This window comes from Podarcis vaucheri (assembly GCF_965113315.1).
Source record: "Podarcis vaucheri genome assembly, chromosome: 15".
In the NCBI taxonomy this organism is placed as follows: domain Eukaryota; kingdom Metazoa; phylum Chordata; class Lepidosauria; order Squamata; family Lacertidae; genus Podarcis; species Podarcis vaucheri.
The window spans coordinates 5,665,913-6,819,345 of NC_138753.1; the positions used below are offsets into that span (position 1 = coordinate 5,665,913).

General features: G+C 45.9%; 15 protein-coding genes and 8 long non-coding RNA genes across 64 annotated transcripts in view; 15 read left to right on the plus strand and 8 right to left on the minus strand.

Annotated features, from left to right (window-relative positions):
• TBX4 (T-box transcription factor 4) overlaps positions 1–69,689 on the minus strand; it is a 126,811-nt gene extending 57,122 nt beyond the window's left edge. Inside the window, exons 1-5 of one of the 15 annotated variants that reach the window (XM_082201835.1) lie at positions 69,526–69,686; positions 66,486–66,781; positions 60,572–60,764; positions 48,396–48,465; positions 7,253–7,397 (exon numbers count right to left, since the gene is read on the minus strand). Coding sequence is in view for 8 of the 15 variants with exons in the window: in XM_082201818.1 (XP_082057944.1) it covers positions 48,396–48,465; positions 49,870–49,919 (120 nt within the window). In the remaining 7 variants the exon portion in view is untranslated. The other 14 variants (XM_082201829.1, XM_082201828.1, XM_082201831.1 and 11 more) reach the window with 14 other exon arrangements.
• A 9,003-nt stretch (positions 69,690–78,692) lies between these two features.
• On the minus strand, positions 78,693–110,373 carry TBX2 (T-box transcription factor 2). Its single transcript, XM_082201799.1, has 7 exons — positions 108,455–110,373; positions 105,777–106,044; positions 96,400–96,546; positions 91,226–91,302; positions 90,122–90,291; positions 85,170–85,804; positions 78,693–79,542 (listed from the first exon to the last, which is right to left on the minus strand). Exons 1-7 carry the CDS (start codon positions 108,817–108,819, stop codon positions 79,096–79,098), a joined length of 2,109 nt encoding a protein of 702 aa, XP_082057925.1. The 5' UTR covers positions 108,820–110,373; the 3' UTR covers positions 78,693–79,095.
• A 1,842-nt stretch (positions 110,374–112,215) lies between these two features.
• Positions 112,216–116,921, plus strand: LOC309519370. The gene is made up of 2 exons (XR_014213823.1): positions 112,216–112,469; positions 116,606–116,921. It is a non-coding gene; the product is annotated as an uncharacterized lncRNA (long non-coding RNA).
• Positions 116,922–122,952: 6,031 nt separating this feature from the next.
• LOC309519754 lies at positions 122,953–125,728 on the plus strand. Its single transcript, XR_014214004.1, has 2 exons — positions 122,953–123,136; positions 123,797–125,728. It is a non-coding gene; the product is annotated as an uncharacterized lncRNA (long non-coding RNA).
• Positions 125,729–151,409: 25,681 nt separating this feature from the next.
• On the minus strand, positions 151,410–617,835 carry BCAS3 (BCAS3 microtubule associated cell migration factor). Of its 6 annotated transcripts, XM_082200796.1 has the most exons (26): positions 614,247–614,421; positions 612,125–612,212; positions 610,399–610,453; positions 609,681–609,756; positions 607,899–608,005; positions 596,888–596,969; positions 580,451–580,523; positions 552,388–552,495; positions 550,473–550,549; positions 537,314–537,390; positions 535,488–535,571; positions 526,364–526,534; positions 510,012–510,105; positions 486,189–486,322; positions 464,806–465,070; positions 426,426–426,576; positions 413,651–413,695; positions 402,994–403,118; positions 400,665–400,830; positions 397,749–397,849; positions 378,879–378,979; positions 375,424–375,620; positions 372,805–372,902; positions 174,001–174,168; positions 156,800–156,890; positions 151,410–152,544 (listed from the first exon to the last, which is right to left on the minus strand). In XM_082200796.1, the coding sequence occupies exons 1-26, from the start codon at positions 614,404–614,406 to the stop codon at positions 152,505–152,507; spliced, it is 2,934 nt and encodes a 977-aa protein (XP_082056922.1). In that variant the 5' UTR covers positions 614,407–614,421; the 3' UTR covers positions 151,410–152,504. The 6 variants fall into 6 exon arrangements, with proteins under 6 accessions (XP_082056922.1, XP_082056926.1, XP_082056921.1 ...); XM_082200800.1 differs by lacking the exons at positions 156,800–156,890; positions 614,247–614,421 and adding an exon at positions 617,705–617,835; XM_082200795.1 differs by lacking the exon at positions 156,800–156,890.
• Positions 152,451–161,604, plus strand: LOC309519725. Of its 4 annotated transcripts, XR_014213979.1 has the most exons (5): positions 152,451–152,591; positions 152,886–153,731; positions 155,412–156,642; positions 158,370–159,243; positions 160,640–161,604. It is a non-coding gene; the product is annotated as an uncharacterized lncRNA (long non-coding RNA). The 4 variants fall into 4 exon arrangements; XR_014213980.1 differs by lacking the exon at positions 160,640–161,604 and having other exon boundaries at positions 158,690–160,349; XR_014213981.1 differs by lacking the exon at positions 160,640–161,604 and having other exon boundaries at positions 152,886–153,509; positions 158,370–158,594.
• On the plus strand, positions 330,714–352,613 carry LOC309519732. The gene is made up of 2 exons (XR_014213988.1): positions 330,714–331,209; positions 352,178–352,613. It is a non-coding gene; the product is annotated as an uncharacterized lncRNA (long non-coding RNA).
• On the plus strand, positions 420,575–427,901 carry LOC309519733. The gene is made up of 4 exons (XR_014213989.1): positions 420,575–420,591; positions 420,747–420,774; positions 420,876–421,136; positions 427,213–427,901. It is a non-coding gene; the product is annotated as an uncharacterized lncRNA (long non-coding RNA).
• Positions 617,836–618,042: 207 nt separating the features above from the next.
• LOC309519728 lies at positions 618,043–627,371 on the plus strand. Its single transcript, XR_014213984.1, has 3 exons — positions 618,043–618,406; positions 620,029–620,697; positions 623,215–627,371. It is a non-coding gene; the product is annotated as an uncharacterized lncRNA (long non-coding RNA).
• Positions 621,142–656,594, minus strand: PPM1D (protein phosphatase, Mg2+/Mn2+ dependent 1D). 2 transcript variants are annotated; one of them, XM_082200823.1, is made up of 7 exons: positions 655,755–656,266; positions 647,440–647,668; positions 638,063–638,187; positions 628,649–628,839; positions 627,906–628,148; positions 622,421–622,868; positions 621,142–621,583 (listed from the first exon to the last, which is right to left on the minus strand). In XM_082200823.1, exons 1-7 carry the CDS (start codon positions 656,116–656,118, stop codon positions 621,564–621,566), a joined length of 1,620 nt encoding a protein of 539 aa, XP_082056949.1. In that variant the 5' UTR covers positions 656,119–656,266; the 3' UTR covers positions 621,142–621,563. The 2 variants fall into 2 exon arrangements, with proteins under 2 accessions (XP_082056949.1, XP_082056948.1); XM_082200822.1 differs by having other exon boundaries at positions 621,142–622,868; positions 655,755–656,594.
• An 8,546-nt stretch (positions 656,595–665,140) lies between these two features.
• Positions 665,141–703,040, plus strand: APPBP2 (amyloid beta precursor protein binding protein 2). Its single transcript, XM_082200915.1, has 13 exons — positions 665,141–665,521; positions 686,609–686,697; positions 688,665–688,816; positions 689,467–689,590; positions 693,080–693,248; positions 695,371–695,460; positions 695,806–695,873; positions 695,953–696,058; positions 697,337–697,461; positions 698,800–698,885; positions 699,633–699,823; positions 699,955–700,120; positions 702,292–703,040. The coding sequence occupies exons 1-13, from the start codon at positions 665,381–665,383 to the stop codon at positions 702,543–702,545; spliced, it is 1,761 nt and encodes a 586-aa protein (XP_082057041.1). The 5' UTR covers positions 665,141–665,380; the 3' UTR covers positions 702,546–703,040.
• On the minus strand, positions 702,579–725,856 carry CHCT1 (CHD1 helical C-terminal domain containing 1). 2 transcript variants are annotated; one of them, XM_082200917.1, is made up of 6 exons: positions 725,640–725,856; positions 724,401–724,532; positions 722,964–723,139; positions 720,285–720,384; positions 714,005–714,183; positions 702,579–710,105 (listed from the first exon to the last, which is right to left on the minus strand). In XM_082200917.1, exons 1-6 carry the CDS (start codon positions 725,700–725,702, stop codon positions 710,078–710,080), a joined length of 678 nt encoding a protein of 225 aa, XP_082057043.1. In that variant the 5' UTR covers positions 725,703–725,856; the 3' UTR covers positions 702,579–710,077. The 2 variants fall into 2 exon arrangements, with proteins under 2 accessions (XP_082057043.1, XP_082057042.1); XM_082200916.1 differs by lacking the exon at positions 702,579–710,105 and adding an exon at positions 713,100–713,407 and having other exon boundaries at positions 725,640–725,855.
• A 13,259-nt stretch (positions 725,857–739,115) lies between these two features.
• Positions 739,116–860,444, plus strand: USP32 (ubiquitin specific peptidase 32). Of its 5 annotated transcripts, none has more exons than XM_082200779.1 (34): positions 739,116–739,435; positions 776,116–776,243; positions 790,269–790,374; positions 791,325–791,443; positions 799,161–799,320; positions 818,222–818,353; positions 819,353–819,460; positions 822,035–822,150; positions 822,562–822,624; positions 824,064–824,147; positions 828,518–828,579; positions 828,744–828,846; positions 829,754–829,943; positions 830,976–831,151; positions 832,329–832,469; positions 834,273–834,528; positions 837,365–837,519; positions 838,161–838,242; positions 839,442–839,516; positions 840,411–840,549; positions 840,891–840,996; positions 841,335–841,508; positions 843,048–843,222; positions 844,734–844,885; positions 845,420–845,534; positions 845,617–845,828; positions 846,615–846,799; positions 847,820–847,906; positions 848,920–849,040; positions 852,417–852,608; positions 853,200–853,494; positions 854,646–855,064; positions 855,744–855,836; positions 856,682–860,444. In XM_082200779.1, the coding sequence occupies exons 1-34, from the start codon at positions 739,378–739,380 to the stop codon at positions 856,853–856,855; spliced, it is 4,953 nt and encodes a 1,650-aa protein (XP_082056905.1). In that variant the 5' UTR covers positions 739,116–739,377; the 3' UTR covers positions 856,856–860,444. The 5 variants fall into 5 exon arrangements, with proteins under 5 accessions (XP_082056905.1, XP_082056908.1, XP_082056906.1 ...); XM_082200782.1 differs by having other exon boundaries at positions 829,754–829,799; XM_082200780.1 differs by having other exon boundaries at positions 739,117–739,435; positions 834,273–834,432.
• Positions 860,015–864,856, minus strand: LOC309519735. The gene is made up of 2 exons (XR_014213992.1): positions 864,796–864,856; positions 860,015–860,928 (listed from the first exon to the last, which is right to left on the minus strand). It is a non-coding gene; the product is annotated as an uncharacterized lncRNA (long non-coding RNA).
• Positions 864,857–865,215: 359 nt separating this feature from the next.
• Positions 865,216–895,819, plus strand: LOC309519727. Its single transcript, XR_014213983.1, has 5 exons — positions 865,216–865,595; positions 866,520–866,657; positions 867,143–867,236; positions 894,866–894,992; positions 895,578–895,819. It is a non-coding gene; the product is annotated as an uncharacterized lncRNA (long non-coding RNA).
• On the minus strand, positions 872,274–901,635 carry CA4 (carbonic anhydrase 4). Its single transcript, XM_082200844.1, has 8 exons — positions 901,187–901,635; positions 880,924–880,977; positions 879,911–880,081; positions 877,919–878,082; positions 876,818–876,907; positions 876,460–876,523; positions 874,719–874,882; positions 872,274–873,896 (listed from the first exon to the last, which is right to left on the minus strand). The coding sequence occupies exons 1-8, from the start codon at positions 901,245–901,247 to the stop codon at positions 873,705–873,707; spliced, it is 960 nt and encodes a 319-aa protein (XP_082056970.1). The 5' UTR covers positions 901,248–901,635; the 3' UTR covers positions 872,274–873,704.
• Positions 901,636–922,260: 20,625 nt separating this feature from the next.
• LOC309519716 (lysophosphatidic acid receptor 1-like) lies at positions 922,261–926,722 on the plus strand. Its single transcript, XM_082200843.1, has one exon. The coding sequence runs from the start codon at positions 924,513–924,515 to the stop codon at positions 925,476–925,478; it is 966 nt and encodes a 321-aa protein (XP_082056969.1). The 5' UTR covers positions 922,261–924,512; the 3' UTR covers positions 925,479–926,722.
• A 2,088-nt stretch (positions 926,723–928,810) lies between these two features.
• Positions 928,811–938,390, plus strand: ZNHIT3 (zinc finger HIT-type containing 3). 2 transcript variants are annotated; one of them, XM_082200847.1, is made up of 6 exons: positions 928,811–928,947; positions 930,537–930,568; positions 931,440–931,523; positions 931,780–931,860; positions 935,176–935,386; positions 938,252–938,390. In XM_082200847.1, exons 1-5 carry the CDS (start codon positions 928,853–928,855, stop codon positions 935,364–935,366), a joined length of 483 nt encoding a protein of 160 aa, XP_082056973.1. In that variant the 5' UTR covers positions 928,811–928,852; the 3' UTR covers positions 935,367–935,386; positions 938,252–938,390. The 2 variants fall into 2 exon arrangements, with proteins under 2 accessions (XP_082056973.1, XP_082056974.1); XM_082200848.1 differs by lacking the exon at positions 928,811–928,947 and adding an exon at positions 929,228–929,379.
• On the minus strand, positions 935,842–979,500 carry MYO19 (myosin XIX). Of its 4 annotated transcripts, XM_082200791.1 has the most exons (26): positions 976,501–979,499; positions 969,562–969,857; positions 963,113–963,257; positions 962,344–962,488; positions 961,678–961,826; positions 960,704–960,817; positions 952,670–952,802; positions 951,821–951,890; positions 951,499–951,601; positions 950,422–950,518; positions 949,906–949,982; positions 949,509–949,596; positions 948,991–949,162; positions 947,408–947,481; positions 946,313–946,434; positions 946,074–946,187; positions 944,726–944,902; positions 943,663–943,821; positions 942,620–942,727; positions 942,347–942,417; positions 941,689–941,798; positions 940,439–940,614; positions 939,263–939,392; positions 938,236–938,321; positions 937,776–938,084; positions 935,842–937,271 (listed from the first exon to the last, which is right to left on the minus strand). In XM_082200791.1, exons 3-26 carry the CDS (start codon positions 963,173–963,175, stop codon positions 937,143–937,145), a joined length of 2,976 nt encoding a protein of 991 aa, XP_082056917.1. In that variant the 5' UTR covers positions 963,176–963,257; positions 969,562–969,857; positions 976,501–979,499; the 3' UTR covers positions 935,842–937,142. The 4 variants fall into 4 exon arrangements, with proteins under 4 accessions (XP_082056917.1, XP_082056916.1, XP_082056918.1 ...); XM_082200790.1 differs by lacking the exon at positions 963,113–963,257 and having other exon boundaries at positions 968,741–969,850; positions 976,501–979,500; XM_082200792.1 differs by lacking the exons at positions 969,562–969,857; positions 976,501–979,499 and adding an exon at positions 968,741–968,877.
• On the plus strand, positions 970,288–976,348 carry PIGW (phosphatidylinositol glycan anchor biosynthesis class W). The gene is made up of 2 exons (XM_082200824.1): positions 970,288–970,502; positions 973,524–976,348. Exon 2 carries the CDS (start codon positions 973,545–973,547, stop codon positions 975,054–975,056), a length of 1,512 nt encoding a protein of 503 aa, XP_082056950.1. The 5' UTR covers positions 970,288–970,502; positions 973,524–973,544; the 3' UTR covers positions 975,057–976,348.
• A 953-nt stretch (positions 979,501–980,453) lies between the features above and the next one.
• On the plus strand, positions 980,454–1,011,191 carry GGNBP2 (gametogenetin binding protein 2). Of its 7 annotated transcripts, none has more exons than XM_082200805.1 (15): positions 980,454–980,567; positions 984,029–984,166; positions 994,346–994,426; positions 995,945–996,198; positions 996,480–996,578; positions 998,145–998,270; positions 998,393–998,506; positions 1,000,923–1,001,132; positions 1,004,977–1,005,151; positions 1,005,421–1,005,615; positions 1,006,365–1,006,509; positions 1,008,061–1,008,186; positions 1,008,851–1,008,996; positions 1,009,797–1,010,039; positions 1,010,955–1,011,191. In XM_082200805.1, exons 1-15 carry the CDS (start codon positions 980,517–980,519, stop codon positions 1,011,156–1,011,158), a joined length of 2,307 nt encoding a protein of 768 aa, XP_082056931.1. In that variant the 5' UTR covers positions 980,454–980,516; the 3' UTR covers positions 1,011,159–1,011,191. The 7 variants fall into 7 exon arrangements, with proteins under 7 accessions (XP_082056931.1, XP_082056933.1, XP_082056936.1 ...); XM_082200807.1 differs by having other exon boundaries at positions 1,000,923–1,001,126; XM_082200806.1 differs by lacking the exon at positions 980,454–980,567 and adding an exon at positions 980,635–980,748.
• A 4,175-nt stretch (positions 1,011,192–1,015,366) lies between these two features.
• DHRS11 (dehydrogenase/reductase 11) lies at positions 1,015,367–1,039,512 on the plus strand. The gene is made up of 7 exons (XM_082200845.1): positions 1,015,367–1,015,716; positions 1,029,011–1,029,220; positions 1,030,624–1,030,718; positions 1,031,396–1,031,525; positions 1,034,219–1,034,311; positions 1,035,968–1,036,033; positions 1,037,104–1,039,512. Exons 1-7 carry the CDS (start codon positions 1,015,585–1,015,587, stop codon positions 1,037,143–1,037,145), a joined length of 768 nt encoding a protein of 255 aa, XP_082056971.1. The 5' UTR covers positions 1,015,367–1,015,584; the 3' UTR covers positions 1,037,146–1,039,512.
• Positions 1,039,513–1,039,857: 345 nt separating this feature from the next.
• On the plus strand, positions 1,039,858–1,055,740 carry MRM1 (mitochondrial rRNA methyltransferase 1). Of its 4 annotated transcripts, none has more exons than XR_014213974.1 (7): positions 1,039,858–1,039,918; positions 1,042,042–1,042,835; positions 1,043,266–1,043,359; positions 1,048,701–1,048,821; positions 1,054,421–1,054,540; positions 1,054,681–1,055,122; positions 1,055,186–1,055,740. XR_014213974.1 is itself a non-coding variant. In XM_082200833.1 (6 exons), the coding sequence occupies exons 2-6, from the start codon at positions 1,042,072–1,042,074 to the stop codon at positions 1,054,725–1,054,727; spliced, it is 1,146 nt and encodes a 381-aa protein (XP_082056959.1). In that variant the 5' UTR covers positions 1,039,858–1,039,918; positions 1,042,042–1,042,071; the 3' UTR covers positions 1,054,728–1,055,740. The 4 variants fall into 4 exon arrangements, 2 of the variants coding, with proteins under 2 accessions (XP_082056959.1, XP_082056958.1); XR_014213975.1 differs by lacking the exon at positions 1,055,186–1,055,740 and adding an exon at positions 1,050,625–1,050,733 and having other exon boundaries at positions 1,054,681–1,054,710; XM_082200833.1 differs by having other exon boundaries at positions 1,054,681–1,055,740.
• Positions 1,055,741–1,153,433: the final 97,693 nt, after the last annotated feature.

Below are 1,153,433 nucleotides of genomic sequence, written 5' to 3' on the forward strand. Positions count from 1 at the left end.
TGGTGTTGTTTTTATTGATTTTAAGCATTCATATCTCTTGCCTTCCTAACAAAAATTCAAGGCTGCTTACAAGTCACCCTTATTATAAAACTGACCAAAGATGATGATAATAAGCTTGAGAGCCAATGCTGATTAAGGATGCTTAGGCACTATTGATCACATGTGAACTGCGCAAAACAAGAAGTACAGTATATTGTAAAAGGTGGAATAAAATTATTGCAATGTGACTTGCTCCTAAGTAAGCTTACAACCCTGATCTTCCTCAAAATGCAATCCTGGGCGTGATTTACTCAGAAGCAAATCCCATCATCTTCAGTGAAGCATACTCCCTAGACAGTAGCATGCTAAAAGTACTTAGAAGCTTAGCCGACCCGATTCACACGTGACGTACTATCAGTATGTTGAAATGTAACTAAACTTTACTACAAGGAACCCATTGCATTTGTGTGTGTGTGTGTGTGATCTCACTTTCAAGGATGTCCTCATACTCCAGCCCCACTAAAATAAAACTTGCGCGCGGTATCCTATGTGGAAATTAACTGTCCATAGATTTCAATGGGATTTGATTTTGCACCCAATGTGACCTCTCCTTACACAAAACTATAAGATCAAGGTGGTAAATTTAGGGTTAAAAAGTCGCTGAAATGAATGGACTTAAAAGCTGGTGAAGTCCAGTGCTTTTAGTGGAATGTGACTTAGTTGGATACCACCCTTAGGACCCAATCAAGGTGTGTGTCTGCTCAAATCAAACACTCTTCCAGATTTGTTTTTATTTGTGGGGATGAAATCCTGCTTTCCTTGAAGCAAGGCGTGTTCATTTCATTCGGGGAGCCTGCTTAGATTCCATTTTTTAAAGGATTCCACTCACACCCTGGAATAACTTTTGTTAATCCTAACACACCAAGACTGCACATTTTCCTGGGAGCAGCTCCCATGCCTGGGACTAAGCCTCTGAACACGGAAGGTTTTACTTATGAGTAAACAACCACGGGATTTTATTTGCTTGGAAGGAAGTCACGTTGAGCTCTCAACAGGACTTCCTTCAGGGCTCTAAATTCTTAGAGTAACCTGGGACGACGCATAGCGCACAGAGGATTCTGTTTGCTTGCGACTTTATTCTTTGCACGGCCGCTCGATTCGCATATCTAACATCTTTGTTATCTTACGTGCAATCCCTTGGCCCGTTTTACCTTCAACTAAGCCCCACCGAATTAAGAGAGATTTACGTACTTCAGAATGAACTTGAATAGGGTCCTGCAGATTCCAGGACGGAATCCTACGCACGTTTACCTCTGCATTAAGTCCCTCTGATCTCAACGGAGATTACTTCTGAGTAGACATGAATAGGAATGCACAAGACTGCCGCCGCCCCCCAAGTAACCTCGGATTTCAATCTGATGCACAATTTCCTACAAATCCCATTGAGTTCAACGGGGATCAAGTTCAAATAAGTATGCACAAAGGCTGCGTTACTTGGGTCTGCCCTAACAAGCAAGCTCTTTATTTAAAAGAGTCTATGCGGTTTTACTGATTTTAATTTAAATGCGCTAGCCATGTCTCCCTTTCAAGACGCCGCCTTGGTCGTGAGAAGGTGAGTTCACCGGCTTACAGCAACACCTCGGTAGGCTTTTCTCATAAGAAAGTCCAATTGAAATCAAGGTGACTCTTACTTTCAAATAAATGTGGCCCTCTGGGTTGGGGGGGCTGTCACGTGTCAGTCATGGGGGTACAATCCAGAAGCTACCTAAAGTGTCTGATGGGCCACTGATCCACGCCTCCTGTGTAAACACAAGACACCAAAGCCCTGTTGATTTTAGAGCAATTTATTCCAAAGTAAATAAGGAAGATCCCCCTTTTAAAAACACGTTATTGAACGCCTTTCATGTTGCGCTCTCGCTCCGTTGTTCTCACCGCCACAAAATCCGCTGTGCTTCCCCACCAATTTAAATCACAAAACAAAACCCTACCAATTTAAATCACATGCAAAATATAAAGGGGGGGCGTTTCCTCTGGAGTAAAAATCTTACCAAACTCGAGGGAGCGTCCTTCTGGGTAAAACACGCTTTAAGGTGGCTTGTGTGTTTGTTTGGATCATTCAAGAGTGTGAAGTTCTTAAACAAAACCTCGGGTAGAGGGTTGCCCCATATTTAGCAGCCGGCGGGACTTAGTCTAAGTAAACATGCCTACTATGATCAGGCAGCGTAATCCGATGCTCTGCCTGTTTATTTCGGAAGTAACTGCGCATAGGGGTTGCAGCCTGAATTGAGAGTTAGTTAAAAAGCAATACAACCGTTTAATTGCGCTATAATTCAAAACACACACGCACACAAAATTTAGTAAGCATTCCCGAGTCTTTGGGATGTGGGGGAGACACAAGACCAAGCACTCGGAATAAACAAACTAAGCGAGTGTAACTGACCAGGGTGATTCATACTGGTAGGAGTTGACAGCAGTATAAAATCGCTCTAAAAATGCATTGAAAAAGGCGACCGCCGACGCCCAGCCTCTGTTCACGCGTTGCCTCGCAGTTGTGTTTTCTACCGAACACGACCAAATTTGGGTTCTAGTCCTGCCCCAGCCATTTCCTCGCAGCGATATTTCTGCAGGATCCAAGGGAAAGGGAATTCGATGGGGTTGTATGGACTTTTCTCCCCGACGCCCCATCTAAAACGACTGCGGCGCGGCTTTCCCTCCCTCCGACGAGCCTTTTCGCCTTTGCCCCCCAGTGAAATAAATCCCACTTTTGCCTGTCACATGCCCTTAAGTGTTGTTTTCTGGCTTTACAACTTCACCCTCACCTCCATCTTCTGTCTTTTTCTAAAACCCTATTTCTCCTTCCAAATTTTCAAACACTGAACCAAGTCAGCTACGCACCCCCCACCCCCAGTTTCAACAGTTTTAAGAGGCGGGGTGCAGACAAAAAAAAAAAAGAAAAGAAAAAGTATCCTGCAATACAAAGGCATGGAAATTTAAAATAATAATAGATTTTGTTGTTTATGCCCCCAAATCTCTCCTTTACGTTTTACGCACCATTTTACTTGTAAAGAAGCCCCATTTGAACACAGCAAGGAATGTTGCGGATCAACATCCACAGGCTTATGTGGCATGTCAAATTGCAGGTAAACGACCCTACAGCCTCATTTTGGGGGGGGGGAGAGGGAGTTTGTTTACTTAATTGTATGCACCTGAATTTTGGAAACGAAAAGGTCTCGCTGCCTGATATATACAGAACTTCACATAACAAAGCAGCTGTAAAGCGAATGAGGCCTAGTCAGAAACCAGGCTGCATTTGCCTCGCGTGCAGCGACCTGCGTTGGCTCCGGAAACTGTAAAACGCCGCCTGGACGCTGAGGGCGCTACGATAATCATCTCACTACAGTATTCACGTGCTCTTAGGTACCTATAGTAAGTATATACACATTAGGAGGAGGCAGAGAGAACGTCTGGGCGCTATGGGCAGGAGGCACTGGTGCGCGCATGGAAACTATCAGGAATTGCTGAGCCTTAAATGGGATTGTTCCCCCTCCCCCCACACACTTCCCCCCATACACTATCCCTTGCAATCCTATCCGCTACTCTATGCCCGACTTTCCTGGGTCTATTGGGACTTACTTCCAGGTCAACTTGCCCAGGACGGCGCTGCAAACGGGAAGCTTTCCTTGCATGCCTACTCCCAGTGTTCAAGAGTCACCGGATTCAATGGCGCTCGTTTCCAAGTATCTCCCTCCATGGCGCGTCTAGGAGTGCGCCTACCTGCAGCTGAGGATACAGCATTTCACGTCCGCAGAAAGCAGGGTGGGGGTGGATGGGCCAGGCTGATGCTTTACTCCCAAGTAAGCCTGCTTGGGATCGGGGAATGAGGCCTCCCTGGATGTCTAGCTTGTCCAAAACGCATTGGGCTTAAAAAGGGGCGCTCTGGTGACGTCTGAGCGGCGCGATCACCAGCACGTTTAAAAACACGCACTTTCCTTTTTGTTTTCCTTTTCTGAAAGGAAAGGAACCATTTATCTACACACCATCCTGAACTCTTTTTTTAAAAGCCAGCTTTTGTAAAAACGGCGGCACAGCGAAAGAGAGTAAACTTCCCTTTGCCCAACCCCCACTTTTAAAAAGTTAGGTGCGTTGGAGTTTTATATAATGCATGCCCTGACATTTACACAAACAGGGAGGAATCTGGCTTTATTTGTTTGTTTTAAAAAACAGATTTAGCCAAGCGATTTTAACAGTTTATTTCGAGAGGAAAGCTAACATGCTGCTCAAAGGGCACCCAGAGAGGTCGCTTTTATTGGGGTACTTACAATGCAACCCTATAAAGGTCTACTCGCAAATAAGCCCTGTTGAGTTCAGTGGGGTTTACTCTCAGGCATGAGCCGTGCATATAGGCACAGGTATGACTACAAATCTTCTTTTCTGGGAGTAGGCCTCACTGACGCCAGTAGGACTTACTTCTGAGTTGACATGAGTGGGATCGGCCTGTTAAGCTGCAACCCAACACGCACTTAGTCTGGAAGAAACTCGGTCCAGCTCTGCTGAGCCTACATCTTTCTAAACCCACATGCCTACCAGGGACATTTAGGCAGCGTGCAAGGTTCCCTTATTTAAAAGGATGGTCTGTAAGGTGCTGAGGTGCGTGACACTTGTAGTTAAAATACACTGCTCCTATTTTAAAAAAACAAAAACACATAGGAACAAGTTTGGTGGGTGGGTGTGTCTCATCATCGATATTTTAAAAGAAAATGTTCAACTTGGTTCCTCATTAGTTATTAAAGTAATTAGTGGGAGAGGAAGAAAGTATCATTCCACCCCAAAACGAATGCCTGTTTAATTCTCAAATAAGTTACATATTTCATGCAAGTTTGGGACCAAAGACCGGAGTGAAAGAAACATTCCGCCTTAACTGTGTAACGCGAGGCACATTTATTTACGGGCAAATGCCGGAGATTTACGTCTTCTAAATAACTTACTCCAGAGTAAGTTCACGTAGTGTGGTTGGCTTCAGAAATCCAACTCATAAAACAAATGCCAGCTGGCCACCAATGACTTGGCCAGATTCCTCTCGGCCTCAGTTTCCCCGTCTGTAACATAGCGGTGGCCTTGCTCTCTCACACACAAGCTGCTTCACGGGCAAAACGTGGCCAGGGAAAATTATCTTTGATTTTAAGAACAGCGCCGTTTATATTATTCCAGCTAATCATCCTATGAGGATGCAATTGTGTTGCTATCATCCTATGCAATTGTGTTGCTACTGTTAATATTATCAAGTTAGATCTTGATTGAATTAATGATCAAGTTGGATGGGGACCCGGTTGGTTGGCAGACACCCGTCTGTCTCTGGACACAAGAGCGCGGCTTTGGAGGCGAAGTCAAACCGTTGGAGAGTTACAGCCACGACATAACCAAGCATGGCCTACCCATTAAAAAAAAAAAAAGGTCTACATTTCCACTCAGTGCCACCACTTGCAGGATCGACCACCCCCACCCGGAACATTAGAAATCCAAGGTGAGTTCCCCAATTGTACTTGGAGCGCTTCCAGTTTCTTTTAAATTGATTTTTACTGTAGGCTCTGCAGAAATCAATGGGTCTAAACTTTCCAAGTTTAAAGCGTAGTTTAATATCGGAGGCTGGCGCATCTCCCCCGCCCCAACGCGCACACACTCTTTTAAATTCCCGGGGAAACTTCTACGCTTTTGTTTACATCCAGTTTCCCCAACTCCTCCCCGCCGCCCCGAAGGTAACGCGGGTTCAGATGAGTTGTCTGAAGTTCAAAGCCGAGGGCGAGGAAGGAACACCGTTTCTACGCAGGCGCCACTCCCCAGAACTTTTATGTATTAGTGGCATTAATGTTTAAGGTGTTATTCTTTCGAATCCACCTCCGTCGGGAGTCTGTGACGTTCCCGAAGTAAAGGCAGAGATGTTGGCAAATGCGCATTCGCCATATATAGAGTATAGAGGGAGTTACAAAGTCCTGAAGGATAAAAAAAAAAACACACGCCCCTAATTTCCGATTACTATCTTGGCAAATCGATCTGATCGTCTTTATTATCTTTTTTTTTTTTTAAGGACCGTTTTCAAAATACTTTCTCTTTCTGCTTCTAAATGGGTTTTTATTCCCACCTCCCAAGATCTCCATCTATTGCAGAAAGTTGCAGGTCTTTGAACTCTTTTTGATTAGAACATGCCTCCTTAGGGGAGGGGGGGGGAGGCCTTTCAAAATGATAATTTACTTTTTTGAAATGTGATATATAGCAACATTAGCTCTGTACTTTTTGTTTTCCGTTACGCAAAGCTGTGCGGTCGAATTATCAAGTGAATGAGTGATCTAGTGCTGTGAATCCTGCTAGTCAGGGAGTCCTATTGAACTCAAGGGGCCTTACTTTCCAGCAAAGATGCTTAAAGATTACGCTCTGCAAATCATCAACTCAAAAGACCCAGAAGGTCAGGTAAAAATAAATAAATCATCAGATTAAAGTGAGAGTATTTAAAGTGTGATAGGGGAAAAAAACTTTGAAAAATAAAACTTACACTGGATCTTTAAAAATAATTATTAGGGAGTGTGTGGTTTTGGCAAATCCATTACAAATTCTAGATAGCAGCTTTTTTTTTTTTTTAGAATGTTCAGCCTAGAATGCTATAATACCCACTTATATGTGTATTTTTTTTATTAAAAAAAATCATTCCCGCCCTCCATTTTCTTTTCATTCAAAACCTTGCCCTAAAGATTCATGCTCCCTCCCCAAACTTTGGCGATTCCTCTCCTCCCCTAGAAATAACAGCAGTTGAAACGCATTCGCCATCACATAGGCCCCTGTGATTAGTTTGGGGGATACATACATAAGCTCAACACAAATTGGAGGGGACGCGCGTGCACGTACATATAAGAAAGGAGAGGTTGGCTGAAGCGCAACCCAACAACTGCACATAATGTTGATCTGGACACAACCTGGCAGGTCTCCCCTCCCTCTTTTTCTACTGGTGGTGGTGAATTCATTCCTGGAGTTTCTAGCTTGGTCCTTCCTCTTTCTCCCTCCACCCACCCCCACTCTGTGCCTGGCAAAACGCTGGCGAGGTGGCAAACACTTCCTTTGGTTTGCTCCCTCCCTCCCTCTCCATCCACCACCCCTTTTTAACCTAGCTGGGGGTCTTTACTTTGCGATGTGTGTGTGTGTGTGTGTGTGTGTGTGTGTGTGTGTGTGTGTGTGTGTGTGTTGCGGCGCGGTGTGGGGGGGGTGGAGAGAGAAACTCTTGACTCACAGTAATCGCTCGAGGCTTGACGCTGCTGGAACGAGAAGTCTGGCGAAGTTTCGCTGCTGTTGCTTCATCAAAAGCATCCAAGAGGGATCAGCATCCTTGTTAAAAAGACGGGTGGGGTGGGAAATCACCCTTCCTTTCCCAAATCCTTTGAAGAAGAAGAAAAACTCGCACAAACATACAAAATAGCCACCACCAAATGTATAATTTAAAAAGAGTCCGGTTCTGGTTCTATATCCTTAAAAAATGAATCTGCTTTTTTATTTTTTTCGGGGGGAAAAAGAATACGCAGAGAGAGGGGATCCCAAATGGAGAGAGATGGTTCCTTCTAAGCTGGTCTATTCCCATAGATCTCGTTTTGTACCTTTAAGATCTCCTCTTAAAATGTTCCATTAAATAAAAGAGAGAGAGAGAGAGAGAGAGAGGGAGAGAGAGAGAGAGAGAGAAGAGGGAAGAGAGAGCGCCAGTTTGGAGTCTTGACTGCCCACCCTTCTTGCCGCCCCTCCCTCCCTCTCTCTCCTCTGCTGACGTTGCTGCTGTCAGTCTTCGGGAGTTCCAACGAGTTTCTTACTTAGGATCTTCCAAACAACCGGGGCCCCCTTCTCCTTCTATTCCCCATCGCCGCCACACTCTCCCTCAACCTGCAGTCCCCTTTCCCAAAACTGGCCCTGCCTCCTCACCCCCTTTCTCCCCCCCTTTTTGCTCAGAGTACCATGGAGCCAAGCTGGGACAGCACCATCTCGTCCCTCCACCCTGAACTCCCTGCTCAATGTTTGGATGCTGCTTTCGGAAAGGGAGGGGGGGTCAGAGAGGCACATCATGGTTTAAATTATAGTACATCTGGAGAGCACAGTCAGGCAAATAACATGCTCGGGGCATCAGCTAATAATACTGGCTGAACGGCTAAAGAGATAGCAGGCCGCAGGCTTTTGAGCATAAAAGCCCACATCTATATCAAGGGCCAGATATCTTGGGGGGGGGACAGGCAGTGCACACCCTGCCCCAAAATAGGAGCCCCAAAGCACAACCAAGAGAGAAGGGATGTAGCCCAGTAGAGGAGCATCTGCTTTGCATGCAAAAGGTCCCTGGTCCAACCCCAACATCTCCAGACAGGCCTGAAAAAGATTGCCTGCCTGAAATATTGGAGAGGTGCTGCCAGTCAGTGTAGACAACACTGGGGCCAATGGTCTGACTCGAGATTATCTTTCTGCATCCCCAGGGCCCTCCAGCGCTTCTGCTGCAACAGTCAAGGAGGTCTGTGACTTTAAAACAGCAGTACAGCAGACCAGCTATCCAACAGGTGCTGCTTCTCCTTCCTGCTGCAGAGTGTCTGTCTGTGGCGTGCAGCACTGAAAGACGCCGAAACCACCAAGAAGTGGCTGCACCACACTAAATGCCCATGTACAGTGTCCTGTTTTTCTAACAGCCGCCGGCCAGTTGTCTTTGGGAAGCTCACAAGTCAGGCGTGAAAATGGTGCCCCCCTCCAGCCCCAGTGATAGACTGCCTTTGAACCTGGAAGTTCAGTTCAGCTTTCACAATTCTCTACCCCCATTCATTAATCTGCCGAATCCAAAATTTGAAAACTGTCCCCTCGGTTTCTGGCCATCTCCGCAGCTTGTGGGTGTGAATCCCATCCATTAATTATTATGAGTTGAGTGAACAAATACACCCCTGTTTGTCAGTCTTGAACTGACTCCTAATTATTTCCACTGGGTGAGCCCTATGGGAGAGAGAGGGGATGAAAACAAGTTTGCCTGTCTGTCTTGCAAGACAGTGCATAATTAAATTTTATACAATTCTATCCTGATCTCCTCCCAGTAGCCGTCTTGTAACCAAGAGCTTCTCATCTTCTGTCTTCAGAAAGATGCTCCAACCTGGGTCATGTCACTTTCCCCTTTTCTGTATGTTTCACAGGTCTGTGGTTTGTTGCATTTGTATACTGCCTTTCCGCCAACGCATCCAAAATGGTTTGCAATTTTAATAACGGAGATAAAATTTACTGTGACAGAGTCCTTTCTGGCTGGGCTGGAAGCTGATGGCACAAGCACACCCTGACCTGGGTTATCTCGCTTCTGCCTTCCCCTGAGTCACACCAATCTCTACGGCATCATACTCATAACCTGTTCCTGAATTTTAAAAAGTTGAACCTTTCCCCCATGAGCCAATAAGCTGTCTGTTTGTTAATTAAGCACAATGATTTACCTGCCCTTCATCAAACAACCCTAAAGCAGATTACAATATTACAAGAAGCCAGCAAAAGTGAGTGCATGTAAAATAGAATTAAAAATTCCAACATAAAAACACCATCAGTTAAAGCAACGCACTAGCATCCTGCAGCATCTGGGACAAACAGACTTGGTATTAACAGGGCACTGGAATGTCAACAATGCTGGCACCCACTGTATTTCCAGAGGCGAGTGCATTCGACTCTCAGGGTGCCATGAAGATGAAACCCACATCCTATGTCACCACCCCACATATATCCCCTAGTGATGGGGCAGTGAGAAAGACCTCTTCTCCAGATCTAAGGACCTGGACAAGCTGATACACAACATAAAAGAGCCCTGCTGGATCAGACCAGAACCTCTTCTAGGCCAGAAGTTGACAACCAAATGCTTCTGGGAAACCAGAAAGCGGAACAGCACACTTATGTATGCACAACCCTCAGAATCCAACATGTTTTGCATTGGGCGAGCAGCTGCCAGCCTCAACGCCTCCATCCATGTAACAGGGATAATCACAACCTGCATGAAAAGGCTAAAACATATCATTACAACCTTTTACAAAGCTGGGCCCTTACAGCTCCTGTTAGGGGACAGATAACTGTTCATTCCCATTTTACAGGTTGAAGGACTGAGGTCTAGAGAGAGGGATTTGCCCAGGGCCACACAATGGTGTCTGCAGCAGAGTGGGATTTGATTGACTTCCGCAAGGCAGCATCTCCACTTTCCTTAGCCACTGGACCAAATTGGGTAATGTGAAGATGAATATGCTATACAAAGGTTTGGGAATTATTTGCACATTTACAGAGTACTGTTAGAAAATAATATAAAATAGATATTTGGGCACACTGAATTATGAGAAATGACTCACTGTATCAGACCAAAGGTCTGTCTGGTCCTGTATTCTACCCCAAAGATGGCCATCCCTCCCTCAGCTGAAATTTAGAGGTATACTGCTTCCAGGGTTCAATTTAGATACCATAGCCTAATAGCTATGGATAGATCTCTCTGTGAAATGGCCTCATAACAGCAATTGTATACACATTCAACTGGGAGTAAGTCCCATTGAACTCCATGGGATTTATTTCTGCATAGGATGGCTCTGTAATCCTTATTATTCTATCTTTAAAAAGCCATTTGTGGCCTTCACAACATCATGCTGGTGGGTTCCATAATTAGGTGTTGGAAGAAACACAGAAAAAGACCAACTCTCTTCTGGTCCAAAACCCATCCATCACAATCACTCAACTGAGTGGGCAAACAAAACCACATAGAAAGCAGAACAAAAAAAAACAACAAACACATTTTGAAGTGTCAGCAACCAAACAGCAAATGACCCTGAACTCAGTGAAGTAAGCACTGGATAGCCTGAATTAAATGCAATTATACTACCATCAGCCTGAGGGGGCTTAACTTACTCAAGTTTAGAAGGCGAACCCCACATGCCAATTTCTAGCTGAAATTTTATTTGTATTCAGAAGGACACAGATTCTAGAAAGTTTGCAACCCAACAAAACAAAAAACCTAGTAAATTTTATAATTCACACACACACACACACACACAAAGGTACATGAGAAATGTCCTCATTGCAAGTCAGCCCATTGGTCCATCTAGCTCAGTACTGTTGACACCAACTGGCAGCAGCTCTCAAGGATTTCAGACAGGGAGTCTTTCTCTCTCCTTACCTGGATATGCTTGGGATTGAACCTAGGAGGTTCTGTGGTCTTTTGCCACACACTTGGGACTTGCAGCACCATCATACATCTATATGCTATGGCATTAGAGGACTAAAATCCACAGTATAGACTCCCTACAACAGCCATCCGGGTATTTGAGAGACCAAATCCACCCAGCTCCTAAGAGGTCCTCAGTCAAGAGTGGATTTCCGTTACCTTGCTTAGGAAACTCCTAAGAGTAACAATCTTTAAAAATTATGGCCACTTATGTTAAGAGTCTAGGGGCAGGGGGCTGTCTTCATCATCAACATTACTGATGGTGATTTTTAAAGTTACTGTTACGACCCCTCTTTCTTACCTGCACCAAATCCATTCTCACAAGCCCACCTTTTCCATGAACCCTTTGGGTCCCCAATGCCCTCCTGTAATGGTGCCTGTTACCAGAACTAAGTATGTGCAACTGAAATAAATCATACGGGGTTCCCCCTGTTTATGCCCCCCCAAGTCTTTCTTCTGTGGACAAATTTTAGGTTGTAAGCTCTTTGGGGAAAGGGACCTTTTATGCTCCTGTATTCTGCAAAGATTTACACCCTTACAGTATAAGAATCAACAACAGCAGTACTAACAATTGTCTGACTACCCACCACTTCCTAACTCCTGCCTTGTATCCAGTACTGGTGATACTCACGAGTAGACCCGTCGAAAATCAATGGATATGACAAACATAGGCTCATGCACTTCAATGAGTCTACTCCAAGTAGGTCTTGGCTATGACCAAGATTGTGCTGCCTGGAGACTGAAAGCGCCCCCCCCCCTCAAAAAAAAAAAAAAGCCTTTTGGCAGAGAGAGAGGTGTCCTCATTTCCACCCCACCCCGTCGCGAAAATATCCAACAAACAATAGAATTCCTGAAGCAGAGCTCTGTGGGACTCAAAAAGCTTGCATCTCTCTAAGCGGACAGAAGGGGTTTAAGACAGACAGACAGACCATTTACCAGTTTTGCAGCTCTGAAAACAATCTTCTGCAGCTCTCCTCGCTTCAGAGCAGAAGAGGGGAGAGGAGCTTCTCCCAGCGCGTTTTCGGGCTGCAATCCAATCCACGCTTACCTGGGAGTAAGCCTCCCTAAACTCACTGGCGTTTATTTCCGAGTAGCCATGCATGGCACAGACCTTAGCTGTTAAAAACTCAAGTCCCAGACGAAGTTTCAGCGTGGCCCCTTCTGAGGCGAAGACGAAGAAAGGAGAGGGGAAGCTTTTCGCTACTTTTTTTGAGCCACCCCCCTCCCCGCTTTTTGGGGCAATCTCTACATCTATCTTTTAGGTGGAGTTCAAAGCGACAGAGCACTTAAAGAGTCAAAGTCTTATTCCCCTCCCGGCCAAAATACAGGGCGGGGTGGGGGTGGGGGGTAAGAACCTCATCTCACCTTCCTCAGAACTTATATTTGGTATTTTAAAACACTCACCGATCATTTAGTTTTAAACTGATTTGATTAATTTGGGGAATCGATTAGGCTTGGGAGGAAGGAAAAGGGATATTCGGGGAACCAATTTAGCATTTGGAGAAGAGGGGGGATGAATAAGTCAAATATTATTGGGCCCAGACTGTTCAAGCAGCGAAACAAAGCAGAAAGGGGACTTAAGAAGAAAATCGAAGTCCCTGTGGCATTTAAAATGCCTCAAAAACACACAAACGAACGCCATTTCATTTTAAGACAAATCGAAATTACATTTGATGGCATTTTACTTTCCTGGGGGAGAAGAATTTTGTGGCGTTAAAGCCTGAAATATTAAAGATACGCGGGCAAACACATCCATTATATATATATAATGTATACACACACACCAGTTAGTCCGGTGGATTAAAAACAAATATACATCTATGCTATTAATATTCCCACCCTGCTCCAAAATAGCATGTTTACCTGGAAAATAAGCGCTACTTACTCATACGTGGGACTCACTTGGAAGTAAATAAGGGAGCCGGCTCGTTTTCTTAGCGCAAATGAAAACTGATCCATTAGCTGTTCTGAAAAATGTGCTATTTATGATATATATGGCGGCCAAAACTGTACAGTTACAAATATTATTGACTGGGCCTTTTGATTTGCTTCCTCCGAGGGAACTTGTAAATTCATTATTTTTTTTAGGTGGGGGAATCAGGGCCATCGTCACTCCCCCTAACTGTCCATGAACCCTATAGCAATGTAGTTTGGGGGGGGTGTAGAAAAATGAAAGAGCCCCCCGATTGAATGAAGGAGGGGAGAAAAACACGTTTGCAAGAGAGGTTACGCCTCCCCCCCCTATAGCGAGTGTGATTGGGGTGGGTGGGTCAGGAACCGATTCATTTTGGGGTTTGGGAAGGGTGGGTTTGGAGGGTGCGGGGCGGGAATTGCAGCGGTCTGAAGAAATGGCGATGTGGAGATTTGATGGCTCCGAGGGCAAAACTTGCAAAAAGTTAATTATATATTTCCTGCACCAAAACAATAGTCTGGAGTTTGCTTTTCTCTCTCTCTCTCTTTTCTCCACTCCCCCAAAAGAGGATGGTTACGATCCCAAACCCAATTACTCCGCAGCGATTCCTTTTCTTTCGAATGGGGATTGACACCGGATTAAATAAACGGAGTAAATATATCACACGCATGATGTACATACATGCAACCTCCCTACCTGCAAAAAGCAAATGTCTAGAGCGGTGTCAGCTTTAATGGGATATGGAAGAGGAAAAGTAGTGGTGGGGTCTTACTTTTGAGTAAAGAGGCCGAGCCTTAATAAACACCCCCCCCCAAAAAAAAAATTACTGCGGGAGAGGGAGAGAGAAGGCTGCCTCCCTCGTCTCCACAACCTCAGTTCTGATAGGATGAAAAAAGCCAAAGAAATTGACCCCCAAGGAAAGAATTTTTTAAACATATACTATACAGTACGCACACATACATAAATATGAGAGAACACAAAATTAAGAGGATCCACAAGTAGGAAAACACAGCTGAAGGTGAACAATTGGCGCGGCTTCCTCGGTACCGATATCAGAACACAATGGAGAGTATTCAGTCGGTGCCAAATGGTGCGTTTCCCCCCCCCCCGCTAAAAAATAAAGCCTCCAACATTTCAGCCTGTAATAAATAAACGATTTGGAAAAGCCTGCAAAATGTCACCGGCCGGTGGACCCTGCCAGCGCTTCGGACACAGGAGGCTGGAATCCCACCTACAACTTACCTGGGAGTAAGCCCCCGTTGAACACAGTGGGGCTTACTTCCAAGTAAACAGGGTTCACACGGCAGGGTTGTCGACCTTCTCTGGCCAAACTTTGCTTCGAGTGGAACAGGCTCAGAGAATCGTGGGGTTACCTCGGGTTACGGACAAATTCTTGTGTGAACTCCTTAACTTCTATATTCTTACAGAATCCGAGTTCTTTTTCAATGTGTCATTTAGTGCAAACCATAAGCACGTTTATTCGGAAGTTAAAGATGCAGTCCCCGGTGTGCTTACTTTGGAGGCTGCTCCATTGAACACGGCGGCACAGGCTAGGGTTTTGAATGCCATTGGATTTAGCTACTCCCAAGCTAAGTGTGCATAAGATTGCAGATTTACTCCACACACATGCATACACACGCACGCACACAGATCTAAATATGTTTAAATTTTGAAAAAATTGAAAAAATGAGCATTTTGCTCTCTAAAATGGGTTTTCTACATTTGACATGGATATTTGTTCAGAATATCCTGGTGCTAAAATATCCTATATTAAAACATCCAGAGAAACAGACAAAAAAACCACAATCTTGCAAATGTCCTTCTGATAATCAACCAGAATATCAGAAAAATAACCAGCAAACTGTTGGTTTTATTCAGAAATTAAGATCCTTCCTACAAAACTTTGTAGTAGTTTTCTGCCTTCAACACCCTATTTTTAAAAACACATACATAATTAAAATAGCAAAACGAGACGCATACAGATGCTCTCAAGCGACTTACTTTGGGAAACAAGTCACTTCGCTCTCCTAAAATGCGCACGTGGCATTAAACATGGAACTGGATTGACTCCGGAGTGAACTCAGCGGTTCCACGCACATTCAACCCGCTCCGAAGCATGTTTACTCAGAAGTAAGCTCCACTGGTTTCAATGGGACTTCTTTCCCAGTAAAGAGAGATTAGAATCCCATCCTGATCCTTGGGCATTTCTGGCCGACCTTAAGGGCAGTTTCATATGCATACATATATACATATCAAAACGCGTCATGTTTTCCCCGAAGTAAACCCCTCATAATTCAAGAGGACATACTACTTCTATGGAATCTGAATAGGATGGCAGCCCGGAAATTATTTACTCGGAATAAAGCCCAAGTCTGTTCTTGCGCCTTAAATCCAGGCGGCCCATTCACGAGGACTGCAGGGCGAATGGGTCTTAGGTGTCAGCCCGTGAACACAAACGGATCTCGTGAGTAAAAGCGCCCCAAAAAGCGAGGTCGGCCGCCTGGAGGAATCAAGACCTTGTAGGCCCCAACTGTGTGACAGGGCCGGGGAATGTATCTAGTTCTACATATCCACGTTGAACGGGGAATTAAGTTCCCATGAGCTCCAATAGGGCGCCCTCCTTTGTGAATTATGGCCCGCTTCCACTGCAACCCTAACACCACCCATTCTTTTCTCAAACAGCGCCCATCGAGTTCAACGCACCAAGGAGGAGTGTTTTAAGGTTGCAACTTAAAAGTGGATATGAATCTCTGGGAAGAAAACCTCCGGAGTTGCATCCAACGTTTCAGTCCTGCTCAGAGAAAGAACCATTGCCATTCATGGACATGACTAATTGATTTCAATAGATGGTCTCGGAGTACATCTAGTTGGATACAAACCATAGTTTTGATTATTATTATTTTAAAAAACATGCTCGCACAGACTGATTAGTCGTCATTAATTCGGATTTATGCGTTTAATTTCAAAGCTTGCTTTAACTTAAACAAAAAACCCCAACTAATGTAGGGTGTTTGTTTTTTTCTTCATTTCTAGGTCCTCTTTTCAGGCTTTCTTGCAGAAAATGGAGAGAAATTAGAACGGGAGAGATGGCTGGGAATCAACGAGCCAATCGCTTCTACTGCCTGTTGCTTCCGCATCTAGAAAGTAATATGCCACAACTTCCGTTGGGATGGGTAGCGTTGGCTTCCGAAGGAGGCATTTAAGACTCTCTTGTCCTGCAATATCCCCGTCCATCCTATAATCTGCAGTCCGAGATTTTACTTGGAAGTAAACTCCTAGCCAATGAGTTTTTACTCTTCCAGACAAGCACCCATAGCTGGCAGATTACTCATGCCCATTCATTTCAAAGGATCTTCTCTGAGTACGACTGACGTTGGACAGAACTTCCGACCCTCGCCCAAAAAACACCGGTGTGAAGGCAGCTAAATCAGGAGAGATCTATTAATTTTCTTTCCCTCCCCTCTGAATATATCAATAATTTCGCGATTTTAGATTATTGACTAGGGTGAGAATTGGATTCTGAAAATTTACCATATTATAGAGATCAATCTATAATACTGTGCACGATTAAGGGCACCGCCATCCTTCTAAAATGAAAAGGGGGGGACATTTGTCAAGGCGCAATTCTGAGCGCCCTGATTAGGGCAATGAATCCTATGGAGCCCATTGGTATTTTACTTCTGAGCAGAGATGTATAGGATCGCTCTGCGGGCATAAATGTCAAGGGCAAGGATTGGTAGTGAAATCCCATGCATGTTTACTCAGAAGTCCTATTTAATTCAATGGGACTAGGGAGTGTGTTGATTTAGGAACTAAACCCCATCGAACGCAATCTGAGTTTACCTCTGAGTAGACATTACAGTATGTTAAGCAGGTGCTCAAATTGTCTGCCATCGGGACACCAAGAGGGCTTACCCTGCGAGTGTTTAAATGCGGCCTTTGTTAAGGGGTGGATGTCCACAGTTTATTTATAAACCAATAGAAAAAATGCATACTGTATATATAAAATGGAGGAAAGCAAACACGCAAAGAAATGGGGAAAAGAGGACAGGGAAGTGAGGAGGACAGAAAGAAAAAAAATCTACAAAATAGGGGAAAGGGGGGGTTAGAGTGAAGAAAATCTGATAATAAAAAGTAGAGTTTAAAATTATAACAGCACCTGAGAGTGAACCAATGAAAGAGACTTTAAAAAACTCTCCTCTTCAGCCACTTCAGAAGAATAAAAAAAATAATTAAAATGCAATACATGGTCTCTGTAACACAGAATACGGTTTTTTTTAGAAGCGGGTTTTTTTTGGGGGGGGGGTTAGAATTACTGTCTGCGATTTTAAATGCCTGACCTCTTCAGCTAAATCCACAATGATTAGTTTTCAAAGCTTAACCTCCGCCAACTTTGTATTGTATCCATATGGATAATGGGAACCCTCCAGAGAACATTTACACGCGTGCAAAGGCACGTGGGGATACTTGTCTAGTGAGGCGTGCAAAAGGAAGATGTCTGGATAAACGTCCGCAAGTACAATCCCACGCGCAAAATCTGAATTTTGCCACCGACGTTAATGGGTTGTTGTGTATTGCAGCCTATCCGTATGTACTAGTATACCAGTGAGACGTCATAGATATACAGATAGATATAAAATATAACTGGATATATATAAAGAGTTGCCAAAACAAATATATTTCAGCGCGATCCTAACATTTTCGGGAAACCCCTGGGACTTAAAGTGTGCATAGGATTGCAGCATTATCTACCGCCCTCCAACAGGCTACATCTGGGCTATCCCATTTTAAATTATTCATACACAGGTCTACTCATGCGTCGCTGAGTTAAATGGGATTTCCTCCAAGGTAAATTGCATAGATAGGATTGCAGGCTAGAAATGACATTAAAAAGGTTTGTGGTGCCCAGATCTTAGTACCAATTTTATTCCGATTGCAATTTAAAACAAAAACAAAAAACCAAACCATAATTAAACACGCATTTATCTGCAATCCTAGAGACACACCCGGGTAATTCAGCGGGGCTTGCTTTTGAGTAGACCTATACTGTATATAATGCACTGTTATTCACTTTTATTTGCAATATTATATATACACACACATTTACTGCATAACATAACAAGGGGAGATTCATCTTACCTCAGCTTGTTTTAACTCGACTCCAAAGATTGCCTTTCCTTCCCACCCCCAAAAAAATAAGTTTTGGGGGGAATTTTTTTTACAAGAACTCTGGTTTTCCGTGGACCTTCCACGAAAGACAATGGCATTTAGGAAACAAACAACGCAAAACACTACTTGGTTCTTTATGGGACAAGATTATCCCCCTCTTTAAAAAAAATTAAAGACTTCTGTCCCCCCTTTTTTTCTATCCTTGAAAGTGAATTTAAACCCCCTAAACTCACTCCCACCATCACGTGGTGCTGAAATTGGGAACAGAAGCAGATTTGGAAGGCGGGGGAGGGGGAAAAAAGTAAACTGGGGTCAGCCTTTTAATGAACCATTTTCCCCCAGACCTTAAATATATTTATGTATATAATCCGGGGCTGTCTAGAAGTTTGATACTGAAGGAGAAGGCGGGAGCAGGGAAGAGAAGGCTTTTGTGGCGGTGGTGAAAAAAATCAACCCAGAGCAAACCTCCTATTTTAAAAAGGTGGGTTGTTGTTACCTGTTGCTTATATCAGAGGAGCAGAAGGAAGAAAAACAGGTGCTGCGCGCGATTATTTGGCTCTGAAATGTAACATTCTCCCCCCTTTCCTTCAACAGGGGCAACTTTTATCGTGAGGAAAGAGCCAAACGCGTGTTCTAAATAACCCTTTTGCTTGTGTTTTGTTTGTTTGTTTGTTTGTTTGTTTGTTTGTTTAGGGGCGACCTAAAGGGTGGAGAAGCTGCCCAAAGCCTGACTAAGGAGAAAGTTCTCCTTAACTCAATGGGAGGCTGACTTCTGAGTAGATGTGCTTAGGATGGCGCAGTTACCCTGCCAACTTAAGCCCTCACTGGGCACGCCGTGGGGCTTCTTCCTCTTGAGTAACTGGTCCCTGCATAGGGAGTGAATGGCTAGGCTGGATTTCTGGCGAGCTTGTGGCGACCTTCCCCTTTTCTTTTTAAAGGAGTTTGGTCTCATGTCATCGAATGATGTCATTAAATATTTGGATGATCAGCCTGAAGTTTTCCAGGTTAGATTTTTAGATGCTTGTGCGTGGGTTGTTGTTTTTTTTAATTAACTCTCCCTCACTACATTTTAAAAACTGAAGCCATATAATTAATTGTCCATTTCTTGAGAACACCGTGTTGAAGTCAAGACAGGATCTAGGGAGGTAAGGTTCCCTCCCCCGTAAAAAAAAATCCCTGCCTGACTTTGTGAACGCAAAGATAACCTCGTTTGTTTGTTTGTTTGTGCCCCCCACTTCGTCCAAATCGACTTCCAATTTTGCCTTGCGCTTTCTCTCTCCCGCCCCTCCACCTCTGGCAAATTTTGTCCCCCTCCCCCAATTTAAATGATCTGGTGTTTTTCAACACGATCTTTTACACACTTAAAAAAAGGAAAGAAATTCAGTTCAAATTCGAAAGATCATTGATTTATGTAGCGCGACCAAAGCCCCGAGGCGCTTACAATGCAAACCATCGGGACGCATTAAATTGTAATACTGAGAGAGACTTGCGGGGGGGGGGGTGGCGGTGCTGTTTTTAAACAATCCTGGTGGTTCCTTGGTGATTCTTCTCTCAGCCGATTTGCGTTCAAGGAAGCGCTCGGGGAACGTTTATTATTAGACAGTCAAGCTATAAACACCATCCCAATTTTTTCATTTTTTAAAAAATTGCTGCTAAGGGGTTTCTTGCTTCGTTTCAGCGTTCATTTTTTTAGCATAACCTGAGAACGACAAGTGAATAAAAGGCGAACGATTGGCGCAAAATAGCTAGTGGAGTTGTCAAAAGTGGCAGGAGTGAAGCCGGACAGCCATCACACCCTGGAGGCTATTTCAGTCCCCGGCGCGCGTGTGTCTCGTTGTGATTGGCCCGTGGCGACGCACAGATACTCTACACACAGACACTCTGCACAGTGCCTGTACTCGAGGCACTCTTGTTATTGCCTGGCATATATGCCCCGCATCAAATTAAACTCTGGCAACGAGTTTACTTCACATACAACACCCCAACGAGCGGCGGAACTAGGGAGGGGTCGCATACTTTAAAAAAAAAATGCTTCGATGCAGCCAACCCAGTAACCCCAAACCCAGTGACCTTCTCTCCGTACTTACTTCCAAGGAAGGGGTTCCGATCCTGCTGCTGGAATGTTGCATGTTGTTGCTTTTAACTGCCTAAATCCATGCCTACTTACAAAGCACTATGATGCATGCTCTGAGTAATGTTATGAGTGGGCTCCATCATTCAGGAGTAGCATTTACTTCCATGCGAAGTAACCTGGGGGCAAGTCCCAAGGCACGTACTTCTGTGTAGACATGCGCAGCCTTGCTCTCTTGTCCCATGGAGCTTACTCGTGAGAGAGTCCTGCTGAAGGGTGAGGGAGTAAAATAGGGATGCAATTCTTGGAAAGAGCCTGAAATACGCTCACTGCAGAAAGCTGGTTGTGAGGCTAAAAAAAAAAAAAAAAAAAGGGGGGGAGGTGACCTATGCAGAATAAGAGGCCCATATTACACAATTACACTGGAGGAAGGCCCCACTGGGGCCTACTGGTCTTGCTCCCAGTAAGCAGAGTTAAAAGTGTGCAGGTTTGCTTCAGTTTAACCCACTGCAAATTTCATTTTAATTTAAAGTCAGTCTGCCTAAGGCTGCTTCAAGCTGCAATGGAAAAAACCTGTGCTTATAAGGGGAAATATAGCCAGTTTCCTAGAGGCACAGAATTCTTCTTCAAAATGTGACCTTTTTAAAAAAAGCCATATTCTCCTTCCATAAATGGTCAAAATTTAGGAAAGAGGTACTTAGTCTACATATCCCCGAAGATCTGGAAATGCCCTCTGTGTCCTCTTCTCCACTGCTCCCCCCCCCCGAAAGATTCCCCAAAGGTACCCTACACACTCTTTTTGAGGTGTGTGGATGTGTGTAACTTTTCCAGATCTCACACCTTTAGGAGCCAAGTAAACCAGCTTTTTCCTGCAGACCCAAAATCTTAGTAATGGGAGCAGTCCAGTCCGGAAACAAGGAATGACCGGACAAAGTTAAGGTGAAACAATTAATTAAATTTCTAGTGATTTATTTCCACAAACATCTGAAAAGGATTTATCACTATTATTTGTTTTGAGTGGCCAACAGGAGAGAAAGAGGAGCTTTCAGCTAAGAGCTGGGTAGCTGTTTCCCAAAATGTTTGGGGGGGGGGAGTGTTTTAAAAGAGAAATAGCAAGCAACCAAAATGAGTCCTCCCCTCTCTTCCTTCTGTCTTGGACAGAATAGGGGAACAAAATTGTTCATGGGAAGTGGGGGACACCAATGTAAAAATGTCTGTTCTTGCCTTTCCCATTCATAAGTTGCAAAAGTTTGCCATCCATATAAATGGCCTTTTCAAACATTCCTTTTTGGGATGGGGATTTGCATGAACTAGTCAAAATACATTTAAATCTCAGAAATTTCCCATTGAAATGCAACATTAAAATGTGGCCAGGTTTGGTTGAGTTGCACACTTAAACATTCTAGCCCACTCTCACTTTTCTCCCTTAATAGCTGAACAGTTTGTATTTCTAGGGAGAGGTATTATTCATTAGGTCATTATTTTCTTTTGCCATTTCTTTAAATGGAAATTTTTACTGGGCAAACATCTTACAGAGGCCAAGGAATGGGAGACCATTTTGATGCAATCCAAAAAGACTGTTCTTGCCAGTAATCTCTGCATGTTTAGTCAAAAGCAAGCCCTACTAAGTTTAATGAAGCTTTGTAAAGTGTGTTTAAGATTGCAATCCAATCCAATGCATATTTGATGGGGAGTAAACCCTCGCTTTGCTCAGTGGAACTTATGGCCAAGTAACTTACAGGCTGACCCTATGTTTACTCAGAAGTAAATTTTAGCAGATTCAATATTGATTTACTATCAAGTAAGTTTGCATAGACAGTACTGTAGATATGCAATCTGATCTGCCTGGATGTTTACTCTGAATTAAGCTGCACTGTATTCAGTAGGGCTTACTTCCAAGTAAATGTGCAGCCTTACAGCAAGATCCTAATCTTTACTCAGAAGCACCATTGGATTGTATCTGGCTAAATTCTACTCAGAGTAGATCCACTGAAATTAATGAACCCAAGTCAGTCACACCTACTCACTTCTGTGGGTTTGCTCAGAACAGAGCTAACATTGGATACAACCCACTTTCTCCCCCTCCCCAATAACTGTGTTTAGAATTGCTGTCTCAAACATCCCACTCCTTTACTTTTTTGTAAACTTAACCAAAACTTAACTCCTGAAACATAACATTCAATGTACAAAATGAAGCATCCAGCCATTTTCATCTGCTCAGACGAGACCTTCAATCCCGGAACTCTACTAATAAAGTTCAATAATTTTAGTGTTGAATTAATAACTTGGCTTAGATTTCTTTAACCCAAATATCGGAAGGATAGGGTTTTTCCATCCATCTTGGGGTTTGTTTGTTTGTTTGTTTGTTTGTTTGTTGTTTAGCACAAAGCAAAACAATAAGGAACTCATTTTGTCATTATTTAAAAGACCAAATTAAGGCGTTTTTTTTAATTAAAAAAAACAGTTTTTAAAATTCTGAATCTCCCCATCCCCCTTGCCATTGACAATTGCAAAAGATATACAATCATATTGGAGCAATTAACATCGCTTAGCCTTTGGAGAGCATTACCAGTCCTTTGAACGTGGCCTGCTGTACACCGGTTTTTGTAAGGTATACATTTGAGCTTTATATAATAAATCTCCAAGAGAGGGGCTGGCATGCATGTGCATTTCCTCCTCGAAAGAGGAACTGGCTCAGTTCCCCACACTTCCAGCCACCAACTACGAATTCAGGTGTACTTATTCAATCAAAGTGCCCTGCAACACTTTCTGACTGCGTTTTAAGACCCAGCTTTTGTGAGAGTTCAGTAAAACAGAAGAAGAGTAACAGGAGCAATGTTTTTACATTGGATTTTGAGCAGAGGTAAACAACCTGTAGCGCTTCCAGATGTTGCCAGACTACATCTCCCATCGTCCATGGCCATTGGCCACAGGAGCTGGGGCTGATGGGAGCTGGAGTCTAATAACAACAGGAGGACCACAGGTTTCCCTAGCCAGGCTGCCCTACCAGAGACTATGCACAGGACTCAAGATGTGCATGATATAGATTCACAGTGCCATCGCCAGAAGAAAATTATTATTCATTGGACAGGCAGCAAAGCATCTTAACCATAAAGTAAAACCCACTTCGTTCAATAGGATTTCTCAAGTAAGAGTTCACAGGATTGCAGCCTTAAATGCTTAGCTTGGGGTTTGGATTCTGCCCTTAACCTTTTGTAATAACACAATAAGGGGCTTGAAGGATCAGACCAAAGGTCAGCTAGAGAAGCTGACAAGAAAGGCATCTAGGATCTCTCTCATTTGTCCTCTGTGTCTATTCCTCAGAGGTGTACTGGCTTGGAGTGTGGAGGTTCCCTTAAGCTACTAGTAGACCCCTGTTTTCCTTCATTAAATTTGTTCGATCCATTTATCCAAGACAGTGGGCACAGCCATGTCTTGTGGCTATGAGTTCCACAAAACTGAACGAAGCACTTCTCTTTGTCACTCCAAAGGACATCAGAAGAGCCCTGCTGGATCAATCAAAGGCCCATCTGGTCTGCTTAATTGGATGTCCCTGAGTTCTAGTATCATGAGAGAGGAAGACAAAAATTATCTCTACTGTATCCACTTTCTCTACACCATGGAGACTCTTGAAGCTATGGCCAATCAGCTTGGGTGACCCACTAGTTCAGGCATAGGCAAACTTGGCCCTCTAACTGTTTTGAGACTACAATTTCCATCATTCCTAACCACTGGCCCTGTTAGCTAGGGATTATGGGAGTTGTAGTCCCAAAACATCTGGAGGGCCAAGTTTGCCTATGGTTGCATTAGTTCTTCTTAGACTCCCCCCAAATTGACATATCTTCCTCTCTCTCCATCCCAGCTATATACTTTTATAAACAATCATCTTAGTTGTATTCAAGCCCCCCAAAACATCAGCTATGATTTTTGTACAGTCAACTTTCCCCTGTTTGAGCAGGAGCACTTTTAGTATTTTACTTTAAAATAAAGGAGTCTTAAAAGGTTTTCTCTGCTTTAATGTATTTTTTTTTAAAGAAACAATGTCTATAATGTAAACAGAGAAAGTGAGTGTTTGTACCAAAAACTGTCAGAACACACTGCTTTGAACTTCTCTTCAGATTCCTTGGGAAGGATGGAAGAGGCAGTGGGGAAATTAAATAATGAATTACATACTGGGCTCTAATGACACATTTTTAAAAAGCCAACAATGGTCAGCATGGTAAACTTGGACGAAGTTGAAGTTCTTATCTCCTATCCTCTTTTCCTTTAATAGCCAGAGTTGCAGGCATGTGGAACTGAGCATCAAAGCTGCTTCAAATTATGAAGAATTGGTATACAGGAACACAGGAAGCTGCCTGGTACTGAGTCAATACCATTGGTCCATTTAGCTCAGTACAGTGGTGCCTCGCAAGACGAAAATAATTCGTTCCGCGAGTCTTTTCGTCTTGCGATGTTTTTCGTCTTGCGAAGCACGGTCAGTCGCAACTGCACCTCTTCAAGCGGCTTTAAAAAAAAAGTGCAAGACGTTTTCGTCTTGCGAAGCAAGCCCATAGGGAAATTCGTCTAGCGAAGCAATGCAAAACCGAAAAACCCTTTCGTCTAGCGAGTTTTTCGTCTTGCGAGGCATTCGTCTTGGGGGAACCACTGTAATTAAGGATGGGGGAGAAATTCAATTTGGTTCTAATTCAAAAGCAAACTTAGCTAGTTCACACTTTTCCAAAACAATATGCGAACCGAAACATAGCCATCCACGAACATTTGCAGTTCTCCAAATTTTGCAATGCAGTCCTCCAGCCAACTAATGCATACCCCCCCAAATGCATATATTGAGTTGTCCTGAAATGCATAGATTCGTGAAAATAGCATTTAAAAATGCATTACATTAGGGGAAAGTGCATTGCAAAAAAATGTCTATTAGGAAAAATGCAAAGGAAAATGCCTGTGAATTTTCACACATGCTTTTATGTTTTAAAAAAATGCTAACTGGTATGGAAATAGCAAAACAAGACACCGAAATCGACAGATTCATCCTTCCCTACTTAGTATTGTCTACGCTGACGAGCAAGTATTGACCCCGGGATCTTCTGCATGCAAAACAACTGCACCACCACTGATAAGAAATTAGAAAGCTGCATTCTCCTTGGTATGAAATGCAACCGAAGATGAAAAAGCAGAAAACTGAGATTAGCAAAACCATGCCTCAATCCTGATCAGGATCCTACTGGCAAACTGATCTGTATTTACTTCAGAATCAAATACTGTAAATTAAAACATATCTCCTAAACGCCTCTACCACTGTTTCCCCAGCCTGCCAGGACCCTCAAAAATTGCCTCTGCATCTAATTTAGATGGAATTTCATCATAGCTTAATGGGAGAGGAAGGAGTCACCAAGTGGAGTCACCAATAGCCTAACCATCCTTATTTTATTTTATTTTATAATATCAATACAGTATTTTTTGACTTAACCAAATCTGTCCAGCTCAGAGGGAGCAACATATGGGTTTCCCCTATCTGCCACAGAACAATCAGGTTGTTGTACACACTGGACTAAACACGGGGGGGGGGGGGAGAGAGGAGAGCACATGACAGGCAGCACACCCGGCTCCTTCACATTGCAAAGAGAATGAGGAATGCCACCATCAAGCAGAACAGCCCCATGGCCTCAGAGAGTGCAAAACCCAGGATGGCATAGGAGAAGAGCTGCTGCTTCAGGGAAGGGTTTCTGGCATAGCCAATGAGAATACTGCCAAATACGGTCCCGATGCCAGCACCAGAGCCAGCTACACCTACGGTGGCAGCGCCAGCACCAATAAACCTGGCGGCAGTATCAATGTCCCTGGAAACAGTGCTGGTTTGGAACTGCTGGCGCAGCACTGGCAACAGCTCACTGTGAGCACCTGGGAGACAAGGCTCCTTCGTCCTGACCTCAGGCCTGTTCAACACAGAGGCAGAGATGGACCTACAGAGCAGCTGGGAACTGTTCTTTATAAAGGCGGGAGCAGAGATGAACTTTGCACAGGTATACATATTCAGGGACGTTGGGGTGGCCACACTCAACAGCTGCTGCTCAGGGGAAGACCGCGAGAGAAGGGCCTAGCCTAACCATCTCGTGTTTCTAGTACAGTGGTACCTCGGGTTACATACGCTTCAGGTTACAGACGCTTCAGGTTACAGACTCTAACCCAGAAATAGTGCTTCAGGTTAAGAACTTTGCTTCAGGATGAGAACAGAAATCGCGCTCCAGCGGCGCGGCGGCAGCAGGAGGCCCCATTAGCTAAAGTGGTGCTTCAGGTTAAGAACAGTTTCAGGTTAAGAATGGACCTCCAGAACAAATTAAGTACTTAACCTGAGGTACCACTGTATATGTTTTATCCAATGGATGCCTGCCAGTGTAAAAAGTTTGTACAAGCTTTGGAGTTATACAGCGTTCCTCCGCCAGGCAAAAAGAGAAGCTAGACAGTGCACTTTGGTTATGTGAGCGACTAACAACCACCTGGAATTTCAGACAGTGGCTTATTCAGAAAGCATCCATTTAGCATTCAAACAGAAAACATATTCATCTGCAGGTCTGCTCTAAAAAATGAAAAAACGCATTGGAAACAGTGTTGCTTTGCTGGGGCAGGGGTGGGGAAGTCAAAATCTGCAACTGGGAAATACATTTTATTAAGGTCAAGCAAAATGTTGCAAAGTCACGAGCGACCTTTAGAGTTCTCCAAAACTCACCAACCCAGACTACACGTTAAGAAAATCCCAGGGTGAGAGGAGAGAGAAAAGGTTGCCAGGATTGGATCCACAAAGCCTGCATAGTCACAGTCTTAGGAAGGGAGTAGGACAGGAGAGTGCCAACTCGCAGAGTGCTCCTACTCCAAAAGTAAGTCTCACGGAGTTCAGTGAGACATTCTGCCAGCCACTAGAGGCTGCCAGCTGTTAGGGCAAATGGGGAACTGCCACACCAACCTCACACTGCTCTCAGACATCCCCCACCTGCTTACCTTCTTCCTTACAATGATACGATAATCTTTATTGTCATTGTCCCACACAGAACAACGAAATTGAAAAAATATACACCAGACATTCAAAAACCAACAAGCCTGCTATCCCAGCTATCCCAGCCTGGTCAGCCCCCTAAAAACTCTGATAATTAAAGACAATATACTCCCATAGAGACTACCTTACACTGCGTTTAAAACCAAAATCGCATTTGGATAGAAACTGTTTCTTAGGCGGCTAGTCCTAGTCTTTACAACTCTGTACCTTCTTCCAGGAGGCAGAAGCTGAAAGAGATCATTTCCGGGGTGCGCGCTCTCCTGCACTATCTCTGCAGTTTTCTTATGGCACCTGGAAGCATGGATTTGATCCAAGGTGGGAAGAGTGCACCCAATTATTCTCTCCACAGTCTTTACAACCCTGGACAGCATTGTTTTTCCCCTGACCATACAGCTCCCAAACCACACACACAGACCATACACACTAGCTCATCCTCCCTAGTCTCAGTGTTGCCCTGATAGTGCTCAGCAGAGAGGAGGATGGGGACAAAACAAGTTTAGCTGGCTCTGCCTTTCATTGGTTCTGGTTCCACCTACTGTTGATCTCCCTGCCTTCCACCAATGAGCACCACCAACCACCACTACTGCCTGGTGTGTAGGATCACAGCCCCAACTGGGATGCAAGTCAACTGCAGGGGTGGGGAACCTGTGGCCCTTCAGATGTTCTTAGACTCCCATCAACCTCAGCCAGAGTGGCCAGTGACAAGGGATGGTGGGAGCTGGAGTGCAACAATACTTGGCGAGCCACAAATTCCCTACCCCTGCACTACTAGAGAGTATGCAGGGCTCAGGCTGCGGTGCTGGAACAAACAAATAAAAAAATGGCAGGATTCACTAGCTTTGAAATGATACAATCCAGCAGTTACTTGGATCCATCTCTAGTCGTAAGTGAGAGGTGCATGTTCTTTATCAGACAGAGAATAGGAAGGGAGAGAAAGACAGTAGTTTTTAAATGAGCAAAGCTGGAGATTTAAGCTTAGGTGGCCTACTAGAAAAAAATCAATAGGAGCCAATTTGGATAACATTAGCTGGGTTGGGGACTCTGTGCTCCTCTTGGTGTTACTGAACTTCAACTCCTGTCATTCCTGACCACTAGCCATCCTGGTTGGGCTAATAGGCATTGGAATCTAATAACACCTTCATGGTCACAGGTTCTCCACCCTCGACCTTGAGGCTAAAGAACACTTCTTTCCACCCAAAACATACAAAGTCCCAACTTCAGTTATCTTCCTCCAGTTTTAGGATTCAGCCGCCTGTGGCAACTCAGAATTTCATTCAGGGCAATCTGCTTTCTGTGGGGGTTGGAGAATGGGGCTTCTTTCCTTTCTGGCTGTTGATGCATCTTCAGTGACACCAGGATATCTAAGCAGATAATGGCTTACAAAATGTTATGGAAGCGTAACAGCTGTGCTGCATTTCCACATCTGCCCTACAGAGGTAGCTGCTAAAGATACCTACTTAGTCAATTGCATCATTAAGTAAATCTGGGGATATCTCTTTTCTGTAGATTCCAGTCTCAGTCCTTCCAGTAGGAGTATGGAAATAAGCAAGCCTAGCCAGGAAACCCAGCCAGATGGGCGGGGTATCAATATCACCATCATCATCATCATCATACCACCTTACGGAGCTCTTGTAAGGACTGCTGAGAAACACAAATTGCTTTTAAGATTTGGATGCAAGAAGAAGAAGAAGAAGAAGAGTTTGGATTTGATATCCCGCCTTTCACTCCCCTTCAGGAGTCTCAAAGCGGCTAACATTCTCCTTTCCCTTCCTCCCCCACAACAAACACTCTGTGAGGTGAGTGGGGCTGAGAGACTTCACAGAAGTGTGACTGGCCCAAGGTCACCCAGCAGCTGCATGTGGAGGAGCGGAGACACGAACCCGGTTTCCCAGATTACGTGACTACCGCTCTTAACCACTACACCACACTGGCTCTCGAGTGGTATTATTGATTGAACACACTATCAACTCTCTCCCCTCTCCAGAAAAATGGATTGTGGCTATTTTGTTTTGGACAAATATTAAAAAAGAAAAACTTGAATGCACCAAGTGTCATTCCATAATACTCTGCTAAGTGGAAACACAGATTTTAGCTACATATTTAATAGCCAGTGTTTTGCTTTGATTGAGATCCAGAAACTCTACAAAAGGTATGATTCCAGTTGTCAAAATATTGCTTTGCCCAATAATGATTGTTCTGTAAATGTATAATGTATGTATGTAATGATTTATATAATTTAATTTCTAGAATTTCACTGCCCTTGGAGGTGGAGAGATCAACTAGCTTAGATGGCCTTCTTTTCAAAACTCGTCACCTCTGCTTCTAATAACAAATTCAGGTGTTGAGTGCCAGCAACTAGAGAGATATCAGCATGCTCAGGGAAATCCCATGATTTGCAGAAGTGCAAAAGCAAAAATAAAATGAATGGGGTGGAAGACTGATCACACTCAATAGCAATGGAATGTCGAATGTCAGTTGGGGGAGGGGAGGGAAAGGGTGGAATGGAATGGAGTATCCTGGATAAGGGCAAGAATAGGATTATGATATAGTCACTTGTAAACTGCATTTTCTCATCCATCCATCATTATTCTTGTCTCTTTCTCTAAGGGGCCTCAAACTGTCTTTCCCCCATCTTGAACTTTTAGGTTGTATGCTCACATGCAGCACAGACCTCCTCCTTGTGTTACCCCATAAAACTATCCGAATAAAAGCAATATGAAAGCGATTTGTTATCTTCCAATTTGTATAGTTTGCTTTTAAATACCCAATTTGCACTTTCTGAAACAACACATGAACCAAAGCACAACAATCCTTCAAAACTCACATTTCTCTGAATTTCGCAATGCAGCTCTCCAACCGAGCAATGTGTACAAAAATGCATTTACTAGGATAAAGTGTGCATTAAAATGCATTAAATTAAGTAAAACATAGAAAAATGCATTCTATTACAGAAATTTTATTTGAAAATGTGTTTGTATCAGGCAAAACTACGTGCAAAAATGTGCACGTTGATTAATTTTCATGAGGAATTTCTTCTTTTAAAAATTGCAAACTCTAGTTTACTCTTTGCAGAGCTATAATTCTTAGCACTCTTAACAAACTACAGTTCCCATGATTCTTTGGTTGTATGGAATGTGTTTTAAATGTATGGTGTGTGCACAGCCTTAGGTTTTTAGCCACTCTGCTGCACAAGCCTTCTTGTTGCTGAACAGGGGCTGACATAACAACCTGCCTTCTATTACTGAGCCTAATCAAGAGCATTTCATTTGGGCATTGCAGAGTTCCCAGTTGGATCTGCAAGCACTAGCAAAAAGACACCTGCTACTATGATGGGTGGTAGCACTATGACTGGAAGACTTGTGCATTGCCAGGACTGTTTTGCATATGTGCTGTGTGCATATATTTTTATTAAAAAATAATGTATCACTGTTCATAAAAAGAGAGTGATTTACAACAATTACACATATAAACATACAATAAAAATCACATAAAAATGTTCAAATCAGAATTTAGCTAGCTATCATGGAAAGATGTATTCTTAACTGCCTGCATAGGCCTGAAAGACTAAAAAAAGTTTTCCGCGGGCATGTAAAAGTTGAAATAGAAGGCACCTGCTGAATCTCTATTGGCAGAGTATTCCATATTACTCAGCTCATGACACTATAAAAGTTCAGTTTCTTTTTGTTGTCAGATGAGCCCTTACCAACTTGGGGAATGACTAAGGATGCTGCTGTTGATGATCTCAGTAATTCATCTGGATGTAAGAGTTCAGGTGGCCCCTGAGGTACCCTGGACACAAATTGTTCAGGGCTTTGTAACGCAGCTTCTGTGTGCATCAGGTCAACCGGTCTCAACCTTGGGTCCCCAGAAATCATTGGACTACAACTCCCATCACCCCTAGCTAGCAGAACCAGTAGTCAGGGATCCCAATCAGGTGGGAGTGGGACTTGTACTGCAGGGGGAGAATGGGTATTCGTTCGTTTTAAAGAGGAGGGGAAATAGAAGGGGCACACCCTTAGAGCCCAAATCTGTTTCCTGTGCTCTCTACTGGGGACATCAAGCATGATGAAGAAGTTGAGGCTAACCCTATTTGCATAGCCCCACCCCTTCACCCCACGTTCCGCTTGTTGCTCACACCAGCCTGTGACTGAATGTTCATCAACAAGCTCTTGACATCGTCAATGTAAGCCAACCTCTGCTTTGGTATGTTTGTGCGCTGTTACTAACAGGAGTTTCAAACTGTGATTTTAATCTGCCTGCTCTCCAGAGAACTTTGATTATTAGGCAACTGAGAAACTGAGCAAATAAATAAAGTTGTCAGCATGTAAAGGCACTTTACAGCAAGGGTAGGCAGGCTTCAAGCTTGCCTGATCTTTCGCTAGAAGCCCAAACCACACTCAGATACAAAGGGCACAAGCCCTGCTTAGCCAGCATCCTGTTCCCATAGGGCCAAGCAGACGACTTGTGACTCCCAGCAAGTGGGATTCAGAGGCACACTGCCTCCAAAGTTTGCAGCAGAGCACAGCTACCATGGCTACTGGCCATTTCTAGCCTTTGTGGCCATCTCCTGCCCCCACCATTTCTCCAAGCTGTTGTGTATATCCTCCCAGTTCTTTTCAAATCCCCATCCACCCATTCCTTCTTTAAAAAGGATGGAGGGACGAAAGAGTGGGAATGGGGGGAGAAAGAAGAGGGACTTAAAAACAGCCTCCTGATCAACCTAGGATTCTGCCCACCTTTGAAGTCTGAGTAGAGCCCAGTGTATGTTTTTAGAAGTCTCCAACCATTTAGTCAGAGGTTCAGAGACACCCTTGATGTCATTACTTGTTAGATAAACTGTGAGGTAAGTCAAGTTAGTGGTGATGAGATGTTGCAAGGATTCCTCAGTCACCGAGGAGCGAAGGAGGGGAGAGAGGCGCTGTAGGGAGGAGTGAAGCTACCCTGACAGGAGCAGCACATCAAAAGCACTCATCGCTGTCATGGATCTGTCTCGGCTGCCAAACACGGATGATAAGAAAGAAAGAAAGAAAGAAAGAAAGAAAGAAAGAAAGAAAGAAAGAAAGAAAGAAAGAAAGAAAGAAAGAAAGAGCAACATTTGCAGCTTAATTTTGGGGACAATATTAGTGGGAAGAGAAAAATAAATAGAAACGGTCTGTAATGTTTAATGTTTTTCAAGATAGGATCATTTAGATACACACTCTCTCAGCACCACAGGTCTGCCATGGAGACATGGAGTGTTCTGAAAGTTCTATTTGCTTCCACGTTTGACTACTGAAGAACTGCCAGGGGTAGTCTTGCCTATTTGCTGCCTGAAATGGGAAGGCAACACCCCTCGCTGATGCCCTCCCCCTGCTGCAGCCTTGCTAACTTCAGTTGTGTAGTGGCGACGGCAGCTTCCCAGAAAGAAATCACTGCATGACCCCAGCAGCAGCGGCATGGGTGGGCAGGGTGCCCATAGGAGTGCCGCGCCATAGGATTCTGCTGCCCGATATGCCTGCTTCAGCCTGCCTCATGGGCGAGACAGCCCCAAGAACTTTTATTAATGTTATCTCCTAGATTATGAAACTACAGGGTATCAAAGAGGAAGCAAACATTTACTGCTTTAAAGGGTGGGTGGGGAAACTCGGACCTGAGGACCAAGTGTAGCCCTCCAGACCTCTCTGTTCGGCCCCCGGGACTCTCCACAGACAAAAAGAAAGTACTTCTTCATGCAGCGCATAGCTAAACTATTGGATTCTGCTCCCACAAGAGGCAGCGATGGTGACCAACTACATTGGTTTTAAAAGAAGACTAGACCATTTCATGGAGGATAAGACTGTGGCTACTAGCCACAATGGCTATGTTCTACCTTCTACTGTCAGAGGCAGCAAGCTCCTGAATACTAGTTCCTGGAAACTTCAGGAGCAGATAGTGGTCTTGTGCTCAGGTCTTGCTTGTGCATTTCCCAATGGGGCATCTGGTTGGCCACTGCGAGAACAGGATGCTGCACTAGATGGCCTGATCCTTTGGCCTGATCCAGCAGCAAAGCTCACCTGATGTTCTTAACACTTTCCACAGCCATCGAAGCTTGTGAACATCACTTTGTCTTTTGGTAGTCAATTTCTAAGCCAGCCCCTTTGGTTTTCATAGTATTTTTAATATGTTAAATTTATCTGACCTCTTGTATTAGGTTTCTCCTGCTTCACACCAATATACAAAGCCTCTGCTGTCTCTTTTTCATCCACAGAAGTGCTGGCTAGGAGTTATGGTTGTATTTGCAGCTTCCAAAGAGCTAGTCAATGAAAGACTGTTGTGGCAAGCCCACCACAAACAGCTTTAAAGTATTTTTAGGAAAAAATTTGTGGACTAAAGTCCTCTTTATCAAATGCAGTGCAGACCAGAACTGAATTTTACAAAGTAAACATTCTTCCAATTCCTGTATTATTTAAGCGCAACAACAACAGCTACTACTGCTTCTTTTTCTTTTTAGTGTGTGCGTGCGTTTGCGCGAAGAGTGGTGAGGAAGAAATCCTGATCTGCTTCAAAGGGCCGACACGACCGCAGGAGGAATTTTTTATTGCAAGCCTTCAAAACAAGCTCACGGCTGTTTTGCAGCGCTTGTATGATGGATTCTGCGTTGCATTAGCATTTCCCATTTCATTTTCAGGGCCCAAACGGTATCAGAATGGAATGGCTCTCTGGGCGTGTCACACAGCAGGTCTTGGCATTGCTGTTACCTTAAAGACCACTTCCTTCCTCCCCAGCTTAAGGTGGGTCAGCAGGTCATCTCTCCCAGACTTGGCTCCTTCTCAATCTCCTGCCACCCCAGGAGGAGGGCAAATTGGGAGACTGACAAAGGTTACTGTGTTAACGGATTTCCGCATGGCATTTGCGACACAGCTTTCGAGGGATGAATCGCTAAGGGCAAGAGATTCAGCGGCGCTTTTAAAGGGGTAGGTATTTTTAAGGCCTACTGCCCATTAAATTGGACAGTAGGCCTTTGAAAAAAAAACCAACCCCATAGAACGGGGGAGTTGGCAATGAAATCACTCAAACACTAGCATCAGCCATCCTATAAAAAGGACATCGTAAGTCAGGAGGAAGCCCTGGGAAGCCTCAAGGTTAAGTACTTCTCAGTCACAGGAAGTGCAGTTTATAATATTGTATGTCAACCTGCCAGTGAACAATATCCTAAGTCCCTTGCAGTCGGAGGAATCTTCAATTGAAGGCAGGCCTCACTCGGCCTTACTCTGTGAAGTTGCTTCAGGGTTCAATGTCCTGGTCACACATGAAGTGGGAATAAAAAGTGCTGCCTCTGAGGCATATAAACACTCTTCTTTTGATGACCATATGTAAACGTCACCCTTTTAAAAGCAAGAGTCCGCCTCAAAGGTATAAAGGCCCATGATCCTTCCTGGCATCTCCAGGTAGGACTGGTAGGGATGCCTGCCTGAAACTCTGGGGAGCTGCTGCCAGTCAGTGTGGACATTACTGAGCTAGATGGACTCAGTGTAATATGGCTTCATACGTTTCTATGATATTTCAGTGTTCTAATACTATTATCAGTCCTTTTTGGTACCGTTGGTGGTATTTCTGTGCTGTTAAACGTATTTCAGTGGATTGACTTGAAGTACTGCCATGGTAATTTCTTGCAATGGGTAAAATGACTTTTATCTAAATCGCTCAGATTAAGTGGCACCTAGGTAATAATAATAATAATAATAATAATTTATTATTTATACCCCGCCCATCTGGCTGGGCCTCCCCAGCCACTCTGGGCGGCTTCCATAAAAACCAAAAATACAATAAAATATCACACGTTAAAAACTTCCCTGAACAGGACTGCCTTAAGATGTCTCCTGAATGTCAGGTAGTTGTTTATCGCTTTGACATCTGCTGGAAGGGCGTTCCACAGGGCGGGCGCCACTACCGAGAAGGCCCTCTGCCTGGTTCCCTGTAGCTTTGCTTCTCGCAATGAGGGAACCGCCAGAAGGCCCTCAGCGCTGGACCTCAGCGTCCGGGCAGAATGATGGGGGTGGAGACGCTCCTTCAGGTATACTGGACCGAGGCCGTTTAGGGCTTTAAAGGTCAGCACCAACACTTTGAATTGTGCTCGGAAACGTACTGGGAGCCAATGCAGGTCTTTCAAGACCGGTGTTATATGGTCTCAGCGGCCGCTCCCAGTCACCAGTCTAGCTGCCGCATTCTGGATTAGTTGTAGTTTCCGAGTCACCTTCAAAGGTAGCCCCACGTAGAGTGCATTGCAGTAGTCCAAGCGGGAGATAACCAGAGCATGCACCACTCTGGCGAGACAGTCCGCAGGCAGATAGGGTCTCAGCCTACGTACCAGATGGAGCTGGTAAACAGCCGCCCTGGACACAGATTTAACCTGTGCCTCCATGGACAGCTGTGAGTCCAAAATGACTCCCAGGCTGCGCACCTGGTCCTTCAGGGGCACAGTTACCCCATTCAGGACCAGGGAATCCTCCACACCTGCCTGCCTCCTGTCCCCCAAAAACAGTACTTCTGTCTTGTCAGGATTCAACCTCAATCTGTTAGCCGCCATCCATCCTCCAACCGCCTCCAGACACTCACACAGGACCTTCACTGCCTTCACTGGTTCTGATTTAAAAGAGAGGTAGAGCTGGGTATCATCCGCATACTGATGAACACCCAGCCCAAACCTCCTGATGATCTCTCCCAGCGGCCGCATGTAGATGTTGAAAAGCATGGGGGAGAGGACAGAACCCTGAGGCACCCCACAAGTGAGAGCCCAGGGGTCTGAACACTCATCCCCCACCACCACTTTCTGAACACGGCCCAGGAGGAAGGAGCGGAACCACTGTATAACAGTGCCCCCAGCTCCCAGCCCCTCAAGACGGTCCAGAAGGATGCTATGGTCGATGGTATCGAACGCCGCTGAGAGATCCAGCAGAACTAGGAAACAGCTCTCACCTTTGTCCCTAGCCCGCCGGAGATCATCAACCAGTGCGACCAAGGCAGTTTCAGTCCCATGATGAGGCCTGAATCCCGACTGGAAGGGATCCAAATGGTCCGCTTCTTCCAGGCGTGCCTGGAGTTGTTCGGCAACCGCTCGCTCAATCACCTTGCCCAGGAATGGAAGATTTGAGACTGGGCGATAGTTGGCCATCGTGGCCGCATCTAAAGATGGTTTTTTAAGAAGCGGTTTAATAACCGCCTCTTTCAGCGGGTCTGGGAAGGCTCCCTCACGGAGGGAAGCATTCACCACCCCACGAAGCCCATCGCCCAGTCCTTCCCGGCTAGCTTTTATAAGCCAGGATGGGCAAGGATCCAGGAGACAGGTGGTTGGTTTCACTCGTCCAAGCAGCCTGTCCACATCCTCGGAGGTAACAGATTGGAATTGATCCCACTCAACTTGACTAGACGGAACTCTAGCACTCTCCCGCCCCGGCCCTGCTCCCACGGTGGAGTCTACTTCTTCCCGAATCTGAGCGATTTTATCTGCAAAAAACTTTGCAAAATCATTGCAGGAGAACATGTGGCCCGTACTGGGCCCTGATGTTGCAGGTGGTTCCGCTAAATTGTGAACCACCTGAAAAAGTCTCCTGCTGCTGTTTTCTGCAGATGCAATAGAGGCGGTGAAGAAATTCTTCTTCGCCGTCGCTATCGCCACTTGGTAGGCTCGACGTTGAGCTCTAACCTGTGTCCGGTCAGATTCGGAATGAGTTATCCGCCACCGGCGCTCTAGCCGTCTCAACGATTGTTTCATTGCCCTCAGATCCGTGGAAAACCACGGGGCTGTCCGGGCTCCATGCAATCGGAGAGGGCGCTTCGGAGCCAAACAGTCAATAGCCCTGGTTAACTCCACATTCCAGCGGGCCACCAGGGAATCAGCTGAAAGGCCATCAACATGGGATAAAGCATCCCCTACCACTCTCTGGAAACCATTTGGATCCATTAAGTGGCGGGGGCGGACCATCCGAATTGGTCCCACCTCCCTGCAGAGGGGATGGGTCGCAGAGAAGTCCAGTTGCACCAGGAAGTGATCTGACCATGGCACTTCTTTCGTTTCGCTTTTACTTAGTGTCAGATCACCAACATCCATAGAGGTAAACACCAGGTCCAAGGCATGTCCATGGCTATGGGTTGGGCCAGACTTATTCAGGGACAGCCCCATGGAGGCCATGCTTTCCACGAAGTCCCGAGCGGCCCCTTGTAAGGTCGTGTCGGCATGGATGTTAAAATCCCCTAGGACGACCAAGCTAGGTGTCTCCAGGAGAACATCCGCCACGACCTGAAGCAGCTCGGGCAGGGAATCCTTGGCGCAGCGGGGAGGTCGGTACACCAAAAGGAATCCTGTACTGCCCCTATTGCCCAACTTCCAGAACATGCACTCAGAAAACTGGGTCTTCCCAATAGGACGCCTGGTGCAAACTAATGACTTCCTAAAAATCACTGCAACCCCCCCTCCCCGCCCACATGACCTGGGTTGCTGTGCGTAAGAGAAACCTGGTGGACAAGCAGCGGCAAGGACAGGCCCATCTGCTTCATCCAACCAAGTCTCTGTTACACAAGCCAGGTCAAATCCTCCATCCATGATCAAGTCATGGATGGCAGTGGTCTTATGAATCATTGACCTGGCATTGCACAGCAGCACCTTCAGGTCATGTGGGTATCCCTTGCTGATTCTAGTATCCATCCGGTCAGGACCAGACCCGGAGGCAGGGATAGTCCTCAGACAACGACTAAACCTGCCTCCTCTGTAATGACATGGTCTGGTCTTAGCGTAACTCCTCCTCCTGCCCGTGATCACTGAGATCGGTTGTCCCAGTGCATCCCCCCCTGTGGAACATGCCCCAGCCATTTTGTGGGCTGGGGCCCACTCCCCGGCAGCCCTGACCTCTCCCCCTAAAAACAGAATAACACCTTAAACAAACAAACAAAACCAATAAAACAATACAAACAAAATAATGTAAAAATTACAAAAACATCAAAATAAAAAATAATAATTCCCCAAGCCCAACCAAACATCCATCCCACCCCCACCCCCCACATACAAAAAATCCAGAGAAAATTTTTAAAAACATTTTAAAAACACTCTGTGCCTCTCCGGCAGTAACAACTGTCCTAGTGAGGCCTGTCAGGCCCCGCCCTGGGCCAGGTGGTCAGTGGCAGGGAGGAGCAGGGCCCTCAGGCACTCACTCAGGGGAGTCCTCCTGGGCAGCAGGCCGCAAGCAGCACGCAGTTCTTTATGAGGCCCCAGGCCCCGCCCCAGGCCAGATGGTAAGTGGCAAGAGCAGGGCCCTCAAGCACTCACTCAGGGGAGTCCTCCTGGGCAGCAGGCCGCAAGCAGCACGCAGTCCTTTATGAGGCCCCAGGCCCCGCCCCAGGCCAGATGGTAAGTGGCAAGAGCAGGGCCCTCAAGCACTCACTCAGGGGAGTCCTCCTGGGCAGGTAAAGGTAAAGGTAAAGGGACCCCTGACCATTAGGTCCGGTCGTGGCCGACTCTGGGGTTACGGTGCTCATCTCGCTTTATTGGCCGGCGTACAGCTTCCGGGTCATGTGGCCAGCATGACTAAGCTGCTTCTGGCGAACCAGAGCAGAGCACAGAAACGCCGTTTACCTTCCCGCCAGAGCGGTACCTATTTATCTACTTGCACTTTGATGTGCTTTTGAACTGCTAGGTGGGCAGGAGCTGGGACCGAGCAATGGGAGCTCACCCCGTCGCGGGGATATGAACCACCGACCTTCTGATCGGCAAGTCCTAGGCTCTGTGGTTTAACCCACAGCACCACCCGCGTCCCGAGTGGCACCTACAACCTGCAAAATAAAACTCAAAATAAATAAATGTTAATAAAGAAATAACTATGTGGACTTTAAACTGACACAGGAGCCAACAGTTACCTGTGGAGTGGAGTAGGATTTGTGCTTTTGACAGGCACATTAATTTGTACATAGGCCCATTTAATTGTTCATAAGAATAGGCAGCCAGCGGGTAGGAGCACTGGGGCTCAGAGATGCAAGAATTGCGTAGGAATTATTTGATATGGTTAGAAACATGGTAGAGTTCCTTAAAATGGAAGCCTTCGTTAAAATGAAACCCCTTACTCAGCTAGGGTTAAAGACAGAAGGACAAAGTCCCAACTTCATGCAACACTTTTCTCTTAGGCTGGATCTAGACACATCAAAAAAGTTTCAGGAAAACGGACTGTAAATCTCATAACGGGAAATCAAGTTGCTGAAAGATGGAACTCATTTGGTGTCGGTGTTATAACGCATTTTAAACATGGTGTGTGTGTGTGTGTGTGTGTGTGTGTTTGTGTGTGTTTTTTTTACCAAGATAGCTGAGTGGCTAGGCTTGGGCAAAATAAATAAATGGGCAATATCCACCATGGGACAGGAAGAAAGGCAACTTTCTGTGGTTTCTCCTGTCCCTTGCAGCCATCTGCAAATTTGCCCTTCCCACCAATATTGTGGCGGAGCTTAGTAGAATTTAAAAAATTGATTCATGGCGTTGTGGAGATTTCCCATAGCAATGGGATGAGAACAATCATCGTAAGAGCATGAAGAAGAGCCCTGTTGGATCAGGCCAGAGGCTGTGGCTGAAGTCGATTGGAGTTACAGTCCAAAAGCATACGGAGGGCACCAGGCTGGTCACCAGGACTGCTTAAAAATAAAATGGATCAAAATAGTGGGGATTCTCAAGAAACAGGCGGTATATGAAAAGTGCACCCCCCAAATAAAACCCAATGTCCCCAAATTACAGCTGCAGAAGGCCAGATATGGCGAAAATAATCCAACTCTTCCATTAAAAAGAAACAACCTAAACTTAGGAAACTCAGATGCATCTTCCTTTAGCTATAAAAAGAAGGGGGCGGTGCGGGGGAAGAGAGAAATATTTTGGCATCAGTAGGTGGAACACAGTTTGCTTCCTCCCTCACACCTCTGCTGTGGTCAGGTGACGGAAGAGTGTGGGAGAAGCATCCAAAAGACAAAGACCTCTCCGCCCCACAGCGCTAACTGGGAAGGGAGCCACATTGCTTATGAGCATCAGAGGGTTTTACACACACACACTCAAAAGACGCTGGGTTGTTTGGAGGTGTGTGTGTGTGTTGCACAGAATACTATCTAAGTCAGCATTCAGCTACAAGCTTCAGATGACATCTTTTTCCGACAGAAAACCCAATAAAACTGGTAATGGGAAAACCAAGAATATGGCGGGCGCACAGACGGGGGGGGGGGGGTTGGTTTCATAAGACAAAACCATTTAACAAATAGGCCTCTGTGTTTTATCATACACAATCCCTTAGTTTAACTCTGAGCCTCTCTCTTTTCAATTTTAAGATCAGAGGACTTGTTGGATGGGCAAGAATATATGTCACAAATAATATTACAGCCCTAAAATAAGAGTTATTTTGCAAGCTGGTTCACATACACACATATTAGCTCATCGCTGACCAGGCCAGGATTCGGCTTTGTCTTAAAAATAGGTTTGTTTGTATGTAGCAATGCTTGAGGAATTCAGTATTTGAAAATACAGCTATGCAAAACCAGTTTTTGAACTTTTCAAAATGATGCAGTTCTGTTCCTGGCCTATTTAGAGGGAAAATATGTAGGAATGTATATTATGCTTCCTTACTCACGTGAGTGAGCATAGATCAGAACACATTCCTTTGCAGCAAATAGGAAGCTGTTAGTTAGCTGGTTTCAGCCTTTTAATGAAGCAATCCAGGATGCCTTGGCGCATTTGTAGCTTATATTGAAGAAAAGACAGACCCACCAAGTGTCTCTATTTTCCAGGGACAGTCCTGGATTTACAGAAGCCATCCTGGTTTCTGATCTGGTCCCAGAATATTCCGCTTTCCCTTAGGACATCCCTATTTTCATTGGAGAAATGTTGGAGGGTATTGAGTTATACAACCCAGGAAGCCAAGGAGATATGTAACTATGCAATAGTCAGAAGTTATCTGAAGACTGCCGCGTATAGTTTTATTATGTTTTTATATATGTTGAAAGCCGCCCAGTGGTTAGAGCATCACAGTCAGCTGGGTGGTGGGGAAGAAGACATCCTTATTTTCATTGGAGAAATGTTGGAGGGTATGAGAGAAGTCTGAGCTAAGTCTCAGACTTACAACATGGGCCTACATTTTTTGTTATGGATGAGCCATGTGCAGGCAAAGAGCAGGTGAAGAAAGGACATCAAGAGAGCAAAAGATCCAAGAGAGAATTGACAACACAATCAGTCCTTTTATTTAGGTCACACCCATCTCTAAATGGTCACACCCAGGGGGAGGTAGCTCCTGCAGGTTTGACAGGAAGTCCTCCCTGCTGGAGCCACATTCCTGTGTGTGCCCATTCTAGCAAACAGGAAATGTTGGGACTTGACTGCTCTATCTAGATAGCCCACTAAATATACATTTAAATAAAATGCATTAAAAATGTATTTTGATGGGGACTGGCGCTGGTTGTGGTAGAGGGAATGAGCCTTTTCAACCCCCCACCCCACTTTCTTCCCTGGTTCTCCTTATTTTTGTGTGTGTCATTTTCACACACTCAACCATCAACAAGACAAGCCTGCCTGTCGCCTCTTCTTTTACCCCCTTTTTAATTTCCTCCCCTCTTTCCACCAGCTCATAGCCCCTCACATGGTCCTCTTGTGGCCTGTCCAGGGGTGGGAGTTAGGCCACAGCTCACTGTCCAGCCCAGTGACCACAAAAGTGAGTCATCAAACTACTACAACACTTCCCACGGGCAGGGGCAAAACTAGGCCCTTATCTCAAATTTAGGCCTGCTAGGCGTAACTGGCCTTGCAGTTGCAACTATGGACACATCTTAGCGACCTAAGCGATCATGGGACTCAGCTACATTAGTTTTATATGTGTTATAAAACTGACACCAGATGGCACTGTGGAGTCCTGTCTTTCGCCAACGTAATTTCCCATAATGAAGTTTACAACGCGTTTTCCTGAAACGCTTTTTAAAAATGTGCCTAGATCCAGCCCTAGATACATCTTGCAGTTTAGCTGTGGGAACGTGTTTCTGCAGACTCAACACTTAGCAGGATGAAGCCTCTGAATCGTAACACTCAGATATGGTATTCCTGAGTTGTACCTCTCAGGTATCAGAAACGTGTTCTGTGTAAGCGGAGTGACATCAACATGTCAGCATAGGGGCACTCTGCCTTTCTACAAAGCCATAGTTCACCTTCTAGTTAGTCTGAAGGAACTCAGCAGCTTCTCCGAGTTCCTAATTGGCATAAGCTCTCCTTGGTGTCCTGCTAGCTGCCAATAGTTTCTAAGAACAATAACTTACAGCCCGCTAACCCAAAACAGAAATATTAGTGCTGTGAAAGAAATGTATGATCAGAAATGTCTGCCTGCTGTGCTAACCCCAGTGGGTCTCAGGTCATGACGTTCACCAGAATTAAGACACTACAAGGAGAAGATATCGTTTTCCTTGCTACAGACACTAATATTCCTGGTGCTGTTGTTATGATGCAGCCTTGATTTGACTTCCACTTCATACTAGTTTTTTAGAAACAGGAAAAATATGTTCCTTCCAACTCTAAGATCCTATGACATATTTGGAGAAGTGGACTTCTCAATGGATGGTTGAGTTTCAGTTAGCGTGTTGTATTCAGAAAGTCCAAATTAGCCAAGTTCACCTTTATCTGTTCACACTTGGTGCCCAGGTCTATGGTTCTGCACTCCTGAATGAGGCGTTATTTGGAGGAGGGAGAAAAAGCAAGCCACATGACACTACCTTCACATCTCTCCTTAACATCGAGTGCCACCCTCAAAGCAGCTCTCTCTACATCCTTATCAGCACAAAAGCAGTTTCCCTAAAACTTATTCCATATCTCCCAGATCTCCTCCCAGTTAAGTTAACGGGAGTTTACTTTTACAAGACCCCAACAGGGTGAAATGTCAAAGAGCGTTTGACTAAATTCAGCAAAAGATCGCTCCCAATTAGGGGAAACACCTGATCCCACATGTTCTTGCCAGGGTCGCCATAAAGATCTGGGAAATTAAGCAGCTGCTGCAACAGCTTGTTGGCAACTAATCAGACGGAATGATGTTAATTACGAGGAATACGAAATTCAAACTAAACAGACATTTCATGCAATTCCTTCCCCACCCCCAGCACAAAAAAACAGTTTCCTTTGCTAGGACTGAAAATGCAGCTTAAAGGCCTCTTGCAAGTGTCAATTAGCCTTTTCTAGGCTGCTTTGCATTTTTTTAAAAAAGTTCTAAGCCAGTGTTTCCCGAACTGTTAATAACCAAGGCTTTCCTCAACCTGGTGCCCTCTGTTTTGGACTATAACTCCCATAATCCCTGACCATTAGCTATGCTGGCTGGATTGAGGGGAACTGGAGTCCAACAACATCTGGAGGGAACCAGTTGGGATGGCTGTTCTTTTTTTTGCATGTGTTTTGCCTGAACGTCTCTTATGTCCCCCTTCTGCATTGATCCTCAGATTATTAGTCATAATTCCTTAGTTGTTAAGGTAAACACTCCACACTGCACTGGCATCAAACTCCCATATATGCTGGTTCCTTCAGCCAATGCATGCCCTCTTCCTTTCGGCCTCAGCTGGTATCCCCGGTGAATGTCAGCTGCGGACACTCTTACTATGTGGCTTATTTACCTTTGGAAAGGAGGCCCAACAGCCTGATGACAGGTTCAGGAACACCTTGAAGCGGTTGTGGCAACTCCCCGCCAAAGCAGGAGCTTCCCATTTCGCTTCACACGTCATGATTTCTACACCTCACCTTGTACCTTTTCAATTTAATTCCCCAAAGCCCCAGTTGTACATATTCAGCTGGCTTGAGCCAGACCCCAACATGTGCACACACACTTCACTAAATACAGAAGAAACTCTGTCACAATTCTGCAGCATTCCCCCAACATCTGTCACAGGTAGGGATGGGGGAGAAATTTGACTCAGAACCTACCAAATTTGCAATATCCGACATAATATGCAATGTGGTTCTCCAATCAAGTAATGTGTACAAAAATGTACCGTATTTTGCGCCCCATAGGACGCTCCGGCCCATAGGACGCACCTAGGTTTTTTGGGGGGAAATAAAGAAAAAAAAATTTATTCCCCCCCCCCAGGTGCGGGGCTGGAAGAACCAGGTCGGGGAACAGTGGGAAGGCACGCTCTGCCTCCCCGCTGTCCCCCGAGTTTGTGGGGCTGGCGATGGGGAGAAGTGCACTGATCCCGGGACTGCAGGCAGCTCTGCGCCGCCATCTGGAGCGGGGCGGGACTTAGCGCCCCGCTCCCGATGGCCGCGCAGAGCTGTGCTGAGCCGGGGACTGCAGGCAGCTCTGCGCAACCCTCAGAGCAGGTCTCCCGAGGGTTGCGCAGAGCTTCCTGAAGCCTCTCGCTCTCCAGGCTTCAGCGAAAGCCTGCATTCGCCCCATAGGACGCACCCAGATTTCCCCTTCATTTTTGGAGGGGGAAAAGTGCGTCCTATGGGGCGAAAAATACGGTATATACTAGGGCAAAGTGTGCATAAAAATGCACGTATTTGTGCAAAAACAAAAATCCGTTGTATTAGGGGAAACTGCATACAGAAATGTGTTTTATTAGTAGAAATTTACACAAAAATGCTGACATTTTCAGGAGAATTTTATTTAATAATAAAAATAATAATTGTGAATTGCTGCAGAAATGTGGAGAACTGATTTTAAGATTGGAAATATGAGAAACTGGGAGGACCAAAATTGATGGGTCCACCCATCCATCCTGGCTCACATGTCACCAGAGCCAGGATAGGAGCCTGAATACTTGCAGTATGCTTATTTTTTATCACCGTTCTTTCCAGTGCTTTTTTTCCCCTAGAAAAAGGTGGCAGTACTCACCATTAAGTTGTTACTTTAAGTGCCACACTCTTTAACAACAACAAAAAGAGGTGCCAGTACTGCGTACCCTTGAGTACCCCCTGGGGGAGCACTGATTCTACTTCGGATGTTCAGTCTGTGCATTCTGTTCCTTATGTAACCAAAATAGTGGCACCTATGCACAAGAGGGGAGGTTATGGCTCCCCACTTGTGGAACTCTCTCCTCAGCGACAGGAAGAGTAGGATGGTGTGCATCATCACTCCTCGCCTCCCAAAGAAGGGACCAAAAGTTTGCATTTGCTAATTTCAATGCATAGATGCGTATTTAGAAATAATACAGTAATTTAAAGTACTGTATAGTCATTATTTGTTGCATTTATATCCCACCTTTTTCTCCAAAGAGCTCAAGGTTGTCCCCCTACTGATTTAAATACCCACAACTAACCTGTGAGTTAGGTTAAGCGGAGAGGCAGTGACTAGCCCAAGGCCACCAAGTGAGCTTCATAGCAAATTGGCAATTTGAGCCCAGGTCTCCCAGGTTAGAGTGTGATGTTCTAACCATTACAGCACACTTGCTCTCAGGTGAAATACAAATACAGTGCATCTCACCCTACTTGGGGTGGGGACAGGGACAAGACTGTGCCCAGGTGAACTCAGATTCATACAGGAATCTTCTCCCAGCCCTGGAACTGAAACTGGGGCTTTCCGCATGCAAAACACACACTTTACCACTGAGCTACAGCCCTTCTCTTAATATGGCCCATAACCATATGCAATATTAAGATATTCAGTTTGACTTTGATTTCAGCCACACTTTTACACTTCGGTCATGTGCATTTTGGCAATTGGCCCTCCACAGAGTTTGACCTGGGCTCCTTGGGTTAGAAAAGGTTAGCTACAACAGCTTTCAGTTGCATCCCCAAAGTCTCCCACCAGAGCCACAGGATAGCTCACTCCACCTTGTAGTAGGGTCATCCCTGGCTAGAGATCCTATGCTAGAGTTTTTAAATATATATTTTTTTATCTAAATCACACAGGGTGAGTTATTATTTTTCCTCTATAATGTACTGCCTTCAGGTGAAAAAAATAAGGCTTGTGTTTTTCCTATTAGCACACAAGTGCTTTCCCCAGTCAGTTTGTAGCCAAACCGGATGCACAGTACCTTACTTGGAGAATCCTCAGGAGACAATGCAAAAGAAATCCATAACGTTCCATAAGCTGCAGGCTCGAACCTGATAAAACAACTTCATGCCCTCTCTCCCCACCCCACATTTGCTACTGGAAATCTACAGCTACAGCTGAAAACAATGCCTTAAAAATACTAGCTGTTCTCTCTTCATTTAGCAACTCAATGCAGAGCTTCTTACAAGGAGCAGAATTAATTTTGGAAAGCAGGTGTTGACCATCCAAAAGGGCAAAGGTGCATGCTAGGGATGAGGCAATCTGCCAATTTAGATTTCTCATTTATAAAAGCTTAAACTCAGCTTCTCCACATTTCCATATCAGTTTGCAATTATTTTTAATTTAAAATCAGCAATAAAAGTCACCAGTATTTTACTATTAATCGATCCTAATATACGCATATTTGCATGTGATTTCTGCAAACACATATTTTTGCAAAGCAGCTTCCCCCAATATACACATTTTTGTATGTCATTTTCACTAACATATGCCTTGTGAACATTACTTGGCTGGAGAATTGCATTGCAAAATTCAGGCAATTACAAATTTCTCACGTTTTTGGTTTGTGTGTTGCTTTGGAAAACATGAACTAGGTGGGTTCCCCTTAAAATGCAAACTGAATCAAATTTTGCCCCCATCCCTTATCCAAACTCAGTGTCTTGAAGAGGGACGTCCAACCATGACACCAACCACAACTGGTTGACACAGCTGTTTTTGGAGCGTCATGAGAAGGCACCAAACTGATAGCTATCTAATATATTATTTCTGGAATTTCATTTCATTTCTGTGGGGGCTTGGGAAGAGGTTGCTTGTAGGCTTTTCTGCTTCAGGCACCAAAATATTTGGGCAGACTTTGGGTGTTGCTCTGCATCAGACGCAATAATATCTCAGGCCTCCTTTACTGCACTCTTTCTGTGCTGCAGTATAGGAAAAGCTTTGGGTGCATTAAAACATACCGTATTTTTCGCTCTACAACACGCACCAGACCATAACACGCACATAGTTTTTAGAGGAGGAAAACAAGAAAAAAATATTCTAAACGAAATATTGGATATAAATTTTGTGGTTCATGCTGTGGCCACAGACATGTGATCTGACAGTGAGTTTGGAGTAGCCCAATGCAAAAATCCTGAGGATCCATGTGGATCCATGCTTTGTAACCACGGAGGAGGGAAGGAAGGGGAACCATGGATCCTCTGCTCACCACTGCAGCAGATCCCCACCACCACCCGCAGGCATTCGCTCCATAACACGCACAGACATTTCCCCTTACTTTCTAGGAGGAGTGTTATGGTGCAAAAAATACGGTACATAAATACAGCCATCAACTGGCTCAAAGTAAGCCAGTGAACTTCATAGCTGAGTGGAGATTTGAACCCAAGTCTTCCAGGTCCTAGTCCAAAAACCTCAACCAATACATTGTCACATAAGACAGGCCTGCTGGATCAGGTCACTCGCCCATCTGGTCCAGTATCCTGTCCACCCTGATGCCTATGGGAAGCCTGCAAGATGGACATGGGAGCAGTAGCACTCTGCCTGCTTGAAGTTCCCATGGTATTCAGGAGCACAATAGCTCTGACATTGGAGGTAGATGTAGAACATAGCCATTGTGGCTACTAGCTGTTCATAGCCTCATCCTCCATGAATTGGTCTAATGCTCTTTTAAAGCCATGTTGGTGGCCAACACTGCCTCCTGTGGGTGCAAGTTCCATAATTTAAGTGCATGTCCCAGCTACCATTTCCCAGCATGTGGTTACAGAAGTGTTGGTTGCCCACAACTGGGGCAAAGTAAGTGTGTGTGTGTGTGTGTGTGTGTGTGTGTGTGTGTGTGTGTGTGTGTGTGTGAGAGAGAGAGAGAGAGAGAGAGAGAGAGAGAGAGAGAGAGAGTTACAGCATAAAAACTATTTCAGTACGCATGCTTGCATATGATACATAGTTTTTACTCTGGGGAGAAAGGTCTGCAAGGTGAAATACAGGCAGCAGCCACAAAGGACACTTACATTTATCCGGGCTGTGGAGTCAACTATGGGAGTGTCTTCCACCATTTTCACCCTTCCAGTGGTAGAGCAGCTAAATTAGTAAGAAAAATAGGATTATTATTATTTTTTAAATGTGGATATCTTTTTATCAGTTAAATTTCTATTTAATTTTATTAATTTAAAACCCTCCCAAAGGAACCCAAGGCAGCAAACAAAGCAGTAAAGTAATACAATTAAAAATAAAACAAAAACACATTTAAAAACCATTAAGAACATCTCAAGCCAAACAAGACAATTTTAAAACAGTCACCCACCCCCACCAGCTAATAATTTAAAAGTAGCCAGACACAGTTGGCAACATAAAAAGCTCTTGTCAACCCTGGCCTCCATATAAATTGTATCTGCTCTCATCTCTTTCTAGACTGTCCTCACCTTGGTTACTTAACTCAGCCCCTCAGAGCCTGTGAGGTTCTCTCCTTTCTATCAATTAAGTACTTTTGATGCTAAGATCCACACACCTGTTGACATTTCGCATCTTCTGCAATTATGCACACCTGCCTCACTTTATCTGGTAGGGGCCTTGTGCACCTTCAGGCCATACCTTAAGGCAGGTAGGTTATAAGGAATCTTTTTCAGCCTGGGCAAGTTTTTTCCCAGAGGCAACTGCAGGCAAATATGGATTTTGACTTTTTAAGGAAGGCTAGATCCTTCACACATCCTTTTCTACCCTCCATCCATGCAAGCAGGGAGCATTATCAGAGTTCAAGGTCACATTCCAGCCAGGGAAAAACAATCAAGGAGGGTGAGGCATATGGCTGAGGAGGATGTGCGGTCTAAGGAAGAGACCCTAAGGCCACATTTCAGGCCTGCGGTCCTGCCTTAAGGACAGAGCAACACCTCCACCTGTAAAATGGCTTCAGGTTGCCTGTGCTGCTGTTAAGCAGGACTGGGCTTGTTATAAAGTGGCAGCTGCTGAATTAAAAGTTCTATTTTTTATTATTGCCAGGGAAGGAGGAGAGGTCCTTATTGGACTTTCTTCCTCAGGTGCCAAAATTACCTCACCAGCCTGGGCACTAGGCCTCTTAACCAATGGTGTATGCTGTGTTTGCTTTACTGCCTCAGGCAGCAAAATGTATTGAGCTCAGCCCTGACTGGTTTCATAGTCCCTCTTTTTTTTACTCTTTCCCTTAGAGACACTGGGAATTGCAGTTCTCTGAGGAGAAATAAGGACACTTGAAGGAAATTTGTTAGACCCTCAGAAACTACAGTATTTTGAGTAGGCCCTAGGGCAGGCTTCCTCAACCTCGGCCCTCCAGATGTTTTTGGCCTACAACTCCCATGATCCCTAGCTAGCAGGACCAGTGGTCAGGGATGATGGGAATTGTAGTCTCAAAAACATCTGGAGGGCTGAGTTTGAGGAAACCTGCCCTAGGCCAAGGGTAACCAATGCTGTGCTTTTTGGATGTTGCGGACTACAACTCCCATAATTCCTTACCATTGGCCATGCTGGCTAAAGATGATAGGAGTTGGCCTCATCCGCACCATGCATTTAAATCAGTATCATACTACTTTGGCTTCCTCCAAAGAATCCTGGGAAGTGTAGTTTGTTAAAGGTGGGGAACCACCTTCCCCACCAAATGTTGCTGGACTATTGCTGCCATAATCTCTGGCCATAAGCCATCCTAGTTGGGGCTGATGGGAGTTGTTGTCCTGAAACATTGAGAAGACCACTGGTTCTCCATTCCTGGTATAACAATTTTATGATGATGTAGAGTTCAGCTTTTTGTTAATCTGAGGTAACTTCCTCCCAAGTGCTGGGGATAGCACACATAGGGACTATCCCATTTTATCTTCACAATGACTTTGCGAGGTAGAATAATAAAATTGTAGAGTTGTAAGGGACCTAGGGTCATCTAGTCCAACCCCCTGCAATGCAGGAATCTCGACTAAAACATCCATGACAGATGGCCATCCAACTTCTGCTTTAAAACCTCCAATTAATGAAAGTCCACCACCTCCTGAAGGAGGTTAGGTAAGACATATATTGGCTGGCCTGAGGTCATCCGCTGAGTTTCACAGAGATTTGAACCCAGGTTCCCCAAGGCCTAATACTCTAGGCGTTTTACCAGGCTGGCTCTTTTCTTTGGCCCTGAACATATTAGTGTTCAATGGCCAAGTATCTGATCCATCGTAGCTGCCACTTAACAGGGAGATATTTATAGAGCTGTGTTTCAGGACTTGAAATGGGAACACGTCATGCACAATGCATATGGAATAAATTTAACCAAAATCAAATTTTGATTAAATGTAATAAATATGATGGATTTGACTATGGATGCCCTTTTAGACGGCCTGTTCAAGGGGGTGGGGTGGGGGTATTTGAAGAAAGGTTGTCGTGTTGATCCAAAAACATACGTTTTGATTATCGCAGTAAATTCCAATTTCAGAGAATCCTGCAGGCAACTGGATTAATATTTTTGTACATGTCTTCAAAAGTTTCAGGGAGTGTGGGGGGTGGGGTGGGGTGGGGAGTTAACCCCTTAGCAACATTTAAGTGGCAACCTCAAGCACACTTAGCAGGAAGTAAGTCCCATTGAACACCATGGGACTTGCTTCCAAGTAAATTTATTTATTTATTTACAGCAGGGGCAGAGTACCTCAGCCCCTGGGCCAAATGCAGCCCTCCAGGCCTCTATATCTGCCCCCCAGGACTCTCCCCTAGGACATCTCCCTCAACAGCCCTGCTCTATGCCTTCCTTGAGAGCTTTTGCCTGGCTGGAATGTGTCATTGAATCAAAATAATGTGTGTGTTTGGGTTGTGCACCTCAAATGCTGCATCTTGTACAAAAGCATAAGTTATAAACACTTTTGCCTCTGGCCCTGCCCACCACTGACATGTGGCCCCTGGAAGGTTTCCCACAAGAGAATGTGGCCCTTGGACTAAAGAAAACATTTTACAAGATTTACAGAATGTGCATAGGATTAACTCAGATCTTTCCAAACTGTATGTCACGACACGTTAGTGTGTTGGCTGCAGTGTTTAATAGTAGTAGTAGTAGTAGTAGTAGTAGTGTGTAGGTGTGTTGTGCGAATGCTCCCTGCGCTCCTCCCAGGGCTGGAAAGGGGTTAGTTTCACCTCCGGTTTCCTAGGAAAACTGACTTGTGGGCCCAGGTGACCCACAAAATCTTGCTTGTGGTCTTCCCATCAACTGGCAATTTTGCAAGAACAGGATGGACCAGATTGGCCTTTAGCATAATTCTTCAGGACTCCTCTTATGTTCATTGTTTGGCTTCTCTATATGCTCACCCAAACATGTTCCCCCGAGATATATATATATATATATATATATATATATATATATATGCTTTCGTAGATTTTCACGGGTACAGGAATGCAGGTTTTGGTGTCTTCGGGTGTCTTCCCGTGTAAGAGTCGGGGTGTCTGTGCGACGTTTCGACGAGGTCTCACTCGTCATCTTCAGGCTGGTGCTTTCGGCTTCTTGTTCCAGTAACAAGAAGCCGAAAGCACCAGCCTGAAGATGACGAGTGAGACCTCGTCGAAACGTCGCACAGACACCCCGACTCTTACACGGGAAGACACCCGAAGACACCAAAACCTGCATATATATATATATATATATATATATATATATATATATATATATATATTTCTCATAATTTTAAAAACATTGGCCATATACCAAAGAAGAAGAAAGAATTTATGTACCCAATATATGGTCTACTTTAACATGGTTGCCTGTTGGTATATTTTATAAGACATTTCAGAGTTTGCCAGATATACATGTTCATTTCACAGTACACCCTGGTAATTTCATTCCCACCCCCACCCCCAAACCAATTTCCAACAGTGTAGGTATCTGATTTAAAACGACGCCATAAAATGTTGTTCAAATATTTAGATGTAAAGGATATAGCTATTATTTTTAAACTTATTTCAATCATACAGATTTCAGGCTGCTTCACATTTAAAATCAGAACAAGCCCAAAATAAAATCACAGTGACTTCCTCACTTGAAACAAAAAACCAAGCGCTGATGGAGGGTGAGCGAGTGGTCACTGGTGCTAAGAGGGGCTTTTTCGTGGATAGGTATAGCAGCCATGAGAACCAATAAACTTCTGCAATCACCAGGAGATTTTTAATCATGTGGAGATTCATTCACAGATGCCTCGTGTGAAATGATTCTAAGTTCCAAGTCTTGCTTGCTGTTCCCTAGATGGAAGGTGCTTGTAGCAGCTAGAAGAATGGGTGGCGCTACAGTCACTCAGAGGCTTCTGACCATGCAGATCCCTCCATCCCCTCCAAACTGCTCATGGAGTTACTTTATAGATTCAACAGTGTTACATGGCAAACCTTTTCCTGGGCTGTGCCATTCCAGGATGCAGGTGGAATGTAGTATCGTGTCTGAATGTTCGCCCATGGGGAGCACAAGATAACTCTCTTTACTTAGCAAAATCCTATGTGAAGCAGTTGAGGTTGTATGCATCCTTTAATTTTACATGCTAATTTTCTATCTAGATTTCTCTCCTCACCTCTGCCCCCAAGATGAGTGTCCCAACATGCAAGCCTGAAGCGGTTTGACCAGATAAAAACAGTAATAGCAGCAGCAATTTTCTAGCTATAAACCAAAACAAAGATAAAAGGTATTCGGAACTGATCCACAAATCTGTTACTTAATTTCCTAGCTGCCAATGCATAGTTTTCCTTGCCTAACTGTAAAAAAAAACCATACAAGCACATTTACTTGGTATAACAAAATCCTTCCTGTGGCTAAACTCAGAAAGATGTTCTTCACAGAGATCTTTCTATAGAGGACAACTGGGTGTGTTGTGAACATCTCTGCATATACTCATTTTACAAAATGGACAGAAACACTCTTCCAAGGGTACATTTTTATAGTGGCCTTTCCAGAAAGGCAGAGGGCATAGCAGTTCTGTAAGAGCAATTCCATGTGGGCCCAAAGTCATTAACTCCATATTGTTAGCTTTCTGATGATGTGTGTTAATACATGGATACAGCCTAGAAAATCCTGAAGAGATCCTGCAGCTTGTTAAGTAAAAAAGAGAGAGAGAGAAGTGGCGTATATTTTGGAAGAGATATCCAGCAGACTAACTGGTATCTAATGATGGAGAAGAGAGGGGTTACTCTTTTTAAAAGAAAGATAAAACTCAGGCAGTCGGATTGATCTCAGCAAGCAGTTCAGTAAGGACAGTTGCCCACCAATTGGAGTGTCTTTTAAACAGTTCTGGGGCAACACACTTTCATGTGGGACCTTATTAGGCTGAATTGCAGCAATCGGGAATTTAGCAGTGCATGGGTCTACTGGATCCTAAATAACATCACTTGATGCTGCAGCATATATACAGTGGTGGAATGTGGGGGTTGTGACCAGAGGTCTCTAAGTCCATAACTGTACAGGTTGGCCAGGGCAGATCTATTTAAATTACACCCATCCTTTCTAAAACTGCATCTACAGATAAGCATACACATGCTAGGAATGCAAATCTGTATCCTCTTTGGGGTTGTTGGGTTTTTTTTTTGGGGGGGGGGTGATGCCTTTCCATTTTTTCACAATATGCATATGGTCGCCCCAGTCAGTCTATCAGTGCAGTCCTAGGTATGTTGACTCCTATGGTGGCCTGAGATGCTTGCTCTTAGATAAAGGTTGCAACCTTGATTTAATAAATGCTTAAATGAACTTTAGGACGGGGGCGGGGGAGAGAACATGTTTTTCTTCCAGCCAAAGGGCCACATTCCTTCACAGGCAACCTTTCAGGGGCCATTTGCCAAAGTTGGGCAGGGCCAGAGGCAAAAGCAATATGACGTTTACCTTTCACAGTAGGTAATATCCCAACAGAGCAAAAATCAGAGGTTTATACATCACATCACATACATCTCTCTACATCCAGGCAAGCAAGAGGCATGCCAGCCTGGCAAAGGCACTAGAGAAAGGCACAAAGCAGGAGCAGCGACCGGAATGGCTTGGGATGAGTTCCAAGGGCTGGATGGAGAGGCCTGGAGGGCCACATTCATCCTCCAGGCCTGAGGTTCCTCACCTTTAGGAGAAAGGAGATCCTTGGGAACAAATGCATTTTCTCTCTACTACAGAATCGTAGCAGAGAATTGAAGATCATAAAAAAATCCTTAATCTTTTCAGCCTCATAGATATTTCATTTTGCTAAGAGTTTTCTTTCTACCTAGTTCTGACTGTATAAACACTGCAGAAGAATGTTTACAGAGATTATATACATTGTAAAGTGAGTTGAATTTATCAGAACGCGGTTTGTTGAAATAATTTGGTTTAATATAGAACCCACTTTAAAGCTGCTCAATAAGGGGTGGAGGGCCTTTTTTTTAAAAAAAGTTTTATTCTATTTTTTGACTATTATAATTATTATTGTTGTTGTTATTAGTTATATACCGCCCCATACCCAGAGGTCTCAGGGCAGTTCACAGAAGAAAATCAAAATATAAAACTACAAAATACATAATCAAATTTAAAACAACTCAATAACACCCCCCAAAAAACACATTTTAAAAGGGCATAGGATGTCAATCAAATCAAATGGCTTCTTACGGACAAGGTTGCAGTCTATATCAATGAACCACATTGACAGAGGATGTCTACTGAGAAGACAAACCCAGGCTACTTCTAGACTATTTTGTGGGTGGGATCCAGCTGCAAACCTAGAAATTCAGGTTGTGCAATTAAATCTTATTTAATTATTTTCCCTTTTCCACAACCCTTTTCCAATAGGATCTTTCCTTGTGACTTTCCAGTTTAGGAATGCTGATATATGCTGAAAGCACACAATCTTTTAAAGTCATTTTCCCCACCCTCCTCCTCCTCTTCCTCCTCCAGATACCTGCCAAGACAGAACAGAGCCCTGTTTCCCATAGAAGAAGGGATGCTGTCATCAACACCTCCAGCTGCTGAAGATTCACAGCAGCCATGTGCACTGCCAAAGGTGTTAGTGATGGCACCCACTGCTTGGAGGAAGAGGGACACACAATCCAGAACACAGGTGCTGGCAGGGACTCTTCTTCCCACCACCACCACCACCCAACCAATAGTTCGGCTTCAGAAAGAAACACTAGCAGATTTAGTTATCAGATAGTAGCAGTAACAACAGGCAACTGGGAGATGAGTCTCCCCCAACCTACTCCAAGATTTAGATGCTTTATCCACAATCTTCCCATTAGCTCGTGCCCCCACCCAGTATTTGGACTTCAGAAAGAAATGTTGGCAGATTCAGTTATTTTGTGGATACACTGGAAGTTAACAGCCACAACAAGCATCTGGGGAAATGAGGCTCTACCTCATCCAACCCATCTCCAGTTTCAAATACTTCATCCACCATCTTCCCACCAGCTGCTGGAAATAACAGTTCTTGTTCTTTTTCCTGAAGAATATCTGGGCTCCAGAAATAAACATTGGCAGATCTAATTATATAATGGATAGATCAGAAGACAACAGGCACCTGAGAAAATGAGGCTCCATCTCCCTCAGTCCACTCCCACTTTTAGATCTTTCATTTGCCATATTTCCCATCACATGCAACCTAATCTTTTAAAGTGGAGATGCCAGGGATTGACTTGGGGCCTTCTGCGTGCAAAACACTGCCCTCTGCCTCATAATCCATTGTCCACCTTGCCCAGTAATGTCTACTCTGACTGAAGGAACATCTGCACACCCATCGTTCAGCCTGGACACCAAACTCCAGCTCCGAGGACCTTCTGGTGGTTCCCTCATTGTGAGAAGTGTGGTTACAGGGGACCAGGCAGAAGGCCTTCTCAGTAATGATGACCACCCTGTGGAAAGCCCTCCCATCAGAAGTCAAGGAAATAAACAACTATCTGACTTTTAGAAGACATATGAAGGCAGCCCTGTATAGGGAAGCTTTTAATGTTTGATGTTTTACTGTGGTTTTATAATTTATTGGAATCCGCTAAGAGTGGCTGGTGCAACCCAGTCAGATGGGCAGCATACATACACATTAGTATTATTGTTGTTGTTGTTGTTGTTGTTGTTGTTGTTGTTGTTGTTGCAGCTCTCCATGATCTCAGATAAGGAAAGGATTTTTACATCAACTGCATTCTGATTCTCTTACCTAGAAATGCTAAGCACTTCTATGTTGTTGTGGTCCCAGGAGAAAACCATTTGTTGAAGAAGGTGTTGACTTCTTCCTCTTCCCCTTCTCCTTGGGACTGCTAGGACGATAGGCTGGGAGCCCAACAGCAGATGGCACCAGAGATAATGACAGGTGAAGCCAACTATTTCTAGTTCTGTCCTCCTTCCTCCTGAGTTCTACAAGGGCAACACTGAGACGAAGGAGGAGGAAACTGGCAGCCAGTGCTGCCTCCTGGACTGGTCATTAAGTAAGAAGACAGGCAGATGAAGGCTGGCTGAGGGCAGACTGTGCTTGGTGGGGCAGTGTGCAATTTCCCCTAATAGACCACCATCCAATGCTGAGCTGTTTTAGCAGTGAGGTTCTCACTTCAGTGTTTTCCCCCCCTATATGCTTTCTTAATCTGCTGATGCTTTTTACTTGTGCATTAAAAGTGGCATTTTGGAGGAACGGCAGTGAGTGAAGAGCGGATGGACATAGGAAGCTGCCTTAACACTGAGTCAGACCATTGGTCCATCTATCTCAATATTATCTATACTAACTGGCAGCCAGATTTCAGACAGGGAGACTTTCCCCAGCCCTACCTGGTGATGCTGTTAGGGACTGAACCTGGGACCTTCTACATGCAAAGCAGATACTCCACCACTGAGCTACGGCCCTTCACATGAAGGTCTGGAAGACAGAGAGCTCCCAGAGCTCAGGGTTTTGGCCTGAGACTGAGGATCTTGTGGACCACCTTTGACCATTCTGAGTGCAAGAAAGGGAGGGGGGAGCCAGACTAGCAGGAGATGAGTGAAAGGGTGAATACTGCTCCCCCCACTCACGCCTGAACAAGCTTCTTCTGTGATTCTCTGCTAGAAGAACTCAGCTCTCTTGGGGAAGTAACATCCTCAAGTTCCTGCTTTTCCACATCAGATCCTGCTGTTTACGTGGTGCTTTGGTCCATGAAAAGCAACAAGACAGCAGGAGGTTTTTCCACCTGAGATGCCAGAAGTGAGGTCTGTTTCTGGACTTTTCCTACCCCCTGCCTGCCTCAAAATATCCTCTTAACATCTGTTTCCTTGATTATTTGCACTGTTTATCAAAATATTAGCACCCAAGCTTTTCCCGTTCATAAATCCCTGAGGTAGCAAACAAACTGCTAATGAACAAATGCAAAATATTGAAACAGTAAGCATATCAGGAGAACAAACAGGCAAATTAATGTGACAATGAACGTTCATCCTGGTATGATTTCAGGTTTTCATACACCTTTCGCTTAGTCATCTGTTCATCCCACACATAATAAGTGGGATGCTGGATCAGGCCAGATAGCAGCAAGAGACAGCGGGCAGAGCAATTTAAGGAAAGCGGGGAGTTTTAAGCAGCTACGGTTAATAGGCACAGTGAGAAATAAGGGCCAAAGAGTAGGGGGCTGTGGATCAGAGCCTTAAAAGGGCAGGGAACCCGTGTTGGGTCTGGAAAAAGGGGTGCATGCTTGTAAACTTCACCTTGACCAGCGGCATTCCCAGAAATTCTGCAGATAAATTGGTTGGAAACGCTGGCCAGATTTCCATGCATTTGCCGATTTAATTGGTTGGAGGAGGTGGAGATGGACTCTTCCCCACCTCTCCTGTTAAAAACACGGCATAAACCTTCACAAGAAGCTTCCAGAAGGAAAAAGGGGGAAAGGTTACCCAAAGCAATCAGAGCTGCGGTGCCAAGGAGTCTGCAGCCAACCCTGCGCCAAACTCACTCGCTTGCTCAAGCCTTTTGGGAAGGAGAAACAGACAAATAGATATATATGTGTGTCTAATCTCGGAAAGGGTTGCAGTTGATCTGCCCCCATTTGCAGATAGCATAGGCAGAGGAGGAGAAGGACTGCTAGGCTCCAGAGAAGCTGCAGGGAGACGTTTGGTGGTGGCAGTGGCAGACGGCAGCAATGCTTTGGAGAATAAGGACTCTCTCCATCTCTCTCCGACTTTTGCTGCAAAGCTTAAAGCCAGAATGTGACCCTCAGCCTGCGCACTGTGGTCAGAACAGCCAGGACTTTGTGTTTTTTATTTATTTTATTTATGATACGCATTCCTTTAGTTACTTATTTAAGAGATCAGCCTCTTCAATCAAACCCCTAAGCAGCATTTCCATGAATGTAAATAAATAAAACGGCACCCAAACTGTTCAAATGACACATACTAATAACCAGTGCTTTTTTTCTGGGGGTAGGCAGGGGTACGCATATCCCTAAACATTTTGAAAATCTAAGTTTGGCCTCATTGAGGGGTAGTATTTCAATATGAGTAGGAAAATGAGAGTACTCCTAAATATTTTTTAAGGGAAAAAAGCACTGCTAATAACACACTGAAAACAAATCAAACAGAGAGTATACTGGTACCTCCAGATCTGGGACAGTGCGTTAATGGAAAAATTACCAAGATATACCCAAACATTCTTGGCTAATATGCTTATGAAGGACAATTGGCTGGAAGTATAATGCTGTTTTTGAAACAAAGCAAAACACAAAACAAAGCTCTCAATGCCATCTCTATTCTTTGTTAATCCTCCTTCTTCCTTCCCACCTACCACTTACGGTATTTCTGTCTCATTTTGCTGTCAACATTAGATTGTATGCTGCTAGGGGACTGTGACATATATTTGCTTATGTTGATCCACGAAACACCACCTAAATCAATGACAATTGACTCCCATCACCCCTGACCATTGCACATTCTGGGTGAAGCTGATGGGAGTTGGAGTCTGATGACACTGGGAGTACACCCATCCCTCTTTTACCAAAATGCAGCAAGTACTCTTCTGCATCAGCTGCAGACATAAAATTATGTATGTCCAGCTGAACTTGTAGCTTCACCCCAAGGCGAGAATCTGACAAGAGCTGGCCTTACCATTAGTCTGCCTAATGTTCAGGGAAGTTTTTAATGTGTGACATTTTAGTGTATTTTTGGTCTCTGTGGAAGCCGCCCAGAGTGGCTGGGGAAACCCAGCCAGATGGGTGGGCGGGGTACAAATAAATTATTATTATTATTATTATTATTATTATTATTATTATTATTATGCCTGACTCAATTGTCAGATTTGGGGGCTGCCGTAAACAGACAGTAAAACTGCCCGTTATTAGGATATTTTTACTGTCATAGGGGAAGACTGCTATTTTTGGTTTTTCTGTCTTAGGCTGTTTCTCTACTGCCCTGCCTCAATTCTAGCTTTTAAATACAGACTCCAGACACTCAGGATTAAAGTACAGTATGAGCCTGACAGCAAACAAAAACCACTTTCTTTGCTAAAGCATTTTGTCGGTGGTGATGCTGGTGATGCTAATTTGCCGGACAACGGCGAGATGCTAAGGAGTGAAACTAAGAGTAATATGATGGAAATTGCGGGAGAAGGACACACTCCCCCTAGTGGTGGGATCACCAACATTCCCGGATGACATTATTTAAATATATATGGGTGCTTTGCTTTTAGGCAAGCAGGGCAGGCAGATTTCTGCAAAGCAGAGGCTGTAAAATTCAGAGTGCTGGATATCTAGAGCAGGCAGGATGGGCAAGGCCCTGGCTTATGGGCTTCCTTGAAGCATCTGGCTGGCCACTGTTGGCAACGGAGTCCTGGAATAGGTGGCCCTGAGTTCAGATCCAGCCAAGGCAATCCGTACACTGTGGCTGCTGTAAGACGGTCACTTTATTCGATGTGTGTTCAGTTAGATATTGGAAATTTATAATTTGTGCAGTTATAAGGTGGGTGGCCTCTCCAGTATAACAAATCAACTTTTTTTTGTGGATAGGAAATTGACCAGACAATGCACTAAAAAGTGTGGGATGATGGGAAGGTGTATAACCTCTGCAAACAAATCAGGGTGAATGTTCCTTGCTGCATGCACTCCCCTGAAATAAATCAGAACAAATGCTCTACAAAGGGCAAGCATCAATCAAGCTCCATGGAAGCAAATTGGGTTGAATGCACAATTAAACAGGTTGGCTGTGTTTTTATTCCCCTCATCTGTGCAGGTAGTTTTCAGAGCTGCAGGAAAAAACCCCTAAACAAATCATACCTACAGGATGCTTTCAAAATATTGAAGGTTGGTGTAATGCATTTCTTCTGTTTATGGGATCTCTTGATTTAATATGGAAGGCAGTGTTCATAAGAAGATAAAAATTGGCTTTGCAGCATCAGAATAAGCAACATTGAAGTCCAATGTCAAACAGGAACAATCCATACCCTCTGTGGCCTTCTTAGGAACACAGGAAGCTGTGAATAATAACAACAATAATAATTTCATTTATTAATTGCTTCCCAGGAGGCAATTTGAAGTGATTTACAATATTATATTTATCATTGATTTATTAACTGCCTTCTAAACAAGCATCTCGGGTACAGATTTAAATATAATGTTATTAGTCATTAACAATATGTCATATATAAAATAGTTACATCTTTATGAAAACAATTTAAAACAATTGCATGTGAAACACTTAAAAACAACAACTCTAAATATAGAAAGAAGTTCTAAACAGCAGCATACTTGAACCATTTCAGATGCCAGAGAGAGTGATAGGCAGAGAAAATAAGATAAATTCCTATTTATCCACTTCCAGACCAGTCACAGCAGTTCTTGCACTGGATGCTTTCTTTAAAAAAATAAGGGGGGGGGGAGACTAGACTACTGCAGAAAGAAAAAAGACTGGACTACTGCAATGTGCACTATGTGTGTCTTTTGCTTCATCTGGAGCCTACAGCTAATGCTGAATGCTGCAGCATATTTGCTAGCAGGTATAAGACTCTGCCAGCATACAACACCTGTACTGCGGAGACATGCCATGGCTGCTGATTTGCTGCCAGGCCAAGTTCAAAGTGTTTCTGTGAGTTTCTATTAACAACTTGAGACAAGGTTTACCTGTGAAACCACCTTGCCCCATATACATCCACTCGACTGCTTTGATCTGCAGAACTAACACTGTTTCAGGTGTCACCTGTCAGGAAGGAACTTTCCAGCACCTGCTAAAAGCATTTTTGTTTAGACAAGCCTGCCCAGAGAAGATGCAGAATGTTTACATGTGTTTTAATCTGTTTATTGCCAATTTTTATTATTGTCTGAATGCTTTTAAGTTTTTTTTTTACTGATAATTTTATTGCTTTACTCTTCTTGTAACCCATTTCGAGGCTTTCTTTTGTTTTTTTTTAGTAAAATACAATAAATAAATTCACCCAGCATTCCAGCAGCACAGTCCTATGTCTACTCAAACGTAATTCCCATTGAGCTCAATTGAGCTTTGCTTATTTCCAGGAGACTGAGTATAGGATTGCAGCCTAACTGTATGGGCTACTGGGTGGTTAAAGCGCGCTCCGTGCTCCAAAAGAGCACCCTTGTTTTCTTAAGAGTTTACATAAATCCGGAGAGATACAATAGCGATGTAATTTGCTAACCTGTTTTCAACGGGAGGTTCTGTCAATCTGGATTTTGACATTGGGCGACATCTGGTGGCAGGATGCAGAATTACCTGACCATTGCTACCCTCTGTCCTTTGAGATTGCAAAAGGCACGACATAAAACGCCCGCACAGAAAGGTTATTAAACAAGAAGCAAAACTCAGCCTTTGAAGACTGAAACGCCAAGCTTTAATGTTGTTAGCAAAAAAAAAAAAATCATTTTTGCTATCAGCCATTTAAAAACAAACGGGATTGCAGAAATTAAAACTTCATTTAGAGAGCCACCAAACACATTCTCTACCACATTGAGAAAGGAGCAATTGTTAGCGAGTGTTTCTTTATACAGAAGGATCAACAGCAAAGTTTGCTAAATAAAACAAAACAGAAAGTTTATAATCAGAATAATGGGATCTGGTTTTTATTTCCCTAGTTCTACTAGGAATGGGGGGTAGGGTGTTATGTAACCAAATATTTTTTTCTCCAGCCAGGAGAGGATAGATATGAAATTTAGGAGACCGTGACTTGAAGATCTTAGCATTTCTGTTCCTTGTCTTCCCACCACTGCCTCTATTAACCCTCTTGCAGGTCTGGAAGCTTCACTCTGGTTCCCGTGGAGTACATGATTTGACAGTACATCATAATAAAGCTTGAACACAGAGGCATTTTCCTACCCACTCCATTCCACATAAAGAAGCCAACCATTCTAACAGTTGCATCTTACTTTTTCGGATCACAGAAAGCTGCTTTATGCTGACTCAGAGCATCTGTCCATCTCCTTCAGTATTGCCAACACTGATTGGCAGCTGCTCCCCAAGTTTTTGGACATGGGACATTCTCAAATCTGCCTGGAGATGCTGGGGATCAAACCTGGCACCTTCTGCATGCAAAGCGATTGCTCAACCTCTGAGCTCTGGCACTATCAACATTGGCAACAGGATGGCATCCTCCGCAGCTGAAGGGATACAGGTTAGGTGGCACAGAGCACGCAGCTCTGCCCTATGACACCTTGGCAGGAAAAGCCACAGACCCACATTTTTATCATTTGTTTGTTTAATTTCTACATACCACCCTTCATCCGAAGAGCGCAGGGCGGTTTGCAATATAAGAACACAAAATACATAACAAACAGTAACACACATAGAGAGAGACACATTTAAAGGCTGTAGATTGTTTAATCAGCCAAAGGCCTGGGTGAAAAGAAATGTTTTTTGCTTGACATCGAAAGATATGCAATGAAGGCAACAGGCGAGCCTCCCCGGGGAATAATAATTTTGAAGTAATAATACAGATAATTATTTAAAGAGGATCCCCCTCCAAAATTTAGCCCAGAGTCAAAAATTACCCAAGTGCGCCACCTAAAGGTGGGCCTCCTCATCAGTCCTGATGTCTCCATGGGGTGGGTACATTAGATTATTTCCAGAGCCCCAATCCTAACAAAGACCTTACAATTCAAACAGAAAGGGTCATTGCTTTTGGCTTTACAATTTTTGTAAGTCTGACAAAATCTAGGTTAAGAGGACTGATTGGGGTACCCTTATATTCCACCTCGACCACCAAGATGCACTGATGGGGCATTTCTGGGGGTCCCCCACATCTTGGAAGTTTGGATGGCCTTTAGAGTAGCAGGCTGTAAAAGGGTTCCCCCTACACCCAGTTTGGCAGGATGTCTCTAAAGAGCTATTTTTTAGGCAGGCCTTTACAGTATGATTTTTTTCACTTATGTTTCACATAAGGCTTAAAGGTATTGTATCCTTAACCTACAAGCATTTTCTGTAAACATAATACTATAGGGGAGAGAGAGAGAGAGAGAGAGAGAGAGAGAGAGAGAGAGAGAGAGATTCTTTAAATTTCTGTGGTAATGTCAATAAATAATGTAATGCAAAGGATTTTTAAAAAATAATCTAGATGTTTCTGACCGTTTTCTGTAGTCATGCATTCATTCTATTTAGAAGAATTTTATAAACAACAGATAGAAAATCAAATCAATAATCTACACTGAATTCTGAATCACTAAAATGGAAGACAGCAAGAAACCACTCTTTGCCCACTTTCATGACAGAGACATCATTCTTCCTGCACAATCTTCCTTGATTAAGGCTGGCTTCTAATCTCATGCGGGCTATGCCTGTCCTTCAGATCACTTGTAAGTACTACTCATGAGTATCTGCATTTTTTGGCCTGTTCACTAGAGCTACAAACTCAGTAACCATTATTGCTCTAAAGTAGGGGTAGGGGGAGCCCTTTTCAGACTGGGGGCAGCGTTCCATTGTGGGCAACCTTCTGGCGGTTGCATGTCATTGGTGGGTGGGACCACATGTAAAAGTAGGTGTGGCTACAAGCAAAAGTGGGTGGAGCAATGGAGGGCAGACTACCTTCCAGCCGTGGAAAAGTCAGGTTTCAAGCTCAAACATTTATTGCCATTTGGATACAAGCTCAAACATTTATTGCCACTTTGGACATGGCCCACCTTGGAAAAGCAGCATACAGCTAAATTAAAAATGTGCTTAAGGTTCTGTGCACACTGTACATTGACAGCACATGGCTTCCCCCAAAGGATATGGGGAACTGTAGTTTGTTAAAGGTGTTGGGAATGTAATTGTGAGAAAGGTAAGCTACGATTCCTGTGATTATACTCAGCAACTAAATATGAAAAAAGAAGTGTTTTTTAAAGACAATTTTTAAAATAAAGCACGCTGTGATGGGAGGACTTAGGAGTCCTGGGGGAAATGGTGGAGTGTGAAATAATATTTTACTATTTTACTTCCTTAACCTTCCGTTACATCAGGAACTGTTTATAAATTAGATGAGCTCTGACAATATCGTCAAGCAGATAAAAGAAAAAACTCTCATTTCCAGAGACTCAGTTAAGATATGAATATAGTCAAATGTTCCTGACAAGAGGAAGCATTTCATGGAACAGATACACACATATATTTCCTCCCTCAGAATTTCCAATTTCGCCTTATGAGGCCGTGGGAAAGAACAACAATCTGGACATGTTCAGAAGAAGAAGAAGAAACCCCAACAAATTAATGTGTGTGCTTTTTAAATGATCCTGGGGAAAGCAGCTTTTTAAACAACATTTGTACTGGGCTCCTGCGCCTCTTGGCTCTTCTCCACCTCACTGCCAGCATGCAGCTGTGATGATGGGGAGCCAGCAGGAATTTTGGGTGTTGTGCAGTCACAGGAGTTAGGCACACAGGAAGCTGACTTATACCAAGTTGGTCTATTTGGCTCAGTATTGTCTACACAGGCTAGCAGCGGAATTTCAGGCAGTCCTAACTTGAAGATAAGCAGCGACTGAACCTTCTGTGTGCAAAGCAGATGCTCTACAACTGAGCAAAGGAACAAAGGAAGTTGAGCCAGAAGGGAAGGTCTGTCTTCTACCATTACAGAAGGGGTGGGAAACCTCAGGCCCAGGAGCCCAAATGCAACTATCCAGGTCTCTCTCTTTGACCCACAGAATTCTCCTCAAGGCACACCCTTAAGTGTCTTTGCACCCTGAATGCTTTTGCACGACCAGAATATGTATTTGAGTTCTGATGGTGCTTCTTGCTTGCCTGGATGGAGAATAAGGAGGCTTTTGCAAGTGTGTGTATGAACTAGCCCAGGGACTATAACCAATCATCCCTAGCTACCAGGACCGGTGCTCAGGGATGAAGGGAATTTTGGTCCAAAAACAGCTGGAGACTCAAGTTTGGGAAACCCTGAACTAGCCTGTTGTGCAAAAGAATAGAATGTACGTTTGTCACTCTGCCTCGGTTTCCTCTAGTCGTGCCCACTGCTAACAAGTGCTCCCCAGAAAGTTGCCTCTCAGACTGAAAAGGTTCACACCACCTGCACTGCTGGCTCCGCACTGACACTGTGCCAATTTGCAGCTAAAGGGGGGTGTCTAAATTGCAACGAAATGGTTTTGACTGTTGCTCAATTTGTGGAGACCACTGTACTATAGAAACAGGAGTTGTAAGCGCATGGAAGGGCAGAAGCGGCCGAATAGATCTGCACCACAGTTTCCTGGTGCATTTGGAAATTCAAGCCATGCTTTGGGTTTTCAACCATGGTTAGCGCAGTCTCTTAATAGGGAGGCGCCATGTATATAAAAGGCAAAGGCCAAAACAAAAACAAAGGCAGCTGTGTTGGTCCATAAGAAAACACTCCTAAATCCACAGTGACCTGATATACTGTTGTAGTTAAGAGAATGAGGAAAGGCCTGGTTCAAACCTTACTCATTAATTCCCGAAGGAGCCCAAAACAAGCTACTATCTCTCAGCCTCAGTCTTCCATCTGTACTCTGGGGATAAATGTTTTATTTATTTAAAACTTTTCTGTACTGTCTTCATCAAAATTTAATTCCAGGGAAGGTTGACAAAAATTAAAATACAATATAGTCACAGTTGTAGAAAGAAAGCTGTATGTTACTTTCATAAAAATGTGCATTTCATGCACTTCCCCCTAATGTATGCATTTTTGCACATAAATTTGGTCAGGAAGCAGCACTGCAAAATTCAGAGTACTGTAGTGCCAATTTCAAAGGATACCCACATTTTGGTTTGCATATTGTTTTGGGAAATGTGAACTGGGTTCAGATTCCTATGCAGCCATGAAGCTTGTCGATTGGTGCTCTCCCTTGCCTAGTCTACCTCCCAGGGCTGTTGGGAAGATAAAAATAGGGCAATCCTCACACATGCCATGCTGAGCTTCTTGAAGGAAGGACACAAATGTTATTGATGGATAAATAGATGCTGTCTTGAATGAAGGCACCCCCTTTTGTCAGCTCTTCTGAAATGAATTCCCAGTCACTTGAAGCAGCCACCAGTCACTCATCCTCTAATGAGTGCCTTTTAAAAAAAGAGAAGAACACAGCAAAAAGAGACCTTGAAGTATCTTAACCTCCGTGACCTTATTAATAACTTGTGAAGAGCTTGGCAGCATTGGTGCAACTGCTTTAATTATACAGCTGACAGCAATGGGAGGAGATGAAAAGGAAAATGTACACAGGTCCTGCCGTGTTTGGACCTCACAGACTAACAATAATAATAAAAATAAATAACAAGGTAATTCTAAGCAGGTTTACTCAGAAGTAAGTCCAATGGGACTTACTCTGTACTAGGTATCATTATCACTATTAATATTGGTGCTTGGTAGACACAACACAAGAGGAAAAGGACTAGGGAGGGAAGAGGAATGCAAGCATCAGAGCAGTTTCTTCTTCACTGGACGATGGATGGGATCAGGTCTGATCTCCCCTTGGAGATCATGGTAGCCAGAATCATTCAGTTGATCAGAACACTTAGGCTGTTTAGGCATCCTAGAAAGGCTAAATGTGATAGAGACATAGTCCAAGCCTGAAATGGAAGCCTTAAAATAAAGGCTGGAAAGAATTCAAGGGAATTCTCATGCCACCCTGAAAGTTGAGTTTTATTTAATACCTCTACTCCTTGCCTTTCCATGAAAAAAGGCCCAACAGCAATGAATTTTCTCTAGGAGCAAAGGAAGCTGCCCTGATTATACCATTGAGTCTACCTAGCTCAGTATTGTCGACACTGACTGGCAGCAGCTCTCCAGGAGGAGAGGGACTTGTGGGATTTTTCCGTCTCAGGTGCTAAAATATCTTGGGGATGGTGCACCTTGGAATTGCAAAGAAGGAGGGGGCACCATTGCTTTGCCCCCAGCAGCAAAACATCTCAGCCAGGGTTCCTTTAAAAATATTTTTCAATAAAATTAATCAGTGCACAAGATAGGCCTGTGCAGACACACACAGATACAGACACCGACATTGTCCGTCCACCCCAGATAGATGACCTCAGACAAAGGCTGGCTATCCTTGAGTGTGCAATTGCTGTTAATTGGGAGATAACAGACGGGGACAATGGCGCTCTAGGGCGAACTGGGGGCGGGGAGGGGGAGAAAATAAGTTAAGACAAACACAAGCAGGGCTCTTCTAATTGGGAGCCGCGCCTGATGGATCAACCCGCTTTCTCTTTGTCCAGGAGCCAGGAGGGGCCTCATATTGAGGAAGAAGGCGTCAGCCACTGACTCCTGGACAAAGGACTGTCTGCTGCCAGCAAAGCCAGGCGTCCATCTCTCCCCCCCCCCTTGCGCCCCACCAGCCTTTCTCACCCAAATCTCAGAAAATTATTAACCCCTTTCTGGGAGGCTGAAGGATATTCCAGACTCATTGGGACAGGGCAGTAAAATCAGCAAGATGTTTGATGAACCAAATTTGTAAGGACGTCAGAAGAGACCTGCTGGTGGACCAGCAGGAAACCCCCAAACAAGACTTGAGAGCAACAACAACTCTCCCTTTTTAAGAAAGCCAGAACTGTATTACTGACAACCTACATCTTTGGTTCCACTTGTGCCTTTGGACAAATAGGTTTGGCAGGGTGTTGTTGTTTTCTAAAGGTTTTTGTTTTTTGTTGGATTTTTTTAGTTTTCAAAAAGAAACAAAACCCCCCACCAAACCCGTTTATCAGAGAGAAAAATAGGATGATGTTTTCCAACAGCTGGTTGCAACATCTGCCTAGATAATTTTCCAGCCTATGTAATTCCCAGGCAAATTGTCTTCAGGGGTATTCAATGCCCTTCCTCGGTATCTTATATAAATCATATTGCTCTCCCTCCTAAGAGCTCAAGGTGGTACACATCAATTCATTAAATGTATAGCCTGCCCTTCCTCTCAAAGGAGCCCGGGGCAGCAAACACACTAAAAAATCTATTTTAAAAAAACCTGTTCCAATACTGAGGCAGACTGAGAAAGATGTCTCCTTAAAAGCTGTGTTGGAAGAGGAAGGTCTTCAGGAGGAGTCAGAAAGGCAACAGAGATAATAATAATAATAATAATAATAATAATAATAATAATAATAATAATATTTTATTTATACCCTGCCCTCCCTGGCCAGAGCCGGGCTCAGGGCAGCTAACACCATAGGCACCGACTCCATGGGGCCTGAGGGGGCCCGAGCCCCCTCAAAAATTCGTTTGGGGGGGCTCCGCCCCCCCAATAATCTCGGGCGCCCCTCCAGCAGAGGGCTACCGCCGCCCCTCCGCCAGCCCAAAATGCACAGGGTCGGGCTGCATGCCTCCTACCCTCCCTCCCGAGCAAAAGCTCCACCCAATTTCCTTCGGAGCTGATTAATAGGCGCAGCACGCTCTCCCCTATTCGCTCACGAGGAGGCGGCACCACTTTATCTACATATTCATGAGCTTATTTATTATTCATGAGCTTTCGCGGGCTCCCCCAATATTTTTTATAAGTCGGCGCCCCTGGCTAACACCAATAAAGAACAGTAAAAAACATAATGGGGGGGGACCAATTTAAAATACAGGTTAAAATGCAATTTAAAATGCAGCCTCGTTTTAAAAGTAGCCGATAAATCAAGACCATAAGGGGAGGGAAACGTAAGGGTCAGATGGTGCCTGTCTGATATTTAACATAGTTGCCCACCTACACTTATCCACATGACAGCCCCATGAGGTAGATTTGGCTCAGAGTCTGCGACCGGCTCATGGTCCTCCAATGAGCTTCATGGCTGTGTGGGGATTTAAGAGCCTGACCTGAGTGCCATAACCTTTTCCCTACCTGTGATAGCCATCTTTAGAGATTTGAAGGTCTGTCACATGGAAGATGGAGCAAGCTTGTTTCCTCCTACTGCAGAGGGCAGGAGCCTTGAACCAATGGGCCTGATGGGAAATTGTAGGCCCATTTACCAAAAGGCCCCCCTTTGCCTCTACCGGGGGACTCGGAGTAGGTCCCTCAGTTGGCCAATGGGCCTGCCTGGTTCCCCTGTGTCTTCTGGCCTGAGGGCCTCAAGTTATCCACCTCTGTATTAGACTTATAGATTGCTTCATATTTTAAAAAATATATATTAACACTTCATGGCTGAGTGGGGATTTGACATAAGGACAGCCCTGCTGTTGGGCACGTTTCCGGAATTTTCTACACGTTACCTGAACGCCACCTTGACCATCATAGTGCAGGGAGGGTTCTGAGGGCAGTAAGCGAGGGAAAACTTGGCTGCGTGTGTGTGAGAGAGAAAGAGCTCAAAGCATATGGGGAGGAATAATAATAATAATAATAATAATAATAATAATAATAATAATAATAATAATTTATTATTTATACCCCGCCCATCTGGCTGGGTTTCCCCAGCCACTCTGGGCGGCTTCCAACCGAATATTAAAAACAATACAGTGGTGCCCCGCAAGACGGAAAACTTGCTAGACGAAAGAGTTTTCCGTTTTGGAGGTGCTTCGCAAAACGAATCTCCTATGGGCTTGCTTCGCAAGACGAAAATGTCTTGCGAGTTCCTGCGGGTTTTTTTTCCCTTTTCCCCCTTTTTCTAAGCCGCTAAGCCGCTTATCAGCTGATCCGATAAGCTGATAAGCTGCTAATAGCGCTAATAGCGCTAATCCACTAATCCGTCAATGGGCTTGCTTCGCAAGACGAAAAAACCGCTAGACGAAGAGAATCACAGAACGGATTCTTTTCGTCTTGCGAGGCACCACTGTACAGCGTCAGACATTTAAAACTTCCCTAAACAGGGCCACCTTCAGTTGTCTTTTAAAAGTAAAATAGTTGTTTATTGCCTTGACATCTGCTGGGAGGGCGTTCCACAGGGAGGGTGCCACTACCAAGAAGTCCCTTTGCCTGGTTCCCTGTAACCTCACTTCTCATAATGAGGGAGCCACCAAAAGGCCCTTGGAGGTGGACCTCAGTGTGTGGGGCTGGAGGATGGGGGTTGAGACTGAGGACTGAGGCTGTTTAGGGCTTTAAAGGTCAGCACCAGCACTTTTGCGCGGAAACATACTGGAAATGTACTGGGAGCCAGGAAGGACAGATATTGGCGGATCTGTTAAACATTCAGCCCCCTGCCTCCCGCCCTGTGCTGTGCAGGCTGGCAGGTGTGCCTTCAGCTCTGTTGCAGCAGAAAAATCTCACACGCCCGTTTGGTTAAGCAGCGGAGATCAAGCTGTGCCGGGAGACGCCGTCCGCTTCAAGCTCCAGCTCGCATGCTTGAGTTCACATGGTTTCACCAGAATTGGTCTTGCACAGCTTTTCTCCCCTGCAAGATTCCCATTGCATAGGTGCATCGCCCAAATCTCAACAGCCACCACCATTTTCCATTTCTTCATCGCATGGGGTCGGACTGGATGACCTTTAGGGTCCCTCTGGACTCTACAATTCTATGATTGATCAAGATCACGCAAAAGGCGCACTCCATTCTTACGAGGAATGGGCAAGCATTAATTTTACTTTGTTTCTTAGTCTTTTAAGTTCCATTTGCCACATTTGTGATCTTTCTTAAAGCAACTCCTCAGGAGGATTAATCGGCATTTCACTGTTGTATGTCATTTTCACCAACGCATGCATTTTTGCACACAGTGTTTGGCCAGAGAAGGGGATCGCAAAATGCTGAGAAGTGCACATTGTTTCGGGAAGTGCAGAACAGGTAGGCCCATATTAAAAGGAGAACCAAACTGAATTTGTCCCCTTGAACCCCCAATTCTTACACCGCCAAATGGTGAACCATATTCAGCCTGAGGGCCGCATTCCTTTCTGGATAACCTTCTGGGGTCCACATGCCAATAGTGTGGAGGGGCAGAATTGAATGATTGTCATTGGAGGAGCATGCAGTTTCCCACCCCAAAAAGAACCAACCAAAATAAATTGGGGGCCAGAGATAGCTCAGTCGACAGAGCACGAAATTCTTAATCTCGGGGCCGTGGGTTCAAGCCACACATTGGGCAAAATATTCCTGCATTGCAGTGGGTTAGTCTAGATGACCCTCATGGTCCTTTCCAACTTTGCAGTTCTGATTCTGTGAAAAGCCAGAGGCTTCCAACCCATATCCTCTATCTTGGCTGAGCACAAGTTATTGCCAGAGTTCAAGGGCTCATTCCAGCCAGACAAAAGCAATGGAGAAGGAGGGGCAGCGGCACCAGGGGAACTCCCTGAGACTTTCCCAAGGGCCAGATAGAAATGCCCGAGGGACAGCGTTTAACCTCCCCCCTGCTTTACAAGGGAGGTTGTGCAGATTTCAACTAGATATCACATTGTAAGTACTTGAAAGCATTGTATAAATGTTAAGCAGAGTTAGTTTTTATTTATTTCCCCCTTGACTGGCCTAGATTCTCACAAAGCTTTCATAGGCTGCATGCACACCATCCATTTAAAACTAACGACTTTTTTCTAAGAATCCTGGGAACTGTAGTTGACCCTCTCCCAAAGGCACAATTCCCAGCATCCTTAACAAACTACAGTTCCTGGGGTTATTATTTGAGAGTATGGGGATGTGGTTTAAAACGATGCACTTGAAATGTTTGGTGGTCTGTATGTCACCATTGTTACAACACTAATTAGGCTTTGTCAGCAGAGGGCGCCCTCTTCATAAGGAGCCAGCCCCCCTGGCTTTTTCCTCTCCTCTTTCCCAAGACAAACAATTTGACTAATAAATCTTCCAGAGAATGAGGAAAGGGTAATTGGTGAAGAAAAGGGGTTGTTTATGTCATCCTTTATTGCTTTACCATAAAATGATGTAGCTGAACTTAAAGCAGAGAGAGAGAGAGAGAGAGAGAGAGAGAGAGAGCAAGAAGAGGCGAAAGTTCAATTCCTATTCTTTGTGGAGGGCTCAACTGCAAAGAGGAAGAAAATAGAATTTTCCATTTCAAATGGGGATTTTTTGTAGGGGACTGGAGGTGTGGTGGGAGCAGAGGAGATCACATTCAGGGGTGGAAGATGGGAAGGCAAGACCCACAGTAAGGGGGGGGAAATGATTCTGCTTCTGGGATGGAACACTTCATGTTTAATAGCCTCTAAAAAAGAAAAGAAAAGTGGATTTTAGGAGCATCAATGGCAGTTTTGTAAGCCTAAAACACACTGGCCTCTGGATTGTTCCTTTGCAAGTGGGGCTCCCTGTCAGTGTGGATCAGCTGATTGGCACTGACAGGGAACTCCGCTGAAACTGGCTGCGCAAGAAACTCCAAACAGAGTTGATCTCTCCTCTGCAGAGGAAATGGTTTGGATTCAAACCGCTTCCTCCAAAACTTATCAGCCCCTTTGGTGGCAGGTGCTCGCTGCGCCAGTCAGCTGATTGGCACTGAAAACGCATCTTTAAAGGAACCACCAGCCAGCTAATTGACACCTACAGCAACCTCTGTTTAACTGGATCGCTTGATGTTGTTATGACACCAGGGTGATTAACTGGTGGATGGTTCCACCCACCTGTCCGTGTTGGCCCATGGGAGGGGCCGGGAAGTAGGGAATCCAGACTACTGACGGGATCCACTTCCCTGCCCCTACTCCATATGGACAATAATTAATCCTCAAAATGACTGGATCTTTGGCTATGTCTGACATATATGTATCTGTGTGGAGATCTGACAGTATGTGTTGGCTTCCAAAGACCCACAACCCACCATGGGGCCCACTGACAAAACAGAATTAGGGGACATTAGGAAGAATTGCGCCTGGGCAGTTTTGTCCAGCTGGGCAGGCAATTTTGGAAGGCAACCAAGCACACACCTCTTGGAGTGTGAGGAAAGGAGGATTCCATTAACCATATTTAATTCCAGAGTTTAATGAACAGAGTGTGTAAGGGAACCACTCTTGTGCGGTCATGAAGTTTGGAACTGCTTTTCAAACAAAGGCTGGATTCCTTTTTCTGATCTGCTGATCTCTCTGTGGTTTATCTACCTCCCAAGTCTTTTCCCAGATCTTCAGGGGCCATCTAAATGGAAATAATAACCCTGTTGCTTGAGATTTAACATTTCTCAGGAAGTTTCCCTTTGGTGGGAACGCTATGGTTTGTTTTAGCAACCAAAAACTGTCCCTAGGTGAAGCTGGGAAAGCTTCACCTGTTAAATCTCAGTCTGTTGTGCTGCCATAAAAGGCCCAGAAGCAAGTCCTGTGACAGCAACAAGAAAGCAGCTATGTTGTTCTTTAGAGCAGAATGGATTGAATATGTTCAGTGAGCTTGGAATGGGAATGGAATGACGTCAGAGAGGACACGGAATAGAAAGGAATGGAGCAGCACTCCACATGCTGCAACATTTTGTTGCAGGCCCTACATATTTGTCTCTGTGGCCTAATCAAGCAGGGAAGTCCTTAATCAGTTCTGTGTTGATGCTCTAGCAGCAACCATTACAATAAAGTGGAGGGGTAGAACTGTCCCATAATGCAGATGGGAACAGACTGCAGCTCTAGTCAACAGTGAGTTTATGGTAAGATCTGAACCAGAGACTGCTTAACTCACCACTCACATGCCTGTAGCTCGGTCCTAGGCATGTTTACACTCAAGTAAGCCCTACATGCTCTGAATTGAGGGGATGGGAGAAAGGGCACACAGGATTGCAGCATTAGTCGCTGTGCAACCCCAGCTCCCATCGGCTGGGGAAATATGTACACATCTTGTTCCAGGGAGCCTGTGAGAGATAAATTCTAGAAAGTTCATCAAGCCAAAAAACCAATAAAAGGCTTCCTCTCTGCAAGGATGGGAAGCATATTTTGCAAACACAATTAAGGCGAAAGATCATGTTCAAAGGGAAACAGTTTATGTTGGCAATCGGAATCAAAAGGAAAAGGAACGGAAGATTTTATGGATTGTGAGAGCCAAGTTGTTGTTGTTTTGTTTTGTTTAATTACAGCAAAACGGTACAATGTTCCCCCCCACCCTGCCCCCACCCTGTGCCTTACCCCATCTTGCCGGAGAGCATTTCTGTTGCTGTCGCTTTAAATCAATCTGCAGCCCCCCCTTTCCATTTATATCTCTGTAATGCGAAGCGGATGCCGATGTGAACTGAAGCATTTTAATCTTTCCTGATCAAAATGAAATGCAGACCTGCTGGGATTTATAACAGACTTTCTACACATCCCCTAATTGAAAATAATAACAAACATCATATTATTATTATTATTATTATTATTATTATTATTATTATTATTATTATGGTCCTGACTGAAGCAAGAGCAGAAAAAGAATCAGTAAGGGAAAGGGGGGAGGGATATTCCTAGTTTGAAAGAAAAGAAGCAAAGTCTTTATATTCAAAAATTTATCATGGTTTCTCATCAGTTATTTAAAAAAGAAGAAGCCCAAATTGAGACCAAATGACTCAGAGTAAAAAGCTGTGTACACACCATACATTTAAAGCACTTTCCTCCTGAGGAATCCTGGGAATGTTTGTTAAGGGTGCTGGGAACTGTAGCTCTGTGAGGGCTGAGGGGCATACTACAGTTCCCAAATATCTTTGGCGGGGCAGGGTGTGCGTGTTTAAATATGTGGCATATTTGCAGCCAAATATGCAAATTGTGGTTGAGACAGACTGTGGGGTGTGTAAGATAGCTGAAAGCAGTTTGAGACTGGATTGGGTGGTGATATCATTAAAATTTCTCACAATGCCCTAGCACAGCCTATTGAAGGAGAAATGATCTGCGTCGTACATTTAAAGCACTGCTACGCCACTTTAACAGCCATGGCTTCCTACATAGAATCCTGGGAGTTGTAGTTTTTCAAGGGTGCTGACTCTGAGAGAACCCCTCTCCCCTTCACAGAGGGCAAGACCACATTCTATAGTTATACCACACCTGATGCACATGACTCACCCCAAGGAATCCTGGGAACCCTCACAGAACTACAATTTCCCAGCACCCTTAACAAGCCACATTTCCCAGGATTCTTTAATGTGCCTTTAATTTGTGCAGCGGATCTGCCCGGAGCTACAATTCTCAGAGTGGTTTAACAACCAATGCCTCTTCCAAGAACAAACTGGGAACTGTAACTGGGTTGTTCAGAGTGGCCTCAGCTAATGTTATATCCCGAGAGAAGAGTTCGTAGCAGCAACCCTAACTAGCAAGGCACTCTGAAGCAGGGGTAGCCAAGGCAGTGCCTTCCATATATTTTGGACTCCCACCATTCCTGACCATGCTGGCTGAGGCCAATGGGGGTGCCATGGAATATTACGGGCAACAACATCCACAATCTCAATCATATTAGATGGCCCAGAGAGGAAGGATGGGCAAGCCTAGCCCATGGGTGGGAATCCTCAGGGTCTGGGGGCCAAAAGCAACCCTCCTCTGGCCCTTGGGACTCCCCCTAGCCATACTCCCCACTTTCCTTGGGTGTCCTTGCCTATTCATTCATTCATTCATTCATTCATTCATTCATTCATTCATTCATTCGGATGTGTCCTTGAGCTCAGATGAGACTTTCTGGGATAGAAAGTAGCCTACCTCAGGCCTAGCAGCTCCATGGGCAGAGGGTGCTTTAGATGTGGAGCTGGTTGATGGCAGGGCCGGCCCTGTCATTGGACAGCAAATCCTGAGGGGCAAGGAGCAGCTGCAAATTGTCGGAGGGCAACGCTGCATGTGCCACACACACAGCTTCTCCTGTACCCAGATGGGGTGGAAGATGGTGTTCTTCTGCCAGTGTTAAGATTCAAACTGTCAGCCCATCTGGCTTCTGCACATGGAATTAGATGGGGTGCCATCTTGACTTTTGCCTCAGGCAGGAAAATGCCTCAGGCCGACCCCAATCACAGGAGCAATGAAATTGTGCCGTGAGAGCAGAATGCTTGACTAAATAGACCAGGGAGAGCCGCCTTTCTCCTTCCTCGCTCATAATACTGGCACTCAGGGGTCATCCAATAAAATTTGATGGGCAGTTGTCCGCGGCTGTTGGTGCCCAATGAATCTGGTGGGGCAGAAGACAGGGAGGCCCAATGGTAGGCAGCACCATTTTAGAAATATTCCACTCTGCCATTTTAGGACTGTCTTCCAAGGAGAGATATACCGGCTTGCAATGCCTTTAATGTATGGGGGGTGGGGGTTTGCTGCAGGTCTGGAGGTTATAAATTGAATTACAGAACATCCCAGGATGAATTCTTTTATACCAAATAACATAATTCTATATCATACAAAGTTAAGGCGAAAGAAAGGCTTTTTCCACAAAAGGCAGATTTAATTTGTGGATGGTGTGATCATGAGATGTGGTTGACCAATGGTCTAAACCCCTGCCTCCGCTTTTTTTAAAAGCCAATGTCTCTATGGGGAACCTGTTGCCCAGCAGCCACTGCAGGACTACAACTCCCATAATTCCCCTGCTCATTGGCCACACTGCCTGGGGCTGATGGGAGCTGGAGTCCCAAGGGCTTCCAACTCTTTCATCGTGGATAAGCCTATCGATGACTACTAGTTGTGATGGCTGTGTGGAGCCTCCAGTTTCAGAGGAAGTGCCGTATTTTTTGCTCTATAAGACTCACTTTCCCCCTCCTAAATAGTAAGGGGAAATGTGTGTGCGTCTTATGGGGCGAATGCAGGCTGTGCAGCTATCCCAGAAGCCAGAACAGCAAGAGGGATTTCTGCTTTCACTGCACAGCAATCCCTCTTGCTGTTCTGGCTTCTGAGATTCAGAATATTTTTTTCCTGGTTTTCCTCCTCCAAAAACTAGGTGCATCTTGTGGTCTGGTGCGTCTTATAGAGCGAAAAATATGGTATATTACTGAGTGTCAGTTGCCAGGCAGATAATGATGGGAAAGTGCTGAAACCTTTTGCCTCCTATACCTGAAGGCGCCTGGTTGGCCACCAAGATAAATGGGACATTCTCTCGGTGGACCATTTGTCTGACCCAGATTCTGTCTAGATTCTCTGTGTGAAGGAGAGAGAGAGAGAGAGAGAGAGAGGAGAGAAAATCAGGGGAGGGGTTTGTTCTTTGAATATTTTTTATTGAAAGATGTGAGAGAACTCATCAAAAAAAATGAACAGATAGATACCCGAATAACCAGCACTTTTCTAATCATGTCATTTAAAAAAAATTAAAACAATATATAGCACACTGTCCATGTGATATTTTAAATTTTAGTATAGTTTTAAAGGTTATTTATTTTCCTTTTTTGTTGTTCTGGAGTGAAAAATAAAAACCTGAGGTTTATTCCTGCATTATTTTTTTTTCAATACCCCACGCTCCAAAAGAGATTCCCACTGCCCCATTCATTCAACATTAAAATTTCATTTTCAATGGTTATATACTGGGAGGGGACACTGTTCCCTGTAGAGTCCCTGTAAAAAGGATTTAACTCCCTCCCCCCATGTCTTCAGAGCAGTACTGATGGCACGATTGTCTTTGAACAGGCAGGGTAAGCCTTTTTTTTTTTTTTAGACACAAAAGTCAAAAAGAAAACCCAATATTTTCTTCCATTCACAAAGAGCTAAATAGGTCTTCATTTACAATATGTATGCTCACGTAAAATGAAAAAAACAAAACAATGAAATGTGACGAGTTAAACTCTAATTATGTACACTCCAATGTACAACTCTGAATAAATTAATACCAATTTTTGCATATTTTGGGATTCGTATAGCTTATTTACACAAATTACCATTTATTCCATAAATATTATGTTTCTTTTAATTTTTTTTTCTGGTACACAGGTTGAGTTCAAGAAAAAAGAAAGAAAGAAAGTCAATCACACTGACTGTACCAGTTTCTAAAGATCACTGTGGATGTTTTTTGATGGCCTCCCAGGAAAGGTGGGGAACTGGATGTCAACCTTTCAGAAGTCTGCTGTCCTCTTATGCACTGTGCCCCAAATGAATGTCCAGTGTTCAGTCGGCCAGAGTTTGTAGATTTAAGAGGAAATAAAATTCTCCCCCCATTGTTCCTGCTTGAAAACAATGTCCGCATTTCAGAAATTCCATCCTTATAGGTAGAAAGTAGCAAAATGCCTTTTCCAACAGTGCTGATTTTTTAATTTTATTTTAAAAAAAGCTATAGGAATAGGTGGCCTGAATCATACCCTTCCATGACCATAGCTCTCTCTATATATCCTGCTACAACAACCAGAACCAGGAGACAAGTGTGCATTTGGGGGCAGATGTGGTTGTGGGGCTGACCTCCGGAACCCAGGTCAACACCAAAATTCTCCCATGCTTCTTACCAACGGGTGATGCTCAAATGTTGTAGTGTGCCTCCTTCCTCCCCTGTTCCATCTGGGTGCCTCTGTAGTGCATCACACCTGGGCTCCCTCATCCTTACTCTCCCTTATCTTAAATCCCCCCTCCTCCTTTTCTTAAAATAAATATTTATACTGTGCTGTACACACCTTTTCCCCCAGCATCTCCTGATCCCTTTTGGAGGGGCTGCCTCTCCCAAGGGTTAAGTCACTTGGGGGATTCCCTTCCGGGAGAGACTTCCCTCTGGGTGTCTAGACCACTGACCAGTCTCTGGATGTTCTGGAGCTCATTGATGGAATCCTTTAAGGACCCTTTAGGGGACAACGAGGCCCGTTGGCTGCTGGGTTTGTGAACGGGTAGATCCGAGAGCGGACTGGATTCCCTGCTGCTTCCGGGCTTTGAACCTTCTGAGCTGGCATTCAAGCTGGTAGGCAGGCCAGTGGTTAGGAGGTTGGTGCTTGGTGGGATGGTGACCGGGATCTGGTAGGGGCTGAAACGCAGGCGAGGACGGGCGCTGCTCAGAAAGGGGTTCCGGGATAGCGAGCTGGCAGTGGCGGCACTGGTCACCGGCATGGCGGATGCTGCGGCAGCTGCCGCCGCCATGTAAGTGTACGGGTAAGGGAAAAGTCCACCAAAAGTAGGCACCGGGATTCCCTGGGAACAAGGAAAGACAAAAATGAGGTTACGGAATTTCACAGCTCAGAAAAACCACCGGTTGCAGAGTTGAAAGGAACAAGCAAAGGAATCGCGTTAAATTACAGCAAACAGATTTTTCATGTGTTTGTCTTGTTCTCTCCTTTCTTTTCTATTTTCATTGAGATCAATTTGGCTTTTATTGTATAGTATGTTGAAAACTTTCAATATTTATTTATTTTTAAAGAATTCATTGCCTCTGCCTGTGATTACCTCTGACCTCACCTATCATTGGCTCTGGGCTCTGCCCCCTGTTGGGCTCAATATGTCTGGGAAAGAAAGCTTGCATTAAGCTGAACAGATAAAGACTAGAAACATGATGGGTCCAGTTTGGGTTCCCCCACCTTTTGCCTAAATGACATAGTACAACTTCCCTTCCACCCCGATCCAGGAAAATCTCCTGCCTAGATACTAAAGGCTGCCTAAATGCACTTTGAGTTGCAGTGACTCAGTATGATTAAAAGCACAACTAGATCCGCCAGCAGATAAAGCAGGCTTAAAAATTTATGCAGAAAGGATGAATAAATAAATAAATAAATAAATAAATAAATAAATAAATGCCTTGATTAACCAACTAATATCGAAAAAGAGGTTTAAAAAACAACAACAAGGAACTTGCTTTGGATAGATAAAGTCAGGCCAACAGTATTGTCTACACTGGCTGGCAGCATCTCTCCAGGGTTTCAGAGAGGGAACCTTTTAACCCCAGACCTACCCAGAAATGCTAGGGGATTGTACCTGGGACATTCTGCATGCAGAACAGATGCTCTACCACTGAGCTAAAGTTCTTTCTGTGAGTCCAGCTGAGGATGACTGAATCTGTAAAATTCAGTTCCTCTCAGTTCTTCTCATTTTTTTCAGATTACCCCATTCAGAGTGCATTGAAAATCAACAAGACGCCTGCATGAAGTTGTCAAGAGTGTTCTGCCTAAGAGACGCATTTCTGTTGTTATTAATATATGTAGTTTTGAGAGTGATTCCCCTATTTCCATGCACCACTTTTGCTTCCACTTTCCCATATATACCCCACATGCATGCACATGTGTATTTGTTTGGCTGGTAAACCGTGTTGCCAAATCTGGAGAATAATGGCAACCATCCTTAACTTGTGCTTCCTAACTGAGCCGCAGCTAATCTTAAAAATCTGCCAAATTCTCTAAAGGCTTGCAATGTAGTTCAACGGCCGCAACAAAATTTCATGCACCTTTTTTGTGTAAATTTTACCTAATTTGTGTGCCCAAGGTACACATTCGTGCAAGCTATTTCCTCTAATATGAATCCATTTTTGTACATTATTTTCACTAATAGAAGCATTTTGTCAGTTTTCAGTTTACAAAAAAAGTAGAACAATAAAACCATCAATAAGAGGAATTAACAATAATTTAAAACTTTCCCCCCAAAATATATCGACAATAAACTAAAAACATATGAAAACTCTCGTCAGCTTTCTAAATATCTGCATCAGTCCTGTTTTTAGTAGGTGCTGAAAAGAGTGCAGTGAACTTGCCTGCCTGATATCAACATGCAAGGAGTTCAACGTAAGCAGTTTATATTTTTTTTCTATATAAATAAATACAATTTTCAGATGGGTTCTGCAAGGTTCGGTCTATTCATGAGTTAGGAGGGAATACATCTGAGTTATCTCAGGTTGGTTCCAATCTGATACAGCAATATAATGGCCCTTGTTTATAACATTTAGTGGACTCTTTTGTTGATTAAATTGTTAAATGAGCTTTCAGCCAGTTGGTTTTATCTAAATAAATTTGCACACTAACCACGATAGGTCCCTTTTATCTTAGATGTTAATCATGGTTAGTGTGCAAATTTATTTTAATAAAATCAACTGGCTGAAAGCTCATTTAACAATTCTTCAAATCAGTTGACAGCTCTGTTGTTGTTGGGTTTTTTTACGGATATGCATAGGGGGAATTCACACATGCAATTCTGAAATCACGTTCTCGAAATGGGGCACCCTCCATCATATAAACAGCAGGCATGTCAGAACAGATTGCATGTTTTCAAGTGGGACTTGCAGCAAAAATGATAGTGTGGAGTGCACTTTTTTCAGTGTTCTAGTCAGCCAGTCATTCCCTCCTGTACCACACTCCATTCCACCTTCTCCCCGCCCCCAGCTTTCTAGTGCCCTACCAACACTCATTCTGCATTCTGTGGCTGCTGACCATGCTCAGTCCTCATTGGGTTCATCCATCATTATTCCCTGCCCCCCAATATTTTTGCAATTCTGCAGGCCTTGAGGCTTCCCTGTGCCTTCTGGTGTGTGTGTGGGGTTCCACTTTGACTCTATATGCAGCGGCACTCACAACCCGAACATTGGAAATAGAAGGAATAGTATCCCGGTAGCCATTCTGGATACTAAACTAGCACAAGCAAACAAGACAAAACTAAATGAGAGGAACCAATGGTCTGCCTTGTTATACTTCCGCTTCCTGTCCTCCTAAAGATGAGTGCAATTGCTACCTTTTTCAGAACTGCGGTCAAAATCCCCAATTATTCTGAGCATGTCAGTGCTGTTAGACTGGGGCAACTGTTCCAGCCCAGGGCCCTTGTTCCTTTGGGGCAGTCTTCTGACGGCCACATGAGTCAACAGTTTGAATTTTACCTTTGTAAAGTAGGAAACTATCTGCACATGTACCCACATTCACACATCCGATCTCTCTATCCTTCAGCCCCACTAGCAAGAGGCATGAGTTCAAGGACACGTTTCAGTCTGGCAAAAACACCTCAGGATGCAAAGCAGGGTCGGTGAGAGGGTGTGGCTTGGGGAAGAAGGTATGGCTTAGAGAGAAAGAGGGTGTGGCCTAGGGAGAGTCCTGAGGGCCAGGCAGAGTAGCCTGGACGGCTGCATTTGCTCCCCAGGCCTGAATTTGTGCACCTTTGAGTCAGACCACCAGGTTCTGAAAAACGGGGTGTGGAGGAAGCCAAAGTGGGTCTGCTATTTCCTTTTCTGTTTAATTATTATGTAGAGAGAGAGAGAGAGTGAGTGGGGCAGATAAGAGTACGAATGGTGGCGAGAATATAAGAGGAGGGTGAGAGAGAAGCGGAAATAAATACTCACATTGCAAAAATAAACTAAAAATGAAGTGTGCCACATGCAGAGGCTAATATGGGTTCTAGATCTGAGTCGGCTGGAGGCTAGGCCAGATGGCAGATCAAGGACCAATAGGATCAACCTTGACCGCAGCTGAGAATGGCAAAGGCCCCAGATATGCACACCAGCCTTCAGCCTTTGCAAGCCAACAAAAGTAACATGACTAACACAGCGCCTAGTTAGAACTCTGGCATGTGCCCCCACAAGATCCAGTGGTGACCACCAGCTTTGAGGAATTCCTGGAGGAGAAGCCTGTTGATGGCTACCAGCCATGATGACTATGGGCTGACTCCGATCTCAGATGCCTCTGAAGACCGGCTGCTGGGAAATCAAAGTAGGGGGAGCCACTGCGGTGCTCAGTGAGGTTCCTGGAAGAGGCAACTGGTTGGCCACTGAGAAAGAGATGCTTGATGGGTCCTCCTTTGGCCTGACCCAACTGCAGGGCTTATGTTCTTGGCCCTACCTGTCTGCACGTTGCTGCGATAAGTAGTCTTTTGCGGCACATAAAAAAACCCACAGCAACTCATCATCTTCTAGTTTACAAAAAGTCCCCTGACTACGGCTAGCAGAAAAATCTATATGCCACAGGTGACCAGGTGCAGAGCAGGCGACAAGCCAGAATTACTGAAGCGCATCCCAGCACTGACAGGTTCACCTTCTGGCAAAAGCCTTATCCCCTCTCGTGTTTTAACACTGCAGTGTAATATACCCAGTAGGGCAAATGGGCCACTGCTCCACCAATCGCAGCCTGACCTCAGCCCGCCCTCTCCAGCCTGTTACCAATCAGGGAGCGGGTCTTGCCTGTAATTGGCTCTGACTTATTCTGCTGACCATCTTACTGCCTTCTTCCCCAGCAGTCTCAACAGGGCAGCACCCAGCACCACCCAGTGCTACCGGATGCATTCTGGACAAAAAAAAAACCCTTCCAATTTTCAAATCAAACCCAAACGGATAGATAAAACACCTCTTAGTTAGAGCCACAAAGCACTTATTTCCTAAAACATCTTTTTTTCTTCTTCCCATAAGCAAAGAGCATTGCAAAAGCAAGCACACCCTCCCTGCCCAAGACACAGCCTTGTTTCAGCTCCTGCCAGGGAAAAGCCATAGCTTCTATGTTCCTATGATGTCCCAGTCTTGTGCTTCTAGGAAAGTCCCCCAAACAAGGGGGGCACCCTAATGGCAACAGTTGTGTACTGAAGTCCCAATAACTCCCTCAGAGGCTTATCCGAGGCTCCTTAATGAGACCAGTAATGGTGGCGATCAAGCCAGATGAGGAACGGTCGAAGGCACTGGGTGTCTTTAGCCCAGAGATTATTAAGAGGTGACTATGATAGCTGTCTTCAGGTATTTAAAGGGGTGTCAAGCAGGTGATGGAACAAGCATGTTTCCTGTTGTTCCAGAGGGTAGGGAAAAAGCCAATGGAACCAAATGAAAATTAAATGGATTGGGGATGAACATTAGGAAGAATTTCCTGACCCGCTGCAGTGGCTGGTACCCACTGGAAGAGGTGGGGCAGAACATAAGGAGTCAACACAGTAGGTGGAGCCAGAGCAAATGAAGAGTGTGGCCAACTTAATTATAGTTTTGTCTCCACCCACCACCCGGCTGAGTTCCACAGAAGGCAAAAAGGAGGGAGATGTCAGGCAGGGTCACCTCCTGGTCTGGTTGTAAATAAGAAAGCAGGCAAGTGGGAGCTGGCAAAAGGCAGGTTGAGATTGGTGTGGCAGTTCCCCCTTTGCCCTAAAGGATCAGCTTCCAAAGCTCATGCAACAGACCGCCTTGGGATTCCTGCGTCAGCATGCGGGTTGCCTGGACCAAACTCTCAAAAGCTCTCATATCCTGCACAGAAACGATATATACGTAGGTGGCAGCAAGGATGGCACAGAGAAAGCTCATTTGCCTACATATGCTCATTCATTCCTTTGCTGGATCAGGCCAAAGGCCCATCTGGCCCAGCATCCTGCCAAAGGCCTTTACAACCACTGCATATGGTCATTCATTATACCCATTTTGCAGATGCAGGAGTGAATACCAAGTCAGGAGGGCTGGCAAAGGGCCAGATTTGAACTGCAGAGACTTCCCCAGTTCACAAACCGAGCCTCGGTGCAGCCTGTCCTCGTGCATGTTTACTCAGAAGTAAACCCGTTGCTTGAGTTCAAAGGGGCTTGCCTAGGATTGTGGCCTTCACGCTTAGCCATGCTGCCCTAGAAAAAGACTGTAGAAACATAGGAACCTGCCTTATAGCAGGTGTGGCTGTTTGGCCATCCAGTCCAACACTGCCTTCTCTGGCTGGCAGTGACTCTCCAGTCTTTCCCATCACCCGCTACCTGGTTGCCACAGCAGCTGACAGTGCAGAGTGAACCTGGGGCCTCCTATAGGCAAAGCACATTGATCTACTTGGGTACCAGGCTGCCCAGGTTATTACACCGCAGCACCATTTCCCCCTCCCAAAACAGCTCCCCGCACCTTGCCGCCTTACCTGAGAAGCCAACATGTGCTGGGAGAGGTGGAAAGGGAAGGGGGTGGCCGTGCCAGCTGCCCCTTGCGAGGCAGAAAGACCTCCGTTCTCCAGGCTCCCTCCGCCTGCCACTGACGCCAGCAAGTGGCCCATGCCCATGGCAGAGAAGGCCCCAGGAGCCATGGCAAATTGTCCCGGGTGGATGAAGAAGGGCTGGCCGGTGCTCAGCGGGTTGAAGAACTGCTGGCCGTGGAGCCCCGAGAGTGCCAGGCTTTGCAGGTGCCCGGCGCTCAGGTGCGGAGGGCTGTCTGTCTGCACCATCAGCGGGGCAAAGGACTCCTTGCTGCCTCCCAGGGTGGCACAATCCGGAGCCTCTTTCTTGGATCCTTCCTGCTGCTGCTGCTGCTGCTGAGACGGCTGGGGTGGCTCTTTCCTGCGCCCCTCCACCTTGTCTTTCTCCAAGCCCAGGGGGCTGAAAATGCCCCCTTCGGCGGCGCTCTCTTTGGAGAGATCGCTGGCTTTGCCGGCTCTCTCTTTACTCCGCTCTTCGCCGCCTTGCAAACGGGGGCTGCTATGGGGGCTGCAGTTCCCAGGGTCAGGGCTTGTTCTCTTCCCTTCGGGGAGCTTCTCCAGCTCTTGGTCGCTGCCCTTGTCTTCTGCAAAAGGAGAGGGGAAATAAAATTAAAATAGGGCTCTTGTGCTGTTGGGTTGTTGTGTTTTACACCTTTGGTTGCTTGCAAGATTCAATCACAGGAGCCTGCAGGAACAGGCCAATGGCCCAGCTAGACCAGAATCCTGTCCTCACAGTGGCCACCTCCGGGAATAAAATTATTATTATTATTATTATTATTATTATTATTATTATTATTATTGTTGTTGTTGTTGTTGTTGTTGTTGTTGTATTTATTTATACCCCGTCCATCTGGCTGGGCTTCCCCAGCCACTCTGGGCGGCTTCCAAAAAAATATTAAAATACTGTAATACATCAAACATTAAAAGCTTCCCTAAACAGGGCTGCCTTCAGATGTCTTCTAGAAGTCTGGTAGTAGTTTTTCTCTTTGACATCTGGTGGGAGGGCGTTCCACAGGGCGGGTGCCACTACCAAGAAGGCCCTCTGCCTGGTTCCCTGTAACTTGGCTTCTCGCAGTAAGGGAACCGCCAGAAGGCCCTCGGCGCTGGACCTCAGTGTCCGGGCAGAACGATGGGGGTGGAGACACTCCTTCAGGTATACTGGGCTGGGGCCGTTTAGGGCTTTAAAGGTCAGCACCAACACTTTGAATTGTGCTCGGAAATGTATTGGGAAACGTCTTTCAAGACCCGTGTTATATCCCAGTAACCAGTCTAGCTGCCACATTCTGGATTAATTGTAGTTTCCGGGTCACCTTCAAAGGTAGCCCCACCTTCAAGCATGACCTGTGTACATCCATGCTCTCCCCCACTGCAGTTTCCAGCAGCTGATATTATCAGAAGCATTGCTGCTTCTGATAGTGGAGGCAGAACATAGTCATCAGGGCTAGTAGCCAAAGAGAGCCTCAACCTCTAGGAACCCGTATAATCTTCTTTTAAAGCCATCCTAGTTGGTGGCCATGACTGCCTCCTGTTCTGTAGTTTAACTCTGTGCTGCATGAAGAGGGACTTTCTTTATCTGTCCGAAATCTTCCAACATCCAGCTAAATTGGATTTCCATGATTCCAAGATTCCAAGAAAACCTTTCTCTATCCACTTTCCCCATGACATACATAATTTTATAAACTGCTATCAAGTCACCTCTTGCTCGACTTTTCTCCAAACTGAAAAAGTCCCCAACTTTCTAATGTCAAATTCAGATTGCGCATTTGGAGGGTCTTACACAGTAAACCTCCTCCCCCAACAGATCAGCCTTTTTCTTTTGCAAGAAGGAAAGTGATAGGGAGGGGAATGCAGTGGAAAGTGTGTGACGAATGCAATGTTCTGTCTAACCTCCCTGTGAACAAATCAGAATGAACCCTCATTAAATAGCAGGCATTGTCTCATTTCCCTGCAAACAAATCAAGATGGATACTCCATAAACTGGGTCATCTCGAAGTTCCCTTTGTCTGTGAGTTGTCAAACAGAAGTGCACATTAACCAAATCTCTAGCAAGGGGATGTTGTTGTTGTATTCAAAGAAGTAAGAAAGCACTTAGGTAAAGGTAAAGGGACCCCTGACCATTAGGTCCAGTCATGGCCGACTCTGGGGTTGTGGCGCTCATCTCGCTTTACTGGCCGAGGGAGCCGGCGTACAGCTTCTGGGAAATGTGGCCAGAATGACTAAGCCGCTTCTGGCGAATCAGAGCAGCGCACAGAAACGCTGTTTACCTTCCCGCCGGAGTGGTACCTATTTATCTACTTGCACTTTGATGTGCATAGGATGACAGCCCAAGTCAGTTTAAAATGGAATGGATTGTGAGAGACAGAGACCTTACAACATATATAACAGGAAGGGAAAGCCATATTGAGATGGGGATTCCTATTTGTTTATTCAATTCTTTTTAGATAGCCATCATTCTGCTATGGTCTTTGGACTGACGCAACGAACACTCTTCTGCTCTGTAGTAAACGATCAACTAGCAGCGCAGCTGATTGACCTTCCAATTTGAGGTCGCTGCAGGAGACTGCAAAAAAACCCAAAAACCAACCCTCAAAGGAGTGGAGAAATATATACAGGTGAAGAAGGAAATTAAGTGTGCTTAGAGCCGCTGCCAGGGGGCGATAGAGAACAGGGTCATTCACCCCAGCGACTGACCATTCTCGCCAGCAAAGCGATGGGGATAAATTATATATACTGTGTATATCTAGCACTCGCTCTCCATTGCGTAGGCATAATAAAACTGGCCGTTTCAATCATGTCAATACCTGGAGAGATCCACTTATCGTGCAACGTAAAAAAGGGAGGGGGAAAAGGTTTCTTACTCCACTTTATTTAAAATCCATAATTTTGCACAAACAAACAGTGAAGGGGCGCCTTCTCCTCACCCTCTTTCCTTCTCCCAACTGGAAGAGAAATTCGATCTGTTTTGATGGGGGAAATTGCCCTTGTTGAAATGGGTAATTGGAAGAAAAATAAGATGTCAGAAGGATCGTATCTGTTGCTGGGAGTGGAGAGCAAGCGAGTAAGATGCACTGAAGAGGGAAAATATATAAAAACATCCTGTATCTGTTTATGGAATTGGAAATACACCGAACCACCAGATTCAATGGGGCTAATCCTGAACCTAAATGATGTTTACTCGGAAAGTGCCGTGTTATCCATGAAAAATACTTCTAAATATGCATGCATATTATGCAGGCAACAAAGGAAAAGACTTCTTATTCGTCGTTGTGATCAGGCTGCAAATCCGTAACAAAAAATATTTATCTGAATCTTGAAGTCTGAGGCAGCGAAATCCTAAATTTACTTCCCTGAACGCATGCCCCATTTAACTCTGCGGGAGTTACGTCTGAGTAGACAGGTAAAGGATTGCGTTGTTGAGTCTCTTGCCTTTTAAATCCAGTGGGTTCTATTTTGCAAATTTGATTTACAGGTTGTAAAACGGGGGGGGGGCAGGGGGGATTGCAAGCTAAATCACTAAAAATGTAATGATGTTTTTCTTCTTTTCTTCCTCTCCCCTTTGAAAGCTCTCCAATTTTCTTTCTAAGCTAATATTTTTATTGGCTGGGAGTGAGGAAAGAGAGTTGAGTTGATGAGAAGCCCATCGAAGCAGACTCTTTCTTTCGACAGAAATAAAATCCAAAAATAAAAATAAAACCACTCTGGTTCTTAAATTAAGCTCAGCAATCTTGATAAGAAACTCCTCACTTTAGGATTTATATCTTAGATTAGATTGGTTGGGAAGGGGCAGGACAATGCCATACTCTGTTCAAATGAGGTTTACCCCCAGGGAAATATATTCCTGGGTATAAAACATTGATAGATGATTCCAATTAGATTTCAATATGCACCTTCCTGTGTTCCTAAATTATCATAGAATTGTAGGGTTGGAAGGGACTCCAAGGGTCATCTAGCCCAACCCCCTGCGATGCAGGAATCTCACCAAATCCTACATAGGTTTCAAGGGTTTATCCCTAGGGAATGTTATTTCAGGTGCCTATTCCACACTGCAATTCTAAGCACACTTTCCTGAGGTGTAGTAAACCAGAGCCACTGGTTTGTATCCAGCTAAAAATGAATCCTGTCCATTCATTTCAATGGGTCTCCTCTGAGCATGCCTGACGCTAGACAGGTAGATTTTCAAGGCCTTGGCACGGCTTGGTGCTGAATTAACGCACACCCATGTATGTGCTGGTTAATATGTGGCATCGCTCAGTGCGATCTGAACCCCCAGTTCTGTTGCTGATTAAAAGAAAAATCATTCGATCTTTCGGATCGCAAGTACAAGAAGGTAAAATAGCTGCCCTAACCCCACTCAGCAATGTGGGAATGATGTTCACACTGGCAGTCTTACAAGCCTGTTGTGAAAAGATGTGTTAAGTGCTTTGAACTCGCTCAAGGGGAAAATATTAATTTTGTTGTTAATCAATAGATACAACCCCATGGACACAAGGGCATGCCTTCCAGTCCTGCACCTGTTTACTCAGAAGTAAACTTCTCATTGCATCCAACCTGGAGAAAAATATAGCACTTTGAAAAGGCCAGGAGCTCTTTATGTGGGATCATTTGGGGGAAGCCCCATTGAAGCCAGCGGGATTTACTTCTGAGTAAATCATGCCTAGGATCAGCCCACAGAAAGCAACAACAAAGTCTTTTGTAGTTTCAGAAGGGAAAAAGAGCCCCCACGAAGTTCAACAGGACCACACCACACATTTAAAGCACATTGCTTCTCCCCCCAAAAAGAACAATCCTGGGAACTGTAGTCCCCCCCCCCGGCAGAACAACAGCTCCTAGCACCCTGAGCAAACTATGGTTCCCACTCAATATTATTATTTTTTGGAGTGAGGTATTCAGAAACGTTTTACCTCTGCTGTTCCGGTGGAGCCTCAGGGGACTGGGAGTTGTGCCCAACGGGGAGTGGAGTGACTCCCGGACAGGGGCCGGTTCACACGAAGAAGCATCCGATTCGCCCCCATCCCGGTCTGCCTTGCACTGATCTTCGTACATCCGCAAAGAGGGGAGAGTGAGCTGTTTCCTTTCAGTGACAAAAAGCAGGCTTTAGTCTTAAGTTTGAAACAGATGGTCAGCGAGCTAGGTGCCCAGAGCCTCCTTCTCCGTCTCTGCCTTTTTGGTTTCGAGAGGAACAGCCGGAGAAAGGGATCATTGGCTATTCACTGGTAACTGCAGATATATATATATATACCTGTAACCAAACCTAAACCCATGGAACTGAGACAGCCACATATTTCTGCCCTGATTAACCCTGCCTCTACTTTCCCTGGGTCACATTTTAGATTATTACGCTTTTTGGGCAGAGACCTGGGCTCTGAGAAGTGGCAGGAATGCTGATGGCACTAACAATAATACTGTAATAATATATATTTTTTAAAAAACACACCCATTCATTGTTGCACCATCAATGTGCCTGTGTTTATTAATGGTTGTTTCTGTTAACTGGACCATCAGTGTAACAACGAGCATACTGATGGTGCGGTTTTTATTAGTATGGTTATTAATAATATTCTGATTATTATTGTGGCTTTGATAAATTATTATTTAATAACAGTAGTAGCAATGGTAATTGATAAATGGGCACGCTGGTGGAACAACACATAAAATGCTACTGCTACTGCTATTAATAACTACCATGTAAACATTTGTCGATTAAAGTGCAGGTCACAATCCCACAGGTGTTTGCTTGGAAGTAAGTCCAGTGTGCTTAGTGGGGTTGCTTTCCAGCAAGGGCTTTTCAGACTGCAGCCCCAAAAGGCAACTCAAAGGCAGGCAAACTTGGTGCCCTACAGAAGTTGCAGCCAGCATGACCAATGAATGGTCAGGAGTTAAGGGTGTTCCAAAACATCTGCAGGTCAACACCTGAGAGGGGAGGAGGAGGAGGAGGAACGAAAAGGAGTGGGTGGGTGTCCTGCTTTTTTAAAAAATCCCCAGATTTGATTACTTTTCATACATACCTTTTTTCTCTCCTGCCATTCCCGGTATCTCGAAATCCTTTTGCAAAGGGGTTGTTATCGATTTTCAGTTGAGTGATCTGAAAAATTAAAGGACAAACCTTTTTTAATTCAAGCATGGCACCTGATGGACACTCTCCCCTCCCCAACCAAAGCTGTGTCACTTTAGCTCCTGGAAATTCCCTGGCCACCCTGCTTTCTCCGCCCTCACCCATTCTTAATACGGTACACTTTATATCCCTCCCCCTCCGTTTAAGGGAAGAAAATTTTGAAGTCGGATTTTAAAAACAATAACCAAAAGCACTCTGACGATTCCTCCAGATATTAGTAATTTAAAAGCACTTGGAATAAATCGGGATGAGGGAGAGAGGGGAGGGGAAATGGAAAACATCACCATATCCTTTGTGCCAGAACTCCCATCTTGTTCCTTTACTAAAAAGCCAGCCCCGTAAAATTCAGTGGGGTTTACTTCCAAGTAACCGCTTGCATGCCGTGGCAGCTTTATAGCGCAATGCTTGCCAAGCTCCCGCAGAAGTAAATAGGGACACTTGGAGGGTCTGAAAGCCACGCTACTCCAGAGTAGCCATGGATAGGAAAATCGGGTGGGGGGGGGGAGCTCCAACTGTCCTTGGACTACAACTCCCATCATCCATAGCCAGTGGATGATGGGAGTTGTAGTTCAGCATCTGGAGGGACACAGAGTCCCCCTCCCTGATTCTGGATAATCAGTTTTTAGTTGCGTCTGCACCCCCCCCAAAAAACCCCAAAACAAAACCACATGCACACACACTCCCCCTTTCCAATTCAACCCAGAAAGCATCTCATCCGCTCACTTTTATAGATCAGCTCCGAATCCCCTCCGGTTTAAAACACACCGCAGGCTTTATTAAAAACGATGTTGAGGTTTTGCCTGAATTATTCATCGGGGTTTAATGATAGGAAGCTGCTCGGCTCCCCGGCCCCAGTTTCTCACGGCCCCCAAGAGGGAAGGTGGCGACGAAAACACGGCCAGGCTGTTTAAACGCTATTCTTATCTGGTCTCGGGGAAAGGAGCGCACGCCAGGAGTATTTTTTTTATGGGCTCTGGCGACTGGCTACAGGAGACCCCTCAATTATTCATGGCTTGGTAATATGTCCCGCAGATACCGCATTTTAAAAATGGATGCGCAATTTTCTTGTATTTTCCCCTCCCGATACACACACAGACATCTCTCACTCTTTCCACCGTTTCACAGGAGATTATTGTTTACATTTTTATATATTAGCCTACTGATTACTTTTAGATCCCCTACACACACACACACACACCCCAGAAAAATTGCCGGATCAGACGCCCATCTTATTTTTCCATTATTTCCATTATTTGCTTTCTTTCTTTCTTTCTTTCTTTCTTTCTTTCTCCTCTAATTTTTATTATTATTATTTATTAAATTTATTAGTCACCTTTTTGCCATAGCAACTCAAAGCGACTTACAATATTTTTAAGCAAAAAAACACACCTATACATTAAAACTAGTGTGCTTTACACACCCACCCACACCATCCCAACTGTGCCAAAGGCTGTAGATATTTAAAAGCCAAAGTCCTGGTTAAAAAGGAACATATTTTTTCCTGGTACCTAAAGATATGCAATGAGGGCACCAGGCAAGCTTCCCCGGGGAGAGCATTTCACAAGCATGGAGCCAGCACTGAAAAGGCCACAGAAGTAGTAATACAAAAAAAAATGTTCTCAAGGCCAGGAATGGGGAATATTTGCATATTCTGGTGGACTCCAGCTCCCATCAGGCCCTGCTGCCAGCATGACCAATGGTCAGGGGATAATGGGAGCTGGAGCCCACAAACATCTGGAATGCTACAGGTTCCCTGTCCTGTGGGGGCACATGATATTTAAATCTAGAGTCTGGGGATTATCTCAATGCACCCCTCATTTTTCCTCAGAGGAAAGGCGCTCCAGCCCCATGTTCCATTTGCATTGATCTGTTTCTCCCCCTTTCTCCAGCCTGAGTCTCCACCCTTCCAAAGTGCTCCTTAGATTTATATGTTATATGCTTCAGCCAGGACTCCAAGCAGCAACGCCAACCAGAAATCCATCTTTCTAGGACTCAGGGAAGGTCTGAGAACATCGTTCAGCAACTTTCCTCTGTCCTGATATTAAGCCCTACCCATTTCGATCATAATTTACTTTGAGGTAAGGGGCACAATCACCGCATCTGCAGTATGGGAAACTGAGGCAGAACAACTGAGTTCACATCTCTTCAGTCTTGTCTACCCTGACTGGCAGCAGCTCTCCCTCCAGGGTTTCAGACACTGAGTCTTTGCCCCTGCCCTACCTTGCTATTTTTGCAGTTTTGGGGTGGGAGCCATTTGCACACCAGCAAATTAAGGTTGTGCAATTATGGATGAGGTGAAGCTCTTGTCCAACAAACGTGTTCCCTTCTCCATTTGCTTTAACAGCAATCATTTTGCCCCTCATGTGCCCCCCCCCTTGCTTAACATCCTTCTGATGAAGAGCTCTGGTGGACTCCAAAGCTTGCTCGCTGATTCGCACCATTTTGGTTGCTCATCGTAAAGGAAACTTTGGGAGTTTAACCCAGGGGTCAGCAAACTTTTTCAGCAGGGGGCCGGTCCACTGTCTCTCAGACCTTGTGGGAGGCTGGACTGTATTTGTTGGGGGGGGAGGGGGGAATGAACGAATTCCTATGCCCCACAAATAACCCAGAGATGCATTTTAAATAAAAGGACACATTCTACTCATCTAAAAACACGCTGATTCCCAGACCATCCGTGGGTTGGATTTAGAAGGCGATTGGGCCAGATCCAGCCCCCGGGGCCTTAGTTTGCCTAACCATGGTTTAACCTTTAGCTGCGCATGTTAACGTAACCTGACCCCTTCCCTCTGTTTAAGTTTATGTGGTGGGGTTTTTCTTTCCATGCAGAGACCATTGGCAGAGACATCATCCCTGCAGTGAGGTAAATGTTGTGAGGTAGGTGAGGAACTACATGCAAACCTCAGGCTGGTTTTGAAACAGATCAATGAAGATTTCAGACTGCCCTGCTCCCAGCCTAAATTATATTCCTAAAATGAAGGGAAAGGGCTGTGGGTCAGTGGTGGGTTCATTCCCCAATGGCATCTTCAGGTAAGGCTACAAGAGGCTTCCTGCTTGAAATCCTGGAAAGCCATTGCCAGTCACTGAGCTACAGGGTCCAGTGGTTTGATTCACTATAAGGCAGCTCCTATGTTCCTAGGTGGGAGAGAGCTGCCTGAGGAGTTTAACCAGGGACACATTATTGTATGGGAGGACCATTAGCTCTAGTACATAAAACAAATGTCCTGGGCTCGGAATTATTTAACTTTCAAGCGCTTTCCTTTCTCAACCCGGCTCTGGACGGTGGATCTCAGGGTTGTAATAAAAACACAGAGTAGATCCCGCAAGCCTGACATCTGCTATACCTCTAAACATCAAATGCTAGGCGTTTTTTTATTTCTCCGGCTCTCCCTCTCTTCCTCTCTCTCTCTCTCTCTCTCTCTCTCTCTCTCTCTCTCTCACACACACACACACACACACACACACACACACACAGCTGGTCCCACCCACTGCCTTGCAGGATTAATTGACAGCCAGCACAGAGCACCCTGGTGGGCCTGTTTGCCTCGTAAAGTTTATGGCAAAGTTCGTAATCGATTAACGATTGCTCAAAAGCAGGCCCCCATCGAGGAGAGCGACCTGAGGCGAAATAACAGGCCCAGGCTCCCTCTAGCAAGGGGCTGAGCTGGGAAGTGAGAGGGGGGGAAGAAGAAGCTCTATCTCGGGACAAGAACCGGTGTCCTTGCCTCCATTCCCAATAAAGACACCAAAACCAGTTAAGCAGAAATGGGCCTGTTTGCTTGTTCCCTGCTAGGGCCCTGGCTCAGGGATGGAGCATCTGCTTTTCATGCAGAAAGCCTGTCCAGGTAGGCCTGGACTTGTCCGCCTACCTGAAACTGTGGCGATGGTACTTAGAAAAAGGAGCCAGTGCTCTGACTCAGTTTAAGGGACATTCCTAAATCTAGTTTCTGCGATTCGGTTTTGGAACTGCAGTTTGAGAAGCTGACTGAGGAACTGAAGTGGCTTAAGAAGAGACTGCACAGAGAGAGAGTCTTGCCCCCCCCCTCCACATACAACCCCCACCCCACATATATGTAGGCTAAAGATGCAATGCTTAGCTGCAAAGCCTACTCATTTTCCTGCGAGGAAACCTTGAGGAACACAACTGGGCTTCCTTCCAAGTAAACGCAGGTGGGATCAGGCTGTGCACATCTGCCCTGTCATCAGATCCTATGTGTGTTTACTCAGGAGTATGTCCTACAGGTTGCAATGGGGCCTCCTTTTTGGACGGGTGGTGAGAAAGGTGGAATATCACCATCAGAGTAATGTGTGGCTATGTAATTCTTTGACTTAAAAAATGGGATCTATCAAGGCACGTACGGAAGAGATATGGGAGTTGCAACATTTCCTCCTTTGTTTTGGACCAGTTATTCCCCCTGCCCCCACTCCCACCCAAAAAAGAAGAAATGTGTAATCCTACAATCTTATTAGCCACTTAGTGAATTAGTGCAATGTTTCAAACACAGAATCATAGAACTGTAGAGTTGGAAGGTATAAAGAAGAAATAAATGAACGTATGGAAAGCAGGGGGGTGCGTTATCTTTATAATTCATGTGAATTTGAACTGTAAGCTCCTAGAGGGCAGAGAGCTGTCTTCTTCTTTTTTAAGCTTGTGCATCTGCTGAGTAATTGAATGCATCAATGGAGTTTTAAACCCAGCTTTTTCTCTGGGGAAATGTGACTGACATATGTGATTCTTCCCTCCCTGCCCCACACGTGTTATTGTCCCTGTGTGGTAGACTTTGAGGCTGATAGAGATTGCTCCAAGTTCGCTCAGCTCACTAGCTATGAGGCTAAGAGGAAATTTAATCCCTGCTCTCCAGCTTCAGATCATGAAGCAATAACTGGATCGCCATAAATTGTAAGGGTCCGAATGGGGTCCGGAAGGTGGCGGCGGCATAGGAACATGTCGTGAATTATTTTGACTTTAAAAGAATGGGAGGGGGGACAAATTAATGGAAGGCAAGTCTATTCAGAATGCTAGCAAAATAAAACCTCCAGATGCAATGGCAGTCTATCTGTGTCTCTTACCTTGTCGTTTTGATAAGCAGTCACTGCTATGAAGTCCGTTTCGGGAAACACGTAAGTTCGAAAAGTGCTGTAGGGTAACTTGAGAATGTCATTGGCCCGAACTATATGGAATCTCGGTTGATATTTATGCATCGAATTAAGGATGGTCTATATTTCAGAGAAAAGCAGGGGGGAGAGAGAGAGAAGAGGCGGTTAAAATCCAGGCAACAAACAAAACAAATATATTTGGCAAATTTACTCTTTTTTTAATATATATAGTAGGGTTGTGTTTTTTTTTTAATCACCCTTTTCCTCTTCCCAATTCATATTTATACTTATATTTATATAGAAAATCACATTTGGAGGCAAGTTAAAAAGGTGGTGGTCATGGAAAGGGCGGGCAGGCTGCAGTCCTATAACAAAGGAGCAAAAAAAGCAGCCTCGATCCATTTAGCTCAGTATTGTCCACACTGACGGGCAGCAGCTCTCCAGAGTTTCAGGTAGGAAACTCTCCCATCCCTATCTGGGGAGGCCAATAGTTGAACCCGAGATCTTTTACATGCAGTGCAGATGCTCTAGCACTTCGCCAAGGCCTTCACTCTGGAACCCCCAGCTTGCAAAATGAAACCTGCATTCTGATCCCACTTACTCCTGCAGGTAAGGCCTATTGAGCTCAAGGCTTCCCTTCCGCGTAAACTCTCATAGGCTCAGGCAAGCAATCCCAGTAAAACAAAAAGCAGTGAATTAGGTTACCTAGATTTTATACCATAATCTTATCCTGGATTTTTGTTGTTCTCCCTTTTTTTGCAGGAGGTGGGGAGGTATAACAACAACACTGTAGCAACAACAACACAATCAATTCACAGAAAGGCTTAAGATTTTGACTGCTGGTGCACTTTAAAACCAAGGTGCCTAAGGTTCAGGAGAAAGAACTGGTCATATTTTAAAAGACAAAGTGTGTTTTGTATATGCTATTCTATACTTTGTGGGTTTATATATGCTGCATACTTTCGGAAGTTGCTATGGCCTGATGCAAGACGAAAGAGCAAAGGTGTTAAATGTAATGGGTCTTCATAAACGTAAAATATACTCCTGTGCATTTGATCCGGAAATAAATATTCCAGGCTTCAGCAGCATTTACACCCAAAGCGAAGGCTGCAATCCTATTCACAGTTACCTGGGAATATGCCCCTCTGAACTTAATGGGGCTTACTTCTGAGTATACATTTATATGACTGTGGTATAAAAGTGTGCAGACTCTCAAACCTGTTTAAGTTTGTATATATATATGTGTGTGTGTGTGTGTGTGTGTTTTGCTATAAGTCCAGCAAAAGAGACATAATTCTTTGCAACACTATTCTACAGCTATCTGTTTTTAAATAGCATTTGGTACCAGATGAAACACACATACACACACTTAATTGTAAAGCAAATTTGTTTCCCCCACTAAAAGGCCAATTCAGTCACTTGGCAAATAGATAATATTATTGGAAGGAAATATAGGTTATTTTAGCAGGACATTCAAAGGGAGTCAGTTGGGTTTGCCTTTTGTCCACACACAGAAATGTCCAGCAGTCCCACAAATAAAACAAAGGGGGAAAATAAAAAAAGAAAGCTGTTTTTCTTTCTGCACAAATAATGGTAACAATAATAAGATAATAATAATAAAGGGCAGGTAAACTAATGAAGGAAACCATTTCAGACCCCATTTAATTCAATGAGAGAATTTTAAGCACAAACGTCATACTGACTCCATGAAACTCAATGGTGGGACATAGAAATGTTTTGTTATCTTTGGATCGTGTCTGAAGGGGGGAAGTATTCAAAGAGCAAGTGCCAAGCACGTCCATTTTTCCTGACACCCCCAGCATCTGGGTGGTATATATATTTACTCGGAAGTAAGTCCCAGGAAACTAAACAAAATAAAATAACTTAAGAGTATTCCTACATCCGTTTGACAACTTCAGCTCCATTGTATTCAGTGGCCTAACTCCCATAGCAGTGAGTATAGGGTGCTGTCTTTACTCCTGAGTAAACTGATTGCCTCTCTAGTTTTAAACGAAGTTTACTTCCAGGTAAGGGTGTAACTCTTTCAGCAAAAGGAGTAGATCCTATTTTGCTCTTTGGACACCTAGAAGCACGGGATTGCATCCAACTAAATGCTACCGGAGCTTATAATGTCCATTAATTCCAATGGGTCTACTCTGAGAATGACTAACGTTGGCTACAACCTTTGGTTAGGAACCTACTTAACGGTGACAGGTGACTAACCCCCCTCCCCACACACACCTCAAACGAATTGCCAAAAGTACTGCCATAAATATCCTCCCCTTTTCAATTCATTTAAACTCGGAACAAGTTTGGAAATCCGACAGGAAATTCTATAATTTTCATAAACAAATTCATCTGGAATTATCCGGGCAGATTTCGTGACTGGGTTGCAGCTGAAATGAGTCGCTTCACTTGGAAATCACAAACCATCGCGTTGAGCTGGGGGGCGGGAAGTACCTCGGTTTCCGAGTAATGGACTTCCCCAGGGCACGTGCCCAGGATCAGACCCTGTGTCCAAAGCCCAGTCTGGCTTCTTTGCAATGGAACATTCGGGATGGGGAATAACTTGAATTCCGGTCAATGGGAAATAAACCCAGAAGACATGTTTCTCGACTCGGTTGTGTATGTGGAGGGGAACAAATCGAACTCTAACGATCCTTTTCTCCCATGGATGGGGGGGGGGCTTAGAAGCAAGTACGTTGACGCTTTCAGCAGGTACATTTACACTCCCCTGCTGTCTACACCCCATAAGGCACACCCCTATTCCCAGAAGATCCTGGGAATTGTAGTTCACCGCACACACAGCTACCAGCACCCTTAAAAAACTACAGCTCCCAAGTTTCTTTGGCGGTGTGCCTTTAGATGTGTGGTGTGGATTTTTTATTCTCTTTCCTTTTTCTGCAAAAATACTACTTTCAACACTCTTACTTGGGAGTAAGCTCCATTTTACTCATTGGGGCTTGCTTCCGAATAAACCACATGGGTTGCCAAATAGTGAAGAGCCTCATGGTCGAATATTTGGGTGGACTTCAAAACTAATAGACGATATATATATATATATATATATATATATATATATATATATATATATATATATATATATTAGTATATAAATATATGGAAAACCCATTAAGAGAAATTCAGCCAGTCTCAACTAATTACCGTCCAAATTACATTGACCAGGTCGCTTTATATCAATTGCTCGTTCCTCGGCGTCCATATATTAAAATATTTAACGACAAGGGGAAATAGGAATTCTTGGAAGAATTATAGACTCATCCCAATTCCCAAGCACGTTTCAAACGCCCCATTTATCCGAGAAGGGAATGCGCTCCCCTTTTGGATATGTCAGGCTTTCCAATAGGATTACTCAGAAGGAAGACCCCGATGTCGTGAGGGTAGCTTCTGCCTCTGCTGGGACGTGCTTTTACTTGGAAGTAAACATCGTTGATTAGGATGGACCTACTTCCAAACGATCTCTATCATCCAAGGGCCCAAGGCACATTTAATTTACACCCGCGGGACTTAATTCGGAGGAAAGACTCGCGTTGTTCGAGTGTCAGGCTGAAGATGCCCAACGCCCCGATCCAAACAACAGCAAATTATCTCTCAAGGGAATAGGATACATTATTGCCGCCCAGGGACCAAAGCGCTTTGTCAGGAAGGCAGCAGCCGAGCCTAAATCGAGGGACACGCTCCACGCAAAGGGCGCAAGCCCACCTAGGGCATGTTTCCTCGGAAGTAAGTGTGCCCAGGAGTCCAGCAGAAACCCTTTTGAAACTCGAGAAGACCCCAAGAGAGAGTGGGAGACCGCTCAGGGTGGTTCTAACTACCACTACTCAGAAGTAAGTCCTATTGAATTCATTGGGGCTTGCTCCCAGGAAACAGGCGTTAGGATAGCAGCCTGCAAACTGCGTAGCCTTGGACCCAGTTCCTTGGAAGTAAGCGCCATTGGATCTCCCACACTGGGATTTACTCCCCAGCCGGCAGGGAACTGCAGAGAGTTGCGGTTTGCTCCTGAAATTAATGGAGACTTCCGATGTCTTCGACGTTGCGTCTGGAACCCCCTAATCACACGCACACGTGTTCAGGATCGGAGGGGACGGATGCCACTTCCATGGGTATCCTTACTCGAAAGTAAGCCCTGATGAATTCATCGTAGCTTATTCCCCACACCCCACCCCCCAAAAAAGTCAGGTTGTACACAACCGCCACCTTAAAACGGCCAGTTCTCCAGCGCGGGATGGAGAAGGGTGGTAATTCGGATTAAATGCTGTGCGGAACGAACCTTAAACGAACCCGTCTATTCCTTGGAGGAATGATAATGGCATGCAGCTTTCTTACACGAAGATATTCTCGTACACACCCACACACCAATATTTTGACTGATACAGCACTTAAAATGGGGACGCCGATTATTCGCTTGATCTGAGCATTCCTCATCGGAGGCGTCTCTTGCAAATGGGATTTGGTTTTTTTTAAATTCTCTGGCTCCCACTCCCAGTCTGGAGTTCTGGCGTTGGGACTGATTTACCTGGCCTTGTAATGTTCTCCAGACAACACTTATAACCCCAGCAAAGCGCAAGCCAACTCGGGAGTCAATCCTGCTGAGTGAATTGGGGGCTTTTTGTTTCGTTTTTGTTTCGTTTACTTCTGAGTAAACGGGATGGGGATTTGGTGGAGCGTCTGAATTACAAACAGCACAAATCCGGGGATAAAATTGGAGGTACCTGAAGGCCAAGTATACAGCCTGATCCAGAAACTGGTGACCCGGGAGAGTTGGGAATCATGCGGAATCCAAGCAGCTATATCCATAAGGCTTATAGGACTTTACAGAGTTAGGCACCCCTTAAACCCACTCATTCTGGGGACCCTAATAATCCATACAGTTACATTAAGCAGAGTTAGGCACCTCTAAAACCCACTGCTTTTGGGGGGACTGTTAAACTGGAGCTGTTACATACTGAAAAAATAGTATCTGCATCAAATTCGAGGAGTCTTTATATCTTAGCAGTGCACAGACTCCTAGGCAAGCAGCCCCCGTGCGTTCAGTGCGTTTACTCCCAGGTAAGCGTGGACAGGACTGCGCCCTAAATAAACTGCTTACATGGTATTATATCCTAAGCTATAATAAGGGAAAATCTGCCCCCTCCTTTAAGCATCCTAAACACGTTAGCCATAAATCCTAGTTGATGTCCGTGGTTATTTGGGAGCGGGGGTGTATGTCCCACCTCCTTGTGGGCTTGCAAACCTTACTTGGAAGTAAATCCCGCCACAACCGAAGCCGGTGGGATCGGATTCACTCCAGAATCAAAGCGTTTGGAAGCAAGGTGTGTGAACGTGCTGGGAACGGATATAAGTAAAAAAAAACCCTTTTTAAAAAAAAATCCTAGGAAGTCTCACTGTGTTTTACTCCTGAGTAAATATGCACCGCGTTGCTTCCCAAGGTAACGATGCTGGAGAGTGCGCAGCTCCCTTATTTGGGTCTAAGTCACTTTAAATTAACCGCCCCCCTCCCAGGACTGGGCTGCGATCCTTGACATTATCAGCTTGAAATCGAATTCAACAAGAGGAAACTGGATTAGCGTCCGAACAAAAACAGAATGCAGGATCCATCGGTTCGTTTATTTTTTAATCGTCATCATCATTATTATTAAGAGAGGAATTATTATGCTAGTGGAAGTGGTCTTTCCTTTACATTTTAGAGCTGGCGTCGTGAACCTTTAGGTTTCAATGTTAAAAGCAGAGTTGTGCTTGAAATTAAATAATTTCTAACCTCCCCCTTCCTCTTAAAAAGTAGCTGGATGCCCCCCCCCATTAAAACAAAGATCCTTGGCTTAGTTATTTAAGGTAATTCTGCCCATTCTTAGTTTCCACTAATGGACCTTTTTTTTACTTAAGGCGTTTTAAGAAAGACCCCTCCGCGTCCTTCTCCCCCCCCCCACAAAGTGCCAATAATATTTGGGCACAATTCAGCCCCGCAGAAGCACCTTAAAACCTGCAGTCCTACTAGGCGCAGTTGCCTGGGAGTCGTGCCCATTTTAACGAGCGGCCTTTCCTTCCGAGTAAGCCCACCTAGGCTCGGTTTGCACACCCCATTAATTTCGCGGGGAGGGGCACGGAAAAGAGAGGTCTTAAACATGGGCTTAAAACTTTCTCGCTGGTGAAGTTAACCCCTGGGCTTTAAACACACACAAACGCTTCACTTCGGTTAGATCGGGGCCTTCTCTCTGTCTGAGCTGGGCTCAAGGTCTTTTTTCTACTATTAAAGGTGAAATTGACCACCTCTGCAAATCATTATATTTGTTACTAAAAAATAAAACAACTTTCCCTTTCGTGCCTGCTAAGCGCGCCTCCCGCCCCCTTTGTTCAATGCAAAGAGCGCAACTTATTGGATTCCGCAATGCTGGGTCGCAATGCTGCGCAAAACTGCAGCGCGCTTTTTCAGTTCGCGATGGTGGGGCGGTTGCGTTTAATATTTAACAGGCGTGTGCCAGCAAATCATTGAGAAACACACACACACACACACACAAGATCCGCAAATTCTGCTGCGGAAATGGCGTGACCCACAGCTAAGACTACTGCGAAATAAATAGAAGGCACAAAATCTATCAACAACTATTATTAAATATATAAAAGCACCACGCTCATTCGGACTGTGGCCTCTGAATTGTTCCTGTAGGAACCATGGCAGCGTACTAAAATTGTGCCAAGATTATAGGGGGCGGACAACCACATCAGTGCAAGTTAAGCTCGCCTTTTTAAGACATCCTGGTGTTTAGCAAGGGATATTTAAGAAGGCGCTGAGTTCTCCAAACCTAGAAAGGCATGGAAAGTGTGTGTGTATAACGCAGAGATACACTAGGGCCCATTGAAGGCTGGGGGGCTACGGAGGAAACTGTCTCTCTCTCTTTTTAAGGCAGCAGAACTGTTTTTTGATCCCACACCGCACGTATAGGCAGCATCGTGTGCATTATCGATTATAGCGTTTGTTTTCCTGGGGGTGGTGATTGGGGGAGAACAGCGCAGCCCCCACAATTCCTTCCCTAAGGCTCCATTGAAGACCAGGGCAGTTACTTCCGAATCAATAGGGAAAGGAATCGAACTAGCCTGTTGATCACCCTATTTTCCGGATCCTGAAAGAGAACGAACTACCCTGTTCTAAGAACACACCTGTAAAAACTAAACATGCCTCCCCCACACCACAAAAAACCCTTCTAAGTAACCTTTTAATTTGACTTTAAAGAAAGGTCATTCATCACCCAACAAATGACCTCAAGATTTATTGAAATAATCCCCGCATTTATTCTTTTGTGTTTCCTCCACGCACACGCCAAAGTTAAGGGATCTTAATTTTATATATGACACTCAAACACACACAAAACATACAGATATATATAAATTACAATTAGCTCCTTTGCACTTTTTGCAAAATTATGGAGAAGTGATGAAAAGTACTATATTCTGCTCAACGGGGAAAAAATAATTACTGGCGTACATTTTTTTAGTAATCCAGGATCAAACCCTATTTTCCAGTTTTGAAAAGATCTACTGGAATCCATTCACACAGGCGCACGCACACCCCCAAGCATTTTAAGTAAAAGGGTTTTTTCCAGCCCCTTCTGCCAATTTTAAGGCAAATAAAAGAAGCGGAGTTTAAATTGCCTTAAAAATAAAGGTGATTATTTTATAGGATAAAAATATTTCCTGTTAATTCACTTTAGCTGTCTTGCCAAAAAAAAAAAAAAAAGACTTTATAGGTTTTAATAAATAACAAGCAAACCAGCCCCTGCGGTGAAAAAAAAATGATCAGAAATGTTAATGGTAGCTCACAGCATAATCCTATGCGTGCCTTCTCAAAAGTAAACCCCGTTGAATTCAATGGGATTTACCTCCATGAATTATTGCCTCAGCCTTCGCTGAACTAAAGGCACTAACTAACCGCTCACCCTGGAAGAAATGTTGCTTATGCAGGCCATTGTTTTCTTCAGGCTTACCTGGGAGTAAGCTCCACTGAACACACCAGAATTCCTTCCCAGTAAACCGACTTGCCACTGCACTGTTAGCAAGCAAGCCCATCTCCCCTCCCGACGTTACTTGTGTTTACTCTAAATTAAGCCCGGTTGATCTCAGTTAAGCTTACTTCCCTGGCAAATCTGGATAGGATTGCAACGTTGACTGGAGGTCCCGATGGGAAGGCGAGCGGGGAAATCAATGGGATTTCCTTCCCAAGTTAACATATCTCTTCGCATACGCGATGCGGCTGTAAGGCTATGATGCGCATTTAAATCCGCATTGCAATCGATGAGAATTTACTTCCAAGTCAACCGTGTACAAGCGTGTAGGATACGCTCTCCAGCGAGGATTTTCCGCCCATTATCCCACCCCACCCCTGACCCCAGAAGGAGACAACCTCTGGCAGGGGTGCAGGTTGTTACGAATTTTAAACTCCTGATAAGGAGGCATGATTTATTAGCTTTGGGTAATAATAAAGCCCCCTTCATTAGCATCAGGTGTGGGGGGGAAGCAGCCTACAGATTTATATCGGATAAATTTATTTAAAAGTGTACGGTCTTTCAGGTTAGAGGTTGCAAATTCTTAAAACGGGGACCAAGAACGTGCACATCCATTCACACACACACACACGAGATATTGTACGAATTATATATGGAACACACACTATTATACGTGTTATATACGGAATAGTTCTACGAAGTTGACTAAATACAGACTCCAAAAGGAGAGCTTTAACGAGGAGGTTTGCAAAAGGGAGTTGTAAACAAGAGCTCAGGCGTTTCGGATTGAGGACTACTCACTTTAATGCGGATCTAAAGAGCCACAGATGTACAGCGCCTGGCGCCCCAGAAAATCCCAATCTCAAAGAGTAAGGAAAATATCTGCCTGTTGCGGGAGATAAACTGTGCTGATCAACAGCAGCCCCATAGCGCCAGTTTTTGCGGTGGTTTACTCAGGAGTAAAGCCCCCAACTCCACCATTTCAACCAGGACTTGAACTCTTTAATAAATCCTGCGCTCCAGCTCGCAGCTTTTCTTTCTTTTAAAAAAGGGTACGGTATGCCTGCCTGATCTCTCTTTCTCTCTCCACTCTCCCCCCCCACAAAAAAAACTCCAGTTCCCAGCGGAGAGATTATCTGAAGATAGAGACACGTGTCAATTGTGTGACAGGAGCCGGGCATCCCCGAGGCACAGAGGAGGTGGCAGGCTGGGCGGATGTTTCAAAGCCTTGGAAATTAAATGAAAGAAAAACAGCAGCTCCTCTCCTGGCCCCCACCCCACCCAGCTTTTTACCCCACAGAAAGAAGGAAAGGGGGCACGGGAGGGACTTACGAAGCCGTGCTTATCCGAGATGTTGTTGGTGAGCTTGAGTTTGTGGAAGGCGACCGGCTTGGCCATCCACTGCTCCCCGGTGGCGGGGCTGTCCGGGTGGATGTACATGCGTTTGGGCATCTCCGGGTCCGCTTTCCCGGCCACCATCCAGCGCGAGTTGTGGAACTTGTAGCGACAGTCATCGGCCGCCACGATATCCATTAACAAAATGTACTTCGCTTTCTTGTCCAAGCCGCTGACGCGAACTTTGAAAGGGGGGAACATTCGCCTGAATAAACACCAGGAAATTAAAAAAAAAGAAAAAAACAAGGTTTTAAGGGAAACGATCATTCCACCCACCTCTTCGCAAAGACAAGAATTAAACTCGGAAAGACTGCAATCTATTTAAAACACACGTGCCCGTTATTAAACATTATGGATCACTGTGAAACGCTGGTTTTTATTTCAAGAGATGGCCTTATGTTTTTGTTTTGAATTGCGTCCCTTTCTTTTTCGAAAGAGAGGAGCGTGACAATCTAAGGCTTTGTTTTGAAGGCGAGCTGGACTTTAAGGTACAGGGCTTCCTCGGCGGGCATGTTTACTCAGAAGTAAGTGCCACTCTGTTCAGCAAGCTTTCCAAAGAGGCTGCAGAGACTGCGGTCTTTGGCGCCTGCGATCCCAGAGCACAGTTCAAGGGGGAAAGGTTCATTCGCGCACCGTGGGAATGGTCTCCGAGTAAACATGCACTCGAACTGGACTGAAACTCTTTCTCAGACGCGGGGGGCCCTAAACGCGTTTACTCCAGAGTAAAGCCGGTTTTGTGCAAGGAAAGTCTTTACGAGGTTGCAATTTCAAATGCAGGCCCGGGGCACATCCTTTGAAATTAGGCCACCTTTTCAGGGCCAGGGTTCTATGAAAACAAAGACACCCCCCCCCGAAAATAATTCACCAATCCAAATTCTGCCTTTATAAAAAGGTGTGCATTTCGAGGGTTTGAAAGAAAGCTCCCCCCCTCAAAAAAACCTGTCTTTCCCCCTGCATTCGAAAGCCCCATTCTAGCAAACAGGTTTACTCTGAAATTCTAAATCCCATCCATTTCGCTGGGATTTACTTCAAGGTAAGGGTGAAAGGGATTTGCAGCGTGCATAGGACAGACTTTTTATTTTAGGAGCAGATTAATAAGAAAACGATTCCTTGTTCCGGATTAAAAATCCAGGTTCAAAAGGAAGTTGAAATCCGGATTGTCAGGGGCAGGGAAGTCGAATGGCCTAGTGGTGCGCCTGCGCGGCAGATCTTTTCTCTCTCTCTCTGTCTTTAAAAAATGTGGTGCAAATCCTACATGTCGAATGGGGGTGAGGGGTCGTGTCGAAGCCGAAGCGGGCGCCCCTTGTTTTACCATTCCAAATTTCCCTTGACCTAACCTGAAAAGAGACAAAACGCAAACCTCAAACTTCTCTTAACAGACCGAAGGCATTGCTGGCAAAGGGAGGTAGGGGGGAGAGAATAGATAAAACAACAGGAAACCCCCTCCCTGGAAGTTCGAGAAATTTGTCCGCTCATTATATTTGGGGTGGGGAGGGCAGGGGGCCCAGCGAGGACGGAGGGCTTCCCTGCAGGCAACATGAAACGGAAAATGGAAAGAAATTTAGCAGATCCAAACCGCAGTACCCAAATTTTCAGGAATCTGGGTGGAAGGGAGCGTTTCAAATCCATTTCCAAACCTCCAAAAATCATCCCTCCTTCATTCAGCAGCGTGTTTTGCTCGTAAGGAAGACCCTCAGTTTTGGAGGGGGGATTTCTGGCATCAGTTATGCCTCTTTGGCCTGATCCTAATGCCTGTTTTACCCTTTGTAGTCAAGTCAACCGTGTTTGACATAGGGGCTTACTCCTATGTAAAGCGTGCCCTGCGGTTGCAATCTGTACTCCTAGGCTCCTCTAGGATATTTTAATGTAAAGTGTAATTATTCAGCTTTTAAAAAATACATGCATACATATGAACTTTAAAAATAAAATAACAATATTAGCTAAAACCACACAACTCTGGGGTGTTTCGAGGCTATCGGCCAGAAACATTTAACCCGGAAACAAGTTTTCTTTTAATCGTGTAAACAAATATAATATATATAATATAATAAATAATTAACCATGAATTGGGGAGGTGGGGGGAAGAGACCTAGTTTCAGCGTGGAAAAGACGACTTCCACACAAACGCGCGCGCGCGCGCACACAGCAAGAACCCTTTACCAAAAATCAGATATATCTGCTTAGCATTTAAACACACTAACCCAACCTTGAACGCGTTGGCTTGGGAATAAAACCCCAGGATTGCAGGAAAACTTTACTTCCAGTTTATGTGGCATTGGCTGGGAAGGGCTTTAGGGGTAGGAAGGCGTTTTAAGAGAGATGACAGATACATTTAAATTAAAGTCATAGGTGGGGGAGCGTACCGTGAGAAACAACGCAGGAGGTTGATTCTTCCCCCTACCTAGCAAAAATCAGTGCTTAATAATGCTCATATCATGCTATCACGCAAAACATGAATCATTATCCTGCTATCATGCAAAACATGAATCATTATCCTGCTATCATGCAAAACATGAATTATTATCCTAACATTAAAAAATATGAATTATTATCATTATCAATTATTACTTTTGCTATTCCCAATTGCAACGTGGTTGGCGCCCGCAACTGCTCACCTTCCAGATTTGGTGATCACCATCTCGGTCCCTAGTTTGTGAAACTGATCCCAGAGATCTTTGGCTTCCAGGGTCACTTTGGGGTCGTCCTCGACCTCCTCCTCGGGCTCCAGGCTTTTGAGCGACCTCAGATGGGCGGCTTGGTGGTGGTGTCCCAGCGCCGAGACGTGCAAACTGGCCTCGGCGGCTCCGGCCAGGCTAGGATCCTGCAAAGGTTTCGTCAGGGCGGCCGGAGGCAGAGCCAAAGCCGGGAAGAAGGAGGGCTGAGCGGCCGCCAGGAAAGCTGACATAGGGAAGTCGGACGGCCTGGGCGCGTGGAAAGGGTGGTAAGCCATCGCAGTCCCCGGGAAGGCTGGATCTCGCATCAGTACATCCACAAATCCGGGAGGAAAGCCCGATCCCTCCAGCAAGGGAGGGGTTGGGAGTTGATGGTGGGGGGGGGGGAGAAGAAGAGGCGCCTGCTTTGCTTGTCAATTTCAATCCCCCCCACCCCGTACACACACACACACAACACACACACAAGCACACCTCCCCCCTGCGAGCTCAGGCAGGAGAGCTAGTGAATTTCAACCCGTTTTCAGTTCGCGGTTCTCAAAAGCGCCCCCGGGCTGGTGGGTTTCAGCCCACCTCAACTCTGGCAAAACTGCCTTCGGGTTCCTGTGTAGGGGGCCAGAAATTGGGGAGAAGGGAGGGAAGCCCGAGCAGAGCGCGGGGGGGGGGGAAGCCCACACAAACAAGCACACACAGACTCACATACAAACACACTATCAAAACAGTCCCGGTGATTTGAGTTCTTCTGGACGTCTCCGAAGGGCCGGTAAGTCCTTATATGTTTTTTTCCTCTTGCAGGCAGGAGGGAGGGCGAAACAGAGCCCCTTCTCCCCGATCAAATTGGAGGGGGGACCCCCCAAAAAAGTGCAGCCGACAAGGGCGAGTCTTGACGCCTTCAAAAAAAAATCAAGTCCTTAAAATAAAATGTTAAAGAACAGCTCAAGATGATCTTGCAATCGGAAAGGTTTGGGGAGGGGGAGTCAGCGGAGAAGCGCGTCCCCCTCCCTCCCAGTCCTACAAGAACTCCTGACCCCCCTCCCCGAGAGAGGGAGAGAAAGCCAAGCTGGATCTGGCGGCCGTGGGGTGGGGAAGGGAGGGGGATCTTGCCGCCGGCCCCCCCTTTTTCTTCTCTGGCGCTCGCGCGCTCTCTTTCCCCCCTCGCCGTTTGCGAGCGAGCGAGCGGGCAGCAGCCGGGGGAGCTTCCTTCGCCTTTCCGACCCAAAGCGAAACCAACCCCCGCCCCCTCTTCTCCGGTCGCTCAAGGATCGCGAGGCTCCGGAGTTGGATCGACGCCGGAATCCGAGCCGGGAGCCAGGCGCTTCATAGCTCCGAAGGAGAGCGAGCCCCAGGGCAGACTGGCTTGCGTCTCTTCTGGATCCCTCTCTTTTAAAAAATAAAGGAGCAGAAAGCGCTGGGACGATCTCTCGTGCGCCCTTCCTCGCTCGGATTCCTCCACCTCTTCTCTCTCCTCCTCTCTCTCTTTCCTCCTCTCTCTCTCTCCCTCCCTCCCTCCCTCTTCTTCCTTCCTTCCTCCCCACCCCCCTCGCTCCGCTCCGCGCGTTTCCACCTCTCGGGCCAACCCTTAATGAGCCGAGCCCCCCTTGATTGTGGATTTTACGCGGTTCAGACCAATTGTGGATGTCCATAGGCGTGGTTTTGACAGGTCCGGCCAAGATCTGGGGTGAGAGAGGGAGCTGGGAAGGGGTGGGGGTGGAGAGAAGGAGGGAATAGAAAAGGGTTTGTGATGGGCGGGTGGAGAGAAAGAGAGAAGAGGGAGGAGAAAGAGAAGAAGAGAGGAACGGAGGGGGGGGAAAGGTGTCGGAGGCATCACCCGAAAGAAAACATGTCAACAGAATAAAATATTAACCAATGACAGAGGCAAGGCCTCGGGAGCCCTCCCCTCGCCAGGCCCGGCTCCTAGCTGATGGGGAGGGAGGGGGAGAGCGAGGGGGCACGTTCCCCCAGCGCAGGAACTGTTGGCAGAGGCACCCGGAGTGAGTCTGGCCAGGCAGCCAGGAGAGAAGGCGCCCCACGGAATGCGCCAGCGCGCGAGCGACCAGGGCGCATGCCGGGCGAGGGATGGAGATCAGAGAGAGGGCGGAGGCCTGCGGACCAGGATCCGGACGGGGGGCACTACCCTGGTTCTCCAGAAAGCCCTTGAATACACCCACGGAGAGGATCTATCACCTAGTGGGAAAGGAAGCGGCAGGAACCATTCCTAGGACTGGAGAAGAGACGCCGGCAACGAGCCATCTTTGCTCGGAGTCGGGGTTTTTTGGGTTGTGGGGATGAGTGTTTGGCCTTGAACAGGTGCTTGGAAAGGGTCCCTCTCCCCAGAGCGCACCCCACCCCCACTCGGTGTATATTTTGAACGCTAGTGCAGGTGTCTCTTTCCACACGTGTTTTCTACCCCCCACACCACTTTATTCTCAGGGGAAGTTTTTAGAAATTTCATCCCTTCACACAGGCCTCTGGACTTTGGAGCTACTCCCGAGTAGACCCGTTGTAAGCTTATTGGGCCTTGGTGCCCAAAAGGCCTGCGAGCGAAAGCCGGTGGGTGTCACGTGCCTAAAGACTGGCGAGTCCTCTGAACGTGAGAACTCTGTAATCTTGTTCGGAGGCCTACCAGTGTGTTCTTTCTGCGGGTGTACATAGTGGATGCTTCCCAGCACAACACCACATTCGAATTAGTATTTATTATTTGCTGAAACCAGTACAGCATGGTGTGGCTTTTCTGCATAGCACAAGCGACTGACAGGTCGCTGCCCCGATGAGCTTACAATAAACATATTAAGGAGCTCAAATATGCTAACCTATTCCACGTCTATTCTGCATCTATAGTGCGGCATTCTTGGGGAAAGCTTCCGTTAGAATCGCACTGTTCTGGGAGTAGTTTACTTCCGAGAAAATGCAATTCAGGTGTTAGTAAATGTCACAGCTTCGTCGCGAAAGAAACTGGCGAAGAAATTCCGCTATAGGCTGAAATCCCCTTGGATTTGGGTGCAAATCCCCTTGGAGTGCAACGCGTTAGTCCTACACAGAGTAGAACAATTGCAAAATAACAGGCATAAATTTTATCGGGTCTACACTGAGTATATAACTCGGTAGAATGTATTTCTGAGTAGACCATGCGTGGACGCGTTCTGTGGATCAGGCCACTCGCTGGGGACAATCCTGGGCTTCGGGAAGACCCAGTTTATCACGCTTACCCTGGGGTAAATCGCACTGAGCGCAAGGTGACTTACTTCTGAGTAAATATCATTGAAGACAGCAGGCTTACACCTTCCGTTAGCTGACTAGGCGCGAGCCGGTTTCAGAAGTTCACCCCTCAAGTGGTCTAGGGCCAAAACTGTTCCCCTTTCCCGCCCGCCCCCTACAAAGAGGGATATTTTGAAAGTGGGGGTGAACATGGACACCGTGAATATAATTATTCCATTTAATCCATCAAAGGGCTGCTTCTTTCCTTCTTTCCCCTTTCCTGCCCCCCAAATTATAGTTTCTTATGACATCCATTCCTTTTCCAAAACCCCGAGCGCGATGTTCCACTCCCCCCCCCCCGCGATTTAATTTCAGGGAGGAAGAAGGGAGGGGGGAAGGGAGAGCCAGAGAGAGGGAGGGAGAGAAATCCTTTGAAGAGATTCGGGTAGGGCCCACCCAGAGAATGTAGAGAGGGCCATGCGTCCCCCCCTCCAGCGGATCCGGGCAGGGGCTGCCTGGACCACGAGCAGATTTCCCAATCTTTGGGGTAGGGGTGGGGCGCACAGATAACGCGGGGGAGGCATGCAGGGGGGGGGGTCTGAGAAAAATGGAGGCAAGCCGGTGCGCATCGCCGCTTTAAGACTTCGCTTCCTAGCCCAGTCTCGGCCTCCGGGACCGTGCGGAGATGGAAAGATTCAGCCCAGGCAATGGAAGTAATAGCGGAGCGAATCGGACCCTCTGCAAAACGCGGCCAAAGCAGCCTCGGGTGAGTAGCGAGCAGCGGGGCGCGCGTTCAGAGATACCTCGGGGTAGGTTTCGCGCGAGCGCCGATCCGTAGTATTTTTATTTTTTAAAAAAAGCTTTTGGGAAAAGGTCGCAGAGGCGAGGAGGGTGCCTAAAGCATGGAACACTTTTTGTGCGCGTGTGAACGCAGCCGCGGTTCACACCTGATGTATTATTAATTCTTAAATCATTCTTACTATTCTGCAACTCCGATACTATTAATACTCCCACCCCCAACCTAAAGATTTTGAACTAGATGGTCTCCAACAGCGCATTCGTGCCATGTCTACTCAGAAGTAAGTCCGACTGGACCCCACTGGAACCTGCTCCCAGCTGCAATCCTATATCAAGCTCACCTGGAAGCAAGCCTCCTTGAGCTCAGCGGGACTTACTTCTGAGTAGACATGTACAGGATTGCGCTCTGAATGAACAGCTCCCAGTTTTACTCGGGGCCTTTATTGTTTTTTTAAAATGGGTTTCTACATCCCAGACTCCCACGCTTAACTTTTTGATGGATCGCAGCCCTGGAAATACTGTAGCGGTTCTCCCCACCTCCCCTCCCCGCAATCCCCTGGGCTGACATCCACAAACCACTTGTCTACCCCTAAACACCAATGCTACCCACACCGTCCTTAGGACACAACTTTGCCGTCCGGTTCTCCGCATCTTTATTCGGAATAAAGTCCCACTTCGCTTGCATAGAGCATGCTACACCCAAGTGAGAGGGCGTAAGGATCGTAGCCCTGACCTCTTGACAGCCACATCAGCTCGTCAGCGTATCCCATAATACAGGCGCGTGGGGGGTGTTAAATGGTCCCCCCCACCTATTAAAAACACCCAACGAATTGTCACCGGCGCCCGGCCGCTCGCATGTAATGCGTAAAGTTGGCTGGCGAACTTCCTTTCTTCTATTGTGCCCCCCAAAAATGGTTCCAAATGAGAAATGGATAGCAATGAAATTAGTTTTGGCTCTCTCATCTCTCGCCCCCTTGTTCCGTGATCAATTGATCGGCATTATTTGCCCACCGTCTTTCCTAGTCTTTTCCTGGAGGGAGAGAATTTACTTAGGGGGTTGGAGAAAACAGAGCCAAGAGGGCGATCGCTTGCAAAGGCTACTTTGTTTGGAAATTGATTTTTTTTTGGGGGGGAGGCGCACCTCTTTCTCTCTCGCCACCTCCTCAAGATCCCACCCACCCACCCTGCCCCAGCCAAATCTTCCCACTCCATAGACAGTTGACAAGGAGAGCTATCTGTCTGGCTGTGTGTCTACTTTCAGATTTCCCCCTGATTGAGCGGGGGGGGGGGAGAAGAGAGTTGTGTCAAGAGCCTCTTGGCGCCAGGAGTTTGAAGTGTCCACAATTAAAAAGCGACAAGACAAAGGAGTTTTTTAAAAAAATAAATAGAGAGAAGCATTTCTGTCCCCCAAATTCTGGGAAGTTATTCCGCCCCCTCCTTTTCTCCCTTCGAGTGGGAGAGGACCTATAAGCCCGCGATGGGAGCAGCAGCCGCGCTTGCCCAGGCTGCGGAATCATGTGCTCGCCTGACCCCTAGATGGCCGCATCTAATCAGCTTCTGAGAGACTCGGCAAGGCCAGCTAGTCTTTCGCAGCTCCTCGGCGGCGTGGAGAGAAGGGGGAGGGGAGAGAACTCCGCGCAGACACGCACAGGGTCCCCCAGCCCAGTCCCCAACTGGGGCAGCATCCCTACTGGGAGGGTCGAGATCTATCGAGCAACAGGCGCCTTAGGTCACCTCTCCATCGTTCACGCAAAGCACGCGACTTTTCTCAAAGAATCCCGAGGACGGTACCGTAGTTTTCCAGGCACAGAGCTACAGTGCCCAGCACACTTAACAAACTACAGTTCCCAGCTCTTCTTAACAAGCGAGGGCTCCCAAGAATCTTTGGGGGAGAGGGAGCCGCGCGCCTCGCGTGTGTGGCGTGGCCTTAGCTCTCGCCCCGAGGAGCTTACAGTTAACGCTGAGCATTTTGGAGGGAATGAACTGGAGTGGGGGGGGGTTAATAATAAATAGGATGCGGATAATGAATATGAGCAAAAAATCAAAACGACAGCGGAAAAGGGGGGAAGTGAAAAGGCATTGGCCCCACCCACCCCCAGGTACAACCCTTAATTCACAGCAGAGAAATGGGGGGGGGGGTGCGCTGTTTGCAGCAGCCAGATAACCCCACCTTTTTCTTTTCTTTTCTTTTTTTTGAGCGCCTAATATCCAGCTTGAGTCTGATGAGGCTACGATCCTAACCACACTTACTGGGGAGTAAGTCTCATTGAACTGAACAGGGCTTTCTCTGAAATAGACACGCATAGGATCTCTCTGTGGCGAACCCTTTGCCTGCCCCCTCCCACCCGTCAGCCAGTAAACATTTCTGTTTGCAGTGCCTTTGACTTAGTTGCTCCAGTGCAGAGGCTTCCTGAGCCCCGGGATCTGTCTGAAAAAGCCAGGCCTCATCCCCACAAGATGTTGAGCACCGAGGCAACGGGGTTTTCTGGACATGGACAGAGTGCATTTCAAGTGACCCCCAAGGTGTTATTATTACAAGCCCGCACATTTATTGTCTTAAAGGAGCGAGGCTTCTGGGGGGGGGGGTGGCTCCTCCAGCCTGCCTGTGTTGACCCCGGTGCGTGTTTTGTTTTGTTTTTTAAGGCTCAAGAAGTAGGCACGCTTTTTACAGCATATATTCTCTTTATGCGTGTGTTTGAGATGGTCTGTCACGCACACACCCTCGTCTTCTCCGCAGCCCACGAGAAAAATAATAGGGAATCACCTAATACCGAGTCAAACCATTGATCTATGGAGCTCCATGTTGCCAGCACTGACTGGCAGCAGCTCTCTAGGGCTTCGGGCAGAGGGGGCATTCCCTCTCCTATGGGGAGATGCCTGGGATCGAACCTGGGACCTCCTGCAGGCAAAGCAGCTTCTCTACCCCTGATCTACAACCTTTCCTTTCCGGAGAACAGAGAGAAAGCCATATATATAGATGGGGTGCAAGTAGGTGAAGGTACTAGTCAGAACAGGGTCCAGACGGTGCTTCTGCAGATTTTTCATCCACTCATTTCCCCCATCCATATTGTCCTGTCACTAATCCAAAACAACCACCCTGCAAAGCAGGGCGCCATTACTACCCTGTTGCTGATGGGGTGAGACAGAGAAGGGCCAAAAGCCAAATCAGAAGCCGGATTTGACCCCTGGTGGGCTGTGGGGGGGGAGCTCACTACCTCAAAGCCAATTCAGTCACTGTTTGGTAAAATTCAGATTCTGCAAGGGGCTTATGACAGCCAGGTAAAGGTGTTCAATTTAAGGCTCTGCTCCTCCAGCCCAGTTACCAAGCAAGGGTAAAGAGGCCGGAGCTCCTACATCTTTAGTAGCAAGCTGCAGCTGCCGAAAGTCCATTTTCTACCCAGCTATTGAAGGTGCAGGAGTCCCGGCCTCCTTGCTGATATTCCTGCTGCCTCTTCCTGAATTAAACCCCATCACCCCCACTTCCTTCTCAGCTCTCTTGCTCCCAATAGTGCAGAACAGCTGAGGTGGACCTCAGCTATAAAGGGGAAAAAAATACTCTTCCCAAATACCAAGCGACGGTCCATGATAGCAACAGGCAAATTGATATTAATAATAATAATAATAATAATAATAATAATAATAATAATAATAATAATAATAATAATTAGTGCTAAGGAATGATTTGAGGAAAGGAAGTGCAAAAAGGAGCAGTTTTAAAACTGGGAGCAAGGTTGATGTTCTTTTTAGTGGTAGCGATGGCACCTGCTTGCTCAAGGTACCCCTTGATTTGAAAATGATAGATCCCAATATTCCTCCACCCGCGCGCATTTTAAACCCACGTGTAAATAAGCGACCGATTACGTGGCTTTTTGCTACGCGATTTCTGGCTTTGCTGTCTATGGGCGGGGAAGAGAAGGGCAGTTTGAGCGAGATGTTAGTCTTGTTATCTTTCTGTTTTGTTTTCACCAAAGAGAGGAGAAGGAGGAGTCCCTTATTAAACGTGGACAAAGTCAACCAGCATCTAGAGAAGCATCAGACCCTGTAGGGGCCAGCCCACCCCTTCCAAAATACACCCCTTTCCTTACAATTTTATCCCTATTCCAGGCTGTTACGGAGAAAGGGAGAACCTACAAACGAGCCCGATTCTAGCTTCGCTTCCCCGGAAATAAGCGCCACAACACAGAGAGGTCAGGGGTTCCTCCTATTCGCAAGGAAAGCGCTCTCAGGATCACAGCCTGAAAAAAAGGGGGGGGACAGTTTTTGCCGATAATTCATTTTTAACTTTCAGGAAAGGGTTTGTCGGGTGCTGGTGAGAAATAAAGAAGATACAGACTCGGTACCTGTTCGTGCTCAAAGCATACCTGCGACACGATCCAGCCAAACAACTCTAATAAATACCTCACTTGTTTCAACAGCAGAACTATAAACGCTCGCTTGCTTCTTTTGCCCGGCAAAATCCATGGGTGTTAGCGGCTCGTTTGGCGCAGGATCTTGCACTTAGGATAATACAGTATCCTTCCCAGTTGTCATTTACCGGAAGTAGATCCCACCCGTCTCTCTCCCCACCCCCCACCACGCAAATGGGACTTGATTAACTGCGCAGAGGATCACGGCGGGGGAGGAGGTCGAGGGATATATATATACATGCATACATACATACAGTACATACACACATCTCCCAAGGATGCTAAACTTGGTTTTGAAACCCAAGCAGGGAGAATCACCTGCAACCATATCAAACATGACAGGAACTGAATTAATGCATCTGCTTTCTACTTCATTTCATCCATGAACTGAATGGGGTGGGGAGGTGGACCTAGAAGAGGAAAATTGGACCCCTGATCTGATAACATTTGGAGTTTAAGCTCACCAGTGGAAGTTTGAACCAACATCTACGGCTTTACGCTCCATGGATATAAAGGAACCCAAAAGTTCACTTTTCACGTCTTAAAATAATTTGCCATTCCCCCCCTTGATTATTTTTTAAAATATAAAAAATAAGCTGCTTTTTTCCTCTTTCGTGATTGGTATACAAAATTTAATGTTATGCTCCATGTTTTTGGAACGTTCGTGCTTTCCCCAATATTACATTACACACACACCCCGCACAAATACACAAACACATATATATTCCCCCTTCCTGTGTGAGTGTGTGTGTAGAGATAAACAAACCTAAATCTAACAAGCCCAATCTAATCGGCCCAGGAATTGTATTCTCTTGCTGCAGGTTAAGCTTGCAATCCAATACTGCACCTACTTGCCTGAGGGTAAGCCCCATTGAACTCACTGCGGCTTGCTTTGAGTAGACCCGTAGAGGAGTGATCTTCGTGCGTGTATATGCTTTGGAGCTGCCCCCCCCAACTTGGTGAATTTTAAACAAGCATTGTATTATGTATAGAATATATGCGGATTTATTTGTAGATTCCTCGTATCCCGCACATACATGTGCGTCCGTGTGCACGACGGACACAACGCACACCATGTTTAAATACGAAGTGGGGGCTAGCCTGGAAATGAAGGGAGAGAGTTTGCTTTAAGCCTCAGGTCGATTCCGGTTATCAGGGCAGTGGGATGGAGTTTAAATGGGGGGAAGTTCTGGAGACTTGGATCTCCCCCCCCCAACCCCAGCGAATATACAAAGTTCAGTTTCCAGCCATTTTCTATATTAAGCTTCCCTTAATCCCCCAACAAGCTGGAACATCCCACTTTGCCCCCCCTTTTCCCAAGTGCATTTTGATCTAATAATTTCCTTGCTATTCCTTTCTCTCTCTCCCCTTCTGCAACCTTCTGGGACTGGTTATCTTTTAAATAACTTATCTTGTCGACTTCCTTCCCCGATCCCCTCTCCATTCCCCGCCCCCCGCCGCAATTCTCCTAGTAAAGACTGAAAAAGAGAAAGGGTGGGGGGGAGAGAGAATTGGCACAGATTTATTTCCACTTGCTTCGCTTATGCCTTTAACCCCTGTATTTTCCAGGCGGGATAAGTGCTGCGAGGCGGGGGGGGGGGGACACGACACACTCTTCCTATCGGGAAGCTCAGACCCCCATTTCCCCAAAAAAGGTTTGCAATGGATTTCTCCGTCCTCTTTCACAGCGAAGAATAATTACATTCAGATAAAACATCCAGGCTGAAAATCAAGACCACTCTACATCTGTGTGAGTGAGGGAGGGGGTGAAAAACACGGTAGGAAATGAGGGAAAGATAAATATTACAGATGGGAAATCCGGCTTGGGTTTCAAAGCAAAATTTAGCATCCTTGGATATATCCATAATCACACCTTTATAAGATCCTAACATCGTTTCCAGGTTTTGTTATGTTTTAGTTGTGGGGAAATAAACAGCAGCAGCTAAGGGTGTATGAATTAACGAGGGAGAAGGAGCTACACGCCAATATTCCCTTCGCAATGAGAAGAAAATGAACGTGAATTTGAAAGGAAGAAATCCACGGCTGGATGAATGAGGGAAAGAGGTGTTTTTTAAATATATATTTTTTATCATTCTTTCAAAGGAAGAGATGGGGAGCGGAGTGAAATGGATCCCTAAAACGTTACGAAAGGAGATGCGTAACAAGCAAAACGAGGATTTATTATTATTTTCCCACAGACAATTAAAAACGCTGCTTGAACTTTGGGAGAAAGCTGCTCTGGCTAAACATCTGCCCACCCCCCAGCAGGTCCCTGTCCTGTCCTCCCCCCCCCCCCGTTTTCTCCCCCTCCCCCCCACCATGCGCCCCCTTTCATCTCGACCCATCTCCTCTCTCCATCCCTCGTCTATTTTTAGCCACGCAGACTCCGGCCCTGGCGCCAGGCCGTTTAAGACCTGTCAAAGTCCTTCATATTTCCCTCATGTCACATGGCGGACCTTCCCGGCCCCCCCTCCTAGTCTGCCCCTCCTTATCCCCCCCCCAATTTCTGCCTGCAACTACACACACACACACACACACGCAGGCAGCCAGGCAGCCATTGGGGACCTTGGCGCTTTTGCAAAAGGGTTGCCGGGTCCTCAATTTGCTCTTCTCCGCGGCTCCCTCGTCTCTCTGACCTCAGCCAGCGGGACTGCTGGTATTCTGTCCGGGCCACTTAGCCAAATTGCGGGTGATTGATGAAAATAACATTTCTCACAAGAATCAATGCCCCTCCCTGCCTCCTAACCCACCCCGGCCCCCCTTCTCCAGGCACCATAGGAAATGAATGGAAAATTGTCCCCAGGAACAGATCAACCGGGAAAGCAAAATATCGTCAGACCTCCAAGTTAACACAACCACAAAACTCTAGGCTGGGGGGCGGGCGGGTGTAGTTTGAGGAGGATCATAGGGACCAGCGCCTCGCTGCTCAAGTTGTTCACTGGAGTTCTTGGAACGCCATTGCATCTGGCGCAACCTTCTGCGCATCGCGATCCTCCGCATGTTTCCTCGAGGGTAAGCCTCGCTGAGTTCAGATGGGCTTATTCCCGGGGGGAGCTGCAGCCCTAACCCCACCTGCATGGAAGTAAGCCCCGCTGAAGATAATAGGACCGGCCTTTGGAAGAGACATTATTAGGATCGCGCTCCCAGCGCGCATTGGATTGTCACCGAGCCAAGGCAGAGTTGCCTGCTTTTAATCAGAAATAAGTCCTACCGCGTTCAAGGTGCTTGCCATTCCTGTTATGTTTTCAGAATAAACAGTTAAACAAGATCTCGATGCATTACCTTAGACACTGGGAGAGGAGGGCGTTGCAAAACTACCCCCAGCAACCCCCCTCCGGTTCCCATTTTAGTTTATGGTCATTTTTTTAAAAAAAATGCTGTTTATTGTATGTATATTCTCAATTCTTACGTGTGTGTTTTAAGGAAAGGGTCAAAGTTTCTTCTAAGGAAAAGGCACAGTCTTGTTTAGAAAAATAAAATGTTTTTAAAAATAACAATTGATATTATTCTGGCTATGTGGTTTCACTCGCCCTTCGTTCCTCCCCAACAATAAAACCCCCCACGCGCGCACACAGCTCGCTACTTGACCCCACGCAAATCTGCAAAGTCCAGAAAACGGGCACCCTTCTGACATTAAAAGTGCGTCAGGACCTTCACCCCAGGCTGCTCTGCCTCGGGGGAGGGGGCTGGGACATAAAGTCTACAGGAGACAGGAACCCCAAAATTACAAGCTGTGGTGTTTTTTGTGGTGTTTTTTTTTGGGGGGGTGTCTTTCTCGCGATGAAACCCCGCTGAGTTTCCATAGCAATAATTTCCAGGTATGCCGCACGGAGTTCAATGGGATCAACGGAAGCACGTGGCCAGCCGTGGATTGGGTAGTGGGCAATGGCTTTCATGGATCATCGACACACGCAAGAACACGAGCGAAAAAGAAAACTGTAACATTCAAAAAGGTGTGTTCCACCTTGGTAGAATTTATTCCAAGAATGAAGATTTTTTTAAAAAAAATATAAATATATGGTTGACCGTGGGAGCCCAATTTTGGAGAATCGGGGAGGGAGGTCTTGAGATAAGACGTACACATACACACATACAAGTAGAATGCACGTTACAATCCCAGGAACTGACACCTCTCTGCAAACTGGACCGGAACACGATGGCGGCGGCAGCGGCGGCGGGGGGGGGGGAGATTCGGACATCTGTGTCCCCAATATTATAACCGAGTTATCCAAGAGTCGCAGCCTGTTGGTTTTAACTGCATTTTTTAAAAAATAAATAAATAGAAAAGTAATAAAATGAAGATTTAGATCAGGGAGGATATTCAGATCAGTTCGGAAAAGTTAGCTGGGTTCTTTTGTGTTTTTAATGTGGCGCCCCACCCACAAAACCTTGGATTTCTAATCAGCCCACTTCATACAGCGTTGAAGGCACAATCCATCACCTTATTAAGGAATGTAGTTTTTTTGGGGGGGTTACGGTGGGGGGAGGTGGGATATTTTTGGAGAGGATTCAGAGGTCATATACAATATTAAGGACCACCACCCCCTGCCCAAAAAAGTACTGGTGATACGTTTAATTTTTTTATATACCTAATGATCATCAGTGCTGGATGTGTTCCTAAGGAGGAGTAACCCTTTACTGTCTGGATGGGAAAGGTGGGTGGTCTCCCTAAACAGCGCCCCTAAACCGTGTTGCTGAGTCTCCCCTTTTCCTCTCCCACTCAGTCCTACCTTAAAAGATATATCGAATAAGCTCTTGTCTCAATTATGCTGCCCGCAAAACCGACCAACCTAATTCAAGCCCCTTTCGGCCAGCCCCAGAACCTCCGCCTCCCCCTTTCTCTACAGCAAGGGCTTATTCTCCCCAAATTCAAGGAGCCAGGTTCAAAATTCTGTGGAGCCTCTAAGCTTGCTTAGAGTATGTTTTTCCCTACGTCACTGCTGAATTGTCCCCCAGGCCAGAGACTCGGCCCCGGAGCGATTCCATCCAAAATAGGTCCCTTTGTCAGGCAAATCTGAAAGTCAGCATCGAACACCACCAGCTTCCCGAACAACTCAGGCTTCCAGAACTTTAGTCCGAGGCTGAGGCCCAATTTCTTTAAAAGGGTGAGGGGGGTTACTCGGAAACAAGGCCGGTTGGTTTCAGAAAGTACACGGATTTATAAATCAGTTATGCAGGGTAATAGAATCTAATTCTTCAACGCTATCAGGCACAATTGCAACATTATACGAGTACACTCACGAAAACATTCTTATCTATTACACGCACGCAGACACACTAACATCAGTCATGTATATGTGCAATAAATATTTGTGTTAATGAGCAGACACACACACACATTTCTGGTTTCAAAGGATCTGTGGGAGGAAGCTGCACAGCGTGGACAGATTTCAAGGGATAAGAAAAATTCATAATATCTGCCTGGCGTCTTCTCTCCGCCTTTCAAGTTATACTCTGGACTCCCAATAGATAATGCATTTATCAATGAATTTTACAAGGCAATAAACAGACGGAGGGAGAAGCCATGAGTATTATCAAAAGTATTTAAAATATAATAAGCAGAGCGAGGGAACAGCCAAGGCGATCTACGCCCCTTGTAAGTTTATGGTCGCTTATCGAAGTCCTTTACAAGGGAATAAGCAAAACAAGGACGGGAAAGAGTGGGGTCTCTGCCCCGATAAGCTTACAATATGTTTTTTCTCCCAGTGGGAGAGCCAAGAAGGAGGGTGACCAAAGGTTATATGGGGAATGCATATTAGAGAGTGCATTCACACGTACTTTGCTCCTCTCTCAAACAAATGAAATGAAGATTAAATCGAGAGAGAGAGAGAGAAGGAGGTTGTTGGCTCATTGGGAATAAAGATTCAAAACCAGGAAAGACTGAATTGTTTAAAAATAGGCGGAAGGGCACTGGGTACTTTCAAGGGTTAGGACATTTCAAAGCCGCCCATCATCGCTTTACTCGAGGGACAATATGGATTGATGAAAACAATTTTTATTTTTTTGGAGATTCGGTTTTTTAAATCCAGGTGTGCGTGTGTGCCTCACCTCAAACTGGATTTACTTCTCTCTGGTCTCTATTTTGCAAGAGGGGAGGTGGTCGGCCCGCCGGTCCTGTAGAACCTCCTCATCCATCCACATCCCAGGGAACCGGTTTAGTCTCGTGTTCCTACCTCCCCACCCCCACAAGGGACCTAGTAAGAGGAGTTTAACAAGAACCTCGAAATGGGTAAGGGAATCCAGATCTGTTCTGAGAATTCGATATCATTCCCTTTGGAATCATTGCTGTTATGAAGGATGGCAGAGACTTCATGTTGTTTTGCAGGCCGATCCTAAGCACGTTTCCTCCTCCGGAGTCGATCCCAAGCATGTTTCCTCCGGAGTCAGTCGGTCTCTCCACCGAAATCAATGGGCCTTCCTTTCCAGAAGGGGCGGCTGGAGAAAAACAGCGCCAAGTCTGCGCTCCTGAAACGCCCCTTCCCGGGGGTTTGCGCCCACCCCCCCCCCACTGAAGTTGCTGCCTTTGCAGCACCTTAAAGAAGAGCGGAGAGATCCTTAATAGTGCAAAATGCCCAATTTTTCAATAGCAATAGGGGAGTGAAAAAAGAGAGACTTGTTTCTCTTGGTCGTTGCAAACTCCACGTGCCCATATCCTTATCCTGTAATTCCGCCTCCCCCGACTGGTATGAAACTGGGGGCGGGACGCCGTCCTAAGAGAGAGGGGGGGGGAGACACGAATTCAAATCCACCCAAGAGGAACCCCAGAGACAGGTGAAAAGAAGTTTGCACGCGATCCACATTGGGTTTTACACGGACCTCCGGAACGAATTAAGTACGTAACCAGAGGTACCACTGTATTCCCCTCCTCTCTCCAAATTTACTGCCCCAGAAAGGCGAGGAAGATGGGAAATGCTCGTGGATTCAGAACAAGGAAGAGGGTCTTCTCGTCTCCCCCCACCCCCGCGCGGCCGCGAAGAAAGCGAAGAGGAGGCGAAGGGGCGCAGCGTGAAGCCAGGCTGGGTCTAGCATCAACAGGTGCACGACCGTTTCTGATCGCCGCCAAGCAAGCAAAGCAGCGAGGAGAAATTGACAATGTGTTTGTTTTCCTAACGAAGATCAAGACTTGGGAGCGACTTCAATCAAGTTTCGGATTATTATTTTACCGTCCCTTATTTTGGGGGAAAGGTCCGGGGTGGGAGATTAATTTTACCCTGGAATCTTAAACCTATTAACTCAGATATCGCGTCGATTCCCGGGAGAGACACGTAGCTCATATCCTGTGCGCAGAATTTATTGGAAGTAACACCTGCCGATTTCAGTGGGACCTACTCCGGAGTAAGAACGTGTATTCAGTTCGCAGCCTTACTCTTAGGACAGCCTGCGATAGTCACCTGGAAGTAAATCCCATTCCCACTGAACTCAGCGGGGCTTCTTTTCCGAGAAGACATGGGTCGAATTGTTAGGCTCCAATCCCATACGCGCTTATCTACTCGAAAGTAAACCCGGCTCATCTTGTTTCCTAGTCTAAGATGCAAAAATAGGACTAGGCTGTTTGTTTCAAATTCTCTGGGCTGTTTGCAGAATGAATTATTTCGGAGTGAATGGGTGGGTTATAGGATAATAATACCCTTGACTAGTTTTTTAATTGAAGAGTTTCTAGTTTCTGCAGACAGACACGAGAAATGCGAGACTTATATTACTCTCTCAGCGGGAAAAAATTAAATATATGGAAAGGCATTGCTTGTTGAATAAATGATTTGTGAAAATATAAAAGGGTTCAAGAATACATAAATCAGTTTGTAAACACGAAAAGGGCTTCTGTGCCTGGAAAGCTTGGCATCCCTATCTCAGTGAAATCCTGAACGTGCCTACTCAGAAGTAAGCCCTGCTGTGTTTTTTTAGGCCTCACTTAGGACCCTGGTCCGACTGAACACAGAGAGTCTTTCTAGCGGTGGAGTGCAGCGCCTATAAATATGACTACTCAAAAGTAAATCCCTCTGACTTTTCTGGGACTTCAGCCCAGGTGTGTGCATATGGGTTTTCTAGCTTTCCTGCCAGCCAGGTAAATGGAGTTAAGGGTTGGCATCGAAGCCTCCTTCCGGGTCCATTCACACGCAAGGCTGCCGCTCGTCAGGTATACGAGGAACTAGTAAACTCATGTGCATGAAGGGTGCACAGCAGCTTAAGAACACGGGCATTTGCACGTGTGAACCTCACTCACCCTTAAGGCGTTTCACACGTGCCCTGCAGCCTGGAAGAGAGAATAAGCATGTCAGAACAACTGTGGCAAAGACTTTTGGCAGGGAACACAGCTAGCTTATTGTGTCCCATTGCTGTCGATTACATTAATAGCGATTTATTATTATTATCATCGAATAAAATTGTAAGCGAGACACACAGAAGGACAGACCGCTCTCCCCATCTACAGTTACAGGGGATTTGTCCCGGCTCACTCTCCTGTTGGCAGAGAAGCGGGCTGTTGAGCCCCCGCCCGATATCTGTAGAAATAATATGTTCACGCTTCTAAAGATCTATGTGGATCAGTCGATGTGCCCTGGGGCCATCTGAGGTGAACAGGTCACAAGCAGAACGTGGGGTGGGGCGCTCCATTATGGCACCCCAGAGGCGGAAAACAGTCCCAAAGGAGTTTCTCTTGGAGTCCGCTGTCTAATTGTCACTGAGTACCCCGGGACTAGTCACAGGCTGCCAGCCTAAGCCACCTCGCAGGGTTGTTGTGGAGAGGAGGAAAGCCGTGTTCGTCACCTGGAGCTCTCTGGAGGAAGAGTGGGGTAGAAATGTAGGCTTCTGTTATACACTCTTTTTTAAAAAAGAAGTATTTTCCAGAGTGTTTTCAGATGCATTTATAATCCTACTGTTTTATGCTATGATGGTGATGATGATGATGATGAGGCCCATTGAAGCAAAGTTCTCCAGGCGGGTCACCTAAACGATAGCATGCGGAACTAAGAGCCCAAAATAAAATAAAAAATAAATTTCCTGACTTTTAGCATATAGGTTTTACATTTTATTTTTAATGTAGACTTTAATTGTTCTGTCCTTTTGTAAACAGCCCGGGGAATATGTATGAAAGGTGTCATTTAAAAAAACACACCTCCATATTTCTGAATAAACAAGTGAAACACGTGCATTGACGATGCTGTATAAATAAAGGATTATTGATTGCAGAACAAATAGTCTGGGCAACCTCCTCCCTTTAAAACCCCTCAAATAAACGCTGGAATTTGGATTGGGGGGGGGGGAACGGACACCAACAACTATGAAATTATTTCAAGACATCAGAATGGGCTACTGCACATCAGAGCAGCACCAACTGAGAACACCACCTTGTCTACTCAGAAGGAAACCCACATGAATTCAATGGTGCTTACTCGCAGGTAAGTGGGGTTATCTGGAAGTCAGTCCCACGGAATTCCAGCAGGTAGGACTTAGTTCTGCATAGACAGGGATGGGGAAAGCCTTCTCATCTTCACCCCCCCATGTCGATGAACTCCAATTCCCATCAGCCCCTTTGGCCAAGGATTATGGGAGTTGCAGTTTTGCATCATCTGGCGGGTCACAGGTTGTCCCATGCCTGGTTCCGAAGATACTTTTTGTAGGAGCTTGGACTAGGCGACCCTCGTGGTCCTTTCTAACTCTACAATTCTATTATTCTATGAAAGGAGCCGGGAAGCAGACACAGGCCCCATTTGCATGGGATATTTAAAGCGGCATAATATGATTTAAAACAGGGCTCCCCCAGAATGCTGCGAACTATAGTTTGTTAAGGGTGCTGAGAGTTGTTAGGAGACTCCTGTTCCCCTCAGCCAGCTACAATTCCCAGGGTGATTTATCAGTCAATCCCTCTTACCAGCAAACTTTGGGAATTATAGCTATGTATCCTGGGCACATAAGGGACGGGTTAAACCACAGAGCCTAGGACTTGCCGATCAGAAGATCGGTGGTTCGAATCCCCATGAGGGGGTGAGCTCCCGTTGCTTGGTCCCTGCTCCTGCCAACCTAGCAGTTAGCACAAAGTGCAAGTAGATAAATAGGTACCGCTCTGGCGGGAAGGTAAACAGCATTTCCGTGCGCTGCTCTGGTTCGCCAGAAGCGGCTCAGTCATGCTGGCCACATGACCTGGAAGCTGTATGCCGGCTCCCTCGGCCAATAAAGCGGGATGAGCACAGCAACCCTAGAGTCCGCCACGACTGGACCTAATGGTCATTGGTCCCTTTACCTTTATCCTGGGCACATGGGTCTCCTAAGAACTGCCAGTGGCATGATATCTCTTTGACTGTCTACTGCAGATGGGGTCAGAAGAGCATCTAGGCTCCTTTGGGGCTACAAGTGGCAAATCACTTCGAGGCAAAGTAAATAAACCGCAAGATTTCAGGGTAGCCATTGCGCAAGTAAGTGGCTTGCGGACATGAATGAGTAAAACAAGAAGAAGAAGAAGAAAGCAGGCGTTTTTAGCTCTGCGCACCGAGAATTATAAGCGTCAATTACATTAAATGGGAGGGGCCTAACATACTTCTAAAAACACAACCCCCTCCCTCCGCAACACACACACACGTAAAAATAGCCTGTAGTTATATTTACCACGTTGGGAAAATATTCCAAGCGTCAGCAGGGAGGGGGAGGGAAGAGGAAGAAGAGTTAAAATAAATGGGGGGGGGGTAGATGAAAGAGAAAGGGAGAGTTTAAACAAGAGTTCAAATAATTAAGGCTCCGATCTCAGGCAGAATCGCTTGGATTCAATGGGGCTTCCGAGGAAATATGCGCATCGTTTTGCGCAAAAGGCTTGCGGCATAAAAAAGTTTAATCCGACGGGCATGTGAGTTTATTTCTCCGCCAGTTTGTTCTCCAGTGCGTGAAGGCCGCTCGAGCCAGCCTTTGGGGATATTTTCTCTCCTCCTCGTTTCAATTTCCCAAGTTTCTCACTCTCTTTCCCCTCCCTCCCACATTTTAAAGACTGTTTAGATTTCTTTCCGTCTTTAAAAGAAAAATATTTCCAGTAATCCAGCTTTCTGGAAAATAACAACACGCCAAGAAAAAGAGACGGGTCCTCCGCCCCCCATCAAACTTCCCCTGAAGTTTATCCAGAGTTTAACAACTTTATAAACACATTTCCCCTGATTGTCAAGGGAAAATTGCATGTAAACCTCATAGGGAAAGTTGGAGATAAACGTCCCCTGCCCGCGTCCTTTCCAATCTCCTTTAGCAGCCAGTTGCTGGAGCTGTCATTCTGAGTGGGGAGGCGGCCCTGGTTGGAGACTCTAGTCGGTGACCTCCTTGGGGCAGAGAGCTAATTTCGCAAGGCGGCGAGAACTTGAGCCTCGAAGAGGCCTGTGTCTCGCTCTCTGAGGGGAGCTCCCTGCCTTTTATGAATTGGTGGCACACAATTCTAAGGTGTGCGAAATAAATACTGATTGCATTTATTATTATTATTTATTAATTAAGGCAGGAAACAACCCAGCCAAACTCTAAGCACACTTTTTACAGTCCTGTCCTATGCGCCTTTACGCAGCCACTGACTTTAATGGTACTTATTCCCAATCAAGTGTGCACAGGATTGTAGCTTTAGTGTTGCTTCAGACTTAAAAGTTCTGCTTACAGGAGATTGTAATGGACGCGACGAACTTGGATCCGTTCATTTCAGTGGGTTTGCTCTGAGTAAAGCTGAGTTGGATAGAACCCATATATTTTAAATGAAACATGCACACACCACTCCATGAAATGTCCTACTTAGAGCAGACCCATTGAAAACAATGGGCACGATGACCTTGGATTCATTAAAACGCCCATTGGCGCGGGAGGATTTACGCATGCGCGCGCAACATCCCATTGAAATAAACCGGATGCCAAAAGTGTTAAAAGGCGCACGGTGGGGGGCAGGGAGTGTCGTGGCCCAAATGTGGTTGATAAAAAGGTTTTCAAGCGCTTCCTTTTTTCCACAATGATCCTCCCAAGAACCCTTTAAGGGAGGCCAGTTTGATTATCGACACAAAGGGGAGCCTGATGATGTGTGATGTATTTAAACATTTATTGCAATATTTGAATGCCTTTTTGGTCCTAGAGAAGAGGAGAGAAAGTGCAGATAAAGGCGAGATAAACACCTTTGCCTCTCATATACAGTAGAACCTCTCGCCTTCTGTTGTAAAGGTGATTGGAAGCTTCCTCGGGCGGAGATCTCTTTTCTGTTTGCTCACCTATAGCGCAGCCCAGCTCCTCGAACCGTCAGGACTTGTAATAACTCCAAAACACATGGAGCAGATAACGTCTTCACAACGTATAGCATTCCTTTAAGGGTTATGTACACCGCCATGCGAGGCACGTATGTTTAAAGGCGGCGTAACACGAAGGCAATATAATGATTTTAATAGGATAATAACCGGGGAAAGATGGGGAAAATAAAGCACTGCCTGCTCGTGGGGGTCTATTTTTTAAAAAAAGAAATCATAGGAAACAAACAGGGGGAAAGGGTGGGTCAAAGATTTATATGACTTCTCCTGCCTGTCCGCGATGAATACTGAAGCCCAGAAAGTCCTCCCACAACACGATAGAAATAAATCAGTTTCTGGGCACTTTTGCGCCAGAACCTATAATACATTTAAAGCACACTCCGACCAAATAATGCTGGGAACCGTAGTTTGTTATGGGCGCTGGGAATTGTAGCTCAGGGGGAAAACCACTACAGTTCCCAGGATTATTTGGGTGGGTGTAAATGTATTTTAAACGTATGGTATGTACGCAGCCTGTCCCTAGCCTTGAGAAGTTACCCAATCTGTGTGAATTTTTAAGGCTGGTGTGTTTTAGACACCCACGTGCGTGTGAGCATTTCACACACAATCGGGAATCGTCGCGGCTTCTCTTCCTCTCTCCATCGCCTTGATATCTGAAGTTGAGTTTACATAGAGTCGAATAAATGGTTTTATTTCCTGTTACAATTAGAATAATTCTGAAATATAATTTTTTTTTTTAATGTGACTCCTCCTTTCGGTTATCCAGGCTGGATATCTCTGGACTCCCCAGCTTTCAGATCGCGGAGGAGAAGAAGACTTCAGTAAAGAATGCCTATCTTGGCATTTAGGAGGAGGCAAATTAATTATTTAATTGTAAAGACATAATTAAAAATCAGTAAGTAATAGAGCTCCCTCGCGCAATCCGATGTATGCTTGCTGGAAAAGAAAGCTCTGTGTAGAGGGGCTTTACTCCCAGGTAAGTTTGCAGACACTTTCAAAACCCGTGTCTCCTCTTCTTTAAAAATCAAAAAAGGCCCCCGGCCCCAAGTATGAACTGTTCGTTCCAACTATTTTCACGGCTCTAGGAGAAGTGAAGGTATTTTTTTTTTTTTTTAATACCCAGGGAGTACCATCCCTTCGTTTCCAGAGGCTTATCTTACAACTTGGCAAAGACGGATTTCAGCTCAAAAATAGGAGTCCTTAATTCGAAGGACAGCTCGGTTGACTTCCTGTTCAGGTTTTCTTCTTCTTTAAAATCAGGCTTTAGAACTGAGGTTTTTAAAAGCACGAATTATATCCCTAAGTGTAAGTGACAGAACTGGGGATTCGAACTCTGTTTTCCGCTTCCTGGTCCATGGCACCGCGCTAGTCCTCAGTAACTTCCTATCCCAGGCTGTTTTCGATTGCTTTAGTCCCGTCTTCTCTTCAATTCCACACGCTACATAAACATATTTTACTCCCCGCCTGCCCCCCCCCATCGTTCTACAGAGTTCTCCCAATGAATGTCTCCTGCTCCTGGTAGCAATGTTTACTCACATCCCCATTCCTCATCACCTCTTCAGTTCCCCAGTTCATTACTTCCTTTCTCAAACGGTGTGTTTTAGATTGGCAGCAGGGATCTATTTTTTGAATTATTAGGTTGGCTTTCTTAGGGTACCTGTCTTTAGGGCACCCACCTATAATATCTTTGTACAGCAGGACTCTCCTTCTTTGAAGGTCTTTATGCAAAGGTTAGATGTCCATCCATCATGCCTTGCAGAGGGTTGGGCTGGATGACCCTTAGGGATCCCAGCCAGCTCCACAATTCTAGGATTCTGGGTTACATTCCAGCTGTGCAAAAGTCAGAGGTTTCTATAAACAAATATACAAAGATGCCTCTTTGCCCTCCTTCTAGGAATCCTCTTGGTTTGACACAAAAGCACTTGAGGAGGGTGTGGCTTGTGGGAGGGGGTGTGGCCTGGAAAGTGTTCCAAGGGCCAGACAGGGAGGCATTTGGCCCCTGGTCGTTGGGGATGGGGGAAGAAAGTTGTTTGGGTTCGCATTTAAAGGTGAAACCACCTAATTTCCAAAATAATGTGAGACCAGAAACGCAACCATCGTTTGAAATTCACAAATCCTCTGAATTTTGCAATGCAGTTCTCCAGCCCAATAACGTGCAGACATATGCACATGGCAGGGGACAGTGTTCACAAAAATGCAGCTGTTGAAACAGCATTTTAAAATTGCATTATATGTGCTGTGCGAAAATGTGTATATTAGGCTAAATCGCATACAGAAATTTACACTGGAACTCTGACTGATGAATTTTCTTGAAGGGCTTTTAAAAAGTCAATGTAGTATGGTGGGTGCCATGCTGGGAGACCAGGGTTCAAATTCCCACTCAGCCAAAAAGCTTGGTTGGGTGATTTGGGCCCTGTCACTGCCTGACCCACCTCACAGAGTTGTTGTGGGGAGTAAATGAGGAAGTAGCATGGAAAAGTCAGGATATAAATGCGACAAGTGAATAGGTAAATAAAAATCACATGTGTAGATGTGAATTGAAGAGTGCCAAAAGAAGAAATGGAGATAACCCAAAATCGATGGATTTGCCTTTCCCCAGCAGGAAGAGTCAATCTGGGCCCAGAAGAACCTCCTTCCCATTGTACTGCCCTGGTTATATTTCCAGTGCTGGCTCTCCCTGTGACAGAATTCCTTCTCCCGGTGCTTCAAAGTGTGCCACACTTTACAGGGGTGACCCTCAAGTACACAGGGCCAAGCCGAGGCCTGCTTGCCTCTTCATCCCTATCTCGGAGTCTGAAGTGGAGGCAAGTGTCGGCCGGGCCTTGTGTTGGCCTTCTGACCAGGGGTGAATTTTGCACTCCACCAAGATGCCTTGGCTGCCATCCTCAGTGCTCTTACATGGCTGGTCAAGTATCAGAGAGGCCCCTTCATGAGGAGCCGGGGAAGGGGGGGGAGGGACCTGATAGTGGGGAGCCCCTTGACACCGAGAAGCTGACATCTTGAATAGTCAAGAGAATGCGGCAGAGGAGACGCAGATGAAGTGAACTTGGGAGGGAGGCCTCACAGCTAGCTCTCTGATCCCTACAAAGGGAAGAGAGATAGCCATGGTCTCCGAGAGTCAACTTTGGGTCAGAGGTCCCGAATCGCACTCAGCAGACATCCCCCACCAGAGACACCCCCCCCAGCACTAGTCTTAAGCAGCAGAGTTGGCTTACTACATTTTGAAATAATACCAGAGGTGGATTTAAGGGAGTGTGACTGCTTCGGTTGCACTGGGCATGGAGCCTCGGCGCGCCTCAACTGTGATGTGGAATGGAAGGTGGGAGGTGTGGGGTGGTGCCAAAATTTGGCATTGCATGGGGCGCTGCTGAAATTTCAGACTTGCAAGTTCTGCCACCAGTAATACCCTTAAGCATTTGAAAATAACCCTCTCCCCAACAAGGCCATTACATAGGAAGAGAGGGAGATGACTTTGAGTGAGTCAGACCATTTGTCGAGCTCAGTATTGTCTACACTGGCCGGCAGCAGCTATCCAGGGTTTCAGACAGGGAGCATTCCTGGTCTTACCTAGAGATGCTGGGGATTGAATTTGGACCCTTCTGCATGCAAGGCATGAGATAAGACTGGGATGGGGCCTCTAGCCCATTTGCCGCTGTTTAGCATGCAAAGTAGGGCCTCCCTTCTCCTGGGAGAAGATTGGCACCTGATGCACACAGATGGCTAAATGCAGACGAGCCAAACTTTTTGCAAAGCACGGGTGGTTACGATGAGCCGCACTGGGCCTGTCTTGAGGCATCCAACTCCAAACTTGGCCTGCTGTATCAAAAGCGCTGAGAGGTCCGCGGGCGACTCTCCAAGCCGCTTGCAGGGGAAATGTGTTTGAAACGGAGCCTGGAAGCCAGCCGCCTCGCTTTCCACTCTCCCTCTGCATGTGTGTGTCATCGCAGAGAAATCTTGAAGCCACCCACCAGTAGTCAAGCGAAGGAGTGGACGCAGCATCTGGACCAGGTTTCCAGGCCAAACCTAGGCATGAATCAAGGAGATCAAAGGAAAGGCCCTCAGCTGCATTTACGAAAACACCAAGCTCACCCCAGAGTCCGGAAAGTACATGTGTTCACAGCCTCCAACTCCGTGTCTGAGTGTTCCAGGAAAACACACACACACCAGCAAACACAAAGACATTTCAGTTCACAGAGGGGAGATCAGGTACAATAATCAGTTTTCCCTCCCCACCCCATGCTACAGTTACATGGCATAGTAGGCTGCCTGGGTGGCATCTGATTGTTCCTGTAGTTCAAAGCCTCTTAAAACCAGGTTGGCTGCTTATGCATCACTGAAAAGGAGGAAATTTATTTTATTTTATTTATTTAGAGCATTCGTACCCCATTCTTCAGCCACAAAGGCTCATAGAGTCGCTCACATACAATAAATTAAAAGAAGGCAGTTCCTGCCCAGAGGCTTACAATACACACACACACACCATATTTTTCGCTCTATAAGACGCACTTCCCCCTCCTAAAAAGTAAGGGGAAATGTGTGTGCGTCTTATGGAGCGAATGCAGGCGGGAGGCTTTGCTCAGCGCCCTTTAAAGAGCTGCGTGGAGCGTGTGTGCTGCCCTTCTCCCTCCTCGGGGAAAAGCCCCCAAGAGCCGCACACACACCCCACGCGCTCTTTAAAGGGAGCGCGGCTCTTGGGGGAGCCTTAGCCGCACGCAGCCTCTCCCAGGCAGGGATCCCGCTGGCTGTCCTGGCTTCTTGCTTAGCCGCGCGCAGCCTCTCCCAGACAAGGGGAGCCTTCATCCCGCGATCCTGCTTGCTGTCCTGGCTTCTGGGATTCAGATTTTTTTTTATTGTTTTCCTCTTCCAAAAACTAGGTGCGCCTTATGGTCTGGTGCGTCTTATAGAGCACAAAATACGGTACACACACACACACACACACACACACAGCACACAAGGAAAAAGGGACAGGGAGGGAAGAGGAAATGCATCACTAAAAAAGAAGACATAGATCATGAAATGTGCATGTGCTAATCTATATGTATAGATCAGGGGTAGGGAATCTCAGGCCCGGGGACAAAATGTGATTCTCCAAACCTCTTCATCGAGCTTTCGGGACTCTCCTCACCACCCCACCCCTCCTTCCCATGACCAGTCCTGCTAGAAATACAGTGCATCTCACCATAATAAGGAAGACTGTTATGGTGTTCACACATTATGTTAACCGAGTGTACGATCTGTGTATACAGATAGTTGAGCTGCACAAACTTGCAACCATTCACATGGAACATTCAACAAATGTACAGTCAATGCTCCTGGGCACACAATAGTTGAGTCTGCACAAATCAACACATGGGTACCCTTTCTCATAAATGCTTGTACATGTGTGGAAACAGCTTGTACTTGTGTTCAGTGTAACAGGTGAACATGCCTTATGTGTGCAGATGACCTGTTTATGCCCATGATCTTCCTCACAATACAAATTAAAAATTTAAAACTATCTAACACTACCCATTTATATGCCATTTAGCAGCAACAACACTACCACAAATTTACATTTACCTGGCAACCTAGGAATTAAAAAAAATAACAGCTCTAACCAGAATGCTCACCATATTTTATTTTCAGTATCAATTTAAAACTGCTCACATTAAAAACCACTACTCAACACTTACTACTAGTAGTATCTGTACTGCTACCACTTAACATTAATTTTCCCACCAAATCTTTATTCGAAGTTTTCTCTAACCTCTATGCTTGCAGTCTAGGAGCCCCATCCTTGACCTGCTCTCATAATGAAGAAGGCTGTTATTGCGATCTTCAGGGTAGGGTGGCGGTGGAGGCGGAGAGGGGCCTAAGCCCTTGCAAATCTCTTGAGTATTGGACATATATGTATGAGGAGCATTTTGTCTCCTTGATAAGCTTCTCCAGAGGAGTCTGAAGAGCCTTCCGGAGCTAGGGTTATCATGCACCTTTAGGCCAAGAGCTGGCTAATCAAAGGAGGAGGAATTGGAATCTCATGCCTTTGTAATCAGTGGACCTCTGATAGACAAGTGCGGAAAGGTGGAGGATGCTATTATCCATTGAATCATAGCTGGGGGAGGACCGATAAGGCCACTCAACAGCCCTTTGCCAATGACCCCTTTGTTCTCATCAAAGGCCACAGGGCTCTCCCTATCTTCCAGTTGCCAGAGAGCTTCATTCCCAAAGCTTCATTCCCTGTCATTCATTCCTTCCCTGTCAGTCATGCACTGGGCGCCAGCGCCCAGCAAGCTTGTCAGCAAATTTGGGCGCTTTCAGTGAATGTGGCCAACTCTTTCTCCTTTCCAACAGCACCTCGGGGGCCACCAACTCCCTGAAACAAAGCCAAACGGTGCAATATTAAGAGATTTCTATTCAATGGTGTTGCTTAAAACGTAGAATTGTGATGATGTGGATTAGTCGCAGCAGGAGTATTGTCTTGGTATGAATCTATCTTGTGTTTCTTATATTTGACTTATTTTTGTTGGGATTTGTAAGCCGCTTGGCTTTTTGAAGCAATGAAATACAAAGCGGTCTGCAAAACAAACCTTACACTGGCTCCCTTGGGAACAAGCCCCTCTGTGTTATATCAGTGGGGCTTCTCAATGGGACCTCTGGACTGGATTCATATGGGCCTCATGTGGCCTGCCAGCACTCAGTATCATGGGTTGGGAAGCAGGTGGTTGGTTGTTCATATACACTCGCACATTACAGCCATAGATCACCTGCACATATAGATTAAAAGGCTATTGACTGCCCTCAGTGATGACATGGTTGGGCTCGAGGAAGAAGCAGCAGCTCTAGAAGCCTGATATATTTATTTCAGACCCTTGCAGCCCACCTTGAAGGTTGCAGGTTCAACACTCAGTATCTCCAGGTAGGACTAGGAAAAGGACTCTGTTTGAAACCATGGGGAGACCTGCTGCCAGTCAGAGTAGACAGTACTGAGCTAGATGGATGAGGAGCAGTTCCCAAGGGAGAAAAACGTTTTATTTCATTATTTCCCCCCACAAAATTCATATAATGCTTGATAGAAATTAAACCCCAGCAGAGTTTACAAAAGCAACATTATTGCTTGGACAAGCTGCATAGGAAACTGAGGTAATTTTAGTCCGGTTTTAGTGTTTTAACTTTTAAAGTGTTTTAAAGTATGGTTGTTATTGATTTCACTGTTTTATCTTTTGTAAACCACTTCAAGGTGTGTGTGTGTGTTTTAACTATCAAGTTGTGTATACAATTTTATTAAAGAAATAAATAGGCAGGAGAATGTCAAGTAAGGCCGGAGGGCTCCTTTGCTTTCCTATTAATCCTTTGCTGCCCTACTGTTGCCTCATGAGCAGTATCCAATCAGAGGAGCTCCTTAAGAATTTGGGCGGCAGTTCTGTCCAGTCAGGTGCATTGTGCCTTCCATTTCATTTGCCTCGACCAATGAGAGGCTCACTTTCATTCCGTGGGGTGGTGGTGGTGGTTTTGGGCCTACCATTTATTTTTCAGCAGTCAAGCTCAGCAGCAGCAGCCAGGCTTCTTATTAGTCTTCTCAGTAAGTGGAAGTTAGAGAGAATATTATACTGCTAGGTGTTGTTTATTATTCTGCTAAAATAAAGGGGGGGGGGGTAAGGGCTGGAGGCAAAAGGTATGAAAAGTGCTAGACTTGCATTATGTCCTTCCTGGACACACATACACATAAGATTGTTCCCAACCCTAACCCTGTGGAAAGCCATCTAATTAGACTTTAATTTGATTTTGACCTGTTTTTAGGAGGTAATTTAATTATTGTTTGATTTTATACTAATGTTGTATATTTGATGTTAGCCACCCTGAGCCCAGCTTCGGCCGGGGAGGGCGGGAAATAAATAAAAGTTGTTTTTATTATTATTATTAAGCAAACCTGGTTATATAGATAGATAGATAGATAATAAATAAATAAATAAATAAATAGAGATATTATATATTATTCTTTAGTCATTTACTAGCAGCCTCATACCTGGTGCTGCTTGGGAATTAAAAAAACAAACAAATTCAGCATGGTTTTGAAATTGGTGGTTAAAATCAGTGCATTTCCTATATTTTTTATTACTTTTCATTGAACCATATTAAATCTCAAGTACATAATGCAATTGCACCAAGTAATTAACACACATACATTGGAATGGCCTGTAATATGCATATGTTAATATTTTGCCACATAGGAAAGCTATCGGTGCAGTTTCAAAGAGGTACAGATTCAAAATGACACCCAGTTGTATCCAAACATCGATGAAAACCTGCTCCTTGATCTCAGGAACCAACATGCAGAATTTGGTTACCGGTAAGTCCAGCACATAGGGTTTGTGGGGTTCTTTTTCTGGGGGGACAGGGGGATGGACAAAGTTGTTGACTTTTTTTAGTTTTGCCCAAAATTGTTGAGTTTTTGAGCTATTTTTAATGAAATGTACACTACCAACATGGGCTGCCCTACGTCCAGATTTTCATGGACGTTCCAGCGATTTTCGGGAAGTTCCGGACATATGGCAACCCTACTAGCACAATTTTGGAAGGTTCAGCCCACCATCTTGATTCCGAATAGCCTCCTGCCTCTCTGCTTCTCCAGAGCACCCAGTTTTCTGCTTCCCATTCTTGCACAGTTTATATTCCCTTCTACTATGACGCGTCCCCACCCACAGATTTACCTCTGTTATTGTCAGCATTTAATGTCTGAACTTTCCTCTTCAAGCAGTTGTGATGCTTGTGAACATCCTGTGCCTTTGCCTCAGCTAAGGCCAATGGAGGGAATGGGGGGGGGGCAGGGAGAGAGAAGCAGCTTGCTTGTGGCAATGAGCTGCTTTCGAGGGGGTGCCTGAGTGGGATTTTCGACCCTCTCAATAATTCTGGGTTGTGATTTTCTGCGAGAGGAAAAAAAAAGGATTAACAAGATTTTTGCAAACGGCTTTGGCTAAAAATCTACCAGTGGAATAATAAAAATAAAAATCTCTTGCACACATTCAGGCCATGTGTGTGAGTTGTTTCCTCTCTCTCCCAAGTATAAAGTATTTTTAGCCACCGAGCCATTTGGGGACTTTCTGGATCGATGGCCTGATTTACAACTAAATCTGCCGGTTATTACGGGGATTAGTTTGCCCAGTGCGTAGATTAGTCAGAGTGTGAAATTGCACACACATTAAGCCTGTCTCAGCCTATGGGAGGTGTCAAAGGGAGTTTGATCCTTGGCTGGGTTAGTGTTTGTGTGTGTGTGCGTGTGTGTGCGAGTATCAGAGGGAGGGGGAATTTTGATGCAGTAATCGGTGTTACTGGATGAACCTCGGAAGAGAGGAAGCTGCCTTATACTGAGTCGGACAATTGGTTTATCTAGCTCTGCATTATTTAAACCAGGTGTGGGGAACACTATTTCAGCCCAAGGGCCATGTTCCTTTCTGGGAACCTCCTGAGGGCCACATGCCAATAGTGGATGGGGACAGAGGCAAAAGTGGGTGGAGCAATGAATGCAAATTTTAATCTTTGTATAGTAAGAAGATAAGAAGAGCCTGTCGGATCAGGCCAGGGGCATAGCTGTCAACTTTCAGATTTGAAAATAAGGGATCAGCAGCCTCACCTGTCCTGGGGACAGTCTACGGGATATCTAACAATCCGGGATAGCAGCAGGAAATGGCGCTGGAATAAGGGAATTTCCCGCAAAAAAAGGGAAGGTTGACAGCTATGGTCAGGGGCCCATCTAGTCCATTATCCTGCTCTCACACTGGCTATTACTATTTTACTGTTTTACTATGACTATGACTATTATTTATTAAATTTGTATACTGCCCTTCATCCAAAGACCTCAGGGTGGTTCACAGCATACAAATACAGAATAAAGCCATAAAGTACATAGTAAGAACAAGAACAAACCAAACCAATAACCATGCTCCCACAAACACATTTAACGTAGACTGTTAATCAGCCAAAGTCCTGGTTAAAATGGAAAACTTCTTTTCCTGGCACCCAAGATTGTATAATGAAGGTGCCAGCCGAACCTACCTGGGGAGAGCATTCCACAAGTGGGGAGCTGCTGCGGAAAAGGCCCGTTCTTGTGTTGCCCCCCTCCAGAAGTCTCATGGAGGAGGTACACGAAGAAGGGCCTCTGTTGGTAATTGCAGCATTCGGGTTGTCCTATATCCATAGTTCCATAGTTTAACTATGTGCTGTGCTTTCTTTTATGTGTCCTGAGTCCTCCAACATTCAGCCTCATTCAATTCTCACAACTTCTAGTGTTAGGAGAGAGGGAGAAACACTTTTCTTTATCCACTTCTCCAGACTAGTTTCTACACACACTCACACAGCCCCTTCTTATCCATATGTGCAAGGGACATCGTCAGAGTTCAAGGACACATTCAGGCAAAAACGTTTAGGGTGGAAAACCAAGCCAGTGAGAGGTGGCCTGAGGTGAGTTTGAAGGACGAGACAGAGAATGAGGGGTGTGAGATGCTGTGTGGTTTTTAATTGTATTCTTGTGACCTCTTCATTGTGTTCTATTGCAATTTGCATGCCATAGAATTTAAATCGTAATGTGATAAAATACAATCAAAGAAATAGAAGAAGCAATAAAAATAGATTTAAAACCAATATATATATTTAATGTGATAGGTGCACCCTGTCCCCCGTCTTCAATCACAAATCTGCAGACCACCTGAATGAAGCTTGCAGGCCTGATCTACATGATACTGTGATTCTGTAATTCTCCAAGCTGTGTGCTAGTGGGATTTTGCATGAGCAAACAAACAAACAAACAAACAAACAGCATGCTTCAAATAACCATTGGAAAAGGAAGTTGCCTGGTGTATCACTGCATGTATATTAAGGGTTAAAAACACTTGGAGTGAGAAACACCAGTGTTGGTGATGTCATCAGTTGGGGACAGGCCCTGTCCCTTTGTTTGTTTATTCATTTATATCCCACCTCTCCTCCAAGGAACTGAAGTCGGTATGTGTAGTTATTTCCCTCCTGTTTTAGTCACACAACAATCCTGTGAGCAGTGGCGTAGCGTGGGTTCTCAGCACCCGGGGCAAGGCAAGTAATTTGCGCCCCCTAACCCGTGGATTTTAGCACTCAAGTCTCTTCCGCGCCCCCCCAGATGTTGCGCCAGGTGCGGCAGGCCCCCCCTGCACCCCCCATGCTACGCCACTGCTCCCACCACAAGTCTTCAGGACAGCCATCCGAAGGCTGGCGCGGGGAGGTCTCTCCGCCCCACCGCCAGGCTTTGGAGCAGCCTTCTGAAGGCTGGTGTGGGGAGAAGGTCTCTCCGCCCCACCGCCAGGCTTTGGAGCAGCCTTCCGAAGGCTGGCGTGGGGAGAAGGTCTCTCCGCCCCACCGCCAGGCTTCGGAGCAGCCTTCCGAAGGCTGGCGTGGGGAGAAGGTCTCTCCGCCCCACCGCCAGGCTTCGGAGCAGCCTTCCGAAGGCTGGCGTGGGGAGAAGGTCTCTCCGCCCCACCGCCAGGCTTCGGAGCAGCCTTCCGAAGGCTGGCGTGGGGAGAAGGTCTCTCCGCCCCACCGCCAGGCTTCGGAGCAGCCTTCCGAAGGCTGGCGTTGGGAGAAGGTCTCTCCGCCCCACCACCAGGCTTCGGAGCAGCCTTCCGAAGGCTGGCGTGGGGAGAAGGTCTCTCCGCCCCACCGCCAGGCTTTGGAGCAGCCTTCCGAAGGCTGGCGCGGGGAGGTCTCTCCGCCCCACTGCCAGGCTTCGGAGGAGGTCCGAGGACAGTGGGGTTCCTGCTTCCTCTAGGAGGGCTGGCCAAACGCGCCCCCCCAAATGTTGTGCCCGGTGCGGCCGGCATGCCTGGCACCCCCCACGCTACGCCACTGCCTGTGAGGTAAGTTAGGTTAAGAAGCATAAATGGACTCAAGGTCACCCAGATAAGTTTCATGGCTGAGTAGGGATTTGAACCCTGATTTCCCAGGTCCTAGTCCGATACTCTAACCACTGTACCACACTGACTTATTATGTTCTCCACCCCCCCCCCAACTCAGTGCTTGATACTGCTTTTCTGTTCTCAGGACTTGGCTCGTCTAGGGGCTTTAGATAGTTCACACATGGGAGAGACCATCTTCTTCCATATCCTGTTGGCTTCCCCCCTCACGCTCCTAAGATATTGTAAAAATCCTCTGCTTCCGCCAGTTAAGCTCGGATCACCTCGCCCTTAATGTTTCACAGCTGCTAACTTTGTCTTTTAAGAGGAAACATTTGGACATATACAGTCCTGATGAGGCGAGGGGAACCAATATCACCTCATGGTGAATGCAGAAAAAGGTTGTTCTTCAATCTGGCCAGAAACATGGGATAATTTCAGCAGCTCCTGGCTTGGTTAAAAAAAAAAAAAAAAGGAGGACTGTGTGTGCAAAGTTTCAAACTTTAGGACTAGCTTTACCATTAGGCAGAGTGAAGCAGTCGCCTCCGACAGCTGATCAATAACAAGCTGATTTTACGCTTGTTATTGATTGCTTTCCCCCTGGTTGATTCTGGTGTTTTAATGTGCCTATAATTACTATGAAATGTAGGTGGGTGGCGACAATATCAGAAAATATCTAACTACTTAAACGATCAAACAAACAAATGGCAAATGTGGTTCAATGAAAGTAAGTGTAAAATTATGCATACCGGGGTAAAACAATCCTAATTTTGCAGAGAAGGTTATGGAGTAAGAACTGATGGTGACTAACCAGCAGCAGTGGATGGATTTGTTAATTTGGCTTCCTCACTTTCTCATTTTTACACTCTTAAATTAAGTTCTCCACATTTACAAGCAATCTGGGTTAAAAAAAATTCTAATGGAAATTCTTCAGCATTTCACTGCAAATTTCTCCTAAAGACTGTCTCTCCCATTACGAATCAATCTGGACCCTGCGATCATCATCTGAGGCCTTCTTTTGCCTCACCCCCTAGAGGTCTGGAGGGTGGCAACACAAGAATGGCCTTTCCTGCAGTGGCTCCCTATTTGTGGAATGTTCTCCCCAGGGAGGCTCGCCTGAAGCCTTCTATTACACATGTTAAGGCACCAGGTAAAAGCGTTTCTCTATAAACAGGTCTTCGGCTGGTTAAATGTGCTTGTGGGAGGGAAGGGTTATTGGTTATATTGTGAACTGCCCTGTGATCTTTGGATGAAGGGCAGTATACAACTTAATTAATTAAATAAAATACTAAATAATTTTTATATGCAGTTCTGACTAATGAGCCCATCTTTGGAAACAATTTCCCCATATATAATGCATTTTTATATGCTATATTCACTTAGATATGATGTTTTATGCACACTTTCCTTAATATATACATATTTGTAGACATAGGTTGGGGATCTGAATTTGGATAATTTGAACTTGCAAAATTTGGATAAATGTGAATTTTGAAGGGTGGCTGTTCACATATTGTTTTGGAAGGTGGGTTATTTGATAGATTCAGCTTTAAATGCACACAGAATTGAAATTATCTTCTATTTCTACTGGCCAGGAATGAGACCTTGGGGTAATTGTGGTGTCTTGTTGAAAACACAGACCCAGAGCATGGGCTGCTATGAGCAAATGTGTGCTCCATGTTATGAATCATTAGGAACGCGATTGAAAATATAACTGAGCTACACATCTTACCTGTTGATTTAATATGGTTGGCTTTTCCTTTTGCATTATGCATTTTAGCAGAACGCTTTGCCCTGCCTTGGTTGTCATTTTTGATTGAAGGATGGCATAAAAATATTTTAAGTAACTACTACTGCAAACCCCTTCATGGATCACTGCCTTGCCGTGGCGAAGGGGCTTGAAGAACTCAGAGAAGCTATGAACTATGCCGAGCAGGGCACCCAAGATGAACAGGTCATAGTGGAGAGTTTTGACCAAACGTGATCCACCTGGAGTAGGAATCGGCAAGCCACTCCAGTATCCCTGCCAAGAAAACTCCATGGACAAAGACAACAGGCATATAAAAGTTATGACACTGGAAGATGAGCCCCTCAGGTCGGAAGGTGTCCAACATGCTACTGGGGAAGAGCGGAGGACAAGTACAAGTAGATCCAGAGCTGATGAAGCGGCTGGGCCAAAGCCGAAAGGACGCTCAGTTGCGGATATGCATGGAAGCGAAAGGAAAGTCCAATGCTGTAAAGAAAAATATTGCATAGGAACCTGGAATGTAAGAACCATGAACCTGGGTAAGTTGGATGTGGTCAAAAATGAGATGGCGAGAATAAATATTGACATCCTGGGCATCAGTGAGCTAAAATGGACGGGAATGGGCGAATTCAGTTCGGATGACTATCGTATCTACTACTGTGGGCAAGAAACTCGTAAAAGAAATGGAGTGGCCCTCATAGTCAACAAAAGAGTGGCGAAAGCTGTACTGGGATGCAGTCTCAAAAATGATAGAATGATCTCGATACGAATCCAAGGCAGACCTTTTAACATCACAGTAATCCAAGTTTATGCACCAACTACTGGTGCTGAAGAAACTGAAATTGACCAGTTCTATGAAGACTTACAAAACCTTATCGAAGTGACACCAAAGAAGGATGTTCTGCTCATTATAGGGGATTGGAATGCTAAAGTAGGGAATCAAGAGATAAAAGGAACAACTGGCAAGTTTGGCCTTGGAGATCAAAACGAAGCAGGGCAAAGGCTAATAGAGTTCTGTCAAGAGAACAAGCTGGTCATCACAAACACGCTTTTCCAACAACACAAGAGACGACTCTACACATGGACATCCCCAGATGGGCAACATCGAAATCAGATTGATTATATTCTCTGCAGCCAAAGATGGAGAAGCTCTATACAGTCAGCAAAAACAAGACCTGGAGCTGACTGTGGCTCAGATCATCAGCTCCTTATAGCAAAATTCAAGCTTAAACTGAAGAAAGTAGGAAAAACCACTGGACAGGTAAGATACAATCTAAACCAAATCCCTTATGAATACACAGTGGAAGTGAGGAACAGGTTTAAGGATTTAGATTTGCTGGACAGAGTGCCTGAAGAACTATGGATGGAGGCTCGCAACATTATACAGGAGGCAGCAACTAAAACCATCCCAATGAAAAAGAAATGCAAGAAAGCAAAGTGGCTGTCCAACGAGGCCTTACAAATAGCGGGGGAAAGAAGGCAAGCAAAATGCGAGGGAGATAGTGAAAGATACAGGAAATTGAATGCAGATTTCCAAAGAACAGCAAGGAGAGACAAGAAGGCCTTCTTAAACGAGCAATGCAAAGAAATAGAGGAAAGCAACAGAATGGGAAGAACCAGAGATCTGTTCAAGAAAATCGGAAATATGAAAGGAACATTTCGTACAAAGATTACCATAATAAAGGACAAAAGTGGTAAAGATCTAACTGAAGCAGAAGACATCAAGAAGAGGTGGCAAGAATACACAGAGGAATTATACCAGAAAGATATGGATGTCTCGTACACCCCAGGTAGTGTGGTTGCTGACCTTGAGCCAGACATCCTGGAGAGTGAAGTCAAATGGGCCTTAGAAAGCACTGCAAATAACAAGGCCAGTGGAAGTGATGGTATTCCAGCTGAACTGTTTAAAATTTTAAAAGATGATGCTGTTAAGGTGCTACACTCAATATGCCAGCAAGTTTGGAAAACTCAGCAGTGGCCAGAGGATTGGAGAAGATCAGTCTACATTCCAATCCCAAAGAAAGGCAGTGCCAAAGAATGCTCCAACTACCGCACAATTGCACTCATTTCACATGCTAGCAAGGTTATGCTTAAAATTCTACAAGGAAGGCTCAAGCAGTATGTGGACCGAGAACTCCCAGAAGTGCAAGCTGGATTTAGAAGAGGCAGAGGAACCAGAGACCAAATTGCAAACATGCGCTGGATTATGGAGAAAGCTAGAGAGTTCCAGAAAGACATCTACTTCTGCTTCATTGACTATGCAAAAGCCTTTGACTGTGTTGACCACAGCAAACTATGGCAAGTTCTTAAAGAAATGGGAGTGCCTGATCACCTCATCTGTCTCCTGCGAAATCTCTATGTGGGACAAGAAGCTACAGTTAGAACTGGATATGGAACAACTGATTGGTTCCAAATCGGGAAAGGAGTACGGCAAGGCTGTATACTGTCTCCCTGCTTATTTAACTTATATGCAGAATTCATCATGCGAAAGGCTGGGCTGGATGAATCCCAAGCCGGAATTAAGATTGCCGGAAGAAATATCAACAACCTCAGATATGCAGATGACACAACCTTGATGGCAGAAAGTGAAGAGGAATTAAAGAACCTTTTAATGAGGGTGAAAGAGGAGAGCGCAAAATATGGTCTGAAGCTCAACATCAAAAAAGCGAAGATCATGGCCACTGGGCCCATCACCTCCTGGCAAATAGATGGGGAAGAAATGGAGGCAGTGAGAGATTTTACTTTCTTGGGCTCCATGATCAGTGCAGATGGTGACAGCAGTCACGAAATTAAAAGACGCCTGCTCCTTGGGAGAAAGGCGATGGCAAGCCTAGACAACATCTTAAAAAGCAGAGACATCACCTTGCCAACAAAGGTCCGTATAGTAAAAGCCATGGTTTTCCCAGTAGTGATGTATGGAAGTGAGAGCTGGACCATAAAGAAGGCTGATCGCCGAAGAATTGATGCTTTTGAATTATGGTGCTGGAGGAGACTCTTGAGAGTCCCATGGACTGCAAGAAGATCAAACCTCTCCATACTGAAGGAAATCAGCCCTGAGTGCTCACTGGAAGGACAGATCGTGAAGCTGAGGCTCCAATACTTTGGCCACCTCATGAGAAGAGAGGACTCCCTGGAAAAGACCCTGATGTTGGGAAAGATGGAGGGCACAAGGAGAAGGGGACGACAGAGAATGAGATGGTTGGATGGTGTTCTTGAAGCCACTAGCATGAGTTTGATCAAACTGCGGGAGGCAGTGGAGGACAGAAGTGCCTGGCGTGCTCTGGTCCATGGGGTCACGAAGAGTCGGACACGACTAAACGACTAAACAACAACAACTACTGCAAAAACAACCCTCCTGCCCTCCCTCTGCAACTGCCCTCTGAAGTGGTGCAGGTTGCTTGACCGCCTTATTCGACTGCAGGCGTGCATTGGATCCTTTCTAGGATTTCCCACATGCTGTGAATTTGAACTTCAGGTTGCCTTTGCAAAGCAACCTTGCTTTGCCATCTTCTCTCTCTCTCTCTGTGCAAGTGAACGACCCCCCTCCGCCCCCCACTCCAGCGCTGCCACCCAAAATGATTTAAGGGCAGTACATGGGCGTGTTTATTACAGAAACCAGGGAAAGGGTAGCAAAGCCGTATTTCACGTTCGCTCAGGAAACGTGAGCTCGGCTTTATTAGAAAGCTCCCACTTTATCCCAAAGAGTGATCTACAGCCGAGCCCGGGTTAAATGAGACAATTCGGTGTTTGAACTCCGTAGGGGGGCGGCCAGTCGCTACAACTTGGAAAAGGGCTTTTAAAAGCCTGTGTTCGCAGAAGGCCTTTCAGGGGTTTCTTGTGTGAGGCTGAACATTTGCAGTAGAGGGGATGTCTGTTTCATTGTGGTGCGGTCGTTAAAGTGTTGGGAAGATCTGGGTTCAAATCCCCCCTCATTGGGTGGCCTTGAGCCAGTCACTCTTTTTCTTTGTGTTGCTCACAGGGTTGTTGAGAATGAAAAATTATAAATTTTCATTTATATGAATTCTTGCCTATTAATATTTTACATGCACCCCTCTCTGTACTGCTTTTGAAGCCAGTGGTCAGGGATGATGGGATTTGGAGTCCAACAAAGTTTGGAGGGGCACCACTGGCTACCTACTAGGTAGGAATGTAGAAAGCGGCCTTTTTATACTCAGTCCTCACGGTTCCAAATCAAGGGCTGATTTAAACAGGCACATAGAAATCATAGAATTGTAGAGTTGGAAGGGACCCGGGGGATCATCTAGGTCTAGCCCCCTGCAATGTAGGAAATATGCAGTGGTCCCATACAGGGATTGAACCTGCAACATTTGCATCACCAGCACCATGTTCCAACCAATTGAGCAAGAGAAGACACACATGGGAAGCTGCCTTTTACTGAGTCAGACGATTGGTGTACTTAGCCCAGTGTTGTCTTCACTGAGTGGCAGCTGTGCTTCAGCCCTACCTGTGCTGCTGCCACAGATTGAACCTGGGACCTTTTGCATGCAAGACAGGTGATCTGACACCCTTTGACATCTCATCAGGAGAAGAATTTTCCCCAGCTCCACGAACTGAGATAAAAGAATCTCAGTGGGGATTTATCCCAGGACCTTCCGAAGACAGAGTGTGTGCTCTGCTGCAGTGCTATGGCCCCATGAGATGCTATGAACCTCTCCCCGACCCCAAATTGCACAGTGTTTTCTCCTCTGACAGAAGATGCTCAGGTATTGTCGTATTCTATAAATTTCCCCTTTCTGACAACACCAAAAGTCTTGGTTCAAAGGGGCACTTAAAAAAAGAAGAAGCGGGAATTTCCCCGTGGCTGCGTGGTGATGATTCTTTAAAACAGAGAGCGAGGGAGAGAGATTTAATGCTTGCCAGCCCTGCATACTTCCCCCAAAGCTGCTTCTGAGAATTTAGAACAATTTAGACCTAACTGAGGGCGATGACGGGAGTTTTGCCTCCCTTGGATACAAGAACTTTGTCCCCGGAGGGTGCTGTCTGGAGTGGGAGCGGGAGCGGAGGAGGAGGAAGCGTCGGGTTTTGACAATCCCTCCTGTATGTGTTAATCTGGATTGTGATTGAACTTTTGGAACTGACCTTGGCATGAACTGTGTTAAAAAATCCGTGCTGGAGTGGACTGGCTTAACCTCGCTGGTTCCACTTGCTCACGAGGTCCTTGCTTGGTCCAATCCATTCCCTGACATATATTTGGAGGAAATGGAAGGGATTGTCAAAAAAGTTTGGTAGGTCTGCTGTGCTACACACAAATGACAACATAAGGCCAAGCCCAAAGATTATTGCCTTTGGCTTGAATTACTTTTGGGGGTGTGTGAAAGATTGTAGGGGTGAAAACAGGGACGAAAAACGGCCTTTCTGTCCTCCTAACCTTACCCTTTCTCTCTGCAGCCACCAGCTGCATAACAGCAGCACCACTAAGCCTGGTAGTCACCATTTCCCCCCTTCCCTAACTATCCCCTCTGTGCCATTGGGTAGAAAGGGGAGGCAAATGGGGATTTCTTTCTCCACATTCTCTTCTCATTTTGGAGAGGGCAAGAGCCTGGGATAGCCCTGTCAGCAGAGCATGACACTCTTAATCTCAGAATCGTGGATTCTAGCCCTGCATCGGACAAAAAATTCCTGCATTGGGGGTTGGACTAGATGGACACCCCCCAGCCTCTTCCAACTCTACAGTTCTGTGCTTCTAAGTCAGGGGTGGGGAGCCTCAGCCATGGGTCCTGACTGTGGCCCTCTGGTTCTCTCTGGACTTCTGCCTTCTCCCCAGGTCACACCGCTCACCAACCTGCTTCGTATCCTCCTTAGTTGTTTTTGCCTGGCTGGAATGTCTCCTTGAATTCTGATAATGCTTCTCGCATGTCTGGATGTAGGATAGAGTAGGGTGTGTCTAGAAACTAGGTGGCATTTGCATTTGTTGCACCACTCATTTTTGCCTTTGTCCACCTCTAGCATGTGGCACTTGGGAGGTTGCCCAGAAGAAAATGTGGTCCTTGGGTTGATAACAGTTCCTCACCTGGCTTGAGTGGCTAGGCAGTAGCTGTGAGGAGGAGAAGGACCAAAGGCCTCTGGAGGAGCTTAGCAGTGCCCCCATCCTGCAGTATGACTAATGATAAAGGTAAAGGTAAAGGGACCCCTGACCATTAGGTCCAGTCGTGGCCAACTCTGGGGTTGCGGCGCTCATCTCGCTTTATTGGCCGAGGGAGCCGGGGTACAGCTTCCGGGTCATGTGGCCAGCATGACTAAGCTGCTTCTAGCAAATCAGAGCAGTGCACAGAAACGCCATTTACCTTCCTGCCAGAGCGGTACCTATTTATCTACTTGCAGTTTGATGTGCTTTCGAACTGCTAGGTTGGCAGGAGCAGGGACCGAGCAACAGGAGCTCACTCCGTCATGGGGATTTGAACCACCGACCTTCTGATCGGCAAGTCCTAGGCTCTGTGGTTTAACCCACAGTGCCACCCGCATCCCTATAACTAATGATAGGGGCCCGATAATGCCAACAGTGATGCTCATATATTTATGAATCACTGGTGATGGGCACACTTCCTGACTGGAAAGATCAGGGATTCCTGCAGAAACCCAACATCCTCTGATGGCCAAGTTAATCCTACGCCTTCTGCAGCTATATCAGGAACAACTCATTTTATCCAGCCACATTAAGAGCCAGGGCTGAATTACCCCCAGATACTCAGCAGAGGCTTTTTAAAAAAGAGGCAAAGACAGAGCAGGGCATCGTCCAGGGTGGTGGCAGCCAGATCTCTCCTCTATGGAGCTCTGGGGGGTCTACGCAATTCTTTTGTGTGTGTTCCATGAAGTGTTCTCTTACCACATGTTGTTTGGGAGTGACTGTTGCCCATTTTGATGGGGGCTATTCCTGGAGAAAATACGCAGAGATTAAAGAGACTCGGAGAATTTCTCATTTATTTGCATGGTTGCGATTTTGAAAGAAAGAGAAAGAGACTGGGGATACAACAAAAATTTTGGAAACCCAATATTTTAGTGGTTTCTTATGTAGACGCATAGACAATTCTTTTTCTCACCATCTGGGACATGCTAAGCCGATAGTGCTGAGACAAAGAGCAAATGTCATAAAAAATTTTTTTATTTTATTTTTCACAAAAGAAGAAAAAAATAGGGCAATTTTCCATCCGCTACAAAGCTGAGGAAGCGTTAAAAGATTTGTGGGTCAGGATGCGTTTCCTTTTTGCTGTGTAACTCAAGATGCCTTGTCCTTTCATCATGTGAAGTAGGCAAATATATTTTGAATCCTGGAAGAACCTTACCTACCTTTATAAGTCTCTGTTAAAAACACAGAATGAAATGCAAAGGACCTTGTAGAGATATTGAAACTTAAGAGGAGCTTGCAGGGCCACTGAGAGGCAGGTACAGGGAATACCAGGCCCACAGCCACTGGCACACACAGATTCTGAAGTTCCATGTTTAAAAGAGCAAGTCTAGCCCTGCTAGAAAGAAAGCTCTGCAGGAAAATATGGAGGTTTCTTTCTAAGCAACTTCTGTGTGATGAAACAGCTTGGCTGCTCCTGCCTGCCTGTTTTTTTTAATAGCCAATAAGTGAAGTCAGAGTTCTGCTTGGCAAGTGAGTTCTCTGGACACCATGCTGCAGCAATTGCTGGGGTCCTAAAGAGCCGCTGCTTTCCCTTCCCCTTTAGTGCACTTATCTTACTTCTGCCTCATTTTTTAGGTCCATATAATTTGTGTTGTTTGCCTTTCCTCTAGCAACCAGGATGCATCATTTCTGGGGTGGGTTCATCTGAGACACCACAGAAGTTATTCTCTGTGGATACTTCATAGTAAAGGTGTATGGATGTTAAAGACCCCCCCCCCGCACCAAAAAAAAAAAAAAAAAAAGGCAAATGAAAAATGTGAAAACTTTGCAAAGAGGCTTAGGCTCAGGCACTCATTAAGAATTCACTGTATAGTTAACTTAGAGTGCAGTGGTACTACTCAGAAGTAAATCTCTTTGTGTTTAATGGGGTTTACTTCCAGATATGCAGGTACAGGTATGTGGGCACCTGGCTATTGGCCACTTGCGACCAGGTGAAGATGCCTGGGTGCCAGGATGTTCTCCACCATCCGGAGTTGCGTGCCTGGGGATCCTTGGGTCTTGGCTGTTTCCACACACTAGCAACACATCTTGTAGAATTCTATCCATTTTATTTTATCTGCACAATCAGAATGAATGATTCTGGCCCCAAAATGGCAACTAGGCATTCCGTTTTAGCAACTGTAAACCTGGCGCCTAGCTTATATATCTGAGTTTCTAACACTGGGCAGTTGGCCGTGACCAGGGATGCTGTGCCACAGGTGGTACAGAGCTGGAAGCAGAAGGGCTATAACTCTGGGACAGAGCATCTGCCTTGCATGTAGAAGTTCCCAGGTTCAGTCCCAGGCAGCTTCTCCAAGGAGGGCTGGGAAAAGCTTCCTGCCTGAAATTCTGGCAAGCGGCTGCTAGTCTGTGTGGACAGTGCTGGGCTAGATGCACCAATGATCTGACTCTGTATAAAGCAACTTTATAGATTCTTTGCAGCCCACAGCCTCCACCGACACCACCAAAATGACCTCGGCACAAAAATATAAACAAGATCCTTTCACCACAGAGATTTATTTAAGATCACATGCATTTTTGGATAAGATAGGAGGAGTTCCAAGGAACAATGTTATAATAGTTCAACGAGAAGGATTTCCCACTGGAGTTAATCAGATGAAGTACGTTTCTAAAATACATGGAATCATCAGAGATCATCCTTCCCAAGGACAAAAGAAAAGAGAAGATACTTCCTTTGCTTGTAATACTCCTGGTATCAATTTAAAATCTTGCCGGGGAGGAGGGATGAAGAAACAAGATCAGTATTGCAAAGAAACCAGTGTCCCCTTTGGAGCTTGTCCTCCAATATATCCCCTTCCAGTAATCAATCTGTCACTGTTTCATACATTTGCAAAGTGTTGCATGCTGACAGCCTCAATTTATATGAGCCTCATTCTTCAGAATTATGACGCCATTTCCCAAATAGGGGTAGCAGCTTTAATTGTTACAAAATGAAGGCTAGCAGTAAATTCAGGTTTAGAGACGCGAGTCTCCTTTTGACAAGGGTAGGTAACCCTGTGGCTCTCTGGACATTGCCGGACTACAACTCCCATCTTCCCTGATCACTGACTGTGCTAGCTGGGGCAGATGGAAGTTAAAGTCCCGCAACAGCTGCTGGGCCACAGATGTTTCCCTCATCTGAGGTTTAGGGATGATGCGCGGAGTGGGGAAGCAGATTATGGTTACAAGAACATAAAAGTTGCTTAAAATACTTATTCGAAACAGCCATTTCCCTGTACTAGAAAAGCCATTAGGATTAAAAGAGGAGAGTCTCGTTTATATATTGCACGGTGCAGCAAATCAGAAATTTGTTCATACAGTTCTGGAAGTGCGGAAAGCGGACGTGGCGTTGGTTAGGGTGACAAGAACCACCCAGCATCGGAGCCAGCCACTGGGGTGAACGCACATCAAGAGTTTATCCGGCGCATCATGTCGTTGGCCTGCAGGATTATTGTTATTTTGCTTCAGGAACGCCGGGAGTTGTTTACGGGAAGCCTGTCGGGAAGAGGCTCAATGGCTGGCTCTCGTTGGTCGGGAGAGGCGACCGGTATCCGTCAAAGGTGCGTGGAATGCTTCCGCTGGTGGAGCCCGAGCTATTGCTGAGCGTCTCGATGCTTCCTTCTCGCTGTAGCTCTGTAGTGGGGAGAGAAAAGGTGGCACCACTCTGGTCAGTGCTTCAGGTAAAAAGAGAGAGGACAGACATTAGAACGCCATGGAGGGGCTTACGAGGGGGTGTGTAACTGTATGGTTGGGCTTGGTTTACATTCACTCGTCTGGGGTACAAGGTAGGTTTGTATGTGGTGTGTCCCCTCCCCCATTTTAGGAGATATGAATAACTTCAAACACTCCCTGCCCCCCCCCCCCGGCCACCTCTCATGGCCAGTCCAGGTTTATTGTATATTTGTTACATTTATATTCCTCCAAGGAGTTCAAGTGTGCATGGTTCTCCCTTCTCTGTTTTATTCCTACAAAAGCTGAAGAGGCCAGAGACCAACTTGGCTGTGAGTCCTGGGAGATCTGCTCCATTCCTTGCAGGCTTCTCCCACCTGGCTTGGGAGGGTTGGGGCCTGGACTGACTCCAACTAAAAAAGGTGAGGTTGCTGAACAGTAGGCTGGGGTGTTTGGGTTTCCTTGTCGAGCGCTGCTGGCTTTTTGTATTTTTATTTTATATTTTGTTGTGATTTATGTGGGAATTGTTCAGTTTGGTTTTGTATTTTTTAATGATTCATTTATCAATTTTTGACTACTTTTGCTATGTTGTGGTTGTGTATTTGTTTCATGTTGTAAGCCGCCTTGAGCATGGTTTGAACTGGGGAAAGGCAGCGTACAGATAAAATTACGCATACGTGTATGTATATCATTCTCCCATTGAGTTCAGGGATTGCAAAACTGCAGTGTAGCTCTGCAATGAGTAGCATATTCCGCACTAATGCTGGTCTTATCCTGTCTGATTTGGCTCCTTTTATCTCTCCCTCGCGCACAGCTGGCTCTGGTTAAACATCTCGCGTCACTCCACGGGTCGCCGTCAGCAGGGAGACGGAATGTGGGCAACAGCTCCGCCCAAACATTGCTTTTTTGGCTTCTGAACTCCTTACAAGGTTCCCTGTCTCTCCTTTAAAGAAAAAACAAACCCAACAACCTAGTATTGATTTTCATGCCAATGTTGCATTTCTTTTTTTCTTTTTTAACAGAAAGAAGGAAAAAGCAAGGTTGGGAACAGGGAAGCAGATGTTAATATTTGCTGAATCCTGCTTGTCTGTGAAGATGGATGAGTGACCTGCTTGCCAAAGCAGAGAGAAGCTCTTTGGGGTGAGGAGGAGGTGACCTGAGGGGCAGCGGAAGCTGGTCCATTAGGGCAAATGGGGCAGTGCCTGCCCTCAGCCAGCCCCTTCTTCCCGCCTTCTTTCTTACAACCAGCCCAGGGGATGGCACTGGCTGAAACTTCCCTTAGTCTTGGTTTTGCCCTTCTATGGAGGAGGACAGGGACAAAGCTATATCTAGTTGGCTCCGCCTGCCATCGGCACTTGCTTCCCCTATCTCTGGCTCCACCTACTGTTAGCCTCCCAGTTTCCTGCCTTACCAGTCCTAAAGGGCACCATCTGCTACAGCTGAAGGGCAGAAATGTTAGGATACATTTCAGGGAATGAAGCAGTAGCTCAGTAGCAGAGCATCAGCCCCCTTCCTTAAGATGACATATGGAAAGCCCCAAGTTCATCCCTGGCGTTTCCAGGTTGGGCTCAGAAAGGCTCTGGTCTGAAACCACAGAGGTCATAGAATTAGATGAGGACATCTGGTCCAACCCACTCGACAGCCTGCCTGCAGGGTGACCCTTCAACCGTTGCTTCATCCCTCCAGAGGACAGTGCGCCACCTCCTGAGGCAGCCTGCTTTGCTGTCAAACTCCTTTCATTTGTGGAAGTTTCTCCTAATGCATGGGTAGTGTTGGACTATAAGTCCCATGAATCCCAGACAGCATGGTAATTGGAAAGGGATGATGGGAGCCATGGACTGAATATTTACCCAAAGACTGCTTCTCTGCTATTTCCAGTCATAACTTATAGTATTGCCCTCTGGGGCAAGAAAGAGCCATTTTTCTCCATCTGCTGTGTGGCAGACCCTCCGATACTTGGAGCCTGCTGTTGTGTTTCCCCTTGTCCTTCTCTACGCCAGGCTAAATAGGTCCACCTCTTCCAACCATTTTTCTTCTTGGTTTTGAGACTCCCCCATTCTCCTGGTCCCTCCTCCTTTGGACACACTCACCAGTGCCCTTGTTAAACTGTGCTGCCCAGAATGGGCATGGGACTCCTGATCCACCCACCCCAGCATTGAAGGTGCCAACAGTGCCCCACCTACATGTCAGGGCTAGAGCACCTGTAACCCTCCAGACATTGTTGGACATTGACTCCCACTGGCCCTAGACAGCATGGCCAGTGGTCAGGCTCTCACAGGATGTTGTGATGGCCAAATACTTGGATAGCTTTGAAAAAGTGGGTTTAACAAATTCATGGTGGATAAGACTATCAGTGTCTGCTAGCCATTATGGTTGTATACTACCTCCAGTGTCAGAGGCGATACTGGTTGCTGGGAATCACAAGGGGGAGGGTTGCTATTGCGTTCCAGTTCTGCTAGAGGGCTTCCCATTGGGGCCATTGGTTGGCCATTGTGAGAACAGGATGGTGGACTAGATGGGCCTTTGGCCTGATCCAGCTGCAGGCTATGTTCCAATGATGGGAGCTGTAGTCCAGCAACATCTGGAGGGCAGCAGGTTCCCCGCCAGTAATCCAGGAAGCTCACAAGTTGTGATAGCCACCACCTGCTGGGACCCCTCAGAAGCAGCTTCCCATCTTTCTGCCCTCCTTATTCCAGCATTGTGTGTCAGACAGCCACTTGCGTTGAGGATCCCTCCACTTTTGCCCTGGCTAAGTACCCTTTGCCTTTCCTGTTCAACAGCTGGTGTGCATGCCTCTCCATCAACCTCTTTTGACCTGTTTCCTCCCACAGTTCTGTAGATGACAAGCTTAATTCCCCGCCCCCAGTAAGTATTTTTGGCACAGGCAGATCAATACCAAGAGCTCTTAGTAACTGCCACGGGACACCCAACCAAAGCAAGAAAGCGTGAAAAAGAGACATTTAAAGAGAGAGAGAGAACAACCATCCCACCTCCACTTTCAAGGTGAGAATGATTGTGAGCTGCAGCACCAACACAGTGGAAACCTCATCAGCCCAAGAGCAACCAGTTAAGCAGTCGGCGCAGCAGAAGTTTGACATGCTTGAAACTCAGTTTTGAACCAAATATTGGGGAAACACAAGGGACAGTCAAGGAGGCAGGAAGTTAAATATTCTGAGCAGGTGGTTAAAGAAAGCTAAGTGCAAATATATATGGGTAAGAGTTCCCGCAAGAAATTTTCTCCAGTCAAAATTCATTGCACCTGACTCTAAATTCTCACCAGGTGAAATCATATGATGAATCACGATGGACTGTCCTATGGCATAATGAGATGGGAATGAGGCAGTAGAGTCCCAGGGCAGCAGACTGGACTGTACCACTTTTGACTGGCAGGTGGGAGAATCATGTTTGTGAGTAACAGCAGCACATCTGCTATGATAGGCAGGGTGTGTTTGGGTGGTGGTGGTGTTCCAAAGACCCTCAAGGGATTGGGGGTTCGTCTAGGACCAGGGAGGTGCAGGTTGAGCTCCTCAGTCAGCCATGAAGCTCACTGGCTGACGTGGAGTTAATCACCGTCTTTCTCAGCCTAGCTACAAATTCTGGAATCTGTTCTCACAGGATGGCTTTGAAAGGATATTAAGAGAAGGGTGGAAGAGAAGGCTATTGATGAGAGATCATCATGAGAGGTCTGCTTGGAGGGGCTGCTTTCCCTCCTGGGGAACATTCTGGGGGCCGCTTGCCAGTAATTGGTGGGGCCTGAGGCAAAAGTGGCTGGATCCATAACTGTGACACTTATTTTTCACAGCAGGCTACATTCCAGCCATGCTAAAGCCAGAGGTTTTGCATCCTACCGTGCTGTCCTCCTTTAAAGAACAGGAGAGACCAGTGCCAATCACCATGTGTCTATCACTCGCCTTACATGTGCAGTAGCTACATTGCAGCCCTGAACATATCCCAAAAGTTGGACTACCAGAAGCCCATAGGACCCTCAGAACCAGAAAGAGACGGGGAAGGAGAGAGCGAGCGGTTGAAGAGATTGGGAACATCCACCTGGAGTCGTTCTAGGTACAGTGGAACTTGCCTGCGTCGCCTCTCTGGAAATTATTGAAGTGGGATGGTGATACTTACCTTACTTTGACGGGCATCTTTTGACTTCGTGGATGGAAGAGAGCACTGGATGTGGCTGGATGTTTGCGTTTTTGTTTTAAGAAACAGGAATTACCTTCTCAACCTTACAGGTGGTCCTGCTACATTTGGGCTGAGGTGTTTGGGAGTGGTTGCGTTTGGATGCGGCGATGGTTGCAGTGCCTGTTCTGTGGATAAACAGAGTGCTGTGTTCATTTGGAGGGGGGGATGATGATATTTTTTCTAAAGAAACCCCAAAGCAGTAAAGATGTTCAGAGAAGGTCAAATTTGCTGCAAGTTTGGAGATGTGGTTATTTGTCATTAAGGAGTGGGACTTGGAGTACTGAGTTTGCTCTGTGATAAATAAATATTTGCAGCCCTAATAAGAGCTGATGTGGTATAGCGGTGTGTCAGGGATAGCCAACCTTTTTGGATTACTGGGCACATTTTGAATTTTGAGGGAGCGCCGAGGAGGCTGCTCACAAAATGGTTGCCACAGAGAGCATGGCATAACACAAAAGTAGAGAGACAACAATCCCTGACCACCTTATGCTTATCATGGAAGGTCAGCTATGCCTGTTGGTCCTGATTATAGAGTTGTACACACAAATGCAATTGCTGTCAAATAACAGGGAGCATTCCTCAGTGCCAGGGGAAATGTACAAGGTACACCATTCTCATTTTACAATGAGAAAGTCTACTGGTTCAAATCCTCACTCGACTGTTGGAGCTCCCTGGGCAACATTGGGCTAGTCACTGTCTCTCAATTTGGCCTACCTACAGGGTTGTTGTAAGGATAAAATGGAGAGTGGGGGAGCATCAAGTATACCACCTTGAGTAAGCACCTTAGAAGAAAGATGGGCTACAGCAGCAGCAGCAGCAGCAGCAACAACAACATTAATATTTTAGACATTTATATCCCCCTTTCAAAGCACTTCATCTAGGCTGGGGTGGGGAAGCTTTTTCAGCCTGAAGGTCACATTCCTTTCTGGGCAGCTACCCAGAGTTCCCATGCCATTGGTGGATGGAGCCAGGTGCAAAATTGGGTGGAGCGATGAGTAAATTTTACAGTGGGTTAGTTTCTACGCATGCTCCTCTCTCTCGACCCTCCACCCAGGCAAGCAAGAGGCATTTATAGAGTTAAAATACACAACTCAGCCAGGCAAAGAAGCACAGAGAGGGTTAGTGAGGGATGTGGCTTGCAGAGATGGTGTGGGGTATGGGGAGAGTCTTGAGGGCCAGACAGAAAGGCTTGGAGGACCATGTTTGGTTTCTGGACCTGAAGCTCATTGGTGGTGTTGAGGGGACCAGGTTGGGGAAGATTGGTAGAAAATGCCTAGTTAGCTGGAAGAAGGTAGAAAATACCTAGTTAGTCTGACATGGTATAAGGCCAGGGATGAGGGACCTGTGGCTCTCCAGATGTTCTCAGGCTCCATTCTCAATGGCCAGCCATCGGGGATTATCATTATTTTACCAATTTATACGATGACAGTTGCAGTCCAGCAAAATCCGTAGGGCCAGAAGTTCTGCATCCCTGTACTAAGCCAACCCCTGTGTCCTTGCATTAGTCTTCCTGGGTAAGTGGAGAAAAAAACCTTAAATTGGCGGCTGGGACAGAGTCTGAGAACAGCTGGATATAACCAATTTTCATTCGCCTTTGCTTTTAGGATCTCCTTGGAACATGGAGTTGCCATCAGTCATTATCTTTTGTCTGACTGGGACCCAGAAGCCATCAAAGGACTCCACGGAAATCTTAAAAGGAAAGAAGGTCCCGGCTGGCTTTGCTTAAACCTGAAACCATTTTTATACGGGACATTAATCCGGGGCCTGCTCAGAAACTCTATGTAGCCCTCCGATGCCTGGAACACTCATAAATTGTTCTGCCTCTCCCCCCTTTCCGTCTTTCTCTCTCTCTCAACTGTGGAATCTGCTCTCTGGTGTATTAGCCCTCCTAATGGTTTTTCCTTTCTCTCGCTTTCCCTGACAGAAGGAATTGCTGAGCAGAAGATTCAAGAAATATCCTACTTGGGGAATGAAGAGGGAGGATACTGGGGGACGGGGAGAAAGGGACTTGCTCCAAAAGCTGTTCCGTCCCTCTCTGTGCCGCCCGCCCTGCCAGGGTTGCACCATTTCTTGCAGAGGCGCAGGGTGGACGAAATGATACAATGACAGTCGGGGCCGATGTGTCGGCGGCGGGGGAAGCAGAGCGGCGGCAGGCACAACTTCGGATCCCAGGATTCTCCTTCCTCCTCTCCACCTGTCACGACGCATTAGGCTCAAGCGTGCCCGGCTTGCCGAAGGAGTGACCCCAGACTGAATGGGAGAGCGCTGGTGGAAAGAACTAATTGTAGCCTCGTTTTCACACGTCAGTCACTTTTCACAGCGCTGGGCTTTCTGAAGCTCGACTAATGTTCCTCCCCCCCTTCAAATCCCAGTGCTGAATTATGCTGAGATGCACCCTGACGATGGCGTTTCTAAAAGGAACAAGACCTCCAATGGTGGCAGGAGTGGGGACAATGGGAAGTGGCGCCTGCTGGCCTGGTGAGCTTATCCACCCGTCCACCCTGCTCTTCCTAGAAGTTCAGGCACCGTTCAGGTCATTCATTCGAGTCACATACTGCCCTGTGCACAAGCCTTAGGGTGGCTTATGACTAAATCAGATAAGATTAAAAGAATACATGTGTGAACCCCCACACCCTTAAATTAACAACACAACTCATAACAAGCCACCAAACTGCAATTTACTCATCTAACTAAGCCATTTGTCCAATTAGGTTTCCTGCAAATTCTAGCTGGAAAGTGTGTCTTAACCAGTCACCTTAAACTATGAAGAGGTGGGGCCAGGCATACCTCAGTAGGGAGTGAGTTTCACAGGCAAGGAACCACCACTGAAAAGTCCCTTCCTTGGCACCTTAAACCATGCTTACTTGAGTATAAGGACAGCCAAGAGGGCCTCATCTCTCAACACACTGGCAGGTTGATACGAGACTGGGAGGAAAGGTTCAGGGGAATCTTTAAGGAAATCCATAACTCCCTGATTTCTGCCCCTCCCTGTGATTTTAGACAAATTATGTCCCTCCTATAGCCTACTAAAACATTAATTGAGGAAGCCAAGGCACCATCTGACTCCACTGTTACTCAGATACTCAGCTCAGGGTAGAGTGAATTGATTCATCCTCACAGCAGCCCTATAAACAGAATACTTTGTTAAGCCCATCCACAAAGACTAGAAACGTTAGTTTTTCTCTCCTGGAACAGAATAAAGTGGTACCTTGGCTTAAGAACAGCTTAGTTTATGAACAACTTGGATTAAGAACACTGCAAACCTGGAAGTAGGTGTTTTGGTTTGTGAACTTTGCCTTGGAAGCAGAACATGTTTCACTTCCTGTTGAGTGTGTTCCATTTGTAAATTGAGTCCCCCGCTGCTTTGGGAAAGCACACCTTGGTTTAAGAACGCTTTGGTTTAAGAATGGACTTCCGGAACGGATTAAGTTTGTAAACCAAGGTACTACTGCAGATGAGACTCTCATAGAACACCAAAGGCTGCACCCAATGTCAAATCCTTCATTGGTTTGTGTGGGAACGATCACATAATTATGGGATGCACAAAAGCCCGCATGAATACTGAAGCAAGGAGCAGGTTTGTCACCAAAAAGCCCGCATGAATACTGAAGCAAGGAGCAGGTTTGTCATCAAATCCAACATTTAAAAAACATTTTGCACACCACTGAGTATCAATGCTCCGTTAAGATAAATGAGCCATGTATGGAGAAGCAAGGAAGCCATACAGTTTGACAGATATCCAAATAGACCACAACAGGGATTTCAGATGAGAGAGTTTTCCACCCATCCCCCTTCCTTTGACAAAAATAGATTTAGTTCAGGATTTATTTATTTTTTAAAGGCTTTTGTGGTTTCCCCCCCTTTTTGTTAACAGAGCACTGATGACTTGGTCTGTCAAAGCTTTAGTCTTCAGCCCTTTGGAACTTCTCCAAGTTTGACTCGGCACAATTTCTGGAAGGTTAAAAGTACACTAGATAAAGGAGCAAGTGTTTTAGAGAAACAATTCCCTCCACAATAGGCACGATAATCCCATTTATGTCGCTGTGTGCTTTGGGGGAAAGGGAGTTGTTTCCTGCTTCTCGGAGTTTACATCACACATCTCTCTGCACAACCAGCAGAACCCTTTAATGTGGGCAACATCAGACCTGGAGGAAAATGCAGCCCACTATGTGGCCCTCAAGACCCTCCCTGGACCCCATCCTGGCCCTGCTCCGTGCCCTCCTTGAGAGTTTCTGCCTGATGGCCTGAGTCCTTGGACTGAGATCAGGCCTGATGTTTGCATGGCTGGAATGTAACCTGTACAAAGTACGACTTGCACTGGTTGCTCTGGCCACTTTTGCTACTGACCTGTGTCCCCCTGTTACCCTTGAGTCAGCCACTGGGTTGACAAAGGTTCCCCACCCCCTGCCCTGCAGACCTAAACCAGAAATGGGAATCTGTGGCCCTTCAACTCTCATAACCCCTAGGCAGTACATCCCATGGGTGCAGTGGCCCAACTACCTCTCAGGACCACAGGTTTGCCATCCCTGCCCATAACAGTTGGGAAGCGGGGCCTCTCGGGGACTATTTCCTCTCTTAAGCTCTCCAGTCTGCTTTGAGATCCTTGTGATTCTGCTGCTGAAAGATGTTGGGAATAAGAAAAGATCCTTTAAATGGGAGTGTTATGGAACAGTCCCGTCCCCCCAAGGCGTATTTCCCCCATACCTTATTGCCTGCTTTTAAGCAACTACTTAAGACAGTGTAATTTCAGCTTCTCTTGGCATTAAGTGATCTATATGCACGCGCGCACATACCTGTGCCAGTATATCAATGCAAGAAATAAATAACAATGAAAAGTAAGATTATTGTTAATAATTTATAAATTAGTTCTGGGCAAAATTTGATCACTTGTGATCCTTTGAAAACTCCACTGCTGCCCACCTAAAAAAGTGTTATGGCAAGAAGAAGTACTTTACAGAAACATCAGATGGAGCCACGCTGGATCCGGCCAAAGGCCCATCTAGTCCAGTATCCTGTTCTCCAAGTGGCCAATCAGATGCTTATGGAAATCTCGCAAGCAGGACCTGAACACAAGAGCACACCCCAGCGTGTGACTCCCAGCATCTGGCATTTGGAGGCATACTGCCTCCCACGGTGTCTTTACTGCTGTGTCAACCCAACTGTCTAGGGAAAATGGAAGAAAATCTGGCTCGTAGGTACAAAGTTCCTAAATCAGGCAATTACATCATGGTCTGAGCTTCATTTGACTGATATGCTGACGAAGGGATTTCAGACACACTTTAACCTCAAAATTTTAGCAACTCCTTTCATGTGTAAGACCTGGTCTCCCTCTCCTCCCACACTTCCAATTTTGAGGTTATTTGTGTTTCTGGATCCTTTAACGAGCATCTAGTTTTAGCAAGTAAGACATGGAGAGTAAGTTACCTACTGGAAAATGCTAATGGGAGCAGAAGACCAACGATGACACCATCAGCCTGACTGAAGGGTAAACCTCCAGGACTGGACCATTTCAGGCTGTGCGTGGCAAAGAATATGTTTTTATAGCATCAGGGATGGGGACCTCAGGTCCGGGTGCTGAGAATGACTCCCCTTCCTGGCCTCACTATCTTGCCCAGGCCAGGCCAAGCGAATAAAGAAATGTCCATGGGCTGTAAAGCCTTCGCCCATTTTATAAGCTTTACCACTTAAAAAAAAAATCCCTTACATGTAGCAAAATAATAAATTGAGGAGAGGGCTATGCTCAGCCTTTCCCATGTGCTCTTTTTATAAATGCTGAGGTATTTTTTAAAGGGGGTAGTCAGACTGATGTAGTCGAGACTGCTCATGTTTCACCCTTCCAGGCCTTGGCAGATGAGGTCTCTTCAAGTGACGGGGAGCAGGACCCCCTAGCAGAGCTCCATATAGACTCCGAAGGGCCATTGAATCTGGACCCTTCTGCTCAGGGCTAAAGGTCCCCACACCAGTGGCCTGGATGCCTGACCATATCTCAGACTCTCGTCCCACAGAGTAGAGGAGATGAGTCAGGCAGCAGCTTAGGTCCTGCTAGATTTATGTGAGGCTCCTCAGGAGGAGGAGGAAGTGTATGGAAGCACCTGCCTGGATCAGGGCCTTGTAGACAGCCAGGAAGGGAATGGAGCCCTAAACTCCCAATATAAACTCTGCCCGAGCTGCTTCACTGCTGAAGCAACAGCTCTCTGTTCCAAGCTCCAGTCTGCCTGAAGTGGGTTGGGTTGGGGGTGACATGGTTGCCTGATGTTTCAAATATCCATCTGACACCCATCAAAAAGCCGTAGTCAGTTGACACTCTGCAACCCCTTGAGGACACTGCCAGTCAAACAGCTGAACCACAGACCGTAGCATACTCGCAAGCTGTGAAAAAAACTGACCTTATGAGAAGCTTTGAGGAGTTAATGAAAAACCATGAACATTCCTTTCTCCGCATCCCATGTTTGAGCAATTAGATTCATTTTGAGAGCTGCCCAGGATCACAGAGTTGAGTTAACATCAGCAACCGTTAAAAACAGCCTCCTTTGCAAACAGCTCCCCCCACCCTGTAATTGATTTCCAAAGAAAAGAAGGTCATTCAATGGGAACAAATTTGGCTTGCCTCCCTGTGCCCTGTCCAGTGTGGTCTCCGACTGATATCATCTAGGAAATGTGACAGAAGCGAAGGGCTGTAGCTTAGAGGCGGAACATCTGCTTTGCATGCATGAAGTCCCAGGTTCAGTCCCCAGCATTTCCAGGTAGGGCTGGGAATATCTCTTGTTTGAAACCCTGGAGAGGCACTGTAGACAATAGCAAACTTAAAATGAGCTGAAATGCCCTCATCCCCACACATTCAGGACTTGCAAAGGCACTCACAAAAGTCAGCAGATATCACAGAGGGCCTTCAAGGTCACACAGTCTGCATACCCACTAAAATCTCCCGCCCTGAATCCTGGGAACTGCTGTTACAATTCCCAGTACCCTTACAAACTACAGTTCTCAAGATTCTTTGAGGTGGTGGAGGAACATGTGCGTTTAATGTATTGCTGGGGATGCAACCAGCCAGGAAGCTGGACGAGAAGAAGAAGAAGAGTTTGGATTTGATATCCCGCTTTATCACTACCCTAAGGAGTCTCAAAGCGGCTAACAATCTCCTTTCCCTTCTTCCCCCACAACAAACACTCTGTGAGGTGAGTGGGGCTGAGAGACTTCACAGAAGTGTGACTGGCCCAAGGTCACCCAGCAGCTGCATGTGGAGGAGCGGAGACGCGAACCCGGTTCCCCAGATTATGAGTCTACCACTTTCAACCACTACACCACACTGGCTCCCAGAGAACGTTATCATGCCTCTTAAACCGGAAGGCCAGGAATTGCCAGACCTTACCGAGTCACAATTAAGTCCAGTGCCTCCTAGTGACTAAGCTGTAGAATGGCACCATCCACGCACACTTTTGCTCTGCCCTAAGTTTGTTTGTATTGGTTGGAAGGAAGAAATGCTTCTGTAAGGCAAGGAGAGGGGAGTACACCTACATAGAACCCAACTCTGGATGCCGCACATCTTGTGGCCTGCAAATTTTCTGTGAAGTCAAGCTATGCTGAACCACTGCTAACTCCCTGCAGAACAAAAGTGCTTAGAAAGCCATTATATGCAATAACTGTTAAATGATGAGACACTGTTTACTCAGATCGTCAGATAAATTCTCACTCCCAGGAGGTTGGCCTGGGTGTCCCGAGAGTCATCTGGTTTTTATTTGCAACGTAAAATGTAATTAGCAGCAGTAAGACAAGCAGAAGAATCCAATAAAAGGGGGCTTTGCTCTTAACAGGTCCAAGAGTGACCATTTCTTCCCATATATGTTAATGAAGAAAAGTACTATTATTTTTTCATATACTCCACCTGCGTGCAAAGGAGAGAGGACAACAATTTTCAAAAATGGTAACATGACCTCTTTTGACTTGAGGTCAAATCCTGGTAAGAATAAAATCTCAGCAAATCTCGGGAGTCCTGGCTAAGACGCCAACTCTGATGTCATTTTTGTTCCAAAGCAAAAACTAAGAAAGCCTCCCCATCCATTGGTGGAGACATAGCAGTTGATTTTTTTAGTGGCGGCCCCAAAATCCACATAGGAACATTGGAAGCTGACTTATGCAGAATCAGACTCCTGGTCCACGAAGGTCTGTATTGCTTACACTGACTGGCAGCAGCTATCTTGGATTTCAGACAGGGGCACATTCCCAGTCCTACCGGGAGATGTGCGGAATTGAAGCTGGGGCATCTGTATGCAAGAGAGATGCTCTGCTGCTGAGGTGAGGTCCTTCCCTGGACACCTCTGTGCTACTTGCTCCAGAGCTCTCTGACCCCTGTGAAGAAAGGTTACAACATTCGGAGCCGCCAACTTGGATGGTTTCAAAAGAACACTAGATGAATGCATGGAGGACTGAACTATCGGTGGCTATTAGGTGTGATGGCTGTGTTCCCCCTCCATTGCTGGAGGCAATATGCCTCTGAATAGCAGTTGCTGGAAATCATAAGTGGGGAGAGGACAGTTGTGCTCAGGTCCTGCTCATGGGTTTCCACTGGGGCATCTGTGAGACTGGGATGCTGGGCTAGAAGGGGTTTGGGCCTGATCCAGCAGGGCTGTTATAGTCAGTGCTGGCAGTGGACAGACGGTCCCTTCATTCTGATTCAATCCAATTTCATCTCCTCTATGCTTTCCAGAGGGACGGCAAATCTAGAAATGGGATTCCACTCAGCTTTTATCGTCCATATCGATCCCTCTCCCGTCTTCTGGAGAGTGCCTTGCTCTTGCCTCAGGTTATGTGGGTGTGTTGTGTGTGCCAGCAAGAGAAGGGTTAAGGAAATGTTTATCACAAGGCTGGCTTCAGAGTTGAAAGTAATGTGATCAGTAATGAATTTTGTGTTACATTAGGTTGTATAAATGGACAGACAAGCGCAGACACCAAGTGGCCAGGAGTCAGGGCTAATTTAATGAGGCTAAAATAGAGACAGCACCAATTAGACGCCGGGCCAGCTCAGTGCTCCTGCAGGGACTGCAAATGAATAGGTACAAATCAAATTACTGACTAATAGAAGCAGTACAAGAGAGGGCAGTCAATGCTAAATGCATTAGGGTCTTGTGACCTCTCTGCTCTGAACAACAGAATCCCAAATTTGACTTTAAAAATAAAATAAAAAGGGGGGGTGGGGAGGGTGGAGAGAGAAAGAATAATAATAATCAAAGAAACTCTTGTTTGCTTAAAAACACACACGCCAAGAGCATTGGTTGCAAAATGCTGGAAAATATTTAAACGTCGGCCATTTTGCGTGAGCAAGGAGTGTTTTCCCTGGGGAGCGAAACATTTTTAAAGGCTCCATCGAAGTCGGGTGGCCCTTTCCACAATCGCTGGCTAGTTCTATAGAAAGGGTGTCTGGGATTCCTGGGCACAGGAAAGTGAATGCCACAAGTTGCACTCAAGGATGTAGAGGGCTTGGCTACCGCAAATGCTTGGAAAATAGGAAGCATTGATTCCCATGAATGTGGCAGAAGCAGACAGCGATGGGCTGGAAGTCGCCCAGCGCAGGAGAATGGGCTGCACCAGAAAGCAGCTGTGCAGGAGCAAGAGAAGGAAGGATATTATGCAGCCCAACACCTTACTGGGTTTCTTTTTTAAGATGGCTTCAGTGGATGTGATTTGAAGTGTACCTTCCCTTAACTATGGAAGGAAAGTGGCAGAGATGGGGGAGAAATTTGGTTAGTTTACATTTGCACATGAATCCATGTTATTCCTGAAAAAAATGTACAAACCGAACGTGGCTATTCCGTGCCCAGGAGTTAGGTGGGCAAGCCAGGTTTGCTGCCTGGGGACATGGGTGGATTCCAACCTGTCACCAAGGACCCAACTGGCTTCTGTAACAATGAATGTTCATTGAGCAAGATGGACCGGGGTCTGACAGTATGAGACAGCTGCCATTCCATCCTGATTCCAGAGTGGTCAGTTTAAATTTCTGTACTTCAGTATTTTAGTATAGACACACTTTTTTTAAAGCAAAGCAGATAATTAAATATGTATGTTATCCTAAAGCACACATTTCAAAATGTATTTTATCTGAGCACCTGCATTTTCAAATGCATTTTGGTGCACTTTTTGAGCTGAGACCTGTAGCACAAAACGCTGCGAAGTGCAAGGACAGAAGGAGAATTTTGCACCAGCAGGTGCAGATTGGGTAGGTTTGCTTCAAGATGCAGAGCCAACGAAGCTTTCCTCCATCCCTGCCTCTTAATCTATAGTTGGATCAACTTCCCCTCTGGAAATATTTTTAGCGCCACTGTTGCAGTCTCCGGGCCAAGCTTAGAATGCAAGGTCCAGCTCCCTTGCTCAAAAGCATCTGCATGTTTAACCTTCGACGGAAGTTTGGGAGAGGAAATGGCTCATTGAGCTGCCTACATTGGGAGCAAGCCGCTGTTCCTCCCCCACCAAGGAGGCTTAAAAATGGCCCGTCGCCAAGATTCCAGAGATTTGGAAGTCATTCCAGAGCAACAACAAAAACCAAAAAAATGTAAAAATATTCAGTTGTTGGCAATGGTACTGCAGCGAGGAGTGACCGGTTTCCTTTCGGAAAGCTTACAGGGAGTCGTATTAAATACACGCTTCCTCACCTCGGCGCTGCAAAGGGACAAATAAAATGCGAAGCCAGTTTTTTTTTACTGTCTCGTATAAAAAAAGCTCTCTAATGGACTTTGCAGGATGAAAATAGTTTAGAGCTGGATGGTGGCAGGTACATGCATTCCTGCACTTCCAAGACGTAAAAGCAGACATGGGGACGTGATGGAATGGGAGGAAGATGAAACAAGGGGCTAAGGCAACCTCCAAACGAATGCCAAAAGCCCATTTGGAGGAATAAGATGCTGACAGAGCGAAGCCAAAGTTAAAGACGTTCAAAATACAGGCATCCGGATGCTGTAATTCCCAAGCTGTATGCCAGAGCACATGAGTCTGCCACAAGACATGCGTCTGTAGAGTAAGAACAGCCTCTTGTAATCCATCTTAGAGAGGGTGCCTGCTGCCTCTCTGGATTTCATGCTCTCCCCGGATCAATCATTCCCCCTGTCAAGATGGCCCCCTGCATGATCCAGTGCTCTGGCTCTGCACGCTTCCCATCCTGCTCTGCTGGGGACAGGCAGTTCCAAAAGAAAAGGGAGATGCAGAGCAGAATCGTCTGCCCATTGCGTCTCTGCACAAAGTCATGGCTCCAACCAAATCAGGGACATCCGGACCTTGGAAATGCATAAATCAAACGCTGCCAGAACTAAGCTGCAGATGTGCCACTGGAAACAAAGCTGTAACATGGAGCAGGAAACCATTTTGGCAAACAAAAAGGACTTTGCCTGGCACTGCAACAACATCAAAGTCAGTGCCAGGTAAGATCCTCTTGGAAGGGCACTTTGCCCTTAATGGGGAGGATGGCTGCAAAGAATCAGCAGAATCTCTAAAACTGGCAGAGGGGAGCAGTCCCAGCTCCAGGACACCCTCTATGAGCCCCCATCCCTGGGCGAGTCTTCACATCTCCACCACTGTCTTTGATGAGGACGCGGGTGGTGCTGTGGTCTAAACCACTGAGCCTCTTGGGCTTGCCGATCGGAAGGTCGGCGGTTCAAATCCCCGCGATGGAGTGAGCTCCCATTGCCCTGTCCTAGCTCCTCCCAACCTAGCAGTTCGAAAGCACGCCAGTGCAAGTAGATAAATATGTACTGCTGTGGCAGGAAGGTAAATGGTGTTTCCATGTGCTCTGGTTTCTGTCATGGTGTTCTGTTGCGCCAGAAGCGGTTTAGTCCTGCTGGCCACATGAGCCGGAAAGCTGTCTGTGGACAAAGCCAGTTCCCTCGGCCTGAAAGTGAGATGAGGGCCGCAACCCCAGAGTCACCTTTGACTGGACTTGACCGTCCAGGGGTCCTTTACCTTTACCTCTTTGATGCCACCTGCTTGCTTGCCCAGTGGAGAGCCAGGGAGTAAGTAGACGGTGGCCTCTCCTCCTCCTCCTCTGCCCCACCACTGTTGTCTGGGCCAGAGTAAGAGGCAGGAGAACAACCAAGCAGGTGGCAATGGGGAGGAGCAGCTGGTCCCCTATGGGAGTGTGAACCCCTGGCAGATGCCTGATCACACCAACCTCTGATGCCAACCCTGTGGAGAGGGAAGCTGAGAGAAGGGACAGACAAATCCTTCTATTTTCATCCCCTTTGAGTTTCTCACATGCTCAATCCTATGTCCCATTTCTATGTTAATCAACAACAACAAAAAATTCCCAGAAAAAAATCTGCATAAAAATTCACATTTAAGATAACTAGCCTTATCTGATTGTCTCTGAAAATGTGCATTTCATTTTAATATCAAAATGTGCATTGAAATGAACATTTTGACATGTCTGCTGAGGAAAGAAATGCGTCAGAACACCCAAGTTCCAATTCTTGCTCTATCCCTAGCTGAAAAAATCCACATTTGTAGAATGTAGGCATTCTAGACAGCTCAATACAAAAGTATCTGTGTTTGGACTGGGTTTTCATTTCCATCTTGGAGCTGAAAAATAAACGCCACTGTCTGTGCATACTTCTATTGGGGCTGTATCTCTTGGACGACAGTTTATGAAGGACGGACTTGGATTTAGATGGACACAAAGCTGTCCGGATCGTTAGATTATGGGGCCAAAAGGCCATTTCCCTGAGAACAGCCAAACTGTACGACCGGCTCTATTGCTGAAGCCACACTGAAAATAGATTCCTCTTTTCTCTCCTTTTTCTGCTATTCTGATCAGGTTCCTTTTCCGCTTGCTGTCTGATAGCTATTTCTGTCAAGTCAGAGAAAGCTTCAAGTGGAAAAGACCCTTTTGGTCATCGAGGTAAATGTCCCCAGCCAGCTCTTCCTGCACGCCTTTAAGCAATTTTTAGCAGATGGCTCCAAGCTGATTTTTTATGCTGACTAGTGTAACTATCTCTTACAGAAACCTTTGAAAAACACCCCCCACCCTATCTTTCCAAGTATAGGAAAACCTTTATTTAATTTTTAAATTGAAAGGCAGGTCTGTTCAACCAAGCAAAATCTTTTTTGCTTGATTCATCGCCAGTCTTTTAACTGTTTAATTCACCAATGACCCACTTCAGCGTAAAAACCTTTGCCAAAGGCCCATCTAGTCTAGCATCCTTTGATCACAGGGACCAGCCAGCTGCCCGTGGGAATCCTGCAAGCAGGACCTGAGTGCAACAGCATTTGCGATTCCCAGCAGCTGCCATTCAGAGGCATACTGCCTCCAACAGGGCAGGGGGAACAGGGCAAAGATGGACCAAAGGGCCTGCTGATGACTACAAGAACAGAAGGAGAAGAGCCTGATGGATCAAGTCAGGGGCAGGAAGTCCAGCACCTGGTCTCACAGTGGCTAACCACATGCTAGAGGCTTTCTGTTAACACACATCCTCTCCTCCTGTAGACACAGGGGAGAACACACATACTTCAGAGGAGAGCTGGGGAGCCTGTGGCCCTCCAGATGTTCCATCAGCCCTAAGACAGCATGGTCAATGGCCAGGGATGATGGGAGTTGCAGTCCACCAACATCCTCTATTAAAGCAAATTCCCTGCTCTGCAGTTTCTACGGAGGGACAAAACCCATCTTTGTTTTTACGTGCTGACAGAGAAGACAAGCCAGCCAAACAGAAAACCAGGGTGGGTTCTGTGTGGTATGCAATGTTCATCCTGGTGCGGGAGGAATCGGTATTATTTAATCACACTCCTCTTTTAGTTGTTGCTCCTTTCCTTTGGGAAGAGAAGACTCCCTGGAAAAGACCCTGATGTTGGGAAAGATGGAGGCCACAAGGAGAAGGGGACGACAGAGGGCGAGATGGTTGGATAGTGTTCTCGAAGCTACCAGCATGAGTCTGACCAAACTGCGGGAGGCAGTGGAAGACAGGAGTGCCTGGCGTGCTCTGGTCCAGGGGGTCACGGAGAGTCGGACACGACTAAACGACTCAACAACAACAACAACAACCTTTCCTTTAGAGGAGACAACACTGGAAGCATAAGAGCGCCTTGGGAGTCGGGGAGGCACAGAAGCAAGCAAGTAGGCAAGGTGTCTTGGCTGCGAAGCAACATCAACACCCTGCTCCCCTAAACCAGCTTCTCCTGAGATAACTCTCTGTCACTCTCTGAGAAGAGTTAAAATTGAGCCACCATAGCCATGCCGTTAGAGGGCTGTGATCCATGGTACAGTCCAAGGTGGCTTTAGGCAAAGAACAACCTAATTGTCCATTAGTAGCTACTGTCTCCCGCCCATCGCCAACTGACCACCAAGGCTCTGTTTTGCTCACACAGCAGCAAGCCTCTCGCGCAGAGTTAAAAACAGCACATTCCAGGAGTTAAAACACTTATTCCAGACAATATAAGAAAACCAGTTGTGGGGAGAAATTTATGGCGCTGCTCGACAGAGACTTCACTGCTGGTATCATTTAGTCCAGCTGACTGGGTGGAAAAGCATTAGAGAAAGTGAAGACTAAGCAAAAAATAATAATAATGTTTTTAAATAAAAGAGAGACAAATGGCTGTTTCAGCCAAACACTTTCAACAACAGAGTAAATATTAGGGGAGTGGGAGTGGGTGAGGAGAACGGGGATGGGTTTCAAAAGCAGCCAGCAATATTCTGTCTGAGATATAGCAGAAAGGGGCAGCCACTCATCTTGACCTCTGCTTGCTCTTCAGTTTATAGCTTGGCAAGGTTTTAATGAGAAATTCAAGCAGCTGTTTTGGTCCACAGGAGCACTGTTCAGGGGTGGCCCAGAGGGCCTGAGCCCCAGGGCTTCTGAACCCTGATCCCCCGCACCCCAACAGTCTGATTCAGTGTAAGACAGCTTGCTATGGACCTCCTTCATTGATAACATTGTGTGCTAGTCTTTGTGAAATCATCCCTTTGGAACCCCAGGCCCCAAACTCAGCAAAAGGCTGAGGAGCACAGTTGTACCAGAGCTAACATGTGGTGCTTTGGGGACTGCTTCAAACTTCCTTGAACAAGGAGGGCTAGAAGCTTCGCTTCTCTAGAACAACAAACAGCAAGATTAATCAGTTTTTGTTTTCTATGCTATATTATATATCCCACCACTGTTTGGCACAGATACAGTGGTACCTTGGGTTAAGAACTTAATTCGTTCTGGAGGTCCGTTCTTAACCTGAAACTGTTCTTAACCTGAGGCACCACTTTAGCTAATGGGGCCTCCCGCTGCTGCTGCGCCGCTACCGCACAATTTCTGTTCTCATCCTGAAGCAAAGTTCTTAACCCGAGGTACTATTTCTGGGTTAGCAGAGTCTGTAACCTGAAGTGTCTGTTACCCGAGGTACTACTGTACCTGGAACACACTCTCTGACCTGATCATTTTTCTTTCTCTGAGGCACAAGCAAGAGGGTACACAACGCAACCTTTCTCCCCTCTGAAAAACTCCTGTCGGGCCCTGTTCTAATGCTGGCGTTGATATTGAGTTGTTACTCACAGTCCAAACAGGATCTTTCTTGTGGGGAAAGAGGGAATTTGCTTAACACCAATATCAGCCGCCAAAAGCGCCTGCAATTTGCAAGCATTCCAGCCTCCCGACGGCCTCTTGAGCCGAAGCCTAATCCCTGGGAGTGCCATTCCATTTATGTTAATGGGCCCTTTAATTTATCACAATAATGGACTGTGATGAAGATGGATTAATTTGGATTATGGGAGCCAGCACTCTGTCGAAGGCAGATAATTATACACCCAGAACCTCATCTGCACATTTGCTGTTGATCAGCGCAGATGCCACGCGAGGGGAAGCGAGGCACGTTCCCGTGGGGCACGGAATGGGGTGCAGTGTGTGGAGACTGGACGTTTTTAAGATGGGTTGTCGCAAGCCCCAAATCTGCAAATGTCCCAAGACACAAACATTTGTTTTCATGTTGCCATGACAATCACAAACCCCAGAGGGAGGTGAGCTTCCATCATGCGATCGGGAGGGTTCAGAGGCCCCAAAGAATTTGAAGTCAGAAGGGAAGGGAGAGTCCATTTGGGTGGGGTGAGGGGGGTGGCAGAAAGACCACCAGCAATTTTCTCAAAGGAATTATGGGAGTGGGGCTATCCAGAGGCGCTTTTGGAAATGTTAGCAATATTGGGAATGTAATGATTCGCAATGAAGGGACCCGTTGGCGTCTGCATCATCTTTCTGCAACTTGGGTGTCCTCCAGATTGCTATCAGATCCCCACTCCCATCAGACCTACCTCTACTGTCAGAGGCAGGACCAGTTGCTGGGGATTGCAAATGGGGACATCGGCTGTTGCTGCGCTCAGTTTCCTGTTGGGGCATCTGGTTGGCCACTGGATGCTGGACTAGCTGAGCCATTGGCCTGATCCAGTAGGACTCTAATGCTACCAGCCCAAGCCAACAAGATCAAGGGTCAGAGATGATGGATGCTGCAGCCCAGCTACACCTGGACGGCCACAGGCTGCCTTTCCCCTCTCTAACCTGGAGTCATTTCAGGCCAGAGTGTGCTGGGGGAAGCGGCAGGCAGCTGGGATGGGCACAGTCAAGCCAGGATGTTTGAAGCAGATCTGACACCTCCCTCGGTCCGGAGAACCACATGGCCCAAGAGGCCTGTTATATAGTTTCGAGACCTTCTATCCTCCCTCTGTTAGAAAGGTACAATTCTGACACTGCCAGGGCCCCATCTGCACTACACTTCTAAAGCGGGATCATAACCAGTTTAAGCAGTTATGGCTTCACCCCCAAAGAATTATAGGAGCTGTAGTCTGTTAAGGGTGCTGAGAGTTGTTAGGAGACTTATCCTTCCCTCTCCGAGCTTACAATTTCCGGAGACGTTTAACAATCAACACCTCTTCCTAGGGAACTCTGGAAATTGCAGTTTTGCAAGGGGAACTGGGGCCTCCTCACAACTCTCAGCACCCTTAACAGTTCCTGGGATTCTTTGAGGTAAGTCTTGATTGTTTAAAGTGGTGTGATACTGCTTTAAATGTATAGTGCAGGTGGGTTTTGTGTGTTAGATTTGTCAACCTCCCCCACCCTCTGCAAATGTTCCAGCTATATCTAAGTGCTACCCAAATATGTTAAGGATCTGCTTGGGGGTGGGGTTGTCCTCGAGGGAGCAAGGCAATGGGGGTGGATGAACATTATAAGTTAGTTAAAGAAAATCACCATTGGGTGAGAGACGTATGTGATCTCTGATCACATCTCTTCTTTGTACCTGTTCCAGATCCCACTATGTCCCGACCGGGCGACTCAGACATGGCGTCAGCCAGCCGTTCCCGGAGGCCTTCGTCGGTTTGTTCCATGGAAGACAGGTGGCGGAGGCCAAAGCTCTCGGGCCAGCTCCCGCAGACTTCCAGCAGGGTCATGCTCCGATCAAAGGCACCTTCAGGAGAAACGACGGGGTGAAAGTTAGTTTATACGTCATTTCCCCCCATTTCGCTTACAGCAGCTTCACTTCAGGAGAGCATCAGACGTCAAAAAGAAAACCCAAGGTGAGAAAATATAAAACAATACAGTATTATGTATATTACATTTCACAGCAGTATTATGTAACAAAAGATCAGAGGGAAAAGAATCACACTATGGGTTGTATTCAATGTTAGCCCTGCTCAGAGCAGACCCACTTAAATTAATGGATCTAAGTTTTCTGTGCCCATTAATTTCAATGGGTTGACCCCCGAGTAAAACTTACACTGGATACAGTCCAGATAAATTAATGAGCACAACTAACTTCTGTCCATTAGTTTTAATTGGCCTTATACGATTCCAAGGTTAGATACTGGTAAGGCACAAACGGATTAAGACATATTGACCAAAAGCTTTCTGGGAGAACCAAGACTTGGCCACGTGCCTAACAACTACAACCCTAATATATGTCTACTCAGAAGTAAGTCCTATTGAATTCAGTGAGGCTTAATCCTAGATAAGTAGATACAAAATTGCAGCCTGAAATAATATAGTATTGGGGCTGGCAGACCCAGTGAAGTTGGTGCCACTTCCAATAAGGCCCTGCTCAATAAGGCCTGGTCTTCATTGGGCAACAGCACCTGGATCAGGGCCTCAAGATGTGAATTACTGGAGACCAAGTGGCATTTAATTTTAAAAATCATATCCAAGTTCATATCCAGAAGGCAAGATCTTCTTTTCACAAGGAACAGGATGGATATTTTATTTTTTTAAGCACACAGAAAATGTTAACACCCGGCACGCACAGGGCATGACCAGCCCATGCATCACCCAGGCACTACACATTCTTTTAAAACAGAACCCCCAAATTCTTTGTACAACAAGCAAACAGACCGATCATCAGCATCCAGGGCCTGATCCAGGTTTGAGGGGGTCATCGGCAAGGAATGCAACCATCTATATCAGCGTGCCAATGCAGCCGCCATTTTAAATTTCCCACCATGCCCCAGAGTGCTTGATGATGTAGCTTCACTCTGGAGCATTCAATGGTGCCCTTCACTGGGGAACACACTGCCATTTTGATTTTCTACTATGCCCTGGAATAATGATTTATCAGGCATTCCAGGGAATTGTGGGAAATTTCAAATGGTTGGCAGCTCCAGACCCAGCTGCATGCCACAGGGAGGGCTGGCACCAGCGGTGACCCCTCTTGAGGGGACTGGGCATCAGCAGCGGCATGGAAATATTGGGTGCTGACACCATTCCTACCAGCATCCACTGGCTCCAAACGGACAAGTGAAAGGAACCCGAGAGATAAACGGGCACACGCAGCGAAGACGATGGAGCGAAACCCTCTACGCTCTCCAGGAAGCCAACTGAAAAATAATTCCCTTAACTTGCAGTTGTTTCCTAATTCAAAAATAGGACATGACGTTTGACTAAATGCAAAGATTAGATTGTGGACCCCCAGATCACTTCAAAGTACAAATTAAAATTATTCGAGTCTATTATATAGCAGCTCCGCCGCGAAGGCTTACTTTAAATCATTCCCCCGCTTGGAATGAGATTACTGTCTGGGGGCTTTGACGCGCGATCTGCATGCCATTTCACTCAACAATTAGGTAACTGAATATGGAGCGTTTAGCGGGCCTGGCTTTTGCCAGCCTGCAGAGGTCGGGTGTGGGTGGGTGGGGGGCGCGGAGGGAAGGAGGGAAATGCCAGCGTTTCTCTCGAAGTTGAAAGTGCACAAAACACATCCCCTGGTTATCAGGCTTCTGGTGCTTCCCTTTGATCAGCCGTCAGAAACTATCTGCACTCCTGCGGCAACTGGGCAGCTTCACAGCTCACTCCCGGCCTCTGACAGGTAGTAATAGAAAGGGCGAGAGACCAGGCCCTGCAGCAGGCGTCCCTTCCTCTGATAACGTCCAAAGTACTGGGTGATAACCGGTGGTAAACACTCAGGCCGGCCAGCTAATCCGTGCATCAGCAAAGAGGAGAGATAATATGAAAAGCTAATGGCTTGGAGAAAATAAATAAATACGAAGGGTGAGGGGGCGGGTGAGAGTGTCTGGCGTTTTAAGGCCCGCGAGGGGAACCCCAAATCTAGTCAAATCACTTGCCATTTTGATGTCACTTCCTGGAACTTATATGCTTCCATCATTGTTTACATGGGCTTTTCGCTCTGCAAAATCCTTTTCGATTGGGCTTCATGCCACAGCTCAGGGGGAGAGAATAATGCTTTGGGTACAGGAGGTGCCAGGCTGAACCCCTGGCACTTCCCATTAAAAGGATCGGGTATCCAAAGGGTGGGGAAGAGCTCCGCTCTGTGACCTCTCCCTCGGCCAGAGGGAACAGTTCTTAGGGAGAGGGACAAGCAGTCTGGCCTGATATAAGGCAGCTTCCTGAGTTCATCTGTGATGTACAGTCCATTGGCGCCCGTTGGGATTGGTGGGTTGGATGGCAAGGAGGCCAATGGTAGGCAGAGGCACAGCCAAAGAAAGGCGGAGCCAACTCCCCCCTGTTGAGTTGTGCAAGAGACCAAGGAGGAGGAAGGTCACAGCCAGGGCATTTCCATGGGCCAGTTGCAAGTAAGGCAGGAAGCTGGGTCACTGAGGTTGCTGGGGCAGTGCCTCATTTGCCCTAGTGGAACAGCCTCCACTGGTGGAGCTGGGGTGGCGCAGTGGGTGATGTGTCCAAATAGGATCTAGATTCAAACCCGCACTCAGCCACAAAGTTCACTGGGTGATCTTGGGCCAATTGTTCTCCCCACCACAAATGTTGGCTGTTTATTGAGCATTCATTTTCACTGGTTACAGCAGGGGTCAGCAACCTTTTTCAGCCGTGGGCCAGTCCACTGTCCCTCAGAGCATGTGGTGGGCCGGACTATATTTTGAAAAAAAATAATGAATGAATTCCTATGCTCCATAAATAACCCAGAGATGCATTTTAAATAAAAGCAAACATTCTACTCATGTCAAAACACCAGGCAGGCTCCTCAAATAACCCAGAGACGCAATTTAAATAAAAAGACACATTCTACTCATGTGAAAACACACTAATTCCCAGACCATCTGTGGGCCGGATTGAGAAGGTGATTGGGCCACATCCGGCCCACGGGCCTTGGATTGCCTACCCCTGGGTTACAGCATGTTCTGCCTCACTTCCCAGTACACCTTCCTGTCACTTTCCATACTGCAGAAAGTTCGCTGTTATTTTTGGGGGGGGGCAGGGAGTGGGTTGTTTCCCCCCAATAAATGCACCAAATCCAATTTAATTGTGCAACTTGAATTTGCCGCTGTGTGGATTTGCAGCTGGATCTGGAAGCACCCCTAGTCTTTGCCTTCTTTCCTGTGTCAGCACTTTGGGGGACCTGAAGAATGTTCTCAAGTGCCTCATCAGTTGCCTTTTCCTCCAGGCTCCCAAAGATTCCGCCTCACCCTCCCCTTCTTCGGTAGACAAGGACGGGAGATCAAGACTTTTTATCACATTTCAGAAAGTGGGAAACCCAAACACCCTGGTCCTCCTTTTAAGCAGGCCTATGAATAACAGTGGCAATCGCTTTTGATGCTCTGCCAAGGCGGCTGTGCAGGCACCCAAATAAATAAATAAAAACTTCAGAGGGAGGGAGAGAGAGAGAGTCTGACTCTAGTTCCATAGATGCTTGAGTGAGAGCCGAGGAGACAAGAGTAGCGCTGCCTCCCCAATCAAGCCCCGAGACCTGCCAAGAGCTCTTAACAGGCAACTTGTGAGGTGTGAGCATTAATGTAGAATGCTGCTTTCAGGGATTAACGGTGCCAAAAACCTCTGCTCGGGACGCTCCCTTTTGATCTTCTCCTCCCTTTTCACCCCGCGATGGCATTCCACCTACGTGTCTGGTAGTAAATCTCACGCCAACACCATGAAACTAGGATCGCACGTGGGCCAATAATCCCCATTTGCCAGGGACTGCCCTCGTTTTCTGATACAAGTCCTGGGTGGATACAAGTTTGGGGTTGTAGCCAGCTAAACTCTACTTGGAGTAAAGCCTAAGTTGGTCTTGCCCGTGAATTTCAATTTGTTGACTTGGAGCCTGACTCGCACGGGATATAATCATTTGTTTTTTAGGGAAAGAACTGGGGGATGCCATCAAAAAAATGTTCTACAGTACAGTGGTGCCCCGCAAGACGAATGCCTCACAAGATGAAAAACTCGCTAGACGAAAGGGTTTTCCGTTTTTGCGTTGCTTCGCTAGACAAATTTCCCTATGAGGCTGCTTCGCAAGACGAAAACGTCTTGCGCTTTTTTTTAAAAGCCGCTTGAAGAGGCGCAGTTGCGACAGACCGTGCTTCGCAAGACGAAAAACATCGCAAGACGAAAAGACTCGCGGAACGAATTCTTTTCGTCTTGCGAGGCACCACTGTATTAGTATTCTCAGCCTTCTTCCATATCCTCTTTCTGATGCACCTTGGCTCTACTGCACAGGCACAAAAATGAGTAAGCATGAACACTAATGACCACTTTTTCATTACAATGGTACCTCGGGTTAAGAACTTAATTTGTTCCGGAGGTCCGTTCTTAACCTGAAACTGTTCTTAACCTGAAGCATCACTTTAGCTAATGGAGCCTCCTGCTGCCACTGTGCCACCGGAGCACAATTTCTGTTCTCATCCTGAAGCAAAGTTCTTAACCCGAGGTATTATTTCTGGGTTAGCGGAGTCTGTAACGTGAAGCGTCTGTAACCGGAGGTACCACTGTACTTAAGCCTAAACTGTATTTCACTGACATAGGAAAGAGTCCATCAGTGGAGGCTGCTCTGTTAGGGCAAATGGGGCACTGCCCCACCAATCTCCATCTGGCCTCATCCAGCTCCCGCCTGCCTGCCTATCTACTTACATCCAGCCCAAGGAGTGGTGCAGCCTCTCAGCTTCTTTTTCTCCTCCGTCTCAGTGTTGTCCTCATAGAACTTAGCAGGGAGGAGGATGGTGACAAAACCAGAATCTGTTGGCTTCACCTTTCATTGGTTCCACCTACCGTCGGGCATCAGACACCACTGGCATCTACTCGAGGGCTGAGGGGCCCTTCATGCGAGGAGACAGTAGCAAACTATTTAGCCAGGACATAACTGTATATGTAACTCCCCCCACCTCCCCCTCGCTTACTGGTTTCACTGGACTCCGACAACCTTTTGCCTTGGCACTCCCTGGCGTTGGAATTGCGTTATGGATTAAGGTGATCAGCTTCACCCGGTCTCCAGACAGCCATTAATCCCTACCTGGTTTAATCTTTCATCATTCCTGACACCGAGTTACCAAGCCCAGAGAGGAGCGACACATGCCGTGTGAAGCAGGCGGCAGAACTCTGAGCATCCTCTCATCAGGGCTGTGCGCAGACTGTCACCTCTAAATTCGGCATCAACAGTAACCCAAGTGCCGCAATGCCTACAACACTGGCTTCATCTTGCATAGCTTAGTCTGCTACTCTTGCTGTTCTGCATAGTTTATTCTGGTTTCATTCGTAAGCCGGGGTGGGGAGGGGGATAAAGTGCTTTGCAGTGGGCACTAGACTGGGGCTTCTGGGTCATGGGAAATCCTACTCAGCGACCCCCCCCCAATCTTCTCATAGCTTTTGAGTCTTTGGGCATCATCCACACCAGAGTGAAGCCTTCTTTGTCAGCCACAAGCCTAGAAACATAGAGTTCCCTTTCCTTTTTTAAAATGGAGCTGAGATCTTCAGGCCTGCATTTACTCTGAGGAAAGAAGGCTTCTGAAACTTCACCAGGCATTGTCCACATGCATTAAAACCACGTGTTCGAAACTGTTTGCCAATTGGGGGCCACATTCCCATCTGAGCAGCATTCTGGGAGCCACATGCCAGTGGTGGGTGGGGCCAGAGGCAAAAGTGGGCGGAGCAGTTAGCACAAATTATATGCTTTGCGTAGTAGGCTAGTTTCTACACCCATACTCTCACACAACCTTCTTTGAAGCATGTTCAGAGTTTAAGGACACATTCTACCAACCCATAAACACTCGAGAAAGGTATAAGGCAGGGGGTAAGCTTGGGGAGGGAATGTGACCCGGGGAAGAGTTCAAAGGGTTGGAGAGGGGACTGAAGAGCCACATTTGGTCCCTGGGCCTGGGACCGTCTCTTGAAGCCACAAGGACTAGAAACTTGGGTTGTTGTTGTTGTTTCAAGAAATGGAAACGGGGATCCTAGTTTATTGCGAGGAGAGAAAATATAGAGAGGAAAGAAGCATGTAGCTGTCACCAGAAAGCATCACCGGCTTGCTTTCCATCACCTCTCCGCACCTAGAGCAGAGATGTGAGCATACTGATGGCATGGCAGCCTTCTCCCTGAGAACAAGGCCCAGGGCCAAAGGAGCAGTTTGCCCTGCACTGAGCCAGCTCTTCCTTCTCTCCATCGCATGGCTCATATCCTTCCAGAAGGCCAGCCATGTCAGTCTGCTTCGGCGAAAAATAACAAAGGGTCTTGCAGCACCTTTTAAAGACTAACAAACTCGCAAGGGCCTACATAGTTTCTTTCTAATTTATCTACAATATGTGACAACCCTCAGGAACAATTCACCCCTTTGTATGTTTTTAATAAATCAAGGCTTAAAGTGCAAAAGATAAGCTTTGGAAAACAGTGGCAGAAATATCTACCGCAGGAGTTAAGTCTATATAACTGTCAGCTTTTTTCATTCCCTGGCTAGGGTGCTCACTTTGCGGGATTGCTTGGAGCCGAGCTATAAATAGCAAGATGCTCGCTGGTCCTGTATGCCAACAGAGTGCTAATTGCTGTGTAACACTGTGACAGAGCAAGCAGAGGGAAGGGTAGGGTGTCATCTTTGAGATGTCCATAGTCGTTGGCTAAGACTGTGGATGAGTAGGGGACATAGCAAGATGCCTTACACCAGCTCAGACCACAAGGAACACAAAGGCAGAGGAAGTTGCCTTGTACTGAGTCAGACGACTGCTCCATCTAGCTAAGAATTGTCTAACACTGACTGACAAGTGGCTCTCTGGAGTTTCGGAAAGGGGGTAATACCAGCCTCTGAATGCAAGTTGCTGGGGATCACAGGTGGGGAGAGTTGCTCTTGCCATAGCTGTCAACTTTCAGATTTGAAAATAAGGGATCAGCAGCCTCGAAAATAAGGGATCAGCAGCCTCACCTGTTCCGAGGACAGCCTATGGGATATCTAACAATCCGGGATAGCAGCGGGAAGCAGCAGGAAATGGTGCTGGAATAAGGGAATTTCCCGCAAAAAAAGGGAAGGCTCTTGCACTCAGATCCTGCTCGCATGGACGTTGGGTTGGACACGGTTGACATGGGGATGTTGGATTCAATGGGCCACTGGCCTGATCCAGCTGCTGGTCTCTTCCTTTGTGGCCACTTGGGCATCACCAAAGAAAGGGGCAAAAGAGGACAGAGACTCACTAGGAAGCTTGCACATGCTAATTTGTATGTATAGATGCAAGTTTAGAAATAATGACTATGATCGAAAGGCAATTCCTCTCAGGATTATGCGGAAAGCTGTGAGTCGGTGGCCCGTGTGTGCCTGCTCAACCCAGGTGCTCACTGCAGATGGGTAACTTTAACACACACACACACAGAGGGAGGGAGAGAGACTGCTCTGTACTTTATCTTGGACCATCCTCTATAAAGAAGGGCACATGGATTTCAAAATGACTGGTTTTGTTCAGATGCATTGGGTGGGTGGGTTAATTTAATAGATATATTCAGTGCTTTTTTCTAAAAAAAATGTTTAGGAGAACTCTCATTTTCAGGGAAAATAAATATAGTAAATGGACAAAATGTTTAAGGGTATGCGTACCCCTGCGTACCCCCCAGAAAAAAGCACTGGATACATTGAAACCCATCCAACAATTCCAACTCCTTTACAGGAGTGGGGGCTCCAGAATGAATGAAGAAAGTATTAGATACAAAAAGGGGGGGCCCAACCCACACTCTTGCTCAGACATCTGCAAACTTCCCCCTTTACAACCACCGCCTGCTCTGTGTTAATGGCTCTCTTGATTGCCTAATTTATTTGTAGCTTTCAAATGGGAAAATACTTGTCATTTTTCTTTCCTCTGTTCTGGAAATCCTCCCTTTTTTGTACTTTTTTTTTTTACAAAATAGTTTCCTGAGATGTGATATGAATAAGCAACTCTCCCTCCTCCTCCCCCACCCCTCCGACGTTTCCTTAATCCCGGCCGATCTTTTGAAGTATGAAACCCGCAGTCGACGCGGACGATGTTTTCATTAATCAAAGTAGATGTTTCCAAAGCCATCAGCTTTATCACGACTGGGTTTCATATGTGAAACCCAATATACACACAGATCTGCACAGCTTGTCCTTTTGGATTATTCCTGACCTTTTATTCTCCTTTCTGGAGGATCTGCACTTCCTCAGCACGAGGCCCAGCCCACCTCACTGAAAGCCTCAGCCAAGGAGGCCCAGACAAAAAAGGCTGTTCTAGTCTGGGCAAAGGTAATAGAAGAGATACATATATATAAAACAAAAGAATGTGCCATTGGTTGAAAAACTGCCTTTGTTTCAGCGGCTGCTCCCAGCTGTCGGTAGGATTGCCAGCTGCAGATTTCTAATATGGCCAAGGTGGTCATCTCTGGAAAGCTGGAGAAGAACCCAGAAGCCCAGGGTGGAGCCACAGCAGAATGAAGCCATGACATGTGGAGTCAGAGATGAGCCCAGCAGATTCTGATCTACTACCTTTTCAGATCCCAGCACCAGAGAGGCCTGGCCAGCTATGAGTTGGGCCTGGAGTTTTAGCATCATCATCTGGGAGAAGGAGGACCGACCGTTCAAGTGTGTGTATTTTCCAGGGACAGTCCCAGATTTACAGAAGCCATCCCTGTTTCTGACTTGATCCTGGAATGTCCCACTCTTCCTTAGGATGTCCCTATTTCCATCAGAGAAGTGTTGGAGGGTATGGAGTTATGGGACCCTTGAGCCAAGGAGATAAGTAACTAGACAATCTTTAAATAAAAAAATTCCTTCCAGTAGCACCTTAAAGACCAACTAAGTTAGTTCTTGGTATGAGCTTTCGTGTGCATGCACACTTCTTCAGATACACAGTGTATCTGAAGAAGTGTGCATGCACACGAAAGCTCATACCAAGAACTAACTTAGTTGGTCTTTAAGGTGCTACTGGAAGGAATTTTTTTATTTTGACTATGGCAGACCAACACGGCTACCTATCTACTACTAGACAATCTTTAGAAGACATCTGAAGGGAAGTTTTTAAAATGTTTATGTTTTTAGATATGTTGGAAGCTGCCAAGTAGTAGCTCGGGCAACCCAGTCAAATGGACATGGTATAAATAATAAAGTTATTATAATTATTATGGAATAGGATGTCCCTATTTTTATCAGAGAAATGTTGGAGGGTATGGGAGTATAATCTCAAGAATGAGGGTTGAGCTGCTCTATTCTTTTTATTTTATTAAAATCCCTATGCCCAGCAATCAGATCCATTTGCAAAATGGTGGCTTGAGGGTGGGTGGAGACAATTATCTACTGCAATCTTTGAGCCACACAGTGAGATGCAAATCGACATAAGAGTGACTATAGACCAGGCAGCCTCCTACCATTGCTTTTTCCCCCCACAGGTTTTTTTTTTTTAATTCACTACTAATATTTTTAACAAGGAATCTGAGAGATCAATAACTGCCACCACACTGGCTGCAGAGAGAATTTCTTTTTCTAGCAATGTTGCTTTCTATCGTCAAACTTTGGAGAGCCAGAAATGCTTGCTGGATTACTGCAAACCATAAGGAGGTTTACCCATGAATCCACATCTGTCTTGCCCAGATCTCCTGAAACACACTGGGAATTCTCCTGTGGCAGCTGATTTCGCATGAAGATCAGCAGTGGCCAGCAGGGACATGTGAATTCGTCAATTCTGGCTTCTCTCAGTTTCTCAGTGGTCCAAATTTACATTCAGTTCCCCACATTTCCATATAAATTGGCAATCCCCCTCATCCCTGCAAAAAAGATCCTCATGAAAACTCACCAGTGTTTGAGTGTGAATTTTCCATATATACACATTTCTGTAGGCACTTTCCTCTACTAAAAACTGCTTGGAGGTTTTTTTGTTTTTGTTTTTGCAATCAAGTGGTATATTAATTTTATGAAATAAAACAAAGTATTTTTGCAAAGCAATTTTTCCTAATATAACACTTTTTTGGTATGTTGTTTTTACTAAGATATGCATTTTTTTATGCACACTCTACAACCAAATGTGCATTTTTGCACAGTTACTTGGCTGGATAACTGCACTGCAGAATCTGGAGACAGGTGAATTTCAAAGGATGGCAGAGCTTTGGTTCATGGATTGTTTTGGAAAGTACGAATTAGGTTTGTGAACTGAATCGAACTTCTTTCTCCCTCTGCTTCCCCTACTTTTTCTGCACCCGTTTCTCCATCTCTCTCTCTCTTTCCTCGAACCCTTTCCCCTTTCTCTTCTTCCCTACCTAGCAGGCTGCCAGAGTTCTGAACTGAGAGCATACAGAAGGCTTCCCTCCCTCGTCTTCCCTTCTCTCCATCCATTTCCGCTCACCACTCTTGCCCTCTTTTCCTCTCTCTGGGGTCCACTTTCACAAAGTGAAATGCAGCTGAAGGTTCCACACCCCTAACAAAGCAGGTGAATCCTTAGCAGCCTTGGGGAAAGCCACTGTTTCTCAACCTACTCTACCTCACAGAGTTGTCGCAATGCTAAAAACACCGCTCCCTGCCAGCAACCCAGAAGCAGGGTGGGATACAGATGTCACAAGCACAACCAATCTGTGTATGTAACTGAATAACTGTGATCTGAGCTGAAGCCTGAGCATTTGAGCCCTGGTTTTTATAACAAGTAATTTCTGACCTCACCGAAAAGTCTGGGACGCATAAGTTGTATCTTACCAACATCACACCACTAAGAATCAGGAAATGCTGATTTTTGTCAGAAGCAATTGAAAAAACACACAGCTTCGCTTCGCTTAAGAAAACAGCCGGGTTTATCGGGGACATTATCAACCCCTGTGGTGTGTTGCATGCGCACAGATGATTGTATACAAAAGGATGCATTATGCTTTTAGAAAGGAATCCGATTTACCCACAAGTAAAAGAGAAGCGGGGGGTGGGGTGGGGAGGCAATCCGGCATTTCATCCTTGATGTGGGGCTTGTGTTTGTTTGGAGCGACTAATGTTTTTGATTACACTCTGAGACCCACGGACGGGTTTGCATAATTCTTGAGAGTAAGTGGGGGAGCCTTCAGCCAAGGAGTTTAACATTTCAGTTGCGCTTCTGTTGAGCTCATGAAACATCGGGGGTTCCCAGAAAAAACACACATGCCTGAACTGCAAAAAAGGAGCTTCACTTGCAGAAAGAAGATAACACGGGTAAATATGAGGTGCTACGATGCAGTCATATTGGGAGCTGGTCAACAGGAGGTAATATGACCTTCAGGAGAATCATGTGACTGAGCCAGGTGACCTATGGATGGCTAACATGGGCAGATTTTGCGCACAGTCAGGGAGCAGGGATAGATACAGGTGGGAAAATGATGACATTCCTGTGTCAAAATTGTTCCAGGCTATAGAGCAGGCCCCAGACCGACTGTAGGGCTTAGGCTAGCTTTGAGAGAGATGTAACCATCATAACTCTGCTGTCTTTGCCAGAATAAGGCAAAGAATAAGGCAAGGAAATCAGAAATCTCAGACAAGAATGGAAGGAAAATGAGGAACCTGCTGCACTGTTAGAATTCGAGACAAGACCCCAGTTCAGCATAGGAGCATGACCAGTGGTTTGATTTCAATACAAGAGAATCTCCATTCCTATTTTACTGCATGGTGAAGAAGAACATAAGAACAGCTTGGCTGCTGGACCCATCCAGTCCGGCATCTTTTCTCACTGCGGCCGCCCAGGTGCCTGTGGGAAACCAGCAAGCAGGACCTTCCTGTGGTTCCCAGCAACTGGTATTTACTACCCCTGACTGTGGATAGTCATTGATAGTCCCCATCAATCTATTTCAGTGGTTTTCAATCTGCACCCAGAAAATGCTGGAGATTCATCCATGGAAAGGGTTCTAATGGTGGAATAAGCATGGAAGGACAGTTTGCCCAACACAACCCATATTCCCCGTGAAATGTACAGCTATTGAGGGGAAAGACATTGCATGTGTTCAACCCACAATGAGAGCACATGGGCCTGGACTGTACCCCATATATTTGCTTACAGGTTCAAGGAGTCCCTGGGGTATGAATTTTCCAGGGAATCTGATGTCACTGATGTCCATACCAAGGAATCAGGTCACCAGAATGTTAAAGCTTTCAAGGCACCAGAGAGGGGAGGGAATAGTCTGAAATTGTAATCTGACATTGTTAGCCAGACACATTTGGATCTTGTTAATTATTGATTTTGGCAACAACACTAATCCTAAAATGGTCAGGCCAAACACAGAGAATATCTTGGCAGATACACTGACCTGAAAAACCCTCAAGCAACTTTGAAAACTGCTCCTGCATTTGAAAACAACAACAACTGCTTCTGCTCATATCCTGTGGCAATGAATTCCACAGGTTAACTACATACCCTGCAAAAAGCAGTTTTGTTTAGTGCGGCTGCATTCAGATAGCTTGGGGGGAGAGACACTCTCCCTCTCTCAAGCCAGACCTACTTCAACACTTGCACAGAGCTTTGCAGGCCAAAAGGAAGCAGGGAGGAAATGTGTTCTAAAACGTTCATTAGACAAGGGAGTTCAGGATGCCACGGACGATGGAGGCACTGGAGGCGACACAGATGGAACAAAACAAGGCCAGGATATCCCTGTTAGTTCACGGAGAGCCTTCTTTTCCTATGGACTTTGGCCTAATTGAGGCAATGGCGCAGCCCGCTTGCTGGATTCAGTCAAAGGGCATAAACAAACCCCAGCTGGTCTTGAGCCAGAGGACCAGCCAGCTCCTTGGCATCTCGAAGTTTCTCCTCTGAATGCATTTGAGAGGTTTTGCCCTTGTCACTTATATTATTCATCAGCCATCTGGTGGCTGTATAAGGCAGCGTGGCATCGCAAGGTGAGATGATGGAGTGAAAAAATGATTACAGGCGGCACGTCCTGGCCTCGGGCTTTCAGTCACTTAACTCATCCCATTCTCATCTGCGGGAGAGACCGGACTCAAAAGGGCAGGAGAGTTTACCCTTCTGTGAGCCTGGTTCTCGCGTGCGCTGGGGAAATTGGGAGATCGGCAGCAAACGCAAAAGAGGAGCTGGAAAGGGAGCTTCTCATAGGCATTAAGAAGAAGACTATGAAGCATGTGTTCTTTGGATGAATGGGAAGCTGCCTTATGCCAAGTCAGACCATTGGTCTATCTGTGTCAGGGCTCACCCACACCTCCCCCTGGAAACCTCATGGGTTACCGCTGAATCTGAGCAAACATCAACTGGGTTGATGTTTGCTCTGATTCAGCCCTAAAGAGCAGGTTTTTCGGGGGGAAGTGATGGGGCAAAGGCAAAACTGCTCAGTCCTATGCTTTCTAGGCATAAGTGTGGATGAGTATTTTCTACACTGACTAGCAGCAGCTCTCAGGTAGAGAATTTCCCCCCCCATAGTCTTGCATCAAGATGCCAGGGATTGAACCAGGGAGCTTCTGCATGCAAAGCACACATTCTGCTACTGAGCTATGGCTCTTCAAGAGGAGATGGGCAGTGATGGCAGTGGCAGTGCTTTCTTGAGGGGTGCCAGCCAGGCAGCCTCCACTGTACTTGTCCACAATGCATTCTGGGGAATTGCAGTGGTGGCCTCCTGGCGCCCGGAGGGGGCCTGGGGCAGCTGTGTCAGCAAGAGGTGGTCCTTGGGAACAACGCCTGCTGACGCCAGCCCAAACCTGATCTCACAATTATATGCTAACCATAAAAGAAATCAGTTGCTGAGTTGATTAAAATCTACACACAGACATGCCCTCCAACTTTTCTCCAATGAAAATAGGGACACCCCATTCAACAACAACAACAACAATTTTATTATTTATACCCCAGAGTGGCCCAGCCATTCTGGGCAGCTTCCAACGTACAGTGGTACCTCGTGTTAAGAACTTAATTCATTCTGGAGGTCCATTTTTAACCTGAAACTGTTCTTAACCTGAGGTACCACTTTAGCTAATGGGGCCTCCCACTGCTGCTGTGCTGCCGCTGCGCAATTTCTGTTCTCATCCTGAAGCAAAGTTCTTAATCGGAGGTACTATTTCTGGGTTAGCGGAGTCTGTAACCTGAAGCGTCTGTAACCTGAGGTACCACTGTATATAAAAACATATAAAACAGCAAACATTTAACAGCTTCCCTGTACAGGGCTGCCTTGAAATGTCTTCTAAAGGTTGTATAGTTACTTATCTCCTTGGCTCAGAGGTCGCATAACTCCAGACCCTCCAACATTTATCCAATGAAATAGGGACATCCTAAGGAAAAGCGGGACATTCCACGATCAAATTAGAAACCAGGATGGCTTCTTTAAATCTGGAACTGACTCTGGAAAATAGGGACACTTGGAGGGTCTGCACAGGTACATACAAGCAAAGGCTTTTTTCAGCCAGAACTCACTGGTACTCCTCAGGTGAGAGCCATTGCCATTATAAGAGAACAAGGGAGACATTCATGGTGAGTTCTAGCACCTCTTTTTCTAGAAAAATAGCTCCGCAAACGAGAAAAAGCATATTTTATTTTTGTTTTTGTTAAAGGTGACATATTGTTGCAGCAAGCATCATTTTAGAAGAGGCATCCCCAGCTCTGTTCAAGAGGGAAAGGGAAAGCAACTCTTTTGGGAGGGATTCCTGGCACTGAGGGCAGCGAGGGAAAAAAGAAAAAGCTGTTTAAGGGAGCAGGGGAACTATGGGCATCTGGGTTCAACTTTCTGGAATGGCAGGCAGAAAGAGAGAAGGGGCAGAGTCACTTAAGAGAGCAGGAGGTTTATGGGTACCTGGGACAAAATTCATGGCAGTGAGGGAGAAAGGACCGAATTGCTTAAAGAAGCAGGGGATCTATGTGGGAAGGGGTCTGTGATGAAATTCCTGGTACAGAAGGCAGGAGGAATGGGTAGAGTCATCATAAGTGAGTAGGAGAGGGCTGAGGTCAGTATGGCTCACTGGAAGTTTATATAGAGAAACTGCTAAAATACTATTATCTCTCTCTCTCTCTCTCTCTCTCTCTCTCTCTCTCTCTCTCTGTGTGTGTGTGTGTGTGTAATAGGGTGTGGGTAGATATCAAAATTTTAATTCACTGTTTTAACTAACCCAAGCAGGGACGTTTTGCCGTGTTAGCAGATCTGGAGATAAAAATAAGCAGAGTAAGATCCTTCTTTGGTTTTAAAGGCAGACGGACTATGGAGGCTTAAAGACGTGATTAAGGAGAAGTACAGCATCAGGTGGGACGTCATCCAACCTCTTTGGGCCTGCAGGCACATCTGCAAAGTGGGGGAACTGTTGTGGGCCTTCCAATCCCAAGCACACAATGCAACTGAGCCTATTGGCTGCAATTTGGGATTGGCGGGGGGGGGGGGAGGGAGAGAAATGTGCAATCATAAGGTCTAGAAACGTGTGTGTGTGTGTGTCCATATTCCCAGGAAGCTGAATTCAGTGCCTGGTCTTGGGCTTGGGGTGGAGGAGCCTTCCCCCAGGGCAGTTAAAATCTCAACCTTTGGAATGCACCCTTTGCACCACGCATGCTCATTAATTTTTGCCCTGACTCATTTCTGCAGAAACCTGCAGCAAGTCGGGCTTGCTGTCTGTGAACAAAACCAGAGACATCTGCAAATCGGATCTGCATTTCCCCCCTCCTTTAAATGATTAAAAAACTTGAAGAAACACTTCCATATGGATGAATCCAACCCTGACAGGTCAGTGCATAGATACTTCAAACACAATAGAAGAGGAAGTGATTTTTTTTATAAAAAAATAAAAGATCAGCTCATCCAACCCCCAAACCCCCCACCCCCAAACAATTGACATAGAATCCATCTATTTATCTATCTGTCTCCCTCAGTTGCTTTACACAGTTAAGAAAACTATTCAACAGAGTAATGAGTTTTTAATCAGCTCATTTTGCTTATTATATAGCAAAGAGTTGAAGGCATCTTGGGCCTTTTGCCAGAATCACTGCAAAGAAGTCCTTTTCTTTCTTCCACCAAAAGTAAACTCACTGGGAGGAAAGTGAGTTTGCTTCTTCAACTTAAAATATTTCCAAGCACAAAGTATTGCTCTTTCGCCACAAAGAAAGCCCCAACCACTCCAAGCTGGAGATGGGGAAGAAATGCAATACAGTTCGCATCTAAAGGTGAGTTTAGATCACCTTTCTGAAACAATCGTGAACCAGAACACGTCTGTTCTTCTAAATCTTCACTTCTCCAAATAATACAAGGAATCCAGCCAAGTGATGTGTATAAAAATGCATACATTGGGGGAAAGGGTGCATAAGAATGCATATACTAGTGAAAAATAACACACACCTCTGAATAATAGGAGAAATTGCTTTGGGGAAATGTGCATATTTGGCAAAATAGCATCAAAAATGTCTATACTGAGAGAAATTTGCACTAAAATGCTGACAAGGAAGGTTTATTATTGTTATTGCAAACTGATATGGAAATGAGAACTGATCTTAAGATTGGAAAAATGAGAAACGGTGAGAAACTGAAAGGGACAGATCTGCCCATCCCTACTCCAGCTGAAATCAGTCTATTTTCTTCTTGGTGTTGGTTTTGCATGTCTTAATTTTTAAGCCTGTCCCATTCCATTTCCACTTCAGTCTGCAATGTGTGTGTGTGTGTGTGTGTGTGTGTGTGTGTGTGTTTGCATACACGTCATTCTGACATATACATTTCTGTGTGCATTTCATCCTACAATGCTGATTTCTGTACACATTTTAATCTAAAATAGGCTTTCTGTTATGTTATTTGAGCAGAGAACCATACTGAAAATTTAGAAGAGATGTGAAAACTGAAGACTTAGCCTGCTTTCTCATTTGCATATTAGGTAGTGGGCTGGGAAGTACAAATTGGATGGGCTGCTCAAAAACAAAATCCTCAAGACTCCCTCTTCCAAGCTAATACTAAACACACACACAAAACCCAATCTCCTCCAAGCTACTGCTCTGCTGAAAATTAGAACTGTTTGGAGTTGTGGCCTCTTCCATTTTGCCTGCCTCCCATAGCACTTCAACCAAAGACTCGGGGGTCGGGGGTGGGTGGGAATTGGGTAAACACCAAAGAGTCAAAGTTAAGCATTTGGGGCCTTGCCGTTGCTCATTTATGAGGGAAACTGTGGTCTGGAGACACCGCCACAGAGATAAAGACATACACAGGTAGCACTCTCTGCCCTTAATCCTCCTGCACACACAGCTTGGCGTCTGGTAGGACAATGGATGGAGACAGGAGAGTGTCTCAAGAAGCATTATCCGGACACTGATGGGGAGACAAGGGCATTAACGGTGGCGTCCTTGGTGAGACGTTTACACAGCAGACAGGTCGGTAAGCACTACTTCTTGTGGGCCAGAGAAAGGGATTCTGTAAATGGTCTCAAGAGAGATGAGCTTGAATAGTTCCAGATCCAAAAGAAGGTGATTCTGGTGGGTTTTCAGTGCCGGTCAAAAATCCACTTTTTTTTTTTGCTCCTGGGCTATGGGCTATATTGTTACTCGTGGAAATAGGCATGCCTGCTCCACTAGAGCCGCATTTTGCAGTTCCTGATGCTTTTAAGAGGTACATGCTTTGAGAACATCAGGGCTCATCTAGTGCAGTATCCTGTTCTCATAGCTGGCCAACTAGATGCCACAATGGGAAGGGTTTCAGGCTGGCGATTCCCCCAGCCCTACCTGGAGATGCCAAGGACTGAACCTGGGACCTTTTGCATGCAAAGCGGATCTCTACCACTAAACTATGGTGCTATATCCTACATCCTCTGTTCAACCTGGGAGGAGAGCGGTGTGTGGAATAAGATACATTGCAATGGCATTGCAGCTGACATGTGTGAGGAACTGCCGTGCTGCTCAAACCAGGAACTGCTGGATCCCAACTCAGGAGGCCACTGATGGAAAAGCGCGAATGCCCCAGTAGTCTAAGAGCGTAAGGAGAGCCCAGATGGATCAGACCAGAAGCCTATCTAGTCTCAGCACCCTATCTGGTCCAGCACCAAACAGTGGCCTCCCAAACGCCAGCAGTCTGTGGTAGAGCTTATGCTTTTTGTGCAGAAGTGAAAATCCTTGGCCTAATCAGATTGAATGGATCAGAGGGCAGATGATGGAGCAGACCTCTCTCTTGACAGTCTGAAGATCACAGTTAAGCCTGATATGAAGTAGCTTCCCATGGGTTTCCAAACAGGTGTTTACTCTGTGAGAACATCAAGCGCTTTTAAACACACATTGAAACAACCAAATGAAAAAGAAGCAGCCCAAAGTAAATTGCAGTTGATAGTAGAGGAGCCGGATGACCCGAATTCTGTACCACAGAGAGAGCAAGAAGAATCCAGAGGCTTACATACCTTTTGAAAATATGTTTATTCTTATTCTTAATTTATTCTGCAGTTTTTGCCCCTCTGAAAATTTCAATCTGACATTCCCAGCCATTGAAAATCCCATTGAGCACACACAAGCCCCGCCTTCTGAGCTTTCGGCAGATGTATCTAGGAACTTTGTAGTTAAAATGAGTACCAATATGGTTAGGAAGCAGGATTCAATGCCTATTGTGCCATTCTGCACTTTCTTTTTCTTCCTTCCCCTACGGTATATGGGATGGCTTCATCTGAAATTTGCGACTTGTTCTTAGAAAAGTTGCCAGCTACAGCAAACACCCAGGAACCTGTTTGGAAAGTTGAGTTTCTCCAACTGTCTGCTTGTTTTGACACAGCAGAAGAAGCTGAGGGGGCTAATAATGTAGCAATCAAATGGGGAATGGAGGAGGGCTGCCTGCTTGGAGCTGAAGTACCAAGAAAGAGGTGCAGGAAAAAAAGGAAAAAGAAGGAAAGCGTAATGGTATTTGCAGTGGAAATTAAAACTTTAGGAGAAACTTGGAGCGAATGGTAATGTATGCAATGACATCTGGGACTGTAATCAGGGGGGGTGGGGAACTTGCTTTCAAGAACTGCCAAAGCAAACAGGCAAATAACAAATCCACTTTACAGATCATCAATCTGGTGGGGCATTTGCCAAGGTAAATAGTACAAGGCAAAAGTTTGCTTTGCAAACGAGAGAAGCTGTGAGTTTTGCAAGCAGGCGCTCTTCCAGGAGAGCCAGGCTGAGGCAAGGCCCGCCTCTATGGTCTGAACGTGCTAAACATTCAGTAGGGCGAGATTAAAAAGAAAACAAAGCACATACAGATGGGATGGGCGAATCTGTCAATTTTAGTCTTTCTGTTTCTCCACAAGTTGTGTTCTCCACATTTCCCCGTTGGTTGGTTTTTTTAAAAAAAGTCCTCATGAAAATTCATAAGCACGATAGTGCGAATTTCCTCAAATATAAGCATTTTTGCAAAGTGATCTCCCTTGGCTATGATGCATTTCCCCACATTAATTCCAGTTATACATGCACACTTTAACCTAGCAGATGCATCTTAATGCACATTGCTTGGAGAACTTCACCGCAAAATTCAGAGAAATGCAAATTTTGAAGAACGGCTGTCCTTCAGTTCACAGATTGGTTCTAACGTACCATGAGAAAACAGCTACTTCCAAAGGGCTCATGCTTGGAGAATGAGGCTGGCCACAGTGCATGAGACGCTATCTTCCGATTCTCACCTGAAGGTAGGCTATTCTGCAGCATCTCTTCAACAGGTTTGCTTTGAGCCTTCCCCCAATGGAGAGAAACTCTGCAGAGTCATCTGCTGTTTGGGGAGTCTGGCTGTTGGATCTCTGTATGAGTCCCGCTCTGGGATCGTCTCCTATCAATCCATTGTGCCTGGATAATTTAATCGTGATGTGGGACAACGTCTGGGATGTTCTCACCATGGAATCACAGAATTGTGTAGTTGGAAGGAACCACGAGGGTTATCAAGTCCGACTCCCTGCAGTGCAGGAATATTTTGCCCAAACCCACAACTCTAAGATTAAGAGTCGCATGCTCTACTTGGTTAAGCTGGGTGGAGATGATGGGAGTTGTAGTCAGTGCTTTTTTTTTTTTTTTAGGGGTATGCATACCCCTAAACATCTTGTGAATCCAAGTTTGGCCTCATTGAGGGACAGTGTTTCAATATGAGTAGGAAAATGAGAGTACTCCTAAACAATTTTTTTTAGGAAAAAAAGCACTGGTTGTAGTCCAACAACAACTGGTGACCCCAGGTTGAAGAACACCGAAGCAGGGGATGGGGCTCTCAAATCTTTGAGACCCTGGACAGCTGCTGCCAGTCACTGCAGCTAATATTGGGCTAGCTGGGCAACAGCTCAGTTTGGTGTAAGGTGGATTATTCCTATGTTCCAATGGTGTCTGTGTGCCAGGTACAAGACGCTTATTTCCCCTCCTACTTGGAGTCCTGACATGTTAAGAATGGCAGCATTATCCAAGTCATCACCACCACCACAATTTATTTTATTTATTTTTTAAAAAAAATCCCTGAAACTTTCCCTCTAAGGCAAAAGAGGGTCATTGATTTGGCTGGGCCAAGAGGCCAAAAAAATGAGGAACAACCCTGAAAAAATAGGAACAACTGGAGCTTGGTGATAAAGCATGTCATATATAACACATGTATAGTGGTACCTCGGGTTAAGTACTTAATTTGTTCTGGAGGTCCATTGTTAACCTGAAATTGTTCTTAACCTGAAGCACCACTTTAGCTAATAGGGCCTCCTGCTGCCACCGCACAATTTCTGTTCTCATCCTGAAGCAAAGTTTTTAACCTGAAGCACTATTTCTGGGGTAGTGAAGTGTGTAACCTGAAGCGTCTGTAACCTGAATCGTATGTAACCCGAGGTACCACTGTAATGTGTTTACACACACACACACACATTTGTATAAAACTCTCTTTCTCTCTAGTTTACACACACACACAAACACACACCTATTCTTAGTGTTCGTAATTCATTTTAGGTTTGCAACCCTGAGAGTGGACACTAAAGCAGACAAGCATGGATGGGCACACAAGCACACATTAATGCAAAATGTATTGCAAACCTACGCATAACATTTCATGAAGCTGTTAAACCTAGAACTCGGGTGCAGGGAGGGGCGGAGGGGGAAAAAAAACCCGAGTAGGAAACAATTCCGCTTTTATTTTCCGACGAGATAAAATCTGGCTCCATCTCCCATATTTTTACATTTTAGGGAAGAGGATATAAAACATCAAACAGTCACTCCCGCCCCCCGCCTCACTCTCTCTTTCATTACGAATGCAAGAAAAAAGATAATTTACGACGGCTGCAGAACATTTATTTGAGAACGTAGGGCCTTTGTGTTCTGCATGCGATTTATAGGGGCTGTAAAAGGAAGAAGTGAAAGAGCCGAAGCCATAACATGTGTGTTTATGAATAATAATCTTAAATGCGTTTGGTTAAAACAAATTCCGACTTCAGAGGTTCTCATTCCCCAATTGATTGGAGGAAAGGCCCTCGAACGCAACCCCAGATTGAGTTTAAATTACTCTCAGGCTTCATCTGAAGCTCAGGGGAGAAAGTGGAGGGTGCGCCAGGCAGCCCAGCTGACATGTTCCATTTATCAAGGAGCGTGCAGAATATTACTGCGATTGTTTATAACACATAATCATTATTAATTGCATTTAGCAGGCTTTTTCTTTTTTCAGAACAGAGACAGGGGAATCTCAGGCCTGACTCTCCAAAATGTGGCCCTCCAGGCCTCTCGTTCTGGCCCTTAGGATTCTCCTGAGGCCACTCCCCCTTCCCAGGCCATGGCCCCCCACTGACTGTGCTCCATGCCCTCCTCAAGTGCCTTCTGAATGCCTGGATGGAGACTTGTGTGGGGTGCAGAAGCCCCTATTTTTTGCGTGGCTGCAATGCACCCCTTCTGCTTAAAGAAAAGAGTTATCTCTATTGCTCCACCCACTTTTGCTTCTGGCCCCGCCCATCACAGGCATGCAGTCCCCGGAAGGTCAACCACAATGTGGAATGTGGCCCTGAGGCTAAAAGGTGCTCCACCCCTACTTTGCAAACACCACATTGTTTTGTTGAAACTTACAACAGCCTAGCAAGGTAAGCTTGTGCAATTAACGTTTGGAACAATGGGAGACCGGGATTGATGGGCCTTTGGCCTGATCTGTGGCAGGGCTCTTCTGGTATTACGTAGACTCTGTGAACATTACTAGGCATCATGGCTGCGTTCCGCCATTATTATTATTATTATTATTATTATTATTATTATTATTATTATTACCCCATCTGACCAGATTGCCTTCCAGCATATACAAAAACATAATAAAACATTGAACATTTAAAACTTATACAGGGCTGCCTTCAGAGGTCTTCTAAAGGTTGTACAGTTACTTATCTCCTGGACGTCTGATGGGAAGGCGTTCCGCAGGGTGGGTGCCACTACTGAGAAGGCCCTGTGCCTGGCAGAGTGCTTCTGAATACCAGTTTCTGGGAACCACAAGTATGGAAAGGGCTGTGGCCCTCAAGTTCTCCTTGGGGCATCTGGTTGGCCATGCAAGAATAGGATGCTGGACTAGACGGGCCGGCAGCCACACTCTTGCTAGTTCTCCACACTGGAGACCTGCAAGTGGAACCCCCTGTTGAAAACCATGGGGAGACTGAGGTCTTGATTAGAGTCCTGAGGAGCACAGGGGTGGACTAGATGACACTTTGGGTCCCTTCCAATGATATGATTTGATGAGTCTGATAGAGAGGCCTCTAGAGAGCCAGAAGTGCCTCTTCCCCTTGTGGTTCAGAGGCATCAAAATGACAAAACATAAACACACCAGCAGAATCCAGGGAGGCTATTTTTCCCCTAAAAGTAGGGGTGTAGGAGGGGGGGTTCCCCGGGTGTCATGCCTGAGGGGGTGACAAAATGGCACAACACGGGGGTGGCACTTACTGCGGGGCCTGGCCTGCAGTGTGCCCAACCACGCGTCTCTCCTGGGAGTGACGTGGTGGCTCGGGGCCCCGCGCTGCCCAAAACGGTAGCATGGGGCTTGCGTCCACCAGGCGGACTCTGTGGGCAGCTCGCCCCCCTGAGCAGATCACTGCCGTGCACCTCTGGGCAGATCCCTGCCGCGTCCTGTGCCTGGTTCGCCATAGCGCCCCCCTGAATGGATCGCTACCACACCCCGTGCGCAGATCGCCACTGTGCCCCCCTGGGTGAATCACTGTGATGCCCCCCCTGGGTAGATCGCCCTGCCCCTGCCACTCTGGGTGCCAGAGCAGCTACCTATACCCTTACCTAAAAGCAGACCATTAGTCAAGGAAGATGTAAGCCACCCAGACACACACATGGGTTGTAGTCAATGCTAGTCCTACTCAGAGTAGACCCACCGGTGGTAATGGACATGCTTCATTTAGGTTCATTAGTTTCAGTGGGTCTGCTGTATGTAGAACTGAGTTGGATTCAACCCACGGGGACAGACACTGCTTTAAACTCTCTCTCTGTCAAAATAATACCGGGCTTCATTTCCCACCTCATGTGGGGACCCCCAAAGTTAGAAGACTTGTCCAATGCTGCCGCTGAGCGAGAGGCCGGCCATTTCCCCCGCCTTCCAACTTTTGTGCTGCTGGACATCATCCAACAATGCTCAACCACACACACAAAAATGCCCTAACGGGGCACTTGACACCGTTACGGACCCCAGTAATTTGATCATTGTCACATTGTTCCACATTTACGGATCTCTCCCCCTCCTCCCTGCAACTTGGTTATTCGTCCTCCGACTCAGATAATCAGACCATCATGAGGTCTGGGAACAATTTGGGGCTGTATTTTACAGCGTTGTTCCCTATGGGCATTGGGAAGAGAGAAAGGAAAAAACACCTATTTTGTGTGTGTGTGTGAGGGGGGGTGGAGAACCTTTCTGCGCAAAGAATTTTAAAAATAAGTCTGTGGCTGAAGAATTCAACTAATTGAGGGTCAACCTCCATCTGGGAAGAGATATCTTGCCTGTTTAAAATATGTGATTAGTTTCAACGGAATATGGTATTCATCACTAAAACCGATTGGGACCCATGCCGGAGAAGACTTTCGGCTGCAAAGATGCCCAGAATAATCTATGTATGTGAACTGTGAATTCTGGGAAAGCTTCATTTGTGTACGAATGCTAATTTCTTTTTGGGAAGAAAAACTGGTTGCAATTCTACGCATGCTTACTGGGAAGGAACAGAATCCAATGGGGGGAAGCAATATAAGAATCAGCCTTATATACCAAGTTAAAACATGGGTTCGACCAGATCATTGCTGTCTGTCATGATTGGCAGGAATCCTCCAGGGTTTCAAAGCTTCCTTCACCTCTACTTGGAAATTCTGAGGGCTGAACCTGAGACCTGTTTGCAAAGGGCGATCGAGTTGCTCTTGTCACTTTTGCTTTTTCCAGTTTTCCGATTTTCCAATCTTAACTTCAGTTTTCTGCATTTCTGCAGCAATTTATTTTTTCTTTTTGAAAAGCCGTTGTGAAAGTTCAATAGCATTTTAAGGCCAATTTCTGCTGATAAATACATTCCTGTATGCAGCTTTGAGTAACACACACACTCCTGTAAGCAATTGCTCCTACACAAAACGCATTTACGTATGCTACTTCAGCTAAAATATTCATTTTTCAGGCACACTATCCCCCTGGATCTATACATTTCTGTAAAATTGTTGGAGAACTGCATTGCACAGTTCAAAGAAGTGCAAATTCTGAAGGACAGCTTATTTTGTTTCTTGTTCTGAAAAGTGCAATTAGGTAGGTTCATCTTTAAATGTGAACCAAATCAGATTTGTCCTCATCTCTATATGAAACCCACACCCCTGTGCTCTACGAATGGGCTCTGAGTCTTTTCTGGTAGAGAATCAAATCTCCACACACAACAGCCCCAGTCCTGAGTATCACTTCTCTCCCCAGGCATTAGTTCTAAAAAAAGAAAGATGATAATGGAATTAAGAATTTGTATCATTTTTTTGGAGCATGCCTCCCATTTCCATTCAGTTTTTTTAAAAAAACACACACTAAAATGCATCTAACGAAGTTCTAGTTAGACTCACTGGCTAGCATTCACAGAGGAAAGGGCTACTGAAGGCTACCAGCCACGATAGCTATTCTCTTTGGATGTTCTCATGTTCATATGTTCATTGAAGACAAGCCATAGTTCCTCTGCTTTCAACTTTGGCTTGGTAGCGTCATTTGGCATTGTGATATGAACATAAGTAACTCCACGGCTTGGCGTGATCAAGGAACTGCTGTTGGCCAAACAAGACATTAAAAGGGAAGTGCAAGACCCCTTGGAGAGTTGTTGTCCTTCTGACTGGAGGGTCAGGACATGCCACCAACTCAAGTCTCACACGTTTTAGTGAATTACCACAAACACATGGTCAAAATGGCCTTGATGAGATCAAACGACAGAGTCCCATTAACGGCACAGAAACAGAATCCGGGTGTAGTTTTCAAAAAATAAAAAATAAAAAGGGAGGAGAAAAAAGAGTCCGTGCATTAAATTAGCAAGATACAGAACTTTTGTTCTTCATTGTTGTTGTTTAAAAAATCGCATACACAGAAAACAGCAAAATAAGAATCAGCCGCTGTCCCCTTTTGGACCTCCAGATGTGTTTCATTTCCAGCTTTGTGCCTGGATACGCCAACCTTCTTGAAGTTGAAAGAGTAGAATTGGCTGAAGATAATCACCTAAGAAATGCCTTCTAAACAAAGACAGGCAACCAATCTGCTTGCTGCAGGATGGTGGATACAACCCTCCGAGCCACTCCGAGCCCCCTTATTAGGTGGGAAGGTGTCCAATTAACAAATTGCCTCCAAAGAGGAAGAATGTTGCTAAAAAGAGTGAGAGGGCAAAAGAAAATGTGGATTTGCACAAAATTTGCATGTGCTTACTTATTTGTTGCAGATATGCCTGGAAGCGAAAGGAAAGGCCAATGCTGTAAAGAAAAATCAGAGGACGAGATGGTTGGACAGTGTTCTTGAAGCTACCAGCGTGAGTTTGACCAAACTGTGGGAGGCAGTGGAAGACAGGGGTGCCTGGTGTGCTCTGGTCCAGGGGGTCACGAAGAGTCGGACACGACTAAACAACTAAACAACAACATTTAGAAATATTGGGTTGTATCCAACTAAATGGGACAAAGAGTAAACCAACTGGGCCTTAGTTAGCCATGCCCATTAATTTCCAAGGGTCTGCTCCGAGTATAGATTGCAGTGGCCATAATTTGAATATAAGAGCAATATATCTCACGCTAGTGGAAGAAGACGGTGATCAGGAGATGAGCTTGAATGGCTTGAAAAGAGGATTAGACAAATTCATGGAAGCGAAGGCTCTCAGTGGCTACTAGCCAGGATGTCTATGTTCTCCCTTCACTGTTGGAGGCAGTACAGTCGTACCTTGGAAGTTGAATGGAATCTGTTCTGAAAGTCGGTTTGACTTCCAAAACGTTTGGAAATCAAAGCATGGCTTCTGATTGACTGCAGGAAGCTCGGAAGCCGCAGAAGCTCCGTCGGACGTTCGGGTTCCAAATAACGTTTGCAAAGCAGAACACTCACTTCTGGTTTGTGGCGTTCAGGAGCCAAAACGTCCAAGTACCAAGGCATTTGGGATCCAAGGTATGACTGTATGTCTCTGAATGCCAGTTGCTGGAAACTGCAGAAGGGAGAGTGCATCATAGATAACTCAGTTCTGCCTCCCCTAACATAAAGCCTGCCCCCCACCTAAAATAAATCCTGGTTACGCTCATGGTCCACACTGTAGCAGGGGTCCCTTCCTTAAGAGAGTCGAGGCAATCTAGTTCAGGTTCTCAAAACGCATCTGTTTTTCTGTATCTACTCAGTGCTTCATTTGTTGCCTGAGGTTCTAGTGTTTTTATTTTTCTCTGCTGCAGTTTGGCCCTTAAAAACATCCAATAAATAACAGGAATAAACGATGGCAGTGTTAGAAGGCACATGCTTTGCATGTGGAAGGTCCAAGGTGCAACTCTGTTTAAATAATAATAATAATCAAGTAGTAGGTGACAGTAAAGACACTTCTCTGTCTGAAACCCTGGAGAGCCACCACTAATCAAAGTCAACCAGGGGTTGGCAGGCATCAGGCTGTAGAGACAGTCACTAACTTGGATGGCTTTAAGGAGATCTAGGCAGATGTTGCTGCCTAGATGAGCCCCAGCCTGCAGAGCCAAAGGCCATTGCTGGGAGTTGTAGTTCACTAACATCAGGAGGGACACAGGTCCTCCCCATCCTTGCTATACATGGAAATGAACAGTAGGCAGGTGTCCTCAGCTTGGAAAAAGCCAGGCACACAGGTGGCTCCTACTACTCACAATGAAACACGTTCTGATGTGACTATTCTCACATTACAAAGAATAAGCCTTAAAAAAGAGAGTGAATGATTACTCCTTGTAATTCATTCATCACAGGCACCTTTGTAATCAGCAAAAGGATCAAGCTTTGTGATTAGCAAAAGTGACGTTAGTGGGGACTACTCTTAAGCAAAGATCATAGGCTGGGCAGGGCTTCTGCTTTCCTGTCCATGCCCTGGGGCTTCCTGTGGGCACCCAGTTGGCCACTGTGAGAAAGAGGATGCCAGACTAGATGGACCTTTGGCATGATGTGTCAGGGCTTCTTACGCTCTTGCGAGTCCTCCCGGCTCTTCTCACTCTCGGGTGATCTCTGCCCCGCCCTGCAGATGACGGGAGGCTGTCCAATCATGCAGCCGACCTCCGCAGCTGCTCCCCTCTGTGATGCCTTTCGCCCAGGCTGCCAAGCGAGAACACTGCTTGCTGCCAAGTGTAACGTGGACACCTGCCCACACAGGATTCGTCAGAAACCACCAAATCCCTTCCAACAGGCCACCAAAGAGCTGTCAGATGGTAACATCCTTTGGCGTTGGTTTTGGGCTGGATGCAAACCAATGACCTCAAGGGGTGAACACGTTCCCTCCTTCTCTCTCCATCTCTCATGCATGCTCTACTTTGTGCTCCCTTCAGCCATATGTGCTACATCAAGTAGCTTCCTTTATCTTGGCAAAAACAGATGAAGAGACGGTTCGGATTGCTTAATAAATACATTAATATTTGCTCCCCCCCGACATTGTCGGCTTTCATATCCAAGCTCTGCTCTGCTCCCTGGTGTGGCCAAGACAGAGCGGCTTCCCTTTGCCTCGCAGCCCAGTTGGCTTGATGTGAGCCTGTTCAGGCAGCAACCACGAGATACCCAAAGGGATGTCGTGTGCTGCTTGTATTAAGAGTGTAGAATATTCAGTGCAGGGATTTGCTGTCCAAAGAGTGGACAATTTTTATAGACAGTTGCTTCTGCAATTGGCTTCTGTCCTAGCAACTGCATTCCTCGTGTGCTCCTTGGCTGCATTGCTCAGTTGTTCCAAAAATAAAACAAAAACATCCTCCATCCCATCCAAATTTCTGGCGGAATGAGGATTAAAGGACTAACACACCGGTCTTAAGCAGAGCAAGAGAACAAAGGGTTTGGGGCCAGATAAAAGGGTTTGTGCCAAACAACACTTTCAGGGCAGCAACAAGACACATGGAGGTGGGGACATACAATGCAACAGTCATCATGGACCATGTCTATGCCTGGGGAGAGGGACAAAGGCCATTGGAAGAGCATTTGCATTGCACGCAGAAGGTTTCAGGTTCAATCATTGGCATCTCCAGATAGGGGTGAGAACATCTCCCTGAAATCCCAAAAGTCACTGCCAGTCCGTGTAGACAATTCTAAGCTGGATGGACCAACAGTCTGACCCGGTCACCCAAGTTGAAGTCCAACACACTATGTCAGGTGAAAAAGCTTGGAGGCTGCCTTTCCTCAGAAAACCTTCTGAGGTCCACATGCAGGTGGTGTCCAGAGGGGAAAACTGGGTGGAGCAAGAAGCAAAAGTGGGTAGAATTAGGAATGTGGGTCTCACCTCTTTATAGAAGTCTACATTTCAGTCACAAGAGCCAGATGTTTCTACACACACACAGCTCTCTATCTCCATCTTCCATGCAGGCATGCAAGAAGCATTATCAAAATTCAAGGACGTATTCCAGCCAGACAAAAGCAATCAAGGAGGGTGTGACCTGGGGATAGTTCTGAGGGCCTGTCAGGGAGGCCTGGAGGTTAGCCCCCTGGGGCCTGGGATTTCCCTCCCTATCTCCATCTTTTTTACACAGTCCCTTAGACTGGGAAAGCTCTCCCAAGATGATTCAAGGTGCATAAAGTGAAATGCCTGTGCGATTGCGTTTTCACATTCCTCTCCATTATCATCCTCAGCATACGTGTCCCCAGTTCTCTCCCACCTTCTTTTAAAAATTAAACGTTCCCTGATAATTATCCTTCTTGATTGCATCCTCTGAGATCCTTCCATGTTCCAGTAATTAACAGCAAGTGTTTCCTATGCGTTTTCCAAGTCCTTGCAAAGCGGCTCTTCAGCTGTTAGTGCTAGGCAAATGAGCTAACTGAATAAAGAGATTACAAGTCATCATTTAACAAAGCTCACATCAGGGACTTGTACCCTTTTAAAGGTGTCGGAGGAGTAACAACCTCCCCCAGCGTGGATGAAACATTAGCCTTCTCTCCCTCCCTGCTTTCCCTTCCCTAGAACAGGTAAAGCCTGGGAAGTAGAGCTGGACGCTTTGCAAGCCTGTCCAATCAATGGCGTCTGGTGCCATTTATTTACTAGTAGCCTTGTGCCCCAAATTGCTCTGGAACATCAAGAATGTGGAAAAAAATCAGTGCAGTTTTGAAATTGGTGGTTAAGATCAGTGAAGCTTTGACACAGCACCCAACTGCATCTATGCACAGGTGGAACTGCTCCTTGGTTTCAGGAACATGCAAAGCTGGGTTAGGATCTCTTAAGAGATGCACAACAAACACACAACTTTCCAAAATGTACATTTAGAATTATTATAACCCACTTTTATGTCCTAGTGACCTCTAAGCATAGAAGTGCACATCTATAACAATTAAATCAACACAATATCATCAAAACACTATCGGACCAGAAATCGGAACCTATAGCAATTTCATTCCCTTTTACAACAAGGCCCAGTGGGAGAAACACCAGCACCGAATCAACCACCAAAGGCCTTTGAGGACAGATGAGTCTCTTCAGAAACCAGCAAAAACCTATTAACGTTCTGGCTATTCACGCTTCCAAGGGGGATGAAGTCCACCATGGGGGTGCCACCACAGAAGAGGCCCTCACCGCAGAAGCAACACTCATTAAGCAGCACCAGTAGGCCCCCCCCTTTGCCAATCTCAGAGACAGGGAAAGCGGGGAAAGAAGGCCGAGACGAAGCTTGAATGCCATTTCTTAAGAATACAGTGGTACCTCAGGTTACATACGCTTCAGGTTACAGACTCTGCTAACCCAGAAATAGTGCTTCAGGTTAAGAACTGTGCTTCAGGTTAAGAACAGAAATTGTGCTCTGGCAGCACGGCAGCAGCAGGGGGCCCCATTAGCTAACGTGGTGCTTCAGGTTAAGAACAGTTTCAGGTTAAGTACGGACCTCCGGAACGAATTAAGTACTTAACCCGAGGTACCACTGTACATAGAGAGAAAGGTTTGTTAACTTTTATCAATGGCTACTAGCCATAACACCTTTGTTCTCCTTCTGTCATCAGAGGTGGTATGCCTCTGAATACCAGCTGCTGGCTACTGCTGGAAGGGAGAGCTCTATTGCACTTAGTTCCTGCTTGCAGACTTTCTTGGGGGCATCTGGCTGGCCACTGCGAGAACAGGATGCTGGACTAGCAGGGATCTTCTTATGTACTCATTTAGGTATTACAGTTATAGGTAAAGGTAAAGGACGCCTGGACGGTCAAGTCCAGTCAAAGGCGACTATGGGGTTGCGGCACTCATCTCGCTTTCAGCTCACAGCTTCCCAGGTCATGTGGGCAGCATGACTAAACCACTTCTGGTGCAACGGAACACTGTGACAGAAACCAGAGCGTACGGAAACACCGTTTACCTCCCTGCCACAGCAGTACCTATTTATCTACTTGCACTGGCGTGCTTTTGAACTGCTAGGTTGGCAGAAGCTGGGACAGAGCAACGGGAGCTCACTCCGTTGCGGGGATTCGAGCCGCCGACCTTCCGATCGGCAAGCCCAAGAGGCTCAGTGCTTTAGACCACAGCGCCACCCGTGTCGTTATCACAGTTATATACCATCTTGAAGAAATGTCACAGTGATGTAGATTGTTCTCCTTCTCCCCATTTTATCCTCACAATAACTCCGTGAGTTAGGTTAGGCTGAGTGATAGTGACTGGCTCAAGGTCACTCAGTGAGAGCTTCGTGGATGAGTGGGGATTTGAATCCTGGCCTGCCAGGTCTTAGTCCAACACTCTATAATCACTGCACCACCCTGACTCTCTACACCTTCTCTGGCCTGATGAGAAGCCTGTGCTCCTGAAGGAGTCAAGGAGCAGATGCCCAAAGTTCTGAACAGTTCAGGATCCTGGAAACTGCCAAACAGAGCTAGGCCGCACAAACTCTCTCACACTGAATCTAGCCTACTTGAGTGTGCCAGGCCATGCAAAACCAAACCAAACCCAATAACAACCAGCGACTGTGTTGGGGCAGTGAGCCCTTGGCCAGTCTCAAGCTTTGGAAACCTGCCAATCCTCTAGATTTGGCCACAGCCAGTACTGCAACACTGGCATGCTCTCTTGAGCAAGACAGATTCTGCACACAATGGACCATCTTGTTGCTTGTTGGGATGGCTCCCCCCATGCCATTGATTTCCCAATAAATCTGTTTCCCCTGCCTGCCTGTGGATTCCTATTGTCTTGGGTTCATCTTGGGATCTTCCTGCTGGGTCTTGACATGCTCTAGAAGGGATAGGATAGACAGAGAAGGCTTAGCACCGTTGTCCAGAAACCACATGCCAGAGCTGGCTCCTGTACAGCGGAGGGTAGAGACTTTTTTGGGGGGTGGGGAATCAGATTCAGTTCACATTTAAAGGCAGACCTTCCGAATTCACACTTTTCTCGGGGGAAACAATACGGAAATCGAAATGCAGTCATCCTTCAAAGTGTTCACTTCTCCGAATTTTGCAGCGCTGTTCTCCAGCTGGAGAGACGGGAGAAGCGCTGCAAAAATGTGTAATATTAGGGGAAATTGCATGCCAAGAAGTGTATACTAGGATATATTCGCACTAAAACACTGATGGATTTTCACAAAGACATAAGACAATAATTCACAAACTGCTGTGAGAATGCGGAGAACGTAAGACTGGAGAAAATGGACAGACTTGCCCGACCCGAGCTGAGTGAGCGGGTGGGAAGGGCTGAAGCAAAGGCAGAAGGCAAATAAAGCAAAGGGAGTTTGGTGGCCAAGGAGAGCAAGCCTGCTGCCAGCAATCCCTCCGAAATGGAGCAGGAGAGCTGTGTCTTTAAGAGAGTAATCATTTATCAACTACTTTTTTTTTAAAAAAAAGCAGTGACTTTTCAGCCTGCTGCTCAAATTTGTTCAATTAGACACGGCCCCACAGGGTGTTATCAAGTGTGAAATGCATCTGCCAAGGCCCTGGAATTAAGCAGCACAGGCAGGCTGTTTCTTTTTTAGGCCTACAGGTTCCTAGGCAAATAAATTAATATAATAAATAAATTAAAATTAAACCAGCCTTCTTTCCCAGGATGAGAAGTAGAAGAGGAGAAAATGGAGAATTCCCAGTTTAAAACCCCGTATCAGCCTTTTATAGGACAACTGGTTGCAACTGGAAAGTGTTACAGACTTTTAATTTTTTTGATGCCTGTGAGTTACAAGGCAACAAAATAAAATAAAAATAAAACCCTTCTTCTTCCCAAGGAAGAGAAATAAAGCAGGAGAAATTGAACGAATCCTGATTTAAAACCCTTTTAAAGGATTGCTAGCTTCAACTAGGTAAAGGGTGCTAGTTGGGGTTCCCCCCAGGCCTACAAGTTACTAGGGAATATAAAAAATGTGCTTCCTTTCCCACAACAAGAAGTACAGTATGAGGAAGGGCAGGAATTCTGATTAAAAAATACAAATCAGCCTTTTAATGGCTTGCCAGTTTCACCTTAGTAGTAAAGGGCATTAGCCTTCTTAAAAATGTTTTCAACCAAGGGGTTACGAGGCAAACAAACAAACAAAAATAAAATAAAATCCGCACTCTTTCCCGACAAGAAGTAGAGCAAGAGGAAGAGGAGGAATCCTGATTTAAAACCCCGGATCAGCCTTTTAAAGGATTGCCGGTTTCAGCGAGGTAAAGGGTGTTAGCCGCCGCTGCACTTCGCACCTTGAGTTGTCCTGTCTCACACCACTGACCCTTTTGTGGCGCCATAATTCTCAAGAAGAAGCTTGGATGATCCGTCTAAGAGCTTTACGTATGCCATCTGAGGTCAGGTGCCAAATGCAATGTAAATTAGGAGCTAAGAGCCTTGGTTGCTAAACAGCTGCTAGGCGCCTCAATTAGAAAGACAAGTCAGATTAGGAGTAATTAAGGGACCCACATACAAAACACACACAACGAAAATTGCTCAGGGTGGGCAGGGAGTTAATACCCAAAGAGCCGCCAGCCCATCTTGTTTCTGTCCAACAGAACACCCCTGCAGCACGTTGAAGAGAGCAACAAACGTTCCTGGAAAATTCCAGAGGAGTAGGTGTTAGGGTTCTGTAGCAGGAAGATGTCCGAAAGATCCAGTGTAACGCAGACTGAGTACTGACTGAACTAGAACGAGGATTCAGAGCCTTTGGTATTGTGTTGGATGTTATATTGGAGGAAACAAGGGCAACGGGAACAAAGGACGCAACCTTCTTCCAAAATCAGACCATTGATCCATCTCTAGCTGAATGCTTCCAACACTGAATGGCAGCAGCTCTCCAAGGTTTCAGGAAAGGGGCATTCTCAGTCCTACCCTGAGTTTGGAGGGATTGACCAGGGATTGACGCCGGGATCTGCTGTGCACAAAACAAATGTCTTGTCGCTGAGTTACAGCCTTTTCGCTACGCATCAACTGTTGTTACGAACAATATTTACCGTATTTTTTGCTCTATAAGACTCACTTTTTCCCTCCTAAAAAGTAAGGGGAAATGTGTGTGCGTCTTATGGAGCGAATGCAGGCTGCGCAGCTATCCCAGAAGCCAGAACAGCAAGAGGGATTGTTGCTTTGACTGTGCAGCGATCCCCCTTGCTGTTCTGGCTTCTGAGATTCAGAATATTTTTTTTTCTTGTTTTCCTTCTCCAAAAACTAGGTGCGTCTTTTGGTCTGGTGAGTCTTATAGAGCGAAAAATACGGTAAGTTGTCGAGGTATAGAAGCAGAAAGCTGACCAAAAATTCAGGGGTTCCTATGTGCCACAATCACATATAGTTTGGAAGATGGGTTCTCTGTGTTTGTGCGGCCTAGGACCCATGTACCTATGGGACCACCTCTCCTGGTATGCCCCGCGGAGGACCTTAAGGTCCACAAATAACAACACTTTGGAGGTCCCGAGCTGCAAGGTGGTTAGATCAGTCTCAACTAGGGCCAGGGCCTTTTCAGTACTGGCCCCGACTTGGTGGAACACTCTGTGACAAGAGACTAGGGCCCTGCGGGACTTGACATCTTTCCGCAGGGCCTGCAAGACAGAGCTGTTCTGCCTGGCCTTTGGTTTGGACTCAGTCTGACCCATGTTTCCCTTACGTTAGTATGTAAGATACAACAGAGATATGGCAGGCATCCTTGCTTTGATTTGAGTTGACTTAATATTTCCGCAAAGGTTGGGCTCAAAGTGGCTCACAATAATCACAAAAGCATTAAAAAACAAACAAACCATACAAGCACTATACTATCAATAACATATAAATAAAGCAAACAACAAAACATTCATCGAAATGATTTTGACTTTTAGGTATCTCCCTAACACTGGTTAGGCCTATGCAGTTATGTAAAATGTCCCTTAAGCAGCTGGTCATTTTAGCGATGGCTTCGTATTGCTTATAAGTGTTTCTATGTTCTTGTGCACTGCCCCAATGTTTTTCAAGATGGTAGTATATAAATAATTTTATAAATAAAATAAGTAAGATCATCCCCTCCTCTCCCTTTAACTACAGGTTAAGTACTTAATTTGTTCCGGAGGTCCGTTCTTAACCTGAAACTGTTCTTAACCTGAAGCACCACTTTAGCTAATGGGGCCTCCGGCTGCTGCTGCGCCGCCGGAGCACAATTTCTGTTCTCATCCTGAAGCAAAGTTCTTAACCTGAAGCACTATTTCTGGGTTAGCGGAGTCTGTAACCTGAAGCGTATGTAACCCGAGGTACCACTGTAAAGTGGATCAGGCCTTCCTCCCAAAATCAGACTTCTTTTTTTTTGCACACAAATGAATTCTCAGTAAATAGTTAATTTAATCTAACTGTCCTTCCTTCCTTCCTTCCTTCCTTCCTTCCTTCCTTCCTTCCTTCCTTCCTTCCTTCTCCCTCTGCCCGTGTTGCTTGTGCAAAATCTCCTCTCCTTTTGAACTGTTCACAGTTCTTTTTTCTTTTTCTTTTTCTTTTTTTGACTGCATGTCTGTCTCAACTTGTGGGTTTGATCGGGGTTTTAGGTACATTTTGAGCACACATTACACAATTTTATAAATAAAAATACTGACCACCGTGCCAGTAATGGGTATCTCTAGGTTCAGGTTTGTGACAAAATGTCCACTGTAGCTTTCCTTCAAAACTCCTGAGAAGACCCCACAGCTTCCTCTGGACAGCTAATTTGACTGCTGCCCAACTGCACAAAACAGCCTTCTCTGGCATTTAAAAGAAAGGAAAAAAAACGATGGGAAGATCTGAAATTCCTTATTCAAGGATAACTGTTCCCTGCATCCCTGTCCATCGAAATATCTTTGCCGGTGATGGAAAACACCTACCCTCACAGCGGTTTGGTGACCTTCCCATCAGAAACCAAGCTGGATGTCTAGGAACATCTACCAGATGGAGACATAAATCATCTCTAACTATCTTTGGGTTCCCTCCCTTCCCCTCTGCCTCCCTCATCCCCATTCTGGCAGGAAAAGGAAATTCATTCCCAAGAGCAAGGAGGGGGGGAAATCCCAGGATGTTTACACTTTGACACCACGGCTCATTCCAAGAGTTGACAGTTTTACCAATCATGAGAAGCAGGTTTGGGGCAGTTGACTAAGTGATCCCGAGTGAGGCGGCTGATGTTAATTGTAGCCTCACACTGTCCCGCAAAAACAAGGCTCCCTTGGCAATTGCTGCTAATAGTCCTAATTGGAGACAGTGCCTTGCGCTCTCCAATGTGGCGGTAGCACGCAGAGGACAAACATACTTTCTTTTGCAATTTAGGTCACGAGCTACATTCAGCAGGCCTCCTTATGACAAACAAACCTGTTTCGCCCAGCATGATGAGCCGGAGCACAGCACAATGGACAATGGATGCCAAGCGTCAAACTCAACAAGGATATATTGTACATAATAATGCATTAATATTTTTGCCATTCTTTTGTCCTAATTTTTTTAAATATAAAAATAAAATCCAGAAGCTGCGGCAGATAGTTATGGAATAGCCGGCCACGTTATCCTATGCAGTAAATCCACCTTGATCTGCAGATGATGTCTTAGAGGGTGAAAAAGATTAATAAGGAATCACTCTAGTGGCTTTGGAAGAGCTAAGGATCTTAACCCATTTAACCTCCCCTAAAACACACAATCAGCTCACAAGTTGTTGGAGGAAACTCATTTCCAAGACTCCGAGCGACACTTTTTAGGTCAGATTTGCAAAGCACATTAAGGACAAAGATCTGTTACTTTAGATTTTGAGACTAAGACGTCCCCAAGGCCCGGAGGGGAAAACCCTCTTGGCCCATTTAAGCAAAAGCAAAGCGTGCAATATAGAGAGCTATATGGATACTTATTTATTTAAAAAAGAAATTTAATCTTAATGCATGCATTCTGCCACCAAATCTGAATGAAATCTTCATAGCTTATGTTCTTATTGAAAAGAGAGATGGGAGGGGAGGGAAATACTCAAGGCAAATGTCCATTTAGACCCACCCTAAAAATAAAATAACAAAATGTGTTTATAGCAGCCTGGGCACATTAAGCAGCAATGTGATCCTTTGCACAATAGACCTGAACGGGATGGGGGGAGGGAAGTGACACATAGCTGGGCATATGGAGACATCAATTCCCTGCTCTACCCCCCCCCAAAAAAAAAACATTGGCAGGTTTATAACAGTGGCAGATTTCTCCACATGCAGAGGAGGGTGGCTAGAGACAAGGTCTAGCGCTTGGATACTTATGTTAATATTTAAAAAACTACACCACCTGCTAAGTGAGTGAGTGTTTATGAGGTCTCACTCAAGGCTGGCTCCAGCTTTGAGGGGAAACTGCCTCTTGTGGGCTCCCCTTACACACCAGAGGCATGTGGACACTGGAGGACACTGGAGCACAAATGGAGCACCGTCCCACCAACGTGGTCTACCCTCAGCCTCCCCAGTGCTTTCTTACACCCAGTCTAAAGGGTATAAGCTTCCTCCTCCTCCTTCTCAGTGCTGCCCCTTGCAGGACTCTGCAGGGAGGAGGATGGGGCAAAACTAGAGTTATGCCACATTCACACAATACATTTGAAGCCCTGAGATACCACCTTAAACAGTCAAGTTACAGGGAACCAGGCAGAGGGCCTTCTCGGTAGTGGCACCCGCACTGTGGAACGCCCTCCCACCAGACGTCAAAGAGAAAAACAACTACCAGGCTTTTAGAAGACATCTTAAGGCAGCCCTATTTAGGGAAGCTTTTAATGTTTAATAGACTATTGTATTTTAATATTTTGTTGGAAGCCGCCCAGAGTGGCTGGGGAATCCTAGGCAAATGGGCGGGGTATAAGTAATATATTATTATTATTAAGGCTACTACCCCCTCCCCAAAATTCCAGGAGCTGTGGTTTGTTAAAGGTGCTGAGAGTTGTTAGCAGAGCTCATTCCCCCTCACAGAGCTATAATTCCCACCTCTGTAGAAATGGCTACACGCAGTCTTTGCAACCACAACTTACACCCTTAACATGCAGATTTCGGATTAAGGGGCTGCCTGGATCAGGACCAAAGAACTTGTGGTTCTCCAGATATTGTTGTACTGCAACAACTCCTATCATCCCACATCACTGACTGTGCTGGCTGCGGGCTGGTGGGAACATCTGGTGGGCATCACATTGACCATCCCTGCTTTAAAACCAGAACTAAATACAGACTCGTCCATTTTGACTTTTTTTTTGTTTGTCCAAAAGGATGTTTCAGCTTGTGGTGTGTGGGAGGACCGAGAGAGAGAGAGAGAGAGAGAGATTGCTTTACTCAATGTCAAAAAATGACAAGTCATCAAAATTTGTGGCTGATTAGAGGGAAGAACCGTCTCAGGCCACAAGATAAATGCCACAAGACAGATGGTGTGCCATTTTTTATACTTTTTAAGAAAAGTAACAAATCGTATGTTACCTTCTAATAACAAAAGGCCCCTGTGATATATCACACACATTTAGAACCGTATGATCAATACTCCTGACATGTTATTTGATTATGATTCTCAGTCGCAGAGACAATATGAAAAAGTGGTGTCAATGTTCTGGCCTTGGAATACATAAATAGATTTAATTATTCTTTATACTGATCCCAGAAGAACGGTAATGTATCCTCCACGCACACATGCACACACAAATACAGGAAAGTGGGCCGCAGTTGTAAGGTTGCCATAACAAGGGGAGGGTCACATATCTAATTTTTGTTATCCCTTAGGAAGGCCAAGTTCAAATGGTCAGGACGTGCCTTTGATCTCTTATGTGCTTGTTGCGGGAGCAGGTGCCAAAACGACGAGAATGAAAAATACCTCCAGAGGGGCAAGGGAGCAATGTGGTCCTTCAGAGTTGACAAGACCCATAACCCATTTGCAAGATGGCTGACTAAGGAGGCTGGGATGTGGACACCATGAAAGACCAAAGCAAGGATTTCTTCACAGGGCACGCAGGTAATGTATGGAATTTACCCCCGGCAAGATGTAGTGATGGCCACCAGTTCGGATGCCTTTAAAACAGAAAGATTCAAGGAGCAGAAGGCTATAAATGGCTATCAGCCATGGTAAATATGATCTGCCTCTGCTGTTGGAAACAATAGGTCTCTGGATACCAGTTGCTCGAAATCACAACTAAGGAGAGCCGTATTTGCCTCAGATTCTGCTTACGGGCTTCCTGTAAGCATCTGGTTGGCCACTGTGAGAAGAGGATGCTAGATTAGGTGGGCCTATGGCCTGATCCTGCCGCCAGGCTCTTCTGATGTTCTTAAAGGAACATACTAGTTGTGACTATTTGTCCATCTGTTCTGGGAATGGCTCTTCAGGGTCTTTCTATCAACCGCTACCTCAGATGTGGGGAACCTTTGGGCCTCCAGATATTGCTGAGCTACAACTCCCATCATCTCTGACCATTGGCCATGCTTGCTGGGGCCAACGGGAGTTGTAGTTCAGCAACACCTAGAGGGGGTACTTGATTCATTTAACTGGAGATGCTGGGGACTGAATCTAGCTGTAGGCTATTTTCTATGCACAGTCACAAGTCCCTTTCTATCCTCTGCCATCCAGACAAGCAAAAGGCATGATCAGGGTTCAGGTACATATTCCAGCCAGACAAAAGTAATAATAATAATAATAATAATAAAAACTGTGGAATGAATCAGAGCCAGTGAGGGGTGCGGCCTGGCGAGAGTCGCAAGGGCCACACAGAGAGGCCCAGAGGGTCACATTTGTCCCCTGGACCTGAGCTTGCCCACCCTGGGTGTAAAGTGCAGTCTGGGTCTCTGCAGCATTTGCAACATAACCCGAATTCCTCATCCATTTAAAACGTTGCACCTGGAATACACATTTCTGCTGTTTTAAGTGTTCCGGACGACGTTATTAACGACAGAAACCATTTGGTGCTGCAGGCCGGGTCATAGAACGGAGCTGGCCCACGGACAGCCGTTATTATCATGCAGACAGGAAAGAATGCACAGCCTGCTTTGCGGGCCAAAAGAAACTGCAGTTAACATTTAACATCAGGGAACCGACTTCAAAAGAAAGGAAAAAAACCAGCTGGATTCAAATTATGGCAAGGCGAAAACTGCTAACACTAGCACAAGACTTGCAGGTGGTCGTGCTCGGCTAGAAACCGCACACCCACCATCCAGGACTCTGTTCTTACGGCAGCGCCTGATGTTCAGTGGCCATTCCATGGAACGCTTGTGGCAGACTCCATGAGCCTGGTGGATGCGCATGCTGGTGCCTGGAGAAAGACCTATCAGCCAATGACTGTGGAAAGTAGGATACTACAGCACCCATCATAGGAGCCAGTGAGAAAGCTGTAGTAACTCATGTTAGGCTAAACATTCTCATTCAGTTTTGTGGTTGGGGGCACGTGGAACAGAGGGTGTGGAATGGTTCCCTCTCTAAAGAGAGCTGGAGGTCAGTTTTGAATTCCAAAAGAGTGGGTGAAGATATATGACAAAACTCAGTGGTGCTTTCCAGTTAAGGCCCATCATACCGAAGGCCAACCAAGTTATTTTGGCACCAGAGGCAGGGGGGGGGAACCCCCACAAGCAGGGATTTGTTCAGTAAGGATGACTGTGAAAACGCGGTAATAATAAATTAAAACAACTAACTACCTGCTCCCCTCTCATGGTCCACAATCAGATGCCTGAGGCAGCTGCCTCATTCTGCTTAATGGAAGGGACGGCCCTGAGTTCCAGTAACTCTGTATTTCTTTCTTATCTTTTAATACTCAGGACATTGTAAAGATGGAGTTGGGGAATGTTCCTTGTTTTAGAGTGGTCTGATGTGTGTTTGGGTATAATAAATTGACTGGATGCTAAGGGAAGAGAAGGGTTCTACAAAATTATGTTATTTGTATTACAATACCCCTTCCAAATTAAGGAAGACATACAGACCAGCCAATTCTCCTTGTCGGCCCTGTGGCGACTTGAATTCCAACTTTAAGGATGTCTGGAGGATTAATCCTCAATTAAAAAAAAATAAAAATTGGTGTGTGTGGGGGAAATTATTAAAGTTCATATTTAAGTTCATACATTTAAATTATTATTATACCCTTTAACAGACGTGGCTTCCTGCAAAAAAATCCTAGGAAGTGTTGTTTGTTAAGGGTGCTGAGAGTTGTTAGAAGATCGCTCACAGATCTATAATTCCAGAATATTTTGAACAAGCAGGCAGATTACGGCATCACCAGGAGGCACAGTCCAATTGCGAGATAACGCCAGGTTGGAGATGGTTTGATTCATGTACAGTGGTACCTCGTGTTAAGAACTTAATTTGTTCTGGAGGTCTGTTCTTAACCTGAAACAGTTCTTAACCTGAAGTACCACTTTAGCTAATGGGGCCTCCTGCTGCCGCTGCGCCGCCGCCGCCGTGCAATTTCTGTTTTTATCCTGAAGCAAAGTTCTTAACACGAGGTACTATTTCCTGGGTTAGCGGAGTCTGTAACCCGAAGCGTCTGTAACCCGAGGTACCACTGTAAAGTGCTTCAAGAGGCTTGTCATCTGAGGCCCTTCTCTATGTCCCCCCTCCCAGAGATGTTCAGAGGGTGGCAACAAGAGAACGGGCCTTTTCTGTGGTGGCTCCCCGATTGTGGAATGCTCTCCCCAGAGAGACTCGCCTGGCACCATCATTACATGTCCTTAAACGCCAAGCAAAAACATTCCCCTATGTAGGGGAGAGGACTGTTATTATTATGATTGTTTTATTATTAGGCTGTCTTGTCAAGTAAGCTTTTTACTATGTTTTTGTTACGTTTTTATTACTGATGTTTTGTAATGTGTTTCTAATGTTGTTCACTGTCCTGAGATCTTTTGAAAAAGGGCAGTATATAAATTTAATAATAATAATAATAATAATAATAATAATAATAATAATAATGGATGATCAATGAATTCAAGGACAATATTACGTTCAAGAAGAAGAGGCTGCTTGCTTCTCCTTGATGGCAAGGCCCCTGGCCAGTCAAGGCAATTTTGCAATCTGCCATCCCAAAGCAAGTTACCTGAGCTTCCCACCACCTGCCCTGCAAGCATACAACTAGCCACAATCCAACAGCTGGCACCCGATTAGAGAACGGCAACCTTTCGACACACAGGCCCGGGAGGTCACCGAGATGCAAACACCCAACAGGCATGTGTCGAGTATCGCTGCCTGGCCTCATCAGTTTCTCTCCCCACCCCCAGACCCCACTCCTTGCAGAAATGCCCTCCTGCTGCCTCGAGGAAAACGGCAGAGCCCCATCCATCAGAGTCCACTTAAGGGGCTCACTGTTAAATGCGTAAAACTATTAAAGGCATGAAAATCCGCTGTGCCAAATGACAAAATATAAGGGACCGTTTAAACTGTTAATTGAATAAACCTCTTAAAGCCGAGCAAACGTTCCACGTACCGCGGGGAAACACGAGGGCGTTTTAACACATTGCCACCATCTGAGCGGGTGTTTCCATTACAACCAATCGGAACGATACGGCCAGTTCCGAAGGGTTCCGCAAGGCTAGGATTGTCTTTTTGACCTGGAGATGTTAAGCAACAAATTGGCTTCTCTGACGCAACCCTGGGATTATTCTAATGTCTTTGCCTTCAAATGCCTTTACATTCTCAGTGTATGTGGGAAGGGAGCTGGTCTCCATGGTGGTGCTTAGGAGACTTGCTCTTCACTGGTGGGTGGAAATAAGAACATGGTCCATTTGGGAAAATCAAGCTCAGAGCAAGCAGATCTGAGTCCACAGAGCCAGGCTGAAGGTTCAGCCCCAGAGAAGCAAGTCAGGTGTTAGGAGTTGGTTGGTGCTGCTACTCACTGCAGCAAGTTTCTTCAGCTGGTAAGGTTTTATAGGCCTATGTGAGCTAAGATTGGGGTGGCTAAGTCAGTTGACGGGTTCTATAGGTCTATATGAGCAGGGATTGCCTGGTGAAGTCAGGCGACAATTACTGTCACCTAAGTTGGGTGGTGCTGTGGGTTAAACCACAGAGCCTACGGCTTACCGATCAGAAGGTCGGCGGTTCGAACCCCCGCGACGGGGTGAGCTCCCGTTGCTCAGTCCCAGCTCCTGCCAACCTAGCAGTTCGAAAACACAAAGTGCAAGTAGATAAATAGGTACTGCTCCGGTGGGAAGGTAAACGGCATTTCCGTGCGCTGCTCTGGTTTGCCAGAAGCGGCTTAGTTATGCTGGCCACATGACCCGGAAGCTGTACGGCGGCTCCCTCGGCCAGTAAAGCGAGATGAGCGCCGCAACCCCAGAGTCGGCCACGACTGGACCTAATGGTTGGGGGTCCCCTTTACCCTGTAAGTGCAGCTAGACCTGCAAGGTGGTCAGAGTGCTGGAGGTCAGAGGGCTCAAGTTCAAGACAGCCCACTGGATGCTTTAGTGATGCCCCGAGGTTTCTTTCTTGGCCACAGTGAAGTGTGGGATGAAGTGTGAACCAAGAATGAAATGGAATGAGGAAGGTAGGATCCCAAACACTGAATGAAACATTATCAAGCTCTCCATCTATTTCTGTGTATGTGCGGGGGTGGGGGGGAGAAAAATTAAGATAGGGGCTCTTAGCCCCTCTCCCAGTAGTGGCTGATGCCTTCTGAGCCCAGTAGGGTAGAAGGCAGGGAAACAAACAGTAGATGAAACCAGAGCCAATGAGAGATGAAGCCAACAAACACTCATTTTGTCCCCATTCCTGCTGAGTTCTACAAAGGTAATGCTGAGATGAAGGAGGAAGCTGGTAGGCAGTGCTACCCTCTGGCCGTCAAGTAAGAAGGCAGGTGGTGGCAGGTGGAGGAGACGACTGGCTGAGGGCAGAATGAGTTTGGTGGGGCAGTGCCCCATATGCCCAATGGACTAGCTTCCACTGTGCCTGATTCGTGGGGAGTGCACAATTTCGGGGCACAGGGGAGGGAACGGCTCCAGCCGACTGGCGTGAAAGAGTACTTGAAAAGCATTTGCCTTTGCCCCAAAATGCAAGAGACAGGAGATGGCTTTGCTCTGACCCCCACTGTGTGATCCAAGCTTTCAACAGTTCAGAGGTTTGGCCCAGCCTTAGTGAAAACACCAGGAGAAAATGTTCCCTTGGGATACCAAAATGGGACAACATGCATGTCAATCTCAAGAAAGCATTGACTGAAGAAAACATGCATCCATTTGACATTCAAAGGAATCTACAGATGTATGCCAACAGGCCAGGACACAAAGTATATTAATTTGCCCCCCACCCCCTGAAATTTCAAACATCTAGTAACTCGCAATCCCCTAATGTTTTCCCTTGGCCTAGACTGGCTCTCCACCAAGATTACAAGCTATTCTTTTGGTCTCGCGGCTTATCCTTGTGCAAAACCCAGACTAAACAAAAAAACAGTTGCTCTGGGTACAATTATCCCCAAACGGTGGAGCAAAAGTAGAGATGATTGATGAAAAACAACTGTGATTTTTTGCCACTGAGAGACCTTCTCTGCCGCACCACAGGGTTCCAAATAAGTCTAACCTGCATGTTGTTTTGTTTTTTAAAAAAATTACCCCCATCCCCACCAAACCTGGAATCTGACTTCCAAGCCAAAGAAGGAGACAGTTCAAAGCAGCTGAGTCTTGTAACAGAGAAATGGATGTTTCCGTTTGATAAAAAGTGGAAGACTTTTGAAAAATAAAATTACGACTGCTACAAATACATTTGCAAAATGCCTGTTGCTCTGGCTGCTTCTAGGCTGCTGCTACTTTGTGGGTGTGAGTCACCCGTATATCAACACATCCAGGTAGCACAATCAAAACTGAATTTGTGCCGCGGTGCAACAAACTCAATTTCCAAAGAAGGGGGAAGACATTTTTGTGGTACGAAGCATGATGGGGAAATCACACAGGAAATTATGGGGCAACAGCAGCATTGGATGGCGACATACAACTTTCACGCAAGCAAATCAGAACAGATGCTCAGTAAACAGTAACGTTGTATAACCTCGGTGCAAATTTTGTGAAAACAAATTGTAGCGGACACTCAATACACATGTCATCTGCTAGAGCCCTGTAGAAGTTAGAAAGTTGCAGGAACACTTTGGACCGTATGAACATTGCACTGATAAATGCATTGCACTTTATCTCACCCTTCCTCTGTGGAGCTCAGGGGTGTCACACATTAGAACCCCTTCATTTCATCCTCACAGACAGCCTGTGAGGTGGCCTTGCACTGAGAGATGGGGGCATGGCCCACAATCAGCCAGTGAACATCATGGCTGCTGGGACCCAAGGTAGAGCTTGTGCACCAATTGCTGCTTGTGGTGAACCAGCGGAGCAAGGATTTGTAGCCCCTTTCTGTGCAGGGACCTTTCCCCTGGCTTTTAGCCCATAGTCAGGAGGGTTTCTGATATATTTGTGGCCTCCTTCTTGCTTTCCTTTTAGCCAGTTGTGTTGTGTTAGACTTGCCTCCACATTGGCGTTTGCATTATTTTGTATAAGTTCTTTGGACCACTTCTGGTGAACAAAGATACTGAAAATGCAATAACAATGGAAAGGAGGGGAACTAGTGAGGGGCAGTGCTTTGGAAGGAGTGTGGCCTGAGGAAAAGGGAAGAGACCTGAGGGCCAGACATGGGCCTGAGGTTCCCCACCCTGGTAGGCGTTGTAAGAAACCTGCAGCTCTTGAATGCTGCTCAGTAATGCCATTGGCTTTTTTGACCTCCCCTAACCCAAGGAGTGGTCAAATCCACAGGGCGGGGCAGATTTGCCTGTGTCCTGCCAAGCTGCAGCTCCTGAGATGCTACAGGCCAATTCCACCCACGAGGTGAGGGCAGATAGGTTAATTGCCAGCTTTCCCAGCGTCTGATCTCTGCACCGGGCCTTCTATGTAGTATTTTATTGTCGGGGTCACTCCTGGGCTGAGTGCAATTGAAAACATTGTGGGCAGTGCTGCCAAATGTCTTTCCTGGGGTGCTGGAGGTTTATTGGAGGGGGTTGTCAAGGAGGTGAAACAAAAAAGTGGGGTGGTGGAGGAGGGCAGGACGGACTTGCAGAAACCAAGAGGGGTTAGAGATGTCAATTAGCAGTCCCCTGCGCTGTGTGGAAGGTCGCAGGACTTTACATCACTGTCTGTGTCCACACAAACAAGCAGATTGCACAGCAACAAGTAAAATGCTTTCCTTCAAATTCAATGGGGGGGGGAGTACCAGTGTTCTGAAAATTCAGGTCCAGAGGATGAGCAAAGCCAGGGGAAGTGGTGTGTGTGTGTGTGTGTGTGTGTGTGTGTGTGTTGCTGAGTTGCTAAGACTGCAAGATGTGATCCTTTAAGAGTTCACATTTCGGTGGGGTCACCTCTGCCCCCCTGCTCTGACCATGAGCTCCCAAACAGGGCTTGCAAAAACGACGAAACATTCTCACATTTTGAAATTTGGGTAGCATAAACTGCAATATATATGTGTGTGTGTGTGTGTGAGAGAGAGAGAGAGAGAGAGAGAGAGAGAGAGAGGGAGGGAGGGAGGGAGGGAGAAAGTGAGAGGGAGAATGTGTGTCTCTTTCCTCCGTCCAGGACGGCTTTATACTAGAGGTCTTAAGGTGCTCTTGCTTCAGCAATGAAACCAGCCTGGGAGCTTAGATAGGAGCTGGCCAGCTAATTATAGGTGGTTCTTACGGCAACGTCAGTAAGGTTTCCACTCTGGGAGCCTTCCACTCTCTCTCAAGAAGAGGAAACCTTAACAGGAGATGGCCGGCCAGTGTGCCGTAGTGGTCAGAGTGCTGGACCAGGACTGCGAGACCAGGGTTAAAATCCATGAGGCTCCCTGGGTGACCTGGTCTCCAAGCCTAATATATTTTGCCAGGTTGTTGTGAGGATAAAATGGAGAGCAGAGAGAACTATGCACACCACCTTAAGCTCCTTCAAGGAAAGGCGGGGTATAAAAGTTGGGTATGAGGAACCGGGGAAGCCATGTGGTTTTTGCTGAGCAATTCCTCCATTTGAAGTGAGAACGCACGTTACTGGGCCCACTGACAGCTCGGGATGAGCATGGTTTTTTACAATGTCATGGAGGCAGCAGTTGCTCAATACAGAGAGAGCCTCTTGGCGCCCTTAGCTCCGGCTTCTGCCAGCCCTGACTCCTCCATGCCACTCTCTGCTGTCAGTTTCGATCCACGCCCTTACAGAAGTGAGCTGGGTGGGGAGGTCAGTCTGGGTTTTTCCCAAAACTTGACAGTTGGGGCATGAATCAAGAGGGAGGACTGGCTGCAAAAGTCCTCTCTTTCTCTCTTACACACACACAGACTAGCTTCTGCAAATTCCTCCCTCTGCTATGCAAAGATACCCTGCTTAGAGCCAGCAGGACTTCTGCTCTGACCTGTGGTCCTCTTGTGACCTCTCCTATTTTTTCAAGATCTTATGTCCAGTTTGGCTCTCCCAACCCCAGCATCCCATGTCAGCAAACAGTGGTTAATGCTAGGATATCATGGCCATCCATCAAATTACCTGCTAGTTTGACTGTCACCCTCCCATATGGAACTGCTGGTGGCTATTGTTGGTTCAAAAGTACTAACGTATATTGCCACACTGGGGCAACGCCCACCTAGATCAGGTCACAATCCCAGTTTAATGCCATGAACATGGCTGGGCCAATCTCCTTGTCTCTCTGCACACAACACACACAAACAGATCTGTTCCAACAGCAGCTCAATTTCACAATGTCAGTCAACTCAGGAATAGAGGAAGCTATCTTACGCCAAGCCAGACCATTGGTCTATCTAACTCTGTACTGTCAACACCGACTGGCGGAGGAGTTTCAGACTCTGCCTGAAGATGCCGGGTACCGAACTTGGGGACCTTCTGCATGCACAGCATGCAGATGGATCAATTGCTACTAATAAAGATGGCAATGTTCAATATGCTGGAGTGCCCATGGGTTCCACAGTTCTAGGCTCTGCCTGTAAATGCACCAGGCCTTACCCCTTACAACAAAGTGTCTCAGCATCTGAGCCTCCAGGGATTCAGCTGCTCTGCCTATGACAAGTGAAGTCCAGTTGATTAGGTGAATGGGGCACTGCCCCACCAAGCTCAGCCAGCTCCCACTTGCCTGCTATCTTACTTATAACCAGTCCTGGGAAGTGTGTGTGGCACTGCCTGTCAACTTCCTTCTCTTCAATCTCAGTGTTGCCCTTGTAAACTCTCTTCAGCAGGGAGGGAGATGGGAGCAAAGCAAAAGTTGATTGGCTCAGCCAATCGTGGACTCTGGCTCCACCCACTTTGGGGCTCCCTTCCTTCTCCCCTGTCAGTCTCGATGGGCCCAACCAGCCACCATTGCCTAGAGATCCTCACCCCACACTGAAGCTCACCTTAGGGAGGTGTAACCAAAACAAACATTTATTCTTCCTTTGCCTCCATCTTCCTCCCTTAGTTCCATTGCCTCCTCTGGGTCAAATTTTGAGATTGCGCGTTCTTTGGGACAGGACCTGCCTCTTGGTTTGCTTTGCACTGAACACGTATCCTCCTGAAAATGGTTTATTTCAGAGACGGCTCTAGTTCTGCTCAATGTGAAACGCAGAACACACACACAAGCCATGTTTGCAATATCAAACCCAGCTTTCAGCTTTACTCCTTCAAAGCTTCCCCTTCCCTTCCCCTGCCTTTCTTTCGCTTTTCCATGTGAAAGGTAGAGGCGGCCATCATTGACAAACATGGCTCTATGTTTGAAGCTCATGAACTTTGAGAACACTTGTAATTCACTGCTGGAGCTCTCCCCTCAAACCCCAGCCCTGACCCTTTTTGCCTTTTTCTTTTTTGGAATGCTTGAATTTCTTAATTATACGTTTCCAATTTATCATCATCTGAAAGGCAGAGAACGGGCGTTTCGAAAGCTGACACATATAACGCAAGCAGAATATTTCAAGGAAACCTCTTAACTTCTCCAACTCCCCCTCCCAACACCACCCCCCAGCGTACCTCTCACACTTCTGAGTAATAGGCGGCCGAGAATGAATGGCTGGGAGACACATCATGAGCAGGTCTGCATCCATATGCGTAGAAGGCTTCAGTTTATAACCATTTAGTTGCCAACTCATCAGCTCAGCCATTCATCACAACCAAAAGGAAATAAAATAAAAAATCTTAGTAGCTTCAACGACCAAGCTTGCAAAATACTTGCATGGGGCAGATGTTCCTTGTTGTCCCCATTTTCCAGGGACAGGCGCCATGTTACGTTTCCTGACCTTATTTTGCCACCGAAGGAAACAAGCCTAGAGAATATGTTCTCTGACCAACCAAACAGATGCAAAAGACTAAATGAAGTCATGGTACTAAATGAATGTCATGCGTTTTTGAAAGGCCTTAAAAACTTTACAAAGGGTTGTGACTTGGCAACCCTGAAAAGCAGAAACTGAAGAGTAAACGCTCTCTATAATATCACATCAACGCATTAAAAAATATCCAGCTGTGCTGACTTGGTATCTCAGAGATATCATTAAACAGTCTTCATCTCCAAGACATCAAGGTTTTGGGCAATCGTCGCTATGGTGTAGTAGGCATTTGAAAGAAGTATCCAGTTAGCACAGCTCAATATTTTAGGATAACTTTATTATTTCATTTTATTTTATCTATTTATTGCATTTAGATTCCACCTTTTCCTCCGACGAGCTCATTTAACCTCCACAACAACCCCATGAGGTAAGTTAGGCGCAGAGGCAGTGACTGGCCCAAGGACACCCTGCGAGCTTCGTGGCTGAGTAGCAATTTGAATCCTGGTCTCCCACATCCTAACCACTACACCACACTGTCTCACTGATGTGGATATTATACACAGTATCTGCTTTTCAGTGTTGTGAGGTCACAAGAAGTAACTGACTTTGTAGGTGGAAGATACTGTTCCATCAGGAGTTCACGAGTATTTGCTGGATCCTGCCAGTGGATTTGCATCAGAAAGGAGTTGGAGAAGATGGTCTTTGATGTCCTTCCCAACTCTTACAATCTCTGATTAAGCCCACCTAGCATTCTGACGGCCAAGCAAGATTTGAAGCGGGAAGTTTTTAAAGATCACACTTCACACTCTCAGCCTCAACTTCACGTCAGCTCAGGCTCCTAAAGAGAGACCTGCAACTTAGGTTGATGGTTTTGTCAGTCTTACTGGGAGGCACAAGGCAGATTTATAGTCGCTTGAGGCTGATAAGCCTCGCCAAGAACTGGCACGGCCTGAATCGCGTGCTGATGCTTGTTAGAGTTTCCATCCGGACCACAAATGCTCCATTGTGACTCATTTGCCTTAAGACAGAGTGACAAGGAAAGGAAGGAAGGAAGGAAGGAAAGAAAGAAGGGTCCTTTGAAAGACAAATTTACTCCCTGGACAGCAAATGAGGATATTTTGAGCTTTTAGATTGATAATGTGACAGGAAGAAAAGGCTTGTAAAGATTTCCTGGGGAAGAAAAAAGTTGCCTGACCTAGAACTGGAAGTTATCAATGCTTGGAGACCCAAGACCATGATGGAAGACATCTTTCAAAGGGATCCTTGTGAATGAAATCCTTTTATTTTGGAGTAATAATGGATTTAATTTACGGCACATTTGTGTAAAAGATGACCTGAGACTGATCAACAGAAGGGGCAGTGTTATCCACTGGCTAATGTCAAGAACTTGTCCACTAGCCACCAACGGAAACCCAGTGGTCAGTGATGGAATGATGTGATGGCAGAAGCAGCTACACCCATGATCTTTTGGCTGTGGTTCCTTGGTACACTGGTGGAGATCTATCTCAAGAGATTGTTGTGAAGAAGTAAGTGCTATCAGCACTCTTTACACTGAGACCTACTGCTGAAGATCTGGTTGTTAAAAATATATTATGAGGGACTTTATCTCCCTTGACTCTTTACCATATACCTTCTCTTAACATGCAGCTCCTGCGACAGCTAGGTTCTATGTGAGGCCCTTCCAAATAATCTTCCCACTTGTTTCCCCATCATCTCAGCTCTCTGCCTCCTGGACTGGTTTCCTTAAAGGACATGATAGAAGTGTATACAATTATGGATGGTGTAGAGCAGGCATAGGCAACCTTCAGCCTTCCAGATGTTTTGGCCTACAACTCCCATATCCCTAGCTAACAGGACCAGTGGTCAGGGATGATGGGACTTGTAGTCCAAAACATCTGGAGGGGAGGGCCGAAGGTTGCCTATGCCTGGTGCAGAGAAAGTGGACAGTGAAAAGATTTTCTACCTCTCTCATAATGGAACGATTTCTATTCCTGATTCAGATTTCTAGCTCATTCTTATCCAGAAGCACAGATGAACTATAATATTCATTTTATTTATTTATTTCTCAATAAACCGTGTAACATTATATAACTCACGCTGTGCCTCTGGGTCCAGATGGGTTGGAAATCTAAATCATGGCAACAGAAATCGTTTTATTTCCGCATATTATTGTCTGAGCTGCTGTGACATCACAGCAGTGTCCATGGCTCACCTTAATTGATGAAGTGTATAAGCCAGTGGTGCAATGAGATTGCGGGCAGATGGAAAGGAATGGTTTCAGCAAGAAGAGGACTGGAGAACGAGGGGTTGCTAAGGGGAGAGCGATAAGGAAACAAGAAGGCGCCTGCTGGATCAGGCCAAAGGCCTGTCTAGGCCAGCACTCTGTTCTCATGGATGCCAGCCAGATACCTATGGAAAGCTCACAAATAGGACCTGGGCAGAACAGCACTCTCCACTTGTGATTCTCAGCAATTAAAATTCAGTGACATACTGCCTCGAATAGTGGAAGTAAAACATAGTTGTTGCATTAATTGGTCTAATCCTCTTCTGAAGCCACCAAAGTTGATGCCCACCACTACCTCTTATGGTAGCAAATTCTGTAGTTCAACCATGTGCTGTGTGAATATGTACTTTCTTTTGTCTCTCCAGGATTTTCCAACATTCACCTTCATAGGATGGCTCCGAATTTTAGCAATCCCCTCCCCCATATTACTTTGACCTCCTGAAGTTAGTGCTATGTTGAAATGCCGCCCCTTCCTTTCATTGTCCCATTAATAGGTGGTGAAATGAGAGGAAGAAAGAGGCATTCTGGCAATTTGTGGAGAGGATACAATTCAGGGGTTGGTGGGTGCAAACTTTACTGACACCACCCAAAGTGCCTCCAGGTAGCCATTCCCCCCACCCCCAAAGCCCCTTGGAACGATGCTATGTTGTTACACCATGTTCTTTCCAGGAGGCTTTGGAAAAGAAAAATGGTGGCCACAAGCTAGCAATCATTGGAAGACTGATGGCAATTGGGTTATGCACTTTGACTCCACTCCAATCCCATTTTTTCAGGGGGGACTGACTTCCCAAAGCCCCAGAAATCTTAGCCAAGTTGAGCTTTATCTGGAATGAACTTCTGTCCTGCAGATGCAATGAAACAGTAGATGGTAACGGCACGTTAAACCACTTTCCTCAGTTCCCCAATATAGGAGACTTTTTAGAAAGTTCATAAAAAGCACAATAAATAGAACACGTTGTTTTTCCTGAAGGTAGCAGGAAAAACACCCCTACACCCATATACCACAGAATTGTAAATAATGCACTATAATAAAGAAGGTTACAGGTTTTGTTATTAAAGTTGTTCATTGTATAAATCTGTTTAATAAGCATAGCAGAAATCACTGATCGAAAACAGACCGCTGACGGCGTTATACATCAGTGCACTGGGCACATTCCTCTCCTGCCAAATAATACGTCTCAGGAATAACAGTTCAGAAACTGAGTGCTGTTTCATCATTCAAAGGGCAGCCAACAGCCTGGAGAGGAGGGGGGAGAACACCTTTGAAGATGACACGACTTCAGCAGGCTGTGACGGCACAAGAAATCTCGCCTGGATGAACCTTTCTCAAGGTTGCTTCATTGGAAGCAGTCACAGTAATTACTCCCATTCCTCCCTGAGTCACCATCAGACTTGATGAGCGTCCACGTAACACTCTTGATTTAGAAGCCTGATTTCCCAATTCCATGTTGGTAGTTTTTGGAACATTCCGCTGCCTGTTTCCTCTTTGGATATTCATGCGCAAAGTATGCGGGAACTCTGCTGCGCCATTATGACCATGCAAAGTTAGGAAACAGCCTTGAGGTCAGTGCAATGTATGTGCTGCAGGTTGCTCTTCCGATGTTGTGGTTTCGGCAGGGAATTTGCAGAGTGTCCCATAGTCAAGCAAAGAAGCAGCCAGAGGAGAAGACCTCTCCTCTAGACTCCATAAAGAAGCCATACAGGCAACAGAATCTTAGGTGGTCTATATAACACAGTGTTGGCAACCTTTTTCAGCCCAAGGGCCACAATTCCTCATGGGCAGCTTTCCAAGGGCCACCTGCTAGTGGTGGCCAGCCTCAGAGAGAAAAGTGGGTGGAGCAACAGGTCTGACTCTTAACATTGGTACAATAGGCTACATCTCAAGTTACACAGAAGTAAGATGATTTGTCAAAGATCCCACACTGGACACCCCCCCTCCATCTATCTGGGCAAGCAAGAGGCAGTGTCATAGTTGAAAGACGCATCCCAGGCCGCGAGAGTTCTGGTAGCACAAGGATGGAAGACTGAAGAAACCCCAACTAAAGAATCATGGCAAGAAAAATTGACGGACTATGCAGAACTGGCAAAACTGACATATAAGTTACGGGACAAGGATAACTGTGACTTTAAAGATGAATGGGAATCCTTTACAAAGTACCGGAAGATGCAACAAAGTGAACTGGACTCCTTGGCAGGTTTTGAATAAACATTCACAAACTTTTCATTGATAATAATCAGCTAAATAGTTTGAGGATCTATACAACTTTGTAACATGCAGAAAACAGCCGTCTCAGAGAAACCAAAGACTGGAACTGAGTTAAGTCGGGGGGTGGGGGCAGATGGGTTTTGTGTGGGAAGGTGGGGGGAGGGAGGAAAAATGGGGGGGGAAACAAGGATTATATGCTTTTGGATAATATGTCTTGTTTTAAGTTTGAATAAAAAAACCTTAAAAAAAAGAAAGACACATCCCAGGTGGACCAAAGCACTCAAGTAGAGCTCACAGCAGGACCATTGAGGGGTGTGGCCTGGGAAGTGTAATGGCCTGGCAAGAGTCTCAATGGCCAGACAGAGAAGCATGGCATTATACAACACTGTATAACACCAGTATTAAGACAACTACTCTGGGTGCTTATAAGTTCCCAGGCCCAATTCAAGGTGCTGCTTTTAATTTGTACATTTCTTGGGACTGTAATACTTGGCTTACCACCTGTCCCAGCACAAATCTATCTTAAGATTCTCCTCCCAAACCCTCTTTCCGGTGAGTCCTCTGAGCAGGTAGTGACAAGGGAGAGCTCCTTTACAGTTGTGGCTCCCACCTGAGGAATGCTCTCCCATGTGAAACCTGCCTGGTGCTGACACTAAACATTTTTTCAATGTCTAGTTAAGACTTTGCGCTTCAACAGGGGATTTGATAGAACTTGACCCAACTGAACCAAGGCATTATGTTAGTGGAGCTCCAGACTGCCACTCTTTGTCATATCTAGAGGAGACCCATTGAAAATAATGGACACAATCAACTTAGAATCATAAAATTGTAGCGTTGAAAGGGATCCCAAGGGTCATCTAGTCCAACTGCTTGCAATGCAAGAACCACAGCTAAATAATTTATGACATATGGCCGTCCAACCACTGTCAAAAAAACACCTTCTGAGGCTCCATTAACTTCAACTGTTTTGCTCTAAGTAGAACTTTGTTGGATACCACCCCAAGAAGTTGTTGTTTTATATGTACTGATTTGACAGTTTCGATTTTGATATTAAAAAAAGCAAAATTTTGTATGTAAGTCTTACTTACTTGATTGTAAGTCTCCTAAAGAGTGCCCTTTGTTAGGCGATTAACACAAACAAACAACCGATTAATTTATTAGATCACCATCACCATCACACAAAAGGCTCTCAAAGGCAGACCGATGACATGAGGTCCAAATGTCAGGTGAAGCCTTCTGCCTTTCAAAAGGTCGGTAATAGAGTAAGCGTGCATTCTTTTGTTATCAGCTGAAAATAAGTATCAGCCAAGAGGTTTACTGCCCTGTGTGCCAGACGAACATGCACTTTCCAAAGTGCCCCATCAAGTGGCCGACCCCCTTTCCAAGGAATGCTGTCCGAAGGCAAGTGGACCCCACCGTACTTGACTCAACAGCCTGGAGAAAGAGCCTTGACTCAAAGCAGCCCTCCCCCGGCGGGACGTGGAGAGCACGGCGGCAGTAGCAGCGAGCAACAAGCGCACCGGCTGTAAGTAAACACAAAGAGCTGCCGACGTGTCAGATATACGAGTGTTTTCTTTATCAGCCGGTGTTTGCCTACAAGGGAGCCACCGCCACAAGCCTCCCCACCCGGTCCAAGCTGCATCTTATGGCTCCTGACGATGCGTATCTGGCCTGATTTGATTATGTAAATGCAAAGGATTCCCCCCACCCACTGCTACCCAAATGGAGTCACTGATCCGTCTTGCCTGGAAAACCGTGGTGTGAAAAGAGTTGACATCAAAGAGACAGGGAGGCAGGAAGAAAATGGGAGGATTTAAAAAATAAAAACACACAAACTCCCACTGGTAAAAAATAAGGCAGTATCAAGGGACTGTTAGAGGGGACACACGAGAGAGAAATGGGATCGTGCGCACCCCAGGTGAGAGAGAGGGGTGGCTTGAGTGATAGTTTTTTGTTTCCTGCTGCAGGATTGATTGGCGTTCCTAATATAAACCATTAGAAGAAGATGAACATCAGAGGAGTCTGGCTCCTGGATCAGGCCAAAGGCCCATCTAAGTCCACCATCCTGTTGTCACAATGGCCAACCGGATGCCCCAATGGGAAACTGGCAAGCAGGAATTGCACAAAACAGCCACTCTCCCCATCTGTGGTTTCCAATGAAGCATACCTGCCTCCCCTTTATATAACAAGGGAGAAAGGTACAGAATGAATGGAATCCTTCTCCCTCCCATTCTGAGCACGTGAGAAAGTAACAGAAGGGTTTTTGGCTAACCCCTTCCCACCCACCCGAAAGATCAGATTGTGCCAATTTGGCCGTGCTGCAACAGACATGCAAAACACACACCTAATCATTTGATAGCTGCAAGTTGTTATGAGAATTGTGTCTGTTGGGAAAGGATCTAGTTTATTAAATTTATTATTCTGTTACCACAAATTATCCCCGAGAAGGTAGCCCTTCTAGGAGAAGGAGAACTGATCCTAAACCTCCGCTGCCTTGGAGCATCACTTTATAAGAAGATAAGACTAAGGAGTAAACCCTACACAGGCCCAGAGTGGAGTCTCTAAGATGGCTGGGTGGCACCTTGTACGCCTCCTTCTAGAAACTCCTGCAGCCAAGCTGGTGCCGAATGTATTGGTCTGCTTTCCTTTGGACCACATTAACGAGGCCAAGATCATCATCTAGGCATCCCAGAACTTCCATATACATTGCCCAGTCTTGCACGCTGCAGGGGTCACATTGGTGCTGCTAAAACCATGTGGGAGGCAGTAGTTATGAGTTACCCGTCTCTGCAGCTGCAGCAGGCACTGTGATTCTCCAGTGTTTTGACTTCACCCTCGGAGGTGCACTCCATTGTCTCTTGAGACAGATGAATGCCAGCAACAATCTCAACGCCATGTTATACTTGCAACAGCCCTGTCAGGTAGATTAGACTACTGCCTACTCCAAGGTTACTTGGCGGCTGTGCAGGGATTTGAATCTGGATCTCCTTGGTCCTAATCTGACATTCAAGAACTACGAGCATCAGGCCGGCTTTCTGTAATAATCAGTGTAATACCACCAGGCTGAATGACACAATTTTTGCCACCGCACCTGGTATAGTGAATAATTTACCCTTCACGCTGCAAACAGCTCTGCTTCCAAAGCCTCGACTTCACACCAAAGCTGACAAGGACAGCTAGAGGCAAACATCAAACTCGACTAGAGCACAAACAACACACGTAAGTTGCAGGTTAGACTTCAGAATGAGGGCATTTCACACACACCCCTTTCCCATTTTATGGGATTTCTGCACTCGATCAAGGTCAAAACTCTATTAAAAATACCCTGTAGGTCCTCAATCTTGTAAAATGAACTGGTAATACATTTGTCAAGTTAATCTGTGGATTGCCTTCTCACATAAGAACCAGCTGTTGTGTTTCAGAGGACAGGCGGCGTTTACCTCTAGGGACGAGAACGCCAAGATCAGTGGGAAAGAAGGAGGGCAAGGTGCGGTCCTGCTGCCTGCACATTCTGCCAAATCATTTGCTCCCATCTAGCCCACACAATAGTTCAGGTGGTGAAATTGTTCCTGGAAAGGGGGAGGGAGAGGTCTGCGCTGCTGACGGAGTGACACTGGCTTCACTCCACAGGTGGGAAGCAGGCAGAGGCTGGGCAGAGGGACACCAAAATAACCCCTAAGACTGGCATAAGGGGGTTATGGATTGCTCTGATAATATACTTTTGAAAGCTGCCTTGCAAATTCCCTCTAACAGTGAAGTCAGTTGATTAGTGCCAATTTGGGGTGGATCCATCTGTCATATTATGCAAACAACAAAATTTTTGCCTTTTCTCTGTTTCTCCTTTTTTGTCAGCCTTAAATCCAGTTCCCCACATTTCTGCTTCAGTTCATGGTGGTTGTTTTTAAAAGCCCTAATGAAAATACACCATCGCATGTGCAGACACACATTTTTGTATGTTGTTTTAACTAAAACACACATATTCGGAAGCGGCTCCCCCCCCCAATATAATGCATTTGTGTGTGGTTTTCACTAATAACTGTATTTTTACACACACTTCCCTGCAATATACACACTTTTGCACACATGATTTGGACGGAGAAGTGCACTGCAAGATTCAGAGATGCACAAACTATGACGGGCAGCTCTGTCTCAGTTCATACACTGAACCAGGAAGGGTGAATTAGGCAGAGAAGGGGAGGACAGAGGACGAGATGGTTGGACAGTGTTCTGGAAGCTACCAGCATGAGTTTGACCAAATTGCGGGAGGCAGTGGAAGACAGGAGTGCCTGGCGTGCTCTGGTCCATGGGGTCATGAAGAATCGGACACAACTAGATGATTAAACAACAACAGTAACATACTAAAATGCAAACTGAATTGAATTTCTCCCCATTCCTAGTGGTGAGAGCTATGCAGCCAAAAAAGAAGCGGCAGAGAAACAACAGGGGGCATCAGGCTCCTTGGGGGGGAAGGATTTGAAAAAGCTTTCAAATCTTTTTCCAAGATTTGAAAAAGCACACTCCCCAAAAAAATTGAGAGGAGAGTACAAAATATCCCCCAAACAGCCCAATGAGGATGGAGCAATACCGAATATGTGTTTAAGTGGGGGCAGAAAACCAGGATGGCAAGTGTGTGGAAACGGAACCTAGAAAAAAGCACGTCTAGCTGGCTAGGACCCTGAACAGAAGTGCTCCATTTAAGACATGTGTTATCAAATAAATATCTGACATGTGGCCCCTTTTAGAGAAACAGCTATGACCTAAGAGGCCAGTGTCTGCAGAGCTGACTTTGAGGTGTGGCCTCAAAGGGAAAGGCTGGTTACTACTCTGTGCAGGCTCCCAAATCTCATCAGTAATAATGTTTGTTTTAATCTCAGTTTGTAGTAAGTTGCTACACAACTAGCTAAAGACGATACACTCCTCACTGCAACCTTTTGTTGTGGTGGTCACCTGTTAAATGCCTTTACCAAACAAGCAAACAAGTAATGGGATCCCTTTCCACAGGGTTGCTATTTGGATGAGTAAGGAAGCAGGAGAAAAGAAGCAAGAGGAGGTTTCAAAATCAGACCGGTCGCCTTAAGTTTGTTTTTTTTTAAAGAGACGAGAGGAAGAAAGGAGGTGCCAAAGAGTGACTGGGGGCAAGGATTTGAGTTGCCTTGTAGGTTAAAGAGCTTGAACATGTTGGGAGAAAGAGACAGGGAGAAAACACTTTGCCAGTGGTGTGTTAAGAGTGATAAGTGGAGAGGGCAGAGGTTGCAGTAATTAAGGGGAACAATGGCCTAGGAAAGCATTTCAGCACACAGCAAGCAGCGTGTCAGTCCATCAAAAGAAACCATTTCTATGCTCCATGCACACTACACAAACTCCAAGGCACATCGTCAAAGCAGGTCAGGAACGTCAATTGTTTGTAAATTTGCATTTGTACAAATAAATTAGTGTAGACAAATGCTATGCAAAGAAATGTCTTCCTTTGACTTTTTTGGTGACATCAAAGTGGCTGCCCTTCTTAACTTGTGGGTGGAAACGTAATGGAAGCTAGTGTAGCAGCTGCAAAGCTGTCTGAACTAAGACATCATCATAAATTTGGACATGGTGATAAACTACGGCTTATTGTGATGGGAATGAACCAAGTCTCCTAGGCTGGCATGTCCTTCGCCAGTCCCCTCCTCAGGCATGGCCACATAGAGGAGTTTGGAAACTTTTGCTTCTGGTTTCAGTTTAGCATTACGTCTCAATCTGAATTGCAGTTAAAGATAACTATGGTTTGTCAAAATAAACCAGCTTCATAAACTATGATGTGAAGCTGACTTATTTCAAGCAAACCATAGTTAGGATTACCCATAGTTTGTCAGGTTCAAATGGCATGACAAGTTATCATTAGTGAAAGCTTCCAAACTTCTCTTTTGCAGCTTTGTGAGAGGAGGTGAAAATATCTCAGTTTGGAAGAAGGAGGCTAAGCTCATCCATGTCTTCTGTCATGACCCTGGGATTGGATTCTCTTCTTCATGGAATGAGACTGAGTCAGAGGGGAGAACGTACACAGGGCTGCATCCAGAGACTTGACCACAAGATGAGCCAATGGTGTCTGTGCCCCTCCAGACCATTGCCATCCTCTGACTCAGAAGACTTCACTGTGGAAGCCCAAGTCTACCTTGCCCTGTTAGAGAAAAAGACTGCTAGATGGGGCTGGGTCACTCTGACTGAAGAAGCACATTGCAGTGAAGGCAGAATCTTTTCTGTGGTGGCTCCCTACTTGTGAAATGTTCTAACCAGGGATACTCACCTGGAGCCCTCGCTACACGTCTTTAGGTGCCAGGCAAAAACATCCCTCTTCTCCCAGGCCTTTGGCTAATGAAACACTTTTTGGCCTTTTAAACTTTGTGCATGTGAGGGGTATTGGATTTGTTTTGTTTTGTTCATATGGTATGCATTTTTGTGTTTTTACATTGCAGGCAGCTCTGTGATGTTCAAATGAAGAACAGTGTAGAAATTTAATAAACAAGAATACAAAATGTATACCTTTTGTGCTTTCTGCAATTTCCATTTATAATACTAATAATTGGGATGGACCTGCTGCTCCTATATAAGGCTTGTTTCTAAGGCTGAATGATGTTGAAGCAACCAGAGGTTTGCCCTCTTACTGTATGGTTTGCCCTCTTACTGTACCTGCCCTGCAGATATTAGCACTTGCCATTAGCACTTGCCTTGTAGCATCTTCCTGATGCCTCGATGCAGCCTTAGAATGTTTCCAGTCCCTACAATTCATAACTGTGTGCCATTCACCTGCCGCTATCAGTCTTCTCTCAAGGAGCCCCATGCCCCTTCCAAGATTTCCTAGCTGCACTGAAAACGACCAAATCATGCCAGGAGCTCCACTTTCGAGAAAGCCAGATGCTATCATGGCCTGGTCTAACAGAATGGCGAGGCCCTAAAGAAAACCCACCATGATCCCAACAGTATGATCAGGCTAGTAATCCCAACAAGATAATCACAGATGTTGTGACCTACTTAAAAATGAGTTCATTTTCCAGATATCCTGTTTCAGCCAGCTTATTAGGATATTACCCATTGGAAGGTTTAAAGGCAAATCAAGGTTCCGGCTTACTCCTCCAGGATGTAGGTTTCCCCTTGCCACGGCAGTCATGCCTATATTGTGTGAAATTGGTATATAATCCTTAAAAGCATCTTGTTTGGGGGGATGACAGACACTGCCCTTGTGTTCCAGCACATCCCTCTTCCCGCTTGAAATCCAACAAATGGCCAACAATGAGAAAGTAGCATTCCATACCACACAACAGAGGATAACAAAAAGCTTTAAAAAGAAAACGGGAAATAAAAATGTGGATTTCATTGAAAGAAGAGAGCCCTACATGGTCTGTTGTGAATTGAAGAAGGCAAACTAAAAACAAGCCTAGGCAAACAGAGGGTAGGACACAGAAGATGTTCAGTGCTCTAATAACGCCATCCATCTTTATAGTATTATTATTATTAGCAGCAGTTGTAGTAGTACTGTTAGTTTGCATCCAATGTTAGTGCTGCAGACATAAGTTCATTACTTTTAAGGGGTTTACTCTGAGTAGGACTTTTTCTTTGAAACAACACATTAGTAATATTTAATAACAATTGAATATTTAATATTATTAATGATAAGATTTATTTGCTACTAAATATACGAAACTGTACATGACTTGGATGCACAATGAAGAGACAGCCATCATGAAGGAGAGAAACAACAACATGGAAAAGGAGGTGGGAAGTTGACAAAAAATAAGATCGAAGACGAAATTGTGTTTTGACTGTATATGTTAAGAATGTTGAAACTTAATAAAATATAACCGGGGACGGGGGGGACGGGACCAGCTGTCATGTTTAACAACAAAACAAGAAAAACTCAGACTTTTGAAGGATTGTCAATTATGGTTTTTGGTGGCAGTGCCAACTCCAATTTCTGGAAGGCTGTTGGCCTTGATACCCACAGTGGATCCATTCTCCTTCCCAGTCCTCACTTCTGCTGCTGCTGCTGCTCACGTCTCTGGGACCAATCTGTACCATGGCCAGGGTGCGAGTGCGAGGCAAGGCTCTCCTCACCCTGGTCAGGTAACAGCAAGGTGGAGCAGCAGAACCAAGAGCCACAGGAATGGATAGAGGGCCCTCGAAAGAGTTGGCAGCTGCCCATGGATTCCTATCCCTGATGCTGGGCCCTGCAGGGAGGATGCGTCTATTGTCAGTCTAATCATGTTGGTGCTATGGAACCTCCATGTTCTGAATGCCAGTTGCAGGAGAGGGTTGTTGCCTCCATGACCTGCCTTTGAGCTTCCCAGAGGCATCTGACTGATCAGCCTAGGAAGCTAGACTAGATGGGCCTTTTGACATGATGCAGCAGAGCCTTCTCATATCCTCCACTCTGACAGTACTGGATCAGACCAAAAGAGACCCATCTAGTTCAGGATCCTGCTTCCCATAGTAGCCAGTCCAATGCAACACTCTTTTCCTGTCCTGATGAGCTGGCTGCTAATGGAATGGGATGCCAGACCTCTTTTTAAACTCCCCCAACCTGCCCTTTTCTTCCAACCCACAGCCCAGCTCGGAAACGCATCCGGCCCTGTTTTTCAAATTCAGCACAGTCCTTTCGCTCCGATGCCTATTTTAGGGAGTTTATTCCAGAACAGCACACCTCCGACCATCAAAAACATTCCTCTGCTCTCCGGTCTAAATGTAGAAATTAGATGGAGAAGATAGCAAACATGCATCCCTGCCAAGTCGTCCCCCGCCTTCCATTTTGATGGGAGACATGTGCGCTACCAAACCTTCGCTCTGTTTCCACGCCCCCCAAAAGGCAGGATATTCCCCGGATTGCAAAAAGTAGAAATGGCTGGTGCCAAAGGGTCAGCATTTTCCAAAATGAGTCGACACCAGCTGCAGCGTATTACTTGGGGGGGAACTTTTTCGCTTGGATCTTAAATGGGTTTTGAAGCCCGGCTGTCAACTGCCTCCGTATCACCCTGTTCTAATATGATTGAACCGCCTGTTCCTTTTATGGACTTGTTCTCTCCTAATAAAACAGTAACGGCAGGTCTCGGAGGCTGTTTCAGGACCACTGGCTATAATCTTACGATAACCTTCTGCCTCCCTTCTCTCCCCTTCCCCAAACCGCTCCCCCCACCCCCGAGCTGACATACTTGTGAAACGTTAATCGCTCCATATTTAATCTTAAAACACTTGCGCAGGCAAGCTTCAGAACAGTTGCCCTAATTTCCACACACCCCCACCCAAGAGTCTCATTCCACCAGCCAGTTATTTTAAGAGTTCAGAAACTTTCAAAATGGCCCGTTTTCTTGAACGGACACACACACACAAATAAAACCAGGCAAACACCCACAGAGGGTGATGCCTCCAAGCTGTTCCTCAGATCCCAAATGAGCAGAAAAGCTGTTCCTACTCAGATTTTGGATGCACTCCATGGCCGGGGGGGGGGGGAACACCCCAAACCCAACGATGTCCATCTTTTCCCTTGGTAAAGGAGCCAATGCCCAAATTTTTTAGGTGTGAACTATTTCCAAGCTTCAGAACACACATGAAATGTGGGGCTTGAACTGGGGCAGGAAACTGAGGGGGAAACACACTGAGCTTCAAGAAAGACAAAGGAAAGGTCTTTTTTCACAGGCGAAAGAAATCTAAAATAGTGTGAGTTTATCATTAAAAGCCCTTTGGGGCCAAAGCTATGTTCACCTTTCTTTCCTGTAAACATTTGAACAGAGTCCATCAATGAGAGACTATGAAATCCTGGATTTTTCATTAGGTTACATTTTTAAAGTCTTAAAGAAGAAGAAGAATATCTTAGATTCCTGGATCGTAAGACTACACCACTGAAGGGGAAGTGCAACCTGAATCTTAGCATTTGTTCTTAGGATTTGGTGCAGGGTTTTTTGTTTCATTTTTTTTGCCGATATAATTTTTATTAAGTCTCCAGAAATATTCCAAAACATTTATTGGAATTTTTTTTAAGGTAACCTTGCAACGAAATCCCACTGCTTAAAACTGCCTCCCCCCAAAAGCAGAGGCATTCCTTTTGGGAATGGTACAGGCACCCAGATTTATGAATGACACTATTGCAGTCGGATTTTGTTGTCACAGAAGTGGAGGGTGAGGGAGGTCCCTAACAAGGAAGAGTGGCAACTAAAAACGATAGAATATGCATAGCTAGCCCGTTTAACCAGCAGAATTAGAGAAAAAAAGGATCAAGTATATAAAGATAAATGGAAAATTTTTGTGGAGTATTTGGAAAAGAACTGTAAATATGGGGAAACGTTAGCAGGATTAAGGTAAATTCAACAGTATAACATAAAATAAAGGCATAATAAAAGGAAAAGAGAACTAAATGGATAGATATATAAGGATATGCAGAAATCATGGAGAAATCAAAGGAACCGGGGAAGGGGAAGAAGGGAAGTCGTAAATGATTGTTTTATTAGAAAGTAAGATACGAATGAGGGAAATGTTGCTTTCAATGTGAATGTGGTTCTGGAGACTGTAATAATGAAAAATTGATATAAAATTTTTTTTTAAAAAGGAACTGGGAGGCCAGAAGGCAGAGACCAAAAGTAGGTGGAGCCAGTGTCAGTGGTGGGTGGGGCCAAGTCATTCTGGTTCTGGCCCTACCCTCCTCTTCGCAGCTGAGTTATACAAGGGCAACACCGACACCAATGCCACCGTCATTATTTTTCCTGGATCAGTGCTAGAAGCATAAACTGAGGTGCAAATGAGATGACCCCCATCCCCATTCCTCAAAAGGCAATAGTGGATTAGAAAGAGGGATCATGGCATATGTACTCAGCCCACTTTCCCCACTGATCAAACCGGTCCAGCAGGTTTTTGTATAATTTCAAAAACCTGCACACACTATTGAACCATTGCCGACAGCAGGACAAAAGAATACGTGTGCACGCTAAGGAAAAAAAAACCCATTCCCAAGCTAAAAAAGTACCCAGAAACACCAGCCCCTGCATGGCATGATTGGAAAAAACGAAATAAAACCAAAACCTTTACAATCTGTATATTCGGTTTGTTTTCCGAAACAGCGCAAAAAATGTTACCTACTCCCCGAACGGTTATTAGTCTCCGTAATGTAACCTAAGAGATACTTTCTAAATCCTTTTAGGCCTCCTCCCCATTTACTGGAAAGATCATCATTTTCTTTTCTGTTCTTCTTTTTTTTTGTATTCTCATTCCCCCACCCCAAGTGGATTTAATAAAGAAAAGGAGTGCTGTTAAAGTAATACGTGAGGCTTTGACGTTAAGCAGTACAGGCCTGCCGACTTGGAGGAACAGGGACTCTAATCTCCAGTGATTTATGGAGGGCTCTTCCTTCATCTAGGCACTCGGGGAGGGCCAGAAAGTTTAGAGACAGGCTGGCGTCCCCCTTTACTCCAAAGCACCAACTCCTGCTGGCCGCTTCGCGTGCTAACATTTTTTTTAACTGCTTCGTCGCTGGCTTGGCTGTTTGGAAAAGCTGCGCCTGCCCTTTTCGAGATATGCGGCTTTTAGCTCCGGAGAGATGCCTATGGGAGGAAATAGTTGCCCTGGCCATTGGAAAATGTACACACAGGGGAGAAGGCAGTGACAGGGAGAAAAGAAAGGCCCAAAAGAGGAGGGAGGGGAGAAGAGTTGTGTGTGTGTGTGTGTGTGTGTGTGTGTGTGTGTGTAAGTTCAGGAACAGTGCAAAAGGGTTCACCTACTGCTCAAGTTTCTAATCAAAAGAGGCATTTTCATAAGGCACTTCCATTCAGACACACATGTGAAGTTAAGGAGAGCTTGGCTGCAGGATCAGGCCAAAGTCTCAACTAGCCCGGCATCCTGTTCTTACAGTGGGCAACAGCACACTCCCCCTTGGGAATCCCAGCAGCAAACCTTCAGAGGCATGTTATTATACATACCTGAAGGAGGAGGAGTTTGGATTTGATATCCTGCTTTATCACTACCCTAAGGAGTCTCAAAGCAGCTCACAATCTCCTTTCCCTTCCTCCACCACAACAAACACTCTGTGAAGTGAGTGAGGCTGAGAGACTTCAGAGAAGTGTGACTAGCCCAAGGTCACCTAGCAGCTGCATGTGAAGGAGCAGGGAAGCCAACCCGGTTCACCAGATTACGAGTCCACCACTCTTAACCACTACACCACACTGGCTCTCTGAAGATATGTAATAAAGGTGCCAGGGCGAAGCTTCCTGGGGAGAGCATTCCACAAACAGGGAGCCGCTGCAGAAAAGGCCCGATCTCGTGTTGACACCCTCTATACCTCTCATGGCACACAAAGAAGGGCCTCAAATGACGGTCATAGGGGCTGGGTTGATTCATATGGGGACAGGCAGTCCTTGAGGTATTGTGGTCCTGAGCCATTTGAGGTTTTATAGGTCAGAACCAGCACTTGGAATTGGGCTCAGAAACTAATTGAAAGCCAGTGCATTCGGGCCAGGGTTGGTGTTAAATGCTCAGACTGTCTTGCCTTGGTGACCAAGCTGGCTGCCAAATACTGCACCAGCTGCAGATTCCAAACCGTCTTCAGAGGCAGCCCCATGTATAACATGTTGCAGTAATCTAACCTACAGGTTGCCATAGCATAGATGACAGAAGTTAGGCTATCCCTGTCCAGATAGAGGCGCAGCTGGGCCACCAGCCAAAGCTGATGGAAGGCACTCTATGCCACCGAGATCACCTGAGCCTCAAGCAACAGCAATGGATCCAGAGGTACCTCCAAGCTGTGTATCTGCTCCTTCAGAGGGAGTGTAACCCCATCAAGAAGAGGCACCTCCCACCCATCCGGACTAGGGAACCACCAACTAACATTGCTTCAGTCTTACCTGGACCGAGCTTCAGTTTATTGGCTCTGATCCAGTCCATTACTGGGGCAAGACACTGGAGCACATCCACTGCCACACAGGTAGAGGTAAAGGAGAAGCAGAGTTATATGTCCTCAGCAGAATGCTGACAACACACTCCAAAACTCCGGGTGACCCCCACTATAGTGGTTTCATGTAGATGCTAAACAGCATGAGGGATAAAATCGAACCCTGAGGAACATGCACTGATGGTGGCAAAGAGCACTCGCCAAGCATCACCCTCTGCAAACAACGATCCAAGTAGGACCGGAACCACCACAAAGTGGTGCCACCCACCTTAACTCAGACAGCCACTCCAGAAGGATACCATGGTTGATGGTATTGAAAGCCACTGAGAGCTCAAAGGGAATTAACAATTCCCCCTGTCTCTAAAATCAGCTGATGGGTCGCCATCAGAAACCATGCTGATGCTGGAGAGAATTTGGGCATGGTATGAATGGCACCTTTGTGGGGGCATCTCTGCTCTCAAAACCTGCTACCTTTCCCCAAACTGTGCCTGAAATTTGCCACTTTGGATGTGATCTTCAGGCCAACCAGTGCTGGCTCCTGGATTTTGGGTGGTGTTGTGCATGCTCACTCCAAATCTGGAAGAGGCACAGCATTCAGTCTTCTGGGTGGCTGGTGCCATTGGAAATGCTCAGGCAGGAGGCAGGGAGGCCAACAGTAGGTGGAGCGAGAACTAATGACACGCAGAGCCAACTCATTCTAGTTTTGTCCCCATCCCCCTTCCTACTGAATTCTCCAAGGGCGAAACTGAGACTAAGGAGGAGGAAGCCAATAGGCACTGCCACTCCTTAGACTGGTTGTAATTAAGAGGACAGACAAGGGAGGACTGAGGTCAGTGAGGCAGTGCGTCACCACTCCCAATGGAGTGACGTCCACTTCTTCTAGACTACCCTGTGCAAAGGGGGAAATGGGGGCACTTTGAAGGGTCCTCTGCTGGTCTCGGGGGCTCTGGCAAATGCCCAACTGTGCTGTGCTCTGCAATCCCACTCACGAATGAGCCAGTCTAGGGAAGCATCCTACAATGACCATGAGAAAGCAGCTGTCATTCCCATCAGTGGTAAGATGTGATGTGGGGGCCAATCAAAGGCTTAGAATACCCTGTATGTGTGGACTGGAAGGATCGGAAGTGCTGAAACAGCACACCCGACCACCTAAATTACAGCTGTTTGTACTACCCGAAGTTTGAGCCTTGCTATTATCTTGTGGGCAAAGCAACCATCAATCCAGCGTCCAGCCTTCCCCCCATCCCCTCCTTCTTTGAACCAGCCATATAAACCTTCATGGGGGAGAAATCCAAGTTGCATTTTGACAACCACATGCAAAGCCAGCCAGCCACCCAACGCACCATGAATCCGCCTGGAATTCAGCAGCAAGATTTTCAAAGTTGAAGATAAAAGAGATTAAGATCTCGGGAAGGAAAGGGGAAGGAGGAGGAAAAAAACAGAGCGTTTCCCTTGCCAGCATCCACATTGGCCAAGCAAACCAATATTTATACTTGGTGGGAGAGTGTCAAAAGGGAAGTGAGGAAGTGTAGTGTATGCTCAGTTCTCATCTAGTTGCTCTGGAGAAAGAGACGGCCAAACCCACGGCTCGTGGTTACCTGCCATGCTCGGTTGTTACACAACAGGGATGGAGGGGTAGGCTTGAACGTCTCCTAGCCATTGTGGCACCAGGGCCTCAGTGTACAATTAGGAACATATTTTGCAATCCAGACCACAATAAATGTGCCGTCCGCCTCAACACAAACATACCCCGGGGGTGGAGAGTAAACATTTACACACAAGCATCTGACACGTGGGCAAGACACTTGACAACATGTGTGTCGCAATTTGCAAAGTGTCACTCTTCAAAGCCTGCGGTGATCGGAAACATACGGGGCCTTTTGCTAGGGCTTTGCCCGAGGCTCCCCACGGTGGTCAAAAACAGCATGCGTGGCACGACCAACCAATCACTTTCAACCTTTGTTATGACAGCGGATGGAGAGACTGGATCCCTCACAGATGCCTCTCTTTTCCCCAAACTCCAAAACACAATCAGCTTTGCGGATAAAATGTAAAAGCTGCTTCCTAGCATTCCGTCATACTCTAGTATGACCAAGAGCAGAACTCATAAAGGTAGGAGGGGGGGCAGATATGCAGAGTGGAATGGGCTTGGTCACTTGAGTCCTTTCCTTTCTCTCATACACAAGCAGTGCCGTTCACTGCTATGGGAGGAAAATGTCAAGGTTGGGCTGAATGTTTTCAGTGAAGAAGGGGTGCAGCTCACTGACAGAGGCTTTGCTTTTCCAAATTTCCATCAAGGCGAGGTTAAAAAGACTGGCCCACACTTCCCTTTGTAAGGAAAAGAAAACACTTTGTCAAGGTGTAAGAAGAAGAGGAGCTCCATACATTAAAAATACACCTCCTGCTTAAGATTTTTCAGGGAAACTGTCTGCAACAGAGAAGCAGACCTACAATACTCTCCCTGATCTCATGTTTTCTGTGACGGCAAAGCCCTATCACTGCCCCTGAAAACTCAAGTTTGTAAATCAAATTGCATCTCAGGCCCCCACAATACTGCCTGGAGAACAGAAAGGGCACCATGTGAAGAGAATATGGCCCTCCCTGATGCTGAACAGCAGCACACGGGGTGAAGATGTTTCGCCCTGCCACATACCTGGTGATCCTCAAAAGGACGTGGCAGGGCCAAACTTCTTTGTCCTGGTGCCTCCTTTTGAGGATCGTCACAGAATTTTGAGGCCCCCCAGCTCCCTTCTTGAAAATATGGGGGGGCTGGCCCTCACAGACCCTCATGGATGGTGCCAGTGATATCATATGACCTTCCAGAGACTGACCACTTGCTGCTGGGTACAGGGAAATTTGAACCATTTCATTTCCCCTATTTTCCCACTGTTTCCTCCACAGTTCCACATCTGCCTGGGAATTTTTTTTTTTTAAAGTCCTCATGAAAATCCATCAGCATTTCAGTGTGAAATTCTCCTAAAATACTCTGTTTCTGCAGGGCAATTCCCCCCAATATAGTGCACTTTTGTCAGGTTATTGTCCACTGTATATGCTCTTCTGTGCACGCTTTATCCCAGTTTGTGCATTTTTGTACACATCGTTTGTCTGGAAAACTGCCCTGCAAAATTCAAAGAAGTGCAAATTACAGCGTCTTGATTCGCATGTTGTTTCACAAAGTGCAAATTAGTAAAGTTCACCTTTAAATGCTGAATCAAATTACTTTGCCATCCTTGCTAGCTGCCTTGGGAAGAGGAAGAAACCCCTCCACATGTGGCTTTTAAAAGAAGTGGGTGCGGCTAGTCCTCATGAGATACAGCTGCCTCCCCCAACCTGGTGCCCTCCTGATGTTTAGGGGTACAACCCCCGTTGGGGACGGCTGGGATACAGGATCGCAATCCGGGAAGCAGCCCACAAAAGCTAAATGCCTACCAGAAAGTCTCTGACTCACTGTTGGGAAGTGGAAGAATAATACATATTTCTGCAGAAGGAATAGCGTGCCAAAACTACGGGAAAAGTTATTTTTCTTCACCTCCATAAAATATATTTGCTCATGTTATATTTAGCGAGTCAAGTTCCCTCCAGGGATTAAAGGCCCCCTGTGCCTAAGAAAACTTAGCCATGAAGTTTCCTAGGAAAATGTTGTTTTAGCACAGCACATCTGATAGCTGATCACGCCATTAAATTGGAACATAATGTTGTGTTTATTGATTCAATTAATCTCCCCACAACCCACAGGGCTGCCTAAGAAACCCAATGGCGGAGAAGAGGGAAGCGTAAGGTTGGGTGAGGCGGAAACAGACAGGGAGATTCACGTCTCGTTGACGCAGCTCAATACTTTAAGGAGGCAGCTGTATTGGCACTCGGGCACCCTCCCAAGGGGTGGGTGGGGTCGGAGGCCACATTTGGCCCCCATGCCTGAGGCTACCCATTTCTCCCATAAGGACTGCACTGGGGAACAGCAGCCAATTCCCCACCTGAGTTGGCTTTCTCGGCCTTTGGGACACCAACAGTCACGACACCAATCCTCACCAACACTTCAGACCTTTCTACATGCCCCCAAACTGACTTATCCTAAGAAAGAAGAAATTTTGAAGATGGAAGGGGAGGGTCATGAATGAATATGAAGATGCAGAGCAGGGAGCAACCATTATAGCTACCCAGTGAAGGAGGGACCATTGCTCAGTGGGTAGAAGGGCTGGGAATGTCCCCTGCTGGAATCACTGGAGAGATGCTTCCAGTCAAAGTAGATGTACCAGTGTCCTGAAACAGCATAAGGCAGCTCTGTATTCTTATCTCAGACATGGACTAATGTCTGAGGAAGGCAGAGCATCTGCGTCACATGCAGAAGTTTCCAGGTTCAATCCCTGGCATCTCTAGTTAAAAAGGATCAGGAGGCGTCAATGGGAAAGGTGCTTTTCTGCCTGAGGGCCTGAAGAGCTGCTGCCAGTCAGAGAAGACATCACTGGTCTTGATGGGAAACGATTCTGGCACGTTATGTAGCAGCTTCCCATGTTCCTGCTTGGCGGACATTTTAATGCATGTTCATAAAATGGAGGGATTAAAAACGAATTTGCGGAATAGGGCAAAGTCCAGTTTCCTGTCTTTTCTTAAATGAATGTAATAACAGAAGAGTAATGAGGCTGGGGGGAGCAGATGTGAATGAGAAAAAGCAAATGAGCAAAAGAAGCTGACACAATCTGGACTTGGAATGACCAGATATATGTATGTGTGTGTGTGTGTAAAATTATTTACAAGCTGTTTTGAGTTTTGAACTGACCACAAAAGGGGGGGGGGAGTTGACTTATATAGGGGCAGGCCCAGAGTCTTGCTGCAGATACTAACCAGAACACTTTGCTCTTTTTTATAGTGTCCGCACACCCTCTCCCCCACTGTAAGAACACCCAATTTGATGCATGGAAGCGCATCATGGAACGCATCCTTGCAAGACGCTCTTCCTCGCTTTCATTTCAGGGGTTGCAGAGGACCCATTTCATTTTTTTTTAAACATCTTCACTCCTGTTTTCCTTTCTTCCATCCTCTCTCATTTGGGGGGGGGGGGCGACAGGGGGAAGAAAATGGCCTAAATTCTACCCCTCCTCCAGATGACCTTGGTTTGTATACTGAAAGGACTACCACCAAAAGCTTAGTCCTCCAGGGGTGGAGGACCTCTTTAAGACCGAGGGCCACATTCCTCTCTGGGCAACATTCTGGAGGCTGTATGTCCATGGTGGGAGAGACCAGAGGAAAAAGTGGGTAGAGCAATGGAGGTCCAGTTTCCTTTTGCACAGAAGCCTGGAGTTACACAAACACCCCCTCTACCCTCCGTCCAGGCGAGAGCAAGAGTTCAAGGACACATTCCAGCCAGGCAAAAACACTGGTGTGGAAAGGGTGTGGCCTAGGGAGAGTCTAGCAGTCTGGAGGGCTAGATTCAGCCCAAGTTCTCCCACCTATATTGTACATGGTGTAAGGGATTGTTTCCTGCTTGGCAGGGGGTTGGACTCGATGGCCCTTGTGGTCTCTTCCAACTCTATGATTCTATGATTCTATGAAAGGCACACCACTGGGCTGGGAACTGTCTTCAACCTAGCTGGTCCTACGAAGGTTTATTTACATGGCTCTCCCGTGACCTGCTCATTCTGTCCTTACATCGGCTCTGTGAGGTAGAAGCTACAATATCTGGACTGGTTTAACTCTCAATTCCTCATCACTGGGAACTCAGGGAATCATGGCACCGCGAAGGGAATAGGGTCCTTCTAACAACTCTCAGCAGACGCGGGTGGCGCTGTGGGTTAAACCACAGAGCCTAGGACTTGCCGATCAGAAGGTTGGTGGTTCGAATCCCCGTGACGGGGTGAGCTCCCGTTGCTCGGTCCCAGCTCCTGCCAACCTAGCAGTTCAAAAGCACGTCAAAGTGCAAGTAGATAAATAGGTACCGCTCTGGTGGGAAGGTAAACAGCGTTTCCGTGCGATACTCTGGCTCGCCAGAAGCGGCTTAGTCATGTACGCCAGCTCCCTCAGCCAATAAAGCAAGATGAGTGCCGCAACCCCAGAGTCAGCCACGACTGGACCTAATGGTCAGGGCTCCCTTTACTAACAACTCTCAGCACCCTTAAGAACATACGAAGAGCGTGCAGGATCAGGCCAATGGCCCATCTAGTCCAACATCCTGTTCTCACAGTGGCCAGCCAGATGCCTCAATGGGAAATCCACAAGCAGGATTTGAGCAGAAGAACAGCATTCCCCTCTTGTGGTTTCCTGCAACCCCTAAGAAACTACCAGAATTCTTTTATGATTGCTTAAAATGGTATCACAGCACTTTAAACGTATGGTGTGAATGTGGCCTTCTTTTAGTGCTATGAGAGGAGGTGAAACCTGTTGAGAGGTCTAAGGCAGGGCGTGGTGGTTACAGCAGAAATTCGTTTTAATGGCTGGTGGCTGCCCTGCTCTCCACCTCCCAGAAGCCCCCTGTGAGCAAGGCTACATTAGGGGGCAGTGCCATATACAGGGGGCTTCTTGGGACCCTGTATGGCACCCCTTGCTGGCAGCCCAGCAGATTTCTGGCCTAATCTCCACACCACGCCATGCGGCCCATTGTAAATTCAGCTGTATGGGAAGGATACAGCCGTCGTTTAAATGATTAAAGTTTCGGGGCAATCCAGGTTACTGGCTTCCCAAAATGGGTCCTGTGAGAAAAATGGACTGGGCAGCAAAGTCGCTGTACAAATTGCCTCTGAAACGGCTTTCGGAATGAACTCCTCAGAGTTCAGCCAACATCTAATTTTAACCGTGAGTTCCAGGAGGGAGAAAAGAAGGGGTGGGGGGAGAAGAAAGCTGGTGGGAAGATTGCAGAGTTCCTTGAAGCTCTGACCTACAACAGGAAAAGAGCTGTCAGCCTCCTTGTCTCTCGTCGGGAGTCCCAGGGGAGGGAACAAGGGCAGAATGTTTTGTAACACGTTCCCACTGTATGTGTGTGTGTATGTATATTTGCGGGTGGGTGGGGGTATGGCAAAAATGTGATGCTTACTCATACATCTGCAGAGACCACTCGGGTCTGTCCGAAACCAAAGGCCACAGCAAAGAAAAAGCTGAGGTCTACCTAAAATTTCTCCCAGGCGCCTTCTCTTCCGCCTGCACCGATGTAGAAATGTGTGTGGGTCTGACAGGGCACATTCCCAAGATCGGTGTGGTGCAGTCCAGGGGGATCTGCTGGGCACTGGGGAAGGGGGTGGACAGGCTCAGGATGCAAATCTGCACATCATTTTGTATAAGCTAATTTATACATATAGGTGTCCCTAGGAAATAAAGAAGTTTTGCAGTGCGTCCAGCTGGCCTGTAAATGAGGTTTGTTTTGAAAAGGAGGAATGGGCAGCAAATCCTGGACTGCTGCTTGAGCCTCTTGAGCCATCCACCCTAACAATGTGTCTGATGTAGCGGGCAGAAGGTTTGAACTTGAGACTCGGGTTCAAATCTCCATTCAAGCTGCAAGCTTCCTGGGGGACTCCATTCAAGCTGCAAATCTCCATTCAAGCTGCAAGCTTCCTGGGTGACTTGCAACCAGTTGTTCTCTCTTTGTTTCTAGGCCCAACCTACAAAAAGTTGTTGGAAATTGTGTGTGTGTGTAAGGAGGAGGAATACAAGACTTCACTGAATATTCTGTCATTTTAAGATTCACTTTGGCAGTTGCACACTTGAAACAGTTTAAAAGATTACCTGGTGGGGTGGTGGTGGAGGATACTCACTCGGCCAAATATTCATGTTGTTTTGATGCTGCTTGGGGTCCTCTTTCTCCTGTCCCCCAGTCCTGAGCCTCATCTGCCTGCACTGCTGTTATATCTGCTTGGTGGTGTCAACCCAAATGGTTTTGCTTGTAAGTGTCTATGATGTAAGATCATTGGCTCCCAGTATGTTTCCGAGCACAATTCAAAGTGCTGGCGCTGACCTTTAAAGCCCTAAACAGCCTCGGCCCAGTATACCTGAAGAAGCATCTCCACCCCCAGCGTTCAGCCTGGACACTGAGGTCCAGCTCCAAGGAGGGCCTTCTGGCGGTTCCCTCCTTGTGAGAAGTGAGGTTACAGGGAACCAGGCAGAGGGCCTTCTTGGTAGTGGCGCCCGCCCTGTGGAACACCCTCCCATCAGATGTCAAGGAAATAAACAACTATCTGACTTTTAGAAGACATCTGAAGGCAGCTCTGTTTAGGGAACTTTTTAATGTTTGAAGTTTTATTCTGTTTTTAATAGTCTGTTGGGAGTTGCCCAGAGTGGCTTGGGAAACCCAGCCAGATGGGCGGAGTATAAATAAATAAGTAAATAAATTGTTGTTGTTGTTGTTGTTGTTGTTGTTGTTGTTGTTGTTAGATGACATGGTCACACAGCCAATAGGACTAAAGATCAGTGTGGACATATGAGGCAATGGGCTGGGAAAGCAAGGATGAACAAAGAAGGGAGAATAACATCTAAACAACAAGTGCCAGCAACCCCAGCTACTCCTTCTCCTTGGAATAGTCACATGGGCAGTGACACCCAATAAGAGAATAGATGGAATTAGCTTAGAGAGAGTGATGACCTTGTTAATGGCACATGAAGGTCACTGAGTAAGAGCAAGTAAGGGCAATCAAACAATAAGCAAGGAGAGTGGAAGTATTTTAAAAAAGAGGGTATTTTCCCCCAATACAGTGGTACCTCGGGTTGCATACCCTTCAGGTTACATACCCTTCAGGTTACAGACTCCGCTAACCTAGAAATAGTACCTCGGGTTAAGAACTTTGCTTCAGGATGAGAACAGAAATCGTGCTCCGGTGGCACAGCAGCAGCAGGAGGCCCCATTAGCTAAAGTGGTGCTTCAGGTTAAGAACAGTTTCAGGTTAAGAACGGACCTCCGGAACGAATTAAGTACTTAACCCGAGGTACCACTGTCCGGTGAAAATGTTTACAAAATCCAACCAACTCAGAGCAAGTTTGAGTCAGCTGTACTGTAAACCACGAGAAGGGAATCTGAGCCGCACTGGAGTTTGTTGAATTCCAACTCCCATTATCCTCGATCACTGGGCAGGGTGTTTGGAGCTGATGGGAGTTGAGTCCCACAACACCTAGAGGGTTGACCGGTGGCACCAACTCATAATTGTATTGCTAAACTTATTTATGCTAAGCATGTAAGCAATTCTAACTGGTGCACATGCTTGCTGGAGATCTTGGGCTGTACAGGCTCAGTATTAGAGCATCTGTTTTGCATACAAAGGGACGCGGGTGGCGCTGTGGGCTAAAGCCTCAGCGCCTAGGGCTTGCCGATCGAAAGGTCGGCGGTTCGAATCCCCGCGGCGGGGTGCGCTCCCGCTGCTCGGTCCCAGCGCCTGCCAACCTAGCAGTTCGAAAGCACCCCCGGGGGCAAGTAGATAAATAGGCACCGCTTACCAGCGGGAAGGTAAACGGCGTTCCGTGTGCGGCTCTGGCTTGCCAGAGCAGCGTTGTCACGCTGGCCACGTGACCCGGAAGTGTCTCCGGACAGCGCTGGCCCCCAGCCTCTAGATGTGAGATGGGCGCACAAACCCCAGAGTCTGTCAAGACTGGCCCGTTCGGGCAGGGGTACCTTTACCTTTACCTTTGCATACAAAAGGTGACAGGTTCAATCTTCAGCATCTCCAGGTAGATTTGGGAGAGACTCCTGTCTGAAATCCTAGCGAGCTGCTGCCAGCTAGTGCAGGCAAGACTGAGCTAGATGGAGCAATGGTCTGACTCCGTATAAGGCAGCTTCATATGTTCCCAAGAGTTATTATTTCACTCTGGGGAACAACCACAACACAGATGGTTACATGTTCTCAAACTTTCAACTCTCTCCACCCCGTCCCTCACAACATCCCTTTTAGCGAATGAGAAAATCAAGAAAATAAATCCTCAAAGGATCCTTCGAAGACGGACGTAAAACTGTTTTTAAGACCCTGAGAGTTTTCAAGTACCCTATCTTCACTCCCACAGATCCTAAAGTGTGACATTTGTGAGCAATGAATGTTGTGGAATCTGGTATTTGTGAACAATTAAGCGTTTCTGGGCTAAGACCAGAAACTCAGCTTTTAATCAAAGTCTCGATTTTTCGGGGTTGGGGAATGCCTCAAGGAGCTAAAATCTGGCCGGCAACATCTGCTAGTTTAGCGTAGAAATAATAATAACCAAGATGTATATAGTCTAGGGAGAGGAGAATGTGCTAACACTGCAACAACACTTGGCTGGATTTTCAAAGCTTTCAAAAGGTTTAATGAGTTACTGTCTGAAGGCAGGAAACAACTTAAGACCCTTGTTCATCTGTTATCTCTCTTTCTCTCTTACACGCACACGCACACACAAACGTTGAAACCAGGCACTCTAGCAATTTAATTTAAGCATTTCTAAATTCCAAATCAGGAAGTCCCCGACTGGATTGCTTCTGTAATGAAGTACCTAGACAGCTAGCCTCTACCCTCACATCTGCAATATGTGAATAACATTCGTCAAACTCAGAGGGCTGTGCTAAATATTGCAAGGTATTCCATGTGAAACACTTGGAAACGTTATTAGGGATGGGGGAGAATTTCAATTCAGGTAGCATTTAAAGACGAGCCTACCTAGTTTCGTACTTTCCACAGGAAGTCTCAAACCGAAACGCAGCCAGCCATATTCATGGGCACTTCTCTGAATTTTGCAATGCAGTTCTCCAGCCAAGTAATGTGTACAAAAAGCATATATTAGGGACAAGTGTGCACGAAAATGCATATATTTGTGAAAGCAGCATGCAAAAATGCTAAGTTGTGGAATTCCCTCCCCACGGAGGCACATCTGGCTTCTTCGCTATCCAGCTTTTGGTGAATGCTGAAGGTGCACCTCTTTGTTGTGGCCTTTGACCCCTGAGATGTGCATTTTTAGGATCCACACTATTCCTTTGACTGTAATCTGTTTTAACTGTTTTTAATTCTGAACTTTGACATCGTTGTAACCTGGCCTGAGTCCTGGTGGTGAAGGGCTGGTAATACAGTGGTACCGTGGGTTACATATGCTTCAGGTTACATACACTTCAGGTTACATACGCTTTAGGTTACAGACTCCGCTAACCCAGAAATATTACCTCGGATTAAGAACTTTGCTTCAGGATGAGAACAGAAATTGTGCTCCGGCGGTGCGGCAGCAGCAGGAGGCCCCATTAGCTAAAGTGGTGCTTCAGGTTAAGAACAGTTTCAGGTTAAGAACGGACCTCCGGAACGAATTAAGTACGTAACCAGCGGTACCACTGTACTGCTACAGCTGCTAGCTGCTTTGCAGAGTTGCATACATTAGGCAAAACTGCATACAAAAATGTGTATTTAGGAGAAATTCACACTGAAAGGAGGGCTCAGCATGCTTAATAGATGTGGGCTGACTGGGTGGGACGGGAAATGGCAGAAAACAGGGGCAAGGAGGACAAATGGAGAGAATTATCCTGGAAGTGGGTCTGGCTGGCTGAGCGGAACCCTGAAAAAAAGCAGTGAAGGTCTCTCAGAGGACCTTTATTCCAGTGAAGGTCCCTCACTTGTCATTTGTATTTTGATGTAAGAGGTCACTGGATAATGGATATCCCCACCATTTCTTGGTAGAAATCATTTTAGCTAAAAGTAAAAAAAGAGAGCACCCCTTAATATTGAAACTACTAATTGATGGAAATAAATAAAACGCATAAATATCAATTTGAGCAGGCGCTCAATCAAATGTCACCAAGCAAACAAATGAAACCGAGTCTGGGCATAGCAGCCTTTGTTTTGAAATTATTAATAATGTCTGTTATTGATACGGATCATCATTCACATTGTGCAATGTGGTTTATATATTATGATTAAACAGGCCGGCAAACCCATCTTTTATTTTTAAAAACACAAAATTATTTAAGTGGATGAGGTCATGGGGGTTGACTCAAACTAGGCTGTTCTATGTAGGCGATGAACAGCAAGCCTGGGGCCTGAATGCACCCCTCCAGGACTCTCTGTGTAGCCTTTGGTACTCCCCTCAAGCCACTCCCATTCCCCAGGACACACCCCTCTCCTCAAGCCACACCCAACACCGGCCCTGTTCTATGCCATTCTAGTGCTTTTGCCTGGCTGGAATGTGCCTTTGAACTCTGATAATGGCTTTTGCATGCCTGGATGGAGGACTGAAGTGTGTGTGTGTGTGTGTGTGTGTGTGTGTGTGTAAAACTCTGACCTTTGTGTGGCTGGAATGTATGAAGGTAAGAGTCACATCAATTGCTACACCCGCTTTTGTCTCAGACTCTTCCCACACTGGCATGTGACCTCTCCTGAAAAGTCACTAGCAGTTCCATGCGAATTTCACTTAATGAATATGCATTTTTGATTAGTGTACACATTTTTACAAGAAGCCATCCCGAAGACATTTTTGCATGCCATTTTCACTATTTTATTCATTTTTAGGCACAATTTCTCCTAACAGTAGGGCTGCCATATGTCTGGGTTTTCCCGTACACATCCACAAAATGTCTGGGGAAATCCAGACATATGGCGAATAGGGCTATTTTTTTAAAAAAAACTGCTTAAAAAAACCCCCAGAGCCCCAAAACTTTGAAAAAGAAAGATCTCAGCAACTTTGTCCCGATTTTCACTTTTGGGAAGATGGCAACCCTACCTAACAGATGCATTTCTGTAAATGTTGTTTGTTTGGAGAACTGTACCACAAAGTTCAGGTACGTGCGAATTCTGAAGGTCAGTTCTTGTATTGTTTTGGAAAAGTGTAAACTGGATGGATTGGCCTATAAATGTGGACTGAATCAGATTACTGCCCCCCCCCCCACCTTCCCAGTGCTGGCCAAACTGCACCCCCGCCCCCACTCACAAAGTCAACCCTAGAAAAATCTTGCTTTACCATTCAGAGACCAAGTCACATCTTCATCCATTGCCCGCCCTCTCCCACACCGTGGTTCCACCTGAGGTTCATCACCTTGCCCTGCAAATTCTGTACTGGGTGCCCTTGTGTAGCTTATGGGGTCACAGTAGGAAATTGGCTCCACCCTGAACCTCCATTTTGTACTTGGCTCCTCCCACTCACCCCACTATTTTGCACCTGGACCCCAGCTGCTGGACCTCAGGGTTTCTAAGTACGCAAAGCAGACCTCAGAAGTCCTCCCACCTGCTCTGTACCATGGATCCCTTTGTATTTCCTGAAAATGGCTCTGTTCCGGTCTGCAGGGTAGTGGTGGGAAGCTGCTGCTCAACATGCCCTAAAAGACTAAACTAACGTTTCATTCCCAGGCCATTCCTCCTGCTTCTTTATAAATCTATTTATTCATTTCTGCTACACCCCCCTTTTCTTTAAATGTTCCCTCCGCTCTGGAATGCTTTCTTTCTTTTCTCTCCCTCTCTGGCGCTCCGGGTTATGTGAAAAAATCTATGCCAAGCTAGTCCGTAGGCGTGGCAGAGCCGATCTGGTTTGCGCGTGACATGTTCTTTGACGTACTGTGTGGTCAAGGAGCCGGGGGCCGGGGGGGGGTTGGTAATCTGAACGTCGGCCAAGCCTTGCACTTCAGTTTCCTGACCTGGCAAGCATTCAGAGACCCCACTAAGTGCTATTTCCTAAATACACTCTCTTTTCATAACAATCTTACCACATTTTGCTTTACTTTTTTATTTTATTTTTTACAAGCACTCTTTTTTTAAAAGAGAAACCGGACTCCTTCGAGGCGGCCTCGCATTTGGAAGTCATCAGAAACCCCGGACTCTAAACAAAAAACATTATTAATGCGTTGTAATCTGCCCTCGACGTTCCAGATGAAAAGGAGAAGGGGAAAGAAATGGTTTATAGTTCTGGAGTTATAAGGTTTTAATTGCCTTTTTAAGAGCGCAGAAACTTTTGAGTGCTCCCTGTTATAAAAGAGCAGTATCTGTTTCTTGATAACTGGCAAATGATCTCAACTATTTTTATGAGGTTCTCTCCACCACCACCCACCCCCAGTTTGGCCTTCCTGGTCCTCCCCCCCGCCAACCCCTCCCTTAACTCACTGGCTTTTTCATCCCCTCTTTCCTTCAAGTGTCACCCCCATAAAGGCACCGTTCAGATCATTTCTGATATAAAACTGGAAGGGAGCTTTGGCCAAAGAGAAACTTCATTACAAACAACTCCTTTACAATCTCCACCTTGCTATAAAACACTTGATTCCAGAAAATGAGTTCTATAAATAAGGGCAGCGGTTTGGGGGGGGGAGTGGGGAATGACAGCTTCTTGCAAGAGGATCATATACATCTGGCTAAAATAACTATGTTCCTTTAAGTAACCGGATTTCTAAATATTATTCCTTTGTGTCTACTGCATTTTAGCGATGGGAATGGCTTCCCCGAGCCACACCCCCCTGAAAACAAAACAGAAATCCTTTCATCAGGAGTAAGAAAGTAAATTTGGATTGCAGGTAAAGTTGATTTTAAGGCACACTCATTGCCTGAAAAGATTTTTTAAAAAAGCAAAGTGTAATGAAAACTGCCTCCATCTCTTTCTCCTCCTAAGTCTGAAATGGAGAGTTGGAAGACCTAGTCTGAATAAAGTTTATTTGGCTAAACCAGGGGTCTCCAACATAGTGCCTTCAGCCACCCCCCTGGGTGCCAACTAACCCCCCTCCTTTAAATTCAGGGGGATTTAGCTTTGTGGGGGGAGGATTGTTATTTGGGGAGTGCTGTGTTTTATTTATTTTGGTGTGTGTTGGGTTGATGGTGGCTATCGTTTTGAAGCATCACCCCGCTAGCCCATCATGAAATGGGCATTATGTGAACCCCATAGGAATTTCAGATTTCCAAATGTGCCCCCAGATTTTTTTTATAAAAGCAAGCTTTGGTGAACCCAGACCTAAACTGACACAGTCAAAATGAAGAGGGGGGTAATTGCTTCTTTGTGCTTTAATCAACAATCATATAAAATGGGGTGGGGGAGGGATCTCAGGTCTGGGGGCCAATTGCAGCCTGCCAAGCACCTTTATCTGCCCCACTCAAATAGCCGCTCAGCTCTGACAGTGCAGAGCAGCAGAGAGATGCACCACCATCCAATCTGTTTCACAACCCCATCTTGTGGGCAGACGAGTACGGGTACCATTTCTGCAATTTTCTGGATGTGGTGGTAGCGCTGAACTTACGTTGTGGTAAAAAGGTAGAGGCAGCAACCGGAAGAACAATCCTAGCAGAAGCTGCCGCAAGGATTGTAACTACCTCCCCCCTTCTAGTGATTTGCATTTGTTTTGTTTTTAATGTTGTATATTAAATTGTTTAAAACTTTGGGATCTTAGGATGAAGAGTGGGTAATTAATAGTAATAATAGCAATGATGCAGCTGCCAGAAAGAAAATTTTAAAGGTAATTCCGCACCCCGTTTTAGCCCTGAAACCATATTCGGTTTGGGATGAAGGCTCAATATCCCAAGTGGTTTGCACAACTTTAGACCTTACTGGACCTTTGTGAGTTTGTGCACCGGGTCTTTCAAGTAGCAAACAACACCCCTGCCCACAAATGACAGGTGTCTGGTTGGTGGAAATAAAAGGGCCTATTCAGTTTTAAAATCTGGATTGTGGACAAACCTCCTGAGGGAGTTGTATTTGTCCCGTCCCATTCTTGAGACCCCTCTGCTTGACCTTGCTGCCAGTGACAGGGCCGTGGAAACTGTTGTGCTCCTCCTGTCTTTCGAAGGAGCCCCCATTTCAGATTCACTGGCTGCCAGGCAGAAGAGGTGATGGAAAGGTAACTGGGATGCATCCCACAACTCTTTCTGTTTACACAGCCATTCTATAAAATATGTAGAAATGCTAATTTATTTAACCACCCAGAGATTTTGCACCAAAAGCAGAACATATCTCAGTGTATTGAAGTCTCTGTATGTGTGAATGTGTACGTATTCTCCTTTTACAAATCCAAGGATGTGCTTGTGACCCCATTTTCCATCAAAGGGGATCCATTCTGTTTTTTTGGGGGGGAATGGAGCTTTCCACTCCTCTACACCCTCACAACAATCTGGGAAGGGTGGTAGCTCAGGGGTAGAGCATCTCCTTTGCATGCGGAAGGCTTCAATCCCCTCTTCCACCACCTCTACCTCCAGGTAACTGGAAAGGGGACATTATACCCACAAAAGAGGACTGGATAGATAAGCTATATGAATTTATAGAACTGGCCAAATTAACAGCAGTCATAAAACACCAGTCAAATCAGAAATTAAGGATGGAGTGGCAATGCTTTGAGGATTATATGAAAAAACACTGTTCCAAAGAAAATCTGTTGATATGTTTAGACTAAGTACGTAAAGTTGGTGCAGATTATGTGAAATTAATAATAGGGGAATGTTTAAAAAACCAAAAACACAATGTAAACAAAAACACAGAGTACAAAAAGATGTCGATTTGAGGTGGAGGGAAGTCACAACGGTGAAATGTTTACTTTATGCTATTGTAAAGAACAATTTATTGACTGTTTTTTTTAAGAGTTTAAATAAAAGAAAAAAAGAGATGGGAGAGATCCTTGCATGAAATCCTGGAGTCACTCAGTGCAGACAATACTGAGTTAGGTAGTCTGATTCAGTTTAAGGCAGATTCCTTTGTTCCTGTGGGACAGGGGAGGCTGAAAGCAAACCGCTTCACTAAGGTAACCCAAGTGAGCAACACGTTTGAATATAATAAAACAACAGTTGCTCACTCTAAAGGAAACTCAGGTGCTGAGTGCCAAAAGAAACAGAGCCATAACACCACAAGTAAAATCCAAAGGGGAGATATCGGTATGTTCGTAGGAACCCTGAGGTTCGCAGAAGTACTTAAAACAACAAGTACCCTAAGATCTTCCCCTCCCCGAAGAAAAGCCCTGTCTGCGAAGATCGAGCATGCTCAGTAACCACAAAATTCTAAGTGTCAAGTGTTATATTTTTAATTCTCCTGAAGGACGGTTTGGTGGGCTGGCAAGAACCCTGCCGAGGAGGATATTCTGCAACATTTTGATGCAAGTCCCACTTGTACTAGTACTATAAAAAAAAAGAACCGGGACTGAGAGACACATACATCAGCACAGTGATCTTTACATCAACCCTGTACGGTGGGCTTCTGTTAAATTATTACCATATTGCAGATGGAGAGAAAACAAGACCTGGGAAATAGCAGCCTGCCTAGTGGTATGCTGTGTTTGTGAGTGAAGCACTTCCGCTCGGATGTTCTCCCACCTAGGCTTTGACAGCTTCAGGAAAAAGCTGCCTGGCCCTTGTGACTCTCCCCGGGACACACACCTTCCCTGGCCGCTTCCCTCACTAGCCCTGCTTCACGCACCGTCCTTGAATGTTTTTGCTTCGCTGGGATGTCTCCTTGATCGTGTTTCTTGCTTGCCTGGATGGAGGACAGAGCCAGGCGTGGGGGGGGGGGTAGAAAGTAGCCTACTGGACAAAGATAAAATTGACAATCCTTGCTTCTGGCCCCGCCTATCACAGAAGGTTGCCCAGAAAGGAAATCAAGTCGAAAAGGTTTTCTTAGCTCTTCCTGGCCATGCTGGGTGGGCCTGAGAACCCATCACTGAACTGGAAGATTTTGTGGCTCAACACAGACATGGTCAACCCTCCACAGAGTTGAGGTTTCCTGGTTTAAGTCCTCGACTGACACTCCAATCTCTTGGAATGCCCCATGCAAAATAAAAATGGTGGTGCTGTTTGGGTGGCACATCAGTTGTAGGTCTTGGGGGAGCCTAGAAAAGATCAAATTTTGGAGCTCTCCTCATCCTCAAAACCACTGGAGGCAAGTCCATTATGGCAAACCGGGTACTGCCCCATCAATCTGCCTGCCTTCTTACACACGTCCAGTTCAGGAGGTTTGAGTACTGCTGGTCAGCTTGGTCCTCCTTAGTCTCAGTTTTGCCCCTGCAGATGGGGCAGAACTGAAATAGTTGACTCCGCCTATCATTGGCTTTGGGCTCCGCCTACTGTGAGCCTCCTTGCCTTCCAACCTACCTGTCCCAATGGGCACTTGGCACCACTACTCCAAAGCTGGCTCTCACTCTGGATGAGGAACAGACACAAAGGGAGGGGAGTGGACAGGAAGGAGAGGGAGAAAACCAGAGACCAATCCTCATAATGGGGTGTCAGCCTTGTAATTCAACATGGCTCCAGCCCTGCCTTGCCGGCCGAGGACAACATGTCGCTTTTGACGGCGAGCTGCTCAATAAACTTTTACGGTCTCGCCTTAAAGGAGAAACAGCTGCCGAAGTCAAAAGCAGCTGCGGTCAGCAATAAAGCAGAGTTGGCCCATGATCAGCTCCACTCTCACCAGTAGGTGGTATTGTGGTCAGCAACTCAGCAGTAATTACTACAGAGAATTCCCCAAGAGAGAAGGGCAACAGGAGAGGCACAAAGAACTCACTGTTGCTTTATTTCCGAAGAAGAAGAAGAAGAAGAAGAAGAAGAAGAAGAAGAAGAAGAGAGGAAACTGTGCTACCAATTTGGATCATCCAACCACTTGGACAGCACCATAACACACACACGGATTCTATTGCACAACTGACGTTTTACACAGGGAATCATTAAGCATTATCTATGTAACGATGTGTGTTGTAGACGAAGCCAGCCTCTCAATGGACTCAAGATGAAGGTGTGTCAGATGAAGGGAATGTCGGAAAGCATAGGTGGCATCTAAGAAGCTTTCCCAACTGAGTGCCTTCCAGATGTTTTGGACCAGTCCATTTCGGCTAAGGGGACCTTGCCCCACCAATCTCAGTCTGCCCTATCACTTGCCTCCACACAGTGGTGGAACTACATTTTTGGGGCTGACGTGCAACCAACTTTTCTTCTAGTCCCATCATACTGCCACACCCTTGCACCAGCAACATGGGTTATTTAATTAACAGCTATTTTTTTAAAAACGTACATGCATCAAACATAAACACCAATAAACAACAACAACAAAATCTGAGGACCAAAGAAAAGTCTTGATCACTTACAATGGCATGACAGCTGGAATAATATATTAGTTCTCATTATAGATAAAAGACTACCCCCGTTATCATATTCGTCAGACAGAGGGATTTAAGGCATAATAAACAACTGATGATAATGCCCCAGATGCTCAAATCATTCATTCTTTTTCCAAACTGTAGCCTACAGGGCTGGAAGTGTACTTTTTCACCAGTCTCATGTGTATGAGAAAATAAAACTATGCGTTTCTACACACACAAAGGGCATCCTGTTTTACCTTTCCCTTGATGTGGATTTGATGTGTAAAGTTGACCAGGTTTACTGTACCAGAGACACAGACAATTCCTATTGCTCTTCCGTTGTTGGGTTATCTCAAGTCTGGTACTGGCTAACACAAATCTAGTCAAGTCCTTTCATGGGAATGGCCAATGTTGGGAAGAAGTGGGATTTATGAAGAAGCAGTGATGACTGTGAATCAAAAATGATCATCAATCAACCTTCCACAAAGTCAGAATCTCCTTTAAGACAAACGGAACCACCTAGTCACTCAAATGAAACCCCCACCATCAAGAGTCATCTAACCAGATTATTAATTCAGATTCAATCCAGATTCGCTGAGCCTCAAAAAATATTGCAGCACCTGGAGTTAGCAGACTGTTCACAAGGGGCACCTCCAATTCATTTGTGAGCCCTTGCAACTTTTGCAGAAAAAACCTTTGGCTGATTTATTGGAAACCTTCTTTAAAATATTTCATAGAATGATAGAGTTGGAAGGGACCCCGAGATTTGAATGACTGCTGGGGATCTCGGAATGATCCAATTTTTGCAGCCAGCTAATTTCCTGCAGTGTCCATTCAGCACACCTGAGGCCTGCAAACAGAAAATGTGGATAGCATCCATCCCTAAGGGAAGGATACCCAAATAAATAACATGCCTTTTCCCTTATTTCTTATTTTCTTAGCTATAATGAGCTGGGGGGATTCTTACATTCCTGTACTTCCTCTGGGCTTCAACAGTGTGTGCAATATCGCTTCATTCAATGTGCCACTGGTACCCAGGCTTGGCCTTTTAAAATCAAATTAAGTCTGAAAATCAGGAGGAAGGAAATTCTGCATTGGGTGCTCCCGTCAAGAAGACAAGAGCAATGACTTCCTGCCATGTTGAGGAATTTTCTTTCCACTTCCTCTCTTCCACTCCCTTGGTAACCTTGAGATAGATCTACTAAACAAAAGGGGCGAAGAAGATTAATTGGATAAGACAAGGGATGAGCAAATGGGTTTGCAGTTTACAGTCAGCTGACGTGTTGGGGGGAAACATCCTCAAAAAGGGAAATCTCCTGGACTGAAAACCTCACAGTGAAAATAAAGCCCTTTCACTTATACTGAAACCACATTTTGCTTACTCCCTGTCGGCGACCAAAATGATTTTCAGAACATCTGAAGGGAGGAGGTTGTAAAATTTTAGATTCCTTCTGTCAACAGCTTGGCCATAGTCTCACGTTAAATACTCAATTTGATGTGGCTAACCTTTTCTGCGTTTTATTGCCATCGGTATGCCTCCTGATGGGTAAACCAGGTACAACCGACCGAGATTTGAATTAAGGTCATAAACCAAGGCCTCTTAAATTGCCAGAATGCTGTTTCAATCATCTCACTGTGGAGCAAGGCAGCTTGATTCAACCAAAATACACTCGCTAGAAGCACAAGTAATAACTAAAAAAGGTTCCTTTTGACATAAAAATGGGAAAGGGTACTATTTTTTATCAAATTTAATTGCAGGTCCTGCAGAGCTGATTCACACAGGACATTTTTCCTGCACATGAGCAGTTCCTGATCATCCTTAAGTATATACTTGTATGCACATTTGTAATGTCTGAACGCAAATGTACACAAATGTAATATGTACATTTACACAAATGTAATGTCTGAACGCAAGCAATTATGAACGTGGCACTTCTCATAATGTTTTTCCCCAGGCACCATGGTGGCAGGAGTTGCTGCAGACTTCATCAAGCCTGCTGTAGGCTATCATAAACTACAAGACCCATGGGATAGAAAGGACTGACAAAACCCAGGACCAGGAGGAAGGGACGCTGGATGAAGATTGGATTGCTTATTCTTTATTTTTAATTAGGACTGTTTTATAAAATTGATGAGTGTTAGGAAAATGTTGAAATGAAATTATTTGGCTCTAATAAAAATGTTTAAAGAATTAGGTAAGAATGTTATGGTAGGAGAAGTTGGTAAAAATTAAGATTTAAGTTTTAAACTTTAAGGTTTTTTTTTCCTTTTTTTATATATAAGATAAGATGAAAATAGATTAAGGTAATGTGATGACAGAATATTATGAATTATGGAAAAGATTTGAAAGAGGGGAGGGATTTGCTGAAATAATAATTTGAACTGGAATACAGAGAAGGAAGGCGTGAGGAAGTCCGGGAAATAAGTAAATGAAAAATATGTGATGATTGAATTGTTTTTTAACTATTTTTATTTTGTATTTTTCTCTTTTGTATTTTTCTTTTGTTTTTTCTATTTTGTAATTTCTGGAAAATCTTAATAAATATCTTTAAAAAGTAAACTACAAGACCCATGGTGCTGTGTGGCTGTGTTCCGAGTATGCACGAGCAGAAACCTCCCGCATCAGTGTAATGCAAAAGACAGCAAATATGCCGGTGCAAAGGGCAGCAGAGGGAATTGAATAATCCAGACGGACTTTCCGGAGAAGCCCATTACTCTAGTCAAGGTAAAGGAAGCAGTTCCTTTACTTAGACAAGGTTAGGGCTAATTCATATGTGTGCATTTATATACAAAAGTGGGGCAACAAAATGCTGCAAAGTATTCTCGCCTCCTCACGGGAGTCCTCCTCTTCAAAGTTCTAGCCACCCATGCCCTCCTCCATTGGCCCAGTCTCTTCACCACTACCCATTTCCGATTTTTCTTTTCAAACTCAGTATTTCACAAACGTTCACTCCTCACTGGGCTGCTTTGACCCCTTAGGGTTCCCAATCCATAAATATTTTGGTGTACTTCTACAAACATTACAGTTTCCCCAAGCATGCTGTCACCGCTCTCTTTTTCTCAAGTCCCACTTTTGCAACTGAGCAACCGGCACTTGGTATTTGAGTTTGTCATTAGAGGAAGCGCTATCTTTGCATATTCTTATCAGCCTACAACATGGTTGAGCAAATGGTAGGGTTTGTGAGCCTTGAAGGTTCCACTGTTGGTGTTACTAGCATCCCTTAGTAAAAATGTGTTTTTAAAGGACCCCTCCTTGTATAGAGATGGACCTGCTCTAGCTGCTGCCATCTTCAGTTCCCAGATGTCCTGTGAGCCCCAGTGTACTTTGAGGGCAGGGCCCTGGGTGTATATAATACTCTAGAGGACTCTGCTAGAATAAATCATACCAGTGTACCAAAGTGGAAGATTGGGATGGAGATTTTTCTTTCGGTGCTCCAACCTTGGCCATAAAGAACTCAGGCTAACTGCTTCTTGCAAAAAGTTTGGTCTGATCGCGAGACTAGTCCAGGCACTTCACGGTGATCCCTTGGAGACCTGGAAGATGAAAGTTGGCTAAAAATCCCCCCAGGCATCTGTGGTGTCACAGGTTAGAAGGAAATGTGGTGCGCAACACCTTGGGGTAGGGGCAACTGTGTTGTTTAGATGAGGAGGAAATTAGCTTCCTCCTGTTTAAAACCAAGAAGGTTTTCTTCTTTGAAAAAAAGATTTTCAATCAAGATAAACCTATAGGTTATTCAGATGTGGATTACTTTGGGCCAAACGACGATACCCACTTTGGAAACGGGAGAAACCTAAGAAGAAAGGGGGAGTTAATGTTTAATCAAAGGGTGGAAGACTTGACCTTTTTCAGGCTAAGCTTAACACCCCCAAGCAAGTCCTACTGGTACAATGAGCAGTGTGCTGACAGACCACATCCTGCCATAGAAGGGACCACTCCAGGTGGAACATAAGAAAAGTCCTGCTGGATCAGGCCAATGGCTCGTCCAGTCCGGCATCCTCTTCTCTCAGTAGTCAACCAGATGCCTGTCGGGAAACCCGCCAACAGGATTCGAGCACCACAAGAGCACTCTCCCCTCCTGAGGTTTCTAGCAACTGGTATTCAGCAGCATTGCTGCTGCGCTCCAGAAGGCCTGCAGCTCGTTTTGAATCAGGGTGAACCAAGAGAATAAGCAGCAAATCTTTCCATTTCTACTTTAGGGGCAAATTTTTGATATGGTTGTCTAGTAGAGAGATGGAAGGCTGCAACTCTGCACTCGCTTCCCTTGGAGTAAGTTCTGTTGGACTCAATGGCCTGAACGGGCATATTGTTTCTTTATTTACTGCATTTATATCCCACCTTCTCCTCCAGGGAGGTTCTCATTTAACAACTCTGAGAAGTAGGTTAAACTGCGAGGCAGTGACTGGGCCAAGGTCACCCAGCGAGCTTTGAATCCTGGGCTCCAGTCTGACACTTGAACCACTGCACTGCCACCGGTGGGTTGGGAGTTGTATAAATCTGCTGCCATTCCGCCCTGTCATATTAGACCTCCTTATTGCTAAAATTCATTTTAATTAATTAATTTATTTTTAAAAACTGAACACCTTCTTAGCTTACAGTCCTATACCCATTGACCTTCAAGTAAAGCCCTTCAGATACTTCTGATTTTGTAAACCTCCTTCACGATCAAGAACGCATCTGCAAAATGGTTAGGTTTTGGACTATCATTTAAAGTAGGCTGCCTGTTACAGCCCAAACTCTTGTTTGGATAATCGGCCTTTGTTTAGAACAAGAGAAAGAATGAGAGGGGGGCGAGAAGGGGTGGCGAAAGACAAAATAACCAACAGCCCATCACCATAGGCCAGCATTCGCTGTTAGCGATGTCATGTGAGTTTATTATGCCGGAGGTTGCAGTAGCAAAAACCTTGTGTACAAGGGAAGGATTATTTTCCTAGTATTACTGTTACGGTAACATATAATCAGGCCTCTCCTCCCCACCCCAGTCAATGCCCCCCCCAACAACTTTACAATTCACAAGTCTTCTTTCCAAGTTCAAGCAAAGTTTAAAGGTGAAAAGGTTACGAGGTTTCATAGCGGGCTGTTGAAAGGAAGATAGAAAATTAAGAAGAGGGGGCGAGGGTGGTCTGCGACAAAGGGCTCTGAAACAAATTTTGTGTGTGTCCCCCCCCGCAAGTCTTGAAGCATGTGACCCCTTCCGCTCTCTTTCTTTATTCAAACACCTAGCCAGTTAAAAATGAAGACCCGAAATGTAATCTTGCAAAGTATTTGCAATTTGACCCAACAATTCAGGTCTAGATTGAAAAGTATATTTAAAATACTTATTTTTGATGTTGTGGAGGATCACATTCCCTTGGGGGCAATGTGTTGGGGAACCTGAGGCAAAGATGCGTGAGGCCACCCCTTTTCTCTTTCTTTCTTCCAATCCTCTTTCCTCCCCCTCTTTCTCTTGACCCTTTTCTCCCTATTTCTGACACCCCTTCTTCCTCTGTCCATTTCTCCCAAGTTTGCCACGTTCTGTCCCTCTATTCCACACTTCCTGGCCACCCACATGAAATCAGTCCAGAGAAGAGCATGAAATGATGCTGAAGGCCACATGCGCATCTAAGGCCACAGCTTGCCCATCCCTGGGCTAAGCTGTCCACCACCAGATCTCATTTTATCAGATCCTCCAAGCGTCCCTATTTTCCAGGGATGTCTCTGACTTAGAGAAGCCATCCTGGTTTCTGATTTGATTCGGGAATGTCCCACTTTCCCTCAGGATGTCCCTATTTTCATTGGGGAAATGTTGGAGGGTATGTTTTATGTGTGCCACCCGGAGAACAATGCAATTGGGCAGACTTATCTAAACATATAATAATAAATAAAAATAATTTAGAGGTTCCTGGTTTCAGAAGCTTCCACTAGTTTTATCTGACAGAACACAGTTTTACTACTCAAATTAGTATACAATTAATTGTTTGACACACCCCCCCCACTGCACCAACTTCCCCTCCTTTGCCCATACCAGTTATCCTGAAGGACTAGAATGCCAATATGGTTATGACAAGGAGCTGTGGACCAGCAGGTCCTGAGTGCAAATCTCACCCCAAACTAACCAGGCAACCTGAGGCAAGCAACTGTGGCCTCAGTCTCAGCCTCTCCACCTGCAGCAATGGGGATAATAATACTAGCCTACATTGCAGGGGATCTTGCAGTGATTACTTTTTCATGGAAAGCGGTTTGAACATTTGAAATGCGCTGTATAGAATGCTTGTTATTGTTCAAATATTTATTGCCATTGTTAGCAACAGCCGCAGCAGCAATGATTTATTTATTTATTTGTTGTTACAGGGGTCCTGGCAGGAGCAGCGCTCCGAGTTCCAAAGCAATGAAACAAGTCTGCAAATCTGCTAATGGACGTTGAGACTATAAAATTTCTTCTGCAAAGCTCATTAGTCATTTAAAGTTCTAGCGGAGTTCAATTTTTATTGTTCTTTTTTTAAAAAGACCTATAAGACATGTTTTGTTTTGTTTTTTAAAAACCAGGATATCATTTCTCTACTGGGATGCAGAAGTGTGAAAGTCTCCACATGATACTCGGTTGTACGTTTGAACCCCCCTGACCTTCCCAAATGACTGTACTGTCAGCCTGGTTGCACAATGTTTTCGCATACTATACTGGAAGCGTACAAAGCAACAGCCCCATGACTCAAAAGAAAAGTCTGAAACTATGAGAGATTTGCGGAGGAATTTGTATTACGTGTGGACAGGGAGGCTGGATAGTGGAAAGGGAACATAGCCATTGGAACCAGGAGGATGCGAGCTGCCATTTTAATTTAGCACAATGCTTTTTGTTCAATGTAGCATCATTCTGGGATGTTGGGGTGTGGGTGTGGGTGTTTAGGCTGAGAGGGAGCATGAATGGCCCAAATTCACCCTGTGAACTTTGTGGCTGAGTGTGGATTTCAACCCTGGTCTCTCAGATCCTAGTCCATCACCCTAACCCAGGGGGTAGTCAAAGGGGTGCCCCCTTAGATGTGGCAGACTACAACTCCCATCATATCTGGCCGGGGGCTGACAGGAGTTGTAGCTGGCAACAATCTAGAGAGCACCAGATTGGCTAGCTCTGCTCTAACCATGACACCACATTGATGTGCTGAGCTGGGGTAGCAGGCCCGCCCACGAGGCTGGGTGAGGTGGCACCCTCAGCCAGCATCCCACAAAGGGTGGCACCCCCACCTGCTACCTAGCTTTGCTGCTAGGTCCTCAAGGGGCAGAGAGGACAGGTGGCAAACCTCTGTGTAAAGCCTGTGGGAAGAAGGGAGGTGTTTTGCCACCCAGTTTTGCCACCAGCTGGGGAGAGGAGATTCCCCCCCCCCACCTGACGGTGACCAGCTTCTCCTGAAGGGAAGAGCCAATGCAAAGCCCCATTGGTGAATTGGTGTAGTGATCCTGAAAGGATCTCCTCCCCACCCGTTGGGACTCCAGAGTTTCCACACCCATCATGGGGGAGGCATTTTGCCTCAGGTGCTGAAATGCCTTGGGCCACCCTTGACTGAGGACTTAGCAGTTCACGATATTAGCCACTACCCAACATTAAAAAAGGTAAAGGACCCCAGACAGTTAAGTCCAGTTATGAACGACTCTGGGGTTGTGGCGTTCATCTCGCTTTACTGGCCGAGGGAGCCAACGTTTGTCCGCAGACAGTTTTTCCGGGTCATGTGGTCAGCTTCTGGCAAAACCAGAGCAGTGCATGGAAACGCTGTTTACCTTCCCGCCAGAGTGGTACCTATTTATCTACTTGCACTTTGATGTGCTTTTGAACTGCTAGGTTGGCAGGAGCTGGGACCGAGCAACGGGAGCTCACCCCGTTGCGGGGATTCGAACCTCTGACCTTCCGATTGGTGAGCCCTAGGCTCAGTGGTTTAGACCACAGCACCACCCAACATTAGGTCTCTCATTAATCTTTGTAATGACCTTGTAAGCAGGTCTGAGGCCCAGGGCAGAGATCTTGTTCTTGGCATGACAGCGTAAATCCTGGGCTGCCAGCTTAGTCCTCCGAGGCCGGGGGTAGGTGTATTTGGATGCCAGTCCCCTCTACATGGGCTTGCTTGTAAGGTAGTTGAGGACGATTAGCCCCATCTTACAGAAGTGGAGACTGAGGCTGGAAAATGGTAGCTTGTCACCCAAGGAGAGGAGGGCAGATTGTGCATTCCAGGGCTCTGCGCCCATTTGCCAGCTCTTCATCTCCTGAGTATAATAAGCCAACGTTGTCTCACAGAGGACACCAATCGTGCATGACCCACATTACGCAAAAGGTGAGATGTCAAAATGTAAGCTCCAAATTTATTACACCTCAGAAAGTTATGCAGCTGTGGCCTTCTAAAATACGTCTTAGATTAATGGGCCAAAAAGTACGGCAAAGCTACTTTAAGGTGCATATTTCAAATCAAACAGGACAGTCCTTGAGCTCCCCTTGTTTTAAATTATATGTCAGGCTTTCAAACTTACATAATTTTTGAATAAAGACCCATGTCACGGCTTCGCTGAAGAGGCAGGTGATGACATGCAAGGCTGGAATAAAAAGGGTATGTGACGTACCCCAGATTTTGCTTCCAACCTCAATTGTCCTAAGATTTAACCTGCCAAACTGGGCTTGTACATTATTTCCCTGCCTATTTAATTACATAATTTATGGAGCTGCTGGTTTATTTGTGTGTGTGTGTGTGTTTCAAAAAAAGAATTGTTTGCATTCCTGTTTCCCGCTTTAAAGGTTACCTCTGTGTCTAATCCCATTAGATCAGGGTACGGTTAAATATGTGCCAATTTTGTGTCACTTCTACTCTACAGATGCAATTATTGTTTACGGGTTCAATAAGCCTGGGTTGACAGGGTGGTGTAGCAGTCAGGGTGTCAGGCTAGGCATTGAGAGACCAGGGTTCAAATCCCTCACTCAGCCATGAAGCTCACTGGTTGCCCTTGGACCAGTCATTGTCTCTTAAGTCTAAGCTACCTCGCAGCGTTGTTGTGGGGGGGGGGGATGGAGAGTTGATGGGTGTGGGAATGCTATGTATGCTGCCTTGAGCTCCTTGAAGGAAAAGCAGAATACAAACGTAGGAATAAAAGCTTTTTTAAAAAACCCAAAGCAGAGAGTAGAGGCTGTTTCCCTGCCAGAGGGCAAGGCAGAGGGGCACAGCATGAGGGTTCAGAGGGGAAGGTGCCTCCAATGATGTCTCCCAGGGAGAGGAGACGCATCAAAAGAAATGGGAGACTCATTCCCCTAGGAGGAGCGTCTGCCTTTAGGCCAGGAATTCCCACAGGGACAGAGGTTCTTGCAAGTAGCTGGGCATTCTCCACCTTTGCTTAAAAGCTTGGCGGGTAGGCGTGGAAACTCGTTGGACCAACTTCCCCGCTCCCCTGCGGTCCTGGAACCCTTGAGACTGGCCCTGAGTATCTGAACTTTGGCCCTGATCCTGGACCAGATTTATTCTTGCCAGCCATTTCCCTTGCAAGAGCACCTGGACCATATCCTGCTCTTTCCATGATACTGAGTTGTACCATTAGTCTCCTATATTAAACACTCGCTTCTTTACTTATAAGAAAGTGCACCTGTTGGCTTTGGGGGGGGGGCGGAAGCCAGGATATTGCCATCTGAGGTGGCTCCCTCACTCTGCCTCATGGCAGTAAATGCTTCATTTGCTGTAGTGCCTCATCTAGGCAACTCCTTCCTAAGCTGAGCCAAGACAGTCCCCCCATTTTGCACACACTCCCAATTTGTAGGGGGCATTTCCACTGATTTACTTAAGAGGGGAAATTCAGCAATGTACTCAGTACCCTCTGCTGCAACAACTTCCAGTGGCTGCCATTTTTCCATCTCCCCAAATTGTCTAGAAGGCCCCTGTCAGGGAACTGACATCGGAGGAAAGGGAAGTGGTAGGGCTCCCAGAGACTGGGAGAGAGTCAACAGCCAAAGCAGGGACCAGCAGGGGGAGCGCGGGGTCTCTGGAGGAGGATCTCAGTAATGCTGAGAGAGACGCAGCAGCCCAGGCAGGAAGCAGCAGGGGAGAGAAAGGGGTGAGAGACACTTCGAGCGAAAATAGCGGGGAGGTGTCAGAAGCAACTGCAGGGAGACCTATGCTTCGCCGGAAGCTGTCACGTCGTGAGTCCAGGAGACGCGTTTCCGTTAAGGAACTTCTTTGCTGGAAGCGCTTCCGCAGACAGCCACTGTCGGACTCTACAAGTGACTAGAGCAGACATGTCTGAGGAGCTCTGTCACACACAGAGGTTTGTGGGGTCGCACAAACTCTGAAGGGGCACTATTTTAAGCACAAGCAGCTAATCATCCCCTGATAGCAGTCCAACAGTCTCTGTACGCTGCCTGTGCAGGAGAAGGCATCATGAGCGACCCAGCAGGAGCCGGAGCCGCAGGGGGTGGAGCTGGTCCAAGCTTGGAAGACAGATGCCGAGCATTGGAGGTCCAACTTGCGCTGCAGACGGCGAGGCTCGAGGAGAGGAGGGCTCAAGATGCAGACAAGAAGGGGAGAACCACTCAGTTCCCCAGAAAGGTACCAGGATTAGTGCAGAAGTTTGGGGGGGACCCCAAGGATTACCATGCCTTTAGGACTGAAATGCAATATGCCCTGAATGTGCAGTTTGATGAGTTCCCTGATGAGGAATCCCGAGTTGCTTTCGTAATTGGGCATCTTGAGAAGGGGGCGCGAGATTGGGTTCGACCCCTGATGGCAACGCACAACGATATCCTGAAGGACACTATGAAATTCTTTCGTGCAATGGATATCATGTTCTCCAGCGATATTGAGGAGGGGGTAGTGCGCAGACAGCTAATGGCTTGCAAGCAGGGAAGCAGATCTGTCCGTGAGTACTGGACTGAATTTACCATGCTGATTCACAGATTGGGGTGGGATTTATCGGCAGCACCCATTCAGATGCTATTTGAAGAAGGTCTTTCTTCAGCTGTGAAAGACGAGCTGGCCAGGAGCCCCAGGGCGGTGTCTATGGATCAGCTGACCAAATCTGCGCTGACCATTGGAGCGCGCCAGGAGGCAAGAGCCTTGGAGAGGCGGGAAGGGAGAGGGGAACGTTGGAAGGAGTTACGCATTCCAGACATTCCTGAGCCAGCTTTCCCGCCGGCAGAGCCGATGGAAATCGGAACAGCCCGCGCGCGCGCAGTTTCAAAGCCCAGTGAGGGGGCGAAGAAGGAGGGAAAGAGACCCCGGAAATGCTATCTCTGCCAACAGCCAGGCCACTTTGCCAGAGTCTGCCCCCAGAGGAAGGAATGGCAAGGGATGGTGGGAACTGTTGAGGGGGAAGAGCAGGGAGAAACGGAGCAGGTAAAAGCCAACGCCTGGTTGCCAGCAGGGCACTGCAGCCAGGCCAAAGAGCAGTGAAAGTGCCCCTTCCCCAAGTGCCAGTGCCAGAAGCTCCTCGACCTGCTCTAGTGATTGAAGTGTCGCTAGAGTTGCAAAATGGACACCCCCTAAAAATAAAGGCGCTGTTGGACTCAGGCAGCTCCTGCAATTTCATGAGCAAGGAGTTTGCTGCTGAACACCAGATACAGACTATCCCCTTAAGCAACCCCCTGCAGGTGACCACGATCGATGGCAGAGAACTGTTGGGAGGAGGCGTCAGCTTGCAGACCATCCCAATGATAATGAGGGTGGCAAGGCACACAGAACTGATAGCGTTTAATGTGGCCACCTTGGGAGGCGCTCCCATTATTTTGGGAATGAGCTGGCTAGCCCTACATGATCCGCTGGTGGGCTGGCATCAAAGAGTGGTTTCCTTCGGTTCCGCACATTGCTTAGAACACTGCAGGGGGGAAAAGGGGTCAGCAGGGGCCCAAGCCACCCTAGCAGGGACGGAAGTGATGGAGAAGGGGAAGGTGCCATCACAGTATGCTGATCTCAGCGACGTGTTCAGCGAGAAGGAAGCTGACCAACTACCCCCGCATAGGCCCTTTGATTGCCAGATCAATTTACTCCCTGGAGCACAGCTTCCTGTAGGCAGGTTGTATGCCATGTCAGACAGGGAGATGCAGGAGTTGCGAGCGTTCATTGACAAGAACCTGAAGAGAGGCTTCATCAGAGAGTCCAAGGCAGCGGGGGGTAGCCCAGTGTTTTTTGTGGATAAAAAAAACACGGACAAGCCGAGGCTGGTATGTGACTTTCGGGCCCTAAATGCAGTGACAGAGCCGGTGGCTTTTCCTATGCCCAGGATTGATGATATTTTGACCAGGGTGCGAAAAGGAAAGATTTTTACAAAGCTGGACCTAAGGGGGGCGTACAACCTGATACGTATAAGGAAAGGGGATGAATGGAAGACCACCATGTTCACCCCTTTGGGGGCATTTGAATATCTCGTTATGCCTTTTGGATTACAAGCAGGCTCCGCGTGTTTTCAAGCCTTTATGAACCATGTACTGGGGCCTTTGCTCTACAAGAATTGCGTGGCCTTCTTAGATGACGTGTTGGTGTATTCGGAGAATGAGGAGCAACATGTGAGAGACGTCAGAGAAGTGTTGAGCAGGCTGCAAGCCAACAGACTGTGGGTGAAACTGGAGAAGTGTCAGTTTCATACCAAGGAGGTGGAATTCCTGGGGTACCGCTTGTCAGACAAGGGGTTGGCCATGGACCCCGGCAAGGTTCAAGCGGTGCTGGAATGGAAAACACCCAAGACTAAGAAGGATGTGCAGAGGTTCCTAGGGTTTGGAAACTTTTATCGTAAGTTCATCCGAAACTTCGCTCACCTGACGGCGCCCATCACGGACTGTCTCAGCAGCAAAAAGAAGTTTGTTTGGACGGGGGAGGCGGAGCGAGCGTTTGAGGAACTAAAAAAGGCCTTCGCCTCTGACGAACAACTTCTACATGTGGATTTACAAAAAAAGCTGAGGGTCGAAACAGACGCTTCTGACAGAGCCATAGGGGCGGTGCTTCTTCTGCAGCCGGGGAAGGAGGGGTCCGAGTGGCGACCGTGTGCCTTCTTTTCGCGAAAGCTGAACAAATCTGAGAGAAACTACACGGTGTACGACCGGGAACTTCTTGCGATTTATGAGGCCTTCCGGAGATGGAGGCACCTACTAATTGGTGCACAACAGAAGGTGCAAGTGCGCACGGACCATAAGAATCTAGAGTATTGGAGAACTGCGCGAGTGCTCAACCAACGGCAGTTGAGATGGGCCCAGGAGTTCTCCAAATTTAACTTTGAGATTTGTTACGTACCAGGCCCGGAGAACGTTAGGGCGGACGCTCTCTCACGCAAACCTGAATATTTGGAGGGAGAGGGTGCCCCCGAAGAGACCCATGTCATTCCCGAGGACCGCTGGGTGTGTGGGGCGGCATTGGTGGGGCTAAGGGAACTGATAGAGGGAACGGTGCAGGATGAATATGCCCAGGACAAACTCAGGAGTCTCAGGAGGGAGGGAGACAAACCCGGGGGTTTTGAGGAGAGAAACGGGGCGTTGTACTACAAGGGAGCGTTATACGTACCTGAAGGAGAATTGAGGGAAAAGGTACTCAAGCAACTGCACGATAGCCCCACAGCAGGGCATTTTGGGCAACACAAAACCATGTGGCTGGTTACCAGGGAATTCTGGTGGCCCAAGGTCAGGGAAGATGTGAGGGAGTATGTGAGAGGGTGTGACCGATGTCAACGAGCCAAGGGGGAGAGGCGGGCACCGGCAGGTTTATTAGAACCACTACCCACGCCGGAAAGACCATGGGAGGCAGTGGCAATAGATTTTATGACTGATCTGCCCAGGTCCAAAGGGAAGACAGCCATTATGGTTGTGGTAGACCTGTTAACCAAGATGGCCCACTTTATAGCCTGCTCACATGCGGTCACAGCAGAAGAAACCGCTAAATTGTTTGTGGAAAATGTGTTTAGATTGCATGGTGCCCCCTTGAGGGTGGTTTCGGACCGAGGGAAACAATTTACTTCCAGGTTCTGGAGGAAGCTCATGAGCTTATTGCATGTAGAGGTGAATTTTTCCACTGCCCGCCATCCAGAAACCAACGGGCAGGCGGAAAGAGCTAATGGTGTCCTCCAGCAATATTTGAGGTGTTATGTGAATGACAGAGAGAATGATTGGGTGGAGAAGCTGGCGTTGGCAGAATTTGCCTATAACAATGCGGAGAACGTGTCCACGGGAATGAGCCCTTTTTTGGCCAATCACGGGTGTCATCCCCGAGCCTTCCCAGGGGGGGAGGGGGAGAACTGGAGCGTTCCAGCCGCAGAACAGTTCGTTGAAGAAATGGAAGCGATCCATCGCCAGCTCCAACTTAATTTAAACAGGGCGAAGGAGGAATATAAGAGGCAGGCAGACAAAACCAGAAGGGAAGGAGAAAGCATTAGGGTGGGGGACCAGGTGTGGTTGTCCACCCAAGGGTTACCATTTAAAGGAGGTTGTAAGAAGTTAAGACCCAAAAGGCTGGGTCCATTTGAAGTCACGCAACAGGTCAACCCAGTGGCTTTCAGACTCCGGTTACCGAACCACATGAAGTTGCACCCAGTGTTCCACAGATCATTGCTGTCACCGTATATAGGGGACAGAGAGGGGAGGGTCAATAGGGGACCAGCTATGGAGGAAAAAGAACACAGCTACCATGTAGCGGAGATTCTCGATTCCAGGTGGAGGGGAGAGCAAGTAGAGTATTTGGTAATGTGGGAAGGGGAGCCGGAGTCGGAAAACACCTGGGTCAGGGCAGAGGATGTAGATGACGAGGTTTTGATTGAAACTTTTCATCAGAGATTCCCTCGGAAACCCCAGCCAGTGGCGAGGTTCCGGAGGGAATACTTCGCCACCACCGACGAAGAAGAAGAGTTGGAGGGGTTCGCTGATTCCGAGGTGGAGGAGGATTCAGCGAGTCGGAACGAAGACCGATGGAGGGAAATGTTCGAGACGTCGGAAGATGAAGAGGATTCTTTTAGGGGTTTCAGCTCCTCACCGCCCAGAGGAGAGAGTAGGGGCGGGGGAGAGGGGGGCCCTGGAGGGGAGGTGGATGTCAGGGAACTGACATCGGAGGAAAGGGAAGTGGTAGGGCTCCCAGAGACTGGGAGAGAGTCAACAGCCAAAGCAGGGACCAGCAGGGGGAGCGCGGGGTCTCTGGAGGAGGATCTCAGTAATGCTGAGAGAGACGCAGCAGCCCAGGCAGGAAGCAGCAGGGGAGAGAAAGGGGTGAGAGACACTTCGAGCGAAAATAGCGGGGAGGTGTCAGAAGCAACTGCAGGGAGACCTATGCTTCGCCGGAAGCTGTCACGTCGTGAGTCCAGGAGACGCGTTTCCGTTAAGGAACTTCTTTGCTGGAAGCGCTTCCGCAGACAGCCACTGTCGGACTCTACAAGTGACTAGAGCAGACATGTCTGAGGAGCTCTGTCACACACAGAGGTTTGTGGGGTCGCACAAACTCTGAAGGGGCACTATTTTAAGCACAAGCAGCTAATCATCCCCTGATAGCCCCAGTCAGCATAGTCAATGGTCAAGGAAGATGGGCGTTGGAGTCCAAAAACGTCTGGAGGATCCTTCTATATAAGTTGCAATTTAGATTTTTTAAAAAAATATTGCCTTTTTAAAGATAATTCATAGAGGGAGCACATAACCAGAAGTCCTAACACAACTGAGGTGTGTGTCACACATTGCTAAAATCAGTGAAAGACAGAACAGCACCCATAGGGTGTCTTTCTTTTTTAAAAATATTGCTGCAAAGGCAACTTTTAAGTTAGGAAAGGGCGCATAAGCCAAATTGAAACCGTGAGATCCAAATGGAGGCAAATGGTTAGCCCCATTGGCAGGCTGCTTCGCCGTAATGTTCTGCATTTAGGGTAGAAAGGAAATCGTTATGTCAGTAATAAGATGCTCTTTAAACCTTTCAGCGTCTTAAGCTCTTCTGCTTTTTACATTGTCGTTTCCAAAGCTGACGATCTTAAGGATAAGAAGAAAACGCGGCCTTTAAAGTGAAGCATTAGATCACACCGACAGAAAGCTAAGCATTTTTTTTTCTGTTAAAGATGAAATGAGAAACTGAAAATAAACTGATTATACATGCATCAAGGAGTACCAGTTGCTAAGCGTTTTTGGATTGGAAGGATAAGATACCCTCTCTTTGCTTATTACGGACTCCTTGATCCAAAGAGATTTAAGCAACTGGTTCCAATTAGATGTTTTTAAGCTAGTCAAACAACATCCATAAAGACATATTTATAGAACAACTTAAAACTGGAGGAATTAAAATGAGGAGGAGGCTGATGAATCCTCTGACCCCCCCTTCCCATCCCAAGTCATTTACTGACCATTAGCCCGGGGGGGGGTAGTTCTGCAATTTTAAGCATTAACTTACCACCACAAAATTAAACCAGATAACTCTAGTAGTTGGACTAATGACAAATGGGTGGCTTTGTCCGTTTAAGTGTGACAGAAGGGTCTAAGGATTGCATTCACTAATGTGTCTCCATGGGGGTGGAGTGGAGTGGGGGGTTACCTTGAAAGAGGCAGGATATACAAACTGAGAATGTATTTATTTATTGCTTATTAAAATTATTCATCCCTGGGTTTCCAGCACTCAAAGTGGTACATAGTGGCAAACAAAGCAAGCCCAGTTGCTGGGAAACACAGCAGAGGGAGTTGCTGTTGCATGCAAGTCCTGCTTGGGGGCTTTGCATTGAGGTATCTGGTAGACCCTTGCGAGGACAGGGTGAAGGGCTAGGTGGGCCTCTGGCCTGGCTTTTCTCAGCTACTACCCAACATTAAAAAGGTAAAGGTAAAGGACCCCTGACAGTTAAGCCCAGTCGCAGACGACTCTGGGGTTGCGGCGTTCATCTTGCTTTACTGGCCGAGGGAGCCAACGTTTGTCCGCAGACAGTTTTTCCGGGTCATGTGGCCAGCATGACTAAGCCGCTTCTGGTGAAACCAGAGCAGTGCATGGAAACACCATTTACTTTCCCGCCGGAGCGGTACCTATTTATCTACTTGCACTTTGACGTGCTTTCGAACTGCTAGGTTGGCAGGAGCAGGGACAGAGCAACGGGAGCTCACTCCATCACGGGGATTCAAACCGTGACCTGATCGGCAAACCCAAGGGGCTCAGTGGTTTAGACCACAGCACCACCCGCGTCCCATTAGGTCTGTCATTAATCTCTGTAATGATCTTGTAAGCAGGCATATCTGAGGCCCAGAGCAGGCATCTTGTTCTTGGCATGACAGCATAAGTCAGCGGGAGGGGGCGCCAGCTTAGTCCTCTGAGGCTGGGGGCAAGTGTACCTGGATGCCAGCCCCTTCTGTATGGGCTTACTTGTAAGGTAGTGGAGGACGATTAGTCTCATCTTGCAGCAACAAAACAGCTACTATAAGGACTAACGGAACAAGACAACAGAGCCAAAGGTGGGAGGGATGAATTTTGAACCCCCCCCCCCGAATGCCACGTGAGAAGGGGCAATTGCGGGTCTCGGGATGGAGGGGAGTTTATTCCATAGCTTGGGGGCAATATCAAGGCCTTGCTCCTAAGGGAGACATTCTACACTAGGATTCGGAGAAGGGAGTGAGGAACACTGGAGCTGACGCATGTCTGACTGTAAATAGCAGCATATGGAGAGGGACGAGGTTTATGAAATTTGTGACACAAAAGTTCCAATGTTATGAGTGAGGGGGAAACCCCCTTTCTCCCACCCACTTTATCCATGCCACACATGATTCCGCAAACTTCCCTGTTACGTCTGCTCTTGCTTGCCTTTTCTCTAAATTATAAAGTCCCAAATGCTGCAGTGTAGTATCTTTCATGCTGTGGCACCGTGCTGCCGTATTCAGAATGGCCGCCCCACTCCATACCTATATGAACTGCTCTGAATACAGATGTACTTGCAGAAAATGTGGTATGTAACTAAATCAGCTATGACTACGAACTGGTGCAAGCCAGACAGGGCCCCGAGAGCCTGTTCCCGTTGGTACAGGCATGGACATAAAAGGCAATGGCAAATGCTATCAGCCACACTAGAAGGGAATGGATTCTGCCACCGAGCGGCACGCAGAGGCCGTCAAGTTGTCGTGCGGGGTGTGGGTTGAATTATTCCGTTTCATAAATAACCTCCATCGAACTCCGAGGCTGCCAAAAGCTCAAGGAAGAGGCCACTGGGAAGCAAAGAAATAAAAATAAAAATGAAATGAAGATGACCCTCATTTCCTCCAGATTTCCAGAACACAGGAGGGCCATCTGCATCGGGGGATATATGTATGTGCGCGTCGGGGGGGTAAAGCCCCCTTCTTCTCTGTGGCGCATGATTGCTTGTATCCTCATTAATGTGTGATGAGATTTGAGGGAAAAGGGGAAAATGAGTGTGACTGACTGGGACTCATCCGGCAAGAGCTTAATAGAATTTGTCTGAAAAATATGCAGGGGTGGGGTGGGGGGAGAATAAATAATCTGCAGCATGTGACAGTGGAGAGAGGCTTTCCATCTCTACCCAAAACGCCACTGCTGTCTCCTGGTTGGCTTTATAATTGGGTATCTACCCTGCCCTATCCTGGAGGAACCCAGGAGAGCCAGCTAATTCATGATGAAGATGATGATGATGATAACAACAACAACAACTTTTTCATTTCACAAAATGAGGCTGGGGCAACCCAGCCAGATAGGTGGGGTACAAATATAAAATAATAATGACAACTACTACTACTACTACTACTACTACTACTACTTCTACTAACTTCCCATAGGTGCATCTAGTTGGCCACTGTGGCAACAGGATGCTGTACTAGATAGGCCTCCTTTTGACTGATCCTGCTTCAGGGCTCTTATATTCTGCAACTTTGAACCTCCATATTGATGAAAGTATAGGAAGTTGCCTAATACCAGGTCCAGCTCGCCTAGTACGGTATTCTCTGTGTGGCAGCAGCTCTTCGGGGTCGTCCCCCCACTCATCACCTCCTAGCTGGTCCTTTTTAAGAGGAGATGCCAAGGATTGCACCAAAGCAGGTGCTCTGACACTGAGCAACAGGACTTGGGCTTCTTATCCCCACATGGGATGTCCACTGGAGCTTCCAGGTCACAGCCTCGGCCAAAATTAAGCACTGAGCTCGTCTGCTCATGCTTATGCGCCTGTCAGTGGTGGGGACCTTCTTTCCTGATTCTCAACCCTTTAGGCCACTCAGGATCACAACAACAACAAAGACATCAGTGGATACAACGATGCTAAATCGGAATTTGGCAACCCTACAGTTTGAGAGAAATCAGTGCTGCAACAGCATCCAAAGATGTACCCTGATCAATGGGGAAAGAAACAACTCGCCATATTAACTTTCCTTAGGAAGACCAGCTCAAAAGTATGCTCAAAAGAGGTTGCAGATGCTGGGAGAAACTGAGGACAACAGCCTAACTGGAAACCTTATAATTTTTTAATTACTTTTTTTTTGTCTGGGGGCCTGCTATGCTTAGTTTGTACAAGATATATAGATATAAAAATCAGGATTTCTAGTTCTCCTCTCTTCTCCGCTCCCCGTCTAAGTATCCTATCTTGATTCTCACCCCTCCTTTTTTCCCTTCCTTGGCTGGGATTACTTAACTTGAAGTGTGAAGGGGGCAGTTGAATTAACACTCAAAACAGTAGGAAGCTGGAAGCTTATGCATATCTCAGATGCAAAGTGAAGTGCAAAGAAATCCGGGGGGGGGGGTTCATTCCATGGAGAGGAGGGCAGCCAATTTATCAGAAACTGGCCACATCCAATTTGTAAATAGCTTAAAAGAAAATACTTCCTCACGTAGCACAGTTAAACTATGGAACTTGAGGTAGTGATGGCCGTCAACCTAGATGGCTTTAAAAGAGGACTAGACATATTCACAGAGGAGAGGGCTATCAATGGCTACCAGACATGATGGCAAGGCTCTGCCTCCACAGTTGGAGGCAGCAATGGTTCTGAATACCGGTTGCTGGAAACCACAGGTGGGAATAGCGCTCTTGTGATAAAATCCTGCTTGTGGGCTTCCCACAGGGGCATCTGATTGGCCGCTGTGAGAACAGGATGCTGGACTAGAGGGACAAGAGGCCTGATCCAGCAGGATGTTCTCGTGTTCTTTGTTAGCACCTGACTCGTGAGGTTAGTTTTGCTTTGCTAAGACGGGGTGGTTGGGGGGCTCCTTGCAGTGAGCCCAAGCATTGGGCAACACTTGCTGGGATCAGGTTCCAGGAAGGAAACATATCTAGGAAGGCTTGAGGGTCCCCAAATGCCATGCCAAGGTACTTAGAACACACGGTAAGTTTAGGGAGGATGAGGATAAAAAATAGGGCCTCTGATGGATGACAGGCAAGGTATGAATGCTGAGAGGTCCATGGAAGCTGGACTTAAAGGGGTCTTCAGCAATGTCCACTCTGGTGGGCCTATGTCAGTAGCTACCTCTGACATGAGTGAGTCCAGGCAGGTTCACCTAGATGCAATGATGGGCAGCACTGTTCTGATCAGTGCTGCGTGGGATGCTGCCATCAGCCATAATGCCCAATGTGGCATCACTCCAGGGCATTGTGAGAAATTAAAACAGCTCTTGCCCGACTCAGCCATCAGCGGTGAGAAAATTCAGTGGAAGAGTTAGCCAGGGTTAGTATCAGTGGTGGGTCCAGCTGTGGGGCTGGGATACCACAGTTGCCTGATGACGCCCCAAGTGCAGGAGCCAGACTTGAGGGGAGTTCAGAAAGAAGTGGTAAAATGGGGAAATTCAGATTCTTGAGATTTGAACCCAAATGGTCTCATCCTACAACAGCACATCATCTCCGTGAACTTGGTGGCAGAAATCCCGCCCCTGCACACCTGTCTCAGAGAGGCATGTCTTACAACTTGCAGTCACGCAATCACTTCGTTTCATGCTGCCAGAGGAACTCCATTGTTCTGCCATAGGCTCAAAGGTTGGATCCAGATCGTGACTGGGAGGTGGGGTGTAAGAAGAGCAGGGAGGAGGGACGCGTTAAGGAGCGCCTGGGAATGTCACCAGCCACCTTAAAGTGTGACTATGGCAGCTTCTGTATATTTAATTATTGATCGAAATCATTCACCCTTCTTCTACCCGCAGGGGGGAAAGCTGAGGAAGGAGAATCCTTAAGAGTTTTCTCCAACGCACCGGAGCTTGGCATTTCCGGAGTTATTTCCCCCATCAATTTCAAAGCCTAGTTGTCTTTTTGTGTGTGTTTTGTTTTAAATTCTTCAGAGACGACTCTCTAAGAGACACGGAACCATGTTTCTTGCCTATGGGGGTCTCTTGGCAGTGCCTATAGCCCCGTCCGCTGTCACCCACGCTGCAGCCACCTCAGCAAGCAGCATCTGGATGAGGAAAAGGAGGCCACGTCAAAAGCTCATCGCGGCCGATTGGAGTTGCTTCCCTCCTTTCTAAGCCCCCCCTCCTTTTCACGGGAGCTATTTGCAGCTCTCTAAGGAGCCACAGAGTCTGCCCATTAAAACCCTGTTAAAACACTTCTGATGTTGTCAGCAGTGGAAGAGCCGAAAGAGCCCAGCCATTGCCGAGATGCTCTCCGCCTGAAGCAGTTCAGTGGTACTGTCAATACTATGAGCACGGCGGTACAAGATGAGCAACAACCTAATTCCTGCATCAAAATTTCATAAACCTCCCCGAGCTGTGAAGAAACCAGAGATGTGGGCAAGCTGCAGGCCAGCTGTCACGTCACTCGTTCGAGGTACTGACCTTTCGGCCTGGGTTTCTTCTAGGGGAAGCTGGGGAAACCCCACAGACACTCCCCGATGCATTGACGGAATAGCTACAAAATGCCTGCATGCCTGCTTGGTCAGCGATGCGCCATGGAAAACACTTGGGGGGGGGGGCCTTACCTCAATTCCTCCACCCAAAGGATAGCCTATCAGGGACTCCCAATCTCAAACAGGAACTGCATCATGCCTGAGGCTGGGGCCTTGCCTTGCAAACTATCGTGGGCCGTGTGTGTTTAAGCCTCAGAGACCTCTTCAGGCACAGAAGGAAGCAGATACACGCAGTATCAGTTCTCTGACTGGCAGGTGGCATTGAATCATATAATTGTAGAGTTGGAAGGGAACCAAAGAGTCATCTAGTCCAATCCCCTACAATACAGGAATTATAGCTATTGCATCATAGCACCTCTTGATTGGCCAGGCCCAGTTTTAATATTGACTAAGCCTAGCTTTCGCCCATAGCTGTCAACTTTCAGATTTGAAAATAAGGGATCAGCAGCCTCACCTGTCCCGGGGACAGTCTACGGGTGCTGGAATAAGGAAATTTCCTGCAAAAAAAGGGAAAGTTGACAGCAATGCTTTCGCCCCATGGCTGGTCAACAGAGCAGGGCCATTCTGCCTGCTGCAGCTCAGGCTTCAATTGTTTTTTGAAATTGGGTTTCATAAAGAAAAAGCATGTTATACAAATAAATATACCAAGTTTTCTCATGTCACAAAAATAGCATAATAAGTGTGGAAAAATATCTACAATATATGTTTCATTATTAGTTATCAATGTATGCGCTCTTGGTTTATGAATTGTTTTAAACAATTAGGAAGAAGAAGAAGAAGAAGAAGAAGAAGGAGGAGGAGGAGGAGGAGGAGGTGAGGGGGGAGTGGCGGGCCACTGACTCAATGCTGATTTCAGTCTTGATTGTTTAGGGGACACACTATGCATTTAGATTCAGGTATGGCCCTCTGACAGGCCCTTTATGAGTCACTGGCAAAGAGGCCAAAACACTGGAGCATATATGTGTGTATGTGTGAGTGACGTCAGAGGCAGACCTGGCAATTGACTACTCCTTTATTAATTTGCCTGGATGGGGTTGGATTCTGGTGGCAGCAGGGGGATACTAGTTGTGGTCTCATGTTAGCACCAATAACTGAATACTGAGGGTTGCTGGGTCTTGGGCTTCATTCTGAAATGCCAGAGTTCTAGACCGCTTCTCTAGGTCCTTGAAGGAAAGAGTAAAATCTAAGAGGGAGCAGCCCTACTTAAATTTGAAAGCCTGTGATATCTGCTGTCCCCACCACTCATGTCCATCAGGTTCCATTTTTGAGATACCAGGCAGAGTCAGGCTCATAATTTAACCTACCAAGTGTCATTGTTTTCCCCCAGCCAGGAACCCCAAGGCTCCACCCCATCCCAGAATACTCCACACCCTGATTTGAAAGGCTCCAACCCCTGTGTCTCTGACCTCAGAAGGCCCAGAAACCACATTAATGTTCTTAATTACTGATGCAACAGTGCATAAGGTCAGACCAAGGTATATTTTTCTTCAAGTCATAATGGATGTACCTTTCTTTCCTTATTTTTTTTTAAAAAGGGGAATGCCCGATGGTGTGACACTGCTCACAAAAATTAATGCCACGGCAATAAATTCATATTTTTTGAAGCACATGTTTTCATCGGAGCCTTGTAAAGCTGTAAATAATCTGTCTGATTCCTGAAGCCCTGTGACGTGACATTTACTCAGACAATGGAGTCAACTAGCGGGCTTGTCACCTCAGCAGATTCATTGCCTGTTGCCCAAGAATCACCTTGCGTGTTTAGATTTTTAGCCTGCTCCTCCCTGGGTACTTTCTGGGTGGAAAATAAAGATTTTTTTTAAAAAAAACGGTGTGTTTTTAATGTTTTATGTATGTTCTCCTTTGCCAGCAATTGCTGTTTTAACTTGTCACGTGAAGACTGGCTGCTGAATGGGCTTCCATTAAAAAAATACAGGGGCTGAGCATTATTGAGTTCTGGACGCAATCACTGCTACACCCTCTACTGCAAGATGTGTTTTAAAGTTTAGCATGGGAATTACTGCAGGAAAGATACCTGTGAGAAGTCATTGGCAACAGCTTTGGCCCTTTCCTTCTAAACTGCCTTACACCACGTCCATATATTGACTGGCCCGTCTAACCAAGAACTCAGAATGGAACTAATTCTCCAGGGTTTCAGGCAAGAGACCTTTCTCACCAATATTCTAGGTGCTTCTTTTAATGCCGATGCCAGGGATTGAATTTGGGACCGCCAGAAGCCACGGCATGTGCTTCACCACTGAGCTAGTTCCACCCCAGCAATCGCTATTGCCATCCATGTCCCACAATTTTCCCAGGAAACTTAAGAGCAGCCTACAAGGCTAACTACCAGGGGGAATCAAAACAGTGCCCTCCAGATGTATATGCATATAACACATGCATAACATTATACCTATAGCAATGTGCATATGAATGAATACACGATAATTGTTTGTATTTTTAGAAGAGAAGGTAAATATATATCAATATAGTGGTTACATACGCTTCAGGTTACAGACTCCGCTAACCCAGAAATAGTACCTCGGGTTAAGAACTTTGCTTCAGGATGAAAACAGAAATCGTGTTCTGGTGGCGCAGCGACAGCAGGAGGCCCCATTAGCTAAAGTGGTGCTTCAGGTTAAGAACAGTTTCAGGTTAAGAACGGACCTCTGGAACGAATTAAGTACTTAACCCGAGGTACCACTGTATACCTTACATCTTACCAAGAATAAGACAGGAACTAGGGGGAAAAATCTGTGTGGATAAGCTCAATCTTAAAATATTCACCAAATTCCATCCCCGCTGGAATCAAATATTGGAGGGGGGGTAGGTAAGCCCTGTCCCAAATAATTGATCACATGATGTGTTGCATGCACACCATTTGAATGGCAATGTCCATTAACGTGGGGGAGGGAGCAGCTCCCTTAAATATTTTACTGAGGGGGCCAAAGGGACCTCGGCCCCTAGAAGTTGGCGCCTATGGGAACCAAGTCCTATGGGCAACTTTTGACAGAGAAGACAGCATTAAGGTAAGAGTGTAAGAGTTGAGAGTTGCTTGAGAGCGGAAGGAGGAGGTGATGGTGGTCTCTCTCCTTTGTGGGAAGTATTTAAGAAGGGATGCTGCGGCTGAATCCTGAATTGAGGATCCTGCAAGGAGCTAAGAGGATGGATCAAATGATCCCCAAAGGCCCCTTCAAGACTTAAATTCTATTCCAGGGGACAACAACCTTTTTGGGCCCCTGGCACATCTGCAAACTGGATAAACTGCCTGGGGCACCACACACACCTATTATTGTTTAATGACAATAGAATACTTATTTTCAAGCCTAATTTCAACTGGGGGGCGGGTACTCTGAGGACACCAGGGAAGGCCTCTGTGAGCTCATTTGCGCCCTGTGGGCACCTGCTATTCTGCGATCCCATATCGTGCCCAGACTTCCTCACCGCCCTGCCCATCCCTGCTAACTCTGCTGACTTCTTCACTACTGGAGAAAACAGTGAGACCGTGGAAACAAATCCTTGCTCTCCATGTTCTCGTGGTCTCTGCAGGCATAACGCTCTACCGCCCTCCATCTTCTCACATGAAGGCTTCGCAGACTCAACATCCCCTTTACGCCGAGATTTGGAGGGTCTAAAGGGCCTATTTTCACCTGAATGTGCAAAGATTTCTACATGAAATGATACTCGGCAGCCCTTCTGTGGGGAATTGTCGCTTGTTCCCATTATTTCGGAGCCATTGCACTGGCCCTTGGTGCACCTTCCGTGGCACGCTTTTATTTTCCTGTCCAAGGGGAAAGGGTCAGGATGCCACAAGTTGAAAACCTAGAAGCCAACCCACAACGTTTGGTTTTTATTTATTTATTTATTTGCTTACTGCTCTCTCATGACCCTGTCAGTTAAATACCAATCTTCATCTACTTGACTGGCTTCAGTGAATAAAGAGAGTGACACTATATACCAGTGGCGTGAATCCGTGGGGGCAAAACTTTTACAGAAGTAGAAACCTTTCAACACTCTGGGCCACTGTTGCGACTGCAGTAGATAGTCTCTCTGACGGAGAGTGGACCAGGGGAGAAATGTATATAATAAATGGCTTCAGATTGCTGTATTTCAGAGTGCGGAGCTGCAGTTTTACTGATTTCTACACAACTTTGTGTAAACCCCCCCCCCCCGAAAAGCAGAATCAGAATGAATAGGATTAATTTTGCCACAAAGTCAGTGTTGTCAGTTTTTATTACAAAATAAACAAGTAGCTAAGAAACAAAATTCTGAGTTTTCTTTTTTCCTTCTCTCCCCCACCCTTTTCCGCTTACGTGTTCTCCTTAGGTTTTTGGGCAGGGGCTGCCTTAGCGCTGACATTTGTAAGCTACTCTAGGATAAAAATCCTTCAAACAAATAAATAAAAATGGCACCAACTCACAGCAACAGCTTTCATAGCAAGGTTGTCGGTAATGTGTAACATTATGGGATCCAGAAAAAAACAACACAGGTGGTGGTTCTGGGTGCATAATTCAACTTGTGTTTCTTTCTTTCTTAAAAAAAAAAGGCATACCAAGTTTCTAGACCTTATGGTGGGTTTTTAATGAACAAATCCTGGGGAGTTTTTGACAAGAGAGGACACAGCTTGTATGTGAGGGTGGACCCTACTAGCTTGGTGGTCTAATCAACAAGTTACCCGATACCAAACCTGGCCTGGGTAAAATACCTGATGCTAGAATACAGTATAAAGTCCAGATCATATCCTTAACACATCTCCTCCAACATAGGGATGCCCTATTCCATCATCATCATCATCATCATCATCATCATCATCATATTTATACCCTGTCCATCTGAATGGGATGCCCTATCCTCTTCCATCATATATAAAATCAAACATTAAACATTAAATAACTTCCCTATACGGGGCTGCCTTCAGATGTCGTCTAAAGGTTGCATAGTTATTTATCTCCTTGGCTCAAGGGTCACATAACTCCATACTCTCCAACATGTCTCTGATGAAAGTAGGGACGTCCTAAGGAAAAGCGGGACATTCTGTGATCAAATCAGAAACCAGGATGGCTTCTGTAAATCTGGGACTGTCCCTGGAAAATAGGGACAGTTGGAAGGGTCTGTTAACAGGGTAGTGGTCCCCTTAGTGTAGAGCCTTGCTAAATTGCATAGGAGCATCTAATGTGCACAAACCTAATCTGGTTAAACTTGCTTCCTATTATGCGTGTGTGCACACAAACACCACACACACCCAGTTTCGAAGGAAGAACTGCACAGACTGGGTCTCTATGCATGGGGGAGCCAGCACATACATTTGGAAAGTGATCATAGCTTAGTGACAGAGCACAGGCTTTGTGCACAAGAGGTTCTAGGTTGAATTCCCAGCACTTCCAGTTAGCAGGTGTTGGGAAGGACTTGCCTATGACCCCAGAGACTATATTGTGGTGCAGACAACTTTGGATTAGGTGGAGAAAAAGTCTGACCTGGGCTAATACAGCATTTTGAGATCTTTGTTTAAAGGGGCTCACCTCTTCCTCCTCCATACGAAAGAGCTCTGCAGGCCTCAATAAGCCTATGAATTCAGCCCAAGACTCCAGCGGGGATGAAAAATGCTGCAGGAAATGGTGGACAATGAAAAACTGTCCATTTCACACAGGAGAAGGAAAACCAAGCTCAGAAATTTGTACGTTCTTCAGCGGAACTCTTTCTGAATTATCGATATCCGGTGCATAGTGAATAGTTGGTGAATGATCTCATAGAAACTTCACTATTAACTTTTAAAAAATAAACTGCTACTTAAAAAATCAAGAAAAGAAAACCAATATCCTTTAAATTTCCACTCACGTCACAAAATGTGACAGAATTTGGTTAGTTCCAAAAGACTGCTGCCTTTAAAGGTAGCAAATGGCAGTGTTGATACAGGGTCAGGGGTTCTGTGTCTTGGGTGCAATTGGAACACCAGAACATTCCAGATACAGAGATTTGGCTGGATTCTCTGCCCTCAGAATAGGTGGCTCATCGAGGCTCCACACAAGTGGCTCTTACAGGACTGCCAGTTAGGAGGCATGCCCAAAACAGTGATTCATGCAGCACTACAATGGGTGGGGCTTCTTGAAGAGCAGGCTATTCTTTGTTTCTCACACTTATCCAGCCAGAAAAGTGAAGAGATTTGTAAATCCCAGTGAGAATTCCAACATTTTCAAGCCAGAAGGAAGGAAAGAAGTATTCCAAATCAACAGCAATTCAAGATCAGCAAAATAGAAACTCCATGTTCAAAGGCAATACATCTTTGAATGTTACTTGTTGCAGACAAACAATGGGGACTGCCTGGTGGCTTTCTGGAGAACAGAAGACCTGCTAGACCGGGCCAGTGGCCCATCTAGTCCAGCATCCTCTTCTTACTATGGCCTACCAGATGCCTCAATGGAAAGCCCACAAGCAGGGCCTGAGCAGGTGAGCAACACTCTCCCTTCCTGTGGCTTCCAAACACTGGTGTTCAGAGGCAGACCTGCCTCCAACAGTGGTGGGAGAACACAGCCATCAGGGTTAGAGGCCATTTAAAGCAGGGCGCTGCTGAAATTTGATGGGCCACTGGTCTGATCCAGCAAAGGCTCTTCCGAAGGTTTTAATGGGTGTCCCTTTTTGGACAATGGCAGGACATTCGTTTTGAAAATAAATGAATTCAGAAGGGAAGGGAAAGGAAACTCTTTTGATGTGCCCTTTCAATACACATGGAAGATGGTTCTCTGATGCTGACCCAAGGCCATCCGCAATGGGAAAAGGCTTGGTTCATGAAACCTCTAGTCTGTACCACCTTAAATCCATCCCTGGACCTTTGAGGATCTGTTCTGGAAACCTGGGCAATCCCACGATGCACTTGGGCAGAGCATCCTGCCTGCTGGGATAAGGTTTATTCACAGGAAATATGAAGGGGAAATTTATGCTCCAACGCCTAACTGGAACTGACATGCACTCTCCAGAGAGGGAGAAACCTAGGATAGCAGGCAGGTTAGCAGAGGGCAAACAGACAGTCAATAAAATATTCAGCAAAATGCTCTGATATCATAGAGCTAATACTGGAGGGGAGTATTTAGAAACCCTCCTCTGATTTTGGGGTGGGTGGGGGTCATGAAAAGAAGCTGAAAATAGGTTATCGAAACAGTCTAGACTAAAATTCCCTATTGGAATTTGTGAACCGCAGAGGACCATTGAGTTTTAGATTTCTTTTTAAAAAAGGAATTTTAGGGTTGCAATATTTTGAAGACCAAAACATTTGCCAATTTCTACTTTTAACTATGGATCACTATGACAACTCTCATTTTACAGACCCATAAAAAAGGGTGCGTCCTGGAAAAAGAGGACATATGGCAATCCGAAATAACTAGGGCCTAAATCCACAGCTGGATAAATCCAGGCATAGTGACTGACAAAGGAACCCAAACTGTTCCAAAAGGGTGGAAGGTGGATGACCACCATTAACTTTTCTTATATAAGTTTTTACTCTCCAGCTTTCCAATTGCTTTATTGTTGTGACATACAACAAGAGGGAAAGTGAATGACAACAGTCTTAACACTAGTTTTAAATTCAGAGAAATGAAAATGAAGCCATCTTAGAGGACCCTGCAGCACAGTTAGTATTAAACGTTCTTTTTAAAAAGTCCTGTCTGTATTTAATTTTGCATGCTGCTTTTTTACAATTTCTTTCAGAATGCGATATAACTTGTTTGCCATCGCCACTGTTTCAATAGCCCTTCAAACAGCTGTTTTCAAAGGAAGGTCTCACATCTGAGCTTAAAAAACCAACAGGTTTTCTGAAACAGGAAGTCTTTGAGAATCACTGAAAGAGTCATGCTCCATTTCCAGTGGGATGAAGAGCCACAGCTCACTGGTACAGTGTCTGCTTTACATGCAGAATGGTCCCTCATTCTATCCCTGGTAAGGCTGAGAAACGCTTCTTGCCTGAAACCCTGGAGAGCTGCTGCCAATCAGTGTAGACAATACTGAACTAGGCGGACCAATAGCCTGCACTGGTATAACACAGCTTCCTATGTCCCTACCTTTCTAAGTGGACCTTGAGAAGACCTCTCCTGAAGATCATATTCTTATATGAAGTCTCTGTACCATCAGGCACAACTAATGGGTGGGTTTAAATCAGGGATTGGGAACCCGGAGTCCTCCAGATGTTATTGGACTCCAGTTGCAGCCAGTACAGCCAATGGTCAGGGATGGTGGAAGCTGTAGTCCAACAGCCTCTGGAAGGTACCACGCTGGCTATCACGATGTAAACCTAAGCTGATCAACCAGTTGTGACGAGAGGACATTTTACAATTGTTTCCGTCAAATTCCCATAAACCTTAGCATCAGTATCAACAACAAGACTGAATGCTGGCACAAACAAGAATTTGATTAAGACTGAATGACATTGTGATGGATGTTGCAGAACAGGCATATGTGCTTGTGTGTTAGATTCATCCAATTATTTCAGGAATAAGCATGTGCTCAATAGCATGAGACTCTGAAAACACTTCCTTTGAGAATGCCGCCAACATGAATGCTAGCTATTAATCTCTCTCTCTCTCTCTCTCTCTCTCTCTCTCCCTCCCTCCCTCCCTCTCTCTCTCCCTCTCTCTCTCTCTCTCTCTCTCACACACACACATACCCCCCTACCCCAAAGTAACTCTCACACTGCAGTGTGACCAGGAAATGGAACCCAGGGTTGGGATTTGCAGACAAAGTCTTTTAAAATGCTCTCTTACTTCTTTTGCTCATCAAAACCAAGAGCCTTTTTCTGACAGAGACAACCACAACATTATGATTGACCAAAGGTTCTTAAAGGTGGGCTGCCTTCATCATTAGGAAGCCTCAGATCTCCCATTTTTCACGACACTTGTTTAAAGAATTGCCAATGACGGCTTTTTAAATCTATTCCCCCCTTCCCAAACTCAGTGGATTTAAAGGAAGAAAACACCAAGGGGGATAAAGGAAGTAATAACCCATATGTACCGAATCCCTGAAATAATTCTGAATCAGGCTGAACCTCAGCCTTTACATAAAGGGAAAATTAAATCAAGCGCTGGAGTGGATTAGGGAGGAAGGTACCAGGAGACGTGTACAGTTAATCAGGTTTAGTTAGGGGTAGGGATTAAGTACTTAGACTAGCGCACAGGAACCTTCAGACTTAGAAGTGCTAGTTGGTTTAAGGCCAAAGGACCATGAGTGTGATGAGAGGCATCCTAAGGACCTCGGCCGTTGACGCAGGGTGCAGATCAGGACTAACCAAGCACTGGGCTCATTGCTGGATGTGGTCTGATCAGAAGAGGAAGGGGCCTTATATTGAGTCAGACCACTGATTCATCCAGTTCAGTATTGGTTACATTGATTGGCAGTAGGTCTCTTAGGCCTTGGGCCTCGTTCCCAGTCTCAGGTGAAGATGCTGAGGGATGGAAGCTGGGACCTACTGCTTGCAAGACAGACATTCCACTATTGAGCTATGATCCTTCCCATCACCAGCTAGTAGACACCAGAGTCTTTGGCATGAGATCTGCCCCTGAGCTACAATCCTGCCTCAATACTCTCAATGGGTACCAACGATGGGATGTGGCTTAGAGTAAGAAGTGGCTCTGTACGCCATTCGGTTTCCTTTTTTAAAAAGGGGCTATAGAGCACAGTTCAAGAAAGGAAAGTTCAGCAGCAGATAACCATCATTTCTACTGCATTGATTCATTTCTCAAAAAGGGAATTTCTAACCCCCCCCCCCCGGTTCTGTTTTAACTTCAGACCTTTGTAGCATGAAATGCTGAAAACAACGCCCCCCCCCGTCCCAGACGCCCTGTGAAAAAGTTGGCAGCATCTGAATCGGGCTGTGCTGACCAAACTATACTGTTCCCTGACGAAGGAGCAAAAGACTATTTAGGATACAAATCTGTCAAGTTTGGAATATTCCCCCCGCCCCTCATCTCTCTCCATAGAGTTCTGTAAAATGATTGGCGACAATGGCACTTCAGTATTTTCCCCAAGAATGGCTCGCTTGTTCTCTATCTTGGAGCCACAGAGAAGCATATGTGCAATTATTCACTTCCTTAAACAATATTCAGATTCTTCAATGAAAAGAGTTTCCCACATCAGTGTGATGCCCACACAACTACATTTGAGAGTGAATGAAAAGACGGGCTATCAAACCCAGAATATGTTAACCTCTCCCTGGGCTCAGTCGGCTTTTTATTTTGAATCTGTGCGGGGGAAAGAAAACAGGGAACACTAGTGAGGATTTGGGTCTCTCTCTCTCTCTCTCTCTCTGTGTGTGTGCGTGTGTGTGTGTGTGTTTTGTTCTTGGAAGGCAAACATGATGTAGCCATATGCTTGCCGAAACAAACAAGTTAGCAAAATTCTACTGTTGGACTGGACGGAGAAATAAGATGAGGGCTTCTCACGTCTTGGAAAGGCATTTCGGCTTATCAAAATTGAATCATTTTAGCTTTTTAAATGTTCTAAAGGAATCTACAATGTTTGCTTCCTACCTCAACTGTTGGAGGCAATATGTCTCTGAATGCTAGTTACTGGGAACAGCAGGTGGGGAGAGTTGCTCTTGCACTCGGCTTCTACTTTTGGCCTTCCCATCGAGGCATCTGGTTGGCCACTGTGGCAACAGGATATTGGACTAGAGGGACCACTGGCCTGATCCAATATTTTAATGTTTTGGGTTGTTGGTTTTTTTTTTTAATGAGATGGATAAATACTTTGGGAGCAATAGCTCAAAGGCAGTACATATATTTTGACATAAGAATATAAGAGGAGCCTGCTGGATCAAGCCAATGGCCCATCTAGTTGAGCATCCTGTTCAGCAAAACATGAACACAAGAGCACTCTCCCTTCCCATGGTTTCCAAGAACTGGTATTCGGAAGCATTAATTTCTCCAACTGTGGAGGTAGAGCATAATCATGGCTAGTAGCCATTGATAGCCCTCAGCCATCCAAGTTGGTGGCCATCAATGCCTCCCAGGGGAGCAAGTTCCATAGTTCAACTATGCACTGCAAGAAGAAGTATTTTCTTTTATCTGTCCTAAATCTTCCGACATTCAGCTTCATTGGATAACCATGAGTTCTAGTGTTATGAGAGAGGGAGAAAAGTTTTTCTCTATACACTTTCCCCATGCCATGTATAATTTTAATAGGATTAACAGAATTCTAATAGGTTTGTGAGAAAGGACTTTCCCTTGCAGAAGCCATGCTGGCTCTGCTTCAGCAGGGCTTGGTTATTTTACCTTTAACAATCCTTCCTACCAATTCTTCAGGGACAAACATTAAGCTAACCAGTCTGTCATTTCCAGTTGCCCCTGGGATTCCTTTTTTAAAATTGACGTTTCATTGGCTACTTTCCAGTCCTTGGGTGCGGGGGCTGATCCAAGGAACAAGTTACAAATTTAAATAGAAGATCAGCAATTTCATATTCGAGTTCCTTGAGAACTCTCAGGTGGATGCCATCTGGACCTGGCAATTTGTTGGCTTTTATTTTGTTTATTAGGCCTAGAACTTCATCTCTCATCACCACTGTATGTCTTAGTTCTTCAGACTTGCCTCCTGCATAGACTAGAGAGTGGCCATTTCCATGAATGATCTCCACATCATAATTGTGTGGGAATTCGAAGCTGTGTATGAAGAGGCCACCCCTCTCTTTTGCTTTGTTTTTGAAACTCAAAGGCTCCCTGGGAAGAAGGCGAGAGGGGGAGAGAGAGAATAGGGAAAACACACTGTTGCTGTCAGCATGGTTGCAGCGTAACTCCATGATAGAAGTAGTGATATGGGGCAGATTTGTTGCTATGGGGAAAGTGCTAAAAAAAGGCTCTCCCGCGCGCTCTTGTAGAGCTCTGATCCTCTGGGTATTTTACATACACTTTCCTGCTGAGGACATTCGGAATTATACCTCTGATTCTAAATTGCTTCAACTTTGAAACATATGGTCTAGGGTTCGCTTCACTCAGAAGCAACCGTCTGCAACTGAGCCGTGCCAAATTCTCGCTATGTTTATTATTTTCCTTTTTTCTTTTTTTAAAAAGGGGGGAGGTTAGGGAAGGAGGAGGAATTCAGCGCATTATATCAGAAGCCACATGGAAGAAATGTGGCGGAAAACAAAACCACAAAATACAGGGAAATCGCAGCTAATTCAGGACAGTTCACTCTCTAAACGACAGGTACAGGTGAGAGCTTGGAGGTAAGCACATGCTTAGCACAAAAGCCCAAGGTTCAACCCCTGACATTTCCATTTGTAAAAGAATGAGGTGTCAGGCTTTGGAACCCCTGGGGAGGTACCCCCAACCAGAGTCAATGCTGGACCTTGATGGCTACGCTTCACCTCCAGGGGTGTGCCGAGAGTCAGCTGCCGAGAATCACAAGTGGGGAGTGTGCTGCTGTGCTCAGGTGCTGCCTGGGGACTTCCCTTTGAGATATCTGGTTGGTCAACAGGACAACAAGATGCTAGGCTAGATGAGCTCTTGGTCTGATCCAGCAGGCGACATAAGGTGTCCAGGCTCACAAAGTTGTCCTGCATTATTGCCTTCATCACGACAGCAATTGTTTTACTACAACATTAATGATCTTTGTATCCGTCTGTGTGTCTGTCTGTCTATCTATCTATCTATCTATCTATCTATCTATCTATCTATCTATCATCTATCTGTACTCCTCTTCTTTACAAAGAGGAGTCAGAATGTCAAAGGATCAAGTTGACTAGAGACTTGGGAGCCAGGGGGTGGCGGCAGCAGTGGAAGACACAACGCCCCGTGGCAAAAGGGCAGATGGGATTTCCACACACCAGGTTCTTCTTTATTCCAAATGTCAAGGGCAGTGCAAAATGTATTTTTAAAATGTGTTTTTGTACCGTTTCCTCTCCCTGTTCCTGCTCCCCCACTCCTCTTTTCGGATGGGCTTCGTATCCAGAGGGGCCCATTGTCTCTCAGAAGAGTTTCAGGGGCTTCCTTTGTGCAACGTGACAAAAAGGGAGAGGAGAGAGTACTGGACCTCCATTGTTCCTGCGCGGGCTGCAAAATTTGATCTGGAATTAGGTCCTCGGGGCAGGGGCTCTTCAATAGCCAGTTTTTATTTAGTGCCAGCATCTTAATCACTTCTTGGGCTTGCAGCAAGCGACCGACATAATGTAGCCTCTATGCTCGCCAGAGCTTCTCGCGTATCCCAAAGGCCAGCAAACTTGAATTCAAGGATATGTCATCTGCCCAACATTAGTCTTCTCTGCTTCCTGTCTGCTCGCAAAGATGGATCGCTGGAACAACCATCAAAAGAAAAGGCCGAACCTCTGAATTTCCTCATTGTGGCAACTGCTCCCATTAAAACCCTCCCCAACATTATCGAGCGGAATGGTGCCATATTACAAGCAGGCTCACGATCTGAAGCAGCTGCAGCAGCAGCAGAGGGTATAGAAAGCGCCACATTTTACAAGCGCCACAGTTCATTTTGCACTTAGCAAGGAACCCACCCTTCCGTGTGGCACTAGCAGCTACTCTCTGGAACTCCTTGCCTATTTATATTAGGCAGGGCCCTTCGCTGTATTGTTTTCAGGGCCTGCTCAAAAAAGAAATTGGTCAGGTAAGCCTACCCAGACATGTAATTTTAACCTATAATTTTATTTTATTACTGCTTATATTTTGAAATGTTTTTGGCTAAACTGTTTGCTTTTATCAGTATTTTTAATTGGTATTTTCTAGTGCTTTAGGTGAGCAGCTTAGAGGTTTGTGCCTATTAAAGGTATATAAATCCTGTTAAATTTAAAAAAGGGGGTGGTAACATTAAAAAACCATTATCTCAAACAGCAGTTATTTATGCCAGCCTTAAAAAGTGAATAGTGAAAGACTTCGTCCCAACAGAGGATGCAGAAGCACGTAAGTGAACTGGAGTTAAGTTTACTTTCCCTTGAACTGAAAGTGCTGAGAAGCACTTTACTGTCTGAAATTATACTGGAGTAAGCTACAGCCGTTAGGAGTGGAAAGGTGCAAACATGTCCTTTGATAACCACAGAGGCATAGCAGAAGGAACACCAGGATCCCAGGGAGGAGACTGGCCTTCTTGGTCCTCCTGCTGCTATGAGCTGAGCCATGGATTGCCTTAGTGTGCCATCCAAATCCAAGCTCATGGGTTGTCTTCCTCTAAACTACAACCCGCACTTAGCCACTGACAGCTTACCCCAGACTGTGATTTGATCCTGCCATCAGGTATATAACGCTCAACAGAACTGCTGACCTTGTTGAATCACAACTCACACAAGTATTGGGAACTGATTTAGAAATTTATCTGCAGGACTGGTTTGACACGCACCCATCAGAAAATCCAACCCTGGTTGACTTCTATAAGTTGTCTGTATTGTCTGTACAAAGTCCTGAATAGCTCCAAGATGCCATGCTGGATCTTGGCACACATTTTCATAGACGTCTTCTAAACAAATATTTTAGAAGAAAATCACACACACTGGGGCAAAAGGAGGCTGTTATTTTTAACATTGATATATGTGATTCCTTGAAGGGCTCCTTCCTGTTTTTTCAGCCCTTTAACTTCCATGTTCTATTCTAGAGACACCAATGTGGGAATTAAATGTTAAGAAAAAACCCAGGCCCAGAATATTATGGCAAAAATCAACCAGCAAACATAAAGGTCCTTTAAAAGTCCATGTGTCTTGATGTTTCCGAGCTGGTTCACACGACCCTGGTGTTATTTTTAGAAAAGGAGCTGTTTCCACTTGGATCCACAGTGATACCTTGTACCCAAATGGCTCGTTTGCACAAATAATCCAACAAGAAGTGTTGACTTAAAAAATAGAGCACCGGAAGAGGAGAAAGCTTCTCCTTTGTAAAAAAAAAAAGTTTCCGGAAAAGCTGTAAACAAAGGCTGGTTTGGCTTTGGACAGGAGCCTCTGCCGAGATGTTGAGGCCAGAAAATATATCAAGCCACACAGAGTGAGGAAATGTTTGTGAAACAGTTAGTAAATCACAGGCAACAAGGTCACCATGTTTAACAGCAGGAGCAACACTTTGCCAAAACTCCCGCTGCGAGAGGGCATAAATATGCATTGCGACTTGCGGTGTTCCATCTTTCCCCTCCCAACTTACGCTTATGAATGTTGCCTTCCTAAAATATGTGAAATTCAACCAGGTTTAACTGACAGGTAAACTCAACATGGATCCCAAGGTAACATCTAGGCAGCTTCTCACCCCGCCAACAATAGAACGCTGAAGTTAAAGCAACTGAGTGAAGTATCTGTCAGGAGAGCAGGGACACCAAATACAGAACGACCTTCTCAATGATGGTGACATGGCTTAATGTTCCATATGGAGATTTATACTCATAGCAGGAAAGTTCTGAATTGTTAAAAAAAAAGTTTGCACAAGTTAGGTTCACTGTGTTGCAAAGGACTTACAAATCTAGGGAAGTCCCAAAAACACAAGGAGGAGCTTGCTGGATTGGGCCAAAGGCCCCTCTTGTCCAGCACCCAGTTCTCACTGTGGCTAACCAGATGTCACAGTGAGAAGCCCATAAGCAGGATTTGGGTGCAACAGACAGTCTCCTAGCCTGCAATTCCCGGCTGCTGGAATTCAGAATTAGAGGCACACTGCCTTTGACAGTAACTGCAGCATCCCACCTCATGAACTCATACAAAAATGAAGCCATCTGCCCATGGAGTTTGCCATTATTTTGCTAAAGAGTTTATTCCTGCAGTGGCTTCAGGACAAAGAAAAAGGACTTCTGTACTGCCCAGGCTGCCAGCTCAGTAGGAAGAATACCAGGAGCGCGTCACCCAATGGGAAGGAGCCACAGCTATAGCCTCCCAGCAACAGCGTTAAGTGAGGCAGTGGTGAGATTGGGGCATGTAGATGCACTGAACTGACTCAGCTGCTACACAGTGGAGGGTGATACATTAGGGCAAATGCACCACTGCTCCACCAACTTCAGTCTGCCCTTATCTTGCCCCTGCTTGCATCCAGTTCAGGGTGTGGCATTGCTTGTCAGCTTCCTCCTCTCCCTAATTATTATTTATTGAATTGGAAGCGCAGCAAACATATCCTCAACAGAACAATTATTTCTTTTAGAGGATTCTAAAAACATTTGGAACATTCCAAAACAGTCACAGTTGGCAAATTCTAAAAACTGTTAAAAAACCTTCTCTCAGCCAGTGATCTCAGGGTACCAGGAATAATGTCCTTCAGCCATCTAATGTCCGGGCAAACAGCAATGTTTTCAAATTTTGTCCTGGAAGTCAATAATGATGGAGACAGACGCACCTCACTGAAGAGGGCATTCCACAAATGGGGAACCACCACTGAGAAGGCCCTGACATGGATCAACACTGACCAGACAGCCCCTGGTGGCATGTCCACCAATCAGGCCTCACAAGCTGATCATCGGGTCCAAGATTTCAGGGAAGGCACTCTTTACATAGGTAATTTTAGCACTGCCATTGTATAACACCCTCCTGGAAAGCAGCTCCACCCTACTGGGTGAGGGACTCCTGGAGAAAGCTGAATGGGCAGGGCAGGGATCCCAGAAGCAAATTACATTGCGGCTGCTGTTTGAAAGCAGCCTTGCAAGACTCTGCCTCCACACTAAAACACACCAAAAGAAAAATTGCAGTCAAATATCTAAGCCTGCTCTTTTCTGTCCTTGAAATTTTTAAAGCAAGAGGCTGTGTTCTTGCAAAAGCCAAGAAGGGCCTGATCGGGTGAAGAGATTGCGGCCTCCAGACAGGCCTGCCACGGTGTTTCCAATTTCCTTCTACAACAAGGCCCTAATGTTGAGGAGGAAGTAGGCAGATACCAAGGAATCAAGGAGGATAAAAAAGCACTAGACCTGTAACCTCCAGGGTCAAAGGGTTACAACTGCAGGGCCCAAGTGGAAGGTGGAAGGATGCCCTGCAGGTAGTTTTAAATTACTTCATCTGGCTGAACTCTGCCAAGAGGAATTGAGCAGGAAAGAAGAACATGCGCTGCCCATTAATGCACAACAGCCCAATCCCAGGCAAATCACCCAGGGAGTAATTCTTACAGAGCTCTGTGGGTATGTACCCAGGTCCACGTGCATCAGTGTTAGGCAGGTGTCTTCAATGGATTGTTTTCGGCACCTGCTAAAACATTTTTTTTTTATGTTTAAGCTCACCCACCCAGAGATGTCATTTCATCAGGTATATTTGTTTTTAAGCTGCAACGTGGACACACAATTTGATTATGTATACCTGCCTTTGAAACTGCTGGTTTTAACATACAACAGTTTGATTATAGAATCATAGAATCATAGAGTTGGAATAGACCACAAGGGCCATCGAGTCCAACCCCCTGCCAAGCAGGAAACACAATCAGAGCACTCCTGACATATGGTTGTCAAGCCTCTGCTTAAAGACCTCCAAAGAAGGAGACTCCACTAAATCCAATATTCTCAAATCCTTATCTGTCATTACCTTCTTTCTTTGACCTCCTCACTCCTCCCTTTTTTTGTATCCTAATTGTTAATAGTCACAGCAAATCCTTTCCATTTTTCATAATATTCTGTCATTACATTACCTTAATCTATTTTAACCTTATCTTACTATAAAAGACCCTAAAACTTAAAACTTAGATCTTATTTATACCAATTTCTCATAGCCATAAGATGTTCTTATATAATTTTTTTAACATTTTTGCTAAAGTCAAATAATTTCATTCCAACATTTTTCTAACATTCATCACTTTTATAGAGCAATCCTAATCTTCCAATCTTCATCCAGCGTCTCTTCCTCCTGGTCCCGGGTTTTGTCAGTCCTTTCTATCTCATCAATCTAGCGCATTAACCTGGTAATCTTATGTCCGAGGCCCTTAAGTCTCTTCCATATCCCTTCCGCGGCTCTTCTTCATATTTATACCTGTACTTTACTTTGTCTCCTGCTCCTTTCACTCGTGGGAACTCCAACTTGACAGTGTTTTTGACCCTTCTCGACAAATCAATCCCTTTTCCATGCTCCACACTAAACTCCGTGTGGTATTTAAAAACATGTTTCAAAGTCCCTCCAGAATTAAGAGCCCCCACAACCCCAAACATCTCACAGCCCATTGCCAGACTTGAAAAGTCCAAACATCTCTGCATAGGGGGGGTCTATCCAACCCCCCATTTCCAAACCAAACCAAACTTTATCTTTCCAAATCTGGCTTTTTCCAAGTTCATTTGTCAGCTCCAAGTACTCATGTTTCTGTTGGGCCGCAGCTCCCTCCATCTCTGGCGCCCGAGGTTCAACAACATCCTCTTCCCTCATCTGATCTGTCAGAGCACAAGCACACTCCTGATTTGATTCCTGGGTGGGCTCTATATAGTTACCCACTACCTGTCCGAAATTTCTGATCGCAGCAGTCATCAAGTCCGTCTTCTCATGTAGCTGTTCCAGTAGGGCACTTGTTTTGCAGAAAGCACTCATCAGAGCTTCTGAATACATTGTTCTGCAAGGTCAGAAGTCTATTCCCACGAGCGTAATCTGTTGCAACTGTAGAGCTCCCCGATTCAGATTTAATAACAGTTTCACAGGCTCCCTCTAGGGGAAGAACTTCTATTTGTTCTTTTCTTTTAGAGGCAGATCTAACAACAAAGTTTCCTTTTTCAGATATTTTGTCAATATTTGTTCCTTTAAAATGCAGAGGAGAACAATGGAATCACTATGTTTCTCTTCTTTTAATTATCTGTCAAAGACGTTTGTCTCTGGTCAATGAGCTTCCCAAAGAACGGCAGTCCTGACACCTGCTCCCAGGATCAAGACGGTGGAAAATTACTTTGCTTTACACTCTTTCTGCAGGTTTAAACAGTCCGGGGAAAAATCCCCCCTCTTCTCCTGCTTCCGAAGGGGGTTTAACAATTTTAAATGATGAAAGTTAATCCTTTATAAACGATTTCCGGAACTCTAGTTTACCATATCTTTGCTTTAATCTATCTACAAGAAACTGAAGGCTGACTTCCTGTTTAGACCTTCCCATTTCAGTGCCAAATTAAGATGAATTTCTTAGTCCAATTTTCCTTTCTACTTGCAGATCATTATTCAAAGTCCAATTGTCCGAAATTAAAGTACTCACGGGTAATTGTTTTAAAAGCCAAATTGTCCCAGGAAAAAGGCAGCGCTCTCCGGCAACGGCTGTGCGGCTTCGCTCCACGGAAGAAGCAGTTGACTCTCAGCACCGCGCCACTTCCCCCACTTCGCTCCGGAGCCCATAAATGGGTTCCTTTACGGGTTGGGGGCGCGCTAAAGGTGCCCGCTGAGTCCCATGGTCACAGGCTTAATCCGCCTGTGATTTGTGAAAGGGTCCCCGCTTCGCCGTAGTGGGAAAGACCCGTTTTCTGTGGAGCTGGTCCCTCCGGATCAGAGGGAGTCCGCCATTACCGATGGTGCCACCCCGGAAGTCTCCATTAAGCATTCTGTTAGGCATGCTGCCAAATTGGAACAGCGGCTTGCATTCAACTGAGGTGGGTGCTGTAAGTCTAGATGTTTCCTCTCAACGAGGCTCACTCTACCCAGCCAACATGTAGTCAGATGATGATAAGGCAGCTAGTAAAGTCAGTAATTATTGGAACAACCAAAGGTAAGGACCAGGCTTATGATGTCGTCAGTGGCAAAGTGATAAGCACCTCAAATTCAATTGTTTCTAAGGAAGGAATCAGCATTGGGTCAGTTGAACCATCATCCTTGCAGGGAGGACTCAACTCAGCAGAGATATATGTATCAGCATGTTCGCAGACAATGGCTTGCCCATCAGAGAATATATTTGTGATGGGTTAAGCTCTGGAATCCAGAAAGAGAAGCCCCATAAATGGAAATAGCTGAAAATAATTTATTGACACCACTGAGACTAGTTTTCAACTGGGGGAGGGGAGGGAGGAATCTTTTTCGTGTGACCAAATCTCCAACACTCTTGCATGGCCTTGCATGAATGTAAGACAATAGTTTCCAAGTTCTGTTCCAGGAAAACTCTGGAGTTTCTGGGAAGGTGGTGCCTCTATGACAGGTGTGAGAAACTTTTGCCTGTTCAGAAGCTGCTGAACTACAACTCCCTTCATCCCTGACCATTGTCCATGCTTGCTAGACCTGACGGGAGTTGTAGTTTAGCATCATCCAGAGGATCAAAAGCTGCCCGCATCAGTTCTTATGAGATCAGCAATGGCAGATTGGTACATTCCCAGCCCTAAAGGGAGATGGTGGGGATTGAGAAAGTCAACAGAAGAGAACACCTCCTTTCGAAAGGCTTCCCTTGTGGAAAAGAGTTTTCAAAACCACGGCTCTCTCTTTTACTTCCCATGATGCCTGACCTTAACGTGACCCCAGGGAAAAGAGGTAACATTTAACCTGGTCTGGGTCTCTATAAGAAGTGACCCAGCTCCATAATTTGCAATAGCAGAGAAAACGACTAAAACGGATCAGGTCTTCCAAATTCTAAAGCAAGGGAAACCGTGGCAATTATTTGTGGATGCTTCTGGAGGCTCTGCCCGCTGCAGACGCCAACATGGACTCTCATGTGGGTTCACTGAGACGGCCACGGGATTTGCCCAGGAACGACGTCTAGGCGGCGCCTGGGCTTCCCCTTTGAAAGGGGCAGGGAGCACGGCCGACTCCGCGATAAGCACCCAAAAAGCCCCCTGAGCGCGAATACCAAATAAATGCAAGCCTTCCGCCTCGGAAACTTTTTGCTTATTTGATTAAGTTAGGTGAAAAACAGTGCAAACACCCTTGCAGCTCGACTTCCTCTTGCCTCTCCTGCTCTCTTTTCATTTCTAATGCAAATCGGAAGTCTACGTGGAGCAGCCTGGCTAGCCTCAGTCTAACCTCCCCATCTGGAAGGGAACTAACCAGCCTTCAGGCTACTCTCAACCCTTCCCAGCTGTTGGGTTAGGGTTTTTTTTTAAAGAAAAAAAATTGTGGGCTCGAGAAAACATATTTATATAAATGATTGCCATATCCTTTGCCAGCTGTTGACCCAGCTCGTATCCCGACTGGGGCATGTTTTTCATTTTTCGCAGCCCCAGACTGGAACTGACCCGGACAGAGTTAGCACGCTAGGCAAACAGTCACCCGCGTTACAGCCATGACAAGTTAAGACAATGGGCGCACAGTGTGATCGAAGGGACCGGTGTTTCCCTTTGGGCTAATGTCACGAAATCCAGAGATGGAAGGATCAGTTTAAAAACATAAATAAAGAGACTTTGTGGTCCCCTCTTGGGCAGGTTCCCTTCAGTTTTGGACATTTTCAAAATATTGCCTTGTGCTACCAGAACAATAATGGCAACCCTCATGCAATAGGTCCCAGTTCACATTAGCACAAAAGAGATCTCGAAATAATATTTTGCAGTGGAGGAAGGGGGGAGAAACCCAGTTCGGTTTGCAGGCAAAGGCGTTTGCACTTCCCAAAATGATGCCTGAACTGAAATCAAGCCATTTTCTGAAGTGTGCACTTCCCTGGATGTTGCTAAGCAGCTCTCCAGCTAAGTAACAGATTAAAAAGAAAATACATATACTAAAGTGTGCATGAAGATGCTTGGATTAGTGAAAACAAGATACAAAAAGGCATTACATGAGGGAATATCACTTTGCAAATAGGCATATATTAGAAAAAGTTGCATACAAAAATACATACGTTAGTTGAAATTCACACTAAAATTCTGATGGATTTTCATGAGGTCTCTTTTTTTTAAAAAAAAAAAGAAATTGGCAAACTGAATTGGAAATGTGGAGAGCTGAACTTAATGTTGGAAAAATAAGACACTGAAACAAACAGAAATTGACAGATTCATCCCTAAATGTAAGCTGTCATTGTTCTTAATATTAAGTATTTTCTAGCTGCAACATTACTTATTGCTACTAAGCCTGGACCATCAGAGTATCAGTGTGTTGACCAGGAAGCAAATCTCACTAAATTCAATGGGTTGTATTACTAAGTTAAGTGTACAGAGGACTGCAGGTTTAAATTGGTTTGATTTGTAGATTAGTTGGGTCAATTGGTGGGACTAAATTTTAATTGACAGAACCAAATTTTTATTGTTGAGGCTGACTGAAGGTCACTTTTTAATTTTTAAACCCACTCTGGTTCAGCTATAGGCTATCATTAACAGAGAGGGAAAATGAAAAATGATAGCATTTTCTTCTAACAATCATCATCATCATCATCATCATCACCACTGATTTATGAATCGCCTTCAAAACCACCATCTCAAGGCGATTTACACAGAAGTAAAAACAGCTACAACACAAAAACAATTACTTTTAAAAAAAGATTAAAACCCTAACAAGTAGACCTTGTTCCATGTATGCAGCAACTTAGTTGAATCCTGCCCAGTATTTCTAAAGAAGCACATATAACTACAAATTAACATATACAAATGTTATGTAAATTTATATGGGGGGGCTGGGGGCTACACTCTGGGAAGCAAGTGGCTACCCTCTTGCACCCTCTCTCCTCTGAATCTTTCAAAAGGCTGTTAAAACACTGTATTTTTCCAAATCGTGTGCTGAGCTTGATTTATAATGTTATATATGTTGGTTTATTGACAGGAATCCGCCTCCAGGGGCATTTGTGTGGCAAAAAAGAGAGTGGCACATAAAAGTGTTAAAAAAAGAAAAGAAAGGATGATATCTAAGACAGAGTGGACCCATAGAAATCAATGGACTTAAGTTATATACATTTTAGTTACATCAAACTAAATTAGAGGAGACGTACTGAAATTGATTATACTAAATTAATCTTCCCCATTAATTTCAATGGGCCTGCTCTGAGAATGACTAACAACACAACCCTCACCCTGTGTTGGGCATTGGAGGCCCTTTTCCATGTGCCACCTCTGAGAAAGGTGGCAACATGAGAACAGGCCTTTTCTGTGGTGGCTCCCTGCTTACAGAATGCTTTCACCAAGGAGGTCTGCCTGGCACCATCACTATCTGCATTTAGGCACCAGGCAAAAACGCTTATCTTTGGCTGTAATCTGGAGGGTTTTATATCTCTGTGGCCTCTTTCAGTGGGTACAATGTGTTAGAGCTGTTTTTTATATGTACAAGTGTGCTTTTAGGTTTCTATACTGTTTTGTTTGATCCTGGTTTTAATCTGTAGTATTTTGTCACTTTGGATTAGCTATTTAAAAGAAAAGTGACAAATAAGTGCAATAAATAATAACAACAGCTACAACTCATAGATTTCGATGGACCTACTCGGACTTAATTGGATAGCACCCTAGGTAAGTAATTTGTGAAAAGCCAATCCTAAAATATGAAACCTCTTGCAGAAACACCGCCATCAAGAAGACCTACTTAATCCAATATGGATACTCACCAAAGGACAATAGCATTTCCTTAATGGTAAGTTACAGAAACAATGAACTGGAGCTCTTCACAGCTTTCAGAAGCTTTAAGGGGCTTCTTGATCATAACCCACCAAGGCACTTGTGTTGTGCTTGGGCTGCAGGAGATCGTCCTCTAATTCTCAATGCACAGAATTAATTAAAAATAAATTTACTGTTAAAGCTTAGAAGTGGTGCAAAGGATGATCCAAAGGGAAAGGGTTTTAAGCCCATTAATAATTGATCCAGTGAAGGAAAGGCCACGGACGACGACGACAATTTAATGGGCCAATCGGCAAAAGGTGAAAAGAGCAATGGGAGCGGGCAAGAAGATGGCAAACGGCCCTCCTTGCTGCTGGTCTCATCACACTTAACTAAATGTGGATTCTAGCAATTTATTAATAGAAATAATAATAGCAGTAGTCCTGTTCTTACAGTGGCCAACCTGAAGCCCAAATGCAGGAGACGAGCGCCATGTCGCTCTGCCCACTTGTGATTCCCAGCAAGAGCCATCCAGAGGCATACTCTGGGGTGCTTCCTGAGGTCCCGATCCTGTTTAAAGGTAAAGGTAAAGGGACCCCTGACCATTAGGTCCAGTAGTGGCCGATCCTGGGGTTGCGGCGCTCATCTCGCTTTATTGGCCGAGGGAGCCAGCGTACAGCTTCCAGGTCATGTGGCCAGCATGACTAAGCCGCTTCTGGCGAGCCAGAGCAGCGCACGGAAATGCTGTTTACCTTCCCGCCGGAGCAGTATCTATTTATCTACTTGCACTTGACGTGCTTTTGAACTGCTAGGTTGGCAGGAGCAGGGACCGAGCAACGGGAGCTCACCCCGTCACGGGGATTCGAACCGCCAATCTTCTGATTGGCAAGTCCTAGGCTCTGTGGTTTAACCCACAGCCCCACCCGCGTCCCCCCCAGATCCTGTTTATCCCCTCTAATTTCCACAAATTCATATCAGACCTAATTTGAATTAACAGCAACATGCGAACACTGGGGGCAGTGAATCCAAAGTGATACAGGTCAACGGAACAAGCATGACACCTGGAAAAAAATGTCTGACGTCTGGATTGAGAGATGACTTTTTCCCCTCCCTCTTTAGTAATTTCCCGCCTGAAGGACCAGCTTCGCAGCTTGGATTGGAATCCAGCTTTAGCACAACACGCTGGGAATTTCCACAAGTGCTGAGCGACTTAACTGATGGAATCTTTGAAGCCTCTCTAGTGCAGATTAACTAATGAAAAAATCTGTGAAATCGCTATTCAATCTTCTTTTTCCCCGCCCCCCCCTCCCCGGCTGGATGTGTTTGCGATGCTTGGGATGAAGCCTTCTTGCCAAGCCATCTGGCTCATCCACGAGAACCTGAGCCGAGAAATTAACAGCCCACACCATTTGTGTGTCACAATCCAGGAATCGGATTTGTCACGCAATTAAAGGAAGGGATTTTGCAAGTTGCTGCCCAGTCCTCCCCGGCACCCTCCTCATCTCCTGAGCTGAAGTGCAGAGAGAGATTTGACCTCTAAGGTGTAATGTATATTTATGTCAACATGCTGCCTGTAGCCACAAGACGCATACATTATCACTACAGACTTAGCCCATTAAAACACCTGGCAGGGATGGGCAAATATCACAATTTCAGATTCTCTCAGTTCGTCAAGAACTCCACATTCCTACATTGGGGGGGGGGTGTTTCTAATACCTCATGAAAATTTATTTAGCATTTTAGTGTGAATTTATCCTAATCTACTCATGTTTAAATGCATTTATTACATAATATACACATTTTTGCAGAGCAGTTTCCCCATATATAATACATTTTAATGTTATTTTCATTAATACATGGATTTTTTTAATGCACATTTTACCTTAGTCTACACATTTTTTTGTACACATTACTTGGATGGAGAACGGCATTGCAAAATTCAGGAAGTGCAGATTTCAAAGGATGGCTGAGTTTCTGTATGGTTTCAGAAAGTGCAAATTGGTTAGACTTGCCTTAAAATGTGAACTGCCAAACTACTTAAAAATACTTAAAAAAACAAGGTACGGTCACAAGAATAGGGGAGGTCTTGAAGATATATGCCGTATATCTCAAATGTCCAAAGCCAGAGTAAAGCCTTCAGAATTTGACAGAAACAATGCAATGAAGGTGGCAGGCAATCCTTTTTGGGGAGAGAATTCCACAGAGAATGCCCACTCCCAGCCCCCCCCCCCCGAGTGGCTGGGGGAACCCAGTCAGATGGGCGGCATATACCGTATTTTCCACTCTATAAAACACACCAGACCACAAGACGCCCTTAGTTTTTGGAGGAGGAAAACAAGAAAAAAAAAATCTGAATCTCAGAAGCCAGAGCAGCAAGAGGGATCGCTGTGCAGTGAAAGCAGCAATCCCTCTTGCTGTTCTGGCTTCTGGGATAGCTGCACAGCCTGCATTCGCTCCATAAGATGCACGCACATTTCCCCTTACTTTTTAGGAGGGAAAAAGTGAGTCTTATAGAGCAAAAAATATGGTAGATAGTAAATCATTATTACTATCTCTTGGTCCGTCACCCCCTCCTGAACTTTTGAAGGCGGTGGAACTACCAAGAGGGCCCCCTCTTTAGCATTGCACTGTGGAGCATTCTAACTGCACAGCACCATTCCCCCCCCCCCTCCTGAATCCTATTAAAGGCAGTGAAAACATATTTTATCCAATCTGCAAAGGTTATCCTGAATCCCGATTCTGTCTTCAGCAGCATTGGCTACCCCTCTCAGTTTGGTGTCATCTGCAAATGTGATGAGCATCCCCTCAATGCCTTCATCCAAGTGGTTTATGAAGATGTTGAACAACAACGGGGCCAGGACAGATCCCTGCGGCTGCCGCTTGTCACTTTTTCCCAGCATGACCAGGAACCATTAGTGAACACTCTTTGGGTTTGGTTGGTCAGCCTTCTTCATGTAAGGCAGATACGTTGCCACTGAGCTACTGCCCTTTCCCATTTGAAAAAAAAACCCACACAACTAGGCTGGTCAGCTGAACAGTTTCACTAGTGGGAGCCCCACTTACGCAACAGGGCTTTCCCCCACCTCAAATCAGCTCTGGGAGGTTGGAAGAACATCCAGAACAGCGTGCAGGGGAGGGGAAGGGAAATTGTTCCATCCAGCACAGGCAACACCGAATTCCTCCCATTATATCTGTACGATGAATACCACCTTCATTTTATCTCCTATGGATTTCCAATGCAGCTTTAATGTAAGCATAGTTTGTTATATCCTGTGTTGCTATGCAAATTTTGCAAATGTGCATTTTGACACATTTTGGGGCAGGCTGCTTTTATGGGCTACCAAGCTAATTGGTCCCACGTGTGTGTTTTTCCCTTCCGATTTCAGTCATGTCAGTGTAGGGTCACCAGGCCAAATTTCCAAAATAAGGAAAGAAAGGAAAAACCAAAGCTCTCTTCCCTGGAGCTGCCGACGCCTCTATGAAAGGGCGCCCATTTTGAACTTATAAATACCACGATGCTCTTGAAAGAGAAATCCTTGGAAATAAAAGTCACTGTTGGAATGAAGTATTTTCCAATGTTGCTATTCCTCTTTGCACAGGAAAAAAAGTCCACATGGGATAAAAAAACGAAGACTGCAAGAGTTCTGGCTACTGTCATTCCTGACATGTCTGTTGTGTAATCCTATGCATGCTTACTGAAGATGTAAGTCTCACTGAGTTCCATGGGGCTTCCATACAGTAGCTTCTCTGTCTCCCCTCCCACGGAAGGTGCAGAGTGTGGCCACGTGAGAACAGGGCTTTTCAGTGGTGGCCCCTGTTTGTGGAAGGTGCGCCAGGTTTAGACCTTTCAGTTTACTCAGGCCTTCCATTAATTCATGTTTCCCCTACATCAGTGCTCATATTTCAGTGAGGCGGGGAGGACTTAGAATCACGGAACTGTAGAGTTGGAAGAAACCCCCAAAGGAATCGAGTCTAGCCCCCTGGCCTGTATTACTATGTAGCTGGGATTAGTATTTTGTTCTCTCTGTGTGTGTTCTTCTTCTTCTTCTTCATTAATTTATATGCTGCTTATATGCCAAAACAAATTTCTTTGAATATTGTTTGAATGTGTTGTATTTTATTACTTTTGTCAAGTTGTTAAAGAGACATTTTCTTGTTAGAAAACAACTGATGAATGAAATAAATCAATAAGGATAAAAAGAACCTGCCCTGACAACTGACAGGCAATATGAAGTCCCTGCATTGGCCAGGTTAAGTATAAAGGCGAGGAGCCTGCCTTTCTCCTTGTCCACAGAGGAGAATCTGCTGTGCCCTAGGGGCTCTAACCCCAGGCCCAGTTCCAAGTTGGATTGTACGGTTACAACATAGCCAGCTGTGCTCTCCCCCAGCTCCACTCAGGGGGCAGATGAGGACCTGGTGCTCATGATTAAGGTCTCCACCTCGTCAAATATGGATGATTGCCATGTGCATTACATAGGGCTTTTAGGTCCTGCTTATCCAACAGGCCACCCGTACACCTATGTTCCACAAGTGCTACTTGTGCTCATTTCAGGCTTGTGGGCATCTCGCAGGCGTCTGGTTAATAATGATCACTGTGATAGCAGAATGCTGGGGGAAATGGTACTTAAGTCTGATCCGACATTGCTTTTCTTATTTTTCACATTATCCTTTGGCGTGCATAGGATGTCAGTGGAGCGGTAGCATCTCTGGTAGGGAACACCAGATAAATCTTGTTCTAGGTATGTATCAAAATGAACTGTAAAATAAGTTGCACCTCTCACAGACAAAAAAGGAAGGAGCAAAACTCCACTGGGAAATTTTTATGGCCCTCTAGACACTGCTGAACTACAACTCCCATCAGCCCCAGCAAGCATGGCAAATGGTCAGGGATGATGGGAGTTGTACTTCAGCTACGTCTGGAGGCCTACAGGTTCACCATAGCTGTGAGCTCAGCGTGTAGTGGGGGGGGGGGGGAATCCTATTTCAAGTGCACAGGAGTTCACACCATAGCCCTATGTCTTTGAGAAAGGAATTTTCCCCAAAGGCTCATGGAAGATGCCATTTTATAGCACTTGGGAATTTCTTCCCTCCTCTTTTTTTTAGCCTCCATGTATATATGGGCACAAATGTCCCCTCTCTGATTTTGATCCCGACAACCAAGCCGAATGCTGTCCCAAGATTCTCCACCTAGGCGAGGACAATCTTTTTTTTTTATTTTTAAGGCTGAGTGGTTGGAATCCACTCTATTGCCTTCCCTTCGTTTTATGTAGCTGCCACCAGGATTCAATGAGACGCAAAATATGTGGACATGTTTTGAGAAATGTACCAGTTATAAAATAATGAAAAATAAAAGAGGAGAGGACCACCGTTGATTTAACAGCCACACAAATCCTGACAGCATTTTCCTCCCAAAGCAAAAACTGGAGGGGTAGTGGTGGAAATCGAATTAAGAGTAGCTGAAAAAAATCTAATTTATTATCCTCCAATTTAAATTTCCACTTTTATTAAACATTCTCAGTCGGAAAGTTGCGTGTGTGTGTAAAAGGTGCTCTGACATGCCTCTAATTGATTCGTTTTACACCATTTGAGGAAGGATAACAGTGATTTGTTGAACATTTTCTCCCTCCTTGTCCTGCATACATCCCTCATTTGCCCATCTTAATTCAATTAAAGGGAGTAAGGACGGTTTGACCGGTGAATGAACCATATTTTAAACGGAGGACGTTTCTATTTAAATTAGAATATATCAACCACTGTAATTCTCAGCCAGTTGCTTCCGATCGGCAACTTTTATTCTGGAAGGTCACAGAGTGGTCACAGAGCAAGCAAGCAACACCCCCACCCCACCCCAAGCCCCATCACTCCCAGCATATTAACCATGGACAAAACCACACATCCAAATTTGGAAACAACGCTCTGGGTTGTGCTCACAGTCTCTGCATTACACCAGCTCACCGTGAGGCCCAGTTTTGAACCCCTCAATGTAAGTCGGGCAAGATGGGGCACTGAGGAAGCATGATGAAGGGTGTCAAAAGACAGGTCTTGCTAGGAAAGGCTTAAAGGTATCTAAACCTTGAAATGCATTTTGTGGAGTCCTCAAAAATTCATCCTCAAAACTGCTGCAAGATGAAATTTGGGAGATTGGGAGGGGTGAAATTAGAAAGAGCCTCCTGATGCTGCACTGTGGAGCCTGGTCCATGTGGGTGAATGGGGCATTGTCCCACCAACCTCAATCTGCCCTTCAGCCAGCCCACACCTGCTTGCCTTCCTACATCCAACCAGTCAAAAGGGTGGCGCTGTTTGTCAGCTTCCTCCTGAAGAGGATGAATGGGTTCTTCTTGCCATTGGCTCTGGCTCCACCTAGTGTTGGACCTCCTCTCCTTCTTTCTCCTTCTCTGCAAGAGCCAGTCCCATTGACAAAGCTGCCCCTGTGCTGTGCAGAGGCCCCCTTCACACAGCCCGCCTGGCACCCCAGGGTGACCACTGTGGGCAGCAATGCTAACGCCACCCCCAGTCTGCTGCCCTGGACAACCACTGTCTGCAAATACATCTCCGCTCGGAATGAGGCTATTTTGCTACGTGGCATCATTCCAGGTTTGTTCTTTTGAGTGTGGATGGATGGTGGTCCACACTGGAAGGCAGGCAACTGGGGCTGTGTTTCGGCCCCTTGTGACAATGGCAAAACAAAATCGTTTTAATGCCGGGGTGGAGAACCAATGGCCCTCCAGATGTTGTTGGACTGGACAGACCGAAACACACACTTTGTTTTCCCCAGATCCGGCAGAATTAATCTGAGTCTTGAAAACCACACAGGACTGAAAGAGGAAGTCGGAATGAGCGCCACTCTTCAAATTCCTCCATTAGCTCTATGTATTTTTCAAGGGAAAGAAAGGTAGACGCACTCATGACCAAGGCAGTGAGGGGAGGGCACTCTGAGATTTGCTGGGTGCCAGGGGAAGACCTCAAAGGTACCATGGGACCACATTGGTGACCCCTATGTATTTGAGTGTGGATCCCTAGGTGGATAGGATATCACATGGGAAAGCCAGATCACCAGGGTGCATCTTGCACTGTGTGGCCTTCACTAGAAGGCAGAAATGGGAGCAGAGGAAGTCCAAACATCCAGAAGTTATGTGAACGGCATGACTAGACACTGATGGGGAAGCAGAGACCACACTGCCATGGCGAGAACCATAAATCTATCCATCTAATGGGCAGTAGGGAATGGAAAGAGGCATAACCATGAGAGTTTAGTGGTGTCCTGGAATTCCCCCCTGCAATCTCACAGCCAGGGACTGCCCCCTTTCCCTGCTTTCAATCCTGAGCACTGAAAATACATAGGAAGCCACCTTAAACTGAGTCAGGCCATTGGTCTATCTAGCTCAGCATTGTCAACACTGACTGACTCCAGGGTTTCAGGCAGAGGGTCTCTCCCAGCCCTGCTGGAGACTGAACCTGGGACCTTCTGCGTGCAAAGGAGACTCTCTGTCGCTGAGCTACTGCTCTGCCATTGCCGCTGTGCAGATGACAAAGCCCCATCCGTCTCCTTTTCCCGAATGATTTCCCTTTAAGTCCAAGCTGGGCACAACGCCACAATAGCTGCTGTGGAGCCCTCTCCCTCCCGCACCTCCTGCCACCCCCTGCTGCGTCAGGCGACTGAAGGTTAGGAGGTAATCAAGCTTACAGATTAAGGCTCGCTAAAGCTACAAGATCAGCACAGCTTGGGTGTGTTTATTAACTCTTGAAAGGAAGGGGTTTACATTCAGTCGCAGGATGGGTGGGTGAATTGAAACATATTTACTTCAGGCGGAAATACATATCTAGACACACATACAGTATATGTATATGTATATGTATATGCGCGCGCGCACACACACGCACACACACACTATAAAGCTCTTCCTATATTAGCATCTACAAAGCGTGGCAATCCAAAGCATTGCTGGGGTTCAAATCTATTTACTTTTTAAAAAAAAAATTATTAAAGATTTTCATGAAATGCAAAAGAACGTGCAATGTCTCTTTCTCTGTAAAGTTTATAAAGTGTTTTGGTTACATTCAGTATAAGACAATATGGCATCCCGAGGTAGAGGGAAGAGGGTCGGTGATAAACCTACACACTATTTTTCCATTTTTCCAACTTGGTATATGTGTGAGGTTTCTACTGGAAAGAGACCTTCACTCAGGAGAGCAATAAACACCCATGGTTTCCCACCCCCACCCCCGTGCTCAATTTGTCCTTGCAACAACTACCTGAGGCAGGTTAGGCTGAATGACAGTAACTGACCCCCAAGTCAACGTGGCTGAGTGGGCCATTTGAACCCTGGCCTCTTGGGGTTCCTGGTCTGGCTCCCCAACCACTGGCTCTCGGGTTGCAATTAGCTTTAAGACTCTAACACGGCATGGGATACACTGTCAAACACGTAAATAAATAGCACCACTTCGTGGAATGGGTAGAATCTGACCTCACTTGAAGTCTTCCATCAAATCACTCAGCAACAAACCTCAGACTCTGTTGGTAAGCTACAGCCCTTCCCTGCAAAGCATGTTTCCAGGGTTTATCCCGTTTTCTTCCCAAAACAAGCCTGTGCTGTTCAGTAGGCTGAGGGAAGGTGACGCCATGGATAATGGATCTGAACCACTGTCTCCCTCGGTCAGGGAAGTCCATGCCCTACAATGCACCGGCTCCCCTGAGAATCACATTAACAACTGTCTCTGAATTCTGTATTTATAACGTCAGTTAAATCTGCTTGACACTCCTTCCCCCCCCCCCCCAAATAAATAGAGAAACTGGAGTGTGTTATCTGGAAATAAATATTACATTTTACAGTAGGAGCAGGGCCATTTTAAAAAAAAAAATAGTCTGTGGGTTGTGTCAGAAGAGAGTGAGAAGGAACGATGGAAAGAAATGAAAAGCAGACAGACCCCTCCGCAGATGCTTGACGAACACACAACAGCTGTTTACAGCAGTGCATTTTCCGCTAATTCATTAGAGCGCCTTTTGAAACACACACACACACACACACACACACACACACACACACAACAAAGAGAAATGCCGTTTTAGACACATCTTCATTTGCACAAGGCAGAACCTACAATTGCAACAGCCCCGGCCTTTCGGATGCTCCATGTTCGCTGGCTATTATGCAAGGTCACATGGCACAAATGCAAATTAAACAAAGCAATTGCTCGAGGGCTGAAGGACCCTTTTAATAGATAGATAGATATACATACATTAAAACAACCCTCAAAACAATTAATGGCATGGCTTAAATACCAGGCTGATACGCCTCGTTCCTCCTCCCTTTCCCTATAATCTAACAGCATGTTGTGTCTTTAATTTCTTACAACTGAGACATTTTCATTTGCAAGCGTTGGACTCAACAAAGAGCTAAGCTGCTCAACACATCTGTCCAGCTACATAGTGTGGTCTTGATTTTTCTCCGTCTCCCTCCCCCCTCCCCCAATAACATGTGCTTCTTCACGCCCAGTGCTTATTTAATTCACCAAGTTTATGGCTTGTTTGCACATTTCTCCCAAACACAAAATAAATAGATCAGAATTCCAGCGATCAGATGCAGATCATAATTATGGTCCTATTAAAGGAAGTGCACCACAGGTTGTTTGGGCCCAATCACTGGTAGCCATCTGATCAAAGCGCGCCATTTAATGCTGTCCCCGTGGGATCTGAACCCTGTGAAAGTAGTTCCAGGTTCCTGATCTGGGACCCTCTGGGCCAATGGCTTATGGAGCCTTCCCTACCGCGTTACGCTTCAGGTTTTGGAGAGATGCTGTCTTTTTAAGCTTAACATTTTGTATTATTGCTTTCTTTAACTCTCACTGTTTTATGTTTTTAAGCTACTTTCAGTGGGCAATTGCCTGAAAAAGGAAAAAAGAAAAAGAAAAGAAAAAGAAAAAAGGAAAAAAGGAAAAAAGGAAAAAAGGAATGTAAGCATAAATTAAATAAATAAATAAATAAATAGTGCTGGACTCCAACTTCCACCATCCCTGATCATCAGTTGTGCTGCATGGGGCTGATGGGAGTCCAACGTCATCTTCAGTTACTTGGGATCATTTGGGATCAGAGCCCTCTTCAGGCACAGAAGGGAATAACATTGCGCAACATCAGCCTCCGTGATTTAGCTGGCAGTATCAAGACTCTTGACTACTGGCCAAGCCTGATACGTATACCTGGTACATACAGGAGTACCTTTTGTCACTGGGCTACGGATGCAACTTCCTGCTTCTCCATACCTTCCAGCCTAGACAGCAATTATCAGTAGCCAGTGAGACATAAGGAATAGGTAACATATCTCACAAGAGCCAGTGTGATGAGGCCACTGCAAGACCTAAGATTGTACTCAAAGAGAAGAAGTCATACTATGAAAGATGAGAGAAGGTTCTCGCTACTGTCAAGGCACCTGCCCCTTCACCTTCTGTAGGAGCTTCCTGGGGAGATTCCCATGTATGCCAGGAAGATTTATTCCCACCCTCCTCCAATGATCCTGGCTGAATATCGTTTTCAGATATCTCTTTCTATCTAAGGTGGGTTCAGGTAGGGGGAATCTGCACCTCGGTCTATTTTCATGGGGTGCTTAACTAATTTAAAAGGCCACCTGCAAGACTAAAATAGTGAACTAACTCTTGGCATCTAGCTGGTTAGGGGGAAGAGAAAGAGAGAGAAGGGGCAGCAGAGAGAAAGAAAAGGGGTGCCCCCCCACACTTCTAGCTCTGCCTGCTCCACTCCCAGCAGCTTACTCCCAAGGAAATGTGGTCCACAACAAAACAAAAAAGTTGCCCAGCCCTGATTGAAGGGGATCGCAGCATCGCACCTCCTGTCAGTTAAAGAAGTTCCAGAAAGCAACATCAAGGAGCCTGGAGGCAGAGCTAAGCATTGCCCCGTCTGCGGTGTCCAGTGAACTTGAGTGCCAGGAGATGGATGACGACCCATCTACACAAGGGTCTCATTCATCTGCATGTCAAAATATTCTCCATGGAGGCGACATGGTAAAAGGCTGGTGGCACTGCCAATGATTCCATTGATTCCATCACACGAGGCTTGCTTGGTACTCATCCAATCTCTCTGTGTGTTTCCACTGAAACCTTCACTGGTGAGCAATTTCACTACATCTAAGGCTTAGATGCCAAAGCAAATCTGAAGGATCTCGCCCCATGCATTTGGGAAATCACAACGATGCCTGGCCTTTCTATGGAAGGAAGGTACACATTTGGTCTCCATGAACGCATAATATGTTTCCCATGCCCTGTATTCTAGAAGCACCAACACTTAGGAACACCTGAAGACCCCTGCAGCTGGATCAGGCCAAAGGCCCACCCAGTCTGGCATCCTGGTCTCAAAGTGGCCAACCAGCTGTCCCGATGGGAAGCCTGAACATGAGACGTGAGAGCAATAGCACTCACCCCACCTGTGATTCCCAGCAACTGGAATTCAAAGACATATGGCCTCTGACAGTGGAGGCAGAACACAGACATTGTGCTAGTAGCCACGGATTGTCTTATTCTCACACCCTTGAGTAAGGGATGCAGCTTAACAGAGAGAGTAGCCATGCTAATCTGGAGCAGAAAGGAGACAAGTCATATCCAGAAATCAGGAGAGACACAAACCCCAACCCCAGAAGCAAATGAAAAAACCCACTGAATACAAAGCTGATGTTCACATCTCTCTTGCACATCTCCTGCCCGTTTGCCGTTCTCGGCAACTCCGCTATCTGCTCGTCAGATGGCCCCGAACATCTGTGCAACAAATGAAAACGCAGAGCAGTCGGTTTGGGCTGTGCATTCTTTTCTTAGGGCTTGGTGTTGATAATCTCCACCACAGCAGAAGCTCCGGTCCTTTAAATTAAACATAAGAATCTTGTCTCACAGTACAGCTAGGTTATCCATGTGTAAGCGCCCTCGCCAAGTAATTACACATCCGCTCAAAGGATTAGACACATAAGATTTCTCTAAATTTTTAATAAAACTGCACAGCTGTTGTAAGGAAAAACTCTTTTGTTCTAGATTTTTGAAAAAAAACACAACAAAACAAAAAACACACACATTCACCTCAAAGCGATTCGCAGCTTCACTTCAAGGGCGGTGGGGGGAAAGGACTTAAGAAAGTCTTTCTGGAAGACACTTCCTGATAGGAGAAGGGGCTTGACACCAGCTTAACTTCATGTCAAGGAACTGGGGCCTATGAAAAAAAAAACTACAGCAGGAAAGAGGTTTGAATGGGACTTTCTGACGTGGGGAGGGGGCTGCAAATGAGATAATGAGCTACTGGGCAAAGGGTGAAGCATATTGGGAGGGTGGGTTGATTAAGGCTGAGAGGGCTGGAGTCATGTGACATGGGCCATGTGACAAATCTCTCCATTTTGGCTTCTTTCAGTTTCTCATTGTTCTGGTTTTGAATTCAATTGTTCTCATTTCTGCATGAGTTTGCTTTTTTATTATTTAAAGAAGTCTTCATGGAAATTAGCCAGCACTTCAGCGCAAATTTCTCCTAATATACATAATTCTGTCTAAGATACATTTTTTGCAAGAATTTTTTGCCTTAATAGAATGCTCTTTTAATAAGCTACTTTCAGAAATATATGCAATTTTAGGCATGCTTTTCCCCAAACATTCACATCATCATACATATTATTTGGTTGGAGAACCACAACACAAAATCTGAAGGAGAGCTATGATTTGCTTCACCCATGACTTTGGAAATTGCAAATAAGGTAGATTCACATTAAACTCCTGATGGTACCAAATTACTCCTCTATCCCTATAAGGGACCTCTTTTTTTCTAAAGGGGTTTTTTTTGTACTTTTTCAAGGCCTGAGATTTCCCTAAGCCTGCTGCCACTTGCCTCTTGATTGTGGATGGTGCCCTTTTGGGCTGGATTCTAAGGTGGTCTCATGTCCTACTTTACAAAGGACTGTCCTCTAAAACCTACTGAGAGCCACAGGTTAGCCTCCTCTGCTTTAGTTGAAGGACAGACAGGTCCAAGTCCATTTTAAAGATAAGAAGCAGAAAAAGAAAGAGCAGTCAAAAGGGTTGATGTTCCCTCATCAGCACTTAGCACCTTGACTGGAGACCGAGTAGGCACACAGGTTAGCTGCTCACGGTCTTTGCCACTAGGGGAATTAAAGCAATTCTTTCTAAAATTTGGGCTTATACACATAAATTAGCACATGAACATTTTAGGCACATCATGGTTTGCTTTTGCAGTGATGCTGTGGCTAACGTAATGAGGACCATCACTTAAGAGAAGAAGAGGAGGAGGAGGAGGAGGAGGAGGAGGAAGAAGAAGAAGAAGAAGAAGAAGAAGAAGAAGAAGAAGAAGAAGAAGAAGAAGAAGAAGAATAGTAGTAGTAGTAGTAGTAGTAGTAGTAGTAGTAGTTTGGATTTGATATCCCACCTTATCACTACCCGAAGGAGTCTCAAAAGTGGCTAACATTCTCCTTTCCCTTCCTCCCCCACAACAAACGCTCTGTGAGGTGAGTGGGGCTGAGAGACTTCACAGAAGTGTGACTGGCCCAAGGTCACCCAGCAGCTGCATGTGGAGGAGCGGAGATGCGAACCTGGTTCACCAGATTACGTGTCTACCGCTCCTAACCACTACACCACACTGGCTCTCGAATTCACTCTTGGTACACATGATTATTTGATTTGACCCATTGGAGATAATCTTACTGGGAGGTTCTCCTGAGTGAGCCCCATTGATATGAACAGGAGCTGGGCAAGAGCAGCACAGAAGATTCTGAAGAACTGTCCCATGGAAGATTTCTCCACTTCATATCCAATCAGAATACAATATGCCCAAAGTAGGCAGAGGTGTGCAGCTAGGACAAGAGATCCTGATGATTCAATATATATACGGGGCAGTCCTACCATTAGTCAGAGTGAGGCAGAGGGGGTGGGCAATGACAGTGAGATGTTGAAGCTGTGTGTCCCTCTTCACCTCCCCTTCACCCTCTTAGCCTAGACTGATGCCCCTAAATGCACAGCATCCAATCACTAGTGCTCAACTAAGATTCAGCTACCAGTCTGGAATGGAGCGGGTGCCATCTCGTCCTCTGCCTCAGGTGGCAAAATATATTGGGCCAATCCAGCCCTGGGAAAACACAAATGCCTTTTAAAGATATTCAGTACAGAAGAGTTTGATTTCTAGGTTTTTAAGGAGTGCTTCCTCTCTCCCATCTCCGGCCAGCTACAAAGAAGGCTCACTGGTAAATCTCAACTGTGATCTTCAGGGGCAAAGGCAAACCACCAGGGTGCTATTTATAATGAACTGGGGTCCCAGAATATGTTAACAAACCAGAGCTGACCTTGATCACTCATTCAGAGCCAAAGGCATAGGGCTGCCTCCCCTTCTCTCTTCCCACACAGCCCACCTTTGCTCTGACATTTATCAATTTGCTTTCTTGATCTCTCAAGCAAGTCACGGCCTCTAATCGGCTGCAAGATCTCCAAGTCGCCATCCTAATTAAATTACTGAACGAAGAGACAGTGGAATGCAGGGGCTCACACAGAAGAACCGAGAGCATAATGGAAAGATTAATATGTACCAAGGTATTACTAGCATTGGTTTCCCTTCACCACCCCCACCAATACTTCTCTAGATGTGTGCAAGAGATAAGCCTTCTAAGTCATAGGAAATCGCTTGCAAGTCGGTCTTCTGCCTAAAGTGACTTGATTACTGCAATGTGTTGTGCATGGGGCTGCCCTTGAAAACTATTTAACAACTTCCAACTGCAGGGGTGGTGAACCTCAGGCTCATGGGACAAAAAGACCCTCCATCCCTGTTCAATTGGTTCAAATGATGGCAGTTACTTCAATCTTTGCTCAAACATGTTAAAAGATCTTCACCAGCTTCCAATGTGGTTCTGGTTGCAATTCAAGGCACATACTTTGATCTAATCCTGGTGCTGATTCGGAGCACGGCATCTCAAATCCCAGCCATGAAGGTCCACATCAACTGGCACAATGAAATGCCCTCCAGGCACCTCCTATTATAGAAAGAGTGTGGAACCTGTGGCCCTCCAGATATTGTTGGACTATAACTCCCATGAGCCATGCTGGTTGGGGTTGATGGGAGATGTAGTCCAGGAGCATTTGGAGGGCCTACGTTTCCCTGCCCCGTATTAAAGGGTAGCTTGATAAAGCTTCTAATCTAGGCAAATTTGGGCAGCTCTGCACCCAAATTACAAGGATGACGTCCATCCTTAAAGCAAAAAGGTGGGTGGGCTGGGGCCATCCTAGTTGAGCTCCAGCTGAAAGACGCTGGAAAAGTACTGAGGCTCAACGTGGCATCAGCAAGGTCCTCTCCACTTCTCCTGACAAAAGCAGGGTATCTCCCTGATGCTGCCCTTGCCAGGTTAAAAGATCCATTTGCCATTGGTGAGTCGGCAAGTGCATTTGGGGGCCCTTGCCAAGTGCCATCCTCTGCCCCATCAGGCTCCCCCTCAAACCTGCAAGGTGTCACCTCTGAGTCCCCTCACAGCTCAGAGCCTGAGGAGACCTGGCAGTCCTCATGCTAATTACAGGGACTGATATGGAACCTTCTCTTCCCTCCTGTGCCAAAAGAAGGTTCTTTAGCCTGACCACAGATAATCTAGGTAGCTCTCTGGGCCAGATTCCTGACCCCAAGGCTCCTGGTTCAAGTCCCAGAGCCCTCCAAGACAATGCTGTCTCTTTACACAACAAAAGACTCTGTCAAGGGAAACCCAGCTATATAATGCTTAACACATCTCCATTGATTGTAGACATAACATATTCATGAGAATTTGAAGGGTCTGACTGGGCAGCGGTCCCAAAATGTGCCATGCCACCTCGGAGACAACCCTTTGCCTCGCTCGCAGTGGCCCAACTGGGACTTTGGATCTTAGCTTTATTAAGACACAATATTTCCTGTTAGGTCTTAAAAGCATTTAAACACTAGATCTCCAGGATTCATTACTTGAGAGGCCACCAGGGAGAAGGGGAAAGGAGAAATGGTGCTGGTGGTGGAGAGGGGAAGAGGTCCATGTGTTAGTTTATCAAACTCAGTGGAAATATAATGTATTAATTATGCTAAATGAAGGAATATGGGCATCATGTTACTTGTGCAGGTCAGAAGATTTGAATTTGTCCCTTTCAGCCAGCTGGCCCTCTCTCGGTTTATTAGCCTTGCTCAGCTGCCAGAGCACATCAAAACTGAAGCAAGTGCAGGGAGCAGGGACTGAAACAGACCCCTGTTTTGGGGGATAAAGGTCACCATTTTGAGCAGACAAAGAGGGTAGGATGCCTCATAATGTTAATCTTCTTTAGTTATAAAAAATTGGATCGGGAGGAGATGAGTTTATAGATTTCCTTCTCACCCATCCGAACTTCATGCTTCATTTCAAAACTCTCAATTTCCAAATGAGGGCCTCCTTCCACTGCTCTATTCCTGGGGAATTCTTTAGTTCCTGGTACCCATTTGCATTTCCGTGCACTGCTCTGGTTCACCAGAAGAGGCTTAGTCATGCTGGCCACATGACCCGGAAGCTGTCTGCGGACAAACACCGACTCCCTCGGCCAGTAAAGTGAGATGAGCGCCGCAACCCCAGAGTCGTTCGCGGGTGGACTTAACAGTCAGGGGTCCCTTTACCTTTACCCATTTGCTCTTGCCACCAGTGCATTTAAACCCCTGACAAAAATCCAGCTCGTCATTCAGGCTTTCTCAAACAGCTCTCTCTCCACTCCTTGTCCCTCGTGAAGATCCTGATTTCTTGAATAATGGGTGCAGAAGCTTTTTCAACCTGAGGGCCACGTTCCCTTCTGGGCAACTTTTTTTTGGGGGGGGACACAACCTGCCAGTGGTGGGTGAGGCCACAGGTGAAAGGGGGCACAGTCATGAATGCAATTTTTACCTTTGTACGGTAGGCTAGTTTCAATGCATGCCTCTCTCTCTATCTTCTTTACAAGGCAAGCAAAAGGCATAGTTCCAGGACAAATTCCAGCCAAGCAAAAACATTCAAGGAGGGGGTGCAGCAGGGCCAGTGATGGGTGTGGCCTAAGGAGAGTGGGTGTGGCCTGGGGAAGAGTCTCGAGGGCCAGACAGAGAGGCCTTAAGATTCTCCACCCTGTCTTAGATCGAAAGCAGGGTCTCTGTGTGTTATCTCAGCCTATGCTGATGGCTCTACAAATACTCATACGTTTAGCTGGGTGCATGTTGGTGCGAACACACTGCAATGCTGCTGCGCTGCTGAGTTTCATCAAAGGCAACCAATAAACTGAGTGAGGTTTACCACAAGCGCATGTGCATTTGTAACTTGAAGTGGTGCTACACAGTCATAAGCCACCTTATAAAATTCAGCTTAATAAAATAAAATAAAAATAAAAATTCAGCACACAGCCTTTCTGAATTAATTCCAGTCTTTAAGCGGGTAATGCAACAGTGCAGCAGGGAAACGGGCGGGAGTCCTTAATGAGTGGGCTCCTCTTTTTAAAAAAGCATGGGTGGTTTGCATCTTTCTTGTTCTCGATATGTGGCAATCATCATACTCATTTACAGCATCTTATACCATTCCAATTTTTGTAGCTGCGTTGTTCCAGTTACAATAACGCCAAAGCACAAGAGAAGGATGTGAATGGATTCTGCCTGCTTTCTAGAACTGAATTTTGCATGCACCAAATTGTGTAGAGATCTGCATCCCCATCTGGGCAATCCTTTGGGAGCCACATGCCAGCGGTGGGTGGGGCCAGTGGCAAAAGTAGGTGGAGCAATGAATGTAAACTTTACCTTTCTGAACACACACACACACACACACACTACTCTATCTTCCATCCAGGATCAGCATATGAAGACACATTCCAGGTAGGCAAAAACCCTCTAGGAGGGTGTGAAATATAGTTGGTGAGTGGTGTGGCCTGAGGAGAGGAGGTGTATCCTGGGGAGAGCCTGAGGGCCAGAAAGGGAGAGCTGGAGGGTCATATTTGAGACCCTCCCAAGCCTGAGGTTTCCCACCCCTCTTATAGAGCAGTACCACAGCAATCTCCCGAGATCTAAAGCAAAAGCTCCCCCTGCACAAATGTACAGTTAAATTAGTTACTCCTAACACAGAAAAATATATAGAATATGTATGCAATACTGTGCAGTATACACATTTTTGTAAGGAATCCTCCCTTAATTTTTTGTTTGCTGTTTTTACTAATCTATGCATTTTACGCACATTCTCCCCTAATATGGATATCCTCTAATATGCACAATATATTTTTAATGGCACTTTCTGAAATGGAGAGAGGGTGCAACGGCTGAATGAGCTACGGGGCTGGGCAAAGCTTTTTGGGAGGGTGAGATGATTAGGATGGCTGGCAGGGAAGGATGACAGGCCATGTGACAAATCTCTCAACATCAGTTTCTCATTGTTCCAGCCTTAAATTCAGTTCTCCACATTTCCACATTGGTTTGCAAATATATATATTTTTAAGTCCTCCTGAAAATTCACCAGCATTTTAGAACACATTTCTCCTAATATGCACTATTTTCTATGCAATTTTGTCCAACGTAATATTTTTGTAAGCAAATCCCACTCACATGTAATTTCAATGCTATTTTCACGAATGTATGTATTCTTCTGACCACTATCCCTTAATTCAGACATTTGAGGGGAGAATTGGAGGAGTGTACACAAAATTGAAAGGAGTATGAATGTCAGGAGTTGGGTGTGCTTCAAGTTGAGTCGTGTTTGCATTAGAACGCGAACTGAAACATATTTTCTCTTCCTCCCAGAAAATCTAATTCCCATTAGCCCCAGCCAACATGACCAATAGTCAGGGGTGATGGGCAGTTGCAGGGAGATCTGCACATTGAAAGCACATGACTTCCCCCAAAGAATTATGGGAACTGTGGTTTGCACCCTCACAGAGCTGCAGATTCCCAGTGATCTTAACAGACTATACTTCCCATGATTCCCCTGACCTGGATCAAAGTATTTTGTGCACAACTCTGAACAGCTGCTATACCTAAGTTGTTCAAAGTCTCCACTTGGTCGTATTTCAAAACGAGCAAAAGTTTTGAAGGTTTCTCCAGCATACAGCTCCTCAACTCCCCCCGCATCTCTGCCAGTCCCATTTGTGCTTAAGAAATGCACCAGACTCCACAAAACATCCATGATTAAATAAAACTTCCTGTGATTGAATCTGACTGCTATTTTACAATATTAATGCTAATGGACGATCACAGTCTTGTTTGCATGTTTTAACTTCAGTTGCCATACAAAGTTGCTGTACACAGGATCAGATGATGAAAGGATTTAGGGTGGAGCGGGGGGGGGAGTTTGGAGAAACCCTCAACAACGCACCATGTGTCAAAAGAAAAAGAAGGGAGTCAAGGAGGAGGGAAGCAGATTGGAATATCTACAAGTCCAGCGATAGAATTAGTTTCTAATGTTAGGTTAGGAAATAAGGAAATGAAAAGAAAGAAGGGGTGGGCACGACGATGGAGAGGGGAAAGGAGATGCTTCAGAGTGGCAACAAAGGGAGAAAATGCTTTTAAGAAAACAGCAGAATTAAAACAGGAGTAAGATATGTAAAATAGATGAACGGCGGCAGCATCCTCCTGCACCGAGGGAGCTGTTTCAGGAGAAACACTGTCCGTTTGTGGCCAGCGAGAATACTTTCCATTCAATAGTAGCTTGCTGATTCATATGATTGCCGGCCGGCGCCCTGCTGGCGAGCCCCCTCCATTGAAATTAAATCCACTCTCTTCAGTTATAAATTATAATGCTCTATAAACAACACTCCCAGTGGGAACGGGGGGCGGGGGGGGGGAGAGATGCAGAGAGAGAGAGAGAGAGAGAGAGAGAGAGAGAGCGCTCTTCATAGTCTTCTTGCTGTTCCTTATGCTGTGCTCTTTGGTCACAAATAAGACCCACTTGGCTGTCACAGAGAGGATTTCTGGCTGTAATTTATATACTGTTTGATGTTTGGAGCCTTTGGAAGGGAACAGAAAGGTTGGATCACAACACAAACCCTAGTGGGGTGGGTGGGTGGAAGGCAGAGTGTGGGGGGTGGACTTGGACATGAGTGTTCAAGGAAACGGAAAGAAAGAATATGTTTCATCCACATATTTTTGAAATAGATCATCAGGCACATCTTTGGGGGCCTGCCCTTGGGACGACCTGTCTGTCCGTCCGTCCCCCAAAAAATCTGGAACCACAATTACACAACAGGATCCCCCACTTTTACTGGGAAGTCAATGGCAGCAGAGTGAAGGGAACCTCATTTCCACATCAGTGTGGTGACTAGAGAGTGTTGGGATAAGACTGGGGAGAGTTTGGCCACAAAGCTTGATGGGTGGACTATGGGCCAGCCATTGTCTCTAAGCCTGATCCCCCTCTCACAAAAGGGTTGTTGTGCTGCCTTATACCAAGTAGGACCATTGATTCATCTAGCTCAGAACTGTCTACACTGATTGGAAGCATCTCACCAAGGTTTCCAGCGGGGTGTCTCTCCCAGCCCTACCTGGAGATGCTGAGGAGTGAACATGGGACCTTCTGCATGCATAGCAGATGCTCCACCATGGAGCTACGGTCCTTCTCCAAATCCCCAAATTCCATTGGATCATAGGTCGGGCTCCAGTCTGGACACACCAGGATATTTTGTTTTGTTTTCTATATTAGCATTTACACAACTCCAATTGGCTTACATACATTTCCCCATAATCTTTGCAAGAACTCCATTTAGGACAAGATGCTATTACTCTCTCTGTTATAGATGGATCAGCCCAATATTGTTGGGCAGGACACAAAGGAGTACCTTCTTTTGCAGAGTTAGTCAATCACTCTGCGGAATGCACCCCCTCACGATAACCTAGGCCACTTCCAGCCCATCAGTATTTTGCAGAAGGGATTCAATCACACAACAGAAATTTAAGTTTGCTCAAACAGGCTATGGTTCAATCCTGCAATGAAGTTCTTTGAAATTCTGTACAGGTTTGTAGCAGGAAAAGGTCAGGGGCCCTAACATTTCAGACGAATGCAACAAACACATATGTAAAATCTCAAGTCATTTGAAGCTGCCCTTCAGAAGGGAGAAGGGAGGGAGAAAGAAAGAAAGAAAGAAAGAAAGAAAGAAAGAAAGAAAGAAAGAAAGAAAGAAAGAAAGATTCAGAGAGGACACACACTTGCCATTGTAATAAAATTTAACATGTAACTTAAAAATAAATTAAATAAAAGAAACATTAAAAGATAAATGGAACAGGATGCTCTATGGCTGTGGTAATTTGAGTGGAAAGGAAAAGGGAATGGAGGAGAAAGGGAAGGAGTGGGTTTACATTAATAAATGATTAAAGGCCTTAACAAGGGGCTATCGGGTTGAACAGTGGAGCACACACGCCTCTCCACCTTTTCCCCTTCGGAGCAGCTTTTTCGCATTAGTTCACAAGGCCGATCAATATGGTTTTCATTTGCCGATTTCCATAACGCCATCTGGGATCGGCTCACCCGACCTAATGAAAGCAGGAGGCGAGCCGGAGTCATCGAAACGTTTGCGCGTGCTCGTCTGTCGCCAGCAAATAAATTCTGACGGGCGAGGCTGCAGTTTCCTCGTGCGCAGGGAGCAATCCCCCCCCATCTCCAAAAAGCAAATGCACAGACAAAGCGAGACTTACCTGTGCATCCTGCCCCTGAAGAAGGCAGGGAGGCTGGAAGCAGCAAAGCTGCTGCTCTTTTCAGGAAGCAATTCTGAGAAGAGGTTTGTTCAGACTCCAAGGAGTAGCTGGGGGTATTTGCAGTGGGTGGACATGTACACTGCAAGTACCACGGAGGGTTTCTCATCAGTGAGGACCGAGTCATCCCTCTCAGGGATGGAGGCGAGTGCTGAGCAGATCTGTCAATTTTGGTGTCTCTCAGTTTCTCATTTTTCCAACCTTAAGTTCACTTCTCCACATTTCCACATCAGATTATGATTATAAATATTTTCTTTTTTAAAAAACCTGATGCTTATTCATTAGCATCTTAGTACAAACTTCTCCTAATATACACATTTTTGTACGCAATTTTGCCTAGTGAACACAAGTTTTGCAAAATGATTTCCCCAATGTAATGCTTTTTGTGTTAATTTAACCAATATATGCATTCACATGTACACTTTACCCTAGAATATGCAAAAAAAAATTTGCACACATTACTTGGCTGGATAACTGCATTGCAAAATTCAGAGGTGTGAATTTCAAGGGATGGCTGTTCTGGTTCATGTATTGTTTCAGAAAGTGTTAATTAGGCTTGTGAACTGAATCACATGGCTTGGGCATGCATAGAGAGGCCTTTGAGAGCTGGTGCGGTGGAATGCCCAGTGTATTAGCCGAGGGCAGGGAGGTCCACATTCAAATCCCAGCTGAGTCCCAAAGCTTCTTGATTGACCCTGTGCCAGCACTCGCTCTCTCTCATCTAGAGGGCTGGTTTGAGAGCAAAATGGCAGCAGTGGTGGTTGGAACAGAGAACTATGTACGCCACCCTATGCTCTTCAGAGGAAAGTTGGGATGTAAATTTATAATTATTTCCCCCCATCAACCTTTACATACTTGAAAGACTGCCTTGCCCCAACCAAAAAGCACTATTAAAGGTGCCATTGGATGTGTGCCTTGCTTCTACGAAACTGAGGCCATTTAGTGCACCTGTGCCAAGGCTGTGGAACTCCTTGTAGATTACTCTTAAGCAAGGACTGCTTACATAAGACACCTGTTTAAAACTCTTCTGCTTACACAGACCTTTTTTTGATAAATAGCTTAACCCTCAGTTAGGGTGGTAACACTGTCCCAACATGGTTTGTGTAGCGTTATTTACCTAATTGGCTTGGGTGGAATATAAGCCTATAAAACAAACAAGTAAGAGATCCTGATCCCAAAACTGGCTCAAGCTTTAAAAGTACTAACCAGGACCCATAAGCATCTTCAGCTCATAAGGTGAGCGAGTAGTTAGCGGAACTGGAGTGATAACCGAGTCACATGTCCTATCTGTCTATATAGGTCAAGGTCAGAAGCAGGGAGGCTGTGACCCTTCAGATCAGTGTTCTTCAACCTTGGATCCCCAGATGGCGTTGAACTACAATTCCCACCACCCCCAGACAGCTTAGCCAAAGCTCTGGGGTGATGGGGGTCACAGACCAGCAACGTCTGAAAAACACTGCTCTAGATGTTGCTGGACATCCTATGAGCTCCACCCAGCATGACCAACATTGATGAGAGGAGCTGTAGTCCAACTACATGTTTTCAGTCCTGGTATAGATATATTCCCTACTGAAATTGGTTACACTCTTTAATTGGCTCAAGACACAGGATCTGCAAAATTGTCGTGGAGATGTGAAGAGTTTGCAAGTGTAACCTTGGGCTGCTTTTAGTCTGGGTGGTGCTCCCTGTCACACAGAGGCACAATTGTGAAGGGATATACATCTATTTCTCCCTCTTCTATGTGAATCTATAAGCAAGTGGGTGTGAGCTAGACTCTAGCATTCTGCTTATAGATGTTGCCTGAAAGGTCTGCCAGCAAGTGAAGGTTAGTTCTGACTAGGATGTGAAGTGGTCTGTCCTGACCAGCATTTGTTGCAATCGCTCTGTTTCTGTTTTGCTGCAGTTCGGCTTCCACTAAAAACTGCATTGTTCATCTCACTATCCACTACAGCGAAAACTAATGGAATTAATTTCAATGCATTTCAATGGAAGGGAAGCATCAAAAACAATACTGGAAGCAACACAATTATTTAAATGATGCTTGTGGACTAACATCCCACCCCCCAGCTCATATTCACTTGCATGATTTCTGTCCCTGGTTTCCAACAAACATGTGAATTGCAGCAATTTCTGCTGCCATTTCAGTTTCTGATGGAATGCTTTGACATTCCTAGTTCCTACAAAAATGTATGTGCATTTGACTCTGAATGAACCCTTTTCAAAGGTAGTAAGAGGAAAGAGGGCTTAGCTCCCCAGTGGTGAAGTGAATGAGTCTCAGCCCGGTCCACATTCACAGCACTCCAGACAAGAGAGTCACAAACTCTCCCCGCCCCCCTGCATATGAATTCAGGAAAATTCTTCCCTTCCTGCAGGCCACATCAGCAGAGGATGAATTCTGGAGATCTTCCATGAATTCCTTCTGCTTCAGTTGCCTCCTGGTGTTGCAAGGAACTCATATAAAAAGCCTTTACAATTTAATGAATGGTTTGTCTCCCGGGGCAGGCGTGGAGAATAAAAAGACGGGTCACACAAGGTACCTACGAATGCTGTTCAAAACAAAAACAAAACAAAACACCTCCACATACCCACTTTTGATTGGCTTGGAATTAGCCTCAAGGGCTATAAACGTGGTGATGGTTTTATTTGCATTAGGTAAGAATGGATGAGATGGGACACCAGCTATGAATGAAAAGGAGCTACTTGTTAGATATTAGATATCAGCTATTATAAAGTGATCTAGAGGCACTGTGCTTTAGTAGAGTAGGAATGGGGAACCTGTGGCTCTCCGGATGTTATTGGACTTCATCTCCCAGCACCCATAACCACTGGCCATAACTAGTTCGGGCTGATGGGAGTTGGAGTTCAGAGGGCTATAGGTTCCCCATCCTTGGAGAAGAGTGTTGGGCTACCACTGACAAGACTCAGGCTCAAATCCCCACTCATATAACTGCTAAGCTAGGGGAGGAGGAACTCTGAATGTGCCCCTCCAAGTCTCTCTATCTAGCCCTCAAGACTCTTTCCAGGCCACATTACCACCCCAGCCACAGCTCCTTTTGTGGTTTAAGTGGTATATAAACCTTGCAAAATAAATAAATAGATCAGTAGTGTCATACACTGGGAGAAAGTAGAAAATTCAGTTATAATTGTCCATTTAAGAGGGCTGAATAGGCTTGTGGATGTGCTGAGGTGCAAAATAAAGAGTATGCCTAGTTCATACACATGGCCATGATACCAGGCTAGTTTTCTTTCCCCGCCACCCAATGAAAAACACAGAACAGGCCTCTCTCTTTTTTGAAGTCCAAGTCAACTTCGACAAAAAGCTTTTTCCTTTTTTAAAAAACCTCAGCTGACAAATCCTGATTATGTTCAGGAGGATAACAGAGGAGACACAACGCTGGACTGCCGTCTGGCTGGGCCCCACCTGACTATAAGCATCAGTATTTCTTAGACAGCTTGGATTTTCAAATTATTTCAAAAATTTGGCTGAACTCAGCCAATATATAATAGGCGACTCATCAAGTCTGCGGCGCGGAGACCTCGCCAGTAAGCTTGAAGCAGAGTGATAGTCCATGTTTATTAGGCTTCTGAGCAAGACGTCTTCCTGTAACAAGGGAAGATTCGGGCTTAAGCGAAAAAACAGGCTGCACTCCCCACCCCCTCCCTAAGTCTTGGGAATTGTGTGAAGGACACATTTACAGGGGAATTTAGGGAACAGTAGAGCTTTGTGGGTATTGCAGCGGACAAAATGGGGGAGGCTGATGCCTTCTAAAAAGAGGCAAATGCCACGCTCTTTGGAAGAAGATATTAAAAATTATTTCTCTTTCAATTACCGCTTGGAAACCAAAGTCACTTAAATCTGTTAAATGGATATAAATAATGCCAATCCCCCCCGCCCCTTCTAACAGCATGGAAGGAACTGTGGTTTAGAAGGAGGGACCAGGAAAAGGATTGCAGTTAAGTGCTGTGGTGGCAAAGTATCAGTAAAAGCCATTTCGGGCTGGCTAACAGAAATATTGTATGAAAGAGATTTTTTTTTTGGGGGGGGGGTGTAGCACTGAAAAGTTTCTCAGGTTCTCTCTGGCCTCAGCTAGGGGCTTGGTGGAAGCTGTGCTTGAAAAAACAGCAGAGGAGTCTCTTCAGGCTGTCACCCTGAAGCACATGCTTTTGTGTAGTTAAATCTGACTAAAGTGCTTCGCCATCCTATTACAACAAACCAAGGACCAGCAGAGAGAATATTTTCTGCCTAGTTTGAAAGCTTTCCCTCCTGGCTCCACACCTATGACAATCAGGTTGAGGAATCAGGCACGGGCATGCAGTTTCTCCTGCCTCACAAGATGCCACCTCCAGCTCCTTGAAGCGCCGTTAGGCTCCACCCTGACTAGCCAACCTTAGCTCCCAAAATCTCCTTCCTGAACCTCATGAGACCTGGCAGCCCTGCGTCTCTAGGCTTGCAGACTGCGGGGTGTTGGCAATGTTTATTTGCGTTTCCCAACCGATCAGAAAGCAGACAAAGGGTGTTCTGCCCTGGTCCTTTGGCCGTGGACACAGATTGCGTGCCAGCATTGCACCCACATCTATGGGATCCGTTTTTCCTAGCAGCTGCAAAACGGATCCCCTGATCTGGACAAACCTCTTCATCCAGTCTGGTCAAGAGCCACTTATTTGCCTATACCCAAATAAGAGTCACCTACATGTCAGCAAGGTAAGGTTTTGCTTTGAGGTGGGTGTTTTGTTTTGTTTTTGCATTGGTGCGCACAGGCATGTCAGCTAGCAACCTGGCTCGTAGGCGAGTAATTTCAGCGAACTTATTTAGAAGCAATGAAACAGAACGTTCTGAGAGAGGGCGAGGTGGCGGTGGAGGTAACCCAACTGCCAGTGGCAAAGATGCAGGAAGTGCCACTGAGCTTTAAACTCCTGTTTGGGGCTGCTTTTATTTACTCAGATTCATAAATCAGAGCTGGGGAAGTTGGAAGATCAGAAGGGAGAGGGAGAGAGGCTCCAGTAATTGCCTTTTCTTCTGTAGTAGTAGCATACAGCAAAACAGAAAAAATTAAAAATTAAAACACAGAAGCAGTAAGCAATCATTTGGGCCAATCAATAGGTTCCTATGAACTTCGTGGCCAATTACAGGATGATTGGCTAAGCAAACAAAGAATTATTGGCTGCTTATTTGGGCTTCCCTGCCCCCTCCCCGCCCCAGGCCAGCCCTGCCCCTGTTTCTCATTCTGCGATGGGGTTTGGAGCAAGGGGGTGGTGGTTGGCCCTCTTTCTCCCATTAAAAAATATGCAAACACCTGATATTGATCTGAGCGGCTGCAAGCTGTACAGTCTTGTTAAATTGCTACCACCTTTTCCACAAGCACTTTTGGCAATTAACCTCATGGCCAGCCACTTCAAAGGGAAACAACTGTTGAGTTTAACCTCCTCGAGCGAACCAGAGATTCCTTTCGGATTTTCCATCAAACACTTTTATCCTTCTTATATATGAATACAAGAGAGAGGGAGAGAAAATGCAGGCTGATAAAAGAATTGTGGCTATATTTTTGCGTGAATTCACCAGGAAGACAAATACCCCAGGAACTGCTCCTGCTCCTGCTCCCCACCCCCCACTCCGGCCCTTGGAACAAGAAGTGGGATGGGACGAAAACAAAATGGCGGTGATCTCTTTCATTTTCTATTCCCTGAACATGTGTTCTCTTCAACTTGTCCAGAAATCCTTGTGCTTGTTGGAATCCAACCATCTGATACATCTGAAACCCGCCCTCCTCCTGCAAATCTCTCATATGGTTCTCCAAATCATCTAAAGGCTCCGGATAAATAAATAAAAAATCATGTAAAATTAAGGTAAACAAGCAGAACGTGTGTGTGTGTGTGTGTGTGTGTGAGAGAGAGAGAGAGAGAGAGAGAGAGAGAAACCCACCAACTCCCATTGCAAACCTTTAAAGATGACACAGACTTTGCACCCAGCAGTGAAACAACAGAGACAACCAATCCACACTGAGAGTGGTATTTGGTTGGAAGCTGAACGTTGGAAGATCCAGGCAGATAAAATAGAATGGTTCTTCATGGAGTGCATAGTTAAACTATAGAACTCACCTCTGCAGGAGGCAGTGGTGATCACCAATGTGGATGGCTTTAAAAGGGGATTGGACAAATTCATGGAAGAGAAGGTGATCAATGGCTACTAGCCACAATGACTATGCTCAGCCTCCATGGTCAGAGGCAGCAATGCATTTGAATACCAGTTGCTGGAAGGGGAGAATGTGCTTGTGGCCGAGGCCTCCTTGCAGGCTTCCCATAGGCATCTGGGTGACTAGGTGGGCCACTGGCCTGATCCAGCAGGACTCTTCTGGACTCTATCATTTCTTCTTTCTTTCCTCAAAACCCCTTGGCCATTTCTCCTGAGCAGCAACCCCCAACACTTGGTTGACCACTTCAGTTTAGGTGAAATCTGATAGCAAACTCTAGTCTTGTCTGGTTTGGGGGTTCGGTGCAGGGCTTAGGTCCACACGTGCATCCAGATTGTGTGTAAAGCTTATGCACATACAGCTGGTTCTGCATAGGCTATTCTTCCTGAGACTCTGCAAAATGCATGGGCATCTGGGGGTAGGGCTAGAGGGCATGTGGACCAGCCCTGTTTCCTCCGCCACACATAACCAATGCACATGGAGGGCGGATGTGGAAACAGAACATATGTTTCTACTCCAGATGCATCTCTGATCATGGCAGCTGTGCTGTAGGGGAGGCTGCAACTTCCACCTTACATAAAAATGGAAGGCCTCCACAGCATGCCACTCCTCAGTTGTGTACGGTGGCCTGCAAAGGACAAATTTCCCTTTCAGTCTGCCTGTTTCTGATGGTATCAAACATTGGGTTCCCTTCCAGAATCTGCAGTCCTATACAGTATCTGTGAAGGTAGAATGCATACACAGAAGCTTGCTAAACCAGTTCCTCTGCCAAGGTAATGCCTTTGGCTGGCTAGTCAATGGTCATGATTTAGCATAACCAGATCGGTGGCTCTGTGTCTTTCTCAGACCCTCCTCATCTAGCTGCTATGTAGGAGGGCAATAGGCCAGAGCTGGAATCTGGAGACAGAGACGTGCCTTGCTTCTCGCTGGATCTAAAGTTATGACTAAGGAGTCCCTCCATCTAGGCTCTATCCCTCCACGCTCAGGTTGTATTTATGTGTAAATATAACCACATATACTAAAGACACCACTGTCTCTTTTCCAAGAAAACTGAACCCAGGGCAGGAATCCCAGAAATCTTTCACCACTTGGAAATTGGGTGTGTAGCAATACTATTGGTTAAGCACCAGCGATTCTTTCTAAATTTGCACCTATATCTGTATATTAGCATAAGCAAATTTTATGCCAATTGATGCCCCTCTTTCATCCTTCCCCCCCCCCCCCATTATGCGTTTCCTCTTCTTTTGGCAATGCTTAAGCGGCTTCTCCATTCATGGTCTGGCAAAACAGTTCCAGATTTAAGACAAATAAGCAATAAAAAGAGTAAGGGACGATGGCAGAAGAGCGGGGACGGGGTGGATGGACCCGAAATTAGCACGTCCAAGCGGCAAAAGGGTCTGGTGGTAAGCTGTACAGTTCAATGAACCGCTGCTTACATCAGCAAGATGGCTTGAAATGTCCTTCCCCTTCTGTTTTTCATCTACAAAGATTGTGTACTCAGTAGAGTGTTAAGAGAGGCTCCTTTCTCCTCTGAACAGTCTCTTGCTACTTCTCTCCCCCTCCGCCCCCCTACACAGACGCACCCCCGCAACAGCCCCTGCAGCAGAAAACAGGAACTAGAGCAAATGCTTTTGTGAATTAAGAGATCTCGCAAGCGTAAATTTGGTCAGGCTGCTCCTTTCTGCAGGCCAGAGGCGCTGCTGCCGCCCCAGGAAGTGAACTGTCAGTTTGCATAGCTGGTGACGAGCTACAGAGCCGTCAGTTAAAAAGGTGAAGACTGCAGAAGCAAGGAGGAATCAAGACTGGTGGAAATCGTTTTTCACAAGGAAAATTTCAGCCATCAGAAAAAAAGGAGAGGAAGCTTTTGAAAAACAACAACAAAAAACAACAGCGGCGGCAACAGCAGCAGCAACAAAACTGCTGCCATTTCCGAGTCAGGATGAAGGAAAAATTAAATTACTGCCGGTGAAGAGAGCCAAAGTTGCATCTTACCCTGGGGAGGGTTACGATAATGGTAAACATTTGACAGCTGGCCTGGAGTTGTTATCTTGGCCTAACAGTTGTTAGACCGAGAGTGAACATTTCTGATAAGAAAGATTTTTGATTTCTCGCTCTCTATAGTTTTGGTCTGCACAGCCCAAAGCTAAACAGGTTTTAAGCAGCCAGGACATCAGCATGTGTGCGTGTGAACAGGGGGGAGGGCTTGGAGACAGCAGGAAAGGCCACCTTATTCTCTAAAAGCAATTTCTTCCATCATGCTCTTAGGGGCCGATCCAAAAATGAGCTGAACCTGATTTGCATCCTTTTCCATGAGCGTTGAAGAGTGGCTCCTGTTTTCAGCAGTTTGTCAACATCTTTGAACGCTAGACAAGTTTCTGCATACTCGTGCTCACCCCTCTCTGTCCTCCATCCAGGCAAGCACAAAACATGAACAGAGCGCAAGGCCTCACTCCAGCCAAGCAAGAACACTCAAGGAGGGGACCAGTCAGGGTCATAGAGGTGTGTGGCCTAGAAAGACAGTGCCAAGGGCCAGACCAAGAGGCCTGGAGGGCCGCATTTAGCCTCCAGGCCTCAGGTTCCCCACCCATGAGCTGGACAAGGCTGGCCTAGATGGCTACAATGGCTTAATTCAGCTTGCAATGGAGGGGCCCAAATCTCAGCTGTCTCTTTTCACCCATCCTCATTGCCCAAATAATAGTTTAAGTTTTTCCATTCAACAATTCTGAGGAGGTCCCTCAAAAACCGCTCATCCCGCATGTTCCTGAAATTATTAAAGAGGCTTTGAAAATAAGAAGACAGCCACTGTTTTTCTGTGGGTCAAAAGCGTTTCATTAATACACTCCCTGCCTTCTGACTTTCTGTCTCTTTCCTCCCCCGACTCCACTTATCTGACCTGCTTTAATACCAAAAAAAGAAAAGTGTATAAATTGATATTAAAGTATGGCATTTTGAGAATGTTTCAACCCAAGGTCAAACTTGTATTAAAAACTCAACTCGTCTAGGCTAAAACAACAGAGCAACCAAAAGGACTTCGGTGCATCTGGGCCCAATTACCAGTTACATCCTCGACCAGAAGAGAACAAGGCAGGCGAGGCGGAGAGTTCATGAATAATGTCATCACTGGGTTACCCATGGAGAGAAAGGAGGCAGACCGTCCAAAACTCAATGGGTGGATGGGAAGCAAGAGCCTGTGATTCCTTCACCACTAGAAAACCCAAGGAAGAGCTCCATGTTTTATAAGAGATAAATTTCTCCTCCTAACCTGCACAACAGGCAGTGAAGCTGCCCCCCCCATTTGTCACATTTAGAGCATCCCATTACCACGTTCAGAACTTACAAAGGTCCCTCCTGGACCAGACCAAAGGCTCACTTCGCCCAGCATCCTGTTCTCACAGCAGCCAACCAGGTGCCTCTTGAGAAGTTGGCAAGCAGGACACAAGCACAACAGCAATAATTATGCATTTCCCAAGATGCAGTAAGAGCAAGAGGTGGCACGGTAGAAGTTTATAAAATTATGCACGGCATGGAGGAAGTGGACGGGAGAAAAGTTTTTCTCCTCTCGTAAGACTAGAACTCATAGGTTTCCAATGAAGTTGAATGCTGAAAGCTTCAGGACAGAAAAAAGAAAGCGCTTTTTCATGCACTACATAGTTAAACTGCGGAACTCACTTCCCCAGGAGGCAGTGATGGCAACCAACTTGGATAGCTTTAAAAGAATATTAGACATATTCGCCCAGCATCCTGTTCTCACAGCAGACAACCAGATGTTTCCAACGAGCATCTGGTTGGCCGCTGGGAGGATAGGATGCTGGACTAGATGGGTCATTGGCCTGATCCAACACATTCGCATCATGCTCTTATATCATTATTTATACTACCAACTACAACCAATGGGGCCCCTTTCATGCATGTAGCTTTTCCATGTGATCAGGAAGCCCAGTTGCACGGGATTCTTAATGGGGAGAAGTGTCTACCTTTATACAGCTGCTGTATAAAGCTGCCTTTATTCAGCTCAGCCAGTGTGGCCCAGTGGTTAGTGTGCCAGACCAGCACACAGGAGACCAGGGTTCAAGTCTCCATTCAGCCTTGAAACTCACTAGGTGACCTTGGGCCAGTCACTGTCTCTCAGCCTAAGCTAACTAGCAAGATAGTTGTGAGGATAAAATGTGGAGGGGGAGAAGTGTGCATGCCACCTTGAGCTCCTTGGAGGAAAGGAGGGATATAAATGTAAAAAGAAATCAAGTTGATATACAAACATGCAGATTTTGGGGTCTGCAGCTAGAGAGGTGTGTCAGCTTTGAGTCACGGCTAGCCAGCATGGTCCCACTAAACGGTGCCACCCGTTGGTGAATGGAGAGTGGGGGCATGCGGCACACTTTAGTTGCAAACTAATATATGAATGGTGACAGAAATCAGACAACATATGTACACATGCAAGAACACGAATCAAGACCCTTGACTTGCAGACTAGAGTCAGGGCCACCCAAAACACAGAACTAAGCCCAATGGCTTAATATTCTTCTCCCACCACCACACTGCATGGCAAACCTTTTAAATAATAATAATAATGAGGGGAGTTTAACAACCAGTGTGTGACAAGGTCAACTATTCAATAAAAAAAGCCAAAGGTCCCACTGGACCTTATGTGTGCCTAAGCAGCTCTTTCAGTTCTGGCTCCTGAGACTCCTTGCCTCTAGCCAGATGGGCCAGGTTTCTATGGATAGGCTGGGTTTATACCTGGTGTTTAAAGTGCCACCTTTCCCTTGGTCTAGGGACCTGTCTGAGCTCCATAGTAGAGACTGAATTCAGCTCCTCTTTCCCCTCAGCCCCAGTTGGAGCCTGTAGCCCCCTGGGCACTGCTAGCCTACAACTCTCATCATTCTTGACCACTGTGCACAGTGGCTGAGGCTGGTGGGAACTGAATTCCAGCAATATCTGAAGACGTAAGAGGTCCCACAAAGGCTTTTAACACATTTGTTTGTAGTTCAGATAAGATTTCAGTTTAAACAAGGTTATTTTGGACAAGAGGCCTTTAACTGAGCTACATTTCCAATCCTCTGCTTGACTCAGGCCCTGATCCCAGGGTCTCGAGCTCAGCCTTATCACTTCTTTCAGAGTGATGGTACCATATTTAGGATCTTGACCTAAGTGACCACCATGGGCAAAAAGCAGGGGAATCATGCAGCAAGTTATTTTCTGTGCTCTTTGCTCCAAGAACTTCTCCGCGAATGATCAAAGTTTAGCAGTAAACTGCTGTGATAAAGCACCATCCATTTTGCATGAGAAAGAGCTATTTTATGCCGTATTATCTCATTTTCCGTCTGCCTCTTGTTTGCAGCAAATGGGTAATACATCTTCAAAGTGACCGATCGGATTAAATTTAGAGGAGGGGGAGAGGAGGTACCTTTTGCTCGGTCAGCGTTTGTCAGAACGCTTCTCCCATATTAGAGCATAATGGGGGTTTTAAATCATGCACTACCCAGCAGCCATCTTAGACTTCTATTTATTATAAATTCATATCACTATAATGTATAAGGCCATTTCTTATAGAAAAGCAGAAGTATAAAACTTTCATGCCAGAACAGGATGGTTGTTTACTAATTTACAAACACAGATGAGTTCAATGCTGATTGTTGTAAGGACATATGCATTGCATTGCCGAATCCCAGGGACCGGCTCAGGCTGGCTTCTCTCTTTTGGTCTCGCTTACGTCTTTCCAGAAGCCACTCACAAAACTGTTTTCTTGTACAGTATCCCGTTGACCCCAGCAGTCTTCTCTACATGGGGCAGCATAGCCTTGGCAAGGTAGCCTGATCCACTGGCTGCTTTCTGAGCCTGCTGGTTTATTTGGCTATTTCCTTATCATGCCGTAGATCCAGGCAGCATTTAAGAATAAGCACTTTTAAACTCAGCCCCTCAGGGCAGACCTACATGCAACATTTTGGCCTCCCCCTAGTGGATCACAGAAGAGTATCATGGGCTGGCGGGGAGCCACTCACAATGTGATGGATTGTCGGCAGCTTAGTGACAGTGTGGAAGATGGCTGCCTGGAGAGCAGCAGTGCATCTAGCTGAGTGCACGGAGGGGGAAGGTGCCAGGTGTCATTTAACAGAGGGGGCAGAGGAGGCTGCTAGGGCAGCACTGTAGGGGCAATGTGGCTGCTGAGAAGCTAGCAGCATTTAAAGCAAGTTGTGGGTTAAACGACAGAGCCTAGGACTTGCCGATCAGAAGGTCGGTGGTTTGAAACCCCACGACGGGGTGAGCTCCCGTTGCTTGGTCCCTGCTCCTGCCAACCTAGCAGTTCGAAAGCATGTCAAAGTGCAAGTAGATAAATAGGGACCGCTCCAGGGAGAAGGTAAATGGTGTTTCCGTGCGCTGCTCTGGTTCGCCAGAACAGAGAACAACTTTATGGGTGGCTGCTGACTTTAAAAACTGACGGAATATGGTGGGTCCTGCGCGGATCTGGAATTTGCTGTCTTTTCAGACCCTGGCATTTGGTCTTCTGACAGTTTTACTAGGTTAAGAACACAAGAAGAGCTTGTAGGATCAGGCCAGTAGCCCATCTAGTCCAGCATCTTGTTCTCACACTGGCCAGCCAGATGCTTGCGGGAAACCTGCAAGGAGGACATGAGTACAAGAGCACTTTCTGCCCTGTGGCTCCCAAGCAACTGGGGTCCAAAAGCATAATCACCTCTGACCGTGGAGTCAGGGCACTGCCATCATGGTTGGTAGCCACTGACAGCATTCTTCTCCAAGTTAGGTCAGTAAAATATCAGCTGTTGGGCCCGTCAGCATTTAGGTCTTTTTACTCTTACTCGGCTATGAGTGATCGCCAAAGAAGAAGAAAAAAGAAGAAGAGGAGGAGGAAGAGGTCTTTTATATTTGGTGCTGCTACATGTCAGAGAATTGCACAGCTTTGAGTCTTCGAATGCTGTCGCCCACCCCAACAAAAAAGGAGAAAGAACCAAACACACCATCTCTTAGCTACTTTCTCTCCAAACACTAATATGCTTGTGCATAAATAAAGCCTGTAGCTTACTTGGCGAGACTCTCACTGTGATGTGCCTATGGTGCTAACTCAGAGCAGAAAACACTCTTATTCCAGGCCACTGCAGTGAAGTGACATTTACCTAATGCAGCTATAAATTTCCTGATAATTAGTGGGTGGCTGACAATAATGCATTCTGACGAGTGCAACGGCGCCGGCCTGAAAACGAGCTCTCCCCAACACCCACAAGAACTTCAGCAGAGCCGCCAAAACCAGCATCGGCACGACACCCAGCAGAGGAAGAGCTGGCCTTTCCAGGGGTCCACTCCCTTCCGGCTCCTGAACCCAGAAGCACCCTGCAAACCTTCCAACTTCTTGATTTAGTTTTGTTAAAGCTGAGAAGAAACAACCGCACGTCCATTTGCAACCCCATTCTTGGGTGGTAAAAATGTTCTTCTTCAAGGTTACCATTCCCCCACCCGAAGTCCTCTTTGAACAACGCTACACCCTGATGATGCATTTTTCTGAAGGGTATGGTCTGAAAGCACACCACCTTGTTGAAGCTAAGTAAGTCAGGATCTGGCCAGCAGCTGGATGGGTGTCCGCCTGGGAGCCACATCTCTGAAGCCTTGCATTCCATCTCTGTAGCCTTGCATTCCATGACTGAATTGTCCTGAGAAGGACTCAGGTTCAAACAAATCACAGGTCCTCAGTGTCCTCTTTCTGTAACTTCCCAGGCTGAGGACCTGGCTCTTTTCTCAGCCTCTGTGGATAACCCCCCCCCCCTGTAGCTTCTCCTGTTCTACAGCCACACAGAAGTAGTCTATACAAATAGGCTACAGGCCCTTTTTGTTCACAGCTCTCCTGGAAATTTTGTGTGTGTGTGTGTGTGTGTGTGTGTGTGTGTGTGAAGATTCACTGACCCTGCCAGCCTTCTTAAACCTTCAGATGATGCTGATTCTTTCCTGAGGTAACATTTTCCACAGCTCAGAAAGCAGGGCTTATCTGAAGCTGCCCATGGACCAGTCTTGCCTGGATCCGACTGGGAGAGGTGCCATTTCTGGATTCCATTCCCCATGAAGACTCCAGAAGAAGAGGCTATCAGGAAGATTAAGAGGACAGAAATAATGATGGTCAAGCAAAGGTCAGACCACAAAATGTCTGAAGAATTTTGCTGCCTCTCCAAATTGGGCACCCCTTTTCACCCACCACCCACAAATTTCACACTGAACATTCGCCTAAGATAACTTTTGCCTCCCCCTAAACACACAAAAAAGAGAAAACTGAGTGTTAAGTTATGGAACTTTTTTTTCATATGGAGATTTACCGAGTCGGGAACAGAGATATTTTCCTTCCATCCTGGCAGGCTATCGGCAACCAATACCTACAATAGCCAGCTGTAGCACAGAGGAGGAAGCAAAAGAACCAAGAGACTTTCCATTAAGGATGAACCAATCAGCCTATTTCCATTTCACATTGGTTCCATTTGTGTTCAATCATGTCTGTTTCATCCTGTCTCTATGGATTTTTTTTTATAAAGTACAAAAACTCCACTTTTAAATTATATTCATTTCCCCCTCCCCCACTTGCCCTAACGTTTTGTGGACATTTCCCTGCTAAAATACATATTTTTATATGCTTTTGTATGAAGTTCCTCCTAAAATAGGCACTTTGGTACATATTTCCTCATAAAATACACATTCTTACAAACATTTTAAAAACAAGCAAACCAGCATTGCAAAATTCAAAGAGGTTAGCTGTGTTCTGATCTGTGAAAACGTTCACAAAATGTGAATTAGATCAGTTCACTTTAAAATGCAGACGAAACAGAATTCTCACCGACCCCTAATATTATCTATACCAACACAAGCACACATACTTCATATTTTGTGTGTGTTCTTTTATTAACTTTTTTTTTTAAGTTCCAAGAATGTGGGGGGAATAGTTATCAAAATGCCAAGGCTGGTGTGAACAGACCGTGGAAAAATAAAGTCCCATTTAACGACGTGAGAACTCCGACAAAGCCATCAAGTTAAAAGAATTTCAAAATAGTTGAGCAGGGTTGAAGCATTAAAAAAAACACACCACTTCTCTATGTAAAGAGCAGAGAGAAAGGGGGGACAGGGGGAAGCGTCTGCCAAGGGTTAATTGCAACCCTGCATGAACAGCAGTTAACAAGTGAGAGTTAGAACACCCAAGAGGAAAAGGAAAATTTTTCCAATGCCATGAGAAATAAACAACAAGAAAGTGGGGGGTGGACAGGAGAGATATTTCCTTTGGCCACTCCATTACCAACACTCCAAAAGCGTAGAGGAGAGAGTTCTGGGAACGCCAAGGCCCGGCGTGCTCTCCACTCCCTCTGAAACATTTGTCTTCATTACCACTCTTTTTAATCAGGGTTCTTTCATGAGTGTTTCTGCCCGGCCCCCAAGGGGTGGCTCTCGGCCACGATAAATCAGCTTCTCCCACCGCAAGTCACTAATCAGCACTCTCCGGGAAAGAACAACAGCGAAAAGTGTAGACCACGGAAAGCTGGGAGGAAACCCAGAGGCTTCACGGGACCCCAAGGAAGGCCTTCTTCGCTGGGCAGAAGGAACCGCTTGACCGTCACTGTCTTCTGGGCCAATCGGGGCTCACAGACCCAGAAATTATTTAAAAGCAGCTCACGCTTTGCAGCGCAGCAGGGGGGAGATGCCGCGAGGCAGTTGGTAGAGTACGGCACTTCTGCCAGAGAAGTTTGCATTTGGGTTTCTGTTAAGCTGAGAACGTGGCAGGGTTTCCAGTTGGCTTCCGGGCACAATTCAAGGTGCCTGTGTTAGTGTTTAAAGTCTTAAATGACTCAGGTCCCCAATATCTGAAAGACTGCCCTCCTTCCCTGCAGACCCTTCCCAGGTTGGCAGTTGGAGCCATTGCAGTTTCCATCACATTCAGAAATTCAGGGGTGGTGGCAGCCCCTAAATTGTGGGATTCCCTCCCCACAGATGCGTGCCTGGCAGCTTCATTATACAGTGGTACCTCTGGTTACATACTTAATTCGTTCCGGAGGTCTGTTCTTAACCTGAAACTGTTCTTAACCTGAAGCACCACTTTAGCTAATGGGGCCTCCTCCTCCTGCTGCTGCTGCTGCACCGCCACCGCACAATTTCTGTTCTCATCCTGAAACAAAGTTCTTAACCCAAGGTACTATTTCTGGGTTAGCGGAGTCTGTAACCTGAAGCGTCTGTAACCTGAAGCGTATGTAACCTGAAGCATACGTAACCCAAGGTACCACTGTATAGCATTTTGGCAAATGCTGAAGGTGCACCTCTTTACCCTGGTTTTTGATGCCTCTGGTGTCTATTTTTAGGACCCACCCCTTTTCAGTGATTACAGGGTTTTTTTAATGTTGTATTTTAAATTGTGGTGACCCTGACTTGGACCTTAGGGGGAAGGGCAGGTAATAAACCAAAATAATAACATTTAACTGGGACCAACCCACTAAAACCATGGCCTATCAGGAACAAAGAGAGGGGTCTGAAAAGCCAGCCAATTCCTCATCCTGCCAGTCTTCAGCCCAATAAATTTTGGGGGCTTCCCCCATGCAACACACCAGCTTATATTCTAGCGAAGCCCCTGGCCCGCTCCATTCCACCTTGGTCCAGCCCATGATTTGCCACAATCCACCCTGGTCCTAATCCCACTTTGCGATTCCCACTGAGCTGCCAGATTCCATTCTGGGCTCACTGGCTGCAAAGTCTTGTTACTAAATTATAAAGCCCTGAACAACTCGGGACCAGGTTACCTGAAAGACCGCCTACCCCTGTACAGACCTGTAAGATCACTTAGTCTTTCTGAAGAAAATTTATTCATGGTACCACACCCTACAAAATATTGCAGTAGTGACTCAACCATCCCAAATGGACATTTTGCACTATGGGCCCCACACTACGGAATGCCCAACCTTTTGCCATACAGTTGCTTCAGATAACTTGTAAATACATATCTTTTTTGCTCAAGCTTTCCCTGACCATAAGACCCTGTTATTACTGAATTTTACCATTATACCGTTTTATATGTTAGACATTCTTATTCTGTTCCCCCTTTACGTGTTGGTCCTTTGTTAAATTGCTTTTCTCTTTGGGGATTTTTTTTTTTTTTGGCAGGGTGGTGGGGATGGTATCATGTACAGTGGTACCTCGGGTTAAGTACTTAATTCGTTCCGGAGGTCCGTTCTAGACCTGAAACTGTTCTTAACCCGATGCACCACTTTAGCTAATGGGGCCTCCTGCTGCTGCTGCGCCGCCATGAGATTTCTGTTCTCATCCTGAAGCAAAGTTCTTAACCCGAGGTACAATTTCTGGGTTAGCGAAGTCTGTAACCTGAAGCATATGTAACCCAAGGTACCACTGTACTTAAATGCATGGGGTGGTATTCAACTCAGTATTACACAGAGTAGACCCATCAAACTTAATGAACATGACGAAGTTAGGCCCATTCATTTCAATGGACCTACTCTGAGTAAGCCTCAGCTAAATGCCACCCAATGTCTAGTTTGGCTCTCAGTTAACCATTATTTATCATATGCCCCCTCCTCACTTTAAAAGCACACGATTGACTCTTCCTCATTTCAAGTGTGTTCACTTAAGCAGGGAACATTAGATTAAAAATAATCAGCCCCATAAATATACAGTATCTGAGACAGTTTGCTTGGGCTGTAGCACATACGTTCCACAACGAGAGGATTTGATGCAGAAGATGGTTTATAACAAGCTGCCGGAGCAGGTGGTTTTGTAATCAAGGTGGAATGCAAGAAAAAGAGGACGAAAAACTCCACAGCCTCTAAACTCTGTGACAATTATGCGCCTTCACTTCAAAGAAGCCCGCATTTTGCAACATTCCTTTACGCAGAGATGGGGAAGAGAAAAAAATGGCCGCGTAACCATTTGTCTGGTCCTGCTCCACTTAAATGATCCTTTAATTTCCTCTCCTCCTTCCTATGCCCTCCGGTGGCTTGTCCGGCGCTATCTGGCCTCGGATGCATGAAAAGTTCACAGCTCGAGGCCTGAGCTGCCGATCCCCTGTCCAAACAGCCCTTCCCGAAGCACTTCCTGACTTGCTCAGCCTTGCGTGAGCCGCTCCTCAGATGCGTCGGCTGCCAGACTTCAAAATCCTTTTCATGGAAATTCAGACCGGCTCCATCCCCCTTTCCCCTCCCCTCCTCCTTCCCCCCTTTCCACCTTAGGCTTGATATCCGGAACTGACTTCGGAAGTACTCTAATGGTTACCAAATTTTTGGGAACCGCTTCAGATTTTCTGAGCTAAACATATGTTTAGCAAAAGCACAGGCCGTATCAGCCATCAACACTTGACCTTCTGACAGCCCCAGAAGTTGCTGGGTGTTTCCCCCTCCCCATTCTCCTGGCTCATCTCCCCCCCCCCCCGCCACAACTTTCCTAGGCTCCGTTTCTCCCCCCACCAAAGAGAAAACTTTTACCAGATAGTGGCATGATGTAAATGCAAAATCATGTCGAGAAACGGTTAGCAAACACGCCGATTTCCAGATGTTTGACGAGACGGTAAAAGAAACAGCATAAAGGAGGTCAACGGTTTCCACCAGAGACTCTGTTGGGTTCCATGTTAAAGGGGAAGGGGGGAAAGAGAGAAAGAAAGAATGAAAAGAAAAAGAAAAGAAACCCAAACCAATTATCAGTTACTCATAAGGTCTGGGGGATTTTACACAGCTGTCAAACTATTTAGAAGAGAGGAATCAAACGGAAAAGTTTTCCCGGTCCTCTGCCAAATTCCAATCCATCATGAGCCGGTTAAAGGATCTTGAACAGTCAAGGGTCTGAGAAGGACTGAAGGTTGTCATTACCGCTAGGGATGCGGGAGAAATTCAGTCCGGTTTGCATCTGAAGGTGGACCTACCTAATTCACACTGCTTGGAACGATACACAGACCAAAACACAGTTGCCCGTTGAATTTTGCAGCGCAGTTCCCCAGCCAAGTCACGTGTGCAAAACTGCATATACTAAGGTAAAGCATGCATAGAAATGCACCTATCTGTGAAGATAACATACAAAAATGCATTACATTAGGGGAAACTGCTTTGGTGGGAAAACTGCATCCCAAAAATGTGTATATTAGGAAATATCTGGGGCAAAATGCTTTTTAATCACAAACTGATGTGGAAATGTGGAGAGAGCTGAACTTGAGTGTGGAAAGATGAGAAACAGAGAGAAACCAAGAGTGACAGTTTTGCTCATTCCTAATTATACGGGGTGGGGGGGGAGAAGGAAGGGTGCCATGTACTCTTCAAAATGGACTAGTCTGTGTACAAAGCACATGAAATCATACCTCAGTTTGCTTATAGACCGGCGTAACGACCTACCCCCAAAATCTGATTTTTTTCAGCAAAATGCTGCCAGGTAGTATGTGAGAAAATGCACCTGGTGTGGGGCAACTTGCTGCCCTGCAGGTAAACTCAGAAGGGAGGGTCCACTGCATCTTGCCCTCTCCCTTCTGGCCTGGCAGCACATTTGGATCTGGCCAGGTACTCCTTCCAGGGGTCAGAGATAGAACGAAGAACCTGTGGATCTGTGTGCACCTGCCCCATGTGGTGAGCAGCACGGTTGCAGGACGCAGGACCTGCCTGTCCCACAAAGCAACGGCCCTGTCTATCCGAACAATCAACTATCTACTCTTTGAGATGCACACCCAAGCACTTTTTGAGTTGAAATGTTTAATTACACCCCACTGATCAACTTCTAGTGCACTGTTGTTTTTAATGTATTACAGTTGGTGTATATTGAGAATGAAAGAAGGCCAATGGCCCATTTGGCTGAGCATCCTGTTCTCATCATAGTGGCCAACAAGATGCCCTTATCATACATTTTATACCCTCTCTTTTTCCTGTACACCACTCTGGTATATTATAAGGTGAATGGTGTATAAATCTTTAAGAATAAATAAAAATAAATGCAATGGGAAAGGCCCTACAGCATAAAGATTGTGGGAAAATCCTCCCAGCTCCGTTTCTGTCCGTGTTTTAGGACAACTTTTAACTGATTGCATTCTAATGGCAATGTGGCATCTATAAATGTGTTCCAAGTTGGCCTTCCCTTTCCATGATGTCTGGGAAGCAGAGGACCAGTGCCCTTGGTCCTCTGCCCAATGGCAAAGACCAGAGCATAATTCTCTCTACCTCTGCAGCCGCAAGGCTACTAAGTATAGCTACATTCCCATGTACTTGGGGCAACAACTGGCCTTGCCAATGTATCAAGCACACTGTCTAGGAACTCTAGAGCACGTCCCAGAAATATTTCAAGAGAAAGGGGAAGGTTGGAAAAAGAAGACATATGCTTGGTACCAAATAAAAAGTAGGCCCCATGTCACAGAATGAGGTTAACTATAAGGTAAAGTGAACTGGTCCAGAGGAGGGGTGGAGAACCTCAGGCCTGGGGGCCAAATGAAGCCCACTGGGCCTCTCTGCCTTGCCATCATCCCTCCCCAGCTCTGCTCTACAGCCTTGAGTGTTCCCCCTGTGAGGATGTGCCCATGAGCTGTGCTAATGTCGCTCACTTGCTTTGGTGGAGGATCAAAAGATGTGCTTGTGTGCATGTAGACACTTCTAAGTTTTGTGTGGCTGAGATGTTGCCTACTGTGCAAAGTCCTAGCCATTGCTCTGCCCATCTTTGCCTCTGGCCATGCCCACCATGGGGATGTGGCCCCCAGAAGGCTCCTCATGAAGAAAATTAATAATAATAATAATAATAATAATAATAATAATAATAATAATAATTTATTTGTACCCCGCTCTTCTGGCTGGGTTTCCCCAACCACTCTGAGCAGCTTCCAACAAAGATTAAAAATACATTAAAATGTCACACATTAAAAACTTCCCTAAACAGCTCTGCCTTCAGATGTCTTCTAAATGTCAGGTAGCTGTTTATCTCTTTGACATCTGATGGGAGGGCATTCCACAGGCCGGGTGCCACTACCGAGAAGGCCCTCTGCCTGGTTCCCTGTAGCTTTGCTTCTTGCAGTGAGGGAACCGCCAGAAGGCCCTCGGTGCTGGACCTCAGTGTCCGGGCAGAACGATGGGGGCAGAAATGCGGCCCCTGGGTTGGTAAAAGTTCCCCATCCCTGGTCTAGAGGATGTGGAAAGGTCTGTTCCTGCTGCTCCTCATACTCGGGGACTTCTGTGGAGCTGAGTTTAGTCTACTATTATCGCAATAAGATTTCTACTTCCAAGAAGCAAGTTAACAGGAAGGGTCTGGAGCAGATAAGCAGAACGGAAATGCTATATTCAAAGAAAAATAAAGAAATGGAAAAGCCCATTTTTCACTAGCTGTGTTTCCCTCCCTAAGTAAACAGCTAAATGCCCAGGCTGGGAAAGAGTTAACGAGGGGACAAAATTATACACAGTGCGTGTTAAAGGTTAGAAGAATAATCAGTCATTTGAAAAAGAAGAAAAAAAGACTACATAAACATTTTTCCGGATGTAATTTTCAGTCCAAGGATACATTTCCCAGTAGAAATCAGCAGCTAAAAAGGAAATCATTTAGTCTCCATAAGTGCCAAATTGTATGCTGATTTTTTCCTGGTCTGGCTCAGCTTTCCAAACTAGTGGTTCGGCTTCTGCAATCTTTCACCCAAGGACTATATAAACACATCTTTAGAAGACAGACATAATCCTTGGGTGGGCCAATTTATGTTGGATTATGAAAATACTTAAAATACAAAATCGTATAATCACTGTTGTCTTTTGGGTTTGCTTTAAAGGAGAAGAAAATTGAAGAGAGAAGAGAGGTATAGCCCACACTGCCCTCAAAAATGAATGAGCCATAGAGAGGATGATCAGCAACTCTAGAACGTTTTAAAATAATTTTATTTTGACACCACTGAGCAGCTGGCTCAGGCCTGTAGGGTCTCAGGACACTATCCATGAAACAGTGCTATTTATTGATTACACTGATTCTCTGTTATCTGGCCAAACCTGATCTTGGGGCAGGGTGTCTGATGTTGTACACCCAACCTCGCCTGTGAAATATGTTAGCAAAATGCAACTAAATGCTTCACTTCAAAAGCCAAAGCAAAGAAAACAAGAGGTTTGAAAAGGTTGCAAATACCACCAGTTTAATAGGCCACACTGCTAGTGGTGGTCAAACAAAGCTGGAAAGTTCTTAGAGTCAAAAGCAGATGATGATGCCAGAATTTCTGCCTCTTTCTAAAAGGGAATGCTTAAAAGCTGTTTTGTTGAAGTGAATAACAGTGGTATGGTCAGGGAGCTGAGGATGGGGGCAGGAGAGACCCCCCTGACACCAAAGTCATTGCAGCTTACTGGCATTACTGGCTAACATTTCCAAAGTCACGGTGATGACTTGCTAGAAGCAGCTTTGGAACTAAGGTGGAAACAGGAGTTCAGAAGCAGGGTTGGGTGTGCTTTGCTGGTCAGGCAAAAGAAGACAGCTTGGCTTCCAATATCAATACCAGAGCTGGTCATTCCAGAGGCCCCAAAGGACCTACCAATCACAGGGTCTGATGTTGTACACCCATGTTTCCCAGGGTCTGATGCTGAAGACACATAGCTCCTGGTAGTTTGTTAGGCTCAGACCCAACACTAGGCAATCATTCAGATGTCCTGACCGTGACTTCCACCCCAAAAGGCCTGGTTCTCTGTGGGTGGCGATGGCCCATAACTCAGTGGTAGAGCATCTCCTTTGCATGCAATCCACATTCAATCCCTGACATCCCCAGCTAGATTTGGGAAAGGCCCCTTGCCGGAAATCTTGGAGAGCTACTGCCAATCACTGCAGACAGTACTGAGCTAGGTGGAGCAATCATCTGACTTGGTGTCAGACAGCTTCCCATGAGCTGCTTCAAGACATAATTGTGGGACTACTGGGTGGTTGTGCCTGAGTGCAGACAGCCAGACACTCTGAGAAAGGCGCCCCAAAGCAGGCCTGTGATCTTAACTAAACATTTCAGGAGCACCCAATCCCACAATCTGACTCTCACTTCAGCTATTTTTAACCAAAGACATGGGGGCAAACCCTCCTACCTGACGCGAGTTTTAAAAGCCTCCTTGGCACATTCTCTTTACGACCACTAGAACATGAGGCGCTCAACCCTGCGCCAAACAGTTGGACCAAGCAGAAGTCAGGAGGTTTCGCCAGAGGAACTATTCACGCCTGCAGAAGTATTTTGCTTACCCTCGGTTTGGCTAAGGGGTTAGATAAACACAAGATAGAACAATCTCCACTATAAAGCAAACAAATGGATTTTGGATATACTGCTATCTATGAAACACAGCATATGCTGCCTCTTCTCTGGAAGCTTTAGCTATCGCGCATACATGCATTCGGAGACAAGACGAACTTTCACGGTTTTCCGCCCTCCCTGCCGAAAGATAAATTCTGTTTTTTCGATTGCTGCCTGAGACACTAGAGTTTTTATAGGCAACTAGAAAAGCCAGCAGGCTAAAGCCAACAGTGTTCCACCTCCATCACATATCCTGCAACACACAAAAGAGAAAGCCTCCAATGTATAAAGTTATGTGAAAGAAGGCAGAGCGAGAGAGGTTCCTCCCCCTGCAAACACACTTTGTCTACAGGGAGCAAAGGAATAAATTATAGTGATAAGATCTGGAAAAGTTTGGTTGCAAGTTAAAGAGGGTCTCACATCTGTGGCTACATATCCAAGCCTTGGGAATAATGTGTCTCATGTTCCGTTCACAGAAAAATGTGAGAAAATGTTCCCTTCTTCAGCATAACGGAGACAGTAATTCTGCTCATGTCAATGCCTGGTTTTCTGGTTGATCACTGGGGATTAAACTAGTAACATACATGGCATTTTCAGCCGCACTGTGTGTCAAGGATGAGCAGTGCAATGGCTTCCAGTGCACACTTTATGTTCGCTACCAGGAGAGTGCCATAATTTTACGGTGCATGGGCTACATCAAGGAATGACAGTATGTAATGCAACCGATCCAGATCCCTTGTGTTAAGAGGTGGGACCAGATTGGGCTTTACAACAACCCTCCTGGTGGTGACCATGTCACGGGACACAAGGTCATAGTGGATCCTGAGCCAGGGCGTGAAAAGTGTCCACATGTCAGCACCACCAAGCTCCAACCAAAAAGAGGAAGCTGGGGGGGGGGGAACTGGCTGGACCAGCAAGAGTGCCTCCTGACAATAATATATGGAGTGGGTCTCATCCACACCCAGCAATATCCAGAGTGGGACTCTTATAAAAAGATCCTTGGCCAACAAGGAGACTTCGCTGCTGCTTCCTATGGTAGACAATCTCTTGATGGGAGCTTGGTCTCCTCAAGAAAGTCCCTGTTGCATATCTGCTGGAGGATAAGGCCACCAATGCCTACTACCCTCGATGACTATGCGCTGCCTCCACAGTGGGAAACAGTATGCTTGTGAGTAACAGTTGCTGGAAACTGCATGAGAGCAGAGTGCTCTTGCGCTCAGGTCCGGATGGTGGACTTCCAACTGGGGTGCCTGGTGGGCTGCAGGATGCCGGACGAGATGGCCCACTGGCCTGATCAAGCAGGGCCCTTCTTAATTTCATGGCCTTTACTAGTGTAATGTCAAAGGGATACCAGCATTTCTAAGGGAACAGCTCTAATAGGAGAGTTATTTGCACCCAGCACAACAGGAGCCCACAAATGCACACTCTTTATTTAACGTGTTCTGTACTTCTCATGGGCAAGGAAGCATAAAAGTCTAATGTATTTCCCAAGGAAAGACACACACGGCTTCCATGTAGAATCCAAGGCCTTCCATCCCCAATAAAAAGTCTTTATGTCACGGACGCTGTAAAAACAACCCCCCCAAGTGTCATATAACAAGAACACAAGTATATTTATGTTTCTCTCTCTTAGACACACGCACACTGGGGATCATTAACCATGAGCATATTATTATTTTTTAATGTACTTTGTCAAAACTTTTATACATCTCTATTTCAAATAATGGCAAGGGTTGGTAAAAAGGAGGGAAAGGAGAGGGGCAATTAAATATCCTAACTGTATAAAAACAAATGGTAACGGTCCGAGCTTCAATTAAATTTGCCCGACCCCAGGATGATGTTTAAAGTGGGGAAAACTTTTTGGTGTTGTTGACATATTTTGCGTGCCATCCTGATTTTAAAAGCTCTGCTATGAAAGGGGGCCATTATTTACAAGTGAAGAAAGAGAAGGGAATTTGCCCTTTCCCCCCCTCCCTGAAGTCCTCTGTTCCCCATTGTCCTCTGTATCAATTTCCAGGAAACCATATTCATTAGGGTTAATCTGCCTCCTAAATGAATAAACAAAGGGTCTCTCTGTCACCACCAGAGCCAGGTGAGCAGATATAATCTTCCAAGGCAGAGAGTCCTCCCTACGAAACACGGCCGCAGGAAATTACCTGCTGCAATCCCACACCTGGAATGGCTCGGGGAGCAGCCTGGAGATGCCGAGTAGGTGATCAAAACTAAAATTTGTTTTATTTGCTTTTTTTTAGGGAGAGAGAGAAGGAATGAACAAACACTGTGGATCATCTGATTTCTTGACTTCCAAACCCAGATGCACCTGTCTTGTCTTTTAATCTGAAGTTATGGCCTTCAAATAAATGTAAGTGATCATACTCAATGATAGGACTATAAACTGATGCCATATGTCGGCATGGTACAGACCAAGCTAGATACTGCAGTGGCTGAAGTGTCAGGGACTTGGGGATTTGAACCAGGGACCTCTTGATCTTGGACTTAGCCTCCCTGGGACTAGGGATGTGGGACATATTTGATACAGTTCACAAACCTACCCAAGTCACAAACCTACCCAAGTCACACTTTCCAAAATAATACGAGAACTGAAATACAGCCATCCGTCAAAATCTGCACTTGTCCGAATTTTGCAAAGCAGTCAACCAGCCAAATAAAGTCTACAAAAATGCATAAGCATCAGTAAAGTGTGTATGTAAATGAATCTATTGGTGAAAATAACATAAAAAGTGAATTGTATCAGGGGAAGCTTACATATAAACTTGCATTAATATATTAGGAGAAAACTGTACTAAAATGCTGCTGAGGACATTTGACATTGTAAAGAATGGAGCTTAAGGATAGAAAAAGGAGAAAATGAGGGGCACCAAACTGACAATATCTGTTCACCCCTAAAGATGACATGGCTCTTTTGAAGCATTTGTTGTTGGCAATTCCTGCTCTAGGAGGCATTTGGTGGAGCAGAGGTAGTTGGCAACTGATTGACACTGTGAGCCCTCAGGTGGATTTTGTTTCCGTCAGAAACCACATACCCTGCCCTCTGGAAATAGCCCAAATGGTCCCCTAACTTTATGACCTGCAAATGGAAACAGAAACTTGCATGGGGGATCGATGCTTTGGCCTAGCCCTAATTGTTGCAAAGGATAATGGTCTGGGATACCCAGGCTTCACACACACACACCCCCTAAGCCACAAAATTCACTGGGTAACTTTGGGCCAGCCACACCCTGCAGTGGCTGCTGCCCAGGTGTCTTCTGGGGCAGAAGGCATGGAGGCCAACAGTAGGTGGCGCCGAGCCTATGACAGGCAGAGACAACTAATTCTAGCTTTGTCCCCACCCTCCTTCCTGCTGAGTTCTACAGGGACTAATGCTTACAGCCACTGCTACCTGCTGGACTGGATGGGAAGAAAGAAGACAGGTAGGAGGGTGGCAGGGCACTCACTAGCCTCTGTTGGTCACACACCACCTCACAAGGTTGCTGGGAGAAGAAAAGAGAAGGTATCACATGTGGCACTCTGATCGCATTGGAATATTTTTTGGGATGTGTGAATTTAACAAATCAATAAGCACTGTAGCGGGTTGCAGAGGGGACGGTGAAAGGAGGGGAAGAAAACATCTACAGGCCTTAGCAAAGAAAGCGAAGCAAGCTGATTTGCCCTTCATGCAATTTTCATAGGCCCACCACGGTGCCACGGCTGATTATTTAATGCCTCCAATAGGTGTTAAAAAGTTTCTCCGCTGCCACCCGGGGAATGTATTATGAAACAGGAAGAGGCAAGTGGCTGCAGTTAGAAGCACAAAGGTGAGATAATGGCCTTCCACATCGCCGAGCTGCCAGCTCTGCTTAGCTTAGAGCCTGGCAGCTAGAGATTTCGAAACCCTACAGCCCTCTTGAAATATGGATGGAATGTTAAAGCAAATGACAAACACAGGAGTTGTCACCTTTTGGGGGGGAGCCGGAAATTCCGCTGCCGCAAAGCCACCTCAAAGGCATATATGTGCTGCAGCAAGTGGTTTATTTGCGGTACTAGGCATGATTCAGCTGACTACGGGGGTCAGGTTTGAGATCCTTCTGCATCACCAAGAGGCAAAGATTTACTTGGGACATGCCATTTCAGGGGTGGAATGACATTCTTGGATTCTCTCGATATTAAAACGAAACAAGGAAGATCCCATTACAGAGATGCCTTTCCCTCTGCTATATGTGAAGCAGCAACAATCAGCTGCTTCAGACGCCTTCTGCAGACTTCTCGCTCCCCTCCTGTGGTTTCCATCAACTGGTATTCAGAAGTATCTTAGCCTCCAACTGCGGAGGCACAGGACAACAGCCATTGATAGTCCCCTCCTCTATGAAACTGAAAGGATCAGACAAAGAATGATGGGGAAATGAGCCTGGAATATAGTAAACTTCCAATACCTGTTGAGGAATGATTATGTATTTGTTGCGTTTTTGAAACTGTAAAATAAAGTGACCATTTATTTTTATTTTTATTGGCATGGCTGGAATGCCAGACCAGCCAGCTTCTGTACATGGAATTGTCAAAGGCAAGGGACATCCCTCTTTCTCAGGCAGCAAAATGTCTTGCGCCTGCCCTGGTGACATGGATGGGAAACCAACACATTTGCCCAACCCTACCTGCTCTTACATCTTCAGCTGGCTCTGTATCCAGCTCACAGTACTGCAATGTGCACCAGTCAACAGATATTCAAGTTTCAGCAGCATTTCCCAGGCCAAAACTTTGCAATAAAAAAATCTTTAAACTGGGAAGAGCATCGCTTCCGATTTAGCTCACCTTATTGTGCATCAAACTTTAAAAACAGTGCTTTCAAGTGCCTCTTTTCTGGGCCTGCAAAGAGGCCGCTGTTCGCTACAACACGGGTTTAAAAATAACGGAAATCAAAAAGGCGAAATGTAAATGATTTAAATGAGTGCATATGTTCTTTTGTAAAATGCATCATAGCAGCTGCAATGTGCTTCCCCCGCCCCTGCTTTTACCCGTGTTTTAGATTCAAATCAAAGGGGAAACGGCTCACTTAGAATATGGTGAATTTTTTATCTGTGTTTTTAAGGGGAAAATGTACTTATCTGTGTTTTACAATATGCTATATTTGAAAACAAAAAGGAAATGGATAAAAAATAGAACAGTGGCATGAAAGGACCTTTTCCTTTTTTCCTCCTTCTCCCATTCAAGTTATCTGAGATTAAGTTTCACTTGAATTTTAAGAAGAATACCTACCTAGGGCTCTGTTTCAACCAACCATCACATCTGAGGGTCACAACTAACCCGCCCCAGGGTACAAAAATTAAGCAACCTTTCGCCCCACCCCAGCTTATATTTCATGGGTCCTCCTCACGGTAAGAGGGTCACAGCTCTGTAGCATTTCAGCCCCTCTTGTGAGCTTCGTCTAGCACTTTTGTGAGGTGGAAGGACAGCACTGGACTTGATCCAGAAGAGCTGAATTGTAAAAGGTTAAAGGGGTGCCTACTTAATGTGTGTTCAAGCTCTAATTATCACTAGCTGTGATTTTTGCGCCTTATTGTCATATAACTCCCACCTGACCTTTTTCTCCTTCGTATACCTGCCAACTAAGATTTCACGTTGAGCAAAAGATGATGTGGGCTTAAATGCACAAAAGATTATGCCCTGATAAATCTGGAAAGTGCTTAAGCTGCCACAAGGTACCCCTCCCTACAACAGAGTAACACAGCTACCCCTCTCCATGGGTGAAATGTAAGAGAACAGTGCTTTTGAGCATACACCGTGCACCTTTCCTTTCCCACGGAATAACTGCAGCCCATCTCCATCCTCATGGGACTAGGCCCTCTGTTGAGACATGGAGCAAAAAAGAAAAAGAAAACATCAATAGGGTCTCCAGATGGCACTACAAAGATTTTTCTATCCACAATGGGGGGGGACCTTAGGTGGAGATGGCAGGCTGCAGGGGATCCCTTGGAAGCCATTGCAAGCTCTTTTTATCTTCAGCACAATTAATATTTCTTCAGAAGTCCTTCTGAGGACCCCCAGCTTCTGTGCTTATCCACAAAGGGAGATCAGGGCATCAGATCTAATTAGAATCAAAACTGCCCACCTTTCTTAACCTCAAACCTTATCTACGCCAAGCAGTTAACAATGGCTACGATCAAACAAAAAGTGAGCAGGCAGGTGTCAAAAGCTAGACGAACTTTCGCTTCTTCTCTGGACAAGAAAATATCTGCATTCTGTATTATTACTCACAATCAAACAAGCACCATTTGTGATCTCAGAGATTTGTTGCTATCACCACTATCATCACCGCACCCCGAAAAGCTGGCAGGAGTAGCTTTGTGAACTGACAGAGAACCTGGAGATAAGTTCACAGTACTGCATCTTCCAGGGTTTTGTACTAAATGTTTGTTAGTCTTGTTTAAATGCTTCCAACAGCAAGGTGGCCAGAGCAGCAGGGCTGTGGGTTTCATATCAGTCTGTGGCATGGGATTGGCCTTCCTTGCGTCACATGACTTGCCAAACCAGGGCATCCCAGACTAACAACTGTAGTTCCTTGCTCCAGGCAGTGCCCCCTTGTGGTGCAGGCAGCAGGGAATCAGCAACCTGATCTGCAAGGTTCCCAGTTCAATTCCCCACGGCGCCTGGCACCTGGAAGTGATTTGATGTAACAAATTCAGTCCTCGCAAGGCTAAAAGGACTACCCCCTTTGGCAAATATGGATCTCCTTAAGATGGGACTGGTTTCCCAGAGCCATTGCAATGTAAAAAAGTGCACAAGAATGCACTGAGGTTCGGATTTGGTAGGCTTCCAGTTCAACTGGATCATTGCCTGGGGAGATGATCTGATCTCTCCTGTAAAGATCCATAGCAGATTGGGCTTACCCCAATGCATTTCTAATAAAATGTGTAGCATCGCTAATATAGAAGGCTCGCGGCAGAATTATTGTGCAAGCCTCTGCCTTCTTTCCTATCCGTCAAGCTAAACCACGGATACCCACAAAGGCAACATGACACTGTGAAAGGAAAACACACATATACACCCAACCACAAAAGGACAAGGTTATTTGCGGTTCCAGTTTATGCACCGTGAAACAGACTTTCAAATATCTGTAAGAGCAAATCTTTGTAAGAAATGCAGAGCAAGTGAGATAATACCTTCTGGGGGCTAGACGAGGGTTTTGTAGTCCATGCTTCTTCACGAAGCTTATGTGATGAGAGCAAAGGTGTCAAGGAGGAAGGAAAGAAAGAAGACACATCTGCAGGCAGGCAGTAATGCCGCTTTATATGGAGACACATCATCCGTCCATTTAGCCCTTTAATGTCTACTCTGACTGGCAGGAATTTCTAAGGCACAGTCCTCTTATTGAAGGAGTTTTCTATTTAAAGTGATATGTACCGTCCAAGCCAGGGATCAGCAAACTTTTTCAGCAGGGGGCTGGTCCATTGTCCCTCAGACCTTGTGGGGGGCGGACTATATTTTTTGGGGGGAAATGAATGAATTCCTATGCCCCACAAATAACCCAGAGATGCATTTTAAATAAAAGCATACATTCTACTCATGTAAAAACACCAGGCAGGTCTCACAAATAACCCAGAGATGCATTTTAAATAAAAGGACACATTCTACTCATGTAAAAGTACGCTGATTCCCGGACTGTCCGTGGGCCGGATTTGGAAGGCGATTGGGCTGGATCCGGCCCCCGGGCCTTAGTTTGCCTACCCATGGTCCAAGTCCTTGTGCAAGAATCACTGAATAGACACACAGCTCACCCAGTCACAGCCTTGTTCCACACTAAGGTGAGATGTATTGCATTTCTATTTAAATTATAGCCTTTATTTCTAATTTGGTTGGTGAAACTGGTCGCCACTGGGGGCATAGACAACCCCCCCCCCAAAAAAAAATTACATGCTGTTGCTTGGTGCCCCTGGTCTATCAGCTCCTGGAAGGCATGTTCTGTGGCCACTACTTCCACAGGTAACTGTCAAGGGAGGAGGCCTAAGGGTGATGGGAAAGCCAAGGGGGTGATGGCACTGCTGCCGCCCAGGCACCTCTCTGGTTCATGCCATCCCAGGGCTCTCCCGACATTCAGTGTAACAACTCACAACCTGCTATACTTGACAGGAGGCTCGTTGCTGTAGCCTAGTTAAGTTGTAAAAGAGGGCAGTGCTCAGTGCGGCTTATCAGTCCCAAGTCAGTGTTGTTGAGAATTTGCCCCGTTGAACTTGGAGAGAGTTGCTTTACCCAGTAAGTATAGATAGGGATTGGTTGTTAAGGAGTTACAGTGCATTTCTAGTCATCAAGTAAATGAATTTAATGGGGCTAGGATGGCAGCCTTGGTGCTATCGAACAGATTGTGCCCATGTAAACATTACAAGTTTGATTGCTTGCAAAGAAGGCGGCAACCATGTACCTGCTTATTGGGGTAGATTGGCTGTGAGGTGTTAAGAAAGAGTCTAAGCTCAGGGCAGTTCTCCAGCGACCACCTTTTGCTGCCTTTCCTCCTGTGCCTTCAGCACCTGGTTCAGCAAACCAGGCAGATGAGAGACGGTGGATCAAGGATACCCCCTAGGCTGCGTTCCTAGCCTGCATTCAGCCAGAGAACCCCATGCTGGGACACACCAGCCCACAACAAACCTTCACATCCACATGGAGCATTTAATCAATGGAATTAAAGCATGCACAACTAAATCAAAACTAACTAATTTCATTTGAGCAGTAATTTTTAGACAAATAATGGGGCTATTGTGGTGAAGTGATTTGGGGGGGAGGGAGAGAGGGGAACCCAGTTCCTTGGTAAGGGCACAAGGGACCCTAGATATACCTCTGCTACCACCTCGTACATAGCCAACAGAGGTAATCTAGTTATCATTTTAAAAAAGAAAGCGAAAGGAGGAAGTGAAACGAGAAAAAACACCAAAGTGAAAATGAAGGAGGCCTGAGCGTGCATCCGAAAGGCAGCGAATGCCTTGGGGTCACGCTTCATGTTACTGCTTTGGAGTAACCCCTTGATTAGAGGTTCTGTTTCCAAAGGATTTCCTTTGGTTAAGGAACAGGGGGAGGGAGAACGATAACCTTCCATTAAGAGTTAAGATCTTTTTCAAAACACAGCTCACTCAGGTTTTCATCTGACACCAACAGAGGCAGAGCTTGGCCTCCTTTGGAACAATGGGAACCATGGATCCAACAGCACCATAAAAAGGATGTATTCACTTAGAGGCATGACATCCTGAATGCTGGACTAGAGGGTTGTTGTTGTTGTTTGCTGCTCTTCATCAGCTGGTCCCAGCTTACAGCAATTTAAAATTCAGATTTTTAACTCAGTGAAAACAAATCACAGCCATAGGAATAGGGTGGGTCCCAAAACCATACATCTCAGGTGTCAAAGGTCAGGGTCAAGAGCTGTGTCTTCAGCATTCGCTGAAAACTAGGCAGTGACAAAGCCAGACACGCTTCTTTGGGGAGGGCATTCCACAACTTAGGGGCTGCCACAGATAATGCCCTCTCCCTGGCCACCTGCACCTCCACCTCCATATTTCTGAACTACCAAGAGGGTCCCTCCCCTCTGGTGATCTTAACACTCGGGGAGGGTTGATAGGGAAGGAGGCAGTCTTTCAAGCATCAGGTATATGTGCAAGGCCCCTTAGCCTCAGCCTAGGCTCATATGATTAATCTGCTTTCCCAGGAACTGAAACTTGCCTTTTCTGGACCAATGTTCTGTTTATACCCTGTGGGCTGACAGCCATGCTCTACCTCCACTGTCAGAGGCAGTATGTCTCTGAATGCAAGTGGGGAAAATGCTGTTGCACTCAGGTCCTGCTTACAGGCTTCCCAGAGGTATCTGGTTGGCCACTGAAAACAGGATGTTGGACTCAATGGCAGTGGCGTAGCGTGGGTTGTCAGCACCCGGGGCAAGGCAAGTAATTTGTGCCCCCTAACCCGTGGATTTGCGCCCCCTAACCCGTGGATTTGCGCCCCCTAACCCTAACCCCAGATGTTGCGCCCGGTGTGGCCGCCCCCCCTGCACCCCCCACGCTACGCCACTGCTCAATGGGCCTCTGGACTGATCCAGAGTAATTTATGTTCTCATTTTCTTGTGTTCTTAGTGCAGGAACTTTGAACCTGTGGCTTGCCAAAGGCTGCTGAACTATAACTCCCATCAGCCCAGGCAAGTATGTCCAATAGCCAGGGATGATGGGAGCTGCAGTTCAGCAACATCCGAAGGGCCAAAGGTTCCTCACACCTTTCTTAGCCTGCTCCTTTCTTGGCACCCAATATCCTGGGGCAAAACTCTGCCAAGATCAGACAATTAGTCTTACCTAAACTCTCCCCCCCCTTCATACTTTGCCTTCCCTTGAAATTTATTGGGATGTTTTGCCCAAACAAGAGCTTTAAAATTTGTCTCTCATCAACTTCCTGTCACTCCTGGATGAGAACGACCTTTTCTTGTGCAGCACACCTTCTTATGATGCTTATGTGAATAATAATAATAATAATAATAATAATAATAATAATAATAATAATAATAATAATAATATACCCAATCTGGGGCTCCCTGTGCCATTAACTTCTGAGCCCCATTAACTGGTCAAGACATCAATCACAGAGACAGCGACGTCAGGGCTGGCGGCAAGTGGGGAGACACTGAGGACTGGCGCAACTAGGTCCTGTTTGCTGCACAACCCTAAATGTTTGCATGTGTTGCTCGCTTTCTTCCAATTTCAAGATGATTTAAAGCCTGCAGAATATTGATTTCCTCGCCTCTTGTAATTGGAGAGATAAAGCAAGCTAAGCAAAGACAGAAGCGGTGTTCCTGCTGAGCGCCCCACTTTCTCCTAACCTAAATAGGTGGAGGCTTGCAAGAAAGGAAGTCAGAGAATTCCAATGAAAAGAGAAAAGGAAGTGGGCACTGCAGCTTGCAGGTTTGTTTCTGGTCAGGAATGGAAATCAGTCAAGCGAGTGGTTGGTATTGGTTAAAGCTGCTGCTGTTTTCTAAGTCCGCAAATGAAGCTTAACTAAGGTTTTAAAAATCAAAGGCAACACCTTAAATTGGATTTGGGGAGACACCCTGGCAGACCAGTGGAGCTGATATCAGCAATGGTGACCACCTAAACCCCATCAGGAAACTGGCAACCATATTTTTGACCAGCTGACATTTCCGAAAGCCGTTCTCAGGCTGAAGTCTTCCCTGGCAATGCTACTTTGAGCTGGAGATAAGAGAGATGGAACCTGGGAACCCCTGCATATGAAGAAGGCGCTTTGCTGCTCAACGATGGGCCTGCCTTCTGAATGAATGCTGCAAAGATGGCCCAGGGATGTCAATGCTGATGATGGGCAGCAGCCTTGAGAACCTTAACTCAGGGGTGGTAAGCCCCAGCCCCATGCAGACCCCAGACCTCTCTGCCTGGGCCTTGGGACTCTCCCCACACCACACCCCTCCCCAGGCCACACCCCTCACTGACCGTGTTCGTGCCTGGCTGGAATGTGTCCTTGAACTCTGGTCATGCCTTTTGCTTGCTTGGGTGGAGAAGAGGGAGGGATGAAGGAGTATGTGTAGGAAATGAGCCTACCATACAAAGATAAACCTCATGTATCCGCCCACTTTGGCCTCTAACGCTGTCCATCACTAGTATATGGCCCTCACAAGCTTGCCCAGAAGGGAATGTGGCCCTCAGTTTGCAAAAGGTTCCCACCCCTGCTTTAACTAGACTGAAAACAAAGCCTGCTGCATTTTGAACCTCCTTAGCTCCCTCCAGACACTCAAACAAATTCAAGGATTTCCATTATTGTGAACAACCGAGGGGCGCGCGATGGGGAATGGGGTCAAATCCCCTCCCTCCCCCGGTCACTGTTTCTTAGATTAGCTCCATGTCGCCTGAATGAAGCCACTGTCTGCAACAACCACCCTCCTTGATACCATCCAGGTAATTACTGGTTCAGGTGAAGGATTTCAGGGCATCTTAATTACACATCCCTGCAGCCAACCAGGACCCTGCGGGCAGCGGCTCTTACCAGCGCAGCCTACTTATTCGCGACGCCAGGCCTCCCCTGGCCCTCTCAACGCCAGTAATAGGAAACCGGTGGCCGTTCGGGCCTGTCAAGCAGTTGCCGGCGGCGATAAGGGCCGCACGGGAATTCCCCAACGCCGCCAGCTCCCATCGGCTGGCTGCATTCACACATCTCTGCTACCTGAGTAGAGCTGCGCTCTGCGGCTCCCGGGCAGCACTTCAAGTGACTCTACAACGTTTGGGGATAAATATTTGATGGTGCCTGAGAGGGAAAGGGAAGCTGAACACGCTGATGCAGGCAAGAGGTGTTCGTGAAACTGAGAGACAGCGACAGAGAGAGAGAGATGGACCCAGAAAGCAGTGCAGCCGCCAGTCTGGCCCATAGGGCTGTGTCCATTGGCCACTGATAGGCCTGAATCACAGACTTTGGGGAGCTGGGCCAAAAACGTGCAGCCAGTTCTGTCTCTTTGCAGGAGCATCATTGTGTTATGATGTCAGCTTTTGCTCCACAGCTCCCCCTGTGATTGGTGCCTGCCTTTTCCTGTCCCCTACGTACATCTTCCACTTCCTGTTCACTGGAACCAGCCTCTTCCCTTCCCTTAATCCACACACCCTCCAAGTGTCCCCATTTTCGAGGGATAGTCTTAGATTTATAGAAGCTGTCCTGGTTTCCGATTTGATCCCAGAACGTCCTGAGTCTCCTTAGGTCGTCCCTATTTTATCAGAAAAATGTTGGAGGGTATGGAGTTATGCGACCCCTGAGCCAAGGAGATAAATAACTATACAGCCTTCAGAAGGCATCCCTGCATATGGAAGTTTTTTAATGTTTAATGTTTTATTATGTTTTTATATAGGCTGGAAGCTGCTCAGAGTACCTGGGGCAAGCCAGTCATATGGGTGGGATATTATTATTATTATTATTATTATTATTATTATTATTATTATTATTACTACTATTATTATTGATGATGATGTAGGAAGTCCCTATTTTCATCAGAGAAATGTTGGTGGGTATGTATCTGTGTAACTCCCTCTGCCATCTTTGGCCTGGTCCACACACGCCTGAGAATTTAGGTGGGGAACAGGTGGGCTGAGACTTGAGGTGGCAAACTGGGGCTAGACTGAAAATGCTAGAATCGTCTCCCCCACCGCATGCTTTGCCACAAGAGAGAGAGAGACTCTGTTGCAAAAGGGAAAATAGCACAGCAAGGGACAGGCAGGAATCCACACCCCTTCTTTTGTTCGTAGTTATTCAAAAATGACATCTCCCACCCCTGTGTTTGAAGTGGTACAAACCACTCCACCACCTCATTCTGCTGAACGTACAGATCAGACCTCTGTCTGCACATGAAAGGAGCAAACAAAGCTCATAGCCTTTGTTCCACACTCTGCCCCTGCCTCTCCCTGCTACACTCTCCTGACTCTGCAAGCTTTCCCCTTGTTCTCCAGCCTGGTCGGTCTTTGCTTCCTGCTCCTTTCTCACCTTACCCACCTGGGTTGCCTTTCTGGGAACTAATATTGGCCTGCTGCTTAGCCCAATGATTTTGCCTTGCCTTTTGGCTATGTATGCCTCAGCCTGACCTCACATTGAATTCCTCTAGTGCAGCCTTCTCCAAGCTGGCACTGTCCTGATGCTTTTGGACTCCAACTCCCATCAGCCCCAGCCAGTGTGGCCAATGGTCAGGGATGATGAGAGGAGTCCATGATGTCTGGAGGGCTGTGCTAATGTATGACGTGTTGATTCTCTGTTCACTTTTCCATTCCAGATTTGATCCCAAAGGAGTTCTAATCTTACAACGAGAATAAAGTGTGCAAATCGAGCTCATTATCATACCCACTTCATTAATGTGAGTGGCCATGGCAGCTGTTTGGCTGTGCGTGTGCCCACAATCCCATGCAGACAGCATAGGAATTTACAGTCATACCTCATGTTGCGTCTGCTTCAGGTTACGTGTTTTCGTGTTATGTCCCACAGCAGCCCACTAGTACTGGAACGGGTTACTTCCGGATTTCGTCGCTCGCACATGCGCAGAAGCGCTAAATCGCGCCACGCGCATGCGCGGCACTTCAGCTTGCGTCAGTTCCGTGTTATGGATGGGCCTCCGGAATGCATCCCGTCCGTAACACGAGGTTCCATTGTACTAGTCAGCTGCAGGCAAACTATTATTTCAGCCTTCAACAACATGGCGCCCTCCAAATGTTCTGGACTACAACTCCCATCAGCTCATCCGATCCTAAAAGCTGTTTGACAATCCCCAGGGAGGTTCGTCTGACGCCTAAGCCAAGTGAAAATGTTCCCCTTCAACTTCTCTTAAATGTGTTTGTGGGAGGGGGGTGTTATTGGTTTGTTTTTGCTCTAACTATTTATTTGTGCTTTTATTCTGTGTTTTCATCTTGTGAACTGCCCTAAGATCTTCAGATGAAGGGTGATATATAAATTTAATAAATACAATAAATAAATTTTGGAAACATCCTTTTTATCAGAACAACTGATGAAGGCGGAAGAAGAAATGTTTTGCTATAATAATTTAACATTTCTGTTTTGTTAGTCAACCTCACCAGCTGATGTGGAAATGTGGGGGACTGAACTGAAGAGTGGGAAAATGCAAGAAAATGAGATTGCCAGATTCTCCTACCCCTAACATCCTCAGTGGCTCAATCCTCAGCGGCTCCCTCAATGTGCGCAGGTCAGTAAGGGAGGAGGAAAATCAGTGAAAGACAGTTTGCCCTCTATTACTGACCTCCTCCTGCAAGAAGAGAGTCCTGGGCTGGTTGTAGGGCAGACCCATGCAGAACAGCTCAAGAGGGTGGCTCAGCCGGCTAGCCAACCACCCTCTGTGAATGGAGTGTGCACCCTGGGACACTTCCCAAAGCCCTTTGCAGCACAGTGCTGTGAAACAAAGGCAGAATAATTCCTCAGCCATAGATCAGTGTAGAAAGGATTCCCTGGAGCCACTGGATTCTGCTGGAGCCACTTAATTACTGTGAACTTAACAGAACACACATACAACTGCAGTGACTCCCATGATCTCCTCTCTCTCGCACACAAATCCTCTCTCTGTCTTTCTCTCTCTCTCTCTCTCCTATCAGGACTGCTAAGAGCTAGGCACTGTGCTTTTTTTTGGTAAAATCCTAAATTTGGAAACCTGGCATTTTGTCTTTGTCAATCTGGAGCAGCATCTGGAATTTCCGTGCCTCTCCTTCCTCCGGGGGATATACTTCCCCTGATGTACATTAATCTTCCATTTAAAGCTGCATCCCCCCTCAAAAGGCCACCACCCCTCCCTGATTTTATGCAGGCGACCTCCCCTCCAACAACAGCTCACATTTACCTCCTTAAGGATACAGAAATGCCCCGCATAATCTTTGCGCGCATTTCCATTACCCGCGCACGGTTTGGGGTTGCTTTGCGATCACCACATTAAGTGGCAGAATTTAATTTATTATCCTGAAGCCCCCAAATGCACCAGAACACTCTGCTTCCCGCAGTACCAATTTTCTTGCTTTGTGATCACCTCCAAGGGCTATTTCCTTCACCCACCCCTTGCCCCCCCAACGGTGGCGTTTCCTTAACAAGATTTTACTAGTGTACATTTTTGATGCTATCGTTCCTGTCACTTATCCAGGGCCATAACAGCATTTCGAGCCAAGCAGGGGACAGCCGCGGCGCCAAGCTGCTGACTCGTCCACAAATTGAGCCCTGCCTCATGACCCTAGGAAAGCCAAGGCTCCTCCTACGCACACACACAACTCCAGAGCTGCCACTGTGTTTCAGGAGGACAAAATCCTAAGCAGCATTTTATCCCCCCCCCACTCATATCTTGGGCCATCAGTTTGGCCAACTATCTCTTCTGTGTGTGTGTGTGTGTGTGTGTGAGAGAGAGAGAGAGAGAGAGAGAGAGAGAGAGAGAGAGAGAGAGAATTAATCTATATGAATATTTTGGTGTTATTCAGAATAGAAGGATTTCTTCTCATGATGCACAAAGTATGGAATTTCTTCCTACGAGAGGGGCCACCAACTTGGAAGACTGAAAAAAAGGATTGGACAAATTCACGAAGGATAAGGTTATCAATAGGTAGCATCCATGATGGATATGTTCTTCCTCCGCTCTTGGAGGCTGTATGTCTCTGAATACCAGTTGCTGGAAACAATATAGGCCACTTGCCTGATCCAGCAGGGCTTTTCTTCTTACCAGCTTCTCAGCTGTGTTCTAGGGTACCCTGTGGCTCCTTGGGAGTTTTCCAGTAAGAACACTGGTAACAGCAGTCAAGCTGGCCTGAAAGACAGGCTGTCTGAATAGTACCAACTGTCCCTTGGGATGTGCAGAGTGTTGGGTCTGCACAGACTCCCTGTGAGGCACACCCAAGTGGGTCCCCTTATACTTCCCAGAATCCTCTGCCACCCAGCTGCACAAACCCTGCTACTGCCCAGGACCTGGCAGACGTTGCTAGACTACAATTCCCATCACCCCTGACCTTTGGCTACGCTGGATGGGGCTGATGGGAGCTGGAGTCCCAACATCTGGAGGTCAATGGGTTTGCAACCCCTGCTCTCTAGACACCACACAAAAACCTTTAGGAGTCTCTTGCTGTAGCCTCGGTCTCCAGAGGCAGTTAAACCATCCGCATGTTCTGAATCAGCGATGTGGGCCAAACAGGTTGATGTCACTAGCTTAAACATTTTGCAAGAGCCATTCTCCCTCTCACCACCACCGCCACCTGCCCCAACTCCAGCTGCAATGTCAATATTATCATAATGCAAGACTGCAGTGCCTGGCAGCTCCCATCATTTCTGAAATTCTGCCCGTGAGGCTAGGCCTTTAAATAGCAAGATGCCGAATGCCGAGCCCTTTGAAGGCTGTCACCAGCCCGCCAGTTGAGTGCTTTTACTAGCGCAGTGTTTGTTTATACAGACTTGACAGACGGGACTGTTTGCACAGCTAGATTTCACAATGCAACAAGGCAGGTGACACGTGGCACACCCCTTCAAAGACATGTGTATGTGTGTGTGTGCATAGCCCACCTTGTATTCTATCTAATGGTGGAATCCGTGCATGAGAACGTAAGAAGTCCCACCCAGTCCAAAGTCCTGTTCTCACACTAGCCACCTGGATGCCTGTGAGAAGCCCACAAGCAGAACCCAAGAACAAAAGCGTTTTCCTTTCCTGTGGTTTCCAGCAATTGGCATTCATAAATCTGAGCATCAAAGATGCAAGGCTGGGTTAACCTTGAAATTATTAGAGGTACTGATGTGTATATTTGTATTTTGAACCAGGGTCTCCAGCATCTCACCCCGCTGTGCTATTGGCACTCTGGTCCCTCAGCAAACCAGACTAGGCTCTGTGGCTAAAGGGCACAGGAAGCAGAGTCAGACCATTGGTCCCTCTAGTAGAATCAGTGTCTACATGGTCTCACGCAGGAGAAACCTGACCTGCAGAGCCTAGGAACTGAACCTGGGACCTTTTGTGTGCAAAACAAGAGATCAAAAACCAATCGAGGGGTGACAGGTTTCTAGACAAACTTTCCAGCCAAGCCAGTTCTTCAGGCTGAGTGACTTCTCACATGGAGGAGCCAAGCAGGCTTTGTGGCTGTGCCTTGCCTTGCCCTGCCTGATCCCACATATGACCTCCAGCCTATCTGTGGTCACTTCTCCTTGTCTCAGGCCCATTTGGCCATCTCCTACCTATGTTGGAGTCAGATCCTGTGGCAAAGACAGGCACCAGGCTTGACAGGTACAACCAATATAGGTATTTGTCAGCCTAGAAGAGCCCTTCTGGATCAGGCCAAAAGGGAGTCCAGCACCCTATTTTCAGAATGGCCAACCAGTTGCCTATAGGAAGCCCACAAGCAGGATTTGAGAGGAACAACCTCTCTTCACCTCTGAGAGAAGGCATGGCTGGGAAGGGTACGTGGCCTGGAGGGTGCCCTGAGGGCCAGATAGAGAGACTTGGAGGGCCGCATTCACCCCCTGTAGCTGAGGTTCCCCCACCCATGCACTACTTCATTTCTTGCTCTGCTTCTGCTTGTTTCAAGTCACACCTGCCCAGCTGCTGGGGCAACAGAGTGCCATTCAACAAGTTTTGATGCACAGTAGACCCGCTGAATTTAATGAGCATGGATAAGTTAGGACCATTAACTTCAACAGGTCAGCTCTGAGTGAAACCTAGTTGGGTAGTGCTGCCGGTATATGCCCTGCCTGGTTCCCCTCTCCTGTTTTTAAAGAAAGTGGCAGGCTGTAGAAGCCACAATGTTAATTTCCCCTAATACTCTCTATGTAGTGTCACTGTAAGGCAGAGCTTTCCAAACTTTTCATGTCGGTGACACACATTTTAGACATGCATCATTTCACGACACAGTCATTCAGTTTTACTGGCAAACCAGAGGTTAATCTAACCCCTTTCCAGCCCTGGGAGTAGTGCAGAGAGAGTTCACACGATACACCTACACTGCAGCCGACACACTAATGTGTCCCAGCACACAGTTTGGAAAGCTCTGCTGTAAGGCATCATGGGAAATTTAAATGGCAGCTCCAGAATCCAGCTGTCCACTCCTGCCCATGATTGGGTAAGCGATAGTCAAGTCCTTGACATAGCTGGGGTGGGGCTGATAAGTCCATTTCAGACCTGGAACCAGCTCCTATGCCCAGAACAGTGACCTTCTGGGAAAGGGGTTCGTCTGCAGGCGGGTTGTGTTTCATCTTACATACTTTGAAAATAAAAATGTTTAAGGTTTGGGGCCAGGATGCAAGAGCGCTGCCAGATGTTTGTGAAGCATTGCCTTGGCTCATTTGTCCAATTCCCCATCAGTGTTCCAGTGCAGGAGCTGCTCTACATGTATATCCATATTCATAATTCAGCAGCTCCTTTTTAATTTTTTTAATTAAAAAACCCCTCTTAACTATCCCCCTGGAATCAGTTATGCCACCATCACATCTCACACAAAGGAAAGAACTGTCCTCCATGCTGGTGGGAGGGGGGAGAGAGGGAAAAGCGAAGGCTATAAAATGTGCTGTAAGATCAATTAAAGATGAAAAACACACACTTGCAACTTTCTGATGGGAAGACCAAGCGATGGGCCTTGATAAGGGAAGGCGCCACTTGAGCCGTATCTCCAAGCAACAGGCAATCAAAGAGCCAGATAAGCATCTTTAGAAGAGCGCAAGAGACTCAGGACGCAACGGGCCATAAGAGAAGAATCACTTCCTGGTTTGGGATGGGTAGTAAAAATTTATGACCTATTAACCCTCCACAAACCTTTACAAATAGAATAAAGAAGCGTGTGTGGAGGGGACACAGCGCATTTTCCAATAAATTGGTCATTGCGAAGAACACAGTGCCATTTTGGCAATCTCAGCAGGAAGTTGGAATATTTACAGTAGAACACGGCGTTACACAGTGGAGGAATGCCATTTGCAATCAAGAAGCTTCTATTCAAAGCTCTGCTTGACCAATTTGCTGCCTTTTAGTAAGCATCAAGGGTTGGTGGGGGGAACCATAGGAAGCTGCCTTATACTGAGTCAGGCCCTAATGACCGGCAGTGACTCTCCAGGGTTTCAAGCACGGGTCCTGGAGATGTGGGGATTGAAACCGGGTCATTCTGCAAGCAAAGCAGATGTTCTACCCCTGACCCACAGTGCTTTGGGTGAGTGAATGATCATCTGCAACAGAGAGGATGAGGAAGAACTCTTCTCCCACGGCATCTTGGCCACCCCACCCCCCCAAAAAAACCCCTAGGCATGACATTGAACTGGGGAAGGGGGAATGCAGGCTAAACAGAAACACATCATGCAATTATTTCAGTTCCTTGTATTTCAAAAAACTGGGGAATGTGTGGCCTTCCGGACATGGCTGGACTGCAGCTTCCGCCATCCCTGAGCACTGGTCATGCTGGCTGGGGCTGGAGGACCGCAGGTTTTGAACCCACTGCTCCGAAGAACATTGTCCTAACTCAGAGGGAACTGCCTCTTCTGAATAGAGGTGTTCTGCCATCTCTCCCACACAGAAGGGAATGTTACTTCTTGGAGCACTGGCCTTCCAGATGTCATTGGATTCCAACGCCCGTCATCCATGACCACTGGCAATGCTGGCTGGGTGTCGGAGTCCAACCATATCCAGAAGGCCACCGGTGCCCCAGCTCTGCATCAGAAGATTATACCAAAGGGTTCTTGGCTGGGACACACCTGAGAGTCAGCCCAGTTGGCGCCTGCCAATGACGCAGTCTGGGGGTGGGGCACAAATATTGTGAAGAAAGATGGAGGGAGCTGGTGACTGCCAAGGGTGCAAGGGATGCTGTCAATACAGCTCCTGCCAGGGGCGTAAGAGAGCCAAGGTACACCTCTGGGTCTTGGTGAGTTTTCCCTTCCTTTTGTTGCATGTGCAGATCCAGCTTTGCAGCATGGGTCTTGGATGTCAAATTTCATCCTATGTTGGTTTTTTTTTTTTTAAGGGGTGGGGAATTCAGGCACCTTAAAATGAAGCATATTCCAACAATAAGGGAAGCCAGTTAGGCTTGAAAGTGGTGCAAGAGATCCTCAAGGGAATAGTGGCATTTCTGCACATAAATCATTTGAAAATTGCAACTGGCGGTGGCGGTAAAGGACTGAATGCCAGTAGCAAGAAACTACAGTAGCAGAGATTGCTCTTCTGCTCGGGTTCTGCTTGTGGGCTTCCCATGGGGCCACCGGGCTGGTCACTGTGAGGACAGGATGCTGGGCTAGATGGGCCCCCTTTGGCCTGATCCAGCTGCAGAGCTCTTCTTATGTTCTGACTGAAGAAGGTTGTCAAGAAGGGGCAGTGAGGAGTGTGGCCTGGAGGGAGCCTCGAGGGCCAAATCCGGGGAGGCTGCATTCAGACTCTGGGCCTGATGTCCCTCCTCCCTGAACTACAACGACACCAATGTCCATTGTGTAACTCGCACCTTATCCCATGAGCTGCAAGCTTAGAGCAGCTGCCCAGACGGTTAGGCCATTCACGAATCAAAACACTAGACTGAAAAGTAATTATTAAAACATTTCAATAAATACACTTGGCAGCTTGTGTGATGCCTGGATTAAAACTTTGCTTCTATAGAAAGGAAAGAGAGAGAGAGAGGAGAGGAGGGGGGATTGGGAGCCCCCCCTCCACTCCCCTTTAAACAACTTTCACAAATCAATTTTCTCTATGTGTTTCAGTTTCCTTTGACAGTTTAAACCTCAATCCAATCAGCAGTCTCCAGGGATTTCCGAATCACTAAAGATTAAAATCCTCCTCAAGCCCCAAGTGTTTTTGCTAATGCTGTGTGTTTAATAACTCCACTTGTGAGAGATTTTGCTGGAGAAAATCCGGCGGTGCTGAACCCTTCGAAAGCTATACAGCTGAATTAAAATGTAAGGCTGTGCTGTCCTTCTCTCTGGACGAATATGGTAAAGGCACTGCCACGAATCATGGAAGCTGGTCCGGGGCTGACCTACCCCACAAGCTCTCTCATGCACTGAACCTGGGCAGAGTGGGACCAAATTCAGGCAGAGAGCATCTTGCTTATAACACCATGGAAGACATTAAGAGCAACCAAAGCACTGAGCCACGGAAGAGTTGCTAGGATCAGGTTAAGAAATTAAAAAGGGGAGGGAACAGAACACAGCATTTACTATGGGAGGAGGTCAACAGCTCAGTTTTAAATGCACATTATCTTTTCTCTGCTTCATACAACTATAGGCATTGTGCTCAAATTGTTAACAACTGGTTTCTGGCTAAGGGCCCCTCCAGACTGGTGGTTTGTTTGGGGGTGTATTCTGCAGCATGCCATTAAGACATTAATAGTACATGAGTGGTGGATTTATCCTGGACCATCCAAACATCACTCTGCTTTATTTTTTCCACGATGCTGCCACAATGTTATTGTCCTATTGCAACAAAAGCAGGACACCCCAGAAACAACAACACCCCCAAGCATTTTCAGTATAAAAAGTTGCAGGATTTCAGCAGGAAGTGACAGGTCATGCACTGATTGGAAACGGAACAGGATGTCTGCCTTGAAACGTTTGCAGGTGCAAACAACACTGAAGGTGAGACGGCATATAACCAGCCTGAAACTGCCACAAGCACAAATCATTGTGAATGCACAATAGGAATGGATGGCTGGAGAGACCCTGTCTCAGAATGATAGGGGGAAACACACACACACAAAAAGGAGAGGCAAAATGTTGTCTATTCCATCCATTCTCCCTATCTTGTAGAAGTAACTTTATAGCACGGGTGCCTAATGTGTAGCTCTCCAGATGCTGCTGAACTACAACACCGATCATACCCAGCCAGCATAGCCCATGTTCAGGGACAATGGGAGTGGCAGTCTAACATCATCTGATTTAGAGATCAAATGAAATAAGACGTAAGGAGATGACATTGCTCTTTTCCAACCAAGCTCTGTATTTAAGTCAATCAGGTGTTGATCAGGCCATGGCTGACTGATCACAACCACCCCCGCTTTCATTCTGCTTCCAAAAGATGACAACTACTACTGACCCAGGAAGGGGGAAACAGACCCAGCTAATTCTGCCCTGAAAGTTGTAGTGGCGGCCACAGCTCCTACATTCCGTCAAGACGTCCCAGAGAGTCCTGCCCACCAATTGGGCGCTGTCCTCCAGTCACATGGTCACAAACATGGCTCCTAGCATCTCCCTCAGTCTCACCTTCCTCCCTGCACTACCATACACCTTCATTCATCAGTGAAAGCAAAGCTTCTTGTCTTTCACAAGACTATCACCCGGAGGGCGGGAAACAACTCTTCCAAGTTCACTCTACAGCCACGAAAGGTTGAGGAGCAGTAATTCAGCGCACAACTGATAACAGGCACCCTTGAGAAGACCATGCATGTCCATTCATAGGAACGTTCCCTACCTGAGGTAGCATCGGCCGCTGTAGAAATTCCTCGGCGATCAGAAGTTGGACGTGACGACCCTGGCATGCTAACGGGTTCAGAGCGAACAGGCTGGATCCTGCAATGCAAAGTGCAACAGGTGGCTAGATGTAAATGCCGGTTCATTGAGGAAAAAAGGATAGCGATGCAGAAAGGGTAGCAAGTCAGAAAAGTGCATCAAGTCAGAAAGAGAGAAGTGCTGATTGACTGTGGTTGCACCCATTACCAGAAAGAGCTGGACTGTGTAACCCCAGAAGACAGCTGTGGTGCCTCAGCAGAGCTTGGCTCATACACAGAGGCACCTTTTCCTCAGAAAGCCTGCTTGTACAACCTGGGAAGGCTCAAGATGCTTTCATGCTCAGGACAGAAACACCCTATGGAGAGCCACTGTGGTGCTGTGGTTAGAGCAGGGGTGGGGAACCTGTGGCCTCCAAGTGTTGTTGGAATATAGTCCTCATAATCTCTGACCCCAGGCCATGCTGGTTGGAGCAGAAGTGAATTGGAGTTCAACAACCTTGGGAGGCCATCAGATTCCTCAGCCCTTGAGGAACTAGGACTGGGGAGGTCACAAAGTTAATTGGATGAGCCTGGACATCTTTCTTTCTTTCATTCATTCATTCTCTGTCTGTCTGTCTCTGTCTTTCATCTTCAGCTACCTCACAGGGTTGTTGTGAGGAGAAAGGGGAGGGCTTGAAATGGGAGGGAAGGTGGGGTATGAATGTAACAAAGAAAGAAATAGGGAACCATTCACAGACTAATTATCCTGCGGAACAATCCATTAGGAAGTCCTTCTGTAAAAGCTTTTCCAAAATGCATTGAAACTGCCTGGCTCCTATTCTGGTGTAGTTCCCATTCTCTGGAATATAAGAACGTAAGAAGCATCTGCAGGATCAGGCCAGTGGCCATTCTAATCCAGCAGCCTGTTCTTAGTGGCCAACCAGATACCTTAACGGGAAGCCTGAACATAGGAACTGAGTGCAACGGCACTCTCCCCACTTGTGATTCCCAGCCACTGGCATTCAGAGGCATACTGTCTGACAGTGGGGGCAGAACATAGCCATCATGGCTGGTAGCCTTGTCCTCGATGAATTAGTCTAATCCTCTTTTAAGATCATCCACGTTGGTAGCCATCACTGCCTCTTAATGGGAACTAATTCCTACATGCTATGCGAAAAGGGGCTGGCTTCTGTCTGTCCTGATCCCACCTAGCTTCCTTGGGTGCCCCAGAGTCCTAGTATTATGAGAGGGGGGGACCTTTCTCTGTTTTGTGCAGATGTTCCCACTGGATTGTGCTAGTGGTTCAGTTGAACTGTCCGCCTCCTGCTACTGCCCAAGTCTGCCTTCAGCACACTCTCAACAGATCTGCCTCCCCTGCTTTTACGATTTTATATATCCATATCAATCCAAATGCATTAGAATGGGGTAGAGAAAACCAGAGAGTACAAGTGAGGTTAAATAAGCGATGTTCTCCTCCACTCAGGTTATGAGTCACTCTAAGAAAGAACAGAAGCCGTGAACCGGCATTCGCTTCTGCTTTGTTATCCCGGGATGTTATCGCTGCTGGCAAAGGAGCATATTTCTACCATATGATTTAGCTGTGCCCGGTAATAACAAAATAATGAAAAACTACATGTTTTATACACGAGAAGGTTATTCAAGGCATTCCTCGGTTCAGCTTGAGTACCAGAGCAGCGGAGGCTGGTCCATTTGGGGGAAATGGCACTGGGCCCCACCAAGCTCAGTCTGCCCTCAGCCAGCCGCCATCTGCCTGCCCCCTTACTTAGAACCAGTCAAGCAGGTGGCACTGACCGTCAGTTTCCTCAGTCTCATTGTTGCCCCTTGTAGAACTCATCAGAAAAGATCATGGGGTAAAACTAGAATTAGTTGCCTCTTCCTGTCATTGGCTCTGGCTCAGCCAATCATTGGCTCTGGCTCCATTGTTGGGCTCCCTGCATCTTGCTAGTAGACCTGAAGGAACATCTCTGCCCTCATTGTTCAGCCCGGACACTGAGGTCCAGCTTTGAGCGCCTTCTGCCGGTTCCCTCATTGTGAGAAGTGAAGTTACTGGGAACCAGGGAGAGGGCCGTCTTGGCTGTGGCACCCACCCTGTGGAACACCCTCCCATCAGATGTCAAACAGATAAACAATTATATGACTTTTAGAAGATACGAGAAGGCAATCCTGCACAGGGACGTTTTTAATGGTTGATGTTTTATAGTGTTTTTAACATTTTGTTGGGAGCCGCCCAGAGTGACTGTGGCAACACAGTCAGATGGGTGGCATATAAATAAAAGTATTATTTTTATTTTGATTATGATTGTTATGGAACATGAGCCACCACTGCATGGAAGTGACTGAGCAACTGTGCTCAGCTGCTGTGCCCAGATGGAGGGGACTTTGCCCCTCACTCGGTAATTGGGGCCAGTTACAAGACCCATTGCCAACACAGCCCTCAGCAGACTGGCTTGATGGGATTCGGCCCACATTTTATGCGAGAGACTCACTTTTGTCAGTAAGCAGCTGGTTGTGTATGGCCAGAGGGATAACAACCAAGGAAATGCAAAATGAATAGTGTTTTCGTCTCTCTTTCTCTCTCTCACCTGAGACTGTTGAGATCCAGGTCATCCGTATCAAAGTCCAGGAGAGGCTGTGGGGTATCGTTAGGGCCGTGTGACTGAAGCACTGAAGAGCTGGATGAGATGACTGTGGTTTGGCCTGAGGGGTGGATGGTCTTGAACTGGAACTGCGGGCCCATCCACAGGCGCCGGTGAGGTCCGGTGTGAGTCACAATTTCAACCTAGAAGGGGAGAATCCAAACAGGGTTAAAGCAGTGCTTAATGGCTGTGATGCAAGTAAGTCCTGTAACCTCTTTATCAGGAGGTTCTGTCTATATCCCCCACCTGCTCCATGCAATAACTGAATTGCTGGGTTCAGAGGGTCCTAAAGATCTCTGAAAAGAATTGCAATAAAATGGCAGCCCTGTGTTGAGTGCTCCTGCAGGGCAGATTTCTTAACAGTCTGACATAGTCTTGTGATGCAACAGCCAAAGGAGCTCAGTGGATCCTCTATGTACTCAGGGAGAACAGGGGGGTGCTGTTTTCAGCAGCTGCCTTGCATCTGACATACCATCTAGTTCCATCATCTGCTTTCATCTAAAAAGGAAAACACCCCACTCCCTTCAATAGTGTAGTGTCAAATTCAGAAGTGAACGGTCACTTCAAGACAGTCACAGCCATGCCCCTCACAACAGCGTCCCCTTCTAAGATTATACAACCTTCTCAGATCATACAATAATCTTAGAGTCATATAATAATTATTATTAAGGATACACTGCAACGATCAGTGAAGCTCGCTGTGGGCAATGCCCAATCAGAAGTTCAGGGAGGCTGCCCTAAAGGGATTACTTGCTCTCCTATGAACTTGACCACATGCAGCAGTCATCTGCCCAAACTCTTTCCAACATACCCCTGCCCAGGGAGGGGGGCATTTTATGCTGATCCACCCCATCTGTGGAAGTCCTTCCTTAGGGAAACCTGCCTAGAGACAATTTTGTTATAGAGGCAACTCCTCAATTACATGTGTTCAAGGGACGCACAACCACGACTGCATGCACCACCGTGAACCCGGAAGAGGCACAAAGAGGGGCAAAAGCAGCCCTAAAAGAATGCAAAACAGCAAAAATGGTGCGAAAGCTGCATCTGCCAATCCCATGAGCCTTTGCAAGTGCAATCCCAGGAGCCCTTGCGCCAATCTTTGAGGCCTGTGGAGAGCTGGAGTTTAAGCAAGGAGGTTTAGGGGGTGTTTGCAGGCTTTTTCAATTGTGTTCCCAATATCCATGATTTTACTTAAATACGCAGTGCCTCAGAAGGTAACCTTCACATAAATGGGGAATTGCCTTTACTTCAGAGGCCAGGTGAAACTTTATTTATTTATTTAATTCTCCACGTCTTTTAAAGGTATTTCTAAGCACTTCCATGCACTGCTTTTTTTCTACTGCTTTATTACTTTACTGGGGTTTTTTTTTTTTTTTTTTGAGCTTTACAGCATCAACGGTATTTTATTACGTTCTGGACTGTTGGAAACAAACTGCCACAAAATCAATGATGAAGGGCAGCATTAAAAACAGAGAAATTGTTCAATAAAGAAATAAATTATAAAGTGAAGTTAAAATAATGCCACCGTCACACAAAAAACAACCCCATGACAGAAAAGCAGCAACATCAGATTCGGAGACCAAAGTGAAGTGGAGAGCAAAAAAAAGGGTTTAACAATCTTGCACGCAAAAAAGGTAAAAGGAATCTTCTAAAGACTACAGGTTCCAACATCATAGAAGAATAAAGATGCTTTGCTTGGGGGAGGCAGAAAGACGAGGCCCCCAAATCTAAATCGACACAGAATGTGGCCTTCCAAAGTCATTTTCATTTCCCACAACGCTGGCTTCGTATTTGTAGAGATACGGTTCCTGGGTTGCTGCATTGTCTCTACTGATGCTCAAATTTCAGTGCTCCAGGTGACTTGTGATTGTTATAACAAGTATTCCCCCCCCCCCGCCTTTATCACAGTCTTGCTGTTGGGCGATTCTTTCCCAGCCTAGGAAGATGAGCACACAGGCTGCTCCGTTCTCAATCCGCATTTCCCCTTCTCGTGGGGGTAGCTCAGGCTGTCTGCCTGATGCAGGCAGCTCGTTTGCGCCGCTATGTAAATTAGGCCACGACTAAAGCATTCTGTATATTTTAAGCTCGAAACCATCAGCGCCGCAGAGCCCGAGAGGTAAACAGATGCCTCTGCAATTTCACCAAGGGTACAAGCCAGATGTTCCCATTCACTCCCCCGCCGAGCGCAGGACAAACATATTGTATGTACTTCCCAATGACAGCACGCATTACCCACTCTTCTAATTGAGAAGTGGAAGCGCAGGGCAGGGTTTCTCCACTGCATGCTGTTACTGCGAATGGCAACACTTTCGTCTGGAAAAAGACACACGCACGGCGGGGCTTCTAATCTAAAGTGGCTGGCTCAGGGATCGTGCGCGCCTTTTGTGCTCCGAGATCGCTCTTAACAAAAATAACCAAAGTACTCCTGATTACCCCTTGAACAGCCCCAAAAAGACTTCTGCTGGGTTTGTGTGTGTGTGTGTGTTTTTGCTTTACAATATAAGTCATGTTCCAGTGGGTGTCCGGAATTTGTTGGCCATCAGCACTCGCATGCATGCTTGAGGAATTCGGTGAATGTCTGAAAAGTGGCAAACACTGGCAGTCACCAGAAGGCAATGAACAGGACCCACTGGAGTACAACCAGGCACGTGAGCTCCGTTTTGCTGCTTTGAACCTTTGCTTGGGGATTTTCACTCTGTTGCTATTAGCTCCTAGGTGTTGGATACCTGTAGTTAAATCAACACAGCCTAGGGATGGGCAAACCTGCTTTTTGATTTCTGATTTTTCCAGTCTTCAGTTCCTCACATTTCTGCATTAGTTTGAGATATTCCTCATGAAAATTCATTTGCACGAATTTATTCTAATATACACATGATTGTATGCAAGCTGGCCTAATACACACATTTTTTGCAAAGAAATGTCTCCTAAAACAGTGTCATTTTAAACGTTATTTTCAGAAATGTATGCATTATTATGCACACTTTTCTGCAGGATACACACTACTTGTGGTTCTCGTCCAAATCCCCTAGAGCTCCACCCAAAGATCCTGATCCACCAGCTCTGCAATGCAGAGGGCATTCTGTGATTGTGTGGCAAAAAGCAACATGGTGGGTGTTCCTCCAATGAGCACCCATCTGATATCAAACTTCACTGAGGACCCGACAGACAGGTCCAATCCGGGCTCAACTTTAATCACACAAACATCCCAGCAATGTAGCCAACCTAAAGAACGGGTGGGAAACCTGTGGCCCTCCTGAGGTTGCCGGACTCCAACTCCCATCGTCTCTGACTTTTGCCTATGTGGCTGGGGCTGATGGGAAATGAAATCTGACAGCGACTGGAGGGCCACAGGCCCCTTGCCCTTGCCCTGGGACCATGCACACCCCCGGCAACATCTATACCTGAGAAAGCCACTCTTCATCTTCTTGCCCACTGTGGTCGGATGCTAAGCTGTCGTAAGATTCGTGCCGTGTGATCGGTCCTGGACTTCCCAGAGGAACCACTGCGTAAAAAAGAGAAAGGGGAAAGGAATGAGAGAGGGTCAAAATAATGTTCAGAAGATGCATGGCATAGTTCTGTAGCTCAGGCTGAGCCTAGGTGTGAGACATCTTGGGAACGGTGTGTAAGAAACCATAAGGAAAGCCTGCTGGATCAGGCCAATGGCCCACCTCGTCCAGCATCCTGTTTTCACAGCGGTGAATCAGATGCCTTTGGGAAACCCACAAGCAGGACCCAAGAACAAGAGCACTCTTCCCTCCTGCCATTGCCACAACTAGGATTCAGAAGTGTTCTTGCCTCCTCCATGAAAATACAAGCAGTGCCCACTGCATCAGAACTATGGACCGTCTCCTGCAGGACCCTGCTTCCCACTTTGGCCAAGCAGATTCTTGTGAAAAGTCCACAAGCAGGACATGAAAGCAACAGATCTTCGTCACTGCAAGTTTTTGGCATCTGGTGTCCAAAGATATATTGCTCCTCATCCCTGCAGTTCAGTATAGGTACTATGGTTAAAGGGAGCTGACAACTTTGAGTGTTACAGAGATGCCACACACCTAAGCAGATAAGAGGCTTTCCCATCACCTGCTAACTGATCCTTTTAATGGGAGATGCTGGCCAAACAGACTAATTTCCAGGTTAAGTGTAAAGCCCAGCACTTTTAACACTTAAAAATTAACCAATACTTAGATTTGGTTTGGACATCACAAGCAGACAAAGAGGGAAGGGACTGCAGCTCAGTGGTAGAGCGCCTGTTTTGCATGCAGAAGGTCCCAGGTTCGATCCCTGGCCTCAGGGATTGGGAGAGACCCCTGTCTGAAGCCCTGGGAGAGGCTGGGAGAGACTCCCTGTCTGAAACCCTGGAGAGCCACTGTCAATCAGGATAGGCAGTGCAGTACTGAGCTAGGTGGACAAAATATGTCTGTTAACTTTTCAAATGTAATATAACTAACTTCAAGAATAGCATGAACCGATACAAACTACAAATATTAGGTCCTGGTCACCAAGTACAAAGTAAAATTGCAATTGTGATGTGCATAAGGCAGAAAATAATTGCAGCATGTTAAGTTAAATAACTAAGCCAAAAAGATGTATGAGTTACTTTATGCCACATTGCTTAATTTTTTTGGAGTCTAGTAGACCCAATTTGAGTCATACGGCTCAAATACCCAGAACTCATTTCCGGTTGTGAAGGGGCCCCTATGACAGTTCAAGCTACAGAGCCCCCCAAAATGTAGGTCTACCACTGCTGCTTTGCATGTAGAACGTATCTGGTTCAATCCCTGGCATCTTCAGGTCCAGCTGGGAACATCCTCTGACTGAATTCTCGGAGACTCCCAGTCTGAAATCTTAGGGAGCTGCTGCCAGTCAGAGTAGACAGTGCTGACCTAGATGGACCAAGGTGTCTGGTATATGGCAGCTTCCTCTGCTCCCGTTCAAACTAGCTGCTTGTGTCTTCCAGCTGGCAGTGACAAAGGAGCATGGCGAAACAGCTTCAAGTAAACCTGACAGCTCCAGAGCCGACTCACCCCTTGACAAGTGCCACCGTCAACGATACAGTGCCCGCCGCAAAGTTTTCAGAAACTGTCCACTTTAGGAGACGCAGGAGCCAAGCTAAGCCGCAGTGACAAACCGCCTCCTCGGGCAGTGCTGGGCAGGCCGCCCTCGAAAGCACAGCGCTTCTCCCCTGGCCTAGGGAGTCGTAACCATCAAGCCGCCTTGACGTTAATGCAACTTATTTGAAGCTGCCTTGACAATTAAGTTGGCCGAGATCTTTTTGGCAGGTGGGAGCAGATGATTTACATCTCGGCAGCAGCTGTTTTGCCAAACAGCCATATTTTATCACCGTTAAGTGAAATCTATAACCGAAAGAATACAGCCGCGAGGAGCCTCCCCAACCTGCCTCTAATCAGGACACCTCGGGGGACAGGGGATTTGTCCGCTGTCTGGGGACGTCCGGAATTCAGGGCGACGTAATGTGTGTGGGAATACCGGGGGACATGAATGGGTTGCCAGAACGAGGAAAGATCGGGATTAGAGAATGGCGGGGCTGTGGGAAAAGAGGGAAGTTGGCTCCCAGCCGATTCTCCCTGGGTCATTAAAATGAGTGTCAAGTGAGCTTACGGTACGGTCAGCGCCTGTCCTGTTGAGGAAAGAGTAGAGGCTTCAAAATCTGTCTTCTTGCAGGGAGGGAATGGGCTGTAAACCTCGAGTCCCTTTTGACATTGCTTCTTAAGGGACACAGATCTTTTAAGATCATAAAAGATGCTGTAGCTCAAGGGTTGAGCACCTGCTTGGCATGCAGAACTTCTTGGGTTCGATGCCCAGCATGTCAAGGAAGAGCTGTGAAAGGCTCTTTGCCTGAAAGCCTTGGGAGAGCTGCTGTCCGTCAGGGTAAACAGTACTGAGCTAAACGGACCAATGGCCTCACGTGGTATAACTAATTTAACCACGATGCGGTTTTAATGGGAGTGTTTATTATATATTTCAATTACGGATGTTTTAATGGAGCTGTTTTGCTATGAATTTTGACTACAGGTAGCTGTATTTTTGTAACTGGTTTTATTCCTGTCATTTTGTTGTCATCTGTGAACAAGACGTTGCCTCCACTGGAAAAGAAAGACAGGGAAATATGGGGACTGGGGGTGTTGCTGTGAGGCGGCACACAGGCGAAAGATTTATACGATCTGATGAGAAGCCAGAGGTGGCACATAGGGACCCTCAAAGCTTACAGTATCTCAGAGGAAGGCCCTTGTCAGGGGATGAGAAAATACTGCAACGTTTTGCCGAAGTGCAGGTCCCGCTTGTGTCAATTAGAACTAAAAAGCACAAAGAATTTATAAATGAACCAGCTTTAGAGTCTGCATATTGTGAAGAAAAAGTCGGGGGGGGGGGAGTGGGAAAAGAATGAAGGAAATGTTGCTTCAGGGGTAACTTTGACGTGTGAAGTTTCTGCCCACTCCCATTTTTTATAACGGTGCTGTAAACTAGTTAATAATGGGAAAGAGACACATATAGGACCGTAAATAGATGTTGGCGCCTCTATAAATCCATACACTACGTGCGTTGTTGTTGTTAATTACTTGCAAATCTTAATGTTAGCCACAACTGGTTCTAGGCTCTCCACATCAGCTGATCTCCTCTGTTGTAACACTGAAAGACCAAGAGCCCAGAGCCAAGCTGACTTGAAAGTAACCCCCATTGATTTCAAGTGTGCTTATAGCCACAGCCAAAATAACCCCTCATTCCCTCCCTCTTTCCTTTTGATTGCTGCTGTACTGCCCTGTCTCCTCCAAATCCAATAGCCTCTCTGCCATAGCCAAAAAAAAAGGGGGGGGACTGCAGATCATGCTAGTGATTATTGTGGTTCCAGTTTCAAATGACAAGTGAAGACCCAGCAACAAGATGTCACAGTGTGGCATGGTCCCATTTCTCTGCTCCAGCCAGTCATCCAACTGCACACCCACCTTCGGGATACTCCATTCCATCTCATTCCCCCTGTTTTCCATTACCCCCACAATTCAGCATTCTGTGGTTACTAAGTATGCTCAGTATACACTGGGCTGCAAGCAGTTGGGTTCCCTCAAACATGCTGCTATTCTCCCTTTTGTCTCCCAGAAGCATAATTTTGGCTATGCAAAGCTGCTAATAACTCAGTGCCTGAGTTTGGTATTAGTAATTAAAATGTACTTTATGAAGCCGCTTTGCATTATCTATATGTAACTTCCTTCCTTCCTTCCTTCCTTCCTTCCTTCCTTCCTTCCTTCCTTCCACACACACACACACACAAGCTGAGGCAGCTTTGGCCACACATGGCCAAGGAATGGGTGGGGCTATTCAAAGGAGGTGGGGCTACGGAGGTTTTACCATGCTCAAAACACCTGTGCCATCGCAAAGGATACCAGGACAGAAACAAAAATTAGTGCACACATCATAGACAATGGCAATTCTATTGTGCCATCTTCAGATCACTGAGGGGCTGCTTTTCTATATGCAGATCCTTTTCTGCTCATGGGGTAGCATCCAAACCATGTGATCCCGCACCCACCCTGCCAGCAATGAACTTTTGCCACCTCATCTGCTATTTGCTTGAGCCAGGCCAACAACCAGGAGGGTGAATAGTTTAGTTCAGAGAGTTGAAGATGACAGGGCAGGGCCGTCACTAGCATTCAGTCCAGGAACGGCTTTAATGTCACATCTGCTGTTTGTGTGAATGAGGCCTTTGTTTTTTCCTGCTGGCTCATGGCTGACCTGGGGAAATGCATACTTTTTAACAACTCAGGCGCTTGGAGGCAAGCTTGATATTCAACACCATTTTTTTTTTATTGGGGGGAGGGGGCCAAACAGAATTCACTTTGTCAAAGTCACCAGGACTGGGGTGCGAGTGGGACCCCAGAGTGGCTACCTTGGCTTGTGCAGGCTCTCTTCTAGGGTGGTCATGTTTCCTACTCTATGGAGGAACAGTCCTGTCGTGGAAGGGCTACCCAGCCCAAGTCCAGTTTTAAAATAAAGAACCAAAAGGAGGCAGAGCAGCAGGAGGGGCCCTGAACCATTAACAGCACCTGGAGAGCAGAACGAGCAGACACAGAGATCCCCTGAACATAGCTTTCCCCCCTATGCTGTGATGCATTGCATGGCTATTTAAATTTTTGGAGATTTGTATTTAGAGCAGGCGTAGGCAAACTCGGCCCTCCAGATGTTTTGGGACTACAACTCCCATCATCCCTAGCTAACAGGACCAGTGGTAAGGGATGATGGGAATTGTAGTCTCAAAAAACATACAGAGGGCCGAGTTTGCCTATGCCTGATTTAGAGATCTGGCAAAGGGTCTTAGCTTGGTGGCAGATCATCTGCCCACATGCAGAAGGTCCCAGGTTCAATAGGTAGGTCTGGGAGTGTCCTCTGTGGACACCGGCCAACACTAAGCTAGAAGTACCAGTGGCCTGACTCAGGGTAAGTCAGTTTCCTACATCCCTATCAGTACTTACAAATCAGGATATGCAAATTCTATGCAAAATCTGTCCCCTCTGCTCTCTTTTTTAAGCGATGCAGTTCCTCCTCTTTCTGCCATGCATTAGAGGCTGCTGGATCTTGGATTAGATTATGTGATCTAGCAAGGCTCTTCTGATGCTCTTATCTTTGGGATCTTTTTTCCCCAATGTATTTATTTATTTATCTGGATTTATGAAAAGAAAGCACAGAAGCCACATCAGTGGTACATAAAGCAGCTAAAAGGGTGCTGAACAACTGTGGCCTGATCCCTGCAGGAGCAGAACCACACAGTGCTGCAGCGATTAAAAACGACAAAGCAGCCCAAATCCCTAAAAGCAGCACATCTTGCTCGTGTGATCCACTGCAGCTCTTCCTTGCCCTCCGACACAAGGGGACAATAGATGCTCAATTATTAATCTTTTCAGGTTTTCTATCAGCAGCTCAATGCAGAGATCTGGTTTCCTTTTCCTCTCATTACATTCCTCCCAGGAGAACAGTCACAGACAGGGTATAATTACGAAACAGACATCTCTGTGTGCTGCAGAGAGATCTTTGACATGGTGGGTTCTCGACGACTGCAGGTGTGTTGCTTACCCCCACAGAAGAAACTCAGTGTTGTGGAACCATGCTGAACTTAAATAGAGATAGAGGTGGATATATAGGTATCTAGTAAGCTGTCGTTTCAATAGGGCCACTGACTCAAAATTGCCAGAATCCAGGATATATGTGTATGAATGCGTGTGTTCACTGACATTCACATTGGATGATGACCTGGGAAGATTGAAATAAAACCAGGCAAAGCACACCCTCATCAAACAGCCACTGGGGCTGAAGGGCAAATTGGCACCACCCCACTCTGTACCAGAGGGGCAACTGAACGTTGCTTCCACATGGGATAGTATCCTCCACCACACCTGAGGGCAGCAAGCTAGCTTGGGCAAGGCAAGGCAAGCTACTCAGGGCACATGAAAACTGCCTTATATTGAGGGCCAGACAATTGGTCCATCTAACTCACTACTGTCTACAGAGACTGGCAAACCCAGGAGACAGTCTGGAAGACCTTTTGGATCACACATGGTCTTAGTCCAAAGAGGAAGTCTCATATAGCCCTTCCTGTCCAGGAGGGTCCATTGGCTAGCTTGAATGAGCCTGATTCACTGCCCAAGATGATGATGAGCCAAAATGCAGTTCTGCTCACTCACCATACTGAGAAGCTGCCCACAAAACTGAAGCTTCCCATTTCGGGCCGCCAGAGCTCCTGATGCTTGCAGCCTCCCCGACAACTTTGCTCCTAGGGAAAAGGAAAGACACTGGCCTCCACCCACGGGACTGGAGGGCCTGATGCACACTCGCATTTGGACCAATCTCATTATTTAAGTCAACATTGAATGTCAGGGCTTCCCCGGGCTGCCTCTAGATAGCTCAGGTGGAGAAGGAGGAGGGGAAGGCATGAGGCAGCAGTGGTGGGAGCAGCAGCAGCAGGGGGTGCCATTTTCTGTTTTGCCTCAAGCGGCAAAACGTCTTAAGTTGGCCCTGGTGGCCCTGGATCAATAATCACCTTCACTGCACATGGCTATCAACTGACAAGGTTCCCAGGAAGCAGATTTTGGCAAGGGAGAGATCAGCTTGGCCCCATCCATTGGCCAGTGAGGGAGCAACTGCAGGGAGCCTGCTTCTGCTCTCGGTGTCAGAAAGAACACCCAGCGCTAACTGCTAGGTGCTCTACGACTGGAGAGCAGAAGGAAGGCTCTTGCTATCCTCAGGGATAGCATCCTCATCCGCCAAGGGACCCAGGGCTATTAGGAAGCTCCTCCATCTGCTTTTCAGGGATATCATCTTCATGAAGGGAAGACCTGCTTGGTTCCATCCATCACCCAGTGAAGAAGCAGCTGCAAAAAGCTTGCTTTGGCACTCCCTACTCTGAAAAAGAACACACTGTAAGATCTTTTTAATCTATGAAATAGTGCTCAAAGTTGGCTTTCCACCCTCCTCCCTCCCAATCCCCTTTCCTTTTGTGTTGCGTCCTTCAGATTGTAAGTCTGTGGGCAGGGGACGGTCTCGTTTTTAAAAAACTGTTATAAACTTATCTGGGAGTTTATCAAATAAATAATAAAGAAGTGTTTAGTGAGCTGACCCCCTGCCTGCAGTGCATTTAATGCACATGGCTGGGGAGTTACAAGATGTGCAGGCCTACCCACATTCTGCAAGTCATTTTTTTAAAAAAGCATTTGTGAGGTCAGGACCAAATTTAGTACAAAAAGGCATACACCCTTGTGAAAGGCACCCCTGTTAAGACTGGGGCTGTGTGAGCAACATGCAACTGAGTAGCGTTGGGTTTTTTAAGCCCAGAGAGCCTGCAGCCAAAGATCCAAACAGCGGCAACAAATACATTCTTCTCTTGTGTTGGAGAATAAACTCAGGGGCGAGGGCCTACTGTGAAATCAGCCTGATGGGGCCATCTTTAAAGAGTTACGGAAGAGGTAACTTCTTTCTATAATTCACCGACTTCAAAAGTATGTTTGACATTATTGTCGGGAAAATTATGTTAACCATGGATTACTGTTACAATCAAAGTATGTAGTGAGAAGTCAAGAGGCTTAGTAGTAAATTTTCAAAGCGGAGCGCGGGGATTTAGCCGTTTGACTCCCATTAGCGTCAGGAGGGCTCGCACAGCTAAACCCTCGCACGCCGCTTTGAAAACTGACCTCTCCGCATTGATGGAAACCCCCCTCCCCAAACGCTCTCCAACCACCACCATCTTTTTTAAGAAGTTCCAGATGACCAAGCGAGAGCAGCAAAAAAGAACCATTTCAGCATGTTATTGTTGTTTGTAGGCATCTGAAAGTTATTTTAATTCCCCCCCCCTCCTGCCCTCAGAACTACTCCCAGCGTTTGAGAGCCACACAGGGGACAGACCAGTGTTTACTACCGAGATACAACGAACATGGACACACCCAGAGCCACAAAGGGATGTAAAGATCGCAGCAAATTTCTCACATCTGCATAAACAGTCCCAAGTTGATGACTACATCTTGGTTGGGTCTGTTTATGAAACGGCTGCACAGAGCAAGGGGGGGCAGCGTTTTCTGAGCCCCCAGAGAGGCTCCACCTGTCCGAGATAGTTCGGCTCAATGGAAGAACGGAAGCCTGCCCTGTTTCTACTCATTTTGCTCTGTCATACGCTCGGCAAAAGGAATTATTTGTACTTCCTTTCACCACTTAACCTCTCTGTCTTCAGGAAAAGGGCAACACAGTCAGGTCTTAAGGAGAGGGAGGGGGAACCCTCCTTTTTGTTTCCCCATGGGCCGTGGACGCTGACGTTTCCACTTACAAAGGCCTTTCAAGTAAACGAGAGGTAATGCAGGCTGGCTCGCGAAAGGTTGTGTTAAGACACGGAAGTGCTTATCGCAATGACCTTACCACTTAATATGAGGAGTCTTGGGCAGCGACATGGGGCCAGGTTTCCGCTCCTTGAAATCACCGTACATTCAGTTTCACAGAAAGTGTTTGGGGCGGGGAAATGATTGATTGAGACAACCGCTTTTGATTTCACCAGAGCGAAACACAGGGACTTGCACTTATACCGAGTCGAACTATCAATCCACCTAGCTCAGTATTGTCTGCACTGACTGGCAGGGGCTCCAGCATTTCTGGAAGGGGGCTCTCTCCCTGCCGTACCAGGAGGTGCTGGGGGTTGACCCTGGGGCCTTCTGCAGGCTGTGTACCTTCTGTAGTGGGCCATGGAAGTGGGCTTTGCAACTACAAGTTCTTTGGCAGGTGAAGGTTTCCAACGGGGCTAAGCCAAAGCGACTTCCTTCATTTCGTGCCAGCTTTCCCAAGCACCAAAAAGTGCTTCCCTTTCCCAAATACATATTTGGGTCACTCTGGTGCTGTTCTCCTTGACACCCCATCTTCCTTCCTGGCCACAGAGCCCTGTTAGCTCTGGGGACTCTATGCCAATGTCATTCCCATTGCCAAGTCTAAAGCAACAATGTCAATAGGATCTAAGATTAGGTGTGGTTAAAAGAAGCAGTGATGAACTCAACAGTTTCAGCAGCTCCTTCAACTGCAGCAAATGCGCTCATACTGAAGGCAAACGCTGATATCAGAGGACATTTGGCGCAACACTAGTTCTGAGCAAAAACTGAAAATTGAAGAGTCTACATCAGGGGATAGCCAGTGTGGTACCCTCCAGGTGTCATTGTACTACATCTCCCATCATCCCTGACTGTTGGCCATGCTGACTGGGCCTGATGGGAATCGGAGTCCAACAATATCCATTGCTGGCTATTGCTGTGCTGCATGCCTAGGTGAATGGTAATCTGAAGAATACAGGTTGTGAGCACTCAGAATGGTGTCAAAGCTTAAGTCACCAGTGGGTCCCCAACATTTCCCCCAGGAGAACTGCCACATAGGCGGAAGCAGGTGTGAGACGCCCTGAAACTCGTGGTCAGGAAGACTTCGCCCTTGGAGAGCCAGCTTTCCATTCCATCTCGTAACTGCAACATGTTCCTGAAAATCTGATGCAATCACGTCAAAGGGACACAAGTCAAAGGTGCCAATGTTCACTGACTCACCAGTTCAGGTCACCACATATTTCCAAGTGTGAAATTAGAGCAACTGACTCTGGGTTCTATCCAATGATAGTCCTGCTTAGAGTAGCCCCAGTGAAAATAAAGGACACAACTGACTTGGGTCCATTAATTTCATTGTGTCTACTATTAACTCCTCTGCTTCTAAGTTTGTGTTGAGCAAATAAACCCTATAGTTTTCTAAGGATTCTAAGGTCTTTATATGCAGGAGAACTAAAATCTAGTCCAGAAAGTAACAAGTCGGGCTTTCAATTACCATACGGTAGCTCATGTTGACTTCTATGTCATCTTGACAATGATGATGCCTGGCTTAATTACTGTATCTAAACCAAGTCTAATTCTGGGAAGCAAAAGCAAAACTCACTAGAGGTAACATTTCATAGCAAGCTTTAAAAAAATGACATCGAAAGGAAGAACCGAGACAATATGAATATTTAACTTTCTGCTTGGACAACACAAGGCAATGTATATACATCACTCTGTTATTTACCAGAAGTTACAAAATGTTGAAATGTGGATAAAGCGCCATCAGTTTCTTATTGTAAAAGCACAGCTACTATTTAGACCAGAAGAGGCAGACAGAGGGATTGGTTCAAATAGGGATAGTCTTCAAATAATGCCATAGAGATTCAGGGCAAAACTGAACATTGCCACCAGTACAACATGTGTTTCTCCATACTTCTTCCACATTACCGTGGGGCTTAAACTTCAAGCAGGTCTAGCCAATGTGCTGCCCTCCATATGCAAAATGTATGGAGATGTGTGCTCTCTTTTGTCCTTTTCTGGCAATGTGCAAGCGGCCACCCTAGCTGGGATTAAAGTCAGCTGGTCATTCATAACCTAGACAGCCTAAGTCCCCTGGTCTGCTGAGATATCAGAGGACGGGTGGTGGAAGGGAAAAAGAGCCCCCCTTACCTCTTCCTCAGTGCAAAGGTAGATATGGATACCTGAAATATACCTTGCTCACCATGGCAGAATATTCTTCACAATACATAGCTGTGAGAGAATACTGGTTGTCAGATATGGGCCACTCTCAGTTCACATTGGGCAAAATGAGGTTCAATACAAGAAGCTGGGATGGCTCAGTTGGTAGAGCATGAGACTCTTAATCTCAGGCTTGAGCCCCATGTTGGGCAAAACATTCCTGCATTGCAGGGGGTTGGACTAGATGACCCTCGGGGTCCCTTCCAACTCTACAATTCTATTATAATAGGCTTGACCGTGTTAACTCACTGAACCTTAGAACCTTAGTTCTTTAATCTGTGGCTTCCAGGTGTTGCTTGACTACAACTCCCGTGATGCCCAGCCAGCTTAGTCAATGGATGATGGGAGTTGTAAACCACCAACTTCTGAGGGTCCAGGTTGAAGAGCACCACCCTGGACTATGCCCCACCCTTCAAATCATCATGTTTCATGGTAGATAAGTCAACGTGGAAAGAGATCCTTGTAGAAAGCTTGAACCTAACCATGTTGTGGCACGTGGTGTCACATCTTAACACAACAAAAAGGCTCCCACCCAGCACACACGTTTCAAGATCAATTGCTCACTGCAATACCTCCCAGCAGAGATTTAATAGTGAAGATATGTCATGTAAGCTTACCAGCAAACCCTACAGCAAAAGTCAGGGGGTGATGGGGGTTACTTTTTTGTTTGTTTGTTTTAACAAAATCTATATTTATATCATTACATTTCCTACGGTCGAGGGCAGCTGTAATTAATGGATTTCTCTCCTTCCTTTAATGCACTCATTTGTCAATTCAAAAAACACACAGCGGCCAATCAATTTTGATGTATTTAGTAAGCAATTTGTCAAAGAATGTTGCAGACCAGTTAATATATTAATTCTTGCCATCAGCCTCCTCCTAATTTCTGTAGGCCTTTTTCCATAAATTTTATATATCTGACCAAGAAGAATGCCCGTAAACAGAAGGTGCCCTTTCCATATGACATGATTATGGGAAATGGAGTAGGGTGGGGGAAGAACCCAACACATGATCTAAAGTTTGTTGTTCTTTTACTTGTATAATGGGGTTAGGGGGAGTATGTTACTGTGTGTCTGGGTGCACTTCAAGGTGCCGGTATGGTCGGAAAAACCCATTAACTGTGGAAAACAGAATCTGTGGCCCTCCAGAAAATGTTGGACTCCCTTCAGTCCCAATTAGCACGGCCAATGGTCAAGGGTGATGGGAGTTGTAGTCCAACAACATCTGATCCAGGGTTGAAGAACACTGTTGTTGGACTACAACTCCCATCAGCCCCCAGTCAGCACAGGCAATGGTTAAGGATGATGAGAGCTGGAGTCCAACATTATCAGGAGGACGACAGGTTCCACATTCACATCCTTCACCCACTATACCAGGGGTAGTCAACATGGCTGGACTCCAACTCCCATCAGCCCAAGATGTTGATGAACTCCAACTCCCATCAGCCCAAGTCCAATAGTCAAGGATGATGAGACTTGCAGTCTAACAGCATCCGAAGAGCACCACATTCACTATCCCTGCACTACACTGCACTGAATATAAGGTTGTTGCTTTAGATCAGGGATAGAACACATACTTGGTATACAAAAGGATCCAGGTCCAGTCCCCCAGATCTCCAGTTTGTTAGTTAGTTTTTGTAAGTAAGAAAGAATGATCATGTAACAATAGATGCGCTAGACCCTTCTGTGCCTGAGATCCTTGAGAACTGCTGCTGCTAGCCTGTGTAAACCATACCAGGCTTCATGGGCAAAAACTCTGAACTGATATAAAAAGAAGCTTCCTTTGTTCTTATGGTATGCCAAGATTCAAAGTGTATTGTACACAGTATAGGGAACTAGCCAAGACAGTCAGCTCAGGGGTAGTGCATCCGCTTTGCATGCCAAAGGCCCCAGGTTCAATCCCTGGCACATCCCATTAGAGCTGGGAACATCCCCTCTCAAAACTCTGGAAAGCTGCTGCCGGTCAGGGCAGACGATACTGAGTTAGATGGAGAAAAGGTCTGACAAAGTATAAGGCAACTTCCAGTGTTCCTAGAACAGTCTTGAGCAGAAGTGTGTGTGTGTGTGTGTGTGTGTGTGTGTGTGTGAAAAAACTACTCTTTATTATCACCAGGTAGGTTACAATATGATAATTCTGCCTTCAAGTTTCTGCAGCAGATGTCACCAATCACCCCCCCCCCCCGAAATCACACAGGTCTGTGAGCCTGATTACAAGCCCACTTCACCCCACCCTCCAGAACCACTTTTGGACACTTTCTCCATCCAGACAACACTGTCCTTGTTCCAGCTGTTCGACGCTGCTGTTGCAATTTTTTTTATTTTAAAATCTAGATAAATAAATAAAACCATTCACTAGTATCAGTGTAAAGGTCACACGTAGCTAAATTCAAGCAGCGTGTGTGCAGGTTAAAATAAAATGTACAAATACATTCTCCCTCTCGAGGAGCTGAGACCTTCCCCTGGCTGCCCGTGAATTGTCCAAAAAAGATTAAAGCGATGGGAGAGGAGGCTTTGGCATCAAGCTGTATATTTATAAACCTTTTGCCTCCCCCGCCGCCCCAAAAGTATACCCTGTGCGACCAGACTATCAGACGGTTCATTGTTGCGTCTGTCGGCTGATCGAGGGGTACCTTCTGTTAGCAAAGCACACAGAGTATTTCTTCAATGACCTCGGGGGGCAAAGGTCACTTATTATAAATGGATAATGAGACCTAATGCAGTGTTCCGAGCTCCGGACAAAGAAAGGGCTTATCCGTAGCCCCTTGCGGCTCGGACCATTCAAGCTTTTATTCCTCTCCTCCCCCCCAACACACCCGCCTCCCTGCTCCACCGCCGCACACTTAATGGAGCCAAACAATTGGCAGAAATGCTATACAGAGGGTCTGAAACCAAGAGAAAACGGCCTGCATTCTGAGCTCTGATAGACAGATACAAATCGCGACCCTGAAATGGCGCCAGAATCCCTTTTACCGCTCACATGGCAGACAGCCGCGGCCATTCACCCCCCAACTTCCCATTTAGCCATTTGCTGGCAATTAAACATACTGACGGAAGCGATAGCGCATCAAACCGCAGGCCGCCACGGCTAATGTGAGACCATTACATTTGCTCCTGCAGGTAAGCAGAGCATTTGTGTCTTAACAGATATTTCCCTAAGGGGGGGAAGAGTAGAAGCAAGCTCAGGTAGGGTTCCTGCTCTCGGCTTCTGCCATCTTCTTGTATTTAATGGGATCTAATAGCCCAGGAAGTTCATAATGTGGCATAACTGATTCCTATGGCCATATATCAAGAGTGTGTTTTCCACGTGGGGGTTTCATTGCTTCTTTTCAAGAGCAAAACTGAAGGATTACTACGGTTATATTTATTTTTTTACATTCAGGGCTATTTTGGAACAACAGTGTTCTAAAATCATAGCACAGACTTCTGTGCCAAGCACCACCCGACACGGTGTCTGAGGCAATGGCATTGCAGAACTAAGATGAGGCAAGGGGATTCAGAATCATGTAAGGGTAGAGTTTGAAGGGATCCCAAGGGTCATCTAGTTCAACCCCCTGCAATGGAAGGATCTCAACTAAAGCATCCAGATGGCCATTTAATCTCTGCACAAAAACCTCCAATGGAGAAGAGTCCACAACAGGCATAGGCAAACTTGGACCTCCAGATGTTTTGGGACTACAACTCCCATCATCCCTAGCTAATAGGACCAGTGGTCAGGGATGAAGGGAGTTGTAGTCCTAAAAAAACATATGGAGGGCCGAGTTTGCCTGTGCCTGGTCCACAACCTCCCAACTCCCAACTCCATCCCACTGTCAAAGAGCTCTTACTGTCAAATAGTTCTTCCTGATGTTTAGTTGTAATTTTGAGCGGAGCTCCATAATATGCATTGGAACCCCTACGAGCCAGAGATAAAGAGCCTCATGCTCTACCAACTGAACTATCCCTGTTTGAAGGATTACCGAGACAGCCTGTGTGCATTGCTTTGCACATTCGAAAGGAACGACTACGAATGCTGAGCATTATTACTATTAAACAGCTTTGGCCCTGGTGGAGTTTCCTTGGAAGACTCAAAAGAAAGCTGGTTAGGAACTAAGGAATTATTTTGGTTCGAAAGATGGAAAGCATTAGGCAAAATAAGCACAGCCACAGGCAGCAATTTAGCAAAGCCTTGTTTCGGCACATCGATCCCGCTATGAGATGGTGGGGTTTGGTCACCTTTCTTTGGGAGGTCCCCATCCCTCATGAAAGGCGCCATTCATGGAGGTCCGTTGTGGGAACATACATTCTTTTGACAAATGACTACTGTGTGGTGGGGCAGCGGCAGGGAAGGGGAAGGAAAATAAACGATGGAGGAAGGAGTTGAAAATGGCACACATGAAGCCAGTGCGGGTGTTGCCTCTTTGCTCAAATGCAGCCACTGCCGGCGTCCCACGCTGCTGGGCATCCAGGCAGGGTCTTGACGAAACAGAGGTGTCAATCATGACAAGAAAGTTCCAACTCGAAATTGCAAGCTGGTCCTTTGAAACTTTGAAGGTGGTGTGGATATTTTATGCCAACCCTAACAGCTGACTCTAAAAGTCTTAGGTGCCAGAACTCACCATGAAATTGTTATATTAAGTCTCCAGGCGACTCGGGGCAGCCCTGCAGAGATTCCGGTTTGACAATAGCTGCGTTTACAGCCTGTGGAGGTGCTAAAGGCTATGGCAAGCTGTCTCCCTAGCTGGTTTGGTGGCCACCCCTGGTTCTGGTGTAGGTCAAATAAATGCGCTCCCACCTCCCTTCTTCTTTTACATTCAGGCAGATGGCCAGGGCAACTTGGAAGCTTGGGCAATTGCATGTGTGTGCAGTGGTAGAGGCCTTGCTGGAAAGCTTAAAGCCTGCTACCGCTACATGGGAGACAGACTGAAAAAAAGGAAATACGAATTGGCCCCATAGCTTGACCAATCAGGTTAGGAGTGACTACGACCTAGGTGGGGTTGTAGATCTACACAAAAAAAAAGTAGACTTGCACACACTGGCCAGCTTCTGTTTTGACTTGAAATGTTTGTTTTGGGCTTCTCAGAAATATGTAAAGGCAAGAGACGGGGGGGGGGGGGCGGTGGCCCAAAATGGCGCCCACCTGAGAGGTGCCAGAACTGTGCTCCAGTGCGCTCTGAGTGAAAAAAGCATTGCTTCTACAAGAGGCAGCACAGAGACTAAGAAGCAGGAGAAAGCTACTCAGAGTAGACTCACTGAAATTAATGAACCTAACTTAGTCTGAGTAGGATTATATATTGCATCTATGCATATTTTATGCAAAACCTCACTGCTCTTTTCCCACCTTAAAGGGTGAGAGGATGTTTACAATTCCTAAGAAGATGGCCAAGCTGCATCCTTCTGGCCTTTGGTCTTTTCTTCTCCTACATAGAAACATTTCGGCTTCTTTATGATGATTGTTTTCCTTCTCCCTTTAAGAGCAAGATTAATTTACAAGCCTAGCCCTCCTCCCCATAGCAACCTGCGCCAGATAGGGCCAAGACGTCTACCCGATACCATAGAATATTACGATGGGAGGCTTGCCATCAACCAAGCCGATTGGATTAAGCGCTTCCACTTTGCTGCCTGGGATGTAGAGATATTAAATTAGAGTCTCCACTTTTTCAGTTTTCACGCACAAATTAGCGTCTGAGAGAGCAAGATGAAATTTGCACATCTCAAACCAAGAGTTCCCAAGAGAGTGAAAGAACACACAGCAACATGAAAACTCAGTCATCTGAAGGGCAGGATGGGGTTTTAAAAGGGGACTTCATTGGCAAAATGGTTAAGGTTGACAGTAAACAGAAAGGCACTATTAAAAGTGTGCAAAAATAGGCTGTGGCTTTGGCGTAAACTGCTGCTAAAATGTCTACGCAATCAGCTTGCAAGGTCTCAGCAGTCTGAGTTCTAGTTCCTAGAAGGAGCATGTCTTCCCATATGACAACCAGGCCCCTTAGAAGGTTAAGATCAGCAACAAGCAAAATACAGTAACATAACTCAGTGCATCCATTCGCATTCCATACTGTCTCAAGCAAATTGTAGCCTTTTCTAAACCTCCTTGAGATCTAGAACCTGTGGAACTTTAGCTAACTCAATGTGGAAGCTCCCTTTTCTTACTGGAATTGATCCAAGTCTTTAGTTACTTCTCTGTGGTTTTTCTGTGTTCTTTTTGTGGGGGGAGGGGGGGGATTACAGACTATTGAGCCTCTTTATCTTAAAAAACCTAAAACTGCTCAAAATGTTGCGGCTATTGTTATAGAATTGGAAGTCAGACATTCTTGCTGATCCACCAGAGATCTACCAGTGGATAGGTACGTAAGAAGATCCCTGCAGCTGTATCACGCCAAGCACCAAGCAAGTCCCGTCTATATATAAAATCAGATGTCAAAAGGCAGGGTAAAGAGGCGTATTTTCAGCATATGGTGGAAAAGGCAGAATGATGGTGCTAGGTCCACCTTTGTGGGGAGGGAATTCAACCAGTTAGGGGCTGGCTCAGAGAAAGCCTCTTCCTGGTTCCCATTCCCTGCCCCCGCTGCTGATCTCGGCACCCGAGAGGTGACCCGAGCTATATAAACACAGGATCCCCTGCCTCCAGGCTTACAATCTGAACAGACACGACACAAAAGGAAAATGGATAGGGAGGAAGGAGGAAATAAGCAAACTCAAGTACAAACTCCTAGTCGTAGGATTTTCTAGTGATCTGCTAGGGTGGAAAAGAGTTTGAGGAGAGGCAGAGCCAAAAGTTGCACCAATGAAATGGCCCTGCTCTCCTCTCCTCTGCTGCCAGGTAACAACTGGTGCAAGGTGGGACAAGCACTATTTCACACACGATCATTGTAAATGGAGTCTAACCCTCTCTCCCTGAAATAAAACAGAACAATCAACCCCTTTATTGTAGGATGAGGAGTGGGGAATTCCAAGCCTTGGAGCTGAAGGTGACCCACCAGACCTCTGTGTCTGGCCCTCAGGAATTTCCCCTATCACCCCTCAAAAACCCTGCTAAAGACACTCCTCGCATGCTTTTGCCTAGCCAGAAGGTGTCCTTAAACTGTGACTGCTGCCTCTTGCTTGCCTGGATGAGGGATGGAGAGGTGTGTTGTGGTGTAGAAGCCTCTTACTATTGTGTTGCTGGAATGCACCCTACTATATAAAGATAGAGCGCAAAATATGGTCTGAAGCTCAACATCAAAAAAACGAAGATCATGGCCACTGGGCCCATCACCTCCTGGCAAATAGAAGGGGAAGAAATGGAGGCAGTGAGAGATTTTACTTTCTTGGGCTCCATGATCAGTGCACATGGTGACACCAGTCACAAAATTAAAAGACGCCTGCTTCTTGGGAGGAAAGCAATGACAAACCTAGACAGCATCTTAAAAAGCAGAGACATCACCTTGCCAACAAAGGTCCGTATAGTTAAAGCTATGGTTTTCCCAGTAGTGATGTATGGAAGTGAGAGCTGGACCATAAAGAAGGCTGATCGCTGAAGAATTGATGCTGTTGAATTATGGTGCTGGAGGAGACTCTTGAGAGTCCCATTGACTGTGAGAAGATCAAACCTCTCCATTCTGAAGGAAATCAGCCCTGAGTGCTCACTGGAAGGACAGCTGGTGAAGCTGAGGTTCCAATATTTTGGCCACCTCATGAGAAGAGAAGACTCGCTGGAAAAAACCCTGATGTTGGGAAAGATGGAGGGCACAAGGAGAAGGGGACGACAGAGGACGAGATAGTTGGACAGTGTTCTCGAAGCTACCAGCATGAGTTTGACCAAACTGTGGGAGGCAGTGGAAGATAGGAGTGCCTGGCATGCTCTGGTCCATGGAGTCAACATATAAAGATAAGTAGCACATCTGTTGCACCACCCACTTCTCTCTCTGGCCCCTTCCTCCCCGGGCACCCAACACCTAGAATGTCACCCATAAGGAAATGTGGGGCCTGGGGTGAGAAAGGTTTCCCTATTCCTGTTGTCTGAGACTACGTGCAAGTATGAAGTGGCACCAGTGAGGGAATAAGCATGCACATAATTTGAATCCTTTGTGGGGGTGCAGAACACCCTGAAAGTGCCGCAAGGGTTATTGACGCCAGACAGAGGAGCTGTTGCAACTACAAAGGTTTCAGTTCCCAAGGATTTGTTTCTCCTTTCCCAAACAAAGAGCCACACGGTCAGCTTCCAGAGGGGAGAGTTTTCCAAGTTACTTACAGCCGACGAGCAGATACTGGTAGCACTGCACGGAATCTGCGGCCAGGAGCAGCGGATGATTCAAGTTAAAGGGCGGCTGCAGTTCAGTCCACTGGGGAGTTCTGCGGAAGCAACACAAAAGAGTATTAATATTTAAGCTGGAAGAAAAATCAGCATCTGTGTCATCGCATCCGATTATTTATGCAAGAGAGTGCAGTGTTTATAATTATTTAAAGTCGTTTCGTACAAGCACGGAATATTACACACACACACACACACAGATGGGAAAGGGGTGAGGAGTGGCCCAACCTGAAGAGAAGTTGTGAAAACACGCATGCTTTGTACATTACTCTTTCTGACACAGAGATCAATTTAGGAACAGGGGGAGCTGACTTCCACCAGGTCAGATTATTTGTCTATCTAACATCAGTATCAAACTGGCTTCAGGGCTCACAGCAAACAGGCAGCAGGTGATGGAAAAGAACTCCTGCATTAGTTCTGTGAATTTCTTTCTTAAAGAAACAAGTCCTCATGATCTGAGTGTGGATTTCTCCTACTACACACATCTTTATATGCAATTTTGCATCATATACAAATTTGCAATTTCCCTTGTGTAATCTGTTTTCATGTTATTTTCAGTAATGTATGCCTTTATATACAAACTTTGCCTTGAGTACACTGGTTCTCAGGTGGTGGGTCAGGACCCAGCAATGGGCTGCAGGCTGATCCAAGGAGGGTCGCAACAGGAGCACGTATGGTGAAAGATTCAGAAAGGGGTCCTAAATGTATGTTTCGGTTGAAAGTTCCAGGTCTGAAAAGTTTGAAGATACCCGCTCTAGTATATGCATTTTTGGTACACATTATTTGGCTGGAGAACAGCACAGCAAAATATGGAGAAGTGTGGATTTCTAAGTATGGCAGCCGTTTCAGTTTGCATATTGTTTCGAAAAGTGGAGAGATACTGCTAGTCTGAGGAGACCCCTGTCTAGATGAACCAGTGGTCTAGTTAAGGGTGGGGAAGAAATCCAATTCGGTCCATGTTTACAGAAAAACCCATCAATTTTGCACTTTCTGAAACAATACGCAAACAAAGCCATCCTTCAAAATTCACACTACTCTGAATTTTGTAGTTCAGTTCTTCACTCTTGTAATGTGTAAAAAAAAAACCTCACATACTCTAGGGCTAAGTGTGCATAAAGATGCATATATCTGTGAAAATAACATGCAAAAAATGCATTATGTTGTGGAATCTTGTTTTGCAAAAATGGATACAATGGGCAAAATTGCATACAGAAATGTGGACATTAGAAGAAACTCAAACTAAAATGCTGATGAATTAAGACTTTTTAAACGAAATGCTTACTTGGACAAATGTGTGACATGAAGTCACTGAATTAACATATTTTTCTACTTTCCCCTTCATTGGCCACCACAGAAACCCAGCAAGGGTTTTTTAAAAGTATGTTTCTGGGGGATGTGGGTTTGCCACTTCTGTGCAACTTCTCATAACTCATTGCTTAGGCCTGACGTGATCCTAACCCAGGGCACTGATGGATCATATGACACTGCAAGAACTAAGGATCTGTGAAAAAGAAGTTGTGCAAAGTTACAGAATATTGATCCGGCTAGAATTCACAATGCCATTACAAGTTGCTTGTTTTGACAATAATGGCCCTGGGAAAGAAAGAAAGAAAGACAGTGTTGTCATTTTAATCAGGGCTGGCCTCTCTTCAATTGCTTGGCAAATCATGTATTGATTAGTCTAAGCCAGGAATAAGCCAGCACTGAAGAAGATTGGAGCCTACCAAACAGGAAAAAAAGAAAAGAAAATCAATTGAAAAATATTTTAAAATGTCAAAAGCACTGACAATATTTTCTCAGCAATCCTCCTTTGGTTTTATTCGGTAAGTCATGGCTAATTTCTTTAAATAGCCTTCAGAACACACCCGCTTGGAAGACCTGCATAAGACAATTGGTCTAGTCGCTCGCTGCAGGCTGCGGAGGGCTGAGTTGGCAGCCCCTGGGCTTGATCAGGCCCATGGGACCTTTCTGTGGGGCCAATCTGTCTGCCTCCTTCCACTCTATTTTCCCAGTTAGGCTGGAACAGGGCAAAAGATGTCATCGCTTTGCACAGATTTCAGGTGAACTTGATGCAGAACAATTGACTATCATTATTATAGTTAAGCTCAGAGTACACACCAACGTGAGTAGACTCCAGATCCCCATATAGAATCAAAGAATTGTGGAGTTGAAATGGACAACAAGGATCATCTAGTCCCGTGGTTCCCAACGTGGGGCACACGCCCCATGGGGGGGCAATTTGATTTTTTGGGGAGGGGCAATTAAAAAATGAGTTAGACCAAGTTAATGGCCTTTTAGGCTTCCTCCACATGAATAGGAGTTCACTTTTTGGATAATAAGACATATGTCACGGGGGGGGGGGGAATCAGGATTTTAGAGATGCTTAGGTGGGTCATGGCCAAAAAAAAGGTTGGAAACCACTGATCTAGTCCAACCCTCTGCAATGCAGGAATCTTTTGTCCAACTTGGGGCTCGAACCCACAACCTTGTGTTTAAGAGCCTCATGCTCTACCGACTGAGCTATTCCAACAGCGGCAATATATATGTTGTAATTGGGAACATAAAAACATAAGAAGCTGCCTTATACTGAGTCAGACCATTGGGTCTGTCTAGTTCAGTAGACAATTTACCCTGACTGCAAAATTCAGTTTTTTTTTCTTGTGGCATGTGAGTTGCATGAAAAGGGAATTCCCACATACATTTTGCTCTGACACCTCCACCTGTGATTAAAACTGTGGAACGCCCTGGAACTGGATCCCCTGGAGGCTGCAACTTTTGAATCGGACCCGAGAAAAAGAACCTCTAACCGCAAGCGCAAAATGAAGCAGGAGCAGAAGTTAGGAAAAGGAAGGCTACCTAACGAGCGTCCAGCTGGCCCTTGGACAAGTCACCATTTCCAGTGGGGTGTCGTCGCTTATCTTTGGGGCAGTGCTGAGGGGCCGCGGTTCCAGCACATGCTCCACCAAAGTACCGTAGCAGCTGATGATGTAGAGAGACTCCACGACAAACTGTTTGGACTGATCTGTTGGGGAAGAAGAAGATTGAAAAGACATTGGGATTTCTTTTATTCATTAGCAAATGCTATGCAACCACCTTCATCCTGTAATGTAGTGGAGGGTGGTCCGTATGGACGAAAGGGCCACAGCCCCACCAATCTCAGCCTGCCCTCGCTCAAGCCCCAACTGCCTGCCTTCCCACATCTATTAAGTGTTTTGCATACTTAATAGCAACAGAAGTAACTAGATTATAATATTGTGGCTATGATTTGATAGAAGATACAGTGCAGGAGGTGAGAAACAACAACTCCATAGAAAAGGGGGTGGGAAGCCAACAAAAATAAGAGAAAAGATGAAATTGTGTTTTGACTGTATATGTTCAAAATGTTGAAACTTAATAAAATATAATTAAAAAAATATTTTGTATCTTTCTGTTGTGAACCACCCTGCAAACTTTGGATGAAAGGTGGTATATTACTACTACTACTACTACTACTACTAATAGTAATAGTAATAGTAATAGTAATAGTAATAGTAATAGTAATATGTATAGGATTGCACTCAGTGATCCAGCTCATGTTAATATCGCCTCTCCCTTTCCCACCACCCTTTTTGTCTCGACCCCCTGCCAACGTCTGACTGCAAGACTCTCAGGGCAGGGATCTGACTTTTTTTTTCTTTTTTACTTTTGCTGAGGATATTTTGCAAAGATAAATAAATGCTAAAATAAATGCTGCAAAGACTAGATTGTGAACAGTTTGCGTTATCTGCTTTGTAAAATTTTCCCAAAAAAAGACAAGCACAAAGTTCAAAGTGTGCAAGCCTTGGGCTCCTTACAAGATTCTTTTGGACCCAGGAATTCCCACGGTGAAGGGCCATGGGAGAACATCTCAGTGGGAGAACATCTCTTCTGCATGCAGAAGGTCCCAAGGTCAACCCTTGACACTTCTAAGCAGTGCTGGGAATATCTCCTTGCCTGAAACCCTGCAGAGCCACTGCCAGTCAGAGCAGATAATCTTGGGCTATATGGATCAAAGGCAGCTTCCAATGGATTCCAGATATTTTCCTTCCCTTGCTTGCACATCGTTGTGAGTGCTGCTTTGCTTTTCCTTCCTTCTGCCACCATGATTGGCACTTCTCCTCTAGAGCCAGAATTATGGCAGCATCCACAAACATTGCTGAGAAAGGACCATAGCTCAGTGGCAGAGCACTTCAAAAGCTGCCTTATACTGAGTCCATCCAGCTCAGCATTGTTTGCACTGACTGGCAGCGGCTCTATGGAGCTCTGGATAGGGGAAGCTCCCCAGTTGTGTTGCCAGTGACTCAGCCTGGGATTCTTTTTGCATGCAATGCAGATGCTCAACCAATGTGCCAGGGCCCTTCCCTGGGTTAGCATGGCATAGTGGTGCTCCAGATGTTGTTGCGCTCCAACTCCCATCAGCCTCAGCCAGTGATGATGGGAGACATCGTCCAGCCACATCTGGAGGACCAAAGGTTCTCCATCTATGCGTTAGAATGTGGGACTCAGAGTGAAGGGGTTCAAGCCCCCCACACATTGTGTGAGACCTTAGGCCAGTCACTCTTTCTCTGTCCTAGCCTAACCTACCTCAAAGTGATTGGGAGGATAGAAAGGCAGAACACCCAAATTAGGAACATAAGGAGCTTATATGGCGTCAAACGACTGGTCTACTTCGGGGTTTCCCAAACTTGGGTCTCCAGCTATTTTTGAACTACTGTTCCCATCGTCCCTGACCACTGCTCCTGCTAGCTAGGGATGATGGGAGCTGTAGTCCAAAAATAGCTGGAGACCCAAATTTGGGAAACCCTGGTCTACTTCCTTCAGTACTATCTACATTGATTGGCCCACAAGGAATCTTTCCCGGCCCTAGCTGGAGATGCCAGGGATTAAACCTTGGACCTTCTGCAAGCAGAACAGATGCTCCACTTTCTCTATGGAATGAAGCTGCTTCACATGCAGAACATCCCAGCTCAACCCCCTGAACATCCAACTAAAAGTATCAGGTAGTGAATAATGGGACTTCCTTCTGGGTGCCTGAGCACCTGCACTGCTACTTCCAGTCGGAGAAGACAATACTAGGCTAGATGAACCAATGGGCCAAGCCAATATGAAGCAGCTTTGCACTATGGAGTACATATTTGTTTATGCATTGTTTTCTGAGCTCACAAACCTTTCTCCCTTTTAAGACCCGGATTGCTTGCAAACCACGACCTCGACGACCCGAAGACGGCAGCCACACAGAATTCTCCTCCCACTGATTTGCTGGGTGAAATTTGTGGAGCTGGCTTGCTTTTGCTATGAAAAATAGAAGGTGGGAGGGAAGGGGGAAGAAAAAAGATCAAAGTCTAATTATTATCAAGGAGTCCACCGGCATGAGTTTTGCTTGAGAGGCAATACAAAGCTATAGGGGACCTGTTTTCTCAGAACTATGGAGAATCAATAAATCCTACAGACAGAACAGTGGCTGTTCAGCATTTCAGAAATGCAAAATTAACGCGAACCTTTCATAAAGCAGAAATAGCTTGATTGACTGCTTGCTCAGTGGGTATGGCAGAGATCGGCGACTAACGGCCTTGAGGCTATCTCTTCTCCTTCCCACCCCAGCCCTGGCAGCTGAGCTAGAGGCGGCAGCAGCAAGGAGGAAACGACAGCTTTGACCTTAGCACTTGCTAAGAATTAGCACCTGACAAAATGAGCTCCCCAAATAATGGTATGGGCCAGGTTTGGGAAGAAGGGTAGAAAGGCACTGCGTTCTGAAGGCTCTTTCCCATGGTACAGTTCCACTGCCGTGTCTAAAAGCCACACCAAGATTTTTTTTTGGGGGGGGGGGAGAATATGAATGAAGCATGTGGATTGAAACAATTACTTTCCCCCCAGTTCACTGAAGGCTGACTTTGGGGATTTTGCATTACTATTAATCCAGTAGGTTGTCTGGGGAGGTTCTTAAGAACCGAGTCCAAACTTCAGAGGGATTTGGGCTCAGCCTCGAAATGGGATCAGATACTTCCGAATTGGGGAAATTTGCTTCCAAACGCCCAGCTTCCAGACTTCGGCATCTTTCTTGCCTGCAGGTGACTCCAATCCCCCAACCTACATACTTGCAACGTATTTAAATACCCAACAGCAAACCACCAACTTTTATAGTAAGAGAGCACAAGCCAAGGTGGAGAAACATGCAGAAGTTACAAGGAATGGGGACAAAATCCACAACAACAAGTGAGAAGCAAGCATGCCACAGACAATGACACCTAGAAGCACTCCCTGGTGCCAGGCCAGCAGAGGGCATATGCCATATCCTTGCCTGTTCATATTTTTTAATAAAAATAAAAATAAAACGCTACTTTGTCTGTCTTGTCCGGGAACTGAAAACCTGCCATCTGGACTCTTAGTTTGGTGCTAGAGTTGGAAGACTATTCTGTTTGGTCTGCATTTTGATGTGAAACTGATCTAATGGCGCAACTCCTGTGGCTAATACGTGGATTAGAATGGAATTATCTTTTGGGTTTTGTCCTCCTCTGAATTTTGCAATTCAGCTCTCTGCCCCAAAAACGAAGTGCCAAAATGTGTTTTTAAACGATGTAATTTTTAAAAGGATAAAGTATGTTTGAGAAGGGTTGCATCCAACGTAGCGCTAAGTTATAGTCGCTTAGCAGTGAATTATTTTCCGCTGGTAAAATGTTCTATGCCAGTAGAACGTTGTGGCACAAGAGAATGCATGAGCAGGTTGCTGGGAACTTGGCTGCAGAATATATTGTGCAATCTGTTGCTTGAAACTAGTGAAACTACTGCCTTGGATTCTTCTGTTAACATTAAAACTCACCCATCTGCCAGTGCAATAGTCCCTGCAGTAGCAGACAGAATGTTGGATACTGTGTACACTGTGTGTACAAGATAAAATACATATTGAAATAGGTATTTTGTTGTAGCAGCATAGCTAGAAATTGCCAGGAACAGGAGAACAGCAGAACATCTCTCCCTTAAGGCTTGGTACAACAGAGTTTAGCAACTAGCCTTGGTTGATCTAGGAGAGAAGGAAGGTATGGTGGGGGGGGGATCAAAACTTATGGTAAATTTATGGTGATTTGGTATCCTGCTGTTCTATTTGTTAATAAAAGTAATTCAAATGAAAGACACCCACCCTGCCTTCTCTCTCTTTGGTACAAAGTTCTGCTCTCCTCTGATGTCTCAGCAGCACTACAGATACCCTAAGCTTTTTTTGTTTTGTTTCTTCTGCTATTGTAAAGAATGATACTGTTGCTATAAATTGACATTTCTGTTATTTGAAAATGACAAATGCATGGAATACATATTCAAGTACGCATTTGAATTTGAATCTTCATATATTTGCATTTTAAAAAGGATTTTTTAAAAAACACCAGATTAATATGGAAACAGGCAGAACAGATGTATGGGGGGGAGAGAGACATGGAAAACTGTAACAGACTGATCCCTCCATCCCCATGATGCACAAGCTGAAGGCAACGTTGAAGTGTTCAGCTGAGCGATAGCTGTTTCCTTTAAAAGTGTTGCTAATGGGAGGTTGTTACTATGTGGTGTCAGAAAAGGTGTTGAGCACTGGGGGAAAGAACACCACGATTGGGATGAAAGTATTATGGATGGAAGCAGCTGGAACCAAGTCCCTGGCTCACTAAACAAGAGGTGGTGTGGAGCGCTCCTTGAATGACTGAAAGTAATATAATTGCACCAAGCTGAGAAACTGTGCATTTTGAAATGTATCATGCAGGAGAATTTCACACCATGGGCTGGCCAGTGCTCATATAATAGGAGAGGGGAGAGGAATCGTTTTAAGCCTGAGGATTGAATTTCTTCTTGGGGAACCTTCTAGGGAGCACATGGTAGCAGTGCGTAGGGCTGGAGAACTAAAGGGAAGTGTTGTATTTGTACAACAGGCTAGTACACACACACACACACAACCTCTCTATCCTCCACCCAGGCAGGTAAAATGGCTTTATCAGAGTTCAAGATCTACAAATGAGGCAGGACAGACAAAACCTTTGCAGAATGAGGGCCAAATTCCTTGTGGAAAACTGTCCGAGTCTCTGTAATCCAGTGGTGAGGACCAAAGGGAAGAGTGGGTGGAGCAATGGACGTGATTTCTATCTTGCAGGGCAGACTTCAAGGGAGCCTGCAAGGTTTCCTGCACAGGCCACAAACATTTCTTCATCCAGTCAAATAAAAGCATTCTCACAGTTCTAGGACACATTCCAGCCTAGCAAGAATCACTTGAGGGCATGGGGTGGGGCCAGTGACAAGCATAGTCTGAGATGGTGGCAAAGTCCTGAGGCCAGGCAGAGGGGCCTGGGGGACACCATTTGGCCCTGTGTTTGGCCCCATTTCCGCTGTTACGGGGTAGAGGTAGAGAAGAGGCCCTTAATGTAAGTCACAGGCACAACTTGCTGATTCTGGTTTTAGCCAAATCATGCCCACCTTTGTCAGCCTTCCTTCCTCTCTGCACCCCACCCACTCTCCCTATAATTTCGGGACTGGGACCAAATCTACCATCCACTTTGATCCTTGGAACAAACAAACAAAAAATCCTCCATGTTGGTAGAGCATGAGGTTCTTAATCTCAGGGTCATGGGTGGCCACACTGGGCAAAAGTTTGGACTTGATGACCCTCGGGGTCCCTTCCAACTCTACAATTCTATGTTTCTATGTCTCGTGGCAGAGTTCCAAAAGGTGAGTTTGTGTCTGCTGGCAATTGATGACATTTATCTTTAAACAAAACTTTCGATTCAAGTTGTTGGCTGAATTTAATTTATTGATTGTTAGCTTTGGCTCGTTGCGTTCTGGTTCTCTGAGGCTGCTTTTAGTCTGGCAATTGTGTTTTAATGATGGATTGTTGTTGTTCGTTTTTTAAAAAGTCTGGTTTTTTATATTTTGTAAGCTGCCTTAAGTGACTTCTCTTTGGGAGTTGGGTGAAAGAAAGGTAATTCACAGAATCATAAATTGTAGTATTAGAAGGGACCTTGGGGGTCATTTCCACCCCAGAGTTGACATTCCCATGAAGGCTAACTTCTGCGGACCACATGCTAGTAGTGGGTGGGTCCAGAGGCAAAAGTGGGTGTGGCCAGAGGCAGAACAATGGATGCAAGCCTTACCATTGTACGACAGGCTGCATTCCAGCCATATGTAAGTCAGAGGTTTCTAGGAAGCACTGCTTCCCATCTTGCCATCCAGGCAAGCAAGAGGCATTGCAACATCAAGAGCGCATTCCAGATAGGCAGAAACACTCAAGGAGGATGCAAAGCAGGGCCTGCTGAGGGGTACTGCTTGCAGAGAGTCCTGAGGGCCGGACAGGGAGGCCCAGGGGCCACATTCAGACCTTGGGCCCAAGGTTTCCCATCTATATCTATACAGTGGTACCTCTGGATGCGAACGGGGTCCGTTCCGGAGCCCCGTTCACATCCTGAAGTGAACGCCACCCGCGTCTGCGCGTGTCACGATTCGCCGCTTCTGCGCATGCACGTGACGTCAATTTGAGCCTTTGCGCATGCCCGAGCGGCAAAACCCGGAAGTAACGTGTTCCATTACTTCTGGGTTGCTGTGGAGCGTAACCCAAACACGCTCAACCTGAAGCTACTTCAGCCCGAGGTATGACTGTAGATCTGTAAACATGGACCATTCTCAGCTCCCTCATGCTCAGCAGGGAGACAGATAGGAATAGTCATCTTTTGATCTAACCCACCAAAATGTTAATTCAAGCAGCACAGGTCTTGGGGGGGGGGCGCAAAAGAGCACAGTCCGTGTGTCCTGTAACACAGGCAGATGCACTCGCACCTTAACACTGTATAAAAACAGCAATCGCCTAAACTTCCACATGGGATTTTCTTTGCACGCCCTGCAATTCACCGGGAGCCGGCAGTAAGCAGAAAGGTCACCCCTGGCGAGTCTCTTCCCAAGCCCTTGATGCCCCCAAACACTTACAATTTTTCACAACGCAAGTATAAACAGTTTCAAAAGGAAATGGAATAAAGTATGTTCTATTTACACCAAGTCTTTAAAACAAACGTCCTCTCCGGCTCACACTGAAGCCCTGGCTTCCAGTGCCAAAACATTTTCAGTTTAAGAATGATGTTTTGTAGACAGAGAAAAGGCAGCCTTGTAAAACATGATTACTCTTGCGGTTAAACTTGAGTGAGAAGCAGGAGAGGGGAGAAAGCGGGCATATAGTAGTTTTGCTTTAAACATACTTCGCTGAAGTGGGGAGGGAAAGATGCGCATGGGGTTACCTTGAACCCATGGCTTCAAATCCTTGCTGGGTTTTTTATCAAATGAATCTTTAATATTCCACATCGGCAGGCTTGCTACACAAACCTCGGCTACCCAGCCTTGTTAGGTAACTTGCATCTTACATAGTTTGGTTCTGGGGGTCCCCACATATATGCAAAAACGCATAAAGTCAGGTACCTCTGGAACTGCCCCCCCATGGAGGAATGCCTACGCAACTTTCAGAAGATGGTGTGAGGGCATTCATAGGGTCCCAGAGCCCTCCCACCACCTTCCCAAAGCCGGAAAAGCTCGCAATACCAGCTTTACAGAAGTGTGTGTGTGTAATAAATAAATGCAGTGTGTTTCTTCCGCTTTCCATTTGTTTGTTTGTTTACCCCACACCCACACAAAGCTGTGATTGCGTAAGTAAAATAAGTATAAGAGGCAAGTTACATGTACAGTGGTACCTCTGGTTACGGATTTAATTCATTCCGGGGTGCCATGCGCTCAACAGCAATTTAGGGCTTCATCCACTGACCAATTGACCAATTTGGGAAATATTTCCATCACTGTGTGTTCCCATGCAGAGAAACTATGACAGGAGTGGGGAACCTGTAGCCCTCCTGATGTATTTGGCACTATAACTCCCAACATTTCACCCACCGTGGCTGATAGTCAGGAGAGCCTGACAACATTGCAAACGCTACTGCTTCCACACCCCTGCTATATTTAAACCAAGCCTCCTCCAGCCACACAAAAATGCAATAAAAAGGGGAGGGGAGTCTTTTCAAGGTCTATGGGACAGCAAGGATGCCAAAAGGCAGGTGGTGGCCAAATTTCTTCTATTCCTAAGGTCCTCACTATGCAGTCTAGTGCATGCGCATACATGAGTGAGTCACTTCTGGGCGCCTTGTAAACTATGGCAGGCAGAGAAGCTAAAAAGAAAATAAAAGTTTGGACCTTTAAATGCACTACCAATGAGAACTAAAAGTTACAGCAGATTAAGCCACAGATTTTCTTCTTCTTTTCTTTTAAAAGTGATCTACAGAGAGAAGTGTAATCATCATCATCATAGTTCAACCACCATCCATAAAGTGAAATCGGAGTAATTCACAATCGTGGCAAGAAAGCTGCTTTAATCACAAATCACATGTTACTACTGCAGCGATCTGGCTTATGCAATACTATTGATGTGGTTTTCAGGGCTGAATACATTGCTCCTACCCGATAATAAACCAATAATTTATTCAGATCTCAAAGCTCAGCACACATTGCTAAGAGTAGTATGGAGATGTTTCTTTTCATCCGGACTGCACAGTGCAAAGTCATTACTGATTGGAACAAGACTTTTTTTTTTTTAAGAACAGGCATTGCTGTTATCAAGTTCCTTTGGGTTGTGCTTTGGGTGGCTAATTAATCTTGAATAGGGGGAAGGGGGAGAGTTTGGCTCCCTGTAATTTATTTCAGTTTTCTGATTAAGTTTAAAGATTAAAACTTCTGAAAGCTTTTTTTTTGGGGGGGGGGGATGTGGGACGCAAAAGGCAGAAGTGTTCTCCACAGTCAACAGAATCTGAAGAATGTGCATCCACAAACCAAAATTCAAATTCATTCCTTTTACCATCTCACTCAGGAAAAATAAGCATAGCCACAGATAGATGTAATACAGGGTTCCGTTACTTTTGAGTACATGAAATAAACTGTCCATTAAGCCAAAATGGTACAGACTACTCGTCTGTGACTTTGTTATAAAAAATTAAAATGTAAGGGGCAAAAATCCAGCTGTGTCTCAGTGGGATTTATTTATTTTAACATTTTCTATCACATTCTTTGTACACAAAGGGAACTTGAAGTGACTAAATGCACAGAGCTACAACCAATCAAGGCAGTGTGATAAAATACTACAACAAGAGAACCACCAAACAGAAGATGTTATCAGTTCAGCCTCTCTCCAAAAGGCTTTTTAAAAAAGAGATTAGTATTCACCAAGCAACAGGAGCCATATAGTGACATGGCTGTATGGGCAACTCTTATGCAGGGGTTTTGAAAACATCACCACCACCACTGAAAAGGCCCTGTTCCCCATGGAACCCAGATCTCTTCTGCTTCACAGAAACAAAACTAGGTTTGCCTCCAAACGTACATTCAAAACAGAGTTAAATGCCCATCCTCGTTCCCTGGTTCCCTGTGCCTACATGCAAGAATTCCCAAAGATTTGTTCATAGCACACGCAACTTACATCTTTCGTGTACACATGAAAAGAAAAATCTCAGGTGTGTGTATAAGCAACATAATGTGGGAAGAAGCTCTTAATCTGCCTGAGCTAACCTCACTTGCAATGTCAACTTCTAGGACAGGACTGCTGGCACCTGGGATGGGGAACATGTGGCCCTCCAGATGTTGTTGGACTAGAGCTCCCATCAGCCCAGCCAACACGGCCAGTTGTCAGACATCCGGAGGGCCACAGGGTACCTATCCTTGGTCTACACTGACTGAGAGTGCTTTACCAGGGGCTCAGCTCTCCGGGAACTTGTGAACTCTCCTAGGAGAGGTCAGGGATTGGACCTGGGACTTCCTGCATGCAAAACATGCAGGCTATGGCCCTTCCCAGAAATGGATGGAAGCTGCTCAACAGCACACTGTTGCATATTACTTGGCAATACAAAATTCAGAGAAGTGTCCACTTTGAAGGACAGGTGTGTTTTGGTTCAGGCATTGTTCCCAAATTGCAAATTAGGCAGGTTCACCTTTAAATGAGAACTGAATTTAAACTGCCCCCCACCCCACTCCCTACATTTGGATTAGGGCATTTATCTTTCTTGCCCAAATACACACACATTTGTCTCTTAACAAACATGTATTTGGCAGATCACAAATTAGCATTTCCCAAATAACACACATTCCAAGTTCCCCCTCAATGGGTTTTTTTGGGTTTTGTTTTTAAAATCAACCACTAACAATAATTACAGCCCCCCCCCTTTCTTCTTCTTTAACTCAGCACAAGCAAACAGAGCTGGCAAATCTATGTTCAATTATGCTGACATCATTAAGACCTTAATGAAAACAGCATGCAGACTTTTTTCTTTTTCTTTTTACAAGAAATGGTTCCTCTCCCAATAATTATTTTAAAAAGATGAACCATCCCAATTGCTGTGTAAGCAAACAGAGGTTCATTTTCTTGAGCGCGCTACAACCACGGCATCAAACAGACCACAAGAGACTCTTGTGAGTGCAAATACAATGATTTAAGGTCTATTCTATTACATTCTATATATTCCTCACTTTAATCTAGAGCTTTTAATCTTGGCTCAGGCCAGCACCATCCCTGGTTGACAGGGAACGGCAATTATTCTGACGGACACTACGGACATCTACTTATTCCCCCCACTGCGAGCCACTGAAGGGTATTTGACAGAGAATCCACTCTTTGACCGTTATTCTTTTATTTTTTTCTTAATGAAATGAAGTAAGAAGAAAGAGCTAACTGTGTGTGGGGGGGTGGTTCTTTCTGAAAGACAACATGGAGCTGATGTGGGGAGAGTGGCCCAGTTCTTACACTTTTTTGGTGGTTTAAGTAGGGCAGGGGTGGACTTCTTAGCCAAAGTCTTGGGCCCTGCAGCCTGGGATAAACAACCACACCCAGAGTATCAGACAACAGAGAGAGAAGCAGTCTAATATTTTTAAAGACATTTTATAGTTGGGGCTGACGGACTGGTTACAGATGCCCATGTTTTTGTTTTTACACCAATGCTGGTCTTACTCAGAGTAAGGTCACTGAAATTAATGGACACAACTAACTTAGGCCTATCAATTTAAGTGGCTTGTCTCTGAGTAAAACATACTTGGTCCAACACAAATGCATTATTCTATTCTACAGCAAAACGGTGCTTATTCCTGAGTAAACTAATCAGGGCAGCAGGAGCAAACTCCACTTATTCCTCCATGGGTTGGTGCTGAAATTTAAGGGAGTTTTGCAATGCTGAACTGCAGGCAGTCAAGAGTATTTCTTCTAAAAACAACTGGGGTTAGAAAACTGTTTTTTGCTGTAGCATATAATGAATGCTGAAGAAGCCTATAGCTCAGTGGTACAGAACATCTGCTTTGCATGAAGAAGTCCCCAGAGTCTGGGAATGTTCCCTGCCTGAAACCCTGGAGAGCCACTGCCAATCAATGTAGACAATACCGAGCTAGGTAAACCAGTGGTCTGACTTGGTATAAGGCAGTTACTGTTGTTGCTACATTAAGAAAATGGAAAAAATGGAAAAGGCCTGTGATAGCCTCTGCTGAATTCAGGCCATTAGAATATCTCCTCTGGGTTTGGCCCAGCCAAAGTTCACTGGGGCAGAAAGTGGGATAAATAAGCATGAGTACCATGGGCAATGAGGGCTCTAGCATGCTGTCTTCAAGTCTTAGGAAAGCTATCTGAGCACAAACAGGCTGGCCACGAATGCACAAAACGCCCACTGCAGATACATCTACGTAGAGCAGAGGTGGGGAACCCTGTGACCCTCTAGATCAGCCTTTCTCAACCTGTGGGTGCCCCGAAGTTGTTGAACTACAACTGCCATCACCCCTATATAGCAAGGTCAGAGCTCAGGGATGATGGGAGTTGTAGTCCAACAACATCTGGGGACCCACAGGTTGAGAACCGCTGCTCTAGATGATGCTGTTGGACTACAGCTCCCGTCATCCTTGACCACTGGCCACGGGAACTGGAGTCCAACAATGTCTGGAAGGCCATAGTCCTGCCCCCAACTTGATGTAGAGGGTAACAGAGGATGTTGGCTTGACAATTACAAGGGTGGAGCCAAACATGAGTGCGAACATGTGGTTGCTGTCAAAAATCGAGAACCCCGGGTCGAGTCCCCCCACTTCTCCCAGTAACACAGAGATACAGAAACAGGTGGTATGACATTGTTACAATGGGGATTGCCCCAGCTTGGGCCACATATCGTTGGCTGTCATGGTGAGGGGTGGGGAGAAGCCAGACCAAATGTGACCAGAAGGGATTCTCAGGCAACTACCACCACCCCCCAGTGCCGTAGCAGGGCCTGCTGCCGGTGCCAGCCTTAGTCACCCCCACTTAAAAAATAATAATCCCATATATTCAGCACCAGGTGGTTGCTATTTTAACTTGCAACCATGTCCCCAGTGTAGTGTCACTGGGGCATTGTGGGAAGTGTAAATGGTTGGTCAGCACTGATGACTGAGGTACCAGTGGTGCCCCTGGATGAGCCCACCCAAGGGGAGGGATTGGCATAAGAAGAGACCTTCCCAGAGTATACTATGCCTGGAGTCCCCTCATGATTGGAGCTGGCACCAGGTGGCGTGGGGAAACGAACAACACAGTAACAAGACATTCTGTTTGCCAGTACTGGGAGGGGAAAGGGAAATTCGACTGGGGGCAGCTGTTAACAGCAGCAACTCATGTTGGGCATCACATTTAGTTCTGCCCCTTAATCACATATCACTTTCATGTACGGAATAATAAGCTCATGCAGGAGGAGGAAGAGGAGGAGGATAAAAGCAATGTATGGTACTTTCCAGTGAGTACAGCAAATTAATTAGAAGGCATGCTGGGATTGAACTGAACTCACCACGGAGCTTTTATGGAAAAACATCCTGCTCCAAACAGGTAGGGTCTTCGTGGAAAGGGGGAGAAATGCACAGAAATTAGATGGCAGAGGTCATCGTCAACAAGCAACACTCAAAATCATGCCATTTCAAAAAGAAAGAAAGAAAGGTTTTCTTTTTCTAATGGTCACCCGTTTTCTAAATGAAAGAAAGTAATTCCCACCCGAAAGAGGGAGTTGAAAACCCCATTGCAGGAAACATGGGGATGTTACTGAAAATAGCAGCCCCATGCTGAGATCTCCCCTTCCTGCTCCGTAACGTGTAGTCCTGACATCACCAGAGACTAGTCCTCACGGAAGCAGTAAACCAGTGTGTTCTGGACTGTACCACGTCAGATTGCAGGTGGGTGAACACATGACTAAATGCTCTTCCATACAAGACGGACCTTGCCTGATCCAGCAAATCATTTTGTCATTTTAATGCTAATCTCGAGGACCATGCAAGAGCCATCCCTTCATCATCTAGGCCATAGGTAGGGAACCTGCAGCTCTTCACATGTTCCAGGGCTCTAGCTCCCATCACCCTGGCCACTGGCCATGCTGGGCGAGGCTGATGGAAGCTAAGAGTGCTGCAATATCGGGAGGATCACAGCTTCCCAATCTTGGTCCTATGGGAAGGGAGAGCTTCACACATTCACATGCTCAGAATCCAAGGTGCGCATGCACATCAGTTTTCCATCAACATCTATGGAAAGGCAACAGAAACATAAAGGGGGCATGTACACACTGCAGAGGTATGCACACAAGGTGCACATGCAAAATGTTCCCCTCTGCAACACTGACTAATTGCAAGAACCAGACTGGATATCTGGAAGGGACATGGCTTAGTAGAGCACATGCTTTGCACGTAGAAGACCCTATGTTAAATCTCTGGCATCTCCAGGTTTGGCTGGGAATGTCACCTGTCTGAAATCCTGGCGAGTCTGTCGCTCAGGGTAGGCAACAGTGAGCTGCTTGGACCAAGGTTTTGACTTGGTATAAGGCAGCTTCACATGTGCCAGCAGCAGGGCCAATTCATCCACTAGGAAAAGGGACATTTGTGTTTCTGCTTATGCGGGCCCTGACAGGGGTTAGGAATATGGCTAAATATCAACAGAAACAATTCTGGAGTTTAATAAAAACAAAACAAAATACAGTAGTACCTCGGGTTAAGAACTTAATTCATTTAGGAGGTCCGTTCTTAACCTGAAACTGTTCTTAACCTGAGGTACCACTTTAGCTAATGGGGCTTCCCGCTGTCGCTACACAATTTCTGTTCTCATCCTGAAGCAAAGTTCTTAACCCAAGGTACTATTTCTGGGATAGGGGAGTCTGTAACCTGAAGCGTCTGTAACCCGAGGTACCACTGTACAAAGTGTTGAAGGCAACGAAACCTCAGAGATCAAATGAAAAACAAAATATGGAAAGCAGTAAATGAGAGATGTTGTGACTTAGTAGTACCACGGAGGCCTAAATTTAACCATCCCTCAAATGGTTTTGTGGCTGAAACAGGCTAACCCCTATGCATGTGCATCAAAGATGCCTGGGCAAGGTATAACTTTCAAGAACATGGGGTTGAAATCCACTTTGTTCATTATAGAATTTACACAGGAGTTGACCTACAACATGCTTCTAATGCATTGTCACCCACACAGTAGTGAACAATATGCCCATATCTGAGACACCTGCCATTTATGATTTTCATGTAGTAAACAAAAAAGAATCTGCTACCAAATCATCTACTGGTTTTTGCATTCAGGTGCAATGCATGCGCACAGCACCGAACCCACAAGTGACCCGGACACATCATAAAGTTGTCACTGGAACATCACTAAAAGGGCAGGGCAGGGGTGGAACTGGGTGTTTGCAGGCTTTTTCAATGGGTTTGTTTTCACGCAATTTCACGCAAGCACGCAATGACCCGGGATGCCACCCCGGCGTGAATGAGGGGTTGCGTATATTTAGAAATAACTATAATTTAAACAGAAAACTAATACATCTCACTGTATTTGGTGACAACTTGCAAAAACACACAACAACAGCCATTAAGGACATTTGGCAACTTTAATGTATGTAACACAGGCTCTGGAACTTTTTCCCCCGTTGAAGTCATGATGTGCTTTGTACATTGCACTGGTTCTTTAGTTGTATTTCCCCTCTTTTTCTGTATTTATTTATTTATTTATTTATTTATTTTGTGTGTGTGTGTGTGTGTGTGTGTGTGTGTGGAGAGAGAGAGAGAGAGAGAGAGAGAGAGAGAGAGAGAGAGAGAGAGACATGGTGGACAGGTGTTAACTGATGACAGGGGCACCTTCAAGACTTCTGCTCTCAGGGCCGGCCCTTCCGTTAGGCAGAGTGAGGAAGTTCCAATGGGCAACTTCAAGGATAGCCCCCGCCCATCACTTCTTTATCAACTGGACAGCCCTTGCAACAAATTAGGCTTTCTTTTACAGGACTGCCTCGGATAGCCTTTGAAATGAAGGGCTGTCTCTTTAAAGTAGGACACATGGACAACCCATTAAATGTGGAGTGAAGCACAACACTGTTGAGTGGAAAATCAAGATACAGGAGCTCTGTGATTCTTTTCTCTTTCAAAAAAGAGCTTCTTGCCCGACATCTGCAAAGGTGTGGGAATGGGCTGATTTATGTCGCCCCCCCCCCCAACTTCATCTTTCAGAGGCAGAAGAAAAGTGAGAAGGAAAGCCCAATGTTTGCAAAAGGTTGACCGGAATATGGCCAGAAAGAGTCCCGCTATCAAAACTGATGTCTGGGATCACCCGTCTGACAAGGCTCTGAGCATGTTTTCTGAGCAGCTTCCAACGCAGAATGGCTCTGTGTGCATTAATAAAAAAGGACAATGTACAAAATTTACAAGAGAAACCATCCTCAAATCGACAGCACCAGATGGCTGAGTTGGGTGACAAGAACACAGCAATGTCAAGCCAAAGAAACCATCGGGCCTGTCCAACAGCTACTAGGTTCACTGCATGCGCAAAACAGATGATTGCTATTTTCACCCCAGGAGAATCCCTTGGGTTTTCTAAAAAAATGGATTTATGTAAACGTTTTTTGAAACTGTAGAGACAATAAAACAAAACAAAATATATGGGTTAAAGAATACTGCTACTACAACCAATAATAATAATAACAATAATAATGGTAGCAGTCTTTAGCTCAGCCTTCCCCAATCTGGTGCCCTCTGGATGTTTTAGACTCCAAATTTCTTTGACCGTCAGCAATGCTAGTTGAGACTGATGGAGTCCAAAACCTCTGCTGAGTACCAGGTTGGGGAAGGCTATTTAGTTGATCAGTAGGTTAGATCAATTGATTAAAAAACAAAAGCAGCGCCTTCATTTTATTTGGAACCCTTCTCTCTCACTTCTGCTATTGTCCATAGTTTGGGTTACAAGCTGTGAAAATTAGGACCCGTAACGTGGTAGAAGCATCCATTATGATTTGCTGCTGATTAATCTATGGGTAGCACAGCACATTCCCTCCCATTAAATATTAGACAGGCACTATCTCTGGACTTTTGGAACCTACTGAAGACCTTCCTCTTCCAACAAGCCTGCATCTAAATTGAATTTTTAAAAATAAGTTTTATGGTTTGTGTGTTCGATGCCCTTGGGCTGCTTTGGGAGGGGGTGGTATATATCTATATTTACCAACATCACCACCACCACCATCATAATCAATATCAATATCAACAACAGCTGTGATTTGTTATTTAACCCTATGGAACTGGGTATATTTGCTTTCGAAATCATCTCTCTACAATGTATCACAGAATCACAGAATTGTAGAGCTGGGAGGGTTTTCTCCGTCCCCTGCAATGCAGGAATCACAGCTAGAGACAAGTGGCCAGCCAACCTTCACTGAAGGAGAGTCCACCACGTCCCAAGATAGTCTGTTCTTTGACTAAGAACATGCAGCTGCCATGAAGCTATTGTCCCCTCCTTAGTAATTTTCTCCTTGGAAGAGGCAACACAAGGCTCCATTCCTCAGAATCACATCAAGAATATGGAGTTGCTGGAAAGCATTTTGTCAAGTGATTATGTTTCCCAACTATTTTTTCGTATCCACCCCTCAGTTCACTGTTTTACATTCTGGGGGTTAAGGAAAGTGAATTGGGTATTTCTAAATTTGATATCGTACCACTACCCAACCAGAGCCCCTGGAATAAACTATGGTACAAATCTGAACCCGCAGATCTAACCCACTCTTCCAAAACATTATGACTTGTGAATTTAATTTCCATAAATGTGTTGCCTTCTGGTTTTGTTTTGTGTGTTTGAAATCTAGGGATTTAATTCAGATTTTTGTCGTCCTTTAAGAGTTTGGTTTTGGTTTTCTTTTGTTATTTCCTATTCAGCTGGTATTGCTCCTCTTACCAAAAAGAAAAGGGGGGCGGGGAGAGAGAGAAAAAAGAAGTCTGAACCACTAATAGGTCCTGGAAAGGATTAAAGTCTCCAGAGTTCAAAAGAGATCAAACGGATATCAGTGATTTTATGAACAAATCGTACACGAGATGGGAAACGTTAAAAGATGATAACATCTCAGCCAGATCCCACATCAAAAAAATGTGTTATCTACATTCTTCTTCCCGAACTGCAAAAACAAACGCAACTGACTGAGCTCCACCATGCTGAAGGGAGTTTCTTGCTAGCTAAACTTTTGCTAAACTGGGCAAAGGTTAGATCTGTAAAGCTGTGCATCTACTCACTTCCCAGGGCTGGGATCCAAAAATTCTGAGCTCTGGAGGGGCATCAGACTTGAGTTGTTTCTTGACCACCTCATCTCCCATCGTCATCTGGCAGGCAGACCACTTTTATAAACAGAAGGGGCTTTCAAAGGATGGTAAGTGGGCCATTGTTTTTTTTTTTTTTTAAGCCCACTATTTAATAGTATTACCTAAATTAGGGCGGCTCAACTTTTCATACCAAGAAAGCCGCAATAGTGCTTTGGCACAGAAGCCACAGGCCACACTCTGTTTTGTCGCGTGTTGGGGAAAGCAAGACCAAAATTTGAGGGCCCCCCCAACCTCACGCTGCCTTCCCAAAGTTGGCTAAGCAAGGTGCAGGGCTTGGGGAAGGAAGCATGGAGCTCTGGCAGGGTCCTAGAGCCCTCCAACCTCCTTCCCAAAGCTGGGAAAGTGCTAAGTAGGCTTTGGGAGGGAGATGGGAGGACTCTAGGATTCTGCCAGAGCCTCAAGCCCCAAAACCTAGCACCTCACATACCTGGCTTTGGGAAGGCAGTGTGAGGGCTGGGGAGGTGTCAAATGTTGCTGAGAGCTGCCCTAAAGGTCTTGAGGGCCGTATGGAAGTGAGAGAAGGCATTGAAAAGTGATATGGAAGGCCTGGGTCTCCTATGTCCCCCTAATGTGGAGGTCTATCGTGGAGTATTGTGATGCACACACAATGACTCAGATTGACTGAGTCCCTGGCTGACCCCTCCACATGCAGGCAGAGGGAATCATGCACACAGAACTGTATCCAACATGATTCATACTCAAGACTAGATCCACTGCAATCAATGGACAGAGCTAATATAGGTCACTGAATTTCAATGGGTCTACCCTGAGCAGAAGGTGGCTGACTATAACGCCCTCCTCCCCAAAACAAGCTACTTTGTTGATGGAGAGGCCACTTACTGTATGCATTGCCAAAAAACAAAAGAGGGCATAGATTTACATAAAAATTGCACATGCTAATTCCTATCTCTAGATGTCCGTTTAGAAAGAATGATTGAAATTTAAAGAGATTACGCAGCTCTTCTCACCATAGAAGGGAAGGCGCAGTTACAATGTCCTTATCTTTAAAATGGACTTAAACTATACAGTCATACCTCGTGTTGCATTTGCTTTTCAGGTTGAGGTTTTCAGGTTGCGTCCCACGGCAACCCGGAAGTACTGGAAAGGGCTACTTCTGGGTTTCGCCGCTTGCACATGTGCTCAAAATGACGTCACGCACATGTGCAGAAGTGGCGAATTGCAACCTGTGCACGCGCAGGCTGCTTTCTGCTCAGGTTGTGAACGGGGCTCCGGAACGGATCACGTTCGCAACCAGAAGTACCACTGGACAGCCCATGCCACCCTTAAGATGGTTAAGAGTCCTCTGTAAAATAGGACACTGAGCCACCGTACTACCTGATCTATAAGGGTATAGGGAAGAAAATCATTGTGAACTATTTAAAAAATAGGAGGATGTTGGCGTGTGTGTGTGTGTGTGTGTGTGTGTGTGTGTAACCTTGGGTAAAAATGATTGCCATTCCAGAATTATCTGGTATTGGCCCAGAATCGCTTTTTTAAAATCTAGCACTGTCTGGGTAGCCTAGTGACAGATCTGAGACTTTGAAGACGAATTGAAGGGAGAGGAAAATGCCAATATTCCTCCCCTTCCCTCTTTGCACAGGAGACAGTTGCAAAATCCGGTGGGTTCCAGGCACTTCTCCTCCTGACTAAAGCACAATCGCCAAGGTTAGGCAGCTGCTGCCAGAACAAGAGAGAGGGAGAGAAAGGGGGAGGGCCTTGTTCCCTCGGAGCAGCGCTTAAAGGTGTTGCCCACGTAGGTGTAAATACATCTGTCTTCTGCCATTTGTGGTAATACACTCGCCCTACACTTCTCAGAGCCAGGCAGATGGTCCCTGCCCTGTCTTCCTATTACAGCCTCGCGTTGCTCCGTGCTCCGAGAAATAGGAGGGCAGATGTTAAATATGTTAAACACACGCTTTGCCCCCTGGAGGTTTAAGTTAAGGCTGCTGTCTCAATTTGGCCATTTTAGGCCTTGCCAAGCTTCAGGGAACATCGGCGTTCCGCTTCATTCTCTCTTCCACAAAAGGGGCTTCCCGTCCACCCCCCCTCCCCAACCCTTGCATTCAGATGGTGGGCCCAATCCACTAGGAACATCTCTGCAAACCTCCAGCCTTGCGTAAGCAACTGCAGAGCACCCCTATTTCTTTCCAACAGAGTGTGAAAGTGTGTGTGTGTGTCCCCACTAAATTTTGGATGCACAAGAAATGGAATTGGTTTGGAATCTGAATGGGCTTTAAATTATTTCTGTCTGTGGCTGTTCTTCGGTTTCAGTTTCCTGCTGTTTTGCCAGGAGGGGGCGGTGAGCCAACTTCTTTTTCTTCTTTTTTGGGAGGGGGGGAGTTTCATAATTGTTTGTGAATGTTAAATATATCTATATCTACCTAACTAATCTATCTATAGCATGTGTTCTAGCCAAGCATAAGCAATTTTCAGTCCTATTGATTTCAACGGGACACAGGAGCACAGGAAGTTGCCTTATACTGAGTTGCCTTATCCAGCTCTGCACTGACTGGCAGTGGCTCTGCAGAATTACAGACAGAGGATATTCTCAGCCCTGCCTGAAGATGCCATTGGGGATTGAACCTGGAACCTTCTGCATGTGAAGCAGACACTCTACCACTGAGCTATGGTCCTCCCTAAACACACAGACAGAAGCACAAGGTGAGTAACAACCATATGCAGCTACTATATTCTGAGTCAGACCCTTGGGTGCATCCAGCTCAATCCTGTCTACACTGACAGGCAGCAGCTCTCCAGGGTTTTAGGCAGGAGACATTCCCAGCCCTACCAGGGAATGAGCTTGATGCCTTCCGCATTCAAAGCGGATTCCCTTTCATTGAGCAGTTGATGTAGATCTGTGTAAGGCGCTCCTGGGACTGGGGCAATACCTTTCTTCTAATTTATAAGCATAATTTCAGTATGCTGTACTTATTTACTCATATAACAGCCCTGGAAAGGTGCTGAACTGGGAGGCAGTGATATTCCCAGGGCCATTTAGTGAGCTTCCTGGACTAAAAGATGTGAACCTGGGTCCCCTGTCCAACAGTCTGTGTGCTGCTTTCATACTATGCCCTCGCCTTCTGGAGTCCACAGAGGCCCTTAGAGTTCCTTCTACTCTATTACACAGGAAGCTGCCACAGAGTGATACAAAGTGATTTACACTAAAACCAATTAAGAGCATCCGTATTTTTTTCTAATCTAAAACCACAGACAAAACAGACTTACTGATCCGACTCCAATAAAATAGACCACAATGCTAAAACTTCCAATTAAGGGCCAAAATCCCAGGCCAAAAAGAGAGAGAAAAGATAGTCGGTGCCAGGAGTGCCTCCTTGGGGACAGCATTCCGCAAGGTGGGGGCCACCACTGAAAAGCCATGCTTTTGTGCTGCCCCCTTCCAGACCTCTCATGGGGGTACATAAAGAAGTCAAACCCATCTAGATAAGTATTGCCTATACAGTCATACTTCATGTTACGTTTGCTTCATGTTACGTTTTTTCAGGTTGCATCCCACGGTGACCCAGAAGTACCGGAAAGGATTACTTCTGGGTTTCGCTGCTCGCACAGGCGCAGTAGCGCTAAATCATGCTTTGCGCAGAAGCGCCAAATCATGCCACACACCTGTGCAGATACGGTGCTTCAGGTTGCGGGCTTTTCATGTTGCGAACGGGCCTCCGGAAGGGATTCCGTTCACACCCAGAGGTACCACTGTACTGTATGAAAGCAGCTCCCCAGGATTTCAAAAAAGGGGTCTCCCCAGCCCTCCTTGGAGGTGCCAGCACCGAGTTACAGCCTCTCCACTCTTCTGAATTGTATGTACTCTATCCCTCCATCAAAATTAATATGCAACCTTCACTCACTTGAGACACAAGGCAAAAAAAAACAACAACCCTGCAGGGTTTTCATACATACACGGATACATAATTTTATTTGTATGCTGCTTTTCCACAGTTCAAACCATGCTCGAGGCTGCTTACAACATGAAACAAATACATAAGTACAACAAAAGTAGCCATAAACATTAAAAAATACACAAGCAAACTGAACCATTTCCACATAAATCACAAGATCTAAAATGAAAAAACCAACAGCAACAACCCCTGCCCCAAACAACCCCCCAGCTGAATTTTTCAGTAGAGCCAAAAAAAAAAAATTGTAGCTGGAGTCAGCCAGGGCCCTGCCTTTCCAGGCCAGGTAGAAAAAGGCCTGCAAGGCAAGGAGCAGGTCCTCCAGGAGTCACAGCCTAGACATATACCCAAAGCTCCACATTCACAGGGGCTCCCTTTTATAGGCAAAGGGATGTTCTTGTGTGTATCAGAGTCTCCGTGCTCACAGAGGACCTGCTGGATCAGCGCCTGCTTTGATGTACCATCAGAGGATAAGAGGAGGCTCAAAAACCATCCCGGGTGTTTCTTTTAGTCTCAGGGATGTTGAAGGATAGCAATTCAAGCATTGGAAATGCTGAAAGATCTTCAAAAGATTATGGAGTAAGCCGCTCAGTATTTAACTAGCCTATCTCAAACGGCAAGAGGGCTAAATCAACCATGATCAAATGTAAGAGTTGCAGCCTGGAGAAACAGAGGGCATTTCAGCCCCGCAGCATCATGAGCAAACACCAGACATTGTGAGACATGCAGAGAGGAAAGCCGCCCCCCCCATCCCCACCTTGCTTCTCCCCCCCCCTTGGAGAAGCTACTAAAGAGAAGGAATGGCAGAGTAATGCAGCCCGGACAAAATCCTCTCTAGAACCCTACCCAAGGATCCCTATCCATGCACGGGTTAAAGGAAATGGGTTATCTAAAATGGGGGTAACCAAGAAGGTAGTCTCCAGATCCTGTTGGACTGCAACTCCCATCATCCATGACCACTGACTGTGCTGGTTTGGGCTGATGGGAGTTGGAGTCCAACAACCACTGAATGGCACTACATGGGTTTTCCTTGCTCCAGTAGGACAGAAGACGTGCCCTGGAGTAAGAAAATGATTACTGGGTATCCTCTGGCTTAACTCAGCCACCGCATTTTTTCTGGATTTCTTACACTGGCTTGGTCTACATTCAGCAGTGCAACCCTGAAAGAGGCAAGTTGCCCATTCTGGATGGGGTTGCACTCCTTCTGAAGGAAAAGGTGTACAGCTTGAAAGTTGTTGTTGTTACCTCACCCATCTGACTGGGTTGCCTCAGCCACTCTGGGCGGCTTCCAGCAAATTATAAACCCACAGCAAAACCTTGAACATTAAAAACTTCCCTATAGCAGGCTGCCTTCAGGTGTCTTCTAAATGTCGGATAGTTGTTTATTTCCTTGACATCTGACAGGGACGGGGTGTGCATTCCATGGGGCGCCACTGCCGAGAAGGCCCTCTTCCTGGTTCCCTGTAACTTCACTTCTCGCAGTGAGGGAACCACTAGAAGGCTGAATGCTGGGGCCAAGGCCGTTTAGGGCTTTAAAGGTCAGCACCAACACTCTGAATTGTGCTTGGAAACATACTGGGAGCTAATCCTTTAGGACCAGTGTTATATGGTCCTGGTGGCCACTCCCAGTCATCAGTCCGGCAGCTGCATTCTAGATTAGTTGTAGTTTCTGTCTCATCTTTAAAGGTAGCCCCATGCAGAGCGCATTGCAGTAGTCCAAGCGGGAGATGACCAGAGCATGTACCACTTTGGCGAGACATGTCTGTCTCTAGGAGCCCAAGTGTCCCCTGTGGCTAGGAGTCCCTTTTACCAGGTCTGTCTGGTTCTGTTCCTGGACAGGGATAGCCTGACCACTGAAGCCAATGCATTAGTAACCCCAAGCCTGGATTCCTGCAACATGCTCTATGCAGGGCTGCCCTTGGTCCTGCTTTGGAAGCTCCAACTGGTGCAGAACACAGCCACCAAATTGTTGATAGGGGCACATGGCTGGCAAGGTGTGGCACCATTATTAAAACATCTTCACTGGCTGCTCATCTGCTAGCAAACCAGGTTCAAGTTCCTTGTATTAATTTACAATGCCTTTAGTGAGTTAGGTTCAAGGTACCTTAGGGACTGCTTGAACCCTTGTATCCCAGCCCCATCACCAGGCGAGCAGCTGGTCACACCCCAAGTTGGAGAGGCCCATCTGACAGGGACACAAAAATGAGCTTTTAATGTCAGTGGACCAGTCCTGTGAAATATTCTACCAACAGAGATTCAGCAGGCACTTTCTGTTTTAACCTTTAAATGTCTGCTGAAAACTTTTCTATGCTACTAAGCTTACGCAGGAAATTAAGAAAAAAAACAACTTTCTGTAACAGTTGATCTCTGACTTTAAAATTTTATGTGGTTTTTATGTGTGTGTGAGTATAGGCTGTAAACCACTTTGATTTTTTAAAAATGAATAGCGGTATACAAATGTTTTCATAAATAAGTGGTAGAGTGAAATGTTTTTGTTTGTTTGTTTGTTACATTTCTATCCCACCTTCCTCCAAGGAGCTCAAGGTGGTGTACTAGGTCCTTGTCCAAAACTCTAACCACTATACCACACTGGCTGTCTAGTGTACCACTTCTATAAGTGCAGGGTGACATTTTTTATTGCTTTCCATCCTATGTAATAATTAAACAAACAAACACCCTATTACATGAAGGACAAAACTACTATCCCTAACTGATCCCCAGCTTTTCTAGTGTTCCTGCAGATTTTTGGGATTTTTTTTTTAATGTGGCACCCTCACATTTGATGTGCAGTGAGCCAGTCCATTCTATTAGCACAGCACTAACTTAGGTCCATCAATTTCAATGGGACTCCCCTTCAGTAAAACTTAGTTGGATGCTGCCCACCAAAATGAATGGAAATGACTAACATAGCTCCATTAATTTCAATGAGTCCACCCTGAGTAGGATTTCGCTTGATATGGCTCAATGAGTCTCCTCTGTGTAGGACTCACCTTGGACATCACCCAAGAACACTACTCATTGAGCTTGAAAAGTTTAAGATGGAAGAGTGCTTGAAAATGTATCAGATCAGTTAAAACCTTCCCCAATCTGGTGCCCTCCAGCTGGGTTTGGACTACAACTCCCATCAGTTCAAACCCATTTGGAGAGCACCAAAGTGAGGAAGGCCAGAGTAGATTGATAAAACAAATACGCCTGCTTCTCTGTGGGTGGAGAGAGACGCAAACTCTTAAGGAGGGCAAATGTTTGGCAGTATTTTGTTCTGCCATCAAAACACATGCGTATGTTCCCTGCTTGGTTCTCCCTCTTCCTCCCTCCCTCTCTCTTTCTTCCTAAGGTAAGCTCTATAAAAGCACAATATTTCTGCTCGCTTTCACTGTGTTTGGCTGAGTACACTGACTTTGAGCCTGGATTGAAGTACAGCAATTGCAGGAACTTTACTCTGAATGTCTCCCAAACTTCTTTTTAAACTATAACATATATCACGTTATGAACCGGGAGGCCAGGGGGTGAAAATAATAAAAATAAACTGAAATGAAATAGAGTAAGATGTGAATAATATATTTTTTAAAAAAGACAAAATCAAAACAGCGCTGTTGATAGCTTAGCAGGGGCCGGGAAATCCTCTGTTTAAGTTACTAATTACCTCTGATGTCAAGCAGAAAGCAAATCCCTCAGATGATTTGGAGAAAATGAGCCATCGAAGTACAAAATGAGAAAAAAGAAACGAGTTTGGAAATTTTGGACAAATATTTACAGACCCGGTTTGAGATGCCCTGGAGTTGCTCCCTTATTCTACATGCGGCACAAACCAGAGTGAATGTGCAGGGCAATCCTATGCACATTTACTCAGAATCAAGTCCTACTGTGATCAAGGGGACTTACTTGCAAGAAACTGTGCACAGGACTGCAACCTTTAAATACAGAACAGAGGTGTTGCTGCTAAGCACAACTCTCTCCCCTCCCACAAGAAAAAGACTATATGCAAAGAAAAAATATATTTTTAATGCATTAAGGAATTGCTCTTTTAAAGCACTTTACTTACCCTGTACGTTTGGTGATGGTTCCTAAAGTCATGGGCTGCTTGATTTGAGCAAGAGGAACTACCACAGTCAGGCTGGGAAGTGGAGAAAGGCGAGGGTTCCCAGGGTTATTGTTGGTGAAATTGTTGTAAGTGTCTTGACTATTCAATTTACCTTAACAGGAGAGAGAGAGAGAGAGAGAGAGAAATAATTGGAGGTGGTGAGGGAAGCAGCATTATTAATTTATTTTAAACATTTCAATCCCACCTTTCCAAGATTCAGCATTTTTATTATTAAGTTTACCGTAACCCAACCCCCCCTCCAGCGATGGATGAATTGGTCAAAGTAGGTTTCTCTCCATTTCTCATTTTTTCCAATCTTAAATTCAGCGTGCTGGATTTTTGTAACGGTTTGTGATTTATTTATTTACCAAAAGCCCTCACACAAAAATTTGTCAGAAAATTTGTCAATTTGGTGCACATTTCCACTTTGAGGTTTGTTGATTTTTTTTAAAAAAATCAAGTGGTATATAAAACTTTATGAAAGAAATGAATTTCTCCTAAGCTACACATTTCCGTATAAGATTTTAGCAAACAGTTTTGCAAGCAGTCCCCCCCCCCCACATAGCATGAATTTTTGTTCACCATTATTCGGTTGGGAAGCTGCGCTGCAAGTGCAAATTTCAAAGGGTAGCTGTTTTAAGATTGAGTATTGTTTTGAGAAGCGTGTATTAGGTAGATGCACAAGAACTGAATTTATTCCCCAGCCCTATTCTCTGCCCAGCTAATCTCCGCATCTATATGTTTTCAGATCAACAGCTCTCCTTGTGGGGATTAAGGCGGATGTACCACCCAGGAAGCAAAAACAGAATTAACACCAACATGAAGAAAATATGGTGACATTTTTTAAAAAAAGGTGTCGTCCCCCCAGCAAAGTCAAGGTGTACATGTGTATATGCTGGCCCCAATCCAGCATGAGAGATTCATGTATAGGAGAAGCTTTCCTCTCACATAGCTAATGCAGATACTTGCCCAGGCCAAACTGAACATGGCGGATTTGTCTTTTATTTATTTTAAATACGTATGTTCCACCTTTCAATTGCAGAAAGCCTTGAGGTGGCTGACAGAAACATCACTGTAGATGCAATTAAGCCATAAGACCTGTTAACAAACCCACTACAGTAATACAGAGAAAATACTATTAAAAGCTAAAGGGTAGGGGAGCCATGTATTTGGCTGTTTCCTAAAAAACAAATCAGGGAGAGAGTCCAACAGAGGGGTAAAGGGCTGATTACAGTGATAAGGCACCATGAACAAAAAGGCCTTGTCTTTGCCTCAGAAAGAGTGGGGATCCTTCTGAGAATGTGGGGAGGGCACACATCCTTATTTATGTATTATTACATTTATAGGCACAGCCTCCCTTTCCTCCAAGGAATACATGGTTCTTCTCCCTCTCCGTTATTATCCTCACAATGTCTCAGGGAGCCAACTTTGGCTCAGAGATAGGGTGGTACCTAAGTCTTATTACACCTCTGGCCCTTTAATTCTCTGCCAGCAAAGCCAAAGACTCTGAAAGATCTTGGATGTTGAAGAAACTAAGTGGTCTTTTGCTGTAATGCTATAAGGGAATATGAGAAAATGGTTATTAATAGGTAAAAAAATTAATGTTATAATATTTTAAAATTGAAGATTAAGATGAATGAAGAGGGGAGGGATTTGCTGAATTAACAATTGGAACTGGAATACAGAAAAGAAAGGCGCAAGGAGGTCCGGGAAATAAGCAAATGAAAAATATGTGATAGAAAGATTGAAATGTTTTTTAACTATTTTTATTTTGTTTTTATTTTGTTTTTTGTTTTTATTCTGTAATTTTTTGAAAATCTTAATAAATATCTTATAAAAAATAATTATGAAAGATCTTGGATGTTGAAGGCTCCCTAGTTCACTGCAGCGAGTGGGACTACACTGTCTGTAGCTGTTACCTGAAGAGTTTGGAGTAGGAAAGATTTTCTTTAGTATGGGAATTAGATAAACAGAGATAGATGCCTCTTCCACCCCAAAGGTTCCTGTATTAGGTGTTGTTGTTGTTTTTAATGCAATCTTTTCTGTAATTTGGGATCTAATCCTAGCAGTGGTTGCAGGGATGTTCACTGGAGACACTGCCATCCATAAGCCTCGGTGTTTCTGGGTGCCATAGAGAGCCATTGCCATAAAAACAGAAGGGACTCTGCATGGCTGCGACCTACAAGCTTAGTGTGTGCATTTCAGAGCTGAACTCCAAGGAAGTTTAACTCAGAAACATAAAACCCACAGAGCACATTTACTTTCACCCAAAAGCCAAGGGCATAGAGGACAGCAGCTTTTTTCCTTTTCTTTAGGCGTTAGCAGTGTCCGTCCAAACAAAAGCGTGAGGCACTGGGGCATCGGTGTGCCTGCATATGCTGTAACCAACAACAAAAAGCCTTCCAATAATTGTTTATTAGGTACAAAGGAGGAGAGGGGAGAGAGCAAAAAGTAACTGAGCACCAGGCTGTGCTGAATTAATCATCCCATTTAAATAAATAGGATTTCAGCATGCTTAACAAGAAATGTACGAACTTCTGCCTGTTTTTGTTTCACAGGCTTTTATCTTCATTTTTAAAAATAAGCAAACGTGAATTTGCCTCTCAATATACATATATAAATGTGCTGAATTTTAATGCATTTGAATTACCAAAAGAGATTGTGTGGAAACTTTGAGAGAAATGTGAAATCTGGCTTACAGCCAGATGCTTGAGTAAATCAAAATGCTAAATCACAGCTGATTTGTTTATTTTAGAATTTTGCAAACTCCACCCCTCTGAAAATAAAGGTGTACACTTATCTTGTTTGCAATAATTATTTACACCCTCCTCTACTGCTTAACTTGGAAACGAAAATGTAGTAACATAAAGCTGATCTTGTGTAGAACTGTAGTTTTTTCCACATACATTGGAAACAAAACAGTGCTAAAATAATGTAAATTTAAAAGGCTCCCGGGGACCCTATCCAACTAAGTAAGACTCAGAGTAGACCTGCTGAAATTAATGCATAAAGATTTCAATACATATATTTTGCGTATGACTAACATTGGTTTAATAAACAAATGTTTGAAACTAAATTTCTGAATTGCAAATTCATTGAATAAAAGGAAAGAACAGGATCAAATGAAAAAAGTAGAAAATTGAGTAAGATTCCCCCAACACCCACCCATAATCAAGTTCTTTTTGAAAACAGTAACAAGAAGGATTTGTGTGGGAAAGTGATTTGAGCAATCACAATGCATATAAGTAAAGAACTCTATCCTGTGAATCTAACTGGAACAAAAAAAGAGAGAGAAGAATTTCCTGTTATGAAACAAAAACTTCAAATTAAATCTCATAACAAACTGCTCTTTTAAAGACTCGTAATCTTTCATAATACAGGGGGGGTAAAAAAGAGGAAAGGGCTGGGACAGTAACAAGCGTTTCTCAATGAAACCGACGTCAATGTAATCGATATGAGCAGTTTTGATACCAAGAAGAACATGAAGTCAGTTGCTATTTTGCACTCATCCGAGACTCCTGGTCTTCTTAGGTACTGTACTTTTGTTGGGAGGGAAATGCAAAATTATACTAAAAAAACCTCTTGCATGTATGTTTAATCTGTAGATTAGCTCCTGATGACTTGGCCTTTCCTCCTCCTCTGCTTGGTTCAAAGCCGGCAAAGGGTCTCCACCCTCTTTAATGTGCTGTATGTAGTTGCGTCAAAGCCTTCCTCCTCCTCCTCCTCCTCCTCTACTTCTTCCCTATTTCCTTCTCCAACCCATATCTCTAGCTCGCCCCCTGTATATCTCCCAGCGTGCCCCCATTGCACTTGACCGACCTCTGATTCACCCTTTGCATCAAGGCCTCGTCGCTCTACAATCCTATCCATGATTTTATTATTAACTTAAGTGCATTTGCTCCCTCTTGCTCCTTCTTATCTTTCCTCTTTGATTTCATATTATTGTCCTCCTCAATTGCTCCCTTCCTTGGCTTCATTCTTCCTTTTCAAACTACGGATTTCCACTTCTCCGTCTCAATTGCCTGCTTTTTCCCGGGTTGCGCCTTGCGTTCTGAATGCTTTGCCAGCCGAGATCTGGCCCGCTCACTTCCTCCTATTCAGACGCTTGAAGCTCATTTGTGTCAATAAAAAGTATTACCAGCCATTACTTTTGGCTTCATTCTAAACAGACGGGCACAATTGTCCGCATAGTCTGTTTTCAGGAGAACTGAATGTTCTAATATAATCATTTCCTCCCACCATTTTACGTTTCTCCTTTTCTCTTTTCTATGTTTTCTCTTTGGAAAATTTAGGCTGTAGTCCTATCTATCTATCTATCTATCTATCTATCTATCTATCACCTGGCTGTAAGCCACGCTGAACTCAATGGGACCTACTTCTGAGTCAACATGCATAGCACTGAACTGTCAGACAGTCAGTTTTGGAGCAAAGTGTGGTTTCTTTTAAATCTTTTTAAAGAGTCTCACTGTGGTATAATGATTTTGATGTTGATGACAATGATAATGGTGCTCCTACCAATAATAAAAATGCTATTTCTACAATGTTATTTCATTCTTATTTATAAATGTCTAGCAGACTCTGGAGGAAGGTCAGAGATCATTATTTAGCAAATTAAGGTTGCCTACATGGACAAGCCAGCTCAATCGACTGGTCTTCCTTCTTAGAATGTTGTGATCCCCGAAATGCTGCTTCCTTTGGGACTGATGTGCTGCACTGCACTGCACATAGTGTACAGAATTATTAGCTGCTACTCCCAATCCCCACACACAGAAAGAAGTAAAAGGGTAACTTTGCAGCAATGTGCCTCAAAGCAGATGTTCCTTTGGGGACTGCCCTGAGGATTTGCTTTTGCATGTCGGCAAATTTTGAATATGCATCTGTCACTCAGTTGAGGACTTGCCACAATGCTCCCCATGTGCAGATATTAGAGCTAACATTCGTTATCTCCTGCACAACACAGCAACGTATTGGTCTCTAGTGATAAGGTTATATTGTTTGTAGTCTGACTGTGTTCCTAAACTGTGTTAAAATATTGCCCTGACCACCATCCTCTAACATTAAATTAGAAGTAGAGACCATCTAACAATGTGAGCATATATTGTGGGCTCAGGCTAAAGCAAACAAATTAAATACAACTGGATCCAGCCAAAATTAAGCACTTTGAACCCAAGGATGGATTAATCTGTCAGATTCTGTTTCTCTTATTACTTTATTAAATTTGTTGTTGTTATTATTATTATTATTATTATTTTATAAATTTGTATACCGCCTTATAGTTCTCAGGGTGCTTCACTATATCTTGCCCAAGGCAGTCCCAAGCAACTTACAGCCATTAATTTCTCATTTGTCCAACCTTAAATTCAGTTCTCCCCATTTGTGATAATTTTTAAACCCTTTTGAAAATTTGTCAGTGTTTTCATGCAAACTTCTGCTAGTGAACAAATTTTTGCATGCAGTCCTGACCAATATACACATTTTTAAAGCAATTTCCCCAGACGTAATGCATGCTTGTATGAAACTTTCACCAACATATGCATTTTCATACATGCCATTCACAGGAGAACTCCATCGTAAAATTCAGAGAAGTGCAAATGTTGAAGGACAGCTGTGTTTCAGTTCACATATTGCTTCGGAAAGTGAAAATTAGGTAATTCCTCATTAAAATTAGACGAGATCAAATTTATCCTCCATCCCTAATTAATATATCCTGCTGATTTCAATGGGAGGATTAAAAGATGCTTACATCTCTTGAATGGAAACCAATGGCACTTAATAAATTAATTTTGGCTCCATCAAACCCATAATCTATACTGTATTGGAGGGAGGTTCAAGTTCTTTGCCAATAGAAATAAAAAACCAGAATTCAGCTGGCATTGGTGGAAAGATAGGAGTAACTTTATGCAATTTTACTGCCCAACCCTATGCATGCTGACTCAGAAGCAAGTTCCAATGAGACTCATTCCCAAATCAGTGTAACCTCAACATTGCAACCTGAAGTCCTCCAACACTATGATTTTGCATTATGAAGTTCGAGTGCTCTTTTTAAGAACATTGCTTTTGAAAACAGACCATCAACTAAACTACAGTTGTCTCTCACTTCTAAGGCTACTACTACTGCTACTAATATTGTACTGAGCACCTAAATCATTAGCCACCGTACAATAGGTTTAAAGAAAATCTAATCCGGAAGGCATCCTTGGAAAAGTAAGTTGTACGCCTAACTTTGACATCATTTTCCTCAATTGTGTATCACTCTTCAGTCAATAATCTTTCACCCTCTCATTATTTTTCTTTTCGGGGGGGATGACACAGAATAAATGCCACATTTCATGGCCAGATGAGAGGGGAGGGGTGTGCAAGAGAAAGCAGAAGAAAGCAGGGGCCTCGCCTGTTTACAAGAGCCTGAAAAGCACTCAAACATAGAAAAGCTTCCCTGAATTAAAAGGTTTAGATCATTAACTTGTTTTTCTGCGTCCGGCCAATACTGTGAAATGGTGGCTTTTCTCTTGAGGAGGAGGAGGAAAGGAGAGGAGGGAGGGAGGGGGGATACTTAAAAGGGAGCTATGTTTGAATTAGGTTCCTAAACAGCAGCTTGCGCTTTGGAGAGATATTATCCAAGTCCCACGGCAGAAGCGTCCAAAACTCAGAGCTGAAGTGCAACTGCCCCCCTTTTTTTTTCCAAGGAAGAATAACAAGGCGGGAGAAAAGGGTTCCTCACAGGAAGCCGTCTGAGAAGCTATAATGGTGCTTCAGATGGATTGAAGATAGGAAAAAGAAGGCAAAGGAGGGGGGTTCTTAGTGAAGGCCTCATCTTCCTAAAGACACTCCCTCTCTCTTTTTCGGTCATTTAATACGGCACATAACCATTACCTTGGATTTCCTCCCCCTGCCCCCACTTTTAATGTTGGTTTTCCTAGTTAACGCCCCAGGATTCCTGAATTGCAGCTCATGACAAACTGGGAAGAGTTTTGCTATGAGAGGTCTGAGAATGAATTAAAAAAAGAATGGGGGGGGGGGCAAAATGAAACAGCATTCTTCTAAGCTATTGTGAATTTCTAATCCGGTGAATGACAAAAGGAGTTTGAACCGATGCTTATTTAATTTCATGCATTGTTTGAAAAAGGAAATAAACTTAAAAAAATATTATTATTATTATTAGCTTTATTTATGAATTACTTCCCATGAGGCATCCTGAAGCGAATTACAATACAATAAAAACATACACAGAACTTTTTAAAAAAGGTTTGTGTGTATATATTTTAGAATAGCACTCAAGCGATTATATTCATTCCCCTACTATACTACCCTGAAATCATAGAACAGATTTTTAATTAGCTCCTTTTTCATTCTTGGTTCATAAAGAATATGTCTGCATGTTGTGGTTTAATCAGTCACATTTTGTCAAGAGAAGGTCTGCTACCCTTTGCAATGAAGGTTCAATTCCACTATCTGTAAAGTTGCTGTATCTAAAAGAAGGCAAGATACAGATACCTGGAATGGTTTCCTGATGGCACTTAAACAAAATAAAATACGTACATTACAATAAAATAGACTGAATTTCAAAGATCCAACTGCAAAGGTAGCTTAACATGCCTTGTCCGTGAAACATACACTTGTTATGTTTCTGTGGATGCAGTGAATGGTTTAAATGATCGAGATAATTATATTTTGTACAGTATGCATCAAATGATGATCTTGGATATGCTCGATGGCTCAAACACATACATTATCCATCTATTTCACCTCCTGGCCCCGAATACAAACAGAAAAAGAAAAAGACTCTGAGCAACGACAAACAGGAACATTCTAAAAATATGCCCATCTCCTCCTCCCTTTATCCCCCTTTGCAAATGCACCCAGTTTGCTCAAACTCAAATGCCATATATCTGTCGAGGTCCAGCAACCTGCTAGAGGAATAATTTGCAGGGATGCATCTCAAATTAAAACACAGCTCCATCTACGTGTTGGTTTATCTATTTGTGAGCTGGCATTCTGGAGAGCAAAAGCTTCCACTGTGTATTGCCCTCCTCTTCTTGCAGGAGATAACAAAAAGGGACCTTTCCGCAGTATAATTTGCACATAGACAACAGCTCCAAAGAGCTGGACTAGGTCTGCAAATGGGGCCGCTGCACATTGTCCACGCAAGGGGTGAGGAGGCCCTTCCTTCCGCAGGTGCCTTATCAGAGGTAAGCTATGTAATGATAAGAGAAAGGGCCTTTGGGGGCATCAATGCCCCGTTTATGTAACACTCTGCCTTTAGAGCCTGGCCAAGCAACCATGTCTCAGCCAATCCTTTATCTCAGCCAATGATTTTTTAGTATTTTAAAATTGTGTTTCTACATAGCGTGGCAAAGTGGTTTTGAGTGCTGGACTAGGATCAGGGAGACCCAAGTTCAACTCCCCATTCAAGCATGAGGCTCATTGGGGTTGATCTTGTGCCAGTCACTGTCTCATTCCCTAACCTGTCTTTTGTGGGGAGAAAACAGGGAGGGAGAAAAGCCTGATAGTCAGATAGATAAGACTGACTAATAGATAAATAGATACACAGATGGACAGACAGACATTTTCTGTTGCTGGCTGTTGAAAAGCAACCAATATGTGAATAAAACAAAACAAATACAGTGGTACCTCGGGTTACATACGCTTCCGGTTACAGACTCTGCTAACCCAGAAATAGTACCTCGGGTTAAGAACTTTGCTTCAGGATGAGAACAGAAATCATGCTCCCGCAGCACGGCAGCAGCAGGAGGCCCCACTAGCTAAAGTGGTGCTTCAGGTTAAGAACATTTTCATATTAAGAACAGACCTCCAGAACGAATTAAGTACTTAACCCAAGGTACCACTGTAAATTAAAACTAGGGCATTAATCAGTTCCAAACAATAATTATAAAAAATAAATAAATTCTTGAACCATTCCTAAAATTCAGAGATCCCCTTTGAAGCATTGACTGGACTAAGGAACTGAGTACTACAAGATCAGGAACTACTTAGGGAATAATACGATGAGTGAAATCCAATGGCGTCCATCTGCCAAAAGAACACATGTTGTTGGCCGAAAGGATTTTCCCTCCTCCCTGCAGCCCCCACCCCCAGCTGGCATGCTCCCAAAACCTGCTCCAGAGGGTTTAGGGAGCCTACTGGCACCTACCTCTTGCGCACTGATGGCTGTTTTGGCAACAAGGACCCACACTAACTTCTGAACTTTGGAAATCAAGGGGATGGTCATATTTATTTGTTTTAAATGAAACTTGCCCAAATCTATATAGTTAATCAATTAGTCTAACCAGTTAATTGCCTTAACAGCTGCAACCCTCATGTGGATATATTATATACATATTATAGGCATGCAATAAGAACAGTGCATAAAACAGCCAAGCGGCACTTCATCCAACAAGACAAGGATGCAATAAATCACAGAAATTTAAAAGGAAAGGCCGGGTTGCCAATGTGTCATACCTCCCAACTGTTTCTGGTAAACACATCCACACCTTTTGTGTCTCTCTTTTGTCCTTGGGTGAGATATGTGGAGATACATTTAAAAACATGTGCTAAGAGTGCAGCGCTTGCATGTGCTAGCTTTTTTTTTTTAGTGTTGCCTCCCTCCCTCACATGCCTAAAACTGCAATTTCCTGTTATTGCTGTTCTATAAGAAGCACGAGATCCTCTGTGACATTAAGTATTTTTCAGTACTTCGTGTGTGTGTATATGTGTGTGTGTGTTTTCCTCCCAAATGGGAATCCCTCCATGCTCAAAACTTCCAGAGGGGCAAGTTACGTTTGTCTGTTGAAGCAGAACAGAAGAGTTGTGTGGAACTTTAAAGACAAGACAATTTATTACAGCAGAAGTGTTTATGGACTAGAGCAGGGGCAAAGTAAGGTGGGTGTGATCTGCCCTGGGTGCCACCCCCCAAAAAAGCTCAACAACTGTGGCACCCCCCCAAAAAAAATTGAAATAAAGTCAAACCATTTTTGCAGGCCAAAAAAAAAATTCAATGTGGGCGGGGGATCACAATAAATTTTCTGCACCTGGTACCACCTGACCTTGCTTTGCCACTGGACTAGAGTCCACTTCATCAAGTGTATGTACAAAGAGCTAAAGTAGAATGAATTGGGAAGTTTGTCTCTATTGGTTTGGGCATGAATAGAGGCCAGAGCTTCTTGTCCCGCTGCAGGGGTGAATTTATCTGAGTTCTCACCAGCTGTTGCTGCTGTGTAAAATTGCTGTCCTTCTCTTGGTATATATTAAAGCCTTAACTGAACTGTCACAAGCTGTAGCGTTTGGTTTTCATTGCCATTTTGCCCAATGCTCACACTTCTCTCACACACACATAACACGCCCCCCAAGTGCACACGCCCACTGCAAATAACATTTCACGCATCTGCTAAAGCGTACGACATCACGCATATGTTGGTCTTTAAGGTGCTTCAAGACTCGCCGTTGCTATGTTCAGTTCACTAACACAGCCTGCATCAGGATACCACCCAGGACAGGTAAACATTGCAGGATAAATGAACACATCACGCAACTGGTAGCACAGATCCTTCCACGACGTGCTGTGGCTCAATTGGCAGAGTGCATGCTTTGTGTGCAAAGGATTCCATGTTCAAGCTCCAGCATCTCCTGGTATGGCTGGGAAGGACTCCAGTTTGAGACCACAGAAGCATCACTTCCAGGCAGAAGAGACAACACTGAGCAAGATGTTGCACTGAGACTCAGTGCAAGGCAGCTTTCGATATGCCTGAGTGTTGGCAGGTGGGGCAATGGCACTGATCTGAGTGAAACATTGGGAGGGGATACAGGACACATACAGCGATAAAAAAGTTGTGTCCCACTGAGGTCAACACGGTTTGCTTCCTATCAACTGTGTTGAAGGGTTGCAGCCTAACAGCACCATCCTATGCATGCCGGCTCAAAAGGAAGTCCTACTGAGATCCATGAGGCTTACTCTTAAGTAAGTGTGCAGAACACAGCCATTGTAAACCTTTCTCTCTCTCAGTCAAGTTTGGGGAGGATCTGAACAAAAATAAAAGTAGAAAAAGGGAAAGGTAATTAGGGAGAAACTGGGAATCTTTCATTCCTACAAACTGTTCTTCATCTACAGAATGTGAGCTGAAGATAGAGAGCTGAGGGAGAAATTTGACCCATTTAAAAAAACAAAAAACTACTGAATTTGCACTTCTTGGACCAATACGTAAACTGAAATGGCATTATCCTTCAAAATTCACACTTCTCCAAATTTTGTGATCCAAGTCTCCAACCAAACACTGTGTGGAAAAATGCAAGCATTTGTGAAAATAATACATAAATGATATTAGGGGAAATGGCTCGCCAAAAATGTTAAAACTGCATTAAAAGGTATATATTAGGAGAAATATGCAAATTTGCAAAAAATTGCAAATTGCTGTGAAAATGTGAAGAACTGCATTTAGGGTTGGAATAATGAGAAACCAGGAGAAACTGAAATTGACATATGTGTTCAGACCCTATTCAGGGTTGTTGCTGTTTATTAAAAAACTTTCTTATTTTAAACATGAAAGCAAAGTTTACAAAGCCATAGTAACCACTTCTGAATCATAATCTGATTCTATTCATAGACATTTATTCCAAAATATGCCATCATTACTTGCAAAGTTCAACACAGCTTAGAGAGAAACTCTCAGGGGTTTTTTTGTTTTTTTTAATAACCCTCAGATTTATTCCAAAAATTAATTGTATCCAATTGCTTTTAAGGCTCTTTCTTTAACCCTTTTCTGTTGTGCTGAATTATCAAGCTTGTTCATTTGGTTAGCTTTGACACTTTTGAGTAAGATGACTGCTTTAGTAGCTATTTTAGTAGAATTGTTTTCCTGATATTTCTAATTTAACCAGCACTTATAGTAAATTCTAAGCCCCGCACAGCAACTATAGTTGCAATGCTAAACACACATTTCTAGGAGTGTGCCCTGGTAAACACAGTGGGACTTGCTTCTGAGTAAATATGCACTAAATATGCATTTACAGGCAATCCTCCCTACTTCACACCTTCTGAATCAATACAAGAAACAAAACACGGCCACTGGTGTGGAAATGTGGGGAACTGAAGGTTGGAAACATGAGAAACTGAGAGAAACAGAAACGGAAAGATTTCTCGAGCTGCAAGGACCCAATCCTAAACACTGACTCAGAAGTAAATCCTGAGCAGTGGGACTTACTCCACAGAAAGTGCATTTCATACTGCAGTCTGTTCGGTTTCTCAGACCTAACAAAACAGATCCAGTCATGCCTACCTCTGCTTCTCATGAACAGAAATATTATTTCTGATGCATCAGCTTTATAATTTTTAGATACCCTCTTCCTCTTCTTTTTTTCATATTTGTCATTTTTAACTACCAACTGCTTTTTTAAAAAATAACATGCGGGGGGAAATATTCATTTAAGAAGCAGTAGCATTATGGCTGAACAACACGCAACGTGCAAAGTCCACAAAATATCTTTTTTAAAAAAAAATTAAAAGACCGGATCTTGCAGTGTCTTCTTCTTTTATTAAAAACAGCGCTGTAACTGTCCGGACACTTTTGATCAGGGAATCTAACCTGACTCACTTTAATCTTGGAGGAGGGGTATTGAAGCACTAATCCCCACCCTCCAGTAAAATTTGAAATGGTAACCCTGTTTGCAAAACTAAATTGCTAGGTAAATGTTTCTGGATTTCTTTCAATTTTATTAATATCTTTTGCTGATCGAAACCATTCATAAACCTCAGATGGCTATATAATCAAAGGTTAAAGCATACAGCGAAAATTATGTGAGTTATACACACACACTTCATGCTGGTCTTGCTATTGATGTGGAGGAGCAATAGGAAAACTGAATTCCATTTACAAGGTGATGGGCAAGCATTGCCCATACACTCTCAAAGCATATCTTCCACATTCATAAGCAGTTTTAAACAGAAAAGCTCAAATTCCTAAAAGCTGGATTCTGGGCCCAACGGCACATTCTGAACTGCATAAGAAACCCTGCTCTCCGAGCCTGCAGCACTCCCCACTTTGAAGTGTGCACAATTCTAGATTGAGACACAGTGTTAAATAGTTTTAAATCTACTGATCCTACCCAGGAGGAAGTGACTGAACAATTAAGATCCTCGATAAAAGCCGCCATCCTGAGGTTAGCAAGAGAGGACCTTTCCATGTGGCATGAGCACCACAGAAAATCTTCAATATTTAAAGATACAGGCCTTTGTATTCTAAGCTGGGGGGAGGGGGACACAGTCAAATCCTCAGGTGACAATACAAGATAACTGAAGGGAAAAGGGGAAAGAAAACCAATACAATTGTTCACAACTACTTCTTTTGCCAGTGTTGTACTTATTAGGGAGTTTCGCTTCATGAGCAGCAAAGGACAAGCTTGAACGAGTTTTAAGTAGGGAAGTTCTGTGCAAATTCTAACACCAACTGACCTCTAATTTGCGCATCCTGGACTAATGTAGCAATTACAACTTAGCTTTTCGCATTTTCTGAATGTTCCAAAATACATTTTAGAACATATGTATGGTGTTTTGAGATAAAATATGTTGAGGAAATGTGCATTTTGAAATTGCATTTTAACATGTGTATTGCAATATGCATTCGGAATGCAAATATTCGTGCATTTTTAAAGACCATTATCATCATTGCATTCTGCATTAATGTGGAAACAGGATGGGACGCATACTGCTTCTGTCTGCAATCCTGTTTGTTGCATTGGGAATTGCTGGGTAAACACAGGAAAATTCATAAGGAATGAAAGAAGACTAAGCTACCCATCCCTAAGTTTAACATGATTTTAACAGAAAGCTAATTAGATTGATAAATAGATTTGATTTAATTTGACGGGCCTTCCACAAACTACTGTCTTTTCAGATGTGGAGGCCATCTCTCTCCCCCCCCCCCTGACTCACTCACACCCCTGCACTATGGGGATAACAATACTGACTTTTCTTAAATGGCTCCTTTAACAATTAAGATAATTTACACCTCTCTCTGTTCCACTATAAAATACTACATTATAAACTTCCAGGGTGGGTTCCCCCATCCCCTTTGTGCTTATGAAACTCTGTAAAATGTGCACAGATGTTACAATATAATAAATGATAATGTAGGTGAAGTGCTTTGAGAAATTAGGAGACACACTAAGTATCATTTGCCATTGCTATGATAATAGTGCCTATTTAATGGGAAATTTGCCATGTGCAAAGTCACCTATAGATTATTTCCTCTTGGAATATGCTGGACAGAAAATGAAGCTGTTCACTTAGTAATGTGGGTTACTAAGCAGCCCCACTGACAGCACTGCTCTTCAGTTCTTAATGTCAGGTTAGATTCTGGAGAAATATCAACTTTGGGGGGGGCAGGCAGCAGAAAGGTTAAGCTTCTAAGTCCTCATGGATCCAAGTCAGCAAGTGACAACATCTATATCTATATCTATACCTGTAAACAGAGAGGCTTGTACATTATGATTTAATGACACCCCTTGCCCAGAGGCAGTATAAAGGTAAAGGTACCCCTGCCCGTACGGGCCAGTCGTGTCTGACTCTGGGGTTGTGCGCCCATCTTGCTTAAGAGGCTGGGGGCCGGCGCTGTCCGGAGACACTTCCGGGTCACGTGGCCAGCGTGACGAAGCTGCTCTGGCGAGCCAGCACCAGCGCAGCGCACGGAAACGCCGTTTACCTTCCCGCTATAAAGCGGTACCTATTTATCTGCTTGCACTTTGACGTGCTTTCGAACTGCTAGGTGGGCAGGAGCTGGGACCGAACGACGGGAGCTCACCCCGCCGCGGGGATTCGAACTGCCGACCATACGATCGGCAAGTCCTAGGCGCTGAGGTTTTACCCACAGCGCCACCCGCGTCCCTAGAGGCAGTACACAGAGGCAGTATATCTCTGGGAACCAGATTCTGAGCAGGGAAAGCCGTCACCTTCATGCCTTTTTGTGGGTTTCCCAGAGGGATCCATCTGCAGAGAAACAGAAGTTTGAGCTAAACGGAGGTTTGAGACTCCTCTGATGCAGTAGTTATTTGTTTTGGGGATGCACAGCAATAGGATAATAACACTAGTCAATCGCTAACTGATAAACAGCACCAATTGCATTTTCCAAGATGGACTGAAGCTTTTGCTTTGCTTCCAGCTGACCATTTGACTCCTCCAAACAGCTCCACAAAGTGCCAGTGAATAAGGTTAGGAAGATGGTAACGTCGTTAGTGTTTACTTCCAGCGTCTTACACTTAGGTCCTTTGTAACTGTGGAAGATTGAGCAGATGCACAACACACAGACACACAAAAATGTTGTTGTGGCCGGCACCATCAAGCTGCAACCTTAACTTCTTAATTGCATGGCCGTAGGGAGCAAGCAAAATGCGCTCCAGTGGCTCTTTTATCTTGTATTCAAGAAGAGCTGCATTGTGCACCCACTACCAGGATGAAGTGGCGCTCCACAGATTATATTTAACAGGTCAATTTCTTTATTTTTTTAAAAAAAGAGCGGGGAGGGGGGAATTATGGCATGCTATTGTATCTGGGCCTGAGAAAACACTCAATGATAAAGGAGTGGCGGGGAGTGGGGAGAAACCCTATTACACTTCACCCCCCTTCAGGCTCTGAACAAGCAAGCAATTCCCAATGCAACATGGGGAACATGGCAAACAGAAGCAGCAGCCCTTTCCAGTACAGGCCCAAAGTCCAGAAGGGTGCACTCAGGCATCAGCTGTCTCTCCACCTTTTCAAGCAAGCCGCCGATTCTCTGTCAAAGGACGAGGAAGCAAACATGCCAGAGGCGAAGTCCTCTAGTGTGATGATGGAAAAGCATTTTGTGTGCGTGTGTCCTGGTGGGTGGGTGGGGGTAGGGACCAGGCTGGCAATATGCTGTGGGAATTAGCCCAAGTTATCCCAACAGTTTGTGAATGCCACACGCAACAGAAGTTATGAGGAACTTTCCCCAGCATCTATTGCAAATCTATTTTCACTAACATATTTATGTTTTTACGCTCATCCCACCCTCTCCATATATGCATTATTTGTACAAAATGTTCTGTTGGAGAACTGCATCCTAAAACTCAGAGGAGTATGAATTTCAAAGGATAGCTGTGCTTTTTACAAATCAGTTTCCCCACGTATGGTCGTGTGTTGTTTCCCTTAATATTATTCATGTATTTATTTATTGGATTCATCTGTCACCTTCCTGCCAGGGCGGTTTACCATTTTAAAAGCCTAAAACAAATGCATTACATAAAACGAAGACTGACAGAGTCCTCTCATACCAGCTAGGAGTTTGATGGGATGCACACTTTACCCTAGCACAGTGTTTTTGTATACATTACTTCTCTGGAGAACTTGCACAGCAAAGTGGGGCTTTTGTGTTCCAATTCGCACATGGTTTCTGAAAGTGAGGGTTACCTGGGTTCGCCGTTAAATGTGAACCGGCTGAACCGGACCCCCTGCCCCTAACAGAAAGTAACTCCGGCCTCCTGTTTCCTGCTCCACTCAGCTGCCAGGAAAAGCTATCACTGTTTTTGACTAGCACGTTCTTTCCCTTGTTCAGAACACTTAGGTAACCTTAGCGAAATGTCTGACTGGGTTGCGAACAACAGGGAAAATGGGAATACACAGTTTGATGAATGGGTCTTTGCAGGCACTGAACACAGAAGCATGTGAGATACAGATCCACCCACTGTGGGACTTTCTGCCCTCGGTGCCAGAGTTCAATCACCCTTCCAAGCAAATCACATGCCACTCTTGGTTAACCATTTGTCCAACAGTAAATCCCCCCCCCACCTTCTTCGCCACCCCCACAGTGGTGCCACTTTGCTGTACAAGGAGGGTCTCTCTACACCACCTGCTCTGCACTATTTCATTTGAGAATGGTTTAATGCATGTCAGCACCTTTTCATGAACTGCTATGATCGCTTGGATACTGCTGGACTTGGGACATTGGTTCCAATCTTTCTTTCACTCTTTCTTTTTAAAAAACAATATTCTGCTCCCTTCACAGGGTTCATTACATGGCCAGAATCTACCCAATACAGACACAGCAGCAAAACTGCATTGAGCACTGAAACATACATAATATGCTAACTTACACTAGTTGTCGAAGTTCTGATACCAGAACCAACCAAACATGTCTCACTTTACTTAAAAGTTGGCAGTAACTTTGTTGGCTTTGTCAGATCTTAAAACTTGGCACAATTTGGATTATGCAATATCCCAGCCATTCTTTTTTGGAAACTGCTTTGAGGGGTTTCTCCCCCCCCCCATCAAGCAGTGTATCAATGTTATGAAATAAAAATAAATAAAATTCGTTACCTGCCACTGGAAATAGGGAGTTTTGTCCTTGGTCCCCCTAGCTCACTACTGCTGTCTCCCAGCCCTCCCAGGAGATGCCAAGGACTGAACATTGGTCTTTCTGCATGCTAAACTAAGGTTACCAGACGTCCCCATTTCCAGGGGACAGTCCCCAGATTTACAAATCAGCCCCCTGACAAAACCCTATCATTTCTACTGAAGTTGAAAAGTGTCCCTGGATTCACTGGAAAAAAATCTGGTAAGCTTATGCTAAACATGTGCTCTACCACTGAGCTATGGGCTCCAAAATGCTTGCCCCACTTCAGACATTCATTGGGCAGCAACCCTCTCTTCGCTTGGAGAAAGGAGAGCAAGGAGGCCCCTCCTCTCTGCAATACTGGCCCTCCCCCCAGAGCACAGTGTACATGACTGCCCCACTGTTGGGAGTCTGTCCCCTCCCCTTTTCTTTTTCTCCCAAGGAGAGGAACTGCACACAAATCAGGCAGTCCTACCTGCAGGCCTCTGGGTGGAGTGGTCAGGGCCAGCCCAAGTTGTTTTGCTGCCTGAGGCAAAAAGACAAGATGGCGTCATCACCTGGAAATTCCATGGGCAGAAGCAGACCAGCTAATCTTACTTCAACTGCATGCACTGTACCTCAGGGCACTAGGTGAGCTTAGGGAGTGCAGGACAAGCTGTCTGGCACATGTAGCTCTGTATTCCAGCACCTTGACACAACACAACCCTTTGTTCCCCCAGCATCTCCTTTCTAAGCCTCACTCTACCTAATGGCAGGGCCATTCTGAGGTGCAGCCACGTGACTCTACTGAAGGTAGAAGGCACATACCCTGCCCCTCTGCCACAGGAAGCCCCTGTTGCTGATTGCTGAACATTTCTTGAACCAGGGCCATGCCACTGACTGTTCATGGCTCCTGCCCGGTACAAATCTTGACTTAGTTTTGAGCACACTGGATGGGACCTCTGTATAATTGCTCCTTTGCCCCATAGGTTCTATCCTTGGGCCGTTTTGCACCTCTGAGACATCATGAGGCATTGCCCCTAAAGTCTCAAGTTTGGGGTTTCTGGAGATCTAGAAAGTCTGGATTTCAAACACCTTCCATTTTTCCTTCTTTACTGCAAGGCACTACTTTTACACAGGGATGGGCTAATCTGTAATTTCTATTTCTCTCAGTTTCTCATTTTTCCATTGTTTAGTTCTCTACATTTCCTTATCAGTTTGCAATTTTTTAAAAAAGTCCTCATGAAAATTTATCAGTATTTTAGTGGGAATGTTTCCTAATATGTACATTTTTGTATGCAATCTTATCTTCTATATCAATTTTTGCAAGGCCATTCTGCCCTAATATAATGCACACTTGTATATTGTTTTCACTAATACACGAACACTTTACCCTAGTATATGCATTTTTGTACACGTTACTTGTCTGGAAAACTGCACTGCAAAATTCAGATAAGTGTGCATTTGAAAGGATTGTAGTGGCTTTGGTTTGTGTCTTGCTTCAGAAACTGCAAAGTAGGTAACTTCACCTTTAAACATGGACTGAATATAAAAAAACCCTCATCCCTAAAACTGGGGGGAGTATGGGAAGTTTGGCTTTTCAAAGCACATTTTAACAATAATGTACACTTCTTTGAAAAGCAGAACATTTTCCCCAATAAACCAACTTACAAGTGAAACATGGAAAACTCAGCCCATAATTTTTATTTTTTATTTTGTATGCTTAGCATTGGAGGAGGGAGGAGAGGAGAGGGGTGGGTTGGGGAGGGAGCCAAACTCATCCTGTCACCCCTTCAACATTTGGAATCCATATTTTTCCAGACACTTTTTCTATTAGAAGTGCACATCAGCAAAATGGATTAAGCTGATGATTCAAAGGCGAAGAGGAGACAGAGTAGGGGGCACCAACAATCACCTTTGTGGCTTGCGCAGGGGATAGCTGCCTGTCATAGTTGCTTTGTGGATGAGAGAGTCCCAAGTCAGTCATAACTTAACATGCTCGCTTCCACTCAGAAGTCCTTTTCTTTGTTTGTTCTTTTTTAATGAAAGGGGGGAGGCCCGAATATGCCGGACAAAAGAAATCCCAACAGACAAAGCAAAAACAAATTAAAAGCGCTGTTATAAAACACAGATGCTGCAAGAAAAATAAACTTTGAAAGATTTACGGGGTTTTGACAAAGTTGGGCGTTTGTGCAAAAGCCATCAGGAGCAACTCCCGGGTAATGCCATTTGCAAAGTATCCGTCCACTCTATTTTATCTTCCTCTGTCTAACATGCACACACACTCCCTCCCTCTCAGGGAAATCTGGATGGCTGATATGCTTGCTTCTTGGATGGAGTGATCTGAAGACACTTGGCCAAAGCAGGTGGTGTGCATGTAGCTGTTTCATGGGCACAGAGACCATGGTACAGTGGTACCTTGGGTTAAGTACTTAATTCGTTCCGGGGGTCCGTTCTTAACCTGAAGCACCACTTTAGCTAATGGGGCCTCCTGCTGCCGCCGTGCCGCTGGAGCATGAATTTCTGTTCTCGTGGTACTATTTCTGGGTTAGCGGAGTCTATAACCTGAAGTGTATGTAACCTGAAGCGTATGTAACCCAAGGTACCACTGTATATGCTGCATGACCTCTATTTCAGAGTTAGCCAATGTGGGTGCCCTCCAGATGGCATTGGACCGCAACTCCCACAATCCCTGGCCCTTGGCCATGTCGGCTACATTTTACAGGAGTGGTATTCCCCCCCCCCCAAAAAAAAACAACAACCTGGGAGGGCAAGATGTTGGCAAATCCTGTACTATATTACACTGGCAATTGAAGCATTTGAAATAGCACTTGAAAAGACAGTCGCCTAAAATCTTACGGAAGATGCTGCCTGTCAGAGTATGCAATACAGGGTAAAGAGATACACAGGAAGTTGAAATAAAAAAATTCCTTCCAGTAGCACCTTAAAGACCAACTAAGTTAGTTCTTGGTATGAGCTTTCGTGTGCATGCACACTTCTTCTTCAGATACAACAGAACACTGACCACCAACTACCACCGAAAAAGTGTTACACAAAAAGGGACTCCACATGGACCCCTCCTGATGGACGCAATACCACACTGGACTTGTACATTGACTGCTTCCGCCACAGAATCCAAACAGATGTGACCAGAAAACACCATCGCTTACAACAAAATCTAAACCATGCTGAAAGGAGAGCCATAGATAATCTCAGAAAAATAGTTGGTCTTTAAGGTGCTACTGGAAGGAATTTTTTTATTTTGACTATGGCAGACCAACACGGCTACCTATCTGTAACAGGAAGTTGATTTATACTGAATCAGGCCATAGGTCCCTCTAGCTCAGTATTCGCCGATTGGCAGCAGTTCTCTGGGGTTTCATGCAGGGGATATTCCCTCCCCAACCTGGGGACACCAGGTGGGGTGGGGGGGTTAAGCCCGGGTCCTTCTGCATGAAAAGCAGATGCTTCAGCTCCTCCTCAAAATATCAGCCAGTGTTTGACATGGGAACAGGGAAAGAAACAACTGATTTTAACACTTAGGAATGTATGGAGTTGCCTTATACTGAGCCAGAAAAATGGTCCATCTAGCTCAGTATTTTCCATTGTAAGAGCATAGGAACCTAGGAAGCTGCCTTATACTGAGTCAGAACACTGGTCTATCATGTTCAGTATTGTCTACACTGACTGGCAGCAGGCTCTCCAGAGTCCCAGACAGGGAACCTTTTCCAGCCCTAACTGGAGATGTTGGGGACCTTTCGCCTGCAAGACATGTGCTCTACTCCTGAGCTATGGCCCTTTCACCAGAGAACTGGTGGTATGATTCGGTGCAGAGCCGTTTCAAAGGTACATTTGGGTTTTTAAGAGAGGCTATTAAATTAATGGCAGGAAAAAAAGAAGCACAATTGTGGCCATGGGGGGCGGGGGGTGGAAAGCATACATTAAGCAGCTGTTTCTTAGACATTTAAGAAAAAATGTGAAATGTGCAGAATTCTGGATACACCGAACAATTGCAGTGTGATGGAAACACAAGAGAATTTAAGTAATAATTAAAAAAGAAGAAAACACACAAGCATGCAGGTCCATTGCTTAATCACTCGATAGTCACAAGCCTAAGACAGTGTTGATGGCCTCTGGGCTGCCAGAAGCTGTTTTTGCTAGCAAAGATGTCACATTTGGTAAGAAGGGGCAAAGTCTGTGCAATCATCAAAAACACCTTTGCAGTATAAAGTTTCCACTGATCTGGCAAAGAGGAAGAAACTGGTCTGAACCTGACCAGGACATGGGAGGAGCCCTCCTGGATCACAGCAGGGATCCATCTCATCCAAGGGTGCTAACTTGAATAAAATATTGTGCAGATCACTAAACTTTCACAGAGTTTGGGGCAACTAAAATACCAGCAACATGCTCTGTCTTGACAGAGCCTTGGGGGTGCGAACGGGCTGGTGGTCATACCCACATCTAGGCTTGGAGTGAGCATTCTCCATCCCAGCGTCCCTGGAAGTCAATACCTAGAGCCAGGGACTGGAACAGACCAGGCAAATGCCAGGATCCTAGCATTTAGACCAGACCTGACCAAGGCAGAAGTTCTCCCATTCACAGTGTCACAGATAGGCTGCAGTCACTTTCAGCTGCAGCTGAATCTAGGCCGAGAGGGTGTGTTCTCTAGGCGCCCTGGAAGCAGTTGCCAATCATGTTGCCTGAAGTGCAGTTGGACGAACAACAGTCCTGCTCCAAACATATTTACTGGGCCCAGACAAACTGCAGGCTTTGTAAGTGCCAGGGACTAGCTGGGTGGTGAAGAGTAGTGGGAAGTGCCAGCCGGGGATCCCCCAAGGGAGATCTCAGAGGAAGAAGGCTCTGAGCCTGGGGATTGTTGGACAATGAGGAGAGGTCAGAGGGGGAAGCTTGGGAAGAGATGCTGGATACTGAAGGGACAACAGGGTTTAGTGAACAGGAGGAACCTGGGACAGGGAGCAGTTCAGACGCTGTGGCTGAAGCGGTGTCTGTGTGTGTGTGTGTGTGTGTGTGTGTGTGTGTGTGTGTGTGTGAAGACTGCTGAAGCATCCCAGGAGTCTCTCTCTCTCTCTCTGGCTGTGACAAACGCCCCTCCCAATCTCCAAGAACACGCAGGATAATGAGGGCAGAACAGGGACAAGACGCGCACAGACGTAGTTTGAGATTGGTGGGAAACATTTGGGAGAGGAGGAGCCTTAAGAAGGATTGAAGGCAGGGACCTTCAGTCCTGGCAATTGCTCTATAGGAGCAAGACCTACTAGGAAGTGTTGCTGAGTTACATGCAGTTTCCTTGAAAATTTGGTAAATTCACCTTTAAATGCAAACTGGACAGAATTACTTCCCCATCCCTAGTGGTGGCTCATTGCTTAAAGAAATGCTTTCTGCACATGCTCAAATATATATCCCTGTTACATAAAACATCACAGCAATATTTTATGAATATGCCTGACTCTTTAAGACCCGTTTGTGGGTTGGGCTGAAAGGTTTTTGTTTACTTTTGCATTCTATAAAGATTCTGAGTCAGTCACTGTTTTTTTTTTATGCAAGCAACAACAAAAATGGGGGGAATCATCTTTCTAAATATATATGTCAGGATGTTGTTCTAGTGGGGGAGGGAAGAATATGCATGGGACACTGGGCAGTTTATTTTCTTTCCTTTTTTGTTTTCATTCAAACAGGGGGGGGAGAGTTGCGATGAGGATAAAAAAAACCCTTCCCAGATACAGTTCCAGGACTTTCACCCTCCTCTCTTGACCTTTTCTCAGACCTGCTACAGTACTATCAGCAAATCTGCGAGAGTCGGAAGAGGAAACAGTGGCGTCCTGGAGAGAAACAACAGGCCTGGGATCTGAACCGGGAGGGGAGGCATGGATTTCTGTGGAAGCAATGCTGGCTCGCCGAAATAGTTTGGGAGAATGTGTAACCCACAGCTGGGACAATTGCAACACTTAGCAAAACACACACGCATCGTTGCCACCAGTTCATTTTTCTTGCATACAATCCCCCCATCCTTCCGTTAATATTGTCTCTCTTATTCTCAGGACTTGGTCTGAGTCACAGCTTGCCAAAAGGCTTGGGACTAGTCCTGTAGCTGTGATCCCACAGACCAGAACTTGTCTGTAGAACTCAGCAGGGAGGAGGAAGGTGGGTGGGTGGGTGGGAACTAGAATCAGCTGGTTCTGCCTCCTCTGGCTCCACTTGCTGTTTGGGCTCCATGTGTTCCACCCCACCAGTTCCAATGGTCACCAGCCACCAATACTTGCGGGGGGGGGGAGCCAAAATCTCTGACTCAAGTCCTGAACTGGGGCTCCACAAACCCTCCAGGCATCGCAAGATTGGAACCCCATGCCAGATTCTGTATCGGCGATGGTTGCAAGTAGCATGGCAGAGCCACAGCACTGGGACAGGTGTGTATAAAAGGCTGGCACAAGTCGCGGAGGAGGCAGAGTTGGTTGCTTGGAGGAAGAGGAAGTTGGACAGAAAATTCAGACCAGTTACGCTAAGCAGAAATGAGTAGCCTGCTAGAAGAACAGACCAGGGCTAGGATATGAGAGACAAAGGCATGTATAAAGCTGCCTTATACTGAGTTGGATTTGCTCCATCGAGCTTAGTAATGTCTACACTGACTGACAGTGGCTCTCCAGGGGACATTTTGAGCCCTATCTGGAGACGCCACTGGGAATTGAACTTCTGCATGCAAAGCATTTGCACTACCACTGAGCTAGGGGGCCCCTTCTTCATTATCAGCCTCTGCCAACTTGGTAGGCTCCAGAGGTTTGGGGCTACAACTCCTACCTGCGTGGGTTGGCAAAGTTGGCAATAAATAAATGAAACCTACTTTCCACACCTCTGGCTGCGAATGTGACAAAGTGGTGACCATGGTAATAGAAAGCCATTAGCGTCTGTGAAGTGACGCGCCCGCCCCCCTTCCCAGGTGTTCATCCTTTGATGTCATCACTGCATCCCCTTTAAGTATCATGAAACATTTCACTCCCAAAGGAGGGCAAGGGTTCAGGGCCTGGGGAGAGGTGGATCCTGCTGCTGAGCACAATGCAGGCTGCTGTGCCAGCCAGACAGCCAGTTAAGCAAGTACATTTGGAAGATAAGCTCCAGCGCCAGGAACAAATGGAGTTCACACCCCGATACACACTGGGAGAAGAGAGGCTGTGTGCCTCATAAACCAGTGGCACATCCTGATCAGGGTGAACTTCATGCACCATTTTCTTAACCACTCACCTGCTGTTATGAGATCCTGCTGCAAGGGGTCTATTTACACCCTAGTGAGCGTCAGAGGCAAGCCAAGGATACGCCAAATCTGCCAGATGTGCAACACGGAGAGAAGGCAAATGGCAACCTTGGGGGCTCCTTCTGGCCTGCATGGGCTTCTCACCTGGCCCCCAGCCTGATCCCAGATGCAAAGGGACATCACCCATGCAAAGGTGCAGGCAAAGGGCACCCTCAGTGTGAACAAAAGCAGATTTGATCACCTCCCATCCTCTTAGGCCCGGCATTATCTCTATTATTAATTGTATTTATTAGTCGCTTTCCTCACAAAAGTGACCCAAAGTGACTTACAGAAAAAGTACAAACATTTAAACCAATCATAACAAAACCAATAAAAGTGTAAAACAACCCACATCTATACAGACGGTCTTACAGATCAATTTCTAAAGCCCTACGTGACTTAGATCCCACATATCTGCAAGTATGCCTCCTTCCCTACAGACCCTCTTGAAGGAGAGGGCATTCTCTGTGACAGAGGTGCAACTGGCACCTTCATCAGATATCGAAGACACAGCTCTTTTGACACCTGAAAAATATATTCTCCAACCCACACCACTCTTTTGATTACAATCAGTTTTAACTGTTTTTAATATTGTATTTTTAAAAAAATTATTGTAACCCACTCTGGGACCTCACGGCGAATGGTAAGAAATCTAAGCAGCAACAACATCATCTTCAGAAGCCCTTCTCTATAGCCGTTGTTGGAGACCTGGCATGTGGTGACTGGGGAAGGGTCCGCTTAAGGGGTGGGGACCTTTTGTGTAACTGTCTGCCAAAGGGGGTTCGTTGGGCACTTGCACTGAAACCATTTCAGTGCTGGGAAAAGACTTTTAAAATTTATTTACCAAATTTACCAATATTTTTAAAACTGCATACCTTTAGTTGCTCTTGACTGCTTTATTTGCTGCTTTTTAATAATTTGTTCAAGTTTTTATTACTGTACACTGGTGTGTGTGTGTGTGTATTTGCCTGATCCACCCTGGGGAAGTTGTGGTGTTGTTGTTGTTTTGAACGGCTGGACTTAAATGGCTCACTAAAAATTAACAAGAAAATAAATGTCACCAGGCTTGATCAGTTCGAAATACGGCTCTTGGTAAAAATTGGTTGCTGACCAGGAGAGTGTGGGACTTCTGTGTTGAAGTGAATGTGTGGGAAACAGCAAGTTCAAAATGAGTAAAAACTTATTATATATTTTTAAAAAATGCTTGGCTTTTAATGTGTAAAACGTTGGCTCTCCCTTTGCAAATTATGTCGGAGTTCATTCTGTTCCCAATTTTACCAAATTTTATTTTGATTTCTATGGTGTTTTTATATTAGTGGTTGATGGGCCCATTTTAGCATCCAAAAGCAACATACAAATGCTTTTATAAATATACAAACCTCTTCTGAAGCTCACATTTTCCACAATTTATTTTTTTATTTTATTTATCTGTTACATTTATATCCCACTTTCTTCTCCAATGAGCTCAAGATGGGGCACACAGTTCTCTGCCCTACAACAACTTGCAGAGGTAGGTGAGGCTGAGAGGCAGCGACAACCTCAAGGTCACCCAGTGAGCTTTATGGCCGAGTTTGAATTTGAACCCTGGCCTCCCAGGTCCTCGTCTGAAACTCACAAACTACATATTAGGAATTTTGGGTAGTGGTGATACGTGGTTTCTTTTGCCCACCTCACAATTACATCGTCACAACAGCCCTTCCAGATATGGTGGGACTCCAGCTCCCATCATCCAGGACCCTTGGCTGAGGGTTGATAGGAGTCCAACATCATCTGCAGAGCCCCAAGTTGGAGAAAGCTGATAATATACCCAGAGCCCTAAAAAAAAGCTCAGCAAGTCCCGGCACCTCTTTTTCTAGAAAGGGAGCCCTGAATAATATACCTCACAGGGTTAGACAACCAGCCAATGGCCCCTCAGTGAACATAAGTAAAGAGCTGTTGGCTTGGGCCAATGGCCCACCTAGTCCAGAAGTGTGTTCTCACAGTGGGGCCAACCCAATGCCCCAGTAAGAAACTCACAAGCAGGATCCAAGATTGAGAGCACCCTCCAGTCCTGTGGTTTCCAGCAACTGGTATTCAGAAGCATGGGGTTGGAACACAATCATTGTATTAATCCGTCCAATCCTTTTTCAAAGCCCCTCAGCACCACCACACCCTGAAGATCACACCAACAGCCCAGGCCTCTGTGAGAGGGGAAGCAGGGAGACGCAGCGGCTATGTGAGTGAACTCTGGCCAGACCAGGCCTGGTGAGGAGAGAGATCTATTTTAATATTTCACCCCGGGTGCCAAGGTGCCTGAGGCCATCCCTTCCTTTCCACTTTTCTCTTAGCAGCTTCTGCTTTTACATTTAAGGATATTTCCCTGGCTCCATGTCAGAAAATATATCGAGTCAGGTCATGAGAAGTGTCAAAGATGCATTTCCTCGGGATGGGAAAAGGGACCCGTTTCACGAGCCCACAAATGAGGAACCAAGGAACTTTTTTAAAAAGAAAAAAAGGCAAACCCTCACCACCCATCAACATCTTTCAATACTAAAGAAAAAACTGTGCCTGTGTCTTGAGATGGGCTCATTTTAATCTCCTGACGCTTTTAAAGTCCCTCTTAGGTTACATTTTTTTAGGGTTCAAAAGCCAACTGCTCTCACCTTCCTTATTTATAAATCAGGGGACACACACAAAATCAATTATTATATGGCAAAGTAGGGAAGCAAGCTGTTGACCTTCCCTGCATCGAGGGAAAAATAACCCTCCAAGGGAAGGGTATCAATCATGCTCTTAGGCCTCAAGACTCCTGGAGGGCAAAGCCTCAGTGGGTGTGGTGGTCTCAGAAGTTGACTGGCCTGGACTCCTGGGAATCAGTGCGGGGCGGGGGCAGGATTCTGCTCAGCTCACTGCATGGGCAAAAGGAGATATCGTGGTGGCAGATCTGTGCACATGAGGGGGCTTCCCAGGGGCTTCATATAAAGTAGAGAGTGTGGAGTGAGCATTTTTAGCATAGCATGGGCAAGAACAAGTCTGGGGCTGATCCCCTTTCCTACTCAGACCTACTTTTTCTACCCCCTTGCAACTGCTTTAAAAGAACATAAGCCGACCTGCTGGATCAGGCGAATGGCCGATCTAGTTGAGCATTGTGTTCTCACAGTGACCAACTGAATGCCTCCATGGGATGCCTGGAAGCATTTCCAGAGCACAATAGCACAACTCTCCTCACTTCTTGTATTCAGAGGCATATTGCCTCCGACAGCGGTGGCAGAACATAACCATCATGGCTAGTAGACAATGACAGCTTTATCCTCCATGTCTAATACACTTTTGAAGTCATCCAAGTTGGCTGCCACCGCAGATTTGTCCATCCTTACCCACAAAGCCACCACTCCTGGGCCCTCCCATCCCCACCAGCGCCTAATTTAGGGCAGTGCAAGTGGTTCTCCACACAGAGCATTGAGTAGAGGAGGTGAAGGAGGAGGAGGAGGAGGAGGAGGAGGAGGAGGAGATCTTCTTCAAGAAAAGAAAAGGCTAAGGAGTACACCCTACACAAAACTGGAGTGGAGTCCCTAAGACAGTTGGATGGTGCCTTGTCTGCCTCCTTCCAGCAACTCTTGCAGCTGAGCTGGTTCCAGACATATTGCTCTGCTTTTCTTTGGACAACATCAGCAAAACTGAGAGGGGGTCTTTTTGTCTGGCCAGCCCATGACCTCCATTACACTTTGCCCAGGCTTGTGCCCTGAGGAGGTCACTTTGGTGCTGCTAATGCAGCAGTTTGACTTCACCCCCGGAGGCACATTCCATCGTCTCTCGAGACAGATGAATGCCAACAACAACAACACCTATATACAGGTACCTACTGAGATCACCCCCTCCCCCCAAAAAACCTGTACTGAAAGGAGTTGCTATGAAAATAAGAAATATTTCGGGGGTGTATGCCAAATTTTATCCCTGCTCAGGGCACCATATTGCCAATCTCATTTCTAGTGACTTTTCTCTCACTTATTGCAGAGGATGCCACAGAACGAATTAAGTCACAGGAAACCTGTATGTTCAAGTTTAACTCAGAATTTATTCAATTGCTGCAATACATGAGCTCCGTCACTGAAGAACACTGAGTCAAATCTTGGTCCATCTAGCTTAGTATTGCCTACACTGACTTGCAGGATTCTCTCCTAGCCCTGTGTGGAGATGTCAGGGATTAAACCTGGGAACTTCTGCATGCAAGGCAGATGTACTACCACAGAAAAAGCTCTGTGCGGTTACTAGGTTAGTAGCAAGCTTCCCGTTGGGGCCTCTGTTTGGCCATTGTTAGAAGAGAATGCTGGCCTTTGGGTTGATTCAGAAGGACTCTTCTTATGTTCTTACAGTGGAGGGAATGTGTGTATGTTAAACCTCTCTCTCTGATACACACTTTCCCCCTTTTTTCAATGTGAAGGAGCGTTAACAAAATGTGACACTCACACACAGCTCCTGCACTTTGAAATGGTGCAGCCCATAATTCTACTGACTTGTCCTGCATAATATGTGAATCGGCTCCTAGCGAAAAGGTCTCTCTCTCTCTCACACACACACAAGGACGATTTGAAATTTTGCTGGACAATCAAGAGCAATTCTTCCCGCCTCCCTCCCCCCCACAAAAAAATATGTCGTTTGGAATTTGAAAAGGAGAAATAGCTGAGGCAAATTCTTTCCGAGGGGAACGTATAAACAACAGCTCCGAGAACATTTCAAACAAGAAGTCAACAAGCGGCTGTGACGGCCTTCCCATATCGTGGAACAGCAAGATAAAACAATATTGCTACCTCATACATCATAAATCGGCCATTGGCCTAACACAGACATACAGTGCGAGGAGAGGGGTTCCCTGAGGCACCCGAGGCAAAAGCTGAGAAAACACCACCCTCTAGAGGACATTCGCTTAAGCATCCCAACGTTAATGCTCAAAATGAAGATTGTGGTGTCATTGTTTTGCATACATCTAAGGCCCCAAATAGATGTGATGGTCCTGGCTGGCTCCTTCTGTTTGAAGGTGGAACTTTGCCTCTGTCACGCATAAAGGGAAACTAGTTGGTGGTCTCGTATTTAAGGCAAGAAAGGTCCATGCGAGCAGGTCCTGGGGAAAAGCCACAGGAGGCCACCACCTTGCCAAAGCTTAGCAAGTCTGGGTATGGTCAGTGCCTGGATGGAAAATCCCATGTGTGTGCCACTGTGGGTTCCACGGTGGGTGAAATATTAAGTGTAATTTAAAAAATTAAAATAAACATGGGGTTCAGAATCTCCCTCCTCCTTTGGGATACCTTCCCTTAGTCCTTCCTTCCAGGCACTGAAGTATTCCAAGGGCTTGGAAACCTTTCTCATCCCAAGGGATGTTCTCCCTTCTGGGGGCCACACAGCAATGGTGGGTGGGGCTGGAGGCAAAAGTGGGCAAAGCAACAGGTGTACATTTTTACCTTTATACAATAGCGTTTTTCCTATACTGACTCTCACACATGCTCCTTCCTGTCCTCCATCTAGCAAGCAAGAAGCATGATCAGAAATCAAGGGCACCTTCCAGGCAGGCAAAGATACCCAAGGAGGGTACAAAGCAGGGCAGGGGTGTGGCTCAGAGGGCATGCAGCCTAGGGAGAGTCCTGACGACCAAACAGAGAGGACTGGAAGACCCCATTTGGCCCCCAGGCCTAAGGCCCCCCATCCCTGGTTCAACATGTTGAATGCAGACCAGCTTGATCCCTAACTTCTGTTTGCCTTACAATCAGAGCCTGAGCCGATGACAGGCAGAGCAAGAGGAGGACGTATTCTGGATTAACTAAACTGAAATAAATGCTGCCCTGCTTCAGTGTTCAGCATGGCCCAAAGGATGTGCTCTGCCTCTCCTCTCATACCAGATCAAATTATTTGTCCATCTAACCTAGCACTATCTCCTCCCCAGAATCTCAGGCAAAGAGACAGAGGTCTTTCCCATCAGTTGCTACACAATCTGTTTAACTGAAGATGCTAGGGATTGGACCCGGGGCCTTCAGAAAGCAAAACAAGGAAAGGTTCTACTCCTGAGCTAAGGCCTTGTTACCTTCCTCCAGTTGTATTACCCACTGTTGATTTTAGGTTTTGAATCTCTTGCCGGCACATGCCTATCTAAGCTTTGCTTTAAAAATCCAGCGTACGTGAGTACTGAGGGTGGCCCTGGCGAATCCCAGTCTGGTTTGCAATTAAAGGCAAGTCTAGTTCCTGAAACAATTTGCAAACTAAAATGCAGCCATTCTTCAAAATTTGCACATCTCCTAATTTTGCAACGCAGCTCTCCTGACAAGAAACGTGGACAGAAATTTATATTCTAGGACGGGGAGGGGGGGAGGAGAAATGCAAACACTAGTGAAAATAACATAGAAAAATGCAGCACATTAACGGAAATTGCTTGGAGAAATGTGCACATTAAGCATGATTATGTACAGATAAGAGTTTTAAAGGAGAAATTCATGCTAAATTTTCACGAGGACTTCTTAAAAACAAAGAAAACCACAAACTGATGTGGAAATGTGGGCAAGTGATCTTGAGACTAGAAAAACTGAGAGAAGCTGAAATTGACCAATTTGCTAATCTCTAGGACAGAGGACAATATATATTGCAATAAATGGTTATTATAATGCCAATCGTCATACAAGTAGGCTTCGGCTGACCTGCTTGGATTGCAGCTTGATCCCACCCCCTACCCTAAAAATCCACTCTTCTGGTACATAGCAAACTTCTTCTGAAACTAAAAAGGAAGCACAGCACGTGAGTTTTTGCAATATAGTAACTGATGGCTGGCCGATCAGAAGGTCGGCGGTTCAAATCCCTGCGATGGGGTGAGCTCCCATTATTCTGTCCCAGCTCCTGCCCACCTAGCAGTTCGAAAGCACGTCAAAGTGCAAGTAGGTAAATAGGTACCGCTGTGGCGGGAAGGTAAACGGCGTTTCCGTGTGCTGCTCTGGTTTGCCAGAAGTGGCTTAGTCATGCTGGCCACATGACCCGGAAGCTGTCTGCGGACAAACGGCGGCTCCCTCGGCCTATAGAGTGAGATGAGCGCCGCAACCCCAGAGTCAGTCACGACTGGACCTAATGGTCAGGGGTACCTTTACCTTTTAACTGAGGGAAAGGAGGTATCATGTTGGCCCGAGGAAGGCTCAGACTCTGTCAACACACATGTCATACCACCCGGAGTAGGAAGGAGCCCTTGGCACCCTATTCTACATCATCCAACCCAGAGGATGCAGATCCCTCATCATTTCTGGATGATGGGTAAAAGCAGCGGGGGGGGGCAACCTTAAAGCAGCTCTGATCAAAGCTGGACTGTGGTTGCCGTCAGACGAAGCAAAACCTATTTGACTGTTTTAAGGCCTGCATCTACACGGCAGGAGATAAAATGAAAGAGAAAAAGGGGTGGACTGGAGACAGAGGCACGCAGACAGCTCGGCCGACAGGCTCTCTTGTTTACAGGCTCGGATATTAAATGTAATTTGGACGGGAACTGCCCTCCAGTGCTTCATGTTATGCTCCAGCTCATTTTCGCAAGGACTATTTTAGGTCCGCCGTGCTCCAAAAGGTGGTTTCTTAAGTGAGTGTTACTTAAAGGAAGCCAATCTGCTTCTCAGGAAGGGGGAACGGGAGCCATCACGTCTTTCAAGTCTGCTTTCCCATAAGAACCCTGCTAGGAGAGGAGAGGAAATCGGGCACAGTGACAGGGACACATTGCAGGCATTCTGAGATGTGTATATTTATCAAACCTCTGGATTCTGTCCTCATTTTCTCCCTTGCAATGCAACCCTGTACGCACAGACAGTAAAAGGCTGCGGATGAAAATGCTTGGTCTCTCTCACTCCCACCCCCCCACCCCCGATTTTAAGGGAAACTTTGCAATGTGACATATGTTATTCTGCAGCCCCACAGGAGGCTCAAGTCAGAGTTTCTTAGGGTCAAACAACACATTATTGATGGGGGAGGGGAGTGCACTTCAACTGGCTACTTTATTTCGATGGGGGGGGGAACCCACCGTGCAGTTAAGCACATTCGGTATGGTCACAAGGCTGTAGCTCAGTGGTGAAATGTCTGCTTTGCATGCAGAAGGGCCAAGATCCAAACCCCAGCATCTCCAGGTAGGTATGGGAATGTCCCCCGCCTGAAACTCTGGAGAGCTGCTACCAGCTGGAGTAGACAATACTGGGATAGAGCTCATTTCTCTGCTGCCAAATCCCCCCCCATGACATCCACTGCCCCTAACTGAAAGGGCAGGGACTCAGGTAGAGACACAACAGACAACCTTATCTACAGGCTGATTGTTTAGTTCATCTAACTCAGTATCATCTACAGCAGCTGGAAGAGGCTCTCCAGAGCCCAGGCAAGGGCCTTTCCCAGCCTTACCTAGAGGTGCTGGGGACTGAACTGGGGCATTCAGTGTTCTGAACGTGCTCTGCCCTCTCCCTGGATGAGCAGTGACTCATTCAGAGATGCAGTGGGCAGCCTCCTCTGTGAGTAGCATGCACCCTGGACTCACAAGAACCTTCAGTTACTTAATTCATTCCTTTCTCAGGACCATAGATTGTGAATAGCTGGTTTAAAAGTCCAATAAACTGGTTGGGTCTTCCCGATCCTGCCACAAACCTTAAATGAAAGTGATTTATTATAGACAAGGCTCAGTCAGTAAAGCATGAGACTCTTAATCTCAGGGCTGTGGGTTCGAGCTCCACATTGGGCAAAAGTGTTCTACACTGAGGGGCTGGACCAATGGCCCTCGTATTCCCTCCCAACTCTATGGTTCTATGATTCGAAGGCATAATGTAGAAAACCAAATTATTAAGGCCTACCCAACCTTTTTCTAGGTTTTGAAATTCAAAAATATTTCAGCTGGGGTTGGGGAGACATTTCCCTGCCTCTCTGCACTGAGAGCGATTGGACAAACTAACCATAGTGATTCAGAGACAACAAAGAGCAGCCTCATCCACTGTAGAGAGCAAAGGCCGCAGCTCAGAGGCAGAGCATATGCTTTGCATGCAGAAGGTCCCTGGTTCAAGCCCTGGCAGTGTCCCTTGGTAGGCCTGGGGGAGGCTCCAGGAAAACAAAATTGCAACCAATTATTCATCACGTCTGCATTTAGAGAGTGATAATGGTATGTCATTCTCTCATCAATTTTTCAAGGGGGCAAAACATCAAACCCCATAAAAATGCCCGTTTGTCATGCCAGTTCACTGTCACCTCACTGCTTAAAAACTGAAACTGAAAGGTCATTGCTAAAGCTGGGAATTTAGGCAAAGGCAACCTAATTTTGTTTGTCCCCTGATGTAACTCGGTGGCACCACGTCATTCCAGGAAACAGCGAAACCCCATAGAAGGATGCTCAACTTGGGACTGAGGTCATTGGTGAAACAAGCTTGGCAGCTCTACCGAAGGACCAAAAATATACAATAGGATGGGGCTGGCAGATAAAATAACCTAAGCAACAAAAGAGAAACCGTATAACAGGTGCAAAGGAAATTCTCCCCTTGTCTGATGCTTCTTAACCATTTCCCTTCCTGCCTTCCTGCTCAAAGACAGCAAACCTGGCAGGAGCCAAGAGTGAGTCATTCCCTGTGAGGACGGCTCCCCACTCTGATAAAAAGGTTTACATTGCACAAGTAAACAATTTGGGACCAGAATAAACCATAAATAGATTTTCTTCTCTGCTGCACCGAATGCATTTGAAAGATAAAAGTCAGAAGGAAGGATAAAAAACCATTTTGGGTGGGCATGTTTCTTCCGTGTCCCTAGAGCAAGAGTGGGGAATATCAGGGCCAAGGGCTAAATGAGCCCTCCCTGGGAACTCTCCCAGGCTACACCCCTTGCCAGGCCAATTTGCGGCATCCTTGAGTGTTGTTGCCTACCTGGACTCACTTGCCTAGATGGAGGACAGAGGAAGGGTGTGCAGCAACAAACCTATTGTACAAAGGTACAGTCCACATTTGTCGTTCCACCCATTCCCCCAGCCACCACTAGTATGTGGCCCACCGGGAATATAGCCTGCCATCTGAAAAATGTTCGCCACCCTTCCTCGCGAAGCAAGAAGAACCAGCTGTGTGCCTTCCAGGTGTTGCTGGACTCCAACTCCCAGCAGTCCCTGCCAGCATCTGGATAAAACCACATGGGCTGCTTCTGCCCTATGGATGAGGTTCACAGGTCTTGAAGGGTGGTAGTGGAAGGGTGGCAAGCTACATGCTAGGGGAGATGTTAAGTGCTGACAGAGGCCCAATGCAAACGGGACATTTGCAGCAGCTGAAGCTCATAAAATAATCCCTGCCAAAGTCCAATCAAGCCCAAGCATCCTCTTTTCCACCATGAACAGCCAGATGGCTCCAGGAAGCCCATGAGCAGGGCAGGAAGACGGTGGTCTGTGCTCCATCCCCAGGGGCTGGCAGTCAAAGGTAGACAGCATCAGAACAAAGAGATTTGATTCCCAATGATCATGAGTAATAAGAACATGGGGACTTCCTTGCTGGATCAGAGCAAAGTCTAGGCCCACTTAGTCTGGCATCCTGTTTCTAAAAACAGCTAGCCCAAGTAGGAAGGCCAGGACCATTGCTTGTCCCTGGTATCTCATATCCTTTGGACCTAGGGGTTTTCCGATCTTGCGTAAATGGACCCTTCTCATCTCACTCAGTTTCTCTTTCTCACAATCATGGGGAAAGAGAAGAGGTCACTTATGGATCAGTAACTGATAACAGAACAGGAAGTGGTGAGTAAGAACAAATGGACAGTTCTCACAGTGGCCAACCAGATGCCCTAACGCCCTAACTTTCCTCCCACCCAAGGACAACTTGAAACTTGCTGAGGTTCCCGACAGACCATTTCGTGGTTTTTTCCTGTTGCAGCAATTGTAATTGTGCTAGATGCTGCAAGTTTTTAAAGTGTATTTTTAAATCACAGACCACCTGGACGAAGCTTGCAGTGGTCTGCGGACCAGTTTGGGAACCCCTGCTCCAATGGTAAGCTCACAAGCAGGACCCCGTGCAACAGCACTCGCCTCACTCATGAATCCCAGCAGTTGGCATTTCGGAGGCAGGCTTCCTCCCACGGGGGAGGTGGAACACAGCCACAAGGATATGCACCATCAAATGGCATGAACTGGAGGTGGCTGGAGGTGATGAGGACTCATGGCTTTAATAAATAAGCTATTTTCCTCAACTACGATGCACTGCGATACCCTCCAAAAATCAAGGTGTTTCGTTTTGACTTGCCACTTTAAAAAAAAACCCCACACTTTAAAAAAAAAATAATCCTTCAAAACTTCCACTAGGTTTGGGGAAGGAACAAAAACCCATCCGCCCACTCCTGAAATTTTTGGTCGTGCTGCTAATCAAAACCAAATGAAACCTCTCAGATGCTTCTTGAGCATCAAACACTCCTTTCTATTTACAAAGAAAGAGCTTCAAACGTGTTTGGAAAACCTATAAAGGCGACAACTTACTGTAGTTTCCCCCTTGACAAAAAGCAGACACCAATGGATGAAAGCTGCAGACGTTGATCGCTCCTTCCTGTTCTCTATATGATGTCAGTAGTTAAAAATGATTGGATGTGTTATAATAATGGTTTACAGCAATCTGGTGTCTGTTCCAAGCATGCCACACTCGACCGCTGCATTGTAATGCAAGGAGCAAAGTAATGTTCTATCTCAGGAGAAGCTGGGTGGCACAGACCTCACTGGCCACCTTGCCAAGATGAGGAAGCAATCAGAAAATGGATGCCTTAGCATGGCCAATGACTCAACAACCAAGGCCTACTCTTAATCACACAAGAAAGAACCGAGGAAGCTGCCTTATATGAAGCCAGACTGCAGGTCCACCTAGCTCAGCTTTGCCTACACTGATAGGCAGTGGCTCTCCAGGATTTCGGAGCAAGGAGTCTTTCCCAGCCATATGTGGAGATACCGAGGATTGAATCTTTTCACTGGAACATCCCTCCCTTGACATAACAGGCAGGCGCCGTCTCTACTGCCTTTCTGGCATCTCTCGAAGGCTTTCCTCTTCCAAAAAGCCTTCTAAGTGGAGATCCTTATCCCATTTGGTATCACATTGAATTTGAAACCGTTTTTATATACGCAATGGTTTTATATGTGTGTTTACTGTACTGTGAAATTGCTTCAAGATGCTTCATAAATAGTAGAGCATTAAGGTCAACCAACTAGACCTCCTGAGAACATCAGAAGAGACCTTCTGGATCAGACCAGTGGCCCAGCATCCTGTTCTCACAGACAGTGTTGGACTATGAATAGCAGCTTCCAGAGGTCCACAGGCTTCCTGCCCTAGAGTTAGGAGCTGCATTAGGCAAAGGCTCTGTGGAAACAACTTTCCTCTTGGAACAACTGCTCTCCAACTGCACTACTGTGAAAGAGATCAGCGACAATGACAACAAACCCAACTTTTCATTTCAGCTCATCTTTCATCTTGAGCTGGCTTTCACATTTCCTCGCAAAACAATAAATATTTGTCTTCAGAATGTCCAGATGTTGCTCTCCGCCTACCCTTGACCAACCAACAATATGATTGCCAGGTTTTTTTAAAAAAAAACCCATTGAAACACAGAGCAGAACACCTTGGGAGGTCTATAAATAAAACATGAGATGATCAAGCTCTAAAACCTTTTAAATTATTTTTAACCTGCATATGAAAAGCAGCCATCTTTCCTGATCTATCTTCTGCATACCTTGCTGTAGCACAGGGGGTGGAAGCCTGTGGCTACCTCAACTCCCGTCAGCCCCGGCCAGCATGGTAAATGGTCAGAGAGTTGGGGTCTAACAACATCTGGAAGGTACTAAGTTCTCTTTCTAACATTAGAACATAAGGAGAGCCCTACTATAGCACGCCAGCATCCTGGTCCAGCCTCCTGCTTTCCCAATGGCCAGCCAGATGTCTGTGAGAAACCTGCAAGAAGGTCCCAAGCACAAGAACACTCTCCCCTCCTGTGGTTTCCAGCAACTGGTACTTCTTCACACATTGCATAGTTAAACTATGGAACTTGTTCCCACTGGAGGCAGTGGTGGCCACCGGACATGATGGCTGGGCTCTGCCTCCTTGGTCAGAGGAAGTCATGCTTCTGAATACCAGTTGCTGGAAACCACAGGAGGGGAGAGTGTTCTTGTGGACAATCTTTCAGCTTCATTGGGCATCCACAAATTCTAGTATTATGAGAGAGGGAGAAAAACTCTTCTCTACACACTTTCGCCATGCTATGTACAATTTTATGACCTTCTATCATGTTATCCCTAACTTACCTTTTCTCTGAATTAAAAATGCTTCAACCTCCCCTAATAAGGGAGAAATTCCATCCCTTGGATACTTTTGGTGGCCCTTTTCTGAACCTCTTCCAGCTGTACAATATCCTTTTCGAGGTGAGGCAACCAAGAACTGTACACAGTACAGTGGTACCTCGGGTTAAGAACTTAATTCGTTCTGGAGGTCTGTTCTTAACCTGAAACTGTTCTTAACCTGAGGTACCACTTTAGCTAGTGAGGCCTTCCGCTGCCACTGCCATGCAATTTCTGCTCTCATCCTGAAGCAAAGTTCTTAACCCGAGGTACTACTTCTGGGTTAACGGAGTCTGTAACCTGAAGTGTCTGTAACCTGAAGCGTCTGTCACCCGAGGTACCACTGTATTCCAAATGTGGACCCACCACAGATTTGTAAAAGGGCAGTTTTGTTTTCAACTCCTGCTAGACAATTGAAAAGGAAAAGCCAACGCTTACCGTGAAGAGGGGAGCCAGACGGGCTGCTGGATAGCCCTGGGACGGGACTACAGCGACCTCCTTGTTTGGTCGTCAGCTCCTGCTCAATCTCCTCAAGCCCAGCGCTCTTCTGGAAGCGGCTCATTCGGTTGACAACCCTTGGCGACATGTGTGTGCGGACGCAGGGCTGCCCTCCATACGGGTTGATGGGGAAGACATGGGACGTGCCCCGAAGAGTGCTGACCACCACCCAGCGGCAGTCGTGGCTGAAGGAAATGTCCTGCACCTGGAGTGGAGGGTGGGAGAAATCAAGTGGTATCATTTGAGGAGCTGTAATCAGTGTCAAGAAATCAGCCGGACTTCCAGAATGGAAAGATCAGGCAAATGCATGGAGGTTAACTCTAGTTATTCACTTGATAGCCTTGCCCAATTCTAAAGGCTAAGGGCAACCTGCAATATTTTAATATTTCCTTTAGGGATGGACAACTCTGTCAATGCTGGTTTCTCAGTTTGCCCCACTTTTACATCAGTTTGCATTAAAAAAACAACAACATAGAAATTTTGTATGTACATTTTTATATATGAATCTAAATGCAATTTTGCCCAGTGTATACATTTTAGGTTGGAGAGAGGCATCACAAACTTTGAAGAATGCAAATTTTCAAGTCCAGCACCCTAGTTTCAACTGTGGTCAACCAGATGCCTATAGGAAGCCTGCTAGCAGGACCCAAGCTCACCTGCACTCTCCTCACCTGTCATTCCCAGCAACTGATATTCAGAGGCATACTGCGTCTAACAGAACATAGCCATCTGAGTTCGTAGCTGCTGAAGCTGTATCTTCTATGAATTTGTCTAAAAACCTAATCTAACCCCTGGGTTTAGAAGGACTGCTAAGGTTTTAAACTGTTGCCCTGAGGATGTTATTTGTTATTAACCTCTATCAGTCCAGTCAGCAGGGCTAGTGGAAAATGTGCTTGGAAGTGCATAGGAAATGACTGCTAACATGCTAAACATCAGAGGAGAGATATGCAAGGCTGGAAGAACAGGAGGACTTGAGTTCTGCACAAAGTGTACCTTTCCCTCCAAAATATTAGCAAAGGCGGGATAAATTTTGTGAAATATAATAAAAGCATTATTAATAAGGAGCAGTGGGCTCAGGAGGAGGTCAAGAGTTAGAGTTCAAATTCTGGGGTCAAAAGTTTGATTTTTCTGTTAATGCAAACCCAGGAATTTTTGCTATGTATTTAATATTGCATCAAGCAACTCAATACCTTGATCATTGCTCAAAATGTTTTCCAGCTAAATCAAGAGCCCAGTTCAATAAAGCAAAATTGTTGTGCCAGGGGGCTGAGGTGGTGCGGAATTGCTAAAAAACAAACAAACCCACAGGAGACTGGTGTAATTTTTTAATTGAATTTGGCCCTGAGAGCTGAGCTGTTGTTGTTTTTACGGGAGGCAAGATACACATTAGTTGCTTGCTCATTTTTCATCCTGGGGAAACATGAAAAATGAGAGGTAAATAATCGCCAGCAAAAATGACAGATCCTTGCCAAAGTTTTGGATGTGGTTTGTGTTTAAACGTTTAAAGACAAGGCCTTTAAGGAGGAGGAACTCTGAAATTTTCTTCTAAATTTGGGTGCGTAAAAGTTGCCAATAATCCAAAGCCAACAGTTTGAAAATGAAAGCTGATCGTTACTCAGGGTATGCCATGTGAAATCGTAACCTGTTCTGGAAAATTTGGAACTTAGACGGAAAATAGCAAGGGGGCAGGTTGTACACATGATTACTCTACTGGTGACTTTTCCACCACTTTGGGCTGTGTATCTATCTCAGTTAAACCACTGTTTTCACTAGATATAGTTACCCAAAGGCATGACAACGAGAACCACCACTGACATTGGCTGTCAGTGAATTTGTGCTTGAGGTTTGCTTTCCCCTCCTCTCACCCATTCCTTTCCCCTCATGTTTCATACCTTTTCAGATTATGAGCCTGAGTGCAGGGACTGCTTGAGAACTGATTTGTGTTGCTAAAGGGTGGGGTATAAACACCTTAAATTGGGGGTGGGGAAATCTGCATATCCCCAGATGTTGCTGGACTACCGCCCCAGTCAGAACAGCCAATGGTCAAGAATGATGGGAGTTGTAGTCGAGCAACATCTGGAGGGAGGGAGATCCCCCACACCTGCTTTAAATAAATAATAAAAATGAGATGCACTCGGAAATTTTTGCTGGATTGTTTTCTGCTTTGTATGTAGCTTATACAGTGGTACCTCTGCTTACGTACTTAATTTGTTCTGGAGGTCCGTACTAAACCTGAAACTGTTCTTAACCTGAAGCACCACTTAAGCTAATGGGGCCTCCTGCTGCCGCCGGAGAACGATTTCTGTTCTCATCCTGAAGCAAAGTTCTTAAGCTGAGGTAATATTTCTGGGTTAGCGGAGTCTGTAACCTGAAGCGTATGTAACCTGAAGCATATGTAACTCGAGGTACCACTGTAAGACATTTTCCAGACAAAAAAAATTGGAGAAGGATTGTGGGCAGAGCCACACCATACATCTGAAGAACATTCAGAGTGTATTTAAAGCAAGTGACACTTCCCCACAAAAAAATTCTGGGAACTGTAGTTTGTTAAGGGTGCTGGGAACTGTAGCTCTCGTGAGGAGGAAACTCGGGATCCCAGAATTCTTTGTGGGAAGTTAAATGTCCATCAGATGTGCCATCAAATGTGCAGAGTGCAGATCCGCCCAATAGCTCAGTGAGAGAGCATGTGTTGTGCATGCAAAAGGCTCCAGGTTCAACCCCCAGTATCTCCAGGTAGGACCAGGAAAAAGAGCCCCTTCCTGAAACCTGAAGAGCTGCTGTGATTCAGTGTTAGTAGTAGTGAGCTAGGTAGTTCTATGTGTGAAATGATCAACCTCCCTGCATCATTGCTGGCCCCCTGGCCCCCTGCAGAAGGATGCAGCAGTCAGATACCCAACTCAGTTTCTGTCAAAGGCTTGAATGCATAGGTCAGTGTGATATGTCAGTCAGGAGGCAAACATCCCGGTTAAGAGGAAGCACAACAAGTTAAATTCATGGCCAGGTGTGAGCTGAGACTTTGTCACAAGACCTGAGATCCACCCCCTGGATCTTTTGAAGAGAAGGGTGGGCATAGACATTTGCACAGTTGGAGATCCAAGCCATGGGACTGGGCAAGCAAATGGGAGCTCCTCAGAATAGGATGGGTTTGCTGAATCTGTTTGTGCCGGCACAGTCATCCCTATGCAGGGCCATCTTACGTATAACTGGCTCCGTGCAGCTTCCATCCTAAGCCTCTGCAGGGATCACTCTCCTTCCGCGAAGGCTTGGGAGGCAAACTGCACACCCGCCAGCCATATGGTTGACGGGGCACAGCTGGCGGGTGTGCAGGGAATGGGGAGGCTGCCGGCAAAGCCGTGCAGCTCCCCCATTCACTGGGGCGACCCTGAGAGGCCAGAGCCCTGGCGCAATGCGCCAGTAAGCCCAATAGGAAAGACGGCTCTGTCCCTATGTCCTTGGTAGCAGAGGCAGAGTCAACAGGGTCAGTCTGCTATGATGTGGAGCTCAGAATGCCAGATGGCACCAGGGAGGCTATATCTCCAACAGTCCGCTTGGCCCCTCCACTGGATCCTTATTTACACCTACTATCCAATTCCTCCAAATCCACATTCTCATCCCATTCCTTCCAATTCCACCAAGATGTCTCCCCAGGACTCATGACCCACTGCTGATGAATGGATCACAAAACTCACTCATTTGCAAGCTCACTAGTAAATCAACCATCTTCAATAAAAAAAGTTTCACCTAGGACTAGGATACTAATGGGAACAGCAAGGAAGAGGCTTTCTAGACTGCCAGGACAGAAATGAAGGAAGTGAATAACAACAACAATTTGGGGGGGGGGGGTTGAAAGAAAACAAAATAATCTTAACATTTGACAATCTCACACATTAGACAGACTTAAGACACATGCCCCAGCGTAGTGGAAAGCTACTCAGATTTCAAACAGTAGAGATCTTTCCAGAGGAAAAGTGTCTCAAATTGAGTTCTGTGAAATAACTGTGCCATGTTGGAGGATGTGGTCATATAGATATGTCCTAAGATTCCTGCAGCTAAATTGCCCCGTTTCTCATACAGAAAACCCAACCTGGTGGCAGACAATGAGGACAACCTTAGCAACATTGCCAGCAGTTTCTGGTTTTTCAGCAGAGGGTTATTTAGGGGGAAACAGCCTCCAGCCCCTGAGAGAGGCAAACAGGGACACCCCTCTTTATGATTGGTGAGCCCAAAATTATTTGGCCAAGCTAAAGAAGTGAGTCAATTCTATGGGCTCTGAAGCCATGCCACACCACCAAAGACATTATGAAACTTTTCTATTAAAAAAAGAAAATGCAGACATTTCTCCTAAAACTCAGAAGACATACTTTAAATGTATGGCAGCTAAATGAGAAACATATTGTGGAGTCACTGCTTGGCAATGACAGCCCAGGCTTTGCAAGGACTGGGGCCTGGTTAAGCCATCTGGCTCTTGGGTAAGAATATAAATTGGGGCTACAACCCTAAACAACCGTACCTAAGAAGTAAGAAATACTGGAAAAGTGGCTTAGGATTAGGGTGTGACTTGTTAAAGGCCCCTAAAAAACAAAAACCCCACTCATACAGGAGAGTGGCTGCCGTGCCTCTGCACAACTGGGGGTTCATCCATACTTACTGTCTGGCTTGTGCTTTCGGGTTTTTCATGGTTGTCATTTGCTGTGATTCAAAGAGAGGGTTTTCGCGGGGGAAACGCCAGGGCTAAAAAAAGAGAAAGTGCTCGGACATGGAGCTTTAAAGCATGGACCTGGGCGGATGAGCCCTGGGTTCGCTTTGCCTCCCCCTAAGCAGCTTCTTAGGGACGCGGGTGGCGCTGTGGGTAAAAGCCTCAGCGCCTAGGGCTTGCCGATCGAAAGGTCAGCGGTTCGAATCCCCGCAGCGGGGTGCGCTCCCGCTGCTCGGTCCCAGCGCCTGCCAACCTAGCAGTTCGAAAGCACCCCCGGGTGCAAGTAGATAAATAGGTACCGCTTACCAGCGGGAAGGTAAACGGCGTTCTGTGTGCTGCGCTGGCTCGCCAGATGCAGCTTTGTCACGCTGGCCACGTGACCCGGAAGTGTCTCCGGACAGCGCTGGCCCCCGGCCTCTTGAGTGAGATGGGCGCACAAACCCCAGAGTCTGTCAAGACTGGCCCGTTCGGGCAGGGGTACCTTTACCTTTTTAAGCAGCTTCTTGCCAATGGATTGGCTACTTCTACTAATAGGAATTGTCATAATTACAATAGCAGAATGTTGTTTATCCTCCCATCTTAGCAAAAGTGCTTCTTTGCATGATTTCTGTGCTTTCTTCTAGGCTCCTATGAGCTGTAAGAAACCCCACAATTCACAATTATGGGGGGGGGGATAAAAAGAGCTTACATTCTGTGTATTTTGATGTTTTCTTAGTCTTCTTAAGTATCTTTTATATTTCAGCAGAGCATCTTGTAAAATTCTGAAGACTTGGGCGGAGGGCATGGATGGACCGTGTGAATGAATTGTGAATTGAACTGAAATGGCATGCGTTCCTTTTTGGAGAGGGTGAATTGGAACTGGAACTAATTCCTTTTAGAAATGAACTTTCCTCTCTCCCTCTTGTTTTTCAGCAGCCCTGTTTGGGCCCCATGTCTGTCATCAGTCACCATCTGATCTCGCTGATAGAGGGGAAGACTGTTTATCGCTGCCACCACCTGTTATTAGCTTCTTACCAGAAGCTCTGTCACAGCACATAGCTTGGGAATAAGTGAATCAAAGAATCCAGCTGAGAACTCAAGACCCTGCCAATCAGGGTCAACATTAATGGGTGAGAACCACTAGTGTCCCAACTCAGATGAGGCAGGGCAGAGGGGGCTCCTTGAATTGTGAAACTAGCTTAGCTTCTCCATCAAAGCCAAGAGTCCCTCGCTTCTATAATGACCTCTTATGCGGATCCTGAAGCAAAAGCTAGGAGAGGATTTAGTTCTCTCCCCACCCCACTTTCCCCTCCAATGTCTGCTTTACACAACAGCAAGGTGGAAATCACATTCCTCCTCTTTTTTCTCCAGGACAAAATCACTTCAAGTAGCCTGGCCTCAAGTGATGTAACCAAAAGAAAAGTCCTAAGAAGCAACAACTGAATGAAAATATTTGCAGATAAACCCATCGTAGGTGAATGGGGTCCAATGCAACAAATGGAAACACACAGGATGGCGGGGATTAGCTTTCATTATGTTATTAAAAAGCACAGGGTTTAAATCAACCTCAGGAGAGTTTGGCTCTCACAATGCGGTGGGCACTCAACGATGGAACAGGCCAGCCATCAAATCTTGACAAAAGTATTCCAGAAATGCACTTCAGAATATTCTGGACAAAAGCAGTGAGGATTCACTTGCCTGTAAGTACCCGTATATCTAAAGCCTTCGCCTTAAAAAGGGGATTAAAAAACAAAACCACATGACTTGGAAGATGTTTTCCTGAAAGGCAAAGAGGTTTGCTCACGGAAGTACTTCATCGGAGGGACAATGTCACACACACACACAATGCAGCCCCAGCTTTACACCCAAACTCAGACACAAATCTGTCCTTTTCAGATTCATTGCCACAGCCAAACAAGCCACTGATGACATTGCTAAAGAGCGGTCAGTTTTAACCCCCTTCGGAGGCTTTGGGATGATCATCATAGAAACCTTATTGTCGGGACCTAATATTCTGGATTGTTCTACAAAGGCCTTTGTCTTGACTGCAGACTCAAAGTGGATTAGAGGCCCATGAGAAGAGAATGAAGGTTTGTGGGTTTTTTTTGAATGGGGGGGGCTCAACAATTAGGGAAATGGAGAAGAACAAGAGGACAATTATTAAATCTACTTCCTGCCCTTTTCCTTTAAGGGAAGGACCATAGCTGAGTGGCAGAGCAATTGCTTTGCATGCAGAAGGTCCCAGGTTCAATCCCTGGCATATCTAGGTAGGGCTGGGAGAGAGACCGCTGCCTAAAACCCTAGAGAGCTGCTGCCAGTCAGTGCAGACAACACTGAACTATGTAGGCCAATGGTCTGACTCAGTGTAAGGCAGTTTCCTATGTTTCTTGGGTCACTTCCAAACGGCCTGTGTAAGAAGCATTCATCCCGGTTTGCATGAAGTTTGCACGTGGTGGCTGCTTGGATCTGTAGTACAAAACTTCTGGATGGCACCAGAATGGGAAATAGGGCTTAAATGAACTCTCCAGGAGCATCACAGTACAAATACAAGGTGAAAAGAGCCAATGGGGGCAGGGTGGTACAATGGCCAATAATAATCTTAGCAGGCTTTTCAAGAGATGGGCCTCTGGGTGGCCTAGAGAGAAGTTTCCAATGGCTGGTTGGTTGTGGGTTTTGGTTTGGTTTGGTTTCGTCGAAGCTGAAGAGGTCAAGCCAATGTTGTGTGGCAGCTGACCCTCTGCTCCCCTCTCCTCTGAGTGAAGGAGTGGTGGCCCACATTCCGGTAGAGCAGGAGTGTGTAGGATCCATGGTAGAAGAAAGTTCAAGAGACTGTGCCTTTTCATCAGTAAGCAAGTTTACTGGGAGCCAATATGGAGCCATGGTTAACATGTTGGACTTGAGCCTGGCAGACCTGGGTTCAAATCCTTGCTCTGCCATGCGGATGGCCATGGACCAGTTCTTTGTGAAATTCAGTGGTGACCTTTGACCTGACAACCCCATTGCTCAGGAGAACATACACTTTGCATTTGCTGAAGGTTCCATGTTCAATTTCTGAAATTTCTAGTTTTGTTTTTGCCTTTGAAAAAAAAAGGGGGGAGACTGGTACTGGGAAGGACTCAATTTCCCATGTATTTGTAGAGCTGCTCTTTGCTGTAATGTACTGGGCTAGACAAACCAGTGCTCCGCTTCAGTACAGGGCAGCCTCATGTATGTGCCAATCTCACTTGGCAGAACCAACCTAACAGGGCTGTCAAGAAGATAAAACATGGTGACGGAGGATGTATGTGACCCTGAGCGCTTTAGAGGAATGGCAAGGTAATAGTTAATAACAAAGAAGCAAGCATTGACACACAGTGCTGTTCCTTCCCCTATTAGTCTGAACCTTCAAACTTTTATCTCAGATGAGAACGCCAGTAGCTCAGCAGATAAACTGAATTCGAACTCAGGAGCTGCATTCCGGATGCTCCAGATTTGTTGAGTGGTGGTAGAGGAACTCTTGTTTGCATGTACAACAAGGAACTCTTCAGACTCAAAACAGCATCCCTGGTGAGACCAATCTGGTATTTCTTTTGGAAGCGTTCCTTGAAGCTCAGCCACTGTTCCGCATCTGGTAGCAGTTGAAGCAAAAGGAACTTTTCCAGAGCCAAACCAATATTTTTTCAACCCAAAAAGGTGTTTGTAAAGAACTGTGGAAGGTGGTGCTGTTGGCTGTAAAGCTCTTGGAAGGATCAGATTACTGCCTGGTTTTCACTGCTCTCGAACTCTTCTCGGTATTTGTTTAACAGCCTCCGTTACTCTGTTCAAGTACGAAGTGTCCCACTAGTCCGAACACTCCTCGGTCACTGGGTTTATGACGGATCCTGTGCTTATTTCAGCATGGAATCCTTCCCATGTCTTCAGCCAAGTAACACTCACTCAGACCTTGGGATGCTGAAAGCTGGCTCCCTCGCAGCTTTCTGCTCCAGTTAGAACACTACAGTAACCTTCAGGCTCTGCTGAACATTCACCCATCTTGATTTTCAGGTATAAAATAATACTTTTGCAGGTTGGAAATTAGTTCCCGAAATTGTGCAAAGGGCCGCTATTTTCTGATGCTGTTTCTTTTCATTGCTTCCCCTCTCTCTTGTATTATAGTTGGGGGTCCTACCCCTTGCCAACCTCCTACCGTGGTCTCCCCCCCCCCATCTTCCTACAGTGATCCCAGCCATGCAGAGATCCCAGAGATCCCAATGATGTCACAATGGTGTGCACCCAATCAGATCTGCCCACATGTTGACACCAATCAAAACAGAAGGGCAACACTTCCAGGAATGATTGCAGGGTACCAGCCAAACAGGGATAACATAGTTTGGTAACTTCAGTTGACTTGAGGGCTTTTTACCAGCTACGGCTGATAGGCCACGTTACAGCTGTTCCTGGACAGAGATAGCCTGGTCCCAGTGATTTGTGCACTGGTAACCTCAAGACTTTATTATTACAATGCGCTCTTTATGGAGCTACCCTTGGACTTGGTCTGGAAGCTTCAGCTGGCACAAAATGCTGTAGCTAGACTGTTGGTGGGGACTGACTACTGCCATCACTCCATTGCTTAAAAGCTTGCACTGACTGCCCCTATGCTACTTCAAGGTTCTTATATTAACTTACATGCAATTAACAACTTGGGTCCAGGACACCTTCAGAACAGCTGATTCCTTATATCCCTGCCTGATCACGGAGATCCTTAAGGGAGTCTCTCTCTGTGGCTCAGGTGCACAACTCATTTCCACAACATACTGTGCATTCAATTAGGTGTACGTTTTAGAGTGAGCCCACCTGATTTGCACTTTCACAACAATATGTGAACAGAAATGCAGCTATCCTTTGAAATTCACACTTCTTGGAACTTGAAGTTCTCCCAGCAAAAAAATAATTAAACGCATATTATACGGTTCAGGCAACCTGAAAGATCATATCCCTCTATACAAACTTGCCTGGGTGCTAAGAGCCTCAGGTGAGCACCTTCTCTCAGCCTCATCAACATCAGAAGCATGATGGGTAGAGATAAGAGATGGATCCTTCTCTGTGGCTGCTCCCACATTGCGGAAGTCCCTCCTCCCAAGAGAGGTTAGACTGGCTCCCTCTTTGTTATCCAATAGACAAAGACCTTCCTGTTCAGACAGGCCTTTGAAAACTAAGGTGTGAAAAATTCTGATCCCTGGGCTGTTGTCAGGGCAAGCTGCATTTGAACTGCTGGATTTAAATGTGATGTATTTGTATTCCTGGTTTTTAACTAGTTGGTTTTCATTACTCTGAGGTCCAAAGTTGATGTTTTTTAAATGTTGTAAGTTGCCTTGCATCCCAATGTAGGGAAAAGGCAGGATATAAATATATTGTTATACTAATAATAGTAACAGAAGAGTGTGTATTAAAATGTACATATTTGTGGAAGCAATATGGAATATATTAGGCAAAACTGCATACAAAAAATGTACATTGGAAGAAATGCACCCTAAAATGCTGATCAATTCTCATAAGGACCTTTTTAAAAAAAAAAAAAAAAAGGAAAACTGACACAGAAATGTGTCAGACTGGGAACATGAGAAACCGAAAGAAATCCAAATTGACAGATTTGTTCATCCCTAGCAGGCACCACTCTGCCTCTCTTTGCTTGTTCCCTCCACGCCACTTCTTAAAAATTCAGCCTATCTCCAATTTCGCCAAGTATTTTTGCATCTAGAGGTGGCACAAACTCGCCCGCGCTGAGATGGAAAGAGAGGGTCCCATTTTCAGAAACAAACCCGAGGAGCAGTAGCACAAAAAGCACCGGGCATGGAATTTCATCCCCTTCTCTGATTTGTTAATCACTCTGGGGACATCAGCTTCCGATAACACAGCGATCAAAGGGTCAGTTTACCCAGCGATAGCTCTACAAGCCCAGGCACAGCTCAGGATCTGGGGCGGCAAAACTGATGTCCGTAAACACACCCCTTGGGTTTTTATTCAGCGGAACAGAACCAGAGCCCATGGCCCAACCCTTAAACATTGTTGCTGGGGTTGGGGGGGTGCGTTTAGAGCATAGCTTCTAAAATGTATGCACCATTTGTAGTAAAGATACAGTGGTGCCTCGCAAGATGAAATTAATTCATTCCACGAGTTTTTTCGTCTAGCGAATTTTTCGTCTTGCGAAGCACGGTGTCGGAAAAGTTTTGGAAAAGCTTCAAAAATCACCAAAAACCTCAAAAAAGGCTACCGCACCGCGTTCTTTGAGTTGCTCCTCGAAGTCAAGTCGCAACTTATTAACGGTGTTAAGAAAAAGGAAACAAACTTGCAAGACGTTTTCGTCTTGCGAAGCAAGCCCATAGGGAAATTCGTCTTGCAAAGCACCTCAAAAACCGCAAAATCCTTTCGTCTAGCGAGTTTTTCATCTTGTGAGGCACTCGTCTTGCAGGGCACCACTGTATAAAGTGTTAATTATATAGGTGCCACACTTTGTGTGGGAACACAGAGAGTCACCTTATACCAACTCACACCATTGGATCATTTAGCTCAGTACTGTCCACACTGACTGGCAGCAGCTCTCCAGGGTTTCAGGCAGGGTCTTTCCTAGTCCTACCTAGAGACACTGAGGTTTCAGCCTGAGACCTTCTGCATGCAAAGCATGTGCTCTGCCAAATGTATAAGGCCAAATGTATCCCCATCATTATACATGCTTACGGAGAACATGAGCAAAAACTAAAAAGGTCTCTAGCCTGAATGAGTTTACAAGCTTAGATAGTAAAAAAATAGACTGTGATGAAACTTGCTCTGTTCATAGCAAGCCTTGCTATTTTATGGGGCAGGGGGAGCAAGTAGTCAGGATGATTTTTGCCTTCTGAGTATTTGCTGAATTCAAGGCATGGGATAATTTAACAAACGGTATTAAGTAAACTTACTCCCATGCCTTCAATATCCCTAAAAGATACCCTATACTGAGCTTTTGCTGATGGGAAAAATGTATGTAGCAAATCTAGACTAGAGGGACCATTGGCCGGATCCAGCAAGCTCTTCTTATGAGCACCAAGGAGAGCAGGAACCTTCACCAGATCTCCACACTTACTAATGATCCCAAGGAGCCAAAGATCAGGACATTCCTGCCCCAGAACCACACCACCTGCCTAGATTCCTGGCTGGGTCTCAAATCTCCCCCAGGGCCAGATGCATTGTATTACCATCAAGAATATTGTTTGCAAAGGCTTGTCGTCGTTTATTTATTATTTATAACAGTATTTCAATACCACCATATCATAAAATGTCAGGGCACTGTACACTGTTAAAACATAAAACACCATTGGAAAAAGTAAAAGAAATCCAGTACATGAAGGTCACAAAGAGGTCTTCAAGAGACGCCTGAAAGTCAAAAGCAAGAATACTTGCCAAATCTCTGCTGCAAGAGTGTTTCCAGCATGGGATTGGTGACACTAAATGCCCGACTTCTAGTTGAGTCCAAGTCAGGCCTCTGTAACATGGGAACGAAATAAGTGCTCCTCAGGGTGATTTTAAGGATCAAGCTGGGATATACGGATATCCAGGAACCAAGCTGTTCAGGGCCTTTGCAGAGATCAATGCATGGGCTACCTACCTTCATGATTTCAAAAATATTATTTTGTGGGACATTATGAATGGGCTACAGTTTTCTGGAAGTTGGTTATATGTTGCATTGGGGTACTGACAGCATAAAGCATGAGGCTGGAGCTCATATAGTATTAATTCCTAAAGTAACTTCCTGGTTTGTAGATTTAGGAAAATACTTAGATAAGCAAAACGTAGATCATGATCTACTGGGAGATTTCTGGGCAATTTGCAGTAGACCAGCAAGGCTTTCTGACTTCCCACAGTTTATTGTTAGAAAGCCCATGCTCCTTTATTTCCTCTCTCCTTAAAAATTAGGTGGCTGAGATGAAGAAAGCTAAGGGGGAAAACCAGGAGCGGATTTTTGTGTATGATAGGTCTGTGAATTTAATTCTGGAACTGGAAACAAATTCCTGAACAGCATATGGGTTCCTTAATTCTAAACACTATTTTACACTTGGTGCAGGTTAGTGGATATCAATATTCTAGTAAAAATAAAAGGACCCCAAGAACCAGAAGTCTGCCCACCCCAACCCTGAAGACCACTGGGTGAGACTCCTGAATTGTGGCAGTGCTTATTTGCTCCTGGATATATATAGGAGATTCCTTCTTCAGTAGGTCTTCCTGGTATTCCTCTGTGGGGTCTCTGAACAGTGGGCCTGCAAAGTGTGGTGTTAGGAGCTTGCCTCCCAGCCTCTTAAAACGTAATCCAAGTTGTTTCAAGATGAAAACTAGGCCCTCATTTTGTTGGTGTACGGTATCAGAATGGTTTCTGAGGCTGCAGATGACATTAGGCACAATTGGGTTTACATGGAAAGTGATGCTATCAGCCGATGACCTCAGCCTCAGTGAAACACTCCATAGATGTTCAGCCCATTCCTCCCCCCAGTAGGATTTTTCAGGTGCAAGCACTTCCCGTTTTCATTCAGAACAATAGCATCTGTGTCAATGATCAGAAGTTTGGGGAAAATGCTGGCTCAGATATTTGAGGCCCTCTCTCAGCTACGAGTCAGGCAGGTGTGTGTCTGTGACCAACCTGCCCTGCCTATTTCACAATCACCTTTTCCGTTAAAGATCAGTGAAAACATACACTCGGTAATCACAGACCGAGTGAGTAATGCAACACTGAGTACATTTAGACACCGCTGTTTAAAGTTTTATTCCCATGTCAATTACAAGAAAGGAGATACCACAGGGGAAGAAGAGATGGTCTGAAGGCTGCAGGATCGGACCGGGGTTGGGGAGACTGAGCTAATGGCTATTATGCAGGTGCTCCATCGCTGGAAAAGTGGCCAAGACACAGTTGCCGCCTTGCCAAAGGCACTAAGGATGGGGCGAGAGATGAAGGGAGGGGGAGTTGCAAAGTCACATCACCAGGAAACCGGCAGCTCGAGAGGCTTGATCCGAGCTACACCCCAGCATAACTTTCTGTCCTTGAAGACGCAGCACAGCCGCTCAGACAACATGAATTCAGTGCCATGGGCCCAGACTCACAGAGCAATCTCCCAACCCAGACAAGAAAGGCACCATCGTCGCTTCAGGAGAACGACAAAGACTTTCTTAGTGCAACAGGCATTTTAAGGTAGCATTTGGGTTTGGGTTTGCGGTGAATTTTTAAACTGCTTTATTCTCTCTGTGGTTCATGTACGCCACTTAGAAATGTGAGTGTTTAAGTGGTATATAAATGTTTCAAATAAAATAAGAAAAATCAACAGCAAAAGGGTTCTTGAACTGGGGTTCCACATTTCCACAAGTGTCTCAGGAACGTACAGTGTCATATCATCTGTCAGTCCAGCTCAGTATTGTCTACACTGACTGGCAGAAGTTTTCCCAGGGTTTCAAACAGGGAGCTTCTCCCCAGCCCAATTTCCTGGATGGAATGTGTGCTTGAACTCTGATAATGCCTCTTGTATCTCTGAATGGATGGTAGAAAGTGGTGTATGAGTGTTAGCCTAGTGCACTAAGGTAAACTTTTGCTCCACCCACTTCTGCCTCTGGTCCTGCCCACCTCTGGCATGTGGCCCTCAAAGGTTGCCCGGAAGGGAATGTGGCCCTCAGGTTGAAACATGTCCCCCCCCCCATTCCTGGAATAACCGGAGAAAACCTTGAAGGCCACTTTTGTCAGTTGCACTGGGAAGGACATGGCTAAGAGTGTGGATACTCAACATGTTCAGAAGCAGATCAGGTGCAACAGAATGGGCAGAGTGGGTGAAACTGATCTTGCTCCTCCATTTAAAAACAATGAAAAGGATGCATTAAACTGGAAGCAGCCATTGTCCGTTATACCCTTTGGAGGTTACGGAAGTGTCGTTCCATCCCTGCCTCTCTATGGTGAAACCACAAGAGAACGGGGCCTTCTCTGCAGTAGCTCCCCATCTGCAGAATGCTCTCCCCAGGGAGGTTCGCCTGGCCCCTTCATTATACACCTTTAGGCACCAAGCAAAAATGTTCCTTTTTAACCAGGCCTTTGGTTGACCTGATCAACATCCCATATCCTTTTAAAATGTGGCTCTTTTGGGGGGGGTATTATTGGGTTATTGCTTTTATTTTTATTTTATATACTGTGATCTTTTTATGTGAACCACCCTGAGACCTCCAGGTATAGGGCGGTATATAAATTCAATAAATAAATAATAAGAAATATCCATGTTGCACTGGCAGACAAGCTCAGCAGAATACAGAAATGCCAAGGAGGTTTGAGCAGGGATTTGTTCCCCAACCCCACTTCCAGCTCACCCTCCATGTGTAGTGCACAGCTCTAAAGCACCCCATAATTTAAATAAAAATTATTATTTTTAAAAGGGGGGAGAGAGACAGGAGCCACCCCAGAGTGATGCATGAAGCTTAACCTTAAACATACTTTTGTCAAAGTTTGCATTTGGGAAAATAAACCTCGCATAGCCCGGAAAAGTAGCGCCAACATGATTACATGGTCCTCTGTGTTTTAACGAGGCTCAGGCGAGCTCGCTTGTGACAACAGCCTACGAGTCAGAATAAGCAAAGGCCGGACAGCCAAAAAGATTACACAGTGGTTTTTCTGGCCACCAGCCCGCCTCGCTATCGCTGCGTTTATTTGCTTGGGATTGAGATAAGGTGACTTGCGGGCCCTTTGGTGTATGCGTGTGTGTGTGTGTTTATGCACAAAGATCAAAGAGACAAGTGCAGCCGGGCCAAAACCCAGACCTTTATCTGTTTACAAAGGAAGACGGCATACCTCCAGAACACGGTGTTCCCCTGCTGCCGAACAACAATATCCAGCGTTTAAACAGTGCTCTTCAAGGGATCAAAGCACTTTGATACAAGGTGGGTGGGGTCTGAGGGCGGAACGCATCATTCAGTGGTTGAGGCATGTCGAGACACCCTAGCTACTGTGCAAATTGGGAGGGGGATCCCTATCACCCTTCAGATGTTGCTGAACTACAGCTCCCGTTATCCCTGGCCACTGGCCATGCCATCTCGGGCTGATGGCAATTGTAGTTCAGCAGCATCTGGAGCTCCCCAGCTCAGCAGCAAATTATTTCATTCGAAATATTTGTAAGCTGTACTTTCGCAGAAGATGTAACGAGGCAGTGTGCAACTTAAAAGCATGATGCTGAGATAACAGATGAAAAAGCATCAATAGCATCCTGGTGGAAACTGGAGGCAGGAAGGAAGGAAGGAAGGAAGGGGAGAGAAAAAAGAAAGAAAAAAGAAGTACGTCTTCATGCAGTTCATTGTTGAACTATGGAACTTGGTCCCACAAGAGACAGTGATGGCCACCAGCTTGGATGGCTTTAAAAGAGGATTGGTTTAATTCATAGAGCTAAAACCTATCAATGGCTAGGCTCTGCCTCCATGGTCAGAAGGAGTAATGCTTCTGAATACCGAGTGCTGGAATCCACAGGAGGGGAGCGTGGCTGTTGTGCTCAGGTCCTGTTTGCGGCTTTCCCACTTACATCTGGCTGGCCACTGTGAGCGCAGGATGCTGGAATAGATGGACCGTTGGCATGATCCAGCAGGCTGTTTTTAAAAGCATCATGGGGGAGGAAGGAAGTGGAAGGCAGGGAGGGAACCACAGCTCAGTGGTTATAGCAACTGCTGGGCACAAAGAAGGTCCCAGGTTCACTCCTCACTGGTAGGACTGGAAAAGAATGCGAACAAAATCAAACAAATGCAAGCAAAACTAAATCTCTACTCCAACCCTGGTCATGACACACTTACATGGGGTGCTGTGTTCAAAACTGCAAAAGGAAAGCTGCTGAGGGCAACCAAGCTTTTTTATTCAGCTTGGCCACCTTCTCTTTAAAGGTAACCCCCCCCCCTGCCACTTATAACTTGTCCTCCCCTATGAAAGTCACCAAACACAAAGGGAGAGAGTTTTGCAAGGGAATGAATGATCTGCAAAACACAGAAGTAGGGAGGATAATCATCACAGCCTTCTTAGTTCAGAGGGGAATATATAAGCAGATAAATGTCCATGTCCCACATCAGCTCAGCATACAGCTGTAGTCTGCATTAAGCACCTCTGCCCATATCTGTATGTGTATGTAAATACACACACACTGTATTGGACAGAATATAAGCCACTGGCAAATATAGGTTACACCCCTGACATGAGATCTCACTGAAAGCGGAAAAAAACATTGTAGGTCTCCAGTGATCTCTTGCTTTTTTCCATCTAAAATACATGGGCAACCTCTAGATTAGCCTCACAAAGAACAGCTCACTGGGCAGCCGGTGCCCCCTGGTAGGAAGGGCAGGCGATCCTCATCTTAAATCATGGCTTCTCAGCCTATGAAAGAGCAGTCATAAGACACACACAGGTTTCATACAAGCCAGATTTGTGCAGCTACGTTTAGGCCAATATAATAGATGTATCATAAAACACTTCCACAAGAAAATAAAGCAACCTTTCCGAACCATGGCATGCTCAGCGCTGAGAATTAGGGAGCTGCACATTGAATGAGCACCCTCAAAGCTCCCCGTAGATTACAGCGCAATGCACACTAGTGGTTTTGCCGAGCAAGGCATTATCAAGACACCACGTTACTCCCCCTGCAGCCCCCCAGGCCGCTGAAGGGGATATACTTTGTTACACACAAAGGCTAAAAACATATACGTGCAATTACATAAACGTTCCAAATGATAGGATATCCTTGGCAATCTCAACCACCAATTTGGCATCGTTGCCAGACATCTTCCAAGAGGTTAGGGGGGCCTGTAAAACCCAGCAAGACGCCTCTTGCCAACTAGGGTGCCAACTTGGCTGGTTAAAAAGTGGCTCAGCTGTCCTTTCTTTCCTTGTTGGCCTTTTGATGGCTATAAAGTTCACTCTCTGCCCTGCTATCTGAGCCAACTTTAAATTGCATACATTTAAATATATTACAGCCAAGCCAAAACTATCCACAGCTTTTTGTGAACACTGTCGAATACACTTCCTTTTCCTTGATGGTTTTTCAACACCCCTTATGAAAATATTCACCCATTCACTTACACTGCCTTCTTTTCCTCACCCTCACCCTCAATTCATCTTGCTTGCCTGAATGACATCAGGCTATTCATTCACTTACATTGCCTTCTTTTAAAAAGACAAGAATGCAAGAAGAGCTTGCTGGATCAGGCCGGTGGCCCATCTATTCCAGCATCCTGCTCTCACAGTGGCCAACCAGATGTCCCTGTGGGAAACCAGCAAGCAGGATTTCAGCACGAGAGCCCTCTCCCCTCCTGTGATTTCCAGCAACTGGTATTCAGAAGCACTGATGCGTCCAACTGTGGTGGAAGGGCATAGCCATAATGCCTAATAGCCCTCAATAGCCCTCTCCTCCAAGAATTTTGCTTGCCTTCATCCTCAGTTGACTTTTTTTTGGGGGGGGGGCCTTACTGACATCATGTCATCCTAATCATTATGAGATGACTGGCCAGGATTAATTTTGGGAGAAAGTTAACATGGTTCCCTCATGGTACTCAATGTCTTTTTCCAGATAATATCTGGGGGTTTGAGCACAGGTACCACCAGTGTGACACATAGCTCCAGCTCCTGTCTTCATTTGGCAATCCAGAGGGGTGATGAAAAAAACTATTAAAGTGGTGGCTGGAAGCAGTTTTAGGATGGCCGAACAAGCTGAAACTTAATCCAGATAAGACAGTGTTGTTGTTGTTGGTTGGTTGCTTGGAAAACCACAGACCTAGTTTGCCATTTGGAAGGACAGATCCTTCAATACTTTGGCCAATTCATGAGAAGAGAAGACTCCCTGGAAAAGACCCTGATGTTGGGAAAGGTGGAGGGCACAAGGAGAAGGGGATGACAGAGGACGAGATGGTTGGACAGTGTTCTCGAAGCTACCAGCTTGAGTTTGACCAAACTGTGGGAGGCAGTGGAAGACAGGAGTGCCTGGTGTGTTCTGGTCCATGGGGTCATGAACAATCAGACACGACTAAACAACAAAAGTTTGCAATTAATTGGTTAGGGATGCCCATTGGGCATTCTCCTGGCTCTGGCCCTATCTCTGAAGATGCAGGTGGCATATGTAGCTAGAGGACCAGCTTTCTCTACCTTCCCTGTCACAGGCAGTATACCTTTGAACACCAGTTGCTGGGAATCAGAAGCGGGGAATGTGCTGTTGCGCTCAAGTCCTGCCTGATGTCACTACAGCATCTGGTTGGCCAGTGTGAGAAAAGGATGCAGGATTAGATGGGCCTTTGTCCTGATCCAGCAGGGCTTCACTTATGCCTGGTTCTCCAGCTCGAACTAGTTGCTTCCGGACCAAAACTACTATAATTTCCTCTAGACAGAGTTCTGCCTGAAGACAGTCTACAACCATCAGATTGTGCAGAACAAAGCCACCAGCCTGTTTCTGCATCAGTAATACTGGTCCCAAGCTCAGCGTACTGGCTTTAACCTTCAAAAGCTCTGAACTGTTTGGAACAGCATATTTGTAGGAATGTCAATACCTTTTTGAGTCTCCCAAGGCCCTATGATTGGCCTCAGAAGGCCTGCTCTCTGTGGCATTAAAAAAGTGAGGTTGGTGACTACCAGGTTCAGTGGTGGCCAAACTTCTGTAACTCCCCTGAAAACTTGATTTGTCTCCCTCATTTCATAGTTTTAAACAAGCCCTAAAGATCTTTCCATTTTTCCACTCCTTTCTGTCTGGTCTTTGACCGCAATAAAGAAGGATTGATTTTTCATTTTTCCACTCCTTTGACCTGTTGCTAGCTTCTATCTGTTTAAATTTGCTGTTGGTTCTAGCAATTTTTCTTATTGTTAATGAACTGTGAAATTATGTCCTACCCTTTATTTGCCATACCATATCAGATAAAATAAAGTAACAACTACCATGACAACTAATAATTAATAGTTTCATTAATTAATACAGTTACAAGCCATTGTATCCATGAGAATTTTCAGCTCCCTAAAATTAAATCCAATTGTCTTAAAGAGAAAATAAATGCATATATACCTATCATTCAAATAATTCCTATGACTGAATAAGGTTGAACTATGTCATAAGCTTTATTCCAATATTGAATAAAGAAAACCATTTCCCAATAAATAGGTAGTTGTGCTGCTTTCCCTCTCTCATACCAATCAAATTCAAAAGTTTGAGTAGACCAGATATTGGACTACAACTCCCATCATCCCTGATCATTGGTCATGCTGCCTGGGGCTGATGGGAGCTGTAGTCCAGCTAAACATTTGGAGGTACCACACTGGTTATCCCTGGTATATTCAAAATTATTAACTACAAGGCACCACATTGGTTGCCCATGATGTAATAGGATTTCAACCTACAATAGTAGCAATAAGCCCAAAAACAATTTCGATACCATCCATTGGTTTCTCTGGAGAATTTTAAAAGGGCGCTTTTTGCAAAGGTGGCAATAATCTGTTCCCCAAGGGGTATGTACCATTCCAGAATTGCCAAGTCAATCATTGCTTCATTGGACAAGCATTCTGAGATCAGGTCAGCTGAGAAAAGAGGCACCAAAACACCAGCATCTTCTACACTAACCTGTTGCCATTACAGTTTGCTTGTTTGACATTCCAGTCATATGACAGTAAGGATGGACAATTTTGGCTTCTGTTTTTCATTTGTTTTTCAATCTTAAATTCGGTTCTCCACATTTCCAAGTCAGTTAGCAAATTTTTAAAAAAATGAAAATTCACCAGCATTTTAGTGCAGACTTCTCCCAACATACACATTTCTGCATAGCAATTTTCCCTAATATAATGGACTTTTGTATGAAATTTACACTAATATATACATTTAAATGCAACCTCTACCCTAGTACATGGGGGGTTTGGGGTTTTTTTGCATGTATTACTTAACTGGTGAACTGGATTGCAAAATTCGGAGAAGAGTAAATTTCAAAGGATGACATTGGTTCGGCTTGCATATTGTCTCAGAAAGTGTGGATGAGGTAAAGGTAAAGGTAAAGGTAACCCTGCCCGAACGGGCCAGTCTTGACAGACTCTGGGGTTTGTGCGCCCATCTCACATCTATAGGCCGGGGGCCAGCGCTGTCCGCAGACACTTCCGGGTCACGTGGCCAGCGTGACAAAGCTGCATCTGGCGAGCCAGCGCAGCACACGGAACGCCGTTTACCTTCCCGCTGGTAAGCGGTACCTATTTATCTACTTGCACCCAGGGGTGCTTTTGAACTGCTAGGTTGGCAGGCGCTTGGGACCGAGCAGCGGGGATTCGAACCGCCGACCTTACGATCGGCAAGCCCTAGGCGCTGAGGCTTTAACCCACAGCGCCACCCGCGTCCCGTGGATGAGGTAGGTTCGCCTTTAAATGCAAGCTGGATCTAATTTCCCTCCCGTTCTTAACACTGACCCACCAAACCCAATGCTCATACTTTGCAAACTGTTGGTTTGTGGGACTTGAGAGTGCAAACGCAGCCACATTTTATCATCTTGTTAAACACACACACACACAAATCTGTTAGAGAAACACACGAATCCATCTTAAATGGCCTTCCTCTGACTTGACTGCAAGACAAGCAATTTCCAAGGACACCCACATTGATTCCTCCAATTGCCAAGTCAGATAAAAAGCCTCGTGGTTTCTTATGCAACTTACTTTGGCTTCGGTCTCCCCGCGGTGTAACGTGTACAAGTGATGGACGGCACTTTGCGAAGACGACCAGGGGTGGGTCAGAATTTGGAAAACATGGAAATCGTGGCCCAGCGTGTCTGTCGTAACCAGTAACATACCTGGAAGAAAGGAAACAAGGGAAATCAGAGACACTCAGAACAGGGGGTTAATTTTTTATGACCTGTGGTCAAAACAAATAAATACTTTTGGATCTGGTCTGAACAGACACCAAGAAAGAAGTTCATAGCCTGCATTCTGTGCAAATAAAACACATTGAAATAAATTGCTTATGTTACTTACTTACTTACACACACACACACACACACACACACACACACATACACACACACATGATGGGATAATCTGCCATTGTCAGTTTCTCTCCGTTTCTCATTTTCCCCATCTTGAATTTACGTCTCCACATTTCCACATCAGTCTGCATATTTTTTAAATGAAAATTGATCGGCATTTTAATCATGCACATTTCTCCTAATACCGACATTTTTGTGTGCAATTTTGCCCAACATACACATTTTTTTCCAAAACAATAGAATGCATTTTTGTACACGTTACTTGGCTAGAGAACCACGCTGTGAAATTTGAGAAGTATGAATTTTGAAGCACAACTTTGTTTCATTTCAGGTAGTTTCAGAAACTGCAATTTTTATTATTATTGTCAGAAACTGAAAAAATTAGGTAGACTCGTCTTTAAATGTGAAGTGAGTTAAACCCCTCCTCCCTACCCCCTCCTCCCTACCCTATCATCTCACTTCCATTTTACCTACAGCAGTCAGAGCAATATAGAGAGGCCAGGACTAACTTTTATTCTTTGAATAAGAATCAAAGTCTCATTTATTTATTTATTTTAAAAAAGCTTTTCATCGGTGCAATGCTGGGGTGTGTGTGTGTGTGTATGCTGATTTAACAATGCAATGCACATTTGCTTGGAAGCAAGTCCCATATGTTCATTGGAGTTTACTCCCAAGTAAGAGTGCATAAGATTACAGGCTGTCATGATTATTGTTATTATTATTATTTATAATAATACACCCCCTTCATCCGTAGATCTCAGGGCAGTTCACAACACAGAAAGCCACCGATGAAATTGATTCGTAGCACAGACCTCTAATCGTGTCTACTGAGGCATAAGTACTATTGAACTGAATGGGGCTTACTCTCAAGTAAGAGGGATTAGGCCTGAAGCCTAACCAGGCCCTGAAGGTCTAACTTGTGCTTTTCTCTTTCTTCTTTTCAATGGAGTCATGGGGTCACAAGATGCACATTTCCAAGCTTCGCTTAAAGTGAGGGGTTAGGAAGGGTATGTACTGTGCAAAGTTCTAGCGTGAGACTCTCTTCCGTTAGGGATTTGGGGCATTCCATAGCAAAAAGTGAAAGCTGCAGAAGCAGAAAGCGTTATGGAAGATGTGATTTATTTGCCCAAGTTGTGTTGAGCTTCACGCCACAGCCAGGCCTGCAATTAAGTCTTTTCTTTCTTTCTTTTTGCGACTGCGTTTAGTCTCCTCCAAATGCTACATAATTACTGGGCAGAGGGTAAGTGAGTTGTCAGTGACTTTTGGAACACACAAAATTGCTGTCAACTGTGCAGAAGAAAACCATTCTTACTGTTTGAATTTGGCCTCCAAAATCTTCTGGCCCCTTTTACTCCAAAGATCCGAAGAGTCCTGCTTTCCTCCCCTCTCCGCTTGCAAAAACAGACGCAAGCACGCACACTCTCTCACGTGCAAGTGTGTGGCAGCCAACCCCAGGAGTAGTGGGACCGTTTAACTGTCTGCTGTCCCAGTCTGGTCTACTATGTTGAAAGCAACCTGTCCCAGGAAGCCTAGATTTTAGCAGAGTCTGACTGGATGTGCCACAAGCACCGGTCTTTTAAGAAAAAGCTTGGAGACCGTAGTGGAACACGGCTAGACCAAAATGGGTTCCACATTTAAATAAAGGGAATTAACATTCTGCACCCAGAAAACTTGAAGTTTACAGATATTATCCATATATCTCCCTAAATTATCTAACCCTGGCACAAATTATTCAGTAAATTTGCCCAACTTAATTTATTCCGCACAATGTAGTCCGTCATGAGGCAGAGGAGGAGACTATGAAGAGAAATAAAGGGCCACAGCTCAGTGGTAGAGCATTTGCTTTGTGTGCGTAAGATCCAAGGTTCAATCTCTGGCATCTCGTGGTTGGGACGGGAGAGACCCCTGCCATAAACCCTAGAGAGCTGCTGCCAGTCAGTGTAAACAATACAGAGATGGATGAACCATTGATTTGTGTTCCTAAGCTCTCAAGAAGGACAACACCACCACCACTGGAATAATTCTGTCAACCTTCTCGCTTTTGTTTCAAGGCATTGCCCACACACTTTCAAAACCTCTCTGCAGCCCTGAGGGCTAGAAGCTTTAAAAAAGGACATCCGATATGGTGTCCCTAGTGTCAAATTCTGCACTTTTCCTGTGCTCCTGTAGCATTTCCAAAGACCCGGGCAGAAGGAAACGTGGTGGTCTGAGGTGGTCTCTCTTATATATTAAGCTCAAGCGACTTCAGCCTTTCCTAGTCAAGACCACCATGCTGACTCCACATTAATTATTTCTTGGTTGTCAAAAGACTAAGTACATCCAACCAGATGTTTGAGAGGCTTCCATCCAGATGTACCATCTGGGAAGCCTGAGTTTCCTTGGCTAATGATTCAGATTCAAGGATGCTCTCAGATATACAGCCTCAGATATACAACCTGACCCTGTGGGTGCCAGGAAAAGCCTCTTAGGGCACACCTGAGTCCACAAGGTCCATGTTGGCAACCCTTGCGTAGCGCTATGGTTACCAAAGTGTGCTCTGGGGAACCCTTTGCGATTTCCCCCTCCATGAGAAGATCAACGATGGAGGACAAATTTCTTGGAAAGACAGGTTGTCCACACACTGCTGATATTTCTCAGAAACTAAGTACTGTTGGGTGTTAAGGGTTGTACTGTTGACTCACAGAAAGTAAGAGCAAAGTCTAAACCAGGGGTTCTGAAACTACAGCTTCATTCAGTACGGATTTGTGATTTAAGAAGGGAAACAGAAGATTCATTGTGTCGAATATTCACATTTAATTTAATTGCATTGTCGTCGTTTCTTTTATTTCTTGAATTGCATTTATTCCGTTTACTGCAGTCGAGTTATAATACAATAAAGTGCAGTATATAAGAAATAAAAGAAGCAAGTAAAAATAGGATTTAAAAATCATACAGCATCTAGTACAGCACGTTACAATTCCTGGAAAAGGCAGAAAAACCATTAATTGGTCTGCCAAAGTCCCTCAGCAATTTTCAAGTGGTCCATGGTGGGAAATACTGCTCTAAAGGATGGAGGAATGCCCCAGAATGCTTCCCTAGTGAGGCAGAGGGTTCTTCTACGGAAGGTAAGTCAATGAAGAATGGAGACCTTGAGGGAGAAGTCTTAAAACACCCGGCCCTACGAGATTGTATTAATGAACCTGGCACAGGCATAGGCACACATGTCCTTCCTGCACTTCACGCAGGATTTTCCTTCTGAACTGCCAGGATTTGGTGGATCTGCCAATCTGGGCTTCTGCTCTTCCCCTCCCGCTTTTCTTTTCTTTTTGGTAAGCCACAGGAAGTGTGTCAGAGCATCTCTTTCCATTTGCAAAGAGCTTCACGCTGATTTTGGCAAAGTAGACTTAAAATACTGCACCCTTTCTGCTAAGTTACCATGTCGGAAAGCCACCCGGAAAGGCGCACTGGGAGGTTCTTTCGGTTTTATAGATCACATCCATATGGCGCAACCTTAACTCTGACCTGAGAAAGATTCATGGAAAGTAAGCCAAGAGGCATTCCTCAAAAAGTCTACTGCCCACCCCTCAAAAAACAAACAAAAAAACCCCCTTCACAGCCAGAAGAGTTTGGAACCCTCTGACTGCCCAATCAGGAGGGACGCAAGGAGAAATTATTGTTAAGATGTTAACACTGGCTGCCATGATGCCTATAATCGTTGATAGTCAATTTACAAAAGTATTTTTGTTGTCCTAATTACTATCAGAAGGAGGATTCAGAGTGCAGTGATGCAACTAGGGAATTTTAGATTTTGGACAATAGTCCAATGAGGGCACCCAAGGTGGTTTTAAAAAAAATTGCATCTATATCCTGCCTTTTTCTCCAAGGAGCTCAAAGTGGTGTGAATGATTCTTGCCCTACTGCCCACAACAACCCTGTGAGGTAGCTTAGATTGGGAGGCAGTGACTGGTCACCCAGTGAGTTTTGTGGCCAAAGGGGGATTTGAACTCTGGTCTCCTAGACCTGGCACTTTAACCACTGCATCACACTGTCTCTGATTTACACACGAGCTAAGTAAACTAAAGCTTAGGTCCTCAGATTGTCAGGGGCCTCTAAATAGCCCCCCCCTTTTAATACTAAATTTAAAGTTTTACATAATTAGTTAAAATAATAATAGTTTTTATATATAGCTTATATAATATATAATAGCTAATAATAATAAACACACAATTCTTGAGTAATGCTATGGAACCTCTTAAACTTGACATAGCATAGGGTCTCAGCATAACCTATTACACTCCCATTTTTAAAAGCTGGTAATGTGTGTTCATTTACTTCAAAATGCATTTTCCCACCCCCTACTGATTTTGCCCTGGACGTCTGCTGTAAAGTCCTTCCCTAATGGTACCACTGCCAGAGCATGGCTATGTTCTTGAAGGAGAGAGGATTTTGGAGATAGGGGATGGTTTAATTCACGCTAGCTCCCACAGTGTCCAATGGGAGAGAAGGAACAGGCTGCAATCTAGGAGAATGGTTGGTAAGGGGACAAAACTGGGTTCTTATTCCAAACACTGGGGTGGGAATGAGTTTCTGGAAATAACGCTACATTGCCACCCGCAAAAATATGATAATGTGATGTCACATGATGTGTGTATGGCTAACAAACACACTTGCAAAACTGCTGAAGTCAGTTACATCCTCTGCACAATATATACTCAAGCTTGCAGTGAGGTCTGCTCAGGGACACACACACACTCTAATATGTTTTCCTGGAATTAGACGTAGGCAACCTTCAAATAACATATATCCAAACCATTAAACATTGTTCACTAAGGAAAACTGTAGGCATCCGATTGGGGCCACCCATGTTAAAAAGCTGGCGTTCTTTAGGGTCCCCTCGTGCCACATGGTGATTCAACCAAGGTGGGGTGGAGGAAAGAGAGGGGTGGGTTTCCATGGAAAATGGGCCCGCTTCACCCCCATAAAGCTAAGCCTCAATGCAAGAATGCAAAGGACTCTCAGTGAAACTGTAAAAAGGCATCACCGCACTGCCAAGAGAGGAATTCACTGAACAAGCACGTCCATCAACATTAAAAACCCGTGCCCAAAATTCACAGATTCAATGGCTGTAGCTCATACGTTGCTTGCACAGGGTCCCAGGTTCAAACCCTGGCATCTTCAGCTAGGACTGGGAAAGTCTGACTGAAACCCAGGAGAACAGCTGCCAGCCATTGTCAAAAATACTGAGCTAGGTGAGCCAAGGGTCTGACTCAGCATAAGGCAGCTTATTGGACTTCCCAGCAGCTGCCTCTTTGAGCTTTCTTGGACCACCTGAAGGGAGTGGGGAGAGAGATTGTAGCCTCCACTGGCAACCAAAGGACCTCTGCCACACAGGTTATCAACTGAATCCTGTGCAGCCAGCAACTGACCAAGGAATGTGCCACAGCCAGAACTTTCAACTCGCTGCTTTCCAAGCAACTGAGTCCATTTGCACCTTCAACCGTCAGCCCTCAAATCACTGTGCTTCTTTACACAGCAGATAGTTAAAACTATGGAACTTGCTCCCACAGGTGTCAGTGATGTCCACTAGCTTCAATGAATTTTTAAAAAGGATTAGATGAATTCATGGAGAAGGCCCTAGATGGCTAGTAGCCATGATAGCTGTGCTTTGCCTCCCATCAGAGACAGTAATGCTTTTGAATACTAGTTGCTGGAAACTGCAGGAGGGGAGAAGGACTAGAGGAGTCATTGGTTTGATCTAGTGGGCTCTTCTTATGTTCCCTTGTAGAAGATAACTGTAACCGTAATTTAATGAATGGTTCACAACATGTTCTGAACACCTTCAACAACCAGAGGAAATCCTTCAACTATGTGAAGAAAGAGGCACAGCTGCATCTCCTATCTTGAATTCCGTGAATGGAGCAGTGACCGGTGAGTTTTCAGTCACGCTCAGATATGTGGCTCCACCAGCTGTGGAATGCTAAAAGAAGCTGCTGCTGTCCCTCTTCTGAACTGCTGGGAACACTTTCCCCAGATGAAAATATCTGAAATGAATTGGAGGCTCTCGGATAAATTACCATTGCGCCATATGGGTTCTGCCTGTTGCCTTTTCCCTGCTGTTGCTGAGAAGAGACCCTCCCAGAGGTGCAGTTCCCAGCATCCTTAACAAATGGCAGTTACCAGGATACTTTGGAGGAAGACATAGACTGTTAAAGTGGTATAAAAGTTGCTTTGAATGCATTGTGTGCATGTGACCATAGTATTCCAAACCATCTCCCCACCCCTCCAAGAAACACACACACAATTAAATAAAAAAAAAATTAAGTGGCATTCTGTGGTCTATATATACCATGCAGAGTTGCAGATCCATAAACTAAATTGACACAAGTAAATGAGCCACATGAAGTGGCATCCTTAGCAACAACCCAGCAGGCTACGCAATATCTGAGTGCCACTCTTACAAAACTTGAGGTGTGCCTCTCTGACGCGAGGGAGTCGAATGTGCTCAGCTACCTGTGATTTTAACTCGGTCCATATGGCGCACCCGAGATGCAAGTTCTGAAGAAGGATGTCTCTTCTCCTTGCCTTTTTAATGGTTTTAACAGTAATCATTTGGCTTGTTGAAAGAGTAAAGAGATGGATGGTGATACGGCAGCTGTGGGAGGAAAAGGGAGTCCTCTTTCCAAGAGAGAGATGGATGGCATCCGATCTGGCCCTTCGCCTGCCTAACAGAGGAGTCTGCTGTGTGTCACCATGTTCAAATAAGAGGCTTTCATCAAGTGAGGACCTATGTTAACTTTGACTGCCATCCAGAGTGCATAAGGACCACTTCCCAGGCTAAGGTTCCAAAACACTGCTAGAATCAGTGCAGATTCAAACCAGGAGCTTCTTGTCTGAACACTGATGATCCTTGTGGAGAGTTGCCAGGTCCCAGTAGGGTTGCCAGATCCTAAGGGGCTGGGGATGAACCTGGAAACCAGGGAGTGCTACTTCAAAGGTCTGGTGGTGCTTAGAGAGGACAGAGGAGTGAACTACCCGATCCAGGAGCCTTATAGAAGAACCTCATGAACAAGGCAGCTAAATGGCAAAGTGCTGTTGCTTTCCTCCCAGCACCCTTGAGATTTTAGCACTTTACCAAAGAAATCCTGCGAAGGAAGACTAAATCCTAAAAATTCAAGTCCTTCTTTTACAGCAAAATAAAGTATTTCTTCACACAGTTAAAACCGTGGAATGCACTTCCACGAGAAGTAGAAATGGCCACCGATTTGGATGGCTTTAGAAGAGGATTAGACAAAACCATGAAAAATAAGGCTATCAATGGCTGCTAAGCACTTCAGCTAAGTTCTGTCTCCAGCGCTGGAGGCCTTTGAATACCAGTTGCTGGGAACCACTAGTAGGGAGAGTTCCTGTTATGCTCAAGTCCTGTTTAGGGGCAAGGGGATTCCTGTAAGCATCTGATTGGCCACTGTGGGAACAAAATGCAGACTAGATGGGCCATTAGCCTGGTCCAGCGAAACTCCTCTTATGTTCACATATGCTCACCTTACCCTTTACCTTCAGCCCACATGGTGAGTCTTTCATTTGAGAGCACACAGTACAGCTGCATCAGAGTGCAGAATGCATCAAGTTTTTATTCAAAATGGCGATAAGGCAGGAAAGTGTGGTGGTCCGCCAAGGCAGAGCTAACTCAAACAGTCAGCAGAAGAACCACTCTTGGCAATCAGTCAGGTCAACGCAGACTCAGCCACCTGCAGGATTGCAGCTCTCCACCACAAGAGCTGTTGATTCAAGGAGGTGAAGAGAGATATTTCTTGTAAATCCTTGCCGCATTTGATCTACGGCTCTCGCCTTGCTTCAAGAATTTGCAGTGCGCCCAAGTACATTCTTAGAAGATGATTAGAATCTTTAACCGTGTGTGTGTGTGTGTGTGTGTGTGTGAGAGAGAGAGAGAGAGAGAGAGAGAGAGAGAGAGAGAGTGCTTAATTCCATATTGTTAGTCAAAATAATAAATTGCTGAGGTTTTGGAACCTTTACCTTCTTTCGCACACATGTGTGTATATATTTCTCTTTTTATGTGCTATTTTCCATCTCTCATTACTTCTCACTGAGGAGTTTTGGTTTCCAGCTTTTGTGGCTCAACACTGAAGTTTCTCACTTTGGCTCCCAAACAGCAGAAGTACTTTGTGCAATTCCTTCATGCCTCTTTTGAAGTTCTGAATATACATGGGCAGAGGAACGAAGAACCTAACAATGTGGATTTAGCTTTCAAATAATGGGTAGGCTTTAGGGTTGGGCAAACTATTTGGCTGCTATACAACTAAGCCATTCTCAAAGGAGACCCAGAAAAATAGATTGCAGTTAATTGTTCCCATTGATGGGAGAGTTAGGAAGTCAACAATATCTGGTAGTCACCATATTGGCTCCCCTGATACTAGAAGGAAGGGAGCTGCTAGGTCAGGTGCACTGTTGCCATTTTTGACATCATGTTTCGCATCATGTTGATCTAGTCTGGGCTTGGTCTACCTCTGGCCTGAGTACCAGATCTTAGAATACCCCCTGCCTGAATCCCTGGAGAGTTGCAGCTGCCCGTTATGATGGCTAATTCTGAGCTAGATGAAACAATGGTCTGACACAGTGTAAAGAAGTTTCCTACTTCTACGTTCTTGAAGTTCTGGCAGTAGGGACTTGGCAGAACATCAGCCAAAGAGATGTGGTATCCTAGGATAGAGAAAAGTGTAAGAAAAGCCCTACTGGAAAGCCAAAAAGGTCAAAAGCCAAAGGCTCATGTTCTTGCAGTGGCCAACTTCACGCCTCATCTGGGAAGCCTGCAGGCAGGATGATGCAATAGTACTCATCCCATGTGCAATACCCAGAAAATAGTATTCAGAGACATGCTGCCTCCAACTGTGAAGGTAGAACATAGCCATTATGGCTAGTAACCAATGACAACCTCGTCCTCCATGAATTTTGCAATCCTCTTTGAAAGCTATCCAAACTGATGGCCTCACTACCTCTTGTGGGAGTGAATTCAAGAGTTTAGTTATGACCTATGTGAATATAGCTCTCATTATCCTTTTACCCAAGTCTTCTCTTAACCCAGTGCTATGTTTGAAGGATACTGTTGCATGTCACCCCAAACTCCAAGGGGTGAGTTTCCAGGGTTTCCATGAGCTTACCGAGGGCTCCTTTTGAACAGTAAGGCACAGTGGAAACTATGGTGTCATTATGATTTAAAGTTTATTTACACATATATACAACCTGAGCCTACGATGGAGGGGTTCACAGTGTCAACACCCCAAGAGGATCTTCCTTTTCCTATAGCCACAGGCCTAGATTCAAACAGCCACCCAAAGTCAGGCTCTGCCTTTCAGACATTATCAGCTTGCTGCCTTTCTTCTCGGTGACATCACACACACACACACTGTTCAACTCTAAACTCTGGCTTTTGTCTTTCTCACTATCTGCAAGGTGGAGGAGGGGTGCTACACATTTGCCATCTGCCACAGAGCCCACCTCTTTTGCTCTCTTAATGGCCCATCACCTTCCTTTTGTTTTATTAATGGCCCTTCACCCAGGTGATCACCACATGAGGAAGCTAGCCTGGTTTACATTTTAACACTTGCTAGGATTATAGGGATTAGAAATCTGGCACCCACAACTCACAACCTGTATTCACAACACACACTTCCACCATGCCTCCATCTGAAACACAAATACTCCCCAACGTATTTTTGGAGGGAATGATCACCACCCCGCCAGTGGGGGAGGAGAATAATAATAATCAAAAAATTTCCAGGCCTTCCTGCTTGTTTTTTTTTTTTAAACTGACATTTGTCCCATTTAGCAGATAACATCTGAAATGAGTTCAAATTCTTGTGTACGTGTAATAACTTGGCAAGAATTTATGAGCCGAGCAGATATTGCCATGCGGACATTTCAAAGCCATTTGTAAAAGGGGGGTGGGGGGTTGCAAGTAAAGTTCAGTTAGCGATGGTTTCCCTCCTCCCTCTCAAATCCACAGAGAAGATGGAAAAATCCCATTCAGGAGGAATTAACTATCCTTCCATGCATGCAAAAGATACAAAGACCTCACACACTCACACAGCAACAACAACCAAAGTTTGTTACAGTGAGCACTTCCATTTGCTTCAATTTACAGCTTCCTATTTGCAATGCATGCTATCTGTTGAAGGATGAAATAAGGTGCATTTGCATTAAGAAAATAAAGGCTGGCTGGGGATGGGGAAGGAGAACTGCAGAGGGGATATACATAAAGGGGGGAGTTGGAGAAGGGGGCACAGATGTAGATTGTGGCTTAAGAGCTATTTCTGCAGTATCAGAAGACTAAACCAGACTCCGGGCTGGCCATAAAATAAAACCCACGCCCTGAAGCGAGGTGCCAAGCCACAAAAAGAATTTGCGTCAACTGGGAATACAAGGAGGAAGAAGAACTTCTAATTATAGGGCCTGGAAGCGGAAGCCGTGAGTGATTAGGAGTTTAGGCACTGCTGTGTGTTTACTTGGGAGCTTCCTCTCCTCGTTGCCCCCTTGATAGATGAGGTTGGCCTAAAGGGTGGGATTGAAAGTTTGCTGATGAGATGCAGAAAAAGGCTCCAGGACCCGAGCGGGGATGGCGACGGGATAACCGACGGCTTCTGCGGCCGTGTAGCAACATAAGCCTTTTCAACTAGGCGTCAGTTGGTTAGCCCAAGAAGACAAAATTAAAGGGTAGGGAATCTCAGCTGGGACTTGCAGTTAAAGAAGAGGAAGAGACAGAGAGAGACAGAGAGAGAGAAAAGTAAAAAACATATATATAGGAAACCAGCATAGCTCAGATTTCTTAGATACATCCCTATTTATAACACCTCTCTAATTGCTGTGCTGTTGATGAAACCCAGTTAGATGCACATAGTTTTGCCACTGGTTGAGCTGCCAAGAGTAGGATTTTTTTTATTTAAAAAAAGGTTCCTTTGAGTGTTGCCATCTTAGAAAGAAAACACAATCTTTCTTGTGCCTCTAAGGCCAATTGCTTCAATTCAACTGGGTCTACTCTAAGTAGAACCAATGCTACATGCAACCTATTTTAACCTTAACCTCTGTAAGGTTCAAATGTACCAATCTCATGATTCTGTCATCAACACAGCTGAATCTTTACACAGGTGACCTTAAAGTAGCTGGATTGTATTCCATGTTAGTCATACTCAGAGCAGACCTATTGAAAGTAATGGGCAGAGCTAACAGGTACATTATTCCAATGGGTTTACCCTAAGTACAACTTATTTGGATCCAATCCCTTGCTTCCACACTGTGTACTGAGACACATGCTAGCACCTGAGTAATTAAAGTCTCTCAAAAGTTCAAAGTCATGTCTGCATGATTTATTGTTCTGGCCTTGCTCCTCTTCCAGTTAGCAGTATTTTGCCACATCTTTGCTATAAGGTGTGCCTGGGTCATTCAAATCATTCCTGGTGCAGAACTGCCCTCCTCAAAAGATGTTTGTTAAAAACAGTGAATCAAAACAGGGTGGGGCTACTTTGAGAGAGGACCATTTTTCACACAACATGTAATTTATAGAACGCACCACCTCAAGATGTGGTGATGACCACTAGCTTAGCTCAGGATAGGTAGAAAGTAGATTGCAATCTACCAAGCAGATCTCTGGGTAAGTCACAGTAAATCTGCACAGGTGTCTGGCTCCAAATTGTTTAACAATAACGACAATACTTTTTCCCACCTGCTGAAATGAAGAAAGCTTGGGAGGAAAACCAGGAGTGGATTTTTTGTATGTGGGAGGGCTGTGAGCTCAGTTTGGCTACTGAAAACGAAACGGGCTAGTGCCTCACTCACACAATACAGAGTTGTCTTGTGATATCAAAGCCATTGTCTAAGGCTGCAATCAAACCTACTTCGATCTCAACATTGATCTCAACAGGACTTACTTCTGAGCAGACATGGTTAGGATCGCACTTTAACTCTACACAGTGTGAATGAGGCAACAGCTATTGCTATTGCTCCACAGGCAATGAGACTTTTTCTGTTTCTGAACCTGGAAGTTCCATAAGCTTCTGTTGAACTGCAGGTTGGTGTCTCTAATCTACACATGAGGCCCAGTCAAGAATGAAAACACTAGCAGGGAGATGAGTGATGGCTGGTGAGCCAGCCAATGGGATAAATAAAGGTTAGCTCAAGAAGCAGCTGTTTAGGGACAAAAACATTTTAATGGAGAGAAGGAAGAAGATATAGGAGCTACTGAATCCAACAATGACACTGGGTTGGTCTTCTGAGATAATCTGACTCTCCAGGGCTATGGCATGACAGCCCAGTCTCAAACTGTCTGCAGTTATCTCCTCCAAATGGCAAGCTTGGTGATCACTATCAAATTTGGGCAGAAGGAGATTCCTCTTCAATCACCACAGAACTGACACCCTCACTTGACATAAAGACCATGGAGGCTGACCCCTTCCTTACAAGAGACATAGCCTAGTGTAGAACTAGTGCTTTGCACCCAGAAGGTCCTAGGTTCAAACCTCAGGCATCTCCAGGAAGGGCTGGGAAAATCTACCTTACCTGAAAGCCTGGGGAGCTGCTGCCAGTCTGTGTAGAAAATACTGAGCATGATGGACCAAGGGAGCTCCCTATATTCATACATGCACATGCACACAGACCCTTTTGGGGTTCATGGTGCTTGGCTCCAACTGTGAAATCCATGTGGAAATAAAAAACAGGACTAATTTGCAATGGGGTTTCAATACAGTGGTACCTCGGGTTACATACGCTTCAGGTTACATATGCTTCAGGTTGCAGACTCCGCTAACCCAGAAATAGTACCTTGGGTTAAGAACTTTACTTCAGGATGAGAACAGAAATTGTGCTCCGGCGGTGCGGCGGCAGCGGGAGGCCCCATTAGCTAAAGTGGTGCTTCAGGTTAAGCACAGTTTCAGGTTAAGAACGGACCTCCGGAACGAATTAAGTACTTAACCCGAGGTACATTTTGGGCAAAAACCGACCTATCCCGGAACCGTGGTTCAAACAAGCCTGGACCATGCTAGTCTTTATTTTTCACAAATAGCTATGTTGCTGCCAACCTTGTGTCCCCAAATACATAAAAATGAATTTGATAAGTCACCCAAGAAGAGAATCTGTGAGGCGTTATTGAGGCTTCTCAATGATCTAACAACCCCGCCCCCAACCCCACTTACTTTGATAAATGGGAAAACACTTCTGCGGAGAAAATTCCAATTTAAACTTCTTTAACTATTAACCCAAGACCACCATCGTATTTCAATATACCACATTTAACTAACCAGAGGAATTTCAGCTCTGTTAGAGGTGCAGTCAGGCATCCACAGGGGTACACAGTTTAATCTGTTTTACTGCAGGCCTAACATTAATTTTCCCTGTTATTAATGGGTGGAAAAGCTCTCTCTGAGCCAAAGAGGGGGCTGCTGCTTAAAAATTAGACGTGTTGCCTTTCACAGCTCTCGGCCTGCAGGAGTGACGCCTGTGGAAGGGAAGATCAATTATTTACTACATTACAACGGAAAAACACGTATTTACTGGACACTAGGCTTTTGAAAGTGAACCAGATCTTCCAAGTGCATTTTAATGTCTCAGGTGCTGGACATGTCTCTGGCCGCAAAGAAAATCTAGAGGTCTAGAAGTAGAAGGCAGTGATGGTCACCAACCTAGATGGCTTTAACAAAGGATTAGACAAATTCATGGAGGAGAGAATTATTGAAGGCTACTAGCCACAATAACTATGCTCTGCCTCCATAGTCAGAGACACTAATGCTTCTGAGTATCATTTGCTGGAAAACAAAACAGGAAGAAATTGCTCTTGTGCTCGCATCCTGCTCGCAGGTTTGGCAAAGGCTGGGTTGAGAGGCATCACTTATGTGATGGGCCAACACAATGCCCACCACCATTCCTCTATCCGTCTTCGCAGCTTAAAGTTCTAAGATAAAGCCTGCTTCAGAGGGACTCTCTCCTCTCCTGCCACGGGGCTGTTATGCCACCAGCTTCCTTGTGGGAAGGATATCAGTCAAGATGAAGCAGCAGGTAAGAACATAAGAAGAGCCTGCTGGATCCAGCCAATGGTCTATCTAGTCCAGCATCCTGTTCTCAAAGTGGCCAAGCAGATGCATGTGGGAAAGTGTTCCCCCACCGCTGTGGTTTCCAGAAACTGGTATTCAGAAGCATTTCTGAAGGCAGCCCTGTTCAGGGGAGTTTTAAATGTGTGACATCTTAGTGTATTTTTGGTCTTTGTTGGAAGCCTCCCAGAGTGGCTTCTTCTTCTTCTTCTTTCTTCTTCTTCTTCTTATTTCAATCTTTGACTGTGGAGGCAGAGCAGAGTCATTATGGCTAGTAGCCACTGATAGTCTTATCTTCCATGGCGCCAGTTGGGTACCCAACCTCCATAGGAACCATCTGCTACCAAGTACCCTGGTGCCTTTTAATAAGTTGACTTTGCTGATTGTGTGTGTGTGTGTGTGTGTGTGTGTGTGTTTCAATGTAGCTTAATGTTTAGTTGTATCCTGAAAGGTGGAATATAAATAATTGTAATAATAAATAAATAAAATAATATCTTTCCCATTAGTGTTGATCCTTACTCAGCCTGTGGTATTTCCTGTCTCCCTTCCTCTCCCTCTGTCTCCATATTAAGGACTTGGCTTTCAGCCTTTATTCATTCATGTGGTCAGTACACAGTTGGAATGACATCCTAACTTCCTACTCAGGCCATGGAATCTTCTTCCTTCTTCCCATTCGCACAGAACTCTTCGCCACGTCCCTGCCTCTGCCCCCAAATAATGACCTCCCCACATTTGCTCCTAGTTCAGTTGCTTGCCCATTGTCAATATCTGCCCATCAGTGCCTATATCTCAGACAAGAAAACAAAAGTGCTGGGTTAAATATGCAGCTTCATGTTGGAGCCCAACTGACTCAGTTTTTGCAAAGATTTTCTGCTGCTCTGAAAGATACCTGCCCCATCTTGGTGATTTCCCAGTGCTCCTTGCTAAAAGCATTTGGTTTTTCATTTCCTCTGCTCTCATTTGCCCATGGTGACATCAAGATGTAATCAAATATGGTTCGCTATTGACCCTTAGGGTCCCTTCCAGATTCCAGGCTGCACTGTGACATCGTTCCATTTGCTGTGTGATTCCTGGTTGGGAATCATAACCTGTATGATTGTTTCTGGAGTGAGGAAGCAACAGTAGCCAAAGGAAATGAGGTGGGGAGGTGACTATCTGAATGATCAGTGGAAATAAGAAGTGTGGAAAATGTTTCTGCACCTTCAAAATTGCTAACTTCTACCTGGAAAACTGAACCTGGAGAATAGTCAGTACGAGATTTAATTCATTGTGAAGCTGCTAAGCGAGGGAAACCACGAGAGCAGTGCTAGTGGCAACATAGAATGTATGTTTATCTACCACTGCACTAATGTTTAACTCAAATCGTAACATTTATAGCTCTGGGTTAAGCTTCGGCATTAAAAATTGAAAGCTGAAATATTGCTTCTGCCACTGGAAGTAATAATCATTCTACTACAACAGCTACTTCTACAGCAGACGTGCCAAAAAATTACAGGAAAACTCCCCATTATACCATCAAAATTTGTTCTGAGGTAGATGCTGATTGCATTCCCACTAGTCCTTAATTCCCTTGGGGGTTCCTCAGCTGGTGCCTCCCACCTCTCCTTTGCATCCAGCCAGTCCATAAATGTTACTGTGGAGTCAAAACCATGCTAGCATATATACTGTTTGCATTCACTTGCAGGATTTCAATGCCTCATCTCGGAGAAACATGTGAATTGTGACGATTTCTGCTAATGTTTCCATTTCTGGTGGAATGCTCCAACATCCCTTTCAGCTACTGAGCTATGCTCTCTCCATGACAGGGAACCACAGCACATGCCAGAGCTGGAGCACTGATCTCACTGCAGTGATGGCTGTTGCTTGATGATGCAAGAGGACAGTAAGGCTGTCTGCCAAAACAGCAGTCTAGGCATTGACCTTAACAGCCTAGGGGGGGAAAAAGTGTTACCAGTCTATTTACCTACTCTGTAAGTCAGTGCAGCATGATCAGCATCTGAAGTAAAAAGTAACTCCCTTCCAGATTGCAAAAATCACCCTGCCTGATCACTTGCCTTACTTGCAAACAGGTAACCAACAAGACAGCTGGGGAAAGTCCTATGTGAGGTGCCATCGCGTGGGAAAGCTGAAATGTTTGCAAATAGGAAGGGACAAAGGTTTACACATCCTTAGATTTGTGTTTGTGCTGACAGCCACAGCTGGGCACATGTTACAGGGGGGCTTCTCAAGTGCTGCCGGCTTGTGGAAAGAACGTGGCTCAGTCGGTCGCATTTTGGTTACGGCAAATAAAAGACTGGCCTTCTGGTGACTCAGTGGAAGTAGTGCGTTGTGCCAGAAAACCTGGGCTATTCCAAAGTTGACTCAGGATGGAAGATTTACTTTGGACACCAAGCTGTCATCTTAACACTCCGCTTGCAAGACCATGCCATGGGTCTGGCTGCCAGAAAATGAAGTGGCTGCGTTCCACTTGTTAGGAAAACTACATCCCTTTCCAGGACTCAACACCTTATTTGCCACATCTGATCAATCCTGGCTAAGGGATTCTGTTACATACATACATACACACACACACTTTGCATTAGTTCTTGGCTAAAGGGTAAACAAGCTTTTGGGGTCCGTGGACACATTTTTATTTCTGAGTACCACCCTCTCTGGTCTCCTCTCTCTCCAGGATCAGCCCCCAGCCCCACACCAGAGAGTGAAAAAGAGGAGAGAGAGAGAGAGTATACACTTTGCTTTCCCAATGGAGCCACGCAATTACAGTGGTACCTTGGATTAAGAACTTAATTCGTTCTGGAGGTCCATTCTTAACCTGAAACTGTTCTTGACCTGAAGTACCACTTTAGCTAATGGGGCCTCCCGCTGCTGCCATGCCGCCGGAGCATGATTTCTGTTCTCATCCTGAAGCAAAGTTCTTAACCCGAGGTACTATTTCTGGGTTAGCGGAGTCTGTAACCTGAAGCATATGTAACCCAAGGTACCACTGTAATAGAGGTTGATGCTATCAGTAGCTCCTAGTTATGATGAGTATATGCTACCTTCAGGGGAACAGCGGCAGGAGAAGGCTATGGCCCTCACATTCTGTTTGGTGGCTTCCCAAACACATCCTGTTTGGGGGCTACTGGGAGCACGGGATGCTGGACTAAATGGGTCTTTGATCTGATCCAGAAATATCTTCTTACGTAGCAGCATGACAGCACAGAAGTACATCTACCTGAACCCTTAAGTACCTTCAGTTGCAATTGTCTTACAAAGCTTGCAAATCTTAGATTATCTGTCAGGGCAAACCACGGGAATGTGTAGGGTTGGGAGGAAAAAATGTGTACATATACATTTATTTTCCCCCTCCTGGGGCCCCCTGAAACAAAATTCAAGCGTAGCCAGTTCCTCTGGACTGAAAAGTCCAGATTGTGCGATTCTTATCAGATATGTGATTTACTGGCAATGTACAGCACGGGGGGGGGGGGTTGAGAGGGAGAAGTGGGGGAGGTTTCTCCAGTTGCGACAATGTTTAAAGTCTGGAGGGGCATGTCATGCGCCACCCATACGGCTCACCACCACCACTCCAGATCACAGCGCCGAGCCAGGGGGTGCCCACTGCCAACGCTGTAAATGCTGCCATTAAAATGTTTGTTTTAATTCTGACCTCAGAGTCACAGCTAATAAACAAGAAAGGCAGTGGGAAATTGAAAAACAAACTCAATGCAGCTGTCGGACTGGCTGGTTCACAACAGCATTTTAACGGCGTCCTTTAATTTCAGCTTCTATGAATAGATCCCATACACAGCACGTTGCATACTGAGCAGCCAAGGAAGCCTTGTCTCCCACCCACCCCAACTCACTGGTATGCTGTATGTGTCCCGTTTACAGCATTTAAAATAAATAAATAGATAGATAGATAGATCTCTCAATCTTGTCCTCTTGTTTCCAGAAGGGCTGAACTAGCTCATGTTTGAGGAAGTCTTTAGCAAAGTGTCCTATAGCCGACCTGAACTGATTTACCTAACTATGCAGCCCTGAGAGTCTTTGTGGGGGAACCACTATGTAGCTCTGCGTAGGGAAGTTTTTAACGTGTGATGTCCTACTGCGGTTTTATAGTTTGCTGGAAGCCGCCCAGAGTGGCTGGGGCAACCCAGTCAGATGGGCAGCAGATAAATAATTATTATTGTTTAAATTGTTATTATTATGACTATTTTAACTTTGCATGTTAAAACTTTAACTTTGCACATCATGTGCCTTAGACATGGCGTCACCCCAGGGCATCGTGGGGAGTTAAAATGACAACTCCTGGACCCAGCCACCTTTTCAAAGATGACCCCAGGGCAGGCATCAGTAGTGAGCCCTAACTGTACTCTCCAACATATCACAGAGCAAAATAAGGACAGGGAATAGGCATAGCCATTCTCATAGCAAATATAACAACATATAGGTGGGGAGGCTGTTGTAAAAAAATAAAAAATCACACTATAGGAAGAGGGGCCTTTTAAGTTCTATGCACTGCTCAGCATTCCTCACAACACAACTTTAAAGTAGGCCACAGCTAATTATCCCCAGATTGTACTTAAGAAGGCTGAGGGGACAGCAGTTTACCTAAAGCCACTTAGTCTAGAGAAGAGGTTAGACTTGGCAGTTCATGCTCCCCCCCCCCCCAATGCCCTTCCTTTCCACTCCATCTCTGCATTATCAGGCATGAAAAGTTCTCCTTATATCGATGTTTTATGGACTTCTCCAAAATTCACTAGAATACCTTTTTAACAAGTAGCGCCGCTGCTTTTAAGAGTCCTATTATACAGCCTATGAAAATAGCTTTGCAGGGCCTGTATAATTGCTAACAGTTAAGTGCTAATGGCATTATATAAACAGGCTTCGAAGCGGTCTGTTCATAAATGCTACTCGGGGCAATATAAACCCTACATGAGCCAAGGAATCGGGACAGCAAAGACTTTAAAAAAAAACACAGGCCATGAAGAAAACGACATGGCGGGGGTGATAATCTCTATTGCATGGGATTCATGAGTCATATCACATGCTATGATTTCCTGCACAGAAACAAACTCTGAAATCCTGCAATACACAGCAACAACCTTTGTGATGATGTGTGTTGCTGGAACCTATGACATTTCCTCTGGGAAGTCAGTTCCCCACTCTCTGTCCAATAACCCCAACTCCCTGGAAGCAACAATAAGGTTTGGCCCCTCCAGATGCTGCTAAACTCGCAACTCCCATCAGCATGGCCAATGGCCAAGGATGATGGCAGCTGTAGTTCAGCAACAACTGGAGGGCCAGAGGCTCTCCACATACGGCTAAGCTCTCTCTGTGTGCTAGGCTAAGAATCGGTGTGACACAGGGGTATAGCGCGGGGGGTGGGTACCAGGGAGGCCACAGCCCCAAGCACACAATTTTTGAGGGGGCGTGAATCAGGTGCCCCAGCGTGGCCCAGCCGAGTGCTCCTCTCCGGCCTCCAAGGGCCACGTACAGTATATGTACAGCATCAGAACGATCAAGGTTGCTTGACATATGTAATCTTGATAAAACCTGAAGACAACTGCCTGGTAGGCCAACTGCATTGTCCCCGTAGAGCAAGCTGAAGGCAGCAAGATAGAGCCACAGATGTTCCTCACCCTTGGATTAGGTGATGAACCCTAACCTTTGAAGCAGGTCCTAATTGACGCCACCTTAGGAAAGCCCCGTCTTACTCAGGAACCTGTGGAACTGTAGGAAAATTCCAAAACAGCTCAGGCCCAGCAGACCACATAAAACTGATGTCCTATTAAACCGCTTGTGGTGGAAACAGAGAGGACAGACACAATTACTTCAATAACTTTTGCCGTTATTAGCTCAGCAGCTTGCTCAATTCCAACCTAAATTACAAGATGTCTTTTAATAATGTACGCTCAATAATACAGGAGTCGCTTGCCCAGATCCTGGAGACCGGAGGCTAGACAAATCGCCCGTTTAGTCTAGCCTGGCCTAAGATGGAGCAATTGATTCTACTGGATAACAATTTAATCCTTTCCCCTCCTCCTCTTGTTATCAAGATTACACACACTTAGAATTCCTGGCAGAGCGTCATGTACAACATTAAGAGCTTGGAGGCCAATTCATAAACATCTTAATCAACCAGCCTCCTATGGTGTAGGTTCCTCCCGTCTGTGACGACCTCCCAAACTGTAGTCCGAGGCGCCTTTGGTCGAGGAGAACTTGTGGATTTACATTTACAGGTCAGATGTGTTTCTATCAGGGTCACTGTAAGCATCCGTGATGTTTGTAAACTGTTTGGACCTCTTTAAATAAGGGAGATGATTCAAGGCTTAATTCCGCCTAATGAAACTTTTAATAGGGAAAAAAATCCTGCGGTGTTTGGCTGTGGATCTCACATACCAGGGTGCAAACGCACCTTTTGACTCACTGGGTGGCCTCTGGCAAAGTAAAAGTCAGCGGGTGGCAGGATCTGGACCAGCATGGGTTGGAATTGTTGCTGCATTCAAACTGCTGCTAAACTCCCCAGATGACCCTGGGCCAGGAGCTCTTTCAGCCTAGCTTACATTACAGGGCTATTGGTTTGAATTGCTGCTGCATTTGAATTGCTGCTGAAACTCCCTGGATGACCTTGGACCATGAGCTCTTTCAGCCTAGCTTACCTCGCAGGGTCATTCTAAGGACACCGGCATTATTGCTCTAATGTACTTGTGAATTGCAAGGACGGAAGACCTGCAGCTCTCCGAATTATGTTCTCCAGATGCTGATGGACTCCCAATTCCCACCAGCCCTAGCCAGCACAGCCAATGGTCAGGAATAATGGGAGTTGGAGTCCAACAGCATCTGGAGGGCCAAGCCAAGTGTAATTTTATTTTTTTTAAGTGATGAATTATTTGGTAGTGGTTACTTTTTTGTAAGCCACCTTGTGCTCTAGAATTGGAGTGGAAGGGCGGGCCCAAAATCACCCCAATGAATTAATTAAATGGGGTCTTCCTGTGTGTGCTGATGTGAGCTCTTGAAGGAAAGGGTAGAGAAAAATAAATTGTTGATCATCTATTTTCTAAAAGTTTGTTTTTAATCCAACACAGCGAAAACAATGCTGGGGGCAGAAGTTATGAGTTACCAGTCTCTGCAGCCACAGCAGGCGCTGTGATTCTCCAGTGGTTTGACTTCACCCCCAGAGGTGCGCTCCATTGCCTCCTGAGACAGATGGGTGCCAACAACAATGTTTTAGATTGCAAGCCTGAGGGCAGGGAAGGTCTCATCACAGATAAATGTAAGGGGAGCCCTTTTCAACTGAGGAGCAGGATAAAAATGCTTTAAATAAATGAATGAAAGTGTTGACAAACAAGCATGCTAACAAATGGGAGGGTGTTGATTTTTAACTTTTTTTGCAAAGCTGGTTTACACCTCCTTAGCAAGTCTACATCCCAGTTCGAAAACTGTGGTAGGCAGAGGCAGGTGCTGGAAATGGGGAACACAAGTGCAGAAGCCCTATACAGAAATACATGGCAAGATCTACAAATGCTATGATTAAAACACAGCTTCCCCTTTCCCCACCACTATCTCCTGTCACAAGCAGTAAGAGCAACAGAACTCTGAGCCACACACAGTTATTAAGGAGTTCTGACATAACAGATGGGCTGTCAAGCGTAAGTCCAACTAGCCACTGTAAGCAGGGGAAAGAGAGGACATCCATTCCGTTTTTGTTCTCTGAAATGTGATTTCATCCCAAACCTCTTCGAGGCATTTTAATTCACTTTAAAACTCATTAATTTAGGCAAGCGGAAGCTCTTGATCTTCCACGGACCCTGTTTCACTGACCGCCATGCAGTCAATCAAAAAGTTATTACTCTTGTCGTAGGAAGGGTAATAAACAAGTTATGCTGTCGGCTGGACGAGATTACACGGACAGGATGCATTCTACCTGCCCACAAGCCTTATTCAGCTGAAAGTAGGAAGGAGAGGGGCAAAGGTGCTTTCTTTGAGGCTTTAAATATCATTTTCAGATCACTTCTCTCCCCACCCATCACCGGGGGGGGGGGGACGGACTAAGAAAGAAGTCCAAGTTACATCTCCAGGTTAAGCATTAAGTGCAAAAGGATAAGTGGTGTCAAATCTATGAGAATATTTGCACAAACCTCAAGAAATAAAACAAGAAAAATCTCTCTGCGTGTGACGTCTGTTCCAACTGGAATATAACGGATGAGGAAACCTTTTATTAACCTAACTTTTCAGATACATTAATGCCCATTTCCTACAGATATTGGATGTAATTTCTTGACCCAGTTCAGATATAATGCTTCCAATATCTCAGCATGGTAAGAAGATGGACAGCAGGCTACAAAGTCATGTCTTCCTTCCCCAGTGGCAGATATGGGGAACAATGTGCCGTAGGACTCCAGCTTCTATCAATCCCAGTCAGTCAGGGGCCATGGGAGCTGGAGTCAGTAACATCTGGAGGGCTGCTGATCCCCCATCCCTTACTCATGAACATAGGGAGCTGCCTTATGCAATGGGTTCATCTAGCTCAGGCATAGGCAAACTCGGCCCTCCAGATGTTTTGGGACTACAACTCCCATCATCCCTAGCTAACAGGACCAGTGGTCGGGGATGATGGGAATTGTTGTCTCAAAACATCTGGAGGGCCGAGTTTGCCTATGTCTGATTTAGCTCAATGTTGTCCTCACTGACTGGCAGTGATTCTTCTGGGTTTTAGACAGGGGATATTCCCAGCCTTACCTGGAGATTCCAGCAACTGAACCTGGGGGGCTCTACGCTTGAGCTGCATCCCTCCTCAAGGATTATATGTCTGCAACCCCACACCATGCCCATGTCTTTGGCTACTGTCAGGGAACTGCCATCGGAGGGACAGGTGGTGGAAGGGCTCACAGAGGTTGGGAGGGAGTCAGCAGCGAAAGCAGGGACCAGCAGGGGGAGAGAGGGGTCTCTGGAGGAAGGTCTCATGAATGCGGAGAGAGACGCAGCAGCTAAAGCAGGAACTAGCAGGGAAGAGGGAGGGATCAGGGACACGTCCAGCGAGAACAGCGGGGAGGTGTCAGAAGCTCCCATAGGGAGACCCATTCTTCGCCGGAAGCTGCCACGTCGTGAGTCCAGAAGACGCGTTTCCGTTAAGGAGCTTCTTTGCTGGAAGCGCTTCCGCAAACAACCACTGTCGGAATCTACGAGTGACTAGGGCAGACATGTTTGAGGAGCTCTGTCACACACAGAGGTTTGTGGAGTGGCACAAACTCTGAGGGAGCACGATTTTACGCACAAGCAGCTAATCATCCCATCACAGCTACTGACAAATGGAAATAGCATCCGACTTTCTTAGACTGGGATTTCCAGCAAGACTGCATCGAGAACCACAGTAACAGAAGGCTACACCCTCACCCCCGTGTTTGTAGCAAGCAGAATATGATGAGACGAAGAGCAAACAAGTCACTTACCACTAGGGTTGAAAGACATGCAGCAGATGGGCTTCTCGTGTGCTGGGAAGTGAGCCACAATGCCATCGCTGTCCGAGTCCTCGCTTACCAGCACCTGCGCAGTAACGGAAAGAATAGAAGAAGAGTGGCGTACCTGCATTTTATCCTCTTTACATTCACAGTCCAAGGGTTGTGGCAAAGTTACGTGTGTGTGTGTGTGTGTGTGTGTGTGTGTGTGATGCATTTATTTGCATTTATTTGCATTTCTGATATATTTCAATACAGGCAAGGTATAAACAAAAATATTATGAAAAGAGAAGAATCTCTGAAATAAATAAATAAAATAGAAATTTAGAAATAACAGAAAAACAGAACACATTCCTTGACTGACTTCCCATCCTCTCCTTCCATGGTTCCTTATATCTCCTCCTTTTCTTGTGTTTTCTTGGTTCAGCCCGTCTATCGCAACTCCTTATTTTAACTCTAGTTATTTCTTACACTGCTGAGAATCTTACCATCCTTCTAGGCTGATCGTCTGCTTATAATACTTTTTCATATACTCAATAAAAACTATCCAGTCCTCCTTATGTCTTTTATCATTTTGATTTCTTATTCTAATGGTCATCCCCCCTACCTCCACATATTCTAACAATTTGATATGCCATTCTTCTTTCGTTGGCACCTTATCTGTTTTCCATTTTTGTGCTAATAACACACGGGCGGCTGTTGCCACACACAGGAACGCATTTCTCTCTTTTGTTGGTAACTTCTGTTGTTATTAAACTCAACAAAAATGCTTCTGAATTTTTAGGAAATGATTTTTTAAAGTTCATTATAGATCATTTCCCAATAGTTTTAAATTATGCTACACGACCACCACATGTGGTAAAAGGATCCCTCTGCCGTCTTACATTTCCAACAGTTACCCTTTGTTGATTTTGACATTGTTTGGCATCAAATACCACCTGTGCATCATCTTCATGAGTTTTCTGCTTAGTGTGTAGCATGCCATAAACGTTAAATTTAATTTCCACGGTTGTTCCCATAATGCAAAATCAATGTTTTGTCCCACGTCTCTGGCCCAACTTATCGATGATTTCACCATTTTGTCCTTTGTGTCCCACTCAAGTAATAAATTATACATTTTAGATAATATTTTAACCCTGGAGCCTAATAACTCTTTCAAGCTACAAGTTTTGTTCCGCAAATCAACATTTTTTATCTAACTTAAATGATGCATTCAACTGATGGTAACTTAACAAATCTGCCACCTGATCCTTTATCTCTCCATACTCTTTCAATTTATATTCCTCCCCAGTGACTGTTAGCAAGTCTCTATAATGTACTCCAATTTGTCTGTGTATAATTTTTTTTCCTTGCAAGGGCTTCTGTTGGTGACAACCACATAGGTGTTTTCCTTTCTAACAAGTTTTTGTATTTTCCCCATACCCTATAGAGTTTTTTCCTGATTATGTGGTTTGAGAAACTCTTATAATCTTGCCCTTCCTGTACCACAATACAAAGTTACCTGTTTTTATACTGTCATGTTCAGAAGAAACTCTACACAGAAAGTAAAGACAGAAAAAAATGGCACATTCTACACCAGGTGCAGGGAACTTGAAGCCCTGTAAACATTACTGGGTTACAAGTCCAATTTACTCTGGCTACTGGCCATCCTGGCTAGCTGGGGCTAATGGGAGATGGAGTCTAGCAACATCTAGCAGGCTGCAGGCTTTAACCTTTCTAGCAAAGGAATCGCTTCCAACCAACCCAAATATCTTCCAATGGAGGCTGAACCACGGCACCAGTTTCCTCCACCCTTTCTCCCTACCATGTAGTTATGAAACCAACAATGCTGGAGAGAAGTGGGGGAAACACACAACAGGGCCACATTGTGTGTTCACGTGGCTCCACATTACAGGGAGAGGAGCTAGGAGTCAATATGGTGTTGCTGCTGCTGGATAGTGGCAGCCCTGCATTGCCTGTTCCTGCTCAAGGATAGCATCTCCAAGCCCACCCAACCCTCGGCACCACTGTGCTCATCCATTTCCTTCTTCCAAACAGTTGTACAACACTATAAACATGAACATGCAACATCCTCTGCCTGTGCCAACCATCTAAGGAAGAATAAGTAGCAGAGAAACATTTTCCAAGGCAAATGTTTCAGAATAAAACTGGTAGCTCATCCATGGCCATTTGGTGGATAAACTCAACCAGAGACAACATACCTTGTTACTGTTGTGTACTGCAATGCAGCCAGGTAAGAGCCACCTGTGGTGCAAAGCAAGGCAAGGTGGGCAAGCCTCAGGCAATACACAACACACAAGAAAGGTTCAGGCTGGATGCAAAGTCCAGGTTGTGTCCTGGGAAACAGAGCTCTGAATTTGCTCCAAAAAGGAGAAAGCTAAACCTGAGGCCTGCTGTAGGAGTAAGAACAGGTGCAGTCTGATTATTAGCCCCACCTGTGCTGCAAGATGCTATTCTGCTTAGAGAAGCCCAGCCCTCTCTGCTGATCTGCTGCTGTGACAGAGCAGAGGAGCCTTGGGTCTTACTGCTACTTCTGTAGTGGAGCCTCCGAGTCAGAGGCAGACAGTGTCACATTCTCAATCTAGGATCGGTGCTGGCCTTGCAGGTTCATCTGACAGTAGCACATCTGGGACTGGCCCTGCACGCCCTTGTGTCTTCTGCTTCAGAGTCCTTGCCCTCATCCCCTGATGATGAGGAATCAAACCCCTGGGTTGTGATTCTATCGTGACCTCTGAGCGCAGAATGGCGTTTTCATTTGGGATGCTGCACAAAAGGAGGAAGGTGAGTATGGTAATAAGGCTGGCCCAAGCCATTTGCTCCCTGCTGCGAGGGACAAGATGGCACCCTCTCCCTGCTTCCCTGCACAGGGACCAGTGAGACTGGCAGCTGAATTTTACTTCCAACACTGGTGACATGCTGCTGCAGCTGGGGCAGCAGACTAGTTTAGGGAGCTTAGGACGGACTGTGTGGCTCCGTCCACCAACACAAATGGCTGGAGGAAATGGCTGCCCCTCGGCAACTGGCAGCTGAGGCCACTGGCTAATTTTGCCTAATAGTAGGGCCAGCCCAGGTAGGTAGATAGACAGACAGATGTTTCAAGGTATAGCAGCAACTTGATCACAACAAACCAATAGGGGCCAGTTAAGAGCTTGACAACCCTACCATCCCTACTCCACCCCTTTTCAGTTTTCTCCTGAAGGATGCATTTCCCAAAACTCCAAAAACCCATGACCCCTTCTCTATGAAAAATGACATTTAATTAATATTATTTATTAGAACTTCCCTGTTCTGCTCTGGACATGAAGGAAACCTATTTGAGAGTGCATCAAGAGAGAAAACGCCAGGACACCAGGGGTTGGATTAGATGACCCTTTGGGTCCCTTCCAACTGTAAGGTTATATGCCAGCTTCCATGAACTGTTGGCATAACTGTATATTTTTGTTTGATTCCAACATTAACAGACAGGACAATATTTGGGGCCTGGATTGAATTAGAGAGAATTCCTTTATTTAATAGACAGCAGCGGGGGCTTTTTAAAGAAAAATAAATAAATATTCTGTCATCAGTGGCACAGATTTGCTGGGCAGAGTTTTGTCATGAGCAGATGGGATGAGTTCCCCCCTGTGTTTTCACAGGAGAGATATCAGACACCTTGGCTTTGAAGTCCAGACAAGTTCCTGACTTTTCATCAGATTTTTGCAACTGTCCATAATGGTCAGTCACAGACTTGCTTGGGAAGAGGAAAGGCCATTAAACAGGATCATCAAACCCAAAAAAGGAGATGCAGTGGGCATGATGATATCAGAGAAACATCCATTGAAGCTAAATGCTCAAAGATTCAGGAAAGACGAAATAAAATACACCTTCACGCAGCACACAGTTCAGCTTTGGGACATGCTCTTGCAGGAGGCAGTGACTCCCAGCAACTCAGAGGGCTTTAAAAGATGATTGGAGAAATTCATGGGCTTCTAGCCATGATGGCTGAGCTCTCCCTCCATCGTCAGTATTACTTCTGAATACCAGCTGCGAGAAACCATAGGAGAGGAGAGTTGCTCTCCTGCTCAAATCCTGCTTGCAGGTTTCCCACAGCCATCTGGTTGGCCACTGGGCTAATGGGCCATTGGCTCTTGGTTAAAATGGCCAAGCCATGTTCAAATTCAAAGTTACTGTGCAGCAGTAGATAATCCATATTGAGGTTGCTGGCCTGATTAGACCCAACGCACTTGGACAGGACAGTCCTCAAACAGAGACCTTCAAATGTTCTTCGTATTGCATGGACACACAATCCAAAGGTGAGGGAACTTTGGACCTCCAGATATTGCAGAAGTACCACTCCTATCAGCCCTAGGAAGAATAGACAATGGCTAGGGGTGATGGGAGTTGTAGTTTGGCAACATCTGGAAGAACAAGGATTCTCCACGCCTGTTCTAGGCCTAACTGTACATTACTTGAACAAATACATTTCTAAGAACAAGGTGGCTTCTAGAAGCTCCAAGAAAGCCCCATAACTATTTCAGGTTCTGTACATTTCCCTCAAGGTCAGAGGTTGTTGTTGTTTAGTCATTTAGTCGTGTCCAACTCTTCGTGACCCCATGGACCAGAGCACGCCAGGCACTCCTGTCTTCCACTGCCTCCCACAGTTTGGTCAAACTCATGCTGGCAGCTTCGAAGACACTATCCAACCATCTCGTCCTCTGTCGTCCCCTTCTCCTTGTGCCCTCCATCTTTCCCAACATCAGGGTCTTTTCCAGGGAGTCTTCTCTTCTCATGAGGTGGCCAAAGTATTGGAGCCTCAGCTTCGGGATCTGTCCTTCTGGTGAGCACTCAGGGCTGATTTCCTTAAGAATGGAGAGGTTTGATCTTCTTGCAGTCCATGGGACTCTCAAGAGTCTCCTCCAGCACCATAATTGAAAAGCATCAATTCTCCCCTTCATGGATCACTGCCTTGCCATGGCGAAGGGGCTTGAATAACTCAGAGAAGCTATGAACTATACTATGCCGAGCAGGGCACCCAAGATGAACAGGTCATAGTGGAGAGTTTTGACCAAACGTGATCCACCTGAAGGAGGAACCGGCAAGCCACTCCAGTATCCCTGCCAAGAAAACTCCATGGACAAAGACAACAAGCTCAGATACCAGGCTGTAAAACAACACACACACTCCATATCCAGAACTCTCTCTCTTAACAAGCCAGCCTTGTAGATGTCAGAAAAGGCAAGTAAATAAGATGATCCTCTGTGGTACAGAGAAGCCGCACTTGGGCTTCTGGAGAGATCAAGCCCTTAACATCCTTCCTTCCCCCACGGCAGCACCACCTTCTTCCGACCCCAAAGCCTTGGCCTGTCGCCGCCATCCCTGAAAGCGCATTAGAAAAACTCTTTCAGAGGCAAGGTTCATAAATCTGACCATTATCCTGCATAACGCACAGGAACGCAATATTTCCTCAGTTATATCTCCTCCGATCAAGAAAGGAGAAGCAAGTAGGCACTCAAGAAATCAACATTAAGTCTCCCTTCTGTCAAGACCCCAAAAATCACCACTCGTCTTGTCAGCTGCTCGACCTCACTTCCCCAAAGAGAGCTGATGCTTTTCAAAAGGGAACAGATTCGACCTCGAGGGCTTAAGTGAATACACTCGGCTCCATCAACTGACTGGATTAAAGTTCAACAGAGAGACTGACATTGCTAGACAATGAAGGACACAGGTGGAGCGTCCCTTTAAAACAGGAGGACAAATGATTATAAAAGACTAATGTGACCTTCAGGTGTCCTGAGAAAACCCCCCAAAAAACTGAACTTGCTTGCAGTAAAGGAGACAGATTTAGAACTGTGGTACAGACACACACATTGCAAGGCATCCTGGTTTTATTCTGTGTGATTTTTGGCCTGCATTGTGCCACAATTAATTTACCTCACATTTTTCTACCTCTTGACCATTCCCATGTATTTATTTATTTAAGAATTTCTGTGCCACCTTTCAAAACATGAAAGAGTTTTCTCAAGGGGTCTCACATTAAATATGTATGAACAGGTAATTAAAATACCAAGAGGTAAAAGATCAGCAAAAATCACCTTGGATCTGCAAACCAATATATACAATCAAATATATAATAATAAAATGCAAATATATATGAGCAGTATTATTTTAATATCCTGACCACCTCTTCACACAAAGAAAGATTGAAAAAGGAAAGTCCAAGGCTCACCTAAAAAAAAAAATGGTGTCAAACATGCCTTTTGAGGGAGGGTGTTCCCAGGGACATGAAGCCAACACTAAAAAGGCCCTATTCTTTAGGAAGGGTCATCTGGCTCTGCTCCTAACTCTGAACAAGATGTTTCTAGTGTGGTGGTGCTGCCCATGGGCTGTTTACTGGCCTGTTCTATATCCCCCCGACTGCCTATTGAATGGTAACAATACCATTCTGGGCCCTAGGTCACATGACTGAGATGAAAAACGGTTTGGAATAGGTGAAAGTCTCTCCTTGCCTCATCTGCCATGCCCCTGGAACACCCCTTTTTGGAGACCTGCACTGGGGTATCTCAAGCTTATCCGGGGTCAGGGACTGGTGTAACCCTGGCTCGGGTTATGAAAAAACAAGACCCGCCAGATCCAAACTCTCTCACCCCGGGTTTCGATTATGCTGCAACTGGGTGTACCACCCTCCCACTGCCCCCCAGACACCCAGTTCCACTTCATCAGCCTCAGTAGATTCTGCAAAAGTCTACCCACGTTTGTTTGCGGCACAGAACATATTTAATTGGGCATTGAAGTGAAGTAGATGCCTTTTTCCTTCATTTCTGATCTGCCTGAGTGCATTGGATTGCAATGCCTCATTTGATCTGTGTTTGATCTTTTCTTACTGTATGCTGGAGCGGGTTGTGTTGTGTGTGTGTCCCCCCCCCCCCCCGCTTAAATAAAAAACAACAGAAGGCAGACTAAACAATTTAGGAACCTAACCCAGGAATTCAAATATGGCATGAACCCTTGTAACCACAGCAGCATGTTCAACTGTATTCATCCATCCAAACGGGTCGGCGTTTGAAATTTCCTACCGCTGAGTTGTGGCCCTTACAGGTTTGCTATGTTTCGAGTTCCCATTTATGTTGTTGGCCTTGTGTTGCGCACATACTCCTGAAGAGGGAAATGTGTATGTGGATCAACTGAACGAAGCTGAAATAATAGACAATACAGAGAGCCATTCCCCTAGCTTTAATGGTGCCCTTTAAACCAATCTTTAAAGACATCTCTAGCCTGGTAGCCAGAGGCGACAAGAAATTTCACGCAGGTGAATGAGAAGGCTGGGGGAGAAAGGGAGAGAGGACTCCTTAAAAGAAGGCCTGGACTGAAAAACTGCCTTCTGTACAGACCCTATTGTGTGCTGAGATCGGCAGAGTGGGCCCTCTTGGTGGTTCCTCCGCTCTCAGAAGGCCAGGGCCTTCTCTGTGGTGGCCCCTAAACTGTGGAGCTCCCTCCTCATAGAGCTGCATTTGGCACTTTCAATGTACAGCTTCCAGAGAAGGTCAAAGATGCACCACTATACCCTGGATTTTTGACACTTGAGCTGTATATATTTTTAGGACCCATCTCATTTTTATGATTGTAAATTGTTTTTAATTGTTTTTAATGTTGTGCTTTAATTTTGCAACCCATCCAGGGACCTTAGAATGAAGGATGGGCAATAGATAGATAGATAAAAAGTAAGTATTTATCCTTCTGCTTTTTTTGCAGCACCAAATTGCATTTTTTTTAAAATTGTGAAGCCCTCATCTGTCCAATCTGACAGAGCCAATATAATGTCAGCTTCAAATTTTTTAAGATGTTCAGCAGCAATAATGGGTGGAGAAAAAAGAACTCTGAAAGAAAAACAATGAGCACCTCAAAACATTTATAGCTAAGGTCAAACATCAGTAGGGAGAAGGAGGAGGGGGAAGCTAAATGTGATAAATCTGCAACGTTAACAGCTGCTTCCCTTTTAATAGAATCCAGCGTAAACTCAGAGCAGCCTTTGGCTTGGCTCGAGCCATTAATCTGCGACAAAAATGTCTTCTTGAGAAAAAGCAGAGCCCCTTTAATAAAAGTTAAGGCAGACAGTATTGGGTTCAGAGGGAATCCTGTTGCTTTTTTATTTATAAAGAGAATTATTCAATAATAAGTGCAGATAGAAAGCACACACAGAAAAAAAATGCAGGGGAAGTCAACACTCAGGGTAGCAGACTGCATTATCTGCAAAAAGAGAGTTTTGCTGTAAATAAACACTGGCGACAACATGGGCTAATGAAAGTCTACATGGTAGGTTTAAGTTTTATTGTTGGGAGGTCATTTATTTGTTAAGTTCTTGGCCTGGGGCCCATGGATGGCTTTTCTCATAGAGTCTTGATACTTGATAAGCATCTTTCATTGGCCATGGTTTTTTTCCTTTTAAAAAAATCAAATCCTTAAAGTGAATGAAAATTAACTTTGCATGTTGCTGCTATTGGCCATGCCTCTCTTCCCTCACCAAATTTTATTGTCTTCTATATTACAATACACTAATAAAGGGATTTGCGGGGCAGTGGGGCAGTTGCACAGAAAAGTGCCAAAACCCTGGATCCAGAAAAGCCCATTTATGCATATGGCTTTTCCAACAGCATATTCTTTGCATACAGTTAGAAGCTCTGCTTTCACACGAAAAGCAAAACTTGGCAGGATTTGAAATAAAGAGGAACCTTCAATGTTTGCTTCTCTGCTTATTAAATCTACGTACCACCCTTTCTCCTCAAAGGGTGCCCAAGGCAGCTAGTAACAGTAAATTTGATGGGGCCATACTCAAAACAATAATTAAAGCGATTCTTTAAATCTGCAGTGCCCCGAATGTTCCTAGCCCCTTCCAGGTGCCTGGACAAATACCTATGTGGATTTTGCCTGCAGGGTAAGTTTATCAATGGCTATGAGCCATCATGGTGATGGTTTACCTCCACTGTTAGAGGCAATATGCCTATGGATGCCTGTTGTTGGGAAAGTCAGTGGGAGAGGGTTGCTGTTACACTCGGGTCCTGATTGTGGGCTTCCCATTGGGGCACCTGCCTGGCTCCTGTGAGAACAGGATGCTGTGCTAAATGGACCACTGGCCTGATCCAACAGGGCTCTTACTGCATTCTTAACATGGGCAGGGAAGGGGACTGGCAGATCTCCCCAACAGGAGGGAGTTTGCCCCCCAAAAGGACATCTGTGACTAGGCAACCGTTGTCTAACACACTTCTGGAAGGGGGGCCTGGATTTTAAACCCTCAGTCACTTCAAAGCACCACGCAGGGCTCTTTGCAAGGACTTTGTGACTTCAAAGCACCCAAACACATCACTGTGGCATCAGGTGATTGACAGCTGGGCGGCCACAGAGGCCAGAAGCTCTTTCTCCTTGCTAACCACAAGCTGTAGCCGAGGTTTGCTCTTTGTGGAGCAGAAAAGCAGTCAAGAGGAGTCCACGTGGTCCACATCAACCACAGGTTGGCTCACCATGGCATGTGAACAAGGTTCATTACGAAGCTTCTAAACCGGCCACATGAATACCAGGACCGTGGCCTTCTGGTCAACAGGACAGCATCATCCAATCACTGCACATCGATTTCTGCACTCTGCTCTGCACTGAGTTACAGTGCATTCCTCTGCCTTAAATTTCAGTCAGTGACAGGTGGCACAGGGGATGGCTTGGAGAATACACCCTCCAGGCCTGGGTTCGAGTACCTAGCCTTAGCAAGTGTAGGTCTATGCATGCTTTGACTTACTGGATCAAGGCAGAATCCCCCAACTTGGTGCTCTCCATATATTTTTGACTATTAGCTCCCATCAGCCCTGAAGACTCTGTTGGCTGGGACTTATGGGAGTCGTAGTCCAAAACATCTGGAGAGCACTAAGTCGGGGGAGGCTGGGTTAGGGCAACTATTGCAATAAAAAAAATTGCTCCTTTTTCTTTCTGTTACCATGCATTCACCATCAGCTATACAAGACATTTAGCAGGTTTAAAGTGAGGCCCAAAACTGCAAGGCTTTTGAGAAAGGTCATTATTTCAGACCGACTCTGGGTGGTCCCACCCAATGAATTAATTAAGTCAAAAATCAAAAGGTCAAAAGAAAACATCAGTCCAGCCACTAAAAGTTTATGCGTTTAATTTCAATTAGGGGAAGGGGGGGCAGAAAAAGAGGAAATCTGTATATCTTTGTTTTCACTCATTTCAACTAATTGATGGCTCCAAAGAAACGACCATTACATCTAACTGAAAAGTTTGCTAACACTTCATTAAAAGGAAGTTTAAACAAGCTCACAAACCTTGTTAATGTATTTGGGTTGACCACAAAGTTGTTTGGGCTTCTCGGTAATTATTTTTATTCAGCTTTCAAATATAAACACAACAGCCAAGTCCAATAATTCAACTATATATATATATATATATATATATATATATATATAACCTGATGCTACAGTTCTGTTTCAAAAACTACCACTGTTGGGGGCTGACTACGTAAACTGCTACCACAAGCATTTTTTCACAAAAAGGTTTCTGTGCTGAGAAAAGTTCACTAAAATATTTTCCGTCCAACAGGTTCCACAGCCTGAAGAGCAAAAGCAAACCTTTATTCCCCCATATACTGTATGGTCTCTAAGTAAGCTTTTCAGGGTACACAAGTCACAAGTAAAGGTACCCCTGCCAGCAAAGTATTGGAAGACACAAGATGTACCCACTCTGGAAGAATGGCAGATGAAGGTGATGGACTATATGGAACTGGCGGAAATGACTGGTAGAATCTGAAACCAGGGAGAAGAGTCGGTGGAAGAAGATTGGAAGAAATTTAAAGACTATCTACAGAAATACTGCAAAATTAATGAATGTTAGAATGATGTTGGATTGAAGTTAAGTGGTTTTTAGCAGCAATGTTATAAAGGAATATGTAAAAATGGATTGTTAACAGGTGATAATCTAAAGTTATAATATATTAAGATAAAAGATTAAGATAAAATCAAAGAGAGAAAGGATTTGCTGAATTAACTAAATTGAACTGGAATACAAAAAAGGGAGGTGTGAGGAGGTCAGGGAAACAAGCAAATGAAAGATAAGATATGGAAAGACTGATCTGCTTTTAACTGTTTTTACCTTGTATTTTCATTTTCTCTTTTTCTTTCTTTCTTTTCTTTTTCTTATTTTTGTAATATGTTGAAACTTTAATAAATATCTTTTTAAAAAGTAAAGGTACCCCTGCCCGTACGGGCCAGTCGTGTCCGACTCTAGGGTTCTGCGCCCATCTCACTTAAGAGGCCGGGGGCCAACGCTGTCCAGAGACACTTCCGGGTCACGTGGCCAGCGTGACGAAGCTGCTCTGGCGAGCCAGCACCAGCGCAGCACACGGAGACGCCGTTTACCTTCCCGCTATGAAGCGGTACCTATTTATCTACTTGCACTTAGGGGTGCTTTCGAACTGCTAGGTGGGCAGGAGCTGGGACCGAACGATGGGAGCTAACCCCGACGCGGGGATTCGAACCACCGACCATGCGATCAGCAAGCCCTAGGCGCTGAGGTTTTACCCACAGCGCCACCCGCGTCCCTCGCAAGTCACAAGAACTGGGTTCAAATCTCAGATATGCAGGGACATTTTCCAAGAGGGGATAGTCCACGACTGCAAGTACCATAGCGCACATTTAAAGCATATGACTTCCCCCAAATAATCATGGGAACTGCCGTTTGCTATGTGTGCTGGGAATTGAAGCTCTGTGGGCGAGTCAGCTGCAGCTCCCAGGATTCTTTGGGGAAAGCTGTGTGCTGTAGAATGCATGGTGTGCATGCAGCCACTCTCCTGGTAACCAGAGGTGAGAAGGAATTGCATGCAGATTCCCTCCAGTACTGGGGGCAGGAACCCTTTGAATGCCAGCTGATGAGAATCACAAGTGGGCAACGGGCTGTTGCACTCAAGCCCTGCTTATGGGCTTTCCATTCTGGCTGGCAATTATGAGAACAGGATGCTAGATTAGATGGGCCTTTGGGCTGATCCAGCAGTCAGGCTCCTTTTAGGTTCTTATGGACTCTATTATTGGCCCGTCATAAGCTGCTGGCCACACAGGAGACATGACAACAGGCTGGTGTGAGACCTGAGGGACCGAGAAAGCAAAAACTGCAGGCAGAATACCTTTTCCTTTTATGAAGATCATGCTGCAAAACACTGAGGCCCACCCTCACCACTGGAAAAGTTCTAAATTGTTAATTCCAACAGTGTTTCAAGATCCCCAGGCTCAAAAGAACAAGGGCTGGCATGTTATTCCTGGCTTGGAATAGTCCAAGCACAGAGCCTGTAGTTATTCTGTGATACTTCAGGGGCGTCAGACAAAAAAACAACAACCCGGAACCCTCAACTTAGCAATAATGCCTTACTTATATTTCACCATGTACTTGAATAACTCAAGAGCTTTTCTTTTTACACCTATACACAACACTCACACACTACAAAACCCCCAAAGTTTTTCACCAAATCCATTAAGCAGGCTGGCTCACGATTGCTATAAAGATCAGAGGCCAAGTTCATTACAGACAAAAATCCTCTAAATCATATATAAGGCAACTTAAAAACCTAAGATAAATCATTTTATTACTAAAGCTATTGCTGGAGGAGTCTGGGAGCAGACACTGAACGTCAGAAATAATGACTGCATTAAAAAAGGCTTCATGAGAAATTTATGAAGTAGAATTTCTTTCTGCCTTCTCTGCTCCCCCACCCCACCCCTGGCCCATTCTCCTGGCACTGTAGGAAAAGCCAAGAAAATATTTTCCAGGAAAGCATAATAAACTCTGAATGGATCAACAACCTTATACTGAGATAATTGAACCTTATAAAAACTTAAAATGAAATATTTGGGGTTTCCCCCACCACCTTTTGGGTTTCGTGTTATTTTGCATTTAAGTAGGTCCTTGGAGGTCAAACGAAGAAAGTATTTCTTTGAACCGGTTTCTTAAGGAACAGGCTCCAAGCAACACGTTTGAAGCTGGAAAAACAATTGTTATTTTAGAAAAATTAGGGGGTGTGGGAAGGAGAAGGACTATCGGCATAGTGAGTCGCACACAATATGGTTTAAACTGAAGTGCAGGAGAGCCAAATTTGTTCTGCACACCAGTGTGGTTAAGTAGAGTAGCACTCCCCCAACACCATTCCTTTTCGTTGTTGCTTGATCACAATTGCCATCATCCTTGGCCATGAGGCTGATGGAAGTTGGAGTCCCAACAGCATTTGATGGTCACCAGGTTGGGGGGAAAAGGGTTAGAGTACTGACCTAGACCAAACAGACCCAAGTTGAAATTCTCACCCATCCATGAAGCTCACTTGGTAACCTTGAGTAAGTCCCTACCTCTGCCTATTCACAGGATGGTTGAGAGAAGCAGTAAACCATGAACTTTATTCCTCCTGAAACCCTTGTTGGGAGAGCAATGTCCTGGCTCAAAATACAGAGGCAGAGCCTCTTACTTGGAAGAAAGAGACCTTTACTTAGGCAAGTAACGATACATGCTTAGCAACAGGCACAGCGCTTAAGAGTCATGATCTGGGAGTTTAGGAGCAGGGCAAGAAGTTCGAACTGGATGGAAGCAATGAAGATGTCCCAACAAGTTTCCCCATCCCTCATTTGAAGACGAGGTGTGGCATGCTCACTTGCAGGAATGCCAAGTTTGCAAGCGTGTGCTCCGTCTGAGTGAGGTGGGTCTCCCCCATCTGCAAAGGCATTGCCTGGTTCTAGATGACAAAGCCTGTATCCTCCTGCTCAGCCTCCTGTTCAGGCTCCCCCATCAGATGAATAAATCCCTTCCCAACCTCCACTGAGACACTCTGCTCTGCAGGATAGAGCAGGCACCGTTGTTCTGCTCTGCTCTGCAGGATAGAGCAGGATAGGATAGAGCAGGCACCGTTGTTCCCCATTCCAAAGTGTCTGCCTCCAACCTAGGTTCCCACCATTCCTCTTGCTCCTGCTCCTGCTCCGACAGTAATGCGGGGCTCATGACTGGTAAGATATAAATGCTATAAACAATAATTAATAAATCTGGTGCAGCTACCTAGGTCCTGACAGCTTCTGGGAGAGATTACTGCAATGCATGGTATTTGGAGCTGCTTGTGAAGACTGTTCAGAAACTTCAGATAGTTAAGCTGTGAAGCTGTTAACTGGTATAGATGCTCATGCCCCACATACTGGTTCCACATGCTACAGGCAGTGAGGCTCATTCCAAACAGTGAAGTCTGCTATCTTATGGTGGGATAACTTCCTTTTTCTAGTTCATCTTTCACCCCACCCAAAAATAAAAATAAAACCTGCTCTTTTCCAATGCAGAGAAAACAGAATGTTGCATCCACTAGGCACTGTATAGGAATGGTGGGTGGGGAGGGGAGGGGTGTTCTCAGACAATAATATTTGGCAAAATAACAGAACACAAGAAGATCAGGTCAGCTGCCCATCTGCTCTCACAGTGCCCAACCAGATGTCTTAGTGGGAAGACGGCAAACAGGACCTGAGTGCAACAGTGCTCTACTCTCCTGCAACTTCCAACAAATTGTTATTGAGAAGCATGCTGTCTAAGAGTTGGAGGCAGAACACAGCCATCAAGGTTGGTAGCCATGGATAGGTATATCCTCCATGAATCTGCCTAATCCTCTTTTAAAGCTATGCAAGTTGACTATCGGTGCCTCTTGTGGGAGGAAATTCCATAATTTGACTATGTGCTATGTGAAGGACTTTTTTTTTGTTGGTTCTGAATCTTCCACCATTCAGCACTGGATGGTTCCAATATCAATGCACTTTATCTATAGATACTTGCTAGAAAAAAAGTTAAATGCCCATGAGAAGTCAGCAAGCAGGGCCTGAGTGCAACAGTGCTCTCGCTGCCTGCAGTTTCCAGCAACTGGTATTCAGAGGCATACTGGTCTCGAATGATGGAGGGAGACCATAGCCACTGTGGCTAGATGCCATTGATGGAAGCACTGCCAGCACAGTGCTGTTTACCTACCATCAACTGGAAAATGTTGGAGGTTAGTGCAGACATTCAGGATCACTGGCGAGTTACTCCTTAGGACTCTTCTTACTCAGTATTGCAATAGTTAAAGCCTGCCAATGAGGCCCTCTAAGAAGCAACACAATCTCAATCTCTCTCTCTCTCTCTTAGCAGTTGCTTTGGGCCCTCGGGTGGTCCCACTCCATTACGGATTCATCATTGCAATCAGGCCATACCCACATCACACAAGTGGTCATCCCCAATCAACATCAGTGTCGGGCAATTACAAGAAAGATGCAGAGCGACACTTCACACTTGGCACTGTCAAAAGTGTCACTTAGCTGAGTCCTCTTCAGCTGCACGAGAGCTGGCTTTCATTCATTCCCAATTAGCAGTTCCCGTTCAATAAATCCATTCCACCCACAAATAATCTTAGCCCCCGTGGGGGTGGGGTGGGTAGGTTGGAAAACAGGGGGGAACTCAAAACAAAACAGGGCTATATTTTGCAACAGTTGTTACAAAAATCATCAAATAAGCTGAGGGTTCAGGGTGGAACTAGACACAACAGGTATCACAGGGTTGCCACAGCAAACAGCCATCTCGTGTCGAGTCTTCCACTGTTCCTCCATCATTACTTGCCAGTGTTATGTCTTTGTCCTGCTGGCAGCAGTCAACAATGTGGTGAGAAGGAACCAGCGCAACTTGATGACATCACAAGCATCATAACAAAGGTGCACCTACCTAAACATTCCAGGAAACTCAACTTGCAGCTGCCCCATATTACTGGTGATGGGAACTGATTTATTACATTTATATCCCACCCTTCCTACAAAGAAGCCCAGGGCACCAAATGCACAAACAATATAATCTAAAAACCATTCCAACACAAGAGGTAGGCTGGGAAAGCTCTCTACTTAAAAGAGGAAGGTGTTCAAGGAAGTGCCAGAAAGACAGGAGAGCACTCCAAAAAGTAGATGCCACCATGCTAGAGGCCTGCTACAAATATGGTGCAGAATGGGCCTCCTGGTAAGATGGTGCCTGTAGGAGGCCATCACCCACAGAATGCAGTGATCAGCTGGAGCACATAGCAACCACTCCATCTTGTTCAGTCTTCTGTGTGTAGCGGTTTTCAGGCCCTGGGAAAGCCTGGGAGGTGGAGCAGAGGGGAGATGCTCCCAGAGACTCCTCAGCCTGCCCTTTAGCCACACCTTTGCTTTAGCTGGCAGATTTGGGAAGGGCAGTGAACCTCTGCACCAAAAAAGGCACCAGACCCATGTGCTAAAGAGGAAAAGTTCCAACAGTGAAAGTTTTTAGACTCATGTTTTTATTTTGTTTTGCTCATCTGGATATGTTCTTACCTGGCCTTCTCCAACCGTCTCAGTATCGATAACCGTGACAATCCCGGGAACCAAGGGACTGCGTCGGGTATTGCTGTGAGCTAAGATTTCTTCTTCTGTCGCTCCTGATGGCAAAGTGCCTGTCAGCTGGGTCACGACTTTCCCAACCATGGTGAGCCCGGTTTTTATGGTCTATTTAAAATGAAATAAAAAGAACGGTTAACGCAAAGCTCATTTTAACCGCAGCACTTGTTTTGCCCCTTGTAAGCAAGCTACACAGCAACAGCTACTTGAGAATGAAGGTGAAGCCCTTCACACGCTGCATTTCCTGTAAAAAGCTGCACCAAAGTAAGAAGGAATAATAACGCCAGAAAATGTATACATATTCACAGAACCTATTATTTAGCTGTGTGTGTGTGTATATGTGTATATATGTGTGTGTGTGTATATGTGTACATATATAAAGAGACACGATCTCTCTTTATATATACACACATATCTACACACACACACACACACACACACACACACACACCATCTTTTCCCCTGACGGGACAGAACCTAACTACTGCAGTTCCTCCCTGGCTGGGCTGCTGCAACACACTTTGCACAGGGTTTCCTTTGAAGATAGCCGGTATAATTTTACTGTGATTTTATTACCGAGACTGAAGAGCGGATTAATAAATAAGCAGCAGTGTCAACGTAATTGAAAAGCCGGTCTGGAAGCTGTAGCTGCTGCAGAATGCATACCTGGGAGTGGGAAGAACTGAATTCAATAGGACTTACTTCTGAGTTGGAGCGCCATTGTGAAATATGGAATTTGCTCCCACAAGATGTTGGGATGGAGGGAAAGGCTACCCATGGACACTTGCCACAATGGCTATGTTCTCTGTCCACTGTCACAGGCGGCAGGCTGAACACCAGATGCTGGGAATCACAAGTGGGGAGGTCTGCTGCTGCACTCAGGTTCTGCATTTGGGCTTCCCCCCTAGGCATCTGATTGGCCACTGCTGAGAACAGGACACTACTGGACTAGATCCAGCAGGGCTCTTCTGATGTCCTTCTAACTCAGCATATCACATCTGTTTGATTGGTGTACTCCTAAGTTCCCACTACCAAGAGCCTTTGGCCTGATCCTGCAGCCTCCTCTTACAGTCTTCTTATGTTAAGTTCTTATAAGCTTAAGGGCCTCTGGGAAATGCAGAAATGAGACCAGAGAAAAGGAAAAACTCATATGCAAAATGACAAAATGAAGCTCCTCATTCAAATTCCAAATGGTTGTGGTGTGCAGGGATGGGTGGGAGTACTGAGGGGGGAATCAGTTCAGATGACGGACTGGAGGACAAGCCACAAATCAATTGCAACTGCTTTGTTTAGTGCTAAAAACTCAAACTGCAGTGATTAGAAAACACATTAGTGTTCATCAATTAGTAGCCGAGCATTTGGCTTGAATTATTCATGGGGAAATGACTTACACACAAGACTCTGTTAGTGTGTTGTCAGGAAAACCTCTGAAGGGGCCAACAGAACCAGGCGCCACTGTGTATCGACGGCACCGATCCAGCCAGGAAGCCCGATTAACCTCTGAGATGCCTCAGTTGATGTACTTACCCTATTAATGCTAATGGAGATGCTACAACTTTTTTAAAAAAAGAAGAAGAAAAAGTCGGAGCCAGCCAGGCTTCATCAAGGGAAAAGTCTTTAGGTTTTTAAAGTCTTTTAGCAATAGACATATCCTGTCATTTGTGCGTCTTGGTGTCTTATCCCTCACCCCCACCTCCAACCTTTTAAAGCTCCCCCAACAAATGGGAAGGAATAAAATCCTTAAACAACTGGCATGCCAACAATTTCTTGGAAAACACACACATACACTCCATGCAACCAGATGCAATATGCACTGCCTCAGTAGGCCTATTGACGCGATCAGCTGTCTAAGGGTAGCAACCCTAGAAATCCCTGCAGCCTCTGGTAGCATGGTGTTAGAACCAAGCTGCTTTTGTACAAGGCCTGGACTGAGAATTCACACAAGCTGCTGGGAATCTCAAGTGAGGAGAGCGATGCTGCGCTCAAGTGCTACATGTAGGCTTCTCATTGGGGCATCTGGTTGGCCACTGTGAGAACAGGACGCTGGACTAGATGGAGCTTTTGCCTGAACCATCACTCAGGATCTTCTTGCAGAGCCTTCACACTATCACTCAGCTGCCCTTCGTTGCCTAAGACACGAATACCATCTCTGGAGGGGAGGGTATTTTCACAACACCCAGTCCCATAACAAGCTGAACCCAAATAAAGGGGGCTCTATTATCTCAAACAGAGCAGGGGAACCTGTGGCCCTCCAGAAGTTGGAGTTCTCATTAGCCCCAGTCAGCATGGCCAATGGCCAGGGATGATGGATGATGCAGTCTGGAAACATCTGGAGGACAAGAGCTCCCACCCACTCCTAGTCTGCCCATTCGCTTCTAGTGCCCAATTATTTCCTCCGTTCCCTCTAAGGTAAGGACATAAATAAAAGCATTGGACTGAATGAGAAGAACCAGTTTATTGGCTCCACCCTTTTAGCACCCAGATTTATTTAACCATTTAATTTGGGTGTGGGGAACCTGTAGCTCTCCAGATGTTGCTGGACTCCAACTCCCATCAGCTTGAGTCAGAACAGTCAGTGTTCAGAGATGATGGAAGATGTAGTTCAACACGATCTGGAGGGCCACAGGTTCCCCAGCCCTGATCTCTGATAAAAGGGGCCTAAAAAGGAACACTTGTACAACATTATTCTTCAAGGTTCTTCTAGGGAAGGGGGGGGGGAGATCCCTTTCCTACACACACATACACTACCGTTTTCGACAAGACATTAATCACTACCGTTTTATAATCCACAAGCGATTAAACAAACGTCTGTAATTACGAGCAGATGCAATACTCCAGGCAGCAGGAAAGGAACTGCATTATAAACGCACAGTAAATTTTACATAGAGAGAGAGATATGATATAATCAAAGAGCAGGTTAGAGAAAGAGCTTCATTTAATTTATTTATGCAGACGTAAGATGCCTTGTTACTGGAGGCATACAAGCACATCGCAAGGCGTACAAGAACATTACAACTCAGTCCTTTCCCCCCACCCAAGTTTCAAATGCATTCAGTACAACCATAGACTGGAATTAAAAGGAAGCTTTTCTGACCAAGAACAGCAGCTTTGTGTCTTCTTTTCTTATCTTCCTCCAGTAACATCTAGTAACTTAAAGCACCATAGTGCAAAGAGATTTGCCATCATGTTTCACAAGGTGTTGTTTGCAGAAGGCAAGGAAACATGGAGCGTGGTGACATTGGATCATATGCTTTGTTTCGATAGGCATTACTAGAGGAAGCAACAAAAGGCTACCCCTTGCGGTGGTGGCGGCCTGGTCAGAAGCTGCTGTCTGTTCCCACATCTGGCAAACAGGGTCACTGTGGCTTCTCAGGGGAGACTCAAGAACTAGCAACGATGCCTCGATCTGGCAAACAAGGTCACTACAGCTCAGGAATGTGTCAAGCACAGCTGAACGCTCCCCTATACACACAGGGGAGAAAGGTGATTCAACGTGAGTTTAAAGGAGAACCTACAAAATTTGCACCTTCCGAAACATTATGCAAGCAGAAAAAAGGCATCCTTCAAAACCTGCTCTACTCCAAATTCTTCAATGCAGTTCTTCCACAAAATCACATGCAAAAAAAGAAGCAGCATATAACAGGAAGAGAACATGCGAAATGCATTATATTAGTGGAAATTGCTTTGCAGAAATATTAACATTGGGCAAATTTGCATACAACATGTGTATATTAGGAGAAATTTGCATGTTTTTCATGCAAATTTCTCCTAATATACACATGTTGTATGCAAATTTGCCCAATATTAATATTTCTGCAAAGCAATTTCCACTAATATAATTAGTGGTGAACTTTCGTGAGAATCTTTTTTAAAAAATCACAAACTGATGTGGAATGTGGAGAACTGAAAAATGGAAAAATGAGAAACAGAGAGAAGTGGATTGTGTATAAGGGGGGGGTGCCAGTATTGTGGCTGCTCTGCTATTATTATCTTTAAACTAACTGTTTTCTGTAAGCTACTTTAAGCAAAAGGTATTTGTGGAAAACTGAGTATATAAATGAACTATGATTAATCGATTAAATATATGACCCCTGAGTAGCTTGAGTCCATGATACCTTAAGGACTCCCTGAGCCCTTCTATCCTGGGTTAATCAGTAAGCCCATGTGCAATGTCCCTTGTGCCACAGACGCCTGACGGGACTCCACTAGAAGTCAGGCATTTCATGTGGCTGATCTCATGCTGTGGAGCACTCTTCCATCAGAGATTCTGCAGGCATCCCTTGCTGTTAACCTTCAGACGTATCCTAATGACTTTTCTATGACCACAGGCCTCTACAGTTGTTCAGTTTTATTTTTTAGATGAGCCACTCATTCCTGTAGTTATTTGGTATTGCTCTGCAGTATCTTACATTGCCAACTGCCTTGACATTTTATGTGAGTGGACAGAATGTAAATACTTCAATAAATGAATAAATAAACCAGGGTTCCCCAAACTTGGGTCTCAAGCTGTTTTTGGACTACAACTCCCATCATCCCTTACTAGCAAGACCAGCAGTCAGGGATGATGGGAATTGTAGTCCAAAAACAGCTGGATACCCAACTTTGGGAAATCCTGAAATAAACAAATAAATGAAGAAATAGCTTCAAACAGAGAGTGGCAATGGCAGCAGGAGTCTTCTCCCATGGCACTCCGCCAGCGGCAGAGACCCCAGAAGCACTCGATTCTGGCAGAGCCCCTTCTTCAAGACCTGGCAGCCCCCTCCGGGTCCCGGCCTGGGGCAGCAACAGCAGCAGCAGCCCCCCTGCAAGGGGAGACGGCCACCCAGGAACCCCCGGCCGCCGGCCTCCCGCCTGACTCACCGCCGGGCTCCATTTCCTACCAGCTTCAAAGGGAGATAACTCAAACTCAGGGAGAACAAGGCTATCCATGACTACTAGTCCTACTGGCTATGTTCCACTTCCAGTACTGGAGGCAGAATGCCTCTGAAAACCAGTTGCTCAGAATCGCAAGTGGGGAGAGTTGCTGTTGCTGCCTTCAGGCTCCCCATAGGCATCAGGTAGGCCACTGTGAGAACAGGATGCTGCGTTCGGTGGGCCAGTGTCTTGACCCAGGATGCGCTTCTTTTGTTCACACATGCTCACACAGCGAGCCTTTCAGTGGGGTTGCATCAGAGTGCAGAAGTGCTAAGTTTTGATGCAGACAAAATGGGTACAAGTAGGGAGGGCACTGTCCCACTTTGATCCCGCCTCTGGGCTTCACACAGGAATCATTTGGCCACTATGAGAACAGGTTGGTGGATTAGATGGGCCCTTGGCGCGATCCAGAAAGGCTTTTCTTACGTTCCTATGTGGCCAGCAGGTTGGCAAAAGCTATCTTGCATTGGATGTCACCCATGTATTTTTTGAATTGTAATATTTTAACGTATCGTGATATTTTGAACTTGTTGCAGGAGTGGTGCATAGGCTCTAGCAGCGACGGCTGATTTTCTCCCCCCTTTGGTAATCTTTAACCTTTCCCATGCCATATCAGCTGTCCTCCTGATCCATTAGTGCTAATGGCCAGGCTCTCACATAAGCTGTTAGTATTCATTAAGGAGTTATCAAGTAACGAGAGAAAGCAGATGCCCGGGTGTTTTTGTTGGGGGAGGGTGTTTGAGGGTGGGGAGTGTCAAATCATTTCTGCCAGCTTGGGATTTAAAAGACACAAAGAGAGAAGTGACTACAGATGTTATTGAGTGACATGGAAACCTGGGTGTGTAGATTTGCTGCTTGACATTCAGAAGAACATCCTTCTTTTAGCCTGTCACGTCGTCAACGGAAATAAACGTAAAAGGACTTCTGTTAAAAATGCTGATAACATAACACCACTGTCTGCATTTAAAAAAAACAACAGATTTTATTTACCGTATTTCTCGCTCTATAACACGCACCCGACCATAGCACGCACATAGTTTTTAGAGGAGGAAAATCCGTAGGCATGCCACCCGTAGGCATTCCCTCCATAACACGCACAGACATTTCCCCTTACTTTCTAGGAGGAAAAAAGTGAGTGTTATGGTGCAAAAAATACGGTATATATTTTAAAAATGTCTGGTTTCCCATTAATGTGATGCCACGTTGTGGCATTATAGCATGACAGCCGGCTTTGAGAAGTGGCTAACACTAAGTTCCTGGTTTCAATCTCCCCTCCACCATGAGCCACCAAAACTGGCAGCTGGGGTGGCTGAACCTGTAGATTTCATTTTTTCTCAAATATTATGTTCAGTTTTCCACACTTCCAAATCAGTTTGCATTAAAAAAAACAACAAAAAACAGTGTGCATGAAAATTCATCAACACCTATGTGGAAATTTCTCCTAACATCATTTTTGTAGGCAGTTTTTCCTAATGTACACATTTCTGCAAAGTAATTTCCCCTAATATAATGCATTTTGGTATGCTGATTTCCCTAATGTATGCATTTTTATATCACCCCAGTATTTGCATTTTTGGACACATTGTTTGGCTGCAGGACGGCATTGCAAAATTCACAGAAGTGCCAATTTCAAAAGATGGCTGTGGTTCGTTTCATGTATGGTTTTGGTAAGTGTGAATTAGGTGAACTTTGCCTTTAAATGTGAACTGCATTGAATTTCTCCTCCATCCCTAGTCAGAAGTAGTGAGGAAGAGTTTGGATTTGATATCCCGCTTTATCACTACCCAAAGGAATCTCAAAGCGGCTAACATTCTCCTTTCCCTTCCTCGCCCACAACAAACACTCTGTGAGGTGAGTGAGGCTGAGAGACTTCAAAGAAGTGTGACTGGCCCAAGGTCACCCAGCAGCTGCATGTGGAGGAGCGGAGACGCGAACCCGGTTCCCCAGATTATGAGTCTACCGCTCTTAACCACTACACCGCACTGCCTCCTGGCTTTCCCCAGAACTGCTCCTGGGTTTCCCCAGAAACTGGGACAAAATGAGAATATGCTTTCACAATTCCTATTCTGCTGGAACTCAGGGAAGGGTAAAGGGTAACAGCCTCTGGAAGCACTTTAAAGCTTCTGAGCATCTCCCAGCCTAGAACCTGAATTCTCCCCTCCCTGAATACTCTCGTCATAGGGCATGGAGGAAAGGAAGAGGAATGGGAAAATAAAGCTAGCTACCAAAAAGGGGAGGGTTGTACTCAGTGGTAGAGCATATTTTCTGCATCCAGAAGGTCCCAGGTTCAATCGTCAGCGTCTGCAGGTAGGACTGGGAGATGCCCTTTCTCTGAAACCCTGGAGGGCCGCTGCTGCCAGTCAGTGTGGGCAATGCTGTGCTAGATGGTCCAATAGTGTGATTCAGAATAAGGCAGCTTCCTATGTTCCTAATACCCAGCTGATCCATCTGTTCCTGCTTCTCTGGATGGCAGCTAAGGCACCCTTATTTAAACATGCAAGTGGCAATCTAAAAATGAATAGTTTTGTTGTTGTTTTAAAGAATAGCCAAGTATATATGACAGTATGATGCTGCTGATAAAATTAAGAAAGGGAAAAAGGATACTGCTTTTCCTTCCCAGTAACAATGAAGAACTTGACAGACTACACAAGTTCAACACAATATCCCCACCCACAACTCAAAGGAAGGGAGGTCGACATTTGCCCTGAGCAATACAAAACCTGTGATTTTTCTCCCCATTTATCCGTGGCTCCATTGGCATTGGCAGTCATCATTATGGGACACACATTTCTTTTCCTTTTTAAGGTTTTATTTGTTTTTCCTAAGGAAATTGCATGACCTCTGCCTCCCTTTGTGGGTTTCTCTGGAGTTGTTGTTTTGTTGAGGTCAGCCAGGCCTCTCCAATTGAAAACTCCCTTTCTGATCCCTCTTCTTCAAAACCACCATGTTTTCTCTCGCAAAGTGAGAAGCTGGCAAGTTATAATCAGTAGAGCCTGCGAGAGCCAAGCATTTGCTGACCAACACTGCAATTTTGTTTTTGTTGTTAGTGAAAACAGAATGTACATAGGAATGCACATATGTCACAGTACTAGAGTGCAGCAATCGGTGTAGACAGATTTCGTATTCTTTAAACCAAGTTGCTAGTCCTTATAGCAGTAAAAACTCTTATATTCTCTGCCAACATTTACACTTCTTTATTTATAAAGGTAAAGGTAAAGGGACCCCTGACCATTAGGTCCAGTCGTGACCGACTCTGGGGTTGCGACGCTCATCTCGCTCTATAGGCCAAGGGAGCCGGCGTTTGTCCGCAGACAGCTTCCGGGTCATGTGGCCAGCATGACTAAGCCGCTTCTGGTGAACCAGAGCAGCACACGGAAACGCCGTTTACCTTCCCGCCGGAGTGATACCTATTTATCTACTTGCACTTTGACGTGCTTTCTAACTGCTAGGTTGGCAGGAGCTGGGACTGAGCAACGGGAGCTCACCCCGTTGTGGGGATTCGAACCACCAACCTTCTGATCGGCAAGTCCTAGGCTCTGTGGTTTAACCCACAGCGCCACCTGTGTCCCTTTCTTTATTTATACTTGTTCATTAATATATCCCACTTTTCCTCCAAGGAGCTCAGAGTGGCTTACACGACTCCCTCTCCACATTTAATCCCCACAAAAACCCCGCGTGATAACAGCCTGAGAGCTGCTTTACCCAATGAACTTCATGGGTGACCAGGTTGGCAGGTAGGGAATGACCTCGTGTTATCTCCCAAACAAGCCTTTGAAATAAGTTATTATCAGAGTTCGAGGACACACGCCAGCCAGGCAAAAACACTCAAGGAGGATGTGAAGAAGGATCAGTGAGGGGTATGTCCTGGAGAGACATCCAAGGGCCAGACAGAAAGGTCCTGGGGGCCACTTTTGGCCTCTGGGCCTGATGTTCCTCACTCCTGGGCTACAGCAAGTTTCAGTATTTTTAAAAGAAATTTCAGAATCTGTTTTCAGGGCAGGGCGGACTGTTGCTCTTGTATATTTGTTTTATCCTATGCACCATTCTGAAAACCTGATCTGCATTTTAAAAAAAATGTTTCAAATCCATCAATTAAAATGAAAAACGACGGCACGAGCCCAACCCCAGTGGCTGCTGACATACTCACTTTGGCTGCACTGATGACTGTGGCAGTGTATGACTGGATGTTGTCTCCACAGGCCCCACCCCGAGACTGATGGCACCGGATCAGCTGAGAAGAAAGAGGGAGAGCGCCAGTGTCACTCCTAGTCAATTGCACAGTCAGTTCTGACACGTTTAGATGCCTCTTGCGGGCATAGGATCCTTCCCTGGACTCCTCGTTTCATACAGATCGCGCAAAAACAAACAGCCCCCAAAACCTCAAGAAACTGTTAACGTTTTTCTCCTCTCCCGCTTTTAAAATAATCTTTTGGGTGCCACCCAGACTGTCATGTACTCTGCCTTTTATATATGTGTGTGTGTATTGTGTGTACACACACACAATAACTTTAGAATGGGGAAATTAGTGAGAGGGAAAAGATACAAAGCTGGCAGCCCTCCCGCAACATAAATCTGAGAGCCTGTAAGTGAGACTCAGATCCATGACAACTTGAAGCCGTTGGCATGCCAAGGACAGAAGGGTGCAGCATATTCTGAAATATATAGATATTATTGAGGGTTTAGAAAGGGTAAGCTTGTGAAAAAGCACCATGGCTCACTAATATATTTAGACACAGAGCCATCTTTAGCATATGTGCCGCTGGGGTGCAATATTTGATGCTATGGAGTAACAGAGCGACAGAGGAGGGGGACGGGGACTTTGGCTCCATTGCTTTTCACTGCCACCGATCAAGAGGGACTGGTATACTACAGTACGTATACATTTGGCGCCCACCAAAATTTGGCGCCTAGGTGCACCACACCCCTTGCACCTTTGGGTAAAGACAGCCCTGTTTAGACATATAGCTAAAAAGATATTTTGATTTAACAGGGGATTGGGCAGGAGAAGCAAGTTGGGTTGAAGCATTGACTCATTTGCACTGAGCTCGCACAGGTCCTTACATGGCTCCGTCCACATACAAGAGGAAAGCACCAGCAGGAATCCCAAGGAAATATTGGCGGAAGAGGGAAGAAATCCTTCTAAAACAGCCCAATGAGGACTGAGAGTGCACAGCAGCCATGGAGTCATGGCTGATTGTTGGAGGAGAGAATGGAATGAAGCAGCTGGAAACCTGATCAGGAGCACCCTGCCACGCTGCAGCATTTTGTTGCAGATCCCACTTTTATCTCCTGTTTGTATAACCTAATTATAAGGAGCTTCCTTACAACCATGAACAGACATGCCTCTATAATTATTTGTCACTAGCAAAATGGCTATTATTTTATGGCAGGCCAGGGATGGGTGGGTTTTTCCGTGTGTGTTCTCCTCGCATTTATTCTATGAAGGCTAGAGTTGCCACATTTCAAAAAGTGAAAAGTGAGCTTTTTAAAACTTTACCCAAAGTTCTTGAGCTTCAAAATTGCAAAGAAATGACATTTTTGAACTTTTTCTAAGGAAAATTGGCAAAATCGACACTGCCAACATGGGTTGCCATACATCTGGATTTTCCCAGGCATTTTGCAGACTTCTGCCTGGATACTGCTTCCTACTGCATGTCCTACAGTATTTCTGGGAAATTCTGGATGTATAGCAACCCTAGAAGGCATTTGGCACCATATCCAACTGAAACAAAAGCACATGCGTCTTCATCCTGTTACCTATCCCCCTCTCGCCCCATCTTTCCATCACTTGACTTCCTCACCGTGGAAATGTTGACTGTAAGCTCCTTAGGTCACAAAGCACCACGCACGCTGATAGCATAATAAATCATAATTATGATAGCAAGGGAACCACTAGGAGGCTTAACATCCTTGCCAACGTTCCTGCAATTACAGAACTTCAGTAAATGTACCTTTAAGCATTTGAGTTCTTACCTTATTTTCTGCATAAGCCAGCCACCGGCTTCCTAGAGCTATGGGGTTCATGTTTGGCCCTGGGCAAGGATAGCAGCCTGTTGGGGGGAAAGGAACACTGAGAATACTGGAACAGACTTTCTTATGAACAACAAAATACAGGGGAAACCAGAAGCTGCATGGGTGTTTATCTCAGTTTCTTTTTTCCACTGGAAAACTTGAGCTTAAACGAAGGTATAGTCACAAAGTTTCCCATTATAAAGGATGCTGCATTAGTTCAAGAATGAGGAACCTGTGCCCGCACCCTAGCTATTGCTGGACTCCAGCTCCCAATAGCCCCAGCTAGTGCTTCTGTTTCTGGCCCTGCCCAATCCTGGCATTCAGCCTCTGTAAGGTTACCCAGAAGGGAATGCAGCCTTCAGGCAGAAAAAAAGAGTTCCCCATTCTTGCTGTAGTTAAACATGGCAGTCATTGGACTCCAGGATATGGTATAATTCATGCAACTTGATCAACACGAACTATGTTATTCTGTCCCATGAACAGAATGGCGCAAGATGATGGGCTGCATCCAACTAAGTTTTACTCAGAGGAGACCCAGCTGAAATTAATTTGCCTAAGTTAGTCATGTCCATTACTTTCAATAGGTCTACTCTGAGTATGACTATTATTGGACAAAGCCTTCTCTTTTTCCATGTACGACCCCTACCCAGTATTCAAGCTTTCATAACTTCAAGGCTTGTCAAAGCATTGGGATCAGTTCTGCTCCAGACCCTCTGAGTAACTTCCCATCAGGCTTCCCAGTAGGCTATCAAGGCTGTTTAAAAAAAATGGTGGGTCATTTAGCCTTCTTTACTTGCTCAGAGGAATAGCAGTCCTCATCATAAAGCCTTTCAGATTTGTACATTTGGGGAGGTGGGGGGAGCACTGATTTGCTTCAAGGAGGTCTGAAGCCACAGACTGTCTCCAGTTTGGACTGTCCTATATATCATTACATTGGCCCCACATAAGCTTAAAGGGACATTTGACCCATCCTCTCAATAGGCAAGGAAAGCTGATATACTGTTAAAGTGACTTATACCCTCTTTACCCTAAACAGAACAAGGGGAAGAGGGGAGAGATACTTTTATACAATTCCCTTCTTGCCATATCCATTTTATATGGCTTTTAAAATATATGCCAATGACATCTATCATTCTCTTCATCTTGTCCCACTTAGATTAGTTTTGGGTTTCTTGAAAAAGCCTTTTCAGTAGACAGTTCTCTTCCATCCCTTCTAATGAACATGTCAGTGGGTTGGTTTCTCTTTTTCAAAAGAAATAAAAATAATTGTCTGCCTCTTCCCAGCCCAGTGGGTACTCAACACTGCTTGATCTCCCAACCATGGTCAAAAGAGCAAGAGCACCCAGAAGACTTCTAACCTCCTCTCCTATCACAAAGGAATCACCTTTTGTAGCAAACAATGGTTAGAAATGTGTCTACATCTATGGGGTGGGGTTAACTTCAACATCTGAGAATTGAGAGCTAACTTCAACATCTGAGAATTGGGTGTTTGGAGGCATGAATTTAAGGAACATGACAAGGTTAGGTACATTAATTTCAATAGGTCTACTCTGGGTAACACTTGGTTGAATACAATCTGTGGACAACGTATCACTATATGGTTATTAGTCATGAAATTGCAAGGAATGTGTGTGTGCAGAGGCAGTCTACACCAAATGCTGGAGGCACAAGCAATAGCAGAAGGCATCACCCTCACACCTGACTTGAAAGCTCCCAGAGGCATCTGGCTGGTTGCTGCTGAAGACAGAATGCTGGACTAGTTGCTGAACTATCTCCTAGCCACAATGGCCAGGTTCCGCCTCCACGGGAGTATGTATGTCTCTAAATACTTGGTTCTGCCCCCAACATAATGCCTGCCCTCCTAAAATAAATCCTGGCTATGCCTATGCAGCAGAGCTATTCTGATGTCATACTCATGCTCTTAGGATCATGACTTGTGCTGAGCTTAGGTGCACTGGACTATTCAGTCCAGCATTCTGTGGCCTCAGGGAGACGTCATTCCTAATGGTGCTAATTTGATATCCTTTTCACTGGAAGCTGAAAATGAGACCTGTGCCCCACCACCAAGCTGCAGGAGCTCAGTAGTCTGAGCATGGGTGAAGGCAAGCAGCTTCTATGAACTGTCTGGCTGCAAAGCATGCGCTCTGCCACTGAGCTACGGCCCCTTAAGATGTCTGGAGCACCCACAGAACTACTGATAAACTCCACCAAACTACTACAGTTAATCAAATCGCATGAACATTAAGAAGAAAGAGAAAGAAAGAAAGAAAGAAAGAACTATGCACACAGAAGCAAACCAACATGTTCAAGATCAAAGGGTCTTTATTCTCTCCCCATAAGACGCCACCACCCTGCATCAGCCAGATAATCCAACCAAAATGGGAACGGATCAAGACAAACAGAGGTGTAGAACGGGAACAGGGTAAATAAAGGATAGGAGGGGACGCTTTTGTTGCATGACACTGTTTATTCCCAGGAGACAGAAAAAAACAAATTGCCGAATCCTTTCAACTAATATTTTGTTTGTTCCTCCAAAAAGAAAGGGATAAATTAAACTTGTTTATAAAGACTATGAAGTAATATAGCTTGCAAATGTGTTTACAGAATCCCCTTGGAGATGAAAAGCTGTATAGAAATGCCACCACTCTCCCAGAGCTGTCGCATCTTCCATTGTTCTGAAGACTTCCTCTTGTTTAGATCTGCCCTTGACCTCCTCCCCAAGGGCTCCAACCCGGACCCTGCCAAGAGGAGACCCTTAATTCCTGGTGCAGTTTTGGCAAGGGCATTATGAGAACCAGACGAAGCCAAAGTCTGAGAGACTTCATCCAAACATTCTCCTGAACGCCCAGCCACCCTCATCTAGCCCCAAGATTATCTACTTGGCTCATCAGGGTCTCAGGCAGACAGTCTTTCTCAGCCCTGCCAATTGGGATCCTTGGGGCTGGAGACACCAGGGACTATTGGCCAGGGACTTTCTTGTGCCTTAGATCACCTCTACCCCAGTAGCATTCTCCCCCACCCCCCATAACATTGTCTTTGGGGGTGGCGCATTAGAGCAAGCCCCTGTCTTCTTCCTTTTCAGCCTCTTATAACTCCTCTTCTCCCTAAGCAGGGGCGGGGAACCCTTTTTCAGCCAGAGGGCCACTTCCCCTTGTGAGTAGGTTCCCTGGGGCCACATGCCAGTGGTGAGCAGGGCCAGAGGTGGGCTGGGCAATGGCTGCAACTCTTACTGTAGAAAACTACTGTGCAGCAAGGCCAGGTGGCTGTGGCCTAGGAGGGCGATGGTGTATAGGGAGTCTTGGGGTAGAGATGGAGAGGCCCGGAACACCACAATCAGCTCCCAAGTCTGAGAGTCCTCACCAGGGGTGCCAATTTTAGTAAAATATTGGTAGAGTCCAGGTGAGCCCTGCCCTGCACAATCACATGATGTAGCGCGCGCACACACACACCATATGAATGGGAATTCCTTTCAAATTTGTGGGGGGCTAGCCCCCTCAAATATTTTATTGGAGAGCCAAAGCAACCTTGGTCCCTAGGGGTCAGCTCCTACGTTCCTCACCACTTCCCTAAGAGGCTAGACACATCATAAAGGAAGCAGAGCAGACAGAGATCTGTTTGAGAATCCCCTTCAGGGGAGTCAAAGTCTACAAGAGTACTTAAAAAAATAAAAATAAAGCCTAAGGCGGCAAACAGCAGCAAAATGGCTCAAAGAGGACTGAGCACATGCAACAGCTACAGAACTGTCAGAAAGGAGAGGACCAGGATGGTGTAACCTGGAGAAGGGTATCACTGAAAGCAACCCTGAACAGGAGGATTCCTGCTATGATATAAGGATGCACTGTAACTTTTTGTTACAGGTACACTGGTCAGACACCATACATTTAAGGCATATTTACACCTACCTCCCAAAGAATCATGGGAGTTTAGCTACACTTCCAAGCACCCTTAACAAACTACAGTTCCCATGTTTCCTTGAGGTGTATGGGGTGGGAGAGAATGCATTTTAAATGTATGTTACAGATGCAACCAAATGGTTATTCCTGAATTGCAGGGGGTTGGACTAAATGACCCCTGGGATCGCTTTCAATTATACAATTCTAGGATCATGCTGGAGTCCGGCCTGGTCTTGCTGTGCTTCAGGCAAGAGTTCTGGCCTTAAGTAAGCGCCACGGGCTTTGGTCTGATGACCAGCCAAAGGCAACCCCTGAGATATGTGTGTGTGTATTGCACTACCCTGGCGAAAGCCAATTCTTACTCTCATGCTTTCTAGAAGCAAACCTTTCCAGGTGCAGGAACACCTCCAACCTTAATTCAGGGGGGAAGTGTATTGTGTGTATTATTATTTTTTGCCAAGGAGTGTTTCCATGTCTAGAAAACCGTGTTAGAAGCAGAGAGGGCGCGCTCAGCGTGTAGACATGCTCCAACCGCCTGGCTGCCTGTGACAAAGCCTTTCAAAACTCAAAACGAACAGGGCAAGTGGAGTTTAAAGTGGTTTCCTAATCAAAGACAGCTGCACCGGGAAGCTGCAACAACATTCACCCCTGCAAGACGGGCCAAACTTTAAAAGGCAAACTATTCCGTCTCTGGTAAGGTTTTTAATTCCGAGCAGGCCAGCCAGCAGAAGCGCTCTGTCTTCCTTTCAGGGAGGCATCCAAAAAAACAGCGTTCACATGCAACTGCTCAGCTACTGAAGGATGCTGGCTCCATAAAAGAGCATGCTATACCTGAGCCTTGGGGGTTTACAGAGGAGGGTTGTAGCTCAGTGGCTTTCCTCGTACAAGGTCTCAGGTTCAATCCCCAGCACCTCCACGTAGGGCTGGGCTGGGAGGGCTCTCCATCTGAAACCCTGGAGAGTTTAGCAGATGAAGGTGATAGGTGATAGACTACATGGGACTGGCTGAAATGACTGGCAGAATCCGTGACCAGGGGAAAGAGACGGCGGAGGAAGACTGGAAGAAATTTAAAATATATCTTAAGAAACATTGTAAAATTAAGGAATGCTAAAATGTTGAAGTTTTAGAAAAAAGGGGATTACAGCTGTAAAAGATTAAGTAAAAGAAAAGAATAAGGGAAAATTTGATAAAACCAAGGGGCAGGATTTGCTGCAACAAATTTGGAAATTGGGATGCAGAAAGGGGAGGTATGGGGAAGTCGGTGAAGTAAGGTTTAAGAAAAAAGGATTTGAAATTATACATGTTTGTTTATGTGTTTGCTTGTTTGTATTGTGTAATGTTTGTGTTCAAAAAAACTGTGAAAAACCAATAAAAATTTTATATATAAAAAAATGAAACCCTGGAGAGTTGCTGCCAATCCATGCAGAGAATACTGAGCTAGATGGACCATGGGTGCGACTCTTTATAAGGCAGCTTCTAATGTTCTTGAGTCAGCCCTATATTTAAAGCCATGAGGACTAGACTCTTACTTTGTTTTCAGGGCACAGACAGTAGCTCAGTGGTGGGGCATCTGCTTTGCATGCTTAAGTCTCAGCTTCAATCCCTGGCCTCCTCAGGTAGAGCTAGGAATGCCCCCTGGGAGACCTGCTGCCAGTCAGAGGAGGCAATACTGACCTAGTTAGGCACAGGACAGCTCCCTAGGCTTCTATGATGGCAATAGGCACAATTCAAGGTAAGGTGTTGAATTCAAAACAGTGGTTCTCAGTGTGAGCAGCATGAATTCTTGAGACATCTTTGGCGCAGGACATTTGGGGGGGGGGAGAGACTCACAGCGGGGTCTTGCTAACGGCCACACACAAAAGTCCGGCACCAGTCTTGCATTAATAAACCATGGGACTGCACAATCTTGACATATCAAGAGCAGAATCATCATGTTTTTTTAAAAAAAATATAGAACACAGTAAGCAGACTGACTAAATTCTCTAAGAAAAGAGCCTCTTTGGGGACTCAGATGTATCGCATCAATAGAAACTTGGTGCCAGATAATGGCTTCAGCCATCGTCTTCCTCCCCGGAGACCAAGAGCACATCATCAATGTGAGGTTGACAAGAGTCGGGGGAAAGTGGGGCCGGCACTGGCTGTTGGACACAGAGCCACTGCTGCCGTATCACCATGTCCCAATCGCCTGGTCTCTTCCGGGGGGAGAAGAGTCACCCTCCCCCCCTTCTAGGATGAGTAGTTGGCAGAAGCGCCGGAGCTGTCATAGCAGGAAACTGATGCACCAAACAGCCGTTTATTTACTTTTGATAAATGTGTCCCTGTGCCTCTTCCCCACTTCCTCCAGCCATCCCAATCACCGCGGGGGAAATGGGATGTTCTTCAGAGGACCATTAAGCGGCAGAGGAAGAATAGGCAAAGAGCACCATAAATTAACAACAGGCAGTCAGAGAGGGTTAAGGCAATTGACTTCTTGCCTTAAAGCCACGGGATCAAGTCTTGTCGGGTGGCCACCCCATCTAGTAACACCCCCCCTTAAGGGCAGAACATATGCTTTGCGTGCAGAAGGTCCCACATTCGATATCTAGCATCTCCTGGTAGGGCTGGGAATGTCTCCTGCTTGAAACCCCAGAGTCCTGTGTTAGGTGGACCAGTAGTCTGACTCTGCGTTCCTCTTTTATTTTATCTTTTATTCAGCTGCCTATGTCCCTCTTTTAATTAATCATTCATTCAGAACCACAAGGACTTGAAGCTTTTGAGAAGAAAGGCCAGAGCTCAGTGGCAGACGGAATACTTTGCATGGAAAATATTCTGTTCCTGACTTCTCCAGGTAGGAACATCTCCATCAAAGGAATGTACAAAGCTGCCTTATACCAAGTCAGACCACTGGTCCATCTAGTTCAGTGTTGTCTACACTGATTGGCAGGGGCTCTCCAGGGTTTCAGACAAGACATCTCTCCTGGAAGATGCCAAGGATTGAACCAGGGGCTTTCTGCAAACAAAGCAGCTGCTCTAGCACTGAGTTAGTGTTGCTTGATGTGGTACCACAGCCTTGTCAATGTCTGGATGTGTGCCAAGACTGCAGCTCAGCATCTCGTACGGATAGAGCCCCTTCTATTCTCCACCCCACCCCAACGATGGAAATCCATAGCTAAAGCAAGTGGGAGACTTCAGAAATCTGCTCTTCAGGTCAAACAACAGCAATTCTTGGTGACTGTGCCACATTGCCACCACATCAAACTGTCAGCATCTATCGGTCCCCTTGAACACAGACTACAAAAATCAAATGAGCTCTCAGGGTTGTGTTGTTTTTTTAAACAGGCTTAAGAATTCCTGATTCAACTACAATAAAGAAAAGTTTTTTTTTTGGGGGGGGGGGACCTCCAGCTCAGACCATAAGCATATATGTCATTTTTAAAAAAAAGTTTTTAAAACCTGGAAGTTTAATGCTAAAATCTGAAACTTTTGAAGGAGAGTTAGTCACAAACTGGTTATAATTTGAGGCACCCATATCCAAGTTTGGTACAGTTACCCCCCCCACCACCACCCTAGAGTTTTCCTTTCTAAAGGTTCAGGAAGTTCTACTTGCACACACACGCACACACACACACACACGGTCTGTAGCTCATTGGTAGAGCATCTGCCTTGCATGCAGATGGTCCCAGGTTCCATCCCCGGCATCTCCAGGTAGGGTTGCGAGGGAGACCCCTGCCTGAAACCCTGGAGAGCCACTACCAGTCAGTGTAGACAAGACTGAGCTAGATTATGGGGAAGAGTGCATACACTGGCATCTACTGTTGAAAATAACATTTTATAAAAGGAATTACATTAGGGATGCTGCTTAACAAATATCTGCACGTGAGGCAAATCTGCAAACAGAAAATGGGTATACACAGTCGTACCTTGGAAGTTGAACGGAATCCGTTCCGGCAGTCCGTTCGACTTCCAAAACATTCGGAAACCAAAGCACGGCTTCTGGTTGGCTGCAGGAAGCTCCTGCAGCCAATCAGAAGTCGTGGAACACCCCCCCCCATCGGATGTTCAGGTCCCCCCAAAAATTCAAAAACCAGAACATTCACTTCCGGGTTTCGATCGATCGGGAGCCGAAAGGTACGAGTACCAAGGCATTTGACAGCCAAGGTACGACTGTATTTGGAGAAGTAAGTAGTTAAAATGCTGGTGGATTTTCATGAGAAAACAATAGAATCATAGTTGGAAGGGGCCATGAGCATCGCCTAGTCCAACCCCCTGCAATGCAGGAATCTTTTGCCCAGCATGGGGCTTGAATCCATGGCCCTGAGGTTAAGAGCCTCCTGGTCTTTGCCGACTGAGCTATACTGCAACCTGAAGCCAAAAATATGGCAAGCTGACGTTAAGATTGGGGAAATGGGGGGCAAAAAACCTGAGAGAAAGCAAAATTGACAGATCAACACATCCGCACCCTCTTGTTTGCAATCCCCGCAACTGGAATTCGGCAGCGCACTGTCTCCGAAACTGGATATAAAATATAGCCATCGTGTTGCCAGGGGGCAGGGGTGTGAGTTAGTAAATGGGTGGGTGGGCCTCCATGCCTAAAGGCTAGATAGATGGCCTTTCAAACTCTACGCTGTTCAGAAGTTTTTAGAGATCTGATTATGTACAACTTACTTTGGGGCAGGGGGTGGAGGAAAAGACTAAGAAAGTAAGGCAATAAAATCAGGAAGGGATTTTATTTCCCCACAAAATCTGAGGGGGCAGGAAAGGAAGTACCCCATACAGATCTGATTTCACACTTTAATTCAGAAAATGTTATTAGCAGCCATGGAAGAACCATGTAATGCCTTGAAATCAAGGCTAGTTTCCCTGCTGCTTTGGCTTCAGCAAACGGGAAAGCGGATCCCTCGGTTATCTCAAGGCCATGATGTGGGGAGAAACTGACACCTATTGGTAACTTTCAGATTACTCCACGAATGCTGTTTTTCCCCACTTTGAAGAAAGGGAAGCTGTTTTAAGCTTTAAACACACACACAAAGAGCAAAACAATGTAATGCAAAGACTAAGTAAATTCAAGGCATTTCCACCCCCCCTCCTGCCATTAAATCCAAAGCTTATTTAGCTATATTTTTCCTTTTAAGGACAACCAAACCTACTTCTAAAGTAAGCTTGTGTTTCAGCATGCAGGGAGGGGACCACGATAAGCAAACAAATATACATTAAGGCTAGCCTAGTTCATCCTCTTCAAAAGGTCAGAAAAGTTTACATTTAACATCTGGGGCAAAAGACAGATTTCTGCTTACACAAACTGAAGTTAGGACTTCTGTCAGGGTAGACCTCAGTTCCTCTCCTCCTTCAGATGCCCTTTGTTTCCCCACAGAACGAGACAGGGACATGCAAATGTGGGCGCTAATTCATGCACGGATTTATTTATTTACAAACATGTAGCCTACTTTTCCAGTGGTGTCCTCAAGGAGGCTCAAAGCATAAATAAAAGAAGCAGCGCACCCTCCTCAAACTTGGTGCACATTCGTTCTTTTCCCCTTTCAGAACTGGAGGTACGCTTCAGTCTAGTTAATACAGAACCAACTAGGGACAGGCAAATCTGTCCATTCCAATTTATCTTTTTTCAATCATCAGTTTTGCACATTTCAACACGAGGTGTTGTTGTTTTTTAAGTCCTCATGAAAACCCATCAACATTTCCCCTAATACACGCATTTCTACTCACACTTTTCCCTAGTATATTTATTTTTGAACTCATTACTAGGCGTGAGAACAGCACAACAAAATTCAGAGAAGTGTGGACTTCAAAGTATGATTGTCACTTTGGTTTGTGGATTGCTTCAGAAACTGCGAATCCGGGAACCTCGTCTATAAATGCCAGCTGAATCTAATTTCTCCCCCATCTCTAGAACCAACTCATGTGAACATCATAGGTGACACAGAATTCCAGGCAGGCAAGTGAGCAGGGCTGATTTCTGTCTCCCTAACCAGTCCGCTTGATTTCTGTGCTGTCTGGAAATGGAGCATAGAAATGCAGCAAGCTGGCTAAGGGTGCACAGAGCTAGGGCTAGCCCAAGACGTTTTGGCACCTGAGGCGAACGCACAAAATGTTGCCTCTCATTGGCAAGTAAAGAAGCAGGGAGTGAAGTTCTACACTGGGAACACAGGCTTGGAATCAAGTCATCCTTACCCAACGGTTGAAGGTGGTTGAAGAACCCAGGAGACCCCAAAGCGCAGCCCTTGCCATTTTCTCCTTAGGGGTGGGAGGAGACCAGCGGTGCCTCCTATTTGTCTAGAGGTAGAATTGTGGTGGAGCTACCAAGGAGGAAGCAGATGTGGCCTCCAAGAAGAGTGTTGCAGCAGACAATACATTTCTTGGAGACAGGATCTGCTGCTCTTGTGTATCCTGCCAACCAAGGCATTCACCTCACCTTGCCTCATGTCCAAGGTCCGCCTATGGACACAGCAATCCATCTGTCCTTCTGACAGCCCCCTTGGCAGAATACAAATTATTTTACTAGTCTGCTTAGAGACTAATTGCTTGCATTTCTATGCTGGCTGCAGAAGAGGGGGCCTTATCCTATTCCACGGTCAGCCCAGAGTTGTAGGCCACTAACCCCTTAGCAGGCTAGTAAAAAATCTACAGGCTTAGAACATGTGTAGGCTTGTTTACAAGGCTATTAAAATAAATATTGTTGGGAGGGGGGTTTCAACCATCAGTTGTGGTGTGGGCAGCATCAAGGAATCCCAATGTGTCATTGCTTTCTGCTTTAGAATGATGTCACTGCAGCTGGGGGCAGAGGTGGTGGAGAAATCAGCACTGCAGATTCCTGCTCTGATGGATTTAGAAGCAACATGGGATGCTGCAGCCCCTCTGATGACACAATAGTTCTCAACCACCTGACACCTGTGCAGTGGAGTCTGCCACGGTTTCATCTTATTCCCCATGCTCTTTATCATCCACTGGGTGAGGTCATCCAGGGATTTGGAGCATACTGTCATCAATGTGTGGATGACAACCAGCTCTATTTCTCCTTGTCAGCAGAATCAGGGGAGGCCGTGCTGCTGCTGCTGCTGCTGCTGCTGCTGCTGCTGCTGGACTGGAGGCAGTAATGGGCTGGATGAGAGTCAACCAACTGAGATGGAATCCTGAGGAGGTGCAGTTCACATGCCCAGGATTCAGGAAGATGATCTGCTCCTAATATGGATGACCTCCCTTTTAAAGGAGGTTTGTAGTTGGGGAGGGGAAGCTACTAGATCAGGCATAGGCAAACTCAGCCCTCCAGATGTTTTGGGACTACAACTCCTATCATTCCTGACCACTGGTCCTGTTAGCTAGGGATGGTGGAAGTTGTAGTCCCAAAACATCTGGAGGGCTGAGTTGGCCCATGCCTGTACTAGATCCAGTACATGTGGCATCTGTGATATGCATTACATTTTTCTCCAGCTATGGTTTGCCAGCTATAGCCATTCCTGGACCGAGATGGTTTGGCCAGAATAACTCATTCTCTAATAACCTTCTATTTTTATTGCTGTAATAAGCTGGGAGGGGGCCATCCTTGAAGACAGTTCAAGGAAGCTGGCACATACTTTTTGCAACCATATAATGTCAGTTTTACAAGAGTTGCACTTGTAATATGCATATGACTGAGCTGTATTCATGCTGTTGTTATATAAAAAACCTGAACAACTTTGCACCTAAGTACTCAGAGAAGTGCCTCTCCCTATATCAATCTGGCTGGGCCCTAAAATCTGCAAAAGAGACCCTTCTAGGGGTCCTGCCAGCATTTCTGGGGTACATCAGTCATTAACTGTGGGCCTTTTCTGTGGTGGCACACCAGGTATAGAATTCCCTCCCATTAGAAATATGACAAGTGTGTACATTGTATATCTTTCTCCACCAGTTGAAAACATCTTTCTTCCCCAAGGCACTTGAAGGTAGATAATGAATGCTGGTCAAATATAACTGCTTTCTGCTGTTGCTTGGTATGGATTTTAGTACTGGTCTTCATTTGCTATATAGCCCATGCAGGGGAACCTTTGGCCCTCCAGATGCTGCTGAACTACAACTCCCATCAGCACCAGCAAGCATGGTCAATGGCCAGGAATGATGGAAGTTGTAGTTCGGCCACATCTGGTAGGCCAAAGGTTCCCCACAACTGTTATATCATATTCTATAATTTTAGGAATGCATTTTATATGTGTAAACTGCCCTGGGGTTATTTATGATGAAGAGTGGAACAGAAATTTATTGAACTAATAAATAAAATTTTAAAAAAGTGTGCCCTGGCACAACCTTTTTGCCTTGCAGTAGAAAATAGTTTTAAAAACAAGAATAGACCAATAATGCCAAGTCAGTATAAAACAGGAAACAATCTGAAATAGCAACTCCCAACCATCTACAACCAAGGCAAGTTAACAGAAGTGCCAACTAAGTAACGCTGGTGTATTTCTGATCAGAGAAGTTCAAAGGGTCATCGCCAGTAAGTTCCTGCTGCCGGGGGTAACCAAGCTTACCTGTAAAAAGTTGTCATTTCTGCATCGTCAAACAAAGCGATTATATGGAAGCAAACATTCTCTAAACATCCATGTTTTACAAACCTTGAAAAAGATATCTCTAGCCCGATATGAGTTTACTTGAGGAATATCATATGTGGTCTGAAATACTAGAGGAAAGATTGTGCACTTCCTTAATGGCATCCCTTTTGCACACGTCCCATTGAATAAGCAACTATTATCCCATTAGAAAACCATTTCAAACCAGAAGAAATCTGGGAGCAACACTTTGAACACACGTTTTAATTCCTACAGCAGTAGGATGAGGATTGTCAACAGGTTGGGTGCCAGAAAAAGCAAACAGGAATAATCCAATGGGGATGGTTTGGCACTGTGTAAGAGCACACTTCTCTCGCAAAACTCTCCTACCAGGAATTATGAACCTGTGGCCCTTCATGCCACCTGAGGCCGATGGGAATTTGAGTCCAGCATCATGGGGGGGGGGGGTCACCTCCATTTTATACCTTTCAAAGGGGCTTGTGCAGGAGAAATCCCATTGTCATGCCCCTTGGTTTTACAAGTACTGGGTCCCCAACAGATCGACAATAGCTCCCAGATTTGGCCACCATGGAAACAGAACTCTGTTTTTAAGGAGGTCACCTAAACCAGGTAGCAAGTCTGATCAAGTTGCGTTTGATTCGACCACAACCATTCAGGAAGAAGAGGAGGGGAAACAGAGCTCAACAGGATGCTTACTTGTGACAAAGAACTTTTTGGTGAAGGTACAGCTGTCAAAGGCAGCAATTTTCTCCTGTAAGACGACAACAAGGATCCTGGGAGCGAAAAACAAAACAACAATGAAATATCAAGATACTAAAAACTGAAATGGTGGGATTTAGACATTCTGCTTTCTATAGGGTATAATAATAATAATAATAATAATAATAATAATAATAATAATAATAATAATAAATACTAGTCCTGCTTTACAAATGCTCACTATGCAAAAATTCACTTATCCGAACACAAAGAATCATTACCCAAACTTCAAAATATAACCACAGGTTCAAATATCTGAACAGAAAGCAATTTTTACTTCCTTGTTTGCCTTTTGCTGATCGGTTGAGGGAGGAAGATGGAGTGATTGGACAAATCAGAGAGCATTTTCTCTAGGTTTTCCCATCTCCCCTTCCCCCATGCTGGCATCAAAATTCCATGGTTGGAAACAATCAGAAAATTTCACATAGGAATCAACGGAAATCATTGACTTATTACATGAATACTTGCCTAACGAGCCACTTCCAGGGAAATGCACTGTGTTTGTAAAGCGGTATCTGTGTGTCACTATAATTATGATAATCACTAGATTATTGAAAGTTGTCTGTTCTCTATGCATCTGAACCCCTCTTAAGACGCCATAACCAAATTCTGTACGATAGTTCCTGAGATCAAGGAGCAAGTTTTTGTCTATATTTGGATATAAAGGTGGGTGCCATTTTGCATCAAATGGCAGACTGAACCTTTCAAAACTGCACTGACTTGAAGGAAAGACTACCTCAATTTTTTGTTTGTTGGTTTCTTAGAATTCCTGAGCAATGCTGGTTATGAAGCTGCTAACATATTTTAGGGAGCAGGCACTGCAGGAACAGAAGCTGAATTCTGTGGCCAATACCAGATTGAGTTATTTGGGATGGGGTGTGTGTGTGTGAGAGAGAGAGAGAGAAAAAAAAACCTCAGGTAGCAATCCTGGGTGTGAGAATGCAGGAACTGCAAATGTAGTGTGTGCCTTTTCCACCTGTGAGATGCCAGAAAAACACAAGAGGGTCTGTACCTCTTTAATAAAACCAAGGTTATGCCTGCTGCAATTTACATTTATTTTTTTAAAAGCATCCTTTCCCCCCCGGTGACTCAAAATGAAAATCCATCACTACCACACAGCATATTAATCTAAAAAGTGTTTCATCCTCAAAAATAATCACATTGCTGGTTTTTATTGCAAATCTGCCGGGCGTAACAGCCGTGCCGTATTTGCTGAAAGTGTTTTGTGTGTCCCCCGTTCCCCTCCCCACACCCTCCATACAATGGAATTAAGAGGAGGGGGGTGGGATAGGGTTTATGTAATGAATCACTTAAAATGATTATCAGGACATGAAGCACAAGGACGATGACAACAAAACAAAAATTTCAAGGGGACAGCAGCTGGGAAGCCATTTTAGATCTCTGTAGTAGACACCACACATGGAATCAGCTCCAGCTGGTGCAAAATCCTGCAGTGAGGCTACTGGCTGCAGCAGCACATAACTCAGGTGATTAAAAGCTTGCACCGGCTGCCCATATGTTACTGGGCGAAATTTAAGGAACTTGTGTTGATTTACAAGGGCCTTAACAACTTGGGTCTAGGATACCTTAAGGACTGCCTCGTCCCTTATAACCCTGCCTGATCACTGAGATCTTTGGGGGAGTCTTTGTTGGCCTGCCTCCCCCCATGGCCTGCCTCTGTTGGCCTGCCTCTGACCCATGGCTCAGATGTGCAGCTTATAACTACTTAAAAGCCTGCATTTGGTCCAAGCTGCTCCCATGGAAGGCAATGATGGACAGCAAAATGAAATATAAATGGCAAAGTGGGTTGGGGGCTGGATGGAGCAAAGTATCCAAAGATAAAAGGGCTTACCTTTTGTTGCAGTGCAGGTCATAAATGGGCGTTTTGAACTGTATGGATTTTACCATTTCACCAGTTCGCAAAGAATGGAGGTCCACGCAACAGTAAGGAGGGCTGGTGCTGAAAGACATCAGAAAAAACACAGGGTTGGCTAGCATATTTAGGCCAGCTAGCAAATTCAAGGAGTTATGATTAGGATACAAAGCCCACAGCAACTTCCAAGCAGTTTATCTGAAGGATCGCTTGGCCCATGTGTGGCTGCTCAGCAGCTTCAACCTGCGGAACTAGCCCTTTGACAAGTACCATGTACTGTTCTTTCCACATTTGCGAGAAATGGATCATTTAGTGTGGCAGCGCCTATGCTCTAGAACTCCCTGCCAGTTGATATTGGGTAGGCCCCTTCTCTATATAATTTCTGACACTTGCTAAAAACATTTTTGCTTAGACAAGGCTACCCAAACATGTCATTTTATTACGTACATTTGTTTTGGTTTTTTAACTGTTGGTTTTATCTAGATTTTGATAATTTTATTATGTTTACTGTTTCAAAGTCTGCTTCTATTGTTATTCTTAAAAGAGCATTTCATGCCATTTTATGTAAACCACTTACGAGATTTATTTATTGATTAAGCAGTACATAAATCTAGGAAAATAAAATAAACAAACAAAATGCATTTGAATATATAACAGTCAGAATGATATGATTCCCCAGAAGAGCAGAAAAATGACTGAATGTAGCAATCTGCAGAATGCTACCAATAATAATAATACAGTGGTACCTCGGGTTAAGAACTTAATTCATTCCGGAGGTCCGTTCTTAACCTGAAACTGTTCTTAACCTGAAGCACCACTTTAGCTAATGGGGCCTCCTGCTGCTGCTGCGCCGCCGGAGCACGATTTCTGTTCTCATCCTGAAGCAAAGTTCTTAACCCAAGGTACTATTTCTGGGTTAGTGGAGTCTGTAACCTGCAGCGTCTCTAACCTGAAGCGTCTGTAACCAGAGGTACCACTGTAATAATAGGGCACATACAGTGGCTTAGACGCCAGATTTGGGGGATGGGAGAGAGATCTGATTTGCAGCCCAACAGCAGTTCAGTGCTTCCCCATAGCTTCCTGCAGCTCCCCATACTAACAAAGTTTGCATCAATTGCATTATTTTTGTTAGAAAGGATTAAAAATGCAGACTAAATTAAGAAAAGTAAGAGAAACTATAACTATTCAAGCTGCATAGTTTTATGTGTTTTGAAAAATATAGTATTATCATTATGAAATTTGCAAGCTGGCTTACAAAAACAATGCAGCAAACATGGTAAGACATGTGCACATATGAAACCAACATGACACCAAGACATGGTGTCATGTTCTGGAGATTTGGGCTGAAACTGCACATTATGAACTACAGGGCCCACATCAGAGTGGGGGCTTAGGGCAGAGACCAGGGGCCCTGCAGTGCTTGGCAGCGTGAGCAGGAGTGGGCCCACATGCAAGAGGATCAGTTGATCATATTTTGAAGCAAATACACATTACCAGTCAATGAATGCACTTAACCAGTAAAAGGGCTCTCATTACAGAAGACCATTCAGTCCAGGGTCTAAAGTTACCTAACCGCACCACTGATTATGATGGTCACAAGGTGGCCCTGACGTCAGTGGCCCAGTGCGTCTTCCCCCTCTCCTATCAGGTAAGCTAAAACTGCACAGTGTGATGTCATCCTGCTGCGTGAACATCCCCGCCCATGCCAACGAAAGCAGCCAATGAAGCGGAGGGGGGAAACTTACAACGGGATGACATCATCTGCTATAAAGTTACTGGGAAAGGGAGAAGAGGAGACCGGGGAGAGGAGAGAACTACTACTTTTGGCAGCATTTCTCTGCCCCCGCCCCACCTCCAATCCAAGCGATCTCTGTAATGTCTAGCTTTCAGCCCCCATGTTTTGACACATGGACAACTCAGGAGGATACTGGGTGGCCAAGAACTTTGAGATTTCACTGTGAAACACACACGTCGCCGGAATGGGACTTACGGACAAGCAGCTGAACCGCACAGCTGCCGATGTCAACCCCAGTACAAAGAGCCCATGGTCGTTTCAACAGGCTCCTTGTTTGTTTTAACAACAACAACAAAAAATCCATATGCGGCACGTGCCTCTTTTATCATTTTAATATAAATAAGGCTCTCCAGCTGTTCATTCAAAAGAGAAGCAGCCGCCGCCAGCTTTCTTTCAACAGAAAAAGGGTAGGCCGGGATGGAAGAGGAGAAAGGGAGAGTGGCAGGCGCCATTTTGCAGGCCAAGAAGCGGCTTTGATCTGGCAGTTTCACTCCCGCGACACCTTTTCCTTCCTCTCCCCCTTCTCCTCCCCGCCTCCTGAAGAGAGTGCACTGAAAGGTTGGTTGTTTCTAGGAAGCTGCGCAAAAGGGTCGGCTGTGTAACACACACAAACAGGAGAACACAGATTTTAAAACAGAGGGAGGAAATATTACAAAAAAGGTGTTTGCTACTGCTTACGGGTGCACCCAAAAGGGATATAAGGCTGATTGCATGGGTGGTAATACTTCAACTTGCCTCCCACAGGAGGCAGTGGTGGCCATCCCTATGGCTGGCTTTAAAAGAGGATTGGGCATATTCATGGAGGAAGAGAGGGTGACTGGTTGCTAGTAGACATGATGGCTGTGTTCTGCCTCCAAGGTTGGAAGCAGTAATGCTTCTGAGCAACAACTGCTGGAAACCGCAAGAGGGACGAATGCTCTTGAGGCTGGGTCCTGCTTGCCGGTTCCCGACAGACATCTGGTTGGCCATTATGGGAACAGGAGGCTGGACTAGATGGGCCATTGGCCTGATCCAGCAGGCTCTTCTTAAGTTCTTCTGTTAACCTGCAGGAGTATGTAAGGGGGCTCATGACTGAGCTCCCATACATTAAAGCAGGCTTCCTCAACCTCGGCCCTCCACATGTGTTGAGACTACAATTCCCATCATCCCTGACCACTGGTCCTGCTAGCTAGGGATCATGGGAGTTGTAGGCCAAAAACATCTGGAGGGCCAAGGTTGAGGAAGTCTGCATTAAAATCATTAAACAAAATCCCATACATATATTAAAGTCTTTAAACAAACAAACAACTCCCTGCACACTGCAAACATCTTTGGGAGAAGAGCTGAAAGGCTAGGTATCCCAGTGATAGATATGTTTTCCATGTGTGTATAGGAACAAAGGATTGTAACAAACATAGCTTTACTTAGAGCAGACCCCCTGAAATTAATGAAGACACATGCCCATTTTCTTTCAGTTGAATACAACTCATAGGGAGCTGCCTTATACTAATCTTTTTTAATAAGCTAAGTGGCCGATCCATCACATCATCTTGTGGCTGCGAGTTCCACAAATAAATTGTGTGGACTTTGCCACCATAATGGACTGTGATTGCCTCTAGCTTTAACTGCTGAGGGTTTTTTAAGCTGGCTGCCTGGGGGCTAACAAAATGGCTGTAGGTCAGGGAAACACTGTGTTCCACTAACCCCTCCTTCGAATTAAGGAACATAGGAAGCAGTCAGACCACTGATCCATTTAGCTTAGTACTGTCTATCTGCACTGAGTGGCAGTCTCTCTTTTTTGGTTTCAGATGGGAGTTTCTCCCAGCCCTACATGGAGATTTCAAGGATTGGACCTGGAACCTTTTGCATGCAAAGCAGATGCTCAACAACACAAGATACCTTTCATAATATTTATCGGATTTGTCCAGAAAAACACACCAAGGTATTTTTTTAAAGTGACATTTCCCCAAAGTGTGTGCATATATCACTGAGACACAAAACAGCAGAACTCCTTTAAACCTACCACAAATTGCAGGAGGTATGGAAACACTTATTTTTCAAAATCAGAAAAAGGTGCTCCCAATCTTAAGACATGTGCTACTAAACCTAATCCTTTCACTTGGAGGAGGAAGCAATAGTAATTTGGAAAAGACATGGTAATTCTTTGCCCCAGATTGCCTAACAGCAGGTCTCAGGAATGAAATTTAAAATGCACCTTACCCTGAAGGGGATACAACCAAATCAAATGCACTTACATTTCCCTGCTTCTTTGCAGGCACAGCTCCACTTCACAAAGAACACAAGACTGCCTCTAAAACTGGTAGCACTGCCCTGGGTTTCCCCAGTCCCCTACATTAATTTATCCCAGAGGCAGGCAACATGGTGTCTTCCAAATGTTGCTGGACTACAACCCCCAACAGCCCCAGCCAGCGTGGACAATGGTCAGGGATGATGGGAGCTGGAGTTCAACATTCATCTAAAAAGAGCATTATGTTGGCTACATTATGATTGGCTCCTTTGTCCTGATATCATTACTATTTGCTTCCCACCCTGCCCTCTTTCAGCAGTCAATGAACCAAGTGGTCTTTAATGTTTTAAAGCCATAGGTTACAAAAGAAGAGAAAGAATCCTGATTGCAAAAAAGTAACATTCGCAATAAAATCTTATTTATATCATATTATGAGCAAGTAAAACTTTGGCTCGAGCTTCCAAAAAGCAAACCTTCCCACGGCTAAAAGAGTCGCTCTAAGTCAGTTAGTTGCAACTCAGGTCAGCTGGTAATTCAGATCAAGAGGTAAGTCCAGAGATTTACTTCACATCACAAAGAAGATTGGCAATATAATAAACAATGTGGTACATCCTCCACAGAGCCACAAGGACAGAGCCTCATCTCATAAGATTGTTTTTTTAGAAGGTTGTATAAAACTGCAGTTTGCACTAGCTGCAAACCATTTCAGGCAGCAGCTTCAGCTGGGTGCTGGAGATTGTGTGTCTTGGCGATGGCAAGTATCAGCTGACCCACCTTCCCCAGCCCAATGCCCTCTGCGTGTTGTTGGACTACAACTCCCATCATCCTTCACCATAGGCCATGCTGGTCATGGCTCTTAGGAGCTGGACTCCAACAACATCAAGAGGACACCGTGTTGACAAAGGCTGATCCAGACACTGCAGGCAGGAGGGATTTCTCCACTTCTCTCCTCAGCTGAGAAGAGTGTCCTGGGCTCTCCTTGCAAGCCACCCAGCTCGGGGTAGAGGTGAAGGGAAGGCCAGAGGACAGCTGATCCAGCCAAAGAGTCTGAGCAGGCTCAGTGCTAGAGCATCTACTCTACATGCACAAGGTCCCAGGTTCAATCCCTAGCATCTCTAGGGGGGTGCTGGGAGAGAACTCAGTTTGAGATCCCGGAGAGCCACTGGCTGATAGTGAAAACAATCCTAAGCTTGAAGGACCAATGGTCTGTCTCAACTGTAAGACAACTTCCTATGTTCCTCCACTGAGTGAGGCCTGGCATTTGCTCTGGAATACATACAGTCCAAATTAAGAAGAGGGTTGGTTTTTTTTGAAAAGCTTGACATGTTGTGCAGGAAGACCGAACACCATCTTAATCATACAGCAAGCCCGCTGAATATTTTATTCAATCAACTGTAATATTTGAACCTGGCTGGTCTCCACCAGCCAGACAACAAATTATATGGCTACACAGCAATCTGGGACTCTTAGACAGCTGCCCATCTCTGCCCCCACCATAACGGCAGGAAAGCATGGATCCAAGATGTGCTTGGAAATGCTCAGGGTAGTAATAATACTAATAGTGCAATAATAATTGGGCAGGAGATCAGTTGGTACAGGACTCAGCATCTGGCATTGAAGCCCACAGACCCTTCTTATACTCCTAGGGTGATTTTGTAAAGTGTGAAAGCGCCCTCTGAATGTATCCTAGAAGTATTACTGACAGACAGAAGGCCTGATTATTAGTAATCTAAAATGTCCTGTGAGAGAAATTTAGATTTTCTCCTTTAGTCACTAAGAATTCTTCCTCAGTATTGCCACCCCAGAGCTGTATGTCATTAGTATTATGTAGCTGCTTCCCCTGACCACATAAAAAGTGAAGAGTTTGGGTTTTTAAATGAAAAAGAAAAAAAGAAATAGCGTACATGGGCGGGGTGTGTGTGGGTGCTATATCAATAGTTAGTTCTATGTTGAAGTTTCTCTAGGGCCTCTAGGTCACTGATCTTCAGTTTGGGACCTGCTAGTATACTGATGATCAGTTTGGGACCTAGCTGGACCATAAAGAAGGCTGATTGCCAAAGAATTGATGCTTTTGAATTATGGTGCTGGAGGAGACTCTTGAGAGTCCCATGGACTGCAAGAAGATCAAACCTATCCATTCTTAAGGAAATCAGCCCTGAGTGCTCACTGGAAGGACAGATCGTGAAGCTGAGGCTCCAATACTTTGGCCACCTCATAAGAAGAGAAGACTCCCTGGAAAAGACCCTGATGCTGGGAAAGATTGAGGGCACAAGGAGAAGGGGATGACAGAGGACGAGATGGTTGGACAGTGTTCTCGAAGATACAAACATGAGTTTGACCAAACTGCGGGAGGCAGTGGAAGACAGGAGGGCCTGGCTTGCTCTGGTCCATGGGGTCACGAAGAGTCGGACACGACTAAACGACTAAACAACAACAACAACAGCAGGTTGGGTTGCAGGAACAGGACTGCTATCATACAAATATCTGGCATTGTGTCATGTGAGATGTCCATCCTCCACCCTTCTTCTGACTGTAAATCATTCTAACTGATTCTACATTGTTGTAACCTACGCCATGACCTTAAGGCGAAGGATAAGTAAGAAATATGAATCATCCTCACCAACTTTAAAAAAAAGTTAAAAATTGGTGCCCAGATGCAAGTTTGGGCTAAAGGTGGGCCCCAGGTCTGAAAACATTGAAGATGACTGTTCTAGTGATTGGGCTTTAGATGTTGGTCATGACCTACCAAAACAAAACTGAGACTCACAGGCGACTCAGACGCTTTTGGGTCAGATCCCCAGAGGTATACATAGTGGTGCACTCCACTGTGGGTGTACTTTATGCTCCATAACAAAAGCATTATCCCCAAGGGAGGTATCCAGAGTCTGCCAGCACCACAATGGAACCTTTTATTTACTGCATGCACATACAACCCGAAAATCCAGTAGAAACTCCAAACTCTACAGTTGTATGATTGTACTCCAACATGCAAGAGAAGAAAAATACACATCCTGAGATTTAAGAAGTTTGTAAGCCCTGGCTGGTGAGCTCTGCAACAACTTTGGTTATTCAAATAAGCACAAACCACAGTTCTGTTCAGCTAACACCCCACATCTTTCGTCCTTTGAGTGAAAAAGAACCTCAGAAGATAGAAAAATTAGCAACATCAAAAGACAAATATATCAAAGTCTTTCACAAAACCCCAGCCTGCTTTTAATTTTAAAAGAAACAAACCAAGGTACAGCTAAACCAGACTTTTAACTTGCTCCATATATAAAAGCAGTTGTGGGCTCAAACAATTAGTACTGCTTTTTTTTGTTATTTTCAGTGGAATCCACAGACACAAGCTTATGATATTAAGAGATGACAGCTGAGCTTAGAGAAGGAAGAGGAAGGTTGAATCACAGAATCGTGGGAATGAAGGGGCGTGCTCTGAAGAGAGAGGGTCAAATGGGCACAAAGAATCATAGATTCATAGAGTTGGAAGGGACCCAAGGGTCATCTAGTCGAACCCCCTGCAATGCAAGAAGCACCCAATCCAGGTTCTAAGAAAAATAAGTCATGGAGAACCAATACTGCCCTCAAAGGAGGAGCTTTCCTGGTTTTCAAAGAGAGTCACCCACAAAGCAACAAAAGATAGTGCCTTCTTCCAAACTTTTGCTCGATAGCTTTGTAGCTCAACACAAGAGAACGAAAAGGGAGGAGGGAATGATTGTAAAACAGATGTGGAGGGAGAGGAGCTGTCCTCAAATAGCAGCTGTATAAACCCAAGAGATGCGTCTGTCAAGGGCAGCAGCAACAGAAGATGATGGTGGTGGTGGGACAGCAGGAGGAAAGAGAAATCACAGTAGCAAAATGATAAGCAGCCAAATAGGGATGAAAAGGCAACATTTTCCGTTCCACTCTGTATTTTTCCAGGCAGCACTGTTGCCTTTCCTACATTATTCAACTCGCTATCCGCTGTGGCAAAATGTAATTAATTATGTAAATTACATTATTCCACCCTATTCATTTCAGTGCAAAGGAAACACAATGCGAATGGTGGGGAGGGCATATGCCAATTATGCATCATTCATGGACTGATAATAACAACAGCGAATGCCATTAATATTTGCTGGATTTAACTCCATTCTGGACATATGACAAATGCATGAAAATCAGCAATTTCTGTTCCTATTGCCACTGGAATTCTCTGACATCCATACAGCCAACAGGGAGCAATGCCTGATGGCTCCTGGTTAATATGAGTGCGATTCCTATGAACCATGTTCTTACTAGTGAATGCCTAACCCAATTGCAGCCTTCTAGATTAGTCAGTAATTCTTCCACATTTTTTTGGGGGGGGGAGGAATAACCAGTTAACATGTTTTTTTATTATATTGTGTATTTTTTATTGTCACGTATGCAGCTTGGAGCAATTGGTTTGAGGGAAGCAATTTGTAAGTAAAAGAGCTTGCCATTGCAACTCTCTCCACCCCACAATTATATTTCCATGCTAGTTATTGGGTTCCAGACTGCTTCCTAATACATCATTCTCTCAATTACTTACTCAAATTTAAAATTATTTCAAAATACATGTTTTCTCTTCTGATCCATATACGCAATTGATGTCTTTACTTCATTTATGAATCATTCTCATGAAATATCCCAATGCAATATTAACAATGAAAATATTGTAAAAGACCAATAAAACCGTGATATGAAGAAAAATGGAGGAGTTGTGGTAGTGGTGGTGGTTGTTCACATCTTGGTGCGAAACTAGGTTTATTTTGGAACAAAGAGTCAAACTAGTTAGTTTAATCCAGTTCAAGTTTGACCGAAGTTTTGTTTTGTTTTTTAACTTAGATTTTTATACCACCCTTCATCCAAAGATTGCTGGGCATCTTAAAATAATCAAAACAGCAAAATACAGTGGTGCCCCGCAAGACGAATGCCTTGCAAGACAGAAAACCCGCTAGACGAAAGGGTTTTCCGTTTTTGAGCTGCTTCGCAAGACGATTTTCCCTATGGGCTTGCTTTGCAAGACGAAAACGTCTTGCGAGTGTTCCGATTTTTTTCGCTCCCCCCCCTTTTCTAAGCCGCTAAGCCGCTAATAGCCTTTTAGCCGCTAATCCGCTAAGCCTTTAATAGCCGCTAAGCCTTTAATAGCCGCTAAACCGCTAATAGCGCTAATCCGCTAATAGGGTTGCTTCACAAGACGAAAAAACCGCTAGACGAAGAGACTCGCGGAACGGATTAATTTCATCTTGCGAGGCACCACTGTAATATCAAGCAGCAGCTGCTGCATTTTAAAGAGACTGTGGCTACAATCCTATGCCACCTGGCAGCAAGCCTCACTGAACTCAGTAAGACTTACTTTTGAGTAGACATGTATAGGATTATACTGTTAAAAAAAAAATCACTACCACAAGCTAGAGAGAAGTTTAGGAGATATATATATTCTTGTACAACTCAACACCAAAGGATTTTTCAACTTTTAAGCCTCAGGTTTGGGTGGGGATGGGTGTTTCTGAATAAAGAGTTTGGTTCATATGGCAAACGTACCATAAATACAGTTCGTTCAGAGTCAGAACCATAAATCCGACATCATCCATAATATCGAAATTGCAGGGTAGGAAGCTTTGACATTTGGGACATGTGTAATCCAAAGACATCCTGTACTTGAAATGTATGAAACATGATACGCCCAAAAACGGTTACAGAATACTTCCATACCAGCTAGGAAACTGAAATTTGGAAAACACACACACACACACTGCCCAAGAGTTACTACAAGAGTCTAAGAAGCTGGGTTCCCCCCCCCCCCATGTAATAGTCAAAAACTGCGAAGGATAACGGTGACTTACAATAAGGGTCACTGATATGGAATGGCCATCACTAGCCCAGCACAGTACAAGAAAATCCACATGTGAGAGTATTGGATGGTGGGAGGAGTGTTGCCCCATCACACATTTGAATCTGCTTTGGATTAAGGGAGCAGGTATTTTGCTCTGCTGATCTCAGCTGAGGATAAGCAGCTGCAGTGCAAGATGTCTGTGGAGAAGATGCTGATGGAGCACAAGACGGGGAGAGGGGACACATGGATTGACTGTAGGGCCAAGCAGTGTGTAGGGAGCGGAGCTGCTTTCAGACAGCTTCCAGGTGAAGACAGCACTTTGTTTGGCTCCTGCTCTTCCAAGGTATTTGGCTGCCCTTGGAAACATCTGAAAAACTTATTTAGCCACAATGACAACAGAGAGCCTCCAACTTCAGAGGCAGTATACGTCTGAGTACTAGATGCTGGGGAGAAACATGGAAGAAGGCTCTAGCTTTCATACTGTATTTCTGGGCTGTCCAGAGTCATCTACTGGGCCATTGTGGGAAATGGGATGCATCTAATCTAACTGCAAGAAGCATTCAGAAAACTGGATCCATGCATTCAGAACACAGACTATATTTACTAGGACCAGGTTTTCCAGCCTCAGGTCCCCATGTTTTGTTGGAATACAACTTCCTTCATCCCTGATCACTGACTAAGATGGGTTGTAGTTCAACAACTCCTGGGGACCCAAGGTTGAAGAACCATGTCATCGTGAAATTAGATTAGCTTGAAATTGCAACTTGAAACTGGATTAGGTTAGAGCTAATATTTCTATGCTGTTTTTCAGCTAAAGGAACATTCAAAGCAGCTTGTAATACAAAGCAAAAAAAAATACAATAGGTAACAACAAAAATCCAGTATAGATTTATACAATGATGCATTCAATATAATAAAATTACAAACAATAGTATAAGCCAGCTGCTGTTCTTTTGTCCCCAGTAGAATCTCCAGGACTCTAACCAAGATCCACCAAAATACAACCATGAAGATGAGTAACAGCTAATAGACAAAGCGCGTCCCCGTTTTCATCAAAAAATAATAACATGATAACATGATATAACAGAACAGAACATGTTTTCTTCTGTGAGATGCACTCCACAAAAGCAAACTCAACTGGTTTAACACCAGGTATGCAAAGAGATGGACAGAAAGGGATACAGGAGAGGGAAGAGATCAGTAGTTTTATTTTGTAGTCATCCCAGAATAGAAAGAACCAACTTGGATGGCTCTAAAATAATATTAGACATATTTTCGGAGGAGAAGGATATCAATGGCTACTAGCCATTTTTGGAGCAATATGCCTCTGAAAACTAGTTGCTGGGAGCCACAGATGGGGAGAATGGCTGTTGTGCTCAGGTCCTGTTTACGAGCTTCCCATGGGGGCATCTTGTTTGCCACTGTGAGAAAAGGGTGCTGGAACAGGTGGGCCTTGGGCCTGATCCACCTGCAGTGCTCTTCTTCGGCTCTTAAAAAGAAATATCTGCCCTCAAGTAGATGGGATTACTCTAGGTTGGAGCAGGGCACCTTTGGCTATAAACACACACTCACATGTACAACTGCTGCTTTCTGTGACCTGTGGCATCTTCTCTCACAGCAGAAGCTGGCATTTTAACCAAGGCCTGCCTCACCTGAAAAAAATTAGTGTGAGCCTCATTTTCCACTACAGTGAGACAAGTCACGTGTCACCAGACACTGCTGTAATAATCCCATCACATTTTTGCATTACTTAATATATTTGGATAAATGAGTCTGTTTTAATATGGACTAAAGGATTCCACCCGACCAAAAAAGCCCCCCAAAAACCTTTATTGGTTTTATGAATTTCTATATCCCTCAGAAAGCTTCATCCTAAATCCATGATATCCCACTCACTCCAACCCCATTTCAAAGGCTGAATTTTGCATCCTGAGCCCTAAATTAGCTGAAAGCGTATTTGAAATTACAACATTATACAGATGGTCCGTTGGGAGCAGGCAATGCTTAATCTAGCAAATAAAGGCTGAGTGCCCCCTTCCACACACACACACACACACACACACACACACACACTACAGCACAATTTTCATTATCATAGAATCATAGAGTTGGAAAAGACCACAAGGGCCATTGAGTCCAACCCCCTGCCAAGCAGGAAACACCATCAGAGCACTCCTGACATATGGTTGTCAAGCCTCTGCTTAAAGACCTCCAAAGAGGTCTTATGCCAGACCTTTCAAGTGAAAAAGAAAATGTGGCAACACCAGGTCTCCCTTTAAATATCTTTGGCACCTGCAAAGGTTTTTGGGCAGGCATATTGCTTTGTTTCCAGCCCATGCATGTGACATAACCTCCTGCTGAAATCTTGCAACATTGCATGCCACAAATGCTCAGGCTAACTTTGTCCTGCTTTTGTTGTGTTGTAGCATCAAGAGTGATCCTCCAAAGAGGAATAATGCAGTAACAGTGGGGAAGCATCTCAGAACAACTAACCAAGTGGAATGATGTGAGGACGGTCCAATACGAATCTGCCAATAATGTGCTATTATTGAGTCGGTAACATATTGCAGAACACAACCTCCCCACCACCACACAAAAAAGCACCAGTCTAGGTTCTGGCTCCCCAGCATGAATGCGGAAGGAGCAGACATGCACTTCAAGAGAGCCATTTAGCTGGCTGGGGGAGTTGAGCTCACGTCTCCTGGGAATGATCAGTGTTGGGCTTGTGGCTGAGTATGGGATGGGACACCCAGATGAGTCCCACTACAAAGACCCCCTAAGGGGCAAAATAGCAAAAATAAACAAAACCCCAGCACAATGTAACCTACAACCAGCCAATCAGATAAAGGATTACAATTCATCCTGTAAACAAAAGCTCACTGCCATAACAGAAAAAGACTTTAAATCTAGACAGGATCAAAACAACAAGCCCCAAACAAACAAGGCTGCATTCTGCACATCAAGAGCGGCAACTGCACGCCACACAGTTTAACAGAAAGCTGTGGGGTTGCTTAAAAGTTTGCAGCCACTAAAAGCTGGCTCCAGCTCATCCCGAAAGACTTCCATTGGCAGCCAAACTTTTACCCAGCAAACGCAAGAGGCGAAACGCAGCAATTCTGCAGCGCCACTTAAAAGACGTTAAGAGACCCAACTGGCGCGGCTCTTGTGTAGGCTGCCAAGAGCCGAGAACTATAAATCAGTTTTTTAAATGTTTCTTCTGCTGGACTTCAGCATATATTAAATACCATTATTTCTGGTCAGGAACATTTGAGAAATATATGCAGAAGACCAGGAAGGTTAATATAAATTCTTGCTGAGCGATAGCAATACGAAGGTGTGTGTGTGTGTGTGTGTGTTTGTTTCAGCCAAGGTAAGAAAATGGCAGTTAAAAATACTAATATTTACTTTTAACTTGTAGCAAGAATAAGAAAAAAGTAAGTGTCTCAACACCTTAAATCAGAGGTGTTAAAACTTTCTGCCTCTAGGGAATCTTTTCCAAACTAACTTGCTTGCAGAGGAATCCTTGTGTATTTGTAGAAGTTTCTGGTGCGTATCACAAGGCTTTGTTTCCACATGGGGTTCTGACCAGGCATGTATCAAAGTCACAAGCCCTACATACCCATAGTGCTATAAATCTCAAAGGAAGATGGGCAGTGGTAAGCTAACAGAATCATAGAATTGTAGAGTTGCAAGGGATCCCAAGGGTCATGAAGTCCAACCCCTGCAATTCACGAAGACTGTGCACCGTGAGTGATCTGCAGTTCGGAGGATTCCCCAGCTAAGCTTCCAAGGAAATCCAGGAACCCCCTGTTTGAAAACTATTGCCTTAGAGGAGGAAGATAACTATTGCGGGAACTTGCTTTTGTGGCAAGGAATGTGGTATGGGCGGGGGGGGGGGGATGAAAGAGATTCATATAGGTGTAGGTTTGGCCTCCAGAACCTCTGAAAGCAACTATTTAATTATACACACAAGCCAAGATCTTCTGCCCACAAGACCCCACAGTCCCAGAACACACCATACCTAATGTCTGAAGGGGATAATCCCTGCAGATGTCTATAAGGAGGAAGATGAAGCCCCCAAACCAACCCCCCCCCCCAAATTTGAGATTTGCAATTCAGGTGAATTATTTTAATTGATCCTTATTTCACATTAAAAGCTCCCTTATTCTGATATACATATAAACAACTTCTATTACCTTTGCATTCCAGTCTCCTCCAAAGTATGCAGGGCAGCATCCACTAGCTTAAACCCTTACCTTTATCCCTTAAATAAAGATGTAGCCAACATGGGGGCTCCAAATGTTGTTGGGACTCGAGCTCCCATCAGCTCCAGCATGGAGCCAGTGTTCAGGGATGGTGGAAGTTGCAGCCCAACAACATCTGGAGGGCCACAGAAGGCTCCATCCTGAGCTAAGACATTGGAGGAGGATGGGGGAAGCCACAGGTTCAAATCCCCATTTAGCTATGAAGCTCCATAGGTAACCCCAATCTCAATCTCTCAGCCCAACCGAAGGATGGGAAATCTCAGGCCTGGGGGCCAAATGTGACCTTTTGGGCCAGTCTATCTTGCCCCAGAACACACCACAGGCCACACTCCTTGCTTGCTCTGATGCATACCCCAAGTGTTTTTGCCTGGCTGGAATGACTCCTTGAATCTGGAAATGGCTCTTGCTTGCCTGGATGGAAGATAGAGAGGGGGTCACAGAAACAAGCCTACTGTACAAAGCTGCTCCACCCACTTTTGCTTCTGGCCCCGCTCACCACCAGCATGTGGCCCCTGGAAGGCAGCTTAGAAGGGAATGTGGCCCTTGAGTCTGTACTCCCTGGTCTAGCCTACCCCACAGCTGTTTGTGAAGACAGCATGCTATGGACCAGGGTGAGAGGAGACAAGCATGTGTGGCTCCTATAGAGTTCGGTGGAGAATAGGCAGAATAAACATGGAATCAATAAATAAATCCATTCATCCATTTCAGAAACTTTTATTAACCCTTCCAATGCATTTAACAGTTGCCTTATCAAGCTGTCCCAACCTCTTGGGAGAGAGCAGGAAAGGAAAGCGAAACATTCAAGGCAATGATCTGCACCTTCAATGCTGCTTGCAGGGATGAGGAGGAGAGGGGTTTTATTTTTACTCCCTTCCTTTTTTTCTTGCAAGGTGTTTTGTTGTTTCTTAACCTTGTGCAACAGATAGAAACTCAAGGAAGAGACAGCACCAATTAGAAAAGCAAGGAGGAAGGCGCACGCTCGACTCTCTGTCACATTGATTTATAGCAGCTATTCCGAAGGCAGACAAAAACACACAGATGCAAACAATTACACTATTTTTGTAGGCAACAAGTGAGGTGGGTGGTAACTGAGAAAATTCTGAAGGGGAAGAAGAAGCGGGGGGGGAGCACCCTGTCACTATATTCCAGTGCATTTTTTATTTTTATTTTTTACTTCTGTTCTTCATCCCCTCTTCCCCCTTAAGTAACCCTCATCACACAACAAACGCTGGCCACATCAGAGACTTTCCAAGGCCTGAAGGGATGCTTTGATTCCAGACTGCTCCGGGCATTAGCAAGGACGTAATTAGGGTAAAAAGTTCAACCACAGTTCCATGTCTACAGGGCTGCCAGAAATAAGATTTCCTCTCGTTCCCTGGTTTGTACTGTACCCTCCCCGCACCCCCCCCCCACCGCCAGCCCCGTCCTGAAGAAAGCCCATATTGAAAACACATTTATTTTGGTGGAATTTGTTCCTCTTCTAATTAACTTGATAGCGGTTACATTATTTAATAATTTTAAGTGGTTTTGTTTTCTTTAAAGAGTAGTCCTTGGGCCGGCTTGATTGCCCCTCTGATGGTGTTCAGGATTAGCAGAGTCTCCCCCGCTCCAGTGGCCAGGACAGCTGCCCTTTGTGAAAAAGCAACTGTACACGGCAGATGGGCTCATCTGGCCAATTGCTAAAGCTCTCAAGACGGATGTTTTGCTTTAGTCCTCCAATGCAGACGGAGGACAACGCAGCACAGGGCAGCAGAAGGATGGGATGGGACACAAGTTCAAACGTTATGCCTAATTTGCACACATTGCAGTGGAAACTTCTGGAAGCTTCAGAAAATTCTGCCTTGCATCCAGAGTCCCATCATCTCAGGTCTTTAAAGTGCCGTTTTCATGGCTTTATTTTTAACCAATCAAAGTACATTTGTAATTCAGGCAGGCCTACCAGGAGAGATGCTCACATCTCTATTGTCTTGTCCCAGCCTCACAACTGGGAACTACTTGACACTGGAGCCTGTAGGACACAGCAAGGCAAATGAGAGAGGCAGGACAGCTCTGGTGTTATTTAAAAGTTATAAATGCCTAACTGTCAGAAGCTGGTGGGTGTAGAACCAGGAAAAGGGTTACATCTGCATTCCATGCAGTAGGTCCCAGGTTCAAAGAAATGGGGCTGGGAATGAAATCCTAGAGAGCTGCTGCCAGTCTGAGTTCACTGACCCTTTAATGAGCTGATAAAGTTGTCATCGAACCCATTCAATGAAGCCAAGTCAAGAAATAGCAACACAGATAATCAACACCTATTAATCATTGTCATAAAATCATAAAATGTAATAAAAAATGCCCACTTAGTCCCACATCCTGTTCTCACATTGTACTGTGGAATCACCTTATGAAGTACAGTAAGCCCTCAACTTACGCAGGGTATTTCATCCCAGGGATCGGGAGTAAAGCCAAAATCGCGTAGAGTCAAAACACATTGGGTTCAATGGCAGGTGGGATTGCCAGAGTCTTTTTTCCTAGATGCTCACCTCCTTTCCGCCCCCTTTTCAATCTTTTATCGATTTTTTTCCCAAGAGCGTAAAACTGAATGTGCACAAGTTAAATGTGCATAGGTTGTGGGCTTGCTGTACAGAGGTCCCACATTGGCAAAAGAGGTATACTCTGTACATATGAGGTTCATAGTTCCCAAACCATTTTTTTTCACACTATCATACACCAGAAACTTCTTTTGTACCCCACGGCCTCTTCAAACCCCCAATCTTTATTCTTTCCCTTCACAGTCATGTAGACATAGGGCAGCTTCTAATGTCCCTGGGATAGCTCAGTCAGTAGAGCACGAGACTCTTAGTCTTAGGACCATGGGTTCAAGCCCAATGTTGCGCAAAAGATTCCCGCATTGCTGGGGGCTAGACGAATGACCCGTGATCCCTTCCAACTCTACAATTCTATGATTCTATCTTTCAGCTCTATGTACAGTTGCCCTGTGTGCCAAGCTGCTGGAAATGCAGGCTAGAGACTCAATCTAACAATGAAGTACTCTTGGGAACCTGACTGATCCCATCCTCAGACTTGCCCCTGGGCCCTGCTAGATAGAGAAGGTCTACCAAAAGCTTCCTGGAGGTAGAACACATCTGTCATAGACAAGAAGGTTAATAGGGTCAACATAAGAGCTGGCTTGCTGAATCAGGCCAGCACCAGCATCTTGTTCTCACAGTAGCCAACCAGGTGTTTCAAGGAAGCCTGCAAGCAGGACCTGAGTGCAACACTGGCTCTCCACATGTGTGATCCCCAGCAAACTGGCATTCAGAGGCAAACAGTGGAGGCAGAGCATAGTCATCGTGGTTAGTAGCCAATGGTATTTAACAGATTCTAATATTGCATTAAATACTGTGTTTTATGTCCTTGTCACCCACCCTGGGACCTTATGGTGAAGGGTGGGTGAGAAATCTAATGAAGATGGTGGAAGTGAAGAACATCCATATTGCTCCTAACTATTCCTATGCCTTTTCACACACAAATCACACTGCCAGCATTCCTCCAGCCTGCAAACCAAGCTCTCTGTAACGCCCTTCCTCTCGGGAGTGGGGGGATAAAGGCACCACTTTTGAAAACCCTGCCTTAGAAGGCACACATATCTCAGTTTATGGCTGGGGCAAGGTGATGAAGAAATTAGCATCCCAGAACTTCCTATTTAGATTTGCGGCTCCCTCCTTGTCCCCCAGGGCTTAAGGCTGCTGCCACATCTCTTAATACACACCCTCTCAAGATTTCAGCTGTAGACGTTTTGCTAAATCTATGCATTCAAAATGGTTTTAAAAGTCTTCTCCCCCGGCCAAACCTTTCTGCCATACCTAAGCCACATATGAAACGTCTGAAAGCAAATGGAACCTGTGGTTTCAGCCTGCTGTTGCTTAATGTTTTAACTGGGTGGGTTCCAGTGCCCCTGCCGAGACAACACACACACACACACACACACACACTCAGTTTCCCTATAGGTCCCAACAGAGTGCTTAATTTTGGGGGAAAGCGAGCAAGTTTTAATTTAAACCTATTTTTAGGCATCATAACAGAAGCCGTAGGGGAAAGAACGATGAAAGTTCTTGAGATGGAGGAGAATCGCACACCAGTTCACGAAAAAAGTTCTGCAAACGTTTCACCAGACCTATTAGAGAGAGAGGGTTTGGGGAACTGGGTGACTGTTTTTGAAGCAATGTCTCACAATTTTCTGAGATATTCCAAGAGAACAGAGATGGTTGATGGGGAACCAAGACCTGAAGGGTTGGGGGTTTTTTTCACAGACGCACACAAATTCATGACAACATTTTGAATTGATGTAGGTGAAGAGTTTGTCCACAAAGTTGCTCCCATTTGCAGTATTTGTGATGATCAGACGATGTTTGTAGGTTTGCAAGAAGTTCTGTGAGGAGTGTTGTTGGAAATATTGTGAAAATGGAAAAGGGGAGATGACAAGTTAAGAGAGGTAAAGACAACATAAAATTAAGTAATGCATAAAAAGAGGTTAAGACGGAAGATCATCGGAGGTGCTGATGGAAGTCCCAAAAAAAGTTTTCCCATTTGCAGCTTCCTTTGCAGATTTTGCACATGCAATTTTTATCTGGCTAAGACCAAGCAACTGAGACATGCCAGAAGAAGAAGAGGTGCCTTTGCAAGTAAGGCTGCATATACACCATACATAAAAGCAAATTCTCCCCACCAAATGGACCCTGTGAACTGTAGTTTACCTCTTGCAGAAAAGCCGACCGACCGATGAGGCAGTACAAAAGGCGGTGCCCCCACCTGCCCCACCACTTCCACTGCCGCTGGAACGGCCCCCTCTTGCTAGTGAGAGTGAGGCGTTCCAATATGCCCTGTTGCTGGTCATCTTCCCTGCCCCTGAGGTGGAGGAGACAAGCAACAAAGCCTTGCAGAACGCCCTGGCTCTTGCTGAGCTTGAATGAAGAAGCATTTCAGTGGTGGTGCCACTAGGGGATGCCACCAGGGGGGTTACATTCCCATTTCACGTCAGGTGAAATGGGGAGGGGTGCCCCTGCTTCACAGACTGCAATTCCCAGGACCCTTCTCAAACAACAGTTCCCAGGATTCTGGGGCAGAGGAGATGTGTTTGTGTTTTAAATGCATGTTGTATATGCACCCAAAGCAAAAGGAATAGGGATCTGATTTTGGGAGGGGGCTGGCGGGCAACCAGAAGATGCTTTCTGGGTTGGATGTAGCCTAAGGGTTCCCTGCCCACGGACTAAGATACACGTATTTGTAAGAAGTGCACAAATCTCATTTTATTTTAAGGAAGTGATCTTCGCTGCAAGTCCTGGGACTTTGCTGGAGCTAAAATCTTGTTTCAACCAGCGTCTGGCCCTGGCTGCCTCATGGGCTTGCAAAGAGGATAAAATAAGCAAAGACCTACATACGCTCCCCCTGAGCTTCTTTGAGGACGGATGAAATCCAAATGCAACAAGGCAGGATGCCAACCACCCTTTCTAGGTGCCTTGACTGCAACGCTGGAGTGCTCCCTCCTCAGATTCAAACTCCCAAACCAGCCTCCGATTTCACTGGGTAACTGTTTGGCACCGAGAGGAGCCTTTACACAGACATTCCAGTTTTTAAATTACGGGGCAGTGGCAGAGTTACTCAGATCCGACACTGGAGAACTGTGAACAAAAAGCTTATTCATCGTGGTTAATTCCCTTCTCCTGGGTGATCCACCCAAAGTGGGGTGGGGAAGAACAGCCCCCTCCCCCCCCCAATTTGCCACTTCCAAGGCATTTCACAACTAGACACTTCTTTAAAAACATTATGAACCGCAGATCCTTCATGGCTGAACACTGGAGTCTCCCATCAAGAACTACCACAGATGGATGGCTTGTAACGCAATGGCAGTGGGTTTCTATTAATTACACACACATGATTAAAGGTAGTAATAAAGTTCAGCTTTAAACACCAGGGTGTTTTTTTTAAATAAAAAATGTATATTTGCCTGTTGAAATAGCTTCTTTGCCAAACATTAGCACGTCCATAAATGTCCTGCAGTTGAAACAGGCTGTTAATGTTAACAGCTTCCAAGGTACTTTATTAATAAACTGACTCCGGAAAACATTCCAAGTGCGATTTTCACAAAAGCTCACTTCAAACAAAAAATTAAACCTCCATATGTTTAACTGAAGTCGCATTATCTTCTTTCCAGACTCCTTGGATGGGGACCCTGTGGCCCTCCAGATGTTGGACTGCAATTCCCAGAATCTGCAATCTGCTGGCCATACTAGATGCTGGGAACTGTAGCTCATTAGCATCTTTGAGGGTTAGCAGCATGCATTCCCCATCTCTGCTGTATATATTGGAACACAAGAAACTGCCCTACACCCAGTCAGGTCATTGGTCCATCTAGCCCACCCTGTTCTTTCGCTGCAAGTGTGTATGTGAGTGTGCATAAGATCAGTGTGTAAAAAAAGCTCAAATGAAGACAGGCATTGTTTTAGGGAGGTGGAGACAAAATACACCCATTTTTGATGAGTTCTGTGGCATACATTATTTTGATATAGTTCAATTATTTTTAACTATTTTCTCTTATGTGTTTTTAGCTTTTTGTATTTTATCTGCCTGGTTTTAATTTGTGAAAGCTGCCTTGAGTCTGGGAAAAGATGGGATATAAATACAGGTGATGGCGGTGGTGGTGGTGGTGATACCAGTGTAAGACAAGGGGCAGTGGTTTTAACGGGTTATGTTGTTGTTGTTGAAATTTAAATCCTGCCTTCCTCTCAAAGAAGTCTAGGGCAAACTCGGCCCTCCAGATGTTTTGGGACTACAACTCCCATCATCCCTAGCTAACAGGAGCAGTAGTAAGGGATGATGGGAACTGTAGTCCCAAAACATCTGGAGGGCAGAGTTTGCTTATGCCTGGTCTAGGGTAACAAGCACACCAAACGGCTGTAAAACAATGAAAACAGCTAAAGACAATTATATCCAATGTTAGTCATTCTCAGAGAAGATCCACTGAAATTAATGGACTTGACTAATTTAGGCCCATCCATTTCAATAGGCCTACTTTGAGTAGAACATTAATGGATACATCCCTCACCTTTTCTCTCTCTCTTGTCCAAATTAAGGTTTTTCCAGACTCATCATGCAGTAAGAGAGCTGCAATGAACAGCCTATTAGCGCCTCTTCTCTCTCAGTCTGTTATGCCACAGCAATGTTCCCATCAAGCCCAATTCCATCTTAAATGCTCCCTAGAGAGGCCTCCTTCTATGGTCATGACCCTGACATGCTTATCTGATAGTGGTGACAGCTGAATGGGCTGGGTGCAGGGAGGTGATGTTTCAAATGCCCCTGAATGTCATCATGGGAAGATAAAATGGCAGCTCCCAGTGCTGGTTGGACAGTTAGAAAGGATAAGTTTCAAGGGGCAGGCTTCATGGCTAGGCCTCTCCAAGGTGCTGGAACCCCAACAGTTTCAAAAGGTGATATCTGCTGACTCCAGGGCCTAGAAATAATTATGGGTGTAATCCAACTAAGTTCTACTAAAGGCAGACCCATTGAAATTACTGGGTCTGTGTTAGTCGCAGGCATTCCCTTCTGAGAATGACTAATGTTTGCTACCCCATAGTTTTGCTTTAGAAGCCTGAATAAAAGCACCTCTTAACTGAAACAGTGTGGATGACATATTATTCAGGTCTGTAGAGGCCTTGCTGAGAATGATCAGGGATTCCCAGCATTAACATTTCTTTCACAGCAAGATTCCAAAATGTATCCCTATGCAGACAAGCAAACACCACCATGAGGAAGGCTCAGCTAGTTTTCCTGCTCCTTAAACATCCCAATTGCTACCGCACATAACATCACTAAATACTTCCTGAATTTCTGAGAAAGCAATTAGTTTCAGGGTCTTTGCAGGGGGGGGGCACATTTCAAATAACTAAAATTTGATTTTATGCATTTTTAATCTCTTATATTCCTCTGCTCAACATATTTTCAAGCTGTTCAATGAGTTTTCTTCATGATCTGCCCCTCCCAACTTGCCTCCTCTTCTCGATGCTGCTTCTCCAAGCTTGTGCTAAAAAGCAGAGTTTCTGCAGATGTTCCTTCATTTAGGGTTGGGGTTGGGGGGGGGGAAGGGTTTTCCTTCAATTTGCAAATCTTGTAATCTAAGGCCCCAAAGTTAGCTGAAGCAGCAATGAATCCAGCATCACAAAGTCTGCCAGGAGACACAATCTGTTTCCCATTTGTGCATCAAGGCTGCATCCTTTTTGGTGGTTGGAATAGGAGGGGGCGATGCCAGCAGGAGCACATGATGCAGGGGAACCGAGCAAGCTCCATTAGACCCTTTTCAGAGGTTGGGAGGGGGGGAGGTTCCGTGTGGAAAAAATGTCAAGGCGAGGATCAAGCCGGAGTGTGATGTGGAGCGCTTTTATGTCTCCATGGAGTACTGGAACTGGCCCCTGAGCCCCCTTTGCAATCTCTGAAAAGGGGGTGCTAAGAAGCACCCTGGGAACATGCAATATCCTTGCCAGGGGTGGGGAAACTTATTCAGCCCAAGGGCCAGATTCCTTCCTAGAAAACCTTTCAGGGGCCACATGCCAGTCGTGAGCGGGGCCAGAGGCAAAAGAAAGCATAGTAACAAATGCGAATTTCACATTTCTGCACATAGGCTAGTTTCCACACATTCATGCATCTTTCTATTCTCAATCCAGGCAAACGAGAAGCATTATCAGAGTTCAAGGACACATTCAAGCCAGGCAAAAACACTCAAGGAGGGTTCAAAGCAGGGCTGGTGAGGGGTGTGGCCTGAGGAGAGTCCCAAGGTCCTGACAGAGATGCCTGGAGAGCCACACTGGGCCCAAGGAACTGAGGTGTCCCATCCCTGCCCTAGGTTGAACTCCAGCCACATAGGGGTGGAGAGCACATACTAAACATGCCATATATAAAGCAAAAAAAAAAAAAGTAGCTGCATTGACCCATAAGAAAAAACCCAACACCTAAATGAAGGCAATGCCTTGATTAGGTTGACCTTGTTGCACAGGGGACAAGCTGCTGAAAGCTAGGAACTGGGGAGAAATATGATTCAGTGTGCAGCAACTGCACTTTACAAAACAATATGAGAACTGAAACACAGACATCCTTTGAAGTTAGCACTTTTCTGAATTTTGCAATGTGATCCTCCAGCCAAGTAATATGTGGAAAAATGTCTATAAAGTGTATAAAAACGTCCATACAAATGAATATGTTAGTTAAAATAACACAAAATTGCATTAATTTAGGATGGGGCTGCTTTGCAAAAATGTGTATACACATACAAACGAGTTAATATTAGGAGAAAACTGCATTAAAATGCTGGTGGATGAGCAGAAATGGGGAGAAGGGCTGTTGTGCAGAGATTGTGCGTACAGGCTTTCCACAGGCATCAGGTTGGCTACTGTGAGAAGAGGATGCTGGACTTGATGTTCTTTGGTATACGAGCAATGGCATTGTAGTCTATGGTAACAAATCTCTGCCTGTTCTCTTTCACCACTGGCTCTTGCCAACATTGGTGTACGGCCCCCAGAAGGTGGCTCCTGGGGGAATGTGGCCCTCATGCCTCGCATAGGCCCTTCACTAGGTGCCCAATCATCCTTAAGAGGAGCTCGCGTTCCTCAAGAGTCCCACCAAAAGGCAAGTGATGGAACAGAAAGCAGCTGTTCCAGGAACTGTGAGAGACAGTTAAACAGTATATTAACATGTTTGTAAATAAGCCCTTCTCGTGCAGTAGATCGGAATGTGTGCAGAATTCTCATCGTTTAAACCAGAAACTCTCCCCCCCCACCCAATCGAGAGACGCCTGCCACGGTCGCATGTCTCATAGTATATGCTGCTTCCGCCCCCATAAATGTAGCACACACACGAAAAAGACAACCATGTATAGGCCTGAGAGTTGACTATGAGTCACCTTTAATATAGCCTGGCTCCTTGCCTTACGCCCACGCAACTCACAGCTTGGAGCCTGGATTTACAAGGACAAAAAGGAAGGGAACTCCATTTTAAAAAATGCCATGAAATGCTGGCTGAGGAACTTACTAATATCCAAGGATCAATGCTGCTACTTACTATTTTAATTTGTTCAGTGCTAAAAAAAATGGAAGTGGGCTCTGATCCACAAAAAGCTTATGCCATACTAAATTTGCCCTTACTATATTCCACATGCAAAAGTCAACCCAACTGGTGGCACATTCAGTCCTGGTGATGGAATATGGCCCAGCATGACAGTTAAGAGCAGCACTCTAGCAAGGCAGATTGTGCAGCCCGTGCAGCCCTGTTCACTCCTGACCCCTCAGGGTCTGCTGCTTGAAGCAGTTGTCTTACTCGCTGCATAACGCTAGGGCCGGCTCGAAAAGGAACAACAATACCTCTTTTTCCACATGCAAGGGTTTCTTTGGATTGAGAGAGAACAGTAATTTAATATTTGGGGTGGGCAGAAAAGAGAATATGCAGCATATAAATTGCAAGGACACAACGGCTCACTCAGAACACAAACAAAATGGCAAGGAACACTTAATCTGCAGGTTACCAAATGGGGCCCCATGCAACAGCTCTGTGTGAAGGCATTTTATGAGGAACAGAAGAGACTGGAGGACCTTTGTTTTTTCTTGCTTGAGAAATGTAGCACATGTACTGACTCAGTAATCTCAGGTCAGCACAAAATTAACCACTGCTGGTGCAAGGGCAGGAAGTGAAGCACCATTTGCAATCCTCCTCTCACGCAACTGGGTTACACTAGGTCAGTTCTGCAGGCTGAAGCAGAGGCCCTTGAGCAAAAGGTGGGAGAAATGTTGTGTGCTGCCCTCTTTTGCTTTCCTCCCTCCAAATTGGTGGAGCTTTCAAATCTCTGACCTTCAGAATATTAGCTGGGGCAGCTCAATGAGATGATCAGCGAGCTTTCCTGAGAGACAGCTTGACAGACACCCTCAGCAACTACTCTTCACCTGCAGCAGGATGGGAAACCTGTGACCCTTCAGAAGTACAACGGACTACAACTCCCATTGTCCTGAGCATTGCCATGCAGGCTGGTGCTGATGGGAGTTAGAATCCAACAATGTCCGGAGAGCCTGGAGCATACAACCACAGGGTTCAACGCCATGGAGATAATGGCCAACAAACCTAGCCAGAGCACCAAGCCAACCAAACATGCCCCAGATCCTTTGCAACGCACTGAGTTTTGACAGCAGATGTTGACAGGAAAAGAATGTTAAGAAGAGCCTGCTGGATCACACCAATGTCCTATTAAGTCCAGCATTCTGTTCTCACAGTGGTCAACTAGATTCCCCCAATGGGAAGCCTGCAAGCAGGAACTGAGTGCATCCGTGCTCTTCCCACTTGTGACTCCTAGCAACTAGTACTCAGAGCTATGCTGCCTCCAACAGTGGAGGTGCAACACAGCCAGCATGGCTAGAAGCCATGGATAACCTTATGCTCCATTAACATTTCTCCTTTTTAGGCCTTCCAAGTTGGTGGCCACCATTACCTCTTGTGGGAGCAAATTCCACAGTATAACTACGTGGTGTGTGGGAAAAGCCTTTCCTTTTATCTGTCCTGAATTTTCCAACATCCAACTTCATTTTATGTCCCCAAGTTCTAGCAATATAGGAGTGGGAGAAAAAATATCTCCCCGTCCATTTTCTCCATGCCATGTATAATTCTACACGCGTCTGTCATGCCCCATCTTAACTCTCCTATTCTCTAAGCAGAAAGGGGGAACCAAAATGATCAATGGGTTGGAGCACCTCCCCCATGAGAAAAGGTTGCAACAAGGCCCCCCAAACCAAGCCGATGGGCTAGAATTTCAGCATTCTCTCAACTTTTTTTTTAAAAAACCCACATTTCTAGTCCTCGTGATGTGGCTCCAAGAAGGGCATGAAAGGATGTGGGCAATACATAATTATGCAATGCTTACCAAAGCTAGAAGAGGCTGTAAAGAGGACTTTACGGTCAGATGCAACCTAGCTCCTTGCTCTAACCCATTGCAGAAGAAGAAGAAACCAAATAATAAAGGCGGAGCACATAATTAGGAATGACTGCAGCTCAACTACCCTTGACGCATAATCTTCCCCTGCCTTGCCCCCACTAAGCACAAAATATGCAGGCTCAACTATGGTCTTGACATCCCCATTTGCCCCTGGGCTGACTTCCAAATGCTTCTTGGGTTACCTTGGAGGATGGGACTGGATGTAAGTTATGGAGAGAAGTCCCTGCAGACAACCGCAAAGCGGCATTCGTGGCCCCCTAAGTACGTGCAGACCTTTTGACCAAAAAGGCTGCTTGTGGGATTATAAACATCCTGACAAGCGTATAATCTCCAGTGTAAACAGCGTTGTGAGTTGTAAACATATCCTAAAGGACGATCAGTTAACAGCCTCTCTCCCCCGACCCCAAAGCAGCTAAAACACAATAGGCGCCATCCACTAGGCACTTCTTAAGAGCAAGCCTGGTGGGAGTGGAATGAGAGATTTGGAAGATGTTCAACTCCAAGTCTCATTGGTTAAGCTGTGTGCAGGCTGCAATTCCACAGAATACAGTGGTACCTCGGGTTACAGACACTTCAGGTTACAGACGCTTCAGGTTACAGACTCCGCTAACCCAGAAGTAGTACCTCGGGTTAAGAACTTTGCTTCAGGATGAGAACAGCAATCGTGCGGCGGCAGCAGCGGGAGACCTCTCTAGCTAAAGTGGTACCTCAGGTTAAGAACAGTTTCAGGTTAAGAACGGACCTCCAGAATGAATTAAATTCTTAACCCGAGGTACCACTGTAGTAGGAAAAGTGCAGAATGTGGTACTGGGCACAGAATCCAGCTTTTTCTTTCCTTTTTTGTTTGTTAAAAGGAAGGAGGGGGGAAATCCACCCATTGCTACAATTGGCTATTAAACTGTTATACACTCTGGATTGGATATGGGACGCGGGTGGCGCTGTGGGTAAAACCTCAGTGCCTAGGACTTGCCGATCGCATGGTCGGCGGTTCGAATCCCTGTGGCGGGGTGAGCTCCCGTCTTTCGGTCCCAGCTCCTGCCCACCTAGCAGTTCGAAAGCACCCCTAAAGTGCAAGTAGATAAATAGGTACCACGGCGTTTCCGTGTGCTGCGCTGGTGCTGGCTCGCCAGAGCAGCTTCGTCACGCTGGCCACGTGTCCCAGAAGTGTCTTAAGTGAGATGAGTGCCCAACCCTAGAGTCGGACACGACTGGCCCGTACGGGCAGGGGTTCCTTTACCTTTACCTGGATTGGATCCAGATAAATTAGTCATGACTTAAAGCCATTGATTTCAGTGGGAACAAGTTCAACTACGGACTCGCTACACTTCTGCTTGTCCTAGGCTTGAAAGCCAAGTCCAAGAGGCTTTCTGCTTGACCCACACTTTCAAGGTCCCCTGCCCCGCTCCTTTCCCAGAGGAAGCCTGCTCTTTAGCTCAAAACACACAGCAATCCACAGAAACTCAATTGCTGTTTGTGCCAATTGAGCACTAAAGAGCAGTTTTCCCTGGGGGAAAGCAGCAGGGACAAGAGGAAGCATGAATAAACCCCAAATTAGTCTAGATTGAAGCCATTAAATGCAAATATACTGGTCTCTCAGATAAACTTTGGTCCATTAATTTCAATGGGTCTAAGTCTGAGCACAACATAGTTGGTCAGATGCAACCTGCTGTGTCTGAAAGCTGAGGGAGCAAGGAGTATTTGGGGGCAGGGGGGAAGACACCTGCTATCCTTTGGAGATGTTACTATTGATGAATCATAGAGAAAATTAATATCCAAGAATCAGCTAAGAAATTAACAGAAGATGGAGGAAGAGAAAGAAGGAGGCTCTGCATTGGATCTTTAAAGTGTCACACAGCTCTGTTCTGTTTTGTTGCAACCAGCGCTAACACAGCTACCCATCTGGAACCAGTCAACTTACCCAGAAGATCCAATGCTTTTACACACAGCAAGGAGAGGCCTCTTCTCAGCAAAGTTATCACTCTTCTGAGGACCTGAATAGAGTAAAACAAAAACAAAACAAAAATCCAAAATGACTTCTTCATTCGAATAATATTTTGGTTTTATTATTTTATTTTTTTGCCAGTGCTTGAAATAGAGGCCTGTCCTCTGCAAATTATGGCTTCGCCAGTCACAATACCTGCATACACAGCAGTTGGTACCTCCAGGTGGTCACTTTTGTTGTGGGAGAGATTCAAGGGCATACCAGAATTTTATGTCTGCACAGTTAAAGTGGATTAAATGGTTCTTGTCACCCAAAATAAAACATTTTTTTGCGGTTTGGAAAGCGACGAGCAAATGATTCAAAAAGTGTGGAACGAATAAATGGTCAGTGGGAAAACATGTAAAACACCTCACAAGCAAATCAGGATGGATGTAGGCCAAATGCTCGTTTTCATACTTTCTAAACAAATCTGAACTAACACTCAAGGAAGGGGCCTCCAGGTGCCCTCTTCATTGTGCGTTCCTGCCGATTTGTGCTCCTTATAGCTTCAGGGCAGTTACATACGATGCTGCTTTCAATACAATTTGCAGCTGCAAAAGTTTCAGGATGGACATACTGCTTCCATTCCAATCAGTGCATGTCCTGTAGCTTTCTGCTGAAAACCTGTAACTTTTCATAGCACAAATGTCCCGGGCAATGGTGCTATCTGTTCCTCTTTTTGTTACACTTTAGCACAATAATGCCTCTCCAGAAACCAATAATACAGAAACACTGAGGAAGTGTAACAGAACAACTAATAAAGCGAAATTACGTGGGGATGGCCCAGTATAGAGCCACCATTAATGCACTATTATTGTGCCAAGGATGTGTTGCAGAACAGTCTGCAAAGGTTCATAGTCTAACCATCCTGTAAACAAATCAGGATAAATGCCGTATAAACCAGTTGCCTGGAAGAACTCAATGTCCATCACAATGCAAGATCAACGTGACTATGAAGCAGGGAGGAAGGCACCTGCAAAGATAGTTTGCAATATTTGCGAAGATCCAACAATGGGCCACCTAAAGAAACGCAATTGACTACAGTGCAGAATGTTCTGTTCCCTATTCAGAAATTAAATAACCGAGGAACAACAAAATGAACAACCCTGTTCTAAAAAGTGAACTGCGGGGCCTTTAACAGTTGGTTTTGCCTCTCATTAGAATCCAGGTTATTTGATCAACAGAAAGTATTGTTGAAAAGCCATTCCATCAAAGCTTAATTCACAGTTTAACTGTGTACTTCTAAATGCATTAATCTGAAATAATCTGAAAGAGAAAAACCATTAACACAGGCAAACAGATTTTTCACTCAACAGTCCTCAAGAAGATTAAAGAGAATGGGTACAAATTTAAGTGCATAAAAGGTTTACCAATCATCTATGGAACTTCCCCTTCCTAATTATGTCTTGGTTTATTCAGCGTTTAATGACTCACAGACAGTTTCACCATCAACAGAGCCTTCTGCGAGTCACATTTGCATTATTTCAACCAACCTGTTGATAAACATTTAAAGCTCTTTTTAAAAATAAAATAAAAAAGTCACTTGCAACAGACCAGTTGCTTCAAATATTCTGTATACCAGAAAGAATCATCTTACAGAACAGAATATGGAAGAAATGTTAACACGGGCTACAACAGACTTCTAATTAGACCTCTTCTAATAGCAAGCTCAACAGTAAGATTTCGGGGCCTCTGAAAACAGCATGCTTGGGTGCCCGGGACTGGCAGAGCTCTTAAGAGCAGAGGGCAGAGGCAAGGGGGGCGGAGGCGGACCCAGGAGCCAGATATTTATGGGGTTCTATGACACCTACAAGGCAGGAGCCAGGGCTGGAGGAAGGGGAAGAGTCTGAGCAGTCAGCGTCAGAGGAGGGGAAACAGGACATGTCAGAAGTAGAATGAGAGGCTATTCAGGCGAGGGGCGGGCAAGCCAAAACCCTGACTTCCCATGCCCCACTGTCTCCTAGAACTAAAAGGGGCTTGAAGAGGCAAGCACAATGGCAATTTCCATATAGGAGAAGTCTCAGGTTGTGTAAGCACACTCCATCTGACAGGGGTACATAAGCCCAGGATGTGTGTGGCCCCACTGTTGCTTCAACTGCTCTCCCAGGCACCAACCTGGAAAAGTTACGGTAATGCCAGCAACACAGTTGCAAGAAGCGTGTGCGTGTGTATATATTCTGAGCACCTTAGCAGCTGCTGTAAATGCATGCTTTTGTCAATAAAGTATTCAACTGCTGACCATTGTCCTTGACTGAGTGGACGCAGGACACTGGGCAAACCCCCAGATTTGCAAAAGAACAACCCAAGAATTGAGCAAGCTCCGTGGACACCAGGAGTCACATAAAGTTAACTTCAAGCTGCGGGGGGGGGGGGGGGGGGGGAGAGAGTAAAACCAAAGAGGGGAAAAGGGAATCAAGACCTTCTGAAAACATTTCTAATTCACCAAGTGTTTTTAGAAAATAACTCTGATTCGGTATTGGTCATTTGTTCTGCATATTATTAGTTCACACATTTATAATGTTTTAACTATTTTCTTGTTCACCGTCCTGATTACATTATATATGTCTGTGTGCGTGTGGTTTATAAATACTCTCATAAATGAATGTAACCGAATCATGGAGCATAAATGTTTGAATTTTGAGGAATGAAAAGGCACCAGCAACCAAATGCTAAATCCATTTTAAAACAGACCCCCCCAAAAAAACCCCACGTTTTAGGTGGCGTGTGAGACTGAACTCTCACATTTTAGAGACAGTAAAATTCAACAAAAACCCCATATTCCGCTTCAACAATAGATTTCAACAAATGTAGGTTTTTATTACTACAGGCGTCCGCCCACTGATGCAGGGGTTACAGAACCTACTTAATTACGCCACAGCAAACAGAAAGGTGAATAATGTAGTTCTGGGCAGAATACGAACTGTGGCAGAAATGAAACAGTGCTGCATGAGCAAATGAAGGGCGAAATTAAAACGATGCCTTCTTACATTCCCCAGTGGGAATGTAAGTTATGGGTGGATTACATGGTTTGCTTGCTGTGTGTGTGTGTGTGTGTGTGTGTGCGCGCGCGCGCTTCATATGTGCAACTTGCCATGCTACACCTGCCCTGTGCAACATGTTTAACAAAATGGCAAAAGACAATCTGAGGGGGTGTCTCTCTCTCTCTCTCTCTTAAGCCCACAGCTCACCAAATCCATCAAATCAAAAACTACCGAAATCCCGCTGCAAAGGCCTCTCTCTTAAACTCCTTTATTTCAAATCCTTTTAATTCTGTCATAACACTGTTGCATTTCATAGAATTTAACCCTCAACCCCCCGCCCCACACCCCCACACAAAAAAAGCAAAAGCTGAAGATCCTGATAAACCACACAATTAAAGTAATGAAATCTGTCTCCCCTGCCAATGAGGCGCCATCTCCTCCGCAATCCTGTTTAGAGGAATTTCAGGGTTTTTTATATAAAAAGAAAGAAAATGGGAAAGGGGGGGGGGGAGCCTGTCATCATCCAGCCTATCTGAAACAAAGAAAAAACATAATGAAAGTTTCCATTAAGCAGAAAGAATTTCACAAGCTGTGTCAGACTGAGCCATTGTCAATTAAAAAAGAAAAAGGCATGCATACAAAAGACAACCCAACGCTCAAAGCCTTGCCAAGAGTGGTGAAAAGGCATTTTCACACAGTTGGTTTGGCTTGGTACTTGCCTGGTCTACACATACAGTAACATGGAGGTGGGAACTGAGTGAACAGGGGACTTTGCCAATTTGAATCACTGGTGCAAGATAATATAAACCTGGCATCCTCCAGCTATTTTGGACTACAACGCCAATTGTGCTGGCTGGGGGTCGATGGGTGTTGTACTCCAAAACAGCCAGATGGCACCAGGTCAGCAAAGGCTGCTATACCACTTTTCTCCCAGGTAGGGATGTAAGAGGGCATCGTTTTCCTTTCTGCTCTGGGTTTGTTGCATGCAGTGCTGTTTCCGTTCCACTGCTGTTTGTCTTCCACCAAAAATGGCATTATTTGTCTCACTGTCCACAGTCACAAAATTACAAAACTTAGAAATTTGATTACATAAATGATGCAAGTTACATGGTCCTTACATTATTTCACCCCATTCATTTCATTGCAAAATAATCTCAATGTAAGTGTGTTTGTGTGTGTAATCAGTTACATTCTTTTTGTGGACTAATAGCATCATACTGATCATATGATTTCTGAACCATGGCATTAACCATTTTTGCTCCTGCTTCTGAATTCTCTGATGTCCTTTCTCCCACCTCTACTTGCTTGTAGGACAGATGCACCTCCACTGTTGCCTACTGCTGAGACCAGCACATGTTGCTGTTTTATGGCCAGAGTGGCTCTTAACTTGATTCTTAACCCTTATCCTAATAAATAGCTTCAGAGACCTTATAAAAAACTACATTTACTGAAATCTATTGTTGAAGCCGAATGTGTGAATCTATCACCAAACAATTTCACAGAGTGGGTCCCCAATTCTAGTATTGTGAGGGAAATAAAGGGGGGTAGAGCGCGTCCCCTTATATTGAAAGACAAAAGGGGGGGAACCAATCTCAGGATCCTGAAGGAAGAGGAATGCACTTTTTACTAATACCCAACATATTTCCGACATGATAAAAGTGCATTCCTCTTTCTTCAGCCTCTTGAGGTTGGTACTCTTTTTTGCCTTTTCCATTGGACCCATCGTGTGTGTGTGTGCGTGCGCATGTGTACACACATACACACTTTCCTTCCATCAAACATGGCAGTTATTCCTTAATAGCAGCAAGAGGAATTTGCTCCAGCCCCTAAGTTCTTAACTTAGTATTAAAAGGAGGTAAAGTTTGGTGGTTACTGTTGAGTAAAGCAAGACTGCATTTAACCATCTTTAAAGACTGCCACCTGAGGGGTCCAACCCGGCCAACAAAGGCCTTCATAAAACATGGAACCCATTAGAACTTTTGTCCAGATTTTAATATGTAGCTCTAAAAAGGTTTCAAGACCTGAGAGTTATGCTCTGTAATTTCTCTTCAACGTCTACACAGGACAGCTTTCATTCTACCACCATCAAACCAGAAGCATGTCACTATAATAACCAAGACCTGCCTCACCCCATCTGTAGGCTGCTTAAAAGCTGCTACCATTTTTGGGTCACCTTCTAAGTTAAGCTTCACATAGTACGCCTGCTAAAGAATTACTTTTGTATTAAGAGACTGGCAAGCCGAACAGCCACCCAAGACGCTTGACCACATACAAGTGTTTGAAACATCTGCCTTCCTTTACAGAGCAACCTAAATAATTATTATTACTTTATTTAACACAGACAAATACACTAAGTCAGCCCTTTAGGTTGCCTTATTTTCTTTTCTTTTTTTAAAGCAAAGGCACAGATGTGAGCAATGCAGAATTCTGTGTAATTTGGAATAAAATCCAAGGCCAGGCAAGATGTTTCACTTCACACCATTATTCAGAGTTGGAAGAGCAACTACAAGGTTCGTTTCTGCCTCCCATTTTCATGTGCTTTCTTTCAGTGGCAACATGTTTGCAGGATACGATAGGGTAATTTGCAGTTGGAGTAAAGTAGCAGTACTTTCATGTAGCAAAAGTTGCAATGAGCAGAATTATTGATATTTTAGGGCTGTTCCCTGAATAAAAACATATTGGTCAGGTCGTCACATAGGTTGCCAACTTTTTATCTGTGTTGTAGTTATTACTGCTAATTTTTGTTGTAGATAATACTGCTAATTTTTGTGATACACAAATGGTGCAAGAAGACTTGGTCTATTTATTTGAATAATTGATGATGATGATGATGATGATGATGATACTTGTTATTAAACCCAATTAAAAAGTTATTTTAAAAGAGTCCACTGACCAGCAGTTGCAGTTAGGAAATTTTAGACTCTGTTCTTAATGGCCTTGTGCAGGTCTTATGCTTTTTAAATGGCAATGTGCATTACTTAATTTGCTTGAAAACAGGTTAAGCCAGCCCTGTTGCATTTGCAGTGCCTCTATTTCAACCTTGCAAGTGAGGCCCTGGAGCCCTGCCCCAAAGTCCCGACCTGACGCCACCGCTGTCCTCCGCTACTAGATAAATTTGAAAGCCATGGGACTGGACTATCAGACTTCAAGGGGGTCGTCCTTAGTTTCAAATCCAGGGAAACACAAGCACACACAAACACAGGCACACGTTGCTATAGAACCTGCTCAATCAGATACACCCAGGTATCTTTCCCAAACCGAAGGCACAGAATAATTCGCCCAAACAACAGCGGCTTTATGCTCCTAAGAGCACGGCGCAGCCAAGGAACCCAACATCAAAAGGATTACAGAGCTTTAGCAACACAGCTGACAAACTATTAAGCTACAATGTTGAAACAGCCACAGAGTTAAAAGCCTGAGCTTTTCCTTTCACACCTGGGAACCAAGTGGACTATCTCAGGGTACGATCTCTTTCAAGGAACATGCCAAGTCTATCCACCAGCAGCTCCTACTACATCCAGCCACCTAAAAAAAATATTTAAAAAAATAGCTCCCCAGTAAAATGGTGTTTCAGCACTGCTGATGGCTATCACTCCTTCTTTACAAAATCTCTTTTATTCCTCTCCCAATTCCTGGTTCATACATTGGCTATCCTGGGCCTCCTATTACAGGCTTTACTTTCATCTAATTCCAGATACGGGTCAATAATGCATCTGGTTGCTTTTAATCAAGAACTGTGCTCTCTAACTAAGCTATGTAAAAAGAAACCAAAATACAGTGGTACCTCGGGTTACAGACGCTTCAGGTTACAGACTCCGTTAACCCAGAAATAGTACCTCGGGTTAAGAACTTTTCTTCAGGATGAGAACAGAAATTGCACGGCGGCAGCAGCAGGAGGCCCCGTTAACTAAAGTGGTACCTCAGGTTAAGATCAGTTTCAGGTTAAGAACAGACCTCCAGAACGAATTGAGTTCTTAATCCGAGGTACCATTGTATGTTTCAATAAATAATCTAAATGATTATGAACTGATCTGAATTGTTCTCCTATATTATAGAAAAGAGTACAGCAGAATACCAAACCACACAAAGAAAGATGCCAGCACCACCAAGCGAAAACTGATTTGCCAGCTTTTCATTGTTACAATACAGGCTAGAAACTTGATTTTGAATCAAAGCAGAGGTTCTTGGGCTGCTGAGGTCAGTACTCAACAGCAGATTCACAATTTGTGGAGCACATGGTATTGTCTAAGCAAACGAAAAATGGCAACTCTGTCCCAGAATCAGGTTGTAAGTTCACAGCCCCGGCCTGTCACTGAAGCCCCTGCCTGATGTCCAAAGTACAGTAGATGCAACAGCCACCACCATGTTTATGTAATCACATCCTTGTTTTGCTGACATACAATGTGGTGCCCTCCAGATGCTGCTTGTCAGGGAACTGACATCGGAGGAAAGGGAAGTGGTAAGGCTCCCAGAGACTGGGAGAGAGTCAACAGCCAAAGCAGGGACCAGCAGGGGGAGCGCGGGGTCTCTGGAGGAGGATCTCAGTAATGCTGAGAGAGACGCAGCAGCCCAGGCAGGAAGCAGCAGGGGAGAGAAAGGGGTGAGAGACACTTCGAGCGAAAATAGCGGGGAGGTGTCAGAAGCAACTGCAGGGAGACCCATACTTCGCCGGAAGCTGCCACGTCGTGAGTCCAGGAGACGCGTTTCCGTTAAGGAACTTTTTTGCTGGAAGCGCTTCCGCAGACAGCCACTGTCAGACTCTACTAGTGACTAGAGCAGACATGTCTGAGGAGCTCTGTCACACACAGAGGTTTGTGGGGTCGCACAAACTCTGAAGGGGCACAATTTTAAGCACAAGCAGCTAACCAACCCCTGACAGCAGTCTGACAGTCTCTGTACGCTGCCTGTGCAGGAGAAAGCATCATGAGCAACCCAGTCGGAACCGGAGACGCAGGGGTTGGAGCTGGTCCAAGCTTGGAAGAAAGGTATCAAGCTCTGGAGGTCCAACTTGCGCTGCAGACGGCGAGGCTCGAGGAGAGAAGGGCTCAGGATGCTGACAAAAAGGGGAGAACCACTCAGTTCCCCAGAAAGGTACCAGGATTGGTGCAGAAGTTTGGGGGGGACCCCAAGGATTACCATGCCTTTAGGACTGAGATGCAATATGCTCTGAATGTGCAGTTTGATGAGTTCCCTGATGAGGAATCGCGAGTTGCGTTCGTAATTGGGCATCTTGAGAAGGGGGCGCGGGACTGGGTTCGACCCCTGATGGCAACGCACAACGATATCCTAAAGGACACTATGAAATTCTTTCGTGCAATGGATATCATGTTTTCCAGCGATATTGAGGAAAGGGTGGTACGCAGACAGCTAATGGCTTGCAAGCAGGGAAGCAGATCTGTCCGTGAGTACTGGACTGAATTTACCATGCTGATTCACAGATTGGGGTGGGATTTATCGGCGGCACCCATTCAGATGCTATTTGAAGAAGGTCTTTCTTCAGCTGTGAAAGACGAGCTGGCCAGGAGCCCCAGGGCGGGGTCTATGGATCAGCTGACCAAATCTGCGCTGACCATTGGAGCGCGCCAGGAGGCAAGAGCCTTGGAGAGGCGGGAAGGGAGAGGGGAACGTTGGAAGGAGTTACGCATTCCAGACATTCCTGAGCCAGCTTTCCCGCCGGCAGAGCCGATGGAAATCGGAACAGCCCGCGCGCGCGCAGTTTCAAAGCCCAGTGAGGGGGCGAAGAAGGAGGGAAAGGGAGCCCGGAAATGCTATCTCTGCCAACAGCCAGGCCACTTTGCCAGAGTCTGCCCCCAGAGGAAGGAATGGCAAGGGATGGTGGGAGCTGTTGAGGGGGAAGAGCAGGGAGAAACGGAGCAGGTAAAAGCCAACGCCTGGTTGCCAGCAGGGCACTGCAGCCAGGCCAAAGAGCAGTGAAAGTGCTCCTTCCCCAAGTGCCAGTGCCAGAAGCTCCTCGACCTGCTCTAGTGATTGAAGTGTCGCTAGAGCTGCAAAATGGACACCCCCTAAAAATAAAGGCGCTGTTGGACTCAGGCAGCTCCTGCAATTTCATGAGCAAGGAGTTTGCTGCTGAGCACCAGATACAGACTATCCCTTTAAGCAACCCCCTGCAGGTGACCACGATTGATGGCAGGGAACTGTTGGGAAGAGGCGTCAGCTTGCAGACCGTCCCAATGATAATGAGGGTGGCAAGGCACACAGAACTGATAGCGTTTAATGTGGCCACCTTGGGAGGCGCTCACATTATTTTGGGAATGAGCTGGCTAGCCCTACATGATCCGCTGGTGGGCTGGCATCAAAGAGTGGTTTCCTTCGGTTCCGCACACTGCTTAGAACACTGCAGGGCGGAAAAGGGGTCAGCAGGGGCCCAAGCCACCCTAGCAGGGACGGAAGTGATGGAGAAGGGGAAGGTGCCACCACAGTATGCTGATCTCAGCGACGTGTTCAGCGAGAAGGAAGCGGACCAACTACCCCCGCATAGGCCCTTTGATTGCCAGATCAATTTACTCCCTGGAGCACAGCTTCCTGTAGGCAAGTTGTATGCCATGTCAGACAGGGAGATGCAGGAGTTGCGAGCGTTCATTGACAAGAACCTGAAGAGAGGCTTCATCAGAGAGTCCAAGGCAGCGGGGGGTAGCCCAGTGTTTTTTGTGGATAAAAAAAACACGGACAAGCCGAGGCTGGTATGTGACTTTCGGGCCCTAAATGCAGTGACAGAGCCGGCGGCTTTTCCTATGCCCAGGATTGATGATATTTTGACCAGGGTGCGAAAAGGAAAGATTTTTACAAAGCTGGACCTAAGGGGGGCGTACAACCTGATACGTATAAGGAAAGGGGATGAATGGAAGACCACCATGTTCACCCCTTTGGGGGCATTTGAATACCTCGTTATGCCTTTTGGATTACAAACAGGCTCCGCGTGTTTTCAAGCCTTTATGAACCATGTACTGGGGCCTTTGCTCTACAAGAATTGCGTGGCCTTCTTAGATGACGTGTTGGTGTATTCGGAGAATGAGGAGCAACATGTGAGAGACGTCAGAGAAGTGTTGAGCAGGCTGCAAGCCAACAGACTGTGGGTGAAACTGGAAAAGTGTCAGTTTCATACCAAGGAGGTGGAATTCCTGGGGTACCGCTTGTCAGACAAGGGGTTGGCCATGGACCCCGGCAAGGTTCAAGCGGTGCTGGAATGGAAAACACCCAAGACCAAGAAGGATGTGCAGAGGTTCCTAGGGTTTGGAAACTTTTATCGTAAGTTCATCCGAAACTTCGCCCACCTGACGGCGCCCATCACGGACTGTCTCAGCAGCAAAAAGAAGTTTGTTTGGACGGGGGAGGCGGAGCGAGCGTTTGAGGAACTGAAAAGGGCCTTCGCCTCTGACGAACAACTTCTACATGTGGATTTACAAAAAAAGCTGAGGGTCGAAACAGACGCTTCTGACAGAGCCATAGGGGCGGTGCTTCTTCTGCAGCCGGGGAAGGAGGGGTCCGAGTGGCGACCGTGTGCCTTCTTTTCGCGAAAGCTGAACAAATCTGAGAGAAACTACACGGTGCACGACCGGGAACTTCTTGCTATTTATGAGGCCTTCCGGAGATGGAGGCACCTACTAATTGGTGCACAACAGAAGGTGCAAGTGTGCACGGACCATAAGAATCTAGAGTATTGGAGAACTGCGCGAGTGCTCAACCAAAGGCAGTTGAGATGCGCCCAGGAGTTCTCCAAATTTAACTTTGAGATTTGTTACGTACCAGGCCCGGAGAACGTTAGGGCGGACGCTCTCTCACGCAAACCTGAATATTTGGAGGGAGAGGGTGCACCCGAAGAGACCCATGTTATTCCCGAGGACCGCTGGGTGTGTGGGGCGGCTTTGGTGGGGCAAAGGGAACTGGTAGAGGGAACGGTGCAGGATGAATACGCCCAGGACAAACTCAGGGGTCTCAGGAGGGAGGGAGACAAACCCGGGGGTTTTGAGGAGAGAAACGGGGCGTTGTATTACAAGGGAGCGTTATACATACCTGAAGGGGAATTGAGGGAAAAGGTACTCAAGCAACTGCACGATAGCCCCACAGCAGGGCATTTTGGGCAACACAAAACCATGTGGCTGGTTACCAGGGAATTCTGGTGGCCCAAGGTCAGGGAAGATGTGCGTGAATATGTGAGAGGGTGTGACCGATGTCAACGAGCCAAGGGGGAGAGGCGGGCACCGGCAGGTTTATTAGAACCACTACCCACGCCGGAAAGGCCATGGGAGGCAGTGGCAATAGATTTCATGACTGATCTGCCCAGGTCCAAAGGGAAGACAGCCATTATGGTTGTGGTAGACCTGTTAACCAAGATGGCCCACTTTATAGCCTGCTCACATGCGGTCACAGCAGAAGAAACCGCTAGATTGTTTGTGGAAAATGTGTTTAGGTTGCATGGTGCCCCCTTGAGGGTGGTTTCGGACCGAGGGAAACAATTTACTTCCAGGTTCTGGAGGAAGCTCATGAGCTTATTGCATGTAGAGGTGAATTTTTCCACTGCCCGTCATCCAGAAACCAATGGGCAGGCGGAAAGAGCTAATGGTGTCCTCCAGCAATATTTGAGGTGTTATGTGAATGACAGAGAGAATGATTGGGTGGAGAAGCTGGCGTTGGCAGAATTTGCCTATAACAATGCAGAGAACGTGTCCACGGGGATGAGCCCTTTTTTGGCCAATCACGGGTGTCATCCCCGAGCCTTCCCAGGGGGGGAGGGGGAGAACTGGAGCGTTCCTGCCGCAGAACAGTTCGTTGAAGAAATGGAAGCGATCCATCGCCAGCTCCAACTTAATTTAAACAGGGCGAAGGAGGAATATAAGAGGCAGGCAGACAAAACCAGAAGGGAAGGGGAAAGCATTAGGGTGGGGGACCAGGTGTGGCTGTCCACCCAAGGGTTACCATTTAAAGGAGGTTGTAAGAAGTTAAGACCCAAAAGACTGGGCCCATTTGAAGTCACGCAACAGGTCAACCCAGTGGCTTTCAGACTCCGGTTACCGAACCACATGAAGTTGCACCCAGTGTTCCACAGATCATTGCTGTCACCGTATATAGGGGACAGAGAGGGGAGGGTCAATAGGGGACCAGCTATGGAGGAAAAAGAACACAGCTACCATGTAGCGGAGATTCTCGATTCTAGGTGGAGGGGAGAGCAAGTAGAGTATTTGGTAATGTGGGAAGGGGAGCCGGAGTCGGAAAACACCTGGGTCAGGGCAGAGGATGTAGATGACGAGGTTTTGATTGAAACTTTTCATCAGAGATTCCCTAGAAAACCCCAGCCAGTGGCGAGGTTCCGGAGGGAATACTTCGCCACCACCGACGACGAAGAAGAGTTGGAGGGGTTCGCTGATTCCGAGGTGGAGGAGGATTCAGCGAGTCGGAACGAAGACCGATGGAGGGAATTGTTCGAGACGTCTGAAGATGAAGAGGATTCTTTTAGGGGTTTCAGCTCCTCACCGCCCAGAGGAGAAAGTAGGGGCGGGGGAGAGGGGGGCCCTGGAGGGGAGGTGGATGTCAGGGAACTGACATCGGAGGAAAGGGAAGTGGTAAGGCTCCCAGAGACTGGGAGAGAGTCAACAGCCAAAGCAGGGACCAGCAGGGGGAGCGCGGGGTCTCTGGAGGAGGATCTCAGTAATGCTGAGAGAGACGCAGCAGCCCAGGCAGGAAGCAGCAGGGGAGAGAAAGGGGTGAGAGACACTTCGAGCGAAAATAGCGGGGAGGTGTCAGAAGCAACTGCAGGGAGACCCATACTTCGCCGGAAGCTGCCACGTCGTGAGTCCAGGAGACGCGTTTCCGTTAAGGAACTTTTTTGCTGGAAGCGCTTCCGCAGACAGCCACTGTCAGACTCTACTAGTGACTAGAGCAGACATGTCTGAGGAGCTCTGTCACACACAGAGGTTTGTGGGGTCGCACAAACTCTGAAGGGGCACAATTTTAAGCACAAGCAGCTAACCAACCCCTGACACTGCTCAACTCCAACTCCCATGATCCCTGGCCATTGATCACATATGCTAGGCTAGCTGGAGTCCAACAACCTTGGGAGGACTCTACATTAGCTACAGTTGAATTAGGCCAGTGGTTTTCAGCCAGTGTGCCGTGGTACACTGGGGTGCCGCGGGCAACACTGGTCTCTGTCCTTCTTTCCTTTCCTCCCTCCTCTGATGTCCTCTCGCATCTCTGCCTCCCAAAGGCTTGCACAGATGTTTGTTGCAGCAGCCCTGGCTACAAGGTCCGCAGGCAAATTGTGCCCCTGAGCTGTCTATGGGGTACTGGCTGCCAGGAGCTGATACGGCCTCAGAGTAAGCAAGCAAGCAGGTGAGGGAGCCCAGGCAGCCAGCCCTTGCTGTTGAGAATGGACAGACAAGTCCCCATGGGGCAGTGTGAGGAGGAGGGGAGAGGAGAGAAGACTGAGAGAGGGTGTTCGAAAAAGGTGAGAAGCTGCCAGCTCTGCAGGCAAGGGGTGACATAACTGGGCTCCTGAGCCCCACATGGGTGCCATAGAAAGAATGTAGTTGATCAAGGGAGTTATGGACTCAAAAAGGTTGAAAACCTCTGAATTAGACTTTGGATACTTGGCAGAACATGGTGTTAACTGGTTACATTGTTGGTTAACTTGGTGGGAGGGGGAAGGAGATCTGAGTTTAGAATCCAAATTTCACCCTTCCCACTCCCTCCGTTCCCACCCCACAGTTAGTTGCCCAAAACCTTTTGCCCATCCCAGACGCTAAAAATAAGCTAGACCTAGGCCTATTTCGTTGTTGAATACTGACTATAAAATCTTTGCGAGTATATTAGCAAAGAGAATGAAAAAAGTGTTACAAGATCTTATACATAAGGACCAAGCGGGTTTCCTTCCTGGCAGACAGATGAAAGATAACATAAGAAATATAATAAATATAATAGAATATCTGAATGCCAGGAATGAGAAACAAGCTATGTTGATCTTTGTGGATGCGGAAAAAGCCTTTGATAATATATCATGGAATTTTATATTAAAAAATTTGGAACTTATGGATGTAGGTACAGAATTTTTTAATGGAATAAAGGCAATACATACAGAACAGAAAGCGAAGTTGATAGTAAACAATTATACAACGGAAGATATTAAAATAACTAAAGGTACAAGACAAGGATGCCCATTATCACCATTACTATTTATCTTGGTGCTGGAGGTTTTGCTAAAATCAATAAGAAAAAATGAAGAAATAAAAGGGGTGTCCGTAGGAAAAAAATAGTATAAAGTTAAAGCATTTGTGGACGATTTGGTAATGACAGTGGAAGAGCCAGCGGGAAGTGTTAAAGGAATTCTTGAAGAAATAGAACAATTTGGACAAGTCGCAGGATTTTATCTAAATAAAAAAAAGACTAAAATTATTGCTAAAAATATGGACCAAGAATTAATAGAGGAAATGCAACAAAGGACAGGGTTGGAAGTGGTGAATAAAGTGAAATACTTAGGAATATGGTTAACCCCCAAGAATATCGATCTGTATCAAAACAACTACCTACCTGTCTGGAATGGAATAAAAAGGGATTTGGAGGTGTGGGTAAGATTGAAATTATCTTTTTGGGGGAGGATATCTATGATAAAGATGAGTGTGCTGCCAAGGATGTTATTTCTATTCCAATCACTGCCAATAATTAAAGGGGCATCAATTTTTAAAGAATGGCAAAAAATAATTTCAAGATATATCTGGCAGGGCAAGAAACCAAGGATTCAGTTTAAGTTATTAACAGATGCGAGAGAAAAAGGTGGCTTTGCCCTGCCAGATTTGAAATTATATTATGAAGCATCATGCCTCTGTTGGTTAAAGGAATGGATTAAATTGAGGAATGGAGAGTTGTTGGATTTAGAAGGATTTGACAACAGATTTGGGTGGCATGCATATCTATGGTATGAAAAGAGGAAAATACATAAAGGTTTTGAAAACCACATCTTCCGAAGATCATTGATACAGGTGTGGGAGAGGTACAAAAATTTGTTGGAACCAAGACTCCCCCATTGGATTTCACCATTGGAAGTGATGAGTGTGAAAAAGATAAACATGAGGGGGAGGTGGATAACTTATGGAGAATTGACAGTAAGAGGGGGGGGGAATGGAAAATGAAAACTTATGAAGAGGTGAAAGAATTTGTTTATGACTGGTTGCATTACTATCAGATCAGTGAAATGTTTAAAAAAGACTGTAAAATGTGTGGATATGAAGGGAAAGAATATAAAAATTTGTCTAAAATGTATAAAATGTTGCTGGAATGGCATACAAAAGATGAAGAGGTAAAATCGGTAATGATACATTGCGCCAGAGACTTCGGTTATAACATACAATATGATGACTGGATGAAATTATGGAATGAAAGGTTAAAATTTACGGCGTGTACCGCATTGAAGGAAAATGTAATGAAAATGGTTTATAGATGGTACATAACGCCAGTAAAATTGGCTAAAATGTATAAAACATGTAACAAGTGTTGGAAATGTAAAGAAAAAGAAGGAACTTTCTATCATATGTGGTGGGAATGTAAAAAGGTGAAAGGCTTTTGGGAAATGATATATAATGAATTGAAAAAGATGTTGAGATATACATTTGTTAAAAAACCAGAGGCCTTCTTATTAGGATTGGTAGGAAATGAAATAAATAGAAAAGACTGTAAACTTTTCTAATACGCAGTAACAGCAGCAAGAATACTGCAAAGATGGAAGCAGGAAGAAATTCCAACAGTGGAAGAATGGAGAATGAAACTGACTGAATACGCAGAATTGGATAAACTGACTGGGAAGATTCGTTATCAGAAAGACCAAAAGTTTATTGAGGACTGGGGGAGATTTACAGAGTATCTGAAAGGCATATGTGATGTACAGACAACGCTTGTTGGTTTTGAAGAGTCTCTGTGAAAAATTAAGAAATATTGTAAAAAAGAAGTAAGTGAAAGGTAGAGGAATGGCTAAAGGCAATAATAAGTTTAAAAATGCGTTTACAATAGAAACTTTAACGAAAGATTGGCAGAGAAATTGAGGGAAGTCAAAAATTAATGACTGTGTGATTAAGTATGAGTAGATTGTATAAAAATGTTTGAAAAATGAATAAAAATTATTTATATAAAAAAATGAAATAAGCTAGATCAAGAGAAAAGCAGAGGAATGAATCACAGGGACTGAAAGTCAGGGAAGCTGGAGGGTTCAGCTCACCCTGCATCAAAAACCACAGGTGTCACTCTTGCATGAATGGGTCAGGTGCACGGCAAAACAAAAAGGGATGATCACATTCCATTGACAGAATGTGTGAACATTTGGACAACAAGCAACTAGGATGATTAGAAGAGATCAAAGTGGGAGGGTTAATACACAGGATTTTGTACTTACTAATTTGTGGTGATGGCAGAACCCGAGCAGCTCGGACAGGGCCGTGTCGGATGGAGTAAAGTTCCTGAGCCTCGCCGCTGATCTGTGTAACAGAATAAATAAGCACAGACACCTTAGCAAAGGCTTTTCTTGTCCCTTGCTTAGCATTCTAAAGCAGCTTCAATGGTTTGTGTCAATAGTGTTTGCTTGTGTGTGTGTTTTTTTAAAGAACTCCAGAAAATTAAAATAATAGTTCTGATTCTCTTGTAATCTGGGTGGGAGTGGGAAAATGATTATTTATTTCTTCTATCATTTCCCCTGATGAAAAGCTCTTTCCACAACAACAGACACTGCAACAACTGAAAAATCTGAGAGTCCAATACTGGCTTATGTGGGGCTATAGGTTTGTTTTTGTTCTTGTTTTATTATGTATTTTGTGTTATATTTTATGCTGTGAACCACCCTGACATCTACAGATGATAAATTTAATAAATAATAAATATCAACCATTATTTTTGGCTTGCATGAAAAACTACTAGATTACGATGGCTACATGTTTGCTATGGGATTAGAGGCATTATGGCATGTATATAGCCAAGTTATACTCAGTTATACTGAAATTAACGGGTGTAAATTGGGCATGTCCACTGATTTCAACGGGTCTGAATATGATTAACACTGGATACACACTGGATACAACTCAACTCCTCTGAATACCAGCGAATAGAGGTCACAAGCAGGAGAACCTTCCCATAAGCATCTGATGCACAACGGTAGGAAACAGAATGGTGGACTAGACAGGTCTTTGGCTTGATCGAGCAGGACTCTCCTTACGAGAAAGCTGGAGTCTCTTTCCCAAGTCCCATCGGCACTATATATTTAAAGCGGGTGGTGTGTGGTCTCAACCACTGAGCCTCTTGGGCTTGCCAATCAGAAGGTTGGCAGTTCAAATCCCTGCAATGGGGTGAGCTGCCACTGCTCTGTCCCAGCTCCTGCCAACCTAGCAGTTTGAAAGCACGCCAGTGCAAGTAGATAAATAGGTACCACTGCGGTGGGAAGGTACACGGCATTTCTGCGCAGTCTGGTTTCTGTCACGGTGTTCTGTTGCGCCAGAAGCAGTTTAGTCATGCTGGCCACATGACCAGGAAAGCTGTCTGTGGACAAACACCGGCTCCCTCAACCTGAAACCCCATAGTCGCCTTTGACCGGACTTAACCATCCAGGGGTCCTTTATCTTTACTTTTACCTTATATTTAAAGCAGATGTAATCCCCTCACAAAGCTCCAGTTCCAGCACCCTTAACAAACTACAGTTCCCAGGATTCTTTGGGGTGTTTAAAGTGCTATGATACTGTTTTACATATACAGTGCCATTGTCTGGAGAATGTAAGGAGCTGCAGGAGCCTCTCCCGCTGCTCAGATGAGGCCAAGGCTGTTTTGTTTGTCCTTCTCTAAACTGCAGGATAAAGGAGCGTTCCAAAAAAAAAAGGGGAACTGCCAAGGGCGCTCACACCTAATAAGCAGATCTGCGGACCCCTGCTTTAATTAATTTGGTCATTAATGGAATCCTAGAAGAGATCAGTTCAGGGTTAGTCGAGGAATAATTCTTCCAGACTTCCTGTAAGCGGCTCATCAGAACTGTTTGGTAATGGATCCGATACGGAATGTCAAACATTCTGGGAAAACGGCAAACATTACGAAGCAATGTGCCAAATCGAAAAGAACTTAAAACAGATGTAATGAAGCTAAACCTCTTAAAGCCAACAACATGCTGACATAGAGAGAACCCCAGAATAAATTTGGCAAAGCAAGCAGCATACAATGTCAGGAACCAGGTGGAGGCTGAGTGAAAGGGGTTACAAATCCAGAAATACTAAGCTGCAAGTCCACACAAACTTCTAAAAATGTTTCTAAAAACTCATGGAGGATACAACGATCAAGGGCTACTAGCCATGACAGCAATGTTCTACCTTTACTGTCAGAGGAAGTATGAGAAGGTCTCTTCTCATGTTCTTAATGATTACACATGCACCAACCTTAAGCAGAGCTAACTTTAACCCAGGTTCCTTCTTGATGACAGTTTTCAGAGCAAACAACTCATATGCAAAGCAGGGAACTTCACCCTGGCTTCTGACACTTGAGGTGTATATTTTAAAGACCCACCTTACTTTTGTGGTTGTAAGTTGTTTTAAACTGTTTTTAATATTATGTTTTAATGTTGCAACCTGCCACTAACCTAAGGAGCTCCAGACAATCATGCAGGGAGGAGGAAAAAACAAAATGGCTACTAGATCCCCAATTCCCAAACTTGCCAACTCTTCAGAGACTCCCAGATGGAGTTTGTAAAGAAACGTAATTAGAAGAACAGACGAGGGGAGGGGGGGCACTTTAAATTGTTCAAAAAGCACCTGTGGCAAAACAGAAACCTGCTCATCATGGCTACCATTTTGGACACATTCCACCTAAGTGGCGAATCCCCGGTGGAAACTCCTTTTGTAAGCATCTACACACAGAAACACTCCTTTGCCTTTCAAAAAGCCAAGGACATTCTGAGACAGGTTTTAAGAATGAGATATGAGGGCTTAAAAGCAGCCTCAGGTGTTCCTTGCCACAGAAGGGCAAGCCGACAGCCATCACTGCAGGCAGGGGACTTGCCAGCTCCGGCTACACAAGGAACGAAGTCACTGGTCCATTGACTTTAAAAACACAAGAGGCCTGCATCTGAGGCGCAAGGAGCCCGTTTGTCAAACCTAAGTGCAGCATCACACCCACCCCATCTGTGTGAGAGAGAGAAAGACAGAGGGAGCTGAAGTTGTGCCTTCTGTCCCTTCCCCAGCTGCGGCCGGTATTTTAAGGAGGAGGAAAAGAAGATGATGAAGAAAAAAAGAAACACTTCATTTGAATCAATGTCTTAATTCCTGATGACAGGCTTTGTTGTCTGGAAGCATACCAGTTTGAATCCATAACAAACAAACACAAAATGGGATATTATTCCCCTTACTGTGCGAACAAATATTTTCCGACCATAGAAAATAACTTACATATGGGGAGGGAGGGAAGAGAAAGAGAAATATAAATAAATAAAAGATGAAGAAGAAAGGCGTGACAACCCAGAAGAGGAATCAAAACTGGGAATTCAAGCGCTGGTACAGAAACAGACAAAACACGATTTTGCTTGCACGGGGGGAAATGTTGGCTTCTGAATCCTCCAGATTAATGTCAAGTATGCTCTAAAATATTAAAGTACACTTCTTCCCTACCCCCAAAACAGAACTGTTAGAACTATAGTTTACCCCACACAGAGCTACACTTCCCAGTGCCCTTAGGAAACTACAGTTCCAAATATTCAGCTTCTCCTGCCTCAGGTTGGTGCTATAGGGGCCCATTTCAACATTACAGCTTCAGCACAGAGGATGTCAAGATGGGCTTCCTTTGGGATATGCCCCACTCAGCAGTCAGAATGTTTTAGAATTCTTGGGGCTTCCTATCACAGTCGCCGTATCCAACCTCCTGTCTCCAGTGGCAGCAATTCCTAAAAGCAATCATTCATTTATTTGCCTGCCTTATTGACAGGGAGCCTTTTAGGGAGAGCCATCGCAAGGCAATGGGCAACGCAAACGTAAAGTCAATAGGATGATAAGTTACAAACGTCAGTAGGATTTAAAAGACCCCAAAAAAGAAGAAAGAAAGAAAACCAAATGCAAAATACAGAACGGAGCCAGCAGCAGATTGACCGAAGTACTGTAAAATCAGATGGCTTGACAACAAAAACCCTTGGGTTGGCCCAATACATTTTGCTGTGTGGTGAAAGGACAAATGTTACATCCACAGCAGTGATGACAAGGCATCCTCCCCTCCACCAGAGGGCAGCATGCTAGCTTGGGAGGTGCAAGACACACACTGCTCTGTCTATTCCATGCCCCTCAGTACCTGCCTCATGCTGCCTAACAGTAGGGCCAGTCCTGTCTGTCCAACAAAGGGGTGGCTGGTTAAAGGGCAGGAAAGATGCTTTAATTTTTTTCAGTCAAAGAGCCATCCTCATTATTTCGGCAGGCAGGGCTTTAAAGGCGCCACCAAAAATTGTCGGAGCCTCTGTGATGTCTTCAAAATGTTGGCAACCCTAATAATCCGAGTTGACAAGCGGCCGTTGTTGCTGTCCTTTTTTGCGCAACGGATGAAGTTCTGAGCCAGCTCCACATTTTAATATTCTTTGATTTCACTAATGCAAGACAACGGCAAGGCGTTTGTTGTCTTAAAACTGAAGACTTTCTCCAGACATGTTGAAAAGAATGAAGCCTTTGGCGAAGCATGTGAACAGCACAGCTTCAATGACCTGGTGCAGATGCAACACTGAGCCTGAGGGACTCTTGAACTCCTCCGACCTGGCGTGCCTAAGAGTGAATCTCCTGTACTGCCCGCCCCCCGCAAAAGAAAAAAAAAGACACAACACCACTGACGTTAACCGCTAATGACATGCTCTGTCTTCCTGGTTCAAATCTGCCCCCAGTTCAAATTCTACCCTCTCTGCACAGTAACCATATTAACCTACCTTACAGGGTTGTGGTAAGAACTGCCAAAATAATGTACATAAGGTACAGGGAATCTGTAGTCACTGGACTACAACTCCCATAATCCCTGACTACTGGCCTTGCTGGCTGCTGGGAGTCCAGTGACATCTAGGGAGCCACAGGTTCCCCTTCCCCAATGTGCATTTAGAAATCTGAACTCTCAGAGGAGCTCTAGAACAGTGTTTCCCAACCACTGTTCCGCGGCACACTAGTGTGCCGCGAGATGTTGCCTGGTGTGCCGCGAGATGTTGCCTGGAGGGAGGCGGGCGAGTCGGGCGGCGAGAGGCGGGGCGGCGGCGGCGGGGAGAGGCCGCCCAGCGCGGGGCTCTCGCCGTCTGCCTGCCTGGCTGCCTGCGAGCTCGGCGGGCAGTGCCTCCGTCCGCAGCACCCGCCTCGCGGCTCTCATTTCCTGCCCCTGCCAAAGCTCACCCAGCCAAGCCGCGCTCTCCTTCCTGCCTCGCTTTGCTGCCTCCTCCCCCCCCCCCCCCAAAGCTTGGAGGTTCACCGGCAAGGGGGAGGGAAAAAATTGAAACTTAAACTTTTGTGCGTCCCTCCCGGCGTGACGCTGCGTGCTGACGTCACGGGGCTGTAATGGTGGTGTGTCTCGAGATTTTTTTCATCAAACAAGTGTGCCTTTGCCCAAAAAAGGTTGGGAAACACTGCTCTAGAAAAAGTATGGAGAACTGCACCTTCCTCGTTTATTTCACTGCTCTCTCCCTGGGAAGAGCAAAGCAGCAGTAACAAAGGGCACTATGTGAGGGTGCAAGCACCATGTGCACATTTTGCACTATGCTTTGGTTTACTAATGCAAGGCAACAGTAGGGTATTTGTTCCCTTAAAAACAGAGACTTTTGTATGGAGTTGGGGGGTGGTAGTGGTTAGCTTTAACCACAGCTAACATCAGTGTCAGCGGATTCCTTAACCCCAGTTAAGTTGGAGATGGAGCAAAGTGAGTCCTGATGTTACACATGGACTGGCTCAATATACACAGACTTGGAGTGTGTGTGTGATGCTTAATATTTACAGAAGTATAGGATCCCAACAACTTTTATAGAAAACATTTTACCATGTTTCTCTGGTGATCTTATTTGTGAAACATCAACACTGCTAGGATGACATCTGACTGTCTGTAGCTGAGAGATCTGCCATCTTGCAAGGCTTTTGGAGGGCCAGAAACTCAAAGACTGCAGCCTTTAAGACATAATATACCTGTATGCTCCTGTGCCTTGATTTCAGCTAAATCCATTCAACAGGTTTCCACTTTTCCCCACAAGAATAAAACCAAATAATAATGCCCACTTTTATCCCAAAATTGACACGTACTTGACACTGGACAGGGCAGTTCTGGGTTGAAAAGGACATAATAAATGCCTTCTGCCAGATTCAGGACCCTCAGCACAACTTCTACATTCACTGAGGCCTGAGCACACACACAAAGGCCACTGTTGAAGCCCATATTACAATACATTATATTGAGGAAGACATGGGGAACCTGTGGCCCTTAGATGTTTTGAACTACAACTCGCATCATCCTTGACCACTGTCCATGCTAGCTGATGGGACTGATGGGAGCTGGAGTCCAACAACATCTGGAGACTGCAGGTACCTCATCCCTGAATTAGGTTATTGTATTACTATTATGGCTAGCCCAGCCTTATTTGTTTTTTAATGTTGTTTGTTTTTTAATGTATCTGTTCTGTTTCATGATTTCTTTGGTAACAGTGCAATACAGTGGTACCTCGGGTTACATACGCTTCAGGTTACAGACGCTTCAGGTTACAAACTCCGCTAACCCAGAAATAGTACCTCAGGTTCAGAACTTTGCTTCAGGATGAGAACAGTAATCATGCTCTGGCGGCGCAGCGGCAGCTGGAGGCCCCATTAGCTAAAGTGATGCTTCAGGTTAAGAACAGTTTCAGGTTAAGAATGGACCTCCGGAACAAATTAAGTACTTAACCCAAGGTACCACTGGCACGATTTCTGTTCTCATCCTGAAGCAAAGTTCTTAACCTGAAGCACTATTTCTGGGTTAGCGGAATCTGTAACCTGAAGCGTATGTAACCCGAGGTACCACTGTACTTCATAAGAGACAGCCACTTTGAGGAGAAGCCCATTTGAAGGAGAAACCAGTTCCAAACGTTTTGTTGCTGGTGCTGCTGCTATGGCAGGATGGCGAGGGAAAAACCACCAAAACCCAAGTTCTACTCAGAGTCGACCCATTGAAATTAATGAACTGAAGTTAGTCAAGCCCATTGCTCCCAACTGGCTTACTCTGAGTAGGATTGGGACTGGATAAAAACTTGAACAACAGTGCGATCCCACATTTCACAATTCATAAACCATACCCTGCACCACTTGGGATGATTTCATCCCATTTCCCTTCTTCAAAAATGCACCATTTTATTTCTTTTTTTATTTAAAGATGACTTTAAACCTCCCCACCCACCTTTTCCCCTGCGGGTGAGGAGGGGGAAATGAAGGGAAAGTTGTTGAAATAAACAGCTTCCTCCTCCCCCCCTTTTTGTGCATCATAGATTAACACACCACACTTCAAAAAATAAAATAAATCTCCCGGGCTGTTTGCCGTGCCCAACCGCTACCAGAGCCCTTTGAAGCAAATCTAAATGGGATATTCCATTTGCAAGTAACACTTTGGTAGTCAAAAGATCTTACTCTAAGGGGGATTTAATGCAAAACCACTCAGACTGGAGAGAGACACACCATCAGAAAGGAGGGCCAAGAAGTGTTTCCAAGCCCATGTAACACCATTATGGAGGGTGTCGGCTTAGGAACTGTCATAAACACTTCATAATCACTCAGACACAAACCGGGTTGCCTGGAGCACATTAGTTTATTAAGTGCTGAATAGGTGTCCAGCAGAACAGAGAACTAAAGCACAAGGCTATAGATAAAAGGGGGAAGTTTGCACGCACTATTAAGAGGCTTGGGGCATTGGGGGGCTTTTTGGGTGAGCGGGAGGGTTTCTAAATATAGAAATCTAAAAGGGAAGCACCTCTGTACAGTTACCAAGAACAGATAATAAGACAAAACTCCTCATCTATAGATACCTAAAGTGTATCTTATCACAGGAAGGGGGCATGGATTACTTTGGTGGCTTTTAAATACTAATCAGGGGAACCCCAAGGCTTATTATCTGTAGGAGTGATGCTGTCAGGTTGGGCTTTGGGACAGAGGTCTGAGGTCCCTAACAACAGAATGAGCAGGAGGGCTGGCAAATCACAGCAAGGCTTTTTTAAGTAAGTGAAATAATGTGCACGACCAGCTAAAACTGGGGCCTCCAATAAGGCCATTTAAGTCCAGAGTCCAAACCTGCCTAACTGTACCACCAATCACAATAGACTGGCATTCCTGAAATGGCTTCTACACCACTACTGACCTTCCTCCACAAAACACAGCTGCGGGATTATGTCCGACTCTCAAATCATGAGGCTTGATAGTGAAGACCAGAGAGGCTGGGCCATGTAGATCAATGGAAGGGGGGAACCTGTGGTCTTCCAGGTGTTGTTGGACTCCCAGTTCCCATCAACCAGCATGGCCAATGGTCAGGGATGATGTGAGTCCACATGTTCCCCACCTTTGAAGTAAATTGACCCTAAATCCTAAAACACACTCTGTTGCATGCAAGGGGTTTCGAAACGGACATGAGAAAGGTTGTTCTGAAGGTGGAACCTTTGCAGCCCATCAACTGGAAGAAACAGCTCCTGAACTAGGGACGGCTCGGAATTTATCAGGAGCTCCTCCAAGGGAAGACTGAGCACACATTGAACAAATGGTCCTGAAAAAGACAACTTGCCTGCCAGCTTCTCCTGCCAACACATAGCCATAAGGGAGCACATGGTGTATTCTGAGGCACACTCAGTGTACACAGGGCAACTATCTGCCCTGGGTCTAGTAGGAAAACAGGAACACAGAAACCCCAGCAATGTACAGAGGTTCATTAGCTGGCAATGTGAAAATGATTTTATTGCTGGACTGTAAGGATGGGGAAGAAATCTGATTCAGTTTGCATTTAATGGTTAATCTACTTAAATTTCCACTTCCTGAAACTGAAATGTAGTCGGCCTTTGAAGTTCTAACTTCTCTGAGTTTTGCAATGCAGCTCTCCAGCTAAATAACACGCAGAAAAATGCATACACCAGGGGGAAGTGTGCAGAAAAATCCATATATGAGTAAAAACAATACATTTTCTGTTGTGGGTGGGGGTGGATCTTGAAAAACAAAAACAACCATACATATAAGGAGAGATCGGCACTAAAATACTGAGGGTTTTCATGAGGCCATAAAAAAACCCCAGCAGATTGGTTTGCAAATGTGCAGAGCTTGACTTAAGAGTACAAAAATAAGAAAACAAGAGAAATTGAAATTGACAGATTCTGCCACCCTCCTGCAAAAGAAGCTTCTCCTCAAGTGCCAGCACATGACACAGAATCTGTTTAACATCATCCCTGCCTTCCCCCGTCTCTGCTGCAAACCATCTTCCAAAGTTTGTTGCCACCAAAGCTGCTGATGCAGGTCTCCTGTTCTTAGCTCGGTATCATAGCGACACCTAATGCCCAATCCCCAAAACATCGCTCTTTGTGACAGCACAGCACTCAAAGGATATAAAGACACTCGTTCTCGTTTGACACACCTGACAAAATATTATGAAAAGCAGTAACTGATTGAAGAACATTAAAATAAAAAAATAAAAAACCTGCTGGGTTAATCCAGAGGCTTATATTTTTCTTTTTCCTATTACAGGTTTTTATTTATTTTTATACAAATGCAAATGCAAGAACCATTAAACACTTACCTAGCAGTACATATAACAGTGTTTGTTCTATGAACTGAATTTAGCCATTAGCTTACTCATTCAATGTTCACACATATTACTTAACATAACCTCTCCACTGAGAAGATTGAATGGTTGGTGTAACAAGGTCTTGATTGTGGTCATTAACTTACGCCAAGTCACAAACGAACAATCACACCCTAGACCAACCCCAACCTCTCTCACCGCCAAAGGAACACAAGCGAATAGCAAAGAGAACCTTCACAAGCAATGCTGACACAAAACCCCACACGTACATTAAGCAAACCAGAAACATAGCCACCCGACCCCATCCCCACTCACTATTTCCCTCTCCACCTTTCCCCCTTTTCTTTCTAATGTAACACTAATGTCTCAACAAATGAAACTGATCTGTTGAAAATGTAACTTGAAAAAGTAGACATTGCACATACCTTTGTAAACCAAGAAAACTTTAATAAAACATGCTTTAAAAAAAAAACTTATGCTGAGGAAAGGGGTCCATGTTTCTTGGGAGGTATCTCTTTTTATTATACCTTTAATCCCTCTCCTGTGTCTGGTGAGATTCTCAGAAATTGCTGAAAATCCAAGATATAGCCAAGATACCGTATTTTTTGCACCATAACACTCACTTTTTTCCTCCTAGAAAGTAAGGGGAAATATCTGTGCGTGTTATGGAGCGAATGCCTGCGGGTTGCGGGGGGGGATCTGCTGCAGTCATGAGCAGAGGATCCATGGTTCCCCTTCCTTCCCTCCTCCGTGGTTACAAAGCATGGATCCACATGGATCCTCAGGATTTTTGCATTGGGCTACTCCAAACTCACTGTCAGATCACATGTCTGTGGCCACAGCATAAACCACAAAAATCATATATCCACTATTTCGTTTAGAATATTTTTTTTCTTGTTTTCCTCCTCTAAAAACTACGTGCGTGTTACGGTCTGGTGCATGTTATAGAGCGAAAAATACGGTATGTTCAGGGGTATTTCAGACTGGTTGTTCCATTGTTGAGCTATTGCTAATTTTGCTGCATTAAGTAAGAAGTCTTCTCAGTTATCTGTGGTGCAAACTGGAGCCCAAGTCTATGTCTAAAGATGGTAGGTCTAAGGCAGAATTTGGAGAAAGAGGTTGGCTTGTAATTGCGGATTTAATGGAGAATACTTAATTCCAAAAGTTTTTAACATTCAGAGAACCTCCTTTAGTGCTTTTGCTTGGCTGGAGTGTGTTTCAGCTATGAACATGCCTCTTTGATTGCCTAGACAGTGAGGTGTGTATAGAAATCCCATGGCTCAGATGCAAAGCCTGTATCTTCCGGGAGTTGTGTGTTCAGTTTTGTGAACCCAAATACTTTAAAAATTATTATTACAGCAGGAATTTTACCTCATTCCTGATTTTATCATTCTACCTTGAATTTTATTTTCATTGTAGTACGTTTCTCATACACCACTTAGAGCCATCTGTGAATAAGCAGGGTATAGTTTGTCAATGTAAAGAAAGACGAATGTAGACTAAAGAACATAAGAAGAGCCCTGCCGAATCAGGCCAATGGCTCATCTAGCCCAGCATCCTGTTCTCACAGTGGCTGACCAGGTGCCTATGCAGAACCTGCAAGCAATCAGGGCATGAGTACAACAGCATATCAATGAGGTACTTACAGGTATGCTCCATATCTGTATCCCATCACTGTAGCCAATCATGAGCAGCAAAGGAGGCTCATTGCCAGTGCTGTGCATCTCGTGCAATTCTACATTCCTTGAGGTATCTAAAAGGTCCAGAAGAAAAACCAGAAGTCACAGTGGTGTAGCATCAAAGGAAGGTGACTCTTACACACACACACACGGGTTTAAACATTCTGAGCAGCTAACAACAGACGGAGCTTGGCAAATGCTGACATTTACCCAGAATTCTGGTAGGACAGATGCTTTGCATGTACAAGGTCACAGGTTCAATCCCTGGTTGTGCTGGAAAAGTCTCCCACCCCGTCTAAAAACCCTGGAGAGCTACTGCCAGGGAGTGGAGACCAGGGACAGCTGAAACGGTGCCCACAGCTGAAGCCGTGCCCTCCGCGACAGCTAAAAAAGCCAATGCAATTCTGGGCTGCATCAATAGGAGTATAGCATCTAGATCAAGGGAAGTAATAGTGCCACTGTATTCTGCTCTGGTCAGACCTCACCTGGAGTACTGTGTCCAGTTCTGGTCACCACAATTCAAGAAGGACACTGACAAACTGGAACGTGTCCAGAGGAGGGCAACCAAAATGGTCAAAGGCCTGGAAACGATGCCTTATGAGGAACGGCTAAGGGAGCTGGGCATGTTTAGCCTGGAGAAGAGGAGGTTAAGGGGTGATATGATAGCCATGTTCAAATATATAAAAGGATGTCACATAGAGGAGGGAGAAAGGTTGTTTTCTGCTGCTCCAGAGAAGCGGACACGGAGCAATGGATCCAAACTACAAGAAAGAAGATTCTACCTAAACATTAGGAAGAACTTCCTGACAGTAAGAGCTGTTCGACAGTGGAATTTGCTGCCAAGGAGTGTGGTGGAGTCTCCTACTTTGGAGGTCTTTAAGCAGAGGCTTGACAACCATATGTCAGGAGTGCTCTGATGGTGTTTCCTGCTTGGCAGGGGGTTGGACTCGATGGCCCTTGTGGTCTATTCCAACTCTATGATTCTATGATTCTATGATTTGTTGCTGTACTACAGCTTCCGAACCATGGGCAGGATGAACCATGACGGTTGAAGACACATTGGGATTTTGACAAGCGAGTCCAGAAGAGTTATTCTCTCAAGATGTCAACATCTGAGGAGGGAATTACCTTGCAGACTATACACCAACCCTATTTATAAGTAAATAAATAAATGTAATACAGAAGTCTGCTGCAATGCTCCATTACCAAAATTTAAGTATTAGCCTTGTGCAAGACTTGTATATATATTAAAAAATAGCAAATGAAAGTTAATTTTTCCTCCACCAACCTCCCCAAACCAGAAGGCTCCATTGTGCCCATTGCAAAAGTTGGGGTCCTTTTTATTGTGCATTCACGATGGTATCAGGACAGTTATACATGATGTTTGCATTTGCAAAAGGTTTGGCCTTAGTGCTATGTTGAATACAACTGATTGCTATGAAACATCAGCAAAAATGTAAAAGCTGGGTTGTGTAAGTGATACTAATCTGAAAGTGCCATGTCTTAGCAAACCACTAGAAGTATAGAATTGGGGCCTGCTCCTAGTGGATGCCTGCTAAACATCATATGGGGGGAAAGCCGCAGATGCTGAACAAGCAGGCAGTGGGACATATATAGAATAAGGTAGGCCATGATATATCCAAGTCCCCAAGCTGTTTAGAACTGTAAATGGTCAAAGCCAACATCTTGAATGACTGGCAACCCAAGAACAAATATAGAAAACAGGATAGTGGGTGGGGAGAGACGTACCATTCAAGTCAGAATTTTCAAATCTGACCCATACAATTTTCTCTTTTTCTTCTGTAGGAGTTGTACCACTGTAGGCCTATAAGGAAAAAGGGAATGAGGAGAGAAAATTGTCAAAATATTATTATTGCCTACCCATGATGATAATGCACAAAACAAGCTATAACAATCTACTAATCCAACCTGTGGGGCTTGCAACAAAATGTTGCAGTGTATCCTCCTAAAGAAACAGACAGCTATTTCCTTCAGGCAGGGCAGGCCATTCCACATGCCATTTTACTGTTCCAACAGACTCTCATTATAATAGAAGTACTAAGTGTGCTTAGTCCTCTTTGTTCTGTGAGGCTTTCATGGGCAAAAGGGGCTGCCCATTTAGACTGATTTTAATTTTAGATGCAATATTGGAGTTCAACTCAAGGAGGCCAATATCTTCTCCTTGTCTTGCAGTGGCCCCGTTTTGCCTAAAATCCTATCAACACTCACCATGTTAAGTTTGATATTAAGAGGAGTTTTCAAAATACAACACAATCAAGCCATTAATCATGGGTCTACTCTGCCCAGAATTTAATTGACTAAACTGTCGGAACACGACAGCCTTAATAGCTGTATTCTGCATGTTTAACTGCAATCAGTTTTAAGTAACCTACTCGGCTCTACTGTTAAAGGAGAAAAGTAAGGGGGGGAAATACACCAGTCAGCATTACAAAATACCTGTACTTACCTGTGGTACAACATCTTGCAGAAAGGTAACAACACTTTCCATATACGACTGTTCTCTGTATACCCAGAAAAAAAGAGAAGAAAAATGAAAATCCAAGAATACTTCATTTTACTTGTGACATTTTATGCCACCTTTGAAGGACTCAAAGTGCTCCCCTGTTTCATCTTCACAACAGCCCTGCGAGTTAGGAGAGGCTGAGGGATAGTGTGGCTGTAAGATTGGGAGCAAGCCTTTTCTATGGGAGGCTAAGATTTGAGCTATACTCAAAATTGCCACATGGGAGGAGAGACTGCAAGATTACTGTTGTGTTTAACCTTAACTCTAAAAGTCAACAAAGTAGTTAATGAAGCAAACATGAAAACTCAAATAAAATGTTTTGATATGGACTAATATATGAAAGCCATACAAAACTACCTAGCAGCAGATCTCAATATTATCTATCTACTCAAACAATAAAATATATTCATGACAGCAAGTTAATGAGAAATTAGATAAAAGAACCCAGTGTGTTTCAACCTAGCAGATCTTCCTCAGCAGAATAATGATCAATGCACTTCTACAGCATAACCAGCCAAGACTTTTGGGGAGCAATATGGCGAGGGGGGCAGGTATGCTCACTGAAATAAATATACGATTTCAGCAGTGGCAGGACCTGAGCCCGGCTTCGGCTGGGGAGGGCGGGATATAATTTATTATTATTATTATTTTATTACGTTAAAAAGTATTGCAAAACCTGCTGAGCGTGAACATACTAAGTATTTTTGTCTAGGTTATTTTTTTATTCACGTATTATTTATGTATCACCTCAGCCAAAACAAAACAGTTCCTAAACAACTTGCAGGAAAGAAAGGTGGGGGAAAGCAAAATTTTATTATCTAATTTAGATGGTCCCTGTTTTGTTTTGATTTATTAAATTTCTATACCGCTTTTCATTTAAATGAATCCCAAAGAGTCTTACAAACAATAAATAACAGTAACATGAAATAACATAATAGAACATATTTTCTTCTGGAGCATCTGTAACCTGAGGTACCACTGTAGATTGATTTTGTAGTCATCCCAGAATAGAAAGAACCAACTTGGGTGGCTCTAAAAGAAGATTAGACATATTTTTGGAGGAGAAGGATATCAATGGCTACTAGCCATTTTTGGAGCAATATGCCTCTGAAAACTAGTTGCTGGGAGCCACAGATGGGGAGAATGGCTGTTATGCTCAGGTCCTGTTTATGAGCTTCCCATGGGGGCATCTTGTTTGCCAGTGAGAAAAGGGTGCTGGAACAGGTGGGCCTTTGGCCTGATCCACCTGCAGTGCTCTTCTTCGGTTCTTAAAAAGGAATACCTGTTCTCAGGTAGATGGGATTACTCTAAGTTGGAGCGGTGCACCTTTGGCTCTCCAGATGTTGCTGCTTCCTGCATTGCAGCAGGTTGGACTAAACAACCCTTGGAGTTACTTCCAATTCTACAATTCTTTGAACTACAACTCCCATCAGCCCCAGCAAGCCTGACTAATGGTCAGGGATGGTGGGAGTTGTAGTTCAACAACATCTGGAGGGCCCCAGGTTCTTGGCCCCTGCATTAAGAGGTAAGGCATATCAGAAAGGCGCTCAACACCTTTCAATAGCCTCTGCAGTGGAGATGCACTCCTTTAAGCTTCATCTTCCATTTGTAACTCCAGGTGAACCACACAACATTCCTCAGTGTACAAAGCAGCGCTGCAGACACTTACGTGACAGCCTGTGGACGAACCACCACTCCTCCAGTACATCGGCTTGGGCGACGGGGAGACTCAGCAGCCATTGCTGATCTGTAGATTCCTGCATGCAGAAGAGGTTTGATTTTTTTAAAGTTATTTTTACAGAATGTCTCACAAGTTTTTTGCCATTGAGAGAACCAGTCTTCCACACTTATTACCAGTGATATTTAAGCAAGTAGCTGCTGCGTCACAAGAGGTCAATGGCAGTATCATCCTGCAGCAGACCAGAAGAGGAAGGTTATGATGAAAATATGATGCAACCCAGATCCATACTTGGTAGCACAGGCATAGATGCTTTATGGCCTTGGTACAACTTTGCCAATTCTTAAACTTGACCAAAAAAAGAGGGAACAACCTCAGGATCTAAACAAAGCACAATTCTTTATTGCAGTTCTAAGTGTTTGTGAGTTAAGAACCCCTTTTTCAGGAGCTGTGGAAAGAAACAATGGCAACATAAGTCTTAAAAATGTAATGTATCGTATACTACATATATGCTAGAGAAAGTTTACCCAGTCTAAAAATCTTTAAAGCACATGGTCAAAAGTGCACCTGTCAGGGGTTCTCAAAAAAAGGTCTGGAAAATATTCTTTTCTTTTGTGATTCTTTTAAAAGTCTGATATGGGTGTAAGTGTTCAGGACAGATATATTTTTCGTCATGTGCTTGAAATATTTTGGGGCCATGTAAACTTGCTATAGTATGAAACTATATAATGCTGCCATTATTTCCATTTGTAGCTCCTGAAAAATGAGTCCTTAACTCCAAAATGTGCAGCTACAATAATTTTTCTTCACTGAGCACCTGAGCTTGCTCCCTCTTTATGTGCCCTGTACTTTTGAGGTGCTCTTCCTCTCTACTGACTGTGTTTTATTTTTTAAACTGTCCAGCTCACTATGCACATGGAGTATGCACTTGCATGAAGATGCACACACACAAGTTCACACCTTTTATAAAGTATATTTGACTTGTAAGTAGCCCCCGTGTCTAGTTCAGGTGGGGACTACTGAAATATACTCTACACAGGGCTACCTTTGAAGACGACTAAGAAGCCTCAGCTAGTAAAGAATGTCGCAGAGAGACATCTGTAAAGGGTCCTGAGATGGATTCATAAGCATTCCTTAAGGAACTTGCGTAGGCTGCCTGCACAGGGTCCAGTTTATGGTACTGAGATTGCTGTACAAATTCTGAACCACTCAAGACCCAAATACTTGAAGAAATACATCTCCCAATATGTGCCGGCCCATGCCTTAAGATCAGCAGGGGAGGTTCTGCTTGTGATTGTGATTATGGGTGAGGAGTTGACAGTGTGTTTATCTGCAGTGACACCTAGCCTGTTGAACTCTCTCCCTTTGAAGGGGAGAATGCTTGTGAACAACTGCACTACTCTAAAGCAGCTAAACCAGAAGAGGGAGTGAATCTGGTGAAGCACAGAGACATGTAGGCAGCAACAGGCAGGCAAATTTAAAGAGGAAAACGTTATGATATCAGCGCAGTAAACTGGAAACCACAGGAGAGGTTTCCCACAGGCATATGCTTGGCCGCTGTGAGAACAGGATGTTAGACTAAATGGGCCTTTGGCTTGATCCAGCAGGCTGTCCTTAACTGCCCTGGGATAACAGCTGATATGGGGTTGTTTAGAAGCTGAGTAAATGAGTAAGAAAAGGATGGGAGGGTGCTTCTGTTTTAAATCAAATAACTAAAAGCCAGCACAACATTGCCAGCTAACACACAAGAGAGCCAGTGTGGTGAAGTGGTTAGTGTGTCATACCAGGCCAGCTCAGCTATGAAGTTCACTGAGGAACCTTTTGCCATTTGCTGTCTATTAGCCCAGCCTTGCTCACAGGCTTGCTGTGAGGGTGAAATGGGAGAGGGAGGAGATACCATTGGAGGAAGGGTGGGATAAAAGCAGACAAAATACTTCCAGTGTGCAATGAATGTTATCTGCCATAGTCAAGAGCCACTCTTTCAAAACCTCGTCTTTTGTGGGTGGGATTTTCCTTTTGGAACACCCTCCCCATCTCGACAAATCAGGTTCTGAGATATTTATCGCTTGCTGGTGTATGACCAGACAACAGAAAAACAGACTTTGAAACTGACCTTCCAGCTGGAAGAGAACTGCTGGTGCAGAGAAGATCAGTACCTGATCCTGAGTAGATGATCCTGAATTATGAACACTTGCTGAACACTGCAGTTGTTTGCCCCTTATGAAGGAGATGAAATGGGCAATCAGTGCACAGACAAAATCCCTGAGGTTCATTTGGTTTTTCCTGGAAAGTGATCAACTCAATCTGCTCTCCTGGAGCAGCTGGGTGAGGGGGTGGAAGTACAGTAAGCCCACAATGTATGTAGGGGTTACATTCCAGGGATCATGCCTAAACTCAAAATTGTGTACAGTCAAAACCCATTGGGTTCCATGGAAGGTGAGACTGCCCAATTTGATTTTTCACAGAACTGTGCCCCCTTTATTTATTTATTTATTTGTTTGTTTGTTTATTGCCATGCATGTAAAGCTGAATGTGCACAAGTTAATGAGTATAAGTTGTATAAAAGATAGCCAATTAGCACACATCCCAAATAGCTTCCTCCAAAGAAAATCTACAGTACTGGAAAAAAACAGTACTGACTTGCTCTCCTGTCACCTTCCTTGCTTACCTTGAAGATAGATGCTCCTAAGGGAAGCAACATTACAGTTCCTCCACTCCCCAAGACTAGGCTGGGTTCAATTTTAAATGTCTTACTCTGAATATTTTAGTCATTTAAAGCAGAGTCAAGAGTGTGGTCAAAACAAACCTGCTCCCCTCACTCAGGCATATACAATGCACTGGCCAGCAGGGGGCTACGGCACACACTAATGACCTGAAAATCCAGTGTTGGCAGAGCTCTGTTACCACTGCTTAGGAACAAAAGCACAAAACCTGATGGTAGTTGCTACCTCCTGCTAGGACACAAAGCAGTTGGTATATCCCACTCCAACCCACTTCTCCATCTGTTTGAACACTCAAAGAATAGTAAGGGATTGAAGTGGTGAGCTGTCAAAGGTTTGTTCTACATGGAGTGCAAAAGCATTTATCCTAGGGAAAAGGCCACAGTTCAGCAACAAAGCATCTTCTGTGCCTACAGAAAATCCAAGGTTCAATCTCTGGCATCTTGAAGCAGGACAAGGAAAACTATCTGCATGAAGCTCTGGAAAGCAGTTGCCAGTCAATGTAGACTATACTGAGCTAGATGGACCAATAGTCTGACTCAGGAGAAGGCAGATGCCAATGTTCCTATAGCCTCACCACTCACTTTCAGCTGAATTATGACTCTAGTCTCCATCTCTCCAGCTAAAGTTTTCCCACCTCTCCTACTGCCATATGTTTCCACCCCCTTCTCAAGCATTTCCCATCCACTCATACAAGCATACCTACATATAAACAAACACATACATACATACATACATACATATAATACACATAGAGGATGTACTAGCCTTAAGATTTTTAAAAAAACTGTTCTTGCCTTTCAGCAGGCTTTCTGTGGTTTTTAATTGCTCTGTAGTTTCATTCTTGTGGGCCTTGTCCTACATTGCTTTTTATGTTGAAGATGGCAAGCTGCCTGAATATTTATTACAAAGGTAGAGAATAAAAGCTGAAAAACAAGAAACAATGAGTGTGTTTGACCCCATTTACACATTATATGTACTTGCATGTATGCCAAATACAAAAATAAATGTCATACCTGTTAACCTCTTTCACACAAACATGTGTTTACACATACACCTCTGCCCCACCCAACCTCAGAAAGGCTTGCCCAGTGCCTTTGTTAAATATATTTAGGCACCAGACAAAAATGTTCCTCTTCTTCCAGGTCTTTGTTTAATTAAACAATCTGTGGCCTTTTAAACTTTAATAGGGTCACTGTCTGTTGCTCTTGTTATTTTGGTCTGTATTTTTTTGTTTTTATATTGTAAACCTCTTTGTGATTCTCAGATGAAGGGCAGTACAGAAATATAAAAAACAAACAAGTAAATCTGCAGCTCATTACTGTATGAGATTCCAGTTATCCTCACATTCTTCCCCCAACTGCCATATATTTCTTCTTCCCTATTGCATATACATCACACAACACACATATAACTGTATGCATGTAAAAAATTCATGTGAGATATACACTAGCATATGCATGATATGTGTGTGTAGGTATAGCGAAGCCTATGATGGCTAATAGGACAAACTCAAAAATCCACATTAGCATACTGTCCAACATTTCTCTGATGAAAATAGGGATGTCCCATTCAATAATGGTAATTTTACTATTTATACTCCACACATCTTATTGGGTTGCCCCAGCACTCTAGGCAGCTTCCAACACATATCAAAACATAATAAAATATTAAACATTTAAGAAAACCTCCCTATACAGGATTGCCTTCAGACAGCTCAGGGGTTGGATAATTCCACACTCTCCAACATTTCTCCAATGAAAATAGGAACATCCTAAGGAAAAGTGGGACATTCCAGGATCAAATAAGAAACTGGGGTGGCTTCTCTAAATCAGGGATGTCCCTGGAAAACAGGGACACTTGGAGGGTCTGTATTAGGGCAATACATTTAGTAGGCAGACTGAAATGTCACAAAATAAAGTGTGCACAAGTTTTCAAGTTCTCCAGAACCCCACCAGCCGAGATGGTAAATAAAGCAGGGAGTGGGAGGAGAAAAAAAGTGGCCAATGTTGCTGCAAAGGCGTCTGGATTTAGTCCGTCTTACTCTGTGTGTTTGTTTTGTGTGTGTGTGTGTGTGCACATCTCACACACAAACACATTTGCTTTTATGCGAACCACTTCAACATTGCCTGTGTTTGTAGAAAATGTAGCCCATATCTAAATCAGCTATGACTATGTATGCACCCAGGTGTGTAATAATAATAATAATAATAAGAAGATGAACAATTACTCCACCATTTATAAATTGCTTCCTATGAAGCGCCTCAAAGCGATTTCGCAATACCAGGCTGTGCCCAAAGCTAGTCAGAACCAGAGACAAAATTAGAAGAATAGAAATGCCTGCTTCAGGTCCATAACTCCCAATGGCTCTACTCTTGAGTAGAACTCTGTCCTGGACTTGAAGCTGCCTTTGATATATGCAGTCGCTTTCTATACGGGTTGCATCCAGCAGGTGCCAAATTCCTATAACACTCCCTCTCACAAAATGCCCACCTTCCACCCCTTTCCCCTTCCTCACTTACCTGCTTCTCCCTCCTCCTCCATTTTCCCCCCATATCCCCCTTCCTCACACCCCCCACAGATGCCAACCATGTCCTCCCCTCCCTAAGGCATGTCATTGCCTCCCTCACTCCCCTTGGCCCTCGTAGGTATGCAGTTACCTCAGACATTTCTCCCCCCCCAAACATTCCCCCCTCCCACTTCCTCCCCCCTCAATAAGGAGCTCTCCCCCCCCAATAATGCCCCCCTCACCACTGCCCCTCACCCCACCCCTTGGCACTCCTGTCAGAGTCAGCCCTCCCCCCTCCTCAGTCGCCCCCCCCCCGCTCCAACTAGCCTCGCCCGCTCCTACCTGCCGCTGGCGCCGCCGATGCGTCCCGCTTCCTCCCCTCACTGACAGTGTTTGGGACCCTCTCGCCGGCCACCACACCGACAGCCAATGGCCTGCCAGAGAAGGCGGGACTTGTTCGGCCGGCTCCTCCAATGGCACCGGGAGACCCGGGGAGCGACGTCACGGGCACTGCGGGTGGTTGCACTTCCAGAGCTCTGCCCCGCTGCCCAGAGGCTCCTTCTTCCCGTTCGTCTCCAGCAAGGATAGGCTGAGACAGCTTAGCCTTCCCTCCAAAAAAAAAAGTGGTGAGAGCTGGCGCGGGGGGGGGGAGAGACTCTTTGGGCACGCCCACCTGGAGAAGGTTGGGGGGAGGCTTTGTTTACATCCGGGGATCAGATAGAGGCGGGCGCTTCAGCCGCAGGCGAAGATAGGTCGCGGCCGGTCCGAAGATGAGTCAGCGCGACCAATGGGCTTCGAGGACGTCAGAACGGGTTTAGCCACGCCCGCCGCTGGTGACTCGTACGGTTGTTTACCTCTTTTTACTTGGCGAGGTGAGGAAGGAGGCGCGGAGGAAAGAGACCGGGGCGCGTGACGACAGCGCGCGGCTGACGGCGCGACGTAACAAGTAAGATGCCGGCAGGAACCATAGAGAGGGAAGAATATAGAGCGGCAAAATAATCTAGGTGATTTCCGGTCTTCACAAAATTGAATTGTGTGTGTACAGTATGTAATTTATTTATATATACTTGCGAAATAATTGCGTGAGTGTCTGTGTTAAAGGGTGTATTTTTTGATGCTTCGAGCTGTGTCCCAAGCAGGGGTTTGCGCCATTGAGATGCCAAGGGATAGAGCGGCCTTTGCAGTGGGGCGATTCAACAGGTGCAGCGCAGTCTCCCTCACCTTGGAAACGTGGCTGTGTTGGAAGAGGGAATTTCGGCAGACTAGCCCTCTTTAGCCACCCAGCATCATGCTAGCCTTCTAGGGCCATTGTCCAATATGTTGAGGAAGCACCTTTTAAATACTGTACTTAAAAACACACGTGTACCATTATGTGTTAACTATTTGGGGGCATAGTGGTTAAGATTGTTGGCCCAGGTCCTGGGAGACCAGAGTTCGAATCCTCACTCGGTCACAAAGCTCAGTGGGTGACCTTAGGCCAGTCATGGTTTTTAAGCCTAACCTGTAGGACACGGGTGGCGCTGTGGGCTAAGCCACAGAGCCTAGGACTTGCCGATCAGAAGGTCGGCGGTTCGAATCCCCGTGACGGGTGAGCTCCCAGCTTCTGCCAACCTAGCAGTTCGAAAGGACATCAAAGTGCAAGTAGATAAATAGGTACCGCTCTTGCGGGAAGGTAAACGGCGTTTCCGTGCACTACTCTGGTTCGCCAGTAGCAGCTTAGTCATGCTGGCCACATGACCCGGAAGCTGTCTGCGGACACACGCCAGCTCCCTCGGCCTGTAGAGCCAGATGAGTGCCGCAACCCCAGAGTCGGCCACGACTGGACCTAATGGTCAGGGGTCCCTTTACCTTTACCCCCACAGGGTTGTGGTGAGAGTAAAATGGGTAGGCAGTGGAAACCATATATGCTGCCACCTTGAGCTCCTTGGAGGAAAGGTAGGGTAGGAATGGAAATAAAGTGAGCAGATGGGACAGGTAGCTCCCCCACCCCAGTAACTGAGCATACCTGGGCAATGTGAACTTTGTAACCATCTCATCCCAATCTGTCAACCTGGCATCCTCCAGCTGTTTCGTGGACAACAGCTCTCATCAGCCCTAGCCAGCATGCACAGCAGTTACAGATCAGTGGCTGGCTGGCTAAACCAGGCGAGGATAGCCAATGGGTCTCAAGCCCTCAGTGAGTTAGGGACTTTCCCAGCTTGCGAATGGAGGAGGAGACAAGACCAATAGTGGGTCCAACGGTCAAGAATGAGGCTTCTGCACATGTTGTAGAGGGAAGTGAGGGGCAGACGGGGCTCGTCAACCTTGGAAGATAGCCCATATAGCAGAAGGAAAATTCTGATCCTAAATTTCTGCTGTGTTGCGGGACCTCTTCGGGAGAAGCAAAGAGTAAGCCCTACACAAATCTAGAGTGGAGTCCCTAAGATGGTGCCTTGTACACCTTTCAGCAACTCCTGCATCCAAGCATGTGCTAAACCATGGGTAGGGTAGGTAAACTAAGGCCCAGGGGCCAGATCCTGCCAATCGCCTTCTAAATCCGGCCCGTGGACAGTCTGGGAATTAGCATGTTTTTACATGAGTAGAATGTGTGCTTTTATTTAAAATGCATATCTAGGTTATTTGTGAGGCATAGGAATTCATTCATTTTTTTTCTTTTCAAAATATAGTCCGGCCCCCTACAAGGTCTGAGGGACAGTGGACCGGCCCCCTGCTGAAAAAGTTTGCTGACCCCTGTGCTAAACATACTGCTCTGCTTTCCTTTGGACCACATCAGCAAGGCTGGGCCGCCCAGGACCTCCTCCAAACACACTGCCCATGTTTGCACCCCAGGGAGGTTACTTTGGTGCTCCTAACTCAGACTTGACTTCAGCCTTGGAGGCGCACTCCATGGTCTTTTGAGACAGATGCCAACAACATGCTAAAAGTGATAATTCAGGCAGGGACTGGAAAGTAGGGGTGGAAAACTACTCCTGTGGATTTGTACAAAAATATTTGCGAACTGCTCTGTCTGGGTGTGAGGAAAGGGAGCTCTTTCTTCAGAGTGTGCAGCTGACTTGTGAAATGCACAAATGGGGAAAACAGCCTTCAAAAAGTTAAACTGCCATGTTGCAAAAGTGACTTGGGCTGCTTATATGAGAGGAAGCCAGAAATATGTGCTTGTTCCCAAAGGGTGTTTGGGTGTATCCAGATTCCTGCAGGGTTGGGGTGCAAGGAAGCCTCCTGTTTCCTGCTTTTGTTATCAGATGCTGCTGGCCTGGGGCCTTTTGGGAAGGAGCGTTCGCTATAAATGTAATAAACATGCGATATGGAAAGTCTTAGGGGATTATACAAAAGAGGTATGACCCAATCACAGCAACCTTCTCCCCACTTGTGATTCCAATCAATTGCTAAAAAGAGGCACAGTACTTCCAACTGTGGAAGTAGAATATAGTCTTAAGGTTAGAAGCCGCTTATAGCCCCATAATTTTGTCTAATCTGCTTTTAAAACCATCCAAATTGGTGGCCTTGCTACACCTTTTGGGAGCAAACATAATAGTTTACAATGATGCACCTTTCCTTCCTGTGAAGCATAGATTGAATCCTCATCTGAGGTCTTATGGCTCAGCAGTTCAGGAGCTGCTCCAGAGTAGAGTTTTAACACAACCAGATTTCTGCAGCTCTCTGTGGCATTTCGGCGTGCGGCAACATGACATGGAACTGTGTGTGACCTTGTGTCGTGTCAACCATGTTGTTCTTTTCATTTTTAATAAAGCAAAAGGAAGAAACAGAAAACCACCCTGCCAGGTTTTTTGCTAACTTTATTTCATTATAAGTATACATGGCTCAACGTATGCAAAGAAAACTAGAAAACTATCCCAATAACTTAAGAACCTATGGTGTAAATGTCACCATCAAGAGCACCATCCATTGTTGGAACAGTAAAATATCTCATGCTTGTAAAAAGGAATGTGTTGTATATCCAAATGTGTTGCTAAAAGGGAAAAAAAAAATCAAAAAACACCTCTCAAGAATTAGGAGTCAATAACTGATGGAGGGAAACTACGTTTCGTTCCTGTTTTTGAGCTAAAATTTTGGCCCTTTATCTTACAAAAAAATTATAATGAAAATACAACTAAGATAAAGTACTGCATAGTATTTTAATCAAAATACAGAAACCAGCATTGCTGTGTGACGAAGACTCAGCATCTCCTCTGCGTACGTTTCATTTCTGAATAGAGAAATCTAAAATTTAATAAAGAAAGAAAATAGACCTAGTATTATATTCTCTAATAGGGTACACTTCAGGCAGAACGTATTAAGTACTACGAAAATACATATTTTCCATTCTTTTTAATAATTTACTTTCATTAAAAAGTTGTGAGGTCGTCACAAGAAGTTTATACAAATTCATTACTTTGTACTAAATTAACCCCACCCAACCCCAACCCCCCAAAAAATTCATCATCCAAAATCAAGGTGTTGTGTTTTTGTGGGTTTTGCTAAGCCCTGTTGTAACAATTATGCAAAAGAAAGTTAGGTGGGGAGACTACATTTTGGTATGAAGGAATATAAATTTACACACATTTTTACAGCAAACTCCTTATAACCCTAAGAACGTCTACAAAATTCACAGTTATATTACAAGCAAGTACAAGTTTGAGATAAAGCTGTTCGAATACCAACCCGCCCCCAAAAAGGTTTTCTGCATTAAAAAAATAAAAAACCAAATGAGAAAAAGATAAAATAAAAATATGGAGTTTCAACTTATTTGTACCGAAACTTCATAACTTTGAACTGGACCGCAAGGTATAATAATAATAATAATAATAACAACAATAATAGGGTTTTTTTTATTTGTAGCCCACCCATCTGACTGGGTTGCCTCAGTCACCCTGGGAGGCTTACAACATATATGAAAGCATAATAAATCATTACACATTAAAAAGCTTCCCTATGCAGGTAAACTGCATTAATGACTGAAACCCTTTCAGCAAACACAAAGTGCTTTCCTGGGCTGGTGGAACAATGGGTTCCCCAGCTTCTTCTGTCTTCGAAGGCTACGGCGCATGGCCAGCTTACTGGTGGTTTTGTGTTGGGTCGTCGTGGAGGACAAGATTTCAGGCTGGACGCTGACGTTCCTAGTCATCCCCCTCCTGGGCTTCTTTAGCAAAGGCCCCGAATTGGATTCTTCCAATGTCCTTTTGCAGCTCACTGTCGCTGCTTTGGTTGGCTCGCTTGGAGGTACCTTGAAGGCTTTTGGATCCATGCCTGCGTTCCCAGAGTTGGAGGGAGAGAGGGTCCCTGGCAGGCTCCGTCCTTCCGAGTCGCGCATCCTCAACCCAAACAGTCGGCCACACTTCTCCTCCTGTGGCACCGCATCCTTGTTTGACACCACTGCTAACGTTGGGGCGCTGCCTTTGGCGGCCTCCCCAGGCGGCTCTGAAGGTTTACTCAATGCCGTGTTGCGCGTCAGCGAAGGAATGGTCTCGGGGGAGCTGAGCCGTGGCCACAAGTCATCTTCTAAAACCTGGTGGGGTTCAAGAGAGTAAAATTATGTAGTTGTGAATCCAAAGACACAGCTATTTCCCAGTATCTGTTCAGACAAATCCCAGAGAAGTTTGTGGTGGTCAGATAATCCGAGAGGTGGAGACCTTTAAATGCCTCTTAAAAAATATGTACGTTTACCCAAGGTTTTGCTGGACTATTGACCCTTAAAAGAAACTTTACACATACGGATATAAGACTTTTTACTAGTGTTACGAAGTGGGAATTTCTCCCCTTAATTCTTTTTCATGCACTGCTCAGTTTTACTTAGGACAGGCTTTTTAAAAGGTGAATTTTTAGTGAGTATTATTGTTGTACTCTTATTTCAGGTGTTGGCCCTCCAGATGTTGCTGAAATACAACACCCATCATCCCTGGCTGAAACTTTTATTCAATAAGCACCTGAGCTTTCTCCCTTGTTTCTCATCCTATTTTTCTCTGAGGTGTTCTTTCCCTCATTCTGCTGCCATCTCTGGAGACAAGTCTCAGGTCCAATAAAATAAACTTCAAGCTTGGAAAATTCAGCTTTTCAAGCTCTGGAACCCCAGCTCGACACCTTGCCATTATCCCAGTGAGAAGCAGCAAGGTTAAATGTAAGCAGAAGGTAAAATACAGACCTCCCAGGTACTGAATACTCAAGTATAGTCTAATGTCGTAGTTCCCAACATGGGGCACACGAGTTACAGGGGAGGAATTCACGAATGAGTTATTAACAGTGAATGTCCTTTTAGGCTTCCTCCACGTGAATAGGAGTTCACTTTTTGAATAATAAGAATTATATGTCATGGTGCATGGCCAAAAAAAAGATTGGGAACCACTGATCTTACATAACCAGCTGAAGCAGGGCAGCTGCTCAGAGGTGGACAGGTGATTTGAATGGGGCTGCTAATGTCAGAGACCAGAATCTTCCTGGACATCAGGTGACCACCCAAATCAGCCATCCACACAAACCAGCTGGGAGAAATTGCCCAGGGATTTGGAGTCCGCTCTCACTGATATCCAGACCATACCCAGCCTTCTTTAGAAAAAGGGTTTGTGTAAAGGCTAACAACATAGGCTGAACCATAGTTTTGTCCCAAGGCACTGTGGTAGACTTAAATGGCTGAAATGCCTTGCCCCTTGTCCTTTTATAAGTCAGTCTGGCTGCCATCTGCCTAATTAGAATTTTTGTTCATTCAATTACTTTCAAGTTATCTATGGCCAATTATATACAAGGAAGTAATTTGCAGTTCAAATTAGCTGAATTCTAAAATTTTACATTGAAATATATTGTTGAAAATTTAAAACAGGCCCTTCTCAAAAAGCCACCTCCGGAATAGCCAGAGAAGTGGGAGATCTTGCTGTACATCTTGACCTTCTAGTTCTGTAAGGCACCTGCCGTTTACACAGCGTATATTTAAAGCACATTTAAGCACATGACTCTCCACCCCAAGATCCCTGCGAATAGTAGTTTACCTCTCACAGAGTTAATTCCCAGGACCCTTAATGGACTACAGCTCCCAGGCTTCTTTGGGAGAAGCCATGTGCTTAAACTGTACAGTGTGGATGTGAACCCAGTGAGCTTCAAGGCTGAGTGGCATTTGAACCCTGGGCTCCCGGGTCCTTGTCCAACACACTAACCACTCACTGGGGTAACTCACCCACATACCCTGCATACACAAGATTCCTTTCACCCCTGTGGCTACAATCCAATACACACTGGCTCAGAAGTAAGCCCCACTCAACAAAAAGGAACTTCTTTCTGAGCCCTTGCACTGCACCTCTGAGCATACACAGAGCTCCTTTCATCTCCAAATAACCAGAACCTGCCAAGCCACCCCAAACATCTAGCTTTCCAATACCTAAGCTCCTGTGAGACCTTCATCTCACCTGTCCTGTGCACATTATAAAAGGCTGGGTGATACATCAAGGGTATTAAGGCAAGACAAATGCCCCTCCCACCACATACATACCCTTAGAGCATTTCCCATGTGAATCTGTAATTGCCTCTGATTTTAATAAATGGGGATATACTGTACTGTAACAGGCAGGCCTCCAGCACTGCATGTTCCTAATTGCACCCACTGGATATTTTTTGTCTAGCATTAAGGAAAAAAGCCACGTGCCTTTACTGGTACATGTTTAAAATAGGTATTCCTGAGCCCCAAGCGCCACCATTTGGGGTTTGTTTGTAAACCAAGTCCTCCGCAATCCTGGGCTTTTGGGAGAAAAATTGCTTGTTTCTTTAGTTGCTTCTTTGGGCTTTGTATTCAATTAAGTGCTGTCCTTCCAGGGTTTCTCTCCCAGCCTTAGCTGAAGATGCCGGGGATTGAACTTGGGACCTTCTGCATGCAAAGCAGATGCTCTGCCAGTGAGCCACGGCCCTGTGCCTTGGCAAAATGCCCTCTGGTCGACCTTCTTGGATGACCTGACGGTGGCAGCAGCATCACTCCCAGCACTGCCAGGCAGCTGAGTCCAGCCACTGTTTTAAATTTCCCACAGTGGTCCAACCAAGGGAATTGTGGGAAATTTAAAGACCCTGGCACCAGCACTGCTCAGGACACCAGATGAGAAGTTGTTGTTGTTTTTAAGGTGGAAAGGTGGCAGGTGTGAGCTATGGACCCCACAAGCCCTATTGGAGGGGGGGGGGTTGTGCCAGCGCCAACCTAGATACCACCCAAGGTACCTCTTGCCAGAGAAAATGAAGGGTTGCATGCTGGGACATCGTAGGGGTAGAGCCTAAAGCTGCCCCGTGGTCCCTTGCTAGTAAGAATCAGAGCTGCCACCTCCCTGCCATAATTCTGCCTGCACCTTTGCATAAAGGTAAAGGGACCCCTGACTATTAGGTCCAGTCATGACCGACTCTGGGTGGGGTTGCGGTGCTCATCTCGCTTTACTGGCCGAGGGAGCCGGCGTACAGCTTCTGGGTCATGTGGCCAGCATGACTAAGCCGCTTCTGGCGAACCAGAGCAGCGAACGGAAATGCCCGCCAGAGCGGTACCTACTTATCTACTTGCACTTTGATGTGCTTTCGAACTGCTAGGTTGGCAGGAGCAGGGACCGAGCAACGGGAGCTCACCCTGTCCCGGGGATTCGAACCACCGACCTTCTGATCGGCAAGTCCTAGGCTCTGTGGTTTAACCCACAGCACCACCTGCGTCCCGCACCTTTGCATAACCACATGCTAAACTTTGTGCCTTGATCACAACAGAGTGTGATGGAACGATGAGCATTTTGACTTCTTCAAATAATAATATAAACTGAATGTTTTCATTATTAAAAGGGAGGGAGGGGAGGAAGGCAGGCCCTGGGCTCCCCGCTGGGATTTGCCAGATGGACTCCTCCTATAAGCCCTGTTTCACTCCTTAAGAAGAGGAACATCAGAAGTGCCTCCTGGATCAGGCCAATGGCCCATCTAGTTCCGGCATGAAGAAGGTAGAGAGATGGGGGGGGGAATTAAGCCCTGAGGTTCAGTCAGACTTTACTAGGGGACCGAGCCTTTAATGTGGCAGGTCCTGCCCCGTGGATCTCCCTGCAAGTAGCACTCGGCAGGAATGGTCCCTGCCTGCTTTCAGACTTCTTTTGAAAACTGCTTTGTTCAGACAGGCCTTTGAAATATGTAACTCTTTTCCCAAACCAGATTTTATGGCTGCTTCTACTGACACTTCTACTGGTGTTTTATCACTGCTGGTTTAATTTTGTATATCGTAGACTGCCTTGATTTTCTGGAAGAGGAGAGAGAGCGAGAGAGTGCGCGCAAAAGAGGCGAGTAGGATAAAGAAAATGAAAAAATAAAATAACAGAATGCGGGAGGTAAGGGAAGGAGGGGAGGAGGAGGAGAATGGAGAAAATAGGAAAAGAGGGAGTCAGAGAGAGAAAGTGAAAGAACAGGATGGAGGGAGGAGAGAGGAAGAAAGAAAAAGTGAAAGAAAGAAAGAAAAGCAAGCAGAAGAAAGAAAAAAAGAAATCCCACCTTTTTTTACTAGCTGCGCCTGTATAGAGACCCCTGAGTAGCTCATCCAAACTTTTGTGGGTTTTTGCCATTTTGCTTTGCCAAAGGAGAGCTATTCAAAGACTCAGGGGAACATCAAAGCAGCCAGAGCTATTCTGAGCCCAGTGGCGGTAATTGTCGGTTGCTTCAAAACACCCCAGCTGAGCATGACTCCCCTCCCCTCTGACAAGACAAGGACTGCTGTACAAAGGGCTTCCAGAAGGCAGTGGCGACAGAGAGAACAGCAGCAGCCAAAACTCCAGCAAGTGGTGGGCAGCCACGGAAACATATACTGCACTCCAAGGATCTTCTATTTGAATCATGGCAAATCAAGTGGCTAAGTGGAGAGGTATGTGACCAGACCAACATCGCCAAGGGCCAGGGATGATGGGACTTGTAGTCTATCAATATCTGAAGGCTTATTATTTATTTTATTTAGTAAAGGTGTAAGTTGCTTTCTCTAGCCCAGAGGCAACCCAAAGCAAATTACAACCAAACAATCAGACAATAAACCCCACAAAGTTGCATTAAAACCAGGAGGACTGAGAAAGCATAAAAAACCCATTCCACTTGCTTCTGTAACGCCATTGATTATTATTATTACCCCAGCCACTCTGGGCAGCTTCCAACAAAGTATTAAAACACATTTTAAAAAACTCAGAACATTAAAAACCTCCCCGTACAAAGCTGCCTTCAGATGTCTTCTAAAAGTCAGCCAGATGTTTATTTCATTGACATCTGATGGGAGGGCGTTCCACAGGGCAGGCACAACTACGAACCAAAGGCCTGGTTAGAGAGGAAAGTTTTTGCCTGGCACCACAGGTGATAAGTTCTACCCTGGTGGAATCTACACACGTATAAAAACAGTTCCAAAAATGTTTTTCTTTAAAGTGTTTTTAAAAATACACTGAATTTTCCATAAGGACCGCCATCGCCATCTAGTGCCACATTGTATATTGCACTTAAAACGTTTTATTTGCAGCTCTATGGGTGAATCCCCTGCCATGACCTCTCGACATCATGACTCGGGATTCCACCCCTCTTTTCTTACCTTGACTGGAGGAGTGGAGCAGCGTGAAGGAGTCATTGCCCACATCTCAGGGCTGCTGTAGGACGGGCCTTCAGCCAGGTTGAAATAGAGCTCCTCCTCCCCTTCCAAACTGCTCTGGTCGCTGCGCACCGAAGAGAGGCTGATGACGATGGCACTGGTGTTGTCCGCACGCAGCATGCGCTGCCTCCAACGTCCCAGTGCACGGTTCACCAGCATTTTGGCCAGAGACTGCTGTCGCCCTCCCTTTCGGTTCCAAAGGTGGGCAAGGGATGCGGAAGGAGAGAAGAGGAAAGTCACCATACCATAACTACGACATGTATTTGGGGAAGTTTCATTTATCAGCTATGCCTTCAGACAGCCTTTAGATAGATGATGTGATCAAATTCTGCACGATGGCTTCCTGATATCTGATAACATATTCATTTATATCCCTCCTTTTCCACCAGACCGAGACTCAAGGTAGCTTACGCAAAACACATATAGCTCAAAATATACAAAAAAAAAAAAAAAAAAAACAGAGAGAAAAGACTTTGCTACACAGGTTTCCCACCCAATCCTAGAAGGTTCCTGTCCTCTTTTTCCCTCACAGTGATAAGTTAAAGAAACCTGTTCATGAGAGAGAGAATATTCTCAATTCACTACCCAGCCACAGGTACTCCACATTTATTTTTCTATCATGGTTTTGGCTGGAGGTGGGGAAATTGGTGGCTATTGGTATGGTTTCAGATTAAGCTCATGCTTACCGTAAAATACTTTTTCTCTTCATGGTCCTGGCACATAGAAATGGCTTCCTGCGGTGGGATCATGTTCCACAGCCCATCACTACCCAGGATGATATATTTGTGCTTTTGAGGATCTAATGTGTGCACACTTGTGTCCGGTTCAGGAGATACAACAAACTCGCCGCTGTAGAAGTCGTAGCTCCACAGATCACCTGGATTGGGAAGGGTACAAGAGATAAAACACAAAAAAGAGTTTTATAAGTTTTAATTCATTTAACTGGGGTGGGCGGGGTAGAGAGCCTCTGCTATCAAATGCAACAGTTCAGGATGGAATCTGAAAATCAAACTCCCTGTGCTTAGAAAACAAAACTGCCAGGACTTTAGAAAAGAGTTCAGACTAGCTTTCTCCCTGCAGGGCTGTCACAGCAAGCTACTATTGGACTATGGAGGATTAGGCTCTCATTAGCTACTAGCCAGGGGGACTATACTAGGGGAGAGCTGTACATCCGTATACCCGGTTCAATCCACAGCATCTCAAGGTATGGAAATGCAGTATATATCCATAGAACATCCCCTTACTTACAATTTCTGGTTTTAAGGTTATATTAAGGTTATGCATCCATCAGCACCAGTTTGAACAAGATCCTGTTGCCAGTCAGAAGCAAATGGTTACAGTTCTTGGCAGAGGCAGCAAGCACTAGGTCAGGCAGCCAAGCAAGAAACCCTGCCTGAAACCCTGGAGAGACACTGCCAGTCAGTGTAGACAAAACTGAGCTAGATGGACCAGTGGTCTGAATTGTGTAAGGCAATTTCCAATGTAACCCAAGAGTTAAGAGTGTTGAGGGTACAAACAAAAAAGCAATGACTTCATTGGGGAATGGCTTGATTTTATTATGTAGTCAAATATAAGACAGCACAACTGGACACACACAGTACTGGTTTTCAGCTATGGAACTTGACATTCACCATTACTTCTTCTGAAAATGGAACTCACCTCTCGGTTTAACCTATCTCATCTGGGATTGAGATCCTACTGGATTTCAGTGCTCTATACACATCCTAGCCCTTTGCTGTTAATTTCGATCAGTCCTTTGCTTGGCCCATAACTGTAAAACTGCATTTGTTTGGTTGCAATTTAGTGGTTTTATCTGGGATTGTTGTAACAAAGGTTGACTGACTTATTGCCCTATTTTGGAATGGAGGTGTTCCTGTGATAGGAGAAAGGGAAAAGGAGAGATGTATTGCTCTGTAAGTTTATGAGACTCTTTACAGTAGCTGCCACGTCATGCCTGGTTGTTACAGACTGTTACTTTCAGTTTGTTTTGTACTGAATATATTTTTACAAGGCTTGCATCCTGTATAAAAAACACCCTATGTCAATATATACAGTTGCAATCGAAATTATTCAACCCCCATTGCAAATCAGGTTTGTTATCATTTCAGCTGTTTGCAATGAGCAACACAAACAAAAGCAATTGAAATCGCTCAAGTGGTTTCCCCAAATTCAACTGGAATTGCAACTTATATTGGCTTCTCCTACTGCCTGTGAGGTAGGTTCTACCGAGAGGCGGTGATGGGCCCAAGTTCATCCAGTGAGCTTCATAGCAGAGTGGTGATTCGAACACAGGTCTCCCAGGTCCCAGTGTGGCACTCTAGCCACTGCAGCACAGTGGCTCTTAAACAAGCAATCATCCCTTCGCATAAGCAGCCTGAAGGAAAAGATTTTCTGACTCGATTTTTCCTCATGTTACACAGCCCCTTAATGAGGGCTGTAACATCTTTCGGTGTGTTACAGTACAGGTACGCCTGAAAAACAAACTGTTACCACTTGACAAGAAAAGGACCTAGGGCCGTAAGCCAAAAACAGTTCTACTCAAGAGTAGACCCACTGGACTTCATGGACCTGAGTTTGTCAGTCCTTTAATCTCAAAGGATCTGCTCTGGATAGCACAGCTACAACAGCTACAACCCCTAGCAACTGAATAACAGCATTTTGTATTTTTTAGTGTGTGTTTTTTGTCATCAGAAAGCTCAAAACCCTAAAGTGCTGAGGCCCCAGTAAAGGCAGCCATTTTTTTGTGAGCTCCGCTCCTCGCAAGGCTTCTTTTTCCGCCCACGCAGGCACTTCAGAAAGCGGCAAGCCGCTTTAGGAAATAAGGAACCCAAGCTCTTTTGTTTCCTGAAGTACAATGTTCATTTCGCCATTAGCGCCGCGCGCCATCCAGCTGACAGCGTTTTCAGACGCTCGACAAGGAGCCATTCGAATCAATTACTCCTATTTACTACAGCCAAGCACAACCTGAGCTGGTCCTCATTCGAGAGCTAATTTCTGCCTCTGCTAAAGCAGAGATAAGAGGGAAAGGGAAGAACTTGTTCTCCTATTAACAAGGCTAATTAGGGGGAAACACACACGCACACGCACAGCATCCCTGATCGTAGGGGAGGCTGTCTCCTCCGCCCACCAGTTAGCACAATGAGGTTGAATCAGCTTATATTAAAATGGGGGTGGGGGATGAAGATGAACTGCATGGAATCGGGCCCTGTTACGGCCTAAGAATATAAAAAGAGACTGCTGGATCAGGCCAATGGCCCATCTAGTCCGGCATCGTGTCCTCACAGTGGCCTCCCAGATGCCTGAATGGGAGGCCTACAAACAGCACTTTTCCCACTTGGGATTCCCAGCCAACTGACAGCACAGGTAGAGGATAGCCATCGTGCCTCATAGCCACAGACAGCCTTATTTTCTTCTACTGGTTTGCTAATTCTTTATAAAAATAGAAGAACAAGCCCTGCTGGATCAGACGAAGGCCATAGTCACATCATACATTTAAAGCATTATGATACCACTTGGAACAGGCATGGCTTCCCCCCAAAGGATTGTGGGAACTGGGGCTGAGTTGTTGGGAGACCCCTGTTTGCCTCACAAAGCAACAATTCCCAGAGTTCCCTGTGAAAAGAGATTGACAGAAACCATTCTGAGAATCAGAGAATTCTGAGAGGAGAACAGGGTGCCTCCCATGAACTCCCAGCACCCCTAATAAATAACAGTTCCCAGAATCCTTTGGGGGAAGCCATGCCTGTTTCAAGTGGTATCATAATGCTTTAAATGCATGGCCAGCTAGAAGTCTATCAGGAGTCCACAAGCAGAACCCAAGCCTGACAATATCCAAAGGGCTACTGATTCCCCCCACCTGCTCCTGGCTCTCAGAGAAGCCCTGATCCGGGCTTGGGCTTTTGTGTGGCTCCTGCTCCTCCTGAGTACTCACACGTGGACTTAGGCAAACACTTTGCCAGGAGCTCCTAAGCTCCAGTATGGCTTTCTGCCTCTTATTTATTGCATTTATGTCCCCCACCCTTCCCTTTTCTCCGAGGAGCTCAAGGGGGCATAAATGGTTCTCCCCACTCATCTAATCCCCACAACAAGCCTGTGAGGCAGGCAAAGCTGAGAGGCAGTGACTGGCCCAAGGCCACCCAGCGAGCTTTGTGGCCAAGTAGGGATTTCAACCCTGGTCTTGTAGTCCAACACTCTAACCATATGAGCTCTCTGTCTCTTCTGCTCCTGGGGTGTGCGAAATAAATCCTAAAGGGGGTATATCTGGATCAAAGACTCTTCAGAGTTTCAGACTGTACAGAGATTGGGGAGGCATCCTCTAAGGACGCCCCACGTTGCAAGTCTGGGCAGGGCTAACCCTTTACACCAACGTTTCCATGCAGAGAGGTAGAGTGCCAACGAGGCAGCTAGTCCTGACATGTTAAATTGGTTACTCATCATTCAGTGGCTATTGAGCATGCTCAGTCCTCATTGGGCTGGTTTTTTTTGGGGGGGGAGGTGGAAGTTGCCCTCTTAGTTTTAATTATTTATTTTTTCTGCGCTTCTGCAAAATGTAGGGTTTCCTTCAAGCATGCTCAGAACTTCCCTCTTGGCTTTTTCAGCAGCGCTGCACAGCCATTGGCACTCTGCCACCCGACTTCGCTATTAGAGGGAGCAATATATAACAGGTTTACACAATCCAGTCGAAGAGTGGTTTTTTGGGGAACGACTGGAAGACTCATAAGCATATCCACCTGCAATTAAGCCTCCACCTGCCATTTACTGGCAAAGGAGCTCATCTGGAAAAATGGCTGGGAGGCAGCCAAGAGACTGTCGGATTAATTGCCTTCAGTGGGAGGTTTGGAAACGCTTGAGTCTCACTAAGGCAAAAAGACTGGGGGGGCGGGGCGGGGAGGAAGTTCTCTCTATTCTAACACCTTAATACATAAATGGAATGCTGAGCTATTGCTGAGCTACAGCACTTCTTCAAAAAATGAAACAAGATCCTAGTCCTCATGACTCAATGAAGTTCTGATTTAAATAGACCCTGAAAGCTGCCTTATACTGTGTCAGACCATTGGTCCATCTAGCTCAGTACTGTCTGCACTGACTGGCAGCAGCTCTCGTGGGTTAACTCCCAGCTCTACCTGGAGATGCGGGGGATCGAACCTGGGACTTTCTGTGCATATGACAGATACTCTACCACCGCGACAGCCTTTTAAAGGCTTTTCATAGTGCAGGCAACTTTCCACTGATGCACGTTCGAGTCAAGCACAACCACATGCATACACGCATTGCTGCAAACCCGGAAGTGGCACTTAAAGCGGCAATAACAGCCCCCCCAAAGTGCAAAAATGGTGCAAAAACAAGTGTCTAGCAATCTCCTGAGCCTTTGCAAATACAATCCCAGGAGTGCTGCTGAGTTTTCCAAGGGTTTCCAGAGGTTCAGAGGATGTTTGCAATCAGACCTTAATTCAGAGCCATGAGCCACTGGAATCTTTATTCTTTGGAGAAGAATGTATTTTGGCAAATATATATTTGCAGACAGGGGGTCTCAGATTCAATCCCCAGCACCCCCAGGTAAGGCTGGGAACGCACCCTGCCTGAAACCCTTGGAGAAGCAGCATCAGTCACTGTAGACAACCCTGAACTAAGTGACTCAACATAGGGCAGCTTCCAATGTCCCTAAGCGATGGGAAACCAGTGCTGAATGCCGCAGCTCAGGAGAAGCAGATCCAGCAGGCTGGGCGGCTCTTCTTTCTTGTTGTAAAAGGCCAGGAAAGAGAGGAAGAAATCTATTCAGGTGCAGAAGTTACACACACCCAACCCAAGAGGCCCCTGCTTGGGGGTGCAGAGGCTGGAACAGCGGGGGGGGGGTTTGCAGGGAGAGAGAAGAGAAGAGAAATATTTCCGGCAAGGTAAACAGATCCACATGTGCCCGAGAGCCAGCAATGTAAATTCAGCAGCGCAGGCCCAAATCCCCGCACGGGGAAACAGCCGCCACTCCTCCTGTTTTTGATTACGTTATTGTGTACACTTTGCAGCGCATTTGCTTCCAATGAGAGGGAAAGAAATTGCAGGTTTGCGCCAGGGGTAGTGGGAGGTGGGGAGAGCAATCAATATGGATAGAGGGGAAGACAGAAAATCCCCTTTGCTCATAAAGCCTGGTTGTAGTAGGGTCTCGCTAAGGTGGATGTCAGGCAGGCAGCTATGGCCAAGGCCTCGCTAAATCTAAGATGGATTGGGCCAAAGGCCCATCTAAGTCTACATCCTGCTCTCTCAGTGCCAAACAGATGCCCCAAAGGGAAGGCCACAAACAGGAACTGAGCACAAACCCAGCCAGATGGGCGGGGTATAAATAATAAATTATTATTATTATTATTATTATTATTATTATTATTATTATTATTAGCATCCCACTTGCTATTCCCAGAAGCTGGTATTGGTATTCAAAACTGCTATTCAGAAGCACACTGCATCCGACAGTAGAACACGGCCATTGTCACTAAAAGCCTTATTCTCTGTGTATTTGCCCAATTCCTTTTTAGAGTCATCCAAGCCGGGAGCCGCCACTGCCTCTTGTGGAAGTGAGTTCCATAGTGTAACTATGTGAAGGACTTTCTTTTGGCTGCCTGAGTCGCCCAGCCTTCACTGGATGGCCCCATGACACAAACCTCTGCTCCCTAGGGACTTTCTCCACCCAATTCGTAATCTTAAACACCTCTGTCATGTTCCCCGACGGGGCAAAGACACACACAGTAAAGGCTGGTTTCTCAAGAAGCAAAGATATCAGTGAAATTCCCAGAGAGAGACTGGGAACCAGAAGCTGCAACCGGAATCCACAGGGCTGGTGTGGTGGATCCCCCAACTGTGACAGCAAAGCAGAGGGGATAGAAGGGGTTAACTTAACTCGATGAAGTGTGTAATTAAAACATTAACCATCTGCTAAGGTCCATCTGGCTTTCATTTCCTTACAACTGGCACACAAAAAGGGGGAGGGGCTTTTTTTTTAATTTGCTGAGCGCACTTCTGAAGTTCCTAGGCCATGCGGAGTCGAGGCCTCGCCTCGCCTTTCAAGCTTCTCCACGCACACAGACACTCACAGTCCTCCATTAAAATGATCTCCTGTGGGCATGAACACAAGCCTGCCATATTACTCTGAGAACCCCAGGAGGAAGATAATCTACAAAACCTATTGTGAGGGAAGGGCGGAGAGCGACGGGGATCGGAAATCAAGCGTATCCCGAGGCTTCTCCTCCTCCACTTTGAAAATTCACAGCACCGACTAGGCCTCGCATTTGCACAACAGCAGCAGCCCAAGGAGAGCATGGCAATCCAGCGTCCAGGCCGAGGGCCACATTCTCTTGTGGGGATACATTGCAGGGGCCGCATACTATTGCTGGTCTGGCCGGGAGGCAAAAAAAAAAAAAGTCTGCAGCAACAGATATTTATTTAATTTATTCCATTTCTTTGAAATCTCTTCCGGCAAACTGTCTCTCAATTTCGTGATAAAGATATGGCTCTTACCACAGCAAGCTACATTCCAGTTATGCAAACGTCAGAGGTTTCAATCGCTTGCCATGCAAAAGTCACCCGCCGCCACCACCAATCTCTCCATCAAGGAAATGAGAATCATTAATGCATGCCAAAGACACATTTCTGCCAGGAAAAGCACTCAAGGAGGGTGCAGGGACGGGCTGGGGAGGGAATGCAGCCCGGGGAAAGGCCCGAGGGCCAGACAGAGGCACCTGAAGGACCATATCCGGCCCTTAGGCCTGAGTTTCCCCACCCCTTTTGTAACGGTGTATGTAGGATAGCAGGTGCGGTGCCATATTAGAAGTGGGGACAGTCGGCTTCAAATCCCCACTCAACCCTGAAGCTCACTGGGTGTCCTTCATCCGCTCAGCCTAATCTACCTCACAGGGTTGCTGTGTGGACAAAACAGGCTAGCAACCACTTTGTGAGGCTGGTATATGGAATCAAAACAACATCCCCAATGGTGTAACTGGAAGCGCCCCTGTGAACATTTACTGCTGGATTGCCGAGGCATGTCTTTGTGGTGTACAGAAATGGAGATGGAGCGGGGAGGGGGAGGGCTGTGCGGCTCAGTGGGTGGAGCACCTCCTTTGCATGCAGAAGGTCCCAGGGTGAATCCCTGTCATCTCCTGGCAGGGCTGGGGGTGTGGGGAATCTTATTACAGAAGGATACAAGTAAACAAACTTAACGAGTTTATACGGGAAAGGGTGTGTTTTCCTTGGTGTACTGGAATAGTAAATACCACGATCCGTGCAACAAATTGCTTTTGGTTTATCGCGAGCTTTTTTTGTTTTGTTGGCTGTTGTCGGCATCCGTCTGTCTCGAGAGGCAATGGAGCGTGCCTCCGGGGGTGAAGCCAAAGTGCGACATTAGCAGCACCGGAGCAACCTCCCTGGGGCACAAGCCTTAACTTTGAAATACTGTAAATCGTATCGTGTGCCTTCACAGCAGTCAAAGTGATTGGAGGAGGAACTTGGCAGAACGAGCCAACTATTGGGAAAGTGAGACCGTGTCTGGATCAGAGGAGTTATTTGAGGTCAGAGCAGGCTTCCTTGCTCCAGGAGCTACTGAGGTAGGTGCATCTACGAGGGCAGCCAGCACTGGGCGCCAGCCAAGAGCCTGGAGCATTATTGACAACCTAACAGTTTTGAGGATAGTGGATAGAGACACACAGGGCAGCTTTCCACCCTCAAATGGAGCACGCAGCATTTTCCCAAAGCTGCGAGAGCCTGTTTGCCACCTGAGCCGACAAGCTTGGCTGCAAGGGGGGCAGGGAATGAGCAGCTGGAGCCCCCCCAAGCGGCTGCGCTAGATTACCCAAGAGGCAGATTAAGCACATGCTTAGGGCACCAGAAAGGCAGGGGCACCCAAAAGAAAAATGAGATTTTTAAAAATAAAACAATTTATTTTTTGAGATTTGAGATTATTATTTTTTTCAAAGCATCCAAGTAGTCCATCAGGGCTTTGATAGACTTCATTACATTCCTCTACACACACTTGCCCTACTTTTTTTGTTCTCTTAACCCCACATAAAACCAGGGATACTAACATAGTTCAAAATAATGCGAGGAAATCAGATCCTGTTATGTATTACAATCAATCTATGGGGGTTTTCTAATATTTTTTTTATTATTTTACGGTTTAGTATGGTTTTTATGTTGTATTACATATCGGGGGACAATAGTTTCAGTGCTTAGAGCGTCTAAAGTGGTGATTTTCGGCTGGTCCAGACCCAAGACCCACCTCTGACCCACAACGTGGGACCTGATTTCACATTTGATTTATATTTCAGCAGTGCTAACAGTGCCCATTATTAATACTAAAATGGCGGCTCACAGAGCACTATACCTTTGCATTACTAAATGAAATGCAGTTATTTTTATACTTGCTCTTACCCGAAAGAAGCCATTGAAAAGGAGCAATTTTTGCATCCCGAGAGAAGTCTGGAAGCCACCGAGATACACAAGGCAGCGAAGAAAGTGCCCCTGTGCCATCGGAGCTCCCTCACCAGAGGCATAGATATAGGAAGGCAATCCATTCACAGACTAGCACAATCCACCGTCTCTCATGAGCCCTGCACTAACAAAGTTACGGTGAATGCTGGCCCTCCCGAAACCAGGATACAAAATCCACTTTCAACCATGAAAGCCACTGTGGTGTAATGATTGTAGCGTTAAGACGAGGGCCTGGAGACTAGAGTTCAAATCCCCACTCAGAAGTGAAGCTCACCGGTGACCTTGGGCCAATCGCTCACCCTCAGCCTAACCTACCTTGAAGGGTTGCTGAGAGGATAAAATGGAGAGAACGATATATGCCATCTTGAACTCCTTGGAAGGTAGGTGCGATATAAATGAACCTGAAATGAAACTGTGGTTTCCAGTCCTGGAAATGTGGGAGGCCAATTTTATTCCTCCACTGCATGTTAAGTGAATAGTTTCCTTTCCCTCCTATGGGGAAAAAGTGCCTGCATTGGACTGGAAGCTGCAAGCTGCACCCCATTGCCCCAAAAGATATCCATAGCGCTGGCAGTCAAGTTAGATCTCCTCCGCCCCCATCATCTCCTTGGCCTGGCCAAACGCTTGCTTACCTAGAGCCCGAGCCACCGCCAGGAACGGAATCTGGTCAATCACTGTGCTTCGCCGCACAGGGCCATTGTGGGTCAGGCGAGGCCTCTTCCACACGACCCGATTCACGCCGGATTTATTGATCACACTAAAAGAGTCAGGGTGGGGTGGCAGGGAGAGGAATCCAGGAGGAGGGAACAGAGAAGAAGAAAGAGAAGGCAAGTCAGTTACGAAGCTGTAAAACTGTCGAAGTGCGAATGATATCGTTGTTTTTATAAGTAGGAGCTGCAATAAAATGTTGCAGCGCAGAGCTGTGCTGCTCAGGGGTCTAGCCAGCTAAGCACCCTATTACATCCCCTACTCACAATTTTTCCTCTAACTGTCACTCGGCATCTTGCAACAAAGACTTCGTGGAGCTGCTTTGGGGGTTTTCTCCCTACTTAGGACATTTCACCCTTAAAAGCGTATATGGCAAGCTACCTTGTATTGAGTGAGACTATTGGCCCATCTGGTTCAATACTGTCCATTAGGAGACAATTAGGAGAACCTAATTCCCCTCACGAGGGACGCGGGTGGCGCTGTGGGTAAAACCTCAGTGCCTAGGACTTGCTGATCGTAAGGTCGGCGGTTCGAATCCCAGCGGCGGGGTGAGCTCCCGTCGTTCGGTCCCTGCTCCTGCCAACCTAGCAGTTTGAAAGTGCAAGTAGATAAATAGGTACCGCTTTCTAGTGGGAAGGTAAACGGTGTTTCCGTGTGCTGCGCTGGTGCTGGCTTGCCAGCTGCAGCTTCGTCACGCTGGCCACATGACCCGGAAGTGTCTTTGGACGGCGCCGGCTCCCGGCCTCTTAAGCGAGATGAGCACGCAACCCTAGAGTCGGACACGACTGGCCCATACGGGCAGGGGTACCTTTACCTTTACCTTTAATTCCCCTCACAGAGCTAAAATTCTCACTTATCGATCAATTCCTCTTTCCAGGGAACTCTGGAAACTGTGAAGGGGATAGGGTTTTCCGAAGAACTCTCAGCATCCTCAACAAACTATAGTTCCCAAGGTTCTTTGGGGCAAGCCATAACTGCTTAAGGAGTTATAATACTGCTTTAAATGTCTGGTGCAGATGTAAGCTAAGTTTTACTCTTTAATTTCAGTGGGTCTACCTTGAATAAGACTGTCATTGGTTACAACCCAGTATGTTCTGAGCTGAGAAACAAATGATAATATAAATAAATAAATAAATAAATAAGAATAAATAAATAAATAAATAAAGTGGAAGACAAAAGCTGTAGAGAGAACTCCTTGCCACTGGAAAACCAACAGCAGCAGAGGAAAAACAGAAGACTCATTCTGAACCCCCTAATGCGTCCAATTTCAAGAAATGACAAAATAGTGTTCTCAACTGCAAAACTTGGACTCAGATCTATCTGAAGCCTAGAAGCTGAGGGGCTGTACGGCCAAATGAAAAAGAGGGAACAACAAAGAAGCCAACCAGGCCAATGAGGAAACCTCTTAACACCGATAGGCTGCAGCTGATCACGTGGCGAGGCCAGACTCCCTGTAAAAGCTTCCGGATCCCTTGAAACAGACAATGAAAGCACTTCACTGGCAGCCATGGGGTGGTCCCCGTGCTGCTCCTTCCAATGTGTTTCTTTCCCCACCTTCTGGGGTAGGGGAAATAGACACAAAGGCAGCACCAGACAGGTCTGTTGCCCAGAGATGCCACCACCTGCCACGACCAAATTGCTGATGTTTGAAATCTATTTTTTTATTTTATTTATTAATTGTTATTAATTATTATTATTTACTGCCTGCCCTTCAACCTGAGGTTCCATATCAAAAACCATTTTAAAACCAATTTTTAAGAAAGCTTGCAACCATAAAAATAAGATGGGACCCAAAAACATGCACCTCAAGTGCCAGAAACCTGGGTACAGAGGTGTGTTTTCAGCAATCTCCAAAAGCTGTATAATAAAGGCATTTATTTAGACACTTGCCTTGGCCCCTCACCAAAAGGAGGAGCAAAGACTGTTCGCATTAGCCTTTTTAAAACAAAAACAAAAACTGAAATATGTAAAACTACCCAAGTATCTCAGGATTTTCCCCAGCAACAGTAAGAAGAAAGGAAGGGAGAAGCAGACGTCACCAACCCTCTGGCAAAGGGTTCGTCAGGGACAAGAGCTGCACCTTGAAATTTTTAGCACCTGCTCTCCAGCGCTTAACTAGCAGGACCAGTTTGGGAGCCAAAAAGCAAACCACAGATGCCAAGAAGCAGGTGTCAGTTAGCTATTAATCCTTCAGAGTAGCAGAAGGGAGCTGTATGCCCAATGGGGACACAGAACTGCTGAGATGCGGATCAACAAAACTACAAGCAGCAGTATGGGGGCCACCTATAAGGTCACAGATAATATGGAATACCACCCCCAAAATGTGTTAGCAAACTGAGTTAAATAAAGCAGACAGAGTCCAGAGAGAAAAGGAATACTGATGGCACTTTACTGAGGAACCTAAACAAAAAAACAGTGTATAATTTGAGGAGACATGAACAGAGAGGTTTTGGCTGTCTTCTTTCGGGCCTTGTATTTAGCAGGGAGACATTCAAACCAAACATATAGAGGAAAAACTCCTGCAAGAACTCCACATCTGATCAGATCAGACCACCTGCTACCTCAGTAAATATCAGGTCGCTCTGACCGGTTGCTAAGCGACACCCCCTCTTGGGTAGCTGACTAACACCGAGGACAGAATTAACCGCAAAGCCACCTGTGGAATGACCTCTGGTTTTGTACTTCCAACATCACTCCTCCTAAATGAGAACGCAGTTAGATGAGGGCAGACAGGGCTGTAGCCAAAACATGGCCAACCAAAAGAGGGATGTTATCAGTGTGCTCAGATAACCCCAAGGTTTCCAGGAAGCGTACAAAACAAATCTAAAAGGGGGCAATTCTTCCCCCAAGAGCCCAAAAGTAAAAAAAAAACCACCAAGCTCAAGTATGGCCAATGCTCTCCAGCGCACAAAATGCCTAGTGCAAGTCAAAAAAGACCAATGAAAAGCCAACACAGGGGAAGCCTCAGTTGAGCTTGTTACAGCTTCAAGCATTCTAGAGGGAAACATGGCTGGCTAACTTGAATTCTGAACAGGGACACTTCTTTTACATGGGAGGGAGAAGAGAAACCAGGGAAGCTACTATGAAACTAATAAGTGCCCCATAAGTGACTTTAGGTCAAATTGCTTAAAAGTTTTGGATCTAGTACGACACAACTTGATTTAACTTTTTGTTGTATACAATCCCAAAGTCTGAGAATCAGTAGCACAGATGTTGTAAAGGAGGAGTGTTGTGGTAAGTTGGCTGCTCTGTTGTGTCTAATGCATTTCCCCCCTTTGTAACAGAGGTCAAGACCTTAGAGCAATAACTATCCCCCGTGGAGCTAGACTGGTGACTGGGAGCAGCTGCCGGGACCATATAACACCGATCCTAAAATAACTCCATTGGCTCCCAGTACGTTTCCGAGCTCCATTCAAAGTGTTGGTGTTGACCTTTAAAGCCCTAAACAGCCTCGGCCCTGTCTACCTGAAGGAGCGTCTCCAGCCCCAGACACTGAGGTCCACCTCCAAGGGCCTTCTGGTGGCTCCCTCATTATGAGAAGTGACATTGCAGAGAACCAGACAGAGGGCCTTCTCAGTAGTGGCACCCGCCCTGTGGAACGCCCTCCCAGCAGATGTCAAACAGATAAACAGTTATGTGATTTTTAAAAGACATCTGAAGGCCACCCTGTTCAGGGAAGGTTTTAGTGTTTGTGTTTTTAATATTTTTTTTGTTGGGAGCTGCCCAGAGTGGCTGGGGCAACCCAGTCAGATAGGAGGCATATAAAACAAAACAACAACAACAACAACACAGTAAGCCTGAAACAGGAGGGGATTCTCATCCTGCAACATGTGCCATCCCCTAGCAAAAAACCCCGATGTGCCTCTCCACCTGCTCTGCGCTCAAATAACTGGAGGTTAACGAGCCCCACAGAGATGCGTTGCTGGTGATGTCAGCGAGAAAAAACCTTCGGGTTATCTCTGTTTCAGAGAGACTTGAAAAGAGAGAGGAGGGCGGAGAGGGAACGGTGCCCATCCATATGCTGCAGCGCTCAGGGCAACGCTCCTATGAAGCGCTGCCAACTTCCAAGCCCCAGAGGTTTTGTTTTGCAACAGCGGCACGGCAGCTGACAGACCCCCTGCCACACACACACTCGCCTGCTCTCAAGATCCCCCCCTCCCCAAATCCTACGATGGCTGGAAAAATCATTAAGCGCATCATGCAGCACCAGCAACAACAAGTGCGGACTAAAAGATTGTGGGTGGAGGGCGCACACAGGACGTTCCGGGCTTTTGGGTCACACTGCAGCGTGACCACAGGATGGGAAGAAGAGCCCTGGTGGATCAGAACGGAGGTCAGTCTAGTCCTCCAGCGTCCTGTGCCCCACAGGAGACAAACAGATGCATCTTGGGAAGCCCATAAGAAGCCAACAGTCCTCTCTAGCTGATGTGGCCCAGCCAAATGTTTTCAGAGGCAATGCTGCGTTTGGCTCTGTAGAATACATCCCTCGTGACTAACAATCCTTGGTTTGACAGGGGAAAGAAAGCACTTCTTCGTGCAGCACTTAGTTAAACTGCGGAACCCACTGCCACAGGAGGCAGCAATGGCGACCAACCTGGATGGCTTTAAAAGAGGACTGATCAAATTCATGGAGGAGAGGGCTATTGATGGTTACACGGCTATGCTCTGTCTCCACAGCCAGAGGCAAGAACACTTCTGAATATCATTTGCTGGAAAGCACAGGAGGGAAGAGGGTGTTGCACTCGGGTCCTGGTTGTGGGTTTCCCCTAAAGGCATTTGGGTAGCCCCTATGAGAACAAGATGCTGGCCTGGATAGATCACTGGCCTGATCCAGCAGCCTGTTCTTGAGTTCTTAGGATCACAGCACTGAGCTACACGTTAAAAAGAAATCCAATTTCAAATCTCACCTAAGCAAAACTTTCAATAAAAGGCCTTTGGCCACCAGCTCTTATCTCAGATCAAGTCCCCACTGCCATATCTATGATATGGATAATAATAAAAATAATATTAATACTGACCTATCTTGTAGTACACAGAGGAATTATACCAGAAAGATATGGATGTCTCGTACACCCCAGGTAGTGTGGTTGCTGACCTTGAGCCAGACATCCTGGAGAGTGAAGTCAAATGGGCCTTAGAAAGCACTGCAAATAACAAGGCCAGTGGAAGTGATGGTATTCCAGCTGAACTGTTTAAAATTTTAAAAGATGATGCTGTTAAGGTGCTACACTCAATATGCCAGCAAGTTTGGAAAACTCAGCAGTGGCCAGAGGATTGGAGAAGATCAGTCTACATTCCAATCCCAAAGAAAGGCAGTGCCAAAGAATGCTCCAACTACCGCACAATTTCACTCATTTCACATGCTAGCAAGGTTATGCTTAAAATTCTACAAGGAAGGCTCAAGCAGTATGTGGACCGAGAACTCCCAGAAGTGCAAGCTGGATTTAGAAGAGGCAGAGGAACCAGAGACCAAATTGCAAACATGCGCTGGATTATGGAGAAAGCCAGAGAGTTCCAGAAAGACATCTACTTCTGCTTCATTGACTATGCAAAAGCCTTTGACTGTGTTGACCACAGCAAACTATGGCAAGTTCTTAAAGAAATGGGAGTGCCTGATCACCTCATCTGTCTCCTGCGAAATCTCTATGTGGGACAAGAAGCTACAGTTAGAACTGGATATGGAACAACTGATTGGTTCCAAATTGGGAAAGGAGTACGGCAAGGCTGTATATTGTCTCCCTGCTTATTTAACTTATATGCAGAATTCATCATGCGAAAGGCTGGGCTGGATGAATCCCAAGCCGGAATTAAGATTGCCGGAAGAAATATCAACAACCTCAGATATGCAGATGACACAACCTTGATGGCAGAAAGTGAAGAGGAATTAAAGAACCTTTTAATGAGGGTGAAAGAGGAGAGCGCAAAATATGGTCTGAAGCTCAACATCAAAAAAACGAAGATCATGGCCACTGGGCCCATCAACTCCTGGCAAATAGATGGGGAAGAAATGGAGGCAGTGAGAGATTTTACTTTCTTGGGCTCCATGATCAGTGCAGATGGTGACAGCAGTCACGAAATTAAAAGACGCCTGCTCCTTGGGAGAAAGGCGATGGCAAACCTAGACAACATCTTAAAAAGCAGAGACATCACCTTGCCAACAAAGGTCCGTATAGTAAAAGCCATGGTTTTCCCAGTAGTGATGTATGGAAGTGAGAGCTGGACCATAAAGAAGGCTGATCGCCGAAGAATTGATGCTTTTGAATTATGGTGCTGGAGGAGACTCTTGAGAGTCCCATGGACTGCAAGAAGATCAAACCTCTCCATTCTGAAGGAAATCAGCCCTGAGTGCTCACTGGAAGGACAGATCGTGAAGCTGAGGCTCCAATACTTTGGCCACCTCATGAGAAGAGAGGACTCCCTGGAAAAGACCCTGATGTTGGGAAAGATGGAGGGCACAAGGAGAAGGGGACGACAGAGAATGAGATGGTTGGATGGTGTTCTTGAAGCTACTAGCATGAGTTTGATCAAACTGCGGGAGGCAGTGGAGGACAGAAGTGCCTGGCGTGCTCTGGTCCATGGGGTCACGAAGAGTCGGACACGACTAAACGACTAAACAACAACAACAACATCTTGTAGTATGGAGTACTGAGGTCAAGAATGGTACATTCTTTGCCCGTGCTGCACTGCTTCAGAATGCAGGAGCGCTGGCATGATTAAATGCTCCCCCGTACAAATAATAAATCACCACACACAGAAAAACCAACATGTCAGGGAGGAAAGTTAATGTCAGGCCTGACCAACGTTTGCAACTGCACTTTGAAGTCTGGCTGGTCTGCAACTGCACCTCACACTCGGGATGCAGTGGAAACCATGACTGCCAGGGATTCCAACCACGGCTGACATCAGCCAGGGTGACACTAGATCAGCAATAGCCAATGGGGTGTCCTCCATATGTGGACTACAACTCCCATCACCCCCAGCTGGCATGGCCATAGCTTGGGAAGTCAAGAGCTATAAGACACCACCTAGGCTACCCCTGCTGGAGACTGTGTCTGCAGACAACAGGGCGAAAGGAAGGTTAGCGCCAAATCTACTCCAACTCTGGTTGGGATGGGACCCCGGCTTGGTTGGACTCTTGCCCATAGCTGGCATTCCTGATTGGTTGGCATCCATGCCAAAATGACATCCAACCCCAGCAGGCGAGCAAAATGAAAAGGGGAACTCCTGAGGGCTGGCTCATGATTTATGGACTACGACTCGCAGGGAGCCGGAGCTTTTTCTGCGCCAGAGCTCAGCGCCAGATGCCGGGGTCTTGCAACCAAAGGGAGCCATTTGCTTTCATGACTTTCTTTGCAAATTTCCCAGGAGCATCTGGCAGCCTGCTGCTGGAAATGGGACTAGACGGACACTTTGCTCTGATCCAGCTAATAAAGTCATACACTCATATATACATTTTAAATATTTCGTTTGTTTGTCCATTTCAACAGCCAACCAGCATCTCCCTCTCACACACATTTTTTAAAAAGCCAGATAAAACAATTTTAAAAAGCTTAAAAGGATTTGAAACCCTGAAAAGCTAGCAGTGTTTAGAAGCTGAGGGAAATGGAGAATTTTTCATTTAGTGCTGAAATTATAGTGAAGCCTCCCCTTATTTTGGGCATCGATGGCAACAAGGTAAGAGCCTCAGATACGCACATCTCAGTGCCGGGGCAGATTTATCATTTGGGGGAGACATTTTCAGAGACTGCTGTATTATACGATCTTAGCCAAGTTTACCATCATTCAAAATCTGGAAACATTTATAACCATTGGCACCTCCAGTTAAAAAAGGGGGAATCAGCAACTGACAAAAAGGCTCTCTCTCCCCTCACCCCATAAATTGTCTGCCTGCTCATTTCCAGGCCCAAGTCACACTGATGTTCAAAGTCCTAAATGTCTCAGGCCCTAAATATCTGAAATGCCGTCTCCTTCACTACAAATCCCTTCGGGAGCCAAGATTGGCAAAAAAGCATCATGTGGTGTCATGTGATTGACAGCCCACACCAGTCAAAGTGGTCCACAGGGGGTGGAGGGAGTCAGGATCTGACCTGTCGGCCAGATCCAGCTGCCAACCCCAGGGATAGATGACCAGGGAGCCTTGTGAAAACGCCTCCCCTTGGGAGCAGCATGGGACGGGCACGATGGTACTTTTTCCTCTCATGCCTTTGTGCCCGCTCCCTCTTAGATAAATTGCCCCCACCTCACTGAACAACCCTTTACCCAAAGGTTTCTTTTATTGTCCTCTTAAAATTGTACCCCAGCATATTCTGCGGGGGGACCTTTGTGAGGGGATAACTAGCAAGTTGGAGTCTCAGACAGGTTTTCTTTAAATAAACAATAAAGATTTATTTAAGGCAGGATAGTATATAACACAAATGGGTTAAACTTAGGCTACTTCAGGAATACAGTGCGATTTTGCTTAAATTCGTCCTCAGTTGTTTTAGAGTTTGGTCCCTTTATACGGTGATACTTTCTTTCAGTTATCCACCCCCTTTAACAATCCTACTCCTGAGGTACTTTAAGTAATAGACCAGTGGTGTCCAACCAGTAGATTGCAATCTACTGGTAGATCCCCAGCTGATCCTGGTAGATCGCGGGATCTTTATTGTGTACAAAACGTCACGGGACGGGGGAGCTAAAAAACTCTGTGCAACACCATACTCTGTCCTCCACAATACGCTCAGCAGAGGCTGCTTTTTTCCAGAACCAACTCTTTTTCCCATTAACTCTTTTTACCTCAACTTGTCTCCCTACCTATCTCCCAACCTCTCCAACCTCAATTCCAACCCACCACAACCAACCCTCTTAACTAACTGTCTCTCTTCAAACCCTCTCCTTTTAAACTCTCCCTCCTGGAACCACGGCCAATCAGAGGCTGCCGTTCGTTAACCATTTGCTGGCAGGTAAAAACAGAAGAAGAAAAAATCCGGCCCGTGGACAGTCTGGGAATCAGCATGTTTTTACATGAGTAGAATGTGTGCTTTTATTTAAAATGCATCTCTGGGTTATTTGTGGGGCCTGCCTGGTGTTTTTACAAGTAAAATGTGTGCTTTTATTTAAAATGCATGTCTAGGTTATTTGTGGGGCATAGGAATTCGTTCATTTCCCCCCCCCAAAAAAAAAATAGTCTGGCCCCCCACAAGGTCTGAGGGAAAGTGGACCAGCCCCCTGCTTTAAAAGTTTGCTGACCCCTGATCCAACCTGTCCTGCAAAACCCAACTTTTCTGTCACACGGCACAAGATGATAAGACAAGATGGCTACCTGCCCCCGAGGCCTTCGATCCGCTGCCTCTCCTTCGGGAGCTCAGGCTTGTGATCCTGCGTCACTTCGACAGCCCGGATGAAGTCGTCCTTGGGGTCGTCTTGGACTCCGAGCACCACGCCCGAGTCGCCGACGTGAGCCACGTACATCTTTGAGCCCCGGATGATGACCACGCTGGCGGTCGTCCCGGATGTGCTTGGCAGGCCCGTCATGGTCTTCGGCCACTCTGCTGCAAAGCGGGGAGGAGAGAGAGATGAGAAAATGGATTTTAACTTAGGCACAACATCCTGAACAAAAAAGCACAGGCATAAACCAGGCCCACAGATACTCATTCCCCAAAGGGGTCAGGTGGCCTCGGTGGCGCAGCATGCCTTCCATCGGCTTCGGCTGGTGGCCCAGCTGCGCCCCAATCTGGACAGGGATAGCCTCACTTCTGTCGCCTAGGCTCTGGTAACCTCTCAGTTAGATTACCTCAACGTGTTTATACATGGGGCTGCCTCTGAAGACGGTCCAGAAACATCAGCCAATGCAGAATTTGGTGGCCAGGTTGCTCACCGAGACAAAACGGTTTGAGCCGGTCCTGGTCTGACTGCATTGGCATCCCATTAGCTTCCTGGCCCGATTCAAAAGGCTGGTTTTGACCTAAAAAGCCTTAAATGGCTCAGGACTGCAATACTTCGAGGACCGCCTTCATTATATATGTGTAGGTGCCAGGCGGAAACATTCCTTTTCAACCAGGCCTTGGGCCGATTAACAGACCATATATCCTTTTAAATGTGTGGTTTTTTTAGGGGGGAATTGGTATGTTTTGTTCTGGTTTCATTATGTATTTTGTTTTATCTTATATTTTAATGCTGTGAACTGCTCTGAGGCCTTTGGATGAAGGGCACTATACTACTACTACTACTATTATTATTATTACTATTACTACTAATAATAATAATAATAATAATGGGGAAAGTTTCGCAGCATAAGGCCCACATTCCCTTATTTCCAGAAGCTGCATTCCAGCAGTGGGCAGGGCCAGAGTCAAAAGCAATCGTAACCATGGAAGTGACTATTCCCCATATCCAGTGGGCCAGTTCCCAAACTCAAAGGCCACATGCGCACCATCAACTTAAAGCACTAGTATGGGACTCTAAAAAGCCATGGCTTCTGCCACCCCTAAATAATTCTGGGAAAGGCCGTTTGTTAGGGGTGCTGAGAGTTGCTAGGAGACGCCTGTCCCCCTCACAGAGCTTCAATTCCAAGAATAAGGCTTGTTAAACCACACTGTGGCTCCAGGAGGGGAACGAGGGGGGGGGTCTCCTCACAGCTCTCAGGAAGGGGTCGCTTTTCAATGGTACCACGTCTGCTCTGTGTGAGGAAGGCCCAAGGGTCGGGTGAGACCCCCCCCGCCTGAAACCCTAGAGAGCTGCTGCCAGTCAGTGTGGACAATATTGAGCTATATGGACCAATGCTCTGACTTGATATAAGGCCACTTCCTACATTTCCCAACTCTTCTGAGACACTGAGGATGCCTTTGGGGGGGGTACACAACATATGGGCCAATATGTTTCAGACCATTGGCCTCCGGGACGCGGGTGGCGCTGTGGGTAAAAGCCTCAGCGCCTAGGGCTTGCCGATCGAAAGGTCGGCGGTTCGAATCCCCGCGGCGGGGTGCGCTCCCGCTGCTCGGTCCCAGCGCCTGCCAACCTAGCAGTTCGAAAGCACCTCTGGGTGCAAGTAGATAAATAGGGACCGCTTACCAGCGGGAAGGTAAACGGCGTTCCGTGTGCTGCGCTGGCTCGCCAGATGCAGCTTTGTCACGCTGGCCACGTGACCCGGAAGTGTCTCCGGACAGCGCTTGCCCCCGGCCTCTTGAGTGAGATGGGCGCACAAACCCCAGAGTCTGTCAAGACTGGCCCATTCGGGCAGGGGTACCTTTACCTTTACCTTTTACACAACATATACACCACAAATATCGCTGCACCACGAGGATTAAAGAAACAGCAGCACAACGAACTGTGTACAACCACAGTCAGCTCATGGTCAAATCCGTTTTTTGTTTGAGCCCACGCATACAGAGAAGGCATGCTTAAACTCAGACACCTTTTCAACACTTTTCAAGACACCTCTCCTCTCCCCTACACACACACACACACACACACACACACACACTGGACAGATTTTTGCAGCCCCTTCTCTCTCTCTCTCCCTCCCCCTTGCGAACCAAATGCGCTCAAAGGAACAAAGGCAGGTCCCTCCCCTACACCCCTGAGCCATTGGCCAGGGAACAGAGCCAAGAGTGCATCAACTGGCTGCAGCACGTGCCAACTGCCAGCCAGGGTTCGGAAGCCCAGCTGCTAGGAGCAACCCTGGGTCTTGACACTGATTTTAAGCCCGTCGCTCTTTCTTGCAGCTCGTTCTTCTGCTCTGAATGCCCAGCTGCTGGGAATCGCAAGTGGGCAGATTCGCTGTTGCGTTCTTGACCTGCTTGCGGACTTCGCACAGGCAACTGGGTGACCATTGAGATGCTGGGCTTGGTGGGCTTTCGGTCCGATCAACCAAGGGCTCTTTTCTTAGGTTCTTATGATCCGGAATTAACAGGAATGTACAGCCCCTGTCAGTCCTGCCTAAACCCTGATTATTATTGTTGTTGTTGCAAGCATTTTATTTATTTAGCTATTATCTGCATCCCACTTTTCCTTCTGAGTAACAAAGCTGAAGGCAAGATCCTCAATAACCATGAAAGGCAGATGTCCATTTAAGGAGAGCTTGACTGCACCCAAGTCCACCACGTGAGTTCACGGTTCAAGCGGAGATTTGAGTCCAGCTCTTCCAGATCCAACTCTAAGGCTGCATTCACATGGAAGCTTATTCCGTTTCCCTTATTCAGTTCCGCATTATATTTGAGCTTTCAAACAACGTAAAAGCTACTTCTTGAACTTTTAGTGGAATATAGTGCAAGTTCAGGGCTAATTCCAGTGTTATTTCTTTCCAGGAAAAGAAAAATCCATTCGTAAGTAATATGGAAATGAGTACGAAACTTGAACTATAGATTCGGAAGTGGCTTTTGGCATCATGCGAAAGCTCAAATGCAATGTGTAAATGAACAGTTAGGGAAATGCCGATAAATAGAATGCCTGCAAGTAAAAAAAAATCAGGGTTTGGGCAAGAATGTCAGGCACTGTACTGTACAGTGCAGTTCATTTAGGGTCATAAGAACCTAAGAAGAGCCCTGGTGGATCTGACCAAAGCCCCAGGATCACAGTGGCCAAATGGATGTCTTATAGTACTTTTCAGACCATTGGCCCACTATTGTCTACACGGACTGGCAGCAGCTCTTCAAGATTTTAAACAGGAAGTCTTTCCCAACTGTATCCCAAGATGTTGGGGACCAAACCCCATCACACACAAGAGGCTAGGCCTCTTTCCTAATGTGACCTGCATTTAAAATGTTTTATTTTTTTTAAAAAAGAAAAGCTTCCTGTCCTATTAATCAGGAGTTCCTTTTTAGTTAGTTGAAGAAGAGAAGAAGAGTTTGGATTTGATGTCCCGCTTTATCACTACCCGAAGGGGTCTCAAAGCGGCTAACATTCTCCTTTCCCTTCCTTCCCCACAACAAACACTCTGTGAGGTGAGTGGGGCTGAGAGACTTCAGAAGTGTGACTAGCCCAAGGTCACCCAGCAGCTGCATGTGGAGGAGTGGAGACGCGAACCCGGTTCCCCAGATTACGTGTCTACCGCTGTTAACCACTACACCACAGTGGCTCTTGAGAATATTTTGATCAATTCATCAGCTACACCTTGCAAACCTTAGCATGACTGCAGTCTTCCCAACACGCAGTATTCCCTCCCACCCAGTTCATTTATATCCCATCTTTCTTCTGTGACCTGATCACAGTGCCCCAAGACCTTGCTATGCCATTGGCTGCTGAAGGCTGCCATTTTACTTTCCCATGGTTCCCTGGTGCGACACTACACTGAGTGCACCCCATGGCATTGTGGGGAATTTAAAATGGCACCTGGAGAGGCTGCCTCTGGAAAAACTTGCAGCCAGGTGAAGGGGAGAGGAGAATAACATGAACGGAGGGCTACAGAAAGCAACCTGATATAGCCCTGATGCTATCTTATGTAGCCTGAAAAACCAGGAAAATGGGTAAGAGAAACAGACCCTAAAATGGCACACACAAACACACTCCGGTTCTGCTCTGCAAAACAATTAAGGAAGGAAATCTGAAATTTGACAGCCACGCTCCATTCTTTATGAGAACCGGGCATTTGTAATATATATTTCGGACATTCCCCTTGTTGTCACTAATTCAGTCCAGGCCTGTTTCCTGGCTACAACAAGCTGTAACCAATTTTGGCCATACCCTGTTTTAACAAAGAGCTTACAGGGGGTTTGGGATAGAGGAAGGGAGAGACAAAGGGTGAAATGCTAACCCCCCTTTACATGGAAGCCCCACTGAATTCAACAGGGCTTACTTCTAGGTAGGCACATGGAAGGATTGCAGCCCAAGTAAGGAGAAAAGGGTACAATCTTATTAATGGATAGGAGCCCAGAGTTCTGCAAAGCGTTTAAAATGCACAAATGTTTCCTTTCGTGAAAAACACTGACAAAACAGGCTATTAGGGTATTCTGAGTTTTGTACTTAATTTTTTCTTCATTTCCACACAAATCCAAGTTCAGGAACATTACCCAGCTTTCACGCTGCTAAGCCCATCACATTTCAGGATCAAGGAAGGGGATAAATGACCACGAATTTCAAATAATGTACATTTTTTTAAAGGGGGGGGAGTGAGAAGGCAGAATGAGCTGTAATGAAGAATTAAGCCTGCAAAGGGGAGGGGGGGTTAATTGCAGTGGGGTGTACAAGGTGACAATGCTACACACATTTAACCAGGAGTAAGTCCCACTGAAATAAGCAGGATTTTATTTTTATATCTCACCTTTCTTCCAAAGAGCTCAAGACAGCATATGTGATTCCCCCACTCCCCCAGGTAGGTTAGACTGAGAGATGCCAAGTGGCCCAAAGTCACCCAGTAAAAACTTTCTGGCTGAGTAGGGATTTGAACCCAGGACTCATGGGTCCTACTCTAACCACTACAACAAACTTGCAAGTGCCTTAGAAGAGCACCTCTAGAGTGTGATTGCAGGTGAATGGAGCTATGGACTAAAAGCACAAGCAATCCAAAATATTGGAAATTAACTGAAGAGTTACTGTATTTTTCCGTGTATAAGACTGTATTTTCTCCCAAATGTTTAAAGTTTAAAATTGGGGGTCGTTTTATACATGCAATGTTGCAATTAATTATTTCTTAATTTGGGGCTCAAAAAATATGGGTCATCTCATACATGGGAGTGTCTTATACACGGAAAAATACGGTAGCTTGAATAGACTCTTGTCAACCGCCCTAGTGCCTCTGCATTCATTGACCAGGTCAGGCAGGAGGAAACCATTGGCTTTCTAAGCAATCATACAGCTCTCTGGATGTTGATGGGCTTAATGGCATCAGCCCCAGCCAACACATTCAAGGATGACGGGAGCCGGAGTCCCAAAACTTCTGGACAGCCACAGGTTGCCCACCCCTAGCTGAAAGTTATGTGAAACCACAGGTCAACAGTTCCACATGAAGATGAGATTCTGTCTATTCACAGATGTGTGCAATTACTTTGTAAGCAAGACCCAGTCAACGCTTCCTCTACACACAAAGTCCCAGCTCTGAAGTCCGGTTCCATTCATGTGTTCACCCCAGAGATCAACGGGATTTGGCACCAAGCAAGCAGGAACAGAACTAAGGCCCAAGCCAACATCTACTCCCCATTTGGACATACTCCTCCCTACATGAGTGTTCATAAAACTGGGCCACAATTCTGCAGGTGATTAATTTCGGAATAAGCCCCATTGGGGTTAGGCTCCCCCTGGGAAAGGGAGCTATAACTCAGTGGTTGAACATTTGCTCTGCATGCAAAGGTCTCAGGTTGGATCCCCAGCATCTCCAGGTAGCAGGGCTGGTAAATATTCCTGTCTGAAATCCTGGAGTGATGCCGACAATACAGTGGTACCTCGAGTTACAGACACTTCAGGTTACAGACTCTGCTAACCCAGAAGTAGTACCTCGGGTTAAGAACTTTGCTTCAGGATGAAAAAAGAAATCACGTGGTGGCAGCAGGCAGCCCCATTAGCTAAAGTGGTGCTTCAGATCAAGAGCAGTTTCAGGTTAAGAACGGACCTCCAAAACTAATTAAGTACTTAACCCGGGGTACCACTGTACTGAGCTAGGTGCCAGTGTTAGAAACAGGTAAATCAGCTAATTGCCAAATGGCTCCTTAAACCTGGGTTACAGTCAACACAGTTAAATGTCTAGACACCATGGGGGGGCAGTGAGATTTATTATTATTATTAGTTTCATTTCTATACTGCATTATAGTTTAAACAAAAAAAATCTCAAAGTGGTTTACAACACATTAAAATATCAAATAAAACAATCCAGAATGAAACAAAGCCAAGCTTCAAGGAAAATATTTCAGATCCTTCTCTAATTGACATTTTGCTTTCCCCATATTTATTTACCTACTTAACTAATTTATATAGCTGCTCCACAGCAGGAGGACTCTGGGAAGCCAGTGTTAAAGTGTTGGACTAGTACCCGGGAAATCAGGGTTCAAATCCCCACTCAAGTCATGAGGCTCCCTCACTGGGTGACCTTGGGAGTCAAGCACAGCCTCTTAACCTACCTCAAAAGGTTGTTGTAGGGATTAACTGAGGAGGGGGTGGGTGACCCACTCTCTGGGGGGAAAGGTGGGATATACGGTATATGCAGCAAATAAGCTCTTCTGCTTACTTGCTTAAGAAAGCCGGACAGGCCAACCAGATGGAGATGTCAATTGCCAACCTAGCATCCAGAGATCTCCATGTAGTCACACCTGGACCCGTGCCATTAGCAAAATGTGCCTGGTGCCTGGCTAATTTTGAACACTGGTGGGCCCCAATGGTCTAACTCAGCTTAAGGCAGCACCTGAATTCCTGTATTCCCACTCAATGCAGTAGGACACATTTCCTAGGCAACACACACAGGATCCGGCTACATGTTTGAATATGCAAGTCACAACTTTTTTTTATTGGCAGGTCAGAAATTCAGACAATCTATTATCAATAATACTATTTTTTTAACTAACCCCCCCCCACAATCCTATCCAATGCATGATGCATAAAAAAATTAATCCAAATGCATCGCTTGTAACAGCAGCCCAAAATAATACGATCCAATTTAGCCCAAGTCATATTTAATCAGGATCTCTCTTCCCTTATGTGGATGCTACAGAAAGGAAGTAAAAACCTGGAGCTACTTTAATTCCAGGAAAGGAGGTGTCATGGAAGATGCTCCCCAAAACACACACACACACAATGGAGGGAGCCCCTCTGCCATTGTAAATCCATTTGAGGGAGTAAGCTTCATTGAAAGCAAAACAATTAAATAACAGAATGAGTATCTCAGTGAGAGCTACCTCTGAAGTAGGCGTGAACAGGGGAGGACTTTGAAGCTGGCACTATAACACTGTGTGGCACAACATCCAGTATCTCTCTGAATCCTGTACGACTTACTTCCAAGGAGACCTGCACAGGCTTGCAAGAAAACGTGCTGCCATTCTGGAAATCCCACTGGATTCCACCAGGATGATGACAGCTGGTTGCATCTACTTAGAGCCTAGCCACTGAAATCAAAGGGGCACGACTAAATCAGGTCTATGTCTTTCAATGGGGAAAAGAATTTAGTTGGATACATCCTTAGACAACTCCATAGGAGTTAAGTCTGAGACGCTGCCCATAGGGGTGCGAGGCTTTTGCTCATTTACTTGGGAGCAAGCCCAACTCATTGGAGACAAACGCTTTCCTCCTGAGTAAACCTGCATCTATCCGGAACAGCAGTTGCAATCCGAACCCTACTTACCCGGGAGTAAGCCCCACTGAACTGAAGCATGGCAGGGTTAGGACTGCGTTGTATAGTAGGCAATCCGAACCTCACTTACGGGAGGAGAGGGGGCAAGCCCCACTGAATTCAGTAGGCCTTACTTCTGAACAAGTATAGTTAGGATTGCGCCGTTACTCCCGAGTAAACTCCGGCGCACAGTCCTGCTGTCATCGTGCACCCATTTACTTGGCTGCAAAGCAAGCCCCGCTGACTATATAGGGGGAAGTTGCGATGAGGGGGGGGGAAGGTAAACAAACAAACAAACAAACAAACGTGGGGAAGGGGGAGGTAAACAAACAAACAAACAAACAAGGCGATGTGGGGTTTACAAGCAGCGAAGGGCAGCAGTAACTCACGCAGCTTCTTCCACATGGCCCGGTGGCAGGCGAGGAAGCCCTTGCGGAGGGCGGCGCAGACGGCGGCCGGCTTGTGGGATCGGAAGCCCTTCTGCTTCTTGATGAAAGGCCAGAGGTTCTCCCGGGCGAAATGGGCCGCCTCGCGCCCGCCGTGCCCATCGCAAACGGCGAAGAAGGCCACCGAGCGGTCGCAGCCGCCGCCATCATCCCCGCCTAATGCTCTGCCGCCGCCGCCGCTCGCTGCGCCCATCCCCGACGCAGCCTCTGGCTCCGGCTCGACCAAGATGCGGGTGACGTCCTCCATGTATTTCCTGCCGCCTTGGTCCGAGAAGAGGCTCACCCCCAGAGAGCAGGGACCCTCCATGCGGGGAGATCGGGCCGCCCCCTTTGCCTCCTCCCGACGGGAACCAGGCTGCAGCCGCCGCGGCCCCCCCCCCACCTCCTTCCTCCGCTTTATCCCTTCTTCTCCTCCTCCTCCTTCCCTGCTCCCCTGAAAAGCCTAGAGGTGATCCGCGCTCGGCTTCTTTCTTTTGATGCCCCCTCCTCTCCCCCCCCCAAACAATCAATCTCTCTCTTTCTCTCTCTCTCTCCCGGCCGGCGGTGACTTTATTGTTTATGACCGTCGGAGGAAGAGGAGGAGCCGCGGCGGCGGCGGCGGCGCTGGCAGGCGCTGTCCAGGCATGCCCTGTTCTGGTTCTCTCTCTCCCCGTCTCTAACCCTCCGCGCGGGCGGCTCGGAGCGCGATGTAGCAAAAGGCGGAACAATCGCCGCTTCCGATAGAACGCCGGGGAGGTTCGACGTTCCAAGGGAGGAGCGGGGGGCGCGCCTCGCGTGCACGAGCCTCCGCCTCCCCCGCCGAAAAGGGAAAACGAGGGAGGCGCGCGCAAAGGACAGATTTGCCAGTTCTCCCTGTTGCTCCTTCCTCCCACTCGCTCACAAACTCAAATCTATTCATGCGTGTTTTAAGGATCTCCTTGTAATCTAGGCAGAAGGTGGAATGGGTTGGCGGTTACAGTGCTGTTAGTATTTTTAAATTAATATTTATTTGATCGTTGGATTTGTTAGTCGCTTTACCTTACCCCCAAGGCAGCGCAAAGCGAAACAAAAATAACCCCATATTAAAACCTAGGGGAGGAAGAAATGCGTTCAAAACACCCCGCACACTTCTCAAAAGCTCTACAGATAAAAAAGGACAACCGAGGGCCCTGGTTACAGAGGAAAGGTTATCTCTGGCGTTGATTTTTATTATATTTTATCGTTCGTTTTATGTACTCCGCTTTGATCCGTTTTTACAGGACTCAGGAGTGCAAGTTATTGAATTCATAAACAAAACATTAACATTCCATTGTTAAAGAGTATCTTTTAATTCATATTATTATTTTTCTGTAATTAATATTTGTTATGATGGAATGAGGTATTATTAAAGCATGCTTTAATTCGTGTTATTATTTTTCTTCTTTAGCAATATTTGTTGTTATAATTCATGCATGCATTGTGCAAGAAGTGGCCTTTTTGGAAAACGTTATCCCAAGTTGTTCGAAACCATGTATATATTGTTTTATTCAATAAAGTTTTCTTTGACTTATTTTTTTTAACAAAAAATGGTTTGATTCAGGTTAAAAGGTGTTTGTCTTTGATTTTTAAAAATTATTTTAATGGCATAATGAATTCATATTCATGAAGTTTTCTTGGCAGGGTCTCTCCTTTTAACCTCTTACTTGTGCTATGGTAACCACATATAACAGAAATATTTAGAAATTAGACTACAACAGGCTCCAGAAATTGTTAGTCTTATGACTGTCTTGGCCTTGTTACATACACAGTGGTTAGAATGATGGACGGTGAGGAGCTGCAATATGTTTTATGTGCCTGTGACACAGAGCCCTACCTTCCAGTTAAAATTATGATAATTAAGCTTTGATATAGTTGACAACAGTCTGCCCTGCTTGCGTTTAATTTCCCTCTGACCAGACTGCTTGCATTTTTTACTACTTTGTGTGTGTGTTTATATACCGGCTAATTAGGCATGGATAACACACTCCATGCAGCTGATGATGTGGACACTAGTTCACGAAAGCCTATTATGCCATAATAATATGTCATTCCCATTGAGCTCAGTGGGACTCCCTTCCCAGGGCCATTAGGTATATGACTTCAGCCTCAGTCCTCAAGGTGTTACAAAACACTATGTTTCTTTATCTTTTTACCTGAGGCTCTGCAAATAACAGGTTTGACAGGTCTCTCTGTCCAACAGGGCTTGCAATCAAAAACTAGACAAAACACAGGAAGGTTTGTAACTTGGCATCTTACCTGGCTTTGTCACAACCAGAAACTTGCAACAAGGTGTGTTGAAAAGCGACCTGAATATCTCAAAAGTGCTAGATACCCTTTTAGAAGAAGAAGAAGAGTTTGGATTTGATATCCCGCCTTTCACTCCCCTTCAGGAGTCTCAAAGCGGCTAACAATCTCCTTTCCCTTCCTCCCCCACAACAAACACTCTGTGAGGTGAGTGGGGCTGAGAGACTTCAAAGAAGTGTGACTGGCCCAAGGTCACCCAGCAGCTGCATGTGGAGGAGCGGAGACGCGAACCCGGTTACCCAGATTTAATTTACTTATTAAAATGTATATGCCGCTTAATAAAAAAATATATATCCTAAGTGGTTTAACATTAAATGATTCAGATTGTTTATTAAAAAATAGCAATAAAAACAGACTTAAAAACTGGTGACAATACAGTTAACAAAATATAGATAAAATCAATGATTTTTAAAAACAATTGAACATAACAAGGTTTCACGTATGAGTAGGCTTACCTAAATCAAAAAGTTTTAAGTAGGTGTCAAAAAACTAAGAAAAAAAAGGTGCCTGCCTGGTAATAACTGGGCTGTAATGTTTAATCAGTTAGGTTGGTGATTTTTGCGACGGGGCAATGAGGAGGAAAAAAGCTTAACTGACTCAGAAGGTGCCCTTAATTAATCGGACAGCAGATTGTTGTTTAAATAAGTTAGTCTTAATAAACGCAATCCTAAAAACTGTAAATAACAAACATTATTTTATGAGAAGTATTCACTATTTTTTTTAAAAAAAGTTTATAGTCTCTAGGTTTTGTACATCCTGAGATATGATGTAAAATGTACCAGCACTCTTCTTAGTCAGTTCTGTGAGAAACTAGCTGTTGGTATATGTATTACAATTGTGTATTTTACAAAGAATGAATTAAAAAGGGGCAAGACAAATTCATGGAGAATGTGGCTGACCACAATGGCTATGTTCTCCCTGTAATAACAGGATACTGCACTCAACAGATCCTGATCCAGCAGGGATTTTCTTATCTTGCAGACATTTTTCTAGGAATTCTGTTCAGCCAATGAGGGGAATCAGATGCTGAACTGAATGGTCCTTCTCAATTATGTTTTTATTAGTTATAATATTTTGGGATGGACCCTACCTCTGAATAGCAGCTGCTAGGGACCGACAACAGGGGCGGGCTACTGCCCTCAACTCCTGCTTATAACAAACATAAGGCTGGCGCTTCTTGGAAATCTATCCGCCAGACAAAATGGATCGTTCTCTGAGCCCAGGAGGGCTAAGCAGGAAGGTCCATTGCTTGCAAGGAAGCAAACCTTTCAACCTCTTTTCCGCCACTCTTCCCAGCATTCCGCGAGAGCCCCGGCGGAGAAGACTAAAACGTACAAAATACGCCGACCAATCAGAAGTGAGGGAAGGCGGGCGAGGTGAAAGAATAGTTCCGTGCGCGCCTGCGTGAGACGGACGAGGACTTGAGCGCGCCCCGATACGTTAAAGAATGTTTGGGCGGCCAGTTTGTGCGGGAGCCGGCTAAGCTGTTCCTAAGGCAACGAGGCGCAAGCAATCGAACTCAGATGTCTAGAACAGGAAATGAGAGAGGAAAAAGGAATAATATAGAACTAAAGCGAGATGAGCACCGCAACTCCAGAGTCGTTCGCGACTGGACTTAACTGTCAGGGGTCCTTTACCTTTTTATAGATATTTAAGTGGTGATCGTTTGCCATAGGTATAAGTAGCGAGTGATAAATACGATATCGAGAAATACCTAAAACTATAGCTATATATCAGGATGTAATCATCATCATCATCATCATCATCATCACTTATACCCCAGCCACTCTGGGCGGCTTCCAACAAGAGATTAAAAATACATTAAAGCATCAGTCATTAAAAACTTCCCTAAACAGGTCTGCCTTCAGATGTCTTCAGAATATGCTTCCTTCTGCCTACATATATGATAGATAAGGCTATTGTCTGTTGCCAAAGGACTTTTTGAAATTCAGTATACAGTATTTATATCCTGCTTTTCCTCCAAGGAGCACAAGATGGCTGCCCAATTCCTCCCTCTCCTTGATTTGTTTTTTTTTTTTCTTCTTCACAACAACCCTGTGAGGTAAAATAGGGTGAGAGGTATAATGACTGGCCCAGGGTGAGCTTCAGGATTAAACTAGGCTTTGAGTCTTGGACTCTGAAATCCTAGTTTGACATCCATTGCAGAGAGTTACAGCGCCTGCTGTACAGGTTACAGCAACATTTTCTGTGCTCTTTCAATAAAGATTATAAAGTATCCAAGCGCTTGAAATCACACATGACAACCAACACCTGTATACGCACAGTTGACAGGATGGAGAAAAGCAACCTTTTGGCTGCCTTAATTTTGGGCACAGTAGGATGGTAAAGTGCTAAGCATAAAGGGTTACTAGTGAGTATGCATCACCAGCAAGTCATTGTGTTTCACTGGCAAAATACGTGGGCCGTGGCAAGCAGGCCTCTGTTAAAGACCCACTGTGTAGTCTTGGGCATGTGACAATAATGCAGTCTCAGTTCTCCAGACTTAAATTGGAGCAAAGGTCACCACAATGTTGCAAAAATTGCAAGATTTAAAACATGCAGTAAGGAGGTTTTTTTAATAAATGGTAAGTAATCACATATATTGACTTGTTGTATACCTTCGATGCCAAAGCACAAGCTCTCAGGTATGTGATTCTCTTTATGTCATGGTCATAATTCTTGGATTTGCCAGATGGGAAATAAATAGGGCCGGCATGTGTAGCAGGGAAGGGGGGGCATCTGGGTACACTTGCCCCAGGCCTCAGAGGGCTAAGCTGGCAGAGGAGCTCCACAAGGGGCCTGCCATACTTATGCTGTCATGCCAAGAATGCCCCATTTCTCTCAGCTGACCAGAGAGTTAATGGGCGAAACAGCCAGTGGTGAAATGCCCATGCCTGTCTGTATGAACTGCAAGTCTTCAATAGTAACATCTGGACCTGTGTTACCATGTTCTAACATGCAGCATCAGATCAACTTAGATGGCAGTGTCGTGCTGGCACATCTCATGGATAAGACTCCCGCCTCATGCCTCAGACAAGCTCTGCACGGGCCTGAAATAAGGTATTATTTGCCTAACAGCACATACCTTTGCTCTAACTTGGGGATAGGCAGGACATTTTTTTAAATTGAAGCAGGGAGCATGGCTGCTCAGAATGCAATAAAGCAGTGGCCTGATTCTGGAAGAAAACCAAAGGCTAGAAGTTGGCTGAGACAACTCTGCCCCTTGCTCAGAGGCTCTGATTTGCATATACTGTATTTAATGGTTGTAGTTCAGTGGTAGAGCATCTGTTTTTCATGCAAAAGGTCCAGGTTCAATCCTTGGCATCCCCAGCTGGGCTGAGAGTGCCCTCTACCTGAAACCCTCTGTTCACTGAATCACAGAATTATAGACTTTGAAGGGACCACAAGGATCATCTAGTCCAACCCCCATGTAAAGCAGGAATCTTTTTGCCCAACATGGGGCTTAAACCCACAACCCTGAGACTGAGAGTTATCATGCTCTACTGACTGAGCTATCCAGGTGTTGATTATCTTCCACGGTCAATAATTGTTATATTGAAGGAACAGCAGCTGAAAAAGACCCAAATGAACTTTGTACATGTTCAGAAACCAAAGGTTGAATCCAATGTTAGTCCTACTCAGAGTAGGCCATACCTTAGGCCCTTTAATTTAAATGGGGCTACTCTGAGTAGAGCTTAGTTGAATACCCCACCAGATAGATAGATCTATCTCCAGGGCTAAGCAATATTTTTGCAAACAGTGGGAGACAAGTCACGACTCAAATCAAGCCCAGGACAGCTTGTCACTTTGGCTGCTTAGCTTAGTTCTACCTCTGCTTTCTAAGAAGCTTCCCAATCTTACAACCTAAACTAGTTCAATGCACATGTCATGTGTGACTACCAGTACACTAACTAAAATGTTGCACTGTGGTACAGTCAGCAACTTTTGCAGCGCAGTTCATGTACATTTCCATGAACTGTGTGCACACCATACATTTAAATAACAAGTTCCCCAAAGAATCCTTAGAACAGCAGTTTACCTCCTCAGAGAACTAGAATCTCCAGCACCCTTAACAAACTACAATTCCCAGGATACTTTGAGGGATGTTTTAAACATGCTTTAAATGTTCACACTGTGTCACCATACTCAGCTCCATCTCTGAATATGAAGATTGTGGTCTTGTTGTTGTGAATGTTATTAATATATTACAGATTATTGATGTGCCTGACACTCTTCTGACGCAAGACTGTCTCTGCCCCAAGAGCTTGCAAGCATGGGAAATAAGAGGCAGTGAAAGATAAAAGGAATAATCTGTGACACTTAAGATTTTCTTACAGGCTTAATTCAAATACAGCAAGGAAGGGGAGCCTGTGGTTCTCCAGATGTTGGACTACAAGTCCCTTCAACCCGGACCACTGGCTGTTGCTGGTTGGGAATGATGGATGTTGTAGTCCAATAACATCTGAAGGCTCACAGGTTTCCTCACCTTGAAGTACAGCATTGTAACCAGCAGGTTGAGCCAAAGGCTTTTCTGAAAAGTAAGCTTTGGTAGTAGTAAGAAGGTAAAGGTAAAGGGACCCCTGACCATTAGGTCCAGTCGTGACCAACTCTGGGGTTGCGGTGCTCATCTCGTTTTATTGGCCAAGGGAGCCGGCGTATAGCTTCCGGGTCATGTGGCCAGCATGACTAAGCCGCTTCTGGCGAGCCAGAGCAGCGCACGGAAACGCCGTTTACTTTCCCGTCGGAGCGGTACCTATTTATCTACTTGCACTTTGACGTGCTTTTGAACTGCTAGGTTGGTAGGAGCAGGGACCGAGCAACAGGAGCTCACCCTGTCACGGAGATTTGAACCGCCGACCTTCTGATCGACAAGTCCTAGGCTCTGTGGTTTAACCCATAGCGCCACCCGCGTCCCTTCCGTAGTAAGAAAGATGGTGACAAAAAGGGGTTTGGGGAAGATACTCCCAAGCATCAAAGTCATCTTAGGAATAAGGTGGCTGGCATCATGTACAAAGGGTGCGTTTAAATACATGTTGACGTTCCCAGATGTTGTCACACCACTACAAAGGAACATGAGAAGCTGCCTTGTACTGAGCCAAACCACTGGTCTATCTAGCTCAGGGGTCAGCAACCTTTTTCAGCTGTGGGCCAGTCCACTGTCCCTCAGACCATGTGGTGGGCCGGACTATATTTTGAAAAAAATATGAACGAATTTGCCCCACAAATAACCTAGAGATGCATTTTAAATAAAAGGACACATTCTACTCATGTAAAAACAAGCTGATTCCCAGACCATCCGCGGGCCGGATTGAGAAGGCGATTGGGCCGCATTCGGCCCAATCGCCTTAGGTTGCCTACCCCTGATCTAGCTGAATGATGTCTGCACTACCTAGCAGCAGCTCTCCACGTTCCAGTCCCAACCTATTGAAGATGCCAGGGATTGAACCCAAGACTTTCTGCAAGCAAAGAATATATCTGCCACAAAGCTACAGCTCTCCCCTATAAATTAAGTTTCCAGTCCACATGGTTCTGAATAAAGGACTGACTGAAACTGAGACAGACCATTGGTCCATCCAGCTCAGTAATGTTTATGCTGACAGACAGTAGCTCTCCAAGATTTCAGACATGGTTCTGTCGCAGTCTTATCTAGGAATTCTGGGGATTGAACTGTCTGTATGTAAAGCAGTCTATCACTGAGCTATGGCCATTCTCCTAATAGGACATCAGATCTACCACACACCTGGACAGCTCCTCAGAAAGGTGAGGAAAAATTCCATTTGTAGTTTGTAATGAGAAGGCACAGCACATATTTGAGGATCTTGGAGAAGTTTTTCTTAAGGGTGCACTCTACACATGCCTGGGGGAACTATGTACAGAGGTCCTTTTTGGAAAAGATTTGTTTTCGCTTTGAGGAAAGGCACAAGTTTAGGAACAGTTTTTCCTCTGTACCCTTAAGAAACTTATTTTTCCTTTGCTGATGCTTTTAACTTTACCATCTTCAAAATTTAAGCTTGGAGACCTCTTTGATTGTACTGCAACCCTTTCTTTTAGAAAAGCAAACAAACTACAATCTTTAAATCTGCAACCCTATGGAATGTGCTGCAACCTATGAACAACAGGAATTTATTAGTAATAACAGTAACAAATAATGGCTTAGCAGTACATATCGTTACTAATATTAAAGTTGACAACCTTTAAACTGACAACCCTGTGGACCGTCTTATAATATTTTTTCTCCCACCCACCCCTTTTGATTTTAAAATCTGGACTAAAAGGGATGAGGATAACTCCTTTTTTGTTCCAATGTGCTTCCAAACTATACAGAAGAATTTCGTTTTCATTTTTTTAAGAGTTAACATTGCTGTTTTGTTTCTATTAAGAAAAACAGAACACTTCTGTTCTTTCATTTCTATTGTGAAAAATAAAACAATTGCCATTTTACTTTATTAAGAAAAAAAACCAGGGTTTTGTTTCGTTTTCAAAAGTTAAAGATGCATTATTATTTTTAATGTTATGGGCGGGGGAGGAATAAAAGAAGTCACTTTGCTATTTTATTTTACTAAAATAATTGAAAAAAGTCTCATTAAGTATTTTTATTCTCGTTGTTCTTCTTGTTGTTGTTGTTGTTCCTGCAGGCGCACTCTTCCACTAACTCCCGAGACAGACGGGTACCAACCATATATTATTATTATTATTATTATTATTATTATTATTATTATTATTATTATTATTATTATTATTATTATTATTATTATTATTATTTCATTAGAAGCAGCAGCAGTGAAAAGACCGCAGCCACCGGGTCACACGCCAGAGGAGAGAGAAGCAGCGCGAGACCCGCGGCCTCGGCCTTTCCCCTCAGACCTCCTTCTCCCCTTCCTCGCGCTCCCTTCCTCCTTTTCCCTCCCTCCTTCCTTCCTTCCTTCGTTCCTTCCTTCCCTCCCTCCAAAGCGGCAGTAGCAGCAGCGGCGACGGCGCCCCCAGCGGCTCCCTCCCGAGCAGGCCTCGCCCCGCCGCCGCGGCCTGAGGCGAAGCAGCCGCCGCCGCCGCCTCATCAGCAGAGAAGGCGCTGAATCCCCCGTCGCCTCGCCTGGCTGGGAGGCGGAGCGAGCAGGAGGCCCCGAGCGAAGCAGCAGGCCGGCCCGAGCCCGGGAGCAGCGCCGGCGGGAGGCGGGCGAAGAGGCAGGCGTCGCCGCCGCCGCCGGCCTCTCTCTCTCCCTCCATCCACCCCTCTTCCGCCCGCCCGTCCCTCGCTCGGCACAGGCAAGATGGCGGCCGTGGAGCTGGAGTGGGTGCCCGAGACGCTCTACAACACCGCCATCTCGGCCGTGGTCGACAGCTACGGCCGGGCGCGCCGCAGGGACATTCGCTCCTTGCCCGAGAACATCCAGTTCGACGTCTATTACAAGGTGGGCAAGGCCGGCGCCGGGGGGGACGGACCCCGCCATAGGGCTGAGGGGAGGAAGGGAAGGGGGCACCCCCTTGATTGTATTTGGGGGGGTCCGCGCAAGGGCGGCACTGAGGAGCGCCTCTCTTTCCCCCACCCCCGCCCTGTACCGCTTTCCCAATTTGGGGGGGAAGGAAGATGGCTGCAGCCCAGCCCATTTTCACCTCGGCCTTCCTTCTGCATCCAGCCACCCATTTCCCCAAACGGGAGCTTTTCCTTCTGCCGTCCGAGTGGACTCCCCCCCCCCCGAAAGCCATGCCTCCCCCCTTGCTCCTAAAGCTATTACTTGCGCCCCCTCCCGCTGTCAGATTTGGAACCCCCATCCTTATTTGTTTTGCTCAGGAAGCGTCCCAACAGTTTCTTTGCCCCCCTCTGTACATTTCAGAAGGGGGCTCTGTTTGCTACTCGCATTTTATTTGCAACCCACGCCCCAGGAATCTTGTTTTTACCCATAGCCTCCTCCTGCTCCTTCAAATGGGGTTTGCACCCCCTTCTGAATGACCAGTATTTCAGAATTGGATTTGCTCATGTAAAAAACAACAACCACCATCCTCTTTGCTTGCGCTCCCTCACTGTAGAATGTGGACCCTCAGAGAATGTATGTTGCTTATTTACCCCACTCCCCGTTATTTGGCTTTTTCTCCCCTTCACTGCAGAGCTTGCCCCTTGTAGAATCGCTTTTTAGACCCTACCCGGAGTATTTTCACCATTTCTTGGGACAATACTCACCATCATTATAGTACCTCTCCCTGTGATCTCTTTTTTTATTTTGCCCCTTGCAACCCCCCCCAAAAAAACAACCCCCTTCTTTGCTGCCTTTTCCAGAATTTTCCTTCTCAAAAACTGACTGCCTCCCTTTCCAGTTTTGCACACCCATCCTAGGCAAGTTCCCTGACACCCCCCAAAAAAATTCCTTGATCCTTTCTTTTATTTGCTCTTCTTACCCTGTATGTAAGCACCCATTCTAGAATTTGTCCCCTAGAAAAAACTAGTATCACTTTTTGCCCCACACCCCTTTCCTCCAGAACTTGGAACAGATTTATGTCTCAGATTTGGGGGGCACTTTCCAACCAGGCCTGTTGGGGCAGGGTGATCGTAGCAGTTAAGTCTGCATAGGAGCCTAAGCTTGCAATCCTGACTCCACTTATCTGGGGGCAAATCCTGTTTAATTCAGCAGGACTTGCTTCTGAGTAGGTATGGTTAGGAGGATTGCACCATAAATGTGTAATTGATATCTCTCTTTCTAACCCTCGACTGCAGAGGATTAACTAGAGTACTGTTTTGTTGGAGTGGGGTGTCATAATCAGCACTGCTGTGGCTGTGTGTTTCCAGCGTTGGTGTTTTTCTTGAGAGTGTAGAATGCTTTGTAATACTGTGATGTTGGATTACGCTGTCTTGCCTAGACTATTGGGAGCAATAGAGAGAGATTTGTGTCCCTCACCTCACTTTGGTTTGTAGAACTGGGGTGCTGAAGAAAATAAGGATTTATTCTCTCTCAAGGTTCTCATGACAGCTGGAGTTCTTAATCAGAAGTACCCTTTTAACATAAAGACTGCATGCTTTTCATTTTTCCTAAAATCGCCATCTCAGGTTAGTTTTATTGCTATTTGTTTTGCCATCCAGTTAAATATTCAAAGTGGTTGGTCCTTTGAAAATGTCAACTTTATAGATCAAGGGCAAGTCGAAGGATGCCTGGTATTTTCCTAGAGTTTGTATTCTATAAGCTGCTCTGGGTTGCGTGTAGAGTCTCCGCTTCCATCATTCTTCGATGTTAATCTTATTGTTTGTTATAGAGCAAATTGCTCTGTGGTGTTTATCCAGTGTTCTTTAAAAGACAAAGAAAAGTAATACTCATTATGGGTCTATTCTTGATAGTGGAAAAATAGGTTCAACTTCTACCTACACGTTTTGGGGTGGTGGGTATACTAGCATGTGCCCCTGCTTCTTAAGAAGGCAGAAAGAATAATAATTGATTCCATCCCCACCTTCCCAAGCCTTAGCATATGAGAATTGTTTTCCAGTCCTTCTGTATGTGAGCTTTTAAAAAGGTGTCTCGATAAAAGGCACCCCCCACTTTCATCATTGACCTAGTCTAGAAGGACAATCAAACAGGAACAGCACTGTAATGGGATCCATTTAAGTCACTTCCAGATACCCTCTACCTTAGATATTGGGGGGGGGGCATTTAAATATTCACATTTTAGCCACTGAATGGACAGAGCTTTTGGTTCAAGGGAGGCTTTTCACTCAGCATTTCCAACACAAGAGAATCTTAGTTTCTGCAAAAGGCACCCCTTCGAAAGAAAGTAGTATATATTTATTTGTACGCTGCCTTTTTCCTTGACGAGACTCAAGGCATCTTATAGATAAAAATAAGAACTGCTAAAACATAGAAAAATCAATCAAACATAGAATGAAATGGAGATTAAAGCTGTCCCTTGATAGGATAGAGCTGCTGCATTTGGAAATGCAAGGATGAGCCTTGTCAAAGGCAGGGAAATCTGCAAACGTATATGTTGGCTGGAGTTCATATATCATATCCCCAATTATGTCATAGAATCATTGAACTGTAGACTTGGAAGGGACCATAAGGATCATTTTGTTCAACTCCCTGCAATGCAGGAATCTTTTGCCCAACACAGGGCTCAAACTCATGGCCCTAAGATTAAGATTTTTATTCTGTACTGACTGAGGTATCCCAGATGAGGAAAGCTGTGAATGCTAAGTGGGCATTTCAGCAGGTTTCATTGCTTTCATGTACACCAGGAATGGGAAACCTTTGGTTCTCCAGGTGTTGCTGAACTGCAACTCCCATCAGTCCCAGCAAGTGTGACCAGCAGCCTAGGGTGATGGGAGTTGCAGTTCAGCAACATCTGGAGGGCCAAAGGTTCCCAACCCTAGTTTTAGATTAATTTATAATCATACAGCTGGGATAGCCAAGTAATTCATTTGCTATTCTCTTGTGGCAGGCAGTGGTCCAGTTTCTAAGCCATGAATTGGGGTGGGACAGTGGATAGAGGAACTTGTCACTGAGCAAGGGAAGTCAGACCAGATGCCCTTCCAGCCCCATTCCATTTGATCTGTATCTCCTGATAGTTACTCATGAGTGATGTACATTTTTAACTGTATTTGTCACCTAGCAGAAAGTATGCCACAGTTCAGATTCCTAGTTCTTCTCATAATGATGGCCTTGAGCAAGGTGTTTTGTCACATCTCTGCTTGTGATCTGAAGGACATTTCAGAGGAACTTTCCAAACCATATTACAGAAGTTACTGGCCCACAAAATAATGTTAATAGAACTCACAGCTCTGGAAGGGGGGTGGGGGAGAAAAACCATTTTCCTTCTCACTTACAAAAGTTTGTTTGCTTTAATCCCTGGAGATTATTCTGACTCACCAAATGGCTATTTATAGGCCTGATTTTAAAAATGTGTATTTTCTACCACCCTCATTATTTCCATATTAGTGTCCGGATTGTTTTTCCATGGATAATTCTTTTTCTGCACTTTAAAAGTAAGAATTTCAGAATACATGCATTGCTTCCACAGTCTTCTGGCTGCATATATTCATAAAATGACAAATGCAGATTCCAAGATGTCTGCAAGACTCACTGTTGTTACCCAGCCTGTGCTGTAGTTCACATAAATCCAGCATTTTAGGGCACTGACTATTCTTTACATGTCTACTCAGAAATAAGCCCCAGTGAGTTCATTGGATTTTTTCTTCCAGGTTACGAATGTATAGAATTGCAGCCTGAGGCGCAAGCGCTTTTTTCAGCCATAAGCCCAAATCCTTGAGCCTGATTTGAAAATGAAGCTGGTTCACAATGTCACATCTAGGGTGCTGTGCAGAATACATACCTAACGCATGTGTTTACAAGAACATCACTGGCTGCTCATTAGCTACTGAGCCATGTACAGGATTCTGTTATTAACATCCAAAATCATGAAGAACTTCAGACCAAAACACCTAGGACACCATATTCCCCTGAACGTACCCAGTTGATCATTACGATCATTGGAAGAGGTCCTATTGGCCATGTCATGGCTAGCAGATCAAGTGACAGCGTGGAAAGCAAACTTCTTGAAGTGGCACCAACCCCCGCCATACAATTTGAAAGGCATTGACATTGATGTGTTTTGGGCACCTACTGAAAACGTACTTGAGCATTTCCTGACCATTTTTAGATGGCACACCTCAGTATTTGTTTTACCCTTTAGCATTTTGCTTTAGTGTCTCAATCCCTTCCCAACATAACTCTGCTGAAGAGCATCTGGTTTGCATGCAAAAGGTTCCAGCCCGGCATCTCCAGGTAGTCCTGAGAATGTCCCCAGTTTGAAACCCTGCAGAGCTGCTGCCAGTCAGTGTAGACAGTACTGGACTAGATGTACCAAGGGTCTGACTCCTTATAAAGCAGCTGTCTATTCTCCTATGAGTCTTATGGATAGTACATATTTGCATTTTGTTTATATTCTAGCCTTTTGATTTTATGGTTTTTACTTTATAACCCATTTAAGAGATTGCCTCCACCCAGGGAATATTTTGAGGAATAGCAGTCTACTGTAAAGCTGTCATACTCATCTCTCCATTAGGCATTTAGACATCCCTTCCCATACTTCTAGTCTGATATATGTAATGTTTGTGCATTAACTTAGGTCATCTGGGATACAGCAAGTGGTATGGATTCTGAATCCTTGTTTAATCAAATTTATGTACAAGTTTCCCCAAATCACTGGTGGTTTCTCTTGTGTCCCAAAAGTTTCATAATAATATTAATAAGTACTAAAAGCTATTTCATTTTTTAAAAAAGAAGGTTTTATATATTAAACACTCCTTAAATTTATTAAACAAATGCCTGTTTGTTTAATAGCCTTAATAGCCTATATTCCCCTGTAATGTTTATATTTTAGGAAACAAATGAAGGAACTGAAAACTCTTAACATACTAATTTAACCGCAGTGAGTAGTCACTGGGGATAAGTCATCTGGGAGCAATGTTAATATGCAACTTTGCAATTGTCCAGTGCAATAGTATTGCATTTATCCCTTTATGTAACAATTTGGTGTTTTTGAAACAGAGGCAAGGTGGTGGTTAGGGCTGGGTGACAACTGGTTTTCAGTATTGTGATATATCACCAGCTAAACATCGCAATATATCAGTATACTGTATCACGATAACTGAAATAAGGAAGGAACTATACATAGGCGAACAGGACAATGTCTAACTACTTAAGGGTCTAAAACTGATAAATGCTGATATTATCAATCACCTCATGGTCACTTTAAGCAGCAGGCAAGCCAAAATGCATCCAAATGAGACTTTTGGTTTTGGGCTTGGCTACCAAATGGTGGCATTCAGGACACCCCAGAGTACAGTGATGAGTCATAGAGAATACAGTCTGAGACTGCCAGCAGGCCTACTAGGCAGCAGAAGCCTCACCATGGCACAGCCTGTGAGGCCTTGTTGTGGTGGCGGCAGCAGTGGTGGCCTGCAAGGCTTTGTAGCAGTTGCAAAAGTGTTGGCAGCCTGCAAGGCCTTGTCGTGGCAGTAGTGGCAGCCTGTAAGGCCGTGGCAGTAGCAGTAGTGGCAGCCTGTGAGGCTTTGCGGTGGCGGCAGACTCTGAAAAAACATAATAGTATAACTTGCCCTCTAAGATCACTGTGTTTGATTCCACTTCTTACTGAGCTAAGGCTGTGTACATACCATACATTTAAAGCACATTACCACTCCCAAATAATCCTGAGAACTGCAGTTTGTGAAGGGTTTTGTAGCTTGCAGCTGGCGCTGTGGTTTAAACCACTGAGCCTAGGGCTTGCCGGTCGGAAGGTCGGTGGTTTGAATCCCCGCGACGGGGTGAGCTCCCCTTGCTCGGTCCCTGCTCTTGCCAACCTAGCAGTTCAAAAGCACATTGAAGTGCAAGTAGATAAATAGGTACTGCTCTGGCGGGAAGGTAAACGGCATTTCCGTGCGCTGCTCTTGTTCGCCAGAAGCGGCTGTCTGTGGACAAACGCCGGCTCCCTCGGCCTATAGAGCGAGATGAGTGCCGCAACCCCAGAGTCGTCTGCGACTGGACCTAACACTCAGGGGTCCCCTTACCTTTAAGGGGTAAACCACATTTCCCAGTATTCTTATTTGTGGGGAGTCATGTGCTCTACATGCATGGTGTATTTGCAGTCTGCATCGTCAGTTGAAACACACTTATTTTCTATTGTATTTACAGAGGAGGAGGCTGCCTCCAAACTGAGTCCCTACAGGAGCTTTTTCTTCAAAATTTAAAGTGGCTAGTCTAAGGACTTTTTTATTTTTATTTTAAAAAGTGAACAGCCTTACGTGTTACTTGGCCCATAGCATAGGTTGTAGTTCCCCATGTGTTGTTGACCTTTCTGAGCTTTGCTGAAACTTACTGAGTAAGCTCTCTTGGTGTGCAGGCTGGATTGCATCTTTAATGTGCTGCAGTGCAAACTATTTACAAGCCCTTGTATTTCTTTCCATAGTACAAACAGCATCAGGGAGGAGAGCAGGGGTAATAATGCAGAGCCCTCCTGATGGTTTGAGCTCCAACTCCCATTATCCCTGACCAAAGCCACGCTGGCTGGAGCTGATGAAAGCTGTAGTTCGGAAGATCTGGAAGGCAGCAGGTTGGGGAAAATGATTTAGAAAATCATACCACAAGATGTGGTTTGGTGCAGGATCAATTAGATTTATATCAAATTGATTTAAACTACGGTTTAAATCACAGTTTAAATCACTAGTCAGTAAGACTTGATTTAAATCCATTTTTTTACAGAAAGACTCATTCTTGCTGGTAGAATCTTAATATTTACAACCAGATGAAGGTTTCATTTTTGGAATAATAATTTTTCAGAGTAGTTTTTACAGTTATTTCCTCCAAAAGCATTTTATTTTAAAAATCCGATTTAAATCAAAAAAATCCGATTAAAATTTAAAAAAATACCATTGATTTTTATCCACCCTGGTTTGGTGGAATGTCTCATTTGAGCCACTGGGTGCGTTCATAAGACCTTCAGAATCTAAAGTTTGGAGGTTCAGGAAGGAGCAATGGTTTCCAGTGCTATCCAGTTGCAAAACATACAGTGGTGCCTCGCAAGACGAGTTCTGTGATTCTCTTCGTCTAGCGGTTTTTTCGTCTTGCAAAGCAAGCCCATTGACGGATTAGCGCTTTTAGTGGCTTATCTGCTGATCGGATCAGCTGATAAGCGGCTTAGTGGCTTAGAAAAAGGGGGGGGACCCAGCAGGAACTCGCAAGACATTGTCGTCTTGCGAAGCAAGCCCATAGGAAATTCGTTTTGCGAAGCACCTCCAAAACGGAAAACTCTTTCGTCTAGCGAGTTTTCCGTCTTGTGGGGCACCACTGTAGTTTGCTACTGCATGCAAATGCATCATATGGATGCAGACAAGAATACCAAACTGTGGCTTGGTCCTGGTTTGGGGCCAGACTGCAATTTGCGCAAACCCTAGTTTGCTGCATCTGAAGCAGCAGCAACTAGAAGTGGGAGCTTTGAAACTCTCACATTCAGGGAGTAGGGAGGGAGCAAGGATCCTGATCACAGTTTGAAGGATAATCTGAATGCGGCCACTGTGGCTAGACATCTGAACAGAGCCGTGTGGGGCTCTCCGTGTCTGTTGCCCTCTATTTGTGGGTGCAGTTAAAAGATTCCATTCACTGGTTTATACAAATATGGAATTTCTTACCAATCTGGATATCAAGCTGTAATGAGCCCTGAGGAAGTGACTTGGTGGGACTGGCTGCATGAGGAATGAGAGGTGCTCAAGGAGCTGAGGGGCTCTGATCCTGGGAAAGGGGCTCAGCGCGTTCAGAGTCAGAGGTCAGGAACTGGGGGAAGGGCTGTGTCTCTGTTCCCATCAGATATGCTGAATGTTGCCTTGATACTGAATGATGAGGCATTATAATTTTGTATATGTGTAGAACCTTGACATACTTTATGAAAGTGTGGATTAAAAATACTACAGTTAACAAACACGCACACCACAGAGTTTGTTCTCGTCCAAATGCCTTATCTGTTCTCAGCCTTATCTATGCCATGCAGGTAGGTTTGAATGAGAGGAACTGTACTGTACACCTCCTTATTCTTCTGAAAGGAAGGATGGGATGCAAAGTTGAATTACAAATGAATAAATAAGTGAATTGTTGGTATCTTCAAAAATGGAACACTCACTATTCAGTTTGCTGGCTAGCTTTTCTGTCTACAGAATCTTGATCTTTCATGAGCACTCCATGTTACAAAGTGTGTGTAAAAGTTAAATGAGCAGACCCAGCAAAGAATTACTAAAGCGTATGCTTCTGTAGTCCTCACGTGAGACTAGGTGCTTCTCAAGATAACATGTGAGCATATGCTCTTCATAACACACTGTTCCTTAATCCAACTCCCGCATTGATTCCCCCCCCCCCCCGTGTAATTATTCTAGGCAAAGATGCCGCATCTCAAATTGTGAAAACACACAGTCTTAGCTTGTGGCACCTTTCCTTAAATTATTGTTTGGTATATTTTTCCAGATCAAGTGCTGTATACAATAAAGTTTTACTCAGGCCAGATCGATTGAAATTAATGACCCTAAATTAGTCATCCCCACCAGTGTTCAAAATTAGCCAGGTGCATTTTGCACCCGAGTATTGGCCACTTGCGACCAAGTGAAGATGCCTGGGTGCCAGGATGGCACCTGACATTTCCATCTTGTGGAGGTGCATGCCTAGGCATCATTGGATCTTGACTTTTTTCACACACTAATACAACATCCTGAAGAATTGTATCAGTCACATTTTATCTGCGCAATTGGAATGAATTTGAGGAAGCAGAATGCTTTTTCTATGCAGCCTGAGCAGGAACAGGGAAGAATGTTATAGTTATTTGTAGCTTGTCTTCACTTACCCCACCACCTTACTCACAGTTGTGAAGAAAAAGAGGTAGGATAAAATATAAGGGACACTCCACATATTGGCCTGTTCCTATCCCTTTTCCTTAATGGTGACACAGACCATTCATAACTTAAGAATTTTCTTCGCAACTATGAGCAGGGTGGTGGGGTAAATGAAGACAAGCTACAACAATTAACTATAACATTGTTCACTGCTTCTGCTCAGGTTGCACAGAAAAAACATTTTGCTTCCTGAAGCCCGTTTCAGTTGCCCAAAAATGGCAACCAGACATTCTGTTTTGGTGACTGCAACCTTGGTTTAAGGAGCCATTTGGTGCCTACCTTATATATCTGAGTTTGTAACAATGCATGCCCCTTAATTTCAATGAGTTGGCGCTGATCAGGGCTAGCCTTGAATACATGTCCAAGCGCAATTAGACTTCTTGAAAATAGTTTGTTGTTTTGGTTATGTTTCTTCCATGTTCTTCATATGTTTTGGATATGCCTGGTGCCCACATGGGGGAAGTATATAGCCATGTATCTTATTGTCATGTGAAAATTAGTGGAATTACCTGTTTTGCCAAAATTGCAGCAGGTAGTTTAAATTTCTGGGAACCAATACTATGTGATAGCTAAGAGTTCTGCAGCGCTATAAACATTTTATTTTGGCATATCTTTTAGTCAACTGTTTAGCAGATGCATAGATTGTTACCTGCATTCGGCATGTACACGTGTGTCAAGGGGAAATTTGGAAAACAGTGGCATCAAGAGGCCATAGAATGTGGGGGCATGATTTACCGAAAGTACGCAAAATAAAGGGCATCACTTCAGCCTACACCCCCCCAACAGCATTTATTTTCCCCTGCAACCATTTCTTTCATAGACATCAGTCCCAATTCTTCAGATTCATGACCAGTTTTTGTAGCTGTAGAGAAGGGATGTGGAAGCTGGGGCGCTCGAGATGTTCTTGGGATTATGTCTGCGATCATCCTTCACTATTGGCCGTGTTGGCTGAGGCTGTTGGGACTCTGACAACATCTGGAGGGCCGCATATATGCCTCTAGGGCAGCCTTTCTCAACCTGTGGGTCCCCAGGTGTTGTTGAACTACAACTCCCATCACCCCTAGCTAGCAAGGCCAGAGCTCAGGGATGGTGGGAGTTGTAGTCCAACAACATCTGGGGACCCACAGGTTGAGAAACACTGCTCTAGGGGAAGCCCACAAGTAGACCCTGAGTGTAACAGCCCCTTCTCCCCTCCTGCGGTTTCCAGCAACTGGCATTCAGAAGCAGCCTTGCTTCCAGCAGGAACATAGTCAAGGGGGTTAGTAATCACAGATAGCTTTATTCTCCATGGTTGGCATCTGGGTAGCCACTGTGAGACCAGGATGCTGGAGCAGATGGGCTACTGGCCTGATCCAGCAGGCTGTTCCTTATGTTCTTATCCACAAGCAGCTGCCTGTCCTTTCTTGGAAATGGGTTATTCAGTGAGGTGGACTTGCATTCTGACCCAGTTCTTAGCGATGCATATTTGGACCGGCCATTTCACTGAGCCTCTTCTGCAGGCAGCTAAATGGATTTCCTTTTGTACATGTTATCTTTGTTTCTCCAGCAAGAGACAGAGGGGAAAAAATATTTTCAAAATATGACTAGGACATCGCAAAGGAATTATATGGTGGGTTTTTTTAAAAAAAAATTCTGGCAGGATTACAGTGCTGCATACAAATTATCTGAAAAGGCAACACTATATTAGGGAAGGAGAAGCAAAAACAATCCGAGAGAGGATTTCATGTTGTTCTTTTTCTCTGGGATAACAAGATGGAGTTACAATTTAAGGTCTTTAATCCTGTAGTGAAGTCGGTAAGACCTTTTTTACTGAGAGTTTCATTTGGAACAAGGAGCTCCAGTGAAACACTAATATTGCACACTGAAGGAATTTTTCTTTAGTAGTTTTGTTTCTTCCTCTTTCTCCTAAGAGCATCCACTTTGTATGCATCTCATTCCAGTTTTGGGAGTGTGGGTGGGTGTCCTGGTGGTCTCCTGAATAGATGCTGGCCAGACTCCCTACATATTCATGTCCCACCTGCCTATTAGGCCTGGGCGATATATTGATATATCGCCCAGGACTGGTATGAGGAGCAGACCACAATGTTTGCTTCAGTCAGCGGTACATTGATGGTGAAACCGCCACTGCTCCTGAGTTCCTCTGCTAGCAGCATCTTCTGGAGGGAGACAATAGTCCCTTCCTCCAGTGGGCACTGCTAGCAGAGGAACTTGGGAGAGGTGGCGGTTTCAGCAGTGATATACCCCTGAGTGAAACCGCCATCCCACTCTGCCCTTGTTCCTCCTCTTTAAACTGCTCAACTGAGGAGTTTGCAGCTGCCCTTGCTTCAGCCGAGCAGTTAAAGGTGCCCCCAGCCCAGCACGGCTCCCCCCAACTGAGCTGAGCAAAGCAGCCCCAATGCTCCTGCTGCTTGCTTGTGGGGGGGGTTGTCTTGGTGGGGGGGGGACCTTCCCTATCCTCAGTTGAGCTGTTCAAACAAGCTGCATTGTCCCAGTCTCTGAGTACCTGGGTGAAACCACCTCAGCTCCTGCTGTGTGAGCTGGGGCAGTTTCACCCGGTGCCCAGCATGCAGAGGCCAGTGCAGTTTCTTTTTTCAGCATTGCTGTATATCACCAAACTGTGGTGGTACACCGCAATGTTGAAAAGCTGATATCGCCCAGCCCTGCTGCCAATAGGGCGCCAACCATGTATTTCGCAGCTGAGTGTAAGTAAATAAATCATCCCATGTGCTCCTATGTATGCGAGGCTTCTGGGCTGGGTCACTGATCCAACATTGGCATTAGAAAAGGGAAATGAAGACCTCTGCATACCATTAGGAGGAGTCGCCAAAGACACAACATTTAAAAGCAGCAGCATTTCTTCCGAAAATAAGATTGGGGTAATGGGCTTAGGAGGGGACCTGTCGCATCCCTACAAATCCATTGCGGATCCCTAAATCAGAACTGATTTTGTAAGCTGCTCTGAAAAGCCTTTTAGCTACTGGGCATGGTGTAAATGCAGCTACATCATGACTCTTTAGTAGAGGGTTATTAGTCCGTCCGTGTTTTGCTTGTCTGGTAAAGGGGTGAAGATTCCTCCTGTCACTGGATCCTCCCCCCCCCCAAGAACTTTTGAGTTCACTTTCCGCATGTGCGTGCCCTTGCCCTGTTCACATGCTGCCTGTGGTGTAGTGGTTAAGAGGGTTGGACTACTAGGATCTAGGGAAACCAGGTTTCAAATCCCCACTGGGTCCTGAACCTCTTGCTGGGTTACCTTGGGGGCCATTCTCAGTCTCCTGGCCTACCCTACCTCATGGGGTTGTTGTGATGATAGAGCAGGGAAAAGGGAAAACCATCAGTGTATGCCATCTCAAGCTCCTTGGAGGAGAGGTTGGATGTCAATGTAATAATAATAGAAAAATTTAAATAGCCTTCAATTTACTCATATGGTATGTGCTCCTTACTTCAAGTGGTGGGAAGTTCCAGGGGCTGCATGGCCTAGGTTTGGTTTCTTTTGGAGGTGAGGACAGGGCACCGAAGGCTTAATGGCATTGGGAGGGGGGAAATTATGTGGTTTATTTACAAAAGGCAGATAGCATATGCTCTCCTGCTGGGCAGCAGTTCCCATACTTCCCATCTGATATCCGCCAAGCACACCAAGCTGCTTCTCACTTTTAGCTCCTATCTGTTCCATTAACTGCCCTTTTTGTTCTCTCTCTCTCTCTGTGTGTGTGTGGCTTGTGTGCTTGGTTCTCTATCTCACCCACACTAACTCACACCCTTCTCTTTAGCCAGGGATGTCATCATCTCCGAACACTTTCATCATAGATAAAGCTATTAATGACCACCAGCCTTGAAGACAGAGGCAGCGTGGCTTTGAATGTCAGTTGCTGGGAATCACAGGTGGAGAGAGTTGCTGTTGCACTCAGGTCCTGCTTGGGGTCTTCCCTTGGGGGCATCTGGTTGCCCACTGTGAGGACAGAATGCTGGACTAGATGCGCCTTTGGTCTGATTCAGCTGGGCTCTTATGATGTTCTTCTGATGGTGTTTTCATTCTGCACATTCCAGGGAAATCTCTTTTCTAAGGAACCATCTTCTAACAATTAGCTCCCAGACAGATTAAAAAACACAGAAGTAGCCATGTTACGTCTGTTGCAGCAAAAACAGCAAAGAACCTTGTGGCACCTTAAAGATTTACCAGATTTTGGTATAATACTTTGTGGGTCAGAGTCCACCTCACAATATGCATGAAGAATAATCCCCAAGTACAGGCGTGGTGGAGGACTATAAAGTAGTGAGATCAGAGGGAAATGCAAAGCAAATTGTGCAGATAGTGACAACTCAGTTAGTGCCATTGCGCATGCAAGGTAAGCACAGTCACCCTATATTACCACAGTGATAGGTGATAAAACTGTCAACTTGGCAGTGCTGAGTTGGTTAACACCTACAGAACCATAAAGAGACTATAAAGAACCATAAAGGCAGAAGGTTTCTAATTGTGGCCTGCAATCTCCATGCAGCTCTGCAGAACAATTGTGAGACATTCAAGAATATCTGGAACTGTATACTGATTTATGGTTTTTTCCTGATGACTGAGATGGAGGCTGTTTTGAACAGGGCTGGAGTTACCAAACCAGCTAATAAAACTGATTAAGGGACCAGCCATATTTACTCAGAGTAGACCCAATTAAATTAAATTAGTCATATTTAGTTGTGCCCTTTAGTGTCACTAAGTTTACTCTGAATAGAACCCATTGATTTTCATGATATAGACCGATGCAGACTGCTAATCTGTCCCTTAAAAGCTACCAGTTAAAGGGACAACAGTCTGGGCTAGTCCTGGGTCTGTGATTTTCACAATATGGGGCTGCTTTTTGTGATAATCCTGGAATGGAAGATAAAAGTTCAATAAGTTGTTTACAAAACTGTGAAGTTTGAGAATAGCTGCTTAAAGGCAAACTCATAGTGATATTCCAATACATAGTGATAATCTCACCCTGAATAATTGAGTAGAAATTTTGTGTTAAAGCAGAATGGGATGTGGAACAGGGGCATGGCTCCTTGAGAATAAGAAGCTATATTGGACTGCTTTAATGAAAACAACAGCTCAAGAGTTCTTCTGAACCTTTACCTTTAGATTCCATCCACATTGGCCAAAAATGGGGAAAGATTGATACCCACTTTTAGATTCCCCAATATAGTGAATGGGAGTTCACTAGGTTTTCTGTTTTATTCAGAGTTGCTTGGAACCCAAAGCGCAAAGATCAAAGTGGGTGGAGATCAAAGAATGGGGTTTTTAAAAACACGCACATAGAAGGTGAATCTTGTGTCCCCAAGCACACCCCCAAACATGTATACTGCCTGGAATTGGTCCTGGAACCATCACAAAGTAGACTGTGAGCTGTGGGAATCCCCTGCTCAAATCTTGCCCACGCCACGAACAACTGGGCAGATTTTTGGCAAGGTGACATATCTTGACCTTGGCATCCATCTAATGGCACATGATAGGGCAGGTTTCTTCTTTCTGGGTACATTTACCCAGATGGGAAGAAGAGTTGTAATGTTAAGCTAGCATTGCTGTGCTGAATGCTAGAATCTCAAAATGAAATTGCAAACAAAAGCGTAAAAAAACCATGGAGCAAGAGCTGAAACAAATTCAGTAAATAAATCTGCAGTAGGTAGATGACTGCACTATTCTGCCTTGCAGCACACTTGTCAGGATTGCTGAGAAATGAAGCATTTTTCAAATGCGCTATAAAAATGTTGAACATTACTATTTGCAAGCCTGAACCAGGATTCAACAGTGCAACAATTATTGTACACTTGTTAGTTTAGCGAAGTCATGAATGATTATGGTCCAGATATTGTATTTGACTTTTTTCATCTTGGGGGCGAAAAAAATTCTCAAAGGCCTGACCTACTTCCACAGGATTTATATATTTTAAAAGGCTAATTATCTAGCTATGGGCTGGCCTGGATTTTGGCAGGCAGCTGGAAATGAAAGTGAGCCTACATTGTTGCTGCTATGTGGAACACTAAAATGGGTCTAAGTTAATGGACAATCACAGTGTTGTGGTGTTAGAATGCCTAAATTCTAAGGAGACCCATTTTCAAATCTGGTATGAAACTCTCACTGGGTTAATTTTAGCCCAGTCCCAGCTTAATCTTCCTCACAGGGCTGTTGTGAGGATAACAACTGGGGAGAGGGCGAAAGTTTCAATCAGTATTGTTCTTCCCCCTCCCAAAAAATCTGGAGTTTAGAAGTTAGGAGCCAATTCTGGTGGATCGGACCAAAGGTCTGTCTATCCATGCCTCTCCCAAGCTGGTATCCTTCAGATGCTTTTACTTCCCCTGCCAGCAGGACCAATGATCAAGTTTGACTCCAAAATATGGAGGGGGACTGATCAAGGCCAGTGCTCCATCTCCAGCAGTAGAACCACCAGCATACATTTTAAAAGGTAAAGCAACAATAAATACAGATAGCATCATTAGGAAAGTCATAATATGGGCAACTCTACACTTACACTTGCTCATCTTGTGCACAGTGCGTACACACAGCGCCAGGAAATTAATTCAATTCATATCCGGAAATGGCAGGAGAGAGCTGGAAAGTCCTTGTAGCTCACAAGGAGACCCTCCGTGGATCCCAAAGAGGATGTCAGTGAAGAAGAGGGTGGAGGTGTGGTGGGGCTTTGTTTGGGATGCTCAGCCTGCCTGCCTAACAGCTGGTGTGTGGGGTAGCACAACAGCAGCTACTTTCCCATGTGTCCTCTAGCCTCCTGCCAGCCCCAGAGCTTCCATTCTAGTTGTGGATATTTTGGGATACAGTATGGATTGAAGAAAGAGGGGCAGAAAGGGTGTTTAGAGGGTGCTTCCCACTTTACATGATTTCATTTATATGTGCAGTCCCCTGGAATGTAACCCCCATGTAAGTGGGGAGTCACCTGTATCCTATTTAAAACAATACACAAAACTGTGCATCTAAAAGTTGCAGGTCTTTGCCTACCGCTGAAAAGATAGTGCCAAGCCTCCCTGGAGGAGGAGGGTGTTCTAGAGTCAGGGCAGGGGGCACAAGGATAGGGATCCCTGTTGCCGGTCCTTATCTAATTCAGCATTAAATGGCAAAGATAAGGAGGGAGAACGAGAACAGCTCCCTGAAGAAGATCTCCGCATCCAGGCAGGTTTATTCAGGAAAAGGTGGTAACTTAGTCCTCTAGAACTTAAGAGAATATCTGTGTGTCCCAGAACAAATTCATATTTAAGAAGTTCAGAGGTGATGGGAAAGCTTATATTTTCAGAGACATTTGTTTGCCACTTTCATATTTGAGGAGGCCCAAAATTACTTCCTAAGGAACCTGAGGATTCCCCAGAACACAGCTGGAACAGAGTTTTTCAAAGGAAACAGATCATTCAATTACATCTTTGCGTTAACTTTCAAATACCCTCCTCCCCACACCACATCAAATCACTCGATTTTTCACACCATTTGGGTATATATCATTGAAATCCTGCCACAGATATATTCCGTTTAAACATGTTTGTTGGTATTTAAGGAAAGAGATTAGCAGTGATATGCCAAGCTGTCAGAATTTCTGATAAGGTTATTAAAGACCAAGGCAGCCTTCCAAAACAGCTTAATCCTTATCGGTGGAACTGGCAAATTATGAGTCGAGAAGCTTTCTGCTTCATCTTTGAGGGGGGAAAAGAGGAGTCTTTAGACCTGGTAAACAAGCAACCCGGAGTTTTGTACTGTGTTACAGCTTAGACATATATATCATAGTTGCTGACAGGTATCTAGTGTATTAAAGCCATTGCGATTGCTCAATGTGTTTCATCAAGTTCACTCGTATTCTTCGGTGTGATACATCCAGTTAGTCCAAAGAAGCTAGGGGATCAGGAATATAGATGTGGACTCACAGGCTCCGTCTCACGCAAAAGTTCCCTTCCCCCATAGTTTTTATTAACCCTAGTGTAGAATCATTCATACATTGGTGCTAGCCAAGGATTATCCTTTTTAACCCTATGTGAGACCATGCTTTGAGGTAGCTTTGCAAGCCATAGTTAGGAGGCAATTCTGGGTAGCATCAACTGTGATTAGTGCCAGCATGCCCACAACACCACTCTACGCTAAAGGAAATCTTAGGAAAGTGTCTACAAAGCCACTGTGTATGCCTGATTTTAGGAGATTAGAAACACGGTTACATTGGGCCGTTGAGAACAATGGGATTTTCTCTCAAGTAAATGTGCATAGAATCTCCTTATCAACCTGCCTTCACATTATGATCCATGGAAGAGGCAGTCCTGGTGGTTCCTAGGTTAACTGAGTTGTGTGGTTCAGGTGCCCTTGGAAGATCCTTTTCAGTGGTGGCTCCACATCTGTGATATGACTGTACCGCTGAGATGTGTCTCGCCTCAACTTAGTATTGTTTCAGGCATCTCTTTTTTGTTTTAAAAAAATCATATTTCACTAGGATTTTAGTGGCTAAAGAGGTAATTGTGCTACTTATGCAGTATATGAGAATTACTTTATTGATTTATTATGCTTTCATATTATTATTAATTTTTAAAGTACCGTAAATTTCCAGTATAGAATCTTTCATAAAACTGCATCCTTGAACATACTTCGCTTTGACCTATATTCCTAAGAACTGCAGACATTTTAAGCTTTATCTGTGTTGCATCCTCATTATGTTTTCTCCCATCCTTTGCGGGCTAGAAAAAGAGTTTTGTTTTCTAAAAAAAACAACTGCTGTGGATCTATGTAAACAAGCTCTCAAAACTTCCTAGGGTTCAACAGCCTTTGTGGGAATTCCCTTCCATATAAATGTTTGGCAGCCAACCAGTTAGGTTGGCAGTCTGGATCAAAGGTTGCCACTTCTTGGGGAGCTTTAATAGGTGATAGGCTCTTTTAAGCACTTGTCATGCATGGTCACTGAATAATCAAGCACAGCTTCTAGCTATTTACACTAGCAGTAAAGATGCTTGGAAATCTCATTTCCCCCAAGGTTGTTGTACATAGAAAGTGCACATGCTGGAGTATTTGTAACACAATTTCTGTAAAGTAAAATTGAATACCCTGAGGATTACAGTGGACGCTCAGGTTGCAAACGTGATCCATGCAGGATGCACGTTCACAACCCGCGTCTGTGCATGCACGGGTTGTGATTTGGCATGTATGCGCAAAGCACAATTTAGTGCTTATGCGCATGCGTGACCGCCAAAACCCGGAAGTAACCCGTTCCGGTACTTCCGGGTTTCGGCGGTCCACAAGCCGAAAAAACGCAACCTGAAGTGTCTGTAATCCGAGGTATGACTGTACTGCAAAGAGCAGAGGTTTTCACTTTTGTGAGTCCAGGGCTCCCTTGACCAACTGCATTCTTTCTGCGGCACCTCTGTGGGGCTCAGGAGATCAGTTATGTCACCCCTTGCCTGCAGAGCTGGCAGCATTTCACCCTTTTTCGAACACCCTCCCTTGTGGCGTGATCCCTCAGCCCTCCTCTCTTCTCCCCTCCCCTCTCTTCTTCGGAGTCCTCTGTTCCGCGAGTCTCTTCGTCTAGCGGTTTTTTCGTCTTGCGAAGCAACCCTATTAGCGGCTTAGCGGCTTAGTGCTATTAAAGGCGTAGCGGCTATTAAAGCCTTAGCGGATTAGCGGCTAAAAGGCTATTAGCGGCTTAGCGGCTTAGAAAAAGGGGGGAAACGGGGAAAAATCGGAACACTCGCAAGACGTTTTCGTCTTGCAAAGCAAGCCCATAGGGAAAATCGTCTTGCGAAGCAGCTAAAAAATGGAAAACCCTTTCGTCTAGCGGGTTTTCCGTCTTGCGAGGCATTTGTCTTGCGGGGCACCACTGTATCATGCCTTCGGCAAGTTTCTCCAGTTTTGCTGGTGACCCCTGACATAGAAGCATAGTGAAACAGTCTTGCCAATGTCTATTAAAAGCTACTGGCTCGTACACTGATATTGTTGTTTTTAAGTACCCTACAGACATGGTCGATGTAAGTCATTTGTGGCATGACAACACAGAAAGGAAGTGGGGGAAAGAAACCTCTTAGGGTTCAGTTTATAATAAATTGAGCCATATCATGGTTAAGGAAGCCTAACTGTGGCTTTCTGCTGTCTCTGTGAAGTGACAAACCACCGTTTGCAATTGGCTGGCAAACCAGAATCTGAAACCGTAGTTTGAAAGCCATGGTTTGGTCACTTTGGTGTGATGTCTGAATTGCCAGGCTATCACTATAGAAGGGCAGGTGTCTAAACCCTTGTTAGCACAAAGCATGATTTGGCTCGATGCCTGAACAAGCTTTCTTTCCCTATTGCCTGGAAGCAGTTCTTTTTCGACCTGGGCAAGTCAATACTGGACTATTTACAAGCCAGACTTCCTGGGACGGGATGGTAGAACAAATGGGTTGCATGCAGACGGTCCCAGGTTCAATCCTTGGTTGTCTCTGTTTAAATACGGGTCCAGTAGCAGCTGATAACAGAGACCCTTCCCAACCAGAGATCTTGGAAGAATTGCTGCCAGTCAAAGTAGACAGCACTGGGCTGGATGGACCAGTAGTCTGAGCTAGTATAAGCCAGCTTCCTATATCCACAGTTGAGAGACCGCAGCTGAGTGGTAGAGCATCTGCTTTGAATGCAGAAGGTTCCAGCTTCAATCTCCAGAACCTCTACATAAGATTCCGTCTGAAAATCTGCTTGCTTCTACTGGTCAATGTAGGCAATACATGAGTTTAGTGAACCCATTCTCTGACTTAGCAAGCTGCACTTATACAGTGGTACCTCGGGTTACATACGCTTCAGGTTACATACGCTTCAGGTTACAGACTCCGCTAACCCAGAAATAGTACCTCGGGTTAAGAACTTTGCTTCAGGATGAGAACAGAAATCATGCAATGGCGGCACGGCGGCAGCAGGAGGCCCCATTAGCTAAAGTGGTGCTTCAGGTTAAGAACAGTTTCAGGTTAAGAACAGACCTCCAGAATGAATTAAGTACTTAACCCGAGGTACCACTGTACTAACAAAACGCAGTCCTTTAAGAAAAGAAAACCCTTAAACAATATTTTCCTGATGTAGACATTTTTTACAACAGTGCTGTTTCTAGTAGCTTCAGTCCCCAGAGAATGGGGCAGACTGCTGGACTTCAGAAAAACATGCAGCGTAGTAAACAAAATTTTGCTGGCTTATCCTCTGTGTACTGAGGGGTGTGTGTGTGTGTGTGTGTGTGTGTGTGTGTGTGTGGAAGTAATGCACTTTACTTGGCAAAGCGAAGCGAAAAAAGCTGTCAGAGCCTGATGGCTCACATGAGTGTTACAAAGAACAAATACTCTACAATCCAGAAAGCTTTTTTTTATCTTGTGGTTCCTTCCTCTCCTCCTTGTGATTAATTCTGGCAAGCAACGCTATGCAACTCACTGCCCTTGCCATATAACTTTGCCCCTTCTGGCCCAGCGATACCATCACAGCTGGCAAAGTGGATGGGACCAGACAGATAACTTGCTAGGTTAAGCTTAAACCATGAGCAGAGACGTGTTTACGGGAGGGCAAATGGGGTAGTTGCCCAGGGCAGCAAAGCTGAGGTGTTGCCATGTGCACACCACCTGCAGTGACCACCCCAGGGTGCAAGCCAGGTTGCATGCCTAGTTATTTGACAGGAGAGGCTTTGCCCTGGTGCTGCTGCTGCCGCCACTACTGCTGCCAAAACCACACCTGAGGAGGGAGGCAGGCAAGGCAGCGGATGGAGAGAAAGAGCACACTACCACATGGGATTGTGAGGCCTTTGGGACTTGCACTCTGAAGTTGAGTCGAGGTATCCCCAACACACATGCAAAGAGGAAGGAATTTGGTGCTTGTGTGCTCTGTTGAGGTTGCACATGAACAAGTTCCTGGGAGGATATACCGGTACCACTTCTGCCCAGGGCTGGCAGACACCATAAAAATACACCACTGGTCATTAGGTGTACCAAGTAGCCTGATTTTGTATGAGGAACAATGTTTTGTGACCCCGTTCATCAGCGGAAAGCAGCCATGCCCTGAGCTAGAACAGTGTGCCACACTCCTGGCTTGATATTTATGTCACTCAGTACAACTCATAAAACTCTTTTCTCCCTCTTCCTGCAGCTTTACCAACAAGGCCGACTATGCCAGCTGGGTAGTGAATTCTGCGAACTGGAAGTTTTTGCAAAGGTGCTTCGAGCTTTAGATAAAAGGTAAGTCAGTGCTTACCAAAAATGGCAGCTCCTCTCGCTTTGCAAGATGAACATTTCCCCCTGTAAAATATAACTGGATGCAGTCCAATCACCACTGAGCATTTTTGATCCCTACCAGTTTCAGTGCTTAACTGACTGGTTAGAATCAGTGGGTGATCAGTGCTTAGCCTTAGAATGTGACTGGATAGCACCCACCCTTTTGCATAAAGTGCCTTGCCCAATAATTTTGTGTTTTGCAGCTGCTTTCAGCCATGACTTCCTGTAGCTTGGCTACCAGCATGTAAATACAGTAGTCATGTTCTGACTTAAAAGACATAGCTTTATAAAGATTTTAACCTGGAGATGTATCACAAATATGCCCTACAGTGTAATCCTAATAAATGTAAGCACCATTGGGTTTAACAGAACCCTTAGGTAAGTGTATCTACAGTAGAAGCTTTCTTTAAAGCTTAGTTTAAGACAGAGGTGGCGAGACCTCCCTGGTCCTAGGAAGGCAATGGTCAGAATCTACTAGTGAGCCTTTCTTCTTATATGTGCGTTCTCTTTTGAGATTTCCTGTCTAGATTCCAGAGCAAAATTTAAACGCAAAAGAAAACACAGACACAACTCTCCCAAATTCTCTATTTATGTCAGAGAACATATGAGAGAGGAAGGGAATCACAGGCAACCACAGATAAACCAAACTAAAGAAGCTTTCTCTGACAACAGGCTCTCACTGGATTCAGTATCCTCTGCTACTGTGGGCAAGGAAAGGTTTGTGGGGGTGGGGGGAAGAAAAGCAAAATTCTCCCCAAAGTATGTTTTTGTTCTTCTGCCTAACAGCCCTGTTAACAGGCTCTGGCAGCTGCTTTTGTGTTGGGGTGGTGGAAGTTTGATTGATTAAGAGCTCCCAGCCTTGTGGTGCTCGCATAATTCATGTGGCTGATATTGGCTGTAGCAGGAATTCCGGATGATGGATTGCTTCCTGTTTTTGCAAATCTGGGCTGGAGGTGGCATTTTGGATTTTTGTGTGAAAATTGCAGGGTTTGGGGGTGGGTGGGTGTCTTCTACCCCACCCCACCTCAAGGACACAGCATAAATCTGTTCTGTGCTGTAAAATGTGGCAGCTGTTTGTGTGTGAGTGTGTATGTGCTGATTGCAGATGAATGTTAAGCTTTTCTGAGTTCCTGTATTACGGCAAAGAGAGATGGTGGTGTATCCAACTAAGTCCTACCACTGAAATGACTGTAAGGTAGTCATACCGATTGACTTTGGTGGGTCTGCTCTGAGTAGGAATAGCATTGAATACCACCCATGGATACAGGGAGGGCAGGGAATGCATCTGTCCCAAAGGGTTTAACCAGATTGTAATTTGTGGTCTCTTTACTTTTTCGTACAGAGTTTTTCAACCCTTTTGAGTCCACGGCTCCCTTAACCAACTACATTCATTCTGAGGCACCCCTGTGGGGCTCAGGAGCCCAGTTATGTCACCCCTTGCCTGCAGAGCTGGCAGCCCCTCACCCTTTTTCAAACACCCTCCTTAGTGGAGTGTTCCCTCAGCCTCCTCACCTCTCCCCTCTCCTTAGGAGTACTCCGGGCATCTACTGCTGCTGTCCCTGGCCTCTGAACTGCTCCATCAAACAGCTGTGCAAGCCTTTGGGAGGCAGAGACGCCAGGGCATCAGAGGAAGGAGGGAAGGAAAGAGGGTCAGAGGCCTGTGTTGCCCGCAGCACCCCTGACCATAATTCACGGCACCCCAGGGTGCTACAGCACACTGGTTGAAAACCACTGCTTTAGTAAATGGCTTGATAGTTCAGTGCCGGTTGGTTAAAACAGAAACTCACACTGTAGTTCCCAAGGGGTAAGCCCCTTAAACTCATTGGAGCTTATCCCCGGTAAGCACACCTTTGGACTGCAGGCACAAAGTGTTTGTTGGAAGGAGGTGAAACGTTTTTATCTTCTTCCTCTTCCTTCTGTTTCCCTTTCAGACATCTACTTCACCACTGTTTTCAGGCATTGATGGACCATGGAGTAAAGGTGGCATCCGTGTTGGCCTATTCGTTCAGCAGGAGGTGTTCCTACATAGCAGAATCAGATGCTACCGTAAAAGAAAAAGCTATCCAGATTGGATTTGTCTTAGGTAACTGTGGGTGAAATAGGATATTAGTCTATCTTGCTTGCTTGGAACTTTGTAAGAGGCACATGAAGAAGAAACTGAAATAAGATTTTCTTTCTCCCCTATTACATATTTTACTAAGGATGTCGTCATGCTGCAGTTCGCATGGCTGCTGAAAGGCGGTACTGTGAAGTACAGCATGACCATAAACTGGGTGAGGAAGAGGGACTCAGAGATGGAGGCAAACGGGCACCTGGCCTTGGCCAGCAAGTGGAGGTTCAGAGGGGTAAGGAGTAGGCAGTGTTGGCGAGTGAAGCGAGAAGGGGAGCAGCCTATAGAACACTGTTTCTCAAACTTGGGTCCCCAGCTGTTGTTGGACTACAACTCCCATCACCCCTAGCTAACAGCACTAGTGATGATGGGAGTTGTAGTCCAACAACAGCTGGGGACCCAAGTTTGAAAGGGAAAAAAACTGCTGGGGGGAGGGGAGAGAAAGTAAAGAAATAGCTCAATTCCTTTCTTCAAAAGAAAGTCAATACTGTGTAGCTTGGATCCAGAGAATTGCCCAACTGCTAACAATAGTAAATAAATAAAATGGGGAAGTGTAGGACCCTTCTCTATGGTAATGGCGCCCTGGTTGCACAACACCTTGTTCATGTCGGTTGCCTTTGTAGGAGGCTTCCTCTCGGACGCCGGCTGGTACAGCGATGCTGAGAAGGTCTTCCTCTCCTGCCTTCAGTTATGTACACTTCACGACGAGATGCTCCACTGGTTTCGTGCAGTGGAGTGCTGCGTGAGGTAAGCCCTGTCCCCATTTTTTAGCAAAAGGGTGAGATGCTCGTGCTGCAGGGTGTGTCTGTGCTTAACGCGAGTAAATTATGAAGTGGCCATGATGACTGGATAATGGGCTGCTGTTCATGGAGGCCACCAGTGTAGATTGTGCAAGATCCTAGTGCCTGTCCGTCCCCATCGACAGTGACTCTGACGGGACAGAGAACAGCTAGTGCAGAGGGCAGGTGTCAGGCAGGGTTAGCGCACCTTTTGCTTCCTGTCCTTCCCTCTGGTTGCCATGGTCTGTGTTTCTTCTTGATCCTGCACTTTAAAGCACACACATTTCCGCTCCATGGCTTAGATGGCTTTAAAAGGGGCCAAACAAATTCCAGGGCGGTCATTGACTCCTGCAGCGATGGCTATGTTCTACTTCCTACAGTTAGAGGAAGCATGCCTGTGGATACGAGTTGCTAGGAACCGCAAGGAGGGAGAGTGCTGCTGAACTCAGGTCCTGCCTTCAGGTTTCCCATGGGCACCTGCTTGGCCAGTGTAAGGAAAAAGCATTGGACCTGGTGGGCCACTTGTCTGAGCCAGCAGAGCTCTCCTTACATTCTTCTGGGATTGCCCTCCGGAGACCCATATGTCCAAATTGGACCTCCCCAGGGTTTCCAGCTTGTTCTGCGCAATGGCTGCTGGAATGGGATTCATTGGCAAGCAATCCTGGGAGATGACGTGCATCTGTGAGTGTGTACGGTTAGCCAATCACTCACCCTCCCCATTCCCAGAGTTGCTCTTCCATAAAACTAGTGGCTGCCAAGGGGCAAGTGAGACTATCCATAGCAGGTAGCCTTACGATACAAAGCCTGTGGTGATGGTTCTTTGGGGTCATTTGCAGCCCCGTGGGTGTGACTGCACCCCATGATTCCCCATTCAGAGAACCACACTTACAAGTAATGAACCTGTTCTTCCTCCAGTGTCCCAAGGACCTCTTTGTTACCTGGTCTGCACTTGTTTAAAAAACAAATAAATCCAAGGCCTGGGAAGTACGGACTGCATGTTCAGGGCCATGGTTTCAATCAATCTTGCTGTGTGCTTCTGATGTGCAAACAAGGTGACATTTCCTGCCTGGAGAGCCAGGTCACTGCTGCCCCCCCCCCCATCGTCCTCTGCCTGCTTGTTATTGACTCTTGGGGGATTGTGCTGACTTAATGCTTAGCTGTGATTTCCTGCAGATCCTTGTACTGCAGAACTGGCAGAGGACTTTGTCATTTTTTAAAAAAAGGCTGGAAGAGGAGACAGACCCTATTCCTGTTTTATTAATATGTGCAACTCAATGCACTAATAGCATTCCAGTACAAGATGGCTGTTTGGAATTATTCCTAGTCGTCCTTGCAAGAACACACTCAACTGCTCGGGGCTTCGTTGAATGCTTTATATTCACTTTTAGGCTTTCCCTAATAAATTACTAGGGACGCGGGTGGCCCTGTGGGTTAAACCACAGAGCCTAGGGCTTGCTGATCAAAAGGTCGGTGGTTCGAATCCCCGCGACGGAGTGAGCTCCCGTTGCTCGGTCCCTGCTCCTGTCAACCTAGCAGTTTGAAAGCACGTCAAAGTGCAAGTAGATAAATAGGTACCACTCCGGTGGGAAGGTAAGCGGCATTTCTGTGCGCTGCTCTGGTTCACCAGAAGCGGCTTAGTCATGCTGGCCACATGACCCGGAAGCTGTACACCGGCTCCCTCAGCCAATAAAGCGAGATGAGCGCCGCAACCCCAGAGTTGGCCACGACTGGACCTAATGGTCAGGGGTCCCTTTACCTTTAATAAATTACTACTTAAGGTGGATTAAACAGAGTAACTTTCACTTGTCTAGGAATTGAGATCTATGGTGGGAATGAACTTCCAAATATCTTACCATTCCCCCCACCCCCCAAAAAAGTTTTGCCTGCTCTGTCATGGGGAGAAGCTTCTTTGGTTGCTCTGGAGCAGACATGTCCTGGTTGTTTAAAAGCCAAGAGCCTCCTCGCCTCCTGGGAGGCATCTTAAAGTGGGTGAGGGGAGGCTATTAGAGCAGGAGGGTGATTGTGGCGGCACTCCTTCCAGTGCTTTCAGTCACATGCAGGCTGCGTCCACACCATATGTTTTATCTCTTTATTGTTTTATAAAATTATTTCTATAATGGAATTTCATTTTAAAAATTCAGAGAAGTTTACAGCGATTAAAAATACATTAAGAACAATACCAAAAAAAAAGGACCACCAGCTGACTTACCATGAAACATATTTTTCTTGGCTGCATAAGCCTGGCAGCAAAGAGAAGTCTTCAGCAAACACTGGAAAGTCATTTAAAGCACATTCCTCACTCCAAAGAATCCTGGAAACTAGTTTGTTAAGGGTGCTTGGAGTTGTTCTGTGAGGAGTGAACTGCTGTTCCCAAGATTCTTTTGGTGGTGGGAGGGAATGTGCTTTAAACTTGTGATGTGTATGGAGCTGTAGTGCCTTGTAAGATAACCCTTAATCTCTGGCCAGTTTATTGGTGTCACACACTCACTGAATTAAATGGTCAGATTACCAGAGGCATGTGTCCAAAGTACAATCCTTTGGTGTATTCAGAAAAAAATTGGGAAAGGAATGTGCTTTTTTTATTAAAAAAATATTACAAAATGTACAACTCATATGACTGCTACAAAATTCACTGACCACTCATTAATCATAGCAATTCACAATAAATAAAACACGCACACACAGCTGTGTAATGTCTTGTAATTTGTTGTTCTACAATGCCACAAGCAAAATCTACTTTCTCATAAATCCATCAGTATTATCCTCCCTTTAAGTCTTCAGAAAGCAAAATACCTCAGACACATCTGCAGTATGCCATATTTTAAATCTGTAATTGAGGTCAGGGGCAGTATTTCTTTTCCAATAAGGATAAGTTATTTTATTTTTCAATCTTGTGTTTTTATTGCATGCTTTTAAAATGCACCTGGTATTCTGTGATATACTGGCTCGACAGTGAGCTCATTACACTTGTCTTGTACACCACAATGCAAAACATTTTGGTTTGTTAAACCAGAGTTTCCTGTTGCATCTGAACTGGACAACTGTGGTTTAATCCCTGACTACAAACTAGAATTGGTTTCTATCTTGGTCTGTAGACAAAGGCCATCCCAGTCACTGGAAGCTGGTTTAACAAACCGCCAAGGTCTTGCATTGCGTCATCCAGGAGAGGGGAAGAGGAACACATGGGCGAAATACTACTTCTTGACGCAGTAAACAATGGTTTGTTGAACCAACATTTGCATCTGAACCAGGCTGCTACCTCTGAACGTGTCTTCCTGCCTGTGGTTTGGCGGCATGCATTAAAGAAATTACTTAGGATGTTAAAATACTATTTAACGGTGATGAGAAGCTTCCGTGTTTCATTTGAGGATGCAAGATCACAAAGCCTTTTAATAGTCTGAATCGCTCAGCAACTTTCCCGCTCACGGTTTCAAGATCCTTTTGTGTCTTGCCCTAGGTTGCTGCATGTCCGGAATGGCAACTGTAAATACCACCTGGGAGAAGAAACGTTCAAATTAGCGCAGTCTTACATGGACAAGCTAGCAAAGCATGGCCAGCAAGCCAACAAAGCTGCTCTGTATGGGGAGCTGTGTGCCCTGCTCTTTGCAAAGAGCCATTACGATGAGGTGAGCGTCTTTTGCAGAATCCAGCCTAAAATGTCTCCGCATAGGAAGTAGCTCAGTGGCAGAGCATGTCTTTTGTATGCAGAAGCTTCAGTGCTAAGGTCCTCAGTCGAGCACCTTCCCTCGGTCCCACCAACACCAGAAGCATGCTTGGTGGTGACATGAGAGAGCCTTTTCTGTGGCTACTCCCATATTGTGGAATTCCCTCCCAAGAGAGGCTAGACTGGCTCCTTCCTTGCTGTCTTTCTGATAGCAGGCTAAGGTCTTCGTATTCCAATAGGCCTTTGAAAACCAGGTGCAGACCATGTTGACCGCTGTCAGGGCAATCAATATTTTAATACCAGTTCAAAGTGCGTTTTGCCGTATTTTAACTGTTGTTTTTAACTAGCTTGCCTTTATTAATCTGTGTCTTACAATTATGTTTTTAAAATGTTGTAAGCTGTTTTGAATCCCAACTTGGGAGACAGGCGGAGTATGAATATATTTAATAATAATCCCCGATGGCATCTCGGGCCAAATTAGGAGAGACCTCCACCTGAAACGCTTCTGTGTAGACAGTGCTGAACTAGGCGGACCAGTGACTTGGTACAAGGCAGCTTCCTATGTAATAAGAACAGGCCAGCTATTCTTTCCAGCACAAAGTGTTCTGTGGGTTCACTCGGCAGCAGCGCGTGGGCAGACAAAAGCAGGTTTCACTGAGGTTTGGTGACAGAATTCCAGCTGGTAAGGTGGTGCCAAATAAAATTAGCATTTGGCTAAAGCTAGCACTTGGCTCAGGTTCAAGTGCCAGAGTTTGCAGGAACCGAAGTGTTTTCGCAGTCTTTGTTGGGATAGTGTTTAAATCTTCAGCTGGGAACAAACAATTTAGGAACATAGGAAGCTGCCCTATATTAAGTCAGGCCATCTAGGTAAGTATTCTCTACGCTGACTGGCAGCGGCTCTCCAGAGTTCCAGATTGGGAGTCTGCCCTGGCTCTACCTGGAAATGCCGGGGTTTGAAACAGGGACCTTCTGCATGCATAGCAGATGCTCTATCACTGGGCTACGGCCCTTCCATCACCCTGGAGATTGGTGGCTCCAAGATCTCTTGCAGGACTCTTGGCTCCATGCAGTTTGCCAGAGTGCCTTTCCCTAGGACTTCCTGTTCCTCTGCTCTTGACTTCAGCTTTACACCTCAACAGACACCCAGCCACACCATCGCGACAGCTGATAGTCTTGCTAGAACAGCAGATTCTCATAGTTCAGAGTTTGAAAGCCAAGTTCTTGGGAGCCTCTGTTTAGATTTCTGTGAAAATCTTAGGTGCTGGATTAAGGACTGGAGAGCTCTCTTTGGCCAGGAGGCCAAAGGTCAAAAGATAAGTGGTGGGGCAGCGAGGCTCCTGCGAACCAACTGCTCCTAAACTTTATTTGAACGGCCAGGCTTGGAAGTCGGGATAGGAGAAGGGATCTGCAAGCCCCATTGGGGGTTCTGCACCTGCCTCCCCACTCCCAGCCTTGTCTCTGATTTTCATTAGAGATTACAATCTCATCTCCATAGAGGTTTAGTTGAAAAGGCAGAGCGGTACTTCAGTGAATAAAGTCAATGTGTTTGTGTGTATTGTGATATTGGAACCCAGTACCAGTTTTGCTGGACAGCCCTTGGGGTTGACGCCCTCAATTCCACCCTCTGCTTCCCTCACTGTGTCTTCTCTCTGCCATTGTTGCCACTGCTGCTTCTGCTTCCTCATTGGTGCCAGACAGAGCCAGAGAGGATGAAGGCAGTCGCAGCTCCTCCTCCTGCTCACTACCTTCTGTTATTGAGAGGCAGGGTGAACCAGCAGGTTTCCAGTGAAGAGGAGGAACAGGTCTAAGAGGCTCTTCTGAATGGATCCCCTGCTGCATTGAGGGTTCTTGGCAAATGCCCAGGTGCATTGACCATTGACAGTGACCCTGCTGGAACCTGAATTTGCTTGGTTTCATCATCCCTCCCTGTTTCTTTTTTTCCTTTGGCTATCAGATTGTAAGCCTGCAAACAAGAGCTGCTTTTGCATTTGGAAAATAATAATAATTCTGCACAGCACATTGAAAATTTGAGGCTTTTTATAAAATCTTAAATAATCCTGACAATATCCTTGGGTGCTCCACAGGCTTACAAATGGTGCATAGAAGCCATGAAGGAGATCTCAGTTGGATTGCCAGTAAAAGTAGTCGTGGACGTTTTACGGCAAGCTTCTAAGGTAAATCTAACTCTTCTACAAATAGCCTGCATGCAATTGAGCAGGGATGGAACCCATTCCATGTTTCTTGCAGAGGGAAGTGGGCAGCATCTAGTCCTGTTAAGAATCAGCCATAGAGGAGAAAATCAACAAATGAATTCCAAAAGCAGCATTTCAGACGTGTTGACCTTTATGCTTTTCCTGACAATTCATTGCTCTATCTTCCCTCTTTTTAATGGGACAGGCTTTCCACTCAGTTTAGCAGAGTCGGTGGCTATTCTTGAACAGTGGCTGCCCATAGGCAGGCAAGAATGCCTTTGCATATTCATGGTCTCTCATGACTGCTTTCTCTTCCTCTTGGCTTAGGCTTGTGTTGTAAAACGTGAATTTAAGAAGGCCGAACAGTTAATAAAACATGCGGTGTATCTTGCACGGTGAGTATATGCCCCGTTTCCGAATGTTATTGCCTGCTGCATCTTGTTTGTGGTTCTAAGTTGTGTTCCTATCTTCCAGGGAGCACTTTGGAGCCAAACACCCAAAATATTCAGACACACTACTAGACTATGGGTTTTACTTACTCAACGTAGACAATATATGCCAGTCGGTTGCAATTTATCAGGTAAGGTCCTTTGCTGCGTCTGTGCAGCCTTCAGGATTCTATTAAGTGGTTTTGTGCATGTGTGTGTTTATTTCTGCTCAGAATTCTTTACTGCAGGTGAAGTTTTGTTACTGTACTTACTTTTTTTGCCAAAGCAGATAAAATTTGCAGGCATGGTAGCAGATTAATCCTGCCAGACTTCAGAAGGAAAGCTGTAGTGATTTTCCTGGAAGAACAGCCTTTGCAGTTTGGGGCAGTTAAAAGAGGATTCACTTAATCTCCTCTAGTGTTTTATGGGCAAATTTTATGAAAATAGTAGAAGAAAAAAATAGCAGTATCCCTTGGTAAGAAACCCGAAAAAGAGGTCCAGAGTGTTGTGGGTGGAGAACTAAAAGGGATTTGCTTCCCTCCCAGTGGTTTTGTGGGCACAAGTTTTATTATTGAAATTGCTGGGAGTGCCCTAAAATTGAGATTTCTTGGGGGGTGGGATCTTTAGGGAGATTTCTTTAATAACAAGACCGAACATCACTCCCTCCCCCTACCTGGCTCTTTTAGATCTATATATAGATGTGGATAGAGATCTAAAAAAGAGATAAAGAACTCATTTGACACCTATTAACAGCAGCAAGAGCAACTAGCACAATTCTAGAAGACATTTGATTTAGACAACTTAGATTGCTGGTATTCAAAAAGTCTGGCAAATTGCTCTTCTAGAAACAATTTTCCATGAGTTGAAAGTACTTGGAGGACATACTGCAAGAAACCATTCTTTTGCAATATGGCACAGCATTATTTTATTTGCAAACAAAGAAGCCCATGGCCATATGGTCCCTCTGGTTTATTCCAAGGTGTTGGCTTTGTGAAAGTATGTCTAGGCAGACAGATGATCTTTATAACAAAAATAATAAATTTATTACTTATATGCTATGAGAGAAGGCCATTGCTCAGGCACAATTTGGGGGGGGGGTGCAGGTGTTGTGAGCCACCCCGTCCTTCTCAGCCACCCTCCAGCTGCAGGTTGCCCAAGAAGGACGCAGCAGCTCAGGCTCCCTGTGAGCCCAGCCTCATTTGCAAAAGCCTGGTGGTCCTCAGATAAAGGGTGGTATAGAAATTTAACTAATCATCAACATCATGTTTCCAGTTAGATTTTACCCATTGGCGACTTGTGTCGACAGCTGTGTGAGATACTACTTCAAATAATGCTTCATCTGTCCCACACAAGCCATGCTTTTAAAAATGTCTATGGCAGCTTCCGGGTCCTAGCTAATTGAATATTGTCTCTCACTCAAATTGTTTCAGACCGCGCTAGACATCAGACAGTCAGTATTTGGGGGCAAAAACATCCACGTCGCGACAGCTCACGAAGACCTGGCTTACTCTTCCTACGTTCACCAGTACAGTTCTGGGAAGTTTGACAATGCGCTGTGAGTACTCTGTTTACACTTTTCTGGACCCAAAGGTTTTCTTCTTGCATAATGTAAAAAATATATATATTCAAATGTTAAAAAGCATGTGGTATAGTCTTGCTGGGGCTGTACCACTTCAGACCTAATGTGGAAGAGATTGCAAGTCACGTCCATTCCCTTTGTTGCCGGCAAAGCTTTTTGTGGTTGCTGTTGTTGTTTGGAGAACTTTTGGAGCCACCTGGGCTGCTGTGCTAGGAATGTCAATGTGTGTTTTATAGTCTCTGTAAAACACTTTGAGGTTTCATTTACAGTTAAATGGTATATGAATGTATTTTTTAAAAAAAAATAATCCGTGTTCTGATACTTGAGATAGTAGATAGCCATCATGACTAGCAGCCATTGGTTGCCCTATGCTCTGTGAATTTGTCTAATCCCTCTTTTAATGCCATTGAAGTGGGAGGCCATCACTACTGCATCTTGAGCACCTGATCCTGTGCTTCTTACTGTTCCTCCCCCTTGGCCTTGTTAAGAGTATTTGGACTGTATTCTACTCTTTCCATGATGCTGAGTTGGTATTGATACTCTGCAATAATAAACATGCATTTATTTACTTACAAAAAAGTTGGTTTTATTGGTTTTGGGTGGGAACCAGGACAAACTGAACAGAAGCACTTGATACTGCAACATTTTGTTGCAGGTCCCACTGAGTCTCTCCCTTACAGATAGCTTTCAAAATGTGGTCATGACAGCCTTGTAAATACACTACTAACTTGGACATGGAAGCTTCTAGTCTCTTAGCAGGCTAGTAAAAAATATTCTTCCAGGTGCCCTCTCTCTTGCTTACGTAGAATTCCTAGTGACCTCTGGCGGCCAATGTAGTTCTTAAATATGAGCTGAGTTGCAAGTTAACATGTTGTGCAAAGAAGACTTTGCCCCGCCACCCTAAACTTGCCAGTTAGGTTTGTTGGATGATCCTGAAGAGAGTATGGGAGATGGAGAGAAAAAATTATTTCTTTGTCAGGAGGAGAATTTCCTCCCATCTCCTTACCACCAGGCAGACAAATGCAGTCTTTGTTTCTAAGGTGAAAGTTGTGCCTTTTCCCAAGATGTCTTGCAAACATACCAGAATCTCTCACATAAGTCTTTTTCATCCTGTTCCTCCCCCCGTGTTCTTAGCATGTGCTAAACAGCTGCCCAGTGTCTACAAAAACCCACGGTATGCTAATGCAATTCCCACAAAGCCCTCTGTGCATGATTTAGATGTCCCTTCTGGGAACTTGCTGTTTCTGTGTTGACTACTCAGTAACTTTCCAAGAGATTTCCCCCTCATGTGTGCCTGTTTGCTCTTGACCTTAGATTCCATGCGGAGCGTGCGATTGGCATCATAACCCACATTCTCCCAGAAGACCACCTTCTCCTTGCCTCCTCCAAAAGAGTTAAAGGTACCTCCATGCTGCTTTTAGCTGTGGCGCTTAGGGAGCAGAAATAACTGCTGGTACTGTAGCAAATAAGGGACACGGGTGGCGCTGTGGGTTAAACCACAGAGCCTAGGACTTGCTGATCAGAAGGTTGGCAGTACGAATCCCTGTGACGGGGTGAGCTCCCTTTGCTCGGTCCCTGCTCCTGCCAACCTAGCAGTTCGAAAGCACGTCGAACAAGTGCAAGTAGATAAATAGGTACCGCTCCAGCGGGAAGGTAAACGGCATTTCCGTGCGCTGCTGTGGTTCACCAGAAGCGGCTTATTCATTCTGGCCACATGACCCAGAAGCTGTACGCCGACTCCCTCGGCCAATAAGCGAGATGAGCGCCACAACCCCAGAGTCGGTCATGACTGGACCTAATGGTCAGGGGTCCCTTTACCTTTACTGTAGCAAATGTCAAGGAAAGGTAGGGAAGGAAATGTGTGGGAAAACAGTGGCTCTCTCCACCGTGTCCAGCATCTTCCACCTGAGGCCCACGCCTCACTCTTCCTAAAGGCAGGGTCAGCTCTAAGTGGCTCATGTGTTTGAGCTTTGCGTACACCTTCAAAGCGGCCCAATAATTGGAGTTGGGAAAGGGCTAGAGTTGAGCTGAAGGACTTTTCAGATAATGCAGAAGTCAGCATTCACTTCCTCGGGGTCCTAGCTGATGCCTTTAATGGTGTTGGGTCTTCTAATGTGTCTATTTCCTCCCCCCCTTTCCCGTGCAAGCACTGATCTTGGAGGAGATTGCCATTGACTGTCACAATAAGGAGACAGAACAAAGGCTACTCCAGGAAGCCCACGACTTACACCTGTCTTCGCTCCAGCTTGCCAAGAAAGCCTTTGGGGAGTTCAACGTGCAGACGGCAAAACACTATGGTAACCTTGGCAGGCTTTACCAGTCCATGAGGAAATTTAAGGTAATTATTGGGGGGGGGGCAGCAAATATTATTGACATGTCTTCCTTGAACTGTATCTCTGGCTCTCTTGACAATCATCTAGTAAAAGACCGGCAATTCACCATTGTCTTAATTTTGTGGGCGTGTTCCAGGAAGCGGAAGAGATGCACATCAAAGCAATCCAGATCAAGGAGCAGCTTCTTGGCCAAGAAGATTACGAAGTTGCTCTTTCCGTGGGACACCTTGCCTCGCTCTACAACTACGACATGAATCAGTACGAAAACGCCGAAAAGCTTTATTTGAGATCCATAGCAATTGGTGTGTAAACACTTTTGAGCCTAAGCTTGCATATACAGTGATGTTGTCTCTCCCGGGGGGGGGGGGGGAGGCGTGTAGGTGAGGTTCTCTTTCCCCTGGAAGAAGTCCAGGTAAAAAAGGATGGATGAGGAGGAGGTAGGGAACCATTGGCCCTCCAGAAGTTCCTGAACTACAGCTCCCATCATCCTTGGCCATGCCTGCGTTGAGCCGGCATCCAACAACATCCGGAAGGCCAAAAGTTCCCCATACCTGGTTTGGATTTGGGGCAGGCTTTGAATTCCTGCTCTCCCATGAAGCTCACTGAATGACCTTAGATCAGGCACCGTGTCTCAGTCTAGCCTAACAACACGCACTGCCTCAGTTTCTGTGTTACAGCAAAACCATAGTTAACTGTTTGCAACAGACATGTCTTCCTGAGCTGTTTGTCTCCATCACAAATCACAATCATTAGTTTAGGATTATGGCCAGACCATGAGTCTGGTTTGTTATCATCCAGCATGAGCCAGGAACAGATAACTATGCTATGGTTTCTGGCTTACCACTGGGATTGCCAGCAAGGTGTCTGTGGGTTCCCCAACACCTCCCTTGGCACCCTCCAGCCCCTCACGATTGTTCAAGTTTCTTTTTTATTATCATTAAAAGAAAATTAGTCATTGGGAGGCAAATTCTTGTTTCCAGCCCTTTTTGTTTCATCTTCCCAGAATGCCTCTGGGCCCCACAATCATTCCTAGAAGGGAAAAAGTAGAGGGCAGCTGTAGCTGTTGATTTGTTCTCCCTCCTGCCCAGTCAAGCTTTAATTTTAAAGAAAAGAGGTTTGAGCTAGAGGGGGAGGAAAGGGCATTCTCTGTTGCATGGTAAGAATTGGGATCGGCACTGGGAGAATGATGGGGAGCGTTGCCTATTATATTGTTGTGGTTGTGTTATTTTGGGGTGTGGCCGCAGAAGAGGATGGATGTGCCGTGTTGTTGCCTGGGTTTGTACTGTTTTCAGGGGAGGGATATTTCCTTGGCGGGTTTGTTTTGTGACAGGGAATTGTTGCCATGAGCATCCCGCTGCCACAAGGTTCTTCCACCCATTTCAAGACAATTGCTCACCCATCCATTCATTCAAGACCCCTTTTCTTCTAAAAGAAAACCCAGGGGTGGCTAGCAAGAGCTTGATAAAGCAAAGGGAGTAACAACAAGCCAAGCAATGTGGGAACTATCCACTGATAAAAGTACTACAATAGCCTTTCTACAAAACAAGAATGCTCTCCCACCAGAGGCCCCTGCTGCCTAACCAGTGCTTTTCAGGTGTGTCCCCCAGACTTCCAGAGAAGCTTCTTGCAGAGGGAGCAGGAAAGACAGGTGGCTTTCTGTGCACACAGCATTTGGATCCATCCCAACATAAAGGACCTAAGGCAATAGCGGAGGCCTGTGAGCAAATAATTGTGCTTCGTTTTAGCTGGTGATGAGGTCCAACGCGCTGGACATGGTTTTGGGGGAGATGTTTGAAGGGAGCAAATGCTGTCCCTTCTCCACCAATCTTGGTTGGTTTAATCATAAATACATTGGAACCTTGAGTTGCAGACGTAATCCATCCCAGAGGCACGTCTGCAACTCAAAGTGTTCGCATCTGGAAGTGCTGCGCATGCGCGCGGCGCGATTTAGCGCTTCTGCGCAAGCGGCGAAACCCGGAAGTAACCATTCCAGTACTTCTGGGTTGCCGTGGGATACAACTTGAAAAGACGTAACCTGAAGCGAACGCAACATGAGGTATGACTGTGGATCCTTCTTCCAGGTCTATTTGAGGTGGTGGGGATAGCACACACTCAAGATTTTATTTTTGAGGGCATGCGGGAACCAGTATAAATAGCAATGTCTTCTCTGTTCCTTTAGGCTGGGGGTGGGGAACTTGTGGCTCTTGATATGCTGCTGGACGTTGCCTGCCATCAGCTCCAGCTAGCATGCCTAGTGGTCAGGGAGGGTGGGAGTTGTAGTCAGGCAACATCTGGAGAGAAGAGGGAAGACACAGTTTCCCCACCCCAGATCGGAGAACATGGTAAAATGTACTCCAGCTGAAAGGTAGCAGATTTTTACTTAATGAAATAAAATAAAGAGCAGGCTTCTCTGTTAGGCAACACTGGAAAAAAGTACAGCATTAATTCTCCTTCACATTTTGTTTATTTTTAGGGAAGAAGCTTTTTGGGGAAGGTTACAGTGGACTAGAATATGACTACAGGGGCCTCATTAAACTGTACAATTCCATTGGCAATTACGAGAAGGTATTTGAATACCACAACATTTTGGCCAACTGGAACCGGTTGCGGGATCGGCAGTTTTCAGTGACAGACGCCCTCGAGGACGTGAGCACCAGCCTGCAATCCACTGAAGAAGTTGTCCAGTCTTTCCTGATGTCTCAGACCGCCGAAGGACAGATTTGCTAAGGACCTTGGTCAATTTTACCAACGACTATTCCCCCCCCCCTCTTCTGTTCCCACCTCCCCAAATTTACATGGGAAAAGTCATACTGTGAAATTTGAAACCATGTAGTTTTGTGTGTGTGTTTTTTCTCTCTCTCTCTGAGGGGGCTGCAATTGCATTGAAACACTGGTCCAGTCCATTAGAACTCCCCTGTTTTCTCGGGGAGGGGAGGAATCTCAGCTTTGAATGGAGTGACCATAACAGACGAATGTGTGCTAAAATTCTTACCAGCATGAGTACGGCATGTTTTGTTTTGGCTCACGTTTTCAACTTGAGAGAGAGAGAGAGAGAAAGAGATACATATACATATATATAAATATATATATAAAGGAAGAAGAAAAAAAACCCATAAACACCCCTAACGATGTTCTCTTATTTTTTATTTTTTGTCCAAGCGAAGCTACTTTACACGAAATCTCTGCGAGAATGGAAAGAGAGCAATAAAGCCATTAAACCATTCTGAGAGTTGCATTATTAATTGGTGGATAAGGAGGGTGCCCACTGACCAGTGCTTGTGACAAGTCTGAAGTCCTATACGACCATATGATTATTCTTGTTATACAGTGTAGAAACAAAGAAAAAACTTATTCGATACGGATTGTTGAAAAAAGTAACCACAGATATTTATACACACACGGAAAAAAGAAAAGGGGTGGGGGAATCTTCGCTTCTTGCCTTCTGCTGCCTTACGAAGAGACATGGCGAAGAATTTCCTCCTGGGAAGTGATGCTTGGTTGCTCTGCCTCCGTCTGAACCACCGTTTGCACTTTCAAAGAGCACCCGAAATGGGCCAGTGTTCACCTGAAAGTGGTAACCACTGGCAGAATATGTTAGTCTCTCAGCTTTCTTGCTTTATTTTATTTTGTGTTTGTTTTCCGTACAGGGCAAAAGAGTTTTCTGTAATAGGACCGGGAGATTTCAAGCGGACCAGCCCGTCCTTAGGAAAAGAGTCTCGGACCAATGGCTTTCAAGTCACAATTTCTGCCCTTTTGCATTTGCTTTTTTAAACTCGGTAGGATTGCTTCACGAAGGGGTGTATTTTCAAGTGATGAATGGAGACTTTATATACATACATGTACTAGATTACAGAGCTAGGAGCTTCAACGTTCTTCGGCGGTTTCAAAGGCATGTCTTTTTAAAATACTAAGTTTACACAGGTAAACTAGATGTTTAGCACCGTAAGCAAAGCATAGCAAATGCTATTCCTTCCCCTTTCCCCTGTCTTTGAAACGGGCTCTCTCTAAAGGCTATAACTTGCTTGTGCTAATTAGATTGGTCGTCATCATTAAGGGAAAAAAATCTGGTTTTGTTTTAATATCTGCAGATGATCTTTTTTTTTTTATTGTACAGCTTGCAGGGGTCAATGGATAATGCCAAAAAAAAAGAAAAAAAGAATAAGCACAACAGGTCTGTCTTTCTTCCTTTCTCTCTCAGCTTCATCATTATTATTTTTTACGTTAAAACAGCCAGAACTCAATTCTTTTTATATATATATTTTTAATGTCTGTCATAATATGTTTTTTAAAAAGCAAAACAAAAAAAAATAACTATGCCTGTCTCACTAGCTTGTCTTAATTTTGGGGTATATGTGTGGTTTGTGGGTTTTTCTTTTAATTGTACCATCTTTTTAACACCGAGGTAGTAAATGAACTTTGAAAGACCTATGTAGCATATAGTGAGCTAGGTTGGAAAGGAAGGAGGGGGAGAGTTCCTATTTACCTCACTTCTTAATGCAGAGATGCAGGCAGTGTCTCTGTGGTTAAGGGTTTTGTCAGGTGTTCTCCTCTATTTTCAGGGGGTTTATAAGTTGCCCAGGGAAAGCAGGAAAGAGAGAAAAAGCCTCTCTAGTGTTTGGAATGAGTTTCATTCATTTCCCCCCCTTTAATTTGTGAGGTTTTTGGGTGGGGGGTGGAAAGCAAGTGGGGGCAATCTGTCGTCAAAAGAGAGCATCAACACTTAGCGGTCAGTGGCTTTGGAAGTTACTGAGAGTTCCTCATTTAATAGCAATAGTGTTTGGCTTTTAACCTGGAATATTGCAGGCTGATAGTTTTGGGTTTTTTTAAAAAAAATAATAGTGCCTTTTTAAAAGATACTTCCTTCCCTGTGCGTGGTGGGTGGGGTATCTCATCAACACCCTGCTTGAAACAAAAGGTGTTGATTTTTGGAGCTGTGGCTTTAGCAGCTCTTGTTGTTATTATGGGAATTGCTGGATGCCAGAACCACACATGGTAGGAAGACCTTCCTGGATTATTGCTGCAGGCCCAGAATCAGCCTCCCTGCGTGGTGCTTTCCGGGTGTATTTCTGAACCACAAATCTCCGTGAGCTGGACAAGTATTCTGAAATAAAAATGCCATTTCCCCACCCACCATGTAAAAAACTTCTTCTATTAGAAGTGTCCCTCAAAATAAAACTTTGCAACTGTAATCCCCATAGATACCCAATGCTGCAGATGTCAGATCTTCAGCAGGCTGGCTTCCCAGTAAGTGGCCATTAAAAGTTGCTTTTGACTGACAGTTTGAGTGTCGAACCGGGGTGGGCTAACATGAGCCCCTCCATGTGCTGTCAGATTAGCAACTTCCTTCAGCCTTCACAAGCCTGATGGGAGTTGGAGTCCAAGACGTTTGGAGAGGCACCAAGTTGGCAGTTGCCAATCTAAAGAGCCACAGTTTAGCTGCTGTAAACCAAACATCAGAATAGATTGGTTGTTGGGAGTCAAAGGCTTTAATCCAATTGCTAAAGTCACAGCACGTTTGTTGCCATTCTAGATGAAAGTAAAAAAAAGAAAAGCCCAAAGTTGCAAAACACTACCATTAATACAACAATGCCCATTATATTGCCTCAGAGAGCAAAAACGAATCAATTGGATTGCTGTGACTACTATATAAACCAGCAAAGCTTGCTGACTTAAATAATAATTACGGGCCACCTTTGGTATTAAAACGAGCCCTTAAACCTTGTTCAAGACAAGGTTTCAAGGGAATTCCTCTCTTGCAAGTACTGGCATAGCCTCATTATCTTCTGTGGGATTACTCCAGTGTAGGCTGAGCTTGATACCTAGTATACTTGCTGCTTAATCGGTGGGGTGGGGGTGGACACTTGTATTTCAAGATTATAACAAACGGGAGCTTTGAAAAATGGCAACTCCCAAGTGCGGTCCTGAAGCAGTTCAGCCCAGAGTTCTTTCGGCTCATTTTCGCCTGCATGTTCCTCTTTGGTTCTTGCTTGCAAATGATCTTTCAGAGGAAGGAAAAGGCTCCTCCGTGTTGAACCCCTTCCACCAATTTGACATCACTATCTTTTATCAACAGTTGTTGTTCCTGAGCAGTTCAACCTCCCATTTATTCCGCCTCCCATGCTTTAGGCCAGGTACCACCATGGATGGGTTATTGGTTTTGTTAAAAAAATTAGTCTTCTTTCCTCTTCCCTCTCTCCTCGCCCTCAATCCAGTCTAAATCATGTTGGCTGCATTCTGGGATATGCCCAATTAATTAATTGCATGTTGGAAAGAAGCGAGTTGCTTTTATTTGTGTGTGTATTTGTGACTGAGGGTTGTTTAGACTTGCCAGGTCTTTCCAAGTTCCCACAACGAAAGGTTTAGTTGAAATGCTCTCCCCCCCCCTTTCTTTCCCAAGTGAAGACAATGGGAAGTTTTTGCCTCAAATCTTTTAGAAGAATCTAGATCGCTTCTGCCTGTCAGAATAGTCTCTGGGCGGGTTGTTGCTACCCAATTTCCTTAGCACACAGGGCTTGACTGTGTTGCATATGAGCATGCTTCCACATCTCTGCTATTTGCAATTCTTAGGACCTTGGAAGCAAAGAAAAATGGTACCTTAGGAATACTCCCTTTTCCACTGGGAATATGCTAACTTTTAATGAGCGAATGTTAACAGTGGCCCTCAGTTGGTTGTGTAAGTGTAACCAAGGTTGATGTCTGGACGAACCCGGAAGATATTTTCAATTTCTGCTCCTTGAATTTTTAGAAGGTTCTTTTTTAAAAATAAAAATGGAACAAAAACCTTGGGAAATCTGGAATTCTCTTGAGGTTTCTGCTCTTGAGCAGAGACCTTTTGAAGAAAAACCTTTGGGAGTCAGAGGTAAAAAGAACCACATGATAGGTACTAATTTAAAGATTGTGCGCGCACAAAAATCATGGGAACTGTAGTTTCTTAAGCGCCCTGGAACTTGTAGCTCTTTGAGAGGTAGACTACAGTCCCCAGGATTTTTTGGAGAAAGCCACGTGCTTTAAATATATAGCGTATACAAAGCCAGATCCTCTAGCCTGCTAAAAAGGGGAGACAGAATTGGAAGTGTCTGTGTGGGGTTTTTTGGGTTTTTTAACAATTTACTTTGAAATGTGTTTAATTTTCTGTGCCAGGTTCATGTGCAAAGGCTACCATGTGCCTCTCTTGATTTATGTTGAAGTTTCCCTTCTTTTAAAGCTCCTGCTGATTTTCTGGGGGCTGGGGGGGGGCTGGCATTTTAAAAGCAAGGTGTTGATTTCTGAAAGAGTATTCTATTTTAGTAATAGTGCTCACATTATATACTAGGCCACATTTTTCATGTACAGCACTGTAGGGGCTGTGCATGAGAAAGAGAAGGGAGTTCTCAACTCTGTTTCCCCCCCCCCCCCCACAATACTAGGTAATAAACTCACTAGAAACAGATTGAGTCTTCCTTTCTCTCCCCAAACAATCACACCGCAAAACAAACCTGACATTTCAATATTATAGATCTGCCTCCTCCTTGCCTCTCGAGCAACTTTCTCCACGGGAGTGTACTTCAGCATTTAAGAAATGGATTATTATTTTGTTGTTATTGTTCCAGAAAGCCCTCAAAACAAAGCCGTTTTAAAAGAATGAACGAGTCTTGGGAGAATCTTCACAGTTTTCATCCTCTTCCAGTTTTTTTAATTTGTGTCTTTCCCCTACCCTTGCAAATTCAGGTTTCATTTTCAAATCAGATTGGAGTGGTTAGGACGAAAGGAATAGCAGAGGCTTTTTTAAATGGACTTGACCACCCAGCCCGATAGTCAAGTTGTCATGGAAGGACACTCCCCTCCCAGCTCCCTTGGGTCCACTTCGACACAACACAGCAAATCTGGCTAACCATTGACTTACCTGTCTCGTGGGATTCTCCAGCCGCTTAACGGAAGAGCAAGTACCATTTGCCTTGCTTGGAAGCAACTGAAGCTGGTCTTGCTTTAGAGAGGCCAGTTATTTGAGGCTTGGGAAGCTGTCACTGGCCTATAAGCATCGGACACAATCCACTCAAAAGCTACATGCTCCCAAGTCCCATTGAGATTTAGGTGGGAGAGATTTGTAGACATGTTTTTAAGTCCCATCAGTTTTCTACAAGAACGCTGAATACTTGCTTTAGTCCAGGCATCCCCAACCTTCGGCCCTCCAGATGTTTGGGGCTACAATTCCCATCATCCCTGACCACTGGTCCTGTTAGCTAGGGATCGTGGGAGTTGTAGGCCAAAACATCTGGAGGGCCTCAGTTTGGGGATGCCTGCTTTAGTCTTTCCCGCTGAAATTACAGGGACTTGTGAAATGGGCCGAACCTTCGCCGCCTTCTGTAACCCCATAACATGGTGAGATGCTGCTCTCTGATGCTGGCTTAATGAAGTTGCTGTTGCATTGTTGCTTCTAGCAGTGCAGGAGAAGGAGGTGGGGGAAGAGGGTCTGTTTCTCTCCATCCTTTTAGCCATGTGTCGAGCTTAAAACTCACTTCTGAAGATGTTGGCTAAAGTTAACCAATGAACAGCTGGTAGTGCTTGATAGCAACAGTTGCTCTTTGGAAATTCATCAATCTAGTTGCCTCGGCAGATGTTTTACGCTATTAATAACTTACGTTACGTAATGAGGGCCTTCCTTCTCTCCCTTCCATCCCACCTACCACCTTTAAGAAAGATAACAATATTGATAGAAGGCGGCTTGTTCTTATGGTTGTAAGGAAGAAAACTGCCCAAAAATAGGATTAAAGATGCAGCACACACGCACACCCCAGTGGAGCCACTTGGCCACATGCGTGGTGGAAAACTCATTTCTCTGTACAGCTCCTCATTGGATCCACACGGTGCCATTTTGTTCTGGAATCTACCATTTGGTTGGGTTTGGAGGAGCCCGATAATGTTCCTTCACCACCTAACCCTTGCTGGATCAAAGTGCTATTACTGCGATTTGAAATATCTGTCCTCCTTTGGGATTTATTTTTCTTCTTAATTCAGTTGCTTTTTTGTGTCTTTGACACAGGTTTAGCCTGTTGCACATTTTCACCTTTTGGCCTTTTGGGGGGAAATTCCTTTGCTAGGTGTGTTTTTTTGTTGATGATGTTGTGTTGAGAAGGTGGGGAGGGAAGGAAGGAAGAAAAAATTTCCATGTAGCAAGAGAACGCTTGCGCAATTCCTTTTCGGCAGAGCTCTGGCGGTGTTTGCCCACCCTCCCCTCCCCAAACTCAGGTATGTTTTAGGCAGTGAAACCAGCTTCTTCCCTGTCCCGTGAGAAATATATCGCCGTTTGCTTTCCAAGTTCTCATTAGCAAATACTTTCATTGCAATCCTAAGCAACTTATAGCTTGGAGAGGCCTTAGGAAGTTGTTTTTCCAAGTGCATATTTTGTTTTGTTTCAAAAACTCTAAAATAAAAATGGGGAAAATATATATACTATATAAATATATAGAGATATCTAGAAACTTGGTGTTTGGCACACAGGTTTTTTTCAGTGTTGGATCACTTTTAACTGTCACAGGTACCATACGTGTAACTCTTAAATCTTCCATCTGCTTTCCTTTCTGTGTATATTCCTTTATAGGAAGCTATGTTGCCATGATTTTTTAAAAATAATAATATTTAAACAGAAAAGAGAGAGATAATTTTTTTAGCGTTAACTCCTTGGAGGTGAACAAACTTTTACATTTCCCCCCCTTGATTATTACCGAGTTCAGTACTAATATATGTGTTGTGGGGTTTTTTTTACTGATTCAGTGGAAGTTAACAAGGGATTAAAAATACATGTATATACATATATATATGTATACATATATCACTGTACATTGGAAACAAAAGCTACTAAAATTGGAGCAAGCGCACCTCCTGGCAGCTCTGAATCTGAACCCCTTTCTTCTCTCTCTTTTTGTGCCACGGTTATTTATATGAAAGCATCTTGATCACTTTCGGACGCTCATCCTCCTCCACTCTTGTGCCACCCTTTCCCATGTTTCTCCCCCCCCCTTTTCTTTTTTGTACTCCAACATTCGCACCAAGACTGCAGTGCCCGACTTTTATTCTTTGTAACCATCAAAACCCATACTGAGTATGTTTGTAACCAACATTGTGATAATTCTGTAATTGTATTGCTAAAAAAATGGATAATTGACCTAATAAATATAGTGTTCCTGCGTTCGTGCAGGTGTGCTTTGTTCGGGACGCAGAAGGCTTCTGTGCTCTTTTGGAAAAGACAAAACAAAAAAAAGAGCGAGCTTCTGTTTCGGCTATCATTTGGCACACTCTTTGGAAAACTCACTGTGGGGGGGAAAGGGCAGCGTCGGGGGGATATTTTACTTGAGTGTTTTATATCTTCCTATATATATATATAATATGTAAGGTGTCATCACGTTCTGCAGCTCATGTGGCCACTGATAGGCAGCCATGCCAACTGCAGCACGAGGAACAGCAGGCCGACCCAGGTAAGCTGTCCCCCCTACAGTGAGGCTTCACACAACAGTTCAGAAAGCCACTCTGTGAAGCGCCGCCTCCCTTTAAAGGGGGTTTTGGGGAATGGCAAGCCTTGAGGTGAACTGGGGGCATGGATGAGGGTGGGTGATCACCTGAGCCGAGTGATTTCAGTCTGAATGATTTCAGTCCTCCTGTAGGGAATGAATTTTCTTTTGGGGTGGGGACAGTAGTCAGCTGGGGTGAAATAATGCCCAAGGGGGCCCTATTCGTTGTTTTACCACCCTCGGGGTGGTGGGGCATTCCCTGTGGCAAACCCCCAAGCCATAGGACTCCTTGCAGAGTTGCGTCTGGCACCTTCACTATCCCGTTTTTCATCGAGTGCAGGAAAGATGCAACTCTTTATTCCAGCTTTGGACGGTTTAGGATCCACCTTATTTCTGGGGTTGCGAGCTGTTTTTAACAGTTCTTAACATTGTGCTTTACTTGTTACGGCCCACCCTAAGACTTTGAGGTGAAGGATAGATTAATAATACTAGTAATAATAATTAAATGGCTGGGGCAGAGGTAGAGGAGCAGGGAGAGGCCTCAATACACAGCTGGGAACAGCAACATGGAGCAAAGCTCTTGAGAGAAATTTTGGGAAAGAAAACTGCTACTGAGCCCTTCTGTTTGCCTGACATCACAAACCAGTGACACGAATCGTGCTTCCAGTCTCCCTCATCCTCAAAGGATTTGGCTCTCATTCTGTGTCTCACACACATTTTCTTCCCTTTCTGTCCCTTTGGCAGGTTCTATTATTACTTTGCCCCCCCCCCCTCAGTTCAGTACCCTGTGTAGGGGAATGGCCCACACCATCCTAAATCGCCTGTGGGCAGCAGACCACAACTCCTGCCCTCCTTTAACTTTTTGAGCCCATTGTTCTTATCTCCTCTCCAGTGTGATCAGGTACAAAGGAACACGTCTCTATGTTCTACGCAAGAGTAAATCCACAGAAACTAATCAACACGACCATGACTACCACTGACTATTGTCCATAGTTAGTTGATTGTTAGGAGCCTTAAAAAAAGATAAAGGACCCCTGACAGTTAAGTTCAGTCGTGACTGACTCTGGGGTTGCGGCACACATCTCACTTTACTGGCCGAGGGAGCCAGCATACAGTTTCCGGGTCATGTGGCCAGCATGACTAAGCCGCTTCTGGCGAACCAGAGCAGCGCACAGAAATGCCGTTTACCTTTCCGCCGGAGTGGTAAGTATTTATCTACTTGCACTTTGACGTGCTTTCGAACTGCTAGGTTGGCAGGAGCTGGGACTGAGCAACGGGAGATCACCCTGTCACAGGGATTCGAACCGCCAACCTTTTTGGTTTGGACCACAGAGCCACCCGCGCTTATCTAGCGCCAAATCTTAATTACGGCCATGTTCACACCACACATTTAAAGCACCACTGCAACACCCTTGGGTTTCTCCAGAGAATTTTGGGAGCTGTGGGTGTTGTTTTTTTTAGAAATCCCTTTATTCCCCTCACGGAGCTACAGCTGCCAGAGTTCCCTGTGAAGAGACACTTCAAGTACTCTAGAATGATAATTGTAGCTCCAGGAACGGAACCAGGAGTCTCCAAACAACTCTTGAGTATCCTTAACAGCACCTCCCAGAATTCATGGGGGGAAGCCATCGACTGTACAAAGTAGTATCACTGTGCTTTAAAATGGATGGTGCAGATGCGGTCTGTGACCACTCCCATGGGGAATCACACAGAACTTTGGTTAACAGTAGAGCCGGCCCCATCGTTAGCTTGGGATTACAAAGGGGGCATCCTGGGCCTACAAAGGATGAAGGCCCTTGCACTATACTTGGGCCTTGTGTGGTACACACCAGGAGGCATGTGGCCACTAGGTGGCACTGCTGCTTCATTATAGTTCAGGATCAAAAGACTACAGTAGTTGCTAAGGAAGTGACTTTCTAGGAAAAGTTAACTTACTTTTTTTCACCTGGGGAGAGTCTCAAGGGCCCTGTGGAAGGGCTCAGAGAGCTGCATTCTGCCCTCAGGTCTAGGGTTCCCCATCCCACCTTAGAGGATTTAAACATATGGAGAGAAAAAAAGGTAAAGGGGACCCCTGACCATTAGGTCCAGTTGTGACCCACTCTGGGGTTGCGGCGCTCATCTCGCTTTATTGGCCGAGGGAGCTGGCGTTTGTCTGCAGAAAGCTTCTGGGTCATGTGGCCAGCATGACTAAGCCATTTCTGGTGAACCAGAGCAGCGCATGGAAACGCCGTTTAACTTCCCACCTGAGTGGTACCTATTTATCTACTTGCACTTTGACGTGCTTTCAAACTGCTAGGTTGGCAGGAGCAGGGACCGAGCAACGAGAGCTCACCCCATCACGGGGATTCGAACTGCCGACCTTCTGATCGGCAAGTCCTAGGCTCTGTGGTTTAACCCACAGCGCCACCTGCGTCCCATGGAGAGAAATATTAAGTGCTAATTTGCTACCACAAACTGGGAAGGGGTTTCCCTTCTGCACTCTCCTGCTGCAAGGGGTTTGATTTGAATGGTTTTTCATCAAATCCTCACTTTCTTTAAAACCTCACAAAGCCATCACCAAAGCAAGGGAGCTCTGCCTTCCTCAACGTGCCCCAACCCCATGTGTTCTGGACTAAAACTCCCACTGATCCCAATTTGAATGGCTGTGTTTTGGACTCTAGTTCTCAACAGCCCAACTCAAAAGAGCCATTCCACCTCTCCGCTTCACAGACCTCCCTGCCCACTTATCTTTGACCCTCATGTTGCTCCCAAACCACTGTTGGGAGGCAGACTGAATCATAAACTCCAGGAAAGATGCTCTCGGGAAGCGGGTCTTTATATAAGCTGTTGACACCGAGTCTCTGCAGAGGCCAAACTCAAAAGGCGTCTTGCAGAAAGCTAAACTCTTTCTACAAATTCTCCGTTGGGTACATTGTATGTGTGTGTTGTCTCCTTGGTAAACGCCGCACATGCTAACGGTCAGTCTTTAAAGGAGTTTCTTCAGCCGCAGGAGAAAGCTTCGCTGCTTCATTGCTGGTAGAGGTAGGTGAGATGGTAGCCATGTACGTGGGGTGACTGATATCGACACCTTCCTTCCTTCTTGCCTTTGAGGGCCTCTTGTGCAGCCTGAAGAGACAGGGTGGAAAAACTCCCTAAGAGAGGAGTGGGGAACCCATTTCCCAATGGATGTTGCTGAAGTATCCAGCAAGGATGCACAACATCCCCGATCGATGGCCCTGCTGGAATCAGGAATCCAACAACATCTGGAAGGCCACAGATCCCCATCCTTCTTGTAAGTGCCCGGTAAAAGAAGCTACCTAATACCGAGACCATTGCTCCATGAGGCTCAGTATTGTCAGCACTGACTGGCAGGGGCTCTCCAGGGTTTTGGATAGACATTCTCAATCCTTCCTGGAGATGCCAGGAATCGACCCTGGGGCCACTTGACCGCAAAAGCCTGTGCTCTAGCACTGAGTTACAGCCCTTCAGCAATCCTCCCCTGGCTCTGTTAGGAGAAATTTGCACTGAAATGCAGATAAACATCAGGATTATTCTTTTCAATTCTCAAATTGCTGCAGGGATGTAGAGAATGGAAAATGTGAAATGCAACTGAAAATGACAGATCCATCCATCCCTAGTCAGTAGTGAGAATTACGGATTTCTTTAGGACCCCCCCCCCGTGCACCCCTACCAATTTGAGCACAGTTGATGCTCCTCACTCACCTCTTCTTTGACGTACTTCCCGGAGGCAGGTCAGAGTCTTGCGACAGTGAGCACACCTGTTTTAGTTTCCCCTGCATCTTTGCACCGCCTTGGAGGCCCCAGGTATCACGCAGCTTCATCAGCTTGCCACAGTCAGGCAGAACAACCATATCGGGACTTTCCAACCGGCAATAAGCTTTCTGGAATGAAATATGAAGACATGCACAAAACCAACACAGGACTGGTCGCCTCTGACTCTACTGCATGAGGATTCCTGGCCTAAATTAAGCTGTGAAGCATAAAACCACACACTTGAGAATGTCCCGTTCGGTGGCTTGCGGCACTTCAAAAATGCAGCGCTGGAACGGAGGACAAGTGTCCTCTTTGAATGCTCAAAAAGAGCTCTCCCACGAGCTACTGCTCCCCTTCTGCTCCCATTGTATAGCACCCAGATGCACATCTCCATTGTTAAATAACGGTGCAGAAATAGTAGAATACAGGACAAAGCTGGAAGCGTTCAGGCATGGCAAACGTCTTTATAAAGTGGCACAACCACTGGGTGCCGCTATGGCTTTCTCAGTGAATCATGATGGAAAAGCTGCAATTTAAATGCAAAGCCTACGAGGCCCTTTGTCGGGTGGATGTTTGCAGCTGTGCAAAGCTCCAGTGAATGCCTCACCCCCACCTCAAATTACCCCCCTCCCCAAAGATTCATGAGGACGTGGTTTTGCACTTTTTACCCAGCCCAGAAAGTTCAGCTAAACTTTACAACTGTTGACAGTTCAGCCCTAACTAGGTTAGCAACAGGAATAGGAGAAAGGTTGTAGCTCAGTGGATAGATCATCTGCTTTGCATGCAGAAGGTTCCCAGTATCTCCAGGCAGGGCTGGGGTAAGCTCTTGCCTGGTAACCCTGGAGAGCTGCTGCCGGTCAGTGTAGACATTACTGAGCTAGGTGGACCGATAGTCTGACTCTGCAACATTCCTGGCTTGACCCAAAGGCAGCCATGCTCACTGCCCCAACAGCTGGCACAAGCAGACTGTCCACTAGGAAAAAACAGGTGCTTTGCGCACCATTAAAGTTATTTAAATGCAGCCTGTTATTCAGTAGCCTTTCTGCTTTATTTAGATCCTTGTGATGTCTTTAATTTTCCAGACGAAAACCTCCTCTGCTAACTCTCCTTTTTCATGGGGCTGGGAAATCACACATTAACAAGCCCTGAGCAGCACAGAACGCCATCGGTCATAGCAGGGATTTCAACGAAGCAGTGATGACTCAGTCTGTCCCGCTCATCTCCCAGCCTTAATAAAAACTCATAAAAAGATCGAGTTAATATACTGGCAACGCTGGGGCATTTGCCAAGGATCTCTTTGGTGCTATCCGATAGCCCCCACACCTCTGAGAGAGGTGTTATTGAACACGTTGCCTTGCTAGGTCAACCTAATGCCCATCTGGGCCCAGTATTCTGCTTCCAACAGAGGCAAGCACTGTAGGATGGCAACAGCCCTTGTCCACAGACCTGTTGCTTGAGACAGACTGCCTCTGAACAGTCCTATTGCCTCTTTATTGCCCCCAAAGGAGCTTAAAATAATAAAAGTGGGCGAGTGTGGGGAGAGAGAGAGAGAGATGGTAGGATCCTGCAGGTAATCTGGTTCAACCCCTACTCAATTCAGGATCTGCAATGTAGGGCTCAACTGCAGGAGGCATGGGGGACCTTTGGCCTGCCAGGCGCTGCTGAACTACAATTTCTATCAGCCTAGCAAGCTTGGCCAGTGATGGCTGTGATACCTAACAACTCCTAGTGCCCTTGGTGAGACTTTGGTTCTTCTTTGGGGGAAGCCACGGCTGTTACAGTGGCATATGAAAACTTTAAATGTGTGGTGCTGATATGGACTCTTGCTTCCTGTCCCCGCCTCTCTCTGGACCACTTCAGCCAGGATAGTTCAGTTGGTTAGAGCGTGGTGCCGATGAGGCCAAGGCTGCAGGTTCGATACCCGTATGGGGCAGCTGCATGCTCCTGCTTTGGGCTAGGTTGGGGGTCGGCAACCTGCGGCTCCAGAGCCGCATGCGGCTCTTTAAAGCCTTTGCTGCGGCTCCGGGGCGGTGGCGAGGGGAGGAGGCGAGGAGCGGAGGCGAGGGGAGGAGGCGAGGGGCGGAGGTGAGCAGCCTTGCCGGGAAGTCCGGCAAGGCTCCCCCCTCGCCAGGCAGACATCCGCAGCGTGGGGAGCCTTGCCGGACTTCCCGGCAAGGCTCCCGACGCTGCAGATAGCAGCCTGCCGCGTGGGGAGCCTTGCCGGACTTCCCGGCAAGGCTCCCCACGCTGCGGATAGCAGCCTGCCGCCCCGCAGGGGGGGGCGCCCTGATGCAGAGCGCCCCTCGCGCGGGGCAGACATCGGCCAGCCCCACAAGCTCGGGGGACAGCAGGGAGGCGCAGCGTCGCCATCCCGCTGTTCCTCAACCTGGTTCGGTTTCCCCGACCTGCTTTTTGGGGGGAAATAAAGGGAAATTTTTTTCCCTTTATTTCCCCCCCAAAAAACTAGGTGCGTCCTATGGAACGGAGCATCCTATGGGGCGAAAAATACGGTATTTTTATAATGACGAATGCCTCATTATTAATTATTATTTACATCAGGCATTGATTATGATTTATGGTACACTGGGGCCCTGATTAATTTTCTATGGCATTTTGGGGCATTGATTATTGGGCATAGCAAGTCACGGTTGCGTGGAATTTTTGCTTTGTGACCGTTTGAAGTGGGTTTTTTTTTCTTGGGAGGCTGGGCGGCACAAAGAGAGGGATTATTTTTATAATGACGAGGATGACATTGGGCCCTCATTATTAATTATTATTTACATCAGGCACTGATTATGATTTATGGTTCACTGGGGCCCTGGTTAATTTTCTTCGGCATTTTGTGGCATTGATTATGCAGTCGCGGTCGCGTGGAATTCCACGCGGAGTTAGTTGCCTGAAGCCCCTTTTTAGTTGCTTGAAGCCCCTTTTTAAACTTAAGCAGGTGAAAGTTTGGTGAATTGCTGCCAAGGAGTGTGGTGGAGTCTCCTTCTTTGGAGGTCTTTAAGCAGAGGCTTGACAACCATATGTCAGGAGTGCTCTGATGGTGTTTCCTGCTTGGCAGGGGGTTGGACTCGATGGCCCTTGTGGTCTCTTCCACATATGTATGTGAGCAGGTCTTCTCCAACATGAACTATATTAAAAACAAACACCGATCACGCCTCACAGATGACAGCTTGCAAGCCTGTGTGAAAATGAAGGTGACGTCTTACAGCCCTGATGTGCAGACACTGAGCACTGAGGTTCAGGAGCAAAAGTCCCATTAACCTGGTTACCTGGTTGTAAATTAAATATTTTAATTAGCTATTAATTTGTCCTTTTTTCTTGAGATTGACAGCTGACTGCACGATCCTGTATATATAGCATTAAGGCCAGAAACAATATATGCAGTGTTATATTTGTTTTAAATGTTGCAATGTTTTTGCGGCTCCCAGTTGTTGTTGTTTTTTTGGAAACGGGTCCAAGTGGCTCTTTTTGTCTTAAAGGTTGCAGACCCCTGGGCTAGGTGATCCTCAGGGTCCTTTCCAACTCTTCTATCCAACAAAGATTTAACTATTGTTTCCTGCTTGGCAGGGGGTTGAACTCGATGGCCCTTGTGGTCTCTTCCAACTCTATGATTCTATGATCTGCCAAGGCTCTGGCTAGAGAAGAAATCTACTTTCATTGAGAGATTCATATATTTTTTTGAGGCAGGGTGGGAAAACATAGTAATAATATAATAATATTTTATTATTTTTACCTCGCCCATCTAGCTGGGTTTCCCCAGCCACTCCAACAAAATATTAAAATACAGTGGTCTGTTAAACATTAAAAGCTTCCCTAAACAGGGCTGCCTTCAGATGTCTTCTAAAAGTCTGGTAGTTGTTCTTCTCTTTGACATCTGGTGGGAGGGCGTTCCACAGGGTGGGTGCCACTACTGAGAAGGCCCTCTGCCTGGTTCCCTGTAACTTGGCTTCTATCAGTGAGGGAACTGCCAGAAGGCCCTCGGCGCTGGACCTCAGCATCCGGGCAGAACGATGGAGGTGGAGACCCTCCTTCAGGTATACTGGGCTGAGGCTGTTTAGGGCTTTAAAGGTCAGCACCAACACTTTGAATTGTGCTCGGAAACGTACTGGGAGCCAATGTAGATCTTTCAAGACCAGTGTTATGTGGTCTCGGCGGCCGCTCCCAGTCACCAGTCTAGCTGCCACATTCTGGATTAGTTGTCGTTTCTGACTCATCTTCAAAGGTAGCCCCACATAGAGCACATTGCAGTAGTCCAAGCGGGAGATACCGTATTTTTCGCTCTATAACACGCAGATTTTTTCTCCTAAAAAGGAAGGGGAAATGTCTGTGCGTGTTATGCAGCGAATGTGTGGTCCCTGGAGCCGAAAAATGAGGCAAAAATCAAACCGCGCTTCAGGGAGAAGGGAAGCCTGAAGAGAGGAAGTGGGTGCTTTCCTGCATTCTGCCTCAGGGTCTTACTGCCCGCCCTCTCTGTTTCGTTGCTGTGTTTGCTCAAACGGAACAAAGAGCAGGGGAAGCCCCTCCCCTCCAGGCAAGAAGAGAGGAAAGCAGAGCGTCCGTCCTTCTATCCTCTCCCTGCTCCGGAGGGAACAATGTTTGTGAAGGGAAGAGAGATTACAGGTTCGGCTTAAAATTCTGATTTGACTTCCTGCTTTTTGTTTTTGGAGACACACAGCATTCAAATATGCTTTCTTCCATTTAAAGAGGGAGAGAGAGAGAGAGAGAGCACACGCTGGCTGGCTTGTGTGGGTGGGTGGGGAACTTTTGCCTTCCTTTCCTCACGTTATAGCCCTCTCCTGCATTCTTAGCCTTCTGTGTTTTTCCTTCCCTCCCCACTTAAAATGTGGTTACAAAGCATGGATCCACATGGATCCTCAGGATCTTTGCATTGGGTCACCCCAAATTCACCATCAGAGCACACAGCATGTCCATGGCTACAGCCTGCCCCCCCAAAAAAAAATCACGCACCCACTGTTGCCTGGGGCTGCAATGGTGCAAAAACATGGTTACAAAGCATGGATCCACATGGATCCTCAGGATCTTTGCATTGGGTCAGCCAAAATTCCCCATCAGAGCACATAGCATGTCCATGATTACAGCCTGTCCCCCCCCAAAAAAAAAAATCACGCACCCACTGTTGCCTGGGGCTGCAATGGTGCAAAAACATGGTTACAAAGCATGGATCCACATGGATCCTCAGGATCTTTGCATTGGGTCAGCCAAAATTCCCCATCAGAGCACATAGCATGTCCATGATTACAGCCTGTCCCCCCCAAAAAAAATCACGCACCCACTGTTGCCTGGGGCTGCAATGGTGCAAAAACGTGGTTAAAAAGTATGGGTCCACATGGATCCTCAGGATCTTTGCATTGGGTCAGCCAAAATTCACCATCAGAGCACATAGCATGTCCATGGCTACAGCCTGCCCCCCAAAAAAAAAAATCACGCACCCACTGTTGCCTGGGGCTGCAATGGTGCAAAAACGTGGTTACAAAGCATGGATCCACATGGATCCTCAGGATCTTTGCATTGGGTCAGCCAAAATTCCCCATCAGAGCACATAGCATGTCCATGATTACAGCCTGTCTCCCCAAAAAAAAATCACGCACCCACTGTTGCCTGGGGCTGCAGTGGTGCAAAAACGTGGTTAAAAAGTATGGGTCCACATGGATCCTCAGGATCTTTGCATTGGGTCAGCCAAAATTCACCATCAGAGCACATAGCATGTCCATGGCTACAGCCTGCCCCCCCCCCAAAAAAAAATCACGCACCCACTGTTGCCTGGGGCTGCAATGGTGCAAAAACGTGGTTACAAAGCATGGATCCACAGGGATTCTCAGGATTTTTGCATTGGTTCACCCCAAATTCACCATCAGATCACATGTCTGTGGCCACAGCATGAAGCACAAAAATGATACGTCCACTGTTTCATTCAGAATATTTTTTCCCTTGTTTTCCTCCTCTAAAAACGATGTGCGTGTTATGGTCAGGTGCGTGTTATAGAGCGAAAAATACGGTAACTAGAGCATGCACCACTCTGGCGAGACAGTCTGCGGGCAGATAGAGTCTCGGCCTGTGTGCCAGATGGAGCTGGTAAACAGCTGCCCTGGACACAAAATTGACCTGCGCCTCCATGGTAGGCTGGATGTTGCCCTGTTACCCAGCTGCCTATTGCCACCCTCCACTGCTTTCTCTGCCGTGTCAAAGGAAGCATCGCTCTTACCAGGAACTTGGCCATTTGGTCGGTCTTGCTGTAGCGGTACAATCTGCACAGCTGCTTCTCGTCGAGGGCTGAGAAGAGGGAGACAAACCTCCAAAGCATCCTAGAGCAGGCGGCAAAGGTGGGAGGAGAGAGGGAACTTAAACACGTCTCTGTTCCATGGAATGTGGGACAGAGAATGGTGCCAGAAAGCAAGATGGTTGCAAAGAGAGCTAAAGGCTAAAGGCCAGCCTTCAGGCAGGGGACATGCCTCAGGTGCCTGCAGAAGACCCTGGATTCAATCTGCAATGGCGTCTCCTGGAAGGGCTGGGAGATACCCCTGTCTGCAACCCCAGAGAGCTGCTGCCAGTCAGTGTAGACAACAGTGAGCTAGATGGACAAACAGTCTGACTCAGTATAAGTCAGCTTTCTGTGTTCATATGGAAAGAGCTGCTGTTCCCAGAGTGGTTTAACAACCTGTCCCTCTTCAAAGGGAACTCTGGGACTTGTAGGCCAGGGAGAGGGCATCTATCAGCACCTTTAGCAAACTACAGCTCCCAGAATTCTTTGGGGGAAGCGATGGCCGCTTAAAGTGGTATCATAGTGCTTTAAAGGTATGGTGTGAACATGGCCTAATTGACATCTCCTCGCAAAGTGTCTAGCTCTGAAATAGCACTATAGATTTCTTTAGTTATTTAGTTTACTAAAATATGCATTTTTTGGTCAACGTTTTGCCCTAGCGTATGCAATTTTGTACATGTTACATGGCTCGGAAAGCGCGCTGCAAAATTTGGAGAAGTGCAAATTTCAAACAATGGCAGCTTTTGGTTCTTGCAGTGTTCTGGGAAGTACAGATTTATAAAGGTTTGCCTTTAAAAAGTGACCTTAATCAATTTTCTCCCCCCATCCCTGGTTGCTTGTCTTACAGAAGTATTGTCTTACAGAAGAGAGTTGATAGATACAGGAGCCTTTGACCTCCTGGTGGCCCAATTGATTAAACCAAATCAATTATTGAAATCGGTCTTTGATTAGCTACTTTTCATGGGCAATATAGTATGTCTTGACAGACTTCAATGATACTTAACAGCCCTTCCCTGCTTAGCAAGATATTGAACTACTGCCAGTATTGAACCATCTGGTTTTTTGCACTGCCATAGCATTCTGCCATTGTCCTTGTAAATCACCCACTTCTGCCCTTTCACAGCCCTATTTGGAGAGTACTGTAAACAGCTTTAGAAGAAAGAAAGAAAAATTGATTATCTTATTATCTGCTTGCAGAGAGCTGGGCAACTGGAATTCTTTCAACCCTCTTGATCCTTAAGTATTCCGGTAACGAAAAATAAACATTTGCTCTTGGCTCCTATACAGATAACTAAAGAGATTCTTGCTAGAATTTTGCTTTGGACTCTGCCTGACAAACCTGTAAAGCATGCAACTTTTTCTAAGGTGGAGGGGATGACCTGAGACCTAACGGGCTAATTTCATGAATCTTGCACCATTAATGCTATGGAGTTTACATCTGAGCAGATGCCTACAGGATTACCTTGTTAAGTCTTGTATTACTTACCCATGTCCCTGCTTGCTTCCCACCTACACAGCCTGGAACTTTGTAAACAAACAGATTTAAAAGAGCCAAATTTTAATCACTGAGGGCCAATTTTAATCAATGAAGCTGAGAGCTAAAATCTTTTTTTTTTTAAAAAAAAAGCTATCATGGTGCTGGTGATTAAATTGTAATGGGTGAGGCAAACATGAAATAAATAATTGCCTCCCTCCTCACAATGAATTATAGCTCTTATTTATTAAATCGTAAAGCGCCCCCCCCATCCTTCAGTAGTTCAGAACAACTGAGGATTTGGTCATATGCAAAATAAATTAAAGTATATTTCCATATGACCTCAATAAGTCTGTACTTTAAATACAAAAGATACAGAAGGAAGCAGTTTTGATAGGGGGCAAAAAGCAGGGAAAGTGTCCCCTCCAGTAGCAGAGGGGTACAGTCAGTGCTTTTTTCTGGGGGCACACGGGGGTACGCATACCCCTAAACATTTTGTGAATCTAAGTTTGGCCTCATTGAGGGGCAGTATTTCAATATGAGTGAGAAAATGGGAGTACCCCTAAACAATTTTTTTAAAAGAAAAAAAGCACTGGGTAAGTTGTTCCTTGAGGAATTGATTCAGGACTAGCAGTAATGCTACCTGTCTTAGGAGTCTGCTGGTATGTTGCAAATAAACGCAGGTTATGGAGATGCCATGACATTTTTTATTAACTCTATTTCATCACGAAGAAAACAGGCTCTGTACAGAAGCTACTTCCAAGCAAGGGAGCCCTGTCTTTGGTAATATAGTGGTACCTCGGGTTAAGAACTTAATTTGTTCCGGAGGTCCGTTCTTAACCTGAAACTGTTCTTAACCTGAGACACCACTTTAGCTAATGGGACCTCCTGCAACCGCCGCACGGTTTCTGTTCTTATCCTGAAGCAAAGTTCTTAACCCGAGGTACTATTTCTGGGTTAGCGGAGTCTGTAACCTGAAGCATCTGTAACCCGAGATACCACTGTAATATATGCCAGAGGGAACTGTTGCAACATACTCTCAGCCCCTTAAAAGAGTGCTGCTATTCAGGGAAGGGCACCCACAAGTGGATTCTGCCCTTTGGGATGCTGTTGCGCAGCCTCATTCCGCGGAAGGCCCCCCCCCTTACTTCTTCCAGTGCTTCAGCTCCCAGGTCTTGCAGTAGTGCTGAAGGAACATGTTGATATGGTCCCCGAGGATGGTCAGGTTCTTCCGGGTGCAGCTCAGCCTCTTCTCCTTCGGGAAATCTTTGGGCAAATTCAGCTTCCGCAGGCATTTCTTGAAGGGTCTCAGGAACTCCTTGCACTGGGGAGGGAGAGAGAAGAAAGTGGTGGTGGGGGGACTGTAGCAATAGGCAGATTTGTCAGCTTTAGTTTTTTCCAGGCTTAAGTTCAATTCCCCAACATTCGCAAGTTATTTTGCGGTTTAAAAGCAAACGCACGTGAACTTTCGCATTTCGGTATGTAATGCAATTCTGCCTAATACGCAGATTTTTGCAAAGCAATCTTTCCGGTTATAATGCATTTTGTATGTTACTGATTGGTGGGTTGGTTGCGTTTATATCCCAACTTTTTCTCTCCAGGGTGCTCAAAGCAGTGTATACAGTTCACCTCCTCCTCCTCCTCATTTAATCCTCACAACAGCCCTTAAGCTAAGGACAGTGACTGGGGACAGAGTGGGGATTCAAACCCTGGTCTCTCAGGTCTTAGTCCGACACTCTGACCATTCCCACACAGGCAAACTAATGCCAGTGTACTGGAAGAAGCAAAGATCACCTGTGTCGAAGCAATGATTCTTCAACATCAACTTCGTTGGACTGGTCATGTTGTTTGGATGCCTGATTATCGTCTTCCAAAGCAACTACTCTATTCTGAACTTAAAAATGGAAAGTGGTCAAAGTAAGAGATTTAAAGACTCTCTCAAGGCAAATCTAAAAAAAATGTAGTATAAACACCAACAACTGGGAAACACTGGCCTGTGAGCGCTCCAGTTGGAGAACAGCCTTTACCAAAGGTGGCCTGGGCTTTGAAGACACTCGAACTCAGGACGCAAGAGAGAAATGAGGTAAGAGGAAGGCACGTTTGGCAAACCCACACCGTGATCAAATCCCGCCTGGAAACCAATGTCCCCACTGTGGAAGGACGTGTGGATCCAGACTTGGCCTCCACAGTCACTTACGGATTCACTGTTAAAACTGTTTATGGAAGACAATCTTATTCGGCTACAAGTGATCACCAAAGCATTACCGCACACTGGCTTTATTCACTAATATATGCATGCTTATGCACACTATACTATTCTATGCATTTTTGTATACTGTACTTTGCCGGGGAACCTCACTGCAAAGTTCAGAGACCTGCAAATTTCAAAGGATAGCTGTTTCGCTTTGTGTATTGTTTTGGAAACTGCAGCGTTCTCCTTTATACGTGAACTGAATCTGATTTCTCCTCCTTCCCTTGAGAGTGTGTGTATGTATTCTTTGTATTCCAGGAGCAATGCCCAACAGTTTTATGGCCCACGGTTTAAGGAACCATGTCTTATGGGTAGAAATGGCTTTCTTTCTCACTATTTTGAAGGTGTCCTGTGTCAGTCCATCTGCGTAGTGGACAAGCGCATCTCCCGACGGCGCGACTCTCATGAGGGTCTCTCTGTGTGACGTCTCACGGTCTCGGCAGGTTGGAAGCTGCAGCTCAGTCGCCTGCAAACATTTGGACACCCAAGAGGTCACTTTCTTGGGTCCCCGCAGGTAAAAAGTAAGCAAAACTGCAATCTCTAAGCAAAAGGCCGGTCAAGGAAAGAGGCAGAAGAATCAGCTGAGACAATGATAATAGTGTGGACATACAGAGCCAGCTCTATCCTTAGGCAAAATGAGGTAACTGCTTCAGGTGACAGACTTTGGGGGGCGGCAGCAGCCCTCATTGTGAACATAAGGAGAGCCCGGCTGTGGGGTCAGGTCAGAGACCCGTCTAGACCAGCATCCTGTTCTCACAGCCACCAACCAGATGCCGCAGTGGGAAGGCTGAAAGCGGGACCTGATCCCAAGAGCACTTTGTATAAGTAAAGTTCCCAACGATTGGTATTCAGAGGCATACTGCCTTCAACAGTGGAGACAGACCACAGCCATTGCAGCTAGCAGTCATGGACAGCCTTAAAGGTGAAGGGACCATTAGGTCCAGTTGCGGACGACTCTGGGGTTGCAGTGCTTATCTTGTTTTACTGGCCGAGGGAGCCAGCATATAGCTACTGGGTCATGTGGCCAGCATGACTAAGCCACTTCTGGTAAACCAGAGCAGTGCATGGAAATGCCGTCTACCTTCCTGCCAGAGTGGTACCTATTTATCTACTTGCACTGTGTGCTTTCAAACTGCTAGGTTGGCAGGAGCTCACCCCGTCATGGGGATTTGAACTGCCGACCTTCTGATCGGCAAGCTCTGTGGTTTAACCCACAGTGCCACCCGTGTCCCATGGACAGCCTTACCCCTCCATAAATTTGTCCAATCCTTTTTTTGAAGGCAGCCAAGTTTGGAATTATCGCCAGCTTCTGTGGGAGCCAATTCCATAGGTTAACTATGTGTTGTGTGAATAAGTTTCTCTCCTGAGTCTCCCAATAGCCAGCTTCACTAAATGACCCCAGCAGATCCATATTGTGCATAAGTTTATACGCCTCTGCCATGTCCCTTGCCCCCCCCCCACTTGCCTATTTTGGAAACTGAAAAGTTGAAAAGTATTGGTAACTTTCCAAATGCATAGTCAAAGGAATGGTTTTCTTCTCAAACAACTACAAAAATGTACCCATTACACAGACCTGGCAAACCTTGTTCCTCCACTTTTCTAGTCCTGCCATTCTTCCGGCAGTTGCTTCTCCCATGGCCGAATTCTCCGTTAGCCAAATCCGGCCTCTTCCCTTCTCCTTCTCTGCTCCCTAGGGACTCTCTTTGGGGGCCAAGGGACCCAAAGATGAGCTGGGTGTCGTGGGCCACAGTCTGGCCTGTGTGGGTGTGTTTGAATCTAAGCCGGCGTTTGTGACCTCACCTCTGAGGCGAATTGGTTCCAAATTCCTATGACAAGCGAAGGAAGAGGGATTGCTTCCCTGAGAAGAAACAGGGGGAGTGTTTGGTTGTGTGTGTGTGTGGCTTAAGTCTCATCTCTTGATGGCTCCCATCATTTTAATGCCTCCTCAGATGTCTGAAGGAATCATGGTCTCTTTTCGAGGAATTTTGGTTGTTCTGTGGAAGTGTGAACGACAACAACAAAAAACACCTTCTGCACTGCCTCAGATGCACTCTTTCATTATTCTCTCATTCCTCCTGCAGGAGAGACCCAGTCACCGAAAGTTGTTGGCAGGACTAGTAAGCATTGGTCCAAATTAAATAGAGGGATTTCCCCTTTAAATACAGGTTTGTTAAATTTATCCTGCGGGCGTTCAACTTTCTGTAAAGTGGTATCCCAGACAAGCATTGGAATCTGTCTCAGATTTACTTTTTGAAAGGAATAATAATGATATCAAGAAATTTCCCACTCCCTGTACTCTTTATTCTCCGGAAGGTCACTGTGCCCTTTTGCACAATTTTCTTCCTAACAGTTCTCTCTGTCAGCCTCTTTTCTTCCATTTCAAGCTTCTAAGAAGCCTCTGATTTCAAAGGGGGAGATGCCCTCTTTCTGCCTCTAGGCCACTCTCCTCGGTGCTCCTCTGATATATTTCCATCTCTCTCACGCGGTTGAAAACATTTTATTCTCGCCCCTCGAAAGCCCCCGTATGTCTCTGCTGAGGCCCTGATCTTTGTGCTGTAAGGGAACACAGAAAACTGCCTTATACTGTTAGGCTGCTCCATCTAGCTCAGCATTTCCTACACTGACAGGCAGCAGCTCAGCAGGGTTTCAGACGGGGATCTTGCCCTCATCCCTTCTAGAGACGCCAGGGATTAAACCTGGGACGTTCTGCATGCAAAGCAGATTCTCTGCTACTAACATCAGGGCAGGTGTTGGGAGCATGGCAGTGGAGCTAACTCTTCCCAAGCAATCTGAGGCTCCTTTGTCTTGTGTGCCTTTGCTCTGCCCTCTTCATCCCTCTTCAGGTTCTGGGGGACCAGAGGGAAGAGGAGCTGCTTGTCACAGGAGGGGAGACAGCTTGATTTCCTCACCAGCCTGCCTCATCTCTGCCACTTGACTTGCCTTCTCTCCAGCCTCCGTTTCTGCCTATGATTCTGGATTGCTCCCTGCTCACTAAACCCTGTTACCTCTTCAGCTTCCGACACCGCCTCCTCTCAGTCTGCTGCCTCTTCTCCCTCTGCCTACTCATCATTGTCCCACCATCAGTGCCGTGGCTCTGAGCCTTCTAGCCTTGGGGGTTCCCCAGCTGCTGTGTTGCCTCCCACCTCCTCTGCATCCAGCCAATCCATGACAGCTGAATGGTGCTCCCCCCCTACAAAACCAAGGTTCGAGTCCTCTTGGTTGTGGGCGAAAAGTGTTTTAAATGGGAATGCAGAAAGTTGCCTTTGTTGTTCTGCCCACATTTGCCTCTGGCCTCATCCACCACTGCCCTGTGGGCTCCCAGAAGCGAATGCATCCCTGGCCTAACAGTAGGGCCGGCTCTGCTGAAGGCGAAAACCTCAGAATAAGTCTCTTGGAATATCACAAAACACAAGCAGGTCTGTGACCTTTCTGGCTATAACAACACTTTGATGCTGAATTTGGGAATGAAGCAAGCAGCATCCTCTCCTGCGTCAGATGTTTGGGAAATGCAAATTAAGCCCCCAACGAGGAGATGTGCGTAACAGATGCCAACAATACAAATTACTTAAGGCCTCTGGAAGCCAACTCCTTTGTTCTGATCAGCTCTGCTCAATTCACCAGTGGACGGGACTTTGCCCTTTTAATTTACTGGTGACTCATTACCAACTTGGCCACGGTGGAATCTGTCGAGTGTCTTTATTGATGTCTGAAAATGCTCCTTTGCATGAGAATGAAGAAGAGAACTTCCATGTAGCTGTCTTGAGACCCTCTCCTGTCTACTGCCCTTGGTAGAACGCGAGGGGCCAGACGATGGCCCAATTTGGAGATTGTGTTGCAGCACTGAAAAGAGGTTGGCATGCTGGACTAGGGAGATCAGTATTCAAATCTCCCACTCGGTCATGAAACTCAATGGGTAGCTTTGGGCCAGTAATTTCCTATTGATTTAACCCAGGGGTGGGGAGCTAGTGGATCTCTGGTGCAGCTGGAGTCCTTTCCCCATAACTATTGACCATAAGGTCCTGGGTTTGGTCCCCAGAACCTATAGCACAGGGATGGAGAATCCTACAGACTTCCAGATGTCCCTGGACTACAACACCCATCTTCCCTGACTGTTGGCCATGTTGGCTGAGGCTGATGGGTGTTAGAATCATAGAATCATAGAGTTGGAATAGACCACAAGGGCCATCGAGTCCAACCCCCTGCCAAGCAGGAAACACCATCAGAGCACTCCTGACATATGGTTGTCAAGCCTCTGCTTAAAGACCTCCAAAGTAGGAGACTCCACCACACTCCTTGGCAGCAAATTCCACTGTCGAACAGCTCTTACTGTCAGGAGGTTCTTCCTAATGTTTAGGTGGAATCTTCTTTCTTGTAGTTTGGATCCATTGCTCCGTGTCCACTTCTCTGGAGCAGCAGAAAACAACCTTTCTCCCTTCTCTATGTGACATCCATAGGCGCCGACTCCATGGGGCTTGAGGGGGCCCGAGCCCCCTCAAAAATTCGTTTGGGGGGGCTCAGCCCCCCCAATAATCTCGGGCGGCGGTGGGCGCGTCCGCGGCTTTTATAGGGCGCCCGGCGCGCACCAGCTCGATAACGGGCACCCGCGCGGCGGGGGGCGCCGGGCCGGGGGCGGGGGGCGGCCGGCCTGTCTCCTTGGCAACCCCATTGAGCAGCGCCGGCTCCCCCGGAAGGGCCATTCCCCCGCGCCGCCGATCGCCAACACCGCCGACGCTGTGGCTGCCCGAGCCCGAGCCCGAGCCTGAGCCTGAGCCCGACCCGGAGCCCGAGCCTGAGCCCGACCCGGAGCCCGAGCCCGACCCGGAGCCCGAGCCTGAGCCCGAGCCCGAGCCCAAGCCCGTCAGTCAGTCAGTCAGGAAGGAAGGAGAAATGGGGAGGGAGACGAGGGAGGAAAATTGCGCGCAGGGTGAAGAAAGGAGAAGGGCGAACGAGACGAGCTTCCAACCCACAAAAGGGCTGGAAGAATCGGAGGATGAAGGATCGGGAAAGAAAGCGACGCCTTCCCCGCCTGCGACGTCGCCCGCTTGTCATTGGCAGAGGGGCTGGGCACCGGCGCAGGGCCGCTCCGCAGCCGCGGAGGACAGCTGCACGGCTAGCAAGGTGCGCCGCGTAGAGCGCGGCCCTTGTGTGGCCCGGTGGCCAGGCAAGCTCAGGCGGGGACCCCCATGCGAATCTAAGACGGGACAAGAGGGCAGAGCAAAGGGGGTCCCTTCCCCAACCTCCGGCTCTGAGACTTCCCTGCGCCCCAGAAAAGCGAAAGGATTTTCTCTTCTTCTTTTTTTATAAATATTTTATTAAGTTTTCAAATACAAAGTTAGAAACATACACTGAAGAAAAAAGTAAAAGAACAAGAAAAAGAAAAAAAGAAAAAGAAGAAAAGAAAACCAACCATTCAACACATTTTTTATATAACTAACTGGACTTCCTCGCATCTCCCTTACCCTGCATTCTTTATAATAAAGATATCAGCAAATTATTACCTTGTTTCGTACCTTATTTTGTACTTTTCAAATACTATACCTCTAAATTTAACATACTTTTCATCAGTTACTTATATCTTAAATTAAACATAGTATTACCTTAGATTTTGACCTTTTCTTACTTAAAATATAATTTCCTGTTTCCCAAATCTAATTGCTGAAGCTATAGTTTCCGAATCGTGTAAATTTTTAACATTCATACAACTTATATTGTTTTTGTAAATAGTCCTTAAATTTTTTCCAGTCCTCTTCCGTTGTTTCTTCTCCCAAATCTCGGATTCTGCCAGTCATTTCAGCCAGTTCCATGTAGTCCATCAATTGCGTCTGCCACTCTTCCAGTGTGGGCAAATCTTGTGTCTTCCAATATTTTGCGATAAGTATTCTTGCTGCTGTAGTTGCATACATAAAGAAAGTTCTATCCTTCTTTAACACTTTCTGGCCAACAATGCCCAAGAGGAAGGCCTCTGGTTTCTTGGGAAAGGTATACTTAAATACCTTTTTTAACTCATTATAGATCATTTCCCAGAAGGCCTTCACTTTTGGACAAGTCCACCAGAGGTGAAAGAATGTCCCTTCAGCCTCCTTACATTTCCAACATTTATTATCAGACAGGTGATATATTTTTGCAAGCTTGACTGGGGTCATGTACCACCTATAAATCATTTTCATAATATTTTCCTTCAAGGCATTACATGCCGTGAATTTCATTCCGGTGGTCCATAACCTTTCCCAGTCCTCAAACATGATGTTATACCCAATATCCTGAGCCCATTTTATCATGGCTGATTTGACTGTCTCATCCTGAGTGATTTTCTCTTCAACCTGCCCTCCATCCTCTTGCAGAAAACTCTTTGCCTGCCCTGCCCGTATCTCGTTTTTGCTTTTTAATTCCACACACGCACCCTTCGGACTTCGTGGCAATCGGGCACGCGGGTGCGTTTCCTAAGAGAGTGAGGACCCCCGCCTCCTCCCCACCTGCTCCCTCGCCAGCCAGCCAGCCGCGCGCCCTAGCCGGAGAGCCCCGGCCGTCCCCGTCGCGCAATCGGCTGGATCTCCCTTCAGCAGGCCGTGCTCACAACTCGGCCCAGGGACCCCCCAGCAGCGGATCTCTGGCCCAGCTGAAGAATCCGGCAACAAGCCCCCTCCTCCCCAATCGCTCCGCCGAAATACGCTCCAAAACCCCCCAGATAGGCCGCCGGCCGCCAAGTCTAGTGGTGCCCTGAGCGAGGGTCTCTCCCCAACACCGCCACCTCGAACTGCGTTCTCCCGGCTACCCGAGCGAACCAGCGGCAGGACCCCGGTATGGGCCCCCCCAATATTTTTTATAAGTCGGCGCCCCTGGTGACATCCTTTTATATATTTGAACATGGCTATCATATCACCCCTTAACCTCCTCTTCTCCAGGCTAAACATGCCCAGCTCCCTTAGCCGTTCCTCATAAGGCATTGTTTCCAGGCCTTTGACCATTTTGGTTGCCCTCCTCTGGACACGTTCCAGTTTGTCAGTGTCCTTCTTGAATTGTGGTGCCCAGAACTGGACTCAGTACTCCAGGTGAGGTCTGACCAGAGCAGAATACAGTGGCACTATTACTTCCCTTGATCTAGATGCTATACTCCTATTGATGCAGCCCAGAATTGCATTGGCTTTTTTAGCTGCCGCGTCACACTGTTGGCTCATGTCAAGTTTGTGGTCAACCAAGACTCCTAGATCCTTTTCACATGTACTGCTCTCAAGCCAGGTGTCCCCCATCTTGTATTTGTGCCTCTCATTTTTTTGCCCAAGTGCAATACTTTACATTTCTCCCTGTTAAAATTCATCTTGTTTGTTTTGGCCCAGTTCTCTAATCTGTCAAGGTCGTTTTGAAGTGTGATCCTGTCCTCTGGGGTGTTAGCCACCCCTCCCAGTTTGGTGTCATCTGCAAATTTGATCAGGATGCCCTTGAGTCCATCATCCAAGTCGTTGATAAAGATGTTGAATAAGACCGGGCCCAAGACAGAACCCTGTGGCACCCCACTAGTCACTCTTCTCCAGGATGAAGAGGAACCATTGATGAGCACCCTTTGGGTTCGGTCAGTCAGCCAGTTACAAATCCACTGAGTGGTAGCATAGTCAAGACCACATTGGCGTCCAGTGTTGGCGTCCAGCAACATCTGGAGGGCCACAGATTCCCTGCCCATGGCCTGACCTAACCCTTAAAACATTGTGAGAATAAGACAGAGGTGGCAAGAGATATCTTGGAGTTCTTTGGAGGGAAGATGGAAGTTAAGTGTCATAATAATAAATTTTAAGCATTATTTATTAGTTTAAATCTTAAGCCCAAGACATTTTGGCAGCTGGGTCAGCCCCCATTATGATGTCCCCCACCCTGCTTGGGCAGAAGGGGTGAGAGAAGATCTAAATCGGTAACAATGAGGCGGGAGGAAGATCAACACCAGGAACTGCTGCCCTAGTAAATCCTGCTGCTTGAAGCAGTTGCCTCACCTTGCCTCATGGGTGAGCCGGCCCTGCATCTGGTCCAGCAATCTATTATCACAGGGGCTGTTCCCTTATGGGAAGCCCACAAGGAGGATCTGAACAGAGTAGTTCTCTCCATACCAGTGAATGCCCAGCAAAAGTTGCTTTTCTAAGTCCACCTGAACTCTGCAGGACTTAGGTCTGAACAGACATGTTTCAAATGATACCAAGGCTGCAGTACTGTACCAACTTACCTATAGGATTGTGCTGTGTTTTCTCAGTCGCACACCACAATCCTATGTGCGCAGTGATGATAGGTGCCCATTGGGACTGGTAGGGTGAAAGGGAGGGAGCCCAACACTGGAGGGCGCCAGCTTACTGACTACCCTGATTGAAGCCTCCCTGAGGAATGTGTGTATATAGGATTGCAGCCTCATTCCCCGTTACGGATCTGTACTGATTTACAATGGTACCTCAGGTGACAGAAGCTTCAGGTTACAGACGCTTCAGGTTACAGACTCCGCTAACCCAGAAATAATACCTCGGGTTAAGAACTTTGCTTCAGGATGAGAACAGAAATCGAGCGGCGGCAGCGGGAGACCTCATTAACTAAAGTGGTGCTTCAGGTTAAGAACAGTTTCAGGTTAAGAACGGACCTCCAGAACGAATTAAGTTCTTAACGCGAGGTACCACTGTGTAAGCCCACAAACATCATTTGCAGAAATAACAGCAACAATCTTAAGAAGTAGGAAAATCTCCCCAAACAGCCCAATGAGGGCTGGACATGCTCAGTGGCCATGCTAGCTGACTGTTTTGAGGGGGAGACAATGGAATGGAGTATCTTGAAATAGGGCATGGCTGGCTGGAACGCTGAACAGGAGCACTCTGCATCACAAAATTTTTGCAAGGACAGTCCAGCTTAAGGACCCTCTGGATGGATTCCCCCCCCCCACGAATGCGCAATAAAAAGGCTATATTGGGGGGGCCCAACGTATGTCCATGCCTGAACCAGACTGGACGATGCTTCGGGTTTGCTATGTTTGAAATCTTATTGGGGCCCAATAAGAGGTTAACAAACTCTAAACCTGCTTCTGAGTGGTCAGGTTTCATGATTAAAACAACCGCCACCTAGAATCATAGAGTTGGAATAGGCCACAAGGGCCATCGAGTCCAACCCCCTGCCAAGCAGGAAACAGCTAGGTTCGCCTGTGTGAACCTTCTAAATGTTTTTGGACTGTGGCCCCCATCAGTCCCAGACGCCATGACTAGTGGTCAGGGATGTTGGAAGCCATCATGCAGCAACATCTGGAAGGGCCACAGAGGTTCTGCGTCTAACCATTGCACCCTACCGACTGCAGATAATGGGTTGTTTCCAAAATTAATCCTATTCAGAGTAGACCCAATGAAATTAAAGGAGGTGACTAGGACCAGGTATGCACCAGACATTTAAAGTACACCCCAAGATTTCTGGGAACTGTAGTTTGTTAAGGGTGGTGAGAATTGTAGCTCTGGGAGGGGGTAAACTGCAATTCCCATGACTTCTCTCTCTCTCTCTCTGTGTGTGTGTGTGTGTGTGTGTGCACGCGTGCTTTAAATGTATGGTGTGTGGGCACCTTTACTTTGGACAATTAATTCCAGTGGCCTTCCTCCAGTGGCCTTCCTCTGAGTAAAACTTAATTGAATATAGCCCAGTCTTTCTGACACACCTTGATAAAGGAAAAAAGCAACGGCCAGATCAAGCATGCAGGCTGCCAGCTGCCCACCCCTGTGCTAAGAAGACACAAGTTTCAGATTTCCAGAAATGACATCCATTCCAGATAGGGATTCAGGGACTCGGCCTATGCAAAGCCTTGGCTGAAATGAACCAGTGAAACTGGTTATGCCATTGCACCGGCCATGAAAGTGGGTTTATGACTACCTAGCTCCGTGTCTGTTTATGCAAGAGTTTGCATTATGCAAGATTGTGCACAGCAGACGACGTTGCTTTGTTCTTAGTAAGAGGTGAGTCAAGATGTCAGAGGTTAACAAATCTCTTTGAACTTCCTTTAACTGCAGACGGACCCTTTCGGGGAAAAGAAAGCAGATACTAAAATGGAAGTTCAAGTGGAGCTAACCCAGTTTGGGGGTGGGGAATGTAGTATAAACACCAACAACTGGGAAATGCTGGCCTGTGAGTGCTCCAATTAGAGAACAGCCTTTACCAAAGGTGTCATGGGCTTTGAAGACACTCAAACTCAGGAAGAAAGGGAGAAATGTGCTAAGTGGAAGGCACGTTTGGCAAACCCTCACCATGATCAACTCCCGCCCAGAAACCTATGTCCCCACTGTGGAAGGATGTGTGCAGTGCTTTTTTTCTAACAAAATTGTTTAGGGGTACTCTCATTTTCCTACTCATGTTGAAATACTGCCCCTCAATGAGGTCAAACTTAGATTCACAAAATGTTTAGGGGTACGCATACCCTTGCGTACCCCCAGAAAAAATGCAATGGGTGTGTGGATCCAGAATTGGCATCCACAGTCACTTACGAACTCACTGCTAAAACCCTGTTTTGGAAGACAATCTTACTTGGCTATGAGCGATCGCCAAAAAAGTAGATATTTATCGTAGATCCCAGTTGCCAGCTGGATTTTTCTCTCTCTCTGTGTGTGTGTTCAAAATTTTACTTATCTTCACATTGGTACTTGCAATGTCAGAGGTTGCAGTTGCAGGGTGAGTTGGGAACATGACTGGAGAAAGAATTAACGGCTTGCAATGACCTGGAGAGTTCAGAGTGAGCTTTGTGGCTGTTGGCAGATTCTGAACCCGGTGAGAGCCTGCTTTAGTTTGGCACATTTCACTATGAACACATAGTCTTCCCCAGAGCCAATTTCTTGCATGTCAAATTGATGTGGCGGTGCCAGTTTGATCACAATTCTCCAGTGCTCGAACGACGAGAGGTGGCAGAGGGTGCTTAGTTCCCTTGGAATAATATATTTGTAGATTTGACTGAACTTGAGAGGAGAGTGAGGAGTTAAGAGGTGGGACTTGCATATTTCATTAAGCCTACTATCCTATTTTCTTCTGTAGTCGGGTCAGTGATATAATTGTGTTATGCATTTCCAGAGCAACACAGGGGACGTGAAAGTTACATTGCACAGATACCATTGAGCATAATAGCAGGTCTGATTGCTGGACCATCTACAACCAGCAGTGATCATTTTAGCGCAAGCAGGAACGGGGGACCTGCAGCCCTCCAAATGCTGTTGAAGGTCAGCTCCCACCAGCCGCTTACCTTCATGGCCTGGGATGGGAGTGGTAGTCCAAGAATATCAACAGGTCCATGGGTTCTCCATCCTGAGGAATGAACCCAGAACCTTTTGCATGCAAAGACTGTTCTCTGCCACTGAGCCACGACCCTTTGTGGTATCACTAGTGTAGCACCGAGGATATCGCTTCCCCTCACTGCATTATAAGGCCACTTACATCTTTAGTTCCTCCCTGATGTCTTCCACACAGGTGACCTGTCTTTGATGAACTCTGCTTGTAGCTGGTTTGCATGTTAGGTTTCCTCCAAAATGAGCCAAAATTGCTGAGAAATAGCTCTCTGGGGTCCCTCCAAACTGCTTTTGTTTGTTTGTTCATTTCGCAGGTGTATTCTGTACTGTCACTGATGCATTGATTAATGGTGCTGTTGTAAACAGTGCATTCAAGGCGGATTTATACTGGACTGTCCACACCTCATTCTGCTGTATTAGTTGTTCTGCGATGCTTCCTTACTGTTATTGTGGGACTGCTATCTGGAAGGACACCCTTGCCCTGTAACACTACAAAAGTGCATCTGGGAGGAACCAGATACCAAAACCTTGAACTCCTTGGAGGACAAGTTGGGATATAAATGCAGTAAGATATGTAAATAAACTTTTGCAGGCACAAACAGTATCGAAAGTGGGATTATGTATAACTGCCCTGAAAACCACAACGAATGGTGTTGCCAAATGACTGAAGAAGCATAAAAAAACAGAGAACTTCTCCAAATACTGTTTTCCCTGGAAGTACCCCATGTCACTTTACTCCTTAATCTTATCTCATTTGCAGCGAAAATGTTTGCTCAAAAGTGAAGTACCCAGCTCCATCTTATCAGGCAGCTTTCCATTGCGTGCCTTGGGAGGAAAACAAAACAAAGGAGAAAGAGCCCTGTGTGGGAAGGAGTCTGTGTTCCAAAAGCAAGCCATGCAAATGAAGGGCAAAGGGGAAAGGAGTGTTCCTGGGGCTAGATTTTGGAACGCAGGCATTTTCCTTTCTTCATCTCGAACCACAACTTTCCACAGATGTGTGCAGATTGACAGAGGAGCCTCAGGAGGCGACGATCAACCTGTTCGTCTTTCAGAAAAGGCCCGGCCACGTCAAGGAAGTTGGTGTGTGAGAAAATCAGCTGTGTGTTCACAGCAGAGTGTGCAAAGCTAAAGCTGGCTCTCAGCAAACAAAGAGAGTCAACCCCAGAGATCATACACTACAGAGTGAATCATGAGAAAGTGCCACGGTCAACCTGATCATGTGGAATTTGACCAGTGGCCCTTTGTCTGGAGGTCTCTCTCGCCTGCCACCTGTCCCCCAGAACTGCTGGTGTCAAGGGCACCTGTTTTATGATTATCTCAATAGCTGTCCACATGAGAATGGGTTAACATCTAACATTAACTTTCCGTTGTGCTCCCGGGGTACTGGAATTTATTGGGGAGGCCTTGATGGATATCAAGGCATTTATGCTGCATCCAGAGCAGCTTGCAAATATTGTTCGTAAGCTATTCCCTCCCCTCCGGCTTATAGTTTAAAAGGACATGATGCTCAAGGAAAAAGCCAGTGGGAGGGAGGAGGGGAAAGGAAGTTCAAACACTGTAAATGAACATTGGGGCATCTGGTAAACTGCTGCAGATTATGATCATATCACTGCTGTGGGAAATTTCCTACCAGAGCTTGGAGCACTGACTGCGGCCCTTTTGTGGGGCCAGAGCCCAGGAGTGAGGCACAGAAAAAGTAAACGGTTACCTGATCAGGAATTTCCAGTTTATTCCATACTTGAGTATAGAGGTACAGTTATAGCAATCTGGGAAGCTAGCAAGAAAGGGACTGGTCCACAAACAAAGGGCTCTGAGGTTTTTATACCCATTTGAAAACAAGCATAATTTTAAGGGCATGAGGGGCGATCTGTCTGCCTCATGATCCCACTAACTACAATTTGGGTTGGTCTAATTTTTTTCAGCTATCTCCAGTTTTTTGTTCTGCCAGAAAGTATGTGTGACCCTGAGTTTGTAATGGTGAGTGTTACTTTTACTTGGGTTCATTGTTCCATAGACACGATCATTAAATTAATTAGCTGCTTTTTTGCCACGGCAACTCAAAGCGATATGAAGTACGGTATTTGGCTGCTAGGCTCAATCCAGCAAGGATCACATTATGTTTTTATATGAAAAACAACAACTGGAAGCTGTGTGACACGTGTCCCAAATCGCACAGAATTTACATATTACATTTAGAGCCTGCCTTTCTTCCAAGGAGCACAGGTGGGGCGCATAGCTTCATTTATCCTGGTTTTATCCGCACAACAACCCTGGAAGGTAGTTTGGTTTGTGAAAAACTGACTGCTCAAGGCTACCAAAGCAGCTTCATGGCTGAGTGAGGATTTGGACACTGGGGTCTCCAGCCCTAATCTAAAACTACCCAGCGTAGGTTGTGTAGGGGTTACGCCCATTTGACAGTGCCAAATCTCATCTCCAATTCCAATAGGCGTCTGAGAGAAGGGTGCGCGTCTACAATTTTGTACCTCTATGGCTCAGATTGACAGCTTTCCTCCCCCGCCCCAAGATGGCCGCCATCCCAATTAAAGTTGCCATACGCTGTTTGCATAAGCATTCCATAGAGACAAAAAGCAAGACCGTCATCATGCACACTTCCTGTTTAACATGGCAACAAGCTGCGACGGGCTTCAAAGCGGTGCCGTTCTAGGGCTAGGTATCTCTGAGGTGGAACCTGAGCTTTGAATTGGAACGTGAGAGGAAAACAGGTCCGCCCCGTCACTGAGGGAAAGCGCACACAAATGACAGCTAGTGTCACTTTGTACATTTGCTATATCTATGGGCGCTCCCGCTGGGATCCAACCACAACACAGGACCCTGCTCCGCCTCCTCCGCCACGCGATGCGCCAGAGATGGGAGGAGTTAACCTTAGGCCTAAAGGGGAACATGGACGGCGTGAAGCTGCAGTGCAGAGACACTTCCGGTTCCCAATTAAACGCGGGAGGGAACTCAGTGCCACGCAATAGGCCAGGTTTCCTCAAGTAGTCTGGCGCCCACCAAGAGTTTTTGGGACTACGGGTCCAATCAGTCTTCAGTCAGAGGGCATTTGGTCGGCCACTGTGAGAGGAGGATGCTGGAGAAGATGGTTCTTGGCCGCCCATTGCGTTCTTATCTGCCTTTACGCTTATCAATACGCGCTGCGACCCACGCATTATGTGCCTCGCACCTGGCGTTGCTCGGAGAATATAGGAAACAAAAACACGGACATACGAGTGGTTAAAACTAGGTTCAGCCGCTGTGGCCCTGCTCCGCCTCCACGCTCTGAGGCGGTAGGTGCCTTTTAAAATATGGCAACGCTGTGAGAACTTGTGTGTCATCCCAAGATGCTGCCTTGTACCGAGTCAGGCCCACTGGCCCGCCTAGCTCAGTGTCGCCTGCACTGACTGGCAGCAGCGCAGGTTCCCTCCCCGCCCTGCCTGGGGATTCAATTGGGGATTTGCACCCGTGGGAACCTTCTGGTGGGCCTGATCCTCCGAGACTCTCCTCGTCTCCTTCCGACCCGACCCTACGATCGCTTTCCATCTGCCCCCTTCAAACAGCTACCGGAAGTGAGCGCTGCGCAGTAGGTTCCCCTTTCCTCCTCCGTTTTGCTCCCTTTTGTTTGGCTCGATCTCTAGGGACGCACCCCGCCCCATCGTCCACCGCCCCGCCCCTTTCCACCCTTCGTCATCACGCGCGGGGGAGGAGGCGGGGCGATGTTTTGAACGGCGAGTGGGGGTTGGTGGGGGCGGAGTCAGTTAATTGGCGACGTCACGTGATTCGGCATGGAGGCGGCGGCGGCGGCAGCTGAGGCGAGCAGCCTCCTGAGGAGTCGGCGGCGGCGGCGGTGTCGTCGTCGGCGCTGCTAGTGTCGCGAGGCCGGAGGGAGCGCGAGGGCGGCGTTGGCGTTGGCGGCAGCCTGCGCGAGGCTCGGGGTCGGGGAGGGAGGGAGCGGGCAGCCTCTGGGCGGCGCCAGGACGAAGCCCCGGGGGAGGCCCCGGCCGGTGAGTGCGGCGGAGGCAGCGCCCGCCATGGACTGAGGGAGACGCGATGGGCAACAAGGAGTCCCGCATCGGCTTCCTCACCTACGACGAGGCCCTGCGGAGGGGTGAGTGCTGGGGGGGGGGCAGGCGTCTTAGGATAATGAGGGGGAGCTTTGCTAATGAGGGGGGGAGTTTTGGGTCGGAGGGGGCGCTTGACAGGGAATGGCAGGGCTCCCTCTGAGGGGTGTGTGAGAGAGAGAGAGTGTGTGAGCTTTTTGGGGCGGGTGGGGGGGCATTTGAAGTTGACCAAGGGGATGTAAATGACATGTAAATGAGGCGTGTGGGAGCGTGTTGTTTCTGTTGTCAAGTGGTTTTATTTTTTTTTTTTACGTTGCTCTAACCCGCCCTGGGACCTCCCAGTGAAAGGTAAATCTGATAACGGTGTGACAATGTTAAGTGGGCATGACAGGGAAAAGGGGTTCTTGGGTGCGCTAACTATATGCAGATGTAGGCAGGCACGGTAATGAGGTGAGAGGGCATTGGGTGGGCAGGGAGTGCGCTAATGATATGCAGATGTAGGCGGGCATGGGAGTGTGGGAGGGCGTGGGTCGTAAGGTGCATGCTAATTATGTGCCAGTGGGGGTGGGCACGGTAATGAGGGGCTATGCTAACAGAGGAGAGGACTGACTTCAGGTTATCTTTTGAGTGGAAGGAGGTGGAGGGATGTTGAGGGTGGACATCTGAGGCCTGTGTGCTTAGGAGAAATAGCAAGCTCCCTTTGGGAGGGTGGTTTAGGTCAAGAGTTGCAGGGGTCAAGTGGGGTGTTTGAAGAGAGAGGAATGAGGAGTATGTGGGGCATGGGGTACAGAAGGGGTTAAGAAGGAGTTTGCAGGGTGGTGGATGAGGGGGCTTTAGGGGTAGTAGGTTGTGGGTTAAGACTGTCTTACTAGGAAAGAAAGCTGTGAGCATGGTTTGCTTTCTGTTTGTGACAGGGGCAGTTTATTTATTATCTATTCAATTTATATACTACCATTTATCCAGAGATCTCAGAGTGGTGTACAACATAAAAAAACACATAATTTACAGAGCAAAATAAAAAGACCATAAAACAATCAAAGAAAATCATAATAACAGGTCCCCTCCCTATCCAGAAAGGGGTGCAGCTGGATCACCAGCCAAAGCTGATGGAAGGTACTTGCTACTTGGGCCTCAAGCAGCAGCAATGGGTCCAGGAGCACCCACAAGCTGCATACCTGCTTCTTCAGTGGGAGTGTAATCCCCTTAAGAGCAGGCAGTCTCCTGTTCATTTGGTTTAGGGAACCAATCACTAACAGTGCCTCAGTCTTATTTGGATTGAGCTTGTTGACTCTCCTCGAGTGCATTACAGAGGCAAGACACCGGTCCAGCACATCCACTGCCACACCTGGAGAAGTAAAGGAGAAATAGAGCTGTCTGTCATTAGCATATTGCTGACAGTGTACTTCAAAACTCCATATGACACCCCCCCTACTAAAGCAGTTTCATTTAGATGTTAAAACAGCCTGGCGATAAAATTGAACCCTGAGGAACCCACATTGAAGGTTTCATGGGGCCAAAGAGCAATCCCCAAGCACCACCCTCTGGAAACAGCCATCGAAGTAGGGCCAGAACCACTGTAAAGCAGTCCCACTCACCCTCAATTTGGATAGCCTCTCCAGGAGGATACAGTGGTCGATGGTATGAAAAGCCACTGAGAGGTCGAGGAGGATTAACAAACATCTATTACCCCTGTCCCTTCCACTGACTGGGGTCATCATCTGAGGCAGCCAGGGCAGTTTTTGTGCCAAAACCAGGCTGGAACCCTGATTGAAATGGATCTAGAAAATCAGTCTCCTCCAAGAGCTCCTGAATCTTGTCCGTGACCACCTGGTCAATAACCTTGCCCCCCAAATGGAGGTTGGCAACTGGACAGTAGTTGCTTAGGTTCTCAGAATCTCTAGGGATAGTTTCTTAATGTTAAGTGAAGCCCTGTGGGGTAAGGCTGATGGGCAATAGGAGTGTGGGCAGAGACTATGGAGAGAGATACATTTCATTTGTTGAAAATAGTTATATCCTGCCTTTCCACTACTATTTTCAAGGTGGCTCACAGTGCACCATTCAATTTTTTAAATTAAAAAATCCCACTTATGGGGTGAATGCAGCAGTGTAGGTGGTCTTAGAGTTAATGTATGTCTGCTGGGGGTTGGGCGAGTTTTCCATGCATGTTCTTTGCAGCAGGGATTATGAGGCTATATGAAGCATATGGATCAGACTTGCATGGTAGTGCATTTCAGGTCCATGCTGAATGTAGGTGGGGAGTATAAGTCAGGTTAAGGTTGCCAAACGGCTTTTGGGGAGTGGGGTTTGCTTTTCATAGGATTACTAAGATTATATACTTTTATTTTTTAACTCTTTGGATATTTGGAAGCGTTGTATGCATACTGATTATTATTAGTGTTTGTCATGGAATGGAGGAGGAAAATTGAATGGCCTTATGAGGCTGGGTGGGTGGGTTTGGCTCAGATTTCCCAGACGTATGGCACTGGGATGACAATAAAGATGCAGAAGAGAGGATGGTGTCAGAGAGTGCAATATTGCCATGATGGTGAGCTGGGGGTCAGGTTTCATGAAGAGTCAGGTAGATTTTATGACAACTGATGGTTGTAGGTAGGAGGCACAGGTGGCTCTGGAGAAAGAGAATGAGGAACACTGCTTGAATTCCTGGATGACGGGCAGAGGAGGCAAAGTCCTCTTCTTTTTGGTTGTACCCTCAATCTTTTTGATTTAACCACACTTTTATGAGGGACATACAATATGGTTAAAGCTAGGAGGAGATGGGGGGCTCATCTGGGGATTTCATAAGAGGTGCCTACATTCTGTACACTCCCCAAAATCAAGCTTGGTGAGAACAGAGAATGAGGCTGAGTGGAGATACTGATTTGTGGGTGATGTTGAAGCAGGGGGTGGGAAACCTGTGGCCCCCCAGATGTTGGATTATAACTCTCATCTTCCCTCACCACTGATCATGCTGACTGAGGCTGATAGGAGTTTCTTTATCACATTTATTAATAACCCGCCTCTCAGGACAACAAATCCTTCAAGGCAGTTTACATTAAATGACACCGAAAAGAACTGCAATAAACTATATCAGTATATTAAAAAGTCATCAGGATCATTCCCAAAGGGCAGCTGTTGGTAGGTCAGCATGCGTATGTTTGTGTATGGTGGGAAGTTCATCTGGAGCAGGTTCTGAAGTGGCTTTCACCTGTATCCTTCTCTGTCTGGGAATTAAAAAAAAAAGGAGTGCCACAAGTTTCCCATCCCTGGCTTAGGAACTATGACAAGATGTCTGGTTGTGGCTTGAGAGTTAAGTGGTTGCATGAAATTAATTATAAGAACAACAATATTGTTGTTTCTTTGTACCTTCTTGTTCCTCACACAGGAGCCCAGGGCAGCTAGCAACAATCACAAAAATGCAGCCTTCTAAAACCAATATTAAAGTTGCAATCCAAACTAACATAAAATACGCTACAGTTATAACATGGTCAGCAATACCATTAAACCAACAGAGCCCCTGCTGTTTTGTTCCAAAGGCAAGCAAAAATTTGTTGTCTCCTGAATGAGATTCACGTAGGACAGTGGTTTCTAACCAGTGTGCTGTGGCACCCTGGGGTGCCTTCAATGATGGTCAGGAGTGCTGCTGTCCTTCTTTTCTCTTTCCTTCCCTCCCTCCTCTGGTGCCCTCTCACGTCTCTGCCTCCCAAATACTTGCACAGCTGTTTATTGCAGCAGCCCTGGCTATAAGCTCTGCAGGCGAATGGTGCCTCTGGGAGGCACCTCTCTTTTGGGCGGGGCAGTTCAGAGACCAGGGGCTGCAGCAGTTGCCTGGAAGACTCCCAAGGAGAGGGGAGAGGAGGCTGAGGGAACACTCCACAAGGGAGGGTGTTTGAAAAAGGGTGAGAGGCTGTCAGCTCTGCAGGCAAGGGGTGGCATAACAGGGGTGCCACAGAAAGAATGCAGTTGCTTAAAGGAGTCATGGACTCAAAAAGGTTGAAAACCTCTGATGTAGAAGACAGCTTGATCACCACAGGGAGGGAGCTCCAGAGCTGGGGAGCTGTGAGACTGGTGGGTGAGAGTGCTGAGTTGGAAACCATAATCATTGCAGGCCAAGGATGAATGGCTGGGTTAGTAGTAGCAGGAAGAAAGCCTGTGTTGGGAAGCTGTGGCAAAGGATGGATAGGCACAGAAGTTTCAGTTTGCCATGGTGTTACTTTTGGTAAATTGGGACTGAGGCCTAATCTGCATAGGAATGAGGCTAAGGTTGAGGTGGTAGTGAAGGTGCCTTGAAGGTGCTGGCAGGGATGTCTGTGACGCTGAGGCCTTGGCTCTGAGGCAGCAGTAAGGTTGATGGCTGGCAAGCCTCAGGCAGTCATAATTGAAGTTCTGTGGGAAGGGGGAGGTCATACTGGAGCTAGAAAACACAGATCCTGGCTTGAGGGGGCGACAGAAAAAGCAGGAGGGAGCAGGCCGAAGAGGCTTGTAAAACAGGTGGTGGAAGGTGAGGTTGTGTAAGTATGTGAGGGATGCAAGACATACAGGTAGAAGGATTAAGCAGCGTGTGGGCATTGCTTGGTGTGGGATGAGGGATGCTGGTTATTTTTCAGAGTGCATGTGGGGGGGGGGGAGATAAGTGACAAAGGGCTATTGGCCAGGGAGAGATGGAGTACTTAAATGTGTCTGAGGAGGGAGGAATATCCTTCAGAGCTGTCCAGAAGAATGGTGAGAGGGGGATGGTGGAGGAGAGAGGAGTCTGGGTTGCAAATGCCCTTTGCGGATAGGGAAGGCAGGAAGGGAGAGATCCAGCAATGTTCATCTCCCTCATTCTCTGTGAAGCTGTCAGTGTCTGTCAGGGCAAAGTGGCATGAAGCGCCTTTGCATTCGTGGCACAGCTATGGAGGACCTGAGACACAGCAGTGATGCTTGTGCCTTGAACTGTACCTTGAGCTTTCTCAGAAGTACCAGAAGGGCAGTGCACCTGGGGGAGGGGGGGAATCAGCAGCTGGCTTCTGATCTCTGGGTCATTGCATCCTTTGGGGCTTGCTTTTGCATCCTTCATTTGCTGAAACACCCGTGTTTTCCCCCCTTATCCTCCTTTACACTTTCCTTTCACTTTGACTGGTGAAATCAGTTGTGTTGTAAAGTGAGGAGGGGGGTTGTAGACTGCTGCTGACACTGCAAAAAAACCTAAACTCCACTCCCCAATTCCTTTGCAGCCCTTTCGGCTACTGGTTTTACTTGTTTCCCATGATATCAGTCTGTCTCATCTTCCCTCCTTCCAACAGCTTTAGAAGATCCTGCTTCCTTACCTGAAAGGAGCTGCATCGTTTCCTTATGACTGCCTTGCTCTCTTGCATACATATCATACAACTGCTATTTACTTTACCGCTGTGCCTGGGGTTGTGCTGACTACGTGCTGCTTTGGAGGGATGCAGTGACTGGGGACAACGGCTGTGTTAATAGCTTTCCTGTCACACTGGTGATCTTTGTGCTCTTTTCCAAAAGCATGTGGTGAAAATTACCGTGACGCCGAGATGGGTGCAGACCTGGATGTCTTAATTGGTGGTCACTGCCTTCCAAAAAGCTTTACTGCTCGGTTGAGGATCCTCACCCACTGCAGCTGTCATCATAAGCTACAACTCATCTCTTAGCCTTTTCTCGGTCTTGTACTAAAGGACGGAGGTTTGGGGAATAAATATTCGGCTCTCACTGCACTGCTGGTGGCTGTTTCAGTGAGATCGAATCAGGGCTGTGTGTTAAGTTGCAGTTCTCCAGATGTTGCTGGACTTGCATCAGCCCCAACCAGCATAGCCAGCAACCAGGGATAGTGGGAGTTTTAGTCTGGCAACATCTGAAGGACCACAGGTTCCCCATACCTCGGCTAGAGACTCATTTAGACACCTTTAGACAGGATACATGGTAAGCTACTTCATACATTAAAAAGAAATCTGGAAAAAATGCAAAATATGCATTCGCACAGCTAACTTTTTTCAGGAGGTGATGATGGGATGGAGCTTCCTGCTGAGTGGCAAAGTTGCATTTCCTACTGCTTAATGTGCAGTAGGGCCCTAAGAGTTCAAGGCCGGGGTTTAATATAGCATTGATCAATTCTTGGCATTTCCATTGTTTTCAAGCTTCCCCAAAACCATTCGTAGCACAGGTTATACATGCATTCTAGTTTTACTTCAAACATACTTGCAGTTTTGGTGTAGCAAGTAGCTTTTTAAGCAATTGGACCTCTGAGAAAATTAAAGTAACATTTCCCAAACAGAAAATATGACTTGCAGTTTGCACGATGTTCTGTAATAGGAAGTTGTCACTGGAGGAATGGGGTTGAATTTCAAATGGGTGCTTTTACATGTTGAAATCTTGTTGCATTTCTATCGTGAAGCTTATCTCTTGATAGTTTGAAAAGGGGAACAAAGACTGCACCAAGTTACCCTGTTTAGGTTTTGAGGTGAAGACTGTGCAGGAAAGAGGGAAAAATAGTAATTTGGCCAATCATGTAAACAGCCAGTCTCTTGGGGTTGTGGTGGCGGGGAGCTAGAACAGCTTCTATGCAACCAGGCAGGAAAAGGTGCAAAAGTTGGCTCTGTTGTTTCCTTCTTAGGACACCAGTGACCCTCATAGTGGCTTGTGGGCAAATAGATGAAACATCTTGTGGGCTGGTAATTTATGCCAATTTATTTGCGAAGTTGAATTTGGATCTTTTGACTGCTCAGATGGAAACATTGGCATTTTATTTAAAAAATATTTCATTTGGGTGTCCTGTTAGGCTTGTTCCCATCACAATAAACCGCAGCTGCTTCTGCTCTTGGACTCATGTATTTTTCCTTCCTAGTGTGGCTGTGAGGAGGAGTTCAGAAGGGTTTGCTTCTATTACTTCTGTTTTTGATTATCCAGAGCTTGCTGTGTTATTTGAATGCATCGGAGTGTGGTTAATGTTAACTGTGGTTTGTATGACAACCCAATTTCAAACCATGGTTTATGAAGCTAGTGCGTTTCAGCAAACTATTGTTAAGAGAGCTACAGTTTAGGGTTCAGACAAAGCAATACATCAATCTTCTCCAATCTAGTGCCCTCCAGATGTGGTCGGATGACAGCTCCCACCAGTTTCAGTTAGCATCGCTGGTGGTAGGTGATGATGGGAATTTTAGTGTAAAACATCTGAAAGACACCAGGTTGTGCTACACTTTAGTAAACTGAAATTGGAAGTGGAAACTTCCTGATTCGTGACTCTGCATGGAGTGGGGGAGGGCGGGGCCCATAAACTCAGAAGAAGATTAGTTTCATTCTTGTCATGATAAGCCAGCCTTCCTTCAACCTAGTGCCCTCCAGCTTTGGCCGGGGAGGGCGGGATATACCGTATTTTTCGCTCTATAACACGCACCCGACCATAACACGCACGTAGTTTTTAGAGGAGGAAAATCCATAGGCATGCCACCCGTAGGCATTTCCTTCATAACACGCACAGACATTTCCCCTTACTTTCTAGGAGGAAAAAAGTGAGTGTTATGGTGCAAAAAATACGGTAAATAAAATTATCCCAAGTGTTCAGTTTGCAAAGTCCGTCAGATCTCTGCATTCACTCCTCTCTGAGCAGTAGTGTTTACAACTAAAGTTGTGTTCTTTCATGCTGTCTTTCTCAAGAAGCTCTGCTTGGTTGTGTTTTTTGCAGGTACAGGGCTGGCTAAACAACTTGCCTGTTTACTTAGTCAGTGAATCATTCTGTGTTTGTGTGTGTGTGTAAAAACAGTGCCGCAAACAAAACATTTCCCTCTGCTGGGCTGCACTCACCCCTGCGACAACTCTGTAGGCAGTAGCAGACGGCAGAGAAGTCTATGCTGCACCAAAATAAAACTTGTGTGTACACTTGTGGACAGCTGCTTCTGTGTGAAGGATTACCCTTTGCAGCTTCCTAACTTGATAACAACACTCTTACTGATCAAAAGTAAAACTTTTTGTGGTTCTTTAGAGCATGCACCTAAATCACCTTTTCTCATTTACCTACAGTGGGTGAGGATCCTCAGCTGAGCAGGAAAGCTTTGTGAAAGTTTGGTGCCTTATGGTGTTTTTTCTTTATTTTTAGAAAATGTATTTTATGTGGAAAGAAAGGGTGAATGCACAGGATAGTGAGTGAAAACTGTTAAAAAGACACTTAAGGAAGAAATAATACAGAAGCAAATAAAAAACAGTGGCAATATTAGTAGGCAGAACTCCATTATGGCAGCATCAACTAGTTAAATCTCCAGGTAGAGCTGAGTGTGTCCCCTGTCAGAAATCAATGAGAGCCACTGCCAGTTAATCTGGACATTAGTGAGCTAGATGGACTTGGAGTCGTGACAGTTTCCTATGTTCCTAATTGGCAGCTGGCCACTCCAGAGGCCTTTTCATAAAGTCTCGTGTTGTCCAGGTGATGAAAAACACAAGGTGTGTGTGTGTGTGTGTGTGTGTGTGTGAGAGAGAGAGAGAGAGAGAGAGAGAAAGAAAGAAAGAAAGAAAGAAAGAAAGAAAGTGACTGACTGCCTGCTTTGTGTGTGTGTGTGTGTGTGTGTGTGTGTGTGTGTGCGCGCGCTTGCCAAATTTGGCAGTTGATGCACCTCAGAGCATATCTTAATATTCTTAAATTGTGAGTGGCAGCAGTTCCCTTTTTCCATGTGTAAATATTGAATGGGCCATTCTTACTCTGAAACATGGCAATTGATAAGCTGCATTCATCTGTGACTTGCTCAAATATGTATATCATATTTTCCTTGGTTGCGGAACTCCCTTCCTGCATAACTACAAAATGCCCCTTCACCTCAGGCTTTCAGATATGCATGGAAGGTTCATTGATTCCAGTAAGTCTTTAAAAATGGTAGACACAATTTGTATTGAAGTCCCCCTACACTTGCAGTGGCCCCCAACTAATGACTGCTACAGGTGCCTTCAGATACAGAGTCCTCTTGCAATCTTCACATTGTCTCGCACTCCTGGCAAAGAGAGCTAACTAATGCCTTGCTACTTCTTACCACAAAAACCAACTCTGTTGAGAATGTAAAAAAAATTGGTGGTAAATAAGCACATCATAACCAGGCTTTAGTGTCATACTAATTCAAAGAAACAGGGACACATGTTGAGGGTGGGAGTACCCAAGAATGATCTGCCATTTTAAGGCTGGGGAGAATTAAGAAATGACCCTAACCATCAGGGCAAATACTTCATTAGGCTAAATGCAAGGTGGTGTGCAAGCTTTCAGGTACTCCGGAACTCTTCATGAGGTGAATGAGATGTGGGATAAGCAAGTACATGGGCACCTCTGGAAATCTAGCAGGAAGTCGTTAATGGCTCCAACCCATTGATAAAGAGCATACTGCTGGCCACTTCTGAGCTCTAACATTTTCAAACCACTGGATGTGTGGCCCAGGATAGATTCTGGGTTTGTGAGTCTCTGGCTTCAATTCATGCAGACTGGCTTTCTGTGTTGGGAGGAGAGCTATGATGAGTGCATTGCTGACTCTGTAATTAAATTAGCTGAGCAGTTCACTGTAGTCTTCTAGAAATGTCACATTTGTCCTGGAGTCTTGGCTTATTATGGAAGAAATCTTGGCTTATTAATATATGCACAATTAAAGCCTGTACAGTTAAAGCATATTCGTATTTTCTAAAGGTTAGTTTCTCACAATGCTTCCAGTGCTGCGTCGTTGTTTCACTGCATGGGTTTTAGTGCGCAAGCCTAGACTCCTCCTCGGCTCACATGGTCCTTTCATCCATCTCCTCCCCCCATGCAGCCAGAAATTCAGAAGCTTTTTCTCTTACTTAACCCTGGCTTTCAGTTTTGTCTGAGCTCAGGATCGCTTTTAACACTAACTATGGTACTTTAAACAAGCGGGCTTTATAAGCTGCAGTTTGAACTTGACTTGTTCTGAAAGTTAAACCACAACCCCCAGTTTGGACAAAATGGGAATCTGTGGTTTGTTAAAACTGAAGATAAAAAGCTTCTGAAGTCTTCCCCTGGGCAGTGTGGAGGGGAGAGGTTCATCTGAGAGGATGCAGACTTTGTAGTGCTAAGACATAGTTTAGTCTTGTGTTCAAACACAGCCATTGTTACCTTAGGCTGGCATTCATTGCCAAGCCAGCTTGCCATTTCTCATTGTGGGGTGGGTGCAGGTGGTTAACCCAGGAGGTTAACTGGAAGAAGCTGTTGGGGCTAGGCTGGGTCAGCAACAACTGTACCCAAATCTACACCTCCTAACTCAGAGCCATTGAGCTCAGTGGCCTGAAGCTCATCCCTGAAATCTAGCAGGCAGAGTGGCATTTGGTTGTTGCCCGCAGTGACAGGCTCCTAGTGTTTATCTGTGGCTCAGCCAGTCCAGGGGGCTTTAGGGACTGATGTTGCTTTGCTCACAACTGTTGTGCTGTTCCAGTTGTTGGATCCAGTCTTGGACCTTGGGGTTCTTGTTCCAGCCTTGAAGTTGCCAATAAAGCACGGCTTTGCTCTGCCACTGCCTATTTGCAACACAGCATACTTTTCCAGAGTTCTCTGCATTAATCCTGTTAGTTCTCCATCTCTTGTGATTGCTGAAGATATGTGATGGCCAAGAAGAGAAAATAAATAAAGACAGACCTCAGAGTAAAGGGCAAGTTCAGTGGCTTTTGCAATTTGCCTCTGGGCTGGGAAGTCACCCAAGCTGTAAATTGCCCTGGCTGTGGTGATAACCTGTTTGGGCAGCCACTGTGTGATGTGCTCTTAAGAGATGTGTGTTAGGGAGGGTGGATAGGCCTGTTGTCTCCCTTTTCTCTTCTAGCCTTAAAGGGCCAGCAGCCCTTTATTGCTAATTGCTAGAAAGAGTCACACTGCATGACGCTTCCTTGGAACCTGTGTTGGCAACAGATACTTTTTATGAGACTGAAAGAAACTGCTTGAAATAATTCTTTATACTACAGGATCTCTCTCTCGTCTGGTCAGACTGATGATCCATCTTGCTCTGGATGGCTGCAGCTCTCCAGGGTCTCGGACAGAGAAGACTGTCAGTGAAGGCTTCTGGATCCTTTTAACTGGATATGCTAGAGATTATTGTTAACACCTCTTAAGATATGTAGATTTCTTGCCTTTTTCAGAGACCAGATCCTTTTTTACTGGTGTGGTAATTGCTGAAGCAAGTTGTCCTCTTCTTGAAAGTAGTTCCTTTATCTTAATGTAAACATTATCTTAGTGGTTGAATGGCTGTGTGGTATTTGCAGTGCTTAAAAGATGCTTTAATGTTCCTCACTCCTATTTTCATATTAAAAGCACATTTATATGAGACAAAAGACTCCTCTGGCAAAAACAACTATAGCTAGGAAAGTGGGAACCTTCTAATGTTGGATTCTACAAGCAATGATTCGCTCAACTGTAAATGCTACTTTTTCTGGCAAGTTAACTGGTGGACTAAAATATTCTGGTAATCTTAATGAAAGCAGGCTGTCTGGGTCTTAAAGGTTCATGAATATAATTCTTGATTTTGTTTTCTTATGATTCTGTAGCTTTTTCATCCCTACTTGTATTTATGATAATCATCCTGTTAATTTTTCATCGTGGATTTACATTAAATATGTGCCCCCTTTGACCTTCAAAAGAGATGTTTGAGGTATAGTGCTGCTTTGGTGTCTTCCATATTACATGTTTAATTCCTAAATAATGCAGCCTGTCTGCATTAAATTCTGGGAACCAGATTTTAAACAACTGCATTTAATGATTGCCTGTTGCTAGGGATACCACGGGCAGTTGCTGGACTCGTTTGGACATTTGTTCTTGGTTGGTATCTGGCAGAAGAGACTTAATTTGCTGGCATTCGGGTAATATCCTTGTTTTGTAATCCTCAATGAGAGAGGAATTCACCATCAAGATAAACCTAAATAAAAAGTGAAGGGAACTACCTACAGAGGCTATTGTAAATCATGATGTGGTCAGGTTAGAAGTGAATTGTATTTTGAATATGTTCTTCTTCCCTGTTGGTGAATTCTCTTTGGAACTCTGTCATTTAAGGCAGGTTTGCAAACCAGTACAGACAATCTTTTTGGCACATCTGGAGTGCTGATGTCTTGGAGGCATGTTTTGCCCAGAAAGAATCGATATTTGCCCCTTGCAAATTACTGGCTATAAGTCTGCAACTTCCTTTCTGTAGCCTTATTTTATTATTATTTCTGTCTCTCTTGCTATAAAGAAGTTAGCCCTTCAAATAAATCCTCCCTTTCTTTTTGTCAGAAAAAATGACTACAGTGGTACCTCAACCCGAACTTAATTTGTTCTGGAGGTCCATTCTTAACCTGAGGTACCACTTTAGCTAATGGGGCCTCCCACTGCCGCGCGATTTCTGTTCTCACCCTGAAGCAAAGTTCTTGACCCGAGATACTATTTCTGGGTTAGCGGAGTCTGTAACCTGAAGCGTCTGTAACCTGAAACATCTGTAACCCGAGGTACCACTGTATTTATTTAGGACTATTTATCTTGAACTATTTACCCTGCCTACTAACCAAAGTTACATTGTGAACTGCCCAGAGATCTACGGATGAAGGGCGGTATACAAATTTACTGAAATAAATAATAAATAAAAATAAAATAATAAGGTTCTCAAGGTGGCTTACAAGAAAACATAATAAAATAGACAGTGATGCAGTAGTCACTACAGCAGGGCAAAGGGGTATATAAGTTGCCCCTCCCCCTTGTTTAATATTGGTGTGGCATTTGCTGGACTTGATTCTTAATACTTCCAAACAGTACCACTGGGTTGTAACTTCCTTCTAATGTTTTTTAAGAATTTTTGGGTGGTTGTATTTTTTGCCAGCACTGTCCTGCGTGCTCGATGTGTGTAACCTCCTGAAATAACTTTAGTTTCCCTGAGAAGGGGGAAGTTTTAAAACCAGAACTTAAAATGTCACAGAGTTTCAGTGGTAAAGAACAAAAACTCCCTTCGAAATTCCATATAAAACAGACAACCAGAAACTGAGTTGGGCATTTTCCATAAGCGGACTTATTACTGCATTTTGTTGTGTTTTCTTGCTGTGTCAATGTTCATTTGGATTCAGCTGTCAACTTTTAACAAGGAATTTTGAATCTCTGGTGAACTTTGTTCTCTGGGTATTCATTGCTTGCTTGACTTACAGAACCTTAGGAAAGTGTTTTCTGCCTGATAGCCACATAGCCACTTCCAGGCCTGCCCCAGGAGGTGGGGTTGCGGGCATCACGCCCTTCCCACGTGAGCGGGGGGGCTGGTCTCAGCCCCCCGCGAGAACAGGGGAATCCCGTCCGTCCACGCCTCCCAGCCAGCCAATCGGCTGGCTGGGGGGCGTGGCTTGCCCTATTTAGGGCCGCAGCGGAGGGGGCTCGCCCTCTCTTCTCCGGCTAGCACCCACGTTTTCCCACCCTCCCTCCCTTTAGTTGGGCTTTAGGTAGGTCTGACTTTGCTATGGACTTCGGTCTGTCGCCGCAAGGGGCATGGTAGGAATTTTTCCCAATTGGCAATTTACAGCCTTTTGGTTTTTCGCCTACCTCGTAGCAACTCGTCACAACTCTTCGGCATTGGCGGTAGGCATTGGTAAGAAGGGGTTTAGAGGATGTGGGGGGGGACGCCATCACCTCCTCCCAGTGAACGAAGGGTGGTCCGTTAAAGGACTCCGGGGGGCGTGGCCCTGTCCGAAGCCTATGGAGGTGTGGGCCAAAGGCACGCCCCAGAGCGGTGACCCGGGGGAGCTCCTAGTCGACGTGCCTCGGCGGGAGACTCCTCGATTAGTGTTAACCCTTCCCCGTGTCTCCAGCAAATGGGCTGGAGCCGGATAGTCGATAGGACCAATGCCTAAGCCAATGCCTCTCATTCCTGAATTCAATAAAGTTGTGGCCTAATTCGCCCAATTAACCTTAATTATGGTGTCTCGTGTGTTTATTTATCTTGGTGGGGGGCGGGAACTCGCCACGCAATTGCTTCTGGGCGACCTTCTTGGGGGATGGGGCACATGGTGAGCAGGGCTAGTGGCAAAAGTGGGCAGGGCAAAATTTACCTTTTGTATGTTTGTCTGTTTCTACACATATTCACACACCCCTCTCTTTCCTCCATCCAGGCAAGCAATAGGCATCATCATATTTCAATGACATATTCCAGTTGACACAAAAACACTAAAGGATGTTTGTGCAATGTAGAGAGAGGGGTGTGTCCAAGGAAATGTATCCCTGGGAAAGTCCCAAGGGCAAGATAGAAAGGGCTGTGTCTGACTCACACACACACACACACACACACACACGTCCTGCCTTAGAATATCACTTTGATGGGCTAGCTGGGAGTGGCACAAATGTTATGGGGCAACAGCTGGAGCAGTAGTGGGGGGCGGGGGGGGCGCTGGATGGACATGCCTTTCTCCATTGCTTCAGTTGTTGCTTATTGTTCTCTAGCTGCCACACTGTGCTGTAAAGCCTGGCCAAGAATGCCTGGAGCATCACCTTCGTGGGCTAACTGGGAGTGACCTGTTTAGCTTGCCTGTGTCCTCGTGACAGCAAACATCCCAACATAGTGCAGAACTCAACAATGCCCCATCTGTTTAAAAACTATTTGGGTGGGAATGAATGTTTACGTGTACAGTATGCATAATGCAAATAATTTGGCGGTGTGGATTTGTGGTATCCCCCGCCAACTTTGTTCTAGGGAACACTGATGTTCCTTAGCAGTTAATCAGCAATATCTCAGTAAGAGAATCCCTGTGAAAACTCAGTTTGGAAGGGGCAGCAGTGAGGTCCACAAACCCAGCTGGTGCCCTGTATGAACTTAAACATGTGCCCCAGAGCACTTTTAAGGGGAAAAACAGTGCAGTGACATCTATTTGGTATAATCCTAAATATTCACAGTTTTGAAAATTTAATCCATTGCAGAGATCTGATAGTTGAGAGGGCATATAAGGTGAGTGCACAAGACTGATTTTAGTAGGTTCTGTGGTTCATTCTGGTAATATATACAAGGTAGTGTGTCCTGCATTCTAGTACTGTACCCATTTGGGAGAAGGGCCTCAACTTAGTGATAGAGCACCTGTTTCCCATGCAGAAGGTTCCAGTTTTAGTCACTGGTATCTCCAGCAAGGGCTAGGAGAAACCCATTTTCTGGAATCCTGGAGAGAAACTGCTGCCAGTCAGTGGAGGCATTGGTCTAATTCTGTATAAGGCAGCTTCCTATGTCCCTATGGCTGGCTGGTCCCTAGAACCAGTTGGTTACACACCGTTGTCTCATTTATAATGCTCCGCTTTCTCCATCTTTCTCACATTGAAACATAGCATTCAACTCAGTGTGTGCCTGAGATTGTCCCAAGATGGTAACTCAGTGTTTTCCTGAGATGGTCCTGATTCATTTTTAAGAGAGATAAATGCAAGCTTTAACATATTAGTAAACCCTTTAATAGAGGATGTAAGGTTGTGGTTTCTACCTGGTAGGTTGCAGCTCCCCAAAGTACAATTTGGCAGCAAGTACCTGTTTACATTCAGGTTCCTATACAGCTGCTTTGTAAGAGGAAAATGGTAGGAAATCAACCCAGTGGGTTCCCTCTATTAAAGTGCGAGTCTTCCTTCCACCTTTAGTGTAATATGACATCCATCAGTGGTGCACAGCCATCACTACGGAGGATTTGCCAAGAACGCCAGCCTCCTCATATGTGACTTTGTGTTGCAGACTTTGCCAGTGGATGGTCTGTCTTGGTGTCTACTCTTGGTTGATCTTAGGAGATTGCAATCAAGTAAGTTAGCTTATCATGTTGGCTTTATTATCCTTGAAGCTGGCACAGTAAATATATTGCTAAAAGCTTTGTCAGCAGAATAACTTTGAATGGCACCCTGATGTTGACATCATTCTGTAGAGCACTGGGTTTTTAAACTTTGTAGGTTCAGGGAGTCTTTAAGTCTTCAGAATCTTAGCCGGTTTAAGACTATGCAGCATCTTTACAAGAAATAACTGGCTGTTTCAGAATTCAGATGGATGCTGGCAATCTGAGTGCTTAATGCCTCATTGAGGCATGTGATATGGGCATATCCCCCTTTGGGGCAGAAATTGTTGTCCTGTTAATTTTGTTTTGGAACAATCCTTGGTATTTGTGAACTTTCACACACTTCCAAATTATATTACTGTGATGTGGGACTAGCAGACAACGCAAATGGATCCTGTGAGCCCTTGTGGCTGCAGCAAGGCTTACGGAAGGTCAAAGACCTACCATCTACTGTATTGGGCCCGAATATAAGCTGCACCCGAATATAAGCCGCACCTTTAAAATTCAAGAGGGGTAAAGAAAACAAGGCAGGTGGTCTTCTCCCCTTCTTTTCGGCGACTTGGGAGAGGCTTGAGAGCCACGGATGCGACAGGCACCAATGCCCCACGCTCCCGGGCTGCTTCCCGGGGGGAGCCTTGCCGCTTTGCCGGTGGCCTCCTCCCCACCCCCCTTCTTTTTGGCGGCTTGGGATGAAGCAGCGTGGGGCAACAATGCAGTGCACCGTTGCCCCATGCTCCCTGACTGCTTTTGGGGAGGGGCAGGGGAGCAGTAAGGTCATGAATATAAGCCACACTTGTAGTCTGCATGGGTGGAATTTGGAAAAAAGTGTGCCTTATATTCGGGCCAATAAAGTATTACTCAGTTGTCTGAAGGTGTTACCAAATTTTGAATGTACATTTTCTATCTTCAGTCTTGTTTGGAAAACTCTTTTAACATTTTGACAGCTTATATTAATGTGTATGTTTAAATTAAATTGGATGGCCCGTCCTGTTGAGACGGCCAGAGTTCTTTGTGAACCAAGTGTTATCTGGAACACACTTAATGTCCTCCTGTGGCTGCTCACTTCAGGTGAAAATCAGTAGTGATCTCACTTCCAAGGAAATATGCCTGCCATTATTGCTCCTTTGATGGAGCAATCCCTAATAAGCTTCCAAGTAATCTCAAGGTTTCGTGAAAACAGTGTGGAGAAACAGTGCTCTAGCAATAGCATTAATCTTTCCTGATTTAAATATTGGATGGAGCTGTCAAAACCTGGAGGGCTTGCAGTATTACAACAGTCTTGGATTCTTCCAAGTAGTTTGAGAGCAAAGTCCTTGAGTGACTTAAGATGTGCTGGAGCAGAGGATCCTCAGCTCCCCTGCCCACCTCTTTCTTGTCTTTGCTTCTGTGATGGGGCATGACACAAATCTTTGAAGAAGAACCCTCCCGCTCCCCAACATTAAAGCTAGCACAATTTGACAGCAGAGGAGGTTGCACGAGACATCTCTCTTGGAGATACATCTCTGCTTTGAGGACTCTTGTCAATTTTAGTAGAAAAGCTTGCTGACTTTTGGATTAGGAGTTTTGTTCCTTATGTCACTTTTGCTATATGAGAGTCAGGCATGTAGAAGCGAATGGATGACAAATTGTGTTAGGCATTGGAAGCGAGGAAGTGTCTTTGTAGTTGCTATTCATGGGACTTATAGGTAATGTTCTCCTGGAGGGATTTGACCCTCGTCATCTGAGGCGTGTTATCAGTAGGCAGTCAACGGTGTTTGTCCAGTCACGTGTGTTGACCAAGGAAAGACATGCATCAACCAAGTGGTGGAGCATTGGCTTTGCCTGCAGAAGGTCCCAGGTACAACCACCAGCATCTCCATATGGGGCTGGGTGAGAGGAACCCTGTGTGAAACCTTGGAGGGCCTCTGCCAGTCAGCATAGACAATAGTACGCTAGATGGGCCAGAAGTCTGGCTCAATATAAGTCTGTCCTATGATGGGGGAACCTCTGGCTCCCCAACACATTTCTATCAGACCCAGGAAGTGTATCCAGTGGACAGGAGTGATGGCAGTGGTAGATTTAGAGGTCCACAGGTTCTCCACCTATCTAGACTGTCTGTGGGAAAGTTTTATAAGCAAAGACAATATAAAGACACAAGATGACTTGAATCTGCTACTCTCCACCTTTCTGAATTCACCAAATTATGTGCCTTTGTGCCCTCCCTTGGCCTTATTTAAATCATGACTTTAATTAATGATAAATGTGTCAAATAATAGACATACACAACCTGTTCAAAACATTTAGCCCAGAGGCACGTTGCGTCTTAAAGCTGTAAAAATAAATAAGTAAAACAGTTCATCAGATATTCTTTTTTTAAAATGCAGACACCCTAAAATCCTGTTTCTCACACTGTTCGAGGTGGTTTATGACATGTTTTAAAATACCAAACAAATGTTACTCTGGAGAAAGGGGGAGAGGCCATTTGGAAACCCAAATTTATTTAGTGGTAGCAATAAAATCAGAACCTGCTGAAACAGCTGCAGATCAATTCTCAAAAGCTTGCTTTAAAAGGTTCTCTTTATTATTTCTATCACAGCTTTCGGCCTACACATGGGACCCTGAAGGCAGCTAACAATAATAGGTAATACAATAAAACAATAAAAAATTGTATATCAGTTAAACAACGAAGAGTGACAAATGTAGCATAGCAATTGCCAGAGAGAAGTCTTTTAACCTATTATTCAGGTCAAATGCATGCTGATAAAGTCGTGTCTTGACCTGGTGTCTGAAGGCTATCAGAGAAGGAGAGGCCAAGTGAGTCTTCGAGGGCAAAGCGTTTCAAAGCCTGGGTGACATCCCTGCGAAGGTCCTGACAAAGATGTGCTTTAACAAACCTTCCTAAAATGCATACAGCATGAATCGGCTTCCTTGAAAGCTTGTTCCAGAGCTTTGAGGGTGCTGAAGAAAAGGCCCTGCTTTTTCTTGCTGCCACTCTAATCTTAGGAGGTGACATTCCATTTCGCCTGTGGGTGATGTATGTTCGTGTTTTTGCAGATATGCAGATCTCAGGCATGTATGGCTTTTCCACTACACCTCACCCCATTTCATCTCCAGCCTAAGCTCTGTTTGGGGTCTAGATTCTGACTGAGATAAGCTAAATCCCAATACCGATGATGTTCTTCCATCATATAGACAGCATTTGAAACTCCTTATTGCTCCAGGGAGTAACTTTGCACCCCACTGCACCTCATCACATCCATTTTTCTTTCCCTCACAGGCACCACATTCAGGTCTCACTTTGTACATGGCTCCTCTCCTGCCTTTCCTCATCCATTTGTTTTCCTTGATTCCTTCCCCATCTTTAGCCTACTGTGTCAAAAGAGTGTTCTCTTTGTTCTTCCCTTTTTTTCAAGAGACAAGCTGTGCTGGGCAGCGTTAACTTCCTTTGCTTACTTGAGGGGGTTTGAGGGGGAAGTGAGCTGAAAGGGGAATGTTTTGGGTGCTCACTGCAGAATTTTTTTCTTCCGAGTCTTTGGGCTGCTGGGGTCACACAGAGAGGAGAGCAGCTGCTCTCCAGTTTTCCCCCTTTGCCTTCACAAATTCATAATACAGCCTAGAGAATATATTCCCTAAAATGTTTACTAGTATTCCCTCCCACACCAACCATTGTAGTCATCTGTCACCTAAAAGGTGCGAGAACTAAAGTTTATAAAGCCCTTCTGCATCATTGCCTTGAGGATCTTTGGACGAGACAAAGGTGACAGGCTGTTCATATGGTGTAGAAATGCAAGACCGTTGTTTGTTTTTACAACTGTTTTAGGTTGAAATGTTTCTAGTATGTTACAGGATGTTCTTGTTCAGATCAGTTAAGATGCCAAGGATTTGAGCAGCCTGATGGTTGGTATACTATAGACTCTGCCTGTCTTATCTACTTGGGTTTCATTTTCATGGTGGCAGTACAGAATAATAATAAAAGAAACCCATTCATCCAGTAAAAATGGGTTGCTGCATTTGTAATTGGTTATTGCAATTATTGTTATAAGTGTATATAGCTTAAATTCTATAAATGTTTAATTGTATTTTAATGACTGATTTTTCTATGTTTTTAGCAGTTTTTGTTTTTAATCTGTAAACCTCCTTGAAGTCCCATCAGGGAAAACTGCAGGATATAAATAACTATGTAATATGATAACAGTGATGTTGATGATGATAGCATATAAAAGCAGCGTAAAACCAATTTGGTTGTAAGTAAAACCATCAGAAAACCTGGGAAGGTGTATTTCTGGCACCAAGCAAAACTCATTTAGAAGTAAGTGTCAAGCAAACTTTCCTGGAAAGGGTCTGCGGAGATGATTGTAACAGACAGGCAGGCAGAAGTGGAGCTAGGAAGAGGCTACAGGTGCCCCAGTCCCAAACTCTGCAGGGCTTTTAAAGCAGGCACTGCCATCTTGATTTGTGCCCTGGAGTCTGACAAGGCCAGTGTAGTGTGCACAGCACTACCAATATCCAATCCCAGCCCCAGATAAGAAGCCTTGTAGTGCTGCATTTTTAACCAACTCCATTTTCTGTAACCCCACCCCAAAAGTATTGTGAGACCTAAAATGCCCAGTTCAGTTTCTGTCCTCTTCCAAATAGCTTTACTTAACAAAACAAGGTGTACACAATAAAAGCATAATGTAGAAATTCCATCCCTTCCCGCACACAGTTCCTACCAAATTCTGGACACTTGAGTGCCTGCCTGAAGAAGAAAATTTGCAGTTAAATGCATAAGAGTAGCCATGCTGGATCAGGGCAAAGATGCCTATTCTGCAAAGCCCTCAAGCAGGATCAGAGTGCAGCAACACTCTCCCCACCTGCTGTTTTCAGCAACTGGTATTCAGAAGCATGCTGCCCCCCACAGTGGAGGTAGAACAGCCATCCTGCCTGGTAGCCACTGATAGCTTATCCTCCAGGGATTTGTCTAATCCTTTTATCAAACTCCTTTAGGAAGAAGTCAAGCTTGGGCTTTGTAGGGGAAGAGCTCCACAGTTGTAATGTAACTATTGAGTACAGTTCTACAACTATGTATCAGGGTGCTTGTGTGTCCTAATCTACAGGGGAGCGTATCAGATCAGCTCCCAGGTCTGAAATCTCCATTATTTGTTGTTTTGCAAATATGAGGGGTAATTAAAGTGATCAGCTTGACAGGGTAGTCGCAAGGATTTCTGAGGTGCGAAGTGCTTTGAACAGGCAAAATGTTAACTTTGTGGAATATTTTTGTAGCACCTTCTGTTTGCAAAAGTCAGCCATTTCACGTGTGTTGGGAGACTTGTCCTGGCAGCACAGCTAGAGAGGGATGAAAGCAGAGACTGCAGCAATGGGGGGGGGGGCTGTAGGGGGTTGAGGTATTTCCCCAAAGCCCCAAAAAGGCAATGATGCTCCTTCTTCCCCTGGCTTACCTCAAGCCAGGGGGACTCTGATCGGCCCTTGGGCTTGTAGGGCACGCAGAGTCCAGCACCAAATCTGACTTAATCCCCCTGCTGCTCTCATGGTTCTCATGCCACAGGGGTGTGGATCTGGTGTAAGGATTGGGGAAGTGGGCAGATTGTGTTTGCTAGCACATGATTGCCCCCAAGAAAAGAGAGGGGTGCAACACACTTGCTCTTTTGCCTCTCAAGACAGCCCTGTAGCAATCGGGCTCTGCATATGACTTTAAGGTCTCTTCCTAGGCCACCTCCCCTCACTACCCCTACTCCATGTCCTTGAGCCTGTAGTAGTTAGCTGCTCGGGTGCCTAGTGTGGCGCATGCGTTCTGCAGCCGGGGGCAGAGCAAGCCATCCATGGGGGCAGGGCAAGGTGCCCATGGGGGTAGGGCGAGCCAATGCAGGGCCCGCTGTGTGGAGCCTCTCTGCAGCCTCCCCCTCAACTGTAGGGCGGCTGAGGCAGTGGGCAGACGCAAGCCCAAGCAGCATGGAGCTTGCAGGCAGTCCGTCCACCACCTCCTCCTCCAGAGAGATGTGTGGCTCAGGCATGCTGCAGGCCCTGCGGTGTGGCGCCCATTGCCCCCCGCCTCACCTGGCTACCAGTGCCGTAGGAAGTGGGGTGCGGGAGTTTTTTGTTTTTTTAAAAGTGTCATGAGCTCAATTTTTAAAATTTCTTTTAAAAACACATATTTTTGCCATTTTGTCACCCTCCTCAGTGATGACACCCGGGGCGGCCTGCATCCGCCGCACCCCCCTTCCCACGCCACTGCCTTGAGTACTTTTGCCTGGTTGGAATGTTTCCTTGAACACCGATCACACCTATTGCTTGCCTGTACGGCAGGTGGAGAGTGCATAGAAACCTCTGGCTTTTGCCTGGCTGGAACGTAGCCTACTGGTGTGTGGCTTTCCTCTTGCTTCCTATTATTCCCTCTCAAGATAGGAGTATGCAATCCAGTTTTTCTTCCTCTACCTAGAGCTATAGTACAGGGAGATGGGAGGACTGGACTGAAAGCTGCATGTGGTTAAAATAACTGATTTTTTTTTGGGGGGGGAATCCAATTTTCTCTTGTCATTGCACCCCTTGTTTGCTTGCAAAGGCTTCACAACAAGTTTTCCAAGGACATGCCTGAACTTCCCCTCCCTTCACAAATTCTTATGCATTCCAAATTAGGGTGGAGCACCCGTAAACAATGCAAATGACAGTGCGCTGCATTTGACTCCTCAGCAATCTTGTGAACAAAACATGAGTGTGTGTTGTTAATTGCTGCTGGGTGGTTGCGTGCACTCTCTCTCCCCCCCTCTCCCTGACACCCCCCCCCCCACCTTGCAGTATTTGAATATATTTGTAGACATTCAGAGAAATCTCCTGAATGGGAAATTCCGCCACAGAAGCGAAGCTTAAAATATGGCAAAGCAATTGTTCATTCTTGTGGATTTATCCTTTCAGATTAACTCTGTTGTAATAGAGGCTTGTTGCTGTTCAGCAGGTAGAATTAATGTTCATTCACAGAATTGGCTTTTCCTGGCTTGGGATTCAAGTTCTCCAGGGTTTTCCTCACCCCGTCTGTGAACCCAGAAACCTCCCCCCCCCCGCAAGCATCGCAGTAGTTATTAATGCATTTGTTCTTTGCACCAGGGGAAAAAACAGTCTCAAGTTATGTAAAAGGAATTCTCTTTCAGCATTGCCACATCTTGAATTACGCTTGGGCGGTGCGGGTGACTGTATGAAACATGGGTGTTGGTTGGAAAGGTGACAGAAAAAACTGTTTCCTCCACTGACCAGAGCTGGATTCTGTGAAGGAGGCTGTAGAGAGAGGTCTCTTCTGTCCTGAGATCACTTGAGAATGCTCTAGTGCTGCTGCTGAGAATGTTTATTTCATGAAACAAAACCCGTGAATCTCTTCTGTCTCTTCTCTGCGTCAGCCTTGCACGCTTTTATCCATATTCCTGTTCTATTTTCTCATTAAATAATTTTTTTAAAAAAAATCTCCAAAAACATGTGTGATGCCTACATAAATTTAATGCTTCAAACTGCCATGTCACAGCATTAGGAGAAGGATGAAATCCAGCAGATAATAAAGTTTAAACCCATCTTGGGATGTATGTGGTCATCTTGTACAGGAATTAGCAAATATGTCATTCCTGAAGCATACCAAGCAGGACATACGACCTGCTGCCATGTTCCTGGCTGTATAGAGATCTAAAACAGTCTTCTCTGTATGTGGAATGAAATGGCTGCATTTTCTTGGTATTGGATATGGCATCACTTGTTGAACTTTCTCCCTTCAGATAATACTTTTTAAATAATGTTTCCCCCCATCCTTTTTTTTTAGAATCCCAAAGCCTGTCAGGTAGAGCCAGACTCAAAGTAATCGCTTGGGGGAGGCCACACATACATCTAAAATTCAGAAACTGGATGTCTGAGCACATGCTGAACCCCAGAGCATGTTTTGAGCATCAGAAAGGAATGCTCACTTTTTTCACAAAAGTGGAAAAAAAACCCAACTTTCAGTTTTCATATGAGCTCTCTCTGTTGCACATGCCTTTGTTTAATGTATGTCATACCCTTCCTGCCTAAGGAATGCAGGCCTGGTACAGTGTCTAGATTTGGCAAACTATGGTTTGCAATCACCTGTAAGCAGAATCATGACTTGAAGCCGCCTTGCAAGCCATGGTTTGTGCTAACCTGGAATCACAATTCTTAAGAGTGTTGGACTACAACCTGGGAGACCAGAGTTCAAGTCCCCACACAGCCTTGAAGCTTACTGGGTGACATTGGGCCAGTCATTGTCTCTTAGCCTCACCCACCTCGCAAGGTCGTTGTGAGGCAGGTAATAATCATGTATGACACCTTGAGCTCTTCAGAGAAAAGCTGGGAAACAAATGATAGAAAATGAAGAAATTGGGCCTTGGGAAGGTGAGGGGAGCAGGGGAAGTTCAGAATTTGGCATGTTCAGAGATAAGAATACCCTGTTATACACGTGCATGATTGTTAAGCTTGATTGTTGCTTGGTTGAGTTTGCCTTTTTTTACAGACCAAAGGAATTAAAAGATTATGTTGCCAAGCAATCCTAATGCATCCCTCCCGCCTGCTGTTACTTGGCACTTATCATAGTCTTTAAAGAGATATGCAATTCATTCAAATTCCAAGCAGCTGATATATCCACAGTCACCACTACCATTTCCTGCATTTCCAATGTGACCTTTGGTGCTTAATCAGGCTGTATTATCTTATGCGAACGATGAGCATTCTTGAAAATGTACAGCACGATATAAATATATCTCTGCCAAAGTTTGAAGTCAAGATCTGTCTATATATTCCAACAGTCTTGTTTTATTTTTTTCAAGTGTTTCCCCTGCTTTGGTAATATCTTCTCTCTATCCTCCATTCCCCGGACATATTTTATATTTTATACCTTGATGATTTCTGGGGGTGGAGAAGGAAATGTGCAGTAAATCAGTTTGGGTCTTGACAAGTTCCCAAGCTGAGAAACCAGCCATTCAATAGTGTCCTGTATAAAGTAGCAATTATCTTGTATAAGTAGGACAGAATTTCCTTGGGGGGGGGGGAACCCTGAGCCGTTGATTACAGAGAAGATAATTCAGTCACCAGAGATTAATTTATGACCCGCAAGGTTGGTACTGAACCTGCAGAGCTGTTACTCTTTGAATAACAGGATTCAGTTGCTAATTTGTTGAGGAATTTGGAATAAAAGGAACGTTAATTCCTCTGGTTAAAAAGGACCTGCTTTTCCAAAGCCAGTGAGAAGTGTGTGCTTGTGTGTGAACTGACAAAACACCCCATAGCTACTGAACATGCTTGATCCGCATTTCTGCCTTCTTAGGTTTATTTCCTAAAAATGTTTTTTTGTACTTGTCTTCTTGATCATGCTGATGCTTCCCTCTTGTTCCTTAATTATCTTTTTTGGCTCCATTTCTGTTGGCACTCGTCAGTCGAGTTGAGTGGAGGAGTGGTGTTGATAGACGTCCCTATTTGAGTGGGGCTTGTGGGCATGCACATGGGGCCCTAAATTATACAGTAGTTGAAAGTGACTCCCTATAAAGAATAAGAGCCAAGTTCCTTTTCTCTCTCCCCATGCAGCCAGTTCAAACTGTTGGTTGAGTAAAGCAAGGGAGCTTTGCATTAGGACCCGTAAGTGCGTGAGAGCGTGCGTGTAATTTACTCAAGCTAACATTAAAAAAAAGATAATATTTTGGTTGCCACTTCCTTGGTGACAATCAGCTGGCTGCCAACTCGCTGATCTGTTTCTAGACACCCATTTCACCCAGTGACAGGAACGCAGGGGGTGTGGACCAGGCTTTGTTCCTCCTGAAGGAATGGTCTCTAGATTTGCCTTCTCCTTTAACTTTTGTGACTCTCTGCAGACAAATTGGCAGCTGGCCTTGAGCTTGGTCACCTGCTGCTCTCAGCCACCCTCACCCCCAGTTAATATGTAAGCCTGGAGATCCTGCATGCATCTAGATAGGCATAGGAGAGCCTGGTTGGTTCATTTCCTTACACCTAGACTTTACTAGAATAATCCAAATTCTACACAAAGGAATACCAGTTGCTATGGCCTCTATGATCTCTATTCTGGGATTAAAGGAAGCTGCCTTACCTTCATGGAGCATAAGGGTTATAGATGGCTGCTAGCCACAATGGCTATATTCTGCTTCCACCGTTGTAGGCTTCTGAATGTCATTTGCTAGGAATCAGAGATGGGGAGGGCTGTTGTTGTCAGGTGCTGCTTGCAGGCTTCCCTTAGGCATCTCTTTGGCCACTGTGAGAACAGAATGCTGGCCTAGGTGGACCTTTAGCCTGATCCAGAAGGGCTCTTCTGATGTTCTTACCCTGAGGCAGACTCCTGATCATTTAGCTCAGTATTGTCTGCTTGTGACTGACAGCAGCTCTCCAGGGTTTTGGCCAACTAAGGGTCTTTTCCTCTAACCTGCTACTTGACCCTTTTAGCAAGAGTTGCAGGGGATTGAACCCAAGACCTTTTGCATTCAAAGCCAAGTGATCTCCCACTGCCCTGTGGCCTTTCCCCCACTTGTTGTAGATTATTTGTTGTGTTAGTGAAGCATTACTTGCATTTCACTATTTACTTTGTGCACTTCAGTCAGTTGCTGCTGCTGTTGCTGTGTAGTAGGTTCAATATGCAGGACTGGAAATCTTGTTCATTCACCCCTCTGATGGCTTACTCTTCACTTCAGTTAAATTTATATGCAGTGGACCCTCTGGATACAAATGTAATTCATTCCAGGGGTCCGTATGTACCCCGAAAAATCTGCACATAGAGGTGCTGTTTCTGTGCACGCTTGCAGCCCGATAGAGCGCTTCTGCGCATGCGCACTTGGCGAATCCCGGAAGAATACACTTCCGGGTTTGCTGCGTTCGCAACCCGAAAGTTGCGCTATCTGAAGGTAACATAACCCAAGGGTCCACTGTACTGCCTTTCATCCGAGGATCACAGAACATGCTTGGAATTACAGAATGGTCCCAGCCCGTTATGAATGTTATGTGCTGGAAGGGGACCACACTTTTTTTTTTTAAACAAAACAAAACCAAACCTGGGCTTTCTTGCAGTTGGGAATGTGGTCAGGAAAATTTGCTATTTGGTTACTGTGGTTATCGTTCATGTAAAAAATAATACTTAATGTCAGAACAGTGCCCTTTATTCCCAAATAGTTGGAGTAGTATCAAAGCATGGAAGACTGAAAATTGGTTATCTCTGCAACTTGTTGTGCACATACAGTTATGTGTGGAATAACATACAGCTGTGGCATGAAGTAATTGAATCCCCAGAGCAGAGCAACAACTCCTAAAGCTATCTAGTAGATCCCACCATCACCGTCGGCCTTCTTTCACTTAATATACACACATTTGTTTTTATAGCAGATGAATCTTCCAGTGCCTGCTTGCCCTTGTTTATCTTTGGCAAACAGTGCTGAAATAATACAGGCTCGTTTTATTTGCCAGACTATTTGGTGCCATCTTTCCCCTTGTAGTTTGGCCAGTCCAGGCTCCCTGGAACAAGGACAGTATTCTGTGGGTTTCCCCAGGATGCTCTGTCCTCTGCATGTTTTCCCCTGAGGCTCACCTTCGCTTTCTCATCTTGGTAACCTTGTGAATAGCCAGGCGAAGCTTCTAGCAGATAATCAGCAGGATGTTTTATATCGAACACCTGTACTCTATATTTAATGTATTTTTAACCTTCTGTTGGAAGCCTCCCAGAGTGGCTGGGGAAACCCAGCCAGATGGGCGGGGTAGAAATAAATTATTATTATTATTATTATTATTATTATTATTATTATTATTATTATTATTATTTTATTTATTCAGCACTGAGTGTTGTTTCCAGCCAAGTCCTACTCAAGTAGACCTAATTGACCAAAGCTAAACCTGACCTTCACAGGCTTCTAGAAGCATGGCCCATCATCCGAGCCTGGAGAAAAATACCCCTTGAGTAAAGGCCTATGGGACCCCCACCATCACCACTTGAGGAATCTTTGCCACAGATTTCATTGCTTGCTTGGATTTCTTTTGTAAAAGTAAAGTATATGTATTCTTGGCCATGTGCAATCAAAAGATAAGACCAGAAAAGGGCACTGTTTGAATCCAACCACTTTGCATTTGCTTTGTGTCGTCCTTCTGCAACAGGCAAACCTCAAATATTTTAGTGAGAGGTCAGGCTGTGACAGTCGAGAATCTCAATGGCAGTGGCAACAACTAATGTTTACCGTATTTTTCACACCATTGGACGCACCGGACAATAGGACGCACTTTGTTTTAGAGGGGGGAGAACAAGAAAAAAAAATTCTCCCCCTCTCTGCCCAGCACCCCTTCAGTGAAGCGGCAGGAGAGGCTGCACAGAGAGGGGGAGAACTTTCCCCCTCTTGTTTTCCTGCTCTAAAACAAGGTGCCGTTCAGGTGGCTACCTTGGAAGCCTAGAGAGCGAGAGGGGTCGGCGTGCACTGACCCCTCTCGCTCTCCAGGCTTCAGGTTCCTTTCGACCTGCTCTTTGGGGCTGGTGGGGGGAAGCCCACCACCAGCCCCAAAGAGCAGGTCAGAGAGCAGCGGGCGCGCTCTCCCGGCTGGGGAGGTGACGCGCGGCTATAGAGGCTCCTGCCATAGCTGCGCGTCACCTCTCCAGCTGGGAGAGGGTTGCGGGGGGGCTGTTTTAGTCCCCCGCGCGCTCTCCTGGCTGGGGAGGTGACGCGCGGCTATAGAGGATCCTGCCATAGCTGCGTGTCACCTCTCCAGCTGGGAGAGGGTCGCAGGGGGCTGCTTTAGCCCCGCGTGCGCTCTCCTGGCTGGAGAGGTGACGCGCGGCTATAGAGGATCCTGCCATAGCTGCGTGTCACCTCTCCAGCTGGGAGAGGGTCGCGGGGTGCTTCTTTAGCCCCGCGTGCGCTCTCCCGGCTGGAGAGGTGACGTGCGGCTATAGAGGATCCTGCCATAGCTGCGCGTCACCTCTCCAGCCGTGAGAGGGTCGCGGGGCTACGGCGTCTTCGCTCCATAGGACGCACACACATTTCCCCTTCATTTTTGAAGGGGAAAAAGTGCGTCCTATAGAGCGAAAAATATGGTATATAAAATGTGTGTCTGTGTGTTTATGTTTCTGATCATGTATTTGGTTCCTTATTTTCCAGCTTTTTGAAATCTCACTGGTCTTACGAGAACTTGTTAGAACTACAGTGATTCTCAGTTTGATTTCTAACTGAGGTTGCAGAATTTCTCTTAAACTTAATAAAGCTCTGAGAGTGCTCAAGCTCCACTGTTCCCTAGAGTGCCAAGGGAGTGGTTCAGCCCTTGTCTTCACTTTAAGCTGCCTGTTAAATTGCTGCAATTTTTCCAGCAATGCACACAACACATATACACAGAAGTTGAAGTGGACCTGCAACTAAACATTGCCCATTCCCACCTAGTCCCCCCCACAAAATATATTATTTATTTGGTTTTACAAATTTAAAATTATACCACAACACACCCACAATTAGAAGATTCCTCCAAATCTCTGGACTTCCCCCTTCCCCTCCATGGGTTCTGTTGTTAAACCTTTTCTACTGCATCTTTTTTCAATAATCCAAGTTTTTTATAACTCCATTATGTCCATATCTCTCGATACATTACAAGTGTTATTGCAGTCCTGCTATTTTTTTCAACTGCTTACAGTGGTCTCCAAGGTAAATTATATTTTTTCCCCATTCATTCCTACCTAGTTTTTAGTCTCCTTCCCTACCCCTCCAATAGTCAAATCACCATTCTGTGGCTACTGAGCCACAGAATATTTTTGTTATGTTTGCAAACCTTAGGCTTCTCCAAGCCTGCCGATACCTCCTTCTTGTGTGTAGGTGGTGATGTTTTTGGCATACGCAGCCTGAACATTGGAAATAGATTGCACAGTCTTCCCCCGTCCCTCAGGCCCTGTGGGTGCTTGGTCCCATGCACAAAGCCATCAGCTGCCGAGAGTGGGCTACTTTCACATGGTCATATACTGGCTGAATCCCTGCCAGCCAGTTTGCTTTCTCTTCTGCGTTTTTGCTGGTTGGAGATTATAGAGAGAATGGGAGATCATAAAATGGGCTTTAAATCATCCTATGAAAACGTGTGTGAAAATACATTTTGCAGTGCCGAACTAAATCAATACCATTTTTGAGTATGTAAACAAAGCAGCGAATCTATTAAAATACTGTCTGTGAAGAAATTTATGCCAGAAGGGGGTTGGATGCAAATCAAGCAGCTTTATATATCTTCAGCCTATGAATATAAATCAGAGGGTGGCTTCTGAAATGGGGAGGCTACAGAAATTGCTCAGTAATTTCCTCTGTAACAGCAAGAATATGCTTTTTTTGGAATTTCCTCCCGTTCCAGCTGATTGACTCAGGGCAGTGTATGGTATCTGAAAGACTAATGGGGGAGGGGGGAGGGACTCCACTGCATCTACAAAATCAATATATTTTGCTTCAATATACTAAAGCGTTGTTGTTGTTTTTTTAAACAGCACACATAGAAGCATAGGAAGCTAAGCACATCCCAGATTGCATTTCACTTCAAAAGGTGTCAAAAGTGGAATAATTTAAGTTGAAACGAGAACGAGGTAAGAAAATCTGTTGAGCCATACCTTTTGGGCTCCCATCCTTGACTCTTTTAAAATTATTATTACATACAAGGCCCCCCTGCCTTAAATGAAAGAACTGACCTATCCCTGCCACCCATCTCACGCGAGAGAGGAACAACATAGGAACACAGGGAGCTACATTGTATGTACTGAGTCAGATCATTGTACTGTCTACATTGAGTGGCAGCAACTCTCCAGAGTTTCATGCAGTGGTCTCTCCCTCCCTACCTGGAGATGTCAAGGATTGAGCCTGGAACCTTCTGCATACAAAAGGAGACGCTCTGCCACTGACCCAAGTGAGCCCTTCCCTGATAAGTTCAGAATTTTACTCAGTATGCCAGAGCAAGCTTTCAAAATACTTGTTTTACTTCAATCCTATTCAATAATTTGGAAACTGAGAGCAGCCTTTTTTAATGCCCCAAGTGGCCTGCCATCAGATGGGAATCAGGGCCTCACCTGATGTGAATCAGGGCAATGCCAAAGCACCAGGTGTCTCAGACTAGCTAATAAAAATATACGTGTAACATTTACATCCCACAGTTACATGCAGCAGAAACCTTTCCACTGGAAGTTTCTAATACTCCCCCCCCCATTGGAATTTTTTCATTGTATAAGTTCATTAGTAACAATAGATGAATGCCAGTTGCAAATACAACATTGGGCAAGATAACTTAGTGATAAAGCGTCTGTGTTGGCTGCAGAAAGTCCCAGGTTCCAATCGCCAACATCGCCAAAGCAGGACTGGGAATTTCCCCTGGCTGAAAGCATGGAGGCCACTCCCAGTGAGCATAGACAGTACTGGTCTAGATGAACTAATGGTCTGACTCAGTTTCAGGCAACTTTTTATGTCCCAGTTTCAAAGGTTTTTTAAAGCTTTGTTTGCTAAACAAAAGTAAAACAAACATGCTAAATTAAATCATTCTCTAGGGCATCATAAAAATTTTCCCATTCCAAATTTTCTGAAAAACCCAAATCACAGATATCCCAAGAGTCTGAATGTCTCAAAGAAGTTATCCAGATTCTGCATAAGGCAATGTAAAGCCAAAGTTGAACAAAAATTGATGAAGGTGGGTTCTGGGTTGCCATCAGATAGAAGCAGTTTAAAGGAGCTCTGCGCTATAATTTGCTGTTATATGCCTGGGATGTCAAGCCAGAGTTTGGCATGATGTTTGAATAACATCTGTGTCCTCCTGGATGGTGTAATCCCTTGGGTACTCCTAGTACAGCTTTCTTTTGTTGCTGTCAAGACTCCTCATAGTGCTTAGATGGGTGGTGCTCCCAGTTGAGAGAGATCTGTTCTAAATTACATTTTATTTCTATAGTGCATCTGTTTACACATGGACAGATTCCTGTCTCAGGGGGCTTTCTGTCTAAGAATAGACACAAGGGATCAGGAGAGGAAGGGGAAGGTTATAGAAATGGCATAAGAAAGGAGGAGAAGATGTGAATGTTATTTTAATTATACATACTTGGGCTTAATTACAACAGGGCATTGGGAGAAGGGGGTTGTTCCAAAACCTTTCCCAGCTTTCATTTGGCAGGTGATAGATCTCCATCCTATTAGCCATCTAAGTAACTCTTTAAGAGGTAGCATCACCCAGTTCATGCTGTGCTAGAGCAGGTGTCGGCAAGGCTTACCGGACATGGGCTGGATCACTCCCGCAAAGATCCTCTGTGGGCCGGACCAGCACAGCCCTACTCCGGAAAGCGCGTCTGTGCATGTCTATGGCTCTGGAAATTGCTTTTTTGCGTGCCCAGACGCCAAAAACTGTGCCTGCGGACATGCACAGACACGATTTCTGGTGTCTGGGCATGCGCAGAAGCGATTTCCAGAACCGCGGAAGAGAGTGCGTGGGGACTCACCGAGCAGCGGCTCAGTTCGGGGGTGGCTCATGGGCCGATTAAGGAACCCTCATGGGATGCAGGTTGCTGACCTCTGTGCTAGAGCTTCAAAGATGTGCTGGCTTTAAATACCCTACCTGCTGTTCCTGGAAGGAAAGGGAGAGCTGTCACAATGGAACAAAGACATTGTTCAGACATGGCTCAACTAACACCTGAGTGTAGCCACTAAGGCAGCAGTCAAGAGAAGCTGAGGAGTATGAATGCTTTTGCTTGTTTCACAATGGTAGTGGTGTGAGCATCTCACAGTTCTGTCTTGATAGCATCTCCTGCTGGGGTCCTTATGAACAGCAGCTGCCCAGATTGCTTCTCAGCCCAGCACAGTGCCTTGCAGATTGCAGGCATCTTGTACTTCTGCTGCAACAGGGAAGCAACTTTTTGGAACCTAAGACCACAGGCTTGAAAGTAACCTACAGAGAAAGGTCATCGAGTTTTAAAGAAGTTAGAGAGCAGCCGCAGGCTTGCAATATGAACTATTCATGCCCAAATTCCAGACAGCACATGAGTTTTGTGGACCAGGACCTAGCGCTTCAGTGGTGTTTAAAAGTACCGATCCTGGGTGTATCACTGAATAGTGTTGGAAATCCTGGAAGCCAAGACCCAAGGTTGGGGCAAGTACTCTTTGGTGAGGAAAACCCCAGCAGAGATTTAAAATGGCACAACATGCAGCAAAGGAAAAATGTGGAAATATAGGCTGTAAAACCTTCAGAATGTGCCCTTTCCGTTGAATCACAAAATATCTCACTTCCCTAACACAAAGATAGGCCACACATTCAGTAAGTCAGTCTTCAAGGTTTCGTTAGGCCCAGGCTGCGGGAGGCATCTTAAGGTCAGATTTAATATAGCATCGCACGTGCTGTTCCACTGCAACTGCCTAAAGGCTAGGCTGATAGAAAGCAGAGCGAAGTAGAAGCAGCAGCCTAGGGAAGGAATGTGCAAGGGGATGAATGTGCAAGGCCCAGAGGAACGAGAAGAATAGGCTCAGCTGAAGGAAGGGTTCACATGCCCAGGAACTGCAGAGGAGGTGAGGAATTGCTTGTTGATTCCGTATAATGATCCAAGTCTTCAGCTGCAAGTTCTCTCTTCCCACCCCCACCCTAAAAAGTGCTGTACGGTTTGAATTAAATCTTGATGGCACCGCAAGTTGGTACATGAGGACGTAATGATGTATGTACTGGAGGATACTGAGCTCTCCCCCCAGAACTCACTGCTATTCTTTAGCATGATTCTCTCCACCCCACCACTTTTCTTCTGCGTGGCTAATATGTAAAGCATTTAGAATGAAAAAGTCTGTGTGGTGTGTTTTTTTTAATTGCAGCTAGCTAGGATGCAATGCCAAGTTGGAATGGCTGCAGCAGCATGCGCCCTATTAATTATTAAGGCAGGTAAATATTGAGTAGGAGTGCCCATTTGGCTTGATGAATAGGGAAGAGGCTTGCACCGTGGAAAAGAAATGATTTTATTGTCAAGAGTCGTTTGTATCACTTCTTGCAATGGGATCCATTTCCCTGCAGGAGAAGCAACTGGTGGATGAATGACAGGGCTGCGTCCACACTTAAAACTAAAATGGCACTCTCAAGCCTTTCGAAATCTCAAGCGCTCCATGTACTGCAGTAGGGTAAGCCAAATCCCCAAACCTGCACAATACCTTTAAAACCGATTTGAATAATTAATTCAGCTTCACTAATTATAGGGAGGAAAAAGAGACACATTCCCAGCTACAGGGCATCTGTTTTGAACAGCCACTGACTCTGCATTTACCATAAGGGCTAGTAATATATATATATATATATATATATATAGTGTGTGTGTGTGTGCGCGCGCGCGCGTGCGCGCACATGTCTGTCAGGTGAATTTGCAATTCTGTATTCTGTGTGTCTGCATTTTGATTGCTCTTGGGAGATAATCTAGTAGCCACTCTATACCTCCTTATGTTTGCGTATTGTTGCCTTTCCAATAGAACATTTCCTTCATATTGTAGAATCAAAAAACAAGCTCTTTGCAACATAGGAAGATGCATTGTATCAGATTCGTGGTGCATTTACCCCTACTCTGAACTGATAGCAGCTTTCCAGGGCATTTGCCTGTGAAGGGTCTTTCTCACAAACTGTGACTTGATCATTGTGACTGGAGATGCTGGAGATTGAACCTTCTGCTTGTAAGGAATGTACTGTGTTGCTGAGCTTCTCCCCATACCTGCTGTTGCAGCCTTGCATTATTGAAAGATTCCGAGGTTCACATTTGAATGGGGTGATTGGTGGGGGGGGGGTGAGGAATGTCATTTGTGCCAGCACCAAAGTTTAGCTGCTTCCTTTTCCATTAAACTCAGGAAGAGAAAACATTTCAAATTCAGAACTGCAAGCACCAGACTCCTAGGTTCATGGAGCTATTCCACCCTGACTGCAAAACAACCCCCACCCCACCTTTTCTTGCTTCTTTTGTGTATAGCGCTCTCTCTCTTTGCTTTCGTAGATTTTCACGGGTACAGGAATGCAGGTTTTGGTGTCTTCGGGTGTCTTCCCGTGTAAGAGTCGGGGTGTCTGTGCGACGTTTCGACGAGGTCTCACTCGTCATCTTCAGGCTGGTGCTTTCGGCTTCTTGTTACTGGAACAGAGCTCTGTTCCAGTAACAAGAAGCCGAAAGCACCAGCCTGAAGATGACGAGTGAGACCTCGTCGAAACGTCGCACAGACATCCCGACTCTTACACGGGAAGACACCCGAAGACACCAAAACCTGCACTCTCTCTCTTTCTATATATATAAATATATATATCGGAGCAGACATTCAGATGCTAGCATTGGAACCGGCCTCCTGGAAACAGACCAAGTTCAGTCAGGAGGCTTGATCTTCTGGCTGGCAACAGATGAGGGAGCTGGGTGTACAGATTAGAATTTGTCCCCGGGACTTGAAATCTTTCTATTGTGGTTGCAGACAGTCTTGTGAGAGCTGAATACAGAACACATGAACCAGGCAGCCTGGCGCTGCCATTTCCTTACCCCCAGGGGACGGGCAGGGGAAAGAGAGAATCTATTCCTCTTTACACAGCATTTGAAGAGCCTGATAAATAACTCCAAATCTACCCCCACTAACAATATTTATGAAGCTTCAATTTTTAATTTGTTGTAAGAGCCTCACTCTGGGAATGGGGGTAGCATTCTTGTGCAGCACCACGCAGCTCAGAGCTGGGCAACGTTGAAGGTCAGCCTGGCAAATGTACTGCAAGCTGGAGGGACCTACAGCTGATCTAATTTACTTGGGGTGGGGTGGGGTTGAAATGGATGCGGTGTGCACAGAATTCTCCTAAATATTTCTGATGCTAGACACTAGATCTTAGGCCTTAATGCAGGGATGAGTGAGCCTGTCTATATATCCTTAGTGGTCCACAGCCATTAGCCCCAGATTTGGGGGAGGGACCACAGTTCCCAGGTTCCATTTGCAGCATCCTCAGGTATGGCCAGGGAGAAACCCCATCTGAAGTCACAGAGAACCACTGCCATAGTCAATCCTGAGCTTGATGGCCCAGTGGCCTGAGATGGAATGGGGCAGCTTCCAGTGCTCCTATAACATGACAACACGACATGCTTCAGCAGCAGACATATCAACTGTTTTGTGTACTTGTGAACATTTGCTGTGCTTCATTTAACCCGGCATTGTGCCCAGTGAGTTCAGGGGAGGGGGTGTCGCATAACTCATTTTGGAGCTAGCAACCATGGAATTGCAGTTTCTTCTCCAAGTGGGGATGTGTGGTAATTGTTGGCATCTTGGAACAGGAACTTTGGGTCCAGGAGGAAGTCATCAGGCAGCCGTCACATGGTCACAGATCGCAACAGCAAACCAGAGGAATGTTTTAGGGCATTTTTGTGTTTGTGTTTTCAATGCCGCTCTATTCGCTTCTAAGAAAACCCTTCTTAACAAGAGCGGAATCAATTTTGAAAGCTTATTGAAATGCCAGGCAGTGACAGGAGTCTTTCCTGTTGCAGCAGTGGAGCTTGCAGCTTGGTAGAGGAGTGGGCTTTTTCTGCTCTTAAATTGTAAGGGGCAGCAAATCCCCTGTGATTGTCATCCTTGAAGCATCCCACAGTGTTGCTTGGTCTGGAGCTTTACACAGAAAGTAAAATGCACATGCAACAAAGGGAGTAGTGCTCCACCCACTGGTGCGTCTATATTTTGGGGTCTCTGCTTTCTAGTTTTTAATACAATGCCCCAGATGAGTGTTATGGGGAAAACAAAATGGCAGCTGCCGGTGGACCGACAGCTGCCAGAGCCATGTATCATTGTTTGGAGGAAAGATGACTTCAGTGCATAGGGCTTTCTGGGACACGGGGGCTGCAGGAGTGACCAGGGAATTCTGTGTGCTGGTGATGGGTGTGCATTGTTTCTGCAAGAATGATCTTCTTCCAATAATCTTAGCAAACAATTTCATTTTTAAAAATGGCTGACTTTTTTCTGAGTAAATTTCTTGATTACGGAGTATGTACCTAACTCTTTCCCTCTCCGCCCTCCCAATGCAGTTACAGATGTAGAACTGAAGCGGCTGAAAGATGCCTTCAAGAGGACCTGCGGACTCTCATATTACATGAGCCAGCAGTGCTTCGTTCGGGAAGTGCTTGGGGATGGAGTTCCTCCAAAAGTTGCCGAGGTAATTACCGATTTCCTTGAAGTGTTGGGGGGTTGTGGTTGAGTTGCATGCATTCAACTTGCTCTGGAAACGGTTGCTCAATATCTGTAGTCCTTTATAGCTTCACACCAACCAATATATCGGTCATAGTGTCTCTGCTAGTTAGTCACACTGATATGTATGCGTTTATAAGATGGTGTGTTGCTGTTTTGTGAAAACTAGCAGTTGTAATCCTAGGTCCTGTATCAGCCTTCCCTTCGCCTGGTGTTCTTTATATGTTTTGATCTACAGCTCCTGTTGTTTCTAGCTGTGGCTGATGGGAATTGTAGTCCAGAATGTCTCAAGATCAGTAACAGGTTGGAGAAGACTATAGACACCTGCTTTTGCTTGCTTCAGGCTGAAGACAGCTGCAGCACAGAACATCTGGAGGGCACACTACATTAGGGAAAGCTGCACTTTTATGTGCTGGACCATTCTGTCACACTTCCTGATCAAGCAGCAAGTCACAGGATGAAGGGGTGGGATGGTGCAGATAGGAGAGAAGGTTGGGTTCTCAATGGCTGGGGTCACCAGGGAGTAGGTTTATACCTCCACCACAGCAGACGCTTTGCTCAAGAAGTGAGAAATGAGTGGATGCCCTTCACTGCTATGGAGAACAGTAGAGTTCTGTGGTGGCAAAATATTGGGTGGGAGGAAATACCCCTGCGCTGAAAGGTGGCTGTGAAGGCAAAATCTGTGATTCATCCTTGCACTGAGTGACCAGACATTCACAGTCAGGAATTGGGGTGTGTCTTTGTGCTCAGTGTGTAGAGATTAACTGCACTCCACCACTGGGTCCTTCTAGTATACAAGACCCCACAGGAAGCTGCCTTCTGCTGAGTCAGACCATTGGTTCATCTTGCAGTGGCTCTCCAGGGTTTTGGATAGGAGTCTCTCCATCTTTGTCTCTAGTCATAACAACCATTTCTTACCCTTATACTCCAGATGTCCAGGGCTGTCTTCAGCAACTTCATCATTTATCCATCTCTGTCATCCCGCCACCCACCCAAAAAGGGATCACAAATCTACACCTGATGTTTGTATGACTTGAGGTAGTAAAATAGGGCAAAAAACCCCACAATAATTTCTACCTTCTGCTATTGTTTCTTGTTAAAGTTACTCCCTTCTTTTCAAAATAAAGCTCTCCTAGTTCTGTGGCCACGAATATACATTTAAACGAAAAATTAAGGCGAGTGAGGAGGAGAATTGGGCAACTAATAAATTGAATTAATAGTAGTGGGGCCTGCAGCAAATTGTTGCAGGATGGAGTTCTGCTGATCAGGATTTCAGCCACTCTGTTCCATTTCCCCCTTGCGATAGTTCTCTGTTCCCCACAACTGCCAGTCAGCATTCCATGGTCACTGGGCACGCCCATTCTTGACTGGGTTGTTCGTTGGTTTCCTGCCCCCCTTCTGCAAATCTTGGGGTGTCCCCCCGCCAAAAAAACGAAACAAAAACCTTCTTGCTGACAACTTCCCTCTTGCACGTGGGTGGTGCCACTTTGGCTGTGTTAATGACGACACTCAGTGCCTGGATGTCAGAAATAGAGGGGATCATAAACAGCTCTAGGGCTCTCCTCCCACACTTTTGGGAAAGGTATATTTGGTTCATAAATAACCTGCTGTGAAAAGGGAAGGGTGTCAGGGCTGATCCTAGTTGGGAAAACAGCAGCTGACGCAGATGGTGGTGGTGGCAGTTTTCCTCGCTGGCTGCTGCAGCTTCTCTAAGGAAATTACCGGAATCATTGAGTCTGATAGAATACTATGTTATTAGCTCCCCCCCCCCCCCATATCTAAAGATGCCCTGTGTGGCAAAGAATAAAGTGGTGTAGCAAGTTCTAGGCCTAGGGAGCGGCTTAGAACATGGAAATTGGTGGTTGAAATAAAATATCCCCAAAACATGAAGGCGAAAGTAAAGATGAACAACATGGAGAAGTTGAATAATGAATTACTTAGAAAGTGATAAGCAAGGTTATAAACTGGATACAAAAAGGCAGTCGTGAAAGGTAATAGTAAAAGTGTAGCAGCCTCATAGTTCCAGTTGCAAACAGAGGAAATAAGTTGAGCACCTGAATAGAAAACTGACCTAAAAAGCCTGAGATGAGACGCAAGTAAACCAACAAGAGTTGGAAGCATTATTGGGGAAGAGATGTAGTTTTTGCATACCAGAGGCTCTGGTTTCAGTCCTTGGCATCTCCAGGGAGGACTGGGAAACACTCCTGTCTGAAACCCTGGAGAGCTGCTGTCAATCAGTGACTGTTGACCCAGGGGTGGGGAGTCTCTGACCCACCAAGCAATGCTAAGACTCCAAATTCTGATCAGCCCCAGCCGACATAGCTAGCGCTCAGGGATGCCGGGAGTTGCAATCCAACAGCACCAGGAGGGCCAGCATGTTCCTCCATCCCTGCTGTTGACAGTACTTAGAATCGTAGAATTGTAGAGTTGGGATCCTGAGGGTCCTCTTGTCCAACCTCCTGCAACACAGGACTCTCTTGCCCAACGTGGGGCTCAAACCTGTGACCCTGAAATTAAAAGTCTAATGCTTTACCGACGATCCCAGCTTGGTTAGATGGTTTGTGTTCTTAAGAAAATATAATTGAAGCAGGAGGCAATGAGACTGTGGCAGAAGATGCAGAGGCAAAATGGATTAGAAGTAATTGACAGGCAGGAGCTGTTTTATCACAGAAAGGTAGTGCAAAAACCAGAGGCAGTGATGGAGGCCATTAAGACTGAAGGCAGACTTAGCAAAGAGTTGAGTGCAGACAATGAGGAGAGGAATAAGAGGAAATTAATGGGGGGGAAATGAGATTAGTCCAAGAGGGAGTGAATAAAAGCAGGCACTTTCAACGAAGAACATCAGATGCTGATCAGTGCTGCAGTTGTTCAGTGGCATGAACCAGCCTTCTTTCTGTTCTATATACACACTATTCCTTTCGAGGGGAGCAGATACAGTGCTTTCAAAAACACTGCCATGAGAGAGATCGCCTAGAAGTGACACTCCTGTGCCTTTTAACAGGTAGAAATGTAGCAGGTGAAGTCTTTCTCATCAGTAGCCGTTGATTTTCTAATTATCGCAAGGTCTTTAAGTACACAGGAACTCCACCAGAGAAAATAAGTGAAGTGGGGCGGTGGCAGGAGTGAGCCAGCAGTAAAATACACTGAGCTGGTTGCTATTAACTCTTTATTAGCCAAACTAGGACCTGCACGATCACTGCAGATGGTGACAGCAGTCACGAAATTAAAAGACGCCTGCTCCTTGGGAGAAAGGCGATGGCAAACCTAGACAGCATCTTAAAAAGCAGAGACATCACCTTACCAACAAAGGTCCGTATAGTTAAAGCCATGGTTTTCCCAGTAGTGATGTATGGAAGTGAGAGCTGGACCATAAAGAAGGCTGATCGCCGAAGAATTGATGCTTTTGAATTATGGTGCTGGAGGAGACTCTTGAGAGTCCCATGGACTGCAAGAAGATCAAACGTATCCATTCTGAAGGAAATCAGCCCTGAGTGCTTGCTGGAAGGACAGATCGTGAAGCTGAGGCTCCAATACTTTGGCCACCTCATGAGAAGAGAAGACTCCCTGGAAAAGACCCTGATGCTGGGAAAGATGGAGGGCACAAGGAGAAGGGGACGACAGAGGACAAGATGGTTGGACAGTGTTCTTGAAGCTACAAACATGAATCTGACCAAACTGCGGGAGGCAGTGGAAGACAGGAGTGCCTGGCGTGCTCTGGTCCATGGGGTCACGAAGAGTCGGACACGACTAAACGACTAAACAACAACAGGACCTGCACAGGAGTGCTAGGTCCAACAAGCACTCATCTCTGGTAGGTCTTGCCCCTGTGAAGCAGTTGCTGAGACCGAAGGTCCCCACCTCCTTGCAGTTGCCGAAGTCCCCTCCTCCAGAGTTTCCCCCAAGCAATCTGAGACTGTACCTGTGTGAAGCTAACTTCTCCTCTGCCCTCTTCATGTGTCTCCTGGTTCTGGTTCTGGACATCAGAACCAAGCTCCATAGCAGCTTTCCAGTTTGTGTTACTCAGGGAGTTAGAATGATCAAGCAGCATGCACCAGCACACCTCATGCAACTCATTCCCAGTAAACCATAAGGCAGATATCCCGGCTTTATGTGCCGTGTGAACAGAGTCTATATGTGTTCTGAGTATATCTGGAGCACAGATCTGTGCCATCCTTGCTGAACCTGTGAAAGACAACAGATAATCATTTCAGCATAATAATTATTTTCTCAGCAAAGCTAGCTGGGCATGTTTCTAAAAAAAATGCAGCAAGCAGCAGTGAAAATGGCAAAAAGATTTCCCCTCTTTATAAAACATTCATTCTTAAATGTTTAAACTTAAAATAATAATAACAACTCCCTTTCATTCCCAACTGTTCCTAGTCTGTAATGTGTCCTGGTGAAATCACCATAAGGTAGAAGGAGCTGGTGCATTTTCAGGGCTGTGTGTATTGTACCACAAGAGCACAACAAGTTCAGTGTTGTGTGTGCACTGTTCAGCTTCTAGAAAAATTCAGCCTTGAAAAATTCAGCTGTGTATTAAGCCGTCCTGTATTTTCCTAGCCTGCATGACTGAGAAGATATGCATGAAAGCATAATGACCGATATCTCAATCTGGAGAGGTGTTGGAATAAAATTTCCAGGTTTGGGGCATGGGCCCTTTCTCTCTCTCTCTCAAATTATATTTAGGAGAGACGTTAGATAACAATCCAGTGCTTATGTACCTGGTGGTGTCAGTGCTTACATATTCTGCATTTTGCAAAGTGGTCAGTAATCTGGAGGTTTTCCCCACACCCCTTCTGACCTTGGAGGCAAATGGGGCATGGATGACCCATCTCTATAGCATCGCATGCTGCCACCCTCATTCTGCTTGATAAAGTGGTCCTCTGGTATAACCAGCTGTTAACCAGGACCTTCACCAGAACCACATGATGCAGTCCATGCAACGTGAAACAATTTCCCAAATTAAAACACTGGAAGTGCCTTTTTTCAACTGTGGAAATTTTCTGGGGGCTCCAACCACAATATTTGGGTAACTTTCAGAAATTATTAAAGGCCAATAAGAGAACTTGAAATTTACAGAATCTCTGCAACTGGGTTTGAATGGTAAGCAAGTTACTGGGACTCATGGCTGTGGTAGAAAAACCTGAGGGACAGGCAGCATCTAGTAAGGGCTCAGAAAATGTCAGAAGCTTGTTCTATATAATTTTAAAACCCATTTCAACCTGGAGGCCATCTGTGATATATACAGCTATTGATTTTTCTGGTATGAATGATTAGGTATCTAGGCATCTCCCATTAAGTGAAGTCAGAATTAGGCGCAACCTATTTCTATCAGGTGAAATGGGCTAATGATTTTTTTTTTGTCGCTTGAGAAGCAATTATTGATAAGACTCTGCCTGCATCTTTTGCAGATGCTGTTGTACATGTGCACAAGAATAAGGATTTGGAGAATAAATACTGAGTGTCCACAGAGGGATACAGAGCTCTAACACAGGACACGGCTCTAAGTAACCTTCAATTTCACGTTGAGTCTGGTAGTTGGCACAGACTTTGGACTCGTGAAAGGCAAATCAAGTTTCTAGGCCTCATTATTTGGAGGAGAAGTTTGGTAATGTGCATATGGTTATGACAGAATAGGATTAGGTTCATTGCAGTGGAGAGGGAGTGTAGCACTTACTGTTTCTCACTTAACCATACCTTTTCTTCTGCCAAATGCGCACACACAAAAGGCAAGATTCTCCAAACTCTGTATGTTGCCATATTATTGCTTGGAAAGCTAACAGATAAATACCGTATTTTTTGCACCATAACACTCACTTTTTTCCTCCTAGAAAGTAAGGGGAAATGTCTGTGCGTGTTATGGAGCGAATGCCTGCGGGTGGCGGGGGGATCTGCTGCAGTCGTGAGCAGAGGATCCATTGTTCCCCTTCCTTCCCTCCTCCGTGGTTACAAAGCATGGATCCACATGGATCCTCAGGATTTTTGCATTGGGCTACTCCAAACTCACTGTCAGATCACATGTCTGTGGCCACAGCATGAACCACAAAAATCATATATCTACTATTTCGTTTAGAATATTTTTTTCCTTGTTTTCCTCCTCTAAAAACTATGTGTGTGTTATGGTCTGGTGTGTGTTATAGAGCGAAAAATACGGTATTTTTACATACTAGGAAAAAAACTGCTGGAATATTAGATTGTTGATGCAGAATATCATCTGATTTGAGTCCAGTGTATGGAAGCATGCTTCATCCCAGAATGGAATAACTTTTCGAGCTCCCAGGTTGTTGATATAAATATTACTAAATAGCACAATTGGTGTACATACATGGCTCTACATAGAGTAACACAAGCAAAAAATGGGTCCCTCTCTCATAGACCTAGTGAAGGGAGAGGCAAGAGCAGTGGGTCTTGCCATTGCATATACTTGGACTCATTTTGGATTTGGGATGGAGGCCAAGAGTGTTCAGTCAGGGGCTTTCTAGGAAAGGTGGGTTTTTTACATGAGGGAATTTAACGGAAGAGGGAGCAGGAGTGCTGGGCACAAAGGACTACAAGGTGACAGTTTTTAGTTCCTTTTGGGAGCCAATTTCAGAGTTTTTCAAATGCCAGTGTTTCCCAAGACTAGCCACATTTCCCTATAACTTGCCAGTGCCTTGCCTCAGCTTGAGATCACTGAGGCAGGTGGAAACGGAGGATGCTGAAATGAAAGCTGGAAGTCAGGGGATCGTGTGTGTTTGAATAGAGCTCATGCCAGTTGTTTGGGCTGTGGCACTAAGGCAGGTGAAACCACAACTCACACCAGCCATCATGCCTAGTGATTGGGGATTATGGGAGGTACAGTCCAGCAACACCTGTAGGGCCACAGGTTCTCCAGCCCTTCCATTCCTCTGAGGACAGAGACACCAAAGCGGGGCCTTTAGTCCTCTAAATTAGGAAGCATTGTGTTCAGTGTTTACCTGTGGATCTCAACAGATGTGGCATGTTTATATGTACAAGCCTCTTCTGAGCCTTAGTCAAGCTTGGTTGCAGTTTGTCCCACTGGTGTGGTGGTAAACTTTGAAATGTAGGTGTGCTTTGTGACAACGCTCATAGCCACACCTATTCTTAACACTATACAAGAGGAGTGTGGAACCTGTGACCTTTAAATGTTGCTGGACTTCAATTCCCATCATCCCTCACCACTGGCCAGGCTGGCCAGGGCTAATAGGAGTTTGGAATTCAACATCTGGAGGGCCACAGGTTCCCCATCCCTGCTATATAATGCAGATTAATTTTTGACCAATGCCAACTTTTTTCACCCCACCCTTTTTATTTTTTGCTTAACATCCAGCCTGATGAAGAGTTTTGGTGGACTCAAACACTTAATTGCTATTTTGTTCTGCTTTGGTTGATTGGTTATAATGAAGGGATTTTCTTTCCAGTTGGCGGTTTAACTCTTGGCTAATATAACCCACCTCTTCTGCTTTGCTTACTTGGTGGGTTTATCTCCCAAGAAACTTATTTATTTGGGATGCAGAAAATTGTCAGATAGCTCTCTGGGAGATGTTGATGTCATCCCTGCTGTGAAATAAGAAGCTCCTCTTCATCCCTGTTCCACTGCACCACTGGTTTGCCCCATCCTTTTAAAGGCATCATTTCCCCAAATATCTGTTGACAGGAATACATTTCTTTATTTCTGAGTTCACCTAGAAGGTATACTTCACTTCTGCACCAAAATATGTTTTTATTTTTAGAGTATAGGTGAATAAGAACTACCTGCCCTCAGACAAGCACCTTGCTTATTAATTTATTAAATTGATAAACTGCCCTTCATTTGAGGATCACAGCGGTTTTCAGTATAAAAACATAGAAATGCACAACATAATAGCAAAGAATGATAATACCCCCTGTTTAAAAGGCCATAGATTATTTAATCAGTGAAAGGCCTGGCTATAGAGGAATGTTTTCACCTGATGTCTAAAGGCGAGCCTCCCTGGGAGAGCATTCCACAGATAGGGTTTGGGTTTGGTTGACATCTATCTTGGGAGACAATGGAACAGTGTCCCTTCAGGAGCCACCACAGAAAAGGCCTATTCTCATATTGCCCCTCTCTGGAGCTCTCATACTGGGGGCACATGAAGAAGGGCCTCAAATGATGATTGCAGGTTCCTGGTTAGTTCATATTGGGAGAGGTGGTCCTTGAGGTATTTCGGTCTTGAGTTTTTTAAGGCTTTATAGGTCAAAACCAGGTTATATGCTCAAACTGTCGTGCCCTGGTGAGCAACCTTGCTGCCATATTATGCACCAGCTGAATTTTCTAAACCTGCTTTAGAGTCAGCCCCATGTATAATGCATTGCAGTAATCTAGCTTAGTAGTTACCGAACATAGACAACAGAATTTAGGCTATCCGTGTCCAGATAGGGGCACAGCTGTTTGTCCAACAGAAGCTGATGGAAGGCACTCTGTGCCACCGAGGCCACCTGAGCCTCAAGGGACAGCAGTGTATCTGGAAGTATGCCCAAGCTATGTACCTGTTCCTTCAGAGGGATTGTAACCTCATCAAGAGCAGGGATCCATCCTTTCTAGGGAACCCACCCACTAACAGTGCCTCTGTCTTACCTGGTTTGTGCTTCAGTTTGTCACCTTGTGTGAGTCACTGTCTTAGGGATGCTGCCTCACCAGGAGTGACTGAATGATTTCCCTGCACCTGATGGGGTTAACGCATAGGATTTTTTCCAACCTTGCAGGAGGTTGTTGGACAGAGGCCAAGCCAGAACAGCAACTCACAAAGAGATTCAATGGACAGCCTCCTTTTCAGGGCAGGGCATTTTGCCTGGCCTGCACCTTGACAGTGATTGAATGATCCAGTCACAATTGATATAGAAACATGTCAGAATAGCTGATCGGAAGGATGGAAGATGAGCAGGGCGTTGGGTGGAGACGTAACGGACAGCCTCCTGTGCGGCTGGGAACTTAGGGCTGCCAGAAGCTGTTGGTAATTTAACTCCTCGCAGCACACAGGGGTGTCCTGGCACACAGCTGGGTAATTACCGCTCAAGGAGGTGCTTCGGCTCCACAGTCAGTTGCTTCTTTTCCTCCTTTCCCGTAAATATGGCAACCACTTTTAATTGCAGTGCAAGCAGATTTGTTTAGAAGGAGTCAGCCTTTTCCCCTCTTCTCTGGCACAGATAAATCTTAATAGATATCATGGAGGGAGCTGGGCATTCTGAAGAGTAATCTGCTCCATCAGTTTTAGAAGTGTAACATCCACACTCTTCATCTTGAAAGCAGGCTGCTCTCCACACGTCACACAGCAAGTGTATTTTCAGTGTATTGTCAACAGAAAGGGCTGTGAGGTAAATATCGTTGCATCCAAAGGTGAGATTTGTGCCTGCAGCTTTGAGAGCAGAATTTGGACTGTGGGTCCGGAGAATTTAATGTTTTATGTAAATCATGTGTAACTTGGTTTGAATCTTAATATTGGCGGTTACTTAGGGCAGGCAGGGCAGTCTTGTAGTCTTACCTGAAGGATGGTTTGGTGATTTTAAGAGAGCTGCACACCTGGTCGCTTATAGCAGCTGTGGTGCGGAATTGGAGATTCAGTGTCTTGTGATTCCCAGGACCTGAAGCGTTATGGGTTGTCCTGCTAGTGTCCCTGCTTGAACTGTCCACTTCTTCTGATCATGAGGCCTGTGTTCATCCATTTGGCTACACTAAGGTGGCTTACAAAATAGAGCTACAAATGTAAGCACCAACAATAGAATAGTTAAAGAACAGTGAATAAAAACAACTGTGTTTGTTGACATCAAAATAAGACAGAACTACAAAATAAACACAACCTATTTACCACAACAGACCAATAGTACTGTGCCACACGAATCACTGCTGGTATTCAGGCTTTTGTGAAACAAGAAATAGGAAGCTAGTGCACAAAAGGGTCACTAGCCTGCAGAGTTTTATTAGACCACTGTGGACTGGCAGAAATGCTGGTGTAGAGGTGGGAAGCTTCCATCCTCTTGCAGACTACTTGGTTTCTCTTTTGGGACTAAAGCAGTGGTTCTCAACCTGTGGGTCCCCAGTTGTTGGACTACAACTCCCATCATCCCTGAGCTCTGGCCTTGCTAGCTAGGGGTGATGGGAGTTGTAGTTCAACAACATCTGGGGACCCACAGGTTGAGAAAGGCTGGACTAAAGAACGGACAAAACACTCCATCCCTCCTCCACCAGCTCACTTTGAGCACTTGCACACAATTCCTGCTTTTTGTGCCAGCCAAATGGTTAATACAAAGCTGGATCAGTTTTCAGAAAGTCAACCTTGTTTAATAGCCAGGTAATATGAGTGGATAAAATGGCTGCAACCTGCTGTGTTTTTGTTTCTTATCTTCCACGGATGAAATTTCCAGCATAATCGGGGGCTGAACATTTTTTAAGACTTTCAGCCTTCTCGGAATGGAAACTTCAGAAAAGAAACACCAGTGATGAGAATCTGGATGGCAACAAACTTGGCTCATTTATTCATTCCCAATTTTGTAGAGTTACCTGCCTTCAGAAGAGATATGCCCAGAATAGTAATCTCTTTGATCCAATGTCTCTTAAGGTTCTGGGTTAAACATGGTCCCTGTTTATTGGCCATGCTGGCTGGAGCTAAAGGAGGTTCGAGTCCCAGCAAGATCTGGAGGGTCCCAGGTTCTCCAGCCCCGATTTACACCAAACCTGAGCAATTCAGAGACTTCATAATGCCTGCCACTAGCCGGGGCTTGCAAGCTGGAGGGCACAAAGCAGGGGAATTCAGCTATTGTCAATAGGAACAAGATAGGGTACTAATAGGAGCATCAATTATGGCCTTTGTCTCTCGCAGTAAAAAAGGACCCTGCTTGGAAGGGTGTGTGCATGCCAGTTTCCATGGAACTCTCCTTGTTTGGGAGCCTAGAGCCAGACAAAAATTGAAAGGTCACTCTCTGCCTCCAGGTTCCTGTAGTGCTTGTTTGGAACCAGTAGCCACTACAGGTATGGGGAGCCTTCTGTACATGTGACTCATTTGGAATGGTATTGAAGTCTTTAAGTTGGCCTTGCAAATAAAGTCAGTGAACATTATTAGCCTGTTAATAGTGCATGTGCCCAAGCATGCCAGCTTTGATGATTAGTGACAGACAGACAACCTGGCAGGAGGAGGAGAGCTCCACTCCCTTTCAGTTTATTAAACCTGCTCTGCCTAGTCACCTCCAGTTTACCTCTAGAAAACTGGAGGAGAGTGCTTGTGATATGATTGCTTGGGCTAGTACGAGAGGTTGTGGCTTTCTATGTGTCAGTGTCCAAACTTTAGGAGAGCTGGCATCAATTGTTTAGGGAGAAGCCTTTTAAAATCAGTTGTAAATAAAACCCCAGGCACTAGGAGTGCCTGATATTTATGCACCTTGAAAATGCTCCACCTCTGGTTCTTGGAGAAGCAAGACAGGCTGAGTTATTTTAGAAGCAGGGGGAGATTTGTCCTATGATGACTTCTCGCATGACTATCGGACCTATAAATAATCACCTAGTGCTGCAACCTGAAGGGTAGCTAATAAGTAATATGATATACTGTGCGTGTTTGAGGACAAATGTGTTGGAACAGGTTTGTAGGCCCGTGAGGCTTGAGAGGGAGGTGACAGAATGGCCATGCCACTGGTGACTTAAGTATGAATGTTCATTCCCTCCCAGAGTAGCTGACGCACTTGCAGGCTTGGTGTAGGTCAGCTGTGGTCCTCCTGATGTCGTTGAACTCAAAACTCACAGCAGCCTTAGCCAGCATAGCCAATGGTCAGGGATGATGGGAGTTGTAGTCCACCAACATCTGGAGGACCACAGGGTTCCCCACCCCAGAAAATAGAAACTGGCCAGCTTCCTTGTGTTTCCTATCAATTAGTGGTGGGGAACCTTTGGCCCTCTCTTCTGAGGGACACATTGTGCTCCTTCTGGGGTAGTTTGTTCCCCATCCTGCGCTTAGCTCTCACTCGTGGCTCCTAGAAGCTGTCAGCATGTGACAACAGCCACATCCTGGGAACAGCTTTGGTTGGCCGACTAAACTAGGTGAGGGGAGCCAATAAGTCTCAAACCCTCAGTGAGTTAGGGACTTCCCCTGTATGTGAAGACAGGCTCTGGTGGATTGAGTGGATGAGAACAATACTGGGTCCAACAGTTAAGAAGGCGGTTTCTGCACATGGTTCCTCGGGTTAAGAACTTAATTCGTTCTGGAGGTCTGTTCTTAACCTGAAACTGTTCTTAACCTGAGGTACCACTTTAGCTAATGGGGCCTCCCGCTGCCGCCATGTGATTTCTGTTCTCATCCTGAAGCAAAGTTCTTAACCCAAGGTACTATTTCTGGGTTAGCAGAGTCTGTAATCTGAAGCATCTGTAACCTGAAGCATTTGTAACCCGAGGTACCACTGTATAGGGAAGTGAGGGGCAGATGGGGCCCATCAGCCTGGGAAGGTAGCCCATCTAGGAAATGGAAAACACTGATCCTAAACCTCCACTGCTTGCAAGACATATTTGGGAGAAGAAAAGTCTAAGGAGTAAACTTTACACAAATTTGGAGTGGAGTCCCTAAGATGGCTGGGTGGTGCCTTAAACGCCTCCTTCCAGCAACTCCTGCAACTAAGCAGGTGCCCAATGTATGGCTCTGCTGTCCTTTGGAACACATCAGCGAGGCCGAGAGCGGGGACATTGTCTGGGCAGCCCAGGACCTCCATACACGCTGCCTGGGCTTGTGCCCTGGGGAGGTCACTTCAGTGCTGATAATGCAGCCATGCTTGCTGGAGCTGAAGGGAGTTGTAGCTCAGCAACATCTGGAGGGGCAAAGGTTCCCTGTGCTGGCTATAAATAGATAAGCAAGGCTTTAACACTTGTTTTTAGAGTGGATGGGAAGTTTTCACTCGTAATAATAGTGCTTAACATTGCTTTAAAGTACTCAGAACCACTTTACCTGCCTTGACAGTCAGTAGCTCTGCCACCCACATTACAGATGAGGGGAGGGAGGGAAGGAGGCTAAGGAGGCAGCCAAAGGCTGATATGTGAGTTCATATCAGATGCAATGTTCATACCAGGGACTTAAATCATTTGCAGTCCAGTCACTTACAGTGGGAAATGTTAACTAGCAGCCACTGGAGAGTTCTTTCTGTGTCATAGTCCTGCCAACCATCCGCATATTAAAGTCCTGTTCCTACTCAACCTAAGATGCACAGTTGGGAGAATAATATATGTGGGGCTCTAAACCACCTATTGAAACCATGTGTCGTTTGGCTTTGGGCTAGGGGCTGATGGTTGTGCCGGTCAGCTCTGTTGATGGGGCTTGGTGTAAATGTTGACTTCTGGCAGTGGCTAGAAGCCCAGGATAATGTATGGGGTGTGGGTGACTTGGAGATTCCCTTATTGCAAAGGCTTTTGATTTTTGTTAGTTGGGTTTAGTCGTGCATGTTTGTCTATGGGACCACTTTGTATAGAGGCAGGTTTGAGTTTCACACTGCAATCTTTGTCTACTTTTACGCCCAGGTGTTAATAGGTTTAAAGCCTGTGATGCCAGGTCGAGATCGCCTTACATGTCCAGGCTTTTAACACACCTATTACCTCTTTGGAGATGTTCATTACTTTTTGGTCCCAATGTTTGCACTGCTGTTGTTTTTATGAAAGACTGTTGTTAGCAGTTGAATTACTTTTTATTGTTTTGTTTTTAGTTTTATTGTCTGAAGACTTTAGGTGGGGTTGCATGGTATAACATATTCTAAATGAATAAATATTCCTTCATTCCAGACTCTGGGTTGAAATGGAGAGGCAATTGCTTCCAGGTCCTGCTTGTGAGCAACTAAGAATTTCTGGCTGACTACAGCTGGAAACAAGATTCCAGTCTAGATAGACAGATTCGGGAAAGCATTTAGTTCGGGAGTTTTGTGCTACGGTGGCCAAGCGAAAGGATTAGAATCTTGTCTGCATGAAAGCATAAAGAGTAAAGTTTTCTCACTTTCTTTCTGTAACTTTCAGGTCATATATTGCTCTTTCGGTGGCACGTCCAAAGGACTACATTTCAACAATCTGATAGTAGGCTTAGTCCTGCTAACGAGGGGCAGAGATGAAGAGAAAGCAAAATGTAAGTAGTGGCACTGTCTGGTTTTTTGGGGGGTTCACTGTGCACTTGAGCTACTTAAAAGAAAGGCAGGATATAAGCCTAATATTTGGGGTGGGGGTGTGAATCAGACACTTCCCCCACAATCCATAACCTTGGACATACAGTGGAACCTCGATTTACACCCGCCCTTTCTCGCGGACGTTCCAAGTTGCGACTGTGGCAAACCCGGAAGTAAACACCAGGTTTGCAGCAATCTGTGCATGCATGGAAGCGGTTTTTGCCATCCGCGCATGCGCACAAGCAGCTGCTGCCGTCTGTGCATGCGCAGAAGTGCTCTGCCGCCAAATGCGCACGTGCACAATGGCGCCTCTACTAGCGTCCAGTTTCGCCCAGCGGATGGGCCTCTGGAATGGATTATGATCATAAGTAGAGGTTCCACTGTATCAGGTTGCATTTCACTCCATTCACTTTAAATGGGAATCTAATGTTTAGTCAGGAGGGTTAGACCATTAGAGTGAGGCGGAGGCATTCTATGAAAGAAACTTGAGACTTTCCACTTAGCATCTCCCACTCTCTGCAGAAGAATCAAAATATTTCAGTTGGAATGTTATATTTGCATTCAGCGGTAAATGGTGTGTGTGTGTGTGTGTAGAGGTATAAAACCTTTAGTATAAAAAATACAAAGGTAAGTAACAGTAACAAATTAAAATATTAGAATCATTATAGGCTCCAGGTACTGTTCCTGCAGATGTAATTTCATGTTTTGTATATAAATATTATCAGCTCCAATTTAAACTGGCATCCTTGTTGATCCCAATAACATAACTGATTAGCAAAGCCCTTTTTATGAGTGTAGAAAAGTAAAAAATCAGCCCTGTTCAGAAAGCTGTGCAAGTTAATTGGTATTGCCAGCTCTGTTGCACCGGTGTGACTTGAATGTTTAATTATTCTGTTGTTGGTTTTTTGCTTAGACATTTTCAGTCTGTTTTCAAATGAATCCGGGAGCTATGTCGTCCGTGAAGAGATGGAAAGGATGCTTCATGTGGTCGATGGGAAAGTCCCGGAAAGCCTCAAGAAATGCTTCTCGGAGGTATTTCCTGCAGTTCCTTATCTCCTTTTACCGGATAACCTGAGGATGAGGGTGAAAGTGTGGAGCCCTGACCTCCTGTCGGAAGTAGCTTGCAGTGATTTACAGAATCAGGATCAGGTCTACTGACCAGATCCAGTTCCACACCCTTGTAGTAGGAGATTGCAGACTTGATAGGATTCGTCTCTGCAAGGTGCTGTGCAGGTGTCAGGTTGCACCTGAGGTTGCTGAAATGAATAAGCTAGCCCTGGCTATTGCAGGGAGGCAGTCATGCGTCTGGTTCTTCAAGCCAGCCACCTCTTTGCTGGCTGGAGGGGTTCTGGGAGTTGTAGTCCAAGCCATCTGCAGGGCACCAGGTTGCTACTTTAAACCCAGGGGTGGGGAACTTGTGGCCTTCAAGGTGTCGCTGGACAACAGTCCCCATCACCCCGGATCACTGGCCATGCTAGCTGGGGCTGATGGGAGTTGGAGTCCAACGTCATCCAGAGTGTCAACAATTCCCTATTCCTGCTTTCAAGCATTGCCTTTTCTCCTGCTTCGGTGACCTCATAAACTGTGTCATTCCACATCAAGTGATCCAACCTTTTTATTTCACATCATCCAATTTTCTTAATATTTTGTACACTTGTTGAATGATCAAAACTAAGTTTAAATCTAAAATGTTAATTTTTTTATCTCATCCCATTTGTGAGTTATGAGGGTTTGAAATTTACAATTTTGGCCTTGCTGGACTACACAAAAACCTTAACAGCTCAGTCCAGAAGTTAGATACTTCAAAACTAACAACAACACCAATCTCTTCAGAACTTCACTGGCTTTAATATGACATGTCACATGATGGACTTACTTTAAATTTTAAATTTAAATTACAAAAATTTTAAAAGTGATTAAAAATAATAATATGATTTAAAAATTCCAAAAAATGTATTGATTATTAAACATTTCTAGGCACTACCTGCAAAATTTCATCTTGGGATCTCAGTGGGATCTTTTTTTTACACATATTTCTGCCTTATTGGGTTCTATTTAGGATAAATGAGGGGGATAGGGGATTTCTCACAACTCTCAAGACCCTTAACAAATGCAGGGTGTGAATGTGGCCAATGCTGGGTCTTCTGCACTGGATCATTTGTATCCCACCTCCAAAAGTCCCATCTCTTGTTCTCTTTCTCTCAAAATGTGGAAAGCGCCCATCATCCTTGGAGGGGGGAGAGATCCACCCCTCCCCAAACTCCTAGTCTTCCTTGATGGGAGCACGAAGGACTCAGAAGCACCTCTCCAAAACAGCATTAAAAAAACCCCAACTCCTTTCCAGTGTTGTCTTTCACACTTCTGATGTCTGTCCTCAGGCATAAGGGCTACAGCTCATTAAAATTCTTTCAACTAGAAGCAGTAGGAGAGAGTCTGCTGCAAGCATTTGTGTAAATGAGATTGAGAATGTCATATACCTGCCCGATGTGTCCTGGGTAGCATAAATCTAATCAGATGCCTCGTTTCAAAGTTGATCAGCGGTGCTTTCCCTTGGAAAGCAAAACAACAGACTGATAAGCTGTTTGGAGATGCTTTTTGAGGAGCATTTAATGCCACCCTGCTGGCTGGGTAGGGTTAGATTTATTTATTTTTGTATCCTTGTTTGCCTTAGCCACTGAAATGAGCAGGCATTTGGAGAGGAACGCTTACACTTACAGCTCAACGTATTGCAGATGGCAGACTAACACAACTGATCCATTCAAGCTGTGATTGTCATTTGTGCATTGATTCCCCTGGTTGCCAAGGGGCAGCATGAAAAGACCGTTTCCCACTCCATTCAATGGAAATCTTATACAGTCATACCTTAGTTTTTTTAACAGCTTAGTTTTCGAATGTTTTGGCTCCCGAATGCCACAAACCTGGAAGTGACTGTTTCGGTTTGTGAACTATTTTTGGAAGCCGAACGTCTGACGGGGCTTCCGATTGGAAGCTCCTGCAGCCAATCAGAAGCCATGGATTCTGTTCAACTCCCAAGGTACGACTGTACAGCACTTTGTCTGAGTTCTGAGTCTTCACAAAGCATTGCTCTTCAAACCCTATCAGGTGTTAAGATAAGCAGAGGGTCCACCTTTGGCAGTTCCACCGCCCTTGGAAGTTTGGGTGGTGGTGCCCTTGTGGGGGGGGGGCATCCTCTGTAGCAGTCGCTAGGTTGTAGAATTCCCTCGCCACAGAGGTGTGTCTGGCACCTTCATTATATAGTTTCCCTCCTATGCCGAAGGCACACCTCTTTACCACTGCCCCTGACACCCAAGACATGCATTTTCAGGACCCACCCTTGTCTTGTGATTCTAATTTGTTTTAAGCTATTTTAGTATTGAATTTTAAATTGTTGTAACCCACCCTGGGACCTTATGGAAAAGGGCAGGAAAGAAATCAAATCAAATAAATAACAATAATCGTTTTCAAGCATGACTTTGTAACATTGAGAGCTAGATACTCTGATAGTACTATGGCTACTAAGAATAGCAAAGCTGAGAATCTCACTCTGCACCCAATACTCCTGTTCTGCGCATTCCCCAGGTCTTCCGCCAGCCATGTTGATGAAGCTAGAAAAAAGCCAGTTGTCTTTTGCATCAGCCTTTCCTCTTGCAAAGGGCTGGCAGGAGTTCACCACATAACGCATAGGCAAGGCAGATTAATTTCTGACAAAGCAAAAATCGGAATATTTGAACTTCAGCCCTGCTAAGAGGTTAACTGTTCAGCAAAGAAATATCTTTGAAAATAGTACTGTTAAGCAAGTCAATAAAGGGTAATGTCCAAGCTCCATTAATTCAAAGTTCAGGCAGAGAGCACTTATTTACCAAAGGTTTGGTGTGCATGGCTGGTAGGTTTGCAAGCCCATCAAGAGTTCACAAGCTACTCAATTCATGCAGACAGGTTTCTGATAACAAATGGCAAACTCTTAAGCAAGCTTGTGAAGCTTGGGGTCCACTCCCTAGCTTGGGATTCAGCAGCTAGCTTTCATGTTTGTATGTTTGTTTGTTTGTTTGTGTGTGTGGTGAAAAGCTTGGAAATAATTACGAAAACTCTAGGAACCTGCCTTATACTGAGTCAGACCATGGGCCTAGCTAGCTCAGTATTGTCAACTCTGGGCTGGAAACAGCTCTCCTGGGGGACATTCCTAGTACTACTTGGAGAAGCCAGGGATTGAACCTGAAACCTTCTGCATGTGAAGCAGATGCTCTACTATTGATCTAATGCGCCATAGGTAGCTTCGGTGCCCTGGCCTCCACCCAGTGTTTTCCTTCCATTGATCTTTGGCAGTCTTGCACAGTGGGCAGGTTTATCAATACAGGTCAGTCTTAGCCATCTAGGTCAGGGGTCGGCAACCTGTGGTCCATGGGCCACAAGCGGCCCACGGGGTTCGTTTAAATGGCCCATGAGCCTCCCCCGAACTGAGCCACCTGCTTGGCGAGTTCCCGCGCGCTGCGCTAAACCGGCACAGTGTGGAGCAGGGACTTGCTTCCGCGGCACTGGAAATCGCATCTGCACATGCACAGATGAGATCCGGCCCACGGAGCAATCTCCATGGCCCAGGCGAGGTAAACCTTGCCGACCCCTGGTCTAGGTCATTATGCTGAAAGCAAAGTGAGCTGGCACACTGTAGATGAGATGGCTGCTGGCTGGGTTGCATGGTAGCAGCCCAGAGAATGAGCCCTGTACCGTTTAAATTCAGGTGTGGCTCTTTCTTCCTTTTGTTTTGTGGATAGTGAGCAGACTTTGTTGGAATTGCAGAGGAGTGGAGGATATACAGGAGACTTCTCATCTCCTGTGCTTGATGTGTTTAAAAGTAAATTCTCATTTTGTGTGTTAGATTCCTGCTGGCCCTGCTTTGCAGAGGAAGGAGCAAACTCCAGAAAGTCCAAGTGTGACCAAGCCAAAGCCTGCAGGGGAAAGTTACCACCCATCCTGGGTAGAAACCCATCAAATGAGTCCAGTCCAAGAAGAATTCTGTTAGTATACAAGGCCATGCTGTCCAAAATAGCATCCTTTGGCCTGATCCAGCAAACTCCTCTTACGTGGTGGTATTAATATTACTAATTGTATTCACCACTTTTTTCACAAAAGTGACTTAGAGTGACTTACAGAAGCAAACATTTAGAAACAAGTTTCAAAAACGATTTTTTTAAAAAAAATATCTAAAACAGTCACTCCCAAAATGTATGAAGGACTGGATCCAACTCAGTCCCCACCTCACTACAAAAGACGAGCAAAAGATGAGACTGTAAACACAGTTCACCCTCCAAATTAGTTTACAGCTGCCTGCAAAAATAAGAATGGGAATCCAGATTTTGTATAGCAAACATGTTAACGCCCTACCTGTAATCAGTTGCTGACCACCAGATCTCGCCTGTGCCTGCCAGTCTTCCCCTCCGTACCAGATCTCAACTGTGCTATGGGCAAACAGTGCAACTTTGCATAATTCTTGCTGCCTGATTAAATGTCGAGGAATTTGGGTTGTTTCAGTACAGTATCGGTAGCAGCCCCTGTTCAATGAAATGGAGGCTCAACGTTTTGGCTCAGTTCAGCTTCTGTGAAGATTGTGCACAAGGCAAAGGGGTCTCTCTTAAAATATGCAGGCTTGCCTTCTGTCCTACAGCAATCTCCTCTGTGAATCTTCCTTTTGAAATGAAAATAGACGGCAGTAACCTTCTCTGCTGGATTTTGGTAGCCTGTTAATCTCAGGAGGACATGCAACCTGCCACACACTGGGGGGCTTCAACATTTTATTGCTCCTGCAGTTGGGGTTTGTTTCTTCAAATGGGAACAGACATGGTTGCATCTTCAAGGCTGCTTGAGGAGGTGTGATTATTATTTCCTGCAAAAAAAGAGGTTTGTTTCTCTTTGCAGCCCAGCCCAGAGCCACCTATGGCAAACATTTGTATTTTTCCTCCTTTTCTCAAATGATGTCATGTGTGATGGCAGATTTTTTTAAAAAAAAAATCTTTAAAAATATTTTTTTTTGCATCATGTGGTTGAACAAGTGTGAGGGGCTGTTTGTTCGCTCCTTTCTCCCAGCTAGGCTGAGAATTCTCCTTGGAGTTACATGGGAAGTGGTCCATTCCATGCTGATTAGTAGATGGTGATACATAGAAAGAAAAGGGTGAGACAGAGATACTTGCGTTCAGATGACTATGGTCCAGCGCAGCCTGATTTGATGAAGTCCTCTCTGCTCTAGCAGGGAGGAGGTGATGAACAGTCAAAATCACCTTTCTTTTTCTCCCGTGCAGTATGTGCTTCATCTGATGTGCAGGAATGTGGGTGGCCACACTTATTTGTCCACGCTTGCTGTGGCATGTGGCCTCTGGACGGTTAGCTAGGAGGTAATGGCAAAAAAAGGCTAGCTACCTTGTTGTAAGAACTGTAGCCAGGAAATGTATATAAAACATTTTGGGTCCTTGGAGGCCCTCCCCAGTGGTTAGGACTGCATCCTACATGTGGCTGATGGGGCCAGGCCGTGGTTGGCTCTAGGCCTGGAGTTGGCCTGGTGTTTTGGGGTGCTGGAACTGGGAACCTGTCTGCCAGGCAAGGGCAAAAGGCTTGGCATTGGGTATTGATACCAAGCCTGTCCAATCCAGAGGCTTCATACTTCTTGCCAATTGCAGAGCTAAGTTCTTGCACATAGCTGTTCCCTTCTGTTCCTGAAGAGGGCTGTCACGTTTTATTACACCCACTTCACACACAATAACTAACCAGGCTTGGGCCACTAAGATGCTCTGATAATGGTGACTTGGAAACCAACCCCCCCCCCCCCCCGGTATGCTTAACGCTTGTACCAGGCTGAAATTTCCCTTCTGGGGAAGTGACAGGTGGTTTCTGAAATCAGGGGTGTCAAGGTCCGGCTTTTGCAAAGACCAGTAAAGGGACCATCTAGTACCCCACACAGAGCTATCATTTCCACTCAACAAGGACTATTCAATAAGATCAGATGCTGCCTAAGAGAATCCTCAGTTTGCATGCATTGCCTCTTTCAGGTTAGGGGCTCCCAGTGTGGGACACTCCCCCCCCCAAAGCAACATAAAACCTGCTTGCTGAACCTCTTTTTTTTAAGATTGGCCGTGAAAAGATTCCCTGCCATTCCATTAAGTTGGGAGGATAACTTATTAAGATCCGTCCAACATCTGTGAAATGAAATATTTCCTCAATCAGTATGCATCCCCTCCTCTCCCCCACCCCCTGGGAAAAAAGCATACTTCTTAATAGTAAAATTATTTCTGCAGAAAAGTGCCCGAAAGACTTTGTCATGATAATCACATTGGAGAGAGCCATGTGTGGGCTATATTGCTTCTTACCAAGCTGTGTGCTACTGATAAGCATGTTTGAGGCAGTATCTGACCTTTTTGTGGCAAAGGGTTAAAACAAAACAAAACGCAGCCCTTCTTAACTGTAATCTCTGATCTTTTTGTTGCTTTGAATGTAGTAGCAGGCCTTGTGTTTGAAAAGCAAGCTACCTGATGTGTTGGAGAAGTAGCTGTGAGGGGTTTTTTGTTCCTGTTTTTTGAATCAGGCAGTTTGCTGCCACACATGCATTATAATGAACAGGTGGGGAGGGAGGAGAACAGCCGCCAAAGCTGCTCTCTATATTAATGAGAGAGGCCCTAGCGGATTTCTCCCACTCCACACACCAAGCAGAGTGCTTGAGAAAATTATTTTTAATATTATAATACAAGTAGCTGAAGGGCTTGGTAGTTAGTATAGCGGGTTTGTTGCCTTTCATTTCCCTCACATCATCTTCCTCGTCTTCTGGCTTGCAGTTGCCTCCTTAACACCTCTCTAGTTGCCATTGGCTTAGCTGCTCTGGTGTCATGAGCGTTGGGGCAGCCTGTGGGACTAGGTAGCTGAGAGTGGGGAAAACTGGAAATGCTAAGATCTGAATCCTTGGGCCATTTGGTAAATTTAACCCCTCTTTGTTTATAACAGGATTCGGTGGGCTTTTGAATGGCATCCATTCAATGCAGATTGGTTGTGATATTTTGGTTCCTTTTACCAAAGAAAAATAGGCGTTTGCTGCTTATGTGGGTGATTCTGTGTTTGCAGCTGTCTACCACTAAATTATTTTGAGAGAAGGAAATTACCTGGTTCGTACACCACTTTAAACCATAGCTGAAATAAACTGCGGTTTAAAGGTGAACATCCAGTGTGCTAGTGCATATTGCGGAAATTGTTTTGCTCCTCCCTTGCTGCTGCTGCGCTGCCAGGAAGTAAGCTAAGGGCCAGCTTAACATTTTTTTTGGAATTTGGGCTCATGGTTCAGTAGGCAACTAACTGTCCTGGTGTCCTGGTTCAGACTGGGGGTACAGTCAGGATTGGGACTCCACATCCGTTTTTTCTTTAAAAGTGGCCAATTCTAAGCACTTTGTTAAAAGTGTGAACATAACATGTAGTTTGGCCCTAAGTGGACAACCACCTGACTTTCCTAGCAACTCACTTCCTGTGTGTCACACTCTTGAGTGTGCAGGTGCCTTCACCTAACTTATATCTCAGTTCTCACTACAACAGCGCTGCAAGGTAGGTTGCGGCTGAGAAAGTGTTGCTTATGGCCATCTGTTGGGTCTGAACTAAGGACTTCTTTCCCTGTAGGCTGTACTACAGTGTACCAACAGCGGCAAACAACTGAGTACATTAGCAAATACAAACTGCTTTGCTCAACTCATCCTCCCCCCCCCCTCTGCTTTTTTATTTTTTACAGGGTGAAAAGGTAAACTTTGAGAAATTCAAAACCTGGCTGTGGCAAAATAAAGAGGCCTTCACGTTTTCCCGCTGGCTGCTCTCAGGGGGAGTGTATGTCACGCTTACGGATGACAGCGACACCCCGACTTTTTATCAGACCCTTGCTGGAGTTACACACTGTAAGTAACACTTGTTGTCAAGGAATTGCCTTACTTCCTGTTATCTTTTGTAGACTCTGCCCTGATTTTACTGACATTGTGCCTCTGCAGCTTCTCCTTGGGGATTGTTCAAGAAACACATCCTCTTTTCTTGCACATCAGCTTAGTTACTGTGGCAGCCTTCTACAGTTGCCTGGACCAGTTGAGTGGAAACCTGTAGCCTTACAGAGGCTGCTGGACTCCAGTTCCCATCATACTTAGTCATTGGCCATGCTGACTATGGTTGATGGGAGCTATAGTCCAACAACATCTAAAGGGCCACAGGTTCCCCATCATAGGCTTGTTATATTTTGCTAATTCTCAAAATGGCATGTTCAGTTGCGTTGGGGAAATCGATTTCTCAGAGGCGTCCAGTCAATCCTTGTAGGAAATGGGTTCCCAAGCCTACGACCCCTGGTTTGGGTTGATAACTTCTGTGTTGACTTAATGGGGTGTCATGTGTTGCCCTGGGATAGGGATGGGGAATTGGGACTCTGGTTCCCATCAGCTGCAGCCAGCATGGCCAGTGGTGATGGGAGTTGTAGTCCAGCAACATCTGGAAGCCCGCAGGTTCCCTACCCCTGTCATATGACATCCAAGAATGTAGGAAGAATTGAGGCAGCTTGCTTTCATACTGGCATATATTGTCACCTCATTTATATTATTTATTTAGATCCTGCCTTTCCACCAAGGAGTTCAAGGAAGTGTACCTGATTCTTCACCCCCTTGGTATTCTCACAACAACCCTGTGAGGGAGGCAAGAGAGAGAGAGAGGGTTGGGGGGAGAGGGAGTGTAACTGGCTCAGAATCTCCCAGCAAGTTTCATGGCTGAGTGGGTGATTTGAACTTGGGCCTCCCTAGTTCTAGTCTGATGTTCTAACTTCTGCCACACCACATAGGCTCATCATACTGATTGGCAGATGTCTTGGTATTTTGGAAGGGGATATTCCCAGCTTCCCACTTGCTGATTGTTGCCAGTCCAGTGACTGAAGAAGAAAACAATATTTGGAACAGCTGAGCATCTTTATGTTTTTTTCCTCTTGCTTCTACACTTCCTCTTAGTATGGTGCTTCATTAAAGAGGAGTCATCATGTGTAGATCCCCCTCCCTCCAGTAGATAGGTTCAGCTTGACTCAAAACACCGGGCTTCACAGATCTCCTTCACACAGGGCATATACATTGTTGGCATCTGTCTGTCGAGAGACAATGGAATGTGCCTCTGAGGGTGAAGTCAAACCGCTGCGTTAGCTGCACCAAAGTGACCTCCTCAGGGCGCAAGACTAGGCAGTGTGTATGGAGGTTCTGGGCTTCTCAGACAACAAGACCCCCCTTTTGGCCTTGCTGGTGTGGTTCAAAGGAAGTCGGAGCAAGACATTTGGCACCAGCTTGGCCGCAGGAGTTGCTGGAAAGAGGCGTACAAGGCTCCATCCAAGGCGTCGTAGGGACTCCACTGAGGATTTATGTAGGGTTTACTCCTTAGCCTTTTCTTCTCCTGAAGATACACAGGGCAAGCAAGCAATGCATCATCCTGTGGAGCTTCTTGGTAGATACTAGTAGATACTAAATAAATCCAATTATGATTCTTCTACCCCATCCCTTAATTTTAATACAGTCACTTGAGACTTCCAAGTTTTCTTGTTCACACATGCTGACATTTTTAGCTTCCCAGGCCCACAATTTTGATGCTTAATTGTCTTGTTAGAAGAAGGCAAGAGCCTTCCATTTTTATTTTAGAAGGGAACATTGGAAAACTGATTATTTTGTGTTTGCGCTGTTGGAGGCACTTTTGGAGGCACTGCTGGTAAAAGCCAGGAGCACTTTTATAGCTTTCTGAAATATCTGTATTTGCCGTGGGATTTACAGTCTGTGCTGGCTGTTTCAGCAAGAATTGTAAGTGCTGTGAAACAGAGCGATTTGTTTTGGAATTTATGAGGCCAAGGAAATGAGGAATCAAATAATTCCTAGGTGGCTGGCTCACATTCTTAGGTTCTCATCTTTTCTATGCCCATTTTTGGGGAATTGATGTGTTTTTAATTTAGAATCAGTTTAGTTTTTGCAGTTTGCCGATGTGAGAGATGAGCAAATGAAGGACAGGCTCTCAACCCCTTGAAATAGCTGTTTGACCTCTATATGAGCCTGTTCGAGTTTGCATCAAGAATGCCTAAAAGGTTTACTCTCATCTTCAGTACCATTGATTGTGTCTTTCACAGCAGGCTGGCCAACCCCACCTATTGGGGTTATATTTGATGTAATTTCTATTTAGAGTGGACCTGGTGAATTCAGTGGACTAGTGTTAGACATACCCATTAATTTCAGGGGTCTACTCTGAACAAGGCTAATGTTGTATACAACTCTGTGCCACCTTTCCACGAGTTTACCAGAAAGCCATTCCATCACATTTTTGCATTAATCTGCGAATTTTCTTAAGGATTTTCATGAAAGTTCATATTTAAATGCATATTCCCTCAGAATATGCATTTAGGAATATATTTTCGGTTGATGTCTTTCACTGTATTTTGATCTGCGTTTTGAGCTGTACAATGACTTTGATATTGTGTTTTTTAAATTGCTGTTACCTGCCCTGGGACCTTGTGGTGAAAGGTAAGCAAGAAATGGAATGTCTAATAAAGAACTTTCTAGGAGTGGCTAACCAGGTTTCAATCGACAGATGACTCTGAGCAGCACTGGTTAGGGCAGATGAAGTCATTATGTATCACAATTCATGAAGATATTCTTCAAGTATCCTTAGTTCATAAACCTTTCATTAGATTACTGTCTCATGACAGTACTGAGATGGTATCTCCAGGCAGAACTGGGGAAGGCTCCCACTCTGAAACGCTGGAGAGCTGTTCCCAGTTAGGGTAGCCAATGAAGTGCCCTCCAGCTCTTGTTAGACTACAACTCCCATCATCCCTGACCATTGTCCATGCTGGCTGTGATGGAGATGATCTGAGGACACCAGTTTGACTACCATGCTGGCCAAATCTGGCCAATGGTCTGACAATGATGTGGTTCCAGCTTCATGATATACCTCATCTGTCGGCAGGGTGCTCAGCTTCTGTGACGATATATCCTGTCGCTCTCTCCAAGTCATTACCTGGGGAACAGAACGACCCCTGAAAATGCAGAAGTTGACTGCCCTTGGTCTGATGTCCCTTTTTAAAGCAAAAACTGGGGAAGAGCTAAAGAATGACCCCCAGATATTTATCAAGGCCTGTTTTGTGAATGGCATAAGCTAGTTGCTAAGCAACTGCTGCTAGTCCCCCCCCCAAGCTGCTGCGAGAGTTTCTTATCTAAGGTCACGAGGGGCTTAAGGCTGCAAAGAGGAGTGACGAGGCAGAGTCTCCCCCCATCCTTGCTTTGCTTATCTATTATACCTCCGCTGATTTCCCTTGTGGTTGTGAAGGTCATTAAAAAACGTCACATTACAAGAGGCACAAGGCAAATTGAGCAGTGACAGAAAACCAAAACAAACCGGGATGCCTCAAGTTTATAGCGTGGGGGGTATGGACAGAATGTTGGCCCAAAGGCAGTGGATGGCTTGAGTGTTAACATAAAAAGGCTTCTCCTAGAGAGCAGCAGCAGGGCTTGGAGCCAAGCTGGTTGAGCTCTCAGCCTTCCAGTTAGTAGGCACCTGGGTAGCAAGAGACAGCATGGATCCTTCTGGACATGGGTCTTTCTTCCCCTACTGCAAGAGGATTGGTTCACAGTGTTTGCTAGGTTGTCTTCTGCCTGGAAGAATAAAAATCTGTAAATTTTGTATAAAATGTGGGTGTATATACACATGAGCACGAGCATCATCACCATTAGGAGAGATATTTTGGTGCCTCTTTAAGATGGTCTCCATGTACCCTGAGCCCTTGCAGATAATCGCTTCCATAAATCACTGTAATGGTGAAACATTGTGTGGGTCATTTCTGCATTATGACTTTCATGGCTGGAGATTCTTATTAACATTTGATAATTTAATCCGTTTTCTGTATATGTACACTGACTTGTGATGCCGGGTCAAAGGTGGTGGTATAAGGTGGAAGGTCGTATTTGATGCCAGGTGTGTTGCAGCCAAAAATTTGGTTGGAAAGGAAAAGTTGGGAGCATTAAAAGCTTTGCTCCTTGGCAAGTGAGGCTGGCTGTCAGTGCTCATTGGTCTGCACTGTGGCCGGCGTCACATACAACAAGCACCTGTATGGATCAGCTGCATTGCAGAGTTTCTGGGAACTCTATAGCGTAGCCAGTCCCTGCCCAAAGCAGGGCCTCTAGTAAGCATTGGTCAGCTGATTGGCACTTGTAGCAAGACCCACAAAGAAAGGCTTCGTTTGCTCATGTGGTTTGATTTGAAACCTTCAGATAAAAGAAAACGCTTCACCATGGTGGTATCAGGTGGGAAGCTATATCTACCTGTCAAAATGGGTTAGGGGAGGTCTGGATCAGTTGTTTCTGGCTGAATTTTAGGAAACTTTGGGACTTTGGGAATCTGGATCTGCTATGGCTTCTTTTTACCATTTTAGTGAAAATGCTAGAGTTCACTGGCACAAGTTAGTTCATGGCATGATATAAATCAAGAATGAGGAAACCTGTGGTCTTTCAGTAGTGTCTGACTATAGTTCCCATCATTCCTGATCGTTGGCTAGCGCTGATGGGAGTTGGAGATCAGCAGTATCTGGAGGACCACAGGTTCCTCATTCCTGATTTAAATCAAGTCAGGAACTATCTTGTGTCAGTAGCCAATGCAGTGCCCTCTGGCATCTTAACTCTGGCTTTTCACTGTCTCCTGCTGGTTTTTCTGTCAAAACTATTTGGCAAAGCCATGAAAAATAGCCATGGTTAAAAATAGGCAAATGTTATTAACTTTGATTCAAGGGAGAAGACAGCAAGCGTTTACTGTGAAGCTCCAGTGGCTCCATTTAAATTAACTTAATGAGCCAAGATATCGAGGAAACACTAACCAAAAATATATATTATTCCTCCCCCCCCCCATAAATAACATTCATGTTGGAAGGCAGATGACTTTAATTATGTTTCTCCCTGGCCTAAAATTACAAAGGGAATTTTGAAGTGTCACACCAAGTTGCACACACTTGCCATTTTTAATCAAATTCTGTTCCATTTCATTTAAACCATAAATATTCTTCCAGGGTAGCTGCTGAAGTTGAAAGTTAGTGTAGCAGTTTTTGCAGCTTGGGCTTGTTTTTATGGCTTTGATTTTTGTGAGATAGTAAATTAACTTTTGGCACACTTCCCTATGTGTTAACAGTTAAACGTTTTAGCCAAGGGAAAGGGAAGTTGTCTTTAATTGGGATATTTACAGGGTTCTCAGCATGATGCACTAAAAAACAAAATTTAGCAATGAAAGGTGATTTCTGCAACTGGTAATATACTGCGCAAATCAGATTTGTGTCAAGTGTCTTGTACTGATTGATTTTGTTTAATCATTAGTAGGGAAGGGATTCAGAATACTGAAGTCTTTCCTTCCAGCAGCAGGAAAATTTATTCAGCCGCCCCTCTGAGCTTATCTGTTCATATGCATTCAGAGTATAGATTAGAAAGACTAGAAATGTTTTTTTTAAATAAAAAATGGAAGGTTAATACCATGAACCTTTTCGTTTTTCACAACTGATGTGATGCACATTAATTCAATTCTAGATGATAAGCCTCCAGGTAGGGACAAATCTACATTCATTTTAATTTTTTTTGTCTTACTGTTCCTCCCTAATAAGATCAGAGTGGCTTACAGTAAAACATGGTCAAAAATAAATCAGCCGCAGTGCCTAGCCTATAATGATATTGTGTGTCTCTGTGTGTACAGACAGGTTCAGGCAATCATATCTTGGCTTAATACACAGAGATATGAACAAGCCTTCCGGGTGTGTACACATCCCTTTGCAGCAAGAGCAAACTAAACAGATTGTCTTCTATTAACCAGAGTTTGGTTAATATCTGAACTGGAAAGCAATGGCTTTGGAACAAGCCAGGATATGAAGCGAGCTTCAAACCATGGCTTCTTGCCTTGGTTTCTTCTGATGCTATTGACCATATTATATTTCAACATATGCTGCTGTTCAAAACCAAAGGGCTTCCTAAAGCGGTTCAAAATCAAAAGGTAATGAATAAAAATATTGTTACAGTACAGTATCATCAAAATGGCATCACTAAAATCACATGTAAATAAGAAGAAGAAGAAGAAGAGTTTGGATTTGATATCCCGCCTTTCACTCCCCTTCAGGAGTCTCAAAGCGGCTAACAATCTCCTTTCCCTTCCTCCCCCACAACAAACACTCTGTGAGGTGAGTGGGGCTGAGAGACTTCACAGAAGTGTGACTGGCCCAAGGTCACCCAGCAGCTGCATGTGGAGGAGCGGAGACACGAACCCGGTTTCCCAGATTACGTGACTACCGCTCTTAACCACTACACCACACTGGCTCTCAAAACATTTAAACATCTAATACGAACAGAACAGAACACAAAACAAACAAAATAAAATAACAGTCAGTCTAACCATAGTTTCCTGGTTTGGACATAACAGGAAGTGATGATCCCAGATTTGTCAGTGTTAAAGCAAGGATCCAAGAGGCTGCATTCTGAGTCAAAAGGCTCCTACTGAGTCTACTGGGACTTACACCCATGTAATCACTTGCAGCATTACAACTGAGGTCTGCATGAAATTGCACCCTAGGAGAGAGAAAAGTCTAAAGAGAAAAGCACACTTCCTTTGGTTTTAGGTTGATGTCACTTCAGAAGACATCTTTCCCTTATGTCTAAAACAGGTGAGACTCATGTTTCTAAGGTAGCCTTTTCCCCCTGCAGTTTTTATAAGTACTTGTATTTTTAAAAAATAAACTTAATTAAAAGACCTGCTGGCTGATTAATTTGAGGATACTTTTATTTGATTTAAAGAGATTGAAAGTTGCAACTCTAAAACACGTGTGTGGGTGTGGGTGTGAGAGAGAGATAGAGAGAAGATGAAACACATACACATTGTAATGAATTTCTGAACAACAAACCAATAAATATTTAAGCCAAGCTCTGATTCACGCATTCCTCACTGTGTTGTAAGTTCGGCTTCTAAAGAAGCTGTCTGATCACTTCTGGGACGGGGGAGCACATGGCTGGTGCGTGCTTCTAAAAATCCTTGGCTCAATTCCTGGCATTTCTGATTAAGATATCCCAAACGGCTGTGCTGAGAGAGCTGATGGTGATCGGAGTAGAGAGCGTCAAGCTCAAAGGACTCAGTGATTTGCCTCAGTAAAAGAGAGCATTTTGTATGGTTTGCTGTGAGGATTTGATCCAGAGGTCACTATGACTCTGGGGGGAATTTGTGGGGTTATCCCATGGTGGGAACATGGCACTATTTGTCCATCAGGCCCAACACTGTCTACTCTGACTGACAGCAGCTCTCTGGGGTTTTAGGCAAAGGGGGTTCGTCGCCACCTTATGGCCTGCTATCTGATCCTTTTTTACTGGGGATACCACAGATTAAATCTAGGAGCTTCTGTCTGCAGAGCCAGGGGCTCCATCTTCTTCATAAGAGGCTACGTTGTTATGTGCTCCCTGTGGGGCCCAGCAGCCTCTCCACCTCTGCACAGGTCACTGGTCCCTATAGCTCAACATTGTCTGCTCTGACTGGCAGTGGCTGCTCAGGGTCATGGACCAAGAGGGATCTTATGTATCACCTGCTGCTTGGAAGAGATATTATTTGTGCAGCAGGGGGGATGACTCTCCCAGTGTTATGAATGAGACTTACAGCTGAGTGAAGATCCCCCCCCCCCAAAAAAAATATTTCGCTCCAAAGTGGGTTTTTTTTTAAAAAAGTTTTTATTTCATAAGAACAAATTAAAAAAGACAAAATAAAACACTGCAATACAAGTTCATGCCAAGATTAGTACAGATTTCATTGGTCCGATTATATAATCAAAGAGCCAAGTTTTAAGTTGTGTAATTCAGAGGAAAGTTGCAATATGTATTGCATAATTTTGATAGTGTGGGCAAGATTTTTCTCCTGCCCATGCATTTTTCTTGCAGCTGCAGAATAGCTTGGCTCATGTTCTTTCCTAGCATTCCACCTTACCCTTTCCCCAATCAGTCAAAAGCGGTTGTGCTTTTCTGGGCAGAGGAGAGAATTCTGGACTTTATTTTGACCCTGAACGGGCACATTTGCCAGAAGCTCCCTGGGGTAGGTATGCCCTGCAGAATAAAGTCCAAGCCCTGAAATTATTGACCCGAAGATCTGGAGGACTGTGTTGAGGAGAGGGTAGATTTGCTTCACATTGTCCTTGTTCATCCTTCTGTTCATCCCCCACCCCAACCAATTGTCTTACCACTTTCTTTGTCTGAATTATCCCACAAGGCTTTTGTTTTTTTTTTATAATCATATTTATTAAAATTTCCAATAATAACAGAATAGGAAAATAAGAAAGATAAAGGAAAGAAAGAAAAAGAGAAACTAACTTAGACCCTTCTTTTCATAACCTTCTTTCTGGGACTTCCTCCTTCCCCTCCCGATTGTATTCCCCTTTATCTAAGTTGGTTCCACAAGTTCTCATCCCCAATTAAACCTAATATATTATACTCATAAACCAATTTAAATTTACACCATCTTAGCATCACTCCTCGTCTTATAATAGAACAAAATTTTCCCCAAGATCCGCTCTCATTTCTTCCACGAGTTCCCCCTTTCTAAAAAAAAAGAAAAAACAGAAACGTAAAATATCAAAGTTATAAAGAATATAAGATAGAAAGTATAGAGAAATTCAAAAAGTTGGTTACAAAGCCTTTGGATTCTAAGGTTCCCCCTCCCTTCCCCGGTTTTGATTCCCCATGTCCATTTGTCTGTATGTTGTCGGCCTGGAGATCTTAAGTCCACAGCCAAATTTATCTCAGTCCATCATGCTGTTTTCTTCGGATTTGATTGTCTTAATGATGTTTAACGTCGAAAATCCAATCTAATAGAGGCCTTTAATTTTCTTTAATCTTTTGTTGCTCCTCCCATTATTCTTTCCGTGTCGTATTCAGTCATCTACTCTTTTATTTCTTGGTTTCTCAGGTTTCTGTCTTGTTCATCTGTCAAAACATTCTTGTTCCAAAATTTAACGTCTCTACAGAGGTTTGTTATTCAGGGACACAGACTTACGTCCAGTTCCTTTCTTGCTTCAATAGAAGATTCTATTGTGTTATAGTCACCTCTGTAGACAAAATAATATTTCAGTTCTGCAGCTTTCCCAGGAGATAAGACCTTTACACATCCCAGAGTAGTTTTCCACATACGACACTTGTAATGTCCCGAATCCCCTCTAGAGGGATTACAATAACTTTGTATCCTCTAATCCAAAAGTCAATTTGTTGTTTCTTTTTCCCGACAGTTTATATCCATATTTGTATCAAATTGTAACAAAATTAACCAGCAAAGAACTTGTAGCAAAGTCCTCTTTATAATTTCCAGTTTTGACAGCTCCTTTGACAGCTGTCAAAATCTCCATCTCTCTTCGCCAGGCTGTCCGAATCGCCCCGGTTCCCAGGGGGGGGTTGCTTTTTCCTCACCCTCGACTCCTCTCCTCCAGCACAGTTCTTATAATTCACATCGTGGAGTTGGTAATTTTTATCATCAATAAGCTTCTGAATAGATCTTGGTTTCTCAGTCCTTGTTTTAGCATGTTTACAATCAGGGAGGGGACTGACTTCCTTTTTTGGATCCCCTCCCGCTCGTGCCAAATCCGGAAAAAAATTTCTTTTTTCCTCCTTTTAAACCCGGTTGCCCAATTACTCACGGGTTGTTGATCAATTGTCCGAATTTCCTTTGGAAGAAGCCAGTGCTCTCCGCCGAATGGCATGCGGCTGCGCCCGGCAGGGGAAGCGGAGGACTCAAAGCACCACGCTACTCCCCGGCGCCCGATCCGTAGCCTTTAAAAAGGCTCTTTCACAAGCCGGGAGAGCGATAACGGTGCCAGCCGAGTCACCATGTCCACGGGATCCGTTCCCGTGGTTTCTAAGGGTCCCCGCGTCGCCGGCGCGGTAGGACCCAGCCCCTGCCGAGCAGACTCCCTCCGGAGCTCGGAGGGAGTCCGCCATTAGGCGATGGCGCCAACCCGGAAGTCCTATCCCACAAGGCTTTTGACAGCAGACCATCTCTCTTAGTATTATATGATGCCGTTACCTGCTCCGAGCCAGCGGGTCGAGAAGGGCTGTAAATCTCAACTAAAACAAAAACAGCAGAGCAAGACGTCTCACTGTTGGGCTTAAACTGGGAGAAATAAAGAGTTTGTTTCTGTCAAATGCTCTCTGGGAGGGCAGCCGTAGCCTCCTTCAAGCCATTCTGAGTCATTAATCACTGCAAAATGCCTGTGTGGTGTCTCATGCCGCGGCGCTTAAATAACACAGCAAAGCTTAGCCTCTGGAGATACCTGCAATGGATGTGTACCTTGGCTGTTCAAAACTGGTAGGTTGGGATAGATGTAAATTTTTGGAACTGGGAATTCATTTGTGCATTCAGGGAGCGGGGTGTCGGTCAGTGGTTCAGCATCAAAGACCACAGTGGAACTCACTAGGGTATCCTTAAATAATTTCAGGCATCCTGTTACGGTTCACAGAAAACTCAATTTTGCTTGGCTGGTGGTGCCTGGCTGGAAAGAAACTTGTTAGCTGTAATCCCTTTTGCCTTGAAGCATTCGTCTGGAGCGTTTTTTTAAATGACGGTATCTTTCTTCAACAGCAGTGGGCAATGTCTTACTTCATTTCTTACCGTATTTCTGTCTCACCCTTTTCTTCGCAGAGGCTGGATCTGAGCACATCAGAGAATCGTTTCAGTTAAATGTGTTGTAAACTTTGTATGAAAAATTGGGTTGGCCAAAGTGGAACTCCATAGCGCCATCTGGTGTCACAGTGTTGTAATGCATATACAATGCATAGAAAGTGCCTTTTCTTTGCCAATGTAGCGGAGTCCAGAGTTTAGAGTAGCCTTCTCCAGATGCTTTGGAATTCCAACTCCCATCAGCCCCAGCAAATTCACCAAATTGAGGAAGGCAGGAGTAGGGTTTCTTCTCCCTTTGTCTTCCATCATTTTATCATTGAGATTGAGTGGCACAAGTTCACCTAGAGACCTTGGTGGTTGAATGGGGCTTTAAGCCCTGGTCTCCTCAGTCCTGGTCCACACTTCCATACAGGCTTTAGGCCTCTTTCAGTACAGTTTGGAATAGTCGGCTTGTCTGCCATTTCCGTCTTGTCACCAGGCACCCTTAGTTGACGGTAATGCTGGGAATTGCACAGTTCATCTGTTGCTTTATCCATGAAGGTTTTAGGTAACACCAGACATAGCACTAAACCCTTTATAGTTCAGCTGCAGAGCACAATGCAAAAGGTCCCAGGTTCAGTCCTTGGCATATCCTGGCAAGGCTGGGAAAGGCCTCTTGCATGAAACCCTGGAGAGCTGCTGCCAGTCAGTGTAGACAACACTGAGCTAGATGGACCAGTATAAGCCAGCGTCTTACGTCCCTTTGTTCACACATCATTGTAAGCCATGACTTACTGTAAAAGAGCAGTATGCGAAAGCAGGCTGCCAAACGAATCCTGTTTTGCCCCCACCCTACATGGTTTTGAGAGCAATAAGCGATGAGCCTCACAATCCAATGCTCATGGATGGTTTCTCTTCAAACCACAATCAGTACATCAAGAGCGAAACTTGGCTGCCATCTGTGGTTTGTTTGGAGAGAAACCATGTGCATTGGCTCACATGTAGTTTCCTTAATACAGCCACAAATAAAGTAATAACATAAAGTAGCCACAAGAGGCAGCAGGAGCACCAAGCACAGCGATTGATCACTGCACATGATCCAAAGGTGTTTTGACTTGCCACCAGAATTCTCAAATTATTTATTTATTGGAAAGATTTTGTAGGCTGCTATCGGGCGATTTCTCTCCAGGCAGCTTTTGCAATAGATTACTGAAGTACATCTTAATACTGCCAGAAATTAACACACGCTAATAAAACACAATCCCATCCCATCCGTCAGCAGAGAGGTGAGAAAATAAATGAATGAATGGATGGATGGATGGATGGATGGATGGAAGCATCCTTGAAGGAGAAGGCAAGCAGGAGCAGGTATGCTTTTCCTAAAGACCTCTAAAATGCACTGTAGGATTACAAGGCATGTCTATTATCAACAGCCATTTGTCTGGTCACCTGTGATGAGTAACAATCTTTTTCAGGCGATCAGGTAAAGAAACTCATATACTGGAAGAGAGTCCTTTTTCTTCTTAGCTCTTTGGTGCACCAAATACTACTGATACAGACATAAGTAGACTATTAAGCTTTTTGTGGGGGGGCCATAACTTACAATATATTGGGATACCTTTTCTCTTAAATGACCAGGTTAAAAGACCATAGGTGACTCCAAACAAGCAGCAGGCACCTTCATGTGTGTGTTTTTGCTTGATAACATAAGGGAAGGGAGAGATGAAAGTGCCTGGGCAGGCTTCTGGCCCCAAGGCAAAACCCTCCTAGTGTGACATAATCTCCCATCTCTCCACCTTCTGATCCTCTTAGCTGCTGGGTCATTGCCTGTCACCTTAACTAGATCTTGTTGCCTCGGATCGGTTAACGGGTTGCCTGCTGGAAAGGCAGCTTGTTTGGCGACATGGAGCGGTTCCTCTGGGTGTCCGGCTGGAGTTGACTGGGAACTCTCACCGCGAGAGTCGTTGATGTAGGCAAGGGGGCGGCTGAAATGATGGGAATATGGTATGCTGCGCCTGTTGTGAACCAAGGAGAATTGTCCCATTAGGTGGGTAAAAACGTCTGAGTGGGGATTGGACGGCAGTGGGAGACTCTTTGGGGTCTGAGAACCAGAATAGTGGGGTGTGTGGAAAGGTGCTTCATAGTCAGAATGCTTGTAAGTTGGGGGCAGAAGGGAGTCTACCGTATTGTAGAAAATAGGAAATTGCCTTCTTATGCCACGACTCCTCAGGATTCATCTCTACTTGGAGATGCTGGGAATTGAACCAGGGAACTTCTGCATACAAAGGCGATGTCTACCACTGTGTTCCTAAGAGCTCTAGACTGGGACAAGGGAGCAGAGGTTGTAGGAGTTAATGGTGTTGAAAGAAATGACTTGAGAGGCTTCAAGATGCTATGTTTTTCATTTTGGCTTTCGTTACATACACCTTCATTGACTGTAGTCTATTCATACACATAGATAAAAGTTCAGATCGGCAGAGATGTTTAAGTGTCTTTTTTTTTTTTACATTCAGTTTAGAATTTTTAGATGCTCCTACTGAGATACAGGTTGTTGACTTAACCAGAGGCTTGTTGGAGCTGGGGACTTCATCCCTTAATGCTGCCATAAACTGATTTTCAAGGGAGGAAAGTATAAAATATTAAGCAGACTTGGTCTTGTTTAATAACATCTCTAATCTGATTTTTTTTACACAAATCCTACATTGAAACCACATCCTGGAATGGAAAAGACAAGTTCAAATCCGTTTTGCTTCTTTTGCTGAGCAGATCAACAGCTGATGGATGACAGTCCTTCAGATTGCTTCTCCCCCACCCCCCACCCTTGTTTGGGTGTTACTGTATATTGCTTCTGCAAAGGAAAATGATGACTTATCTTTAGCATTCCAAGAAGGCTTTATCAGGATCTCCAACTGCATGGATGCTTCTAGTTGCATTCAAGCGAATATTTACCCACTCAGTGCATCACGGTCAGGGCTGATGTTCATGCAGCCTTGAGTCAGAGCTTACACGTGCGTTCCTGCTTTTAAACATTACCTGCTCAGGTGAATGCCTGGATGCAGCCAATAATTTTACAACCTCCTTTGCTGGGTATATGTTTAAATTGAATTTATATCCTGTTTTTTTAGGAGGCAACTTCTCACAAGGTAGGGTAGAAGGTGCACAAGGAAGCCACCAAAGATAATACAAAACTACAATTAAAAACCAAGGCGTGCACACCCACTTTGATGGAGGATGCATAGAGTATGTGGTGCAGATTCTCATATTCAGGAGAGCACCAAATCAGCTGTTTGTGAGGAAAGAAGATCTAGGCAGCTGCTTGAAGTAGAGATGGGGAACCTGTCGCCTTCTGCATGTAGCTGGGCTACAGCTCCTATCATCTCCAACCATTTCCCATGCTGCCTGGGGCTGATGGGAGTTGTAGTCCATTGGCATTTGGAGAGGCCCTGGCGGCTGGGAGGCTGGTTAGAGCGGCAGCTATGTCATGGAAGCCTCCTTTGTTCATACTGCCTCTTTCTGATGTGTGATCATTGCTCAGTGTGGCTTGAGTATTCTGAATTTTGTATCGTATGCTTATTGTATTTCAATGCTGTCCACTGTTTTGATATTTTCCTGTGGGAAGCAGTGCTCTTTATTTATTTGGTGTATTTATTATCCACCCTTCACCGAAGGTCCCTGGACAGGTTACAGCAGGATAAAAGCAATAGAAGCTAAATGATAACAAACAAAACTACCATCAGCTGATCTACAGAAAGTATAAAATAAAATATAAAGTAGGGCATTCCTTAAAGCCTGTGTAAAAAGATATTCCTTTGCGTGTTTCCTGATTGTTACCCAATGTTAGGGCCAGGTGTACATCAGGAAGTAGCGGAGTTCCAAAGTTTGGGGGCTGCCACAGAAAAGGCCCTCTCAGGTGCCTCTGTCTCCCAACCTCCGAGAGTGACCGAAACACCAAAAAGGTCTCTCCTGCATACATATAAGCATAATAAATAAATATGCACAACAGCTGTGGCTTATTTTTTGAAATAAGGCAGGGCATCTTAGAGTTACATGTTCATCAGCGAGGAATGCCACAGCTCTTTTAATAGATGATGGAAGAAGGCTAATCTGGAGAGGGCAGCTCTGTGAATGATGGACACGCTTTTGTAAGCAGTGTTATACCATTGTTTTGAGGACTGTTGAGACATTAATAATATGTAATTAATATGTAGTATGACATTAATAATATGTAATTAATATGTAATATGTAGGCTATATGAAAGTGCACAGTACTTACTGGGTTGTTAATATGCCATATTTAGGGGCAGGAATTCAGTTTTCTTCTGCTTTGACTTCATTTTTTTTAAAGACTCAAGTTTCTAGACCTGATGACAGCTAGAGCAGAGATTATTTACTAAGTGTGCAGTGGACACGCTATACACAGCGTTGAGTGTATTATTTGAAAGCCTGGACTGACGCACAATCTGTGAATTTAGCCTAGTCACCAATTCTGCTGTTGCAATTGACTGTTTTGCTAAATACATAATCAATAACTTGAATAAGAAAATAATTGATGTATGATTTTGAGCCACACGGTAAATGTTCTTTTCCCACTTAGTTGCAGTTTTTGCCTTGCAGAAAACAGCTAATCTCTTTCTAGGCGATTTGAGTCCGGTCAATAATACAGTGGACCTATTTGTCTGCCATTCCGTGAACGTAGCAGTTCTGCATTCTAATCCTTGTTAGCCATTTTTCTAAAGATGACTGCTTAGAAAACACACTTCATTTCTTTCACCTTGATTTTCCAGCAACCTCTGCTTGACAGAAATGCAGATAAAATACTACCCACCCCCCAAAAAAAGAGAGAGAGAGAGATTATATTGGCATAAGGAATTAAGATAACACTGAGGAAACCATTTCATGCAACCCTGAGCAAAATATAACCCACTAAAGAACACAGTCTGTCTTTACATTTTTAGATCTTGAAATGTTTTAGGATACTTAAGCTAGTTGCTGTGGCCATTTTTATAATTACTGTTTTCCTGTTCTATTACAGTATTTTATTTTTAAAAAAAAACACTCTTCCTCCCAACTCAGCCTAGACCTGCCCTGCTCCTTTTATAGACTGTTGAATTTTGTTGTGTTTGATCAATGAGAGTGAAGTAAAGGTGCTTATTACTTTCTAAATGTCAGCTGTCAGAACAATTGTGTGTTGTTTTTTTAAAATGGTATGCCAGCTCTTAAACTTGAGAAGCCAGTGAAATAGAACAAAACCTGCTAGAGACTTTGCCTAGAGAGGCGCCCAAGTCCAGCAGGCTGCACAGTGATGGGCTAATACCACTGGGAGTCACCAGTTTACCCCTTTGGTGTTTTCCCTTCTGGGACACCATTAGGGTAGCAACCACATGAAAGAGGCAGATGGATGCTGGAAGGGAAGATCTCCTTGGCTGCAAAAAGGAAAAGCACCCAAGTGGGAGCTGGGAGGTTCTATTTTCTGGGGGGGGGTGCAGCATATTTCTTCTAAGGAATTTGAGGCAGCATACGTGGTTACCCCCCTTTTGTCTTCACAACAACCCTGTGAAGTAGGTTAGGCTGAGGGGTAGTGAATGACTCCAGGCCATCCAGTGATCTCTGCAGATGAGCAGGGATTTGAACCCTGGGTCTTGCTAGTCCAGTGTTCTTCCAGTCCAGCCTTTCCTGATCTGAAGATGTTAGACTGATCATGGGCCATGCCTGCTGGAGCTGATGGGAGTTGGAGTCCAACCTAATTGGGAGGGTTGGGTTAAGACTGCTACACCACCCTGGCTCATCATCTGAAGAGCAGGGTACCACAAATGGAGAGCAGGAGACAGCAGCAACTGTTGCTGTATTGGCCTGGAGACCAACAAGGGAGTGGAGCCTGGTAGATCAGGTGCAGCTTCTCCCCTATTTGTTCGTTTTCCTATTTCACTGTCCTCCTAGAATGTGAGACGCAAGTTAGGTGGATCCCTTTCATCCCTAGAAACTGACCATAGAGATGAACAAATTCTGTGCAAGGCTCTTTCCCATTTGAATTTTACCAAATCTATGACGGCCTTGTTGGGTGAGGAAAGCTTATGTTTGTCTGCAATCCTGCTTGTCCTTTCTGGGTTTCTAGTCCACTGGAGAAAGAGGAAACTCACAGCATACAATGGCCTTGCGGCTTGCTTCTCTGTGTGGTCCATTGCAAGCGTGTGTAGGTTTTTGTTTTGTTTTTTGTTCCTTTGTGGTAACTGGTCCAAAGAGCTGAAGTTTAATCCTATTATAAAGCTGGCATGGGTTTAAGGGCTCAGGACCATCTGGGAATGAGATCACCCATGGCAATGCTTAATATAGACAGCTTTGTTACTAGATATTCAAAGCGCTTTGTGTACACCAGTCTTAGGTGCTGCTGTAACTTTCTCAAATATTTGACAGTGAAAAATATGGCACTGGAAAATCTTTGAAGATGTCCTGATCTTGTCCTCTAGCTTACTTTCCTTTTATTTTATATTGTTGTATCTCAGAGGGTAGGAAATCTGTGGCCCGCTGGATATTGCTGCACTACAACTCCTTAACTAAACAACTCTGAATGTAGTTTACAAAAACTCATTAACAATAATGTACAGTATTTCAACACCTATCACATAAAATCTTAAATAATATATACAGTGCCAAAATAATAATTGCTTGCGCAACTCAGTAGCTCAAAGCAAAGCAGTCCAAATATTTCTGAAATAAGTCTATGAGAGAAACTCTGTTTCAGGAAAGTTTTTAATGTGTGACATTTTAGTGTTTTTGGTCTCTGTGGAAGCCGCCCAGAGTGGCTGGGGAAACCCAGCCAGATGGGCGGGGTACAAATAATAAATTATTATTATTATAATTATTATTATTATCTGTGCGTCTACTTGCGCTGGTGCAATCCCAAAGGAACTCCAACAACGAGATGCTCGGATTTCAATCTCTGTTTCATGAATCTTCTTCTGGTTGGCCTGAAAAGGAACTATACAATGGCAATTCAATGCTCCACCAAATAGATCAGCTACAACCTTAGAATGGCTCTTTGCCCACCATCAGCACGTGGCCCTCTGCAGGAAAAAAGGTTGCTATCCTCCCTGAGTTAGCTGTTTTAGGGTTGGCATTAGAACAAGGAGCCATTCACCCAGTATTCTGCTCTAGAAGGGAAATGGGGCAGAAATGTTTTAGTAGATGGAGCAACACTCACCTGTTCATATAGGGCAGGGATAGGGAACCAATGGTCATCCACGTTTTATTGGACTCCAGCTCCCCATCAGCCTCAGGCATCATGGCCAGTAGTCAGGGATGATTGGAGCTGTAGTTCAGCAATCTGAAAGACCATAGGTTACCGTATCCGTGATATAGGAGTTTGACAGGAAGGGGTAATCCTGGAGGCAGGAGAGTAAGTGTGACATAAGCTCTTTGATGACTCCCACATACCATTTTTCCAGTAGTTGTTTGTCCACCACATCCTTACTTCTCCCATAGAGGACAGAGGCAGTAGGGTTCCATAGAGGACAGAGGCAGGAGGGTTGAACTCTGTGATGTTTTTGGATGTCTGCTGCCAGCGTTTTTAGAGGTGTGCGTAAAGAATTCCTATCTCAGTTTTGGCAGAGCAGTTTGAGTTTGTTCTACTTGGGCAATATTATTCCAGGAAAACTCTTATTGTTATTTAATTAATTTGTATACTATTTGTGTGGCATCCACGTGGAGTCCTGCATTTCTTTTTGGTCTTCGTATTAGATCCTCCAGCAGAGATTTTGAAAGCTTGAATATTGTATTCAGTTTTTACTAGCACCCCCCCCCCCAGGTGTGCACATTACATAGTGAGTGCAATCTTTTCATCCTCACTCACTCGATGTGGTATGTCTTCATACTGGATCCTCAGGACTGCTGGGTCCCGTATCTGCCACATTTCCAGTCCACAGTGCCGCTGATGTTGCCTGTTGCCTGCAAAAGCTCACACCACACTAAGTGTCAGGTGTGATGTGCCAGCTTTGTAAACACAACCATCCCTCCACCCCAGAATTAAAGTCACCCGGGCATCTGGATTGGCTCCATTTATCTTGCAAACTGCGTAAAGTGTCTGCCTTTCCTGCCTTGACATGAAACACTCTGCTTTAAAACCGCATCTTCAATTGATTGACTTTGATCATCTTTTTTTTTACACAGTGGAAGAATCTGATATCATTGATCTTGAAAAACGGTATTGGCTTCTGAAAGCTCAATCAAGGACAGGACGTTTTGATCTGGAAACATTTGGCCCTTTGGTTTCCCCTCCCATTCATCCATCTCTGGGTGAAGGTATGGAACATTCATGGGTTATCTATATTTTTATTTTATTTTTAGGAGTTGGGGGCGTTGAGACTATCTCAGCCTACAATGCCAGTCTTACAGTCTTACAGTCTTATCTCAAAAGCTCTGGGTGGACGTTTAACAGGTTAGCCAATCTAAAAGGACTTGAAAGTATATTAAGACAGTATTTTAAATGTGTCACACTGCAGCATAAAGAACCTCTGCTGAAGGAGGAGTAAGCTTGCTGAGGGTGGAATAGGCACCATTCATTAAAACACTGGTTTAAGTGGATTTCGGGGGGTGCTGTAGACTCCCTCCCCCCTTCTCTATGACCATTCTTGTCCACACATTTGTTCATCCCCACTCCTGAGATGTCGTTTTCCTGCTCTCCAAGAGATGGGAGCAGTTTGCCCCATACAAATGGTGAGGGTAAGTATTAGAGAAGGGGATGAAAAGGTAGATGCTCGGCAGGTGGCAGCTCTTAAAATACACTGCAATTCATTTGCCCTAGTTTTCTGTTACTGTGTTTTGAAGTTGGGATGTCAGAGCTGCAACCTGGCAACTCTGAATAATTTGACACTTGGTTGAAATGTTGGAGGTAGGAATGGAACAAGCAGATAATTCTGTTTTGGCTTATTAAAGTAAGAGATGCACAAGCCTGTTATTCACACATGCAGCCTCTTTGCTCCTCCCTTCACAACATGCCTTGATAATCCAAAGAAGTCTCTTATTTAGCCATAGTTTACTGTTTCAGCCATATCAGGAAACTATGGCCAGCAGATTCTGAACAAGTCGGGATCTCAAACCAACTTGAAGCCTGGCAACTGAAGTTTCCTAGTTCAGTTGAAACAGGAAACTGATTGAGAGATTTCCTGGCTTGTTAAGACACACTGCGAAGGAGCTGCACGCTTGGGCAATAGGCTTGTGCATATCTTGGCTTCTTAAACCAAGATATGATTATGCTGGTTGGAACCTGACCTTTTGCTTTTGCTTCTGTCCACTTGGCAGGTCTTTTTAATGCCTTTGATGAAAATCGTGACAATCACATTGACTTCAAAGAAATCTCCTGCGGACTCTCAGCCTGCTGCAGGGGACCGCTGGCTGAAAGGCAGAAATGTGAGTGTGCAAGATAGAACTTCCTGCATTTTTAAGTGTGCCCCCTAACTTGTTCAACCTTCGTAGCCCTTTATAACCCTGGGACCTACATATTCCAGAGACTGGTCCTGCTTACAGGCTTCCCATAGGCATCAATTTGGGTGTTGTGAGAACAGGATTCTGGATTGCAGTGAGCCCTGGGATGCTGGGCTCTTAGTCCTTACAGGACTGCCTTTTGCTGATATTCCCTGTCAACAATTAAGATCTTCTAGGGCAGTAGTTCCCAATGGTGGTCTACGTAACCCACCCAAGGGGATCTGTGGCACATATTCATCAACTGTCTGGGACATCCTTTGGGGGCCATGTTCTCACATGAAAACACAATGCCCAAAATTGCATGAGATCACAGCTGGTCATGTGTCTTGCATGAGATCATGGCGCCCCCAAAGCACACTATTTTGGGCGGTTCGCTCTCTCACGGGTCATGTGACTCATGCGGGAGCGCAGTCTTGAAGAGGCGTGTCCTGGTTTTGCACTGGGGCATGTTGGAGAATATGGTGGCACCATTCACATAACAAAAACTATCACAAAGATAGCAACATTTTCAAAAGTAGGAGGTCCATGGCTTGGTTTTTGAAGACCAAGGGGCCTGCGGTACTTATCTAATGGGGAGCCACTGTTCTAAGGCCTCTATTTGAACTCTCATTGTGTGTGGTCTGGCCTTCCCAGCACTGGCCCTGAAGCTTGGGAGTGACCTCTCAGAGGTTTGCCAGAGCCCATCTCTTAACAGCATTTCACAAGAGGGTGCAAGATCCACCTTTTGTGAAGCTGAGTCTGATTTGTTCCTGGGCTTTAATGCAGTGGTTGCTGTTTCTGTGATTGATCTTGTAAGCTGACTCAAGCACAGGAGATGCAGGGCTTAAATGAGTGAAAGCTAAAAGTATGGATGATGCAGTCTTTGAAAAGTTAATAGCGGCTGTAGTTCCCCGTTGAGTGGTCAAACCTAGCTTTGCTCACCCTAATAATGTGTGAAACAGTGCCAAGCTTCCTTGCTAAAGATTTCTTCTTTTTAATCTCATGTAACAGCCTTAAAAATGAGGGCTTTTAAATGCTAATTCCTGTTTGTCTCCTGGCTCTATTAATCCGATATATTATTGTGAGTTACTCTCTCATTTTATGCCAATTATAATCAATTCTCTAGAAGAGGCTGTCTTGTTTGCTGGTTGGCAATAACCTTATTTTCAGTGGATTTTAATTTCTCTTCAATAAAATATTCATAAGCACAAACAGTTTGCGCTCTTTGTGGCACGGAAGCCTACGCCCATGTATGTATAGTGCATGATGTTACTTTGTCCTGGAAATACCAATATATGATTTTTAGAAAAATGGAGAGTGAACTGAATATTCTGTCTACTACATGCCTCTGTTTGCACATCATGGTAAGCCATAAACTATGGCTCAATGTGGAGGAACAGCATGCTACCCAATTGCTTCCACTTTGCTCCTCTCCTGGTGTTGCTTATTGTGTTGCTGGAACCCAGTATTGTGGTTTCAGAAACCAATGTTTGTTTACCGAGAAGCAAACCATGACCCTGGTTTGGATGCTTATGTAAAACAAGGTTCACAGTTTTTTGCTCCCTTTTGTTCTAAGGGGAATGATAGGACAGTGCACACTAGCTTGATGCTTGTTCACAGTAAGCAGTAGTTTATGGCTTACTGTGTTGTGCAAATGAAGCCATTCTCTAGTCTCTCCTCAGTTCATCAAATAGCATTGTTCCTCTTTTTCCTCCTTCCAAAGTCCTCCACAGAAACCACTCTTAAAAAGTGTCTCTCTCGAATTTCTAGCTTTGTTCTGCTTTAGGGGCAGGGAACCCTTTTCAGCCAGAAGCCCATGTTCTCATGTAGGCAACTTTTTTTTTTGGGGGGTGGATACCTCCCAGTGGTAGGTGTAGCCAGAGACCCATGCCACTCCATCCAGACAAGCAAGAGGTATTTCCACAGTTCAGGGATGCATTGCAGCAAAGTTGAATCACTACAGGAGGGTGCAGAGTAGGGTCAGTGAGGGGGGTGACCTGAGCAGGTCCTGAAAGGCGCAAGAGGGCTCCATCTGGCCTTCAGGCCTGAAGCCCCCCCCCAATCTGCTTCCACTGCTCCTTTACTTTATAGGAACATGGGTAGCAGTCTTAAACCAAGTGTCACTATTAGCCCATCCAGCTTAGTATTGTCAACACTGACGGGCAGCTGCTCTCCAGGTTTTCAGGCAGGGGACCTTCCCACTGCTCCCTGGAAATGCAGGGGATTTAACCTGGGATCTTCTGCATGCAGAACTCTTCCACAAAGCTTACAAACCTTGGTCTTCCACACATTCTGGCCCAGTGTATTGCGTGGGGGATAAGCTATATCTGGACAATGTGGGGAGGGGCCTTTAAACCTTTGCCCTCATGGTACCCCTCCTGTTCACAATGGGAATGAAGTTTCCATCAAGTTGAGCTTTGTTGCTGTGCCATTGAACCCTGTTCCTCCTCTGAACCTTAACTGTATCCTAATTGACTGCATAGCTGTTGGTTAGAACAAGCGCTCTTCTCTTTCCCTTAGTTTGCTTCAAGGTTTTTGACATTGACCGAGACGGGATTTTGTCTCGCGTTGAACTTGAAGACATGGTGGTTGCCCTTTTGGAAGTCTGGAAAGATAACCGTACAGATGACATTCCTGTAAGTTTTTGCACTCAAAAGTCGCTTTGTCTTTTAAAATGTCCTGCCTGCCTGCCTGCAAAGCAAAAAAAGTGAAGGCTTTAAAAAAGAACTGCAGCTTGCATATTAAAATGCTTCTTTTTCCTTCATTCTCTGGATCAAGGAGAGCAGCAAACTTGATGAGTGCCAGTATTTTAGTGGTTTAACATAAGCAGATCGGTTTTTAAGAGAGATGCATTTACTGTTGTGCTAACTGGAAACTGATTTTTAGGTTTGTAAACTTTCAGATCATCCAGCGATTGCATAAAATGGGTGGATAGAATATTATTATTTTTTGCTTCTCAGCTTTTCTATGGAAGGCTGAATGACTCTTGGAACATCTTGTTCTTCAGCTGTCCATTAGGGTCATTCTTTCTCCTCTTCCCTCCCAAGGAGTTGCACATGAACCTGCCAGACATAGTAGAAGCAGTTTTGAAGGCACATGACACTACCAAGGTAAGAGCCTGCTAGTCTGTTTTTCCATTCCATTCTGTCAGGTGTAAAGAACCTTTGCCCCTCCAGATATTGCTGAATTACAACTTCTACCAGCCCCGGCAAGCATGGACAATTGCTGCTGTAACAGTGGGTCGTAGTGAGTTGATAAGTGTGTGTGCTGTTAATTCAACCCAGTGGTAGGTTGCAAGAATGGAAATGGCCTGTAAGTGGAGTAGCCAAGTATAGTTGATCGTTATGGATATGAGAAGTTTGTTTTTGCACAAATGGATTAGATACCTAAAATGAAGGGGAAGTTATATAACAAGGGGTTATTAACAGTGACTGGAATAAATTTTAGAATGTAGTCTTAATGGATCCCCCACTCCTTGGGAATTCTTGCTTTTTTGAGATGCATAAATCAGATGAAAGAATGGATGTGCTAGTCGTATATGTTATATACAAGTATGGACTAGTATGTTCCATTTAAAACAATGTTTTACAAGAGGAGCTGTATGTTGGAGCTGTATTCTTGCAAAGGAGCTGTTCCACCACCGAGCTTAAACCTTTGTTGCTGTTCAGACTGAGAGGAGGCTCCAACTGCGTCTCTGCTCAGGATGCAAGTTTTGAGGTGCACAATGCAGGGCCTGGGGTCAGGAGTTATGTGTTGTTGTGGAAGAGACTATTTGTAATATGGATGGCTAGATCTGCAGTTCCCAGGTTTATTTGGAGGAAACCATAGTCCGTTTCAGGCCTATGTAAATGTGAAAAATTGTTGCTCCCTTTGGTTTTCAGATCCATTTGAAAGTATTGTCACCAGTAGCTTTCCTTGTTATGAAACTGCATATTGTGTCCCTTTTAAAAAAGGGAGTGGAGAACTGGATCTTGCTGGGGAACAATACCACCCCTGGGCCATTTTTGACATGAGATGTCAAGTGATCACACTTCAAAGGAAGTAGCAAGAGGGCACTCCACATTCTTCATATCTTCCTTCCCAGCCCACTTGTCAAACCTAAAGCTGTGACTGTAAAAGAAGACTCTTATCCAACTCTGCCTGTCAGAAGTGGGGCTTGCCTTTGGTACTGAATTAAATGCCAAAAGCAAGCATTGCTTGCACTCAAAAACTCTGGAAGCTCCTGAGTGAAATTAGCTCCAACAAGGCTTATATTTTGCATCAAATTTAAAAGGCACCGAGTGTAAACCCAGCTTGCAGACGAACAATCAGGTGTGCACTGTCTCTCTCCTGATGGTTCCTTTGTAGCTGTATCAATGGGCAGGGTTTGGGCGGAAACTGCTTTGTAGACAAAATCGGGACCCCGGTGGGCTTTTATAGGTTGGAGGGCTGAAGGGTCTTTACAATGGACTTTACAATGTCCATTATTTATTTCTGTGTGTGTAAATATTGGGCAGATGCTTGGAGAAATGCTCAAAGATTCTCTTTGCTGCCTCCTTCTTTACTTTAGCTCGGCCACCTTACTCTGGAAGACTACCAAATCTGGAGTGTGAAGAGTGCTCTTGCCAACGAATTTCTGAATCTCCTTTTCCAGGTGAGTTCCACTCAGGCTGCAAACCCCAACAGTACAGCAATTAAAAGTAGCTTTCCCTGCCTGCTTTTCTGCGGTCGTGGGATGCCAATTGCTGCGTCAGCTGTTGTGCTGAGCATTCCTGCCTGTCTCTTTTTTTTCTGTAGCGTGAGCTTTGTGGAGATGCTTCTCCTTGCCTGACTGAAGCCGAGTTTAGTTTGTACGCATTCTGGCATCTTGGGATGCCTTGAAGCATAATCTGTTGGGTTTTTTTATTTTTAAAAAAGTGAAAAATTCAGCGAGACTCACACAGGAATACAGAAGTGTTCAGTGATAGAACAGCTCTTGCATTCTGTATTAAGTGAGTTAAATCATCCAAATCCTGGCTGGCTGGTCTGCAAATGTGTTGCAAATCAAAGTGTGAATGTGTGTCACACCAGCACATGCAGATCTACATGTTACAGGCTCCCCGTCCCATCGCCACTCAATTAAAGAGTCATTATTCTAAGACATTTATATCCTACCTTTTCAAGAATAATTGGCCCTCGAGGCAACACACAACAAAATAGCTCCCCACTCTCTCGTAAACAAAACAATCCATTGCAATAAAGCAAATTGAATACAGTGGAGCATGAGAATGGAAGGTCTAGTGCAGGGAGGGGGAATCTTCTGCGAGCCACGTGTTGGTATACTGCCTCTGAAAACAGAGGCTTCTTATGACGGATAGCCATTGATAGGTCTGTAGTTTATTAATTTTCCTAATCTCAGTTTTAAAAGCCAGCTAAGAGCAGATGCGGCCAGCATTAAGGCCAGCATGAATTACCAATTTCAGAGCTGCCCCCAAAGCTTGGATATTTATTCATTTATAAAGCAATTGCTCATTGGCACCTAAAATATAACACCCTACCAGCCTGGAGCTGGTCTTCCAAAGTCAAGATACCAGTGTAGAAAACACCCCCGTGGCCTAGCAAGCCCAAGCGACAGCTTACTGACATCATGTGACTTCGTGTGCTTCCTGAGAGGAGCTCTCAGCCGCTGTTCTCCCCTCCCCACCCTGTAAACCTTGGCCAACGCAGCACATGGTTAGTGAGGAGAAAGCTTAACTACATTCCAGCTTAGATGATACACTGAACCCAAACCTTTGCTAAGCTTGGGGCGGGCGGGGGGAGTCAGGGGAGGAGCAAAATGGGAGCGAGCTTCTCTCTGGAGCCCATACATTTACATGGTCCCAGATCAGTATTGTGCAGACTGGGCCAGTATATCTTCCTAGCCCCTGCTCCATGCACCTCTGAAGACGGGAGCACGCAAAGCAGAATATCACCAGAAGCTCTTAGCACATAAGCATCTTTGTATGGAAACATAGCAAACTTTTTCCAGTTTGAGTTTTTCAAGCCTTTTTTGTAGTCCAGAGTGTTTACAATATTTCTGTTACAGTGGTACCTCGGGTTAAGTACTTAATTCATTCCGGAGATCCGTTCTTAACCTGAAACTGTTCTTAACCTGAAGCACCACTTTAGCTAATGGGGCCTCCCGCTGCTGCCATGCTGCCGCCACGCGATTTCTGTTCTCATCCTGAAGCAAAGTTCTTAACCCGAGGTAATGTTTCTGGGTTAGTCTGTAACCTGAAGCGTATGTAACCCGAGGTACCACTGTACTCCTCTTTGAGGGTCATTTTTTAGTTTTAGTTTTGCCCCTGTGCAGCCTGAGCAAATTTTCATCCTAGCGGAACAGATGAGGTGGAGGAAAAGGTGACCCAGCCCTCCCCATCTGCCCTTGCTGTAATTTTAAGAATTCTTCCTTCCTAGTAGAAGTCACTCCCCCACCCCCACCAGTACGTCTTGTAAATAATCATGGCAAACTCAGCTGCAACTACAGCCGTGTGGTTTATAATGATTTTGAAAGAAAGGCCAGCATCAAAAATGCCAGCTGTTTTGTGCTTAGGGAAATCTATATCGCTTCCTGCGGGCTAATGACTCTCTTGTTGTTGTTTATTCATAAAGCAGAATGCAATTTTTGCACTGTAGTATCAACTTAAATCCCAAAAAGGTTTCCTGCTGGGATTCAAATTGGTGGCCTCGAGAACTGCATAAAGAAGACAGTGTAAATCTTCTGATGATCACCCAGCTAAAGGGGTGGAATACAATGTTGGTATCTTAAAATGCAGCTCTCGGTAAATGGCTCTGACTCTGCCATGCATCTCACTATGCTTCTTGATTGTCCTGCCCTCCTTTCTCATGGTGGGTGAATTAAAGTCTGCGTTTTTTGCCCGCCCTGTTGGGAAGTCACTGGCCAACTTCCGACATCGCACTAAAGCATGGCTAAGGAATCTTAACTGTACTTTGTCGTGGTGCCTGGATTGGCACAAACCGTGGTTTGCAATCAGCTGGTAAATCTAGTGTTAATTGTAGCTAACTGTGCTAACTGTAGCTGGGCTTGGCATCCGCATCATAGAAATCATAGTTGCTGCCGTTGCTCTGCTTTCAGAGACTGCTGCAGTGTGGAGGCAGGAGTCAATTTATGAACCGTCAGAGGATGGGAAAGAAAAGCAGCTCTGAAACCAGCGCAAACCATGGTTTGGCATGACTTCTGAATCAAGTCATTCGCAGCTTTGGATGCTTTAGCCAGATGTTTCTGCCACCAGTGAAGCCATCTGCTTATCAAGGGCTGCTCTCTTAGGAAATAGGAAGCTGCTCACTCTGTCAGACCTTTGGTCTGTCCGCCTGAGCATTGTTTGTTCTGACTTCCAGTGGCTTTCCAGAGTGTACTGCTGAAATGCTTTTTAAACTGAAGGTCATAGAGACTGCACCCCAGGCCTTGAACTTACACCCCTTTGATTTAAATGATGGGAAATTAGAAGCCATGCAACAGCAAGCTATCACTCGGCTTTGGAACACATTTTTAGAAGAAAACTATGTTTTCAGTTACGTTTTAATTGAATAACTTTCTAAAGAAATTCCGGAAGTAACTGATACTACAGTTTGAAGTCTTGCTTATTACCGTATTTTTCGCCCTATAGGACGCACTTTTCCCCCTCCAAAAATGAAGGGGAAATGTGTGTGCGTCCTATGGGGCGAATGCAGGCTTTCGCTAAAGCCTGGAGAGCGAGAGGGCCTGCAGTCCAAAAGCTCGGGGGACAGCGACCCGACCTGATCTGGAGGCTGGCGGGGGGAGAAGCAAGCTTGCTTCTCCCACCTGCCAGCCCCACAAGCTCGCGGGGTGGCGGAGCGGCCCCACCCCACTATTCCCCGACCTGATCTGGAGGCTGCGGGGGGGGGGGGAGAGAAGCAAGCTTGCTTCACCCCCCGCCAGCCCCACAAACTCGGGGGACAGCGGGGCAAGCTGTCCCTGAAGGCAGAAGAGGGAGACGGAGGGCTCCGTCTCCCTCTTCTAGCTTGAGGATGGCTGCGCAAACGTGGGGGGGGGGGAATAATTTTTTCCCCCTTGATTCCCCCCCCCAAAAAAAAACTATAGGGCGAAAAATACGGTATGTTATATTTTACTCCAAGAAGACCCATTTATCCTAAATAGAACCCAATAAGGCTGGCATGTATGTACAAAATGTTGTTTTTGTTTTTTTAAATATGATCCCATTGAGATCTGAAGATGAAATTTTGCAGGTAGCTCTTAGAAATGTTAAATAATCAATACATTTTTGGGCGGATTTTAATATTAATTTTATCACTTTTTAAAATTTAAAGCGAGCCCATCATGTGACATATCATATGAAAGTCCAGGAAGTTCTGAAGAGATTGGCGTTTTGATTTACCTCACTTTTGGACTGAGCTCTTAAAGTTTTTGCACAAGGCCAAAATTGACAATTTTTTGACATTTCAAACCCTCATAATTCACAAACGGGATGAGATAATTTTTTTTTAAAGATTTAAACATAGTTTTGATTGTTCAACAAGTGTACAAAATATTAAGAAAATTGGATGACATGAGGTAAAAAAGTTGGATCACATATGCCCCATATACATGTCCCCTCCCAATGTCACGGCCCTTCTCAGTTCAGGAGTGAAGAGGGGGGAAATCAAACCGGGTGTGGGGGCCCCAAACTCCAGAAAAATGATCAACATGGAGAAAGGAAGTCCATACTCAGCAGTGACGTTTCCCAAACTAGAAATGGACTGGGGAGCAGGATCCAGTGCTAAATTACAGCAGTAAAGAGAAGAGAAAGGAGCACAAGATTCATGAGTGGGAAAGTATCGAAGAAACAAGGAACTATTGGAAGCAGTGGTCAACATCTATGAGTCTTCTCCTTCTGCCAATACATAATCTGTATTCAAGCATATGCAGGAGCAGGTGTTATAGCTATACCTCTGCTAATCATTCCTCTGCTCCAGACTTGCTATTCTTGCTTTAAATTGACCTGTCTTCTTCCTTTTTGTCCCCAGGTGTGCCATATAGTCTTAGGTCTAAGGCCTGCCACTCCAGAAGAGGAAGGACAAATCATCAGGTATGCCTCCCCGCTGCCCACACTCTCTCTCAGCCTCAGTCCCCTCATTTGCAATATGAGGATAATAGTCACCTCCTACCGCATTTGAACACATGAAAGGACCATATGGTTGTTTATTATTGCATATTATTCTGATCTGTTTTGGTTTGTTTTTCTTGACCTAGGGGCTGGTTAGAACGAGAAAGTAGATATGGCCTTCAGCAAGGACACAACTGGTTTCTTATTGCGATGCCTTGGTGGCAGCAGTGGAAAGAATATGTCAACTACGTGAGTGAAACATTTGTTTTGGAGTGGGGGAGTGGAAGAGATTGTATTTAATCAGTCAGCTAATTAGTAAACTTTATGTGTGCAGGGGAGATGGCAATTAAAGTGCCCCCCAGCTCCATTAGAGAGCCATTTGCTTTCCACCAGTGTGTTCTCCCAGATTTTTGGTCTGAAGTCCCAATAAGCTTTCAGACTCATTTCAGACTCTTCTTTTTCTGCCCTGTTTGTCAGTCTTTGGGTGAAAGCATTCTGCCAGTTCTCAACAGCTTTTTGCTTCCATTTGCAGTCTCCATTTTTAAGATGTTTAGCTTCTGGTCCTCGTGAATGTAGCTAAGAAATAGAGATCACGCCCTTCTATGTTTAGACTGCAGGTCCAATCCCCAACATTTCCAGTAAGACCCTTACACTAAATCAGGCCACTGGTCAGTCTAGCTTCATATTGTCTACGCTGCCACAAGGCATAGTGATGACCCCTCATCTGGGCTGCTTTAAAAGTGGGTTGCACAAATTTATGAAGATAATGCTGTCGATGAACACTTGTCATGATGGTTTGTACTGGAGTAGATGAGCCTTTGGTCTATTCCAACAGGGTTGCCTTCTTCGTAAATGCTTCTCTGCCTTCCTACAGCCTAGTTTAGGATCTTTCATTGGCACATCCTTCAGTTGATATAGCCTTTACCTTGTTAAGCCATTCTTCATTATTATGAGGGGCTAGCAACTTGAAAATCACCCCCCCCCCCAAAGAAAACTGAATTGAATTTGATTGATACGTTGGGTAGCGAAATGGTCAGTTGTGCAAAATGTTTTCCAGTTACATCTCTTTAAGCCTTAGGACCCCCAGTTAAATGTGCTTTGTAACTGCTAGAGTCTCACCCTGCAATTCCATTCCATTTCCCTCTTCTAATTTTAGGATGCTAGCCCTGTTGTGATCGAACCTTCGTCTGTCTTAAGCAGAGGTAAGAACTCGCTCCCGGGTGCTGCAGCCCATGCGCCAGAGCAGGGAGAAGACAAAACAGGCCGTTTAAATTACTTCAGTGCCACAGAAGAAAAGTTTTCAGATAGCATTTCTACTGCATCAGAAGCCTCAGAGACTGCTAGCAGTAAGCATTAACTTACTTTTAAAAAAAATGTTTTAAAAGTGGTTTGAATTTAGATGCGTCAACAGCGTATTTGAAGCAGTAAGTCAGGGATGTGAAGCCTGCAGCCCTCCTGCTGTTTCCGGACTCCAACTCCCATCAGCCCCAGCCAGCATGGCCTTAAGACTGGAGTAATGCGAGTTGTAGTCAGGCCACATCTGGAGGATCAGAAAGGTTCCCCGTCCTTGTTCCAGTGGGCCAGTAGAGTTGTGCCTCATCCTATGAAGCTGCTCACTCTAGCCTGGCTTCCTCAATATGACCCATTCATTGTTCAAAAGCAAACTGAGTTGTTCCCAGACTGCCAATTCCTGCCTGACCAGGCTTGATAGCTACTTTGGTATGGCGCATCTCACTCCTGTGAGCATCTGGCTGGCTTGGATGGGCCTTTGGACTAATCCAGCAGTCCCTGCTTATTTTCGTATGCTACAGCCAGCACACCAGAGCCACAGTAGCTAACATTTCAGAACCACAAAGTAACTTCAACATATAAAAGCCTGGCATTTAGAGCAGGAGTGGGGAACCTGTGACCCTCCATATGCTGCTAGACTCACCCCTCATCCTTCCTTATTGACCATAGAAACTGGGGCTGATGGGAGTTGGGAGCAGAGCATCACCAGGTGACATAGCAGGAGTATGATCTGTCTGGCTAGATAATGCCCAATGTGCCTGGCACTGTACAGAGCACAAGAGAACAGGTCCCTGCCCCAAGAAGTCTAACAACATATAAATTTGTGTGGTGATCAAGGTTGGACAACATAAAAGATTCAAGCTGTCATTTTGCAGGCGTAGCTTTGAATAATTTGGGGGTCAAAAATAGAGTCAGGTATTTTAAAGGCCTTAATCCAATTGGGAGTTCCCATTCCTTATTCCAAATGAGTTGTTTTACTTTGAATCTCACCTGCCTCTCTTTAACTGGGCATGCTGGTTGACCGGTGTTCTACCTATAACTCCGCAAAAAGGATTGTTTCTGTCCTCTCTTTGTGTCTCCCCTTCCAGATTTCCTTTACACCCTGCCTCCTAGTGCCGAGATATGCTTTTCCCGTCAGCTTAACTCTTCGGACAACAACAATCAGTGCCTGCTTGGATCCAATGGGAACATTTTGCTGCAGCTCAATCCACAGCGGCCTGGAGCGATTGATAACCAGCCCCTCGTAACGCAAGACCCAACAAAGGTAATGGCGTTGGCGGTGTTAGGAAATATCTGAGTGACTTCCCATACGCCTTCCTTTGTCACAAATTCTAGTTTAATCTGCGTATTGTTCTGTGTTGTGTTGGCATATTCCTACTGAACAACCAGGCTGCTGTCCCAGTTGTAGCCATTTTCAAGGGCAGCCCCATGTAGAGGTCCTTGCAGTAATCAGTCCAGAAGATTATCATCTGCATAGCTCACTGAAGCCAAACTCTCATGGTCCAAGAATGGCTGTAGCTGATAAACCAGCTGGAGTGACGTGTGCTTTGAGTGACAGTTGGCACTCACATGGGTCTACAACCCTTGGCTGGTCTTGCTAGTGAAGCCCCAAACTGTGGTTGCCAGGTTTGAGTTGGCCCTGGGAAATTGAAGCATTCCAGGTGCTACAGCAATGGGAAGCAAGGGGATTGATGCTTTGGGTGCTCTGCATGCCTTGGCAATGCACCAGCCAACCTTCCTTTTAACCTTGGGGAGAGCGTTGGGGACCTCCGTATAATTGCTGCAATGATCCCTGTCCACTTCTGCAGCTCCAGAACTGAAGGGCAGTACACTCTGCCACCAGGCAGGGGACCAGCATACACTGGGAGCCTGCTCTCCCTACCTCTCAGAGAGAACATGAAGGTTTGGGGGTGAGGGTAGAAAGAGAGCATCCTGGCTCCATCCATTGGGCAAGGAAGGAACAATTGCTGGAAGCTTTGCCCCTCCTTGCAAGAAAGAATATGGGTTTGTAAGTTAGCAACTAATGCCCGAGTTTGTCATTTTCCTCCTCCTTCCCTTTCACTTTTCCTTTCATGCCACGCCTTTTCAGTTGTCAGCCGGAACAGGGGTTGTTTCATTACTGATCAATGCAGGCTGCTCTGGGAAGCCCTTTTTTGGCTGCAGAGCATGGTAAAAAATATTTTAGCAAAATTAATAAGGTTAGGAGAGAGAATGGTTGCTCATTGCAGCTCAGGGGCAGATTTGCTATGATGAGCAAATATGTAGAAGCACTGATGATGATGATGGTTATGTGAAATGCGAGAATCTCGCAAAAGATAGCTCACCTGTTAGCAAGTGTTCCAGCAATCATTTGCTTCATTTAGTCCAAAGTTTGTACCCTTTTAGGCGTGGCAGTTTTGAAGTTCTCAAAGTCTGACATTGCCCCCCCCCTTTTTTTGAAGGCTCCATCGTTGACTCTGGAAGGCGGTCGTTTAAAGCAGTCTCCTCAGTTAATTCAAGGGAAGAGTTATGAAATGGTCCCAGAACCAGTATGGAGGGCTCTTTACCATTGGTACGGCGCAAACCTGTCTTTGCCGAGACCAGTAAGTACTGAAAAGGGCCAGTGTCCTCGAGTTCTCCAATTAGCCTGGCCCAGCTGCTCACATTCATTCATGCCACCTTGTTCTCAGTGTCTCTGACCATAGATGAAGCTTTTGCGGGATGTTTTTAACGGGGGAAATAGCATTTTACTATTTATATAGTTTCCAATTCAGTCAGAGCTGTGAAGTTCAATCAGTATATTTTGGCTCTCTTCAGTTTAATTTGTGTGGAGTGGGGAATAAGCATTTTAAAAATCTCTTAGGTGGTTTATTGTGTAGGGGATTTATAGCACAAGGGTCAAACTATATCTGGAGTTTGTGACGACACCCTCATATGTCAACCAGAGGTCCTAATTTTATCTCCATGAGGTTTCCCCCCTTTGGATTCATGTCCACCATCATATACGATGCCAGGTGTGACAAGTGAAGACAGGACAATTGAGAGTCTTAACGACTCCTGATGGCAAGTGGGGCTTATATATTTCTACATTTGCAGCCAATTGCAAGCCCTACTGGGATTGGTTCCACTTGGGAACTCCTCTACTGGCGTCCTTTTCAGCCTGGCCTAGACCTGGCTCCCGATTCTTTCCTTTGAAGTTGGGTTGGGTTCCCTGATACCAGGTGATTGACAGGTTGGTCAAAGTAGCCCACTGCGGTTGGAGTGAGGATGCTCAGGACCTAGTCCATCCACTGGGTCCTGTTCCCTACCCCTGGTTTATGGGTTATTTTGATGTGTGATGTGTGCCAGTTTTAAATCAGGGAGCAATAGTTTCCTAAACAGGTTTTTGTATTGCTTCTGTTGGGGGGTTTTTTGGCTGGGAGGGTGGGTATTACATAGAGCTGGACAAATGGTTTTGCTGATTATTAAGAGATGGATGCAGCCAGCCTGCTCAAGCTTCTGCCTGCTGGCTGTTAACTCCAAAGCTTGACAAAGCCCAGATTCAGCACTAAACATCTCCCACACATTCTCCATGGAAACGAGCGTCTTTCATGACCTGAAACAGGCCAGATTTTGTGTGTGCCAGGCAAGCTTCAGGAGTGCATTTAGCCAGTGTGCTCTTGGTTAACTGTCCAGAGGACAAGGTTAATTGGGCAGTATGCCAATGCCACAAATAAGTAAAAGGGGGAATAGTGCACCAGGAAGATCACAGTCTCTCTGTGTAGAAAGTTCCAGGTTCCTCAATATTTTGGGCAAGGCTGAGAGAAGTTGCCATCCAGAATCAAGAGTAACGCTGTGCTACTCGGCCGCCATCCCCTGAGCTTCTGAGGGCAGTGGAATAACCGAGAGGGTCAATTTAGCCTGAGTTGTTTGAGGTTTTAAGTACTGACATGAGCTTCTTGGGTTGGCCCCAGAAATTAACTGGGAATCAGTGCAGCTGGTTCAACCCAGGGCTATATGAAATCTAAACAGATCACCAGCCAGTACTGTCATACCTTAGATACTGGACGCCTTGGTACTTGGACGTTTTGGCTCCTAAACGTAGCAAACCCAGAAATGAGTGTTCCAGTTTGCGAACGTTCTTTGGAACCCGAACATCCGACGGGGCTTCCACGGCTTCCGATTGGCTGCAGGAGCTTCCTGCCGCCAGTCAAAAGCTGCGCTTTGGTTTCCGAACGTTTTGGAAGTCGAATGGACTTCTGGAACGGATTCCGTTCGACTTCCAAGGTACGACTGTAATCTGACTGCTGCAGTAACTTGGACCAGCTGAAGTTTCTGAGTCATTTTCAAGGGCAGCCCCACATAGATTGCATAGAAGGTAGTCTTGCCAACCTCTCAACTGGAAACACTCTTCCTCCCCTCCCCAGGTGATCAGAAACAACGACACCAACCTGCCTGAGTTGGAGCTCTTCCCGCGCTACCTGCTCTTCCTGAGGCAGCAGCCCGCCACCCGGACGCAGCAGTCCAACATCTGGGTGAACATGGGTATGATGAGCCTGAGGATGTTTCCTCAACATTTGCCGAGAGGTAACGTAAGAATACAGCAAGAAGCCAGCTGCGTAGTGTCCGAAGGGAGGCCGGCCCCACCGCCCAGACTTCAACGGCTTTGCTGCGGCACTGCTTGTAAATGATCTTAAATGAAATCTTCCAAAGCGGGGCTGGTGACGGAAACTCCTTCCCGCTTCCAAAGGGATGGTTTAAAACAAAACAAAAAACTCTTATCAAAGGTCATGAGACATTAGAAGCCATTTCTTTCCCCCTCTAAATGATGAGGTACAGATGGAAACAATCTGTACAGGTGAAAATGTATAGTAAATAAGCTGTTGACCTGGTTTAAAGGCACCCTAACTGATCAGTTGTATGGATTTTGAGCATTTGAGGAAATCAGGCCTGGGTAACACTGTGGCCCTTGAGACATGGTGGCACTCCAACTCTCATCAGCCCCAACCCAGCATGGCCAGTGGTCAGGAATGATGGGAGTTGTAGTCCAACAGCATCTGAAGGGCCAGCAGTTCTTCAGTGGAAAGTATAGTTAAAACACCCATCAGCCTCAATGCAAATACACTGAAGAGTTGGAAGGAAGCATACATTTAAAAACCGTGTTAGAACACTGATAAATGTTGTCTTTACTAGTAATATACAATAGGTTGAATTTTTGAGGAACGTTTTCACTGAAACTCACTGGGCATTTTACCATTTTTATCAAAGGACATGAAATTATTCAGTACCCCTTTACAGCCTGCTCCCACCCACCCCCCACTTGTGAGCAGTTATTGCCATTGGGGGCAGGGGGCCAAAAGTCAATCTGCAATCAGGAATGTCCTAGTTCACATTTGTAGAGTCCAGGTTGCACTTTATTCAATCCACCCACCCCTTTTTAAAGGATGCTGTGGGTAGGAGGTGTGGAGCTTGCAGCAGGCACCATTTTCAAAGAGGCATTTGGCAGTGTGGATTCTCATTTTTCACACACAAACCTCCACAGTGGGAGAAATGTGTTTAATCCTCATTAGCCCTCTATGTCTAGCCCATATGTTAGTAGTGGTTCAGGAGTGTGGAACCCGTGACCCAGCTCCCTGGATGTTTTGGAACTATGACTCCCATTATCCCCAGCTAGTGTGGCAGATGGTCAAGGATGATGGGAGTTGTAGTCCAACAACATCCAGAAGGCCACAGATACCCTGTCCTGGCACGATACACATCCATTGCTGGCATTAGATTGGCAAGGCCATGGAGAGTAAAGTTCTAATGATAAGTAAGCCTTTAATAAGAGTTTGCTTGAATTCTCATTCTAAAACTTCAATGCTTGTTCTTCCACTCTCTAAAAGGGAAAGGGTCTGCTATGAGCCCCCAAATCTTTTATAAATCGGGCTGATTTCTTTAACCAGCTGTGCTGAAAAGTCAGCCAGTTGACCATCAAATTCTTACTTGTCATTCTGTGGTGGGAACTGCTTTGCCTTGAACACATCAAATTCCCTGATTCAGATTTGTGGCCTCTTCAAATTTGCTGTATCTGATCATGATTTGGAATTTGGTTTTGCTCTGTACTAACTGTTAAAATCAACTATTAATCTCCAGTGCCCCCACCCCAATATGCTTTCTTGCTGTAATCTTATTCCTAATCCTCTCACCTTTTTTAAAATTGCCGGAAAAAATGCTTTGTTTGTATGTATGTTAATGGAGAAATATAATCCTTTGCTCGGTGTGTGGAGAGAAAATAGATGGTTTGCTGACGTAAAAAGAAATTGCTGTTTAAATTTTGCTCTTTGGGCACAACTGCATGCAAAAACGTTCAGTGTCTGGCTCTTAGTTATATCAAAGAGGAATTGTCTAAGGTGGTCCACCATCTGAAACAGCTCTTGAGATGCTGCTGGACTACAAATCCCATCACCCCTGACTGTTGGCAATGCTGCTATGGGACTCATGGAAGTTGTAGCCCAAAATATTTTTAGGGCATCGGGTTAGAGAGGGCTGATCAGTCTAAAAGTATGATGATTTGTAAGTGCAAACGTATATTTTCCCCTGGGTAGGATCTATTGCTCCTGCAAAGATAATTTGAGGGGGAAACACAGAGACAGAATTGTCTAGGTAAGGGATCCTTTAAGGGATCACCACAGTCTTGTGATGTCTCTTCTCTTGCCTGTGAATCCTCTCTCGCTTTTAATCGTGGTTAGTTGCTGCACCAGGACCAACTATGGTTAGCGCAGACTTGGCTTGGCTCTCAGTCCGATTTGAAGGTGAACCCCTGTTAGCATTAACTGCAATTGGTGCCAATGGAAGTAGGATGACTAACCAGGGGTACAGGCAGATAAAATTTTATCTTAATTGTTATATTTGTCTCTTTTCTCACAGAGAGACCCAAAGCGACTTGCAGCACAAAGAACTTTCATTCCAAATTAAGAACATCTGATTTGTATGCGTGGAGGTGTCCCAGGCATTGGGTATCTGGGGCCTTTGGCCCTCCAGATGTGGCTGAGCTACACCTCCCACCCAGAACCCTCTGGAGGGCAGAAGGTTCCCCACACCTGTCACAGGTGGTCACTTGTGGGTGTCTTGAACCCTGTGTTGACTGAGGATGGTTGCATGCCTTACGCACTACAAGGGCTCCTGCTCACCTGGCCATTCTGTCTCTGTGTGCATTCTGCCTCCTCTCCTACTTAAGCCTTGGTGATGTAAGTAGAGAAGGCGGCTCTCTGAACCAGTCCTAATATGCCAGCAAACCCAAACAAGCCTAAGGAAACACCTTTTGTACACCAGGAACTGGGGAGCTTGTGGCCCTGCAGATGTTGTTGGACTCCCATCAGCCCAGCCAGTGCAGCCAATGGCCAGGAGCGTTGAGAGCTGGAGCCCAACCGTGTCTGGAGTCACACAGGTTCCCCATCCCTGGGGCACTCAGATTAAGGCCTCCTTCTCTGTTTTTGCTGCCCATATGTATAAACCATTTGTTGTCTTGTGAATGCAGGGAATGTCCCATCTCCCAGCGCTCCCTTAAAGAGGGTCCTGGCCTACACCGGCTGCTTTAGCCGCATGCAGACGATTAAGGAGATCCACGAGTATCTGTCGCAGAGGCTACGGATAAAAGAGGAGGACATGCGCTTGTGGCTCTACAACAGCGAGGTAAGGCCCGGAAAATCGCACCAAGTTTTACATTCAAAGACTGGAAGATAACCTGGTTGGAAAGTCGGGGTGGTGTGTGTGTGTGCGCGTGCGCATGCGCGCACGCAGGTTATTGGTAACAAGGTGTTTATTTGTGATAATTGCTATCCTGGGTCAGACCAGTGCTTTGCCGACAGACAGTGGCTCAATTCAGGGAGGCCGCCCACAGTTAGGAAAGCTCAGCTGTGGTTTGGCATAATGTCTAAATTGGCAGGGAAAGGACCACACTCTGTACATAAGGCACCCTTTGCATGCTGTACTTGCCTCTCCCCCACTTCAAGCACCATGGTTTTGGGCTTTCAATTTTAGCTGCACCTGAGCGTGCAAGGTCCCCTCTAGGTATGCCTCTGACTGAATCTGTGACCCCCCTAATGTCCAAGCATCCACAGTTGCAGGCAGCCACTGGGATTAGCCGAGTGCACGCAGAATCCTGTGTGGGGGTTTTTATTCCAGCATCTCATTCCCTGGATATCAACCTCTGCGGAGGAAATCAGGGGTGAGAAAACTGTGGCCTTTCTGGATCCTGGAGGGCCACAGGTTCTCCACACCTGCTCTAAACCAAGAACTGAAAGGCTGCTGTTCCCTTTCCCCTGTCTTTTCAGAACTACCTTACTCTTCTGGACGATGAAGACCACACGTTGGAATATCTGAGCATCCAAGATGAGCAGCACTTAATAATAGAAGGTATAAGAAATGGGGAAGCAGTCTGGAGCCAGTTTCTGTGGCACAAAGTGTTTTCAGACTCCTGTTAACCAAATACTTCCTTGTTTATGCCAACTACTATACTTTTCGCAGGCTTTCTGTTCTACTGCCTCCCTTTCAATAAGCCATATTAATATATACTGTACATAATCCCCCCCTATGCTTCGTGTCTTATGTCTTTAAGAAGTCTGTATGCTTTGTACTTAGCAAAATCTCTTGATTTAAATGCCACCTTGAAGCCTAAATAATTTCTTTTGGCATAAGCTCTTATGAGCCAGAGCGCACTTGGCCAGGCACAGTGATATTTATCCTCATTTGTCAGATAACTTGGCTACAGGCAGAAGGTAGAGATGGCTGTAAGTAGAAATGGGAGGCCAGAAGGCTCAGGAATCCAGGAAAGAGCCCCACACGTTTGCTCCGTGGGTTGTCATCCTTCAGCAAAAACATTTCCAAGGGAGACTCCAGCATGAAGCTGTTGAGTTGGGATTCACTTGCAGATTTCATCTTGCCAAGCTTGAGCTTAATAGAGGCTGGGCATGGGCTCACTCACCAAGGAAAGTGATTGCCCCCCCCCCCCGTTACCAAATCATTCTGTGCTAATGTGGAAGGGGGACTGTTGGTTTGTTCTTGTTTTTATGACATATTTTGTATTCTCATTTTGTAGTTTCATGTTGCAAACCGCTCTGTAATCTTCGGATGAAGGGCTGTGTACAAATTTTAATCAGTCAAACAAACAAACAAACAAACAAACAAGCATTTACTTACTTACTTTCAGTGGCACTGTAACCTTTCTAGAGAGCCAAATCCAATGGACTATTATTGAAATCAGGGTTTGGTTAAAAAACATTCTTCCACAATGGAAGTGTAAAGATTTCTCATGGCCGAATGAGGATCTGTTTGTCAGGTGCCTTTATAGCTAACCTGGTTCCTTCCAGCTGCGGCTACAATTCGCCTCATCCCTGAGCATTGGCCGTGCTAGTCGTGGCCAATGGGACTTGGAGTCCAACAACATGTGATGGGTCTGCAAGTTGGCTACCCCTGCACAGCTCTTGTATAGGAGAACCTTCAGAGAGGCTCCCAACTCTTGCTGTAAATGTTAGCAGCTGCCTATTACTGGATTGGCTGTATCATGAATTTGAGGGGAGCGTTTATCCCACTAAGCTTTGTTCTGTGTTTTTCAGTTCGAAACAAAGACATGAGCTGGCCAGAGGAGATGTCCTTCATAGCAAACAGCAGTAAAATAGACAGGCATAAGGGTAAGTGTGTGCTTCCCCCTGTCCAAAGAAACAAAAAATATCAGCAGCTGGTTGACACATGCATTGAAACGTGGTGATTGGAGCCCTGAGGTTATAGACTGGGCTGAATCGCCTCAGATGGTGATTCATATTTCTAGATGCTACCTTTTTTTAAAGGAAAGGCAGCCTGCAGGTAGAAAGCTAGCAGATTTGGGAATTGTAGCCTAGACTGATACCTTCTGTGCCTTGTTCTTTTAAACTAAAAAATGCAGGAAGTTCAGAAGCGACACCCATCCCTGTCCGACATTGCAGGGCTTACAGCCCTTTTAGTAAAAAGAGGCTAGATACAAATAGCGGGAATCTGTTTCTGCACAATGCAGTTTTGGACACAGCTGCTCTTCTTTCGCCTTTCTCCCCTAGAGTTTATTTCTTTAAAAATATTACTGCATAGGAGTGTTCATGCATAGCCTTAAATCACTTATATGCAGGCTAGTGTACCTTTCTTCCCAACATAAAAAGAGTTTGTAATTGATATCAGTTTGTCATCTGACTATAGAGCACATTCAGGTGACTGTGACCTATATGTCCCACCCAAAGTAGGAAAGTTGTTTAAAGTTACGTGAACAAGAGAAAACAAGCGTGCTTCCAGTGTAAGCCAGGGGAGAAGGCATGAATACCAGACAGCCTTGGGTCCCATCAGGGCTGACTTGTGATGCCTACAGCCCACAAACAGAATACTTTCCCACTAATGGTCAGCCATTTTTATTTCCACAAAGCTCCCAGCATAGCATCCCTCTGGAGCACTGTGGGGAATTTAAATCGTGTGTGTGTGTGTGTGTGTGTGTGTGTGTGTGTACACATTTATGTCAGGCAGCAAGGAGTAACATCATCTTTGCAACCCTTCATCCTTTCCAGTTCCAACGGAAAAGGGGGCTACTGGCTTGAGCAACCTGGGGAACACCTGCTTCATGAACTCCAGCATCCAGTGTGTCAGCAACACGCAGCCTCTCACCCAGTATTTCATCTCTGGCAGACATCTCTACGAGCTCAACAGGTAACTTCTGTATATCACACGGAAAAGTGGTGCCTTCCAGATGTTACATTACAAGTCCCATCATGCTGGTTGCTGGGGATGATGGGAATTGTAGTCCGGCAACATCTGTTGGGCTGCCACATTGGTCCCCCCACCCACTAGTCCCTCTCTTGCCATGCTGGAAGCTTACAGCAATGCCTTAAAAGTGTTACCCCTTCTGTTCGTCTGCTGTGGCACACGCCAGGATTCCGCCCTCTCATTTTGTGCAGTGTGTGGAGTGCCTCTCAGCCTGCTTTTCCTTTCTTCCTTTTTCTCAATGCAACAACTGGCTAATTGACTCAATACATCATTATGCATTCCAGGACAAATCCAATAGGAATGAAGGGACATATGGCCAAATGCTACGGGGACTTGATTCAAGAGCTGTGGAGCGGGACACAAAAGAACATTGCTCCTTTAAAGTTACGGGTGAGAACTGACAAGTGTTGTCGTATATTCATCTGCAAACTAATTATAAGGTGGCGCTGCACCATGAGAGGGTCCGTGGGGGCATGCAATCTAGGCAAACCAACCCCTGCCTCCTCCCCAACATCACTGCTGCCACCAAGTGGCTGCCTTTATTTTTCTCCGGCTGCTTCCACTAATCAGCCTTTTAAGCTCCCGGGCTTTTAGCTGTTCCAGCCTAGTTTAAAGTGGTGCATGGTCCTTGCCTTTATCACTGATTGTATTGCTGAGAATCTGTGGATTAGTAGTCAGTAAGGGGCTGCAGTCAAGGCCAGTGACTTGTGTGTTTTGCTTTCTTTCAGTGGACAATAGCTAAATACGCTCCCAGATTTAATGGCTTCCAGCAGCAAGACTCTCAGGAGCTCTTGGCTTTTCTTCTGGATGGTCTCCATGAGGACCTGAACCGAGTGCACGATAAGCCGTACGTTGAACTGAAAGACAGTGACGGCCGGCCGGATTGGGAGGTGGCAGCGGAGGTGAGTGTGTGCTGGGCCTCTGCATGTGGTGTTTCCTCCTCTCCACCAATCCATGGCCTTTTCCTGTGCTGTTTTGAGGAATTGTAATTATTATTATTGTATTTATTTATCCCCTGCCTTTTCCCATGACAGGATTCAAGGCAGCTTACAGATAAAAATAAGAACCACTAAAAACATAGAAAAAGCAATAGTTAAAAAACAATCAAACATTGATAGAACTCATATATAAAATCTATAAAAACCATACATACACATAATTACAATAAAAACAGCATGGCAACAGCCCTTTCATTAAAAGCAGTCAGTTTCCTGTTGCAACGAGAAAGTCTTCACCTGCTGGCAGAAGGAAAGCAAGGAGGGAGCCAGTCTAGTTTCTCTAGGGAGTGAGTTCAAAGTCTGGGGGCAGTCACCCAAAAGGCCCTCTCCTACATCTCTGCCAAAGCATGCCTGTGAGGATGGTGGAACTGAGATGAGGGCCTCCCTCTGCCGTTGCTGCTGTGCTTCCCCTGGAGTGTTCCTTAAAAGCATTAAGAAGAATTGAGGTGTTGGAATGGGCCAGCAGGGCTAAATAGGACCAGCTGCCCTTGGTGTGGATCCTCGACCTACTTCAGCAGGCTCCCTTAATTGACTTGTGGAGGGATGTGAAGATATGGCAGAGTGGTGTGAGCTTGTGTGCGCGCACACATGCTGAAACAAAGCAGTGAATACTCTCAGGTGTATTATTGTGTGATGGGGCATCTGGTGAGCAAAAGGAAAGCCCCTGGTGGATGGAGTCCTTTAATAGGTCTTAGCCACCAGCACAGGCTGCAGTGGGGCTGTAGGAATGGTGGTGGTGGTGGTTGTTATGCAGTAAATAGTATGATGAGTTTCAGGGCTTGGGGGCCTCATTCTCTGACATACAACTCCTTGGGGGGATTTTGCTCAAATTGGGCTTTTTCATGGGTGCCCTCCCTGCAGAGGAGGTGCTGTGGTTCATCTGAACTTCATACCTCCTTAGTCCTCCCTCAGGTGGTCGGCCAATGGGCTGTACAGCTTCAATCTGCAGGGCAATTTCGCATGATGAAATGCTGCTTTGTAACCAATATATATCTTTTTTCTTTTTAAAACCCTGCATTTAGAAAAATAGAACTTTTCTCACACACATCTAGATTTCTGTGTGCAAGGATTTGTTCATTTATTGACCCAAGCAGCGTTCCTTCCATGCACCTGTACCTGCAGACTGGAGTGATACACCCCACCGAGAGGCTGACACCAGTGTGAGGACTGCCTCACAGCTAGGCGGGCATGTTATAGCAAACCTGGGAGCACCAAAATCTCCCTCGTGTCGTATTTGCACCAAGAGCAGCGATGGGCAGCCCAGTGCCCTCCAGTGTCCATTGGCTCCAGCCAGCATTGGCCACAGGTTGGGGACAATCGAAGTTGGAGTCCACCCCTCACTGGATGCCCTCAGGTTCCCACACCGCTGTGAAAGTATTGGGCATATATCTCCTTGTTCTACCGACTTCTCTGCACAGGTTTTAATTTCCCCTTTTGTTTCAGGCCTGGGAGAACCACCTGAGGAGGAACCGCTCAATAGTGGTGGACTTGTTCCATGGGCAGCTGAGGTCCCAAGTGAAGTGCAAGACCTGTGGGCACATCAGCGTCCGCTTTGACCCTTTCAATTTTTTATCTTTGCCCCTCCCGATGGACAGCTACATGCATGTTGAAATCATAGGTGGGTGAAGATTTTATGTACACTGTGCTTTATGGGCAGGTATGAGCCCCAGGGGGACTTACAACCTAAAATGCAGTGGTCTGACTGCTCATTGGGACCGATTCTCAATACCATGTTCCACCGCTGCGGAAAGAATTGCACTGGCTGCAAGTTGCTGGTTCTCTTGTACTAAGTTCTATACTGCTTGGGACCCCAGATATCATCACTGCAATGGCTGGTTGAAAAAAAGATCCCTTTTTGGGCTGGATCCAGACTAAGACAATTTTGATTGTCTTCTTTGGAAATCAACTGGAGAAAGATAGCCATGGCTTGCTCCCTACTGAAATCAGTTGGACTTAAGTGCAGCTAATTTAGAATCCAAGCCCAAGAGTTTTAGTACTTGAACCTATGCGCTCGGAAGTAGTCACCATTAAGTTCACTCTACCTTCAATGTTGTGTTAAAGTTCCTTTGAAAATTAAAATGGGCATCTTCCCAGTCCAAATCCCAATTTTCCTACATTTTGATATTTCTAGCAGAAAACTACAATGTAAATGTTTAATACTTGAGTTTATATAAAACACATATATTGGGGGTGGGGGAAGAGAAAGAGTATTCCTAAAACTCAAAAGGGATGGGGACTGCCAAAGGCTGTGGAATGAATCACAGGTTAAACGTAAAGAAAACAGATTATTCATATGTTAATCAATCTTTGCAAGCCTGACAATGCTGTCCTTCACATGTATACTCAATTAAGTTAAATGCAGCTTTCTTCCACATACATGAGTATAGGATTACAGCCTGAGTTACATGATTTTATCACTTTAATCAGGCAATATGTGTGTTTATAGATACATGTAGTGTTGCTTGTATTGTCATCCTGGGACTTTGAAACTGGCTAACAGAAACTAACGAATTTGTACAGGTTGGATTTTTGTTTTTAATGGTTTGAGTATCCGAAAAAGGAAATGTGCAGTACTGTTTTAGAAAAAGAAGAAAAATATGATCTGTTAGATACTCTGGTCTACTTTGAATCATACAGAACTCTCCCTATAGAGTCTTAGAAAGGAACCCTTCCAGGTATTCTTCTCGGTGACTTTCATTCCTTGAACATGCACAGGGAACCGAGGTCAACAGAGCAAACTTCAAGCAGCTGGAGAAGCTGACCTTGAGTGGGTTGGGAGGACAGATCTTTAAAAATTCTGCTTCTCTGTGGATCTTTAATGCTTTCTACAAGGTTACATAAGTTAGAAGGCTTTTTGGTGCCTCCACCACCGCCCTGGATGAAATCTGGGTTTCTCAGGATACCCAAGAATCAGTGTGCAGCTGATGCACTGAGTATGCCCAACCTTGGATATTAGTCAAAAGTTGCAGTCTAATAATCAAGGAGCACTTACCTGGTTCTCTAGCAGAAATGGCACTTTTTTAAAAAACTGAACAGCCAGTTAAACAGCTGGTTAAACTGGATTTTTTCAAACCTGTTGCCTTTCTTTCTTTCTCCCACTCACCCCCCTTTTTTATTTTGCTCTCTCAGTAACTAAGCTAGATGGGACAACTCCCATTCGATACGGACTGAGGCTGAACATGGACGAGAAATACACTGGCCTGAAAAAGCATCTCAGCGAACTTTGTGCCATGAAGCCGGAGCAGATCCTCCTTGCGGAAGTGCACAGCTCCAACATAAAGGTCAGGATGCTTTTGCTGCTCGGGGCTTTAAAAAATGCACTTTTTAATTCCCCTCCCCACACAAGATGAAACCAGCCTAAGAACAGTGACTCGATCTTTCTTAAACCAGGGATTATTTCCGCCTGCACCCTCCACTCCAATCATAGATTATGCCAGACTCCAACTCCCACCAGCCCCAGAGAACACAGAGATGATAGGAGTTACACTTCACAAGTTCCCCATCTTTGTATCCAACTAAGTTTTACTCATAGACCTATTGAAATGAATGGACCCAAGCTAGTGATGTCCATTATTTCCAATAGGTCTGCTTGAGTAGAATGAGCACTGACCACAACCCATTATTTAATTTATATGCCATTTAATGCCCAGTTGGCTTCTAAGAGATTTACAGGACATTAAGACCAGCAGCAAACTTTGTTTAAAAAACAGAATAATTATGGTTAAGCAATCCCATTAAACGTGTGGGTTTTTTATTATCCTCATTGGGGTTCTCTCTCTCCCTCTCTCTCTGTCTCTTTCTCTTGCTTTCGAAAGAACTTTCCTCAAGACAACCAAAAAGTCCGTCTCTCGGCAAGCGCATCTCTGTGTGCATTCGAGGTACCAATCCCTGGATCCCCCACGTCAGCTACTCCAAGCCCTGTGCAAACAGGTAAAATGTCCCTGCATGGATTTTATAAGTATAGTTGCAGTCAGTGGAAACCCGTAACCAACACCTTTGCCCTTGGGTTCAGAGTTCTGCAGTGTGCCGTCAGCCAACGGGATGATCAACGTGCTGATGAATGGCGATCTTCCCCGGCCAACCCTGATCCCGAATGGGATGCCAAACACAGTGGTGCCATGCAGGATGGAAAACGGCTTCTCCAATGGGATGGTGAACGGCCATGTGACCTCTCCCTCCGACAGCCCCTTCATAGGCTACATCATTGCTGTCCACAGGAAAATGGTTAGTGGGGAATGAATGCGGCTAAGACGCTTAACTGGTGTTCATGCATCTGCCGTTTTCCAATATGGTAGATGTCTGCAGAAGGTCACAGATTCAATCCCTGGGAACTCCAAAGGAGGGCTGGAAAAGACTTGTCTGAAACCTTAGAGAACTGTGACCCAGTGGTGTAGACCAGGGGTGGGCAAGCTTGTCAGATCTACTACAACTCCCAAGATCCCACCTCTCAGATCCAGCCACAAAAGGAATACAATTAGGGTCTGTTGTATCTACCTGGCTTTTTATTAGAATCCCAAGCTCTCTACAAACCAGAGCCAGGCGCAACAGACATACAATTAGAATTAAAGAACCACAGTGTCTCTGAGCACATTCTGATCTGGAATTTGCTTTCAGTACCTGAAATGAACTGAGCTCATGATCCTTCCACACACAAGTTCCCTCCTGGCTAGTGTGGCAAGCTCATTTAGGGGGGAAAAGTCATTTTGTTGTGCGTGCATTCGGCTTTGGTTGCCGTTGAGTGTGATGGTGGGGTTTTGGCGGCGAGCGTGCAGACGATTGGCAGCGTAGACCCCTCCTCCCAAAAGCTCAACAACTCTGTGCAAAAAAAAAAAAGCTCGACAGTTTTGAACAATTTCCCCCCAAAAAACATGGGGGCATGCTATACATGGAAAAATACAGTAGTTCCCTTCTATGATAGTGGCCCTTCTGAAAAGTAAAAAAATCATATCGTATTATTAAAATGAATCTTTTTCTTCTTCTTTTTAAAAACCCTTTTAATGATCAATGCAGATGAGGATGGACAAGTACTTCCTTTCATCTCAGAAGAACCGGCCGAGCCTCTTTGGAATGCCACTGATAGTTCCGTGCACCGTTCATACGCGGAAGAAAGACTTGTATGATGCGGTCTGGATCCAGGTGTCCCGGCTGGCAAGTCCCCTCCCTCCCCAAGAAGCCAGTAACCACGCACAGGACTGGTGAGTTAAATGCCAGGATGTCTCAAAGGAGGAGGGGGTGATCTAGCCACCCAAATGTCTCTGCGGGGCTCTTGACGTCTTAAGCCAGCAAGCCAGTCTTTGGTGCAGTGAGACATTGGGTCTTGGACTGGGAAAACCCAGACCCAAATCCTTGCTCAGTTCAAGTATATTAATAAAGTCCACAGGCCTTCAGGTTCCAGATGTCAAAGAAAGCTGAAAAATATCAGGGAGCCTGCCAACTGTATATTTTTCCTTCTTAAAAATATCGAACACTATTAAGATCAAATTGAAATGAGTGCCCCTTAACAATTCTGTGAAAAATTGCTTAAGAGTCTTTGTAGCTTGGAAATGCAAACTTTGCAACTGTTTCAATTCTGTGAGATTGTGTATCATCTGTTAGCCAGGAAGACCTTAAAACTCTGAAGACTGTGCCGGGAAGGGAGCACAAGGAATGGGTAGACCAGTCTGGTTCTTTTATTTCTAGAAATATTACACAGGAGTAGCACTTCTACTGGTTCCTAACTCTCTATCACATAAGCAGATGTAATTTTCATAAGGAATGCCATTAAATCCTCCTCCCAAACTTGCTGGGGGAAAGATTATTAAAATGAATTAGTTGTGAAGGTTTTGCCTTATTTTGGGACAAATGACAACCTCAGGTACTTGGCACAACCTCAGTCTGGTAGCTCAGTAACTTACTTTGGACCAGTCACACACTTTAGCCCAATCCACCTCAGGATGGTTGAGAAGGAAAAAATGCAGGAGGTGGGGGAAGAGACAGTATTTCATCTTCAAATACTTTGGCATTGGAGTGGCTTAGAATCTAACCTGGTACCCTCCAGTGTTTCAGACTATACCTCTCATTACCCTCGACCATTGACCCTGCTGGCAGGAGCTGGTGCCCAAAATATCTGGGGGGTATGACAGGCTTAGAAGATAAATCTAGGGAAAGACTATCATAAAAAACCCTTTTGCATGTAACAAATAATCATGTTTGTGTGTTCATTTATTTATTTAAAGTGATGACAGCATGGGATACCAATACCCTTTCACCCTACGAGTGGTCCAGAAGGACGGCAATTCGTGTGCTTGGTGCCCCTGGTACAGGTAAGCATAGGGTGGCCACTTGGCAAGTAAAAAAAAGGGGGTGCTTCATCAGGTCCAATTAGAAATCTGTCGTTCTTTGGCTGAAGGGAGAGCCCCTCCCCTCCGTCAGCCTCACACTCTGCCTTCCCTTTACCGCCTTTGTTAGGGTGGCCCCTTGTATCTCTAAAAACGGGCAGATCTGTGAAGACCAACTTGGGCATGTTAATCACCTTCACAATACCTGTGTACTGAACTGCTGTGTTTACACCATGTCCCAAATCTGTTTGCATTGTGCTGGATTAGGAATTTGGAAAGTCAGATCACTGCTCCATCTAGCTCGGTATTGTCTGCTCTGGTGACAGCTTTCCAGGGCTTCAGGCCTGCCTGGAGATGCCAGAACTTGAACATGGGACTTTATGCAATCAGAGCACACGATCTGACACTGAGCCTAAAGTAAGATTCTAGTCCTCATGATGTTTGATTTACAGTGGTACATCAGGTTACATATGCTTCAGGTTACAGACTCCGCTAACCCAGAAATAGTACCTCAGGTTAAGAACTTTGCTTCAGGATGAGAACAGAAATCGGGCTCCGGCGGTGCGGCGGCAGCAGGAGGCCCCATTAGCTGGTGGTGCTTCAGGTTAAGAACAGTTTCAGGCTAAGAACAGACCTCTGGAACAAATTAAGTACTTAACCTGAGGTACCACTGTAGGAGCTTAGAAAGCTGCCTTATACAGAACCAGAACTGTAGGTTCATGTAGCTCAGAATTTACATTGGAAATGGCTTTCCAGAGTTTCAGATAAGGGTTTCTCCCTCCCCTGCTTGGAGATGCCAGGGACTGAACCAGGGACTTTTTCCATGCCAGACAGGAGGCTCTGCCACTGATGGATCTTAACCTAAATCAGCCCACACCTGTCCTGTCCAGATTAACTGCCTATCTTTTGCATTTTCAGCCCTTGTCAGCTTTAGGGAGAGTTTCCCACCCCCTCTTCTCTGCTCACTGCCTCCTCCTTCTTCCCCACCCCCCATCTAGGTTTTGCCATGGCTGTAAAATCGACTGCACTGAAGAGAGAGCTCACATGGGGAATGCCAACATCGCCGTTGACTGGGATCCCACGGCACTTCATCTCCGCTACCAGACGTCACAGGAACGGGTAAATATATATCTATAATTGCAAAATAACCCTAAGCAGATATATGTATATGTGTTCTTTCTGCCAATGCATGTGGCTGTCTTTTTAAATAAACAAGTGAGTTCTGGATGTTTTTGCTGCTGAAAGTGGAAATGCTGCTCTGCTCTAGCCCACGGAATTGTGTATTTAGTGCTTCCTTCCCCATACCAACCTGCTCAGATGCTTAGATCATCCTCTAAGGTCATCTCGGTGGTCAGGTAGCAGAGTTCTAGTATCTGATCCTTCTAGCTGGTTTAGTGCCCAGATGTGTGGTGTCTTTGTACACCCATTTGCTCGTTTTGCTGTGTGACTCTTTGCTTGTGTCTTTGTGTGCTGTTGTTCTTTTGGTGAGTTTTTCTTTTTGGGTTGCATACCCCACATTCCAAATCCCCACCAGGATAGCTAACAGCATCAAAAATGAGGTTATTTTCCCCCAGTGAGCACTAGCATTGCTGTTGCTGTTATTCATCTTCCTACGAAGCATCTCAAAGCCATTTCACAATACAATAAAGCAATTGCATCTGTAAAAAGCAGTGGCATGATTACACATTAAATAAGTTATGCAGTACAAGAAATAAATGAAAACAACTTTCAAAAACTGAAGCAGCAATAAATGATAATGAAAGCACTGAAACACATAAACACAATAAAAGGGAAAAAATCCTACTTAAAATTCCATGCATTAAAAACAAACCACAAGGGTGGGAGGAAATTCAGTTTAAGATGCATTACTTGGATATTCCTACTTTCCTTAGAAACGTAGGAAACTGCCTTGCACCAAATCAGACCACTGATCCACCTAACTCCAGTATTGCCAACACTGGCTGGCAGCAACTCTCCAGTGTCCCAGGCAGGGCTCTTTCCTCAACCTGGAGGTGCCAAAGATTGGACCTGGGACCTTCAGCCTGTAAAACTTGTACTGTATAGCAGGCAATGCCTTTCTCACATCTGCAGTCACCAATTGGCATCGGCTCCAGATTTTCTTTTCACGTGAAAACCAAGTTCCTAGCCCTTATGGGTGCTACAATATATTTCAAAGCATGTGAACGCAGGAAGCTGCCTTACACCGAGCCAGACTATTGGTCCACCGAGGTCAGCATTGTCTGCAGTGGCTCTCCAGGTTTCCATACAAGCTCCTTTTCCCAACCCTGCCTTGAGATGCCAAGGGTTGAACCAGGGGCCTTCTGTATGCAGAGCAGATGCTCTACCACCGAGTCTGCGTCCTTTGTCATGGTGGAACTCAGTGGCGGCATCAGAGAGTTTCCCATGCTGGATTGAAATAGGCCACACAAGTACAAAACTTCTCCGGGCCCTGCTGACATGGGTCCTCTATAACAGGGCTGGGGAACCTGGACTCCATCTCCCATCACCCCCAGCCAGCATAGCCAGTGATCAGGCATGATGGGAGCTGTGGTCCAGCAGCAGCTGAAAGGCCACAAGTTCCTTATGAGTGCTTTGTGAAGTCTTGACTGGTTTGGCAGGGCTGTGGCTCAGTGGTGGACCACATAATGTGCAGGCAGGCTCAGTCCCTACCATCTCCAGGTAGGTCTGGGAGAGACCCCCATCAGAAACACTGGAGAACTGCTGCCAGTCAGTACTGGCAATATTGAGCTAGTGGGGCCAGTGGTCTTCGCACAAGGCAGCTTCCTCCAGAGATTCTCTTACAGCAGTGTCTGTTTTATTAGATCAGTTTGGTGCTCCTGCTTTTGCATTTGTCTGACAACATGGAGCTTCTGCAGCCTCCTTGGCCGGGAGCCACTCTCATTGTCTGGGATTTTTTATTATTTTTATTTTTAAATTAGCCAAAAGGCTTTAGTGGCTGTCACGTTGCATGAGGCCACCGCTTCTGCATCTGCAATGGCCTGAAATTGCTTCTGAAGGTTCTTTCGTCTCACTGCTTGCTCAGAGATTTCTGGAGTGGGTGGAGGGATGGCTGAATAACTTGGGGCTCAGAATCGCAGCAGACTGAAAACGGAAAGGAGAGAGCAGCAAATTGGAGTCTGCATGGCCCAAGGGCCAGGGCACTTCGGCAGACAGGGCTTGACTCGGGTTCAAATCTCCATGGTCACACTGAATTCGCTTGGATATCCTTAGGCTAGTGGGTCTTGGGAGCCACCAGTCTACAGAAACAAGTTGATCAGATTATCAAAACTGTTCTAGTTGGTATCGCTTCAGTTAGCAGTGGGGATTCACCAGATTGAACATGTGGTTTGTTTTTTTCCATTCTAGGGGAAACCATAACTCCCCATGCTTAGAAAATTAAGACTGGGGGAAGTGAGTCAAATGTCCTTCACCCTGACACCTGTGTTTCTGTGGTTAGGGACCCCTTGTTCTTCCAATATGAAAGGAGCATTGCTTCACCTGCAGTCTGAAATGGCATGTGGTCAAGGAGTTTTATTTCATTTTATTTCTGACATTTATGAACCAGCCTTCACCCAGAGGTCCCAAAGTGGGGAACAGAAAAACATTAAAATCAAACGATCTTTAAAGCTAAGAATTGATAAAATTCACTTGGTAGCACTTCTGCCTACAGTGCACTTCACCCCTCCCCAAAGAAAGTGTGTTACTGCTTGGGAAGCTGCTCTGTACTGGGCCAGACCATTAATCCAAGTATTTTGGTATTGTCTACACTGACTGGCAGCAGCTCCCCAGGATTAATGACAGGATTTCACTGCCCTGCCTAGAGATGCTGGGCATTGAACCTGGTACCTCCTGCAAGCCATGCATTCACTTTGCCACTGAGCTACTGTCCCCGTCTATAGGTTCTCCTTCCGAAAATGAAGGTGGTGCTTCTGTGTCATGAGGTTCTCCTTCCACAAAACTCACTCCATCTTATTATTATTATTATTATTAATTTTAAAAAGGCTAATTCAGGCTGTGAAGCAAAGCGGTGTACATTGTTAAGAGATCTTTCTCTGGAAGGAGACAAGGAATCTAATCTAGGGTCAGAGGAGATGACTTCATCAGCACCTCACATCTACCGGGAACAACGCTGAACTTGCCCTTTTCCTGAAACTTCTTGAACTTATTTAAAAAACAAGAAAAAACGAAAAACTAAGTCAAGAATTTGTAAAAACATAATAAAATCTGATATTGCAAGTTCACGTTATTTTAAGCAGTTTGTAAGTTTTCATGGCACTTTGTAAGTAATTGTCTCTTTCTCACATATTTGATAAATGGTGTAAAATTATTTTTGAACAACTGTGTGAATATTTGTTGCCAACGTGCTGTACGAGTTGCACTATCTTTATTAACAACACAGGTTGGATTTTTCTAGCAGGGTTAGAGGAGATGGCATGTTTTTAAGTAGGAGCAAGCCATCAGAGTTCCTCAAGTGTTTGCCTTTCCCCCCATTCAGATGGCCGAGGAGCACAGGAGTGTGGAGCAAAGCCGGCGCGCTCAGGCTGAGCCAATCAACCTGGACAGTTGTCTCCGGGCCTTCACCAGCGAGGAGGAACTAGGCGAAGATGAGATGTACTACTGTTCCAAGTGCAAAACACACTGCTTGGCCACCAAGAAGCTGGACCTGTGGAGGCTTCCCCCTATCCTGGTATGATTCAAGGCTCTCCTTTTCCATTCCATTTTTACAGCCAGGCTGTACACAGCTTCTTACAGTTCTTTGTTTTTAATTGACCCTATGAAGCTGCCTTCTCGTGGGTCAGGACACTTGAGTTCCATCTTTATTTTATGTAGTGTTTAGTTCCTACTTCTGGATGATTACTGCCTCCCAGAGCTGACACTGAAGGCTGGTTCATTAGCACAAATGGGGCAGCGTCCCACCAACCTCATTCTGCCCTCAGCCAGCCTGCACTTCCCCGCCTTCTTACTCACATCCCTTCTGGCGATGGAGGCCCTGCCTGTCAGTTTCCTCCTCCTCAGTCCCATGTTGTCCTTGTAGAACTTGGCATGGAGGAGAATGGGGGCAAGACTAGAGCTAATTGGCTTTGCCTGCCATTGGCTCTGGCCCCACATGCTGTAGGTCTTCCTGTCTTCTGCCTTGCCGGCTCTAATGAAACCAATTGACTCATGTTAAGAGAGCGGCAAGAAGGCCTGCCGTGAGGCCTGCAAACTAAAAACAAAACAAGACATGCTAATAGTTGAAGCGTTGACCTGATCCTGCCTCCCACATCTCTTGTTCTAGATAATCCACTTGAAGCGTTTCCAGTTTGTCAATGGCCGCTGGATAAAATCCCAAAAGATCGTCAAGTTTCCCCGAGAGAGCTTCAACCCGAGTGCCTTCCTGGTGCCAAGAGATCCAAGTTGCTGGCTGCAGAAGCCGCTGACTCCCCAGGTTGACGATCCCTCTGAGACCCAGATTCCGCAAGACGAGTGTCTGAGGATGGAGGTGCAGAGCGTCCCAGTGGCCGGGGAGGGCGATGTGCTAACCAGGAGCCCCTCTTCCCTCAACACTTCTGGCGTCTTAAATAATATCAAAGGTAGGAGAGAGGAGGGATCTCTGCATTGGGCTGGATGAAGTAAAATGAAGGACTGGTTAATACTGCCATAGATGTGTCCAACCAGCCTCTGCTGGGGGCAGGTGATTCGGCTCCATCTCCACATGCCACTGTGTTTGACTACTTCAGGACCCCACAAAATTACCTGCCCTCAGAATTGGCTGTTATTTTCCTGCATGAGTCACTGCACTGGGCTTGCCAATCCAATCTGCCTTTGGTGGGAGCAGATAATCTTGCCGCATCTCTGTACTGAGTGAAATTAGGTCATTTCCATCACTCCTGAAGTAGACATATGCTGCAGAATTGCTTGCCCTTAGAAGAGGCTGCAGCCTGTGTCTCTGCATGAGTCACTGGTTTGGGCCTCTGGGACACATACATGGTGTAGAGGTACATGGGCTCACATTTTGACGGAGCTGCTTTTGCAGGAACAAATTCTCAAATAGTCTGGCAAATGGGCCTTCCATAAATGGTGAAGTTAATCATTGAAAATACTTTCCTGGATCTAGGAGTATGTAATGTTGCTAAATACCTAGCAGGTTGATAATCGCTACTAGACCAAGACACAGTGGTGAGCAAACCCCTGTTGCTAGAGCTAATGAACTTTGCAGGTTAAGACCTAGAAGTCTCTGTGTGATGCAGCCGGCTGCTTTACCTAACCCACTGATGTAAAAGTTGTTAATAGCAAATTTTAATAACAACAAACAACAACAACAACAATTTATTATTTATACCCCGCCCATCTGGGCAGCTTCCAACAAAATATTAAAATACAGCAATGCATCAAACATTAAAAGCTTCCCTAAACAGGGCTGCCTTCAGATGTCTTCTAAAAGTCTGGTAATTGTTTTTCTCTTTGACATCTGGTGGGAGGGCGTTCCACAGGGCGGGTGCCACTACCGAGAAGGCCCTCTGCTTCCCTGTAACTTGGCTTCTCACAGTGAGGGAACCGCCAGAAGGCCCTCGGCACTGGACCTCAGTGTCTGGGCAGAACGATGTGGGCGGAGACGCTCCTTCAGATATACTGCACTGCTTTGTTTGGGGATTAAACGTGGGCAATTTAGTCTTGTCTGTTCAGCTTTTTGCCACCCTCTCCCTTTCTCTCACTCGCACACTTGCTCATTCACTTCTTCTAGCGTCTCCATCTTCCGGGCGGAAGTGTGCAACTGGCTGTCCGTCGAGCAAAAACGTTAGTCCAACTGGTAGCCCCAGGACTTTGGGAAGAAGCAAGGGGCGGCTCCGGCTCCCCCAGCTGTGTAAAAACAAACTCTCCAGCAGCAAAGAGAACTTGGACATGACCCGAGAGAACGGTACAGACCCGGACCCTAAGGTCACCCCCGACCAAGGAGACGCCTTCAGCCGAGGGCATGCTTTGGGGGGTAGCCAGGGCGAGCTCTTTGCCGCTCAGGACAGCAGCGAGGTGACTTTAGCCAATGGATACCTGTGCAAGCAAAACTCCCACAGCAACGGCAGCATCAACGGGGAGGAGGAGATGGTGGTTGACCAAAGAGGAGAGATCTGTGTTAACCCCATCTACAGCCTATATGCAATTTCGGTAGGTTGCTCACTCTTGGGTGGGAGACTGCACTGGTTTCTTAAAAGCTTGGGTTTTGTAGAAGGGCAGAAGGCAAGTCCGCCATTGTGCAGGGTGCCCAAAAGGCAGAGGTGGGTAAGGAAAGGGCTGGGATGAAGGCGACAGAAAGGCATCGCCATGAGGCGGGTGGCAGGAATAAAAAATTGGTGCTGAATGTGCTTCATTTGCCAAAATTCACACCACTTGTAGGATTTGGCTTGGCTTGGGGTGGGATTTTGAGGTCTCTCTTCAGCACGTCAAGTAGAATGTGGGTGCTGCAGGACTCTTGGCGGGCATAGAATCAACAAGGTACAATTTAGCAGCTTGTATCCTCAGAGCCTTTATGAAATGATGCAAAATTCATCAGATGGCGTGAGCTAATGGAAGTTGAGGAACACTTATTTTCTGTGCCAGAGTTGGGGAACCTGGCGCCTTTCAGTTGTTGCTGGACTTCAGCTCTGACTGTCCCTGACCATTGGCCATGCTGGCTGGGGCTGATGGGAGTTGGGTGTCCCACAACATATGGAGGACCACCAGCATTGGGGTAACCTGTCAGGGGCAAAGGGGTGTGTGTGTAAATAAATATAGAACAACACTGACTACTGCTACAACCTTGTTGATTGGGCCAGCAATACAAAACTGCTTTTTCCTCCCCTTCCAGTGCCATTCAGGAATTATGGGAGGAGGTCATTACGTCACTTACGCCAAAAACCCCAACAGCAAGTGGTACTGTTACAATGACAGCAGCTGTAAGGTAATCTTCTTTGCCTTCCTTAAGAGAGAATGTGAGGGCAGTCGTGGATGATGGCCAGGCATAAGAGGCGGCTGCTCTGACCCACATGTGACTGGATGTGGAGGGAGCTCATTTTCCTGTAGTTCGGATGATTCAGATAAATAAAACACCTGGTGTCAGAGATGTTAACTCTTTATTCAAAGAAACTTAAACAGTGCAAGCCTAGTGGTCAAAGCAACTCTTCCCAGTAGGTATTTCCACAATGAGGTAGTTGTGAGGACTGAAGGTCCCTGCCTTCCTGCTGCTCTCTAAGACTCCTCCTCTGGGTCTTTCCTCAGCAACCTGAGGCTTCTTCGTCTTGTCTCTCTTTGCTATGCCCTCTTCATACTTCTTCAAGGGGAGCAAGTGCAGCAGGAGGGGGAGACTCCCTGGCTTCTTCAGCAGCCCGACCCCACTCTGCCTCTTGGCCCCCCTCCTCTCCAGCCTTCTGATTCTGGACTGTCCTCTGCCACAGCTTCTTCCTGCTCACTAAACCCTGATTCTTACTAAATTTGTATACCACACTAGACCTGTAGATCATAGGGTGGTTCACAACATAAAAAGACCTCTTCACTGTCCTCCCTCTGACCACTCATCGTCGTCCCACCACCAATCCCCTGGCTCTGAGCAGTCTTCCCCTGGGGGTTCTCTCCTTGGCATCCAGCCAGTCCATGACACTAGCCCCAGGGGCAGGGATGGTTGAGATTCTGCAGTTTCCAAACTTGTGGTGTGCCCAGCTTAATTTTTAGAAGAGCACTTTAAAAAAACAACAACGGGGTTCTTTGTTGGAACAAAATGAGCATCCCCTCCTCCTCTTCCTCTTCCAGGAATTGCATCCTGACGAAATCGACACGGACTCCGCCTACATCCTTTTCTACGAGCAGCAAGGAGTGGACTATGCACAATTTCTGCCAAAGATAGACGGCAAGAACATGGCAGACACGAGCAGCATGGACGAAGACTTTGAGTCCGACTACAAGAAGTACTGCGTGCTGCAGTGAGCGCAAGCCAGGGGAGGTGCCGCGGACCGCTGCGAGGGAGCGCCCTTGAAAGTCGCCTCCCGTTTGGCAAAAAAAGAAAAAAAAAGTGGTTTTTAGCAGAGCAGAAGAGCTAAACGTAGTTTTTATTTTTTTATTTTCCTCTCATGATCTGAAAGCACAACTAGAAGAAAAGAGAAAGAAAGAACCCCTAATTACATAGCAGCTCACAGGTTGAGATAGCTTCGGGTTTTTTGTGTTTTTGTTCAGATCTCTCCATACACATTGGGCGGGGAGAGGGGGGGGAATAGCACCCATTGGTTGGATTTCCTTTTTTTTACCTTTGGCTTTTAAACTGGTTTGATGTAAGCAAACTAGGACCAAGAAAGCTTAAGTTGTAAGTAGCCCAAATAAAAGCTGGCCCAGAGTAATAGAAAGGTGTTTGCTTCCCTCCCCCCATTTTTAAAACAAAAACAAATTACCCATAGAAAGAAGAAGAAAACCAACCTTTTTGAATGCTCTTCAGATTTAAGACGATTGAACTTGTAGTGTTGTCTGTAGACAACATGAATTTGCTACCTCCTTTTTCTGAAGTTTTATTCCATTTTTTTTAGTGGCAAGATAAGGAAAGCCCAGGATAGGCGACCTGCACAGAGGAGCAAACATCATGGCTTAGGGAATTTCCTGCCTTTTCCGTTCTTAACCCCACTGGTCTCAGTTTGGTTTGTTTCTTGGCTTTTGGCTATGTCATTTCCACCCTCTTGGATGAGCCGTGTGCTTTCAGAATGGCTTGGAGGGGAATTTCTCCTGTCCCCTCTGTGATTTTGTGGCTGATATCATGCCATCCTACTCATGAAAAAGTGGGGAGAGAACAGGGGGATTATTTGGCATTCATCCCCAATCTGAAGGCAGGAGGCCCTTAGCTTTTCCTGGCATCAGTGTGTGAGCTGCCCTCCTGCCTTATGTGAAAGTTTGAACATGCATATGGGCCCACTAGTGCCCCATCTTAGAATCTACGTCACACAGAAGTTTGCTCCTAAGATCTCAGGCCTGGTGCAGACATAACACTAGTAAACTAGTAACTATGGTTGAGATTCCAGGAGGGGAACGTGGGGTGCTAAACTAACAAATCTCTAAATCTTGGTTGAGATGGGAACGCTGCAATGTTTACCCATGTGCTTGTGGAATTTATGTTGGGCAAGGGGTGAGTGGAGAGGGGAATGACAGGTTGCTCTGCCCCCGTCTTCTGACCTCTTCACCATGGGTAAGAGTTCACAGGCATTTCTTCTGCTCTGGCCTATAGACCCTAGAAAATTGCCCCCCAGATTCAAGTTTGTGAGCAGTGTGAAATAGTTGTGTGTGTGTTGTGTTTTTAATTAAATTGCACTTTAAATGAAAGGAAAGGATAATTAAAACTCAGACATAAGTTAATTTTATTACTGCCAAGTGTTTTTGGAGTGAAGGATGAGGGCACCTCTTTTGCTTAAAGAGCAAGAAATCCTGCTTGGGTAGCTATTACGGTTTTAACATTGAAGTTTATCCAGTCTGCAAGCAAACCTAGGCATGCTTCCCTGCTGCATCCCATGACCTGGAAAGAAAAATAGTGCCCCATTTCTTCCTGTAATAAGGTTGGCATTGATTTACAACTTTTGAAAGCCAAGTCTGTTGCCCCACCAATGGAGTTCATTTGTAGGAAGAGTTGCAAAAAAAGAGATTTGCATCAGAACGCCTTTTCGTCCAGAAATATCTGTGAAGAAAGGTGCTTGAATCCCTGCAGACTTGGGCCCAACAGACTTCTTCGAAAATCCACTAGCTCAGAAGTAAGAACTTTAGTAATTGGTCCCCTAGTCTGGGAGCCCAAGTGACTCTGCCATTATCTTCATCTGAATTCTCTTGCTCTTCCAAAGCACCCCTCTAAAGGACATTGTTGAATAAGATAACTCGTGAGTTTAAACAGGGTTATAACTCCTTAATTTGTCAGAATAAGCAGGCAGTGTCAGGGTTTAATTTATAAACTGGAACAACAACAAAAAGCCTAGCTTTTGCTGAACTGCTGAACTTGTGTTTGGCCTGTACCACTTCAAATTTCAGAATCTCTGATGACTGAATGGCTCCTGTGGACAAAACAAACGCACTTGGTTGCAGGTCAGGGAGTAAGCTAAACAAACACACTTGTCCCTGAAAAGCTAGGTTTCTAAGTAGAGGATTTTTTAATTTTATTTTTCCATCGAGTTATATTCAGTCATCTGAGCAGCCTAGGCACAATTCAGTGGGAACTTGGCCAAAAGTCGCATTATTTATTTGCAATATGCTTTTCTACCTGCCACTCCTACCATGAAACAGAATCATTTAGCTTAATCACTCTCAAGGCACAGCTTTTGCTTCCCTGTCACCTCTTTGATTGAGCTTTCAGGGCTTACAACCTTTTTTTTTTTTAAGTTGCTTTTCTTGAGCCCGTGCAACTTTCCGACAAATTCAGTGTGGGGTTGTTAGATGCATCCCTGCATGCACTTGCTGGGGAATGTTCTGAGACAGTCTGAAATCTTTAGACCAGGAGTAGGGAACCTGTGGCCCTCGGCTCCGTATCAGCCCCAAACATTGGCCATGCTAGCTGATGAGGGTCGGGGTCCGGAAACACCTGGATGGGCCATAGGTTCCCCACCCCATGTCAATATCCCATGTCAAGTCATGTGGTGGCACTGACATTTCACATAGGGGCCTGTCCTACACACTGACATGTTTGTGGGATGCCTTGATACCTCTGCGAATCAGGATCAGGGGAGACAGCGTGAATCCATGACTCATGGCTACAACCTCCATATAGGATCAGGGACATCCTCCACCTTAGGAGCTCTGGCAGTGGGCGAGTATCTGACTTGACTCTTTGGAAAGTCCATTTCTTTAGAAGCTAAATTTGGCCCTTGTTCAGGCCTTGATCTTTTTGAAGGACACGATTCCTCAGTCCAGTAATTTCTAACAATTAGGTTTAAGCTTTGCCAAAGGTGGGGTGGGGCGATTATTGAGCACCCGGTAATAACACTTCAAGATGGCTTGGGTAGGTGCTGCCCCTGCTGGTAATGTTCACAGGGTATTGCTCCTAAATTTATTTTCCGCAGGGCAGTGAGTTTGGAGAAAACCAAGCCTTCCAAACCGGCGGAGTTTCTGGATTCAAGACTATTTTGAGACACCCCGATCTGTTTTTCCTTTTACAAACTCCTCCGAACTCGTCTTCAGATTAACTTTCCTTTCAGAACTTCTCTTGTCACTGAAACGATCTACTAATGCCATTTTAAAAATCTGCCATGCTTTGTTACATCGATTCTTAATTATTATTTTTAAGGAGAAACAAAAATTAAATTAATTCCTAAATTTAACAGGGAAATTTATTAAGTTAACTCTTAACCACATTCACTTTGTAAATTATTGTATAAAAACTTATTGACAATGCACTGAATTTAGAAAGACCATGTACATAAGTACTGTGTAAATAATAAAAAAGTATTAATGTATTGGAATATGAACTGTATAAAAAAAAGTCCAAGTAACTGTATATGGAGTGAACTTGTTTATCTGTAACTATATTATTCAAACAAATTAAATACTGTGGATGCAATCTGCCTCCTCTTTTCCTTTCCCTTTTCTAGAAATTTCTAATAAAAAATGAGTGAGTTGGCTTATGATCCGTTTTATGCTCCCCATCCATATTTAAATAAATATACATTTGGGTGGAATTTGACCATCAAAAAGATGTCGCTCCTTTCCGTGTGGTGAAAGCATGAATTTGCCATATGGGCAGTGCCTGTTTTAGCTGCAAAATAAGGTTAGGGACATAGTATATAATTATTACATAAAGTGCCTAAAAATGGATGAACCTACCTTGCAAACCAAATAGTCCCTTTGTGGTACAGGAGGTCCCATGCTCCATCCCTGGTATTGCCAGTTAAAAAAAGATTTGGTAGCAAATGGCAGGAAAAACCTCCATCACTCTGCCAGGCAGGTTCGGCAATAGCATGATAAGTTTGGCTAATTGACTTGTTACAGGGCGGTTTCCTCCACCCATGAAGCAGCAGGATCATCTGCAGTTGTCCATGGGCTTCCTTGCAACACAGAACACAAAAGTTAAATCTGCTGAAACCACCTTTTCTGCTAAGTGGTAACTATTCTGTAGGAAGGGGGGAATAGGTTGAGGTTTGTCAGAATAATATTTCGCCACCAAGTTCTTTGCAAAGGGTGGTGATGTAACCAACATCAAGACCAGCTGGTGGCAGCATCTGCTTCTGAAGTTCTCCCAAGGTTCCTGCTGCTCTTTGCAAATTGACCACATGAAGAAAATTAGATACACACGGATGGGAGACAAATTTGATTCTGTTGGCATTTCAAGGAGAACTTACAAGCTTCAAGCATGGATTTCTGAAAAATAAGTCATGTCAGACTAACCTGATCTCGTTTTTTGACAGAATTACAAGCCTGGTAGATGAAGGGAACGCGGTGGATGTAGCCTACCTTGATTGCAGCAAGGCATTTGACAAGGTGCCCCATGATATTCTTGTAAAGAAGCTGGTAAAATGCGGTCTTGACTATGCTACCACTCAGTGGATTTGTAACTGGCTGACTGACCGAACCCAAAGGGTGCTCATCAATGGTTCCTCTTCATCCTGGAGAAGAGTGACTAGTGGGGTGCCACAGGGTTCTGTCTTGGGCCCGGTCTTATTCAACATCTTTATCAACGACTTGGATGATGGACTTAAGGGCATCCTGATCAAATTTGCAGATGACACCAAACTGGGAGGGGTGGCTAACACCCCAGAGGACAGGATCACACTTCAAAACGACCTTGACAGATTAGAGAACTGGGCAAAAATAAACAAGATGAATTTTAACAGGGAGAAATGTAAAGTATTGCACTTGGGCAAAAAAAATGAGAGGCACAAATACAAGTTGGGTGACACCTGGCTTGAGAGCAGTACATGTGAAAAGGATCTAGGAGTCTTGGTTGACCACAAACTTGGCATGAGCCAACAGTGTGACGCGGCAGCTAAAAAAGCCAATGCAATTCTGGGCTGCATCAATAGGAGTATAGCATCTAGATCTAGGGAAGTAATAGTGCCACTGTATTCTGCTCTGGTCAGACCTCACCTGGAGTACTGTGTCCAGTTCTGGGCACCACAGTTCAAGAAGGACACTGACAAACTGGAACGTGTCCAGAGGAGGGCAACCAAAATGATCAAAGGCCCGGAAACGATGCCTTATGAGGAACGGCTGAGGGAGCTGGGCATGTTTAGCCTGGAGAAGAGGAGGTTAAGGGGTGATATGATAGCCATGTTCAAATATATAAAAGGATGTCACATAGAGGAGGGAGAAAGGTTGTTTTTCTGCTGCTCCAGAGAAGCGGACACGGAGCAATGGATCCAAACTACAAGAAAGAAGATTCCACCTAAACATTAGGAAGAACTTCCTGACAGTAAGAGCTGTTCGACAGTGGAATTTGCTGCCAAGGAGTGTGGTGAAGTCTCCTACTTTGGAGGTCTTTAAGCAGAGGCTTGACATCCATATGTCAGGAGTGCTCTGATGGTGTTTCCTGCTTGGCAGGGGGTTGGACTCGATGGCCCTTGTGGTCTCTTCCAACTCTATGATTCTATGATTCTAAGTTTTCCAAACCAATCCACGAACTGAAACGGTCATCCTTTGAAATTTTCCCTTAAGCTTTCACAATGCAATTCCAATGTGCAAGAATTTATAGGCTAGCTACGGTAAGGTGTGCATAAAAATAGTGAAAATATACCAATATGCATTATATCAGGACATTTGCTTTGAAAAAGGGTGTGTTGGCAAAACTGAATGCAAAAATGTGTTGCATTAGGAGAAATCCAGAGTTAAAACGCTGGTGAATTTTTATCAGGAGTTTTAAAAGTAATATTTGCAAACTGATCTGTATAAGTGTGAAGAACTGAAGAATAGAAAACTCTGAAATGTAGAGGGTGGGTGTTTCTCTGCTACAGATTAGTCACTCTCCAAATAGCCACCAGGATTTTCTTACATTAGCATGTACGGTAATGGGTAATTTGGGCTGCAACTCTATGCTTACCTGGGATCAAGCCCCTTTCAACACAGTGGAGCTGATTTCCAAGTAATTTTGCACAGGATTGCATTGCTGTCCTGCCTACATTAATTGCAGATTCTTTGTGACTTCCTCTTTTCCCAGTCATAGATAATTATGCCATGATTATTTTTATGGTGATGGATAAAGCTACTGGACAAGAATCTTTCTCTGCTTTCTCTCTGTGCTGCCCATAAACAATGGATTTATAATGCAGATGTATGAATATTAGGTAGAAATTCTTAAGGACTTTGATCTTTGTGAAATCCTCTTGGAAATGACCTCTCAGACTAATACTGAGTGTTGGAACTAGGACCTGGGAGATCTGTGTTCAAATCTCCACCCAAGTCATAAGGTTCGCTGGGCGATCTTGGGACAAGACACGACCTCTAAGCCTGAGCTTCGAAGATGAAATAGGGGAGGAGATTATCCCATGTACACTACCTTGAACATCCGTGGAGGAAAAGTGGAATAGAAATAAATTTACAGATTGGGAAATGTAGTTTCTTAGGGGTGCCCCTCACACTGCTCCAGTTCCCAGAGTTCCCTGGGAAGAGGGATTGACGGCTAAAACACTCTGAGGACCGTATTATTTTGTGAGGAGAATTAAGGGGTTCCTCACATCTCTCAGCCCCCTGGTCAATTCCTGCATAAGCACAACTTCCAATCTGACAAACTAACAGGAAAGATTCGAAATCGGCGGGACCAGAGATTCACAGAAGACTGGAGTAAATTTACAGATTATTTGAAAAGTATTTGTCATGATCAAACTATGTTTGTAGGTTTGCAAGAAGTTTTGTGAGGAGAATCATTGGAACTATTGCAAAAATGGACAAGGGGGAGGGTGGATAATTAAGATAATTAAAGGCAATATGAATTTAAGAAATGCATAAGAAGTGGTTAAAACGGTGGGTCATCAGAGTTGCTGAGGGAAGTCCAAAAAAGATTGTATAAGTGATGAAGTTTCATGGTATGTACTATAATTTATATGTTAAAATCAATAAAACATTATTATTAAAAAAAGCACAACTTCCAATCTAGGCTTGGAAAACCCAGTCGCAACTTCCGTTATGCCACACACATAATGAACGCAAAAAAGAAGGCTAGTGTCGGTACTGTGCAACTTTTTTTGTACTTAGGGAAATCTATCACTTGTTCGTTCCTTTACAACGCTGAATTCAATTTTTGCGCTGTAAGGTAAAGGTAAAGGGACCCCTGACCATTAGGTCCAGTCGTGACCGACTCTGGGGTTGCGGCGCTCATCTCGCTTTATTGGCCGAGGGAGCCGGCGTACAGCTTCCGGGTTATGTGGCCAGCATGACTAAGCCGCTTCTGGCAAACTAGAGCAGTGCACGGAAAAGCCGTTTACCTTCCCGCCGGAGCGGTACTTATTTATCTACTTGCACTTTGACGTGCTTTCGAACTGCTAGGTTGGCAGGAGCACGGACCGAGCAATGGGAGCTCACCCCGTGGCGGGGATTCAAACCACCGACCTTCTGATCGGCAAGTCCTAGGCTCTGTGGTTTAACCCACAGCGCCACCCGCGTCCCAGTATACTGCGCTGTAGTATTAGCTTATAAAAAAAAAGGTTTCCTGCTGGGATTCATACAGGTGCCCCTGAGAGTGTGTGCCAGGGTGCCTGCCAGTAAATTTGCCTCAGTAAATATCCCCTTGAGACCCATCATAGCATAAGAGACTGTTTGCTCTTCCTGCTCCATTCATGCTTATACCAGCTTGGCCTTCTCTGCCTTGAACATGCCTCCTTAATACATTTCTGAACAGAGGAGAGGGGAGAAAGAGCTGCTCTCTGTGAGGGAGCAGTGACTGAAGTAAGTGCCTTTTCCTCATTAATTTGGGCTGTTTACACCATTTTGTGGTCCTCCCTCCTTTCCTGCTCTTTAAGATGCAGCAGCCATTTTGAGTCCTGCCACGCCTCATGGCAGCCATTTTGTGTTATGCCACCACTCACTGGACTAGATGGGCCAATGGCCTGGTTATGATATGTTCTTCCACACTCTCACGAGAGCCATTATCCACATTTTCCAATCTTCTTCTTGTCCTCTTATTCTAATTTGTAAAAATTGCAAGCCGCACATATTCTGTCAATTTAAGTTACCATTCTTCTTTAGTCGGGACCTCGATTGTTTTCCATTTTTGGGCTAATTAAACACGGGCCTCAGTAGGCATACATAAATAACCTTTTTTGACACCTGGGAAATTCAGTCTGAATTATCCCCAACAAAAAGGACTTTTTTTGGGGGGGGGGGAGTGCTTTTAAACATTTTTTTTTCAATTCATTATGGATCATTTCCCAATACTCTTTTTTTTCCCTTTTACAAGACTGCCGCATATGGAAGAACTTGGCGCCTTACATTTTCCATTGATTTCAGTTTGGGTCCCTGCTCCCCTGTAAAGTACAGCAGTTCCCTGTAGGATGCCCATTTTCTATCCAGGGCAGGTTGCAGCATTAAGACAGTTTATTTATTTAGTTTTGTATTTTTTTGCAAAAGTAGTTGTCATTGTCCCCCATGTTACAGAGGCTTGGCAGGCCTCAGGTGGGACATAGCTTTGGGACCCCAGTTGTCTCTGACTGATTATTCCCATCCATTCCGGAGAACTACAAAACCAGCACCATGGAGGCAAAGAGGTCTGGCAGCCATGGCGAGGGTACTTTTGTCGGGTTTTATTCTTCGGCATGCCTCTTGGGTGGGTGGAATTTCCTGAGGGCACTCCTTGGCGAGAGGGAAGGCGCACCAGGGAGAGAGAGTTCCACCCGTTGTTGGGTTGAGACTAGTCTTGGGTGGGAGACGGCGTCTTTGGGTAAAACCCAGACTGCTGTAGGGAACAGTACTTTCGTGTGACTGATGGGTAGCAATTTGCCTTGTCATGTACACAGTTCTGTCAGCGAATGTTTTGGCAGGACACCCTTGGGGCGTTCCTGCAGTGCATTTTTTGTTGTTGAGTGGTTGCTGGTGGCTGACTGGGAGATAATGGAGCAAACGGTGCTGTGCTTGGGTGTACTGGTGGCAGAATGGGATGAGTGAATTGCATGAGTAGCAGGCGTGATTTGATTTGTGCAGACATAAGGCCAATTTTGGGTGTGATGCATATGGCGAGTGGTGCCTTTCTGAGGTGGGATATGCCTTGGTAGGAGGGAGGCTGAGGAGAACAATCCTTGACTATGAAGGTGTTTCAAATGTGCAGCTACGTATGTTCTTTTGGGGTGAGGCGTACAGTGGTGCCCCGCAAGACGAATGCCTCGCAAGACGGAAAACTTGCTAGACGAAAGAGTTTTCCATTTTGGAGGTGCTTCGCAAAACGAATTTCCTATGGGCTTGCTTCGCAAGACGACAATGTCTTGCGAGTTCCTGCTGGTTCTTTTCCCTCCCCCCCTTTTTCTAAGCTGCTAAGCCGCTTATCAGCTGATCCGATCAGCAGATAAGCCGCTAATAGCGCTAATCCGCTAATCCTTCAATGGGCTTGCTACGCAAGACGAAAAAACCGCTAGACGAAGAGAATCACAGAACGGATTCTTTTCGTCTTGCGAGGCACCACTGTATTGATGTTTTATTGCATTGTTTTGTATTGCAGTTTCTCAGTTTCACTGAAGAAAAATATAACAAGGAGCTCATGGTGGGATTCATGGTTTTTCCCTTCCTCACTTAATCCCCAGAACAACCCTGTGAGTTAGGGTAGGCTAAGAGGCAGTGACTGGCCCAAGGTCATCCAGTAAGCATCATGGCCAAGAGGGGATTCGAACCCTGGTCTATGCTCTAACCACTACAATAGATAGATGATAGACAATGCGGAAAACTTAGAGATGACATAAAAAAGCCAGAAGAAGGAAGGAGGGAAGTCAACTCTTAGGAAATGTAAAGTAATGTGTATATGTATAGTATGTAATCATAAAATCAATAAAGATTATCTTCAAAAAAATATACAATAGATAGATAGATAGATGATAGATAGATAGATAGATAGATAGATAGATAGATAGATAGATAGATAGATATAGATAGATGATAGACAGATAGATATTTTGTAAACCACTTAAAGACTATATTTAGCAGGAGATAAATATGTGATTTTGTTTTGTTTTGTTCAATTGCTTTTATTATAATTTTAATTCTTTATAAACTACCCTGCAAAGTGGTTGTAGGTCAGGATATGATTTCCTAAAATCTACCCTAATTTTTGTGTACATTCTGTTGCAGCACACTATCCCATTTAAGACTTTTCTGCCAAAGAGAAAGACCTGGCCAACAGATCTTCGCTTGGACCCATGCTGAGCAGCAGCGGCTTCCTAAGGTAGGGATTATGCTTTGCAAAATGGTTACTGGCTGAGAGACATTTAATGAGAACTAGCCATTTGAGGCATCATAGGAACCTGCCTTATACTGTGTCAGACCATTGGTCCATCTAACCCAGTATTGTCTATGCTGAGTGGCCAGCAACTCTCCAGGATTTCAGTGAGGGATTCCCTCCCAGCCCTACATTGAGATACCGGGGATTGAACCATGGACCTTCTGCATGCAAAGCAACTGAGCTATGGAAACTTTGGCTTGGGGGCTGAACCAGAGTATCATTATTTATTTGTCCCTTGAACCAGTGAGCTATAGCCCTTTCCAGAGATGTCAACAATTTCTCCTGTATTGTGTTTGGATTGCCTGCTCTGGAGGAAAAAATGGAGTGGTAACCAGTGGCGTAGCGTGGGGGGTGCCAGGGGTGCCGGCCGCACCGGGCGCAACATTGGGGGCGCGCGTTTGGCCGGCCCTTCGCAAGACGAAAGTCCATAGGGAAATCTCCGGGACAGCGGGGAAGCGCAGCGCGTCTTCCCCACTGTCCTCGGACCTCCTCCCAGTGGCGTAGCATGGGGGGTGCCGGGGGTGCCGGCCGCACCGGGCGCAACATTGGGGGGGCGCGTTTGGCCGGCCCTTCGCAAGACAAAAGTCCATAGGGAAATCTCTGGGACAGCGGGGAAGCGCAGCGCCAGGCTTCGGAAGGATGCTCCGAAGCCTGGCGGCGGGAGGAGGGCTCTCCGCCCCACCGCCAGCCTTCGGAAGGCTGCTCCGAAGCCTGGCGATGGGAGGAGGTCTCTCCGCCCCACCGCCAGCCTTCGGAAGGCTCCTCCGAAGCCTGGCGGTGGGGCGGAGAGACCTTCTCCCCGCGCCAGCCTTCGGATGGCTGTCCTGAAGACTTGTGGTGGCAGCAGTGGCGTAGCGTAGCGTGGGGGGTGCAGGGGGGGGCCTGCCGCACCTGGCGCAACATCTGGGGGGGCGCGGAAGAGACTCGAGTGCTAAAATCTACGGGTTAGGGGGCGCAAATTACTTGCATTGCCCCGGGTGCTGAGAACCCACGCTACGCCACTGGTGGTAACTATAACAGCTATTGTCTTCCGTGCAAACTCGCTCCATCTTGTAATGAATTTTAAGAAACACTTCTTGGCTTGCTATTTCATTCTCCCACTGGGAGAGCATCCTGTACTCAAAGTGACCAATCAGGAGCCTATAGCAGGACTTGAGTGCAACAGCAACTGCATTCAGAGTCAAGCTGCCTCCAACAGTTAGCCATTGACTCTGGGCTAGGTGAAGGAACAGGCTAACGCGATATAAGTCATCTTCTTAAGTCTGTGTTATTTTTCATTCATCGGTTAGGGAGAGTTTATTCACACCTGCCCATCTTGAAAAATTGCCTTCCCTGTGAATATAAATATGTAAATTTGTCTTCCTTTTGTGTTGTGTTTGTATATTAATGTGGAAGTCCTCCGGGGAAACACCTACAGGAAGCAAGGGCTGACACACGCCCGCCAACCTAAACTGGGAAGGCCCAAATTGGCGCCATTTCAATGGCCAAGGAGAGGAAGTTTATTTCTGATAAAATAAACGACCAGCCCTGAACCCTTAAAGCTGGGCTCCCCGGTCTGTTGGTTGAAGTCTAAACATACTTTTTTCTGCAGAATGGCTCCACGTGTGTCTGTCGCCTACTTGGGAGAAAGGCGCAAGTCCAACATCAACAACAGCCGTTCATTATTTGCCTAGGCCTTCACCAGGCCTCCTCTGCTGCATTGCCCCTTGTTGGTTTATATGCCCTTAAGAAAATCCCATTCAAAGGTCAAGAATTCTCTCTCCCCCCCCCCCAACAACCTTCACAATGGGTAGATTCAAATACTGATTATTGGGCCTATTTTACACTGTACTTAATCTGCATTATTTATTTATTTATCACATTGGTGGAAACAGAGGAAACTGCCATATACCTAGCCAGACCAATGGTTCATCTAGCTTAGTAATGTCCACACTGACTGGCAGCAGCTCTCCGGGGCTTCAGGCAAGGGTCCCTCCCAGTCCAGGGATTGAACCAAGGACCTTCTTCTTGCAAGGCAAATGCTCTGCCACTGAGCTATGAAATCTCCACTTTGCAGACTGGGCCAGGTTTTTAAAATGATGGTGATGATGATGATTAGTATTAGCATTTATTTGTCCTGTCCTCTTTTAAAGCCATCCAAGTTGGTAGGCATCACTGCCTCCCGTGGCAGTGAGTTCCATAGTTTAACTATGTGCTGTGTGAAGAAGGACTTCCTAATGCCCAACACTCAGCTTCAGTGGATGTCAACAACAACAACAACAATTTTATTATTTATCCACTCTCTGCATGCTGTGCCTAATTTTATAAACTTCTGTCATGCCAGCTCTTACGCTCTTTTCAATAAACTAAGGAGTCCCAAACTTGGCAAACTTTCCTTATAGGAAAGGTTTCAAGCATATATTGTTTGACAGCTTATGGACACCTGACCTAATGAAAATTTGATCTAAATTATGGTTATTTCTGCACAGATTCATAAATGCAATCCGATAAGTAATTGTGTAGTTATTAAGTATCATTTTGTCACAGCAGAATGATAATGTCTATTTTAGGGACTGTTTCCCTTTGAAACGTCCCCCCACAATTTATGCAAAACTTGAAAAATTGTGTTTAGAGGCACCTGAGGCCCTAAACTTTAGCTTATGTGGTCCATGCCCAAATCTAGCCCTGCCTGTGGGCCTGAAGAACTTCTGCCAGTCAGTGTTAACAGTACTGAGTTGGATGGGACCAGTGGCCTGATTTGTGTAAAGGCAACTTCCTATGTTCCTAAGACCATCTCTTACAACAGGTATGAGGATGTCGCCCACCAGATGTTGTAGAACCACACCTCCATCAGCCCCAGCCAGCATAGCCAAGTGCAATTGCAGAATCTGGGATGTGATGGAGAAGACATAGCCTTTCAACTCCTTGCATTGCTTTTCACCCCTTCCTATGAACGTATATGACACCATTTATGCCAGAGGCATCAGCCAAAAGCACCTATCATCTTTGACCCTGCCTTGACTATGCTGGCTGCGACTCTTGGTTTGCTCCAGTTTGCTCGCCAAGAGACACTGTTTGCCCCTCTTCTTTGTCCAGAATGGGAGGGAAGGCATCCAATGAAATGTAGGCATGTTTCAAGGGATGTGCTCATTGTAGGACAGGCCGAGCCAGTGCAAGCAGGAACTGAATGTTTTGACAAATGATTTGCTCTGCCAAAGCCAGTGGTTCTTTTATAGATTCAGATAGTCAATAAAGTTATTCTTTATCAGGTTTTATTCATAGAGTGAGGCAAATAAAGAACAAAGCAAGTAAATGCAGTTATATTATTATCTCCTTATTGGTGGGGCTGCCAATGAGAGCTGCCCACTTGGCACTGTTCTGTGACAGGGCCTTTTCAGTGGTGGTTATATTAATTCCTGCAAGGACAGTTTGCAAGAGGATAATAATGAAGCAATGTTAGTCCTGGCCTGCTAGGCCTTATGCTGGGGCATTAAAGGGAGGGCAATTGCTGGACCTCACTCTCATTCCTTGCTATAACAATTTCCTTCCCCATAAGTGAGCAGAAAGAGCAAAGACTCTTGCACTTTGTGAATCTTTGAAATTATATTTACTGACATTTCACAGGTACTAGGTACTGGGTGGCATGCCAGCACCCATGGGTGCCACATTGATGGTGCCTGCTTTAAGGTGCTAATAATTACTAGATAAGCTGGACACATTTGGGCACAAAATTCTACCCCTAAGAGGTGTCTGGTTGGCTACTCAGGGAAGCAGGCCTTTAGTATGACCGAAGAAGGAAATTTCTGAAATTGTATTGTGTTAAGCAGGTTGCCTCCTTCCACTGTGGCTCCTTGGCTTGACAAGAGTCTCCATGAAATAGTACAACCTCCCCTTTTCCGTGTGCATGGCTTGGGTTGCTAATTTAATGGGAGAAATGGAGGCACTCCAGATGACAAATAGCTATATTCGTTAGTGCACCTCCCTGGAGTCGGCCTCCAAAATGCATTACATAGCAGCAAATTATTCTGTCATAACTGCTTTGCAAAAGGAGAGGAAAACAAAAGCCCTCGCTTGAATTGTTTCTTGTGTGTGCATGTGTAAAGGGGGAAGGAGACATTGATGACAGTTCAACACCCATCGCTGTAGCTTTGATTTACCACGTAGCTGTGGTGAAGAATCCTATAATTAGAGCAATAAGAAATGGCAGCTGGAATGGAACAAACAGCTTCTTGAACACCCAGCCTCTTCTGCGCGGTTTTGTTCGGGTTGGTTGTTCAGCTGAAGGCAATCTGGAATTCTTCTCACTCCCTGCTGCCCCAGAGAGATGGGGAACCTTTTTTAGGCCAAAAGCTGCATCCCCATCTGGGCAACCTTCCAGTGATGGGCAAGGCCAGAGGCAAAAGTGAGTAGAGCCATGAATGTTAATGTTGCCTTTGTAAAGCAGGCTACACTCTCATACCCTCCGTCCAGACAAGTGACAGGCATGATCAGAGAGTTCAGGCAGGCTGAAGCACTCAAGGAGGATGTGGAGCAAGGCCAGTGAGCCTTAGTATGGCTTGGCAACAAAAGGTGTGGCTGAAGAGAGTCCCCAGGGCCAGATAGAGGGGCCGGGCCTGAGGTTCCCCATCCATGATCTTAGGATACAGGGAGTAGCCTTTAAGGATGGGTTGCGGAGGCCATTGGTCAGTGTACACAATGGATTTTCATTTGATGAGTCTGGAGGTAGAATGAGGCAGGTGTCAAAGATTGGCTTTGCTGGAGACCCACAACCAACCTGGAACCCCACAATGCTACTTTTCCTTCTTGCTGTCACCACACATTCACCTGTCCCCCTATGTTGTTGCCCACAGCAGTCATTCCACAGGCCATAGGAAAGGAAGGTGGGACTTCCAAGTCTCACCGCTGGCTCTCCTGAAAGAACAGCCACTATGTTATGGCAGGAAAAGCTCCACGGGACACCTATGGGTGAATAGGAATGTAAAGGGAGGAAATCAGGCAGCCTTGTTCAGTGTCAGACTTTTATTTGTTTTATTCCTCAACCCGAACAAAATCTCCTTAAATAATATAAGAACACATATATAGGGCTATATACATACTCAGAGGAAACCCACTGAAATTAATGCACACAATTAACTTAAGTCCATCATATTCAGTGTGTCTACTCCAAGTAGCGCTTAGTTGGCTACAACCCACAGTACTGTGTGTTGACTTTGAATATATAAATATTTCCATATTATCATTTAGCCCTATCTCATACACTTTTCTCGGCCTTTATTAAAGCTTTTGACAACTAAGTGGGTAAAGTACAAGTAAGAAAACCATTTGTCTGCTTGTAAAGCTGCGGTGAAGCTCCAGTGCCTTGGCATTTAAGACGATAGTGACTACAAAACAGGTGTGTTGTAGCACCACCCTTTACCTCAAAGCCAAAGCATGACTTGGCGTTCCTGGTATACAAAGGGTATGCAAAGGGTCAGTGGTGATTGCTGATGGTCACATTCAGATCTTATGCTAAACCCTCCTTCCCCCACCCTTGAGTCTCCAGATGCCGCTGGACTCCAGTTCCCATCAGCCCCAGCCGGAACTATCCAACGGTTGAAGGATGATGGGAGTTTTGGTCCAACAACATGGTGACCAAAGGTTGGGGGCTTGGCTAAACTATCATTTTCATGACAAGAATGAACTGCATCATGCTTCTACACTCCCCTTTTTTCCTCCCTCATGGTCATGGGGTACAGATTAGAAGTTTTTGCTTCTGGTTTTTATTTACCACAGTTTAAGATGTTAATGTTAACTATGTTAATGTTAAACATGCCAGCTTCATAACCTATAGTTTCAAACTTATGGTTTCAAACAAACAAGAGTTAAGGTAACTACTGGTCTGGATAACAGAAGCAGAAACTTCCAAACTCCTCCTTGCTGCTACTCTTTCTTGTACCACTAAACTATGGTTTAATGAGACATTCATACATGGCCAATGTCCCATTGCATTGATGCAAGGTCAAGCTTAGTTTCTTTGTGTTAACCAAAGGTCATCAGAAATTTTCATATCACAAAGTGATTGTTGCATATGATAGTTAAAGATTCAGTAAAATGCCAATTCTTGTACGCTAGCTACTGTTGCAAGGCAATAATCCAGATTAGTTAGGCGCTTTACAAATCAGTCTCCAACATGCCTGCCGTGCTTAGTCACATAATCAGTTGGATTAATCAGTTAGGAATCTTTCAATCAGTTCAAATAAGTGGTCTCAAATTTGTTTTTAGCCTTATGATAGGTGGCTATGGCTCCTGCTTGATGGAAGCCAGTGAGGTGGCAGGATCTTCTGATCAGGAGAATCCCCCGTTGGTGGGTGAGGATCAGCTGCACATGAACCAAGCGTGTTTTAAGATTGGGGGCTTTGCAATTAAGAACCCATTTAAAATCTGCCCAACCCTTCACTGGATGAGAGTGAGAGCGAAGTATGTTGCTGTTGGTATTAGCAGCAGTATTTTTCCTGGAGCGAGAAGTGCATTTGAGTCTGACTTGTAGACAATTCGTTCACCAACAGGCTGAGTGGGTCGAAAGTTATCCACCATTGGCCAGTCTTTGTCTGTATCAAAATAGAGCTCCATCCAGAATTCTTGGATCTGTGGAAACAATGGAACTAGCATTACAATCCTAACCCCACTTACCCAGGAGAAAGCACCACTGAATTCAATAGGATTGCCTTCTGAATAGATATGGTTATGTTTGTAATAATAATAATAATCATCATCATCATCATCATCATCATCATAATGGCTGTTTCATGTTATAAAGCCAATGAAATGGTGTACCAGAGTAAAAGCAGGAACACAAATTCTAAGAAAAGAAGAATGAGTTCAATAAACTAAAGCAATAAAACCATTCAAATAAACTCTAAAACCAATGAAAACACTCCATCAACTTCAAAACTGATCTTCTATAAATGTTACACCTCTGGGGAAAGCTTCTGAAACAACAACATATTTAGTAGGTGCCTAAACATCATCATGCCATGTGCCTGTCTCGTTTTGGCTGGTAAATGGGGATAAAGGATGGGGTGTGGGGGTGCCATCCTACTCCTAATCCAGCCTGCATTGATCCCAGCATTCATAGCAAAAGCCTTCCTCAACTTTTCCTGAATAAAAAGAAGTACTCGCCCTGGGATGAAACCCAGTGCCACCTTGCAGGACTATTCATTTCTATAGCCAAAATTCTGAAAGAGAGAGCCCAAGAGAGGGCATTAGAATTAAGTGGACAGCACTAAACTGCATTGAAGTGCATCATGCACAGCTGTTACCTACTAGCATAATGGCTCTGTTAAATTGCCCCCAAATAATTAAACAATCATTCTGAAGAACTGTTTAAGTGAACTGAATGATGAGGCTTAAGCATGTTAGGGTTGAATATGCCTTTTGAAAAGCCCCATCTCTTGTGCTTTGTCTCACCTGCTGGAGACTAAGTTCAATAGGTGTCTCAAACAAAGTCCAGGTGACTCCCTCATTGCATCCAGGTGTGGTCAGCGAGCCGGTGTATCGATAAAAGCTGTCGAGGGCTGACTTTTTAGGGATGAGGGCTTCCAGGCACAAAGCCCCCATTTCAGTTTCGTTGCCTAGAGAGATCAGAGAGGAGTTATTGTTTCGTGCAAGGCACATCTTTCTGATTGTCACTCTGGCAATTGCCTTCAGTTCTGTAAGTTTATTGATGCTGATGTCTTTCAAGAGCAGTTTAAGAAGACTATAAGAAAAGCCCTGTAAGATAAGCCCTGTGGGTGGCAAACCACATGCCTCTTAGGAAACCCACAAGGTGGACTCAAGGGCCCTAGCCCCCACTGTTTGCTCTGTCCCCCAGCAACTGGAATTCAGATTATTACTGTATCTTTTCCTTGTTAGGAGTGGTATTTCTGAGGATCTGTTGAGATGCATGAGCAGTAACGGATGGGGGAGAAATTTGATTCATTTCGCATTTTAAGCTGAAGCGATCACATTTGCACTATTCTGAAGCAATACAAGAACTGAAACACAGGCATCCTTCGGAATTTGCACTAATCCAAATTTTGTGACGCAGTTTTCTGACTCAACAAAAATACATAGAAAAGTACATAAAAATGAGTACGCTAGTTAAGATAGCATACAAAAGTGCTCTGCATTAAGATAAAATGCTTGCAAAAAGGTGTACGTTAGCCAAAACCGCATACAAAAATGTATTTCTTAGCCGAACTTCGCATGTATCCTGTATATCTGCATCTTGCTATAGAAAATGGGGAGAACCGTATTTAAGATTGGCAAAATGAAACACTGAGAATAACTGAAATGGACAGAACCATCCATCCATAATGAGCCATGCACATGAGAAGGTGCTTAAGGCCATGATGAAGCTGGAGAGAGACTAGCTCAGTGCTAAAACGCCTGCTTTGCATGCAACAGGTCCCAGGTTCAATCGCTGCTATCTCCAGTTTGTTTTTTAAAAAAGATAACCGAGGTGAACATGATAGGAATGACCTTTGCCTGAGATTCTGGCGGACCCAGGAAGCTGCCATTGGTCTATCTAGTTCACTCAGTATCGTCTGCAGACCATGGATCGAGGAACTTTTTTTCATTTCCTTCTGGGAAACTTTCCGCCAGAGCATGCAGTGCAAAATGGGTAGGGCAATTAAAGTACAATTTTATTATGTGCACAATAGGCTACTTTCTGCATACCCTTTTGCAGCCTTCTGCATTCTCCAGCCAGACAAACAAAACAAAACCCCAACATCATTAGAGTTCAAAGAACACACTCCAGCCAGGCAAAAGCATTTTTGGTTTGAATCAAGGCCAGTGAGCGGCAAGTCTTCTATAGAGTAAATAGCACTGGGCTCAATGGATCAATGATCAGAACTTGTGGAGGGAAGTGTCCTTATGTATTTACATCTCCCTGTGATGCTATTATTATTATATTTTATTTTATTACCCTGCCTTCACTGTAAAGTCCCGGGGCAGCTTGCAACAATGAAAACAATGTTAAAAACAGTTTATAACAACTTACAATCACAAAAATAAGGTGGGTCCTAGAAAACATATCCCTCAGGTGCTAAAAGCCAGACTAAGGTCAAGTACAGAGTAAACACGAAGTTTTCTGACCTTATTTATGGATCAAAGATTTGAGTGTTTCTGCTGCTGTTTTAAAGAGTAAGTTTCCATTAAGTCTTACCATTGAAAGGAATGTCTTTTAACTTTGAAATGAAAGGTTCGTAGAACTCATTTTCGTTGCCATCCTGAAATAAGACATTTTTTTTAAAAAGGTACAATTTTAATGCCCCCTTTTAACTCTGTACTATTTTCTAGAGCATGGATTGCAGGGAGGGGGGGGGGGGCGTTTTTCAGCCCAATGACCACTTTCCCTTCTGGGCAATCTCCCAAGAGCCACATGTCAGCATTTTCCCCATGGATAGTAGAAATTTATCTTGCAAACATACCAGAAAGTGTGAAATGGCCCCCATGATTCTTACAGCCCAAGCCAATTCTAGTTGCTTTGCCAGTTTTAAAGTGAACCCAAATCCCTTCCATACCTTTATAAAGAAGCCCAGCACTGCTACGCCGTTTTTGGAGAGCGCTTCCTGTATAGTTTGAAAGTTTTCCTTGATGTGGACGATATGAAGCTATGGGGGGAGGCAGGTGGAGAGAGACTGAGACCTTTTTCTACAGTACTGTGCTTACAAATGTTGAACTTTTAAAGAAGAAACAAGAAAACTAAGAATGAACATTGATAAGGATAAAACCTTACACAAAGGAAAATATATCGGTACATATATTTTGCACATAAACCATATACAATATAAGTGAGGCTACTTGTATATTATCTGAAACAAACTTTCAGATCTGGAAGCAAGAGACTCTGAGTAGACCCATTGATAAGCAATGCAGGTAGGGTGTCAGACGAGGACCTGGGAGACCAGAATTCAAATCCCCATGCAGCCACAAAGCCCATTGGATTGTCACCTTGGTACAGTCACTCTCTCTTAGCCTGACATACCTCACAGGGTTGTCGTGAGGATAAAACAGGGAAGGGGCAAAGTGTTTACACTGCCTTGAGCTCCTTGGAGAAAAGGTGAGATACTACTACTACTACTACTAATAATAATAATAATAATAGGAAGAAGAAGAAGGTTGCATGCATCTTAAGAGTAGATACACTGAAATTCATGGACCTGTGTTTGACATGACTGTTAATTTCATCTGGTCTAATCCGACATTAGCCATACTTAGATATCACCCTAAGATTACAAAACTTTAAACAAGGAGATCAATGACTAATAAAACCATTCTGGGTTTGCTGGTTGGTTGGTTGGTCTGTTCCCATTCCATTCTTATATAAGTTTGCAAGTTTGCCCAGTTCTCATACCAGTGCAACATTAATTCAGTTTTCAAATTCAGTATTTAAGCTTCTCCAATGCATAGCAAGGATGCTAAAAATTGTTGTTGTATGTGTGAATGCTCCATGCAAGTTGCCTCAAGTGCACACTTGGCACATTTGTCCAGAACAATCCCTACAATGGAAGCAAGTGGAGAAGGCTTTCTTTGTGGGTGTTTGCGGAGCTGTGGAATTGGGGCCCTGGGCCAAGAGTTTACTGGACATGTTGTGAATCCCTGCACGCCTTTTTTGTTTTTACCTCCATGGCATATCTCTTCCCGTCAATGCTGTGCTCCGATCCAGGGCTCACCCTGCTTTTCTCCCCCTCGCTGTCTCCCCAGTGGAAGTGGAACTGCACGGCCTTGTATTTCCCCTGGAGGCCACCTGACTCGATCTTTGCTGTCCCATCAAGGTTCACTTGGACTGAGGGAAGCAAAAAAGAAGTGCCCTTTCAGGTCATTCATTATTTCAAAAACATGTTATCATTATAAACCGGGTTGCGGGGGAACCACCACCCCACAGACCTCATTTGCCCCCACCAGGCCATTTTAGACAAGCCATGCCCAGATGCCACACACCAGAGGTCTCTGCTTCTCATATTTTCTCTGTTTTCTAATATTTTCTTTTTTTAAAAAAATGTGTCTTTTATTGGTTTCATATAAAACAAATTCACCGGTGACAATGAACAAATGACACTCACATCCCACTCAGTCATGACTTCTTTGTTTTCAATGTGAATATATCAATTATATAAAATTTTTGTTAACCCAGAGTGTCTTTCCAGAGTGACCCGTGTGGAGCAAGTAGTGGGTAACTATGTTACTTCGCTGAAGCATACTTTACAATGCTATACCACATCAAAGCTATCAGTTTTGGTAATATTACTACATGCCTTCCTTCGTGAAGTCTTTCCACCAAAGCGACGAACCATAGCTGTTAGTAGTTTCAAGTTTCAAACGCATTAGCGATGGGGGTCTTTCCAAAATATTGCAACAGTCAATCTTGCAGCTCATTTTTCTAATATTAAATTCAGTTGTCCCAATTTCTGCAGCAATTTGGGGTTTTAAACAAAATCCTCACAAAAATTAATCAACAGTTTAGTGCTTGCAGTTTTCACTGGCATACATAGTTTTTCCTCCTAACGTTCCCTAATATAATGCATGTTTGTATGTTTCTTTCATGAAGATATTCACTTTGCACATTAAATAAATGTGTTTATGTCAACATTGGTTGAAGAACTGCATCATAAAATTTGGATGAGTCTCATGCTCTACAGACTGGATACGCGTGAATTTGAAAGGACACCTGTATTTCAGTTTGCACAATGTTTTTAGAAAGTGTGAAGTTCTTTTTAATACAGAGACTCCTTAAAAGTGCCAGTGGCAACAACTCTTCTCTTTCATATAAGAGTAGTGATGGGGGATAAATTCAGTGCAGTTTATTGTAATATTCTTGTTACAATTAATAATTTTTGTTATTTGCTGCTATTATTACTACTACTACAACCAGCAGCAGTGGGTCTCAGGGCAGGTTACATCAATTTAAAATCCAGAATGAAAACATTTAAAAGAAATCACAGTCACAGGAATAGGGTGGGATGAACTTACCATATCTGCACTTTCTGAAAGAGTGTTCGGATGTATTAGGAGGAATATGTGCATATCAGGAGAAAGTCACATTAAAATGTTGATGAAATTCCAGGGGGACTTTTTAAAAAACAACAACAACCTCCAACTGATGGGGATATGTGGAGAACCAAACTTAAGCTTGAAACGGAGAGAAGCCAAAATTGGCAGGTACCCCCATTCCTCCATTGGAGGGAATGGCTCCTGAGAGAGGATGGCTGCCATGGCCACCTGCATCTCCTAAAAGAGAAGTGGTCAACCTGTGGCCCTCCAGATGTTCCCATCTTCCCTGGTCATTGGCCATATTGGCCAGGGCCGGCCCAAGACATCTTTGCACCTGAGGTAAACTTCAGAATGGTGCTCCCCTCCCCTCCAATGAAGAAGGGGTGAGTGAAGATCTACATTGAGCACAAGGGCGATGGGGAAGAATGATCTGCATCCCAATCTGTTGCCCCTGTGGATCCTGCCACCTGAGGCAGTTGCCTCACCTGGCCGCATAGGTCGGTCGGTCCTGATCCTGTCTTTAACTGATGGGAGGTGCAGTCCCACGGGAAGACTTTAACGACACCACACCGGTTACTCTTGCAATACAATAGGTTACATCTTATAACATTTTCACCTCTCACCTGTATGGCCATTATTTACTACTGTCCAGGGTTTTTCTGGCTTGGCGTTGTATTTTTCAAACTTGAATGGCTTGAGGTCCCAGTCGTATTTCACATCGTCGGTGAGGATGTTGATAGGAGACTGTTGACTTTTTCCACACTCCTCGAATTCCTGTACCCAGTGGCGGGGTTCTGTCGAAGGTGTCGTGGGCAGGAGGGGAAGATTGTTTCAGTGGGGGGGGGAGTTGGAGAAAGTTGTGCCACTGAATGAACCAGGCTCTCTGCAAACCAGGCTTTTTGAAATATTAGCCAGCCTTAGGAATGCAGATGCCAGCCTTGTGCTCTCCAGAATAGTTGGACTACAGTTACAGTCATCCTGACCATCAGCCATGCTGGCCAGGGCTGTTAGGAGTCTTAGTCCAATGATGTCTAGAATAACCAGCTTGGGAAGGCTAGTACATGCCATCACTGTATTGTCTAAGGTGGCTGGTTAAAAAACCTGGCTGCTTCAAAAGGCCTTAGCACAATTGTTTTGCTGACTTATCTGTGGTCCCATCTGCACTAGACATTTAAAGCAGTACCATACCACTTTATAAACAGCCATGGCTTCCAACAAAGAATCCTGGGAACTGTAGTTTGTTGTTTGGAGACCCATTTATGTAGCAGAGGGGCTGGATAGCCATGCTACTACAGACTTTATCAATGATGTACATGGGAAATTAGAGTATAGAGCAAAAGAGTTTTATGTGAACGTGCATCTCTTACAATGGTATCAAAGTGGTGGCCACTCTAAGTGTTCCCCAGAACTGCTTCCCTCCATGCAATCACCCCTGTTACACTTTGGTTCCTACTTCCAGCCACTCTACTTGCAATATTGATCTCTGTCTTCTTTTTGGTACATGGATGAGCAATCTTGGCCTGCTGCCAAGAATGGGCTCACCACCCTGACCCCAACCCAACACTAACTTAAGCACACTTACAAGACGATTGAGAGGTTTGTGTTTTCTTTTAAAATCTGCTATGAATTACCGTACCTAGACAGTGTTTGTTTTGACACCGCTGTGACAGATAGCACCAGTGGCTTCCTCCTGTAAGAGAGATCATAACAGCCTTTAGACAATTAACTCTTTGGGGTGGGGAGTCAATTTTTTTATTTTTTAAAAAATATTTATAACAGTCATGACACATATGAGTAGAAACAAAGGAGAAGAATTGTAATTAAAATGAGAACAGAAACTTTGCACCTTTGAAAAACAGATAATTTCTCAGTCAGTATCTTCTGTAATAGTGCAAAAGTGGGGGACACAAACGGAAACGGCAGCAGTTTCCTAATAACTGACAGTATCTTTCTAGAACCCTTATTGCCAAGCCCCAAGTGGCTCTGTGATAGTTTAGCATCTGAAATATACAAGTTGTTTTTAAACAAATATTTAAACAAATAGATGTTGTATAGGGTGCTGGAGTTCACTGTTCCACTCAGTCAGTGATGCCTTCCTCCTGAATACTCCATTTCATCTCCCCAAGCTTGTTTTCTATCCTTCCCCCTGACAACAATCAGCCCGCATTCCACAGCCACTGAGCATACTCAGAACCTCATTAGGCTGTTTTTCAGTGCCTTTCTCCCCAAGATCTTGTGAACATCTGCAAACCTTATGGTTCTGCAAAGCCTGCTGAATAAGTTGTGGAGATTTTTTTTTTGAAAGATCAGAAGGTTGTTTGTTTGTTTGTTTAACCTATGCTTTAGGAAATGGGCTGCCATATGCCTGGATGTTCCAGGACATTTTAGCCAGCTTTTCAAATATTCCTCCTGGACGCCATTTTCAAGGGACGAATCCCGGCGATGTCCGGACATATGGCAGCCCTAGGTTCCCTAAGCAATGGTACCCATATCCTGAGTATTGGAAATAGGGAGCAATTCTGTCTGCATCTAACCTCTCCTGCAAGCTTGTGAGGATGAAAATAGCAAAGAGAACCATATATGTTGCCTCGAGTTCCTCAGGGGGAAAGTGTGATGCAAATGTCATAAATGGACCTAAGTTAAGAACATCAGAAGAGCCCTGTTGGATCAGGCCATTGGTCCATCTCTTCTTACAGTGGCCTCCCAGAAGCCTGTGGGAAATCCACAACCAGGACCTGAGCACAAGATAACTCTCCCCTGCTTCCTCCATGAATTTGTCCAATCTTCTTTTGAGGCCATCCAAGTTGGTGTCCATCACTGCCTCCAGGGGGAGCGAGCTTCATAGCCTCATGTAGAAGTACTTTTTAAAATCTTTGCTGAATCCTCCAACATTCAGCTTCATTGGACATCCTTAAATTCTGGTGTTATGAGAGAGGGAGAAAAACTTTTCTCTGTCCACTTTCTCCCTGCTGTGCATAATTTTATAAACTTCTATCATGTCACCTCTTGCTTGACTTTTCTTTAATCTAAAAAGTTCTAAACGCTGCAAGTTTTCCTCATGGGGGAGTTCTTCCACCCTCTTGATCATTTGGGTTGCCCTTTTCTGAACCTTTCCCAACTCCGCGAAAGTCGTTATAAATATTCCAGAAACCAGGTTTTTTTAAACTGGAATTGGTCTGTGCTGTGGTTCCCCCTTGAACTTTGAACCCTGGCTGTGCACCATCCCAATATCGTCCCAATGTGCCTCCTTTGCAAAGGAGAGGTCCTTTAAAGGTCGTCACCGAAGCAGCAAAATAACATTTCCCCAGTCAGCAGAATTTTGATCTCACTCAATAATTCAGTGAGATGAGCTCTCCCAGGGCATCTTGTTTCTTGCAATGTCAGCATTTGAGTTAGCCTGAAATCGGAAGGGATGGAAAAGAGATTCTGTTTAAAACTGCGGGGTCTAAGTGGTTAATGCAAGTGCCTGCATTCTGGAGGGCAAGAGGGTTCTTTCTTGTTTGTGTGTTTTCTGAGCGCAACCCTCTCTCTGTTCTCCCTTTGTCCCAGTGCTTAGCTTTTTCTACATCTCTAAGCATCTAGAGCAGTCTTTGCCAAACTAATGCCCTCCAGCTGTCTAGAACTACAATTTCATGGCTTGGGTGGTTATTTGAACCCTGGTCTCCCAGGTCGTAGTCTGACACTCTAATATAAACACTTTTGTACACGATTTTGCTTAAAACTCACATTTTTTTGCAAAGCTGTTCTTCTAATTCATGCATTGGCTACTTCAAGACTGGATTACTGCAATGCACTTTGTGTGGGGTTTCCCTAATGCTTCGTCCAGAGGTTGCGCAGAGTTAGTGCAGAATGCTGCAGCACTATTGCTGACAGGAATGAGGCCTTGTCAGCATATAACACCCATGCTCAAAGAGCCCAGGACCTTGTTTTGAGTATCTGAGCTGAAATGAACTCAGTCTTTCCACACCAAAAATCCATGCCTTTGTTATTCCCTCTCACTCCCCAATCTATTATCTTTTTACAGAGGTCTTTCTCCACCTTGTTAATTAAGGGCCAACACAGAGCCTGAGTGCTGAGTGATGCTAATTTGATCGGGAAAAACTAGAAGTAAAGATAAAACCTTTGGCCAAAGCAAATAAAAGTCCATTTCTACAAATATTATTAAGCGGATTAGGGTTTGTGTGACTCTGATCCTTCCAATCAGTATCTGATAAGTTTTATCCTCTTTCTCAAATTTCAGAGCTAATGTCTGGGGTTTTTTTATTTGCTTGTTTTGTTTAAATTATGGTCTACTGTGGTTGTAGAGAGCAGTGGGGGGGAAAATATGGAGGCTTCCAAAGGCAAGTACTCCAAGCCATTCAAGTCACGTAGCTGAAAGACCAAAGGAAAAAGTTACAAATCCCCATTCTACAAATCTGCCCCTTTTCCAGTCTTGTTCCTGGTGGGAGTCACTCTGTTTTTCCAATTTTGCTCTGTCTGCTTTCCTCGGGACAATGTGAGGAAACAGCATTGCCTCCCCAGGTGTGTATCTCTGCCAAATAGCTCAGCCTTGAACAATGGGCTGTCAAGTGGGGCCTTGAGACCTCTGCATGCCTTGGAAGGACAAGGTGGGGCAAGGGAGAGGAACCTCCAATGCAGAACCTCAGATGCTTTTGGGGTGTGACTTAACAGCCTCTAAAGAGGGATCATGAAGGTTGTCAGTGGGGAACAAGCCGTGATGGCTATGTGGAAACTCCAAGTTCAGGAGCAGCCTACCTGAGTACTTATTGCTAGGGAGCTACAATAGAAAAAAGGGCTGTTGCCTTCCTGCCCTTCTTATGGCCTTTTCAGAGCTCCTCTGCTTGGCCAAACTGGAAACTAGTTGCTTGCTGGTGCTTATGGACATCATGCCTTTTATTACTAGCTTAAAATGCACATTATGTGCTTAAAACACAGCCAGGTTGTTCTTTTTCTCAGTTTGGATCAAATCCGGTTTTAGGGAGGGGGAAATACCTCAAATGTAGCATTTCATAGGAAATGACAGTATAGACATGGATTGTGGCATGATCATGTGTACACAGCTTCTTAAACCAGTGATGGGAGCACACTGGATGCAGAGTAAACAGGAACATGCACACAACTTGTGATTAGTACATCAGCAGATATTGTGGCACTGAGTTCCATAGCTTAATTTTGGCACACCATGCTTCTTTTCGTCAGCCCCAAATCTCCCGCTGATCACATTACTGTGCTTTCACATTACTGTGTTTTAAAATTCTGTTTTATTAGCTACATAGGAATCTGCCTTATAGTGTGCCAGATCCCTAGTCTATCTTGCTCCATATTTTCTATGCTCCAACTGGAGATGCCAAGGATCAAACCCGGCACCTTCTGGATGCAAGGCAGATGCTCTACCCAGAGCCGTCTTTCCCATAGTGCTTAGTGGTGCGTCACGCCAGGGCACTGGCCTCTCAGGGGCGCCCCAGCAAGTGGGGGAGCTGCGCGGCTTTGCCGGCGGCCTCCCCTTTCCCTGCATGCCCGCCAGCTGCGCCCCTTCAACCATAAGGCTGGCGGGCATGCAGCTTCCCTCCCAAGCCTCTGCGGAGATCGCTCTCCTCCTGAGGAGGCTTGGGAGGGAAGCTGCGCTCTCCTCTGCGGAGGCTTGGGAGGGGCGCAACTTCACTCCCAAGCCTCTGCAGGGATTGCTCTCCTGCGTTCTTGAATGGTCGGTGATGTGGTTGTGTTATACTGTTTTATTTATGCAAATTGTTCTGCTGAATTCATATTTTCCACAATCTGTATACAGTGTTCGATTTATAATGTGTGGTTTGCTATGCCTAATAAAGGATTGATTGATTGATTGATTGATTGATTGATTGATTGCTCTCCTGCAGTGGCATGGGGGAGAGTTGCGCCCCGCCCCGGATGGCTGGCAGTGCACAGCTACAGCTACTCCAACACTATCCGTGGTAATTTGGGGCCGCTGGGTGGATATTTGCACCCTGGCGCAGCATCTGCTAAAGATGGCCCTGGCTCTACCACTGAGCTATGGCCCTTCCCCAGCAGCAGCAGCAGCAGAATCTAAAGAGGAACCCAAGACAAAGAGTGCCACTCCGGCTGTGGGAAAGCTGCAGTAATTATTTACCACTGAAACATCATAAAGAAATAAAATTGCCCTCTTGTTAGTTGTATAGAGATGTGCCCTGCACCAGAGAGCAATTTGTAGACAGGAGGAGTTTCCGTCTCTCCTGAATCACTAACGAGACCCTTCTTTTGTGTTCTGAGCTGCCCAGAGAAGAATGTCATTAAGTGGCCTATATAAAGACTCCAAGTTAAGTAAAAATAGCATTACAAGAAAGGGAGAAAAACTTCTCTCTATCCAGTTTCCTCACCTCATGCATAATTTTATAACCCGTCCTGTTTTTGCTATACTAAAAGGGCTTTGAACGTTGCCTGGCATTGCTTGCCTTTTTCTGCACCTCCCTCCCCAACTGCAAAGTGTGTGTATGTGTGCATTACTGTGATTTACAAAGCAAAGTGTTTTTAATTTATGTAGTAAAACTGTTTCAGTTTCTGCCTTCATCAGCTGCTCTGATACAAATTAAACGATGCTGTTTCAAAGGTGGCTGTTAATGGTGCTTTGCTCAGAAGGGCTTCATTTCCTGAAGCTAAGCAATACTGCGCCCATCGTTCAGGTTGAGGCCATGCAGCGTTAATGTGTCCACCATGTACTTCTCCTTCTTTTGCTAACATTGTGGGATTTGTTGGCTTCGCAGCTTGCATGAAGCACAGTTTGATGCCTGCCTGCCTGCCTGTTTTTAGATGGAGGGACCAGAACTGTACAATATCCTGTGTGCGCCTGGCAGTGACAGATTTGTAGATTTGCATATGCACATAGATTTGTATCCTTTGTCCTTGTTAAGGATGGGTGAAACTGGCCAATTCATTTTTTCTTCGTCGTCCCCCCTTAAGTTCACTTCACCCCATTTCCCAGTCAATCTGCAGATTGTTTAAAAACTCCAAACTAAAACGCATGAAAATTTGGAAGCCATGTCTTCAAATATGCAATTCTGCATGTTTTCAAGCAATATTTCCCCTAATAAAATGTAGGGTTTTGTTTTTTTACACAGTCATTTCCACAACTATATGCATTTTTGTGCAGTTTTTGGTTGGAGAACAGTTCCAGAATTTGAAGAAGCACCTATTTTGAAGGACAGATATGTTTTATTTTGATTGTTGCTTTGGGAAGTGTGAATTTGGGAGCCTTGCCTAGCCCCTTCCCCAGCCCCTGTTTTGTTGAGATACTTCAGGTGCCAATTATCAGCACTTTCCAGAAAAAAATGAAGACATTTTTGTTCTGTCAAGCTTTCTCAGACGGACAAATTTGGTCTCAGCCATAGGTGCCTCCTTGGTGCTGTTTTCAAATTTATCTGATGTTATTTTCTGTGTTGTTTTTAACTGCTTTTAATTGCCTTGAGATGTGTTACGGCTAAAATCTGGGTGCGGGGTACCGCCCAGAAGATGGCTGGGGGTCCAAAAGGATCTTCCCAGGCAAAATGGCCTGGAGCCGGCTGAAGATTTCGGGGCCCCCAGTCAGCAGCTTGGGAGAACCACAAGCCCCACGTTGGGCAGCCAACTGTTACGGCTAAAATCTGGGTGCGGGGTTACTCTGCCACCCAGCTCATCGGACTAAGTCCGTGGGTCCCTGCGGAAGAAAATGAGCTCAGCCGGACACAGGAGCAAACTGCAGAAGGTCCAAGTTTATTGCGCAACAGGTTCAAGGCGAGATTGAACAGCGAGAAAGGGGTGGCATGAACTTTTGAGATTTCCCTCCATGTCCCAGAATACAGTGCATGAAACGTCACGAATACATTATGGGAAGGTTGGGTTTCACAAGTTACATCATGAATATACTTTACACGTCATGAATACATTATGAAAAGGTGGGATTACATTAATTAGCATTTTCGGATGAGGGAGGGGGGATATGCGGAGCGGGAAATATACATAGATACACATTTATTGAGTACCGGTGGTGGCAAGACAATGGGCCAGGAATATACATCGTCTGTCACCTAGTATTGCCCGAAGGAAGGATTTGCAAAACTATCTGACAGGATTAAGAAGTTCCTGCGTACGTGACCTGCCGCTTTGGGGATTATGGAAGTAGGGACAGCATCATGGAGTCCAAGGGGAACTGAGTTGAATGGCACCGAGAACGAGCAGATCAGAACCACGGCTGATTTTATATCAATTTTTGAAGATTTCAGTGATTTCTAAGCCACTCTGTACTAGAGAGCAAAAGCAGAAACAGAGTGGATACATTGTAACAGGATTTTGACAGTATTACTTGAGAGATTATGGAGGACAGGGGAGGGGTGATGGAGTCCTAGAGAAATTGAGCAAATATATTGTAGTGAAGAAGACATTGCCCCCCCCCCCCGTTCCGTATCAGATGTAAGGAAGGCAATGACTAAATCAATAGTGTTGCATATTAGTCCCTTCAGCTAAAGGTGTCCCCACAAACTATTGTGTAACCCCATGGAAATCTCTGGCTCTTTCCATTCTCGTGAGGACTCTAGGGCCAGCTTTCTTTTTCTTTCTTTCTTTCTTTCTTTCTTTCTTTCTTTATTTCTTTCTTTCTTTCTTTCTTCCTACTTGAGCAGATTGTCCGACTTTAGTAACCTGAATTTCCCATTTCCTAGCTTTAAATCCTCCCTCGGTTTGGTTCCTGTATAACAATAACACGCAAATATGTGTGTTCTTTAAATTGTAGCTATGAGCATGTGTTTAGGTTATCAGCGGAGACTTGGCCAGGAGTTGGGGGAGGAAAATTAGAACTTGTACAACTCTGTCCAAAAAGATAAAAATAAAAATCTGTATGTTGCTTCCCAACCTCAGCAAGTTGCTGTTAACAGCAGCATAAGATCATAGGTACATCAGAAGCTGCTTTATACTAGATCAGTATTGTCACTACACTGACTGGCAGCAGCTTCCCAGGGTTTCAGAGGGAGAATAATCCCAGCCCTTCATGGAGATGCTTGGGACTGAACCTGGGGCCACCTGTGTGCAAAGCAGACGTTCTAACCTTGAGCTACGGCTCTTCTGTGGCTTACTGTGGCTCACAGCCCTGTTTCAGTACCAAGCCACCACCCTAGAGAAGGAGTATTTCTGAGCACATGTAGAGTTCAGTTTTCTAGTCACTGAGTGAGCAATAGCCTTTCCCTCTGCATGTTAAAGTTTCAGTTATTGAGGAACAGAAACTGGAAATAACACAATAAAATCATAAGAGGAGTTTCAGTTATTAAGGAACAGAAACTGGAAATAACACAATAAAATCATAAGAGACATAGGCAGAGGGCCTTCTTGTTAGTGGCACCTGCCCTGTGGAATGCCCTCCCACCAGATGCCAATGAAATGATACAACTTTCTGACTTTTAGAAGACATCTGAAGGCAGCCCTGTTTAGGGAAGTTTTTAATGTTTTATTGTGTTTTTAATACTCTGTTGGAAGCCACCCAGAGCGGCTGGGGAGGCCCGGCCAGATGGGCAGGAAATAAGTAAATAATAATAATAATAGAATTTTCTTTGGGGGGGAGAGTAGACAGGTGATTGGAGGGCGGGGAGAGCAAGCTAGTTTCTCAGAAAGACAAAATGAGAAGCATAGTGCCTGTATATTCCAGGTTCCACAAAAGCTAGATATATATTTGCCCTCTGGGAATCTGGAGATTAGGATTCATTGGGGTGGGGGAATTATTCCCCACCCCCAGATACATTTAGACAGAGGGGTTATTCGGGGGCAGATTTTATGTCCTGCATACAGTCGCTTTGTATCTCAAGAGATCCCAGAGCTTTGGGCAAGGGGAAGGTGAAGACAAAAAAAACAAAAACTTTTATCAGAATTGCGGAGCTCCTTCCTTCCAAGGAAAGATTAGCATGTTTGCAGAGTTTCAGAGCTAAAAGGGCATTTGGAGGTGGGGTTATCCATCCCCCCCTATAACCTTCCCTCAGCACTTTCCTCCCAGTTGATGTCCCTAGGTATGTGAGCCTGCTTAGGCATTGCAGCTGCAGCTACAGAACCGACTCCTTGGAAAGACTCCCTGTGGCTTCTCTCCGCCACCGTTTCCTTTTGGGCAGTGTCCCCATTACAGATAGGGAGGAACAGATGGGGACCTTGGCCCTTCTGCGGACATTCCTTTCCGCTCTGACTCCCCTTACGTGGTTCCTGTGCTTATCAGCTCCATTGTCAGGCTCAGGCCAAACTCGATCCCTGCTGCGTGGCTGCTGTAGCGAAAATCGTTCTGCTTGGGAACTGAACAAAACAAAGTCTGCTCATACTTGTCCAAGCTCTTCTCCCCAGCCGCTCTGTTGCCAAGCCGCCAGTTGTAAGCTATTTGGGGCAGGCGTGTGCCATTCAAAGCGCCATGCCCATTGCAAGGACAGAGGAAGCTGCCCTATGCTGAGTCAGGCCATTGGTCCATCTACGTCAGTATTGTATGCACTGACTAGCAGAGGCTCCCCTGGATTTTATGCAGGGTTCTCTCTACCAGTCCTGCCTGCAGGGGATTGAACCTGGGACCTTCTGCATGCAAGACAGGTACCCTACCACCGAGGGACAAATGTCTGAGTAACTACAGCCCTTCACATTGATTAAGGTTCAAGGAACAACATGTTTCAGGGAATAGCTCAGTTGGTAGAGAATGTGACTCTTAATCTCAGGGTTTGGGGGGTTCGAGCCCCATGTTGGACAAAAGATTCCTGCATCGCAGGGGGTTGGACTAGATGACCTGGTGTCCCTTCCAACTCTACAATTCTATGATTCTATAATTCTATGAATTCACAAGACAGGAAAGCCATAACCACTAGATACCGGCACCTCTCTCTCTGTTTGTATGTATGTGTGTCAATCTCTAATGTGTGCTTGGGGATGGGGGACAAAGTTGATTCAGTTCACCTTTAAAGGTGAATGTACTGAATTCACATTTTCCTAAACAATATAAGAATCAAAACACAGCCATCCTACAAACTTCACTCTTCTCTGAATTTTGCAATGCAGTTCTTCAGCCAAACGATATGTACAAAAAGGCATATATTAGGGGGAAATGTGCATAAAAATGCATATATTAGTGAAAATGCCATACAAAAATGCATTTTATTATGGGAACTAGCCAAGAAGGGGGTAGTTAGAGATGTTGCTTAGCAACCAGGCATGATCTTCACTGAGGTAGCACATGCTTTGATTGGCTGTGCGGTTCTGAGAGAGTTTTTCCTTCATATGTTTGGTTAAAAGTTTTCCTGTTATGTAGAAGGCCTGAGCTAAGAAAGACAAGGCATCTCTGTAGCATTCTGTTCAAATTATACACTGTTTTTGTTAAGCTAGCTCAATAAAGTGTTATCAGGACTATTCTTTCTGGGTTCCCACCTGTGTTATTTAAGTGGCTAACATTCCATCTAATTCTGATTGGCAGCATCTCCTTGGGGTTTAAGGCAGGGGTCTTTCTCCCATCCTACTCTAAAATGTTTGGCCTTGCAGCTTCTGAAGTATGGAAACACTGTTGGGTTGCAGTAGTGACACTCTGGATCCTTTTGAGAGCTTCAAATGGTGGAGTTCATTCTAAGGGCAGTTACGTTCCCAGGCATATTGGTCTCATCAAACACAACCCCACAAATAATAACTTTTTTAAACTACAAAGCTTGTTGTGCTTCTATCCTTTCAATGTGGCACTTTAAATTCCTCTTACCTACAAATTGCTCATTGGCAAAGGACACACCTATATCCATTTAACAAGACGGAACTTAATTTTGTTAATGCTTCAGTGGTAAAGAATTGTCGCATCTTTCCCACGCCCAAAGTAGCGCTCTTGGGAACAAAAGAAGAGCCTGCTGGGTCAGGCCAACGGCCCATCTAGTCCAGCATCCTGTCCCCACAAGTTTGTATGACAGGTGGCTGTCCCCATCTTGATCCTGGAGACGTGTCAGGCAAGGATGTGGAGAATGCAGGCTTAATCTTCCATCAACTCTAGCCAACAAAGCCAACTCCTATGTTTCCTCACCATTGGTCATGCTAGTTTGGATGGACCGGAATTGACGTTTGATGGGTGGGCAGGACCACCCACCTGTCAGCCACGTGATGTCTCAATGACATCATCAGGTGACCTGTTTCACCCTTCCCCACAATTTGAAATCACATCATTCAGGAAGAATGTACAGCACTTTGCAGGCGGTGGCCATCACCCGTCAGAGCAGCAATATCTGCAACCCCACTTTTGGCCTAACTGCACTTTTGCCTGCAGGGAGGTCGCTACTGTACAGGCACATTGGCAGAGCCAATCCAGTGCGAGGCACCATCCTTCATCACCCACCGCTCCTGGGATCTTTAAAGCAGACTTGGAGCAGAGAACCAGCTGGCTGGCCATGCTTGGAAAGCCCAGTGCAAAGCACTGACAATCATCTTAATCTAGGGATTTAGAGTTGTTATCTGTGTTTATAAGCACTCTCTCTTTTCCCCCTTTAGATGTCTTTCTGCCTACCTGAACAGTGCTGCCGTATGCCCAGCAAATAAAATACTACACCGTTAGCATGTGCATGCTATAGGCAGCGAGTGTGTGAGGGAGATCACATCCCTTCCATTTGTGCAAAGCGTTACCTCTTGACATTCTCTAATCAATAGGATGCCTCTGGCACAGTAAGCTCCTGTTTGAAGGAGGAAGCCAAGCTAACTTTAAATGAAACAATAAACAAATTCAGGCAAAAGGTGAGTTCCTCCCTGGGGGACAGTTTGCTCTTAGGTTGAAGAGGGCATCTTCTCCCAAACTGTGGCAAAGGCAACTGGTCCTATGGCATTCTTTCCTGTGGGTGCTTAAACAAAGCTAGCAGGAGCCTCCCTTGCATCACACAGAGAAGTCATCACGGGAGATGGCGCTTTTTGGCAGTTGACTTGATGATAAAGTTGATGATTAAAGTTTCCGTGCCTATGGAGGGATTCCGTAAGGAATGGTTACGAAAACCTCCAATGTGCCTTCCTGCATCAGATAAAGATCTATCTAGTGCTTTCTTTCCATTTTAGATTGTAAGGTCTTCAGGGAAGGGGCCTGTCATACTGTACTATGTCATGTAAATTGATGGAAAATCTATTTTTGTAGTTGCATGCATTTCTTTTCTTTAAAATAAATCCATGGGAGAAAAAGGGAGAAGGCTGTACCTTAACTATCACAAAAGCAGGCAGCGTGGAATTCCCTGAAGCTCATGAAAGTGTCACCTCCCGCCGGCAATGGTTGTTCCCAGCATCTGGTCCTTAGGGGTTGATTGTCTCTAATCAGGGAAGTTTGCTTTGGGTACCAAGGCGAGGAACTACTGATAGATGGTTCCTCTGCCAACTGGCTAGACACTTCATTCGAAAGCTGTCCAAGCAAGAACACTGCATCTTGTGGCTGGGAGTTCTACAAGTGAATGGAGTGTTATATGGGAAGGAGTTTTTATTTTTGTCAATCTTGAACTGGCCGCAAATTAAATCCACTGGTTGACATGTCACTCACTCCAACCTTACCCAGAGTTCTTTTATCATGAGAACAAAACAAAAAATCCCCCAGTTTATACCTCACTAAATGGGAAAGGCAATAGCTTGAATCTGGAAAAAGAGGACCCTCCCTCCAATGGCCCTGAAACTTCCCCTCGATCCCACCTGGCTCTGCATCCATTCCTCTTGTGCCCATAGCACAGTGGTACAGAGCACACAGAACGGCCCAAGTTCAATCCCCAGAATCTCCAGGTAAAAGGGTCACATAGCAGCCAATGAGGAAAATGCCTTCCTTAAGCCCTGGGGAGCCAGTACAAACGGTCTGATTTATTTATTGGTGATGAGCATAAAATCAACAAATAATTCATGGAAGAAAAATGAAATATATCACAGAGCCACTTAATTCATCCCCCCATGAGGCAATTTCATAGGAGATCCCTGCATATGCTTTTGAGTACCTTCCTTGAAGGGAGGGGGGGGGTCCTAATAAATACATTACCAAACAGGTGGGAATATATCTGAATGTTGCCATAACTCTTAGACCTGCTGTTATGGTGGTGAGCTCCTAACCTTTCACCTTTGTTCTTTGGAGGCTGTGATCATGTGTGTGTGTGTGTGTGTGTTTGTGTGTGCACATGCATGTGTGTGTGTGTGTGTATTCTTGTAGTTACTTTCATGCTTGACTGACAGTAATATATGTTTGTTTGTTTGTCTGTTTGATTAATTAATTAATTCATCAACATAGCTACATCAATCTCAGGGGGGCAGCCTAGGTGAACAAATTAAAGTTTTTTTGGAGATGCCTAAATGCCAACAATGTTGGTACTTGCCTGGTGTTCATTGGGAGCACATTCCAAAGGGCAGGTGCCATCACACTAAAAGCCCTGATCTTAGTGGACATGAGGCAAATCCTGGGAGCAGCCAACACAACTAAGATTGTTCCTCCTAAGGAGTGAAGTGACTGGGCAGGAATATACAAGGCAAGGCATTCTGGGAGGTGCCCTGGTCCCAAGTTGTTCATGGCTTTATAATGCCATAGATAAGCAGCCAGTGAAACATGCCATATTTCGGTGCAGGTGTTATGCTGCACTGTCAAATAGGGTGCCCCACTCAACAGCCCTGCTGCTGCATTAAGGCAGCTTCTTCTGTCCTCATTTGACTTCTTAGCCCTTCAGGCTATGCACAGCTGGTGTCATGTGGCTTTAGGCAAGGGAAATGTGGGCATGGTTCATCCAAAACTGCCTAGTGGGCTTAATTGCATCCATGGACCAGTGGTATCTTGCCACAGCTTTAAAATATTGACTAGCCTCTCTATATTGTATGGTTTTTCTCTAAATGAAGGTAGCCTGCCTAAATAAATGAATGAATGAAGGAAGGAAGGAAGGAAGGAAGGAAGGAAGGAAGGAAGGAAGGAAGGTTGGCATGGACATTTGTGGGCTTGCAGCAGGACCAACAACCTTCCTTCTCTGTTGGTCTCCTGTTGACTCATCCATTTTCTCCTGCCTTGTCAGATCAACCCTAACTCTTTTCCTGTCCTTGCTTTGTTCTTAATGAAGACTCCCCCATTTCTTCTCCCTTGGTCTGACTGTGGTAAAGGGGACCGAAATGGGCAAGCAAAATGTTCAGCATGGGAGTGGTTGCAACATCTTCCTTAAGGCTAAGAACAGATGGTGGGAGCTTCTGGAAATGATTGATGGAATCATATTCAGAGCCTTCCGGGATTAGCCAAGGAAACCGATAAGCAAACACTGGATTGAAGACAGGGAAAATAAAGTAGGGGTGGGGAGGGAGTTTGGATCCAGCCACTGGGCCAGATCCTTATCTCTCTATTCCTCTGTCAGTCAAGTACTACATCAGATTCTTCAAAATGTAGACAGCCTGCCCATAGCTCAGTGGTAGAGCATCTGCTTTGCATGTAGAAGGTCTCAGGTTCAATCCCCAGCATCTCTAGGTAGGACTGGGAGAGAGTGCCTGCCTGAAATTCTGGAGAGCTGCTGCCAGTCAGTGAAGACAATATTGAACTAGATGGGCCAGTGATCTGAATCAGTATAAGGCAGCTTCCGACGCTGCTGTTTGTTTTGCAGAGAAGGGCTCTTGACTTCTGCCCTAAAGACCTACCCGGACGGCACCGGAATTGCATTTTGGGCCCCTCCTGCTGTGTGGGGCACTTGACTTCTGCCCCAAGAGTCCCATTCTGATGGTGCAATGTGGGTATGTATATCTCCTTTAGGGGCAAGATGAATCCATTGCCCACTCTTGAGATTTAACATCGCCTGGGGGGAAGGAGCTGAGCCTTGAAGAATGATAGCTCTAGCAAAATCCGAGGAAGCACATTTGAAGAAGGCATTCCTGACAGGCCCAAAGAAATGGGGACAGCAGTTTACCAGGGGGCAGGAATGGGAAAGGAGGGCCTGTCCGTGATAAACAGGGACAGTTGGAAAACGTATGTGTCAGAGTAAGTGAATGCAAAGCGATCAGCCCTTGAGTCCCAACTCAGCACTTCTTTCTTTGAAAAACTCCTGCTTGTTAACATGAAGAGAACAAAATAAGGTCAGGCCTGTGCTTGGTACGGGATGGTGAGAGGGCAGAGGAAACCTTGCTCACTCATTAACTATACTTAAAAGAAACAAAACAAAAACTCAATAGGGGAGAATACTGGGCGGACTTTAAACTGACAGTGCCTTGTGGACGTGACAGGGCTATGGATTATTATCTTCTCTCTCTCTTTCTCTTTTAACACGCTTTGTTACTTCAAGAGGCTCACCTTCCTGATTCAGTGCTTTTTGTTGTGGACAGATGTGGACAGAGTTGAATCCTGCTGGCTGCAATCTCATTTCATCACTGGGTGGTGGAGCTTGGGGCATGCATTTCTGAGCATGGACAGAGTGTCCAGGCGGAAGATGAGGAGAGAGTTTATCAGCACCTCAGTTCCACTTACTTGAATAGGATATGATTGCCCTACTGGGATAAAATTCCCACTCCGTCACCGTATTTTTGGAGTGAACTGGAGCCAGTGTGGATCAATTGAAGTCAGACCTGTTTATGAATACACTGAATAATAATAATAATAATAATAATAATAATAATAATAATAATATCCCAAAGAAGTGGCATAGTTTTTGTCCCCTCCGTTTTATCCTTATAACAACCCTGCAAGAAAGGTCAAGCAGAGTGATCAAGATGAAACTGCAAACAAACAAACACAAACAAACAAAATCCTGTATATTTTGAGGAAATATGTTAAGATTATTTTATGTGGTGCAAGAGAGAGGAGGCGGAGAGAGAGAGTGTGTGTAATATTTATTTATTGGATTGATTGATTGATTGATTGCTTTTCTAAGCTGCCCTTCCTCCTCATGGGGAGGCGTTTAGAACTCAGTGTCCTCCAGTGCATCTTGACTGGCAAGAGATTCAGGACAGACAAAAGGGAAGTCCTTCTGATGTCCTTATGGATATGTGCTCCTCCCAGATCAGTGATATGATTTGCAGCAGGGCTGGGTAACCCTGTGTCTCTCCTGATGTGTGGCCAATGGCTAGGGATGATGGGAGATGTAGTCTGACAACATCCATAATGGCTTCCCTTACCCCTGACATGCACAATCCTCATGACAACCCTGTGAGGTAGGTTCGTCTGAGAATCAGCGAGTCAGTAAGAAGTGACCCTGATTGGGAGAGACACTGCCCAGTGAACTTCATGGGTGAGGGTCTCTTTAGACCTAATCTGAGCCTATAATCTGTGCCCCCTCCCACAGATATTGTTGGACTCTGGCTCCCTTTAGCCTTGACCATTGGGGTGGCGCTGTGGTCTAAACCACTGAGCCTCTTGGGCTTGCCAATCGGAAGGTTGGCAGTTTAAATCCCCACAATGGAGTGAGCTGCTATTGCTCTGTCCCAGCTCCTGCCAACCTAGCAGTTCGAAAGCATGCCAGTGCATGTAGATAAGTAGGTACAGCTGCGCCAGGAAGGTAAACAGCATTTCCGTGCGCTCTGGTTTCTGTCATGGTCTCTGTGCCAGAAGTGGTTTAGTCATGCTGGCCACATGACCCGGAAAGCTGTCTGTGGACAAACGGCAGCTCCCTCAGCTTGAAAGCGAGATGAGCATCACAACCCCATAGTCGCCTTTGACTGGACTTAACTGTCCTGCTCACTGGGCCTGATGGGAGCTGGAGTCTGACAGCCTCTGGGATGTTGACCTTTTGTGCTGCCTGCAATTAAAATTAGACTTCCTGCCTTTACATCACACCTTCCGCTTGCCTCATGATTTGGAATTGTCCCCCTTTTGAGCTCCTGCAAGCTTTCCTCAGACAGGCTGATACTGTGCATGGCACATGTCCGTCTTACCAAATATCTCAGATCCTTTTTACCTGGAGGTGCGGAAAATATAACCTGGTCATATCTGCACCACCATACATTTAAAGCATATGAATTTCCCCCAAAGAATGCTGGTAACTAGTTTACCCCCCACATACCTGCAATTCCCAGCACCCTTCACAAACTACAATTCCCAGGATTCCTTGGGGGAAGCCATGTGCTTTAAATTTTTGCAGGTATCCAACCCATGCCAAACCGCAATCTGCCTACTGTAAGTTGTGTGTTCTAGAGGTGAGCACAGAATCTCTGTTCTCTCAGCTCACCCCAGGCTGTCAGTGGCTTTCTACAACCTTTTTTAAATGTTTGCTAGTTAATGTTTGCTTATATCTCTGATGGTTGAATGACAAGGTTCATCCATCAAGGGTTTATTTTTTATTTTATTTTTTACGGCCTTTGCCAAAGATGGAAGCATTAAAAAACAAAGGGGGAAATGTCACTGTTCTCTTCTTTCCTGCACCCCCCCCCCATTCCCTTGCTTTGATGTGGAGGCTTCATAGAGTTTTAGAGACGTTTGTGGTGCACTCGGCACAAGCTATTTCCTGATGTGAAAGTGGGAATCTTTAGCTTTTGCTATAAATGTTGCTCGTTCTTAAGATCAATTGAAAAGCAACACTTGCATGGATAGAGGAAAAAAGATGAATATGTATGATGTAGACACTGCAGGATGCTGGAATAGATGGGCCAATGGCCTGATCCAGGAGGATCATCTTAAGTTCTTATCCGGATGTTTGGGGCAAAATAGATATTTCTGAAGTTTGGGGATATTTTTGAGGACTGGCAGGTTGCTGCTTCTGAATGCATCTACCTCTGTACCAGGGAGGCTAATGTAACTGCCGTGCTTGATTTATATCTGTGCTTTTCATGCTGTCTTACTTGATAGTTATCCTGATATGCTTTTACTTTTTGAGATGTGATTGATTTTCCTTTTTTAAGTGAGTGATTATTATTCTTATCATCATCATACTTGAGATTTTGAGTACTGCTTTGGGGGGATATGTTTATTTTAAAAAGCAGCGTGTGCATGATTAAAATCAATAAATAAATTTAGCACTGTTGCTTTCCCACAGACAAGAACATTTTGCATGGGAAATTTGCATCTGTTGATGCAAGGCCACTGTGAAATTTGAACCCATGCCCCTCTGATTCTGTGCCCCCCCCAAGCTATTTTCTGGATCACACCAGCATTCCATGTCTTCCTGCAGCTTTTGTTTAATATTTCTTGGGAGTCTTTTTTTTTTTGTATCTCTGCCAAGCTAATATTGACAACAAGATAGGATATTTACGCGGGAGCTATTTTTCCGTAGCCAAAAAACCCATCCCCAAACATGTTTGCATTTTTCTGAACAATACTGTTATTTCAAGATAAGAAATTAAAACAAACAACACCCCCCTGAAGCATACACACAAGTAAACGTGCATAAGATTGTGGTATGAAGCTCGGTTTTTCAGATTTCTACACGTTTACCTGGGAGTAAGTACCGTTGAATTCAGTGGGGCTTACTTCTGAGTAGACATGCACAGGATCGCACTGTGACATAGTTCAGGCATGGCCATTTTGTCAAGTCTTCTGTGCAATAAGACAAATTTTAACTTACGTTCTGAAAAGTTTGCCAGCTGTTTCACTGGTAAGTGAAATTTAGAGTCCGGAGGCGTTTTGAGGTTGCATGAGACGGGGTAGGGAAGTCCTCACTTTGGGTGGCATTCAATCCATTGATTTCAGTTAATCTACTCTGAGTAGTGTTGGATATCACCCTTTAGCATTAAAACTCCCTGAGCATTTTCTACATAATATTGTTATGCTGTAAGCTCTGTCACTGCCTCAAATTACAGTTACAGCCTCAGTTTTGTTTTTGAAGATTTGGCATCAATCATTATGTTTCTGCAAAATAATAGAATACAAAAGTAAGTGCTTTCCTTTCCCCCCAAAAAAATTCAGTCATACACAAATTTGTAGACCCGCTGAAATGAATAGAGCTAAGTTAGTTGCTCATTTAATTTCAGAGGATCTTCTATGAATATGACTAATGCTAAGAAACAACCCAGTAAAACTTTATAAGGGGAAACAGGAGAGAAAGGGGAGATGGGAGTGAAAACGAGTCAGAAATTGCCTCTGGAGGCAAACCACCAAATCAAGGGATCCTATACACATATAGCCCAGTTCTGCCTAAAAACACATGAAATATTGTATTTTCCTCTCCCACTATGTTATAAAAAAATTGCTCCATATTGCAATTATCTTATTATCTTCTTGTCTTCTTTCTCGGGTTATCTGAATATTTGTTCATTTTATTCTAGCTACTTTATCCCACTTTTAATTTCCCCTTGATATTAAGGGGTTGTTGTTTTTTAACCCTAGTTATAGCTGATGATTCATTAAGGAAATGAATAGGATACAATTTGATTGTGAAAAAGTTAGCACCCACAAGGGAGGCCTGCAGACGTGATAAAATGCACACCCGCATTCTTGAACATCAAGCAGCTCTGTGAGAGAATATAAAAGCTGACTAGAATCTTAGGAACACAGGAAGTTAGCTGACTCTACACCAACTCAGGGCTTTTCTGAGAAACCTGGTTTACGGAGCATTTATCCTGATTTCCTTGCACAAAGCTCACATGTTAGAACACATCTAGTCACTATCAACCATTCATTCGAATTCATTTACAACAGCATGCATTTATCCTGAATTCATCCTGATTTGCTTTTCAAACCATATAATAAGAAAGATTCACTTTTCAAACCATATAATAAGAAAGTCACTAATAAGAGTGTGGGGAAAATATAAAGACTTGTTAGAATGGAAAACACCATGGTGGCTGTCACCTACTGAAGCATTTTCACTTAAGTCGACCAAAAAGTAAGTTGGTTGACATACAGAGTGTTATTAACAGAGGATGAAGGTAAACTCAAAGGAGTACGATGAGTTGAAAGATTATTTACAAAGTTGGTTACACCATAGGCAACTAAACAAGATTTTTAAGCAAGATAATAAAAAGGGGGTTGGTTATATAGTTTCCAGATTTAAAAAAGAAATAGTGGAAGAGAATTTTAAGTTGCTTAAAAAAGCATATAGTATTTTATTAGAATGGGAAACTAAAGATGAAAAAGTTAAATCAGTTATGATTAAATGGGGCCAGGATGTGGGACACAACATGCAATTTGAAAGTTGGTGGAAACTGTGGAAAGTTGATATAAAATTTACAGATTGCATATTATTAAGAGAAAATTACATGAAAATGATGTATAGATGGTATATTACACCAGTGAAAATGGCTAAGATGTTTAGGAAAGAAAATAATAGATTCTCCTAAAATTTATGATTATTTGTTTGAATCCCTTCCACAAAACAGTGACAGTCTGGAGAGGCACCATCAGACTTTGTCTGTCTTGCCCAGAATCATCTGCTCTGGCTTGGCAGCATCCCTCTCAGGGGTCCTGGACGGGGGAATCAGTCCCATCACCTGCTTCCTTTTTAATAGGATATGTCAGGGATTGAACCTGGGAACATCTGCATGTAAAGCAGGTCATCTGCAGCTGAAAAGGCTCACCAATACAGACTTTTAATCTTTTATAAACTGAAGACATCAGTTTGCCATTTGTGGGGTTGGGGAAAAAGGAATCAAAAGCATAAACAAAGCCTTTCTCTTCTTGATCTGATAGAACACATAGTTTCACGGCACAAATTCAATGACAGGAAACATAAATCAACTACACGTATGGACATGTATCAGACAGGCGAGTGAAATGAAGTCGAGCCACACTCCTTCAATTGCATCTTTGCAAAATAATATCCCTGGAGCCCCGTTGTTTAAAAACAAATCAATCCTATTAGAAACTGTTTCACATCCTTAGGAGAATTAAGAGAATGTAGAGATGATAGACAGATAGATAAACATATAGCATAGTAGATTAGAAATAAAATATAGCCAGCAGCCAATGATACTGTCAGATTGCCGGGGTCTTCCAAAAATCAGATTTGTAAGCTGAAAAAGAAGCTGTACTTAGCATCCTTGAGGAAAATGGATAAAGGACTCACCCTCTGAAGCGGCTGCAGCAAAATACAGTGAGAGCAGAACTAGGAAATTCAGGAATCCCATGATCTCTCTTCCAGATGGGCTGGAAAGATGTACCAGCGTAGATCCCTGAATACATGATCCCAGACCTGTCCTGGGGTTTTTATACAGGAGGAGGGCAGGCAGCCCTGATCACCTTTCCTGGACATAAGCAGGAGGATGGTGAGAGACACCTCCCCTTTTTAATTCCTCCAGCTATAAACTGTAATAACGATCCCGTCTCCTTTGAAACTTCTTCATTTCCTCCACACCCCTTCAGCGGCTGCTGTCAAAGGAGCAAGATTCTCCTCTGGCCCTGAAGTGCTGCCTGTGAAATGAACTTAGCCAGATGACTAGTAACTTATTAGTTAAGTCAAACTTTTCTTTTACCCCTCACCCCACATTTCTATTTCTCATTATTGCTCCTTGGCTCAGGGATATTGGCAGATAAGGCAGATAATTCAATGTTTCTTTTATGGCTGTGATATTGCTTCTCTTCCTCCCTCACCCCCTCCCCACCCCATCCAGTGAAACACTGTGGATCATAATCAACTGAACTAGCATGAGAAATATGATATTGGTGCAGGAATAATAACAAATACATCCTCTCTGGTGCTGATGGATTCTTGTGCATATAATGCTCAGCAAGTCAGCTGTGTTGGTTTGAGAGAATTCAAATATCTAAGTGAGTTTGGCATCAGGTTGTTTGGGCTATCCACTTTCTGCAGCAGCACAGTACACTGGTTAGAGCCAGGGTGTCAAGTGCCACATTCAAATGGGAGTAATTTGTCAGGGGCCAGAGCTAAAGATGACAGGAATGACTCGTTCTTTCATTTTTTTCTTTCTACCATTCCCTCCCCCCCCCACGAGCATGGATATTGTTATTTTAAACAAAAACAACAATAATAAAGAGTTTACCAGGCTTTATCATGCCTGTGTACCAGGACAGGCCTTCTAGTGCACCACTGTAAATAAGTTAGTTCAATCAATATCCAGTTCTCTGAGTCCAGGGCAATCATTCACAGAAAAACTTCCCCATTGCATCTCTGCATGAGTTACTGTTCTAGTTTTGCAGCCTTCTTCTCATCCTCTGCCAACTCTTAGTCATTCTGCTGCATCTTTACTTTCGCTATACTTGGTCCATTTGATCCTTCCCAACACATGGAGACACAGCAGAACCTCTTCATAGGAGGCTGCCTGTTGTGTCTCTCCATGGTGTGCTGCCTTAGGCTTTTCTCAGTTTGTTTCTGCTGAGAGCAGCCTGGCAGTTCTCCTATATCTTTGCAGTTGGTATGATTGGACAATCCAGCCACATCTAAGTCACGGAGGCAGCAGAATTATCCTCCTCACCCACTCAGAGGAGTCTGCCCATTGTGTCTCTGTGTGAGCCACTTGCTCTGCTCAGGAACTGCCAAATCTCTGTGCAGTGCCCCTATGTGGTGAACCTTTGAGCTGCAGGCGCAGACCTTCTCAGTGAAAGTCCTTCAGGCCCTGGACTGACTCCAGCTCACCCCGGCTAGCTATTGAGTCCCTCTTGGACAGGAAGGAACATAAAAGGGGCTTCCTGTCCTAGCTCAGCCTTGCTGAAGCAAGGTCTTTCTTAGCCCTGGTGTGTCCCTTCGCCTTTTGTCATTCTTTGGGTCACAGGCTTGCTCCTTGATCATACCACCTGCTTTGCCCTGTGGTTCTCTGATCCAACACTTCATTCTGACTCCTCACTGACTTCTGCTATGGCCCTCGACTCACCCTGGACTGCTGCCCATGCCCCAATCAGGAGGTGTGCTCAGAAAAGCAATTTGTCTAGAAATGTGTGGCAGTGGTAGCTTGTGCCCATTAGGACCAGTGGAAGAGAGAGCAGGGAGCTCACAGTTAGGTGGAGCCCATGACAGCCAGTCAACTCTTTTTAGTTTTGTCTCCATCTTCCTCCCTGCTGAGTTCTGCAAGGGCAACACAGAGACTGAACAGGAGGAAGTTGACCGAAAGGCCCTGCCCCCACTGGACTGGTTGTTAAGAAAGAAGGCAGACAGGTGGGGGGTTGCTGGAGGGGGTAGACTGAGATAGGGTAGAGGCAGTGTCCCATTTGCCCTAATGGACCAGATAATAATATTTGTCAGTCACTTTTCTCACAGCGAGACCCAAAGTGACTTACATTAAAAACGATTAAGAACCAAAAACTAAAAATACCCCTACAGAGATAAAAGGCAGGAGTCCCTCCCCACTAAAAGAGACCACCTTTCAAATCAAGGGCTGAAAGCCTGGAGAAGGAGAAAAATCTTTGGCTGCAGGCTGAAACTGGATAAAGATAGCACCAGACATGCCTCCCTGGGAAGAGAATTTAAAAATGCAAACCAGCAACCTACATATTAATAAAAAAATTCCTTCCTGTAGCACCTTAAAGACCAACTAAGTTAGTTCTTGGTATAAGCTTTCGTGTGCATGCACACTTCTTCTTATCTGAAGAAGTGTGCATGCACACGAAAGCTTATACCAAGAACTAACTTAGTTGGTCTTTAAGGTGCTACAGGAAGGAATTTTTTTATTTTGACTATGGCAGACCAACACGGCTACCCATCTGTAACTACATATTAATGGTCAGTATTTTGCAGGAGCGATTCGAACACATGTCAGAAATTTAGCTTTGTGCAATTAAAGTGGGTTAAAGGGCTCTGTGAGCTGTGGCGCAACAAATCCACTTCAGTAAATAAATAAAATCCCACTGTTTGCAGATTCCTGCATTGCAGGGGGTTGGACAAGATGACCCTTGTGGTCCCTTCCAACTCTATGATTCTCTGATCCTGTTAGGAAAGTGACAGCGAAATGTACCGAAAAGTGTGGGATGGATGAATGGATAATGGGAAAATGTATAAACTCCACACCAGCAAAATGAGATCAGGTGCTCGTTGTCAGATAACCCTCCCGCAAACAAATCAGAACACATGCTCCAATCCAGACTGGATGTCGCCTGACTGCATCAGCTTAATGCAAGCAGATCAGGATGAATGCTCAATAAGCAGCCCATCTGGAGGACCCCCAACACATCTATTTGGTTCAGATTCTGGGTTGCAACACACTCTTCCTCTATCAGACATCTGAGAAGCAATGCATGTGATCCAGTGTTATATTTCTAACAGGAGCCATCCTGAGGCCCCTGAGAATCTCTCACACAAAGATAGAGAGATGCAAGGTTGATGGCTCTCTTTTGTGTTTTGTTTCTGGTTATCCAGTACTCGGGACAAAAAGCACAGCAGATAAGCTTTTGGATCCTGGCACTCACGGAACGTGCTCTGATCCCTTTAATCATCAGCTCCCCACCCTTCAGCTGATGCAATTTGCACTGAAAAAGCAAACAACCTGCATATTAACCTAGGTTGGCTCTGAGGTCACATCCATACCATCCATTTAAATAGGGCTGCCATACATCCAGGTTTTCCCAGAATTCTTTGGGGGAAGCCATTAAGAGTGACTAACCAATGGGGCTGTTTGCCTTCTTATTCTTGATGTTGCAAAGATGTTCTCTTCCTCCTCTTCTTAGCATCTCAGCTGTTTCCCCTGTGTAAAACTTCTTAACTTGGTCATTGGATAATGTACACTACATTGCCAGCATTGCATGTAGGGAATGATATTAAATGGTACCCATTCATTACTTTGGGGGTCCCCGAAGCCTGTCAGATTTCATGTATAATCTTCAATTATCTAAAGGGTTTTCACACGGATAAAGCATGTTTTCTCCTGCTCTGGAGGCTAGGACCCGAACCAATGGGTCCAGGTTATAAGAAAGGAGATTCCAATTAAACATCAGGAAGAACTTTCTGAAAATAGGGACATCCCATTCCATAATGATAATTTTACCATTTATACCCCACACATCTTACAGGATTGCCCCAGCCACTCTGGGCAACTTCCAACATATATAAAAACATTAAACATTAAACATTAAAAAAAAAAAACACCCTTCATTGCCTTCAGGCGGCTCAGGGACTGGATAACTCCATACCCTCTAACATTTATCTGATGAAAATAGGGACGTCCGTGGAAAATAGGGACACTTGGAGGGTCTGATAGTTGTTTGATGGTTGAACTGACTCCCTTGGGAAGTGGTTGAATCACCTTCCTTGGAGGTTTTTATGAGGTGGGCGGATACTCATTCCTGCATTGCAGGGGGTTGGACTAGATGACCCTTGGGGTCCTTTCCAATTCTACAATTCTATGATTCTACCATTCAGTAGGCACAAATGGCCACATGGAAGATGATGCTTTCGAGCGGTAACTCCAGGTAAAAACCTGCTGGCACATGGAACCTGACCCCTTAAACTCACAGTTAATGAAAAACTCTTTCTCATTTATTTATCTCAAACAAAATCAATGTGTTGTCCCCCCACCCCCCAACATCCTAATAGTCCTTTTTAAATGTACCAGAATTTGTTTATGTTCCTCTGCAAAACGTTTATCATGTGACTGAATGCCAAGCTGGAGTTACACTCTCCTAAAAGATTATGATGGGCAGCATCCAACTCAATTTTGCTTTTGTGTGTGTTATGGTACACACCAGTACAGTTTTTGAACCATGACCTCTTCTTCTGCCGCCCATAGCAGGTATTTTGTGCTGGCATTTGCAATACTTTTCTCAGGATATTAGTACCAGCACCTCATTTTTAATAAAGACTGGATCTAACCGTACATGTCTTTGTAGCAGCCTTCTTGCTCCTGCTGCCTGTCATCACCCTTTGATAGCCTCTCTTGGAGTTTAGATTACTTAATATTTTGGATTCTTGGGGGGAAATTTCCCTCCTAAAGGACAATCCATCACAGTTCCTAGGCAGATGTACTGCAGCAAGGAATTTATGAAGGATGGAAAAAGCAAGGCATTATAACAATGCTCTTGGCTTGGGCCCCAGGACAGCTCCTCTTCCAATGCATCAGTCCTGTTTTCTTCAGAAAAATCCCCAGAAAACCAGAGGTTCAGTCAGCATCTCTAGATAAGCCCGACTTCGGCTGGGGAGGGCGGGATATGAATAAAATTCTATTTTTATTATTATTATAAAACTCTTGCTTGTCGCTTGACAGGAAGGAAGGCAGAGGTGAAAAGGCTTGGCATGAAAATCTTGCCAGTGGGATGGACGACTGCGATAAAAGGACCGCCTCCACCCTTTCTTTCATTATTGTTTCAGATAGGTTTTTTCACCTTTCAAAGCAAGCATTTTCTCAAATGTGATCAAGAGACTAATAACACAGGCAAAGGAACCTCCCCCCCCCCCAAAGAACCACATTCCCACCTGGGTAATTTCTGGGGGGCCACTTGCTGGACTGGGGAGGGCCAGCGGCAGGTTTACAGCATATTAAATAATAAAACATTAAAGGTAAAGGGTAAAGGGACCCCTGACTGTTAGGTCCAGTCATGGCCGATTCTGGGGTTGCTGTGCTCATCTCGCTTTATTAGCCGAGGGAGCCGGTGTACAGCTTCCAGGTCATGTGGCCAGCATGAGTAAGCCGCTTCTGGCGAACCAGAGCAGTGCACGGAAACGCCGTTTTCCTTCCCGCCGGAGCGGTACCTATTTATCTACTTGCACTTTGACGTGCTTTTGAACTGCTAGGTTGGCAGGAGCTGGAACCGAGCAACAGGAGCTCACCCCGTTGCGGGGATTTGAACCGCCGACCTTCTGATCGGCAAGGCCTAGGCTCTGTGGTTTAACCCACAGCACCACCCGCATCCCAATAAAACATTAGCCAATAATTTATCCCAATAAAACATTAGCCAACAATTTATACCAATAAAACATTAGCCAGGTGGAAAGCGCCTTGCAGGGAGCGGTTTTCATGACCCACAGCCACGTGATGTTCCTCCAGCCTAATGAGGAGCCTCTTTTATAGGGCTGGGTGAGTGTGGGCCTCGCCCCCTAGGCCAGGTGGAAAGCTCCTTGCAGGGAGCGGTTTTCACGACCCACAGCCGGGCAATGTTCCACCAGCCTCATGAGGAGCCTCTTTTATAGGGCTGGGTGAATCTGGGTCCCGTCCCCAAGGCCAGGTGGAAAGGACCTTGCAGGGAGTGGCCTTCACACTCACATCCGGGCGATGTTCCTCCGGCCTCATGAGGAGCCTCTTTTTCTACACTAGGGAGGCTAGTTTCTTCACCCTAACTCCCACACCCCTCTCTGTCCTCCATCCAGGAAAGCAAGGGGCCTAGGTGCAAGGATGCATTCCTGCCAGGCAAAAGCACTCAAGGAAAAGTACAGAGCAAAGTCACCTGGGAAGAGTCTTAGGGCCAGACAGAGAGCTCTTCAAAATGTGGCTAATCTGACCTGCTTTGTTTGCTCATTCATTCTTCTGAGAGAGACACTATTCTTCTGCCTTCGAGTCCTGTCCTGTTGGCACCGTTTCCTCTATCACATTCCCTCCACTGCCCCCGGTTAATTACATTATGGAATGTCCTCTCCAGAAAAGCTCATTTGGCACCCAAATAAATTATTCCGCTACCAAGTGTATAATTATCTCCCGCTTCTGGTGGCTCACAACATCATATGCTTGCCATTAGCTACCTGCATAGTTTGCTGGTTCTTAGACTGGTGTGTGTTGATTTATGTGGGCTTTATCTGACATTGCACTGCTATTTGGGGGGGGGGGGAAATCACTAGAGATTTAAAAAAGTAAGTTCAAGTTAACTGTAAACACAGCTTGAAGTGAACCATGAAATCAGAAAAACAGCCTTCAAATGCCTGCTGAAATAAAAAATAGGTATTCATCAAGCACCTGAATTTCCATGTCAACTGGGATGGGATTTATAGTTGTTTGTCAGCTGCCTTGAAGGCTGTGTGGTGGTAAAATGTTTTAAAATAAGCTAGAATGACTATTTGCCATAGTGGCTGGAGCATGTCCAGAGGAGAGTGACCAGGATGGTGAAGGGTCTGTAGTTTTTGAAGGGTCCTGGGAATTGTAGCACTGTAGTGTGTGTGTGTGGGGGGGCTACAATTCTCATAACTCTTTTTTTTTTAGGTGGTCCTGTACTTTAAAGGTATGGTGTTTGCACAGTTCACATCCTGTGATGAATATTTTTGGAAGAGCTGAGTTTCGGTTAGAAAGAGAGAAAATAAGGATCAAGAAAGTTATGATAGCTGCCTTTGAATATTTGCTGGCGAGATTAGAATCAGTGAATGGAAATGGAAGATTTAACCAATACATTATGAAAAAAAATTAAGAGATATTTGATAGTGGTGAAGGCTGCTTTGAGAGGTTTCCAGCTCTCTTTTGCTGGAGGTATTTCAGCAGAGTCCAGACTCTGAACATCCATCTGTCAGGGTGAAACCTCCCTTCAGCTTGGAGGTCAGAATGGATGACATCGGAGGTGACTTTCTAATACCAAGTAATTTTCTAATAATATAATTTTATATGCATGTTTTTATCTATTTGGGAAAGGGGCAAGGATTGTAATTTTTTAATTTTATATTTTTTGGGGGGTAAGAATAAAATAAACAAGCATGAGAAGAAATATGCATGGAGCACATAAACACAGCATGTTTGTTGGCTGCTTGTTTCGAATCCCACAGATTTTTTGCTCCCCCCCCCAAATCCCAGCCAGCTGTCACCACCTACAGAGTCTTTGGTCCATGTTGTGCTCTGGATGGTCTGAATGGGTCCCTTCCTGGTCTTGTTGTGGCCTCCACCAATGTGAGTCACACCCTCCCACCCCCAAAGTGTGGGAAATGCGCGACATTCAGATTCTTGGGGGAAGGTTACACATGGACATGTTGAAGTTGAAATCTGTAGGGATACAGGAATTCTTCTGATACAGGACGGCGACAAAAAAGTCCTGGTGGAAAACTGGAAAGGGATCACAAAGCCTCCTCTTCCCTTCGTAGCTAAAGAGGAAAGCTTTAATCCATTTTAACACAAAACTAGATAACAGGAGCATTTCGTTTGCCTGGACTTTCTAAATGTGCTGTAGGGGGAAGCTCAGTGGCAAAATATCTGCTTTGCTCGCAGAAGATTTCCAATTCAACCCCCTCCATCTCCAAGTAGGCTTGGGAAGGTTCCCTGTCTGAAACCTTGGAGAGCTGCTGTCAGTCAGTGTAGACAGTACTAAGCTAGGTGGACCCAGTCGTCTGATTCAGTATAAGGCAACCTCCCTCTGTTAATATCAGGGATATGCTGCTTTTGATAGGTACTAGCCATGATGGCTATATACACTGAGGGTGCTGTGGCCCTCTAGACCGTTTTCTCTGGCCCTTGGAAACTCTCCTGTCAGGGCTGCCACCCAGTCCCAGCTCACATAGGACCACGCTAGCCAGCGTTTACATTATAAGAGTCTTTATTGGGTTACAGGTTCCATTTCCGAACTGCAATGTGCAGCCCTACGTCTTCTATGTCAGACCGGCGAAGACCCGTCTGAGTCTCTGCCTCTAGCACACCAGCTTAATACCCTAGCCTTGCTCCACCTCCTGCGCCTTTCCCTCCGTCTCTGGGTCCTTCTGCCCCCTGGGGTCTCTTCTTTCCTACCCTCTTCTGACGCGGACCCCCCGGACCCTTCCGCCTCCTTGAGGCGGGCTTTGGGACCTGGCTCACTCTCCGGGCTGCTCACTGCGCCAGCTTCCGCTGCATTTGAACTTGGCGCGCGCGCCCAACTTTCTACCTTCCTCTTGACCGTTTCGTCGCTCCCTGAGGTGGGCGTGACTACTCCTGACTCATGCCCTCCCTCCTGCTGAAAGCCTCCGGAACCCGATGTCTGGTCCCCTTTCTCCCCGCTGCTCCCAGCTGGGCACGTGGGGCCCGATCTCCAGCTGCTGCTCTCTGATCCCTCTCTGGCCCCTTCTTCCTGGGGTGTCCCCCTGCTTTCCCCCCTTGCTCTGACCGCTGGCGCTCCCTTCTGGGAATCCTCGGATTCACTGGACAGGCTCGGTGATCTCGGGTCGTCATCCCCACTCATCCTTCCTTCGTATTCCTCCCCCTCGCTCTCTGTCTCCTCCCTTCTCTGCGTCTCTGCTCCTGAACCCCTGACATCCATCCCCCCCTCGAAGCCCCCCCTTCCCCCCTCCCCGGTTTCAGGTGTGGGTGCTGGGTGCTCCCTCATCACGGGAGTGAATGCCGGATACAGTTCGCTCCCCTTCGCTGGCCGCCAACTGAAGACCTCCGAGTCTTCCTCCTCGCGTTCGTCAACGTTGATCTGCTCCGCTTCCATTTCAGTGCCGCCGTGCTCGAACCCAAGATCCTCCCCGAACACGTCCATGTCAGTCTCTGCGTCGGTCGCTCGACCTGGCATCTCCAGCCACCTCCGGCGCCACTGCTCCTCTGGTCGATCGTCCCACCAATACGAGGTGTCTGATGCCGAACCCTCCGGTGACCCCTCAGGGGAACGGGTGCCCAGTGCGGGTTCCCCGTCCGAGTCGAATCCATGGAACGTGCTGGAGGAAAGTGTGGGCGTGAACAACCAGTCGTCGAAGAAGCCTGCTGGCATGGGTCTGTGTGGGAAAAGGGCATGAAACTCGTCCTTGAGCAGGGGTTCCTCCAAAGCGTAGTCTTGCACCCAGCTATTAGCACTGGCCCGGGTGCCCTCTCTGGCTAGGAGGTATTCTACTCCCTCTTCCCCCCATCTGGAGTCCAAAATCTCCGTGACTTCGTTGATGGGGTCCTGCTGTGGCAATCTCCCCGGCTCCGTCCACTCCTGGGACGGACTCGGTGCCGTTCCTGGTTCCTGGAATCTGTGAGGTGCCTTGTAGGGAGTGAGCACCGACCTGTGGAACACCGGATGCATCCTGGAACCCTCCGGCAGCACCAGCCGGAAAGCTACCGGGTTGATCTGCGCTTCGACTTGGTATGGACCGAGTTGCTTGTGCCCCAACTTCTTCTTGGCTAACGATCTGGTCGGCACTGCGTGGGCTGCCAACCAGACCCAGTCTCCCACTCGGATCTCTTCGCCAACCCGCCTGTGCTTGTCAGCTTGCACCTTGTATGCGTGCTTCGCTAGCTCCAGCTGCCGTCGGAGTTGATCATGGACCTCCTGCAACTCTGACGCGAAAGCATCCGCCGTCTGCGGTTCCCCTTCCCCCACTCTCTCCAGTCCCGGGAAGGTTCTGGGATTCCTCCCATTGTTGGCGAAGAACGGCGTCACCCCTGTGGACACGTGCTTCGTGTTGTTGTAGGCGAACTCGGCGAGCGGCAGGTAATCCACCCACGTCGCAGGCTGTTGATTGGCATAGCATCTCAGGTACTGCTGCATGATGGCATTGACCCTCTCCGCTTGCCCGTTGGTCTGCGGGTGTCTCGCTGATGTCAGGTTGATCTTGACGTTCAGGAAGCCCATCAGCTTCTGCCAGAAATTCAAGATGAACTGGCGTCCGCGGTCGGACAGTATAGACCGCGGCAGACCGTGCACTTTGAACACGTGATCTATGAACAGTTTGGCAGTTTGTTCCGCCGTGGCCACCTTCGCACACGGGATGAAATGTGCCATCTTGGTGAACAAGTCCACCACCACTAGTACAGCAGTCTTGCCTCTCGAGCTGGGTAGATCCGTGACAAAGTCCAGGGCCACCCTCTCCCACGGTTCAAACGGCGTTTGCAGCGGTTCCAGCAGTCCCGCCGGCGGTTTGTGCACCGCCTTGGCCCTCTGGCAGGTGTCGCACCTCGCGACGTAGTCCGCGACCTCCCCTCTCAGTCTGGGCCACCAGAAATCCCTTGCGACCAACTCCACGGTTTTTTCTGTGCCAAAGTGTCCAGCCGTGGGTGCGTCATGCAACTGTTGCAGTACCTTGGCGCGAAGTTCGTCTCCCGGCACGTAGATGGCCCCTTTACGTATGAGCAAGCCGTCTCGTATCTGGAACTCGTCGCTCTTCGCTGTGCCCCTGTGCACCTCGGCCATCTTCGCTTGTGCGAATGAGTCGTCCTGCAACGCCCGCCGCACCGCATCCAGGTCCACTGTAGCCGAAGCGCACGCCCACGCTGTTGGTGCGAAGATGTGCATGGCCGCCGCTGGCGTCACCTCTTCGAGGTATTGTGGTTTTCGGGACAGCGCATCCGCCATGACGTTGGTTTCGCCTGGGACGTACTCTATTCGGAAATCGAAATCCGCAAAGAACTCTGCCCAACGTATCTGCCTCTGGTTCAGGAACTGCGCCGTGCGCCAGTGCTCCAGATTCTTGTGGTCCGTGCACACTTGCACTGTGTGCTTGGCGCCGATCAGGAAGTGCCTCCACGCCTTGAACGCAGCATGAATGGCCAGCAACTCTCTGTCCCAGATGGTGTAGTTCTGCTCCGACTTGCTGAGCTTTCTGGAGTAGAACGCTCCCGGCCTCCAGACCCCCTGCGGGTCACGCTGCAGCAGGACAGCTCCCACGGCTCTATCGGACGCGTCCGTCTCTACCCGCATCAGTCTGCTGGGGTCGATATGCAGCAGTTGCTCTTCCGACGCGAAGAGACGCTTGAGCGCTTGAAAGGACTGCTCCGCCTGCTCCGTCCAGATGAACTTCTTTTTCTTGGAGCTGAGCGTGTCCGTAATGGCCGCCGTCTGCATCGCGAACCCCTTGATAAATTTGCGATAGAAGTTGGCAAAGCCCACAAACCGCTGGACCTCCTTCCGGTTGCGCGGGCTCTTCCAATCCAACACCGCGCGAACCTTGGCGCTGTCCATGGCTAGCCCCTTGTCCGACAACTTGTATCCTAGGAAATCCACCTCCGTCGTGTCGAACTGGCACTTCTCCAGCTTGGCGTACAGTCTATGCTGCTGCAGCCTACTCAGCACCTCCCGAACGTCTTGGTCGTGCGCTTGCTGCGATTCAGAGAAGATCAGGATGTCATCCAAGAAGCAGACGCACTTCTTGTAGAGGAGCCCCGCCAACACGTGATGCATGAAAGCTTGAAAACAGTGGGAACCATTTTGCAATCCAAACGGCATAACTCTGTATTCGTAGGTGCCCAGCGGCGTGAACATGGCTGTCTTCCACTCATCGCCCTCCCTCATGCGGATGAGGTTGTACGCCCCTCTCAGGTCCAACTTGGTGAACACGCGTCCCTTGCGCACCGTCGCTAGGAGGTCGTCAATCCTGGGCATGGGGAAATCAGAGGGCTTGGTCATCTTGTTCAAGAGGCGGAAATCAACTACCAGTCTTTTTTGGGGTGTGTCTTTCTTCTTCACGAAGAAAACAGGGCTGCCCCCCACTGCCTTGGACTCCCGGATGAAACCGCGCTCCAAATTGTGATCTATGAACTGTTTGAGTTCCTGTAGTTCGTCCTCAGCCATGGAATACAGCTTCCCTTTCGGCAGCGTCGCCCCTGGTAGGAGGTCAATCTTGCAGTCATACTGCCTGTGAGGGGGTAGCTTGTCCGCCTCCTTCTCGCAGAAGACCTCCAGAAAGTCTGCGTATTTGTGGGGGACCGCTTGCAACGTTCCCAACTGCAGCTGTGATTCCTCCTCCTCTCCCTCCTGTCTGGGCAGGATGCAGTGCTCGGCACAATAAGAAGAGCCGAAGATCAGCTGTCGCTGGTACCAAGCCAGCGTCGGACTGTGCCTGTCCAGCCAACTCATGCCCAAAACAATGGGCGTGTCCGACAGTCGGGTGACATTAAAACTGATGACTTCCCTGTGGTTACCAAGTCGCATCACCATTGGCGGCGTCTGCTTCACCACCTGCCCCCCCAGCAACTCTCTGCCATCCACTGTGACGACTTGCAGGGGCAGAGTGGCAGGCAGTAGTTGTATAGTGTGCTGCTCCACAAAATCCTGCGCTATAAAGTCTGCATTACTTCCAGAGTCCACAGAAAGTGGCACGTCTATAGTGATGCCATTGGGTAGCTGGAGTGATGCGGTGAGCTGCACTACTGGTTTGGGTGGGAGGGGGTCTGTGGGTTGCAAGATCTCTGGGGACTGCTTCACTGATTCGTCTGGCTGGGCCCCAGTGCCTCTGCCTCCAGCCAGACATCGTCGTTTCCCTGCTGGGGTTCGCTGTGCTGCGTAGCTGCTTTCACCGTTGCGGAGGCTGCAGTGTGCTTGGAGTTCCTCTGGGGACACTCTCTCGCCATGTGTTGAGGGGTGTCGCAGATGTAACACTTCCGGTTCCCTCTAGGAGGCTTAGTCTTGACTGCTCCCGGTGCTGGGGCTCTGGTAGCCGACTGAGCCTGGCGCCTCCCACCTCCATAGGTTCCACCCCCCCTCCTGGCGGAGGTGTGGATTGCGCACGCGCTGCCTCCCTGGGAACGAAGGAGAAACTTCTCGCTGCTTCGCGCCCTCCGCGTCCTTCGTCTCTGCACCATGGGCGTTCTTCCAGTCTCACCCCCACAGTCAGCGCCCTCTGGACCACCTCCTGCGTGCTCCGGGGCCTCTCCCCCCTTGCAATTTCGTCTTTAACAGCACTGCTCAGACCCTCCCAGAACAGGTCTCTGACTGGAGGTGAATCTCGGTCCCATTCCAAGGCACTGACCAGCGCAAAAAAGCGGGCGTGATACTGCCGTACCCTCGCCCTCCCTTGTCTCAGTCCATGTATCTCCCGTCGAGCAAGATCCACGTCAATGGTAGATAAAAAGCACGCATCCATCGCTTTGATAAAGGCATCTGCACTCTGAAGCGCCGGATCTTTATCCCTCCACAAATTGCGCAGCCACGCTTTAGCATCCCCATGCAAATGGGATAGTATAAACCCCACTTTCTCTTCCTCATCTCTAAAGTCTTTTGCCAGCAGTTGCAGTGCGCACATTACGTCTGCTCGAAAATTGGGGTACTGTTGTAAATTCCCATCGAAGTGAGCCACAAGCCCTCCTGCTCTCCGTGCCAACCCAACCCCCTCCTGTCTGGGTCCCGGTTGCCCTTGCTTAACCAACGCTTCAAACCTGGCGTGGAGATCTCTGTAGGCGGCCGCAGCATCCTGCTCCCTTTTCTTGGATGCCAGTACCTCTGCGTTCAACTGGGTCACTGCCTGTTGCAGCGCTGAAATTTTCTCGGCTTCCGTCATCTCTGCCAACCTTTGTGAGCTTGCTCCCAAACACCAATTTCCTCCTCTCGCTGCTTCTGCCTCCGCTGCGAGGTTTCAGGTGTCTGAAGCTTTTCGGAGACGGGTCTTACTGTCAGGGCTGCCACCCAGTCCCAGCTCACATAGGACCACGCTAGCCAGCGTTTACATTATAAGAGTCTTTATTGGGTTACAGGTTCCATTTCCGAACTGCAATGTGCAGCCCTACGTCTTCTATGTCAGACCGGCGAAGACCCGTCTGAGTCTCCGCCTCTAGCACACCAGCTTAATACCCTAGCCTTGCTCCACCTCCTGCGCCTTTCCCTCCGTCTCTGGGTCCTTCTGCCCCCCGGGGTCTCTTCTTTCCTACTCTCTTCTGACGCGGACCCCCCGGACCCTTCCGCCTCCTTGCGGCGGGCTTTGGGACCTGGCTCACTCTCCGGGCTGCTCACTGCGCCAGCTTCCGCTGCATTTGAACTTGGCGCGCACGCCCAACTTTCTACCTTCCTCTTGACCGTTTCGTCGCTCCCTGAGGTGGGCGTGACTACTCCTGACTCATGCCCTCCCTCCTGCTGAAAGCCTCCGGAACCCGATGTCTGGTCCCCTTTCTCCCCGCTGCTCCCAGCTGGGCACGTGGGGCCCGATCTCCAGCTGCTGCTCTCTGATCCCTCTCTGGCCCCTTCTTCCTGGGGTGTCCCCCTGCTTTCCCCCCTTGCTCTGACCGCTGGCGCTCCCTTCTGGGAATCCTCGGATTCACTGGACAGGCTCGGTGATCTCGGGTCGTCATCCCCACTCATCCTTCCTTCGTATTCCTCCCCCTCCCGAAGGGAGTGAAAGGCGGGATATCAAATCCAAACTCTTCTTCTTCTTCTTCCTCGCTCTCTGTCTCCTCCCTTCTCTGCGTCTCTGCTCCTGAACCCTGACATCTCCCAACACCACTGCTCCACCAAAACCTCTTTGAGTGCTTTTGCCTAGCTGGAATGGGTCCTTGAACTGTGATAACGTCTCTTGCTTCCCCGGAGGGAGGACGGACAGATGTGGGGTGTTTGTGTAGAAATCTCTGACTTCTGTGTGGCAGGAATATAGCCCACTGTACAAAAACACCACTTAACTAGGTATTGGCATGTGGCCCCTGTGGAGGTTGGCAATGAGGGAATGCGGCCTTCAGATGGAAAAATGCTCCCCACATCTGATATATATGATGTCTCTGAATACCAGTTGCTATGGATCACAAGCCTCTGTGGGAAACAGGATGCCGAACTGGTCGGGCATTTGGTCTGAACCAGCAGGGATCTTCTGATGTTCTTAATCTCTTGATCAGCTAAGATCTGTCCAATGAACTGGGCAACAATTTCCCTTTTTAAAACAATTTTTTTTTTTAAAAAAAAGACAAGTGTTTATAAAAGGATATTTCAGAGCTAGAAAAGTTTCAGAAAAGGGCTGTGATGTGATCAAATGGCTGGAGCAACTCTCTGAGGCGAGGTCACCGAGTTTGGTGCTTTTTAGTTCAGAAGAAAAGATGAGCAATGGGTGGGGATGTCGTAGAGGCTTGCAGAATTGTGCATGGTGTGAAGAAAGAGAGAAGCTTTTCTCTCTCTGGGCTTGTTCACATTTCCGCTCGTGCCATATTTTATTCTGCAGAAAACCCGACTGACATTTGTTACCACAGAGCAGCAAACAGCAGGTTTCTCCATGGAGGTGGCAGGGCAAACAAAAAGCCTGAGACAAGCAGAAATGTGGATGAGCATTCTCTCTCACAATACTAGACCTCAGGAGCATCTAAAGCAGCGGTCAGCAAACTTTTTTTGCAGGGGGCCAGTCCACTGTCCCTCAGACCTTGTGGGGGGCTGGACTATATTTTGAAGGGGGGGAAGAATGAATTCCTTTGTCCCACAAATAACCCAGAGATGCATTTTAAATAAAAGGACACATTCTACTCATGTAAAAACACACAGATTCCCGGACCGTCCTCGGGCCGGATTTAGAAAGCGATTGCGCCAGATCTGGCACCTGGGCCTTAGATTGCCTACCCAAGATCTAAAGGTTCAGGACAGACAAAAGAAATGTCACACAGTGCATAGTTAAACTATTTAATTAAGGCAACTTAAGTGGCTTCAAAATCGAGGAGAAGTCTTTCAGCGGCTACTAGAACAATGGCTGTGCCCCACTCCCTCTGTTGGAGACAGTAGGCCTTGGAATTCCAGTTTCCGGGAAACACAGGCGGGGAGAGGAATGTTGCATTCAGGTCCTCCTGTGGGCTTCTCATAGGCAGAGGAATGTCAGAGATGGTACCTCTTGCTTTTTACGGCCTTTCATCCCTGATCCAATCCTAATTACTGAAAGAAACAACAATATGCTCGGGTAATTGAAATCCTGTAGTGGCATAATAAAACCTTTAATGTGGATTGAGTCCTACACAATGAGAATCAAATGTGTGGTTTTTTTGCAACTAATGAAATAGATTCTGATCCACAAAAAGTCTTATTCCTCAGTCATGCTGAACTTTATAAAATAATTGTAGAATTCAATGTTTTACTGTTTATTATTGTTTATATTTTGAACACCAAAATCTTTTAAGGGCCTCTAAAGGTCTTGATCTGCCCATGATTACAAGGCGCCTAGCCTACCTGATGCCAATAGGATTTCCAAGGTGCAGATGCTGCCACAATAAAAGATTAACTAAAAGACATCCTTGAGAGGGGGCACTTCATCTTGTCCTGTGATTCTTCTCAGTTGGACAGAGGTTCTCTGCAGTGTCCCAGGCCTCTTCCTAGGAAGAGGTCTCCCTGTGAGCTGGATCAGGCAGGACCCGGACATGCAAGACAGGCTGATTCATGCTTAAAAAGCAGTGCCGAGTTTTCTATGTCATTAGAACTACACCCAAAGGAAGAAGCATTCAGCTTTCTTCCACCCACATTCAACATCTGTTGTTGATATGGTGCTGAGTGAAGGAGCCGTAGCTCACTGGTAGAGCATCAGCTTCACATGCAGAAGGTCATAGGTTCAATTCCTGGCACCTCCAGGTAAGGTTCGGACTGCCCCTGTCTGAAACCCTGGAGAGCTGCTTCCAGACAGTGTTCACTAGACTAGATGGACCACCAGTGGTCTGATTCAGCATAAGGTAGTTTTCTGTGTTCCATACACTCTCATGTGTATCTTTGCCTTCCTGCTCTCAGTTTTGCCTTATGTACACATTTTTGCAAAGCAATTTCCCTGAAGATCAGGCATAAGCAAACTTGGCCCTCCAGATGTTTTGGGACTACAACTCCCATCATCCCTAGCTAACAGGACCAGTGATCAGAGATGATGGGAATTGTAGTCTCAAAACATCTGGAGGGCCGAGTTTGCCTATGCCTGCCCAAGATAGTGCAATTTTAAAAAATGATATTTATGTGAATATATACATTCGTGTGTGTGTGTGTGTGTGTGTGTGTGTGTGTGTGTATCTATATCTATAGATATAGATATACACACACACATGCATTCGTATGCACACTTTACCAAAAGCTGTGGAAAAGTGCACTGCAAAATTCAGAGGAAGTGTGCCTTTTGAAGGAGTTTCCATTCCCATCTTATTTTGGAAAGTACAAATTAGGTAACTTCAGCTTTTATGGAAGTAGAATTAAATTTCTCCCTTCTCCCAAGTCCCAACCAGGCTGATGGAGTGGGCCTTGTTGTCCCAGCTCTCCCCCTGCTGCCACCCGGTAGAATGGCAGCTGACAGAGGCAGATCTGGGACAGGAGGAACCAAAAGGCAACGGCCATAGAAGCACCAAGGGTAACCATATTGTTCTATGATCAAGGCCGGCCCTACCATTAGGCAAAGCAAGATGTCACGTGGGGATGGGGGATAGTGGTGGCAAATGGTTGGATAAGAGAACTGTGGATGCCCCATAGAGCCTGTCCTGCAACTGGTGCCCATTGGGACTGGTAGGGTGGCAGACAGGGAGCCCAACAATAGGTGGAGCCAGAGCCAATGACAAGTGGAACTGACTGGCTTTGTCTCCATCTTCCTCCCTGCTGTGCAATACTGAGACTAAGGAGGAGGAAGCCAACAGCCAGTGACACACTCTGGGCTGGTTGTGAGTGGGGGACACACTGCCCCCACTTGCCCTAAAGATCCAGCCTTCCCTGCCTGAACCCTCCAAGCTAGCCTGTTGACCTCTGATACAATCAAGGCTGCTGTCCCATTGCCAGTGTTGAAATAAGATTCACCTGCACACACCACGAGGGATGCCACCATAGGAACTTAAGAAGCAGCCTCATACTGAGCCAGATTGTTAGTCCATCCAGCTCAATATTGCCTACACTGACTCGCAGTGGCTCTCCACCATTTCAGACGGGAGTCTCTTTCCCAGCTGTACCTGGAGATGCAGTCAGGGATTTAATCTGGGATCTTCTGCATGCAAAGCGGATGCTCTACCACTGAGCTTGCGGGCCCTTCCCATCTCATCATCCTTCGCTACTTCAGCGGGCAAAACGTCTCGGGCTGGCCATGAACAGTCACACAGTCATCTCCCCACTGGGGACTGGCATTTCCGTGGCTAGTGGCTGCCCCTCATATATGCATAGATCATTTAGCACAGCTCAGGGCAGTATCTCGCTCTGCCCGCACGCCTGCGCCTGCCAAGCAGATCACAAGCACTGCCAGATCTGACAGCCCGAATTCGCCATCATGGGGGTAGAAGGACTGGATCCTGACTGAAACTGAGACTGGGCAACGCCTGTCAAACAAAGAGTTCCCATCAATCCTCTAGGCTTACATTTGCCTCATGGGCTGGTGTGAGGAAAGCCAATTTAAGTCCTGCATGGATCAAGGCAGCCCAGAACTGAAACGCACACCCCTTGGAATAGGACATGTCAGCAGCAGCACCTTCGCTGTCATTGACCGTTGACAGGGAGGAGGGAATCGGAGGCTCAAGAAGATGACTCAGTTCTGGTATCCAAGTTGTGTTTCTAAAAAAACTCATTGCCAGCCCTTTGCCCTGTCCCAGAGAGCTGACAGAATTGTCTGAGGATCCTAGGAAAATGCCTTATTGTGGACCAGACCGTTTGTTCAGCTTGCCCAGTACTGGCAGCTCTGACTGGCAGCAGCTCTCCAGGGTTTCAGGTGGAGAGCGGGACTGTCCCATTGCTTGCTACTTTATGTTTTTAACTGGAAATGCCGGAAATTGAACATGGGAACATTTGCATGCTAAGCGAATGCTTGACAACTGAGCTAAGGTTCCTACCCCCACTGAGCCTGTTGATATACCTCTGACCACAAGAGAAATGTTTCTAAACAGACTTTCAGATGCTGGCCCATTGACCAACTCCTGTTAACTGAACAGGAAATTAGATTGTTCCAAAACAAAAGTGGAATTTTTGGTTGCCTCCCTTCGTATACAAAGGTGGAACATGAGCATGAAGCTTGGAGCAACATTATTGTAACATTGAACTGTGGCTTGGTGCTACGTCTGAAATAGGATTGGGAATGTAATGACTACGTATTCAGCAGAGAGAAGGGCACCTGGATTCCTTGCAAAAATAGAAAATACTGCATTCAGATAATCTGATTTAAGGGCCACATTACTCCATTGGAAAGCTGTTGGGGGCCGCATTCCAGTAGGGGGCTGGAGGTTAACACAAGTGCAAGCTCTAAAGTAGCCAAGTGATGTGGACAAAAATGCATGTGTACTGTAAAATATGCATATGTTTGAATTAGAGGAATACCAGTCCCTGACCCCCCATTCTGTATGCCCTTTGACAGAATTACCTGTGCATTCTGCTGTGGCCTTTGTATCTACATGGAAAGGCATTTATCTCTGCATGTCCCCCTTAACAAAGAAGTGACCACAATCCTTATCTCAAGGCTCACCTCTCCCAGCTGTAAAACAAAATGTTTTATGGTCTGGGCAGACTGTCCTTTTGCTTATCCAGAGAGATGGAGATAAGTCTGGAGAAGGATCCAGTGACATCCCTGGCAATAAACTGCAATTGAAAAGGAAGTGGGAGGTTGGGGGAAATTACTGTATATCCAATGGATCATTTCAGAGGAACAAAGTTTGTGGATGTGAAGTTGAGATAAGAAACAGAGAGGTGTCCTTGGCAAATTGCTTCTATGCACGTAGGCCTTTAAGCGTCTCCCACACTCCTGTCCTTACGGTCAACCCTAGGCGAGCCCTTGAAAAGCAGCTGATTTGGGTCAGGCTCTGGGCTTAATGACCTCAGGTGGCCAGTTCCACAACTCTTCAGCCAGCAAATACAGCTGTGGGGTGCTGAATGTAGATAAAGTAAATAAAAATTATGTCAAAATCTTTGTTCTGATATTATGCTTCCCTTGTGTTTTCAGGGGTGGGGGACCTGTGGCCCTTCAGATATTGCTGGAGTCCCAACTCCCATCAGCCCCAGCCAACTTGGCTGATGGTCAGAGCTGATGGGAACTGGAGTCCTAGAGGGTCTCCACCCAGGTTCACATAATGAAGATCCATGTTTGGGTTTTTTTCTTGCCAGTGTGAGGACCTGGGAAAATCGAAAATGCTGATAAACAAAATGTAAATAGAGAATAATGCATTAGTGCAACTAAAAATCACATAGAATCCTGCAGTATCTGAAGAAGTGTGCATCTGAAGAAGTGTGGTATCTGAAGAAGTGTGCATGCACACGAAATCTCATACCAAGAACTAACTTAGTTGGTCTTTAAGGTGCTACTGGAAGGAATTTTTTTTATTTTGACTATGGCAGACCAACACGGCTACCTATCTGTAAATAGAATCCTGCAGTAGGACTGCAACTGCAATCCTATACAAATTTCCTGGGAATAAGTATTACTGAACTCAGTGGGTCTTACTTCTGAGAATAGACATTAGAGTGACCACCTAGGCATCCTTTTAAAAAGGAGATATATGTTTGCAATTAGAAGAGAGATGGTTGAGTGCTTCCATTTGAAACAGTGCCCTCTCCTGTCCTAGTGCAGTATGTGCAAACCCATCCTCTTTTCTTATTCAAGGTGGATTTTGATGCAATCAAAGTGAAGCTCATGTTTGGAAATTTTGGATTTCTGAAGAGCCCGGAAGATTTGCTTTGCAACTAAGAATTCTGGACATTGGCATGGTATCATTCCATCTACTTCTGATGCACAAAGGTATTTGCTATTATAATTATTTGGTCAAAACAGCATCAGCCACACTCAAGAATGGGAGGTATTAAAGCGTATCACAAACCTTTTTTGGGGAAAAGCAATCCTAAGGGGGAATTCCCCACCTCAGTAATAACTCAGTGAGCATGCTCAGTTATCACAGAATGTTGACTATCAGGGGGAAATGTGCACATCTAGAGAAATTGCATACAAAAATTGGTGCACTAGGATAAATTTGCATTAAAATGCTAATGAATTTTCATAAAGGTTTTTAAAAACCTGTCATGGAAATGTGGAGAACTGAAATTAGATGTGGAAAAATGAGAAACTGAGAGAACCCCAAATTGACAGATGCCTTCATCCTTACGTAGTTCACATATGGTAGTTAAGATTCTTACTGCATGCCCGCCAGATCTTGTTGGACTACAAAGCCCATCATCCTTAATCATCAGAAATACTAGTTGGAGTTGATAGGAATTGAAGCCCAGCAACATCTGCAGGGTGACATCTTCCTCATCCCTGGCTTAAAGCATTGATTATGCCAAAGTGGACTGTAAGCCACAAAAGCAGCTACCACAATGGATTTCTTGACACTTATGGTGCCAAAATACTGCTGTCCATTTCAGCATTCTAAAGTGCTCCAGAAATGTAGATTGACCGGAAAAATATGCACAATTCCTTCTTCATGGAGCTATTATGTGCACATTCGCCATCACCCCTGGAGAATGTGTGCAATGCCCGATTGTTAAATGCATTAACCGCTTGGCATCATGCACATCAACTTACATTGTCCCTAACATATACGCACACCTGCCCATCTCACCTGGAATACTGTGGCCAGTTTTGGGGCAATGTCATGGGCTGGCTGGACACAGAGAAATGAAGATGGAGCCTTGGGCTGCAGGAAAAGGAACTGGGAGAGGCCTTAGAGAGCAGTGGGAAGGCAGGCACGTTCAGTCCCCACAAATGCCTCATGGAGACAAGTCCTATTGGGAAGAGTTGCTGCAATCGCTAAGCCTGCACTGTTTTGGTTTCTTTGAATAAAGAGTTAACTTCACTGACACCAGTGCTTTTTACTGCTGACCTCCTGACCCTGGCTGCTGATGGGCAGTTTAAGGATATTGACAAGCAGGAACATTTCTCTAGGAAGGAGATACAAGATAGTGAGAGGCCTGGATACTAAGTCCTATGGAGAAAGGTTGAGGGAGCTGAGCATGCTTATTTTGGAGAAGAGATGATAAAGAGGCAATAGGATAGCTGTCTTCAAATATCTGGAGGGCTGCTGGGCAGACAATGGAGAAAATTCATTGCTGCAGATGGCAGTATTTGGAACAAACTGTGTCAGTGGGTGGTGACCTCTCCCTTGTTGGAGCTTTCTCAGCAAAAGTTGGAAGACAGATTTCCTGGGACTGGATTAGATAACCTTTGTGGTGACTTCCAACATTACAATCCTATTCTCTCTTTATTTATCCGCATCAAGCTATCTGCTCTTGGCACTTCTCTTTTATGTATCTAGACATCCAACCATCCATCCATCTCTCTCCCCATCTCTCTCTGAAGAGACTGTTTTTGCTTCAAGAGGCTTAATGTTTGGCAGTTAATTAACGCAGTTCCAGTGTAGGCGTCCAAGATGAGATTCCAGATGGAGAAAACCACACAGAGAGATTACAGGGAGCTTATTAGATGCCTTTGCTACCTAGGACCATCCTAGCAACCTCAGGGTTGGGAGCCATCACCCTGAACCAATAACCAAAATGTTTTGACGCACAGGAGTTAACGTTTAACCCACAGCTTGGGTAGTATTCTGGAAAGCAGAAACCTGTTGTGTTCAACCCCCATCCCCACCCCTTGGAGCCGCAAAGCAGGAGGTCACCCAACTTTCCATCCAGCTTAGGACCGTAGGCTATGGGAAGAAAAAGAGCGGTCATTTAAAAGCTTGACCTGTTGTCATTGGGAGTCACTGGACCTAGAACCAGGTCTCAAAGAGCTCTGGGAGCAGCTGCCTAATGTGGTGAGTGACCATACCTTGCAATATTTTCTAAGGCAGCGTAAGAATCCTCAGACTCTGGACTGGACCTCCCAGCACCCAGGTTGCCGTTAGCCCCTCCTAGGCAGAAACAGTGGTACAGGTCTTTGTATTTAGACTGAGATTTTGCCAGAGCAACAACTAACCTCCTAGCTCTGACTCTTGCCTTTGACTCTTGGCTTTGCCTTGCTGGCTCCTGCTCCCCTCTGATCGCTTCCTGATTGATTTGGCCTGACCCTCACCATGATTAAGCACCAGAGCTGCCTCAACCACACCACTCATGTTTGGACCAGTGACCTGGTGCTTTCCTTGGGTGCTCCTCAGCTGACCATCTCCTTAATCTCTGTGCTCTTCAATTCTGCCGTCATCTTTGCCGTGGTTTACTCCAAAGAACTACGCAAGCCCATCTTCATCCTTTTCTGCAACATGGCCTTCTCCGACCTCTTCACTAGCTCTACAGGCTTCTGGATTGCCCTGTTGTTCGTCACCAACCCTCAAAGTACCATCAGTGGGTCCAAGGAACTCCTCACTGCATATGCCTTCTACACCATGTCAATCCTGGCCACCATCTACAACTTAGTCCTCATTGGGATTGAGCGTTACCTGGCTGTGGCGGAATGCCTGAGGAGAAGATGGCGCCTTGGCAGGAACCAGATCCTAGGCATGGTGCTGGGTGTCTGGGGGCTTAGCTTCTTTTTGGGCTTCCTGCCCCTGATGGGCTGGAATTGCTTGGATAGAGACAATGCCTCTGCGCTTTACAGCCCTCTGTGTATCGACTACCTTATTTTCATCACTATCCCTCACTGTGCAGTGGTTTTGATCCTCCCTTTCTTCACCTACTGCAACATCATTGGGTTTTTGAGGAAACACAAGATGGCAATGGGTGCTTTGGGGCAAACCCATGCCACCTACAGGCTGGCCGAGATCCAAGTAGCCCGGACAAGCATCTTCATCTGGCTGCTGTCTCTGCTGTCTTACACACCCTTCTTTGCTGGCGTTGTCCTGGATATAACCACTCAGCAGTGCCCCAACAATTTCTCCATGGATGTCTACGTCTTCCGAAACCTTACCGCCATCATGATCACCATGAATTCATTGGGGAACCCCATCATCTACACCCTGAAAGTGAAAACTTTGTGGCACAGACTCAGGTTTTTGAAGTGCCCTTCCAGCAACCGCATAGAAGTGCAGGCCATTGGGAAAATGTGACCCTGCTCGGACCAAAGTGAACCCAGTCTTGTACATTTTCACCCAAACATCTTTAAATGTCTGCAGTGAGCAATCACTGAGAGTTCAGTCCTATGCATGTCTACTCAGATGTTCAGTGGGATGCATTCCCCAAGGACATGTGTTTAGGATTGCAGTGTAAATCTCTTTATAGGGGCTATGGGTAGTTGGCAGTTGCAGAGATCTGAATTAATGTTTCAGCTCACCAAAGCGAGCCAGCTTCAGCACTGGACAGTTCTCAAGTACAAGGGAGAGGGGGATTCAATTCATCGGCTCTCTCCTATCGACAATAGAATTGTGCTACTTACACCTTGGTAGCATTCATGAACAGGATCGTGTTGGGCTGAAATTATCTACTGTGAACTAACTTCAGAGTGAGTTATTAGACAGGAGAATTTCGATTTGTGGTTTAAAAGGTTCACACCACCCTCCTTTTGATTAGAATTAACAGCAACATTCCAAACTTCATGCAGTACAGAGAGTTGGGCAGGTGTAATAGGAGTCTGGGAAACACCAGCTTAATGTAATTATATATACATATATATTTGGACTGACTAAAATATTGTTGTTGATTGAAAAAACATATTAAGATAGGATGAAAAATAAATGCCACATCAAATTGTATGTGACGCATGGTGACTTTGGATAATGTGCTTTCCTATGGAACAATCTGGGGCAGCCTTTGGTAACCTGGTAGCTTCCAGATATTTTGGACTACAACTCCCATTGGCCTCAATCAGCATGGCTATACAGTGCAGGGCTGATGGACGTTTTAAGTCCAAAACATCTGGAAGACACCAGGCTAGCAAAGGCTTCAGCGTGAATAAAACTGAGCTGAGAAACCTCAACCAATATATGTAGCAGAACTGGAAAATCTCATGCAGCAATTCATCTACTAAAAAGCAAACCCCATTGGGTTCAATGGGATTTACTCTCAAGCAGAGCAGCTTTAGAAGGATTTTGTGTGTGTATAAAACCAATGTAACATCAGAGCCAACTGGGAAGGCTTTGCAGTGTTTGCTTTGGCATGACATTAATAAAATGCAATCCTTCCTTTTAGTATCGTTAACCTTTCTCTGAGCAAAGCCAAGCTCACCACATTTAATTTAATTCACTGGTACATCAATGCACAAGAGATAGTGATGTTTCACAATGTTTACAGAGGGCAAACATTAGCATTTTTATGTGGCTTAGCTCCATTATCTGGCCTCAGAGGCAACCTCAAAGAATACACACACATGCACACATATATCCTGGTTTTGGACACATTGGTCACCCAGTTATTTTTCTGACTGCAACTTGTTTATTTCATAAAATTTACATCACTTGGTTGTGAAAAACTGCAAAGCAGTTTATAACAAAGAAAAAACAATAACATCACTAAGAAAAATTAACAATAATTTTAAGACATTAATTTTTTTGAATAACAATACTAAAACAGATTAAGAAAAACAATAAAAAATTATATTCTGCCTTTCCTTTGTCATAAACTTACATCATGGCTTCAAAATCATTAAAACATCAAAGTTTCCAAAATGCACAATCAGTTTACAGCTTATGATGATGATGTAATAGTAGCAGTAGCAATACTACTGAGTATTATTTATTTATTTATTTACTTACTTTGTCTAGCCAAAACCATTACAAAAGATCAAATATATAAAATAGAATAAAATACATAACACAGTTAAACAAATTATTAAAACCAGACATTCTGTCGGATAAGAGTTTGCACCCCTGAATAATATAACAATAAATATGCCCTGTATATTGTAATTATACCCTGCTGTTACTCTTGGTTCATCTAGTCCAGTATTGTCTACTCTGACTGGCAGCAACTCTCCCAAGATTTCAGGGGAAAACCTTTCCCCATCACCTGCTCAATTGAATTAGAGAATTTCTGCGTATGTTTGGCACCAGCTTGGCTGCAAGGAGTTGCCAGGAGGAGGCATTCACAGTGCCAGCCAACCTTCTTAGTGACTCCATCCCAAAGGTGTGTGGGATTTGCCCCTTAGCCCTTCTCTTCTCTTGAAGAAATCCTGCAAAACAGCGGAGGTACAGGATCAGCATTCCCCCCCCCCTTTCTACAAGATGGGCTACCTTCCCACTCTTGGTCTAGTGTCCACTCAATCCGCCGGAGCTTCTCTTCGCAAGCAGGAGAAGTCCCTAACTCCCCAAGGGTTTAAAATAAAAAAATTCCTTCCAGTAGCACCTTAAAGACCAACTAAGTTAGTTCTTGGTATGAGCTTTCGTGTGCATGCACACTTCTTTTTATTTTGACTATGGCAGACCAACACGGCTACCTATCTGTAACTCCCCAAGGGTTTGAGACTCATCGGCTCCCCTCACCTGATTCAGCCGGCCAGGGTGTGTCTGCTGTCACATCCAGACAGCTTCTAGGAGCCACACGTGAGAGCCAAGTACAGGGTGGGGACCAAAGATGCACAGACGACCCCAGGAGAAGTATAATACCTTAAATTTTCTTATTACACTACCAGAGGTACTACTCTCCCCTAGCACCCCATACAGCCCAATACCGTTAGTCCTATTATTATTATTATTATTATTACTACTGCTACCATTACTAGGATTTAACAAAAACGGAATATGATTATTATTTATTACTTCTACCACTACTGATTTTATAATGAATTGATTTTATAATGTTGTATTATTTTACTGTTGTTAGCCGCTCTGAGCCCGGCTTTGGCTGGGGAGGGAGGGATATAAATAAAATTTTATTATTTTTATTATTACTATTATTACTACTACTACGATTTACAGCAACCACCACACCAATCCACAGCACGCACACACAGGGAATGGGGGTTACACACTGAAAGGCAGCAAGAATCCCCCAAAGAATAGCTTAAAAACAATAAAAAAAATTCCTTCCAGTAGCACCTTAAAGACCAACTAAGTTAGTTCTTGGTATGAGCTTTCGTGTGCATGCACACTTCTTCAGATACACACACTTCTTCGTGTGCATGCACACGAAAGCTCATACCAAGAACTAATTTAGTTGGTCTTTAAGGTGCTACTGGAAGGAATTTTTTTTTTATTTTGACTATGGCAGACCAACACGGCTACCTATCTAGTACTTAAAAACAATGCAAGAGAGAGGACATCATTCTCTCCCGCCTGCACTGGGGCTTAATCAGAGCGAGCGACACAGGACTGCTCAGCCATTGCAATCGAGTGCGATCCTGTTTCGAATGGATGCAGGAGCAGGAGGCGCGGCCTATCGACGGGATCGGCCGCTCTGCTGGCCTGGCCTGGTTCCAGATCCCTGCCGGCCAGGAAGGAGACGCACGTGGGAGTTTTTACCCAGCCGAGATCGAGCAGCAGCGTCCGCCATGCAAAGACCCGGTTGCTCCCGCTTGTGCGTCGTGTGCGGGGAAGGCGGGCGGGGCGGCGCCAAGTACCGCTGCCCGGGCTGCCGGGAGAGATAGTAAGTAGCGGCCGGTGCAAGCAGCGCCCCCCGGGAGCCCTTTGGTGGGCTCCGGTTATTTAGGGACGGAAGGCACTCTGTGTGTGCTCAGAGGTGGCTCTGCGGGACTGTGTCTGTGATCAGGGGGGGTGGGGAGCTCAGTTTTTGTCGCAAAAGTGTGTGCAGTATGGGGTTACAGCCCCGAGGGTGAGAGAGATCCTGTGTTCGCTTGGGGGTGCGGGCAGTTACCCCCCAGTGGTGATTTAAAGTGTTGGACGAGGCCTTGGGAGTCCAGGGTTCAAATCTCCACTGAGCAATGAAACTCCCTCGGGATCACATCCACAATTTTAAAGCGCATGGCTCCCCCATCCGACCCAGAAGAATTACTAGCTCATTGTTGATTGAGCTAATGTGCGGTTCTTACTTAGAATCAATCCCTAAGGCAAATAAAAAGTAAGCGAATAGCAAAGGTGAGAAATAACTGTTCCATAATTAAAGAAGTGGAATTCCGTGTACACTTCGGGGAAAGTGCAGAAAAGGGCAACCAGAACGATCAAGGGGATGGAGACACTCCCCTAGGAGCAAAAGTTACAGTATTTGGGACTTTTTAGGTAATAAAAAGGCAAGTAAGAGGTGACACAGTAGTCATTTATAAAATTATGCATGGTATGGAGAAAGTGGCTGGAGAAATCCCCCCCCTTTCATAACACTGGATCTTGTGGATGGTCAGGGTAGCTGAATGTTGGAAGAGTCAGGGCAGATGAAAGATAGGACTTCTTTGCACAGCAAGTAGAAGTCACTCCCACGATGGCCATCAACTTGGATGGCTTTGAAAGAGGATTGAACAAATTCACAGAGGATGAGGCTATTCATGTCAATGGAAAGTTACCAAAGTGATGTACAGTACAATAAAATAAACATAAAATATCAATGATGACAAACTAAAGCCACTGAAACCGTTTCTGTCATTATGCAATTATGCAGCTGAGAAGTGGTTTATATATAAAGGAGGAGACTGTTTTAGTGGTCCTGCTCATTTTTTGTGGTCCTGCTCATTGCCCATTATGCACTGACCTGCTGCTATACCATGAAGGAGCTGCAAATGTTTGGTTTTAACGCACATAGTTATCTTACTATTGTTGATGTTGCAAAATTTTCAGGAGTAGCCCACATGGTGCACTCCACATGTTGCAGACTTCAACTCCCATCATCCCTGTTTTGCCATGGGAATCCAAAACATCCAGAAGGCACCAAGTTGGCCACTCCTGCATATCGTATTATTTTATGTAGCATAAACCAATTTTTGAGGAAGGGCAATCCATATAAATAATGAGTTGTGTTTTGTGCAGTGGTAAAATAAGGAACCTTTGTGGTGTAATTGTAGTGTCAGGCCTAAGACTTGGGAGACCTGGGTTCAAATCTCCCCTCAGCCATGAAGCTCACTGGGTGACTTTGGGCAGGTCACACTTTTTTCATCCTGATCTATCTCACAGGTTTGTTGTGAGGATAAAATGGTGGGAGGGGAGAGAAACCCCATATAGCCTGGCCTTGAACTCCTTGGGATAGAAATAAATGTCTCCACTTAAAAAAACTTCTCTTTTTTGTTGCAGTTGTTCAGTGTCCTGCTGCAAGAAACATAAAGGTAGGATTATATATAATTGATTAGGCTTGCTTGAGTACAGTGGTAACTCGAGTTACAAACGCCTCAGGTTACAAACTCCGCTAACCTGGAAGAGTTACCTCGAGTTGAGAACTTTGCCCCAGGATGAGAACGGAAATTGTGTACCAGCGGCGCAGCAGCAGCAGGAGGCCCCATTAGTGAAAACATGCCTCTAGTTAAGAACAGTTTTAGGTTAAGAACGGATCTCTGGAACAAATTAAGTTTGTAACTAGAGGTACCACTGTAATTTGCTCTGCAAGGGTGCGTTTATAGTGCACTTTTGTGATGTACCATACTTCTTGACAGATGGTCACTTTTTTTGGTCACAACAATCAGTCAGGGGACGAAAGGCTGTGAGGAGTTTGCCTCTAATCACCAGCAAATCTGGAATTATACTTGATAATCTGATGATATTTGTTAATCCATGTGCAACTGTACAGTAGTACCTTGGGTTACATACGCTTCAGGTTACATACGCTTCAGGTTACAAACTCCACTAACTCAGAAATATTACCTCAGGTTAAGAACTTTGCTTCAGGATGAGAACAGCGTGGTGGCAGCGGGAGGCCCCATTAGCTAAAGCGGTGCTTCAGGTTAAGAACAGTTTCAGATTAAGAACGGACCTCCGGAACAAATTAAGTACTTAACCTGAGGTACCACTATACTCATTCTATTGTTTTCCATATTTAAATTTTTGTCTGTTGTTATAATTGTTCTCTCTGTTTTATATATATTATAAAAGGGCGGGGCGGAAAAAAATATATGGTGGGGACAATCTTAACCAAAGAGAATGGCCTCAACCCCTCGCTTCCCTTGGCTTGGATGTAATGAGATGTGTTTGGCATTTGAACAGAACAATGTGCACCCAAAGCAGAGCCACGTCCGCAGCCTACAAGTCAAGAAACCTCCCAGAGGACGGCATCCATGAACAATGAAGGTATTTGCACCCTTTCCAGCTCGCTTGCGAAAACAAACAGGCTTTTAATTGGCATTGATAGTTGGGGGTCATACTGAGAGAAGAGAAACAGTCAGAGCATCATAAGGACCCTTCTGGATCAGACTAAAGTTTCTTCTAGGACAGTATCCCGTTTTCCCACTGTAGCTGAGTGGCAGGTGACAAAGGCACCATAGACGGATTGGGTAACAGCCCTGGTACCTTTGCTGACACTACTTTATTCCTGCTTTTTTCTCAGGACGTTCTTGGTCAGTGGATGACATTTTGACAGAAGATGATGAGGACGATAAGGTGCCCCTGCAGAAACTTCAGCTCTTGGGTAAGTTTTCCAATGGGAAATATTGTTTTTTTTAAAAAAAATTTAAAAAAACTTTTATTTTGTTTTAAACAGGTACATGTAAACAGGTACATATAAATATAGACAACCAAAATTACAAAGGAAAATTCCTTAATAGTAGTGGGGGGGGGGGACTTTAAAAACTACAAAAAATATCGAAGTACATAACACAGAACATAAGCAACTATGGGAAAGATAAAAGAAAAGAAAAAAGAAAAAGAAAAAGGAAGATGAGCCAAAGCAGGAAAGCTCATCTATTGTACACTTCCGTCAAGCTCACAACAGATCATTATTCTTATCAATTAACTCTTATCTGCATTCCAAAGGAATCCCTCATCTTGGTATCAGGGAACATTTCTCTATGCGGTATCATTCTAAACATAGCCAGATCTTTCTTGCTGAGCCCTTGTCTCCTAAATAATTATTTAAACATTCCCATTGTTCTTTCACCAATTTTTTAGGTTTATCTCTTATTGCATCTGTCAGCTTTGCGAGCTCCAAGTACTCGCACAATTTGACTACCCATTCCTCTTTAGTGGGTGTATTTTTATCTTTCCAGTGTTTTGCCACTATAACCCTTGCTGCTGACGTTGCATACATAAATAGCCTAGTTTTGTTTTGGGGAATATTATCTGAAACCATTCCTAGTAAAAATTCTTCTGGTTTCTTGCTAAATTTAGTTTTTATCAAACCCTTTATCTCTTCATAAATCGTGTTCCAAAATCTTTGTATCTCTAGACAGGACCACCACATATGGTAGTATGTTCCTATCTGTTCCTTACATCGCCAGCACTTGTTATTATTTGATTTATTTATTTTTGCAAGTTTTACAGGGGTCAGGTACCACCTATAGTACATAAGATTTTCCCTTATAAGGAAACAAGCCGTGAATTTTATATTTTTAGTCCATAATTTGTTCCAAATATTGGGTTTGATCGTATGTCCCAGGTCCCTCTCCCATTTTACTGTAATTTCTTTGATATCTTCCTCCTTTCTTTGCCAATTCAAAAGTAGTTTGTACATTTTAGAAAGTGTCTTTTGATTATTATATAAAATATCCTTCTTCAGATAGGATATTTTTTTGTCAAATCCTTTGGTTCTTTTATCCTTTTCAAGGGCGGCTTTTAATTGATAATACTCCAGCCAGGTTATTCCCTTCTGTTTCAATTCGCTTAGGTCCTTTATTTTCGGATCACTACTTGTTTCCTCTACTAAATCCTTATATGTTAGCCAATCGCTGTTCATATTCATCCTGTGAACCGACATGGATTCCATTGGTGACAGCCACCATGGTGTTTTGGTTACTACTGATTTTTTACTCCTCTCCCATACTTCATATAATGCCCTTCTCACAATATGATTTAAAAATCCTTTGTGGGATTTAACCTTGTCATAGCCTATGTAGCCATGCCACCGGTACATGATATCCCATCCCTCCAGATCTAGGACTTCCGTGTTTTTAATTAATATCCAGTCCTTAATCCATGTCCAGCACGCTGCCTCAAAGTACGGTTTAAGGTCAGGGACCGCGAAGCCTCCTTTTTCCTTCAACTCTGTTAGTAGCTTAAATTTTATGCGTGCTTTTTTCCCTTGCCAAATAAACTTGGCAAGGTCTTTCTGCCAATCCTTAAAACACTTTACGTCTCTAATTATAGGTATTGTTTGGAACATAAAAATCGTCTTTGGCAATACCATCATTATAACTGTGGATATTCTCCCCCACAAGGACAAATTCAATTTTCCCCAAGTCTCTAATTCTTTTTTTATTTCCTTCCACTTCTTCTCATAATTGTCCTTATATAAGTTTATATTCTTATTGGTGATCCAAACCCCCAAATAATTTACCTTATTGGCTACCTTTAAACCTGTTGTATTTTCCAGTTCCTCTTGTTCCAACTTACGTAAATTTTTCGTTAATAATTTGGATTTTCCTTTATTCAGTTTGAACCCAGAGACCTTCCCAAATTCTTCCAGTTGTGCAAGCGTTTTTTGGATACTTTCCACTGGATTTTCAGTGGTTATGATTACATCATCAGCAAAGGCTTTAATTTTGTAGTACCGAGTTCCTAGGTTAATTCCTCTTATATTTTTATCATTTCTTATTGCTATTAAAAGTGGTTCCAAGGTGGCAATAAAAAGAAGTGGGGAGAGGGGGCAATGGGAAATATTGTTAACTTTTTCTGTAAAACAGGTATAGGGGAACCTGTGGCTCTCTTGCTACTTTCGGACTACAACACCCATCATCCTAACCACCTGCTTGCTGTGGTTGATGGAGCGGCAGTCCCAGTGGCCATCTGGAGGTGACTGGTTGGTTATTCCTACTATAAAGAAATTCCTATGTGTGAATTGAAGCAATTGGTTCTTACGTGAGCAGATGACCCTGCGACTGTTACTTTATGGGTAGGGGGACATCACTGCTTTAAGAATCCATTGTCTGATTTCATGCCCAAAGTTCCTGAATAGCAGGCATGGGGAGCATGGGACCCTCCCAGATGTTGCTGTCTTTCTGTCCCTGACTGTGGGTGGGTGGGTGGGACTGACGAGACTTGGGACCACAGCTCCCCCTATAAGCCTCTGCCCAGTATTTTCTGCTAACATAAAATAAAATAATAATACATTGAAAGTACAGATAAAAAACAATCAAAATTACAAGGCTTAGGAGCAGCACAAAAGGTGTATTTTTAAAATAAACAGAGGGCAGATAATGTAGAAAAATGAAAGCAGCAAGGCACGTCATGAAAACGAAATGATGCAGTTTGTTGGGGGAGGAGTTTGTATATCTGAATTTGACAAATTAGAAATGAAATCCCACCACACAGCATAGAAATGTTCTGTATCTTACCCTTAGGGATATATAATTTGCATGTCGTTTCCTCCTCAATAGCCAAATGCCATATATGGGGGGGGGCAGGGTGAGAGGTTTAAATACTGTAGTGTCTCCACTTTCTGGGCCAAATAAGGCAATATTGTCTGCTCCTGACTATGGCTTTTCAGGATCTTGGGGCAGAAAGTGGTTTTTCCCATCATCTCTTACCTTAGAGATGGGGAACCATTGGCCCTCCAGAAGTGTCTGACCATTGGCCCTTGCTGGCTGTGGCCCAAGAACAGCAGGATGGAGACAGGTTCTCAGGCCCTGTGTTATTTCATCTGGAGATGCCGAGGATTGAACCTGGGGCATTCTGGATGCAAAGCCAGCACTCTACCCCCTGAGCTCCAGTCCTTCTCCAGAGATGGGCACCAGTCGCCAAGGATCTTCCCACCCTTCCTTGGAGTCATCTCCCTCTTTTTCCGAAACAGGGGAATCTGAAGAACTCAAAGGCCTCCTCCTCAACCCCCACCTCGGCCAGCTGCTTCTCACTGTCGACCAGGCCAAAGACAAGAGTGCCATCCTGAAGACATACATGCAGGAGCCTCTCTTTGTGGAGTTTGCAGACTGTTGCCTGAGGATTGTCGAGCCTCCCAAGAAGGAGAACACACGCCCAGAGTGATTTTTGTGTGTGCGGAGCAGGTAGACGATGCCCCTCTCTGGGTGGGGAAGTTTGTTATTTGCAAGGCTGGAGGAAGGGCTTCTCTTGTGGCTAACCCCTGGAGCACCATAAGCTATAATTCATAGCCCTCTTTCCTAGGGAGGGCACACCATTTCCCTGGTAACCATGGGCCCTAGATTTGGGGGGAAATGAAGTGTTTACACACACTGCCTTTTTGTGTTCCAAAAGTAGCCTCTCCACCACCTTTGATTATCTTCAGGCTGTAAAGAGAGTTCAGGTTTGGAACAGGAGCAAGAGCCAAGTTTCCCACTGCCCTTGCAATAGCATCTTGATCTTACATTGGATGGGAATTAAATGCAATTGCAGCTAAAGTTACATTGCCCTGTTGATTTCAGTGAGACTTCCTTGGGGTGAACCTCTCCCCTGGTTTTTCCTCCCATTAGTTCTGGAGCCATTGACAGAAGCAGGCTAGAGATTATTTCATAATCATGGACATTTTTATTGAGTCTTGATTTATAGAAAATGGCCTGCAAGTACGAAACTGATCCTTGTGTCTAATCCTAAGGAGTGTACTTATACACTGAATCTTATCTTCCTGTCTGAGCACTGTTTGGAATTCTGCTTACTGAAATTTTGAAATGACTGAGCCCATAAACTTTGTCTTGCCCCAGAGTAGATTTGCCCACCAGGTGTCCACCAGATGTTTTGGATGGCAGAAGCACATCTGCCCTAGCCAGCATAGCTACATGCCAGCTGGGGTGAATAGGAGCTGTGGTCCAATATAGTTGGAGAGAACCCAGTTGGCAAAGGCGACAATTATTTTTTAAAAAAAGTCCCAAAGCAACAGTAGGTTTGCTTCCCTCTCCCTGAGAGAACAACACCCTTTATTACAATAAAGTTTAAAAACTTTGTTTAAAACAGACCTTTTCACAATACTTTAAAAAAGTTACCTTTGGTTTATAACTCAAGGCAGAAGTTCACAATGTGATTTTCCTGAGGTGTAGACTTGAATTCTAAACCCCAGTTGGTTTAGAGATTTTGCTTCCAGCTCCTGATTATATAAATTGGAGTAAGATAATTGACGTTTAAACTAATCTGGTGAATAGGTTGCTCACATGCCATTTTAATTTTATTTTTACTGGACAGGAAGCTAGTAGCCTACACAGCTGCAGAGGAGGAAATAGTAAAAAATAAAAAAATAAAGCTTTTGCTTAAGCAGGCTTGTGGTAGGATCAGGGAGGTGCATTCCATCTCCACAAGTCTGCTGAGGAAACACATTTCCTCTGTGGCTAGAACGGCCCTGAGGGTTGGCCTGCATGGAATTCCAGATCACCTGTGGTGACCAGGCAAGTTGTTAAATGCAAGGCTGAGTGAAGTGGAGTCTCTCTCTGGCAGGTGTTGGTGTAAGATGCTCAGCTTTTGTGCATGGACACAAGGCCCCCTTGGTCCCCAGAGAAGTGTGTGTATGAGGTACAGCCTGTCCTCCTGTATTTTGAAAGGGTGGATAGAACACATATGTCGCAGAGCAATTCTGTGATAGGCTCTCCCCCTGACATCATGTGTGTATGGTGCTTGCAGTAATGGGGAGGTGTGCCTTCCCCAGAGAATTGCCCTGTGACCTTCCACCAAGAGATGCCACAGGACAGTCTGAACCATTTTTGAGGAAACCGTATCCTAAATGCAGTGGGAGAGATGCAGCTTGATGAAGGTTCTTGTTGAGTGAGAAAGCATAAAAAGTGCAGTAAATAGTATATAAAAGCACGTAGAAGTCAGTTTTCAAGCTGAAAGGAGCTTGCAGTTGTCGAGGAGAATCTGGTTGAAGCCGGTCATGGTGCAGTTGTGGGTGTGCGGCCTGGTGTCTGCGTAAAGCAGCGGAGATTTCCTGCAGTGGAACTTGATCGAGCCCTAGGAAGAGAAATGGGTTACCCTGGTGAGCCATGTCCAGGCACATACGCAGCACTGAACGTGGCGGACCAATGTCTGACTCGGAATAAGGCAGCTTTCTATGTGGTTGGACTCCCAACTTCCATCAGCCGTGGGCAGCATAGCCAGTGGTTAGAGATGATGTGATATGTAGTCCAGTGACATATACATTACAGGGGGTTAGACTAGATGATTCTCAGGGTCCAGCCCAACTGTACAATTCTATCGGGAGGGACACAGGTTCCCCACCCCCCTGCCTTCTTTATAGAAAAGGATGAACCTTGGATGTTTCAGGGCAGAGTTTGGCATCAGGCTTCACAGTTGTGCTTTTTTATTTTTACATATGTTTTGTGGTTTTCTAACTGGCACGGGCTCTGAAAGAGTTCTGTCCACCTCCCTTCCACTTAAAAGCAACTATGCAACATGGGAGACAGTAACCAACTAGTTTTTTGGTGGGGAGGGGGGTGTTAGTTGCATGGTCCTTACCTGTGGGAGGGCTCTGATGGAGGTGACCCCTTGTGTGCGCTGCTTGGTCTCTGCCTTGTGATGGTTGTTCTGCTGCAGCACTTGGAGGCAGGCTAGGAGGGCGAGGTCTCTCTGAAAAGCACCCAGTGTCACTGGGCCGCTTGAAAGGACCAGCCCAAGAGGCCAGAACTGGATTGCTGCATTTAGGGGGCATGGCTTTTCCAACTTGCTATGTGTCTCGCTCAATGAAACCATCGCCCTAAGGCTGGAGGGGAGGGGGCTTCCTTCTAAGTCATCCAACTCCTCTGCAGCCAGGACATCCATCTTGGCCTACGGAAAGACAAAGTATGTAAAACTTTTTGGAAAAAAGCAAAGATTCTCAGAAAGTAAAAATCTGTGTTGGTGCTATTTTTTCTGTTGTGTAACTGCAGCCTCATTTCCAGCTTTTCAACAAGCTGCTGGGAAGACTTTGATCTCTTACCTTCCATTTCTTCCAGGTCCGTTTTATAACCCTGACAGCTTTCTGTAGCCTCTGGAAATGTTTCCTGGCCAACCATGAGCGAACAGCTGAGAAAGAAAGACATTGCATTAAGGGAGTATAAGGAACAGGAGGAAAGGACCTGATACCAAGTGTCCATGCAGCCTTGTACTGTCTGCTCTGACTGTCCGGGGTCTCAGGCAGAGAGAAGGCTCCATCCCATCCCTTGCTACCTGATCTTTCCAAATGGAGATTGAACCTGCAACCATAGAAAGCCTTCTACCCAGTCAGACTGTTTGTCCACCTATCTAACCTAGGGGTGGAGAACCGCAGGCCTGGGGTCTGAATACAGCCCTCCAGGTCTCTCTTCTTTCCTCTGGTCACACATAGACAACACCCCTCACCAGTCTGCTTGCCTGGCTCCTCCTCAAGGCTTTTTGCCTGGCTGGGATGCGTCCTTGAAACCTGACCATACCGCTTTTGCTCATCTGGCCGGAGGATAGAGAGAGGAGTGTGTGTTAAAAGTGTATGCATTCACAAAGCCCTGAACAAGGTAGGCCCAGGGGCACCTTAGAGACCTCTTGAACCTTTCTGTCCCACTTGATCATTGAGATAATCTGCAGGAGCTTAGTTGGTCATTTCCCTCATTTGACAACATCAAGAACCCCAAGTTTTTAGTGTCATTGGCCCAGCCCTGTGGAATACTGCCAACAGAGATTCAGCCAAGCACCTTCTGGGCCAGCTTTTAAATGCCTACTGAAAACTTTTGTTTCACCAGGCTTATGCAGGCAATTAAGACAGCTGATCCTTGATTTTGTGTATATTTGTTGTAAACCATTCTTTTGTGCTTTTTATGAACATCTGTATATATTTATAAAAATATATGAAATAGCACAGTGCCACGGTAAAATTTGCCTTTATTGCTGAGGGCATGTGACCCTCAGAAGGGAATGTAACTCCTTGGCCTGAAAAAGGTTCCCTGCCCCCGAGCTAACCCAGGTAAACCCGCCTGCTCCTACTTTCCCCTCACCTGACTGGATGACTGTGGCCGACGCTCTCTCTTGATCCAGCTTCCTCCTCTTAAACCTTCGCCAGCAGCACTGGATGCAGAAAGCTTTGTCAGCTAAGACTCTGGCTCGCCCCACTTCAAGGAGCTCCAGCTACAGAAGAGAAAAATAATGGAGCCTCAGGCTTCAGGCATATCTGGCCTTTGGACTGCCCCCAAACAAAGGATTTTATTTTATTTTATTTTATTTTTAGAGAGACTGATTTAACCTCCGAGGTGAGAAGAGTTTCAGAGTCCAGCGGAGGAAGGAGATAACTTAAACTTTTCATTGTGGGCAGATGGCCTGTTCTAAGTACAAGTAAGCAAACCTACCTGAGTGGAGATGCAGTGTGGTGTAATGGTTAGAGCAGAGGCAGCAAGCCTTTTCCAGGCAGACCCTTTGGAGGGCACATGCCAAGGCAGGCATGATAAGAACAGCAGTTCTCAGTGCTAACTTCCAAAACACTTTCTTACCAGCTAGTCTACACTATTTAAAATAATTTTTATATATTACTGAACAACATTTCGGCACCATAACAGCGGACATATGGGAGGAGTCACTGAATTTAACTATTTAAAAGCACATTTTGAGGATGGCTTGGGGTGGGGAAGAGTACAGCCTGCATGTGAGTGAACCTTGGTTGAAAGTGTTGGATTAGGATTTATTTCATTTTTTAAAAAATGCATTTGGTACATTCCTATCCAACCTCCTTGGGAAAATGCAAGAAAACTAAACCAAACATTGGCTTATTCCTGTTTTTAAATGAAAACCAAGGCTACATTCACACAATACATTTAACATGACACAGCCATGGCTCCCTCAAGGAATTCTGGGAGCAGTGGTTTGTTAAGGGTGGTTACGAGACCCCATTCCCCTCCCATAGCTCAGTCTCCAGCGTTCCCTGAGAGGAGGGACTGATTGTTAAACCACTCTGGCACTGCAGCTCTGCGAGGGGAATGGGGTTTATCTTGACAACTCTCAGCACCCCTAACTAATGGCAGCTCCCAGAATTCTTTGGGGGAGCCATGCCTGCTTAAAGTGGCATCATAGCACTTTAGAACCATTGACATATGGTGTGATTTGCAGGAAATGGAATTCTGTTTCCGATGAGAGTGAGGGTGACTCCATGCCAAAGAACCCACTGAAAGTGTCCCCCTTACCGTGGAGTTCGTCATAAATACTTTGGTTTTTCCACAATATACTGGCACAATATGAGGTTGATTCTCTGTAGGCTTGAGGGGAGGGGCATTAGGGGGGCACATTTGCTGAAGGATCTCCTGGACTGCAGAGCGTAAAGCATCGCTTTTGTCCTCTGCAGAAGACGCTGTCATCAAACCTGTTAGAAAAGAAAGGGGAGTATTTTATAATGTATTATTTTACTGCAAGAATCATAAAGATTGTATTATTGGTTTTATTTTGAGGGAGGGAATGAGGCTGACTTTAGCTTTTAAACACCTGATTTTATTGGTAATTTTAATATATGTTTTGATATTTCATGTAAACCGCTAAGAGGTTTTAAGATGAATTGGCAAACACATCTTGTAGAAATAAAAATAAAGACAAAAACATGGCCAACCACTTAAGACATGGTTGGCTTGCCACATACAGCTTGACCTAACCTCATGAGAGACCTGACCCTGTGCTTACCTCCGCTGGCTGGCCTGGTCTGCTAAAGCAAACAGAGAAAGAGAGATGCGGTTCGTTGCTTGAAAGGAGAAACAGCCCCGTAGAGAGAAAAGCGGGTTTTTGCAAGAGCAGCAGAAGAATCCAGGGTGGAGCTGGAGAGACGAAAAAGTGTAGTTGGAAGGGTATTGGATTCATGCACAGAAGAGGAAAATAAAGTAGCAGTATCCCTTACATAAAAGCAGGTTTCTGACAATGCCATTTTGACATCAAGAAAAATTCCATTCTGCCACTTGTATAAAATTTTGGCTTGTGTAAGATCATAAGGAGAGCCTGCTGGACCAGATGCCTACAGGGAACCTGGGTACAAGAATGCTCTTCCCAACTCGTGATTCCCAGCAACCGGTCTATAGGGGCACACTGCCTCTGATGGGAGGGAGAATACAGTTGTATCGTTGCCAGTGAGGGGTGATAAAAATGTGCATCACCACCCACACAAGAGCTAGACATAAATACAATTTTTAAAGAATGTGAAATAAAGATTCCAAGGTTGCTTATCCACACTCAAAATGGGACATTTGACCCTGCACCCAAACATTGTGCTCTTCGTTTTTAGCTGGCTCCCAGAAATCGCACCAGAAAGTCTGAAGAGAAAGACAGGAATTTAAAGTGGGGGAATTGACAGAGTCTCTTAGATGGCTTTTCAGTGCACCAAGCTGGGAAAGATCAGTTAATTTCAGACATATTTCAAGTTACTAAGGAAAGAGACTTGATTAAAGAAACACACCGTTCCCCATAACGTGGGAGAAGCCATTCTCCTGATGCGTGGTGTTTGACTTTTGCTTTGGTGATCTCCTTAGCACTTTATAACGCTCCATGAAGCTTTCAAAGGAAATCCTGCCAGGTCAAAGGGAAGGGAGGGAGAGAGAAGAAATCAGTCCAAAGCATTGTTGATTAAACAAGTGGAGTACGAGACGTCCTGAACACAACTCCCACTGATCGGCCTCTCCTACGCTAAACGTGCCCACATTTCACTGGATGCCAGGATTGAACACTCCACCTCTCCATCTGTTCTGAACAGGAGAGAAGTGCTAAGAGTTTCTGTCTGAGCAAGAGTGGTAGTGGCCTTTCCACACAGTGATGGGGTGGGGGGCATGTACACCCTTGCTTTTGTGATCCCCTCTCTTTTTCTACCTTAATTTTAGATGTGGCAGCACAAGGTTGCACCCTAGACTGACGTCCCTGTTGTGATTAGATATGTACTTGCAACCTACTTGTTTTATGGTGGGGGGACAGTGTAGTGTGGTTGTTGCCAGCAATCAGCCTGAATTTGTACAATCTACACCCCCCACCCTAAAGGGAGAAGGAATCCAGATGAACATGGGCAAATCAGTGTCCCCCGAAATATAAAAACAAGGGGCAAATGCAACTCTGGACAGCCTTACCGAATTGGAAAGCCTGCAGCGCTGATGTTGACAGCTTCCACAATGCCACACGCCTCCAGCTGCTGCAGAACCTGACAAAATAGGATGATGTTTAAAGGCAGGGTTGAGAGCTGGTGCCCATTCTAGTGACTTTAAATTAAAGGCCAGAGTTATGAATAAAGACGTCCCTGGTTCAAATGTCACCTGCGGCACAGGTACTTATGTGGCCTCGGCACTGAGCTCGCCCCCCCCCTCCCAAAGCCGGCTTCGGAAGTTCAATTCTGAGTGCATTACCTCGTCCTTTCGGAAAAGAGCTGCCTGGCAATCTGCGTTGGGCTTGATGCAGCGGATGTAGTGGGGGGTGGTGCTGTGCAGGATCTCCATCAGCTTCTCAAGCGACCCCTACGGGACAAACAGAGGACAGCATGTTGTGCTCATCATTCCCTCTATTTCTGATGCCTAGGGAGGTAAAATGATACCGCCTATGCCCAAAAGAGTTGGGACGGGGGAGAGATTCGTTTCAGTTCGTGCTTAAAGGCCAGTTCAGCTAGTTCGCACTTTCTGTGCGGAGTGAAACACAACCATCCTTTGAAATGCACATGCCTCTGAATTTTGCTCTGGAGTTCTTCAGCCAAATGTTCTTATGTTAGGGTAGAGTGTGCATAAAAATGCAGACATTAGTAAAAAATAATATAGAGAAATGCATTGTTTAGGGGAAATGGCATAGCAAAAATGTGTCCATTAAGAGAAAGTTGCACCATGACACCGATGACATTTAAAAAGATAAGTATATATTGCAAACTGATGTGGAAATGCAGAGAGCTGAATTTAAGATTAGAAAAAACAAAAGAATCTTGTCCGAATTCCTAAAGGGCCACTGCTAGCCAATGTAGCCAATACTGAGCTAGATGGACCAGTGGGTCTGACTCAGCGTAATGCAGCCTTTTATGTTTCTAATTCCCTGACATGGTGAGTGTTGTTGGCACTCTGGGCACACACAAACACATACCCAATTCGTGCAGAGGAACAGTGAGTCTGATCCTGCATGGTGTGAGCTTGCAACCTGCCTAGAATCCTCAGCAAGACACAGCTCTATGACAGGATGCTTGGGAAACTGGTTCCCAGCCGCTGGGCATTTTGGAAACATCTAATCTAACATTACTGACGATTGTTCTGTGTACAGAATGACCATTTGTTCTGAGAATCCCAGGTTTTATTCTGTTTAACAAACACTAGCTTCTAGCCCTCACTGTTGTACAGAGAAGTGTGGAAGAAGAAAAACAAACAGCAGCTTTGAAGGTACTTAGCTTAAAAAAAGGTATAAATATGGGGCAAACCTTGAATTTGGAGACTACCGTAACCACCACAGGTTTCATCTGAGTCCTGATATCGTTTGTGCTTGTTTTTTGGCTTGTGGTTTCCACAGGAAACAATTTCTGAAGCAAAGAATCCTGGGACAGCTGTAGCAACAGAATCAGTTCTGGGGGAACAGGGTCCTTTTTTGAAGGCAGGAAAGAGAAGACAAGGAGCATGCAACTGTTATTGTTTTCTGAGGGAAAATTGTATGAAACATTTACAGGGAGCAGGAGGAAATATTATAGCTAGGACAACATATTTGCAAACAACTTGGGAGAAACTGGATGGAGAATACTTCCAACTTAACAAAATACTGCGACTTAAGGGAATATCCTGGACCAGGAGGCAATAACTGGGAGGTGATTTGGCACCCAAAGAGCTCTTTGCACATACCCAGACGTGTTGCGCAAAACCCAGAGGTTTTGTTATTTCTGCAGCAGGGTCCCTGTCTCCAATGCCTTAGAGCCACCCAAACAGCCTGAAAGCTTTATTGCTCCTGAGAATAAGTCTTCTCACACCTGGGCTGATTGGAGCCTATCAGAGTGAAAGGTGGTGAGTTGGCCACTGAGGACGAGCTCCTACGCAGAAGAACATCAAGGAGAAGCTGTTCTATATGCTCCAAAGCTAAACATTTAGGAACACTGGAAACACAAGGTGCCTCAGTTTCAAGAGAACAGCGTGCAAGTTCTGTTATGTACAATGGAACTTCAAGGAACACACACTTTAAGGCACTCCAAAAGAAGGTACAGGAGCACTCCAAATCATTTGCCCATGTTTGTGTGCAGAAAGCTGTCAAAATAGCTGAAAGGCAACACATGGAGATCTGCAGTGATCATTGCAATGCATCCCTAATTATTATTGTATAATTAAAAGTTTAGTGCATAATCTTAGAAGGGTTTTTTAAAACAAAAATTGCAGAAGGGGGCATGGCTGTGACTTTTACAAAGGGCATCTGAATTGGCCACTGGGGAAACCCAGCCAGATGGACGGGGTATAAATAATAAATTGTTGTTGTTGCTGCTGCTATTGCACTACTGAGTGTACCTTGTTCTTTTCCACCATTCCTTCCACCTGATAGCGGACATCCCCAGCGTAATGGGAGACAATGAAGTTGGGCTCCTTACTGAACCGGTCCCTGCTAACACACCGGTTATCAGACAAAGCCACGTCAATCCGGGTTTGAAGCTGGCTGGTGTTGGAGGGTCTGTTGAGGCGGCATTCCTAAGAGAGAGAAAGAGAGAGAGATGGCAAGAATGGGGAAAGTTGGACTGACAGAAGTGGGGAGGGGATGCCAAGTGAATTTTAATTGACACTATGGAGAGCAGCTCTATCAGTAAAGTAAGTGTTTGCCATTGTGGGTAAATCAAACCTCCAACTACAAAGGCATTGCCTCTCTTGAGTCTTAGTTCTGAGTGTTGGACTAAGACCTGGGAGACCAGGGCTCAGTTGTTGTTATTATTAATTATTATTATTATTATTATTTGTATCCCATCTTTTCCCCAAACCAGGACTCAAGGTGGCTTACACAAATTAAAATGCAGAGATAAAACACAAAAGCTGGAAACATGTAAAAGATAATTGTCACAAAGTGATTATAATAATAATAAAAACTAATCTATTAAAATACAGATAAAGGTTCAAATTGCCACGAAGTTCACTGGATGATTTTCAATGTTTTTTTTTTTAACTGATCACTCTTCCTGCTGTGATGTCAAATGTTTTTTGTGACCCACTCCACCCAAATTGTGTCCCTTAAAGCATTAACATTTCTTGTTTCGCAAAACCCACCATTTACACTTTGGTCCCTGGAGGGTCAACCATCGGTCAGCATGGTCCTTGGTCCGAAAAAGGCTAACCACCCATGTTCAAGACAAAATCTCTTACTCCCCTGTAAATAGGAGGCTGTGCTGCCTTTGTGAAAAAGTTCCCTTTATTACAGATGTTCAGGGTGTGAGTGCTAATGCTTATCAGCCAATGGGGAGCTGAAATATTACTATCCATGCACAAGATGGAAGGTTATTGTTTTTCTTTGTTACTATGGTATGCATTTTTGTGTTTTTATATTGTAAACTGCCCTGCGATCATAGGATGAAGGGCAGTATAGAAAGTTTAGTGAGTGAGTGAGTGAGTGAGTGAGTTAGTAAATGACTGAATGAATGAAGCCTGCAGGCTTGGGCTAGGGAAGCAGGAGGCTGGCAGAAGCACAAGAAATAAATAAATTTGCTTTTCCCTAATCCTAGTCCAACAAACATTCTAACCACTATACCACACAGTCTTGGCTATATATATCCAAAGGCCTAATCCATGGATGCCAGCACTCTCAGAAAGCCAGGAATAGCTAGTGGTTTCAAAGCAGGCCCAAATCACTGGAAACTGAGCGCTCTGGACCCACCTCGTTCAGCAGAGAGAAGATGCTGACTGGGCTGCCTTCGATTACGTCCAGGCAGCACTGGTTGTCCTGGTAGTTGATGAAAGACCACTCCAGGCCTTCTGCAGCATACTCTTCCTGGGGAAACAGAAGGACGAGGAGGAGGTGGGGCCACTCACAGCATGTTGGCCAAGCCCCTGCCCCAATGTTGGAACTGGGTGTTGCAAAACAGCCTCGTGGGAGAACCCGAACATGATCATTACCTGCTGGGCTTTGAGGAAGTGGCCTACAAAATGCTGCTGCAGTTTCTCGTTGGCATAGTTGATGCACAGCTGCTCCAGGTGGTTGTCCGGAAAAGATTCGAAGCCGTAAACATCCAACAGACCTGGAAGTTGGGGTGGGAGACAAGGCGGCTGATCCAGCAATCTGGGGTGTTTCGATTAAGACAATGTCCTGCCCTCCCCCGCTCCAGGGTCGCCAATGTGGTGCCCGCAAAAAGTCTCTAGAAATATCCCCTCCAAACTCCACAGCGTACAAGAGAGGCTGTTTGCTCTTCCTGCTTAACTCCTGTCTGCACTGGGCTGTAGGAAGCTGTCTCATATCAAGCAAGACGATTGGTCTATATGGCTCAATAGCGTCTACACCGACTGACAGCAGCTCGCCAGGGTTTCGGGCAGGGAGTCTCTCCTAGTCTTACCTGGAGATGCTGGGGAATGAACCTGGGACAGCAGATACTCAGCCACTGAGCTTTGGGGCCCTTCCCACCAGTTGCCAGGATTGGACACCACCTGCCCACCTGTTCTGAATGGAGTAGAGGAGCATACAGCTTCTCTCTATAAGCAAGCATGGGAGGTTGCTGATTGAAGTCCCTTTTCCACCACTGATGGGGATGACTGAATTTTATGGACATGTTGACATCATTTTGTGGTCCTATCTCTCCTGCTCTTTTAGATGTGGCAGGCATTTTGTTTCATGGTGCATGTCCCATGGCAGCAATCTTGTGACTGGTGCCCTCAAAATTCAATACTTCCTCAAAATTCAAAATTCATTACTTCCTCAAAATTCAAAATTTGCTCTGTGGCCAAAACCCCATATTGTCAGCCTTCACCCGCAAGCAAAGGTGTAGTGGGATTCATGTGACCAGTCTAGAAAGAAAGTTATTTGCAAATTGAAAGTATTCCCCGCCTCCAACCCTACCCCACCCGGGTCTGAATGATTTATATCCAGGCTGCAGAATCCAGCTTTTTAAAAGCACAGAGTCTGGATTTCCTGGGTGTAAGATTCATATGTTTGTGTGTGTACACAGTCCAAATAACCCTGTCGATACCCCACACCCAGGAGGGATTGAACAATGTTACCTATGAAGTTGCTCCAGACAGAAGGATCCGCATTGATGCTTCCATTGATCACGGCCACCAGCCAGTCAAATACCCTGCAACAGAAAAACACTACTGTGCCATCCCAGTTGGCTGGAGAGACGGGCACCCCGTTTGAAGCAGCTACAAAGGGAGGAGGCAGACACAGAGAAGCCTAAATGTTTGTGGCACGGATCTTGTGCAGGGCTTAATCTTCTAAAATCTGTTTCCGTATTGAGACTGAGTCTTAGGACAAGTGAAAGAATGATCCTTTCCCCACCTTGCCTCCCCAAAAGCACATATGCTTTGTGCAGAGCTAACCTGAGGAATTGCAAAGATGGGCTCAAACCAACATTTAAAGCAATGGCCCTGCAAAGGTTGTCTGATCAGACAATTCCCATCATCCCTCATCATTGGCTATTTGGTTGGAGGCTGGTGGGAGTCGGGAGTCCAAAACATCTGGAAGGCCACAGGTTCCCCATCAGTGATCTAAAAAATTGTGAACCTGAAAAGGTCTAAACACACACTTGGCCAAGCTGGTTTTCATTATGAGTAAGAGTTGCTCTGACTGAGTTGGGGAGTATCTGCGTAGCAGGGTTCCAGCCAATCAGCCTTCCCCTTTTCCAGACACTCCATTCCATTCCGTTCTCCACCCATAACACACGGCTTTCTATTTCTGCCCAACTCGCACTCAACACTCCGTGGCTACTGAGCATGCTCATGAGCACTCCGATAGCTCCCTCTTGTTTCTCAGTGGCCCCACTCTGCCACAATCCTGTTGGCACATACCACCCAACTTCAGTATTAGAGGGAGACATGGGTGCTTCCTTAATTTTTTAAAAAATTACCGTAAGTCTGATTTAAAAGGTTTTAAATATATGTTTCAGATTTGCTTAATGGTTGCTTTGCACAGGGTCTCCATAGAAGAAAGGGGTCTAGGTCTGTTGAGTCAGATGTGGGAAATCCTCCTTCAGCCAGAGGCGGCAGTCCCGGGTGGGTGACCTCCCACAGGCCACATGCCAGTGGTGCGCAGGACCAGAGCAAACATGGATGGAAAGAAAATGTTACCTCTGAACTGTAGGCTAGTTTCTACGCACACTCCTCTATCCCCCCTCCAGACAAGCAAAGAGGCACCATCAAGGTTCAGGGACACATCTCAGCCATGCCAATCATTTAAAGGGGGGGTATGAAGTTGGTGAGGGGTGTGGCTGGGAAGGAGGAGTGGCCCACAGAGAGCTCTGAGGGCCACAGAAAGTGCCCTGGAGGTTGCAATTGGCTCCCAGGCCTGAGGTTCCCCACTCCTGAATTAAGTAAACAGAATCATTATCATTGTCTTGCAGTTAAAACCACCTGGAGACTAGTGCAATGCAATGAATAAAGCACTGGGCTTGGAATGTGAAAGCCAAACCAAACCCAGATCTGCCGCACAAGTTATATTCTCCTCCGCAGGCTTGCCCACCGTACAGGGGTGCTACCAGGACAGAATTAGGCTGTTCCTTTTCTTTTGGGGGAAAACATAAGGCAAGGAAATCAATGAGAGAGGGTGACACAGAAGCAGCTCCTGAAACAAGGTCCAGAGCACTTACTTAGCATAGACGACCTTGGCCAGACAGTCCCTTCTCGTCCCACATTCAACCTTGGGGCAAGCCTTCTTGAATACCTGCCGCTGCTTCCCAGCCGTTATTGTCCGGATCCGCAGCGTTTCCAGCAACTGCTCTACGGGCACCTTTAATAATCTGGAAGCAGTCTTTGCAAATCCTGGGTTTGGAAGATTTTTATTTTTTAAGGTTCTGTGGCTATTTAAAAAAAAGATTCCCACTTAATCTCACAGTTTGTCCTTGGTTTACCACTCATTCTTTTCTGGGAGCACAACAACTCCTAAGTTCACACACAACGTTAAGCCAAACCACACTTTAGTGATTTCCCCTCTAAATACCTGCATGATGCTCTCTGTCCAAGCCATGGTTTGGAAGTATATTAGTGTGAAGGAGGCTACTGTAATTCTTCCCTACCATCCTGGGAACTTGGGTTGAAAGCTGTTCTAAAAATATAATGAATAATAAAACCGATTTGGTCAGGGATCAGAGGGATCATGGCGACTCACCTGTGACGCTGTCGTCCAGTTCACAAGGCGACTCGTCCTCAGCCTCAGAGAACTGGATGTTTCCCAGGTGGAGAAGACCTGCTAATATCTGGGGGAAAAAGAGACGAGATGCTTCAGGGGTGGGAGAACACTTTGGGGCACATAGACTATTCAGGTTAGCTAGGAGCCAGCACTCCAAACGTCCCTGCAGAATCTAGATAGAAAGTCATCAATGTTCACCCTGCCAACAATTTAAGCCAGAGGTCTGTATTCCCTTGTGGGCAACTTTCTGAAGGCTACATACCATTGGTGAGTGTGGCCAGAGACATGCCACTCTCCATCCTCCTTCCAGGCATTAAGAAGAGGCATTATCATAGTAAAGCCACTAGCAGGGGCACAGATCTGAGTTTCAACCAACCTTGAAAACATTATTCTGCGTGTAGCAGTCAATGCCCAGATGCAACATCGCCTCTCGTGTCACCTCAAAGGAGTCCTCTGTGGAAGAGAAAGAGACCCTCAAATTAGAGAAGGAGATGGTGCGTCTCTTAAGAGTATGATCCCCATTGGGAAGAAAGTTGTGAAATGGTGCTCCTGGTGGAGCAATGACTGGGCGGAGCAATGACTGCAAAATTTCTCTTTGTATAGTAGGTTAGTTTCTACACACATTCTCTCTCTCTCTCTCTCTCTCTCTCACACACACACACACCTCTCTAGCTCCCATCCAGGCAAGAATTTGGTAATAGCAACAACATCTTGAGGACCACAAGTTTCTAGTCCTCAACTCAGCAGCAGTTGCAACCCCCCTGACAGATAACCATCCAGCCTTTCCTTAACAAGAGAGCCTACATTTATTTAAGCTTATTCTTAAATTTCCCCACTGCTTCCCCTAAAGCAGTTGAGGTTCCTTTCACAATATATGGTCCCAAAGCAACACCTTCTAGAGTCTTTTCAGGATTCGGAAGCCAGCAGAATTTTGCTCCTTCAGGGACGTCCCATTCCAGTCGTTCTTCGTGACTGGCACCTTTTGCAATCTGGAAAGGAAGAGTAAACAGTTCAGGCAATTCTCCTCAAAACAAGCCATGGTAGCGTAACCAACAAATTATATATGTGTGCATGTAGAGAAATGTAGGGAAGAGTAAAATGAGGCAAGAAAAGGGAATCACTCTTTCACATTAGATTTAAAAGCAATGGCACAATATGACATCATGCCAAAACCACGGTTTGGAGCCAAAACCATGGTGGTTGTAGCCAAGCCCGTTCTACTCAGAATAGACCTCTTGAAATGAATGGACTTAAGTTAGTCATGCCCATTAGTTTCAATGGGTTTACTCCGAGTAGAAGTCAGATACAACCCATGGTTTCCAAAGTGCACAACAGCCAAACAATGGATTTTGAGCAGCATGTCTGCTTTCATATTTTAAAATTTGTAGCTTATATTAAGAGAGGGGAAAGTTTTCATACAAACAAAAGAAAGTATCGAAAAGTATTACAATCATATGTAACATAAAAACTAGCTGAAGACATAACAATTACAATATTTTCCATGCAAAGAGGCATTTGCCTAAACTAAGGAACTTGCATACAGATTTGCCAATTTAAAAAAAATGAAGGAATGAAGGAATGATGAGTTAACATCATTGTTTTCTTTACTCCCCAAGTACTAGTAATATACAGAAATATAAATAATATACGTCTGCCTAAACTTACTTTCACAAAACCCACACCTTGGAATAAACAGGAGCGACTACACAGAATCCATCCCTAGAATCGCCAGACAGGGCAGGGAGAGATCCCTGCCTGAAACCTGCTGCTGACATCAAATTATTTCAGGGGATTTGCTCTTTGTGTTCCGTTAATTTCGTAATACTTATTAAGTTTAAGTTACCGATTTTGGGGCCCTCAAAGGAGCAGAAGCTAGATACTGACTGTGCCTTCCCCCGCATGTAAACATACAAGAAGGAAAGGTCATGTATTTGAAATAATAACAACAAAAAACACCGAGGGCACAAACCTGGTAGAAGATATGAAAGTTCCTTTCACAGGGGGCTTGGTAGGCAACCCTTGTTTTCTCCAGCAGGAAAGTTTGGATGGAAGCACTTGTGAGATGCTGAGACCTGGAGAAAAATGCTCAGAAATCATTTTTCTTTATATTTCTAAATATCTGGAAATTTGTGAACCACATCAACCCCAAGGATGCATGCCAAGTTCAGCACATGTTTTCATGGCAATAAAGACAGCACAAAATTTGCAGTTAGGAACCGGTAGCAATGTCAGCCAACTTCAGTGCTGTCCAGCTGTATGTGTGTATCTCTGAGGTTTTTTAAAATCCATACCTGTTTAACTGAAGCTGGATGTATTTGCCAAAACGGCTGCTGTTGCTGTTCCGAAGGGTACATGCGTTTCCTGCGAAGTCCAGCCCAAGTGGAGAACGAGAGAAGAGGCAGATTAATGATCAAAAATAAAAAACAACACACCAGTCAAGGTAATTCTCCCTCTTAAGGAAGGAAATGTAGCGGATTGACAGACTCTGAGAATAGACAGCTCACCATTCATATGGACACAATGATAAATCCCTGTTACTGCAGAATAGGGTTGCCATATGGTTGGAATTTCCCGTACATAGACAGAAAATCTGGAACCCATGTCGGGAAAATCTGGAATCCATGCCGGCAGTGTCATTTTTGGCGATTTTCCTTTAAAATAGCTCCAAAAAAAACTCAACAACTTCGGGCAAAACTAAAAATTGCTCAACAACTTTGGCAAAAAAAAACACCTTTGTGTCCGGATTCTCACTTTTTGAAATATGGCAACCTTACTGTAGAACAAACATGCGAAACTCCTGGCCTGCTAGACCGCTTCCCCCAAGCCGCACACATCTGTACCACCTGATGTCATATGTAGTATCAGGTGTGCAGCACATTAAGAAATTGCTGCAGATCAACAACTGGGAACCTTAAAGTGTACTGACTGGTACTTGGAAGGCAGTTTTCTATTTGGTGGCTTTTTAAAATTCAATTTGAAATGAAAGTCCAGCTGGGATTCTTTCCACTCAGGAAGCTTTCAAGTCATGGTTCACTTGCTGTCCACAGAACCCAAACCACAGGTCACACAATCTGCGGCTTGGCAGTTTGATCTGTGCTGCTACACTTGCAGGAATATATCTATTCAAAAGTCATATTTACCAAAGGCTTCCATCACTGGGTTGGAGTCCAGCACCCTCTTCTCTATCCTTTCCACTGCCACGCTGCCTTTGGGGACGGTGGAGGACGAGGCGACTGTGGCATAAAATTTCATGAGGCAACGGGAGGTCCATGTCTGGAAAGATGGTCATGAATGTGAGCTGTGGGCTGCTCTCGACAGATGTCATTGAATCAGAGAAGTGTTTACAGGGAGGAAAAGAGGGAGAGCTGCTTCAACGAGGCCACAAATGAGGAGCTAGCATTTTGAGACTGTTCCCACATGCACAGAACTTGCTGCTGAATGTGTGAACAGGCACTGCTCAGCTCACCTATGTGCTGAGCAGAATGGCCAATGACTGTGGGGAAACTTGGACTCATACTGTCAGAGCTGCTACCAGGTCCCAGCTCACATAGGACCACGCCACACAGCGTCCACTTTAAAAGAGTCTTTATTGAGTTACAGGTTTCATTTCCGAACTGCAGCGTGCAGCTCTACACCTTCTGCTCTAGGTCGGCGAAGACCCGTCTGAGTCCCCGCCTCTTGCACACCAGCTTAATACCCTAGCCTTGCTCCACCTCCTTCGCCTCTCCCTACGTCTCTGGGTCCTTCTGCCCCCCTGGGCCTCCTCCCTTCTACTCTCCTCTGACGCTGACCCCCCTGATCCTTCTGCCTCCTTGCGGCGGGCTTTAGGACCTGGCTCACTCTCCGGGCTGCTTACTGCTCCAGCTTCCGCTGCATTTGAACTTGGCGCGCGCGCCCAACTCTCTACTTTCCTCTTAACCGTTGCCTCGCTCTCTGAGGAGGGCGTGACCACCCCTGACTCGTGCCCTCCCTCCTGCTGACAGCCTCCGGAACCCGATGCCTGGCTACCTTCCTCCCTGCTGCTCTCAGTCTTGAGCGTGGGTCCCGACTTCCAGCTGCTGCCGCCCTCAGTTATGAGCGTGGGTCCCGACTTCCAGCTGCTGCTCTCTGAATCTCCTCTGTTCCCTTCCTCCTGGGGTGTCCCCCCGGATCCCCCCCTTGCTCTGCTCACTGGGGCTCCCTTTTGGGAGTCCTCTGACTCACTGCTTAGGCTTGGAGATCTCGGGTCGTCATCATCACTCATTCTCCCTTCGGCTTCCTCCCCCTCGCTCTCTGTTTCCACCCTTCTCTGCGTCTCTGCTTCTGAACCCCTGACATCCATCCCCCCCTCGAAGCCCCCCCTTCCCCCCTCCCCGCTGTCAGGTGTGGGTGCTGGGCGCTCCATCATCATGGGAGGGAATGCTGGATACAGGTCGCTCCCCGTGGGTGGCCGCCAACTGAAGACCTCCGAGTCTTCCCCCTCGCGGTCGTCGACGTTGACTTGTTGCTCTTCCATCTCTGTACCGCCGTGCTCGAACCCGAGGTCCTCCCCGAACACGTCCATGTCAGTCTCTGCGTCGGTCGCTCGACCTGGCATCTCCAGCCACTTCCTGCGCCATCGCTCCTCTGGTCGATCGTCCCACCAATACGAGTTGCCTGATGCCGAACCTGCCGGTGAACCTTCTGGGGAACGGGTGCTCCGTGCGGGTTCCCCTTCTGAGTCGAATCCATGGAACGTGCTGGAAGAAAGTGTGGGTGTGAACAACCAGTCGTCGAAGAAGTTCGCTGGCATGGGTTTGTGTGGGAAGAGGGCATGAAACTCGTCCTTGAGCAGGGGTTCCTCCAAAGCGTAGTCTGGTACCCAGCTATTGGCGCTGGCCCGGGTGCCCTCTCTGGCTAAGAGGTATTCGACTCCCTCTTCCCCCCATCTGGAGTCCAAAATCTCCGTGACCTCGTTGATGTGGTCCTGGTGCTTCACCTCCCGCGTCTCCGTCCGTTCCCGGAGCGGACTTGGCGCCGTCCCTGGCTCCTGGAACCTGTGAGGTGCCTTGTAGGGAGTGAGCACCGACCTGTGGAACACCGGATGCATTCTGGAACCCTCCGGCAGCGCCAGTCGGAAGGCTACCGGGTTGATCTGCGCTTCGACTTGGTACGGACCGATCTGCTTGTGCCCCAACTTCTTCTTGGCAAGCGACCTGGTCGGCACTGCGTGGGCTGCCAACCAGACCCAGTCTCCCACTTGGATCACTTCGCCAACCCGCCTGTGCTTGTCAGCTTGCACCTTGTAGGCGTGCTTAGCTAGCTCCAGCTGCCGTCTGAGTTGATCGTGGACCGCCTGCAGCTCTGACGCGAACGCGTCCGCCGTCTGTGGTTCTCCTTCCCCCACTCTCACCAGTCCCGGGAAGGTTCTGGGATTCCTCCCATTGTTGGCAAAGAACGGCGTCACTCCTGTGGACACGTGCTTCGTGTTGTTGTAAGCGAACTCGGCTAGCGGCAGGTAATCCACCCACGTCGCAGGCTGTTGATTGGCATAGCATCTCAGGTACTGCTGCATGATGGCATTGACCCTCTCTGCTTGCCCGTTGGTCTGCGGGTGTCTTGCTGATGCCAGATTGACCTTGACATTTAGAAAACCCATCAGCTTCTGCCAGAAAGACGAGATGAACTGGCGTCCGCGGTCGGACAGGATAGACCGTGGCAGGCCATGCACTTTGAACACGTGATCTATGAACAGTTTGGCGGTTTGTTCCGCCGTGGCCACCTTCGCACACGGAATGAAATGTGCCATCTTGGTGAACAAGTCCACCACCACTAGCACAGCTGTCTTGCCTCTCGAGTTGGGTAAATCCGTCACAAAGTCCAGGGCCACCCTCTCCCACGGTTCAAACGGTGTTTGCAGCGGTTCTAACAGTCCCGCCGGTGGTCTGTGTACCGGCTTGGCCCTCTGGCAGGTGTCGCACCTCGCGACGTAGTCCGCGACCTCTCCTCTCAGCCTGGGCCACCAGAAGTCTCTCGCGACTAATTCCATCGTTTTCTCTGTGCCAAAGTGACCGGCCGTGGGTGCGTCGTGCAACTGTTGCAGTACCTTGGCGCGAAGGTCGTCTCCTGGTACATAGACAGCCCCTTTGCGTAGGAGCAAGCCGTCCCGCACCTGGAACTCGTCCGTGGTAGCCGTGCCTCTGAGCAGTTCCGCCATCTTGTCTTGCGCGAATGAGTCGTCCCGCAATGCACGTCGCACCGCATCCAGGTCTACTGTAGCTGAGGCACACGCCCACGCCGTCGGTGCGAAGATGTGCATGGCCGCCGCTGGCGTCACCTCTTCTAGGTATTGCGGTTTTCGGGACAGTGCATCCGCCATGATGTTGGTGTCGCCTGGGACGTACTCTATTCGGAAATTGAAGTCAGCAAAGAACTCCGCCCAACGTATCTGCCTCTGGTTCAGGAACTGAGCCGTGCGCCAGTGCTCCAGATTCTTGTGGTCCGTGCAGACCTGCACCGTGTGCTTGGCGCCGATTAGGAAGTGCCTCCACGCCTTGAAAGCTGCATGAATGGCCAGCAACTCCCTGTCCCAGATGGTGTAGTTCTGCTCCGACTTGCTGAGCTTTCTGGAGTAGAACGCTCCCGGCCGCCACACCCCCTGCGGGTCTCGCTGCAGCAGGACAGCTCCCACGGCTCTGTCTGACGCGTCTGTCTCTACCCTCAACGGTTTACTGGGGTCGATATGCAGCAGTTGCTTCTCCGATGCGAAGAGATGCTTGAGCGCTTGAAAGGACTGTTCCGCCTGCTCCGTCCAGATGAATTTCTTTTTTTTGGAGCTGAGCGTGTCCGTAATTGCTGCCGTCTGCATCGCGAACCCCTTGATAAACTTGCGATAGAAGTTGGCGAAGCCGACAAACCGCTGGACCTCCTTCCGGTTGCGCGGGCTTTTCCAATCCAATACCGCACGAACCTTGGTGCTGTCCATGGCTATCCCCTTGTCCGACAACTTGTATCCCAGGAAATCCACCTCCGTCGTGTCGAACTGGCACTTCTCCAGCTTGGCGTACAGTCTATGTTGTTGCAACCTGCTGAGCACCTCCCTCACGTCTCGGTCGTGAGCTTGCTGCGAGTCAGAGAAAATCAGGATGTCATCCAGGAAGCAGACGCAGGTCTTGTAGAGGAGTCCCTCCAACACGTGATGCATAAAAGCTTGAAAACAGTGAGAGCCATTTTGTAATCCAAAGGGCATAACTCTGTATTCGTAGGTGCCCAGCGGTGTGAACATGGCCGTCTTCCACTCATCGCCCTCCCGCATGCGGATGAGATTGTACGCCCCTCGCAGGTCCAACTTGGTGAACACGCGTCCCTTGCGCACCGTCGCGAGGAGGTCGTCAATCCTGGGCATGGGGTAATCAGACGGTTTGGTCATCTGGTTCAAAAGGCGGTAGTCCACAACTAGTCTTTTTTGGGGCGTGTCTTTCTTTTTCACGAAGAAAACGGGACTGCCCCCCACTGCCTTGGACTCTCTGATGAAGCCACGCTCCAGATTATGCTCGATGAACTGTTTGAGTTCCTGCATTTCATCTTCAGACATGGAGTATAGCCGCCCCTTCGGCAGCGTCGCCCCCGGTAGGAGGTCAATCTTGCAGTCATATGGCCGGTGAGGGGGTAGCTTGTCCGCCTCCTTCTCGCAGAAGACCTCCAAAAAGCTCGCGTATTTGTGGGGGACCGCTTGCAACGTTCCCAACTGCAGTTGTGATTCCTCCTCCTCTCCCTCCCGTCTGGGCAGGATGCAGTGTTCTGCGCAATAAGAGGAGCCGAAGATCAGTTGTCTCTGGTACCAAGCCAGTGTCGGACTGTGCCTGTCCAGCCAACTCATGCCCAACACAATGGGCGTGTCCGACAGTTGGGTGACATTAAAACTGATGACTTCCCTGTGGTTGCCAAGGCGCATCACCATCGGTGGCGTCTGCTTCACCACCTGCCCCCCTAGCAACTCTCTGCCATCCACTGTGACGACTTGCAGGGGCAGAGTGGCAGGCAATAGCTGTATAGCGTGCTGCTCCACAAAGCTCTGCGCTATAAAGTCTGCGTTGCTTCCAGAATCCACAGAAAGCGGCACTTCGATAGTGACGCCGTCGGGTAGCTGGAGAGATGCTGTGAGCTGCACTACTGGTTTGGGTGGGAGGGGATCCGTGGGTTGCAAGATTGCTGGGGACTGCTTCACAGATGCGTCTGGCTGGGCCCCAGTGCCTCCGTCTCCAGCCAGACATCGTCGTTTCCCTGCTGTGGTTCTCCTTGCTGCGTTGCTGCAGTCACCATTGCTGAGGCTGCAGTGTGCTTGTGGAGCCTCCGGGGACACTCCTTCGCCAAATGGCCTGGATCCTCGCAGATGTAACACTTCCTGTTCCCTCTAGGAGGCTTCGCTTTCACTGCTGCCGGTGCTAGGGCTCTGGCTGCTGACTGAGCCCTTGCACCTCCAACCTCCATCGGTTCCCCTCCCCCTCCTGGCGGAGGTGTGGATTGCGCACGCGCTGCTTCCCTCGGAACGAAAGAGAAACTTCTCGCTGCTTCGCGCCCTCCACGTCCTTCATCTCTGCACCATGGACGTTCTTCCAGCCTCACCCCCACAGTCAGCGCCCTTTGGACCACCTCCTGCGTGCTTCGGGGCCTCTCCCCCCTTGCAATTTCATCCTTAACCGCTGAACTTAGACCCTCCCAGAAGAGGTCTCTGACAGGGGGCGAATCCCGATCCCATTCTAAAGCACTGACCAGCGCAAAAAATCGGGCGTGATACTGCCGGACGCTCGCCCTCCCTTGTTTTAGTCCATGAATCTCCCGTCTGGCAAGATCCACATCAATAGTAGACAAAAAACACGCATCCATCGCTTTGATAAAGGCCTCTGCATTCTGAAGCGCCGGATCTTTATCCCTCCACAAATTGCGCAGCCAGGCTTTGGCATCCCCATGCAAATGGGACAATATGAACCCCACCTTCTCTTCCTCATCTCTAAAGTCTTTTGCCAGCAGTTGCAGTGCGCACATTACGTCTGCTCTAAAATTAGGGTACTGTTGCAAAGTCCCATCGAAGTGAGCCACAAGCCCTCCTGCTCTCCGTGCCAATCCCACGCCCTCCGGTCTGGGTCCCGGTTGCCCTTGCTTAACAAGCATTTCAAACCTGGCGTGTAGGTCTCTGTAGGCGGCTGTAGTCTCCTCCTCCCGTTTCTTGGAAGCCAATACCTCTGAGGACAACTGGGTCACTGCCTCTTGCAGCGCGGAGATCCTCTGTTCTTCCGTCATCTTGCTAACCTTTGTGAGCTCGCTTACAGACACCCCTCTTCCTCCCCTAGCGGCTTCTGCTCCCGCTGCGAGGTTTCAGGTTTCTGAAGCTTTGAAGAGACGGGTCTTACTGTCAGAGCTGCTACCAGGTCCCAGCTCACATAGGACCACGCCACACAGCGTCCACTTTAAAAGAGTCTTTATTGAGTTACAGGTTTCATTTCCGAACTGCAGCGTGCAGCTCTACACCTTCTGCTCTAGGTCGGCGAAGACCCGTCTGAGTCCCCGCCTCTTGCACACCAGCTTAATACCCTAGCCTTGCTCCACCTCCTTCGCCTCTCCCTACGTCTCTGGGTCCTTCTGCCCCCCTGGGCCTCCTCCCTTCTACTCTCCTCTGACGCTGACCCCCCTGATCCTTCTGCCTCCTTGCGGCGGGCTTTAGGACCTGGCTCACTCTCCGGGCTGCTTACTGCTCCAGCTTCCGCTGCATTTGAACTTGGCGCGCGCGCCCAACTCTCTACTTTCCTCTTAACCGTTGCCTCGCTCTCTGAGGAGGGCGTGACCACCCCTGACTCGTGCCCTCCCTCCTGCTGACAGCCTCCGGAACCCGATGCCTGGCTACCTTCCTCCCTGCTGCTCTCAGTCTTGAGCGTGGGTCCCGACTTCCAGCTGCTGCCGCCCTCAGTTATGAGCGTGGGTCCCGACTTCCAGCTGCTGCTCTCTGAATCTCCTCTGTTCCCTTCCTCCTGGGGTGTCCCCCCGGATCCCCCCCTTGCTCTGCTCACTGGGGCTCCCTTTTGGGAGTCCTCTGACTCACTGCTTAGGCTTGGAGATCTCGGGTCGTCATCATCACTCATTCTCCCTTCGGCTTCCTCCCCCTCGCTCTCTGTTTCCACCCTTCTCTGCGTCTCTGCTTCTGAACCCCTGACACATACGCTCCAACCTTCCTCCCCCTTCTCCATTTATCAGTATAGTAAAAAATATTACCCCACCTGCCATCAATGCCGCCTGCCATCAATGCCGATACCGGGACAGGGTACAGAAAATAAATGCCAGCCAACCAAGTCTTAAACATAGCAAACACATACTAAAATGTTCAGAACAAATAAAGCTGCAAAAAACTAGAGCAAGTAAAACAACCCACCACCTCGAGCCGTGCGATCAGCAGGTGAGGTGTTGGTGCTGCCACGGGGGGCTAGCTGGTGCCGACCTGCAGCATGGCCTTTTCCAGTGGGGGCTCCCAGTTTGTGGAATACCCTCCCTGGGGAGGTGCATCAGTCTCCCTCAATACTGGCTTTTCAGGATGATTTGAAAGACATTCATGTTTACCCAAGTGATTGATGGCTGAAAGATACTGATCCTGACAACCCTGAAATCATGGGCTGAGGGAATGTGATTGCTTTTACGCTGTTTTTGAATGTTTCTAATGATCTTGTTTTAATGATATGTTTGTGGCCCTGGTGAGATATGTAATAAATAAACAGCTTACACATTTTTAAAATGCCTGAGCATATAAATAAGGTCTTAGCCTGGGGCCAAAATGACAGCACCGGCATCGGTTGAGAAAATGTGGCCCTTGGGTCAAAATAAGTTCCCCACCCCTGGGTCATAATAAGTGATGGTTTCCCAAGCTTGGATTCAATAGGAAACTGCAGTGTATTATCAAAACCAAAAGTGAATGGACTCTTGGAGAAAGCTCCCTGCATATGGCAAACTATGACATCAGGGCTACATTGCACCTTTCTCAGATATGGTAGCTGTCCACATGCAGGGAACTTTGCACAGATTGGGAAAAGCCTTGCACTTTGAGGCAATGCATGAAAGAAAAAGTTGTGTTTGCTATTCACCTACACAAGCCAGCAACATGGTCTTCCCCCAGAGATGGGTGAGCAGGCAACTGATCACAGAGAGATGCCTGAAGGAAGTATTTCCCTTACCTTCCCAGCTCCGCTTTCGCCACTCACAATGATGGACTGGTTTACAGGTGGGATCTGGCTCTGGACATTCCTGTAGGTCTCCTCTGCTACCACGAAAACATGAGGTTTGAGTTCCTAAGAAGCAAAAGAGTAGTGTGCTTTTGGACAGGAAAAGCTACTGTCAGGTGCAGCTCACTAAACGCAGGGGCGGGGAACCTGTGGCCTCTGGATCTTGCAGGCTTCAGCCTCCATCATCCGTGACCATGGACCACCCTGGTCAGGGATGATGGGAGCTGTAATCCCTTGGATCCCTAGATCTTTCTGCACATCCCTAACCATTGAGCCAGCGGGAAGGTAAACGGCGTTCCGTGTGCTGCGCTGGCTCGCCAGATGCAGCTTGTCACGCTGGCCACATGACCCGGAAGTGTCTGCGGACAGCGCTGGCTCCCGGCCTATAGAGTGAGATGAGCGCACCACCCTAGAGTCTGTCAAGACTGGCCCGTACCGGCAGGGGTACCTTTACCTTTAACCATTGAGCCAGGCTGGCTGGGACTGATGGGAGTTGGGAGTCCAAAAGGCAGTGGAGGGTTGCATCTGTTCCCCACCCCTGGGCTTAGTGCACACATGGCCAAACTTGGCCCTCCAGCTGTTTTGGGACTACAACTCCCATCATCCTTAGCTAACAGGACCAGTGGTCAGGGATGATGGGAACTGTAGTCCCCAAACAGCTGAAGGGCCAAGTCTGGCCATGCCTGGCTTAGTGGGAACTGAAGGGCCCTTAATGGCCACACCTAAGGCTAGACAAGTGATGATGGATGCAAGGCAGATAGAAGCCTGCAACCTTCCCTACCTCATCATGCCTTCTGTTCCAAAAGTGCAGCCTTTATAGCTTCCTTTTTAAAAGCTACCAACTGTTATTTTCCAGGCATCTCCTGGGAAAGATCTCGTTTGGCAGGGGCTGAGCTGTTGCAGTTCTCCCTCCACCCCTCACTCACCTGAAGGCGGGGGGCAGTGTGGTAGTTCCTCATGAGCTCGAGCGAGTAGAGGCGCGGTATCGGCCGAAAGGGGTTGACTGCGACTAGGCTGCTGCCGGCATTGGTGTAAAACACGTTGATGGCATATCTCGCTTGCAGGCACTTCAGGACTGAGGATGGCGGAAGGTTTCATCAGTGGCAAGAAATGTGCTATTTCATGTTTCCGAATTCAACCTCCCTTTTCCCCCCACACAAGGCAGGAGTGGGGAAGCTGTAAGACTCCAACTGTTGGAGCTGTAGCCCAGCAATATCTAGAGAGATACAGCTTCCCTCACTGCTGGTATAATTATAGACAGCTGGGGGACTGGGGTCTTTTTAGTTCAGTCCCAATCCCAAGAACCAAGGTGAGGCGGGTTTATTTTTTGGGGGGAGGGGCATAATGGAAGAATTGCACTAGGGGAAATGAGTTTGTTCTTTGCATGTGGGAGAATAATCCAGTCACATCCTGCTGTGACCAAAAAACGGAGACCAGGGCAGAACAGAAGGGTAGGCCCACAGCTTGGGGTGCCGGGTGATGCTGAGGGCTGCATGAAATTGGACCGAGGTGAACCAAGGGCCACAGGTTCACCACCCCAGTCTTCTAGTGACATATGAATGCACAATAGCGTGTTTGGTTTTAAATCCTACCAGTTGTGGTGGTCACAGGATTCACTTTGGTAAGGTCATCAAAGCAATGGAGCTGCCGTTCGTCACCCAAGAAGGATTTGACATCTTCCCCGAGACCATTCTCTTCATCACAACTGCTGGCCGGGTGACTCTTGGTGCCGTTCACCTGAAGGAACAGGCAGAAGGAGATGCCACTAACTGACCAAAACACCAGGATGGTGATTTTGCCATATAAAAAGCTGCCCTGAAAGTAAGTTTACGAGCAGGTAAGGCTGAGATCCGCTCCTGCCTGTAACCCTGGAGAGCCGCCACCAGTCGGAAGTCCCGGGTTCAATCCGTGGCACCTCCAGGCACAAATTCCTTTGAAATTCTGGAGCCTCTGTCCATCAGTGTACACAATACTGAGCTAGATTGATCAAAGGCCAGCCTTAGTTTAAGGCAGATTCCTATGTTCCTATTAAAGCTGGCCATTAAATTCAGAACCATGAGGACTAGATCCTTGCTTTAATTTTAGGGAAGAGCTGCAGCTCAGCAGTAGAGGCCCTGTTCTATTTGGAGAAGGTCTCAGGCTCAGTCCCCAGCAGCTAGGAGAAACTCCCTGCCTGAAACCCCAAAGAGTTGCTGTCAGCCAGTGCAGATAGCACTGAGCTAGATGGACCCTGTGACCAGACTCAGTATCAGACAGCTTCTTAGCTTCTGGACAGGCAGCCATATGATCTGCTCCCTGGATGGCTTCCTGGCACTACCAGAAGCCTTTCCATATTACCATCTTAGCTTTCCCTGACATTACCTGCTTGGGCATTTTTTCCCTTCTCGTTTTGTGGGGCTTTGAAGTTCGTGTTGGAGAATGCATTGGAGTACTACCAGCTTGGCAAAATCTCAACGTTGGCGGACTTCAGGTTGCAGGAAATCTCAAGCAAGAGAAACGAGGAGCCCTGAGTGGAATGAAGAAGGTTGTTTACTTGAAGCGGTTTTGGCAACCTGCAAAATGCTACTGAGAGTGACAGGGAAGACTTCAATGGGCCACGTGATAGATAAATCATGGGGTGGGGAACCTTTTTTTCAGCCTAAGGGCCACACTCCCTTCTAGGCCACATGCCAGGGGCAAAAGCAGATGGAGCAAGAAAGGTGTGTTTTACTGAGGCTATTTTCTCCATATACACAGACTGCTTTCTCTCCTCCATCCAGGCAAACAAGGGGCCTTATCAGAACCAAGGGCACCTTACAGCCAGACGCCAACACTCAAGGAAGGTGCAAAGCAAAACAGAGAAGAAGGTGTGGCCTAGAGGGTTGCATATGCATCCAGTCCAACTTTTTTAGATTAAAAACAGGGGTGCATGTTTTCCAGGACGTGGTCCCAGGTGAGGCATGTGACCTGCGCTGCTATCTCCCCCCACAACTGCTTTTTTCAGGGTGTGAGATCACAGCACCCAAAATACCCGCCGCAATTTCACATGGAGAAATGGGATGTTCCCCCTTTTTTTTCCAGGACACATGGCGGGTATGCATTTGACCTGGGGATCTACTCTAAAGTTTCCCACCCTCAGGACAGAAAATACTGAGCTTGATGGAGCAATGGTCTGACTTGGTACAAGGCAGCTTCTTCTGTTCCTATTTAAATCGGCCCTTAGTACAACACCATGAGGACTGGAAACTTGTTTTTTCCTGTGAGGGAAGAGCTGTAGCTTGGTCCTGTGTTGTATCCCCAGCATCTCCAGGTATGGCTGAGAACGCCGCTTCCTATATTCCAGCGCTCTGAGCAACAGCAAGCGTCTGGGTCTAGCGAGACAAAGTGGAGCCTGGGGACTATTCCCAGGGTCAATTATGCAAGATTGAATGGGAAGGGGCAACATCACAAATCCTTAACTGAAAAAACAGTTTAGAGAAATATCTGTTTGCACTCTGGCGTCCTTTTGGATTAAGGGTAGCAAAGTGGATTCTTCTCCTTCCTTAAATGTAAGGTTTCCCGGCTGTTATAAACAGATTTGTGGGAGGAGGGAAAAGAAGGCCTGTGGGAAAAAACGACAGAACATTTTTGCACGGGCGTGACCAGTGGAAAGTTACACGCCGGGGGGGGGGGGGGAACCATCCAGCAACCCAGACTGCTGGTTCTATCCAGCAGCAGCAAATTCAGCCAGCGGCAGCCAGCAGATTTAAGCTATGGGATGTTGTTTTTATTAACTTCCCCTGTGATCATTCCACTGGTCAGGATCTCCCCCCCATCAAAAATAATTATGCTTAAGAGATAGTCCCATATTATTCACTGACAGCTACTATTCGTGGGATTTGCAATAAAATGTTGCAGCATGGAATGTGCCCATTCAGGCTCCCTGCAAGCCTGGTTTTTCCATTCTCAGTTACCCCCTCTCCACGTTTTCTGCAGGAGGCTGGTTTTACCTCTGCTCCTCAACATCAGCCATGCTCAGAGTTACAACCATTCTTCTTGCTTCTCTATACTCCGTGCACTAATGAGAGAAGACCCTGACCCAAGTCTTCAGTCCACGCCAGAGTATGCAGGAGAGGGGACTGGCGACAATCACAAATCGTGACTTGCTAGTAAGCCAAAGCAATATTTGTGGCTCACCAATTAGAATTCCCTTTATTTCTGATGTTCACGGGGTGAGTGCTGGTCCATAAACAGCCCCATCCACACAAGCAAGGGATGTAATCAGCAGGCCAAGGTGTAGGAGGTAGGGAGAAGCACTAAGTTTGCAGCAGTACAAAAAATATTAACCATTTTTTTAAAGGAGTGGGGCGCAAAGAAGAGACAGGGCTCCAAAAACAGCTCAAGTGAACACTGAACATGCTTAGTGAGCATGGAATGCTGACTGTCTGAAGTCAATAACATTGGGGGGGGGGGACCCACATCAGGAACAATAAAGCTATTCTTTCCTTAACTCTGAAGATCCATTGTTGGCCTCTTTGTGGATTACAGTTACCCTCTAAACAACCTGTCCTGCTTATAAAGGATTGTTAGAACAGATTTCCACACACAAACACACCCTTCAGCTGGGTGCCAAGGCAGGTGGGTCTCCTAATTCTCATTGAGCCTCTATTTGCGGTAACAGCAATGTGTGATCCCACACTCAGGATTCAAGAGCCTTAAAATCTCCTTGGCAGACCAGACCAAAAATCCGTCCATTGGCCTGTCTCCAACAGAAGACAGTTGTGATGCTTCTGGGAAGCTCCCAAACAGGAGATGGGAATTTAACCACCCCTGATTGGTTGTCAAGTACTTAAGAGATGTTGTGTTTTAAGTATGGGAGGGGGAGAATGTAAAAGCAGCATGAGGGAGAACTGCCACTTCTGTGCGACAACTGAGCATTCGAGAAGTGACTCAATAAGCTTGGAACATTATAAGGCTTTGCAATCAAGAGTTCGGCCACTGGACCCTGGGACCTGAGATGTCAGTATGGAGGCAGAAGAGCAGAGGAGAGGAAGGAAGGGCCTTAGTGCAATAGGAGACACTAACAGATCCTTGGCCAGGGGGTGCCTGGGCTCCCACCCCTCCCTCCTTACAACAGCCCCCCAGTACATAATTGTTGGCCAATGACCTAAAGCAATCCAGCCCATGTATCACAATATAAAACAGCACAGCAGCTGATTGAGCTCCCTGCTGCAACCACACTGCTCTGGTCAACTTAAGTTTGCACTTCTCTCGCCAGAAGCAGAGAAAATGAGGAAAGATGGGCAACAGCTCAGTGGTACAGCATCTATTCTGCAGGCTGAAGGTGCCAGGCTCAGTTTCCAGGTGGGGATGGGAGGTCTTGTCTGAAATCCTGGAGAGCCACTGCCAGTCAGTGTGGATGATACTGAGCTACATAGACCAAAAATCCAACTGCAACTTCCTATGTTTCAAATACTTTCATGAATGTCTGTAGACACTTAAGGGCTAGAAATCTGGATTGTTGTTGTTTACTATAAATGAACATCTGGAGTCTATACAAAATGGCACTTAAATGTGTGGAATGATCTTAGGTCAGTGGCAGACATATTTTGCATGGACAAGGTTGCAGGTTCAATCCCTGGCATCTCCAGGTAGGAAAACGGTTGTCTAAAGCCCTGCAGAGCTGCTGCCAGTCAGTGTAGACAATATTGCGCTAGATGGACCAATGGTCTGACTCAGTATCAGACAGCTTTCTATGTTCCTAAAAAGCGATCTCTGGTTTACAGATGTGTATATTGCATTTCTTCCTGAAAACTGGATACTCTGTTACATCTGTTTAGGCACCAGGCAAAAAATATTCCTCTTCTCCCAAGCCTTTGGCTAATTAAACAATCTATGGTCTTTTAAACTGCGTGTATGTAGGTTACTATCCTACAGTAAGTATTTTTGTATTTTTATATTGCAAACTGCCCTCTGATCCTCGGATGAAGGGCAGAATAGAAACAACAACAACAACAATACTGTATTTTTACTTTAGTGTATTCAAGGCCTTCCAAAGTTTTATTTATTTATATTTTTATTCTGTTTTTCAGACAACGATAATCTCCCAGATCAAGTTACGTTAGAAATAAGAGAGAGACAGGCCCTGGCATCAGGCTTAGAAACAAAAAAGGCCAGAAACAATAAAGGAAAGTCAGAGTGGAGGGAAAAGGAAAGGGAGAGGGAGAGATCAGCCCTTCAAGGCCCAAACTAAGTGGTGAGCAAACTGGTCCCCATCAGGCCCAGATAACATGGCAAATGGTCAGGGATTATGGGAAACATAGTTCAGCATCATCGGGGGGGGGGGCACAGCTTCCCCATCCCTCATCTATGGTGATCAGCTAAGAGAGCAAACTTTGAGCCTTCAAGTAGAGGGACAGTCTACCTGAATACTGGGGTCCCACAGGAGGATGGAAGAGCAGACACCTTCTTGTTCCACTTGTGGATTTCCGGAGACCCCTGGATAGTCATCATTGGCAACAGATGTCCTGAACTTTGGGTTTGATCAGGCAAGGTCACTGCACGTTGTTGTTTTTTTAAGTCACATGCTGTGACACATTGTTGTTACAATGATGGAAAATGCTGTATTTCGAATTAGCTTTACCCAGTGTGCCTTGCACACGGTTTTTTTTGTCAACAAAGAAAAGTCCAAAGGCCCCAAAAGATTCACCCAGTTATTAGCCAAGCTTGCCTAGACACACACTCCAACTTCAAGCAAGCCTCTGCTCCAAGTGGGACATGTTTTGAAACCTGCACAGTTCAGATTAATAAAGGATCTGACCTATCCACTCTGAGCCTCCACAGCCAGAGGGTATAAAATTGATCCCCCCCCCCCCGTATTTAACTAAATCTCACAACAGCCCTATGAGGGAGGTAAAACTGAATCTCCCTAATCCCAGTTCAATGCACTAACCCAGGTGCAGGGAACCTTTGGCCCTCCAGATGTTGCTGAACTACAATTCCCATCATCTCTGACAATTGGTTATGTTTGCTGGGGTTGATGGGAGCAAAATCTGGAGGCCCTAGGCATCCTATACATGTTTACTCAGAAGACAGTACTGCTATGTTTAGTGGGCTTAAAGGTAAAGGTAAAGGTACCCCTGCCCGAACGGGCCAGTCTTGACAGACTCTGGGGTTTGTGCGCCCATCTCACATCTATAGGCCGGGGGCCAGCGCTGTCCGGAGACACTTCCGGGTCACGTGGCCAGCGTGACAAGCTGCATCTGGCGAGCCAGCGCAGCACACGGAACGCCGTTTACCTTCCCGCTGGTAAGCGGTACCTATTTATCTACTTGCACCCGGGGGTGCTTTCGAACTGCTAGGTTGGCAGGCGCTGGGACCGAGCAGCGGGAGCGCACCCCGCCGCGGGCTTACTCCCAGGTAAATGTGTTGACATTGTAGAATCATGGCAGCCTAGCATTTATAGAGCTAAAATTGAAAAGGGGTGGGAGTGGTGTCGTCACTGAAAAGCCAAATAAAAGAAATCCAAAAAAGGTATAAATATACGTTGGACAGGAACACATCAGAAAATGCAGAAGAAGCTTAAAGCCAGGGATCAGCAACACTTATACTTAATTATTATTATTATTTTATGCAAGTTTCTCTACCTCACTCTTCACGCCAATACCTAAGTGTGACTAACCAAAAATAGATAACAAATAAAATCAAAATAGATGAAAAACTCTTAATTGATTGAACCTGGGACCTTCTGCATGCTAAGCAGATGTTCTACCACTGAGCTATGGTCCTTTCCCACTGGGATCCTTCCTTTGCTCTTCAATGAGTGGGAAAAGAACTCTGCACACCCTTAAGGGAACTCTTGCTTCAGTCCCTTTCTGAAGCAGCATGTGGAGTGGGGGGAGGGAGGGAATAAGTTGTGGGGCTTAAACTAAGAGATCAGCATTTCTGGAGAGGAAGAGAGAAATAACCTCATTTATAAGGAACAGATGAAAGAAAGCAGAGAGAAAGAGATTTGAGGCTAAATGGACTCACCCGTTCCATGTATATATGGAGAAGGAGAGAATCGAGAGCGACCGGCGAAAAGCAACGTCCTCCGGAGGGAGGCGAAGGACGGCTCAGCCAGTCCCGGGCAAAGGCGGAGCTGGAGGCGGAGGCTGCTGGGTTTGAATCGGAAGGGCTTCCAGACTCCCTGGAAGATCCGGATTTGACGCCCCGCCTCTGGGATGCGGAGCCCGATTTCGGATTCCGGGGGGAATCTGGAGCGCGCAGAGGACCGCAGCTTTGCAGCGCCAGCCTGTGCGACGCGCACAATCCCATTGAAATGCAATGGGGCTCACTACCCAGTAGGGATGCGTAAGGTTTGCATCCCGCTGGCCTCATCCTGTGCCTGCTTCCTCCGAAGGAAGCAGACGGCGCTGACTGCCATGCACGTTCAGACAACCGTGGCGCAAGTTTTCCTCGGAGGGAAGCTCCACCGAGTTCAAGAACGAGGTTTACTCCTAAGAAAAGGGTGCGCAGGGTCGCTGCATGCTTTACGCGGAAATTAGTGGGATTTCCCAAGAAAATGTGCGGGGTGGGTGAGTTCCAGTTTAGCAGCCGGGATCCGTGTCTCATCGGAAGCAAAGCATGCTTCTCGAAGCAACAACGCATGCTTTACTCGGTAGCAAGCTCCGCTGCACCCAGAAAGCGTGTGTTGCACCATAGCCTAAAATAGTTGTTTTAAATTTTTACATGTTGTGTTTTAATTGTTGTGACCCGCCCCTGGACCTTAGGACGAAAGGCGGGTAGTGCTAAATAAGTAAATAACAATAATATTCGGATCGAGGAGGTGGGGAAAGGAAACGCGCTCTTACCAGATCGGACCCACGTGGAGACAAGGGAATTCACTGCTTGTTCTACACGCGGAGCACCTGGGGAGTTACACTCCCTAGTATCATGGAGGGGTGGGATCAAGAGTGAACACTTCCTTGTAGGTTGTCCCCCACCCCCGCAAGCAGAAAGCTAGCACAGTAAGGAGAAGTGCTAGTTAAAAAAAAAAAAACTTGTAGGGAGTTTTTTTACTGGAGGTGAAAACTTACTGGGGGGGGAGGCATCCTTCAGCTGAAATGCGAAGTGGTCCACTCCAGTCTGTGTCGACCAAACCTACAATCTGTGGCGGGCAAACAAGCAATGCAAATTATTTTATTTGTTTTTAAAAGTATAAACCGCTAACTAAAAGAACCACGGGGTTGTACAATCAAATAATCAGAACATCATAAAATTGTAAATTGCACCGCCTCTCCACTACAAATTTCTGTTGCTGTGCTAGGCAAATCTCTGGTGAGTAAATGAACGTGATCATCAGGAATTGCCTTGACAGAGATGGCACCCATTGTGTGCCTTTCAAGGCAGCCTATTATCACAGGTGTAGGACCAGAATGCAATTCTTCCACCTCACCTCGCCTTTTCTTTTAATGCCTTTTAATATGCCATTAGTAACCTTTATATTAAACTTGGCCATGGCTGAGCAGTCTGATGAATCAGGCAATCTCGTTTAGCAGGCTACTTGCTCTGATGAAAATGTCATCAGGAAACAGATCCCTGATTTACCTTTTTTGCAGCAGGAAGTATAAGCGAGGAGCTGTGCAGAGCTAAAGAGAAACTCTACACCTGTGTTTTAAATGCAGTTTTAATTCTCAGAGAAACAGCAAAGACCTGTCTCTGACCCAGCCTTTATGATAGAATGTTTTCAGTTATGTTTCAGACAAATCCTGCTGTCTGTCTTCGCTGAAACTTTACCTCCATAAGAATGCAGGTAATTCTTTCAAAACGTTTTTGCTGCATATTTTCAAGTTCTTATAGCTATTATATGTGGGGCTTTTGACTAGTGGCTGAAACCTTCATACAGCAGATGTTTTGTCCTGCATTGTGTAGGGTTTGGATGAATTACCCATTATTAATGTTTGTATAGATGTGATTATTTGCTAACTGCAATTATATATATCGCCTTTTTCTCCAATGCATTCAAGGCAGCTTACAGTTTTAAATAAAGGCTGCAGTCTGATACATCATGTGATGCTAAAAGGAATGGGGAAGAAAGAAGGAAATGGCCAAATGGGTGCAACTGGTACTTGAATCAGCTAAAGGAGCAAGAGAGAGAGAGGGTCTCTGCCCCAAGACACTAACAGCATGAGGGCGAGAGACAGGCCTCTGCTTCCCAAAACTAACATGCTATTTAAAATAGTTAAAGGAGCCAGAAATGGTGTGAGGCATCTTCCTATGTTTCTGTGATGGTGGAAAGTGCAGCCAAGAAACATTCTCACAAACCATTATTTAGCATTACTGTGATATAGTGTCAGATTAAGACCTGCGAGACCAGGGTTCAAATCCCTGTTCACCCATAAAGGTGATCTTGGGACCACTCACTGCCTCTCAGCCTAACCTGCCTCACAGGGGATTAAATGAAATGGGAGAGAACTATCTGCACTAACCTGAGCTCCTTGGAGGAAAAAGGTGTGATATAAATGCAGCAAATAAATAATACAGTGGTGCCCCGCAAGACGAATGCCTCGCAAGACGAAAAACTCGCTAGACGAAAGGGTTTTTCAGTTTTGTGTTGCTTCGCTAGACGAATTTCCCTATGGGCTTGCTTTGTAAGATGAAAACGTCTTGCGCTTTTTTTTTTAAAGCCGCTTGAAGAGGCGCAGTTGCGACGGACCGTGCTTCGCAAGACGAAAAGACTCGCAGAACGAATTCTTTTCGTCTTGCGAGGCACCACTGTATTGATTCATTTTGAAATTCCTGTATATAAGTATGTTAAAATTTCAAAGAATGTTACGTCTCTGGAATTAAATTTTATGTTCTTTTAAGCTCTGTTCAGAATTTTATTTATGTTTTTAAGTTGTGTGCTTCTGTGGATAAAATCCATGTTCAAACAAGCAAGGAAAATAACTAACTAAATATCTGAAGGCTATGTTCTACTTCCATGGTCAGAAGTGGCATACTTTTGAATACCAGTTGCTGAGGGATCACAAATGGGGAGAGCCCTGTTACATTCAGGTCCTCCTTGCAGGCTTCCCCAGAGGGACATCTTGTTGGCTACTGTGAGAACAGAGTATCAGTCTAGATGGGCCTTTGGCCTAATCCAACTACAGTGCTCTTCTTACTTTCTTAACCCGCCTTGTCCTGAAGGCTTGCCATCTCCAGGGGAAGGTGAGCAAAGAGCCTCGAAATGGCCAGCCAGTAAGGTTTGCTGGCTTACAGCTTTTTATCAAGGGATACCCTGAGCTGTAATTAAGCTAGTCCTTGCAGACTATTGCAGTGCTGAAAGACAAATTTGCCGTCTTGCAGGGCTAAGAGGCGAGGGTGTGGTGAGCTCTTGCCTTTTAAGCTCCCTCTTCAGAGAGCCTTTCCCTGACAAGCTGCAGCTTGTCTCATCCAAAGATGTGTATTGCAAAAATGTTTCTAGGGAAAAAATGAAGGTGGCAGTCGATTGTAGGAGGCCTCAAGAAAAAGAAGAGGAGCAAAGGTGATTAGACAGAATTTGGCGAGATGCATTCACTAGTGGAAGAATACTACATGGGAGTAAGAACATAAGAAAGAACAGCTCTGCTGGATCAGGCCAGTGAACCACCTAGTCCAGCATCCTGTTCGCACAGTGGTCAACCAGATGCCCCTATGGGAATCTCACAAGCAGGACATGAGCGTAACAACTCTTCCTACTTGTGATTCCTTAGCAACTGGTATTCAGAGGCATACTGCCTCCCACAGTGGAGTGAGAACATAGCCGTTGTGGCTAGTAGCCTCCATGAACATGTATGTGAGTAAGCCCCATTGAGTTCAGCTGGGCTTGCTGTCAAGTAGAGGGTGTATAGCAGGGTGTCTGCCGCACATCTGGCTACTCCTATTGTAAGGCTGTTGTCATGCTGGCGTTCCTGTGGCTGGCTGTTGGCAGCTAAGCAAACTGCAGTGTGATGACACCCTCACAGTTTTATTATATAGCAAAAAGGCCCCACACACTTTGACATGTGGTCGTTGCAGGGTTGACTGATTCAGTGTGACTCTCGGACCAAAAAAGTGTAGCAATCTAAAAGATAGGATGACAGCCTTAGAGTGTTTCAATCTTCTTGCCCTTACCTCCTCTCTCTCCTACAACTGAAATTTGAGAATATAAAATATTTGGGGCCCTCCAGACTAATGGCGTTGGGTTTTTCCCCCCGAGGTATTTTGCAACATGTTATTCACACTGACTAGAAATGAAGCAACGTGTCTGCCCTGAAACTTTCACAAGTGTAGACAGTATTGAAAGCGGGACTGTGTATAACCACCCTGATAGCATCATGAGCATAAATTACCATGAATGCTCAATAAGAAGGAGGGTGCTGTGTAAATTTATGTGAATAATTTCACCGCAATAATTTTACTAGTGGCAGTTGCTATGACTGTTGGTTCCGACTTGTTAAAAAGAAATAAAATATCCTCTTCAGGTGTTTGCCTTGGAAGTCCGAATAAGAGCTAGTGCATGTTGGGTTCCTATGGTATGTGGTTCCTAGGCAAGCTCTTTTAATTTCTTGCAAGTGTGTTTTGCAACTGTTTATAAAAGTAGCAGTTAAAAAATAATGTGGGCTGCTTGCTGCCTGAAAACTTGTAGTCGTGCATAGAGAAAGTGACTTCAGCATAGAAATTCTTTTATTTCTATCCTGCCCACTGGTTTAAAAAGTCTATTGGAGCAACTGGATTCACCAAGGTGAGGATTTACCTTGGGGTGGATGCAGTTGCCCACTCTTGATTTTTGTTCAGTTTGCTTGCTGCTAACTTGATTTCTTCTTTTTTTTAGTGACTTACAAAAGCAGAAAAAATGTCGCAAAAGCAAAAAGAAGAATTTATAAGTAATTTGAATGGAACTACCTTGCTGGAGATCTCCATTGGCTTACCCCTAGCGTCATTATGCCTCCTTTCCAGAGGGCTTCTGTTGATCTTGTATTTTCTCTGCTGTGGAAAACCACTACAGTCAATGGTTGGCCATTTTCTTCTAGACTTCACCATCTTAGTTGTCCCGCCAGTGCTCTCTTGTACAATTTTGGCTCCTGTCCTACCTTGGGTAATGCTCTCCATCACCGTATTCTGTGTCAGCTTGGTTTTGATCATATACAGTCGGAGAACCAATTACGTGAGAGTGCCGCCTAAGCAAATCATAAGTGATTTCTTGAGGACAAACTTGGAACCAGAGTACATTCCTTCGATAACAGTATTCCGAGTCTTTGTCAATGTCTTGACATCCATCAGCATTCTGGCTGTAGATTTTCCACAGTACCCTCGGAGGTATGCCAAAACAGAGACCTATGGAACAGGGGTAATGGATTTTGGAGTGGGATCATTCGTTTTTGGGAACGCTGTGGTTTGTCCAGAAGTCCGGCTGAAGCCTGGCACGGCACAGCACAAAGTCTCTTATCTTGCCAGGCAGTTCTTTGCTGTGTGGCCTTTGCTGCTTCTTGGCTTTGGGCGGGTGATGAGCATCAAGGCCATTGACTATTACGAACATGTCTCGGAATACGGTGTACACTGGAACTTTTTCTTCACTTTAGCTGTTGTACGGATGGCTGCGTCATTGCTTTTGGCTGTCTTCCCCGTGCGCAGAGCATGGTTAATTGCAGCAACACTTGCTCTAGTCTATGAAGGCTTCCTCAGCTTCACACCTTTGAAGATGTTCATCTTGCATGGGAGTGATGGCCAAGATTCACGGGACGGGTTTTTCAATGCCAACAGAGAGGGCATATTTTCTGTCATTGGCTACCTAGCTGTTTACATGGCTAGCGTGCAAGTGGGCTTATATTTGTTAAAGAGGAGGAGTTTGGTGAGAGATTGGCTTGGCGTAATCGGCTCTTTCCTGATTGCAGTTTTCTTCCTCTTTATCTGTCTTCATGTAACGCAAACTCACATAGACACCGTATCCCGGCGGATGGCAAACCTCTCCTTTTGTGTGTGGGTCATCGCTCACGGCCTGTTACTCTTTAGTTGCTTTTTGGTGGCTGATCTTGTGCTGGTGTTTGGAAAGTTTCTGGTGGCTGGGGCTAGCATTCCTTGCAGCTGGAATTTCGTGCAGCCAGCAGCGGCGAGTAAAAAACGCGACCCAGAGCCCCAGGATAGGAAAACGGTGCCTCGGAGTGTGTGCATGATCAGCGCTGTGAATAAGAATCAGCTCCTGTATTTCTTACTAGCGAATGTCTTGACTGGTTTCGTGAATATGGTGGTCGACACGATTCACAGCAATGCATTCTGGGCTATGTTTGTCCTGCATCTATATATGTTTACAAACTGTTTGATTATGTATCTGTTGCAAGCAAGAAATATAATCTTAAAGTGGTGGTAATTTTATAAATATATATAAAGTTGTAACCAAAAAGAAAAGGTTTTGCCTGCTGGGATTGCACTGGTTTTTATAAGACTTTTACATGCATGCTGGTATACTGGATTATCTAAAGGAAGGAATGTGGACTATAGTTGTTTTAAACTCATGGTCACTTTCATCGAATGAACTAATACATTTCCATATGTCTGTAGCATCGGGACCAAAGCGCAAGCTGGAGCCAGAGCCAATGGCAGGCAGAGCCACCTCATTCTTGTCCTCCTCCTCCCTACTGTGTTCTATAAAGGGCAACAATGAGACTAAGGAGAGGCAGGAAGCTTACAGCCAGGGCCATCCCCTGGGCTAGTTGTAAGAAGGAAGGCAGGGCAGGTGGGGGCTGTTTGAGGGAAAACTGAGGTTGGTCACTTTTGCAGACCAGACATTAAGCTTATTTGTCCCTTTGTCACATTGGGATTCCTGTGCAGGGTACCCTTCTCCCCTGCAGTGGGTCTGCACACACTGAATGCCTAACATGCTAAGAAGTGGTACTGAGGCAGAGGGCACTTTGTGCTTGATGAAGGTTTACAGCATGTGAATGGATCCCTCCAGACTGGCATTTTTGCAGATGTATTCTGCAATATGTCTTTGACACAATAATAAGTGCATTCATGGTGCATTTATACTGGACTGTCCAGACATCATTCCGCTTTACTAGTTGTTCTGAGATGCTTCCCCAATCAGTGTTGCTGTGTTATTGTCACCTGGAGAGGCACTATTGTGCAATAAAATCAGAATTAAAAAAAACCCCAAAATATTTGTGGCATTAAAAGTAGCAATCTTTCAGCAGGAAGCTATGGGGACATGCACCAATTGGAAATAAAGCAGTATGTCTACCATTTAAGTGCAAAAAGAATTGAAAGTGAGATCATGTAGAACTGCTCCAATAACATAATGACCACAAATCAGGAATGCAATTCATAAATGCATGATAAAAGGATGCCTAGATGGACTATAAGTCCTTCCACACAGCTGCATTCACCCTATGTTAATTTAAAATGTGTTTATGTTCAAATGCAATGGGCAATTCAATCAAATATATTTTCCAGAAAACCTAAAACTTACAATGAGGAGTGTCGGAATCATTTCTCATAAAAAAGACAAATGAATTTAACTGGAGGCTGTGTGTGAGAGAGAACTGAAAGAGCTCAAAATAATCGGAGGTGTATGTTGGATTGAGTCAACACAAAGGTGATTATAATTTGCAAATAAAATGCATCAAAGCCTCCAAGCAAATAAAATATCTATATTTAAGATGATATTGTAATGTGTTATTGCTTTACTGTCAGACATTTGAATTATACTACTTGTTCACAAGAAACTGTTTCCCTGAGCCTTCAAGAAATACTGAATGACCTAGCAAAGAAAAGGAGGAATATTTGATTCAGTTCACATTTAAAGGCAAACCTACCTAATTCACATGTTCCAAAACAATACACAAAGCAAAACACAGCGATCTTTTGAAATTTGCACTTCTCTGAATTTTGCAATGCAGCTCTCCAGCAAAGTAATCTGTAGAAAAGGAAATATATTAGGGTCAAGTGTGTCTAAAAATGCATGTATGAAGATAGAATAGAAAAATGCATTATATTAGGGGAAGCTACTTTGCAAGAGGCAAAATTGCATACAATATGTTTATAGTGTAGAGGAATTTTAATTAAAAGCCTGATATTTCATGAGGCTTAAAAATAATCACAAACTGATGTGGAGAGCTGAACTTAAATTTGGAAAACTGAAAGAAACCAAACTTGACAGATTTATCCATTGATAACAAAGAACTGGACACCCTTTGAAATATTGGATGTCATCCATCACAGGCCAGTACATCAAGCCATCATTCCCAGCCTGGTGCAACAGAATTGAAGACTGCCATGTTGATTCTATTTTGGGATTCTGGGAACTGCCCATTGGCCATCATAAACTGGATTAGAGTTTGCCATTGGCTAGAGGGAAACAATTTTCAGCCAGTAAATCTCTGGCATGCAAATAAATAAAACTTGCTGGCTCTCATTTCTGATGTCACAGGCTCAACAATAAGCAACTCACGGTGGAACCATTGCCAGCAACAATAATTATGGGATAGACAGTCATTTTCCATTGCAATAAAGTAAGCCATTCTATGCTGAATGAGTGACAATTAACTGGCTATATTGTCCATAATTAAACACATAACTGTTCCTGGCCAGGGGAGATAGTGGCCATAAACTTGTTAGTACACTGTATGTTTGTGAGGTACAGTATGTACCGTAGTTCTTCTCTAATCCCTTTTTTGAAGCAATTCTTAACAATTTTGTGACCAGATCACTGCACATAGGAAGCTGCCATATGAAGAGTCAAACCATTGGTCCATCTATCTCAATATTGTCTACATTGACTGACAGCAGCTTTCCAGGGCTTCAGGCAGCAGTCTCTGCCTATCCTACCTGGAGATATTGAGGACTGAACCTGAAGCCTGTATTAAAAGCAGAAACACCCTACTGCTCTTCCCTGAAAAAAATGGAGACTAGAGTCCTCAATGGTTCTGAATGAAGGGCTGATTTGATACAGGAAGCTGCCATATGCAGACTTAGACACATTGGCCTATCCACCTCAGTGCTGATTACACTGACTAGCAGCTGCTCTTCAGGGTTTCTGACAGGACCTGGAGATACTGGGGACTGAACTAAAGACCGTCTGCATGCAAAGCAGGTGCTCTGCCACTGAGCTATTAGCGCACGATAGCTCTGAGTGTTCGTTAGATTTTTGGACTGTGTGTGCTCTATCACTGTAATCTTATGGATGGTGATTCCCAGGCAATTATGGGATTGCAACCTAAGCCACTTATGAAGCTCTTGCCTGTCCATCAAATGGTTGCCTAAATGAAGAGGGTGACTTGCTGGCACATACTGGTAGTTCCTGTTGCAGTGGCAAAATTCCTAAGCAGAATGTGTAAGAAGTTGTATGTTGAGATCCACATATGGGCAACAGCTCACATATGGGCCAGATGAGCTGTCAAATGTGGCAGTGTTGTAAACAAAAATCTGCCCTTTTCCCTTATGGGGTATCTAAGAGCCCATATAGAGTCCTTACATAGGTTCCCTATTGTTAGGAGAGAATAACAGGGGCCAACCAGAGAATATTGAGAAGCAAAGTAGCTAGTAAGCTTGATCTTTATTGATCTGTTGCAATGCGGTGCTCCCCTCACCCGCAGGAAAGGAGGAGGGACCCAGAAAATTGGCGTGCAAGGCCTTATAAAGACTTTTGAAATTGCCACCCTGTAGATTAAGACCACCCCCAGAAACATCATGCATACATCACAGAAGGGGTGTAACCTAAGACCACCCCTCAGATACATCACACCTACATCACAGAAAAGGCGGTCTTAAAACAAAAAATTGAATATTGTTTTTCTCCTGTCCTTGTTTATCTCCTGTCTGGCAGGTAACTTGATTGGATTGCCTGGGGAGCCTGGCCAGTCCTTTGTAATGATAAATACTTAGTTCCTGGGCCATATCACAGGCTCACACCCTATTCATATCTTAAATGTGCCCTTAAGACAGTATTTGTGAGGAAACAGACAATGGGAAGGCTTTTCCACTTTGACCTTGCAGAGAAAACATTTGCTCAGTTTAGGAATCAAAATGGCTTAAAGTCGGCCTTCCTGTGCTGATTATGTACATGCGGTTATGAACATTACCATATATCTAAGACCTCAAAATTCCTATCACAGCAGGAACCTATGAGCCAATGGCCAGGTAAATGCAGCAATGTGCAGGACAATCCAGTTCTATGTACACGTAGATCCTGTGCCTTACTGTGGTATTTCAGAGGTGGGGACATTCCCATACCTACCTGGGGATTGAACCTGGGACATTTTGCATGCAGAGCAGATGCTGTACAGTGGTACCTCGGGTTACATACGTTTCAGGTTACATACGCTTCAGGTTACAGACTCCACTAACCCAGAAATATGACCTCGTGTTAAGAACTTTGCTTCAGGATGAGAACAGAAATCGTGCTCTGGTGATACAGCGGCAGCAGGAAGCCCCATTAGCTAAAGTGCTGCTTCAGGTTAAGAAGAGTTTCAGGTTAAGAATGGACCTCCAGAACGAATTAAGTACTTAACCCGAGGTACCACTATACCGCTGAGCTGCTACGATACTTTCTCAGGACACTGGAGGGCCCTCGTTGAATGTCCAGTTGGCATCTTTGGCTCTGTTGTCCACATTCTCTGTGGAAGGCAGAGATTATCTGGTTAGTTGACATGATTGCTCTTCAAACACCCCTCTTTCTCTCACGCGAGCCTGATCAGCTCCTTAGTGTTCTCTGCTTCCCATGCACAAAAGCTTATTATGCTACAGGTTTTGAAAAAGTTTCATCCCTTTTTTAAATGCTGGGAAACCCAACCAGATGGGCGGGGAATAAATATTATTATTATTATTATTACCACAGGATGATTATTCCGCCACCCTTTGCTTTGAGGTCTGTGGAAGAGGCCCTGTGAGTTGCAGGCACCAAGTACGGCATAGTCAATGGTCAGGGATGATGGGTGTTGTAGTCCACAACCTGGAGGGCCATGGATTCCCCATCCTTGATTTATATTATGTGGGGCTTCAAAGCATTTTGCCCTCACAACATCCTCCCAAGGGAGGCTAGGCTGAGAGCTGCAGCCGCCCAGATAGCTTTGTGGGCCGAGCAGGGATTTACACCATTTTGGTTTCCACAACCCTGCAATCCAAGGGAGACTGGCGTAATAGGTTCCTCAGTGAGCTTTGGGTCCGGGCTCCATCGTCACAGCCTTGCAAGGCGGGCTGGTCTGAGAGCGGCTGGCTCAGGGCCACCATCAGCCAAAGAGCTTCCTGCTGCCGAGTTCGACTTCAAACCATTTTTGTCCTCTCGCACAGCCCTGCGCAATAGGTCAGCCTGAGAGAGATTGTGAGTGGCAACACCCGTCACCCCGTGAGCTTAATGGCCGAACCATTTCGGCCTCCCCAAAACCCTGTAAAGCAGTCTAAGCTGACTCATCCTCCTCAGGGGGGCCATTTGAACCCAGGTCTTCCTAGTCCTATTTCACCACACTATATTATTATTATTTCTCCACGGTGGTGTACATGGTTCTCCCCTCCACCATTTTTTCCTTGCACAACAACCCAGCCCTCGTCACGTTTGGAGGTTTTGGGGGCGAACTGAGGGCAAAATGGCTCTCCTTTTCCCCGCGCGCGAACTATTTCGCCAGGCGGAGGGAGCCGTTTATTGATCACGTGGCCTTTCACCTCCTTCTCCCGGCGTTCTCAGCGGAGGCTATTTGTGACAAGCGGAGGAGGAGGAAGAGGGATGGGCTTCTTGATATAGATCTATGTTTTCCCCCTCCTTCCCCCCTCCCTTTCTCTCTCTCTCTCTCTCTCTCTCTCTCTCTCTCTCTCTTAACGCCTTTCTTTCTACTCGCGCATGCGCGAGAAGCCGCCAGACGGATCCTCCCCTGTTTCTCTTTCTCTAGGGGTGAGGGAAGGGCGCCGTCCTCTCCCCTCCCCTCAGCTGCGTGCCGAGGAGCGCGAGGCGGAGGAAGGATTTAAAATACGGGGTGGGGAGAGAGGAAAGGGGCGGAGCGTACATAATAAAACGCCGAGAGAGAGCCATGGTGGGCGGAGCCAAAGGGCGGGCGAAACGGCCGTGCGCTGAAGTAGGGAGGGGAGGAGGAGGAGCTCGGCCAAGCAGTTAATCTGAGAGCAAGGTGGTGGCGGAGGGGGGGAGTGGGCGGGGTTAGGGAGTGAGGGGGCGGGTCAGGCTGAGCGGTTGGTTGGGGGCGGCGGGTGGGGAAGGAAGGGAGGGCTGGCCGGCCTTTTTCCCTGCCTCTCGCGAGAGGAGGAGGAGCTAAAGCCGGACGAGGAGGCCCGAGGTCTGCTGTAGCAGCGCTCCTGAAAGGGGTGGGCGAAGGAAGGGAAGAGAGACCGGCCAAAAAACTGCCCGTCCCTTTTGAGGTTTGTGCGCACATGCCAGTTTCGGCTGCGACAGGGGCAGCAGAGCCTCAGCCAATAGCAAAAGTGGGCTGGGGGTGGGAGGCATGGTAAATTTGCATATAGGTGTGGAGCCCGTCAATGGAATTTGGGCATTTGATTTTTTCTCTCCCTTACACCTTAGTTAGCCCCCTCCTCATTTATTCCCTTCTTAGAAGGATTAAGTCTTCCTGTAGATTTATTTCCTTTCTACTCCCCCCCCCCCAAAGGTACTCCAGAATCTCTTTTAGGGGTTAAACCTTGAGATCGTGAAGGATAGACCTGGAGCGGGCTTTTTTGTTGTTGTTGCTTTAATTATTTCCTTCTAACGTCTTCAGGGTGCATGGCGGTTTGCAAGCTGCAGAGCAACAGGTCCTTGCCCCGAGGTGTTTGCATTTGGAAAGATTTTTTTTAAAAAAAATCGACATCAGAGGGAGTGGGTGAAAGTGGCTTTAAGGAGGTTGAAGGGGCCGAGGCAGAAAAGCGAAAAAGGGAGTTGGCTGATAGGATGAACGCCACTCTTTCTCCCTTATTAAGTTATAGATGGGTAGCCGTGTTGGTCTGCCATAGTCAAAATAAAAAAAAATTCCTTCCTGTAGCACCTTAAAGACCAACTAAGTTAGTTCTTGGTATAAGCTGAAGTGTGCATGCACACTTCTTCAGATACATGTATCTGAAGAAGTGTGCATGCACGCGAAAGCTTATACCAAGAACTAACTTAGTTGGTCTTTAAGGTGCTACAGGAAGGAATTTTTTTATTTTCCCTTATAAAGGAAAGTCTCCCCCGCAGTTGGTTTGACGGGATGAGGGTGACGATAAGGAGGATTTATTCAAATGTGATGGTGGGAAGGAGACATCGTTTTAAAATTTGGCACGTTGGATGGGTGCATAGATGTGCATACATCTATATGTGCATGAAGCTTGTGGATAACTGTAGAATGGCAGCAATTCTGCCCCACCCCAAAGAACACCCATCTTTTTCTGATTCTGCCTTTTTTTTTACATGCCTGCAGTGGTTGGTATCACAGAAATGCCTGTGCAAGCTTGAGTGGGAGCTTCAGTCAGTCCTGGTGCCTTGATTAACATATCTGTATGTGGCATTTGCATAGCACAGGTTTTCATTAGGTGTTGGTTTGAACCCTCTTGTAGATTTTAATTGTAGGTTTTAAAATGCTATGTGTGACAAGGGCTTGACTGTGTACCTGAGGCAGGCTATTTATTTGTAAAGAGGAATTATTCCTTGCATTGGGTGAGCAGTTTAAACCTGCATATTTCTTAGCTGGAAAACTGCTGCTAGTTAGTGTACAGTTCTGGGCTAGTCTGATTCTGTATAAGGCAACTTTTTGTATTGCGGCAGTCCTGGTCACAGTATTTCACTGTATCATTTTTGAAGGTGGCATAGAGCTAAGGAGCATATGCATTCTTGGGTTGTAGCGAAAGCTAGTCCTACTCAGAGTAGACCCATCACAGATAACATACAGAACAAACTAGGGTTTGTTAATTTAAATGGGTCTAACTCAGTAAAACTGAGTTTTATGCAACCCTTGGTCTTGCGGTAGTATGTCTCTAAATCAGTGTTTCTAAAACTTGGGTTCCCAGCTGTTGTTGGACTACAACTCCCATTATCCCTGGCCAGTGGTCATACAAATCCTCAAATTACAGTATTTGAGGTTTTTTCCTGTGTTCTCCTTTGGCTCAGTGAATTTGGGCTGATGGAAGAGGTCTCTGCTCCCTTGCTAGGAGCCATAAGCATCACAGGAAATAAGTTTTAGGAACATACTTGCAAACGAAGGCTAACTGTTCTTTGATAAACTTCCTCTTTGTACCTAGTGTGTCCACTGCTCTGGCTTTTAACAGCCAAGCCTTTTGGAAGGTGCCATTCTGTGTGTTGCGATTCAGCCCTTTGTTATTTCCTACTGTTACTAAGGGTGATCTGCAATGTGGAAGAGCATCAGGGAGCCTGCAAGCTCCCTCTTTCCTAGTCGAGCCAGTGATAAAATGAAGGTTACTGAAATAATGGGTTCCTGTTTTCTTGTGCTGGGACCTTTGTGGAAGAAGGGCATCCCTTGCTCATTACAAAAATAAAGCCTTACAATGCTATTGCCAAAGTTTTAAGGTTTAAGAGATATGACTAACTTGGTTCCGTTAAATAGCTTTATTTTGTTGGATTCAACATAGATTTATTTATTTCAGCTATTTATATACTGCTTACTCCTCAGAGCATCTTGAGGGGTATACAGTGATTTTTACAGAAATATACACTCTATGTGTCTGTATAATATAATAATATTTTAATTGATCAATTGTACATACTGCATTTTTGCTGTATATTTCTTTTGTAATAGCATTAATGTTGTTCACTGCTTTGTAGGCTTTTCTAATGCAAGCCCTCCTTGGCTTTGAGCCATTGAAAATAATGGACAATGCTAACTTGGGTTGATTAATTTCAGTGGGTGTGCTCTTGAGTAAAAAGTGGCTGGATACAACATAATAAACAAAATATGCCATACCAAAATTAATAAAAACAGGAGAAGGGAGTAAATACACCTACTCTTTCTCTGAGCTACACTTTGATGTTTTTGTCCCCCCAGTGACCCCCCCCCCCCGCAAACTCCAATATCCCACTTTTGGTGTCGTTTTCTGGCTTAGCAGTATTAATGAGCTCTTAGATTTTCCAGAAATTCCTAGACCTAACAGTTCACTGGCTGTAAGGATAGAAAACAGAAACCCCTTTTTTTTGGGGGGGGGGAATCTAGGGTAAACCTCTGTCAAGTGTCCTCTTCTTCCTCCCCCTGCCCCACTGCCCCAAGCGGCCTTTGCATTTAATTGGGGGCACTCTCATTCAGAGGATCTCCCCATGCCGAATCATCCAATGCGGCAAGGCAGGCTGAGTTTCCCTCTTGTGGTGAAAGTGCGGTGGCAAAACCAGAGCTTGCATTTACTTGCCTGGGGTTTGGCTGTTTTCAGGCTAGGAGCTGGGAGGAAGAAGCAAGAGTAGTGGCGTCGGCAGAGATGGCGCGGCTGGTGGCAGTTTGCAGGGACGGCGAGGAAGAATTCCCCTTCGAGAGGCGACAGATCCCCCTCTACATCGATGACACCCTGACGGTAAGCGGCGGTTGGGCAAGTTGGGCTGTGCGCTGGGTGCACGGAGGAATTGCAACATACCAAGGCAGTATTTTGCAATGCCTAGGCGAGTGAGCTCTCTCCCTCTCTCTCGCACCCCCCTCCCGCTCCACTCCACCGCCCTCCCCGGGCTCTAGAAAGGCCTCAGCCCCGCCTTGGAGTTCTCCCAGGACAGTAATTGGTGCGCTTTGCTGCACACACTGTTGCATCAATTGTGCACAGTGCGCTTTCCCCCTTAACCATGTCTCTGACACACGCGCATGCAGGGGAAGGGGGGGGAGAGCCACACTCGCATACAGACAGCCTAACCAGAAGATAGTCGTAGCCATTTTGGAACCTAGGTGTCTGCAAAGAAGCGGGAGGCCTCTGGTGGTTTTGCCTGACGCCTGAAAGGCGAAAAGGTTTCTGTGCTTCTTACATGACCTATTAGCTGTCTTGTCACTCAGGCTGTCTCTGTCCCAAAATCAGTTCGTGAACTTTCCAGGATTCGGTTGCAGTGGCCGTGCTCCGTGCAGTTGTGTGGCTTGAGGTTTTGTGTGTGTAGCTATTGTGTGGTGTTCTTTAAAAAACAACAATGCACCGTGCAGCTGAAAAAGATTTCCTCCTAGCATTACTCTTGCTCTTATTTTTTGCATTTGTATCCCACCTTTCTCTCCGAAGAGCTCGAGGTGGCATGCACAGTTCCCTCTCTCCTCATTTAACCCCCACAACAACCCTGTGAGGGGGGTTAGCTAACCCAAGGTGGTCCAGTGAGCTTCATGGCCAAGTAGAGATTTGAACCTTGGCCCCGCAGGTCCTAACCTCTGCACTGCACTGGCTCTTGAAATGGTGCAAGAAGCATTTTGGATATATTACTCATATTTATGTAAGGAGCTTAGTGACCTGACATGCATTTCAGGACAGTTTGGGGGAGAGGAAGTGGTATGAGATGATCCAAATTCTGTGAGAGCAAAAACTAGAGCTCCCACCTCCAGAGAGGAAATGTCTGTCTTATTCTGCAGCCTTTGATTTGATATCCCAAAGATGGACGTGTGTCTGGCACTTGGGGCCTGACGCTTGGATTATCCACTGTCAGAGGGAGGTTTGGTTAGGAAAGACCAAACTTTCCCACCATATTCTCAGTGCCAAATACAGACTACTTGTGATTATGGGAGTCTTGATTTTTGAGTAAGCTGAAATCAGCTTCCAAAAAAATTGTAAGCTTCTAAAAGATGCTCAGGCTCTGATTTTGGTGAACCTCCACCAAGAGGAAGTTACCCAGGAAAAGGAAATTGCTGGGCAGCTTCTAAGATTACAACTCAGCATCCCATGGCGGTCCCTGGTGATGTGGTTTAAGAATGTAGGAGGAGCCCTGCTGAGTCAAGCCAATGGCCCGTCTTGTCCAGCATGCTCTTCAAACCAGATAACCACACGCAGGACCTGAGTGGAACAACACTACTCTCCCACCTGTGATTCCCAGCAGCTTTTATTCTGGACCTGGCATGCTGGAGAGAGCACCAAGCCATTGTGGCTTAATAGCCTTCTGCTCCATGATGCCACTATCCTTTGGCACTCTCTGAGCCGGGTCCTCTTTCCTGGTTTTACCTGGACAACTGGGCGGCATCTTTTAATAGCAAATTTTCATGCCTCTTAAGCCATTGTGCGTGTCATGCTGAAATTCCCTCTTCTACACCACTGCTGCGAGATGTAGCTGTGTCCTCATACACATCTCTCCCCCCCCCCCCATAAGAAGCAGATGTGCCCGCAGCCTGGACCTCACTGGGGCCTCATTCTGCACAGGGAGCTTCCTTCTTCTTCCCGTATGCAGATTATGTCATAATATGTTTGGCTCCGGTAGTTCATCCACTCGCTGCAGACAGGCTTAATGGGGTGATGATTACTCTAAGGCTATGTACAGTGGTACCTCGGGTTAAGTACTTAATTCGTTCTGGAGATCTGTTCTTAACCTGAAACTGTTCTTAACCTGAAGCACCACTTTAGCTAATGGGGCCTCCTGCTGCCGCCGCGCCGCCAAAGCACGATTTCTGTTCTCATCCTGAAGCAAAGTTCTTAACCTGAAGCACTATTTCTGGGTTAGCGGAGTCTGTAACCTGAAGCGTCTGTAACCTGAAGCATATGTAACCTGAGGTACCACTGTATACGCTACACCTTTAACATTCTTTCCCTCAAAGTATTCGGGGCACTCCCCGGGTTACAGTGCCCAGCAGCCCTTAACAAACTATGGTGCCCCTAATTATTTGAGGAAAAGAACGGTCTTCAAACAGGCTTTAGAGACATAGCATGTACAGTGGTACTTCTGGTTATGAACTTAATTCGTTCTGGAGGTTCGCTCTTGAGCTGAAACCTGAAATCCTGAGGCACGCTTTCGCTAATGGGGCCTCCCGCTGCGCACGCACCTCTGGCGTGCGATTTTGGTTCGCATCCTGGGGCAAAGTTTGCAACCAGGAGCAGCTACTTCCGGGTTAGTGGAGTTCGTAACCCGAAGTGTTCATAAATAGAGGTACCACTGTATACAGCCTTACAAAGCTGCAATCCTAAACACCCTTAATTGGGTAGGGCATAAGACCCCATTAGACACAGTCAGTGTTAGAAATTAGCCAGGCGTCAAGTGTGTTTTGCTACTGGCATGGGTCCAGTTGCCACTACATGGAGATTTCTGGGCGACCACAGTTGAAAAACCTCTGCCTTAGTCCATAGTTAATGCCATTTCCATTTCCACAGTATATGTTTCTCCATCTTGGATACTGGGACAAGTGAACTGTTGTAAGAGCAAGCTACAGTCAAGCAATGTAGTTGAGACCATAGAAGCATAGAATTGTAGCGTTGTAAGGTACCCCTGGGGGTCCTCTAGTCCACCCCTGAGCAAATAAACATTCTATTGTGGCGACCGTAACCTAGTTTTAAAGTGCCTTTTGGCACCTAGCTTATATATCAGAATTTCTAACACTGGGCACAGTGGCATATTTAACTTCCCAGCAAAAAATGGCTAGGATTTCACTGTACTTTAATAACTCTTTGAGATGTCGAACATCTCAAAAGGTGCTGAAATGGGTCACTGTGTGTCCTGCAATGTGGTCACCAGTTGCAGGCCTTAGATTTGGGGACTCGGCGCTACAGCTAGGTGTCTGCTGTAGCCCCAAGCTCAGGTGAGGCTTGTTACATTTTGGTGGAAGGATTTGTATGAGATGAACCATTTTACCTGGTTCCTGCTGAACTGACAGCCGCCTCTTGATCTAAGAACTCTCTTACATTTGAGACTTAAAAGCTTGGTCTAAAACACCCACCGAGCCCCAAGCTGGGGACACCCTGATGAATGTGTCACTTCAGAAGCTGGCTGTGAAAGCTTCCCTCTTGTTCTGCTGCCTCTGTGCCTCCAGCTTCTCCCTGACCAAAGCATCCTTCCCACAGCTGCCTGGACTTGGACAGTGGCAGCCGTGCAAATCCATACTATTTGCCACGTTCCAAATATATTTGGTAGTTGTCAACAGTCAACGCGTACCAGGATTGATTTGTGGCCCACTGGAAACATGAGCAGAGCAGGATGTGTGTGTGGCGGGGGAACACACTTCTTCTCCAGGTTGCAAAACTTTGTTGCCTGGTCACCTGGAGGTGATGCTTGGGTGCCCTAGGTGAGCAGCAGCTTGCAAGCCTGCTAGAATTGTGGGCAGGGAGGGAGAGAGAGCTGGTGCCAGTCGATGTAGACCAGAAGCATCGCGCACCAGGTATTTTGGACTGCAGCTCCCATAATCCCTGACTGCAGGGCATGTTGGCTGGGACTGATGGGAGTTGTAGTTCAGCAACATTTGGAAGGCTCTCCCAATACCTGATAACCTGGATATGCCAGGATTTGAACTTGGGGCTGCTCTGCTGCTGAGCTGTGTCCTCTTCCCTTTGCATGAGTGTTGCTCAGTTTCTGTGTCAAGGCGAATATCCTTTCCTTTGATATAGTGGTGATAGGTTACCATAGTGCTGGGCTAGTCCCCTTCCCTCATGACGCACCCTCTATGCAGTCTTAGAAATTAGCCAGGGGCCAGGTGCGTTTTGCGACTGGCGCAGGTCCAATTGCGACCACATGGAGATCTCTAGATGCCAGGTTGGCGACCAACATTTCCATCTAACTGGCCCCTCCAGCTTTCTTAAGCAGGTAAACAGGAGAGCTTATTTATCGCATTTATACCACACCTTTTCCTCCAAGCAGTACATGGTTTGGCTTCCTCATCTGTTAATCCCTGCATCAACCCTGTGAGGTAATTTAAGAGGCTCTAACTGGCCCTAGGTCACTCAGTGAGCTTCATGACTGAGGGGATTTGAACCCTGATCTCCCAGGTCCTGGTCAGACACTAACACTGGCTTCCTAGAGCACTTCTGCTATGGGTCAGCTCTGTAAATTAAGTAGGCAAATAAATATGGGGAAAGCCAAAAGTCACTTATAGAAGGATCTGAAATATTTTCCTTGAAGCTTGAATTTGTATTATTTGATGTGTTGATGTGTTGTAAACCACTGTTCTGGTTTGCCAGAAGCAGCTTAGTCATGCTGGCCACACGATCGGGAAAAACTGTCCGCGGACAAACACCGGCTCCCTCGGCCAGTAAAGCGAGATGAGCACCGCAACCCCAGAGTCATTCGCGACTGGACCTAACTGTCAGGGGTCCCTTTACCTTTACCTTTAAACCGCTTGAGATTTTTTCTTTAAAATATAAAGCAGGGTAAAGGTAAAGGAGGCAGTGGAAGACAGGCGTGCTCTGGTCCATGGGGTCACGAAGAGTCGGACACGACTAAATGACTAAACAACAACAAAGGTAAAGGTACCCCTGACTGTTGGGTCCATTCGTGGACAACTCGGGTTGCGTGCTCATCTCGCTCTATAGGCTGAGGGAGCCAGCGTTTCTCCACAGACAGCTTCGGGGTCATGTGGCCAGCATGACTACGCCTCCTCTGGCGAACCAGAGCAGCGCACGGAAACGCTAGTATAGCACGGGAAGCTAGTATAGAAGTGAAATCAACAACAACAACAACAACAATAATAATAGTAATAAAATAAAGAAATAAATATTTGTGGAAAAAAGGCACCTAGGCATTCCATTGTGGCGACTGTTATCTAGGTTTAAGGTGGCATTTGGCAATTAGCTTATATACCTGAGTTTCTAACACTGTCTGTTTGGAAGAGCTGTCCCCACCTACTTTTAAATAATTCTGTACTGTATGTTGCATAGGGCTAAAGAAAGGGTTAAGCAGATATTTTAGAAAAGATCCCATCATTCCTGGCCCGTAGCCACATTGGCTGGGGCTGAGTTGGGAACCCCCAACAACATCTGGGTGCTGGTGGTAACAGGTTCCCGAACCGCAAAGTTTAAAGGACAGAAAAGATCCTTGCAAATATCAAAGGAGTCTGTGTTTGTGCTCATAAGGCAGTGGGAATGTTGGATTGGACCAAAGTTCACTCCTTTGCCTTCTGGGAGCATGAGTCATCCTTCTCTTCTCAGTGACCTCTGACCTTCTGAAGGATCAAGGCTGCCACTTGCAAGATAAGGTTTTCTGTGGTTGGCTTCGAAGATCTGGGGTGGAGTTGGGGGTTGGTAAGGTGTGCTCCTCGCCTCCCATAAATTCATTGTGGGAATTTCTTCCCCTTGCCCTCCAAACACTGAGTGGCTTTCCACATAAGCCAGTTATACAATAAACACACAAGCAGTGAATCTAGAGAGTAGTAGAAAAACAGCAATATATATAATTATTTTATTTTAAGAAACCAGATTAGATGAGAATCTCTGGGGACATAAAATGGTCTTTGACTTTGTGATGAAAAATGAAACCAAATAGGGAGAAGCAAATCTCTCCATTTCAGTTTCTTCTTCTTCCAGTCTTAAATTCAGCTCTCCAGAATTCCACATCAGTTTGAGGTTGTTGTTTTTTTAAGATCTTCATGAAAATTACTATGAAAATTCTTCAACGTTTGCATCTGAATTTCTAATGCACATGTCTTCGTATGCAACTTTGCTGAATATTCCCATTTTTGCAAGCCGTTCCCCCCCCCCATACAATGTATTTTTGTACATTAATTTCACTAATATGTGCTTTTAAAAATGTACAGCTGACCTACTATATGCATTTTTGTGCATATGACTTGGTTGGGGAACTGCATTGCAAAATTTGGTGAAGTGGCAAGTTGTGGTGGATAGCTGAGTTGGTGCAAATTAGGTAGAGTCTCATTTAGATTCAAACCAGGTCGAATTTATCTCCCATCCCCTCAAGGTAGGCATCCGGGGGGGGGGGATCTCCTTTGGAAGGTTGTTCCAACATCAAGGTGCCACTACTGAAATGGTTCTTCTCCCAGTTAACCACCCAGTGCACTTCAGAGGACAGTGGCACCACAGAGAGGAGAAGGCAATGAAAGTAGGAGACTCTAGTCTAGTTTGCTGTGTATGTGCCCAAGAGGCCTCTGCTGCTCCTTCTAATTTGGACCTGGGGTATTGGTTTGGTTTTGCTCCCATGTTGCAGAACAAACCTTTACTTATAGATCATGGTTTGTTAAGAGCAGATCAAACCATAGCCCTTGGTTCAGGCAGGTTGCTAAGTTGGAAACTGGGTCCCAGTGTGAATGGGGAGGATGAAGAGGGTGCAGTTTTGCTTATGCTCAGTAAACCATGGTTTGCGGCTTACTGTGATGTGTGAACTTTGAGCGAAATAACTTGGGGTGCTGTGAAACCCAGAAGGACAAATGCTAAGAATATTTTTGCACGCTCATAATTGAGGCAGGGCTGTTTCGGATGTGGGCATGTGCTGTAGTGGCATGAAACTGTGCAGGGTGGTAATTAAAAGTGATATTTCACAGGGCAGGAGCTCAGACCTGCACACCAACTAGTTGCCACTGTTATGCCACAGTTGCGAAGCACATGGAATGCTGTCTGCGTAGGGTAACTTTTGGACCTCTTTGAACAACTGCCAAGCCAAAGTACACAGAGAAGAGAAAACGAAACAGAACGCATTTTTAGCTAGGCTGGTTTAACACTATCTATACTTGCACAGAATTGTATAGTTGGAAGGGAACCAAGGGTCATCTAGTCCAACCCCTTGCAAGGCAGGAATCACAGCTAATTAATCCCTGACAGGTGACCATCAAACCTCTCTTTAAAAACCTCCAGTGAATGGGAGCCCACCATCTTCTGAGTTAGTCCCTTCGAAGGCCCTTTTGAACAGCTCTTACCATCCAAAAGTTCTCTTTAAGGTTGAATTGGAATCTCCTTTGTAGCAATCTGAATCCATTCATTTGGGTCTTCCCCTCTAGAGCAGCAGGAAACAAGCTTGCCTCATCATCCATGTGACAGCCTGTCAGATTTTTGAACGTGGCTATCGTGATTTTTGTTTGGAAAATGAAAATAACAAAAGCCAGGCTGCTTTGCTTTCACCTGTTACACCTCAAAGGGGCCACCAGACATTCCACTGAAGAGAAATGTGTTAACTGAATTGCAGGTTTTTTATTTTAAAGTGCTCAAGCTTGAAGCTAGATCTTAACTTGGTGAAATCCCCCCCCTAAAAGAACCCCCACATGCACCTTAATAAAAAGCACTTTGATTCTTTCTGGTTCTCTAGTTCTGGTTCTCAAGAGCCACCTGTGCAGAACCGGCTTTGGGATGTGTGTTTTCATTAATGCCACCCCCAACCCCAGTTCAGAAGTTCCTGGGGGTTTCCTTTGAAAGGTGATGGGGAAATGAAAGTGTGCCAGATCCATAACGCAGACGGTGTTACCATCCACATTAAGGCAGAAGGGGGTGGAGGGTCCTTGGAAAAGGGAGACACAGTTGTACCTTCTTTGTTCAGGACTTCTGTAGCCCAAACTTCTGATATGTGGAAGCCTTCTTCACACACTCACTGCTGGAGTAGCATGCTTCTGCACACTCTTCCAGCTTGTGTTTGCCAAGAGCTCAAAAGCGAGAGATTCTCAGGGGATGCCCGTTTCCCTGCCTCACAAGGCAGACCTGCCAGCCCTTGTTGGGTGTAGATTTACCAAGTAGGAATCAAATCCGGAAGTGTCACAAAGCGCTGTGCCAATTAGTGTAAATCCACAGGGCAGTCCTTGCTCCCAGCCGTTCCCCCCACCCTCCTCACGCAAGGCTACAGGAGTAGAAAACATTGTACCTTGGAGTCACTTGTTTTTAATTAATGCGCTCCTAAATTGGCACTTTGGGAGAATTGGCTTCTCCCCCACCATTAAGCTGTCACACGTGCGTGATTCCCGCTCTGTAATTTTGTTGCTGTAATTAAGCCGTTGGATCACTTGCTCTTGCGTGGCGTTTGGAGGCTGCTGACTACTTAGGAGTTGCACAAGCCCTTTGATAAGCAGAAGGACTGTAGCTTAGGGGGTAGAGCCCCTGCTTTGCATGCAAAAGTTTCTGGGTTCAATCCCCAGCATCTCCAGGTAGGGCTAAGAAAAGACTCCCTTCCTGCAGCCCTGGAGAGCCACTGCCAGTCAGTGCTGACACTACTGAGCTAGATGGACCAATGGTCTGTCTTGGTATAAGGCCGTTTCCATTGTTCCTGTTTAACTGGCTGGCTAAACCAGATGAGAGTAGCCGATGGGTCTCAAACCCTCGGTGAGTTAGGGACTTCCCCTGCATGCCAAGACAGGCTCTGGCTGATTGAGCGGATGAGACCAATAGTGGGTCCAACAGTCAAGACTGAAGGCAGTTTCTGCATGTGCTATAGCGGGAAGTGGGGGGCAGATGGGGCTCATCCACCTGGGAAGGTAGCCCATCTAGGAGATGAAAAACTCTGCTCCTAAATCTCCGCTGCCTCATGGGACATCTTTGGGAGAAGAAAAGGCTAAGGAGTAAGCCCTCCACAAATTGGGAGCAGAGTCCCTAAGACAGTCGGATGGGACTTTGTATGCCTCCTTCCGGCAACTCCTTCAGCCAAGATGTGTCAAACATATTGCTTTGCTTCCCTTTGGACCACATCAGCAAGGCTAAGGGGGGTCTTATCATCTGGGCAGCCCAGGACCTCCATACATAGTGCCCAGGCTTGCACCCTAGAGAGGTCACTTTGGTGCTGCAAATGCAGCAAAAACACAGCATGACGGATCTCCACAGCCACAGCAGCTGCTGTGATTCTCCAGCAGTTTGACTTCACCCTCACAGGCACGCTCCACTATCTTTCAAGACAGACGGATGCCAGTGTCCTTAATTCTGAACCGTGAGGACTGAACCTGGTTAGGAACAAGTTGCAGCGCAATCGGAGGGCATCTGTTTTGCATGCAGAAGGTCCCACCTTCTGTCCCCAGAGTTGACAAGGCTGAGAATGTCCCCAGTCTGTAACCCTGGAGAGCTGCCTCCAGTCAGCGTAGACCAGAGTTCTTTGGGTAGGACTACACCTCCCATCATCCTTAGCCAGTGTAGCCAATGATTGGGGATGATGGAAGCTGTGGTCCGACAGCACAACGTCCTGAGCTAGATGGACCAGTGGGCTGACGCTGTGCAAGGCTGCTGCGTACCTTCCTAGGAGCATAAATGCTGTCCAGTGCAGCAGATCTCTCGACATGGTGTAAAAATGATTACGAGTGAGGGGAGCTGCGTCTAAAGGATCTCTTGAAAGTGGGAGCCAGGGACAGATCTACATGTGTCATTTATAATGTTAAAAATGCATTGTTAAAATGTGACATCAGAGGGCGCCGCAGAGCAGCGAGCCACCGGCAATGGAAGACTGCTATTAAGCATTATAGAACATGTTTTTTAAAAGAAAACGTTTAGCAGGTCAGTGTAGATCCAGCCCAGGAGAAAGCTGGGTGTGCTTTGAAGTGCAGTAGACCCCTTCAGTTAGTGAGTTGGGATCTACCACAGGTTATGGCGTGGTCCAAGATGGGTAGCAACAAGAGCACTACCACCAGCCAGGTATATGGTAACATATTAGGAAATGGGTCCCCAAATGCATGTTTGGCTAAAAGGTGGGTCCTGAGTCTGATAAGACTGCTGCAATATATGGTCGGACTTTGAAAATAACTTTTGCTTAAAATCAAGATCATTGCTAAATGCACTATTCCATTTCACCTCAAGTTTTGGCATTTTCACACTGCTTACAACTTTTTCTGGGGTTTTCACCCCTCTGGTGGCATCTGGCTGGGTGTGTGACACCTGGAGGCCTCACTCCCATGTCTTCTTTTTTCCTTGCAGATGGTGATGGAGTTTCCTGATAACGTGCTTAACCTTGATGGGCATCAGAACAGTGGGGCGCAGTTAAAGCAGTTCATCCAGGTAGGTTGCTGCCATGCACCTTGAAAGCCGAGCACCAAAACGTTCCCAGTAACGTGATTGCTCTTCTAAGATTGTTTCATTTTTGTTTAAATTGTGCATTCATTTTTTTGTTGCTTTATTGGACAAATGCCGCGGCATGTTTAGTTGCTTTGACCGCAGCAGCAGGAAAAAACCACAAAACATTTCTCCTGTGATTACGATTGTTATAACCGCAACACCAAAACAAAGATTAAGAAAAGAAAAATGTTTCTTTCACAATTGCAAACTTACTGTGTTACAATCAGGGGTGTAAAAAAAAATCTTAGCTTGTGCTGATATTTTTAAAAACCCTATCCATTCTTTATTTTTCTTACTTAACGTTGAATTGTCTTTAGCAGCATGTTTGTTTCTAACATTAAAAAAAAAAATTAATCTCATGAAACATATCAAAACCACATGGACTATTAGAGAGCTAAAAGTTGCTCAGTATAAGCAGAGGCCATACTTTCAGAAATTTGTTCCATCTATATCCTGCTGCTTTAGATCTTAAAAAATAAATTAATTTTTGCATTAAAGCTGATTGCCATGGCTTATTTATGTAGTCACTGCATAGAGGTAATTTTTGGATTTTCCAGAGTTCCATTGGGAGAGGGATTGTTTGTTAAGCCCCTCTAGGAATTGTAGCTCCACGAGAGGACAGGAATTGTTGTTGTTGTTTAGTCGTTTAGTCGTGTCCGACTCTTCGTGACCCCATGGACCAGAGCACGCCAGGCACTCCTGTCTTCCACTGCCTCCCGCAGTTTGGTCAGGCTCATGTTTGTAGCTTCAGCCAACCATCTCGTCCTCTGTCGTCCGGACAGGAATTAGGGATCTCCTAACAACTCTCAGTGCCTCTCAGTAACAAACTACAGTCCCCAGAATCCTTTGGGTGAAGCAACAGCTGTTTAAAGTGAGATGATACTGCTTTAAATGTATCATGTGGATGGAGCCCATGTCTCTTTACAAAAGGTGTTTCAACTGATCACCCTTCTCTGAAACCCTTTTGCTAATGGCAGTGAGTTTTTAGCATGCAAATGAACAAAGAAAAAAGCAGTTTGTGAGGCAGGAGTAAAAGATAAAAACAAACAGGTCAGTTAAATGCAGAACAATATACTGAATAAAGGTGGGGTACAACAAAAAACACCTGTGCTCTTTTGTTTACTGTGGAGCCAAGGAGATACATTTTTGAAGAGAGTGCAGCTTCAGTGTATAGAGTTCTGCATTGCAGTGTAGTGGCTAGTATCAGAGGGACCTGGCAGGCCAGGGTTCAAAATCACCTGTTGACCATGAAGCTCAACTTGGTGACCTGGGGGTCGGTCACTCCCTCTCAGCCTGTCCTTGAGGATGACAAGGAGATGCAGAAGGAACCAAAGCACGCCACCCTGAGCTGCTTGGAGGAAAGGTGGGACAATATAAATGCAATAATGAAGCAGAATAAATTTAATCAGGCCTTTCCAAAAAGAGAGAGAAGAAGGAGCTCATTTCTTTCTTTCTCCCTAGCGGCACAGCATGCTCAAGCAGCAGGACCTGAATATTGCCATGATGGTGACATCGCGCGAAGTCTTGAGTGCTCTCTCTCAGCTTGTCCCCTGCGTTGGCTGCCGCCGGAGCGTGGAGCGCCTCTTCTCTCAGCTCGTGGAGTCGGGGAATCCTGCCCTCGAACCCCTCACCGTCGGGTCCAAGGGAGTCCTCTCTGTCACTCAGAGCTGCATGAGGGATGCGAAGAAGCTCTACACGCTGTTCTACGTGCACGGGTACGCTGAAGGGGGCCGTGTGGCGGTCACTAGTTTGTGGGCTGGCTTAGGGCTGAATCATAGAATTGGCAGGAGCTGGCTCCGAGCAATGGGAGCTCACCCTGTCGTGGGGATTCGAACCGCCGACCTTCTGATCGGCAAGTCCTAGGCTCTGTGGTTTAACCCACAGTGCCACCCGCGTCCCTAATACTAATACTAATGCTAATGCTCAGCCGTAAATTAATTATGCAGCGGGCATCTGCAATATCTTCTATACCTCTCTGTGGCATTTTTTTTTAAAGGTCCAAGTTAAATGAAATGATTGATGCGATTCCGAAAAGTAAGAAGAACAAGAGATGCCAGCTGCACTCCTTGGACACGCACAAGCCCAAGCCCTTGGGGTAAGTTCTTCAGAAGCAGCAGGAGCCAGAAAGGCCACGAGCAGGAGGGGTGGCACTTTCCCAGTCAAGGGGCTTTGTAAGCTGCTGGAAGCAGGGCAGCAAGGAAGGAGGGCGGAAGAAGCAGGGCAGCTGAAATGTGCAAGGTTTAACACACATTTTAAGAAGCATGGCCATACGCGGATGCTCTGTTAAAGTACCCAGAATAGTTCTGGGACATCCTAAAAGCGCGGGTATGAAAAGCAAAGCAGTGTGTCTCATTATATTGTAGCTTTATGTTGTGAACCGCTCCACGGATGGAGGGCAATAATACAAATTTAATTGATCATCCCACCTTCCAGCTTTTGGGTGGCAGGGTGGGGTAGAATTTAATAAGTCATTATAAACCTAAGTAGAAACTGCCCCCCCGGCAAATGTGACTCTAGAAAGACAAGCCTAATCTGGTAGCCTGACCTGAGCTGTTTTGCTTAGAAGTCCTCCGAAATAAGAGTATAAAGAGAGCTCTGCTGAATCAGAGCAAAGAGTCCTGCATAGTGGCCAACCAGATGCCTCTTCCGGGAAGCCCAAAGCAGGACTTGACTGCATCAGATCACTCCTCCCTGGTTGCGATTTCCAGCAAGTGGTACTCTGAGGCATATGGCCTCGCACAGTGGAGACAGAGCGTAGCTGCCGAGGCTGTTGCAGCAGACCTCGAATAACAGGCTCATGGAAAAGTAGGTCTTTGGTCTGCTTCAAAAGTATCTTTTATTCAAAGGGGTGTGGGCTTTTGTCTCCCCACCCCACCCCAAAATACTGCTATGATGCTAGATCAGCCTCCCACAACCTGGTGCTCTCAGACTGCAGTTCCTGGTGCTGGCTGGGACAGGTGAGATTGGCAATCCCAAACTCTGTTGTCCTGGCTGGGGCTATTGGCAGCTGTCCTCCAAAACATCTGCAAGGCACCAAGTGTGTAAGGCTGCATTAGATCTTACGGTTTGCTCCTGGGTTGGAAGGAAATCATTCCATTCGATGTGGGGCTTTTAAATGAATGAGGTTCCCTTGCTTTCCCCCAGTCCCCAAGAGCTGGGGCAAACTAACAACTATTATTATTATTATTATTATTATTATTATTATTATTATTATTATTATTTTATTTATACCCTGCTCATCTGGCTGGGTTGCCCCAGCCACTCGGGGCAGTTTCGAACAGATTAAAAACATAAAACATCAAATATTGAAAACTTCACTAGGAGGCCATTCCACAGGACGGGCGCCCCAACTGAGAAGGCCCTCTCCCTGGTGGTTATTATTATTATTTATTAGATTTATATAATGCCCTTCATAACAAGATCTCAGGGTGGTTCACAGAGTAAAAATACCAAGTTAAAAACACATATTGCAGTGAGGGAAATGGTAGAAGGCCCTTGGAGTTGGATCTCAGTGTCCGGGCTGGATGACGGGGGGTGAAGCCATTTAGGGCTTTCAGGGTCAGCAGTAGCAGCCCTTTGAATGGTGCTCCTAAGGATCAAGAGAGTTGTTGTGCCCACTGACGTAGCCGCTGAATTCTTGTCTTAACACTGTGTGCTGCAGCGAAGGGAACGGTAGCGCCCTGAGTGCAGAGAAGTTAGGTGCAGATAAAAGAAGTAGTGAAGACGACAGGAAGGAGAGCAGGTGTAGGATCACTTTCTACTATGGACCTTTCCAAGGAGCAGCCAGGTAAAGGGAACCGGCGGCAGCTGGGCTCCGGGCGCGGCGTGTTCCCGTTGCCTCCAGCCCTCCACACTTGGGGCGGCTTCGTTCTGCTTTAACCCGCGCCGCTTTCCCCTCCTCCCCTGCAGGGGTTGCTGGATGGACGTGTGGGAGCTGATGTCTCAGGAGTGCAGAGACGAAGTAGTTTTAATCGACTCCAGCTGTCTGTTAGAAACATTAGAAACTTACCTCCGGAAACACAGGTGAGCGAATGGAAAAGTGTGTTTTCTTAGCGTGGCACTCGAGTCTCTTACCTCTCTCTGTCCAGCAAAGTTGCTCCAAAGGTGGGTTTTTGTTTTTTTAAAAAACGGCTTATATGCATGTGTGAAATCTCGGCCAGTTTCTGAAGCTCCTTAGAGTTCATGTAACATATTTTTGCGTCAGCAGCTAAGCAGCTTACGGGGCCCTTCCTGGAGGGGCACACTGCTGAGGGAGAGGGGGGAACGGGGCTCCCAGACGGCTTGAATATTTAGCTTTTGTACAAAGCTTGCACTGAGGTTATACCATGTTGTATCAAGCATTTCCCTGTGGTACCATGTGGTGTAGTGGTTGGAGCATTAAACCGAGACCTAGGAGACCAGGGTTCAAATCCCCGCTCAGCCCCAAAGCGCTCACTGGGTTACCTCAGGCCTAGCTGTTCATTCTCAGCCTAATTTATCTCACAGGTTTGCTGTGAGGGGAAAATGGGGAGGAATCGGAAACATATGGGCCTTGAACTCTCTGGGTGGGCTGTAAATGTAATAAACAAATACTGCTTCTTGACATTGTACTTAATGTAAAAAGTCTGAAATGTTTTAAAAGGTGAGTTATGCACAAGCTCCAAATCAGCTTTAACTGTGTAATCCAATTTTTCCCAGTACAGTGGTACCTTGGGTTAAGTACGTAATTCGTTCCGGAGGTCCGTTCTTAACCTGAAACTGTTCTTAACTTGAAGCACCACTTTAGCTAGTGGGGCCTCCTGCTGCCGCCGCACCGCCAGAGCACGATTTCTGTTCTCATCCTGAAGCAAAGTTCCTTAACCTGAAGCACTATTTCTGGGTTAGCAGAGTCTGTAACCTGAAGCGTATGTAACCTGAAGCCTATGTAACCCGAGGTACCACTGTATGTGGTTTGCATCCAGCCTGACAATAGTGGCGGCTTGGAAGCCCCCTAACAATTCTTCTTTTACATCCGGCACAGTCTGAGACTGGATGAAACCCCTGCTTAAAAGCATGCTGGGTGAAGAAGATGAGCAGAAGCCGGTCCCTGTAGGACCCAGATGCATTAAAACGACACACAGGGGGTTGTATCTGAGTGTGTCCTATGGGCCAGTGCGCCTTATAGGGCGAAAAATACGGTAATAGTGATTTAGATAAGATTTCTTGAGATGTATACTTGGGCTCCCTAATTCAATCAAGTATGAGACGATGTATGCAGAATTATGTATACACATGATGGAATATTGGGTGTGGACTAGCACTATAAAACACTGGCTGCGCTGCCATTTTCATTCCCAGCCGTTGAGTCCGCTTTCCAGTTTACTTAAGGACTCCTATAAATCCAGATGGCTCCAACTCATACCCAGCTAAATTAGATATTTTGGTATTGACTTGGAATTATTGTATAATTCTAGTGAGCAATATATTTATCACAATATCCAAATTAGATTAAGGGATATTGAAAAACAAAACATTAAGTCAGCTGTAAATAAAATCTGCTCCCCCAGGGTCTATGGTTTAAATACACCCAGTAACAGGATCACTTATATCTCAAAGTTAATAATTCCAGCCCAACGCAGGGCATTTATGTTGGCCCGACTGAATGTTTTCCCCTCAGCTTTTGTTAAGGGCAGATATTTATACATCCCTAGAAATGATAGACACTGCGGATGTTATTTGAATGTGCCGGACACTGTAGAACACGTTATTTTCTACTGTCTACTGTACAACCAGCTGCGTAAATGCGTGTTATCCGCCTTTTTGGGTAGTTTAACATCATGGTGCAATGAAAATATCAGAGTCTACCTGTCTGATATTAATCCGGAGGTACCTGCAAGGGTGGCTAAGTCTCTGTCAATAGTATCTCTTGGAGTGGTAAATGGCACGGTTTAGCGGGAAGACAATGAAATGAAAAATTTATGTTACTATACAGTGGTACCTCGGGTTACATACGCTTCAGGTTACATACACTTCAGGTTACAGACTCCACTAACCCAGAAATAGTGCTTCAGGTTAAGAACTTTGCTTCAGGATGAGAACAGAAATCGTGCCCTGGTGGCGCGGCAGCAGCAGGAGGCCCCATTAGCTAAAGTGGTGCTTCAGGTTAAGAACAGTTTCAGGTTAAGAATGGACCTCCGGAACGAATTAAGTACTTAACCGGAGGTACCACTGTATATCTTGCCTGGCTGTTTCTTTGTATATATTTTAAAATTTGTGTATATTTTAAGATGGTCTATATCTGTAATGCCTAATAAAGGTTTGGAGAAAGAAAGCTGCTGCTAGTCAGTGTTGACAGTGCTGGCCTAGATGGCTGGACTACGCTGAATCCAGCTTCCTCTTTCCCTGTGTACAAATCCTTCATCCTCCAACCAGAGACAGGCCTTTACATAGATGACATGTCCCCTTTCCCCTTTGCAAACAGGTTTTGCACCGACTGCAAGAACAAAGTCCTGCGGGCTTACACCATCCTTATTGGCGAGCTGGACTGCAGCAAAGAGAAGGGCTACTGTGCCGCTCTCTACGAGGGGCTGCGCTGCTGTCCCCACGAGCGCCACATCCACGTGTGCTGCGAGACCGACTTCATCGCCCACCTCCTTGGCCGAGCCGAACCCGAGTTCGCAGGAGGGTATGAGTATGTAATTTGCTAGAGTGGGCTATCTAGCACTTTTGCTTCCTTTTGAAACATATTTTTTTCCCTTTTTACTGAATGTATATTTCAGATATATACATGTGGTATGCGTGCCTCTCTTCCATCTCTCTCTGCTGCATTGTTGACCCTTTTGCGGGCAGACAAGCTCACCTTGCTCTCGCAAGCGCTGCTTCCGAGTTACGTGTGTGTGTGTTTGCAGTGTCTTCTGGGCCCTAACTTGGTGTCTTGACTTGCAGGCAAACCTCTAGCTTTGTTTATTTGCATCTATTTTTAACCAGCCCTTCACCTTGCGGTCCCAGGGCTGCTTATACACACAGCTCAGCGCAATTACAACATGCACCCTGGCTGCCTGTCCATGGCCGAGCCAGAGTCAAGGTCCTTGTATTAATTTACAAAGCCCCAATCGAGTTGCCTTGCCCAAACTCTTATATCCCAGCTTGATCGCGGAAATCACCTTCAGGAGTGTTGCTGGTCATTCCCCCAAGTTGGAAAGGCTCCTCTGACATGGACACAAAACTAAAACTGTTCATTGCCACCAGGCTTATGCGGACAACTAAGAAAAAACGTTTTCCGCAACAGTCAGCTGGTGGTATTAATTTTTGCATGGTTTTTCTTAATTGCATTACAATTGTTGCACATCACATACATGTTTCTAAATGAAACTGCAATACCCCGGTATTCTTATAGATAGATAGAGGTACTTAACGCATGAAATGGGAAGGATATTCTGATCTCCCCACCCCTGAAGGCCTGTGCAAGAAATGTGTACAATGAGGCAAGATGTGCCTTTGGGTAGTTTTTAAAATGGTTGTCCGCTTGCTGACTGACGAAATAGGAGTTTGCTGGATGAGGCCAGTGGCCCATCTAGCCCAGCAACCTGTTTTCACAGCAGCTAACCGGGTGCCCAAATGGGAATCTCAAATGCAGGACCCAAATTTCCATCAACTGGTATTCAAAAGAATTACTGCCTCCAGTTTTACTTAGGAATATTGACATGCTGCACAAAACTAGCTCCAGGGGGGTTATTATTTGTTATGGTATGTATTTTTGTGTTTTTATATTGTAAATAGCCCTGTGATCTTTGGATGAAGGGCAGTCTGGAAATTTAATAAATAATATTATAGGTCTACAACCGCAGATTCTCTCTCTCAAAATATAATTGGACAGCTCCTCCTGTCATACCTCTTGTTCCGTTACGTTAAAACAAGTGTTATTTGTACCCCCGCTTTAAAAAGAAAGAAAGAAATGGTGTGGAATGCCTTTCTGTCGTTTTACCTGCAGCAGGGAAATAGATCTAGCAGAAGGCATTATTTCATCCTCCTCTAATCATTAAGTTGAGCAAGTGAATTCCACATTTCCACCCTCCTCCATGCTTGCTTGCAACTAGGTTAGGAGTGCAAGAAGAGAAGTTTTTAAATTACATTTTTTGAGCTTAGGTGCACTTGTTTGGGATAGCTTTAGTTGTCAGCTAATGAGTGTGCATGCCTCTCTCAGCTGGTTGCTGGGCAGTTTTCTCTTTGCAAAGCGGCTTCAGCAATTGCGGTTGTGAATTGGTTGCTGTGATTTCCTCCACATGCTGGGTTGCAAGAACAGGAAACCCAAAGTATTTCTGTGTGTGCTCTGAGAACGTGTAGAAACCTAGGCCAAGCAATTTGCTAGCGGGGTTCTCCTCTGCATAGGTGACGGTGCAATGAATGCCATTTTTTATCTGTGTGTGTTTTCTGGCATCTTAGCCTGCATGTGGCATAAACTTCATTACAACTAGATGATGCTACTCAATACCTTTCCGGGCTCCAGTTTATCTCCACTCAGCTGTGTGGCTCTTTGCAAGACCTGGCAGTTGGCTGACCATCGGCACTTTTGCAGAGATTTCCAAAGCCTCCACAGATTGCCAGGGCTTCAAAATGCTGCACACAGCTCTCTGCAAGCCGTTACGTCAGGCGATTGACAGCTCTGCAGACCCGCACACATGTCAAAAAGTAGCCTGTAGGGATGGGGGAGATAAAACAGGGATGTGGAGGCTGGTTGACTGCTTAACGGGCGCTGAATTGCACCTTGATGAACAGGTGTACCCACAATTGATTTGCTTGGGCGTAACTCCCAAAGACGGACGGGGGTGGCGCTGTGGTTTAAACCACAGAGCCTAGGACTTGCCGATCAGAAGGTTGGCGGTTCGAATCCCTGCGACGGGGTGAGCTCCCATTGCTCGGTCCCTGCTCCTGCCAACCTAGCAGTTCAAAAGCACGTCAAAGTGCAAGTAGATAAATAGGTACCACTCTGGCGGGAAGGTAAACGGCGTTTCCGTGTGCTGCTCTGGTTTGCCAGACGCAGCTTAGTCATGCTGGCCACATGACCCGGAAGCTGTACACCGGCTCCCTCGGCCAATAAATTGAGATGAGCGCCGCAACACCAGAGTCGGTCACAACTGGACCTAATGGTCAGGGGTCCCTTTACCTTTACCTTTACCTTTAACTCCCAAAGACACAAAACATCTGTGGTTGTAGTCTTTGTCTGCAATTCACATTGCTGTTTGATCTGCGCGTTATAAGAATTTAGGCTTTAAGACAAAGACCCTGCCCATTTGGTCTGTGAGGCTGTTTAGGCCAGGCCAGGCCCACTCTACACCTGATACCATATGATGCCAGATGTAGGGACCCTCAGTCAAAGCCTCATGCACCGGCAGCCACCTGGTTGTAGAGGCTTGCACAGCACTGTGGTGTCAGATGCGTGAGTCAAAGGTGGCCTGTGGAACAAATCCACATCCCATATCCCTCTTTGGAGGTGCTTCGGAGACACTGTCCACCACTGCCCCATTTCCACTCCGCATCACAATCTGTTTTCGTTTTAAAGTCTCCGTCATTTTCAAAAGCAGCCTGCCATGTGACATTGGAGGACCACTTGCTGTTTTGAGAGGCAGACAACTGAGGCACAGCCCTGCTGGGCACACTAAGCGGATGGTGTAGACCCCCGGATCTAAGACTTGTATCAAGAATGCAAAGGGAGGGCCAGGTCTCAATCTGATGCTTGGAATGACAAACCCTGCACTATCCGAGTACTTGGCTCTTTACAGTTTTAATTCTGATTGGTACAGATGCTTTTTTTTAATGGTTCTCAATATTATTACTATTACACACCCCTAAATCTGGTGCTTTCCCCACCACCAAAGATCGTAAGCGCATCAAAAGAGCCCTTGATCAGACCCAAAGCTTGCTGTTCCCAGAGTGGCCAACCAGTCAGATATCTGCATCGCTCCCAGTTCTAATCCAAAATACAGCGGCGGCAAAGAAGTCGCTCCCATGTGTGTCTTATGTAGGAAAAAAACCATGGGACTGATTGGACTCTGTGAAATTCATCCCCACTGGGAAGGCTCCCACTCCAACTCTGCCTATGAGGCCAGCATAGCTCCTGGAATAGATAAGAGAGGAATCAGGACTGCTTTGAGAACATGCCTGTCTTAGACCATGTCAGAATCATAAGTTGGTTCTGAGCATGCTCAGAGCTGTTTCTTTGAAGGCCAGAGCTGGTATTCAGAAACGTACCACCTTTGACACTGGAGGTAGGGCATAGCCATCGCGACCAGTAGCCATGAGTTAAAAGTATTTAGAGGCAGCTTTTTAAAAAGCATTTTGCAACAAGAGCAATATAGCTGGCCCCCTGGTAGCCGTCCTGAGGTTTTACACTGGCAAATAAACCTCTGGTCCTTTCCCTGTTCCAAAAATGGCTTCTAAAGCAGACTTGAGTTGCAGAAGATCTGCCCAAGGCTGGCAGATCGGGAGGAACTCCCCCCCCCCCATTAACAACTCTCGTTAACCCTTTAACCCTCCAGGCGAAGGGAGAGACATGCAAAGACAATCGACATCGCCCAAGAGGAGGTCCTGACTTGCTTGGGGATCCATCTTTACGAACGGCTGCACCGCATCTGGCAGAAGCTGAGGGCGGAGGAGCAGACTTGGCAGATGCTGTTCTACCTTGGCGTCGATGCTTTGCGCAAAAGTTTCGAGGTACTGAGAAAGACAGGGTGGATTTTCCCCACTTGCCTGCAACTAAGGTTTTAAGAGCTGTTGGAGAAGACTCGAGTTCAAAAGTTGAGCGTATAATGTGTGGGGCGGAGAGAGAGAGAGAGAGAGAGAGAGTGTTGCTGCATTTTGGGCTGAGAAGATGTCCTAATAGTTGCTTTGGGGAAAGAAAGTCTTAAAAGAAAACCAAGTCTCCCTTTGGCTCCCAGGCTCACGCAACTGAGAATTTCCTCCTCTCTTTCTTTCCTGCACAGATGGCCGTGGAAAGAGTCCAGGGCATCAGCCGGCTGGAGCAGCTCTGCGAGGAGTTCTCCGAAGAGGAGCGGGTGCGAGAACTCAAGCAGGAGAAGAAGCGCCAGAAGCGCAAGAATCGGAGAAAAAATAAGTGTGCGTGCGAGATCCCCGCTCCCTTGCAAGGGGTGGAGGAGAAGGAGAGGAGCCAGGAGAAGGTAAGTGCTGGCCTTCCAACTGTGTACATCCACTCCTTGGGTCCGGAAAGGAACCTGCAACCCACGCCGTTGTTTCAGAAGGGTTATATGAGATCTGAAGGGCACCGCAGCCAGCAACCTGCTGCATTTTGGACCCCTTGAAGATTCCGTGTCACCTTCAAGGGCAGCCCCACGTAGAGCCCAGTGCAGTAATCCAGCCTGGAATTTACCAGAGCACGGAGTACAGAGGCCAAGTCAGTTCTGCCTAACAGGGGCTGTAGCTAGCGAACCAGCCATAGCTGGAAAAAGGCGCTCCTAGCCCCCAAGGTCACCTCAGCCTTTAGCAACAGTGTTGGATCTAGAGGCACCAGGTTGGCAAACACTGCTGTTGCAGCAGATCTGTCTTAACAGACATAGGGATCTCTAATTCTCAAAATGTTTCAAAATATGCTGCTACAGTATATTTTTCTGTTCTGAGATTTATACTGTAGTTTTTCATTTAATATTGCAGTGCTTTGTAATTCTCAGTTTCTTTGTTTGCTGTATTTCATCACTGTTTGGTAAACTGCTTAGAGACCGCCTCTAAATTTCAAGCGGTATGTAAATACCTTATAAACAAATAAACCACCCGGCCTGCCTGCGTTGAGAAAAGGAATTCCTCAAATGACATTTTTAATTTGGTTGCACAGGCTTGTCGCTGGTTGAGTCCAGGCCCCTCTCTTGCCCTCTGTCCTTCAGTTGGCCTCCATGTTTTCCCTCTCGTCCTCCAGGAAAACTTCTTGGAAAGCGGTTGCAAAGCCTGTGGAAGCACAGAGGAGAGAGACAGCTGCATCGAGGTCATTGTGACCAACGAAAACACTTCCTGCACTTGTCCCACTGCTGGCACTTTACTGGGTTCACCCAAAATAAAGAAAGGTATGTTGTTTGAATTTGGTGGGATTCGTCTTGGGGAAAAAACCCCTCAAGCAGTAAAACTTCAGCACTGTTCCTCTTGATCCTCAGCTCTGATGCATTTTGAGCTGGTCTGCGCTCTTTAGGGAACCCTTCTACACTGAAATATGGAAACGAATGTTTTGCAACACGCTGTGGGTTAAACCACAGAGCCTAGGACTTGCCAGTCAGAAGGTTGGCGGTTCGAATCCCCGCGACGGGGTGAGCTCCCGTTGCTCGGTCCAGCTCCTACCAACCTAGCAGTTCAAAAGCACGTCAAAGTGCAAGTAGATAAATAGGTACCACTCCGGCAGGAAGGTAAACGACATTTCCGTGCACTGCTCTGGTTCGCCAGAAGCGGCTTAGTCATGCTGGCCACATGACCCGGAAGCTGTACGCCGGCTCCCTCGGCCAATAAAGCAAGATGAGTCCTGCAAGCCCAGAGTCGGTCACGACTGGACCTAATGGTCAGGGGTCCCTTTACCCTCTACCTTTATGCTTACTAGGGGCTGCTCACCAACCCACCAGTCCTTCCCTCACAACTCTCCCTCCACAGCTCACACCAAACCCCCACCACCACCTTCTCTTGCAAGCAAGCGACTCTGAATTGCCTCCCACCCCCCTCCTTTAAATGTCATTCCTCAGCAGCTCACCTGGTCTGTCCAACACGTGCGCCAGCCATTCTGTCATCATGCTGCAGTTAGCACGGCCACCTACTGGCAGACCAGAGAACTACAACATGATACTTACAGAAATAAGAGTACAGTGGTACCTTGGTTCCCGAACGGCTTAGTTGTCGAACAAATCGGCTCCCGAATGCCGCAAAGCTGGAAGTAAGTGTTCTGGTTTGCGAAATTTTTTTTGGAAGCCGAACATCCAATGCAGCTTCCACTTGAGTTCATGAAGCTCCTGCAGCCAATCGGAAGCCCCACCTTGGTTTTTGAACAGTTTCGGGTGTCGAACGGACTCCTGGAATGGATTAAGATCGAGAACCGAGGTACCACTGTACATACAAAGTGAACTGAAAACACTCCGTGTGTTGTATGCTACCTCCAGCACATGCCCTTTAAAACACCTCATTTAAAGTACCATAGTCATTTATAAAGTTTGCAACAGATCCATTCCTTGATTTAGACCAGGATTCCAAAATGCTTTGTGTAAGACTAGATGATGATGATGATTACTACTATTAGTAGTATTCTCTTGTACCCCACCCCTCTGGCTGGGTTGCCCCAGCCACTCCAGGCAGCTTCCAACTGTGTATAAAGGAACACACCCCCAAAATCAAAAGTTTCCTGAATCAGGGCTGCCTTCAGATGTCTGCAGTATGAGGGATTAGCTCTATTAAAATATAGGAGGGCATGATATTTTCAAAAGTTAGTGTTTTTCTTCAGAACTATTGTTCTTACTGGTATACAGATGTAAAAAAATAAAACAATATCCACAGAATACTCTCAGCCTTGATGCTACACAATGTGTTTTCGCTCTGCTGAGCAATCCCCTTTTCCCCTTCCTCTCTCTGTTCCTCCCTTCTAGGTTTATCTGCACATTGCAATGGCAGCGATTGTGGCTACTCCTCCAGCATGGAGGGCAGCGAAACGGGGTCGAGGGAGGGCTCGGACATCGCTTGCACCGAAGGGATTTGCAACCACGACGAAAACGGTAGGTCTGGTGCAAAACGGCGTGGGGCAGGGGGGTAGGATATACCTGCACCCCCCCCCCTGAGGCCATGGGACTCCGACTCCCATCAGCCCTGGCTGGGCAGGGACCGGAGGCAAAAGCAAGCAGAGCAATGCCATGTAAACTTTGTAGAGTAGCTTCCCTCCCCCTCTTTCTATTTTCCTTTTTTCTTCTGTGATGGAACTCCTATTTGGGGACTTCCCTGGCTTTTTCTGGCCCACGTAGGACCACTTTGGATAGTTAGCCTTGGTGAAGACTTGACGTTTTCATCCGCAAAAAACGTTTTTGAGTTTCTGCTGAAATGAGGCTGCGTTTTAATGTTGTATTTTAATCCTATTTTTCAAGTTGTATTTTAATCAATTGTTTTTATATTTGGTGTTAGCCACCCTGAGCCCAGCCTTGGCTGGGAAGGGCGGGGTATAAATACAATTTATTATTGTTATTATTATTATTCTACACACATGCACACACCCCTCTCGACCATCCAGGCAAGCCAAGAGGACAGGCAAGCATTGATTGAGGGTGCAGTGTGGGGCCTGTGTGTCTCCTGGGAACAGCCCCATGGGCCAGAGAGAAAGCGATCTGGAGGGTTGTGCTTGGCCCAGGCTTTCTTTTTTATTAAAGTGGACCACCTTCTGCCTGGCAGGTGATGACCCCTGCCTCCATCGCTGCGAGGACAAGGAGGAGGACGGGGACAGCTGTGTGGAGTGCTGGGCAAATTCGGAAGACAACAACATGAAAGGCAAGAGCAAGAAGAAGAAAAAGAAAAGCAAGAAGGGCGAGGCCGAACATGTAAGTCTTGAGGTTTTCTCAGGGAGTCTGCTCTGGAAGGCCACGTGCTGCTTCCGCAGCCCAATGTCATCTAGGGGAAGCCAAACCAAATCCAATGAATGCATTTTCATTTCGTCACATTTTTGTCCCGCTTTCCCTCCAAGGAGCTCAAGGTGACATACGTCCTTCTCCCCCACCCCATTTAATTCCCATCACAACCCTGCGAGGTGCAGGTTAGGCTGAAAATGAGCAACCTGCCCAAGGTCACCAGCAAGCTTCATGCCATAACCAGGTTGCCCTTCCCCTCCCCTGCTCCTGCCCCATTTCGGTGAGTGGCAGCAGAGCCGCTGCCAGGAGGGTGACTCCACGCGCATCGCCAGTTGCTCCTAATTTGGGTGCAGGTATAAATGAGTAAGGGATGCGGGTGGCGCTGTGGGTTAAACCACAGAGCCTAGGACTTGCCAGTCAGAAGGTTGGCGGTTCAAATCCCTGCAACGGGGTGAGCGCCCGTTGTTCGGTCCCTGCTCCTGCCAACCTAGCAGCTCAAAAGCACGTCAAAGTGCAAGTAGATAAATAGGTACCACTCCGGCAGGAAGGTAAACGACATTTCCGTGCACTGCTCTGGTTCGCCAGAAGCGGCTTAGTCATGCTGGCCACATGACCCGGAAGCTACACGCAGGCTCCCTCGGCCAATAAAGCAAGATATGCGCCGCAACCCCAGAGTTGTCCGCGAGTGGACCTAATGGTCAGGGGTCCCTTTACCTTTACCTATAAATGAGTAACCCTCCCTTCCTTCCCTGGACACGGGTTTCCGGCTTCAGATCCAAAAGTTGAGCAACTGCGCCGTAGACCCGAGTAGCCACGAGAGCTCTGGCAACGCCACGCACATGGAGTTCCACCGGGACAAGACCAAAGACCCGCACACCGACACCTGCTGCCGCGCAGAGAAGGGTGGGCAGCCGTGGTTGGAGCACAGGAAAACGGCGCTGTCGTGCGCAGAACTTCCAGAGGCAGCCTCCGCTCCAGATTCTGGGAAAGGTGCCAAGAGCTTGGTGGAACTCCTCGTAAGTAGCCGGAGAGGCTTTTCTGGGTGGATGGGGGTGCCGAGAGGGCTGCGTTGGTTTGCCTCTTAGCTGCCGAGCCGTCCTCAAAGCTTTGGCTGCTGAAGTGTTGAGCCTTAAGCAACTTGGGCTAGCTAAAATGCCAAGGGGTGGGAGACGTCCAGCCCGGGGGCCGAATGCAGCCCGTCAGGCCTCCCCAGTTGGCCCACCAGGCTGTTTTGCGAGAACTGCACCCTTACCTGATGATGCTCCAAGTGAGTTTCTGGTTGTTCTTTGGTGAAGCAAAGCACACTCCCAGCGCCCATGGAGCAGCGGTTTAGACCGTGGCGAGTTTCCTAGGCCCAGTCACCGGCTCCTCAAATATTGGCTCTGTATTTTGAATAAGAATATAAGACAAGCCTGCCGGGTCAGGCCAGTGGCCCATCTAGTTCCAGCATCCTGTCCTCACAGTGGCCAAGCTGATGGCCAGTCGCTATCGATAGCCCTCTCCTTCTCCATGAATTTGTTCCATCTTCTTTTGAAGCCACACAAGTTGTTGGCTCTCACTGCCTCCGGGGGAGTGAATTCTGTAGTTTAACTATGCGCTGCTTGAAAAAACAGTTTTATCTGTCCTAAGCCTTCCAACATTCATCTGAAGAAGGTGGTGGGGCTTTCCTTCTCTGGGGGTTTCTAACCAGAGGTCAGGTGGCAATCTGTCAGGGATTCTGTAGATAACGATTCCTGCATTGGATCAGATTCCCTGGCCGGGGGGGGGGGGAATCCCTTCTGACTCTACCTTTCTGTTACTTTTAGCGGGTCCACTCTGAATAGGACTAACATAGAACGCCACCTGTTAAGTTTAAGAAACGGGCAGAAAGTAGGGTTGAGATCTGCGTGTCCTTTTTTTCATCTTCCTCCACCGCCTCTTCTCATTTGCAGGATGAATCCGAATGCACTTCCGACGAGGAAATCTTCATCTCGCAAGACGAGATCCAGTCGTTCATGGCGAACAACAAGTCTTTCTACAGCAATAGAGAGCAGTACCGCCAGCACCTGAAGGAGAAATTTAACAAATACTGCCGCTTGAACGATCACAGGAGGCCAGTTTGTAGCGGCTGGCTGACGACAGCCGGAGCGAACTAAACCCAATAAAATTAGCTCTGTCTTTCAATGAAATCTTTTGAGACGACTACTGCGCCTTTTCTGTCTTCGAAAACAAAACACTTTCTTTAGCAACTAAACAAAAATCTTACCTTTAAAAAATCAATGTGGCTTTCTGTTTCCTTTCGTTCTTTTTCTCTCTCTGATGTCCCCACTCCTGTGCAGGAGGCTGGTGGAGGTGATAACTTTTAATTTTGGGTTTCTTCCCCCTCCCACCCCTCCTGGCACCCCGTTTCAGGCTTGGATCTTTAGTTTTGGCTAGATTGAGGCAAGCCCTTAGACCTTCATAATTTAAGCCATTTCTGTCTCTCTGTCTCTCTCTTTCTCTCTGTCTTTTCATTCAATGTTTCTCTTAACTGTGACACTTAACAAACAGACAAAAAAAAGCAACTTAGTGGCAAAAGTAATGTTGTACTTATAATTCTGTACAGAAATGACAATGAACTCAATATAAAGATTTTACAAAGTAGACATCCATTTGCAAAAAGAGGAAAAAAATGTTCTGGATGTAATATGTTGAAGCGCAATGTGCAAAATTTAAAAATAAAGAATATTTATTAATATGCATAGTAAAATCAAACAAAAAAAGGTGTGCATGTTTCTACTCCTTGCGGTGAAAGAGTGCTGAAATGTCTCCAGAGCCAAACATGTTTTCCCTATGTTAGAAGAGGGCTGGGAAATCTGTAGCTGACCAGTTGGGCTGGACTACAACTCCCACCATTCCTCTCTGCTGGCTGGGGCTGATGGGAGTTGGAGTCCAACAGCATCTGGAGGGCCACTGGTTAATCACCCCTACGTTGGGACTACTATTTGTAGTTGATTTTTTTTGTTTTTATCTCACTCTTAGAGCAGCTCACAACCATTCACTTCTAAGCCCCCCCCCCCAATCTGCACAACAGTCATGGCTCCCACCTGAGAATACTGGGAACCGTAGTTTCATACAGGTGCTGAGAATCGTTAGGGCCCCTATTTCCCCTGCAGAACTACAATTCCCTGAGTTCCCTGGAAGGATTGTCTATTAAACCACTCTTGAATATTGTAGCTCTGTGAGGATCTCCTAACAACTCCCAGAACCCTTAGCAAACTACAGCTCCCAGGATTCTCTGGGGGAAGCTATGGCTGCTTAAAGGGGCATGGTACTGCTTTGAATATAGAGCGCAGATGGCAGCAGATTGTCAACCCACTGGATGCCAAATGGGATGTGATACAAGACAATACACTACCAAACCCTCATTCCACAAGAGGGTAGTGAAGGCAATTAGGCAAATTCACGGAGCATAAAGCTACTAATAGCTGCATTCTACTTCCAGTATCGGCTCTGAATACCAGGGGAACCAGAGAGGGAGAGAGCCTTGTACGATGGCTTGAGCTCCTTGGAAAGAAAGGTGAGAAAAAATTGAAGTAAACTGAAAACAAATCTTATTATATAACGTGCTTGCTGGAATTGCCATGGCCCAGGTGGGTGGCCATCAAAACTGGCTAATGGATTTAAACACCAACTCTGGACAGGTCGTACACAAGAGTGTCTTGGGTTGACGGTTCTCTTGACTTCAGGGTGTGGGTTTTTTTTGCTGCTTTTTAATGTATCGTTAGTCCAACTGTACCCCAGTGGTGGAGCATCTACTCTGCATGAATGAAAGTCCAAGATCTCAGGCATCTCCCGGTAGGGCTGGCAAAGATCACAGTCACGCTCACCAGTTTGTGGGAACATTGTGGAGCTGGCTAAGACCACTGCTCTGACGAAACCTCTTCTATCCATGTTATGCTATCGATCTTCTGAACTAGTGAGGCTCCCACAATCCCTGACCGTTCCCCTGGCGATTTGCGGCGTCCCGTGGCACAAATCGAACCACCGCTCTGAACTTGTTTGCACGGTTGCAAAACGGGTGCTTTTCCGATGGAGTTGGATTGCTTAAGACATCGAGCGAAGAGCTCTCTGCATTTCACATAAGCAGTGAGTCGAGTGGCCCTTTCAGCAAAAAAATGGGCAGCTTCATCTGGAACGGCAGGTGATGAAGCCAGTATTAGATTTATCATGATAGGACTTGGGGATGCTGGAAGTCTTTAGGTGAATAAATTCCCTTTTACACACACCCTTCTCCGCCTCTGAAAAGGTTTCGACACACCTGTTATAAAAGACACAAAAGAAAACTTACACCTCTAAACTCATCAGGATTGGTGCCCTCCCCCCAAAAGAGAAGGGGATCCTTGTTTGGAAAAGAAAAGAAAAACAACACCAATCCCTGTATTTTTAAAAGAGGGCAGCCTAGGCCTTCGCCACTCCAAGAAAAACAGACCCCTGTCTAATGTCTAATAAGGTGCACACACGTTCCAGAGCCACAGGCTGTTAAACTAATGGGGACTGCTCCTGTTGGACAGATGCACTGCAACAATTTGTTGCAAGTCTCATTTCCTTGAAGAGCAAATCTCCATGTGAGCTTTTACCACAAATACTTTTATTGGATAGGTGCATAAACCTCATTTCAAACAAACCGCTTCTCAAAAGCAAGAATGCACACTGGTGAATTGCAGTACAATTTAAAACCCTTAGTTAAAAATGGCCTTTTCGTTATGTTTAAATCAGTATGATGCACTACCAAGAAAGCTGAGCAAAGTAATATGACCCTATAGACCAAAACCCCAGTAACAGCCACTGGCTACCCATTTAAAAGCAGCCTCAAAGAGGGAGGTCTTTAAGGACCATTTAAAGGCATCCATGGACTGTTTAACAAACTGAAGGACATTATCCTCTTTCTACACTCCTCTTGACGGAAACATGCAGATGGGGACAGATATACCCCTGCTTTAAGCCGTTTACATACCGTCTTCTCTCTTTAGCAACGAAATGTCTGATTACCGGAATGACGTCTGAGTACATCACAAGTGGACTCTTTGTTACTGCATTTGGAATTGTTTTTAAGATAAAACCTATTTTGGAAAGAAACTACTTTTGCCATTTTTATGGGCGTTTATTGTTTACAGATAGTTGCCTTGGTGATATTGTGTCAATTGCAATAGTCAATATATCACCACCCTGTTCATTGTTTTACTATATTATTATATTATGAGAGGTAGCGACTAGCCCAGTCACCTAGTGAGCTTCATGGCTGAGTGGGGATTTTAACCCTGGTTTCCCAGGTCCTAGTCCAACACTCTAACCACTGCACCACACTGAGTTTACCCAACGCTGGAACATTTGCAAAGCTACAGGGAACCAGGCAGAGGGCCTTCTCTGTAGTGGCGCCCGCCCTGTGGAACGCCCTTCCATCAGATATCAAAGAGATAAACAACTACCTGACATTTAGAAGACATCTGAAGGCAGCTCTGTTTAGGGAAGTTTTTAATGTGTGTCATTTTAATGCATTTTTAATCTTTGTTGGAGGCCGCCCAGAGTGGCTGGGGAAACCCAGCCAGATGGGCGGGGTACAAATTATTATATTATTATTAATAATTATTAATTAATATTTATTATTATTATCTGCTACCTTACGGACAGGGTTTTCTTCCGTGCCACAGTGGCGTAGGGGGAAATTGAATCCCACTTGCTTCCATGGGGATGTTTGCAGTGTTTGAAATCCCCCCCACGTACCTTGGCGGTTTAGGTTCTGATCCTAAACAATACCGTACATGCAAGAGAGTAAGGCTACTTAATATAGGGGACTTGAACCATGCAAAGGACTGTACTGTAAAATTGCAGGAGTCTTTAGCTGCAATTTTATTGTATTTTATTACAGTGATGGTCACTGTGTGCCGTTAAAAAAAAAGTAAACATATATTTCCTTTATTGAAGATTAAAAAAAACTACGAACAACTTGTGGAGAACAAATTACAAGGAAGATCAAGCTATTAGGAAACCAGAAGGCAGGGTTGAGAGAGAGAGAGAGAGGCAGTGTGGTCTAGTGGGTAGAGTCTCCAAATCCTTCACCGCACTTCTCCATGAAGTTAATGGGTCAGTTAGGATCTTTCTCCCAGCCTGACCTCCCTCGCAAGCTTGTTGTTTGAGGATGAAGCAAGGATAGGCGCTTGATGGCCACAGCGGAGCATGGGCCGTCTGTTTGGCGGGGGTAGGCCGGCGGTGGCTTTAGATCAGAGCAGCCTTCGCCAACCTGGTGCCCCCCCACCCCCCAAAAAAGGACTACGAGCCAGGCTGGGCGCGGGTGTAAAGAGCTCTGCCCTATCTGCCCGGCTTTGCCGCGCGCTCTCGTTCTCGGCGTCTCCAGCAGAGGCTGCCCTTGGCGAAAGAGGCGCGTAATTACGCTCGTCTGTCCCGCCTCTTGGCGGGGATCGTCGCCGGGGTCTTGCGCCTGGGCTGGCGGAGAGGAAGGAGGCGGCGGTCGAGGAGGAGGCGGAGGCTGGCCGGGGAGCCCCGGCGGACGGGCAGCCGGGGCAGCAGGCGGGCGCGCGGGCCATGGAGCGCTGGAAGGGCCGCGTGGCGCTGGTGACGGGCGCCTCGGTGGGCATCGGCGCGGCGGTGGCGCGGGCGCTGGTGCAGCACGGCATGACGGCGGTGGGCTGCGCCCGGAGCGTGGACAAGATCGAGGTAGCCCGGGAAGGGAGGAGAGGAGGAAAGGGGGAAGGGGAGAGAGAGCAAGAGGAGGAGTGGGGAAGAGGAGAGGAAGGAAAGGGGGATGGAGAGAGAGAGAAAGGAGAGGAGAAAGGGAGGGAGAGAGGAAGGGGAAGAGAAAGAAGGAAGGAAGGAAGGAAGGAAGGAAGGAAGGAAGGGGGGATGGAGAGGGAAAAAGGAAGGAGGAATGGGAAAAGGGAAGAGGAGAAAGGGAGAGAGAGAAGGAAGAACCGGAAAAGAGAGAAAGAACGAAGGACGGAAAAAGGGGAAGGGGAGAAAGAGAAGGAAGGAAAAAAGGGAAAGAGAAATGGGAGGGGAGAGAAAAGGAAAGGATGAAAGGAAGAAGGGAAGAAGAGGAAATGAGAGGAAAGAGAGCAAATAAATGGGGAGAGAAGGAATGGGAAGTAGGAGAGGAAGAAAAGGAAGGAAAAGAGGGGGAGAAAGGGATGGGGAGAAAGAGGAAGAAAAGAGAGCTAGAGGGGGAAAGGGAAGGGAAACTGGGGAGGAAAGGGAAAGGAGGGAGGGGGGAGGCGCCGCAAGAAGGGGAATGGGAGGAAGGAGGAAGGAAACGGGAAGGGGGAAAATAGGGATAGGAGGAGGGAGAGGCTTGGGGGAAATGGAAGTGGAGGGGGGGAATGGAAGTGGAGGGGGGGAAAGAAGGGGAAAGGACACTTTTGGAAAAGGAGAAAAGAAGAAAGAGGATCGGATATAAGGAAAGAGGGGAAGGTGTGTGGGGAGAAATGGGTGCAGTTATCGCGAAGGGAAGGTATTTTAACCAGGCCTTTTAATAAACTGGATGGAATTGTGTTAAGAAGGGGCAGGCTGAGAGAGGGGAGGGGTGTGGAGATTTTTTTGGGGGGGGGTGCGGGGAGTCTTCCTTATTGGTTCTCTCAGAAGGGGAAGAAGACTCTAAAGTATGTAGGGGAAACCTCTGCCTGACCTCTCCCCGCCCCCCTTCCTCTCCATCGCCCTCTTTCTCTTCGCTGCTCCCGCATTCATTCATTCATTCCGCAGACAATGCTCAGAACACATGGCGTGGAGGGCGGGCGAGATTCTGCCTTGCTTGGATCTGTTTACTGAGCGGGGACGGGGGGGGGGGAGAGAGATGCGTGTGTTGAATTGGTGGGTGAGGGGGAGCTGCGTGTAGCAAGGGAGGGGGCCTAGCACGCGCCGTTGGGGTGCAAAAAGCAGAAAGGGGTGGGTGATCGGGGCGCGTATTTTCCATTAACTGAGCAGATGGGGCAGAATGGAAGGCAGAGCCGTCTCTGCTTGCAAGGGGTGCCCCGAAAGCGGCCCTTCTTTCTCCTTTGTTGGGGTGTGTGTTGAATGGGTTATAAAGTGCAACCCCCCCCCACTTTTAGCCTTTTCCAGAAGCAGGTGTTCTCTGTGTGTGGTTTTCTTTAAATTGAAAATTCTATCTCCCAGTGTTAGAAGAGTTTCTCTTCAAATGGATTGTACATATTGAGTCCTACGAGTCACACCTTTTTTCCTCGTTTCTAAGACGAAGACACCTTTTTATATTGCCGGGCTATATAAAGTCCCGTTTCACTTTTTCCAAAGATCATCTCGACACTGGAAGAATTAGTTTCGGTTGAATGACGGCATTGACTTTTCGCAGAAAGCTTATAGTCAATGCCATTTCCTTAAATCTATCTTATCTATCTGCCTGTCTGTCTGTCTGTCTGTCCGGAGAGATAGATGGCACGCTTTTGAGTTATTTCAGGCCCCATCAGCACTTCACGTTTAAAACAGCGTTATCTCACTTTTAAGCAGTCGTGGCTTCCTCTCAAAGAATCCTGGCCACTGTAGTTTGTTAAGGATGCCAGGTCCATGGCAGAGAATCTGCTTTGCACGCAGAAGGTGGCAGGTTAAATTCCTGGCATATCAAATGAGAAAGACCCCGGCTGAAGCCCTAGAGCTGCCAGCCAGTGTAGGTAAGAGATGGGGAATTCCACCTGTCCCAGGTGGCATGGTTAATGGTGGAAATTGTAGTCTAGGAGGATCTTCTGGAGGGCCACAGGTTCCCCAGCCCTGTTCCAGTATTCTTCAAGTTTCCTTGTCGGATTGCAACTGCCTTCCTTCTGGGCTGTTGGCTGGCTGTGGACCATGGGAGTTGTAGTCCAGCAACCTGGGGATCCCAAGGTTCGAAGAGCGCTAGCCTAGATTTTGTGGAAGCAGAAGGACTTATTTTGAGCCAGCTCAAAGTGGAGACTAGTGTGCCTGAACAACTCCCAGCCCCCAGCTTCCCATCCTCAGTGGGGCAGACCCAGAGTGTCTTAAAAAGGCTGGAGGAGTCCCTGTTTAGCTGGCAGTGCTGCAATCTCTTGGAAAAATCAGATAGAATCTCTGAGGGCAAAGTGTGCAAAGGATTCAAAGGTTGCAGGTTTCAAGCAATTGCACTGTTTATTTGCCTTTGGAAGGAGGGAGTAAATATTGGCATTTCCACAGGGCTCTCTCTCTCTCTCTCTCTCTCTCTCTCTCTCTGTGTGTGTGTGTGTGTGTGTAATACTTCGGGACAGAGGCTCTAAAAAGTTAAATTGGGGGACTCACTGCCACAAAGTGTGGTGATGGTCCCCAAAGTAAGGTCGGTTTACAGGTTTTTGTTTTGAAACCAGGAATGGGGGACTCCTGGCCCTCCAGATGTTTATGGACTACAACTCCCATCTTCCCTGACCATTGTGCAGATTGGCTGGGGCTGATGGGGGCTGTAGTCTGACAACAGCTGCAAGGCGTTGGGGAAGGTTGATGTCTAGATTGCTTCTGAACTAGGCAACTGGTTTCTCTGTCTGAGCCTCTGTAGCCTTGCGACTCAACTCAGTCTGCCCCTGTGGGAGTCTGATCCTGACTCCCTGAAATTGTGGGTCTCCTTCCCTGTAGAGGTGTTGACTGACACCTTCATTATACAGATTCCAGCTTTTGACACTTGAGGTGTATATTTTAAGGACCCACCTTGTTTTTGTTGCCGTAAGTTGTTTTTAAGCTGCTTTACTGTCATCACTGGGACGCGGGTGGCGCTGTGGGTTAAACCACAGAGCCTAGGCCTTGCCGATCAGAAGGTCGGCGGTTCGAATCCCTGCGACAGGGTGAGCTCCCGTTGTTCGGTCCCAGCTCCTGCCAACCTAGCAGTTCGAAAGCACATCAAAGTGCAAGTAGATAAATAGGTACTGCTCTGGCGGGAAGGTAAACGGCGTTTCCGTGCGCTGCTCTGGTTCGCCAGAAGCAGCTTAGTCATGCTGGCCACATGACCTGGAAGCTGTACGCCGGCTCCCTCGACCAATCAAGCAAGATGAGTGCCACAACCCCAGAGTTGGTCATGACTGGACCTAATGGTCAGGGATCCCTTTACCCTCTACCTTACTGTCATGACCTGCCCTGATTCATTGAAAATTTCTAAGTAGAGGCTGGATGGCCACCTGTCAGGGATTCCTCAGCTGGGATTTCTGCATTGCAGGGGGTTGGACTGCTCCCTTGGCCAATAAAGCGAGATGAGCGCCACAACCCCAGAGTCTGCCATGACTGGACCGAGGGAGCCGGCGTACAGCTTCCGGGTCATGTGGCCAGCATGACTAAGCCGCTTCTGGCGAACCAGACTAGCACACGGAAACGCCATTTACCTTCCCGCCAGAGCGGTACCTATTTATCTACTTGCACTTTGACATGCTTTCAAACTGCTAGGTTGGCAGGAGCTGGGACCGAGCAATGGGAGCTCACCCCCTCGCGGGGATTCGAACTGCCAACCTTCTGATCGGCAAGTCCTAGGCTCTGTGGTTTAACCCACAGCGCCACCCGCGTCCCTAGATACAGTGGTACCTCGGGTTAAATACGCTTCAGGTTACATACGCTTCAGGTTACAGACTCCGCTAACGCAGAAATGGTGCTTCAGTTTAAGAACTTTGCTTCAGGATGAGAACAGAAATCGTGTGGCGGTGGCGCAGTGGCAGCGGGAGGCCCCATTAGCTAAAGTGGTGCTTCAGGTTAAGAACAGTTTCAGGTTAAGAACAGACCTCCGGAACGAATTAAGTACTTAACCCAAGGTACCACTGTATATTCTTTTGTAGATATGTTATTGCAGAGGAATGTTATATCTTTCATGTGGCGTTGGGCACTCCTGTCTCAGAGGTCAGCATCCAGTGTATATTTAGTTCTCGGCGTGCACGCCCAAGTAGACGTGGGCGTTATCAGCCGGTGCTGTAATCCTGTCTTGCAAGGTAATCAACCCTGGGTTGGGCTGGGCTTTGGGGGATAAGGTATCTTGCAAAGCCAGGCACCAAAGAGAGCGATGCTTATCAGTCACTGTCTCTGCGTGGCGTTGGTGTGTCACCCAGGACTTGAAGGTTGGAAGGTTCAGGACCATCAGAAAAGCAAGTACACCTTCTTCTTCCTTCTTCTTCAGAGATCACTCGTAGCCGAGTAAGATTGTCTTCCATAAACACGGTTCTAACCATGAGTCCGTAAGTGACTGTGGAGGCCAATTCTGGACCCACACGTCCTTCCACAGTGGGGAGATAGGTTTCCGGGCGGGAGTTGATCACAGTGAGGAACCTTGCCAAGTGTGCCTTCCTCTTAGCACCCTTCTCCCTTTTGTCCTTTAGTTCAAGCATCCTCAAAGCCCGTGACACCTTTGGTAAAGGCTGTTTTCCAACTGGAGCGCTCGCAGACCAGTGTTTCCCAGTTGTTGGTGTTTATACTACATTTTTTAAAAAAGTTGCCTTGAGAAAGTCTTTAAACCTCTTTTGTTGACCACCAGCATTACGCTTTCCATTTTTAAGTTCAGAATAGAGTAGTTGCTTTGGAAGACGATAATCAGGCATCCAAACAACGTGAAGAATCATTGCTTTGACACTGGTGATCTTTGCTTCTTCCAGTACACTGGTATTAGTTTGCCTGTCTTCCCAGGTGATGTGTAAAATTTTTCGGAGACACCACTGATGGTATCTCAGCCTGGATATCTCAATTGGTTAGAGCATGGGGCTGAGAATGCCAAGGTTGCAGGTTTGGTCCCTGTATGGGGCAGCTGCATATTCGGGTTGGACTAGATGACCCTTGAGGTCCTTTCCAACACTACACTTCTATGTGTCTATTTGATGTTCAATGAGGATGTTCTTATGTTATGCTGGTTTTGTCCCTTGTAGAATTGCAGTGAAACGAAGCCCTCTCTCTGCATGACTGAGAGAGATCTGGGCGTAGACCGAATGTATAATTGACCTCAGCATCTTCTCCCAAATCTGGTTGCTATGAGGAATAGCTGGCGGCGAGGAAGCCTTGCTTCTCTGCCGGAAGCCTCGTAAATCAACCTGCCTGTGGGTGTCACCCATTTGCGTTCTTTTTCTTTTATTCAAAAGGGGTGTTTGCTTCTCTCTGGAAAACTGTTTTGCCGTCCCAATTGGAATGTCGTCTATGGCTCTGTCCACACCCCCAGCTCGAAAAAAAAACTTTAAAAAGGATGATGCAATGCTGGAAAAGGTGCGGAAAAAGGCAATCAAAATAATCAGTGAGGAGGGGAGGGTTGGAGTACCACCTGAGCTCTGGAGAAAGGGCATAAGAACCTTGGAAGAGTCATACATATGGGTCAGGCCAAAGCAGAGCCCCCCTAACCCAGCATCCTGTTCTCACTGTGGCCAAGCAGATGCCCTGGAGGGAAAACTCAAAGCAGGTCCTGAGTGCGAGAGCAGCTTCTCCCCACTTGCAATCTTTAGCAACTGGGAGACACGCCCCCCAGCCCCCAGGCCACGCCCCTCACTGGCCATAAGTGTGTGGCTGGAAAAGTCCTTGGAATTGTGTCTCAGAATTTTGCCTCTTTCTTCCCTGGATGGAAGATAATAATAATAATAATAATAATAATAATAATAATAATAATTTATACCCCGCCCTCCCCAGCCAAGGCCGGGCTCAGGGCAGCTAACAAGCCATAATAAAAACAAGTTGAATGAATACAACTTAAAAACAAGATTAAAATATTGAAACATTAAAATGCAGCCTCATCACAGGAGGAGAAAGGAAAAAGAAAAAAGAAAGAGGGGGAGGGAATCAAATTGGCTCCAAGCCAAAGGCTAGGCTTTGTCTGTCTGTCTTACAGGCCCTGCAGAAAGAAATCATATCCTGCAGGGCCCTGGTCTCATGAGGCAGAGCGTTCCACCAAGCCGGAGCCAGTGTTGAAAAGGCCCTGGCTCTGGTTGAAGCTAATCTAACTGACTTAGGGCCCAGGACCACTAGGGTGTTGCTATTTATGAATGAATTTATTAATACGGTCACAGACCAATTTATGGATCTTGAGGCTCTCCGTGGGGCATACCAGGAGAGGCGGTCCCGTAGGTACAAGGGTGTGTGTGCAGAAGCTAGCCTGCTTTGCATCCATCTCTCCACCCACTTTTGCGGCTGGCCCCGCCCACCCCAGCATGCGGCCCCTGGAAAGTTGCCTAGACGGAATGCGGCCCTCAGTCTGAAAAAGTTCCCCGTCTCTGATTGTTTCGCAGCAATATTGGTTATGAACGGGTTACTCTGCCTGCGTCGCATTGGCGAGCTTATCCCATCTTCCTAACTTAATGAGTTCTAGGAACCGCTCTCTTTTAAAATTTGAGATTACGTTTTCCTTCTCTTTTTCTTCCATTCCTTTGAGAACCTGGCCAAGGCAGTCTGTGCAGAGATTAGCAAACTCATTTAATAATCTGCAGCTGTTTGGAATCTCGCCTTCAATAAGATTAGATCGGATTAATAATGGGTTTCAATGCCCCCTTCAGGAATTATGTTTTGGATGTCAAGGAAATGCATCATCAGTGAGGCTGAGCATGCTAGTCCTTCTTTTGTTGATGTTCAGATGAACCTCCAGCTCCTGGGCATTGGGAACCTTGCGTTACATATAGGCTTGACTGTGCCTAACCGTTCTGGGTAGAAAACGAGACACAGGAAAGCTCTTTATACCAAGTTAGACCACTGGCCCATCTAGCCAGTGGCGTAGCGTGGGTTGTCAGCACCCGGGGCAAGGCAAATAATTTGTGCCCCCTAACCCATGGATTTGCGCCCCCTAACCCCCAGATGTTGCGCCAGGTGCGGCCGACCCCCCCTGCACCCCCCACGCTACGCCACTGCTCCTATCCTCTCATAGCTGGAGGTGCCGGCGACTCAACCTGGGGGCCTTTTGCAAGGAAAGCAGCGCTCTCCCATGCAGCCACTAACTGCAGTAGACCGGCTCTTTTGAGAAGCAAGGCGGCTGGTCTCTGCAGGGGAAGGAAAGGAAGAGAACGCGGGGTCTTTTTCTTCCAGGCATCCGTCCAAGAAGGAGCGCCTGCCTCTGGTTTAAACCTCGCTCACCAGAAGAGTTGCAGATCCAGCCGGGGCCGCGCGCGCTTTCCTGAGCGGGAAAGCAAATGCGGGGGAAAGTCTCCTGAGCGCGCCCTCCCTGCTCTCAGAATGGCGGGATGATGAGAGGCGCCCTCTAAGGGACAAGAGACCCGGGAAATCCACCTCCCACTGAACTGAGCTGGGGGGGGGGACTTAATTGGAAAGAGGATCGCAGCTTCCTCGAAGGGAGCCTTTGACCTTGAAGCTTGCTGCTGGCAGGGTGGCTTTTTGCGGTCGCCCCAATTTGGGGCGCAAATACCCGGCGGCTTCGCCCCCCAACCCCCGCGAAGATGCGGCTTGGGGGGCGTGCGCGCGTTTCCACCTGACTCTCTCCCTCGCCCCCTCCCCGGAGCGTTGCAGTGAGAAAGGGAGAGTCTTCCGCTCGGCTGCTGCTGTTTCTCTCCACGTGTCCGCCGCCAGAAGCAGCAGCGTCGGCGGCGGGCGGCCGTGCCTGTGCGAGCAAGTCTGGCGGCGGAATGGTGGCGAGGTGCTGCGGCTGCCGCCGGGCCCTGGCGGTGGTGCCTCCCGGCGCGCTCTGCCTGGGCGCGGCGCTCAGCGGGCTCTTCAGCTTCGGCTTCTTGGCCGCGGCCCTGGTGCTACAGCCTGCGCCCGAGGCTCTTCGGAGACTCCGGAGGCGGCGAGTGCGCCCCCTCAGATGTTGCGCCCGGTGCGGCCGGCCCCCCCTGCACCCCCCACGCTACGCCACTGCATCTAGCTCCAGTGTATTGTATAGGAGAGGGGTCTCTCCTAGCCCTGCTTGGAGATGCTGGGGATTGAACCTCCTGGATGCAACGCAGATGCCCTACCATTGAGCTCTTGTCCTTCACCTCTACCTCTCCTTTAAATCAGAACCAGTGAAGGTGGTGAAGGTCCTGTGTGAGTGCCTGGAGGCGGTTGGAGGATGGATGGCGGCTAACAGATTGAGGTTGAATCCTGACAAGACAGAAGTACTGTTTTTGGGGGACAGGGGGCGGGCAGGTGTGGGGGATTCCCTGGTCCTGAATGGGGTAACTGTGCCCCTGAAGGACCAGGTGCGCAGCCTGGGAGTCATTTTGGACTCACAGCTGTCCATGGAGGCACAGGTCAGTTCTGTGTCCAGCGCAGCTGTCTACCAGCTCCACCTGGTATGCAGGCTAAGACCCTACCTGACTGCGGACTGTCTTTCCAGAGTGGTGCATACTGTAGTTATCTCCCGCTTGGACTACTGCAATGCGCTCTACGTGGGGCTACCTTTGAAGGTGACCCGGAAACTGCAATTAATCCAGAATGCGGCAGCTAGACTGGTGACTGGGACTGACTGCCGGGACCACACAACACCGGTCCTGAGAGATCTGCATTGGCTCCCAGTACGTTTCTGAGCACAATTCAAAGTGTTGGTGCTGACCTTTAAAGCCCTAAATGGCCTCGGTCCTGTATACCTGAAGGAGCGTCTCCACTCCCATCGTTCAGCCCGGACACTGAGGTCCAGCGCCGAGGGCCTTCTGGCAGTTCCCTCATTGCGAGAAGTGAGGTTACAGGGAACCAGACAGAGGGCCTTCTCGGTAGTGGCGCCCACCCTGTGGAACACCCTCCCTTCAGATGTGAAGGAAATAAGCAGCTACCCTATCTTTAAAAGACATCTGAAGGCAGCCCTGTTTAGGGAAGTTTTTAATATTTAATGCTGTACTGTTTTAACATTTGATTGGGAGCCGCCCAGAATGGCTGGGGAAACTCAGCCAGATGGGCAGGGTATAAATAATAAATTATTATTATTATTCAACTAAAAATAAGTTAAGATTCTAGTCCTCATGCCAGTCCGGAATCAAATAGGAAAGTAGGGGGCCACTGCTTTAGTTGGCCCATTAGCCCATTTAAGCTCTCTATTTTCTACACAGACTGGCAGCAGCTCTTCATGGTTTACTTGGAGATGGCTGGGATTGAACCCAGAACCTTCTGCATGCAAGGCCTACCCACTGATAATAATAATAATTTTTTTTTTTATATACTTTGCCCATCATAGAATCATAGAGTTGGAAGAGACCACAAGGGCCATCGAGTCCAACCCCCTGCCAAGCAGGAAACACCATCAGAGCACTCCTGACATATGGTTGTCAAGCCTCTGCTTAAAGACCTCCAAAGAAGGAGACGCCACCACACTCCTTGGCAGCAAATTCCACTGTCGAACAGCTCTTACTGTCAGGAAGTTCTTCCTAATGTTTAGGTGGAATCTTCTTTCTTTCAGTTTGGATCCATTGCTCCGTGTCCGCTTCTCTGGAGCAGCAGAAAACAACCTTTCTCCCTCCTCTATATGACATCCTTTTATATATTTGAACATGGCTATCATATCACCCCTTAACCTCCTCTTCTCCAGGCTAAACATGCCCAGCTCCCTTAGCCGTTCCTCATAAGGCATCGTTTCCAGGCCTTTGACCATTTTGGTTTCCCAACCACTCTGGGCAGCTTCAACAAAATACAGAGGGAAAAGAGGGGGGAAATCAAGGACTGCTTTTATATGTCTATGAAAAGTTATATAGTTGTTTAACTCTTTGATATCTGCTGGGAGGGCATTCCACAGGGCGGGTGCCACTACCAAGAAGGCCCTCTGCCTGGTTCCCTGTAACTTTAATTCTCGCAGTGAAGGAACTGCCAGAAGGCCCTTGCTGCTGGACCTCAGTGTCTGGACTGACACATTGGGGTGGAGATGCTCCTTCAGGTATACTGGGCCAAGGCAGTTTAGGGCTTTAAAGGTCAGCACCAACACTTTGAATTGTGCTCGGAACGTACTGGGAGCCAATGTAGATCCTTTAGGACCGGTGCTATATGGTCCCAGCGGCCGCTCCCAGTCACCAGTCTGGCAGCCGTGTTCTGGATTTTGTTGTAATTTCCGAGTCACCTTCAAAGGTAGCCCCATGTTGAGCTCATTGCAGTACAGTGGTACCTCGGGTTAAGTACAGTGGTACCTCAGGTTACATATGCTTCAGGTTACATACGCTTCAGGTTACAGACTCTGCTAACCCAGAAATAGTACCTCAGGTTAAGAACTTTGCTTCAGGATGAGAACAGAAATTGTGCCCTTGTGGCACAGCGGCAGCAGGAGGCCCCATTAGCTAAAGTGGTGCTTCAGGTTAAGAATGGACCTCTGTGCTTCAGGTTAAGTGGTGCTTCAGGTTAAGAACGGACCTCAAATTAAGTACTTAACCCGAAGTACCACTGTACTTAATTTGTTCTGGAGGTCTGTTCTTTACCTGAAACTGTTCTTAACCTGAAGCACCACTTTAGCTAATGGGGCCTCCCATTGCCGCCGGAGCACGATTTCTGTTCTCATCCTGAAGCAAAGTTCTTAACCTGAGGTACTATTTCTGGGTCAGCGGAGTCTGTAACCTGAAGCGTATGTAACCTGAAGCGTATGTAACCCGAGGTACCACTGTAGTCCAAACAAGAGATAACCAAAGCATGCACCACTCTGGCAAAACAGTCTGTAGGCAGGTAGGTAGGTAGGTAGGTAAATCCATACCTTTAAAGCCACAGCCCTTTTGCTGTTTCACCCACCATTAGGTTTCCATGCCACCGAAATGCCGCCACCTGACCTTGCTTTGTGCCATCGATTCCTGACCGTCAAAGTGGCATAGTAAAAACAACAAATTGCTTAGATCTGCTTCTTTATTTTTAGCATGCCAGCAATCAAAAACCAGAGCCCATTTCCCAATCAAAGCAGTTTCTCACTTGCTGCGGAGTTCTCTCTCTCTCTCCCCCCGTGCAAGGTATAACCACCGTGTGAATAATTTTTAGTTCTCCCCTTCCTTAAATGCAATTTGATTGCTACCCTTTGACATCCATCTTCCTTATTCAAATGATGCTCAGAAAAAAAGAGAGAGGAAAGGCTCTGTCAGTTAGAGCTCAAACCTTCGCCTTACCTCGCCTGAGGATTGCGCTCCCCCCGCCTGTTCTGAAGAGCTTTGATGCTCACCGGAAGGGACACCCCGTCTCTGACCTGTCAGCCCGGGAGACGGGGACAAGCTTCAGGAGAGCAAGGAAACGTCATGTGATGTCTGGATTCCACAGCCTCCAGCTTTGAGGCACAGAATCCGGTCAACGTGGGACCTCAGAACCTCAGGGCTGATCCCCTTCCCTTCCCTGACGAAACAACAAAAATAACCCAGTGGTTGTTTTGCTGTTAACTGGGGTCAAGGACTTCTTTGAAATGTGGGAAGGATCTGTGCAATAATGCCCTGAAACTCTTGCTGCCTGGTTTCATTGAATGACCTTGAACTCTTATTATTGCGATGAGAGAGGGACCAAAACAAACGTCCACATTGTCGTCGACATCGGCATCATCTGCACTCCATGCTCTGGTAACTTCCAGATTGGACTACTGCAATGTGATCCACGTGGGGCTGCCCTTGAAGGCGACTTGGAAACTTCAGTTGGTTCAAAACGCAGCGGACAGATTGCTGCCTTCAGATCTCATAGAAGCCCTGTTTGAAAACAGCTGCACTGGTGGCCAGTTTGCTTCTGGGGCCAACACAAGGTGCTCACAGTGTTTTAAGCCCTAAATGACTCAGGCCCCAAATACCTGAAAGACTGCCTCCTTCCCTACAGACCTTCCTGGGAGCTAAGACGGGCAGGGGGTGCCCTCTTTGTTGTTTAACCACCCTCACAAGCTCAGGGGTGGTGACCCAGGACAGGGTCTTCTCTGTGGCAGCCCCTAAATTGTGGAACTCCTCCCTCACAGAGTTGTGCCTTCATTGCACAGCTTCCGGTGAACACTGAAGATGCACCTTTTTATAACAGTGACACTTGAGGTGTATATTTTTAGGATGCCACCTTATTTCTGTAATTTTAAGTTGTGAAGCCTTCCTATAGCTAGTGCTCAGGGTCTGTTCCAAGATGGTGCACTAACCCAGAGGAAGCTTTTATATGGCATCCATGAGGCACTTCCTCCCTTTCCCGTGTCAGCTCCGGGCTGGAACTGAGGAGAGTCAAGGTCAAAAGCAGCCTGTCTGGGAGAAACTTTGATGTCTTCTGATTTGTCACCTGAAGCAGTGATGGCTGCCTGAAAACGTTGTTTTCATCCCAGAATCTCTCTTTCTGTCAACTCCTTTTCTTGTCTTTGCTTGTCTTGCTGCCATGGCCTTAGTCAATCTTTGGCCCTCTGAATGTTCTTAAACCCCCATCAAACCCTGCAGCAGACATAGGTAGTGGTCAGCCATGATGATACCTGTGGTCCAGGGTTTCCCAAGCTTGTTGTTAGCCGCCCTGAGCCCGGCTTCGGCTGGGGAGGGCGGGATATAAATAAAAATTTATTCTTATTCTTATAATTGGGTCTTCAGCTGTTTCTGGACTACAGTTCCTATCATCCCCTGACCACTGGTACTACTAGCTAGGGATGATGGGAGCCACAGTCCAAAAACAGGTTTGGGAAACCTTGCATGGTCCAGCAACATCTGGAGGCCCTTGATCTTCCATGTCAGGGAACTGACATCGGAGCTAGAGGCGGAGGGAAGGCTCTCAGATGATGCTGGAGAAGGGCCCAGCAGGGAGAGAGGAAGCTCCGCAGATGGGGAAGCAAATCAGCGCAACACCAGGGATATAGAGGGGCTGATGGGGGAATCGGCGAGAGGGCTCCAGGACTCTTCACCGGACACCAGCGGGGAGAGCACGGGTCCTCCGCTACCCACGCCCACCCTGCGCAGAAGACTTCCGCGCAGAGAGAGTAGGAGGAGACTGGGTGTCAAACAACTTTTATGTTGGAAAAGGTTTAAGAAACGCCCACTGATGGATTCTGCTAGCGACTGAGGCAGCCACGAAGTGAAGGGCTGCCCAGACTGAAAGGTTTAGCAAGGCAACAAAGCCTGGAGAGGCGGCAACTTACGCACGAGCAACCCACACACATTACATTCCACCCCTGCCTTTATCAGTTCCATTCTGAACTCTTCACCTATGTCTCTTCTAGAAATTGGCAGCAGAGTGTCAGAGTGCCGGCTACCCGGGCACCCTTATCCCATACAAGTGCGACCTCTCCGTTGAAGAAGAGATCCTCTCCATGTTTTCCGCCATCAAGACCCTCCACCAGGGAGTTGATGTCTGTATCAACAACGCCGGCTTGGCCCGGCCAGAGCCCTTGCTCTCTGGCAGGACCGAGGGTTGGAGGACGATGATTGACGTGAGTAGAGACCAATCCAATCTGTGGTTGTTGTTGTTTTTTAAGTGGGTTTGTTGGGTGAGAACCCCTGTTGTCACTTTTCTCTCCCTGGCCTTGATCCGCACCCCCCGTCCTGCGCGTTGAGAGGCAGAAATATAGAGAGTGTAAGCACATTGCTTTTCCAAGGCCCCTGTGTGAGTGTCAATGCCAACAGAACTCATCTTGAGCCTTCCAGAGCCCATCTTGCCAACAGAACTCATCTTGAGCCTTCCAGAGTTGAAAGAGGAAGTGGGGAAAGAGTGCCATTCTTCCAACTTCCTCCATCAGCTCTATGTGCTTTTCAAGGGAGAGAAGGGAGCAGGGTGTGATGGTTGTGAAAACTTTGCAAAGTGAAAACTTTGCATAGATGCTGAGGTGTTATCTTCTGCTATGCAGCAGCTAAAGACCAAGCGCTCATTCAGAATTCACTGTGCAGTTAACTTACAGTACAATATGTAACCCGCCTTGAGTCCCATCCTGGAAAATGGTGGGGTATAAATAAATTAGTAGTAGTAGCAGCAGCAGCAGCAGCAGCAGCAGCAGCAGCAGCAATAATAATAATAATAATAATAATAATAATAATAATAATAATAATAATAATAATACTACAATGGGATACGTGTCTACTGAAAAATCTCTTTATGTTTAATGGAGCTTACGTCTAGGTAAGTGGCTACAGGATTGTAGCCTAGACTTTGGCATTGGGAGAAAGCAGGATCCTTGTGCCTTTAACGGCTCAATGGCAGGCAGAAATTCACCAGGTTAGAAATACCTTTTCTAATAGGGAAATATCGTTATGGGGGAAACTTCCCCTGTTCACATTCAGTCCGATATTTTATTATGCGGGTGACCGCTGATTTATTTTGGTGACCTGCAAAAGACGGCACACATTCATATATGACACAGAGCACATGTGCAAATTCTGCAAATCTTTTGAGAGGGCTTGTAGAGGGCCCAATCCACACATGGTGTACCAGGCCCAGAAGATCCATTGGGCAACCGTGTTTGGGGAGTTAATTTTCATCAGGATCAAGGCATATGCCAAGGGAATGTTAAAAAGCCTTCATGCCTGCATCTCACGGCGCTGATCTTTATCAACCACCCAAGCAATTATTTAAAAGAGTAAGAAGGAGAAAAACACCTTGGTGCACAACTACAACCCTCAATTAACTTACACGTCTAGTTTTGGCTCTAAGGTATTCCAGCAAAACAGCTAAACCTTATCAGTTCCTTGGTTTGCAAATGTTAAAAAAACAAACCACCCCCGTTTTAAAATGATAAAAGTTGGCAATGGGAAGGAATAGCACGGTGCTTCTTTAGCTTCAAGAACACTTACCGAAATGCAAAAGCCTCAACTAATTTCTAGGGCTTCCCCTGTCTTTCAGGTGAACGTGATGGCTGTGAGCATCTGCACGCGGGAGGCCTATCAGTCCATGAAGGAGCGAAGCATCGATGATGGCCATATTATTAACATTAACAGGTGGGCGAAAGCAAAGCAAAGGGATGGCGCAATAGCAATGCCCTTGAGTTAAGTTTTCATGCAAGGCGTCTGAAGACATTTAGGTTAGCCTACCTAGATGCTGGTGTATTTGTAGTTTATTGGTGGCTTCATTTTTTAAATGTCTTAAATAGTTGTTTCAGCTGCTTTTACCAAAAAAAATTATTGTTTTTTTTTTCTTTTTGCCAACTGCTTTGATTTTTGGTTTTTTTTTTTTCTTTTTACAGTTAAGCAGTACAGTGGTACCTTGGTTTACAAACAGTGCGCGTGTCCCGGTTTGCAAACTTTTTTTGGATTACAACCCACTTTTTGGATTACGAACAAATTTTTTTGGGAGGCCCTATTGGCGAAAGCGCGCCTTGGGTTACAACCTGTTTTGGTTTACAAACGGACCTCTGGAAGGGATTATGGTTGTAAACCAAGGTACCACTGTATATAAATTGTAGGGGGGAAAGATAAATAAATGTGTGAATTACAGTCACTAAGCTAAATGCTGTCAGGTTCAGGGCTTGTTTGCCAAACAGAGAGGCCCAATGGGTCCTGCATGCCAGAGATCCTGCACACCAGTTTACAAAGTCATAACTTTCTGTAGAGTTTGGCTCTGTTGTTCTGCATCGAGGAATTTTATTTTATTCCCCCCTTTTTGGGTTCCCTTCCAGCATGAATGGCCACAGCGTGGTCCCTCAGTCCGTCGTGCATTTTTACAGCGCTACAAAATACGCCGTCACGGCGCTGACCGAAGGGCTGAGGCAGGAGCTCAGGGAAGCGAAGACACACATACGAGCCACGGTGAGTTTAGCTTATGCCCGCTCTGGGTTCGCCAACCTTTACTTGGCGCATCAGAGTCGGTGCCGTGGGCGTCAGTGGCGCAAATGACATGAGACAAACTGGCTGCCGTGGGCGAGGACATAGCGCAAAATGGCAGCTGGGCTGGAGGGTGCAATACAAAATGGCCACCACATCTGAAAGAGCAGGGGAAAGGCCACAAAACAGTGCAAGCACACTCCTTTCTCCCCAGAATCAGTGGCCCCATGAATGGTGAGGGGAAGACGCCCTCCAGTGGTGTGAATGGCCTCTCTCTTTGCCTGAGATCTTGGGAGAGCTGCTGTCCATCAGAGTAGGCAACACTGCACTAAATGGACCCAATAGTCTGACCTGTGACCCTCCAGATCTTCTTTTGTCTCTGACCATTGGTCACGCTGACTGGGGCTGATGAGAATGGGCCTACATCTGAAAGCCACAGGCTCCCCATCTCTCTGCTCAACGTCACATCAGAGCTCAACAAAGTCAGGATGAATCCTTGCTGGACATTTCATGACTCAGGAATGCAAAAAAAGATGCTTTACACTGAGCCAGACCGTTGGTCAGGCATAGGCAAACTCAGCCCTCCAGCTGTTTTGGGACTACAACTCCCATCATCTCTAGCAAACAGGACCAGTGGTCAGTGATGATCTGGGTTGCAGTCCCAAAACATCTGGAGGGTTGAGTTTGCCTATGCCTGCCATTGGTCCATCTAGCTCAGTAATGACCATGCCAGTGGACGGGAAATCTTTCGCCCCTTCAGAGCTTGTTGGACTACAACTCCCATCATCCCTGACCAGCGGCCATGTTGGCAGGAGCTAATGCGAGAGAGGCCTACATGTCCCTCATCCTTGGACTACAGGGACTGGTAGTGGCTCTCTGGGGTTTCAGGCGAGTCTCTCTGTGTCCAGCCTGGAGATGCTGGGAATGGAACCTGGGACCTCTACCACTCAGCTCTAAAAATAAAATAAGATGCTAGTCCTCATGCTGAATTAAACAGGAAAGCAGGAAGATGCTTTATCCCAAGGAAGACCACTGGTCCATCTTGCTCAGTATTGTCTACACTGACTGGCAGCAGCTCTCCAGGACTTCCGGCAGAGGACATTCCCTACCTGAAGATGTTTGTGGTAGAACCTGAGACCTTCTGCATGGAAATAATAATAATAATAATAATAATAATAATAATAATAATTTATTATTATTCCCTAGCCACTCTGGGCGGCTTCCAACAAAGATTAAGAATACATTAAAATGCCACACATTAAAAACTTCCCTGAACACACACTATGCCAGTGTTTCCCAACCAGTGTTCCGCGGCACACTAGTGTGCCGCGAGACGTTGCCTGGTGTGCCGTGGGAGGGAGGCGGGCGAGTCGGGCGGCGAGAGGCGGGGCGGCGGCGGCGAGCAGAGGCCGCCCAGCGCGGGGCTCTCGCCATCTGCCTGCCTGGCTGCCTGCGTGGCGCTGACGTCACGGGGCTGTAACGTGCCCCACATAGGCACACGCGGGGCGGCGACCGAGCGAGCTCCCACATCCCATCGCCGCTCGCTTCGGCCGGCCTACTGGGCTGTTGCAGGCGGAAGGCCTGCGCATGCGCGAGGTTTTCGCGCCTTCGGGATTCCCTTCACGCCTTCCTCCTCCCGGGTCCTTGAGAGTGCGGGAAGCGGCAGCGCGAGACCGGCGTTGAGCCTGGCAGGTATTGCGCTTGCCAAGGCAGTCATTTGGGAAATGAAAACTTGCAAAGCAAGCAACCAGTTCAATCTGAAGTACGTGTATGCTTAATATCCTGTATCTGAAACCTGTTCTGCCCCCTCCCCCACACTTGGTGCCATTTTCATCTACACATGCAGTAGAGTAAGTTGACCCAGAATAGTACCAATTCAGATGGCAGATGGGAGAATGACAGTGCTGAATGCTTTCCCATGTAGAACAGTCCCTGCAAATAAAAACCTAGCATATTTGGAAGAGGGATGCTAGCCTAACCATTACCTTCTATGCTGTTACTATTTTTTATTTTTATTTTTACATAAGTAAAAAGTGACCTTTCCCCATCTGGCATGGTGGTGTGCCTCGAGATTTTTTTCATGAAACAAGTGTGCCTTTGCCCAAAAAAGGTTGGGAAACACTGCACTATGCCTCTGAGCTCTTCCCCCAAAAATGGAGCAAGTTTCTAGTCCTTATGGTTCTGAATTGAGGGCCTGTTTAAAGAATATCCCCGGAAACTGCCTTCTACATCGGTCCACCTAGCTCAGTGTTGCCGACACTGACTGACAGGGGCTCAGACCGGCAATTTCTCTCCCACCCCTACCTGCAGATGCTGTAGATGGAATCTGGAACCTTTTGCATGCAAAGCAGATGCTGTACCACTGAGCCGTTCCTCCTTGACCTACGGCAGATTACAGAGCCCCAGCATCTGTCGCCTTGCTGTTCGGCAGCCAGACCTAATCTGCAGTTATTTTTCTCATCAGTGCATCCGATCTGTTCCTTTGGATTGTGTATGGGGAAGCTCTATCCATTAGACCTCGAGTGATCATTAAGGGCTGTCTTCTTGGAAACGCTGCTACAAAACCGGCCAATCATTTCCCTCCATATCTTTTGCTCTGTAATGAAAAGAGGAGTTAGCAAATCCCGTTAGGGCGCTGTGTTTTTGTTTGTTTGTTCCTTCCCTTTCTCTTTCCTTAGTGTATTTCTCCGGGACTGGTAGAAACTGGATTTGCTTTTAAACTCCACGATAATGACCCAGAGAGAGCAGCAGCGACGTACGAGAGCATTAGGGTAGGTGGCTGAGCGCATGGATGCGACAGGCGGGGGAAGCAGATGAATTGCACATGTTCAAATCATTTTGGTCTACGTGAAGAGCCTGTTCCTTTCTGTGCACTGAGATGCTTCTTAGCATTTCTGGTGGGGGTGGGAGAAGTGAATTATTCATTTACTCACACTCCACCTTTCGTGCAAGGAGCGCAAGGTAGTTCTCCTGCTCCTCCCTGTTTGTTATTTTATTTTATTTTATTTCCTCACAGCAACCCTGCAAAGTAGTTTAGGCTGAGAGCGAGCAACTGGCCCAAGTTCACCCAGTGAGAGCTAGTCTGGCACACTAACCACTACACTACACCACACTACCTCAATCTTTTATCTATTGTCGTTACCAAAAAAAAAAAAAAAAAAGACCTGTCAGCTGGATCAGGCCAAAGGCCTGTCTTGATTCCTGCATTGCATGGGGTTGGACTAGATAACCCTTGGTGTCCCCTCCAACTCCACAATTATAAGATTCTATGATTATAGCCCAGCAGCCAAGCTATTTACTTGCCTCTTTATTTACTGCGGGACGCGGGTGGTGCTGTGGGTTAAACCACAGAGCCTAGGACTTGCTGATCAGAAGGTCGGCGGTTCGAATCCCTGCGACGGAGTGAGCTCCCGTTGCTCAGTCCCTGCTCCTGCCCACCTAGCAGTTCGAAAGCACGTCAAGTGCAAGTAGATAAATAGGTACTGCTCCGGCGGGAAGGTAAACGGCGTTTCCATGCACTGCTCTGGTTCGCCAGAAGTGGCTTAGTCGTGCTGGCCACATGACCTGGAAGCTGTATACCGGCTCCCTCGGCCAATAAAGCGAGATGAGCGCCACAACCCCAGAGTCGGTCATGACTGGACCTAATGGTCAGGGGTCCCTTTACCCTTTACCTTATTTACTGCATTTATATCTCACCTTTTTCTCCAAAGAGCTCAAGGTGGCATACACGGTTCTTCCCTTCCTCATTTAATCCCCACCACAACCCTGGGAGGTGGGTTAGGCTGAGAGGCAGTGCCCAGTCCATGGTTACCCAATGAGCTTCACGGCTAAGAGTCCAAATCTAGGACTCTTAACCATTACGCCACCCTGGCTCAATCTATGATCTGTTGCTGTTGTTACATAAAAGAACCTGGCTGCTGGGTCGACCCAAAGTCCCATCTGGACCAGCGACCTGCTTTCCCAGAGGCCGGCCGCATGCCCCAAAGTGAAACCTGCAAGCTGGGCCTGAGTTCAAGAGCAACTCTTCCCCACCTGCAATTCCCGGCAAATGGTATCAGAAGCCTCCTGGCTCCTCCAGGGGAAGAGGTAGAACATCGCTCTCATGGCTTGGTAGCTGTGGGTGGCCTTCTCCTCCATGGTTTTGTCCCTTTGCAACCACAAGGTGAAGTGACGACCAGTTGCATGACTTTAAATATGAAATGTACAAATTCATGAAGGATAAAGGCTCTTGGGGGCTACTTATGATGCCAGCAAACAGGCCACCCTCTAAGAAGCAGGAGACGTTGTGGGGTAGCAGTCTTTCAAAAGCGAGGGCCCCAAACCGTGAAGTGTATGAGCTTAGCAAGAAATCTTTGAGGGTGCACGCACTCCGAGGCCTGCTGCAACCAAACTCATTCTCATTTCTTCGTTTTCCTCTCTCCTTCCAGTGTCTAAAAGCAGAAGATATGGCCAACGCCGTCATATATGTGCTCAGTGCTCCACCTCACGTGCAGGTCAGTCGAAAAAACAGAGCGACCCCTTCAGTTCAAGGAGAAGAAGAAAGGAAGGCTCCTTTCCCGTCGGCTAGGCCTCTGCATCTGTTGGTTGTGCTGGAAAGGACAGAGATGCAGGGGTCATCTTTCCCTTCAGCTCGATGCGTTCCTCAGGCTGGCGGCTGGATCCATGACGACCAGTCCTTGTCTCCTTTGCCCAGGGGATGGGGAAGAACCATAGAATTGTAGAGTTGCAAGGGAGGGTGATCTAGTCCAGCCCCCTGCAATGCAGGGATCCTGCCCGCAGCTTGCCAGAGGATTCTGTGTGTGGACCTCAGGCTTGTGCAGGGAAACTTTGGCCCTCCACGTGTTGCTGAGCTACAGCAAGAATGGGATCAAGGGAGCTGTGGTTCAGCCGCCTCCGGAGGGCCAAAGGTTCCCTACATCTGGTCTAAGGTAGGCAGTGCTCAAAACTGTGTCAAAACACACACACACACACACACACACACACACACACACACTGATTGTGGCAACTGAGATTTCTTTCCTGTGTCAGAAGCAGGGAATCTGTGGCTCTCTAGATGCCACTGGGATCCAGTTTCCATGAACATGGATTGATTGAGTGAAAAAAATTGTATGCCGCTTAACTGTCAACGCATGCCAAAGTGGTTTACAAAACATCCATGAAATATACCAATTCACGTCAACATTAAAAACATCAGCTGGAGCTGATGGAGATTGGAGACAAAAATGTTTGAAAGGCTGCAGCTTCTCGACCCCTGATCTGAATAAAAAAGAGAGGGGTTGTGGTATTCAGAGTCCTCTTGCCTGGTTCATGGTCCCACAAGGGGTTATTTTTGGGTCCATCCATCCTCCAACAGAATCCATTTTCCTGGGACTGTGAGACACTTCAAAAAGAGCATGGTGTTGTGGTGCTGTTTCTGGAAGGTGTCTAGAGAGAATGCAGCATAACCCCCAGGTAGATGTACCAGTGGACACACGCACTCAGAGCCTCCTTAAAATTCCTAAAGCGTTTTGTTCTGTTTCGGTTCCACAACACTTTGGCTGACATGTGCCGTTGTCTCTTCTAGATTGGTGACATTCAGATGCGGCCTACCGAGCAGGTATCATAGCGAACGGAAGAGGATTCGCTGCTGGTGTGGCACAGCAGGGGGTACGGAGTGCCACTGATCCGCTCAGGGTTATCCTTCTGTGACGTTTTAAGTGCTGCAATAGGAAGAATTGATCCTCCCTCTCCCCCATTACTCTCCCATTTTGAGCTGACGTCAGCTGAGCGGAAACTCAAAATGGAAAGGCGCTGTTGATTGCAGAAGTCTTCTCTCCTGTGCTCCAGTTCATGCGGAAGTAACAGAGAAGCCGATCCCAGAATCCAACCTCAACTGACTTCAGGGGTGTGGGAGCTTAGGATGTCCAAGACGGCCTAGCTGGCTTTTGATGAATGACTTACCAGCTTCCCTCCATTGCTGAATTGCTGCCAACTTCCCCGTAAATGCCACGTGGAGCATTCTTTCCTCCTTGCTCTTTGCTACCACCCCAAACTCTCAAAACAAGCCTTGGTTTCTGCGTCTCTCTCCAATCCGTCTCTGATGAGCACTGCAACAACAATTCCCCCTTTGGAACTGCAGGTGCTGAGGATTCGCCTTAATATCCATTTCGCTAGAAAGATGCTTGAGCCAGGAGTTGCCATTTTCTGCCGCAGAACGACTCTCTTTCCCACCGCCATTTTAGCTGTTGCGACTTCCTTTCCAAAACAGAATCCCGGGAAGTGTAGTTTGGAGAAAGGGGGTAACGGTGCTGTTAGCGACCTCTTAACAATTCCCCAATCACAAAACTACGCTTCCCAGGGTTCCTAGGGAAGATGGGGGGCGGCTATTAAACCAAATTGTCTGTGGTGAGGCTAAACCTTCAAGGCCCGCCTTTGCCAACCTTGTGCCCTTCAGCTGCTTTGGACTACAACTCCCATCAGCCCCAGCTGTCGTTCAAAGGAGCAGGAAAGGCACCCGGTTTGTGAAGGCTGCTCTGGCCAGTCATGGGTGCCCGCACCACATTTTATGAACAGCAAAGTAATACAACAATTTGTTAATGATGTATTCGGTTCATGTAAAATGTTGGGTTGACCCACAGAGCCTAGGGCTTGCCGCTCAGAAGGTCGGCGGTTTGAATCCCCGCAACGGGGTGAGCTCCCGTTGCTCGGTCCCTGCTCCTGCCAACCTAGCAGTTCAAAAGCATGTCAACGTGGAAGTAGATAAATAGGTACCGCTCCAGCGGGAAGGTAAGCTGCATTTCCTTGCACTGCTCTGGTTTCGCCAGAAGCGGCTTAGTCATGCTGGCCACATGACCCAGAAGCTGTACGCCGGCTCCCTTGGCCAATAAAGCAAGATGAGTGCCGCAACCCCAGAGTCGTCCGCGACTGGACCTAACGGTCAGGGGTCCCTTTACCTAAAATGTTGGTGTGTGTGTGTGTGGAGCAAATACATTTTTATAGAGAGAAGTGTGTATGTTTGTGTGTAGTGCAAGGGTACCTCATTGCAACTACCCACCTTTTTAAAACACAACAACCTTGCCTGATTGTGCACTCTAGGAGAGGAATAGTGTACAATGAGACAGAGGAGACTTCCAGCTGCCTGATTCAGCCAATCTCAAAGAACAGTGATGGAGATGGGCAGCTGGTAGCTGCCTGATGGGGCCACCAACTTAGATGACTTAGGCAATATTTGCAGAAGATGAACCTACACTCATGGAGCCTCCAGGTGTAGCGGTAGTCTACCTCTTAATTTCAGTTGCTGTGGGGCAAAAAGCAGGAGAAGGAGGTTGCCTTCAGGCTCTGCTTGGAGTATCTGGCTGACCAGTGTTGGAAACAGGATGTTGGGCAGGACAGGCTTTTGATCCGATTTAGCAGGACTCGTCTTACATTTTGCCAACCTCTATCTGATGCTTTAATCCCAAAGGCACACATAGGGAATAAACCCTGCTGAGCACAATAGGACTTCCTTTGGAGTAAAAACACTGTTAAGGCTCCAGATTCTGTTTGATTCCACAGAACCACTTCTCCTCCTTGAATTACCAACCTTATTTAGAACCATAGAATTGTAGAGTTAGAAGGGACCACAAGGATCATTTCACCCCACCCTTTCTCCAAAACACTCCAGTGTGTTCTGCAGAGGTACTGTTTATTAGGTGGGCTGCCTCACTCTACCAGTTGCCTTGGTGCAAATTTTCTGAACAGGGGTTTTCCTAAGCCAGACTCTCGGCTATATTTCTGCCGCTTGTTCGAATCTCCCTTAGGGTGGGCTCATTTGGGATCAGCTGGATGGAACAGCTGGGATTCTAGCACTGCAATGGCAAAAATAAAGAATAAAGGAAGAATTCTGCGTGTGTGTTTTAAAAATCCCTCGAGTGATGACAGTGATGCAGAAAAGGCTCTAACCTATCAGTATGTTCTTTAACTGTGAATTGTAAAATAAAAACAAAGGGGGAAACTGTGTTTCTGATCTGTACTTCTTTTAAAGAAAAATAGGAATTTAATGATAAACATGAAGGATGGATGGGGAATCATCGCAAGCCCGCCCTTCCGAACCAGGGAGGCAGAAAGCCCCAGGTTCAATCTCTGGCATCTCGCAAGTAGGGATGGGGAAAGACCCCTATCTGAAGCCCTAGCAAGTTGCTGCTGCTGCTGCCGGTCAGTGTAGGCAACGCTGACACCCCCCCCCCCCCAGCTTGCTTCTGCACAAGCCAGGCATCTTTCTACGCTCCTCGACGCAGCTAAATGGCTTAGCCAGCAGGTGGCGCTGCGGGACAAGCACGACGCTCTCTTGCCGTGGCCTCTATGGTTGGAGGCCACTTCCTCTTCCGGCGGAGAAGGCAGCAGCCCACGTGGGTGGCCAGGTAGGTTTGCGCGCTGCCAGGAGGGAATGCAATCCTGGACGGGGTTGCTGCAGTTTGGATGGGGAGCAGCTTGGGCAGGGAGGCTGGGCTGCAGATCTCTCTCTCTCTCTCTCTCTCTCTCTCCCTCCCCCCCCCCCGTTTTCAGCGGAGTTTGTTACTGGCTCCGCAGCCCACAGGGACTAGCAACTTGAACCTTTCTATTTGCAAAATCAGAGCGGGAAGGAGGAGCAGAATTTGCCAAACCCAAACCAAATATTTCGAAATAAAAAAATTCCTTCCTGTAGCACCTTAAAGACCAACTAAGTTAGTTCTTGGTATAAGCTTTCGTGTGCATGCACACTTCTTCAGATGCACACGAAAGCTCATACCAAGAACTAACTTAGTTGGTCTTTAAGGTGCTACAGGAAGGAATTTTTTTATTTTGACTATGGCAGACCAACACGGCTACCCAAATATTTCGAGCCTTCGTCCCTGGGGGCAACTGGAAGGGCCTCGTGCTGCTAATCCTGTGCTATCTCTGCAAGGCTGTAGCTGCTGTTATCCAGGGTGCAGCGATGACCTTCAGACGTGGGTGGCTTTTAAAAGATGCTCAGGCAAACCTAGGCTGGATTGTTGTTGTTTATTCGTTTAGTCGTGTCCGACTCTTCGTGACCCCCTGGACCAGAGCACGCCAGGCACTCCTGTCTTCCACTGCCTCCCGCAGTTTGGTCAAACTCATTCTGGTAGCTTCGAGAATACTGTCCAACCATCTCGCCCTCTGTCGTCCCCTTCTCCTTGTGCCCTCCATCTTTCCCAACATCAGGGTCTTTTCCAGGGTGTCTTCTCTTCTCATGAGGTGGCCAGAGTATTGGAGCCTCAGGTTCAGGATCTGTCCTTCCAGCGAGCACTCAGGGCTGATTTCCTTCAGAATGGAGAGGTTTGATCTTCTTGCAGTCCATGGGACTCTCAAGAGTCTCCTCCAGCACCATCATTCAAAAGCATCAATTCTTCGGCGATCAGCCTTCTTTATGGTTCAGCTCTTACTTCCATACATCACTACTGGGATGTAGCTGTGGCTTTAGCTGCTGTTATCCAGGGTGCAGCGATGACCTTCAGGCGCGGGTGGCTTTTAAAAGATGCTTAGGCAAACCTAGGCTGAATATGGATTGCCATTTATGATGCCACCACCTCAAGGTGGTGTGTGCATGGCTTTCTCTGCTCTTCTGCTCCCCTTTTTGTCCTCACAACAACCTTGTGAGGTAGGTTAGGATGAGAGACAGTGAGGTCACCCAGTGGCTGACTGGGGATTCAAAGCCTGGTCTTCTAGGCTAGCTCTCTAACCACCACAGCACACTGGTTAGCCAAAACATGTTCTCATGGTTATGAATTAAGGGCTGATTTAATATAGGGAGATGCTGTGTATGGAGTCAGACCCATTGGCTTGTCTAATTCAGCCTTGCCTACATTGACTCACTGTGGCGTTTCAGATGGTACCCAGAGATGCCATGGACTTAGCCTGGGGCCTTCTACATGGAAGCAGATGCTCTGCTTTACTAATACTCAGTAAGGCTCCTAGCATTGCTATCGGAATTATTCAATCCCCATTGCAAATCAGGTTTATTATCAAAATTCACAGACTTCCAGCTGTTTGCAATGAGCACATAAAACAAAAGCAATTGAAGTAGCTCAACACAACGGATGCTTCAGGTGGTTCCCCCAAATTCAGCTGAAATTGCTTAGCAAACAGTAGATGATTTATGAGTGATAAGTAATAATTCCTGCATGAACTGCTGGGTGGGGAGTCAAGGCCAAGTGGAAAAGCCTAGAGCACATCAGATCAAAGTTGATTTGGGGATTTATTATTATGATTATTATTTTATAATTATTATGCATGCTCAGGTAGGGCTTACAAAACGTAACAACTAATTGTGCAATTCTCAAAATAGCTAAAATACAGAGCAAAACTATGTCATCAGGCCGTTAAAATGTAAATGCCCATGATTCAAATATATGATAATACAGCACACCGTTTAAAAGTGGAAACTCTGGGCAGGAGATATTGGGAAAAGTTTCTGTTTCAGGATTTTCCAGAAAGACCACATAATCCATGTTGATTTAACATCTTTGCCCCGCCCCCTTTTAAGGTTGAGAGAAAGTCATATTGAACGTCGGAGATGGCACTTCTCCTGTCTTTTAAATCTGGCCTCTGGGATGCCGCAAGACTGCCCTGCGCCTTTGGAACCATCCGACATCTCTCCACGCGGAGAAAACCTCAGGCGGGGGAGCGCGAGCTTCCTGGTGGGGTGAGCAGCCAGGTGATTCCTGACCATGGGCTTGAAACAGCCAAGGAACAGAGCGAGGCCCAGCCACGTAAACCCTGGAAGGGTCGTGCCCTTCGGAACGAGTTCTGGCGGCAATTTCGCGCGCAGGCCGTGCCGTCTGACAGGGAGGAGCTGAAGAACTTGAGGAACGATGATTTCCCCGAGAGGAAGAGGAGCCCCCCGCAGAAACCCCTCCCCGTCGAAAGGACCAAAGGCTCAGAGATCTTGTTTGGGGTTGCTCCCTGCTCCTTGGCTCTGGCCAGGTCCAGGAGGAACTTTTTCCAACTCTTCCTCAAGGCTGGCAAGGGCACTCCGTCGCCTACGCTGGAAGAATTCTCCCGGCGCGCCAAGGACAGGGGGATTCCAGTGAAGGTGGTTCAAAGGAAGGTTCTAGATGGCCTCTGCAAGGGCGGTGTCCATCAGGGCGTGTGTCTGGAAGCCACGCCCCTCCGCCCCATTGGCTGGCAGGAGGCACCGCCCCCTGAGGCAGAGGGAGTGGGGTCGCAGCTCCTTTGGCTGGCTTTGGAGGGGATACAGGACCCCATGAACCTGGGAGCCGTCCTGCGGTCTGCTCACTTCCTGGGTGTTGACAGGATTGTGATGAGTCAACGGAACAGGTAAAATAGCACCAGGTGAATTATTTCAGGCATGGGCCTGTAGCTCAGGGGCAGAGCATCTGAATGCGGGGAGCCAGATCCTTACCTGCCTATGTGATTCAGCACTGACATGAGGACTAGAACCTTAATTTGTTTTTAGCTGAACAACCAGAACTCCGGGATAAAGCATCTGCTTTGGGGGCAGAAGGTTCAGTCCCCGCCATCCTGCCTGCCTGCAGTTACTTAGGAGCAAGTGCCATTGACCTCGGTGGGGTTTACTTTGGAGCAATCCTGCGTCAGGCCAACTTGAGCGTAGGCCATGGGTTAGATGCAGTCTTTTCATTCTCTCTGCCCCTGCAGAGACAAGTGTTGCTAACAGAACCCGCTTGTGGAGATCTGCCGGGAAGCATTTAATAATTTTTGCCCCTACCCCGGGCTTCTCTCTTTGTAGCTGTCCCCTGACACCTGTGGTCAGCAAAGCCAGCTCGGGGGCCATGGAAGTTCTGGATGTATATAACACAGATGATCTTCAGAGCCTTCTTAAGGTAACACCCCCTCCACAAACTTTCGCCTGTTTTTCTTTTAAATTAATGGTTGCAGGCAACTTCCTGTACGTCGAAGGCATGCACAACCGCACTCATCGTTGCAAACCTGGACGTGGCATGAGGAGGGGCAAAAACGGTGCAAAAATGGCGTCTAGCTGTCCCATGAGCCTTTGCACTGATATTTGTGTCAGCATCGCCCTTGAGCCAGTGCCACCAACTGGACTCATCCGCTTCAGCCCCGACTGGGCTAGGCGAGCTGGGTAGCACTTCCAGAGACCACCTTCTGCACAGGAACAGCTCAAAGTGCTGTGGACTCACAGCTTAGAGTTGTGAGCACCAGATTCACTCCCACAAGAAGACAGTCGTCGCACATCAGAGTACAGCAGAGTCTAGCAGCGTATATAAACAACTCGGAGAGCAGCTCTGTAGAATATCTTCTTTATTCTATAACTACAACTATAATACAACTATATACAGAGCTAAATAGGTCTAAGCATAAATGAATGCTGAACTGCACTGAGTGTCTGCAGCTGCTCTTAGCAGCAACCTTATCTAAACACACGATCTCTCTCTAACACTCAGTCTCTCTCTCTCCGACACACTGACTGACTGACTGACTCTTTGATGTGGTGCTGGAGCAGAATAAGTAGAGAGCAGAACACTGCCCCTCCTCTCTGGAGAATCAGCAGAGATCATCATGAGATTCTTGGATATGGGAGGGGTGAAATCTCAATTTGAGGCATGTGGGAAGTTGGATTTTAAGCAAGGAAGTATGGAGAGAGCGCATGTGGTGGAGTTTGTTGGGGTTTTGGTTTTTCAAGGGTTTCCAGACCTTTTCAATGGTGTTCCCAGTACCTCAGGTTAAGTACTTAATTCATTCCGGAGGTCCGTTCTTAACCTGAAGTGCCACTTTAGCTAATGGGGCCTCCTCCTGCCGCCACGCCACTGGAGCATGATTTCTGTTCTCATCCTGAAGCAAAGTTCTTAACCTGAGGTACTATTTCTGGGTTAGCGGAGTCTGTAACCTGAAGCGTATGTAACCTGAAGCGTATGTAACCTGAGGTGCCACTGTATACGTGATTTTGCTTAAACGCACGGTGCCTCAGAATGTAACCCCTGCGTCAGTGGGGAGTTGCCTCTACATTTTTATCTCGCCTTTCCTCCAAGGAGCTCAAAGGGGTGGACGTATTTCTCCCTCCTTTCCCATTGTATCTTCACAACAACCCTGTGAGGCAGGGTAGGATCAGAGACAGAGACAGGGTCACTCGGGGAGTTTCATGAATCGGTGGGGCTTTGAGGCCTGGTCTCTCAGGTGCTAGTCTGACACTCAGACCCCAGGGGTGACTCTCCTGTAGCCCTCCAGATGTTGCTGGACTCCAGCTCCCCCAATCATTGGCGGTGCTGGGGGGGGGGGTTAATGGGAGTTGGTGTCCAACGATCTCCAGAGAGCTACAGCTTCCCTGACTCTGCTGTGACCACCTTTGCTCTGATTCAGCAGCTGTTCTCTTCTTAAATTCACACGGTAAGATTGCTTGCAAGCAAAACACCAGGGAAGGATGCTAGCTCGTCTGCTTTGCATGCCAAAGGTGCTGGGTTCAATTCCCGGCGTCTCCACATAGGGCTGGGGGAAAGCCTCAAACCCTGGAGAGCTGCTGCCAGTCAGAGTTGACAACCCTGAGCTAGATGGACCGATGGCTTGGCTCAGCTTAAGGCAGCTTTCTGCAAACCCATTTTAAACCCCCTTTCATCCAGAAACAAGGGGACTAGAATCTTAGTTTCTGAGTTGGAAAAAATCGTAGCTCAGTGCTTTGCATGCAGACAATCCCAGATTCAATTCCCGGCGTTTCCGGGTAGGGCTGAGCAAGGCTCCCTGTCTGAATCCCTGGGGGGCTGCTGCCGTTCAGAGCATACTGCATTGACCCGGAAAGACAAATGGCCTGAATCTGTAGCAGACAGCTCGTCTCTTATCCCACTCTATTCCTTTTGCTCTGATGCATTCCAGCGTCTCTTCTGCCTTGCTTGGAATGGCTGCTGTGCCCCGTTCAGCCACCCAGTGGCAGCATTGTACAAGCTTTTAAAAATAAGTTGGATTTTGCTAGGTGGCTGCCTGAGGTCCATAGGAAGTGGGGTGTGCACATAAGATTGAAAGCTGGGTTTACAATAGGGTTACCAGACGTCCCCGTTTCCCGGGGGCAGTCCCCGGATTTGCGAATAAATGCCACCCCCGGAATGTCCCCGGATTTCATCTAATGTCCCCAGGAAACGCAGCAGTGGCAGTCTCAGCAGCCTGGAGCAGTTGGCTCTGGCTGGCTTCAGGAGCTGCTCCGAAGTCCCCATATGATGGTGGTGCAGGGGCTCGAAGATGCAGCTTCCGGGCTGCTTCCACCTTCCCTGACCCCAGCAACTAAGCTGTGAAGGGAGGCTTCATGCTGCCGATCAGAGCTTGTGTGCAAGCAGGAGGGGGCAGGATTCTCTCAGCTAGGCAACAGGAAGCCTCCCTTCGCAGCTGAGGGATCCCTGCCCCCGCCTGCTTGCACGCAAGTAGGAATGGGATTGGGGCTGCTCCGATGGCAAGGGAGGCATTGCTCTGCCTGACAGATCCCTGCCCCCTCCTGCTTGCACGCAAGTAGGAGTTGGGATGGGGCTGCTCCGAAAGGCAGTGTGACGTCTCCCTTCCCGGCTGAGGGATCCTCGCTCCCTCCTGCTTGCTCGCAAGTAGGAATGGGATTGGGGCTGCTCCAATGGGAAGGGAGACATTGCGCTGCCTGACAGATCCCTGCCCCCTCCTGCTTGCACGCAAGTAGGAGTTGGGATGGGGCTGCTCCGAAAGGCAGTGTGACGTCTCCCTTCCCGGCTGAGGGATCCTCGCTCCCTCCTGCTTGCTCGCAAGTAGGAATGGGATTGGGGCTGCTCCAATGGGAAGGGAGACATTGCGCTGCCTGACAGATCCCTGCCCCCTCCTGCTTGTACGCAAGTAGGAGTTGGGATGGGGCTGCTCCGAAAGGCAGTGTGACGTCTCCCTTCCCGGCTGAGGGATCCTCGCTCCCTCCTGCTTGCTCGCAAGTAGGAATGGGATTGGGGCTGCTCCGATGGGAAGGGAGACATTGCGCTGCCCGAGCCTCGCTGCCGCCGCTACTCTCAGCCCTCCTTCGCCGCCTTCCATGCCTAACCCACCGCGCACCACTTCCCCACCACCACCACCGAGAAACCAACAACTCAGGGGCTACCCAGGCTCATGGAGAAAGGAGATAGAAGTCTTGGAGGAAGGCGGTTGAGCTCTGCCACCGCCATCGCTGCAGCATCAACGTCCAAGTGTCCCCGGATTCATTGAAAAGAATCTGGTAACCTTAACAAGCTGGGAGAAGGATGGAATTTATCCGATGAGCGGGACACACACGACACAAGCCCAAGACCCGTCTTCCCACCAGTTGGGCACTGAGTCGGCCAGGAGACGATTTCATGCTGGCTGGCCTTCCAGACAATGAAAGGCAAATGGCCTAATTTTTCAGCCGCCTTTTCTTTGCCCCTTTCCTGTGGGTCTGGGGAGCCTCCCCCTCTGCCAGCCGCCCCGCTCTGGAACGACCCCATAAAGAGGCCATTAAGAAGGTGTCGCAACTTAATTGAAACATCTGTGCGGACCGCTTCCCTCTACTATAAATGTTCAATTTATGAACATTTGGGCCGTTGAGGCGCTCTGTTTAATTGGGTCCACGTTGGCCGGCTTCACCTTTGCCGCGGAACGGGCATAAATCCCAGCGTCGTTACGGCCTGGAAATGGCAGGTTTTTTCAGAAAACGAGGCAGATTTCCTCCCCTCCCCCTCTAAAAATGGATTTTGTAGGTGGTTGTGTTGAAAGGATGAGCTGGGAGCATGTATTCAATAGCAACTTGTTTTCCTGGATAAGGGCAAAGTCTGTCTGGGAGGGGCAGGATCTGCTTCCCTCTTGATGTCATTAGATTCCACCTCCAATCAGCCACAGCCAGCGTGGCCAGTGGTTAGAGATGATGGGAGTTGTAGTCCGGAAGCACCTGTGCTAAGCTGTTCCTCTGCCCCCCCCTCACAGTAGCTAGAGGCAAGGCCTTTCCTAATTCCCTCCAAGGAGCTCAGGGAGGAGTACGTGGCTCTCCCCCTCCTTGCTTAGTCCCCACAACAACCCTGTGTTGTTGGTTAGGCTGAGAGGCAGTGACTGGTCCACGCCTCTCCCTGCAAGCTTCATGGCCGAGCGAGGATTTGAAAATACAGTCATACCTCGGGTTGAAGTAGCTTCAGGTTGAGCGTTTTCGGGTTGCGCTCCGCGGCGACCTGGAAGTAACGGAGCATGTTACTTCTGGGTTTCGCTGCTTGTGCATGCGCTGATGCTCAAAATGACGTCACACGCATGCACGGAAGCGGCAAATTGCGACCCGCGCAGACACTGGTTGCGTTTGCTTTAGGATTCGAAGGGGCTCTGGAACAGATCTCATTCGCATCCAGAGGTACCACTGTAATAATAATAATAATAATAATAATAATAATAATAATAATAATAATAATTTATTACTTATACCTCGCCCATCTTGCCAGGCCTCCCCAGCTACTCTGGGAAGCTTGCAACAGAATATTAAAAACACAATAAAACATCAAACATTAAAAACTTCCCCAAACGGGGCTGCCTTCAGATGTCTTCTAAAAGTCAGGTAGCTGTTTACTTCCTTGACATCTGATGGGAGGGCGTTCCGCAGGGCGTGTGCCACTACCGAGAAGGCCCTCTGCCTGGTTCCCTGTAACCTTGCAGTGAGGGAACCGCCAGAAGGCCCTCGGCGCTGGACCTCAGTGCCCGGGCTGAACAATGTGGGTGGAGATGCTCCTTCAGTTATACCGGGCCAAGGCCATTTAGGGCTTTCAAGGTCAGCACCAACACTTTCAATTGTGCTTGGAAATGTACTGGGATTTGAACCCTGGCCCTTGCCTGGCACTCTAACCACAGCTCCACACTGGTGCTCAGTTTGATGGGTCCTCCACTCCAGCGGCTGGAGAGAGACTCCCAGCTATCAAGGGATACTTGGACTTCCTCTGGGTTTGAATTCCTGGCTGCAAAGAAGGTTGGGCCGCCTCGCACCAGGGAATAGTTTGTCAGATGCTTTTGGTTGTTCCGTGCTGAGGTTTCATTTATTGTTCTTAACCTGTAGTGTTTCCTGGGAACTCATGAAGTTTGAGTTTCTGATTTAAACAGTGAACAAACAGCAAACCAGTGCAGATGTATCTTTTTCTTCCATATCATGAAAGTGGGAATTTATACGAAGCAATCCTCAAGTTTGCCCTTTTCTCTTGCGCCTTTCTCACCCGCCTTTTCTTCTGGAAGGCAAAATCCGAGCAAGGATGGGAAGTCCTTGGAACAGCTGCTCACACCAAGGACCTGGATTCTGTCCCCACCGTGAGTTGCTTAGATTTCCACTGGAAGGGACCCACCATACTGCTGCTAGGTATGTAACACTGCGGCACTTAAATTTTCAGGAAGCCCTGTGCAATGGTACCTCGTAAGTTGAACGTAATCCGTTCCGGAAGGACGTTCGACTTCCGAAACGGTCAATTTCCAAAGCGCAGCTTCTTATTGGCTCTTGTAATCGGAAGAACCAACCGGAAGCCGCTTGTCCTTTCGCGTCAGAGGTTTGGGTTCTGAAAAACGTTTGCAAACCGGAACACTTACTTCCAGGTTCGTGGTGTTTGGGAGCCGATTTTATTCGGGAGCCAAGCTGTTTGAGTACCAAGGTACCACTGTATTGGGGAGTTTTTAATGTTTCATGTTTTATTATGTTTTTATTGGTGCTGGGGCAACCCAGCCAGATGGGTGGGGTATAAATAATAAAGTTGTTGTTGTTGTTGTTGTTGTTGTGGGGTGTAAATAATAAAGTTGTTGTTGTTGTTGTTGTTTTGGAGCGCCAAACTTTTGAAGAGAAGCTGGCCGTAGCTCAGGGACAGAAAAGGTGGCAGGTTCAATCCCCAAGTAGGGTGGGGAATGATTCCAGGCTGAAAACCCTGGAGAGGGACTGCCAGTCAGTGTAGACCGTGTGTGTGTGTGTGTATGGGGAAGGGTTTGCCAACTTGGAATCTACGGCCGCTAGTGCCTTATGGCTATTTCCCTGAGCAACAGCCCTGTGAGGTAGGCTAGGCCAAGAAACAACAAACCGGTTAAAGATTCCACCCCCCTCCCCGCCCCTGTTAGCCGGGTAGCTGGGAGAGGATTTGAACTTGCCTCCCCCCCACATTTACCGCAATACCACATTGCCTCCTGAGAAGCTTGGAGGTCTTGCGACACCCCTGACAAATAAAGGAAGGCAGCTAGGAGACTGCAAGGACTTGGGTCCGGGGTGTGCTCCAGTTTTTATTTTTATTTTTTATTTGTTCGATTGATGTAACCGCCCTTCGTTGCAAGATCTCACGGCCATCCGCAAGATAAAATACGAAGTAAAAGCACAAATAAGTACAGTGGTACCTCGGGTTAAGAACTTAATTCGTTCTGGAGGTCCGTTCTTAATCTGAAACTGTTCTTAACCTGAGGTACCACATTAGCTAATGGGGCCTCCTGCTGCTGCCACACCACCGCTGAGCAATTTCTGTTCTCATCCTGAAGCAAAGTTCTTAACCCGAGGTACTATTTCTGGGTTAGCAGAGTCTGTAGCCTGAAGCATCTGTAACCTGAGGTACCACTGTATTTGAAACAAAAACAACAAAATGATAGCCCCCATCTTCCACAAACTTAAAAGGCTGTAGAATACAAGTCAGCCAAAGAGTTATTGAGGGATAGCGTACCGTAGACATCCCTCCAGACCTTTCTAGACTCTCATCGTCCTTGGCCATTGGCCGGCCTGGCAGAGGATGCTGGGAGTTGTAGTTGCACAACCTCTAGAGTCTCACAGACGTGCCCCCTCACCCTGGCTTTACCTGTGCCATACCAAAGTATTGTGCACCAACCATCTGCCAGCCCATCGATTTTCGGAAAGCTGAAAGAGAACAGGGAAGAAATCTTCCCCGCTGTCCTTTACCTTCAGCACCTGGCATTTAAGAGAGAGACTGCATCCGAACATGGAGAGTCCATCGCAACCCGCAGGGAGGGCCGCTGGTTCCCCTATGTTACAGGACAGAAATCCACCGCCAAGGAGTCTCCCCTGAGTTATGCGCCGGGGGCTGTTTGCCCGTGGCTGGGAGCATGAGAGATGCTTTGGGTTATTCCTCTGCGGTGGGAAAGGCGGCGGTGCCCCAACGGTCCCCTTTCCTTTCCTTGCCAGGCTCATCTTTAACCGAAACGCTGATTGAAGCCGGGGAGCTGACAGGATGCCGCGGCGTCGCTCCCAGTGCTCGGATACCTTTTCGATTACAGGGAGGAAAGAGATACTGGCAAGTCTGGGGCGGGAATGATGAGCTGCGGGGAAATCCATCTCCACAACGGGCGGCGGGACGACGAGCCGGGGACTGCGGTGACAGTCGGGGGCTGTTACTTTGAAGGACGGCTCGGCTCGTTCTTGCGAGGGAACGGAATCTCTTTCGGCGGAGCGGAGGGGCTCCCGAGAGCGGGCTGGCCTCTTCTCGCCGGCGATGATTTCCACTCTCTGTTGAGCGCTTGGCAGAAGAGAAAATTGGACAGGGCAGGGAGCCTGGGAGATTTGGGGGAGAGGAAGGGGCCTGCGGTTTGCAGAAGCGCGAGGAGAATGATAGGAGAATCTGAAAATTTGGGGCAGTTGGATGGGGACAGAGGAGGCCCATCTGCCTGTCAACCGCTCTGAGATCTTGTGATGAAGGGCGGCAGAGAAAACTAATAAATAATAATAATAATAATAATAATAATAATAATAATAATAATAATAACAACAACCCAAGTGTACCTTGGGTTACAGACGCTTTAGGTTACAGACGCTTCAGGTTACAGACTCCACTAACCCAGAAATAGTACCTCAGGTTAAGAACTTTGCTTCAGGATGAGAACAGAAATCGTGCTCCGGCGGTGTGGTGGCAGCGGGAGGCCCCATTAGCTAAAGTGGTGCTTCAGGTTAAGAACAGTTTCAGGTTAAGAACGGACCTCCAGAATGAATTAAGTACTTAATCCGAGATACCACTGTATTATTAATAATAATAATAATAATAATAATAATAATAATAATAATAATTTTTATTTATACCCCGCCCTTCCCAGCCAAGGCTGGGCTCAGGGCCGCTAACACCCGATATAAAAACAATTGATTGAAATACAACTTAAAAACAAGATTAAAATACAACATTAAAATACAGCCTCATTTCAGTGGAAACTCAAATCAAAAACTTTTTTGGGGATGAAAACCAAGGCTAACTATCCAGACTGGTCCTACATGGGCCTGAAAAAAGCCTGGGAAGTCCCCGAATCAGAGTTCCATCACAGAAGGAGAAAGGAAAAAGGAAAGAGGGGGAGGGAATCAAACTGATTCCAAGCCAAAGGCCCTGCGCAAAGAAATCAGATCTAGTTTGGCATTCTGATCTCACAGAGGCAAACTAGAAGCCAACTGTCCCTACTTGGGATTCCTCTTGACTGTTTTTCAGAGACATACTGCCTCTGAGGCGGTGCATAGCCATTGTGGATAGTAGCCGTCGATAACCCTTTCCTCCATGAATTTGTCCCACCCTCTTTTAAAGCCCTCCAAGTTGTTGGCCATGCCTGCTTCTTGTGGGAGGCAGTTCCGTAGTTTAACTGTGTCAAGAAGTCCCTAATGTCTGTCCTGGGTAACTGTATACACGGGTGGCGCTGTGGGTTAAACCACAGAGCCTAGGACTTGCCGATCAGAAGGTCGGTGGTTCGAATCCCCGCGACGGGGTGAGCTCCCGTTGCTTGGTCCCTGCTCCTGCCAACCTAGCAGTTTGAAAGCACGTCAAAGTGCAAGTAGATAAAAAAGCACTGCTCTGGCGGGAAGGTAAACGGTGTTTCTGTGCGCTGCTCTGGTTTGCCAGAAGTGGCTTAGTCATGCTGCCCACATGACCCGGAAGCTGTACGCCGGCTCCCTCGGCCAATAAAGTGAGATGAGCGCCGCAACCCCAGAGTCGGCCACAACTGGACCTAATGGTCAGGGGTTCCTTATCATGGAGGTGGTGTTGCTATCTCATGCTCTGGGACATTGGCATGGATCATGGGCCGCCCAAACATCTTTTTAAAAAGCATCTCAAGTGTTTCTGGGTGGGTGGTCAATTTGAGGGAGATTAAATTGGACAGGGGAGTGATCTTGTGTAGGATATTGTCGTGGGGGGGGGGAATAAATTAATTTAAGATGGATGTTAATAGAGAGGATTTGGGGGACGTAACAAATAAGTGCAATTGGCCTGATCTGGAGAAGAGGATCTGTTGGGGAATTAATTAGGGGATAAATGAATTGGGGGAAAAAATGATTTGGGGTGGCTGTGGCGGAGGGAACAGGACAAATTAATTGAAAAAATATTTGAGAGAATTGCAAATCGGCTGCCTTGCCTTCTGTGGTGGACGAAGTTTGGATCTACTCATATAAATTCTTTGCAAAGTTGTGTTCTCTGGATCGAGGCCCCAGAAGCTGTACCCAGAAGCTGTCCATTCATTTCAGTGGGTCTGTTCTGAATATGAGTTATGTTGAACTGCAATCCTAGATCCTTTTAAAGGATCTGGCAGCACTTCGGCCAAACTCCATTGGTCGTTTGCCTCGGGACAAGCGCCAGGAGAAGCAGTTTCTCATCTGTTTTCCAATTACCAAATCTTAATTATCGCCAACAGCTTCCTGAAACAAATTCAGCCTCATCCCAAGTTTATTTACCTGGGTGTTTTTGCCCTGCCTTTCAGCCCCAAGGAGTTAGCAGTCTTTTTAACAAGAAAACACAAGCCCTGTCTGATAAAATCCATAATCTAAAATACAAACACACCCTACATTAAAAAGAGCCATGGGGAGTCGAAAAAGGCAACTGAACCAAACTCATTGCCTGTTAATCAAACATGTTGAGATCAGGTGCAGGGGATGAAGATGGTGATGTTAGGGGAAGAGGACCTATGGGGGAAGCATGATGCATTTCGTCTGGAGAACACAGAATCGTAGAGTTGGAAGGAACCCCAGGGGTCATCTAGTCCAACCCCCTGGAATGCAGAAATCACAGCTTGCATGATACCCATTTTACAAATATCTGAAGGAGTGTGGCATAGAACAAACATTTATTTATTCAGTTTATATACTGCCCTTCATCAGTGCCTCCCTCTTTTATTTCAATATCTTTTTGGTTGTGATTTGCTTTCAGATATTTTAAAAAAGAAAAGGCACAAATGCTAAACGACAACATAGTAAAAGGTAAAGGGACCCCTGACCATTAGGTCCAGTCACGGAAGACTCTGGGGTTGCGGTGCTCATCTCACTTTACTGGCCGAGGGAGCCGGCGTACAGCTTCCGGGTCATGTGGCCAGCATGACTAAGCCGCTTCTAGCGAACCAGAGCAGCGCACAGAAACGCCGTTTATCTTCCTGCCGGAGCGGTACCTATTTATCTACTTGCACTGTGGTGTGCTTTCGAACTGCTAGGTTGGCAGGAGCAGGGACCGAGCAACGGGAGCTCACCCCGTCGCGGGGATTCGAACCACCGACCTTCTGATCAGCAAGTCCTAGGCTCTGTGGTATAATGACAACATATCCTCGCACTAATGAAATAAAAGCAGAGTTGCCAACTTTTTCAGTCCATAGGCTCATTTTGATTTTTGAGCAAGTCTTTTGGGCTCCCACCTCCTCTGGTTCATTTCCCCCCTTCCCCTCCTGCGAGTCAGCCCCCACCTTGAAAGAGAGAATCTTACACACCCACCTACCTACCCACCCACCCACCCACTGCTTTTCCCAAGAGATCTGGGTAAAAGTCAGAGCTTGAAATGGCCATAGAACCAAAAGAGTAAGTGTGAAAGCGTGCCACTCTTCCTACTTCTTTCTCCAGCTCTATGCTTTCTTAAAGGGACAGAAACGATGCTATTTATGTCCAAGGGTGTGGTTTTTGTATGCGTCCCTCAGAGGCTCCACGAGCACTTAGGGCAAGACCATTTATTGCCTTGTGTTTTGCCTGTGTGCAGGAAATGAAGGTTATGGCCTTTCTCCGGGGACTAGAAGCTTGTGCCAAAGGATGTTGACCATTTTCCCAGGACGAGAGCTGCCACCTGGGATCGAGTCCTTAAATGTGTCTGTTGCAGCTGGTAAGCGATTCCACCTTTGAACTCATCTCTCCTTGAAGCTCCTTCCTTCCTGAGCAGGAAAGTAAAATCTTGCCGACTGTTGAAACTCTTCTAACACTTTTTTTGTTGTTCTTTTTCCTTTTGATAAAATTCTTCCGCAGGAATCCTCTTGCACTCGATCTGCAGCCAAAGAGAGAGAGACCCGTGATGCTTCTATAAGAAAAACAAAACAAAAACACTGTGCCTTTGAGGAACTCGCCCAGAAGTTCTGGGATTAGGGGAAGCGGCATCTGGGAATATTCTGGGCCAGAAAGAAAGGATTGGAACACAGTCCTCACCTCTACTCCCTTCCACCAGACAGGGTTGGTGGAGCAGCAAGGCCACAAGGCATCCACAGCTGTTATGTGACAGAAGGTGTGTAGGTGTGTGTGTGTGTGTGTGTGAGAGAGAGAGAGAGAGAGAGAGAGAGAGAATGTGCTCTGCAAGAATTTTAGTCCTGATGATGACTTTAAACTCTAGTGCATCTCAGTGCGTAGAGTCTAGGCATGTCCACAGTCTGTCTCGGGGGCCCAATCCGGCGCCTGTAGCAGTATATTTCCTGGGGTAAAATCCTAAAAAACTTACAACTTCAACCCTGAAAAAGAGCTCAACAACTTTGGGGTACAGGTACAATCCTAAAAAAGGTCAACAACTTTGGTTGGTCCTCATGGCCCTTCACTTCATCAAATCTGGCCCTATTTGAAAAAAGTTTGGACACCACTGGACCAAGCATCGCACACACCTCATGTATCTCAGTGGGTAGACCAGGTATCTCTAAAACCCCACACGTTACAATGGCTGCCCAAACCTCCGGTGTATTTTGATCTGTTTGTGCGTTGGCCAGTGGGAGGGGAGCTCGAGCTGGGCAGAGGAACGACCCCGTATGATCCAACGTGCCTCTCTTAGCCTGGCGAAGGTGGTTTTGGATTCCTCTCCTCTGTAATCTCAAAGGTGGAGGGGTTCTGGGGTTGAGCAAGGGGTTAAGACTCCATTGAGTGCAGTGCAAAAGCCCGATAACACTTTACAGATATAGGAAGACGGCTACTGAGTCTGGCTAGTGGTCTGCCTAGGCCAGCTTTTCCCTTGCCTCTGGAGTCTTCCCTATGTATGGTGTATCAGAAAAATTATATTCCGTTCTTGGCAACGAGGATCCATTTCAGTCATGTGTACCTTGGCCTGTAGCAAAACAGTGTATCTGAAGAAGTGTGCATGCACATGAAAGCTCATACCAAGAACTAACTTAGTTGGTCTTTAAGGTGCTACTGGAAGGAATTTTTTTATATTAAAAGATTGCAAGTGGAATGTTTCGTTTGCTTTGCTTTCCCTGTTCTGCAGAAGTCTGGTTTTTTAAAAATAAAATAAAATGTAATAATACAGCATTATAAAAACCCGGGAATTGGTATGAAATTTCAGTTTCTTAGGAAAGAGGAAGTATATTCTTCCCACTAGGTGGTGGTAAAGATACAGATTGCGGTTTGCTTCACTATGGGCAGAAAACAGTTTTATAGCAAGATATCATTTCATCCTTTCTTGTTTGCTGGAAGGAAATGGGAATAAAAGCCATTTCTTTATCTTTGATACCAAGCTCTGATTCTCCGTATTTGTGTGCGTGCGTATTTTGTATCTCTCTGCATGAGAAACCATATATATATATATATTTATATATATATATGGAATGCCATTTTGAGGGCAACGATTTTATATTATTAATGATTATTTGAGAGATTTCTAAATGCTTTTCAAGAACCTCCCCACCCCACAAAAAGTGGTGTAGGAAATAAACATGAAAGTATAGAAACTCTGAAACTTTTTTTTTTAAAAAAGCCTACTCTGTGGTAAAAAATAACGGCAGATGGCGCCAACAAAATACCTCATTGTACAAGACTGGGCTGTATCTGAGTTAAGCCGTGCTCTGAGCAGACCAGTTGAAACCACTGGACTTACGTTAGGCCCTATATTGCGCTATACTTTGAAAGCGGGATTGTACTACTTTAAACCATCTTGGCTCTCTGCAAAGAATCCTGGGAACTGTAGTTTGTTAAGGGTAAAAGGTAAAGGTACCCCTGACCATTAGGTCCAGTCGTGACTGACTCTGGGGTTGCGGCGCTCATCTTGCTCTATGGGCCGAGGGAGCCGGTGTTTGTCCGCAGACAGCTTCCGGGTCATGTGGCCAGCATGACTAAGCCGCTTCTGGTGAACCAGAGCAGCGCACGGAAATGCCGTTTACCTTCCCGCCAGAGCAGTACCTATTTATCTACTTGCACTTTGACGTGCTTTCAAACTGCTATGTTGGCAACGGGAGCTCAGCCCATCACGGGGATTCGAACCGCCGACCTTCTGATCAGCAAGTCCTAGGCTCTGTGGTTTAACCCACGTCCCTAAGGGTGCTGAGAGTTAAAATTTCTAGTTTGCCGTGTCATAAGAACAGAAGGAGAGCCCTACTGGGTCAGCCCAAACTATTCAGAGCAATGAGGACTGGAATCTTAAATCTTAAAAGTAAAGGGCAGGCCTTCCATTGAATGATAGAAAACTTGTTTTCTATGCAGAAAGCCCCAGGTTCAGATTTCCAACTAGGCCGGGGACTGTGTCTTGCCTGAAACCTTGGTGGGCTGCTGCCGGTGAGTGTCAAGCATAAAAGCTAGACAGACTGACGGTATGGCCAAGTACAAGTTTGCATACTGATCTCCTATGTTTCTAAATGCAATCATTGCTGCCTCCTCCTCCTCCATTTAATTTCCTGGGTATTTTTAAATGTCAAAAACGTCATTTTTATAATCTTCCTTTTTCTTTCTTTTGCCTTAAGCCTGAATATAATTGTCCTTGTGACATAACTGTAGAAAAGCACACCCCAGTGTGTGTGTGTGTGTTTTTTAATGAAAAAGAAAAACACCCTTCCAGCTCCATATCATAAAGGAGAATTTTAATTGTCACTTTTTGCACACATCAGCATGATCGGAAACAAGCTCCCTGATTACTTTTGTGGTTTTGTACACAGCCGATCTTTTGATACCTGGAGAAGGAGGAAGAATTGTTGTGATGGTAATTTGAAAGTGACTTTTCTCATCCCGGTTGTCTTGTCAGGGATTTGTTTCAGGGATGTCTTTTCCAGAAAACAGATAATAATTTTTATGCAATCGGTGGTGGTGGGAGGCTTTCCCCCCCGGCAACTGCACTCTGAAATGCGGGTTCAATAATCAAAGCGTCTCTGAAGACCAAATATAAGAGATCTGTTAAAATATTTGTCTGCATATGGTATTAGATTTTTGCCAGACTCACCTGATACACGGAGAGATCTCAGGAATCTTTCATGTCCGGTTTCATTTGGAAATGCAGGACCCTTCCGAGAGTGGAGATTCTTCGGCTTTTGAGGTTTTCACGGTCGATTGTCACCTTTCCTCTCTCCATTCAAGACCTCTGAAGAAATTTCAAGACAGGTGGGGAACCTCAGGCCTGTGATGCACTGAGTGTGCGGCCCTTCATCATCTCCATCTGGCCCCCGGGATTCACTTCCAGGCCACGCCCCCTTACCCCAGGCCACGCCCCTCCCTGGCCCTGTACCACACCCTCCTTGAGTGTTTGTATCTGTGTCCTTTTGCTCTGAGAACACCTCTTCCCTGCCAGGAGGAGGATCTGTGCAGGTGTTTGCAGGAGCTAGCCTGACCGCATGAAGGTAAAATTGACACCAATTGCTCCACCTACATTTGCTTCTGGCTCCGCCTACCTCCTTGCATGTGGAGAAGGACCGTGGCTCACTGGTAGAGCTCTTCCTTGCATGCAGAAGGCCCTAGGTTCAATCCTTGGCGTCCCCAGGTTCAGTCTGTAGAGCAGGAGAGGCTCGATCTCACGGTTGTGGGTTCGAGCCCCACGTTGGGCAAAAGATTCCTGCATTTCAGGGGGTTGGACCAGACGACTGCTGTGGTCCGTCCAAACTACAATTCTGTGACTGGGACGCTGACACACTGGGGAGCCGCTGCCAGTCAGCGTAAAAAGGTAAAGGACCCCTGGAGTTAAGTCCAGTCAAAGGTGACTATAGGGTTGTGGCACTCATCTTGCTTTCAGGCTGAGGGAGCCGGCGCTTGTCCATAGACAGCTTCCCGGGTCATGTGGCCAACAGGACTAAACCACTTCTGGCACAACGGAACACTGTGACGGAAACCAGACTGCACGGAAACGCTGTTTACCTTCCCGCCGCAGCGGTACCTATTTATCTACTTGCGCTGGTGTGCTTTCGAACTGCTAGGTTGGCAGGAGCTGGGACCGAGCAACAGGAGGTCACTCCGTCACGGGGATTCGAACCGCCAAGCTTCTGATCGGCAAGCCCAAGAAGAGGCCCAGTGGTTTAGTCCACAGCGCCACCCGTGTTCCGCCAGGCATTGTGGACAATACTGAGCAAGAGGGACCCAATAGTCTCACTTGGGATCAGTGTTCCTGTGTGCTCTCCCCGAAACTAGCCCATAGTGCAATGTGGCCCTCAGGCTGGGAAAAAGTGGCTTCCCACCCCTGCTGTAGCTTGCCCCCCACTCGCTCTCCCCAAGGAGGTCCAAGAAGCCTCCAAGGAACCCCAGAAAACCAACAACGCAAAGGAGATCATTGCATTTCTACTTCGTGACACATGCCTTGTGTGTGTACGTCACATCAACGGGATTCAGAATATAAGAAATCCTGGACGCCGAGGGCCTTCTGGCGGTTCCCTCACTGCGAGAAGCAAAGCTACAGGGAACCAGGCAGAGGGCCTTCTCGGTAGTGGCGCCCGCCCAGTGGAACACTCTCCCACCAGATGTCAAAGAGAAGAACAACTACCAGACTTTTAGAAGACATCTGAAGGCTGTCCTGTTTAGGGAAGCTTTTAATGTTTGAGACATTACTGTATTTTAATATTTTGTTGGAAGCTGCCCAGAGTGGCTGGGGAAGCCCAGCCAGATGGGTGGGGTATAAGTAATTATTATTATTATTATTATTATTATTATTATTATTATTATTATTATCATCACCTGCAGGATCAGGCCAGTGGCCTGTCTAGTTCTGCATCCTGTTCTCACAGCGGCCCAGTAGATGCCCGTGGGAACCCAGCAAGCAGGATCCGGGTGCGAGAGCCCTATCTTCAGCTGTGGCTTCCAGCGACTGGGACTCAGATCCATTACAACCTCCAACCATAGAATCATAGAATCATAGAGTTGGAAGAGACCACAAGGGCCATCGAGTCCAACCCCCTGCCAAGCAGGAAACACCATCAGAGCACTCCTGACATATGGTTGTCAAGCCTCTGCTTAAAGACCTCCAAAGAAGGAGGCAAACCGCGGAGGCAGAGCATAGTTACCGTGGCTACCAGCTACTGGTACCCTTTCCTCCATCAATTAAAGAGCTCCAGGTGTGCTCCATCCAGCATCCATCACCAGCCTCGCCCTCCTTGGGAGACTTTTGTCAAAGGCCTGCTTCCCCACCTCCCTCCCACCCCACCAACCCAAAATAAACAAGTGCTGCGGCCTATTATTATATCTTGTTTCCCCCTCCTCCTTTTCAGCCGCGTCTACCTGAGTCAACGATACCTCTGGGTGCTTGCAGAACCCTCCAGCCGCGCCAAAGCGATAATCGGCGTTTGTAAATGTAATCAACCTTGAGGTCTTGTCACTTGCGCAGGTGCAATTAACATTACCATCTGCTAATCCGTGATTAACGATGTTTACAAATATGCTACAACATGTTGAAAAAATACGTTGGCACTTATTTCGAAGCACACACCCCCTTCCAGGCCCACCCCCCCTCCCAGCTTCCCAACCCCCCTTTCCGATTTCCTTTGGCAAATGCAAGCAGGCGCCTGCCCATTAAAGGAAAGGAAGGTGCCAGTACGCTTTTCCCGACGGAAGTTAGCCTGTGCCCCTGCTGTTAATTTGCAGAACATTTTGATATATTTATTTTTTTAACTTTCATTTTCGTCATTTAAAAGTGCTGTTAAACTTCGGAACCAGCTGTAGCAATGACAGGTTCGGGAGCCGGTGGGGAAGGGGTCACCCGCTGCTAAACAGGATCTAATTGCAAACGAACCAAGGTGCCAACTGCAAATCACAAGGAGGGGGGCAAGGAAATCTTGGTTGCGGAATGACATATGGTGAGCTTCGAAAAGTTTTGTTTAGAAAATCGCCTTTAAGCCCAACGTTAAGCGACGTGTTAATGAACTGGCAAGGTGTTGCTGTTTTTATTTTTTACGGTGGAGTCGTAATGAGATGTTCACAGAATTCTAGCATCGCAAGGGATCGTCTAGCCCTCTGCAATGCAGGAATCGCAGCTAAGACTTACTGACCTGGCAAAATGATATTAGGAGGTTTATGGTGACGATTAATAAATTTATATTTTCATGGTATCTGATTACCACTTGAGTTGTAATAAAAAAACCTCTTTAAGTGGTTTGCAAAAAGCTTGCGGGTAGAACATTCTTATATATAAGCATCAGTTAAAAGCAGGCATTTAAAAATATTAACAAGGAAAAAAAGCTCAAAACACGTGTTGGCATTTTACATGTCTGGAGAGGCTCGCCTAAATGTTCTAAGCAGGCACTGAATGTCAAGTGGCAAGGAGTTCCAAAGTGTAGTTGCTGCAACACTAAAAGTTGGTTTGTTTTTTAACAGGGACTGCACAAATAATTTATTTTTTCTCACATTGCATGAAGAGTGTTGTAACCAATAAAAGTTCTGCTTGGACTGTAGACCCATTGAAATTAATGGTCCTAAGTGATACATGTCCATTAATTTCAAGGGATGGACTCTGAGTATGACTCATATTAGGTGCCCGGCACCCAAAGGCTGTTAATGGAAGCACCTTGCTTGGGAAAACATTCAACAAACTGGGGGCCGCTGCTGGAAAGAACCTTTCCCTTCTCAGAAGAGGGAGCCAGAGAAGGTCCCCAGCTGATGAAAACAGGGTCCAAATGTACTCAATTCAAGAGAAGTGTTTTGTTAGATACTGGGGTTCTGAGCCTTATAGGGCTTTGCAGGTTAAAACCATCACTTATAAAGCACCTATGTTTTTCTAAGGGCTGTGCAGAGTTTATAAGTCAGGCCTTGCCGGCACAAAAGGAAGTAGGCATGGGGAGGGCAAAGGAAAAGCATGCAAAGTCAGAGGCTAATTATTGAAGTTATGAGAAACCAACAACACAATCTAATCCGGACAGGTGAGCCTTCAAAGCAGGCTTCCTCAAACTCGGCCCTCCAGATGTTTTGAGACTACAATTCCCATCATCCCTGACCACTGGTACCCTGCTAGCTAGGGATAATGGGAATTGTAGGCCAAAAACATCTGGAGGGCTGAATTTGAGGAAGCCTGCTTCAAAGGGTCATCTGGTCCAAACCCTGGCAATCACAGAATCCCTGAGGTGGCCATCCAACCTCTGTTTAAGCCTCTAACCTCTGTTTAACCTCCAGTGAAGGATAGCCCGCCGGTTTCCTAGATGGTCGTTACATCAGAAGGTGTCATTGGAATCTCATTCCTTGTCATTTGAGCCCATCGGTTTGGGTACGACCCTCCAGAGCAGCAGAAAACAAGCTTGCCCTTCAGAGACTGAAGATGGCTATTATGCCACCTCACAGAAACTAGCCTGCTAAAGGTAAAGGTAAAGGGATCCCTGACCATTAGGTCCAGTCGTTGCCAACTCTGGGGTTGCGGTGCTCATCTCGCTTTATTGGCCAAGGGAGCCAGCGTACAGCTTCCGGGTCATGTGGCCAGCATGACTAAGCCGCTTCTGGAGAACCAGAGCAGCGCACGGAAAGGGCGTTTACCTTCCCGCCGGAGTGGTACCTATTTATCTACTTGTACTTTGACGTGCTTTCTAACTGCTAGGTTGGCAGGAGCAGGGACCGAGCAACGGGAGCTCACCCCGTCGCGGTGATTCGAACCGCCAACCTTCTGATTGGCAAGTCCTAGGCTCTGTGGTTTAACCCACAGCTATTATGCCACCTCACAGAAATTAGCCTGCTGCACAAAGATAAAATTTTCGTGTTTTCCCCCCTGCCCACCTTTGCGTCTGGGCCTACCCACCGCTGAGCGTGCGGCCTCTACAAACTTGCTCAGAAAGGAATGTGGCCCCTGGGTTGGGCAAAAGAAAATCCCTCCCTCCCTCCCTGCCCAGTTGACACCGGCAACTTTTAACAGTGCGATGATGTTGGCAATCTAATGGGGAGTCAAATAGGATGCGCCAGGGTTCCCATTACCCACCAGAATAAATTAGGCGCTTGTTTCTGCCAATATGTTCGCGGCTTCACCTAGGCTCATTAGTGGCTGCCTTGAATAAGAGGTGCTCATTGGAGGGGCTGTGTTTTCTCTCCATTAGCATCGCCGGCTAATACACATTTTAATATAAACACCAGTTCTAAATGGCTGCCTGGCTCCTCTTTCTAATGTTGCTTTTAAATGGAAGGTTCTGAACGGAGGAAGGAGGGGGCTTTGACGAATTTCCTAACCAATATTGGTGAGGGAGGTGAGCAAACACCCCTAGCCAAATATACTCCTGCGAGCAGAATTATTTTCACGAGGTTCTGACTTTTTTCTCCCAGCGTTATTTCACTTTGTTTAATCCTCCGGAGTGTTCTTTTAAAAACAAAATAAATTTGGTTGTCTCATTTTCGACACAGCTCATCTTAACGTTGTGTGTGTGTGTGTGTGTGTGCGTGCGCACGCATGCGCAAAACATTCTGCATTATAAAATGCACAGAATAGAACTGGGCTGGAGTGAAAATGTTATGTGATTGGAATAAACCCAGAATGCTTTGGGGCTGCTTTATAACATCTCCAGAAAGAATAACTGTTTGTGTGTGTTCGTTATGTTGCAGTTTAATGAGGCTTGTAGCTGAAAGATAAAGTGGTGTGTGTGTGTTTAGGTGGAGTGTAGAAATAGAAAACCATGCAAACAGTGGGGTGGTTTTGGTTCTTTATATTACCTCTTTCACTGTGTGCATGTACTGTATTTTTTGATGTATAAGACACACCCAACCATAAGACGCACCTACTTTTAGAGGAGGAGAACAAGAAAAAAAATGTTCTCTCCCTCTCTGCTCAGTGCCTCTCCAGCAAAGCGGGAGGAGAAATGGAAAATGGAAGGGGCTCCGTTTCTCCTGCCGCTTCACTGAAGGGGCGCTGCGCAGCTTTCCCTCTTTGCGCTGTGCCTCTTCAGCACTGAAGAGGCGCTGCGTAGCTCTCCCTCTGTGTGCAGCGCCCCTTCAGCGAAGCAGCAGGAGAAATGGAAGGGGTGCTGCGCAGAGAGGGAAAGCAGCGCAGCGGCTCTCCAGCGAAGCGAAGCCAGGAGAGCAAGAGGGATTGATCCTGGCTTCAGTGAAAGCAACGCGAAGCCTCCTGAGCGCAGCGGGAGCATTTGGGGTGGCTATCCCTGAAGCCAGGAGAGCAATAGGGATCGGTGCGGCCCTTTTGCTCTCCTGGCTTCAGCAAAAGCTGCGCAGCCTGCATTCACTCCATAAGACGCACACACATTTCCCCTTACTTTTTAGGAGGGGAAAAGTGTGTCTTATAGAGCGAAAAATATGGTATATCTATCCCTCTATATCTCTGTCTCAGCAGGCAGAGCATGAGATTCTTAAACTCAGAGTTGTGGGTTTGAGCCCCATGTTGGGCAAAAGTTCCCTGCATTGCAGGGGGTCGGACTAGATGACCCTCAGGGTCCCTTCCAACTCGACGATCCCCCACTCTGGATGACGGAACTGGTGCCGTAATACACTGCATACTGGCACTCACCTAATGTTAGGATGTGATGTCTGAGAAGAGTGTGGGAACGGAAGAGGGTCTTATCTCTTCCGTCTGAGCGTGTTATTGTAACTGTACTTTCACTTTTTCAGTACAGTGGTACCTCGGGTTACAGACGCTTCAGATTACAGACTCCGCTAACCTGGAAGTAGTACCTCGGATTAAGAACTTTGCTTCAGGATGAGAATAGAAATTGCATGGCGGCAGCGGCAGCGGGAGGCCCCATTAGCTAAAGTGGTACCTCAGGTTAAGAACAGTTTTAGCTTAAGAATGGACCTCCAGAACGAATTAAGTCCTTAACCCAAGATACCACTGTATGCAACAGTTGTTCTGCCAGAGCTAAGAGAACACAGACCTGATTATGGATTGTCTGTATAGAATCTAAATAAAATGTAGTTTAGATCTGCAGATTTTTCTTTCTTCTTGCTGTGTGATGCTAAAAGACTTGTGCGCACTTTTCATATGAAAGGTGTCGCAGAGAGGCACTCTGGAGATGAAGGGACATGCCATTCCAGAGATGTGCCTACCGGGAGATGCTCAGAGGTCCTGGGGGCATTGCTGTCTCCCCAAGAGCGATTTTCCAATACCAAATACTCTTCCTAATCCGGAAAGAGTGGGTACGCAGCCTCCTCTCCGACATTTCCCTGCTACCGCCGCTGCACCAGCCCTTGCTTACTTAGCATATTAACCCGTGTACAAGACGACCTTCAATTTATCACAAAAAATTCAGAAAAAAGGTCGTCTTATACATGGAAAAATATGGTATATCTTACGTATATCTCACAAGCAGAAGATTTTGAGCGTAAAACAGTTGAAAACAATAAAGCCAGAAGTTCTTGCCTTCAGAAGCCGGCGGAATGCCAACACTGATAGGAGCCTTTCATATTTCAGCAGGAACGACATTTTGCAACACCCTGTGGAAAAGGCCCATGATCCAACATCACTAGGGGTTCTGAAAAGGACAGGGCTGGAACAAGTCCCTCTTATGAGAAACATTTGGAGATTTTTATTAAGAGAATAGTTAAGGGATGGGGTATGATAAAACTGCCTGGCAAGGGCAACACAACCAGCTAACAGAACCCTGATGATTATTGGTTTGTGGTAACACGGAGGTGGGATTTTTCACTGGTAACACTGGTGTTCCTTGTGCCTTTCCTCTGTTCAGAATGGATGGGAGAGCTCACGTCCAATCCTTGCATCCAATGAAATGTGGGCGTGTTTAAGCAGTGTGTGTTCGATGTAGGAGGGACCAATAGTTGCCAGATCTGGAGTATTCCATATCCTGAGATTTCAGACTCCAAACCCGAGACCTAGGTGTGGTCCCTGGTGACGTCACAGGAGGAGGCCTCAGGTGATGTCACAGAGGAAGTCTCTGGAGATGGAGGTTAATTGAGAAAGGGAGCAGAGGAGGGCAGGAAACACATACCTATCTGCCAGTGTGTCTATGATATAATTTTCAGCCAGCTCCTACTAGACTGAAGCTTTTAAACTGCATACAGGGTCTTAATAATTCTTTATTATGATTCAGGGCACTCTTGCCCACCTGGAGGCCTCAGGTTGGATGGCAGCCTTAGGAACTGAGCCAATGCAAACAGGAACTAAGCAGGAAGAATGAACAGTGCTTTGTTCATTGTAGAGTGGCTATTTTTAAAATATGAGACATTTCATGGGTGCTATAGGAGCTACTGCTGGGCAAACTGGTGCCTGCGAGTGCCATGTGGATGACCCCCTGCATTACACAGAGGTGTGTGTGTGTGTGTGTAACATACAGGGATGGGGGTGGCGCTGTGGGTTAAACCATGGAGCCTAGGACTTGTCGATCAGAAGGTTGGTGGTTCGAATCCCCACGAGGGGGTGAGCTCCTGTTGCTCGGTCCCTGCTCCTGCCAACCTAGCAGTTTGAAAGCATGTCAAAGTGCAAGTAGATAAATAGGTACCACTCAGGCGGGAAGGTAAACGGCGTTTCCGTGCGCTGCTCTGGTTCGCCAGAAGTGGCTTAGTCATGTTGGCCACATGACCCGGAAGCTGTACGCCACCTGCCTCAGCCAATAAAGTGAGATGAGCACTGCAACCCCGGAGTCGGTCACGACTGGACCTAATGGTTAGGGGTCCCTTTACCTTTACCTATGTAACATATAAGATGCAAATGCATGTGCTGCTTCTGTCTAGATGAATGGGGTCAGTAGATTTTGTCCCGGTTGTTGTTGTTGTTTGCCTTGCAACACACCCCAATTGAGCCAAATGAAGGATGGAACTCCCTTACAAGACTGCTTGTGGGGAAACCCTTCTATGAATGCAACATTTTCTCGTTTCACTGCTTCTTAGTGAAGGGGGATAAGGGCAGCAGCTCTTGGGTTCTGTGTAAAAGATAAATAAATCCCTGCAAGGAAAAAGCTAGCAGAGCAGGGAGCACTCCCTGTCACGATTGCTTTTTATTTATAAGGAGTTTTTTTTACGCATGACAGCCTTCCAACATGATATTTCTCGCTTGTATTCTGAAGCCGTACAATGGATTCAGAACATAAGAGCCCTGCTGGATCAGACCAAAGTCCTTTCCACTGCATTTTGCAGTTCTGCAAATGTTGTGATGTGATTGCCAGCTGAAAACAGTGTTATTAAAATGCAAAATGAGAGGGAGGAAAATGCCTTTTAGAAATCAACCTTTTGAGAGGAAATGTATTTGGAAGTGTTGAGAAGGAGACTGAAAACAACCCCCAAATACCTCCACAAATTTGGGTTTTTGCACGGCTTTGACAAATCCACAGATCTGAGAAGAAATGGGACAGAAAGGAGTCATGGGTGAGCACATCACTGTTGTTAATTCAACATTATTAATTTCATTTATGATCCGCTTCCTGTAAAGTACCCTGAAGCGATAGATTCACACTGTTGTGCATATGGAAAATTAGAACAGCGACACCTGTAAAACACAATTGCATGTATGAAACTATTTCAGATAAATTCCGCTTGGAAGGCTTGCGGAAAGAAGAGACGACGTGAGAAAAATGACACAGACCTAAGGCCACGAATCAAAATGCAGACAATTTTATTTTTTGGGGGGTGTCAATATCGGTTCAGTCAACAAGTTGGGGCTGGCCCGGCCGCCTGCTGGCCACACTCTCAGTGCAAATCCCCCCCTAGAACAAAAATCACTGACGGAGTCATCAATAGCAACCACAGCTGCCTATTGATCCCCGGCCCAGCCTGGGCAGTGATGCTCCGAGCGACAAAACAGGCTCCTTCTCCCTAGTGACTGGGCTGACTATTGACAGATTGAATTGGCTATCGGGTCCTATTATGGGAGCAGACGGCTGCTGGATGGGGAATCGAGTTTGAGGTGGGTGGGGAGGCGAGAGGGGCCGTACGGGGGGCTTGCGTGAGGACCAAGGAGTGTGTGCTATTGGGGCCGGGAAGAGAGCGAGCGGTTTCAAAGATTATTGCAAAACTGCCAAACCTAATACCTCCATCCTCGGGCTTCTTGACCCCGGACCTTACATAGAAACTCAGGAAGCTGCCTTATGCAAGTCCATGTATATCATCCGTATTGTCTTCACTGACCGGCAGAGGCTCTCTGGGGTGTCAGTGGGGAGGGGGATACTCCCAGCCCAACCTGGAGACGCCATTGCAGTTTGAACCTACCTGGGGACTTCTGCGTGCGGAGCAGGTGCTCTCCTCCTGAGATCTCTTCATCTGGAAATGGGCTAAGATTCTAGTCCTCATGCCAGTGCAGAATCCCATAGGAAAGTAGGGAGCTGACGTAGTCACTGGTCTATCTAGCTCAGTATTGTCTACACTGACCGGCAGTGGCTCTCCAGGGTTTCAGATAGGGGACATTCCCAAAGGAAATGCCAGAGAATGGACCTGGGGCAAAACAGTTGCTTTGTCCAATTAGCTGTGGCCTTCCCTTGGTCTGCTGGAGCATTTTCTGCTTCAAAATGGCAGCCTAGAGGGATAGGTTGGCAGGTACATACACCCCACTCAGTGCAACTCTGTGCCACGTTGCCGCTGGTTGTAGACTTAGGTCCCTGAGCTTTTGCATTATGGATATCTGTCAGGCAGATGTGTGTGTGTGTGTGTGTCTGTGTATATATCCCCTGCATTCCCTCTGTGATTGATCCTAAATGCCGGCCATATTTTTTTGGTAGTAAACAATCTCCCAGGCTCATTTCTTAGAGGAGAAGCAGCTGGTCAAGAGCTTTCCCTGAAATTGAATATTATAATGATTTTCAGATAGGAAGGGGTGGCGGTGGAATGATTTACATAATAATCTTTTTTAGAGGCCAGTAGCTGAAATACCTACTGAGAAAATGCTCATTCGCCCATCTATTTGGAACACACACACACACACACACTTATTTTCAAGTGGTTTAACTATAAACAAACTCTTCACTAGTTCAGAATCATGGAAAGGAAATGGGAAGGATCTGCTCGCTGGGCAAAAGATACTAAGCCGGGCTCAGTTCGTCTGCAGGGGAGGGTTGTAACCTTTGGAGTGAGACTGTGGTACCCTCTGAAAGAGAGGGTGCAGGAAGGTTCAGCCCAATGATATCCAGGGGACCCATCGGGATGGTTTGACTTTATTTCACATATTTTTTTGCGGAGCCAAAGTTATTGGGCTTTTTTTGGGGAGCCAAAGTTGTTGTCCTTTTTCCATCCCCCTCGGAGGCGTCACCCGGGGTGGACCACACTGGCTGCACTCACCTTGCGACGCCTCTGACTGGGATGCAACCATTTGCCCTCTTCTGTTGACACATTGTGGCCTTTTGCTCCAAGTTGGAGGAGTGAACCAAGTCTGGGGCTGCTGTGTGGCCAACGGGGGGAACTGGATCAGACCCTTGATGCAGGACGCCTCTGAATCCAGTTGCTTGGAAGACCAGTCATGCTTGTGGGCATCTGGTTGGCCACTGCAAGAACACGATGGTGAACTAGTTGCAGGAAGGAAGTCAGAAGGCCAAAGGGGGGCCCCCATCTACTCCAACATCCTGGTCTCTCAGTGGCCAACTCGATGCCTCAATGGGGAGCTCAAAAAGCAGGGTGTGAGTGCCACAGCATCTTCCCTCACTTGCAGTTCCTAGCAACTTGTATTTAGAGACGCATTGCCTCTAACAGTGGAGGCAGAATGTCAGCATCATGGCTCCAAGCCACCCTCTTTGAACTGGTCCAATCCAAGTGGGTGGTCTTCTCTGCTACCTCTTGTGGGTGTGAATGCCATAGTTTTAGCTGTGTGAAGAGGTCTTCTTTTTTGGCCTATCCCGAATTATGCAACATTCAACTTCATTTGATGGTCTCAGGTTGTAGTACAGGCAGCTCCCCGTTTACGCAGGGGTTACGCTCCGAAGCACAGCGCCCGTTGGTGAAACGACATATAATTGAAACCCACTGGAAAAGCCGGAAAACATCACATTCCACCCCCGTTCTGCCCTTTTAGTGACGTTTCAGTGACATCTTTATGACATTTCCGGGTTTGGCGTAATACATGGCCACACACAAATTGAACGTATGTAAACGGGTGGGCGGCCTGTATTAGGAGAGAAGGAGATGATCCTTTTGCCTGTTCTTTATGTCCTTATGCCGCTGTTTCAGAGCCAACAGAGCTCAAGGGCTGGCGATTTGGAGCCCATCAAACTTCGTAATCCAGGACTTGGAGGGCCTGGGCTTAGACTCTATCCCCTGAGCCTCGCTCCTCAGAGGTGCGGCAGCCACTGTGGTGCTGGACTACAACTCCCTTTATCCTCGGCCATTGGCCACATTGCCCAGGGCTGATGGGAGTTTGAGTCCAGCCACATGTGGGGACGCAATGCTGGCTATGACTGCCTCAGAAAAATCTGGTGCTTCAGTTGCATCTGTCTAGTGGCATAGGGGAGCTGTGGAAAGCAAAAGTGATTGTCTGAAGGCCAGGATGTTGTCTTTCTAAGAGCTTTGTCTAAAGTGCACCAGTGGAGAGCGACTTAAAAGGCTTCCATCCACCTGTGGCCTCTGTTGGAGCCAGAGGCTCAAGGGGAGCTCTCCGTGGTGCTGAAACAACAAGCCTGCCTTGCTGCTGTGGGTGTCTGGCAGAAGCGGGTCAGATCCTCAGGTGAGTTATACATATTTCAAATAATAACCATGCAAGCCTAACAGGTCAACTCAGAAGTAAGTGCCACTGAGTTCAACAGGGCTTGCTTCTGTTTGGTATAGGATTGCACGTCAACCGTTCTAAAAGGCCTGTGGCAATTTTCCTTGTAACCCTGTGCTGAATGGGTCTTTGACGGCCTGGTTAATGGGGAGTCTCCTTGCAACCTTTTCTTCCAGAATGGCTCCTGTGCCAGTCTCCCCAGGAAGTGTGCCTGATTATTCCAAAAAGATGGGAAACTCCCCCAATTTAATGTTATCTTAATAATAAAAAGGGGAAGGGCCATAGGTTCAGTGGTGAAGCATCTGTTTTGGATGCATGAGTTCCAGGTTCAATCCCTGGCATCTCTAAGTAGGATTGGGATTGACTATCTATCTGACACCCTGGGGCTAAGATAATAAGAACACAGAAGAACCCACCTGTCAGGGTTACTTCCAGATCCTAGCTCACAGAGGATCACGCTAGCCAGCGGTTGTTGATTAAAAGTCTTTATTGAGTTACAGTCTCCATTCTTGAGCTGCTGCGTGCAACCCTACGCCTTATGCTTAGGTCGGCGAAGCTCCTTCTGAGTCTCCGCCCCTTGCGCACCAACTTAATATCCTAGCCCTGCTCCACCTTTTCCGCCTGACAGTTCTCCTCTGGGTCCCTCTGCCCCCCTGGGTCTCTCCCTTCCGGGATTCTTCTGACGCTGACCCCCCTGACTCCCCTGTCTCCTTGCGCCGGGCTTTAGGACCTGGCTCTCTTTCCGGGCTGCCTACTGCGCCACCTTCCTGTGCATTTGAACTTGGCGCGCGCGCCCAACCTTCCACTTTCCGTCTAACCGTCACTTCGCTCCCCGATGAAGGTGTCGCCACTCCTGACTCGTGCCCTCCCTCCTGTTGTGAGCTGCCAGCGCTAGTTCCCAGGCGCTCTTCCTCTTCCCTACTCTCTGGCGGTGACGTAGGTCCCGATCTCCAACTGCTCCCCTCTGAGTCCCCTCTGGCTCTTTCTTCCTGGGGTGTCCCCCTAGTCTCCCCCCTTGCCCTTGCCACTGGTGCTCCTCTTTGTGAATCTTCTGATTCACTGGACAGACTCGGAGATCTCGGGTCGTCGTCGTCACTCATCCTTTCTTCTGCCTCCTCCCCCTCGCTCTCTGTTTCCTCCCTTGCCCTCGCCTCTGCTCCTGAACCCCTGACACCACCGTATCAGGCCAATGGCCTGTCTAGTCCTGCAGCCTAGCCTCGCAGTGGCCAACCAGGTGCTTGCAGGAAACACCAGGACCCAAACACCAGGGCACTCTCTCCTTCTGCAGTTTCCATCGGCTGGTATTCTCCTGCAGCAGTGAGTTCCATAGTTTAACAGGCAATGCTGAACTACATGGGCCAAGGGTCAGACTCGGTATATGTTTTTGAAATATAGGGCTGTATCCAACTGAGTTGCACTCTAGGTACACCCATCGAAACTAGCGGGCCTACGTTAGCCGTACCCATTTAATTTGAATGGGTCTACTTAGAGTAGGGGACGCAGGTGGCGCTGTGGATTAAACCACTGAGCCTAGGACTTGCTGATCAGAAGGTCGGCAGTTTGAATCCCCGCGACAGGGTGAGCTCCCGTTGTTCAGTCCCAGCTCCTGCCAACCTAGCAGTTCAAAAACACGTCAAAGTGAAATAGATAAATAGGTACCGCTCTGGCGGGAAGGTAAACAGTGTTTCCATGCACTGCTCTGGTTTGACAGAAGCAGCTTAGTCACACTGGCCACATGACCCGGAAGCCGTACGCTGGATCCCTCGGCCTATAGAGCGAGATGAGCGCGCAACCCCAGAGTCGGTCACGACTGGACCTAATGGTCAGGGGTCCCTTTACCTTTACTTACTTTGAGCAGGGCTAACATTGGCTAGGCCCCAGAGGGCCTTCTGTGCCCATTTCATGCCCTTGCCTACACAGGTTCCCTAATGTACTGCATCCTAATGTCTTTGAGACTCTGGAGGCTTGGCACATTTGTGCACAAAAGGTTACAGGCTTATTAAAAATGGGGTGTTTTGTTCTGTTTTCGTGGTGGGGGAATGGGTGTCAAAACAGATGTGAAAAAAACCTTTCTTCGATTTCCAAAGGCTGCCCGGGGAATATTGTTAACTAATTATTGAAAACAGAAGAGGGGGGTGCGCGTGAGGCTTTCCCTTCCTTTTTTTTTTTTTTGCATTTTTGAGGAACGTGGTCTTCCCCCTCAACAGCTGAGTATTTAATTAGGGCTGATTGTCGTTAGCATGTTCAATAACTACTCATTAGATAGGGGGAGGTATCCACTGATCCAACGTAGCCCGGAGCGCAGGAGAACGGAGGGTGTTCGTAATTAAGGATGCAATTTATTTTAGCAACTCATGTGTACAGAGGCAAAACACTTTAGCTTAATTTTCCCCCTCAAGGTTAAAGGGTAGAGCGATTTTGTTTGCTTCCCCTTTAATAAAAGGTCACAAGAGCTTTGCTTGAGGTCTGTCTTAACTGCCTGATGGCACAAGAGATCTTCACTTTCCTGATCTGGGATGGAGAAGGTTTGCAATGATGCGCTTAAGTCATTTTACACTGTAGAAGGCTGTGGGGAGCCAGTGTGGTGTAGTGGTTAGAGTGTGGAGGCTAAGGCTTGGGAGATCAGGGTTCAAATCCCCACTCGGCCAAGAAGCATCTCTCTGCCTAGCCTAACGCACAGGATTGTTGTGAGGATAAAAATGGTGTGGATAAGAATGTCAATCAAGTGCTGGTTCTCTCCCCTAGAAGGCGTTAACCCTTTCCTGCATGCACCACTCCTCTGCCGACCGAGAAAGAGATAAACTTGCACACCTGAAAATTACTTTGTATAAATTTGCACAAAGCTTAACTCCGTGATATAGTGTCATGGGCTCTGAAGACACTTGAACTCAGGACGCAAGGGAGAAACGTGCTAAGAGGAAGGCATGCTTGGCAAATCCACACCGTGATCAACTCCCGCCTGGAAACCAATGTCCCCACTGTGGAAGGGTGTGTGGATCCAGAATTGGCCTCCACAGTCACTTATGGACTCATTGTTAAAACTGTGTTTATGGAAAACAATGTTACTCGGCTGTGAGTGATCGCCAAAGAGAAAGAGAGATAGAGGGGGAAAGATACGTCTGTGCTGCTTGCTGTTTCTTCACTGTTTATACCTGAAACCCAATTTCCACGGGTGCCCAAACAGCATTGAGAGTTGAGCAATAAACAAAACCTCAACATGGAACGAAAACAATCCGAGAAAGAAAGAAAAGCTCTGGCACGAGGTGGGCCCACCTTGATTGCTGTGAATGAGCAAGCAGAAGTTTAATAAAGGGTGTGAGAATGTCTCTTGATAGCTGGGAGCCTCTCTCCAGCTGCTGGAGTGAAGGACCCATCCCATCGAGAGCCAGTGTGATGTATTGGTGAGAGTGTTGGACTAGGACCAGGGTTCAAATCCTCACTCGGCCATGAAGCTCACTGGGTGACCCTGAGACAGTCACTGCCTCTCAGCCTAACCTACCTCACAGGCAAAATAAAAAAATTCCTTCCAGTAGCACCTTAAAGACCAACTAAGTTAGTTCTTGGTATGAGCTTTCGTGTGCATGCACACTTCTTCAGATACACTGAAACAGAACTTGCCAGATCCTTCTATATGGTGAGAAGGTGGGGAGGGGTATTACTCAGAAGGGTGGTGGGAATGGGAGATTGGCAGATAGCTGAGATGAGCCTGTTGACGACTCTTAACGACTGTACCTCACAGGGTTTTTGTGAGGATTAAATGAGAAGGGGGAGAAGCATGTACACCACCTTGGTGAAAAAGGTGAGATACGGATGCAACAAACAAACAAACAAACAAATATCCACCACCACCCTTACATGGTAATGGGTTGTCGTCAATGTTAGTCTTGCTCAGAGCAGACACATTGAAATGAATGGAGCTGACCAACATAGGTTCATGAATTTCAACCAGACTGCTCTAAGGAGAACTCTAAGGAGAATTATGGCCGTGTTCGCACCATACATTTAAAGCACCTCAATGTCACTTTAAACAGGCCTGGCTGCTCTGGGATCTGTAGTCTGCTAAGAGGGCTCAGAGTTATTAGGAGGAGGCCCCCTAGTCCCCTCACAGAGCCCAAATTCCCAGATTTTGACTGTTTCTGGGTTTTCTCTGTGTGTGGTACAGATTGCCCAGGAGATGTGCACGTGAGAAAACATGAGAAATGCACCTTGACGTAAGTTCATAATCTTTTGCACTAAATAAACAACATGTGGGAAGACACAAGATCTACCCACCCTGGAAGAATGGCAGATGAAGGTGATCGACTACATGGAATTGGCAGAAATGACTGGCAGAATCCGAGACCAGGGAGAAGAGTTGGTGAAAGAAGACTGGAAGAAATATTGTAAAATTAATGAATGTTAGAAGGATGTTGGATAGAAACTAAGCGGTTTCCAGCTGTAATGCTTTAAGGGATATGAAAAAAAAGAGGTTTTACAAATGGGTAAAAGTTTAATGGTAAGGATTTGCTGAACTAACAAATCGAACTGGAATACAAATAAGGGAGGTATGAGGAGGTCCGAGGAAATAAGTGTATGGAAGTTATGTTATTGAAAATTAATGTGTGTTTTTAACTGTTTTTTATTTTGCATGTTTATTTTTCTTTTTTCTTGTTATATCTTAAAAACTCTTAATAAATATCTTTTTTAAAAAATAAATAAATAAACAGCATGTGTTATTTTAAGAATGCGTTTTATGCTTTAACATAAAATTGGCTACCAGGCCAGGTTCAAGGTGTTCCTTCCTGTTAGTATACAAAGCCCTTAACAACTTGGGATCAGTTTACCCGCGAGATCGCCTTACCCCAAATATGCCCACTTGACAGTTTCAATCTGCCGAACTAGCACTGCCTACGGGTGCTGCTTAATACTCGCTCAGCATTGTAAGGAACTGATATTTTATTGTGGCAGAGTCTAGACTGTGGAACTCCCTGCCTATTGACATCAGGTGGGTACCTTCACTCTACTCTTTCTCATGCCTGCTAAAAACATTTTTGTTTAGAAAAGCATGTAGAATGTTGATGTATGTCAATGTGAACTGCCCTGAAACCTATGCTGAATGGCAGTGTACAAATTTAACAAACAAACAAACAAATCTTTTTTTAGTTTATTGCCTTTTTATCCTCTTTTTAAAAATACACATTTTTATTAAATTTTTAAAAATTGATTTTATCTTTTGAATGCTTTGCAGAGTTGCTTCTATTGTTTTTACTGATAATTTTATTGTTTTTCCTCTCTCTCTGAACAGGTTTGAGAATTTTTTTAAAAAATCAATCGAGCGGTGTATAAGTTTTATGAAAAAAACCAGACACAAACATGTTTTTAATTTTATTAATGCTCCATGACTAATTTTACTAATTGCAAATTGTAAATAGTGAGTAGTGGGTTGTTGTTTTTCAATGTACGTTTTTTGTAAATTTGCGTTATCTGGTTTATAAATTTTGTGATCTCGCTCTGTAGTGTTGCTGTAGTCTAAGGGCTAATGAAATAAAAGTTCTTCTGTTCCACTTTGAATTGTGCCCAGAAATGGACTGGAAGCCAGTGGACCCATTTTAAGAAGGGAGTTTTCGTTCTCCCTGTAACCAGCTCTGGTCAGTAATCTGACCAGATTAGAAACATCTCTGCATTTTAAAGGAGGATATACTCTTGCAATTGGCTTGATACCTTTTGGAGAGAGAGAAAACAGGGTCTCCAATTGTTCTGCAAATATAGCTTGAGTTAAGAACTGGTTATCTCTCTGTTTCTCGCCCTAGGCGACGTCTGTGGTGGATTTATATACGGGTGCCTGTGTGTCTGTGCACACAATTTGCCTCTGCTCCAGACCCTCAACAGAGCGCGAAGGAAAACCTTGTATGCGTTGATTTCTGAATAGCTCCTGACAAGAACTTTGCATTTCCGTGAAATTATCTTGGCATGCATAATTTCTTTATTTATCCCCACCGCAAAGTTACGGGTGTGTTAAAAACTGCTCCTGTGGCTGGAAATAATGCTGTTTATCATTCAGTGCCTTTGGACACACCTCCCCACTTTCAACACCCCCCCCAAGCAAATTGAACTAAACATTTACACAAAAGCACCTTTATCTCTGTAGATGGAGCTCTGTCTGTACGCAACGGCGTGAAACTGTGGCAAAGGATTTCCGTTTCCCCCATCGCTAGGCGATACACACTGATTTCCGGATCCTTTGTTAGCAGAAAACGTCGCCTTCTGAATCAGAGTCATCTCCTACATAACATACCTTTCCACACAACGTGGCTGGAATCTGGGGTGCCCTCTTCCAGGTCCACAGCCTCCCTGGAAGTGCTTTTTTTTTTGGGGGGGTAGCAATCTTGTGTGGTTCCCCAAAACACACAGTTTGGGTGCCATGCCCTTAAAAAGTGCAACTTGAAATCACACAAGATCCCAGCAGCCATTTTGGCTGCTGTACTCTCGTAAGAAAAATGGAATATCCTGTTTTTTTCTAGGGCAGTTGACAGGTATGATATAAGGCTCCTTGGGAAATAACTTTACAGCTTAGGCCGAGGCTATCAGAAGGACCCTGTTCTCTCATATAAAACTGCCTTGGCCCTTTCTCTCACTCCTGTCACCTTCTTAGACATGCTTAGTGGAGACACGAGAGATGGCCTTCTCGGTGGTGGCTCCCAGACTTTGGAACTCCCTCCCTAGAGAAGCTATACTGGCTCCCTCCTTGCTTTCCTCCTGCCAGCAAGGGAAAACTCTTTTATTCTGACAGGCCTTTGGGAACTGACTTCTTTTAAAAATGAAAGTGCTTTTAATACTGCTGTGTCGTTTTTATTACCTGAATTTTAATAGATTTGGGTTTTTAAAAATATTGCTTTCATTCTGTTAGAGTTTAATTACTTTTTAATGATTCTTTTTCATATGCTTTTTTGTATTTCACCTGTCACGTTTTAATTTTTGCAAGCCACCTTGTATAAGGTGTGTGTGGGGGAATGCAGGCTATAAATAAATATAATAATAATATTTTGTTTTATTTTTTAAAAAAGCAGAGGTGTGCGCTTCTTTTAAAGATAGAACGGGACGGCATGAGATAGCAAAGGTTGGATGCTGTCAGTGGACATTTTATGACATAAAAAACCCCCACATGGGTGTCTACAATGGGTGGGGTGGAGCGGAGCCCTGAATCTTACATTCAACAGTATTTGCATACGGAATAAAATGTGCCGTGCAAAATGTTTCCAAAAGAAGTCAGATCGGCTAAAGTGTCCTTTCCCAAAACTTTTAGGACTCTTGTATCTGGTTGGCAACTGTGAAAACAGGTTGCTGGACTAGATGAGCCCCTGGCCTGATCATGCAGGGCTTTCCTTATGTTTCCAACAACACCTGAAGGTCTAGAAGTTCCCCATCTTTGAGCTGAGCCCCTGGTCCTCAGCTACCAGGACACGGGACTGGCAAGAGAATTCCGTATACTAGGGCAATCTTTGGGATTCCAGCCCCCTCTCTGCAGCTCATTTAATAAACACGCAGCTCCGTGGGAATGCCAGGATTTATCGTTCCGAGGGGAAGTGTTTAGACCAAAGGCTGCTTCCATTGTGTTAATTATGAAAATGTAAAGATAATCTATATTTAACGTCAACTTTTTGTCAAATTTGCAGAAGAATTAGGAGGGGAGATGCACGGGGTGGGTGTTGGGGGTGGGAGTGTGACATGCGAATGGAGAACAAGGTGCAATTAAAACTCCCGAAATGTAGTGGAGACTAATTGGGAAGGGATGACAAATATAGTTATCATCGTCGACTAATTAGCGGGGCCTGCTTCAGTGTTTCTGCGCTTGATTAATCCTGACTATGTGTTAATAAGTTATGGGAGCTGGGTTGTAACTTGCGAATATACACTATTTGCTTGGCCATCCAAGTGGGTAGAAGGATGGGTCTCCCTGGGCCTGAACACGTGGGGTCACAAAAATGCACGCCGACATTTGATAGCTACTTTGAAAATAATAATAAAAAAAATGGTCTTTTGAAAAAGGTGCTGTGTCATGTTAGCCGTGGAGGATCCTGGGACAAACAATTCCTTAAGCCAGACAGACTACTCTGGATGTAGCGGCCCACATAGCAGGGAGGCTGTCATGTCTAGCCCTGACCTGCTACCAGAGACAGAGCCCTCAGAGGATGAAATTGAAGAACTTGAAGAGCAGACAGGGCTCCCCCGCATCCCAAAATGGGAGCCTCTTTTGCAGGGGAAGAAAACTTCCCAGGAATCGATGGGCATTATTCTGGCTGCTTGGGATGCAGGTGGCGCTGTGGGTTAAACCACTGAGCCTAGGGCTTGCCGATCAGAAGGTCGGTGGTTCGAATTCCCATGACGGGGTGAGCTCCCGTTGCTCAGTCCCTGCTCCTACCAACCTAGCAGTTTGAAAGCACATCAAAGTGCAAGTAGATAAATAGGTACTGCTCTGGTGGGAAGGTAAACGGCGTTTCCATGCGCTGCTCTGGTTCACCAGAAGCGGCTTAGTCCTGCTGGCCACATGACCCGGAAGCTGTACGCCGGCTCCCTCGGGCAATAAAGCGAGATGAGCGCCGCAACCCCAGAGTCGGCCATGATTGGACCTAATGTTCAGGGGTCCCTTTACCTTTATTCTGGCTGCACTGTTGCTGAAAATCACGAGTGGGGGAAATGCTGTTGTGTTGCGGTCCTACTTCTTGGCTTCCCACGGGGCAACTGGTTGGTATCAGGGACTGGCTGGATGACAAGGAATGGTGGGAGGCACCAGCCGGGGAACCCCCAAGGGAAACCCCATAGGAGGAAGGCTCAGAGCCTAGGGATTGGTGGTGGGACACCCAGGAAGGGTCAGAGAGAGAGAGAGAGGATTGGGAAGAGGGGCTGGATGCTGAAGGGGCGAGAGGCTTTGGTGAGCAGGAAGAGCCGTGGCAGGGAGCAGTTCAGACTCTGAGGCTGGAGCAAAGGAGGGGTTCCTGTGGTCAAGAGGATCCTGAAGAATCCAGGGAGTCTCCCTCTCCAGATGCAAAAAGCTCCCCTCCTTCCTGGTCTCCAAGAACATGCAGAATAATGATGAGGGCAGAACAGAGACTAGAAGCTGCACAGAAGCAGCTTGAGACTGCATGGGAAACATCTGGGAGAGGAGGAAACTTAGATGGGGTGGAAGACAGGAACCGTCAGCTCTGGCAATTGCTCCATAGGGGCAAGACTGGCTGGAAAATGTTGTCAAGTTGTATACTGTTAACTTCATTGCCTTATGTCTTTCATGCTGACCTGTTTCTGACTCCAGCCCTGACAACTGGCCACAGGGAGAGCAGGATGGCAGGCTAAGATTTTGCCTGCTCCGTCAGGACTCTCCCTATGTTCTTATTAGCTAGAAACCGATTTCATGCTGGAAACATGTGCACGGCGGAGTATTTGCTTGTGCCCACTTAGTCAAGCCAAACGTCAATTAAAATTAGATCTGGTGCCCCGATAAGGCAATTGCGAGCTCAACAGCTGGGAGAAAAATGATCTTAGCTTTCCTCCATCGTTCAGGGTGCAGGGACATGCCAAAAAACCCGCAACCCAACTTGTAACACTAGATCAACTCGGCTGACACATCCATTGTGTCTTGAGATTTACGCCTTTATCTTTTTCCGTTGAAAGGTAAGACTAATAGTAAAATGTTAATGCCGTATTCTGGGTAATGCCATACATAAACGAATTACATCACACGTGGACGTAGATAAATCACAGCAGAATTCAGAAAGTAAATTGGTTGGATAATGCACAAGTATAGCAACTGCGTAGGATTTGGGCGGGTGGAGGCAGAACGATAGCTCTCCAGCCTCCCACTTACTGCACATAGACAGAGGCTATTATTTGGAAGTAAGAAAGAGATATTTATTCAGGCAAATAGTGGTACAAGCTCAAGCTAAAGACAGAGGGCTCAGGCATCATAAATTTCATGAGCAGGGCAAGAAGTTCAGAACTGGATGGAATAGATGAAGATGTCCCAACAAATTTTCCCACCCTTCTGCCAAGTTATAAAAGGTGAGGCGTGACACACTTACTGGAGAGACGCTCACCTTGTGGTAATATTGAGATTGCAAGCGCAAGCTTCCTTGGCGCAGGTGAGTTTGCTCCCTCTTCCAGAATGTTTGGAGTCAGGATGAAAAGGAGAGAGCCCTCTCCTCCAGGTTCCCAGCATTCATTCTCTCCCTCTGTTTCTTGCTTCTCCTGAGTCAGAGCTTTCCAACCCAAGCAGGGAAGCTTTATGTCCTTATGATCTCATAAATTCAATTCAGTTCACTTTTAAAGGCAAACGCACCTAACCCAGACTTTCAAAAATTCATATAAGGAACAAAACAGAGTTATCATTCGAAACTGGCACTTCTCCAAATTTTGCACTGCTCTTCTTTGGCCAAGTAATATATAATAATAATTTATACCCCGCCCATCTAGCTGGGTTTCCCCAACCACTCTGGATGGCTAACAACCAAATACAGTGGTACCTCAGGTTAAGTACTTAATTCGTTCCGGAGGTCCATTCTTAACCTGAAACTGTTCTTAGCCTGAAGCACCACTTTAGCTAATGGGGCCTCCTGCTGCTACCGCACCGCCGGAGCACGATTTCTGTTCTCATCCTGAAGCAAAGTTCTTAACCTGAAGCACTATTTCTGGGTTAGCAGAATCTGTAACCTGAAGCATATGTAATCTGAAGCGTATGTAACCTGAGGTACCACTGTATTAAAAACACAATACAGCATTAAACATTAAAAACTTCCCTAAACAGGGCTGCCTTCAGATGTCTTTTAAAAGTAAGATACTTGCTTATTGCCTTGACATCTGCTGGGAGGGCATTCCACAGGGCAGGTGCCACTATCGAGAAGGCCCTCTGCCTGGTTCCACATATATGCATATACTAGGTGGAAGGGTCTGTTAAAAAACCCCCACATATCAGTGAAAATAAAACAAAAATGCATTGCAAATACATATGTCTGTTAGGCAAAATTGTATACAAAAATATGTCTCTGGGGAGAAATTCACATTAGAATATAGATGAATTACCATTGGGGTTAAAAAATATATATTTGCAATCTGACATGGAAATGCAGAGAACTTAATTTAAGATTGGGAAAATGAGAAGATGAAAGGAACCAAAATTGAAAGGTTTGTCCATTGTTAGTGATGATGGCGCTGTGGTCTAAACCACTGAGCCTTTTGGGCTTGCCGATCAGAAGGTCGGTGGTTCGAATCCCCACGATGGGGTGAGCTCTCGTTGCTCTGCCCCAGCTCCTGCCAACCTAGCAGTTTGAAAGCACGTCAAAGAGCAAGTAGATAAATAGGTACCGCTCTGGCGGGAAGGTAAACGGCGTTTCCGTGCACTGCTCTGGTTCACCAGAAGTGGCTTAGTCATGCAGGCCTCATGACCCAGAAAAACTGTCTGTGGACAAACTTTGGCTCTGTCGGCCAGTAAAGTGAGATGAGCACTTCAACCCCAGAGTCGTCTGCGACTGGACTTAACTGTCAGGGGTCCTTTACACTTATCTTTTTGGTGATGGTCACTGGTATTGACAGCTTGGATGCTACCTTGCACCAGCTCAGCCACATTCACACCATGCATTTAAAGCAGTATCATACTGCTTCAAACAGTCATGGCTTCCCCCAGGGAATCCTGGGACCTGTAGTTTGTGCTCAGACCTGTAGTTTGTGCTCAGAGCTACGTTTCCCAGAGTTTCCTTTGAAGAGGGATTGATTGTTAAACAACTCTGACAACTGTAGCTCTGGCAGACTCCCCCGCAAAATCCTAGGAACTACAGCTCACCCCTTGCTAAGCAACAACTCCTAGCACCTTTAACAAACTACAGTTCCCAGGGTTCTTTGGGGGGTGCTTTACATGTGTGTTAAACATGCTTTCAATGCGGATACCCTCCTAGTCTCGCCTCCCTGCCAGCAAATCAAATGCTCATTGAACAGCCGACCGTGAGCTGATCTCATGCAAACAAATCGGGACGGATGCTCTGCGAACAAGTTGCCTGGAAGCAACCTGTGTCTCTTTCTAACCTTCTCTATTTTTCAGAAACTTGATTATAGTTCTGGAATGATTACTGATAGGTGCAGGGAAATAATGTGCCGAAGTGAAATTTTGCTGTTTTGTGTAGTGTAGCCTTATTTAAAAAATGGAAAGGCTCTTTGGTGAAACTGTGCCTCAAATCTCCCACCCTGCACCGCTGCCACCCACCTTAACCCCCCCATTATTATTATTTTTTTGCTGGTGGTGGGCGAATGTGTTCGTCTGTGGCAATGCTCTATTTCCCCTCTCAGAGACAACCCAACCCCTTGGCAAGCGAGCGGAGCTGTTCTAAGTGTGTGTGTGTGTGCACGCTGAGGGTGAACTTAGCTCCGTTGCCATGGAAACGCTGCTCGGGCAAGGGTGCCTGCTTCCTGTGCGCAAGGAGTCCCGTTGACCTCACTTAGAATTATTAGCTTTAGCCAAATAAAATAATTTGTATTAATAAAGAGGCCATTTTCTCTCGGCTCCCAAGCGCGCCTTCCCCCAGAAGGCAGAGTGACTCCTTAATTACACTTTTAACGGCATGGTGATTAATGTTCAATATGCAATACCCCGTTTAAATAAGTCACTTATTAACACCTTTAATATGTTTTAATTCCGCCGCCCCCACCTCCCCACTTCGCTGTCAAATTAGCAGGCCGGCTTATGGGCTGTGGGGTCCGGAGCCTCGCCACACCGACACGGCCGGTTGTTTCGTTCGAGGCACTAGATGGTGCTCTTATATTAGACAATGCCCTTTCCGTCCCGAAAAATAGCCAAGGCTTGTTTTCCACAGCAAGTGTGTGATGTGTTAAGAAGGGAATGTTCTGCTTTGTATGTCGGGAGACAGAAGTGGAAAAAATGGGCTTAAACTAGTGGCGAAATAAATTTGGTTTCCGCCCACCCACCCCCAACCGCGCACCCACAAATTCTCCTCAGAATTTTCCTCTGTGAATATTCGTCGGCTTCTTTCTTTCCTTCCTTCCTTCCTTCCTTCCTTCCTTCCTTCCTTCCTTCCTTCCTTCCTTCCTTCCTTCCTTCCTTCCTTCCTTCCTTCCTTCCTTTCTTTCTCTGGAATGTTCAAAGCCCTTAATGTCTGTATTTCACGTCTGATAATATTTGGGTTTCAATGTGCAACATTTTGACAGTTTGACAGGTCACGCAGCGGCATATATCTGATGCTTGCTAAATGGGAAATGGTCAAGAAATGCCAAGAAGTCTAAAGCACTTGAATCCTGAGGTAAAAATCCCGCCCTGGCCAGAATATTTTCAAAAAAAGAGAGCTGCAAGTTAAAGCATCTGCCTTCAATATTTGAGAAGTTAGTGTCTCGTGAATAATAGTTTCTAGCTTATCTTTGAGCCCTTAAAAAGTACTTGAATCTGGAGTTAAATATTCTTGTTTTCTCCCAGATGTGATTTTATTTCATTTTTTTTAAAAAAGAATTCCACGTTAAACCATTTGTGTTTAATATTCGAGACGTTGCTGACTTGTGAATATCAGGCTCCAACGTTAATGTGAATCCCTGAAAAAGCACTTGAGTTCTGAGGTAAAAATTCACACATATCCCAGAAGAATCCCCCCCCTATTTTAATTCCCAGCTAAACCATTTGTGCTCAATTTCTGAAATATTGGCAACTTTTGAATATTGGTTTCTAGCTGTAACAGGCGCTCCTGTTCAAAATGGCTCATTGTTTCAATTTTAAACAAGGCCACCTCATACTTGGCCTCCACCTCTTTATGTCGCCTCTTATTTGCTTTTTCCGTTGTCTAAAAAATCCCAAACACTGCAACCTTTCTTTGCAGGGGACTTGCTCCATCCCCTTGACCATTTTGGTTGCCCTTTTCTGAATCATTTTCAATTTGACAGTATCCATTTTGAGGTGAGGTGTCCGGAACACACACTATTCCAATGCAGTTGTACCATAGATTTGTATAATGGCATTATGACACTGGCAGTTTTCTCTTTTAAAAGAATCACCTGCTTGGAATTTGCTGTTTTCCACTGTTGTTGTGACTTCGGTCGGCATCTTCACCAACCTATCCATTGCGACTCGTTCCTGGAGAGATCAGACCCCCCATGAGCATATTTGTGAAATTAAGACCTTTTGCCCCAACATGCCCCACTCTAACTCTTTTCCACACTGACTTGCATGTTGCCATTTTACTGCCCGTTCACTCAGTTTGGAGAGGTCCTTGTGGCCCTTTTCGGAATCTCTTTTTGTTGTGATGACCCTGAGCGATCAGCAAACTGGGATGATGGGATTTGTAGTCCAAAGCATTTTGAGGGAATCAGGTTGAGGGGAGAAGCTGATAAAGGAGAGGGAAGGCTTAAGAGAGAATTTGGAAACTGCACAAGTGATAAGGGCTGGTTATGGGAAGATCACTTCAGGAACGGCTGGTTGTGGGAGGGGATCACTACTGTGCCATTGATGGGAGAGAGAAGGGAGAGGTTGATGGTGTTCAGGCACACAGATGGGGTCCTGACTTGCACCCACAAAGTTATGATCTCCCCATCACCTTTCTCCTCTCCCTCTTGGTAAGCAGCAGGAGGTTGGGCAGGATGAACTCCCTTCCAACTCAATGATACTATGACTTCGCTGCCTGGAGACCATGTACACAACACAGTCCCTCACTGGTTTCCCATTCCTGGGCAACTTGACAGATTTAATATGTGTGCGTGTGGACAACGCAGTACCACTTTAAAGGTGAACTTATCAAATTCACACTTTCTGAAGTACCGTATTTTTCTGTGTTTAAGACGCCCCCATGTATAAGACACCCCCTGTTTTTGGGGACTCCAAATTAAGAAAACACCCCTCAGCATTACCCGAGCCCCAATTTTAAACCTAATTTTTTGGTAACCCCCCCCCCATGTCTTATACACAGAAAAATACAGTAATCTGAGGACCAAAAACACCGCCAGCCTTTGGAATTTGCACGTATCCAAATTCCCCAACCAAACCACGTTTACAAAAGAGCATTATGTAAGGGGAAACAGCTTGTGAAATATGTGCACATACCGCAAACAGAAATGTGCCTATGAGGAGAAATTTGCACCAAAATGCTGATATATTTCCATGAGGATCTTTTATCGATAGATAGATATTGCAAATTGCTGAAGAAATGTGGGGAACTGCATTTAAAAACGAGAAACCGAAATGGACAGTTCCTTCCATCCCTGGTGCGTGAATATAAGCTTTTTGAGACATGCCACTACTCTAAGCAATGCTTGTTTTGCTTCCTTTGAAACAGTTGGGCACATTCACACCATATATTCAAAGCGTATTTAGAGCACATGGCTTCCCTCAGAGACACAAACCAAAGTTCCCCATCTGAGAACTGACCTGCTTAGCTTCGGAAACCTTGTGGCATTGCATGCTTTCAGAGTGTAGCCTCGATTGGGGCCAAATTTACAGCTGCGGCCTCCAGTGGCTGACCCCCAATTTATAATGAAGTACCCATGTCTGACCTGTGCCTGTTTTATCCACCAATATGGCCTTGATGGTCACACCCACACCAAACATTTAATGCCCTCTTATAACACCTTGATAAGTCATGGCTTCTCCCCAAAAATCCAGGTTACTGTAGTTTGTTAAGGATGCAGAGAGGAGACTCGTCACATAGATATAATTCCTAGCGCCCTGGACAAACCACAGTTCTCAGGATTCTTTGAAGGAAGCCACAGCTGTTAAAGAGGAATAAAAATGTTTCAGATCTATGGTGTAGATTTGGTAGAGAGGAATCAAAGTTATGTTGAAGAAGAAACAGCGAAAAAGAACGTTTTATTTTAAATATGTTTTCTTTTGTACATGTTTCAGCTAGTGACATTTCAGTCGGCTTTGGCTGTTGCAACGTTGAGGACTCCTCAGATATTGATATACCGTATTTTTTGCTCTATAAGACTCACTTTTTCCCTCCTAAAAAGTAAGGGGAAATGTGTGTGCATCTTATGGAGCGAATACAGGCTGCGCAGCTATCCCAGAAGCCAGAACAGCAAGAGGAATTGCTGCTTTCACTGCGCAGCGATCCCTCTTGCTGTTCTGGCTTCTGAGATTCAGAATATTTTTTTTCTTGTTTTCCTCTTCCAAAAACTAGGTGTGTCTTGTGGTCTGGTGTGTCTTATAGAGCGAAAAATACGGTAGTTGGTAGGGGGAGGAAAGAGATAGCCGTCGGCCATGATCCTCTATAAAAAGAGAGAGATGACTGCAATTCCGAGCACTTAAACATTATCGTATTTTGTAGACATAGCTAGCAGTTGTCACGATCATCATGAGGACTAGATACTTCTTTAAAAGTAAACATGTAGTTTAGGGGATTTTTGCAGCATGTGTCGCAGCTTGGTGCAAAATCTTGCTTGTGAGACGAAGGGAAAGGGTCTGAGGTAAAGTGGTTTTACCAAGTTGTCTCATGCCCTCAAATCCTACTCCCCCCCCCCCAGCTGAACTTATTCGTCTTTCCCACCATCCTTGGGTGATGGTGGGATTCTTCATCCACAGAATTTTTTGGGGCAGGTGGCTGAAATAAATGAGAGTTTTTGTTGCTTTTAAAGTACTAAGAACAAATCAGTTGTTCCTTTTGTCACTGATGAACGATTGTCTGAATTCCTCTCCGAAAATCAGTGTATCTGTTTAACTACCAACATTACCCCCTAAAAGAAATTGGTGTTACACTTTAAGGATTTAAAGTCTATATTGTAGTGTGTACACCATAGTGTGTGTTTTGAACTTCTATTAAGCCCCCCCCCCAAAATTGAGGGCATTTTTGGGGGTGGGGGCAGACAGTTTTCTCCCCAGAAATGCTCCAAAAATGAACATAAACAAGTAAATTGGTTTAGGTTTTTTCTCCTTCTTCTTCTTGTTCGACTCTTCTTCCTTCCATAGAAAATTATGAAGCTGTGCTCCGTATAATAGAGTTATTTAAGTTGCTCTGAAGAGGTAGAAATGGTAAGCATAATTATTGTCATTTCTTATGCCTCTTGAGGAAGAAAAATGCACAGGTTGTAAGTGCCTTCAGAACTACTAGTGGGTTATCTCCCCCCCCCAAAAAAAACCTGTAGCCACCATTAAAAAAAAAAAGATAAAATAAAAATTACAATTATCTATCTCTCCTTCTATCCCTCTATCCATCCAATTTCACGAAGGCAGGAACAAGTTAGAACCCCTTCTCAGTGAGCACTGTGGGGAGGCAGAGAAATAATTGTTTTATTTCATTAGCAAACTGTTTACTTCTCTCGGTTTAATCGCCTTGGAAGGTAGGAGGAAAGGGGGGGGAACACACCCACCATTTCAAATCTGCTTTTTGCTTTCTCGGCAGGGAATTCTGAGCACCTTCTCTCTCTGTGTGTCTCTTTCCTCCTCCACCCCCGACTTCCCCTTCTCTCTCCCCTCTTTTGCCATTATTCACCGCTTTAATGTAGGCTCAACCCAACATCACAAACATTTCTGTTCATAGCTGTGATTCATTATTTCTTGCGATGGAAGCGGGGGATGTTAAAATTCATTTTTGAAAGTGTTCAGAGAATGCTGTAGAAAAATTAAGTTACCTGGTTGATTGCCTTGCTTACTGATATTTTAGCAGCATTTTTAAAAATAAAATAAAATAAAATAAAATAAGAGCAATATTAATTTGAGAGAGTGCTTAACCTCTGTGCCCTGTCTTTCCCTTCTATCCTGTCTGACTTCTAACAAAGTCCCACGTGTGTTTACTTAGATGTAAATCCTGATATGCTCCTTGGGACTTATTCACAGGTAGAAGGTAAGATTCAATTTGCATGTACCTAATTTGAACTTTCAGAAACAATACAGAAACCAAAACACAGCCATCTTTTGAAATTTGCACTTCTCTGAATTTTGCACTGCTGTTCGCCGGTCATTTGATGAGCGCAAAAATATATAGACTTGGGTAAAGTGCACATATTAGTGAAAACAACATTCGGGAATGCGTCGTATTCGGGAAAATTGCTCTATAAAAATGTACGTATTAGGAAAGGTTGTCTACAGACAGGTGACTATTAGGAGAAATTTGCATTAAATGCTGATGAATTTTTAAAGAAGACTTTTACAATCATTTTTAAAAGCAAGGAAAACTAATGCAGAGAACTGAACTTAGGAGTGGGGAAAATCCAAGACACTGAAATTGACACAGATTCACCCATCGTTGCTTTCGGGTGAGTGTGCAGAGAATTGCAACCAGGATTTTTTTTTTTGTAATCTACATGTTTACTTAGAAGTCAAACCTTTATATTTCAGTGTTTAATTCCACACATGTCTATCAAGGGCTCAGCTTCAGACTGCAGTTGTTTGGGGGAACTTGCACCCACTTTGCTGATGGGGCTTAATAAATGGCTATATTTCACATCCATTTTGCAAAGAGGAGAAGACGGAACTCACAGCCCCCAGAATCTCTGGGTAGGGCTAGCAAAAACCCCCATCTGAAAACCTGGGGAACTGCTGCCAGCCAGTGTAGACAACACTGAGTCAGATGGGCCAGTAGTTTGATCTGGTATAAGGTAGATTTGTATACGATGCTAGCAAAATGTCCTTCGGGTGCTGAGTTAATAGACCTGCTCAGGGCCGCAAGTCCATGTTTGTTCTTAACACTTTGCTTCTAGCCTGTCATTCTTCTTCCTGTATCTTCATGTGTTGGTTGCCATGAATGTAATGAGGGACCGGTGTAGCTCCTGGTGTCACAAAAGTGTGGACCCTATAAAGCAGGGGGGTGGGGACCTCTTTTGCAGGGCTCTGCTCCCCAGAATAAGAAGATTCCCTGCTTCTCTCCAGCCTATATTACCTCCCCCTGACTTGTGGGATCAGTGGCGTAGCGTGGGGGGTGCAGGGGGGGCCGGCCGCACTGGGCGCAACATCGGGGGTTAGAGTTAGGGGGCGCAAATCCATGGGTTAGGGGGCGCAAATTACTTGCCTTGCCCCGGGTGCTGACAACCCACGCTACGCCACTGTGTGGGATCAAACTAGATGGGACTTCAATGCCACCATCGTATGCATATTTATTCAATCCCAAACTGTTCAACATCTCTCCGTGTGTAGTTTCTAGCTGAAATCTTATCCCACTTTTTCCTTAACCCCCTGCCCACATTCTCAAAGAGAAAATAAATTGCATTAGAAAACCATCGTTGGAGGTGGGAGAGAGAAAATTGCAGTGAAATTCTCATGGGTTGAGATGCAAGGTTTTTTTGTGTGTGCTGCACTTACTTTTCTTTCGAGGTGGGCAAGAGGTGTTTGTGAGTGACCTCTCATTCTACAAATCACCTCGCCACTGGCCTGCCTCTCTGCAGCCTTCCTGGCTTCCCACACGTCAATCAAACTTCAGCGGAAGGCGTCATGAAATAACTACTCCCGTGTGGGTTCCTGCCCCCCAGATCAGGGAGCACAGGCATCCATTCTTAACACTTTTGTTTCCAGTGTGTCATACTCTGCCCCTTTTCTTAGTGCTTTGGTTGCTGTGCATGCAACTAGGTGTCAGAAGAGAATGGGGATTTGTGTAAAGCTAGCTGCCTGTGTCACAGAGGCGTGGATTGTTATCTATGAAGCAGGAGGGGAACCTTCCTTTCATCTGGGGAATTTGGCAGGGCTCTGTCTCCCATCATAAGATAACACCCTTAATTTTGAGGTGTCTCCGAGTGCCCTCTCCTTCCACAAACCATCTCGCCAGTGGCCTGCCGTTCTGCAACCTCCTTGGCTTCCCACGTGTCAATCAAAGCCCAGAGGATGACATCGTGGAGCAACCCCTTCCCATGTGACATTTTCAGATTGTGCAGCCAGGGAGGCTGTAGAGTTCTGTGGAAGTGTTTGCCGGAAAGGAAAAAAACACAAGACACACCACCCAGGGCCACCATGCAATGCTAACACACAAATGAGGTAGAGAAATAAAAGTCTCTTTTGCAGGGGAAGAGCGTTTTTGACGAACTGGCGGATAAATTTTAGCACAGCACCAGGGCTTTCCCTGAGCAGACTGCTAATGCTGCTCTCCCAGAGACACATCCTTGTCCCTGCAATGCTGCTATGCTCTGATTTGCCGAAGGGGGCAGTAAATGCTTCTGAATACCAGTTGCTGGAAGCCACAGGAAGGGGAGAGGGCTCCTGTGATTCTGGGTCCTGTTGATCACCAGTGCCGGATTGACGTATAAGCTAAACAAGATATAGCTTAGGGCCCCACTCTCTTGGGAGCCTCCCAAAAAATGTGAAGGGAAAAAAACCTGGATGTACATTTCCAAAATATAAGATAAAAAACAAATAAAATAAAATCTAAAAACAGCAACAGTGTTTTGTGTTGTGTAGGCTCCTGTGATGTAAGCAATGGGCCCCGCCTGCTAGCCTGCTCCCTAAAATATCACATATAAAGGGCCCCATTACCTTCAGTAGCTTAGGGCCTCATCAAACCTAAATCCGGCCCTGTTGGCCACAAGGATGTTGGACTAGATGGGTCATTGGCCTGATCCAGCAGGACTCTTGTCATCTTCCTACGTTCCCCACGAAAAGTTGCCTTCCCTGAAGCTATTTGTTTATGTGAGCTTTTTTCTTTTGCAATAAAAAGGTTAACCTCCTGCACTATGGTTCTGATCCAGATCATTGTAATGGTGGGGGAGGTCTAGACTGTTTCTTTCCTGCCTTCCTTCCTTTTAGAAAAAGTCCTGTAGTATGGAATTTTAAGAATGTGCTTAAAGTCCTATATCCATCAACTCTCAAGTCTCCTATTTTTCCACCTTGAACTCCTTGGAGGAAAAGTGTAAGAAAAATAAACAGAAGACACAAAGCAAACTTGGAAAGTAACCTCATCTCATCATCATCATCATCAACAACAACAATTTCATTTTTATACATTTCAAAGGCTTGCTGATCTGAAGGTTGGCGGTTCGAATCCCCGCGACTGGATGATCACTCGTTGTTCGGTCCCAGCTCCTGCCCACCTAGCAGTTCGAAAGCACGTCAAAGTGCAAGTAGATAAATAGGTACCGTTCCAGTGGGAAGGTAAACGGTGTTTCTGTGCGCTGCTCTGGTTCGCCAGAAGCAGCTTAGTCATGCTGGCCACATGACCCAGAAGCTGTCTGTGGACAAACGCCGGCTCCCTCGGCCTATAGAATGAGATGAGCACAGCAACCCCAGAGTCGTCCGCGACTGGACCTACCTTTAAAAGCCCATCAAATAAAACAATCCAGAATAAAGCGTTACTGAAAAAGGCAAATATATAAACTATGCATTCCGAGCAACATAATTAACAGGAAACTAAAATATTACCTTAATGATTTCAAAATAAAACATTGCAACTACAGAATCCGCATTTAACACAGCTAAGTTAATAACAAAAAGAACCATCTTAAACTTTTCAAAAGAAAAGGTTACTAAAGGAAGTCAAAATATAAAATGCACATTTGAAACAGCATATTTAGGAAGAGAATAAAATACGATCACAAGAACAGAACATATTTGCTGCTGCTGCTGCCAGTCCTGCCCATGGTGTTCATGCTGCGCAGTGGCTGGGGAAGCTCAGGCTCAATGACCTGGGTCTGCAGTAAGGGACAGCCAAGATATTAGGGAACTGGCTCTGCATGCAGAAAGTCCTGGGTTCAATCCCAAGCTTCTCCATTATTTTTGTTAAAGGATCATGCTGGAAGATGGGTCCAATAGTGCCCAAGGAACCTGTAGAGCCCCAGGTCAGAGCAGACAAGGTTGGGTTAGGTGAGGAAACAATCTGATCTGGTATAACGCGATGCCCTATGAGATGAGTTTGTTTGTTTTTTAATACACAGGGACTTCTGGTGACTGAAAAATGCTTAAAATTTGAGCCATATGTTGATTTTAATTCTGTAAAGGCTCACTCTTAGGTTTTGTGATTAAAAAGCATTTCTCCTCCTTGGTTTCTCACCTCAGTTTCTCATGGAGGGGTGTGGCCTGGAGAGAGTCCTGAGGGCCACACAGAGAGGTTTGGAGGGCCTCATTTGAACTCAGGATTCCTATCCCTGATAATCAGCAATTTCTTTTGGTGGGATGCTAAAAGTTCTTTCGCACTCTGGGTTGCTGCTTTGTGAACTGCCATGCAAATCTTTGCCCGTGGCTTCGTAAGATGAGTCCTGCCAATGGCCCGTCTGGTCTTGCATCAGGCCCACCACATCCCTCAATGGGAAGCCTGCAATCAGGACCCGAATTCAACAGCAATCTCCCCTCCTGTAGTTTGCAGCAACTGGTATTCGGGAGCATGCTGTGTCCGACAGTGGAGCTAAAACCCAGCCATCGTTGCTAACAGCTCTTGGTGGCCTTATCCTCTATGGATTTACTGAGTCTTCTTCCAAGTTGGCGACCCTCACCGCCTCATGTGGGCAGGAGTTCCATAGTTTAACCGTGTCCTGCGCAAAGGAAGCGCTTTACTTTTATCTCTTCAAATATCTGGCTTCGAATCCATCCCTTCTCTCTGAAAGCGATGGAAGTGTAACGTGCCTGTTTTCCCCCTTCCCTTTCTTCCCTTTGTGTCTGCGCTCTCCCCTTCCCTTCCCTACCTTTTAATATCATTTTCACTTGCAGTCAGATGTTTGGGCTCTGTAATTTCCCCCTGACCTCTAATGGCCCTTTGCGTTTTACTCCGTATTTAAGCTGAACAAGACAGAGGTAAGTATCAAATAAGCCGCCGTTCCCTATTTACCCTGCCAATTTCATTTGATGGCGAGAGGCGGTATTGAAATTAACTCGGCTGTTGTCTAATGCCGCGGAATGTTTACAGGCGGGTTGAGGAGATGGATTGTAGCAACCAATTACTGACATGCGAGGCCTGATTACTGCCCACTTGAGGACGGCGGCCATTTAGGCTGATGAATTTCAGAATGCTCTTGGTGCCCCATACCTCCTGTCAGCCGCTGTGAGGAGATGGGCAAAAGAGAAATGCGAAGCCCAGAGTGTTCCACTTTATTTATTTCCAAGGGAAAAGGCTACCCCCCAAATGGTCGAAGAAAAATATTATAGAGTGGCTCTACCAGGAGCCAGAGTGGGTCTCCAGCCTCAGGTGACAGAGGGCGTGATCACACTGCCATCTTGGAGCGCGGTGAAGTCATTCCCCCCTTGTCCTGCTGCATTTCGCAGCTCTGCCCCCAGCTGCGTCACATCAACCCAGCTTCCTTAGTGTCAGATTTGTTGGCGTTTGTGTACATGCCGGGGGGGTGGGGTTTATGGGAGGGCGTGTCTTCGCCGTAGGCAAAGGTGTTCCCATCTTGGCTAAAGATGGATTAGGAATGGCCTGAGGACTCCGGCTAGTGTGAGGATCATCTGAGAAACAGTGTGTTAAGCGGTAGCGTTTTCTGTGCAGGATACGCATGCATTTTGGATGGTGGCGTGTGAATTAAAAAAACCCGGCACTGGAAACGCAATGAGCTCACAGTGAATGGAAGAAGCTGGGAAGCCAGTTAGGGATGAGGTAGAAATTCAACTGAGTTCACTTTTAAAGGCAAATGTAACAGAGTTGCACTTTCTGAAATATGAACCAAAGCGCAGCCATCCTTTGAAATTTGCTTTTCTGCGAATTTTGCAATGCAGCTTCACAGCGAAGTACTGTGTTAAAAAACAAAGAGCATTTAAGGAAAAAGCTTGTGGTAAAAATGCATATAACAGCGTAAATAACATAAAATGTGTTGTCTTACGGGAAGTTGCTTTGCAAAAGTGTGCATATTAGACAAAACTGTGCACAAAACTGTTTATTCAGAAAAGTTTGTGCTTGTGCAATTTTTCAAAAGGAGACACACACACACACACAGAGAGAGAGAGAGAGAGAGAGAGAGAGAGAGAGAGAAAGGACCCTTGCAAACACGGCAAACCTGGAAGTGTATTCTTCCAGGTTTCACCATGCGCGCATGTGCAGAAGTGCTCTGCGTGCCTCGTGCATGTACAGAAGTGCTCTATCATGCCGCACTTGTGCGCAGAAGCGGCACCTCTGCTTATGGTTTTTTTGGGGTGCGTATGGACCCCCAGAATGAATTACATTCATATCCAGAGGATCCATTGTACACACACACACACAGAAAATGAATTGAAAAGCACCCAATTTAATTCACGTTCACCTAGAAATTGCACAAACAACTTTCAGGTGCAATACAGGATTTTTGAATTAATTCGGTGAATTAGTTAGCCTGAATTAGTTCACTCCAAGCACCGTTCTCACGTGGGATTAAGTTCCATTAAACATATCAGTACTTTATGGCTGAGAAGCAAGGACTGCAGATCAGGGTTGGAGTTTCTGGTTTGCCTATCAAGGCTCAATCCCAGACATCTCCAAGTAGGACCAATAATGATAAACGTTCTGGAAACCAAACCTTGTGAGAATCAGCTGAGAGAGCTTGGTATGTTCGGCCTGGAGAAGAGAAGACTGAGAAGTGATAGGATAGCCATCTTCGAATATCTGAAGGCCTGTCACATGGAGTAGGGAGCAAGCTTGTTTTCTGCTGCTCCAGAGGGGAGGATCTGAACCAACAAATTATGACTAAACATTAGGAAGAACTTACAGAGAGTAAGAGCTATTAGGCAGTGGAACAGATTCTTCTGGAAGGTGGTGAACTCTCCTCTACTGGAGGTTTCCAAACAGAGGTTGGGTGGCCATCTGCCAGGAATTCTTTAGCTGTGAATGCTGCATTCCCAAGGGTTTAGCTACATGGCCCTTGGGATCCCTTCCAATTCTATAGTTCTAGGATTCTGTGAAATTTAAAATTACTACACACTCAAAGGTGCACTCCCAAGTAAATTGGGCACAGGATTTCAACCCAGATCATGTCCCTCTGTTCGGCATCACCAGCAATGTTCTGAAAACGCAGATGTTCTGACCACCTATTGGATGGATAAGGTTTTTGTGATCATGTTTCATTGTCAGCAATGCTGCACAGGTGTGTGTGTGTGTGTGTGTGTGTGTGTGTGTGTGTGTGTGTATGCTAGTCATCCAAACAATCACAGCAAGCTATCCATCATAGGTTTCCAATATTTCAAAGGGGAATCATCATTATCTTAATAATCTCTTGCTCTCTCCCCTTTTTCTTCAATCTTACATTCCAAACAAAGGGAGCAGAAACAGTTCAGTTGCATTCTTCCCCCCTCCTTTGTTTTGCACCCCTTTTCCCTGCACGAGTCCAGGATGGTGCTTGGTAAAATACAGACAGGGCCATTTGACCACAGTTGCTAAAGTGCAATGACAAGCTACAGTCAGTGACACAGAGCTGGAGAAAGCCAGTGTAAATACTAAGCCAGGGGGACTAATGTTTTGTATTGGGGTGTGGAAGGAGGCAGTCTCCTAGTTATCCTGGAAGGTCCACAGCCATTTGTCACATATTGGAGTGGTCCAGCACCTGCAAGCAGAAAGTCCCACCTTCAATCCTTGGACATCTCCAGGTAGGGTTTGGAGCATCCCCAGTCTGAGAACCACGGAGAGCTGCTGCCGGTCAGTGTGAACAATCTTGGGACAAATGTGGACAATACTGCACTTGTGCTCAGATTCTCCTTGTGGGTTTCCCACAAGCATCTTGTTGGCCACTGTGAGAACAGGATGCCAATAGGTCATTGGTCCTATCAATGCTCCTCTTATGTTCTAAGTTCTGCTGATGCACACTGGTGTCATCCCATCAGGTAAGCATCTTGGATGCAATATGTACATGAGACATGCATCATACCATAGAAATGCAACATCTCTTGATCCAGCAGACTCTCCTTATGTTCTTAAGTTGCTATGTGTAGATGGACCGAGAATCTGTCTCAGTGTAAGGTTAGCTTCCTTGTGTTCCTTTTGGGAGCAGACTGAGAAAACAAAAACCACATTACATATGTGGTGGACATGCAAAGGGATTAAACCATTTTGGAATGATATTTATCTTGAACTCAACCCCCCCCAAGTGAATATTCTGAAAAACCCAGAATCATTCTTATTGGGTATTTCTGGTTTGGATATCCCTAAAAAAAACCCAAGGAAAGTCTTTTTGTAGGCCACCACTGCTGTGAGGTTTCTAATAGCTGCACATTGGAAAAGTGGATATGTACCCACCAGATTTGATTGGATAAAAAACTGACAGAGTATGAGGAGGTAGACTACTTATCAGAAAGAATCAAAGATAAATCTAAAAAGGAATTTGTTTCAAATTGGAATGTTTTAAGGGATATTTAAGGAGTAACTGCTGCAATCTGAAAATGGTAACGGCCTTTGAGTAGTTTCTGTAAACAACAAATATAAAAGGAAAATCGACAGAAAGGACAATATTGTAAATAAAAAGACAACAGACAAATATAGGCAATGGAAGAGACGGGAAGTCATTCATTTATGAAGAATATTATGATTTTAAAATTACATCTTTTTTCCATTTTTGTGTATAGTAATATTTGTTGACTTAAGAATGATGACAATAATAATCATGAATATACTTTGAAAACAAAGAATATGTATACTTGTAGGATATAAGACTATAATGTAAAGATATAATTGTGAGTAATAAAGTGGGGGGGGGAGAGAAAACAAAAACTTGTGCCTTCCATTTTAATCCAGAAATAAGTAAGTTATCAAAAGTTTGGAAAGCACTCATAAGAACTAAGAGGAACCTGGTTGCTGGATCAGGCCAATGTCCCATTTAGTCCAGATCCTGTTCTCACAGTGGCCGACGCATACACTGGGTTGGGAAGGAATATTTACAAACCAGCCTTCTTGTATCCAGAGTTGCTTGGGAGTTCCAAGAGCCCCCCCCAAACCCCCAATGCAATTTTGAATACGGTCCTTAAAATTAATGCAGTTTCAAAAGGTTTTTCCCCAAAAAGGTTCGATTCAAACACAGGCAAACACCTGCTCCTTGATCTCATGAATCATCGTGGAAAATCAGTGTAGTTTCAAAATGTTCAGCCCACCATCTTGATTCAAAATGTCCTCCAATAGGTCCCCAAAATGTCCCCCCAAACCTGGTCCTTGATCTCGAGGGCCACCAGGCAAAATCTTACAGTGTCTTAAGAGGTTTCCAAATGCCTAGCGAGCAAATGAACAACTCCCCAAAACATACAGTAGAAACATATAATTGGGTTGTGTGTATTGTATTCAGCTGTATGGCTACATATTTATTTCTCTATTGCTGTCCCCCCAAGTTGGTGATGGAGACAAGAGGACTGGATCCTGTAAAGGAAAGCATGCCTTGAGAATTAAAAGACTTTAGTCACTTGTAGGGTGGGGGGCAGAGAAGACTTAAAATGACTTATTTTACGGTGGCTTTCTGCTGTTTTGAGTGATGCAGCATGCATTGCTTGTATTTATAACTCAATAGCTTATCTCAGTTTTCATTGTACCTTTTTATGATGCTTGAGGCTTTATGACACTTCATCATTTTCACCGCCACCCCCTCTCCCTCCTCCGATTCATTAACCTTTGTTCTGGAGTGGAGCTAAAGACACGAGCAAGAAGCCAGATTAGGAGAATGAGGGTGAAAACGGACCCCGGTGCTTTGAAAGAAGAGCCTGACTTGACACTGCTGAATAGCATCACCACTGCCTTCAAAACATGGGCGCTCTTTCTTTACTTACTTGTTGCGCCAGGCAAGGTCGGGAAAACAACAACAACAAAACTCAGCTCTGCTGAATGTTGAACTGGGGGAGGGAATACTCCCCAACACACACACACACACACACAGAGAGAGAGCGAGCGCACTAGCAGGGTAGGGAAGAAACAACAACAACAACAACAACAACAACAACAACAACAACAACAACAACAACTTATTATTTGTACCCCGCCCATCTGGCTGGGTTTCCTCAGCCACTCTGGGCAGTTTCCAACAAAGACAAAAAATACACTAAAATGTCACACATTAAAAACTTTCCTGAACAGGGCTGCCGTCAGATGTCTTCTGAATGTCAGGTAGTTGTTTATCTCTTTGACATCTGATGGGAGGGTGTTCCACAGGGTGGGCGCCACCACTGAGAAGGCCCTCTGCCTGGTTCCCTGTAGCTTGGCTTCTCGCAGGGAAGGAACCGCCAGAAGGCCCTCAGTGCTGGACCTCTGCGTCTGGGCAGAATGATGGAGGGTGGAGACGCTCCTTCAGGTATACTGGGCCGAGGCCATTTAGGGCTTTAAAGGTCAACACCAGCACTTTGAATTGTGCTCGGAAATGTACTGACATTGTGTCCATTTTTAATGAGAAACCACCTAATTCACACGAACTGAAATGCAGCTCTCAGTTGAAATTTGCCCTCCGTTGAGTTTCGCCAAGCTGTTCTGCAAACAGCCAAGATGCGTATGTGAGGGCAGGACTGCGCATAAACATGCACATATTGGTTGCCTGGATAGACAATGGAGAGCAGTGTGTGTAGAAACTAGCCTATTGGGCAAAATTTGCATCAATTGCCCCACCCACTTCTGCCTCTGGCTCCACCCATCACTGGCGAAGGGCTGTAGTACCACCCAAAGAGTTTGCTCTTGCCGGCTTAAAGGATGATCCACCCGACGCTCCTCTGCACTCCTTTAAGGGCAGGACCGAGCTCAGTCACAGCAGAAAGCCTTGTGAGCTGAAGGTCCCAGGTTCGAATCCTGACATCTGTAGGTAGGGCTGGGAAAGACGGCCTGCCCGAAACCCTGGAGAGCTGCTGCCAGCCAGTGTAGGTGGTACTAGTGTAGATAGGCCAATGGGCCTGACTTCATGTAGGCAGCTGCTTCTGCTCTTGCAGTACGGGATTGGAGCATTAACCAGGGCCAGCCTTAAGGTCAGCGAAGACACCGGGGCAGGGGGAGAACCGCTCCCATTACAAGGTGGCGTTATCATGTTGGTCTCATGGCTGGCATCTGAGCGTTACGAGGGGCTTGTTCTGAAGCTTTGTCGTATCAAATCTCCTCACTCAACCGGTAATGTAATAAGTCCCATCAAGAGCATGCTGAAAGGTGGAATAAATTTCACGGAGAACAACGCTGGTGATCTATGCATATTACCGGGGCATAATAAAAATGTAGAATTGCTATTTGGTGGGGTGGGGGGGTGGGGGAGAGAGCAGAGGAGAACCCAGACCATCAATACAAAAAAACAAAAACAAAAACCGCAGCTACAATACAAGCAAGCCATGCATGAATATAAATCTTAAAAGAGTCTGGTTACGTTACACGTGGTGCAAAATGCAGAATGTCGTACATATTTTCCTCTCCCTCTCTCCAGATATCTTAGATCCGAAGTAGAAAGAGAATATATATATATATATATATATATATATATATATATATATGAAACTGTTTTGCATCCCAGCTTATTGTAAAAGAATCAGCAGCTGTCAGAGCAAATTACCGTTCATCTAAGCGTTGTTGTGGAAATTTTCAAGGGATTTGCAGTAATTATATGACAAAATGCTTGCAAATCTTACTCATTGCTGAATAGAAACACACGGGTCAAAGATTGAACACTTTCTGCCGGGTAATTTGTAAACGTCAATCAGCGCGAGGAACCACTGGAGGTGTACAGGCATAAGTAAGTGGCGAGGAAAAGCGTGATTCCGTAGCAACGAGGGAAAAGGGGGAAAAGGAACCCATATATATATATATATATATATATATATATATATATATGCATTAAAATAGTTAGATATTCTTGCATTTTTTTTAAAGAAAGCACACCTAACAGAAACTGATCATCCTCTAACAAGAAAGAGGAGAGGGTGTACTTATGGTGCGGAGGGGAAAGAGGGAAGCTGGCTAGGGCGGCGGGGGGGGGACACACACAGAACCCAGTTTAAATAAAACTGGTAAAGATTAAATTAACTGATACAAGCAATCCTCCCAGGGTAGATCGTTTGCTCTGCCATAAATACAGGCCTCTATCTTCCCTTTTCTCTGGCGCAGCAAGGAAAGCAAAATAAAATTAAAAGATATAACAATAAAAATTATAAATGCATTGCCGCCCAGGAGACCGGCAGCCTGTAATGAAGCCTGCAGACAAAATTCCTAGGGTGTTATCTGTACGGATCGTAAATAAACAGAAGCAGGCGAGATTAGGGGGTTCGCTCTCACACTCTCCTACACACACACACACACACACACACACACTGGGGGTGGCGGCGGCTGCGGCTGGAGGAATGGGGTCTATACTTTTGCTTGTAAATTCAGCTGAAAAACCAATTTGAACACATTTTCAGAAAGCGGAATCCGCAACAGAATTGCTTTGAAACTTTACAAAACAAGGACTAATCTTCCTATGTCTCTCTCTCTCTCTTTCTCCCCCCCGCCCCCCCGCCAGCCCTTCCTTCCTTCCTTCCTTCCTTCCTTCCTTCGCCTGCCTCCCTCTCTCTGGGGAATACATTCAAATGATCTGCTTTGCTTCTAAAGAGAAGTATCTCTCCAACGCAATGGATATTTCAGACACAATTACTTACGAAATCCCAAGCGGGTATTGTGAATTCATAGAGCCCTCCCCACCCGCCACCCCCCGCTGAAAACACCCTCCGGGGGGAGATCATGGGGCTCCCAGAGTTTCAGAGCCAGAGAGACGGTTGTTTTAAAGCCTGCTTTGTGTTTGCAGACCTGACAAACGCTGTTTTTCAAGGTTCAAGGTTCCGTCAAGCTCATTTTTGTGCTGAAATCAAAACCAACAACATGACTTTCTAGCTTAAAAAAAGAGAAAAGAATAGTTGCCATATTTTGCGCTAGCCTTTAGCAAACCCTCTTGCAGGTACCAGCAGTAGAGGGAACTTATAGCAAGATGTTGCAGTCCTCCTTTTTAGGGCTCAGCCAGCTAGCCAGCCATGCCCATTTCCACGCTACTCCATTCCGTCCTCTAGCCAGCATGGCCACCGAGCGTCCTCAATTCCAATTATGTTAGGGTGGGTTTCACCCTTCTTTCCCTTTGCTTGGCGTTCCCCCGAGCCTGGCAGGCTCCTGTCCTCAAAACACCCCAACACCGACTCTTGCCTAAGAGTAAGGAAGAGATCTTTATTCATGCTAACAGTGGTACACGCTCAGCAGCAAGCACAAGCTCCGGAACCCAAGACTCCAGAGATGAGCCAGGAAGGTCACAGCTGTGCGCAAGTTACGGAGATGTCCTGACGTGCCTCTCCTGTCAAACCTTTTAAGATGAGGCAGAGGGAACTTACGCAGTGAGACCTGCTTGCTTGACAGCCCTGCCCTACAATCACACACACACACACACACGAGGGCCGTCTTACCCATAGGCGCTAGGGGTACAGGGCACCTGGGCGCTGGGCTCTCTCAGGGGCACCAGGCTGAGAGTCCAGGCCCCGAGAGTTTATTCCGGGGAAAGGCCTGCATGTCAGCTGGAGCACTGCAGTGGACTCTTCTGCTGCGGGCGGCTCTGTGCTGCAAGTTTGGGGACGACCAAGCCAGTGAGATGCTGAGGTGGCCGGCCAATTCCACCCTCCTTTGCACCTGGGACTGGGCAAGCTGGGATGGGCCACCAGGTGGATCTTTGCACCCCAGCGCCGCATATGCTTAAGAAAGCCCTACACACACACACACAGTCTGGGTGGGTACATCTGATCCCACCCATGAAGTTGATGCCTCATTCTTGGTGACAAGATTGTGTCCTGTCCCTCTGTCTCCAGCTCCACCATCATTATCTGTTCAGACCCTCCCTTGAAGTCAAGGTTCTCTCTTACTCCTCTGATGGAGGGGTAGAAGGGAGAGACACCAGGTCTACTTCCTCCAGTCTCTGAGATCCCCCGTCCTCTGTCCCTGGGTGCCAACCGTCCAGTCCTCCATCCCCTTCCTCCTCCTCCTCTGTCTGGTGCTGGCAAGCCATTCCAGATCCTGATGGAGCTGAGGGGGCCATCACAGATGCTCCAAATGCCCCAATTTCCCAGGGACAGTCCTGGGTTTACAGAAGCCATCCTGGTTTCTGATTTGATCCCGGAATGGCTGACTTTTCCTTAGGACATCCCTATTTTCATTGGAGAAATGTTGAGGGTATCGTAGGACGTCCCTATTTTCATTGGAGGAATGGTGGAGGGTATGGAATTATCCCACCCACCCATGAGCCATCTGAAGGCAGCCCTGTATAGGCAAGGTTTTTAAAAATATTGTTTATTGTTTTATTGTGTTTTTCTATATGTTGGAAGCCACCCAGAGTGGCTGGGCCTCCCATTCAGATGGGCAGGGTATAAATAGTAAAGTTATTATTATGGATTGGGATGTCCCTATTTTCGTTGGAGAAAAGTTGGAGGGTATGCCGTCATAAATCCTACCAATTCCTCCTTCTGGTGCATGGAATGTGCTGTTTGGGCTACCGTGGAATCCACACTCCAAGAACTATTGATTTACTTATTTTATTTCACGAAATTCATACCATTTGATTGTTAAAAACAAAGCAGAACGTCAAAGCGGTTTACATGAAGGATGAAACAATGAAATCACCAATAGAAACAAAGAACAGTTGCGATTTAAACCATGTGAATAACTAATACCAGAAATGAACGAAAAACAGATCAAAGCACTTGTCAACATGCTAGGCAGCCTAGATATCTGGGTTGTTGTTGTTTAGTTGTTTAGTCATGTCCGACTCTTTGTGACCCCATGGACCAGAGCACGCCAGGCACTCCTGTCTTCCACTGCCTCCCGCAGTTTGGTCAGACTCATGTTTGTAGCTTCGAGAACACTGTCCAACCATCTCGTCCTCTGTCGTCCCCTTCTCCTTGAGATATCTGGGTAGGCTTGTCTAAACAAAAGTGTTTTTAGCAGGTGCTAAGAGAAGAGAATGGTGAAGGCGCCTGCCTGATGTTGATAGGTGGGGAGAGCCCAAAAATAGGTAATGCCACACTAAAAGATTGTTTTCTTAGAAATGCAGGACCGGTGTTATGTAACACTTGTAACAAGGACAGTTCTGAAAATTTCGGTTTCTTGGTAGTATCTATCAGAGACTGGGCTACCAGTTACGGTCAGACTACAACACCCATTGCCTCTGGCCATTGGGCATGCTGACTGGGGATGCTGGAAGTAGAGTCCAAAAACACCTGGGAGGCAACAGTTTCCCATCCCTGGTGTATATAAAAAGTGGCTGCCGAATTAGTTATCATACAAAGAGTGTGGGACATTTGGGGTCATCCAGATTTGGTTGGACTAGGGACAGGTGAGCTTGTCAATTTCCATTTCTATCAGTTTCTCCTTTTTCCAATCTTAACTTCAGTCCTACACATTTCTACATCAGTTTGTGAAGCTTAAATATTTTTCTGAAGAGGAAAAAACAACAACCAGTCTCATGAAAATTCACCAGCGTTTTAGTGCGAATTTTTCTGAATACCTACAATTTTGTACTAGATTCTGGCTTCTGTACACATTTTTGCAAAGCAATGTTCTCTAACATTGTATGCATTTTCTTTGTACGCTATGTGCACAAATATATGCATTCTTATGCACACTTAACCCTTATGTATTGCCATACGCACAGATACAGATGATTCTTTATGATACAGACACAGACACAGACCTGAACAAAACAAAACCAACAACCGTACAAGTAAAACCTCACGACACGCCAAATACATCAAAGTGAGCTGTAATACGTAAATGATATAAAATATCAGGAATATCTAAAACATGCCTGAAATAAGATACACAGCATGATACTTTAAAATATGGAAGTTCAGAGTGAGTTGCAAAATAAATAAATAACAAAATCAGATTAAGAATTGTAATGTATGAGAACAGCAGCTGGACAGGATAAATTTAACTGGCAGAGATCTTGGCAGTCTGAAAGAGCTAAATCTGTCTACTTAATAATGTGTTCAAATCTGCCCAAAGGTGGACCAGATACCATTCAGAAGTCTTGCCTGAAAATTCAAATACTGCAAATCCAGCGAGTTTTGCCTTTAAATGTGAACTGAATCAAATTTCTTCCCCTAACCCTGGTAGCAAGTGGTGAGTGAGCAACGGTGTTGGAGGACAAACGTGTTGGAGGACAGAGCTGGCGTGTGCCAAATGGAGTATTCTGAAAATGGGTACGGATCACTGGCTGTAAACCCTGAGCCGGAGAATTCCACACACTGCCATTCACCTTTTCCAGAACGTTCTTCTTTGTTTCCTGACAGGTTGCTTGCCCAACATATTCTGGCACATCTTCCTGGGGAGAAACAGCCAATGCATTTTGAGACTTCACAACTTCTTTTTTTTAAAAAAATAGTGTTAATTAAGGGACATGATAGGAGTATTTTTAATAATAAAAAAAGCATTGGGGAGTGTGAGTAAAGGAAACTTTCTGTCTCTTCCTCATAATTCAATAACCTACGAGAATTGCTTGGTGAAGCTTGATGATTGGCCAGTGTGGTGTAGTGGTTAAGAGTGGTGGACTCATAATCTGGGGAACCGGGTTCGCGTCTCCGCTCCTCCACATGCAGCTGCTGGGTGACCTTGGGCTAGTCACACTTCTCTGAAGTCTCTCAGCCTCACTCACCTCACAGAGTGTTTGTTGTGGGGAAGGAAGGGAAAGGAGATTGTTAGCCGCTTTGAGACTCCTTAGGGTAGTGATAAAGCGGGATATCGAATCCAAACTACTACTACTACTACTACTACTACTACTACTACTACTATTCTTCTTCTTCTTCTTCTTCTTCTTCTTCTTCTTCTTCTTCTTCTTCTTCTTCTTCTTCTTCTTCTTCTCCTCAGGGCTGGTTTCTTCCCAGAATGCAATGGGCAGAAATCCTGAAGCAGAAATGCAAAAGTCCCTCAAAGGCAGTTCAGATGGAATGGGTTTCCTGGAAGGAATAAAGTTTGGGAAATCCTTCTTTTAAAGTTTGCTTTCACCACAATTTCCCATTTTAAAAAATAATTCTTGCCCCACTTGCAGATAATTACTACATTTATATCACACTTTTCCTCCAACGAGCTCAAGGAGATATACTGGGTTCTTCCTGCTCTGCTTTTCGTCAGTGACCGGGCAGAGGAGGACGAATGATGGAGACCACCTCCCCACCCTGACCCTTCCAGGGAGGAGGAAGAGAGTACATATTTACAACAGTGGTTTGCGAGAAGTCACAACTCAGAGGCAGATGAGGGGCAAAGTTGGGAAATAATGGGAGAGGAGGAGCAGGCAGGGCTGGAGAAGAAGAAGAAGAGTTTGGATTCGATATCTCGCCTTTCACTCCTTTGAAGGAGTCTCAAAGCGGCTCACAATCTCCTTTCCCTTCCTCCCCCACAACAAACAGTCTGTGAGGTGAGTGGGGCTGAGAGACTTCAAAGAAGTGTGACTGGCCCAAGGTCACCCAGCAGCTGCAGGTGGAGGAGCGGGGAAGCGAACCCAGTTCCCCAGATTATGAGACTACCACTCTTAACCACTACACCACACTGGCTCTCCGGAGCAGATGGCTGACACGTTATCACTAGAAAGCACTCCAGACCCTCCATCTCCCAGAACCTGGTGAGCCTTAAAAGTAGGAGAGCAAAGAGCTCAAAGACAGAGGGCACTTAGTGGCGCCCGTAGAGGAGGTGGTGATGATGACGAATGAGGAAGTGGGACAAATGGAGGGTGGAGATTCACTTGGGACAACGCCATTATCCAAGAGGCTGGGCTCTACGGCCTCTCTCTGTAAAGATCGAAATAAAAAAGGACTGTAAGAAACTTGTCCTTGTCTTTATACTTTCCTGGGCAACCAGCTGGGAGCCGCTGACATTTTCCCCTCACAACAGTCCTGTGAGGCAGGCTAGGCTGAAAGATGCTGACTGGCCCAAGCTCACCCTGGGAGAACTTCATAGGTGAGGTGTGTGTGTGTGTGTGTGTTTGAATCTAGGCCTCCTTGTTCCTGGCCCAACACTCTAACCACTAAACCACATTGGACGCATTTGGTCATGGCTGGATCTGTACAGTGGTGCCTCGCAAGACGAAAAGAATCTGTTCTGAGAGTCTCTTCGTCTAGCGGTTTTTTCGTCTTGCGAAGCAAGCCCATTGACGCATTAGCGGATTAGCGCTATTAGCGGCTATTAGTGGTTTTTAGCGGCTTATCGGCTTAGCGGATAAGCGGATAGGTGGCTTAGCGGCTTAGAAAAAGGGGGGGGGAAGGAAAAAAACCCCGCAGGAACTCGCAAGACATTTTCGTCTTGCGAAGCAAGCCCATAGGAGATTCGTTTTGCGAAGCACCTCCAAAACGGAAAACTCTTTCGTCTAGCGAGTTTTCTGTCTTGCGAGGCATTCGTCTTGCGGGGCACCACTGTACATGCAACCTAATGACTTCGAATAATTTTGGATTATTATCATATATTTTTTTTAAAAGGGGAAATATCACTGCAAGTAGGAAGCTAACCAGTCAGGGAGAAAGACTATCTGAGCCCTTTCCCTCATGCACCACTTTTCTACCTGCAGGCAGATTTTTTTTTTTTGGGGGGGCGGACTCAGTGCTAGCGCCTCTCAAGTGAGTTCTGGCACCACTCAGGTGGGTGCCATTGCCATTCTATGAAAAAGAGAGAGGTGTTCACGGTGTGTTCCTCTTTTTCTAGAAAAATAGCACTGCCGGCAGGGGAAAAATAATAATAATAATAATAATAATAATAATAATAATAATAATAATAATAATACAGGTGAAACTCAGAAAATTAGAATATCGTGGAAAAGTTCATTTCTTTCAGTAATTCAGCTTAAAAGGTGAAACAAGTATATCAGATCGACTCATTGACATGCCAAGCGAGATCTGCTTCTACTTCTCCGAGGTCCAGTCTTGTTCCATTTGCAATCCTTGTTTTGCTGATTTCATTGAAGATTTTAATTTTCTGAGATTGTTAATTTGGGGTTTTCATCAGCTGTACAATTATCACAATTATAACAAAAAAAGGCTTGACATATCTCGCTTGGCATGTCATGAGTCGATCTTATATATGAGTTTCACCTTTCAAGTTGAATTACTGAAATAAAGGAACTTTTCCACAATATTCTAATTTTTCGAGTTTCACCTGTAATAATAATAATAATAATAATAATAATAATAATAATAATGGTAAAGGGACCCCTGACCATTAGGTCCAGTCGTGACCGGCTCTGGGCTTGTGGCGCTCATCTCGCTTTATTGGCCGAGGGAGCCGGCATACAGCTTCGGGGTCATGTGGCCAGCATGACTAAGCCGCTTCTGGCGAATCAGAGCAGCGCACGGAAACGCTGTTTACCTTCCCGCTGAAGCGGTACCTATTTATCTACTTGCACTTTGTGCTTTCGAACTGCTAGGTTGGCAGGAGCAGGGACCAAGCAATGGGAGCTCACCCCGTTGCAGGGATTCGAACCGCCAACCTTCTGATCGGCAAGTCCTAGGCTCTCTGGTTTAACCCAAAGCGCCACCCGCGTCCACAATAATAATAATACATAAGTACAAAAAATGTGATTTACCTTTGGTCTGAAATGGTACAGTCCATTTCCTGCTCCTCCAGCCTCTACCACCCCTTTTTGTTTTGATGTGTAGTTCCTTGGTGATGGGCTTTTTTTGGGCAGTGGAGAGGGTGGGTGTGGGTGTGGCGGGAGGAACCAGGCAGGAGAGAAAAGCTAGCAAAATCCAGGCTCCCATGATGCATTGCACCTCCGCAGCTTTTCCGGGGAGGCTTTCCATGAGCAATGCGCCTTTGGTCGCTCCGACCCCCCACTCACCCAGCGTGACGGATTGTAGGAAGAGTTCAATGGCTGTTCTGCTCTGGCCCACAGTGTCTGAACAAACCGCTCTTGTCATTAGGTTGGAAATGTAATCTCTGTACAAAGGAGAAGAGGGGGAGAAAAAAAAAAGAGAGAGAGACAGGGAGAGGAAAGGCTATGGTAGACTTAACAGAACCCTGTTCATGTTATGGGAATTTAATGCACATGGTTGAAACTGAATGTGGGCCATCAGTTTTTATCGGTGGAGAGCGGGTGATGAACGGATCTGGCGAAACATTAACAAAGCTTTCCTTCCTTTCTTTTTAAAATCCAGAATCTGGTTTTGCAACACATATTGCTCAGGAGAGAGAGAAAGAGAGAGAGAGAGAGAGAGAGAGATAGAGAGAGAGAGATCTCTGTGTGCTCTCTCACACACATGCACCCCCCCAATCCTCTTGTCTCTTCCCTTCTAACAATTTCTGCTCCTGACAGAGATGGCTTTCGATGCCGGCTTCACAGCTAATTGTGTGTGTGTGTGTTTAACACCTATATCTAGGACTCCCATAGCTGCTGAATAATTTCAGCCAATTTGCCATGGGTAACGATGGGTGAATGCACTAGAAAATTAAACAGACCGGGTTTAAGAAGATTCACCCACCTTGCTCTTCCTCTCCCACCTCCCTTCCCTTTTCAAACTGCAGAGGGTATAATTAAATTAAGAAGAAAGTGTGCGTGTGTGTGTGTTACTGTATTTTAGTGCAGAAAAGAACCCCAGTTTTGAAACCAGCTTGTGATCATTGCTTATTTCACAACATCCGGGGCACTGGGTATATGAGGCGCAAGGAGCTTCAGCCCCCTCAATATTTTGAGGCAGGGGTGGAGCCCCCCCAAATACTGAGGGGGCCGCTATCCCTTGCCACCCCGGACAAGCACCGTGTGCCAAGCAGGATGCATAGAGGGTGATTTCTGCCCTCTGTGCCACCCACCGCCATCTCTGTCACGGAGAACGTTGGCATATGCTTTGGTCTGGCTTTTAGCTTATCGTTGATTGCAAGTTCTTTTCTCTTTCTGGAATATTTTAAATGGCTGTCTTTTAACTGTTTCCCAGTGATCATTTTAATGTTTTCTTTTTTATGTAAACCGCTTAAGAAGTTTTATTGCAGTCCAGCAGTAGATAAATCTTACAAATTACAGTGGTATCTCAAGCTGCAAACACCTCAGGTTACAAATGCTTCAGGTTACAAACTCCGCTAACCTGGAAGAGTTACCTCGAGTTGAGAACTTTGCCCCAGGATAAGAACGGAAATCGTGTGCTGGTGGCACAGCGGCAGCATGAGGCCCCATTAGCTAAAGTGGTACTTCAGGTTAAGAACAGTTTCAGGTTAAGAACGGACCTCCGGAACGAATTAAGTTCATAACTAGAGGTACCACTGTAAATAGATAAATAATACCCTTTCTGAATCTTTTCCAACTCTACAGTATCCCTTTTGTGGTGAGGCAACCAGAACTGTACTCAATATTCAAAACGTGGTTGCACCAGTGGCAGACGTGGGGGGGGGTCTCAAATTTCAGAGGCACCCTGCGCAATGCTAAATTTTGGCGCTTGGCCTCTCCCTTTCCATTCTACAACATAGTTGTGGCACTCACTGCTGTGACCTCAAGACTCTGAGCCCAAGGCAACTGAACTGGTCACACTCCCCTAAATTTGCCTCTGATTGCACCACAGATTTGCATAATAGCATTATTATGTCAGAAGTTAAGTACAAATTTAATAAGCAAGCAAGCAAACAAACAAACAAGCAAACAAACTTGTGTATATTTGAAGAAATTTGCAGCAAAATGCGGATGAATTTTCATGGGGCTATATCTTTATAGATACAAATCTATATTGCTATATCCATATCTGATATAGAAATGTGGAGAATGGCACATAACACTGGGGGGGGGGGGAAGAGAAACTAACACATTTTGTCTTTCTTTAACCAAAATAGTGATTGTAGTGGATGGAGTCCCATGCAAAATGACAATTAAATTGGACCTTTCTATCCCAGTGACAGGAGCCAGCCAGCAGTAAATCACACCAAGAAAGCTGGAGTTAACTCTTTATTAGCTCCTCCTGTCTCATGCCACTTGGTTCTGGGAGACCAAGGGGGAAGGGAGCTTGTCGCAGTAGGAGGGGGAGACATGCCTCTTCCCCAGTCTGACTCATCTCTGCCTCTTGGCCTCTGTTATGTACTGAGTTGAATAGGATCCAAATTGCAGCCATCTGATTGGTCCTAGAAAAATGCAGCAGTATGATTGGTTGGCAGGAACCACCCAATCCTGCTCCAGATAGAAGTGAATCCACAACCTGATTGGCTTACAGTAGAATTCCGGGATTAGCCAATCATGTGCAGCCCATTGTGTAAATAATGTATATAAAGCAGATACTGTGAGGGGACTTTCATTCATTCCTCCTCACCACTATGAGCTGAATAAAGAGCATGAAATCACTTTGCGACTTGAAGTATATTTCAGCCTCCCTCGTCTCTCTCTCCTGCCTCTGCTTCTGTCTCTGCTTCTGGTCTTCTATCTGCCACAGACTCTTCCCGCTCACTAAACCCTGTCACCTCTTCAGCTTCCAACACCTTCTCTTCCCAATCTTCTCCCTCTTCCCCCTTTAACCACTCATCATCATCCTACCACCAACCCCCAGGCTCTGAGCCTTCTTCCCTTTGGGGGTTTCCCAGCTGGTTCCTCCCACCATTCCCCTGCGTCCAACCAGTCCATTACAACTCCACCACCACCTGCTTTCTTCCTTGCAACCAGGAGGTGTCATTGGCTGTCAAATCCCCCCTCCTCCTTAGTCTCAGCTTCGCCCTTCTAGAGCTCAGCAGGTAGGAGGAAGATGGGGACAAAACTAGACTGAGTTGTATCTGGCTGTCATTGTCTCTGGCGCCACCTGCTGTTGGGCTCCCTGCCTTCCGCCCAACCAGCTCCCCAAAGGCCTCCAAGCACCACTGCACTTTCAGCTACAACCCTAGCCTTTCTCAACCTGTGGGTCCCCAGATGTTGTTGAACTACAACTCCCATCACCCCTAGCTAGCAAGGCCAGAGCTCAGGGATGATGGGAGTTGTAGTCCAACAACATCTGGGGACCCACAGGTTGGGAACCGCTGCGAGAGCCATCCTTCATGAAGGAGGACAGATGGTGGCTTGGCCTTTTAGGGGACAGGCTAGGCAGGAGAGGGCTTCAGCCTCAGGCACAGTCTCGCCTCTCTTGCAACTCTCTCCTCTATGCCAGGGGGAATATGTATATATAAAATGCAATAGCAATGAGCAGTATGGAAGTCTTACATGAGCTGGATGAATGAGAGATGCCTTGCAGAACTGGGGGGGGGGGGAGAGAGAGAGAGAGAGATCAAAATTGGGATTTATGGATGGTTATTTTGGATGTTCTCCAGGATCAAGTAAGAACGGAAGCCCGGCCTGGTTTCCTTCCCTGCCCCCCCCAATCCAAAACTCCTCTCCCTGAGCTCTCTTTCTCTATGATTATCATTGCTGTGCAGAAACCTAATGACCCATACCACAAAGATTTTGCACTTAAGCAAAAAATACTTAACAAGTCACGGCCTGAGCCGCAGGGAAAGCTATTTCCCCCAGGTTGGCCATTTGCATTAAAGTTCATTTTGCTCGTGCTATACATTGCTTATTCGCTGTGTGCTTTCTTCCTTTTTCTTTTTTTTAAAGCACCCTTTTGAGCTGGTAGCATTATTCTCTGCTATGGCTGTGGCACCCCATGGATTTCTGGGTGATCCAGTGACGTGGGGGTAGTGGCGAGGTCACTTTACTTATCACTAGCAGTGGGACCTGTGTGTGTGGGGAGGAACTTCATTTATTATCTAAAGCATTTATATACTGCTTAATATTTTAAAATGGCACCCGCATAATGGGAGCCGGAGGGTGGAAAGCATCCTCAAATTCCATGCTGACAGGATGGCGTTGGTTGGATCCGGCCCATTGCTCTCTCTGAAAAGTTAACCCATAAGATTAGGCCAGGCAAGGGGCAGTCTAAAGCAGTACTGGATCTCATCTGGTCCAGACCCAAGACCCACCTCTGATTCACTACCCACAACATAGCACCCATTTCCACATTTCCACTCCTGACTTATACCGTAATAATGCTAATGATGCACATTATTCATCTTAAAATGGCAATTCACAGAGTGGTAGACCTTAGCATTACTACCAAATGAAAAGCAGCGACTTTTTTTTACACTTGATCTTAGTGGGAAGGCTGAGAAGCTGCTGGAGACCAGAGATTTTTGCATCCTGGGAGAAGTCTAGAAAGCCACAGAGATGGACCAGAAAGTCAACAGAGAGCTCCCTCACTAGAGGCATAGATGTAGGAAGGTGGGGCATGCGGTTGGCCAGAAATACACCTCTTATTACACACACAGTTTTATACAGCACTTTCTTGTAGTATATGCATGCTTGTAAATATTGGAGAACTGAATTTCAAAATTCAGACACATACGCATTTCGAAGGATAGCTGTGTTTTGGGCCACATACTGTTTCAGAAAGTCTGAATTCCATAGATATTTTTTTTTTATGTGAACTGAATCGAATTTCTGCTCCGTCCCCAGTTGAGAGACGATGATTGGCCCAAGGTGACCCAGCAGAGCAGAGATTCGAACCTTGATCTCCCAGGTCTGCTAGCTGTGACACCCTACTGCCTCTCATTTGGCCTGCCTAGGAATCACAGTTCTCTCTTTTAGGAGCTGGCATTTCCTTGACTTCAGAAGGTCTCACTCCACGACATCACCGACCCCTACTTGGTGGACCCAGGGCTTCAAAATGCTGGAGATTTGGTAACCAATGTGGCGTAGTGATTAGGCTGTTGGGCTAGGAGCTGGGAGACCAGGGGCCAAATCCCACTCAGTCATGAAGCTCATTAGGAGAACTTGGTCTAGTCACTGTCTCTTAGCCTAACCTACCTCATATTTCCGTTCCACCTTAAAAGGGAGCAGGATGTTTGTGTCACAGCCTGCGTATTTCCTGTTTTCACAGGATGTTTCTGTTGTGTCTTTGCTTTCGTCTCTCTGTGTCGGAGGCACTGACGCAGGCAGTCATGTCTTTCTTTGTTCTGATCAACGCTGAATAAAACTTGTAAATAGTGCTCTCCTGAGTGCGACTTTTGCTGTGCATTATCTGCTGATAGAGTGTGCATGAGCTCTGGAATGTGGCAAGATATTTCAGGAAACTCATGTCACTAATTGCTGATACTGCGTGCCTACGGGAGATCGATGGATCATCCGGCAGACGGCTTGGGGCCATGATGGACTTTGTCTCCCTGGCAGTATCCCAACACCTCACAGGGTTGTTGTGAGGAGGAAATAGAGAGGAGAGAATCATGTATTCTGTCACCTTGAGGTTCTTGAAGGAAAATTGGGATAGAAATCTAATAATTAATAAATGTCTTAATTTAATTAATTAATTTATTATATTTGTATACCGTCCTTCATCCATAGATCTCAGGCCAGTTCAAAAGTTAATACAGTGGTACCTCTAGATACGAATGGGATCCGTTCCGGAGTCCCGTTCACATCTAGAAGCAAACGTAACTAGCGACGGCACGTCTGCGCACGCACGCGTCATTTTCGCTGCTTCTGCGCATGCGCGCGACGTCATTTTGAGTGTCTGCGCATGCGCAAGCGCTGAAACCCGGAGGTAATGCGCTCCATTACTTCCGGGTTGCCGCAGAGCACAACTCGAACGCGCTCAACCCGAGGTATGACTGTAATAATAAATCCTGTAACACACATGCTAATTCTCAACATTCCTGCTCCAGTTTCAGTCACAATTCTGTGATCCAGAAACAAGATGGGACTGGACAGATGAGGATCTGCAGGTGAAGGGCAGGTGAAGGACTATGCGGAAAGGGGAGGACTCATTTCTCAGCACCAGAGTGGAGGCCATTTTGAGCAAGATGGTTCTGTGCTGTGACTCGCTATGAGGCAGCCTCCTCACCACCTGTTATGAAAGTTGTGAGGGAAACGTTCAGCTCTTTCCTTCCACGTGCCCCTATTCAGGCAACCCCCTCTACCCTTCCCCCATTTTATACATAAATCCAGTGCCTGCCTATAAACAAACATGGCGGTCTTCCTCATCACGCCACGTCCAACTGTCAGCATCCTGGGATTCGCCTGGAGCTCAACATGGCCACGGAAGAAACGCCTGGGATGGCAAGCGCTTTTCCACGGCCGTCAGCCATTTTAGTTTTCCGAGACAATTTCCCCAGCCGTTTCCAGAGATACTTTTGGGGGAAGTCCCCAGCTAAAACTCGAATTTGCATTTAAATGGAGATTTCTTTTCTCTCTTTTTTTAATGAGCAACCCGCATGGGAGAGGAAGACTATTAGGGTTCTCCCCCCTCCTTTCCAGGGAGTGTGTTTAGAAATCTTTCACCTCTCTCTCTCTCTCTCTCTCTCTCTCTCTCTCTCTCTCTCTCACACACACACACACACACACACACACACACACACACATACAGAGTCCTTTATCCCAGGCATCTGTTCAGATCCTGAAAAGCAAAAGCAAAAAAATCAGCCAACGAAGTGTGACAAGCTGTACATCTATAAGGAGCATCTCTTATAACAAACAAAGCCCCCCTTATGCTTGGAGTGGAGATACAGGCAAAACACACACACACACGTTTTCCATGTATACCACGCAGCGATAGAGATCAGTGACAAGAGCCACACGTGGGGTGAGAGAGAGGTCCCCCCCCCTTTTTGGGGTCTTATTCCCTTTGAAATGCATAATATCTCTTTGCCGAAATTGGCATCAGTTTGATGAAGCTGAGAGGTGACATCTCTCTCTCTCTCTTTCTGAGTATGCTTGTGGCACGACCCCTCTCTGCTGATTGGGGGCAAACCCTCGCAAAGGTAAATCCAGTCCTGGCGAGCACATCAGACAATCTCATTTTCATCACCGGGGTGGACGAGAGAGAACGCGGCGACAGAATCTTTTCAGATGATAATCGGCAGACGGGGCCCTTTCCGCCCGGGCTCTTCCCCCTCAGTTTGTTTATTTGAATTTCACCCCGTGGTGTCCTTCAGATCCTGGGGGAGGGCAGTGGGGACTCTAAATACCTCTCTAGCCAACTCAACCTTCCCCCTCTCATTTTCACCGTAATTTCTTTTCCTTTCCTCTCCCCACTCCGATGAATAAAAAGACCAAGCTCAGGTTTTCAAAATATACAAACAGAGTGTAAGTGTTTTCATGCTGAATCACACCAAAAGTCTATGTGGCCTAGTCAGTACTATTTTTCTAGAAAAAGAGGTGCTCACCATGAAATTCTCCCTTGTTTTCTTAGGATGGCAATGGCACCCACCTGAGAGGTGCGGGAACTGAGTTCTGGCACGTTCTGGCTGAAAAGAAAGCCCTGGGCCTAGTACAGTCAAACCCTGGTTCCCGAACGGCTCCATTTTGGAACGTTTTGGCTCCCGAATGCCAAAAACCTGGAAGTAAAAACGTTTTGATGTTTTTCGGAAGCTGAACATCCAACGTAGTTTCTGCTTGAGAGCAGGAAGCTCTTGCAACCAATTGGAAGCCGCGCCTTGGTTGTTGAACATTTCAACACTGAGATTTGACTGTATTCTGTTTCTGCTGCTGGACAGCCTTTGGGGAAACACGTGGAGTTGTCTGAAAGAAATGGCCACCTCCTTTTGCATGGGTCCAAGTGCCACATGCGAACCGTGGCCCGACTGCGTGTGGGGAGCCTGGAGGAAGAATAGGAAGAGAGGGAATGGGGGCCGGTGAGCTAAAACGGATGGAAGGAGAAGGAGAGGGAGAGATGAAGTCTTCTTCAAGCGATCTGTTCCGGCTTCTGACAATAGTTACCTGCCCCTTTCCTGGCACCCCAATTCGCAGGGAGAGAGAGAGGGAGAGAGAAAAAGGGGTGTCAGGAAGAGAGACAAAGGTGTGAGAGACAGAGACTCAAGAAAGGAACCGTGAAATGAGAGAGGTTGTACCAGAGAGAGTGAATTGTTTTGAGTGCTTTGAACTAAACTGTCTTTCCTCAATAGTTAGTTGATGGTCCCTGGTTTTAAATGTGCACTTTTTTATGATATACCGATACCACTGCAAACTGCTTTGATATTTTTAAATGATGCAGCAGCGCACATATATGTTTTATAAATAAATACATACGTACATTTTTTAAAACCCTGTGTCAGGTGGGGGGCATTTTTTTTTAAGCCCAAGGGCCACAATCCCTTTCTGGAGGCGGGGCCCACATAGCAATGGTGGGTGGAGCCAGAGGCAAAAGTGGGCGGAGCAGCAAACACAAAATTGCCCTTTGTACAGCAGGTTTGTATGAACTCATCTCTCTCTGTCCTCCAGGCAGGCAATCAGGAGGGATGATCTGAGTTCAAGGGCACATTCCAGCCAGGCAAAAATGTTCTAGGAGGGTGTGAAGAAAGGCCAGTGAAGGGTGTAGCCTTTGGAGTCTGACAGACATTTCACAGGGTGCCTCCCTCAGCAGTTTCCATTCAAGCCAGTCATAATAAAAGCCAGAGTGACTTTAAAGATTGGTACCTGGGGGTGCTTCTCCCCAGTCTCTCCCCCCGCATTCTTTTCACTCTTGTTTCATGTCTGTTTGATTGTCAGCCTGCAGGCAGACATTCTCTGAGTTTCCCTTCATCTTTGTCCAGTGCTTAGTAAATTTTGGGTGCTTAACAAATATCATTCATAATAATAATTGTGACGATGAGGTCTCACTTTCCGTTCATCTTTGGTCAGTGCTTAGTAAATGTCTGGTGCTCTTTAAATTACTAAAATACAGTGGTACCTCAGGTTAAGTACTTAATTCGTTCTGGAGGTCTGTTCTTAACCTGAAACTGTTCTTAACCTGAGCTACCACTTTAGCTAATGGGGCCTCCCACTGCCGCCGTGCCACCGCCACACGATTTCTGTTCTCATCCTGAAGCAAAGTTCTTAACTCGAGGTACTATTTCTGGGTTAGCGGAGTCTGTAACCTGAAGCGTATGTAACCTGAAGCATCTGTAACCTGAGGTATCACTGTAGTACTGATGGTGACAAGAATTTTTTTTAATAAAAAAACCACCAGTACTAATGATAGCAATAAATGACTGCTCACCTTTGCATTAGGTGATTCTCATTGTTCATTGGCGTGGGGCACTGACTTGGGCCCCAGGTTATGGGTGCCCAATGGCACCGGAAATCAGGTTCCAAGGTCTCGCAAGGCCTCGAACAAAATCTCCAAGGTCTCGTAAGGCCTCAGATGTGACTTCCAGTGATTCACAAGGCACTGGAAGTTGCGTTGGGGGTCCTGTGGTGTGGGTGCTTGGGTCCCAAGAGCCCCCTATAGCTGCTGCCCCTTGACCTGGCTATTTTATCTTTTGTCTCTCTCCAGTCTTTCTGATAATGCAAGATCTCAGGCCCTAACTACACATGACATTTAATGCAGTATCGTACCGCTTTAATTGTCATGGCGTCCCCCAAGGGATCCTGGGAACTGTAGTTTGTTAGGTGTGCTGAGGGAGCTGCTAGGAGGCCCCTATTTCCCTACACTTCCCAGAGTTCCCTGGGAAGATGGATTGGTTGTTCAAACCAGCATGGAAATTGTGCTGCCGTTCACCAACGAAAAGAATGAGTACATTTTTATCTGGGTTGCCTAGTGATTCCTCTACTCCGTTATAAATGGACTTAGAAACATAGAACTGTAGAGCTGAAAAAGAACCTGATACTTCTTACTTCTCTCCGTTACCTGGAAGTGTCTGCATCATCCATAACCTTAGAGCCATTCTGTATTAGGAAGGCATTTAAGTTTCTTGTGCTTTGTTCTTATGCATTTGAAAACCTGATCAGATGTTTTCTTTTAAAATCAAGTGAAATGTAAATTTTGTGAAATAACAAATAAATGGGTGGCGTGGGCGTTTTGGCTTCAGCTGTAACCGAAGTCACTTTGGGCTGCTCCGAGACGCAGAGAGATACAAAAACTTATATTGACACCAGTCCGCCAGGAAAAAAAAAAGTTAAATCTACTGACCGATTAGACCCATGATGGGGCTGTAATTCCATCAGGACCTTTTCCTGCCTGATGCCGAGTGACATGGCTATTGTATATGTAACAGCACGACACGGTGATGAGTTTGTCAGTTCCGCGTAGTGTGATTTGCTGGGGTTCCCTCCCCGCCCCCCCTTCCTCTCTCTGAAGAAGGAGAGGAGCGGAATTGAAGGAGAAAAGGTCAGGAAGACCTGGTCATCTTCCCTCCTCCTCCAAAACCACTCGCCCCCTCATTAGAAAATCAGAGATGACAGCTCGTCCTGCCGCTTGGGGATCCATGCCGGCCCTGGGTGACATCCAAAAGGGAAAGCTCGTTAGAATGGCGGGGGAGATGGCGGCGAATGTTACTCGTTAATAATGGATTTCAAAAGCCTTCGGATCGCGGTTATTGTTAGTGGCATATGCTGCCACCAAAGAGACAGTGACAAGTTCTTTGATTAGAGGGGAGGGGTGGCGGCGTTTGCACCCTCCCTCCTTGCTCTTTGGAGATGATCTCTTCCTGCTCCGTCCATCATGGATTGGAAAATGAGAGCACGTTAAGTTAGTGGTGACAGTTAGGTAATTTTAGACTCTGGTTTTAATAGTCTTATACAGTGGTACCTCAGGTTACATATGCTTCAGTTTACATATGCTTCAGGTTACAGACTCTGCTAACCCAGAAATATTACCTTGGGTTAAGAACTTTGCTTCAGGATGAGAACAGAAATCGTGTAGCGGCGGCGCAACGGCAGCAGGAGGCCCCATTAGCTAAAGTAGTGCTTCAGGTTAAGAACAGTTTCAGATTAAGAACAGATCTCTGGAACGAATTAAGTACTTAACCCGAGGTACCACTGTATATATTTTTTGGCTGGGGGAGGGTCTTCTTTAGATGGTAATGTATTTCACTTACATTCAAATGTGGTAGATGTTCTGGCCCTAGACCAGAGTTCTCTGGCGAACGCAGCTCTGAGGAGGAGGTGAGCCCACACCCAGGTCTGCCTGTGTGGGGCACTGGAGCCCTCCGCTGCCCCCTTGAGCCCCAAGAAGACTCCTCTGCCACAAAGCTCTGGTGGTTGGTCCACAGACTCCTAAGAGGGTAAAGAGAACCTTGAGCAGAGAGTGCCCTGCAGCTGGGAACCCCATTGCCATGAAGCAGTCAATGGCAGCACCTCTTTAACATTGCCAGAAGACAATGGCTACTGCTATGAAGCTCTGCTGTTTGCTCCAGCACCTTGCTGAGACAACTTGGATGCTTGGTCTCAGCTGCAGGGGTGCTGTCCGTGGTCCTGAAAGCCACCTTGCTCTCTCTCCCTCCCTTAGCTTTGCCTCCTCACCTGTCTCCCTGTCTGCCTGGCAACCAGGAATACACACACTGCACTGAGAAGGTTTGGATTCTGCGACTGGCGTACGTTATGCAAATTGAAAGAAATGTTCAGAATTTTGCAGGATTCATTCTTGTTTTACTTGTGAGGAGGAGGAGGGACAAGAAGCTAGGCACAGCACTGATGCAAACTCTTTGGCCTGCACACTCTTCGAAGCCCAGCTTCAAGTTCAAATAGGCTAGAAACCCTGCCCTTTCTTTTGAAACATGGAAGCTGAGGTTCTTAAGGAACTGTGCCCAGTGCCACATTCTGTGTGTCCCCCCTCCGCCGATATCCCTGTGGAATTGCAACATGCATGCATTCATGAGCCTGCCCTCTTACACGTCACACATTTAAAACCCATGGCTTTCCTCAAAGGTCCTGGGTGCCTTCGGGAGTGCCTGGTCACCTGCAGGAGTGCTGTTGATCATTCTTCGAGTTGGTGTGGCTCACTGGACAGCAACAGGAGACTCAGCCCGTAGTGTTAGCAGCCCAGCCTCCATGACAGTTGGCTATTTCCGATTTTATTTATTGATGGGTTAAACCACAGAGCCTAGGGCTTGCCGATCAGAAGGTCGGCGGTTTGAATCCCCACGACGGGGTGAGCTCCCATTGCTCGGTCCCTGCTCCTGCCAACCTGGCAGTTTGAAAGCATGTCAAAGTGCAAGTAGATAAATGGGTACCGCTCTGGTGGGAAGGTAAACGGCGTTTCTGTGCGCTGCTCTGATTCTCCAGAAGCGGTTTAGTCATGCTGGCCACATGACCCGGAAGCTGTACGCTGGCTCCCTCGGCCAATAAAACAAGATAAGCACCACAACCCCAGAGTCGGCCACGACTGGACCTAATGGTCAGGGGCCCCTTTGCCTTTACTATATATTTTTTAATGTCTTGTTTGTATGACAGTTGTAAACTGCTCTGGATTGTTTTGTTTGTTTGTTTAGGAATAATGGTGTTTAAATATATATTTTTTCAAATACTTTTTATTGCTTTTTTGTAACAACAAATAAAATAAATACTCTTACATTCAAAAATTTGTATGTCTTCTTATTTAACCTGCGCCTTATTGCACCTGGACTTCCTTCCAATCCTTCAGTGGTTTTCATGTCTCAAATCTTTTCTTACAGTTTCTTATTTACACTCCATCCACATCACAAGATTTACATTAATCCTGCTACAGTTTTTTAAATTCTTACAGTTACTCCTTATATATTCAACAAATTTACTCCAATCCTTTTCAGACTTTGCTTCTTTTTGGTTCCGAATCTTATAAGTCAATTCCACCAATTCTATGTATTCAAACATTTTTTCTGCCGCTCCATTATAGTTGGGATTTCTTGGGATTTCCATTTCTGAGCCACTATGATTCTAGTGGCGGTCGTTGCGTACATGAATAGTTTGTAATCCTTTTTTAATTCATCCCCTGTTATCCCTAGCAAAAATGCTTCTGGTTTCTTTGGGAAAGTGTATTTAAATAGTTTTTTCATTTCGTTATATATCATGTCCCAATATTTTTTCATTTTTTCACAGTTTTTCACATTTATTTAAATATTTTAAATAAATAAATGAAGAATCCTGGGGACTGTTTTTTATCCCCAAGAACAACAGTTCCCAACCCTTCCTATCAAACTACAGTTCCCAGGGTTCTTTTGGTGGAAGGTTGTGGGCTTTAAATGTATGGTGTGTCCTACGAGACACCTGGGCAGTCCTGAAGAGAGCGCTGAAGGGATGGGGCGTGAGTCACTGGCTTATTGAATCCAGTTAACATCCATTCCCACTGAATATTTGTTTATTAATGCTTGGTTGTGTGTGTGTGTGTATACATTTTGTGGCAGAAGGAGCCTTCACAAATGACACTTAAACACACACACACACACACACACACACACACACACACACACACATCGGAGCTGGGTTCATTTGTGGTGCAGAGTCTCAGTATTCATCCTCAAGGTTGGTGCCTCTCATGAAAAGAAAACTGCATTCCCCACTCTGAATATTTCTTTGCTGGGAAAACGCAATTCTTTTGGCCGGTACGAGTCTGAGTGTTGCATGGAGTAAACCGCACCTGCAAAAAAATGTTGCAGCGTCAAGTGTTGCAGTGTCAAGGATTCCCGCCAGTATTCCCTGCTTGCTTTCCTAATTCTCCTCCAATAGCCAATGTTCTGTAGCCACCGAGCATGCTCACACCCTTCCCTGGGCTGTTTTAGTCTCCCCATTCACCTTTAGGTCCCCCCCCCCAAGGATTTTTCATCCTGGCATTTCCCCAAGTCTGCTGATAACTGATGGACCAAACCACTTGGTTCTGCTCTGGGGAATTCCAAAAAGGTCTTCCAGGAAGACTCTTGAACTCTTGAACCCCCTGCCATCCTGCTTTAAGAACTTCAGCTCTTAAGCAAGAATGCTAACTCAGGAGTGTTAAATGCAGCAGATTAGCTTTGCCTGAAGTGGTAAGAGATCTTGAGGGCACACACTTGCTTGGCGAAATTAACATCACATGGGCTGGAGGCATCATTGCTGTAGAGCGTGTAAAGTTTATGATCACCTGAGCGTTGCCCAAAGGCACCTTTGCTGTTCAGAATATAGAATCATAGCATTGCAGAGTTGGAAGTTACCCCAAGTAATCTAGTCCAACCCCCTGCGAGGCAGGAATCTGAGCTGAAGCATCCATGACTGATGGCCACCCAACCTCTGCTTAAAAACCTTCAAGGAAGGAGAGTCCATCACCTCCTGAGGGAGTCCGTTCCACTGTTGAACAGCTCTTACTATCAGAAAGTTCTTTCTGATGTTTAGTTGGAATGTCCTCTCTTGTAACTTAAAACCATTGGTCCAAGTCCTGCCTTCTGAAGCAGGAGAAAACAAGCTTGCTCCATCTTCCATGGGACAGCATGTTTTAAGATGGCTGTCATATCTCCTGTAAGTCACCTCTGTTCCAGGCTAAACATACCCAGCTCCTTCAACCATTCCTCATAAGGTTTGGTTTCCAGACCCTTGATCAGGGGTCAGCAAACTTTTTCAGTAGGGGATTGGTCCACTGTCCCTCAGACCTTGTGGGGGGCAGGACTATATTTTGTGTGTGTGTGTGTGTGTGGAATGAACGAATTCCTATGCCCCACAAATAACCCAGAGATGCATTTTAAATAAAAGCACACATTCTACTCATGTAAAACACCAGTCTTGAAAGACCTACACTGGCTCCCAGTACATTTCCGAGCACAATTCAAAGTGTTGGTGCTGACCTTTAAAGCCCTAAACGGCCCCAGCCCAGTATACCTGAAGGAGCGTCTCCACCCCCATCGTTCTGCCCGGACACTGAGGTCCAGCACCGAGGGCCTTCTGGTGGTTCCCTCACTGCAAAAAGCCGAGTTACAGGGAACCAGTCAGAGGGCCTTCTCGGTAGCGGCACCCGCCCTGTGGAACGCCCTCCCACTAGATGTCAAAGAGAAAAATAGCTACCAAACTTTTAGAAGACATCTGAAGGCATCCCTGTTTAGGGAAGCTTTTAATGTTTAGTAGGTTATTGTATTTTAGTGTTCTGTTGGAAGCTGCCCAGAGTGGCTGGGGAAACCCAGCCAGATGGGGGGGGGGTAATAAATAAATCATCATCATCATCATCATCATCATCATCATCATCATTATTAAAACACGCTGATTCCTGGACCATCTGCGGGCTGGATTAAGAAGGCGATTGGGCCGGATTCGACCCCTGGGCCTTAGTTTGCCTACCCATGTCCTTGATCATCTTGGCTGCCCTCCCCTGCACACCTTTCAGCATGTCAGCACCATTCTTCATCTGTGACGCTCAGACTGAGCTCCAGGTGGGGTCTGACCAAGGCGGAATAGAGAGGTACTCTTTCTCCCCTTGATCTGGACACTGCGCATCCGTTGGTGCAGCCTAGAATTACATTTGGAATTGGATAGCAGTAGAATAATTACGAGGAGGAAGAAACTGACTTAAGCGTCTGCTGGGGAACGGTGGGGAAGCCGAGGGTTTAAGAAGATGTGCTTCCAGATCAGATGATGGCATGTGCAACCCGACGATAACCTTTATCCTCCACCCAACTCCCAGTAAATATAGCACTGGAAAGAGTGTGTGTGTGCGCCTGTGCTGCTATCTCTTCGATTTACTCAGCTGACAGCAGCAAGGAAAGGGTTAAGCCTCCCCCCCGCCCTCCTCCTGAGGTTCTAAATGGCTGAACTCCAATATGTTGTAGTTTTTGACCGCAAATCATCTTTAATAGCAGACATCACGGGACGACTCATTACGTTAAACTATTTTTCATGCTATCTCCTGTAATATCCTTTAATCCAATGCGTTTCAAATCACCTCGGGCTAAAATAAGAGACATAGCAACGTAATAGCCTAGTGTATTAGTGGGTTAATTGCCCTGTTGTGCTTTCTGGTAAGAGATCTGCAGAATGAGCTGTACATTAATTGTCGATTGCGGAATGCCTTTAACTCATTGAGCGACGGCCGAGGCCGGTGGGGTGGTGGGTAGCGTGAGGGTCTCGCGCCCGGCCTGTGATGAACGGGTGGTCTTACATCACCCTTGCCTGGTCTATGTATTCCATATTTTTTTTTTTAAAAAAAACAGTTTTTCCCATAGTCCACCAATATGTTATAAAATTTGCAAAGCTAAAGAACCATCCTTGGGGGTCTCTGGAACTAGGGCTGCCTGACTTCCAGGTCTGACCTGAAATCTTCAGGTTTGCTCAGCTAATTCAAGGGTCTGGGGGAGGAATTGAGTCTCCAGTTTCCCCAAGACTATGCATGAAGCTTTCAAGCTTCAGTCCAGCAGGAGCCAGCCGCAAATCGTTGCAAGGACTCTTGGCGTATGTGTATATGTAGGCATGGGTGTGTCTGTCCTCCTCCTCCCCTCCTTCCTCCCCTCTCCCAATTAACCTCCATTTCCAGGGCTTATTGGTGGGAGGGAGCTCAGAGAGCTCATCCCAGGTCTCAGGCTTGGGCTCTGAAATCTTTATACAGGCGTCCCTGTCTCTCCGCTTATGTGAGGGTTACATCCTCCTGCATGCATAAGTGGGGAGCACACTCTAAAAAACCTCTAAAGGCCTATTTCCCCCTGCTCTCCAGCTCTCTCTCCAATCCAGACCAAAATATCTAGAGTTGAAGCTCTGGGGCCGGGTGAAGCCTGGAGGGCATGTGGGAAAGCAGCAGCGGCTACTGCTGCTGCGATACCCCATGTGTCAGCTGCTAGGCGGGGAGGCTGAGCAGCCTAAACAAAGCTCCACTGCACCTTTGCTTTCTTTGGGGCTATCCATTGCAATGAGATCTACGTAGGGCTGTCCTTGAAGACAACTCCCTTGGTCCAGATTGCAGCAGACAGAGGACTGGTTGAGGTTCCATTTAGATCTCGGGGTGAAGAAGGCTCCCTCCCCCTGGTTTATGGTTTAATGTGTGAGCAATAAACCTTGAACGTGGCTCTTCAGCTAATAGGCAGCCCATGCATGTGTGATGGCCTGGGATTCCGAGTCTGAGAGTGAACCGGAGGAATCCCAGCCGGCACAGGAGTCCCCGCCTCCAGGGCCGGCTGAACTGGGGCAAGGCCTAGATGCTGAGGAGCCTGCACCTGGGCCAGATCCTCAGGGGCAGGTACCAGGTGAAGCCATTCTGGCCCCAGAGGTGCTGGAGGACTCAGTGGCTACAGGTGAGCCTCCCCCGGGGCCCAGTAACCCTTCGGCCTCTCCTGAACTGCAGAGGCTTAGGGCAGAGAGGCGAAGGGAACTGGTCTCTCCCAGGAGGAATGCTCGCCTTAAGGCCAGGAGAGGCGGGGCTCCTGGGGGCCGGGACCGCCCCCGGCCTTAGAAGAAGATAAAGGTCAGGCAGCCCGGTCCCAGGTTGCGGGAGCAATGTCGTTGTGGAGTACCTGCTTTACCCAGACCTAGATCTGCACTCCCGGTGCGCCTGTTCCTCGCCAGGCTTCCTGCTCCTGACTCTCCGGTGTTCCTGTTCCTCGCCCGGCTGCCCGCTGCTGACCCACCAGTGTTCCTGTTCCCCGCCTGGCTCCCTGATTCTGCTCTACCAGTGTTCCTGTTACCCGCCTGGCTTCCTGCTGCTGCCCTACCAGCGTTCCTGCTCCCCCGCCCGGCTCCCTGTTTCGGACCTCGCGTCTCATCTAGTGTTCGTCTACCCTGCTAGTGACTCTGGACTGAACTTCGGCTACGGTATTAGTACCTCCCCCCCCCCGGGGCCAGCACAGCATGACTCTTCCAGCATGGCTGCCATCCCTGTATTGCAGAGGGTTGGACTGGATGACCCTTGCGGTCCCTTCCAACTCTACAGATCTATGGTTCTATGATCTCCAACCTTTCTCTTTTTTTTGGACTTCTCCATCTGGAATAATTCTGCAAAACCGACATGCCTTGCCAAATTCCCCTCCCCTCTTTCTGAAATCCTGGATGTATTTCTCTAGTTATTTATTGGAGCACTAAATGGATTAGTTCTGTAATCTATCAAGCCTTTTCATTACGTTTTTAAGACACTGCCGGTGTTATGAAGTACGGCACAGCATCAAAATTAAGCCCAGATTGCCATCGCCACCTATTTTATCGATATAAAAACTATTCGACGGATTCCTTCCCAATTCTAACTTTATGTCTTTTTACCCACAGGAGGACAGCTTGGGTCTCTCTGACGTGTCTCCACTGGAAATGACACAGTGGTTTTGACTTTTGGGTCCTATAACCATTGCATCGTAGAGGCAGGGTGGGGCTTTCTTGCTTATTATTGCATTTATAGCTCACCATCCCTCCATGCAGGTGGCACTGTGGGTTAAACCACAGAGCCTAGGGCTTGCCGATCAGAAGGTCGGCGGTTCGAATCCCCGCAACGGAGTGAGCTCCCGTTGCTTGGCCCCTGCTCCTGCCAACCTAGCGGTTTGAAAGCACGTCAAAGTGCAAGTAGATAAATAGGTACCGCTCCGGCAGGAAGGTAAACGGCGTTTCCGTGCGCTGCTCTGGTTCGCCAGAAGCAGCTTAGTCATGCTGGCCACATGACCCGGAAGCTGTACGCTGGCTCCCTCGGCCAGTAAAGCGAGATGAGCGCCGCAACCCCAGAGGTCAGGCAGAGAGAGAGAGAGAGAGAGAGAGGGAGACTGGGCCAAGGTGAGTTTCATGGCCAAGTTGCAGGAGGAGGGGGATGACTTGCTCCAACTCCCTGCTGGGTGCAGGAAATCCAGAGTTTGAGCATCAGCTAAAAATGGGAACCCAACCACCATGCATTGTGTGTGTGTTGGGGGGTAGGGTGGAGAGGGGAGATGTATAATTTGCTCCCTCCTTGTTGAATTTATCTTTAATAGCACAATGTTACATCGCCAAATGCCGTCTCCTGACCTCCTGTTTCCTGCTCTCTGCCTGTCATTTTAGAAATGGCTATGGGGGCAAAAGATTGGCAGTTTCTATACTCCCTCTGGGTTAATCCAATTAATCTGTTTAATATGCTGCAGGCGGCCATCGTGCCCACGGCCACAGAAGCTGTAAAGCCTTGACACGGCAGACTGGTTCGTTCTTGGAATGGGGTGGCTTCTTACGGCTTCTCTCTGCTCCCAACCAACCAAACAGCCAACCAACCAACCAACCAACCAACCAACCAACCAACCAACCAACCCTGTGCTCCAGTACAGATGGATGCCAGCCTGTGGAATGCCAGGGGTTGTTTTGGGCACCACACAACCAGGGTCTGAAGAGCCCCTGCGATATGTGCAAGCGTTGTCTGCATGTATGCTGGTGCCCAACTGGGACAGGAGTGGTGGAATGCAGGGAGCCCAAACAGTAGGTGGCGCCAGAGCCAACTGCAGGCAAAGCCAACCCACTCTGATTTTGCCCCTGTGCTTATGGACAGTAATGGTAAAGGTAGCCCTGACCGTTAGGTCCAGTCATGGACGACTCTGGGGTTGCGGTGCTCATCTCGCTTTACTGGCCGAAGGAGCCGGCGTTTATCCTCAGACAGCTTCTGGGTCTATTTATCTATTTATTCTGGCCTATTTATCTACTTGCACTTTGACGTGCTTTCAAACTGCTAGGTTGGCAGGAGCAGGGACCGAGCAACGGGAGCTCACCCCGTCACAGGGATTCGAACCGCCGACCTTCTGATTGGCAAGCCCTAGGCTCAGTGGTTTAGACCACAGCGCCACCCGTGTCCCCTTATGGACAGTACATCAGGACTTTAAGCTACTCAGGACACTGGCGCACAATGATGATGTCATCAGCAGATGACAGCACAAGGCACCCAACTCGTTTTGGACCAAACATGGCATTCGGATTATCTCACCAACAGGCAGACAATCAATCCACTTACCTCAGATAATTTCAGGAGCCTGCTACTGTGGCTCTACGGCAACTGTTACACAACCGCGACACGAGAACCCTGTTTGCCGAGGGATGAATCTTGGGTTTGACAGTCCTCCCCCCGCCCAACCGCTGCCTCTGCTCTTTCCTTGTCGGTTTCTAATTGGCTTGTTTGTTTTGCAATAAGCGATTCCTGCGGGTCTCCGTTCTGGATAGTTTCTCACACCATTAAATGAAGTTCTGCTGTATTGATCGCTGTTTTTCCAATTTGAAGCCCGAAAAGCGATGAAGACATTTTCTTGTTATCCCGTGTGCTCTGTGCCTTCCACCTGCTGTTGTCCCCGCCCCTTTGCACATCCAGCCCCCTTCTTCACTTCATTTAGGTGACCTGTCCCCGGTCCCTTTGCTCTGGCTCCTGGTAATTGCTTCTCCAGAGTAATGTTATGCCACGACGGCAGGCACAGAGTCACCTCAATGCTTCTTATCCATCTCCCCTCCCCCTTTGAAGTTTGTTTGCTTATAATGGCAGGACGCAGGAAAGCGACAAGGTTGAAATCATCAAGTAATATCAGCTCCGGAGGCTTTCGTCACTGGCGATATCTCTGCGGCGATGTCTCAATGTCAACAGCTGTACGGATTGTGGAGGGAACGGAGCCGCAGGCCTCTACAGACCTGTTTCGGCAATCAGTTACCCTGGGATAACAATCCCTGAACCTGCCTTAGGCTCTGGCTCATTTACACTACCCAGGAGATGAATTGGTGGCACAAAGAGGAAAGCCTGCAGCCCAAGCAGGCGTGGAAGAAGGCACCATTTCTGATTTGGCCCTCTCTTCACCGCACACAGCAGCGTTTCCCTTCCACTGCAGTTTGTTTTCCGCTGCCCAAACCATGTTGCTCATCTCACTGTCTGCTGCAGCAAAATAATGCAACTCATGTAATTATGTTGCCATTGCGTTCTCTAGCTTGCAAGGAATGGTTTACGTCAAGGGAGCTCCAGCGAGTGAATGAGGTTGTTTCACATTCCAAATCTGGGCTTCCAGGGTCTGACAGTTGACCACGCCTGGCTTACAAAGCCCACCTTCAACAGAAACAGAGAGGTAATCCAAGACTCCCTCGATCTTTCTGGCAACACTTTAGCATTCCTTAACAATTGGGGACTGGTTTCCACACGAGACCGCCTTACCCCAGATATGCCCTATTGACTGCTTCAGTTGGTGGAATTGGCACCAGTACATGGGCCACATAATACACGTTCCACATTTGCAATAAATCAACCTTGCAGTGTGGCAGCACCTGAACATTGTAACTCCCTGCTTATTGAGATTAGGCAGGGCTCTCCAGCATACTCTTTTTTGGTGCAGGCTAAAAACATTTTTGTTCACACAAGCCTACCCAGGCATGTACAATGCAGATGCATGTTTTAATCTGTTTTTAGTTTATTGATGATTTTTATGCTATCAAACAGTGTATAAATTGCATGAAATAAATAACACCCGAGGGTCCTGTACAGGAAAAAAGAAAGTTTCAGTTAATTAATTAAGGAACCAACTACTCTCCAATGGTAACTATTTACAAGATACAGTTCCTATTTCCTAGTATCCATCCTTGGTAATGCAAAGTCCCTTTATTAGTGAAACGTTCACCAAATTGCGAACCTGTGAAAGTTGCAGTTCAAAAACATTCAAGCATGCAAATACGGGAGGGGGTGGAGAAAGAGGAATGGGCAGCTGGCCGCTGATGGTTCTTTTCCTTGTGGCTGTGCATGTGTATGGGGGGGGGGAGCAGAGAGAGAGAAAAGAAGGCAGCTCACATGAACTATGGAGGGTTTCATTCAGTCCATATTTTTAAGTGACCTGACCAAATTTGCACATCCTGGATTACACAGCCTGGGATTTCAGATCCCTCTGAATCTTGTAGTACAGCCCCTTGACTCAAATAAATAAATAAATAAATAAATAAATAAATAAATAAATAAATAAACAACAACCAAGATGCATTAAATTTAGCATAAAATAGATTTAGAATTGTGCATGTGGGTTTATGTGTGTGTGTGTTTTGTGATACAATGCATGTCCTTCCTTGCAGACCCTCACAGGTGTTAAGCTCAGCAGAGGTTTGGCATGACTGTGGCCCAGGAGAGGGTATTCCTTGCCACAGCCCCTAAAGCTGCTGGTTTTCCCTCCCAGCAGAGGGGTACCTGGCACCTGTTATTGTATAACTTTCACCATACGCTGAAGGTACCCCTCTTTACCTTGGGTGTTGTTTGACACCTGAGCTCCATATATACAGTGATACCTCGTGTTACATACGCTTCAGGTTACAGACTCCGCTAACCCAAAAATAGTACCTTGGGTTAAGAACTTTGCTTCAGGATGAGAACAGAAATCGCGCGGCAGCAGCGGGAGGCCCCATTAGCTAAAGTGGTGCTTCAGGTTAAGAACAGTTTCAGGTTAAGAACAGACCTCCGGAACGAATTAAGTACTTAACCCGAGGTACCACTGTATTTAGAAACCACCCTATTATTCTAATTGGAATTTTAACACTAAATTCAATATTGTATTACTATTTTTTTTTAAAAAAAGAAACATTGGTGTAACCTGCCCTTACAGTGAAAAGCAGGTAAAAGTACGTACATAATAAACAACAAATAACATTAAGCAAACAAGCAAACAAATGACATTTAAACAATATTTTCATATACTTTCTTTTTTTAAGCACACACAGATGAACGAGGACATTGGGGCTTGGGGATGAACAAGTGCAAAATTGACACAAAGTGGAGATTGACCAGTCCATCCATTGCTAGTCATGTTTTTCTCCAAATGCAATAGTCCCCATGACTATTGCATTGACCAAGCGACTGGGAGCGGTATCATAGAATCATAGAGTTGGAATAGACCACAAGGGCCATCGAGTCCAACCCCCTGCCAAGCAGGAAACGGTAGGCAGGAGTTTGGCAGCCTCGCATTTTGGTAAGGCCCCTGGAACAGTCTTGCAGAGGTCACAGCTACACCTCACATCTAAAGCACAGTGGTACCTCGGGTTAAGAACTTAATTCGTTCCGGAGGTCCGTTCTTAACCTGAAACTGTTCTTAACCTGAAGCACCACTTTAGCTAATGGGGCCTCCCGCTGGCGCCACTGCACGATTTCTGTTCTCATCCTGAAGCAAAGTTCTGAACCTGAGGTACTATTTCTGGGTTAGTGGAGTCTGTAACCTGAACGTATATAACCTGAAGCGTATGTAAACCGAGGTACCACTGTAGATGAGTTCTCTCAAAGAAATCTGGGGATTTTAGTTTTTCTTTCATAGAACTCCAACTCACCCTTAACAAATGTCAGCTCTCAGGATTATTTTTTGGAGGGAGCCATGTGCTCTAAATGTGTGGCAGGCAGAGACTTTATATAATGTCGTCAAAGCACTTGCCGTTTCACAGAAGGAACGGGGCAAACCAATTCTCTGTCTCAATCTGCTTACAGTTGAAATTATCCAGAATAGACCTGGTCTTCTTTGGGATACGGTTTATGTTGTTTTTGCCACAGGATAGAGCTCCCCCACCCACTTCACACTTAAGATGTAAGATAAAGATTTCGGTGGCCATGTTTTTCAGCTAAGGGACACTGCAACACTAGCGATAAACAGGTCTGTGTCTGACAAAGCACCCCCCCTTTTAATAAACTGCCCATACACCCTTATTGATATGCATGGGATTTCGGACGGATACAGATACTCGCAGAATCACTTGGGCAGGTATAGGGGTGCCCTCTTGCCATTTTTATGGGAGATCTTAGGTTAATGAAATTAAATGCCAAGCGCTTCATTCGGAGGGTGAACCCTGAGGTCGTCCCCGCAGTGTTTGAAAGAGAAACCTTGACTGGAGGGTGCACAACCATTGATTTAGACCCCCGGTAGACAGCTGAATAGCAAGCACTGAACCATGAAGACAAATTCTCATATTTCATTGTTATAAGGTTAGCCGGTGGCTCCTAGGCTTTCAGCGATAATCACCAGCCAATTCCACCCTTTCTTCCTCTCCCCCCACCTCAATCTTGTGGGTGGAGGGAGAGAAAAGGCTCTTCCTTTTGTGTGCGAAGATGCTTTTAGTAACCATTACACTTCAGCATGTGCTCTCTGGGCTTTAAGCGGGCGTGATGGAGGATGCGGGGCTTTCATTCCTGGATGAGTGGCTCCATTTTGGCTATCTTTTGGGTTCCTGGGTTGGTGGCTCCATTTTTTTGCTTCTATGGGTGCCTTCCAACAGATGTGGATTTCCGAGCAAAAATATGAAGGGGGAGGAAAACAATGTGCAGAAAATAAATGCTCATAAAAACCTATGATTAAAAAATAAAATAAATAAAATAAAATATTGCTGCCTTCCCCAGTGCTTCTGATATTGGATAGATTTAGCATACTCAGGAATCAAAGGTCCCAACTAGGTTTCTTCCGGGTATAAGCTTTTGTGTGCATGCACAAGAAAGCTTATACCCAGAACAAACTTAGTTGGTCTCTAAGGTGCTGCTAGGGACGCAGGTGGCACTGTGAGTTAAACCACAGAGCCTAGGACTTGCTGACCAGAAGGTCGGCGGTTCAAATCCCCACAACGGGGTGAGCTCCCGTTGCTTGGTTCCTGCTCCTGCCAACCTAGCAGTTCAAAAGCACGTCAAAGTGCAAGTAGATAAATAGGTGCTGCTCCGGCGGGAAGGTAAATGGCGTTTCCTTGCGCTGTCTGGTTCTCCAGAAGCGGCTTAGTCACACTGGCCACATGACCCGGAAGCTGTACACCAGCTCCCTCGGCCAATAAAGCGAGATGAGTGCCACAACCCCAGCGTCAGTCACGACTGGACCTAATGGTCAGGGGTCCCTTTACCTTTAAGGTGCTACTGGACAATTTTTTATTTTTTAAAATTTATTTCGACTGCATCAGACCAACACGGATACCAACACCGGGTTTGCGGTGTTCGGGAGCTGATTTGTTCAACAACTAAGCCTTCGAGAACCAAGATACCACTGTACTCAGGAAGAGGGAAGATGGATAGACAAGGTAGGAAGGGAAGAAAGAAGTTGCCTTGCCTTAGCAAGGAACCAGGGAGGGAAAACCCAGTGCAAAAAGAGCTTTTAAGCTCTCTGTCTTGCTTTCAGGGACTAGGCCCTCTCTGCACTCCACTTCCGGAAACCCAGGAATGCTGATGCAGGGACAGTTGCAAAAGTTTGCTTATACAGCATATACATGAAACTCTTGAAACGGAACCTTTCCTTTTGCTTCCTTCCTTCCTCCCCACCCACCCACCCAACAATTTGTATTGGCTAACATTCAAATGCTGACCCGTTGAACCTAAGCGGAGAAAATTAAAGCCTCTTAACTATCAATTGATTATAAAACCATAATAATTGACGTTTAACAGCCCCATTAATGGCGAGAGGTTCATTGCTTAGCCGTTAAACTCTTGGCACATATATTTAAAATAATCAATTAGTATTTATTTAACATACAATAACTTCTCTGTTATGTCTTAATTAAAAGGCCCGTTATGAGGGGTTGTGGTTGCATGCTCCCATTGGGGAATACGTAGCTTCCTTCCTCCCTCCCCTCCCCAATGCTCAAAATTCTGAATTCTAGCCATTCAAAGGAAAGCCAACCGTTTCAGATCTACAAGATCACTTCATTTCTTCAGTGCCCCCTTTCTGCTCGGTCTCCTTGAGGACTTTGAGTATCAGCTTGCAATTTTTCACAACAGGTTTCATCACTGGAGGTTCCCACTAAGCAGGAACACAGGCTGATCTCAAACTCTGTTTTGTTGTTAAACTGTGTGTGTGTGTGTGTGTGTGTGTGTGTGTGTGTGTGTAACTCTGGAACTGCCTTCCACAAGAGGCAGCGATGGCCACCAGTGTGGATGTCTTTTAAAAGAGGATTAGACAAATTCATGGAAGAGAAGGCTACGAACAGCTACCAGCCATGATGGCTAAGTTCCACCTCCATCATAAAGCCAGCATGTTGCCTCTGATGACCGGCTGCCAGAAATCACAGGTGCTCTTGTCCTTGGGTTTTACTTGTTGGCTTCCCAAACGAGGCATCTGATTGGCCATTATGAGACACTGGCCTCATCCAGCACATTCATCTCAAGTTTTTAGGATTATATGTATAATATCATGTTATAAATCACTTTCGGATGCCTCAAGGAAATTGCGTGTGCTAGGGCCAGGGCCTTCCCAGTGATGGCTCCGACCTGGTGGAATGCTCTGTCCCATGAGACCAGGGCCCTTCAGGGCTCCCTTGCTAGCAACAGCATCCTCCCCTTACGGTGGCTGACAGGGGCCAATTGTCTCTGAATCCTTTGCTCTTCCACTTTCAACGCACGCCGAGTTCTGGGAGAAGGGGGTCAGAAATGCTCTCCAGTGATAATGTGTCAGCTGGCTGCTCTGTCTCTGTCTTTGTCTCCGCCTTCTCTTCTCCCAATACCTCCCAACTCTTCCTGTTCACCTGCCTCTGAGCTGTGACCTTCCTCAAATCATTGCCGTTGTGCTGGTCCTGGGGGCTAACCGAGAGGTGAGGTCTGAGTCCAGTCCGAGGTCAATGGTGCGGTATGGAGGCTGTCCGTTAAAGCTGTAGCTGGGTCCAAGGCAGGCAGTCAGGTAAGGTCAGGAACTCTGGCAGAAGAGCAGCTCAGGGTGCAGGCAGGAACAAGCTAGCAACAACGTTGCTCCCACAACCTGGGACTGGGGCTGACTGGCTTTTATCTGCCCCGGGGCATAGGGCGGCCCCGGTCCACAGGTGACTCGCCTCTCCTGGCCTGGAAGTGAGAACTCCTCCTGCAGGAACTTAGTTCCCTCTGCCTCTCTGCCCTGAGCCTCTGCAGCTCAGGAGAGGCTGGAGGGTTACCAGACCCAGAGGCCACCTCACCTTCCCCTGACAGGGCTGAGAGTGGAGCACCTGCAGGCAATGGGTCCTCCATCACCTCAGGGGCCAGAGCAGACTCAGCCGGTGCCTGCACCTGAGGATCCAGCACAGGTGAGGACCCTTCAGGCTCAGGCCCCAGCCCCGGCTCAGCTGGTTCTGGAGGTGGGGACTCCTGTGCAGGCTGGGATCCCTCAGGTTCAGCCTCCGAGTCCCAATCCCAGGCCATCACAGCCGTAATTCAACACTGCCTTCCTCTTCTCTGGGAAATTAAGGAGGAGGGGGGCAGCTATCTCCACCATTCCTTCTCAGTCTCATCCCCCTCAGTCCAGTCCCTGACAAGTGGGAAGAGTTGGCATCGCTGCCCATCTAAAGCTCTGTTAACGTTTTACTCTTTTTAAAAAAACCCTTGATAAACAAACTTCCTTGCCGTTCCTGCACAGCTCCACCTTTTACGATCCGTGTCTTCAATTAAAAACACAGCTTAAGAGCTGTTGCAAGGTATGCAGTTTGCAGCAAATGAATGGAAACCCCAAATTGTGTATCTCTGGAATGGATTTGCTCCAAAGGGGGTGCGAGGAAGTGCAACGAGGGCAGCTTGTAAAAATCCTAAGCAATCGGATAAAGAAGTCTCACGTCGCAAATCGGATTGTCCCTGGGTGCAAATTTTGAGGGAAACACTTTGATATTGTGGTGTGTGTGTGTGTGTGTGTGTGTGGCATTGGATAGAAGAGAACCAAATTTCGTAGAATCAGAAATGTAACGTATCAAATACGGCAGAAGCATTGTAAAAGAGCAAAACTCAATCAAACATGTAACCAGTCATGTGCATGAAGAGGCCTGCAAAAACTGAAATGTTTTCAGCCGGTGTCTAAAAGAATGATGGTGTCTGCCAAATGTCAATAGACAAGGAGTTCCAAAGTGGAAACATGACTCTTGATGAACGCAGAATTAACATTGCACACCACCTATTCATTCATCCCTTCATCCATTGCATTTATAGCTATCAGGTAGGCCTAAGGAGGATAAAAGTATCCTCCTGGGTGATTTTAAAGCAACAGCTAGGCGAGATTTCGATCTGTGGCCTGGGACTATTGGGAAAGAAAGAATTGGCAAAAGCAACCAGAACGGAATCTTACCTTTGAAGAAGAAGAGTTTGGATTTGATATCCCGCTTTATCACTCCCTTTAAGGAGTCTCAAAGTGGCTAACATTCTCCTTTGCCTTCCTCCTCCATAACAAACACTCTGTGAGGTGAGTGGGGCTGAGAGACTTCACAGAAGTGTGACTAGCCCAAGGTCACCCAGCAGCTGCATGTGGAGGAATAGGGAATCGAACACGGTTCCCCAGATTACGAGTCTACCACTCTTAACAACTGCACCACACTGGCTCTTTGACTATATGTGCAGTGTACAACCTTGTTATTACCAACACACTCTTTTGACAAATAAATAAATAAATAAATTTAAAACATCATGGAGGCACCCTCGGTCTAACCACTGGCACCTCTTACACTATATAATTCTCCGAGCTGAAGATCGCTGTGATGTGCTCCCTACCAGAGCTATGACGAGTGCCGATGACTGCTGGACAGATCACCGATTAATACGTTCCACGATGGCTATCAAGATTATACCACAACATTGGCTTCAGGGAAGGAAACCAAGGCGTAAAATGAACACTCAAGCCCTTCAAGATCCTATTAAGCGGGATTGCTTCCAATAGACTCTTAAGGGCCACCTGCTTTCTGAGGAACACTGGACCAAGCTAAAAACATCCATTATTGCAGCCTGTGAACAAACTATTGGATACCCAACCAAGAAACACCAGGACTGGTTTGATGAGAATGACAGTGAGACTGAACACATTATTGACAAGAAGAGGAAGGCCTTTCAGATCTGGCAAAGAGATAGAAACTGCGCCACTAAGAAAAAACCTATGCCAATGCTAAGGCTGAGAACTAAGAGAACAAAAGAGCCAAAGAACTGAATAACACCTGGTGGATAAAAAAAAGCTCAAGAGATCCAGCACTTAGCTGACACTCACGATGCACAGAGTTTCTTCAAAGCCCCCTATGCTCAATAGATGGTACCACACTTCTAAAAGATAAAGAAGCTATTGCACTGCACTGGAAATAACATTACTAGCATCTCCTTAACTACAACGCCCCCGTAGCTGCTGAGGTCCTCTTACAGATTCCGCAAAAACAAATTAGAGATGAGCTTGCAGTATCACCATACCTGGGTGAGTTGTTTACAGCTATTAACCAAACTAAAAACAACAAAGCCAGCGGATCTGATGGGATACCTGCCAAAGTCTTCAAAGTGGGTGGAAATGAACTTACACAACAACTTTACAAGCTCATTAAAAAAATCTGGGAGAGAGAGGAGATCCCAGCAGACTTTAGGGATGCCAAAATTATCAAGCTCTTTTAAAAAAAGGTGATAGAATGAATTGCGGAAACTATCGAGGCATCTCTTTATTAGCTGCGGCTGGCAAAGTTCTTGCAAGGATCTTAGCAAACCGTCTCCTAACAATATCTGAGGCTACCTTTCCTGAATCTCAAAATGGTTTTTGACCTTCTAGGGAGACAGTGGACATGATCTTCACCACTCGACAGCTTCAAGAAAAATGCAGAGAGCAAAACCAACTCCTGTATATGGCGTTTATTGACCTGACTAAGGCCTTCAACACTGTAAATCGTAATGCCCTGTGGACTGTCCTTCTGAAAATTGGCTGCCCAGATAAATTTGTGAACTTCCTTCGACTCCTCCATGATAATATGACAGCAACAATCGCAGATAACAATGGCTCTCAAAGTGAACCATTCACAGTGGGATCAGGTGTTAAACAGGGTTGTGTTATCGCTCCAACTCTATTTATTATTTTCAGTGCCATGATCCTACACTTTCTCAAAGGGAAACTCCCCACCGGAGTAGAAATCATATATCGAACAGATGGAAAGCTCTTTAATCTGAGTAGGCTGAAAGCAAAGAGTAACGTTACCATAACTTCTGTCATAGAGCTTCAGTATGTTGATGACAACATAGTGTGTGCACACTCAGAGGATGACCTCCAAACCATCCTAAATATCTTTGAAGAAACTTACGAAAAGCATGGCCTATTGCTCAACATTCAAAAAACCAAAGTGCTGCACCAACAAGCACAAAACAACCCCTCTGCAGTGCCACAAATCCAACTTAACAATGTAACATTGGAAAATGTTGATCACTTCTTCTACCTGGGCAGTTATCTATCCACAAGGGCTGACATTGATGCCAAAATCCAGCATCACCTGAGCTCTGCAAGTGCAGCTTTCTTCTGATTGAAGTGCAGAGTGTTTGAGGACTGGAACATTCTCAGGGAAACCAAAATGCTTGTTTACAAAGCTATTGTACTACCAACCTTACTGTATGCTTGTGAAACATGCATAAATAATAAATTATTATTATTTTCTCCTAGATGGGCTTCCATCCTCCACCAGACATACTACCCTTCCCCCAACACCCCACAGACCCCAGTTTAGACAATAATGCAGCGGGTTTCAACCTTTTTGGGTCCATGGCTCCCTTGACCAACTACATTCTTTCTGAGGCACCCCTGTGGGGCTCAGGAGCCCAGTTATGTCACCCCTTGCCTGCAGAGTTGGAAGCCCCTTACCCTTTTTCGAACACCCTCCTTTGTGGAGTATTCCCTCAGCCTCTTCTTCCCTCTCCTTGGTAGTCTTTCAGGAAGCCACCACAGCTGCCCCTGGTCTCTGAGCTGCCCCCCCTGCCCTAAAGAGAGGGGCCTTCTCACACTGCCCCACAGCGGCATGGGAAGAGGATGCTCCCAGCCTTAACAGAGACTGGCCAAAGGTGAACGTGAGGCCAGCACCTTACCATGGGAGATAGCCGTGGCAGCCATGGGCACTGCCATGGTGGAGAGGCTCCCCTTCAGCACTGGGCACTCAGCTCCCAGGCAGGCCTTGCACACAGCAAGCACAAGAAAGGTCAGTGCAATGCCTGACTGCTCAACCTCCCACTTGTCTGCCCATTCCCAACAGCAAGGGCTGTCTGGGCTCTCTTGCCTGCCTGCTTGCTTGCTTGCTTACTACAAGGCCGCCTCATCTCCTGGCAACCAGCACCCCCTGGCCAGCCCCAGAGGCACCATTCACCTGGGGAGCTTGTAACAAACAGCCACACAAGTCTTTGGGAGGCAGAGGCGCAAGAGGGCATCAGAGGAGGGAAGGAAGGAAAGAAAGAGGGACAGAGGCCAGTGTTGCCCGCGGCAGCCCTGACCATCATTCAAGGCACCTCAGGGTGCCAGGGCACACTGGTTGAAAACCACTGAAATACAGTGGTACCTTGGGTTAAGAACGTAATTCGTTCCGGAGGTCTGTTCTTAACTTGAAACTGTTCTTAACCTGAGGTACCACTTTAGCTAATGGGGCCTCCCGTTGCCGCTACCGTGTGATTTCTGTTCTTAACCCGAGGTACTATTCTTACCCGAGGCAAAGTTCTTAACCCGAGGTACTATTTCTGGGTTAGCGGAGTCTGTAACCTGAAGTGTCTGTAACCTGAGGTACCACTGTACTGAGTGAGATGGACGTGTGGATCTGGCTCAATATAAGTTCCATGCATGAGTTTTCATCACCTTGAGTGCTCATCAGTTCAAGTGCTCCAACATCTATTTCGGCCAGTTTTTGGAGGAACATCTGTCTGTCTGTCTGTCTGTCTGTCTGTCTGTCTGTCTGTCTGTGTCTATGTGTTTAGATGGTTGGGGGGGGGGCGGCGAACCCTCACAGCTCCCCGCGCTGTCAGCCAGTGATGTTCCAGACCTGTTCTGACTAGGCGGGTTGTATATTTACAGTTGGGGAGAGCGAAGGCTCCATCAATCTTCTGCCTTTGTAAGGGACAGGCCCGTTCCCATGAGCACCTGCTCCAGGAGAACAGCTGAACTGTGACTTTCCAAGGAACTGGCTGTAAATTTTCACACACACCCCCGGCAGCCTATGCCAGACTCGAGGTTCTTAACCTCCCTGGTTGGCAGGGGTCCCAGCAATCATCTTAGAGACTGGGACGCTTTTTAATTAACCTTTTGTTTCCCACTGCAAGTGCTTTGCAGCTTCCTAATGCTTAAAGTGTGGGGTGGAGGGGGGCAGGGAGGGAGGCGGAAGCAGATCTGAGGCTTTTCCCGTGTGATCAAAAGGGAAAAGTGGGCAGGTGTTTCCACCACGTGCCTTAATGCAAAATGGATAGAAGAGAAAAATCCTAGCGATATTGAGGTTGCCTCTTAAGTTTTCTGCAGGGCGGACCCCCTGAAATGAACAACCCCAAGTTAGACATGCCCATTCTCCTCAATAGGTCTACTCTGAGTAGGACTAGCACTGGATCATTGACTCATAGAATCATAGGGTTCGAAGGGACCCTGAGGGTCATCTAGTCTAACCCCTTGCAATGCAGGGTGCCAGGTGTCTGCTCCCAGACTTTGGAACTCCCTTCCTAGAGAACCTGGGTTGGTTTCTCCTTCTTGGCCTTCCAGCCACAGGCGAAGACTGTTTTATTCCGACAGGATTTTAGGGACGGGCTGTTATTTTAAGCTCTGTGCTATTTTTGCTATCTGCATTTCAATAGATTTGTTTCTATATTGTTTTCATTATGTTGTCGTTTAATTACTCATTAACTAATATTATAAATATGTGTTAATAAGTTTCTGCATTTTATCCATTTTGTTTTAATTTGTGTAAGCCGCCTTGAGTCCTGGTCTGGGGGAAAAGGTGGGATAATGTGGATGGTGATGATGATATTCTTAATTTCCTCCCTTCCCCTTCCCCTGCAATTGCTTTTCAGCAGCCTTGGGCCACACTAGCAAACTTCTGAAAGCTCAGCCTGAATTTTGGATGGGTTGGGACAAAGGATAGCAGGGAAATTTGACACAGGGAAGCATTTGAATGTGAACACTCATCTTCCATCGGGTGCCGTTTGCAGAGGCTTTAGAGTGGCCCAGTTCACAGCCTCCAGCATTCTGGTATTCCCACCCTCACACTGGATACCCTTAAGGAGCTGTTTTAGCCAATGTCTCCTCTCGAGTTCCTTTGCCCTCCAAGCTGCCTTTCCTTTCTTGGTTTTGCATAGAGTGCTTGCTCCAGGGACACCCAGGGTACATGGGGCATGAGCAGGACTTGAACCTGGCTCCTGCCTAGTCAAGGCAGCTGTTCCGCAAGCTGTTCTGGTTGAACTTTACAGACTTTGCTTAATGCACAGTGTTGAGTTCCTGAGCACTGTCTTTTGATGAGTCTGGTCATAAAGAAGAAAAGTATGTGTTAGGCTCCACTTAAAATAATAAGATCTGTCTTATTATGGGGGGGGGAGAGTTTCAGAATATATATCTATATCTTCTCCCCCCACCCTTGCAGAAGAGGTATAATGGCCTCTGTAATTTAATAGGTGCTCAGTTTTGGTGACGAGTGCCAGCAAATCCATTTTCGCAGAATGATATTTTATCTGCCCCTTTAAAAAATGGTCATTTCCATGCCTCCCCTTAATTTTTTTAAAGGCGTTCCTGCATCCTGCTGAGCATCTGAAAACTGGGCTCTAATGTGCCGGATTGAAGAAAATATATGAGGAGGGCCAACGAGGGATGTTGATTGATAACAGAAGTGGGGGGCAGACCATAGAGAGATGCGGCCGCCAGTTAAATCACTTCCCTTTCCAATTGAGCCGGCGTCCCAGCTTTGACTCTGCTTGACCGCAGTTTTTCAAAACACACTTTTTCATGGGTGGGGTCAGCACCTTTTAAGTAGGCCTGGCAGAGATGGTATTGGAAGGGCTGGAGGTGCGGCCGCATTTGAAAGGCAAGCAGGGCAGGCAAAGAGAAACGGTAGTTGCCTTTTGGAAGACCCCATTCTGGACAGCAGGAAGGCTGTTCGGTTGGTCTGCTATAAGGCGGTGCTGGGCTGAACTGTCGAATGTTCGGCCTGAATGGGGAGGAGGCCACTGCAAAATAAGGAGCGGGTGTCTTTTGCGTTTCAGGGAGATGAACTGCAAGGATTGGGTGGAGGAACTTGCCAGTGTTCCCTTGAGCTCCTTGTTGCTCGTGACCACCATGTGTAATTTGGAATTCCCCATAGCTAAAGGACCCATAGATGGCTAAGACCAGTCAAAGGGGTTGCAACGCTCATCTCGCTTCCAGGCCGACGGAGCCGGCGTTTGTCCTCAGACAGCTTTCAAGGTCATGTGGCCAGCATGGCTAAACTGCTTCTGGTGCAACAGAATGCCATGATGGAAGCCAGAGCACACAGAAACACCGTTTGCCTTCCCGCCGCAGTGGTACCGATTTATCTACTTGCGCTGGCGTGCTTTCGAACTGCTAGGTTGCCAGGAGCTGGGACAGAGCAATGGGAGCTCACTCCATCACGGGGATTCGAACCGCCGACCTTCCGATCGGCAAGCCCAAGAGGTTCAGTGGTTTCGACTGCAGCACCACTCGTGTCCCCAGAATTCCCCATAATGCCTTTTGGAGTGGAACTTTGCCAGGGGTTCAAAATGCACCTGCCTAAATGCTGATTGGGGCTGAAAATCCTGGCAGGTAGCACCAATTCTGCAACACTTGTGCCTCTTACTAGTGCATTTCCAGGCTCCAAGTGTTAAGCATTAAAGCCCTTAAACCAAGGATGGTGAATCTCAGGCCTAGGGGCTGAATGTGCCTCTCCAGCCCTCTCTGTTTGACCCTTGGTCATCTGTACAGGTTGCATTCATGGTTTTTAAGAAACAGCGTGGCTGGTGTAACACCGGAGTAGTCAGGTGAGTCTTGTGTGTGTGTAAGTTGGCCTTACTGTTTACGGTTTGGACCGGGCCCCCTATGATAACCTGTGTGCATACAGATGTGTGCAGCATGTTTCATTAGGGTGTGTACTCAGGAAATTTAATTCATTAATTAACAACAGAAGAAGGGAAGGGGCAAGGAACAAGAAGAAAATAAATAAAGAAATAAGGACAAGGAAGAGGTAAAGAGGCAAAAGGCTCACAAAACAACCACAAGCGTGGCTGTGAAGCCAAAACAGGAGATTTTTCCCTGCAGAGAAAAAGACCTGTGCCAAGCTGACCAGAGGCAGGGCAGATCTGGAGGGCCAAGGGCAGGATGACAAAAGCAGCACCTCACCCCACAGGTCTTTTTGCAACAAAGGTGGTGAGCGAAGCTCAGAAGGAGAATGAGCAACAAGGCAGAGACAGATGTAGGCAGAAGAAAAAGGCTGGAATAGATCTGCAGCTCCTGCCTGTCTCTGGAAGTGGGGGTGGAGTGACTGATTCCAGTGGTGGCAATAAAGGAAGAGCCAGTCACCCCAGTGCCACTTCCAGATACAGGCAGAAGTTGCAGGTCTATTCCAGTTCCACTCCAGCCTTTTTCTTCTGTCTGTGTCTCCCTTTCTGCTCTCTTCCTCACCCCTTCTACCTTTGTCTCCACACTGCACTTCTCTGTGGGTTGTGGCACCAGAGGGAATCTGATTGCTGCACCGTAATCTCTCCTCCTTGCCACAATTCCCAGTTAAAAAGTATATGAGGATATGCCTGGGCACACTCAGCACACCCCATGTGCAGGCCTATGTGTGAGCATAAGGGCTTTGAACCCCGGGTCTTAAAAATGGGATTTCTGAATAAGCTGATGTGCAGACCCTTCTGCTGGAGCCAGTGAGGGAAAAAGTTGTATGCCCTCCATTTACTGGGTTTGGAGCCAGAAAACGGAGTGTCTAGTCTAGCAAATGCTTGCAAAATAAGGGAAGGAGGGAAGAAGGAAGGAAGGAAGGAAGGAAGGAAGGAAGGAAGGAAGGAAGGAAGGAAGGAAGGAAGGAATCTCCTTAAAAACGAGAGATGAAAGTCAACGGAAAAATTGCATAGCCAGAGGTCATGGGTGGAGGGGGTGAGTGGGAAAAGAATCACACACACACATACATCTGAAAAAAGGACATTTTAGTGTAAAAGAGATTTCTGTGCCTTGGAAGACATGAGGGCTTGTGAATCATTCTTATAGCAAGAAAATAATTAAAAAGTTATGGTTTTAATTAAGAGAGGGGTGGGAGGGAATGATACAGGAATGGCCATGCCAAGAAAGGGAGACGAAATCAGACAGAAGAAAGCTGTGAGGAGACTGCTGAAATAGGAAAAAGAAGACTGGGGGAGCTGGCCAAAAGATATAATTTATGTGAATGAATGCTGCTACCCTTCTCTGAAAGGGGGAACGTATATTGCATGCAATAAAGCCGAGGTGAGGAGCTTCAGACAAGGAGCCAGTTGTGGCCCTCCAGACCTCTCTGTTGGCCCCTCAGAACCCTCCTCAAGCCACACCCCTCACTGGCCCTGTTCTTGCCTGGCTGGACTGTGTCCTTGGACCCTGATAATGCCTCTTCCCCCGTCTGGATGGAGGATGGAAAGTAGAAATGAACTGCCCATGCAAAGGGAAAATTTGCAACCATTGCTCCACCCACATCTGTCACTGGCTCCGCCCACCCTGGAATATGACCCTGGAAGGTTGCCCAGAACATTGCTCGCTCAGTCGCATATAACAAAAACGAACTCAGTTCTCCAGGACTAGGTCCTTAGGTGGCCACACATGGGCAGAAGGCTTGGAGGAACTTTTGCAAAAGTAGGGGTGGGTGGACTGCAAGAAAAACAATGAAGGTGAGGACAGACTATTAGGGGTATGGCGGGTTGGAAAACCAGGACTGGAGCAGAAGAGGGCATGGGTGGAAACTCTATAGACTCCATTTCCTTCCTCTCCCACCTGGTTTTCCATTTTCCTTCTCTAACAGCCAGTCAGCGTTCTGTGGCCTCTGAGCATGCTAAGTCCTTATAGAATCATAGAACTGTAGAACTGGATCCAGACCAACCCTTATTGGGCTGCTTTTGACTCCATCTTTAGGCTATACAGTGGTACCTCGGGTTAAGTACTTAATTCGTTCTGGAGGTCCGTTCTTAACCTGAAGCACCACTTTAGCTAATGGGGCCTCCTGCTGCCGCCGCACTGCCAGAGCACAATTTCTGTTCTCATTCTGAAGTAAAGTTCTTAACCTGAAGCACTATTTCTGGGTTAGCGGAGTCTGTAACCTGAAGCGTATGAAACCTGAAGAGTATGTAACCTGAGGTACCACTGTATTTTCTGAGGGATCTCCCGCCCCCTTAGGCAAATTTCAGAGTCCCCTCTAGGCTGCTGATACCTCCCTCTTATGCATGGCGGTGGCAGTGCAATTTTGGCTAAATAAGTTATCAGCACTCAGCCCTGAACATCGGAAACAGAAGGACAAACGACAACCTCCGTAATGTCTCACCCCCCCTCTTTTCTTTCTTTTTTAAATCATCACCCTTGAAAAATGTCTTCTATTTCATCTCATCTAACCTGGCAGGCTTGATGGGGTTTTGTTTTGAAATAAGGGACCATGGTTTTAAATCAAGGGCGTCTTGCAGCACAAAGCCTCTGCAGAGGCCTCGGAGGTCCGCTTTTGCTGTGCTCTGTGGCTCTTACTCTTGAGTAAGCATGGTCCAGAGTGGGTCGAAGATACTGAGAGACACAGAGGCAAGCCTTGCTGGAAAGGTGACACTTGTATGTTAAAAACAGCTTCCATTTGGAATGTCCGGAAGTAGGAAAAATTAATCTTTTTTATATATAAAAAAGTTTCCAACCTAACATCAGGGTTTCCTTCTGTCTACCACTAGGGGCTGCTATAAACCTCATTAAATGAAACAGATAAACAAACTGGCCAATTAATAAAGGCGCCGAGAGCAGACACTGGCTCTGAGGGCTGGGGGGGTGGTTCAAACCTTTGTAGGAAGCCCTTGGGGGAAGGGGCTGGAGCTCAGTGGTTAGAGTCTCTGGTTTGCCTGCGGTTCAATCCCCAGCATCTCCAGGTCATGCTGGAAACAATCTCTGTCTGAAACCCTGGAGAGCTGCTGCCAGTCAGTGTAGCCAATACTGCCCTAGATGGACCTATGGTCAGACCCCATATAAGGCTGCTCCCCCTCTTTCAATTAAATCAGCCCTTGATTCAGGACCATGAGGATGCAATCTTGTTTTAGCCTTAGGGGAAGAGCTGGAGTGTGTGTGTGTGGGTCTGCTTTCAGTGCAGAAGGTCCCCGGTCCAATCCTGGCATCTCCAGGTGTGCCTGGGAATGTCCTCTGTCTGAAACGCTGCTGCCAGTTGGGGTAGGCGGTACTGAGCTAGATGGGTCAGTGGTCTGACTCTGTATAAGGGAGCTCCCTCTGCTCTTAAATTGACCTTCTGACAGGTCAGACTATTGGTTTAGCTAGCCCAGCCGTGTCCACTCTGGCTCACAGTGGCTCTGCAGGGCCTCAAGGTGAGGTCTTCCCCATCATTTGCCCCTACCTGGAGATGCTGGGGGAAAAACCTGGGACCTTCTTTAGGCCAGAAGTAAGTGCAGAATGTTATTAACATCTGCACAGTGGGACATCAGGCAGGTGCCTTCAAGGTACTCTTCGGTGCCCTGCTAAGAACATTTTTGCTCCTACAAGCCAGCCAAGACATATAGAATGTTGATGTGTGTTTTAATCTGGCTTTTTTTTTTGGGGGGGGGGGTGTCATTGCTGATTAAGATTTGTTAGAATGTTTTAAATTGTTGTTTTTTATCAATACAGGGCTACCTTGGGTTACATACACTTCAAGTTACATACGCTTCAGGTTACAAACTCCGCTCACCCAGAAATAGTACCTCGGGTTAAGAACTTTGCTTCAGGATGAGAACAGAAATTGCACAGTAGCGGTGCGGCGGCAGCTGGAGGCCCCACTAGCTAAAGTGGTGCTTCAGGTTAAGAACAGTTTCAGGTTAAGAACAGACCTCCAGAACGAATTAAGTACTTAACCTGAGGTACCACTGTAATGTTATATTGTTTTTTCACTTTATAAACTGCTTTCGGGTGGCTGTTTGTTTGTTTTCCATTCCAGCAAAAATTCAATGAAACAAACAGCAGCACCCCCTTTTTCTTGCCCACTCCCCAGCAGATGCTACGAGCTGCCCAAGGGAGGAGGCCGTAAGCAGCAGTCATGGAGGGGGAGCAGGACGCTGCTCCGCAGTTGTGGTCGTAATCACCGTCATCACTCAGGACAAGTGCCACCTCACGCTCACGCTCCTCCCCGAGCTTGGCAGCAGCGGGACTGGGAGGGGAAATTGGGGCATTCCTGGATCAAATCAGAAGCTGGGATGGCTTTGATAATTCTGGGACAGTCCCTGGAAAATCAGGACACTTGGAGGGTATGTGTCAGGCTTTGGGGAATCGGCTTCCTCCCCTGTGGCCATAAATGAGCAGATCAAACAAAAGGGAATTCTTACCAGTCAGTTTCTTTAATAAACACCGCGAAGGACAAAAGAAAGCATCTAACCAGAATGGCGGTGCTCCCAATTAAGGTCATCCTCCCTGCGTCCCTATTAATCTACATCATTCCTAATCTGAGCTTGTAGCCTCTGTGCTTTCTGTTCTGACACTTTCAGAGCTCTTTGTGTCTTTGGAGAAGGTGGGTGGATGCTGTCCAGAGACTGTGAATCTGTTAACTCTCTCTCTTCTAGTGTTTCTTCTGTTAGCTGTTCCCCATCCAGTATTTCCCAGCTTCTGCCTTCTGAACTAGGCCCCACTGCAAACCACTGTTCCAAATCTATACTGTCCTCCTGCTCCGGGCAAGATTCAGGATCAGGGTCAGGAGGCGGGGGTGGCTCCCACCATTTTTCCTCAGCGCAGCCCTCCTCAGCACGGTCCCTGACAGTATGCATTGTAGGGAATTACAGTGATGACTCCGCGCCAGCCCACTGCTGCTGGTTCCTTGCACCTATCACCAACAAAATCACTAGGGCAAGGGGAAGAAACATAGGGGAGACATATGAGAGGGAACAACCCCCCTTCTCCAATCTTGGAAGTAGCCAGCAGGGACCGTGCATCATCAGTGGACCAGGCCTACCAACCAGACTCGACCTGAAGGAAGCCACAAAGACTAATAATAATAATAATAATAATAATAATAATTTATTTGTAAGCCACCCATTTACCTTCCTGCCGGAGCGGTACCTATTTATCTACTTGCACTTTGATGTGCTTTTGAACTGCTAGGTTGGCAGAAGCAGGGACCGAGTGCAAGTAGATAAATAGGTACCGCTCCAGCGGGAAGGTAAACGGCATTTCCTTGCGCTGCTCTGGGTCGGCAGAAGCGGCTTAGTCATGCTGGCCACATGGCCCGGAACCTGTACGCCGGCTCCCTCGGCCAGTAAAGCGAGATGAGCACCGCAACCCCAGAGTCGGTCACGACTGGCCCTAATGGTCAGGGGTCCCTTTATCTTTACCCCGCCCATCTGGCTGGGTTTCCCCAGCCACTCAGGGTGGCTTCCAACAAAGATTAAAAATACATTAAAATGTCACACATTAAAACCTTCCCTGAACAGGGCTGCCTTCAGATGTCTTCTAAATGTCAGGTAGTTGTTTATCTGAGGATGCGGAGGCTTAATGCCAGGCCCAGGAAGTCCATGAAACTGCCAGCATGTTCTGTAGCTGCCCATATCAACCTCGTAGGATGTTGCCTCCTGGTCACAGGGCCCAACACATGTCAGGTGGAAGATGGCAAACAAGACGCCTGAACGAAGTTGCACATTACTTTGTGCAAAACTGCAGCTCGCAGTTCGGCCGAGCTTTCGTGACAAGCTGGGCCCTTCCCTAGCACAACAGGCGAAGGAGGCCCCAACACATATTGATAGACGTCAGAGCTGCCTACACCACAAGGAGCTGCTCGAGACGGGCGGCTGTTGGCACGGCTTGCCTCTGTTTTCGCGAAAGGTGAGATGCAATCAATTTCCACCTGGCTGGCTGAGCAGCGACAAGTCGCAGGCAGAGATGGAGACGGAGGAGCACAGACTGTTCGCAGAGCATCCTTCCCTTCAGCTGGGGAAGGGCTGTGGCTCAGGCACAGAGCACCTGCTTTTGGAAGAAAGGACTCTTTGCACAGTGCAGAGTTAACCCAGGGAACTCGCTGCCGCAGGTTGGCGGCAGTGAGGGCCACCGACCTTGATGGCTTTGAAAGGGGATTGGAAAAATTCATGAATGGTGACCATTCTCTGCCTTCGTAGTTGGAGGGCTCTTCTTATATTTAATTATGTGGATTTCCTTTGCACCAGGAGCAGCTAACTTGTTGCCCTCCAGGCACTGTTAGACTACAACTCCCATCAGCTCCAGAAGAAGCATAGCCCAATGGTCAAGGGTGATGGGAGTTGTAGTCCAACAATGCCTTGGGCGGGGGCACCACATCAATTACCCCTGCTGCATACTTTTGAGTACCTCGGTCCTGTATACCTTGGTCCTGTATCCCTGAAGGAGAGTCTCCACCCCCATCGTTCAGCCCGGACACTGAGATCCAGCGCCGAGGGCCTTCTGGCGGGTCCCTCATTGCGAGAAGTGAGGTTATAGGGAACCAGACAGAGGGCCTTCTCGGTAGTGGCACCCGCCATTCCTTCAGATGTGAAGGAAATAAGCAGCTATCTTATCTTTAAAAGACATCTGAAGGCAGCCCTGTTTAGGGAAGTTTTTAATATTTAATGCTGTATTGTTCTTAACATTTGATTGGGAGCTGCCCAGAGTGGCTGGGGAAACTCAGCCAGATGGGCGGGGTATAAATAAATTATTATTATTATTATTATTATTATTATTATTATTATTATTATTAGTTAGTGGAGTGTGACAACAGAAGGGGGGGGGGCTGTTGGTTTCATGCCCCGTTTGTGAACTACTATGAGGCATCTCAGAGCTGGGGAGATTGCAGGGGGTTGGACTAGATGATCCTTGTGGTCGATTCCAACCCTACAATTTTATTGTTCTGTCCGACAGGCCTCTGTGGGAAGGAAGGACGTTGGTCTGACCCAGCTGGGTGCTTTGTAAAACCTTTCTTCTGTTTATCTCCTTTGTAGGGAAAGCTTTGCTCGTTCCAAACCGGGGGAGAAAACTCTGGGAGCCTCCGAATGTGTGAAGGTGGCTCTCTCCATAAGCAGGGAATAATCCTCCCTGGCGCTGAGGTCTCGGGCCGGATCCAGCAGCTCCACTCGCTAAACGACATGCTTAACTTCAAGGATGTACGGCCCCGGGAGAGGAGAGCAGCGATACACAGTTGTCTATTTTATATCAGACATTTCAGAGGAGGACGGCTGGCAGTTATGCCGTTTACTGGTTTTATATACTTTTTGCTTTAAAGCACCAAAGGGAACAATGGTGCTTGTTGTATATGCGAGATGATATAAAAAGGAGAGGAGAGCTTGTTTGCATGGCCCACGCGGGCAGGAAGCCTCCGTTTAAGGAGCTGTTTTATTTTCTCTCTGAGTAGGGAAAGGACCTGTTCGCGGACAGTTGCCGCCAACCAGCTGGCATGTCGCCAGTCCAACCGCTCAAAATATTCCCCCAAGTGAATGGTACGGAGGGCGGGAAATATGGTAGATGGCAGATCCTGCCAAGAGTAGCCAGTCAAGTACCCTCCAGATATTGCTGGACCACAGCTCCCATGATTCCTTGCTTCATAGGCTAGCCTCGCAAGGGATCATGGGAATTGTAGCCTCATGGAGGGCATCAAATGGACTGTTCTGGGTCGATTTAAACTTGAGAAGACCCACTGAAATCCATGCCCATGTCTTACTGGAATGCACAGGTTCCAATGGGTCTATTTTAAGTTTGGAGTGCAATCCATTGTAACGATCTCTGTCTCCGCGTCACAGTGACTAACGCAAGAAGAAGAGGAGTTTGGATTTGATATCCCACTTTATCACTACCCTAAGGAGTCTCAAAGCGGCTAACGTTCTCCTTTCCCTTCCTCCCTCACAACAAACACTCTGTGAGGTGAGTGGGGCTGAGAGACTTCAGAGAGAAGTGTGACTGGCCCAAGGTCACCCAGCAGCTGCATGTGGAGGAGCGGGGAATCGAACCCAGTTCACCAGATTATGAGTCTACCGCTCTTAACCACTACACCACACGGGCTCTCATTGCGTTCGTCATGCAAGAGTGACTAACGTAACAGAGATGTTCGAGTCTTATGTGGAAAGTGTTCAGTCTCTGCATTGGGGAAGGAATTGGCACTGAGGAGCTCTGCGGAGGCCCCTGCCAACTGCCTAGGGATGCCAAGGACAGGCACAGGACTTGAGTTACCTGTTTCAACTTCCGATGCCTCCTGGTCCCATCACCTCCAGAATGCTGATCTTCCTTACCTGATGCATTACTACGTCTTGGAAGGATTGCAGAAGGGCTCTCAAGTGCCTCCAACTCATCCATCTCCTCCCTTCCAGCAGGGCAATTACTGGAAAATGGCTAGAATAAATGGACTCCCATAAACGGACTTAGCGTGGCTGCAAGAATATCAGCATAGGTTTAAGTCAAATGAGTTATTAGACTTTTTATATTATTTTAAAGGAGCCTCTTCTCTCAGTGTGAACTGAAATGGTTCCGAAAGACTACTGGGGTCAGGGTGTGTGTGTGTGTTAAATGGAAAGTGCCACATGATTCTTCCAGGTGCCATTATTTTCCAACATCAGAGACTCTCAAATGCACCATAGGACAAGAGATTGCTGCTTCCTCCTAGAAGCAAGTAGGCAGTGATGGCATTCATGGGGAAATGTAGAAGGCATTGCTCACTGGTAGAGCACACATTTGCATGTTGAGGTTCTTCTAAGTTCAATTGCTGGAATTTCCAGTTAAACCACCTTGAGCTCCTTGGAAAATAAAGGTTATTAAAGTAATAAATATAAATAATGTTTAATTGTTTTTTAATGATGCTCCCCCCTCCAACATGTTTAGCTGTTTCTATATTAGCTGTAAGCTGCCTTGAGTCTCTGTCAGGGAAAATGGTGGGATATAAGGTAAAGGTAAAGGACCCCTGGATGGTTAAATCCAGTCAAAGGTGACTATGGGGTTGCAGCTCTCACCTCGCTTTCAGGCCAAGGGAGCCGGCATTTGTCCGCAGCTTTCCGGGCCATGTGGCCAGCAGGACTAAGCCGCTTCTGGTGCAACGGAACACCGTGACAGAAACCAGAGCACATGGAAACGCCGTTTACCTTCCCACCACAGTGGTGCCTATTTATCTACTTGCACTGGTGTGCTTTCGAATTGCTAGGCTGGCAGGAGCTGGGACAGAGCAACGGGAGCTCACTCTGTGACGGGGATTCGAACCGCCCACCTTCCGATTGGCAAGCCCAAGAGGCTCAGTGGTTTAGACCACAGTTCCACCTGCATCCCTGTGGTGTGATATAAATACAATCACCACCACCAGAGTCGGCCATTGAGGATGGGCTCCTAGAGCACCCAGGAAGAAAGCGCTGTCTGAATCCAGCCTAAAACGGCAACACATTTTAGAAACCGCCCGCCAATTAGCAGGAACTAGCAATTTGGGTGGGGTAGACAGTTCCCCAGCAAAATTACATAGATTCTCCTTTTATTGATCTATCGTTGCTCCTAGGTAGTCCTGCTCTGGTATCTTCCACAGCCTCTCTCGAAACTGCCTCTTCCTCCGTTGTGGATGGATTGCATGAGCCATCCCAAAGAACCACCCATGCAATCAATCCACAAATAGATCACACTGTGGACAAGATAACATCACAATGTTTTATTATTGATTGATGTTCAATTGAATGTTTTATTGACAGATACTCTGTTTTTGTTTTTTTTACTGCCGCATTTCTTTGTATTCTAATACTGTTTTATAAATATTTTTTATTTTAATGCTCTTCTTGTGTTTTATGTAAACCACTTAGTGATTTTGTACATTAAGCAGTATAGAAATAATAATAATAATAATAATAATAATAATAATAATAGGCCAACAGATACATAGCTGCACAATATTAGTGCAATGTGCTCTATGTGGGGCTTCCCTTGTGCTTTATTCGGAAGTGCAGAATGCTGCAGCACAGTTGCTGACGGGAATATTGTCTTGTCAGCATACAACATCTGTGCTCATAGATCAGCACTGGCTGCCGATTGTTCATGGCGTTACGATTAGCATATAAAGCCCTTAACAATTTGGGACCAATTTACCTGAAAGAGCACCTTACTCCACATGTGCCCCCTCAACTGCTTCAGTCGGAATTGGCACTACTGCAAGTGCTACATAATACCTGCTCCATATTTGTAAGAACTCAATTGTTTAGTGGGGCAGCGTCTACACTTTGGAACTCCCGGCCTCAGGCAGGTGGCTTCACTGTACTCATTTTGGCACCTGCTTAAAACTTTGCTGATTAGAAGGTCGGCGGTTCGAATCCCTGCGATGGGGTGAGCTCCCGTTGCTCGGTCCCTGCTCCTGCCAACCTAACAGTTCGAAAGCAAGTCAAAGTGCAAGTAGATAAATAGGTACCACTCTGGCGGGAAGGTAAATGGCATTTCCGTGCGCTGCTCTGGTTCGCCAGAAGCGGCTTAGTCATGCTGGCCACGTGACCTGGAAGCTGTACGCCGGCTCCCTCGGCCAATAAAGCGAGATGAGCGCCGCAATCCCAGAGTTGTCCGTGACTTGACCTAACAGTCTGGGGTCCCTTTACCTTTATCCAGATGCTTAGAAAGTTGAGTTAATCTTAATCTGTTTTAGTATTCTAACTCCTGTATGTGTTTAAAATAGGGCTGTAAATTTTTCTTGATTTTACTAACTTTTGAGGGTTATTGGTTTTTTTTTACAGTCGAGTGGTGTGTAATTTTTTTACGAAATAAATAAATAGATGCAGTCCAATAACATCAGGACTTGGCAACAGCTTGGCAAAGGTTGCTTTGGGGCATAGTTTGAAACTGTTGGTAACATTTTGTTTTCCTTGTTGTACCCTGCCCTGGGACCTTAGAATAAAGGATGGGTAATTAACAGCAGCACCCCC

Coding starts and splice junctions, on each gene's coding strand:
- CHCT1 (XM_082200916.1), bottom strand. CDS start 725,702: ATGGGAGAAGCAACTGCCGGAAGAATGGCAGGACTAGAAAAGTGGAGG. Junction 723,140..724,400: donor CACAGGACACCTTCAAAATA/GTGAGAAAGAAA, acceptor CTCCCTCCCCAG/TGCAAGGAGTTCCTGAGACC. Junction 720,385..722,963: donor GAGCTGAAGCACTGGAAGAA/GTAAGGGGGGGG, acceptor CGCCTGCTCTAG/GATGCTTTGGAGGTTTGTCT.
- GGNBP2 (XM_082200805.1), top strand. CDS start 980,517: ATGCGCGAGAAGCCGCCAGACGGATCCTCCCCTGTTTCTCTTTCTCTA. Junction 1,005,152..1,005,420: donor CTTTGCGCAAAAGTTTCGAG/GTACTGAGAAAG, acceptor TTTCCTGCACAG/ATGGCCGTGGAAAGAGTCCA. Junction 1,005,616..1,006,364: donor AGGAGAGGAGCCAGGAGAAG/GTAAGTGCTGGC, acceptor CTCGTCCTCCAG/GAAAACTTCTTGGAAAGCGG.
- PPM1D (XM_082200822.1), bottom strand. CDS start 656,118: ATGGAGGGTCCCTGCTCTCTGGGGGTGAGCCTCTTCTCGGACCAAGGC. Junction 647,669..655,754: donor GGCCATGTGGAAGAAGCTGC/GTGAGTTACTGC, acceptor CCCGCTTTGCAG/CAGAGTGGCCGAAGACCATG. Junction 622,869..627,905: donor GCTCCACTCCTCCAGTCAAG/GTAAGAAAAGAG, acceptor GAACCCCACCAG/GTTTTAGAAGATGACTTGTG.
- TBX2 (XM_082201799.1), bottom strand. CDS start 108,819: ATGCGAGATCCAGCCTTCCCGGGGACTGCGATGGCTTACCACCCTTTC. Junction 91,303..96,399: donor CTGCTTATCAAAACGACAAG/GTAAGAGACACA, acceptor TTAATTTTTCAG/ATCACTCAACTGAAAATCGA. Junction 85,805..90,121: donor GCTCCACCGGAACAGCAGAG/GTAAAACGTTTC, acceptor CTCCTTTTGCAG/AAGACAAGGGCAGCGACCAA.
- USP32 (XM_082200779.1), top strand. CDS start 739,378: ATGGGCAACAAGGAGTCCCGCATCGGCTTCCTCACCTACGACGAGGCC. Junction 790,375..791,324: donor AGATGAAGAGAAAGCAAAAT/GTAAGTAGTGGC, acceptor TTTTTTGCTTAG/ACATTTTCAGTCTGTTTTCA. Junction 818,354..819,352: donor TCATCCATCTCTGGGTGAAG/GTATGGAACATT, acceptor TCCACTTGGCAG/GTCTTTTTAATGCCTTTGAT.
- MYO19 (XM_082200790.1), bottom strand. CDS start 969,358: ATGCGTTGTTGCTTCGAGAAGCATGCTTTGCTTCCGATGAGACACGGA. Junction 952,803..960,703: donor GCGAAAGCGGAGCTGGGAAG/GTAAGGGAAATA, acceptor CCATCTTTCCAG/ACATGGACCTCCCGTTGCCT. Junction 946,188..946,312: donor ACTTCCTCAAAGCCCAGCAG/GTAATGATCATG, acceptor CTGTTTCCCCAG/GAAGAGTATGCTGCAGAAGG.
- CA4 (XM_082200844.1), bottom strand. CDS start 901,247: ATGGGATTCCTGAATTTCCTAGTTCTGCTCTCACTGTATTTTGCTGCA. Junction 880,082..880,923: donor TCAAAACAAACACTGTCTAG/GTACGGTAATTC, acceptor CACCTTCGACAG/AACCCCGCCACTGGGTACAG. Junction 873,897..874,718: donor TTGAACTTAGTCTCCAGCAG/GTGAGACAAAGC, acceptor TTGTTTCCACAG/ATCCAAGAATTCTGGATGGA.
- APPBP2 (XM_082200915.1), top strand. CDS start 665,381: ATGGCGGCCGTGGAGCTGGAGTGGGTGCCCGAGACGCTCTACAACACC. Junction 686,698..688,664: donor CTTCGAGCTTTAGATAAAAG/GTAAGTCAGTGC, acceptor TTTCCCTTTCAG/ACATCTACTTCACCACTGTT. Junction 696,059..697,336: donor AGTCGGTTGCAATTTATCAG/GTAAGGTCCTTT, acceptor AAATTGTTTCAG/ACCGCGCTAGACATCAGACA.
- LOC309519716 (XM_082200843.1), top strand. CDS start 924,513: ATGATTAAGCACCAGAGCTGCCTCAACCACACCACTCATGTTTGGACC.
- DHRS11 (XM_082200845.1), top strand. CDS start 1,015,585: ATGGAGCGCTGGAAGGGCCGCGTGGCGCTGGTGACGGGCGCCTCGGTG. Junction 1,015,717..1,029,010: donor GGAGCGTGGACAAGATCGAG/GTAGCCCGGGAA, acceptor TGTCTCTTCTAG/AAATTGGCAGCAGAGTGTCA. Junction 1,036,034..1,037,103: donor GTGCTCCACCTCACGTGCAG/GTCAGTCGAAAA, acceptor TGTCTCTTCTAG/ATTGGTGACATTCAGATGCG.
- MRM1 (XM_082200832.1), top strand. CDS start 1,042,072: ATGGCACTTCTCCTGTCTTTTAAATCTGGCCTCTGGGATGCCGCAAGA. Junction 1,043,360..1,048,700: donor ATCTTCAGAGCCTTCTTAAG/GTAACACCCCCT, acceptor TTCTTCTGGAAG/GCAAAATCCGAGCAAGGATG. Junction 1,048,822..1,050,624: donor ACCCACCATACTGCTGCTAG/GTATGTAACACT, acceptor TTTCCTTGCCAG/GCTCATCTTTAACCGAAACG.
- PIGW (XM_082200824.1), top strand. CDS start 973,545: ATGTCGCAAAAGCAAAAAGAAGAATTTATAAGTAATTTGAATGGAACT.
- BCAS3 (XM_082200795.1), bottom strand. CDS start 614,406: ATGAACCTCAGGGATTTTGTCTGTGCACTGATTGCCCATTTCATCTCC. Junction 510,106..526,363: donor AGACGGTTGGAGAAGGCCAG/GTAAGAACATAT, acceptor GTTACTGCGCAG/GTGCTGGTAAGCGAGGACTC. Junction 152,545..174,000: donor CATAGTGGGATCTGGAACAG/GTACAAAGAAGA, acceptor TCCCCACTACAG/AGCTACAGCGAGAAGGAAGC.
- ZNHIT3 (XM_082200848.1), top strand. CDS start 929,243: ATGAAACTCCCTCGGGATCACATCCACAATTTTAAAGCGCATGGCTCC. Junction 929,380..930,536: donor ATCCCTAAGGCAAATAAAAA/GTAAGCGAATAG, acceptor TTTTTGTTGCAG/TTGTTCAGTGTCCTGCTGCA. Junction 931,861..935,175: donor GCAGAAACTTCAGCTCTTGG/GTAAGTTTTCCA, acceptor TTTCCGAAACAG/GGGAATCTGAAGAACTCAAA.